Here is a 1,153,433-nt window from a genome sequence, read left to right as displayed (position 1 = left end):
TTGTAGCTTCTAGACAGTCACTGTAATTACTTGAGCCAATTAATAAATCATCAACGTACTGCAACAAAGTTATAAGACCGTTATTATTTTGGCAGTGTTCCAATTCTTTTGCCAATACGTTACCAAATAACATTGGGCTATTTTTGAATACAGTTCAACCAGTAGTCGGGATTTCCCATTCAAAAGCGAAGATGAGCTGACTCTGTTCATCCAATGGAATGCAAAGGAAAGCATCTTTTAAATCTAAAACTGTAAAATACATGTTACTTTCAGGGATGGAAGCAAGTAATGTATACGGGTTTGGCACCACAGGGTGGACATCAACTGTCCAAGTATTTATTTCCCGCAAGTCTTGCACCAATGTACATTCTTGAGAGTTAGGCTTTCTTACTGGCAAAATGAGGGTATTAAATTCCAATTGGCACTCCTGTAATAGTCCATATTCTAAAAAAGAATTAATGAGTTATTCTAATCCCTTCCGCACCTCTAGTTTGATAGGATATTGTTTCCTTCTTACCAGCTGGGCTCCATATTTCAGTTCAGTTCTGATTGGAGTAATGTTTTTTTTTGCTCGTCACGGTTTCCCTGATACCCATACCAGTGGTATTACAGCATCCAATACTTCTTCCGGAATATCTGCGTTTTCATCTTTTTCACCTTGAGTCAGCAGGCACATCAGCAGGCTTTCCAGGTGTTTTCTGGGGGAACATGTAACTGTACCAAATTTTCAGAAAAGGTTATTTGTGCATTCAACTTACATAATAAATCTCGTCCTAACAGTGGCAAGGGGCACTCAGGCATATAGAGAAATGAATGAGTTACTGTAGTGTTTCCAGTGGTACACTCCATTGGTTGTAAAAAATGATCTTTTCCCGGTGGCACCAATTACACTAGTTTTAATTTTACTTAAAGGTCCCTTGCAATCAGTAAGTACTGAGTGAGTTGCTCCACTATCTATTAAAAAATCTACTGTTTCATTCCCCAGCTTTACTGGAACCAGAGGATTGGCTGGGGAGACTTTAATAGATTCCTCCAGTCCCCTTCAGTCTAACCCTATTTCTGCCAATACCCCATTAGCTGCTTCCATTCCTTTTTTCTGTGGACAATCTTTTTTCCAGTGCCCTTCTTGTCTACAATAGGCACACTGATTTACCCCTACAGGTTTTCTCCAGTACTTCCATGACCTCCTCCTCTACCTCTAAATCCTGATAAGCAATCGATAACAACTGAGATATTGTCATGCCATCAGCACCGTCTACTTTCTGTAATTTCTTTCTAATGTCGGGTGCTGCTTGACCAATAAACGACACATTAAAAAGTTTAGAAATATTTCTGTCCTTGAGGTCCAGGTTAGTCCACTTCTGAGCTGCTTCACATAATCTTTCATAAAAGACAGATGGAGGTTCCTTATCTCCCTGTTGTATTTCATACAATTTTGCCCAATTCTGTGATTTCTGGATTCCATGCTGGATACCATACATGAATCTTTTTTTTTTTTTTTTTTTTTTTTTTTTTAACCCTCCACCAGTATTTGAATCCCACCTGGGATCCCCCCTTGGGAGATAGATATCCATGTTAGGCACTCCCCCATATTCCTGGGTTACTCCTCCTTTACATTTTCTTCAACTGTTCTCTTTTCCTCTGTACTAAACAAATATTCCAAAAGAGCTTGAATGTCACCCCAATTAGGATTATGAGTCATCATTACAGTTTTAATAGTGCTATACATCCCTTCCGGGTTGTCTCGATACGAGCCTACTGCTTGTTTCCAATTTAACAAATCCAAAGTAGTAAATGGAACATGCACATACACTGGACCTCCCTCTGGACCAACAGCTTGTCTAAGAGGGGCTTGTATGCTTGGTTTCTGACCCCTAGTCCTCCCAGCTATTGGACTACCAATTTCATCTTCATCTGAACTTTCAGTTTTGTTTTTAGGAGGTGCAACTAACAACTGAATCTCTTCATCATTTTCCTCTGTACCATTTCTCTTTGTTTTACAGCTTGTACAACAAGAATTACTATCCTTTTTCTTAATCAAATAAATGCCATTTTGATATTTAGAATCCACAAGTCCACATTTTTTTTCTAACTTCCCAATCATTTCGTAAAGCAAAGAACTAACACAGGGGTAGGAATATACAACGGTTGCCCTTAGCAGCAATAGTCTCAGTTACATTTGATTTTGCTGTAAGATTCCATCCTATGCATTTTTGTTCATGGATGTTTGTATTTCTTTTAAAAATTTGTCCCGATCAAAATACACCCTCTCCCCACTCTGAAATAGCGCATCTTATTTTCCACCATTACATGTTTGAAAATAGTTCAGTCTGGTTTTAATTCTATTAACCCCCACCCCTTAACTTTGGGTTATTTAACTACTACTTCTGGGAGAGGTAATTGCATTTTAACCTTGATCTTTGCAAATTATTTTCAATAAGCGATAAACCTGTTTCCGCCTCAACAAACCAGGATTGGGAAGAAAAGGAGGGCTTTGATCAAGGGGTTTTTCCCCACTCCTGTGCTACTGACGTATTTGATTCGTGTGGCTAGGAAGGTGAAGCTCTGTATTTAGTCAGCATCAGAATCGGGTTTAAGGGAGTGGAATAATGAGTTGAATTGCCAGTTTTAATGAATAAGGTATTTAGAGAAAAACCCTGCTGAAGGATTTCTCTTTTATGATATCAATATACACGTGAATGGGAAGACATAAAATGGGATTTGTACGTATTTGAGACACTTCTGAAAATATATGTAAATTTTATTTTTTTCCTTTTTTATTTATTTACTTTTGGGGAGGAGACTGAGGGAGCCTGTAGTGGCTCTACACAGCAATCAATAGCTTTCACCAGCTGAGGGGCTCAAATGAGATTATATGCATTGGAGGGAAGGAAAACTCCCCCACCCAAACCAAACACCAAACTGACAGCAGCCATTAACCCTTTCTGTTCCATAAAGAACAGCTATAAATTCGGACCTGAGTTTGTTTAGTGCCAATGTTGTGGTTTTGCCCCAGCTGGCAACTAAGCACCACACAGCCACTCGCTGACTCTCCCCTGGCAGGATGGGGGAGTGAATCGGAAGAGTAACAGTGACAAAACTAATGGATTGAGATAAAGACAGTTTAATAGGTAAAACAGAAGCTGTGCACACAAGCAAAGCAAGACAAGGAATTAATTCACTACTTCCTATCAGCAGGCAGGTGTTCAGCCATCTCCAGGAAAGCAGGGCTCCATCACTTGTAATGGTTACTTGGGAAGACAAATGCCATTACTCCGATCATCCCCTCCCCTTCCTTCTTCTTTCCCCAGCTTTATATGCTGAGCATGACATCATATGGTATGGAATATCCCTTTGGTCAGTTTGGGTCAGCTGTCCTGCCTGTGTCCTCTCCCAACTTCTTGTGCATCCCCAGCCTACTCTCTGGTGGAGTGGTATGAGAAGCAGAAAAGGTCTTGATTCTATTGTGGTTCAGCCCTATCCGGCAGCTGAGCACCACGTGGCTGCTCGCTCACCCTTCCCCTTGGCGGGATGGGGAGGAGAAAGGGAAGACAAAGGTAAAACTCATGGGTTGGGATAAGAACAGTTTACTGGGACAGCAAGGGAGAGGGAAATAACAACAACAGTACTTAGAATATAGAAAATGGGTGATAACACAAGGCAGTTTCCCAATGACCAACTGGAAACAGCCCACATTCAGACCTTCCTGGAGCCACGCCCCTCCCCGACTAGCCCTGTTTTATTGTGAGCATGACTTCACATGGTATGGAATACACCTTGGCCAGTTTGGGTCACCTGTCCTGGCTCCTTGTGAAAATTAACACTACCCTAGCTGAAACCAGGACATTATCCACCCCTTACTCTATACCATCTATGTCATGCCCAGATCCTACACTTCCAATTAATCACTACCACTTTCATTGTCTTTGAGATATATATGTGCATACATAGATATCATTCCCCTAGTCTATAGACCATCCCTCTAAAACATCCATTGAGTTCATTTAGTCCGTGACTTTGGGCTCCATCTCTTATAACAGTCTTTAAGGGCAGAGGAGGTGGTGTGTGCTGTTGGATTGTTGCATGCTGTATCCGAGCTCATGGCTGGTGTATCAGCATGGTTGACGCTCACAGTCTCTGAGTTGAAGATGTCAGTTTCAAGGAAGTTGCTGGGCACTGGTTGCTGAAGTCAGTTCTAGTTCCATCTTCAATGCACTTTGCTCGGTTTCATCAAAGTTCATCCTTCATTAATTTGGGTGATTCTTAATGTAATACCATTGATACAGCATATAGCCATTGTAGTAGTGATGACATAGAATGGCAGGGTTGTTTAGCAATTAACGTCATACAATTTAATTTATTGGCTGTTCTCACCCAAAATCAGATTTCCTTGAGGTACACATCGGACTTCCCCGTCCTTCTGTATCACCCACCAAGTGCACCCAGGTCCCTGAGCAAAAGCAATCCCACAGATGGGTTTGCCTTTGCCTGAATCAGGAGTAACCCAGATTGTCTTCCTCAACATATTCATCATATGTACTATGGGGACTTTATCCCCTTTTACAGTACGTGCAAGTTTTGATTGGGCAGGGCCAGCTCGATTGGTAGACTCCCTAGAGTTAACTAACCAGGTGGCCTTTGCTAAATGTCTGTCCCAGTGTTTGAGGGTCCCACCACCCATTGCTCTCAGGGTAGTCTTTAGCAGTCCATTATATCGCTCGATTTTCCCAGAGGCTGGTGCATGATAGGGGATGATACACCCACTGAATGCCATGCTCTTTGGCCCAGGTGTCTATGAGGTTGTTCCAAAAATGAGTCCAATTGTCTGGCTCAATTTTCTCTGGGGTGCCATGTCGACACAGGACTTGCTTTTCAAGACCCAGAATAGTATTCTGGGCAGTGGCATGGGGCACAGGATATGTTTCCAGTCATCTCGTATTTGTTTCCACCATTGTAAGAATGTAGCGCTTGCCTTGGTGGGTTTGTGGGAGTGTGATGTAATCAATCTGCCATGCTTCCCCATATTTATATTTCAACCATCGTCCTCCATACCACAGAGGCTTTAACCACTTGGCTTGTTTAATCTCAGCACGTTTCTCATTGATGAATGACCTGTGAGATGGTGTCCATGGTCAAGTCCACCCCTCGATCACGGGCCCATCTATATGTTGCATCTCTTCCTTGATGGCCTGAGGAGTCATGGGCCCACCAGGAGCTAGAAATAATTCACCCTTACGCTGCCAGTCCAAATCCACCTGAGCCACTTCAATCTTGGCAGCCTGATCCACCTGCTGGTTGTTCTGATGTTCCTCAGTGGCCCGACTCTTGGGTATGTGGGCATCTACATGAGGTACCTTTACAACCAGCTTCTCTAGCCGGGCAGCAATATCTTGCCACAATGGGGCAGCCCAGATGGGTTTGCCTCTGCACTGCCAGTTGCTCCGCTTCTACTGCTGTAACCACCCCCACAGGGCATTGGCCACCATCCATGAATCAGTATAGAGGTACAGCGTTGGCCACTTTTCTCTTTCAGCAATATCTAAAGCCAGCTGGATGGCTTTTACCTCTGCAAACTGGCTCGATTCACCTTCTCCTTCAGCAGCTTCTGTGACTCGTCCTGTAGGACTCCATACAGCAGCCTTCCACCTTCGATGCTTTCCCACGATACAACAGGACCCATCAGTGAACAGGGCACATTGCTTCTCATTTTCTGGTAGTTTATTATATGCTAGGGCCTCTTCAGTGCGTGTGTCACCTCCTCCTCTGGCGACATTCCAAAAACTTTGCATTCTGGCCTTCAGTCCAGAATTCCTGAGTGATTGGGGTTTCCTATTAAAGCTGGCTGTGTAATCAGTGCGATCCACTTATTCCATGTAGCATTAGTTGCACGGTGTGTAGAGGGGATCCTCTCTTTGAACATCCAGCTCAGCACCGGCAGTCGGGGTGCCAAGAGGAGCTGTGCTTCACTACCAATCACCTCTGAAGCAGCTCGAACCCCTTCATAGGCTGCCAATATCTCCTTTTCCGTTGGAGTGTAGCAGGCCTCGGATCCTCTGTATCCCCGACTCCAAAACCCCAGGGGTCGGCCTCGAGTCTCCCCTGGTGCTTTCTGCCAGAGACTCCAGGTAGGGCTGTTCTCCCCGGCTGCAGTGTACAGCACATTCTTTACATCTGGTCCTGCTCGGACTGGCCCAAGGGCCACCGCATGAACTATTTCTTGTTTAATTTGTTCAAAGGCTTGTCGTTGCTCAGGGCCCCATTTGAAATTGTTCTTCTTCTGGGTTACATGATAGAGAGGGCTTACAGTCAGACTGTAATTTGGGATATGCATTTGCCAGAAACCCACAATGCCTAAGAAAGCTTGTATTTCCTTTTTTTTTGGTTGGTGGAGCCATAGCTGTTACTTAGTTGATTACATCAATTGGTCTCTGACGGCATCCATCTTGCCATTTTATTCCTAAAAACTGAATCTCCTGTGCAGGTCCCTTGACCTTGCTTTGTTTTATGGTGAAACCAGCCTGCAGCAGGATTTGGATTATTTTCTTCCCTTTCTCAGAGACGACTTCTGCTGCTGAGTTGCCCCATACAATGATGTCCTCAATGTATTGCAGGTGCTCTGGGGCTTCATCCTTTTCCAGTGCAGTCTGGATCAGTCCATGGCAAATGGTGGGGCTGTGTTTCCACCCCTGGGGCAGTCGATTCCAGGTGTACCGGATGCCCCTCCTAGTGAAATTAAACTGTGGACTGCACTCTGCTGCCAAAGGGATCAAGAAAAATGCATTAGCGATATCAATTGTGGTGTGCCACTTGGCTGCCTTTGACTCCAGTTCATACTGAAGTTCTCAGCAAGTTTGCTGACGACACCAAGCTGTGTGGTGTGGTTGACATGCTGGAGGGAAGGGATGCCATCCAGAGGGACCTCGACAGACTGGAGAGGTGGGCCCATGCAAACTGCATGAAGTTCAACAAGGCCAAGTGCAAGGTCCTGCACGTGGGTCAGGGCAATCCCAAGCACGACTATAGGCTGGGAGAGGAATGGATTGAAAGCAGCCCTGAGGAGAAGGACTTGGGGGTATTGATTGATGAGAAGCTCAACATGAGCCGGCAGTGTGCGCTTGCAGCCCAGAAAGCCAACCATGTCCTGGGCTGCATCAAAAGAAATGTGACCAGCAGGTCGAGGGAGGTGATCCTGCCCCTCTACTCCGCTCTCGTGAGACCCCACCTGGAGTACTGTGTCCAGCTCTGGGGGCCCCAGTACAGGAGAGACATGGAGCTGTTGGAGAGAGTCCAGAGGAGGGCCATGAAGCTGATCAGAGGGCTGGAGCACCTTTCCTATGAGGACAGGCTGAGAGAGTTGGGATTGTTCAGCCTGGAGAAAAGGCGGCTCCGGGGAGATCTAATTGCAGCTTACCAGTACCTGAAGGGGGCCTACAGGAAAGATGGTGAGGGACTGTTTATCAGGGAGTGTAGTGACAGGACAAGGGGTAATGGGTTTAAGCTGAAGGAGGGTCGATTTAGATTAGATGTTAGAAAGAAATTCTTTACTGTGAGGGTGGTGAGGCACTGGAACAGGTTGCCCAGAGAGGTTGTGGAGGCCCCATCCTTGGAAATGTTTAAGGCCAGGTTGGATGCAGCTTTGGGCAACCTGGTCTAGTGGAGGGTGTCCCTGCCCACGGCAGCAGGGTTGGAACTAGATGATCTTTAAGGTACCTTCCAACCCAAACCATTCTATGATTATGATTCTATGTCCGGCATGTCAGTACTCATGGGTGGCGTGACTTCATTTAGGCCACAATAGTCTACTGTCAGCTTCCACTCTCCATTGGACTTCCGCACTGGCCATATGGGACTGTTAAAGGGTGAGTGGGTTCTGCTGATCACTCCCTGGCCTCTCCAGTTGATGAATTAGCTTGTGGATGGGAACCAGGGAGTCTCGGTTGGTGCAATATTTTCATCAGTGCACCAGTGTGGTAGGAATTGGCACCTGTTGTTCTTCAACCCTGAGCAACCCCACTACAGAAGGGTCCTCCGAGAGACCAGGCAAAGTAGAGAACTTTTCAATTTCCTCCTTCTCCAAGGCAGCTATTCCAAAAGCCCACTGGTAGCCTTTTGGATCTTTGAAATACCCTCTCCGGAGGTAGTCTATGCCCAGGATGCATGGAGCCTCCGGCCCAGTCACAATGGGGTGCTTTTCCCACTCATTCCCAGTTAGACTCACTTCAGCCTCCAACAGAGTCAACTGTTGGGATCCCCCGTCACACCAGAAATAGATATCAGTTCCACCCCTTCATAGCTGGATGGCATTAGGGTACACTGTACACCAGAGTTCATTAGGGCCTTGTGCTTCTGTAGATCTGATGTGCCAGGCCATCGGATCCACACAGTCCAATAAACCCTATTGTCCCTTTCCTCCACCTGGCTGGAGGCAGGGCCCCTCTAATCCTGCTCACCATAGTCACTACTCACCTCTTGCAAAAAGGACTTAGAAGTCCCTTCAAGAGGATTATAAATGCGATCAGGCCTTTCACTCAGTCTGGGCGGCTGCCCGCTGTAAACTGGAGCAGTATTTTTCCTCAAAGAATCCCCTTTTATGACTGTTTTGCCTTGCAGCTCACGTACTTGAGCTAAGTGGTTGAGGTATTTTTTGCATCCCTCTTCCTCATGTTCTCTCCTTGGTCACGCTGGTAAAACCACTTACTGTGCGGTAAGTTGTGCCTCCTAGGAATAGCCATAGCATTTTCCTTTCAAATATTCTATCTCTTTATCAGGGTCCTGTAGTTGTTGAACAGTGAAGTTCCAAATCGTTGGAGGTGAGAAATTCTCTAGATACCTGCTCATACTCTCCCACATGCCATGCCAGCCCTGAGTATTCAGCCTCAGGACAGATCTCTGGGTGATGTTCTTCAAACAGTTTTTGCTAATCCTAAACAGGACGTGAAACACATTCAGGAGACCTAGCAATAGGAACATGCTGGCTTGAACATCCCAAGGGTATTGAAAATTCTCCAAAGCTGCTGTAGCCAGCCAAAAGGGAAAAGGGGAGGTGAAAGAGTGGGAGAAAGTATCACCTCCTGTCTTCCCTATAGATTTGGTTTGATTATTAATAATTTCTTAGAGATGTTGTCCAAGGTACAGGCATTATAGTAATGCCACATAGAAAGACCAGCTTAACCTTATAACCATTGATGTTATCATATCAGAAGTCGATATCACACAGTACAAAATATGAATCCTGACCCGTCTCCCAGAGGTGATAAACAGCACCGCAGGGAATACATACAGCAAGTACTGGTTTAGATACCACAGCCATGTGACCAAACAGAATATCATTGTGACCAGCGACTTTCAAAATAACATTATAAATACTTATCACAATTTTGTTTTAACATGCTGTGGTCATCTCTGTTGTTATCTCAACCCTTCATGCTCCATGTTGGCCACCAAAAAGGTTGTGGTTCAGTCCCAGCCGGCAGCCGAGTACTATGCAGCCACTTGCTGACCCCTCCCCCGGTGGGATGGGGAGGAGAATTGGAAGACAAAAGTAAAACTCATGGGTTGGGATAAGGACAGTTTACTGGGACAGCAAAGGGAGAGCGAAATAACAACACTACTTAGAATATACAGAGCAAGTGATAACACAAGGCAATTTACTGACCCGATGACTGACCGGACACTCAGCCCACACTCAGACTGTCCTGGAGCTGTGCCAACCACCCCTCCCCAACTAGCCCCTTTTTATAGTGAGCATGATGTCACATGGTATTAAATACCCCCTTGGCCAGTTTGGGTCACCTGTCCTGGCTCCTTGTGAAAATTAACTCTAAACTAGCAGAAACCAGGACAGTAAGCACTGCTCAGCAATAACAAAAACTTCTCTATATTATCAACAATGTTTTCAGCACAAATCCAAAACATAGCCCCATACTAGCTACTATGAAGAAAATTAACTCTATCCCAGCCAAAACCAGCACAGGCAAAAACTGTGACGGTTCCACAGGGGAAAAAAAATAGGAGGAGAAAAAAAAAGAGCTTTGGGTAATGAATAAAGAAATAGTGCTGGTTTCAGAAGGGCGGCAGAATTAGGGGCTGAGTGAGAAGCCCTTGACGACGAGGGCTGGGGCAGTACTGGGCTGTGGCGGCCAAGTCCCGGGTGCGAATGGGACAGCGTGGGGCTCCTGTCGTGGTTTTACCCCAGCCGGCAGCTGAGCACCACGCAGCCGCTCATTCACTCCCTCCCCATCGGGATGGGGGAGAGAATTGGAAGAGTGAAAGTGAGAAAACTCATGGGTTGAGATAAAGACAGTTTAATAGGTAAAGCAAAAGCCGCGCGCACAAGCAAAGCAAAGCAAGGAATTCATTCACCACTTCCCATGGGCAGGCAGGTGTTCAGCCATCTCCAGGAAAGCAGGGCTCTGTCACGCGTAATGGTTACTTGGGAAGACAAACGCCATCGCTCCGAACGCCGCCGTCCTCCCCTCTCTCTTCCCCCAAGCTCTTTATAAACTGAGCATGACGTCATATAGTATGGAATATCCCTTTGGCTAGTTTGGGTCACCTGTCCTGTCTGTGTCTCCTCCCAACTTCTTGTCCACCCCCAGCCATCCCGCTGGCAGGGCAGTGCAAGAAGCAGAAAAGGCCTTGGCCCCGTGTAAACACTGCTCAACAATAAGTCCATAGAACAAAAACATCTCTATATTATCAATGCTGTCTCCAGCACAAATCCAGAACATATCCCCACACTAGCTACTATGAAGAAAGATCAATCCTCTCAGCTGAAACCAGGACAGGCTCCCCACACCGCACTGCTGGGGCCTGCCGCGGTGATCGTCCCAGGGCTCAGATCATGGTCAGTGAGGTCCCCATACACAGAGAGACTCTGATTCTTCAAGAGGGCGATTTTTGTCCCACTACATCGTGGTGGCCCAGCGTAGCCTCGCCACTCAGGCACACGGAAAGGCTCCTTCAGTCAGCTCCAGTTTAAAACATGTCTTGTGGTGCTTAGGGGCAGAAAGATGCTTTGCAAGAAGAGTCTGGGTTTGGGCTCCCAGAGGTTCAGATTTCCCCTTGCTGCCTTGTGGGATGCGGCGAGGACACCAGAGCTGAGCCCGTGCAATGTGCCGAGAGAGGAAAGGAGTTTCGCAGAAAGCTGAAACTGGAAACAATGCAGCGGGCAAACCAATCATGAAATCTATTAGCTGCTCCAGGGTATAGGCTTTGACTCATCTAGAGGTGTGTGATCTTTAATCTTCAAGTTTTAGCTACTGCATGTGAGGGAGAAGTGTACTATAACAGCACTAAATCTATCAAAACACAAAAAAACCTGTTAGTGGGCTTCTGTGTGCCCAGGAAACCTTTGTGACTTTAATAATACAATTTGGCTTATTAAATCGTGTTACCGCTTAAAAAAATGCTATCCTTTCCCTCCCAGAGCCTTCTTTGAGTGCACTAACTGTCACAAGACTGATTAGTAGTACCAGCCCTGCTTTAACCTGGTCAGAAATGGGCACGCTGTAATGGGGAGTACAGGCAGGTGAGCAAAATCTTTGGCAGTTGGGGGAAAATAAACCCCCGAAGATTTTGGGGGGAGGAAAATCCCCAAAAGATGTTAAGATGGCAGAGCCCGGGTCAGGCTGAGTGGCCCGGAACAGGACTGGAAAAGCCCAGTTTCTCCTCAGCCAAGTGCCGCCTGGCTTCAGCACTGGCAAACGTGCCCGAACACATTGAATGAGGAGGATCGGAGATATTTATTGCTTTAAACTTTCCCCTTTGATACCTTCCCTGTGTCGGGAAGCGTTCGAAGACAGGAAATACGGCGGTGATTTTGTCTCCAGAGTGAACAGAAATCTCTAGGTAGCGAGGGAGTTTAAGGCCCTCTTTCCAGTCCCGGCTCTGGAGGGGGTCCTGTCGGGGTGATGGGGCTCTTTCGTTCTCCCCAGCCCACGTTGGGGGGACAAACTGCTGGGAGAGGGAGGATGTGGAGCAGCAGGAAAACTCTATCCCCCACGAGTCTGTCTTGCCAGGAGTGTGCATGGGGGACAGCCCAGTCCTCTCTGCCCTGCAAACACACTCGTTCCCACAGGAAATGTGTCTCGCCAAAATAGCCTCAAGCAGCGTCCCAGCTCAGTGCTGCTACAACAATGGCCGCTTCTTGAAGTCCCAGGAAAACAGCCCAGACCCCCGGTTCTGGAGTGTGGCTTTGGAAAGAAAAAAAACCACCAAACCCAAACACCTAAATAATTAATATTATCATCATCATCAACAACAGTAACAACAGCACACGCAGCAGCTGAGGCAGGCGTGGGGGGCTGCTGCTGTCGGGGCCCGCAGTCGCTGAGGAAAGCTGCGGGGCGGGAGAGGGCTGCCTGCTCCTTGTTCACCTCGCCCCGGCCGGAGGGCACCGGGGTACCCCTGCAGGGGCGGTCTGTTCGGGGCTGCGGCGCCACGCTGCGCGGCAGAGAGCGGGCGGCTCCGCGCCGCTCCCCAGCCGGCGAGTCGGCGCTGCCGGCTCCGCGCGGGCGCCCGGCTGCGCGGGCCGCCCTCCCCGGGATCAAAGCGAGGAGCCAAAGGCGGCGGGGAGAACTACAAACCCTCTCAGTGCCAGCGGCACCAGCTGCCGTACAAACGGCTCTTCCTGGCTAAGCGAAGGCGCCTTCTCTCAGAGGCAATTAGGCAAAAAGGCTGCAGTTCCGGCTGCGGGTCCTGCACCATCTACCCCAGTGGTGGCCGATGCCTTCACCCAGAAGGAGCTGCTGAAGGGAGAGGCTGCAGTGCAGACCTCAGACTGCAGGAAGTGCCTAGACCTTTCTCCTGGGGCAGGGATAGGCAGCAGATCTGGCCTGCAAAAGGTGTGCCCAGTTGGAGGACCTCTTGCAGCAGGTGGCTGAGCTATAGGAGGTGGTGAGAAGGCTGTATGGCATCAGGGAGGCTGAAAAGGAGTTAGATAGCTGGTTCCAAGCACTGTCTGCAGTGGACCCACAGCCCACAGCAAAAAACCTCCCCCACTGGTGCACACAGAAGGGAGGGGGGCCAATAATGCAGAACAATGGAAGCTTGTGACAGAAAGGACCAGCAGGAGGAAGAGATCTCCCATGAAGCCTGAGGTGCCCTTGCAGAACCACTACACCGCTCTTCAGACTGAAGAGGAAAGACCCACCTCATCAGGAGAGATGCTGGAGCTGAGTAAGGCAGCCCAATCTGCTCCCTGTATAACAACCAGCACAACAAAGAAAAGGTGACAGGTGATAGTAGTTGGCGACTCTCTTCTGAGAGGTACAGAGGCACCCATTTGCCGAACTGAGGCACTGTCTAAAGAGGTGTTCTGCTTACCAGGGGCTTGGATCAGGGATGTCACCAAGAGACTACCAAGCCTCGTACAGTCCACTGACTATTATCTGCTGCTGTTGTTTCACGTGGGCAGCAGTGATACAGCCAGGAGCAGTCTGAGGAGTATCAAGAAGTATTACAGAGCCCTGGGAGCGGTGGTAAGGGACTCCGGAGCACAGGTAGTTTTTTCATCAATCCTCCCGGTCAAAGGGAAGGGGTTTGAAAGGACCAATTGAATCTGGCAAGTCACCAAATGGTTACAGGACTGGTGCCACAGCCAGGGGTTCGGCTACTTAGACCATGGGACTTGCTTTCAGAAACCTGGTCTACTGGGGGCTGATGGGGTCCATCTGTCAGAGAAGGGGAAGAGCGTGTTTGGTCATAGGCTTGCCACGCTGGTGAAGAGGGCTTTAAAATAAAGTTGCCAAGGGGAGGGGAGCCTCAATCTATCCCACTCCTACCAGTTTGATGCCAGTGCCAGCAATAGAAGCCCAGAGCCAGGAGAAGGATCACAGGTCAGCAGGAGAGCACCTGAAGTGCAGAACAAAGAAGCTCCAGCCAGTAAGTTAGCTTCATCAGGGGCCCAACTTAAATGCCTCTATGCAAATGCATGTAGTATGGGGAATAAACAAGAGGAGTTGGAGACGTGCACACACCTGCAGGGCTATGATCTTATTGGCATCATGGAGAGGTGGTGGAATGGCTCTTATGACTGGACTGTTGGAATGGAAGGATACAGGCTCTTTAGGAAGGACAGGCAGGGGAGGCGAGGAGGGGATGTCACCCTCTATGTCCATGACCAGCTGGAGAGCATGGAGCTCTGCCTGGGGGTGGATGAGGAGCCCATCGAGAGCCTATGGGTCAGGATTAAAGGGAGGGCAGGGGCAGGGGACATCATAGTGGGGGTCTGCTACAGGCCACCTGACCAAGGGGACCAAGCAGATGAAGCCCTCTATAGGCAGATAGGAGCAGCCTCATGCTCACAAGCCCTGGTCCTCATGGGGGACCTCAACCACCCTGATATCTGTTGGAGGGACAACACAACAGGATATAAGCAATCTAGGAGGTCCCTGGAATGTGTTGATGATAACTTCCTTCTCCAAGTGATAGAGGAGCCGACGAGGAGAGGTGCCATGCTGGACCTTGTTCTCACCAATAAGGAGGGCCTGGTAGAGGATGTGAAGCTCAAGGGCAGCCTTGGCTGCAGTGCCCATGAAATGGTGGAATTCAGGATCCTCAGGGCAGCGAGGAGGGCACACAGCAAGCTCACTACCCTGGACTTCAGGAGAGCAGATTTTGGCCTCTTGAGGGATCTGCTTGGTAGAATACCATGGGACAAAGACCTGGAAGGAAGAGGGGCCCAAGACAGCTGGCTAATATTCAAGGGTCACCTCCTCCAAGCTCAGGAGCGATGCATCCCAACAAAGAGGAAGTCAAGCAAATCCACCAAGAGGCCCCCACGGATGAACAAGGAGCTCCTGGGCAAAGTCAAACACAAAAAAAAGGAAGCCTACAGAGGGTGGAAGCAAGGGCAGGTAGCCTGGGAGGCATACAGAGAAGCTGTCTGAGCAGCCAGGGATCAGGTTAGGAAAGCTAAAGCCCTCATAGAATTAAATCTAGCCAGGGACCTCAAGGGCAACAAGAAAAGCTTCTATAGGTACATCAGTGATAAAAAGACGATGAGGGAAAATGTGGGTCCCCTCTGGAATGAAACGAGTGACCTGGTTACCCAGGATATGGAGAAGGCTGAGGTACTCAACGACTTCTTTGCCTCAGTCTTCACTGGCAAGTGCTTTAGCCACACCACCCAAATCACAGAAGGCAAAGGCAGGGACCGGTAGAATGAAGAATTGCTCACCGTAGGAGAAGATCAGGTTCGAGAATATCTAAGGAACCTGAAGGTGCACAAGTCCATGGGACCTGAGGAGATGCATCCGCAGGTCCAGAGGAGACGGCTGGATGGAGGGGCTAAGCCACTCGCCATCATATTTGAGAAGTCCTGGCAGTCTGGCGAAGTTCCCGCTGACTGGAAAAGGGGAAACATAACCCCCATTTTTAAAAGGGAAAAAAGGAAGACCCAGGGAACTACAGGCCAGTCAGTCTCACCTCTGTGCTTGGCAAGATCATGGAGCAGACCCTCCTGGAGACCATGCTCAGGCACATGGAAAATAAGGAGGTGATTGGTGACAGCCAGCACGGCTTCACTAAGGGCAAATCATGCCTGACAAAATTAGTGGCCTTCTATGATGGGGTGACAGCGTTGGTGGATAAGGGAAGGGCAACTGATGTCATCTACCTGGACTTGTGCAAGGCATTTGACACTGTCCCACACGACATCCTTGTCTCTAAACTGGAGAGACATGGATTCGATGGATGGACCACTCGGTGGATAAGTAATTGGCTGGATGGTCGCACTCAAAGAGTTGTGGTCAACGGCTCAATGTCCAAGTGGAGATCAGTGATGAGTTGCATTCCTCAGGGGTCAATATTGGGACCAGCACTGTTCAACATCTTTGTCGGCGACATGGACAGTGGGATCAAGTGCACCCTCAGCAAGGTTGCCGACGACACCAAGCTGTGTGGTGTGGTCGACACGCTGGAGGGAAGGGATGCCATCCAGAGGGACCTTGACAGGCTGGAGAGGTGGGCCCCCGTGCGAACCGCATGAAGTTCAACAAGGCCAAGTGCAAGGTCCTGCACATGGGTCGGGGCAATCCCAAGCACGACTACAGGCTGGGTGGAGAATGGATTAAGAACAGTCCTGAGCAGAAGGACTTGGGGGTGTTGGTTGATGAAAAGCTCAACATGAGCCAGCAGTGTGCGCTTGCAGCCCAGAAAGCCAACCGTGTCCTGGGCTGCATCAAAAGAGGCGTGACCAGCAGGTCGAGAGAGGTGATCCTGCCCCTCTACTTGGCTCTTGTGAGACCCCACCTGGAGTACTGCATCCAGCTCTGGGGGCCCCAGTACAGGAGAGACATGGAGCTGTTGGAGAGAGTCCAGAGGAGGGCCACGAAGCTGACCAGAGGGCTGGAGCACCTCTCCTATGAGGACAGGCTGAGAGAGTTGGGATTGTTCAGCCTGGAGAAAAGAAGGCTCTGGGGAAACATTATAGTAGCCTTCTAGTACCCAAAGGGGGCCTACAGGAAAGTTGGAGAGGGACTTTTTACAAGGGCAAGTAGTGATAGGACAAGGGGTAATGGGTTTAAGCTGAAGGAGGGTCGATTTAGATTAGATGTTAGAAAGAAATTCTTTACTGTGAGGGTGGTGAGGTACTGGAACAGGTTGCCCAGAGAGGTTGTGGAGGCCTCATCCCTGGAAGTGTTTAAGACCAGGTTGGATGGGGCTTTGGGCAACGTGGTCTAGTGGATGATGTCTCTGCCCATGGCAGGGGGGTTGGAACTAGATGATCTTTGAGGTCCCTTCCAACCCAAACCATTCTATGAGTCTATGATTTATTATTGCCACCCTCATCCCTACCCCTGCTCAGAGTGACGTCTTTAATGTCTTAGCAACTTTGAATATTGCTGTGCGGAAGGCACTGACCAGTTTTCCTTCTGAGAGGCTCTTTTTCCTCCCTCATGTCTCACTGACCTTCATAACATGATTTCAAGCGGTGGAAAAAAACCCCCAACATCATCAGCAGCAAAAGGGGCATGACATTAAATAAATGAAGAAATAAAGCAACTAGAAGAAACTAAGTTGGATGATTGGTAGTGGATTACTTGTGTTTGGATTTGCATGGCAAGGTTTTGGTAGTGGGGGGTGCTACAGGGGTGGCTTCTGTGAGAAACTTCTATAAGATTCCACTAAGTTCGACAGAGCCAATACCAGCCCACTCCAAGATGGACCTGCTGCTGCCCAAGCCCAAGCCCAAGCCCAAGCCCAAGCCCAAGCCAATCAGCGATGGTGGTAGTGCCTCTGTGATAACATATTTAAGAAGGGGGAGAAAAAAAAAAAAAAAGAGCAGTTTTTTTTGCAGCCAGAGAGGAGTGAGAAGATGTGAGAAACTCTGCAGACACCAAGGTCAGTGAAGAAGGAGAGGGAGGAGGTGCTCCAGGCGCCAGAGCAGAGATTCCCCTGCAGCCTGTGGTGAAGACCATGGTGAGGCAGGCTGTTTCCCTGCAGCCCATGGAAGATGATGGGGAACAGAGATTCCACCTGCAGCCCATGGAGGACCCCATGCCAGAGCAGGTGGAGGCACCTGAAGGAGGCTGTGGCCCTGTGGGAAGCCCAGGCTGGAGCAAGCTCCTGGCAGGACCTGTGGATCCGTGGAGAGAGGACCCCACGCCAGAGCAGGTTTGCTGACAGGACTTGTGACCCCGTGGGGGACCCACGCTGGAGCAGTCTGCTCCTGAAGGTCTGCACCCCATGGGAGAGACCCATGCTGGAGCAGTTCGTAAAGGACTGCAACTCGTGGGAAGGACTTATGTTGAAGATGTTCATGGAGGACTGTCTCTCATGAGAGGGACCCCATGCTGGAGCAGGGGAAGAATGTGAGGAGTCTTCCCCTGAGGAGGAAGGAGCAGCAGAGACAACATGTGATGAACTGACAGCAACCCCCATTCCCTGTCCCCCTGTGCTGCTTGGGGGGAATAGGTAGAGAATTTGGGAGTAAAGTTAAGCCTGGGAAGATGGGAGGGGTGGGGGGAGGTGTTTTAAGATTTGATTTTATTTCTTATTACTCAACTCTGATTTGATATGCAATAAATTAGATTTTTTTTTTCTAAGTTGAGTCTGTTTTGCCCGTGACGATAGTTGGTGAACAGTCTCTCCCTGTCCTTATCTCGACCCATGAGCCTTTTGTTATATTTTTTCTCCCCTGTCTAGTTAAGGAGGGGGAGTGATAGAGCAGCTTTGGTGGGCACCTGGCGTTCAGCCAGATTCAACCCACCGCACTTGTCTGAAGGGCGGTGATTTGCTTTAGACCTAGTATAGGATATATCATCCATGTTTGGTCATTTATATTTATTGCTTCCCAAAATAGCACAGTTAAATTGACAACTACAATCTGGAAAAAAAAAAGTATTCTATTATCAATATTTTTGTATGGATTTTAAAAAAACCCACACAGATTTATCTGCATGAAGGTTAGACAGGTTGAGTTAATTAGCTGAAGAGTATATATATGTGTAAACACAAAATGATGCCCCGTTAAATTAGCTGTTTTTGCTTAGATCTTTAAAACAAATCTTGTAAAATTAATGTCCAGAGAAGCAGTAGGGAGACCCAAGAAAGAGATTAACTCTGAACAGGGAATAGTTAGAACTTATTTACCTCAGTGTACATAAGTACTGCAAGTTTGGTGTGCTTACATGTATATCCTTGCAAATCCAGCAATGCACACAGTTTATTATACTTGTTCCGAGGAGAGATTGCCTCACTGCAACAGGAAAAAAGAAATAATAAATAAACCAGAGAAAAAACCCTTAACAACATTTGCATAATGCCAACCCTGCAAGTTTCAAAACTGGAGACACAAACTTGTTAGTGACTACATACAAAATAGGAGAATTTTGAGTCAAAGTAGTGCAATCAGTATGTTTGAGGGATGAATTAAAGACGGACCATGACCTTTTGTGCAATCATTTCTCATGCATGAAAGCAAAAAAAAAAAGGATGGTGTTATGTACTGTCCACTGTTCAGTGGTCTCTGGAACGAGGCAAATAAAAGCCATCAATAAATCATAAATCTTACATTAAGAACAAGCACACACAACATACTTCTGGCTTAGCATTTTTTCCCACTAGTGGGACATGTGCCATCCATTACTTATGAAGATGAAAGGTATATCATACAATACAGTGGTATTGGGTTATATATGTATATAGATAGAAAGAGAATAAGAGTATTAATGCAATAGATACCATCAGTACATGTGTTACACATTTGTAGTGTTCATCTTGCGTGTATAATCATTATTAATGCTACTTGTGGTTTCCTTTGTATTGCTCAGAATGCCCCAGCTCATGAAAATAAATGTATTGTGAGTAAGTGTATCCAGAGCTCGAGCTGCCTGTCATTGTTTGTTCTGTTTCTCTATAGGATATGTATTTCTTCCTGTGTGGCTATTTGCATCCACATATTGTGACTTTTCCAACTCTGTTGCACACAGCTTCTGTTTTCGTGTGTAAAGAAACATGTACAGGGTGAACTCAGCATCTGAAGACCCTGCAAGTACAGTGTATACTTTCACAGTTTCACTGCCAAATATATGTTTTGCAGATCAGGAATTTTTAGAGGGTATCAACTTCCTATCTGTATATATAATGTATCTGAACTGCAGATCAAAGGAAATTTGATGTCTTTATGATGATTTTCCATTTTGCCTGTAGATTGTCTGCTATGCACTAGTCCACTTGGTTTCATGTAAGGCTGGAAAGAAAAGAAAATCTCTTTGGAAGAAGCAGACCAGTATATGCATTCTAGCCCCAGGACCGTACTTGATGACACGTACTCTGGGTAGTGCTGTGAGTGCAGTCAGTAAAGAGGCCATGTCATTCCCAATGCTGTCAAGAGCACCAAAATGAATGGAGGGTCTTGGAAAGAGGCTAGATATCATCTGATCTGAAGACCATATGCATTTGTGCCATGTGGTAGGACAAAATGTGTGTGTGCGAGGGGTGACTACAGTAAAGAGAATGAGGGCTAGGGAGAAGATAAAAAAGGATGAACATGGCGGCGGGGGTAGGAGAAGCATAAGCAAAAATGTATGGAGGAATAAATAGAACCACAGAGGGGCAGAGGTGAGAGAATAGTTTAAGAAATTGAATGCAGTGCCATAGGTAACTGAGAAAATAAGGAAGAAGGAAAGAAACCGATGGTGAAAAGAATATAAAAGAAGGAATGAGGAATGAGGAGAGGGAAGATGGAGACAGAGCAGGAAAATAAAAAGAAGAGAGCTACAGGATATTGGAGATGGTGTGTGTGTTTGTGTTTGACACTGACGCTGTGACAAATCAGCTGCTGCCACTGATGATGATGATTTGGCACTAAACTGCAAAAGTTTTCCAGTCTCTCTCACAAAAATATTTTTCTGTTTGGGCTACAATCAGTCTTAATATATTTGACAAAACATGGGTATGTTTATGCTCATTGTAACATTGTAATTGTTAAATTATTTTCCACTCTTGGGTTTGCATAGCATTTCTTTCTCCTAAAAAAATAAAATGCTTTCTGTTTTTGTTTGCTTGTTTTGTTTTTAAGAAAGCATTGGTCTTTCAAAAGAAAGTAACTCTCCCTGCCAAACCTCTCTCCCCAAAAATCTCCCTCTCTGTAACTCCTGTAGGTCAAAGAGGACCTCTGTTCCACATATGTGCAGAAACTAGCAGGCCTATAAAAACTTGATGTGAGTCAGCACTGCTTCATAAAAGGTCAACTACAGCTGAATCAAGCTACTTTTAGAAGGCATCTACCACAGAGAAGAACTATGAGACAGACAGGAACAGTATAAAAAAGAATAGGTATTAATCAGAGGAAAAGACAGAAGGCAAAGAACAGAAAATTCTGCCAAGCCTTATTACTTTTCCACTAATATGTTCAACAATGCCCATATACCCTACACAGGCTGATTGGCTAAGGTCAGGTTGATCTTAGCTATGCAAAAGGAAGTGACTATCAACTGTAGCACATGGCAGATGGAAAATTCTTATCAGATTTTTTAAAACCTGGTCGTGGTTTAACCCAGCCCGCAGCTAAAACAACCACACAGCCTTTTTCTCACTGCCCTCCTCCCAGTGGGATGGAGATGGGGGAGAGAATTGAAAATGGAAAAAAAAGTAAAACTCATGGGTTGAGATAAAGACAGTTTAATGGGACAGAAAAGGAAGACAATAACAATAACAATAGCAATAACAACAATAGAATATACAAAACAAGTGATGAACAGCAGAATTTCTCACCACTCGAAGCTGATGCTCAGCTAGTTCCCGAGCTGCCCTGCCTCCTGGCCAACCTTCTACTTTATATACTGAACATGACATCATATGGTATGGAATATCCCTTTGGTCAGTTTGGGTCAGATGTCCTGTGTCCCCTCCCAGCTTCTTGGGTGCCTCCTGCCTTTTCGTTGGCAGGCTAATATGAGAAAATGAAGAGTCCTTGACTGCTTGGCAACAACTAAAACCATAAATGTGTTGTCAACATTATTCTCATCCTAAATCCAAAACACAGCACTATACCAGCTGCTAGGAGGAAAATTAACTATCCCTGCCGAAACCAGGGCAAACCTGAAATTATTATTTTTTTTTAATTTAGAAATTGATTTGCTCTGTGACATTAGAAGCCCTGTGTGTTGGGTTTGCATGGCAAGGTTTTGGTAGCGGGGGGGGAACTACAGAGGTGGCTTCTGTGAGAAGCTGCTAGAAGCTTCCCCTGTGTCTGATAGAGCCACTGCCAGCTGGCTCCAAGATGGACCCACCACTGGCCAAGGCCAAGCCAATCAGCGCCTCTGTGATAACATATTTAAGAAAGACAAAAACAGCTGGAGAGAGCTTTTGCAGCCGGAGAGAGGAGTGAGAAGATGTAAGAAACTCTGCAGACACCAAGGTCAGTGCAGAAGGAGGGGGAGGAGGCGCTCCAGGTGCTGGAGCAGAGATCCCCTGCAGCCCGTGGTGAAGACCATGGTGAAGCAGGCTGTCCCCCTGCAGCCCATGGAGGAAGGATGAGGGAGTGTAGAGATTCCACCTGCAGCTTGTGGAGGACCCCATGCCGGAGCAGGTGGAGGCACCTGAAGGAGGCTGTGGCCCTGTGGGAAGCCCAGGCTGGAGCAAGCTCCTGGCAGGACCTGTGGCCCCGTGGAGAGAGGAGCCCATGCCAGAGCAGGTTTGCTGGCAGGACTTGTGACCCCGTGGGGGACCCACGCTGGAGCAGTCTGCTCCTGAAGGTCTGCACCCCATGGAAGAGACCCACGCTGGAGAAGTTCGTGGAGGACTGTCTCCTGTGAGAGGGACCCCACGCTGGAGCAGGGGAATGATGAGAGGAGTCCTCCCCCTGAGGAGGAAGAAGCGGCAGAAACAACATGTGATGAACTGACTGTAACCCCCATTCCCCGTCCCTCTGTGCTGCTGGGCGGGGGGGCACGGAGGTTGAAGCCGGGAGTGAAGTTGAGCCCGGGAAGATGGGAGGGGTGGGGGGAGGTGTTTTAAGGTTTGATTTTATTTCTCATTGCTCTACTCTGTTTTACTTAGTAATAAATTAGATGAATCTCCTCTCTAAGTTCAGTCTGTTTAGTTTGTGACAATAATTAGTGAGTGATCTCTCCCTGTCCTTATCTCGACCCATAAGCTTTTCATTATACTTTTTTTTTCCCCTGTCTAATGAAGGAGGGGAGTGATAGAGCAGCTCTGGTGGGCACCTGGCCTCCAGCCAGGGTCAACCCACCGCATCCTGAGATTGGCACCACATGTTGCAATGAACCATCTTCCACCTCTGTGTGACAAGATAAGAATGTTTTTATGATGTGTGTATATTTTGCCATATTTGGATTTTCAAAGGTAATTGGAGTCAGCCTTATTTATTTCAGGCCTCTGGCCTCTTTATCTAGACTGTACTATAAATATTATTCTCTCGATACTGAAACTATTGGGTTTGACAACATTTGCTTATGTGGTGGAAAGGAAAAAAAACAGCTTTATTGCAGGATTTATGACAGGAAGTCAGAACAGATGAGCGTAATAGTCCTTCCTCTCCCTCAAATGTATGTTAGATAGTTGGCAGAGTCTCTTGGTGGAGCTTCACCAACATCGAGAGTTATAGCATCCATGACTCAAAAGTTGAGCAATTGGCTAACATCTTAAGACAAAAATAAGGTATGCCAGATGCATGAAGCACCGCTGAAAATGATTTTAGAATATACTTTGTAACAAGGGTATAATTATTTGCTTTAATGATAATTCTATGCTCATCTGTTGATTTCTCAGGGTCTCAAAGACTCAACACAGTCATTACCTTAAGGACTCAGTCCTTAATAATAGGATGGGAGTCATGGATATCTGTGCACAGGGGAATATTCAGGACTCAGTCAAAAGTTTTTAGTCAAACAACATGATGAGGCAGGCAATAATCATTATACCTATTTTACAGATACACTGAACTGTCCTTCAAGTGAAAAAGGGTGAAATTTTGCTGCTAATATTGTTAGTGGGAGGCTTCCTGTTGATTTATAATGCAATATCCTGATATATTTCTCAGCCTTAAGAATCTAAGTAACACTTCCTCTACATCTTTATGTTCTGGCAAATGTGTGTGCTACAAAGGTAGCTGTGTGTACAATATTATACTGGGGCATCAGCTTTAATACTTAAGCAGATATAAACCCAAATATTTTTGCATACATTTTCAGCTGTGATCCAACAAGATCTGCAAATCTTACAGGTGCTCCTGCTTACTAGCAAGCAGTTATAAAGTGACACCTCTCCAAATTTTGGATAGTATTTTCTTCCTTATGTGCTTTACAGGATACATGTGGCCTTTGACTCTAAGAGTATATATTATGCAAGCAGACTCCTTATGGACTTAAGAGCTCTGTTTATAAAGTGGTTAAGCATTCACCTATTTTTAAGGACTCAAGTCAGTCCACTGTCATAAATGGCCTCACACATAGGTTTAAAGGTAGGCACATAAAGTATGTGGCTTCCTGAACCTCTGTCACCTTTCATTCATTTACAATATTTCTCACATACTGTCATCATCACAAAGGACCAATTTTAGTTGTTTTGGGTGAAATCTTGCCTCTACTCATAAGAACTCTTCTGGAAGAGGAAGGAAGGACACTGGCAGAGTGGGAAAAGTGAGAGACATCCCACAGCTCTTTTGAAAAGAACTTTTCTAGTGAAAACAGATAGCACCAGTAATGTATGTGTGAGTGGGTAATATGTCCCCCAATTCCCTAGGGGATTTACTTCTGTGGCATGTGTATTCCTGTCTCCCAACTGTCCTCCAAAATGCAATTCTGGCTAGGGAGAGCAGTGTTTGGCCTTTTATTCTGAACACCCCTAGCACTGATTGATGAATAGCACTTGATTTTGAGAGGTGCTTTCCAACTTCTTCTGTTCTCCATGACAAAGTCCCTTTTGACTATCATAGAATCATAGAATATCTCAAGTCAGAAGGGACCCATAAGGATCATCAAGTCCAACTCCCTGATCCTCGCAGGACTGCCTAAAACTAAATCATATGACTAAGAGTGTTGTCCAGATGCTTCTTGAACTCTCATACACTTGGTGCTGTGACCACTTACCTGGGAGGCTTGTTCCAGTGACCCACCACCCACCCTCTCAGTGAAGAACCTTTTCCTAATGTCCAATTTGAACTTCCCCTGATGCAGCTTCATTCCATTTCCTCATGTCCTATCGCTGGTCACCAGAGAGAGGAGATCAGCACCTCCAACTCCACTGCTCCCCTTGAGGAAGTTGTAGACTGCAATGAGGTCACCCTTCATCCTTCTCCAAGCTGAACAAACCAAGTGACCTCAGTCACTCATCATAAGTCTTGCCCTTGAGGCCTTTCACCATCTTGGTCGCCCTCCTCTGGACACACTCTAATAGTTTGATGTCCTTCTTATATTGAGGCACCCAGAACTGCACACAGTACTCGAGGTGGGGCAGTACCAGTGCAGTGTAGAGCGGGACAATCACTAGCTAGCCTTGACTGGCTAGCTATGCTATGCTTGATGCACCCCAGGACATGGTTGGCCCTTTTGGCTGCCAGGGCACACTGTTGACTCCTGTTCAACTTGCCATCAACCCAAAACCCCAGATCTCTTTCCATTGGGCTGCTCTCCAGCCTCTTGTTCCCCAATTCGTATGTATAACCAGGTTAAATTTCATCCGGTATGTGATTGCCCTGCTCTCTAGTCTATCCAGATCTCTCTGTAAGACCTCTCTACCCTTGAGGGATTCCACAGCTCTTCCTAATTTAGTATCATTGGCAAACTATGTACTTTCTTACCACAATAGAAGGCCAAGAGCACCAGTTACCGTGTAATCGTATATGTACAATGATTTCATCCAGGTATAACTTCACCAATTTCCTATGAGTTTCTTGAGTGGGTACCAACCTAAAGCAAAAGCAAACTATATTGTCGTGGTTTTACCCCAGCCGGCAGCTGAGCACCACGCAGCCGCTCGTTCACTCCCCTCCATCGGGATGGGGAAGAGAATTGGAAGAGTTAAAGTGAGAAAACTCGTGGGTTGAGATAAAGACAGTTTAATAGGTAAAGCAAAAGCCGCGCGCACAAGCAAAGCAAAGCCAGGAATTCATTCACCACTTCCCATGGGCAGGCAGGTGTTCAGCCATCTCCAGGAAAGCAGGGCTCTGTCACGCGTAACGGTTACTTGGGAAGACAAACGCCATTGCTCCGAACGCCGCCGTCCCCCCCTCTCTCTTCCCCCAAGCTCTTTATAAACTGAGCATGACGTCATATAGTATGGAATATCCCTTTGGCTAGTTTGGGTCACCTGTCCTGTCTGTGTCTCCTCCCAACTTCTTGTCCACCCCCAGCCATCCCGCTGGCAGGGCAGTGCAAGAAGCAGAAAAGGCCTTGGCCCCGTGTAAACACTGCTCAACAATAGGTCCATATAACAAAAACATCTCTATATTATCAATGCTGTCTCCAGCACAAATCCAAAACATATCCCCACACTAGCTACTATGAAGAAAAATCAATCCTCTCAGCTGAAACCAGGACATTATCCACCCCTTATTCCATACTATTTACGTCATGCTCAGGTCCCACACAATTCAATACATCCTCATTAACCATCACCACCCTTCTCATCCCTTGATATAATATGCTGATATCATCCTCTTAGTCTGTGAACCATCCTTTTAAAATGTCCATAAATGTCCGCAAAATGTCCATTGGGTTCACTTGGTCCACAACCTTGGGCTCCGTCCACCATGGTGGCCACTCAGGACAGGAGAGGTGCTTGACATGTGGAGTTACTGGGCACCAAAACCAGCTCAGGTCAGGTCCACTGCTGCACTTGCGCTGCTTCCTGTAAGGTTTGTTCTCCATTGGTTCAGGTGATTTCTGCTACAGTAATTCCTGTAACATGCAACTCAAATCATGGGTTACAACAATTTAAAGGTATATTTCCATTACAATCTCCACCCCTGGTCCCTTCGAGTCAGACCATCAAGTTTACCATTGCAATGAACACCTCCCCTTGCCCCTGCTCCAGCTTGAACTTATCCTCAGACTGCAGTCCCTTAGGGGTGTACCTGCTCCAAGCAGAGCCTTATCCATAAGCCACAGTTTCTCCAGGTGTACACCTGCTGCGGCATAGACTTATCCACAGCCACAGTCACTTCGAGGTGCACCTGTTGTTCCAGCATGGCCTTCTCCATGGGCCACAATGCCTTCATAGATACACTTGCTCCAGCGTGGCCTTGCCCACAGTCACAGTCACTTCAGTCCTCTCAGAAATAAACCTGCCCTGTTGTGGGCTCGTCCATGGCCACACACTTTGAGATGTTCCAGCATGACCCCATGCACAGCCACTGATGCTTCAAGGTGTACCTGCTGTAGCATGGACTTATCCTTGCCACAGATGCTCCGAGGTGTACCTTCTCCAGCATGGACTTATCCTTGGCTCACAGTCCTTCCAGAGGTATACCTGCTGCGGCACAGATGCAACCACGGCCCCAGACACTTCGAGATATACCTGCTGCGGCACAGATGCAACCACGGCTCCAGACACTTCGAGATATACCTGCTGCGGTACAGATGCAACCACGGCCCCAGACACTTCGAGATATACCTGCTGCGGCACAGATGCAACCACGGCCCCAGACACTTCGAGGTATACCTGCTGCGGCACAGACGCAACCATGGCCCCAGACACTTCGAGATATACCTGCTGTGGTACAGATACAACCACAGCCACAGACGCTTTGGGGTGTCCTGCTCCGACGTGGAATCATCCACAGGTCACAGTCCCTTCGACTCGAGTGCACACAGGAGGTCCAGCCTGTCCAGGACAGCAGCACAAAACCAGCAGTGATGCCCTGGCCACCTGCCAGCCCAGGCGCATCGCCATTGCTGTTATCAAAATGTTCCCAGGCACAGCACAGTAAGATGATAAGCAGTACAGCAAGCAGTGAAAGCACAAAGCAGCCACTAACGAGCACTAGACTCTAACAGATAGTAAGGCAAGCAAGCCCCATGGCAATCACAGGAGCCTGCCAATTAATAGCTAAACAGCTACTACTAAATAGCTAATAACAGCTATAAATTCAATCTAGCACATTCCAATCAAATCTGTCATTATCTTGAACCCCTCGAGCCCCACGTTGGGCGCCAAAAAGGACTGTCGTGGTTTTACCCCAGCCGGCAGCTGAGCACCACGCAGCCGCTCGTTCACTCCCCCCATCAGGATGGGGAAGAGAATTGGAAGAGTAAAAGTGAGAAAACTCACGGGTTGAGATAAAGACAGTTTAATAGGTAAAGCAAAAGCTGCGCGCACAAGCAAAGCAAAGCAAGGAATTCATTCACCACTTCCCATGGGCAGGCAGGTGTTCAGCCATCTCCAGGAAAGCAGGGCTCTGTCACGCGTAACGGTTACTTGGGAAGACAAACGCCATTGCTCCGAACACCGCCGTCCCCCCTCTCTCTTCCCCCAAGCTCCTTATAAACTGAGCATGACGTCATATAGTATGGAATATCCCTTTGGCTAGTTTGGGTCACCTGTCCTGTCTGTGTCTCCTCCCAACTTCTTGTCCACCCCCAGCCATCCTGCTGGCAGGGCAGTGCAAGAAGCAGAAAAGGCCTTGGCCCCGTGTAAACACTGCTCAACAATAGGTCCATCATAGAACAAAAACATCTCTATATTATCAATGCTGTTTTCAGCACAAATCCGAAACATATCCCCACACTAGCTACCATGAAGAAAAATCAATCCTCTCAGCTGAAACCAGGACATATATGTACCTTGAAAAGTGAATCCATGAGAAAAAATTTGACAAGGACTTTCTGAAAATCACCAGCTTGAACTTTTAAAAGACTTCATGTCTTTCCTTCTTTTGGAAGAATTGCTTTGGTTTATACAGGTTGGCTGCATCTAAACTTGTTTTTCCTCTGGAATCTTCCATAAATTTAAGAGTTCAAAAAGAAACAGCCATGTACTTCAGAAGGGCTGCTCTTTGGTTTAGGGAAATAACAGAGCAATGGTTTCATGGTCTTTATCGAAAGTCAAGCAGATTTTAGACAAAGGTTCTTGCAATTTGCTTCTGTTTTATGAACACGTTTCAGCTTAATTTCCTATTATCTTTTCTTCCTGGGAGTTACTCCTATTCAGTATAGTTCAATGGAAGAAAAAAGAATGATTGAATGTACATGAACACAACTTAGATTAATGGATGGAATTATCCAGAATAGTCAAGTATGACAGTCTAGAACTGTAGAAACATGCATTTTGGGGCCTAAACATACAAATCCTTACTCAGATGATCAATGACATTGATGCCAGTCAAGCTACAGGTATATGTAGTTTTATTCACATAAATCAGGACCTCTATTATAAAAGTTTCAGTACAGAGCTTTAGTCAAAGGTCAAAGGTGGTATTTTGTTCAAGTCAATGCAATTTTCATATGAGAAAAAATCAACATGCTTAAACATTTTTTTTTCCTAATATGTACACTACAGATGAGGAAAGCTGGAAATATCTCTCTAATCTATGTCTGGTTACAGAAACAAAATTTATATGAGCTTCATAAAATTGTACCTAAGACAAATCCAATGTGTTCAAACCAATTAAAAGAAGTGCTTTTATAGAAAAGAAAATTAGCACTGGAAATTACTTATAGACAGTCAAAATACTGTTGAAAAATGAATTGTTAGGCTTAAATATATATTAAAAATGAAGCAGAATTTTATGAATCCTTTAATGTCTTCCAATTCATGTTCTGATGACACAGAAACAAGATGGAAAAGAAATGAGAAGGGAGCAAGAAATGGAAATAAACTATAGGCTCTTTTGTAGAAGGAATATCTTGTGGCTAGTTAGTGGTAGTAGAGTCAAAATAATAGAATAGCAGATTTACTTCAGTAGCAGAATCCTAAACAGCAAGTACAGTTAAGTTGCACTTTTTTTTAGATTTGTTCTGTCCTTTTAAAAAAAATTCAATCAAATATGCAATTAATCTGCCAACATCAACAAGATCTTTAGAAAACTTCCAACACAGAATGATCATGTTTTTCCATGTGAATATTTATCTTTTATGATAATCCCACTACTCCATATTATTCTTAAGAAAGTTTTTGGATTGCTAAATAAACATCTTGATGCAATTACATTCAGAAACTTATAGGGACAAAATGTGTCTCGTGCTTGTGAATAAAACACATATAATCTGTATAAATCTACCAACTCACTAATACTACCATTTCAGTATCCTCTGTGCAACCAACAATACATTATGACTTTGCAGCTAGATCCTTAACTGATTCATTTCAGGCTTTCAAAAATAAGCTTTTATTTTCTTCTCTTTTTTTCCCCTCCTAACATGTTAGTAATAGAGCTATTACATTCACAGACAAAAGGCTGTGCTGATACAACATTAAGCTTGTGAAACTAACTTAAAACCATGGCAAGCTTTTGTTGGGTATGAAATGCTGAATATCTGAGATAATATGCACTTTGCTTTGCTTATGTAATGCAGGGAATACGCAGACAAACTCTGAAGCAGAAACAGGCAAACTAATTGCTATGACTATTAATTTACTTGTTATCAATTAAATTAGTTAAGAAAAAGAGAAATATCTTCAGTTCCTGATTCCTGTCACTGAGCCATGGCAAAAAAAGTATAGGGTATTTGCCACAGAGCTGAATTTTTGGGACCTTCTTTTATAAACACTGAATACCAGGGTCAGTACTATAACTTAGCTTAAAATTACTATTGACTGATAAGTATTGATTATGTTGCAAAGGTGAACTGAACCCTGATGTAAATGTGCTGGAGGTCATTGTCCTGATGAAGTAATGCCTAAATATTGACTATAGATGACCTATAACTTATTGAAATACAGAATTTTTATATCCATTTAAAAGTAGATAAAAAAGACTTCCATAAAGCTGAGGAATTGGCAGATATTGCTGTATGCAGATGCTCATGAAGAATCTCTATTCAGTACACCCACTGAGAGTGGTTTATGACTTTGAGACCACCCTCCAGGCTCCTATATCTTGGGGTCCTAAGAGCTGATGTGAGAATGTATGGCCCTTTTTACAGGACTGTTGCATCATGTATGCTGAACTGGAGTACAGTGATGCTCTGGCCACAGAGCATCTCTTCAGCATGTCTTAGAGCCAGCTACTGAGCTGCTACTCAGTTTTCTGTGCATCTGGCTGAATAAAAAGCTTAACAGCTTCCGTGCATCACTGACATGAACAGGGCCAGAGTGGCCCTCAGGGCCTCAGTACATTCACAATGGATACAGAAAGGTACTAAGGCAATATTAGTTGTCCCTTCTTTAAAAGCTATGGTTCTGGTTGCCTTGAACATCACTAGAGATACTATTAGCATTTCAGTCCCCAATGGGAATCAAGGCATTGCATGTTTGCCACCATAAAAACATAATAATAAAAAATAAGTCCTGCCTCAAACCTTTTAGGATACTGGCAAAGGTAAGCAGGGGATACAGAAATGGCACAAAAAGTGAGTTTTTGAAGATTAAACAGCATGCATGAAAAGAACATGGAATGAAATGCAGGCTTTCTGAGTTCCATGTTATTGAATAGCTCTATTTACTGCATGGTGAATATAGATGATCATAAGTACAGTGAGGGCTAGATCCAAGAAAAGTGATGCAATTACAGCAGTGTTACATCTTGCCCTCCAAAACTCCTTGATTTTTTTGTGAGGAGAATCTGGAACCCTGGGTTACGCATCTCAGCTTGCAGGGGTGGGACAAGGTACATGATCCCAAATGCATGTCCACCATAATAATGTTTGCCTGCAGTCAGCATGCTGATCAAGGAGATGCTTAGAGCTCATGAATGGGAAGCACCTGAAAACTATTAGGTCTTCATTCCTTTCCCTGTTTATAGCTTCGACTACTTAGCCACTGCTGCAAGAAAGCATTTTAGTCTAGCTGTAATTAACAGCTGAGTGATCTCACAGATCTTTTTTGAAAAAGCAGAGCAGAGGTCCCTATTAAAAACAAACACAACAAAAAGCAAAGTAAACTACAATGTGGCAGAAAAGAGAGAAGTGCTGCTGTCAGGCACCTGTTATACAATAACCTAGAGATTATAGGGCTCAGCTCAGATGTACCTGAGAAGACTCAAGCTGATACCTTCCATGTCCCATCAGAGAGCTCCTATCACCTTGCTATTATTACCCTGGTGGGAGCAGGGAACAGGGAAAAGGATAGACATCTTCCAGCCACTCTGCTGAAGATGTACAACTGTGAAGAAGAGATGTACCAAACCAGAAAGCAAGAACAGGAAGAAACATGATTCTGAAGCTCAGTGATGGGATACTGACCTGGATGAAGAAAACCCCAGGTTGTGATCTCTATCTCAAGGCTTGTGAACACGTTTCATTCAGTGGATGTTTCATATAGTGGTTGGACAAGGAGCTAGAAACAAGGTCTTCTCTGCTCTTCCACCAGCAGATTAAAGAATTATGTTCCTCTGGTTCTCATCTTTTGGCCCAATAAATCTTAAATTCTTTTCTGATCTCTGAGGAAGCCAGTTCAAGTATCAGAAACACTACACACACATCAGCACAGCTCTGTACCCATTCAGAGTGAGCTCAGGTGACACCACATGGAGCTGGGGTGGACATACTCCAAAGCCTCATCCTCTGTGTACTTAGTTAAGTATTTTTAAGAGTGCCATATACTGACTCCCAGTGATATATCAGTAAGAACACAACAGAGAATTAAAAGAATGCTTTAAAACTGAAAGGTTTCTATTACTTGTTCACTTATTTACTATTAGATATTTCTGAGAAATAATTATTTGTCAGTGATACATAGCATTTTTCTCATTGTTTTTAAGCCAAAAAACCACAAATGCATAGTGAACAACTGACAACAAAGTACTTTGAATGTGAGTTTTGAAACAAGTATCTGTGCTATGAGTGTATGCAGATTTTTCATGAGTATCTGTTTTACATTAATGAGTACTTGGAAACTGTAGTAGGCAATGAATAGACAGAGGAGAAATCCCATGACTGCATCTCTTTCCATTCTCCACCAAGCCCTCAAATGCAGTAAAAATGATGACTGTGGATGGTGTTAGTATTACCCCACAGCTCTCCTGTGCTGATGGAGGTATTCAACTAATGGGCATTTTTATAAGAAAGATCATTATTTCCTGTCCTTATTTCTGAAGAGTGTCCTCTTCCTTCCTCCTAGTTTTTCTCTGCCATTCATACACTCCTGGTCTGCTCACCTCTTCCATCATCATGTGTGCGCTATCATTTGTCTTTTTTCCTATTCTTTTTCTCTGCCCTCTGCAATCTCTCACTGTCTCTTCAGAGCATTCCTAAATCTCATTCTGCTTTCTGTCCTTCTGGCAATGGAAGAGAGGCAGTGAATTGCCAGAAAAGAGCAGGAGAAGGACTACAGGGTAGCCACCTTTGCTCCCAGTCTGCACTTCTCTCAGAATGAAACTTTCTCCTTTACATCAGAGGTGTTGCTCAGATGCAGGCTGCTAAATGAGAGGGGACATGTTGGCCTCAACATCATTAATGGCTTCCCAGACATCTCAGTTCCATTGCAAACACCAATTAGTCTGGTGTTCTGCTCCTTGGCTCTTCTTTTTGTGTCTCTCAGTCTTCCCTTTCCCCTCACATAATGGAGGAACCGTTAGGGGTTTCAACAGCCTCATGAAGACCAGTCTTGTAACCCATGAATTTCAGGGGGAAAAAGTAACAAATTTTAATTGGACTATCAGTCTACACTGATTTGTATTGACTCACATTTTCAAGGATATCTTTGTAAAGAAAAAGGACCTCCTACTTGACATGGATGCTAAGATTAACTTTGACATTTAGAACATTTCATAACCAATCTTGGCTTTGTAGATCATCAGAGCCATCTGGGGACTGATTCTGTAACTGCTTTTATCAGCAGTTAATGGTTTCTAGGACTGAACATGTTATTAGCAGTGAATGGAAGTAGATTCACACCTAATATCAAATGCATATAAACTGAATACATCTAGCAGACCCTGTAATTTTTTTTTCTTTCTTTAGAAGGCATATGAACACTGAATTTCAGAATTACCAAAGCACAGTTGTTCCTGGATTGTAAGGTAGCAGAGATTTTCAATCATAGAATCATTAATAATAATAAATGCGTATAACAACTTTGGTTTAACATGATCCTGTCAGATCTGTTGTTATCTCAACCCTTTATGCCCCACGTTGAGCAGCAAAAAGGGCTGTCATGCTTTAGCCCCAGCCAGCAGGAGAGCACCACGCGGCCACTTGCTCACCCCTCCCCTCCTCCCCCCTCCCCAGTGGGATGACAAAGGTAAATATCGTGGGTTGGGATAAGGACAGTTTACAGGGACAGCAAAGGAAGACAAAAATAGCAACAAAAGAATATACAAAACGGGTGATACACAATGCAGTTTCTCACTCGATGACACGATGACCGTATACAACATGACTGTCTACGACCACACACTCAGACCATCCTGGAGAATGCGAGGGGCACCGAAGAAGCTGGGAGGGGACACAGCCAGGGCAGCTGACCTAAACTGACCAAAGGGATATTCCATACCATATAATATCATGTTCCGTTTATGACTGGGGCGTGGGCTGAGAGGTGTGAAAACTGGGGGCCTTGCGTGTCAGCTGGGGGTCTTGTGTGGTAGCTGGGAGCCTTGCACAGCATTGACTTTGGTGTGATGGCATTTGTCTTCCCAAGTAACTGTTATGTGTGATGGAGCCCTGTTTTCCTGGAGGTGGCTGAATACCTGCCTGCCGATGGGAAGTGGTGAATAAATTCCTTGTCTTGTTTTGCTTGCGTGTGTGGGCTGGGAGGCTGGGCAGCTAGGGGTCATGCATAGCATCAACTTCAAGTGATAAGAAATTGTGCTGTTCATCACTTGTTTTGTATATATTGTTGTTATTATTATTATTATTATTAATTTCCTTTTGTGTTTGTCCTATTAAACTGTCTTTATCTCAACCCATGAGTTCTCTCACTCTTCCAATTCTCTCCCCCAATCCCGTCGCAGGGGAGGAGTGAGAGAGTGGCTGCGTGGTGCTTAGTTGCCAGCCGGGGCTAAACCATGACAGTTGTAGATGATGCAGCAAACACAGGTGACTTGCTGACTGAGTCCTTGGAAACCTTGCATATATTTGTCTATGATAAGCCAAATCTTCATACATACTATCTAGTTATTACTATTTATTAGTAATAATTAGAATGTATTACTGATACTTTCATTAAAACCTTGTTTCTCTCCAAACCAGGACAAAGTTTCTGGAGTGAGCATGCCACACCACAACCATACATGTCGGTGAGGACATGCAATCTAGTTCTCCATGACAGACTCATTTCAAAGTACTAATGGGTGGTATTCTTAAAATAATTTTTTGTAACCCTGAACAGCACTTGAAACACATTCAGAAGACCTAGGATTAGGAACACGCTGGCTTGAACATCCCAAGGGTATTCAAAATTCTCAAAAGCTGCTGTAACCAGCCTGAAGGGAAAAGAGGAGGTGAAAGAGCAGGAAAAAGTATCCCTCCCTGCCTTCCCCATTGATTGAGTGTGATTATTAATCAGTCCTGAGAGTTGTTATCCAAGGTATGGGCAAGACAGCAATGCCACATATAGATAACAGCTTAGGCTCATAATCATTGATGTTATCATATCATGTGGTAAGTTGACCCTGGCTGGAGGCCAGGTGCCCACCAGAGCCGCTCTATCACTCCCCTTCCTTAAGTAGACTGGGGAGAAAAGGTATAACAAACCACTTGTGGGTCGAGATAAGGACAGGGAGAGATCACTCACTAATTATCGTCACAAGCAAAACAGATTGAACTTAGAGAGAAAATTCATCTAATTTATTACCAAGCAAAACGGACTAGAGCAATGAGAAATAAAATCAAATCTTAAAACACCTCCCCCCACCCCTCCCATCTTCCCAGGCTTAAATTCACTCCCGGTTTCAACCTCCTCCTCCCTCAGTGGCACAGGGGGACGGGGAATAGGGGTTGTGGTCGGTTCATCACACATTGTCTCTGCTACTCCTTCCTCCTCAGGGAGATGACTCCTCACACTCTTCCCCTGCTCCAGCATGGGGTCCCTCTCACGGGACACAGTCCTCCATGAACTTCTCCAACGTGAGTCCCTCTCACGGGCTACAGTTCTTCACGAACTGCTCCAGCGTGGTCTCTCCCATGGGGTGCAGTCCTTCAGGAACAGCCTGCTCCAGCATGAGTCCCCCACGGGTCCACAGGTCCTGCCAGGAGCTTGCTCCAGCACGGGCTTCCCATGGGCCACAGCCTCCTTCAGGTGTCTCCACCTGCTCTGGTGTGGGGTCCTCCACAGGCTACAGGTGGAATCTCTACACCCCCTCATCCTTCCTCCATGGGCTGCTGCAGGGGGACAGCCTGCTTCACCATGGTCTTCACCATGGGCTGCAGGGGGATCTCTGCTCCGGTGCCTGGAGCACCTCCTCCCCCTCCTTCTGCACTGACCTTGGTGTCTGCAGAGTTTCTCACAGCTTCTCACTTGTCTCTTTGGCTGCAAAAGCTCTCTCTAACTGTTTTTTCCCTTCTTAAATATGTTAACACAGAGGCACTGATTGGCTTGGCCTTGGCCAGCAGCGGGTCCATCTTGGAGCCGGCTAGCATTGGCTCTGTCAGACACAGGGGAAGCTTCTAGCACCTTCTCGCAGAAGCCACCCCTGTAGCCCCCCCCCCACCAAAACCTTGCCACGCAAACCCAATACATATCACAAGTCGATATCACACAGTACAACAAAATGGGAATCCTGACCCATCTCCCAGAGGTGATAAACAATGCCACAGGAAATACATACAGCAAGTAGGAGTTTACATACCACAGCCATGTGAACAAGCAAAATACCATTGTGACCAATGACCTTTTACCTAATATAATAAATGCGTATAACAACTTTGGTTTAACATGATCCTGTCAGATCTGTTGTTATCTCAGCCCTTTATGCCCCACGTTGAGCAGCAAAAAGGGCCGTCATGCTTTAGCCCCAGCCAGCAGGAGAGCACCACGCGGCCACTTGCTCACCCCTCCCCTCCTCCCCCCTCCCCAGTGGGATGACAAAGGTAAATATCGTGGGTTGGGATAAGGACAGTTTACAGGGACAGCAAAGGAAGACAAAAATAGCAACAACAGAATATACAAAACGGGTGATACACAATGCAGTTTCTCACTCGATGACACGATGACCGTATACAACATGACTGTCTACGACCACACACTCAGACCATCCTGGAGCCGGTCCGGGACCCATGCCGCCCCTCCCCGAGTAGCCCCCTTTTATGCTGAGCATGACATCATATAGTATGGAATACCTCTTTGGCTAGTTTGGGTCACCTGTCCTGGCTGTGTCTTGTCTCAGTTTCTTCTGAAAATTAAGACTATCCTAGCTGAAACCAGGACAGATAGATATTTTACTGTTCATCCCATGCCTTGCTTTCTCGGGGGATAGCAGAGCTGGGGACTGTTCCCTGATGACCTGATGCATCTGACAATAAAAAAATGTCATTTCCTGTCTTTCCCTCCCTCCCAGTGAAAGATCACTTCATTTTAAGTGATGCCTTACTATTAAAAATGCTAATTGTTACATGCTAGATTCTGTAATTAAAACAGAAAATTGAAAAATAATGTCCTGAGGGTTTTTTTAGTTGAAAAGAAATAGCTGAGAGAGCTTGAGAAGAGGCAGCAAAGGTTAGATTTGCCTTATCCAGCTGTTTAAGTGATTCTTGACGATTAGTAACTGCAGACCTCTGCCTGTTAAACTATAGTTTGAAATTTAATAGAAGAAAATCTCTATGAAGTGACCTTTCTGTTTAACTACATACATTGCATAAAGATGCAGTAAAGCTTTGTTCACTTCACATTTGTACTCTAAGTGAAACTATCTTATGTATAATAGTGACATTCAGGGCGAGTGGTGTGATTCTACCCAAGACCATTTGAGGACCTGTCGTGGTTTAGGCCCAGCCGGCAGCAAGGTACCACGCGGCCGCTCGCTCACCCCTTCCCCAGCATGATGGGGAGGAGAAGTATAACAAAAGGCTTGGGTCGAGATAAGGACAGGGAGAGATCACTCGCTAATTATCGTCACAAGCAAAACAGACTGAACTTCGAAAAGAGATTCATCTAATTTATTACTAAACAAAACAGAGTAGAGCAATGAGAAAATAACATCAAGTCTTAAAACACCTCCCCCCCACCCCTCCCATCTTCCCGGGCTCAACTTCACTCCCGGCTTCAACCTCCTCCCCGCTCAGAGGCACAGGGGGACAGGGAATGGGGGTTGCGGTCAGTGCAGCACAGGTTGTCTCTGCCGCTTCTTTGTCCTCAGGGGGAGGACTCCTCTCAACGTTCCCCTGCTCCAACATGGAGTCTCTCCCACGGGAGACAGTCCTTCACGAACTGCTCCAGCATGGGTCTCTTCTGAAGGTCTGCACCCCATGGGAGAAAACTGTTCCAGCATGGGTCCCCCACAGGGTCACAAGTCCTGCCAGCAAACCTGCTCTGGCGTGGGCTCCCCTCTCCACGGGTCTCCTGGTCTGGCCAGGGACTTGCTCCAGCCTGGGCTTCCCATGGGCCACAGCCTCCTTCAGGTGCCTCCACCTGTTCCAGCGTGGGGCCCTCCATGGGCTGCAGGTGGAATTGCTACACCCCCTCATCCTTCCTCCATGGGCTGCTGCAGGGGGACAGCCTGCTTCACCATGGTCTTCACCACGGGCTGCAGGGGATCTCTGCTCCGGTGCCTGGAGCACCTCCTCCCCCCTCCTCCTGCACTGACCTTGGCGTTACATCTTCACACTTCTCTCTCCGGCTGCAAAAACTTCCCCCAACTGTTTTTTTTTCCCTTCTTAAATATGTTATCACAGAGGCACTGATTGGCTTGGCCTTGGCCAGGGGCGGGCCCATCTTGGAGCTGGCTGGCATTGGCTCTGTCAGACACAGTGGAAGCTTCTAGAAGCTCCTCACAGGAGCCACCCCTATAGCCCCCACTCGCTACCAAAACCTTGCCACGCAAACCCAACACAGGACCCCAAAGGTATGAATGACACCTTTAACACTGTAGTCTTGTAATTTCTGAACTACTAATGAATGACTGAACCTACTTCAAAAATGCTGTTTATGTATTAGAGCACTGAGTCTGATTTCATGTGTAGCTGGCTGAAAAGTGTTTTGGCTGTGAAATCATTATGGGACTGCCCAAAAGATACTGGACTGACAGCTACTGAAATGAGCAGAAATGAAGTTCCACTTAACTATTCACCACCAAGGAGAGACTGAGAACACCTGGCTGATCAAACATAAATTAGTAATGATTTTACAAGCCAGTGTTCATTCTAGCGATTATCGACACTCCCGTTGTGCTTTCATAAAGAAAAGAAGCCATTTTAAGTAGGAAATTCATAGCCACTTGCAGTTGCATATGGTGCTGGATATGGTTCCTAGTCTGGAGGGAGAAAACAAAACATCTTGTTCTGGTATGTCCTGTTTTTGGCTGAGATGATAGAGTTAATTTTCTTTCTAGCAGCTGGTATAGTGCTGTGTTTTGGATTTAATATGAGAATAATTCTCATGGGAGAGAGAGTCTACCCAAAAGTCAAACCTGGAGAAATAGTCTAATTTCTTTGATATCCAATGATATCAGGTTGTAGTTGAATTAATTAAAAAATGAGCATTTCTACTTTGGCAAACTGAAAGGTATTCAAGAGGCTTGTTCCACCTCACATACAAATAACGTCTTTTTTAGCAGCTTTATCAAAACCACTATTTCTTTGTGGAAATTTTCCATTTTGGAGAAAATGCATTTTCCATTGAAGCAGAAACTAGAAATATGCCAGAAACTATTTTCCAACTGAAAAACAAGTATCTGCATATACATTTTCTAACTCTGTATCATATCCAATGTCCACACACAGAGGTCTTGAAATTGTTCACAAACACTATTGACCTCTGAGCCCTATATTTCTTCTGATGACATGTGTGGTCTCCCTATACAATTGGTAGGGAAAGTCAGATAGCTTTGTGAGATGATTTTGATTTTAGGTGAGTTAAATTGCTCTTGAGTTGACTATCTCTTTCCATTGTCTCCAAAGGACTTACATCCTTGTGTAAGGCATCCAAAATTAGTTGGGATAAAACCACATCGACATCCTGTTAATTTATCCCCACTTGTTTGGTTCTCTTAGAAAAAGAATAAATGCTTCCATGTCTAACCATTAGCTTCTTTTAAAGACATACAACTCATCCTGGTTCAGAGGATTCATACTGTCAGGATTCCAAAATTTCTAGTACACAAAGTTTGTGATTTCATAGCTTGCTTTCATAGTGCCAAGAATCAGAATGACCTTTACATATATTTAAATTCCCATAGATATGTTTAGACAATTTTCTAAAACCTGATTGACCAAATATTTATACAATGTGTGTCCTGGTTTCATCTGAGAGGATTGATTTTCTTCATAGTAGCTAGTGTGGGGATACGTTTTGGATTTGTGCTGGAGACAGCATTGATAATATAGAGATGTTTTTGTTCTATGATGGACCTATTGTTGAGCAGTGTTTACACGGGGCCAAGGCCTTTTCTGCTTCTTGCACTGCCCTGCCAGCGGGATGGCTGGGGGTGGACAAGAAGTTGGGAGGAGACACAGACAGGACAGGTGACCCAAACTGACCAAAGGGATATTCCATACTATATGACGTCATGCTCAGTTTATAAGGAGCTTGGGGGGCGGCGGCATTCAGAGCGATGGCGTTTGTCTTCCCGAGTAACCGTTACGCGTGACAGAGCCCTGCTTTCCTGGAGATGGCTGAACACCTGCCTGCCCATGGGAAGTGGTGAATGAATTCCTGGCTTTGCTTTGCTTGTGCGCACGGCTTTTGCTTTACCTATTAAACTGTCTTTATCTCAACCCACGGGTTTTCTCACTTTCACTCTTCCAATTCTCTCCCCCATCCCGATGGGGGGAAGTGAACGAGTGGCTGCGTGGTGCTCAGCTGCCGGCTGGGGTAAAACCACAACAATGTGACAGAGTGGCTTTTAATGATGAATACTTTCAAAGTGTCTCTGCACTTTTAAAGAGCTTTATTAAAAGTATGTCTTCATACCCATAGTTTGGGTCCTAATCATGGGGATGACCAAGCTCTATAGATGCCTGAGGCTTCCAGAACCCACAAAGTTCTGCTTCTGCACATGTCCAAATATCTGAGTTACGAAAGTGCTGAGCAGCCAAGAGAAAGAGCTAAAGTTATATTTATCTACTTGAAATCCTGAATCATTTACTGGAAATGTATTCAGAGTGCCAAATTACTGAGAGACATGAGTGTCATTTTGTGTTTTGAACGAATACACCAGATGTGTGATGTGTGCAAGCTACTGAAGTGCATGAAAGACCCTGAGAACAGCAAAGTCAGTGATGGAGAGGGAGGTGGTGCTCCAGGCACCAGAGCAGATGGTCCCATGCAGCCCATGGCCACACCACACTGGAGCAGGGGAAAAGTGTGAGGAGGAAGGAGTGGCAGAGAGGAGCTGTTATGGACTAACCGCAACCCTTATTCCCTATCCCCCTGCAGGAGTGAAGTTAAGCCTGCAAAGAGGGGTGTGGGGAAGGTGTTGTTTTAATTTTTGTCTTTGTTTCTCACCATCCAGATCTATTTTAAATGGCAATAAATAAAATTAATGTTCCCCAAGCTGAGTTTGTTTTGCCCATGACAGTAATTGGCGAGTGATCTCCCTGTCTTTATCTCAGTCCACGAGCTTTTTAATCTTATTTTCTTCCCCTCCCTGTTGAGGAGGCAGTGAGAGAGTGGCTGGGTGGGTGTTTGACCATTAGCCAAGGTTAACCCACCAAAGAGGTACAAGTGTAAACCTACTGAGGCTGATGGGGTCCTGGAACCAAATAGCACTGCTCCTGGTTGAATACAAAACTGTTATGTGGAAGGTAAACTATAGCATATTTAATTGAAGCCATTAAAATGAGTGAGTTCAGCAAAAGGTCTGAACATCATGCTTTTAGATGGAGTTGGTCAACTCAGCAAACAAATCATAGAATCATAGAATCTTTAAGGTTGGAAAAGACCTCTAAGATAAAGTCCAACCATCAACCCAACACCATCATGCCTACTAAACCATGTCCCGAAAGTGCCACGTCTACATGTTTTTTGAACACCTCCAGGGATGGTGACTCCACCACTTTCCTGGGCAGCCTGTTCCAATGCCTGACCACTCTTTTGGTGAAGAAATGTCTCCTAATATGCAATCTAAACCTCCCATGGTGCAACTTGAGGCCATTTCCTCTTGTCCTATCGCTAGTTACTTGGGAGAAGAGACCAACACTCACTTCACTACAACCTCCTTTCAGGTAGTCGTAGAGAGCAATAAGGTCTCCCCTCAGCCTCCTCTTCTCCAGACTAAACAACCCCAGTTCCCTCAGCCGCTCCTCATAAGACTTGTGCTCCAGGCCCTTGACCAGCTTTGCTGTCCTTCTCTGGACACGCTCCAGCACCTCAATGTCCTTCTTGTACTGAGGGGCCCAAAAGTGAACACAGCATTCGAGGTGCGGCCTCACCAGAGCCGAGTACGGGGGCACAATCACTTCCCTACTCCTGCTGGCCACACTATTCCTGATGCAAGCCAGTGTCGTGGTTTAGGCCCAGCCAGCAGCTGAGCGCCACGCGGCCGCTCACTCACTCCTTCCCCAGCATGATGGGGAGGAGAAGTTAACAAAAGGCTCGGGTCGAGATAAGGACAGGGAGAGCTAATTATCATCACGAGCAAAACAAACTGAACTTAGAAAAAGGGATTCATCTAATTTATTACTAAACAGAATAGAGCAATGAAAAAAAAACAAGTAACATCAAGCCTTAAAACACCTCCCCCCACCCCTCCCCGGGCTCAACTTCACTCCCGGCTTCAAACCGCCTCCCCCCTCAGCGGCGAGGGGGGGGGGGAATGGGGGGAGGGGGATGGGGGTTGCGGTCAGTGCAGCGCACATTGTTTCTGCCGCTTCGTTGTCCTCGGGGGGAGGACTCCTCTCATCGCTCCCCTGCTCCAAAATGGAGCCTCTCCCACGGGCTACAGTCCTTCCCAAACTGCTCCGGCGTGGTCTCTTCCATGGGGTGCAGACCTTTAGGAGAAAACTGTTCCAGCATGGGTCTCCCACGGGGTCACAAGTCCTGCCACCAAAACCTGCCCTGGCGTGGGCTCCCCTCTCCACGGGTCTACCGGTCCGGCCAGGGACTTGCTTCAGCCCGGGCTTCCCACAGGCCACAGCCTCCCTCGGGTACCTCCACCTGCTCCAGCGTAGGGTCCTCCATGGGCTGCAGGTGGAATCTCTACACCCCCTCATCGGTCCTCCATGGGCTGCAGGGGGACAGCCTGCCTCACCATGGTTTTCACCACGGGCTGCAGGGGGATCTCTGCTCCGGTGTCCGGAGCACCTCCTCCCCCCTCCTCCTGCACTGACCTTGATGTTACATCTCCACACTTCCCCCTCCAGATGTAAAAAGAGCTTCCCACCTTCTTAAATATGTTATCACAGAGGCGCTGATTGGCTTGGCCTTGGCCAGGGGCGGGCCCATCTTGGGGCTGCCTGGCATTGGCTCTACCAGACACTGTGGAAGCTTCTAGAAGCTCCTCACAGGAGCCACCCCTATAGCCCATGCCCCCACCCGCTACCAAAACCTTGCCACACAAACCCAACACAGCCAGGATGCTGTTGGCCGCCTTGGCCACCTGGGCACACTGATGGCTCATGTTCAGCTGGCTGTCAACCAGCACCCCCAGGTCCTTTTCCGCCAGGCAGCTTTCCAGCCACTCTTCCCCAAGCCTGTAGCATTGCATGGGGTTGTTGTGACCCAAGTGCAGGACCCGGCACTTGGCCTTGTTAAACCTCATACAGTTGGCCTTGGCCCATCAATCCAGCCTGTCCAGATCCCTCTGCAGAGCCTTTCTACCCTCGAGCAGATCAACACTCCTGCCCAATTTGGTGTCATCTGCAAACTTACTGAGGGCGCACTCAATCCCCTTGTCCAGATCATTGATAAAGATATTAAAGAAGACTGGCCCCAAGACTGAGCCCTGGGGAACACCACCTTGTGACCGGCTGCCAACTGGATTTAACTCCGTTCACCACTACTCTCTGGGCTCGGCCTTCCAGCCAGTTTTTTACCCAGTGAAGAGTGCACCCGTCTAAGCCATGAGCTGCCAGCTTCTCTAGGAGAATGCTGTGGGAGACAGTGTCAAAGGCTTTACTAAACTCCAGGTAGATAACATCCACAGCCTTTCCCTCATCCACTAGGTGAGTGACCTGGTCATAAAAGGAGAGCAGGTTGGTCAAGCAGGACCTGCCTTTCATGAACCCGTGCTGGCTGGGCCTGATCCCCTGGTTGTCCTGCACCTGCCTGGTGAGTGCACTCAAGATGATCTGCTCCATAATCTTCCCCGGTACCGAGGTCAGACTGACAGGCCTGTAGTTCCCTGGATCCTCCTTCCGGCCCTTCTTGTAGATGGGTGTCACATTGGCAATCACTTCCATTTAAGAGATTGTAGCCTTTGTTCTCATTGCCTTGTGTGGTTATTCTTCCTATTATGAATTCCACTGGATGATTTCAGAGCTCGCTTTCTGAGATTGCTTTGAAGTCCACTAACAGTATGTGAGTAGTTCAGAGCACGATTTCTCATCTAATTAGCACTGCTATCCATAAGGAGTACATTATCTCTTTTCCCACAGACTTCTAGTTTTCTTGCAGATTAGTTCATAATGTCAACTTCAATCTATAAATTCCTATATGGTTTGAGTCAACTGTACTTCAGAAACAAGTTCTGCCCCTACTGCAATTTCAACAACTCTGAGCTTGTTAGCTCTCTTGCCATTTTGTGTGATGTAGTTCTCCTCTTCTGATGTGTGGTGCAACTCCCCATTCCCCTGGTCTGTGGTACAGCTCTTCTCAAAGCGAATCCACACAGTAAGGCATTATGGCTTCAAAGTCTCTTTCCTGCTGTTCCAGAGTTTGTGATATAGGACTCCATCCCATAATCTGACTCCCCACAGGTTTTATGTTTAAATCCCTTCCTAAAGGTGCGTGTGTGTGTGTGTGTAAATTGGAGTCTGCTTCAAAGGCTTTCCTATTCTTGCCTCTCATCCATTACAATGAGCAGCTGGAGATAGGAGACCACAACCCCATCCAGGAGAACCCGGACTCTCCACTAATTCTCAAGGGGACAACAATCAGTGTATGTAACGGGGACTCCTCCACTCATATTCTGTGATGCCTCACAATCTGAAGTTGTAAGTTTTGGGGCTAAGTGCAGATCTGCACATTTAATGTTAAACTTATTGTGCCAGGTTTATTTTGTAATTCCAGAAATGCTTCTGTGCAGCCCAGGCTAGATCAGCTGTGGCACATTAGCCAGCTCTGTTCTACATGTTTCCTGGTATACTCTGTCCAGATTGATTGCCACCAACTGCATTGTCTACATTTTCAGGAGCTGGTGAACCTTAACAGCAAGTTAACAATTTCTGCACATCTGTTCTGCAACATGTGTGATTGGGCTACAATCCTGGGGACACTTCTCACTGAGGTTCTGGCCGTACCATGTTTGGCCCATCATGCTGCTCTAGTTTATCATCAGAGCTGAAGGAGATGGCAAGCTGTAGTAACTTCCACTGCTAGAGCTACTCAGTGAGACAAATTTTCTAAACAGTGATTCTTAGATTCTTGTGTGTTTGTGTGTATGCTATATAAAGTAGAAACTATCTGGAATACATGAAACTACAAATTAATTCTAAGCAGAAAAGTGTTAGTATTTATATTTGTTTCAAAAACCAGTATGGGTAACAGAGCAGATAACATGCTACTCAGTGCACAGATATTTGTCAGAGTAAACATAAATAGCATAGGTGACTCTGAATACTCCAGAAAAAATGATGATGAAATTGCAGTCCATAACTAAACAAGCATGTGGTACTATTCTGAAAAATATGTGAACAGAGGCCAAGTAGTCCAAGCCAGCAGTAACAAGAGATAATTGGAGGAGTCTGAGGCAGCAACTGGAAGTAGATGGCAATACTGCCTTATGCCTCAAAGAAGGGTTACTTCAGAAAGTAAATGTCCTGGTTTTGGCTAGGATAGAGTTAATTTTCACAAGGAGCTGGGACACGACAGAGCCAGGACAGGTGACCCAAACTAGCCAAAGGGGTATTCCATACCATATGATGTCATGTTCATCATAAAAGGAAGCTAGTCGGGGAGGGGTGGTGCAGCTCCAGGCAGCTCCCAGACGACCTGAGTGTGGGCTGAGTGTTCGGCTGGTCATCGGGTCAGTAAATTGCATTGTGTTATCACCCGTTTTGTATATTCTAAGTACTGTTGTTGTTATTTTCCTCTCCCTTTGCTGTCCCAGTAAAACTGTCCTTATCCCAACCCATGAGGTTTACCTTTGTCTTCCCATTCTCCTCCCCATCCCACCGGGGGAGGGGAGGACTGAGCGAGCAGTTGTGTGGTGCTCAGCTGCCGGCTGGGGCTAAACCATGGCAGTCCTTTTTGGTGCCCAGTGTGGGGCACAAAGGGTTGAGATAATGGCAGAGCTGACCAGAGCATGTTAAAACAAAGTTGTGATAGGTATTTATTATATAAGGTAAACAGTTGTTGGTCACAATGGTGTTTTGTTTGTTCACATGGCTGTATGTATTCCCTGTGGTGCTGTTTATCAGCTCTGGGACAGCGATGAGGATTCTCATTTTGTTGTACTGTGTGATATCGACTTATGATAGGATAACATCACTGGTCATGAGCTTAAGCTGGTATTTGTATGTGGCATTGTTGTGATGTCTGTACCTTGGACAACATCTGTGTGGTGGGTTGACCCTGGCTGGAGGCCAGGTGCCCACCAGAGCCGCTCTATCACTCCCCTCCTTCACTAGACAGGGGAGAAAAAGTATAACAAAAAGCTTGTGGGTCGAGATAAGGACAGGGAGAGATCACTCACTAATTATCGTCACGAGCAAAACAGACTGAACTTAGAGAGGAAATTCATCTAATTTATTACTAAGGAAAACGGACTAGAGCAATGAGAAATAAAATCAAATCTTAAAACACCTCCCCCCACCCCTCCCATCTTCCCGCGCTCAACTTCACTCCCGGCTTCAACCTCCGTGCCCCCCCGCCCAGCAGCACAGAGGGACGGGGAATGGGGGTTACGGTCAGTTCATCACAAGTTGTTTCTGCCGCTTCTTCATCCTCAGGGGGAGGACTCCTCTCATCGTTCCCCTGCTCCAGCGTGGGGTCCCTCTCACGGGAGACAGTCCTTCACGAACTTCTCCAGCATGGGTCTCTTCCACGGGGTGCAGACCTTCAGGAGCAGCCTGCTCCAGCGTGGGTCCCCCACAGGGGTCACAAGTCCTGCCAGCAAACCTGCTCTGGCGTGGGCTCCTCTCTTGCTCCAGCCTGGGCTTCCCACGGGGCCACAGCCTCCTTCAGGTATCTCCACCTGCTCCAGCATGGGGTCCTCCAGGGTCTGCAGGTGGAATCTCTACACCCCCTCATCCTTCCTCCATGGGCTGCTGCAGGGGGACAGCCTGCTTCACCATGGTCTTCACCACGGGCTGCAGGGGGATCTCTGCTCCGGTGCCTGGAGCACCTCCTCCCCCTCCTTCTGCACTGACCTTGGTGTCTGCAGAGTTTCTCACATCTTCTCACTTGTCCCTCTGGCTGCAAAAGCTCTCACTTGTTTTTTTTCCCTTCTTAAATATGTTATCACAGAGGCGCTGATTGGCTCGGCCTTGGCCAGTGGTGGGTCCATCTTGGAGCCAGCTGGCATTGGCTCTGTCAGACACAGGGGAAGCTTCTAGCGGCTTCTCACAGAAGCCACCCATGTAGACCCCGCCTGCTACCAAAACCTTGCCATGCAAACCCAACACAATCTGTCAGGATTGATTAATAATTGAACCCAGTCTATGGGGAAGGCAGGGGGGGACACTTTCTCCCGCTCTCTCACCTTTCCTTTTCCCTTTTGGCTGGTTACAGCAGCTTTTGAGAATTTTGAATATTCTTGGGATGTTCAAGCCAGCATGTTCCTAATCCTAGGTCTCCTGAATGTGTTTCAAGTCCTGTTCAGGGTTACAAAAAATTTTTTTAAGACTATCACCCAGACATCTTCCCCGAGGCTGAATATTCAGGGCTGGCATGGCATGTGGGAGAATATGGCCAGGTATCTAGAGACCTTCTCACCCCCAGTGGTTTGGAACTTCACTCCTGAACAACTGCAGGACCCTGATAAAGAGATAGAATATTTGAAAGGAAAATGCCCTGAGTATTCCAAAGAGGCACAACTTACCACAGTGTGCTGAGCCCTGGCTACTATCTACCAAACACTGCTCAACAGCAGGCAGCGCTCTCAGGGGGAAGAGAGGGAAATCAGAGCAACAGGCACTGTGGCTACCCCAACCCTGGCAACAGGCACTGTGGCAACTCAAACCCCCGTGACAGGGACTGTAGCTGAGACAAAAAACCAATCCATGCCGGTATCAGTCGCCCCTATACACAAGAAGAAATAAAAAAAAGAAAGAATTTTCTTAGTAAGGGATGATGCTGAACTAGGATCATCATGAGAACAGGAGGAAGGGGCAGAACCAGAGATAATCACCTGATCCCTGTCCCTGAGTGAGCTGCAAGATATGAGAAAAGATTTCAGCCACCTTCCAGGGGAGCATATTATTACCTGGCTGCTCCGATGCTGCGATAACGGGGCCAATAGCGTGGAATTAGAGGGTAGAGGAGCTAAGCAGCTGGGATCCTTGTCTAGGGAAGGGGACATTGACAAGGCAATTGGGAAAAAGACACAAGCCCTCAGCCTCTGGAGGCGACTCCTGTCAAGTGTGAGGTAAAGGTATCCCTTCACTGAAGATGTTGCATGTCGGCCAGGCAAGTGGACCACCATGGAGGCAGGTATCCCATACCTGAGGGAATTAGCTGTGTAGAAGATGGATTATTATGACCCAGATAACACGCAATTACCCACAAACCCTGATGAAGTCCAATGTACCCGATCCATGTGTCCTGGTTTCAGCTGAGAGGGTTCATTTTCTTCATAGTAGCTAGTATGGGGCTATGTTTTGGATTTGTGCTGGAAACAGCATTGATAATATAGAGATGTTTTTGTTCTATGGACCTGTTGTTGTTGAGCAGTGGTTACACAGAGCCAAGGCCTTTTCTGCTTCTCGCACCGCCTTGCCAGTGGGATGGCTGGGGGTGCACAAGGAGTTGGGAGGGGACACAGACAGGACAGGTGACCCAAACTAGCCAAAGGGGGTATTCCATACCATATGACGTCATGCTCAGCATAAAAGGGGGGCTAGCCGGGGAGGGGCAGCACCATTTCCAGGACGCATGGCTTGGGGACAGTCTGGTTTCAGGACGGGTCTGAGCATGCGGTCTAAGTTGTAAGGTCCTCGGGTGAGAAACTGCATTCTGTATCACCAGTTTTGTATACTCTGTTAAGTACTGTTTTGTTTTGTTTTGTCTTCCCCTCTCCCTTTGCTATCCCAGTAAACTGTCCTTATACCAACCCACCAGGTCTTGTCTTTTCCTTCCCATCCTCCTCCCCATCCCATTGCGGGGGGGAAGGAGGAGGGGGGGGACTGAGTGAGTGGCTGCGTGGTGCTCAGCTGCCGGCTGGGGCTAAACCACGACAGTCCTTTTTGGCGCCCAACGTGGGGCTCGAAGGGTTGAGATAACGACAGATCTGCCCCGAGTGTGTTAAAACAAAGTTGTTATAAGTATTTATTGTATTATTTTAAGCAGCCGGTGGTCACAATGGTGTTTTATTTCTTCACGTGGCTGTGGTATCTAAACCCCTACTTGCTGTATGCATTCCTTGCAATGCTGCTGTTTATCACCTCTGGGAGAGGGGTCCAGGTTCTCATGTTGCTGTACTGTGCGATATCAACTTAGGATATGATAACATCAATGGTTATGAGCTTAATTTGGTACTTGTATTGGGTTTTGCTGTCATGCCCATACCTTGGATATCTCTTTGAATCGATTAATAATCGCACTCAATCTACAGGGAAGACAGAGGGGGATACTTCCTCCTGCTCTTTCATTCCCCTTTTTCCCTATAGGCTAGTTGCAGCAGCTTTTGAAAATTTTGATTATTCTTGGGATGTTCAAGCCACTGTGTTCATATTATTATGTCTCCTGAATGTGTTTCAAGTTTTGTTCAAGGTTGCAAAAAGGTGTTTTAAGAAGACCACTCAGACACCTGCCCCGAGGCTGAATAGTCAGGGCTGGCATGGCATGTGGGAGAGTATGGGCGGGTATCTAGAGACCTTCTCACCCCCAATGTTTTGGAACTTCACCCCTGAACAACTACAGAACCCTGAGAAAGTGATAGAATATTTGAAAGGAAAATGCTGTGGTTATTCCAAGGAGGCACAACTTCCTGAACTGTGCTGGGCCCTGGCCACTATCTACCAAACACTGCTCGACAGTAGGCAGCGTCCTCAGGGGGAAGAGAGGGAAAACAGACCCACTGGCACTGTGGATACCCCTGCAACAGACACTGCAGCTACCCCAACCCCTGTGGCTACTCCAGACCCCACGCCAGGCACGGCAGCTACCCCAACCCCCACGGCTGCCCCAGCCTCTGTAACGGACACTGTGACTTCTCAAACCCCTGTGACAGGCACAGCGGCTACCCCAACCCCTGTGGCTACCCGAATCCCTGCAACAGACACTGTAGCTACTCAAACCCTTGTGACAGGGACTGAAGGTGAACCAGAAAACCAACCAGTACCAGTATCAGTCGCCCCTATACAGAAGAAGAAATACACAAAGAAATCAGTTCGCTTAGTGAAGGATGATGATGAACCAGGACCATCACAGGAGGAAGAGCCAGAACCAGAGGTAATCACTCGATCCCTGTCCCAGAGTGAGCTGCGAGATATGAGAAAAGATTTCAGCCGCCGTCCAGGTGAGCACATCATTACCTGGCTGCTCCGATGCTGGGATAATGGGGCCAGTAGCCTGGAATTAGACGGCAGGGAGGCCAAACAGTTGGGATCCCTGTCCAAGGAAGGGGGCATTGACAAGGCAATTGGGAAGAAGGCACAAGCCCTCAGCCTCTGGAGGAGACTCCTGTCAAGCGTGAAGGAAAGGTATCCCTTCAGTGAAGATGTTGCATGTCAGCCAAGCAAGTGGACCACCATGGAGCGAGGTATCCAGTACCTGAGGGAATTAGCTGTGCGGGAGTTGGTTTATTATGACCCAGACAATGCGCAGTTACCCACAGACCCTGATGAAGTCCAGTGCACACGACCCATGTGGCGGAAGTTTGTACGGAGTGCACCATCATCGTATGCCAACTCACTGGCAGTAATGGACTGGAAAACTGAAGAGGCACCCACAGTGGATGAGGTGGCTGGCCGACTCCGTCAGTGTGAAGAAAGTCTCTCTTCCTCCCTCATTTCGGCTGTGGAGAAACTGTCCCGGGATGTCTGGCAATTCAGAGAGGATATGTCTTACTCCCCACCTGTACAGACCCGTATTTCAGCTGTTAGGAGTAAGTGTTTTTCTGCTCCGGAGAGGGGATATAGACCGTACACACCACGAGGTACCCTGTGGTTTTATCTGCGTGACCACAGAGAAGACATGAGAAAATGGGATGGGAAGCCTACCTCAATGCTACAGGCACGAGTACATGAGCTGCAAAGTAAAACAGGCACAAAAGGGAATTCTTCCAGGAAAAATGCCACTCCAGTTTCCAGTGGGCAGTTCCCCAGAACGAGTGGAAGGCCTACTCATATGTATGATCCTCTTGAAGGGACTTCTAAATCCTTTTTGCAAGAAGTGAGCAGCAAATATGATGAGCAGGATTAGAGGGGCCCTGCCTCCAGCCAGGTGGAGGAAAGGGACAATAGGGTGTATTGGGCTGTGTGGATCCGATGGCCTGGCACGTCAGATCCACAAGAGTACAAGGCCCTCGTGGACACTGGTGCACAGTGTACCCTAATGCCATTGAGCCATGAAGGGGCAGAACCCATCTCTATTTCTGGTGTGACGGGGGGATCCCAACAGTTGACTCTGTTGGAGGCTGAAGTGAGTCTAACTGGGAATGAGTGGCAGAAGCACCCCATTGTGACTGGGCCGGAGGCTCCGTGCATCCTGGGCATAGACTACCTCCGGAGAGGGTATTTCAAGGACCCAAAAGGCTGTGGGTGGGCTTTTGGAATAGCTGCCTTGGAAGCGGAGGAAATTGAACCATTGTCTACTCTGCCTGGTCTCTCAGAGGACCCTTCCGTTGTGTGGTTGCTGAGGGTTGAAGAACAACGGGTGCCGATTGCTACTGCAACTGTGCACCGGCGGCAATACCGCACCAACAGAGACTCCCTGGTTCCCATCCACAAGCTGATTTGCCAGCTGGAGGGTCAGGGAGTGATCAGCAGAACTCCCTCACCCTTTAACAGTCCCATATGGCCAGTGTGGAAGTCCAATGGAGAGTGGAGGCTGACAGTAGACTATCATGGCCTGAATGAAGTCATGCTGCCAATGAGTGCTGCCGTGCCAGACATGCTGGAACTTCAATATGAACTGGAGTCAAAGGCAGCCAAGTGGTATGCCACAATTGATATCGCTAATGCATTTTTCTCGATCCCTTTGGCAGCAGAGTGCAGGCCACAGTTTGCCTTCACTTGGAGGGGGATCCGGTACACCTGGAATCGACTGCCCCAGGGGTGGAAACACAGCCCCACCATTTGCCATGGACTGATCCAGACTGCACTGGAAAAGGGTGAAGCCCCAGAGCACCTGCAATACATTGATGACATCATCGTATGGGGCAGCATGGCAGAGGAAGTTTCTGAGAAAGGGAAGAAAATAATCCAAATCCTGCTGCAGGCTGGCTTCACCATAAAACGAAGTAAGGTCAAGGGGCCTGCACAGGAGATTCAGTTTTTAGGAATAAAATGGCAAGACAAATGCAGTCAAATCCCAATGGATGTGATCAACAAAATAGCAGCCACATCTCCACCAACCAATAAAAAGGAAACGCAGGCTTTTTTAGGCATTGTGGGTTTCTGGCGAATGCATATCCCAAATTACAGTCTGACTGTAAGCCCTCTCTACCAAGTAATCCGGAAGAAGAATGATTTCAAATGGGGCCCTGAGCAACGACAAGCCTTTGAACAAATTAAAGAAGTAATAGTTCATGCGGTGGCCCTTGGGCCAGTCCGAGCAGGACCAGATGTAAAGAATGTGCTGTACACTGCAGCCGGGGAGAATGGCCCTACCTGGAGTCTCTGGCAGAAAGCACCAGGGGAGACTTGAGGTCGACCCCCTGGGGTTTTGGAGTCAGGGATACAGAGGATCTCAGGCCTGCTACACTCCAACTGAAAAGGAGATATTGGCAGCCTATGAAGGGGTTCGAGCTGCTTCAGAGGTGATTGGCACTGAAGCACAGCTCCTCCTGGCACCCCGACTGCCAGTGCTGGGCTGGATGTTCAAAGAGAGGGCTCCTTCTACACATCATGCAACCGATGCTACGTGGAATAAGTGGGTCACACTGATTACACAGCGGGCTCGTATAGGAAACCCGAGTTGCCCAGGAATCTTGAAACTGATCACGGAGTGGCCAGAAGGCAAAGATTTTGGAGTATTGCCAGAGGAGGAGGTGACACGCGCCAAAGAAGCCCCAGCATATAATAAACTACCAGAAGATGAGAAACCATATGCCCTCTTCACTGATGGGTGCTGTCGCATTGTGGGAAAGCATCGGAGGTGGAAGGCTGCTGTATGGAGTCCTACACGGCGAGTTGCAGAAGCTGCTGAAGGAGAAGATGAATTCAGTCTGTTTGCAGAGGTGAAAGCCATCCAGCTGGCTTTAGATATTGCTAAAAGAGAAAAGTGGCCAATGCTCTACCTCTATAGTGACTCATGGATCGTGGGAAATGCCCTGTGGGGGTGGTTACAGCAATGGAAGCAGAGCTACTGGCAGGGCAGAGGCAAACCCATCTGGGCTGCCCCACTGTGGCAAGATATTGCTGCAAGAGTCAGGCCACTGAGGAACATCAAAACAACCAGCAGGTGGATCAGGCTGCCAAGATTGAAGTGGCTCAGGTGGATTTGGACTGGCAGCGTAAGGGTGAATTATTTGTACCTTGATGGGCCCATGACACCTCAGGCCATCAAGGAAGAGATGCAAAATATAGATGGGCCTGTGATCGAGGGGTGGACTTGACCATGGATGCTATCTCACAGGTTATCCATGAATGTGAAACATGTGCTGCAATCAAGGAAGCCAAGCAGGTAAAGCCTCTGTGGTATGGAGGCCGATGGTTGAAATATAAATATGGGGAAGCATGGCAAATCGACTACATCACGCTCCCCCAAAGCCGCCAAGGCAAGCGTTACGTTCTTACAATGGTGGAAGCAACCACTGGGTGGCTGGAAACATATCCTGTGCCCCATGCCACTGCCTGGAACACTATCCTGGGTCTTGAAAAGCAAGTCCTGTGGCGACATGGCACCCCAGAGAGAATTGAGTCAGACAACGGGACTCATTTTCGGAACAACCTCATAGACACCTGGGCCAAAGAGCATGGCATTGAGTGGGTGTATCACATCCCCTACCATGCACCAGCCTCTGGGAAAATTGAAAGGTACAATGGACTGCTAAAGACTACCCTGAGGGCAATGGATGGTGGGACCCTCGAACACTGGGATACACATTTAGCAAAGGCTACTGACGTGGTTTAGCCCCAGCTGGTAGCTAAGTGCCATGCGCCGCTCGCTCGCTCACCCCTCCCCCAGCGGGATGTGGAGGAGAACGGAAAAACAACGGCAAAGCCTCGAGGGTTGGGATAAGGGCAGTTTACTGGGACAGTAAGGGAGAGGGAAACAATCAGCAACAGTGCTGATAACAGATATTCACAATGGGTGATAACAGAGAACGATTTACCGATCCCACCACCGACCCACGGACCGGATGCTCGACCCATCCCGGAGCCACGCCGACATGCTGAACCCGCCCCTGCCCGACTAGCCCCCTTTTATGGTGAGCATGATGTCACATGGTATGGAATAGCCCCCGGCCAGCTTGGCTCACCTGTCCTGGCTCCTTGTAAAATTAACTCTATCTTTGCCAGAACCAGGACAGCTACTTAGTTAACACTAGGGGATCTACCAGTCAAGCTGAGCCTACCCAATCAAAACTTCCACACCCTGTAGAAGGGGATAAAGTTCCCATAGTACATATGACGAATATGTTGGGGAAGACAATCTGGGTTATCCTTGCTTCAGGTAAAGGCAAACCCATCTGTTGGATTGCTTTTGCTCAAGGACCCGAATGCAAATGTTGGTCATGCAGGAGGATGGGGAAGTCTGATGTGTACCTCAAGGGGATTTGATTTTGGGTGAGAATAGCCAATAAATTAAATCGTATGATGTTAATTGCTAAATAACCCTGCCATTGCATGTCGTCATTGCTTCAATTGCTATATGCTGTATCAATGGTATTAACGTAAGAATCACCCAAATTAATGAAGGATGAACTGAGCAAAGTACCACGATGATGAAACTAGAACTAACTTCAGTAACCGCACACAGCAACTTCCTTGAAATTGACATATTCATCCCGCAGACTGCGAGCATGGAACATGCCAGATAGATAGATACACTAGCCACGAGCTCTGGATGCAGCATGCAACAATCCAACAGCACACACCATCTCTCCTGCCCTGAGGGACTGTTATGACAGATGGAGCCCAAAGTCATGGAGTAAATGAACTGAACGGACATTTTAGAGGGATGGCCCATAGACTAAGGGAATGATATCTGTGTATGTGTGTGTATATATATCTCAAAGAGGGTGGTGGTGATTAATTGGAAGTGTAGGATCTGGGCATGACGGAGATGGTATAGAAAAAGGGGTATATAATGTCCTGGTGGTCGGCTAGGCTAGAGTTATTTTTCACCAGAAGCTGGGACGGGACACAGCCAGGACAGGTGACCCAAACTAGCCAAAGGGGGTATTCCATACCATATGACATCATGTTCACCATAAAAGGGGGCTAGTTGGGGAGGGGCAGCGCAGCTCCAGGACGATCCGGCTTCAGGACGAGTCTGAGCATGCGGTCTGAGTTGTACGGTCGTTGGGTGAGAAACTGCATTGTGTATCACCAGTTTTGTATATTCTGTTATAAGTACTGTTGTTCTTTCCCTCTCCCTTTGCTGTCCGAGTAAACTGTCCTTATCCCAACCCATGAGGTTTTGCCTTTATCTTTCCATTCTCCTCCCAATCCTGCTGGGTGAGGGGTGAGCGAGTAGCCGCATGGTGCTCAGCTGCTGGCTGGGGCTGAACCACGACAGTCCCTTAATAATGTGTTGCTTAATCAATAAACACTGTGGTGTCTTAAACAGGTTATGTTCAAGCCTGTAATATAAAGAGAAAATGGGACTAGTGAAGTAAAAAGTAAGCAAGAACAAAGTAACCCAGGAAGTAATAAAGTATTAGAATTTATTAGTGTTAGTACTTCAGTTGAAGTACGAATGAGCTGAGGAACGTCGGGTCTGTGTTCAAATTTACCTCCCAATTGTTATTTAACTTGAATGTTTAACCTGATACTTTCTTTAGCCAAATGATATGAATCTAATATTTGTGTAGTACAGCTTTAGTAAGGTTCAGCCTTTTATGTAGCATCTAGAGCTCGAATCTATGTTTCTTACCTGAAGTTCTGCCATTTTCTCCTGAAATTCCTTGCTAGTTCAGTAAGTCAAGAAAGACAAGAGGAGACTAATTTTCTTATGTCAGTGGAGTTGCTGCAGCTGTAAGAATTGGAACTAGCTATAAAGTCCTAAAAAGTAAATTTTCAGTTCTTTGCTTCTAAAAAAAAAATCTATTCAGTTACTTAATTTAACAACTTGTAGCATTTTCACACTAATAATACATAGCTGAACATACCTTTTGATACTTTCAAAAATTCTTTTCACTTTGTCTTGATTGGAACTCATGGTTTTGTCTTAGATTCCTGAAGTAAAAACATCTGAGACACAAGTGGGGTTTTTTTTAGCACAGGTACAAAATTAGTTTTAAAATGTTAGATTTTACTCTCCTTTTTCCTCCCATTTGCTTTCATGGCTGCTACTCACAGATTTGCTGCATTGTCCAAGAGTGTCTCTTGTCTTATGTTTCAAGGTGGTTTATGGCTGACTATAGTCACCCATACACTATTCCCCCTCTGTGAAACTGTTTCAGATCTATTCCTGTAAATCTAATTGGGTTTAGCCTTGACTATTGCCTCTGCCTTTCTCAAAGTTTCTGGAATGCAAAATGTTCCTGCCCATTTTCTTGCATATACCAAAAAATATATTCTGCTGTCTAAATTATCCCATTGAACTCTTATGTGGATTTCAAGAGGTCCTCTCCAGAGACACTCATGCACTGATTTTTACTACCTGTAGACAACCTCTTATTTTAAGACATGCTGATGTTGCTTAATGCCACCGGAAATAAAAGGTTAAAGCCAAGGCAAATGGAGAGCAAAAGGTGATATTGCTCAGGGCATGTTACTTGCAATATATTGTTTCCTGTGGGACAGCAAAGGTTGAAGTGTGTTTTACAGTCTGCATCAAAGTTTCTGGTCATCTGTTTATCATTTTGCTGCTCTGTGCTTCCCAGTGGAGAATTATTTGCGTAAGTATTTTGCTTTATCAATTTTACTACAGCTGATGAATCTCCTGTTTCTCCCCTTCAACTTTAGAAAGGGCCAAACCACCATGTTTTCTCCTGCTTCAAAGTTGCTTCAAAACTGGCATTAACCCCTATATGCCAAACTGCTGCTTTCTCTGGATATGTGTTTTGGAGGAAGCATATCACCTGCTCAGGAAAGAGTTGTTCAGTTCCATGAGTCATGTTTGCTGTGGGAAAAGGACACCTCTAGCAGACCTGGCTCCTAATGGTCCAGATCAAGGAGGCTGTTGAAACATGCCACAGGGTCTGTGGAAATCACAGTTTGATATATAGACAGTTAATGTCTGAGCTTTGTCACCCAACATGGAGTCAGAAGGAGCCTGGGATGAGCTCCTGGATCCCACTCCACATCCGTAACTAAGTATAATGGGAATCTTTAGGGAACAGAGTCCTGATGCTGCAGGGAAGTGACTATTTTGTGATGTTTTTCTGGATTCTTCCTGTGAAATGTTACTCCTGCAGGATTTCTCTTTTGATGAAGAAATAGATCTTTGGTTTTGCTCTTGTATTTCCAGCTGGAAATTCCACAGCTTTAGTCATCGGGAAGCTCCTGAGAACAGAGTAATTTGTTTTCCAGAGGTTCTGTCATCTTATTTATCTTTTCTTTGTTTGTTTATAAAAGCAGTCCCATAAGTATGGGTCCTTTCTACTTATGAGAGTATATGGCATAATCTGACCTCATATAGTCCATTTACCTTGAACAAAGTCTCTCAAACATGGACTTCATCCAGACTGTGGAAACAAAAGGGAACCAGTGGTCTCTGTGCAATCTTTATTGCTTCTGTCTTCTGTAGAAAACACATGTGTCAGAAAGTCCTAGAGCTAGAATGATATAAGAGGGTAGTTCTGTATATACTTGCTGAATTCTTACTCTTCCACAAAAATCGGCTTATAGCTTCAGATTGGCACAGAGCATGGGGATAGATGGGCCTTTATGACAGAATGACCCTTAAAGCCATCCTTACATTTTTACCTCCACTCACAATTGTTTCTTTATTAATTTGAATTGCTTTGGAGCCCCTGAAATGACTGCTGTGCTAGATTTCACAGTATGGATGTAAGAGGGGAGTAGTTTGGTCAAGCCGAATACAAGAACTTGCTGGTCAAATTCTCAGCATGCTCTTTATTCCTGGTTGCCAGTTGTTCACTGATTTGGGTCTCCAAAGCCTGCCATCTGTTTGCAGCTTAGCCAAAATTAAGGGCTTTTTAAAATTTGTGATGCAGCCAAATTTCTAACAGAGATTGATGTTAAGCTGATTCATTAGTGCTTGACCTTGATTAGTTCTGAACTTTCTTTAGCTATTTCATTTAGCAAATTTACTTGAGATTTATGCTAGTAGAGCAAAGACTGGAATTTGCTCCCTGTGGTGATCCTGTTTACATGTGTGCATTTCTAGCTACATTGTGCCCATTACCAATAGAGCTAAGCTCTTACCAAATACTATAGAATTCCCTTTGACATCAGGCATAGTGTGAGCACTATATCTCATTACAAATAATGTGAACATGTCTGCTTGCATAGAAAATGGAATAATAGAATTATTCTGTTTCATATGCTGCATATTTAGGATCATTTCAGAACTGGTGACATTTTCGATTTAAATAAAACTTTTTTAACAATTTGTATTGTGTCTGGCTGAGATGGAGTTAATTTTCCTCATAACAGCCCTCATAGTGCTGTGCTGTGTATTGGTAGCTAGAAAGGTGTTGATAACACACTGGTGTTTTGGCTATGAACAGCATCAAGGCTGTTTCTCCATTTCTTCCCCCCTCACTAATAGGCTGGGGGTGGGCAAAATCTTGGGAGGGGACATAGCCAGGACAGCTGACCCAAACTGACCAAAGGGATATCCCATACCATATGACATCTGCTCAGCAATAAGAAACTGAGAGATAGGGGGAGGAAGTGGGGGCATTCATTATTTACAACATTTGTCTTCCAGAGCAACCGCTACACGTACTGAAGCCCTGCTTCCTGGGAAGTGGCCGGACATCGCCTGCTGATGGGAAGTAGAGAATAAATCTTTTGTTTTTTTCCTTTGTTTCCGCACATAGTCTTTTACTTTTGCTTTATTAAACTGCCTTTATCTTGACCCATGAGTTTGGGGTTTTTTTCCATCTTACTTTTCTCCCCTCCCTGTCCTGCTGAAGAGGGGAGTGATAGAGCGGCTTGGTGGACACCTGGCATCCAGCCAAGGTTAAACCACCACACAATCTTGTTCTAAAGTCAATTCCCAGAAGACTACCTGTTTCAGATGGTTGGCAAAGGGGAATGGCTTCTATAACGTCTATATCGCCACTGTGTATAATGCCAATAAGAAAGACTCGGGGACTCTGGTTCTGCAAATTATTCCATCTAATATCTTCACATACCTCCACAGAGGCTGACAGTTATGTCCCTGAGTTCAAAATCTATCCTCAAGTGGTAATGTACGCCTAAAGGATTGCAGGCTCACAGTGTTAGGCCGTTCAGTGATTTATCTGAATACCTTCATTGGATCTATCGCTCCTTTTCTGAGTGGGTAGGCACCCCTCACAAATTCCTCACATACCCAAAAGTGACATTAATCTGCACCCTTCTGAGGAGCCTGAGCTCTGTTTTTCAAGCTTTTCAGAGTATCTCAGAAACAGGTTCCTCAAAGAAAACAAGCAGTGAATCATCACTGAGAAGGAGCTGTGGTGCTTCAGTGGCTGCTTCAGGTTCCAGGAATGCACATCTTACAGCACAGATCAGGCATTATGTTTGCCCCATCCAAACCATGATACTTTCATTTAACAGCACATATTAGCATTTATGTTCAAAGTTAAAACTTATATGCCGCATTATTCAGCAACAATAATTCACAAGTTAGCATTCTAGGGCTACAGTTCTTGCCATTTAGTCCCTATGGGTACAGCAAGGAGACCATAAGTACATATAATCCTGCCAGTTTCTATGAGTAAGGCAAGGGTCAGAGTGATTACAATACTTTGAACTGCAACAGTTTGAAAGACCCTCCACTGTAACAACAGGAAAACACATTTTGCATACCTGAAAGTCAATTGAACTAGGAATACCATGTAGGGTGTTCATCTCTTCTCAAGTAAGCTGTACATGTGCTGCAAGATAGCATATATTCACTATTCCCTTTGTAATGTGAGTTAATTTCTTCCCATTCTTCCAAATGATAATGACAAAAAAAGTATTATGTCCTTTTCAGTCCTGGTTACAACATACTCATTTACAGTTAGTCTTTACAGGTATCTGCATAGTCAGTTTCACAATATGCTTCTGTTTTTTTCCCTTAAGAATAGGACTTAGAATGCCATGCTTTCAAGATGTGAAATGCCACATCATATGAAACAAAATCCATTGCCTGAAGGAATTTTGGAGTGTTATAAGATTATATTTCATTTTATAATGTCAGAGGTTCCATAGGCAAAAATTTGCCACAGTTAACAAGTATGACCTTTAAATTAGTCACATGAAATTCAAGGCATAAACTTTAATATTCACTCATGAACAGCATGTTTTTGCCTAAAAAAATCTGGTAGAAGGAATGAATCCACCAGTCCTTATTAATATCACATTGATGAGTGATACCAGAGTAGTGGTTCACATCAATAGCACTTACTTGGGTAAGTAAGAGAGCAGGATCAGGCCACATGAAAAAGATGATCCTTAAAATAGATTTCGGCTCTGTCGTGGTTTAGCCCCAGCTGGCAGCTAAGCACAACATGGCTGCTCGCCCACTCCCCCCCCCTCGGTGGGATGAGGAGGAGAATCTGAAGACAAAGGTAAAACTTGTGGGTTGGGATGAAGACAGTTTACTGAGACAGCAAAGGAAGAGGAAAATAACAACAGTACTTAGAATATACAAAACGAGTGATACACAATGCAGTTTCCCAATGATTGTAGATGACCACACACTCGCGCTGCCACTCCCCAACTAGCCCCCTTTTATGCTGAGCATGATGTCATACGGTATGGAATACCCCTTTGGCTAGTTTGGGTCACCTGTCCTGGCTGTGTCCCATCCCAGCTTCTGGTGAAAATTAACTCTATCTTAACTGAAACCAGGGTAAGCTCCTAAATCAATCACTGGACATTTCCAGCAATAAGAATGTGAATAAACCTTTGCTTTTCAGCTCAGTTCTTAAGCATATGCTTACTTTGGAAAACCTGATGTGCTGAATCATGATTAAAAGAATCTTGTTAGATTTGTTCACACATTTGTACCATATATAACTAGATGATAGTCAAAGTACTTTTTATTATTTTATTGTTTCAATTGCAGTGTAGAACTTAGAGTCCTTGTTAGCTACCTTAGATCAATGGTGTTTGAAAATGGATTTGTCAAAAAGGATAAAAATAACACATGGGAGAGAATATGCTTTGAAAGTGAATCAGCTTTGGAAGACCAAGGATCACCTCTACTGTCACCTACCCAAATATTTACAAGAATTGTGAAATATGCAGATTTGTCAAAGATACTGTTGTCCCAAAACTGAGGGTTTGTTTACCCGGTGTGCAATATGCCAATATACACACAGAGCAGAGGTATTTTATTGCGTATTTGCGCAGATATGGGTGCCTGTCCCAAGACAGCGTACCAAAACTCCAAATCAGTGGTTATTTACACATACAACATTAACATATTAATCTTTCTAATACATATGCATAGTTATTCTATTAAATGATTGGCTTAGATTTCTTTGCCTAGCATGCAAACTAGAACACGTGCTCAGTTCTCTGCCTTTATCTTTTGAATAGGTGGTATAATTGGGGTAGGTGGTCCATGGGTAGGTGGTTGCCATTTCCCTTGCTGGAATTACCTTCCCCCTAGTTTCCCGGTACTTTTGGCAAGTCCAAATGGTTCTTCAAGGCTTGTTGGTCAAGCTAACAATTTATCAGTTATGCTTCTACTTTTTGACAATCACATCTTCATTAGTACATTGTTTGGATAAACATTAACACAGGGGTAGGACTATACAATGGTCGCCCTTAGCAGCAATAGTCTTGATTACACTTGATTTTGCTGTAACAATACCTTCCACAGCTTGGACATAGAATCCAAAAGCGAGGCATGTTCACTACAAGATGTACAACCTTTTCCACTAGTGCTTCTCATCGAAAGTTAAATGTAATCTCTTACGATTCACCGGAGTTAAAATAACTGCATACCTAAGAGTTCTAGTAGTTTTAATGAATTCATTTGGCATTACCAGATATTATTTTTCATGTAATATGTTTTATAAGACTGAAAAATAAAGCTATGAAGTCAAAATAATTCAAAGTGGTGGCCTTTATTTTTCAATGTGTTAATCCCACTCTCTGAGTTCTAAAGAATATTTTAAAGTTCAATTTAATTCAACAAGAACTGGGTATATATTCCAAGTCATGCATATGATACTTCTACAGAAATTGCTGATGCCAAAATGTTGTTTATACTTTTGGTGCCTGCATTTGAAAAAGGATGCTGAAAAAAATTAATAGCAGATAGGAATTAGCCTTTGTGTGACTGGATGAGTGGAAGACTTAAAACAGTTCAGTGTCTTTATGACACCAAAAAGAAAACTGAGAATTGAGTTGCTTACAGTGCCTAAGTGCTTTCACATGGAGAAAATACAGTCATAAAATGAGACTATTAAGAGAAGAATGACAAGGTTCAGCACAAAGAACCTGAGGCCAGACAAATTTAAACAGGAAATAAGATGTTTTTAATGATGAATTGTGATCAGTTGCTTAAACTTCCATCAGATGGATGTGGTTAATTCTCAGATCTCAGGGTAATTTCAGATACATATTTAGAAGACATCTTTTGACTAAAAGCAAGTTAGTGACATTCAGTACAGTGGTAAAAAAAATTAAATTTATGGTCTAGTGATATATTTGAAGAGGGACTAGATGATGAAAGCTGGAGAGGGACTTTTACAAGGGCATGTAGTGATAGGACAAGGGTTAACGTCTTTAAGCTGAAGGGGGGTAGATTTAGATTAGATGTTAGAAAGAAATTCTTTACTGTGAGAGTGGTGAGGTACTGGAACAGGTTGCCCAGAGAGGTTGTGGAGGCCCCATCCCTGGAAGTGTTTAAAGCCCGGTTGGATGGGGCTTTGGGCAGCGTGGTCTAGTGGAGGGTGTCCCTGCCCGCAGCATGGGGGTTGGAACTAGATGATCTTTGAGGTCCCTTCCAACCCAAACCATTCTATGATTCTATGATTCTATGATTCTATGACCACATAAGTTGCTGGTCCTGAACTCTCAAACTATGCTTACATGACCAAATTTTTTTATAGAAGTAAGACTCACTGAAGATATATGCCAGCCTTAAATATTCGCTTTTTGTATATGATTCACTTTTTGGTATGCAAGATGAGCAATTTGATTTTTCTTGATATTAATATCCCCTTTGGGAGTTGGGTTAATGAAATAGTAGAATAGTTTCTACCATCTCATGAACTTCAATAGTTATATTTTTTGCTGTATAGTAACACACGCATTTTTTTTCCTCTTTAGGTAGTTTTTTCCTACAAAATAAGCTAAGGGAAATGCAGTGGTATTCCACATGACTCAAAACTAAGATTGCTTTAATACCAGATTTTTCTACACCATAAACAAAATAGTTGTCATTTAATATCTTACTGGGGATTTCATTCATATTGATGTCACCTTACATTTACATTGGTATGCATCTCAGTTACCTGAGAATTTTTCACACTCTTAAAGAACCACATTCTCAACAGTTTGCTATTTATGAAATGAGGTCTGAATCAAGATTTTACAGTTAATCCCTGAGTTTCAGTCCTTTGTTTCAGCACTTCTGTGCTAAGTGTGGAACTGGAAAGATAGACTGTAGTGCTGGTGAGAACAATATTATGACTGTGAAGGCACTGAAGAAGACAGTTGTGTGCTGTCCTCTTCGTACAGGTTCACTGGAGGGTGTGCAAACCTGGGAGGACCAATTGTGCCTAACATGAAAAATCTGTGAGTTGCTGCAATTTCCATGGGCTGCATGTTCTGATCAGAGCCTCTGCAAAGCATAGATAAAAAAATCGTACCCTATATCTATATCCTACATTTCTCAGAAATTTACTGAAACAAGGGGCTGACAGGCCCAATCCAGTACTTTCCATTATTATGCATAATACTTACTGACTTCAAACAAGCCAAGTATTTGTCTGTGTTTATTTATCAAGTGGAAAATTAGTGTACAAATGGCAACCAATGATAGATCTTTAAAGTTCCATTTGCTGGCTAATTCCACAGAACTACAGTGAGAGAACAGAAATTAAACCAACCTCTCGCTCCCTGCAGAGCCAGTCATCTCTTACGATTCTAGCACTGGACAGTTTAGCTGAAATAGTGCCATTCCCTAATTTATGTTCAGCTACCGTCTACATAGTTAAGTAATAAAAATTATAATTTTTGAGAAAAAAATATACCAGGTGAAATGCAGCTTGCAGAAGGTTGCCAGATAACAGATCAGGATAGAAACAATGGTTTCTTACTGGAAATGATCTTGAACTAAAGGTTAAGCAGAAGAATGTGTGGGAAATCTTGACAACTCTCTTTTAGTAAATAGCAATTTACAAAAAATCTTATATGTTTATTGCAGATTTCAGAGTAATAAAGAAAAATTAGTTAGTTTCTTATGATTAATCTATTCTTTAACAAAGAGGAAGAAAGTTTGTTTTTGCTAGAAGTGATTCTTTATGTCTTAGAGATCTATACAGTGACTTGTCTAGGTTCTAGTATCTAGCTATAATAAAATATCTAGCTATTACATCATTTTCCAGGTTTTTTTACATATCAGAAATTATTTAAATAGCCTGAGACACAGCTTTGTGTGACAATGGTATAATCTGAAATAGTTAGTAGAAATTAGTGAGTTGGGATGCTTAGAGGGCAGTGCTGTTAAAACCAAAACACTGACTTTACTTTCTCTCTTATTATTTAAATGTCACTATGTGCTAGCACTGTACAGCTGGAAATAGTAACTATCTTCGATTACCTCATCTTTGATGCTTGCCAAAAAGTACATGCAATAGTATGTTTAATTCATCATGTTTTGTTTGTACATTAATAAAAGGAAATCGCACCAACAGGAACTGCAAAGTACTGTACAGCAGAAGTAATGAGTAGATAGCAAAAGGTCTGGTTTGGAAGTTCAGTGTTCATTTACAAGTTATGGATCTAAAATAAAATATGGTTCAAAGAAAACTGTGGCCAAGCATTCAATATTTGCGAAATAAATTAAAAGTATAGTTCCATTTCCTTAAACTTTTATTTTAAATGAGTAATCTTTTCCTCTGGAAGTAGTGCTAAAACCTTCAGCTCGACTACCAGGTTGTTAGCTGATTCAGTGATAACCTCTGTAAGAATTTTCTGAACAAGTTCTATAAAAGAACTGGATTAAATTTGACAGGTGAAGCCAGAAGCTATCACCTAGGGATGAATTTGGTGTATTGTATTCTAAAGGCAGGTGTTCCTATTTTATTCTGCTGAAACAATGGATTTATACTTTTCTCTTTATATGAGAAAAGTATAAATAAGGTATTTTTAAAGTTCAGAAACTGAAACTCTCTGTGATTGACAGATTTGGTATCCTTTCTTTTTATTTTTGTCAAATCTCATTTGCTGTTCTCAGACTGTTGAGGTATTGGGAGACCTTTCAGTCAAATGAAAAGAAAAAAGACAACTCGGAGCAGAATTAAAAATTTTCTTGATTATTATCACACTTCAGCAGCACCCAAGCATGCGAAGGAAGTGGAGAAAGAAAAAAGAACTAGGAATAAAGTTTGGGCTTTATTTGCATCTTTGCACAGAAAGGATCTGCTTCAGCTCATTCACAACAGAAAATACAATTTTTAGTAACTCTTAAAATGAGAAAATTTAGCAGAACCCTAAAGTTACACCTGAATCCTAAGCTTATAATGAGCTCCTTTGGGAATCAGTCCTTCCACCTACTAAAATGCAGAAATTTTTCTTTCCTGTGGCTTAAAGCAGATGCCAGGTATTGTGGTGCAGTGAACCTGGGAATGCCTGCTGATACGCAGAAAGAGACACAAGGCTGTACTGCTGTGTCACAAGTGCAGGCAAAGGTTCAGGTGTGGTCTGTCACTTTGGGTTGTCTTAAATAACCTGTGTGTCTCTTCCCTCTGCAGACGTGCACAGCAAACAAAGAGCGTGGAAGGAGGCACAGCTGAGAAAGAGGACACTTCTGAAAAGACATTCTTTAGGGTTTAAGGAGGAATTTAGCTAGCTTTTCTCAGGTAGTACTCACCTCTCCTTCTTTGAGTGCTGCAATGCACTCTTTGCTGATTCTGCAAATCAAAGACAAATCCATCACAGAATTCCAAAACCCAAGTAAGTCTAGTACAGAAGTAAATTTAACAGTTCAAAATGTAGACTACATTAATCAATTGCAGATTATTCCTGTTGAATTTCAGAGAATCACAGAATCACAGAATGGTAGGAGTTGGAAGGGACCTCTGGAGATCATCTAGTCCAAGCCCCCTGCCATGGGCAGGATCACCTAGAGCAGGTTGCACAGAAACGCATCCAGGCGAGTGTTGAATATCTCCAGAGAAGGAGACTCCACAACCTCTCTGGGCAGCCTGTTCCAGTGCTCTGCCACCCTCAGAGTAAAGAAAATTTTCCTCATTTTCAGATGGAACTTCCTGTGTTCCAGCTTGTGCCCATTGCCCCTTGTCCTGTCGCTGGGCTCCATTGAGAAGAGTCTGTCCCCATCCTCTAGACATCCACCCTTTAGATATTTATAAGCGTTGATGAGATCCCCTCTCAGTCTTCTCTTCTCCAGGTTTAACAGACCCAGCTCTCCCAGCCTTTCCTCGTATGAGAGATGCTCCAGTCCCCTCATCATCTTTGTAGCCCTCCGCTGGACTCTCTCCAGTAGTTCCCTGTCTTTCTTGAACTGGGGAGCCCAGAACTGGACACAATATTCCAGATGTGGCCTCACCAGGGCAGAGTAGAGGGGGAGGATAACCTCCCTCAACCCGCTGACCACGCTTTTCTTAATGCACCCCAGGACACCATTGGCCTTCTTGGCCACAAGGGCACATTGCTGGCTCATGGTTAACTTGTTGTCCACCAGGACTCCCAGGTCCTTCTCTGCAGTGCTGCTTCCCAGCAGGTCAGCCCCTAACCTGTATTGGTGCTTGGGGTTATTCCTCCCTAGGTGCAGGACCTTACACTTGCCCTTGTTGAATTTCATTAGGTTCCTCTCCGCCCAGCTCTCTAGCCTGTCCAGGTCTCACTGAATGGCAGCACAGCCTTCTGGTGTATCAGCCACGCCTCCCAGTTTTGTATCATCCGTAGTTTATTGTGATAGGCTGTGTTGGGTTTGCGTGGCAAGGTTTTGGTAGCGGGGGGGGCTACAGGGGTGAGTTCTGTGAGAAGCTGCTAGAAGTTTCCCCTGTGTCTGATAGAGCCAATGCCAGCCGGCTCCAAGACGGACCCGCCGCTGGCCAAGGCCAAGCCAATCAGCGCCTCTGTGATGATAACATATTTAAGAAGGGAAAAAACAAGTTAGGGAGAGCTTTTGCAGCCTGAGAGACAAGTGAGAAGATGTGAGAAGCTCTGCAGACACCAAGGTCAGTGAAGAAGGAGGGGGAGGAGGTGCTCCAGGCACCGGAGCAGAGATCCCCCTGCAGCCCATGGTGAAGACCGTGGTGAAGCAGGCTGTCCCCCTGCAGCAGCCCATGGAGGAAGGATGAGGGGGTGTAGAGATTCCACCTGCAGCCTGTGGAGAATCCCATGCCGGAGCAGGTGGAGGCACCTGAAGGAGGCTGTGGCCTGTGGGAAGTCCAGGCTGGAGCAAGCTCCTGGCCGGACCTGTGGCCCCGTGGAGAGAGGAGCCCACGCCAGAGCAGGTTTGCTGACAGGACTTGTGACCCCCGCGTGGGACCCACGCTGGAACAGTCTGCTCCTGAAGGTCTGCACCCCGTGGGAGAGACCCACACTGGAGCAGTTTGTGAAGGACTGTAGCCCGTGGGAAGGACTCATGTTGGAGCGGTTCGTGGAGGACTGTCTCCCGTGAGAGGGACTCCATGCTGGAGCAGGGGAACGATGAGAGGAGTCCTCCCCCTGAGGATGAAGAAGTGGCAGAAACAACGTGCGCTGAACTGACCGTAACCCCCGTTCCCCGTCCCCCTGTGCCGCTGGGGGTGGGTGAGGAGGTTGAAGCCGGGAGTGAAGTTGAGCCCGGGAAGATGGGAGGGGTGGGGGGAGGTGTTTTAAGATTTGATTTTATTTCTCATTCCTCTACTCTGTTTTGCTTGGTAATAAATTAGATGAATTCCCTCTCTAAGTTCAGTCTGTTTTGCTCGTGACGAGAATTAGTGAGTGATCTCTCCCTGTCCTTATCTTGACCCAAGCTTTTCATTATATTTCTCCTCCCCATCCCACTGGGGGAGGGGCGAGTGAGCGGCCGCATGGTGCTTTGCTGCCGGCTGGGCCTGAACCACGACATAGGCCAAAGAATATGAAACCTCACAGTGAAGGGAAGTCAGGATTTCTTGATATTGTCCTGGTTCTGGCTAGAATAGAGTTAATTTTCACAAGGAGCCAGGACAGGCAAGCCAAGCTGACCAGGGGGCTATTCCATACCATGTGACATCATGCTCGCCATAAAAGGGGGCTAGTCGGGGAGGGGTGGGTTTGATGTGGCTCCTGGATGGTCTGAGTGTGGGCTGAGCATCCAGTCAGTGGGTTGGTTGGTTATCGGATGGGTAAATTGCTTTCTGTTATCACCCATTGTGAATATTCCATTATCAGTACTGTTGTTGATTGTTTCCCTCTCCCTTGCTGTCCCAGTAAACTGTCTTTATCCCAACCCTCAAGGCTTTGCCTTTGTTTTTCCATTCTCCTCCCCATCCCGCTGGGGGAGGGGTGAGCGAGTGGCGGTGTGGTGCTCAGCTGCCGGCTGGAGCTAAACCATGTCAATATGCAACATTTGCTGTACATTAACTGGAATTACATCATGTTAAACTGCCTTGAATCTGTTCTTTACTTTTCATCTGGTGTAAATAACATGTCATTTTATCATAGATTATTAATCCTTTTTTGAAAGTAGGTTTCCTGAGATATGATCTGAATTCATTCTAATGCAATTGCTGTGGATGCAGCATCCTGAAACAGCTGTCACACTAGTAGTCCACTCTTTTGGTGGCTACCAAGGTCAGATTATCTGTTAATCTCTTAGTCATCTCCTGTGATCACAGTGCACGTGTATCACTTAATGGGTTTAAATGCTAGTGCATGGACATTTATATCCCTTTGGCCCAGAATTCACATAACTGTACTATATAGCATTGAGATACACTTTGTACGCGAGTGTGAATTGCTCCTGAGATCTGTCTGTCAGAGAAAGTGCGTATAAGGCCATTCAATGATCATTTAACATACACGTGCACACTAGCACCTCCAAAACAGGCATCACAGGCAGGATTCTAGTCTCTCCCTATGCAACAAGAATATTAGGAACAGTAATAAGGCCCCTGGAATCTCACCACAGTGTAGAAAACCACTGTTTCTATCCCTTCCCCTCCAATATGCAAAGGTGCAACAGCCATCACTTGCACATTATATATTCATTTGCTGCTCTTGTTCTTGCTATGTTTTTCCTCCATATCACCTGTATAAAAGGAAAATCTCTCACCAAAGCAGCTGATGGCAAAAATGAAGAGCTGCACAATCCTTTTGAACCACATGGCATTTAAAGAGTTGACATGGTTACGAATGGTTATGATTGACAGAGCTTTAAACTAGACTTCAAGGGGGAGGAGGATAATATCAGGCTTGCCCGTGACAAGCTGTGGGACGACATGCCAAGGTTAGAAGGACAGAAGCTAGCAAGGGTCCTCAGCCTCTTGCTCTGAGACATGCCAGGTACACTGGAGCATACTTGAAGTCTTATGGAGATGAGCCAGGGGTTCCTGAGGTAATAGGAAGCCAACAGGAAAACACCAGGGAAATACATCAAAGGAATTAAGGTGTGTTCCTCTAAGAAGGTGACATGGCTGACAGCCCAGCTGAAGTGCCTCTACACCAATGCACACAGCATGGGCAACAAACAGGAGGAGTTGGAAGCCACTGTACTGCTAGAAGTCTACGACCTAGTTGCCATTACTGAAACTTGGTGGGACAAATCCCATGACTGGAGTGCAGCTATCGATGGCTGCAGGCTGTTCAGAAGGGACAGGTGAGGAAGGAGGGGCAGAGGGGTTGCCCTCTATGGATAGATTGTGAAGAGCTGTCTCTGAAGAATAGCCACAAGCAGGTTGAAAGCTTATGGGTAAGAATTAGAGACCAAGGCAACAAAGGGAACCTTGTAGTTGGTGTCAACTACAGGCCACCCAATCAAGGGGAGCCTATTGACACAGCCTTCTTACTCCAGCTACAGGAAGCATCGCGCTCACAGGCTCTCATCCTGCTGGGGGACTTCAATCACCCTGACATCTGCTGGAAAAGTAGCACAGCAAGCTGCAGGCAATCCAGGAGACTCCTGGAGTGCATTGAGGATAACTTCTTAAGCCAGGTAATAGACAGTCCTACCAGAGGGGATGCGATACTGGACCTGTTGGTCACCAACACAAGTGAGCTAATCGGTAACATCAAGATTGGAGGCAGCCTGGGCTGCAGTGATCATGCACTGGTGGAGTTCACAGTCCTGAGGGATATGGGACAGGTGAAGAGTAAAGTCAGGACCCTGAATTTTAGGAAAGCAAACTTCCAGCTGTTCAAGGAGTTAGTCAATATGACCCCCTGGGAAACTGCCCTCAAGGACAAGGGAGCAGAACAGAGCTGGCAGATCTTTAAGGATGCTTTCCATAGAGCTCTTGGTCCCTAGGTGTAAGAAATCAGGAAAGGAAGGCAAGAGACCAGCATGGATGAGTCAAGACTCGCTGGTCAAACTAAAGGGCAAGAAGGAAATGCACAGTGGAAGCAGGGACAGGTGTCCTGGGAAGAGTATAGGGACACTGCCCTGGTTGTGTTGGGATGGGGACAGGAAGGCCAAGGTGTGGCTGGAGCTGAACTTGAACTTGGCAAGAGATGCAAAGAATAATAAGAAGGGCTTCTATGTCAGTCAGAAAAGGAAGGTCAAACAAAGTGTACCCCCGCTGATGAACATGACTGACAAACTGGTAACAATGGACGAGGAGAAGGTTGAGGTACTCAGCAACATTTTTGCCTCAGTCTTCACTGGCAACCTCTCTTCCCACACCTCTCGAGTGGATGGACCACAAGACAGGGACCGGGGGAGCAAAGTCCTTCCCACTGTAAGAAAAGATCAGGTTCCAGACTACCTGAGGAACCTGAACATACATGTCTATGGGACCTGATGAGATGCATCCCAGAGTCCTGAAGGAATTGGCTGATGTAGTTGCCAAGCCACTCTCCATGATATTTGAAAAGTCAGGTGAAGTCCCCAGTGACTGGAAAAAGGGAAACATTGCACCCATTTTTAAAAAGGGTAGAAAGGAGGACCCTGGGAACTACCGACCTGTCAGCCTCACCTCTGTGCCTGGGAAGACCATGGAACAGATGCTCCTAGAAGCTATGCTAAGGCACATGGAGGACAGGGAGGTGATTTGAGACAGCCAGTATGGCTTCAGCAAGGGCAAGTCTTGCCTGACTAACCTAGTGGCCTTCTATGATGGAGTGACTACATCAGTGGACAAGGGAAGAGTTACAGAAGTTGTCTATCTGGACTTCTATAAGGCCTTTGACATGGTCCCCACAACATCCTTCTCTCTAAATTGGTGAGATATGGATTTGATGGATGGACTGTTTGGTGGATGAGGAATTGGTTGGATGGTCGCATCCAGAGGGTAGTGGTCAATGGCTCAATGTCTGGATGGAGATCAGTGATGAGTGGAGTCCCTCAGGGTATCAGTACAGGCTGGGGGATGAAGGGATTGAGAGTAGCCCTGAGGAGAAGGACTTGGGGGTACTGGTGGATGAAAAGCTGGACATGAGCTGGCAATGTGTGCTCACAGCTCAGAAAGTAAACCATATCCTGGGCTGCATCAAAAGAAGTGTGACCAGCAGATTGAGGGAGGTGATCCTGCCCCTCTGCTCTGGTGAGACCCCACCTGGAGTACTGCATCCAGCTCTGGGGGCCCCAGTACAGGAAAGACATGGAGCTGTTGGAGAGAGTCCAGAGGAGGGCCACAAAGATCATCAGAGGGCTGGAGCACCTCTCCTATGAAGACAGGCTGAGAGAGTTGGGATTGTTCAGCCTGGAGAAGAGAAGATTCCAGGAAAGACCTCATTGTGGCTTTTCAGTACCTAAAGGGGGCTTATAAGAAAGATGGAGACAGAGTTTTTAATAGGGCCTGTTATGATAGGACAAGGGGTAATGGTTTTAAACTAAAAGAGGGTAGATTCAGACTAGATATAAGGAAGAAATTCTTTACTGTGAGAGTGGTGAGGCGCTGGAACAGGTTGCCCAGAGAGGTTGTAGATGCCCCATCCCTGTAAACATTCAAGGTTGGGTTGGATGGGGCTCTGAGTAACCTGAACTAGTTGAAGATGTCCCTGCTCATTGCAGAGGGGGTTGGACTAGATGACCTCTAAAGGTCTCTTCCAACCTAAACTATTCTATGATTCTATTTTGTGCTATGCTTCATCAGAACTAATGAACTGCTTTGTGCTGTCCTTGGGAACCTTGGGGGTTCAGAGTGGATCAATCTGTACTTCAACCTTCTCCATCATTTCGTTCTATAGAAAATTCGAGGCTGTCTATCACAGTCCTTTCAAGTTGCACTGCAAGAAGAAATCCTTCCTACTCTTTGTACAATAATTCAGTGGATAACACATTGACTGGGGAACACCTGTGTTCATTTGCTTCCTCTGCCTCAGAAAATTCACACTTACATCTTCCATCTCGAGAAAAAAATTACCACTATAACTATAGGCTATAATGATAAAGAATAAAGGAATCCTCAGTCCCTTCTGTTGAAAATGTTCCTTTCTGCTTTTAGACAAAGAAAGAAACAAATAAATGAGCAAAAGATTGAACTGAGCTGTGAAAACAAACCTAAGTGTGAACACAATCCCACTGTAGTGGCTAAGAAAAACTTGACCTTAGCCTACACCCTAGCAGCCACTTATGTATTTTCTATCAAATAGTCATTGAATGAAATATAAAAGTTGTCCTTAGAATTGATTTTGGCTTAGTCTTTCCAAGGGGAATGTACTAACCTCTAGATTGTAGGGAAATTAAGCATCCCTTTCTAAAGCATTCTGGCTTGCTTTCAACTCTCTTATTCAGATTTTATCTCTATTACTCCTTGCTTTGTTATTTTGCCATTAATCTACAAAACTGTAATTAACACTGTAATTATGCGTCTTTTCTACTTGCATGGAAAAAAAAAAGAGAGAAGCATCAGCACTAGATGCAGAAAACTTATTGTGAGGTGACAGGACCATGCTAAACCTTTTTTTTTTGAGCAGCAGGAGGTAGCACAGGAATTGCCACTGTGCTTAGCATCATATTATTTGAATGTGTAAGCCTTCACTCTTATTCATCAATAGTAATACCATACATAACCTCCAGTAATAGTACAATGTTTGCAAGCTTAAACAAACAGATTCACACTCTCTGACCCAATTCATTGTTCCACTCACTGGTTCTCAAGCCTAAATAAACAGATTGTTATCTTGCAAGTTGATATTAATAAAGACCCTGTCCAGGCAAGGAAAGAAGTGGTCTTCCCTATGGTCACTGATGTTTGCTTATGCTGAATATTGCTGAGGGCTGGGTTCTGATTTCTATGACCATTTGTTCTTGTTCTTGTTGCTGCTGGGTTGCTCTGGCCTCAACAGATGAATCCAGCTGCTCCGAGCTCTGAACTCTCCACTGTTCTTCTGAGCCTCACAGTGTCTGGCTCTGGTCTCTGTCACCAAAAAAATCAACACATATATGTATATATACATACGTATGTACATACATATATTACAATTTATATTTCTGTATAAATATATGCTTTATTTACTTTTCCTGCTGAAACCAATAAAAAGGTGCTGCTTTTAGCAGAAAGGCCTCCTTGTTGCTCTTTTCCTGTTTTTACCCACTGCAAGATGCCATTCACCCTTCAGAATTTTTGCATTAGTGATTAGGAAGAGGCTTGCAACTGGGAAAATGGGCTATCTATATGAACATTTCACAGTTTATCCAATTTTTATGCTATAATTTTGTTTTAAGATATCTGAGTAACAAGATATGAGCATCTTATGCCCATGTCCTTATTCATTTTAAAAAGTCTATTGGATTATTGTGTTGTATTATGTTTAGATCTATCCACAGTTGTAATATTAACTTTGACAGTAATGTAATCTGAACTTTTCCATGACTAGCCTCAAAGTGTACTATCATTATAGTCTGAATGTGCTTGCATAAGCACTTCTTTTGATTAAGTGGTAGTATTATTTTTTCCTTCTTTCTTTCTAGGATGTTTGTTGTTTAGCCTCAAACTTGGATACCAGGACTCCCTCCAGGCATTCAATGAATGGGCTTTTTTATCACTTTCACATATATTTATGAATTTATGCCATTATTAGTTCAAGAATAAGAAAAAAAGCAATTAAATACTGCATTCAAGTTTGTTATCTTCCATATAATTTCTAGAACCTTCTGCTTTTAACCTAAATGGAGCTGCTTGTATATATATATCTGAAAAGAGGGATCTCTTAAAGCATGAAAATATGAAGTCATTAAAATCAAAGCTTTTTGTGGGACAGATTCGTGACATTTGTCATGACAGATTTCATAGAGAGGATGTCTCCCTAAAGTAACTTAGGGGAAAAAGACACCTCCTAAGAAACTGGGTAACTCTCCTCTGTGACTTTGAATTCAAAATGGATATTTAAACCTTGGTCTCCCACATCCGAGCACTAAGCCTGTGTCATTCTGCTGCTGCCTCTTCAGCCCTGATCTTTTCAAGTTGCTGTGGCAAGTGTATCTTATCTCCAGAGGCCCCCAGAAGTCTTTACTATCCTCTGCCTTGTGTGCTTGTTTCGGAGCTCCAGGTTCAGCAGCTTCATTGACTGCCTGAGTCATAATACAGACTAGGTCATCTATACCCAAGCTGAGTGTTTAATCATTGGACCAATGCATCACCTCTTTTAATTTTCTGGCCCTATGTCTCTGTTAAATTATTTAGAGAATCTCTGACTTTTTCTGCCACAGATGCACATAGCTAGCGATCAGAACATTTAACTATAATGAGGGAAACTCAGGTTGAAGACTTTTTGCTCGATTCAGATCTGCTCTTACTTGCTTGCTCTTGTATGTTGTGGGATAACCTCTCTCCAGTTTTGTTCACACAGATATTTCTGTCCTCCCCATCCTCAAGTCTCAAGCCTTATGTCTATATAAAAATATTACTAGTTTTAAGGAATATTTTCTGGGGTGGGAAAACAATTTTCCTCACTTCCAATCATCAACCTTTGATGAGCAGCACCTTGGCTTCCTGTTAAGAGTGCTAATTTCTTTATTTGTATTACATTTTCTGTTTTACAACATGCCTTTTTAATGGGTAAAATGGAAGAACTGCTTAGGTGATCAAGAAATATTCTTTTTCCACATAATATTGTTTGAGTTCCTATTTCATATGATGCCTAAATTATATGGGTATGATAAAAGTAATTATTTTTAAGTGTTTTAAAATCACTTTCCTTAACTGTAAGTATTTTGACATGTGGTACATCGCAAAAAATTACTATGCTAATGTTGCTATCCTAAAGAATCTAAAACTCTGGGTAAAGGTCTCAAAATCATGAAATGTTCAAAAATATTATCTTTTGGTTCCTTTTGTTTAATTTTTTTGTACTCTAAATCAGTAGAGTGCACTCAGGTTACATTTTCAAGCCTCTCTATAACCTCCCTACAAGTCTAGGAATCCATGCTTATTAAAAGAAATGAACACTGAGACTCATGTATTAATGTAAGCCCAGAAATCTGGACAGAATTCTCATTATAATTTGCAAGGCTTGTGATAAAACCATAAGATCTGCAGCTTAACCCTCTGTTACCACGGCTCAGTAAACTTCTGCTGTAAAGTAGTTCTGTAGAGGGGTTGCTGCTATTTTGTTTTGGATTATGAACTGGCATAACATTGATCTCCATTCATGGTATTTTCCACGTAATGCTCATGTGGTACTGTGGTACTCTCAGAGTGGAAGCATAGTTATTCCCTGAATATATCCACCCTAACATTACTGGAGTATATTTTTTTCATGTTTGCTTTAATTCCAGAAATACTCAAAGGCTAGACAGGTTCTCAGCACAGAGCAACAGACTAAAACTAGTTCCAAACCAGCTAAAAGTCTCATCCTGCAGTTTTTCCTTATATCCATCAACCTATCTGAAGAGCTGCCAGACTGGGCATGATCAAACATGCTGTTCTGCTGGTTTTGGCTGGGATAGAGTTCATTTTCTTCGTAGTAGCTAGTATGGGGCTATGTTTTGGATTTGTGCTGGAAACAGTGTTGATAATATAAAGATGTTTTCATTATTGTTGAGCAGTCAAGGCCTTTTCTGCTTCTTACACCACTCCACCAGTGAGTAGGCTGGAGGTGCACAAGAAGTTGGGAGGGGATACAGCCAGGACAGCTGACCCCAACTGACCAAAGAGATATTCCATACCATATAACATCACGCTCAGCATATAAAGCTGGGGGAAGAAGAAGGAAGGCGAGGGACGTTCAGAGTGATGGCGTTTCTCTTCCCAAGTAACTGTTACATATGATGGAGCCCTGCTTTCCTGGAGATGGCTGAACACCTGCCTGCCTCTAGGAAGTGGGGAATTAATTCCTTGCTTTGCTTTGCATGCGTGCACAGCTTTTGCTTTATCTATTAAACTGTTTATCTCAATGCATGAGTTTTCTCATTTTTACTCTTCCGATTCTCTCCCCTATCCTGCCGTGGGGGGAATGCGCGAGTGGCTGCGTGGTGCTTAGTTACTGGCTGGGGTTAAACCATGACAGCTGTTTATGACAAACTATGGGCCAAGTACATTTTAATGTGAGAATATGATTAAGGAAATCTTGGAATATCTACCTGTATCAGGCATATCAGTTACAGCTTCCACATGTACTCTGACCATAGACAAATCAACTGATTTTAATTGTTTTACATTATTTTGTTTTTGTAATCTACATAACATTTTTTCTCACATTTTTCACGTTTGCCATTATTTTACTTGGGATTTCCATTTTTTAGACATTTTGGTGTTTGACTATAATTTAATCAAAGCAGCAAGTTTTTACCCCAGTGATAAGGTAATATTTTAGTACAGGGTGCAGGGATGACTGTATTTTATTATTAGTCTTTAATCTGAGTGCCGCATGTTCATTTTCAGGAACAATTAGATTCAGAAATGTATATTAAGGCAGCATTAGATCTGGAAGACCACAGGAAGAAATGCAAGGGAAGGCTCCAGTTCAGATTCTGTCAATTAGCATCATTTAACTAGCTGCACTGCACTTCTTATAGACCACTTTTACACAGTAGTAGATGGTTATTCCATCATTAATGTTAACTATTTCCAAGCTCTATTTTCTTCCAAAATTCAATATTAGCATGCTGTTTTTTAAAAAAAAATCCACATCCATAGAAACAAATGTGCAGCTTTACTCAATACCAAAGACAAAGCTTTCACTGAATTCATTAAGAGCATGGCAGGGTATTTCAAGTCATCATCAGCATTTAGAAATGAGCAATATAGTCTTTATTGAAACTCAGTTTCTCTGCTGGTTGACACTTCAAAAGTGGTCTGGTTGGAAAACAAGCCCAAGTGACATTGTGGGGTTTTTTGTGGGGGGTTTTTTGTTTGTTTTGTTGGGTTTTTTTTTCCCTGATTGCACACTATCTTGAAAATGTGCCAGCTAGCTCCCTGCCAGCTTTTCCATACTGGACATATCATTCCCTCGTTCTGTCAAAATGACAAAAAATCAGTTGTGGGATTTAGGGTCTGCTAAGTAATTAACATCATCTTAGCATTAATTGTGTAGAAAATATGTTCTTAGTCTGCCTGATCTGAAAGGTCAAGCTATGCCCACATGCTGCCTGCTTCTAAGGACTCAACATTAGGAGCACTAATTTTGCCAGAAGTAATAAATCCAGCAAGAATGGTTTGAACTGCTTCTTTCTGATCCTGTATCTATCTAGCTGTCTATCTATATATCTAAAGTACCCATCACTATAATGTCATGGTACCAAACTTTGTAAATTATAGAGATACCCAATAATTTGAGTCTTCATATCTGTTATTTCAAGCTAGGTTAATTCCTCCTCCTCGAGGTTTGTTTATTTCAGAAAAATAAGATAATGTGAATAATAACTTAATAAGGAGTACAGAGTTTTACTATGTGAAAATAATTCCTTCAAACAGAATGAACTGTGATTTTGCTGTTTCATTTTTCCTATTAGCTCCTCTCAGCTGGGAAGGAATTTACAAAAAACAATCTACCCATTGATATTATTTCCTTGTAGAAGATCAACAATTACAAAAAAACATGTGTGGTGGGTTGACCCTGGCTGAGGGCCAGGTGTCCACCAGAGCTGCTCTATCACTCCCCTCTTTCATTAGACAGGGGAGAAAAGGTACAATGAAAAAAACTTACGGGTCGAGATAAGGACAGGGAGAGATCATTCTCTAATTATCATCATGAGCAAAACAGACTGAACTTAGAGAGGAAATTCATCTAATTTATTACTAAGCAAAACAGAGTAGAGGAATGAGAAATAAAACCAAATCTTAAAACACCTCCCCCCACCCCTCCCATCTTCCCAGGCTCAACTTCACTCCCGGCTTCAACCTCCACCCCGCTCAGAGGCACAGGGGGACGGGGAACGGGGGTTACGGTCAGTTCAGCGCACGTTGTTTCTGCCACTTCTTCATCCTCAGGGGGAGGACTCCTCTCATCGTTCCCCTGCTCCAGCGTGGGGTCCCTCTCATGGGAGACAGTCCTTCACGGCCTTCTCCAACGTGAGTCTCCTCCACGGGGTGCAGACCTTCAGGAGCAAACTGCTCCAGCGTGGGTCCCCCACGGGGTCACAAGTCCTGTCAGCAAACCTGCTCTGGCGTGGGGTCCTCTCTCCACGGGTCCACAGGTCCCGCCAGGAGCTTGCTCCAGCACAGGCTTCCCACGGGGCCACAGCCTCCTTCAGGTGCCTCCACCTGCTCCGGCATGGGGTCCTCCACGGGCTGCAGGTGGAATCGCTACACCCTCTCATCCTCCCTCCATGGGCTGCTGCAGGGGGACAGCCTGCTTTACCATGGTCTTCACCATGGGCTGCAGGGGGATCTCTGCTCCGGTGCCTGGAGCACCTCCTCCCCCTCCTTCTGCACTGACCTTGGTGTCTGCAGAGTTTCTTACATCTTCTCACTCCTCTCTCTGGCTGCAAAAGCGCTCTCTAACTGTTTTTTCTCTTTCTTAAATATGTTATCACAGAGGCGCTGATTGGCTTGGCCTTGGCCAGGGGCGGGTCCGTCTTGGAGCCGGCTGGCATTGGTTCTATCAGACACAGGGGAAACTTCTAGCAGCTTCTCACAGAACTCACCCCTGTAGCCCCCCTGCTACCAAAACCTTGCCACGCAAAACCAACACAACATGGCATGAAGAAAAGCAGCTCATGCCACATTTTGCAGTAGAAATGTTTCTTGAAGCAAGGGGAAATCCTGTGTGAATGATGTTTTCAAATACAACTTTCACTTTGAAAGAGTTATCTTCATGAGGGTGAAGCCAAATAAATATTTTGATCTGAGTTTGGGTTTTGGGGGATTAAATGAGATTATATATGTATTTTATTTAACAAAAAAGTATCTGATTGAACAAAGAAGATGTTGGGGGAGGCTTTCTGTGCACTGGTATCAGAAACAAAACTGATTTTTGAAAGTATAAATCTCTGCAATTTTATGCAAAATAGCTGTTCACTTCTGCTTGCTTAAAGAAAAAGTTTGCCTTAAAAAAGCAGTTATTAACTGTCTTCTAGTCACTTGGATGAGCAACACGCATCCACTTCTGATAACCTAAGACAAATCTACCCTGAAGTACTTCAGATGTGAATGTCATAGGTTCCATCCATGGGTGGATGTAGCCTTGTGCTTTTGTCCAGTTGAAACGAGTCGTAATAAATAAAGCAGGGTCACCCTGTAGGGGACACAATATTAAACATCCCAGGGTGTTTTAGAGCAATGAAAGTATACAATTACCCTCAACAGCAGTTCTACAAGCAGTGTGATTCTTATGCATTTACTGATTATCTTTATTTGTATTGTTCTTTTTTTCAGTAGCTGATATAAATTACAGACCATTATGGTCCAGCCACAAATAGTGAAATAACAATACCTTCCATGCCACAGTGCAGGCTGGCATTCATATATCTCTTTAGAGGTGTTAAGAGAAAAGATAGGGTATTGCAGCTGAGTGCACTTTATGATGGAATGCTCTAATAGAGATTTAATATATTTTTCTGCTTTCTGAAGCCAGCAGCTATAGCACTGCAAATGGCTGGCTGGCCACAGTTGTTATCTCAACAATCTAAGTAGTTATGTTTGGAGCTACAGGGTGTTGAAGACAGTAGCTCAGTCTAGACTCAATGCCTACATAATGGTAGATTGCCTTCTCCTTTCTACTTGCTGGTCAAGCCCAGTTGATGATGTTGACTTAATGAGATTCACCTGGCTCATAACCTAATAAGAGGACTGTTTACACAGAAGAACAATATTATGCTCCTTGGGGGAATTTAACTGATTGTTAGTTAGTTTTGGAGCTGTTTGTTTAACACTTTGGACTACTGTGGTACCTGTAGCAAATTGTCAGTTGATAATGGTGCCTTCAAGGGATTAATGAAATCGCTTGTATCTTTTACCTAACAAGTGAGTTATTGCCCGAGATGTGCAATCAGACATTTGTCTTGCTGTTACCATCCTTCTCTCCTTCTTCTTTCCCTGTTTGATTTATTCCCATTAGTGTGTTCAGTTTACATCCAGATTCTAACAAATCTGTCCTCGCTGAATGATGCTCAATTCCTATTGTTGCAAACAATGTATGTATGTGCACGTGCAGAATCCTTTTACAAAATTCTCCACCACGCTTTATGTTTTAGGGTTGCTAGTACATATTTCACAGTCTAAAACACCAGGTATGTTTTCCTGTTAGGCTCAAAGAAAGTGGTTATTACTCCTTTAAGGGATCCCTCCCCCTTCTCCTTTGTTTGGCAGAAGAGGCATTACCTGAACTCAAGGGGCTCATGTTAGGCTTTCTGGGAGATTTTATGTAAGTATGACTAAAATGTTTATGAACACTACTCAGGTTTGCATGGAACAAAAAAAAATCAGTTCTCTGTCTACACCATGGAGAGATCAAAGATTTTATAAAAAGCCAGACATAACGCTAATGTTTGGGTCAAAAATATTTGGAAATAAAGAAAAATAAAGTGTCACAGTTATTTTTCCCTTAAACTTAATCTCTTTGCTGGAGTGGACTGACTAGATATACATAAAACTCAGCCTACAACTGAAGTGTAGTTGAGACCATACAATAACGGGTAAAAAAATATAATTCTATCTAGCTGAAATTCTAAAATCTTAAAGCAATAGCATATAACCTGTCTCTCCACCAAAGAACCTTCAGCATATTACAAAGATAGACTTTGAACAGAGAAGCTACATGAGTAGCCTTCTGTGGTGGTTTAACCTCGGCTGGATGCCAGGTGTCCACCAAGCCGCTCTATCACTCCCCTCCTCAGCAAGGCAGGGAGGGGAGAAAATAAGATGGAAAAAACAACCCCAAACTCATGGGTCAAGATAAAGGCAGTTTAATGTAGCTAAAGCAAAAGGCCATGCGCGGAAGCAAGGCAAAAAGCAAAAGATTATTCTGCACTTCCCATCAGCAGGCGATGCCCAGCCACTTCCTGGGAAGCAGGGCTTCAATACATGTACTTGTTACTCCAGAAGACCAATGTTGTAAAAAAAGAAACAATGAATGCCCCCGCCCTGTTCCTCCCCCTATCTCTCAGTTTCTTATTGCTGAGCAGACGTCATATGGTATGGAATATCCCTCTGGTCAGTTTTGGTCAGCTGTCCTGGCTGTGTCCCCTCCCAAGATCTTGCCCACACCCAGCCTACTGCTGAGGGGGGGAAGAAATGTTGGAGAGACAGCCTTGATGTGTGCTGGCACTGCTCAGCAGCAGCGAAAACACTGGTGTGTTATCAACACCTTGCTAGCTACCACTACACAGCACAGCACTATGAGGGCTGCTGTGGGGAGAATTAACTCCATCTCACCCAGACCCAATACACCTTCAAAACATCCTTATTCTTAACAAGATGGTAGGATTCACTCTGCCTGCATGGTTCTAACAAGCCAGACTACATTTTGATAAAACTCCACTGATTTTGATGAGTTAACAGTGGAATTAATTTAACCTCAAGACTTTTTTCAGGAAAAGGTAGCATTGTTAATTATTATCATTATTTACTGTCTCTGGTTCTAACATGACTATTTTTTGATTTGCATCCTCATTGAGCTGGGCTAAAATATTCTACTTACCCTTATGACTGTATATGTTTCACCTATGTAGTGAAGGACATTCCTGATTTTTCACCATTTTGGAAAAACATTACTGTCATTTCTGTGGTTCTACTCTATCTTACTTGCATTCACTGATGATTCTAAACCAATTTTCTCCAGGGTAGTGCAGTGCAGTCTTTTCTCTCCATGCTTCCTTTCAGGAAACCACATTCAGAATTGAGATCTTTTTGGACCTGTCATACTGGGGAACTGGGATAATATTTAAGGTGGCTGTTCTGCTCGTGTGCTCAATTATGCCCTGTCCTGGGTTCAGGTAGGATAGAGTTAATTTTCACCGGAAGCTGGGATGGGACACAGCCAGGACAGGTGACCCAAACTAGCCAAAGGGGGTATTCCATATCATGTGACATCATGCTCAGCATAAAAGGGAGCTAGTTAGGGAGGGGTGGTGTGGCTCCAGGATGTGTGGCTTGGGGATGGTCTGGCTTTGGGATGGGTCTGAGCATGTGGTCTGAGTTGTATGTCCATTGGGGGAGAAACTGCATTGTGTATCACTAGTTTTGTATATTCTAAGTACTGTTGTTGTTGTTACCCTCTCCTTTTGCTGTCCCAGTAAACTGTCCTTATCCCAACCCACGAGGCTTTGCCTTTGTCTTTCCCATTCTCATCCCCATCCCCCTGGGGAAGGGGTGGGTGAGCAAGCGGTCGCATGGTGCTCAGCTGCCAGCTGGGGCTAAACCATGACATGCTCTTACATGAGTGTTCCAGAAATATGTGAGAAAAAGCAAGTTGCAGTGAACGTGCTTGGAATAGTTAGCAACTCTATCAACACACCTGAAAACTGTGGATAATAATGTGAACTGTACAAATCTGAGATCTTTCCTTAAATGTTGCCATCATGCCTTTATCTCCATGGCCTTTAATAGGGCTAAACAGGTTAGACAACAGAAGTACCCAAATTCTGTTCCATTCCTTCACTCAGTACTTGAATACTGCTCTTTAAATCCACTTCCATTGCCAGTTTTCTCTATGTAAGGTAGGGTTAAAACTTTATAATCACTCCATTTTGTCACCAACAGATCCATCTGTTCAGATAATGCTTTTCCATCCTGCTTGCTCACCACTGGGAGAAGGGGAAAAAGATAACCCTAAGGGTACTATTTATTGCTTCTCAGTCCAGAAAGAGGCAGAAGTTATGGGAATGATGCCTTGAGATCCCTTATCATGGGTTAAAACCTAGGTTTTTAAAAGGAAAAAAAAAAAAGTCTCTTTGACTTGCCAGTTGAGGATATAAATACCAAAATGTTTTTTGCTTCAGTGCTTTCAAATTCAATAATTATTCATTGGCTTGTTTTCATTCTGCACTTGGAAGGACAGGTAATCAAAGCAGAGAATACAAATTGTTTCGGTTGGCTCCTGTTCAGTTGATGATAGTATGTAGCCAGTGCCTGCCAGCAGAGGCCTGACCCAGACAATTAACCTTATATTAATGCCCCTAATGGTGAACATCTGTTGTCATATGCCTGCAGCCTGAGCTTGAAGTCAGCAATGAGATCATGCACTCCTCAAGTCATATCTGATCCTTGATCACAAGCTACTGAGTTTGAGTTGATTTTAAAATGAATAGGGAGCTGATTTTAAAATGTTTATTTGTAACCTGTTAATTCTAGGGAAGAATAAATCCCCTTGACAACAACAGTAATTGTCTCAGGAAAACCTGTGAAATCTGCTTGCCTGGTGGCAAATGATTAAACAGATAATTCTAAATAACTGCTTAGGTTATAATAGCCCCATATTTATCCTTATCTAGAACCATATTCTACTCTAAACCAAAGAGAAGGTAGGAAAATTCCTTTTCTGGCCTATTTGCTTTCTGGACTGAATCTGTTCACTGCCTCTGTATCAAGTATTGTTATTCTTCTAGGAGTAGCTGTTGAATCCAAAAGCAATTTGAAATACCAAGTGTGTGAAGTAATTTTTCTTGTACTCAGGTTGTGACATTTAAACATATGTGTGCTAAGACCAGTATTTGCTGCACCACTGCTGGTGTTAATCCTTGTTTATACTGAGAGTAAAAGATGCCTGGCAGGTGTTATATTTTTATTTCAAATCTGTTGCTTTCTTGGATTTATTTTCTGTATCCTTATCATCCTAAACAAGCTTTATTTTCTTCTCCAATAGCAACTCAGGCTTGAATATTTACAAGGACAGCTGCAGTGGAAATCTACTACAAAATACCAGCCTTTCCATAGTATTCATACATTCAAGAAGAAAGTAGCACTGAAGCAAACAGTGCATTAATAAGAAATAGAAGACAAATAGATATTTTAAAAGGTGTGAGTTGTTTCATATTCAAAACCAAAAGGGGCCTTTTGTTTTCTATTCCCAGTATCATATTTTATGCATGATGTACCTCTTTTCCTCAGTCTATATGTACACAGTAGATTATTATTTGGGCAAGATATGCCTAATGCTTACTACTTTGCCCATTATTGTAAAATCTAGAGGGAAAGAGAAGCTATTATAAATTTGGATATGTTCTTGGATAAGTACAGAGAAGTTTTATTAATGAAACCTGCTTTAAAGTTTGCTGATCAGTAGAAGTTAGTGTGACTTGCTTGGTACAGCTAAAAATTGGGCCGTACAAAAATTATTGCATGTTAGATTTTGAAAGTAATATAAAATATACCTGCTTCCATCTCCCTTCAGCTTTCAATATTCACCACCCCAAAAAAGCAAAGAGGATGTTGTATACAGTACAAATAAGAAAGCTTTACAAGTCATCCAGTAGCAAAAAAACATACGTTGCTTCAGCAGTTATCCAGTGTATATTGAAAGATTTTAAAATCCATTCTTGCAGAAAAAAATGAACAATATAAGGTTATTTTGTTCCCTAATCTAGCTAACACTTATTTCTGAGTGTAGTGTTTACCACCGTGAATAGTACTAAAGAAGCGGTAAGAATGATGTAGACAAGATTTTCAGGACTGAATCCTTATACCACTACATTTTCCCTTTGCACATGTATTGCATTTTCTGTCCATTTCTGATCCTTTGAGGTATTATGTTCTCTCAGTTCTTGTCAGCTTCTTTGGGAGAAAATGGCATTCATTACCTTGTAGTTCCCATAAAATATATTGGGATTAAAATCCTATTTCCACTAAATTCAGTGGCAACATTCCAATTTCCTGTAAGCAAGATAACATTTCTCCATTGATTAAAAAGTCTTTGCTGCAGAAATAAAGTATTTGTGGAGCTTACGCACACTGCTCCCATCATCAGCATAGTCTGGGAACATAAGAGCCTATTCTTAAAGTCCATTCTAGAATACACTCTAGAGAAGCATGAATATTTCAATACAAAACACAGAAGCTCTGAAGAAACTTTTACAGAACAAATGAACTCAGTCTTTCACTGGAGAGCAGCAGCAGAATTTGATTCCATAGACTTAATTTCTACTCTTATGAAAATATTATTTTTTAATTAAAATTCCAAACAACTAAAATTCTAACTGTAACGGTCAGATGATCTGTAGAAAAATAGAATTCTTTCTTAATATTGTCCAGAGTGTTTATCCCTGAAACACTAACAGGGACTCCTTAGTGACTTATCAAGTGGGATGGATACATTTTTATTCTTCGTACTAAAAACTCAACTCTGGTTTTAGTTTGTCAAAATGTGGTGGTAAAAGGGAACGTTTTGACCTGTCAGTTGGCTATTAGAATTGGTTTGTGTGTCTGACAGAGTTATCACAGATGGCTATACAAATGGGAGGATTACTTCACAAGGAGGAAAATACTATTAAGTTTCTCTAGGACATTTTTGTTAAGGTCTCCATGATGATGACAGAGGTGTGGTAACTAGATAGCTAGGAGAGGGAAGGGAAAAAGTATGCTTTCATATTAGGGTAAGTAAGCATAATGAAAATTAGGAAGTGAACGTGTCTGATAAGATATTGAAATGGAATACTTCTGATTTTGACAAAGCACAATAGAAGCAAGGAAGTTTCTAGTAAGATTGAAGTGACCCAGAAAATATCACAATAACTTTTGTAAACAAAATGGAACATTGTATATTGTATTTGCTTACATTGGAACAGTAATTGTATGCAATATACAATTATGGAATTAGCAAAATACTATATTTAAAAAAAAATTACATTGAAGAGCTGTTCTTAAGTTTTTCAGGAAAAAGGAAAGACCTTCCAGTTAGCTCTTGATTGTAACTAATGGTAGGGAATTATTATGCAAAAAGGGGAAAATCACATTTTTGTCTGATTCCACCCCAAAATTAACAGAGTAGTTAAGTCCCACTGGTGCTTCCATTGTAAAAATCAATTTTACAAATATTTTTGTAACTTTTCCACTTTAACTCCTGAAATGCAAAATATATTAAAAGTTTCCATAGCTGCCTTCCCTCTCAAATCATAACTTTTAAATCCATAATTATCCAGGTACATAACCTGTAGCATTATCTTAAAATCTTTTTGCTGTCAGACACCTCAGGAGACTGTCAATGAATTACAGTTAAATCCAGTTCTTCCACATAAACCTTGAGTAATTTAGATGTGTAAAGCAGTGAGACAGTTGAGTTCCACAAGGGAAAAAAATAGCAACAACACCAGGAGAGGCACAGGGCTAATGTCTCTTTTTTTCCCCCCACCATTTTCCCACTATTGACCAAGCCAGTGGGAGAAATATTTGCCCTTTCTCTGATTCACTTATGCCCTGAATCTATACAAATGTGCATCCTTCAGCTCTTTGGGGCAAGCATGGGGCCACAACATGGAGAACACTCACAGAGATGATCCCATGGTCACAATATAAAGCTTCTACAGGGTGTTAAACCCTGAGGAAGCTCTCCTACTCAAAGGTGAAATTCACCTCTGAGGTTTCAGGCTGACTTCCAGTTTATATTTTTATTTATCTCTTTTATAAAAGACATAATGCACCCTATGAAATGTGTGGTCATTCATCAGAGCAAATAAACTCTGGAATATGTCAAATTAAAGCCCAAAAGCATCACCAGAAGTACTACTGAAAATTAGCATACCAGATGCATGCTAGCCTGATGTACCAACTCAGAATGAGTATAGCACTTCATCCTTTGGACCCTTTACATAAACTATACTATGAGTGAAATGTTGTAATGTATCAATCTTTGTCTTGGCCCTCTTTTAATCCACAGACTTAAAAAATAAATGTAGGAAGACTAATGCACCATCAAACTTACAAATCTGAAATCCTAAAAAATCAAGGATTGTAAAAGCTGAAGTTTCAACAGCAGCATAAATTTGGCCACAAGAATCACGTTGGCTTTTCTATTTCTGTATGCACCTACACTGAAGAATTCTTTATTGACCTAAAAGAAAACATACATGATGTATTTAAATCTGTGCATCTGCACATGTGTAATATCACAAAGTTAGAAATGTTGTGGGAAAATTAATAGAATTTTTCTTTTTTCTTCTGTGCAATGAACTTCTGAAGCACTAATTATTATTAATTGTCAGTAATTTCATCAGTTGGTTGCCCACAGAACAGTGGACAAACCCTTGTTCCATGGAACATGCAGCAAACACAGGCCAGTATTTGTTTGTTCCATCTCTCTCTCTGATGCTCTCTCACTTATTTGCTGACATTATTTCTCACCCAAAAACACATTTGTCATGTACTTGGATTTTTTTTTTTCCTCAGCAGAAAACCAACATGTTTATGGCATATTCTAGGACAAAGTTCAGGAGAAAAAACACTGGAGTCAAAAGCTCACAAAGGAAATTTTGCTGAGTACTGTAACACTTTTACTGAATGAATATGTGACATACTGTTTTGGAGGAAGAAAATCGTAACAACTTATGTTTTCATTAAGTTGCATTAACAGAGTTTTTGCAATGGATAGTTCTCTCCTTAGTCTTGTTCCTATTAGCAGTCCTTTCTGACACTGAGGGGATATTGGGTGAAATTCTGTTTTCTTCAAAATGATCAGCACAACCACAACCAGCATCATTCATTCCAGGATTAACCCATCAGGTTTAGTGAAGGCATTTCCAAGAAACAGAACTGCCATACCTAAGTAGACTTTGCTGTAAATGCCACTCTGAATAATAGTAATCTTCATCACAACTGCAGGGAAATTTAAGTTCACAGAAGTCAGAATCAACCTTTAGCTTGTCTTTGTACATGAACAAATTCTTCTAGTAAATCAATTTGTTTCATGCAGAATAAGGACCATTATTGTCACTCCATAGACATTTTATTCTTACTCAAAATTGCCTTTGCAAGCTCTAAACAATTAGATGTTATTTTTCCTCTCTGAGCACAGAAATAACATCTAAAAAAAGTCTCAAAACCCCACATTTCACTCTGCTTTGGTAATTAGATAATTAGCAAATACAGAAAGTTAGGACAAGTTGTGGCTCACAGATAAAATAAAGAAACCAAGCTATTTAATCTAGAACATTTTAAGTTGCTAAAAGCACCTCGTGCAGGCCCATATTTAAAACATCAGAATTCAAGTGAGTCTTTCCATTGACTTCAGTAAGCTTCAGTACAAGTCCATATGGAAAATATGCCCCTCTAAATAAAACTATTCCACTTCTGTCATGACATTGTAGTAGTCACTGTACTTTTTTCAGACATTGTTTGGTAAATCTTGCTATAATATTGCTAAGTAAGTTCCCATTTTAGTCTAATATTTAGAGAATGTTCTCTTTTTCTATTTGCAATGTATCACATAAAAATATGTGTTGGTTTTGGCTGGGATAGAGTTCATTTTCTTCATAGTAGCTAATATGGGGCTATGTTTTGGATTTGTGCTGGAAACAGTGTTAATAATATAGAGATGTTTTCATTATTGTTGAGCAGTGCTTATACAGAGTCAAGGCCTTTTCTGCTTCTCACACTGCCCTGCCAGCGAGTAAGCTGGGGGTGCATAAGATGTTGGGAGGAGAAACAGCCAGGACAGCTGACCCCAACTGACCAAAGGGATATTCCCTACAATATAACATCATGCTCTGTTTATAACTGGGGGAGCTAGCTGGGAAGCGGGATCGCAGCTTGGGAACTAGCTGAGCATTGGTTTTGGGTGGTGAGAAATTGTGCTGTGCATCGCTTGTTTTGTATATTCTATTATTATTATTATTATTATTTTCTGTCCTATTAAACTGTCTTCATTTCAACCCATGAGTTTTACTTTTTTTTTTTCCAGTTCTTTTCCCCTATCCCACTGTGGGAGTGAGCAAATTGCTGTGTGGTTATTTTAGCTGTCAGCTGAATTAAACCACCACAATATATTATGCTAGGATATGGGCTTAAAGGGTCAGCAGTGTTTTAAAAACAGTTGTCACTGTTTTTTTGTTGCGCACAAAGTCATATGAAGCAAATCTTAGGATGTTTTGGACTAGAAAGGCTTTTGCAAGTTAGAATCACTTTGCAAATGAGTCCCTCCCTCCCTCCTACGATACACACACCATAACAAAAGGGATTAGCTAATAAATTTGAAGTGATTCCACTTTAAGAACATGGTTAAACTGAGGATAACCAGGAGTCAGTGTCAGAGCATGTCAACTATTGTGTTTGAAACTGGTCCTTATAAATTAATTGATCCTTGATTTCCCATCTTCTGTTATAAAATAGTACTACCTGACAGGAGGAAAAAAATCCTGTAATATAAGACCATATAAAGTCTACGATTTTTTTTGCTGTGTTCTCTTGTCTTTTTCTGGAATGATTCCACAAACACATTGAAAATGAGACTTCTTTTTTTACCCCGGTAAGTGGAAGCATGCCAGTTTCCCAGATTTGTAATTAAATGTTTACCTACAGTTGCGGGTAGATTTTTTCCAAGGAAGCTATACACCTGGACTCATGTACAAGGGGTACTATGCAATCGTGCCCAGTACCAGTATTCTTCTCTGTCTAAACAACTAAACAAGACTTACAGATGTCCTAGTTTTCAGCTGGAATAGAGTTAATTTTCACAAGAAGCAGGGAGAGGAAACAGCCAGGATACCTGACCCAAACTAGCCAAAGGGATATTCGATACCATGAGGTCACGCTCAGTTTATAAGGGGGGAGCTGGCCAGGAAGGAGGGATCACTGTTCCGGGATGGGCTGGGCATCAGGCTCTGGGAGTGAGCAAATTGCAGTGTATACCACCTGCTCTGTATATTCTGTTATAAGTATGTGTCCTGGTTCTGACGAGGATAGAGTTAATTTCACAAGGAGCCAGGACAGGTGACCCAAGCAGGCCGGGGGCTATTCCATATCATGTGATGTCATGCTCACCATAAAAGGGGGCTAGTCGGGCAGGGGAGGGGCAGCATGGTTTTGGCGCCATTCCAGGGACGGGCTGAGCGTCCAGTGGGTCGGTCGTCGGATCGGTAAATTGTTCTCTGTTATCACCCGTTGTGAATATCTGTTATCAGCACTGTTGTTGATTGTTTCCCCTCTCCCTTGCTGTCCCAGTAAACTGCCCTTATCCCAACCCTCGAGGCTTTGCCGTTGTTTCTCCGTTCTCCTCCCCATCCCGCCAGGGTAGGGGTGAGCGAGCGGCCGCGTGGTGCTCAGCTGCTGGCTGGGCCTAAACCACTTCAGTCTTCTTGGCCCCCAACGTGGGGCACGAGGGGTTGTGACAACGACGAGTCTGATCCAAGTGTGTTAAAGCAAAATTGTTAGAAGCATTTATAATGTTATTGAAACAGTTGCTGGTTATAATGATGTTCTGTTTGGTCACATGGCTCTGTTTTGTAAACCCGTGCTTACTCTATGTAATCCCTGTGGCGCTGTTTATCCCCTCTGGGAGAGGGGTTTGTGTTCTCATGTTGTTGTATTGTGTGATAATGACTTATGATAAGATATCATTGACAGTCATGAGTCTGAGCTGGTACGTGGTATGTAGCATTTCTGTCAGGCCCATACCTCAGTCAATATCTTTCAGAATTGATTAATAATTGGACCCAATCTATGGGGAAGACAGGCAGGGATACCTTCTCCCACTCTTTCACCTCCCCTTTTCCCTTTTGGTTGGTTACAACAATTTTTGAGAATTTTGAATACCCTTGGAATGTTCAGGCCAGTATATTCCTGTTGCTAGGTCTCCTGAATGTGTTTCAAGTCCTGTTCAGGGTTAGCAAAAATTTTTTCAAGAGTACCACCCAGGGATCTTCCCCAAGGCTGAATGGTCAGGGCTGGCATGGCATGTGGGAGAGTATGGGCGGGTATCTAGAGACCTTTTCACCCCCAATGGTTTGGAGCTTCACTCTCGAACAACTGCAAGACCCTGATAAAATGGTAGAATATTTGAAAGGAAAATGCTGTGGGGATTCTAAGGAGACACAACTTACTGCGCTGTGCTGGGCCCTGGCCACAATCTATCAAACACTGCTTGATAGTAGACAGCACCATCCAGAGGGAGAGAGCGGACCCACAGGCACTGCAGCTACCCAAGCCCCCGCAACAGGCACTGTAGTTGAGCCAAAAGATCAACCCACACCAGTATCAGTTGCCCCTATACACAAAAAGAAATACACAAAGAAATCGGTTCGCTTAGTGAGAGATGATGATGAACCGGGGCCATCATGAGAACAGGAAGAAGAGCCAGAACCAGAAGTGATCACTCGATCCCTGTCCCTGAGGGAGATGTGAGATATGCCGAAATATTTCAGCCGCCTTCCAGGGGAGCACATTATTACCTGGCTGCTCCGCTGCTGGGATAACGGGGCCAGTAGCCTGGAACTGGAGGACAGGGAGGCCAAGCAGCTAGGATCCTTGTCTAGGGAAGGGGGCATTGACAAGGCGATTGGGAAGAAGGCACAGACCCTCAGCCTCTGGAGGCGACTCCTGTCAAGTGTGAGGGAAAGGTATCCTTTCAGCGAAGATGTCGTATGTCGGCCAAGCAAGTGGACCACCATGGAACAAGGTATCCAATATCTGAGGGAATTAGCTGTGCGGGAGATGGTTTATTATGACCCGGACAATGCACAGTTGCCCACAGACCCCGATGAAGTCCAGTCTACCCGACCCATGTGGCGAAAATTTGTACGAAGTACACCATCATCGTACGCCAACTCACTGGCGGTAATTGACTGGAAGAGTGAAGAGGCACCCACGGTGGAGGAAGTGGCTGGCCGACTCCAGCAATATGAAGAGAGCCTTTCTTCCTCCCTCATCTCGGCTGTGGAGAAACTGTCCCAGGACGTCCGGCAACTCAAAGAGGATATATCTTACTCCCCACCTGTACAGATCTGTATTTCAGCTCTTAGGAGTAAGTGTTCTTCTGCTCCAGAGAGGGGATATAGAGCATACACACCACGAGGTATCCTGTGGTTTTTCCTGCGTGACCACGGAGAAGACATGAGGAAATGGGATGGGAAGCCCACCTCAACCCTGTGGGCATGAGGACATGAGCTTCAAGGCAAGACAGTTGTAAAAAGGGACTCTTCCAGAAAGAATGCTGCTCCAGTTTCCACCGTGCAGACCCCCAGACCAAGTGAAAGGCTAGATCGCACTTCTGATCCTCTTGAAGGGACTTCTAAGTCCTTTTTGCAAGAGGTGAGTAGCAAATATGATGAGCAGGATTAGAGGGGCCCTGCCTCCAGCCAGGTGGAGGAAAGGGACAATAGGGTGTATTGGACTGTGTGGATCCCATGGCCTGGCACATCGGACCCACAAGTGTATAAGGCCCTAGTGGACACGGGTGCACAGTGTACCCTAATGCCATCAAACTATGAAGGGGTGGAACCGATATCTATTTCTGGAGTGACAGGGGGGATCCCAACAGTTGACTCTGTTGGAGGCTGAAGTAAGTCTAACTGGGAATGAGTGGCAAAAGCACCCCATTGTGACTGGGCCGGAGGCTCTGTGCATCCTGGGCATAGACTACCTCCGGAAAGGGTATTTCAGAGACCCAAAAGGGTACCGGTGGGCTTTTGGAATAGCTGCCTTGGAAGCGGAGGAAATTGAACCATTGTCTAGTTTGCCCGGTCTCTCAGAGGACCCTTCTGTAGTAGGGTTGCTGAGGGTTGAAGAGCAACAGGTGCCGATTGCTACTACAACTGTGCACCGGCGGCAATACCGCACCAACAGAGACTCCCTGGTTCCCATCCACAAGCTAATTCGTCAACTGGAGGGTCAGGGAGTGATCAGCAGAACCCACTCACCCTTTAACAGTCCCCTATGGCCAGTGCGGAAGTCCAATGGAGAGTGGAGGCTGACGGTAGACTATTGTGGCCTGAAGAAGTCACACCGCCCATGAGTGCTGCTGTGCCAGATATGCTGGAACTTCAATATGAGCTGGAGTCAAAGGCAGTCAAATGGAATGCCACAATTGATATAGCTAATGCATTTTTCTCGATCCCTTTGGCAGCAGAGTGCAGGCCACAGTTTGCCTTCACTTGGAGGGGGATCCGGTACACCTGGAATCGACTGCCCCAGGGGTGGAAACACAGCCCCACCATTTGTCATGGACTGATCCAGACTGCACTGGAAAAGGGTGAAGCCCCAGAGCACCTGCAATACATTGATGACATCATTGTATGGGGCAACTCAGCAGCAGAGGAAGTTTCTGAGAAAGGGAAGAAAATAATCCAAATCCTGCTGCAGGCTGGCTTTGCCATACAACGAAGTAAGGTGAAGGGGCCTGCACAGGAAATCCAATTTTTAGGAATAAGGTGGCATGATGGGCGGTGTCAGATCCCAATGGATATTGTCAACAAAATAGCAGCCATGTCCCCACCAACCAACAAAAAGGAGATACAGGCCTTCTTAGGTGTTGTGGGTTTCTGGCGAATGCACATTCCGAATTACAGTCTGATAGTAAGCCCTCTCTATCAGGTGACCCGGAAGAAGAATGATTTCAAATGGGCCCTGAGCAACGACAAGCCTTTGAACAAATTAAACAAGAAATAGTTCATGCCCTAGGTCTTGGGCCAGTCCGGGCAGGACCAGATGTAAAAAATGTGCTGTACACCGCAGCTGGGGAGAACGGCCCTACCTGGAGTCTCTGGCAGAAAGCACCAGGGGAGACTCGAGGTCGACCCCTGGGGTTTTGGAGCCGGGGATACAGAGGATCTTAGGCCTGCTACACTCCAACTGAAAAGGAGATATTGGCAGCCTATGAAGGGGTTCGAGCTGCTTCAGAAGTGATTGGCACTGAAGCACAGCTCCTCCTGGCACCTCCACTGCCAGTGCTGGGGTGGATGTTCAAAGAGAGGGCTCCTTCTACACATCATGCAACCGATGCTACGTGGAGTAAGTGGGTTGCACTGATTACACAGCGGGCTTGAATCGGAAGCCCCAATCGTCCAGGAATTCTGGAAGTGATCACAGACTGGCCAGAAGGGAAAGATTTTGGAGTATCACCAGAGGAGGAGGTGACACGTGCTGAAGAAGCCCCACCGTATAATAACCTAACAGAAGATGAGAAGCAATACTCTTGGTTCACTGATGAGTCCTGTCGCATCGTGGGAAAGCATCGAAGGTGGAAGGCTGCTGTATGGAGTCCTACACGGAGAGTCACAGAAGCTGTTGAAGGAGAAGGTGAATGGAGCCAGTTTGCAGAGGTGAAAGCCATCCAGCTGGCTTTAGATATTGCTGAAAGAGAAAAGTGGCCGATGCTCTACCTCTACACTGATTGATGGATGGTGGCCAATGCCCTGTGGGGGTGGTTACAGCAGTGGAAGCGAAGCAACTGGCAGCGCAGAGGCAAACCCATCTGGGCTGCCCCATTGTGGCAAGATATTGCTGCCCGGCTAGAGAAGCTGGTTGTAAAGGTACGTCATGTAGATGCCCACGTACCCAAGAGTCGGGCCACTGAGGAACATCAGAACAACCAGCAGGTGGATCAGGCTGCCAAGATTGAAGTGGCTCAGGTGGATTTGGACTGGCAACATAAGGGTGAATTATTTATAGCTCCTGGTGGGCCCATGACACCTCAGGCCATCAAGGAAGAGATGCGACATATAGATGGGCCCGTGATCGAGGGGTGGACTTGACCATGGACACCATCTCACAGGTCATTCATCAATGTGAAACATGTGCCGCAATTAAGCAAGCCAAGCGGGTAAAGCCTCTGTGGTATGGAGGGCGATGGTCGAAATATAAATATGGGGAAGCATGGCAAATCACGCTCCCACAAACCTGCCAAGGCAAGCGTTACGTTCTTACAATGGTGGAAGCAACCACTGGATGGTTGGAAACATATCCTGTGCCCCATGCCACTGCCCGGAACACTATCCTGGGCCTTGAAAAGCAAGTCCTGTGGCGACATGGCACCCCAGAGAGAATTGAGTCAGACAACGGGACTCATTTTCGGAACAACCTCATAGACACCTGGGCCAAAGAGCATGGCATTGAGTGGGTGTATCACATCCCCTACCATGCACCAGCCTCTGGGAAAATTGAAAGGTACAATGGACTGCTAAAGACTACCCTGAGAGCAATGGGTGTTGGGACCCTCAAACACTGGGACACACATTTAGCAAAGGCCACCTGGTTAGTTAACACTAGGGGATCTGCCAATCGAGCTGGCCCTGCCCAATCAAAGCTTCCACGCCCAGTAGAAGGGGATAAAGTTCCTGTAGTGCGCATGAAAAACATGTTGGGGAAGACAGTCTGGGTTATCCCTGCTTCAGGCAAAGGCAAGCCCATCTGCGGGATTGCTTTTGCTCAGGGACCAGGGTGCACTTGGTGGGTGATGAGAAAGGATGGGGAAGTCTGATATGTACCCCCAAGGGTATTTGATTTTCAGTGAGAATACCCAATAAATTAAATTCCATGATATTAATAGCGATATACTGTATCAATGGTATGACCATAAGAATCACCCAAAACTAATGAAGGATGGACTTTGGAACTAGAATCGACTTCAACTGGTGCCCAGGAACTTCATTGAAAAATCACATCTTTGGCATCCAGACTGTGAGCATGGACCATACCAGATAACACCAGCCGTGAAAAAAACTCCGGATGCAGCATGCAACAATCCAGCAGCATGCACCATTGCTCCTGCTCTGAGAGACTGTAATGGCAGATGGAACCCAAAGCCATGGACAAAATTAACTCGATGGACACTTCAGAGCGATGGCCCATGGAGTAAGAGAATGGTGTCTGTGAAATAATCTGGGCATGACGTAGATGGTATGGAATAAGGGGTGGATAATGTCCTGGTTCTGGCAAGGATAGAGTTAATTTCACAAGGAGCCAGGACAGGTGACCCAAGCTGGCCAGGGGCTATTCCATACCATGTGACATCATGGTCACCATAAAAGGGGGCTAGTCGGGCAGGGGAGGGGCAGCGCGTTTTCGGTGTGGTTCCAGGACAGGCTGAGCGTCTGGTTGGTCGTTGGATCGGTAAATTGTTCTCTGTTATCACCCATTGTGAATATCTGTTATCAGCGCTGTTGTTGATTGTTTTCCCTCTCCCTTGGTGTCCCAGTAAACTGTCCTTATCCCAACCCTCGAGGCTTTGCCATCATTTTTTCCATTCTCCTCCCCATCCCGCCAGGGGAGGGGTGAGCGAGCGGCCGCGTGGTGCTCAGCTGCCGGCTGGGCCTAAACCACGTCAATATTTTTGTTGTTATTTTGCTCTTCCTTTGGTGTCCTAGTAAACTGTCCTTATCCCAGCCCACAAATTTTACCTTTTTCTTTCGATTCTCCTCCCCATTCCTCCAAGGTGGGGGGAGGAGTGAGTGAACGGCTGCATGGTGCTTAGCTGTTGGCTGGGGCTAAACCATGACAGTCCTTTTTGGTGCCCAACATGAGGCACAAGGGGTTGAGATAATGACAGATTTGACCAGAGTGTGTTAAAACAAAGTAGTTATAAATATTTATTATATTAGGTAAACAGTCACTGGTCTCAATGGTGTTTTGTTTGTTCACATGGTTGTGCCATTCCCTGCAGCACTGTTTATCACCTCTGGGAGAATGATCAGGATCCTCATTTTGCTGTACTGTGTAATACCAACTTATGATATGATAACAACACTGGTCATGAAGTTAAGCTTGTATTTTTATGTGGCATTGCTGTCATGTCTGTACCTCGGACGACATCTCTCAGAATTTATTAATACTGGCACCAAATCAATGGGGAAGATAGGAGGGGATACTTTCTCCCACTCTTTCACCTCCCCTTTTTCCTTCAAGCTAGTTACAACAGTGTGAATGTGAAATATGCGCTGCAATCTAGCAAGCCAAGAGGTTAAAGCCTCTCTGGTATGGAGGATGATAGCTGAAATATAAATATGGGGAGGCCTGGCAGATTGATTATGTTACTCTCCCACAAACCTTCCAAGGCAAGCACTACGTAATTACAATGGTGGAAGCAACCACCGGATGGGTGGAAACATATTCCATGCCCCATGCTACTGCCCAGAACACTATCCTGAGCCTTGAAAAGCAAGTCCTGTGGCGACATGGCACCCCAGAGAGAATTGAGTCAGACAACGGGACTCATTTCCGGAACAACCTCATAGACACCTGGGCCAAAGAGCATGGCATTGAGTGGGTGTATCACATCCCCTGCCATGCACCAGCCTCTGGGAAAATCGAAAGGTACAATGGACTGCTAAAGACTACCCTGAGAGCAAAGGGTGGTGAGACCCTCAAACATTGGGACACACATTTAGCAAAGGACATCTGGTTAGTTAACACTAGGGGATCAACCAGTTGAGCTGGCCCTGCCCAATCAAAACTTCCACGCACTGTAGAAGGGGATAAAGTCCCCATAGTACATATGATGAATATGTTGGGAAAAACAGTCTGGGTTACTCCTGATTCAGGCAAAGGTAAGCCCATCTGTGGGATTGCTTTTGCTCAGGGACCAGGGTGCACTTGGTGGGTGATGAGAAAAGATGGGGAAGTCTGGTGTGTACCCCAAGGGGATTTGATTTTGGGTGAAAATAGCCAATAAATTAAATTGTATGATATTAATTGTTGAATAACCCTGCCATTGCATGTCATCATTGCTACAATTGCTATATGCTGTTTCAGTGGTATTAACGTAAGAATCACCCAAATTAATGAAGGATGAACTTTGATGAAACTGAGCAAAGTGTAGCAATGATGGAACTAGAACTGGTTTCAGCAACCAGTGCCCAGCAGCTTCCTTGAAATCAGCGTCTTCAACCCGCAGATCGTGGGCATGAGTTGCACCAGATACACCAGCTGTGAGCTCCGAATGCAGCATGCAACAATCCAGTGCCATCTCTCCTGCCCTGAGAGACTGTTATGGGAGATGGAGCCCAAAGTCATGGACTAAATAAACTCAACTGACATTTTAGAGGGATAGCTTATAGACTAAGGGAATGATATTTGCATGTGTATATATATGTCAAAGAGAGGAAAAGTGGTGGTGATTAATTGGACAGTGTAGGATCTGGGCATGACATCGATGGTATAGAATGAGTGGATTATGTTCTGGTTTTTGTCTGGGATAGAGGTAATTTTCACAGGAAGCTAGGAGAGGACACAGCTAGGACAGGTGACCCAAACTAGCCAAAGGGATATTCGATACCATATAACATCATGCTCAGTATTAAAAGGGGGCAGCTGGCTGAGGAGGAGGGATTGCAGATCAGGGACAGGCTGGGCATCAGGATCTGGGCAGTGAGCAAATTGCATTGTGTATTACCTGCTTTGCATATTCTTTTTAAGTAACATTGTTATTACTTTCCTCTCCCTTTGCTGTCCTATTAAACTGTCCTTATCCCAACCCACACGTTTTATCTTTTTCTTCCGATTCTCCTCCCCATCCCACTGCAGGGGGAGAGATGAGCGAGTGGCCATGTGGTTCTTGGCTGCCAGCTGGGGCTAAACCACAATGACACATCCTCATGTGGCATTAGACATTCTCCAAAGAAGATGTAGTCTTGCTTGTCTTCACTACACCAGGAGCCTGACAGTAGTGGTGCATTCAGGATATGTGCCTGGGCTTTTAACAAAGATTTCCTGTGAGCTCCATACATGACCTGGGATCAGATGGGTTATACAGATAGCCAGTTATTCCTGATCAGCTTTTGGGATCTTGTGTAACCATAACCTATGGGAACTTAGTGCTCAGCTCCAAGAGAAATTTTTGTGAACTTGATTTTGTGCTTTGAAAATTCCAGCCCAACGTTTTGAAAGTAGAATATATTGTACAAAGAGACTTGTCCTAGAAACAGTGTTATAATATCTTAGTAGTAACCAAAAGCCTGTTATGAATACCTTTATTTCCTAGTATCAACTAGACAAGGGAGTATGAAATTATAACTCTATATGAAAGATATTTTGACTCTTCCCCGGATCAGGAAATAGTGCAATCCCTGCAAGAATTACTGATAAAACAGTTCTTGTGCTGGAGAGTAATACACTGAGTGAAGTACACTCATCTGGCAGCATAGTTTCATCACCTTTCTTGGTTCTTTATACCTTATCCTTTAGAGGCCGGATTTCTAACTCTTTTAAATGTCTGTCTAATTAATTCTGGGTTCATTTATCCATGACAGCTCCATATGCTCCACAATGAGAAATAAATAAATCAAATTTAAATATTTAGATTTTTGATTCTACTGTTCTTTATGAAAAAACCCCATGTAAGTCATAGAATCATAGAATCATAGAATGGTTTGGGTTGGAAGGGACCTTAAAGATCATCTAGGTCCAACCCCCCTGCCGTGGGCAGGGACACCCTCCACTAGACCACGTTGCCCAAAGCTGCATCCAACCTGGCCTTAAACACTTCCAGGGATGGGACCTCCACAACCTCTTTGGGCAACCTGTTCCAGTGCCTCACCACCCTCACAGTAAAGAATTTCTTTCTAACATCTAATCTAAATCGACCCTCCTTCAGCTTAAGCCCATTACCCCTTGTCCTGTCACTACACTCCCTCATAAACAGTCCCTCCCCATCTTGCCTGTAGGCCCCCTTCAGGTACTGGAAAGCTGCAATTATATCTCCCCAGAGCCTTCTTTTCTCCAGGCTGAACAATCCCAACTCTCTCAGCCTGTCCTCATAGGAGAGGTGCTCCAGCCCTCTGGTCAGCTTCATGGCCCTCCTCTGGACTCGCTCCAACAGCTCCATGTCTCTCTTGTACTGGGGTCTCCAGAGCTGGACACAGTACTCCAGGTGGGGTCTCACAAGAGCGGAGTAGAGGGGCAGGATCACCTCCCTCGACCTGCTGGTCATGCCTCTCTTGATGCAGCCCAGGACATGGTTGGCTTTCTGGGCTGCAAGCACACACTGCTGGCTCATGTTGAGCTTCTCATCAATCAATACCCCCAAGTCCTTCTCCTCAGGGCTGCTCTCAATCCATTCCTCGCCCAGCCTATCGCTGTGCTTGGGATTGCCCTGACCCACGTGCAGGACCTTGCACTTGGCCTTGTTGAACTTCATGCGGTTCGCACGGGCCCACCTCTCCAGCCTGTCAAGGTCCCTCTGGATGGCATCCCTTCCCTCCAGCGTGTCGACCACACCACACAGCTTGGTGTCGTCAGCAAACTTGCTGAGGGTGCACTCGATCCCACTGTCCATGTCGCCAACAAAGATGTTGAACAGTGCTGGTCCCAGTACCGACCCCTGAGGAATGCAACTCATTACTGGTCTCCACTTGGACATCGAGCCATTGCCCACAACTCTTTGAGTGTGACCATCCTGCCAATTACTTATCCACCGAGTGGTCCATCCATCGAATCCATGTCTCTCCAATTTAGACACAAAGATGTCGTGCAGAACGGTGTCAAATGCTTTGCACAAGTCCAGGTAGATGACGTCAGTTGCTCTTCCCTTATCCACCAACGCTTTAACCCCTTCATAGAATGTCACCAAATTTTTTCTGGCACGATTTGCCCTTAGTGAAGCTGTGTTGGCTGTCACCAGTCACCTCCTTATTTTCTGTGTGCCTGAGCATAGTTTCCAGGAGGATCTGCTCCATGGTCTTGCTGGGCACAGAGGTGAGACGACTTATCCCTGCCCCGGAAGAAAGGTCTAGGCACTTCCTGCAGTCTGAGGTCTGCACTGCAGCCTCTCCCTTCAGCAGCTCCCTCTGGGTGGAGGCATCAGCCACTACTGTGGTAGATGGTGCAGACCCCCCCCAGCCGGAGCTGTTGCCTTTGCTCTCAGATGAGTGCCCACCATTCTGCCTTGAGGGTCAGGTAGGATGAGTGCCCTTGACCTGTGCAGATGGTCACAGAACTGTGCCCGGTTTCTGGGTTATGCTTACTTCAGGTCTCCCACTCAGCCAGCAGAATGCCCCTCCTTCAAGAGGCATATTTTCAGTGTGGATCAGAACTATGTGTATTTGGATATTTATTTTTACAAAATCAGCTTTTGCCGAACAATAGATATAAAATTTGCTGAAAATTTACTTTTTCTTTGAATTTGGAATTGAAGAACAATAGTAATTGTGAAACATTCTGTTTTGTTACTTTAAAAATGAAAAATTAAGTTCTTTTCATTCTAGACAGCTTTTAATTTGAATTTATGCTAATTCTAGTAATTAGCTATTGAAGACAAATAAAAATGAGTGTTTGGATTGATTAGAACTAAATATTTTTCAGATACTTGGGAGATTTTGAGATCCCTATAGGCCTTGATTATTGATAGTTCTACTGTCTATAGACAATGACTAAATAACATTTCAAATTCAAACTCTGAGACAGAGAGCATAAAAAATTAACATATTTCTGCAGCATTGTTTTATAATTCCTCTTAGACTACAGCCCCCAAACCAGCTCAGTACTAGCTCCTGCTGTGTAATTGTGCTCATTCTTAGAGATTTTTCAGTGCTAGTCTTTCTAAACTGAACTGTTGTATTAAAAGATTTCAGACTAATGAGCTGACCAGCTTTAGTGATTTCTAAGCATAAAAGTTATTATGCAGGTATCCTGTTACTTACTCAGAGTAGATAGAGATTAAAACCCAGGAGAAGATTAGCATAAGAAAGAGTAGACACCTATTTACAAGCTTATGTCTTTCCTTTGATTCATCCTATCTTTCTAAATATACAAGCAGTGTAGCCAGATTCAAAGACAAGATGGATGGACAGATATCGCATATATACAGGCAATAGCCACATGATGAAGTGTGGAATCATCCCATTTATTTATATTTACCTTTGAACATTTCACCTGCCCTTTGCCTACCAATTCATCTTCCCCATGATGACTTACAAAATTCCAACTCCTTGAGACATTTCAGTTCATTCTATCCTGCCTCCTGTTCTTTATTTCCCTCCTTATTCCTCCAGAAAATGAGAGATTGCCATAGCCTGAAAAAGGAATTATTCATTAATACAGATGTGACAAAAAAAAATTCCAAAACCCCCACAAATTTGAAATTTGAATCCTGAGTATCTACCTTTCTTTACTTTGTCTTTTCAAGAATGATCAGAAGTAAAGGTGAATAAATTTACTTTAATTTATTTAGCTTTAACTATTACTATTTCTAGAGCTGGGCAATTTGACTCCCTCAGTAACCAAAGGAGAGAGAAAGAGTAACCGAGGGGAAAACTAATTTAATCTGTTTTAGACTGCTAATTTTAAACAACAAAAACCACAACAAAGAAAATCAGGAAAACAAAATGCTTGAATTCACACAGTTTGTGACTACTGTAGTTTTCCCTCTATTTTTTCTTTTGGGGCAGAATTTTCGAGAACAAGAACAAGTCATATAGTTGTCCAGTGCTACTGATACCTATCTTCTGAAGCCTGAAAGGTCATGGCTTTGGCTCTGCCTATTCTGACAGCAAGATTTGGAATATGAAGTTCATACCATCCTTTATATGTGAATGCTTTAATCTGATAATATAATCAGTTTTGTTTGTTGTAGGTAGCAAGATGCTCTAGGAGACGTTTCTTCTAACAATCCCAATCTTTTCTTCAACAATAATTGCAAAGTCTCAGCCCTGTGAGTTTCCAGGATTATTCATTGGTGGCCCCACAGCAAAAAGGGTTATGAAGACTCTAGTTCAATGGCTGTCACAGACTTTATTTCATGTATTGCATCTCAGTTACTATTTTCTCTGTTATTAGATGATACCAGCAATGAACTAATACTACCCTGAAAGGTATGTGAAGAGCTTAGCATGGAGAAGTTTTCTTGCTCTTCAGTACATCTTGGAATATTTACACTGTAATTTCTAAGAAAAAAAAAGTCAAATTACTTACAGATTTCTGATAAAGATATACCCTATAAAATTTAAAAAAAAAAAGTTTGTAGAGCACGAAAACTTACACATTTTATTCTCATCCATTAATATTTTCATACATGCTTTTGTAAGTCATGAAAGATGCATGGTTTGTTTCCAGGGAAGAATTTTGTCAGTAATATTAGTGTCTATACAACTTTCCATCTGGACACCCTTATTCTGAATATGAGTGAATATTTTTGTATTTGTTTATTTGCATTAAATAGTTTTGGAAGTGATATTGACTAAACAGAAAAAGACAAGAAGAGTCCATTCACAAAAGGACTTACACTGATAAAAATATACAGGTTTAAATTCAGAGGACCGTCAGCTCATAGCAGTTTAACTTACCTATGAAGGCACAACATGTAAGCAAGTTCCTCCTTACACATTCACTAGAAAAGCTAATTTTCTTCAATGTTCAGTATGATCTAACATTACTCCTGTTGGGTCCCACGAAAAAGCTCATGCTAATTTAGATCATAGAATCATAGAATCATAGAATATCCTGAGTTGGAAGGGACCCATAAGGATCATCGAGTCCAACTCCTGGATCCACACAGGGCCAGCCAAATCAGAGCATATGACTGAGAGCATTATCCAGATGCTTCTTGAACTCAGTCAAGCTCGGTGCTGTGACCACTTCCCTGGGGAGCCTGTTCCAGTGCCCGACCACCCTCTCAGTGAAGAACCTTTTCCTAATATCCAACCTAAACCTCCCCCGTCGCAGCTTCATTCTGTTCCCTTGGGTTCTATCACTGGCCACCAGAGGGAGGAGATCAGCGCCTGCCCCTTCACTCCCCCTCGTGAGGAAGTTGTAGGCCACGATGAGGTCTCCCCTCCTCTACGTTGATGTGTTGAGTTTGCGTGGCAAGGGTTTGGTCGCGGGGGGGGGGGCTACAGGGGTGGCTTCTGTGAGAAGCTGCTAGAAGCTTCCCCTGTGTCTGATTGATAGAGCCAATGCCAGCCGGCTCCAAGACAGACCCGCCGCTGGCCAAGGCCAAGCCAATCAGCACCTCTGTGATAACATATTTAAGAAGAAAAACAAAAACAGAGGGAGCTTTTGCAGCCAGAGAGAGGAGTGAGAAGATGTAAGAAACTCTGCAGACACCAAGGTCAGTGCAGAAGGAGGGGGAGGAGGTGCTCCAGGCACCGGAGCAGAGTTCCCCCTGCAGCCTGTGGTGAAGACCATGGTGAAGCAGGCTGTCCCCCTGCAGCAGCCCATGGAGGAAGGATGAGGGGGTGTAGAGATTCCACCTGCATCGTGTGGAGGACCCCACGCTGGAGCAGGTGGAGACACACCTGAAGGAGGCTGTGACCCTGTGGGAAGCCTGTGCTGGAGCAAGCTCCTGGCAGGACCTGTGGACCCGTGGAGAGAGTAGCCCACGCCAGAGCAGGTTTGCTGGCAGGACTTGTGACCCCTGTGGGGGACCCACGCTGGAGCAGTCTGCTCCTGAAGGTCTGCACCCCATGGGAGAGACCCATGCTGGAGCAGTTTGTGAAGGACTGCAGCCCATGGGAAGGACTCACGTTGGAGAAGGTCGTGAAGGACTCTCTCCTGTGAGAGGGACTCCATGTTGCAGCAGGGGCAGAGTGTGAGGAGTCCTCCCCCTGAGGATGAAGAAGTGGCAGAAACAACACGTGATGAACTGACCGTAACCCCCATTCCCCGTCCCCCTGTGCCGCTGAGGGGGGACGAGGTTGAAGCCGGGAGTGAAGTTAAGCCTGGGAGGATGGGAGGGGTGGGGGGAGGTGTTTTAAGAGTTGATTTTATTTCTCATTGCTCTAGTCCGTTTTGCTTGGTAATAAATTAGATGAATTCCCTCTCTAAGTTCAGTCTGTTTTGCTCGGGAGGACAATTAGTGAGTAATCTCTCCCTGTCCTTATCTCGACCCACAAGCCTTTTGTTATACTTTTTCTCCCCTGTCTGGTGAAGGAGGGGAGTGATAGAGCAGCTCTGGTGGGCACCTGGCCCCCAGCCAGGGTCAACCCACCACAGCTGAACAAACCAAGGGACTTCAGCCTCTCCTCATACGTCTTCCCCTCTAGACCCTTCACCATCTTTGTTGCCCTCCTTTGGACACTCTCCAATAGTTTTATGTCCTTTTTCTACTGTGGCGCCCAAAACTGCACGCAGTACTGCACGCAGCGTAGAGTGGGACAATCACTTCCCTAGACCGGCTAGCAATGCCGTGCTTGATGCACCCCAGGATACGGTTGGCCTTCCTGGCAGCCTGGGCACATTGTTGACTCATGTTCAACTTGCTCTCGACCAAGACCCCCAAGTCCCTTTCAGCATGGCTGGTCTCCAGCGTCTCATCGCCCAGTCTGTATGTGTAGCCAGGGTTGCCCCTTCCCAGGTGCAGAATCCGGCACTTGCCCTTGTTAAACCTCATGCGGTTGGTGATTGCCCAGTTCTCCAATCTGTCCAGATCTCTCTGCAAGGCCTCTCCACCCTCGATGGAATCAACAGCTCCTCCCAGTTTGGTGTCATCTGCAAACTTGTTCACGACACCTTCTAGTCCTACATCCAAGTCGTTTATGAAAACATTAAAGAGAACTGGCCCTAAAATGGAGCCCTGGGGAACCCCACTAGTGACTGGCCACCAGCCTGATGTAACCCTGTTTACCATAACTCTTTGGGCCAGGCCAGTTGCTCACCCATCGCACTATGTTTTTGTCAAGCTGTATGCTGGACCTGTTGTCCAGAAGGATACTGTGAGAGACAGTATCGAAAGCTTTACTGAAATCTAAAAAAATGACATCAACTGGCTTCCCTTGGTCAACTAGAGGGGTGACCTTGTCGTAAAAGGAAACTAAGTTTGTTAAACAGGCCCTTCCTCTCACGAACCCTTGTTGGCTGTGACCAATGACTGTGTTGTCCTTCAGGTGTTTTTCGATAACTCCCAGCATAATTTTCTCCATAATTTTACCAGGCACTGAAGTGAGACTGACAGGCCTGTAATTACCAGGGTCTTCTTTCTTGAAGATTGGAACAACGTTTGCCAGCTTCCAGTCAACTGGGACCTCTCCAGATTCCCAAGACCGTTGAAAAATAATTGAGAGAGGTCTCACAATGACATCAGCCAGCTCTCTGAGCACCCTGGGATGAATCCCATCTGGCCCCATGGACTTGGATGCATCCAGGTGGAGCAGCAATTCCTTCACAAGTTCGGGGTCAGCTGGGAGTTTTTCATTACCGCAGTCACGGTCCTCCAACTCGGGGCATCTGGAGTCCCAGAGCCCATCATCAGTGTTGAAGACAGAGGCGAAGAAGGCATTAAACATCTCTGCTTTGTCTATGTCCCTGTTTGTAAGGTGACCATTCTCATCGAGTAATGAGCCAATATTCTCTCTGGTCCTCCTTTTGTTATTAACGTACTTAAGAAAGCCCTTTTTATTGTCCCCCACAGTACTGGCCAGCTTCAAGTCTAACTAACTGAGCTTTGGCCGCACGAATTCTCTCCCTACAAAGGTGAGCAGCATCCCTGTAGTCCTCCCACGTTGCCTGACCCTGCTTCCAGCAGGCATACACTTTCTTTTTCCGCCTAAGCTCTAGAAGAAGATCCCTGTTCAGCCAAGCCGGCCTTCTGCCCCGCCTGCTTGACTTGCGGCATTTTGGAATCGCCTGTTCCTGAGCTCTTAGGAGGTGGCCCTTAAAAAGTGACCAGCACTGATGGACCCCGATGCCTTCAAGAGCAGTTTCCCAGGGGACCTGACTGACTAGTTCCCTGAGCAGCCTGAAGTCTGCTCTCCCCATATCCAGGGTTGAAGTTTTGGTGGCAGTTTTCCTCCTATCACCAAAGATTTTAAATTCTACCACTTCATGGTCACTATGGCCAAGATGGCCACCAATTGCCACTTCCCCCACAAGACCTTCTCTGTTCACGAGTAACAGATCTAGGAGGGCGCCTTTCCTTGTGGGCTCCTTTAATAGCTGTACCAGGAAGTTGTCATCAAGGTGTTTCAGGAAACTCCTGGACCTGCTGGTATCAGCTGTGTGGTGTTCCCAGTTGACATCTGGCAAGTTGAAGTCCCCCATAAGGACAAAGCAGATGCTAATTTTAAACAATTAAAAATGAAAAAAACCAGCAGAGTAACACAGTGTTGTTCAGATCGAAATACGAAATGAGTTAAACAGATTTGGCTGTTCTACTGAGGCCTTGAAAAATAAAAGCAACATATTAAAACTTCAGCTGAAACACTGTAGACTGTCTTCACTTCCACACAGGGCAAGGAAGAAACACTTTATATCATGTGCATGTGTTGTAATCCATATGGGCAGAACTACACTTCTGTCAGGGATGTCAAAGTATGAATTTTGCACATAGGGGAGTAGGCAAACTCTCTGAATATGTAAAGCACCATCATAGCATTCAGAGTCCCTAGGTTGGATGACTGCTACAATGTCAATGGACATGCTGCAACTGCATTTTCCTTATGGAGGTGCTTACTCCATGTCTACAAATAAATTGTGATGGTGAAAATGTCTTGATGTTCTGCTGATCACAACCAATCCACAAATGGTCTAGAGACTGATCCCAGAATCACTAGTCCTGGGAGGTGAGCAGCATGTCCCCATGCTGGGATAGTGGCTACCTTGGCCAATACATTAGGTTTGAACTAGAATCTTCAGAATTAAACAGGTTGAAGTGCCATCACTTGAATTAAATGCATTCCACCTAAACTTGAAGTAGATTTTCTTTTCTCTGTGAACTGGGAAAAGGAGACCTGTCATATGAGACCCAAAAGGTTACAGTATGAAACGACTGTCTTAACAGCAAAAGTAGCAGATATTAGTCCTAAAAAGAATATAAATTTTAAACCTAAACTAGTTTTTGATACTTTAATTAACTGTCCTGGTTTTGGCTAGGATAGAGTTAATTTTCACAAGGAGCCAGGACAGGTGAGCCAAGCTGGCTAAGGGGGTATTCCATACCATGTGACATCATGCTCACCATAAAAGGGGGCTAGTCGGGGAGGGGCAGACCCCCATGGCTCCAGGTAGGGTCAGTAAATTGCCTTGTGTTATCACCCATTGTCTTTATTCTAAGTAGTGTTGTTATTTCCCTCTCCCTTTGCTGTCCCAGTAAACTATCCTTATCCCAATCCATGAGGTTTACCTTTGTCTTCCCATTCTCCTCCCCATCCCGCTGGGGGAGGGGTGAGCAAGCATGGTGCTCAGCTGCTGGCTGGGGCTAAACCATGACAGTCAGTTTTGGTGCCCAGTGTGGGGCTCGAAGAGTTGAGATAACAACAGATCTGACAGGAGCAAGTTAAAAACAAAGTTGTGATAAGTATTTACTGTATTATTTTAAACAGCCACTGATCACAATGGTGTTTTGTTTGATCACGTGGCTGTGGTTTGTAAACCTCTACTTACTGTACGTACTCCTTGCGATGCTGTTTATCACCTCTGGGAGAGGGTCCAGATTCTCATTTTGCTGTACTGTGCGATATCAACTTAGGATATGATAACAGCAATGGTCATGAGCTTAAGTTCATATTTGTATGGGGCTTTGCTGTCATGCCCGTACCTTTGAAGACATCTCTCAGAAATGATTAATAATCCCACCCAATCTATGGGGAAGGTAAAGTTGGATACTTTCTCCCAATCTTTCACCTCCCCTTTTCCCTTTTGGTTGGTTACAGCAGCTTTTGAGAATTTTGAATACCCTTGGGATGTTCAAGCCAGCATGTTCCTATTGCTAGGTCTCCTGAATGTTTTCCAAGTCCTGTTCAGGGTTACAAACAATGGTTTTAAGAATATCACCCAGACACCTTCCCCGAGTCTGAACAGTCAGGGCTGGCATGGCATGTGGGAGAATATCGACAGGTATCTAGAGACCTTCTCACCCCCAACGGTTTGGAGTTTCACTCCCAAACAACTACAGGACCCTGATAAAGCGGTAGAATATTTGAAAGGAAAATGATGTAGCTATTCTAAGGAGGCACAACTTAGTGCAGTGTGCTCAGCCCTGGCCACTATCTACCAAACACTGCTCAATATTAGGTAGCACCATCAGGATGAAGAGAGGGAAAACGAACCGACCGGCACTGCGACTACCCCAAACCCCACAACAGGCACTGCAGCTACCTCAAGCCCCACAACAGGCACTATGGCTAATCAAACGCCTGCAACAGACACTGTGGCTACTCAAACCTCTGCAACAGGCACTGCAGGTGAACCAAAAAACCAACCCGTGCCGGTATCGGTCACCCCTATAGACAAGAAGAAATACACCAAGTAATCAGTTCACTTAGTGAGGGATTATGATGAACTGGGACCATCATGAGAACAGGAAGAAGAGCCAGAACCAGAAGTGATCACTCGATCCCTGTCCCTGAGTGAGCTGCAAGATATGCAGAAAGATTTCAGCCGCCTTCCAGGGGAGCACATCATTACCTGGCTGCTCCGCTGCTGGGATAACGGGGCCAGTAGCCTGGAATTAGAGGGTAGGGAGGCCAAGCAGCTGGGATCCCTGTCTAGGGAAGGGGGCATTGACAAGGCAGTCGGGAAAAAGACACAGGCCCTCAGCCTCTGGAGGCAACTCCTGTCAAGCGTGAGGGAAAGGTATCCCTTCAGTGAAGGTGTCGTATGTCAGCCAGGCAAGTGGACCACCATGGAACAAGGTATCCAATATCTGAGGGAATTAGCTGTGCGGGAGATGGTTTATTATGATCCGGACAACGTGCAGTTACCCACAGACCCCCAATGAAATCCAGTGTACTCGACTCATGTTGCGAAAGTTTGTATGGAGTGCACCATCATCATGCTTTAACTCACTGGCAGTAATCGACTGGAAAAGTGAAGAGGCACCCACGGTGGACAAAGTGGCTGGCCGACTCCGGCAATATGAAGAGAGCCTTTCTTCCTCCCTCATTTCGGCTGTGGAGAAACTGTCCCGGGAGGTCTGTCAACTCAAAGAGGATAGGTCCTATTACCCAAATGTACAGAACAGTATTTCAGCTATTAGCAGTAAGCGTTCCTCTGTTCAAGAGAGAGGATATAGAGGGTGCACACCATGAGGCACTGTGGTGGGTTGACCCTGGCTGGAGGCCAGGTGCCCACCAGAGCCGCTCTATCACTCCCCTCCTTCACTAGACAGGGGAGAAAAGGTATAACAAAAGGCTTGTGGGTCGAGATAAGGACAGGGAGAGATTACTCACTAATTGTCCTCCCGAGCAAAACAGACTGAACTTAGAGAGGGAATTCATCTAATTTATTACCAAGCAAAACGGACTAGAGCAATGAGAAATAAAATCAAACCTTAAAACACCTCCCCCCACCCCTCCCATCTTCCCAGGCTCAACTTCACTCCCGGCTTCAACCTCTGCCCGCCTCAGCAGCACAGGGGGATGGGGAATGGGGGTTACGGTCAGTTCATCACACGTTGTTTCTGCCACTTCTTCGTCCTCAGGGGGAGGACTCCTCTCATCGTTCCCCTGCTCCAGCATGGAGTCCTTCTCACAAGAGACAGTCCTCCACGAACTTCTCCAACGTGAGTCCTTCCCACAGGCTACAGTCCTTCATGAACTGCTCCAGCATGGGTCTCTCCCATGGGGTGCAGACCTTCAGGAGCAAACTGCTCCAGCGTGGGTCCCCCACGGGGTCACAAGTCCTGCCGGCAAACCTGCTCTGGCGTGGGCTCCTCTCTCCATGGATCCACAGGTCCGGCCAGGAGCTTGCTCCAGCACGGGCTTCCCACAGGGCCACAGCCTCCTTCAGGTGCCTCCACCTGCTCCGGCGTGGGGTCCTCCACACGATGCAGGTGGAATCTCTACACCCCCTCATCCTTCCTCCATGGGCTGCTGCAGGGGGACAGCCTGCTTCACCATGGTCTTCACCACAGGCTGCAGAGGGATCTCTGCTCCGGCACCTGGAGCACCTCCTCCCCCTCCTTCTGCAGTGACCTTGGTGTCTGCAGAGTTTCTTACATCTTCTCACTCCTCTCTCTGGCTGCAAAAGCTGCAAGTTGTTTTTGTTTTCCTTCTTAAATATGTTATCACAGAGGTGCTGATTGGCTTGGCCTTGGCTAGGGGCGGGTCCGTCTTGGAGCTGGCTGGCATTGGCTCTATCAGACACAGGGGAAGCTTCTAGCAGCTTCTCGCAGAAGCCACCCCCCCCCCCCCCCGCTACCAAAACCTTGCCACGCAAAACCAATACAGGCACTCTGCGGTTTTACATGTGTCACCATGGAGAGGACATGTGCAAGTTGGGTGGAAAGCCTACCTCAGCTCTATGGGCACGAGTACGTGAGTTGCAAGGGAAGTCACAAAAGGGGATTCTTTCAGGAAAAATGCCCCTCCGGTTTCCAGTGGGCAGTCCTCTAGACCAAGAGAAAGGCCTGATCACACTTATGATCCTCTTGAAGGGACTTCTAAGTCATTTTTTGCAGGGAGTAGGAAATACGATCACCAGGCTTAGAGGGGCCCTGCCTCCAGCCAGGTGGAGGAAAGGGACAATAGGGTGTATTGGACTGTGTGGATCCGATGGCCTGGCACGTCAGATCCACAAGAGTACAAGGCCCTAGTGGAAACCGGTGCACAGTGTACCCTAATTGCATCGAGCTATGAAGGGGCAGAACCCATCTCTATTTCCGGAGTGACAGGGGGATCCCAACAGTTGACTGTACTGGAGGCCCAAGTGAGTCTAACTGGGAATGACTGGGAAAAGCACCCCATTGTGACTGGGCCAGAGTCTCCGTGCATCCTGGGCATAGACTACCTCCGGAGAGGGTATTTCAAGGACCCAAAAGGCTGTGGGTGGGCTTTTGGTATAGCTGCCTTGGAGATGGAGGAAATTGAACCATTGTCTACTCTGCCTGCTCAGGGTCGAAGAACAAGAGGTGCCAATCGCTACCACAACAGTGCACCGGCAGCAATACTGCATCAACTGAGACTCTCTGATTCCCATCTGTCCCGTTCCACTCGGTGGGTGAGGTTAACTTTTTAATTCTCTGCATGGTAATCAGGAGTGATGACAATTATTCTAGAGGTTCAAACAAATCACAGATTTACTTAAAACTCAGCAGAACTACAAAAGATAATGACTTGGCAAAAGTTATTAACAATACTTAAAACTCAACAGAACTGCAAAAGATAACGGCTTTGCAAAATTTGTAACGATATTACCCCAATATGCCAAAAAAATGAAGTTAGAGACAAAGAGAGTGGCAGAGAGAAAGAAAGAAAGAAAGGTCTCACTGCTCCGTCCCTTCGCGGCTGACCGAGTGATGACCCCTTGCAGGCACACATGCACAGCACATGGTCTTTGTCCACATGTTTCCGGAATAGGGGGATGGGCTCCCAAGATGGTACCCTGCCTCCGCAGGTTCTGCCCTTGGTAGACACTCCCTCGTTCAAGACAGATGTTTGCGACATTCATTTGTTATCAGAGCCTTACACCACCCCGTGGCTCAAACAGACATCTTGACTTCTTCTTGGAGGTCATCTTCTAGGCTGGTGATTCTCACACAGCAAACAGAGCGGGAAAGGAGAGAAGAAAAGGAAGAGATGGCATGGGTAATCATACAGCAAACAATAGCTATGCCAATCATTAAAAATATGAAACCGACAACTAATGTTAGTCCTATTTTCATTAACCATGCCCCCCATCCCGTGAGTCCCATGGATCATAGGATGGATTGTAACCAAGAGTTTGGAGTCTCGCCATCAAACTAGTCTTTCGGTTGCATGGATTGAAAAAGTTCCACCGTCTGGTCTGTTATATCTCCTTTGTTTTTGTTCAAGCCTCCTCTACTGAGGTAGCAGCATTGTGTATGGTGATGCAGCATTCTCCGTCCGTGAGATTTAACATCCCACAAACTCCTTGTTCTTTAAGCAGTATCATATCCAGGGCTAGACGATTCTGAAGGGTCATCTTCAATACCTGTTGGATCTATAAGTTTAATTCTCCAAAGGCATACCATGTCCAGTTACTCAAAAGATGTACCTCCCAGGTAATATTTTTCTAGGACAAATTGGTGCCATTTTAAGGTTACATAAGGGGTAAAAATATTCTCAAACATTAACGCAGCTAGTTGCCCAGCAGTATAGTAGTTGGGAGTTTGGACTCCACTAATCGCCCATTCGGGGCAAGCCTTTGGATTACTTCCCGCTTCTCTACACGATCGCCGGGAAGGTACTGTAAAATTAAAAACACGGGATGGACACAAAGAAGGGATACCCAATCCACACCTCAGGCCAGCATGATATTCCAATGTTAAGTAAGAATAAAATTTTCCATTGGAGCATCCCCATGCTAACCCCAAAGGGGCTGGATATATGCTAGTTTTACAGGTATATTGATCCGTATAATTCGCAGCATATATAATAGGCTTGGTGTTTAAGGGTGACCCTTGTAGGGGATAATGAGTCAAGGGTACTCTACACCGGTTTTGTCTAATAAGATTGCGACTTCTGGGAAGAGTGAGATTACAAGCTTTGTCGCTACTTTGCCATCCCTTTGAAGGATCTCCCCAGCATGTGCACGTCTCTCAAATTAGGGTTCTGAGACTATCAATAAACCAAGTTTCGGGAGGATCTCCTGGTCCTGAATCACAAGTGAACGTTTTAGAACAATTAAAAAGGGGGCCCTCAACTTCCCTGACAGGTGGATCAAACTTAGGCTCTATAAAAACTCATCCCACTTTGGCCCCTGACCAAGCCCACATCAAATTACCTCTATCTCGAGAGGTTATATGGGTCTTATTCGGGAGTAGGATACACCATTCTAGGTCCCATTGAATGGAATAGTTTGCTTCATAGAAATCAGGTTTTGCCAATGGATGAAACGGAGGATCCCATGGGTAACGATGACAGGAGTATGTCCTGGTGTATTTGTCGAAAGTGACATTTCCAGCTGGTATGTTCCCTTTGGTGCTCGTAAATAAGGGGTTTGATCCACCTATCGGAGAAGGAATAGAGACATTAAACGGTCGTCTGGTAGCTTTACATGCCGCTGTTGAATATAACTTTGCATTTTCGGCTCGTTCTGGAGGTTTACTCCAAACGTCATATATATCAGACCTTATCATTGGCTGTAGCTGAAAATACACCCAGTTATTCTTGACGGTCCAGTTTTTCAACAGGAGTGTTGCAGAAGTGACATTAGTCATGTTAAAGATAAACGACAGATTTACAGGTGATATAAAAAACCTTAAGCCCTCTTCGGCTGATCTAGGTAACGTAAGACGCAGACCTTTATTTTGGTAACCCCACATTCTAATGAAACCTTGAACTAATTCCCAAGCCAGATTTGGGGCATTTTGGCTTGTGGTTCCTATAACAAATAGGGAAAGACAAAGAACATAGGACCAAATCCACAATTGCCGGTGTTGAGCAAAATCGACAATCATGGTTTGGTTATATATCTCTCTGTATCACACAGATTAGAAATACAAATTCCCGAGAATAGCATCAGCTTCAATTTTCTGAGGTGGAGGATGTTCCTGGCAGTTAGGCCTGTAAAAAGAACAAAGGAAAAGATCCCGATTCTTTCAAATTGGTAGTTAAAAGAATGGGACAACCATCTGGTATTAATGTTGTGTTCCTTTCCATGGGGATCAGCAGCCACCCATGACTATGTGTTCAGTGGGGTTTTAAGGATCAGAGGCACCTCCCTCACTGTTGGGAGGTCCACCAGAACAGGTTGTCCTGGATAGTGTAAGGGTTTTATGGGGTCCTTTTCCTCCCTCTTTCCAGGGAGCAAGGAGGGGAGTGTTGGACAGATACTGGTAAGTTTAGGGCATCCATTTATCCCCCACCGACCATTTACTCTGGCTATGGCATCTGGGAGTCTTGTGGATCCCCCCCAGGGTTGTGAGGCCTCAGGATATATTTTAGGAGTCCATTTGTTCTTCCTACTATCCCGTTAGCTTGGGGATAGTAGGGGGTATGGAATGTCCACTGTATTCCTTCGATTTTTGCCCACTCCTGGACCACCCGGGCAGTAAAGTGGCTGCCGTTATCTGATTGAATCGATTTAGGTTTAGGTAAAAAGCTAAACCACAACTTTAACCCTTTTACTGTATTTTCCCTGGTCAACTGTGCTACTGCTTTGGCTAGCTGGGCATATCACTTTCTAACCATTTCCCGCCATGCACCTCCCACAGGGGGTGGGGTGCCTGCCAGTACAGGCTTCAGGACCTTAAAGGGCTCCCATAGGATTATGGATTGTCGCCATATCTCCTTTTTGTTTTCTGGGATCTTTATTTGTTCTAAGGTAGCCAAGGTTTTGGGGGAATACATACTGCTCCTCCTTTCCACCATATACCTAAGAACTTCACCTCAGGGGAGGGGAGTTGTACCTTTTCTGCTGGAACCTGAAGTTCTAAACTTTCCAGGTGAGTGATTATTTTATTTTGGGTTTGTCCCACTGCAGTGGCATCGGACCCCCCCGCAATGTATCATCAGTGTATTGGTATGTTTTTAACTCCCTCCTCGGGGGTGATTTCTGATAGTGCTTGAGCCAGGGCGTGGTGCGCCAAGGCAGGCGAATGCTGATATCCTTGGGGTAAACGAGTAAAGGTATATTGTATACCTTCCCATGTAAATGCAAATCTATCTCGGTTGCCTTCCTGTAGAGGAACCATGAAAAACATGTCTTTTACATCAATGGTGGCTAAAATTTTATGGGACTGTTCCTGTATGGTGACAATCAGTTCGGCCATATTAGGCACGGCCGCTGTCAGGGGACTAGTGCCTGTGTTTAAGCGCTGATAATCGATCGTTAGCCGCCACTTCCCATTTGGTTTGGGAACTGGCCACACTGGAGAGTTATAAGGGGAATGATTTTGAACAATTACCCCCTATTCCTGCAGCTCTCTTATCACCGGAGCGATTCCCTCCCTTGCCCCCAGCGGTAACGGATAGGGTTTCACATTCATGATTTTAGACTGGGGAAGGGTAGGGGCAATCTGCAAAAGCCTTATCAGGGTTGCCGGAGACCTGAACTTCCATTCCCTCCCCGCCGAGTCTGTCCAGGACTTCCCTATCAATAAATCCAATCCCAGAATATTTGTGGGGAGCATTCCCAATACCATAGTGGTCTCGGTGGGGGTGGTGTCTCCCGGCAACCAGCACTTTACTCGGGCTGTAGGTTGGGGTTTGGAATATCTGAATACATCGGTAACCCATATCTGTTTTTTATCAGGGACAATCCCACTCCGGCCGGTGGTATCGGCATTTAAAGCCTGCAGTTTTGCCAATTCAGTAACGGTATAAGGTATCTCTTCAGTGGTAACAGCGGGTTCCGCATCCTTGCCATCATACACAACTTCAGTTTTAATAAGCGGCCGGAGCTTGGGAGTAGGGTCAGGTTCTGTCACCACCCCCAGCTCCTCCCATGGATAATGAGGGGCAACTTCCCTCGCAATGAGGTCGGCTTCTTTTGATAAGCTAGACAGTCCTGGTTCGCTCTCAAGGTCCCCAGGGAGCTGCAACTTCAGCTCTCTTTCCCTCACAAAAGCATCTCGCAGGCTACCCTTCAAGTTTTCTACAATTCTTTTCTCGTTCGCTAACGCTTTTTTGGCTAGCTGCCATTTCACCCGTTCCATTTCCAATTCCGCCTGTAGTTTTCTCACCAGCTCCTGGAGGGATTCATTTGCCTCCCGCTCAGCTTGTTTAACAATGTATTTGTCCTTCTGGTCAGCTATCAATGCAGCTCCCAAGACACCACAAACCACAGCCTTTCCCTTTCCAGGCTTAAACTTATTTTCTTTTGCCAAGTCTCTTATCTGTTCTGCTACAGTTGTCAGGGACTGCCAACATCCCTCAGCCCAGCTATGCCCTTTCGGGGTCGGGCAAGCTTTATAGCTCTTCAACAAATCCAACAGCAGGGAACAGTCAAAATCAGGCTTATCCCGGGTTGCCATGACCTACTGCCGGAGATTTCAGCTTCAACTGAATATCAGTTCTCCTTTCTTCAGCACTCTGGCTGATATCCCCTTTACGGAACCTCTTTACTGCTTCTCACAGAGAATCCTGTCCGTGATGCCAATTTAATGTCCTGTCCCACTCAGTGAGTGAGGTTAACTTTTTAATTCTCTGCGCGGTAATCAGGAGTAATGACAATTACTCTAGAGGTTCGAATGAATCACAAATTTACCTAAAACTCGGCGGAACCGTGAAAGATAACGGCTTAGCAAAACCTGTAATGATATTACCTCAATATGCCAAAAAAAGGAAGAGAGGAAAAGAGAGGAAAAGAGAAAGATATCATCACCCTTGGATCCAGTGATGTCCTCTGCTCATAGTTGTAGTCCTCAGGTGGCGGGCTGTGGAGAACAATGCTTTAGCTAATAAAGACGGCGTGGGAAATGTGCGATTTCAACCTGTGCACTAAAGCAGCAAAAAACAGTGGTTCAAAGAAAAGATATGCACAAAACAGGCCTTCCATTCTTCAGTAGCTCATAAATAACATGTAACTGGCTGAATCCAGGAGATAAGGAGCTGAGAACAGACAGCCAGGCGCCCGCCAGGTGCAAGAGAAAAACAGAATAGCAGATCTTGCGGGGAACACGAATCGGGTGATGATTGGGGAATAAAAGACCCTTCCCTTTTAACAAGAAATACTATATAATCAGGAAATTCTGTAATAAAGTTGATTCTGTACTTGCACCCTATGGAGTCCGTGCCTGTCATACACCACAAATGGCGCCCGAACAGGGACTTGAAAAATAGAAGAAGGACTTGAAAAAGAGAAGAAGGAAAAGCAGTGCGGATAATTACCGGTGGTGTACCCCTGCGTAGCTGGACGGAGGAAACTGCATTGCATCGAGCGCTCATATTCATCACCGGTCACTGGATGACACAGGTGAGCAGCTGCGGGGAAGTTTTTTAGACTGTCGTTTTTTCATTATGGGACAGTCAGCGACTCGAGAACAGAAGTTGCATACAGAGAATTTACAACGTATTTTACGAGAGCAAGGTTTTAAGGTCGCTCCACTGCATTTGGTGAGGCTGCTTGTATGGATTCGGGTTTATTGTCCGTGGTTCCCTGTTAAAGGCTCATATGATCTCACTCAATGGCAGAAGGTTGGAGAGGAGCTGCAAGCTAAGCAGCTTGTGCAGTTGGAGCTCCCCGAGGATATATTGATTACTTGGCATGTGGTTTATACTGCTCTCGGGACTCTGCTACCTGCTGAACAGGTATTGCAGAAAGTGAATGACTCCATATTACCACCCGCTGAGACAAATATGAAAAAAGGATCTCATTCGTTTGAATTAATAGATCCTGAGTTGGAGTCAGACTATGCTGAGGTGGTGACTGAACCTCCACTGTCGGAGGGCAGAGCACACCCTGGGGATCCTTTTGATCCAGGTCCCGTTGATCCCGAACGAGATCCGGATTTATATCCCCCGCTTACTCCTGTAAAAGCGATGGCTGCTTCTGCCCCCACGGCAGAAGAGATTTTGCAACAACAGAGACAAAAGACTCTCTCACGGCTATCCCTGACGCACCACCCCCCCCCCCCCACTCAGTGCACGCCCACCCCCTTCTGCGCCCCCGCCCCCCCCCCCGCCCCGAGTTACCCATTACAAGGAACTGTTCAGTCTAAAATCTCCGGTGGACTACTTGACGAGTGCCAGACAGAGGCACTAAAAAGAGGGGACATATCGCTTCTTCAAGCCATGCCTGTGTTGTATCAACCAAATAGACCCCCCGAATAATTCATTTACCATATGATGTAATAAAGGAGGTCTGCAAATCGATAAAGGAGTATGGTTTGCAGGCATCATTCACAATGAACTTGTTACAGATTATAGGAGAATCTTACGTACTGACACCCTTGGATTGGAAATCCATCCTACGTCTTGTGTTGTCTGCAGCACAGTACTCTGTGTGGTTTTCGGAATACCGTGAGCTGGTGCAAGTTCAGGTGATGGACAATTTAACGGCAGGAACTGCTATTGGTCTTGACGAATTAATGGGAGAAGGGCATTATGCTACAGGGATAGCACAGGCTGGACTATCACAGAATGTTCTTACCCAAGCCACAGGGTTAGCCTTGAGGGCACTCCGACGGGTGCCGGATTTCGGCAAGCGAGAGTCGTCCTTTGCTTCCATTCGTCAGGGTCCTCAGGAGCCGTACATACAATTTTTGGATCGTTTACAAACTGCTATACAGAGACAGATAGACTCTTCTGAAGCAGCAGAATTGTTATTGTTTCAGCTTGCTATTGAGAATGCAAACACGGACTGCAGGCGAGCCATTGATCCTATTCGTAATCATGCAAAAACTTTGAATGATCTTATTAGAGCATGCCAAAACGTGGGCTCTGAGCAACATAAGGCAGATATGCTAGCTGCTGCCTTAGCTCAACAGTTGGCAGTTGCACGAGCTGCTACTAAATGTTTCTCCTGTGGTCAGGAAGGGCATGTGAAGAAAGATTGTCCGAAAGCGAGAAGAGGAGGACGAGGACAAGGAGGGCAGGGAAGACAACTTGATCAATTATGCCCTCGTTGTCAAAAGGGATACCATTGGGGTAATCAATGTTGTTCTAAGTTTGACAAACAGGGCAATCCGCTCCCTGAGAATACCTCGGGAAACAGGAGGAGGGGCGCGAGGTCCGGTGCCCCGAGACTACACAACAGGACTCAGCCCCAGCCCCCGCTGGCACAGTCCTTGACATGGCCGGCACAAATAAGCGAGATGAACGCTGGCAACTCACTACAGTCGAGTCTCTCAGACCAGCCACAGCAGGCAGCGCGGGGTTGGACCTGGCCACCAGTCAATCCACAGTAATTCGAGATCAGTCAGTACGTCTAGTGCCTACAGGAGTGTATGGACTTTTGCCTAAGGGTTTATGTGCCTTATTGCTCGGTCGTTCCTCCACTTCCAGAACAGGTTTATTTGTTTTGCCTGGGATCATAGATTCCGATTATACTGGGGAAATAAGAATTATGGTTTGGACCCCTACGCCACCTTGTACTATACCTATTGGAGAGTGAATTGCACAATTGCTTTTGCTGCCCAACACTCAAATTCAAACTGAAAGTTCCGCCCATGTTGGCGAAAGGGGGTCCTCTGGGTTTGGTAGTTCAGATCTGCCTCGCATTTTTTGGACACAGAAGATTACCACAGGACAACCGATGTTGACTTGTAGAATAAACGGTCGGGTGTTCACTGGCTTAGTGGACACTGGAGCGGATGTTTCTATTATTCAACGATTGGACTGGCCACAGGAATGGCCATTAGTACAGGCGTTTGCTGGTGTTACTGGAATTGGAGGGACACAAATACCTTGGCAGAGTATGCATTCCTTGATTGTGGAAGGTCCTGACAACAAACAAGTGGTTTTAAAACCATATGTTTTAACTGTGCCATGTACTTTATGGGGTCGCGATCTCTTGCAACAATGGAACGTGACAATAACGACATTTTTAACACGGGCCACTGACGTTCAGCCGCGACTCAAACTGACTTGGTTAACAGATAAGCCAGTATGGGTAGATCAGTGGCCTTTGAAAGGTGAGCGGCTAGAAAGGGCTCATGAATTGGTGCAAGAGCAGCTACAATTAGGCCATATTGTTCCCTCCACGAGCCCTTGGAATACTCCTGTATTTGTTATTCCTAAAAAATCTGGCAAATGGAGATTGTTGCAGGACCTCCGAGCTATTAATGCAGTGATGGCACCTATGGGGGCCTTGCAACCAGGAACTCCTAATCCCACTATGATTCCGGACAATTGGCATTTCAAGGTTATTGACTTAAAAGATTGCTTTTTTACCATTCATTTACATCCTGAAGATTGTGTTTGTTTTGCCTTTTCGGTTCCTGTGATTAATAATGATAGACCCACGCAACGGTTTCATTGGGTGGTTTTACCGCAAGGGATGAAAAATAGCCCGACTATATGTCAAATTGTTGTTAGTGAGGCCTTGTCAAATATTCGCAAAACATATGATGCAATCATGTTATATCATTATATGGACGATATTTTGTTGGCTGTGGAAACTGAATCATCTCTTTCCCAAGTTTTCGACAGTTTAGTAGCTGAGCTTCGGCGATACGGTCTCCAAATTGTGACGGAAAAGGTACAATCACTCCCTCCATGGAGGTGTCTCGGCTGGAAACTTCTTGATTCACATGTATATCCACAGTCTATACGACTTGCTACTACAGTGAGTACCCTAAATGACTTACAGAAGTTGTTGGGGACAATTAACTGGCTTCGACCACTGTTGGGAATAACGACACATGAACTGTCGCCCTTGTTTTCATTGTTGAAGGGGAATCCTGAACTAACTTCTCCTAGACAATTGACAGAAGCAGCCCAGTCGGCGCTGCAGAGAGTGATAGATAAAATTAATTTTACGTTTGCTCATCGAATTTCTCTGCAATTGCCAGTTCGATTGTTTATCATTTATCATTCCTTTCAACCGTATGCTCTCCTAGGTCAGTGGGACGAGAAGGTGCGGAAGGAAGAGCATGCTTTACGCATTTTTGGAGTGGTTATTTTTGCCACATTCTTTTGCGAAAACGTTGACCACTGCCCTAGAAATGATTGCTAGACTTCTTTCGCAGGGTCGTTTGAAATGTCAACAATTGACAGGACAAGATCCTACCTTCCTTCATCTACCATTAACCAAAGAAGAATTTCATGTTGTATTGTGTAATAGTTTGACTTTTCAGGCTGCACTGGCTGATTATACTAATGTTGTTTTGTATTCTTTGCCACGCCATCGTTTATTAGGTTCTCTGCACTGTTTACCTCTTCAGCCATGGTCTTTGTTGAGTTCTGTTCCTCTACAAAATGCTCGTACTGTGTTTATCAATGGTTCTGGCAAAACAGGTAAGGCTGCAGTTGTATGGCATCATGCAAACTGCGAGGAGTGGGCCTCAGATGTTTCTCACTTATCTGGATCGACACAGATTGTAGAGTTAGCTGCAGCGGTCCGTGCCTTTGAGTTATTTTCTAAGAAACCTCTTAATATCATTCCAGATTCTGCATATGTTACAGGTATTGTTCAGCGCTTAGAATCCGCTTTTATATGAGAGGTAGACAACAAACAGTTGTTTGATTTATTGTTAAAGCTAGCCCAACTTTTAAAAATAAGACAGCATTCTTATTTCATTGTCCATATTTGCTCTCACACTAACTTACCAGGACCCCTTGCCGAAGGTAATACAATAGCAGGCCAATTTACAATGGCTGCAGTTTTTCCTCAACGTTTTGATCAGGCAAAATTAGCTCATGAATTTTTCCACCAAAACGCACACTCATTACAAAAGCACTTCTCTTTAACTACCGCACAAGCTCAAGATATAATTCGAGCATGCTCGGATTGTCAGCACCTGTCCCCTTTGCCAGTTTTGCCAGGGACTAATCCCAGAGGTTTAAATGCTAATGATTTGTGGCAATCAGACGTCACACATATTTCTTCTTTTGGACGCCTTAAGTATGTTCATGTTTCTGTTGACACCTTCTCTGGTTTTCTGGTAGCCACTGCCCATTCCGGAGAACGTGCCAGAGATGTCGTGAAGCATTTTTTAAGATGTTTTGCAACCATGGGGGTCCCACGGAAAGTTAAAACAGACAATGGCCCAGCTTATGTTTCTCGACGTTTTCTGTTATTCTTACAGGATTGGGGAGTTGAACATATTACTGGAATTCCACGTTCCCCTACTGGTCAAGCAATAATAGAACGTGCCCACCGTTCTTTGAAATCTATTATCGATAAACAAAAAAGGGGGAATCCAGTAGGGACAACACCACAGGAAATACTAGACAAAGCTACTTATGTTTTAAATTTTCTTAATCTATCTGGATCTAAGCAATATAGTTCCGCAGTAGATGATAGACATTTTAGAACTGAGGAATCCTCTACCGTGAAGCCTCAGGTGTTGTATAAAAATTTGGAATCTGGTCAATGGGAAGGACCAGTCCCCTTGCTTACCTGGGGACGGGGATATGCTTGTGTTTCTCTTCCCTCAGGTCCCTATTGGATCCCTGCAAGGTATGTAAAGCCAGCGCAAGTGAAAACGCATACTGAAGATGAACAGGACGATAAGAAACACAAACATGATGTTGCATCTGGGATTGATCAACCTCACAATTAAGATATGGTGGCTTATAGAATTGCAGATGTATTATAATGATAGTTTTAACACATCAGATTTATCTTTTTTGCTGGCTCATTCAAATATTTGGCAGATGGGCCTTTCCTTTTTAAGCGACAATTATGTCAAGTACTAATGATGGAGAACACAACTAAGGCTAATGTAACGCTTTTGTCTGAAGCAGAAATCATGGTCTGCACAACCCATCCTTATCTTTTGCTCTAACCTCCAATGCTACTATTCTATCATGTAATGGATCTTTTTGTATTACTCTGTCTTCACCAGACTTTAGGAGTTGTATAACTTTTAGCGATTTATAAAATAAGTCTTATCTCGACTAACATAAATAGAAGGCCTTGCGTGTCATGCCTCTTCTATGGAATGACACTCAGCATGATTGGAATTGTGAAACAACATTTAGAAGGACATTTGATTTATCTCTTTAACATAATATTCAGTCTTTACATGATCAATTGAGGGACCAAATTAAAAAATGATGGGAACTAACGAGTCAAAGTGTATTCGACACATTAAAAAATGACCTATCATGGCTAAATCCGAAAACTTGGTTTAGTGGTTTAAATCTTCGAATGTGGGTTTTTATTGGCATAGGCACTGTGTTGTTTTTCTTGTTCTTGGTGGGTTTTTTTCAGATTCTATGGTCAGCTATCTGACGAGTGCAGAAGATAGAGGCACGTGTTATGGACACACTGTTGCTCAATGGGGTTGTCATAAACAAAAAAGGGGGAGAGGTGGAGAACAACGCTTTAGCTAATAAAGACGGCGTGGGAAATGTGCGATTTCAACCTGTGCACTAAAGCAGCGAAAAACAGCGGTTCAAAGAAAAGATATGCACAAAACAGACCTTGCATTCTTCAGTAGCTCGTAAATAACATGTGACTGGCCGAATCCAGGAGATAAGGAGCTGAGAACAGACAGCCAGGCGCCCGCCAGGTGCAAGAGAAAAACAGAATAGCAGATCTTGCGGGGAACACGAATCGGGTGATGATTGGGGAATAAAAGACCCTCCCCTTTTAACAAGAAATACTATATAATCAGGAAATTCTGTAATAAAGTTGATTCTGTACTTGCACCCTATGGAGTCCGTGCCTGTCATACACCACAGCAGGCAAGTGCCAAAAACTTGTGTTTCCCCTTTTTATAACCCAATGTGCTCCCCTCATAGGTGGGGGTTTGTCACCACTGAGCAGGTGCAGTATGCATTCAGGAATGTTAAGGAATGTTCTAGAAATGAGTTGGTGGGCTGTGGGGGTCTTGGTGGTCTCTCTGCCCGCTCCCTTTGGGGCTGACAGACTGATGATCCCTTGCGGGCACGCATGCACAGCAGATGGTCTTTGTCTGCATGTTTCAAGAATAGGAGAATGGGCTCCCAAGATGGCACCCTGCCTCCTCAGGTTCTGCCCTTGGTTGACACTCCCTTGTTCAAGACGAGCATTTGTGACATTGACTTGTTATCAGGGCCTTACACCATCCATAAGCTGATTCATCAAATGGAGAGTCAGGGAGTGATCGGCAGAACCTGCTCACCCTTTAACAGTCCCATATGGCCAGTGTGGAAGTCCAACAGAGAGTGGAGGCTGACAGTAGACTATGGTGGCCTGAATGAAGTCATGCCGCCGATGAGTGCTGCTGTGCCAGACATGCTGGAACTTCAATATGAACAGTGCCCATGGGTCTGTTCTCCCTCTCTTCCCCCTGATGGCGCTGTCTACTATCAAGCAGTGTTTGGTAGATAGTAGCCAGGGGCCAGCACAGTGCAGTAAGTTGTGTCTCCTTAGAATCCCCACAGCATTTTTCTTTTAAATATTCTACCACTTTATCAGGGTCCTGTAGTTGTTCGGGAATGAAGCTCCAAACCATTGGGGGTGAGAAGGTCTCTAGATACCTGCCCATACTCTCCCACATGCCATGCCAGCCCTGACTAGTCAGACTCAGGGAAGATCTCTGGGTGGTATTCTTAAAACAATGTTTTGCAACCCTGAACAGGACTTGAAACACATTCAGGAGACCTAGCAACAGGAATATACTGGCCTGAACTTCCCAAGGGTATTCAAAATACTCAAAAATTGTTGTAACCAACCAAAAGGGAAAAGGGGAGGTGAAAGAGTAGGAGAAGGTATCCCCCCCGTCTTCCCCATAGATCGGGTGCAATTATTAATCAATTCTGAAAGATGTTGTCCAAAGTATGGGCATGACAGAAATGCTACATACAAGTACCATCTCAGACTCATGACCATCGATGATATCTTATCATAAGTCATTATCACACAATACAACAATATGAGAACAAGAACCCCTCTCCCAGAGGTGATAAACAGCACCGCAGGGATTACATAGAGTAAGCACGGGTTTACAAAACAGAGCCATGTGACCAAACAGAACATCATTATGACCAGTGACTGTTTCAATAACATTATAAATGTTTATAACAACTTTGTTTTAACACACTTGGGTCAGACTTGTTGTTATTACAACCCCTCGAGCCCCACGTTGGGCGCCAAAAAGGACTGATGTGGTTTAGCCCCAGCCGTCAGCTGAGCACCACGCGGCCGCTCTCTCACCCCTCCTCCCTGGTGGGATGGGGAGGAGAATGGGAAGGAAAATGCAAAGCCTCCTCGGCTGGGATAAGGACAGTTTACTGGGACAGCAAAGGGAGAGGGAAACAATCAACCACAGTACTGATAACAGATATTCACAATGAGTGATAACAGAAAGCAATTTACCCATCCGATGACCAACCAACCCACCGACTGGATGCTCAGCCCACACTCAGCCCATCCAGGAGCCACATCAAACCCATCCCTCCCCGACTAGCCCCCTTTTATGGTGAGCATGATGTCACATGGTATGGAATAGCCCCATGGTCAGCTTGGCTCACCTGTCCTGGCTCCTTATGAAAATTAACTCTATCTTAGCCAGAGCCAGGACAGGTGGTTACAGCAGTGGAAGCGGAGCAACTGGCAGGGCAGAGGCAAACCCATCTGGGCTGCCCCATTGTGGCAAGATATTGCTGCCCAGCTAGAGAACCTAATTGTAAAAGTAGGTTATGTAGATGCCCACGTACCCAAGAGTCGGGCCACTGAAGAACATGAAAATAAGCAGCAGGTGGATCAGGCTGCCAAGATTGAAGTGGCACAGGTGGATTGGACTGACAACATAAGGGTGAATTATTTATAGCTCACTCAGCCCATGACCCCTCAGGCCGTCAAGGAAGAGATGCAACATATAGATGGGCTCGTGATTGAGGCTAGAATTGACTATAGATGCTATTGCACAGGTTATCCATGAATGTGAAACATGCCCTGCAATCAAAAAAGCCAAGCGGTTAAAGCCTCTCTGGTATGGAGGACGATAGCTGAAATATAAATATGGGGAGGCCTGGCAGATTGATTATATCACATTTCCACAAACCTGCCAAGGCAAGCGACATGTACTTACAATGGTGGAAGGAACCACCGGATGGCTGGAAACATATCCCGGAACACTATCCTGGGCCTTGAAAAGCAAGTCCTGTGGGGACATGGCACACCAGAAAGAATCGAGTCAGACAATGGGACTCATTTCTAAAACAACCTCAGAGACACCTGTGCCAAAGACCATGGCAGTGAGTGGGTGTATCACATCCCCTACCATGCACCAGCCTTCGGGAAAATCAAACGATACAATGGACTGCTAAAGACTACCCTGAGAGCAATGGGTGGTGGGACCCCCAAATATTGGGATACACATTTAGCAAAGGCCACCTGGTTAGTTAACTCTAGGGGGTCTACCAATTGAGCTGGCCCTGCCCAATCAAAACTTCCATGTACTGTAGAAGTCCCTGTAGTGTGCATGAAGAATATGTTGGGGAAGACCGTCTGGGTTATCTCTGCTTCATGCAAAGGCGAGCCCATCTATGGGTTTTACTTTTGTCTTCCCATTCTCCTCCCCTTCTGGCCAGGGGGAGGGGTGAGCAAGTGGCTGCGTGGTGCTCAGCTGCTGACTGGGGCCAAACCACGACACATGGGTTTGTTTTTGGTTCAGCCGCAGTGCCTATCGGGGTTGGAGTGGCTGCGGTGCCTGCCACTGGGGTTTGAGTAGCCACAGTGCCTGTCATTTTGTCATCAGATCCAGAGACCTCTTCACATTGAGGGTACTGAATAGTGTTGAACAGAGCTCAATAGGCATGGGTCAGGCCTCAGCACATTGCAGTGATTTCTGTGTCTCTGGGATTGCCAGGGCGACAGCATAGTTTTTTGAAATATTCTACTAGCTTTTCAGGATGATGCACCTGTTCAGGGGTGAAGTTCTAAAACACTGGAGGTTCCCACTGCCCTAGGCATTTGCCCATGCTATCCCACACACCCTGCCACTCATAACTATCCAGCCTCAGGGCACATCTCTTGGTGATTTTTTAAAATAGTTGTTTAACCCTGAGCAAGACCTGAAATACATTCAGGAGACATAGGAATAGGAACGTGCTAGTCTGAAGATCGCAAGGATATTCAAAATTCTCAAGAGCTGCTGTAACTAGCCTGAACGAGAAAGGGAAGGTGAAGGTTTTTCCCCCTGTCTCCCCCATAGATTGGTTCTCTGTGGAAAAAAGGTAGAGATTTTGATTACTAATAATATCCCGGAGATAATGCCTGAGGTACGGAAGTGACAGCAGTGCTGAATACACAGACCAAATAATTCTCATGGCCAATAATGTTATCTTATCATAAGTGAGTAGTACACAGTGCAGCAAACGGAACATTCTCATCCAGCTCCCAGAGGTGATAAACAGCACTGTAGGGAATACATAATACAAGGACATACATGACACAACCATGCGAACAAATAATACAACATTGTGTCCAGCAAATATTAAACTAATATAATGAATGCTCACAACAAATATTTTTTAACATGCTTTGGTCAGCTCTGTTGTTATCTCAACCCTTTGTGCTCCACGCTGGACGCCAAAAGGACTGTCGTGGTTTAGCCTGGCCAGCAGCTAAAACAACCACACAGCTTTTGGCTCACTCCCCTCCCCCCATCCCAGTGGGATGAGGGAGAGAATCAAAAATGAAAAAAAAAGTAATACTTGTGAGTTGAGATGAAGACAGCTTAATAGGACAGAAAACGAAGATTAATAATAATAATAACAACAACAACAACAACAACTATACAAAACAAGTGATGAACAGCACAATTGCTCACCACCTGAAGCTGATGCTCCGCAAGATCCTGAGCTGCCCCGCCTCCTGTTTGACCCCCCAGTTATAAACAGAACATGACATCATATGGTATGGAATATCCCTTTGGTCAGTTTGGGTCAACTGTCCCAGCTGTGTCCCCTCCCATCTTCTTAAGCGCCCCTTGCCTTCTCGTTGGCAGGCTAGTATGAGAAGCTGAAGAGTCCTTGACTACTTGGCAACAACCAAAAACATCAGTGTGTTATCAACATTATTCTCATCCTAAATCCAAAGCATAGCACTATACCAGCTGATAGGAAGAAAATTAACTCTATCCCTGACGAAACCAGCACACTGCCCTATATAGGTGGCTGTCAATTAGCCCTCATCACATGTGACTGCACAGCTCAGGCTGAAGATCCCAATCTCACATACTTCTGGCTGAGCCAAAAATCACACCAGTTTCTAGCTAATGCAACCATAACAAAATGTACACTGTGAGATAAGGATCAAAAAAATATGCTTAACAGAAACCATTTTGAAAATAGTGGTGGAGGTGGCTGTGAGAACAAAAGCTGTCCAAATGAGCATTAAACAATGTCCACTGTTCCTGAAGGCGACAACCACAGGGAGAGAGGATGCACAAGTGGAGTTTCAAGAAGAAATCCGATCTGGCTAAATACCATGTGCCTGTGTAGGCTACAGAATATCTTAGGCCATATGCCAAGGATATGTAGGAGCAGAATCATCCAACAGTAAAACTGGTAGTGATGTGTGTAAATTGGAAGGGGTCTGTAATGTGCAGAAACAGACACTATAAGTTTGTCTTGCAGACTGAATTTTTCTACTATAAAATATTCTCAAGATATCAGTTAGTCAGGAGTAAGGGGAGTTGAATTTAGGCACCAACTAAAAGATGCTGATTTAGAATGGAAATTTTACATCCTACTTAAATATGTATGGGATTTATACGTTATCTATACTTTATCTGTGTAAATATATAGATAACATATATATGTATGCACATGCATATATACTTTATAAGACCATAAGTATCCTGAAAGCATTTTTACTTATGGTCTATAAGTATTGCTATCCTACAACAGGCCTGTGTTTCACCTGACTTGTAACACTGCTTAGGGAAAGAGTTTAAGACACACAGCAAGGAACCCTTCTCCTCATAGCATTCCCATCAGCGTTATTCCTACCTTTGGCATTATTGTTAAACAGGATATTACACACAATGGCATAGCTTGAACCATGTTATTTTTCAGTCTCGTACTTTTCTTCTTTCCCTATTCCTATTATGAATAATTCAAGATTGATTTTGAGCAGAGAAAATGTGGTGGTTTAACCTCAGCTGGATGCCAGGTGTCCACCAAGCCGCTCTGTCACTCCCCTCCTCAGCAAGGCAGGGAGGGGAGAAAAATAAGGGGGTGGAGATTGTATTGGGTCTGGCTGAGATGGAGTTAAGTTTCCCCATAGCAGTCCTCATAGTGCTGTGCTGTGTATTGGTAGCTAGCAAGGTGTTGATAACACACCAGTGTTTTGGCTACTACTGAGTAGTGCCGGCATACATCAAGGCTGTCTCTCCTACATTTCTACCCCCTGCTCAGCAGTAGGCTGGAGGTGGACAAGATCTTGGGAGGGGACAAAGACAGGACAGCTGACCAAAACTGACCAAAGGGATATTCCATACCATATGACATCTGCTCAGCAATAAGAAGCTCAGAGACAGGGGGAGGAACAGGGCATTTGGTTTTTTTCACAATGTTTGTCTTCCGGAGTAACCAGTATGCATACTGAAGCCCTGCTTCCCAGGAAGTGGCCAGACATCACCTGCTGATGGGAAGTGGAGAATAATCTTTTGCTTTTTACTTTGCTTCCACACACTGCCTTTTGCTTTTGCTACATTAAACTGCCTTTATCTTGACCCACAAGTCTGAGGTTGTTTTTTCCATCTTCCTTTCTCCCCTCCCTGCCTTGCTGAGGAGGAGAGTGATAGAGCGGCTCTGGTGGGCACCTGGCCTCCAGCCGAGGATAAACCACTACAGTCCTTTTTGGCGCCCAAAGTGGGGCATGAGAAAATTGAGATAAGGATAGTAATTGGAAGAGGTAACAGGCAAAACATGGACTGAAGGTAGCTAGAGAGCGAAATAATAGTGGCGAAGGGATGAGGGGCGGATTGTATGTGTAAATTGTCCATTCTTGTTTAGTATTGTGATTATGTTATTTTGATTTTGGTGTGAGGAATTCTTTTTTTTTCTTTTTTTCTTTTTTCTTTTTTCTTTTTTTTCTTTTTTTTTCTTTTTTCTTTTTTTTTCTTTTTTTTTCTTTTTTTTGTTTTTTTTTCTTTTTTTTTCTTTTTTTTTCCTATTGATGTGATTTAGTGTTTGTGAAGTTTCTGTGGTGAATGTGTATTTTAACAATAATATGTAAATATGTGATTCACAGAGGTGAGGGGTGGAATGTATTGAGTTTGTGTGGCAAGGTTTTGGTAGCAGGGGGGCTACAGGGGTGGCTTCTGCGAGAAGCTGCTAAAAGCCTCCCCTGTGTCTGACAGAGCCAATGCCAGCCAGCTCCAAGACAGACCCACTGCTGGCCAAGGCCAAGCCAATCAGCGACAGTGGTAGCACGTCTGTGATAACATATTGTCCTGGTTCTGGCAAGGATAGAGTTAATTTCACAAGGAGCCAGGACAGGTGAGCCAAGCTGGCCAGGGGCTATTCCATACCATGTGACCTCATGCTCACCATAAAAGGGGGCTAGTCGGGCAGGGGCGGGCTCGGCGTGGGACAGGCTGAGCATCAGGTCTTCGGATCAGTAAATCGTTCTAGGTATCACCTGTTGTGAATATCTGTTATCAGTACTGTTCTTGATTGTTTTCCCTCTCCCTTGTTGTCCCAGTAAACTGCCCTTATCCCAACCCTCAAGGCTTTGCTGTTTTTTTTCCGTTCGCCTCCCCATCCTGCCCGGGGAGGGGTGAGCGAGCGCGCGTGGCACTTTTAGCTGCTGGCTGGGGCTAAACCACGTCACATATTTAAGAAAGGAAAAAAAACAACATAGGGAGAGCGTTTGCAGCCAGAGAGAGGAGTGAGAAGATGTATGAAACTTTGCAGACATCAAGGTCAGTGCAGAAGGAGGGGGAGGAGGTGCTCCAGGCACCGGACAGAGATTCCCCCTGCAGCCCGTGGTGAAGACCATGGTGAAGCAGGCTGTCCCCCTGCAGCAGCCCATGGAGGAAGGATGAGGGGGTGTAGAGATTCCACCTGCAGCCCATGGAGGACCCCACACCAGAGCAGGTGGAGGCACCTGAAGGAGGTTGTGACCCTGTGGGATGCCCGCACTGGAGCAAGCTCCTGGCAGGACCTGTGGACCCATGGAGAGAGGAGCGAACACCAGAGCAGGTTTGCTGGCAGTTTGCACGGCAGTTCACTCAGGCAGGGCGTGTGTGTAGGGCCTAGTCACCCTACCTGCTCAAGAGGGCAGTCTACTGGTGGTCATCACTCTCTCATAGAAGGAGTTGAGCCATGGCACCCACCAGGCAGAAAGCCCTAAGCTCTGTGCTCGCCAGAAGGCATGTAGCAACGCAAACAGAGCTGCCACAGAAACATGCAGCCACCCAGCTCTCAGGCTGCAGGGAGTGTCTGAGCTTGGCACTGGCAGGGGAAGGCAATGGTGAGATTCGCTGCGTGAGGTGTGACCAGGTGGACGATCTGCTCAGCCTGGTGGCAGAATTATATGAAGAAGTGGAGAGGTTAAGGAGTATCAGAGAGGCTGAGAGAGAGATAGACTGGTGGAGCCAAGCTCTGCCCTCTCTGAAGCAGAAACAGGGACAACTACCAGACAAAAACCAAAGTGAAGGGGACCCTGTATCCTCCCCTTGCCAGGCAGAAGGCAGCAGCCTCAAAGAGGGGAGTGAGTGGAAACAAGTCCACGCTCGGCGTGGCAGGCAAACCTTCTCCTCCTCACCCACCTCGCCATCCCACATACCCCTGTGCAACAGGTACGAGGCTCTGGCTGTGGAAGGCCACTCAAGGGAGGATATGGATGACAGTCAAGCTACTCCAGAGGTAGCACCTAGGCCCAAAAGGCCCATGCCTCGGGTCGTGACCACCCCAACAAAGAAGAAAAGGAGAGTTATAGTCGTAGGGGACTCCCTTCTGAAGGGTACAGAGGGCCCGATATGCAGGGCAGACCCTCCTCTCAGAGAAGTCTGCTGCCTCCCTGGGGCCCGTGTTAAGGACATCACTAGGAACCTCCCCAGCCTGGTACAGCCCTCTGACTATTACCCACTGCTGCTCCTCCATGTGGGTGGGGATGAAGCAGAGACACGCACCACAAAAATGATCAAAAGGGACTTCAGGCTCTTGGGACAGTCACTGAAGGATTCGGGGGCACAGGTAATATTCTCCTCCCTCCTTCCAGTTGAGGGCAGCAATGGTGGGAGGAACAGGCGGACACAGTCCATAAATGCATGGCTCCGTGGCTGGTGTCACTGCCACAACTTTGGGTTCTTTGACAATGGAACGGCCTACATGGCACCAGGCCTGATGAACCCTGATGGGATTCATCTCTCTCAAAGGGGGAAGAGGATCTTTGCCCAGGAACTAGCGGGGCTCATCAACAGAGCTTTAAACAAGGCTCAAAGGGGGAGGGGCATAACATCAGGCTTGCCAGCGACATGTTGTGGGATGATGTGCCCAGGTTGGAGGGACTGGGTGCTGGTGCAGGCCCTCGGCCTACTGCTCAGAAACGTGCTGGACACACTACAGCAGGCTCGAAGCCTAGAGGAGACGAGCCGGGGGCTCCGGATGCAACAGGAACCAACGGGGTAACACTGGGAAGATACATCAAAAGAATCCCAGCCACCCCAGCCAATAAGTCAGCCTCCATGGGGTCACAACTGAAATGCCTCTACGTGAACGCACGGAGCATGGGGAATAGACAAGAGGAGCTGGAGACGTGTGTGCACCTGCAAGGCCATGACCTTATTGGCATTACAGAGACGTGGTGGGATAGCTCCTATGACTGGAGTGTTGGGATGGAAGGGTACAGGCTCTTTAGGAAGGACAGGCAGGGCAGATGAGGAAGGGGCATCGCCCTCTATGTCAATGACCAGCTGGAGTGCATGGAGCTCCACCTGGGGATGGATAAGGAGCCCAAGGAGAGCTTATAGGTCAGGATTAAAGGGAGGGCTGGGGCAGGGGACATCATAGCGGAGGTCTGCTACAGGCCACCTGACCAGGGGGACCGAGCAGATGAAACCCTCTATAGGCAGATAGGAGCAGCCTCACGCTCACAAGCCCTGGTCCTTATGGGGGACTTCAACCACCCCGACATCTGCTGGAGGGACAACGCAGCAGAGCGCAAGCAATGCAGGAAGTTCCTGGAATGTGTTGATGACAACTTCCTCCTCCAAGTGATAGAGGAGCCCATGAGGAGAGGTGCCATGCTGGACCTTGTTCTCACCAATAAGGAGGGCCTGGTAGAGGATGTCAAGATCAAGGGCAGCCTTGGCTGCAGTGGCCACGAAATGGTGGAGTTCAGGATCCTCAGGGCAGCGAGGAGGCGCACAGCAAGCTCACTACCCTGGACTTCAGGAGAGCAGACTTTGGCCTCTTCAGGGACCTGCTTGGTAGAATACCATGGGACAAAGCCCTGGAAGGAAGAGGGGCCCAAGACAGCTGGCTAATATTCAAGGGTCACCTCCTCCAAGCTCAGGAGAGATGCATCCCAACAAAGAGGAAGTCAAGCAAATCCACCAAGAGGCCCCCGTGGATGAACAAGGAGCTCCTGGGCAAAGTCAAACACAAAAAAAAGGAAGCCTACAGAGGGTGGAAGCAAGGGCAGGTAGCCTGGGAAGAATACAGAGAAACTGTCCGAGCAGCCAGGGATCAGGTTAGGAAAGCCAAAGCCCTGATAGAATTAAATCTGGCCAGAGATGTGAAGGACAACAAGAAAAGCTTCTATAGGTATGTTAGTGATAAAAGGAGGACGAGGGAAAATGTGGGTCCCCTCCGGAATGAAACAGGTGACCTGGTTACCCAGGATATGGAGAAGGCTGAGGTACACAACGACTTCTTTGCCTCAGTCTTCACTGGCAAATGCTTGAGCCACACTGCCCAGGTCACAGAAGGCAGGGCCTGGGAGAATGCAGAACCGCCCACTGTAGGAGAAGATCAGGTTCGAGAATATCTAAGGAACCTGAAGGTGCACAAGTCCATGGGACCTGAGGAGATGCATCCGCAGGTCTTGAGGGACCTGGCAGATGAAGTGGCCAGGCCACTCGCCATCATAATTGAGAAGTCCTGGCAGTCCGGTGAAGTTCCCACTGACTGGAAGAGGGGAAATATTACCCCAATTTTTAAGAAGGGAAAAAAGGAAGACCCAGGGAACTACAGGCCGGTCAGTCTCACCTCTGTGCCTGGCAAGATCATGAAGCAGACTCTCCTGGAGACTATGCTCAGGCACATGGAAAATAAGGAGGTGATTGGTGACAGCCAACACGGCTTCACCAAGGGCAAATCATGCCTGACAAACTTGGTGACCTTCTATGATGGGGTTACCGCATTGGTGGATAATGGAAGAGCAACTGACGTCATCTACCTGGACTTGTGCAAGGCATTTGACACAGTCCCGCATGACATCCTTGTCTCTAAATTGGAGAGACATGGATTCAATGGATGGACCACTCGGTGGATAAGTAATTGGCTGGATGGTTGCACTCAAAGAGTTGTGGTCAATGGCTCAATGTCCAAGTGGAGATCAGTGACGAGTGGCATTCCTCAGGGGTCAGTACTGGGACCGGCACTGTTTAACATCTTTGTTGGCGACATGGACAGTGGCATCGTGTGCACCCTCAGCAAGTTTGCTGACGACACCAAGCTGTGTGGTGTGGTCAACACCCTGGAGGGAAGGGATGCCATCCAGAGGGACCTGGACAGGCTGGAGAGGTGGGCCCGTGCAAATCGCATGAAGTTCAACAAGGCCAAGTGCAAGGTCCTGCACGTGGGTCAGGGCAATCCCAAGCACGACTATAGGCTGGGTGAGGAATGGATTAAAAGCAGCCCCGAGGAGAAGGACTTGGGGGTATTGATTGATGAGAAGCTCAACATGAGCCGGCAGTGTGCGCTTGCAGCCCAGAAAGCCAACCATGTCCTGGGCTGCATCAAGAGAGGCGTGACCAGCAGGTCGAGGGAGGTGATCCTGCCCCTCTACTCGGCTCTTGTGAGACCCCACCTGGAGTACTGCATCCAGCTCTGGAGACCCCAGTACAAGAGAGACATGGAGCTGTTGGAGCGAGTCCAGAGGAGGGCCACGAAGCTGATCAGAGGGCTGGAGCACCTCTCCTATGAGGACAGGCTGAGAGAGTTGGGATTGTTCAGCCTGGAGAAAAGAAGGCTCTGGGGAGATCTAATTGCGGCTTACCAGTTTCTGAAGGGGGCCTACAGGCAAGATGGTGAAGGACTGTTTATGAGGGAGTGTAGTGACAGGACAAGGGGTAATGGGTTCAAGGTGAAGGAGGGTCGATTTAGATTAGATGTTAGAAAGAAATTCTTTACTGTGAGAGTGGTGAGGCACTGGAACAGGTTGCCCAGAGAGGTTGTGGATGCCCCCTCCCTGGAAGTGTTCAAGGCCAGGTTGGATGAGGCTTTGGGCAATGTGGTCTAGTGGAGGGTGTCCCTGCCCATGGCAGGGGGGTTGGACCTAGATGATCTTTGAGGTCCCTTCAACCCAAACCATTCTATGATTCTATGATTCTATGACTAGAGGAGGAACTGCAAGCAATCTGTATGAAGCAGAGGGTAGCTCAGAGATGCCTTAATTGCCCCAGCCAAAAAGCAGTGTAAATTAACCAGGGTGACTGTCACGCTCTATGTTCCAGGACATAGGGCAGCTCTTTGAAGGCCAGCTCACTGTCTCTGTGGCACATTACTCCGAAATGCGGGCATGGTCTCATGAGGTATCTAGTAGTATTTTCTCTAATAAACTGATGAATATGCAATTAAAAGAAATGTGAGGAAACAGATCACCTTGGGTGGTTTATAGAGATGGCTGCACATCATAAGACACACTTTCAGATTCTCAGAAAAGCAAAATTAATTTGGTTCCAGGAACATTTTTTTCATCAGTTTAGAATACATGATAAAGGGGATTTTCTAATTACTTATTGGTTTTATACAAACATTCCGTGGAAATCAATATGAAACCAGAATATTGACCTGGAAAAGGGCCTGCAAGATCAGGCTCACTATTTGATATGTGGAAGCGTCTTAAAGGAAAGCTAATGAATTGCAGAATTTAAATATACCAGGAAATGTTCATTTCAGCTGCTAAACATTATGGTATTTCATCACTTTCAACATTTTAAAAGAAAACTGTGATTTCACAGAGAGCCCATAAAATTTAAGGGAAACTTTTGCTTTGAGTAATTTTTGTCAGTAACAATTCTTTTCCCCTGTGACTGGTCCTTTCAGAGTAACAGTATGTTTTGGCCTCAGTTTTGGTCTCATTTAAATTGATTCAAAGGCAAAATTACCCTATGGAGTCTGGCTTTAAACCTATGTGGGAAACAGTGGAATTTGACCCACAGATACTACTCATGGGTCAAAATTCCCCTGCTCCAGGGTGACCAGCGTGGTGCAGAAGATGGCAGGCAGAGATATCAAACCATTGCCCTTGGCAGCTTGAGCATGAGGCGACTCCTACTAGCACCAGCTGGAGTCCTGCAGCACCAATGAAGTGCCAGTAAAGACTTTGGAAAGCAGGGCAAAGCTTGGCTATTTTATTACCTTACCCGTAGTGTTCATTCTGCACTAGGCTGAGAGGGAAACAGAGGCACACAGACCATGAAGTGGCATATCAATACCATCAAATGATTCCTCTTAGCAAGGGGAACTCTGAAGGCCTCAAGGACCCACTAGAAAACTACAACAGTGGCAACAACATAAAATGAGGTGGCAGTTGCCACTACTCTTTGATAACTCTTCCCTGATTGTAACTGGGAACACTACACTTCTAGGATTTTCTCCCATCTCTTGGTGTATCCAGCTTGCTGATGACCTTTCAGAAAGCAACTGCTATAAGCAATTTATATGCAGATCTGTTAAAAAATGCAGGTAAATTTGGTCACTTTTTTCCTGTTTTTTTCAAAATTCTATTTACCACTTAGCTTGCAAAAAAGGAAAATGGTTTATATGCTTATAATCTTATTTTCCATTGTCTTTTCTCTGTCCCTATTCCAGTTCCCAGTGTGTCCCTTGTCCATAGAGTGCTCTGCTTCTCTGGTCATTCACATCTCTCCCAAAGATTTACTGCTTTAGAAGGCTCACAGACACAACCCTTACCAAGGCAATATTTATTATTATTAACTCTTTTAATATATTTCATTTTATTTTTGTAGGGGAACACCAAGCCCCAATCTAAGCATTTAATCATATATTTAATCTTAAACATGTTCTCTCTTTCCAAATTATGCATTTAGTTCTCATAATCCTAAGTCTGCAACATTTGCACAACACAAATGTTTTTTGTTGTTCTTCATTTTCTTGCCTGTCATTTAAATCTGCATACACATAGCTGTAAGCACAATTTTCCCTGATAGTAATTGAGAGGAGGTAGATTTTCTTTATCTAGGCTATCAAGCATCTGACAATTATTTCCAGTTCCCATATATAACCATAGATCTCGCTGAAGGAGAGCTACTCTCTTTTGAAAGAATTCTTCCACTAAAAGGAATACTAAGTGCTCTGTTTAAGGGAGAGTAACACAGCTGAGTTCAAATACACAAAATGCAGTACTGTGTTTGGATTCTGGTGTTGTACATTTGGTGAGATAATATTCAGGGACATTCATCACAGAGCAATCCACATCCAAACTATTAAATCTCTTCCTCTGCAGAAAAACATAGCTTAACCCTCACTGCCAGCTGGGGCTGGTGCCTGGACTATGCTACCTTCTGTTCCTCTGCGTTGTTTTGGAGAGGACTAGTTGCCAAACAAGGCCAGGGACTTCTCCAATGATTTAAGTGATCATTTTCTAGTGCTTGCAAACATTTTCTGGGACTGTTTAATTTACTAAAATAACTACAATCTTCCTCTCCTGGGTACTTCATACTGTTCTGGCAGTGTTCAAAATCCAGAAGAAAACAGACACAAAACATTTTGCTTTGCCATGTAAGTCAAGATCAAAGATTTTGCTTCAGGGTATGATGTCACTCAAAGAAGTTATGGGCTAGAAGAAAGAAAGAACGAGTAAAATTCTATTGCCCATGTTATTCATGAAGGCAAAGTCAGTCATTGCGAATGTCTTTCTTGACTTAACACCTCTGAGTATATGCAATGTTTCTTCTGCTGGATTCAATATTATATGAATAACAGCCAGCATTTCTTCAGAAACTTAGTCTAATCCCTTTAATGTCATACTGCAATAGCAATGTGAATGGTCATCTAGTTGTTTTAGAATAAATCGCATTCAGTTTGCTAAATAAATTAAATCCATATCCAGAAATTGGGAACCTTGCATGTTTCTTAAACCCTATTGCATACATGATGTGATTAGAAAAGATCAGTGTAGATTTCTCATCATCATCATCATTAGGGGTTCTTATACTCTACATTAGATTTTCACCTGAATTAATCATAGAATCACAGAATCATAGAATCATAGAATCATAGAACGGTTTGGGTTGGAAGGGACCTCAAAGATCATCTAGTTCCAACCCCCCTGCTGCGGGCAGGGACACCCTCCACTAGACCACGTTGCCCAAAGCCTCATCCAACCTGGCCTTGAACACTTCCAGGGATGGGGCCTTCACAACATCTCTGGGCAACCTGTTCCAGTACCTCACCACTCTAACAGTAAATAATTTCTTTCTAACATCTAACATTAACTACTATCCAAAGAAATCAAGCAATGAACTTGATGCTACACTGTTAAGGAAGTTTCTTCACCCTAGGCTTCCCACAGCAGAGTTTCAGGCTCTAAGTCTCATGAGATAATTTATTTGGGTGGTACAGCAGTTGTAACAGCTCGAGTTGGGTGGCCTCTGCAGAGGGACTCTGAACAAAGAAATCCCTGGGCAATTATACCCTTACAGTCTAAGTTCCCTACCTCTAAACATTTATACTGCCAAAAAGCATCTGAAAAAAACCACAATAAGCTGGAGAAATTGAGTTATTCTGACAATTCCTAAACTGACAAGTTTAGTCACTGAAAATAAAAAACAATTTTCTCCATATTAAACTGAGGAGATATCCCCCAGTCTAGAAAGAACCCAGACAAAACACTCCTGCATAGAACCATGTGGAAAAGAGCTACCAGCTGTCTCACATACCTGCCTTTTAACATGTGAAGAGAGTCATATGGGTAAAGGTCAGAATCACTCTTGATTCCCTAGGAACAGCCACCAAACGGATACCCACTTCGCACAGCCCTGGTACTATCATCAGGTTCATTCACCAGCTATAAGTTTCTTAAAAAAATACACAGAATTACTTCTAAGACAGTTGTAAAAACAAGACTCAAGTTGAACTCTCACTTCAAATATTCTGGAAAGAAAAATCCACCACATGGCTGTGCTGCAGCAAGAAGGAAATGCTGTACTCTGTACATTGAGTAACCCACTTGCTGGACTACTGGAGGAGCTCAGAAATTCTTGTCGAGGTTCAGGGTGCATTTTTCCCTCCCTATCTGAGGCCTCACCAGGTCAGGGACTTCCTCATTGATCTCCTTATGGTCATCCATAGCACCAGGAGAAGGAAGCTTGATGAGGAGATTCAGTTAATGGTGTGTGAGAGATTAAAAGTGCATTCATATAGCATGTTTTTTACCTTTCTATATTTATCCCAACCCCATCCAAATGTGTGCCTTATCATGCAATTTGGATTTTTATTTTTGATGGAAGAAATTTTCATTTCTTTGTGGGGTTGCAACAACAATAACAAATTTTCTGTGGAAAACTTTGCACTTTAAAAACCACCACTCCCTTACAAGAGAAGAAGGAAAGGATAATGGAGGAAAAGAGATTCACAGCCTCTTTTGTCTGCATATCTTTTCGACAGAGGAGAGAAAAGGTTTCTGTTGATGCCAAGAGGGGAAGACCCTTTTCTAAACTCACTTTCATTTCAGTCACTTTTGAAGGAAAGGATTCTCTTCCCAACTTCCTTTTCCTAAGTTAAGATTTTTGGAAATCCTTCCAAAATCCTTCTCAAATCTTTTAGACTAGTGGGGGAAAATGACCAGAACAACAATCCATGTCTGTAAAATGTTATCCAGAAAAATATCAAATGCAAAATATAAACCATTCACAGTTATGACAAGCTCTTTTAGCCACTCTGAATATATGAAGGCAGAAAAAGAAAGATCTTTCATGATCTCATGAAACTCATGATCATGAGTCTGATACATCAGCAACTGATACCTATTTTCCATGCAGACTGGTGAGTAACTTGGCACTACTGTCCTTTCTCTGACTTTTGCTCTGTGGAAAAAGGAGAGGGAAGATATATCAATGAATATTTATCCCAGTCAAACAAAGATGTGTTTATCTATTACTATGATGGAATCCACACACGCACCTTGAACACAGATAAGATTTTATAACTGTGATTTGACTCCATCAATGTTTGATGTAAAAGGCATTAGAAAAGGTAAAAGGTACATTTCACCATAGCACATTTTATTTTTATTGATTTCAGCTTCCAGCATAAACTACTTTAGTCTTTATAAATCAAGTTTAAAAAACAGCTTGATCTCCCTTCTGCCTGTTCCACTCTTATTGGAACTGTATTCACAGTGTGATTTCAACTTGCATTTGCAGTCTCTGTATGCAGCAAGCTTCCTCCTTTACAGCTTTTTCTGAGACAAATTATTATGCATTTGAAGCTATTTTAAATGATCATAAGGACATGCTTGGTGGCTTGTTGAAATGATGGGATTGGTACTTCCTTAAATGTTTGGTCAGATGAAATCTTGGAACAGTGACTGAAAGTAAAATAGATGATAACATGATTTTGAACTTCAGGACTGTCTCACCTAAGTAACTCAAGGTCAAAAGGCACCTTGGTTTCTCGTTTGTAGTATTCATACAGATTTACTAACTAGTACCAACATCTTGCAGGGCTGCATTTTTCAATAAAAACACGTTATTTGAAAAATTTGCAATTTACTTGTACTTTGATCATGTATTCAGGGGCTATATATGAATATAACCAAGGCCCAAATATTTTCAAGCTTACTCCTGTTGAGAAATTGCTTGCTGTACAGTTTCTTTAAAACAAATAAAGTACTTCTAAATAAAGGATAGCAATATCCAGTCCTTCATGGTTTGTAATTTTCAAACTATTAAATACATTTGCTTATTTTTCTCTCTTTACTTATCTCTCTGTTTCTTATTTGAAATATGCCTGGGCTGTCCACCTGGCCTTCTTTCAAAATTATATGCATAGCTATATCTTTGATTTTAAAATTGTAGAGGACTTCTGGTGTTGTTTTGCCACTTTTGTATTAATCAAAATACTTTTTTTTTTTTTTAAAGTGTAGCCTGTACATCTGCAGTGCAAATCTGAATGACAAAATAAAGGCAATTTTCTTCTAGTGCATGCCTTTCTCCAAAAAAAAAAAAAAAAAGAAATGCAACTCTTTACAAGATACAAGACAAATGACACAAAAGTGAATGGGCACCGATACAAACTGGATAGGCTTACAACATAATTGAATTAAGTCTTGTGTGCCACATGATCACAAAGCAAGGCCATGTCTTGAACACTCTGAATGTAGGGAGGCTGCCAGTCAATAAAAAGACCCTTTAAACTGGTTAAATACATCATGAGCATGTGCAGAACACTCCTAGCTAACAGGTGGCTGAATAAAACTCAGCTAGTGTCACACAGAGCTATAGCATTGACCTTCTTTAGGATAATTTCAGCCCTCTCTTAAAAAAAAATAATGTTACTGTATTTGGTGTAGTGGAAACAATTTAAGGATGAATAATTTCTTTTAGTCCCTTGAGGCACCGGTTGCTTGCTCCACTCTCTCTCTTTCTGTGTCTCTCAACTGAATTAACATAAAGGAAGACTGACAACAGCAAGCTGAAAAGCATAGCTGGTGGGAGGATTAAGTATATCATTGAAAGGAATTATGTTGTAAATGACTGGGAGGAGTAGGGGCTTCTGTTCCTCAGTTCCATCTGGTCTTTAAAGAATACCTTGTTGTAATTACCTCCAGATGGCTTTGTGCTACGCTGGGTCTGGACAGCCAGGTGCCACTGTATCCTGCTGGGTGTGATATTCATTGCTACATGCAGTGACAAGAATGGACTTTATTGCAACCTAATTTCTTCCAGGATACTACACAAATATGAAATGAATGTAGCTTATCAAAGAAGAGTTTAGTGTGCCAGGAGCTGAAACTGTCACACCTAAGACAAGATTGCCTTGTTATTTTACTTTTAACAATTGTCTTGAAAGGTGGAAATATCAACAATTTACAGTGTTTGTCTGTTAATAAATATATATTATATCATGTTAACTATTTTTCCAGGAGCTGAAATGATCAAATTACCCTAAGACTGGAAATGGTAGAGAAACAAAAGCCTGTTACGAAGTCAGTTTTACGACAAGATTTGCTGTAGGCTACGTTCAGGCTCAGTCCTGGAAGACTTCGGCACACAAAACTCTCCCTCCTCAGCCCCAGCCTCAGACCTGTTCTTCTGCCCCAGACACAAATTTTGCTGCTTTTCTCTTTTTATTGATATAGCTGTATTTGTATTTTATGTAGTTCCAAAACTTTCAAAATTACACCAGTCTTACATTTTCATATTTTCATTCAAAAAGTAGTTGTTGAAGCTATTCTAAAAGAATCATTACTACTATTCTGCCATTTGCTAGAAAGGAAAAAAGAAAAACTTCAGGAAAAAAATATAAACACAGGACTCAAAAACCTGACTTGCTCTGAAGCAACTAGCTGCATTTCCAAAAGCGGGAGGGAAGCCAGGGGTTCCCACTGAAGTCTGATACCGAAATCCAGAGAAAATTTTAGGACTTTTAGAAGCCATGCACATTCAGTGGAAGCAAAAGTGCTTCACCACTTTTCTCTCTCCTTTCCTTCACTCTGTACCCAGGCAAATCCCCTAAGAGTTTATTTTCCCAGAATTATATTTGGCGAGGTCAGCTGAAATCGCATGAATGGGTAGGGGGAGAAATGCCACATAGAGTATACCCGTGCCCACCTTTCCTACTCCCCTGTCCTGCCACACACTTGCCCCCATTCTGCTTAGGATCTTGGAGTTTCCTTGGAGCAGATTTTTTTTGGACATGTGCAGACAGCCTGGTGTTCGCTGCTGTCCTCTGAGCTGGCTTCTGGGAGTCACGCAGCTCTGTGGACTGGTTGCTGTGCTGGAGCAAGTGCAACTTCTCTCTTGAACACTACAATTTGTTCTGGTATTTCTAAGTTAACTATAAACTAACTAACCTGGGGATTGCTAGCAGTAGAAGCTTACAATGGGCAAGCCATCAAGTATACACACAGCTTCTCCAGCATGTTTTATACAGCTCATGCACAGTTCCCTTATTCCTCAGCTACACTGTCAGAGGCACTGCTGAACGACTGAGGTGCTGGTCCACAAACAAAAATAGCTATCCTAGCAATGCCTGGTCACCACAATCTGGAGAACAGCATGTGCTTCTTTTCTGAGGTCTGAAAGGGAAAGAAACGCTGATTTCCAGATTCTTGTAGCTCCATTTAGTCTTGATGATGCCAAGATTGTCCTTCCCTAGCCTTTGCCTACTTTCCACCATGTCGCATAGTCAAAGTGAGAGAAGATGTAACTGTGACAGCTGTTTTTCTACTGCTAGTTACAAACATGCTCAACAGATGTTAGTAACTCATAGAAAAGAAAAAGATGCTCTTTACATCTTCTAATTTACCTGTGAAAAATGTGTAAGTAGACTCACAGTTGAGTTCCCAGCTTCCTTCATTACTATCATCATGCTAGTAATGTACTTCAGAGATAATAGCCTGGTTTGCTTTTGTTGTACAGCTCTTTTATTCTGTCCTGACAATGCAAATTTTAAGACTGAGGTATTTTCTGAGAAGAGAAAGAGTCTTACCATATATAAAAATCAAACTTCTAAAAGGTAATGACATTGTGAGCTGTTTTTTTTTAATTGCCTCCAATCGAAACATATATTAAAATGTGACTAGCCCTACCTTAAATCACCAGCTATATTTTTTAACTTGGGAATTATCAGCAAATGATTATAGTCTCCCATTTTCATAATTCAGCCTTCTTTCTTTCCAAGGAACCTTCGATTTTGCTATTCACTTGTTACTCAGACTTCAAATCAGTCATATCAAAAATAGAATATCTCTGCAAGGTAAAATATTTTTTCACCCATTCTCTGTGACTTGGGCAACATAATATTATGGGATGGCTCTGATCACCTCTTATTCACCCATTCCAGGAAGTTCAAATTCATCTAATAAAGCCTCAGTGTTATCTTCCATCACCATTACAAATACTCTCAAAAGAAATATGTGTTGTCCCAGAGACTTGGCAGATAAGTGCATTAATCAATCAGATCCTTTTGTGAGAGACTGAAAGGGTTAATGTGTGTTGACGTCTCAAACATTGTGGAGGAAACAGTTACGGTCTGCATCACAACGGGAAACCCCAGGGGATGGGTTGGTTGGTGTGGAGCTGGGGGGCTGGGCGTGTGGGAGGATACGCGGCTCCGTGATCACCATATATGGCCGGAGGTCCTGCAGAGTTCATTTGAGGAAGGGGCTCATGACCACCTGAAAGACTCCTCGAGACACCCCACCCCCCCGCCAATGGCATCTACAGAGAAGACCAAGAACATTCTGGAACCAGAACCATATAAGTCGTCAAGGGGCATGACTGGCGCGAACAAGAGGTGAGGACTAGACCATAAAAGACAAACCTGAGGAGCCAGGTGCCTTTCCATTACCAGAGGATAGCTATATTCATTGTCATCGTGGGATCTGAGGGTGGTGATCAATATCTCCCTCTCCCTCTCTTTAGCAGTCCATCAATTGATTGTATCAATAGATACAATGGACTGCTAAAGACTACAATGGGTGGTGGAACCTTCAAACATTGGGCTACACATTTAGCAAAGGCCACCTGGTTAATTAACACTAGGGGATCTACCAATTGAGCTGGCCATGCGCAATCAACACTTCCACGCCCTGTAGAAGGGGATAAAGGCCCTGTAGTGCACATGAAGAATATTTTAGGGAAGACAGTCTGGGTGTCCTGGTTTCAGCTGAGAGAGAATTCATTTTCTTCACAGTAGCTAGTATAGGGCTACAATTTGGATTTGTGTTGGAAACAATGTTGATAATACAGAGATGTTTTTGTTATATAGAGGTGTGATTTTTATTGTTGAGCAGTGCTTACACAGAGTCAAGGCCTCTTCTGCTTCTCACACCGCCTTGCCAGCAGGATGGCTAGGGGTGCACAAGAAGTTGGGAGGGGACACTGACAGGACAGGTGACCCAAACTGACCAACGGGATACTCCATACCATATGATGTCATGCTCAGCTTATAAGTGGCTTGGGGAAGAGGAAGGATGGGGGGTGGTGGCGGTGGTGGCAGCATTCGGAGTGATGGTGTTTGTCTTCCCAAGTAACCGTTACGCGTGACAGAGCCCTGCTTTCCTGGAGATGGCTGAACACCTGCCTGCCCATGGGAAGTAGTGAATGAATTCCTTGTCTTGCTTTGCTTGTGCCTGCAGCTTTTGCTTTACCTATTAAACTGTCTTTATCTCAACCCATGAGTTTTCTCACTTTAACTCTTCCAATTCTCTTCCCCATCCTGATGGGGGGAGTGAACGAGCGGCTGCGTGGTGCTTAGTTGCTGGCCAGGGCTAAACCATGACAGTCCTTTTTGGTGCCCAACGTGGGGCCACGAAGGGTTCGAGATAATGACAGATTTGATTGGAATGTGCTAGATTGAATTTATAGCTGTTATTGCTGTTCAGTTATTAATTGGCAGGCTCCTGTGCTTGCCATGGGGCTTGCTTGCCTTACTGTGTATTAGTGCTCATTAGTGGCTGCTTTTTGCTTTCGCTGCTCGCTGTAGTGCTCTACTGCTTATCATCTTACTGTGCTGTGCCTGGGAACATTTTGATAACAGCAATGGCGATGCGCCTGGGCTGGCAGGTGGCCAGGTCATTGCTGCTGTTTCTGTGCCGTTGTCCTGGACAGGCTGGAACTCCTGTGTGCACTCGAGTCGAAGGGACTGTGACCTGTGGATGAGTCCACGTGGGAGCAGGACACCCCAAAGCGTCTGTGGCCATGGTTGTGTCTGTGCCGCAGCAGGTATACCTCTGGAGGGATTGTGAGCCAAGGATAAGTCCACGCTGGAGAAGGTACACCTCGAAGCATCTTTGGCAAGGAAATGTCCATGCTGCAGCAGGTACACCTTGAAGCATCAGTGGCTGTGCATGGGGTCATGCTGGAACATTTCAAAGTGTGTGGCCATGGACGAGCCCATGACAGGGCAGGTTTATTTCTGAGAGGACTGAAGCGACTGTGGCTGTGGGCAAGGCCACTCTGGAGCAAGTATATCTATGAAGGCATTGTGGCCCATGGAGAAGGCCATGCTGGAACAACAGGTGCACCTCAAAGCGACTGTGGCTGTGGATAAGTCTATGCCACAGCAGGTGTACCCCTGGAGAGACTGTGGCTCATGGATAAGGCTCCGCTTGGAGCAGGTAGACCCCTAAGGGACTGCAGTCTGTGGATAAGTCCAAGCGAGAGCAGGGGCAAGGGGAGGAGTTCATTGCAATGGTAAACTTGATGGTCTGACTCGAAGGGACCAGGGGTGGAGATTGTAATGGAAATACCTTTAAATTGTTGTAACCCATGATTTGAGTTGCATGTTACAGGAATTATTGTAGTAGAAATCACCTGAACCAATGGAGAGCAAGCCTTACAGGAGGCAGCGCAAGTGCAGCAGTGGACCTGACCTGAGCTGGTTTTGGTGCCCAGTAACTCCACATGTCAACCACCTCTCCTGTCCTGAGTGACCACCATGGTGGACGGAGCCCAAGGTTGTGGACTGAGTGAACCCAATGGACATTTTATGGACATTTATGGACATTTTGAAAGGGTGGTCCATAGACTAAGGGAATGATATCATATTATATCAAGGGATGAGAAGGGTGGTGATGGTTAATGAGGATGTGTTGAATTGTGTGGGACCTGAGCATGACGTAAATGGTATGGAATAAGGGGTGGATAATGTCCTGGTTTCAGCTGAGAGGGTTAATTTTCTTCATAGTAGCTAGTGTGGGGCTATGTTTTGCATTTGTGTTGGAAACAGCATTGATAATACAGAGATGTTTTTGTTATTGTTGATCAGTGCTTAGCGTCAAGGCCTTTTCTGCTTCTCACCCCACCCCACCAGCGGGATGGCTGGGGGTGGACAAGAAGTTGGGAGGGGACACAGCCAGGACAGCTGACCCCAACTGACCAAAGGGGTGTTCCATACCATATGACGTCATGCTCAGCTTATAAGGGGCTTGGGGAAGAGGAAGTGTGTGTGTGGGGGGGGGGCGTAGGGCAGTATTCGGAGTGATGGCACTTGTCTTCCCATGTAACTGTTACACGTGATGGAGCCCTTCTTTCCTGGAGATGGCTAAACACCTGCCTGCTGTTTGGAAGTGTAAACTGTCTTTATCTCAACCCATGAGTTTTCTCACTTTCTCTCTCCCCATCCCGCTAGGAGGGAGTGAGCGAGCGGCTGCATGGTGCTTAGTTGCTGGCTGGGGCTAAATTATGACACTGGGTTACTCCTGACTCAGGCAAAAGTAAACCTATCTGCGGGATTGCTTTTACTCAAGGACCTGGGTGCACTTGGTGGGTGATGCGGAAGGATGGGGAAGTCCAATGTGTACCTCAAGGGGATCTGATTTTGGGTGAGAATAGCCAATAAATTAAATTGTATGATGTTAATTGCTGAATAACCCTGCCATTCTATGTCATCACTACTACAATTGCTATATGCTTTATCAATGGTATTACCATAAGAATCATCCAAATTAATGAAGGATGAACTTTGATGAAACTGAACCAATTGCAGAGAGGATGGAACTAGAACTGACTTCAGCAACTGTCCTCCAGCAACTTCCTTGAAATCGACATCTTCAAGCTGCAGGCTGTGGGCATGGGCCATGCCAGATACACCAGCTGCAAGCTCCAGATGCAGCAGGCAACAGTTCAACACCACACAGAGCTCCTGCTCTGAAAGACTGTTATGACAGATGGAGCCCAAAGTCATGGACTAAATGAACTCGACAGACATTTTAGAAGGATGGCCCATAGACTAAGGGAATGATATTTGTGTGTGTATTTATAAATCTCAAAGGCAAGGAATAGTGGTGGTGATTAATTGGACATTTTAGGATCTGGGCATGACCCAGATTGTATAGAATAAGGGGTGGATAATGTCCTGGGTTTGGCTAGGATAGAGTTAATTTTCACCAGAAGCTGGGATGGGACACAGCCAGGATGGGTGACCCAAACTAGCCAAAGGGGGTATTCCATACCATATGATGTCATGCTCAGCATATAAAGGAGGCCGGCCAGGGAGGAACTGAGCAGCTCCAGGATGGCTGGGTGAGCAAATTGCATTGTGTATCATCTGCTTTATATATTCTAGGTACTGTTCTTATTTTCCACTTTCTTTGCTGTCCTAGTAAGCTGTCCTTATCCCAACCCACGAATTTTACCGTTTTCTTCTGATTGTTATCCCCATCCCACTGGGGAGGAGGCATGAGTGAGCGGCCACATGGTGCTTAGCCGCTGGCCTGGGCTAAACCATGATAATCTGTCCCATTAAAATTAGCAAAATTATATTTTATGTGTGTTTTTCAAAAGCTAAACCATATCTGAGATACTTATCAAAGTCAGTTTATTTTTGTATGAGAAAAAGATACATACATATGCCTAACATTAATGAAAATGATGTAAGTATGTCAGACATGCTTTGTAAAATTTAATTTTAATCCATGTAAACTTCTGTGCATGCATAACTTTCGATATATGAATACAAGTTAGCTACATAGAAATGAAGAAAATGTCAGTTCTGTCTTTCAGCATGAGCCATTTGGAGTTACATTATTATACTAATTGGAAAAATGAAATTCCTGGATCCTTCATTCTGACAGTAATAAGATCCAACCAACAGTAAAAATTATCTGAAGTATACATATGAAAAACATGGTCCAGTTTGGACTTAATTCTGGACCTTTGCTCTGTCAGTGATGCCAGCTACGTATTTCACGTGCCATCTGTAAAAACAGTACCTTTGAAAAGCCTCCATCAGACTGCTAATCTTTCATTATTGTTGAAAGCACTGTTTTGTCAATACCACTGAAGTGAAGCTGTGTCATATTGAACCATTTTTTAGGAAGATCTTGCATGGTGAGTTTACACAATCAGGTTTTTTTCTTTTGTGGTGTTTCATATTTGAAAAAATAAAAATTCTTCTAAGAAGTGTTATATAGGCAGCAGTGACATTTTTTGTTGAGCATTTCTCAACATTCTGGGTGTTTCAGTTAACAAGGTTATGGTCCTGGTTTACAATGTACCATGTCAGGATGCATATTCAGAGTTAGTTAGCGTGGGTTTAGTGTTGCATGTTACCTTTTACCTTGCATGGAGGTTCTGCACATATCTGAGTAGGAACTACATAAGATAATAAATTGAACAAACTTACCTTAAACAAACAAAACATTCTGTCACCCTTCTGCATTTTGGGCAAGACTGCAGTTCCTGAGACACCTATTTGTTTCAGTGCTGGATGGAGAAATTGAAGCTGCTTAGATGAAAATATATGAGCACAGACATGAAAATGCAGAAGGAAAAGTGTGGAACACCCCAAACTGTACATATACATAACTAAGGACTATGACATGATTTATCTAGTACAAGGCACATGAGAGTGCGACGGCACAAGCTTGGCTGGAAAAGAGTATCTATATATAGTCTCTGAATTCACTGGCATAGTGTGGAAGAAGCTGTATCACCTATCCCACTTTCCTGAGTTATTTGGCTTCTGATAAACCTCTTTCTCTCTATTATTTTGAAAGTTTTCGGGTAAATCAATGTATTGATTGAAATAAATTTTTGTAAAAAGGTCTGCTCTTACTTATTTCTCAGGTCAGTCAGCTTGAGGCACCGTGTAGCATTGCAGTGCAGTTTTAAAAGTGGCAGCAGAAATAGAAAAGCTCCTCTGACAAAACAGCATGACCTCAATGAGAAAAATATGACAAATTTTCAAGCTGGTGAGTTGTCCTGGTTCTGGCAAGGATAGAGTTAATTTCACAAGGAGCCAGGACAGGTGAGCCAGGCTGGCCGGGGGCTATTCCATAGCATGTGACATCATGCTCACCACAAAAGAAGGGCTAGTCAGGCAGGGGTGGGTTCGGTGTGGCTCCGGTCAGGACGGGTTGAGCGTCTGGTTGGTTGGTGGTGGGATCCGTAAATCGTTCTCTGTTATCACCCATTGTGAATATCTGTTATCAGCACTGTTGTTGATTGTTTTCCCTCTCCCTTGCTGTCCCAGTAAACTGTCCTTATCCCAACCCTCCAGGCTTTGCCATTGTTTTTTCTGTTCTCCTCCCCATCCCGCTGGGGGAGAGGTGAGCGAGCGGGGTGTGGCACTTAGCTGCCGGCTGGGGCTAAACCATGTCATGAGTCGAGTGTAAATTTTCAGTATTTGCTCAGCTGAAAGCCTTATTGTTTCATAGCTGGAATTTACAGGTAATAAAAAATGACTACATCCTAGTGTTGCAGATCTTCCATTCAAATTTCACTCAATAAGCTTTCAAATAGTCTTAAAGTCATCAGACCTCAAACCATACTCTAAAAAGCCATGAACTGTCTTCTACATATAGACATATCTTTTTAATTATTATTAATATAAATCACTTTATGGTGATTTATGGACCTTTATTAGATGGAGTCTTGCAGTGCAGCATGATCACCATGGGCAGAGTAATAGTCACAGTAGGGAACATGCAGGTGATGTAAAGCTATGCTGAGCCCTTCCTTGAAAACAGCAGGGTTCTGCATTTGCCAATGTTATGGTGCTTTAAATGAGGCAATATAGATGTGGCATAGGGATGTTCTTGCCAATTCTCTCTTTGTAGACTACTTCCAAATTAGTAATAACCAGGCCTTGACTGGGGTAGTGAATATGGGAGCTGAACTGAGACTGGGGTCTGTGGTGGTTTACCCTTGGCTGGAGGCCAGGTGCCCACCAGAGCCACTCTATCACTCCCCTCATTCACTAGACAGGGGAGAAAAAAAAGTATAACAAAAAGCTTGTGGGTCGAGATAAGGACAGGGAGAGATCACTCACTAATTATCGTCATGAGCAAAACAGACCGAACTTAGAGAGGAAATTCATCTAATTTATTACTAAGCAAAACAGAGTAGAGGAATGAGAAATAAAATAAAATCTTAAAACACCTCCCCCCACCCCTCCCATCTTCCCGGGCTCAACTTCACTCCCGGCTTCAACCTCCGCCCCCCTCAGCGGCACAGGGGGACAGGGAATGGGGGTTACGGTCAGTTCATCACATGTTGTCTCTGCCGCTTCTTCATCCTCAGGAAGAGGACTCCTCTCATCGTTCCCCTGCTCCAACATGGAGTCCCTCTCACGGGAGACAGTCCTTCACGAACTGCTCCAGCGTGGGTCTCTCCCATGGAATGCAGACCTTCAGGAGCAGACTGCTCCAGCGTGGGTCCCCCATGGGGTCACAAGTCCTGTCAGCAAACCTGCTCTGGCATGGGCTCCTCTCTCCACGGGTCCACAGGTCCTGCCAGGACCACGGGGTCACAGTCTCCTTCAGGTGCCTCCACCTGCTCCGGCGTGGGGTCCTCCATGGGCTGCAGGTGGAATCTCTACACCCCCTCATCCTTCCTCCATGGGCTGCTGCAGGGGGACAGCCTGCTTCACCATATGGTCTTCACCATGGGCTGCAGGGGGATCTCTGCTCCGGTGCCTGGAACACCTCTTCCCCCTCCTTCTGCACTGACCTTGGTGTCTGCAGAGTTTCTTACATCTTCTCACTCCTCTCTCCAACTGCAAAAGCTCTCCCAAACTGTTTTGTTTTCCTTCTTAAATATGTTATCACAGAGGCGCTGATTGGCTTGGCCTTGGCCAGCGGCAGGTCCATCTTGGAGCCGGCTGGCATTGGCTCTATCAGACACAGGGGAAGCTTCTAGCAGCTTCTCACAGAAGCCACCCCTGTAGCCCCCTTGCTACCAAAACCTTGCCATGCAAATCCAACACAGGGTCTGAGACAGAAGGTAAGGATGTGAGCTGGAGTGGGTGTTGGGATGCAAAATAGGGAATGTGCAAGGATGATCGATCAGTGAGATTCCTGGGAAAGCAGGAGGTGGCAAGTACTGGAAGTCACCTTTGACAGCCACTTATATCCAGCCTCATTTAACTGCCTCCAGCCTAGCCCTCATCAACCATTTGACTCATGGCACTGTGCGTTTAAGACACAATCTAACTCTCTCTAAATTCAGGTGAGCCTTCTGATTTCAGCAGGAAGACAAATCCCTGTAATAACATTTGGTACCATGTGTTTAAATACTGTTGCCCTCATATTCTCTTTACATTTTACTTTTCCTCTGTAATCACCTACTGTGTAACTATTTCAATGGCAAATACCTGGTGTGCAAGGACGCCTTGTACATGGACACTCAGTTCTAGAAGGGACATTTCTTTTGTGCAAATAAGCAATATAAATTATATACTGAGAAACCTACCCATAAGTCTGGTCCTGAGATTTTCATTCTGGGAATAGTCTCACCAATGCAAGATTGCCTGCGTTTGTGGTATTTTATTCTGTTTAATGTAAATAATGCAAATCAGGATAAAATAACTCGTTATTTCAAAACATTAGAATGTGTGCATTGAAATTTTGGTTCTTGCTTGGTACCTACCTCCTTTGAAGTGTTCTGAAAAAAAGGTCACTGCACTTAGAGTACTCCATAATATGTAGAAAGATTTTTGTCTTTTGCAAATGTCATTGGCACAGACTAATATAGCAAGATTACTACTTCTACAGAGCTAAAGAAAATGGGAATGGATGTGTTGGGTTTTGTTTGTTTCATTGTTTTTAAGGAATCTACAATGTACCATAAGGATCATTTGAAGTATATATCCTTTATAAAGATAAAACTGTCATATCATGCATTGGTCTGATATTATGACTAACATGGTAGAAAGACATATATTTTAGTTTATGTGTCAGCCTATTTTTGAAAATTATGTATTAAATTAACAAATCTCATTTTTCTTTTAAATATAATGTTTCCCTCCAAGCCCCCAATTCTGAAGTGATGTTTTGTAAGGGTTGTGGTTGCTGTAATGCCATCACACAGAGTGAGTGATCACTCCTGCCTCTTAATGAGTGCAAATCACAAGAGATGGATGAGAAATTCAATTCTAAACCGTAATGTTCTGGAGTAGATGATAAAAGTTTGGAAACATTCAAAGAAAATCTTCAGCGATTAAAAGAAAAATCTCATTTGTTTGCAGATATAATGAGCACCCTATTATTCTTAATATATTTTTGTAGTTAGTGGAATATTTCATAAAAAATCCTGTAATGAACAAGAATGCTCTCAATTTTCTACTTCTCTGCTATTTGCAATTAAAGTGCACAATATGCTTTTAAAGCAGTATCTTGAAAACAGAGTGCATTACAGAATCACAGAATCACAGAATGGTAGGGGTTGGAAGGGACCTCTGGAGATCATCTAGTCCAAGCCCCCTGCTAAAGTGGGTTCACCTAGAGCAGGTTGCACAGAATTGCATCCAGGTAGGTTTTGAATATCTCCAGAGAAGGAGACTCCACAACCTCTCTGTGCAGCCTGTTCCAGTGCTCTGTCACCCTCAGAGTAAAGAAGTTTTTCCTCATACTGTGATGGAACTTCCTGTGTTCCAGTTTGTGCCCTGTATATTACATACACATTGTATAGAAATCTACAACCACAGTATCCTGAAAGAAAGCACTCATAACAGTATTCCTTTTCTTTGACATCTAAACCTAACAATGATTTTTTATGAGCTAATTTATTCTTAAGTTGAAGAGGCTATAGTTTGTAAGGGCAAGATAGAAACTGGTCCTGAAATACATGAAAATATACTCATGACCAACAATAGCAATACCACTATCGTTAACAGAAAGTATTTACATGGAGATCAGTAATAATATTTTCTTCTGCATACATGGAAACCTGTATTTAAGAGAGCACTGAAATATTTGACAAAAATTAATTTCTCAGTATACCTATTTTTCTAAAGAGAAGGAAAAAGAAAACTCTCTATTAGGTAAATTTGGTAAATTATGTGATCTGTTGCTAATGGAAAATTCAATAAAGGGTCTGAATAAATTTTTGGGTGTACACAGGGCTTATCTATACCCACATGAGAATTTGCAGAATTCTGCAATTCAACATAGAAAAGTTCTATCATAGAATCATAGAATCATAGAATGGTTTGGGTTGGAAGGGACCTCAAAGATCATCTAGTTCCAACCCCCCTGCCATGGGCAGGGACACCCTCCACTAGACCACGTTGCCCAAAGCCGCATCCAACCTGGCCTTAAATACTTCCAGGGATGGGGCCTCCACAACCTCTCCGGGCAACCTGTTCCAGTGCCTCACCACTCTCACAGTAAAGAATTTCTTTCTAACATCTAATCTAAATTGACCCTCCTTCAGCTTAAACCCATTACCCCTTGTCCTGTCACTACACTCCCTCATAAACAGTCCCTCTCCATCTTTCCTGTAGGCCCCCTTCAGAAACTGGTAAGCAGCAATTGGATGTCCCCAGAGCCTTCTTTTCTGCAGGCTGAACAATCCCAACTCTCTCAGCCTGTCCTCATAGGAGAGGTGCTCCAGCCCTCTGGTCAGCTTCATGGCCCTCCTCTGGACTCACTCCAACAGCTCCATGTCTCTCCTGTTCTGGGGCTCCCAGAGCTGGACGCAGTACTCCAGGTGGGGTCTCACAAGAGCGGAGTAGAGGGGCAGGATCACCTCCCTCGACCTGCTGGTCACGCCTCTTTTGATGCAGCCCAGGACACAGTTGGCTTTCTGGGCTGCAAGCGCACACTGCTGGCTCATGTTGAGCTTCTCATCAATCAATACCCCCAAGTCCTTCTCCTCGGGGCTGCTTTCAATCCATTCCTCGCCCAGCCTATAGCTGTGCTTGGGATTGCCCTGACCCACGTGCAGGACCTTGCACTTGGCCTTGTTGAACTTCATGCGGTTTGCACGGGCCCACCTCTCAATGGATAATCAAATTATCCATTTCATCTCCCCATTGAGGAAATACTGCTCACAACCAAATTCTTCAGATTCTTTAGTCCAATCTGCATTTAGCTCTTTTTGAGTGGAATCAGTTTTTAGTCAGATCAGCATTTACCCTCGCTCACTATGTTCACCATAGATGTTCCGTGGAATCAGAAATGAACCACAGCATGTATTTCTATCACACTAAAGCAACTACATCAAAACATACCTTCTTTCCTATATCATCTCTCCACATTTTCCCTTTTGCAATCTACATTCTCATGTATGTTTAATCTAGGAGAAAAGAAGGATGGTTTAAAGAGTAATGGAATAAAAATTCTATTTTATTTCAGATTCTGATGTCTCACCGTCTACACTCTGATTAGTCCTTTAGAGCATACACACCTCAGTCTCATAAGAATGTAAAATCCAATACCTGTGGACAAATATTCAATTTAGGGCTTGCAAGGTAGAGCAGACAAGGTATGGCTAAAATTATGTAAATTAATTTTCAATAATTGATCCTCAAGTACTCCCATTGAGAAATTTGTATGGACCTATGCAAGTGCAGAGCACAGACATAAACAAGATCTTGTAAATAAATGGCAATTCAAATGAATGAAAACCATCAGGACATGTCTTCACTCAAAACCTCTTCTCATAAAATATGATTGCCACTACAGTACTCTACAATTGTGAAGATAAGAGGATATTATTCTTTGGTATTTTATTCTTCTTCCCTATTTTTTAATTTTATTTCACCTCATACTTTATCCTCCAAATGCAAAACTAATAACTTTTCAGTCACATTTTACAGTGTAACAAAATTGCAAATTAAATTGGGAAGGGATGGCAAAGCATGTTATCCATCAAATATCTCCCTAGATCTAATCAGTAAGAGGACAAGCCAGCTGAAATGTTTGTGCACATCTTTACATGATATTCTCAGTGTCAGCTGAACCAAGCAAAAGATTGTATGGAGATTCACTCCTCTGAGGTCTGCTGCAGTGTTGATTCTTTATTAGCGTACTCAGTAGCAAAAATAAATTCTGCATGATTATTCAAACATGCTCCTTAAAACACTATGAAATATCCTTTTCTTGACAATATCTTCTCAGAAAAAATTTAATGCACACTTTAGAAAATAGTCTAGTAACAATTTTGAATCAGATAATTGACTTGAGTCAAAAAAGTCATATCCCTGTTGAAGAGTAGTACAAATTATTGAAAATTTCTTATTATGCTTCTCCTTGATGTTGATTCATTTCTATCTAACAGGAAAGAAAGAAAACTGCAATCACAGCAGTGCTGCTCATGCTACTATACTTATAGATCTATCAGGTTTTCCAGCATTTACCCCCATTGTTACAGGTTTCTAAACTCAGTAGTAGTCTGGCACCCATGAGCTCAGCTGTTCTTCAATGTCTGAAGCCTAACAAGGATTATATATTTAAAACACTTTGGGCCATATTCTGTTCTTAATAATCCTGCTATAAATCTGGACTCATACCATAGTACCGGAGCACAATCTTTCCATTCCACTTTTTGACATCTTCTAGGAATAATTCTGTTCAAAAATAATGCATGAAATCCACTAATCTCCTAATACAAATTTAGTAATCTGGAGATTTCAGAGAGGAAGAAATTACAGTGCTCCTTATTATAGTAATGATTTGATTATGTTTAAACCTGATAGGGTGAATATATTGCACTTAAAAAACTTTTTGATTGTTATCATGTCTGTAAGTGCATCAGAGGAGTTTTTATAACTCTTTAAAAAAAGCTAGGCATTTTATACTGCATCATTATATAGAAGAGAACTGAGTTCTCTAGATCAGCATTTCTTTATCTGCCAGATGGTTTGTTCAAATGGCAGTGAAGAGCTAGCTCTTGTGGAGAGGGACTGATGATGTACGAAGTGGATGTAGCTTTAGCAACATATAGTGCAGTTTCAGCGGGATGGGAGGAGGTGTATTTGGTTTCATTTTTCTAATTAGGAAATAATCTTTCAAAGTCCAGAAGTCACCATTTTAGATAATGTTATTGTCCTAAGTCAGTCAGCCTAGAGAAAGTATTTTCAATATTAAGGGTGATAAATCTGAACTGACTGTTGAATCCTATATTCAGTTATTTGACATTTTTTCTGACCAGTATGAAAAGAAAAAGTAAAACCTTACATTAGTCTAGTGCTACCTTAAAAAAAGAGGATCAAGGTACACCTATTTATTTCAATGCACTTCAAATCAGGATCTAAACCTGGAGGATGACACTTTAACAGTTATTTAATTTTGTTCTCATGAAACTGATGGTAAATAACTTCTTCCTAACTATGATTTAATTGCATACAAAATTAATCTGACTAATGAAATTTTAACAGGTTCATCATTTAGCAGTTTTGAGTCCTTTGAAAGGGCAAGCAGTGGCAAAAAAAAGAATATTCTGTCATACCATATTATCAGACACCATATTTTAGGTTTTCCTATCCTGCCTCAATTAAATACTAGAAATAATGAGAGAGCAATCCTAATAACTGGTTGAGTATTTTGAGGCTTAAAAAAATGGGTTTGTGTCTTACTTTTAGATTCTTTTCTGGAAAATTATCTTGGAAACTTTCTGAGGATTACTCATGATTACAAAAAAACATAGAGGTAGGCCTGAAATAAAGAGCAGATATAAGAGTCATTAGCCTGGAAAAACGTGGGTGCACACTTCAGAAATGGCACCTCTGCTGAAAACAGTCCTACAATACATTGTTGCGCCACAAACTGAAAAAGCAACTCTCAAATAACTTCCAAGAGCTAATGCAGCCAGATGTTTCAGTCTAATTTTGTTGAATTAAGGAAAGAAAAAGCAGACATTATCACAGGCATTAAAAAAATCTATTGCCATAGAAACGAATCAGAAGTGAGATTTGAAATATCACCTATTTGCAAATTATATGTGTATTTTACAAAGCATTTAAAGCATATTAAGTGACCTATAAGGACCTATTTTTCCTTCCTTTCTTCTCAGGTGCAGCTCTGAAATTAGCACTGGAGGACTTGCTTGTTTTAAAGCAATACACATGATAACACTTCTTTCACTAATATTAATCCCATTGTGAAAAGGATTCAGTTAAGAGCAGGTTAACCACAGTTAGTGGATTAAAGTGTACAGAGAGCAGGTTAAAGTGTACTGAATCAAGTTTATTGAGAGAGACATGACAGTGCTGTGTCTTGTGGAGCACTGTGTTGTGGATGGATGTTGCTGTCTCTCTAGGTGACAGAGGAGTTGGTGACAAAATGAGGTAGTGACCCACTCAGAGATGTCTAACATATGCTGGCACAGATGCTACCAGACATGTCTCACAGGGAAGAGACAAGGAGTGATTACTGAATACTAGGGAAATTTGTACCAGAGAGAATTAAAGCTTCTTTCTTTTCTTTTCCGGTTTTGGGGGAGGGGAGGAGAAAGGAGAGGGATCATGTCATTGCCCTGCTGTAGTGAAGAACAAAAGATAAGCAGCTGAAGTTCAACTTAATGAGCTGTTCCCTCTTGATATATGTAAAGTCACATGTTTGAGCAAGAGTAAATTAATGTGGAGATCTTTCATCTCTGGAGATAAGAGTTTAAATCTAGGTCAGATCCCTATGGTAGCATTTTGAGGTGAAATATAAAAATATCCATGCTATTTTTGCTTCTAGAAGAGAATAGAATAGTTCACTGCTACAATTTACATTCTATTTTTTAAATTAGTTGATTTTAGCAGTTTTAAAATTCACATATGTATTGAGTCTGGCTGAGATGGAGTTCACTTTCCCCATAGCAGTCCTCATAGTGCTGTGCTGTGTATTGGTAGCTAGCAAGGTATTGATAACACACCAGTGTTTTGGATACTACTGATTAGTGCTGGCACAGCATCAAGGCTGTCTCTCCAACATTTCTCCTCCCCTCACCAGTAGGCTGGGGGTGGGCAAGACCTTGGGAGGGGACACAGACAGGATAGCTGACCAAAATACCATATGATGTCTGCTCAGAAATAAGAAGCTGAGAGAAGGGAGGAGGAAGTGTGTGTGTGTGTGTAGAACTCATTTTTAAAACATTTTTCTTTGGGAACAAATGCTATGCCTATTAAATCCCTGCTTCCTGAGAAGTGGCTGGACATCTGTCCTGGTTTCAGCTGAGAGGATTGATTTTCTTCATAGTAGCTAGTGTGGGGATATGTTTTGGATTTGTGCTGGAGACAGCATTGATAATTGTATTGGGCCTGGCTGAGATGGAGTTAATTCTCCCCACAGCAGCCCTCATGGTGCTGTGCTGTGTATTGGTAGCTAGCAAACTGTTGATAACACACCAGTGTTTTGGCTACTACTGAGCAGTGCCAGCACACATCAAGGCTGTCTTTCCAACATTTCTTTTTCCCCAGCAGCAGGCTGAGGGTGGGCAAGATCTTGGGAGGGGACACAGCTAGGACAGCTGACCCAAACTGACCAAAGGGATATTCCATACCATATGATGTCATGCTCAGCAGTAAGAAACTGAGAATAGGGGGAGGAACAGGGCGGGGGCATTCGTTGTTTTTTTTTACAATGTTTGTCTTGCGAAGTAAGGGGCACGTATACTGAAGCCCTACTTCCCAGGAAGTGGCCGGACATCGCCTGCTGATGGGAAGTAGAGAATAATCTTTGCTTTTTGCTTTGCTTCCACGTGCGGCTTTTTGCTTTAGCTACATTAAACTGCCTTTATCTTGACCCACGAGTTTGGGGTTGTTTTTTCCATCTTCCTTTCTCCCCTCCCTGCCTTGCTGAGGAGGCGAGTGATAGAGCAGCTCTGGTGGGCACCTGGCCCCCAGCCAGGGGCAACCCATCACAATAATATAGAGATGTTTTTGTTCTATGGACCTATTGTTGAGCAGTGTTTACACGGGGCCAAGTCCTTTTCTGCTTCTTGCACTGCCCTGCCAGCGGGATGGCTGGGGGTGCACAAGAAGTTGGGAGGAGACACAGACAGGACAGGTGACCCAAACTAGCCAAAGGGGGTATTCCATACTATATGACATCATGCTCAGTTTATAAGGAGCTTGGGGGAAGAGAGGGGAGGGGGCGGCGTTCGGAGCAATGGTGTTTGTCTTCCCAAGTAACCGTTACACGTAACAGAGCCCTGCTTTCCTGGATATGGCTGAACACCTGCCTGCCCATGGGAAGTAGTGAATGAATTCCTTGCTTTGCTTTGCTTGTGCGCGCGGCTTTTGCTTTACCTATTAAAGTGTCTTTACCTCAACCCACGAGTTTTCTCACTTTCACTCTTCCGATTCTCTCCCCCATCCCGATGGAGGGGAGTGAATGAGCGGCTGCGTGGTGCTCAGCTGCCAGCTGGGGTAAAACCACGACAACATCACCTGCTGATGGGAAGTAGAGAATAATCTTTTGGTTTTGCTTTGCTTCTGTGCTGTCGTGGTTTTAGCCCCAGCTGGCAGCTAAGCACCACACAGCTGCTCACTTACTCACCCCAGGTGGGATGGGGGAGAGAATCGGAAGAGTGAAAGTGAGAAAACTCGTGGGCTGAGATAAAAACAGTTTAATAGGATAAACAAAAAAAAGAGGAGGATAATAATAAAAATAATAATATATACAAAACAAGTGATGAACAGCACAATTTCTTACCACCCAAAATCAATGCTAAACAAGACCACCAGCTGCCGAGACTCTCAGTCCACACGTGCAAGCACAACAAGACAAAAAAATTCATTCACCACTTCCCATGGGCAGGCAGGTGTTCAGCCATCTCCAGGAAAGCAGGACTCCATCACATGTAACAGTTACTTGGGAAGACAAATGCCATCACACCCAGTGCCACAGCCCCCCACCCCCCCAGTTATAAATGGAACATGATGTCATATGGTATGGAATATTTCTTTGGTTAGTTTAGGTCAGCTGCCCTGGCTGTGTCCCCTCCCAGCTTCTTCAGTGCCCCTTCCATTCTTGTTGGCAGGGCAGTATGAGAAGCTGAAAAGTCCTTGACTGCTTGGCAGCAACTAAAAACGTCAATGTGTTATCAACATTATTCTCATCCTAAATTCAAAACACAACACTACACCAGTTGCCAGAAAGAAAATTAACTCTATCCCTGCCGAAACCAGGACAATATTCACCCCTTGTTCTATACCATCGATGTCATGTCCAGGTCTCACATTTTCCAAGACATTGCAATTAATCACCACCACTTTTCCCGTCTTTTGATATATACACACAGATATTATTCTCTTAATCAATGGACCACCACTGTGAAATGTCTGTAAAATGGTCATAAATGTCCACAAAATGTCCAGAGTTCCTTTAGTCCATGACTTTGTGCTCCATCTGTCATAACAGCCTTTCAGGGCAGGAAAGATGGTGTGTGATGGTGGATTGCTGATGGTGGTACACACTGGACTTTCACATCCTTCCGCATCACCCACCAAATGTACCCAGGTCCTTGAGGAAAAGCAATCCCATGGATGGGTTTGCCTTTGCCCGAAGCAGGAGTAAACGAAACTCCCTTCCCTAACATACTCTTCAGGCACACTACGGGGACTTTATCCCCTTCTACAGTACATGCAAGTTTTGATTGGACAGGCCCAGCTCAATTGGTAGACCCCCCCCCTAGCGTTGACTAACGAGATGTCCTTTGCTAAATGTACATCCCAATGTTTGAAGGTCGCACCACCCATTTCTCTCAGTGTAGTCTTTAACAGTACATTGTATTGTTCAATTTTCCTGGAGGATGGTTGCAGTGGGTTGACCCTGGCTGGAGGCCAGGTGCCCACCAGAGCTGCTCTATCACTCCCTCTCCTTAACTGGACAGGGGAGAAAAGGTATAACGAAAAGCTTGTGGGTTGAGATAAGGACAGGGAGAGATCACTCACTAATTATCGTCAGGAGCAAAACAGACTGAACTGAGAGAGGGAATTCATCTAATTTATTAATAAGCAAAACAGAGTAGAGGAATGAGAAATAAAATAAAATCTTAAAACACCTCCCCCCACCCCTCCCATCTTCCCGGGCTCAACTTCACTTCTGAATTCTACCTACTCCCCCCTCAGAGGCACAGGGGGATGGGGAATGGGGGTTGCAGTCAGTTGATCACATGTCATTTCTGCTGCTCCTTCCTCCTCAGAGGGAGGACTCCTCTCATCGTTCCCCTGCTCCAGCGTGGGGTCCCTCTCACGGGAGACAGTCCTTCACGAACTGCTCCAGCGTGGGTCTCTTCCATGGGGTGCAGACCTTCAGGAGCAGACTGCTCCAGCATGGGGTCCCCCACGGGGTCACAAGTCCTGCCAGCAAACCTGCCCTGGCATGGGCTCCCCTCTCCATGTGTCCACAGGTCCTGCCAGGAACCCTGCTCCAGCCTGGGCTTCCCTTGGGGCCACAGCCTCCTTCAGGTGTCTCCACCTGCTCTGGCGTGGGGTCCTCCACGGGCTGCAGGTGGAATCTCTACACCCCCTCATCCTTCCTCCATGGGATGCTGCAGGGGGACAGCCTGCCTCACCATGGTCTTCACCATGGGCTGCAGGGGGATCTCTGCTCCGGCACCTGGAGCATCTCCTCCCCCTATTTCTACACTGATCTTGATGTCTGCAAAGTTTCTCACATCTTCTCACTTCTGTCTCTGGCTGCAAAAGCTCCCTCTAAATAGTTTTTTTCTTCTTAAATATGTTATCACAGAGGCGCTGATTGGCTTGGCCTTGGCCTTGGCCAGCAGCAGGTCCATCTTGGAGCTGGCTGGCATTGGCTCTATCAGACACTGGGGAAGCTTCTAGCAGGTTCTAGCAGAAGCCACCCCTGTAGCCCCCTTGCTACCAAAACCTTGCCATGCAAACCCAATACAGTGGTGCATGATAGGGGATGTGATGCACCTAGTCAGTGCCATTCTCTTTGGCCCAGGTGTCTATGAGGTTGTTTTGGAAATGAGTCCCATTGCCTGACTCAATTCTTTCTGGGGTGCCATGTCTCCACAGGACTTGCATTTCAAGGCCCAAGATAGCATTCCGGGTGGTGGCATGGAGCACAGGAAATGTTTCCAGCCATCCAGTGATTGCTTTCACCATTGTAAGAACATAACGCTTGCCTTGGTGGGTTTGTGGGAGTGTGATGTAATCAATCTGCCAGGTCTTCCCATATATATATTTCAGTCATCATCCTCCATACCAGAGAGGTTTTAACTGCTTGGCTTGTTTAATTGCAGCACATATTTCACATTCATGGATGACCCATGTAATAGTGTCCATGGTCAAGTCCACCCCTCGATCATGAGACTATCTATATGTTGCATCTCTTCCTTGGTGGCCTGAAGTGTCATGGGCCCAGCGAGCTATAAATACTTTACCCTTATGTTGCCAGTCCAAGTACACCTGAGCCACTTCAATCTTGGCAGCCTGATCCACCTGCTGGTTGTTCTGATGTTCCTCACTGGCCTGACTCTTGGGTACGTGGGCATCTACATGACGTACCTTTACAACTAGCTTCTCTAGCCGGGCAGCAATATCTTGCCACAATGGGGCAGCCCAGATGGGTTTGCCTCTGCGTTCCCAGTTGCTCTGCTTCCATTGCTGTAACTACCCCCACAGGGCATTGGCCACCATCCATGAGCCAGTATAGAGGTAGAGCATCGGCCATTTTTCTCTTTCAGCAGTATCTAAAGCAAGCTGGATGGCTTTCACTTCTGCAAACTGGCTCGATTCACCTTTCGCAGCTTCTGCAACTCGCCGTGTAGGACTCCATACAGCAGACTTCCACCTTCGATGCTTTCCCACGAATGCGACAGGACCCATGAGTGAAGAGGGCATATGGTTTCTCATCTTCTGTTAGGTTATTATACGGTTGGGCTTCTTCAGCATGTGTCACCTGCTCCTCTGGTGATACTCGAAAATCTTTGCCTTCTGACCAGTCTGTGATCACTTCCAGAATTCCTGGACGATTGGGGTTTCCTATAATGGCCCGTTGTGTGATCAGTGCAACCCACTTACTCCATGTAGCATCAGTTGCATGGTGTGTAGAGGGGATCCTCTCTTTGAACATCCAGCCCAGCACTAGCACTCAGGGTGCCAGGAGGAGCTGTGCTTCACTACCAATCACCTCTGAAGCAGCTCGAGCTTCTTCATATGCTGCCAATATCTCCTTTTCCGTTGGAATGTGGCGGGCCTGAGATCCTCTGTATCCCCGACTCCAAAACCCCAGGGGTCGACCTCGAGTCTCCCCTGGTGCTTTCTGCCAGAGACTCCAGGTAGGGCCATTCTCCCTGGCTGTGGTGTACAGCACGTTTTTAACATCTGGTCCTGCCTGGACTATCCCAAGAGCTACTGCATGGACAATTTCCTGTTTAATTTGTTCAAAGTCTTGTCATTGCTCAGAGCTCTGTTTGAAATCGTTCTTCTTCCGGGTTACATGGTAGAGAGGGCTTACTATCAGACTGTAATTCGGAATGTGCATTCTCCAAACACCCATAACCCCTAAGAAGGCCTGTGTTTCCTTTTTGTTGGTCGGTGTAGACATAGCTGCTATTTTGTTGATCACATCCATTGGGATTTGACTGCGTTTGTCTTGCCATTTTATTCCTAAAAACTGAATCTCCTGTGCAGGTCCGTTGACCTTACTTCATTTTATGGCAAAGCCAGCTTTCAGAAGGATTTGGACTATGTTCTTCCCTTTCTCAGAAACTTCCTCTGCTGCTGAGTTGCCCCATACAATGATGTCCTCAATGTATTGCAGGTGCTCTGGGGCTTCACCCTTTTCCAGTGCAGTCTGGTTCAGTCCATGCCAAATGGTGGGGCTGTGTTTCCACCCCTGGGGCAATCGATTCCAGGTGTACTGGATGCCCCTCCAAGTGAAGGCAAACTGTGGCCTGCACTCTGCTGCCAAAGGGATCGAGAAAAATGCATTAGCGATATTAATTGTGGCATACCATTTGGCTGCCTTTGACTCCAATTCATATTGAAGTTTCAGCATGTCTGTCATAGCAGCACTGATCAGCAGTGTGGCTTCATTGAGGCAATGATAGTCAACTGTCAGTCTCCACGCTGAATCCAGGATGCGCACATGGCCTTTTGCTTTTGCTATATTAAAGTGCCTTTATCTTGACCCATGAGTTTGGGTTGGTTTTTTTATGTCTTATTTTTCTCCCCTCCTTGTCCTGCTGAAGAGGGGAGTGATAGAGTGACTTGGCGGACACCTTGCGTCCAGCCAAGGTAAACCAGCACAACGTACATGATAAATGAGTATGCTATTAGCAAATTTGTTTGTTGTACATTTGCTTTCCTCTGTTGCTCCTATAAATGAGATGCATAAAAGAAGCTCAGCATAGGTATACACAAACACAGACCACTGAAAGAACAAAGGAATAAAAGGCCAAATTTTGACTAAGTGAAATTGCCTACAGGAAGAAATGCTGATATTTCAAACAGAACCAAAATTATGTAGAAATAATTATCCTGGTTCTGGCAAGGATAGAGTTAATTTCACAAGGAGCCAGGATACCTGAGCCAAGCTGGTCAGGGGCTATTCCATACAATGTGACATCATGCTCACCATAAAAGAAGGGCTAGTCCGGCAGGGGCGGGCTCAGCATGGCTCTGGGACAGGCTGAGGGGCAGGTTGGTCCTTGGATCAGTAAATTGTTCTCTGTTATCACCCATTGTGAATATCTCTTATCAGTACTGTTGTTGATTGTTTTCCCTCTCCCTTGCTGTCCCAGTAAACTGCCCTTATCCCAACCCTCGAGGCTTTGCCGTTGTTTTTCCATTCTCTTCCCCATCCCGCCGGGGGAGGGGTGAGAGAGCGGCACGTGGCACTTAGCTGCCGGCTGGGGCTAAACCACGTCACCCAGGTGTAGCATCCTGCACTGTGTGGCTGCTCTTCTTCTGTATCTTTGCCAAAACTTTTTGATGGTGTGTCCAGTCAGCAAATAGATCCCAGGCATAAATACATTTCCAAAGCAAATTATTTCAGAACAACATTCAGACAGACTCTGGCCCTAATAGTATTTACATCCTTTCTGAAAGATTCAGAGGGAAAATAACATGATTTTTTTTTTAGGTTCTGTGCAAGATAAAGTAGATTTTAGGTAAACCTTCAGTCCCATCTATTAGTTTCTGTGAAGATTATTGTCAATTTTTAATATGCTCCTGGGGGTATTCATGACACTTCATAGAATCATAGAATCATTTAGGTTGGAAAAGACCCTTAAGATCACTGAGTTCAGATGTTACCTTAACACTACCAAGTCCACCACTAAACCATGTCCCTAAGCGCCACGTCTACACGTCTTTTAAATACCTCCAGGGATGGTGACTCAACAACTTTCCTGGGCAGCCTGTTCCAATGCTTGACAACCCTTTCAGTGAAGAAATTTTTCCTAATATCCAATCTAAACCTCCTCTGGCACAACTTATAGTTATAAAAAAAAGTTGTGCTCTAAGAAGCTGAAAAAATGAGGACTAGACTTTGTGTATCTTAGTTCAGCGGTCTGGATGGATATATCATTTTTGCATGAATAAAGCAATCAAGATTGGCTGCTTAATTATACATCAAGGTAGACAATATTTGAACAAAAGAGCTGGGGATCTGTGTGAAGACAGTGGCTAAAAATTAGAAGTACACATATTCATTTTTAAAAATGAGTCTTTCTACTTTGTTCTCCCTGGTTTTATTTATATCCTTCAGGTTTAAGAGAATTTTCTCCAGATGTAGGGAATGGAATAATGCAAGACTAATTCAGAGAGATACACTGAAGGAGGTATAAAAATGGATGTGAGAAAATATCATGCAGCTAAATCCTCCACCATACAGGTGGAGGACCTCCTGCAGCAGGTGGCTGAGTTGCAGGAGGTGGTGAGAAGGCTGAATAACATCAGGGAGGCTGAGAAGGAATTAGATAGATGGTTCCAAGTGCAGTCTGCAGTGGATCCAGAGCCCATGGCCAAACAGCCAAAAATTCCTCCACTGGCAAAAACAGAAGGGAAAGGGCCCAATAATGCAGAGGAATGGAAGCTTGTGACAGAAAGGACCAGCAAGAGGAAGAGACTTCCCCCAAAGTCTGAGGTGCCCTTGCAGAACTTTTTCACCACTTTGCAGAATGAAGAGGAAAGACTCACCTCATCAGGAGAGACTCTAGAGCTGAGTAAGGCAGCCCGATCTGCTCCCTGTATAACAACCAGCACAACAAAGAAAAGGCGACAGGTCATAGTAGTAGACGACTCTCTTCTGAGAGGTACAGAGGCACCCATTTGCTGACCTGAAGCACTCTCTAGAGAGGTGTGCTGCTTACTGGGGGCTTGGTTCAGGGACGTCACCGAGAGACTACCAAGCCTCAGTGGGCAGCAGTGATACAGCCAAGAGCAGTCTGAGGAGTATCAAGAAGGATTAGAGAGCCCTGGGAGCAGTGGTAAGGGACTCCGGAGCGCAAGTAGTTTTTTCATCAATCCTCCCAGTCAAAGGGAAGGGGTTTGAAAGGACCAATTGAATCTGGCAAGTCACCAAATGGTTACAGGACTGGTGCCACAGCCAGGGGTTCGGCTACTTAGACCATGGGACTTTGAGAAACCTGGTCTACTGGGGGCTGACGGGGTCCATCTGTCGGAGAAGGGGAAGAGCATCTTCAGTCAGAGGCTTGCCAAGCTGATCAAGATAAATAAAAACTTTTAAAATAAAGTTCCGCCCACCGTAAGAGAAGATAAGGTTTGAGACCATCTAAGGAACCTGAAGGTGCACAAGTCCATGGGACCTGATGAGATGCATCCAAGGCTCCTGAGGGAACTGACGGATGAAGTGGCCAGGCCACTCGCCATCATATTCTAGAAGTCCTGGCAGTCTGGCGAAGTTCCCGCTGACTGGAAAAGGGGGAACATAACCCCCATTTTTAAGAAGGGTAAAAAGGAAGATCCACGGAACTACAGACCGGTTAGTCTCACCTCCGTGCCTGGCAAGATCATGGAGCAGACCCTCCTGGGGACTATGCTCAGGCACATGGAAGATAAGGAGGTGATTGGTGACAGCCAACACGGCTTCACCAAGGGCAAATCATGCCTGACAAACTTGGTGGCCTTCTATGATGGGGTGACAGCCTTGGTGGATAAGGGAAGGGCAGCTGACATTGTCAACCTGGACTTGTGCAAGGCATTTGACACTGTCCCGCATGACATCCTTGTCTCTAAATTGGAGAGACATGGATTCGATGGATGGACCACTCGGTGGATAAGGAACTGGCTGGATGGTCGCACTCAAAGAGTTGTGGTCAACAGCTCAATGTCCAAGTGGAGAACAGTGACGAGTGGCATTCCTCAGGGATCGGTACTGGGACCAGCACTGTTCAACATCTTTGTCAGCAACATGGACAGTGGGATCGAGTGCACCCTCAGCAAGTTTGCTGACGACACCAAGCTGTGTGGTGTGGTCAACACCCTGGAGGGAAGGGATGCCATCCAGAGGGACCTTAACAGGCTGGAGAGGTGGGTCCCCGTGCGAACCGCATGAAGTTCAACAAGGCCAAGTGCAAGGTCCTGCACGTGGGTCGGGGCAATCCCAAGCACAGCTATAGGCTGGGCGAGGAATGGATTGAAAGCAGCCCTGAGGAGAAGGACTTGGGGGTATTGATTGATGAGAAGCTCAACATGAGCCGGCAGTGTGCGCTTGCAGCCCAGAAAGCCAACCATGTCCTGGGCTGCATCACAAGAAGTGCCACCAGCAGGTCAAGGGAGGTGATCCTGCCCCTCTACTCTGCTCTCATGAGACCCCACCTGGAGTACTGTGTCCAGCTCTGGGGGGCCCCAGTATAAGAAAGACATGGAGCTGTTGGAGCGAGTCCAGAGGAGGGCCATGAAGCTGACCAGAGGGCTGGAGCACCTCTCCTATGAGGACAGGCTGAGAGAGTTGGGATTGTTCAGCCTGGAGAAAAGAAGGGCCTGGGGAGACCTTATAGCAGCCTTCCAGTACCTAAAGGGGGCCTACAAGAAAGCTGGAGTGGTACTGTTTACAAGGTGTTCTGGTCTTGACAGGGATAGAGTTAGTTTTCTTCCTAGCAGGTGATGTAGTGCTGTGTTTTGGATTTAGGATGATAATAATTTTGATAACACACTGATGGTTTTAATTTTTGCCAAGCAGTCAAGGACTCCAGCTTCTCATACTGCCCTGCCAACGAGAAGGCAGGGGCGTCCAAGAAGCTGGGAGGGGACGCAGCCAGGACTGCTGACCCAAACTGACCAAAGGGATATTCCATACCATATGACATCATTCGCCGTATATATCTGGTGGTTGGCCAGGAGGCAGGGCAGCTCAGGAACTATCTTCGGGTGGTGAGCAATTGTGCTGTTCATCACTTGTTTTGTATATTCTTTTATCATTATCATTATTATCTTCCTTTTCTGTCCTATTAAATTGTCTTTATCTCAACCCACAAATCTTACTTTTTTCTTTTCCTTTTCGATTCTCTCCCCCATCCCACTGGGAGGGGGGGAGTGAGTGAATGTCTGTGTGGTTGTTTTAGCTGCTGGCCAGGTTAAACCATGACACAAGGGCATGTAGTGATAGGACAAGGGGTAATGGCTTTAAGCTCAAGGAGGGTAGATTTAGATTAGATATTAGGAAGAAATTCTTCACTATGAGGGTGGTGAGGCACTGGAACAGGTTGCCCAAATAAGTTGTGAATGCCCCATCCCTGGAAGTGTTCAAGGCCAGGTTGGATATGGCTTTGGGCAACCTGGTCTAGTGGAGGGTGTCCCTGCCTATAGCAGAGGAGTTGGAGCTAGATGATCTTTGAGGTCCCTTCCAACCCAAATCATTCTATGATTCTATAATAAATCAGTGCCAGAAAATGATGTCATCTAAGGAGTGAAAGCAACATAGTCAGTTACATAACAGTATGACTTTGATATAACCCTACAGGCAATTCTATACCCGCAAGCAGTCAGCACTGAACACAACCATGTTGCTGGCAGTGAATCCATACAAAGGACTAGCCACAGGACATGATGCCACTGCAGGAAGAATATATATTTCAACATTTTACATCTTGCTCTAACAGCTGCCAAGTTTGGCTGTAGCTATTGAAGAAGAAAAGAAGCAATATAAACAAGTCATAGAGATTTAAAGATCAGAAGCATCCATATAGATACATGGACACACTACCCATAGCCACTAAAGGGGCTTTTTTGGGAAATAAAAGTTGTATAAATATAAAAACAATTACAACCATGTTTGAATATCTTTAACATTGTGGAATGAAAAAAAAAATTACTATTTTTGGAAACTATCCTTGGTTAAAATCTGCAGGCTTTCACTGCAGGCTTTCACTGCTGCATGCTTAAGAATATTCAGTATCTCAAGTGATTCTGAATTAGAATAATTTCCAAAGAGCAAAATCATGTCCAAAAAATTGATGAGAAGTTTTGGACTAAAACCATTGCATTGTTGAAATCTGATCAGTTTTAATGGGCAGCAAAAGAATTAAGAGCTGTTAATTTCCATTGGGCTTCCCACTTCTTTACAGTCAGAATCTCTGACTTAGCATAACCTTCACCAATGCTGGTGGTATTCACAACTTTCCCTTTTCTTTTGTTCTTCTGCCCAGCAGTAAAATCTCCATGGCAAGGACTGCCATTTACTCCAGGCCAGATTTATCAGGGAAGCTAATGGGGTTGTCATGTCTCCTTAAATCCCCATTAACACTTCCCCCTGTGATGCATATCACATGTCACAACAAGAGTGTAACTGAGTAGGTCCACTTTCCTGCCATTGCCAGTCCACTGAGGCAAAATGCAATTTGTTTGTTTATTGGGACGAGATAGAATGAAACTTCATTTTTGCTCGAGAGTAAACATATGTCTTTTATTTTCTATTTATTTCTAAAACAAGTTATCAGGATGGGTTACCACCCTTATCCCAAGGTTGCGTTTAAAGGCACAGATGTGAAGAAAACACTCATATAGTTGTTATTCCCTTTTGGAAGAAAGGCTGTGTAGCTTCCTAGTAATACATGCTGTATTGTTTTGTGGTCTATGGCTGTAGCTCAGAAGCTGTTAGAAATGAAACTGTGAATGCTTTTGTAACTGTAGGATAGGGGCCGTGAAACAGAAATTATAGAATCAGGTTGAGATAATTAGTTTGTGACCAAGGTAATACGTAATGAAGCTAATTGACCATGGCAATGTACAATGCTGCTCTGTTCCATGTACAGTCCCTAGCAAACTGAACAATAGGCTTGGAGATATTAATCTTATGAAGTCGTTATGGACAGGTGCATCCACAGCAAGGGTACTGTGCATGCCCACAAGAAGAGGGTCACCCAGCGGACACGGGTGCGAGACCACTGACGAGCACCAGAGACCCCTGAGGACCACCGACTCAAATCACTGAGCATGCGTGACGGGGAGGAGAATATGGAAATGGATTCTGAGAAATGATTATCATAGGACTGCCTTTTCTTGAGAAAGATGATGAATATGTATGTTTTGATCCTACATAAGCTGTGTGTTGGTGATCACCTGGCATGCACGTTGGGTGGAGCTATCCCCCGTGCATCCAGCACTGCAATAAAGAATGCCTGCCTTTTAACACTACATTGGTGTTACGAGGTTTATTCCCGGATTTCGGTGACAGTTTTTGGCCACCCAGGTGGGACACTGCTTTTGAACCTCGATGGATCCGTGGGATCGCAGGACCTCCAGCCGGCACCGGGGAGTTCTCAGGGAGAACCTCCGATCCCCGGACCGAAGAGCTCTGAGCAAGACCCCTGGGAGAGGTAAAGGCATTCTTATTTGATCTGAATATTTGCATGAGTTGAAGGCCTTATTCAAGGAGCCCCGTGGCTCTCACCACCGCGACGGGACAGGCCCGCACCGGGACAGGCCCACATTGGGACAGGCCCGCACCAAGAGCACAGGAGGCCTGCTCGTAAGGCGCGGTGAAAGCTGCTCAGAGTTGGGCTAGGGAGACGTCTCAGGTAAAAGTCTCTGCTAGGCGAAAGCCTGTGGAGCAGGGCCCACCGGGGAGGGGAAGCCTCCAAGGTTGAGATTTCTGGTGGCAGGAGAAATCCCTGGGATTTCTGGTGGCAGGGGAAATCCCTGAGGGAGCTCTAACACGGGTTGGAGTCCCTCTGACTAAGTGCTTGTGATAGTGCACAATCACAACCACTAAGTCCCTGGGAGATGGGTACTTTTCCGAGTAAGAAACCAATCCCACGAAAAACACCACTGGGATGTATTTTGGAACATTGGAAAGATCTGGGAAAAATTGATCCTTTGACTCGGAAACAATTGGTTGAATACTGTAATCACTGGTGGCCACTGTATGCTTTAGAGAGTGGGGAAAAGTGGCCGGAGAATGGGACATTGCAGTATAACACAATTTTGCAGTTGATGTTATTTTGTAAAAGAGAAGGTAAATGGAATGAAATGGCATATGTGGATTTGTTTTTCACACAGCGAAATCATCCGGAATGGCAAAGGCAATGTGAATTGGTTTCATCTAGTTCTGCAGTAATGGCATTAAAGGGGCAGGAACCTGATAAAAATTTGAAAAACGGTTGCTCAGCTTGTGATATTGGTAAACGGTGTTTTAAATGTGAATTTGAAGATGATGATGTTGAATTATTAGTTGCACCTCGTAGAAGGTTAGGAAATGATCAAGGGGATCAAAATCTGGGCGCCAATAATGCTTCCGCCCCTCCTGTGGGAGGGGAGGCGGAAGGATTCATCACGGTTGCTGGGAGGACAAGGGGAAGAGGGGGAGGAGATGGATTAACTCCCCTCCAGGCCCCTCTTCGACAGGCGGTTGGCAATGAGGGTCCGGTAATGGTAAAAGTTCCCTTCTCAATATCTGATTTAAGAGCATGGAAAGAAACTGCAGGCACCTATCGGGATGATCCCGAAAGAGTTGCCAAAGTAGTGGAAACAATAATCAGAACCCAAAACCCTGATTGGGAGGATTTGCAAGTAATATTGGATACTTTGTTGGAAGACACTGAAAAGAAAATGGTATTAAATACGGCCAGAAAACAAGTAGAGGGAGCCCATGCTAATGGGATTATACAAGGGACAGTGGACCAGAATTTTCCATCCACAAACCCTGAGTGGGACCCTAATCAGCCGGGGCCCAGAGGGATGCTGACTAGATATCAGAAGTGGATTTTGTTTGGTGTTAGACGTGCAATGCCAAAAGCAATTAACTGGTCTAAACTCTATGAAGTGAGACAAGAATTAAATGAGTCCCCTTCAGCCTTTATGGAAAGACTAAAGGTGACTGCTAGAAAATACACTAACTTGGACCCAGAAAAACCAGAGGAAGCTATACAATTGGCCTCTATATTTATGGGACAATCAGCCCCAGACATCAGAAAAAAGCTTCAGAAATTGGAAGGGGCCGAGTCCAGAGACTTAGGTAAAATGCTTGAAATAGCCTGGACTGTGTATAACAACAGAGAAAAGGAAAAAGAAGTTAGACAAATGCGAAGGGATGGGAGAATTCTGGCCATTTTGACCGAGAATAATAAAGGAGGCATGGGAAGGGGACAAGGAATGAATGTTGCTGATCGGGGGCTTGGAAGGAGAAGGGTGGTCTCCAGATTGGCAGGTGATCAATGTATGATTTGTAAAGAGCGTGGGCATTGGAAAAAGGATTGCCCCGAAGCTGGGGGATTAGATCCAACGCTCCAGGCTGTTAAATTGATGACTTTGGATAATGAATCATGAAGGGGACCGGGGGAATCAACCCTAGCTGAGCCCCTGGTTACATTAAGGCTAGGGAATGAAGAAATGGAGTTTTTAGTAGATACGGGGGCTACATATTCGGTATTGAATACATGTAAAGCAAAACTCAGCCATAAATCAGCAGAGGTTGTTGGTGCGATGGGGCAGGAGGAGAACCGGCCTTTCTTGAAACCATTAAAATTTAAGCTGGGAAAACAGTGGGTAACACATCAACTTTTATACACGCCTGAATGCCCATTGCCTTTACTGGGATGAGATTTATTAAGCAAATTAGATGCACAAATAATTTTTAAAGATGGAGAAATCAGATTACTAATACCAGAATCAAAAGCCATAGAGGCGAGAGTGTTTATGTTACAGGATTCCTCCAAGGAGGAACAGATTCCAGAAGTCGTGGACAATGCAGTTACCCCTTTGGTATGGGCAAGTGAAGTTCCAGGACGATCCAAACTGGCAGAACCAGTAAAGGTGACCTTAAAACCTGGAGCCAAGCCAGTAAGACAAAAACAGTATCCTAAGTGGGAAGCCCGAAAGGGGCTAGAGGGATTAATTACAAAATTTTTAGAATATGGGCTGTTAGTAGAATGTGAATCAGAATACAATACCCCTATATTACCAGTAAGGAAATCAGGGGGCAGGGAATACCGATTGGTTCAGGACCTGAGGGCAGTAAATCAAATAGTTCAAGATATACACCCAGTAGTGGCCAATCCATACACTTTACTGACATCTTTGAAGGAGGAACATAAATGGTTTACTGTACTGGATTTAAAGGATGCCTTCTTTTGCATACCTCTGGATACAAAAAGTCAAAGCATATTTGCTTTTGAGTGGGAAAGTCCTGCCGCAGGACGAAAGACGCAACTAACATGGACTGTACTTCCGCAAGGATTTAAGAATAGCCCCAGAATATTTGGAAATCAATTGGCAAAAGAGTTAGAAATGTGGAAGAAACAGAATCAAGGAGAAGGTATACTATTACAGTATGTGGATGACATCCTGATAGCAGCAGAAAGTAAAGAAACATGTTTTAAAATGACTGTCAGTTTATTAAATTTCCTGGGCCAAGGAGGATACAGAGTTTCCAGAAACAAGGCCCAGATAGGGAAAGAAGCAGTGATTTATTTGGGATTTGAGATATCTCAAGGACAGAGACAATTGGGAAACGAAAGAAAAGAAGCCATTTGTCAGATCCCCGAACCTAACAGTCCAAAGGAACTGAGAGCCTTTCTGGGAATGATTGGGTGGTGCCAACTCTGGATTCTAAATTATGGACTGTATGTGAAACCCCTATATGAAGCCCTGAAGGAATCCAAAGACCAATACTTGGCTTGGACACCTGAATGCCACAAATCATTTAAAGAACTCAAAAAGGCATTAATGACGGCCCCTGCATTGGGTTTACCTGATCTGACTAAACCTTTTGAGCTGTTTGCGCATGAAAGGCAACATCTGGCCCTTGGAGTGCTGGCGCAACAGCTGGGATCTTGGAAGCGGCCGGTGGGGTACTTGACACCGTGAGTAAAGGATGGCCGGGATGTTTGCGTGCCGTGGCAGCAACGGTGCTGCTGATTCAGGAAGCTCGAAAATTGACTATGGGCCAAAAGATAGTGGTATATGTACCGCATATGGTAATAACTGTCTTAGAACAAAAGGGGGGTCACTGGCTGTCCCCTAGCAGAATGTTGAAATACCAGGTTGTCCTATTGGAACAAGATGATGTGGAATTAAAAACCACAGCAATTGTAAATCCGGCAATGTTCCTGTCAACAGAAAATCCTACCGAGAAATTGGAACATGGTTGCCTGCTAACCATTGAACAAGTTTGTTCCAGTAGGCCAGACCTGAAGGACGAACCTTTGAAGGATCCTGATCTGGAGCTGTTTACGGATGGAAGCAGTTTTGTGCAAGAAGGGAGGCGAATGGCTGGGTATGCTGTTGTCACCACCGACAAGATATTGGAGTCAGGGACACTACCTGCAAATACATCAGCGCAGAAAGCATAACTGGTGGCGCTAAAGCAGGCTTTACGGATGGCAGAAGGGAAAAGGGTAAATAAATGGACGGATTCCAAATATGCATTTGGTGTGATCCACGCTCATGGAGCCATCTGGAAAGAAAGAGGACTGTTATCAGCCCAAGGATCACCAATAAGGCATAAGGAGGAAGTTCTTCAACTCCTGCAAGATGTGCAAAAACCGAAGGAAGTGGCCGTAATGCATTGCAAGGCTCATCAATTTGGTCAGACGGCTGTAAATGTAGGTAATCGGTTGGCGGATAAAGCTGCAAAGGAGGCTGCAGAACAAGGTGTCCTTGCACTAGTACCAGTAAAACAGATGAAAATTCGAAATTTAAAAGCAAGATACAGTAAACTAGATGAACAGTTGGCAGAGCACTTAAAGGCATCTCAGAATATGGAAGGATGGTGGGTAACACCAGAAAATCAGGTAATAGTAACTCCACAAGTTATGTTAGAACTTGCAAAAGAAAAACATGAGCAGACACATTGGGGTGTGGATGCTATGGTTACAAGTTTGAGAACATCTGTAGTGTGCGTAGGAATGACAGGAATAATTAAATCAATCATAGCTAAGTGTCCCATTTGTCTTAAAAATAATCCTTTAAATCAGAGGAAAGCACCTTTAGGAGTAACAAAGCAGGGTAATTCCCCAGGAGATTATTGGCAAGTAGATTTCTCTGAGTTACCTAGACAAAATGGGTATAGATACTTGTTGGTATTGATTGATACGTTTTTCTGGATGGCCGGAGGCTTTTCCTTGTCACACCAACAAAGCAAGAGAAGTGGTTAAAATATTGTTAAAAGAAATAATACCAAGGTTTGGGGTACCATTAGGCATGTCCTCTGATAGAGGACCACATTTTGTAGCAGAAATATTCCAACAAGTAAGTAAAATCCTAGGGATAAATTGGGATTTACATACTCCCTGGAGACCGCAATCAAGCGGGAAAATTGAAAGAATGAACCAGACCTTGAAAAGACAAATAAGTAAAATTTGCCAAGAAGCATCTTTGAAATGGCCACAGGCCTTGCCATTAGCTCTTTTAAGAACAAGAATCCAACCAAGGTCTAAAGATGGTGTAAGCCCATATGAAATATTGTATGGCAAACCTTACCAAACTCCCCTAATCCCAGGGGATATGAGGGTAACAGGAGAACCAGATTTGAAAACGTATTTGATTTCTTTAGGAAGGACCCTCGAAGCACTCAGAAGATATATTGTGCTGACCAGGCCGCTTGCCCTGGATACGCCTGTACATCAATACCAGCCGGGTGACTTTGTGTACATAAAAACATGGAATTCTGAACCACTCCAGGAAAAGTGGAAGGGACCTTTCCAGGTACTGTTGACAACTTATACTGCAATTAACGTAGAAGGAGTGGAGCCGTGGATTCACTATACTCGAGTAAAGAAGGCACCATCGGATCAGTGGATATCCAAACAGGAGGGACCTTTGAAATTGAAACTAAGTCGCGTTCAGGGAGTTGTTTAATCAAGGGACTGTATAAGTTCTGTGGCTTTGTTGTGAATAATATTAATTGTGCTATTAATATAACAAATCTAATCAGTAATGAGAGGGTTAATTGCTCTGGGTGTTTTAGCATTTTGGATAAGAAATGGTAATTCTCAGATTTTATTACCAAAATGGGATCGGAACAGAAATATCTGGGAACTGTTAGCCAGAGAAGTAACTAACATGTCCTCCTTCTGTTTAGATGCAGGAAGTTCAGTAGGAGAAATGTATAGTTCTTGTCTAATAGGAGTCCTGACTCCTCTGGAGTTACTGAAGGATTATACTATGTTTAAAGGCTTTGATATTAGCCTGACTTACTTTCAACTATACAATATGGGAAAAACAACTAAAATTAAAGAAAAAGGGATGCTAAAAGTTAAAATACGAGGTACTCTCCCGGCCAGATATTGTGTCGCCTTTATGAACTGCACCTCAAAGTGCGAGAATTTAACACAACTCCAGCCCCCTTTAACCTGTAACAAAACCCAGAACATAAGTTATGCCTGGAGTCATACTGAATTACCTTTAGGGTGGTTTTTACTTTGTGGAAGAATTGCCTATACCTATGTACCAGCTAATGCATCAGGAAGTCCTTGTTCAATAGGTAGATTAGCTCCTTTATTACTGAACAAGGAAGATTTGGAACACAAGAATAGATCGAGAAGAAATGTTCATCAGTTGCCTGAAGACTGTGATTCTCAAGTCACCCTGTATAGTAGCAGCGAAATGGCGGCTGCTGCGGTATTGACTCCAGGAGTAGGAGTAGCCATGAATTATCGTACATTAAAAAGAATTGCTTGTGCTTTGGTAAAAGATATAAATTATACCTCACAAGCTTTAACGGCTCTGGGAACCGAGATGGTTCAAGTCAGAGAGGCTACCCTGGAAAACCAAGCTGCTATAGATTATCTATTATTGAGGCATAATCATGGGTGTGAAGAATTTAAAGGAATGTGTTGTTTTAATCTTTCGGATAATTCACTATTAATAGAAAAGAAAATTCAGCAGTTAAAAGAATTAGCTTCCTCGGTTACGGAACGAGAAGGATTGGACTTATCTTGGCTGACTTCATGGCTTCCTAATTTAAGTTGGTTGAAACAGTTATTTGTATTCGCCTTATTGTTTATAAGTATAATTATCATTACCTGTTGTCTCAGTGTATACCTTTGTGTAGAATAGGAAAATATGAATGGAAGTATTGAAAAGATGATTATTTCAAAACTTCCAAAGGGGGGAAATGTAACCGTAGGATAGGGGCCGTGAAACAGAAATTATAGAATCAGGTTGAGATAATTAGTTTGTGACCAAGGTAATACGTAATGAAGCTAATTGACCATGGCAATGTACAATGCTGCTCTGTTCCATGTACAGTCCCTAGCAAACTGAACAATAGGCTTGGAGATATTAATCTTATGAAGTCGTTATGGACAGGTGCATCCACAGCAAGGGTACTGTGCATGCCCACAAGAAGAGGGTCACCCAGCGGACACGGGTGCGAGACCACTGACGAGCACCAGAGACCCTTGAGGACCACCGACTCAAATCACTGAGCATGCGCAATGGGGAGGAGAATATGGAAATGGATTCTGAGAAATGATTATCATAGGACTGCCTTTTCTTGAGAAAGATGATGAATATGTATGTTTTGATCCTACATAAGCTGTGTGTTGGTGATCACCTGGCATGCACGTTGGGTGGAGCTATCCCCCGTGCACCCAGCGCTGCAATAAAGAATGCCTGCCTTTTAACACTACATTGGTGTTACGAGGTTTATTCCTGGATTTCGGTGACACTTTAACTAAAGGATGAGGACTAAAACCATGAATTCTCTGTTCTTTTGATGTCATCTCTGTCCAAATTAATCCAATATTTGTCTCAATGACAGCAATGAGCAGCTATGCTTTTGATGCAGAGGGATGCATAAAACTAAAGGAAAACAAGGTTTAGGAAATTATTTTAATGTTATACACTTCAAAATGTACTTAAAAAAGTGTAGGGTTTTTTTCTCCAATATTTCCCTGAAAGCCTTTTTTAAAAAATATATTTTCTGAAAACTGTATTTTTCCTTTTGCACTTAAAGGGTGAATTTATGCATTTGGTTCGATACTTTAAAGGGGTTTTTATGATTATTTGAACTGTGAAAAGGGGAAGGTAGGAATCTATGTTCATATGTCCCAGTATCTTCTAAAAATCTTATGAATTCTGTGTGTTCTGGCATATTACTTCATGAAAAGTAATTACTGACTTGCCAGATGAGTCACACTTTGACAGGTACTTTGAAAGTACATTCTCTCCAATTTGAGTAAAGCAAAGGGACAAACAATGAATAACATGGGAATTGTACAAACAGCTATAGCAATTCAGCATCACAAGTCACTTGTGAAATCTGTAATATGTGAGGGGATTAGTAAGCGAATATAGGTACAATACAGTATAAAAGGCAGGCTGAAATTTTAAAGGAGACATGCAAGGAATGTTGGTAGGTTGCTTTTTTTTTTTTCCCCCTGAAACAAGCCTTGAAGTTATTTATTTATTTATCCCTTCTGATTTTGACAACGCTGTTTTCACAATTTGATTTCTGCCTCTCTCTTATTACTCCTGAAGATATAAGGAATGTCGTCCTGGTTCTGGCAAGGATAGAGTTAATTTCACAAGGAGCCAGGACAGGTGAGCCAAGCTGGCCAGGGGGCTATTCCATGCCATGTGACATCATGCTCACCATAAAAGGGGGGCTAGTCAGTGCAGTTCCGGGACAGGCTGAGCATCTGGTCAGTCCTTGGATTGGTAAATCGTTCTCTGTTATCACCCGTTGTGAATATCTGTTATCAGCACTGTTGTTGATTGTTTTCCCTCTCCCTTGCTGTCCCAGTAAACTGCCCTTATCCCAAGCCTCGAGGCTTTGCCGTTGTTTTTTCTGTTCTCCTCCCAATCCTGCTGGGGGAGTGGTGAGCGAGCGGGGTGTGGCACTTAGCTGCCGGCTGGGGCTAAACCACGTCAGTCCTTTTTGGCGCCCAACGTGGGGCTCGAGGGGTTGTGATAACGACAAGCCTGACCCAAGTGTGTTAAGACAAAGTTGTTATAAGCATTTATAATGTTATTGAAACATTCGCTGGTCATAATGATGTTCTGTTTGGTCACATGGCTCTATTTTGTAAACCCGTGTTTACTCTATGTAATCCCTGCGGCGCTGTTTATCACCTCTGGGAGAGGGGTTCGTGTTCTCATGTTGTTGTATTGTGTGATAATGACTTATGATAAGATATCATTGACAGTCATGGGTCTGAGCTGGTATGTGTATGTAGCATTTCTGTCAGGCCCGTACCTCGGTCAATATCTTTCAGAATTGATTAATAATTGGACCCAATCTGTGGGGAAGACAGGGGGGGATACCTTCTCCCACTCTTTCACCTCCCCTTTTCCCTTTTGGTTGGTTACAACAATTTTTGAGAATTTTGAATACCCTTGGAATGTTCAGGCCAGTATATTCCTGTTGCTAGGTCTCCTGCATGCTTTCCAACTCCTGTTCAGGGTTAGCAAAAATTGTTTCAAGAGTACCACCCAGGGATCTTCCCCAAGGCTGAATGGTCAGGGCTGGCATGGCATGTGGGAGAATATGGGCGGGTATCTAGAGACCTTCTCACCTCCAATGGTTTGGAGCTTCACTCCGGAACAACTGCAAGACCCTGATAAAGTGGTAGAATATTTGAAAGAAAAATGCTGTGGGGATTCCAAGGAGACACAACTTACTGCGCTGTGCTGGGCCCTGGCCACAATCTATCAAACACTGCTTGATAGTAGACAGCATCATCCAGAGGGAGAGAGCAGACCCACAGGCACTGCAGCTGCCCAAGCCCCTGCAACAGGCACTGTAGCTGAGCCAAAAGATCAACCCATACCAGTATCAGTCGCCCCTATACACAAAAAGAAATACACAAGGAAATCGGTTCGCTTAGTGAAAGATGATGATGAACCGGGGCCATCACGAGAACAACAAGAAGAGCCAGAACCAGAAGTGATCACTCGATCCCTGTCCATGAGTGAGCTGTGAGATATGCGGACAGATTTCAGCCGCCTTCCAGGGGAGCACATTATTACCTGGCTGCTCCGCTGCTGGGATAACGGGGCCAGTAGCCTGGAACTGGAGGGCAGGGAGGCCAAGCAGCTAGGATCCTTGTCTAGGGAAGGGGGCATTGACAAGGCAATTGGGAAGAAGGCACAGGCCCTTAGCCTCTGGAGGCGACTCCTGTCAAGTGTGAGGGAAAGGTATCCCTTCAATGAAGATGTCGTATGTCGGCCAGGCAAGTGGACCACCATGGAGAGAGGTATCCAATATCTGAGGGAATTAGCTGTGTGGGAGATGGTTTATTATGATCCGGACAACGCACAGTTGCCCACAGACCCCGATGAAGTCCGATGTACCTGACCTATGTGGCGAAAATTTTTGCAAAGTGCACCATCATCATACGCCAACTCACTGGCAGTAATCGACTGGAAAAGTGAAGAGGCACCCACGGTGGACAAAGTGGCTGGCCGACTCCGGCAATATGAAGAGAGCCTTTCTTCCTCCCTTGTCTTGGCTGTGGAGAAACTGTGTGTGCATACACACCACGAGGTATCCTGTGGTTTTACCTGCGTGACCACAGAGAAGACATGAGGAAATGGGATGGGAAGCCTACCTCAACCCTGCGGGCACGAGTACGTGAGCCACAAGGCAAGACAGCTGTAAAAAGGGACTCTTCCAAAAAGAATGCTGCTCCAGTTTCCACCGGGCAGCCCCCCAGACCAAGTGAAAGGCCAGATCGCACTTCTGATCCTCTTGAAGGGACTTCTAAGTCCTTTTTGCAAGAGGTGAGTAGTGACTATGACGAGCAGGATTAGAGGGGCCCTGCCTCCAGCCAGGTGGAAGAAAGGGACAATAGGGTGTATTGGACTGTGTGGATCCGATGGCCTGGCACATCGGACCCACAAGAGTATAAGGCAGTAGTGGAGACTGGTGCACAGTGTACCCTAATGCCATCGAATTATGAAGGGGTGGAACCCATCCGTATTTCTGGTGTGACGGGGGGATCCCGACAGTTGACTCAGCTGGAGGCCCAAGTGAGTCTAACTGGGAATGAGTGGCAAAAGCACCCCATTGTGACTGGGCCGGAGGCTCCGTGCATCCTGGGCATAGACTACCTCCGGAAAGGGTATTTCAGAGACCCAAAAGGTTACAGGTGGGCTTTTGGAATAGCTGCCTTGGAAGCGGAGGAAATTGAACCATTGTCTAGTTTGCCTGGTCTCTCGGAGGACCCTTCTGTAGTAGGGTTGCTGAGGGTTGAAGAGCAACAGGTGCCGATTGCTACCACAACTGTGCACCGGCAGCAATACTGCACCAACAGAGACTCCCTGGTTCCCATCCACAAGCTAATTCGCCAACTGGAGGGTCAGGGAGTGATCAGCAGAACCCACTCACCCTTTAACAGTCCCCTATGGCCAGTGCGGAAGTCCAATGGAGAGTGGAGGCTGACGGTAGACTATCATGGCCTGAATGAAGTCACACCGCCGATGAGTGCTGCCATGCCAGACATGCTGGAACTTCAATATGAACTGGAGTCAAAGGCAGCCAAGTGGTACGCCACAATTGATATCACTAATGCATTTTTCTCGATCCCTTTGGCAGCAGAGTGCAGGCCACAGTTTGCCTTCACTTGGAGGGGTGTCCAGTACACCTGGAATCGACTGCCCCAGGGGTGGAAACACAGCCCCACCATTTGCCATGGACTGATCCAGACTGCACTGGAAAAGGGTGAAGCCCCAGAGCACCTGCAATACATTGATGACATCATTGTATGGGGCAACTCAGCAGCAGAGGAAGTTTCTGAGAAAGGGAAGAAAATAATCCAAATCCTGCTGCAGGCTGGCTTTGCCATAAAACCAAGTAAGGTGAAGGGGCCTGCGCAGGAAATCCAGTTTTTAGGAATAAGGTGGCATGATGGGCGGCATCAGATCCCAATGGATATTATCAACAAAATAGCAGCCATGTCCCCACCAACCAACAAAAAAGAGACACAGGCTTTCTTAGGTGTTGTAGGTTTCTGGCGAATGCACATTCCGAATTACAGTCTGATAGTAAGCCCTCTCTACCATGTAACCCCGAAGAAGAACGATTTTGAATGGGGCCCTGAGCAACGACAAGCTTTTGAACAAATTAAACAAGAAATAGTTCATGCCCTAGGTCTTGGGCCAGTCTGGGCAGGACCAGATGTAAAAAATGTGCTGTACACCACAGCCGGGGAGAATGGCCCTACCTGGAGTCTCTGGCAGAAAGCACCAGGGGAGACTCGAGGTCGACCCCTGGGGTTTTGGAGTCGGGGATACAGAGTATCCGAGGCCCGCTACACTCCAACTGAAAAGGAGATATGGGCAGCCTATGAAGGGGTTCGAGCTGCTTCAGAGGTGATTGGCACTGAAGCACAGCTCTTCTTGGCACCCCGACTGCCAGTGCTGGGCTAGATGTTCAAAGACAGGGCTCCTTCTACACATCATGCAACCGATGCTACATGGAGTAAGTGGGTTGCACTGATCACACAATGGGCCAGAATAGGAAATCCCAATTGTCCAGGAATCTTAGAATTTTGGAGGATCACCAGAGGAGGAGGTGACACGTGCTGAAGAAGCCCCACCGTATAATAACCTAACAGAAGATGAGAAACCATACGCACTCTTCACTGATGGGTCCTGTTGCATCGTGGGGAAGCATCGAAGGTAGAAGGCCGCTGTATGGAGTCCTACACGGTGAGTTGCAGAAGCTGCTGAAGGAGAAGGTGAATCGAGCCAGTTTGCAGAGGTGAAAGCCATCCAGCTGGCTTTAGATATTGCTGAAAGAGAAAAGTGGCCAACGCTGTACCTCTATACTGGCTCATGGATGGTGGCCAATGCCCTGTGGGGGTGGTTACAGCAGTGGAAGCGGAGCAACTGGGAATGCAGAGGCAAACCCATCTGGGCTGCCCCATTCTGGCAAGATATTGCTGCCCAGCTAGAGAAGCTGGTTGTAAAGGTACGTCATGTAGATGCCCACGTACCCAAGAGTCGGGCCACTGAGGAACATCAGAACAACCAGCAGGTGGATCAGGCTGCCAAGATTGAAGTGGCTCCGGTGGATTTGGACTGGCAGCGTAAGGGTGAATTATTTATAGCTCCTGGTGGGCCCATGACACCTCAGGCCATCAAGGAAGAGATGAGACATATAGATGGGCCCATGATCGAGGGGTGGACTTGAGCATGGAGACCATCTCACAGGTCATCCATCAATGTGAAACATGCACCGCAATCAAGCAAGCCAAGCGGGTAAAGCCTCTGTGGTATGGAGGATGATGGTCGAAATATAAATATGGGGAAGCATGGCAAATCGACTACATCACGCTCCCACAAACCCTCCAAGGCAAGCGTTATGTTCTTACAATGGTGGAAGCAACCACTGGGTGGCTGGAAACATATCCTGTGTCCCATGCCACTGCCCAGAACACTATTCTGGGTCTTGAAAAGCAAGTCCTGTGGCGACATGGCACCCCAGAGAGAAGTGAGTCAGACAATTGGACTCATTTTTGGAACAACCTCATAGACACCTGTGCCAAAGAGCATGGCATTGAGTGGGTGTATCACATCCCCTGCCATGCACCAGCCTCTGGGAAAATCGAAAGGTACAATGGACTGCTAAAAACTACCCTGAGAGCAATGGGTGGTGGGACCCTCCAACACTGGGACACACATTTAGCAAAGGCCACCTGGTTAGTTAACACTAGGGGATCTGCCAATCGAGCTGGCCCTGCCCAATCAAAACTTCCACGCCCAGTAGATAGGGATAAAGTTCCTGTAGTGCGCATGAAAAATATGTTGGGTAAAACAGTTTGGGTTATCCCTGCTTCAGGCAAAGGCAAGCCCATCTGCGGGATTGCTTTTGCTCAGGGACCAGGGTGCACTTGGTGGGTGATGAGAAAAGATGGGGAAGTCCGGTGTGTACCCCAAGGGGATTTGATTTTGGGTGAAAATAGCCCATAAATTAAATTCCATGATGTTAATAGCGATATACTGTATCAATGGTATGACCATAAGAATCACCCAAAACTAATGAAGGATGGACTTTGGAACTGAACAAAGTGCCACGATGATGGAACTAGAACTGACTTCAACTGGTGCCCAGGAACTTTATGGAAAAATCATACCTTGACGTCCAGACTGTGAGCATGGACCATACCAGATACACCGGCTGTGAAAACTCTGGATGCAGCGTGCAACAATCCAGCAGCATGCACCATTGCTCCTGCTCTGAGAGACTGTAATGGCAGATGGAACCCAAAACCATGGACTAAATGAACTCAACAGACATTTTAGAGCAATAGCCCATAGAGTAAGGCAATGAGATCTGTAAAATAATCTGGGCATGACGTAGATGGTATGGAATAAGGGGTGGATAATGTCCTGGTTCTGGCAAGGATAGAGTTAATTTCACAAGGATCCAGGACAGGTGAGCCAAGTTGGCCGGGGGCTAAGGGGGGCTAGTCAGGGGGCCGGGGGGGGGGGGGGCGGGTATGGCGCGGTTTCGGCGCGGTTCCAGGATTGGCTGAGCATCTGGTCGGTCCTTGGATCGGTAAATTGTTCTCTGTTATCTCCCATTGTGAATATCTCTTATGAGTACTGTTGTTGATTGTTTTCCCTCTCCCTTGCTGTCCCAGTAAACTGCCCTTATCCCAACCCTCGAGGCTGTGCCGTTGTTTTTTCTGTTCTCCCCATCTCGCCGGGGGAGGGGTAAGCGAGCGGCATGTGGTGCTCAGCGGCCGGCTGGGCCTAAACCATGTCAAATGTGAAGCCTGTTGCATATTTGTTTTCATTTTGTTGGAGGGAGAGGAGGATGTAGACTGGGTTTACCAGCAATTGAGAGGAAGATATTGTGAAAGAAGTGTGTTAAATGTTTAATAAAGTCATCCCTTAAAAAAATGTTTAATTTTACCAGAGAAAGGGCAGACAAAGAAGTTTGCCTGAAAACTCCTTACTGTTTTTCATTTCATCTTTGGTCTTGAAATATTCTTCCCCAGCCTTGTCCACACAAAGCTTTTTCCTTGACACTCTCCCTCAGACGTTGTCACCTCTGGCAGTTCAGTGGTGGGAGGTGGGCTGGAGACACTGGAATTGACCCCCAGCATCCTGCCGATCTGCAGCTTGGCATGGGGGCAGTACTGATCAGAGCAAATTCGGTCAGTCTGATGGTATGGTTTTCATTCAATTTATGGAGAAACATTGTTTGTTGACTCCTGACATTTCCTAGTAGAACTCAAAAGTTTCTCTAGAATGGACAAGGAGAGGTTTTCTCATTTTATTATAGGATAGAGCAATAATGTCAGAAACACAGTCTTACATGATACCAGTGTCCAAACTGTGGTCTGATACAGTTAGATAATGGCAAGGAGGCAACTGGAGCATGAACTATGAAAACACAGCCAAGAATCCTTGAGAACACTGGGAAGAAATGGCGATTTCTCATCACTGTTGCCTGCCTTTTCCTTACTCTATGTCATTCTATTTCATCCTTTCATCCTACCTAAATCTCACAGCTAGTGATAGGCAAAAGGTACTAAACATTTGCAACTCTGACCATGCATCTTCTTGCTTTCATCTGGCCATCCTGAGGTTTTCATCTGCATTCTCTAGTGAAGCAGACTGGATCCACTGTCAATTAGAAAACTGAATTCTGTCATCCTCATAGACACACATTGTGTGCCACAGTTTAGTGCTTCCTCTGTGTGGATTCATACCAGCTGAGGAACTGCTTCTAGAGATACAGCAAGACACCAGTTCTTGAGTGTTTGTTTTTTAAATATTGGATTATGTTTACATGTTCCTATTAATAGAAGCTGGCATTTAGCTGACTACACACTGTGTCAGTTGCTTGAGGTTCTTGGATGAGAATAAAATAAACATAATGATTAATTTACTAAAGCTGTAGAAAAGTCTTGCAAGAAGTGAAAGATTTAATCTGGAATTTCTTTTCTTCGTTTGCAGACAGCACGCTAAAGGTAAACTATGATGTGCTTAGGTGAGGTAGATATGAGTGCAGTATAAACATACAGATAGACAGTTGCAGTAATAGTACAGCAGATGAGGCAAACAGTAAGTGCAAATAAATAACACTAATTTGAAATATTATTTGAAGTGGAAAAGTCTAAGATCAGTTGAATTATGGGAGCAGCAGGTGGTATCTATACCATTAAACAGTGCCTAGATATATTTGTAGGCACAGAAACTCAGCACCCATGCTGGCAATGTGTTACAACAGTCCTTCCTACACTTCTAGCCTGTGGCAACAATATATCTCCCAAACAATTCCCTGACACAGAAGCAATGGCCAGATAGCTTTCCCAAAAGACAGTCTGGATGTTATGTTCCTATTCTGGTGAACAGGAAAATTGAACATTGCAGAGGCCCACTATTTCATGTCATCTGGTGTCAGTTTCAGAAAAAGGTTCTGGACATATTTAAGTTACTAGAATTGTTGTATCCTTCTTTATTCTACAGATCTAGCCATTGTATTTTATGCATTTATGAAGAATTTCAGTCATTTGTTAAAAAGGAATAGGCATTAATAAATTTGCACACACCACATAGAAAGTACTTAGCACAAACAAAAGATGTTAACACAACCTTTAAAACAATGAGATTTACTGATAAGATGTTGCCTGTTCCTACAGAGCTTGATGTTGTCTCTTTGCATTATTGCACTCTTTTTCTTCCAAAAGCTTACCAGAAAATGCAAGACTGCTGCTCCTACTGAGCCCAACCAATCTGAACTGCTGAGGAAGTGCTCTGACACCTGACTTGCCTCTCTGCATCTCAGGACAGAACTGCATGGGAGTTGCAGGGATTTTTTGCTTAGTCCTCTGGATGATAGAGTGCTTGGTCCCACCTTACAGGCAGAAAACAAGACACTGTCCTGTCTGAAGGAGAAGGCAGAGTTTGGAGAGAGAGAATTTGTCAAAGACAGAGCTAAAGGTCATTTTTTGTGGTACAAAATCATGGTTTAAAAAAAAAAAAGGGTCAAGCATGTAGGGTTCTGGGGGAGGATGAGTCCATGAGGACATGCAAGCACAGGGCAGATGTTGGGCAATGTCCTGGCAGCTATAGAGTAGTTCCAGCACATTAGCAGTGAAAGTTGACAACAGTAACATAGTGAGAAATCAAAATGGGAAAAGGAGGAATTTGGAACTGTAAATCTGGAAATCAGGATAGCACCAGTCCCCCTGAGCAGAAGGTTAAGCAGGGAGTAAAGAGAGTGGTGGTAAACAGTCCCTTATTAGCTCTGTGTAATGAAGTGTGCACTAACATGCATGACTAGGAAGAAGTGATGACATGGCAACAACTGCTCCTTTTGCCTCTCTTCCTTTCATTCTTCCAGATCCTGGCAGCTTCCAGTCCCACACCTGTCAAGCTGCAAGTCTCAGAGATGAACTGCCAATAAATCCAGTTTGCTTGGGCTGAAAAAAAACAATGCAATTGTAAAAAAATGTTTTTAAAAGTAATTAGTCATTTTTACTACCTGGGGTTTAAAATACCAGTACAGGTGTATTATTTGAGAAACATACTTGCCATGCAACATTTGGTATACCCAATTTGAGGCTTACTATATTTGTTTTGGTTGGTTGTTGTCTAATAGGGGAAAGGAAGGCACATCCAACTGTCCTGGGTTCGGCTAGGATAGAGTTAATTTTTACCAGAAGCTGGGATGGGACATAGCCAGGACAGGTGACCCAAACTAGCCAAAAGGGGTATTCCATACCATGTGACATCATGCTCAGCATAAAAGGGGGCTAGTCAGGGAGGGGCTCTAGGACATGTGGCTTGGGGACAGTCCAGTTTTGGGATGGGTCTGAGTGTGCAGTCTGAGTTGTACGGTCGTAGGGTGAGAAAATGCATTGCGTATCAGCCATTTTGTATATTCTGTTATAAGTATTATTGTTATTTTTCTCTCCCTTTGCTGTCCCAGTAAACTGTCCTTATGCCAACCCACAAGGTTTACCTTTGTCTTCCCATTCTCCTCCTCATCCTGACAGGGCGGAGGGGTGAGTGAGTGACCACGTGGTGCTCAGTTGCCAGTTGGGGCTCTAAACCATGACAGTTCTTTTTGGTGCCCAACATGGGGCACGAAGGGTTGAGATACCGATAGATCTGACCAGAGCGTGTTAAAACAAATTTGTGATAACTACTTACTGTATTATTTAAACAGTTGCTAGTCACAATGGTGTTTTGTTTGTTCACATGGCTGTGGTATGTAAACCCTTACTTGCTGCATGTATTCCTTGCAGTGCTGTTTATCATCTCTGGGAGAGGGGTCTGGATTCTCATTTTGCTATACTGTGCGATATCAACTTATAATATGACAACAGCAATGGTCATGAGCTTAAGCTGGTATTTGTCTGTGACATTGCTGTCATGTCTGTACCTGGGATGACATCTCTCAGACTTGATTAATAATCGCACTCAATCTATGGGGAAGACTCAAGGAGGGATACTTTCTCCTGCTCTTTCACCTTCCCTTTTCCATTCAGGCTGGTTACAGCAGATTTTGATAATTTTGAATACCCTTGGGATGTTCAAGCCGGCATGTTCCTATTGCTAGATCTCCTTAATGTGTTTCAAGTCCTGTTCAGGGTTACAAAAAATTGTTTTAAGAATACCACCCAGAGATTTTCCCTGAGGCTAAATAGTCCAGGCTGGCATGGCATGTGGGAGAATATGGGCGGGTATCTAGAGACCTTCTCACCTTCAACGGTTTGGAGCTTCACCCCAAAACAACTGCAGGACCCTGATGAAGTGATAGAATATTTGAAAGAAAAATGCTATGGCTATTCCAAGGAGGCACAACTTACCGGCCTGTGCTGGGTCCTGGCCACTATCTACCAAACACTGCTCGATATTAGGCAGCACCATCAGAGGGAAGAGAGAGAAAACAGAACGACAGGCACTGTGGCTACCACAACCACTGCGACAGGCACTACAGGTACCCCAACACTGGAAACAGACACAGTAGCTACTCAAAACAGACACTGTGGCTACTCAAACCTCTGCAACAGGCACTGCAGGTGAACCAAAAACCCAACCCGTACCAGTATTAGTCGCCCCTATATACAAGAAGAAATACACCAAGAAATCGGTTTGCTGAGTGAGGGGTGATGATGAACCACGACTATCATGAGAACAGGAGAAAGGGGCAGAACAAGAGGTAATCACCCGATCCCTGTCCCTGAGTGTGTTGTGAGATATGCGAAAAGATTTCAGCCGCCTTCCAGGGGAGCACATCATTACCTGGCTGCTCCAATGCTGGGATAACAGGGCCAGTAGCCTGGAATTAGAGGGCAGGGAGGCCAAACAGTTGGGATCCCTGTCCAAGGAAGGGGGCATTGACAAGGCAATTGGGAAAAAGACACAAGCCTTCAGCCTCTGGAGATGACTTCTTTCAAAGGTGAGGGAAAGGTATCCCTTCAGTGAAGATGTTGCACATCGGCCAGGCAAGTGGACCACCATGGAGAGAGGTATCCAGTACCTGAGGGAATTAGCTGTCTGGGAGATGGTTTATTATGACCTGGACAATGTGCAGTTACCCACAGATCCAGATGAAGTCTAATGCACACAACCCATATGGTGGAACTTTGTACAGAATGCACCATCATCGTATGCCAACTCACTGGCAGTAACGGACTGGAAACCTAAAGAGGCACCCACAGTGGATGAAGTGGCTGGCCGACTCTGGCAATATGAAGAAAGTCTCTCTTCCTCCCTCATTTCGGCTGTGGAGAAACTGTCCCGGGATGTCTGGCAACTCAAAGAGGATATGTCCTATTCCCCACCTGTAGACTAGTATCTCAGCTATTAGGAGTAAGCGTTCCTCTTCTCAGGAAAGAGGATACAGAGGGTACACACCACGAGGCATCCTGTGGTTTTACCTGTGTGACCACGGAGAAGACATGAGGAAATGGGATGGGAAGCCTACCTCGACCCTAGAGGCATGAGTACATGAGTTGCAAGGCAAAACAGTCACAAAAGGGGATTCTTCCAGGAGAGATGCCGCTCCAGTTTCCAGTGGGCAGTTCCCCAGAGCGAGTGGAAGGCCTACTCATATGTATGATCCTCTTGAAGGGACTTCTAAGTCCTTTTTGCAAGAAGTGAGCAGCAAATATGATGAGCAGGATTAGAGGGGCCCTGCCTCCAGCCAGGTGGAGGAAAGGGACAATAGGGTGTATTGGGCTGTGTGGATCCCATGGCCTGGCACGTCAGATCCACAAGAGTACAAGGCCCTCGTGGACACTGGTGCACAGTGTACCCTAATGCCATTGAGCCATGAAGGGGCAGAACCCATCTCTATTTCTGGAGTGACGGAGGGATCCCAACAGTTCACTCTGTTGGAGGCTGAAGTGAGTCTAACTGGGAATGAGTGGCAGAAGCACCCCATTGTGACTGGGCCAGAGGCTCCGTGCATCCTGGGCATAGACTACCTCCGGAAAAGGGTATTTCAAGGACCCAAAAGGGTATAGATGGGCTTTTGGTATAGCTGCCTTGGAAGCGGAGGAACTTGAAATGTGTCTACTTTGCCCGGTCTCTCAGAGGACCCTTCTGTTGTGGGGTTGCTCAGGGTCAAAGAACAACAGGTGCCAATCGTTACCACAACGGTGCACTGGCAGCAATATCTTACCAATCGAGACTCCCTGATTCCCATCCATAAGCTGATTCATCATCTGGAGAGTCAGGGAGTGATCAGCAGAACCCACTCACCCTTTAACAGTCTCATATGGCCAGTGCGGAAGTCCAATGGAGAGTGGAGGCTGACAGTGGACTATCGTGGCGTGAATGAAGTCACACTGCCAATGAGTGCTGCCGTGCCAGACATACTGGAACTTCAGTATGAATTGGAGTCAAAGGAAGCCAAGTGGTATGCCACTATCGATATTGTTAATGAATTTTTCCTGATACCGTTGGCAACAGAGTGCAGGCCTGTCCCATCCCACTCGGTGGGTGAGGATGAGGTTAACTTTTTAATTCCCTGCGCAGTAATGAGGAGTAATGACAATTACTCGAGAGCCTCAAACAAACCACCAATTTACTTAAAACTCAGTGGAGCTACAAAAGATAGAGCCTTGGCAAAAGTTATAACAATACTTAAAACTTAGCAGAACTATGAAAGATAATGGCTTAGCAAAACTTGTAACAATATTACCGTAATGGGCCAAAAATGAAGTTAGAGACAAAGAGAGTGACACAGAGGAAAAGAAAGAGGGAAAGAAAGAGAAGAAAAGAAAAAATATATCACCACCCTTGGATCCAGCAATCTTCTCTGCTCGTAGTGGTAGTCCTCAGGTGGCAGGCGCGTGCTGAAAACTTATGTTTCCCCTTTTTATAACCCAATGTGCCCGTCCCATAGGCAGGGGTTTGTCATCACTAAGCAGGCACAATATGTGCTCAGGAATGCTCAGGAATGTTTTAGAAATGAGTTGGTGGGTTGTGGGAGTCTTGGACGTCTCACTGTCCCCCCCCATATAGGGCTGACCGAGTGATAATCTTTCACAGGCACGCATGTACAGAAGAGAGATAGTCTTTGTCAGCATGTTTCAGGAATAGGGGAATTGGCTCACAAGATGTTATCCTGCCTCTGCAGGTTCTGTTCTAGGTCGACACTCCCTTGTCATCAGCCCATCACTACCCATGTCAAGAGGGGTGTTTGCAACATTCACTTGTTATCAGAGTCTTACAAGGCCACAGTTTGCTTTTACTTGGAAAGGCGTCCAGTACACCTGGAATTGACTGCCCCAGGGTGGAAACACAGCCCCACCATTTCCTATGGGCTGATCCAGACTGCACTGGAAAAGGGTGAAGCCCCAGAGCACCTGCAATACATTGAGGACATCATTGTATGGGGCAGCACAGCAGAAGAAGTTTTGAGAAAAGGAAGAACATAGTTCAAATCCTTCTGAAAGCTGGTTTCACCATAAATCAGTGCAAGGTCAAGGGACCTGCACAGGAAATCCAGTTGTTAGGAATATAATGGCAAGACGAGCATCATCAGATCCCAATGGATGTGATCAACAAAATAGCAGACATGTCTTCAATGACCAACAAAAAGGAAATATGAACTTTCTTAGGTGTTGTGGTTTTCTGGAGGATGCATATCCTAAATTACAGTCTGATTGTAAGCCCTCTCTATCAGGTGACCCAGAAGAAGAATGATTTCAAATGGGGCCCTGAGCAACGACAAGCTTTTGAACAAATTAAACCAGAAATTGTTCATGCAGTAACCCTTGGGATAGTCCGGGCAGGACCAGATGTTAAAAACTTGCTGTACAGCGCAGCCAGGGAGAATGGCCCTACCTGGAGTCTCTGGCAGAAAGCACCAGGGGAGACTCGAGGTCGACCCCTGGGGTTTTGGAGTCGGGGATACAGAGGATCTGAAGCCCACTACACTCCAATGGAAAAGGAGATATTGGCAGCATATGAAGAAGCTCGAGCTGCTTCAGAGGTGATTGGTAGTGAAGCACAGCTCCTCCTGGCACCCTGAGTGCTAGTGCTGGGCTGGATGTTCAAAGAGAGGATCCCCTCTACACACCATGCAACTGATGCTACATGGAGTAAGTGGGTTGCACTGATCACACAATGGGCCATTATAGGAAACCCCAATCGTCCAGGGATTCTGGAAGTGATCACAGACTGGTCAGAAGGGAAAGATTTCGGAATGTCGCCAGAGGAGGAGGTGACACATGCTGAAGAAGCCCCACCATATAATAACCTAACAGAGGATGAGAAACCATACGCCCTGTTCACTGATGGGTCCTGTCGCATTGTGGGAAAACATCGAAGGTGGAAGGCCGCTGTATGGAGTTCTACATGGCGAGTTGCAGAAGCTGCTGAAGGAGAAGGTGAATGGAGCCAGTTTGCAGAGGTGAAAGCCATCCAGCTGGCTTTAGATATTGCTGGAAGAGAGAAGTGGCCAATGCTGTACCTCTATACTGGCTCATGGATGGTGGCCAATGCCCTGTAGAAGTGTTTGCAGCAATGGAAGCAGAGCAACTGGTAGCGCAGAGGCAAACCCATCTGGGCTGCCCCATTGTGGCAAGATATTGCTGCCCAGCTAGAGAAGCTGGTTGTGAAAGTGTAGCATGTAGATGCCCATGTACCCAAGAGTCAGGCCAGTGAGGAACATCAGAACACCCAGCAGGTGGATCAGGCTGCCAAGATTGAAGTGGCTCAGGTGGATTTGGACTGGCAGCGTAAGGGTGAATTATTTCTAGCTCGGTGGGCCCATGACACCTCAGGCCATCAAGGAAGAGATGCGACATATAGATAGGCTCATGATCGAGGAGTGGACTTGACCATCTCATAGATTATCCATGAATGTGAAACAAGCGCTACAATCAAGCAAGCCAAGTGGTTAAAGTCTCTGTGGTATGGAGGACGATGGCTGAAATATAAGTATAGGGATGCCTGGCAGATTGATTACATCACACTCCCACAAACCCGCCAAGGCAAGCGTTATGTTCTTACAATGGTGGAAGCAACCACTGGGTGGCTGGAAACATATCCTGTGCCCCATGTTACCACCTAGACCACTATCCTAGGGCTTGAAAAGCAAGTGCTGTGGAGACATGGCACCCCAGAGAGAATTGAGTCAGGCAATGGGACTCATTTTTGGAACAACCTCATAGACACCTGGGCCAAAGAGCATGGCATTGAGTGGGTGTATCGCATCCCCTATCGTGCACCAGCCTCTGGGAAAATTGAAAGGTACAATGGACTGCTAAAAACTACCCTGAGAGCAATGGGTGGTGGGACCCTCAAACACTGGGATACAGATTTATCAAAGGCCACCTAGTTGGTTAACTCTAGGGGGTCTACCAATCGAGCTGGCCCTGCCCAATCAAAACTTCCACCTACTGTATAAGGGAATAAGTCCCTGTAGCGCAGATGAAGAATATGTTGGGTAAAACAGTTTGGGTTATCCCTGCTTCAGGCAAAGGCAAACCCATCTGCGGGACTGCTTTTACTCAAGGACCTGGGTGCACTTGGTGGGTGATGCGGAAGGATGGGGAAGTCCAATGTGTACCTCAAGGGGATCTGATTTTGGGTGAGAATAGCCAATAAATTAAACTGTATGATGTTAATTGCTGAATAACCCTGCCATTCTATGTCATCACTACTACAATTGCTATATGCTGTATAAATGGTATTACCATAAGAATCATCCAAATTAATGAAGGATGAACTTTGATGAAACTGAACCAATTGCAGAGAGGATGGAACTAGAACTGACTTCAGCAACTGTCCCCCAGCAACTTCCTTGAAATCAACATCTTCAAGCTGCAGGCTGTGGGCATGGGCCATGCCAGATACACCAGCTGCAAGCTCCAGATGCAGCAGGCAACAGTTCAACACCACACAGAGCTCCTGCTCTGAAAGACTGTTATGACAGATGGAGCCCAAAGTCATGGACTAAATGAACTCGACAGACATTTTAGAAGGATGGCCCATAGACTAAGGGAATGATATTTGTGTGTGTATTTATAAATCTCAAAGGCAAGGAATAGTGGTGGTGATTAATTGGACATTTTAGGATCTGGGCATGACCCAGATTGTATAGAATAAGGGGTGGATAATGTCCTGGTTTTCGGCTAGGACAGAGTTAATTTTCACCAGAAGCTGGGATGGGACACAGCCAGGACAGATGACCCGAACTAGTCCATACCATATGATGTCATACTCAGCATAAAAGGGAGGGCTGATCGGGGAGGGGCAGCGTGGCTCTAGGATACGTGATTCAGGGATTTTCCGGTTTTGGGACACGTCTGAGCGTCCTGTCTGAGTTGTACGGTCGTTGGGTGAGAAACTGCATTGTGTATCACCAGTTTTGTGTATTCTGTTATAAGTACCGTTCTTGTTATTTCCCTCTCCCTTTGCTGTCCCAGTAAACTGTCCTTATCCCAATCCACGATGTTTACCTCTGTCTTCCCATTCTCCTCCCCGTATGGCTGTGGGGGAGGGGTGAGCAAGTGGCTGAGTGGTACTCAGCTGCCGTCTGGGGCTAAACCACGACATCAACTTACATAAAAGAGGGTCCCATTGGCAAGATACATCTCTTGCTGCTCCTGATATGAAGTCATGCTGCATCTGTTAGCCTACTCTCTTTTAAAATGATTGCCATATACTGTTTTTTTTCCTAGAAGGGAGAATAGTGATATATTTCACAGAAGTGTCGTACATATTAACATTATTCTGTCTTAATGGCTTGGAGATACAATGAAAAATGTTGCTTTACAAATATGGACTTCATAAAGATCATGTGAATATGGATACTATGATAAGATAAAGAGTAGTTCTTGCTTCATGCAAATTTGTGTTATATTTATCTCAGGACAGTATGTTCTGCCTCAGTGATATATATTTCCCAATAAAATGTTCTCAGTGTGGATCAAAGTCAGTGTAAATGGTAGAAGTTCTTTTGTGGGCACTGGTTTCTGGTAGCTGAGTATGTCACCCTGTCCTGGTTCTGGCAAGGATAGAGTTAATTTCACAAGGAGCCAGGACAGGTGAGCCAAGCTGGCCGGGGGCTATTCCATACCATGTGACATCATGCTCACCATAAAAGGGGGCTAGTCGGGCAGGGGTGGGTTTGGCTGTCGGTGTGGCTCTGGGATGGGTCGAGCATCAGGTTGGTCGTTGGATCAGTAAATCGTTCTCTGTTATCACCCGTTGTGAATATCTGTTATCAGCACTGTTGTTGATTGTTTTCCCTCTCCCTTGCTGTCCCAGTAAACTGCCCTTATCCCAACCCTAGAGGCTTTGCCGTTGTTTTTCTCTTCCCCATCCCGCCGGGGGAGGGGTGAGCGAGCAGCGTGTGGTGCTCAGCTGCCAGCTGGGGCTAAACCATGTCACACCCTAAGCTTTGGGGGCTTTGGAGGAGGGGGTTGAGTCTGGTAATCTTGGGCTATATAAAACTACTAGAGGAATTGGAACACATGGTGTAATTTTGCCTCTGTTCTCAAGATGAGTTGTCTGAAGTGGCCTGAATTTCTTACACAATATACTTGTGTATATATCTCTTGTGTCTATATAATAGTTCTATTTGAGAGAACAAGGTTTATATGTTGAAAAATGCTGAAGTGTGGCAGAGGTCAAATGTACATACTGTACAGCAAATACTGGAGTAATTTGTGCACTTGCATTTTTGGAAAATGTTTCTTTGTGAGGTAAAGTGCTTTCTAAAGCTAGGAATGTCTCATTTTTTATTGACTTAAGTTTTCTTTCAGCTTGAAAAGTAAAAATTCGAAGATTAGGTTTAGAAAGTGGCTTTGAGTAGGCATTTTTTAGTGTGTTAGTATGAAAAAGAAAATATATGAGTGCTTGTTTTTCATTTAAAAGGATGGTTCATTCTTTAAGAAAAACATGAAAGCATGTAAATTACAGGAATTAGGTCTTATTATGACACAATCATTAAAATGATCATAAGGCAAACCTATAGCACCTATGTGTACATGAATATAGTTACATTTAAGTATCTATTATGAGATAAATGTAAACCTGTTACATAGATTTGGCCAACATAAAAATGATTAAACTGGTAAAGGCATAAGCCTAATTAAAATGACAGTGACTCTGAAAAAATGAGTAATTCCTGCAGAGGTAGAGAAATGCATACATAATATTGCTTAAAGATGCAAGTCAATTAAGTCTGTAGTTTCTGTTTGAATAAGTCATCATTTTGAACAGGTATAATGCCTGTGGATAAACTTTCAGATACAAATTAAGTTGCTCTTTATAGATATTTTATATATAGTACATGCTGAAAAGTATTTTTCTTTGCATAGTATTGTGTTGGGTTTGCGTGGCAAGGTTTTGGTAGCTGGGGGGCTACAGGGGTGGCTTCTGTGAGAAGCTGCTAGAAGCTTCCCCTGTGTCTGATAGAGCCAATGCCAGCCGGCTCCAAGATGGACCTGCCGCTGGCCAAGGCCAAGCCAAGCAGCGCCTCTGTGATAACATATTTAAGAAAGAGAAAAACAGTTAGAGGGAGCTTTTGCAGCCAGAGAGAGGAGTGAGAAGATGTAAGAACATCTGCAGACACCAAGGTCAGTGCAGAAGGAGGGGGAGGAGGTGCTCCAGGCGCCGGAGCAGAGGTCCCCCTGCAGCCCGTGGTGAAGACCATGGTGAGGCAGGCTGTCCCCCTGCAGCAGCCCATGGAGGAAGGATGAGGGGGTGTAGAGATTCCACCTGCAGCCCGTGGAGGACCCCACGCCGGAGCAGGTGGAGGCACCTGAAGGAGGCTGTGGCCCCGTGGGAAGCCCGTGCTGGAGCAAGCTCCTGGCGGGACCTGTGGACCCATGGAGAGAGGACCCCACGCCAGAGCAGGTTTGCTGGCAGGACTTGTGACCCCGTGGGGGACCCCACGCTGGAGCAGTTTGCTCCTGAAGGTCTGCACCCCATGGAAGAGACCCACGCTGGAGCAGTTCATGAAGGACTGTCTCCCGTGAGAGGGACCCCATGCTGGAGCAGGGGAATGATGAGAGGAGTCCTCCCCCTGAGGATGAAGAAGTGGCAGAAACAACACGTGATGAACTGACCGTAACCCCCGTCCCCCTGTGCCACTGAGGGAGGAGGAGGTTGAAACCGGGAGTGAAGTTGAGCCCGGGAAGATGGGAGGGGTGGGGGGAGGTGTTTTAAGATTTGATTTTATTTCTCATTCCTCTACTCTGTTTTGCTTAGTAATGAATTAGATGAATTCCCTCTCTAAGTTCAGTCTGTTTTGCTCCTGATGATAATTAGTGAGTGATCTCTCCCTGTCCTTCTCTCGACCCACAAGCTTTTCGTTATACCTTTTCTCCCCTGTCTGGTGAATGAGGGGAGTGATAGAGCAGCTCTGGTGGGCACCTGGCCCCTAGCCAGGGTCAACCCACCACAAGTATGATCAATATCAGCATAAATTCAGTCAAATTTCACATCATAAGCACTTAAAAATTAAGTATATATGACTACAGTTTTTTAATTGTAAAATACATTACGCTATTGCAAGATCCTTCATACCAAGAAATTACTGAGATATACATTTTTAATCCTCTAAGATTATTTTTTCATCTTTTTTAAAAGAAAGAATAATACTATTCAGATGTAACACAGCATTCATGGCCAGAACAGTCTGTTTACTCTGACATTTGAAGCATGTAGAGATTTCAGCAGTGTGAAGGACAAAAAAATGAACACAAGAAAGTCTCTACTCCTCTGATCCAACTGTATTTTAATTTTGCATTGGTATTCTTGCATTTCTGCATGTTTATATTTTTCTTCCCTTGTGCAAGGATGACTTTTCTAACATTATGTTTTTAAATCTGACAAGGTCATACAAGTTTAAAAAAAAAGAAGGGTCATCAAAAGGGGAAAAATAACAGAAGTATGGTGAAATGGCTCTCTGTTGGCCTTTGTATCGACTCAGAGTGTGTCAAAAGGGTCTTTTGTCATGCCCCTACCACAGCATACTAATTTACTAGATCAAGTCTGTCAGAATATCAACTGGAAGTAAAGAACTACAGTGGCAGCTTTTGTGCTTCATACAGCAGGGAGCCTGTGTGTGAAACAGGATTATCAGGGGGTCATGAAGAGAGTCAAGAGATGTCCATCACTTCCCCTCTAGTAATGTAATGGGATGGGTGCCTGGATGTGATTAAGATGTAGGACACAGGAGTCATAGTGGTGAACAAATCAGACACACACGTAAATCAGGTTGGCTGCTGTTAACCACATATTTTTAATGAAAAATCTAGAGACAGACCAAACAAATATCTAAACAGCTGCATTCAGATTAAATATCAAATAACCTATTCAATGCCTAGTGTGTCTGTCTGTGCCTGCATCCATGTGTGCATGTATAGAAAATGTACAACACATACAAAAAAGGGTTTAATCTTTATTAATTTACTTTTTTTAATGCAATGTTTCAAACTACAAGTGTTTCTTCTACTTTTTAGTTTTGAAAATAGTATTTCAGCATGATTACAGAAAACATCCAGAGGACGTACAAAGATAAAAATGATGATTTGTGCTATGGCTATACGTGTACACCACATGCTCATCAGTCTGCTGTGGGCTTAACCTTGACTTAGATGCCACTGTCATTCTAATATGGCATGAGCAAAAAAAATCTTTCTGGAAACTGAGGAAAAAAAAAAGAAGCATTTGTGTGACTGAACAATACGTAGCTTGATAAGTGCCTCTTTTTAAAATTGTGGCAAGGAACGTCTGCTTTCTGGAGATGCACGCTGCATCTCTGTAGTTTATGTAGCTGTGGTGGGTTGACCATGGCTGGATGCCAGGTGCCCACCAAGCCACTCTGTCACTCTTCCTCAGGAAGGCAAGGCAGGGAGAAAATAAGATGGAAAAAAACAACTCGTGGGTCAAGAGAAAGGCAGCTTAATAAAGCAAAAGTAAAAGGCTGTGCACGGAAGCAAAGGAAAACAAAAGATTTATTCTCTATTTCCCATCAGCAGGTGATGTCCAGCCACTTCCTGGGAAGTAGGGCTTCAGTACGCGTAGCGGTTGCTCTCAAAGACAAATGTTGTAATAAAAAATTCCCCCCTTTCCTCCTCCTTTCTCTTAGCTTTTATTTCTGAACAGATGTCATATGGTATGGAATATCCCTTTGGTCAGTTTGGGTCAGATGTCCTGGCTATGTCCCCTCCCAAGATCTTGCCCACCCCCAGCCTACTGGTGAGGGGGAAATTTTGGAGAGACAGCCTTGATGCTGTGTGAGCACTGCTCAGTAGCAGCCAAACTGTTGGTGTGTTATCAACACCTTTTTAGCTACCAAGACACGGCACAGTACTAGGAGGGCTGCTATGGGGAAAATTAACTCCATTTCAGTCAGACGCAATAAAATCTCAACCCCTTATTCCATACCATTTGTGTCATGCTCAGGTCCCACATAATTTAATATATACACATATATGTCTTCTAACGATCCCATTGTATTTAATTACTGAAATCCCTTCTTGCCAACACTTACAATCTAACCTACATACATAAACCATCTTTATACTCAACATACAGATTTATACCTTCTCATTACCTACTATCCCCAGTCCTTTAACAAATAGATGTTACTCTCCCGTTCCATGAGCTTCCTCTGCTCCTCCAGATGTTCATGAACCAGATATGACCTGGGCCCAATCCGTCAGGATGGGTGTTCAGGACAGGAGTAGCAGTATGTTCAGTTGTTGGGCACCAACACCAGCTTGCTTTGGGCTGTTGTTGCACTCGCATCCTTGCAAAACTTGCTCTTCGTTGGTTTGGGTCATTCCTTCTACATTACTTCCTAGAAGGTACAACTCACATTACAGGTTATTTTACCCCAAGGTTAAATCTCCTTGAGGCACACACCGGGTCTCCCCATCTTTTCGCATTACCCACCAAGTACACCCAGGTCCTTGAATGAAAACAATCCCAGGAATGGGTTTGCCTTTTCCCATGGGAGGAGCAATCCACACCGCCTTCCCCAGCCACTTCCCCATGTGCACTACAGGGACCTTGTCTCCTCCCACAGTATGTAGGGGTTTTGTTTGGGCAGGACCAGGATGGTTAGCAGATCCTCTGGTATTAATCAGCCAAGTGGCTTCTGCTAAATTTGTATCCCAGTGATTCCATGCCCCATTACCTAATGCCCTCAACATAGTCTTTAACAGTCCATTATATCTCTCGAACTTTCCAGAGGCTTGTGGGTGATAGGGAATGTGATACACCCACTCAATGCCGTGTTTCTTTGCCCAGGAGCTTATGATGTTATTTCGAAAATGAGTCCCGTTGTCTGATTCAATCCTTTCTGGGGTACCATGTCACCATAAAATTTGCCTTTCAAGGCCTAGGATGGTGTTTCGGGCAGTGGCATGGTTTACAGGAAATGTCTCTAGCCAACCAGAAGTTGCTTCCACCATGGTGAGTATGTAGCGCTTGCCTTGGCGTGTTCGTGGCAGTGGCCCAATACAGTCAATCTGCCAGGCCTCGCCGTATCGAAAACCCAGCCACCGCCCTCTATTCCAGGGAGATTTTACTCGTGTCGCTCGCTTGATTGCAGCACATATTTCACATTCGTGAGTGACTTGTGTGATGGCCTCCATGGTCAGGTCCACCCCTCGATCACGAGCCCATCTGTATGTTGCATCTCTCCCTAGATGTCCTGATGTTTCATGGGCCCTTCGAGCTACAAATAGCTCACCCTTACGCTCCCAGTCCAGGTCCACCTGAGCTACTTCAATTTTGGCAGCCTTGTCTACCTGTTCATTGTTTTGACGTTCTTCAGTGGCGCGGCTTTTGGGTATGTGAGCATCTACATGACATACCTTCACAGCCATGTTTTCTACCCGGGCAACGATGTCCTGCCACAATGCAGCAGCCCAGATGGGTTTACCCCTGCACTGCCAATTGGGCTTCTTCCACTGCTGTAGCCACCCCCATAGGGCATTTGCCACCATCCAGGAGTCAGTATAGAGATAGAGTACTGGCCACTTTTCTTGTTCAGCAATCTTTAGGGCTAGCGGAATGGCTTTCACTTCTGCGAACTGACTTGACTCACCTTCTCCTTCAGTGGCCTCAACGACTTGTCGTGTGGGACTCCATACAGCAGCTTTCCACTTCCAATGGTTTCCTACAACACGACAGGATCCATCAGTAAAACGAGCATAACGCCTTTCATCTTCTGGTAACTCATTAGATGGTGGTGCCTCTTGGGCACGAGCTACCTCCTCAGGCAGTGCTCCAAAATCTCTGCCTTCTGGCCAGTCCATAATCTCTTCCAGGATCCCTGGGTGGTTGGGTTTCCCCAGTTGAGCTCGCTGCGTGATTAGTGCTACCCACTTACTCCACGTAGCACTGGTTGCGTGATGTGTAGAGGGGATGTTTCCTTTGAACTTCCAGTGTAGCACAGGCAATCGCAGTGCCAAGAGGAGAGACGCTTCTGTACCAACAACTTCTGAAGCAGCTCGAATCCCCTCATATGCTGCTAGGATCTCTTTTTCAGTTGGGGTGTAGTGGGCTTCTGATCCTCGATACCCCCGGCTCCAAAACCCTAATGGTCGACCTCGGGTTTCTCCTGCTGTTTTCTGCCAGAGGCTCCAGGTGAGGTCATGCTCCCCAGCTGCAGTGTAGAGTACATTCTGTACAGCTGGTCCTGTCTGGACAGGCCCAAGAGCTACTGCATGAGCTATTTCCTGTTTGATATGCTCAAAGGCTTGTTGTTGCTCAAGGCCCCATTCAAAATAGTTCTTTTTCCGGGTTACTCGATAGAGAGGGCTCACAAGCTGACTATAACCTGGAATATGCATTCTCCAGAACCCCACAAGGCCCAGGAAGGCTTGTGTTGCCTTCTCGTTAGCTGGTGGAGACATAGCTGCTATCTTGTTGACCACATCCATAGGCACATGACGGCGTCCATCCTGCCATTTTATTCCCAAGGACTGGATCTCCTCTGCAGGTCCCTTGACCTTGCTTTTCGTTATGGCGAAACCAGCTTTCAGAAGAATCTGAATTACTCTTTTTCCCTTCTCGAATACTTCTTCTTCCTTGTTGCCCCACACAATGATGTCATCGATGTATTGTAGATGTTCAGGGGCACCACCCTCTTCCAGTGCAGTTTGGATTAGTCCATGACAAATAGTAGGACTATGCTTCCACCCCTGGGGCAGTCGATTCCAGGTGTATTGGACACCCCTCCAAGTGAAAGCAAACTGTGGCCTGCATTCGGCTGCCAAAGGAACTGAGAAGAATGCATTGGTGATGTCCATTGTAGCATACCACTTGGCTGCCTTCGACTCCAGTTCATATTGGAGCTCTAACATGTCTGGTACAGCATCACTCAGTGGTGGCATCACTTCATTCAGGCCATGATAGTCCACTGTTAACCTCCACCCTCCATCAGACTTTTGCACTGGCCATATGGGACTATTAAAAGGCGAGTGAGTCTTGCTGATGACTCTCTGGTTCTCTAGTTGATGAATCAGCTCATGGATGGGAGCCAGGGAGTCTCGATTTGTGCGATATTGCCACCGGTGCACTGTCCTGGTAGCAATTGGCACCTGTTGTTCTTCGACTTGCAGCAATCCCACAGCAAAGGGATCTTCCGAGAGACCAGGCAGGGTAGATAACTGTTTGATCTCCTCTGCATTCACAGTGGCTACACCAAAAGCCCATCGGTACCCCTTTGGGTCCTTGAAGTACCCTCTCCTGAGGTAACCTATTCCAAGGATATAAGGTTGTGAGAGACTGGAGTGTAAGAACATTTGTCTCAAAGATCCCCTTGCTCAAGCGGAAAACCCCTCCAGCTACTGAGTGGACGATTGCCGGGTTGTAGAGACTTTCAACCTGTGAAAAATGCCCTGCAGGGTCATGCGCCACTGAGTCAGATGACAGTTGCCTGAAGAACGGGGCTGGAACTGCAAGAAGTGTGTGCGCACGTGCAGGAATGCGGAGCCGTGTTGAACATGCTGTCGTGAAAACCGCCACTGATATAAAAGGGAATTGCCAAGATGAGGGGGTCTGTGCCTTTGCCCACCACTGCAGAATGAGATATTTGGATCCACAAGATGCTGTGGATCCGTGCCTTCGCCCACGAGATGATGTGGATCTACGCCTTCGTCCACCATCACAGAACGAGAGATTTGGATCCCCCGAGACACTGTGGATCCATGGCAGTGACTATTCCTGCGATTCTATCCCGGAGTCTTGCTTGGTCTTCTGCCTTTCTTTTCTACTCTGTCCTATTGCTCTTATCGGTTACTTTTACCTTTTTTTACTTTTTCGTAATAAAAACTGTTTCCGGTATACAGCATTTGACCTTGTTTGTGTCTTAACCTTGCTCTTGGGATCATATCGAAACCTCCCCAACATTGGATCGGGACAAAGGGGCCTCTGGGCCGGTCACAATGGGGTGCTTCTCCCACTTGTCCCCTGTTAAGCTCACCTCAGCCTCCAATATGGACAGTTCTTGGCATCCCCCTGTCACTCCAGAGATCCAGAAGGCTTCTGTGCCCCTATACCCTGATGGCATGTGGGATGCCGGACTTGTCCAGGCTTGTTGGTGCCGAATACAGGGCCATTATGAGCCAGCAGAAGGGGCCCTGGGGGAGTCTAGCTTGGGCGAGAGCAGGGATTGAGCAACTTGCTTATCTTGCACTGATAAGCACTGGACCTGAACAGGGGCAGGAGATGAGCAATTTGCTCATCTTAACAAGATGCAGCGCCTGACGGGTCTGCTCCTCAATCAACTAAGTGACGCCTGGGGTGAGGGGGAGCCTTCACAGCTTGACGTTACTTTGGTAAAACTAAACAGACCACCGCTCCTCTGTACTGAACGCCTTTGTTCTCTGCCACTTCCCCCCCCAGCCCCGATCAACTGCACAACAAGCCTTGTTAAGGGCCAATCGGCACACAATACCTGACTTAGTCCCACCTCGCCAAAAGTATAAATCTGGCATTTAGAATCCTCTTTTCTGAGGACGAGAACTCCAACTATCCGGACGGGTCGACGGGCCTGGACCTCTCTCCTCCCCAAGCAGGGACGCCTCTTTGGTAAGACTTGCGCCTCCGATTATGTCGGATGTTACCCCGGGAAAACTATCATTAACAAAAGCGCTGAACTATTAACTTGAGCTCAAAATTGTTGCAGTTAGTGCATTTATCAACGGCAATTCCGAACTTTTATATCTGTCGCCTCAATAAATTACCTATTTTTCTTTTCAACTTTGCAAAACTGTTTCAGTGAAAGTCCTTAGTAGGGCTCTGACAGGCAAACGTTGACTCTGATAAGTGGCTACACACATAACCCTTTAGACATAAACCGCTGACCAAGTCTGGGACTAAGACTGGACCTAGCCGCACCTAGGCTCCTCTCTGAGAAGGAGTTTAGAAAGCAAGGGGGTCCTTTCTGAACCTCGTGACTCAACGGGGGGGCCTCCCTCAGCCACACATCAGACTTGTACCCTTTCACGTGACATGGCACCAGTGTACACTGGTGCACCAGTGTCTACCAAAGCCTTATACTTCTGTGGGTCTGATGTGCCAGGCCTTCGAATCCACACAGTCCAGTATACCCGGTCATCCCTTTCCTCCTCCTGGCCGAAGGCAGGGACCCTCTATTCCTGTTCCTGGTCAGAGTATTCACTGTCTGACCCTCGCAGTGACAGACCAGAAGTCCCCTCACCAGGATCAAGGCAGGTGATTTTAGTTTTACATCTGGGAGATCGCTGTTTGCCTTCTCGTGTCTCTGCAGCAACTACACTGACGGCCTTCTTGGGTGACCCCTTCTTAAGAGCTGTCTTCTCAGTTCACGAACGCAGGCTTCCAACTTAAAGGTGGGTTCACTGTCCCACTTTCTCATGTCCTCCCCTTGGTCACGCAGGAAAAACCAGAGTGTACCACGTGGCATATGCCTGGGGCTCCCTTTCCTTCTGACCAGAGCAGGAGATGACTGATTTCTTTGGGTGTCCCTGAGAGGCAACATGCTGGCCTGTAGGGATGAGGAGGTACAGAGGTTTTCTGGAGCCAAGACGACACTTTCTCCACAGTTGGTGTGTCCATATCTGGGAAATACATTGCTGCCAAGCTGTTAGAATACGATGCTGGGGCACTTTGAATCAGCTTCCTCCACATGGCCCGTGTGCATAGGACATCCTCTGGATCTTTGGAGACCTCATCGTCATCTAGATCACTATAGATGACTTCCAGCACTGCTAGTTCTCTCAGGTACTGGATGCCTTCATCTGCGGTGGTCCACTTTCCTGGGGAGTTCACAAGATCTTCCTTGAATGGGTATCTTGCCCTCACACTTGAGAGCAGCTGTCTCCAGAGACTGCAAATTCATGCCTCTTTTCCAATTCCTCTCTCAATTCCTTTGTTTCTAGCAAGGGATCCCAGCTGTTGGGCTTCCCTGCCTTCCAATTGCTGACTGTTGGCCCCATTATCCCAGCATCAAAGCAGCCAGGCAGCAATCCACTCACCAGGCTGGCAGCTGTAATCTTTTCGCATATCTTGAAGTTCAGATGAGGTCAGAGACTGGGTAGTTTCTGCTTCCTGTCTGATTTCTCTCACTCCTTCCTCCCATTTCTTTTTTGAAGGTCCAGGTTCTTGATCAGACCTTTCATCCTCTTCTTCCTCTTCCCTTACTAATTGATGATATGGACCCGTTGACCTCCTTGTCCACTATTTCTTTTTTACTACTGGGGCAATCACTGTAGTTGTTGTTGTTTGAGTCCCTATCTCAACCACAGTCCTCTGAGAGTTCTGCACTGTGGCTCGATAGGCACAGGCCAGGCCCTAGTACAGTGCTAGAAGCTGTTGGTTTTCACTGGGGTAGGCAAGGCACCCTTCTATCAGGTGGCGTGTCAGTTTGCTGGGATTGCTTGCCTGTTCAGGTGTGAAGTCCCAGGCTATGGGAGGTGATAACTGGCCTAGGCACCTGCCCAAATCCTTCCACACACCCTGCCACCCAGGGACCGGCCACCTCAGGGTACATGTCAGTATCACCTCACCCAAAATTTGGACCAGGATGACACCAGATTCCACAAACCCCATAATATGCTAACAGTGTTAACTAGTACTATTAAACAGCTCACATAAGGGTGAACAAGGACCTCGGGAGCCTGCATAATAAAACCGTCCACATCAGTCCCGGGTAGGAAGAGGGAGATGTATTCCCTCATCTTCCCCACAAGATAGCTCCCCCAGCACAGCAAGGTCATCGATGCCAGGGCAAAGAACATAGCTGCTGTTTGTATTACCATGTTCCCAAGCTCAGCAAAATAAAGAGATAAGCAGTGCAGCCTACAAACTCCATGATCCGCACAGGAGCTTACCACTTAATAACTACTATAGCTATAGCATGCTTAATACAAAACTGCCATTGTCTCAAGCCCCACATTGGGTGCCAAAAAGGACTGTGGTGGGTTGACCTTAGCTGGACCTCAGGTGCCCACCACGCCCCTCTATCACTCTCCTCCTCAGCAGGACACGGGGGGAGAAAATAAGATGGAAATAAACAACTCGTGGGTCAAGAGAAAGGGAGTTTAATAAACCAAAAGCAAAAGGCCATGTGTGGAAGCAAAGGAAAACAAAAGATTTATTCTCTACTTCCCATCAAAAGACGATGTCCGGCCACTTCCCAGGAAGCAGGGCTTCAGTATGCCCAGAGAGGTTGTGGATGCCCCATCCCTGGAAGTGTTTAAGACCAGGTTGGCTGGGGCTTTGGGCAACGTGGTCTAGTGGAGAGTGTCCCTGTCCATGGCAGGGGAGTTGGAACTAGATGATCTTTGAGATCCCTTCCAACTCTAACCATTCTATGATTCTATGATATGCGTAGTGGTTACTCTGGAAGACAAATGTTGTAAAAACAAATGCCCCCCTTTCCTCCTTTCTCTTAGCTTTTGTTTCTGAGCAGACGTCATATGGTATGGAATATCCCTTTGGTCAGTTTGGGTCAGCTGTCCTGGCTATGTCCCCTCCTAAGATCTTGCCCACCCTCATCCTACTGGCAAGGGGGAAGTTTTGGAGAGACAGTCTTGATGCTGTGCCAGCACTGCTCAGTAGTAGCCAAACCACTGGTGTGTTATCAACACCTTTCTAGCTACTAATACAAAGCACAGCACTATGAGGACTGCTATGGGGAAAATTAACTCCATCTCAGCCAGACCCAATACAGTAGCTCTGTACCTGTGAGGACCTTTCCAACACACACTGACACAATTTACAATCCTTGTCATCTGTACAATCCATTTTTCCTTGGTATTGCTCCTAATCTTTAATCTTTTATTTCTGAAAACTTGGTGCTAAGTAGGAAAACAACATAAGATGCCAAAATAACAATGGCTTTTAGATACATGGCATCTAAGGGTCTGATCCAAATCCCATGGACTGGGGGAAGAGCCTGAACAGAGTTCAAGTATTTTTGCACTAGATTGCAGATTCCTTAGTCCAGCAATATTTATTTCAGTCACCCTATAAAAAGTTCAGTTGTTCTGAAATGAAAAATTCAAACTTGGAGAAGTCTAAATCTGTTTCTCATTCCCTTTCTACTATTTGTTACCAGATATGACTAAGGCAATGTCAAGAGTCAATGACAGAAACTGGTTCCATTGAGGATCCCTCTTTTTTTCCATTTTCCTTTTCATTTTCCTTTCCCTTTCCCTTTTCTTTTTTTGAGCAGCAGGGAAAGTTTACAATTGTTTACACAGAAGGTGTTGCTGTGAATGCATAGATAACATTCTGTCCATTTTGAAGTCTGTGTTGGCTTTGTGTGGCAAGGTTTTGGTAGATGGAGGGCTACAAGGGTGGCTTCTTGCTAGAAGCTGCTAGAAGCTTCCCCTATGTCTGATAGAGCCAATGCCAGCCGGCTCCAAGACAGACCCGCCACTGGCCAAGGCCAAGCCAAGCAGCGCCTCTGTGATAACATATTTAAGAAAGACAAAAACAGTTAGAGAGAGCTTTTGCAGCCGGAGAGAGGAGTGAGAAGCTGTGAGAAACTCTGCAGACACCAAGGTCAGTGCAGAAGGAGGGGGAGGAGGTGCTCCAGGCACCGGAGCAGAGGTCCCCCTGCAGCCTGTGGTGAAGACCATGGTGAGGCAGGCTGTCCCCCTGCAGCAGCCCATGGAGGGAGGATGAGGGGTTGTAGAGATTCCACCTGCATCCCGTGGAGGACCCCACGCCGGAGCAGGTGGAGGCACCTGAAGGAGGCTGTGACCCCGTGGGAAGCCCAGGCTGGAGCAAGCTCCTGGCAGGACCTGTGGATCCGTGGAGAGAGGAGCCCACGCCAGAGCAGGTTTGCTGACAGGACTTGTGACCCTGTGGGGGACCCACGCTGGAGCAGTTTGCTCCTGAAGGTCTGCACCCCATGGGAGACACCCACACTGGAGCAGTTCCTGAAGGACTGTCTCTTGTGAGAAGGACTCCATGCTGGAGCAGGGGAACGATTAAGAGGAGTCCTCCCCCTGAGGATGAAGAAGTGGCAGAAACACTGTGTGATGAACTGACTGTAACCCCCATTCCCTGCCCCCCCTGTGCCACTGGGGGTGGGGGGGCAGGTTGAAGCCGGGAGTGAAGTTGAGCCCGGGAAGATGGGAGGGGTGGGGGGAGGTGTTTTAAGATTTGATTTTATTTCTCATTCCTCTACTCTGTTTTGCTTAGTAATAAATTAGATGAATTTCCTCTCTAAGTTCAGTCTGTTTTGCTCATGACGATAATTTGAGTGATCTCTCCCTGTCCTTATCTCGACCCACAAGCTTTTTGTTATCCCTTTTCTCCCCTGTCTAGTGAATGAGGGGAGTGATAGAGCAGCTCTGGTGGGCACCTGGCCCCCAGGCAGGGTCAACCCACCACAAAGTCAAAAGCAAAGCCCTTGTTGATTGTAATGTAAATAAAGTAGCACCCTGTTTTGCATGCAAGCACTATATCTCCTCTAAAAATGAACTAATTATCTGAGTGCTGTACAACTGATATCCTATTCAGAGCCAAAGAACTTTGTTAGAGATAGTCAAAGACAGCTCTGCCTGAAATTGGATAATAAATAATGTCTCACAAATGGGTTTTGTGTGTGGTCATACCTAGAAATAATAATTTTATTTTAGTATTGCTTAATGGGGTTAAGCACTGATGATGGTCAGCTGCCAGGTAGCCACTGTGCACAGAGGAAAGGGAATTGCAGAAATCCATACCAGGTGAGCTCTTATTTGTTTTCAATGTCTTTATTCAGCACCATTGATGCTCTGCAATGTTCATTTCAATGGGAGCTCATGATAGGATGAAGTGATAGTTTATTAGAAAATAGCATCTTGTGCATATCTCAGTTGAAGTAAGTGCTGTCATATTCATCATATGTATGGAAAGGATCATGACACATCACTGACTGCCATGAATGTGTAATGTGACTGGATGCAATTGCATGCTTATTTCTTTCTGGCTCATCCAGTGAATTTTTAAATGTAACCCAAAAGTATTTGAAAAGCAAAAGAAAGATGTCTTTTCACAAAATGAGAAAGTACAGGAGACAGTAATATCCAAGAAAAAAATACTTTCTTTATGACATTAATTTAATACTTGCCATTTTGCATTACAAAATTTGTTCCCTCCATCTTTTCCCAGTCCCCCAAGACTCAGAGTCTCAACTTGCAAGTAATATAATGCCAAGTGTGAAATTTCACAATTATTTTTTGTCTTTAAGGCTCTGTCCACCCCGCCAAAGCCCTTGATTAGAGCCTATTGCTTGTCACCAAAGACAGTTGAAAAATACGCAATAGGAAACGATGCTCTGACACTAATAGTTAGGATTTTTTATTTTGTTTGCACACAATACAACAAAATGCTAGCAACAAGGAAAAAATAAAACTAAATAGAGTTCAAGGAGATGGAAAAATATGACCCATCTGCCTGATCCATGGTTATTGAAAGTGGTATGCCTTAGCATTGAACCTGAAGTGTAGCTTTCTCTCTTACCACACAGACATCACTACACATGCTCATTTAGTTCTGAGAACAAAGTAGCAAACTCCAGTTTACGTGGCTGAACTCCACAGCAAATAGTTACATTCTGGCTACTTAGAAGTCCCCAACACTTTTACATGTGTATTATATGTAACAATTTCCTTTTGCTACATAGAGCTGTATGTTGTCAGACAATTGTTTTACTCAGTTCTAGAGGTTGCTTTACTTCTGTGTGTGTTCATATATATATATACACACACACATTTTATATTTTAATGAGCACACATTTGAAGTAACCCTTATTTATCATTTACCTATTTCCCAAATGACTTAAGTTTCTGATGAGTGTCTGTTAAGTGCTTTGTTATATTTATTATATATTTTTTGGTCATTGCAGTACAAGATTCAAACTGTTTTGATGGTACCTGATAATTATTCTTGTATCATTTTCACTGTTTTGGACACCATAATTACTTTCTGCATACTGGAAAAGTAGAACACTAGATGTGTTTTGGTTTTTTGGGTTTTTTTCCCCACAATTTCTGAATGATGCATAAGGATCTGGTAAACTGATAGCAAGAAAGATAAACTGCACATTTTAGAGCAATTTCTGAAACAATACAAAGTGACTCCTGTGCCAAGGATTCCCTTCTGAGAAGGGAACAAAGAAGGACAACTTAGTCCATTAATCTGAATTGTAAAGTGTTAATAAGATGTGTAAATAGTTTTCTACTGCTGTAGCAATTTATTTGCACATTGTGTCAAGAATCTTTTATGGAAATGTGTAGTGCCCTACTCTTGAAAAGGAATAGAATAATTTTGGACAGTTTTTACTGCCTCCAGAACAGCAACAGAGAGTTGCTGAGGACAGAGAAGCATTCAGATATCATAATTAAGGGCTCTTTATGTACCATAATTTGATGTCTCAGAAGATTTTAACTTGAAATAGATCAGTACATTCTGATTTTATTGAATTTTACAACCATTGACCTGTGACAAAAAAATGGAAAAAAGGTCTTAATTTTCCTCTAGTTATGGTCAATGTTTTTTTAAGTTGACACTTAAAGTAAAGCATCTAAGTGTCTTCATTTAAGTATATTTAAGTACTGTAAGTAAAACATCTAAGTATCTAAATAAAAAGTCTGTATTTTCAGTTACCCTTAACTGTACTGGAAATTAGATTCATTTACTCCAGCTTCCAAAACACATGGGAGTGTGGCACCAAGTCACAGAGCAGAGGTCTGGTTCTGGGTTTGGCTAGAAAACATGCCTTCCAGCAGGGACCCTGGCATGGATGGCCTTAGGCAGCACCATAGCTTCTCTTCCAGATTAGTCCCAAGAACATGGTTTCAGAGAGCAGGAGATGGCCATAGTGCTGTGCTTTAAATACATATATTCACATCCTGCCTGCTTGGAAGTACAACACAGAAGCAAATTTTTGAGACTCACACTCAGAGCATTAGATCTGACTGAGCTGTGACGATTCAAAGACCAACATTTGGACCATGTAATTACCACTGCAACTTTCTATTTTATATCAGCAGACAGAAGTCTAAATGTAATAGAAGACCCTCAATTCAGAACAGGGACAGACTGGTACACTGTTAAGCAATCCATTACTGTATATGACATTATTGCTGCCAAGGTGCAAAAAGAATCAATAGAGCAAATATACTGGTAGGTGCATAATAGGTAATGCAAAATGACTGTGGTTATATAGACTAACTATTCATTACTATACTCTGCTCTAAGTATACCTTACCTTTGAAACACACATGCCCTGTTTCTTTCCTTTCCTGTTACTTCAGTGTGTGACTTGCTTCTGATAGTCTGTTAAACTGGGAGTGACATGGGAGAGAAATTACAGCTGTTCCCCCCACCCTGCACTTTTGCCTTGTGCCCTTGTCATACCATTTTCTCACTTACCTCTGGGCTCTAGGGGAAATGCTTTATGAAGTTCAGCATCATGACTCCCAGCACAATGGGTCTGAAATTACAGTCTCCTCATCAGGCTGGCCAACTTCTTGGCAAAGAGCACACTACAAGTGACACATGGGGAGACGTTGCAGGGGGATACCAGTCTCAGAGGGGGCTCTACAAGAGTGAATAAAGAGCAGTTGATTAGAAGTAGACAGAAAAGGAACTCTGTGAATGGGTCTGTATCTTAAATCCCACTTCTCTCTGGGACTTAGTCCCCCTGACTATGAGATTCAAGTAAACCTCATCTATTTCATCTCCCGGGCTCAGGACTGCTGAGAACCATCTCAAGGCTGTAGAGAGAAGTGTCTATTCCTTGTAGAGATTAGACCGTACATCTACTTTGCAAAAAAAAAGGATCAAGGTTGTCCTGGTTTCAGCTGAGAGGATTGATTTTCTTCATAGTAGCTAGTGTGGGGATAAGTTTTGGATTTGTGCTGGAGACAGCATTGATAATGTAGAGATGTTTTTGTTCTATGGACTTATTGTTGAGCAGTGTTTACACAGGGCCAAGGCCTTTTCTGCTTCTTGCACTGCCCTGCCAGCGGGATGGCTGGGGGTGCACGAGAAGTTGGGAGGAGACACAGCCAGGACAGGTGACCCAAACTGACCAAAGGGATATTCCATACTATATGATGTCATGCTCAGTTTATAAGGAGCTTGGGGGAAGAGAGAGGGGGGGTGGCGGTGTTCGGAGCGATGGCGTTTGTCTTCCCAAGTAACCGTTACGCGTGACAGAGCCCTGCTTTCCTGGAGATGGCTGAACACCTGCCTGCCCATGGGAAGTAGTGAATGAATTCCTTGCTTTGCTTTGCTTGTGCGCGCGGCTTTTGCTTTACCTATTAAACTGTCTTTATCTCAACCCACGAGTTTCTCACTTTACCTTTTCCAATTCTCTCCCCCATCCCGATGGAGGGGAGTGAACGAGCGGCTGCGTGGTGCTCAGCTGCCGGCTGGGGTAAAACCACGACAAAGGTTCATGTCACACTTTTTAAAACTTGGTGATTCTGGTTTTTAAGTAACCTACACCTCAGAAAGTCATTCTGAGCCTGAACAAATTCAAATTCACATCATGCACTTCCTGGTTTGAAGCCCTGAAGACACTGGAAGAATTAGTTAAGACTTATAAAATCATAAAATCCTTTGAAGAAGAAAAATACTCTCCAAGTGATGTGCTGAATCACTGTTGGTGACATGGAACTACCCCAAAATACCGTCTCCCTGTGACCCTTTGCAAACAGCTATCAGTAATCAAGAAGTACTCTTAGTGGCCTTCACAGATGCTGGTCCTTCAGTGATGTTGAATTCTTCCTGCATCACTGTTTCAACATTTTTTAATAACCAGCTCACTTTGCTTACCAGCATTTATATAACACCTACAAGCATACACACTTGCATACTGAATTATTTTCCATTTCTGTGTAATACACCTGCCCATCTACCCATCTGTTTATCCATCCATCCATCCATCATTCATGCTTTGATATAGATGGCATTACTCTAGTACTCAATCACTTTAAAGGCCAGTAATTTCTCCTGCCAGTATCCAGAATAGGGAAGCAGTCTTACCCACATTTTACAGTGTCACTTAAGTCACATAAGTGAATGAAGAAGCAAGCAAACTGTCTTGTCTAAAACTTAATGGAAATCTATTGTAGAAATGAGTTTTTTCCACTAATTCAATATGTCTTTTCTGAAACTGGTGATAAAACTTTTCTTAGAATTCTTTTGTGGTCCTTGTGGTCTTTTATTTCTTGTTTAAACTAAGAACCCTTCAGCCTGACCATGGCTATTGCTGTCTGATATCATGTTCACAGGCATCCTGAATCAATACATCTAAATCAGAAACTTAGAAAGAATTTCCCTGCAGGCATTTATTCCAGGACCATTCTGGTTTCTGTTTTTAAATATTCTACTGCTGGACATTTCAATTTCTGTTTCTGACTGCAAATGTCTGAATTCTTTAAACAATGTTTTTAATGAATGTCAGAGTTCATTTCAACTAGTGGCATCACCTGATGTTGACTTTTATTTTTCTGCTCTTCCTTTTAACTCTGCTTTGAAACACTCAATTAACATTGTAATCTTTTGCTCTGAGATGACTTGTGTCTTCTTGAACCATCAAAATGAATTATTCCTAAGAAAATAGTGGTTTAGGTATTTTTCTATCTGTATGATTTTTATGTCACATCTACTAGTTAATTGACACCATTTTTAAATCTATCACCTTGAGTGTCCCCTCTCCCAATATTTTCAGTAAAGCTGGAATGGCTCTACCATTACACTCTAGACATTCTGCATCTCATTGAAGCCTATAAGAGGAAAAGAGCTGTCAAATTACATTACTCCTGTATCCAAAATCTCACTTCACCTGCCTGGATGACCCTAAGAACTGCATCATAGAAGTAATCCTTGCACTTCTGGACTCCAACAACTGGGGAAGGCTTATTCACTTTCTGCTCAGGTGCAATCATTGTCATATACAATAACAACTTAGAGATGAACTACAGCAGAATGAAACAATTGCTGAGAACATCATCTGAGACCCTTCTTGTCCAGAGACTAGTATTTCTATTAAAATATTGAAAATATGAAGACAGTCTTCATTTATGGATCCAAATTTAGTCTTTACTAGACAGACAAGCTCTCATTTTCTCTTTCTCTTAGGACAATTTATCCTACACCCAAAGAAATGCCACATTCCATGGAAGGAAATAAATATGGATCCAAGCCAGAAAGAGTTGTTACTCTCCAGAAACAGATTTTCTCTATGGAAAAATATTTAGATTAAACTCCACTAAAAAGTTATGGCCTATTTCTATTATTGATTTGGTCTGAAATTTCAAATCCAATTAGTTCAGAATTTTGGCACAAGGAATTGTTAGGTAGTTATGTCTTTTGAATATGTCTTGGGAATACAACAGTTGGATTTATTAACAGCTTTATGATCACAGATAGAGAAGAGTCAGAAAAATATTTTTATTCTAACATCAGAAAATGAGAAAAGTTTCAGAATAATCTACCATTATGGGAGAAGCAAGATGCTGATATTATGTTGTCATGGTTTAGCCCTGGCTGGCAACTTAAGCACCACGCAGCCGCTTGCTCACTCCCCCTCGGCAGGTTGTGGGAGAGAATTGGAAGAGTGAAAGTGAGAGAACTCATGGGTTGAGATAAAAACATTTTAATAGGACAAACACAAAAAGGAAAATAATATTAATATTATTATTATTAATAATAATAATAGATATACAAAACAAGTGATGAACAGCACAATTTCTTATCACCCAAAGTCAATGCTACGCACAACCCCCAGCTGCCCAGCCTCCCAGTCCACGTGCAAGCAAAACAAGACAAGGAATTCATTCACCACTTCCCATCGGCAGGCAGGTATTCAGCCATCTCCAGGAAAGCAGGGCTCCATCACACGTACCAGTTACTTGGGAAGATAAATGCTATCACTCCGAAGTCAATGCTGTGCAAGACCCCCAGCTACCATGTCAGACCCCCCGCTGACACGCCTCTCAGTCCACTCCCCAGTTATAAATGGAACATGACATCATATGGTATGGAATATCCCTTTGGTCAGTTTAGGTCAGCTGCCCTGGCTGTGTCCCCTCCCAGCTTCTTGGGTGCCCCCCCACCTTCGCATCAGCAGGGCAGTATGAGAAGCTGAAAAGTCCTTGACTGCTCGGCAGCAACTAAAAACATTAGTGTGTTATCAACATTATTCTCATCCTATATCCAAAACACAGCACTACACCAGCTGTCAGAAAGAAAATTAACAATGTGCCCCTTGATAGAGGGCCTTTTAAAGACAGAAAAACTGTAGTCCAAGAAATTTGGCCATAGCTTGATATTTTAAAAAAATTATGCTTAGAACAACTTCGCACAAATATATCCTAACTAAGACCTGCTAGCACAACCTGTGGCTAGCAGTGGTATACAAGCTCATGAAACCATATGAGTTTTGCTAATAAACACAGGATCTAGTCCAGTCAAAAGTAAAATCAAAGCATTAAACATTACGAATCAAAAGAAATAAGCCTCTCTAAAATAAGAAAGAGCATGCAAATTTGCAAAAGAAAAAAAGCAAGGTTTTGAAAGAGAGTATAGAAGACTAGTAGCCCTCTGCTATAAGGAATATGATGTTTTATGTGACCTCTTCTTCCACTGAAGTATCAATAAATTGAAGGATTTACATGTTCTTATTTATTCACATGATTAAAATAAGTTAGTGATCCAATTCATCATTCTGAACATAGTATCAAAAAAAATTTAAGTTCACAATGCTTCATCATTCAAACCTAAACCACTACTGGGCTTTGCAAATTCTAGACTATGATTTTTTTAATGAGAGCACAGCACACAAACTACACACACTCATATATATCCACAGGTTTTTTGGTTTGTATTTTTTTTTCAGAAAATGGTAAAAATACATATTTTAATCCATAAAAATTCAACCATCCTCAAGTGTAAATGAACATCTGCTTTCATCTAAGAAACATTTTAAATTTCTTGACAATTACAAGAATTGTAATCCATAGATCTAACACTTTTCTTTACAGGAGAAGATTCATATCACTTTATCGATGACTTTCTGGTAGGAAACTGCAGTATGCTGTATGCAATTGTAAGTGAACACACAGCATAGTCATCTCCATAAGATCAACTACAGCATTTGACTCAGTATAAAAAATTAGCTGGAAAAGAGAATAAAAAAATGCTTCTAGAGTTTCTATTAAGTCTCTAGACAGATTATTAGCAGTATTTCCAAAAATCTCAAAGGGTAAAGGCAACTAATTTCTTTAATTTTATGGATTTTCAATTATAGAATCATAGAATCATAGAATGGTTTGGGTTGGAAGGGACCTTAAAGATCATCTAGTTCCAACCCTGCTGCCGTGGGCAGGGACACCCTCCACTAGACCACGTTGCCCAAAGCCTCATCCAACCTGGCCTTAAACACTTCCAGGGATGGGGCCTCCACAACCTCTCCGGGCAACCTGTTCCAGTACCTCACCACTCTCACAGTAAAGAATTTCTTTCTAACATCTAATCTAAGTCGACCCTCCTTCACCTTGAACCCATTACCCCTTGTCCTGTCACTACACTCCCTCATAAACAGTCCCTCACCATCTTGCCTGTAGGCCCCCTTCAGGTACTGGAAGGCCGCATTTAGGTGTCCCCAGAGCCACCTTTTCTCCAGGCTGAACAATCCCAACTCTCTCAGCCTGTCCTCATAGGAGAGGTGCTCCAGCCCTCTGGTCAGCTTCGTGGCCCTCCTCTGGACTCTCTCCAACAGCTCCATGTCTCTCCTGTACTGGGGCCCCCAGAGCTGGATGCAATACTCCAGGTGGGGTCTCACAAGAGCGGAGTAGAGGGGCAGGAACACCTCCCTCGACCTGCTGGTCACGCCTCTTTTGATGCAGCCCAGGACACGGTTGGCTTTCTGGGCTGCAAGCGCACACTGCCGGCTCATGTTGAGCTTCTCATCAATCAATACCCCCAAGTCCTTCTCCTCAGGGCTGCTGTCAATCCATTCCTCGCCCAGCCTATAGTCGTGCTTGGGATTGCCCTGACCCACGTGCAGGACCTTGCACTTGGCCTTGTTGAACTTCATGCGGTTCGCACGGGGGCCCACCTCTCCAGCCTGTCCAGGTCCCTCTGGATGGCATCCCTTCCCTCCAGGGTGTTGACCACACCACACAGCTTGGTGTCATCAGCAAACTTGCTGAGGGTGCACTCGATCCCACTGTCCATGTCGCTGACAAAGATGTTGAACAGTGCTGGTCCCAGTACTGACCCCTGAGGAACGCCACTCGTCACCGTTCTCCACTTGGACATTGAGCCATTGACCACAACTCTTTGAGTGCGACCATCCAGCCAATTCCTTATCCACCGAGTGGTCCATCCATTGAATCCATGTCTCTCCAATTTAGAGACAAGGATGTCATGTGGGACAGTGTCAAATGCCTTGCACAAGTCCAGGTAGATGATGTCAGTTGCCCTTCCCTTATCCACAGATGCTGTAACCCCATCATAGAAAGCCACCAATGCTTATTGCCCTTTTTTAATAGTGTTCTAAATCAACTTTCCCAGTTACTAGAGGGAAAATAAGATCAACTTATTATGCAACTTACAAAACCCAGGAAAATGTAAAATATTCTATCAAGCTTTTTAGTCATCCTAAAACCTGTATGTTTAAATATCTATCTATATGTTTGATTCCACTCTCACTTAGCTTATCACTTGAGTTATATTTTGTATTGTATTTTGAACTGAAACAGGCTATAAGTACTAAAAGTCAGTTACTATGTCTTAGCTGTTAGGAGATGGGGTGCGGAAACCTCGCAAACCAACTGAAGTGGATTGAGAGTGCTTATGTTAGTGTACCTTGGTCAACTGCTTTGTTAAGCACAGTACAAACTCCTAACAAAAGGAGAAGGCTTTTGCACACTGGATTTCACAACAAAGACTGTTAGCAAGTGACACAGACGAATGCATCAGAAAGACATGGGACATGGGCTTATCTTGTGAGACACTGGAAACTCCCCTCAAGCTTTTTCTGTTACAGAAATGTTACAGAATTGTTACAATTTTGTCCTGTAAAAAGATGAATTCCAAGACTTTTTTTACTGGAACATCATTCTCAGAATTAAAAATATGTCAAGTCTTGTGTCCTCCTGTCCTGCAGAATTGCTAGAAAGGAGGTCTGTGGACACACAAGTTTGGGATGCACTTAGGACAGATCCCAGAGTAAGGATGACCAGAAACTCACACTTGCACATGCAGAAAAGATTGTCTCAAATGGTGTCATATTGTGACTTTTTCCCCTGCCAGGTGTGGGCTCACCCTTCTTCAGAGACCAGGACCATGACCAAATGGTCAGCACACTCCCAGGAGCTCCCTCTGCCTCTGTCAACATGCTCACAGAGCCCTAACTCTTCTTTAATATTGCCTTCAAATTATACCTTTTCTCTGTCCTACAACATATGAGTTTAAACTGAAGTGAAAGTCTGCTCCAATGTTACAAACTAAAAATACCTTAATATTAATTCACATGCTGTGAGACAGAACCTAAACTCAGCAGCACTGAATTAAAAGAATAGCATTGCTTCATTGGCCTAAATGTTTGCTAGCCGAAGATGGATTCAAACAATAACATAATTGGTTTAATTTTTAGAAATTCCCATGAGACAAAAGCCTTAGTCATTGAGTTGCTGTGCTCCATTTCAGAAGTGTTCGGTACCTGCATTTCTCATTGAATTTAATGACAAGAGAGCTTGTTCAAATCCTACCAGTCTCTTACGTATCTTACAAATAGTGTCAGTATATAAGAATTACTGAATGCAATTAAGTTCACTTCTTTAAAACATGCAGTAAATCAGGGCAGCTATCTCCAACAGGCAAGGAAATAAAAATTCTCTGGGACGAGTATATGAAAATGTTACGTATGAAACTTGTTTATACCTGTTTAAGTGCATCTTATTATCCTTAATAGTAATTATTATCCTTGATAACTATGATTATCCTTGAGGTATATCTCTGTATGTATAAGTATATTGGCACGTGACCAAATCCAAATGAAATATGACAGTCACACAAGGTACTGAGCTGCTGTGATTCAACTGAGATAAAGATCCTTGTGAATGATGTTGGGACTTTGACATTTAAACACTTACCAAACAACTTTGGCAGTTTAGGATGCTACTTCCTCCAGCTTACTTGCCATCAGTCTCCTCCAGGAATTACTCCACATCAGAGCTGCCAAAATGGAACCTGAGCACTTAAGTGCAATGTCTACCAGTTTGGTCCTGACAGTAAAAAGAAAAGTTAAACCAGGCTTTTCACTGAAGCACCTAAGAACTGTCTACACACTCTATTTTAACTAAATAATCCCAAATTGTGGAGTAAGACATGTTAGCTGCTGGTTCCTTTTCTTATCTGTATTTTATGATAATGAATTTCATCTCACAGCTGGAATGGATAGGAAAGTACATAGAGTTAGGCAGCAGAGCTCAACTTAAAAGCTGTCTTTTAAGTCATTTGATTATATAAGACGGTGTTCTCACAGCCTGAGATAAATACAATTTTTTACCTTAACTAAAATCTAGACACATTTTTTGCAAGGTAGCAACTTAAGTTAATGATTCTGCACAAGCAGCGTGATGGATTTTCAGGGTCTGTCAGAATTCTTTCATTTTCTTCCTGCCTTCTTGGGGGTTAGCCATTATGTCATTTCAAACAATCCCCCTGATGACATAGAGAATTATTCTGGTGGGTTTTCTGTCCTCCCACTGCCATATGTTCATAACAAATTGTTTTACACAGGCAATTGCATCTTACAAAGCAAGAAAATGTAAATGTACAAGAACATTTCTAAAGAAAAAGCAGATGATGTTCTGGACTTCCTCACTCTTTCAAGCCCTAATTTTTTACTTACTACATGTGAACAAAAAAAATCATAAATTATTCTTCAAATCCCCTTTTCCATTTTGAGCATGTCATGAGAGCTTTATATTCTATCATTTATTTTTAAGATTACTTTTCTGTTAATATGTAGAATTTTTTTTCACTTCAATATACACACAGATAACTCTCACTAAGGGAAAACTGCAAATGTCAGAATGAAAGAAATGTCTCTCTCCTCATATGTTTTCTCTGACATGAAATGCAGGAAATAGAGTTGACCATTGTCCTGGTTTTGACTAGGACAGAGTTAATTTTCACCAGAAGCTGGGATGGGACACAGCTGGGACAAGTGACCCAAACTAGCCAAAGGGGTATTCCATACCATATGACAACATGCTCAGCATAAAAGAGCTACCTCGGGAGGAATGGTGGTTATGGGACTGGCTGAGTGTGGGCTGAGTGTCGAGTTGGTTGTTGGGTGAATAACTGCATTGTGTATCAGCCATTTTGTATATTCTGTTATAAATAGTGTTGTTCTTATTTCCCTCTCCCTTTGCTGTCACAGTAAAACTGTCCTTATTCAACCCACGAGGTTTACCTTTGTCTTCCCATTCTCCTCCCCATCCTGCGGTGGGGGGGGGGGGATGAGCAAGCATCCACGTAGTGCTAAGATGTCGACTGGGGCTAAAAAATGACAGTCCTTTTTGGTGCCCAGTGTGGGTCACAAAGGGTTGAGATAATGACAGATCTGACCAAAGCGTGTTAAAACCAAGTTGTGATAAGTATTTCTGTATTATTTTAAGCGGCCACTGGTCACAATGGTGTTTTGTTTGTTCACATGGCTGTGGTATGTAAACCAGTACTTGCTGTATGTATTCCTTGCGATGCTGTTTCTCACCTCTGGGAGAGGGGTCTGGATTCTCATTTTGCTGTACTGTGTGACATCAACTTATGATATGATAACATCAATGGTCATGAGCTTAAGCTAGTATTTGTATGTGACATTGCTGTCATGTCCATACCTGGGATGACATCTCTTTGAATTGATTTGTAATCACACCCAATCTATGGGGAAGACTCAAGGAGGGATACTTTCTCCTGCTCTTTCACCTCCCCTTTTCCCTTCAGGCTGGTTGCAGCAGCTTTTGAGAATTTTGAATACCCTTGGGGTGTTCAAGCCAGCATGTTCCTATTGCTATGATGTCCTGCGCAGTGTTACAAAAAATTGTTTTAAGAATACCACCCAGAGAGCTGTCCCAAGGCTGAATAGTCAGGGCTGGCATGGTATGTGAGAGAATATTGGCAGGTATCTAGAGACCTTCTCACCCCCAATAGTTTGGAACTTCACTCCCGAACAAATACAGGACCCTGATAAAGTGAAAGAATATTTGAAAGGAAAATGCTGTATCTATTCCAAGAAGACACAACTTACCGCACTGTGCTGGGCCCTGTGAGCTGTGAGATACGAGAAAAGATTTCAGCCGCCTTCCAGGGGAGCACATCATTACCTGGCTGCTCCGATGCTGGGATAACAGGGCCAGTTGCCTGGAATTAGAGAGAGGCCAAGCAGCTGGGATCCCTGTCTAGGAAAGGGGGCATTAACAAGGCAATTGGGAAGAAGGCACAAGCCCTCAGCCTCTGGAGGCGACTTCTTTGAAGCATGAGGGAAAGGTATCCCTTCAGTGAAGATGTCGTATGTTGTCCAGGCAAGTGGACGACGATGGAGGTAGGTATCCAGTACCTGAGGAAATTAGCTGTGCAGGAGATGGTTTATTATGACCCGGACAATGTGCAGTTACCCACAGACCCCGATGAAGTCCAATGTACCCGACCCATGTGGTGGAAGTTTGTATAGAGCGCACCATCATTGTACGCCAACTCGTTCTCAGTAATGGACTGGAAAGGTGAAGAGGCACCAACAGTGGATGAAGTGGCTGGCCGACTCTGGCAATATGAAGAAAGTCTCTCTTCCTCCCTCATTCGGCTGTGGAGAAACTGTCCCGGGAGGTCTGGCAATTCAGAGAGGATATGTCCTACTCCCCACCTGTATGGACTAGTATCTCAGCTATTACGAGTAAGCATTTGTACTGGGTTTGCATGGCAAGGTTTTGGTAGCAGGGGGGGCTACAGGGGTGGCTTCTGCGAGAAGCTGCTAGAAGCTTCCCCTGTGTCCAATAGAGCCAATGTCAGCTGGCTCCAATACGGACCCTCCACTGGCCAAGGCCAAGCTAATCAGTGATGGTGGTAGCACCTCTGTGATTGATAACATATTTAAGAAGGGGGGGGGGGGGGGGAAGAAAAAACAAGAGCAGCATCTGCAGCCAGAGAGAGGAGTGAGAAAATGTGAGAGAAACAACTCTGCAGGCACCAAGGTTAGTGCAGAAGGAGGGGGAGGAGGTGCTCCAGGCACCAGAGCAGAGATCCCCCTGCAGCCCATGGTGAAGACCATGGTGAGGCAGGTTGTCCCCCTGCAGCAGCCCATGGAGGAAGGATGAGGGGGTGTAGAGATTCCACCTGCATCCCATGGAGGACCCCATGCCGGAGCAGGTGGAGACACCTGAAGGAGGCTATGACCCCGTGGGAGAGACCCACACTGGAGCAGTTCGTGAAGAACTGTAGCCCATGGGAAGGACTCATGTTTCAGAAGTTCAAGGAGGACTGTCTCCCATGAAAGGGACCCCACGCTGGAGCAGGGGAAGAGTGTGAGGAGTCCTCTCCCTGAGGAGGAAGGAGTGGCAGATATAGGTGTGATGAACTGACCACAACCCACGTTCCCCATCCCCCTGTGCCACTGCAGGGGAGGAGGTAGAGAAAACTGGGAGTAAATTTAAGCCCAGGAAGAAGGGAGGGGTGGGGGGAGGTGTTTTAAGATTTGATTTTATTTCTCATTCCTCTACTCTGTTTTGCTTGGTAATAAATTAGATGAATTTCCTCTCTAAGTTCAGTCTGTTTTGCTCATGACGACAATCAGTGAGTGATCTCTCCCTGTCCTTATCTCAACCCACAAGCCTTTCATTATATTTTCTGTCCCCTGTCCATTTGAGGAGGGGGAGTGATAGAGCAGCTTTGGCAGATACCTGGCACAGCGTTCCTCTGCTCAAGAGAGAGGATATAGAGGGTATGCTCTGTGTTTTTTTCCTGTGTGACCATGGAGAGGAAATGAGGAAGTGGGATGGAAAACCTACCTCGATCCTACAGGCACAAGTATGTGAGCTGTAAGGCAAAAGAGTCACAAAAGGGGATTCTCCCAGGAAAAATGCCACTCCAGTTTCCAGCAGGCAGTTCCCCAGACCAAGTGGAAGACCTACTCATACTTATGATCCTCTTGAAGGGACCTCTAAGTCCTTTTTGCAAGAGGTGAGTAGTGACTATGATGAGCAGGATTAGAGGGGCCCTGCCTCCAGCCAGGTGGAGGAAAGGGACAACCGGGTTTATTGTACTATGTGGATCTGATGGCCTGACATTTCAAATCCACAAGAGTGTAATGCACAGCAGACACCAGCATGGGTTACTCACAAAGCCCCTGAGACGTGATGGGGAACTGGGGGTGGTTACAGCAATGGAAGCAGTTAACTGGCAGCACAGAGGCAAACCCATCTGGGCTGCCCCATTCTGGCAAGATATTGCTGTCTGACTAGAGAAACTGGTTTTAAAAGTGCGGCATGTAGATTCCCACATACCCAAGAGTCAGGCCAGTGAGGAACATCAAAACAACCAGCAGGTGGATCAGGCTGCCAAGATTGAAGTGGCTCAGGTGGATTTGGACTGGCAGTGTAAGGGTGAATTATTTCTAGCTCCTGGTGGGCCCATGACACCTCAGGCCATCAAGGAAGAGATGCGACATGTAGATGGGCCCGTGATCGAGGGGTGGACTTGACCATGGACACTACTGCACAGGTCATCCATCAATGTGAAACGTGCGCTGCAATCAAGCAAGCCAAGCGGGTAAAGCCTCTGAGGTATGGAGGCCGATGGTTGAAATATAAATATGGGGAGGCCTGGCAGATTGATTACATCACGCTCCCACAAACCCGCCAAGGCAAGCGCTATGTTCTTACAATGGTGGAAGCAACCACCAGATATCCCATGCCACCACCCAGAACACTATCCTGGGCCTTGAAAAGCAAGTACTATGGTGACATGGCACCCCAGAGAGAATTGAGTCAGACAATGGAAACAACCTTATAGACACCTGGGCCAAAGAGCATGGCATTGAGTGGGTGTATCACATCCCCTACCATGCACCAGCCTCTGGAAAGGTCGAATGATACAATGGACTGCTAAAGACTACATTGAGAGCAATGGGTGGTGGGATCTTCAAAGACTGGGATACACATTTAGCAAAGGCCACCTGGTTAATTAACACTAGTGGGTCTACCAATCGAGCTGGCCCTGCCCAATCAAATTTTTTTTTGCTTTTGCTCAAGGACCTGGGTTCACTTGGTGGGTGATGCAGAAGGATGGGGGAGTCCGATGTGTACCTCAAGGGGATCTGATTTTTGATGAGAATAGCCAATAAATTTAATTGTATGACGTTAATAGCTAAATAACCCTGCCATTGTATGTCATCACTACTGTAATTGCTATATGCTGTATCAATGGTATTACCATAAGAATCACCCAAATTAATGAAGTATGAACTTTAATGAAACTGAACCAATTGCAGAGATGATGGAACTAGAACTGACTTTTGCAACTGTCATAGAATCATAGAATCATAGAATGGTTTGGGTTGGAAGGGCCCTTAAAGATCATCTAGTTCCAACCCCCCTGCCATGGGCAGGGACACCCTCCACTAGACCACATTGCCCAAAGCCTCATCCAACCTGGTCTTAAACACTTCCAGGGATGGGGCCTCCACAACCTCTCTGGGCAACCTGTTCCAGTGCCTCACCACCCTCACAGTAAAGAATTTCTTTCTAACATCTAATCTAAATCTATCCTCTTTTAGTTTAAACCCATTACCCCTTGTCCTGTCACTACACTCCCTCATAAACAGTCCCTCACCATCTTGCCTGTAGGCCCCCTTCAGGTATTGGTAAGCCACAATTAGATCTCCCGGGAGCCTTCTTTTCTCCAGGCTGAACAATCCCAACTCTCTCAGCCACAGTTGCCTCAGCAACTTCCTTGAAATCGACATCTTCAAGCTGCAGGCTGTGGGCATGGGCCATGCCAGATACACCAGCTGCAAGCTCCAGATGCAGCATACAACAGTTCAACACCACACAGAGCTCCTGCTCTGAAAGACTGTTATGACAGATGGAGCCCAAAGTCATGGACTAAATGAACTTAACAGACATTTTAAAGGGATGGTCTATAGTCTAAGGGAATGATATCTGTGTATGTGTGTATATATATCTCAAAGATGGGGAAAGTGGTGGTGATTAATTGGAAAGTGTAGGATCTGGGCATGACATAGATGGTATAGAATAAAGGTTGGATAATGTCCTGGTTTTCGGCTAGGATAGAGTTAATTTTCACCAGAAGCTGGGACGGGACACAGCCAGGACGGGTAACCCAAACTAGCCAAAGAGGTATTCCATATCATATGATGTCATGCTCAGCATAAAAGGGGGCTAGTCAAGGAGAGGCGGTGTGGCTCCAGGACAGGCTCCATGATGGCCTGAGTGTGGGCTGAGTGTTTGGTTGGAGTGAGAGAATTGCATTGCGTATCACTCGCTTTTTATATTCTAAGTACTGTTGTTATTTTCTTCTCCCTTTGCTATCCCAGTAAACTGTTCTTATCCCAACCCACAGGTTTTACCTTTGTCATCTGATTCTCACCCCATCCCACTGGGGCAGGAGGGAGGTCGGGGGTGGGAGGGATGAGCGAACAGCCACGTGGTGCTCAGCTTCTGGCTGGGGCTAAACCACGACAACCATATTTTGCAAAGGCATGATGCTGCATACTGGGGATAGCTATTAATGTGAGACAGCTACAGTGCAAACTAAATGACTGAGACCAAGGTAAGCATAAGCATAGATGACAGAGAAATGCAAGTAGACAGTCTTTGCAACTTGCTAGTCTTGACTTTCAAGAGTTAGTTCTGTAAATACAATTAACCTAGTTTACTCTCTACATCATTGCAAAAACATGTGAAAGAGCTCCCAAGTTTCATCTAAGTGTGATGATTCACTTGGTCTCTAAACTACAGTTTCCTTCTCCACTGTCTTACTGAGTCTCTCCACAGCTCAAGCAGCATCAGTAAGGTGGAAGATAAGGAAAGATATGCCTGCTGAGCTCCACATGAACACTTCCCTGCATCCTCAGCAGGAATAAATCAGTAGAAATTACAGAATTAAAAATTGCCTTAGAATAAGCCACCAAAATTAGCCAGAATTAGCCAAATGAGCAGCATGTTCCTCATAGCTGTAGAAGAACCTTGTACACCTATGGCATCTTCTGAAGAAGAGTGTTCATCCTCCACACAAAATTTGCAAATGGTGATAAACTTCCATTCACCATAACCAGGTTTCTGCCAAGTGCTCCCCTTTCTTTCATTCCTGCCCTTAGCTCAGTGTTTTATTTAAATAGTCCATCATAGAAGTAATGTTTTTGAAAATAATGTTTACAATATTATTAGGTCATTTTTTTCCTCCATTTCAAGAGTGGATTTTTTTTTTTAAACACAGTAAATGTGTTTTCTGCCACCAGAAATCATATGAAATCTCTGGATTTCATTCTCCATTCATGGCTCTCTTCCCACTTCCCTGGATTACACCATAGTGTAACAACTGTTGTAGAAAAAAAAAAGCCTGCCCTGCTCACTTTAATTTGAGATTATTTACTCTTTTTTTTTTACTCAATCAAGATAATTTCTTTATGTGGTGCTAATGATATCTTTGGAGCTGGCTGAAACCAAATTGTATTTGATTTTGTCACTTGAATTGAAATGGCATGTCAAATAAACCAGAAATTTCATGATCTATGAAAGGCTTGACTTTTCCTCATTAAGCCAATAGAATCACAAAGTTCTTTCACAGGAACTATGCATTGGTGTGATTGTCTACATAAAGGAGTGGGGATAATGTTTGTGTTTGCGAGGTACATACTCCATCACATACTAATTTTCCAACCACAGAGGTGCCTCAGCACAGGCAGACTCAAGCTGCTCCTACAACCAAGTTGCAGCATGCGCTGTGGTCTGGCTGGTAGCCTTAGGACCTCAAGATGCAAAGTAGCATAGTCAGGAATAGAGTGATTTACACAATCCTTACAGACAGATGAGTCATAGTAGCACTTTTTCTTGTTTTGTTTTTATATATTTATATATTTATCTAGTGTTGCTCTTACACTAGGAAAAGCCATAAGATGCAAAGGTCTCATAGCACTGCTTGTTGCTTACCTACCCTAATGTTAGATATACAGCATCTCAGACTCAACAGGAACCAGCTGTTTCGGAGCATAGTAATAACTTGGCCCTCAGTAGTTCCCTGTGGAGCACTGAGCCACTGATGTACTCCCAATCGATTCCTACACAGTTACAGTTCAGTGAGCTATTTAAAGAAAAAGATGACTGTGTAAAATGAGAGGGATATTCAAAGAGAAGAACAGATTGAGAAATAAAGAACAAAAAGCAAGGCAAAACCTGAAGTAATGGAGATAGACCTGGCATAGAGAAGGTGGGGGAAAAGAGGGAAGGAAAAAAAGCAAGCAAGACACAAAACATTGTGGTGGAAATCCTCAGATAAATGACAGAGAGATTCACATCAGCAGCATTATTTGATGTTTCTAATGCTTTTCCTGTGGAAAAGCACTTAAATTATTTAGTATTAGTTTTAATTTCTCTGCCTATGCACATATGTAAAACTTAACTCATCAGGATAAACCAAGTGGTCAGGAAATCCATTGGAAGAAATATACAATAAGTTTCAGTAACTAAAATAATAGAGCTAATCTTTCCAGTGAGGACTTCTGATATTACCTTAATGACTACATTATAAATGCAATGTGTTCTACTGATTATTGAGCTTAAATATCTCAGTCAGTCAAAAGAAATGCAAAATGCAAGAGATTTTCAGATAGAATATTATTACAATCTCTCTTGATTGTTTCTATTTCAATATAACTATAACATGCAGTTAACTTCTAGTCCTTGGGCTGTTGTTAAGCATATTTCTTAAGCATGTGTTTTTAAATTATTTACAGAATCACAGAATCACAGAATGATAGGGGTTGAAAGGGACCTCTGGAGATCATCTAGTCCAACTCCCCTGCCATGGGCAGGATCACCTAGAGCAGATTGCACAGAAACGCATCCAGGCGGGTTTTGAATATCTCCAGAGAAGGAGACTCCACAACCTCTCTGGGCAGCCTGTTCCAATGCTCTGCCACCCTCAGAGTAAAGAAGTTTTTTCTCATATTCAGGTGGAACTACCTGTGTTCCAGTTTGTCCCATTGCCCCTTGTCCTGTCGCTGGGCACCATAGAGAAGAGTCTGTCCCCATCCTCTAGACATCCACCCTTTAGATATTTATAAGCATTGATGAGATCCCCTCTCAGTCTTCTCTTCTCCAGGCTAAAGAGACCCAGATGGCTCAGCCTTTCCTCATAAGAGAGATGCTCCAGTCCCCTCATCATCTTTGTAGCCCTCCGCTGGACTCTCTCCAGTAGGTCCCTGTCTTTCTTGAACTGGGGAGCCCAGAACTGGACACAATATTCCAGATGTGGCCTCACCAGGGCAGAGTAGAGGGGGAGGATAACCTCCCTCGACCCGCTGGCCACGCTCTTCTTAATGCACCCCAGGATACCACAAGGTATCTTCTTGGCCACAAGGGTACATTGCTGGCTCATGGAGAGCTTGTTGTCCACCAGGACTCCCAGGTCCTTCTCTGCAGTGCTGCTTCCCAGCAGGTCAACCCCTAACCTGTACTGGTGCTTGGGGTTGTTCTTCCCTAGGTGCAGGACCTTACACTTGCCCTTGTTGAATTTCATTTGGTTAGTCTTTGCACAATTCTCTAGTCTGTCTAGATCTCGCTGAATGGCAGCACAGCCTTCTGGTGTATCACCCACTCCTCCCAGTTTTGTATCATCAGTGAATTTGCTGAGGGTACACGCTGTCCCCTCATCCAGGTCATTGATGAATATGTTGAATAAGACTGGACCAAGCACTGACCCTTGGGGCAAACCACTAGCTACAGGCCTCCAACTAGACTCTGCACCGCTTAACACAACCCTCTGAGCTCTGCCATTCAGCCAGTTCTCAATCCACCTCCCTGTCCACTCATCTAACCCACACTTCCTAAGTTTGCTTACAAGGATGTTATGAGAGACAGTGTCAAAAGCCTTGCTGAACTCAAGGTATACAACATCCATTGCTCTCCCTTCATCCACCCAGCCAGTCATGCCATCATAGAAGGCTATCAGATGGGTCAGGCATGATTTCCCCTTGGTGAATCCATGCTGACCACCCCTGATAATCTTCTTTTCCTTCACATGCTTATTGATGACCCCCCCAGAATAAGTTGTTCCACCACCTTTCCAGGGATGGAGGTGAGGCTGACTGGCCTGTAGTTTCCCAGGTCCTCCTTCTTGCCCTTTTGAAGACTGGAGTGACATTGGCTTTCCTCCAGTCCTCAGGCACCTCTCCTGTTTTCCATGACCTTTCAAAGATGATGGAGAGTGGCTTAGCAATAACATCTGCCAGCTCCCTGCACACTCATGGGTGCATCCCATCAGGGCCCATGGATTTGTGGGTGTTAAGGTTGCCTAGATGTTCTCTAACCTGATCCTCCTCAACCTTTCACAAGACTTTCTCCCTTACCTCCAGGGTCTGGGATTCCTGAGGGCTGGCCTTAGGAGTAAAGACTGAAGCAAAAATGGCATTCAGTAACTTCGCCTTCTCTGCATCCTCTGTTACCAGGACACTCACCTCATTCAGCAGCAGGCCCACATTTTCCCTTGTTTTCCTTTTGCTGCTGATGTACTTGAAAAAAGCCCTTCTTGTCCTTGACATCCCCTGCCAGACTCAATTCCAAGGGGGCCTTAGCCTTCCTTGTTGCATCCCTACATTCTCTGACAACATTCCTACATTCCTCCCAAATAGTCACTCCCTTTTTCCACATTCTGTAAACTTCCTTCTTCCCTTTGAGTTCTTCCAGCAGCTCCTTGATCATCCATGCAGGTCTCCTGCCTCCTTTGCTTGATTTCTTACTCATAGGGATTCACTGACCTTGAGCTCGGAGGAAGTGGTGCTTGAATATTGACCAGATCTCTTGGACCTCCCCTAACTTCTAGAGCCCTAACCCATGGGATTCTCCCAAGCAGGTCTTTGAAGAGGCCAAAGTTAGCACTCCTGAAGTCCAGGGTTGTAATACTACTTATTGCCCTGCTCCTTCCACGCAGGATCCTGAACTCCACCATCTCATGGTCACTGCAGCCAAGGCTGCCCCCAACCTTCACATCCCCAACCAATCCTTCCTTGTTTGTTAGTACAAGGTCCAGCAGCACCCCTCTCCTTGTGGGCTCCTCCACCACCTGTGTCAAAAAGTTGTCATCAATGCTCTGCAGGAACCTCCTGGACTGTATGTGCCTAGCTGTGTTGCCTTTCCAGCAAATATCAGGGTGGTGGAAGTCCCCAAAAGAACCAGGGCCTGTGATTGTGAGGCTACTTCCAGCTGTCTGTAGAAGGCCTCATTGACTTCCTCTTCCTGATCAGGTGGCCTATAGTAAACACCCACAACAGTGTCACCCATATTAGCCTGCCCCTTAATTCTTACCCATAATCAAAATATACTTTTCAAACTATATATTACTAGAATTATTTCCATTCTCTTAATACCATTGCCATGGTTAATTAGAAAAGCAAATCAAGGCCAGGCTTTTTTTGTCAAAATTAAATGTCTGAAAATAAATATATGTTTTCAAAGAAAAAAATTAAATAATTTTATTTTTTCCTCATGTAAGCTGAAATATAGTTTCATTTATTAAGAATATTCATGGGATCAGCTTTCACTCTTCTTTCCCTCCCTCCTGATATTAACACAACTATTTACCTTAATTAGCTGCAGCTTTACAAATCCAAGCAGTTTAGCAACTTCTCCTAACCAAACCAGTGAACAGCCACTTTCAGAAACTACTCTTACAGTTCACAGTGAAATTCTAACTCCTCATTGCCGAAATGTAATAACACACAATATATTGTTTTTGTTGCCACAAAGAGAAAAAGCATGAAGAGCTGAAGATGGAAAGATGTGTTGGGTTTGCGTGGCAAGGTTTTGGTAGTGGGGGGGGCTACAGGGGTGGCTTCTGTGAGAAGCTGCTAGAAGCTTCCCCTGTGTCTGATAGAGCCACTGCCAGCCGGCTCCAAGACGGACCCACTGCTGGCCAAGGCCAAGCCAATCAGCGCCTCTGTGATAACATATTTAAGAAAGACAAAAACAGTTAGAGAGAGCTTTTGCAGCCGGAGAGAGGAGTGAGAAGATGTAAGAAACTCTGCAGACACCAAGGTCAGTGCAGAAGGAGGGGGAGGAGGTGCTCCAGGCACCGGAGCAGAGATCCCCCTGCAGCCTGTGGTGAAGACCATGGTGAGGCAGGCTGTCCCCCTGCAGCAGCCCATTGAGGAAGGATGAGGGGGTGTAGCGATTCCACTTGCAGCCTGTGGAGGACCCCATGCCAGAGCAGGTGGAGGCACCTGAAGGAGGCTGTGGCCCCGTGGGAAGCCCGTGCTGGAGCAAGCTCCTGGCAGGACCTGTGGACCCGTGGAGAGAGGAGCCCACGCCAGAGCAGGTTTGCTGGCAGGACTCGTGACCCTGTGGAGGACCCATGCTGGAGCAGTCTGCTCCTGAAGGTCTGCACCCCATGGAAGAGACCCATGCTGGAGCAGTTCATGAAGGACTGTAGCCTGTGGGAGAGACTCACGTTGGAGAAGGTCGTGAAGGACTGTCTCCCGTGAGATGGACTCCATGCTGGAGCAGGGGAATGATGAGAGGAGTCCTCCCCCTGAGGATGAAGGAGTGGCAGAAACAACGTGTGATGAACTGACCGTAACCCCCATTCCCTGTCCCCCTGTGCCACTGAGGGGTGGGGGGGCGGAGGTTGTAGCCAGGAGTGAAGTTAAGCCTGGGAAGATGGGAGGGGTGGGGGGAGGTGTTTTAAGATTTGATTTTATTTCTCATTCCTCTACTCTGTTTTGCTTAGTAATAAATTAGATTAATTCCCTCTCTAAGTTCAGTCTGTTTTGCTCGTGACGATAATTAGTGAGTGATCTCTCCCTGTCCTTATCTCGACCCACAAGCTTTTCGTTATACCTTTTCTCCCCTGTCTAATGAAGGAGGGGAGTGATAGAGCAGCTCTGGTGGGCACCTGGCCCCCAGCCAGGGTCAACCCACCACAAAAGAGAAAAAAAATATTGCAGAATTGCAGTTGAAACGAACATGTCGTAAATATCCATGGGTTTTTGAACTGTTTTTTAAAACGTCCAAATGGTAACCCTTGTAAGTCACAGCCTTTTCAAAATATTCAGAATCTAGTTTGAAGAGGTTCTGACAGCAGTGCTAAAGAATGGATATGAGTTCAATGCTCTTAATACTGCTGCTTATAGGAAAAAAGCATTCTCCTCCAGAAATCTGTAGTTTAATAGAAGCCATTCTATACACGCTAAAATAGAGTCAAAGTTCAATTTAAAGTGGTGTTGCACACTTTACCAAAGCTCTTTACTTCAAACTTTTTTTTCTCAGTTAGGCTTACAAATCCTGTATCTGTTGACCTTCAGAACATGGTACAAGACCATTTATTCTCTCAGCTTTTTGCTTTTGTATGTCTGAACGAGGTGAGGAAAGAGGAAGGAAAAATTGTCTGGGGAAGTCACTGGTGTTTAAGACAGACAACTTGGAAAAAAACATTCAGTTGTAAGTGCTTGAGAAAGACAGATAGGCAGAATTGAATTAGTCAAATGCTATTAGCAGACTACCAATAATGGGCTATTTTTTTTCTTATTTTTACTGGTTTATAGCAAGTACACAATAACAATATTGCCTATATTTGGAGGTGTTGGGTTTCAGCTGGGTGGGTTAATTTTCTTTATAGTAGCTAGTATGGTGCTATGTTTTGGATTTGTGCTGAAAGCAGTGTTGATAATATAGAGATGTTTTTGTTATATGGACCTATTGTTGAGTAGTGCTTACACTGGCTTTTTCTGCTTCTTGCACTGCCCTGCCAGCGGGATGGCTGGGGGTGCACAAGAAGTTGGGAGGAGACACAGACAGGACAGGTGACCCAAATTGACCAAAGGGATATTCCATACCATATGACATCATGCTCAGTTTATAAGAAGCTTGGGGGAAGAGGAAGGGGGGGCGGCAGCATTCGGAGCGATGGCGTTTGTCTTCCCAAGTAACCGTTACGCGTGACAGAGCCCTGCTTTCCTGGAGATGGCTGAACACCTGCCTGCCCATGGGAAGTGGTGAATCAATTCCTTGCTTTGCTTTGCTTGTGCGCGCGGCTTTTGCTTTACCTATTAAACTGTCTTTATCTCAACCCACGAGTTTTCTCACTTTAACTTTTCCGATTCTCTCCCCCATCCCGATGGAGGGGAGTGAACGAGTGGCTGCGTGGTGCTCAGCTGCCGGCTGGGGTAAAACCACGACAGTCCTTTTTGGCGCCCAACGTGGGGCTCAAAGGGTTCGTGATAATGACAGATTTGATTGGAATGTGCTAGATTGAATTTATAGCTGTTATTAGCTATTTAGTAGTAGCTGTTTAGCTATTAATTGGCAGGCTCCTGTGATTGCCATGGGGCTTGCTTGCCTTACTATCTGTTAGAGTCTAGTGCTCGTTAGTGGCTGCTTTGTGCTTTCGCTGCTCGCTGTAGTGCTCTACTGCTTATCATCTTACTGTGCTGTGCCTGGGAACATTTTGATAACAGCAATGGCGATGCGCCTGGCCTGGCTGATGGCCAGGTCATTGCTGCTGTTTCTGTGCCGTTGTCCTGGACAGGCTGGAACTCCTGTGTGCACTCGAGTCGAAGGGACTGTGACCTGTGGATGAGTCCACGTGGGAGCAGGACACCCCAAAGCGTCTGTGGCCATGGTTGTGTCTGTGCCGCAGCAGGTATACCTCTGGAGGGATTGTGAGCCAAGGATAAGTCCATGCTGGAGAAGGTACACCTCGAAGCATCTTTGGCAAGGAAATGTCCATGCTGCAGCAGGTACACCTTGAAGCATCAGTGGCTGTGCACGGGCTCATGCTGGAACATTTCAAAGTGTGTGGCCATGGACGAGCCCACGACAGGGCAGGTTTATTTCTGAGAGGACTGAAGTGACTGTGGCTGTGGGCAAGGCCACTCTGGAGCAAGTATATCTATGAAGGCATTGTGGCCCATGGAGAAGGCCATGCTGGAACAACAGGTGCACCTCAAAGCGACTGTGGCTGTGGATAAGTCTATGCCACAGCAGGTGTACCCCTGGAGAGACTGTGGCTCATGGATAAGGCTCCGCTTGGAGCAGGTATACCCCTAAGGGACTGCAGTCTGTGGATAAGTCCAAGCCGGAGTAGGGGCAAGGGGAGGATTCATTGCAATGGTAAACTTGATGGTCTGACTCGAAGGGACCAGGGGTGGAGATTGTAATGGAAATACCTTTAAATTGTTGTAACCCATGATTTGAGTTGCATGTTACAGGAATTACTGTAGCAGAAATCACCTGAACCAATGGAGAGCAAGCCTTACAGGAAGCAGCGCAAGTGCAGCAGTGGACCTGACCTGAGCTGGTTTTGGTGCCCAGTAACTCCACATGTCAACCACCTCTCCTGTCCTGAGTGACCACCATGGTGGATGGAGCCCAAGGTTGTGGACCAAGTGAACCCAATGGACATTTTGTGGACATTTATGGACATTTTGAAAGGGTGGTCCATAGACTAAGGGAATGATATCAGCATGTTATATTATATCAAGGGATGAGAAGGGTGGTGATGGTTAATGAGGATGTACTGGATTGTGTGGGACCTGAGCATGACGTAAATAGTATGCATTAAGGGGTGGATAATGTCCTGGTTTCAGCTGAGAGGATTGATTTTCTTCATAGTAGCTAGTGTGGGGCTATGTTTTGGATTTGTGCTGGAAGCAGTGTTGATAATACAGAGATGTTTTTGTTATATGGACCTGTTGTTGTTGAGCAGTGCTTACACAGAGCCAAGGCCTTTTCCGCTTCTCGCGCCGCCCTGCCAGCGGGATGGCTAGGGGTGCACAAGAAGTTGGGAGGGGACACAGACAGGACAGGTGACCCCAACTGACCAAAGGGATATTCCATACCATATGACATCATGCTCAGTTTATAAGGAGCTTGGGGGAAGAGGAGGGACTGGGGGGGAGGCGGCGGCATTCAGAGTGATGGCATTTGTCTTCCCAAGTAACCGTTACGCGTGACAGAGCCCTGCTTTCCTGGAGATGGCTGAACACCTGCCTGCCCATGGGAAGTGGTGAATGAATTCCTGGCTTTGCTTTGCTTGTGCACGTGGCTTTTGCTTTACCTATTAAACTGTCTTTATCTCAACCCACGAGTTTTCTCACTTTAACTTTTCCGATTCTCTCCCCCATCCCGATGGAGGGGAGTGAACGAGTGGCTGCGTGGTGCTCAGCTGCTGGCTGGGGTAAAACCACGACAGGAGGGAAGAAACAAATTTCCATTCCTGATTGCAGCTGGGATTTAAAGTCTTCAGTTTCCATAGTCAGTTTAAATTGCTGCTCATCAAGTGAAATGCTTGTAATACTTTTGGAAAAATATTAATCATTGCAAATTGATTGGCCTAATATCTTGCTAATATAGTTAGACATAGCAGCATGACTAAAGCATTCAGTATTAGTATCAGTTAGGATTTGTTTTCTTAAGTTAACTCCTCTGAAACCTCTAGACAATATTGTTTATCTAGTATGTAGAGCCTCTTCATAATCACGATCCTGAATTTTAATTATCTTTAAAATAAGAGATTAATAGCACAAAATTACTTCAAGAATACTGGAGGCATATGGCATAACATCAAGCACCAAATTTCTGATAGGCCCTTGCCTTGAACGAGACTACTGTTTGAAAGGGCCACAGACTTCTATATTGTGTTCCGTTATGTCAAATGATTTAAACATTTGCTGCTTTTATATTTGCTATGAAAATATAATTAAAAATGAAATATTGATAATTATGCTAAATATATAAAATTTTAGTATGTTCTGATGTGTTGTCAGAGAATATTCAATCTGATGCAAAGACTGAAGGAGAAATATTTTGTTGTCTTAAATTACATTAACATTTTCACTTCTTGTCATTTGACTCTGGTTGTCTCTTGAGATTCTTCCTGGAGTCTGTGACTCATGATTCAAAATAAAATCAAGCTTCCTATAGAGTACTTGTTTCAAAGACCCTGCTTCTTTGTGATACTATGGTGTTCAGAAGATAACATGAGTTGTCACACATGTTCACAGGCTTAAACTGCATTTTAAAAATATGCAGATGTATATTGCATCTACTTGGCCTTTAGGGGGGCAGTAAGAGGGTATATCAGTAGTTGAAATTTAATTGTTCCAAGGCGGCACCATCTGTTGAGAAAGCTGTGTTTCTTTCAAGCATCTAAACAATTAAGTAAGAAAAAGAGAAACAATGTTAATTAGTGGCATTGTAGTTCTTTCATTGACATCATAAATGACTCCTTTGAATGTTTTGATGTTGTTTTGACATATAAATGTTACTACACATTGACACATTTTTCTGTTTGCAGTTGCTTTGTATAGTCTTTGCGTGTCAAATCATGGTAAAAGTTTGATGTTATAAAAGCTAAAATTTTGTATCTTCTCTTGCTCCTACCTATCCATATCCATTAGGGCCTGATCCTACAGATGCTTACAAATAAGAACAATTCTGTGTTATTCTTTGGGTATGTCTCATATATGTAAATTTAAGTCATGGAACTGAAACCTGAGCTTGTATTAATGAAAAAAAAACTTCCAATTTTTGAGGCCTGGAATCTTCCAAATGCTGTAAATGAATTATGATTCATTTGTCATATAAATTAGCTTTCTAACTGAAAACATTTTTACACGAGAAATTAATTCTCTTATATATATAGTATGTAAAACCACCATATTTCTGAATTGCTGAAGAAGGCATGATAATTTGGCAAAGTCTTGGTATTCAGTTTCCTTGAAATACTAAAACTTTGGGCACAGATTTACCAGGGAGCTAACTGGACTGTAGCCCCCTTGATCATTTGTACATATTCCCACAAAACCTAATACATTCATGGCTACGCATCACCTGTTTAGAGCATTAGTCCTTGATACTTCACTATTTATGGTGGAGTGGAGTGGTATTTGTAGTACCGTGGTTTCCCAGCAGTTCCTCAGAATATCAGATTTTCAAAACAAATATCATGGAGTCATACAAACTTTTCCTGGAAAGATCCTCTGGAGATCCAACCTCCCATGTGGAGCAGGACTACCATCAATGGTAGTTCAGATTAGTCATGGTTTTCTCTAGCTGAATCTTGTAAAAACTTCCAGATAGAAACTCCACAATCTCCCTAGGTAAACTTCTTAGTGAAAAAGCCAAAGTTGCTGTTTGTTATTGCTATATGCCACTACAAGAAGGGCTTAATTCTGTCATTGGGAACCTCTTGGGTAGCAGTAAAAAGCCATTAGCTTTCCCCTCAGCCTTCGCTTCACCAGATTAAGCAAGCCCAGCTGCCTAAAACCCTGCTAGCTACACTCCTCCTAATACACTCCAGTGCGCAGTTTTTCTTATCCGTGCAATTTACAAGTGATTACAGTACAAATCCTTCTTGTTCTATTGGAGCAGCAGATAGGGTCAAAAATCAAGGTGAAATTCTATAGATAAGTAAAACCAGATATGTCGTATTTCTAGAAATAACGCTGGTTTCCTCGTTCTTACTAGAACAGTCTTATTTTGTTTCAAGAAATAGGTACTGTCCTGGTTTTGGCTAGGATAGAGTTAATTTTCACCAGAAGCTGAGACGGGACACAGCCAGGACAGGTGACCCAAACTAGCCAAAAGGGTATTCCATACCATATGACGTCATACTCAGCATAAAAGGGGGCTAGTCCGGGAGGAGTGGCGTCTCCAGGAGTGGCTGAGTGTGGGCTGGGAGACTGGTTGGTCATCGGGTGAGAAAATTGCATTGCGTATCACCCACTTTGTATATTCTTGTCGTGGTTTAGGCCCAGCCGGCAGCTGAGCACCACGCGGCCGCTCACTCACCCCTCCCCCAGTGGGATGGGGAGGAGAAGTATAACGAAAAGCTTGGGTCGAGATAAGGACAGGGAGAGATCACTCACAAATTATCATCAGGAGCAAAACAGACTGAACTTAGAGAGGGAATTCATCTAATTTATTACTAAGCAAAACAGAGTAGAGGAATGAGAAACAAAATCAAATCTTAAAACACCTCCCCCCACCCCTCCCATCTTCCCGGGCTCAACTTCACTCCCGGCTTCAACCTCCTCCCCCCTCAGCGGCACAAAGGGATGGGGAATGGGGGTTACAGTCAGTTCATCACATGTTGTTTCTGCCGCTTCTTTGTCCACAGGAGGAGGACTCCTCTCAACGTTCCCCTGCTCCAACATGGAGTCTCTCCCACGGGCTACAGTTCTTCCCGAACTGCTCCAGCGTGGTCTCTTCCATGGGGTGCAGACCTTCAGGAGCAAACTGCTCCAGCGTGGGTCCCCCATGGAGTCACAAGTCCTGCCAGCAAACCTGCTCTGGCGTGGGCTCCTCTCTCCACAGGTCCACAGGTCCAGCCAGGAACTTGCTCCAGCCTGGGCTTCCCACGGGGCCACAGCCTCCTTCAGGTGCCTCCACCTGCTCCGGCATGGGGTCCTCCACGGGCTGCAGGTGGAATCTCTACACTCCCTCATCTTTCCTCCATGGGCTGCTGCAGGGGGACAGCCTGCCTCACCATGGTCTTCACCATGGGCTGCAGGGGGATCTCTGCTCCGGCGCCTGGAGCACCTCCTCCCCCTCCTTCTGCACTGACCTTGGTGTTTCTTACATCTTCTCACTCCTCTCTCCGGCTGCAAAAGCTCTCCCAAACTGTTTTGTTTTACTTCTTAAATATGTTATCACAGAGGCTCTGCTTGGCTTGGCCTTGGCCAGCGGCGGGTCCATCTTGGAGCCGGCTGGCATTGGCTTTTATCAGACACAGGGGAAGCTTCTAGCAGCTTCTCACAGAAGCCACCCCTGTAGCCCCCCGGCTACGAAAACCTTGCCACGCAAACCCAACACAATTCTGTTATAAATACTGTTGTTGTTTCCCTCTCCCTTTGCTGTCCCAGTAAACTGTCCTTATCCCAACCCACGAGTTTTGCCTTTTTCTTCTGATTCTCCTCCCCATTCCACCGGAGAGGGAGGGGTGAGTGAGCGGCCCTGGGGTGCTTAGCTGCCAGCTAAACCACAACAGTAGCTTATAAGTATTACTTTGCATTCCTCTAAACTGAAACACCACTTGGTGCAAAAGACAGAAAACCACAAAGGATGGACCAACAGAGGTGACAAAGTAAATGTCAGCTGTCTCTTTTTACAAAGCCACTTTGTGAAATAACTTTTCATCATTATCTTAAATGACTAGATTTAATATAAACACTTTTTTCCCTATTTCAGGTATATGTGGTACATATAACAACCTATAGTTGCTTTGTGATATTATTAGTTGCTTGAGACCAAGTCTCATAATAGCTAGGAGTTGCACTGTCTAATATGCACTTATAGTCAGCGCATTTTACAAACAATAAACTACACTAAAAGGTCAAATTTGTGATCTTTTAGTAAATTTCAGTTTTGTTAGAACAATTGTATTTTTTTCTTAAAATATTCCTTCTTTCCATGGCCTAAATATAAATATATTTGCTAGAGAATGTATCTGTCTCTGTTTATTTACAGATACACACAGCTTTAGGTGTGAAATCATAAAATAACTAGATGTACTTATTGACTTATATCTTCTTCATGCAGGGACTAATCAGTCTGGCTTTTCTGAGAGATTCACAACCAGTCCTGTACTGCTTTGATTTTCACTGGTGCACAGCTACCTTTAAAAAGTGATCTTGATGCAATATGACAGGTATGAAAGCATGAAGGAAAAGTTTCCAATAGTGATTTCCTGAAAATTTAAAGCTTAAAAGAGTGAGACAGCTCTATGATTCAATACTGACAGAGGCTGAATGTTGTATCCTGTGACTGTACAGCTACATGTTGAAGTGGCTAATGACCAGTGTTGGATTGCTGGTTGAATGTTGTCCCCTGTTAATGAAATGATATACTGAAAAGAAATAAAATCACTTTGACTTAGAAAACAATAGTTATGGACATTGAAAGACGTGGTGAACCTTCCAAGTGTTTTGAACTGAAGAAAAACATCTTAGTGATCAAAAGAATGAATATGTGTCACGGGATCCCTTAAAGACTAGACTGGAGGATTGTGCACTCCAAACTCAATGAGATCATAAATATTTGAATGCTGTTATCACTCAAAGAAGAATCAGTAAAGAAATGCAGGTATTCACTCCATTCACTTGTGTATAAATTATGACTGACAATCTGCATATCTAAATGAACTATAAGGTTCAGAGTCTAAGGTTTTCACATTGTATGTATGGTTTTATGTCTAAACCTCACTTCTTTTATGTAGGTAAGTAGAGAAAAGGAGAGAAGAGTAGGGAAGCAGATGAACACTCTAAGTTTTGCATAAGCAAATGAAATGTAGTTTTCTCCTGCCATCTGTGTTTGTCTCAAGATGGTGAGTCATCTGTTTTGGGTTGTAAGTAAATAGTTCAGCACATTTTTTTATTTGTATTAAGAGTGAATTTAAGGCAACAGACTGAAAGGGTGATCTATTTCTTTGTTAGAATGATGGGTAAAAAATGACATTTCCAAAGCTCTCTGGACTGTGGATTCAGATGATGGATTTTTTTCTGTATTTAACTGTACATAATGATTTGAAAGATGATAATGACTGATAGCTGATAATGGCATCAGAAAGTGTGTTCTGGTGGTCAGAGTTACCCAGGAAATCTTTCTTGCATGAATCATGCTAACAAGGATAAACTTGAATACTTATGGCTTCCATGTTTAGTGCTGTCAGATTAAACAAACAATCCTCCAGCACCCCCCAAAACACTTTTGTCTTGTGTGTAAATGTATCACAGGTCTGGTTTTAGAGCTCTATCTTTAAAGCACTGATTTGCAGGTTTTCAAAACTTTGAAAAATTCTTCCTGATAAATGCTAAAATATGTCAAACCAAATGTTAAAAAAAATTAGCATATGCACTAAATTCTGTTTTAGACCTGTTTTGGGCAAGAATGCATCAACTATATTATCTATGTCTTTAAGTAATAAAGGATACTTTCATCCTTCTCATTGTCGCTACGTGTCATGGTTTAGCCCCAGCCAGCAGCTGAGCACCACGGGGCCGCTTGCTCACCCCTCCCCTCCCCCCCCCCCCCGGCCAAATGGAGAGGAGAATTGGAAGACAAAGGTAAAACTCGTGGGTTGGGATAAGGACAGTTTACTGGGACAGCAAAGGGAGAGGGAAATAACAACAACAGTACTATAACAGAATATACAAAACGAGTGATACACAATGCAGTTTCTCACCCGACAACCGTATAACTCGGACTGGAAGTCGGACCATCCCCAAGTTGCGCGTCCTGAAGCTGCGCCGCCTCTCCCAACTGGCCCCCTGTGGTGGGTTGACCCTGGCTGAGAGGCAGGTGCCCACCAGAGCCGCTCTATCATTCCCCCTCCTTAACTAGACAGGGGAGAAAAGGTATAACAAAAAGCTTGTGGGTCGAGATAAGGACAGGGAGAGATCACTCACTAATTATCGTCACAAGCAAAACAGACTGAACTTAGAGAGGGAAGTCATCTAATTTATTACCAAGCAAAACAGAGTGGAGTAATGAGAAATAAAATCAAATCTTAAAACACTTCCCCCCACCCCTCCCATCTTCCCGGGCTCAACTTTACTCCTGAATTCTCTACCTCCTCCTCCCTGAGCAGCACAGGGGGACAGGGAATGGGGGTTGCAGTCAGTTGATCACATGTTGTTTCTGCTGCTCCTTCCTCCTCAGGGAGAGGACTCCTCACATTCTTCCCCTGCTCCAGCGTGGGGTCCCTCTCACAGGAGACAGTCCTTCACGAACTTCTCCAACATGAGTCCTTCCCACGGGCTACAGTCTTTCACGAACTGCTCCAGCGTGGGTCTCTCCCACGGGGTGCAGACCTTCAGGAGCAAACTGCTCCAGCATGGGGTCCTCCACGGGCTGCAGGTGGAATCTCTACACCCCTTCATCTTTCCTCCATGGGCTGCTGCAGGGGGACAGCCTGCTTCACCATGGTCTTCACCATGGGCTGCAGGGGGATCTCTCCTCTGGCACCTGGAGCACCTCCTCCCCCTCCTTCTGCACTGACCTTGGTGTCTGCAGAGTTTCTTACATCTTCTCACTTCTCTCTCTGGCTACAAAAGATGCCTCTAAATTGTTTTTTTTCCCTTCTTAAAAATGTTATCACAGAGGCACTGATTGGCTCAGCCTTGGTCAGTGGCAGGTTCGTCTTGGAGCTACCTGGCATTGGCTCTATCAGACACAGAGGAAGCTTCTAGCAGCTTCTAGCAGCTTCTCACAGAAGCCACCCCTGTAGCACCCCCCGCTACCAAAACCTTGCCATGCAAACCCAATACACCCCCTTTTATGCTGAGCATGACGTCAAATGGTATGAAATACCCCCTTTGGCTAGTCTGGGTCACCTGTCCTGGCTGTGTCCCATCCCAGCTTCTGGTGAAAATTAACTCTATCCTAGCCGAACCCAGGACACTATGGTATGTTGCTTCAGGAACTGCCTCTAAAATTATGCATGTCCTGAACAGCTTCAGAAGATTCCTGATTTCTTTGAACCAACTTGAAAAAATAAGAAATCAATGTCTATTCCTTTCTCTAGCTATGAAATTTTCTCTTTTATTTCCTAATTAATAAAAAAAATTATGAAATACTAATCCATCTCTTCCATTAATTCACTTGAGAGACTAAGATTTCAGAGACAATAAAAAAACCCTAGTACCTAGGCAATTTTTTAGGGCTTACGAGTTATGATATGAAGTGAAATCAGCAAAATTCCACAAAATTTGAAATTTGGAAACATAGGCAAATAGCAATTACAATCCAAAAAGTTTTCCTAGCTCTGAGAGTAATTGATCCCCAGCTCAGTCTCAGTGGCAGTAATGCTTTAACATCAGATCCCAGAAATGCTGGATTCTTAGTATGAAGTGGACTATGAGTAACCTTGCTTGAGAACCATGCCTGAGATTTGGAAAACAATCAGTGAACCCATGATGAGGGCAGAGCATCAGTGAAACTCCTTTATTTAATTAACCATTGCACAGGGAAATTTCTGATAATCTTTACATTTATATCTTTACCATGAACAATATTCTTGGCCTCAAGCATCTAAACCTACAAAATCAAACCATAACACAGCAGTATGTTTTATGTATAACAAAGCTATTTTTGGCCAAGCATCCACTTTAAAATCTTTCTCCATTTTTTATTTTTCTCCTTCTCAATCTCTGCACAGTTACATTCAAGACAACTAATTCAATTGACATTACAGATAGAGACAAACAAAAATACTCATATTAACATTCTAGTATTTCCCCAAAATATTTCTGAGAGGATCACAATAACGTACGTCAATACATGTAGAAAATATATGATTTTGTAGGGTCCTAGAAAGGTTTTACTGGCATGAGTATGTACTGACCTACATAATTCATGAATGGTGAAGACTAGGACCGTTATATGCAGCAAAATGAATACAGCATTGAATACTACCAAACTTCATAATGTGTCTGTATCAAGTTTAGCTTTTCAGAGAATCAAATAGATTTTATTCAAAGCTTAAAAAGTACAAGGTCAACCAGATTATTAAAATGAATATACAATAAACAAATAGATTCATGCCCTGTACTGAAATTCATACAGAACTTGATTGGGTTAAGTGGTAGGTCCAGCTGTGTGAAAAATGTCAGCATTTGGCTCCTTGCCACAAGTCATTTTAGAAACATCTTTATTATTTTTCCAAAGGCTGCCAGGGTAGTTCACAACATGATCCACCAAATGATCCACCTTTTCCACTTCATGTTGTGCAGCAGATGTTGATATTTTTACAGACACTGAGTACCCTTTATTTCATAAGGATATAATTTCACAGCAATGTGGCCCTTCGTGATCTTTCCTGTTGTGCATCTATTTAGTCTAGGTAATGTCTAAAGAATAGAACTTTCTAATTAATTTCTCAGATAACAAATTGCTGTATTTTGATGGCTGCAATTGAAGAGTCTTCCTGCATTAAGATGTTAGAAACATATTAGTAAAAAGCCTAATTTGATTACTATGTTTAGAACTGGATGGTCGCACTCAAAGAGTTGTGGTCAACAGCTCAATGTCTAAGTGGAGAACAGTGACGAGTGGCACTCCTCAGGGGTTGGTACTGGGACCAGCACTGTTCAACATCTTTGTCAGAGACATGGACAGTGGGATCGAGTGCACCCTCAGCAAGTTTGCTGATGACACCAAGCTGTGTGGTGTGGTCAACACCCTGGAGGGAAGGGATGCCATCCAGAGGGACCTGGACAGGCTGGAGAGGTGGGCCCCCGTGCGAACCGCATGAAGTTCAACAAGGCCAAGTGCAAGGTCCTGCACGTGGGTCAGGGCAATCCCAAGCACGACTATAGGCTGGGCGAGGAATGGATTGACAGCAGCCCTGAGGAGAAGGACTTGGGGGTATTGATTGATGAGAAGCTCAACATGAGCCGGCAGTGTGCGCTTGCAGCCCAGAAAGCCAACCGTGTCCTGGGCTGCATCAAAAGAAGTGCCACCAGCAGGTCGAGGGAGGTGATTCTGCCCCTCTACTCCGCTCTTGTGAGACCCCACCTGGAGTACTGCATCCAGCTCTGGGGGGCCCCAGTACAGGAGAGACATTGAGCTGTTGGAGCGAGTCCAGAGGAGGGCCACGAAGCTGACCAGAGGGCTGGAGCACCTCTCCTATGAGGACAGGCTGAGAGAGTTGGGATTGTTCAGCTTGAAGAGGAGAAGGCTCCGGGGAGGCCTTCCAGTACCTGAAGGGGGCCTACAGGCAAGATGGTGAGGGACTGTTTATGAGGGAGTGTAGTGACAGGACAAGGGGTAATGGGTTCAAGGTGAAGGAGGGTCAACTTAGATTAGATGTTAGAAAGAAATTCTTTACTGTGAGAGTGGTGAGGCACTGGAACAGATTGCCCAGAGAGGTTGTGGAGGCCCCCTCCCTGGAAGTGTTTAAGGCCAGGTTGGATGAGGCTTTGGGCAATGTGGTCTAGTGGAGGGTGTCCCTGCCCACAGCATGGGGGTTGGAACTAGATGATCTTTAAGGTACCTTCCAACCCAAACCATTCTATGATTCTATGATTCTATGATTCTATGATTCTATGATTCTATGATTCTATGATTCTATGATTCTATGAACATAGTCTGGCTATATTTCTGAAGATAGTTTGGGGATCAACCATGACAATTCAGCTGTCACCCCAAAGTTTTTGTTTGCCAACAGGTATGGTCTCGGTCAGCAGCAAATAATAAACTATATTAGACTAGCCTGATTAGAGGTTTCAATCATGCATCGTTTTAATGTACAGATTATTGTAACAAGTATATATGTATAGTGACAGCCATATGCTAAACTGAAGAATGTCAAATTGACACCACAGATGGGGGGAGTTTTACACTTTGTTTAAAAAGAGAGTTGTTTACTGACTGGTTAAGTGCAATAGTGGTGGTAGGGGGAGATATCTACATAAATATGGAAAGGAAAGAACCTTTATGTTAATTAAAAGCTAATCTCCTAACAAAAGAGTGAATTTAGAGGGAGATTCAGAAAGATTGAACAGGCCTTATATCTCCTAGAAAACCTGAAAAAAATAATTTGGCTGTAAGAGCATCTTTGGCTAGGATGCTCTTATAAGACACTTTGCTAAGACAGGAGCACCATGCAAAGGTTATTGTCAGGCTTGTAAGAAAGTAAACAGCAAGTCAGCTGACTGATTGAAAAAGGGACCTTCTGATCTAAACTTTGTGTAAATTATGTACAATTTCTCTTTACCTTCACTTATGTCTTATAAAAACCCCCAACTTTGTCATTCTGAATATGACAAACGAATAGTTTTATGTGCTCAGCTTTTGTTAAGTTAACTGGAATTCAAGGTAACTGAGTAACAGTTACCAGCAAGCATTCCTTGACTTATGTGCAGCAAATTCAGGTGCTGGGACACCTGAGACACCATAAGAAGTGCCCTAGCTCCTCTGCCTATCATCCACTCAAAGAGAGTGAGTGCTTCTTTGAGGTGCATGGGCCAAGTGTAGGGAAAGTAGTACCAGAGTTAATAAACAAAAGGCAGAAATGTCTTGAAATGACTGTTGATGAAATTAAAGGCTCTCTGGCATGCAGTAAGATATTGGGGTACATGACTGAATTCCAAGAGCCACAGGAAGAACGTCATAGTAACAGTACTTGTGAAATTTTTCCACACTATTTCTAAGCAAAGCATGTTTTGTTTTACTAATAATTGGATCGAGGTTGATTTTAAAACTTCAGAAATCAATCGAGGGTTTTCCCCTGACTCTAATGCACTTAAAATCCATATCATCAAAAGTGGTAAAATGTACGCAGCAAAGCTAGAGAGATACTATCTTCACAGGCAAGACTTGAAGGAGCAAAGATGTTATTTAATCTAATGTTCTACTATTCAATGATCCATAGTTAAATTGTGTTTGATGGAAGTATACCTAGCGGAAAGTCACATCTGGATCTGAAAACATCAAAACATAGAGGTTTTGCCATGACAAGTAGTGAAGGCAATAATTTCCACTTCTAATTTGTCTAAATTAACATTCATCTACTAGGTAATCTTCAAAGTGTTCTGAGAAGATCAGCAATTCTTCATCAGCAATGTCAAAATAATCTTTAAGAAATAAGCATTTATTTTAGAAATATGGATCTTAGTTCAGAGACACATGAACAAGGTATATACTTCAGACCTCTGGAAATAGGAGTTTCCAGCTTGTAAATATACTGCACTTCTTAGCTTAAGCAAAATTACAGTTAAGTAAGTTTACGGGTGCAAATAAAATGTTCCCTATTAATAAATAAAATACCTGGCCCTGAAAGGTAAAAGGTATCTTGTATTCATTAATAAAATGTTCTATTATCAATCGGTTGCATAGAGATGATTTTTTGTAGTGATGGGGTCAGAAGATCTGACATTTCAAAGCTGATAAATCTGTGGAAGTCTTTCAAGCATTCAGATAAGGCATGTTCAGCAAGCCTTCTAACATGATCACGAGACTATTTTCTTTCTATCCCTAACTTTTTTTGTTTATTATCAGAGCAGGTGTTTTATAACAATTAGAGGTTCTGATGCAACCTTATCTCAGAGAGGTAAGCAAGTAGAGCAAGTACACTATGAATTCAATTTGATTGGTAATAAATTAAATTAATTTCCCCAAGTCAAGTCTGTTTTGCTCGTGATGGTAATTGCTGAGTGATCTCTCCCTGTCTTTATCTCAACCCACGAGCCTTTTGTTATATTTTCTCTCCCCTGTCCAGCTAAGGAGGGGGAGTGATAGAGCAGCTTGGTGGGCACCTGGCATCCAGCCAAGGTTAACCCACCACAATTGACTAATTAATTGATGATTGATTGTGCTAATTCATAGAAATCTTTTTGTTCACAGTAGACTGCACTTTCTTGCCAGGAACAGCAAAACAGAAGTCTAAAAAGAAGAAATTCAGGCAGGTACTTCATGTAGGATTCCTGGAATACCCCTGGATGTCTTTGTGGGGTTTCTTTTGGGGCAGGTGCTAGAACTGTAAAATCACCAAAACTTTCTGGCTAGAAGGGATCTTGGGAGGATGTTTAATCCCACCTCTTGCCTAAAGTGGGATCAATACTGAATTTAGACCAAGTTGTTTAGGGCTTTGTCTAATTTGATCTTGAAAACTCCAAGGATGGAGGTTCCCCAGCCACTCTGGAGATCTTGTTCCAACATGTAAAATGGCAGGGGATGAACATAATCCTCCATGGAGGGATTCCACTGGAAATACAAAATCATCCATTCGGGCATCATTTGCTGGCTCTAGAAAATCCTCCTCTCCAGGAGATTAAGACCAGTAGCTTGCACTGCTATGGTTCTCCATAACAATGATACTAAATTCTGCAGGGATGATGAGCTCCATCACTAGAAATATACTGATTTTCTCTGATAATTCTCCATCAGGACTACAGGAGAAGAGAAATATGTTTTTTTGCTTTCCATATAGGATTTTTTTTTTCCATAGAGGCAGTAGTATATGTTTGCAAGATTATAGTCACACAACCTAAATAGTTTTTCTTTCTCCCCCCAACTATATATGATCTCCAAATTTACTCAGAGTGGATCAGCTGTTCTCTGTCTGAAATATGTGTGTGTAGGATAAAAAGGTAAGAATGCCACAGACTGAGTTTGAATAGATGTTATCCTCTGTGCCTGACCATCCAGATGATATTGATGACCTGAGTTTTTATTTTGTTACAGGCAGAACACAATTCAGCTGGAGATAAAGTAAAAAATTAAGTATCTGTTTCTCCAATCCTGATTCATTACACATAACACTAAGAGCAGTTGGACTGAATAACCTAGACATCCTGATCTCCATCTATAGCCAATGGAGAGATGTGAACACCACTAAAAAATGATTCTGATTTATGTAGGCTTAAAAATGACCTTCGTAAGGCAAGGGTGATTATTGTTCAAAACTAAGGATTCCTGTTAAGTGTGATGAATGAACATTGCATTTGAATCGGTTTGTCCCTTTTGCCATCAAGTCAAAGGTTGTCTTCTATGATGCACCAGCAGTGATGTGAGCTGATAATGCATCATTATTCAGGAGAAAACTGCTTTTTGCAATGGAAGATGTAACATTTCAAGGAACTCAGCCTGTAAACTCAAGCTACAATTTCCTCAACACTATGTACTCAGACAAAAATGCAGCTGTCTGGTTTATTGGAACAAAATGTTTGACATCAGTTCAGTAAATAAACATGCCAATTTTGTTTGAGCTGATCCAAACCAAAATATTTGTTTTGATTTTGTTCATGGAGAAAATTGTCAAAACTGAGTTTAATCTGCAATAGAAATCAAACAAAAATGATCAATTTATTTAGGCACCTGGTTCAGCAAGCCTTCAGCCTGGTTCCTGGAGCACTGTTCAATTTTCAGTTCTGTTGTAATCCCTCATCATTGTTATAAATTAGACCTGAGGCTCTACCTAAAAAATCTGAGGTTGCGTACATAGAAAAACAAGACTATGCCCAGCAGCCGTATATGACTATGTGCCTGCTTCCTCCACAGTACAGCTATGTACCAGAAATAGCAACTGGCTGTAGTTATCCAGAGGAGTGTTTCCTTCAAAGACCATCCTTTCTCTGCTATAATTCTCTGCCTCCTTTACAACATAGCTTCCAACCTGCACAGCAGAATCAGGGGTTTAAAGGCAGTAGCTCTATTTCACTTAAAACCATCTTTTTTCCCCCAGAACACTGACATGTAGAATATATGTCAGAAGTCTTTTGCAATAAGCACTCAGTATATGATCATATACATTTGATACTTAAGATCATCACAGATCTCAGCATCAGAACATCACCTCCCATATCAAGACAAAAAGGCTCCTTCTTTGACATGTCATTGACAAAATAAGCATAAGCAGTGTGCATGTGTGTTTTAAAGAGCCACACATCCATTACTCTAAAAATGGAGCTAAAAATTACTAAAAATTACTCTAAAGTCCAGCTAAACAAAACATTATAGTGAGCAGCCAGTTTCCTCACTGAAAAAAGGTGAAGATATTATTAAACTGGTAAATAGAATAGAACAGAACAGTTTATTCTATTGGTGTCGTTGTTGACATTTGTTTGATATTATGGGAAATCTCAGGAACATATTTAAACAATAAGGCAGTAATTCTCAAGGAAAGAAAATCCATATATGCCCTAATATCTAGTACCTTCCCTGGCAGATAAATCAGTAAAATAAAAATTGTTTTTACACATTCCATTTTGCAGCAGTTGTGAATCTGTTCCTCTCTGAGTTTCTGTCCTTAATGACCAAAATGAAGCAAATTCATTTCTTATTCCTTTCTACAGCTAGATAAGCGTTAAGTAGTAGTCTTTATTTTTCTCATAAATATATAAATTTCTCATGTTGAAATAGGCATTTAAAAGAGGAATTAACTCTGGATTTAACTGGAATAAAAAATAAATCTCTCACACTTTGCAATAAAAAAAAGGAAAAGGAATCTTGTATTAGAAGCCTCAACCTAGTAAAATCCCTTTCTCTAACTATGATGCACTGCTGGTTTTCTGTATTTTCCCAAAAATAGAAACTTTATGTTTAATTGATTTATTTGTAATGATTCTGACTCAAGGAAGAGACCCTTTGAAGCTGATTGATTATTGCAACAAGCTTAAGATTTCATACCATAACAAACCTTTTTGTACTAATAAACAGTGGGACAATAAAGCTCTGGGGCATGGTGTTTCCCTTCACATTAAAGTGAGGATTTGCAACATAAGTATGTGAGGGACAGTTTATGTGCTCCCAAGAAGCAGACATAAGGAACTATTTCTTTTAATGGCAGATTATCCCTGTTTCTATTTCCTGGAGTGAAGACCTCGCAAATTGATGTATGTGTCCTCTGAGGTTTTCAGAGAGGCATTATGGCATTTTAAAATATTAATATGAGAATACATTTAGCAGAAAGTAGCTGGTTTGGTAGTCTCTTGTGGCTGCCATACAGGTCACCAGAGACCTCCTATCTCTCAAGGCAAATGATTTACTCTAAGTGCATCATTAAGAGATACTTTTTTGGAACTTATGATAGTGCTTTCTTACAAATTTATACCTTTTCTATAAAAAATTAAGCATTTTATGCTATTTTCTCCCTTCACTCACTGTTCCTTAAAAACCTGGTCAGTGTCACGAGCAAATTGAAAGTGCCACCCCCTGTGCTGCAGTACTGAGTCTGTGTTGAACACTGATTAGCTAGGACTGGATGTCACATCTTGTTATAACTTTACATAGCTGAAAAATTTCCTAGATTTGAAAAGAACAGAAATTATTCCTCCAATGGAAAAAGAAGAAAGAAAGAAAGAAATAAAGAAAGGACTCAAATGCAATAAATGTCTAGATGCAAGAAATTGAAAAATATTAATTAAAAGCATAGATACCACCAGATCAACCTAATAAATACACGGTAATGATTGTTTCACATTTTCTTCTGAATGACAGATGATACCAAGGGTGAGTTTATGACCTTCAGAACTTCTAGAGGAGTGTCATTGGTTCAGCTTAGTGTTATTTAAAAAGTCGAGAAAGTAGACAGATCTCATTTCTATCTGCTTAAATTGTATTGGATTTGGCACTTTCACATTCATGTACAAACACACACACACATTGTTTTTTCCCTTTTCACAAGTGGCAAAGAGACTGTCATTCTTCCCACAGATCTGTTCTTTGGACATCATGGAGATAGTTAAGGAGATGAAGTCTTCACAATGAGCTTGTTTTCTGGAGGCCAGACCGATTGCCAGCTAAAATCAGTGTTCAGCTTCACCAGTGCAGGATCATGACCCAGAAGATTAGAGGAGCTAACTTAAATACTGGTCTTTATTTTCTGTCTTGAATTATTTAAGCCTAAACAAAGTAGCACTATAATACATTAGCTGAAGTGCAGTCTTTCTATATTTATAGCACTACATTTGAAGCATACATGACAGATTTCACCTCCATTTCATTAGTCTATTTCAGTTTAGTCATGTACAGAAGGATAGAAATAGAGAGTTTATACTTGAATTTGAGCAAGAAACTGAAGCCTTGAAGTGCAGTGAACTCAGTGGTACAGCATAGCACTTGCACATACAATGCATCTCCAAGAAAACCATCAAAACATCAATTAAATAATTTTTTAAAAAATATTCAATTTCTAGCATAGTTTAAAACTGTGTTCATAATCTGGAACAGACCCTAAAATGTTAAGAGCACAGCCCCCTTAGCTTCAAATGAATCATAGAATCATAGAATCATTTAGGTTGGAAAAGACCTTTAAGATCATAGAGTCTAACCGTAAACCTAACACTGCCAAGTCCACCACTAAACCATGACCCTAAGGGCCATATCTACACATCTTTTAAATACCTCCAGGGATGGTGCCTCAACCACTTCCCTGGGCAGCCTGTTCCAATCCTTGATGATCTTTTCGGTGAAGAAATATTTCCTAATAACCAATCTGAACCTCCCCTGGTGCAACTTGAGATAGAATCATAGAATCATTTAGGTTGGAAAAGACCTTTAAGATCATCAAGTCCAACCATAAACCTATGGTTTATGTCAGCTCATGTTTTGGTCCCAGGTATTTGTGTCCTGATTTTACTGCCCATTTCTTTAAGTGCTAGTATTGTCTCCAGCATGTACAGTGCAGAGCAGCAGATGGGCTTGTGTTACAGACAGAAGACCCTGGGGTGTCTGCATGCAGGAGAAATGCATCCATGTGACTTCATAGCAAGGCATTAGATAGCTGCCACCTGCTCCTTCATGCCACCACAAGGGTTAGCAACGTTTTAAATTTCTGAGATTTTCAATTTTTTAGAAAAATTGGATGGTCTTTTTTACCTTTAGTTTTACATTATTCTGACCCTTCTAGCTTGTCAAGAAACAAAGACTTTCCATTTTCTCAGTGACAAAACATATTAAAGAAATAAAAAACACTTCAAAAAATAGAGGGGAAAAAAAGAGAAAGACAAAGAAAATAAAAGGTGGGAAAAAAAAACCCTCAAAGAAAGGCTGGAATACCGAATAATGACCAAACCCAAACTATTCATATAGTCAAATTTTTCACAAAAGTGATCAGATAAAGCAAAAATAATGAACTCTCTAAACTTACATAAAATTATTTGTCAGTTTTCTAATTTTTTAGTAATTCCATTGATACAAAAGTATTTCATATGGCTAAATAATGTTTCAGACAAGCATGTTTTACAGTGGTCTTTAGAGGAACAGTAGGAGACAGAGTATTTAATTTCTAGATTGTTTTATACTTAATTTCATTTGCCTAGACACATCTGTATTTCTGTGTTAATTCAAATGGTTGGAATAGACCAGCATGGACTGTAAGCGTAATAGAAAGTCCTGAACAATACAGACTGCCCTACCCTTTCATTTACCCTTGTTTGGTTGCTTCTCAGAAACATTTCTGAGTATAATATTATTAAATATTTCTTAATTAGCTAAGTATAATTACATTTTCTATAGCTAGAGAATCTACATCATCAAAAGTAGGCTGCTGGATACTCTTGTGATTCTTTTCTTCTAGTTTTCACGTATATATTTTTTCTCAGTTTTTTTCAATTGCGGAAAGAAATTGTGTGTTCCAAATTTGGTTAATGGCATATATATGTTTTATATTTAAGTATATAAAACCTGATAGTGGTGTTACTGAACAGCGCATCACAAAGAGGTTCCAGTAGCAAACGTTACAAATCATTTTATCTTTCTCTATTTCCTCTGTGTCAATCATGAATACAAATAACCATGTTTAATTCCACATTTAAATTGGGGAAGGAAGAGGATATCTTAAGCAGTCTCCTTAAATATGATATGGGAAAAAGTAACAGTGAGCTCCTGCAATGATAAGTGTGAGTGCTCCACTTACAGAACAGAAAAATACAGGGATCTTGTCAACTGTAGCATGTGGGACAGCAACATCAGAGTGCATCCAGCCTCTTGGTATAGTGAGGGAGTACTTGTATCTTCTCCTGCCCATAAAGTGTTTAGAGTACATATTAAGTGATATTGCAGGGTTTTTTATCAGCAATCAGTTCAAATAAGTTAAGCACTATACTTCCCTAAAAACTAATCTTAAATGCATCTTTAAATTTAACTTTAGCCAGAAGGTTGAATGCCATCTTTTAAAAAAAGTAAATACAACAAGAGCAATGAGAATTAAAGGGACTCTTAAAACTTCTTTTTGTTGTTTATTCTCCTTGTATTCTTAAATACTAGCAATAAAAGTAGCTATGTCTGAGGATAGTAGTCTTTTCTGAAGGACCATATTCAATATTCAAGAAGCAAAAGCAAACAAATAATTTTTTATTCACTTATAATGGAAACTGTGCCCATGTACATATCAAAATCATTTGGTCTTCATTAAATCCTTATCAGTGGCTATTGTTTATCAAAGGAATGGAAGTGTTCAGTATCTTCAAACATCTACTCCTTCAACATCAGTCCTATCTAGCATCTGCCCATGCAGGTCTGCTACTAGTTTAGTCCATAAATGATGGTGCTGTTGCAGGACTGGGGGCTTGTGTCATTCCTTAGGTAGAGCATCCAGCTTATTCTGGGCTTGCAGGGAACTCTGCATGTCCACCTAAGAGCTACACCTGGTCCTTAGATGAGATCAGTCAAGTCTTTATAGGCTTGGAGTTTTATGATGGAAATATTGTATGTTTGAAAAGTCATCTTTAGTTCAATCATACATTACTGGTTAGTGCTCCCTCAGTAAAAGAATAAGTGTGTAAAGCTCCAGAGCTTTTAATATTCAAGACGTCAGGGTCAGGACTGGATTAATCAACTAATTTCAGTTATCTTAAACTAATATAACCAGTATAAAACATCTGTTTATGCTCTTTGATAGTCAATGGGGAGACTCAAGCATCCAAAGGGCAATCTATCCCATGTATCTTTGACAATGATGTTATGAAAGATGAATCTCTGTCCAGGTATACTGATTTCTATGGTGAGTGTAGGAGAAATCAACTTGTAGCAACTAAATTTAGGTGGGATGAAGCTCAGCCTTGGTTATTGTAATGATGTCTTTCAACTTTAAAACTCTGCTTATGGATTTTTGCCAGTATGTTTCAGTTGCCAGTTTTACCTTCCCTAGAGAAAATCCCTACAGAATATAGGTCAAGACTCCATGATGAACTGAGATTTCCACTAACTTCAACAGAGAATAATACGACTGTACATGTTTTACTGGTATAAGAATCAACAGCTGAATTTTTTTAAACTAAGTATTTAAACTTCCTTTAAGGATACTAAATACATGGCCTATGAGACACATATGCACATATTTCCAAAGTTATCTCTGATCCTGGAAATTAATTTTTCAAGCCTTCAGTCTATCATTTCAAATGTATCAATCAAAATCTGCTCTAAATTTAGCTATGGTCAGTGCAATTGCTCTTGTTTTTCACCAAAACATGACAGAAGAATCAATTAATCTCACTGTTATATGCCTGCATATTCTCACATTGTGCAAAATAATAGAATTTCTCAGTACAGCTACTTACAGTTTGCTCTTACTTATAAGCACTTTTATCATTATATATTTAAGATTAATTTTTAATATTATGAGACTGTGAAATTTGTGATATGGGTGTACTGAATATAGGATCTGTCGCACTTATGCACTTGACATCTTTTCTGTGCAAATCATCTGAGAGGGACATAAGTATAGTTTAACAAATGTGGGGAAAAGGTCTTAGGTGAAATGAGGTTGGTGGTTGGGGCTCAGATTATAATAAGATAAATTAAGGCTACTCACTCAGCTAACATTCGGTGCAGTTGTCAGCAGTCATGGTTTTAAAAAGAAAAGAAGATCAAAGAAAAGATTTAAAGATGAATGAGCCAATAGCAGTAGACAGTGATTCTGTAGGGTCAAAGTTGAGGAGCGATGAGAAGAGTATTAAGAAATCTAGCAATTTAGAAGTGAGATATATTCTCACAGGCATTAATTACATCTACAGAAGTTATAAATTTGGATTCAAAGGGGCTACTTTTTCTGGACATTAGCAGAGAATCTGACCTGATCCTTGAAACTAACTCTGGACTTTCAAGTTTCCAATAAGTTTCCAAGTTTCCGTGGACAGCAATTATCCCATACAGTCCTGTAATCCATTCTCATGCAGATCTCCACATCACTTCAAGGAGTTACATACATGAAGGGACCATAGAACCGGGCCTTCTGCTTTCAGACAGCATATTTGATAAATTATGCTGCTGAATCCATAGTGTCAGTTCTCTACAGTGATGTTTATAGAGTAGCTGGTATAACATACATAGAGCACTGTAAATAGGTCAGATTTTATTGTTTATTTTAACAAATGGATAGGGTTGCATTAGCATTGGGGAAAATGTATAAATATGGATTTGAAAACCTGGCGTGCACAATAAAAGAGCAGCCCTTGTAACCCTTTTAGAGAAACCCAGCCATAAATAAAGTTGATCTCCATTTTTTTTCACCAAAACAATTAATATGTAATTCATCCCAAAAATATTATCATTCCTATTGTTACCAATAGCAACTGAAGTATCCTAACACTGCTAACACTATTCTGTGAATATTATATTTATTTGTATATCTGAAGAAGGGATGTAATGGTATATACTACAACATTTTATTTGTGATGGCATCTATTAGGGTAACTTTCAATAGCTCTTCATGGGCTGAGTGCTAAAGGATGCAGCTGACAAATGTTTGTATTATTATGACCATGGTGAAAAAAAAATCAATAAATGCATTTTTGGAACTAAGGAAACAGTTACATATTGTCTTAGGTCATGTCTTGTTCATTTACTTTATATCTTACTGTATGCAGAAAGCTTTGCCCAAGAATATGAATGGTATACAGCTGTATATAATTAAAGCCTTTTTTTGTAAAATAAACTTTAAGTAGGATATTAGCTGGTTGACTACAGCACATTTATATTCACAATGAACAAAACTATCCAAAAGTTTAGGAGATTCATCTATTTTTTGAATGGACACCAGACATTATCTAAGCCTTCTGCTCTGGGAATTGGGTTTGAAATCTCACAAGTTAAGCTTCTAGATATATTACCAGTACTGTCCTGCTCTAGCAGGACTGAATGCAAGTAAAAGATAGCTAACATCTCATTATACACGGTGGAAAAAGAGGAAAAAAGAGTACAGGGAACTTTTTTAAAGGCCACCCCCCAGTAACGAATAGCAAATTGTTTAGATGGGTCTCAGGTACCTGACATAAAACAGCCCAAGGGAGAACGGCAAAGCGAAGAACAGCAACCACATTTAGTAAATCTTCAGGGTCACCAACTAGCTACTACATATGGATGGCAACATGTGTTGGTTGGAAGACAAGAAGCCAGCAGAGAGATACCAAAAGATAAACATTAGATATAGATAGGGCTAAAAGCACAACTTTATAATGATTGGATGCCCTAGAAACATTTGACATAAATTGACAGATACAGAGAAACTGTCCGAGCAGCCAGGGATCAGGTTAGGAAAGCCAAAGCCCTGATAGAAATTAGTCTGGCCAGGGATGTCAAGGACAACAAGAAAAGCTTCTATAGGTATGTTAGTGACAAGAGGAGGACGAGGGAAAATGTGGGTCCCCTCTGGAATGAAGTGGGTGACCTGGTTACCCAGGATATGGAGAAGGCTGAGGTACTCAATGACTTCTTTGCCTCAGTCTTCACTGGCAAGTGCTTTAGCCACACTGCCCAGGTCGCAGAAGGCAAAGGCAGGGCCTGGGAGAATGCAGAACCGCCCACTGTAGGAGAAGATCAGGTTCGAGAATATCTAAGGAACCTGAAGGCGCACAAGTCCATGGGACCTGAGGAGATGTAACCATGGGTCTTGAGGGAACTGGCAGATGAAGTGGCCAGGCCACTCGCCATCATATTTGAGAAGTCCTGGCAGTCTGGTGAAGTTCCCGTCGACTGGAAGAGGGGAACATAACCCCCATTTTTAGGAAGGGAAAAAAGGAAGACCCAGGGAACTACAGGCCAGTCAGTCTCACCTCCGTGCCTGGCAAGATCATGGAGCAGACCCTCCTGGAGACTATGCTCAGGCACATGGAAAATAAGGAGGTGATTGGTGACAGACACTATAGCTTCACTAAGGGCAAATCATGCCTGACAAACTTGGTGACCTTCTATGATGGGGTTACCGCATCTGTGGATAAGGGAAGGGCAACTGACATCCTCTACCTGGACTTGTGCAAGGCATTTGACACTGTCCCGCATGACATCCTTGTCTCTAAATTGGAGAGACATGGATTCAATGGATGGACCACAGGGTGAATAAGGAATTGGCTGGATGGTCGCACTCAAAGAGTTGTGGTCAACAGCTCAATGTCCAAGTGGAGATCAGTGACGAGTGGCACTCCTCAGGGGTTGGTACTGGGACCGGCACTGTTCAACATCTTTGTCGGCGACATGGACAGTGGGATCGAGTGCACCCTCAGCAAGTTTGCTGACGACACCAAGCTGTGTGGTGTGGCCGAAACCCTGGAGGGAAGGGATGCCATCCAGAGGGACCTTAACAGGCTGGAGAGGTGGGCCCCCGTGCGAACCGCATGAAGTTCAACAAGGCCAAGTGCAAGGTCCTGAACACGGGTCGGCGCAATCCCAAGCACGACTATAGGCTGGGCGAGGAATGGATTGACAGCAGCCCTGAGAAGAAGGACTTGGGGGTATTGATTGATGGGAAGCTCAACATGAGCCGGCAGTGTGCGCTTGCAGCCCAGAAAGCCAACCGTGTCCTGGGCTGCATCAAAAGAGGCGTGACCAGCAGGTCGAGGGAGGTGATCCTGCCCCTCTACTCCGCTCTCATGAGACCCCACCTGGAGTACTGCATCCAGCTCTGGGGGCCCCAGTACAGGAGAGACATGGAGCTGTTGGAGCGAGTCCAGAGGAGGGCCACGAAGCTGATCAGAGGGCTGGAGCACCTCTCCTATGAGGACAGGCTGAGAGAGTTGGGATTGTTCAGCCTGGAGAAAAGGTGGCTCTGGGGACACCTAAATGCGGCCTTCCAGTACCTGAAGGGGGCCTACAGGCAAGATGGTGAGGGACTATTTATGAGGGAGTGTAGTGACAGGACAAGGGGTAATGGGTTTAAGCTGAAGGCGGGTCGATTTAGATTAGATGTTAGAAAGAAATTCTTTACTGTGAGAGTGGTGAGGCACTGGAACAGGTTGCCCAGAGAGGTTGTGGAGGCCCCCTCCCTGGAAGTGTTTAAGGCCAGGTTGGATGCAGCTTTGGGCAATGTGGTCTAGTGGAGGGTGTCCCTGCCCACGGCAGCGGGGTTGGAACTAGATGATCTTTGAGGTCCCTTCCAACCCTAACCATTCCATGATTCTATGACATTTTGGGTGCTAAAAACTTTAAAATAGTGAACTGTGATGCAAAAAGTACTACTAAAGCTTGAAAAGGAAAAGTATCTTCACTGAAAGGTTGTTTTGTTTTAACAAAAGATGTTTGGACAATAGTTCTTTAACAAAGCCTTTTTGGCTTTGTTGAACAAAGGTTTCAGTACATGAATGGATTTTATCTTACAGTTATTTTATAACTTAAGTTCAGATTCAGACCAAATAAACCAAAATTTACTTTTCAGCTATCGCGAAATATATGAGAACATTTGCTACTCAGTAAACCTCAAAACGTCAAAATGGGTATAATAGGAGGTTTTCTATCTCTGTATTCACCAAATTCTAAAAAACTGTATGCTCTGCTTTAATGGATCATAGGATCATATGCAGTTCAGCATTCTCCCAATCCCTTCCTTTGCCTTCTGTGACCCGGGCAGTGTGGCTCAAGCACTTGCCAGTGAAGACTGAGGCAAAGAAGTCATTGAGTACCTCAGCCTTCTCCATATCCTGGGTAACCAGGTCACCCCTTTCATTCCTGAGGGGACCCACATTTTCCCTCGTCCTCCTTTTATCACTAACATACCCATAGAAGCTTTTCTTGTTGTCCTTCACATCTCTGGCCAGACTAATCAGGGCTTTGGCTTTCCTAACCTGATCCCTGGCTGCTCGGACAGCTTCTCTGTACTCCTCCCAGGCTACCTGCCCTTGCTTCCACCCTCTGTAGGCTTCCTTTTTGTGTTTGACTTTGCCCAGGAGCTCCTTGTTCATCCATGGGGGCCTCTTGGTGTTTTTGCCTGACTTCCTCTTTGTTGGGATGCATCTCTCCTGAGCTTGGAGGAGGTGACCCTTGAATATTAGCCAGCTGTCTTGGGCCCCTCTTCCTTCCAGGGCTTTGTCCCAAGGTATTCTACCAAGCAGATCCCTGAAGAGGCCAAAGTCTGCTCTCCTGAAGTCCAGGGTAGTGAGCTTGCTGTGCGCCCTCCTCGCTGCCCTGAGGATCCTGAATTCCACCATTTCGTGGCCACTGCAGCCAAGGCTGCCCTTGAGCATCACATCCTCTACCAGGCCCTCCTTATTGGTGAGAACAAGGTCCAGCATGGCACCTCTCCTCGTGGGCTCCTCTATCACTTGGAGGAGGAAGTTGTCATCAACACATTCCAGGAACTTCCTGGATTGCTTGTGCTCTGCTGCATTGTCCCTCCAGCAGATGTCGGGGTGGTTGAAATCCCCCATAAGGACCAGGGCTTGTGAGCATGAGGCTGCTCCTATCTGCCTATAGAGGGCTTCATCTGCTCAGTCCCCCTGGTCAGGTGGCCTGTAGCAGACCCCCACTGTGATGTCCCCTGCCCCAGCCCTCCCTTTAATCCTGACCCATAGGCTCTCCTTGGGCTCCTCATCCATCCCCAGGTGGAGCTCCATGCAATCCAGCTGGTCACTGACATAGAGGGTGACACCCCCTCCTCATCTGCCCTGCCTGTCCTTCCTAAAGAGCCTGTACCCTTCCATCCCAACACTCCAGTCATAGGAGCTATCCCACCACGTCTCTGTAATGCCAATAAGGTCATAGCCTTGCAGGCGCACACACGTCTCCAGCTCCTCTTGTTTATTCCCCATCCTTGAAATACTTTCATATCATACACAGAAAGAGAAGGACATGTCAAAAGGAAAGATGATTTCCTTGAGAAAAGCTTTACGTTTAATAAAACAAGTACCATTTTGACATTTTTAGGGTGAGGAGATATTAGCACACTTCTATGCAAGCACATATTGAAAATCTCATGTTCTGCATAGTTGACTAAAGAAGTAGTAACAATTAAGTGTTATATGTACTATGTCTGTAATATAGATATCACATAAAAGGATGCATGTACTTTTAGAAGTAGATTCTATTTTTTATATTTTAAATCCCTGAACAGTTCCGAATTTTCACTCACTGCTTGCTTTCATAATTGAAAGGTTCCTAAAGATTTAGCTTGTGACCTTCGATCTTCCTTTTTGAAGGATTACCATCATAAATTAAGACAACATTTCCTCAATGATTTTCTTTAGCAAGAGCCTATGTGCATGTGAATTCAAGTATGTCAAAGCAGATTTCCATAGGATAAATTTCAGTTGTTTTCAGCTTCTCAGAAAAGGTTCTCATACAAACTTTGCTTTTACTAATGCATTTCACTAATGAAATCAGAAATATGGCCATAAAGATCTTTTATATGTTTCACAAAACATAAACTAGAGGATTGACTACTATTTCCTTCATCTACTGGGAATAAACAGAAAAGAGTATGGGTGAAATGACTACATACTGATTTAGAAAACAACATTAATAGCTGCATGCATAAATACACACATAAGTAGCAAAAATGTGTGTCCTGGTTCGGCTAGGATAGAGTTAATTTTCACCAGAAGCTTGGACGGGACACAGACGGCAGGACAGGTGATGCAAACTAGCCAAAGGGGTATTCCATACTATATGACATCATGCTTAGCATAAAAGGGGGCTAGTCGGGGAGGGGTAGCTCCAGGACAGCCTCTGGGACGGTCTGATTGTGCGGTCTGAGTGTATGGTCCTCGGGTGAGAAACTGTATTGTGTATCACCCATTTTGTATATTCTAAGTATCATTGTTGTTATTTCCCTCTCCCTTTGCTGTCCCAGTAAACTGTCCTTATCCCAAACCACAAGTTTTACCTTTGTCTTCCCATTCTCCTCCCCAATCTGCCGGGGGGGTGGGGGGTGGGGGGTGTGCGGGGCGGAGAGGAATGAGCGAGCGGCCATGTAGTACTTAGATGCCTGCTGGGGCTAAAAAATGACAGTCCTTTTTGGTGCCCAGTGTGGGTCGTAAAGGGTTGACATAATGACAGATCTGACCAAAGCGTGTTAAAACCAAGTTGTGATAAGTATTTGTTGTATTATTTAAACAGCCACTGGTCAAAATGGTGTTTTGTTTGTTCACATGGCTGTGGTATGTAAACCCCTACTTGCTGTATGTATTCCCTGCAGTGCTGTTTCTCACCTCTGGGAGAGGGGTCCAGATTCTCATTTTGCTGTACTGTGTTATATCAACTTATGATATGATAACATCGATGGTCATAAAGTTAAGCTGGTATTTGTATGTGACATTGCTGTCATGTCTGTACCTCAGACAACATCTCTTTGAATTGATTAATAATCACACCCAATCTATGGGGAAGACTCAAGGGGGGATACTTTCTCCTGCTCTTTCACCTCCCCTTTTCCCTTCAGGCTGGTTGCAGCAGCTTTTGAGAATTTTGAATACCCTTGGGATGTTCAAGTAGCATGTTCCTATTGCTGTGTCTCCTGAATGTATTTCAAGCTCTGTTCAGGGTTAGCAAAAATTGTTTTAAGAATACCACCAAGAGATCTGTCCTGAGGCTGAATAGTCAGGGGTGGCATGGCATGTGGGAGGATATGGGCAGGTATCTAGAGACCTTCTCACCCCCAATGGTTTGGAACTTAACTCACGAACAACTACAGCACCCTGATAAAGTGAATATTTGAAAGGAAAATGCTGTAGTTATTCCAAAGAGGCACGACTTACCAAACAGTGCTGGGCCCTGGCAACTATCTACCAAACACTGCTCGACAGTAGGGAATACCCTCAGGGGGAAGAGAGGGAAAACAGAGCGACAGACACTGTTGCTTCCCCAACCCCGGCAACAGGCACCCTGGATATTCAAACCCCAGTGACAGGCAGTGCAGCTGAACCAAAAAACCAACCTGTACCAGTATCAGTCGCCCCTATACACAAAAAGAAATACACAAAGAAATCAGTTTGCTTAGTGAGGGATGATGATGAACCGGGGCCATCACGAGAACAAGAAGAAGAGCCAGAACCAGAAGTGATCACTCGATCCCTGTCCATGAGGGAGCTGTGAGATATGCGGACAGATTTCAGCCACCTTCCAGGGGAGCACATCATTACCTGGCTGCTCTGCTGCTGGGATAATGGGGCCGGTAGCCTGGAATTGGAGGGTAGGGAGGCCAAGCAGCTAGGATCCCTGTCTAGGGAAGGGGACATTGACAAGGCAATTGGGAAGAAGGCACAGGCCCTCAGCCTCTGGAGGTGACTCCTGTCAAGCGTGAGGGAAAGGTATCCCTTCAGTGAAGGTGTCATATGTCGGCCAGGCAAGTGGTATCCAATATCTGAGGGAATTAGCCATGCGGGAGATGGTTTATTATGCCCCAGACAACGCACAGTTGCCCACAGATCCTGATGAAGTCCAATGTACCTAACCCATGTGGCGGATGTTTTTACGAGCGCACCGTCGTCGTATACCAACTCACTGGCAGTAATGGACTGGAAAAGTAGAAGAGGCACCATAGTGGATGAGGTGGCTGGCTGACTCCGGCAATATGAAGAAATTCTCTCTTCCTGCTGCGTCACAGCTGTGGAGAAACTGTCGTGGAAGGTCCAGCAACTTGAAGAGGATATGTCCTATTCCCCACCTGTACGGACTATTATCTCAGCTACTGGGAGTAAACGTTCCTCTGCTCAAGAGAGAGGATATAGAGGGTACACACCATGAGGCACTGTGTGGTTTTACCTGTGCGACCATGGAGAGGAGGTGAGAGGGAAAACCTACCTTGACCCTACAGGCACATGTATGTGAGCTGCAGGGCAAAACAATCATGAAAGAGGATTCTTCCAGAAAAATGCCACTCCGGTTTCCAGCGGGCAGTCCCCCAGACTGAGTGGAAGGTCTACTCCTACATATGATCCTCTTGAAGGGACTTCTAAGTCATTTTTGCAAGAAGTGTGTAGCAAATATCATGAGCAGGATTAGAGGGGCCCTGCCTTTAGCCAGGTGGAGGAGAGGGACAACCGGGTTTATTGGACTGTGTGGATCTGATGGCCTGGCACGTCACATCCACAAGAGTACAAGGCCCCAGTGGACACTGGCGCACAGTGTATTTGAATGCCATCCAGCCATCAAGGGGTGGAACCCATCTGTATTTCTGGTGTGTCAGTGAGATTTCAACAGCTACCTGTACTGGAGGTTGAAGTGAGTCTAACTGGGAAGGACTGGGAAAAGCTCCTCATTGTGACTGGCCCAGAGACTCCATGCATCCTTCATAGAATCATAGAATGGTTTGGGTTGGAAGGCATAGACTACCTCCAGAGAGGGTATTTCAAGGACCCAAAAGGGTACCGGTGGGCTTTTGGAATAGCTGCCTTGGAGAAAGAGGAAATTGAACCATTGTCTAGTTTGCCCAGTCACTCAGAGGACCCGTCTGTTGTGGGGTTGCCGAGGATTGAAGAACAACAGGTCCCAATCGCTACCACAATGGTGCACTGGTGGCAATATCGCACCAACAGAGACTCCCCAATTTCCATTCATATGCTGATCTGTCAACAGGAGAGTCAGGGAGTGATCAGCAGAACCTGTTCACCCTTTAACAGTCCCATATGGCCAGCGAGGAAGTCTAATGGAGAGTGGAGGCTGACGGTAGACTATCGTGGCCTGAATGAAGTCACACCACCACTGAGTGCTGCTGTGCCAGCTATGTTGGAACTTCAATATGAACTGGAGTCAAAGGCAGCCAAGTGGTATGCCACAATTGATATCACTAATGCTTTTTTCTCGATCCCTTTGGAAGCAGAGTGCAGGCCACAGTTTACCTTCACTTGGAGGGGTGTCCAGTACACCTGGAATCGACTGCCCCAAGGGTGGAAACACAGCCCCATCATTTGCCATGGACTGATCCAGGCTTCATTGGAACAAGATGAAGCTCCAGAACTCTTGCAATACATTGATGACATCATTGTAGGGGGCAACAGAGCAGCAGAGGAAGTTTCTGAGAAAGGGAAGAAAATAATCCAAATCCTGCTGAAAGCCAGTGTTCCCATAAAACAAAGTAAGGTCAAGGGACCTGCACAGGAGATCCAGTTTTTAGGAATAAGACAGCAAGATGGGCGTCATCAGATCCCAATGGATATTATCAACAAAAACCAGCTATGTCTCCACCAACCAACAAAAAGGAGACACAGGCTTTCTTAGGCATTGTGGGTTTCTGGAGGATGCATAGTCTAAATTACAGTCTCTTTGTGAGCCCTCTTTCTCACGTGATGCGGAAGAATAATGATTTCAAATGGGGCCCTGAGCAATGACAAGCCTTTGAACAAATTAAACAGTTAATTGTCCATGCAGTAGCCGTTGGGCCAGTCTGGGCAGGACCAGATGTAAAGATTGTGTTCTACATGGCAGCCAGGGAGAATGGCCCTACCTGGAGTCTCTGGCAGAAAGCACCAGGGGAGACTCAAGGCCGACCCCTGGGGTTTTGGAGTCGGGGATACAGAGGATCTGAGGCCCGCTACACTCCAACTGAAAAAGGAGATATTGGCGGCATATGAAGAAGCTCGAGCTGCTTCAGAAGTGATTGGTACTGAAGCACAGCTCCTCTTGGCACCCCGACTGTCAGTGCTGGGCTGGATGTTCAAAGAGAGGGCCCCTTCTACACACTATGCAACTGATGCTACATGGAGTAAGTGGGTTGCACTGATTACACAGCAGGCTCGAATAGGAAGCCCCAGTCGTCCAGGGATTCTGGAAGTGATCACAGACTGGCCAGAAGGGAAACATTTTGGAATGTCGCCAGAGGATCAGGTGACATGCGCTGAAGAAGCCCCACCGTATAATAAACTAACAGAAGATGAAAAGCCATATACCCTGTTGATTGATGGGTCCTGTCGCATCGTGGGAAAGCATCGAAGGTGGAAGGCTGCTGTATGGAGTCCTACATGGCGAGCTGCAGAAGCTGCTGAAGGAGAAGGTGAATCGAGCCAGTTTGCAGAGGTGAAAGCCATCCAGCTAGCTGTAGACATTGCTGAAAGAGAAAAGTGGCCGATGCTCTATTTCTATACCAAGTCCTGGATGGTGGCCAATGCCCTCTAGGGTAATTACAGCAGTGGAAGCAGAGCAACTGGGAATGCAGAGGCAAACCCATCTGGGCTGCCCCACTGTGGCAAGATATGGCTGACCAGCTAGAGAAGCTGCCTGTAAAGGTACGTCACGTAGGTGCTTACATTCCCAAGAGTCAGGCCACTGAGGAGCATCAGAACAACCAGCAGGTGAATCAGGCTGCCAAGATTGAAGTGGCTCAGATAGATCTAGACTGGCAGCATAAGGGTGAATTATTTATAGCTCCGTGGGCCCATGATACCTTATGCCATCATGGAATGGATGCAACATATAGATGGGCCCGTGATCGAGGGGTGGACTTGAGCATGAACGCCATCTCACAGGTCATCCATCAATGTGAAACATGCACTGCAGTCAAGCAAGCCAGTCGGGTAAAACCTCTCTGGTATGGAGGATGATGGCTGAAATATAAATATGGGGAGGCCTGGCAGATTGATTATATCACGCTCCCACAAACCCGCCAAGGTAAGCACTATGTACTTATAATGGTGGAAGCATTGTGTATCACCCATTTTATATATTCTAAGTACTCTTGTTATTTTCCTCTCCCTTTGCCGTCGCAGTAAACTGTCCTTCTCCTAACTCATGAGTTTTACCTTTGTCTTCCAATTCTCCTCCTCATCCCACAGGGGAGGGGAGGGTTGATTGAGCGGCCCCGTGGTGCTTAGCTGCTGGCTGGGGCTAAACCATGACAGAGTGGATGACAGAAACTGGAAGACAAGGTAATTATTGCTGCCTTAGGGAAGACTTGGATGAATACATTAATTCAGTCCTGTTGCACTCAAAGTCAACGGGAGTTTCACAATTGACTTTCAGACCGATTTCTAAATTTCCTGCAGCCAAAAAAAAAAAAAAAAAAAAATGGAAATGCGTTAATGAGACAAAAATCAATAAATTTAAAAGGTAATTCAGAAGTTTATCATAAACTATTTTAATTTCATCTGAAACTCTAATGATGTTAGTGTATACATCCAAGCAGAAAAAACATTTGCATATTTTACTGCAAGCCCTCACATTGCAAGGAGTGCAATGCAGACACCGTTCCCATATACTTTCCTGATGCTTTGCTGTACTCCACTGAAAGTATCTTAGATTGGGTTTCCTAAATCATGACTATTCCATGTAGGAGTCAGTATGCTACAAGGCCTCACTTCATATTCTAAAATATAACTTAAAATTATCATAAACTGAAAATGGACAGTATATACTTGAAAGTGTTGAGAAACAGTAGTGAAAAAGTATTACCTGAAGGGTCTTGTGGATATGTAGTGTGTTAATCATGTGATGGGAGAAGAACCTTCCCAGCTGTTCCTGTTTCACAATGTGAATATTGAATAATCTGACTCTTCTTTCTTTGGGTCATGATATTTGAATAATTAAGCAATAGGTCATTTGTGATCTATCATGTCATCAGCTAATTACTATATTTATGTTTGTCAGTAGCAAAGCCCCACTAGTATTTTAAATTCCATTCATTGTGCTTTATCTTCATGCTTACTGTTACTTTTCCTTCACATTTTTTCCCTTCATGAAAATTAACCCACAACATATCTTTCTGGAAAGAAAATAAACAGCTCCCTTCCCAGGCCTTTCACCACACTGCTACTTTCCATCATGACTTGTGATCTAACAGTAGCCTAGTAAAAAGCCAGGGCATTTGAAGTGTTGAGCTAATTTGATTAATACGTAGTTACATCCTGTTATGATGTACTTTGCCTTATGCGTTTTAAATAGAAAAAGCAGAGTGGATTACATTTGTGTTAAAAGCACAGCATACTTCATGAACAGCAATGAAAGTCGGCTGTAATAACAAGCACTGCAACCACTTTAAGCATGTAAAAGGTTATTGCTTGCAGGTTAATGATAATTGTACAAAAATACATGTTTTTATAACAGTTAGGAGGTCAGTATAAATATTAGTGAGAATCATACAGCTGCCGTGGGAAATACTTACCTGATTTAAATTCCTTTATTAAAAACAAAACAAAGAAAATATTCAAAAAGAATCCTCTAAATTAGTGGCCTTCTACTCATCCCTGCAAGTCCTCTAGGGCTTGAAGTTGCTTCTAACTCAGCTTCCATCATACTTGAAAAGAATTTAATGTGCTTTTCCCTTCTGTTAAAATGAAGAGTTAAACTTGACTTCTGTGTTGGTACTAAGTATAAGGTTTTCTATGCCTAGTAGGAAACACTATTTACACATAGAAATATTTTGGGTTGGTTTGTTCCCTTATCTTTTAAAAAAATAAAATACATTGTTTTATCATAATACTTTGAGATACCAATAATCACTGCAAAATAAGAAATATATCACCAAACTATGTTTCAAGTTCACTGTAAGCAAAAGCTGTATTCAAACTTTGTGCATCAGTATGCTTTAAATACTTGCAGTTATTGCACCTACTAAATTTGCTAACAATATAGTACAGTAAAATTGTTTCCATAGACTTGAGTAAGCACCTCATCAGAACACAGTCCTTCTATGTACTTGCACTAGAATAGATAAAAAATCATGCTATCGGTAATGACCCCAAAATCTAAATATGCATTTTAAAATTTCAGGTATTGATTATGATTTGCACAAGAACAGCACACAGATTATTTCACTTTTTACAGTTCTGCTTAAATCATAGAATCATGGAATCATGCCTTCTTTACTCGAGTATAATGAATCCACGGCTCCACTCCTTCTACCTTAACTGCGGTATAAGTTGTCAACAGTACCTGGGAGGGTCCCTTCCACTTTTCTTGGAGTGGTTCAGAACTCCATGTTCTTATATACACAAAGTCACCCGGCTGGTATGGATGTACAGGGGTATCAAGAGCAAGCGGTCTGGTCAGCACAATATATCTTCTGAGTGCTTCGAGGGTCTTTCCTAAAGAAATCAGATATGTTTTCAAATCTGTTTCCCCTGTTACCCTCATGTCCCCTGGGATTAAGGGAGTTTGGTAGGGTTTGCCATATAATATTTCATATGGACTTACACCATCTTTAGACCTTGGTTGGATTCTTATTCTTAACAGAGCTAATGGCAAAGCCTGTGGCCATTTCAAAGATGCTTCTTGGCAAATTTCAGCTATTAAAATGAAAGATGCTACTAATTGCGGAGTTACATCCTCCAAGCAAACACTGTGGCAGATGCATTTGGCAATGTTCAACCACAGGCATTGGCAATGGTCAGCCTACATCTGCCGGGAGAAGATAGTGCCGCTACAGTGGCTATGGTAGTGGGAAAGTTTCCCTTCAACCTCTTGGGACTTGACGTTCTGAAAGGGAAGACCTGGATTGATAATAAAGGGAGAGAGTGGTCATTTGGCTCCCCCACTGTAGATATTCGGCTGCTACAAGCCGTGCCGCTACTTTCCCCTTCGAAGCTTACAAATGTTAAACCTTATCCAATACCTTTGGGGGCCAGAGAGGGAGTAACACCTGTATTAGAGGACTTAAAAGGACAAGGTATCGTGATTCCCACCCACTCGGCCTATTGGGTTCTAGAATCATAGAATCATAGAATGGTTAGGGTTGGAAGGGACCTCAAAGATCATCTAGTTCCAACCCCCCTGCTGCGGGCAGGGACACCCTCCACTAGACCACGTTGCCCAAAGCTGCATCCAACCTAGTCTTAAACACTTCGAGAGATGAGGCCTCCACAACCTCTCTGGGCAACCTGTTCCAGTGCCTCACCACCCTCACAGTAAAGAATTTCTTTCTAACATCTAATCTAAATCGACCCTCCTTCAGCTTAAGCCCATTACCCCCTGTCCTGTCACTACACTCCCTCATAAACAGTCCCTCACCATCTTGCCTGTAGGCCCCCTTCAGGTACTGGTAGGCCGCAATTAGATCTCCCCGGAGCCTTCTTTTCTCCAGGCTGAACAATCCCAACTCTCTCAGCCTGTCCTCATAGGAGAGGTGCTCCAGCCCTCTGATCAGCTTCGTGGCCCTCCTCTGGACTCGCTCCAACAGCTCCATGTCTCTCCTGTACTGGGGCCCCCCAGAGCTGGATGCAGTACTCCAGGTGGGGTCTCACAAGAGCGGAGTAGAGGGGCAGGATCACCTCCCTCGACCTGCTGGTGCCACTTCCTTTGATGCAGCCCAGGACACGGTTGGCTTTCTGGGCTGCAAGCGCACACTGCCGGCTCATGTTGAGCTTCTCATCAATCAATACCCCCAAGTCCTTCTCGTCGGGGCTGCTCTCAATCCATTCCTCTTCCAGCCTGTAGCTGTGCTTGGGACTGCGCTGACCCACGTGCAGGACCTTGCACTTAGCCTTGTTGAATTTCATGCGGTTCTACTCCTGTAGTTTTAAATATGCCGAAAAAAGATATACAACCTGGAAAAGGGCTTGTTTGTAGTCAGTTTAGCTTTGAGAGAGGCTGAACGGACCATTCAGCAACAGCCAATAGTGCTTAGAGGCCCCTTTAAGGTAATCAAAAAGGTTTTAGCAGGAACTCCACCCCCTGACGGGGTGGCTCAGAGACCCTCTGTGCGGAAATGGTATGCTCAGATAGAACATTAGTGTGACATTTTTACAGTGTCTGAGGGAGCCACAAAGAGGTTAACCATCCAAGAAGAGGTGGACCCAGATAGAGAAACACCTGAACTTCCTCCTGTAATACAAGTGGCCCCTCCGTTTTCTGAGCAGTTGCAGAATGCTTGGTTTACTGATGCTTCCTCTAAGCGAGAAGGAAAAACTTGGAAATATCGAGCTGTAGCGCTCTGCATAGACGCGGATAAACAAATAATCACTGAAGGGGAAGGCAGTGCTCAAGCAGGGGAATTAGTTGCATTATGGAGTGTATTCCAACATGAAGCCCAATCTACCTCTCCTGTCTATATCTATACTGACTCCTATGCTGTATTTAAAGGCTGTACTGAATGGCTTCCATTCTGGGAACAAAACAAGTGGGAACTCAACAGGATACCTGTATGGCAGAAAGAAAAGTGGCAGGGTATCTTGATCACTGCTAGACAAGGAAAGTTTGCGGTAGCCTGGGTGGCTTCCCATCAACAGGATAATACCCCTGTTAGCCAATGGAATGGCAAAGCTGACGACTTAGCCTAATTAGCTCCCCTTCAGAACACCCAAATAGCAGAAGACTGGAAGTTATTGTTGGAATGGTTGCATGTGAAGAGGAAACATTCAGGGATCAAAGACCTCTACTGTGAGGCCCAAGCTCAAGGTTGGCCAGTTACTAGGGAGGAATGTAAGACTTGTATGTCTGCTTGCGAACAACGTCATACCTGCTTAGAAAGACACCCCCTGGAAGACGATCCCCGACGCTTGAGGGAAGGGGAAAGGGCTGTGGGAAACCTGGCAAGTAGACTACATTGGTCCTTTCTGAAAGTCGGAAGGAAAGCATTATGTGTTGGTTGGAGTAGAGGTAGTGTCAGGGTTAGTCCAAGCCGAAGCATTTGCCAGAGCTACTGGAGAAAACACGGTGAAGGCGTTGAAAGAGTGGTTTGGCACCTTCCCCAAACCACGGTCAATTCAGTCAGATAATGGTTCTCACTTTACTGCTAAAATAGTCCAGGAGCAGGCAATTCGGGAAGGAGTCTCATGGGTACATGATACTCCGTATTATCCACAGGCAAATGGAACCGTAGAAAGAACTAATGGTTTGTTGAAGTGCTTTCTTAAGCCGCATAAGCCTGGATGGGCCCAACGACTATGGGATGCAGTTACTGGTGTCAACAGTTGTTGGGGAATAAATAGATGTCCAAAAATCACAGCATTTTGTCCGAAGGCCCCAACCATTATGCCAGCCCCATGCGGCTCTGATTATCCCAAGAATCCGTCACACTTTCCGGGCCAGCCCATTTTGGTTGAACTCCCCACTGTGGGGGCCGTACCCCTGCTACTGGAAACCCCAATGAATGTTTGCCTGGAAAGCAAAAGATGCCCACGGGAAGGAACACAAGATTAACACAAGGTGGATTATTCCATCCTTCTAACCACAACTCTCTTCCAGCTCCTGGAAGGGAACCAAGTTTGTTTTATTTTCTCTTTCAGGTGAAGGTTCTGGAGCCTGTCTGAAGGAATTCATGAACGCTTGAAGTTGCTGATCACCTGTGGAGTTTTGTCAGGGATTGTTTTGTTAATCTTTATAGGATGTGTAGTGTACTATCGCAAACGGTGTTTTGGCCGGCCATTATCACCATCTTTAATATCAGGGGAAGCTTCAGTGCTCCCCCCTCCCCAAAATTGTTATGGCAAAATGAATTTGTTGCTTTAGGCCAACAAGTAGCTAATGCTTTTAATCTTACTAAGTGTTGGGTTTGTGGTGGACCATTAGGTTTAGAAAGTTGGCCATGGACTGCTATCCCCATTTCCCCAAATGGATGGTGAGCAACTGTCACCGAAACCCGGGAACAAACCTCGTAACACCAATGTAGTGTTAAAAGGCAGGCATTCTTTATTGCAGCGCTGGATGCACGGGGGATAGCTCCACCCAACGTGCATGCCAGGTGATCACCAACACACAGGTTATATAGAATCAAAATATACATATTCATCATTTTTCTCAGAAAGGGCAGTCCTATGATAATCATTTCTTGGAATCCATTTCCATATTCTCCTCCCCGTCACGCATGCTCAGTGATTTGAGTTGGTGGTCCTCAAGGGTCTCTGGTGGTCGTCAGTGGTCTCGCACCTGTGTCCGCTGGATGACCCTCTTCTTGTGGGCATGCGCAGTACCCTTGCTGTGGGTGCACCTGTCCATAACAATTTACTTCATAAGATTAATATTCCCAAACCTATTGTCCAGTTGGGTAGGGACTGTACATGGAACATAGCAGCATTGTACCTTGCCATGGTCAGTTAGCTTCATTACCTATTACCTTGGTTACAAACTAATTATCTCAACCTGATTCTATAGTTTCTGTTTCACGCCCCTATCCCACGGTTACATTTCCCCCCTTTGGAAGTTTTGAAATAATAATTTTTTTCAATACTTCCACTCATATTTTCCTATTCTAGACACATTACAGATGTTCTTAAACTTGTAACCATAGAATTTACACCCCAATGTGTCTGCTCATGTTTCTCTTTTGCAAGTTCTAACATAACTTGTGGAGTTACTAGTACCTGATTTTCTCGTGTTACCCACCATCCTTCCGTATTCTGAGATGCCTTTAAGTGCTCTGCCAACTGTTCATCTAGTTTACTGTATCTTGCTTTTAAATTTGGAATTTTCATCTGTTTTACTGGTACTAGTGCAAGGATACCTTGTTCTGCAGCCTCCTTTGCAGCTTTATCCGCCAACCGATTACCTACATTTACAGCCGTCTGACCAAATTGATGAGCCTTGCAATGCATTACGGCCACTTCCTTCGGTTTTTGCACATCTTGCAGGAGTTGAAGAACTTCCTCCTTATGCCTTATTGGTGATCCTTGGGCTGATAACAGTCCTCTTTCTTTCCAGATGGCTCCATGAGCATGGATCACACCAAATGCATATTTGGAATCTGTCCATATGTTTACCCTTTTCCCTTCTGCCATCTGTAAAGCCTGCTTTAGCGCCACCAGTTATGCTTTCTGCGCTGATGTATTTGCAGGTAGTGTCCCTGACTCCAATACCTTGTCGGTGGTGACAACCGCAACCCGGCCATTCGCCTTCCTTCTTGCACAAAACTGCTTCCATCCGTAAACAGCTCCAGATCAGGATCCTTCAAAGGTTCGTCCTTCAGGTCTGGTCTGCTGGAATAAACTTGTTCAATGGTTAGCAGGCAACCATGTTCCAATTTCTCGGTAGGATTTTCTGTTGACAGGAACATTGCCGGATTTACAATTGCTGTGGTTTTTAATTCCACATCATCTTGTTCCAATAGGACAACCTGGTATTTCAACATTCTGCTAGGGGATAGCCAGTGACCCCCCTTTTGTTCTAAGACAGTTATTACCATGTGCGGTACATATACCACTATCTTTTGGCCCATAGTCAATTTTCGAGCTTCCTGAATCAGCAGCACCGTTGCTGCCACGGCACGCAAACATCCCGGCCATCCTTTACTCACGGTGTCAAGTTGTTTGGAGAAGTACCCCACCGGTCGCTTCCAAGATCCCAGCCGTTGCGCCAGCACTCCAAGGGCCAGATGTTGCCTTTCGTGTACAAACAGCTCAAAAGGTTTGGTTAGATCAGGTAGACCCAGTGCAGGGGCCGTCATCAATGCCTTTTTGAGTTCTTTAAATGATTTGTGGCATTCAGGTGTCCAAGTCAGGTATTGGTCTTTAGATTCTTTCAGGGCTTCATATAGGGGTTTCACATACAGTCCATAATTTAGAATCCAGAGTCGGCACCATCCAATCATTCCCAAAAAGGCTCTCAGTTCCTTTGGACTGTTAGGTTCGGGAATCTGACAAATGGCTTCTTTTCTTTTGTTTCCCAATTGTCTCTGTCCTTGAGATATCTCAAATCCCAAACAAATCACCGCTTCTTTCCCTATCTGAGCCTTGTCTCTGGAGACTCTATATCCTCCCTGGCCCAGGAAATTCAATAAACTGATAGTCATTTCAAAACATGTTTCTTTGCTTTCTGCTGCTATCAGGATGTCATCCACATACTGTAATAATATACCTTCTCCTTGATTCTGTTTCTTCCACATTTCTAATTCCTTTGCCAATTGGTTTCCAAATATTGTAGGGCTATTTTTAAATCCTTGCGGAAGTACAGTCCATGTTAGTTGCGTTTTCCTTCCTGTAGTGGGACTTTCCCATTCAAAGGCAAATATGCCTTGACTTTTCGTATCCAGAGGTATGCAAAAGAAGGCATCCTTTAAATCCAGTACAGTAAACCATTTATGTTCCTCCCTCAGAGATGTCAGCAAGGTATATGGATTGGCCACTACTGGGTGTATATCTTGAACTATCTGATTTATGGCCCTTAAATCCTGAACTATTCGATATTCCCTGCCTCCTGATTTCCTTACTGGTAATATAGGGGTATTGTATTCTGATTCACATTCTACTAACAGCCCATATTCTAAAAATTTTGTGATTAATTCCTCTAGCCCCTTTCGGGCTTCCCATTTGAGAGGGTACTGTTTTTGTCTTACCGGCTTGGCTCCAGGTTTTAAGGTCACCTTTACCGGTTCTGCCAATTTGGATCGTCCCAGAACTCCACTTGCCCATACCAGGGGGGTAACTGCATTGTCCACTACTTCTGAAATCTGTTCCTCCTTGGGGGAATCCTGTAACATAAACACTCTTGCCTCTATAGCTTTTGATTCTGGTATTAGTAATCTGATTTCTCCATCTTTAAAAATAATTTGTGCCTCTAATTTGCTTAATAAATCCCGCCCCAATAAAGGCAATGGACATTCGGGCATATATAAAAATTGATGTGTTATCCACTGTTTTCCCAGCTTAAATTTTAATGGTTTCAGAAAAGGCCGGTTCTCCCTCTGCCCCGTCGCACCAACAACCTCTACTGATTTATGGCTGAGTTTTGCTTTACATGTATTCAATACCGAATATGTAGCCCCCGTATCTACTAAAAACTCCATTTCTTCATTCCCTAGCCTTAGTGTAACCAGGGGCTCAGCTAGGGTTGATTCCCCCGGTCCCCTTCATGATTCATTATCCAAAGTCATCAGTTTAACAGCCTGGAGTGTTGGATCTAGTCTCCCAGCTTTAGGGCAGTCTCTTCTCCAATGTCCACGTTCCTTGCAGATAGCACATTGGTCTCCTGCTAATCTGGAGACCACCCGTCTCCTTCCAAGCCCCCGATCAACAACGTTCATTCCTCGTCCCCTTCCCATGCCTCCTCTATTATTCTCGGTCAAAATGGCCAGAATTTTCCCATCCCTTCGCATTTGTCTAACTTCTTTTTCCTTTTCTCTGTTGTTATACACAGTCCAGGCTATTTCAAGCATTTTGCCTAAGTCCCTGGACTCAGCCCCTTCCAATTTCTGAAGCTTTTTTCTGATGTCTGGGGCTGATTGTCCCATAAATATAGAGGCCAATTGTGAAGCTTCCTCGGGTTTTTCTGGGTCCAGATTAGTATATTTTCTAGCACTCACCTTCAGTCTTTCCATAAAGGCCAAAGGGGATTCGTTTAGTTCTTGTCTTACTTCATATAATTTAGACCAATTAATTGCTTTTGGCATTGCATGTCTAACGCCAAATAAAATCCACTTCTGGTACCTAGTCAACATTCCTCTGGGCCCCGGCTGATTAGGGTCCCATTCAGGGTTTGTGGATGGAAAATTCTGGTCCACCAACCCTTGTATATTTCCGTTAGCATGGGCTCCTTCTACTTCTTTTCAGGCTGTATTTAATACCATTTTCTTTTCAGTGTCTTCTAACAAAGTATCCAATATTACTTGCAAATCCTCCCAATCGGGGTTTTGGGTTCTAATTATTGTTTCCATTACTTTGGCAACCCTTTCGGGATCATCCCGATAGGTGCCTGCAGTTTCTTTCCATGCTCTTAAATCAGTTATTGAGAAGGGGACTTCCACCATTACCGGACCCTCATTGCCAACAGCCTGTCGAAGAGGGGCTTGGAGGACAGTTAATCCGTCTCCCCCCCCTCTTCCTCTCGTTCTCCCTGCAATCGGGCTGAATCCTTCCGCCTCTTCTTCCACAGGAGGGGCGGAAGCATTATTGGCCCCCAAATTTTGATCCCCTTGATCATTTCCTAACCTTCTACGAGGCGCAACTAACAATTCAACATCATCATCTTCAAATTTACATTTAAAACACCGTTTACCACTATCACAAGATGAGCAACCTGTTTTTAAATCTTTACCAGGTTCCCCCCCCTTTAATGCCATTACCGTAGAACTAGATGAAACCAATTCACATTGCCTTTGCCATTCCGGATGGTTTTGCAGGGTGAAAAACAAATCCACATATGCCATTTCATTCCATTTACCTCTCCCAGGGGTCTTGCTCAGAGCTCTTCGGTCCGGGGATCGGAGGTTCTCCCCGAGAATTCCCCGGTGCCGGCTGGAGGTCCTGCGATCCCACGGATCCGTCGAGGTTCAAAAGCAGTGTCCCATCTGGGTCGCCAGAAACTGTCACCGAAACCCGGGAACAAACCTCGTAACACCAATGTAGTGTTAAAAGGCAGGCATTCTTTATTGCAGCGCTGGATGCACGAGGGATAGCTCCACCCAACGTGCATGCCAGGTGATCACCAACACACAGCTTATGTAGGATCAAAACATACATATTCATCATCTTTCTCAGAAAAGGCAGTCCTATGATAATCATTTCTTAGAATTCATTTCCATATTCTCCTCCCCGTCACACATGCTCAGTGATTTGAGTCGGTGGTCCTCAGGGGTCTCTGGTGGTCGTCAGTGGTCTTGCACCTGTGTCCGCTGGGTGACCCCCTTCATGCAGGCATGCGCAGTATCCTTGTTGTAGGTGCACCTGTCCATAGCAACTTACTTCATAAGATTAATATCTCCAACCCTATTGTTCAGTTTGGTAGGGACTGTACGTGGAACATAGCAGCATTGTATCTTGCCACGGTCACCTTGCCACTTGCCACGGTTAGTTAGCTTCATTACCTATTACCTTGGTTATAAACTAATTACCTCAACCTGATTCTATAGTTTCTATTTCACGGCCCCAATCCTATGGTTACACTATCTGGGGCTGGAGGGGTTTCCAGACAGGTAGTGGCAGAGGCGCTGAGCAGACCTGACCCGAAGGGAGAGAACCCGTGAACATCAGGCTGCTCTTTCCAGAGACTCCAGCCTGTCCAAGCTGCTCTGCTCCGCAGCCGCCCGGGCACAGCTCTGGCGGGATTTGAGGCTGGGCTGGGGACTACACTTGCAGGCCATGCCGAAGCGGCCGATCTCCGCACAGATGCGCTCTGCGCTCTCCAGGCGACTTCTGTAGGCTCTGAGGGATGTGTCTCACCTCACACGGACCTGGTGGGGTCCTACCTGCCCCCTCCGGCTCCCCTCCTCCCCACCTCGTCCACTCGACTTAACTGCTTGCAAAGTTTAGGTCTGGGAGGGGTGGGGGGGGTGTGTGTGTGTGAGAAGAATAAAAAAGTGACAGACTTTCAGAAGCGTTTTCAGCTGAATCTGTCCCTCCGTGCATTTCTGTTTCTTCTGACATTTTTCAAGTCAGCCCCGCCCTGAAATTTCCAGCCATTTCATTTCCAAATTGTGATTGACACGTATGTTAATGGTTTGGTTTTTTTGTGCAAAGTGGCTCTGCAAATTTCCAACACAAACACAAACACATTGTGTAGATCAGATGTTAGATATAAAAATTGTTTATTGATTGAAATAATAGAAGCATTATTTTGATTTGTCCTGACATGATGGCTGATTTATAGATTCCTATTCCCATTGATTTCTTCTTGTCCAGGCAGAGGGAAATGATCAAATTTCATGAAAATGCCCTTTTGTGCTAATTAGGAATCAGAGATGCACATTATATATTAATATTTTCTTTCTTTCTTTCTTTCTTTCTTTCTTTCTTTCTTTCTTTCTTCCTTCCTTCCTTCCTTCCTTCCTTCCTTTCTTTCTTCCTTCCTTCCTTCCTTTCTTCCTTTCTTTCTCTCTTTCTCTCTCTTTCTGATGGGATCTACCAGATTCATTCTCCGCACCATGGAGTTGGTGCATGTATCTGTATATTTTTTATCTTTGTCTTGGTTCTGGCAAGGATAGAGAACCAGGACAATCTTTTATACATCTGTTTTCATTTTGCACTTTCAATGAACTGTAGCAGACAATAGTGAAAGAAACATCTGAAAATGCAAGGAGACAGAGTTGCATATGTGTTTCATTTCTGCAGGTTTGTCACAGAAAACAACAAAAGGACAGCTGCTGGGGGGGGGATAAAACACACTTACAAAGGGGATTGTGACCTTGTAAGAGGGAAAGGCGACTACAATGAAAAAGATTGCAAAAAGTAAAGGAGAACAGTAGCAGTGACGCAGAGTGTCAGGGAAAACTGATCAAGAACAAAAATAAGAAGTTAAAAGACAGTCCAACTGGATATTTCCTAACCTTCTTTAAAAGGAGAGTTAGGGAAAAGACAACTCAGTCCAGATAAACAAACTGGGAAGACACACCTGCTGAAAATGTGTATCATCTGACCTGTCTACACAGATGTGTGTAGGTTTATCCATCTATAAATTTACATGGGGGGGATCTAGAGCATCCCAATACTCTAATTGCAATCATGTGTCAAAGAGGTAAGTCTCATAATTCTCTCTTTTCTGAACATAGAACCAAATCTCTTGAATAGCCAGCAACAGTCACATCACAGGCAGTATTAGTGTGGCTGGACTTTGTGTGTGTGTGTGTGTTTGGTTTTGTTACTTTTTTTTGGTTGTGGAGGAGACAGGGTTCAGTAGGAGACAACTAGATGGGGAGGGAGGGCAATCCCGTTGTCTGTTCACCAGAAAATCTCATTTTGCCCTGGAAAAAGCGATCAAACACAACCAGGGTCCAATCAGGAAAGTAAAAGAGATGGAGGGGAGAGAGAAAGAAGAATGAGTGCATGTGGATTTAATAGCAGTGAAAGTATTACAGGAGGATCAGATTTAGCGAGTGAGCGAAAGGGAGCTCTTGAACATCTGTCTAATGCAGCCAATAGAAGTGACATTAGTGAGATTGGAGAGAGGGAGACACTGCAGCTGATTATGGGATTACAAGAGCCTTCCCAATCCAATTAGCTGCTGCCCCTCTCCTCCACGCCCCGCTCCACGCCCCGCTCCGTACCTCCAAGGCGCGGCCAGGAGGCCCCGACCTTCTGGCGCTGTTTTCCCCCTCCCCGCAACCCCCTGGCAGCTGAGGCTCAGCCCCTCCGCAAAACGCCTCCGGAGAGGCAGAGCTCCAGTCCGATGGTGCCGATGAAGCCACTCGGGTTTAATATTCATCGATACACCACGATGAAATTCCACCCTGCTCCTGGGGAAACTATTCTCTCGCTAATTGTAATTTACAATTACACTTTACACATCATCACGTAGGAGGTTAGGAAACAAGATTTTTCCATATAATTATTCACCTCCTTAATCCTATTCCACCACATATCAACCCGCACTGCAAAGTCCTCCCCATTGTACCAGTTATTTAAACTAGTATATAAAAAAAAAAATAAAAATCAGAGTCCGCATAATTTTAGACATCACACCCACGCCTCTGAACATGGAACAAAATGCATCAATGGGTTATAACTCCTGCCGGAGGGGAAGCAGCTGACTGCCCTGCTCCAGGCAGGGCTCGTACAGCGTTGAGCTCCTCCTCGCCATCTGGATGGGCAGCTACTGGGGCCACCATGCCAGGTTGCCCTCTGGTTTTGGATCTCTTGGCAGATATTTTCCCTCCAATTTGCTTACCGGGTCGATTAATTTAAAAGTTTTCCTTGATTAATGGCAGGCAAATTATGCACACAGAAACACACATCTACGAGCTCCTTGCACCTAAGCAGATATCTCCTCCCCACACACACCATATGCCTTACAATCCTTGATTGACTGTGATCGTAGCCTTTAAAATGTGGGGAAAATGCCTGCAGTTTGTACCTTCAGGCATTAGAACATGCCTCAACCCAGCTGAAAGCAACACTGCAATTTGGGCAAAGTCAGCCACAGAGGAGCGTGGAGAGGAGCCTTCAGCTCTGCCAGGGACACTGTCAGGGGCTGCCATGGGGCTCTTGAGTACTATTAGGTTCAGCCTTGTCCCTGCCTCATCACAATCTGTTTTACCACCCAGTAGCAACTACCCGAAGCATGACTCAAAGGCTGACTAGCATTCAGCTCATGAATTACAGAAAATTGACGCTCTGCTTAAAATTCACAGCAATAAATTTGTAACGTTCACATTTTTATATGACAGTCATCGTACAGAGAGATAACGTCTAACAACTCCTGAATTTCCACCTCATAACAGTATGGGAATAAGATGGCAAAGGCCAAGAAGTCTGTCTCATTCACACACACATAGAGCACACACCACAGTATTGTGCATCAGTTTCATCACACATATGGCATACCAGTATAGAGTATTCCGTGTGTCTCTGAGAATCTACACTGATGGGTTTTCTTCATTTGTTTGGATTTTTTAATGGACATTAAAACCTTTCTTCTTAAAGTGCTAGGCAGGCTAATTTTACTAGTCATTTGTCTCTGCATATCAGGTACCAAAGTTGTTACTACATAAAAAAAAATCCCAGATTTTTAATCATAGAATCATAGAATAGTTTGGGTTGGAAGGGACCTTAAAGATCATCTAGTTCCAATTCCCCTGCCATGGGCAGGGACACCCTCCACTAGACCAGGTTGCCCAAAGCCCCATCCAACCTGGTCTTAAACACTTCCAAGGAGAGGGCATCCACAACCTCTCTGGGCAACCTGTTCCAGTGTCTCATCACCTGCACAGTGAAGATTTTTTTCCTCATACCTAATCTAAATCGACCCTCCTTCAGCTTAAGCCCATTACCCCTTGTCCTGTCACTACATTCCCTGATAAACAGTCCCTCTCCATCTTTCCTGTAGGCCCCCTTCAGGTACTGGTAAGCCACAATTAGATCTCCCCAGAGCCTTCTCTTTTCCAGGCTGAACAATCCCAACTCTCTCAGCCTGTCCTCATAGGAGAGGTGCTCCAGCCCTCTGATCAGCTTCGTGGCCCTCCTCTGGACTCTCTCCAACAGCTCCATGTCTCTCCTGTACTGGGGCCCCCAGAGCTGGATGCAGTACTCCAGGTGGGGTCTCACGAGAGCGGAGTAGAGGGGCAGGATCACCTCCCTCGACCTGCTGGTCACATTTCTTTTGAACTTCCTGGATTACTTGTGCCCTGCTGTGTTGTCCCTCCAACAGATATCAGGGTGATTGAAGTCCCCCATGAGGACCAGGGCTTGTGAACATGAGACTGCTTCTGTCTGTCTATAGAGGGCCTCATCCGCTCAGTCCTCCTGGTCGGGTGGCCTGTAGCAGACCTCCCTGTCCCTGTCCTCCCTTTAATCCTGACCCATAAGCTCTCAGTGGTCTCCTCATCCACCCCCAGGCAGAGCTCCATGCATTCCAGCTGGTCATTGACATAGAGGGCGACACCCCCTCCTCCTCTCCCCTGCCTGTCCTTCCTAAAGAGCCTGTATCCTTCCATTCCAACACTCCATCCCACCACGTCTCTGTGAAGCCAATAAGGTCATAGCCCAGCAGGCATGCACACATCTCCAACTCCTCTTGTTTATTGCCCATGCTACGTGTGCTTGCATAGAGGCATTTCAGTTGGGCTCTGGATGAGGCTGACTTATTTGCTGGGGTGGCTGGAATTCCTTTGAGGTACTTTACCAGTGTTTCCCTCTCGGTTCCTATTACCTCAGGAGTCCCTGGTACAGTCTAGTCTGCATCAGCGACTTAATCAGATGTAGTTGGGGCAAAGAGTTGAGGGTAGAATTTGGAGATATCACTGGCGAAGAAGGTATGCCAGAAAATCTGTATGAAGTCGTCTTGGTTTGTCACCCTCACTATCACCTCCAAACTTACAGCATTCAAACAAACAGGCAAGCAATCAATTTATGCAAAATCTTCCCCCAGTTCCCAAGCAACCCTTCTTTTCCACAGTCTTCAGAGGTTATTTTCAGATCAAAAGTTCATAAAATTGACCTGGGAAACTTAGAAGTCTTAGAAGAACAAATCCTATCCTACCAGCATGCCCTATGTTCCTTTTCTTCTTGAATTGCAGTTTATGGCATAGTTGTGTTTTTTCAAAGTGATATTCTCCCCTCTGAGGAAGTTCTTGAGTTATTATTTTCCTTTTAAATCTCTGATGTTCTCAGTAAAACAAATAGCTTGTTTCATTCTGGTCATTCTTTGTCCTGACACAGAGGGTCTTCTACTAGGTGGATGCCAAATGTATTCGTGGGCTGGCCAGTAGGAGACAGTGACAGTTTTGGCATCATAGTGTCTTTCTGCTATGTGCATGTGCAGTTCAAAACACCATAGAGTTCCAATACAAATTTGTGCTTCTGGGATGAAGATGATGATTAATATCTTGAAACCTATTTTCTGGATCCCCAAATTTCTTATGAAATATGTTTAAAGATTAACATGAAGTGCCCTAAATTGATTTCCTCAATTTTAAGGTTTCTTATTTTTTTATATTGGAGCTTTTAACCATAGATATCTCTGGTAACTTTTTAATGCCCATTTAATGTAACAAAATTGAAACCATATGAAAATGATGAGATTCAGTTTATAGGAATGAAAAAGTGAAAATATAAATCTCTACTATTTGATACAATCATGGATTTTACCACACAGTGAGCAGCAAGCATTTTCCTAGGAGCCAGGACAGGTGAGCCAAGCTGGCCAGGGGGCTATTCCATACCATGTGATGTCATGCTCACCATAAAAGGGGGCTAGTCGGGGAGGGGTGGGTTCAGCATGGCTCTGGGATGGGCTGAGCATTCAGTCCTCCTGGATCGGTAAATTCCTTGCTGTTATCACCCATTGTTACTATCTGTTATCAGCACTGTTGTTGATTGTTTCCCTCTCCCTTGCTGTCCCAGCAAACTGTCCTTATCCCAGCCCACAAGGCTTTGCCTTTGTTTTTCCATTCTCCTCCCCATCCCGCCAGGGGAGGGGTGAGCGAGCTGTGGCGTGGTGCTCAGTTGCTGGCTGGGGCTAAACCATGTCAGTCCTTTTTGGCGCCCAGGGCTCGAGGGGGTGTGATAACGACTTATGATAAGATATCATCAACGGTCATGAGTCTGAGCTGGTACTTGTATGTAGCATTTCTGTCATGCCTATACCTCGGTCAACCAGAACTGATTAATAACTGCACCCAATCTATGGGGAAGACAAGGGGGGATACCTTCTCCCACTCTTTCACCTCCCCTTTTCCCTTTTGGTTGGTTACAACAATTTTTGAGAATTTTGAATACCCTTGGAATGTTCAGGCCAGTATATTCCTATTGCTAGGTCTCCTGAATGTGTTTCAAGTCCTGTTCAGGGTTAGCAAAAATTGTTTCAAGGATACCACCCAGGGATCTTCCCTGAGGCTGAATAGTCAGGGCTGGCATGGCATGTGGGAGAGTATGGGCGGGTATCTAGAGACCTTCTCACCCCCAATGGTTTGGAGGTTCACTCCTGAACAATTGCAAGACCCTGATAAAGTGGTAGAATATTTGAAAGAAAAATGCTGTGGTTATTCCAAAGAGACACAACTTACTGCGCTGTGCTGGGCCCTGGCTGCTATCTACCAAACGCTGCTTGATAGTAGACAGCACCATCCAGGGGGAGAGAGAGAGAGAGCAGACCCACAGGCACTGCAGATACCCATACCCCTGCAACAGGCACTGTAGCCGAGCCAAAAGATCAACCCATACCAGTATCAGTCGCCCCTATACACAAAAAGAAATACGCAAGGAAATCGGTTCGCTTAGTGAAAGATGATGATGAGCCAGGACCATCACGAGAACAAGAAGAAGAGCCAGAACTGTTACTGCTCAAACAGCAATAAAAATTCCAAACAGAAATGCAGTTTAGAAAGCCAGCATTGGTTTATTCAGTTCTGGGGTGCATGGGGGATCTCTCCTCCTAACATGTTGTTCTCAGAAAGCTGTCTGGGACTCACCCGAGAAGAGGAATGGTCGTGCCTCCCTCCAAAAATCACTGCGGTGTGCGCACTGGGAACCTTGATGATTCCTCCACTCTGCCGAGCCTTCAGAGAGCAAGTCCCATCTGGGTCACCAAAACTGTTACAGCTCAAACGGCAATAAAAACTTTCCAAACAGAAATGCAGTTTAGAAAGCCAACATCGGTTTATTCAGCGCTGGGGTGCATGGGGGATCTTTCCTCCTAACATGCCCCCCCCCAGCCTACAAACATACACATATTTATATTCTCAAAACACACATAATTACAATTACATCACATAGTTACATAGTTACTTCATTATGATTGGTGTAAAACTTTCTTGCTTTGCTTTTAAAGCTATAGACTTAAAGAAATTCAGAGAGCATGCCCAGTGGGGGGTGGTCGTACCTTGGAGGCGGGCAGCTTTTAGAATGGGGGTGTGTTTTGGTATTATAATTAGATTATAATGAACAAAGTTCAAAGGACATGATTTTGACAGAAAATGAAATATTACTTGGCTCATGTACCAACTACACAATTTATCAGGTCCATGGTACCACCAAGCTCTCAGGTTCTCATTCTTAAAATGTTTTTATTAGTTACCTGTTAAGTTGGGGCTGTACAGGGACCATAGCAGCAAGACTGGTTACTAACAGCACAATCATTCGACCATTACCTTACTATTGCAAATAATCTCATCACCTTGTTTACAGAGACTATACACAACCTATCCCATCACCATAGTTAAAAAAAAGTTAAACACATCAGTTACAGAACCAGAAGTGATCACCCGATCCCTGCCCCTGAGTGAGCTGCAAGATATGAGAAAAGATTTCAGCCGCCTTCCAGGGGAGCACATTATTACCTGGCTGCTCTGCAGCTGGGATAATGGGGCCAGTAGCCTGGAACTGGAGGGCAGGGAGGCCAAGCAGCTAGGATCCCTGTCTAGGGAAGGGGGCATTGACAAGGCAATTGGGAAGAAGGCACAGGCCCTCAACCTCTGGAGGCAACTTCTTTCAAGTGTGAGGAAAAGGTATCCCTTCAGTGAAGATGTCGTATGTTGGCCAGGCAAGTGGACCACCATGGAACAAGGTATCCAATATCTGAGGGAATTAGCTGTGCGGGAGATGGTTTATTATGATCTGGACAACGCGCAGCTGCCCACAGACCCCGATGAAGTCCACTGTACCCGAGCCATGTGGCGAAAATTTGTACGAAGTGCACCATCATCGTACGCCAACTCACTGGCAGTAATCGACTGGAAAAGTGAAGAGGCACCCACAGTGGATGAAATGGCTGGCCGACTCTGGCAATATGAAGAGAGCCTTTATTCCTCCCTCGTCTCGGCTGTGGAGAAACTGTCCCAGGACGTCCGGCAACTCAAAGAGGATATATCTTACTCCCCACCTGCACAGACCCGCATTTCAGCTGTTAGGAGTAAGTGTTCCTCTGCTCCGGAGAGGGGATATAGACTGTACACACCACGAGGTATCCTGTGGTTTTACCTGCGCGACCACAGAGAAGACATAAGGAAATGGGATGGGAAGCCTACCTCAACCCTGCGGGCACGCGTACGTGAGCTACAAGGCAAGACAGCTGTAAAAAGGGACTCTTCCAAAAAGAATGCTGCTCCAGTTTCCACCAGGCAGCCCCCCAGACCAAGTGAAAGGCCAGATCGCACTTCTGATCCTCTTGAAGGGACTTCTAAGTCCTTTTTGCAAGAGGTGAGTAGTGACTATGACGAGCAGGATTAGAGGGGCCCTGCCTCCAGCCAGGTGGAGGAAAGGGACAATAGGGTGTATTGGACTGTGTGGATCCGATGGCCTGGCACATCAGACCCACAGGAGTACAAAGCCCTAGTGGACACTGGTGCACAGTGTACTTTAATGCCATCAAGCCATGAAGGGGTGGAACTGATATCTATTTCTGGTGTGACGGGGGGATCCCAACAGTTGACTCTGTTGGAGGCTGAAGTAAGTCTAACTGGGAATGAGTGGCAAAAGCACCCCATCGTGACTAGGCCAGAGGCTCCGTGCATCCTGGGCATAGACTACCTCCGGAGAGGGGTACCGGTGGGCTTTTGGAATAGCTGCCTTGGAAGCGGAGGAAATTGAACCATTGTCTAGTTTGCCTGGTCTCTCGGAGGACCCTTCTGTTGTAGGACTGCTGAGGGTTGAAGAGAAACAGGTGCCAATTGCTACCACAACTGTGCACCGGCGGCAATACTGCACCAACAGAGACTCCCTGGTTCCCATCCACAAGCTAATTCGTCAACTGGAGGGTCAGGGAGTGATCAGCAGAACCCACTCACCCTTTAACAGTCCCATATGGCCAGTGCGGAAGTCCAATGGAGAGTGGAGGCTGACAGTAGACTATCGTGGCCTGAAGAAGTCACACCGCCCATGAGTGCTGCCGTGCCAGATATGCTGGAACTTCAATATGAGCTGGAGTCAAAGGCAGCCAAGTGGTATGCCACAATTGATATAGCTAATGCATTTTTCTCGATCCCTTTGGCAGCAGAGTGCAGGCCACAGTTTGCCTTCACTTGGAGGGGTGTCCAGTACACCTGGAATCGACTGCCCCAGGGGTGGAAACACAGCCCCACCATTTGCCATGGACTGATCCAGAGTGCCCTGGAAAAGGGTGAAGCCCCAGAGCACCTGCAATACATTGATGACATCATTGTATGGGGCAACAGAGCAGCAGAGGAAGTTTCTGAGAAAGGGAAGAAAATAATTCAAATCCTGCTGCAGGCTGGCTTCGTCATAAAACGAAGTAAGGTGAAGGGGCCTGCGCAGGAAATCCAATTTTTAGGAATAAGGTGGCATGATGGGCGGCGTCAGATCCCAATGGATATTATCAACAAAATAGCAGCCATGTCCCCACCAACCAACAAAAAGGAAACACAGGCTTTCTTAGGTGTTGTGGGTTTCTGGCAAATGCACATTCCAGATTACAGTCTGATAGTAAGCCCTCTCTACCATGTAACCCGGAAGAAGAATGATTTCAAATGGGGCCCTGAGCAACGACAAGCCTTTGAACAAATTAAACAAGAAATAGTTCATGCCATAGCTCTTGGGCCAGTCCGGGCAGGACCAGATGTAAAAAATGTTCTGTACACTGCATCTGGGGAGGATGGCCCTACCTGGAGTCTCTGGCAGAAAGCACCAGGGGAGACTCGAGGTCGACCCCTGGGGTTTTGGAGCCGGGGATACAGAGGATCTGAGGCCCGCTACACTCCAACGGAAAAGGAGATATGGGCAGCCTACGAAGGGGTTCGAGCTGCTTCAGAGGTGATTGGTACTGAAACACAGCTCCTCCTGGCACCCCGACTGCAAGTGCTGGGCAGGATGTTCAAAAGGAGGGCCCCTTCTACACAGCATGCAACCGATGCTATGTGGAGTAAGTGGGTTGTATTGATTACACAGCGGGCTCGAATAGGAAGCCCCAATCGTCCAGGAATTCTGGAAGTGATCACAGACTGGCCAGAAGGGAAAGATTTCGGAATGTCGCCAGAGGAGGAGGTGACACGTGCTGAAGAAGCCCCACCGTATAATAAACTAACAGAGGATGAGAAGCCATACACCCTCTTCACTGATGGGTCCTGTCGCATCGTGGGAAAACATCGGAGGTGCAAGGCTGCTGTATGGAGTCCTACACAACGAGTTACAGAAGCTGCTGAAGGAGAAGGTGAATCGAGCCAGTTTGCAGAGGTGAAAGCCATCCAGCTGTCTTTAGATATTGCTGGAAGAGAAACGTGGCCAACGTTGTACCTCTGTACTGGCTCATGGATGGTGGCCAATGCCCTGTGGGGGTGGTTACAGCAGTGGAAGTGGAGCAACTGGCAGCGCAGAGGCAAACCCATCTGGGCTGCCCCATTGTGGCAAGATATTGCTGCCCGGCTAGAGAAGCTGGTTGTAAAGGTACGTCATGTAGATGCCCATGTACCCAAGAGTCAGGCCACTGAGGAACATCAGAACAACCAGCAGGTGGATCAGGCTGCCAAGATTGAAGTGGCTCAGGTGGATTTGGACTGGCAGCGTAAGGGTGAATTATTTATAGCTCCTGGTGGGCCCATGACACCTCAGGCCATCAAGGAAGAGATGAGACATATAGATGGGCCCATGATCCAGGGGTGGACTTGAGCATGAACGCCATCTCACAGGTCATCCATCAATGTGAAACATGCACCGCAATTAAGCAAGCCAAGCGGGTAAAGCCTCTGTGGTATGGAGGGCGATGGTTGAAATATAAATATGGGGAAGCATGGCAAATCGACTACATCACGCTCCCACAAACCCTCCAAGGCAAGCGTTATGTTCTTACAATGGTGGAAGCAACCACTGGGTGGCTGGAAACATATCCTGTGCCCCATTCCACTGCCTGGAACACTATTCTGGGTCTTGAAAAGCAAGTCCTGTGGCGACATGGCACCCCAGAAAGAATCGAGTCAGACAACAGGACTCATTTTTGGAACAACCTCATAGACACCTGGGCCAAAGAGCATGGCGTTGAGTGGGTGTATCTGTCGCGTGAAAGGGTATAAGTCTGATGTGTGGCTGAGGGAGGCCCCCCCGTTGAGTCACGAGGTTCAGAAAGGACCCCCTTGCTTTCTAAACTCCTTCTCAGAGAGGAGCCTAGGTGCAGCTAGGTCCAGTCTTAGTCCCAGACTTGGTCAGCGGTTTATGTCTAAAGGGTTATGTGTGTAGCCACTTATCAGAGTCAACGTTTGCCTGTCAGAGCCCCATCAAGGACTTTCACTGAAACAGTTTCGCAAAGCTGAAAATAAAAATAGGTAATTTATTGAGGCGACAGATATAAAAAGTTCGGAATTGCCACTGATAAATGCACTAACTGCAACAATTTTGAGCTCAAGTTAATAGTTCAGCGCTTTTGTTAATGATAGTTTTCCCAGGGTAACATCCGACATAATCGGAGGCGCAAGTCTTACCAAAGAGGCGTCCCAGCTTGGGGAGGAGAGAGGTCCAGGCCCGTCGACCCGTCCGGATAGTTGGAGTTCTCGTCCTCGAAAAAGAGGATTCTAAATGCCAGATTTATACTTTTGGCGAGGTGGGACTAAGTCAGGTATTGTGTGCCGATTGGCCCTTAACAAGGCTTGTTGTGCAGTTGATCGGGGCTGGGGGGAGGAAGTGGCGGAGAACAAAGGCGTTCAGTACAGAGGAGCAGTGGTCTGTTTAGTTTTACCAAAGTAACATCAAGCTGTGAAGGCTCCCCCTCACCCCAGGCATCTCTTAGTTGATTGAGGAGTAGACCTGTCAGGCACTGCATCTGTTAAGATGAACAAATTGCTCATCTCCTGCCCCTGTTCAGTTCCAGTGCTTATCAGTGCAAGATAAGCAAGTTGCTCAGTCCCCAAGCTGGACTCCCCCAGGGCCCCTTCTGCTGGGTCATAATGGCCCTGTATTCGGCACCAACAAGCCTGGACAAGTCCGGCATCCCACAGTATCACATCCCCTACCATGCACTAGCCTCTGGGAAAGTTGAAAGGTACAATGGACTGCTAAAAACTACCCTGAGAGCAATGGGTGGTGGGACCCTCAAACACTGGGATACGCATTTAGCAAAGGCCACCTGGTTAGTTAACACTAGGGGATCTGCCAATCGAGCTGGCCCTGCCCAATCAAAATTCCCACGCCCAGTAGAAGGGGATAAAGTTCCTGTAGTGCACATGAAAAATATGTTGGGTAAAACAGTTTGGGTTATCCCTGCTTCAGGCAAAGGCAAGCCCATCTGCGGGATTGCTTTTGCTCAGGGACCAGGGTGCACTTGGTGGGTGATGAGAAAAGATGGGGAAGTCCGGTGTGTACCCCAAGGGGATTTGGTTTTGAGTGAGAATAGCCCATAAATTAAATTGTGTGATGTTAATAGCAATATACTGTATCAATGGTATGACCATAAGAATCACCCCAAACTAATGAAGGATGGACTTTGAAACTGAACAAAGTGCCACGATGATGGAACTAGAACTGACTTCAACTGGTGCCCAGAAACTTTATTGAAAAATCACATCTTTGGCATCCAGACTGTGAGCATGGACCATGCCAGATACACCAGCTGTGAAAACTCCGGATGCAGCGTGTGACAATCCAGCAGCACGCACCATCTCTCCTGCTCTGAGAGACTGTAATGACAGATGGAACCCAAAGCCATGGACTAAATGAACTCAATGGACATTTGAGAGGGATGGCCCATAGAGTAAGGGAATGAGATCTGTGAAATAATCTGGGCATGACATAGATGGCATAGAATATGGGGTGGATAATGTCCTTGTAACCGCGGTATAGGGACCGTGAAACAGAAACTATAGAATCAGGTTGAGATAATTAGTTTGTAACCAAGGTAATAGGTAATGAAGCTAACTGACCATGGCAAGGTACAATGCGGCTATGTTCCATGTACAGTCCCTACCAAACTGAACAATAGGCTTGGAGATATTAATCTTATGAAGTCGTTATGGACAGGTGCATCCACAGCAAGGATACTGCGCATGCCCACAAGAAGAGGGTCATCCAGCGGACACGGGTGCGAGACCACTGACGACCACCAGAGACCCTTGAGGACCACCGACTCAAATCACTGAGCATGCGTGACGGGGAGGAGAATATGGAAATGGATTCCAAGAAATGATTATCATAGGACTGCCTTTTCTGAGAAAAATGATGAATATGTATGTTTTGATCCTACATAAGCTGTGTGTTGGTGATCACCTGGCATGCACGTTGGGTGGAGCTATCCCCCATGCATCCAGCGCTGCAATAAAGAATGCCCGCCTTTTAACACTACATTGGTGTTACGAGGTTTATTCCCGGATTTCGGTGACATCCTGGTTCTGGCAAGGATAGAGTTAATTTCACAAGGAGCCAGGACAGGTGAGCCAAGCTGGCCAAGGGGCTATTCCATACCATGTGACATCATGCTCACCATAAAAGGGGGCTAGTCGGGGAGGGGTAGGTTTGGCATGGCTCCGGGATGGTCTGAGTGTCCAGTCGGTGGGATTGGTAAATTGCTTTCTGTTATCACCCATTGTGAATATCTGTTATCAGTACTGTTGTTGATTGTTTCCCTCTCCCTTGCTGTCCCAGTAAACTGTCATTATCCCAACCCACCAGGCTTTGCCTTTGTTTTTCCATTCTCCTCCGCATCCTGCCGGTGGCGGGGTGAGCCAGTGGCCACGTGGTGCTCAGCTGCCAGCTGGGGCTAAACCACGTCAAGGTCAAACCCTGTTGAGCTAGACACTATTGAAACCTGGAACCAGAAAGCTGGTCCCTGCTTAGTGTTTCTTTTTTAAGTAGGAAACCCTGCCTTCTATTTCAGTTTGTTTGATTGTGACTCTCGTGCTGGGAGCACCATTGCACCTGAGCTTTAAATGTATCTGAGTTAGCTAAAACATGGATTAGATAACACTTCTGAGGCGATGCTGAGAAAAAAATAGAGAAATGTGAGAGAATAGAAAGAGAGAGAAAAAGAGAAAAAAGATGGGTATGATGAAAAGCACTGATCAGAAAGAAGGCAGGGGATCTTGACATAACATATTTTTATTTTACCAAGCAATATTTTCCAGTAGTTCTTTGGAAAATGTCATTCTTTGTCCCACCATTTCCTCTTGTCCCTTAAATCTTTATGGATTCCCCAGGCTGCCTTGCCCAACTACTTCGGTTTTCTGGGAGCGATCATTGTTTGGATATATTTTTTTTATTACATGCAGGAGAATGTATCCTCATTCACTAAAATGACAAATAAATAAAAGAGTGAGAAGCTTGCTTTGCCATGCAATTGAACTCTTAATTTTGGAACGTAATTCTGGAAATAGATCTGGTTTTGTGTGTGCTGGTCTATATGCTCTTTTTATTTCACCATGTGACTAAATGAGGAAAGGATGACTACAGATGTTACCGGAAAGCAGCAAAATAATTCACTGTCTAAGACTGATTTTGAAGTTTTAGAAATCAGGCATTCTTTATTGCAGCACTGGGTGCACGGGGGATAACTCCACCTAATGTGCACACCCAAAAGACAAAACTAGCAAGTATTTATACTATGTTAATATACATATTCATTATATTTCCGAGTAATGCTTATCACATTAATGGATTTTCCGGGAACTCATTAGCATATGTTGATATCCTTTGTGCATGTTTGTTGGCACCTCCGGGGGTCTTCAGATCAAGGCTCACACTCAGTCCTGGTATCACGTATACCTTATCCCTCAAGGCTGGTTTTGTGATCACCTTGTAACTTTCTTATCTTTGCACATCTGTCCTTCCAAGGCCGAGCTGTTTAAAATGAGATTGTTCCAGAGCTTCTTATCTTACAACTAATTATTTTCTAAGTTACAATGGTTTCCCTTTTGTTTGGTTACATCTATTGAACAATGGCTCTAATTGCTTGAATTGATCTTATCATTTCAATATTCACAGGTATCACAGATGTGACATCATACTTATTAGTAGGACACAACCATTCATTTGGAACAGCATGAGTTGTGCAAAAAGGAAGGATCTGTTTGTAAATAAACTGTGTTTTAGGTATTCCTCAGTTTTAGCAGCAGAATGAGGTGCACTCGAGTGAGATCATCACGGTGTGTGTATGGGGGTGTGGTGTGTGTGTCCCGACACTCATTGGCAAACAGAAACCAAGTCTCCATTGTCGCAGCACTGCAGATAAATAACTACTTGGCTACCCATTGCAGAAAATCATGTCCTACACTTGTCGTTGATTTTTAGCCCTATAAATTTCAACCCACACAATTGAAGGGAATTCTCTGTTTCTAACAAAAGCCCAAGCATTTGGCAAAACAGTGTCCCTTTTGATCAGGTATATTTTTAATCTTGCTACATTTTTGTTCTCTGAAATTGTTCTTTGTTCAGCACTAGTGCTATTATTTGACTGTAGAAATGGCAGGGCTTTCTTTGTTATTTCCCATGAATGTTTTTATTCTGAGTACTTGTGTTTCAGATGTATTCAGGGGTTGACTTTGCCTTTTGTGCTTTCAAAATTCAGGACATTAGCATTCAGCTTTGGGTGCAATTTATGCTGTTACCAAAGATCTTTGGACAAATGTGGAATGTAAAAACCCAGCTTAATACTAATGACATTTCTGGACCAAATTCAACTGTGACATAAATGGCAGCACAAGTTACATGCAGGATATATGTTGATCAGAGGCAGAGTGATGAAACATACATGATTACAACAGGGTAACTTGTATGAGACTGGCTTTCAGTGCATAAAATGAGGGTAACTCGAGCTGGTGGAATGATTGTGCATATATGGTGTGTAAGTGTGTGTGTATCAGGGAAAGCAAAGCTTTATCCCACACTGGCAGTATAAACAAGCCTTAATCTGAATGTGTTTGTATTTCATTCCCAGTGACATAAAAGAGTCTTAGGGCCAATCTGCACTACACAAGGGAGTCAGGTGCAGAGATCTCTGCTGCCGCTGAGCCAGAGAGCTCAAAAAGCAAGGCAGCCCCACTGAGGGATGGCACTGCACTGGGGAAGCCATTAGCTCCAGCACCTCCAGGGCTTGGCTGCCTATTAGAGCTACCACAGGCTGCAGGGGGAAGCTCCAGTGCCACCCACACACCAGTCCTTCCATCACCCGCTTGCAGTCATCTCCTCTTCCTTTTGCCATCATTGCTCCACTATTTCAACCACTTGACTGGTTTCTTTCTTCTAATTTCAAGCTCTAATTACAGTCTTCTAATGCTTATTTCCTATTTTCTCTTCCTGGATTGTTGTAATCCTCCTAATCCATCAATGCTCCAAGCCTGACCTGGCTGTCTACCCCAGCTGCCCGATGTGTCCAGGGTTTCCCCATTCTGTGCAGTCCTGGTGGGGAGCACGCACAAGGCAGTACCCATTTGGTGGCTGACCTGTGACTTACATGGCAGAAGCAGGATGTATGTGTTCTGGACATGTTATATGTTGTCTGCTGATATAGAACCTCAGGATCATCTGAGACAATTAAATACATATTTATTTAATTAAAAACAACCCCTCCATTCACTGTCGAGCTTTTGTATTGCTGCCCTGCCAGTGGTTAAGACAGCCACCATGTGAGTCTTTGAACTGTGGGAAAACCACAGAAGAGGTTAAGACCAACAAATGTGTTAAATCTCCTTCTTTCAGGTGAAACGAAAGGCACAATTAAATGTCTAGTTGTGAAATAGCTGGAAACAATAGAAGCTACAGTTGGAGGCATATAGACCTGAGCAAAATACTGTGCAATGAAGACTGAGTGAGGCTGTAACGGGATGTGAATTGAAGCTACTGCTGCTGTAAAAAGTTCCCACCCCTCCATTCTTCCAGCCTCTTATTCCCACCTTTGCATCTCTGCTCTCTGCCGTGCTGGCATACATGTTTGCACAACAACACCGGCAACTGGAACAGGGAATAACCTGGCTAAAAATAACCCAGTATCACCCCAAAACCAATTGCACACAGCTAACAAGCTTCCCTGTCACTAGTCTAAAATCCAGGGGAATAAGTAGTTGTTTGACATGCTGTGTGCAGGAGGGAAAACAAGGAGAGAGGAATATGACTCTGAGTAGAAACAAGAGATCGAGGACTGACTAAGAAAACATAAAGTTGGGGAAATTAAACAACTTTATACTTCTAAGATGCGTGAGGCAGTGACAATTCACACTCGTGCATGAACATGGCTGCAGCAATGAAATGTCTATTTTGTAGGATACCTTTCTTCAACAGCCAGAAACTATTCTGTAAGAACTTGATATTGTCTAACTACTCATGTCCTAATAGTCAGGCTAGGCTTCGTGTTTTTAGAGCCCACAATCTGATATGTGTATTCCCACAGAGGGTCTCCTTAAAGCTAGTATCAGAGTAGAGACCTTTATATGACCCCTATGATATTTGCCTTTATATGACTTGAGAAGTGATCCGAGCCCCAGTTTCTGTATAAATTTAAATAATATCAATTTCTTAATGTTAATAAATAAAAAATTACTGAAAAGTAAATATGCATGCTTCAACAAACATCAGGCAATAAAATCCTAGTATGCCTTACAGATCTTGGGATGAGATAAACTGGGTGTTATGAAATGATCATGAGAGTGATGCTGTTTTCTAAGGAACTATAGTCTAATTATTGAATGGCATGATCATATGACTATTCTTATCTTTTTATCATATCCTACTGTGGGTTATTTTCCATGAGCTTTCTGGAAGACATTTTCCCCTTAATAAAATAAATTCATATTCATTTACCATAATGAAATTCAAAGTAACTTTCAGTTTAGGGTTTTAGCTTCTGATAACAATTTCTTATGTGAAGCAGATGCTATTTTAAGTCTCTCTCTCTTGCTCAAGGAAGAGTGTAATGGGCTTTGGTTGGCTATCTATAGCAACCCTAGAATGTTTGACTTTTTTATTTTAGCACACTGCAATGAAAATATTTAATTAATTTATAATATTTAGAATGTTAGTACCAAAGTCCATTTCATAAAATAAATTGTATGTGTTATTTACAGGGAGGACATTTAAGGATTTCAATAATTCTTAAAAATATTTACTTTTTTTCTTCTGACATTTTGTTTTGCACTGTGTTTTATAGGTCTTCGTTTCTATTTGATGTAGTTTTTGAACTTCGGATTTATGGCTCAACACCTCAGAACAAATTTTGTAAATATTCTGTGGGGACTCGATCCTGAAACATAAACACTTCTTCCTATTGAGACGCTGAGGAAAACCAGACCCCCTCATTTATTAAGTGAAATCCAGAAGGCTAAGGAAATTTTTATCTTCTTTTTCAGGAATATCTTCTTTAGTAAGAAAAATGAAATGTCATCATACTAGGGTAAATCATAATAAATGTTATGTCTTGGCTGACACTGAAAAATAAATCAAAGTTAGTTGTGAGAATTATCGGTGACTTTTTTTTCCACAGAGATTTGGACCAGCTTTATAAATTAAACAGTACATCATGACAGCTTAGGGATGGTAAGTAAACCATTCAGTAGATAATCTCCATAGTAACAAAATAAGTTTAACTATCTCAAACCAAAATAGTACATCTGGACTTGACTGTGTCATATGGCAGTAGGGAACATTTTATTGTTGTCAAAAGTCACAGCACACAAGAAAACTGTACAGTTTAATCCTTGTTAGCAGAAATTGGTGAAGTGCAAGCAATGCATTCGGGAAGATTCTGATCATATAAATCCTTACATATTTGCTCGACTTCATGCTGTGTAAGGGTCCTGTTGTGATCCATCTGCTGTTTGCAACTTCAGAAAAAAACAGCCTTTTTCCTTAATGACCATAGAGTCATCCTGAAAATTCTTGCTCATGTGGGCAGTCCTAAGTCATGACAACAGAATTCATTTGAGTAATAGCTGAGGCACTGGGTTCCTAATTAGAAGTATTTAGTTTTAATTGCACTAAAATTAAAAGTTGAAGACCTTCTTTACAAGAGAAATGCAAAGATGGAATAATTTGTGTGGGTGCTGTAACTCAGAGATAAAGAGCAAACTGCTGAAGACAATGCAAAATTTTATTCAGTAAGGACAAGACTGTGTGTGACACTCCATATCTCTGCCTGAGAAGAAAAGAGAGCAAGGGTGCCACTTTGCATCTTATTCAAGCTGCATAAACTCTAGGCAAGCCTTGCTAAACTGAGTGTGTAGCTGACAGTAAGAGGTATCCACGGGGTGGTTGGCAGGAGCTGCATGGGGTCCAGCTGCTCCCTTACCGCAAAATTCACTTTTGGCTTCACTACATTTTGTTAATAACGAAAGGAGGACCAGAGAGAATATTGGCTCATTACTCGATGAGAATGGTCACCTTACAAACAGGGACATAGATAAAGCAGAGACGTTAAATGCCTTCTTCACCTCTGTCTTCAACACTGATGATGGGCTCTGGGACTCCAGATGCCCCGAGTTGGAGGACCGTGACTGCGGTAATGAAAAACTCCCAGCTGACCCCGAAATTGTGCGGGACTTGCTGCTCCACCTGGATGCATCCAAGTCCATGGGGCCAGATGGGATTCATCCCAGGGTGCTCAGAGAGCTGGCTGATGTCATTGCGAGACCTCTCTCAATTATTTTTCAACGGTCTTGGGAATCTGGAGAGGTCCCAGTTGACTGGAAGCTGGCAAACGTTGTTCCAATCTTCAAGAAGGGCAAGAAAGAAGACCCTGGTAGTTACAGGCCTGTCAGTCTCACTTCAGTGCCTGGTAAAATTATGGAGAAAATTATGCTGGGAGTTATCGAAAAACACCTGAAGGACAACGCAGTCATTGGTCACAGCCAACAAGGGTTCGTGAGAGGAAGGGCCTGTTTAACAAATTTAGTTTCCTTTTACGACAAGGTCACCCCTCTAGTTGACCAAGGGAAGCCAGTTGATGTCATTTTTTTAGATTTCAGTAAAGCTTTCGATACTGTCTCTCACAGTGTCCTTCTGGACAACATGTCCAGCATACAGCTTGACAAAAACATAGTGCGATGGGTGAGCAACTGGCTGACGGGTGGGGCCCAAAGAGTTATGGTAAACAGGGTTACATCAGGCTGGTAGCCAGTCACTAGTGGGGTTCCCCAGGGCTCCATTTTAGGGCCAGTTCTCTTTAATGTTTTCATAAATGACTTGGATGTAGGACTAGAAGGTGTCGTGAACAAGTTTGCAGATGACACCAAACTGGGAGGAGCTGTTGATTCCGTCGAGGGTGGAGAGGCCTTGCAGAGAGATCTGGACAGATTGGAGAACTGGGCAATCACCAACCGCATGAGGTTTAACAAGGGCAAGTGCCGGATTCTGCACCTGGGAAGGGGCAACCCTGGCTACACATACAGACTGGGCGATGAGACGCTGGAGACCAGCCATGCTGAAAGGGACTTGGGGGTCTTGGTCGAGAGCAAGTTGAACATGAGTCAACAGTGTGCCCAGGCTGCCAGGAAGGCCAACCGTATCCTGGGGTGCATCAAGCACGGCATTGCTAGCCGGTCTAGGGAAGTGATTGTCCCACTCTACACTGTACTGGTGCGGCCTCACCTCGAGTACTGCGTGCAGTTTTGGGCGCCACAGTACAAAAAGGACATAAAACTATTGGAGAGTGTCCAAAGGAGGGCAACAAAGATGGTGAAGGGTCTAGAGGGGAAGACGTATGAGGAGAGGCTGAAGTCCCTTGGTTTGTTCAGCCTAGAGAAGAGGAGACTGAGGGGAGACCTCATCGCGGCCTACAACTTCCTCATGAGGGGGAGCGAAGGGGCAGGCGCTGATCTCCTCCCTCTGGTGGCCAGTGATAGAACCCAAGGGAATGGAATGAAGCTGCGACGGGGGAGGTTTAGGTTGGATATCAGGAAAAGGTTCTTCACTGAGAGGGTGGTCGGGCACTGGAACAGGCTCCCCAGGGAAGTGGTCACAGTACCAAGCTTGACTGAGTTCAAGAAGTGTCTGGATAATGCTCTCAGTTATATGCTCTGATTCAGCTGGTCCTGTGTGGATCCAGGAGTTGGACTCGATGATCCTTATGGGTCCCTTCCAACTCAGGATATTCTATGATTCTATGATTCTATGATTCTACATGGTGTTAATTTGCCCCTGTTTAAGGCAGCAAATACTCAGGGAAGGAAACAGATATAATCTTCCTTCTGTATTTATGGTGAACTTGCCGTTCCAGCCAGATCATTTGCATAGAGGGATGTAGCAATTTGTAGGTATGGGCTATGGCACAAATTGTGTTTCTGAGATGATAAAATGTTTTAGAGTTTGTGCTTCCTGAGGCTATTGCTAGACTGGGGCATTTACGTACCTCCTTTTGCTCAGAGCTGAATTCAAAGGAACATTCTGGGGCTTCAGAGCTGCAAAATCCTCCATCACTAGCCAGCTCTCCAGGACTGTGCGAGAGCTCTACATTCAGTCTAGATCTCCTGAAGGCAGTCAGCTCTGCATGCTTTCAGCTCTTCCTCATCCTTACCTAAAAAAAAAAGCTAAAGCTCTAAGACCCAGGGGGTAGCTCAGTCTCCTTGATCAATTCAATCCTTTTTATCTATCAGAAAATGCCAGGACAGGTAAAAAGGGCCAATATGGGTTCCAGTACTGGGACTAGAGAGATCCCTAGATTTATGTCAATAATAGTTATGGACAGCAAAGATCACACAGCCTCACTCATTTCTAGAACCATCTCCTTCCTCATGGGGCTATAACATGGTCTATGTTTCTGTCTTTCTGCATTACTCCCTTCTTCTTTAGCTCAACCATTTCCCTTTTAGCCCCAAAACAGGTCCTTGGACATACCCAGCACCACAAAGTTCTGTGGACTGGAGATGCTCCTGTGTGAATGGGTGCTTTTTCCCCTCACATGCTTGTAGAAGAGGGAGTCTGCCCATAGCAAAGCCTCCTTGTGCAAAAATCTTTAACCATGATTTAGACCTCTCTAAAGAAGAGTTCTAGTATAAAGGAAGGATCTTGCCTGTTTCCCTTGAACGCTCCAAAAATATTCCCTAATCCTGACCTAAAAGGATGGCTGCAGTTGCAAGCCAGGATTTGCAAAGTCTTGGGACAACAATGTATGTGATAACAAATGATTTGACATAAATCCTTCCAAGACAAAAAAAGCATGCAAAGTAGAGACAGGTTTATAAAGCTGGGTGATGAAGGAAGGTCAGTACCTCTAATCTAAATGCAATAATTCTTGCGTTACATCACAAGAAGCCTCCTAAGCAACCTTTCCACAACTCACTGAAAACATACACTTCACGGTCTTCCCTTTCATGCTTTCTTTGTTAAATAATTTAGTGGGGATATTTTGGATGAGATTCCAATTGGCATACATTTATCTTTTAACACAAATGGTTCCCTCATCTCCTCCCCCTCCCTTCAACTATGTGAGCATGCCGGGCATTGTGTGTGGTTGGAGTGGAGGGCATTCAGATAATTACTTTTCATGATTACATTGCACAACAACATCCTTTACAATTTAAGGTTGCCATTGCTTTGGCAGCTCTAAGATCCCAACTCAGACTTTAATAATGTGTTGCTAAAAAAGAAGGTTAAATGTTATTTATATATTACATTTCTGGATGGGGTAAATTTCACTTGCACCTGCCAGTGGGTTACTGATAAATATACACTGGCAGAAGTTCAACAGCAGTAGGCCAATGAGTTAGATAAATACCACATGATACCATAAGCATTGAAGGTTAGTGTTTTCCCAGCTCTCACACTCAGGTAGACATAAACTCTTTTCTTAAAACAGATTAAAAATAAATACATCCTCTTTGCAAGGTAAAAAAAAAAAAGAAGCATATTCAAAACACAAAATACATTTCTCTTAAAGTCTATCACAATCATCTGCTAGGTTTCCTGCCTCTTGGATATTAATTATGATTTACTCGAGATTTGTGGTCAATTTTTAAGTATAAAAGCATCTCCCATGACTGGTTGCCAATTCTGAAGTCTAAAGGTCTTGCTTTATATTGCTGTAGTAGAATAGAAAATGTAACGAAAATTTGACCTTCAACTTTAATCCTATAAACAGAGAATTTGCTTACTTTACTTTTGAAACAGATGTGATTCATGACAGTAGCCCATAAATAACATGTCAAACTGTTAGACTGATCAATGAAAATAAGTTATTGAAAAATAATGTGATTGTAAGGGGTCTATGTAAAATAGCTTAGTGTTAATTTAAAATGAGGAGGGCTTTCAGATTGGGGTAAATAATTTTTTTAATGAGGATAGTTACTAGATATTAAATGCAGAAAACATTAAAAATATTTGGCCTACACTAGCTATTATTCTTCAGGAAAAATGAGCATTATGCCTCCAAGAGGAAGAATTGGGCTCCACTAAGATCAAAACTGCAAATGGCAGGTTACCTAATCTGCCTGTTGCTTATCACTGTGCGTGAAACAAAAAAATAGGGTGAACTCTTGTCGACATGGGAACCCACAGGAATTGTTCAGTCACTGAAAATGTGCATTATAGACCTCAAAGCTGCAAGCAGAATTTCTGGGATGTGAACTGGATGAACTAAGTCTCCACTTTTTCATTGCGGATACTAACTCTGAAGTTTGACAACAGCAATTTAAATAGGAAGCTGCTGTTTCATGGCTCATGTTTTCAACAGGAATATCCAGATAATGGAGCATTTCACAAAAGCCTATCAGGTGTCTTCTTGGCTCCAAAAAGTCTGATTTTAAAATTCTTCAATGTAGTAGCACAACACTTATTCAAAGAATATGCCTCACACTGAAAAAAAAAATAATACATGGGGATATTGAACTGACCTGAATATCAAAATATATAATCTAAATTTGATGCACATGCATTATTGCAATTTTATTATCCAGTTAACCAAAAAGCTATTTTACTGAACTGGATCCTGAAACTGATTTTAGCCTGCTATATCAAATTCAGACCTTGCCCAGCACTTAAATCTACCAGCTGGAGACTTTGCACTCTTCATGTCAGTAATAGTGGAGATATTTCTCATATCTAAAAAATTACACCAGTTATTTTGATGCCAAAATATGAATAATATTTTTACTCTACTTTATTCAAAAGTTATTCTTTGTACATGATGGAGTCTTTCAATATAAATAATTGTGGTGGGTTGACCCTGGCTGGAGGCCAGGTGCCGACCAAAGTCGCTCTATCACTCCCCCTCCTCAGCTGGATAGTGTCACCGAAATCCGGGAATAAACCTCATAACACCAATGTAGTGTTAAAAGGCAGGCATTCTTTATTGCAGCGCTGGATGCATGGGGGATAGCTCCACCCAACGTGCATGCCAGGTGATCACCAACACACAGGTTATGTAGGATCAAAACATACATATTCATCATCTTTCTCAGAAAAGGCAGTCCTATGATAATCATTTCTTAGGATCCATTTCCATATTCTCCTCCCCGTCACGCATGCTCAGTGATTTGAGTCGGTGGTCCTCAAGGGTCTCTGGTGGTCGTCAGTGGTCTTGCACCCGTGTCCGCTGGATGACCCCCTTCATGCAGGTATGCGCAATATCCTTGTTGTAGGTGCAGCTGTCCATAGCAACTTACTTCATAAGATTAATATCTCCAAGCCTATTGTTCAGTTTGGTAGGGACTGTACATGGAACATAGCCGCATTGTACCTTGTCATGGTCAGTTAGCTTCATTACCTGTTACCTTGGTTACAAACTAATTATCTCAACCTGATTCTATAGTTTCTGTTTCACGGCCCCTATCCTATGGTTACAACAGGGGAGAGAAAATATAACAAAAGGCTCTTGGGTTGAGATAAGTACAGGGAGAGATCATTCACCAATTACCTTCACGGGCAACACAGACTCAACTTAGAGAAAAATTCATCTAATTTATTGCTAAGCAAAACAGAGTAGAGGAATGAGAAATAAAAGTAAATCTTAAAACACCTCCCCCCACCCCTCCCATCTTCCCGGGCTCAACTTTACTTCCAAATTCTCTATCTATTCCCCCCACCAGAAGCACAGGGGGACGGGGAGTGGGGGTTGCGGTCAGCTCATAACACGTCTCTGTTGCTCCTTCCTCCTCAGGGGGAGGACTCCTCACATTCTTCCCCTGCTCCAGCGTGGGGTCCCTCTCATGGGAGACAGTCCTTCACGACCTCCAACGTGAGTCTGTCCCACGGGCTACAGTCCTTCACAAACTGCTCCAGCGTGGGTCTCTCCCATGGGGTGCAGACCTTCAGGAGCAGACCGCTCCAGCATGGGGTCCCCCACGGGGGTCACAAGTCCTACCAGCAAACCTGCTCTGGCATGGGCTCCTCTCTCCACGGGTCCACAGGTCCTGCCAGGAGCCTGCTCCAGCGCGGGCTTCCCACAGGCCACAGCCTCCTTCAGGTGCCTCCACCTGCTCTGGCATGGGGTCCTCCACGGGCTGCAGGGGAATCTCTGCTCCGGCGCCTGGAGCACCTCCTCCCCCTCCTTCTGCACTGACCTTGGTGTCTGCAGAGTTTCTTACATCTTCTCACTCCTCTCTCTGGCTGCAAAAGCTGCTGCTTCTTCCCCCCCGCTTCTTAAATATGTTATCCCAGAGGCACTACCACTGTCGCTGATTGGCTTGGCCTTGGCCAGCGGCAGATCCGTCTTGGAACCAGCTGGCATTGGCTCTATCAGACAAAGGAGAAGCTTCTAGCAGCTTCTCGCAGAAGCCACCCCTGTAGCCACCCCCCCCCAAACCTTGCCATGCAAACCCAAAACAATAATTAACATATGAATAGACTGTATTGGTGTTCAATGAGACTGGAAGGCAATGGAATAATACCTGATGACAGCTATGTACGTTACTTTTTTTCATTTCATTGGTGCCATAAAATAATTAAAATTAAATTCTTTACCTCATACATAAAACATTCTGCTGAGATTATGTTGTAAATTATGTAGAGAAAGAATATAATATAAACAATGAGGGTTATGAGAATAGTTTTCTGACAGAGCAGCTCTTTAGTATTTTTTGCACATATATGGATTTGTATTTTCATTTGTTGATATAAATGGAACATAGTTGGAGTCAAAAGCATTCTGGATTTGTATCATGGTAGATGGAACTCTCTCCTGGCCTTTCCCTTTGTCATTTGTAGTTTATTTATTTACAGAAACCTGGTGGAAGAAAATGAAGAAATGTCAGGAATCCCATGCAGACTCTACGAATCTCTGCCAATAACAAGCAACCCCAAGAACTAACCCACTGAAAGCCTCTTCCCCCAGTGAAACACCACCTTCCTCGTCTTTTGCAGTGCTTTGCTCCACATGTAGCCTCTGCCTAACTCGGTGCCATGGCCATGGCTCCATCAGTGCGATGAGCTTGGGCCCCAGCACTGGCAGGGGTGAATGGACTCCCAATGAGCACAGGATGCTGCTTTTGGAGACATTCCTTCTCATAGCAATAGCAAAGCCAAGAGGACACCTCTGTTTGTAGTAGTCATTTGCAACACTACTAGAGTGCAGAAGAACAGTAACTAAGGTCCAAGTGTGCAGGACTCTGAAGAGAAAAATCTGTCTGAAGTGTCTCGTAGCTCAAGCAGAAAACAAAAGATGGCACAAGGACATGGATGGGGCAAAGCAGAGGAACAGAGGGAGAATTAGGGGATGGAGCCTCACACCTCTTTAATCGAGGCACCTACCTTTCCATCCAAGCTAGCCTGTCTGCCCTCCCTCTGGAGATGGAGAGTCTGCTTTAGAGGTGCGTCCCATCCGATGTGAAGAGGGAGGATGCCATGGCCCTGTGCTGTGCACCCCCCCAGGCAGTAGCCTCGCAGCCAGGGCAGTCCTGCAGAACGGGAGCTTGATTTCCATCATGCCCTATGGAGGCATTATAGCAAAAGGCCTTTTTAAGAAGAGATTTGAGGAATGATAATGTAACTATTTCTGGACTGTTTATGTAAACCTCCCTGTAAATCTGCGAGACAGGAAGAGACAAAGCACAAAGCTATCTGCTTGATGATTTAACAAATGGCATTGCCATTCTCAGCTGCCTGTGATCAACACTTCTAGCTCTTATATATTGGCTGTAAAATGAATTTACTACTGCAGTCAGCATTTACAGACATGCTTCGATATATTGTAATTGAAAGAACCTTTTAAAGAATGATTTCCATAGACAATAAAGCTTGCTTTCTATTTCTTTTTTTTATGGAATATTATTTTAGATAACTGAATGTTAAAAATCATTTGTATATTCACAAAACTCCACTTAAGGTAAGGGAGGTTAAAACTGAAATTGCTCATTCTGGGAATGGAGAAGAGACTCATCCCTTAAAATGTTTTAATTTCCCTAAGAAACCAACCTTTTGTTTTGTTTTGTTTTTTTTAAATAATACTGAGCACTAAACAACTTGTTGTTGTTGTTGTCATTACTATTCTTAATTTATTAAAAGAAACCTCTGTTTTAAGACAGAATGGCAATATCATGTCATTACTGCTTTCTCTTGCATCTCTCTCTTCTCACCCAAACATGTTATGGATCAGAAAACTTTTTTGTCATTTATACTGATAATATAACTAATTCACCCATGCATGCTGTACTGGTCTCATTACACATGCCAGTTTATCTCACACATTGCTCAACATGTTGTGGAAAAAAGAGCCTGAAATATCAGAAAGAAAAATTGAAGAGCATATGACTGTGACTGAGCCAAGAGAAGTGGTGCTGAGGTTTACAGATGTAGTTAATACTACTGTGAGCAGTGCTATTGCTGGCAATACTATCAGTTTAAAAAAAAAAAGTCACTGAGTTCCTTGTGTAGGGTTGAGCAACTCACTAAAAATAAATCATCTGCTCCTTTCTACTGCCATGAAATAGAGGAGAAATATAAACGTTGTAGTTAACAGCAAGGCTGACCTTAGAGATTCTGTTGTCCTGGAACTGACAAGATTATAGGGAAAGGAAAGTTTATAGCAGAGATTTTAGAAACAAATACTTTAAGATTTCACTCCACATTAGAAAAAAAAAAAACCACAGAAAAACATTCTTTGTCCTTTGGGACATCTTTCACTACTCTCATATCTTTTCCCATCAAGATTCATCTTTTATAAAATCTCATGCTATGTTTGTACTGCACTGTTGCCAGCTCTCGCTATTTTACCACAAAACTTGGAATAACTGATACTGGAGTAAGGTTGATACCAGAAGATCTCATTTTTCACAAAGCAGCAGCAAAAAATAGGTGCCCAGCCCATGGGTCAGTAGGCAGGATCACTAATCATGCTGGCACCAAAAGACAAATAAAGTAATTAATTATTGTTTTTAAAATCTAATGCTTATTCATCATCTTTGTGATATTATTCATGCACATTGTGAATAGGAGATAGAAAAGTACAAAGCAGACATCTTTTCTCTTTAATCAAAAAGACAACACATAAAAACCAGGCACAATACTTTAAAGGGGGTGCTAGTAAAACTTGATGTATTTCTACTCAAAAAGTACATTTCTACCATCTTTGAATGTACCATCCAGCTATGAGATTCCACAGTTGGCTATTTTGAATTGTATTGAACAGTTTCTATATATTTAAATTCTTGCTTTTAGAAATGAATTAATGAAATTAATGGGTCTTGAGGGAACTGGTGGATGAAGTGGCCAGGCCACTCGCCATCATATTTGAGAAGTCCTGGCAGTCTGGCGAAGTTCCCATCGACTGGAAGAGGGGAACATAACCCCCATTTTTAAGAAGGGAAAAAAGGAAGATGCAGGGAACTACAGGCCGGTCAGTCTCACCTCCGTGCCTGGCAAGATCATGGAGCAGATCCTCCTGGAAACTATGCTCAGGCACGTGGAAAACAAGGAGGTGATTGGTGACAGCCAACACGGCTTCACTAGGGGCAAATCATGCCTGACAAACTTGGTGGTCTTCTATGATGGGGTTACAGCATCTGTGGACAAGGGAAGGGCAACTGATGTCATCTACCTGGACTTGTGCAAGGCATTTGACACTGTCCCGCATGACATCCTTGTCTCTAAATTGGAGAGACATGGATTCAATGGATGGACCACTCGGTGGATAAGGAATTGGCTGGACGGTCACATTCAAAGAGTTGTGGTCAACGGCTCCATGTCCAAGTGGAGAACGGTGATGAGTGGCGTTCCTCAGGGGTTGGTACTGGGACCGACACTAACGTCTTTGTCAGCGACATGGACAGCGGGATTGAGTGCACCCTCAGCAAGGACAGGCTGAGAGAGTTGGGATTGTTCAGCCTGGAGAAAAGGCAGCTCCAGGGAGATCTAATTGCGGCTTAGCAGTACCTGAAGGGGGCCTACAGGAAAGATGGAGAGGGACTGTTTATCAGGGAGTGTAGTGACAGGACAAGGGGTAATGGGTTCAAGCTGAAGGAGGGTCGATTTAGATTACATATTAGAAAGAAATTGTTTACTGTGAGGATGGTGAGGTACTGGAACAGGTTGCCCAGAGAGGTTGTGGATGCCCCCTCCCTGGAAGTGTTTAAGGCCAGGTTGGATGAGGCTTTGGGCAATGTGGTCTAGTGGAGGGTGTCCCTGCCCGCAGCAGGGGGATTGGAACTAGATGATCTTTGAGGTCCCTTCCAACCCTAACCATTCTATGATTCTATGATTCATTCTATGATTGTATGAAATTATTTGCATGTTGAATTAAAACTAAATTTATTTGGAAATTCACAACTGTATTTGGTCTGGCTGAGATGGAGTTAATTTTCCCCGTAGCAGCCCTCATAGTGCTGTGCTGTCTATTGGTATCTAGCAAGGTGCTGATATCACAGCAGTGTTTTGGCTATTACTGAGCAGTGCTGGCACAGCATCAAGGCTGTCTCTCCAACATTTCTCTGCACCTCAGCAGTAGGCTGGGGGTGGGCAAGATCTTGGGAGGGGACACAGCCAGGACAGCTGACCCAAACTGAGCAAAGGGACATTCCATACCGTATGTCCTCTGCTCAGCAATAAGAAGCTGAGAGATAGGAGGAGGAACTGGGGGCATTCATGGGGTTTTTTTACATTTGTCTTCCAGAGTAACCAGTATGCATACTGAAGCCCTGCTTCCCGGGAAGTGGCTGGATGATGAAGCCTGCTGATGGGAAGTAGAGAATAATCTTTTGCTTTTGCATTGTTTCCACATGCAGTCTTTTGCTTTTGCTGTATTAAACTGCCTTTATCTTGACCCACGAGTTTGGGGTTGGTTTTTTTCCATCTTATTTTTCTCCCTTCCCTGTTCTGCTGAGGAGAGGAGTGATAGAGCAGCTTGGTGGGCACCTGGCATCCAGCCAAGGTCAAACCACAACAACCAAATTGGCATTCAGCAGGTGTCTCTAACCTATATTAGCATGCCTGCAAAAGGAAAATATCTATTTTCTTGATACAGCTGAGTCAGGAGTGTACATAACATACCCTGTAAGTTTTAAGAAATTTTGAGAACTACAGCATGAAAGGAGCTCATAACACATTCATACTCAACAGTGGAAGCAAGATCAAACACTCCATGGAATTTAAAAATACATGATATTCCTCTTAAAATTCTTCAATCTGCATCTAGATTTTTGTCATGTTTCAAGCCTTCACTAATGTTACTGTTTTCTGGAAAGTCCAGATTCTTTTAGATGAAGTGGCAGAACTGACCTTCAATAATTTGTTTGTTGGGAAATAATTTGAAAGTATATGAGAGATAATAAATAAAACTGAAATTTCTTTCCCCTTTTCAGCTTTGCTGTGATATATTTTTGGAAAAGATTTACATTCATGACTAAGGATAGTGTCATCAATAATTTACCCTTCAGCAAAACGCATTATGTTATAAAATTAATCACACATCAGATCAGACTATTTTAATTTTAAGACTGAATCATAAAAAAACCCTTTTTAATGAAAGAGATAAAATATTCAGCCATGAGAAGTGCCTTTGCATTTACCCTTAAAGAATTAAGTTATTTCAACAAGCCAATATGAAGCTAAAATACTAAAGTAACTTTTAATATGTTGGAAAATGTGTTAAATTTTATTCCTCTGGTTTCTTCTAATCAAAGGTATAGAGATCAATAAGTTTTGGGGGCTGTATCTCAGAATTTTCATGTATTTAAGATTGACATAATGATATACTTTCTCTGACTCTGAAACTCTCTTGACAGATGAAAAAAGTAATTGTAATTAAAATAACCAAAATATTTGAAATGGAAAGAATGACATAATTTAACAATTAACAGGAAGTCATCCACATTTTCCATTAGTTTGTAGAGAAGTGCTATCTCCTAAAGTCAACATTATAATTTACAAATGATTATATATAGTTAAGAATAAAATTTTTTAATTGCACTATACATTTAACATTTACAAATTTTTTTAATGAAGTAGAAATGGATTACCGCCCTTTTGGCTCTGTAGTAACAAAAGACTTTAATCAATACTTTTATATTTCTATGGTTTAAAGTATCAGTGTCCTGGTTAGGACAGAGTTAATTTTCGCAAGGAGCCAGGACAGGTGAGCCAAGCTGGCCAAGGGGCTATTCCATACCATGTGACATCATGCTCACCATAAAAGGGGGCTAGTTGGGGAGGGGTGGGTTTGGCATGGCTCCGGGATGGTCTGAGTGTCCAGTCGGTGGGATTGGTAAATTGCTTTCTGTTATCACCCATTGTGAATATCTGTTATCAGTACTGTTGTTGATTGTTTCCCTCTCCCTTGCCGTCCCAGTAACCTGTCCTTATCCCAACCCACGAGGCTTTGCCTTTGTTTTTCCATTCTCCTCCCCATCCCGCCAGGGGTGAGGTGAGCCAGTGGCCACGTGGTGCTCAGTTGCCGGCTGGGCCTAAACCACGTCAGTCCTTTTTGGTGCCCAGTGTGGGGCACAGAGGGTTGTGATAACAAGTCTGACCCAAGTGTGTTAAAACAAAGTTGTTATAAGCATATATAATGTTATTGAAACAGTCACTGGTCACAATGATGTTCTGTTTGGTCACATTGTAACCGTGGGACAGTGGCTGTGAGACAGAAACTATAGAATGATTAGTTTGGAATAATTAGTTTGTAACCAAGGTAACAGGTAATGAAGCTAACTGACCATGGCAAGGTAAAATGCTGCTATGTTCCATGTACAGTCCCTACCAAACTGAACAATAGGTTTGGAGATATTAATCTTATGAAGTAAGTTGCTATGGACAGGTGCACCTACAACAAGGATACTGCGCACGCCTGCATGAAGGGGGTCATCCAGCGGACACGGGTGCGAGACCACTGACGACCACCAGAGACCCCTGAGGACCACCGACTCAAATCACTGAGCATGCGTGACGGGGAGGAGAATATGGAAATGGATTCCAAGAAATGATTATCATAGGACTGCCTTTTCTGAGAAAGATGATGAATATGTATGTTTTGATCCTATATAACCTGTGTGTTGGTGATCACCTGGCATGCACGTTGGGTGGAGCTATCCCTCGTGCATCCAGCGCTGCAATAAAGAATGCCCGCCTTTTAACACTACATTGGTGTTACGAGGTTTATTCCCGGGTTTCGGTGACAGTTTTTGGCGACCCAGATGGGACCCTGCTTTTGAACCTCGAGGGATCCGTGGGATTGCAGGACCTCCAGACAGCACCGGGGAATTCTCAGGGAGAACCTCCAATCCCTGGACCGAAGAGCTCTGAGCAAGACCCCTGGGAGAGCTAAAGGCATTCTTATTTGATCTGGATATTTGCTCTTACCACCATGGCGGGACAGGCCCGCACCAAAAGCATGAGTTAGGGTACCCCTGGGAAGCTGTGGGTTAGAGTCCCACTGAAGCTGTGGTTTGGAGTCCCACTGGAGCCTGCTCATAAGGCAAGGTGAAAGCTGCGCAGAGTTGGGCTAGGGAGACGTCTCAGGTAAAAGTCTCTGCTAGGCGAAAGCCTGTGGAGCAGGGCCCACCAGGGAGGGGAAGCCTCCAAGGTTGGGATTTCTGGTGGCAGGAGAAATCCCTGGGATTTCTGGTGGCAGGGGAAATCCCTGAGGGAGCTCTAACACGGGTTGGGATCCCTCTGACTAAGTGCTTGTGATGATAGTGCACAATCACAACCACTGAGTCCCTGGGAGATGGGTACTTTTCTGAGTAAGAAACCAATCCCACGAAAAACACCACTGGGATGTATTTTGGAACATTGGAAAGATCTGGGAAAAATTGATCCTTTGACTCGGAAACAATTGGTTGAATATTGTAATCACTGGTGGCCACTGTATACTTGAGAGAGTGGGGAAAAGTGGCCGGAAAATGGGACATTGCAGTATAACACAGTTTTGCAGTTGATGCTATTTTGTAAGAGGGAAGGTAAATGGAATGAAATGGCCTATGTAGATTTGTTTTTCACACAGCGAAATCATCCGGAATGGCAAAGGCAATGTGAATTGGTTTCATCTAGTTCTGCAGTAATGGCATTAAAGGGGCAGGAATCTGATAAAAATTTGAAAGAAGGTTGCTCAGCTTGTGATATTGGTAAACAGTGTTTTAAATGTGAATTTGAAGATGATGATGTTGAATTATTGGTTGCACCTCGCAGAAGGCTAGGAAATGATCAAGGGGATCAAAATCTGGAGGCTAACAATGCTTCCGCCCCTCCTGTGGAAGGGGAGGCGGAAGGATTCAGCCTGATTGCTGGGAGGACAAGGGGAAGAGGGGGAGGAGATGGATTAACTCCCCTCCAGGCCCCTCTTCGACAGGCGGTTGGCAATGAGGGTCCGGTAATGGTAAAAGTTCCCTTCTCAATAACTGATTTAAGAGCATGGAAAGAAACTGCAGGCACATATCGGGATGATCTTGAAAGAGTTGCCAAAGTAGTTGAAACAATAATCAGAACCCAGAACCCTGATTGGGAGGATTTGCAAGTAATATTGGATACTTTGTTGAAAGACACTGAAAAGAAAATGGTATTGAATATGGCCAGAAAACAAGTAGAGGGAGCCCATGCTAATGGGATTATACAAGGGACAGTGGACCAGAATTTTCCATCCACAAATCCCGAGTGGGACCCTAATCAACCGGGGCCCAGAGGGATGCTGACTAGATATCTGTGGTGGGTTGACCCTGGCTGAGGGCCAGGTGCCCACCAGAGCCGCTCTATCACTCCCCTCATTCACTAGACAGGGGAGAAAAGGTACAATGAAAAAAAACTTACGGGTCGAGATAAGGACAGGGAGAGATCATTCTCTAATTATCATCACGAGCAAAACAGACCGAACTTAGAGAGGGAATTCATCTTATTTATTACTAAGCAAAACAGAGTAGAGGAATGAGAAATAAAACCAAATCTTAAAAACACCTCCCCCCACCCCTCCCATCTTCCCGGGCTCAACTTCACTCCCGGCTTCAACCTCCGCCCCCCTCAGAGGCACAGGGGGACGGGGAGTGGGGGTTACAGTCAGTTCCTCACGCGGTGTTTCTGCCGCTTCTTCATCCTCAGGGGGAGGACTCATCGTTCCCCTGCTCCAGCGTGGGGTCCCTCTCACGGGAGACAGTCCTTCACGACCTTCTCCAACGTGAGTCTCCTCCACGGGGTGCAGACCTTCAGGAGCAAACTGCTCCAGCGTGGGGTCCCCCACGGGGTCACAAGTCCTGTCAGCAAACCTGCTCTGGCATGGGCTCCTCTCTCCACAGATCCACAGGTCCTGCCAGGAGCTTGCTCCAGCCTGTGCTTCCCACGGGGTCACAGCCTCCTTCAGGTGTCTCCACCTGCTCCGGCATGGGGTCCTCCACGGGATGCAGGTGGAATCTCTACACCCCCTCATCCTCCCTCCATAGGCTGCAGGGGGACATCCTGCTTCACCATGGTCTTCACCACGGGCTGCAGGGGAATCTTGCTCCGGCGCCTGGAGCACCTCCTCCCCCTCCTTCTTCACTGACCTTGGTGTCTGCAGATGTTCTTACATCTTCTCACTCCTCTCTCTGGCTGCAAAAGCGCTCTCTAACTGTTTTTTTCCTTCTTAAATATGTTATCACAGAGGCGCTGATTGGCTTGGCCTTGGCCAGCGGCGGGTCCGTCTTGGAGCCGGCTGGCATTGGCTCTGTCAGACACAGGGGAAGCTTCTAACAGCTTCTCACAGAAGCCACCCCGTAGCCCCCCCGCTACCAAAACCTTGCCACGCAAAACCAGCACAATATCAGAAGTGGATTTTGTTTGGTGTTAGACATGCAATGACAAAAGCAATTAACTGGTCTAAACTCTATGAAGTGAGACAAGAATTAAATGAGTCCCCTTCAGCCTTTATGGAAAGACTAAAGGTGACTGCTATAAAATACACTAATTTGGACCCAGAAAAACCGGAGGAAGCTATACAATTGGCCTCTATATTTATGGGACAATCGGCCCCAGACATCAGGAAAAAGCTCCAGAAACTGGAAGGGGCAGAGTCCAGGGACTTAGGCAAAATGCTTGAAATAGCCTGGACTGTGTATAACAACAGAGAAAAGGAAAAAGAATTCAGACAAATGTGAAGGGATGGGAGAATTCTGGCCATTTTGACCGAGAATAATAAGGGAGGCATGGGAAGGGGACGAGGGTTGAATATTGGCGATCGGGGATTTGGAAAGAGAAGGGTGGTCTCCAGGTTGGCGGAAGATCAATGTGCCGTTTGCAAGGAACGTGGGCATTGGAGAAAAGACTGCCCTAAAGCTGGAGGATTAGATCCAACACTCCAGGCTGTTAAACTGATGACTTTGGATAATGAATCATGAAGGGGACCGGGGGAATCAACCCTAGCTGAGCCCCTGGTTATATTAAGGCTAGGGAATGAAGAAATGGAGTTTTCAGTAGATACGGGGGCTACATATTCGGTATTGAATACATGTAAAGCAAAACTCAGCCATAAATCAGCAGAGGTTGTTGGTGCGACTAGGCGAAAAAAGAACTGGCCTTTCTTGAAACCATTAAAATTTAAGCTGGGAAAACAGTGGGTAACTCACCAGTTTTTGTACATGCTTGAATGTCCATTGCCTTTATTGGGATGAGATTTATTAAGCAAATTAGATGCACAAATAATTTTTAAAGATGGAGAAATCAGATTACTAATACCAGAATCAAAAGCCATAGAGGCGAGAGTGTTTATGTTACAGGATTCCTCCAAGGAGGAACAGATTCCAGAAGTGGTGGACAATGCAGTTACCCCTTTGGTATGGACAAGTGAAGTTCCAGGACGATCCAAACTGGCAGAACCAGTAAAGGTGATTTTAAAACCTGGAGCCAAGCTGGTAAAACAAAAACAGTATCCTGTTAAGTGGGGGGCTCGAAAGGGATTAGAGGAATTAATCACAAAATTTTTAGAATATGGGCTGTTAGTAGAATGTGCATCAGAATACAATACCCCTATATTACCAGTAAGGAAATCAGGAGGCAAGGAATACCGATTAGTTCAGGACCTGAGGGCCATGAATCAGATAGTTCAAGATATACACCCAGTAGTGGCCAATCCATACACTTTACTGACATCTTTGAAGGAGGAACATAAATGGTTTACTGTACTGGATTTAAAGGATGCCTTCTTTTGCATACCTCTGGATACAGAAAGCCAAAGCATATTTGCTTTTGAGTGGGAAAGTCCTGCCGCAGGACGAAAGACGCAGCTAACGTGGACTGTACTTCCGCAAGGATTTAAAAATAGCCCCAGAATATTTGGAAATCAATTGGCAAAAGAGTTAGAAATGTGGAAGAAACAGAATCAAGGAGAAGGTATATTATTACAGTATGTGGATGACATCCTGATAGCAGGAGAAAGCAAAGAAACATGTTTTGAAATGACTATCAGTTTATTGAATTTCCTGGGCCAAGGAAGATACAGAGTTTCCAGAAACAAGGCCCAGATAGGGAAAGAAGCAGTGATTTATTTGGGATTTGAGATATCTCAAGGACAGAGACAATTGGGAAACGAAAGAAAAGAAGCCATTTGTCAGATCCCTGAACCTAACAGTCCAAAGGAACTGAGAGCCTTTTTGGGAATGATTGGATGGTGCCGACTCTGGATTCTAAATTATGGACTGTATGTGAAACCCCTATATGAAGCCCTGAAAGAATCTAAAGACCAATACCTGACTTGGACACCTGAATGCCACAAATCATTTAAAGAACTCAAAAAGGCATTGATGACGGCCCCTGCACTGGGTCTACCTGATCTAACCAAACCTTTTGAGCTGTTTGTACACGAAAGGCAACATCTGGCCCTTGGAGTGCTGGCGCAACGGCTGGGATCTTGGAAGCGACCGGTGGGGTACTTCTCCAAACAACTTGACACCGTGAGTAAAGGATGGCCGGGATGTTTGCGTGCCGTGGCAGCAACGGTGCTGCTGATTCAGGAAGCTCGAAAATTGACTATGGGCCAAAAGATAGTGGTATATGTACCGCACATGGTAATAACTGTCTTAGAACAAAAGGGGGGTCACTGGCTATCCCCTAGCAGAATGTTGAAATACCAGGTTGTCCTATTGGAACAAGATGATGTGGAATTAAAAACCACAGCAATTGTAAATCCGGCAATGTTCCTGTCAACAGAAAATCCTACCGAGAAATTGGAACATGGTTGCCTGCTAACCATTGAACAAGTTTATTCCAGCAGACCAGATCTGAAGGACGAACCTTTGAAGGATCCTGATCTGGAGCTGTTTACGGATGGAAGCAGTTTTGTGCAAGAAGGAAGGCGAATGGCCGGGTTGCGGTTGTCACCACCGACAAGGTATTGGAGTCAGGGACACTACCTGCAAATACATCAGGGCAGAAAGCATAACTGGTGGCGCTAAAGCAGGCTTTACAGATGGCAGAAGGGAAAAGGGTAAACATATGGACAGATTCCAAATATGCATTTGGTGTGATCCATGCTCATGGAGCCATCTGGAAAGAAAGAGGACTGTTATCAGCCCAAGGATCACCAATAAGGCATAAGGAGGAAGTTCTTCAACTCCTGCAAGATGTGCAGAAACTGAAGGAAGTGGCCGTAATGCATTGCAAGGCTCATCAATTTGGTCAGACGGCTGTAAATGTAGGTAATCGGTTGGCGGATAAAGCTGCAAAGGAGGCTGCAGAACAAGGTGTCCTTGCACTAGTACCAGTAAAACAGATGAAAATTCCAAATTTAAAAGCAAGATACAGTAAACTAGATGAACAGTTGGCAGAGCACTTAAAGGCATCTCAGAATACGGAAGGATGGTGGGTAACACGAGAAAATCAGGTACTAGTAACTCCACAAGTTATGTTAGAACTTGCAAAAGAGAAACATGAGCAGACACATTGGGGTGTAAATTCTATGGTTACAAGTTTAAGAACATCTGTAATGTGTCTAGAATAGGAAAATATGAGTGGAAGTATTGAAAAAAATTATTATTTCAAAACTTCCAAAGGGGGGAAATGTAACCGTGGGATAGGGGCGTGAAACAGAAACTATAGAATCAGGTTGAGATAATTAGTTTGTAACCAAGGTAATAGGTAATGAAGCTAACTGACCATGGCAAGGTACAATGCTGCTATGTTCCATGTACAGTCCCTACCCAACTGGACAATAGGTTTGGGAATATTAATCTTATGAAGTAAATTGTTATGGACAGGTGCACCCACAGCAAGGGTACTGCGCATGCCCACAAGAAGAGGGTCATCCAGCGGACACAGGTGCGAGACCACTGACGACCACCAGAGACCCTTGAGGACCACCAACTCAAATCACTGAGCATGCGTGACGGGGAGGAGAATATGGAAATGGATTCCAAGAAATGATTATCATAGGACTGCCCTTTCTGAGAAAAATGATGAATATGTATATTTTGATTCTATATAACCTGTGTGTTGGTGATCACCTGGCATGCACGTTGGGTGGAGCTATCCCCCGTGCATCCAGCGCTGCAATAAAGAATGCCCGCCTTTTAACACTACATTGGTGTTACGAGGTTTGTTCCCGGGTTTCGGTGACAGTTGCTCACCAGCCATTTGGGGAAATGGGGATAGCAGTCCATGGCCAACTTTCTAAACCTAATGGTCCACCACAAACCCAACACTTAGTAAGATTAAAAGCATTAGCTACTTGTTGGCCTAAAGCAACAAATTCATTTTGCCATAACAATTTTGGGGAGGGGGGAGCACTGAAGCTTCCCCTGATATTAAAGATGGTGATAATGGCCGGCCAAAACACCGTTTGCGATAGTACACTACACATCCTATAAAGATTAACAAAACAATCCCTGACAAAACTCCACAGGTGATCAGCAACTTCAAGCGTTCATGAATTCCTTCAGACAGGCTCCAGAACCTTCACCTGAAAGAGAAAATAAAACAAACTTGGTTCCCTTCCAGGAGCTGGAAGAGAGTTGTGGTTAGAAGGATGGAATAATCCACCTTGTGTTAATCTTGTGTTCCTTCCCGTGGGCATCTTTTGCTTTCCAGGCAAACATTCATTGGGGTTTCCAGTAGCAGGGGTACGGCCCCCACAGTGGGGAGTTCAACCAAAATGGGCTGGCCCGGAAAGTGTGACGGATTCTTGGGATAATCAGAGCCGCATGGGGCTGGCATAATGGTTGGGGCCTTCGGACAAAATGCTGTGATTTTTGGACATCCATTTATTCCCCAACAACTGTTGACACCAGTAACTGCATCCCATAGTCGTTGGGCCCATCCAGGCTTATGCGGCTTAAGAAAGCACTTCAACAAACCATTAGTTCTTTCTACGGTTCCATTTGCCTGTGGATAATACGGAGTATCATGTACCCATGAGACTCCTTCCCGAATTGCCTGCTCCTGGACTATTTTAGCAGTAAAGTGAGAACCATTATCTGACTGAATTGACCGTGGTTTGGGGAAGGTGCCAAACCACTCTTTCAACGCCTTCACCGTGTTTTCTCCAGTAGCTCTGGCAAATGCTTCGGCTTGGACTAACCCTGACACTACCTCTACTCCAACCAACACATAATGCTTTCCTTCCGACTTTCAGAAAGGACCAATGTAGTCTACTTGCCAGGTTTCCCACAGCCCTTTCCCCTTCCCTCAAGCGTCGGGGATCGTCTTCCAGGGGGTGTCTTTCTAAGCAGGTATGACGTTGTTCGCAAGCAGACATACAAGTCTTACATTCCTCCCTAGTAACTGGCCAACCTTGAGCTTGGGCCTCACAGTAGAGGTCTTTGATCCCTGAATGTTTCCTCTTCACATGCAACCATTCCAACAATAACTTCCAGTCTTCTGCTATTTGGGTGTTCTGAAGGGGAGCTAATTAGGCTAAGTCGTCAGCTTTGCCATTCCATTGGCTAACAGGGGTATTATCCTGTTGATGGGAAGCCACCCAGGCTACCGCAAACTTTCCTTGTCTAGCAGTGATCAAGATACCCTGCCACTTTTCTTTCTGCCATACAGGTATCCTGTTGAGTTCCCACTTGTTTTGTTCCCAGAATGGAAGCCATTCAGTACAGCCTTTAAATACAGCATAGGAGTCAGTATAGATATAGACAGGAGAGGTAGATTGGGCTTCATGTTGGAATACACTCCATAATGCAACTAATTCCCCTGCTTGAGCACTGCCTTCCCCTTCAGTGATTATTTGTTTATCCGCGTCTATGCAGAGCGCTACAGCTCGATATTTCCAAGTTTTTCCTTCTCGCTTAGAGGAAGCATCAGTAAACCAAGCATTCTGCAACTGCTCAGAAAACGGAGGGGCCACTTGTATTACAGGAGGAAGTTCAGGTGTTTCTCTATCTGGGTCCACCTCTTCTTGGATGGTTAACCTCTTTGTGGCTCCCTCAGACACTGTAAAAATGTCACACTAATGTTCTATCTGAGCATACCATTTCCGCACAGAGGGTCTCTGAGCCACCCCGTCAGGGGGTGGAGTTCCTGCTAAAACCTTTTTGATTACCTTAAAGGGGCCTCTAAGCACTATTGGCTGTTGCTGAATGGTCCGTTCAGCCTCTCTCAAAGCTAAACTGACTACAAACAAGCCCTTTTCCAGGTTGTATATCTTTTTTCGGCATATTTAAAACTACAGGAGTAGAACCGCATGAAATTCAACAAGGCCAAGTGCAAGGTCCTGCACGTGGGTCAGCGCAGTCCCAAGCACAGCTACAGGCTGGAAGAGGAATGGATTGAGAGCAGCCCCGACGAGAAGGACTTGGGGGTATTGATTGATGAGAAGCTCAACATGAGCCGGCAGTGTGCGCTTGCAGCCCAGAAAGCCAACCGTGTCCTGGGCTGCATCAAAGGAAGTGGCACCAGCAGGTCGAGGGAGGTGATCCTGCCCCTCTACTCCGCTCTTGTGAGACCCCACCTGGAGTACTGCATCCAGCTCTGGGGGGCCCCAGTACAGGAGAGACATGGAGCTGTTGGAGCGAGTCCAGAGGAGGGCCACGAAGCTGATCAGAGGGCTGGAGCACCTCTCCTATGAGGACAGGCTGAGAGAGTTGGGATTGTTCAGCCTGGAGAAAAGAAGGCTCCGGGGAGATCTAATTGTGGCCTTCCAGTACCTGAAGGGGGCCTACAGGCAAGATGGTGAGGGACTGTTTATGAGGGAGTGTAGTGACAGGACAAGGGGTAATGGGCTTAAGCTGAAGGCGGGTCGATTTAGATTAGATGTTAGAAAGAAATTCTTTACTGTGAGGGTGGTGAGGCACTGGAACAGGTTGCCCAGAGAGGTTGTGGAGGCCTCATCTCTCGAAGTGTTTAAGACTAGGTTGGATGCAGCTTTGGGCAATGTGGTCTAGTGGAGGGTGTCCCTGCCCGCAGCAGGGGGGTTGGAACTAGATGATCTTTGAGGTCCCTTCCAACCCTAACCATTCTATGATTCTATGATTCTAGAACCCAATAGGCCGAGTGGGTGGGAATCACGATACCTTGTCCTTTTAAGTCCTCTAATACAGGTGTTACTCCCTCTCTGGCCCCCAAAGGTATTGGATAAGGTTTAACATTTGTAAGCTTCGAAGGGGAAAGTAGCGGCACGGCTTGTAGCAGCCGAATATCTACAGTGGGGGAGCCAAATGACCACTCTCTCCCTTTATTATCAATCCAGGTCTTCCCTTTCAGAACGTCAAGTCCCAAGAGGTTGAAGGGAAACTTTCCCACTACCATAGCCACTGTAGCGGCACTATCTTCTCCCGGCAGATGTAGGCTGACCATTGCCAATGCCTGTGGTTGAACATTGCCAAATGCATCTGCCACAGTGTTTGCTTGGAGGATGTAACTCCGCAATTAGTAGCATCTTTCATTTTAATAGCTGAAATTTGCCAAGAAGCATCTTTGAAATGGCCACAGGCTTTGCCATTAGCTCTGTTAAGAATAAGAATCCAACCAAGGTCTAAAGATGGTGTAAGTCCATATGAAATATTATATGGCAAACCCTACCAAACTCCCTTAATCCCAGGGGACATGAGGGTAACAGGGGAAACAGATTTGAAAACATATCTGATTTCTTTAGGAAAGACCCTCGAAGCACTCAGAAGATATATTGTGCTGACCAGACCGCTTGCTCTTGATACCCCTGTACATCCATACCAGCCGGGTGACTTTGTGTATATAAGAACATGGAGTTCTGAACCACTCCAAGAAAAGTGGAAGGGACCCTCTCAGGTACTGTTGACAACTTATACCACAGTTAAGGTAGAAGGAGTGGAGCCGTGGATTCATTATACTCGAGTAAAGAAGGCACCGTCAGAGCAGTGGACATCTACGCAAGAGGAACCTTTGAAACTCAGACTGTGTAGAAAATTTGACAGGGAACTGGAAAGCTAAAAGAACTGGTTCTCAAAAACGGAAAATTTATAAAGGGTTTGCATGTTATGTGTTGAATTATGAATATTATGAATTGTTTGATTAGGCTGATAACACTTTTTTGTATTTTATCACTAATCTGTAGCCAAAGAAATATAGAATGGCCATGGTCCCAAGCTATTATGGGACCATACCCCAAAGACCGTTCCCCAAATTTAGCCACTGTGGTAATGCATGAATCTGAAGTTTACCACCCACCTGAGTGGGAATGGGACAGAAAGGACTGGGTCCGTGTCTTGACAGGAACAATTGGAGAAAAAATCCAAGTAGGATGCAGAAAGATGGAAGGATCTCTTCATGAGAAAGCTTCTTCAATTACCATCACCGGAAATCTATTAGACCCTAGTTCTAATCTTACAATGAGACTCTGTCCCACCACAGAATGGAAATGTAACAAACAAGATTCTCTCATTAAGTGTTGCCGCCAGCAGAATGTCGGTAATTACTCCTTAGACCCTAGTACCAATAATGTTGAAATCACCAAACTCTGTATTAAGGAACAAGGAGATTGTTGGCACAATTTTACTTTGACTAAGCCAGTTTATGTGGTGTGCAATTGGCGACCTAATCCATTGACAGGAGGATTATTAGGCCTTACATTTAAATTCAAGATAAATGTTGTAACTAAACCCCCAGTGATGCTTGTTGCAGTAGTCACGCACGCTGGCACAGATACCCTTTTTACGTTAACTAGTAAAAGTGAAGTCACCCCCTCTTTTATGGTACCACAAGGGAATGACATCACAATAAGATGCAGATTAATCACTGAATCTCGCATTGAACCTATAAACACTTATGAAAATGGACCACATGGCCCTATTTTGTGTAAAGATCAAAATTTAGACTGTTGGTTAAATTTGACTGCCGTACAATACTCCCGTAAAGTAATATGTGGTAAAAATAACACCAAATACTGGGGAGAACTCAAAATAGACGTTATAATACCTACTACCCAATCAATTGTTGCGCTTAACCCGAAAATCTTTGAAATTGGACCATATGTGATCAGAAATACAGGCTTGCAACAAATGTTGTTTAACCCGGCATGGTCTCTCAAACAAGTTGAATTGTCAATGCAAAACAATGTTTCAGATATTCAACCAGCTTATTCACCTTTCTTAAAAATCTCATATGAGGGGTGGACAACCTGGCTACAAAAACGAACTCTTACTATGAAAAGAACACGGAGAGACTTGACCGGTGTTTTGGGAACAGGATTGGGAGTTTTAAATAGCATTGATTCAGAAGTAATAATGAACAAATTGGCTGCCTCAATTAGTGATTTGGCTAGAATACAACAACCTTTACGATCTTCTTTATTGGCTTTAGGAACTAACCAGTGGCTGTTGTCAAATATATTACCCACATGGGAAAGAATAAATGTAAGGGACCACGAGTTAATTACGGACGCACTTGGGGTGATCCAAAATAACCTCTCCTTGGCTCTCAGTTGTATCCAGGCTCAATTATGGATGCAGTCGGTAGCTGCCTCAATTATAAGAGAAGGCGAAGAAGGCACTCTCCCTACTGAAATTAGGAAAATAATTTGGGACAGTGCTACTGATTTTGAGAAAGAACTCCAGTCCTGGTGGAGCCTGGTAAACTTTACTTATGATCCCGTTACAAACACAGCTACAACTTTTGTGCTCACTATATCTAATGCTACTAAATACTCAATTTATCCCATTATTGCATTAGGGATAAACCACAACGGAACTATACTCTATCCTTCCGAGCATAGAGTATGGGCCCGAAGGATGAATGAAAAATGGCAAACTGTTAATCTGGAATCTTGCATCGTGCGGGAACAACAAGGATTTGTCTGTGAAGGTAATGCAATTGAGGCACAAGATATTTGTCTGGATACTGAACAAAATATTTGCCATTTTGAGGTTCATCCTAACGAAAACCCTGAAACCATACTTATATATATTGGCAAGGGCTGTGTATGCTTGAGAACTGTTTGTGATTTTTTATATGTAGATGAGGTAGTGGTAGAGATTAAAAATCATTCAAATTTTTGTGTTTGTAATTTTACTAAGATTGATGGATGTGACTTTTCTTATTCGACCTCGGTCACATCGCACCAACTTTTGCAGTCTAATTACATGTTGATTCATGAATTATTACCTATCCCCATTGGAATGAATCTCACTTTAGTAAAACAGTTATTACGACGCAAGGATTTGATTGAAATTCTGGAAAAAACTAAGGAAAACGGACAGAAAACCCTAATAACTGTTCATCACAATGTGAAAGAAATACATCGAGTTTTTGAAAGAGTGCAGAGAGATGCAGAACTTAAATGGTGGGACACACTTTTCGGATGGTCGCCTACTGCTACAGGCATCCTAAACGAGTTGTGTCACCCCATCATGATTCTCTTAATATTGGTTTTGATCAGTATGACCTTGTCAGTAATATTGTATGTCATAACTTGGAAAATGATGAATTGGTTAACATATCTGAAAAAACAAATTACTCGTGAAACTTCTCTCACTCATATGATCATCCAAGCTGTTGCAAAACAGCAAAATAGACAAACAATCCCAGAGTTTCCTCCAACACATAGAAAATAATTAGTATAGTGGAAGTATTGAAAAAAATTATTATTTCAAAACTTCCAAAGGGGGGAAATGTAACCATAGGATTGGGGCCGTGAAATAGAAACTATAGAATCAGGTTGAGGTAATTAGTTTATAACCAAGGTAATAGGTAATGAAGCTAACTAACCGTGGCAAGTGGCAAGGTGACCGTGGCAAGATACAATGCTGCTATGTTCCATGTACAGTCCCTACCAAACTGAACAATAGGTTTGGAGATATTAATCTTATGAAGTAAGTTGCTATGGACAGGTGCACCTACAACAAGGATACTGCACATGCCTGCATGAAGGGGGTCATCCAGCGGACACGGGTGCAAGACCACTGACGACCACCAGAGACCCCTGAGGACCACCGACTCAAATCACTGAGCATGCGTGACGGGGCGGAGAATATGGAAATGAATTCTAAGAAATGATTATCATAGGACTGCCTTTTCTGAGAAAGATGATGAATATGTATATTTTGATTCTATATAACCTGTATGTTGGTGATCACCTGGCATGCACGTTGGGTGGAGCTATCCCTCGTGCATCCAGCGCTGCAATAAAGAATGCCTGCCTTTTAACACTACATTGGTGTTACGAGGTTTGTTCCCGGATTTCGGTGACAATAGGGATGGGGAAGGTGCCAGATGGATTTCCCCTACATCTTGCTGTACAGTGCTTCACCTTGCTTGTTTGCAAATTCACCAAATAATTCATGCCAAACAACCATTTAGACAATATTTTCTTTATTTCTTTGAAACCCTATGGTACATCTGCATCTGCCTAATATAAATGAATAATCCTTGATATCATTCCTAAACCATTTTTTACAGTTGAATTGGAAAGGGGGGTGGAGGTGGAATTAATCATCTATAAAAATGGAAACCCCCAAACAGCCACGGATTCTGCGTATTTATTGCTTCAAATTAAACAAATGTCCCCCCACCCAACCCCCTCCCTCGTGATTGGAATTAGGACAAACGGGAATTTCTCAGAACCAAAATTCCATGCAAAAGTATTTGGGGTTTAGAGCCTAGATTAATTTTTTCAAGGGCTACATCAGTCATAACTCATATGTCTCAATCCATCCTTCATTAGACAAGAAGAGGAGGAAGAAGAAAAGCAAGGAGATTTTAGTCCTTGCTGAGGGAGGCCAGTCCCATGCTGCCCTGGATAACCCTGCAGTATTTCACTTCCCTCCCATGCCCGGTCCCTCCTGTTTTTTTCCCTGTCGCCACATTACAGCGGGCACAAGAAAAACATCTGTAATTCATTGTTTGTGAGGGAGCGAGGGACAGAGGAGAGGAAGAGCAAGTAGCAACTGAAAAGGCTGCAGATTTTTTTTTTTTCCCCAGGAATGATAAACAGGGTGGGGAGGCTGTTTAGTTTGTAATATATATCCCCCAAGGTTTCTGCTTTTTCTTTCTTTCTTTTTTTTTTTTCTTTCTTTCCGCTAAGTGCTAATATTTTTTGACGATAATGATGATTTTTGTGGGCCTCTGGTAAGGCACCTTGGGAACAAAGAACATTTGCACCTCTTCTCTTGGACAATCAGCGCCTGTTCACACCAGGCACCTTTGCTCTTTCCCTCTCCCAGTGCCTCTCAATTTTTTTTGTTGTTTTTGTTGCTGCTGCTGTTGTTGTTTGTTTTTAATTTAAATTTCCTAATAGAATTGTTTCTTTCCCTCCCTGCTATTTTCAGTAATGTTTTATTTCCCGCCTCCCTCCCATTTCCAGATCAAACGAAAGCTTCCCTATTATCCTGGGGTGGTGGTAGATTAAGTTATTATTAGAAAGCCAGATTCCCATAGTCAAAAAGGGAGAGAAAGGGAAAAATTTCAGGATTTAACAGAGCCAGGACTCTTCCACAAAATGTTGACGAAGGCCGCAGACACTCGTGGGCAGCCCAGGACGGCGCCGGGAGGGGCATGGCACGAGGTTGCGCGCCCCGCAGGCGGCCGTGGATCCGGGGGGCCCTGCCACCCCCCAGCCTTTCTTCACCCCCAACCCGGTGCCCGGGTCGGCGAACGCCGCTGTGCCAGCCTGTGGGTGCGAGCAGGGGCAGAGGCAAGCACGTTGCGGAGCCCCCAGCGGGCACGTGTGGATTGCACACCAGCACGCATGGAGCCGTGGGCTTCCTCCTCTGCACCCATTCCCACTGCCCGTGCATTTTAGCAGCACACATTTAGTTCCTTTCTTTAACACAGCAACAAAGGGGAAGAGAGAAGATTCCCAGTAGATGCTTACTTTTTTTAACTCGGAGATGATGTGAGTACATTTTCGGCCAAAAAAATACCAGTGATAATTAATGGATTATTGATATTATTAATAATTATTATTATTACTACTACAAAACCCCTGGGGCTGTGCTGTCTGGTCCCTAGCCAAGACCTAAACGTTTCTTTCCATTTCATAATTTCAAACTGACTTACGTGCTGGATCATCAGTTTTTCCCTTTGTCTGCTCCAGTTGTAAATAATGGCTTTGAGATTAGCTAATTACGGCGCATTAATCACTGATAGAAAGGAAACAAATCAAAGCCGGATTCAAATATTCAAACTCACTGGTAGAGACATGCATAGCAACTCTATCCGCAGCAGAGAGGTGCTGTTTAAGTTACTGAAGCTACAGAGTAAACTACATCCATGTCACTTAAAAAAAATTAAGATTTTGTTTATACATACCAGTTGTGCCATTAAGTGGAGGTTTGGGAGAATTTTTTCAGTCTAGTTTTCTAAAAAAAAGAGTTCCTATAGTAGTGCAGTCTGAAGCCAGCAACGTTGAAATGTGGCATTAACAAATTTCTCGTAATAAAATCAGAATATAGCAGAGACAAACAGAAAGATGTAAAAGAGAGATATGCAGATAAAAATATTGTCAAAAAGACCCATTATATTATTTTTCCTGTGATTAGATTACACAGAAGTCTGTATAACATCATTCATATTGCACGCTGGGGTTTTTTTTCAGCATTTCACTAGCTCTCACATCCTTCCTGCTGTCCTCCCTACAGCACAGTGCGTTTTGTAGTCATGTCCTCTCAGTATTTTGAAGCATTTATCTTCAGGGTGGGGGGTAGCTAAGTATATGCCAGAAAGCAACAAGCCAGCTTCTAGGGGAAGAAATCATGTAGGTCTTAAAAAAAAGACTGCAGACGAAAACTCAGAGCCCCAGTGTGGAGACCTACAAATCCCCCACAGACACACACGGACACACATTCTCTCTAACCCTAAAAAGCGCTCCTCCATCTGGAAGGAGACAGCGCCCACCCCCGCACGGGTGCTTCCCAGCCCACAGCCAGCCTTGCCCTCCATCCCCCGCTCCCTCGCCTTGCCTCACCCCGCCCGGAGACCGTACCTTCGCCAGGCTCCGCAGACGCTGCCCGCGGCAGCCGGGCTCTCCGACCTACACAACTAACCAAAAAGTGGAGCTGAGAAGCCTCCACAGCCCGGTTGCTACCGCTAGCACCCTCCGCGCTGTCCTTAGCCGGGCATCGCTGCCAAGTGCAGGTGGCCAAGGCTCTGAATACCAAACCCGCCTAATGACATCACCTCTCCCGTTCCTTTTAGTCAAGAACCTTATAATTAATTTTAAGTTACTCCGCGCACCGTATCATTAAAAACAGGCTGAGAAACAGCGTCAGACCCCAGGAGCGGGGGGATGGGAAAGGAGAGGGCAATTTGCATAAAGCTTTATCTTTAGTGCCGGTTGAGCTGGCACGGATTAGAACGCTAATTGAACCAGATTAATGCGCAGATTGGTCTCCACCGCGCTCCTGCGCCTGGTTTAAACCAGGAGCTACTCTCGCCCCACATCTGCGAGTTGGCAGTCCCCCGCCGCTGGGCCCCCCGGGATCAGACACTGCCGCGACGGCCGCACTGCCTTTGCGGAGGGAGCGCTCTGCCCCAACCCGCCCCCGCTGTCGGTGCGGAGCAGCGGCCTCTCCTCCCACTGCGCGGGCGGCGGTGCAGCAGCGCGGCCGCGCGGCCAAGCGGGTAGAGCTGTCACGCAGCCTCCTGCGGTGTCGTGCCGCCACCTGGCGGTGTCGCGCCGTCCGCCTCACCCCCGCGCGCCCTCCGCCTACCCCACACCGTGTCCGGGGGGTGGGGGGGCAGGAGAAGCGCTGTCGCCTCTCCTCAGCCCAGGCCTCGCTCGGCACCAGCTCATTCCGCAGGTGCTGTTCCTCCATGCAAGCGTCCGCGGCAGCCAGGGGATCTTTGGTACAGCAATCCCAAACTGATTTTCCAACTCCCAGGCTACGGGTGCCATCTGGCGGCCGCGGCTGGAAATGGGCCCCGACGTCAACGGTTGTCCTGGTTCTGGCTAGGATAGAGTTAATTTTCACAAGGAGGCAGGACAGGTGAGCCGAGCTGGCTGGGGGTATTCCATGCCATGTGATGTCATGCTCATCATAAAAGGGGGCTAGTCGGGGAGGGGCGGCTCAGCGTGCGGCTACTGGACAGTTGGATGTCAGGTCGGTAAATTGCTTTGTGTTATCAACCGCTGTGTATATTCTAAGTACTGTTGTTGTCATTTCCCTCTTTGCTGTCCGAGTAAACTGTCCTTATCCCAATCCAGGAGGTTTACGTTTGTCTTCCCATTCTCCTCCCCATCCCGCCAGGGGAGGGGTGAGCAAGCGGCCATGTGGTATTGCCCATACCTTGGACAACATCTCTCAGAATTGTTTAATAATCACACCTAATCTATGGGGAAGACAGAGGGGGATACGTTCTCCCACTCTTTCACCTCCCCTTTTCCCTTTTGGCTGGTTACAACAGCTTTTGAGAATTTTGAGTATCCTTGGGATGTTCAAGCCAGCATATTCCTATTGCTAGGTCTCCTGAATGTGTTGCAAGTCCTATTCAGAGTTAAAAAAATTATTTTAAGAATATCACCCAGACATCTTCCCCGAGGGTGAATAGTCAGGGCTGCATGGCATGTGGGAGAGTATAGGCAGGCATCTAGAGACCTTCTCACCCCCAATGGTTTGGAGCTTCACTCCCGAACAACTACAGGACTCTGATCGAATAACTGAAAGGAAAATGCCGTGGCAATTCCAAGGAGACACAACTTACTGCACTGTGCTGGGCCCTGGCCACAATCTACCAAACACTGCTTGACAGAAGGCAGCACCATCAGGGGGAAGAGAGGGAAAACAGACGACAGGCACAGCAGCAATCCAATCCCCCGCAACAGGTACTGCAGCTACCCCAACTGCCATAACAGGCACTGTGGCTATTCAAACCCTGGTGACAGGCACTGTAGCTGAGCCAAAAGACCAACCTGTACCGGTATCAGTCATCCCTATATACAAGAAGAAATACACCAAGAAATCAGTTAGCTTAGTAAGGGATGATGATGAAGCCGGACTATCACAAGAACAGGAAGACGAGGTAGAACCAGAGGTAATTACGCGATCCCTGACCCTGTCCCGAGAAGATCCAGCAACTTGAGAATATGTCCTATTTCCCACCTGTACGGACCATTATCTCAGCTACTAGGAGTAAGCGTTCCTCTGCTCCAGAGGATATAGAGGGTAGACACCACGAGGGATCCTGTGGTTTTACCTGCATGACCACAAAGAGAACATGAGGAAGTGGGATGGAAAACCTACCTTGACTCTACAGGCACAAGTCCGTGAGCTGCAAGGCAAAACAGTCACAAAAGGGGATTCTCCCAGGAAAAAAACTGCTCCAGATGCCAGCAGGCAGCCCTCTAGATTGAGTGAAGGCCAACTCCTACTTATGATCCTCTTGAAGGGACCTCTAAGTCATTTTTGCAAGTGAGTAGTGAATACGATGAGCAGGATTAGAGGGGCCCTGCCTCCAGCCAGGTGGAGGAAAGGGACAGCTGGGTTTATTAGACTGTGTGGATCCGATGGCCTGGCACATTGGACCCGCAGGAGTGTAAGGCTAGAGCACAGTGTACACTAACGCCATCCAGCTATGAAGAGGCGGAACCCATCTCTATTTCTGGAGTGACAGGGGGATCCCAACAGTTGTGGGTTTCTGGCGAATGCATATTCCGAATTACAGTCTGATTGTAAGCCCTCTCTGTCATGTAACCCGGAAGAAGAATGATTTCAAATGGGGCCCTGAGCAACGACAAGCCTTTGAACAAATTAAACAAGAAATAGTTCATGCCGTAGCTCTTGGGCCAGTCCGGGCAGGACCGGATGTAAAAAATGTGCTGTACACTGCAGCCGGGGAGATGGCCCTACCTGGAGTCTCTGGCAGAAAGCACCAGGGGAGAGTCGAGGTCGACCCCTGGGGTTTTGGAGTCGGGGATACAGAGGATCCGAGGCCCGCTACACTCCAACGGAAAAGGAGATATTGGCAGCCTATGAAGGGATTCGAGCTGCTTCAGAAGTGATTGGCACTGAAGCACAGCTCCTCCTGGCACCCTGACTGCCAGCGCTGGGCTGGATGTTCAAAGGGAGGGCCCATTCTACACATCATGCAACTGATGCTACATGGAGTAAGTGGGTTGCACTGATTACACAGTGGGCTCAAATAAGAAACCCCGACCATCCAGGAATTCTGGAAGTGATCATGGACTGGCCAGAAGGCAAATATTTTGGAAAGTCACCAGAGGAGGAGGTGACACGTGCTGAAGAAGCCCCACCATATAATAAACTAACAGAGGATGAGAAGCCATATGCCCTCTTCACTGATGGGTGCTGTCGCATCGTGGGAAAGCATCGAAGGTGGAAGGCTGCTGTATGGAGTCCTACATGACGAGTTGTAGAAGCTGCTGAAGGAGAAGGTGAATCAAGCCAGTTTGCAGAGGTGAAAGCCATCCAGCTGGCTTTAGATATTGCTGAAAGAGAAAAGTGGCCAATGCTGTACCTCTACGCTGGCTCATGGATGGTGGCCAATGCCCTGTGGGGGTGGTTACAGCAATGGAAGCACAGCAACTGGCAGCGCAGAGGCAAACCCATCTGGGCTGCCCCATTGTGGCAAGATATTGCTGCCCGGCTAGAGAAGCTGGTTGTAAAGGTACGTCATGTAGATGCCCACATACCCAAGAGTCAGGCCACTGAGGAACATCAAAACAACAATCAGGTGAATCACGCTGCTAAGATTGCTAAGGTGGCTCAGGTGGATTTGGATTAGCAACATAAGGGTGAATTAGGTTAGGAAAGCTAAAGCCCTGATAGAATTAAATCTCGCCAGGGATGTTAAAGAAAACAAGAAAAGTTTCTATAGGTACGTCAGTGTGTTGGGTTTGCGTGGCAAGGTTTTGGTAGCGGGGGGGCTACGGGGGTGGCTTCTGTGAGAAGCTGCTAGAAGCTTCCCCTGTGTCTGATAGAGCCAATGCCAGCCGGCTCCAAGACAGACCCGTCCCTGGCCAAGGCCAAGCCAATCAGCGCCTCTGTGATAACATATTTAAGAAAGAGAAAAACAGTTAGAGAGAGCTTTTGCAACCAGAGAGAGGAGTGAGAAGATGTAAGAAACTCTGCAGACACCCAGGTCAGTGCAGAAGGAGGGGGAGGAGGTGCTCCAGGCACCGGAGCAGAGATCCCCCTGCAGCCCATGGTTTAGACCATGGTGAAGACCATGGTGAAGCAGGCTGTCCCCCTGCAGCAGCCCATGGAGGAAGGATGAGGGGGTGTAGAGATTCCACCTGCAGCCTGTGGAAGACCCCATGCCGGAGCAGGTGGAGACACCTGAAGGAGGCTGTGGCCCATGGGAAGCCTGTGCTGGAGCAAGCTCCTGGCAGGACCTGTGGACCCATGGAGAGAGGAGCCCATGCCAGAGCAGGTTTGCTGACAGGACTTGTGACCCTGTGGGGGACCCTACGCTGGAGCAGTCTGCTCCTGAAGGTCTGCACCCCATGGGAGAGACCCATGCTGGAGCAGTTCATGAAAGACTGTAGCCCGTGGGAGAGACTCACGTTGGAGAAGGTCGTGAAGGACTGTCTCCCGTGAGAGGGACTCCATGCTGGAGCAGGGGAATGATGAGAGGAGTCCTCCCCCTGAGGAGGAAGAAGCGGCAGAAACAATGTGTGATGAACTGACCGTAGCCACAATTCCCTGTCCCCCTGTGCCGCTGAGGGGGGCGGAGGTTGTAGCCAGGAGTGAAGTTGAGCCTGGGAAGATGGGAGGGGTGGGGGGAGGTGTCTTAAGATTTGATTTTATTTCTCATTCCTCTACTCCATTTTCCTTAGTAATAAATTAGATGAATTCCCTCTCTAAGTTCGGTTTGTTTTGCTCGTGATGATAATTAGAGAATGATCTCTCCCTGTCCTTATCTCGACCCATAAGCTTTTTTTTTGTTGTACTTTTTCTCCCCTGTCTAATGAAGGAGGGGAGTGATAGAGTGGCTCTGGTGGGCACCTGGTCCTCAGCCAGGGTCAACCCACCACAGTCAGCAATAAAAGGAAGACTAGGGAAAATATGGGTCCCCTATGGAATGAAACACGCAACCTGGTTAGCGGGGATATAGAGAAGGCTGAGGTACTCAATGGCTTCTTTGCCTCAGTCTTCACTGGCAAGTGCTTGAGCCACACTGCCCAGGTCACAGAAGGCAAAGGCAGGGACTGAGACAATGAAGAACCGCCCACTGTAGGAGAAGATCAGGTCTGAGGTCATCTAAGGAACGTGAAGATGCACAAGTCCATGGGACCTGATGAGATGCCTCCGCGGGTCTTGAGGGAACTGGCGGATGAAGTGGCCAGGCCACTCGCCATCATATTTGAGAAGTCCTGGCAGTCTGGCGAAGTTCCCGCTGACTGGAAGAAGGGGAACATACCCTTCATTTTTAAGAAGGGTAAAAAGGAAGACCCAGAGAGCTACAGGCTGGTCAGTCTCACCTCTGTGCCCTGCAAGGTCATGGAGCAGATCTTCTTGGAAACTATGCTCAGGCACATGGAAAATAAGGAGGTGATTGGTGACAGCCAACATGGCTTCACTAAGGGCAAATCATGCCTGACAAATTTGGTGGCCTTCTATGATGGGGTGACAGTGTTGGTGGATAAGAGGGACAGACACCATATACCTGGACTTGTGCAAAGCATTTGACACTGTCTTGCATGACATCCTTGAGTCTACATTTGAGAGACATGGATTTGATGGATGGGCAGACCACTTGGTGGATAAGGAATTGGCTGTATGGTCGCACTCAAAGAGTTGTGGTCAACGGCTCAATGTCCAAGTGGAGAACAGTGACGAGTGGCGTTCCTCAGGGGTTGGTACTGGGACCGGCACTGTTTAACATCTTTGGCGACATGGACAGCGGGATCGAGTGCACCCTCAGCAAGGTTGCTGACGACCCCAAGCTGTGTGGTGTGGTTGACACGCTGGAGGGAAGGGATGCCATCCAGAGGGACCTTGACAGGCTGGAGAGGTGGGCCCGTGTGAACCGCATGAAGTTCAACAAGGCCAAGTGCAAGGTCCTGCACGTGGGTCAGGGCAATCCCAAGCACGACTATAGGCTGGGCGAGGAATGGATTGAGAGCAGCCCTGAGGAGAAGGACTTGGGGGTGTTGATTGATGAGAAGCTCAACATGAGCCAGCAGTGTGCGCTTGCAGCCCAGAAAGCCAACTGTGTCCTGGGCTGCATCAAGAGAGGCGTGACCAGCAGGTCGAGGGAGGTGATCCTGCCCCTCTACTCCGCTCTTGTGAGACCCCACCTGGAGTACTGTGTCCAGCTCTGGGGGGCCCCAGTACAGGAGAGACATGGAGCTGTTGGAGCGAGTCCAGAGGAGGGCCACAAAGCTGACCAGAGGGCTGGAGCACCTCTCCTATGAGGACAGGCTGAGAGAGTTGGGATTCTTCAGCCTGGAGAAAAGAAGGCTCTGGGGAGATCTAATTGTGGCTTACCAGTACCTGAAGGGGGCCTACAGGCAAGATGGTGAGGGACTGTTTATGAGGGAGTGTAGTGACAGGACAAGGGGTAATGGGTTTAAGCTGAAGGAGGGTTGATTTAGATTAGATGTTAGAAAGAAATTCTTTACTGTGAGAGTGGTGAGGCACTGGAACAGGTTGCCCAGAGAGGTTGTGGAGGCCCCATCCCTGGAAGTGTTTAAGGCCAGGTTGGATGCGGCTTTGGGCAATGTGGTCTAGTGGAGGGTGTCCCTGCCCGCAGCAGGGGGGTTGGAACTAGATGATCTTTAAGGTCCCTTCCAATCCAAACCATTCTATGATTATATGATTCTATGAATTATGTATAGCTTGATGGGCCCATGAAACCTCAGGCCACCAAGGAAGACATGTAACATATAGATGGGCTTGTGTTCGAGGGGTGGACTTGAGCATGGATGCCATGTCATAGGTTATCCATGAATGTGAAACATACACTGCAATCAAGCAAGTCAAGCAGCCAAAGCTTCTCTGGTATGGAGGACGATGGCTGAAATATAAATATGAGGAGGCCTGGCAGATTGATTACATCACACTCCCACAAACCTGCCAAGGCAAGTGCTGTGTACTTACAATGGTGGAAGCAACCACAGGATGGCTGGAAACATATCCCATGCCCCATGTCACCACCTGGAATACTATCCTGGGTCTTGAAAAGCAAGTCCTGTGGTAACATGGCACCCCAGAAAAAATTGAGTCAGACAATGGCACTCATTTTTGAAACAACCTCACAGACACCTGAACCAAAGAGCATGGCATTGAGTGGGTGTATCACATCCCCTGTCATGCATCAGCCTCTGGGAAAATTGAACAATACTATGGACTGCTAAGGACTACATTGAGAGCAATGGGTGGTGGGACATTCACAGACTGGTATACGCATTTAGCAAAGGCCACCTGCTTAGTTAACACTAAAGGGTCTAAAAATTGAGCTGCCCCCCCCCCCTTCAAAACTTCCAGCTGCTGTAGAAGGGCATAAAGTCCCTGTAGTGCACATGAAGAATATGTTGGGGAAGACAGTCTGGGTTATCCCTGCTTCAGGCAAAGGCAAACCCATCTGTGGGATTGCTTTTACTCAAGGTCCTGGGTGCACTTAGTGGGTAATGCAAAAGGATGGGGAAGTCTGATGTGTACCTCAAGGGGATTTGATTTTGGGTGAGAATAGCCAATAAATTAAATTGTATGATGGTAATTGCTAAATAACCCTGCCATTGTATGTCATCATTGCTACAATTGCTATATGCTGTATAAATGGTATTACCATAAGAATCACCCAAATTAATGAAGGATGAACTTTGATGAAACTGAGAAAAGTGTCACGATGATGGAACTAGAACTGACTTCAGCAACTGTCCCCCTGCAACTTCCTTGAAATCACAAGGAGCCAGGACAGGTGAGCCAAACTGGCCAAGGGGCTATTCCATATCATGTGATGTCATGCTCACCATAAAAGGGGGCTAGTTGGGGAGAGGTGTGGCTCTGGGACGGTCTGAGTGTGGGCTAAGGGTCTGGTTGGTCGTCAGGTCGGTAAATTGCCTTGTGTTATCACCCGTTGTGTATATTCTGTTATATATCCTGTTGTTGTTATTTCCCTCTCCCTTTGCTGTCCCAGTAAAGTGTCCTTATCCCAACCCACAAGGTTGGCCTTTGTTTTCCCATTCTCCTCCCCATCCTGCTGTGGGAGGGGTGAGCAATCGGCCACGTGGTGCTCAGCTGCCGGCTGGGGCTAAACCACAACGGTGTAAGGGAGAGCGTGGTGTAAGCATCACCTTGTGCGCACCCAGTGCGCAGGTGGGCGACAGAGTGCTTCCACCATCACCCCCAGTGTGACACTAAACTAGGGGCATGATTTTACCAGGCTGTTGTACAATTCATGAAGTCCACCTGGCTTTCAGAGATGGACCTTTTAGACTGCCTTAAGCAGTAGTATGAGTAAAAGATTCGTGAAAGAGTGGAACTGAGCACCCAGGTTAATACATCCATGTTGCTTTCTGCCTCAGGTAGTATAGTGTATGCTATTTTCTTCTGCCTACTTTTTGGTGACCAGATTTGCCACATCATGCCTACCACTAAGTGGTGCCTTGATCCAAGACTGCATTTTTCCCTTCACAATAGTGTGGGAGCATACAGCATCTCATCATGAAGTACAGCTGTGATGAGAGTCAGGGATGGGGAGAGGGACCAGGGCAGGGAAAGCAGCACTCTTGCTTCCTCAGCACCCCATATAGTTCTCTCTTGCAGAATCTGATGTATGACACTTGCAGGATAAGAGGACTATAAAGGCCTGAATTTTCAGTAGAATAGTCCTTCCTTAAGAAATTCTCCTTAAGTGTGCTGAATGAGTTGAGATGATCTTCATTGTTGCTAATATCTAGAATGAACAAAATACTATTTTACTTTTAAATTAATGAGGTTCTTCATACCTTCAGTATTTGGATTAGTCTGAGAATAGTTAATTTTGCTTTTTATCTCTCTCCCTGAGCTGGCTGTCTTGGTAGAGCCAATTGTAGACTGGCAGGACAGGGATCTAGCTGTGTATAAACTCATCTCACTCTGTGCTGCCAAAGGAGTGCCAGAATAGGATGCTGCAACAATTAACAATCCAGCATCTGAACGTAAGCTTATTTTACCAGCCATTTAAGCTAATAAGGAAGCAATGGTAATTTCTAGCAGGGGCTGAGGTGAGTAACTGGTTAATCACTGCAGTTAAACCAGGGCTCACTGTCATGGGTGAAGGTGTTTTGACACGGTTATGATTTAGTCAATTCAAAATTTATTAATAGAATGAGTTAAATCAAAGGTTGAATTTTAGCAGCACTCAATGATTGACTAATTTAAAGATTTACAAATAATTCAGTAAAATATGATCAAAACAGCGACTTAATTACAGATTCAAAGATGACAAGATTCACACTAGCTTACTATAAGGCATCTTAAATCAAAGTGTATAGGTACATAATATATATACACAAAACATGCAGGTACACACAGACAGACAGAAATATTTGGGCCCAGTGATATATGACACCTACACTCATGGAGGCAACTGTGTATATTTAAACAAACAGATAGGTAGAGAGGTGGATGAAGGAAGCTAGCTTATAGTTCAAATTTCCCTCTTTGAGTTTAGAGTGAATGCTCACAATGCATCGACATTCCTCAACGGGCAATGTTCGAGACTCAAGGAGGCTGACTTCCTGGCCTTCCATCGGCAGACGATCCTTGAGGAATTTGTACCTGAGAGGCGTCCCAACTCAGGGGAGATGCTGGTCACAGCCTGCTGCTGTCTGGGAGAGCTCAAAGGGTCTCACTTAGAATCACTGTTTATAGGATCTGAGATAATTGACTTTTGTCAGGTACTTTTCCACTTCAGCCCAGCTTTAATGGCGAAATATTCTGGTACTTTCCAACAGTTGTGCAGAGTCAGAACTTTTCTGGCATCACCCCCTTTGGGCCATGACCCAGGTACAGGTGTACCAGGCTGTCAGGAGGTGATTGATTGCCATTATTGTTCCCAAACAATAGGGGAAGCAAGAGTGTCACGACTCAGGTATAGATGTACCAGGCTGTTACCATTCCCAAGTGAGGCAAGAACCAGGCATGTCAAGGAGATGCCTTAATGTTCTGGTCTGCTGCCTAAGCATGTGGCCTAGGAAAGGGGAGAGAAATTGCACCAAGTACCGAGCAGCTCAAGGGGAAGGGGGGGTTTGTACCACCACACTCACCTGTCAGAAACGTTACTGAGCAGCTGAGCAGATCCTGATTGCAACCAGATCTCAGTGGGTCCCAGAACACAACAGGTTTTCTAAGTCCACTTGCAGCACAAGTTAATGATAATTTTGCTTAATTATTAGTTTGGTATAGTTAGTTATCACTAGCTTGGCATAATCAGTTATAATTAGCCATACTTCTGCTTCCATTACTGTGCAAGCAAATGGTACAGTATGCACTTCAAATTACTCATTAGGCACAAATCCCATTACAAGTATCCAGTGGACTTTAAGTTTAGCCAGTTTCTTCCTCTTCTAGCTGCACATATTTGTGTCCTTTCATTAACTCTTTCCTAAAATCTTAAGAGTTGGATTCATACGTAAGTAGGGATAGAGCATGCTCAGAATTTTTACATATATTTCCAGATACTATTAGAAATCCACAGGTCACAAGCACTTGTGGATCAAATATTCTCACATTAAAGTACTTCAAAATTCATGGCTGATTTGTGTGTAAACTGCACACAGAGCCATACTGCCTGTCAATATGTTATCAAGCTGAGCGCAAATGACATTCTGTGCTTTGAAGACTGATATCTCTTGTACCTCTTCTGTTACATCCTCCATCATCCCATTTAAATTAAGAATTTTACTGACCCTTAGGAACTCCACAACAGATTATTTCCCCAGGCAAGACAAGGGATCCCAGCTGACCAAACAATGAGGTGAATGGTTTCTTCATTATTATTGTAGAAGTCTAAAGAATCTTGAGTGTGTTCCTTGATTCTTAGAATGTATCACTGCAGGAATCGCTCCTAATCACATTTAACTAAGAGTCATTTATTAGAGTCATCAAGGACTAGTGACTTGAAAATCTATGGCAATTGCCCCGGCTTAGGATATGGCCATACCAACTAGAAACATCTGTAACAAAATAAATTAGCTACAGAAATTTCACTTCTTGTTTTCCAGCAATCAAATAAAATAGCAAAGAGATACTTTTTTTTTTCCCCCTGCCATCACTACTTCTCTGTTTCCTTTTATTAATGCCACTGGAAATAAAATTAAATTACGAAACTAGTCGTACGATAATTTCATCACCTGCTTAGGAGAAAGACTATATATGCCTATACACACATAGAATGCATGCACATATAATATTTATATATAAAAATTCTTTTTCTTGCCATGATGAAGGACCTTCTCCACTAGTCCAGTTGACTGGAAGCTGGCAAACGTTATTCCAATCTTCAAGAAGGGCAAGAAAGAAGACCCTGGTAGTTACAGGCCTGTCAGTCTCACTTCAGTGCCTGGTAAAATTATGGAGAAAATTATGCTGGGAGTTATCGAAAAACACCTGAAGGACAACACAGTCATTGGTCACAGCCAACAAGGGTTCGTGAGAGGAAGGGCCTGTTTAACAAACTTAGTTTCCTTTTACGACAAGGTCACCCCTCTAGTTGACCAAGGGAAGCCAGTTGATGTCATTCTTTTAGATTTCAGTAAAGCTTTCGATACTGTCTCTCACAGTGTCCTTCTGGACAACATGTCCAGCATACAGCTTAACAAAAACATAGTGCGATGGGTAAGCAACTGGCTGACGGGTGGGGCCCAAAGAGTTATGGTAAACAGGGTTACATCAGGCTGGTAGCCAGTCACTAGTGGGGTTCCCCAGGGCTCCATTTTAGGGCCAGTTCTCTTTAATGTTTTCATAAATGACTTGGATGTAGGACTAGAAGGTGTCGTGAACAAGTTTGCGGATGACACCAAACTGGGAGGAGCTGTTGATTCCGTCGAGGGTGGAGAGGCCTTGCAGAGAGATCTGGACAGATTGGAGAACTGGGCAATCACCAACCGCATGAGGTTTAACAAGGGCAAGTGCCGGATTCTGCACCTGGGAAGGGGCAACCCTGGCTACACATACAGACTGGGCGATGAGACGCTGGAGACCAGCCATGCTGAAAGGGACTTGGGGGTCTTGGTCGAGAGCAAGTTGAACATGAGTCAACAGTGTGCCCAGGCTGCCAGGAAGGCCAACTGTATCCTGGGGTGCATCAAGCACGGCATTGCTAGCCGGTCTAGGGAAGTGATTGTCCCACTCTGCACTGGTGCGGCCTCACCTCGAGTACTGCGTGCAGTTTTGGGCGCCACAGTACAAAAAGGACATAAAACTATTGGAGAGTGTCCAGAGGAGGGCAACAAAGATGGTGAAGGGTCTAGAGGGGAAGATGTATGAGGAGAGGCTGAAGTCCCTTGGTTTGTTCAGCCTAGAGAAGAGGAGACTGAGGGGAGACCTCATCGCGGCCTACAACTTCCTCATGAGGGGGAGCGAAGGGGCAGGCGCTGATCTCCTCCCTCTGGTGACCAGTGATAGAACCCGAGGGAACGGAATGAAGCTGCGATGGGGGAGGTTTAGGTTGGATATCAGGAAAAGGTTCTTCACTGAGAGGGTGGTCGGGCACTGGAACAGGCTCCCCAGGGAAGTGGTCACAGTACCAAGCTTGACTGAGTTCAAGAAGTGTCTGGATAATGCTCTCAGTTATATGCTCTGATTCAGCTGGTCCTGTGTGGAGCCAGGAGTTGGACTCGATGATCCTTATGGGTCCCTTCCAACTCAGGACATTCTATGATTCTATGATTCTAGTCTTATGTGCAACTGTATAAAAGCTATATAGTGTATTGTAATCCATTTAGGCTATAGGTAAGACATTTATTACAGGTGAGCAGATTATTAACTGTTAGCAACGATAATAGATACATGAGTAATATATCAACAGTAAAGTCTTACTACCACATATATCACAATTACAACCACTTTCTCCCATGCTTTATGTCATATACCTTTGTTATCTTAATTAATTCACAAATTAAATATTAATAAGAATCTCTCAAAAGTATCTCTCAAATGTATGCTGACATATCATTAATAAACTGTTGTGGTTTAGCCCTGGCCAGCAGCTAAGCACCACACAGCCGCTCGCTCACCCCCCCCATCAGGATGGGGGAGAGAATCAGAAGAGTAAAAGTGAGAAAACTCATGGGTTGAGATAAAGACAGTTTAATAGGTAAAGGAAAAAGCCACACGCGCAAGCAAAGCAAGACAAGGAATTTATTCACCACATCCCATGGGCAGGCAGGTGTTCAGCCATCTCCAGGAAAGCAGGGCTCTGTCACGCGTAACGGTTACTTGGGAAGACAAATGTCATCACTCCAAACACTGCTACCCCCTCCCTTCCCCATCCTTCCTCTTCCCCCAGCCCCTTATAAGCTGAGCATGATGTCATATGGTATGGAATATCCCTTTGGTCAGTTGGGGTCACCTGTCCTGTCTGTGTCTCCTCCCAACTTCTTGTCCACCCCCAGCCATCCCGCTGGCAGGGCAGTGCAAGAAGCAGAAAAGGCCTTGGCCCTGTGTAAACACTGCTCAACAATAGGTCCATAGAACAAAAACATCTCTATATTATCAATGCTGTCTCCAGCACAAATCCAAAACATAGCCCCATACTAGCTACTGTGAAGAAAATTAACTCTATCTCAGCTGAAACCAGGACATAAATGTCTGTCTGTGCTTTTTGTATCTGTTGCAATCTGAAATACCAGACACATTCAATAGCTGGTGGGCTGGTATTATTTATATGACTACACCAGAAATTAATTTGGCCCACATGCCTGCTTAATTCAACAAGTCCAAGCTGAGGCCTCACATGCTCTCTTTACACTTTGATTGCCCCATATCACTGATATGTCCACTCTGCAACATGTGCCTTTCAGCCACTAATTTTTATCGAGATGTATGAAAGATCTACTCAAGGTGTTTGCCTGTATTAGAGGACTTAAAAGGACAAAGTATCATGAATCTGACCTACTCGGCCTATTGGGTTCTAGAATCATAGAATCATTGCCCAAAGCTGCATCCAACCTAGTCTTAAACACTTCCAGGGATGGGGCCTCCACAACCTCTCTGGGCAACCCGTTCCAGTGCCTCACCACTCTCACAGTAAAGAATTTCTTTCTAACATCTAATCTAAATCGACCCTCCTTCACCTTGAACCCATTACCCCTTGTCCTGTCACTACACTCCCTGATAAACAGTCCCTCACCATCTTGCCTGTAGGCCCCCTTCAGAAACTGGTAAGCCACAATTAGATCTCCCCCGAGCCTTCTTTTCTCCAGGCTGAACAATCCCAACTCTCTCAGCCTGTCCTCATAGGAGAGGTGCTCCAGCCCTCTGGTCAGCTTTGTGGCCCTCCTCTGGCCTTGCTCCAACAGCTCCATGTCTCTCCTGTACTGGGGCCCCCAGAGCTGGATGCAATACTCCAGGTGGGGTCTCACAAGAGCCGAGTAGAGGGGCAGGATCACCTCCCTCGACCTGCTGGTCACGCCTCTCTTGATGCAGCCCAGGACACGGTTGGCTTTCTGGGCTGCAAGTACACACCGCCGGCTCATGTTGAGCTTCTCATCAATCAATACCCCCTAGTCCTTCTCCTCAGGGCTGCTCTCAATCCATTCCTCGCCCAGCCTATAGTCGTGCTTGGGATTGCCCCAACCCACGTGCAGGACCTTGCACTTGGCCTTGTTGAACTTCATGCAGTTTGCACGGGCCCACCTCTCCAGCCTGTCCAGGTCCCTCTGGATGGCATCCCTTCCCTCCAGCGTGTCGACCACACCACACAGCTTGGTGTCGTCGGCAAACTTGCTGAGGGTGCACTCGATCCCACTGTCCATGTCTCTGACAAAGACGTTAAACAGTGTTGGTCCCAGTACCGACCCCTGAGGAATGCCACTCGTCACTGTTCTCCACTTAGACATCGAGCCGTTGACCACAACTCTTTGAGTGCGACCATCCAGCCAATTCCTTATCCACCGAGTGGTCCATCCATCTAATCCATGTCTCTCCAATTTAGAGACAAGGATGTCATGCGGGACAGTGTCAAATGCCTTGCACAAGTCCAGGTAGATGACATCAGTTGCCCTTCCCTTATCCACCGACGCTGTCACCCCATCATAGAAGGCCACCAAGTTTGTCAGGCATGATTTGCCCTTAGTGAAGCTATGGTGTCTGTCACCAATCACCTCCTTATCTTCCATGTGCCTGAGCATAGTCCCCAGGAGGGTCTGCTCCATGATCTTGCCAGGCACGGAGGTGAGACTGACCGGCCTGTAGTTCCCTGGGTCTTCCTTTTTTCCCTTTTTAAAAATGGGGGTTATGTTCCCCCTCTTCCAGTCAGCGGGAACTTCACCAGACTGCCAGGACTTCTCAAATATGATGGCGAGTGGCCTGGCCACTTCATCCGCCAGTTCCCTCAAGACCTGCAGATGCATCTCATCAGGTCCCATGGACTTGTGCGCCTTCAGGTTCCTTAGATATTCTCAGATCTGATCTTCTCCTACAGTGGGCGGTTCTACATTCTCCCAGTCCCTGCCTTCTGTGACCTGGGCAGTGTGGCTAAAGCATTTCCCAGTGAAGACTGAGGCAAAGAAGTCGCTGAGTACCTCAGCCTTCTCCATATCCTGGGTAACCAGGTCTCCCATTTCATTCCAGAGGGGACCCACATTTTCCCTCATCCTCCTCTTGTCACTGACATACCTATAGAAGCTTTTCTTGTTGTCCTTGACATCCCTGGCCAGACTAATTTCTATCAGGGCTTTGGCTTTCCTAACCTGCTCTCTGGCTGATAATAGGGTTCCCTGTCATTTGGCTTTTGCTCAGGAAGAGTATTCCTACAGACACAGTGATTACATAAGAAAAACACTACTTTTAGCTTCCTTATGGAATTTAAGCCTAAACAAAATCAATACATTGTCCAAAGAAGAAGGAAATTAGGGGAAAGGTAATTCCAACAGGGGGAAATCATGACCACCGACCCATGGACCACCCACCCTAATTACACCACCAACTCAAAAGAATGAACTTTTAGGCATGCACACTAATTTACATAGGAGGTGAAGGTTTATAAACCAATCATATAATGATAAATAATACATATGTAGTAGAAAGATGAATATGTTAATGTTATATTTATAAATAACCACTGATTTGGAGCTTTGGTGTGCTGTCTTGGGACAAACACCCATATCTGTGCAAATATGCAATAAAATACCTCTGCTCTGTGTGTATATTGGCATATTGCACACCAGGTATACAAACTCCCAGATTTGGGACAACAGTTTTTAGCGACCTAGATGGGACTGCGCTGACAGCCTTGCCTGGATCGTCTTGCCATAGCCGGCTGGGAGAAGCGGACCAACTGGACTCCAGCGCGCATCGACCTGTTGATCGGGGACTCCATTGGTTCCTCTCCTGCAGTCGGGGGGTAAGTGACACAATGGTGCAACACTATCGGAAAAAGAGGTATTTTCTAATAGATAAAGTAAGGGAAAAGGGAAATGTCTCTTGGGGAAGTAGCACACATCTGGGGACATTTTGTCCCATCTGAGCTCATAACTATACTGTTTCTACACACTGGTTTTAACAGTGGGAGACGTCCCTCATTCTGTTCTGAATTTGTGTACACCCTGGTTTTAATGGTGGGAGATGTCCCTCATTCTGTTCTAATGTGGGAGGCATCCCTCGTTCTGTTCTGAATCTGTGAACTGTGTAAGAAATGTCAGGTTATTCTTTACCAATATAGGCAATTCTACTTCTCAGGAGACTCCCCTTTGTTCTCTCTTAGGATGCATCCTGAAAAATTGGAATAAGTTTGGAGGGGATCCCACGACAAAAGATAAATTAAAATGATATTGTAATCAATGGCGGCCACAGTATAAATTAGATGATGGTGAAAAATGGCCTAAAAATGGATCTGTTCAGTATATGAAATACCTTTGTTCTTTGCTCTATGAAATGACTGGGAAGTTAGAAAAAATTGTGGACTTGTGGATTCTAAATCTCTTTTGGAATATTTGTTTAGTACAGAGGAAAAGAGAACAGTTGAAGAAAAGGTAACAAAGGAGTAACCCAGGAATATGGGGGAGTGCCTAATGTGGATACCTATCTCCCAAGGGGGGATCCCAGGTGGGATTCAAATACTGGTGGAGGGTTACAAAAAAAAATAAGAGAGTACCAAAAATTTATCCTGTATGGTATCCAACGTGGAATCCAGAAACCACAGAATTGTGCAAAATTGTATGAAATACAACAGGGAGATAAGGAACCTCCATCTGTCTTTTATGAAAGATTATGTGAAGTGTCTCAGAAGTGGACTAACCTAGACCTCGAGGACGGAAATATTTCTAAACTTTTTAATGTGTTGTTTATTGGTCAAGCAGCACCCGACATTAGAAAGAAATTACAGAAAGTAGACGGTGCTGATGGCATGACAATATCTCAGTTGTTATCGATTGCTTATTGAGATTTAGAGGTAGAGGAGGAGGTCGTGGAAATATCGGAGAAAGCCATTGTGATATTCCTGTAGGAGTAAATCAGTGTGCCTATTGTAGACAAGAAGGGCACTGGAAAAAGATTGTCCACAGAAAAAAGGAACGGAAGCAGCTAATGGGGTATTGGCAGAAATAGGGTTAGACTGAAGGGGACTGGAGGAATCTATTAAAGTCTACCCAGCCGATCCTCTGGTTCCAGTAAAGCTGGGGAATGAGTCAGTAGATTTTTTAATAGATAGTGGAGCAACTTAGTACTTGACAGTTACACATTCCCCCAGAAAACGCCTGGAAAGCACAGATGTGCCTGCTGACTCAAGGTGAAAAAGATGAAAATGCAGACATTTCGGAAGAAGTATTGGATGCTGCAATACCACTGGTATGAGCATCAGGGAAACCGTGATGAGCAAAAAAAAATGTTACTCCAGTCGGAATTGAACTGAAATCTGGAGCCCAGCCAGTAAGAAGGAAACAATGCCCTGTCAAATTAGAGGCATGGAAGGGATTAGAACCACTACGGGAGTGCCAATCGGAATTTAATACCCTCATTTTGTCAGTAAGAAAGCCTAATTCTCAAGAATATAGATTGGTACAAGACTTGCGGGAAATAAATACTTGGACAGTCAATGTCCACCCTGTGGTGCCAAACCCATATACATTACTTGTTTCCATCCCTGAAAGTAACATGTATTTTACAGTTTTAGATTTAAAAGATGCTTTCCTTTGCATTCCATTGGATGAACAGTCAGCTCATCTTTGCTTTTGAATGGGAAATCCCAACTACTGGTTGGACTGTATTCAGAAATAGCCTGACATTATTTGGTAATGTATTGGCAAAAGAATTGGAACACTGGCAAAATAATAATGGGCTTATAGCTTTGTTGCAGTACGTTGATGATTTATTAATTGTCTCAAGTAGTTACAGTGAATGTCTAGAAGCTACAATTAGTTTCGTACCCCATGCTGTGATCTCTCTCCTAGAAAACAAGGGACACCATTGGCCTAGTAGATTGGCCAAGTACCAGGCTGTGTTGCTGGAACAGGATGATATTACCCTTTCAATATGTACCACATTGAATCCTGCAACTCTGCTGTTGACATCAGAACAAAGTGAATTACATGATTGCTTGACAACAATTGAGCAAGTTTATTCCAGCCGACCGGATTTACAAGACACTCCTCTTGCTGATTTTGATCTGGAATTATATACAGATGGAAGTAGTTTCATGTCCGGAGGAAGACGATGTGCTGGATACGCAGTCATGACCAGAGACCATATTCTGGAAGCTGAACCTTTATTTTATAATACTTCAGCCCAAAAAGCGGAGTTGATTGCTCTAACTAGAGCTTTAGAAATAAGTACTGGAAAAAGAGCTAATATTTACACAGACTCAAAATATGCATCTGGGGTTGCACATGCTCATGGAGCAATTTGGAAAGAAAGAGGACTTTTGAATTCACAAAGAACCCCTGTTAAATATGGAGCTGAGATTATGAAGTTACTACAAGCTGTATTACAGTCAAAGAAGGTTGCAATAATTCATTGTCAGGCACAACAAAAAGGGAATAAATCGGAGAGCTGATACAGCTGCAAAGGAAGCAGCCCTGAAAAGACTGGATCCAAAAAGGAAGATCAATTAGCTGAACAATTAGATTGTACCAAAATTGAACAAGGATGGTGGGTGACACCTTTAAAGCAACTCCTAATTCCTGAAAGAACAATGAAATATGTGTTAAAGAAATTACACGAAGAAACACATATGGGCTCTGACACATTAGTCCTGGCTGCTCTGTGTGTAAAAAAAAAAAAAAAAAAAAAAAAGTTATAGGGCCAGAAATGCAAAGTATTGCTGCTAATAATCCAAAGGTGGAGAAGAAAACAATAGGGGGAAATGTAAAATGAGGAAGAATGCCCAGGGAATTCTGGCAAATATATTATTCAGAGTTACCTAGATGTAACCTGTTTGTTAATTTTAATAGATACCTTTTCTGGTTGGCCTGAAGCTTTCCCCTGTTGTACCAATAAGGCAAGAGAAGTAATTAAGGTAATGTTAAAAGAAATAATTCCTAGATTTGGTGTCCCAGAAGGAATATCTTCTGACAATGGACCTCACTTCATAGCAGAAGTGGTGCAAGGAATATCAAAAATTTTGAAAATAAAATGGGATCTCCATGTTCCATGGAGACCTCAATCTAGTGGGAAAGTAGAAAGAATGAATCAGATCAAATGCACCTTAAAGGACAGGAAATTATTAAAGAATGGTTAATTTCTCTTTCGCAGATTTTATCTTCTTTACATAGGTATTTAAATCAGAGAGCACCATTGCCATTGGACACCCCTGTTCATCCCTTTCAGCTGGAAGACCTTGTTTATATTTGGACTTGGAAGGAAAGAGTCTAATTACCAGACAAATGCCTCAATCTTATGTATTAGTTGTGCAAAATGGAAGTGAGACTTGTCGAAAATTAGGATTTCGATAAGTCTCAAAGGGGGGAAATTGTTACAGCAAAATCAAATGTAACCAAGACTATTGCTGCTAAGGGCAACCATTGTGTATTCCTACCCCTGTGTTAGTTAATGTATATCTAAACAATGTACTAATGAAGACGTGATTGTCAAGAAGTAGAAGCATAACTGATAAATTGTTAGTTTGACCAACAAGCCTTGAAGAATCATTGAGGATTGCCAAAGAAGGAGGAAATTAGGGGAAAGGTAATTCCAACAGGGGGAAATCATGACCACCGACCCATGGACCACCCACCCTAATTACACCACCAACGCAAAAGAATGAACTTTTAGGCATGCGCACTAATTTACATAGGAAGTGAAGGTTTATAAACCAATCATATAATGATAAATAATACATATGTAGTAGAAAGATGAATATGTTAATGTTGTATGTATAAATAACCACTGATTTGGAGCTTTGGTGTGCTGTCTTGGGACAAACACCCATATCTGTGCAAATATGCAATAAAATACCTCTGCTCTGTGTGTATATTGGCATATTGCACACCCGGTAAACAAACTCCTAGTTTGGGGACAACAATATGAACCAATAACAAAATAAAACCCAACACATCAAAAGTTTACAATCTTCTAGAAAAGTCTAAATATTCCTGCTCTGTTGTGTGCCCAGTGACATACTTCTCAACCATCAGGACAAATGCAACACAGGTAGAACAAAATGAGAAAAAACACTGGAAAGTTTAACATTTTGTAGACAGTCTAGATGTTTGCACACAAAAGAGAATCATTAATGCACCTCTAAAATTACATATAACTTAAACACCAAATAGCCACAAATAAATGCGATGAAGAATACTGCTGTATAAAAACAGTAGCTGTGCAAAGAAGGTATCCCATGGTACCTGCACAGATGGTAGCTAATTTTCAGACAGTTTTAACACTGAAGACCTGTGAGCTAAGGCTTTCTCCTGGGCATATGTGAGCAAGAGCTTGTGAAACCCAAGCGAAAATTCAGCGAAGCTCCCACAATGTGTAATAAACTATTGCTAAGTATGATGCTGTATTCAGTAGACTTAAATGTGGGATAATAAAGCATGCCTGTTAAAATTGTTTAGTACAGAATGGTCGTGGTGTAAAAAAACTCAACGACCTCTCAGTTTCTCCTTAGTAGCTATGCCAACTAGCGCAAAATGTTGTATATGCAAACAATCATTTTCATGGAAGCAGGGAAAATAGCCATTCCTTAGGGTCAAGCCACTAAAGATGTATTACAACATAGATGAGTATTAAACCATTGAAGATAACTAAAAGAGCTGGAATATGGTGCATCTGAGTGTAAAACTTTCCAGTAAGCTTTGTACAGTGCCACTTCAAGTCAGTCTATATAGGAAATAAAAAAGCACCAAAGCAAGAAGACAGTGCTCTGAAACAGTGGTCTCAAAACTTTTTTGAGCACCTCCCCCAATATATCTGTACTTATTTATTTATGTTATGTACATGTACTACTAAAGCTCATATATTCCAGATAAGAGCTTTTTATGAACACAAACAAAAGATTGTTGCTAAAATTTAACCACAGGATTAAACCAAGTGTAGCTGTGAATGGTAGGCAGCTGGTCAGGGTGTTTGGAAGTAGCGTACCCTGGTGTGGGATGCCGGACTTGTCCGGGCTTGGTGCCGAATACAGGGTCAATATGATTCAGTAGAAAGTAGCCGGGGTGTGTGTGTGTGGGGGGGGGAGTGGGGTGTCCGACTTGAGCGAGAGCGTGGATTGAGCAACTTGCTTATCTTTTACTGTTAACACTGGACCTGAACAAAGGCAAGGGATGAGCAACTTGCTCATCTTAACAGATGTGGTGCCTGATGATCTACTACTCAATCAACTGAGTGACACCTGGGGTGAGGGGGAGGCTTCACAGGCCGACATTACTTCGGTAAAGCTAAAGAGACCCCCTCACCTCTGTACTGAATGCCTTTGTTCTCCGTTACTCCCCCCTTGATCAACAGTGCAACAAGCCTTGTTAAGGGCCAACCTGCACGCAATACCTGACTTAGTCCCACCTCGCCAAAAGTATAAATCTGGCATTCAGAATCCTCTTTTTTGAGGACGAGAACTCCAACTATTAACTTGAGCTCAAAATTGTTGCAGTTAGTGCATTTATCAATGGCAATTCCAAACTTTTTATATCTGTCACCTCAATAAATTACCTATCTTTTTCAGCTTTGCGAAACTGTTTCAGTGAAAGTCCTTAGTGGGGCTCTGACAGGCAAACGTTGACTCTGATAAGTGGCTACACACATAACCCTTTAGACATAAACCGCTGACCAAGTCTGGGACTAAGACTGGACCTAGCCGCACCTAGGCTCCTCTCTGAGAAGGAGTTTAGAAAGCAAGGGGGTCCTTTCTGAACCTCGTGACTCAACGGGAGGGCCTCCCTCAGCCACACATCAGACTCGTACCCTTTTATGTGACACCTGGACAGCCTCCAGAGTATATGGAAGAACAGAGCTCCCCATCATTATTTCTACCATTAATAGAAATATAAACAGTTATAGTGCATGCTTTCTGCTTTTCTAGAAATACACATTCTGTTAGCTAACTTGGTCTCCCTTGCACCTTGAGACTTGATATAGATAGCATCAACATTATCTTCTCCATACAAACAGCTACCTTTGAAATGTAATCAAATTCTAGTTATCCTGCTTTAAGAATTTGTCTCACTGCTGAGAATGCTAAGGACATCTTCTTTAATGACAACTATGTTTCTTTTGTCCCTTTTGAAGTACAAAAGTGATGTTCTGAGAAACTGCAGAATGAATAATGTGTGGGTTAACGTTTTAGCTTGTGACCATTCCAGAGTTGAGTGCTGAAGCTTTTGAGTTAGACATAAACCACCCCTGACATCAGCATTTCACATTGATCCCTTTGGCATGTGTGAGGATCATTACAAGGCACCTAGTGTTCCTGGGTTTGGCATGAGACCAAGGCTGACAGACTTTGGGGCATGCAAAGAAACAGTGAGAATTAGCCTCCTAAATCTGAGGATCAGGATCACTTTCCTTTGTGGATCCAATTCTGTATGACTTTCCCAAGGTTACAAAGGAGGCAGGTGAGGAAACAAGGAACTGAGCCCTGGCAGCACAGCCCTGGTTGGCTGAGAGGTGAGTGCAGAAACAAGCAGCCTGCAGGGATCATGGGGAGATATTTAAACTGGTGTCTCTACTGAAGGTGGAGTACATGAGGAAGTGGATGTGAGTCACTAACAGGCAGGAGCAGTGCCAGTGTTTGGCTGGAAGCTGAACTGTGTTTCTCTTTCCCTTGCTGCTTGGCTCCAGTCTGGAAGTCCCCATCCTGTATATCCAATCTCTGGTTGCTCTATCCCATCCCTCCACCTCTGATCCACTCACCCTCCTCGTTTGGGCACTGGGACCAGATGAAATTCCTTTTCCTGCCTGCCCTTGAGCAGAATCTTAATTCTGAGTGATGTGCAACCTGCCTGCATGTAGACTTGGCAGACCTGATCCAGCTGGTGGATACCTGTCCCAATTTCTGCTCCATCTTTTTGTGAAAAGAAAAAAATAAGGACAATGACACTAATAGAATAGCACTTATATTAGTCTAAAATCCTAGAGTTTGCTAAAGAGTATCATCCTCAGAATGGTTTGTAAACACTAGACTATCATTAATAGAAATCACCAACTCACCTATAACAAACATTTGTCAGAATAAAACATCTATAGAAAAGTTATTCTCTGTTAAAAGCTGCAGGATTTTTCATGAGGAACTAACACTTTATATGTTTCTCATAAAAACTCTGGCATCTCCCACCTTTTTGGCAGTAGTTTATCTCTTTCATAATATTCTGGTGTGCAACAGATAATAAAAGAGATGGCTGAATTTCAGACAGATGATTATGCAACACCAGTGGGCAATCAGAAATAAGACATTTACCTGTCAAACAGTTGATCAAATTTGTCATGCTCTATTGAGATTTTAATAATTGTGAAGAGGCAAAAAAGTGATTTGTGTAGAGTGTCCTGGGTTCAGCTAGGATAGAGTTAATTTTCACCAGAAGCTGGGATGGGACACAGCCAGGACAGGTGACCCAAACTAGCCAAAGGGGGTATTCCATACCATGTGACATCATGCTCAGCATAAAAGGGGGGCTAGTTGGGGAAAGGTGGTGCAGATCCAGGACATGTGGCTCAGGACAATTCGGCTTCCAGATGGGTCTGAGCATGCAGTCCGAGTTGTACGGTAGTTTGGTAGGAAACTGCAATGTGTATCACCAGTTTTGTGTATTCTGTTATAAGTACTGTTGTTGTTTCCCTCTCCCTTTGCTGTCCCAGTAAACTGTCCTTATCTCACCCCACAAGGTTTTGCCTTTGTCTTCCCATTCTCCTCCCCATCCCACCGGGTGAGGGGGGGTGTGAGCGAGCGGCCACTTAGTGCTCAGCTGCCAGCTGGGGCTAAACCACAACAGTCCTTTTTGGCGCCCAACGTGGGGCACAAAGGATTGAGATAACGACAGATTTGACCCGAGTGTGTTGAAACAAAGTTAAGTATTTATTGCATTATTTTAAGCAGCCGCTGGTCACAATGGTGTTTTGTTTGGTCACGTGGCTGTGGTATCTAAACCCTTACTTGCTGTATGTACTTGTGATGCTCTTTATCCTCTCTGGGAGAGGGGCATGGATTCTCATTTTGCTGTACTGTGTGATATCAACTTATGTTGTATGATAACATCAATGGTCATGAGCTTAAGTTGGTATTTGTATGGGGCTTTGCTGTCATGCCCGTACCTTGAATGACATCTTTTTGAATTGATTAATAATTGCACCCAATCTATGGAAAGACTCAGGGGGGGATACTTTCTCCCACTCTTTCACCTCCCCTTTTCTGTTCAGGCTAGTTACAGTAGCTTTTGAGAATTTCGAGTACCCTTGGGATGTTCAAGCCATCATGTTCATATTATTATGTCTCCCGAATGTATTTCAAATCTTGTTCAGGGTTACAAAACAGTGTTTTAAGAATATCACCCAGAGATCTTCCCCGAGGCTGAATAGTCAGGGCTGGCATGGCATGTGGGAGAGTATGGGCAGGTATCTAGAGAACTTCTCACCTTCAATGTTTTGGAATTTCACCCCCGAACAACTACAGGACCCTGATGAAGTGATAGAATATTTGAAAGGAAAATGCTGTGGTTATTCCAAGGAGGCACAACTTCCTGAACTGTGCTGGGCCCTGGCCACTATCTACCAAACACTGCTCGACAGTAGGCAGTGCCATCAGGGGGAAGAGAGGGAGAACAGACCCACAGGCACGACAGGCACTGTGGCCACTCAAACCCCGGCAACAGACACTGTGGCTACTCAAACTCCTGTGACAGGCACTGAAGGTGAACCAAAAAAACAACCCGTACTGGTATCAGTTGCCCCTATATGCAAGAGGAAATACACCAAGAAATCAGTTCGCTTAGTGAAGGATGATGATGAACTGGGAGCATCACAAGAACAGGAAGAAGAGCCAGAACCAGAAGTGATCACCCAATCCTTGTCCCTGAGTGAGCTGCAAGATATGCGGAAAGATTTCAGCCGCCTTCCAGGGGAGCACATCATTACCTGGCTGCTCCGCTGCTGGGATAACGGGGCCAGTAGCCTGGAACTGGAGGACAGGGAGGCCAAGCAGCTGGGATCCCTGTCTAGGGAAGGGGGCATTGACAAGGCAATTGGGAAGAAGGCACAGGCCCTCAGCCTCTGGAGGCGACTCCTGTCAAGTGTGAAGGAAAGATACCCCTTCAGTGAAGATGCTGCATGTCGGCCAGGCAAGTGGACCACCATGGAGAGAGGTATTCAATATCTGAGGGAATTAGCTGTGCGGGAAATGGTTTATTATGACCCGGACAACGCGCAGTTACCCACAGACCCTGATGAAGTCCAGTGCACGTGACCCATGTGGCGGAAGTTTGTATGGAGTGCACCATCATCATATGCGAACTCACTGACAGCAATTGACTGGAAAAGCGAAGAGGCGCCAACAGTGGATGAAGTGGCTGGCCGATTCTGGCAATATGAAGAGAGCCTTTCTTCCTCCCTCGTCTCGGCTGTGGAGAAACTGTCCCGGGAGTTCCAGCAATTCAGAGAGGATAAGTCTTACTCCCCACCTGTACGGACCAGTATCTCGGCTATTCGAAGCAAGTGTTCCTCTTCTCAGGAGAGAGGATACAGAGGGTATACAACACGAGGCACCCTGTGCTTTTTTCTGCATGACCACAGAGAGGACATGAGGACGTGGGATGGAAAGCCTACCTCGATCTTACAGGCAAGAGGACACGAGTCGCAAAGCAAAACAGTCACAAAAGGGGATTCTTCCAGAAAAAAACGCTGCTCCTATTTCCGGCGAGCAGTCTCTCAGACCGAGTGGAATGCCTACTCGTATGTATGATCTTGAAGGGACTTCTAAGTCCTTTTTGCAAGAAGTGAGTAGTGACTATGACGAACAGGATTAGAGGGGCCCTGCCTCCAGCCAGGTGGAGGAAAGGGACAACCGGGTGTATTGGACTGTGTGGATCCGATGGCCTGGCACATCGGACCCACAGGAGTACAAGGCCCTAGTGGACACTAGTGCACAGTGTACCCTAATGCCATCAAACTATGAAGGGGCAGAACACATCTCTATTTCTGGTGTGACAGGGGGATCCCAACAGTTGACTCTGCTGGAGGCTGAAGTGAGTCTAACTGGGAATGAGTGGGAAAAGCACCCCATTGTGACTGGCCCAGAGACTCCATGCATCCTGGGCATAGGCTACCTCAGGAGAGGGTATTTCAAGGACCCAAAAGGGTACAGATGGGATTTTGGTATAGCTGCCTTGGAGACAGGGGAAATCGAACGATTGTCTAGTCTGCCTGGTCTCTCAGAGGACCCTTCTGTTGTGGGGTTGCTCAAGGTCGAAGAACAACAGGTGCCAATCGCTACCACAACTGTGCACTGGAGGCAATACCGCACCACCTCAGATGCCCTGATTCCCATTCATAAGCTAATTCATCAACTGGAGAGTCAAGGAGTGATCTGCAGAACCCCCTCACCCTTTAACAGTCCCATATGGCCAGTGCGGAAGTCCAATGGAGAGTGGAGGCTGACAGTAGGCTATCGTGGCCTGAATGAAGTCACGCTGCCCATGAGTGCTGCCATGACAGATATGCTGGAACTTCAATATGAACTGGAGTCAAAGGCAGCCAAGTGGTATGCCACAATTGATATAGCTAATGCATTTTTCTCGATCCCTTTGGCAGCAGAGTGCAGGCCACAGTTTGCCTTCACTTGGAGGGGCGTCCAGTACACCTGGAATCGACTGCCCCAGGGGTGGAAACACAGCCCCACCATTTGCCATGGACTGATCCAGACTGCACTGGAAAAGGGTGAAGCCCCAGAGCACCTGCAATACATTGATGACATCATTGTCTGGGGCAACTCAGCAGCAGAGGAAGTTTCTGAGAAAGGGAAGAACATAGCCCAAATCCTTCTGAAAGCTGGCTTCACCATAAAACGAAGTAAGTTCAAGGGACCTGCACAGGAGACCCAGTTTTTAGGAATAAAATGGCAAGACAGGCATCGTCAGAGCCAATGGATGTAATCAAAAAAACAGCAGCTACGTCTCCACCAACCAACAAAAAGGAGACACAGGCTTTCTTAGGTGTTGTGGGTTTCTGGAGAATGCATATTCCGAATTACTGTCTCATTGTAAGCCCTCTCTACCACATAACCTGGAAAAAGAACGATTTTGAATGGGGCCCTGAGCAACGACAAGCTTTCAAACAAATTAAACAAGAAATAGTTCATGCCGTAGCTCTTGGGCCAGTCCAGGCAGGACCAGATGTAAAAAATGTGTTGTACACTGCAGCCGGGGAGAATGGCCCTACCTGGAGTCTCTGGCAGAAAGCACCAGGGGAGACTCGAGGTCGACCCCCTGGGGTTTTGGAGCCGGGGATACAGAGGATCCGAGGCCCGCTACACTCCAACGGAAAAGGAGATATTGGCAGCCTATGAAGGGATTCGAGCTGCTTCAGAGGTGATTGGCACTGAAGCACAGCTCCTCCTGGCACCCCGACTGCCAGTGCTGGGCTGGATGTTCAAAGGGAGGGCCCTCTCCACACATCATGCAACTGATGCTGCGTGGAGTGAGTTGCACTGATCACACAGCGGGCTCAAATAAGAAACCCCAGTCGTCCAGGAATTCTGGAAGTGATCACAGACTGGCCAGAAGGGAAAGATTTCAGAATGTCGCCAGAGGAGGAGGAGGTGACATGCGCTGAAGAAGCCCTACTATATAATAAAGTGCCAGAAAATAAGAAGCCATACGCCCTGTTCATGGATGGGTCCTGTTGCATTGTGGCAAAGCATCGAAGGTGGAAGGCCGCTATATGGAGTCCTACACGACGAGTTGCAGAAGCTGCTGAAGGAGAAGGTGAATCGTGCCAGTTTGCAGAGGTGAAAGCCATCCAGCTGGCTTTAAATATTGCTGAAAGAGAAAAGTGGCCAATGCTGTACCTCTATACTGATTCATGGATGGTGGCCAATGCCCTGTGGGGGTGGTTACAGCAGTGGAAGCGGAGCAACTGGCAGCACAGAGGAAAACCCATCTGGGCTGCCCCACTGTGGCAAGATATTGCTGCTCGGCTAGAGAAGCTGGTTGTAAAGGTACGTCATGTAGATGCCCACGTACCCAAGAGTCGGGCCACTGAGGAACATCAGAACAACCAGCAGGTGGATCAGGCTGCTAAGATTGAAGTGGCACAGGTGGATTTGGACTGGCAGCGTAAGGGTGAATTATTTCTAGCTCCTGGTGGGCCCATGACACCTCAGGTCATCAAGGAAGAGATGTGACATATAGATGGGCCCGTGATCGAGGGGTGGACTTGACCATGGATGCTATCTCACAGGTTATCCATGAATATGAAACATGCCCTGCAATCAAGCAAGAAAAGAGGGTAAAGCCTCTTTGGTATATAGGACGATGGTTGAAATATGAATATGAATATGGGGAAGCATTGTAGATTGATTACATCACACTCCCACAAACCCACCAAGGCAAGTGGTGGAAGCAACCACTGGATGGTTGGAAACATATCCTGTGCCCCATGGCACGGCCCAGAATGCTATCCTGGGCCTTGAAAAGCAAGTCCTGTGGCAACATGGCACCCCAGAAAGAATTGAGTCAGAAAACGGGACTCATTTTCAGAACAACCTCATAGACATCTGGGCCAAAGAGCATGACATTGAGTGGGTGTATCACATCCCCTACCATGCACCAGCCTCTGGGAAAATCGAATGATACGATGAACTGGTAAAGACTACCCTGAGAGCAATGGGTGGTGGGACCCTCAGACATTGGGATACACATTTAGCAAAGGCCACCTGGTTAGTTAACTCTAGGGGGTCTACCAATTGAGCTGGCCCTGCCCATTCAAAACTTCCACGCCCAGTAGAAGGGGATAAAGTCCCCATAATATGTATGAAGAATATGTTGGGGAAGACAGTCTGGGTTACTCCTGCTTCAGACAAAAGCAAATCCATCCGTGGGATTGCTTTTGCTCAGGGACCAGGGTGCACTTGGTTGGAGATGCAGAAGGATGGGGAAGTCTGATGTGTACCTCAAGGGTATCTGATTTTAGGAGAAAATAGCCAATAAGTTAAATTGTCTGTTGTTAATTGCTAAAAAAACCAGTCATTGTACGTTATCATTGCCACAATTACTATATGCTGTATCAACGGTATTACAGTAAGAATCACCCAAATTAATGAAGGATGAATGCCGTGATGATGGAACTAGAATGGGCCTTAGCAATCGGCACCCACTGACTTCCTTGAAAAATCAACATATTCAACCTGCAGACCACAAGCATGGACCACGCCAGATACATAGCTGTGAGTTCCAGATGCAGCATGCAACAATCCAACAGCACGTCATCACTCCTGCCCTGTGTGGGATGCCGGACTTGTCCAGGCTTGTTGGTGCCGAATACAGGGCCGTTATGAGCCAGCAGAAGGGGCCCTGGGGGAGTCCAGCTTGGGCGAGAGCAGGGATTGAGCAACTTGCTTATCTTGCACTGATAAGCACTGGACCTGAACAGGGGCAGGAGATGAGCAATTTGTTCATCTTAACAAGATGCAGCGCCTGACGGGTCTGCTCCTTAATCAACTAAGTGATGCCTGGGGTGAGGGGGAGCCTTCACAGCTTGACGTTACTTTGGTAAAACTAAACAGACCACCGCTCCTCTGTACTGAATGCCTTTGTTCTCTGCCACTTCCCCCCCCAGCCCCGATCAACTGCACAACAAGCCTTGTTAAGGGCCAATCAGCACACAATACCTGACTTAGTCCCACCTCGCCAAAAGTATAAATCTGGCATTTAGAATCCTCTTTTTCTGAGGACGAGAACTCCAACTATCCGGACGGGTCGACGGGCCTGGACCTCTCTCCTCCCCAAGCAGGGACGCCTCTTTGGTAAGACTTGCGCCTCCGATTATGTCGGATGTTACCCTGGGAAAACTATCATTAACAAAAGTGCTGAACTATTAACTTGAGCTCAAAATTGTTGCAGTAAGTGCATTTATCAATGGCAATTCCGAACTTTTATATCTGTCGCTCCAATAAATTACCTATTTTTCTTTTCAACTTTGCAAAACTGTTTCAGTGAAAGTCCTTAGTGGGGCTCTGACAGGCAAACGTTGACTCTGATAAGTGGCTACACACATAACCCTTTAGACATAAACCGCTGACCAAGTCTGGGACTAAGACTGGACCTAGCCGCACCTAGGCTCCTCTCTGAGAAGGAGTTTAGAAAGCAAGGGGGTCCTTTCTGAACCTCGTGACTCAAGGGGAGGGCCTCCCTCAGCCACACATCAGACTTGTACCCTTTCACGTGACAGTAAAATTGGCGTCACGGACAGGATTGCCATGGATAAACTGCTGCAAAAATATAAGTGTGCACCATCCCAAGCGGGAATAGAATGGGCCCAAAAATTTTGGAAAGATGAGGACAAAGTGATAGAGAGGATAGAACAGTGTAGAAGTGAGCAAAAGATTAAAAAAGGTAAAGGCAAAGGAATTGTTTGTGCAGTGTTGGGGGCTTGTTTATCCTGTGCACAAAGGGAAATTAAAGAGTCCCCTCCTCCCGAACGAATTGCAGATGTAGAATATGCCTCTCTGAAATCAGAAAATGAAGTATTGAAAACTTCATTAACCTTTGAAAAGGAAAAAGGTGAGAAATTGGTAACACGAGTAGATGTCCTCGTGTTTGAAAACCAAAGCTTAAAAACAGAAAATAGGGAACTTAAAATGCTATTAGCCTCAGCGGAAAGGCGAGAAAAACAACTGCAGGAAAAGTTAAATCTTTTACTGAATCAAATGCCATCCTCGGTCTCGGCTAAACAGATCCGCAAATTCATACACTGTGCAGATCCCGAGACATGGGATGGAGACATCTGGTATGATAACGATAATGATGAACCGGTGGAAGATTTTGATCTTACCCCAGAACCTGTGCCTATACGACCACTGATTAAAACTGAAACTACAAATGAGGGGGATGATGATGTTCGTACTACTGTATGCATCATTCCCTGGTCTCCTGCTGAATTAGCAAAGTTGCAGGAAAAGTATTCCAGGAACCCGGAGGAGTCTGAGACGGAATACGTGTGGCGAGTCTCCCTTACGGGGGGGGACCAAATTTTACTAAGCGAGGAAGAAGCAGGAGGCTATTGGGGCCCTGGAGTGTTTTTAACCACTACACCAGGCAATCATAATTATTCATTAACGACACGGGCTGCCTATTGGGCTGGCGGCATAGACCCGCAAGAAAGAGGAGATCCCCTTGTTATCAAAACATCAGGATTCTCTGACTTGGCTGTGTCCGTACAAAAGGCAGCCTGCATACAAGCAATGTATGAGAGGGATGTGTTAAGGAAATCCCCAATGCTAGCCCCTATTGACCCAGCAAGGTTAACTCCCCTTATCCGTGGCCTCCCAGACAGCCCAAAGACATATGTAGCTAATGTCCAGGATAGGATCAGAGCCACCGGGAAGGCTAATGCTGTACCTTACCGTGCACCCCGAGTTGGGAGACACAATTACAGGGATCAGTCAATTCCCACCTGGAGCGAGTTTGTACAAGAGATAGTGAATTATGGGCGCCGCATGGGTTGGATTGGACCGACCACTGGGAAACCGCCAGAACCACCCCCTCGACGAGTTCGTCAGGTCCACACCACTAAGCCTAAATCAGAGTTCAAACTAAAGTTTGATAAGGAACGTAATGATCTGTGGCGCAGAGCCTTGGCGATGGGAGTGCCACGACGGTTACTATATGGCACATCCACTGCTGATCTCCGAGCTCTGGTACAATCCTAAGCCAAAGAATTGATTCAGTGGGGGGAAGTCAGACGGCTGGAAATAAATCAATTCCTGTTAGATCCTTGCCCTCAGCCCCACAGCAGGAGCTGATTGATTTAGTAGATAAACAAAAAACTTGCATCCCCGGGGAGGACAGTGAGCCACCCTGCCCGGCAAGTGCTAACTATACAATGGCTCTTTGATAAACATCACAAACCTGTCATTGCTATTCCAGTAGGACCAAGGAGAATTTTTACATATTTCCTCATTGATACGGGTGCTCAAATGTCAGTAATCACCAAGGAGACCGCGGAATGCCTAAATGTGAAACCCGGTCGCTGTAAGGTAAAATTTACAGGGATTGATGGAATCGTAAAGGAATGCCCCACAGCAAAAATCACCTTGTGGCTCCCAGGCGAGAGCAAATTGACCCGCACTGAAGTACTGGTCGGTGCTGCAAACACCAACATATTGGGATTTGATGTGTTGTATGGCAGAGTGTGGAAACTCCCTGATGGGTCAGTCTGGAGTTTCGCCGGACGAGGTGATGGAGAAATAGCATGGCTTGAAGAGGATGAAACTAAAGCTATAAACTTATTAGAGATGTCTATACCTCTACCCCCATCAAGAATTACTAATGTAAAGCAGTACCCCCTGCCAGCAGCCGCACATTCGGGCATTGACGGGGTGGTAACAGATTTAGAAAAAAGAGGTATTATCACTCGCACACACTCCCCCTATAATTCTCCCGTCTGGCCAGTAAAAAAGCCAAATGGGCAGTGGCGTCTTACAATTGATTATAGGCGATTGAATGCCAATACTGCACCTTTAACAGCAGCCGTACCAAACATTGCAGAATTAGTAACCCAAATTCAGGGAGCATCGCACCCATGGATGGCCACTTTAGATGTCAAAGATATGTTCTTTATGATCCCACTCCAGGAACACGATAAAGCCCAATTCGCTTTTACCTGGAAAGGGGTACAGTACACCTTTAATAGGCTGCCTCAGGGATATAAACACTCCCCCACCATTGCTCACAATGCTTTGGCGAAGGTTTTATCAGAAATTCCCAGCCCACAGGGTATCATGATATATCAATATATTGATGACATACTGATAGGAGGAGAAAACTCAGAGGAAGTCGGGCATACCATGGAAGGTATACAAGAAAAATTGATAACTTTGGGACTAGACATTCCCCCATCCAAGTGTCAGGGACCTGCCCAGGAGGTTAAGTTCCTGGGAGTTTGGTGGATTAAAGGAGCCGCCTCTATTCCCCCTGACACCCTGGAAAAAATAGAGCATGGGCAGAATCCATCTAGCATAAAGGAGTTACAGCAAGTTCTGGGAACCTTAGGCTATTGGCGCAAACATATCCCTGGTTTTTCTATTATCGCCCGTCCCTTATACAATCTGCTCAGGAAAGGTAAATCATGGGAATGGACTAAACAGCACGAGATTGCATTAGAATTGTTAATAAGAGAACTGCGGCTATTTCAACAGCTAGGCCCCTTACACCCGACTGACCCTATCCATGTAGAGTGGGGATTCAGTGAACATGGTTCCCATTGTAACCTATGGCAAAAGGGACCAGAAGGGCCAGAGAGACCGCTAGAGTTTAGCTCCCATTCTTTCAATGACACCGAAATGAGATATTCAGACCTTGAAAAAGGCTTGCTATCCTTAGTGCGAGCAGTGAAAAAAGTGGAACAGATAAGAAAAGGACAGAGTGTGATCATTCGGGGACCTTTCCGTCTCCTAGATATAGTTCGGAAGGGTACGGCACCACCTGCAGGCATTGCCCAGAAGCCTACAGTCCGTAAATGGTACGCCTACCTGGAAAGTATCAATGACATCATGCCTATTACGGAAGGCAGCATTAAAGTATCTAAATTGCAGAAAGATATAGACAGCACATTGTTATTCCAAACTCCACCAGGTAAACCATCTCCAATGCAGGAGGCACCTCCTCTGAAGGAAGGCAGTGACCTTAAAGGGGTATGGTTCACTGATGCATCATCTTACAGGCAAAACAATGAGTGGAATTATAAGGCCGTGGCACTGGAAGTGGCCACGGGGGAAAAGTTAAGCGAAACAGGTAAAGGAAGTGCACAAGTAGGGGAGCTTAGGGCAGTCCTACTAGCCGCCCGACATGGTGCCAGCCATATCTATACCGACTCATGTGCTGTTTTTAAAGGAGCCACAGAGTGGGTAGGCCACTGGGCAGTCAATGACTGGCAGGTAAATAGAGTCCCAGTCTGGCAAACTGACAGCTGGAAACAATTGCTAGAAATAGGAGAACAAAGGCTGCTGCATATCGGATGGGTGAAAGGACATGATCGATCAGCTTCTATCGCTACCCAGTTCAATCAACAAGTTGATAGCCTCACACAACTACAGAAAATTGATGTCGTGAGTAATGAGCATGAATGGGAACGCTTGCTTGAATGGTTGCACATAAAACGAGGCCACACTGGGCGAGCCGATTTGTATCGAGAAGGTATAGCCCGAGGATGGCCCATATCAGTAAAGCTGTGTGAGCAAGTAGTAACTGCCTGTTCACAATGTTGCCTGCGACTTAACAAAGATCATCCAAGTAAAGCACCTCCCCTGCATATCCGGGACAAGAAAACACTGTGGCACACCTGGCAGATCGACTACATTGGCCCACTACGACCCTCAGGGGGTAAAAAATACATACTGGTGGGAGTGGAAGTCATTTCAGGAGTTACCATGGCTACAGCTGTCACAGCTGCCACTGGTGAAAACACAGTCCATAGTCTGAAGGAATGGTTTAGTACACTTGCCCTTCCTGAAGAGATTCAAAGTGATAATGGGTCACATTTTTCAGCTACAGTTAGTACAAGACTGGGCAAAGGAAGAAGGCATCCAGTGGGTATTCCATACTCCTTACTACCCCCAAGCCAATGGTATTGTGGAGCGAACAAATGGCTTGGTCAAGCGATTTGCTAAAACTCATGAATTTGGATGGCATCTACGACTGTCCAGTGCCATCTATCAATTAAACAATAGATGGAGCAGAGACGGTTGCCCAAAGATGAAAGCTTTTTGTGCTTCTGCCACAACTTTAGTGCCAAAGGCAGATGTAAAACCTGGGGAATACCCTACAGGCTTTTATGCAGGCCAGCCTGTGCTGGTTAAAATGCCTCACATTGGGCCAGTGGCAATGGTACTAACAACTCCAAAGAATCTTTATGCTTGGGAAGCAAAAGACAGTTCTGGAAAACTCCATCGAATCAGCACTAGGTGGATAGTACCCACCTTCTAACCTAATATCTGCCGGTCAAATCAAGACCGAGCACTTCTTTTGTGTTCACAGGTACTCCGAATGACAGGAAGTTGCACCTGGGATCATGGACTCCCCTACACCAATCTAGAGTGCCCCCAAGGGCTACTGATTTTTATTTACTGTGTATTTCTATTTCTAATTCTCATACTTATCTGGAAACCAAAGTTTTAATATGGCCATGGTTAACAAAACTGTGATATTGTTTGGGGCCATAGTTGAAATAATTTGTGTGTTTAGTAAAATGTTGGTTTGGAATATATTCCAGGCTTAACTGTGTTTATCATTACTGCTGTTCTGTTTGTACTATTTACTGTTAAGTGGCAACCAAAGTTTTGATTATGAGCCTATTATGTATAAGTAGTTTTAGGATAAGTTTAATATATATGTACGTGTTAGGTATAGTAATTGTGTGTGTGATCCATAGACACTATGATCGAAGAAGTAAAAGAACCTTAGAAATGCTACAGAACAACACTGCTTTTAAGCTAATGCAAGGATTTTTTAGGATGATGGAGTGGACTCAGGGTACTACTTGCTTAATGATGCCAACAACCCCTGCAGAGGGACTCCCTTTTATGGTGATTCCTCTTGACCTAAGTGGAGCACTGTCTGATCTGTGGAAAAGAAATGACCCTCTCAATATTGGCCACAGAATCCTTGGATAAACCCGCGCAGAGCAGCTGATAATAACAATGTACCTGCAAATATCAGTCGCACTGAGGTACCTTGGCTTAATCAGCCTCCTCGGCCGTTCTGGGGTTTGCCTATTACATTCCAATATAATGTCCCAGTAGAAGCTGAATGGTGTATTGAGTTTCCCTCTAAGTATGGATCTGACTGTGGCCCACAATCTGATAATTTATCTTGCATATGGACCACCACTGACCACAAAAAACATTTTAAACAATGGGTGAGGAGACCCCAATATACCCCGCCATTGGGACCAGACAGGTTATGGAATTGTACCAACAAAATAAATTGCTCCAATATTGATGATTATCTATGGGTATGGTTTGCCTCAGACCTCTATCACACCTTAAGAAGTATATGTCTGTGCCATAATTATAGTGCTCCAATCCCTGGGCCAGCACCAGACTGTAAAAAGGAGGTGACTCCTGGAAACATCACTGTCTGGTCAGTGTACAATTCTGGTAAATGTAGAATCCCTATGAGACATTATAGGAATGGACACTCCATGCATAGCATAGTAGAAAACAGTACATGTACTACTCTAATGTTACCTGCACCACCTGATACCATATGGGTATGTTCTGATGGACTGATATCGGATTACATTCAACCCTATTGGGATGGGTTGGAATGCACTTTAGGACTTCCAAGTTTATATGTCCTACAATAGCTTTTAATCACACGCAATCATTGACGAAAGTAAGAGGGTACAGAACAAAGAGAAACGTATTACCCCCCACATCATGGCCAAGTAATTATACACCGGGAATGAGGATAAATTTAGCCATGAAAGCATTCTGGGGTCACTGGACAGTAATAGTTAACAATCGACTTTATATAGAAAATCTAACGTGGCAAGTAGAGACTCTTGCTAATTGGACACGAACTGCCATCGAGGCTAGCAACACCCAGCTACAAGCAACCTCACAGATGACCTTACAAAATCGATTGGCCTTGGATATACTACTACTGAAGGAGAACGGCGTTTGTGGGTGGCTAAATAACACCTATCCTGATGAAACTTCTTGTGTGTCAATCCCAAATGTGTCTGTTACCTTGCACGAAGCGATGGATGAGATGAGAAAAATTGCAGACCAGACCCGCGAACTCCATGAGAAAATGAAACCAGGAGACTGGCAGTGGACTGGGTGGATTTCAAAAGTTTTCAGTTGGTTTGGATTAAAAATGAGTGGATGGATTCAGAATCTAATCCAGTATGCATTAATGTTTATCATAATGATTGTTATTGTTGGAATTGGATTGTCATGTGTGAAAACTATGATAACTAGAGCTGTAACTGCACAAGTCAGGATGCTTCAAGTCTGTGATACTGAATATGTCCCTTTAATACCATCCCCTATTGAAAATTATGAGAATGAAAACACGGGAGAGAGAGATGGATCCCTCAACCTGCCTAAATCCAAATTATATGATGTTCCTCTTAGCAAGTTGTGATTAAAGTCACGGGGTGGATAATGTGGGATGCCGGACTTGTCCAGGCTTGTTGGTGCCGAATACAGGGCCGTTATGACCCAGCAGAAGGGGCCCTGGGGGAGTCCAGCTTGGGCGAGAGCAGGGATTGAGCAACTTGCTTATCTTGCGCTGATAAGCACTGGACCTGGACAGGGGCAGGAGATGAGCAATTTGTTCATCTTAACAAGATGCAGCGCCTGACGGGTCTGCTCCTTAATCAACTAAGTGACGCCTGGGGTGAGGGGGAGCCTTCACAGCTTGACGTTACTTTGGTAAAACTAAACAGACCACCGCTCCTCTGTACTGAACGCCTTTGTTCTCCGCCACTTCCCCCCCCAGCCCCGATCAACTGCACAACAAGCCTTGTTAAGGGCCAATCAGCACACAATACCTGACTTAGTCCCACCTCGCCAAAAGTATAAATCTGGCATTTAGAATCCTCTTTTTCTGAGGACGAGAACTCCAACTATCCGGACGGGTCGACGGGCCTGGACCTCTCTCCTCCCCAAGCAGGGACGCCTCTTTGGTAAGACTTGCGCCTCCGATTATGTCTGATGTTACCCCGGGAAAACTATCATTAACAAAAGTGCTGAACTATTAACTTGAGCTCAAAATTGTTGCAGTTAGTGCATTTATCAACGGCAATTCTGAACTTTTATATCTGTCGCTCCAATAAATTACCTATTTTTCTTTTCAACTTTGCAAAACTGTTTCAGTGAAAGTCCTTAGTGGGGCTCTGACAGGCAAACGTTGACTCTGATAAGTGGCTACACACATAACCCTTTAGACATAAAGGGTTGACCAAGTCTGGGACTAAGACTGGACCTAGCCGCACCTAGGCTCCTCTCTGAGAAGGAGTTTAGAAAGCAAGGGGGTCCTTTCTGAACCTCGTGACTCAACGGGAGGGCCTCCCTCAGCCACATATCAGACTTGTACCCTTTCACGCGACACCCTGAGAAACTGTTATGACAGATGGAGCCCAAAGTGACAGACTAAATGAACTCAGTGGACACCATAGAAGGATAGCCTATAGATTAAGGGAATGATATCTCTGTGTGTGTGTATATATATATATCAAACACAGGGAAAATATTGGTGATTAATTGGGAAGTGTAGGATCTGGGCATGACGTAGATGGTATGGAATAAGGGGTGATAATGTCCTGGCTTTGGCTAGGATAGAGTTAATTTTCACCAGCAGCTGGGATGGAACACAGCCGGGACAGGTGACCCAAACTAGCCAAAGGGGGTATTCCATACCTTGTGACATCATGCTCAGTAAAAAAGGGGGGCGAGTTGGGGAGGGGGCATGCGGGAAAGTCTGGCTTTGGGACTGATTTGAATTGTAGGTAGTTTGGTGAGAAACTGCATTGTGTATCACCAGTTTTGTGTATTCTGTTAAGTACTGTTCTTGTTATTTCCTTCTCCCTTTGCTGTCCCAGTAAACTGTCCTTATCCCAACCCACGAGATTTTGCCTTTGTCTTCCCATTCTCCTCCCCATCCCACCGGGTGAGGACCTTCCCCCAATACATTGCAAAGAACTCAGAACACTTCAGCTAATTACTTTTTTTTTTAATGAGAGAACAAGGTATATATCTCAAAATAAGATTCTTATCCAAATTTGAAACATGATAAAGCTCAGTCAGGAAGTTTGGCTCTAGGTTTTGGGTCATCCCATTACAGGAGTAAGAAGCTCACTGTAACATTTAAGATTCAGATCATTTTAACGTTTACTAACATGGAAAGATGCTTTGATTTGGGGTTTTGCCTGCAAAGCAGGCTGACTTTACTTTTCTCATGGTTTTATAAGTGCATTTTCTTCCAAAAGTAGTTTGAACTTTGTGCTGGTTTTGGCTGGGATAGAGTTAATTTTCTTCATAGTAGCTTGTATGGGGCTATGTTTTGGATTTGTACTGAAAACAGCACTGATAACATAGAGATGTTTTTGTTACATAGACCTGTTGTTGCTGAGCAGTGCTTACAGAGTCAAGGTCTTTTCTGCTTCTCACACTGCCCTGCCAGCAGGATGGCTGGGGGTGCACAAGAAGTTGGGAGGGGACACAGCCAGGACAGCTGACCAAAACTGACCAAAGGGATATTTCATACCATATGATGTCATGCTCACCTTATAAGGAGCTTGGGGGAAGAGGAAGGGGGGGGTGGTGTTTACAATAGACTTTTGCAGCAGCATGCCAACTTGATTCATATCATAGTTTACGTTTGATTTTACTCTAACACCATAAGTTTTGTCACTTTCACTCTTCTGATTCTCTACCCCATCCCACCTTGAGGGGAGCGAGGGAGCAGATGTGCGGTGCTTTAGTTGCTAGCCAGGGTTAAACCACAACAAACTCAAAGCTCTGTTTGAGGAAAAGAACCTTGCTCCTGCAAGATTTCAAAGAGAAAGAAGAAATGGAGTATCTCTCTACTCTAGGAGGGTTAGATGGAAAGGGTTGGTAAAATTTCACATACATTTGGACAAGCACATGCACTTTGTGATGCTTATCTGAAATACCATTGTCCCAAAACAGGGTTCTTTATCCAGTGTGAAAAGAGTCGATAACACACAGAGTCAAGATACTTGTTTATTTCAAGTCTGTGCAGAGACAGGTGCTAGGTGGTCACTCCACAAAGCTAGCACACCTTAGTTATCACACAGTAAGCATTTATACATTTCAAGCAACTGTTATCAGCACTTTTCATAGAATGATAGAATGGTTTGGGTTGGAAGGGACCTTAAAGGTTATCTAGGTCCAACCCCCCTACTGCGGGCAGGGACACCCTCCACTAGACCACATTGCCCAAAGCCTCATCCAACCTGGCCTTAAACACTTCCAGGGAGGGGGCCTCCACAACCTCTCCGGGCAACCTGTTCCAGTGCCTCACCACCCTCACAGTAAAGAATTTCTTTCTAACATCTAATCTAAATCAACCCTCCTTCAGCTTAAGCCCATTACCCCTTGTCCTGTCACTACACTCCCTCATAAACAGTCCCTCACCATCTTGCCTATAGGCCCCCTTCAGAAACTGGTAAGCCACAATTAGATCTCCCCAGAGCCTTCTTTTCTCCAGGCTGAACAATCCCAACTCTCTCAGCCTGTCCTCATAGGAGAGGTGCTCCAGCCCTCTGATCAGCTTTGTGGCCCTCCTCTGGACTCTCTCCAACAGCTCCATGTCTCTCCTGTACTGGGGCCCCCAGAGCTGGACGCAGTACTCCAGGTGGGGTCTCACAAGAGCCAAGTAGAGGGGCAGGATCACCTCCCTCGACCTGCTGGTCACGCCTCTCTTGATGCAGCCCAGGACACGGTTGGCTTTCTGGGCTGCAAGGGCACACTGCTGGCTCATGCTGAACTTTTCATCAATCAATACCCCCAAGTCCTTCTCCTCAGGGCTGCTCTCAATCCATTCCTCGCCCAGCCTATAGTCGTGCTTGGGATTGCCCTGACCCACATGCAGGACCTTGCACTTGGCCTTGTTGAACTTCATGCGGTTCGCACGGGCCCACCTCTCCAGCCTGTTAAGGTCCCTCTGGATGGCATCCCTTCCCTCCAGGGTGTCGACCACACCACACAGCTTGGGGTCGTCAGCAACCTTGCTGAGGGTGCACTCGATCCCGCTGTCCATGTCGCCAACAAAGATGTTAAACAGTGCCGGTCCCAGTACCAACCCCTGAGGAACGCCACTCGTCACTGTTCTCCACTTGGACATTGAGCCATTGACCACAACTCTTTGAGTGCGACCATACAGCCAATTCCTTATCCACCAAGTGGTCTGCCCATCCATCAAATCCATGTCTCTCCAATTTAGAGACAAGGATGTCATGCAAGACAGTGTCAAATGCTTTGCACAAGTCCAGGTATATGGTGTCTGTCCCTCTTATCCACCAACACTGTCACCCCATCATAGAAGGCCACCAAATTTGTCAGGCATGATTTGCCCTTAGTGAAGCCATGTTGGCTGTCACCAATCACCTCCTTGTTTTCCATGTGCCTGAGCATAGTTTCCAAGAAGATCTGCTCCATGACCTTGCAGGGCACAGAGGTGAGACTGACCAGCCTGTAGCTCTCTGGGTCTTCCTTTTTACCCTTCTTAAAAATGAAGGGTATGTTCCCCTTCTTCCAGTCAGCGGGAACTTCGCCAGACTGCCAGGACTTCTCAAATATGATGGCGAGTGGCCTGGCCACTTCATCCGCCAGTTCCCTCAAGACCCGCGGAGGCATCTCATCAGGTCCCATGGACTTGTGCATCTTCACGTTCCTTAGATGACCTCAGACCTGATCTTCTCCTACAGTGGGTGGTTCTTCATTGTCTCAGTCCCTGCCTTTGCCTTCTGTGACCTGGGCAGTGTGGCTCAAGCACTTGCCAGTGAAGACTGAGGCAAAGAAGCCATTGAGTACCTCAGCCTTCTCTATATCCCCGCTAACCAGGTTGCGTGTTTCATTCCGGAGGGAACCCATACTTTCCCTCATCCTCCTTTTATTACTGACATACTTATAGAAACTGAGGATCATTTGCAGGATCCCTGAGGATCTTGAGCTCTGCCTTTTCGTGGTCACTGCAGCCAAGGCTGCCCTTGATCTTCACATTCCCCACCAGCCCCTCCTTGTTGCTGAGAGCAAGGTCCAGTATGGTAGGTCTCCTCCTTGGCTCCTCTATCACTTGGAGAAGGAAGTTATCACCAACACATTCCAGGAACTTCCTGGATTGCTTGTGCCCTGCTGTGTTGTCCCTCCAACAGATATCAGGGTGATTCAACTCCCCCATGAGGACCAGGGCTTGTGAACATGAGACTGCTCCTATCTGCCTACAGAGGGCCTCATCCACTCGGTCTTCCTGGTTGGGTGGCCTGTAGCAGACCCCCACTATGATGTCCCCTGCTCTCCCTTTATCCTGACCCATAAGCTCTCGGTGGGGTCCTCATCCACCCCCAGGCAGAGCTCCATGCACTCCAGCTGGTCATTGACATAGAGGGCAACACCCTCTCCTTGTTTCCACTGCCTGTCCTTCCTAAAGAGCCTGTATCCTTCCATCCCAACACTCCAGTCATTGGAGCCATCCCACCACATCTATGTAATGCCAATAAGGTCATAGCCTTGCAGGCATGCACACGTCTCCATTTCCTCTTGTTTATTCCCCATGCTCCGTGTGCTTGCATAGAGGCATTTCATTTGTGCCCCTGATGAGGTTGACTTATTGGCTGGGGTGGCTGGAATTCCTTTGAGGTACTTCACCCATCTTTCCCTGTTGGTTACCATTGCGTCTGGAGCCCCTGGCTTGTCTCCTCTAGGCTTCGAGCATGCTGCAGTGTGTCCAGCACGTCTCTGAGCAACTGGCTGAGGGCCCTCACCAGCACCCTGTCCCTCCAACCTGGGCACGTCATTCCAGAACTTGTTGCAGGCAAGCCTGATGTTATTCTCCCTCTTCAAGCCTAGTTTAAAGCTCTGTTGATGAGCCCCGCTAGTTCCTGGGCAAAGACCCTTTTTCCCCTTTGAGAGAGATGAATTCCAGAGTTCATCAAGCCTGGTGTTGCGTAGGCCATCCCATTGTCAAAGAACCCAAAGTTGTGGCAGTGACACCAGCCACAGAGCCATGCGTTTATGGACTGTGTCCGCCTGTTCCTCCCAGCATTGCTGCCCTGAACTGGAAGGAGGGAGGAGAATAGTACCTGTGCTCCAGATCCCTTCAGTGAGTGCCCCAAGACCCTGAAGTCCCTTTTGATTGCTTTTGCATTACATATCTCAGCTTCGTCCCCACCCACATGGAGGAGCAGTAGTGGGTAGTAGTCAGAGGACCGTACCAGGCTAAGGTGTTTCCTTGTAATGTCCTTAACACGGGCCCCCGGGAGGCAGCAGACTTCTCAGAGAGGAGGGTCTGCCCTGCACATCAGGGCCTCTGTACCCCTCAGAAGGGAGTCCCCTATAACTATAACCCACCTTTTTTTCTTTGTTGGGGTGGTCACAATACATGGTGCAGGCCTTTCTGGTGCAGCTCAACTATCATCCATATCCTCCTTTGATTGGCCTTCCACAGCTAGAGCCTCATAAATGTTGTACAGGGGCACTTGGGAAGGTGAGGTGGGCAAGGAGGAGAAGGTTTGCCTGCCACACCAAGCATGAACCTGCCTCCATCCACTTCTCTCTTTGAGACTACTGCCTTCTACCTGGCAAGGGGAGGATACAGGGCCCCTTCACCTTGGTTTTTGTCTATTAGTTGTCCCTATTTCTGTCTCAGGGAGGGCAGAGCTTGGCTCCACCAGTCTATCTCTCTTTCAGCCTCTCTGATGCTCCTTAATCTTTCCACTTCTTCGCATAATTCTGCCACCAGGCTGAGCAGATCATCTACCCGGTCACACCTCACACAGCCAATCTCACTACCGCCATCCACTACCAGTGATAGGCTCTAACACTCCCTGTAGCCTGAGAGCTTAGTGGCTGCATGTTTTTGTGGCAGCTCTGTCTGGGCTGCCACATTCCTTCTGGCAAGCACAGAGGTTAGAGCTTTCTGCCAGATGGGTGCCAGTGCCATGGCTAAACTCCCTTCAAGGACCCCCAATAGACTCACCTCTTGAGCTGGTAGGGTGACTAGGCCCTCCCTGCGCACAAACTGCCACACCACAGCCCATCCCACCTGACACACCATGCTTTGTTTGCATACTCCGGGTCATTAGTGTTCTCTAGGCTGCTTTTTATAGGCGTGGGGGGGTGGGCGCCGTTGCTCTGGCAACGCCCAGGTCTCGTCAGCGGTTCCCGCGAGAGAGGTTCTCGGTCTATTCCGCTCCCCTGGCGTTTCCCTGCCTCTAGAAAGTCAGGAAAACCGCCTGACTGCCTAAATCTGCCGCTCCGCTCCGTGGCAGGGCGGCAACGGAGTAGCTCCCTTCAGCAACTGACTTTTGCATCTACTTTTGCAATTATGCTTGGTTACCCTTGTTTTTATTTGTCCTTGCTATGTCCTGTCTCTGCTTAAAGCTACAGCATCCTATCCTTTTACTAACCATGCTCAGTGAAGGATGGGTTTAGGTGAATAGGGGGATTTTTCTACTCTAGAGGTGTGGTTTTACTACGCTAATTAGGATAGTTCATTCACAGTTCAGATAGTCTTTGACTTTATCAGTAGTAGAATTCCTCTTGTGCTTATCTTAGTATTTCTTTTCTTTTGCTAATGGTATTGTCACCGAAACCCGGGAATAAACCTCGTAACCCCAATGTAGTGTTAAAAGGCAGGCATTCTTTATTGCTGCGCTGGATGCACGGGGGATAGCTCCACCCAACGTGCATGCCAGGTGATCACCAACACACAGGTTATATAGAATCAAAATATACATATTCATCATTTTTCTGAGAAAAGGCAGTCCTATGATAATCATTTCTTAGAATTCATTTCCATATTCTCCTCCCCATCACGCATGCTCAGTGATTTGAGTCGGTGGTCCTCAGGGGTCTCTGGTGGTCGTCAGTGGTCTCGCACCCGTGTCCACTGGGTGACCCCCTTCATGCAGGCATGCGCAGTATCCTTGTTGTAGGTGCACCTGTCCATAACGACTTCATAAGATTAATATCTCCAAACCTATTGTTCAGTTTGGTAGGGACTGTGCATGGAACATAGCAGCATTGTACCTTGCCATGGTCAGTTAGCTTCATTACCTATTACCTTGGTTACAAACTAATTATCTCAACCTGATTCTATAGTTTCTGTTTCATGGCCCCTATCCCACGGTTACATTTCCCCCCTTTGGAAGTTTTGAAATAATCACTTTTCAATACTTCCATTTAGGCAATTAATATTTTCTTCTATATTTGCTTTAAAATCATATGTTTAACACAACCAATTGTAATACAAAAGATCACTAACATAATCACAATTATAATAAGACTTTGCAAAAGGCTTGCCAACCATCCAGTTAAAGAAAATCCCAATCCGTGTAGAATCTTGTTTAACCATGAATTTTCTAATCCAATTCGTAATTCTCTACTGTTTTGTGCCACTCATTTTATTCTGGCCAATTGTTGGTTAAGATCTTCCGTCACATTCGGTACATGCACACAACATGTATCATTAGTGAGTCCTAGATATCCACATACTCCATGTTCTTTGAGTAATAAAAGATCCAGAGCCAATCTGTTCTGTAATGCCATTTTGCTAGTGGCTTGTAATTGGGTATTTAACTCAGCTAAGCCTGTTTGTGTGGCATTTGCTAATATTTCTACTTGTATCGAGAGATTATGCAAGATCAATTTGTTTTGCAATGCTGATATTCCAGGTAAAAAAATAGACTCCAATACCCACCCAACTTTAGTCCCGGTACTAGGGGATTGCCAAGAATCATCCTCTCTTTTCACTCGAGTCCACCATGAAGGTCGTAATGGTGACTTCCTCCAAAGGGGACATAGTGTTAACAGTCCCAAAGTCCACTGTTTATTTTGATTCCTTATCGGCATGTGAGTATTCCATTTTCCGTCGCTGCTTACCCACACTGTCAGCCCCAAACTCTCTATTTGCCCCCTAACACAATCTATTCCAGGCCACGTCTTCCTATCATCCTTCAAGTGGGACCAGGTGTCATTTAAATCATTACTATAATTTCTGCATGCACATCCCCACCTTAAAGCTTTAGCAATTGGGTAAAGTCGTTGGATCTCAGCATCGGTTGTTTCACAGTTATAGACCTTCGGACAATTCCACTTTGAGTGAATATCCTGTTCTCTTTGTCCCATTTGCTCAATATTGCCATAAATTGTCCTCACTCGAGGAGGATCCTTTAGAGATCCAGGCATTCCAGTAAAATCTATACACCATTCTATCTTTTGGATATGATCCCAGGTTCCTCTTTGGGGCTGCTTCCATGTTTTCATGATTTGGCATCCCCAAGGTATATTGGTACAGGCATCTCCAGATGGTCGATAGAGTATTTCCTTTGCCCATGGGGTTGCAGGTTTAGTAATGTTACATTTAGAAATTGTTTCCTTATTTCTTTCAAAATTCAGAGTATAATTTCCTTCTGACCCCACCCAGGGCAATTTGTTAACTTTTCCTTTCCACATATTTTTCCATGCTGCAGTCAGATTCATGGTTAATATTCCCCAAGGAATTGGGTCCCTAGCAGGTCTTGGGATTGGCAGGCAAGCTATTACAGATGTTAAATTCTGCACTTTTGCAAACCCTTGAATTAGTTGCAAAATCAAATTGTCCTCTAGTGCCATTCCCACTGAAAAGAAAACACTCACTAACAGTGTTATTCTCATCTTCTAATAATTGACGTCCTATCCTACTGTTTCCAAAAGTATTGTTTCAGGCTCACGATTTCTCTGAAGAGAGGAAGGAAAAAAAGGAAAAAAATGATCGACAACATATTACAAAAATTATCACAATTCCTCCTGAAAGGATACCCAACAGAAACCCCAAAAGTATCAGTTTAGCACAGTTATTCTCCCAAGTACACTGCATTAAATTTTTCTGCGAAGTCTAAGTTTTAAAAGTCCCTCTTGCGTGGATGTCCACTGATCCGATGGTGCCTTCTTCACCTGGGTGTAGTGAATCCACGGCTCCACTCCTTCTACGTTAATTGCAGTATAAGTTGTCAACAGTACCTGGAAAGGTCCCTTCCACTTTTCCTGGAGTGGTTCAGAACTCCATGTTCTTATATATACAAAGTCACCTGGCTGGTATTGATGTACAGGTGTATCCAGGGCAAGCAACCTGGTCAGTACAATGTATCTTCTGAGTGCTTCGAGGGTCCTTCCTAAAGAAATCAAATACGTTCTCAAATCTGTTTCTCCTGTTACCCTCATATCCCCTGGGATTAGGGGAGTTTGGTAAGGTTTGCCATACAATATTTCATATGGACTTACACCACCTTTAGACCTTAGTTGGATTCTTGTTCTTAAGAGAGCTAATGGTAAGGCCTGTGGCCATTTCAAAGATGCTTCTTGGCAAATTTTACTTATTTGTCTTTTCAAGGTCTGGTTCATCCTTTCAATTTTCCTGCTTGATTGCGGTCTCCAGAGAGTATGCAAATCCCAATTTATCCCTAGGATTTTACTTACTTGTTGGACTATTTCTGCTACAAAATGTGGTCCTCTATCAGAGGACATGCCTAATGGTACCCCAAACCTTGGTATTATCTCTTTTAACAATATTTTAACCACTTCTCTTGCTTTGTTGGTGTCACAAGGAAAAGCTTCTGGCCATCCAGAAAACGTATCAATCAATACCAACAAGTATCTATACCCATTTTGTCTAGGTAACTCAGAGAAATCGACTTGCCAATAATCTCCTGGGGAATTACCCTGCTTTGTTACTCCTAAAGGTGCTTTCCTCTGGTTTAAAGGATTATTTTTAAGACAAATGGGACACTTAGCTATGATTGATTTAATTATTCCTGTCATTCCTACACGCACTACAGATGTTCTCAAACTTGTAACCATAGCATCCACACCCCAATGTGTCTGCTCATGTGTTTCCTTTGCAAGTTCTAACATAACTTGTGGAGTTACTATTACCTGATTTTCTGGTGTTACCCACCATCCTTCTATATTCTGAGATGCCTTTAAGTGCTCTGCCAACTGTTCATCTAGTTTACTGTATCTTGCTTTTAAATTTGGAATTTTCATCTGTTTTACTGGTACTAATGCAAGGACACCTTGTTCTGCAGCCTCCTTTGCAGTTTTATCCGCCAACCGATTACCTACATTTACAGCTGTCTGACCAAATTGATGAGCCTTGCAATGCATTACGGCCACTTCCTTCGGTTTTTGCACATCTTGTAGGAGTTGAAGAACTTCCTCCTTATGCCTTATCGGTGATCCTTGGGCTGATAACAGTCCTCTTTCTTTCCAGATGGCTCCATGAGCATGGATCACACCAAATGCATATTTGGAATCTGTCCATATGTTTACCCTTTTCCCTTCTGCCATCCGTAAAGCCTGCTTTAGCGCCACCAATTCTGCTTTCTGCGCTGATGTATTTGCAGGTAGCGTCCCTGACTCCAATACCTTGGTGGTGGTAACAACAGCATACCCAGCCATTCGCCTCCCTTCTTGCACAAAACTGCTTCCATCCGTAAACAGTTCCAGATCAGGATCCTTCAAAGGTTCGTCCTTCAGGTCCGGTCTGCTGGAATAAACTTGTTCAATGGTTAGCAGACAATCATGTTCCAATTTCTCAGTAGGATTTTCTGTTGACAGGAACATTGCCGGATTTACAATTGCTGTGGTTTTTAATTCCACATCATCTTGTTCCAATAGGACAAGCTGATATTTCAACATTCTGCTAGGGGATAGCCAGTGACCCCCCTTTTGTTCTAAGACAGTTATTACCATGTGTGGTACATATACCACTATCTTTTGGCCCATAGTCAATTTTCGAGCTTCCTGAATCAGCAGCACCGTTGCTGCCATGGCACGCAAACAACCCGGCCATCCTTTACTCACAGTGTCAAGTTGTTTGGAGAAGTACCCCACCGGCCGCTTCCAGGATCCCAGCCATTGCGCCAGCACTCCAAGCGCCAGATGTTGCCTTTCGTGCACAAACAGCTCAAAAGGTCTGGTTAGATCAGGTAAACCCAATGCAGGGGCCATCATTAATGCTTTTCTGAGTTCTTTAAATGATTTGTGGCATTCAGGTGTCCAAGTCAAGTATTGGTGTGGTGGGTTGACCCTGGCTGAGGACCAGGTGCCCACCAGAGCCGCTCTGTCACTCCCCTCCTTCATTAGACAGGGGAGAAAAAGTACAACGAAAAGCTTGTGGGTCGAGATAAGGACAGGGAGAGATCATTCACTAATTATCGTCACCAGCAAAACAGACCGAACTTAGAAAGGGAATTCATCTAATTTATTACTAAGCAAAACAGAGTAGAGGAATGAGAAATAAAACCAAATCTTAAAACACCTCCCCCCACCCCTCCCATCTTCCCGGGCTCAACTTCACTCCTGGCTTCAACCTCTGCCCCCCTCAGCAGCACAGGGGGATGTGGAATGGGGGTTACGGTCAGTTCATCACACGTTGTTTCTGCTGCTTCTTCATCCTCAGGGGGAGGACTCCTCTCATCGTTCCCCTGCTCCAGCGTGGGGTCCCTCTCACGGGAGACAGTCCTTCACGACCTTCTCCAACGTGAGTCTCTCCCACGGGCTACAGTCCTTCATGAACTGCTCCAGCATGGGTCTCTCCCATGGGGTGCAGACCTTCAGGAGCAAACTGCTCCAGCGTGAGTCCCCCACGAGGTCACAAGTCCTGCCAGCAAACCTGCTCTGGTGTGGGCTCCTCTCTCCATGGGTCCACAGGTCCTGCCAGGAGCTTGCTCCAGCGTGGGCTTCCCACGGGGTCACAGCCTCCTTCAGGTGCCTCCACCTGCTCCGGCATGGGGTCCTCCACAGGCTGCAGGTGGAATCTCTACACCCCCTCATCCTTCCTCCATGGGCTGCTGCAGGGGGACAGCCTGCCTCACCATGGTCTTCACCACGGGCTGCAGGGGAATCTCTGCTCCGGCGCCTGGAGCACCTCCTCCCCCTCTTTCTGCACTGACCTTGGTGTCTGCAGAGTTTCTTACATCTTCTCACTCCTCTCTCTGGCTGCAAAAGCGCTCTCTAACTGTTTTTCTCTTTTAAATATGTTATCACAGAGGCGCTGATTGGCTTGGCCTTGGCTAGGGGCGGGTCCGTCTTGGAGCTGGCTGGCATTGGCTCTATCAGACACAGGGGAAGCTTCTAGCAGCTTCTAGCAGAAGCCACCCCTGTAGCCCCCCAGCTACCAAAACCTTGCCACGCAAACCCAACACAATTGGTCTTTGGATTCCTTCAGGGCTTCATATAGGGGTTTCACATACAATCCATAATTTAGAATCCAGAGTCGACACCACCCAGTCATTCCCAGAAAGGCTCTCAGTTCCTTTGGGCTGTTAGGTTCAGGGATCTGACAAATGGCTTCTTTTCTTTTGTTTCCCAATTGTCTCTGTCCTTGAGATATCTCAAATCCCAAATAAATCACTGCTTCTTTCCCTATCTGGGCCTTGTTTCTGGAAACTCTGTATCTTCCTTGGCCCAGGAAATTCAATAAACTGATGGTCATTTCAAAACATGTTTCTTTGCTTTCTGCTGCTATCAGGATGTCATCCACATACTGTAATAGTATACCTTCTCCTTGATTCTGTTTCTTCCACATTTCTAACTCTTTTGCCAATTGATTTCCAAATAGTGTGGGGCTATTTTTAAATCCTTGCGGAAGTACAGTCCACGTTAGTTGCGTCTTTCGTCCTGTAGCAGGACTTTCCCACTCAAAAGCAAATATGCTTTGGCTTTTTGTATCCAGAGGTATGCAAAAGAAGGCATCTTTTAAATCCAGTACAGTAAACCATTTATGTTCCTCCTTCAAAGATGTCAGTAAAGTGTATGGATTGGCCACTACTGGGTGTATATCTTGAACTATTTGATTTACTGCCCTCAGGTCCTGAACCAATCGGTATTCCCTGCCCCCTGATTTCCTTACTGGTAATATAGGGGTATTATATTCTGATTCACATTCTACTAACAGCCCATATTCTAAAAATTTTGTAATTAATCCCTCTAATCCCTTCTGAGCCTCCCACTTAATAGGATACTGTTTTTGTCTTACTGGCTTGGCTCCAGGTTTTAAGGTCACCTTTACCGGTTCTGCCAGTTTGGATCATCCTGGAACTTCACTTGCCCATACGAAAGGGGTTACTGCATTGTCCACCACTTCTGGAATCTGTTCCTCCTTGGAGGAATCCTGTAACATAAACACTCTCGCCTCTATGGCTTTTGATTCTGGTATTAGTAATCTGATTTCTCCATCTTTAAAAATTATTTGTGCATCTAATTTGCTTAATAAATCTCATCCCAGTAAAGGCAATGGACATTCAGGCGTGTATAAAAATTGATGTTACCCACTGTTTTCCCAGCTTAATTTTTAATGGTTTCAGGAAAGGCCGGTTCTCCTTCTGCCCCATCGCACCAACAACCTCTGCTGATTTATGGCTGAGTTTTGCTTTACATGTATTCAATACCGAATATGTAGCCCCCGTATCTACTAAAAACTCCATTTCTTCATTCCCTAGCCTTAATGTAACCAGGGGCTCAGCTAGGGTTGATTCCCCCGGTCCCCTTCATGATTCATTATCCAAAGTCATCAGTTTAACAGCCTGGAGTGTTGGATCTAATCCTCCAGCTTCGGGGCAATCCTTTTTCCAATGCCCATGCTCTTTACAAACCATACATTGATCTCCTGCCAATCTGGAGACCACCCGTCTCCTTCCAAGCCCTCGATCAGCATCATTCAACCCTCGTCCCCTTCCCATGCCTCCTTTATTATTCTCGGTCAAAATGGCCAGAATTTTCCCATCCCTTCGCATTTGTCTAACTTCTTTTTCCTTTTCTCTGTTGTTATACACAGTCCAGGCTATTTCAAGCATCTTACCTAAGTCTCTGGACTCTGCCCCTTCCAGTTTCTGGAGCTTTTTCCTGATGTCTGGGGCCGATTGTCCCATAAATATAGAGGCCAATTGTATAGCTTCCTCCGGTTTTTCTGGGTCCAAATTAGTGTATTTTCTAGCACTCACCTTTAGTCTTTCCATAAAGGCTGAAGGGGACTCATTTAATTCTTGTCTCACTTCATAGAGTTTAGACCAGTTAATTGCTTTTGGCATTGCATGTCTAACACCAAACAAAATCCACTTCTGATATCTAGTCAACATCCCCCTGGGTCCCGGTTGATTAGGGTCCCACTCGGGATTTGTGGATGGAAAATTCTGGTCCACTGTCCCTTGTATAATCCCATTAGCATGGGCTCCTTTTACTTGTTTTCTGGCCATATTTAATACCATTTTCTTTTCAGTGTCTTCCAGCAAAGTATCCAATATTACTTGCAAATCCTCCCAATTGGGGTTTTGGGTTCTGATTATTGTTTCCACTACTTTGGCAACCCTTTCGGGATCATCCCGATAGGTGCCTGCAGTTTCTTTCCATGCTCTTAAATCAGTTATTGAGAAGGGAACTTTTACCATTACCGGACCCTCATTGCCAACCGCCTGTCGAAGAGGGGCCTGGAGGGGAGTTAATCCATCTCCTCCCCCTCTTCCCCTTGTCCTCCCAGCAACCGGGCTGAATCCTTCTGCCTCCCCTTCCACAGGAGGGGCGGAAGCATTGTTAGCCTCCAGATTTTGATCCCCTTGATCATTTCCTAGCCTTCTACGAGGTGCAACCAATAATTCAACATCATCATCTTCAAATTCACATTTAAAACACTGTTTACCAATATCACAAGCTGAGCAACCTTCTTTCAAATTTTTATCAGATTCCTGCCCCTTTAATGCCATTACTGCAGAACTAGATGAAACCAATTCACATTGCCTTTGCCATTCCGGATGATTTCACAGTGTGAAAAACAAATCCACATATGCCATTTCATTCCATTTACCTTCCCTCTTACAAAATAGCATCAACTGCAAAATTGTGTTATACTGCAATGTCCCATTTTCCGGCCACTTTTCCCCACTCTCTAAAATATACAGTGGCCACCAGTGATTACAATATTCAACCAATTGTTTCCGAGTCAAAGGATCAATTTTTCCCAGATCTTTCTAATGTTCCAAAATACATCCCAGTGGTGTTTTTCGTGGGATTGGTTTCTTACTCGGAAAAGTACCCATCTCCCAGGGACTTGGTGGTTGTGATTGTGCACTATCACAAGCACTTAGTCAGAGGGACCCCAACCCGTGTTAGAGCTCCCTCAGGGATTTCCCCTGCCACTGGAAATCCCAGGGATTTCTCCTGCCACCAGAAATCCCAACCTTGGAGGCTTCCCCTCCCCTGTGGGCCCTGCTCCACAGGCTTTCACCTAGCAGAGACTTTTACCTGAGACGTCTCCCTAGCCCAACTCTGAGCAGCTTTCACCGCGCCTTACGAGCAGGCCTCCCGTGCTCTTGGTGTGGGCCTGTCCCAGTGTGGGCCTGTCCCGGTGTGGGCCTGTCCCAGTGCGGGCCTGTCCTGTCGTGGTGGTGAGAGCCACGGGGCTCCTTGAATAAGGCCTTCAACTCATGCAAATATTCAGATCAAATAAGAATGCCTTTACCTCTCCCAGGGGTCTTGCTCAGAGCTCTTCGGTCCGGGGATCGGAGGTTCTCCCCGAGAATTCCCCGGTGCCATCTGGAGGTCCTGCGATCCCACGGATCCGTCGAGGTTCAAAAGCAGTGTCCCATCTGGGTCGCCAAAAACTGTCACCGAAATCCGGGAATAAACCTCATAACACCAATGTAGTGTTAAAAGGCAGGCATTCTTTATTGCAGGGCTGGATGCACGTTGGGTTTCGGTGACAGCATCATCTTGTTTCTTTTCTCAGAGATGGCCTCCTTGACTATTTACAGAGGCTAAGTAGCATCCTTTGTTTTATTTCTCGTATCTCTCCAACAATACTGTTCCAAACTTTTGGAAAGATGCCTGGTACTTATCAACATCTATGAAATACTATTCCCTATGGTGTGTGAATCTAATTAAAATATTGCACAAAATTCAATGGTATCATGACACAGTTAGATTTTTTTGTAAGAATTGGAAAAAAATCCTCACACCCTAATATTGCTCTAAAGCAAAGTCTTCCTGTTTAACTCTCTTTCCTGTTGTCAGTTACTTTCTGAGAATTACTCTTTGAAAGTCAATCTGAAGCTGCTCAAAATCTGAGTACTTGGCATGGTCACCTTATTTAGACTTTCCCTGTGTGAGAGCTGTGAATGATGTTATAGTCAATCTGCTCCATCAAACCAAGCATTTCTCAAACATCTGGAATCCTTTAATTTCTTCTTGCCCAATTTAACAGCCTTCTGCAGGGCAGCTTTCTAAAGGCCATTAAAACCAGCAGTATCTCCTAACCTCCTGGCAAGAGTAATTTCCACAAATGGGACAGGTATCTGCATTCAGAACCTACCTGCTTTAGGAGATGTTGGTTACATCCACCGTGTCCAAAATTTTCCACAGCTAACAAGTTTTTATTATCTGCTAAGGAGTGGTGTTGACAGCACTTTCTTGTGATGTCACTAGAAAAGCAGTAGGAATTATTTAAAAGCCAGGAGCTTTGTGTTATATTGTTTAAGGTACTTGATTAGCTAGGTACTGTATTCTCCTCACATTTGTCTACAAGAAAAGATGCATTTATGGGAGGTTTTCCACATCTCTCTTCATTCAAGTGAAGAGGTCACATTTTATTTGCTGCTAAATAAAATAATTACCTTGCAGACTATTATACCTAAGTGTGTATGCTTGAATGGTACTTCACAGGAAGCAAGTCAAGTGCAGAGCTATAATTTGTTTCTTCTTGAAAGCTTCTTAATGTCAAGGAAAAGTGTTTCAAATAATTATATTTCTGCTTGAGGAAGAAATAAAATATGATAGCTGTCCTCATCCTGCAAATATTCCTGTGTTTAAATTTCAACACAAGGACTTCCACTACCATTTGTAACCAAATGATTATGATGGGATTTCACATCTGTCTAAGTGTGCTAGTGTTTACAAAACCCAGGTATTAGTACTGAAGATTGTTGAACCCCCTTGTGCCTAGGTGCCTGGAGCTAGGGGAGACAGGTAGGAAGAGGCACACTGTGGGTCTGTGCCCAAAAGAGGCACCACAATTCTAAGCCTAAAGGGAGCTCAGTCCAAAAGCAGTGTTGTGTGTCATAGTCAGAGGAAACCGGATGTTCATCCAGGATTTCTGGGCACATTGCAGAGGTGCTGCTAATGCTCTGGGGTTGTAGAAACCTAAAAATGTTGTAGTGCCCTCAATGACATTTAAAAGCAAGGAAGAGATAAAGAGTATAACAACTTTAGCTTGATGTTGTTCTCCAATGGCACAAACTTTCCTGGTGTTCTCTGCAAGCCATGACAGCTGTGTTGCTTCCCAGGATGCCAAGGAGCTGTAACAGAGGATGCAGCATGATGCTGCTCTGTGTTGCTGATTTATATTCTAGAATGAAATATTTTAATTAAAGTACTATGGAATGAAAATATGATCATTTTCAGTAGACAATGGAGTAATTGTACATTAGAGGAGGAAAATGAACTGTGATTGGGGTAGCAGTTTAGTACTGCAGGAAGATTGCAGTAATCCTAATGAGGTGCTAAAAAGTCAAATTAAAGCAGTCCCAGTCAGATAGATGATTTAAAAACTCAGTTGGTTTAGGGCTTTCATGTAAAATGTATCATCAACCTCATTCTTATCTACAGCACTTTATTATTGTCAACCACTGTCTTGACCAAATCAGCACAAAGATAAGGGGAAGTTGAAGATAATTAGGCATGTAGTATTTAAAAAAATATTTTAAATCTTATTTAAGCCCTGGTCAAGTATAGACTCTGTTTTACTGTATTAGTTCTGAAAGTAACATGAAAAATTTAAATAAACTCTGAAAGGCCTTGCTATTTCATAAACAAAATATGTATACACAGGATATCTTCCAGCATAGCTGCCAAACTCACAGAAAAATATTATACTAAATATTTACCAAAATAAATCCACTTGTACATCAAAATAAATTTGCCTGGCATAATATCTAGGGCATTCATACAGAGCTCTGGCTTTGTCCTGGTTTTGGCTAGGATAGAGTTAATTTTCACAAGGAGCCAGGACAGGTGAGCCAAGCTGGCCAGAGGCTATTCCATACCATGTGATGTCATGCTCACCATAAAAGGGGGCTAGTCAGGGAGGGACAGCTGGGTGTGGGCTCTGGGACCATCTGAGTGTGGGCTGAGTGTGTTGGTAAATTGCCTTGTGTTATCACCCGTTGTGTATATTCTGAGTACTATTGTTGTTATTTTTCTCTCCCTTTGCTGTCCCAGTAAACTGTCCTTATCCCAACCCACAGGGTTTGCCTTTGTCTTCCCATTCTCCTCCTCATCCCACTGGGCGAGGAGGAGTGAGTGAGCAGCCGCGTGGTGCTCAGCTGCTGGCTGGGGCTGAACCATGTCAGCCTTAAATGCATTAAGGCATCCTATTTTTCAGCATTTAGCTCCAGTCCATATATTGTTTCTTTCTTTGTATCTGAAGTGTTACCTTGTGGTTTATTTTAAAAAAGGTTTTCTCATGCAATAATATTCCTAGCTCCACTCTGATCACTGAATTCACATTAGACTCATGAAGTAGCAAAGCACATAGGTATATGTTTAACTTTACCTATGCAAATAGATTCATTGGGGTCCTGTGTGGTTAGAGCTGGACACAGTCAGGAGTGTTCTACAGGATTTTTCTGAACCTCTGCTATTTCTGGCTGAGAAGGTGTAGGAAGATCAAGAGAATAGGGAGGTTGATGGTGTAGGACTCATAAAAGGGAGTTTCAAGGAAGGGGCTTGTCATGGTTTAACCCCAGCCAGTAACTAAGCACCATGCAGCTGCTCACTCACCCCTCCCACCCGCAAAGGGGATGGGGAGAAGAATGGGAAAAAAAACCTCATGGGTTGAGATAAAGACAGTTTAATAGGATAACAAAGGAAGAGAATAATAATAATTGTAATAATAATAATAAAACAAACGATGCACAAATACAATTGCTCACCACATGCAGAAGGAAAAAACACACCAACTCGATGCCCAGTCTGTTTCTGAGCAGCGATTCTGCCCCCCCAGCTAGCTTCCCCAGTTATCTACGGAGCATGATATTATATGGTAGGGAATATCACTTTGGCCAGTCTGGGTCAGCTGTCCTGGCTATGATTTCCCAGCTTCTTGTGCACCTGGCAGAGCATGAGAAGATGAAAAGTCCTTGACTTCGTGTAGACATTAAAACTACCTAGCAACAACTAAAAACATCAATGTGTTATTAATATTATTCTCATCCTAAATCCAAAACACAGCACTATACCAACTACTAGAAAGAAAAAATTAACTCTGTCTCAGCTGAAACCAAGATATTATCCACCACTTATTCCATACCATCTACACCATGCCCAGGTCCTATACTTCCCAATACATCCCAATTAAACACCATCACTTTTCCTGTCTTTTCATATGTACACACAGATATCATTCCCTTAGTCTATGGGCCATCCCTCTAAAATGTCCATTAAGTTTATTTAGTCCACGACCTTTGGGATCCATCTGTCATAACAGTCTTTCAGGGCAGGGGAGATGGTGTGTGATGTTGGATTGTTGCACGCTGCATCTGGAACTCGTAGCTGATCCATCTGGCGCACTCCATGCTCATGGTCTGTGGGTTGAAGATGTCAATCTTCAGGAAGTTGCTGGGCGCTCGTTGCTGAAGCCAGTTTTGGTTTCATCACCTCTGCACCTTGTTTGGTTTCATCAAAGTTCATTTTTCATTAGTCTGGGTGATTCTTACTGTAATACTGTTGTTATGGCATATAGCAATCATAGTAGTGATGACATGCAATATTATGTAGCAATTAACATCATACAATTTAAATCATTGACTGTTCTCACCCAAAATCAAATCACCTTCAGGTACACATTGGACTTCCCCATACTTCCCCATTAGCCATCAAGTGCACTCAGGTCCTTGAACGAAAGCAATCCCATAGATGAGTTTGCCTTTGCCCCAGGCAGGAGACAAGACTGTATTCCCTAACATATTCTTTATGTGCACTACGGGAACTTTATCACCTTCTACAGTATGTGGAAGTTATAATTGGGCAGTGCCAGCTCTATTGGTAGATCCCATAGTGTTGACTAACCAGGTGACCAGGTGGCCTTTGCTAAATGTGTATCTGTGCTGGTTTTGGCTGGGATAGAGTTAATTTTCTTCATAGTAGCTAGTATGAGGCTATGTTTTGGATTTATGCTGAAAACAGTGTTGATAATACAGGGTTGTTTTTGTTATTGCTGAGCACTGCTTACACAGTCAAGGCCTTTTCTGCTTCTCACACTGCCCCGCCAAGCAAGTAGGCTGGGGGTGCACAAGAACTTGGGAGAGGACGCAGCTGGGACAGGTGACCCCAACTAACCAAAGGGATATTCCATACCATATGACATCACACTCAACATATAAGGAGCTGGGGGAAGAGGAAAAAGGGGGGGAGGGTGTGAACATTCGGAGTGATGGTGTTTGTCTTTCCAAGTAACTGTTACACATGATGGAGCCCTGCTTTTTGGTCAGTCTGACATGGCTAAACACCTGCCTGCCAATGGGAAGAAGTGAATGCATTCCTTGTTTTGCTTTGGTTGCACATGCGACTTTTGCTTTACTTATTAAACTATCTTTTTCTGAATGCATGAGTTTTCTCACTTTCACTCTCCTGATTCTCTCCCCAATCCTGCCTTTGGGGGGGAGTGAGTAAGTGGCTGCATGGTGCTTAGTAGCTGCCGGCTGGGGCAAAACCAAAACAGTATCCCAACGCTTGAAGGTCCCACCACCCATTGCTCTCAGAGTAGTCTTTAAGAGTCCATTGCATTATTCGATTTTCCCGGAGGCTGGTGTGTGGTTGGGGATGTGATACACCCACTCAATGCCATGGTCTTTGGCCCAGGTGTCTATGAGGTTGTTCCGAAAATGAGTCCATTGTCTGACTCAATTCTTTCTGGGGTGCCATGTCGCCACAGGACTTGCTTTTCAAGACCCAGGATAGCGTTCTGTGAATATGACACAGAATATGTTTCCAGCCATCCGGTGGCTGATTCCACCATTGTAAGCACATGGTGCTTGCCTTGGTGGGTTTGTGGGAGTGTGATGTAGTCAATCTGCCGTGCTTCCCCATATTTATATTTCAGCCATCCTCCTCCATACCAGAGAGACTTTAACCACTTGGCTTGTTTAATCGCAGCACATGTTTCACATTCATGGATAACCTGTGAGATGGCATCCATGGTCAAGTCCACCCCTCGATCACGAGCCCATCTATATGTTGCATCCCTTCCTTGATGACCTGAGGTGTCATGGGCCCACAATGAGCTTGTCCTGGTTTCAGCTGAGAGGGTTAATTTTCTTCATAGTAGCTAGTGTGGGGATATGTTTTGGATTTGTGCTGGAAGCAGTGTTGATTATATAGAGATGTTTTTGTTACATGGACCTGTTGTTGTTGAGCAGTGCGTACACAGAGTCAAAGCCTTTTCTGCTTCTCACACTGCCCTGCCAGCGGGATGGCTGGGGGTGTACAAGAAGTTGGGAGGAGACACACACAGGACAGGTGACCCCAACTGACCAAAGGGATATTCCATACCATATGACGTCATGCTCAGTTTATAAGGAGCTTGGGGGAAGAGGAGGGACTGGGGGGGCAGGGGCGTGGCAGCATTCGGAGTGATGGCATTTGTCTTCCCACGTAACCGTTACATGTGACGGAGCCCTGCTTTCCTGGAGATAGCTGAACACCTGCCTGCCCATGGGAAGTGGTGAATGAATTCCTGGCTTTGCTTTGCTTGTGCACGCGGCTTTTGCTTTACCTATTAAACTATCTTTATCTCAACCCACAAGTTTTCTCACTTTCACTCTTCTGATTCTCTCCCCCATCCCTCCATGGGAGCAGTGAGCGAGCGGCTGCATGGTGCTCAGCTGCCAGCTGGGGTAAAACCACAACAGAGATATAAATAATTCACCTTTATGTTGCCAGTCCAAATCCACCTGAGCCACTTCAATCTTGGCAGCTCGATCTATCTGCTGCTTATTCTGATGTTCCTCAGTGGCCCGACTCTTGGGTACGTGGGCATCTACATGAGGTACTTTTACAATTAGGTTCTCTAGTCAGGCAGCCATATCTTGCCACAATAGGGCATCCCATATGGGTTTACCTCTGCGCTGCCAGTTGCTCTGCTTCCACTGCTGTAACTATCCCCACAGGACATTTGCCACTATCCATGAGCCAGTACAGAGATAGAACACCAGCCACTTTTCTCTTTCAGCAATGTCTAAAGCTAGCTGGATGGCTTTCACCTCTGCAAACTGTCTCGATTCACCTTCTCCTTCAGCAGCTTCTGCAACTCGCCGTGTAGGACTCCATACAGCAACCTTCCACCTCTGATGTTTTCCCACAATGTGACAGGACCCATCAGTGAACAGGGCGTATGGCTTCTCATTTTCTGGTTGTTTATTATACGGTGGGGCCTCTTCAGTGCACATCACCTGGATGTATCTGTGGAGAGAGTTAATGACCTTGCCCAAAGATATTAAATAATCACTCAAAATTTGTTCTCCTTTCAGGTGCATCTGACTATCTTTTCCTGTCAAATTTGCAACATAAGGCTTTCTATATAATATTTCAAATGGACTAATTTTCTTTTTTGTTCCAGGAGTTATTCTAATTCTAAGTAGTACAGTGGTAAAAGTTCGGTCCATTTCATCTGTGTTTCCTGACATAATTTCCTAATTTGCTGTTTGATTGTTTGATTCATTCTCTCTACCTTTCCACTAGACTGTGGTCTCCATGGGATATGCAAATCCCATTTAATTTGCAAAAATTTAGAAACTTCCTGAATGATGTCTGCTATAAAATGGAGTCCTGTCTTTGATGAGAATCCTTTGGGGACTCCAAATCTAGGTATTATTTCTTTTAGAAGCACTTTTACTACTTCCCTGGTTTTGTTGGTGTGACACAGGAAAGCTTCTGGACAGCCTGAAAAGATATCAAAAACTACTAATAAATATTTATATCCCTTGCCTTTTGGTAAGTTTGAAAAATCAATCCGCCAGTGATTCCCAGGCATAGAGCCTCTTTTTGCCTCTCATGGTAAGGGATTTTTCTAAACTTTAGAATTATTTCTCAAACAAATCTCACATCCTTGTGTGATACCTTTGGCAATCTTTAACATATTAATGCCTATTGCATATGTTCTCACCATTTCTACTAAGGCTTCAGCTCCCACATGAGTAGTACCATGAGTTCATTTCATGAGTTCCCTCATTATTTGGGGGGTAACTATACACTGTCCACCTGGAGTTTTCCACCATCGTCAGGGATCTTTATGCACTTTAGAAACTCAGCCAGTTTATCTTCCTTTCCTGTATATTCAGGGATGTTAATGTTAAAAGTTCTTTCAGGGACTAAGGCTGCTATGTTTGTGTATAGAGCAACTTTTTTCGCAGTCTCATCGGCCTTTCGATTTCCTTTGATTATATCAGTCTGTCCAGCTTGGTGTGCTCTGCAATGCATTACTGCCACTTCCCACAGTCTGTTGACTGCTTCAGGCAATCTCAAAATTTCCTTGTTGTATTTTATAGGATTTCCTTGTTGTCATGGTTTAGCCCCAGCTGGCAGCTGAGCACCAAGTGGCTGTTCACTCACCTCCCCCTCCCTCAGTGGGATGGGGAGGAGAATGGGAAAGACAAAGGCAAAACCTCATGGGTTGGGATAAGGACAGTTTACTGGGACAGCAAAGGGAGAAGGAAATAACAACAGCACTTAACAGAATATACACAACAATATATACAATACAATATATATAATATATATAATACAATAATCCACTCCTGTCCTGGTTTCAGCTGAGAGGGTTAATTTTCTTCATAGTAGCTAGTATGGGGCTATGTTTTGGATTTGTGCTGGAAGCAGTGTTGATAATACAGAAATGTTTTTGCTATGTAGACATGTTGTTGAGCAGTGCTTACACAGAGTCAAGGCCTTTTCTGCTTCTCACACTGCCCTGCCAGCAGGATGGCTGGGGGTGTACAAGAAGTTGGGAGGAGACACACACAGGACAGGTGACCCCAACTGACCAAAGGGATATTCCATACTATATGACGACATGCTCAGTTTATAAGGAGCTTGGGGGAAAGAGGGGGGGAGGCGGCGGCATTCAGAGTGATGGCGTTTGTCTTCTGTCTGGGTTTCAGCTGAGAGGATTGATTTTTCTTCATAGTAGCTAGTGTGGGGATATGTTTTGGATTTGTGCTGGAGACAGCATTGATAATATAGAGATGTTTTTGTTCTATGGACTTATTGTTGAGCAGTGCTTACACGGGGCCAAGGCCTTTTCTGCTTCTTGCACTGCCCTGCCAGCGGGATGGCTGGGGGTGGACAAGAAGTTGGGAGGAGACACACACAGGACAGGTGACCCAAACTGACCAAAGGGATATTCCATACCATATGACATCATGCTCAGTTTATAAGGAGCTTGGGGGAAAGAGGGGAGAGGGCGACGGCGTTCGGAGCGATGGCGTTTGTCTTCCCAAGTAACCGTTACATGTGACGGAGCCCTGCTTTCCTGGAGATAGCTGAACACCTGCCTGCCCAGGGGAAGTGGTGAATGAATTCCTTGTTTTGCTTTGCTTGTGCGCATGGCTTTTGCTTCACCTATTAAACTGTCTTTGTCTCAACCCACGAGTTTTCTCACTTTTACTCTTCCAATTCTCTCCCCCGTCCTGATGAGGGGGAGTGAGTGAGCGGCTGCATGGTGCTCAGCTGCCAGCTGGGGTAAAACCACGACAACTCCTTATTCTATACCATCTATGTCATGCCCAGATCCTACACTTCCCAATTAATCACCACCATTTTCCCTGTGTTTGAGATATATATATGTATATACACATGGATATCATTCCCTTAATCTATAGGCCATCCCTCTATGGTGTCCATTGAGTTCATTTAGTCTGTCACTTTGGGCTCCATCTGTCATAACAGTCTCTCAGGGCAGGAGTGATGATGCGTGCTGTTGGATTATTGCATGCTGCATCCGGGACTCACGGCTGGTGTATCTGGCGTGGTTCATGCTCACGGTCTGCAGGTTGAATATGTTGATTTCAAGGAAGTTGCTGGGTGCTGGTTGCTAAGGCCCATTCTAGTTCCATCATCACGGCATTCATCCTTCATTAATTTGGGTGATTCTTACTGTAATACTGTTGATATAGCATATAGTAATTGTGGCAATTAACATCATACAATTTAATTTATTGGCTATTCTCACCCAAAATCAAATCCCCTTGAGGTACACATCGGACTTCCCCATCCTTTCTCATAACCCACCAAGTGCACCCAGGTCCTTGAGCAAAAGCAATCCCACGGATGGATTTGCTTTTGTCTGAAGCAGGAGTAACCCAGACTGTCTTCCCCAACATATTCTTCATACATATTATGGGGACTTTATCCTCTTCTACAGTGCGTGGAAGTTTTGATTGTGCGGGGCCAGCTCAATTGGTAGACCCCCTAGAGTTAACTAACCAGGTGGCCTTTGCTAAATGTGTATCCCAATGTCTGAGGGTCCCACCACCCATTGCTCTCAGGGTAGTCTTTAGCAGTTCATCGTATCATTCGATTTTCCCAGGGTCTGGTGCGTGATAGGGGATGTGATACACCCACTCAATGCCATGCTCTTTGGCCCAGGTGTCTATGAGGTTGTTTTGGAAATGAGTCCCGTTGTCTGACTCAATTCTCTCTCTGGGGTGCCATGTTGCCACAGGACTTGCTTTTCAAGGCCCAGAATAGCGTTCCGGGCAGTGGCATGGGGCACAGGATATGTTTCCAGCCACCCAGTGGTTGCTTCCACCGTTGTAAGAATGTAGCGGTTGCCTTGGTGGGTTTGTGGGAGCGTGATGTAGTCGATTTGCCAGGCCTCCTCATATTTATATTTGAGCCATTGTCCTCCATACCGCAGAGGTTTTACCCGCTTGGCTTGCTTGATTGCAGCGCACGTTTCGCATTCATGGATAACCTGTGCAATAGTGTCCATGCTCAAGTCCACCCCTCGATCACAGGCCCATCTATATGTTGCATCTCTTCCTTGATAGCGTGAGGTGTCATGAGTCCACCATGAGGTATAAATAATTCACCTTTATGTTGCCAGTCCAAATCCACCTGTGCCACTTCAATCTTAGCAGCCTGATCCACCTGCTGGGTGTTCTGATGTTCCTCAGTGGCCCCGACTCTTGGGTACGTGGGCATCTACATGACATACTTTAACAACCAGCTTCTCCACCCAGTCAGCCATATCTCGCCACAATGGGGCAGCCCAGATGGGTTTGCCTCTGCACTGCCAGTTGCTCTGCTTCCATTGCTGTAACCATCCCCACAGGGCATTTGCCACCATCCACAAGTCAGTACAGAGATAAAGCATCGGCCACTTTTCCCTTTCAGCAATATCTAAAGCCAGCTGGATGGCTTTCACCTCTGCAAACTGGCTCGATTCACCTTCTCCTTCAGCTGCTTCTGTGACTCGCTGTGTAGGACTCCATACAGCAGCCTTCCACCTCCGATGCTTTCCTACGATGTGACAGGACCCATCAGTGAACAGGGCGTATGGCTTCTTATTTTCTGGCACTTTATTATATAGTGGGGCTTCTTCAGCGCATGTCACCTCCTCCTCGTCTGGCGATATTCCAAAATCTTTCCCTTCTGGCCAGTCTGTGATTACTTTCAGAATTCCTGGGCATTTGGGGTTTCCTATTTGAGCCCGCTGTGTGATTAGTACAACCCACTTACTCCATGTTGCATCAGTGACCTGGTTGGACTGACATGGTTTAGCCCCAGCCGGCAGCTGAGCACCATGCAGCCGATCGCTCACCCCTCTCCTGGCGGGATGGGGAGAAGCATGGGACACACAAAGGCAAAACCTTGTGGGTTGGTGTTGTCCCAAAAGTGGGATCCTTTACCCGGTGTGCAGTACACCAATATACACACAGAGCAGAGGTATTTTATTTATTTCATGTTTGCACAAAGATGGGTGCTAGGTGGTAATTCCACAAAGCTAGCACACTACACACAGAATCTGCCACATATTTATCTTGTTACAGGGTTAGAAAAACCCGCCTAAATTTACGCTAATTGGTTATTAATTACCGCATCATCTACTATTGGTCAAGCATCTTTAAATTAGCATGCATGCTCCCTGAGGGTGTGAGGGGGTGTAATCTGCATAGTCCTTTAATTGGGTGGGTGGTCACGAACGCCCCCAGCTACCTTTCCCATCCCCTAGTTACTGCCGATTCTTGTTGACTTCAGGCCTCTCTGGCAATTGCCCAGCTCTCAGCGCCTTCTGGGGTAGGATGTTTCCTTTTTATCAGTTTTTCAGCTCTCCTTCAAGGATACTCTTTAGCAAAGCATGCTTTTTATCAGTCTTTCAGCTCTTCTTCAAAGATATAGTCGTCAGCAAAGCAAGTAGTGCATTTAACCCTCAATTAAACAGTGTCTAAGCACTAACCCAAACACATTTCTGTCCCTGTAAAGTGGAAAATTCTACTTTATAGATATCATACTGGTAAACCATCCAGACATACTGCTTGGCAAAGGGGGGCCTGAATTACAGGATGTTGTTGCGCCTGAGTTCTTCCTGCTTTTGGGCTAAAAGCTTCACTACCTCTTTCACTGCCTCCCTCTCCATTATTAACACTGTCTTTATCTGGAGCTACTAACATCTGAATATCTTCCTCCTCCTCTTCCAACTTCAGGCACCTTTTTCCAATACTGTAAGCAGAACAACACCTCGGTACTTTTTTCAGATCTTTCATCATCATCATTACGTTTGAATCAGAAACTAGCAAATTACATTTTTTTCGTGTTTCATGATCATTTCTCAATGAGAAAAATCCACATATGGTACTTGATTTCATTTATCCAACCTTCTACAAAATAACATCAATTGCAAAATTGTATTATAATTCAAGGATCCTTTTTCAGGCCATTTTTCCTCATCATCCAATTTATACTTTGGCCACCATTGAGTACAATATTCTGTCAGTTTTCTTTTTATTGGAGGATCCCCTCCAAACTTGCTCCAGTGTTTTAGAATACAACCTAGTGGGGAACAAGGAGTTATTACTGACTGCCGGGCGCCCATATTTTTTCCCAAGAAGAACATTCTAAACCAAGATTTCATATACTCCAGTCATCACTGTCAAGCATATATGAATATTCCCCTTAAGCATGCATATAATAACCCATCAAGCAATATCTCTTACAGCAAGTGCTGCACCATTGTATCGCTTACCCACTCCGGCTGGGGAGAATACTCGCGGAGTCCCCGATCAAAGGGTTGATGTGTGCTGGAGTCCAGAGAGCAGCATCTCCCCACCGGTAGCTGGCAAGTCAATCCAGGCAAGGTGTTATGGTGGTCCCGTCATGACAGTCCCATCTGGGTCGCCAGAAACTGTTGTTCGAAAAGCAGATTCGTTAACCAATGTGCAATAAGCCAATTCTCACACATGCAGGAGAGATATTGCTTTTTATTCAGGCCTGGGTGCTCGGTGGATTTCCACAAATCAAGCACACCCAATGCCGGTTTCTTCGTTATATTTATACACAAATTTTACAAGGTAGTACACTCCCAGTTACAATTATTGGTTTAGATTTCTTCATCAAGTATGCAAACTAGAACACATGCTCAGTTCTTTTCTCTGCCTTTATCTTTTGAGTAGGTGGTATAACTGGGGTAGGTGGTCCATGGGTCGGTGGTTGCAATTCCCCTTGCCGGAATTAACTTTCCCCTAGTTTCCCTGGTGCTTTTGGCAAGTCCAAATAGTTCTTCAAGGCTTGCTGGTCAAACTAGCAATTTAACAGTTATGCTTCTACTTGACAATCACGTCTTAATTAGTACATTGCTTAGATATACATTAACTAATAAGGGGGTAGGACTACACAATGGTTACCTTAGCAGCAGTAGTCTTGGTTATATTTGATTTTGCTGTAACAATTTGATCCAGGACTGTTTGTCTGCCTGTCTATACGTATGATTTGATTTAACCCTCGTCTGTGTGTGCAACTGTGCTGTAAGTTTTGGGTGATCCTTGCCATTTTAGAATCGTTACCTAAGTCACTATTTCAATTGTAGCAAATTCCATTGAATCATTCTATTAAATTGGCTGATGATTAAGTGCTGTCAATAATTATACAACCTAATATTGTGATCTATCTCAAAATATTAATAAATCCTAAATTGCTGCTAAACCAAAGCCCTGTAAAAAAATCTCATTTTGTGACAGACCTCAAGTCTCCCCTGGTGTTTTCTGCCAGAGACTCGATCAGACTCCATCAGACTTTTGCACTGGCCATATGGGACTCTTAAAAGGTGAGCGGGTTCTGTAGATCACTCCCTGGCTCTCCAGTTGATGAATCAGCTTATGGATGGGAAGCAGGAAGTTCTGGTTGGTGCGATACTGGCGCCGGTGCACCATTGTGGTAGCAATTGGCACCTGTTGTTCTTCAACCTTGAGCAACCCCAGAACAGAGGAGTCCTCCGAGAGACCAGGCAGACTAGACAACGGTTCAATTTCCCCCGTCTCCAAGGCAGCTATACCAAAATCCTATTGATACCCTTTTTGGTCCTTGAAATACCCTCTCCGGAGGTAGTCTATGCCCAGGATGCATGGAGCCTCTGGATCAGTCACAATGGGGTGCTTTTCCCACTCATTCCCACTTAGACTCACTTAAGCCTCCAGTAGAGTCAACTGCTGGGATCCCCCTGTCACTCCAGAAATAGAGATGGGTTTCGTCTCTTCGTGGCTTGATGACGTTATGGTACACTGTGCACTGGAGTCTACTAGAGCTTGTACTCTTGTGGATCTGATGTGCCAGGCCATTGGATCCACACAGTCCAATAAACCCAGCTGTCCCTGTCCTCCATCTGGCTGGAGGCAGGGCCCCTCTAATCCTGCTCATCATATTCGTTACTCACTTCTTGCAAAAATGACTTAGAGGTCCCTTCAAGAGGATTATATGTACGAGTAGGCATTCCACTCAGTCTGAGAGACTGCTCGCTGGAAACAGGAGCGACATTTGTCCTAGGAGAATCCCCTTTTGTGACTGTTTTGCTTTGCAACTCATGTACTCGTGCCTGTAGGGTCGAGGTAGGCTTTCCATCCCACTTCCTCATGTCCTCCCTGTGGTCACGCAGGAAAAACCACAGGTGCCTCATGGTGTGTACCCTCTATATCCTCTCTCTTGAGCAGAGGAACGCTTAGTCCTAATAGCTCAGATACTAGTCCGTACAGGTGGGGAATAGGACATATTCTCCTCAAGTTGCTGGAGCTTCTGGGGACAGTTTCTCCACAGTCGAGACGAGGGAGGAAGAGAGACTCTCTTCATATTGCCAGAGTCGGCCAGCCACTTCATCCACTGTGGGTGCCTCTTCATTCTTCCAGTCGATTACTGCCAGTGAGTTGGCATACATCGATGGTGCGCTCTGTACAAGCTTCCATCACGTGGGTCATGTGCACTGGACTTCATCAGGATCTGTGGGTAACTGCACGTTGCCCAGGTCATAATAAACCATCTCCCGCACAGCTAATTCCCTCAGATATTGAATACCTCTCTCCATGGTGGTCCACTTGCCTGGCCGACATGCAGCATCTTCACTGAAAGGATACCTTTCCCTCACACTTGACAGGAGTCGCCTCCAGAGGCTGAGGGCCTGTGCCTTCTTCCCAATTGCCTTGTCAATGCCCCCTTCCCTAGACAAGGATCCCAGCTGCTTGGCCTCCCTGCCCTCTAATTCCAGGCTACTGGCCTCGTTATCCCAGCAGCGGAGCAGCCAGGTAATAATGTGCTCCCCTGGAAGGCAGCTGAAATCTTTCTGCATATCTTGCAGCTCACTCAGGGACAGGGATCTGGTGATCACTTCTGGTTCTGGCTCTTCTTCCTGTTCTCATGATGGCCCTGGTTCATCATCATCCCTCACTAAGCAAACTGATTTCTTGGTGTATTTCCTCTCATGTATAGGGGCAACTGATACTGGTATGGGTTGGTTTTTTGGCTCAGCTGCAGCACCTGTCACAGGGGCTGGGCTGGCTGCAGTGCCTGTCGTGCCTGTGGGTCTGTTCTCCCTCTCTTCCCCCGATGGCACTGCCTACTGTCGAGCAGTGTTTGGTAGATAGTTGCCAGGGCCCAGCACAGTTCAGGAAGTTGTGTCTCCTTAGAATCCCCACAGCATTTTCCTTTCAAATATTCTACCATTTTATGAGGGTCTTGCAGTTGTTCAGGAGTGAAGCTCCAAACCATTGGGGGTGAAAAGGTCTCTAGATACCTACCCATACTCTCCCACATGCCATGCCAGCCCTGACTATTCAGCCTTGGGGAAGATCCCTGGGTGGTACTCTTGAAAAAATTTTTGCTAACCCTGAACAGGACTTGGAAAACATTCAGGAGACCTAGCAATAGGAATATACTGGCCTGAACATTCCAAGGGTATTCAAAATTCTCAAAAATTGTTGTAACCAACCAAAAGGGAAAAGGGGAGGTGAAAGAGTGGGAGAAGGTATCCCCCCGTCTTCCCATAGATTGGGTGCAATTATTAATCAATTCTGAAAGATATTGACAGAGGTACGGGAATGATAGAAATGCCACAAAGAAATACTAGCTTAGGCTCATGACTGTCGATGTTATCGTAAGTCAATATCACACAGTACATCAAAGTGAGAATTTGGACCCCTCTCCCAGAGAGGATAAAGAGCATCACAAGAAGCACATACAGCAAGTAAGGGTTTAGATACCACAGCCACGTGACCAAATAAAACACCATTGTGACCAGCGGCTGCTTAAAATAATATAATAAATACTTATAACAACTTTGTTTCAACACACTCGGCTCAAATCTGTCTTTATCTCAACCCTTTGTGCCCCATGTTGGGCGCCAAAAAGGACTGTCGTGGTTTAGCCCCAGCTGGCAGCTGAGCACTACACAGACGCTTGCTCACCCCTCCTCCCCCCCCAGGATGGGGAGGAGAATGGGAAGACAAAGGCAAAACCTCATGGATTGGGATAAGGACAGTTTACTGGGACAGCAAAGGGAGAGGGAAATAACAACAACAGTACTTATAACAGAATACACAAAACTGGTGATACACATTGCAGTTTCTCACCCAATGACCATACAACTCAGACCGCATGCTCAGACCCATCCCGAAGCTGGACCACCCCCGAGCCATGTGTCCTGGATCCACACCACCTTTCCCCAACTAGCCCCCCTTTTATGCTGAGCATGATATCACATGGTATGGAATACCCCCTTTGGCTAGTTTGGGTCACCTGTCCTGGCTGTGTCCCATCCCAGCTTCTGGTGAAAATTAACCCTTTCCTAGCCTAACCCAGGACATCATCCTAAATCCAAAACACAGCACTATACCAGCTACTAGAAAGAAACTTAACTCTGTCTCAGTTGAAACGAGGACAGGGCTTTGTTGCATTATATTAATGACTTTGCAAATAGAAAGTGAGATGAAAGGTGTGTTCTACTAATTCACTGTATTTGGAAGAAAATTAAAATCAAGGCTTGAGTCTGCACATTTTCCACACACTCTTTCTGTATAGTGCATCCCCTGCAAAGATTATTTTTTAATTAAAAAGATGTGCCAGTGAACTATTGATATATTGTGAAGCTAAATAAAATCATAACTATAATATGTAGACCAATCAAGTGAGAAAGTGCCTGAAGATTTGGTGTTATTTCTCATTGCTCTACTCTGTTTTGCTTGGTAATAAATTAGATGAATTTTTCTGTGGAGAACAACGCTTTAGTGAATAAAGACGGCGTGGGAAATGTGCGATTTCCACCTGTGCGCTAAAGCAGCAAAAAACAGCGGTTCAAAGAAAAGATATGCACAAAACAGACCTTGCATTCTTCAGTAGCTCGTAAATAACATGTGACTGGCCGAATCCAGGAGATAAGGAGCTGAGAACAGACAGCCAGGCACCCGCCAGGTGCAAGAGAAAAACAGAATAGCAAATCTTGCGGGGAACACGAATCGGGTGATGATTGGGGAATAAAAGAGCCTCCCCTTTTAACAAGAAATACTATATAATCAGGAAATTCTGTAATAAAGTTGATTCTGTACTTGCACCCTATGGAGTCCGCGCCTATCATACACCACAAATGGCACCTGAATCGGGTCTTGAAAAATAGAAGAAGGACTTGGAAAAGAGAAGAAGGAAAAACAGTGCCGATAATTACCGGTGGTGTACCCCTGCGTAGCTGGACGGAGGAAACTGCATTGCATCGAGCGCTCATATTCATCACCGGTCGCTGGATGAAACAGGTGAGCAGCCGCGGGGAAGGTTTTTAGATTGTCTTTTTTTTCTCTTCATTATGGGACAGTCAGCGACTCGAGAACAGAAGTTGCATACAGAGAATTTACAACGTATTTTACGAGAGCAAGGTTTTAAGGTCGCTCCACTGCATTTGGTGAGGTTGCTTGTATGGATTCGGGACTATTGTCCGTGGTTCCCTGTTAAAGGCTCATATGATCTCACTCAATGGCAGAAGGTTGGAGAGGAGCTGCAAGCTAAGCAGCTTTTGCAGTTGGAGCTCCCCGAGGATATATTGATTACTTGGTGTGTGGTTTATACTGCTCTCAGGACTCCTCTGCTACATGCTGAACAGGTATTGCAGAAAGTGAATAACTCCGTATTACCACCCGCTGAGACAAATGTGAAAAAAGAATCTCGTTCGTTTGAATTAATAGATCCTGAGTTGGAGTCAGACTATGCTGAGGTGGTGACTGAACCTCCGCTGTTGGAGGGCAGAGCAGACCCTGGGGATCCTTTTGATCCAGGTCCTGTTGATCCCGAACGAGAGCCGGATTTATATCCCCCGCTTACTCCTGTAAAAGAAATGGCTGCTTCTGCCCCCACGGCAGAAGAGATTTTGCAACAACAGAGACAAAAGACTCTCTCAGGGCTATCCCTGATACACCCCCACTCCCCTCAGCGCACGCCCACCCCCTTCTGCGCCCCCGCCCCCCCCCCCCCGCCCCGAGTTACCCATTACAAGGAATTGTTCAGTCTAAAATCTTGGGTGGACTACTTGACGAGTGCCGGACAGAGGCACTAAAAAGAGGGGACATATCGCTTCTTCAAGCCATGCCTGTGTTGTATCAACCGAATAGATCCCCCAAATATGTTCATTTACCATATGATGTAATAAAGGAGGTCTGCAAATCGATAAAGGAGTATGGCTTGCAGGCATCATTCACAATGAACTTGTTACAGGTTATAGGAGAATCTTACGTACTGACACCCTTGGATTGGAAATCCATCCTACGTCTTGTGTTGTCTGCAGCACAGTACTCTGTGTGGTTTTCGGAATACCGTGAGCTGGTGCAAGTTCAGGTGATGAACAATCTAACGGCAGGAACTGCTATTAGTCTCGACGAATTAATGGGAGAAGGGCATTATGCTACAGGGATAGCACAGGCTGGACTATCACAGAATGTTCTTACCCAAGCCACAGGGTTAGCCTTGAGGGCACTCCGACGGGTGCCGGATTTCGGCAAGCGAGAGTCGTCCTTTGCTTCCATTCATCAGGGTCCTCAGGAGCCGTACATACAATTTTTGGATCGTTTACAAACTGCTATACAGAGACAGATAGACTCTTCTGAAGCAGCAGAATTGTTATTGTTTCAGCTTGCTATTGAGAATGCAAACACAGACTGCAGGCGAGCCATTGATCCTATTCGTAATCATGCAAAAACTTTGAATGATCTTATTAGAGCATGCCAAAACGTGGGCTCTGAGCAACATAAGGCAGATATACTAGCTGCTGCCTTAGCTCAACAGTTGGCAGTTGCACGAGCTGCTACTAAATGTTTCTCCTGTGGTCAGGAAGGGCATGTGAAGAAAGATTGTCCGAAAGCGAGAAGAGGAGGACGAGGACAAGGAGGGCAGGGAAGACAACTTGCTCGATTATGCCCTCGTTGTCAAAAGGGATACCATTGGGGTAATCAATGTTGTTCTAAGTTTGACAAACAGGGCAATCCGCTCCCTGAGAATACCTTGGGAAACGGGAGGAGGGGCGCGAGGTCCGGTGCCCCGAGACTACACAACAGGACCCAGCCCCAGCCCCTGCCAGCACAGTCCTTGACATGGCTGGCACAAATAAGCGAGATGAACGCTGGCAACTCACTACAGTCGAGTCTCTCAGACCAGCCACAGCAGGCAGCGCCAGGTTGGACCTGGCCACCAGTCAATCCACAGTAATTCAAGATCAGTCAGTACATCTAGTGCCTACAGGAGTGTATGGACCTTTGCCTAAGGGTTTATGTGCCTTATTGCTCAGTCGTTCCTCCACTTCCAGAACAGGTTTATTTGTTTTGCCTGGGATCATAGATTCCGATTATACTGGGGAAATAAGAATTATGGTTTGGACCCCTATGCCACCTTGTACTATACCTATTGGAGAGCGAATTGCACAATTGCTTTTGCTGCCCAACACTCAAATTCAAACTGAAAGTTCCGCCCATGTTGGCGAAAGGGGGTCCTCTGGGTTTGGTAGTACAGGTCTGCCTCGCATTTTTTGGACACAGAAGATTACCACAGGACAACCGATGTTGACTTGTAGAATAAACGGTCGGGTGTTCACTGGCTTAGTGGACACCGGAGCGGATGTTTCTATTATTCAACGATTGGACTGGCCACAGGAATGGCCATTAGTACAGGCGTTTGCTGGTGTTACTGGAATTGGAGGGACACAGATACCTTGGCAGAGTATGCATTCCTTGATTGTGGAAGGTCCTGACAACAAACAAGTGGTTTTAAAACCATATGTTTTAACTGTGCCATGTACTTTATGGGGTCGCGATCTCTTACAACAATGGAATGTGACAATAACGACATTTTTAACACGGGCCACTGACGTTCAGCCGCGACTCAAACTGACTTGGTTAACAGATAAGCCAGTATGGGTAGATCAGTGGCCTTTGAAAGGTGAGCGGCTAGAAAGGGCTCATGAATTGGTGCAAGAGCAGCTACAATTAGGCCATATTGTTCCCTCCACGAGCCCTTGGAATACTCCTGTATTTGTTATTCCTAAAAAATCTGGCAAATGGAGATTGTTGCAGGACCTCCGAGCTATTAATGCAGTGATGGCACCTATGGGGGCCTTGCAACCAGGAACTCCTAATCCCACTATGATTCCGGACAATTGGCATTTCAAGGTTATTGACTTAAAAGATTGCTTTTTTACCATTCATTTACATCCTGAAGATTGTGTTTGTTTTGCCTTTTCGGTTCCTGTGATTAATAATGATAGACCCACGCAACGGTTTCATTGGGTGGTTTTACCGCAAGGGATGAAAAATAGCCCGACTATATGTCAAATTGTTGTTAGTGAGGCCTTGTCAAATATTCGCAAAACATATGATGCAATCATGTTATATCATTATATGGACGATATTTTGTTGGCTGTGGAAACTGAATCATCTCTTTCCCAAGTTTTCGACAGTTTAGTAGCTGAGCTTCGGCGATACGGTCTCCAAATTGCGACGGAAAAGGTACAATCACTCCCTCCATGGAGGTATCTCGGCTGGAAACTTCTTGATTCACATGTATATCCGCAGTCTATACGACTTGCTACTACAGTGAGTACCCTAAATGACTTACAGAAGTTGTTGGGGACAATTAACTGGCTTCGACCACTGTTGGGAATAACGACACATGAACTGTCGCCCTTGTTTTCATTGTTGAAGGGGAATCCTGAACTAACTTCTCCTAGACAATTGACAGAAGCAGCCCAGTCGGCGCTGCAGAGAGTGATAGATAAAATTAATTTTACGTTTGCTCATCGAATTTCTCTGCAATTGCCAGTTTGATTGTTTATCATTTATCATTCCTTTCAACCGTATGCTCTCCTAGGTCAGTGGGACGAGAAAGTGCGGAAGGAAGAGCATGCTTTACGCATTTTTGGAGTGGTTATTTTTGCCACATTCTTTTGCGAAAACATTGACCACTGCCCTAGAAATGATTGCTAGACTTCTTTCGCAGGGTCGTTTGAAATGTCAACAATTGACAGGACAAGATCCTACCTTCCTTCATCTACCATTAACCAAAGAAGAATTTCATGTTGTATTGTGTAATAGTTTGACTTTTCAGGCTGCACTGGCTGATTATACTAATGTTGTTTTGTATTCTTTGCCACGCCATCGTTTATTAGGTTCTCTGCACTGTTTACCTCTTCAACCACGGTCTTTGTTGAGTTCTGTTCCTCTACAAAATGCTCGTACTGTGTTTATCAATGGTTCTGGCAAAACAGGTAAGGCTGCAGTTGTATGGTGTCACGCAAAGTGCGAGGAGTGGGCCTCAGATGTTTCTCACTTATCTGGATCGACACAGATTGTAGAGTTAGCTGCAGCGGTCCGTGCCTTTGGGTTATTTTCTAAGAAACCTCTTAATATCATTCCAGATTCTGCATATGTTACAGGTATTGTTCAGCACTTAGAATCCGCTTTTATACGAGAGGTAGACAACAAACAGTTGTTTGATTTATTGTTAAAGCTAGCCCAACTTTTAAAAATAAGACAGCATTCCTATTTCATTGTCCATATTCGCTCTCACACTAACTTACCAGGACCCCTTGCCGAAGGTAATACAATAGCAGGCCAATTTACAATGGCTGCAGTTTTTCCTCAACGTTTTGATCAGGCAAAATTAGCTCATGAATTTTTCCACCAAAACGCACACTCATTACAAAAGCACTTCTCTTTAACTACTGCACAAGCTCAAGATATAATTCGAGCATGCTCGGATTGTCAGCGTCTGTCCCCTTTGCCAGTTTTGCCAGGGACTAATCCCAGAGGTTTAAACGCTAATGATTTGTGGCAATCAGACGTCACACATATTTCTTCTTTTGGACGCCTTAAGTACGTTCATGTTTCTGTTGACACCTTCTCTGGTTTTCTGGTAGCCACTGCCCATTCCAGAGAACGTGCCAGAGATGTCGTGAAGCATTTTTTAAGATGTTTTGCAACCATGGGGGTCCTACGGAAAGTGAAAACAGACAATGGTCCAGCTTATGTTTCTCGATGTTTTCTGTTATTCTTACAGGATTGGGGAGTTGAACATATTACTGGAATTCCACGTTCCCCTACTGGTCAAGCAATAATAGAACGTGCCCACCGTTCTTTGAAATCTATTATTGATAAACAAAAAAGGGGGAATCCAGTAGGGACAACACCACAGGAAATATTAGACAAAGCTACTTATGTTTTAAATTTTCTTAATCTATCTGGATCTAAGCAATATAGTTCCGCAGTAGATAGACATTTTAGAACTGCGGAATCCTCTACCGTGAAGCCTCAGGTGTTGTATAAAAATTTGGAATCTGGTCAATGGGAAGGACCGGTCCCCTTGCTTACCTGGGGACGAGGATATGCTTGTGTTTCTCTTCCCTCAGGTCCCTATTGGATCCCTGCAAGGTATGTAAAGCCAGCACAAATGAAAACACATACTGAAGATGAACAGGACGATAAGAAACACAAACATGATGTTGCATCTGAGATTGATCAACCTCAAAATTAAGATATGGTGGCTTATAGAATTGCAGACGTATTATAATGATAGTTTTAACACATCAGATTGACGTGGTTTAGCCCCAGCCGGTAGCTAAGTGCCACGCGCCGCTCGCTCACTCCTCCCCCGGCGGGATGTGGAGGAGAACGGAAAAACAACGGCAAAGCCTGGAGGGTTGGGATAAGGGCAGTTTACTGGGACAGCAAGGGAGAGGGAAAACAATCAACAACAGTGCTGATAACAGATAGTAACAACGGGTGATAACAGAGAACGATTTACCGATCCGACGACCGACCGACCGGACGCTGGACCCGTCCCAGAGCCACGCGGACACGCCGAATCGCCCCTGCCCGACTAGCCCCCTTTTATGGTGAGCATGATGTCACATGGTATGGAATAGCCCCCGGCCAGCTTGGCTCACCTGTCCTGGCTCCTTGTGAAATTAACTCTATCCTTGCTAGAACCAGGACACAGATTTATCTTTTTTCCTGGCTCATTCAAATATTTGGCAGATGGGTCTTTCCTTTTTTAAGGGACAATTATATCAAGTACTAATGATGGAGAACGCAACTAAGGCTACTGTAACGCTTTTGTCTGAAGCAGAAATCTGCACAACCTATCCTTATCTTTTGCTCTAACCTCCAATGCTACTATTCTATCATGTAATGGATCTTTTTGTATTACCCTGTCTTCACCAGACTTTAGGAGCTGTATAACTTTTAGCGATTTATAAAATAGTGAAACAACATTTAGAAGGACATCTGATTTATCTCTTCAACATAATATTCAGTCTTTACATGATCAATTGAGGGACCAAATTAAAAAATTACAGGAACTAATGAGTCAAAGTGTATTCGACACATTAAAAAATGGCCTATCATGGCTAAATCCAAAAACTTGGTTTAGTGGTTTAAATCTTCGAATGTGGGGTTTTATTGGCATAGGCACTGTGTTGTTTTTCTTGTTCTTGGTGTTTTTTTTACAGATTCTATGGTCGGCTATCTGACGAGTGCAGAAGATAGAGACACATGTTATGGACACACAGTTGCTCAACGAGGTTGTCATAAACAAAAAAGGGGGAGATGTGGAGAACAACGCTTTAGCGAATAAAGACGGCGTGGGAAATGTGCGATTTCCACCTGTGCGCTAAAGCAGCGAAAAACAGCAGTTCAAAGAAAAGATATGCACAAAACAGACCTTGCATTCTTCAGTAGCTCGTAAATAACATGTGACTGGCCGAATCCAGGAGATAAGGAGCTGAGAACAGACAGCCAGGCGCCTGCCAGGTGCAAGAGAAAAACAGAATAGCAAATCTTGCGGCAAACATGAATCGGGTGATGATTGGGGAATAAAAGAGCCTCCCCTTTTAACAAGAAATACTATATAATCAGAAAATTCTGTAATAAAGTTGATTCTGTACTTGCACCCTATGGAGTCCGTGCCTATCATACACCACATTTTTCCTCTAAGTTGAGTCTGTTTTGCTCGTGATGATAATTAGTGAGTCCCTGTCCTTATCTCGACCCACAAGCTTTTTATTATACCTTTTCTCCCTTGTCTAGTTAAGGAGGGGGAGTGATATAGCAGCTCTGGTGGGCACCTGGCCTCCAGCCAGGGTGAACCCACCACACCAAGCAAAACAGAGTAGAGCAATGAGAAATAAAACCAAATCTTAAAACACTTCCCCCCACCCCTCCCTTCTTCCCGGGCTCAACTTCACTCCCAAATTCTCTACCTCCTCCACCCCAGCAGCACAGGGGGATGGGGAACGGGGGTTACAGTCAGTTCATCACACGTCGTCTCTGCCACTCCTTCCTCCTCAGGGGGAGGACTTCTCACACTCTTCCCCTGCTCCAGCATGGGGTCCCTCTCACGGGAGACAGTCCTTCACGAACTGCTCCAGCGTGAGTCCTTCCCATGGGCGACAGTTCTTCACGAACTGCTCCAGCGTGGGTCCCCCACAGGGTCACAAGTCCTGCCAGCAAACCTGCTCTGGCATGGGCTCCTCTGTCCATGGGTCCACAGGTCCTGCCGGGAGCTTGCTCCAGCGTGGGCTTCCCACAGGGTCACAGCCTCCTTCGGGTGTCTCCACCTGCTCCAGTGTTGGGTCCTCCACAGGCTGCAGGGGAATCTCTGCTCTGGCGCCTGGAGCACCTCCTTTCCCTCCTTCTTCACTGACCTTGGTGTCTGCAAAGTTGTTTCTCACATCTCAGTCCTCTCTCTGGCTGCAAAAGGTGGCACCCCTTCCCTCCCCCTTCTTAAATATATTATCACAGAGGTGCTACCACCATCACTGATTGCCTTGGTCTTGGCCAGAGGCAGGTCCATCTTGGAGCCAGCTGGCATTGGCTCTATTGGACCTAGGAGAAGATTCTAGCAACTTCTCGCAGAAGCCACCCCTGTAGCCCCCCCCCGCTACCAACACCTTGCCATGCAAACCCAAAACACATCGAATCATAGAATGGTTTGGGTTGGAAGGGACCTTAAATAAGATGGAAGTGAAGCTGCCTGAACCCAACTGGAGGTTTTGAAAATGATGCTAATTCTCTGCCACATCTTCAGTAGAAAGATACTCAAATGTTTTTAAAAATTTAGGGCAGTGTCCAGCTCAGTTCCAAAAATAAACTGTAAGATAAAATCTGCAAAATCAAAGGCAGAGTTTAGTAAGCATTTAGACAGACAGAGGTAAATGTTGGGTTCAAGAGAGCTAAATCAGACTTGAATCCTAGCTCCTTTTGAAGCCTTTAAATTGTTTTAAATTTTGTGATGAAGATGCCTAGATACAGTTGAAAACTTTACCTTCTTGATTTTCTAGCTGGGCATTCAACTCCCACCTGGAATTCAGTTGGATTCCCACCTGGAAACAGATCTTAATCAGGGAAAAAGAAATAGGCACCTCCAGAGGCTGACTTTTCTCCTTATATGTACATTGCTTAGGATGTCACATAACAAACCTTATAGATGTCTTTTCAAAAGACATATTATTTGGATGAAATCTACAGGTAACTTCATCCCATTACCAATGGTTACAGCTGCTAAAAAATTGAGTGCGATTTTGCATACTGTTCATCTACTAGAGGCAAAATCATTTTGATCTTTCTCTGCCAGAATCATGAGTTGTCTTTTAGCAGATCTACTTCCCTCTCTCAGTATCTCAAACACTGCATAGAATGGGAAATAAGTGCTGTTCAGACTACTACAACCCAACATGATTTTTTTTTCCCCTGGAAGGATTACTTGTCCAATTACTACTTTCAAACATGTTGCAGCTGATGTTATGGGACCACTTGGAGTAAGCAATTATATATTACAAAAGCCTTTAGAAATCAGTGCAGATTTCAAAATGTAACCATACAGGAAATGGTGGTGAGCACATCTAGAGAAAGAAAAGGGATCAGGCTTTAAAGGCTATTGCAAAAGTACCTAGTTTTGTTCCTAGCAGAATTTACAAAAGCAGCTTTATCTCACTGCAATGCTCCTAACTCATTTAGGCAATTCTGTAAATATCACTAGATCTCTCTCTGCATTACACCTGCACAAATTTGGTCCAACACCAGTGACTCTGAAAGGAAGTTTTTAAAAAAGTTCTCGCCATTTATTTTTGATGCTCTCACAAATAGATCAGGTACAGGACAGGAAGTGGAATACAAAACAAAATGTGAGTGGCTGAGAGGAGGTAACAGAGACTAATATCCCAAGACACTCTGCTCAGAGACATTTGTCTTTTAACATGTGTTGAAATAACCCAGAGTGAAAAAGCAGCTGTAAACTCAAAGTTCTTTTTTTTTTTTCCAGAAAAACAAAATATCTATAAAAGAAACAAAGGTAGTAGAAAAGGAAATGTATTCTGTGCAGGCTGGAAAACTGCCTACAAACTGAATGCAACAGAAACTAGAATTATGATCCTCTTCAGGGTTTGGGGGTGGTATTACATTATATCAACTTACACTCCTGTTTGGGGCAGAAAATGTGAAGAAAATGTGACTTCTTGGGGCATGAAAAGAACGGATGTGAACTATTTTATGAAGACGGTGGTATAGCTGATCTTCTGATGACCTGACTAGTGTAGGGAAGGAAAATAAACACTTTGAGTGCGATATCCATCAGGTACTAATTACAAGAGGCACAAGTTTACATTATGTAAGTACTGGCTATACAAGAGGAAGTAACAGAGCTATCACAGTGTTTGAATGTCCTTGTCCCAAAGCTTTGAGCTGCATTGTAGTCAGAGGTAGTCTAACCCTGAGCATGGTGCTCAGGTACTCCGTGGAGCTTGCTGTGCAGGTGACAGGAAGGCACCCTTTTGATTTATAAGCTAAGCTGAAAAACAAGAAGTCTAAGAAATGGCCTCTTACTGTATTTGCAGGGCTTCCATTAAGATGTCCGACTGCTTCTTAGCATATATTTTCAAGATAAATTTTTGTCACCTCTTTTTTCCTCTATCTGCATAATGAGAAAAGGTGTTTTGCAATGACTTCTAAGTAATGTGATATACTGCCACTAAAACCTCACAAAAAAAATAATTGCTAGGCACCTAAGCTAGCTCCCAGGGTGGCAGGGACTATCCACTATGCATGGCAGAGCCTGCCATTTTGACTTTTTCTGAGAAAATGCTTAGTTTCAGTCATTATCAGAAAGAAAGGGGGGAGGGAGAAGACCACAACTTTGTTGCTTTTTCTGTTTCTTTCCCCTATTTCTCTTTAAATTCAATATCTCAAATATTTAGGCACAATGTGATTAATTAGAACTGAAGATCTTACTGTCATTTTGAAGATTATTTAAGTACATGATTTAGTGAAGGGCATTGTTTTCTGTGATGTGCCAGAAAGGTCTGTTCTGCATGACACTGGCTGGTACCTTTTCTTCATCAGGGGTAGGTGGTAGATAGAGCTCTGGCCCAAATGCCCATGCTCCAATAGAGATCCCTAAAGTTCCCTTGCTGCTCGGTCCAGAGGCAGGAGAACACATTGGAGTTTTTGTTAAACTACATAATTATGTTGTTTAATTGCATGGTGCCAGCATCCAGGAATCTCAATCACAAATCAAACATCATTGCATCAGACATTCAGATGCTCAGAATCAAGAGCTTACCACCTCACTCTCCTTCTGCACCTCTTCTTCCAGCCTACTGCTGCCTCCACCTTTACCTTAACAATCACATATGTCGCCTGGATGCACTAGCTTTCTGTGAAACAGCATGTAGTACTCTATGTCAGAGTAAATTTCATTGCTCAGTGCCTCAGTTTCCCTTTCTCTAAAATGAAAGGCAACAATAATACTTCCATTAGAAGTATTGTAAGTAAATCTTAATGCAGTCAACACATTCATAGCTGTGAGCTGGCTAATGATGATGAAGATGTAAAAGAAATATCTGTTAATGACTAAGACCTTACAATCAAAGCATTGCCACTGTATTGGTTTTGTGTCGCAAGGTTTTGGTAGCGGGGGGGGGGTGCTACAGAGGTGGCTTCTGTGAGAAGCTGCTAGAAGCTTCTCCTGTGTCTGCTAGAGTCAATGCCAGCTGGCTCCAAGACAGACCTGCCACTGGCCAAGGCCAAGCCGATCAGCAATGGTGGTAGCACCTCTGTGATGACATATTTAAGAAGGCGGGGGGGAAACACCAAGAGCAATTGCAGCCAGAGAAAGGAGTGAGAAGATGTGAGAGAAACAACTATGTAGACACTGAGGTCAGTGAAGAAGGAGGGGGAGGAGAGGTGCTCCAGGCACCAGAGCAGAGATTCCCCTGCAGCCTGTGGAGAAGACCATGGTGAGGCAGGCAGTCCCCCCTGCAGCCCATGGAGGATGATGGTGGAGCAGATATCCACCTGCAGCCTGTGGAGGACTCCATATCAGAGCAGGTGGATGCCCAAAGGAGGCTATGACCCTGTGGGAAGCCTGCGCTGGAGCAGGCTCCTGGCAGGACCTGTGGACCCGTGGGGGACCCATGCTGGAGCAGTCCATTCCTGAAGGACTGCACCCCATGGAAGAAACCCACGCTGGAGCAGTTTGTGAAGAACTGCAGACCGTGACTGATCTCCCTGTCCTTATGTTGACCCATGAGCCTTTTGTCATATTTTCTCTCTCCTGTCTAACTGAGGAGGGGGAGTGATAGAGTGCCTTTGGTGGGCACTTGGCATCCAGATAGGGTCAAACCACCACAGCCACAATGAAAACATCCTAGAGGGCAGCAAGCATTTCTAATTAAGAAAGAGACAGATAGGATATGTTGGGGATTTTTTCGCACCTATTTATACAGTTACCACAGTCACTGTGTTTGGGAATAATATATTAATTGTATTGCCTCCAAGCCATCCAGAGCACCTGGCTAAATCAGTGTCCTCAGCGTTGTGGTTTAACCCGGCAGGCAGCTAAAACAACCAGAGAGCCGTTCGCTCACTCGTCCCTCCCAGTGGGATGGGGGAGAGAACTGAAAATGGAAAAATAAAAAAAACCCCACCTTGTAGATTGACACAAAGACAATTTAATAGGACAAAACAAAAAAAAAAGGAAGACAATAATAATAACAACACTACCACCACCATGAAACAAGTGATGGAACAGCACAATTTCTCACCACCCAAAGTCGATGGTCCACAAGATCCCGAGCTGACCCACTGCCTGGCCCACCCCCCAGTTATATACAGAACATGACGTCGTATGGTACAGAATATCCCTTTGGTCAATTTGGGTCAGCTGCCCTGGTTGTGCCCCCTCCCAGTTTCTTGGGTGCTCCCCGCCTTCTCGTTGGCAGGACAGTATAAGAAGCTGAAAAGTCCTTGACTGCTTGGCAACAACTAAAAATATCAGCGTGTTATCAACATTGTTCTCATCCTAAATCCAAAACACAGCACTATACCAGCTGCTAGGAAGAAAATTAATTCTATTCCTGCCAAAACCAGGACATTATCCACCCCTTATTCGATACCATCTATGCCATGTTGAGGTCAATGTACCACCACTGTGAAATGTTCATAAATGTCCACAAAATGTCCACTGAGTTCCTTTAGTCCATGACTTGGGGTCCATCTGTCATAACAGTCTTTCAGGGCAGGGGAGATGGTGTGTGATGTTGGATTGTTGCATGCTGCATCGGGAATTCATAGCTGATCCATCTGGCGCACTCCATGCTCACAATCTGCAGGTTGAAGATGTCAATCTCGAAGAAGCTGCTGAGCACTCATTGCTGAAGCCAGTTCTGGTTTCATCACCTCTGTACGTTGTTCAGTTTCATTAAAGTTCGTTCTTCATTAAACTGGATAATTCTTACTGTAATACTATTATTATGGCATATATAGCAATCATAACATTCACATGCATTATCATATAGCAATTAATATCATATAGCAATTAATATCATATAATTAAAATCATTGGCTATTCTCACCCAAAATCAAATCCCCTTGAGGTACACACTGGACTGTCCCATCCTTCTGCATCAACCACCAAGTGCACCCTGGTCCCTGAGCAAAAGCAATCCCACACATGGGTTTCCCTTTGCCTGAAGCAGGAGCAATCCAGACTGTCTTCCCTAGCATATTTTTGATGAGCACTATGGGGACATTAACTCCTTCCACAGTACATAAAAGGTTTGACTGGGCAGGGCCAGCTCAATTGGTAGACCTGCTAGTGTTAAATAACCTGGTGGCCTTTGCTAAATGTGTATCCCAATGTACGAAGGTCCCACCACTCATTGCCCTCAGGGTAGTCTTTAGCAGTCCATTGTTTCGTTCAACTTTCCCAGAGGCTGGTGCACGACAGGGGATGTGTCAATCTGCCAGGCCTCCCCATATTTATATTTCAGCCATCGTCCTCCATACCACAGAGGCTTTAACCACTTTGCTTGTTTAATCGCAGCACATATTTCACATTCATGGATAACCTGTGAGATAGCATCCATAGTTAAATCCACCCCTCAGTCATGAGCCTATCTATATGCTGCATCTCTTCCTTGATGACCTGAGGTGTCATGGGCCCACCGAGCTATAAATATTTTACCCTTACGCTGCCAGTCCAAATCTACCTGAGCCACTTCAATCTTGGCAGCCTGATCCACTTGTTGGTTGTTCTGATGTTCCTCAGTGGTCCGAATCTTCGATATGTGGGCATGTACATAACGTACTTTTAGAATTAGGTTCTTTAGATGGGCAGCAATATCTTGCCATAATTCGGCAGCCCAGATGGGTTTACCTCTGCGCTGCCAGTTGCTCTGCTTCCACTGCTGTAACCACCCCCACAGGGCATTGGCCACCATCCATGAGCCAGTATAGAGGTACAGCATCGGACACTTTTCTCTTTCAGCAATATCTAAAGCCAGCTGGATGGCTTTCACCTCTGCAAACTGTCTCGATTCACCTTCTCCTTCAGCAGCTTCTGCAGCTCGTCATGTAGGACTCCATACAGCAGCTTTCCACCTCCAATGCTTTCCCACAATGCGACAGGACCCATCAGTGAACAGGGCATATGGCTTCTCATCTTCTGGTAGTTTATTATACGGTGGGGCTTCTTCAGCACGTGTCACCTCCTCCTCTGGCGACATTCCGAAATCTTTCCCTTCTGGCCAGTCTGTGATCACTTCCAGAATTCCTGGGCAACTGGGGTTTCCTATTCTAGCCCGTTGTGTGATCAGTGCAACCCACTTACTCCACGTAGCATCGGTTGCATGGTGTGCAGAGGGGGCCCTCCCTTTGAACATCCAGCCCAGCACTGGCAGTCGGGGTGCCAGGAGGAGCTGTGTTTCGGTACCAATCATTTCTGAAGCAGCTCGAGCTTCTTCATAGGCTGCCAATATCTCTTTTTCAGTTGGAGTGTAGCGGGCCTCGGATCCTCTGTATCCCCGACTCCAAAACCCCAGGGGTCGACCTCGAGTCTCCCCTGGTGCTTTCTGCCAGAGACTCCAGGTAGGGCCATTCTCCCCGGCTGCGGTATACAGCACATTTTTCACATCTGGTCCTGCCTGGACTATCCCAAGGGCCACCGCATGAACTATTTCTTGTTTAATTTGTTCAAAGGTTTGTTGTTACTCAGGGCCCCATTCGAAATCCTTTTTTTTCCAGGTCACTTCAGAAAGAGGACTTACAATGAGACTGTAATTTGGGATATGCATCCTCCAGAAACCCAGAACACCTAAGACAGCCTGTGTTTCCTTTTTGTTAGTTGATGGAGACATGGCTGCTATTTTGTTGATCACATCCATTGAGATATGACAGCATCCATCTTGCCTTCTTATTCCTAAAAACTGGATCTCCTCTACAGGTCATCATGGAATCATAGAACGATAGAATGCTTTGGGTGGGAAGGGACTTGAAAGATCATCTAGTTCCAACCCCCCTGCCATGGGCAGGGACACCCTCCACTAGACCACGTTGCCCAAAGCCTCATCCAACCTGGTCTTGAATACTTCCAGGGATGGGTCATTCACAACCTCTCTGGGCAACCTGTTCCAGTGCCTCACCACCCTCACAGTAAAGAATTTTTTCCTTATATCAGATCTAAATCTACCTTCTTTTAGTTTAAAACCATTATCCCTTGTCCTATCACTACTTGTCCTTGTAAACAGTCCCTCTCCATCTTGCCTGTAGGCCCCCTTCAGGTACTGGAAGGCCACAATTAAGTCTCCCCTGAGCCTTCTTTTCTCCAGGCTGAACAACCCCAACTCTCTCAGCCTGTCCTCATAGGAGAGGTGCTCCAGTCCTCTGGTCAGCTTCGTGGCCCTCCTCTGGACTCGCTCCAACAGCTCAATGTCTTTCGTATGTTGGGGATCCCAGAGCTGGATGCAATACTCCAGGTGGGGTCTCACAAGAGTGGAGTAGAGGGGCAGGATCACCTCCCTCGACCTGCTGGTGCCACTTCTTTTGATGCAGCCCAGGACACGGTTGGCTTTCTGGGCTGCAAGCGCACACTGCCGGCTCATGTTGAGCTTCTCATCAATCAACACCCCCAAGTCCTTCTCCTCAGGACTGCTTTCAATCCATTCCTCGCCCAGCCTATAGCTGTGCTTGGGATTGTGCCGACCCACGTGCAGGACCTTGCACTTGGCCTTGTTGAACTTCATGCGGTTCACACGGGCCCACCTCTCCAGCCTGTCCAGGTCCCTCTGGATGGCATCCCTTCCCTCCAGCGTGTCGACCACACCACACAGCTTGGTGTCGTCGGCAAACTTGCTGAGGGTGCACTCGATCCCACTGGCCATGTCATCGACAAAGATGTTGAACAGTGCTGGTCCCAGTACCGACCCCTGAGGAACACCACTCGTCACCGTTCTCCACTTGGACATTGAGCCGTTGATCACAACTCTTTGAGTGCGACCATCCAGCCAATTCCTTATCCACCGAGTGGTCCATCCATCGAATCCATGTCTTTCCGATTTACACACAAAGGTGTCATGTGGGACAGTGTCAAATGCTTTGCACAAGTCCAGGGAGATGACGTCAGTTGCCCTTCCCTTGTCCACCAACACTGTCACCCCATCATAGAAGGCCACCAAGTTTGTCAGGCATGATTTGCCCCTAGTGAAGCCGTGCTGGCTGTCACCAATCACCTCCTTGTTTTCCATGTGCCTGAGCATAGTCTCCAGGAGGGTCTGCTCCATAATCTTGCCAGGCACGGAGGTGAGACTGACTGGCCTGTAGTTCCCTGCATCTTCCTTTTTTCCCTTCTTAAAAATGGGGGTTATGTTCCCCCTCTTCCAGTCGATGGGAACTTCACCAGACTGCCAGGACTTCTCAAATATGATGGTGACTGGCTTGGCCACTTCATCCACCAGTTCCCTCAGGACCCGTGGATGCATCTCATCAGGTCCCATGGACTTGTGCACCTTCAGGTTCCTTAGATATTCTTGAACCTCATCTTCTCCTACGGTGGGCGGTTCTTCATTCTCCCAGAACCTGCCTTTGCCTTCTGCGACTTGGGTGGTGTGGCTAGAGAACTTGCTGGTGAAGACTGAGGCAAAGAAGTCGTTGAGTACCTCAGCCTTCTCCATATCCTGGTAATTAGGTCTCTTGTTTCATTCTGGAGGGGGGCCCACATTTTCCCTAGTCTTCCTTTTATCACTGACATACCTATTGAAGCTTTTCCTGTTGCCCTTGATGTCCCTGGCCAGATTTAATTCTGTCAGGGCTTTAGCTTTCCTAACTGCTCGAACAATTTCTCTGTATTCCTCCCAGGCTACCTGCCCTTGCTTCCACCCTCTGTAGGCTTCCTTTTTGTGTTTGACTTTGCCCAGGAGCATCCTTGTTCATCCATGCAGGCCTCCTAGCATTTTTCCCTGACTTTTTCTTTGTTGGGATGCATTTCTCCTGAGCTTGGAGGAGGTGAGCCTTGAATATTAGCCAGCTGTCTTGGGCCCCTCTTCCTTCCAGGGCTTTGTCCCATGGTATTCTACCAAGCAGATCCCTGAAGAGGCCAAAGTCTGCTCTCCTGAAGTCCAGGGTAGTGAGCTTGCTGTGCACCCTCCTCACTGCCCTGAGGATCCTGAATTCCACCATTTCATGGTCACTGCAGCCAAGGCTGCCCTTGATCTTCACATTCCCAACCAGCCCCTCCTTATTGGTGAGAATAAGGTCCAGCACATCACCTCTCCTCGTCGGCTCCTCTATCACTTGGAGAAGGAAGTTATCATCGACACATTCCAGGAACTTCCTGGATTGCTTACGCTCTGCTGTGTTGTCCCTCCAGCAGATGTCGGGGTGGTTGAGGTCCCCCATAAGGACCAGGGCTTGTGAGCATGAGGCTGCTCCTATCTGCCTATAGAGGGCCTCATCCACTCGGTCTTCCTGGTTGGGTGGCCTGTAGCAGACCCCCACTATGATGTCCCCTGCCCCAGCCCTCCCTTTAATCCTGACCCATAGGCTCTCCTTGGGCTCCTCATCCATCCCCAGGTGGAGTTCCATGCACTCCAGCTGGTCATTGACATGGAGAGCCACTCCCCCTCCTCATCTGCCCTGCCTGTCCTTCCTAAAGAGCCTGTACCCTTCCATCCCACCACTCCAGTCATAGGAGCTATCCCACCACATCTCTGTAATGCCAATAAGATCATAGTCCTGTAAGTGCGCACACGTCTCCAACTCCTCTTGTTTAATCCCCATACTACATGCATTTGCATAGAGGCATTTAAGTTGGGCCCCCAATGAAGCTGACTTACTGGCTGGAGTGACTGGAATTCCTTTGAGGTACTTTACCAGTGCTTCCCTGTTGGTTCCTATTACCTCAGGAGCCCCTGGCTCATCTCTGTTAGACTTCAAGTGTGCTGCAACGAATACAGCTCGTCTCCGAGCAACAGACTGACAGCCCTCGCTGGCATCCTGTTCCTCTGACCTTGGTCTGTCATCCCACAGCTTCTCGTAGGCAAGCCCCTCCCCCTTCAAGCCTAGTTTAAAGCTCTGTCAATGAGCCCCTGTGTTGGTTTTGCGTGGCAAGGTTTTGGTAGCGGGGGGGCTACAGGGGTGGCTTCTGTGAGAAGCTGCTAGAAGCTTCCCCTGTGTCTGATAGAGCCAATGCCAGCCAACTCCAAGACGGACCCGCCACTGGCCAAGGCCAAGCCAATCAGTGCCTCTGTGATAACATGTTTAAGAAGGGAAAAAAACAGTTAGAGGGAGCTTTTGCAACCAGAGAGAGGAGTGAGAAGATGTAAGAAACTCTGCAGACACCAAGGTCAGTGCAGAAGGAGGGGGAGGAGGTGCTCCAGGCACCGGAGCAGAGATTCCCCTGCAGCCCATGGAGAAGACCATGGTGAAGCAGGCTGTCCCCCTGCAGCAGCCCATGGAGGAAGGATGAGGGGGTGTAGAGATTCCACCTGCAGCCCCTGGAGGACCCCACGTCGGAGCAGGTGGAGGCCCCTGAAGGAGGCTGTGGCCTGTGGGAAGCCCAGGCTGGAGCAAGCTCCTGGCAGGACCCGTGGAGAGAGGAGCCCACGCCAGAGCAGGTTTGCTGGCAGGACTTGTGACCCCGTGGGGGACCCACGCTGGAGCAGTCTGCTCCTGAAGGTCTGCACCCCGCGGAGGAGACTCACGTTGGAGAAGGCCGTGAAGGACTGTCTCCCGTGAGAGGGACCCCACGCTGGAGCGGGGGAACAATGAGTCCTCCCCCTGAGGATGAAGAAGCGGCAGAAACACCGTGTGATGAACTGACCGTAACCCCCACTCCCCGTCCCCCTGTGCCGCTGAGGGGGGCGGAGGTTGAAGCTGGGAGTGAAGTTGAGCCCGGGAAGATGGGAGGGGTGGGGGGAGGTGTTTTTAAGATTTGGTTTTATTTCTCATTCCTCTACTCTGTTTTGCTTAGTAATAAATAAGATGAATTCCCTCTCTAAGTTCGGTCTGTTTTGCTCGTGATGATAATTAGAGAATGATCTCTCCCTGTCCTTATCTCGACCCATAAGTTTTCTTTCATTGTACCTTTTCTCCCCTGTCTAATGAAAGAGGGGAGTGATAGAACGGCTCTGGTGGGCACCTGGCCCTCAGCCAGGGTCAACCCACGACAGCCCCTCAAGCTCTTGGGAAAGACCCTTTTTCCCCTTTAAGAGAGGTGAATTCCATCAGAGTTCATCAAGCCTGGTGCTGTGTAGGCCATCCCGTTGTCGAAAAATCCAAAACTGTGGTGGTGACACCAGCCACAGAGCCATGTATTAGTAGACTGGGTCTGTCTGTTCCTCCCAGTGTCACTGTCCGCAACTGGAAGGTCCTTTGACCATACTTTGTTTTATGGGCAAACCAGCTTTCAGAAGGATTTGGATTATTTTCTTTCCTTTCTCAAAAAAATCTGCTGCTGTGTTTCCCCATACAATGATGTCATCAATGTATTGCAGGTGCTCTGGAGCTTCACCCTGTTCCAGTGCAGTCTGGATCAGTCCATGGCAAATGGTGGGGCTGCGTTTCCACCCCTGGGGCAGTCGATTCCAGGTATACTGGACGCCCCTCCAAGTGAAAGCAAACTGTGGTCTGCACTCTGTCACCAAAGGGATCGAGAAAAACACATTTGCGATATCAATTGTGGCATACCACTTGGCTGCCTTTGGCTTCAGTTCATATGGAAGATCCAGCACATCCGGCACGGCAGCACTCATGGGCAGCATGACTTCATTCAGGCCACGATAGTCAGTCTCCACCCTCCATCAGACTTTTGCACTGGCCATATGGGACTGTTAAAGGGTGAGGGGGTGCTAATCACTCCCTGACTCTCCAGTTGATGAATCAGCTTGTGGATGGGAATCAGGGAGTCTCAGTTGGTGTGATATTGCTGCTGGTGCACCATTATGGTAGTGATTCGTACCTGCTCCTCTTCAACCTTCAGCAACCCTACAACAGAAGGGTCCTCTGAGAGACCAGGCAGACTAGACAACCGTTCAATTTCCTCCGCTTCCAAGGCAGCTATGCCAAAAGCCCATCTATACCCTTTTCAGTCCTTGAAATACCCTTTCCGGAGGTAGTCTATGCCCAGGATGCACGGAGCCTCCGGCCCAGTCACAATGGGGTGCTTTTGCCACTCATTCCCAGTTAGACTCACTTCAGCCTCCAACAGAGTCAACTGTTGGGATCCCCCTGTCACTCCGGAAATAGAGATGGGTTCCGCCCCTTCATGGCTCGATGGCATTAAAGTACACTGTGCACCAGTGTCCGCTAGGGCTTTGTACTCCTGTGGGTCCAATGTGCCAGGCCATCGGATCCACACAGTCCAATACACCCTATTGTCCCTTTCCTCCACCTGGCTGGAGGCAGGGCCCCTCTAATCCTGCTCATCATATTTGCTACTCACTTCCTGCAAAAAGGACTTAGAAATCCCTTCAAGAGGATCATAAGTACAATCAAGTGTTCCACCCGGTCTAGGGAACTGCCCACTGGAAACTGGAGCAGCATTTTTTTCTGGAAGAATCCCCTTTTGTGACTGTTTTGCTTTTGCCTTGCAGCTCACATACTTGTGCCTGTAGGGACAAGGTAGGTTTTCCATCCCATTTCCTCATGTCTTCTCCATGGTCATGAAGGTAAAACCACAGGATACCTCGTGGTGTATACCCTCTATATCCTCTCTCTTGAGAAGAAGAATGCTTACTCCTAATAGCTGAGATACTGGTCTGTACAGGTGGGGAATAGGACATATCCTCTCTGAATTGCTGGACCTCCTGGGACAGTTTCTCCACAGCCAAGATAAGGGAGGAAGAGATATTTGCTTTGTATTGCCAGAATCAGCCAGCCATTTTATCTACCGTTGGCCCCTCTTTGTCTTCCCAGTCCATCACTGCTTATGAGTTGGCATATGATGATGGTGCGCTCCGTACAAAGTTCCACCACATGGGTCGTGTGCACTGGACTTCATCAGGATCTGTGGGTAACTGCACATTGTCCAGGTCATAATAAACCATCTCCCGCACAGCTAATTCCCTCAGATATTGAATACCTCTCTCCATGGTGGTCCACTTGCCTGGCTGACATACATCATCTTCACTGAAGGGATACCTTTCCCTCACCCTTGAAAGAAGTCGCCTCCAGAGGCTGAGGGCCTGTGCCTTCTTCCCAATTGCCTTGTCAATGCCCCTTTCCCTAGACAGGGATCCCAGCTGCTTGGCTTCCTTACCCTCTAATTCCAGGCTACTGGCCCCATTATCCCAGCATCAGATCAGTCAGGTAATGATTTGCTCACCTGGCTGATGACTGCAATGCTTTTGCATATCTTGCAGCTCACTCAGGGACAGGGATCAGGTAATTACCTCTGGTTCTGCCTCTTCCTCCTTTTCTCTTGATGACCCAGGCTCATCATCATACTTTACTAAGCTAACTGATTTTTTTGTGTATTTCTTCTTGTTTATAGGTGCAACTGATACCGGCATGGTTTCATCTTTTGGTTCAACCGCAGTGCCTGTCATTTTGTCATCAAATCCAGACACCTTGTCTTCCCATTTAAGGTACTGAATAGTGTTCAACAGAGCTTTGTAGGCATGGGCCAGGCCCCAGCACATTGCAGTGATTTGTGTCTCTCTGGAATTGCCAGGGTGACAGCATACTTTTTCCAAATGTTCTACTAGCTTTTCAGGTTTCTGCATTTGTTCAGGGGTGAATTTCCAAAACACTGGGGATGCCCACTGCTCTAGGCATTTGCCCATGCTACCCCATGCCCCCTGTCACTCATAACTATCCAGTCTCAGGGCAGATCTCTGGGTGATATTTTTAAAGAGAGTAGGGAGAGTGTTGGAAGGGACCCATAAGGATCATGCTATGCTACTCTCCATCATCTTTGAAAGGTCATGGAGAACAGGAGAGGTGCCTGAGGACTGGAGGAAAGCCAATGTCACTTCGGTCTTCAAAAAGGGCAAGAAGGAGGACCCAGGAAACCAGCAGGCTAGTCAGCCTCACCTCCATCCCTGGAAAGGTGATGGAACAGCTCATTCTGGGGGTCATCTCTAAGCATATGAAGAAGAAGGTTATCAGAAGTGGTCAACATGGATTCACTAAGGGGAAATCATGCCTGACCTATCTGATAGCCTTCTATGATGGCATGACTGAGTGGATGAAGAGAGAGCAGTGGATGTTGTCTACCTTGACTTCAGCAAGGCTTTTGACACCATCACCCATAACATCCTCATAGGCAAGCTTAGCAAGTGTGGGGACAGTGAGGTGGATTGAGAACCTGATGAATGGCAGAGCTCAAAGGGTTGTGATAAGCAGCACAGAGTCTAGTTGGAGGCCTGTGGATAGTGGTGGTGTGCCCCAGGGGTCAGTACCAGGTCCAGTCTTATTCAACATATTCATCAATGACCTGGACAAAGGGATAGAGTGTACCCTCAGCAAGTTTGCTGATGATACAAAACTGGGAGGAATGGCTGATACACCAGAAGGCTGTGCTGCCATTCAGCGAGACGTGGACAGGCTAGAGAGCTGGGTGGAGAGGAACCTAATGAAATTCAACAAGGGCAAGTGTGGGGTCCTGCACCTAGGGAAGAACAACCCCAAGCACCAGTACAGGTTATGGGATTAACCTGTTGGGAAGCAGCACTGCGGAGAAGGACCTGGGAGTCCTGGTGGACAGGAAGCTCTCCATGAGCCAGCAATGTGCCCTTGTGGCCAAGAAAGCCAATGGTATCCTGGGGTGCATTAAGAAGTGTGGCCAGCAGGTCGAGGGAGGTTATCCCCCCCCTCTAGTCTGCCCTAGTGAGGCCACATCTGGAATATTGTGTCCAGTTCTGGGCACCCCAGTACAAGAAAGACAGGGAACTACTGGAAAGAGTCCAGTGGAGGGCTATGAGGATGATTAGGGGACTGGAACATCTCTCTTAGGAGGAAAGGCTGAGAGAGCTGGGTCTGTTTAACCTGGAGAAGAGAAGACTCGAGAGGGGATCTTATCAATGCTTATAAATATCTAAAGGGTGGATGTCAAGAGAATGAGGCCAGACTCTTTTCAATCATGCCCAGTGACAGGACAAGGGGCAATGGGCACAAACTGGAACACAGGAAGTTCCATCTGAACATGAGAAAAAAAACCTTCTTCACTTGAGGGTGACCGAGCACTGGAACAGGCTGCCCAGAGAGTTTGTGGAGTCTCCTTCTCTGGAGATATTCAAAACCTGCCTGGATGCGATTCTGTGCAGCCTGCTCTAGGTGATCCTGCTTTAGCAGGGGTTTTGAACTAGATGATCTCCAGAGGTCCCTTCCAATCCCTACCATTCTGTGATTCTGTGATTCTGTGATCGAGTTCAACTCCCTGCTCCTTGCAGGACTACCTAAAATTAAACCATGTGACTAAGAGCATAGTTCAGACCATCCTTGCACTCTGACAGATGTGGTGCTGTGACCACTTCCCTGGGGAGCCTGTTCCAGTGACCGACCATCTTCTCGAGTGAAGAACCTTTTCCTAATGTCCAATCTGAACTTCCCCTGACACAGCTTCATACCATTTCCACATGTCCTATCACTGGTCATCATGGATTTATCTTTCACAGACTAACTTCGCTTGCTCCTGGACATTTCTACTGACAACTGATATCAGCTGGGCCTCTCAGGCCTAAATCCCCAGCAAGGAGCTGAAGGAACATGTCCTCAGCATTGTGCTTGAACCTGCTTTCCTTGGAGACCGTTTTGCACTGTTGGTATTATTGAGGAAGAGCTCACTACTCTCTGCCTGCACAAACAATGACAAAACCCAGAAAATACTTGCTTTCACTGTGCTAGTTACTTTTACAAGCTAAAGAAGGCTTTGGGTGCTGAAAAATATGCATTCTCTGTGCTTTCAGTTCTTTTTTGTGTATATTACATGTATGGTTGTATGTCTGTGTCCTCATCTTCATTCAGAGTTGTGTGTTGGTGTAGCATGGTTTTGAATGAGTTATGAGTTGAGAACCGCTGCCCTGCAGCATGTGAAGGGTAATGGAAAAGGTTTTCTTGGAACAGAGGGAAGACCCCAGATCCCACCTCCTGGTTTTCAGCACCAGATAAATCACTACCATCAGTTCCTGCATCCTTGACACAGGGCTGCATCGTGTTCAGAAAGATGTTTCTACTGTTGTGCAATTTGGTATACTACTTGTATAGAACTTGTTTAGCATAACTTGCTGTCATGGTTTAGCCCCAGCCGGCAGCTGAGCACCACACAGCCGCTTGCTCACTCCCCCCTCCCCCTTCCCCCCTCTCTCCCCCCCATCCCCAGTGGGATGGGGAGGAGAATGGGAAGGAAAAGGCAAGACCTGGTGGGTTGGTATAAGGACAGTTTACTGGGATAGCAAAGGGAGAGGGGAAAAGGAAAAAAACAAAACAGAACAGTACTTAACAATACACAAAACTGGTGATACACAATGCAGTTTCTCACCCACCGTACAACTTAGACCGCACGCTCAGACCCATCCTGAAACTGGACCACCCCCAATCTGCACGTCCTGAAGCTATGTTGCCCCTCCCCAGCTAGCCCCCCTTTTATACTGAGCATGATGTCACATGGTATGGAATACCCCCTCTGGCTAGTTTGGGTCACCTGTCCTGTCTGTCTCCCCTCCCAACTCCTTGTGCATTCCCAGCCATCCCGCTGGCAGGGCAGTGTGAGAAGCAAAGGCCTTGACTCTGTGTACGCGCTGCTCAACAACAACAGGTCCATATAACAAAAACATCTCTGTATTATCAACACTGCTTCCAGCACAAATCCAAAACATAGCCCCATACTAGCTACTATGAAGAAAATTAACCCTCTCAGCTGAAACCAGGACCAGATGAATACCATTAACAGATGAATTTGATGAAGCCTTAGTCTTAGCAAGCTGTGAACTTTCACCTACTTATGTTGAACTTTTACCTAGTTAAGTAAAAGAAGGCCTCAGAGCTGGTTCAAGCTGGAAGATAAGGAAGCTACAATTGTCAGCAGAAGCTGCAACCGTAGAGATAAGAAAAAAAAAACCAGCCTGCCTAGAGACAATGAAAAGACCCAAGGAAGACCAGGAAGACCTCAGACCCTAATATTACTATTGGTCCGAACTGTTGCGTGAGCGGTGGGGACCTTAGATTGTAAGGGTATAATTGCCCAGGGATTTCTTTGTTCAGGGTCCCTCTTTGGAGGCCCCCAGCTCGAGCTGTAGTGCTGTTAAAAAAAAGTACTTTTATAGACTAATATATCTTTCAGCTTATCGATTCAGCAGAAACCTAGAGTCGAACCCTGTTATGGTATCTGTCATGCGTAATTTCCATAATACTACCCTTTTACAGGCACAGCTTCTTAGTGATATTCCCCCCTATGTATGACACTGTATGCATGGCTGTAGGAAAACACTGAGTTTTTGAGGCTGATCTCTTTTAGGACTGCCATATGCACATGCAGAAGGCAGTCTCTGACTTGAGTTTGGTATGTGCAGCATGTATTTCAGGGGACTATGGAGGAAATGGTATAGTGCATTCATCTTACACAGCATTGATGAGAATCCAAATCTGATTATGCTGAGGTCAGCAGAGAGTTTGACACAAAGCGTTTGAAAGCTCAGGCTGTTATACTTTTGTTACTGCAACACTAGTGTTAGATTTCAAAAGTATCACATATTACTGTGCTATGTCCAGCAGGGAGTTTACACATTCTGCTTTTCTATCAGCTTACATCTTTTACACAGGAGAAGGTGAATAATTTGAACAAAAGATGTGTGATTAGTGACTTCTCTGGTAACAGCAAACTCAGCTGGTAGAAAGGCTAACTTTTCTGATGCTGGGCCTGTGCCCCAGTGGCATGGCCACTTTGCATGTGAAACTCATATGAGTTTAAGCAAGAAGAGCCAGAGGCAATGCTGTTTAGGGTGAAAACAAGGAAAGGTGAGGAGATGGGCTTTCAACCCACAGAGATTGCCCAGGAAAGGTAATATGGACATAGCAAGATGATCTTTCCTGGTAGGTGCTCTCCATGATGGGGTATATTTCCAAGACAGCATTGAAAAAATTACTTTTATCCAAATGTTTAAAATGTGAGCACAGAACTGTTTTCTTGAGCAAGAATGCATGCTTTGCCCTAAGAGACTCTTTGGAGCTGCTGGAGATGAATTAAAAAATAGTTCAGCTTTAACCTCCAGGAGGCAAGGGCAAAAACAGTGGGACAAATAAGAGAAGGTGAAAAACCTTGTGGATCAGATGTGACTGAAGATAGCCCTCAGTTCAGAGGGAATCTGCAGCAATGGCCAAATTTCCAGGCACTCTCTCTGGTGCACCCTGCAGGAAGCAAACTCTGCCCACCACAAAAACAGCTTGGAAAAGCAGTTCTTGCAGAGGCTTTCTCATAATAGCAGTCTGGTCCAGTATGGTCACTGTAGGAACGATCCTATAAGTAAAATTGCTTCCTCAGTTAAGTAGCCCTTAGGTGGTTGGCCCAACATCCTGACCTGAAGAAATCAAATCAAAAGATTTGATACAGATATGAGCTCAAAACAGCAGAAAAAGGAAAGAATAAAATTCACTTACTGCTGAAAGGGCTCAGTGAAACAAAAAAAAACACTTCCAATATCCCTCTTCAAAATATCTAACTACTATAGCATGACTTTCATCAAGTGATCACATTATGTTGATTAATCACTGCAGAAAATGAGTACCTCAATTCAGGTTTTATGCAGACCAGCAAGAGGGTACAAGGAAGTCTGTGTTGCATATTGCTACTATACCTTTCAAGTTTTTATGGCCCTCAAGAGAAATAAGGCATTCATAATGTGGGGAAAAATAAAAATCATAGAGAACACTATAAATCTAAAGGACTAAGTTGTGGAAATCACATCTTTAAACTGACCACAGCTGTGATTAACTGGCAATGGCTTTTACAGTTAGAAAAGGTTTTTTGTTATAGTTATTTGCCCAGAGAAAGTTTCTAGTGGAAAAAATAAAAAAAGAAAAAAAAAAGGAGCAAGTACAAGTATTTAATCAAATCCTTGTTTTGGGGCTGGTAGGATGGAATATGCTAAACCACAAGCCTTCACCTCAAGGAGCTTGGTTTTGAATCTGTTCTGATCATACAGACTTAACTTTCCAATAGACATTGGCTCACATTTTTTTTATAAAACCATCCACATGATTCAGTAGTCTCTGTTCAGCAGAGCACTGGAATAAATCATCATTTATGACTGAGCTCTACTCGATCAGCCATCTTTGCAAGTTTAGACAGTCTCTGCATATATAAATGAGTGGTCCCCACTTTCCTGTATTCAAACACCAACTTGCCAATTAAAAAGGATATATGCATGTGTATGTATGTATAGTTAAAGAAAACAAAGGCAATTATCATTGATATTGAAGTCTTTATAGAGGCCTGAATCACAATTGACTTAAATGTTGTGGAATCACTTGTACTTACCTACTCAGGATGCAGGAATAATACCGAAATCAAAAAAATTGCATCCTTCATCCATTTTGCAACTGCTTTCCCCACAGGAGACTGTACAAAGTGAAAAGCAAGCACAGCAGTGCCTTAGAAATGTAATCTTCCACCAAGGAATAGCTTTACAACTACAGAGCAGGCAAAGATCTAGGTTTAGACAAACAAGCCTGAGTTTGACCAGGATGGCCATGCCTATACAAACAAATTGAACAGGCTTGAGAACATTGCTTGGCATGGAATGCGACTGTATGGCTCATAAAACTGCTAGAGCGATCCCTTGCACAATTTTATCCTACATAAACTCCCACACAATTTCCAGGCACAGTTCAGAAGTCAGCATGGACCATGAACCACATCTTTACTATAGCTTTGTTTCTTTCTTTGCATTCATGCCTTCATGCCATTACCCCTTGTCCTATCACTACACTCCCTTGTAAAAAGTCCCTCTCCAGCTTTCATGTAGGCCCCCTTCAGGTACTGGAAGGCTGCAATTAGGTCTTCCCGGAGCTTTCTCTTCTCCAGGCTGAACGATCCCAACTCTCTCAGCCTGTCCTCATAGGAGAGGTGCTCGAGCCCTCTGATCAGCTTCATGGCCCTCCTCTGGACCTGCTCCAAGAGCTCAATGTCCTTCTGTACTGGGTTTCTGAGGCAAGGTTTTGGTAGCGGGGGGATACAGGGGTGGCTTCTGTGAGAAGCTACTAGAAGCTTCCCCTGTGTCTGATAGAGCCAATGCCAATCGGAACCAAGATGGACCGGCCCCTGGCCAAGGCCGAGCCAATCAGTGATGGTGGTAGCGCCTCTGTGATAATATATTTAAGAATGAAAAAAACAACCTAGGAAGAGCTTTTGCAGTCAGAGAGAGAAGTGAGAACATGTGAGAAACCAGTACCTGAGAGAACTAGCAGTGCTGGAAGTCATTTATAGTGATCTAGATGATGATGAGGTCTCCAAAGATCCAGAGGATGTCCTGTGCACACGGGCCATGTGGAGGAAGGTGATTCAAAGTCCCCCAGCATCATATTCTAACAGCTTGGCAGCAATGTATTTCCCAGATATGGACACACCAACTGTGGAGAAGGTGTCGTCTTGGCTTCAGAACTTTGAAGAAAACCTCTGTACCGCCTCCTCCCTACGGGCCAGCACGTTAGCTGTCAGGGGCACCCCAAGAAATCAGTCATCTCCTGCTCCGGTCAGAGGGAAAGGGAGCCCCAGGTGCATGCCGCGTGGTGCACTCTGGTTCCTCCTGCATGACCAAGGGGAGGACATGAGGAAGTGGGACGGTGAACCCACCTTTAAGTTGGAAGCCCATGTATGTGAACTAAGAGGGAAGACAGCTGTTAAGAAGGGGACACCCAAGAAGGCCGTCAGCATAGTTGCTGCAGAGACACAAGGCAGCAATCAGCGATCTCCCAGGCATAGAACTGAAATCACCTCCCTTGATCCTGGTGAGGGGACTTCTGGTCTGTCACTGCGAGGGTCAGGCAGTGAATACTCTGACCAGGAACAGGAATAGAGGGTCCCTGCCTTCGGCCAGGAGGAGAAAAGGGATGACCGGGTATACTGGACTGTGTGGATTCAATGGCCTGGCACATCAGACCCACAGAAGTATAAGGCTTTGGTAGACACTGGTGCACAGTGTACACTGGTGCCATCAGGGTATAGGGGCACAGAACCCATCTGGATCTCTGGAGTGACAGGGGGATGCCAACAATTGTCTGTATTGGAGGCTGAGGTGAGCTTAACAGGGGACAAGTGGGAGAAGCACCCCATTGTGACCGGCCCAGAGGCCCCTTGTATCCTTGGCATAGATTACCTCAGGAGAGGGTACTTCAAGGACCCAAAGGGGTACCGATGGGCTTTTGGTGTAGCCACTGTGAACACAGAGAAGATCAAACAGTTATCTACCCTGTCTGGTCTCTCAGAAGATCCCTTTGTTGTGGGATTGCTGCAAGTCGAAGAACAACAGGTGCCAATTGCTACCAGGACAGTGCACCGGCAGCAATATCGCACAAATCGAGACTCCCTGGCTCCCATCCATGAGCTGATTCATCAACTAGAGACCCAGGGAGTCATCAGCAAGACTCACTCGCCTTTTAATAGTCCCATATGGCCAGTGCAAAAGTCTGATGGAGGGTGGAGGTTAACAGTACAGTGGACTATCATGGCCTGAACGAAGTGACGCCACCACTGAGTGCTGCTGTACCAGACATGATAGACCTCCAATATGAACTGGAGTCAAAAGCAGCCAAGTGGTATGCTACAATGGACATCGCCAATGCATTCTTCTCAATTCCTTTGGCAGCCGAATGCAGGCCACAGTTTGCTTTCACTTGGAGAGGTGTCCAGTACACCTGCAATCGACTGCCCCTGGGGTGGAAGCATAGTCCTACTATTTGTCATGGACTAATCCAAACTGCACTGGAAGAGGGTGGTGCCCCTGAACATCTACAATACATCGATGACATCATTGTGTGGGGCAACAAGGAAGAAGAAGTGTTTGAGAAGGGAAAAAGAGTAATTCAGATTCTTCTGAAAGCTGGTTTTGCCATAAAGAAAAGCAAGGTCAAGGGACCTGCACAGGAGATCCAGTCCTTGGGAATAAAACGACAGGATGGACGCCGTCATGTGCCTATGGATGTGGTCAACAAGATAGCAACTATGTCTCCACCAGCTAACGAGAAGGCAACACAAGCCTTCCTGGGCCTTGTGGGGTTCTGGAGAATGCATATTCCAGGTTATAGTCAGCTTGTGAGCCCTCTCTATCGAGTAACCCGGAAAAAGAACGATTTTGAATGGGGCCTTGAGCAACAACAAGCCTTTGAGCATATCAAACAGGAAATAGCTCATGCAGTAGCTCTTGGACCTGTCCAGACAGGACCAGCTGTACAGAATGTACTCTACACTGCAGCTGGGGAGCATGGCCTCACCTGGAGCCTCTGGCAGAAAACAGCAGGAGAAACCCGAGGTCGACCATTAGGGTTTTGGAGCCGGGGGTATCGAGGATCAGAAGCCCACTACACCCCAACTGAAAAAGAGATCCTAGCAGCATATGAAGGGATTCGAGCTGCTTCAGAAGTTGTTGGTACAGAAGCATCTCTCCTCTTGGCACCGCGATTGCCCGTGCTACACTGGATGTTCAAAGGAAACATCCCCTCTACACATCATGCAACTAGCACTACATGGAGTAAGTGGGTAGCACTAATCACGCAGCGAGCTCAACTGGGGAAACCCAACCACCCAGGAATCCTGGAAGAGATTATGGACTGGCCAGAAGGCAGAGATCTGAGGAGGTAGCTCGTGCCCAAGAGGCACCACCATCTAATGAGTTACCAGAAGATGAAAGGCGTTATGCTCTGTTTACTGATGGATCCTGTCATGTTGTAGGAAACCATCGGAAGTGGAAAGCTGCTGTATGGAGTCCCACACGACAAGTCGTTGAGGCCACTGAAGGAGAAGGTGAGTCAAGTCAGTTTGCAGAAGTGAAAGCCATTCAGCTAGCCCTAAAATTGCTGAACGAGAAAAGTGGCCAGTACTCTATCTCTATACTGACTCCTGGATGGTGGCAAATGCCCTATGGGGGTGGCTACAGCAGTGGAAGAAGACCAATTGGCAGTGCAGGGGTAAACCCATCTGGGCTGCTGCATTGTGGCAGGACATCGCTGCCCGGGTAGAAAACATGGCTGTGAAGGTACGTCATGTAGATGCTCACATACCCAAAAGCCGTGCCACTGAAGAACATCAAAACAATGAACAGGTAGACAAGGCTGCCAAAATTGAAGTAGCTCAGGTGGACCTGGACTGGGAGCGTAAGGGTGAGCTATTTGTAGCTCGAAGGGCCCATGAAACATCAGGACATCTAGGGAGAGATGCAACATACAGATGGGCTTGTGATCGAGGGGTGGACCTGACCATGGAGGCCATCACACAAGTCACTCATGAATGTGAAATATGTGCTGCAATCAAGCGAGCGACACGAGTAAAATCTCCCTGGAATAGAGGGCGGTGGCTGGGTTTTCGATATGGCGAGGCCTGGCAGATTGACTCTATTGGGCTACTGCCACGAACACGCCAAGGCAAGCGCTACATACTCATCATGGTGGAAGCAACTACTGGTTGGCTAGAAACATACCCTGTAAACCATGCCACTGCCTGAAACACCATCCTAGGCCTTGAAAGGCAAATTTTATGGCGACATGGTACCCCAGAAAGGATTGAATCAGACAACGGGACTCATTTTCGAAATAACGTCATAAGCTCCTGGGCAAAGAAACACGGCATTGAGTGGGTGTATCACATCCCCTATCACCCACAAGCCTCTGGAAAGATCGAGAGATATAATGGACTGTTAAAGACTATGTTGAGGGCATTAGGTAATGGGGCATGGAAGCAGTGGGATACAAATTTAGCAGAAGCCACTTGGCTGATTAATACCAGAGGATCTGCTAACCATCCTGGTCCTGCCCAAACAAAACCCCTACATACTGTGGGAGGAGACAAGGTCCCTGTAGTGCACATGGGGAAGTGGCTGGGGAAGGCGGTGTGGATTGCTCCTCCCATGGGAGGAATCCATTCCTGGGATTGTTTTTGTTCAAGGACCTAGAGGTACTTGGTGGGTAATGCGGAAGGATGGAGAGACCTGGTGTGTGCCTCAGAGAGATTTAACCTTGGGGTAAAATAATCTGTGAGTTGTACGTTCCAGGAAGTAATGTAGAAGGAATGACCCAAACCAACAAAGAGCAAGTTTCGCAAGGAGCCAGACGAATGCAACAACAGCCCAAAGCAAGCCGGTGTTGGTGCCCAACAACTGAACATACTGCTACTCCTGTCCTGAACATCTATCCTGACGGATTGGGCCCAAGGCATAGCCTGTTCTTATGAACATCTGGAGGAGCAGAGGAAGCTCATGGAACGGGAGAGTAACATCTATCTGTTAAAGGACTGGAGATAGTAGTTAATAAGAAGTAAACACAATGAAACGGTTATAATATATATATATGTATTAAAGTGTGTGGAGCGTGAGCATGACAAATGGTACGGAATAAGGGGTGGAGATTGTATTGGGTCTGGCTGAGATGGAGTTAATTCTCCCCACAGCAGCCCTCATGGTGCTGTGCTGTGTATTGGTAGCTAGCAAACTGTTGATAACACACCAGTGTTTTGGCTACTACTGAGCAGTGCCAGCACACCTCAAGGCTGTCTCTCCAACATTTCTTCCCTCCCCTCAGCAGCAGGCTGGGGGTGGGCAAGATCTTGGGAGGGGACACAGCTAGGACAGCTGACCCCAACTGACCAAAGGGATATTCCATACCATATGATGTCTGCTCAGCAATAAGAAACTGAGAATAGGGGGAGGAACAGGGTGGGGGCATTCGGTTTTTTTTACAACGTTTGTCTTCCGGAGTAAGGAGTACGCGTATTGAAGCCCTGCTTCCTGGGAAGTGGACGGACATCGCCTGCTGATGGGAAGTGGAGAATAATCTTTTGTTTTTTGCTTTGCTTCCGTGCGCGGCTGTGTTGGTTTTGTGTGGCAAGGTTTTGGTAGCGGGGGGGCTACAGGGGTGGCTTCTGTGAGAAGCTGCTAGAAGCTTCCCCTGTGTCTGACAGAGCCAATGCCAGCCGGCTCCAAGACGGACCCGCCGCTGGCCAAGGCCAAGCCAATCAGCGCCTCTGTGATAACATATTTAAGAAAGAGAAAAACAGTTAGAGAGCGCTTTTTGCAGCCAGAGAGAGGAGTGAGAAGATGTAAGAACATCTGCAGACACCAAGGTCAGTGAAGAAGGAGGGGGAGGAGGTGCTCCAGGCACCGGAGCAAAATTCCCCTGCAGCCCGTGGTGAAGACCATGGTGAAGCAGGCTGTCCCCCTGCAGCCCATGGAGGGAGGATGAGGGGGTGTAGCGATTCCACCTGGAGCCCGTGGAGGACCCCACGCTGGAGCAGGTGGAGACACCTGAAGGAGGCTGTGGCCCCGTGGGAAGCCCGCGCTGGAGCAAGCTCCTGGCAGGACCTGTGGATCCGTGGAGAGAGGAGCCCACGCCAGAGCAGGTTTGCTGACAGGACTTGTGACCCCGTGGGGGACCCACGCTGGAGCAGTTTGCTCCTGAAGGTCTGCACCCCGTGGAGGAGACTCACGTTGGAGAAGGCCGTGAAGGACTGTCTCCCGTGAGAGGGACCCCACGCTGGAGCGGGGGAACAATGAGTCCTCCCCCTGAGGATGAAGAAGCGGCAGAAACACCGCGTGAGGAACTGACCGTAACCCCCACTCCCCGTCCCCCTGTGCCGCTGGGAGGGGCGGAGGTTGAAGCCGGGAGTGAAGTTGGGCCCGGGAAGATGGGAGGGGTGGGGGGAGGTGTTTTTAAGATTTGGTTTTATTTCTCATTCCTCTACTCTGTTTTGCTTAGTAATAAATAAGATGAATTCCCTCTCTAAGTTCGGTCTGTTTTGCTCATGATGATAATTAGAGAATGATCTCTCCCTGTCCTTATCTCGATCCGTAAGTTTTCTTTCATTGTACCTTTTCTCCCCTGTCTAATAATGAAAAAGGGGAGTGATAGAGCGGCTCTGGTGGGCACCTGGCCCCCAGCCAGGGTCAACCCACCACAGTCTTTTTTGGCGCCCAACGTGGGGCACGACAACGGCAGTTTAGTATTAAGAGTGCTACAGCTATAGTAGTTATTAAGTTGCAAGCTCCTGTGCAGGTCACGGGGTTTGTTAGCTGTGCTGCTTATCTCTATTTTGCTAAACTTAGGAACATGCTGATACAAACAATGGCTGCTCTGTGCTTTGGCCTAATGTTCATGATCTTAGTGTGCTGGGGTAGCTATTTCGTGGGGAGGATGAAGGAACTTGGGAGCATGCTAGTACAAACAATGGTTACGTGCATGGCCCTGGCATCAATGTTATTGCTGTGCTGGGGGAGCTATCTTGTGGAGATGATGGGGGAATACATCTCTCTCTCTCTACCTGCTTTTGACGTGGATGGTTTCATTATGCAGGCTCCTAAGGTCCTTGTTCACCCTTATGTAAGCTCATTAATATTACTAATTCATACTGCTGGCATATTACGGGTGTTGTGGAGTTTGGTTTTGTCCTGGTTTAAGGGGAGACAACTTTTAAGTGAGGCAATACTGAAACGTGCCCTGAGGCAGCCAGTCCCCAGGTGGCAGGGTGTGTGGAAGGATTTGGGCAGGTTCCTAGGGCGATTATCACCTCCTATAGCCTGGGACTTCACACCTGAACAGGCAAGCAATCCCAGCAAACTGACACGCCACCTGATAGAAGGGTGTCTTGCCTACCCCAATGAAAACCAACAGCTTCTAGCACTGTACTGGGGCCTGGCCTGGGCCTATGGAGCCACAGTGCAGAACTCTCAGAGGACTGTGGTTGAGGAAGGCACCCAAACTGCAGCTGAGGACACCGTGGCTGAGATAGGGACACAAACAGTAACAGCTACAGTAATTGCCCCAGTAGTAAAAAAGAAACAGTGGACCAGGAGGTCAACAGGTCCCTATCATCGATTAGTAAGGGAAGAGGAAGAAGAGGAGGAGAGGTTTGAGCAGGAAGCTGGTCCTTCAGCAAAGAAGTGGGAGGAAGGAGTGAGAGAAATAAGACAAGAAGCAGAAACTACCCGGTCTCTGACCTCATCCGAACTTCGAGATATGCGGAAAGATTACAGCCGCCAGCCTGGTGAGCGGATTGCTGCCTGGCTGCTTCGATGCTGGGATAATGGGGCTGACAGTCAGCAATTGGAAGGCAGGGAAGCCCAACAGCTGGGATCCCTTGCTAGAAACCGAGGAATTGAGAGGGGAATTGGAAAAGAGACAGCAATTTGCAGTCTCTGGAGACGGCTGCTTTCAAGTGTGAGGACAAGATATCCATTCAAGGAAGATCTTGTTAACTCCCCAGGAAAGTGGACCACCGCAGATGAAGGCATCCAGTACCTGAGAGAACTAGCGGTGTTGGAAGTCATCTATAGTGATCTAGATGATGAGGAGGTCTCCAAAGATCCAGAGGATGTCCTGTGCACACGGGCCATGTGGAGGAAGGTGATTCAAAGTGCCCCAGCATCGTATTCTAACAGCTTGGCAGCAATGTATTTCCCAGATATGGACACACCAACTGTGGAGAAGGTGTCTGCTTGGCTTCAGAACTTTGAAGAAAACCTCTGTACCACCTCCTCCTCCCTACGGGCCAGTACGTCGGCTGTCAGAGGTACCCCAAGAAATCAGTCATCTCCTGCTCCGGTCAGAGGGAAAGGGAGCCCCAGGCATATGCCACGTGGTACACTCTGGTTTTTCCTGCGTGACCAAGGGGAGGACATGAGGAAGTGGGACGGTGAACCCACCTTTAAGTTGGAAGCCCATGTATGTGAACTAAGAGGGAAGACAGCTGTTAAGAAGGGGACACCCAAGAAGGCCATCAGTGTAGTTGCTACAGAGACACGAGAAGGCAAACAGCGATCTCCCAGATGTAAAACTAAAATCACCTCCCTTGATCCTGGTGAGGGGACATCTGGTCTGTCACCGCGAGGGTCAGACAGTGAATACTCTGACCAGGAACAGGAATAGAGGGTCCCTGCCTTCGGCCAGGAGGAGGAAAGGGATGACCGGGTATACTGGACTGTGTGGATTCAATGGCCTGGCACATCAGACCCACAGAAGTATAAGGCTTTGGTAGACACTGGTGCACAGTGTACACTGATACCATCAGGGTATAGGGGCACAGAACCCATCCGGATCTCTGGAGTGACAGGGGGATGCCAAGAACTGTCCGTATTGGAGGCTGAGGTGAGCTTAACAGGGGACAAGTGGGAGAAGCACCCCATTGTGACTGGCCCGGAGGCCCCTTGTATCCTTGGCATAGATTACCTCAGGAGAGGGTACTTCAAGGAACATAAGGGGTACCGATGGGCTTTCGGTGTAGCCACTGTGAACACAGAGAAGATCAAACAGTTATCTACCCTGTCTGGTCTCTCAGAAGATCCCTTTGTTGTGGGATTGCTGCAAGTTGAAGAACAACAGGTGCCAATTGCTACCAGGACAGTGCACCGGCGGCAATATCGCACAAATCGAGACTCCCTGGCTCCCATCCATGAGCTGATTCATCAACTAGAGACCCAGGGAGTCATCAGCAAGACTCATTCACCTTTTAATAGTCCCATATGGCCAGTGCAAAAGTCTGATGGAGGGTGGAGGTTAACGGTGGACTATCGTGGGCTAAATGAAGTGACACCACCACTGAGTGCTGCTGTACCAGACATGTTAGAGCTCCAATATGAACTGGAGTCAAAAGCAGCCAAGTGGTATGCTACAATTGACATCGCTAATGCATTCTTTTCAATTCCTTTGGCAGCCGAATGCAGGCCACAGTTTGCTTTCACTTGGAGGGGTGTCCAATACACCTGGAATCGACTGCCCCAGGGGTGGAAGCATAGTCCTACTATTTGTCATGGACTAATCCAAACTGCACTGGAAGAGGGTGGTGCCCCTGAACATCTACAATACATCGATGACATCATTGTGTGGGGCAATAAGGCAGAAGAAGTATTCGAGAAGGGAAAAAGAGTAATTCAGATTCTTCTGAAAGCTGGTTTCGCCTTAAAGAAAAGCAAGGTCAAGGGACCTGCACAGGAGATCCAGTTTTTGGGAATAAAATGGCAGGATGGACGTCGTCATGTGCCTATGGATGTGGTTAACAAGATAGCAGCTATGTCTCCACCAGCTAACAAGAAGGAGACACAAGCCTTCCTGGGCCTTGTAGGGTTCTGGAGAATGCATATTCCAGGTTATAGTCAGCTTGTGAGCCCTCTCTATCGAGTAACCCGGAAAAAGAACGATTTTGAATGGGGCCTTGAGCAACAACAAGCCTTTGAGCATATCAAACAGGAAATAGCTTTTGTGGTAGCTCTTGGGCCTGTCCGGACAGGACCAGCTGTACAAAATGTACTCTACACTGCAGCTGGGGAGCATGGCCTCACCTGGAGCCTCTGGCAGAAAACAGCAGCAGAAACCCGAGGTCAACCATTAGGGTTTTGGAGCCGGGGGTATCGAGGATCAGAAGCCCACTACATCCCAACTGAAAAAGAGATCCTAGCAGCATATGAAGGGATTCGAGCTGCTTCAGAAGTTGTTGGTACAAAAACATCTGTCTTCTTGGCACCTCAATTGCCCATGCTACACTGGATGTTCAAAGGAAACATTCCCTCTACACACCATGCAACCAGCGCTACATGGAGTAAGTGGGTAGCACTAATCACGCAGCGAGCTCGACTGGGGAAACCCAACCACCCAGGAATCCTGGAAGAGATCATCGACTGGCCAGAAGGTAGGGATTTTGGAGCACTGCCTGAGGAGGTAGCTCGTGCCCAAGAGGCACCACCATCTAATGAGTTACCAGAAGATGAAAGGCGTTATGCTCTGTTTACTGATGGATCCTGTCGTGTTGTAGGAAATCATCGGAAGTGGAAAGCTGCTGTATGGAGTCCCACATGACAAGTCGTTGAGGCCACTGAAGGAGAAGGTGAGTCAAGTCAGTTCGCAGAAGTGAAAGCCATTCAGCTAGCCCTAAAGATTGCTGAACGAGAAAAGTGGCCAGTACTCTATCTCTATACTGACTCCTGGATGGTGGCAAATGCCCTATGGGGGTGGCTACAGCAGTGGAAGAAGACCAATTGGCAGTGCAGGGGTAAACCCATCTGGGCTGCTGCATTGTGGCAGGACATCGCTGCCCGGGTAGAAAACATGGCTGTGAAGGTACGTCATGTAGATGCTCACATACCCAAAAGCCGTGCCACTGAAGAACATCAAAACAATGAACAGGTAGACAAGGCTGCCAAAATTGAAGTAGCTCAGGTGGACCTGGACTGGGAGCGTAAGGGTGAGCTATTTGTAGCTCGAAGGGCCCATGAAACATCAGGACATCTAGGGAGAGATGCAACATACAGATGGGCTTGTGATCGAGGGGTGGACCTGACCATGGAGGCCATCACACAAGTCACTCATGAATGTGAAATATGTGCTGCAATCAAGCGAGCGACACGAGTAAAATCTCCCTGGAATAGAGGGCGGTGGCTGGGTTTTCGATATGGCGAGGCCTGGCAGATTGACTCTATTGGGCTACTGCCACGAACACGCCAAGGCAAGCGCTACATACTCATCATGGTGGAAGCAACTACTGGTTGGCTAGAAACATACCCTGTAAACCATGCCACTGCCTGAAACACCATCCTAGGCCTTGAAAGGCAAATTTTATGGCGACATGGTACCCCAGAAAGGATTGAATCAGACAACGGGACTCATTTTCGAAATAACGTCATAAGCTCCTGGGCAAAGAAACACGGCATTGAGTGGGTGTATCACATCCCCTATCACCCACAAGCCTCTGGAAAGATCGAGAGATATAATGGACTGTTAAAGACTATGTTGAGGGCATTAGGTAATGGGGCATGGAAGCAGTGGGATACAAATTTAGCAGAAGCCACTTGGCTGATTAATACCAGAGGATCTGCTAACCATCCTGGTCCTGCCCAAACAAAACCCCTACATACTGTGGGAGGAGACAAGGTCCCTGTAGTGCACATGGGGAAGTGGCTGGGGAAGGCGGTGTGGATTGCTCCTCCCATGGGAGGAATCCATTCCTGGGATTGTTTTTGTTCAAGGACCTAGAGGTACTTGGTGGGTAATGCGGAAGGATGGAGAGACCTGGTGTGTGCCTCAGAGAGATTTAACCTTGGGGTAAAATAATCTGTGAGTTGTACGTTCCAGGAAGTAATGTAGAAGGAATGACCCAAACCAACAAAGAGCAAGTTTCGCAAGGAGCCAGACGAATGCAACAACAGCCCAAAGCAAGCCGGTGTTGGTGCCCAACAACTGAACATACTGCTACTCCTGTCCTGAACATCTATCCTGACGGATTGGGCCCAAGGCATAGCCTGTTCTTATGAACATCTGGAGGAGCAGAGGAAGCTCATGGAACGGGAGAGTAACATCTATCTGTTAAAGGACTGGAGATAGTAGTTAATAAGAAGTAAACACAATGAAACGGTTATAATATATATATATGTATTAAAGTGTGTGGAGCGTGAGCATGACAAATGGTACGGAATAAGGGGTGGAGATTGTATTGGGTCTGGCTGAGATGGAGTTAATTCTCCCCACAGCAGCCCTCATGGTGCTGTGCTGTGTATTGGTAGCTAGCAAACTGTTGATAACACACCAGTGTTTTGGCTACTACTGAGCAGTGCCAGCACACCTCAAGGCTGTCTCTCCAACATTTCTTCCCTCCCCTCAGCAGCAGGCTGGGGGTGGGCAAGATCTTGGGAGGGGACACAGCTAGGACAGCTGACCCCAACTGACCAAAGGGATATTCCATACCATATGATGTCTGCTCAGCAATAAGAAACTGAGAATAGGGGGAGGAACAGGGTGGGGGCATTCGGTTTTTTTACAACGTTTGTCTTCCGGAGTAAGGAGTACGCGTATTGAAGCCCTGCTTCCTGGGAAGTGGACGGACATCGCCTGCTGATGGGAAGTGGAGAATAATCTTTTGTTTTTTGCTTTGCTTCCGTGCGCGGCTGTGTTGGTTTTGTGTGGCAAGGTTTTGGTAGCGGGGGGGCTACAGGGGTGGCTTCTGTGAGAAGCTGCTAGAAGCTTCCCCTGTGTCTGACAGAGCCAATGCCAGCCGGCTCCAAGACGGACCCGCCGCTGGCCAAGGCCAAGCCAATCAGCGCCTCTGTGATAACATATTTAAGAAAGAGAAAAACAGTTAGAGAGCGCTTTTTGCAGCCAGAGAGAGGAGTGAGAAGATGTAAGAACATCTGCAGACACCAAGGTCAGTGAAGAAGGAGGGGGAGGAGGTGCTCCAGGCACCGGAGCAAAATTCCCCTGCAGCCCGTGGTGAAGACCATGGTGAAGCAGGCTGTCCCCCTGCAGCCCATGGAGGGAGGATGAGGGGGTGTAGCGATTCCACCTGGAGCCCGTGGAGGACCCCACGCTGGAGCAGGTGGAGACACCTGAAGGAGGCTGTGGCCCCGTGGGAAGCCCGCGCTGGAGCAAGCTCCTGGCAGGACCTGTGGATCCGTGGAGAGAGGAGCCCACGCCAGAGCAGGTTTGCTGACAGGACTTGTGACCCCGTGGGGGACCCACGCTGGAGCAGTTTGCTCCTGAAGGTCTGCACCCCGTGGAGGAGACTCACGTTGGAGAAGGCCGTGAAGGACTGTCTCCCGTGAGAGGGACCCCACGCTGGAGCGGGGGAACAATGAGTCCTCCCCCTGAGGATGAAGAAGCGGCAGAAACACCGCGTGAGGAACTGACCGTAACCCCCACTCCCCGTCCCCCTGTGCCGCTGGGAGGGGCGGAGGTTGAAGCCGGGAGTGAAGTTGGGCCCGGGAAGATGGGAGGGGTGGGGGGAGGTGTTTTTAAGATTTGGTTTTATTTCTCATTCCTCTACTCTGTTTTGCTTAGTAATAAATAAGATGAATTCCCTCTCTAAGTTCGGTCTGTTTTGCTCATGATGATAATTAGAGAATGATCTCTCCCTGTCCTTATCTCGATCCGTAAGTTTTCTTTCATTGTACCTTTTCTCCCCTGTCTAATAATGAAAAAGGGGAGTGATAGAGCGGCTCTGGTGGGCACCTGGCCCCCAGCCAGGGTCAACCCACCACAGTCTTTTTTGGCGCCCAACGTGGGGCACGACAACGGCAGTTTAGTATTAAGAGTGCTACAGCTATAGTAGTTATTAAGTTGCAAGCTCCTGTGCAGGTCACGGGGTTTGTTAGCTGTGCTGCTTATCTCTATTTTGCTAAACTTAGGAACATGCTGATACAAACAATGGCTGCTCTGTGCTTTGGCCTAATGTTCATGATCTTAGTGTGCTGGGGTAGCTATTTCGTGGGGAGGATGAAGGAACTTGGGAGCATGCTAGTACAAACAATGGTTACGTGCATGGCCCTGGCATCAATGTTATTGCTGTGCTGGGGGAGCTATCTTGTGGAGATGATGGGGGAATACATCTCTCTCTCTCTACCTGCTTTTGACGTGGATGGTTTCATTATGCAGGCTCCTAAGGTCCTTGTTCACCCTTATGTAAGCTCATTAATATTACTAATTCATACTGCTGGCATATTACGGGTGTTGTGGAGTTTGGTTTTGTCCTGGTTTAAGGGGAGACAACTTTTAAGTGAGGCAATACTGAAACGTGCCCTGAGGCAGCCAGTCCCCAGGTGGCAGGGTGTGTGGAAGGATTTGGGCAGGTTCCTAGGGCGATTATCACCTCCTATAGCCTGGGACTTCACACCTGAACAGGCAAGCAATCCCAGCAAACTGACACGCCACCTGATAGAAGGGTGTCTTGCCTACCCCAATGAAAACCAACAGCTTCTAGCACTGTACTGGGGCCTGGCCTGGGCCTATGGAGCCACAGTGCAGAACTCTCAGAGGACTGTGGTTGAGGAAGGCACCCAAACTGCAGCTGAGGACACCGTGGCTGAGATAGGGACACAAACAGTAACAGCTACAGTAATTGCCCCAGTAGTAAAAAAGAAACAGTGGACCAGGAGGTCAACAGGTCCCTATCATCGATTAGTAAGGGAAGAGGAAGAAGAGGAGGAGAGGTTTGAGCAGGAAGCTGGTCCTTCAGCAAAGAAGTGGGAGGAAGGAGTGAGAGAAATAAGACAAGAAGCAGAAACTACCCGGTCTCTGACCTCATCCGAACTTCGAGATATGCGGAAAGATTACAGCCGCCAGCCTGGTGAGCGGATTGCTGCCTGGCTGCTTCGATGCTGGGATAATGGGGCTGACAGTCAGCAATTGGAAGGCAGGGAAGCCCAACAGCTGGGATCCCTTGCTAGAAACCGAGGAATTGAGAGGGGAATTGGAAAAGAGACAGCAATTTGCAGTCTCTGGAGACGGCTGCTTTCAAGTGTGAGGACAAGATATCCATTCAAGGAAGATCTTGTTAACTCCCCAGGAAAGTGGACCACCGCAGATGAAGGCATCCAGTACCTGAGAGAACTAGCGGTGTTGGAAGTCATCTATAGTGATCTAGATGATGAGGAGGTCTCCAAAGATCCAGAGGATGTCCTGTGCACACGGGCCATGTGGAGGAAGGTGATTCAAAGTGCCCCAGCATCGTATTCTAACAGCTTGGCAGCAATGTATTTCCCAGATATGGACACACCAACTGTGGAGAAGGTGTCTGCTTGGCTTCAGAACTTTGAAGAAAACCTCTGTACCACCTCCTCCTCCCTACGGGCCAGTACGTCGGCTGTCAGAGGTACCCCAAGAAATCAGTCATCTCCTGCTCCGGTCAGAGGGAAAGGGAGCCCCAGGCATATGCCACGTGGTACACTCTGGTTTTTCCTGCGTGACCAAGGGGAGGACATGAGGAAGTGGGACGGTGAACCCACCTTTAAGTTGGAAGCCCATGTATGTGAACTAAGAGGGAAGACAGCTGTTAAGAAGGGGACACCCAAGAAGGCCATCAGTGTAGTTGCTACAGAGACACGAGAAGGCAAACAGCGATCTCCCAGATGTAAAACTAAAATCACCTCCCTTGATCCTGGTGAGGGGACATCTGGTCTGTCACCGCGAGGGTCAGACAGTGAATACTCTGACCAGGAACAGGAATAGAGGGTCCCTGCCTTCGGCCAGGAGGAGGAAAGGGATGACCGGGTATACTGGACTGTGTGGATTCAATGGCCTGGCACATCAGACCCACAGAAGTATAAGGCTTTGGTAGACACTGGTGCACAGTGTACACTGATACCATCAGGGTATAGGGGCACAGAACCCATCCGGATCTCTGGAGTGACAGGGGGATGCCAAGAACTGTCCGTATTGGAGGCTGAGGTGAGCTTAACAGGGGACAAGTGGGAGAAGCACCCCATTGTGACTGGCCCGGAGGCCCCTTGTATCCTTGGCATAGATTACCTCAGGAGAGGGTACTTCAAGGAACATAAGGGGTACCGATGGGCTTTCGGTGTAGCCACTGTGAACACAGAGAAGATCAAACAGTTATCTACCCTGTCTGGTCTCTCAGAAGATCCCTTTGTTGTGGGATTGCTGCAAGTTGAAGAACAACAGGTGCCAATTGCTACCAGGACAGTGCACCGGCGGCAATATCGCACAAATCGAGACTCCCTGGCTCCCATCCATGAGCTGATTCATCAACTAGAGACCCAGGGAGTCATCAGCAAGACTCATTCACCTTTTAATAGTCCCATATGGCCAGTGCAAAAGTCTGATGGAGGGTGGAGGTTAACGGTGGACTATCGTGGGCTAAATGAAGTGACACCACCACTGAGTGCTGCTGTACCAGACATGTTAGAGCTCCAATATGAACTGGAGTCAAAAGCAGCCAAGTGGTATGCTACAATTGACATCGCTAATGCATTCTTTTCAATTCCTTTGGCAGCCGAATGCAGGCCACAGTTTGCTTTCACTTGGAGGGGTGTCCAATACACCTGGAATCGACTGCCCCAGGGGTGGAAGCATAGTCCTACTATTTGTCATGGACTAATCCAAACTGCACTGGAAGAGGGTGGTGCCCCTGAACATCTACAATACATCGATGACATCATTGTGTGGGGCAATAAGGCAGAAGAAGTATTCGAGAAGGGAAAAAGAGTAATTCAGATTCTTCTGAAAGCTGGTTTCGCCTTAAGGAAAAGCAAGGTCAAGGGACCTGCACAGGAGATCCAGTTTTTGGGAATAAAATGGCAGGATGGACGTCGTCATGTGCCTATGGATGTGGTTAACAAGATAGCAGCTATGTCTCCACCAGCTAACAAGAAGGAGACACAAGCCTTCCTGGGCCTTGTAGGGTTCTGGAGAATGCATATTCCAGGTTATAGTCAGCTTGTGAGCCCTCTCTATCGAGTAACCCGGAAAAAGAACGATTTTGAATGGGGCCTTGAGCAACAACAAGCCTTTGAGCATATCAAACAGGAAATAGCTTTTGTGGTAGCTCTTGGGCCTGTCCGGACAGGACCAGCTGTACAAAATGTACTCTACACTGCAGCTGGGGAGCATGGCCTCACCTGGAGCCTCTGGCAGAAAACAGCAGCAGAAACCCGAGGTCAACCATTAGGGTTTTGGAGCCGGGGGTATCGAGGATCAGAAGCCCACTACATCCCAACTGAAAAAGAGATCCTAGCAGCATATGAAGGGATTCGAGCTGCTTCAGAAGTTGTTGGTACAAAAACATCTGTCTTCTTGGCACCTCAATTGCCCATGCTACACTGGATGTTCAAAGGAAACATTCCCTCTACACACCATGCAACCAGCGCTACATGGAGTAAGTGGGTAGCACTAATCACGCAGCGAGCTCGACTGGGGAAACCCAACCACCCAGGAATCCTGGAAGAGATCATCGACTGGCCAGAAGGTAGGGATTTTGGAGCACTGCCTGAGGAGGTAGCTCGTGCCCAAGAGGCACCACCATCTAATGAGTTACCAGAAGATGAAAGGCGTTATGCTCTGTTTACTGATGGATCCTGTCGTGTTGTAGGAAATCATCGGAAGTGGAAAGCTGCTGTATGGAGTCCCACATGACAAGTCGTTGAGGCCACTGAAGGAGAAGGTGAGTCAAGTCAGTTCGCAGAAGTGAAAGCCATTCAGCTAGCCCTAAAGATTGCTGAACGAGAAAAGTGGCCAGTACTCTACCTCTATACTGACTCCTGGATGGTGGCAAATGCCCTATGGGGGTGGCTACAGCAGTGGAAGAAGACCAATTGGCAGCGCAGGGGTAAACCCATCTGGGCTGCTGCATTGTGGCAGGACATCGCTGCCCGGGTAGAAAACATGGCTGTGAAGGTACGTCATGTGGATGCTCACATACCCAAAAGCCGTGCCACTGAAGAACATCAAAACAATGAACAGGTAGACAAGGCTGCCAAAATTGAAGTAGCTCAAGTGGACCTGGACTGGGAGCGTAAGGGTGAGCTATTTGTAGCTCGAAGGGCCCATGAAACATCAGGACATCTAGGGAGAGATGCAACATACAGGTGGGCTTGTGATCGAGGGGTGGACCTGACCATGGAGGCCATCACACAAGTTACTCATGAATGTGAAATATGTGCTGCAATCAAGCGAGCGACACGAGTAAAATCTCCCTGGAATAGAGGGCGGTGGCTGGGTTTTCGATATGGCGAGGCCTGGCAGATTGACTATATTGGGCCACTGCCACGAACACGCCAAGGCAAGCGCTACATACTCACCATGGTGGAAGCAACTACTGGCTGGCTAGAGACGTTTCCTGTAAACCATGCCACTGCCCGAAACACCATCCTAGGCCTTGAAAGGCAAATTTTATGGCGACATGGTACCCCAGAAAGGATTGAATCAGACAACGGGACTCATTTTCGAAATAACGTCATAAGCTCTTGGGCAAAGAAACACGGCATTGAGTGGGTGTATCACATCCCCTATCACCCACAAGCCTCTGGAAAGATCGAGAGATATAATGGACTGTTAAAGACTATGTTGAGGGCATTAGGTAATGGGGCATGGAAGCAGTGGGATACAAATTTAGCAGAAGCCACTTGGCTGATTAATACCAGAGGATCTGCTAACCGTCCTGGTCCTGCCCAAACAAAACCCCTGCATACTGTGGGAGGAGACAAGGTCCCTGTAGTGCACATGGGGAAGTGGCTGGGGAAGGCGGTGTGGATTGCTCCTCCCATGGGAAAAGGCAAACCCATTCCTGGGATTGTCTTTGCTCAAGGACCTGGGTGTACTTGGTGGGTAATGCGAAAAGATGGGGAGACCCGGTGTGTGCCTCAAGGAGATTTAACCTTGGGGTAAAATAATCTGTAATGTGAGTTGTACCTTCTAGGAAGTAATGTAGAAGGAACGACCCAAACCAATGAAGAGCAAGTTTCGCAAGAAGCCAGATGAATGCAACAACAGCCCAAAGCAAGCCGGTGTTGGTGCCCAACAACTGAACCTGAACACCCATCCTGACAGATTGGGCCCAAGTCATAGCCGGTTCATGAACATCTGGAGGAGCAGAGGAAGCTCATGGAATGGGATAATAACATCTATCTGTTAAAGGACTGGAAATAGTAGTTAATAAGAAGTAAATACAATGAAACGGTTGTAAAATATATATATATATGTATTAAAGTGTGTGGAGCGTAAGCATGACACAAATGGTATGGAATAAGGGGTGGAGACTGTATTGGGTCTGGCTGAGATGGAGTTAATTCTCCCCACAGCAGCCCTCATAGTGCTGTGCTGTGTATTGGTAGCTAGCAAACTGTTGATAACACACCAGTGTTTTGGCTACTACTGAGCAGTGCCAGCACACATCAAGGCTTTCCAACATTTCTTTTTCCCCAGCAGCAGGCTGGGGGTGGGCAAGATCTTGGGAGGGGACACAGCTAGGACAGCTGACCCAAACTGACCAAAGGGATATTCCATACCATATGATGCTCAGCAGTAAGAAACTGAGACCAGGGGGAGGAACAGGGCGGGGGCATTCGTTGTTTTTTTTTTTTTTTACAATGTTTGTCTTCCGGGGTAAGGGACACACTTACTGAAGCCCTACTTCCCAGGAAGTGGCCGGACATCGCCTGCTGATGGGAAGTAGAGAATAATCTTTGCTTTTTGCTTTGCTTCCGCGCGCGGCTTTTTGCTTTAGCTACATTAAACTGCCTTTATCTCGACCCACAAGTTTGGGATTGTTTTTTTTCTCCATCTTCCTTTCTCCCCTCCCTGCCTTGCTGAGGAGGCGAGTGATAGAGCGGCTCTGGTGGGCACCTGGCCCCCAGCCAGGGTCAACCCACCACAGCGGCCTTTTGCTTTAGCTACATTAAACTGCCTTTATCTTGACCCACGAGTTTGGGGTTGTTTTTCCATCTTCCTTTCTCCCCTCCCTGCCTTACTGAAGAGGGGAGTGATAGAGCAGCTTGGTGGACACCTGGTGTCCGGCTGAGGTTAAACCACCACAAAAGCTGTTTGTGAAAAGCCTACATCTTTACTGTTATAAAGTTATAAAGTTTGTTCTGTCACCAATATTTGTGCATGATAACAGAGGAAGGGAAATGCAAGGGCTTTACAGATAATACAGGGCCTTTGCTCAGATGAGCCTGGCTTATATTTTTCATCCCCTAGAATCCACGTGAATGTAAGTATTTGGAAGAATTTGGCAATATGCAACTTCTACCCTTGGATAAAACCACTGGGGAAAAATCCCTCAAAGAAAATCTCCTCCTTGGGATTTTTCATTCCATTTCTTGGTGATAAAGTCTTTGCTTCAGTTTTGAAGTTTGCTATAGAAGGGCTATTTATTTTTGAGTAACAGACCCCCAAAGAACCTCCCTCTTTCCCTTCACCTTTTAAAAGTGATGAGAAATAATACTTTGTTAAAGGAACGATCTGAAGAGTCATGTTCACCTGCAGATAATATAACACCTTAGAAGTTTCCCATTAATATTTTGGCTAAAGAAAAAAAGTGACTGAGTTACTGTGTAGCAAGTGAATTTTAGTTTAATTCCATTGCTGTTTGTGTGTAACACTGGGTTTGTGTCCTTGCACTTACTCCTGCACCATAACACCTCCCCAGGTGGACCAGCTGCCCCAAGCATGGTGCTGCGCATGTGCTGTGCTCTCCCCATGCTGCAGCTTTGTTCTCTCAGTCCCTTTTCCTGCCATGCACCGGGTGGGACCTGAAGTGAGCACCTTACAACAGCAAGGCCTCCCCGTATACCTCAGAGCCCTACTTTCCTCCACGCTGTCCCTTCCTTCTGCTCATCCATTTAAATCAATCCTTGGAGCAGTCTTAAAAATTGGCAGAGATGTATTTTCCCTCCTCTTTCCAGTGGCTGTACTTACGATGGCACCATGCATGGCCAGTGTCATGACACCACTGTGCAAACCAAGGCTGACTCGCTGCCATAGCTACATTCCAGGTTTCTTCCTTCAAGGTGCTCACTTGTGACCCTGCTGCAGCTTGAGGGGACAGGGAAGATGACTGCTTACTTGGCTTCTCCAGTTTACTCATGGTCATCTTTCTTTTCTCTTAGTTTTTTGAGGAGGCATCCCAAAATGGTGGACTATCAGCCCAGCAAGTTAATGTAGGATATCTTTGCAGACTTGATTCCTAGTTTCTTTCTGTTCTGCAAAACATAGTGATTCAGACACATATGGCAGGACAAATTATGGAGAGATGGTCATTCCAGGGTTTCAGCTCCACTTCTAAATTATGCTAGTTTTGTGCAGTTACACAACCTAAGACAGTCCTTATGTAGACAGATAAATTTCAGGAATTCTCTTTGTTTCAAGAAGTTAACCTGTGTCCCAACACAAAAGATAACAATTAGAGTAGTGGTACTCAAGTTAGGGGTCCACCAAATGGGGATGAAAGTCAACACAAATTCAATAGCAAAATGGGGATTTACAAACAGGATTGGATTTACAAGTCTGGATGTGAATCCAGAAAAACTGAGATCCCCAGCAAATAAGTCTGGAATGCTAAAATACATCTCCAAGTATGTGCTCCTAGGCCCAATAACACTATTTTACTTGCAGGGCACTTCAATTACAGCAAGGAATAAGGGAGTGCAGAAAGAAGGAATCACCCATTACTGCATATCTAATGCAGTTGTGTTTAAAAGAAACGGACACTGGCCTGTGCTCTGTTATGCTGTTATTTGGCTCTTCAGTATCTTTATTATGAAAATAACATAATAGAGGATTCCATCTATTTTTGCTTTCTGAGGTGGCCTGTAATAATTGCACAGATGTGTAAGTTGAACTGCTCTCCATATTTAAGGGTGTGATTTATGCCTTGGAGACTGGTGTTGCCAGCATGCTCACTTGGAAAAAACAGTTGTTAGCTTAAAGGACAGAAAGATTTGATTTGATTTTTGTTCCCTTAGGAATAAATTAATAAAAATATTTCACCAAGAGAAAAATCAGTAAAATTTTGCATGTGTTTGTATTTTCTGATGTACGAACAATCAACTCAGTCATGTAAAAGCCCTAATTCAGCAGGTACTTTTAAATATGTGGCTAAATTTAACCACAAAGCAGTCTCACTGAAGTTAAGATGAAAACATTAAAGAACTTTGTTGATCTAAAGAAACTGTAAAACTTAGTACATAAAAAAAAAATTTGTAAAAATGAAGTTAACAGCTTCAGGATTTCCACGTGTTTGCTAGGCTCGTATAATTAAAAAATGCAACTGAGCTACTTAATGGATAAGACAGTGTTTCCAGAGAAGATAAAGAAAACTAAACATACATCATCAGAGTTATTACTTTTTGTTTTGTTTCACTCATTAAATCAAAAATGTATTGTCATTTTAACCTTTGACTCTAAATCCTAGCTGCATCTGTGTAAAATAATCAAAGATAGCTGCAGGTAACCAATCTCTTTAATTTGACATGTTCCAGACAACCTTTTATTGTGTTTAAATATGGAATATTTTACTTATTGCAAAGTATCCTGCATAATACTGGTGTTCCACTATAAAATCTTCTCACTTATAATTAAGTCATTCTAAATTTTAAAATACCAGTATGCAGTATGAAAACCTCCAATTGAAGTTTAATATAAAAATATCAGCACAAAAATCCTTTTAAAAGTCTGTTTATTGTGAGCAACCCAAATGCCTGTTTAATTATTATTAGTTGTAGCATATTAATAGACTTTGCACCCCTACAGTTGCTAATTCATACCATCTCAGGTATTTTGATGAGATAAGAAATACTAAGTAAGAAAACAGTAGGTATTCAAAGGGTTAATTTGCTTAGAATAATAATAATAAATTATTTTTTTGCATCTTCTTCAGTTCAAAATCCAGCTTTGAGACCGAGGAAGGCTTCCAAATTACATCAATTAAATAAGAGTGGTCCTTTTAACCAGTAGCAGTTTGATTGCCAATGACTCGAAGAATCTCTTTATGAATGCTTGGTTCCTGTGTATTTATACTTGTATCACCCACTTGACCATCTTCATAACTAAAAAAAGAGTACAGAAAATAAAATCAAATTAGTGTTTTATTAATCTACCTAAAAACATCCAAAACTCTATTTCATTCAATAATTGAAAGTGTTTATTACATATGTTAACATGTTTCCTATTAAAATGCTCTGCTGCGCTTCACTGTTATATACAGATCATAAGCTCTATAGAGAGTGAAGGGTGGTAGGGCTGCTATTGTCATCAAAACCCTGAGGTTGAATAACCCACTAGGACCCAAAGGGGACTTCTGCCAGCACCTGGCCTACCAAGGCACGTTAGCAGCTTCCCTCTTGCTGGAGGTATAAAGGAAAGGGCTGTTTCTGCAGCTGCTTCCAGACTGCCCTACACAAGGCTGGTGCCATAGCATGCACAATGTACCGCAATGCCTGTGATACCCAAACTCCTGTCACAAGTGGGCCTCCACTTAGTGGTGACACCACAACAACCTCCAGGGTTTTTCTCCTTCTGAGAACTTGCCTGCATTAAGGATTTGCATGGATAAAGCAATCCTGATCACTGAAACCCTCAGTGCTGGTCAATCTGAAGCCAGCGTGCTCCTCCACTGGTCTGCATGACTCTCTTTGCAGGGCTGAAATCTATGCCGATATATAATTACAAGTCATAGGTGAGAGGGGAAATGCTCACATCATAGACAGGAAGCCTTTAATGAATTCCTCAGCTTTAAAACATACACCCAAATAGAAGAGATATTTTACGATACATGGATAGACTTACTGTAACATGAGATAATGCTATAGAGTGGGAAAAATCAGTAACTTTCCATTCATTTATTCTATAACTAAACATCTACTAAACCCTTGTTACTAACTTATACATACATGCTTTTAAACTAAAAGAGGGTAGATTTAGATTAGATATAAGGAAAAAATTCTTTACTGTGAGGGTGGTGAGACACTGGAACAGGTTGCCTAGAGAGAAGTTGTGGATGACCCCTCCCTGGAAGTGTTCAAGGCCAGGTTGGATGAGGCTTTGGGCAACCTGGTCTAGTGGAGGATGTCCCTGCTCATGGCAGGGGGGTTGGAAGTAAATGATCTTTAAGGTCCCTTCCACCTCAAACCATTCTATGATTCTATGATTTCATAACAAAATTAAGTACAGAGATAAATAACAAATGAAGTGATACTTTAAAGAATTAGGAAGAAACATCTTTTATCTACTTCACTTAAAACTGTTGGAGGGAACATGGGAAAAAATGCCTAGAATGGACAGATGTTGAATGTTAAAAGAAGCTTTATACTCACACAAAGAAAAATCTTGTACACACGTGATCTGTATTGGGAACTACCCATACCTCTCCATGTTTATGCAGATCGGATGAAGTTATCACTATCAGGGAAAGAATACATTTCATAGTGATGAAAACATGCCTGGAAAATATTGCTTTAAAAGATTTGCTTTTTTAAACACTTTAAATAGCATTCTGGGAATGTGTAGTTTTACAGTGCATGTCTGTGGCATGGCATAGACTCCGAGTTGGCTGCTAGTACAAACAGGGAGATGAACTTGATTCTTGTTTCCAAATATATTTTCCAGAAAATGCAGATGTGTGAGAGCCAGTTCTTAATTGGAATGAAAAATGAAAAAGTATATTTAGTAAAAACTGATTTTAAATGGCTACAGGGCTGCAAAGGAGCATCTGAGTCATCTAATCTGCCTTTGGAACAGAGATATTCGTGTTTGATGATGTCTGAGCCAAAAATAAGATGTGAAAGATAAAGCCTGAAACTGAGATACCACAAATTTGGGATTTGCAATACTACCAAATATTTTTTAAAAAATAGCATAGGAGTTATGACTCAAGGGGATCACAGAGCTTGCCAAAAGTTGCTCAACATTTAGAAAACAGCAATGTATTTGATGCTAAGTTATTTACCAGCAGAATTAGGACAACACAGGAAAGAAACATTATTGCTAGGTAGAATCTTTACTATCAATCTGTATTTGAAAAGATTTCTTTAAATGCATTTAAACACTACCATGAATAAATGCATATTAAATTTTTATACCATTTCTTCCATGAATTGTAATTTTTAACAAACATTTTTCTCATGTAATTAATTTTATTTAAAGTCTATATTAACCATCTCCCCTAAACACTTCTTTTCACAGAAAAATAAAGTGAATATGAATGATGTAAAATATATTTTACCAAATATTTAAAATTCACCCTTATAAGATCCATGATCCATTAATAAATGTGAGGGAAGAATTACATAGATGAAAAAGTCATTGGGAAAGATGTAATTTATATTTAGAAACTTCAGGCATTAAAGTCCAAGTAAATTCTAGTAAACCCTAGGTTCATTTGATATCTTCTTCTGAAAGTTTTAGAACTAAACTTATGTATTTTTCTGTCCAGATCAAGTTGCATTTTCATGTTGACTGAAATAATATCTTTTCCACTGTCTGTCTGAATTTTTACTTTTAAAAATAAACAAATGTTCAAAATGGAGGGCAAACTGAGTTTAATATAATTTCTTTTTGTTTGGCTAATGAGACTAATTACCAATTACTGGTACAATTCTTATTCAAATTTCACAATTCATTGTTCTCAAATCCTGCTGAGATTTTATTAGTTATTAAATGAATAGTCAAGTCTTTCAAGAATGACTGTACTCATATGCACTGGATTTTAACTTCACAAAATTTCTGCAGCCATCAGAGAGAACAGACTGGTTACCAGATGAACAGTATATTTGCCTGAGAAGTGAAAAATTATTTGGAAATTCAATAGGAAAGCTGTTTTTTCTGACTTGTAGGTGTTTAATGCATTTGTCAAGAGCTTGCAAGAAGTCACTGTTTCAAATAAAGACCATGACTTGGGTTATATTGATGGCTTAGGAACATGGTCACATTTGAAAGACAGACCAGATGATCAGTCGCTATGTGCATATGATTATTTCATGAAAATTCAGCATGTGTTACAGGTTTTGTTTGAAAAGGGAAACATTCTGAACTGAAATATAAAGGTCAGCTATTAAGCAAGTACTCATACGCCCACCAGTAGTCTCTTACCTAAAAACAACCAATACTGGAACTAAAGGTCTCACTGATTTGCATCCAGTAACACTGTGTCTATGACTAAAACAGTTTTTCAAGGGCTTTCATCTTACCTTCACATAAGGCTATGCATTTCAAGTTACGGCTTTGCAAAAATTGTGACTGTTGTCCTTTCTTCTGTGATTGCGACGTAAAAACATGAGAAAACTTAATTAGTGCAGTAAGACAAACTGAGTGAAAAAGTGACAAAGGAGAGGGCTGCTATTTTTGGTGGTTTATTAATGAATAAAGATAGAAGCAGTCTTTCTAAAACATTTCTATTGTATTTCTAAATGTAATAAAATTTCTAAAAACATTTATATTTTTTTTTTATTATTGTAGGATGGATTTGAACTCCTTTATCCAGAAAGAAAATTTCCTAATTATTACAGAATGAATAATGTTATTAGAAATATCAGAGTGTTACTGACAAACAAATTGATAGCAGAAAAAAATAATTACAAGGTGAATTTGATCATCGATTCTTCAGCCACTACCCTGATAATTTACTGGCCTTCTCATTTCTGAAGGCTTCTGCTGTTACATACCAATCTCTCTCCAAAGTCAGATTATCCTGTAGTTTTTATGTGTTAACTATAGAGACAGATGTAAGTTTTCTTTCTCAAAATTTAGCCCTACACATAAATGCTATGAGTTTGCTTTAGATAAAGCAGAATTCTAATGGTTTAATATGTAAAAACTATGAAAAAGAAAAAACAACTCACTATCAATGAAATGCTACTGATTTTTCAGCAATGACCGCTCTCAGTTCCTTTTGCATTGTTCTTCTGCAAGTCTAGAGCTCAGAAAGCAAGGGCTTGCTAAGGGTCATAATGCAATCTGTATTTCATTTTCTTTCTCTTCCCAAATACTACTACCCAGAAAAGAAGAGCACAGGGACCTGCAGTATACTCTGTAAATTGTTACTAAAAGCAGCTGGGCTGTATTTGATGGTTGCAGTCTCTGAAGTTGTTGATTTCATTCAATAAAATAAAACTGTTAGCTTTCACAAAGGGAATATTGCCTCCTTTTCAGCTATCAAGTTCCCTAACATAAAACTGTAAATCTTCCAGAGATGGTTGATGTACTGTACCTGTGATGTATTACTGCCCTTACTGCCTGAAACTGGTTCATCTTTAGCTGACACCTTCTGCTGCTTCTTGTTCATCCCTAAGAATATTAAAATCATGTAAGATACTCTGGCATATAAATATTTTCATAAGCAAAGTTAAGTATGGAGAATGAAACAGGTAGCACAGTGGGAATCAGTCCTTTGCATGGCAGTCAAAAAGCTAGTTAACTTTGTCATAGAATATTTCAATTTAATCCTGCAAATTACCAACACATCTGCATGTGTTGCAAAGATTTTAGGAAAGTCAAATTAGCATTAAGCAGGTTCAAAAGCACATAAACATGAGCTTAAATGCCACTGAATTTAGCTCAGGAATGCTCTTAGGTGGTTGCTTAATAGAGTTGCATGTCAGCATGTCTTCAGTTTAACTGACCCTATTTAGGTTGAAGTAACAGTCTGATTTACAGTGGGTGGGGCAGTAAAATCATGAGAGAAAGAACTTTAGATATTAATCTTTAACACTTTATTTAGACTTATTAAAAGTCTAAATATTTTTTAGGAGTAGTTTATTTAAGGGCAGTTTTTAAGTCTACCTTGGTTTAATTTATCTACAGGTAATTAAATTATTTATCATCTACCTTTGATCCAATTTCCATCTCAGAAATCTAAACACCTACATTTGTGCCTTACATCTCTCTCATATTCCTCATGTTGGTTTATATAAAATTCCTGTATCGTATGCTACTACAGGCTTCCTTGCTTTTCCAGTATCCCATATTTCTTAGTAGGTTGCAAACTGTCCTGGTTTTGGCTAGGATAGAGTTAATTTTCACAAGGAGCTGGGACTAGACACAGCCAGTATAGGTGACCCAAACTAGCCAAAGGGGTATTCCATACCATATGATGTCATGCTCAGCATAAAAGGGAGCGTGGCTCGGGGAGGGGTGGCTCCCAGATAGTCTGAGTGCCTGGCTGATTGTTGGGTGAGAAATTGCATTGTGCAATCATTCACTTTGTATATTCTAAGTACTGTTGTTGTTATTTCCTTCTCCCTTTGCTGTCCCAGTAAACTATCCTTATCCCACCCCAAGAGTTTTACCTTTGTCTTCCTATTCTCCTCCCCATCCCACTGGGGGGAGGGTGGGGGTAAGTGAGAGAGAGAGAGCTCGAGCAAGCAGCCGCGTGGTGCTTAGCTGTCAGCTGGGGCTAAACCACAACACAAACACAGACTGAATTATGGAGAAGTTTAAGTCTTTGAAGTAACAGGGAGTGTAGGACTCCTCCATGGTTTTTATTGGCATCAAGTATTATATACCTCATGGGAATATAGGCCTCCTTTCTGGAGGAGACTGGATGGAAGGGACCAAAAAAGAGATGAGAAAAAACACATCGAAGCTGACAAAGCAATGTTGTCCAAAAAGAAGGGCATTTTGTTAGATAATGATACTGCAACCTGCACTTTTAGTGAGTCCTAAAGACCTCTCATACTTGTGTAATCTCTGGAAAACTAAAAGTGTATTCAATAAATACTAGTAAAAAATGATGAGCTCTTAAAATGAATCATGACATTACCTAAAAATACTGAAAATCAGAAAGCATAATTAAAACTCTCAATTAAATTTATCTATGTGCACACAAACACACATTCAACTATACCAACACTTTCATATGTGAGGAAATGAAGAGACATGCATATGGTGGATATGGAATTGGCTGGATGGTCACACTTAAAGAGTTGCAGTCAATGGCTCGACGTCTGGGTGGAGACCAGTGAGGAGTGGTGTCCCTCAGGGGTCTGTATTGGGACCAGTATTATTTAATATCTTTGTGGGGGATGTGGACAGTCAGATTGAGTGCACCCTCAGAAAGTTTGCAGATGACACCAAGCTGAGTGGTGTGGTTGATGCTCTAGAGGGAAGGGATGCCATCCAGAGGGACCTTGACAGGCTAGAGAGATGGGCCCGTGCAAACCTCATGAAGTTCAACAAGGCCAAGTGCAAGGTCCTGGACATGGGTCGGGGTGATCCCAAACATGGATATAGGCTGGGCGATGAGTGGATTGAGAGCAGCCCTGAGGAGAAGGACTTAAGGGTATTAGTGGATGAAAAACTGAATATGAGCTGGCAATGCATGCTCGTGGCCCAGAAAGCCAATTGCATCCTGGGCTGCATCAAAAGAAGTGGCACCAGCAGGTCGAGGGAGGTGATTCTGCCCCTCTACTCCGCTCTTGTGAGACCCCATCTGGAGTACTGCATCCAGCTCTGGAGGCCTGTGTTGGGTTTGCATGGCAAGGTTTTGGTAGCAGGGGGGCTACAAGGGTGGCTTCTGTGAGAAGCTGCTAGAAGCTTCCCCTGTGTCTGATTGATAGAGCCAATGCCAGCCCACTCCAAGACAGACCCGCCGCTGGCCAAGGCCAAGCCAATCAGCGCCTCTGTGATAACATATTTAAGAAAGAGAAAAACAGTTAGAGGGAGCTTTTGCAGCCGGAGAGAGGAGGGAGAAGATGTAAGAAACTCTGCAGACACCCAGGTCAATGCAGAAGGAGGGGGAGGAGGTGCTCCAGGCACCGGAGCAAAGATCCCCCTGCAGCCCATAGTGAAGACCATGGTGAAGCAGGCTGTCCCCCTGCAGCAGCCCATGGAGGAAGGATGAGGGGGTGTAGAGATTCCACCTGCAGCCCGTGGAGGACCCCACGCCGGAGCAGGTGGAGGCACCTGAAGGAGGCTGTGACCCTGTGGGAAGCCCGCGCTGGAGCAAGCTCCTGGCAGGACCTGTGGACCCATGGAGAGAGGAGCCCACGCCAGAGCAGGTTTGCTGACAGGACTTGTGACCCCGTGGGGGACCCACGCTGGAGCAGTCTGCTCCTGAAGGTCTGCACCCCATGGAAGAGACCCACGCTGGAGCAGTTCATGAAGGACTGTAGCCCGTGGGAGAGACTCACGTTGGGGAAGGTCGTGAAGGACTGTCTCCCGTGAGAGGGACTCCATGCTGGAGCAGGGGAATGATGAGAGGAGTCCTCCCCCTGAGGAGGAAGAAGCGGCAGAAACAATGTGTGATGAACTGACCGTAACCCCCATTCCCCGTCCCCCTGTGCCGCTGAGGGGGGCGGAGGTTGAAGCCGGGAGTGAAGTTGAGCCCGGGAAGATGGGAGGGGTGGGGGGAGGTGTTTTAAGATTTGGTTTTATTTCTCATTGTCATTAATTTGACATGTTCCAGACAACCTTTTATTGTGTTTAAATATGGAATATTTTACTTATTGCAAAGTATCCTGCATAATACTGGTGTTCCACTATAAAATCTTCTCACTTATAATTAAGTCATTCTAAATTTTAAAATACCAGTATGCAGTATGAAAACCTCCAATTGAAGTTTAATATAAAAATATCAGCACAAAAATCCTTTTAAAAGTCTGTTTATTGTGAGCAACCCAAATGCCTGTTTAATTATTATTAGTTGTAGCATATTAATAGACTTTGCACCCCTACAGTTGCTAATTCATACCATCTCAGGTATTTTGATGAGATAAGAAATACTAAGTAAGAAAACAGTAGGTATTCAAAGGGTTAATTTGCTTAGAATAATAATAATAAATTATTTTTTTGCATCTTCTTCAGTTCAAAATCCAGCTTTGAGACCGAGGAAGGCTTCCAAATTACATCAATTAAATAAGAGTGGTCCTTTTAACCAGTAGCAGTTTGATTGCCAATGACTCGAAGAATCTCTTTATGAATGCTTGGTTCCTGTGTATTTATACTTGTATCACCCACTTGACCATCTTCATAACTAAAAAAAGAGTACAGAAAATAAAATCAAATTAGTGTTTTATTAATCTACCTAAAAACATCCAAAACTCTATTTCATTCAATAATTGAAAGTGTTTATTACATATGTTAACATGTTTCCTATTAAAATGCTCTGCTGCGCTTCACTGTTATATACAGATCATAAGCTCTATAGAGAGTGAAGGGTGGTAGGGCTGCTATTGTCATCAAAACCCTGAGGTTGAATAACCCACTAGGACCCAAAGGGGACTTCTGCCAGCACCTGGCCTACCAAGGCACGTTAGCAGCTTCCCTCTTGCTGGAGGTATAAAGGAAAGGGCTGTTTCTGCAGCTGCTTCCAGACTGCCCTACACAAGGCTGGTGCCATAGCATGCACAATGTACCGCAATGCCTGTGATACCCAAACTCCTGTCACAAGTGGGCCTCCACTTAGTGGTGACACCACAACAACCTCCAGGGTTTTTCTCCTTCTGAGAACTTGCCTGCATTAAGGATTTGCATGGATAAAGCAATCCTGATCACTGAAACCCTCAGTGCTGGTCAATCTGAAGCCAGCGTGCTCCTCCACTGGTCTGCATGACTCTCTTTGCAGGGCTGAAATCTATGCCGATATATAATTACAAGTCATAGGTGAGAGGGGAAATGCTCACATCATAGACAGGAAGCCTTTAATGAATTCCTCAGCTTTAAAACATACACCCAAATAGAAGAGATATTTTACGATACATGGATAGACTTACTGTAACATGAGATAATGCTATAGAGTGGGAAAAATCAGTAACTTTCCATTCATTTATTCTATAACTAAACATCTACTAAACCCTTGTTACTAACTTATACATACATGCTTTTAAACTAAAAGAGGGTAGATTTAGATTAGATATAAGGAAAAAATTCTTTACTGTGAGGGTGGTGAGACACTGGAACAGGTTGCCTAGAGAGAAGTTGTGGATGACCCCTCCCTGGAAGTGTTCAAGGCCAGGTTGGATGAGGCTTTGGGCAACCTGGTCTAGTGGAGGATGTCCCTGCTCATGGCAGGGGGGTTGGAAGTAAATGATCTTTAAGGTCCCTTCCACCTCAAACCATTCTATGATTCTATGATTTCATAACAAAATTAAGTACAGAGATAAATAACAAATGAAGTGATACTTTAAAGAATTAGGAAGAAACATCTTTTATCTACTTCACTTAAAACTGTTGGAGGGAACATGGGAAAAAATGCCTAGAATGGACAGATGTTGAATGTTAAAAGAAGCTTTATACTCACACAAAGAAAAATCTTGTACACACGTGATCTGTATTGGGAACTACCCATACCTCTCCATGTTTATGCAGATCGGATGAAGTTATCACTATCAGGGAAAGAATACATTTCATAGTGATGAAAACATGCCTGGAAAATATTGCTTTAAAAGATTTGCTTTTTTAAACACTTTAAATAGCATTCTGGGAATGTGTAGTTTTACAGTGCATGTCTGTGGCATGGCATAGACTCCGAGTTGGCTGCTAGTACAAACAGGGAGATGAACTTGATTCTTGTTTCCAAATATATTTTCCAGAAAATGCAGATGTGTGAGAGCCAGTTCTTAATTGGAATGAAAAATGAAAAAGTATATTTAGTAAAAACTGATTTTAAATGGCTACAGGGCTGCAAAGGAGCATCTGAGTCATCTAATCTGCCTTTGGAACAGAGATATTCGTGTTTGATGATGTCTGAGCCAAAAATAAGATGTGAAAGATAAAGCCTGAAACTGAGATACCACAAATTTGGGATTTGCAATACTACCAAATATTTTTTAAAAAATAGCATAGGAGTTATGACTCAAGGGGATCACAGAGCTTGCCAAAAGTTGCTCAACATTTAGAAAACAGCAATGTATTTGATGCTAAGTTATTTACCAGCAGAATTAGGACAACACAGGAAAGAAACATTATTGCTAGGTAGAATCTTTACTATCAATCTGTATTTGAAAAGATTTCTTTAAATGCATTTAAACACTACCATGAATAAATGCATATTAAATTTTTATACCATTTCTTCCATGAATTGTAATTTTTAACAAACATTTTTCTCATGTAATTAATTTTATTTAAAGTCTATATTAACCATCTCCCCTAAACACTTCTTTTCACAGAAAAATAAAGTGAATATGAATGATGTAAAATATATTTTACCAAATATTTAAAATTCACCCTTATAAGATCCATGATCCATTAATAAATGTGAGGGAAGAATTACATAGATGAAAAAGTCATTGGGAAAGATGTAATTTATATTTAGAAACTTCAGGCATTAAAGTCCAAGTAAATTCTAGTAAACCCTAGGTTCATTTGATATCTTCTTCTGAAAGTTTTAGAACTAAACTTATGTATTTTTCTGTCCAGATCAAGTTGCATTTTCATGTTGACTGAAATAATATCTTTTCCACTGTCTGTCTGAATTTTTACTTTTAAAAATAAACAAATGTTCAAAATGGAGGGCAAACTGAGTTTAATATAATTTCTTTTTGTTTGGCTAATGAGACTAATTACCAATTACTGGTACAATTCTTATTCAAATTTCACAATTCATTGTTCTCAAATCCTGCTGAGATTTTATTAGTTATTAAATGAATAGTCAAGTCTTTCAAGAATGACTGTACTCATATGCACTGGATTTTAACTTCACAAAATTTCTGCAGCCATCAGAGAGAACAGACTGGTTACCAGATGAACAGTATATTTGCCTGAGAAGTGAAAAATTATTTGGAAATTCAATAGGAAAGCTGTTTTTTCTGACTTGTAGGTGTTTAATGCATTTGTCAAGAGCTTGCAAGAAGTCACTGTTTCAAATAAAGACCATGACTTGGGTTATATTGATGGCTTAGGAACATGGTCACATTTGAAAGACAGACCAGATGATCAGTCGCTATGTGCATATGATTATTTCATGAAAATTCAGCATGTGTTACAGGTTTTGTTTGAAAAGGGAAACATTCTGAACTGAAATATAAAGGTCAGCTATTAAGCAAGTACTCATACGCCCACCAGTAGTCTCTTACCTAAAAACAACCAATACTGGAACTAAAGGTCTCACTGATTTGCATCCAGTAACACTGTGTCTATGACTAAAACAGTTTTTCAAGGGCTTTCATCTTACCTTCACATAAGGCTATGCATTTCAAGTTACGGCTTTGCAAAAATTGTGACTGTTGTCCTTTCTTCTGTGATTGCGACGTAAAAACATGAGAAAACTTAATTAGTGCAGTAAGACAAACTGAGTGAAAAAGTGACAAAGGAGAGGGCTGCTATTTTTGGTGGTTTATTAATGAATAAAGATAGAAGCAGTCTTTCTAAAACATTTCTATTGTATTTCTAAATGTAATAAAATTTCTAAAAACATTTATATTTTTTTTTTATTATTGTAGGATGGATTTGAACTCCTTTATCCAGAAAGAAAATTTCCTAATTATTACAGAATGAATAATGTTATTAGAAATATCAGAGTGTTACTGACAAACAAATTGATAGCAGAAAAAAATAATTACAAGGTGAATTTGATCATCGATTCTTCAGCCACTACCCTGATAATTTACTGGCCTTCTCATTTCTGAAGGCTTCTGCTGTTACATACCAATCTCTCTCCAAAGTCAGATTATCCTGTAGTTTTTATGAGTTAACTATAGAGACAGATGTAAGTTTTCTTTCTCAAAATTTAGCCCTACACATAAATGCTATGAGTTTGCTTTAGATAAAGCAGAATTCTAATGGTTTAATATGTAAAAACTATGAAAAAGAAAAAACAACTCACTATCAATGAAATGCTACTGATTTTTCAGCAATGACCGCTCTCAGTTCCTTTTGCATTGTTCTTCTGCAAGTCTAGAGCTCAGAAAGCAAGGGCTTGCTAAGGGTCATAATGCAATCTGTATTTCATTTTCTTTCTCTTCCCAAATACTACTACCCAGAAAAGAAGAGCACAGGGACCTGCAGTATACTCTGTAAATTGTTACTAAAAGCAGCTGGGCTGTATTTGATGGTTGCAGTCTCTGAAGTTGTTGATTTCATTCAATAAAATAAAACTGTTAGCTTTCACAAAGGGAATATTGCCTCCTTTTCAGCTATCAAGTTCCCTAACATAAAACTGTAAATCTTCCAGAGATGGTTGATGTACTGTACCTGTGATGTATTACTGCCCTTACTGCCTGAAACTGGTTCATCTTTAGCTGACACCTTCTGCTGCTTCTTGTTCATCCCTAAGAATATTAAAATCATGTAAGATACTCTGGCATATAAATATTTTCATAAGCAAAGTTAAGTATGGAGAATGAAACAGGTAGCACAGTGGGAATCAGTCCTTTGCATGGCAGTCAAAAAGCTAGTTAACTTTGTCATAGAATATTTCAATTTAATCCTGCAAATTACCAACACATCTGCATGTGTTGCAAAGATTTTAGGAAAGTCAAATTAGCATTAAGCAGGTTCAAAAGCACATAAACATGAGCTTAAATGCCACTGAATTTAGCTCAGGAATGCTCTTAGGTGGTTGCTTAATAGAGTTGCATGTCAGCATGTCTTCAGTTTAACTGACCCTATTTAGGTTGAAGTAACAGTCTGATTTACAGTGGGTGGGGCAGTAAAATCATGAGAGAAAGAACTTTAGATATTAATCTTTAACACTTTATTTAGACTTATTAAAAGTCTAAATATTTTTTAGGAGTAGTTTATTTAAGGGCAGTTTTTAAGTCTACCTTGGTTTAATTTATCTACAGGTAATTAAATTATTTATCATCTACCTTTGATCCAATTTCCATCTCAGAAATCTAAACACCTACATTTGTGCCTTACATCTCTCTCATATTCCTCATGTTGGTTTATATAAAATTCCTGTATCGTATGCTACTACAGGCTTCCTTGCTTTTCCAGTATCCCATATTTCTTAGTAGGTTGCAAACTGTCCTGGTTTTGGCTAGGATAGAGTTAATTTTCACAAGGAGCTGGGACTAGACACAGCCAGTATAGGTGACCCAAACTAGCCAAAGGGGTATTCCATACCATATGATGTCATGCTCAGCATAAAAGGGAGCGTGGCTCGGGGAGGGGTGGCTCCCAGATAGTCTGAGTGCCTGGCTGATTGTTGGGTGAGAAATTGCATTGTGCAATCATTCACTTTGTATATTCTAAGTACTGTTGTTGTTATTTCCTTCTCCCTTTGCTGTCCCAGTAAACTATCCTTATCCCACCCCAAGAGTTTTACCTTTGTCTTCCTATTCTCCTCCCCATCCCACTGGGGGGAGGGTGGGGGTAAGTGAGAGAGAGAGAGCTCGAGCAAGCAGCCGCGTGGTGCTTAGCTGTCAGCTGGGGCTAAACCACAACACAAACACAGACTGAATTATGGAGAAGTTTAAGTCTTTGAAGTAACAGGGAGTGTAGGACTCCTCCATGGTTTTTATTGGCATCAAGTATTATATACCTCATGGGAATATAGGCCTCCTTTCTGGAGGAGACTGGATGGAAGGGACCAAAAAAGAGATGAGAAAAAACACATCGAAGCTGACAAAGCAATGTTGTCCAAAAAGAAGGGCATTTTGTTAGATAATGATACTGCAACCTGCACTTTTAGTGAGTCCTAAAGACCTCTCATACTTGTGTAATCTCTGGAAAACTAAAAGTGTATTCAATAAATACTAGTAAAAAATGATGAGCTCTTAAAATGAATCATGACATTACCTAAAAATACTGAAAATCAGAAAGCATAATTAAAACTCTCAATTAAATTTATCTATGTGCACACAAACACACATTCAACTATACCAACACTTTCATATGTGAGGAAATGAAGAGACATGCATATGGTGGATATGGAATTGGCTGGATGGTCACACTTAAAGAGTTGCAGTCAATGGCTCGACGTCTGGGTGGAGACCAGTGAGGAGTGGTGTCCCTCAGGGGTCTGTATTGGGACCAGTATTATTTAATATCTTTGTGGGGGATGTGGACAGTCAGATTGAGTGCACCCTCAGAAAGTTTGCAGATGACACCAAGCTGAGTGGTGTGGTTGATGCTCTAGAGGGAAGGGATGCCATCCAGAGGGACCTTGACAGGCTAGAGAGATGGGCCCGTGCAAACCTCATGAAGTTCAACAAGGCCAAGTGCAAGGTCCTGGACATGGGTCGGGGTGATCCCAAACATGGATATAGGCTGGGCGATGAGTGGATTGAGAGCAGCCCTGAGGAGAAGGACTTAAGGGTATTAGTGGATGAAAAACTGAATATGAGCTGGCAATGCATGCTCGTGGCCCAGAAAGCCAATTGCATCCTGGGCTGCATCAAAAGAAGTGGCACCAGCAGGTCGAGGGAGGTGATTCTGCCCCTCTACTCCGCTCTTGTGAGACCCCATCTGGAGTACTGCATCCAGCTCTGGAGGCCTGTGTTGGGTTTGCATGGCAAGGTTTTGGTAGCAGGGGGGCTACAAGGGTGGCTTCTGTGAGAAGCTGCTAGAAGCTTCCCCTGTGTCTGATTGATAGAGCCAATGCCAGCCCACTCCAAGACAGACCCGCCGCTGGCCAAGGCCAAGCCAATCAGCGCCTCTGTGATAACATATTTAAGAAAGAGAAAAACAGTTAGAGGGAGCTTTTGCAGCCGGAGAGAGGAGGGAGAAGATGTAAGAAACTCTGCAGACACCCAGGTCAATGCAGAAGGAGGGGGAGGAGGTGCTCCAGGCACCGGAGCAAAGATCCCCCTGCAGCCCATGGTGAAGACCATGGTGAAGCAGGCTGTCCCCCTGCAGCAGCCCATGGAGGAAGGATGAGGGGGTGTAGAGATTCCACCTGCAGCCCGTGGAGGACCCCACGCCGGAGCAGGTGGAGGCACCTGAAGGAGGCTGTGACCCTGTGGGAAGCCCGCGCTGGAGCAAGCTCCTGGCAGGACCTGTGGACCCATGGAGAGAGGAGCCCACGCCAGAGCAGGTTTGCTGACAGGACTTGTGACCCCGTGGGGGACCCACGCTGGAGCAGTCTGCTCCTGAAGGTCTGCACCCCATGGAAGAGACCCACGCTGGAGCAGTTCATGAAGGACTGTAGCCCGTGGGAGAGACTCACGTTGGGGAAGGTCGTGAAGGACTGTCTCCCGTGAGAGGGACTCCATGCTGGAGCAGGGGAATGATGAGAGGAGTCCTCCCCCTGAGGAGGAAGAAGCGGCAGAAACAATGTGTGATGAACTGACCGTAACCCCCATTCCCCGTCCCCCTGTGCCGCTGAGGGGGGCGGAGGTTGAAGCCGGGAGTGAAGTTGAGCCCGGGAAGATGGGAGGGGTGGGGGGAGGTGTTTTAAGATTTGGTTTTATTTCTCATTCCTCTACTCTGTTTTGCTTAGTAATAAATTAGATGAATTCCCTCTCTACGTTCAGTCTGTTTTGCTTGTGACAATAATTAGTGAATGATCTCTCCCTGTCCTTATCTCGACCCACAAGCTTTTCGTTGTACTTTTTCTCCCCTGTCTAGAGAAGGAGGGGAGTGATGGAGCGGCTCTGGTGGGCACCTGGCCGCCAGCCAGGGTCAACCCACCACAAGGCCCCAACATAAGAAGGACATGGAGCTGTTGGAGTGAGTCCAGAGGAGGGCCACGAAGCTGATCAGAGGGCTGGAGCACCTCTCCTATGAGGACAGGCTGAGAGAGTTGGGATTGTTCAGCCTAGAGAAGAGAAAGCTCCGGGGAGACTTAATTGCAGCCTTCCAGTACCTAAAGGGGGCCTACAAGAAAGATGGTGAGGGACTGTTTATCAGGGAGTGTAGTGATAGGACAAGGGGCAATGGGTTCAAGCTGAAGGAGGGTCAATTTAGATTAGATGTTAGAAAGAAATTTTTTATTGTGCAGGTGGTGAGGCACTTGGAACAGGTTGCCCAGAGAGAAGTTGTGGAGGCCCCATCCCTGGAAGTGTTCAAGGCCAGGCTGGATGGGGCTTTGGGCAATATAATCTAGTGGATGATGTCCCTGCCCACGGCAGTGGGGTTAGAACTAGATGATCTTTGCGGTCCCTTCCACCTCAAACCATTCTTTGATTCTATGAAATGGTAAATACAACATAACTAAAGGAAAAAGTCACTGTAATTTAAAATCTCTATGAAAGTTTCTTAATATACACATTGGTGTATCGTGTTTCTATTGTGCTTCCATTTAGGATTTTATTCTTACATGGAAAACTCTGCATCACTCACTTTTGAATTTATTAGTGGGACAAATTATGTTCCCTCCCCTTCTCATGCTAAAATAAACACACTGTTCTGTACTTTTTATGTAACCCTGACATGGTGATACTTGAGATTATTCTTAAACATACACAGTTGAACATGTCTATTGATGAATATTTATGTTGTCATGTCAGATCCTAAAAACCCATGAATCCATAGATAATGTTAGATGGACTTAGGCAGATACTGACAAAAAAATCACAAAGTTGGATTTCCACTGCATAATCAAGACCTGCTCCATTACACACAGCATCCAGTATTAGCTAGTATTTACTTCAAGAACAGTGTCAAGATACTCAGTACCTTGGAAAACGAGGACAGGTATTTAATAAGGGAACTTAGATTTTCTCTTTTTAAAATAAATTAAATCTTGGCCTACAAAGATAAAAAAATTTACTACAGTTGTTGTAAACAGAAGCTGGTAAGAAAAGCAGTAGACTAAGATACCTCCCTATATTTCTCCAACTTTAGAGTGATTTATAAATATCACCTGAGTAACCAAATGATATGCTTGACAATGGACTAAGGTAGATTCCACTTCCAAACATTGCACCATGGAGCTGAAAAAGAGCAGAGTGAACGTTTAACATTAATTTGGCTATCTGGACAAAATAATAATGATAGGCCCAGGTCCTAATGTAGATAAGCATCTACCCCACTGCACTAATTTATTGTCTGGTAATAAATGGTGTTCAAAGAAGTCTCTAAAAAAAATCATGCTGTGAATATACAACTAAGATACTGTATATTCTGGAAACCATGTCCAAATGCCCAAAGATAATTTTACATCAGATTTATATATAAAATTGCATTTTCTGGTTTTAAATCTAACATTACCACAGAGGATGCCTACAGGAGAGTGCTTCTGTAGATGGCCAAATACACCTTAGCCTTAACAAGGCTGAGCAAGCTCAGCATATGTCTCACATCAAAACCTTGTCAGGAATCACAGCCTAAGCCAGCCTTTGTGAATCATCATCAGCAACAGCTGCTTTTTTTTTCTTTAAGGTAAGAAATGAAGATATGGTGTAACACTGCTCATATGCTATAGAAAAATTCAGTCACTAGTTCAGCCTGAGTGCTGGAGGAATGGGTTCAATCAAGCTTTTGCCTGAGCCAATTCAGACATGCATAACCCATCACTGCAGGACTGTGCTTTAGCCACAAAGCTACCAGCTGTCTGAAAAGAAGAGAGGAAAAGGAAGACTCTTCTTCACCAATGTCACTGCTCCATGTCATGGAGCTTGGGCTAAGCAACAAAACTGAGCACTTTTTATTAGCGCTGTGGTCATTTTCTTGTCTGGAAAGGAGGAAGTATGGGTTTTGCTTCTCCTCTAGGGACTGACTGCTTTACGTGGAAAAGTCTTTAAAGAAAACAAAGTAGTTGTTGGAGCACAAATGAGAACCCAGAGTATCTTCTACCCATGTAGATATTATGACCACTGGGCTTCAGAGTCATGCTCACCCTTATTTCTTTCCTCTGACCCAATGACATTTACATCATCTATGCAATGTGCCAGAGCTCCCATAGGAATGTGCAATCATGCTCTCACTCCTCCAGATCCTACAATGTTGTATAGGATCCTTGGTGAGTAGATATTTTTTCCTGACTGGTTGGTACTGGGGTAAGCAGAATGAACTGGGCTCAGGATATGCCCTAGTTGTGTGAGAGATTTAAAAATGATGACTTGTATAAAATAGGGCTTTACTGCTTCCTCTTCTTCCTAGTATCTCAACCCTGAACAAAAAAATAAGCACAAACAAAGGGTTTTACTTTGGTGAATTTTAGTGTGCGAATCCTGCTTTCTTGGGAAAGTATCTTACAAAGATGCTAATAAAAACACCCAAACCACTAAGAGGAATAGCAGAGATTTCCATTCCCTTTTTTCAGTGTTTCTTGTTCCCTGATCCTTAGTCAGCACCCCAAGATCCTCCTCCAAGGTATCATAGACTCAGCTCTGGGGAAAGAGCTGTCAAAACCCTTATGCTAAAATACTCAGAATTACAGCTCCCCAGTCCATCTGATACTGCCTACTTTGCTCTGCAATAGTGGTCTCCTGATGATTGAGTCTGAGAAACCAAACTGAAGTTTGCAATAGCTCCCTCCTGGCCAGTACACTCTAATTCCCTTCCCAAGGAAACCAGAGGAGAAGAGAAGATGCTGTAAACCCAACTTCTGTAAATCTAGTATGCTCTTGGATCCTATAACATAGACATAGTTTATGTAGTTCTAAATTTTAATCCCCGAGTCTGCTTTTAAGCAGTACCAAGTTAAGCCTCCTGGAGGTGCTGCTGTGCAACATAAAATTGAAACACTGATTCCACCGATGTGATTTTTTAGCCATTTTAGCAGACACATTTTTTCATTTTAATTGCTTCAGAAAAATACCTTTTCCAGGAAACATGAGGATATTTGAATCACCCCTTTTTGCCACCTATATGAATACCAGAACCACATCCCTTGAAAACTCGCCTAAGCTTAATATATAATCAAACGTGCACAGGTTAGCTAAAGTCTATTTAGTCTACTATTTACCTGCAGCCTTGTATTGGAGGCAACAACTAAGCCATTCCTCAGGATGGAATGCCAATTTTCAATGTGTGAACCACTGAAACAATGAAAGAGAATGCATTAAAGTCCACAGTGTAAAATGCAAAATGAAATCAGTAATCCTTTAAAACAATAAATTCCCATCTGTAAACCTCAAATGGTAAGAACAAAAAAATAGCATGGCATTTTGGTAATCTTTGATTAATATGAATATATGTACTCACTGAAATGCAAAGGTACTTCCGTAGAGATTTTTAGCAGCTCGGAAATTGGATTCTTTGGCTGGTGGACTGCTGAGAAGTAGGAACTGGTGGGGAGTGTGCATAAACTTCAGTTGCTGTAAAATATAACAGTGTACAAGTGAAAAGAAGTTGATTAACACAAAAGCATTGTATTTTCATAATCTTAGTTCTTAGGATACCATGCTGTTTCACACAATATGTGACTGCATCTAAATAACTACACAAACTAAGATGAAATTGGTCTCATTACTATAGTTTTTACCTGAAATCAAACAGTAAAAGTGTCCTTCAGTTTATGAAACATGTGGAAGTTTCTGAATCATATTTCAGCCTAATATGGCTCTGGTAAAGTAATTATATTGAACAATTTCATCATGGTATTCTGATCAGAGCTGGCTTTGAATTAAGGTTCAGATTTGAAAGGCTGCAGATTACTACCCCCTTGATCAGAGGCACACATACTCAGAAATTAATCTCAGCATCATCCCTCTAAAATTCTAGAGCTATATTCTTTTTACAGTGTATACATATGTGGATCTCCTGGTATATCATGTTTGTGTGCTCTGCTTTTTGTACAATTCTGTATCTAACATTCTATATGGTAACAAAACAAATAGTGATGTTGTTCTCACCCAATCTCAGATGACTACAAGGTAGACACTTGCATTTGAGCCTCTCACCTCAAATAGGTTTTTTCTCAGCATTATTCCTTTCACCTATTTTAGATATTCACATGATTCTATGAGTCATGAGCTGAAACTGCCTATTTCTCTACCCTGTCTATTAACGGAGCCCATGTGATTAATTTGAATGTAGACACCTACATTTGGACAGGAGACTCCCACCTAAAATGCTAATACGAGCCATGAGAAATGAGAAAATAATAAAGAACCCACAGACACTTACCCTATTCACCGGTAGCTTCACAATATGTGATCTATTACTAGAAATAACCCTAAAATGAGAAACAGTTAGATGTATTAGACATGATAACCACACAGAACTTTTCTTCTTAAGCATGTATTATGAATGGCCACCACAAAGCACCCAGCTGCAGGCCTTTGAACCTCTCAGATGGAAGTAGACCAAATCTTGACTAGAAAATCAGATCTGAGGCTATACAAATAAGCTGGAGTCTTTCCAGTGTTTTCAGAGGGCTCAGATGAGATCCAGAAACAGTCCAAAACTAAATGCAGTTGCAAATGTCAACTCTGATGTTAATTCTTAGAGTGAGTTTATACCAAATTAAACTGGCAAAGTGATTATTCATTCAACTTGGTACTTTAATAATTATCATCTCATGTGAGTCAATTTTATACCACTGTAGAAGAGGATGTGCAAGTGGGTCTTGTTTATCCATCTGCTTCTTTATTTCCAAGTAAGGTGCCTAGAAAAGAGTAATTACATTATTTCTAGTTGAAATCATAAGGTTAAATTTTATATGTTACATTAATTTCATCTATTAAAACAAATACATGAAACTCATTACTTGGCTTAAATCACAGTTTTACTGACATTTAGCATTGTACAGTTATAAATGTGTTTTGACAGCAACAAGAATTAATATAGCAATTACTTTCCCTGGAGTAAAATAATAAGCATATAATTAGCATCAAAATGAGTATATTATAGCAAACATTGGTGATCTCAGGGAGAACAGCAGAAGACATCTATTTCTGTTTGGCTCTTGGAATAAGAAATTGGACTGGAACTTCACAAAATTAAGTCTCTCAAAATGCCCCAAGATAATCCACTCCAATTTGTTAACTGTTTTATGGTATAAACTGGTAAAGTAATTTGAAAACCTTTCTTGATTTGTCACAGTGCAAAACATCCCTTTAAAACTCTTCAGTCCAAGAATTATTTTAACATTAAAAAAAAGCAAAATGGTGGTTATTTTTTTAAAAAATACATTATATTAGGTAACAGAAATATCTGATTTTTTAAATTTTTACAATATGTTACATTAAGTAACAAAAATATCTGAATTTTAATTTTCAATGTATTTTAGTGCTCTCTATACACCTCATTCTTCATTCCAGAATCCCAAAGTACTTTATGAATACATATAGAATAAGATTTATAAACTCTTGTGAGGTTACATTTATATAACAGATGGAAAAGCAAGGTACATGGGAGAGATTTCAATAATCACTTATAATCAATTGGGCTGTTTGGGAAAGGAAGTGTAACAATAAACATAAGTACAGCTATCAGATTCAACCCCATTGTGAATATTGAGAAATTGTATGGTAGTAATCCCAACAGACCCAACCTTCCAAGTCCCCAACCATACTTAGCTGATCAAGTGTTTTGTTATAATAGAAATAAAGCTATCATTCAGAACAGTCACAAAATCAATTTCTTTTGCTTTGGAAATAAAAGACCCAGTTTGATATTTCCAGAAATACAGCAGTTGGTGATCATCTTGTTACAATGTCCCGTTTTGATGTTATTATCTCTTATTTAAACTTCAAAAGATCTGAGTTCTACTTCATCACTTTTATTTGACCGCCATTATGGATACTCTAGGTTTGTTATTTTTAACACACATTTTAATATTATTACAGCTCTATAGGAAAGAGATGATACTATTGACTTCCCCACTCATCATAGGCAAGCAATAAAAACATCTTCCTAGTTCTAGAAATGGTGATTAAGTTATGTAAAGATTTTTAAACTCACCTGCATCATCTCTCTAATAGAAGTGATGCTATCCAATGCTTTCATGACTCGGTCATAATTCTTCTTCTGATGTAGCATAAAATAAGCAAATAAATTAAAAGAATATTGGTCTTTGGCTCTACAAAAACCTGAATTCTTTGAGTGTGTATAAAACCAAAGTTAGGACGAATGTTCAGCAAACCAATCCTTTCAAACATTTCTAACCAATAGCTTCCTTCCACCTTACACATAGACTCTCTCATTCATAGTCTAGGAAAATTCCCTGAAAAAAATATTATCATGATGATTTTTCTTTGAATTTCACTGGCATCCCCAATGCACAAAAATGTGACTCACTTAAAAAATTAGGTTACTTTTTAAAAAAATATTTGTAATTAAACACAGGCTCTGCTAGTTATTTGGACAATATGCTATTAAGTTAAATAATGCAGTGAACAAATAGATTTTAAATAAAATGCTAAATAAGAAGATGTGTTTACTTTGCTAACAGCTCTATAAAACTTCAGAGGTCCTTCAGTTGTCCCTCTGCCTCACCCTGACCCTTGTCTATCTTCTTACTGGGAACCGCTACCAGAAGGCTCTACCTTTTCTGAGCGGATGAGCTTAACGGTCCATGCTTCACCAGCTCCACATGCCATGTTGCCTTCAGGAGCCTCATTGTTCCCCATCTTTGGGACTTGCCAACTTCTGGCCATGGGCTTTCACCTTGCCCATGCTGGCAAGAAGCTGGGAGGAGGTGGTGTGGGCCCTGCCAGCCCAGGGGCTCTTTCCACTCCTCTTCTGGTGTGACCCCTTTTCATATTCCCTCATCTGCTTCAAGCCCCCACCTTGCCTAGCCACCAGACTAGCTGTCTCTTCATCAGCCCCTTTCCAAGCACTTTCCAGCAAGTCTTCCTTCCCGCACGCTACAGAACACACTCACTCCTTCCTCTGAGAAAGACCACTGCTAACTGGCCTTTGTTCAGAAAAAGTGAAATGCGTCACAATGCAGGATATCCAAAGTTCTCATTTATGCCCTTGAGGATGGCTCAAGTAAGCTGTAATAGTTCACAGCTTCCCTAGGGCTTCCCTGAGAGGCAGCATTTGCAGCCTGAGGAGCAAGTAGTGCAAACACAATTCTTCAAAATTTGATGCTTGTACAAAACTCAACTGTTATGTCCAATATTTGATAAAATTAAGTTTAAGGACATAATTGTTTGCAAAAAGAAAATGAGATGACAGCAATAACCGCTTTAAGAATAAAAAGATGGACTGGAAATCCCCCAGTCTACATGGTCTACACCTCCCAAAGGCCATCTTTCTCTTTGTGTCCAATGTGTACACTGAGAGAAAGACACTAAGACTATAAAATTTTGCACCTAGAATTTGTACCCTAAAAGAAGTTTTTGGCTTCAACATAACTTTGAATGAAACTTACAGTTTATTCACAAATACCTTGTCAGAGACAATTAAAAAAACCTGCAAAGTTCTGAAAATATTCACATGTTTGTACTATATTCTGGAGCTGTATCTCTTACAGTAAAGGAGACTTCTCCAGAAGACGACTTTGATTTGAAATCTAACGCATGACTGAAATCAAACTATGACATAATGAAAGATAACTACTTACCCTGGGGTTAAAGGCCAGCATCTGAGGATCATTAGGATCAACTACAGAAGGATATGGCTCAAAAATAACAACTTTCCTAGGTGACTCTAACGCAGACCGACACATCGATACTAACAGATCAACCACCTAGGGATAAAGAAAAAATATTTATTTAATATATGTACTTTCATATTGTATGATCCAATCTGCTTTTTTTACACATTACAGTAACACCATATTTCATTGTTATCTATGTTACCCAAACCATGTTATCCACAGGACATAGTTTAGGACTGAAATTTTTCCATTGACCTCAACAGACTTTGAGTCCAGCCCTGGTACATTATTCCAGGTGCATAATTAGGACCAGTATCTGGTCCTAAATGTATTATTACGTCAAATACATTGCTTGCAGTCCTGCTTTCTCTTGTGTACATGTGCTAATTCCTGGATGAAATTAATTCTCTAGGGAAATGAAGTTGTGCTGGATCTGTGGATCTTTGTGCAGTAGATGCCAGTGAAAAATGTTGCTCAAGAAAGAGGAAGGGATTGTGAATCCCTACCCCTGCCCACTGTTCTCCTGAAGACTGTAATCATGGAAACACTAGCAAACATTGCTTCTGCTAAAGCGAGAACAGTGCAGTGATTTAACAGTCATTTGCACGGCTCACACTGGGAGATTCTCTTCCTTCTTTCCTGTTGTACAAAATTATGACATGGCTTTGAATATCTATGATTTCCAAGATTTCACCATCAGATCGTGCATGTAATGTGTACACAGGCATGTATTCACATATGTGCACATAGGCACATATACAACTTAGCAACAGATTTCTGTATAATTGTTTCAAAATTTGTAACTCAGAGGTTAAAAGTAGACTACAGCAATCACAAAACAGAGAGAATGCAACTTTCTGGCAACTATGAAACCTAAATCCAGCTCATAATGAAATCCAAAGTTGGTACATAAACACGTAGCTGCATATTAGCTCATTTCCCCCCAGTTTCTCTGTGCCTTCTGAAAACACTCCTGTGTGAAAACAGACTTTTCCATGAAAGAAAGGAAAAGCTGAGATGAGACATACTTAGTAGCCATCTCTGGTTCCTCCCGCAGTTCCACATGGATCAGATCTCATCTCACAGCTCAAGCTGTTCTAGAAGTTATTATATATCTGCCATTGTATCTGATCATTTGGAGTAAAAAAAAATGATGGTCCTTTAGAGAAGCAGAATGAAAATAAGAATCATGATGAAAGGGAAAAGGAACTGTGCTGCAGTGAGTCATATTGTTGCCATTCTCCTCCTCTGCTCCTTTAGCATGAATGGACAATTTTCTCCATCAGTTTAAAAATATTCTGTTAGCTCCAGTTACTAAATATCTCACATATATTGAACAATGAAGTTATTTAAATAATGATTCCTTCCTCCATGGTGCTCTGATTTCTTTCCAGTTTATAATACCTACAAGTGTGATGAATGTTTCAAAATAGGGCATCCGCATTGGCATTTGCAAAAGAGACCAGGAGTCTGCATACACAGCTGGGTCAGGCAACTGTGTAAATGTATTACCATGAAATTGAGCCTGAGTTCATACACCCTGCTTCTCAGAAGCACTTCTTAGGCTCCAGTTGCAAAACACTACTAGGGAAGAGTTGTTTGAATCCCCAAACCTCTTAATACAGGGACCCAAAGTTGTCTTGCTTTATGATTTCCATGATGGGACTTTGTTGTAAAATCAGCACAGTTCTTAGAACACCATCCCAAATCCCTCCTTTAAAACAACTGTTGACTCCTATATTGTTTTACCATGATACCAGCATATTGTTCTGACATGGGGGAAAACATGCATAGATTAGGCTTAATTAAACCTCTGATTTCCCCTGAGGTCATTGTTTTGAGCTGATGGAATGCAGAGCAACTTAAACTGGGAGGTAAGTCTAATACAAACATTATAATACAAACTTGCATATGCATTCCTTGGTAATAGGAAGTGCTGTGGATCTAGTAAATGTCCTTATAGCTTTGCCTGAACTTCTCCTTAACAGTAGGTACTGAAGTACATAAGTTAGGACTGAAATATTTTCGAGGAAGACAAGATGACACTTGCTGATGACAATTCTCTTTTACAACATCGGTCTCTCAGACAGTGCTTTTCTCTCCCCAGACTCTCTACAGAGAGCCTGAACTATCAACAAATCAGACATTTAATTTTCAGGCATTTTGACTACATGACTAAAATAAGGCAAGGTGAGTTCAGGCTTGAAACTTTTAGAAAGTACAATCTCTTATTATTAAGAAGGAGCCATCAGAATATTAGGAGTGACAAAGTAGGGGTGTATACCTTAGAAAACTAGCTGAAAGCACAGCAGAAAGAACAGGATGTGATTTCTAATAATGGGAACCTATATTTAGGCTCTTTCACTACACAAAATGATTTGGAGGAAGATTCATCTGAGAAATGTAGAGATTCACAATGCAAACACCTACCTCTTACTAGTCAGCCTAGGCTCTCATTATAATCGATGGAGAAAATAACCACTGTGCTAATAGTCTATGCTGTGATTCACACCATCCTAAACTAATGTCAAAAATAGCTCAAATGAATCAAATCCTAAAAGTGTTAAATTCTTTCTGCAAACAGGAACGGGAGCTCAACCAGATGTAGTGAGCTGGGTACAATGCTATCACTAGAGTCAGACTTAGCAAAATTTATTCATCTAGGTCCAATGGGACAATCGACAAAACCTCTTATTTAACTCTTTTAAGTACCATTAAGGTTGTAATCACTTCAGTACTCTTCATCAAAGCTCTGTAGATGTAGAGGTACTTTAGAGATCTAGAGCAAGCTCCACATATGCCTACAACAGTGATACCTACATAAAACACAGAGTGAGTGCTAATCAGGGCCTCCTCTCCTGTCGGTTGTATTTAAAAAGAGAAGTGGGAGCTACTTGTTTGTACCTAAATACCATGTAAGTGCCTACATTCAAAAAATAAAACTCTAGCTCCACAGAAACACATAGCTGAGGTCTTCAGAGGACTTCAGGCTGGGGAAGAGATGGGGCTTCATCAGCATACCTCTCTACATTTCTTACAAGCTTGCACAGGTATCCCAATGTTTGACATGCTATATGTTGCAAATATAGCCATCTAACTGTCTTCAGACATCAGATGAGGTGATGTTCAGATCCCACAGTTATATACTCAAGTGAAGAAGCTGGTGTACACTGCTGCAAGTTTCTTCCTTTGAGGATATGCCCATAGGTGGTATTCAGGCACTTTTAGCCGAATAGTTTATTTCCAGTGGCTAGACTCACTAGTACTAGTTAAAGTTAACTGAACTGAACATTTGCTCTTCCAAAAAACACGTTGCTTACTATGTAAGTGCACAGTGAGTGACACATGTTTAGGAAATCAGAGAGGAATGCACTTTTCCATAAGATGTGTAAACTGTTAACTTCAGATCTTAAAAAGATCTTAAAGAAAAGAACTTTTACTTTTTAATTTACTGAAGTCCTGTAACTATTGTAATCTAAGGTTAAATGGTGATTTGGAAACATAGTTTAAAATACTTTGTTTTAAGGCACATCATACAAAATTATGAAAGAAAACAATGATATGGTTATAACTATATTAATAACTGAACTTAGAGTCAGGAAGCAAGCTTACATTAAATTCCTGATCCTTGAGAAAAGAGAAAAAAACCCTATGTAGCAACATCAGTAAGGACTTTCCCACTGTTATTATATGATCAAAACAACAGATGCTCAGTGGATAGCTGGATCCCAACACCATGAACAGGAAGTAGCTTATTAATTGCATGAGAGTAGTAATGGCTCATTAGGTGAAAATAAATGGGAATTATCTCCAAATGACAATGGCTGCCTTTATTAACAACCCAGGTGACCTAATTGAATACAACAGAACAAGAAAATAGGGTTACTCTAATTACATGGAAGCACGTCATTAGTACTGTTTGAAAATGCCATGCATAAAACAGTGTATTTACAGCTATAGGAGTGGACAAATAAATACTACTTACCAAAGAGTACTCATATGGGGAATACAAGTCAAAATAAATACTAGAAGAGATTGAGAAGACTGAGTATACTATAGAAAATCAGACATGTAATAAGCATTAGATAATTCTACCTGAGGCCCAGTTGCAATTTCATCAGCAGCTTCGTTCATCACTCCTAATGTTTGGAAAGCAAATACACAGAGCTCCCGTTCACAAACAGTGGGCTACACAGAGAAAGTAAGTTAATTATATTTTTGTTCTAGTTTTGGGTTGTTGGTTTTATCATACAATATCTACAACAAAAACCAAACACATTTAATGTTAATTTTTTTCTTCAGATATTAACTGCTACATTAATCTCAAATTATGAATACATGCCAATTATTGAGGAAGATACATTAGAGAAACATTTTAATAATCTGAAGAATAAGTGTTAAGAACTCTAAAACTCATAAGTATTCACAGAAACTAAAGTTAAAAGAAATTCAAAGAGATTACAAAATCAAAATTACAGTCATAGTACCCAAATGTCTTTAACACTGTCTATGGGAATTGTACATAAGAGGTTAAAAACACCGGTGTCCGCTTATCTCTTATACAAACATTGTGGATGAAGATTTGCAAGGCTGGTATGAGAAGCAGCCAAAGTAGAGAGTCTTACAGCAGCAAGACAGCCCTGTTTTGGCTAGAGAATGTGGAATAAACAGATAGACAGTTTCTATACAGAATCTTGAAGGCCACGGAGCCCCGAGTGAGCCCTTCTGCTTCATTATCTGCGAAATGAATATTAAAGCTGACACCCCTAAATATGATAATGAGCTAAAAGGAGTACATGCTGAACATAAATGACTGTAGTACTCGACTCTCCACCCAAATCATGTTAAACATCACCCCAGGGAGGGGACAGCTAAGACTGGGGTATACAGGACATTGAGGAAGTTACTCCTGTGGGGGGAGAGAAGAAATTGAAGACCTCAAAGAAGCAGTCAATGGGCTGTGCTCCTTCTCCTCCACCCAAGACAGGCACACCTTCTTGGTAAGCACTGCAATTTCAGCTTTTCAGTGAGAATACCCGGGATAGTATTTTGCTAGCATTATAATTATAATCATAGTCATATATTAGCACTACTGCAGTAAGTGCATTTATCAACAGCAATTCTGAACTCTTTATATCTGTCACTTTAATAAACTTTCTATCTGTTTCAACTTTGCGAAACCGTCTCAGTGAAAGTCCTTTGGGGGCTCTGACAGGCAAAGGTTGACTCTGATAAGTGGCTACACACATAAGCATAGAATCATAGAATCATAGAATCATAGAATCATAGAATGGTTTGGATTGGAAGGGACCTCAAAGATCATCTAGGTCCAACACCCCTGCCATGAGCAGGGACACCCTCCACTAGACCACGTTGCCCAAAGCCTCATCCAACCTGGTCTTAAACACTTCCAGGGATGGGGCATCCACAACCTCTCTGGGCAACCTGTTCCAGTGCCTCACCACCCTCACAGTGAAGAATTTCTTTCTAACATCTAATCTAAATCGACCCTCCTTCAGCTTAAACCCATTACCCCTTGTCCTGTCACTACACTCCCTCATAAACAGTCCCTCACCATCTTGCCTGTAGGCCCCCTTCAGGTACTGGAAGGCTGCAATTACATCTCCCCGGAGCCGCCTTTTCTCCAGGCTGAACAATCCCAACTCTCTCAGCCTGTCCTCATAGGAGAGGTGCTCCAGCCCTCCAATCAGCTTTGTGGCCCTCCTCTGGACAGCTCCATGTCTCTCCTGTACTGGGGCCCCCAGAGCTGGATGCAGTACTCCAGGTGGGATCTCACGAGAGTGGAGAAAAGGGGGAGAATCACCTCCCTCGACCTGCTGGTCACGTAATCCTTTAGACATAAACCTGCATTTATGAAGAGGGTGTCCCCCCAAGTCTGGGACTAAGACTGGACCTGGCCACACCTAGGCTACTCTCTGAGAAGGAGTTTAGAAAGCAAGGGGGTCCTTTCTGAACCTCGTGACTCAACGGGAGGACTTCCCTCAGCCATACATCAGACTCATACCCTTTACGTGACACTGTCCTATCAGACTCTGAAAACTTCCTACATAATTAAAATGAATGGAGAACAAATCCAGAAACGAACGGGGGCACACCCTCTTCATAAATGCAGGTTTATTCGTCACATATTGTTGACCCACACTGCCCAGGTCACAGAAGGCAGGGACTGGGAGAATGCAGAACCGCCCACTGTAGGAGAAGATCAGGTTCGAGAATATCTAAGGAACCTGAAGGTGCACAAGTCCATGGGACCTGATGAGATGCATCCATGGGGCCTGAGGGAACTGGCAGATGAAGTGGCCAGGCCACTCGCCATCATATTTGAGAAGTCCTGGCAGTCTGGCGAAGTTCCCATCGACTGGAAGAGGGGGAACATAACCCCCATTTTTAAAAAGGGAAAAAAGGAAGACCCAGGGAACTACAGGCCAGTCAGTCTCACCTCCGTGCCTGGCAAGATCATGGAGCAGACCCTCCTGGAGACTATGCTCAGACACATGGAAAACAAGGAGGTGATTGGTGACAGCCAACATGGCTTCACTAAGGGCAAATCATGCCTGACAAATTTGGTGGCCTTCTATGATGGGGTGACAGCGTCAGTGGATAAGGGAAGGGCAACTGACGTCATCTTCCTGGACTTGTGCAAGGCATTTGACACTGTCCCGCACGACATCCTTGTCTCTCAACTGGAGAGACATGGATTCGATGGATGGACCACTCGGTGGATAAGGAATTGGCTGGATGGTCGCACTCAAAGAGTTGTGGTCAACGGCTCAATGTCCAAGTGGAGAACGGTGACGAGTGGCGTTCCTCAGGGGTCGGTACTGGGACCGGCACTGTTCAACATCTTTGTCGGCGACATGGACAGAGGGATCGAGTGCACCCTCAGCAAGTTTGCTGACGACACCAAGCTGTGTGGTATGGTTGACATGCTGGAGGGAAGGGATGCCATCCAGAGGGACCTTGACAGGCTGGAGAGGTGGGCCCGTGCAAACCGCATGAAGTTCAACAAGGCCAAGTGCAAGGTCCTGCACGTGGGTCGGGGCAATCCCAAGCACGACTATAGGCTGGGCGAGGAATGGATTGAAAGCAGCCCTGAGGAGAAGGACTTGGGGGTATTGATTGATGAGAAGCTCAACATGAGCCGGCAGTGTGCGCTTGCAGCCCAGAAAGCCAACTGTGTCCTGGGCTGCATCAAAAGAAGTGCCACCAGCAGGTCGAGTTAGGTGATCCTGCCCCTCTACTCGGCTCTTGTGAGACCCCACCTGGAGTACTGCATCCAGCTCTGGAGGCCCCAGTACAGGAGAGACATGGAGCTGTTGGAGAGAGTCCAGAGGAGGGCCACAAAGCTGATTGGAGGCCTGGAGCACCTCTCCTATGAGGACAGGCTGAGAGAGTTGGGATTGTTCAGCCTGGAGAAAAGGCGGCTCTGGGGAGATGTAACTGTGGCTTACCAGTACCTGAAGGGGGCCTACAGGCAAGATGGTGAGGGACCATTTATGAGGGAGTGTAGTGACAGGACAAGGGGTAATGGGTTTAAGCTGAAGGAGGGTCGATTTAGATTAGATGTTAGAAAGAAATTCTTTACTGTGAGGATGGTGAGGTACTGGAACAGGTTGCCCAGAGAGGTTGTGGAGGCCCCATCCCTGGAAGTGTTTAAGGCCAGGTTGGATGAGGCTTTGGGCAATGGGGTCTAGTGGAGGGTGTCCCTGCTCATGGCAGGGAGGTTGGACCTAGATGATCTTTAAGTTCCCTTCCAACCCAAACCATTCTATCATTCTATGATTCTATGATTCTGCTGTTGAGAACACACATAAAAATATGATCCAGAAGACAAATTTCTTGAAGAAGCTACCTTATATTTAATTTTTGACTAATTGTATTAGGTTTGCATGGCAAGGTTTTGGTAGCGAGGGGGCTACAGGGGTGGCTTATGTAAGAAGATGACAGAAGCTTTCCTCATGTCCAATAGAGTCAGTGCCAGCCGGCTCCAAGGCTGACCCACCACTGGCCAAAGCTGAGCCAGTCAGCAACGGTGGTAGCGCCTCTGTGATAATATATTTAAGAAGGGGAAAAAAACTGCGCAACATCAGCCGGAAGACAGGAATGAGAATATGTGAGAGAAACAACTTTGCAGACACCAAGGTCAGTGAAGAAGGAGGAGGAGTAGGTACTCCAGGCACCAGAGCAGATTCCCCTGCAGCCCTTGGAGAAGGCCATCATGAACCAGGTTGTCCCCCTGCAGCCCATGGAGGTTAATGGTAAAGCAGATATCCAACCTGCAGGCCGTGGAGAACCCCATGCTAGAGCAGGTGGATGCGCCTGAAGGAGGCTGTGACCCCGTGGGAAGCTCGTGCTGGAGCAGGCTCCTGGCAGGAGCTGTGGACCTGTGGAGAGAGGAGCCCATGCCAGAGCAGGTTCGCTGGCAGGACTAGTGACCCTGTTGGGGACTCACACTGGAGCAGTCTGTTCCTGAAGGACTGTGCCCTGTGGAAAGGACACATGCTGGAGCAATTCATGAAGAACTGTAGCCTGTGGCGAGGACTCATGCTGGAGAAATTTGCGGAGGACTGTCTCCTGTGGGTGGGACTCCACATAGGAGTAGGGGAAGAGGAAGGAGCAGCAGACAAAATGTGTGATGAACTGACCGCAACCCCCATTCCCCATCCCCCTGTGCAGCTTGGGGGGAGGAGATAGAGAGGCTGGGAGTGAAGTTGATCCTGGGAAGAAGGGAGGCGTGTGGGGGGGGAAGGTTTAGTTTTATTTTCTCATTATCCTTCTCTGATTTGATTGGTAATAAATTAAATTAATTTCCCCAAGTCAAGTCTGTTTTGCCCATGATGGTAATTGGTGAATGATCTCTCCGTATCTTTATCTCCACCCATGAACCTTTCGTTGTATTTTCTCTCCCTTGTCCATCTGAGGAGGGGGGGTGATAGAGCAGCTTGATGCGCACCTGGTATTCATCCAAGGGCAATCCACCACACTAATTTAACAATTTATTTGTAAACTTTAAGGAAATGCATTATATTTTTATAGAATAAACACTATATTTGGGAAGACCACATGTTATTTTATAAATAAAGGTGCTTGCACCCTTTTTTCAGATATCAAAAAAACCCAAACTTGCTGTTAAACCATTTTTTTGCCTATCTTTTTGAAAAATTTTATTCCCAATTGCCATCACAATGATCAAATAAAATCACGTATTTAAACTTCTATATATTGAGGAGAACTGAGTGTTCTGCCTTCATAAAGCAAAGAAAGCGGAAACAAAAAAGAACACAGCTTTAAGTACAGAGAATGGGCATGTCTTCATAAGCTTCCTAATTGGTTACATCCATTACAGCAACTCCAGGCTTATTTACTGAAAGATCATTAGCAGGTCAACTTTTTAAAAGCTCAAGTAATGAATCACATGAATTGTTATAAGCATTCAAAATTACCCCAATAAACATAACTTTTTATTACAATACTGAAAACAATCACAAATATTTTTTGGATAATATTTGTTTCAATCCATATTATTAAATCCTAGCTCACTGAAACTTAAAACAATCTTTGGCAGGCACTTTTAGAACTTTGGCAGGAACTTTTAGAACTAAAAATTCTCAGTCTAGCTACCACAATAATCACTAAAGCATTCATAGTGTTATACGTTGAAGTTCAAGCCAATGTCTCTAGGAAGCAATTGCAGAAATGAAAAAAAATTATCAAGCACACAAAGAAAACATGAAATTTAGATTAATTTCATTTCAGGCAACAGCTTTGTCAGTAATAAGCATACTGTATTTGTAGTCACTTGTTTCATATGCATTTGTTGGGTTTCAAATATTATAGATGTCAATAAACATCTGAAATTTACTACGTTGACATATTCTCACATCAGTTGCTTTACAAGAGCTATCATCTTTCCAGTCTAATACAGTAATTTGATTTATTTTATCTGCTATGTTGCATTGCAAGGGGTTGCTCTGGAATAGCAGAGCAATCTAAGTTTAGCCATGCTTGCCATGAAGAAAAGCATTAAGAAAATACTTATTGTTGTCATTTTGTTTATAACCTCAACAAAGTAAGTTACCCTGAGACTTAAAGATGGCAAATGGAACAAAGGATTTGTCATGTTTGCTCTTTTTTTTTTTTTCCCTTCCTGTGTTATGATCCCAGAAATGTCTGAGTATCTAGAAGAGGGAAGTTAGGAAAATGGTCAATGTACTTATGTTTGACATTTGAAAGACCTTTTTTCTCTCAGGTGGACACTGGGGCTAAGATCTTAATGCTGGAGATTTGTAGGTGTGAGGAGAAGCAAGACAGAAAAATTTGAGCTCTGAAAAGGAACAGACATTACTGTTAGGGTCTATAAAATTCTTTTGATTTTATGCATTTGATGAACTTTTATGCCCACTAAATATTTTTTAGAATAAAGCCTTCACAAGGCAATGCTGATAAAATAACATTTTAAGTAATGGAAAGAGTGACGGATCACTACATTTCCAAGTTACTCACAACCTAGTATCTATTTCAGTATTCAGACAATACATGTACAGAAAATACCTTGAAATTGAACACAAAATAATTCAAGATCTCCCAAAACATTCACTAGAACCTCATATTCTAGTAAACATGATATAATATACAATAAATTATGTGATAATAAAACCAGAGGAACTGCTTTGCTATCTTTGTCTACCTCCTTCACAACACGAGAAAAAAAAACTTTTCCCCGTAATGGGAATGGGTTTCACCTAACCCATTTCTATTTGAGAAACAACATATACTTCAGGAAGCTACATAGTTCTGCTACACAAAATTCTAGTAAATAATAAACAACATTTCCAGATAATTTTCTCCAATTTTTAAACTTGCTATTAAAAAATTTAAGATATCTCTAGTCTGAATTTGTCTCCCCTGACTCACTACATCTTTAAAGCATTTCTATGGTAGATTCTGTCTAATTTCAGAAATCATTAAATCCCTGTTTGAAGTGGCATTGGTTAAAGAAAAAACAGAAAAAGAACTACACAAAAAAATAAACTCTCTACAATGTCTAAATTCTACATACTCTCTTCAACTAAAAGCTGGAGAAAATACATACTTTTGCATCAGATGAAAACATCTGGGCTCTGCCAGTCTAATGGGGAAAATAATCCAAATCCGGACACTTAAATAGCCTTCATATATCCACCCTGAATGTCTTCTTCCTCGAACTCCAGCCATTTTAAGAGCACTTTTGGACCTTGTTTCTGAATTTTGTCCCAATTTAACCAAATCAGAAGCTTTAACTTAAATTTCCCACAAATGTTAGAGTGTTCCAAAACATGTTGGTATAGCCATTTCACTGTCCTCTACTCCAGTCATTAGTTAGGTTCAAGCATTTAAACTCATCTCTTTCCCTCCAAAATGAAAAGATTGGCTTAAAATTGAGAAGCAAACATTTGGAGGGCTTCTACCTCAAGAGGGCAGCTGTAACTCCCCTTCAACAACAGCAGCCAGTGGTCTCACATATACTTTATTTTTAACTTGAAAGGAGAAAATTAATGTAAGGCCATTGGCTTCCACAAAACTATTAACTAAGTGAAGATCATTGATGCTGAAAGACTATTTAAAAGGATAAATATTCCAGTGGGGAAAAGCCAGAAGAAAATAAGAGCTGGACAGTTAACCTAAGACTGCAAGTGCTTGGAAGCAGAAGGCACTGACAGAAGCAGAAAGCAGTTTTTGAGCAGAGTAAGCTTTTTTTTCCTTTATCCTCCCCCCGCGCCCCCGCCCCCCCCCCCCCCCCCCCCCCCCTTCTTTGCATGCTCAGTAGCACCCACCCAACTGCTGCTGTGACAAAAAAGTGCTCAATCATAGAATGATAGAATGGTTTGGGTTGGAAGGGACCTCAAAGATCATCTAGTTCCAACCTCCCTGCCATGGGCAGGGACACCCTCCACTAGACCACATTGCCCAAAGCCTCATCCAACCTGGCCTTAAACACTTCCAGGGATGGGGCCTCCACAACCTCTCTGGGCAACCTGTTCCAGTACCTCACCATCCTCACAGTAAAGAATTTCTTTCTAACATCTAATCTAAATCGACCCTCCTTCAGCTTGAACCCATTACCCCTTGTCCTGTCACTACACTCCCTCATAAACGGTCCCTCACCATCTTGCCTGTGGGCTCCCTTCAGGTACTGGTAAGCCACAATTACATCTCCCCGGAGCCGCCTTTTCTCCAGGCTGAACAATCACAACTCTCTCAGCCTGTCCTCATAGGAGAGGTGCTCCAGCCCTCTGATCAGCTTTGTGGCCCTCCTCTGGACTCTCTCCAACAGCTCCATGTCTCTCCTGTACTGGGGCCCCCAGAGCTGGACGCAGTACTCCAGGTGGTGTCTCACAAGAGCGGAGTAGAGGGGCAGGATCACCTCCCTTGACCTGCTGGTGGCACTTCTTTTGATGCAGCCCAGGACACGGTTGGCTTTCTGGGCTGCAAGCGCACACTGCCGGCTCATGTTGAGCTTCTCATCAATCAATACCCCCAAGTCCTTCTCCTCAGGGCTGCTCTCAATCCATTCCTCGCCCAGCCTACAGCTGTGCTTGGGATTGCACCGACCCACATGCAGGACATTGCACTTGGCCTTGTTGAACTTCATGCGGTTTGCATGGGCCCACCTCTCCAGCCTGTCAAGGTCCCTCTGGATGGCATCCCTTCCCTCCAGCGTGTCAACCACACCACACAGCTTGGTGTCGTCAGCAAACTTGCTGAGGGTGCACTCGATCCCTCTGTCCATGTCGCCGACAAAGATGTTGAACAGTGCCGGTCCCAGTACCGACCCCTGAGGAACGCCACTCGTCACCGTTCTCCACTTGGACATTGAGCCGTTGACCACAACTCTTTGAGTGCGACCATCCAGCCAATTCCTTATCCACCGAGTGGTCCATCCATCGAATCCATGTCTCTCCAGTTTAGAGACAAGGATGTCGTGCGGGACAGTGTCAAATGCCTTGCACAAGTCCAGGTAGATGACGTCAGTTGCCCTTCCCTTATCCACTGACGCTGTCACCCCATCATAGAAGGTCACCAAGTTTGTCAGGCATGATTTGCCCTTAGTGAAGCCGTGTTGGCTGTCACCAATCACCTCCTTGTTTTCCATGTGCCTGAACATAGTCTCCAGGAGGGTCTGCTCCATGATCTTGCCAGGCACGGAGGTGAGACTGACCCGCTTGTAGTTCCCTGGGTCTTCCTTTTTTCCCTCCTTAAAAATGGGGGTTATGTTCATCCTCTTTCAGTCGACGGGAACTTCTCAAATATGATGGTGAGTGGCCTGGCCACTTCATCCGCCAGTTCCCTCAGGACTCGTGGATGCATCTCATCAGGTCCCATGGACTTGTGCACCTTCAGGTTCCTTAGATATTCTCGAACCTGATCTTCTCCTACAGTGGGCGGTTCTGCATTCTCCCAGTCCCTGCCTTCTGTGCCCTGGGCAGTGTGGCTAAAGCACTTGCCAGTGAAGACTGAGGCAAAGAAGTTGTTAAGTACCTCAGCCTTCTCCATATCCTGTGTAACCAGGTCACCCGTTTCATTCCAGAGGGGACCCACATTTTCCCTCGTCCTCCTTTCATCACTAACATACCTATAGAAGCTTTTCTTGTTGTCCTTGACATCCCTGGCCAGACTGATTTCTATCAGGGCTTTGGCTTTCCTAACCTGCTCCCTGGCTGCTCGGACAGTTTCTCTGTGTTTCTCCCAGGCTACCTGCCCTTGCTTCCACCCTCTGTAGGCTTCCTTTTTTTTGTGTTTGACTTTGCCCAGGAGCTCCTTGTTCATCCACGGGGGCCTCTTGGTGGATTTGCCTGACTTCCTCTTTGTTGGGATGCATCTCTCCTGAGCTTGGAGGAGGTGACCCTTGAATATTAGCCAGCTGTCTTGGGCCCCTCTTCCTTCCAGGGCTTTGTCCCATGGTATTCTACCAAGCAGATCCCTGAAGAGGCCAAAGTCTGCTCTCCTGAAGTCCAGGGCAGTGAGCTTGCTGTGCACCCTCCTCGCTGCCCTGAGGATCCTGAATTCCACCATTTCGTGGTCACTGCAGCCAAGGCTGCCCTTGATCTTGACATCCCCTACCAGGCCCTCCTGATTGGTGAGAATAAGGTCCAGCATGGCACCTCTCCTCGTGGGCTCCTCTATCACTTGGAGGAGGAAGTTGTCATCAACACATTCCAGGAACTTCCTGCATTGCTTGCGCTCAGCTGCGTTGTCCCTCCAACAGATGTCAGGGCGGTTGAAGTCCCCCATAAGGACCAGGGCTTGTGAGCATGAGGCTGCTCCTATCTGCCTATAGAGGGCTTCATCTGCTCGGTCTCCCTGGTCAGGTGGCCTGTAGCAGACCCCCACTATGATGTCCCCTGCCCCAGCCCTCCCTTTAATCCTGACCCATAGGCTCTTGGTGGGCTCCTCATCCATCCCCAGGTGGAGCTCCATGCACTCCAGCTGGTCATTGACATAGAGGGCAACACCCCCTCCTCATCTGCCCTGCCTGTCCTTCCTAAAGAGCCTGTACCCTTCCATCCCAACACTCCAGTCATAGCAGCTATGAATCAGAATTCATAGAAATCAGAATTCATAGCATTCAGTTCAATCAGAATTTCTGCATGCGACAATGCAAGTGTCACTTCTTACAGCAGTGACTGTGAATGGCAGACAGGCAAACCACCTAGCTACTATGACATATTGTGGTTCCTGGAGTTATGCATTACTTAAAATATTTTCCAGGTGGTCTTTCAATTAAAAAAAAATTTAAACTTTCATAGCCGATATTGATCTATCTTACTACTTTCTAATGTGTGCTGCAGCTGTGCTCAGAAGAGCAATGTGACACCCTCTCCCGTATCCTGAGGGATGTCACACAGACACTAATGAGGCTGCAACACAACTGACAGACCTAAAAACTCTTAATCTAAAAGGAGAAGCTCAGGGAAGACTCATAGCCTGACTTAGAGCAAATGTAACAAATGGTAAAGGTGAAACCATTAGCAACCATCTCACTTCTAATGAAAGCAACAGGCAGTGGAGATTAAATGTATCTTCAAATCCCTGATCTGTTTCCTACTTTCAACCATGGTAATTGTCAGTTTTTCCATGGGAGAAACTTCTCTCTTTCCCTTCATTACACTCACCAGAAGGATGAGGATATAAGACAGCAGCAATAATATTAAAGATAGGGATAGATGGATACAAAAAGAGAGAGAGAGAGAGAGAGAAAGAAAGAAAGAAAGAGAGAGGAAAGGAGTCTGGTAGGTAAAGGTTTCTTTTGCAAGGGAGCTTTCAAGTTTTTGAGGTTTATTTCACAGTTTCACATTTTCTGTCAGTTATGGATTTTTTTAGATAAATGTCTGTCTTTTAGCTATATTTTTAAGAAAAGGCAAAATAAGATTGGTTGTCAATTCTATACCACTGGAGTCTGTATTACCTAAAGGATCAATTGTATTTAGACCAATAAGGATAACATTACCACATCTGAAACAGAATCCAGAACTGTAGGAAAGGCTCTCTTCTGGCTGTCTCATAGCTTATATCTGTTAGTCATGCTTTTAGATGAATTAACAAATGCTACAGAAACCTCAGCTGTATCTACAGATCTGACATACAAGGTCAAAATGGTACCTGGAAGGCAGGCACTAATGAGGCACTTGTATACTTTCTACCAGTGCTACTTAAATGCCATATGTAAAATTCTCATTCTCTGTAAAAGGACTAGAGCAAAGCACTTTTATGAGTTTAAGATTTTTGCATTTCCTATAGCATAACACAAGGGTCAATTCAATTCAAAATTGATAAAATAAAAAGTTTTAGGTAATGTATATCTTAGAACACACTCCTACAGAATTACAACATAAATATTTAAGAGTCAAAAGTGTATGATTAGTGTACTTAAATCACTAGTGAAACTATCCAGAATGACCATTTACTGTAGCATAAGGTTCATCAAGCTTCAGAGTTTAAGCAATTTTTAATTATTAATGATCAAGATTATTTTGAAAGGCAAGTTAAATGCACATTTGCCTACTCTGCCATGGTTTATACTTCCAAGTGAAGCATCTGGCACCAGCTCATAGTGGATTTAAAAACCTCTGATTTATTAAATTAAAATCCAGCTTTGTATTTTAATAACTTTTATTGACAAGTTTTTGCTTTATAATAGAATACATATATTAAAATAAGCTTATTAAAAATAAATATTTTATGATAGCATTGTATACTATGGCCAAAACTTACATGGATTTAGGAATTGCTTTAAAACTAGATAATTACCAAGAAGTACATCTATGTCCTACATTTTCAAATGAAGTCAAACTACTGACTCAAGTTCTATATGGGTATACACACTGTCAGAGAGCAGGAATAATTTATTTAATAACCTGTCTCACTATAAATCTGTAAGGTAAGCTCTCTGAACAATCTCACAATATTCATATGATACATGGAACACATTGCTGAAAGACGTGGGAGATACAGTGGTAAAACATGGGAGATAGATACCATTTGTTTTGGTTTTGGTTTTATTTTGTCTGATCCAGATTTTATTTTCTGCCTTTCATTTTTTCTGCATTCTTGGACAGCTTAGACTTTTTTTTAAATTATTTTTCCTTTCAGATAAAGAAATATATGCCAAATAAGCATTATGGAGTGTTAGCTGGGCAAGGCAATCTTTGGTAAGTTCTTGGCAACAGGACAAGCTATATTGCAGCCATTTTACTCTCTCAGTAAACAATAAAGTGATTGAAGTCCATTCTACTAAAGTACTGATTGTAACTGGAGAGGCTTTTTTTCATAAAAAGAGATAAAACCAGGTTATATTGTGGACTCAGGGTAAAAAGGATCATGGCGTTATTCCACAAGAATCTTGGAATTCCACAAGCATCTTGGCTAAACTCCAGTCTGGCTAAATATATTTGTACACCTACACTTTTATCTATAGTTCAATGATGCTTATTCTACTCCAAAATCCTCCCACCCCTAAGTGGTGTACTGTTTCTGGAACATCATTGCTACTGTGTTTCAGTGGTGGCTAAGAAACTTATATTCAAAGGACAGAGAAATCCAAGACCTATTCAAGTCAACAGGAACTCACTGAGGCCAAGATTTCACTCATAATGAATAAATCATAACTGAGCACTTTGGGATGAAAAACATTCTAAAAATGTGAGGTTATTAATGTAAGTACACATCTACCAGAATTACCAGATTGTTGTCCTGGTTTTAGCTGGGATAGAGTTAATTTTCTTCATAGTAGCTATTATGGAGCTATGTTTTTGATTTGTGTTGAAAACAGTGTTGATAATATAGAGATGTTTTTGTTACTGTTGAGCAGTGCTTACACAGAGTCAAGGCCTTTTCTGCTTCTCACACCACCCCACCAGTGAGTAGACTGGGGATGCACAAGAAGTTGGGAGGGGACATAGCTGGAACAGCTGACCCCAACTGACCAAAGGGTTATTCCATATCATATGACATCATGCTCAGCATATAAGGGGCTGGGGGAAGAGGAAGGAAGGGGAGGGACGTTCGGAGTGATGGTGTTTGTCTTCTCAAGTAACTGTTACACGTGACGGAGCCCTGCTTTCTTGGAGATGGCTGAACACCTGCCTGCCGATGGGAAGCAGTGAATGAATTCCTTGTTTTGCTTTGCTTGCGTGCGTGGCTTTTGCTTTACCTATTAAAGTGTCTTTATCTCACCCCCATGAGTTTTCTCACTTTCACTCTTCCAATTCTCTCTCCCATCCTGCTGGGGGGGAGCGAGCGAGCAGCTGTGTAGTCCTTAGTTGCCGGCCGAGGTTAAAGCACGACAACTATGCATTCACCAATAGCATGAGAGAGTGCTACGTTCAGCATGCAAAATTCCCAGTTCCCAGTTATACAGGAATGAAAGGAAGGAAGAGCTGTGTAACTGGCCAGTCCTTGGGCATACTGAACCACAACAGTGCCCCTGGACTAGGTCACTGCTAGATCAGACACTTCACAGAGCATCTCTTTCTACTGCCTTTCTTATCACATTATGGAGGATGGTTCATTTCAGTGGCCCATGAGCAAAAGAGTGTCAGAAGAGCTTTATGACCTTGTAGCATTAACATACATGTATCTGAGTATCATGGCTTGATAGGAACTAAAGGACTGAGGTGACCCTAAGCTTTAGAAGAGTGCCAGAGGCCTGGGAAAGCACTCTAATATACTTCCTCTAGCTTATCTGGTTATGCCTACTCTAGCACAATAGCGTTCAGTGAAATACAACCCTCCTTTATGTTTCTATGATTATTATACAAACCTGCTTTCCATCTCCCTGGCTTGCAATAATTTTTTTTCAAATTTACAGTAAAATTTAGTTAATAGGCATTACATTTTTTGCATCTTAAAAGGATATCAAGATGAAACACATCTGAAATAACTCACAGAATCACAGAATCACAGAATGGTAGGGGTTGGAAGGGACCTCTGGAGATCATCTAGTCCAAACCCCCTGCTAAAGCAGGATCACCTAGAGCAGGTTGCACAGGATCACGTCCAGATGGGTTTTGAATATCTCCAGAGAAGGAGAGCAGCAGAGCTGCTTCCCAGCTGGTCAACCCCTAATCTGTACTGGTGCCTGGGGTTGTTCCTCCCTAGGTGCAGGACCCTACACTTGCCCTTGTTGAATTTCATTAGGTTCCTCTCCACCCAACTCTCTAGCCTGTAATTCAATAGTTTTATAACAGGTTTGTACCGTCCATTGCTATTTAAGGCATTTGAAAATGCATTGTTTATCCCAGCAAGCACACCACTTACTTACCCTCAGCATAGGGCCATTCTGGAACACGTGGGGTTCGTCACAAACTACACAGTATTCATTCAGTACTGGTATCCGCTGCTCAGCAAATTCAATAGTCTGAGAACAATGAAAATGAGAAAAACAACATCTGCTTAAAAATAATTAACAGTCAGTACATGCTCCACAGTGTTTCATAAATGGGTAAGATATGACATCCTACCTGCACAAGAAAGCCACGGTCTCGTACCAGAATGCATTTTGCACCACAATTTTGCTGCAAGGAAAAAGTTCAGGCAACTTCAGTGTTGGTAGACTAATTATAAGGAAATGGTAAAACATTTGTGTTTTGTGCGTGCAAATATGTTAAACAATATTTGCATCTAAAAAGATCTCTCGTTTGCATAAGCCAACCATTACAAATAATCAATCCTTTTACTGTTTGCTGAGTGTGGGATAGATTTTTAGCATTTCTTTTTAGTTCTTAAAACTGGTGAGGTTTTGTGTCAGCATCCCAAAACCTTTAATCTCAAATGGAAACACCAGTGCCATCCCTCCATTCTAATAAACTGTCATTTGGTAACTTCCTTTAAATTTTAACTGCATATTGTCTGTCCAAATATGGGCTATATGCTTAGGCTTGAATGACTAACGTAAATCTCAGAACAGCTGAAAATCTTTTTCTTTTATATATTTGCTAAGATCTCACTTCTGTGAGCACGATGCTGACAGATCTCTATGCTCAGATCCCACTCAGATTCTTTCCGCCTTTTTATTTCAATGTACAACAAATAGAAGAAACTTTTGTTATAGGTGTCAGTGAGGTACAAAATTCCCTCTGGGCTGATATCTATATCTCAATCAACCCTTATTTTGAATAAGAGTCAGATCAGCTCCATTTAAAGCTTTTGGGGGTTTTGTTTATAGTCTTATTTCTTTTCATTTCTCTAACTGCTTATTTGGGAAACTTTTCTCCCTTTTCTCCTGGGAAATAATTCTCCTAATTATATTCATATATGAGATTCAAATATTTAAGCTGAGAACTGAAGAGAAGTTAGGGTCCTGATTCATTGCTTCCACATTCCACTGACTTCAAATTGCAGTTAGGCACCCAGGTTACCCACATATCTGGTGCCTTCATGTAAAATGTGAAATAGACTCTTGATGCCCTTCTGCTAACATCATTCAAACTGCACCTGACCATGTATGTGATGATTTTCTCTCAAAATAAATACATTATAACAATAAATTACTGGCAGTTTTTATAGACTGTCAAGCAGGACTTGCATTTTTTCCATATCAGATGAAAACATCAGTAATGAAATCACTTAGCCAACTCTTCATTATCTTATCAAAACCAATGAGACTTTTATATTAACTTCAGGTCTGCTAAGTTAAAACATCCTTTGCTAATTCAGAAAAAAAGTCTATTGGCTCACTTTAAAGCATTTTTGCTGTACACATTACAGGAACCAACCACACAGCATGTATATAAGTGATTTTATGATAGTATATCACTGCTTTTAGATTTGATGAGTATAGCTCACAGCTTATGAAACTAATTTACTATGAGACATAACACAATGTAACTTCATTGACCTGGTTTCAGCTGAGATAGAGTTAATTCTCTTTCTAGTAGCTGGTATAGTGCTGTGTTTTGGATTTAGTATGAGAATAATATTGATAACACAGTGATGTTTTTAGTTGTTGCTAGGTAGTTGTTGTGTCTACACTAAGTCAAGGACTTTTCATCTTCTCATGCCCTGCCAGGTGCACAAGAAGCTGGAAGAGCATAGCCAGGACAGCTGACCCAGACTGGCCAAAGGGATATTCCATACCATATAATGTCATGCTCCATACATAATGGGTGAGGCTAGCCAGGAGGCAAATTCATTGCTCAGAAACAGACTAGGTGTCGGATTGTTTTATTTTCTTTTTCCATGTGGTGAGCAATAGCATTTGTGCATCACTTGTATTACTATTATTGTTGCCGTTGTTGTTATTCTCTTCCTTTGTTATCCTATTAAACTGTCTTTATCTCAACCCACGAGTTTCTTTTTCCATTCTACTCCCCATCCCCTTGAGGGGGAGGGGTGAGCGAGTGGCCCCATGGTGCTTAGCTGCTGGCTGGGGCAAAACCATGACAGTCCTTTTTGGCACTCAGCGTGGAGCACGAAGGGTTGAGATAACGACAGATCTGACCAGAGCCTGTTAAAACAATTTTTTTATAAGCATTCATTATATTAGTTTAATTGTCACTGGTCCACTGGTCACAATGTTGTTTTATTTGTTCTCAGAGTTGTTCTCAGAGTTGTGTCATGTGACACCTTATTTGCCGTATATACCAGTTATCAGCACTTATGTGTGGTTTGTCACCTCTGGGTGTTGGATTAAGGTTATCGCTCTGCTGTTTGGTGTACTATTGGCTTATGGTATGATAAAATCATTGATAGTCAGACCAGTTTTGTATTTGTACTCGGTGGCTGAATCTGTCTTCAGTGGCAGTGGAGCGACAGTGACGGCTTCATCTCTGTACTTCATGAGCCATCTGTCAGAAGCTATTCATAATTATACTTTTTACTTTCTCTCCTCAAAGAGCCAGTCTGTGGGGGAGACACCTTCCTTCACCTGCCCCTTCTTATCCAAGCTAATTACAATAGCTCTTGAGAATGTTGAATATCCTTGGGATGTTCAGACCAGCATGTTTCTATTGCTAGATCTCCTGAATGTGGTTCAGGTCTTGTTTAGGGTTAAACAACTATTTAAGAATACCACCTGGAGATCAAACCCTGTGACAGGCACCATGGCTACTCCAGCCCCTGCAACAGGAACTGTGGCTACTCCAAGCCCCGCAACGGGCACTGCAGCTACTCAAACCCCTGTGACAGGCATTGTGGCCACTCAAACTCCAGCAACAGGCACTGCAGTTACTCCAACCCCCATGGCAAGCACCGTGGCTATTCAAACTCTGGCAACATGCACTGTGGCTACTCAAAGCCTGGCAATAAGCACTGCAGCTAAACCAGAGAACCAATCCATATCGGTATCAATTGCCCCTATACATAAGAAGAAATGGACATGAAAGTCAACTCATTTAGTAAAGGATGAGGAAACAGGGCCATCATAAGAACAGGAGGAAGAGACAGAACCAGAGATAACCACCCGATCCCTGCCCCTGAGTGAGCTGGGACATATGCGAAAAGATTTCAGTCATCGATTAGGCAAGCAACTTGTCACCTGGCTGCTCCAATGCTGGGATAGTGGAGACAGTAGTCTGGAATTAGAGGGTAGGGAAGCCAAGCAGCTGGGATCCCTGTCCAGGGAAGGGGGCATTGATAAGGTGATTGGGAAGAAGACACAAGCCCTCAGCCTCTGGGACCGACTCTTGTCAGGCATGAGGGAAAGGTATGCCTTCAAAGAAGATGTTATATGTCACCCAGGCAAGTGGACCAACATGGAAAGAGGTATCCAGTACCTGAGGGAATTAGCCACGCAGGCTAAGATGGTTTATTATGACCCGGACAATGTACAGTTACCCAATGATCCGGATGAAGTCCAATGTAGCCGACCCACGTGGTGGGGGTTTGTAAGAGTGCACCACCAGAGTATGCCAAATCATTGGCAGTAATGGACTGGAAAGACGAAGAGGCACCAACAGTGAATGAAGTGGGGAGAATGGCCCTACCTGGAGTTTCTGGCAGAAAGCACCAGGGGAGACTCAAGGTCGACCCCTGGGGTTTTGGAAATGGGGATACAGAGAATCCAAGGCCTGCTACACTCCAACTGAAAAAGAGATATTGGCAGCATATGAAGGAACTCGAGCTGCTTCAGGTGATTGGTACTGAAGCACAGCTCCTCCTGGCACCCCCACTGCCAGCCCTGGATGGGATGTTCAAAGAGAGGGGCCCCTTCTACACATCATGCAACTGATGCTACGTGGAGTAAGTGGGTTGCACTGATTACACAGCGGGCTTGAATAGGAAACCCCAATCGTCCAGGAATTCTGGAAGTGATCACAGACTGGCCAGAAGGGAAACATTTTGGAATGTCACCAGAGGAGGAGGTCACACGTGCTGAAGAAGCCCCACCGTATAATAAACTAACAGAAGATGAGAAACCATATGCCCTCTTCACTGATGGGTCCTGTCGCATCGTGGGAAAGCATCGAAGGTGGAAGTCTGCTGTATGGAGTCCTACATGGCGAGATGCAGAAGCTGCTGAAGGAGAAGGTGGATCGAGCCAGTTTGCAGAGGTGAAAGCCATCCAGCTGGCTCTAGACATTGCTGAAAGAGAAAAGTGGCCGATGCTCTACCTCTATACTGGCTCATGGATGGTGGCCAATGCCCTGTGGGGGTGGTTACAGCAATGGAAGCAGAGCAACTGGGAACGCAGAGGCAAACCCATCTGGGCTGCCCCACTGTGGCAAGATATTGCTGCCCGGCTAGAGAAGCTAGTTGTAAAGGTACGTCATGTAGATGCCCACGTACCCGAGAGTCGGGCCACTGAGGAACATCAGAACAACCAGCAGGTGGATCAGGCTGCCAAGATTGAAGTGGCTCAGGTGGATTTGGACTGGCAACATAAGGGTGATTTATAGCTTGGTGGGCCAATGACACCCCCAGCCATTGCACAGGTCATCCATCAATGTGAAACATGCGCCGCAATCAAGCAAGCCAAGCGGGTAAAGCCTGTCTGGTATGGAGGATGATGGCTGAAATATAAATATGGAGAAGCATGGCAGATGATTGACTACATCACGCTCCCACAAAGCCGCCAAGGCAAGCGTTATGTTCTTACAATGGTGGAAGCAACCACGGGATGGTTGGAAACATATCCTGTGCCCCATGCCAATGCCTGGAATGCTATTCTGGGTCTTGAAAAGCAAGTCCTGTGGGGACATGGCACCCCAGAGAGAATTGAGTCAGACAGTGGGACTCATTTTCGGAACAACCTCATAGACACCTGGGCCAAAGAGCATGGCATTGAGTGGGTGTATCACATCCCCTACCATGCACCAGCCTCTGGGAAAATTGAACGATACAATGGACTGCTGAAGACTACCCTGAGAGCAATGGGTGGTGGGACCTTCAAACATTGGGATACACATTTGGCAAAGGCCAGATGGTTAGTCAACACTAGGGGATCTACCAATCTAGCTGGCCCTGCCCGATCAAACCTTTTACGTACTGTAGAAGGAGATAAAGTTCCCATAGTGCACAAGAAGAATATGTTGGGAAGACAGTCTGAGTTACTCCTGCTTCAGGCAAAGGAAAAACCCGTCTGTGGGACTGCTTTTGCTCAAGGACCTGGATGCACTTGGTTGGTGATGTAGAAAGATGGGACAGTCCAATGTGTACCTCAAGGGGATTTCATTTTGGGTGAGAACAGTCAATGATTTAAATTGTATGATGTTAATTGCTATATGATAATGCATGTCAATGTTATTATGATGGCTATATGTCATAGTAATAGTATTACAGTAAGAATCACCCAGACTAATGAAAAATGAACTTTGATGAAACCAAACAAGGTGCAGAGGTGATGAAACCAAAACTGGCTTCAGCAACGAGCGCCCAGCAACTTCCTCGAGATTAACATATTCAACCCACAGACCGTGAGCATGGAGTGCACCAGATGGATCAGCTACGAGTTCCAGATGCAGCATGCAGCAATCCAACATCACACACCATCTCCCCTGCCCTGAAAGACTGTTATGACAGATGGAGCCCAAAGGTCGTGGACTAAATGAACTCAATGGACATTTTAGAGGGATGGCCCATAGACTAAGGGAATGATATTTGTGTGTACATATCAAAAGACAGGAAAAGTGATGGTGTTTAATTGGGATGTATTGGGAAGTATAGGACCTGGGCATGGTGTAGATGGTATGGAATAAGGGGTGGATACTGTCCTGGTTTCAGCTGAGACAGAGTTAATTTTTTCTTTCTAGTAGCAGGTATAGTGCTGTGGTTTGGATTTAGCATAATATCATGCTCCGTATATAATGGGGGAGGCTAGCCAGGAGGCAGATTCACTGCTGAGAAATAGACTGGGTGTTGGATTGTTTATTTCCCTTTCTTATGTGGTGAGCGATTGCATTTGTGCATCACTTGTATTATTGTTTTTGCTGTTATCATCATTATTATTATTATTATTCTCTTCCTTTGTTATCCTATTAAACTGTCTTTATCTTAATTCACAAGTTCGTTTTTCCATTCTACTCCCCTTCCCCTTGAGGGGGAAGGGGTGAGTGAGGGGCTGCATGGTGCTTAGTTACCAGCTGGAGCAAAACCACGACACTTCTTATTCAGAATACACTATTTTGACTGTATGTATGGTATTTCAAGCAAGATTCAGCTTTTGCATGCTGAGAACATCAAGGTACCGCCAGGCTAAGGGAGTGGAGAGGACTGTGTCCTAAGTGTTTCTCCCCAGGTCTAATACAGAAAACAGACCAGTGCCTTGAAAGAGCACAGACCCACTCTGTCCTCTAAAGTATAAAAGCCATCTTTTAACAGGCAGAGGCAGAGTAATTAATTTTGAGAGCTCTTTCTTAAATTTAAGAATATATACTACCCTTTGTTTTCCCAATTGATCATGTCTCTGGGAAAAGAAAGGGGGCTAGTGTGGGCCTAATTCCTTCCCTGACCTTCAGCTGCCACCATCGCATTTGAAGGTTAAACCTTTCACAAAGCACAAATGTGCAAGAGGTGAGCTCAGTCATGACTGCATTTCTTCCAGTATGATGATGATCACAGCTGAAAACACTAGAAGGAGAGGTGGCTCGGCACCCAAATGAGCCAATGGACAGTTGCTTCCCCCACGAAGCAAACAGGGAAATGAGAAAAGACCTGTGTGACCAAGCCAATTTTGCAGAACAGAAGCTCACACTCTCCCTTCTTCCTGTAGCAAGAAAGGAGACAGGGAAGGAAGTGGATGATTGAACTTTTCCCATGGCCAGCAGCTATACATTGAGCTGTATTCAATGTGAGATGTAAAATCTCTATCTTGACCCAAGCAAATTCTGGTTTTATAACTTAAATATATGTGCATGCACAGTTGTTTAAATCCTCTTTAAAAAGCTGACTCCATTGATCTTCTTTTCCAATATATTCAATATATCCAATATATTAACTGACATATGTCCTAAGTATTAATGCCTTTGCATAATAAGCATAACAGTACATTTGGAAAATAATAGAGGAGGAAAATGAGCAGAATTAAAAAAATTATTACACACAGCAGCTTCTGAAGGTGATGATGAAGATGGTGTTAAGATACCAATAAGCCCTGAGGTAAGAGAGAGACTCCTGCACTCTGCTATGGTGGATGCCTTGAAAGGCTCCATTTTGGATGATTTAGGGGCATTGGAGTAAGTCTTGCTGAGTAACTTGTGATTCTTCAATCCGTCCAATTCTTCCATTCTAAGATTACTGGAGTAGGACCTGCTTAACAGTTTGTGGGACTTCAAGGTGATGTTGTGCTCACATTGAGGGTCCCCAGAACACGACCTACTTAGTAGCTTATGGGGCTTTAAAGTGATGCACTCCTCCTGCTTGACAGCTGCAGAGCAAGAACGGTTCAACAGTTTGTGCGATTTAATAGCTATTGTCTGTTCAGCCCTAGGGTCACTTGATAACAAGTGGCCAAAGGTTCTGTGAGATTTTGTGGCACACGCATCCTCTGCCTTAACTGTGCTAGAGTAAGTCCTTCTCAGTAGCTTGTGAGTTTTGGAGATCCCATCCTGTTCTGACTTCAGTTTTGATTTTTTACCACAGCCAGGTGGAGGATAACTTGGCGACCTTAAAAATAAAGAAGGAGAAGACGTAGTTGGAGAATAATCAGTCTTGTGCAAATCAAACAAGTTCAGACATATATACAAATTTTTAAGTGCCACCTGTCTTTATGTATTTGACTAGTGATAAACACAGCCCAACATTAAAAAAAATGAGCAATTGTATGTAGGACTAATTTCCCCATACCAAATAGACATCTTACTCCTATTTATACACAAACTCATCCATTGAAAAGATGACTAACTACTTAAGACAAGTTAGAGCTATATCCTTACAGCTCTTTGTAAAGGTCCCTATGTCTCTAAACAACCCATTTATTCAGGGGATTAATCTTTGAAATGAAAACCACATATTTCACACAAGATTATATCACATTTTTCTTATCAAAATCTATCTTTCCTATGTAATCATCATGGCATGATCCCATTAAAGTTATTGTCTTCTGGACATGGCATAACAAATTCTATTTCCAGATCCAATGGAAGATATAATGAGCAGTGAAACTTGCAGGCAGTAAATCAAATTTAATTCAGCTGAAATGAACATTTTTTAAAAAAACATCACAATAATCTAGGTGCTTTGTGGAAGACAATTTGATGCCCTTCTCTCCTGTTTTAGACAAATTCTAGCTCTGTAACACTAGAAATGAGAATGTGAGGGACCTAAATTATGAATGCAGAAAGTAAAGAACAAAAGATTTTTCTGAAGCAAAATTCACATGAACTGTCACATTTCTATAAGGTTCATGTTCACTTGTCCTTGCAAAGCAAGAACCAGTATCAGGTATGCTGAATCATTTTTCTACACTTTACAAGCAACCCTAATCTTTGGAGTATTTTTTGGGCTTCAATCAAATAGAAAAGAAGTGAAACCCCAAGGGGAGAGGCTGACAGGTTTCACCACCCTGTTAGTGAGTGGTGACAGTTGAAAATGCACGCAGAGGTTGCTGACTTACTGTTGCATTTGGCTCATTACCACCCTTGGGCAGATAGGAGGTAGTAATGGTGCTCTAGGGAGAGAGAGAAGGTCCCTGTGTTTGGGCTGAGCAGTCTTTGGACAGGCACTGTAGCAGCAGTGAAATCAAGAGGAGAAAGATCAGGTTGGCTTTTGTATGCCCTTTCTGAATAAAACCAAACTCCAAGTTACAGCCTGAACTAAGCAACGGTGCATGGCATGGTAGGGAATGGGTAAGCTTTCTACTTAAAACACCATCTTCCTCTTCTACCTTTCAAAAGACAAATAATCTTTTGTTATCTTTGACATTCCTACTTTCTTCAATGTGAGTGATCACTGTACTCCCTCTCTTTTTTATACATAGAATTTAGAATGGCAAAATTCATCAAAAAGAAGGAATGTCCAAATGTATAGAAGGGTGATCTGTCAACCCTTCATAAGCAGGGAAACACTCTAGAGTAGTCACATTCTTGAAAGAGGTAAAATCAGAACCTGATTTTACAGATACTTTTTAAAGAGTATGAGTAACTAGCAGAAGTTTTAATGAATTCAAATGAACTATTCACAAACTACTTTTTATATTTTTAATGTCTTTGTTCTTTGAAATTCTATGCCTGCATTTCAGAAGTGGTCATGTACTCAAACAGTGGAGAGGGGTGGGTGCTCAGCAGCTCTAAAGATCAGTCTTTCATTAATGACCATTCTAGTTTTAAAAAAATAAAAATATACACAGCTGTGGAATGAACAGCTAGACAAACACAAAATTATATATATAATATATAATATATAATATATAATATATAATATATAATATATAATATATAATATATAATATATAATATATAATATAAATTCTTGCTATTCAAGTAACAGTCAAATGCTACCAAGCTAGTAAAGATTCAAATACAACCAAGTTAAGTAATATAAAATGAATTATTTCCAATTCTATATGAATCATGGCTGTTTCAGAGAGCAGGGCTCTGCATTCAAATAGTCTTAGAAGTTGCAATAGTACCTAGTTCGCTTTTGATGTCATGCAAGGCAAGGACTGGAAACCCATGAGGTAAAATATAAATAGAGCACTTCTCTGTGGAGAAAAGTCAACATTTCACCTTGTGAAGTCTGCTGTGGATTTTTAACAGGATATGGTGGTAACAGCTCATTTTCCTTGCTATTACCTGCGCAATGTAGAAAAGATGTGCAGAGGGGATTTCACCTTTTTGTCAGACACCTTCTTATTGTGTGTACAATTAGATTTCTCTTTGCTGTTCTTCCACTGTTGTGTAACAAATGTCTGCATGATTCTGCAAATTAAGAAAGAAAAAAGTTTTTCTTATACTAGCCAAGACATACTTTAACACTAGGGTCTCTCAGTTCAACACATAGGTGACATGATGCAATGTCCTCAGAGTTTCTCTGTCGCATATGTGGACTGATGATTGGGTGCTTCAGCTCCTCAGAAATGCTTTTTTTCCCCCACATAAAACTAATTAACATGGAACTCTTATTGAGAATACAGTCTGTGTAAATAACCACGGCAAGACATATAATTATGCCTCTCATGGAAATCTAGAAACAAACTGATTCAAAGGCATTCTATCCAGTTATAGGCATCTTTCTCTCCAGTGACTACAGAGGTAGGCTACAACATCCACACTGCTCAAGCAGGAGCATATTCTCCTAAAGCACAAACATGAAGGTAGGGATGTCAAATGTTACAGTACCCAAAGGGATTTACAGAGAAGACAGAGCCAGACACTTCCCAGAGATGCACAGCAAAATGAAGTGGTTGCAAGCTGTAGCAAGTGAAGCTATAAAACATAAAGGCTATAAAGACAAGACATCCACAGAAGAGTGGTTAAGTACAACAGGTTGCCCACAAAGACTGGAGATTTTCACTGCTCAGATGCCTGAGGCCCTGAAGTGAACTAATCTAACTTTGAAGTCAGTGTTACTTGGAGCAGGAGGTTGCACTAGGTGACTTCCAGCAGTCCCTTCTAAGCCAAATTACTCTGTGACTCTAATCTAGCAGTGGGGGTCTATGAGTGATAAAGTCAAAGTGGAAGTTGGTATGGACTATATAAAAATTTTACTGACTCTTCAAAGATGAATATCCTGTTGCTCACAGCCATGAGGGGTCACAGAGTTCATAGGTATTCTGACTTCTGCTCAACTATGAATTATGCATACATGTACCTGAAAGTGTCTTATGGGAACCTTTGGTAATTACCCCATGCACACATCAGAGATAGTGTAAATACTGAAATGTTTTAAGAGACTTTTCATGCCTGGGGAGCTTTTTATTTGTTTTCTTCAAAGTCATATACCATAGAGATTTTAATAATGTTGCTTCATTTGTATGATTACAAAAACGCTGCACTGAATTTCTTTAAACACCAAACAGTAAAAGATTTTTTTTCTTAAGGGATTCTTACTGTTGTAAGGGTCAGATATTAAATCCTATATTCCTGTCACTTTATTCCACATACACAAGCATATGTGAAAAGATGACTCAACAAAATGTTATTCAATTGAATTAATTGAATTGTACCATGAACACATGAAACTGCTAATTTTTTCAACTATTCTTCCCTCTTGTCCTCAAAACATGGATGGCCTAATTACTGTGCTACATCCTAGAGTTCACCATGAAAGCATAGCCCCCTTAGGGTATGCATGATGTTAAAAAAGATTCCTGCTCCAGAGGCTTCACAATCTAAGCAAAAACATGGAATTGAACACTCCTAGCTACAGTCTTTTTGAACTTTTGTAGCTTACTTACTAAATGGCAGTAAAGTGACAGAAAATTATGGCAGGCAGAACAAATCAAGGTCTCTCCAACAACTGTCTTAACTGAACTTAAAAAGGCAAAACCTGTTCAAAACACTTTGATCCAACTAATCTGACAACCTGTGATTTTTATCCTACTTGACATGGTCTGGGAACTAAAAGAGTATAATATTTACTTAAAAACAGGGGTTTATTACTTTTCCAGACTTACTTTTTCAGCTGATGTCCCAGTCCAAACCTTTCCTTAGTAGAGGTCTGAAATACATCCACAGTTGGCACTATGGAAAAAAGAGATATTGTTGATATATGAACTTAAAGCAATAATCAAGAACTCATGACCATACAAGTCATATTTAAGGACCCTGTTCTATCTGGACCTTTATTATAGGCAATGCCATTGAAGCAGTGGTGAAAGCAGACATGTCATCTAAGTCTATGAAGAAATGAATGGTCCTTTTTGGAATATTAGCCAATATAATTTGTAATTTTACAAATGAGTATTTTAGAAATTGAATTCCCCAAAATGTATCTCTTCTCACTAACTTTAATTACATAAATGTATCTTTTTTATATATATTACAGAAATAATAGAGAACAGCATCAGATTAAATGTATCTGGACTGGTAATTCATCTCATCTAATCTCTTAAACTTTCTTCCAAGTAAGTAGTCTTCACATACTACAGTTCCTGTGACTATGAAGAAAACCCAGTTAATTGAATTAACTAATATCAGGGTTTTCTTTCTGAGGGCGTTTTAATACAAGATTCATAATCACCATCTAAGTGCCTGATGTATGAATTCCAGTGGCCAAGGATTACACTGAATTTTCCTCAAGATCTGTCCTAACGTTAGTATATCCATATTCATCTGTCAGAAAATTGAAAGTGTAAGGGGTTAAGATCTGCATATTTTCAAAAAAAATTGAAGCAATAAAATACTGAAAAAAAGACCAAAGTCAAGCAAAAAAAACCCCAAAAAACCCTGATGTAATGTAATGCTTATTTGAATGAGCAGAATATAGCTTATAGTTAGAATTGGCAGACAACGTATCCTATAAAAATTATAAAAATAGCTCATTGGGACAGATTTTGCTAAACATATTATGACTGGAAATATCTATTCATTTTCCAGAGGCAGAATTCTCCCAGATACAAGCCTGAACTGACAGCTTGCACTGGAAACCTCCAAAGCCAGGCAAGTTATGATCCAAATTGCACACTTAGTTCTGACTTCCCAATGTAAAAATATATCTGAAGTTGACTCTTGCATATTAATGTTTCCAAATCTTCAATCTCTGTTGATTTTTCATGAGTTTGACCATTATTACTCTCATGAGGAAGCTTTACTCACATAAAAACCAAAGAGTAGGATGTCAACATAACATTTAAAATTCTCATTCAAATTTAAAGATCCCCAGAGTTCACACAGTCATACAGAAATCAGAAGCTGGCAGGATAATTATCATGGCCTGATTCTTTGAAGGTGCATGAAAAAGGGCATATTAATGTGCTGCACAGATCTATGTATGTATACCTATACCTTATCAGTGATATCTGCATCTTTGAAGATGATCCCTGATTTCCAAAATCAGGAAATCGCATATTAGAAACTGTCAATCTTTATTCCTTAACCCCTGGTTCCTTGGGGAAGCAGCTGCATTTCAAAGGATATGAAGAAAACAAGTTCCAAAACTCAACACATGAAAGTTTAAACTAGATGCCCACGTCATTATTGAGGGCCAAGGCATGCAAATATATGTAAGCATAATTTCAAATCAGTAGGACTGCTCTCAGCAGTAGATTTAAGCACATACAGGGTTAAAGATTTGGCAGTGAATGAGTATCTATCACCTAGTACATGGCTCAGACTGAGACCCATACAAGGCACATGAAGAATACACAGGTGACTAACCTGGACCATTTAAGTACTGTGTAAGTGAACAGTGCAATCGCACTATTATAGGCTCTGTGCGAATTACGTCCCAAGCCACAGCAATCTCTTCCTAGTTCAAGATAAAAAGAAAACAACAGACACCATTAGCCGTCATGAGGAACTGTTGCGTTTTGTCAGTCTACCTTAGGGTTGTTATAAACACTATCCATCCATTTACCCAGTTGAGGAATATCTACTCCAACTTTAAACTTGAGACTTAGGACAAACTATTGCCTTGTTGATGCCCCTAAGAGCAGTGTTAGACTGCTTCCAGTTCTTGAGTATGTTCATTTAAACAGCACAGATTTCTACACAACACTACATCTGCAGTGCAGGCAGACATGTTCCCATCTATCAAGAGATACTGCTTCAAAGCTGAGAAGCAAAGGAGCAAATAAAGATGGAAAGGAAACTCATCCCATAACATAGGGCAAAGAAAATGTTTGCTCCTTCTCAAGACTGATTAAAATAATTCAAGGTATGATCAGATTTTCTTAAATTTTAGAAGAGCCTGAGAACTTATGTGCTGTGCTGACCTGAGAATATGACATATCTGTGCAAAATCTAATGATGTCCCTAAAAACACTTAATTTTCATTCTGCATCTAGAGGACAGGAAGTTACTGCACAGATGAGGTGAAGAAGTGTGGAGTTAATGACAGCATAACTGTTACAGAAGCCATGCTGCCAGTTGACAGCACCACTGTCCTGTCTCCTATGCCACTCAAGCCTCTCCCTAATCAGCTGCAGATGTTGAGAAGCACACAGGAAAGCTCCAGCCAAGGTCATCTTCCCTCCAGGACTCTATGAAGTGCTTTCACCTAACTAATGTCTAGGATAGCAAAAATAAAAAAGTATTTAATTTATATCAGTTAAAACATTTACCATTCACAAAGCATGTTTGAAAGGAAATACATATGCAGTAAATAAAAGCCTACAAAACATTTTAACAATATGTGATCATAAAAGGAAAAGGAAACCTCGCCACTGAGTAGCAATGAATGTGACAGCCACTTGTGAAGATCAAGCCTCTGAAAAAGGAACGTCTCAGTGGTTGTCTAGAGAGTCTGATGTGTAGCAGAATTAAATGGGTATTAATGTTCATTATGTAATCCTGTGATTAGATTACTTACATCAAGAAAGCTAACATCAATATGCAGATCAATATCTACATCATCAATGGCTCCATATTCCCTGAAAGGAAAGAATTACATTACATCAGAGCTCTTTAAGATACTCCTCAGCCCAGAAATACAGAGAAGATTTTATAAAGGATAATCTTGTCTGTAAAATCAGAATGGTGATAAAATACACATCTACATAGATTGAATCAATATTCCCAGTGGGTGACTGTCTGCTGCACTGAAATCTTTCAGTAGATCTTGCTTGAATAGGCTAAATCTTTTTTCTACTAATTCCCCCAAATTCTCTCTCCATTGCTGCTATGTATTTTTGTCTCATGTATTGCACAAATAAATCAAGAAAACAATAATGGTCACATGCTGCTCCTATTTATGACAAAAGAAAGCCCTAGTTAATTTTCAAAAGTATTTTAAGTTAACAGCCAGCAATGAAAGGAGAGGCTTGAGATAAATCATTGAAGACAAATACAACATAGCCTAGAGGGTGGCATATGGTATTGCTTCATACGTTCAAGCATTTGTTTGTCAAAACATAAAGATTGCCCTGTAATGTGCTCAAGGCAATAGTTACCTTATTTTATCTGTTACACATAGTATTGCTGGAATCCCCAAGGTGCAGATTTAACTTATGCTCATAGGTGTTCCATTGCTGTCTGAAATCTTACATTTAATGCGTGACTTTTCTGCCTCATTTTCTGACTCATTCTGATTGCCCTCCCCCAACGTACTTGAAGACTTCTGAAAAATTGGGATAGAAAATACTCATTCATATACCTAAATAAAAATTACTTTCCTTTTCATTTAAATTACTTAAGTGGACAATTCTGTAAAAGTGCAATCCCTCTCAGTTTTTCACAAATTAGCTTCTAGTCACTAGGTTTTTGCTTTACACTGCATTTATATGCTTGTTCTCACAACGACTTCCATGTTTTTCTATTAAACTAGACTAAGACAGTTCACAGTAGCAGTTGTGCATAAATAAGTTGATAAGATAATTTTGAAATACAAAAATATTTTTGTGAATATAACTATCTCTTAACAAAGTGGCCTCTCAGTCCATGGTAGAACCTAGCTCACAGTGGAAATGTCTTGACCTCTTGTGAAATTTTGTGGAGGGAACCCCTTCCACCAAACCTTGGCATCTCATTGGTTCTCTCTGGTAAGGTCAAACCCAAAGTCTCTCTCTAGATCAGACGCATCCACAAATGGCACACACGGGACAGGTGAACGACTGACCAGGGCTGCATTACCTGGAGGCTTCCCAGCCACCCTTATGGCTGCTCCAGAGTCTGCTCACCCAGAGCCATACAGCTGTTCGCTGACCTCCTACAGCTCACTGAAGACCTGACTTTGAAACAGTGAAATTATCCACCTACTGAATGGCTTAACCACTATGCTACACAACAGTAGCCTCGGATTTTTTTGTAAATTTTCCAGAAGATCCAAAGAGCAGATTGCTATGAACTCCTAAGTAATATTTATGAACACAGGCTGGTGGAGAAGGACTTGGGGGTACTGGTGGATGAAAAGCTGGACATGAGCCGGCAATGTGCACTTGCAGCCCAGAAAGCCAACCATATCCTGGGCTGCATCAAAAGAAGCGAGGCCAGCAGGTCAAGGGAAGTGATTCTACTCTGCTCTGGTGAGACCCCACCTGGAGTACTGCATCCAGCTCTGGAGTCCTCAGTACAGGAAAGACATGGACCTGTTGGAGCGGGTCCAGAGATGGCCACAAAAATGATCAGAGGGCTGGAACACCTCTCTTATAAGGAAAGGCTGAGAGAGTTAGGGTTGTTCAGCATGGAGAAAAGAAGGCTCCGGGGAGACTTTATTGTGACCTTTCAATACTTAAAGGGGGCTTATAAGAAAGATGGGGACAAACTTTTTAGTAGGGCCTGTTGCGATTGGACAAGGGGTAATGGTTTTGAACTAAAAGAGGGTAGATTCAGACTAGATATAAGGAAAAAATTTTTTTACAATGAAGGTGGTAAAACACTGGAACAGGTTGCCCAGAGAGGTTGTAGATGACCCATCCCTGGAAATATTCAAGGTCAGGTTGGACAGGGCTCTGAGCAACCTGATCTAGTTGAAGACGTCCCTGCTCATTTCAGGGGAGTTGGACTAGATGACCTCTAAAGGTCCCTTCCAACCTAAACTATTCTATGATTCTATGATTTCCTAAATCCATATATAACTATTTGTGTTTTAATTCCTCAGGTCCTCGAAATGTAATTAATTTCCACTTAATTTGAAAATGTACACCATAGTTGCAGATGTGCTCTCTTTTCTTATACTGAAATAACAGAGCTTATTGCTTAGAGGTTAATGGGAATTGTTACTTGTAATATATGTATGCCTAAGGTTATTATCTTCTCTGTCTTTTATTACTTGGTTTGTATGACAACTTTGATATTTTATTTGTAATACATGACAGGTGTGTTCCATCTTGCCTACCTGTTATTTTTATGAAATTATTAAGATTACATAGATGGAAAATGAAGTTATAAAAGACCTGAAGCATATTAAAAATATCATACAGCTATGCCCTATGGCAGAATCATGCACACTCATATATGCCCAACAGAATTTTTGTGTAATTACTCTTTGCAATCCACTCCTGACTGAGGTTCCACCACTTCTCTTTGTAGGATGCTTTAGTTTCCCACAATTAGAAAGCTTTCCTAAAATCTAATCAAATTGTTTGTTGCTAACAAAGCTAGTTTCTTATTGTCCCTCTCATGATGACAAAAGAGAACATTTTATCACTCCTCCCATCTACAAACAGCTTTATTTTTTGAAGAACTGTTATTATGTCCTCTCCTTCTGTCTTTTTTCCAGACTAGACAAATCCAATTCCTTCAATCTTTCCTTAGGGAAAACATTTACTAAATCTCTTATCATTCCTCTTGTTCACTTCCAGGGTAAAAGACAGGATATGACAGAAAAGAAGTTTAACAAGAGTTTAGAGTAATGCTGAATAGTAATTTTCAACAAAATATAACGGTCTGATCAAATACAGACTGAACTACAAAAGACAGTGATGTTTTAGAACAGGCTTCCAGAGCTTGTTCTCAGCATAGCCAGTTGTATCAGTACTCAACCATAAAAAGAAAAAACAAAACCAGAATTATTGCTAGCCAGCAGTGCTCCTTCCTTTTGCCACAATATACAGAAATCATCAGAAGAGACTTGTGTTTTGGCAGTGAGGGAAGGTTCACATGGAAGTCAATCTCCAAAATGTTAAAGGTTTCACAATACAGAAGGGTCAATGACATACCTGAGAGATACTGCATTAGGCCCATAGATCTCTCTCACTGCTGTCAAATCAGCTTCCAGCTGCGGGTGCTTGTGAAGTTCTCCATCATAGCTAACCTACCAGAAAAAAAAATATTCTAGGAGTTCTTATTTATTTCATTACTGGCACCTAATCTAGGCTCCCCCTGCAAAATATGTTGCACAAAGATTCCTTAATGCCATGCTTAGAAAGGACACTGTGTTGATAAGATGAAGCAATGAGGTGGTCTAGCTCTCCTAAGCAACGTGATTTGCAAAGCAGGCATTTCTGCACTGAAATTCCAGAAGGTCCCACGCCTGTTTGTGGGAAGAGAAGCTGCAAAGGACTCATCCCTCTGTCCTGTCTTGTCCTGGGGTCTGTTCTGGGCCACTTGTCCATTTTAAAACTGGTAAGTAGGAGAACCAGATCTCCTCAGTCATAGTGTCCCATTCCAACCACTACAGGACAAAGGTTTGCTCCCTCTTGCTTGTTGTTACACTCTCATGTATTTTAGACACAGAATGGCTTGAGCTCAACAAGAGAAGCATGAGACTATACTATATATCAAGTGTCTCAGCATCTAAGTTACATTTTCAATCTACTCATTAGCTGGTTTTGACTATGCTATCTACCAATGCAATTATATCAGGTCAAAAAGAAAAATAATTAAAGAAAACTTTCCCATTTTAAGTATTTTATCAGAGAAGGTGTAAAGAAACGTGTTTAGACATAATCCCCATTTCTTAAAATTCTGCATGGAGAGCGTAAAGTTATGTTACTGCATAAAGAAAAATTGTGAGCTGGTGTCCTGGTTTTGGCTAGGATAGAGTTAATTCTCACAAGAAGTTGGGACTAGACACAGCCAGGATAGGTGATCCAAACTAGCCAAAGGGGTATTCCTAACCATACGACATCATGCTCAGCATAAAAGGAGGCTAGTCTGGGAGAGATGGCATGGCTCCAGGGCAGTCTGAGTGTCCAGTCCGGTCGTCGGTCAGTAAATTGCATTGTGTATCACCCATTTTCTATATTCTAAGTACTGCTGTTGTTATTTTCCTCTTCCTTTGCTGTCCCAATAAACTGTCCTTATCACAACCCACGAGTTTTACCTTTCTCTTCCGATTCTCCTCCCCATTCCACGGGGGGGGGGGGGGGGGGAGGAGGAGGAGGAGTGAGCAATCAGCCATGTAAACAACACACAACAGCTGGTTTGATTGGGCTGTATGGAGTAAAAATAATTAATATCCTCCTATCTTCTACAAGGACAAAAATACCTTTTTAGGCTTGTAACAATTATTAAAAGTCTATTACTGCTTTCTCTTTAAGCAATATGCTCTTGATTGTGTGAGCCTAATTCTACTTCTTTACACCAATTAGAATGACAATAATTCCACAAAAGTCAATGAACTCCCTCGATTTGGACAGATTCAGAAATGAGAGTAGGATTTGGCTTGTACCTTTGACAAATTCAGAGAGCAAAGCACAAGAGTGCAATTTATCCCTTTAGACATATATATATCCTTATACAGGAATTCCTGCTGAGAATTCTTGCTATTGCAGAATCATATCTAACTGCAGTACTGTTTCTTCCATTTGTGCATCCAAATCTGTAGATCAGTGCTGTGACACTTTCAGCTCTGATACCTAGAGATGTACTTTTCAATCTAATTAAATAAATTTCAATAGAATTAAAATAATAATCAGTTGATCACTTTTTACATGTGAAAATTAGCAAAGAATAATTTGATTAGACTTAGAATTCTTCAAATATAAGGCACAGAATTCATCAGCATAGCACGGGCATGTATTTATCAGAGATATCAACAATATTCATGACCAGAAGTGTATAAGCCAAGTAGCCCTGCCTTGTTTGGGCAGGCATATCAGAATAATTTCCCAAGTAGAAGAGCACAGGAAGGAAACTTTCATTATATTTTTTTTTCCACTTTAGGAGCAAACCAATCCTTTTTACATGCTCATTACTCAAAGATGAATTCTTTAAAGATGCATCAATAATTGCTGTCCTGCTTCCAAAGAGAGCACAGCAATCATTTCACAAATCGTAGCTGTGGCTCACTCGTCACCTTTGTTGGTCCTAAACCACATTTTTAAAGCACTCTTCTGTATCAATAACAGTAAAATCCAAAAGGAACACTATGCAGAAGATGGAAATGCTCAGCATAATGCTTTCTCCAATGTATTTTCTAATGGTAAGAGGTTATGAACTCAAAAAGGAAACAAAGCAGCATTCTGGCAAATTGTAAGATCACAGCATGGTATTTTCCATCCCTGAATTAGTGCCATAGACACGCTGATGTACGCAGAGGAGACTGACAGAGATTTGTATATCTGTATTTGCAAGTATGTCCTGTAACTGAAGCACAAGAGAGAGGGAGAGAGTGCTAAAGGCAGTAGTATTACTGTTTCAATCTCCTGTTCTCTTTTGCAAATTGTGTTGGGTTTGTGTGGCAAGGTTTTGGTAGCGGGTGGGGGCATGGGCTATAGGGGTGGCGCCTGTGAGGAGCTTCTAGAAGCTTCCACAGTGTCTGATAGAGCCAATGCCAGCCAGCTCCAAGATGGGCCCACCCCTGGCCAAGGCCAAACCAATCAGCGCCTCTGTGATAACATATTTAAGAAGGGGGGAAGCTCTTTTTACATCCGGAGGGGGAAGTGTGGAGATGTAACATCAAGGTCGGTGCAGGAGGAGGGGGGAGGAGGTGTTCCAGACACCGGAGCAGAGATCCCCTGCAGCCCGTGGTGAAAACCATGGGGAAGCAGGCTGTCCCCCTGCAGCAGCCCATGGAGGAAGGATGAGGGGGTGTAGAGATTCCACCTGCAGCCCGTGGAGGACCCCACGCTGGAGCAGGTGAAGGCACCCGAGGGAGGCTGTGGCCCGTGGGAAGCCCGGGCTGAAGCAAGTCCCTGGCTAGACCGGTAGACCCGTGGAGAGGGGAGCCCACGCCAGGGCAGGTTTTGGTGGCAGGACTTGTGACCCCGTGGGAGACCCATGCTGCAACAGTTTTCTCCTAAAGGTCTGCACCCCATGGAAGAGACCACGCCGGAGCAGTTCGGGAAGAACTGTAGCCCGTGGGAGAGACTCCATTTTGGAGCAGGGGAGCGATGAGAGGAGTCCTCCCCCCGAGGACAACGAAGCGGCAGAAACAACGTGCGCTGCACTGACCGCAACCCCCATCCCCCCCCGCCACTGAGGGGGGGAGGAGGTTTGAAGCAGGGAGTGAAGTTGAGCCCGGGAAGGGGGGAGGGGTGGGGGGAGGTGTTTTAAGGCTTGATGTTATTTTTTTTTCATTGCTCTATTCTGTTTAGTAATAAATTAGATGAATCCCTTTTTCTAAGTTCAGTTTGTTTTGCTCGTGATGATAATTAGTGAGCTCTCCCTGTCCTTATCTCGACCCGAGCCTTTTGTTAACTTCTCCCCATCATGCTGGGGAAGGAGTGAGTGAGCGGCCGCGTGGCGCTCAGCTGCTGGCTGGGCCTAAACCACGTCACAAGTGTAGAGATAGAGATTCAAAGTAAGAATTAACAAAGAGACTCAGAGAAAGTGAATATAAAAGCTAAAGAATCTGATAACTTTGCTGTGTCTGATGGGTCTGTGTTTAGAAAGTCTCAGTTTTTAACCTGAGACTTGATTCAGATTATTTTGTCCAATATAATGACCCATTGAAAATCAATAGGACTTAGGCTATTGAATCACTTAGCTACTTTAAAGTATTTATCCATTAAATCCTTAGGGAGGATTACAAGCAGGTGCCTAGGAAGTGGATACAAACATTTAATTTATGACTAAAAGGTGGTATCTTGTTTTCACTGCCTATCAAATGCCATTTTCCATGGCCCTTGTTTCATCATCAGTTGTTCTCTTGTCTTTCCAGCTGTAACCACTTAGAAATGTTAGAATTATCCCTGACCTCCACCTTTTCCAAGTGTATTGCACACAATTGCACTAGCATCTATTCCCTCTAGTTGCCAAAGTCAACATTTTTGTCCCCTTTCTCTGTGGGCACAGCACACACTTCTCAAATGAAGCAGCTTACCTTACTGGTTCCCCACATATACAGTCAACTGCTTTGTTTTTCCAATACACCTAGTGCTCACTTAACTCTTACAATTAATTTCTTTGAAAAAGGACTGTTCTTTTTATCTCTTGAGGGACTTGGCTCATTATCTGATTTCCTATTTATTTCCTAAGTTGTCAATCTATTTTTAAATTCTTCTTTAGAATTTTGTCTTTTTGACCATGAAATTTTAAATTAAAATTTTCCTTTTTTCCTCTCTTGTTAAATATACTTTCTGTGATGCATTTGGGTTTTTTGTTTGTTTGTTCTCCTTATTTTGCTTTTTGAGCATTCTATACTCAAGATGTTCAGTCATCTGATATTTTTATTGCTGATTTAATTTTAATTTTACTGCTTTTTTTTGGCTAGTTATCATTCCTTCAATTAAATGTACTACATTAAATAAATGACAATGCAATATAATGTAGTTTCCACTTCAAATATAAGGCAACTAAATTCTAATCAGTATTTCCTGTTACATAGCTCTTTTACACCTTGCTGAATAGGGGAATCTAATTAGCGTATAACAATTTAAAAAAAAATATAACTTGGCAATACTTGAGTCAGGCCCCACAAACTCAGGCTTCGCCTGTCTCATGCTCCAGTACAAAAGAAAACAATTAATAAAATAGTTGGAATGCAGAAGCAGGATAAGAGAAGCCGTAAATTAGGGAATAGTCCTTGGGTATGAACTAGAAAAAGACACAAAGTTTGAGGCAACCTGATAAAGGGAGGCCCAACATGCCAACAAGCCTGGGACCATCTGGGCAGGATGGATAACAAGGTTGCTGAGCTTGCAAAACGGAGATAATGAAGAAGAGGTCACCCAACTCTGTACACTGAAGAAGAGGAGAAAGAGGAAGATTTGAGGAGGACGACCCCTGACGACCACCTGAGAAAGAAACTGCGCAGGTGTATCAGGACATTAGCATATATTCAGGTGTTCCTGGAATAATAATGAATATGTATTAAATGTATCAGAAACCTAATGAATATGTAAACTCTTTTGTAATATAAATCACGAACAATTTGTTTCTCGTCGAGACGCACGTTCGTGGAAATATCCTGGTGCGACTCCCAGCGCTGCAATAAAGGATACCTGCTTCATAGTCACATTGGCTATTGAGTGAATTTCTTTGATTCAGATTGGCACCCCAGATGGGACCCTCTCTGCCTGGCTGCAGGACCCATTGAGATTGGGACTCTCTTGGGTACCCCCGGGGATTTCTCCGGAGAGACTCCTCTCCTCAGTTGGATCACTGCGGGGGCAGACAAGGACCATCTATTGAAAGGTATTCTTTAAAATATTTTGCTTTTATTTTTATTTGTTTAAGTAACTGTCTGGAGGTATTGGTTGTTTAGGAGTTTAACAGTTACTACTCTGTTTTTGGAACCGGTTGTTTGGTGGCTCCCCGTAGGTCGTTACGTTATAACGCAGGGTTGAGCGTATGCGGGACTGCTAGCGTCTTATTCACATACATTGGGACAGTAACTGACTGGAGGTATTGGTTGTCTAGGAGTTTAACAGTTACTGTTACACACACACATGCACTTGTAACTGTCTGGAGGTATTGGTTGTTTAGGAGTTTAACAGTTACTGTTACACACACACACGCACTTGAAAAGTAACTGTCTGGAGGTATTGGTTGTTTAGGAGCTTAACAGTTACAGTTTCAAGAATTTTCTTTTTTTTCTTTCTCAAGTATAACTTGAGGTGTTTGAATTTGTGTGAGTGTGTGAGACGTACAATCGCGTACGAAGCGAGTGTGGAGTCCGGATCCGCGGTTCTGTTATCCCGCGAGGGAAACAGCCGGAGAAGGACGAAGCGAATGATTAATGATACCCTTGTGGGTAATTATTTAGATTAATAGTAGCATTGACATGTAAGTTTGGATGTCCTTTATTGCTGTGTTAAAAGACTAACTAAAAATCTGAATGATGCAGCCCCTGAAGTAGAATTGTTGATAAATGTGGGAATCAGAATATTGCTTTTGACACCCCAAAAATATTGTGAATCAATAATCATTTTTGAATGTTTATGGTATAAACAGAAATTGTGAATTCAATCTGGGACAGACATAGAGTGTGCTAAGTGTAAAGTGTGAACCCCTTGAGAAAAAGGAGTGTGCTACCGAAATAGTAAAGATTGTTTGTGGTTGGCGAGATAGTAAAATGGGAAGTAATCAGAGCGGAGAAGTTTTAAAAAACAGCCCAAGAATAAGAATTTGGAATATAATACAATGTTACAATTGATGTTGTTTTGTAGAAGGAAGTTGGAAAAGAACAACAAGAAAATGAAAGAGCGGAGACAGGGAAAGAGAGGGTAACCTGAGAGCTGCACTGCAGGAAGCGTCAGCAAACTAACTTCAGGGGAGGACGGCAATACCAAGGGGGAGAGGCGAGGCCCCTCCAGCACAAAATACCAGTAATACCTTAGGAGATCATCAGTGTGCGTATTGTAAAGAACTGGGACATTGAAAATGGGATTATCAGAAATTTAAGGACCGTTTTAGGGGTCCTGTTCCTATCAGTCCAGAGGTTCTGGAGGAGGCACGATAAGCAGCTCCCTTTCAACCTCAGTTCCCCTGAACTAGGTCCTGAAGGGGACCGGGGGAAACCTCCCCAGCAGAACCCCTGGCTACAGTAGAGCTGGGAAAAAGGAAAATAGATTTTCTTGCAAATATCGGGGCAACTTATTCTGTTAAATACTTATCAAAGAAAATTGAGCGATGATACAGTAGACATTGTGAGTGCCACAGGGAAAGCGGAACAGCGTGCCTTTTCCATCCTTTAAATTTTAAGCTCGGAAAACAATGGATAACTCACCAATTTTTATATATGCCTGAATGTCCTATACCACTCTTGGGACGGCACCTATTGAGTAAATTGGAAATGCATATCACCTTTAAAGACGGAAAAGTTCAATTATTAATCCCTGAATCTAAAGCCGTTGAGGCAAGAGTTTTTATGTTGCAGGAGCAACCTAAGACTAACAAAGGAATTCCCGAGGAGGTGAAGAATACAGTGACATTTTTGACACGGGCTAATGAGGTCCCGGGTAGATCCAGAAGAGCGAAACCCATAAGAATTATCCTTAAACCTGGAACAAATCTGGTAAGACAAAATACCCCCCATTAAAAATAGAGGCCAAAACTTTATAGAATACAGGTTGCTCATATAATGTGAATCAGAGTATAATACCCCAATTTTACCGGTGAAGAAACCGGATGGGAAGAATTATTGGCTAGTACAGGACTAAATTTGGTTTACCGTACTGGACCTGAAGGATGCATTTTTCTGTCTGCCCTTGGCAGCAGAGAGTCAGAAGCTGTCAGAAAATCCTGAAACAGGCAGAAAAACACAATTAACTTGGACGGTGTTACCTCTAGGACTTAAGAATAGCCCTACTATCTTTGGGAACCAGTTGGCCCGAGAACTTGAAACATGGACTCCTCCATCTCAGACAGGGACTTTATTACAATATGTGGATGATTTACTAGTGGCTACAACTACTAAGGAGGACTGTGTCCAATGGACAGTGAGCTTGTTAAATTTTCTGGGATTGAGTGGATACAAAGTTTCCCAGCAAAAGGCCCAAGTGATTCAGCAACAAGTCACTTACCTCGGATTTGAGATCTCGGGAGGACAAAGAGAACTCGGTAAAGGTCGAAAAGAAGCTATTTGCCGCACACCATTGCCGGGAACAGCGAAAGAACTTAGGACCTTTTTAGGTATGACAGGATGGTGCAGATTATGGATATATAATTATGGACTCTTAGTAAAACCGTTGTATCAATTACTAAAAGATAATCAGTTAAAGTTGACCTGGACAGGAGAAGCAAAAAGAGCCTTTGAACAACTGAAAACAGAACTGATGAGAGCACCGGCTTTAGGTCTTCCTGACGTGTGTAAACCCTTCTGGCTATTTTCTCATGAGAGGCAAGGAATAGCCTTAGGGGTGCTGGCTCAGCAACTAGGCCCTTATAAAAGAGCAGTAGCTTACCTTTCTAAGCAATTGGATGAAGTAAGCAAAGGGTGGCCTGGATGTCTACGAGCAGTAGCTGCAGTTATCCTGAATGTACAGGAAGCACGCAAATTTACAATGGGCCAGAAAATTACAGTAATGGTGTCTCATACAGTTTCAGCCGTGTTAGAACAAAAAGGAGGACACTGGCTTTCCCCCTCTAGATTTCTGAAATACCAAGCAATACTAGTGGAACAAGATGATATAACTATAGTCATCACTAACATTGTGAACCCAGCTTCTTTTCTTAGTGGGGAAATCTCGGAGCCGGTGGTCCATGACTGTTTAAAAACGATAGAAGCGGTATATTCCAGCCGTCCCGATCTAAAAGAGGAGCCGCTCCACGATGCCGAGGACTCCTGGTATACAGACGGAAGCAGCTTTGTGAAACACGGAGAATGCCAAGCGGGATATGCTGTGACCACTACCCAAAAGGTAATAGAAGCAAAATCATTACCTCCAGGGACATCAGCACAAAAGGCTGAAATCATTGCCCTAACCCGAGCGTTAGAGCTGGCAAGAGGGAAGAAGATTAATATCTGAACAGACTCAAAGTATGCCTTTGGAGTTGTACATGCCCATGGTGCTATCTGGAAGGGGACTTCTCACTGCTCAAGGAAAATATATTAAACATGCAAAAGAAATTCTAAAGTTATTAGAAGCCGTAAATCTTCCAGAAAAAGTAGCTATTATGCATTCTAAAGGGCACCAAAAAGGTAACACCGACCAAGAGATTGGCAATAAATTGGCAGACTCAGAGGCTAGAAAGGCAGCAGAAAAAGGTAAAATGATGGCAGCCTTAATTCCAGACAGTAAACTTCAAATTCCAAATTCTGATTTAGAGCCAGATAAGTATTCCAAAGAAGATAAAAAAATTAATCAATGATTTAGAAGGTAACAAAGGAAAAGATGGATGGTTTTATGTTCCAGATGGACGAATAATAGTACCCTCTAATTTGTTATGGAAATTAGTTTTAGATGAACATAAGAAAACACATTGGGGTACAGATGCTTTATATAAACAATTAAACCAGAAGCTAGTAAGTTGAAATTTGTACACTAGTGTGAAACAAGTAACCCAAAGGTGCGAAATTTGTTTAAAGAATAACCCGAATACCTCAAACAAGATTCAGATGGGTGTAATAGGAAAAGGTAATAGTCACAGACAGTTAAATATAATCGAACAAACTGTTCTAGCAACACGAGTTAGAGGATTAGATCAACCCATACATGCTTTTAAACCCGGAGACTGGGTTTATGTTAAGAATTTCACAGGTAAACCATTGGAAGAGAAGTGGAATGGACCATTTCAAGTGCTGTTAACAACCCTCACTGCAATCAAGATCAAAGAGCAGCCCGCGTGGATTCATTATTCAAGGATCAAGAAGGTCCCTGCATCATGGACTATGGAACCACAATCACCCCTTAAGATAAAAATAAAAAGGACATTATGATCAATTGGACACTACTCATGACAATAATAGTCCTGAGCCATGTCAGTCAGGTAGAAGGATGGAATCAAAATCTACACTTCTCTCTAGTCCAAAACATCACTCAGATGCCTAAATATTCCAGCCATGGAATATCCTTAATAGGAGTTCCGCTTCCATCTAATGTCTCCCGGACAAATCCGGTTTATTGGGCAAACACCACCCTTAGAAAAGATTCCCAGTCCAAATGGAACCAGGAATGGAAGGTAGACGTGATGATAGCGAATTATACCTCAAGTAATAGTTGTTTAGTAAGTTCAGGAAAGGGCACCTTTGTAGGAGAATATTCAAAATGTAACAAGTCCATTTCTTTAAATATGACATTGATTGATCCTGTTTTTCAAAGGTTGAACTATACTGGACTCCCGGTCCCATTAGGAACGGGATGGTATTGGCTATGTGGTACATTGGCTATGAAGATATTGCCCCTAGGATGGAAAGGAGCTTGTACTCTTGGAGCTTTAGTTCCTAACATTACTATCGTTGACAAACTATACCCACAGGATGAAAGAATAACAACTTCCCTCAAAAGGATAAAGAAAACTCATAACGCTATAGCAGATAGGTTTACTAAGTTCCATAGTTTTGTAAGGTGGTTTCTCCCATGGCTAGGGGTAAGTGAACTAGAAAAAACTATAGTGAACATTTCAGCAGTAATAGAAAACATTGAGAACAAAACCATTGATGCAATACAGGCCTTGCAAATTGAAATAACTAGTCTGTCAAAAGAAGTGATTCAAAACCGAATGGCCCTTGATTTATTATTAGCTTCACAAGGTGGTGTTTGTGCAACCATAAATATAAGCTGTTGTATGTACATAGACCAAAGCGGTAGAATCTCCACAGATTTAGACGAAATCCGTAGACAAAGCGAAATATTGCATAGAATAACTAAAGAAGATACCTCATGGGGTTTTGAAGAAATTTGGCACAAGTTAACTTCCTGGCTACCTAATTCGACCTGGCTCCGGCAGCTATTTGGTTTTGTCCTGCTTATAGGACTGATGATAATCCTGACTTGTATATTAATACAATGTGCATTTTGGTGTAGTAGGCGAACTTCAGGAGAATATGAGAACTGGAAACAAAATAAGATAAGACACGCAGTAGAGTCAGGGAAATACTTTAAGAGAACATCGCAAAAAGAGAATGTATTGTAGGCCTTCTTGCGAAAGAATTCGCAACTTTAATGAAAAGGGGGGAATGAATAGGGGAATCTAATTAGCGTATAACAATTTAAAAAAAAAAAAAAATATAACTTGGCAATACTTGAGTCAGGCCCCACAAACTCAGGCTTCGCCTGTCTCATGCTCCAGTACAAAAGAAAACAATTAATAAAATAGTTGGAATGCAGAAGCAGGATAAGAGAAGCCGTAAATTAGGGAATAGTCCTTGGGTATGAACTAGAAAAGACACAAAGTTTGAGGCATCCTGATAAAGGGAGGCCCAACATGCCAACAAGCCTGGGACCATCTGGGCAGGATGGATAACAAGGTTGCTGAGCTTGCAAAACGGAGATAATGAAGAAGAGGAGAAAGAGGAAGATTTGAGGAGGACGACCCCTGACGACCACCTGAGAAAGAAACTGCGCAGGTGTATCAGGACATTAGCATATATTCAGGTGTTCCTGGAATAATAATGAATATGTATTAAATGTATCAGAAACCTAATGAATATGTAAACTCTTTTGTAATATAAATCACGAACAATTTGTTTCTCGTCGAGACGCACGTTCGTGGAAATATCCCGGTGCGACTCCCAGCGCTGCAATAAAGGATACCTGCTTAATAGTCACATTGGCTATTGAGTGAATTTTCTTTGATTCATTGCAAAAAGATTTAATGCTCTCTGTGGTCATATCACATAGGCAGCATTAATACTTATTCATTTGGGCACTGGCAGTCATCCTTTACTAAATGTATTTGCGCTGGTTCAAGAAGTAAGCACTCCCAGCTGTTTACTGCCTTTTCCTTCACCTTAAGGTTACTGCCCTTTCTGCAGAGTTGAAAATTGAAGCTAATACACAGAACTCATCACTGCAGGGCAAAATCAGAAGATTAATCTGCCTGAAAGGAAAAAAAAAAAAAAAAAAGACACCAGTCTTTGCACTGAAGTATGTGTACATGGTCCTTCCCAGCTCTCCGTGGGGCCGTAGGAGTTGGAAGCTGAAGGGAGGCATTTTCCTGCAGTCATTTCTAAAGTGAACATGAGTCAGTACCCCATGTCAGTTATTTTCTGACACTGAAAATACATTCTTTCAGTTCCAGTTTCTTTCAATACCACTGTTAATAGCTTTTTAGGGGCATGCTTTTTTTTTTTTTTTTTTTTTTTAAAATAAAGCACTTCAATGTGTATTTTGTGTTCAAACCACACCACACTGTTGACTCTGCAAAAGAGGCTCGGCGATGTCCTGTTCATTAGCATCCCACGCTCTCTGCACTGACCCAACCAGCTGGTACACTCCTGCAGCCTCGGCTCTGCACACCCAGGGCACGGATGGCTTCAGCCTCAAGGCTGAGGCAGTGACAACTTTCATAAACAGCAACTGTAATTCATTAAAATGTTAATCGAAATAAACAGTTCTAATAACATAAATGAGGAATGATTCCTTTGGGGCAATAGACTAAAAAGATAAGAAAAAAATCTGAATAAAGAGACTAGCAGCGTGAAGCGCTCTACTGACATTGCAAAAGGAAAAGATATGAAGAGTTTTTATTTCCCAATATGTAAGAGAATGTAACAATAACTAATTCTGCTGAGGGAACAAGAAGTAAAGACGCAGAGCAGTACATTCATCTAAAAATATGCAGCATTTTTCAAGGTGAATTTAACTGTAGAGCTCAGAAAAAGAATGCACTACTGCCTAGATCAAAATTATTTTGTAATGAATTTTTACCATTAAATTCCAGTGCTCTTGACTTTACAAAATGACAATCCTCCAGAAGGAAACAGATTTGGATCCAGCCTGACTTCCCATTTGTATCAATAATGGGATATGCTTTAAAGAGTGAATATCTGTTTTCTGGAAGTAAGCAACTGGCTTCTATTTTCAAATGTCCTGAAGAGCACTTGGGTTTTCTATTCTTACAGCTTTACAAATGTAAACAAACTCATACAGTATAACATATTCAATACTTCTACTATAAAATACTACATATATATGCACATAGCATTCTATTCTATGTTGAATAAACATACAAAATTAATTACTATCATAAATTTATAATAGAATGAACCACAGAAGCTTTCAAACATTAATTTCCTGAAACTTGTGCAAAAATATCCTCCATTACCTGTCCTCCATAATAAAATTCCTCAGAATCATTATCTTCTTCAGAGTCGTCTTCAACTGTGCTGTTGTGCTGTGACTCCTTAATGGAAAAGGAAATTTAACAATGATACAATCGATATGTTTATCTTGCATTTGTAGTTCTAATTATAACTACAGTAATTATGTTTTTACAAATAAGCTCTAGGCACCCTTTATTAAGAGAGCTCAGGCAAAACAAGCACCCACTAACAAGGTACATAAAACCACCCTGAATATATGTTGGAGAAATAATACTTTGTCTGGGTACAGACACAGTGTGGTATTTTATGGAACTGGAGAATTCAGTAGACTATGCAGGGATACTTCACACTGCGCTTCTGCTAAACAAAGCATAATTTATCCACCAAGAGAGGTTCTGGCCTTAATTCATTTGGTGTTTCAGTGATCTAAGAAAAATTTACTTTACTTTATTCTGGTAAATCAATTCTAATAGTTTAAGGAAATAATTCAAGCCTGAGCATGGGATCTCTTAAGTTCCTTTCTGTGAAAAACTCTCTGACACACTACTGCTTAACTATTATTTTTAACAGAAGTACCAACCTGTTGCCAGAAAAGTTCAAACTTAATTTTCTGACGCTCTGTTCTAAGACTTCGAAAATTAAGAATTAGAAAGTAATATGCTTACTCAAGTAAAACCTACTCTAAATAGGCTGCTCTGTGAATAATTGCACTCAAGTAAATAGAACTGATCATGGTACAGACTGCAACTCAGCATCAGCTGAACTGTATTATTCTGCTTCCTACCAATGGAACCTGTGCTTATAATTATGTAATTGCTTGAAGATATTAATTCTTGTTTCCCATGATCCATTTATTATTTCTAGGCCCTATGTTGACAAGGATACAGAATCACAGAACCATAGGAGTTGGAAGGGACCTCTAGAGATCATCTAGTCCAACTCCCCTGCTAGAGCAGGATCACCTAGAACAGGTTGCACAGGATTGCGTCCAGGCAGGTTTTGAATATCTCCAGAGAAGGACACTCCACAACCTCTCTGGGCAGCCTGTTCCAATGCTCTGCCACCCTCAGAGTAAAGAAGGGGTTGTTTTTTTTCATGTTCAGATGGAACTTCCTGTGTTCCAGTTTGTCCCATTGCCCCTTGTCCTGTCGCTGGGCACCATTGAGAAGAGTCTGTCCCCATCCTCTAGACATCCACCCTTTAGATATTTATAAGCATTGATGAGATCCCCTCTCAGTCTTCTCCAGACTAAACAGACCCAGATCTCTCAGCCTTTCCTCATACAAGAGATGTTCAAGTCCCCTAATCATCCTCATAGCCCTCCACTGGACTCTCTCCAGTAGTTCCCTGTCTTTCTTGTACTGGGGTGCCCAGAACTGGACACAATATTCCAGATGTGGCCTCACCAGGGCAGAGTAGAGGGGGAGGATAACCTCCTTCGACCCACTAGCCATGCTCTTCTTAATGCACCCCAGGATACCACAGTGTATCTTCTTGGCCACAAGGGCACATTGCTGGCTCATGGAGAGCTTGTTGTCCACCAGGACTCCCAGGTCCTTCTCTGCAGCGCTGCTTCCCAGCAGGTCAGCCCCTAACCTGTACTGGTGCTTGGGGTTGTTCTTCCCTAGGTGGAGGACCCTACACTTGCCCTTACTGAATATCATATGGTTCGTCTTTGCCCAATTCTCTAGTCTGTCTAGATCTCGCTGAATGGCAGCACAGCCTCCTAGTGTATCAGCCACTCCTCCCAGTTTTGTATCATCAGCAAATTTGCTGAGGGTACACTCTGTCCCCTCGTCCAGGTCATTGATGAATATGTTGAATAAGACTGGACCAAGCACTGACCCTTGGGGCACACCACTAGATATAGGCCTCCAACTAGACCCTGCACCACTTATCACAACCCTCTGGGCCCTGTCACTCAGCCAGTTCTCAACTCACTGTCAAGGTATACAACATCCACTGCTCTCCCTTCATCCACCCAGCCAGTCATGCCATCATAGAAGGCTATCAGATAGGTCAGGCATGATTTCCCCTTGGTGAATCCATGCTGACCACTCCCAATAACCACCTTCTCCTCCACGTGCTTATTGATAACCTCCAGAATAAGCTGTTCCATCACCTTTCCAGGGATGGAAGTGAGGCTGACTGGCCTGTAGTTTCCTGGGTCCTCCTTCTTGCCCTTTTTGAAGACTGGAGTGACACTGCCTTTCCTCCAGTCCTCAGGCACCTCTCCTGTTTTCCATGGCCTTTCAAAGATGATTGAGAGCAGCCTAGCAATAACATCTGCCAGCTCCCTGAGCACTCGTGGGTGAATCCCATCAGGGCCCATGGATTTGTGGATGTCGAGTTTGCCTAGATGTTCTCTAACCCAATCCTCCTCAACCAAGGGAAGGTCTTCCTTTTACAAGACTTTCTCTCCTACCTCCAGGGCCTGGGATTCCTGAGGGCCGGCCTTAGGAGTAAAAACTGAAGCAAAGAAGGCATTCAGGAACTCTGCCTTCTCTGTATCCTCCGTCACCAAGGCACCCACCTCATTTAGCAGTGGGCCCACATTTTCCCTAGTCTTCCTTTTGCTGCTCATGTACTTGAAAAAGCCCTTCTTGTTGTCCTTGACATCCCTTGCCAGATTTAATTCCAAGGGGGCCTTAGCCTTCCTCGTTGCATTCCTACATTCTCTGACCACATTTCTATATTCCTCCCAAATAGTCACTCCCTTTTTCCACATTCTGTAAACTTCCTTCTTCCCTTTGAGTTTTTCCAGGAGCTCCTTGCTCATCCATGCAGATCATATCATAAAGAATAACTGATAAAATCATAATTCTTCACTTCAACCTGAACATGATGTATTTATTGCATATTTTTATTTATGGCCTGCACAGAACTGACATAATGGAATAGAAATCAGATGTATGAATCAAAGATTAGAAGTTACCCCTAAATCCCATATATTAATAAATGTCAAATATACTCTTATCACCAGTTTCAATGGTCATACATTCCAATCCCAATTCCTTACCTTTTTCTCTAAATTCCTGTTCTATTCACTGTATGTATACATAGAACAAAAATTGTATATTTCAGCCAATTTTACGGCAATTTTCTACAACAAGGCATAAAAATAATTTCTGCTTCTACTTTACTGAAAAGAAACAAAGTGACTTCAGTCTTCTTTGTTTTATAATAACCTTAGCTCAAGGGGAAGTCTGTGTTAAAAGAGATCTCAACTGAACAAAAATTCAATGTAAACCAAAGAGAAATGAAGCTCTCACACTACAATAGTGAAAAACCCATCCTATCCTAAGCAAACCCTCTAACTGTCTAGACAACAGAAATGGTCAGTCTTTTAAAGGCTTTTTTCAGTACTTTCATACTTAAGAAGTACTTCATTCAACTGGAAAAATAAATAAATAAAAGCTCAAACTCTGTCCCATAGAAGCTAACTAACTCAGGCTTTTAATCAAAAGGGTAAATTCTTACTGCGCTTGAATTTTTAATGTTTACAGAGCACTGAATACAATTATGAGGCAGCAGAAGCAAAACAATTCCAGTGCAGCTTTTTATATGAAATCAGGTTTCATCTACAGAAAAACCCATTATTGTATCTGAACATGCTTATCTGCCTTTTCCAGGATCAAATACAGATTGGTGCCTAAAAAGCAGTAGTCAAGAAACAAGTATTCCAAACAAAGCAACCACCCTTACCAAAGGAAGTCTTTAAGTTAAGAACTTGAATTCTTGATCCAGTGCTCAATTACTTGCTTGGGTTGGGAGCCTATGTGGTACTTTCTTTGAGCCCATAATACTGTCAACCCCTGTATACCTTTATGTTAGTGCCACTTCTTTCTTTCTCAGTGAGACTGGTCAGGGACCCATGCTAGAGGTACAGCACAAATACAGCCGTGATTGGAACGCCTTAATACTCCAGGTGCTACTTATGGTGAATAGTGTCATGCAGAGGTCCAGAGACTCCAGCGGGACTGCTGTAGTCCACATGAAGAAGCAATGAGCTAATAAATGGGATGTGGTCCTATGTGCAAGACTAGGTTAAAAGGTAATGGCATAATGATCTACTCCAGGAAAGCTGTATTTTTGGGGCAGAAAGGGTCTATGCCACTGCTGAACAAAAAATAAAATAAATGTCAAAACCATATCTCCTAGGATGGGAACATCCCTATCCCAACTGATTCACTTGTTAATCCATGTATGAAACCCAGAGAACTACGCTCACCTTATAAAATGTTATATTACCTACAGTTTGGGTAAGCATAGATTTGACAGGAAATCTATGGTAAATATTAATATTTTATTATTTTCTGTTCTTTCTTAAAATAACTTGTTAAAATATATATACAAGAAATACATACCTCTCCATTTTCCCTCTGTAATTTTGATTTTATGGATAAGCAATAGTTGACATCACTGGTTTTTCTTAATTCTTAAAAGAAATGGGAAAATAAGGAACATATGTGAAAAATGTGAAATAATTTTGCATATGCAGACTTGAAATACTTAGAGTAGTAGAGCAAATAAGAAACAAAAAGTTACAGATATGAAAAGCACCAGAGTTTACAATACAACAGTCTAAAATTAAGAAGCCCAAACATCTCAGAAGACTCATATTTTTAACTGTGAAATGAAACTCATCTGGTCCATCTAGGAGATTTGTTTTTCTCTGTAATTTACACTTCAGTGTCATTCATTAATTTTGTATACTTTATAAAAGAACAAAAAATCATATAGGGTTTTAATCTATTTTAAATGACAGGCTTTATTTCTTTTTAAGTTACAGAAATATTTGCAAGTAAAATTTATCTTAAACTTCTGACTATAATGGCCAGTTTTTGTTTGGGTGCCACTCCACTGACTTAATTTATTTTTTTTAATTTATTTACATCAGTATAGATGAGATCAGAGACTGAAAATCATATTGGTTTCCCAGTGGAATTCAAAGTAATTCTGTGTTATGCAAAAAAAAAAACCCTAAAGTATTGTTATAATAGTAAAAAGTCTTCAAAGTCAAGTGTTCCTATCTGAAGAATTGCCAGAATTAAGACTGCTCTATGCAGTTTATCTTGCAGCCTGAAATCATCAGGGAATTTGGCTGCTAAAATCTAAAAAATCTCTGTGGAGTATGCACAAATCTTGATTATATATTGTATAAATATGCCTAGATGTCTGAAAAGCATGCCCTTTCATGTATCAAATACTTTTTGAAAGTATGGAAATAATTTCAAATGAAGAGGTTCCCAAAAATCACTGGGAAAAAAAATATTTTTTTCTATTGTCCCATTTAGTGAAACAGCTGAACCATTTTGTTTGAAATTTCCTGAAATTTCCAGAGGCAATGGTAGTTCTAGAATGTTTCATCCCCAATGGTGAATATTTAGTGAAGTTTTAAGCAAGTGAGCATGAAAACTTATAATTGGGAAGTATTAAGCACCTCTAACTGTATTCAAGGAGAATTGCTTTAACACAGACTGTAAGACATTAAAAGAATAAAATACATTCTGCGTACACAATCGTGTTGATCCCCAAAAGAAATATTTTCATTTCTTCTATTCTGAAATGTATGACAATTTACTACAGCAAGACTGTAAGAAAATAGCAAACTGTACACACCTTAACATCTCCTTTTAAGTACAGGAAACGTCTTGTCTTTCCTCACAAAATATGAACTTGATAAAACACTCAGGACATAAGATTACCTGTAGCAATTTGGTGGAAAATTACTGGAATTGGCTCTGTTGTAACTAACACATCTTCATCATTATCAGAACTGGAAACATAAGTGTTATCTACAAAAGAAAAACACCTTGCATGGTGAAGTCCAATTGTGCTCTGCCAGGCCCTTCCAACATTGCCCATCCCACCATGTACCATAAGGAATCACTTCCCATGTGGTGAGGGAAGCCCAGCACTATCATCTTCCCAGTGTGTTTTTTTCTGCTGAGATTGCTAATGAAAAGAAAAATACCAAAAGGATGGAAGATTTGGACCCAAATTTTATAAAAGCAAACCCCTGGAGTCCAATGTCATGGCTTTCAAGAATCATACCAAGCACTGCTCTGAACTGTCCCACAAGGCTTATGGGGGTTTGAGCCAACCTTTTCCAAAATGAAGACTCGTTCTATGCTTTTTTGTCATGCCTGACACTAAAACTCAAGCTAGGTCTGATGTGCAGAGTGAAGGCTGCATTCAGAGCTAGGTGTTAACAGCCCATTATGCAAAATACCTGTGCCTCATTTTGCCTAGTCACGTAAAGGATGTTTGAAGTATCTTCTAACCAGTAGATAACCTTTCTTGTACCTAATTCAGGAAAAAAAAATAAATCTTTCCTCCCACTTAACAAAAATGTTAGGTATGAATATGGAAAGTGTATTCCAAACTTTCTTACAAAATGTGGAAATTAGTCTGTCATTTGTTTGTTTTTCTTTCCAGCCAAATGTTTAGTAACAACAAACAAGGAGCAACAATTTTTTCTGTAGTATCTGCAGAAGCTTCTTTTGCATTAATTGCTGAACTGCCTATGAAAGTAATAAGATTTTGTTTTCTACTGATCTGGGCTGAATTGAAACATATGCTCTAGAGCAGAAAAGGCTGACAATTAAGATAATCGCAGATAAAGAGACAAATAAGAGAACTGAAACAAGGACTTGATCTATTGTAATTTCGAACACTCCAGTCCCACATCAGCAAAGTGCGTGAACTCACACATAATTTTAAGCATACTGCTGCAATCTCAAAGCCTTTGACCACAGTGCTTCCAGTGAAATGTTAAAAATGTTAACATTAATTGATCAGTAAATTCAGCAATATTATTACTTGTATTACAGTGGTTCTTAGAAGCCTGTATCAAGACAAAGCCCTGGTGCTGCTGCTCCTTTCTCACACAGGTGTGCCACGCTGCCTTTGCAGACTAACAGCTGCACTACCACACACAGACAGGCATGTTGGGCTTTCCCAGCCCACTGCCTGTAAAACAGCCTTTCTGCTACATTCACACAGATTTACCGAGTCTGACACTATCCCACACCTTCGCCTATTTCCACTCCTGTGCCATCCCATGAGGTAATCTGAGTAATCTGCACTCAGCTCAACAAACATATATTGCGAGCAGGCAATTGCTGCAGGAGGCTGACACCACTTTTCCCTGAGCACTGCACTCCAGTGGGCGCAGCAACCTGCTCCATCTGCTCAGTTTGTGTCTGCTCGGCAACACACTTGGCACAGGGATGTGTTTTAGAGCCACAGCATTGTGCGAATAAAATGTGGTCCCTCCAGCCATCTGCCAGCATTCACTCCTCCCACTTTTGTCTGTTGGCAGGACAGGCTGTTAACTATGCCTCTAGGACAGCTGCATCTCACCCTCTCCACGAACCCCTGCCTCTATTTGCATGCTCCACCTTGCTGCCATCATTTCAGTGTCAGCCTCACCATACTGGATGGCTCTGGGTATACAACACATGGTTTGGGAGTGTACCTGGTATAGAGTCTAATGAGCTGGAATAACCAAGGTTAGCATTTCACTCTAAGTATACCATATATATGGATGGGACAAAGGAAATCCATGCGCTAGAACTTATTGCTGTATGAAATAGTAGGAAAAAACAACAATATGCGCTGTACAGAATATACAGTTATCAAGATATACATATATTAATTTAATTATATTTTTATTTCCATTGTTTGTCATTCTTTCTTGGCAGCTGGATAATATACTTTTCACTGCCAAGTTTTTGTTTTCCTTTTCTATTTGGCAACCATTGGGTTGTTTTTTTTTTTTTCTTTCCTTCCATCAGTCTAATGAAACTTGAAATTAAGATACTGGGTTTGGTTTGCTTTCTTCAACATCCAGTTTCTAACACACTACACCCAGGAACACCTCTCTTAAGCGGAGTCTGCCTGGACCTAGTGGAGGGATGCAACAAACCACTTGATGTCAAACTGGTTCTCTCTGTCTCTAACGAGGTCTAAGAAAAGGATGTTTCTGTTAACATGTGTGTAACCCACAAATCACTGGGCTAAAAGATTACAGCAGTTCTATGAGTTTATGGCAGCCAACATGTATCACTCAGAACATATATTCATTAGCAAAATGCTTGCTGCTGTAATGGTTCGCACAGGAGACATGATCCACTCATATTAATGGAACTTTAGTCTATTCACTGATGTTAGATTCTATAACTGCTCCTTAGGAGCATTATTTTCCCCTGGTTGTGTCAATGTTATGAGAAAATGGTTACAAAGATATTTTGCTGGAACTGATATTACCTGCCTCTAAAATTTTAAGTGATATTTTCACAATTTCAGCAATGTATATATAACTTTGAGACATTACTGTCTCAACACTATTCCTATTAAGTTCTTCAGTGTGCCTTTGTGAGCTTCATCACAAAGCAAACATACATACTGCAAAAGCTTGAGATATGAATGAAATCAGCTCTTCGAAATGATTGAAGTGTAAAATGTTGAAATTTTCTAGCTGGGGTGATGGCAGAGAATATTCATTAGGTTTTAGAGCCACCAAAGTCACTCAGGCTTGTAGGCCATCAGGGCATGCTACAAACAGCATCCATAAGGGAAGTTTGAGGTCTGTCAGAGAGAAGAGTTTGCCAGGAGATGAGATCTTATGTGCTGTGGGAGTAACTGCTGGTTCAATGCTCCAGCTTGCCATCTAGTTTAGGGGTTCATAGAGATCAAATTCAGTGCCTTCATAATAGCTTAATCCCTGAAATGAATAAATCCATTACTGATGTTTAATAAAACAAACCATTAATAAAATATGATGCAGATTTTTTTCAACTATTTGTCCCTCCTTTCATTGTTAAGTCAATGGAGTAATCAGTGAATCAATTTATCACTGATATAACTGTGTATTTTATGAATCTCAGTTTCTCTGCTTACTACATGTTGAATAGATTATTATTAGTAGCAGTTTTTCCTCCAGTTTTTACTGGTGAAAGAAAATATCTCTCACGAAGGTTGTGAGCATTCTTTCACATAATCCATTGTATTTAGCATCACTGTTGATGCTGATTTCTCTCTGCATCTGCTTCAAACACTCTGGTGTTTTGAACATAGTCTACTCCTACTTATCAGTGAAGAAGATTAAAGTCTCGCTTCTTTAGAGATTCTAAAAGAAACATTTATTTTAGAAATATTACAGAGATGTTATGGATAATGATCAAAAAAGGCCAGAGGGTTTCATATAATTCACGGTACTTACACTATTAAATACTCCCAGGTGCAAAATACACAATGTGGTGCAATCCAACAGTAGTACCATGTACCTTTACTTGCCCAGTGCCTGTCTGCCCTCACCCTCACTTCCCTCCCCTGCTTCTGCTAACCTCTGTGCCACCTGAAGTGTCTGTGTAGTCTCTTTATGAAGGAAATCGGGGGAACGAGCTAGCTGAAAACTAGCTTTTGCTCTTTCCTGGTTGTCTTTCATATGGATAATTCCCCTTGCCTGGGTTGGCCACGTGGTAGCACAAATGCTTTTGCCAACCCAGCTCAGGGTATGACAGGGAGGCAGGACTGAGCAGCTGGGAACAACTTTGCAAGCTTATGTTACCAAAGACATACCCATACATAAACCCTTGGCTGCAACAGACCCTGAGAAGTATCAACGCACAGTCCACAGGCTTAACTTTAAGAATGTGAGTAGTCTCATTAAGGTCTAACACAGAAGTGCTTTGCTGGCCCCGTGCCAGACTGTGCAGCCTCTTGAAAGATCAAACTTTATCTACCATGCCAAAGAGGAGTTGGGTGCTTTCTCGCTCCTATCACTGTTGGCTCCAGATACGGAAAGCATCACAACCTCTTGTCTCTGTAAACTTGTGAACCAGGTTTTCTCACCCTGACCCAGTTGATAAATAATGTCTGAAAAGGAGAAATGACTGTGAAAATAATCTAACTAATGGAAAATGATTAGCACAAGGATGTACCTGGAAGACATTAACACCCTTTCAAATAATCTCATCTGAATATTGCAAATTGCAGTAACATGCATACAAGTGTCACTGACAAGAACGTTGCACTGTACCTGGGTAATCCTCAGAGACATGCACTGAATAGGATACACTGCAAAAAGAAAAAAAAAAAAAAGAAACAACAGAATTAATAACAACAACTGCTGTCATAAGATTCTTTTCTTGATCCTGTATTATTTTATGTTTATTTATAGGTTCCTGACAGTTTCCAGGACAGAAGGTAACAGCTATTTTGATGGCTTTTGAAGTGTGCAGCTAAAAAAAAAAAGTCATGCCCATTTTGAAAGCTTACTTTGCTAAATTGGCACATCCCTATTTCAAGCTTTGTAAAAAGAATATTATATTCACTTTAGAGTAATATTTCACAATGTCTGTACTTATGCTTTAAAAAAAAAAAAAAAAGGTTCTCTTTGAACACCAGAACTAGAAAAGCCCAGTTTTCTCTGCATCTGTTTCTGGGGTTTACTCAAGGCTCAGTAGTACTTCCATATGTTCCTGCTAGTCTCAGCAAAGGGTCTGTATGGTTTGGACTCCTTCCTCTCATCAAACCCCCATATTTATAACAGTTGTGGCAATCTTATTTGACACCTCTACCTCTCTGTCAAGCTGAGTTCAAATTAATTTTGAAAGAGCCACAGTCACACTAAAGAGTAGCTTCACTACATGGACTACCTGAATCTGTTTCACCAGAAAATGGACATAAAAGCATGCTGTCCCGTTCCTCCAGCTCAGCCCACATGTGCTTTCCCTACCACCCAGTGAGATGTTCACTAAACTCACTGCCAGAAGCCGGACAAATGGGCATGATGGTCTGCTCAGTTATTTAAGTACCCACTAAGTCCCTTTGATTTTTTTTAAGGTTAATGTGCATTTTCATTTTGCATTAAAAACATTCAACTCTGCAGCATGTTGAAAGCTTTCTGTTGTATAATTCATGATCTTTCCACTTCTAAATCCTATAAATTGTATGTGTCAACCTACATATTTTAATAATACATGATGTGTGTTCATGTCTGTAGTGAGTTAAGCAGACAGACAAAGGCAGGATGACACAGTCCTCAATAAATTTTGGTATGTATTGTACATTGCTGAAAACTGATTCAGTGGATCTTTCTAAATTACATGAATACAGCTTCCACGTAGATTATAAAATAAAACCATGGATGATTTTTTTTTCTTTTTGTTTCTCAAGGACATCTGTTAAATGAGGTCTAGTTTCACTATCCAATAACTGGAAGAGGCAATCAATAAAAAAAAGTAGGTCTCACACTTTCTTCCATAAGTCAATCTATTACCACACAGCTCTGTCATCTGTTTTTGCACATAATCTATTCTAGCGTAATTCATTTTATGTATTGTTTGACTAAGAAGCAAAGATGCCTGTTTCTTCAACAGGTGCAAATGTTCACATAAATTGAAGTAGAAAGAGTGTTTATTACAGCTGACAACAGATTTAGCCACACAGCTCTTGATAGCCTCAGTCAAGCCAGAATTAAATCCCATCACTGTGGGAATTCAACATTTTGTGATTTTTCTCTTTAAGTTATTTTTCAGACATTTGGAATAGGCAGCATCTGTATCCCCTCATCTTGGAGTATTTTCCCTAAAGACTGGGATATTTAAATCTAATAAATCTGTAATGAATTAAATATCACTATTTTAAATAGGGAAATGTTCCAAAATACGGAAATGTTATATCTCAGTGCAGTCTCGTGTGGAAAATTTTGTCCTGTGGTGCAAAAAAACCCCACCAAAAAAGCCCCGAAGAAGTTAACTAAAGGCCTGTTCTTACCAAAAATTATCTTCTAGACGTTGTGCTTGTAACCATGACTTCTTCCTTCTACTACCAAAAGAAATACTTCAGTCTTATTCTTTTAGACTGACTGCTTGTCACACCTCTTTGCTGTCTCCAGAACTGCTGTGTATAGGTTTGTTTGACTACTGTTATATAGGATTATCTTCAAATGTGGACTTTTATTCTAAGAAAAGAAAAATCTTTCTAGAACTCAGACATTACTTCATGTTCAAATTTAAAAACTATCTCACTCCAATTTAAAAGCTGCAACAAAGCAGGGAAATTCCACATACATATTAAAAAAAAAGTTCTTCATATTGAGGGCAGGAACAGGGGCTAGAGAAGTTACAGAATTTCTATCAGTGAAGATATTCAAAACTCAACTGGATAAGGCAACATAATCTAGCTTTGAAGCTGGACATAACTTCGAAGTTCGTTCTGCTTTGAGTGGGGGGCAGACCAGGTACTCTGCACAGGTCATCCCCCCACATAATTACTCTATGCTCCTATGTGCAGAAACCCTATGAAAGTGTATTTCTCTTCCTTCATCATCATCTGTGACAGCAGCATCTGTGGCAACATTAAATGCAAATTAACAAGAAAAAAATATACTGTAGGTCTTGTGAGATGGAACTAAAATGAAAAGATTCGTGAAAATGCAGGTTAGAAATAGTTTCAAACCAGACCCTGGAAACATAGAATCATAGAATCATAGAATGCTTAGGGTTGGAAGGGACCTCAAAGATCATCTAGGTCCAACCCCCCTGCCATGGGCAGGGACACCCTCCACTAGACCACATTGCCCAAAGCCTCATCCAACCTGGTCTCAAACACTTCCAGGGAGGGGGCCTCCACAACCTCTCTGGGCAATCTGTTCCAGTACCTCACCACCCTCACAGTAAAGAATTTCTTTCTAACATCTAATCTAAATCAACCCTCCTTCAGCTTAAGCCCATTACCCCTTGTCCTGTCACTACACTCCCTGATAAACAGTCCCTCTCCATCTCTCCTGTAGGCCCCCTTCAGGTACTGGTAAGCCACAATTAGATCTCCCCAGAGCCTTCTTTTCTCCAGGCTGAACAATCCCAACTCTCTCAGCCTGTCCTCATAGGAGAGGTGCTCCAGCCCTCTGGTCAGCTTCGAGACCTCCTCTGGACTCACTTCAACAGCTCCATGTCTCTCCTGTACTGGGGGCCCCAGAGCTGGACGCAGTACTCCAGGTGGGGTCTCACAAGAGCCAAGTAGAGGGGCAGGATCACCTCCCTCGACCTGCTGGTCACACCTCTTTTGATGCAGCCCAGGACACAGTTGGCTTTCTGGGCTGCAAGCGCACACTGCCGGCTCATGTTGAGCTTCTCATCAATCAATACCCCCAAGTCCTTCTCCTCAGGGCTGCTCTCAATCCATTCCTCGCCCAGCCTACAGCTGTGCTTGGGATTGCGTCAACCCACATGCAGGACCTTGCACTTGGCCTTGTTGAACTTCATGCAGTTCACACGGGCCCACCTCTCCAGCCTTTCCAGGTCCCTCTGGATGGCATCCCTTCCCTCCAGGGTGCTGACCACACCACACAGCTTGGTGTCGTCAGCAAACTTGCTGAGGGTGCACTCGATCCCTCTGTCCATGTCGCCGACAAAGATGTTGAACGGTGCCGGTCCCAATACCGACCCCTGAGGAACGCCACTCGTCACCGTTCTCCACTTGGACATTGAGCTGTTGACCACAACTCTTTGAGTGCAACCATCCAGCCAATTCCTTATCCACCGAGTGGTCCATCCATCGAATCCATGTCTCTCCAGTTTAGAGACAAGGATGTTGTGCAGGACAGTGTCAAATGCCTTGCACAAGTCCAGGAAGATGACGTCAGTTGCCCTTCCCTTGTCCACCAACGCTGTCACCCCACCATAGAAGGCCACCAAGTTTGTCAGGCACGATTTGCCCTTAATGAAGCCATGGTGTCTGTCACCAATCACCTCCTTATCTTCCATGTGCCTGAGCATAGTCTCCAGGAGGGTCTGCTCCATGATCTTGCCAGGCACGGAGGTGAGACTGACCGGCCTGTAGTTCCCTGGGTCTTCCTTTTTACTCTTCCTAAAAATGGGTGATATGTTCCCCCTCTTCCAGTCAGCGGGAACTTCGCCAGACTGCCAGGACTTCTCAGATATGATGGAAGCAATTTAAGGTTGTGATCCAGAGCTCACTGAATCCAGTAGTGGGCTCACTACTAAGATGAATATTATCAGAGAGGGGAAAGGAAATATAAACATCATATAAATTAAAATTATTCTGTGATCCCAGTAATAAAGTCGCCTTACAGAAAATAAATTACCACCAAAATCTGATGCCACCTCCATCTGAAAAGCATTAATATAAATTCTATCTGCCAAACCAAAATCAAATGGTAATACATTGGAAATAATAACGGAATCTGATAATGCCGTGCTGCCACTTCAGAAGAAAGCATTTAAAGGAGATGTGAAACAAAGATTAAAAAACAAAGTGCCTGAAAATGGCATATTTACTTCCAATTAAAATGAATCAGTAGCTTTTATTAGAAGCACTACTGACTCAGTTTAGGAACTGAACAAACTTATTTTAGTCCTCGACTCAGCAGAACTATTTGTGTATTATGCTGGATATGTTGAACCCTTTTGCACTAATAGCCCCCCCCAAGGTAATGTCTAATTGTCTTCTTTCTATCTAAATTCACATCTTCGGCACATGTTGGGATCTCTGTGCTGCCCTCTCTTCAGTGTCCCCAAATCAGTGTACTCTGAGAAGTATTAGTGAAGTATTATGCCTGAGAAAGCTCTCGTGGGAACAGCCTTTTAGATAGGCCATTCCTCTCACACATATTTAAACTTGTATTTGGGGAGAATAAATGGATTGTTTGAGCCCCCAGAGAGAGGTGGTGGTGCTTTGCTTGGGCTTGTAATCATATGTTAGTTATGTGCAGGCTATGGAAGCAAAACACCGAAATAAAACTACTGAACAGAACAAAATTCAGTTTTGTGTCCCAGCTCGCCACTGTGATTGTCACATATAATCACACTTTGGCACATTTTTCTGCACTCAGGATAAACTGTTTCCTAACGACTGTGTACCTGATTTGTCAAAAACAAGATATACCAGGCTAACAAAGGTTTCCTAAGAGGTTCCAGTCCTGCAGCCACCCAAGCATTTTCCTGCTGACTTCAATGAGATTTAGAGCCAAGACAGAAACACAGGACTGTGATGGCTTACAGCACCTTCAAAAAGCACAGGCTTCAGTGAAGATGCAGATGTTCAACATCTCTTGGTGTTAAAACCTCTCAGAGCCAAAGCAAGCCTTTACTGAAGCAGCTTTCTCGTTTAAGTACTCAGAAATGCAACTGGAATTAATTTAGGCCTGGCCTCCACATAGAAATACAATGTGATTATTCCAGTGAGGGATGTGATTTTTCCTTCTGGCAATGCAGTACCTCTGTACAACCCTATTGCAATTACATTGCTATAAATACAGCTTGTAGCACTATAATTTTATAATTCCCATAAATACATTCTAACCAGCCAACCATCATCCTTGTTCATTCAGTTATATTGCTTTCGCTACATGGACATACTTAAACTTTTGTGTTTAAACAAAGCCTCAATGATCATGTTATTTGTTTTATTAGGCTTAGACCCTCTCTAGAAGACATCCTACAGTACATATATTTCTCAACCCTTAAGCTCAGAACAAGCTTCATACTAGAAATGGCCTTGTAAATTTTTTGTTATTTAACAAACATGAGAAACTAGTGAGAGTTGTCATGTTTCACTGCTTATGAGTTTTTAATGTAAATTTTGTATTGCTTAAAATAATATTAATGTGTAGAGCCCAAGTCTTAGCTTAGTGTGGTGGTTTGACCTTAGCTGGACACCAGGTGCCCACCAAGCCACTCTATCACTCCCCCAAGCCGCTCTATCACTCCCCCTCCTCAGCTGGACAGGGGAGAGAAAATATGATGAAAGGCTCATGGGTCGAGATAAGGACAGGGAGACATCACTCACCAATTACCATCACAGGCAAAACAGACTTGGGGAAATTAATTTAATTTATTACCAATCAAGTCAGAGTAGGATAATGAGAAATAAAAAGAAATCTTAAAACACCTTCCCCCCACCTCTCCCTTCTTCCTGGGCTTAACTTTACTCCCAATTTTCTCTACCTCCTCCCGCCAAGCAGCACAGAGGGACAGGGAATGGGGGTTGCTGTCAGTTCATCACACATCTCTGCCTCTCCTTCCTCCTCACACTCTTCCCCTGCTCTAGCATTGGGTCCCTCCCATGGGAGACAGTCCTTCATGAACTTCTCCAATGTGAGTCCTTCCCATGGGCTACAGTTCTTCACGAACTGCTCCAGCATGGGTCCTTTCCATGGGGTGCAGACCTTCAGGAGCAGACTGCTCCAGCGTGGGTCCCCCACGGGGTCACAAGTCCTGCCAGCAAACCTGCTCTGGTGTGGGCTCCTCTCTCCACGGGTCCACAGGTCCTGCCAGGAGCCTGCTCCAGCACGAGCTCTCCACAGGGTCACAGCCTCCTTCAGGTGCCTCCACCTGCTCTGGTGTGGGGTCCTCCACAGGCTGCAGGTTGATATCTGCTCCACCATGGATCTCCATGGGCTGCAGAGGGACAACCTGCTTCACCATGGTCTTCACCACAGGCTGCGGGGGAATCTCTGCTCTGGTGCTTGGAGCACCTCTCCTCCCCCTCCTTCTTCACTGACCTTGGTGTCTGCAGAGTTGTTCCTCTCACATATTCTCACTCCTCTCTTCCAGCTGCTGTTGGCCAGCAGTTTTTTTTCCCCTTCTTAAATATGTTATCCCAGAGGTGCTACCACTGTCACTGATTGGCTTAGCCTTGGCCAGCGGCAGGTCCATCTCGGAGCTGGCTGGCACTGGCTCTATTGGACATGGGGGAATCTTCTGGCATCTTCTCACAAAAGCTGCCCCTGTAGCCTCCCTTCTACCAAAACCTTGCCACGCAAACCCAATAAACATAGTAACAATTCTATTAACAGGGTATTTCTTGCAAACTTTTTCTAATGTGTTTTAACTATATTTGTTCCTTCTTCAGAGAGATTATCCTGTAAAGGTCTATCTGCATTTGAGAACAAATTCATAAACTAGATGAGGATCCACAACATAATTGCTGTTTTTCAGATGAATCTGTCCCATTTTGATACAGAACAAGCAGATTCACCTGCATTTAACATTGCTATAATTTCTCAAAGCTATTTAAAAATAAGTCCAGAGTCCAAACTGATTATATTACTAGGCAAAATAATCCCCCAAAATGTAAACTCTTGGGAAGCATCTGGCGCAAGTCTAAGATTTATGCCTATGGAATGGTTATGACAATTCAACCAGCTCTCTCCCATGACAACAGTTGACTTACTGCCTTATTAAATGCGGAAATCGTGATCTAGTTTATATTCCAGTTTTAGCTGTCTCTAGTAGTCAGAGTGTAAAAAATATAGAAGCTTAGCTATAAGAAAACTTATATTAACTAGAAAGCTGCTTAAGGCCTAGAACTGTTTTAAAGACTATAATCGTGGGAAAGGGGTTTCTAATCAAGGTAATAGGTAATGAAGCTAACTGACCATGGCAATGTACAATGCTGCTACGTTCCTTGTACAGTCCCTACCCAACCGGACAATAGGCCCGGGAATATTAATCTTATGAAGTAAGTTGTAATGGACAAGTGTATCCACAGCAAGGATACTGCGCATGCCTGCAAGAAGAGGGTCATCCAGCGAACATGGGTGCAAGACCACTGACGACCACCAGAGACCCCTGAGGACCACCAACTCAAATCACTGAGCATGCGTGATGGGGAGGAGAATGTGGAAATGGATTCCAAGAAATTATTATCATAGGACTGACTTTTCTCAGAAAAATAATGAATATGTATATTTTGATTCTATATAACCTGTATGTTGGTGATCACCTGGCATGCATGTTTGGTGGAGCTGTTTTCCCCCGTGCATCCAGCGCTGCAATAAAGCAAACCTAGGGCAACTCACGTCTGGTAGATTTTCTTTAACACAGAGCTCCGTGTGCTAATGTTGTAGCTCACAAACTTGCTGAAGAACGGAAACAAGATTTTTGATCATGTGGAATCTTATGACAGTCTAATGTCAATCTATAACAAGACATAAGAAGAAAGTAAATAAGACAATGCATCTGGAGCTACAGAATTCAGAAGAGATTATTTTTTGTTTACAATATCCACAGTCCTAGATCTAGTTCATCAATGAAGTAATGCAAGAAATTAATAGGATGCACAAAGCTCTATACCTGAAGAAAAATACTAAGACTCAGCAAAGTAAGCTATGGACAAATATGTAAGATTAAATGCTACTGTGGTATTGATCATATGGCAGGATGAACTTCTGAACAAGTTGGTGAACTAAAGAAAAGATCAGTGAGACCTTGATAAGAAAAATAAAGTTATACTGGTTGACGTAGTTTAGCCCCAGCCGGCAGCTAAGTGCCACGCGGCTGCTCGCTCACCCCTCCCCCGGCGGGATGGGGAGGAGAATGGAAAAACAACGGCAAAGCCTCGAGGGTTGGGATAAGGGCAGTTTACTGGGACAGCAAGGGAGAGGGAAACAATCAGCAACAGTGCTGATAACAGATAGTAACAATGGGTGATAACAGAGAACGATTTACCGATCCAAGGACCGACCTACTGAGCGACCCTTCCCAGAGCCACGCCGACATGCCGAACTGCCCCTGCCCGACTAGCCCCCTTTTATGGTGAGCATGATGTCACATGGTATGGAATAGCCCCCGGCCAGCTTGGCTCACCTGTCCTGGCTCCTTGTGAAAATTAACTCTATCCTTGCCAGAACCAGGACATTATCCACCCCTTATTCCATACCATCTACGTAATGCCCAAATTGTTTTACAGAACTCATTGCCTTACTCTATGGGCTATCGCTCTAAAATGTCTGTCGAGTTCATTTAGTCCAGGGTTTTGGGTTCCATCTGCCATTACAGTCTCTCAGAGCAGGAGAGATGGTGCGTGCTGCTGGATGGTTGCACGCTGCATCCAGAGTCTCCACAGCCGGTGTATCTGGTATGGTCCGGTCCATGCTCACAGTCTGGATGCCAAAGATGTGATTTTCGATAAAGTTTCTGGGCACCAGTTGCTGAAGTCAGTTCTAGTTCCATCATCGTGGCACTTTGTTCAGTTCCAAAGTCCATCCTTCATTAGTTTTGGGTGATTCTTATGGTCACACCATTGATACAGTATATCGCTATTAACATCATGCAATTTAATTTATGGGCTATTTTCACCCAAAATCAAATCCCCTTGGGGTACACACCGGACTTCCCCATCTTTTCTCATCACCCACCAAGTGCAACCTGGTCCCTGAGCAAAAGCAAACCCGCAGATGGGCTTGCCTTTGCCTGAAGCAGGGATAACCCAAACTGTTTTACCCAACATATTTTCAATGCGCACTACAGGAACTTTATCCCCTTCTACTGGGCGTGGGAATTTTGACTGGGCAGGGCCAGCTCGATTGGCAGATCCCCTACTGTTAACTAACCAGGTGGCCTTTGCTAAATGTGTGTCCCAGTGTTTGAGGGTCCCACCACCCATTGCTCTCAGGGTAGTCTTTAGCAGTCCATTGTAACTTTCAATTTTCCTGGAGGTTGGTGCATGGTAGGGGATGTGATACACCCACTCAATGCCATGGTCTTTGGCCCAGGTGTCTATGAGGTTGTTCCAAAAATGAGTCCCGTTGTCTGACTCAATTCTCTCTCTGGGGTGCCATGTCGCCACAGGACTTGCTTTTCAAGACCCAGAATAGTGTTCCGGGCAGTAGCATGGGGCACAGGATATGTTTCCAGCCACCCAGTGGTTGCTTCCACCATTGTAAGAACATAACGCTTGCCTTGGCGGGTTTGTGGGAGTGTGATGTAGTCGATTTGCCATGCTTCCCCATATTTATATTTCAACCATCGGCCTCCATACCACAGAGGCTTTACCCGCTTGGCTTGCTTGATTGTGGCGCACGTTTCACATTGATGGATGACCTGTGAGATGGCGTCCATGCTCAAGTCCACCCCTTGATCACGGGGCCATCTATATGTTGCATCTCTTCCTTGATGACCTGAGGTGCCATGGGCCCACCATGAGCTAGAAATAATTCACCCTTACGCTGCCAGTCCAAATCCACCTGAGCCACTTCAATCTTGGCAGCCTGATCCACCTGCTGCTTGTTCTGATGTTCCTCGGTGGCCTGACTCTTGGGTACGTGGGCATCTACATGAGGTACCTTTACAACTAGCTTCTCTAGCCGGGCAGCAATATCTTGCCACAGTGGGGCAGCCCAGATGGGTTTGCCTCTGTGTTGCCAGTTGCTCCGCTTCCACTGCTGTAACCACCCCCACAGAGCATTGGCCACCATCCATGAGCCAGCGTAGAGGTACAGCATTGGCCACTTTTCTCTTCCAGCAATATCTAAAGCCAGCTGGATGGCTTTCACCTCTGCAAACTGGCTCGATTCACCTTCTCCTTCAGCAGCTTCTGCAACTCGCCGTGTAGGACTCCATACAGCGGCCTTCCACCTCCGATGTTTTCCCACAATGTGACAGGACCCATCAGTGAAGAGGGCATATGGCTTCTCATCCTCTGTTAGTTTATTATACGGTGGGGCTTCTTCAGCACGTGTGACCTCCTCCTCTGGCGACATTCCGAAATCTTTGCCTTCTGGCCAGTCTGTGATCACTTCCAGAATTCCTGGGCGATTGGGGCTTCCTATTCGAGTCCGTTGTGTGATCAGTGCAACCCACTTACTCCACGTAGCATCGGTTGCATGGTGTGTAGAAGGAGCCCTCTCTTTGAACATCCAGCCCAGCACTGGGAGTCGGGGTGCTAAGAGGAGCTGTGCTTCAGTGCCAATCACCTCTGAAGCAGCTCGAACCCCTTCATAGGCTGCCCATATCTCCTTTTCCGTTGGAGTGTAGCGGGCCTCGGATCCTCTGTATCCCCGACTCCAAAACCCCAGGGGTCGACCTCGAGTCTCCCCTGGTGCTTTCTGCCAGAGACTCCAGGTAGGGCCATTCTCCCCGGCTGCGGTGTACAGCACATTTTTTACATCTGGTCCTGCCCGGACTGGCCCAAGAGCTACGGCATGAACTATTTCTTGTTTAATTTGTTCAAAAGCTTGTCGTTGCTCAGGGCCCATTTGAAATCATCCTTCTTCCGGGTTACATGGTAGAGAGGGCTTACTATCAGACTGTAATTCAGAATGTGCATTCTCCAGAAACCCACAACACCTAAGAAGGCCTGTGTCTCCTTTTTGTTGGTTGGTGGGGACATGGCTGCTATTTTGTTGATAATATCCATTGGGATCTGACGCCACCTTATTCCTAAAAATTGGATTTCCTGCGCAGGCCCCTTGACCTTACTTCGTTTCACGGCAAAGCCAGCCTGCAGCAGGATTTGAATTATTTTCTTCCCTTTCTCAGAAACTTCCTCTGCTGCTCTGTTGCCCCAGACAATGATGTCATCAATGTATTGCAGGTGTTCTGGGGCTTCACCCTGTTCCAGTGCAGTCTGGATCAGTCCATGGCAAATGGTGGGACTGTGTTTCCACCCCTGGGGCAGTCGATTCCAGGTGTACTGGACGCCCCTCCAAGTGAAGGCAAACTGTGGCCTGCACTCTGCTGCCAAAGGGATCGAGAACAATGCATTAGCTATATCAATTGTGGCATACCATTTGGCTGCCTTTGACTCCAGTTCATATTGAAGTTCCAGCATGTCTGGCACGGCAGCACTCATCGGCGGTGTGACTTCCTTCAGGCCATGATAGTCTACTGTCAGCCTCCACTCTCCATTGGACTTCCGCACTGGCCATAGGGGACTGTTAAAGGGTGAGGGGGTTCTGCTGATCACTCCCTGACCCTCCAGTTGACGAATTAGCTTGTGGATGGGAACCAGGGAGTCTCGGTTGGTGCGGTATTGCCGCCGGTGCACAGTTGTAGTAGCAATCGGCACCTGTTGCTCTTCAACCCTCAGCAACCCTACTACAGAAGGGTCCTCTGAGAGAGCAGGCAAACTAGACAACGGTTCAATTTCCTCCATCTCCAAGGCAGCTATTCCAAAAGCCCACCTGTAACCTTTTGGACCTTTGAAATACCCTTTCCAGAGGTAGTCTATGCCCAGGATGCACGGAGCCTCTGGCCCAGTCACAATGGGGTACTTTTGCCACTCATTCCCAGTTAGACTTGCTTCAGCCTCCAACAGAGTCAACTGTTGGGATCCCCCCGTCACACCAGAAATAGATATCGGTTCCACCCCTTCATAGTTCGATGGCATTAGGGTACACTGTGCACCCGTGTCCACTAGGGCCTTGTACTCCTGTGGGTCCGATGTGCCAGGCCATCGGATCCACACAGTCCAATACACCCTATTTGCCCTTTCCTCCACCTGGCTGGAGGCAGGGCCCCTCTAATCCTGCTCATCATAGTCACTACTCACCTCTTGCAAAAAGGACTTAGAAGTCCCTTCAAGAGGATCAGAAGTGCGATCTGGCCTTTCACTTGGTCTGGGGGGCTGCCCGGTGGAAACTGGAGCAGCATTCTTCTTGCAAGAGTCCCTTTTTACAGCTGTCTTGCCTTGTAGCTCATGTACGCGTGCCTGCAGTGTTGAGGTGGGCTTCCCATCCCATTTCCTCATGTCTTCTCCATGGTCACGCAGGAAAAACCACAGGATACCTCGTGGTGTGTATGCTCTATATCCCCTCTCCGGAGCAGAAAAATGCTTACTCCTAACAGCTGAAATGCGGGTCTGTGCAGGTGGGGAGTAAGATATATCCTCTTTGAGTTGCCGGATGTCCTGAGACAGTTTCTCCACAGCCGAGACTAGGGAGGAAGAAAGGCTCTCTTCATACTGCCGGAGTCGGCCAGCCACTTCGTCCACCGTGGGTGCCTCTTCACTCTTCCAGTCGTATGCCAACTCACTGGCGGTAATTGACGATGGTGCACTTTGCACAAATTTTCGCCACATGGGTCGGGTACACTGGACTTCATTGGGGTCTGTGGGCAACTGTGCATTGTCCGGATCATAATAAACCATCTCCCACACAGCTAATTCCCTCAGATATTGAATACCTCTCTCCATAGTGGTCCACTTGCCTGGCCGACATACGACATCTTCATTGAAGGGATACCTTTCCCTCACACTTGACAGGAGTCGCCTCCAGAGGCTGAGGGCCTGTGCCTTCTTCCCAATTGCTTTGTCAATGCCCCCTTCCCTAGACAAGGATCCTAGCTGCTTGGCCTCCCTGCCCTCCAGTTCCAGGCTACTGGCCCTGTTATCCCAGCAGCGGAGCAGCCAGGTAATAATATGCTCCCCTGGAAGGCGGCTGAAATCTTTCGGCATATCTCGCAGCTCACTCAGGGACAGGGATCGAGTAATCACTTCTGGTTCTGGCTCTTCTTCTTGTTCTCGTGATGGTCCCGGTTCATCATCATCTTTCACTAAGCAAGTGAACCGATTTCCTTGTGTATTTCTGTTTGTGTATAGGGGCAACTGATACTGGTATGGGTTGATCTTTTGGCTCAACTACAGTGTCTGTTGCAGGGGCTTGGGCAGCTGCAGTGCCTGTGGGTCCCCTCTCTCCCTCTGGATGGTGCTGTCTACTGTCAAGCAGTGTTTGATAGATTGTGGCCAGGGCCCAGCACAGCGCAGTAAGTTGTGTCTCCTTGGAATCCCCACAGCATTTTCCTTTCAAATATTCTACCATTTTATCAGGGTCTTGCAATCGTTCAGGAGTGAAGCTCCAAACCATTGGGGGTGAAAAGGTCTCTAGATACCCGCCCATACTCTCCCACATGCCATGCCAGCCCTGACCACTCAGCCTTGGGGAAGATCCCTGGGTGGTACTCTTGAAAAGATTTTTTGCTAACCCTGAACAGGAGTGGGAAAGCATTCAGGAGACCTAGCAATAGGAATATACTGGCCTGAACATTCCGAGTGTATTCAAAATACTCAAAAATTGTTGTAACCAACCAAAAGGGAAAAGAGGAGGTGAAAGAGTGGGAGAAGGTATCCCCGCCTGTCTTCCCCATAGATTGGGTCCAATTATTAATCAATTCTGAAAGATATTGACTGAGGTACAGGCCTGACCGAAATACTACATACACATACCAGCTCAGACCCATGACTGTCAATGATATCTTATCATAAGTCATTATCACACAATACAACAACATGAGAACACGAACCCCTCTCCCAGAGGTGATAAACAGCACCGCAGGGATTACATAGAATAAACACGGGTTTACAAAACAGAGCCATGTGACCAAACAGAACATCATTATGACCAGCGACTGTTTCAATAACATTAGAAATGCTTATAACAACTTTGTTTTAACACACTTGGGTCAGACTTGTCATTATCACAACCCCTCGAGCCCCATGTTGGGCGCCAAAAAGGACTGACATGGTTTAGCCCCAGCCCGTAGCTAAGTGCCACACGCCGCTCGCTCACCCCTCCCCCGGCGGGATGGGGAGGAGAACGGAAAAACAAGGGCAAAGCCTCGAGGCTTGGGATAAGGGCAGTTTACTGGGACAGCAAGGGAGAGGGAAACAATCAGCAACAGTGCTGATAACAGATAGTAACAATGGGTGATAACAGAGAACGATTTACAGATCTGATGACTACCGCTCAACATGTCCCAGAGCCATGCCCACATGCCCAACCGCCCCTGCCCGACTAGCCCCCTTTTATGGTGAGCATGATGTCACATGGTATGGAATAGCCCCCAGCCAGCTTGGCTCACCTGTCCTGGCTCCTTGTGAAATTAACTCTATCCTTGCCAGAACCAGGACACTGGTGAAAACTTTGGGCTGAAGGGCCTTTTTAATGACCTGTATAATATTTCTGAAAGCACAGCATGATATAGATCTGGTGTTTTTACTCTCTTCTAGATAAGGCAATAGAAGGAATAAGAACAAGGTCCAATTGAACAGATGCAACTGAAATTGTATTCTTTTACCAATTTCTAGCTCTAAATTCTCAAAATTACTACTCATCTTTAGTATCTACATGTAACATGCAACAGAACAACATTTCATAAATGTCCACTAATTATCCAGCAAATATTTACCCTTCCATCTTCACTCCTTTGTTTCCTTATCTCTGAAAAGGCTTCCAAATCTTTCAATGGATTCCTATTACTTTCACATCCTTTAGCCTCCTCTTCTACTTCAACACGGCCACAATTTGATCCTGAAGCTAGACCCTTCCTACTATTTTACTTCTGATCATCCTTTTTCCTCAAATGAAAGAAAATTGGTTCCAAAAGGATTCCACCATGAACACAGCCACTCTCTTTTCTATTAACTGGTCTGAGATCCAGTTTGAAACTTAATAGCTCAAATTATGGCCTCAAGTTGTGCCAGGGGAGGTTTAGATTGGATATTAGGAAAAATTTCTTCACCAAAAGGGTTATCAAGCACTGGAACAGGCTGCCCAGGGAAGTGGTTGAGTCACCATCCCTGGAGGTATTTAAAGGATGCATAGATGTGGCCCTTAGGGACAGGATTTAGTGGCAGACTTGGCAATGCTAGGTTAACAGTTGGACTTGATGATCTTAAAGGTCTTCTCTAACCTAAGCGAGTCTATGATTCTATGAGAAGCTTGGCAATAAATCATATCACAAATACAGGGTGGAAATTGTGATTTTCAGAAGCTGTACTGTGAGATCCTATCCAAACAAAATTTAACAAAACTTTCAAATTGCATTCCTGAAATGTCTGACTTTTGAACAAGTGCCTTGAGAATTGGTAGGAGATGAAGGCATTTAGGTATTGGCCTATTGAAAAACTAGGTAGGCTATTTACACAAAAAATTTGGAATACTTAACAAGAAACAAAAATTCATTAATTTTTTAGTTGATCTTATTTGAATTAGGAAATTCTCTGAAGAGAATTACAGTTCAAAACTAATAGTTAAACAACTGCAAAAGGCTTCAAAATCAAGTATTTCTTCCAATTTGTATGCATGCAAATAACAGCAGAAGAGACCCAGCAGCCATAAGCAGCAGTTTTCTATGGCAAAAAGATCTCTTCTGCTTAATGGACACTGCCAAAAGACAAACCTTCCAAAATCACATTCTGGAGACAACCATTTTGTTCTATGTTGAAAACAGGACAAAAAAAATCCGCCACACTATAAAAGCAATTGAAAAATAAGCAAAAATGACTACTGTATTACTTACAGAAACTTAATGCAAACTCTCCTTTTGGTGCTTAATTGTCACGACCAGGAATGAAAGAAATGCGAGGATTTTTGACAATTTATGAACAAGTGAATTAGCAAAATCACTTCATCACTTGGTACGTACAACTACTGTGCTGTTACACACTTCATTACCTTTCTATGGAGCTCTTAAAAAGAATGCAGTCATGCTACAGGAAAAACAATCTTGCTCTTCCACTCTGGAGCTTTTGAAAAAATCCATCACACTCAGTACACATCAGTGGAAGAAGCACTCCATTGAAGCCCATTTTCAGAAATATACATAAAACTATGGCAGCATTCTGAATTTTCTTATTAGGTAAATTATTTAATCAACTATTGCTACTTTTCACTTCATAATGTCTTTAGTAAAAATATGGAAGACTTTTAAAATGTATTTATAAATGTACATTTATAATAATATAACGTACATTTTAAATGTATTGCGAATCACATTCATGAGTGAAGTAAATACTATTACCAAATATAGGTGTGAAGATCAGCAAGTACTGCATTCCATTCATTCATGATACCTTTACAATACAGTCCCAATAATGTGACAAAAATATAAATGGAACTGAATAAAGTTCCAGTTTCATAAAACACTAACCCCAAAATGATGTGCATCTCCAAACAGATAGACAGACGAACAGTACTTAGAATCACGCAAGTTAGAAATACAGAAGAGCACATTACATGACATGGTTCTGAAAATAAGTTTGCATAAGGCTTTTTAAAATACAAATAAATATACAGACTTTTTGCTCTTTTACACAGTGAAATAACTACTGAAGCAGAGGACTTGTGCTTTTTTTTAAAAGAGTGAAATAAAAACTGATGTAATTAAATAAAATAACAATTACTGAAAACCAACCTTCTTATCTTCTGGAAATGAGTATTAGAAGTCTCCACAAATAAGACAAAAGTATGTGCATGACCTAAGTTGTCATGCACATATTAGCACAGCTATGAAAAAAGTGACTGTTAATCAAGGGCAGCAAGAATATTCTCACTGTATTAAAATTTATTTTCTTTTCTGTAACAGTATTTAGAACTTGAATTAAATCCCAACAAAGTTCAAGGGAGTCTAGTACTTGACAAAGAAGATTACAGACAAGTTGCACAGAAAATACAAGACTTCTGGCCTCTGCCACACTCCTGGTATTTCTAAAAACAAGTACTTAATCACTTTGCTAAAAGTTTCAAGATATATTCCAAAAGGTGCAAATTTTGGTCAGCACTTTTTTTTTTTTTAATAATTGCAGCTTGCTATACAATTGGCCTGTGAACCTTTTCACATCCATGCTATTTTCTGAATTCCTAATTAAAACAAAATTCATGGATTTCTAAACAGCTTTTAAGTACCCTTTAAAATGTTTTGAATGTGTATGTCTGCATCTCAGCAATGTTTTCAGATATATAGGCCACCTTAAATCTCTTTCTGAAACACATTAGTTCAACGAGTTTCCATATCCCATGTGATCCAGTAACTGATGACCCAGCATCAGTCACAGCTATTTTTTGCTTCTAGATAGAGCCAGGTGCTTGCAAAGAACTGAAATTTGTCCACACACTCTTTCTTCCTTTCACTATACATCAAAACTCTCCATGGTGCACCTTCAATTATACAGAAAATAAGTGACTGAGTAATATTTTCCTCTGGATAGTGGAGAATGTGTGTGTGTGATGACATATGAAAAATCCCAGGCAAATCTATTGATGACAAATGAGAACTATTCCAAAGAGAGATGAGCAGTGTCAATACATCAAAAATGGCACTGCTTTTATTTCTTGACATAACCTGGAGGAACAGAGGTGCTGAGTCAAAGTTATTATATGTTTGCATTTGTCACTAAGAATAATTGTGCTACTGGTCTTTTCACACAAACAAAGTGCATCTGAATCTAACAGTGAACATTATTCATAAAGCCCCATTTGATTTAGCGTGTTATTCAAATAAAGGGGATACAGAAGACTGCAACTCAACCATTTCCTTTTTGCAAAGCTTCCAATGAAAAAAGCATGACAACTTCTAGTAAATGCACAGAAGTCAACAGGATTAATCATCACTCCAACAAACACGAGGGCACTCCTAAAAATAAAAAAAGCATTTATGAAATAAGCAAATCAAAGACAGTTGGGGGGGAAAAAGTGTGTGCTGTGTGTCACTCATTTTATACATAGAGTTACACTAAAATATGGCTATGTGTGCAAAGCCAGGTTGTCCACAATCAGACTATACCAGAATCAGACCATTTCATCCAGAAGTACAAAAGTAGCCTCTTCTTGCAGTCACCCTATCTGACCAGGTCCAGCTCTCTCCTGTTGACAGATTGTCTTTAAATTCCTCTTCTGTGTTCTTCCTTCTCTCCACTGATCCCACTGGTTTGAATTCTTCCTCCATCATCCTCATTAACTCTTTGTTCAATTTCAGTCTTTCCAGGATACAGATCACAAAACAAACTCGGGACAGTAACCTCTTAACCCAGCTCAGCTGCAGCCAGAGCATCATATATGATCACAGACTTTAGGAACCTTATTTCCAGGGTTGAGCCCATCTTCTTCTGCTATGTGTTTTCTACAGTTTCAGGAATTTTTTTTTGTTTTGGCTTGCTTTTGGTTTGGTTTGTGGTTTTGTTTAGTTTTTAGGAAAAAAGTTGTTTTTCCTCTCTTTGGTTTCTTTCTTTTCCTTTTGGAGCACTGCTGTCAGAAGCAACTATGATATGCTCTTTTTCATAGAATCTTAAGGTTGGAAAAGACCTCTAAGATCATCAAGTCCAACCATCGACCCAACACCACCGTGTCTACTGAACCATGTCCCGAAGTGCCACGTCTACGTGTTTTTTGAACACCTCCAGGGATGGTGACTCCACCACCTCTCTGGGCAGCCTGTTCCAATGCCTGACCACTCTTTCAGTGAAGAAATTTTTCCTAATATCCAATCTAAATCTGCCCTGGCACAACCTAAGGCCATTTCCTCTGGTCTTACCGCTTGTTACTTGGGAGAAGAGACCAACACCCACCTCACTACAGCCTCCTTTCAGGTAGCTGTAGAGAGCAATAAGGTCTCCCCTCAGCCTCCTCTTCTCCAGGCTAAACAACCCCAGTTCCCTCAGCCTCTCCTCATAAGACTTGTGCTCCAGTCCCTTGACCAGCTTCATTGCCCTTCTCTGGACATGCTCCAGCAGCTCAATGTCCTTGTACTGAGGGACCCAAAACGGAACACAATATTCAAGGTGTGGCCTCACCAGAGCCGAGTAAAGGGGCACAATCACTTCCCTAACTTTTGGAGCCAGTTAGGAGTTATCTTAAAGCCATGAAGTTTTGGTCCACATTGTTCCTATTGGAAGGCTGTTCTGAGGCTCTTGTAATTCTAGTAACTCAGTTTTCAATTCAGATTAATTGAATAGAAACTCCTTGTCCAACCCCTGTACAAAGCCTCTGTGTTGAGATCTTTCAAAATAAAAAGAACACAAAAAGAAACAACCATGATCCTAAGGCAGAGACAGAAAGCAAATTGCAAATTGAACAGTTATATTTTAACAATAATCCAAGCAACAGAAGAGAGTGTCGTCACAGGAATTTTTACCCAATCATTTTAGGAGGTAATTCCAGCATCTTACCAATCATTAAAAACATAAATAAAGCTCATATAAATCCCTGGAGACATTCGCTGTTTAACTTCATTGTGTCCCTATGTTGTGGTCAGAACCTCTGCTCCTATCTAGCCCTTGAAGGAATAAGGTTCTGAGTCCAAGGTACATTATTAAGTGGATAACAATTACACCCCCCTGTGAGTGGCAACTATTCTGCTTCTATTCCAAATTCCTTATAATCTACCTAATAGATATCACTTGGTTGCCAGGAATGTATCCTTGCTTGGCATCCTAAGTAAGGGGAGATCACCAAGGTGCAGGCCAGCCGTTCCTCAGGAGTGCTCGAATCGGGCTCTCAGGGAGCAGTTTATATACCTTTCCTCGATGGTTGCTGTGGTCACTGACTAGCAGTATCATTTCGCTGTTGCCAGGCAAACTCAGGGCTTGCGGTGGCCAGGAAACTCAGGCCCAGCACGAAGAAAGGTCAGACCCCTGACCAAAGCACTGCCACTTGGTCTGGATTGTCTCCCCACACCCTAGCAAGTGGAATGGTTCCTTTCCTTTACATGCAGTGTTTGGCAAAGGAGAAAAGTGCTAGGCATCCTTCTTAGACCACTCAACATATTCATTAATTAATTGGCATTTTGCTTGTTTATCTAATGAGATGTGCAATAGCCATTGCTATGGAAAAAGTGCAGGGAAAAAGTAACAAATTGAAATATTCTTACTCTTCAGTTCTTCAAGATATCTGACAGAATTCAAATTTTTCCTTTTTTTATAAATAAAGTTCCCAATACTTCTTAGTATAGCTGAAATATTGTATTTACAGACTAAAACTATTTTTTTCTGTAAGTTTCATACATACAGCTTCTATTAACATCAATACAAACTGAATTATATAACTTCCAAATATAGAATTTGGATGTCTAACTATAGTTTTTTTGAATATTCTAAACTAAAAAGTGCATATTCTAGCACACATTCAACATAAGAAAATCACATCGGACAAGATTTTCAATAAATGTTACATATGAAATTGTCCAACCCAGTTTATTCATGCCAGTATAATGCATTCACATAATTCAGGACCACTGGCATACCTACAGCCAGCTATTTATGTGTTGCTTACAGGTACACACAGTCTCCTGGTCAAGTCAATAAGGTGGCACCCAGCACCTCTGAAAACTGCTAGATTATAATACACCATGGACCTATATCCTGCACACATTTTAATCCAAGGCAACAATCGCTGTTCCCAACTACTATGCTACACAGCTGTAAGGACTACTTGCAAAACTGAGGGGTTGGCTCATCCTGCTGTCCCATTACACTAACATGGTCAAACCAACACCATTTTCTGTTGTTAGAGATACAAAAGGAGGCACTTACGGCTATCTGCAATTCCAGCAGGCTTTGCTTCCTCAGCCCAATAGACCCAAGAACTGCAGTGGTACAAGGGACAATGTGAAGCACGGTAGTGGGTCAAACTCTCACCCCTGGAGTCACGCTGGGATACCTGTAACATCTCTGCCACTATACCACAGTCATGAACAGCATGGACTCATGAACAGCAAATAAAATGTAAAATTCAGTATGAGATGACAAAAAGAAAAGACAATCTTTTTTTCTTTTTCTTTTCAGCTTTGACACTTTCAGTTTGAGGGTACAGGTGAAGTAATACTTCAAATACAACATTCAGTCCTGGGTGTCCTTAGCATTAGAAAGATGTCAGTAAATTGAAGGGAGTTCAGGAATCATCAAGAAACAATTGCCAATCTGGCAGAACAGGCTGGCGAGGAAAATATTTAAATGAGTTCAGACAGCTAGGTATACAGAATGTGGCAAATCAATGAGCAAGTGTGGTGCAAATGTGATGACTTCTGAGACATGTTTTCTAGAGTGCAAACATGAAGATGGATATCATATTTACCCAATGGCCCAAGGGAAAATGGCAAACCATATTCAGGTGAAATTAGAGGAAAAAGTATAACTTGGCTGAAAATCAGAAATGGAGAACCCCATTAAACAGTGAATTAGTCTCCCAGGGAAGGGGTAGCAGGCTAATCACATAGTCATTTAAAGTTAGGTTGGAAAAGGAGCTTAAGTAAAATCTATGGAAAAATTTTGCATAGGCAAGGTTACTAATATGTTTCCCATTGCTAGTTTCAATGAGTTATGAATGAGTAAAATGTTACTTGCCTTTCTCACTAGTAACTCAGAGAACAAAGTTGTAGGTTGAATATGACATTGATGACTCTCAATGTTACTCATGGAAAAATATTCAAAGCATACCCCTGTACTATATTTCAATAGTGTGCAAAATAATAGCAGCAGAGAATTTCAGTTCAAGAGCTTTTTATGCATTTGAAGTGACAGCATTGGCTAAGATCTGAAATAGTTCTTCCACTAACTTCACATGAATTTTAGCTGTTCTTGAATATCACACTCTCTGATTTCTTCTTCGTGTCAGAATGCAACAGGAAGTATACTGCACTAATTATTTTGCATTTAGACATATTTAGTAACAGCACATTTAATAAGGAACAATTCTTAAATATATGGGCTGCTCTTGGGCCAAAGAATGCTTCTAGATGCATCACTGCTCACAGAATATTAATTTCATACTATACTCAGACAACCATAACTGAATATAGTCTGGCAGACATTTCTACAAAAAATGCTAAGCAAACTATAGAACAAATAAGAAAACATAATTTTAGTACCCTACCTCAACATGTAGTTAGATTTTAAATACCATTTTAATTTGTAAAGATAGAATTAAAAAATCCCTCCACTAGTTTTAATGAGACCCCTGTCTTCCCATAAAACTAATTACATATCAGATGAAACACTGGCTTAGGAAGGCCCTGTATTCTTGCAAAGATAGAGGTAATTATATTCCCAGCTCTGTTACAGTGACATGCTATATGCCTCCCAGCAAGAAAAAAATGCACACATTTTCAAAAGGCAATCAATAACTACAAAGTGTTCTAGACACTGATTTACCTTTCATGTGTGCTGAACCTCTACATCTCCAACAAAAATCAGCGGGAACCATCAGCAGTTTTGAAAAATAAGGCTTTATAGTCCAGATTTAAAACATAATTAGGCAACAAAATTTGTGCAGAAATGGCATGGACACTTAAACTGTTTATATTCCCTTGTGTGGTGGGTTGACCCTGGCTGGAGGCCAGGTGCCCACCAGAGCCACTCTATCACTCCCCTCGTTCACTAGACAGAGGAGAAAAGGTATAATGAAATGGTTGAGATAAGGGTTGAGATAAGGGTTGAGATCACTCACTAATTATTAGTAGGGAGAGATCACTCGCTAATTATCGTCATGAGCAAAACAGACTGAACTTAGAGAGGAAATTCATCTAATTTATTACTAAGCAAAACAGAGTAGAGGAATGAGAAATAAAAGCAAATCTCACGGGAGACAGTCCTCCATGAACTTATCCAATGTGAGTCCTTCCCACAGGCTGCAGTTCTTCACAAACTGCTCCAGCGTGGGTCCCCCACGGGGTCACAAGTCCTGCCAGCAAACCTGCTCTGGTGTGGGTCCACAGGTCCTGCCAGAGCCTGCTCCAGCATGGGTTTCCCAGGGGGTCACAGCCTCTTTCGGGTGCCTCCACCTGCTCCAGCGTGGTGTCCTCCATGGGATGCAGGTGGATACCTGCTCCATCATACTTCTTCCATGGGCTGCAGAGGGAATCCCTGCTTCACCATGGTCTTCACCACCGGCTGCAGGGGGATCTCTGCTCTGGTGCCTGGAGCACCTCCTCCCCCTCCTTCTGCATTGACCTGGGTGTCTGCAAAGTTGTTTCTCTCATATCTTCTCACTCCTCTCTCTGGCTGCAAATACTGCTTCTGTTTTTTTTCTTCCTCCTTAAATATGTTATCACAGAGGCGCTACCACCATTGCTGATTGGCTCAGCCTTGGCCAGTGTCAAGTCCATCTTGGAGCTGGCTGGCATTGGCTCTATCAAACACAGGGGAAGCTTCTAGCAGCTTCTCACAGAAGCCACCCCTGTAGCCCTCCTGCTACCAAAACCTTGCCATGTAAACCTAATACAATGGAAAATGACCTCTAAGTGATAAGTTTTGTAATCAAACATTCTATTATGAAGTATTTCCGGTAAATCTAGAGAATGAGAGTAAACATGAACAGAAAACTTCAGTCTCCTAATGTGAGATTAAAACCAGTAAGTCTTTCACTAATACAGAGCTCTTAATCTGAAGATCTCCTCAGAGCCTTTAATAGAGACAGAGATACGAAGACAAATGTAAAAAAATGAGATAGTATAAAGAGAAGAAAAACAATTAACCTATAGAATGAAATAAAAAAGGATCAAACACCAAGGAATACCTCCTCCTTTCTTGATACTTCACTGACACCACATGACTTGCAAGAACTGTTCAGCCAGCCATGCCCCAGATAGCAGAGAAAGCATCAATGGAAGCAGTAATGCAGCTGCAAGCGCTTGTCACTCTGTTTAGTGAGGACATTGTACTGAGAAACCTAAATATAGAGATTCAAAAATCTGATTCAGACATCTACATCTTAAAATCTGGGCCAGTCTTACCAAGATCCAAAATGTCTTCTCAGGCATGTCAAGATACATAAAACATACACAGCACAGTAAGTGAACTGCAAATAGTTCAAAGTAGGCAGAGTTAAAATAATACAAACATGAACACTTGGGAAGATTTTCTTTTTTTTTTTTAGTTTGAGGGTTGGGCTCCTGGGTTTTCCTTGAGGAAGGAGAGTTCACAAAGAAAAAAAATCAGGGAATATTGCCCCAAGTGGGTGGATATGTTGCATTTTAATGTCCTCAAAAATTCCCCTGAAAAACTTACCAGCAGACATGAGTCGAACTGCTCACATGCTCACACAATTGTTTATCATCAGATGCATCAGTGATATGAGTCACACAAGCACCTAGATCAAGAAACATCTATCAGGTTTGCGTGGCAAGGTTTTGGTAGCGGCGGGGGCTACAGGGGTGGCTTCTGTGAGAAGCTGCTAGAAGCTTCCCCTATGTGCAACAGAGCCAATGCCAGCCAGCTCTAAGATGGACCCACTGCTGGCCAAGGCCAAGCCAATCAGCGACAGTGCTAGCGCCTTTGTGATAACATATTTAAGAAGGAAAATAAAAACTAGGAGCAGTTTTTGCAGCCAGAGGAGTGAGAAGATGTGAGAAACAACTTTGCAGACACTGAGGTCAGTGCAGAAGGAGGGGGAGGAGGTGCTCCAGTCGCCGGAGTAGAGATTCCCCTGCAGCCCATGGTGAAGACCATGGTGAGGCAGGGATTCCCCCTGCAGCCCATGGAGGATGTTAGTGGAGCAAATATCCAGCTGAAGCCCGTGGAAGACTCCATGACGGAGCAGGTGTTTGCACCCGAAGGAGGCTATGAACCTGTGGGAAGCTCACGTTGGAGCAAGCTCCTGGCAGGACCTGTGGACCCATGGACAGAGGAGCCCATGCCAGTGCAGGTTTGCTGGCAGGACTTGTGACCCTGTGGGGGACCCACGCTGGAGCAGCTCGTGAAGAACTGTAGCCCGTGGGAAGGATTCACGTTGGAGAAGTTCATGGAGGACTGTCTCCCATGAGAGGGACCCCACAATGGAGCAAGGGAAGAGAGTGAGGAGTCCTCCCCCTGAGGAGGAAGGAGCGGCAGAGACAACGTGCGATGAACTGACCACAGTCCCCTATCCCCATCCTCCTGTGCTGCTCGGGGGGAGGAAGTAGAGAAAACCAGGAATAAAGTTAAGTCCAGGAAGAAGGGAGGGGTGGGGGGAAGATGTTTTAAGATTTTATTTTATTTCTCATTTCTCTACTCTCTTTTGCTTGGTAATAAATTAGATTAATTTTTTCTAAGTTGAGTCTGTTTTGCCTGTGATGGTAATTGGTGAGTGATCTCTCCCTGTCCTTATCTTGACCCATGAGCCTTTCATTATATTTTCTCTCCCCTGTCCAGTTGAGGAGGGGAGTGATAGAGTGACTTTGGTGGGCACCTGGCCTTCAGCCAGGTTCAACCCACCACACTTTCACAGCCCTGTCAGGTATTAGCGGGCTACTGCAGAGACTGCTCCTCCAGAACATGAAATCAGGCGCCTGGTGGCAAAGTGATTATAGTTGACTCCATTTTGAAAGGTCACTCAGTTTTCATCATCTCATAGCGTCATTAAGCCCAAGAGAAGTGAGATAACTGTTCAAAATTACTGCCTGGGGTGAAATGGAACAGTAAAGCCGTATCACTTATTTGCACCAGAGAAATTAAAAGGAAAAAGAGCAGTCTCTTTTCACACCAGGATACGTATAGCAGAGGGCCTGAAAAATATAGCAAGATTTTACTGCTTAACGAAAAACTTACAGTGATATATTAAGGCACAGAAATTATTACTGTGGGAGAGTTCATGATGTATTAATCAAAACACATTTGAAAAGCTTCATTGTATTTTTAAATTATGCTAGACTCTGTGATCCAGCCTCATGAGGACCCACAGCCACCTCCTGGGATGTGCTGTGTTCTAAGTTCCTACTGAGAAGTCTGTGGGAGCAGAGGATGCTTAGCACTTTGCAGGATAGGACCCTCAATACTCAAAGAAAAATCTAACCTAAACATAATCTAAATGACAATCAGATCAAGCAACATTAATTAACAACATCTAACAAGAACATGGTTAGTAACTTAAGCAAACAAATTTCAAGCATTTTTTTTAAAAAACCCTAAACTTAGCACTGATTAATTCCCCTCCCATATTACTCAGCAGCAAAACTCTGAGTCGAAGGAGACAGAAGTAAGCCTCTCTTCTCTGCCCCCCCTGCAATTTCTCCAGTTGCTTGACCACCAGAAGACATACCTATTGCTCTCTTTCTCAACTGCATTCTCTCTGGGCCTAGCATTTGTGGAAACACCATCAAAAGTGCTGGGAGAATGCTTTGGTGAGAAAGCCATTCATATCCCTCCTGTTTTATAGGTGGGAAACAAATACCCAGTAATGACACTGAACTGTTTCAGCTCACACAGATAGTGGTAGATAACAAGAGATCACAAGCACCAGCTGGAAGACCATCCTTTCTCATATAAAGGTCTTCAATGCTGGCAAAACTCTTGTTATCCACAGGATATGAGTCTCTCACATTGATTGACTCCTGCCAAATACAGGTATTTTCTATCTCAGTAGAAGGTTTAGACTTGATTTTTTGCTACGTTTTTTAAGTCATCAGCAATATAATCAAAATGTTACATCTACTATCTGCCTAATTTAGCTAGGTATATCCAACTGTGAATATGTTGTGCAATGAAATTCCAATCCAGACAACACTGCTTTGTTCCACTGCAAAGCCCTGCCACTTCCCTTTTTGAAATAATAAAGTAGAAAGGCTTACATGATGGCAACTTGTGGTGGGTTGACCCTGGCTGAGGGCCAGGTGCCCACCAGAGCCGCTCTATCACTCCCCTCTTTCATTAGACAGGGGAGAAAAGGTACAATGAAAAAAAAACATACGGGTCGAGATAAGGACAGGGAGAGATCATTCTCTAATTATCATCACGAGCAAAACAGACCGAACTTAGAGAGGGAATTCATCTTATTTATTACTAAGCAAAACAGAGTAGAGGAATGAGAAATAAAACCAAATCTTAAAAACACCTCCCCCCACCCCTCCCATCTTCCCGGGCTCAACTTCACTCCCGGCTTCAACCTCCGCCCCCCCCAGCGGCACAGGGGGACGGGGAGTGGGGGTTACGGTCAGTTCATCACGCGGTGTTTCTGCCGCTTCTTCATCCTCAGGGGGAGGACTCCTCTCATCATTCCCCTGCTCCAGCATGGAGTCCCTCTCACGGGAGACAGTCCTTCACGGCCTTCTCCAACGTGAGTCTCCTCCACGGGGTGCAGACCTTCAGGAGCAAACTGCTCCAGCGTGGGTCCCCCACGGGGTCACAAGTCCTGTCAGCAAACCTGCTCTGGCGTGGGCTCCTCTCTCCACGGGTCCACAGGTCCTGCCAGGAGCTTGCTCCAGCGCGGGCTTCCCACGGGGTCACAGCCTCCTTCAGGTGCCTCCACCTGCTCCGGCGTGGGGTCCTCCACGGGCTGCAGGTGGAATCTCTACACCCCCTCATCCTCCCTCCATGGGCTGCAGGGGAACAGCCTGCTTCACCATGGTCTTCACCACGGGCTGCAGGGGGATCTTGCTCCGGCGCCTGGAGCACCTCCTCCCCCTCCTTCTTCACTGACCTTGGTGTCTGCAGATGTTCTTACATCTTCTCCCTCCTCTCTCTGGCTGCAAAAAGCTCTCTAACTGTTTTTTTTTTTTCTCTTTCTTAAATATGTTATCACAGAGGCGCTGATTGGCTTGGCCTTGGCCAGCGGCGGGTCCGTCTTGGAGCCGGCTGGCACTGGCTCTATCAGACACAGGGGAAGCTTCTAGCAGCTTCTCACAGAAGCCACCCCTGTAGCCCCCCCGCTACCAAAACCTTGCCACGCAAAACCAACACACAACTGCTATGCATTTTCAATAAAATAACGATTTTGAGTTTTACTTTTGGAACACCCACTATACATTTTTTACCAAACTTCCAACAAACATAGTCATAGCAGTTGACCATTCAATTGCCACTGCTTCCCAGAGCAAGGGGATTTTACTGAAAGCACATTTGCTAAACTGTCTACAAATAGATGAGTGGTAATCAGTTTCATTTTTAAAAAGCTTTAAAATTTTACAAACATTATGTGCTGTAAATTGCATAAGAGGCAATAGGAACAAGAGGTCCTTCCACTGGGAATAAGAGGTATAACTATACCTCTTATAATTAGGATAATGCATTTATACAAGAGTTTACTGAGGTTGAGCACTCCTGCACAGTCCTACCTAAGCTTTACAGCAGTGGATGGCTTTCACCTCTGCAAACTGGCTCGATTCACCTTCTCCTTCTGCAGCTTCCGCAACTCGCCGTGTAGGACTCCATACAGCGGCCTTCCACCTTCGATGCTTTCCCACGATGCGACAGGACCCATCAGTGAACAGGGCATACTGCTTCTCATTTTTGGTAGTTTATTATACAGTGGGGCTTCCTCAGTGGGCGCCACCTCCTCCTCTGGTGACATTCCAAAATCTTTGCCTTCTGGCCAGTCTGTGATCACTTCCAGAATTCCTGGACGATTGGGGTTTCCTATTCGAGCCTGTTGTGTGATCAGTGCAACCCACTTACTCCACGTAGCATCGGTTGCATGATGTGTAGAAGGAGCCCTCTCTTTGAACACCCAGCACCGGCAGTCGGGGTGCCAGGAGGAGCTGTGCTTCAGTGCCAATCACCTCTGAAGCAGCTCGAACCCCTTCATAGGCTGCCCATATCTCCTTTTCCGTTGGAGTGTAGCGGGCCTCGGATCCTCTGTATCCCCGACTCCAAAACCCCAGGGGTCGACCTCGAGTCTCCCCTGGTGCTTTCTGCCAGAGACTCCAGGTAGGGCCATTCTCCCCGGCTGCGGTGTACAGCACATTTTTTACATCTGGTCCTGCCCGGACTGGCCCAAGAGCTACGGCATGAACTATTTCTTGTTTAATTTGTTCAAAAGCTTGTCGTTGCTCAGGGCCCCATTTGAAATCATTCTTCTTCTGGGTTACATGGTAGAGAGGGCTTACTATCAGACTGTAATTCAGAATGTGCATTCTCCAGAAACCCACAACACCTAAGAAGGCCTGTGTCTCCTTTTTGTTGGTTGGTGGGGACATGGCTGCTATTTTGTTGATAATATCCATTGGGATCTGATGCCGCCCATCATGCCACCTTATTCCTAAAAGCTGGATGTCCTGTGCAGGCCCCTTGACCTTACTTCATTTTATGGTGAAGCCAGCCTACAGCAGGATTTGGATTATTTTCTTCCCTTTCTCAGAAACTTCCTCTGCTGCTCTGTTGCCCCAGACAATGATGTCATCAATGTATTGCAGGTGCTCTGGGGCTTCACCCTTTTCCAGTGCAGTCTGGATCAGTCCATGGCAGATGGTGGGGCTGTGTTTCCACCCCTGGGGCAGTCGATTCCAGGTGTACTGGATGCCCCTCCTAGTGAAGGCAAACTGGAGCCTGCACTCTGCTGCCAAAGGGATTGAGAAAAATGCATTAGCTATATCAATTGTGGCATACCATTTGGCTGCCTTTGACTCCAGTTCATATTGAAGTTCCAGCATGTCTGGCACAGCAGCACTCATCGGCGGTGTGACTTCCTTCAGGCCACGATAGTCTACCGTCAGCCTCCACTCTCCATTGGACTTCCACACTGGCCATAGGGGACTGTTAAAGGGTGAGGGGGTTCTGCTGATCACTCCCTGACCCTGCAGTTGACGAATCAGCTTGTGGATGGGAACCAGGGAGTCTCTGTTGGTGCGGTATTGCCGCTGGTGCACAGCTGTAGTAGCAATCGGCACCTGTTGCTCTTCAACCCTCAGCAACCCTACAACAGAAGGGTCCTCTGAAAGACTAGGAAAACTAGACAATGGTTCAATTTCCTCCATCTCCAAGGCAGCTATTCCAAAAGCCCACCGGTAGCCTTTTGGGTCTTTGAAATACCCTCTCCGGAGGTAGTCTATGCCCAGGATGCACGGAGCCTCTGGCCCAGTCACAATGGGGTGCTTTTGCCACTCATTCCCAGTTAGACTTGCTTCAGCCTCCAACAGAGTCAACTGTTGCGATTCCCCTGTCACACCAGAAATAGATATTGGTTCCACCCCTTCATAGTTTGATGGCATTAGGGTACACTGTGCACTAGTGTCCACTAGGGCCTTGTACTCCTGTGGGTCCGATGTGCCAGGCCATCGGATCCACAAAGTCCAATAAAGCCGGTTGTCCCTTTCCTCCACCTGGCTGGAGGCAGGGCCCCTCTAATCCTGCTCATCATAGTCACTACTCACCTCTTGCAAAAAGGACTTAGAAGTCCCTTCAAGAGGATCAGAAGTGCGATCTGGCCTTTCACTTGGTCTGGGGAGCTGCCCGGTGGAAAGTGGAGCAGCATTCTTCCTGCAAGAGTCCCTTTTTACGACTGGCTTGCCTTGAAGCTCATGTACTCGTGCTCGCAGGGTTGAGGTAGGCTTCCCATCCCATTTCCTCATGTCTTCTCCGTGGTCATGCAGATAAAACCACAGGATACCTCGTGGTGTGTATGCTCTATATCCCCTCTCCGGAGCAGAAAAACGCTTACTCCTAACAGCTGAAATGCGGGTCTGTGCAGGTGGGGAGTAAGATATATCCTCTTTGAGTTGCTGGACGTCCTGGGACAGTTTCTCCACAGCCGAGACGAGGGAGGAATAAAGGCTCTCTTCATATTGCTGGAGTCAGCCAGCCACTTTGTCCACCGTGGGTGCCTCTTCACTCTTCCAGTCGATTACTGCCAGTGAGTTGGCGTACAATGATGGTGCACTTTGCACAAATTTTCACCACATGGGTCGGGTACACTGGACTTCATCGGGGTCTGTGGGCAACTGTGTGTTCTCTGGATCATAATACACCATCTCCCGCACAGCTAATTCCCTCAGATATTGGATACCTCTCTCCATGGTGGTCCACTTGCCTGGCCGACATATGACATCTTCATTGAAGGGATACCTTTCCCTCACACTTGACAGGAGTCGCCTCCAGAGGCTAAGGGCCTGTGCCTTCTTCCCAATTGCCTTGTCAATGCCCCCTTCCCTAGACAAGGATCCTAGCTGCTTGGCCTCCCTGCCCTCCAGTTCCAGGCTACTGGCCCTGTTATCCCAGCAGCAGAGCAGCCAGGTAATAATGTGCTCCGCTGGAAGGCGGCTGAAATCTTTCCGCATATCTCGCAGCTCCCTCATGGACAGGGATCGAGTGATCACTTCTGGTTCTGGGTCTTCTCCTTGTTCTCGTGATGGCCCCCGTTCATCATCATCTTTCACTAAGCGAACCGATTTCCTCGTATATTTCTTTTTGTGTATAGGGGCAACTGATACTGGTATGGGTTGATCTTTTGGCTCGACTACAGTGCCTGTTGCGGGGGTTTGAGTAGCTGCATTGCCTGTTGCAGGGGCCTGGGCAGCTGCAGTGCCTGTGGGTCCCCTCTCTCCCTCTGGATGGTGCTGTCTACTGTCAAGCAGTGTTTGATAGATTGTGGCCAGGGCCCAGCACAGCACAGTAAGTTGTGTCTCCTTAGAATCCCCACAGCATTTTCCTTTCAAATATTCTACCATTTTATGAGGGTCTTGCAGTTGTTCAGGAGTGAAGCTCCAAACCATTGGGGGTGAAAAGGTCTCTAGATACCCACCCATACTCTCCCACATGCCATGCCAGCCCTGACTATTCAGCCTTGGGGAAGATCCCTGGGTGGTACTCTTGAAAAAATTTTTTGCTAACCCTGAACAGGACTTGGAAAACATTCAGGAGACCTAGCAATAGGAATATACTGGCCTGAACATTCCAAGGGTATTCAAAATTCTCAAAAATTGTTGTAACCAACCAAAAGGGAAAAGGGGAGGTGAAAGAGTGGGAGAAGGTATCCCCCCCTGTCTTCCCCACAGATTGGGTGCAATTATTAATCAATTCTGAAAGATATTGACTGAGGTACAGGCATGACAGAAATGCTACATACAATTACCAGCTCAGACTCATGACCATCGATGATATCATAAGTCATTATCGCACAATACAACAACATGAGAACAGGAACCCCTCTCCCAGAGGTGATAAACAGCACTGCAGGGATTGCATAGAGTAAACACGGCTTTACAAACCAGAGCCATGTGACCAAACAGAACATCATTATGACCAGCGACTGTTTCAATAACATTAGAAATGCTTATAACAACTTTGTTTTAACACACTTGGGTCAGACTTGTTGTTATCACAACCCCTTGAGCCCCACGTTGGGCGCCAAAAAGGACAGACAAGGTTTAGCCCCAGCCGCCGCTCCCTCACCCCTCCCCTGGCAGGATGTGGAGGAGAATGGGAAGACAAAGGCAAAGCCTCGAGGGTTGGGATAAGGGCAGTTTACTGGGACACCAAAGGGAGAGGGAAACAATCAGCAACAGTACTGATAACGGATATTCACAATGGGTGATAACAGAAAACAATTTACCCACCAACCTGATGCTCAGCCTGTCCCAGAGCCCGACTAGCCCCCTTTTATGGTGAGCATGACGTCACATGGTATGGAATAGCCCCCCGGCCATCTTGGCTCACCTGTCCTGGCTCCTTGTGAAATTAACTCTATCCTAGCCAGAACCAGGACAAGCAGTCAAATTATTAGATGGTAAACAGCAGCCTCCCCCCAATCCCAACTGATAATTTTCTTAAACCAAGAGGCCAGCTCACAAATCAGTTCTTACTTTACTTTTCACCTGTGACATAAGACTTCTCAAAAACTGCTTGCAAAGCTTTGATATGTGAAACACTCTACCTGCAAAAGACACCAACGTCCCAGGACAGAGCCAAGGCGGAGCCAAAGAGCAAGCCCTGTCCTGGCAGCCCCACCATGCTGCTGCAGGGTGGGCTGGGGCAGCGCTTGCAAAAGGGCCTGGGACAATCAATCTCTGCAAAGATTCTGTCCCAGTTTCTTCCAAACACAGAGACTCAGACAGACCATCAGCTTGGCACAGCCCTCACGTCAGCCATGTCATACAACTGCCAAAGTGGGAGCCATGTTGTCACTGAAATTTGGGAATGAAAGAAAACTCCTTAACAGCAATTTAGCATTAAGAAGCAGGCATTTCCTTTTATTGCAGCGCTGGGTGTCAGGAGGATAGTCCCTCTAATCAGGCACCCCTAACGCTGGTTCTCTTGTCATATTTTTACACGAATATTACAAAGATTACAAAGTGGTATGCTCCCTGTTACAATAATTGGTTCATATTTCTTCGCCTAGTATGCAAACTAGAATGCATGCTCAGTTCCTTTCTTCGCCTCTATCTTTTGAGTAGGTGGTATCATTTGGGTAGGGGGCTTATGAGTTGGTGGTCGAGGGGACCCTGGCCCAAGTTACCTTGCCCCTAGTTTCTCAGTACTTTGGTTGGTCCCGGTAATTGTTCGCTATATGCCTCAGGAAGATAAGGATGCTGCTGGAGGCAATTAGTGTCCTCCCTTTCTGAAAAGTACGTACATAAGGACCTTGAAGTGTCTTGTAGCTCCTCCTTTTTATCATGATGTGTAGCAGGTGCTCATTCTAAGAATCGTTATCCTTCTACCTAAAGTAACAATGAATACTTTCTTATCACATATAAGTAGGCCTTCATTACAGGCCTATCTTTTTGGCTACAATGTCTGAGCTGTTTGTGAATTCTGGGCAGCTCACATTTGTCACTTATTACTGTGACTTCCCAGTGGTTTCAAAGAAAAGATTTGTGTAAGGGGATACAAGTGTAGCCAAAAAGACAAAGTATTGAGAAACTAGGGGAAAGTTAACTTGGGGAGGAGAATGGGAAGACAAAGGCAATAGCCTGGTGGCTTGGGATAAGGACAGTTTACTGGGACAGCAAAGGGAGAGGGAAATAACAACAACAGTACTTAGAATACACAAAACTGGTGATACACAATGCAGTTTCTCACCCAACAACCATACAACTCAGACCCATCCCAAAGCCGGACCATCCCGAAGCCACACATCCTGGAGCCACGCCGCCCCTCCCCAACTAGCTCCCCTTTTATAATGAGCATGATGTCACATGGTATGGGATATTCCCTTTGGCTAGTTTGGGTCACCTGTCCTGGCTGTGTCCCATCCCAGCTTCTGCTGAAAATTAACTCTATCCTAGCCGAACCCAGGACATGAATAATCTCACAGTTAAATAAATATGAGATCCCTGAGAGAACAGCTTCATATTGTGGTTAATTCAACTTAAACAGCTGGTTGCCATCAAAAAGACATCCATTTCTCTCCCCTCCTCTCACAGTTTTCACTGCTCTCAAGACCCAGCAACCCATTACATCTCTCCCTTGTGCTGCCTTGACGTGTTTTAGGCCCAGCCAGCAGCTGAGCGCCATGCAGCTATTCGCTCACCTCTCCCCCAGCGGGATGGAGAGGAGAACCGGAAAAACAACGGCAAAGCCGCGAGGGTTGGGAAAAGGGCAGTTTACTGTGACAGCAAGGCAGAGGGAAACAATCAACAACAGTACTGATAACAGATAGTAACAATGGGTGATAACAGAGAACAATTTACCGACCCAACAACCGACCAACGACCTACCAACCAACCAACCAACCAGACACTCAGCCAGTCTTGGAACCCCGCCACCCCCCCACTTCCCGACTAGCCCCCTTTTATGGTGAGCATGACATCACATGGTATGGAATAGCCCCTGGCCAGCTTGGCTCACCTGTCCTGGCTCCTTGTGAAATTAACTCTATCCTTGCCAGAACCAGGACATTATTCACCCCTTATTCCATATCATCTACGTCATGCCCAGATTATTTCACAGACACCATTCTCTTCCTCCATGAGCCATCGCTCTAAAGTGTCCATTGAGTTCATTTAGTCCATGGTTTTGGGTTCCATCTGCCATTACAGTCTCTCAGAGCAGGAGCAATGGTGCGTGCTGCTGGATGGTTGCACGCTGCATCCGGAGGTTTTTTTTTTCCACGGCTGGTGTTATCTGGTATGGTCCATGCTCACAGTCTGGACGCCAAAGAAGTGATTGTTTGATTAAGTTCCTGGGCACCAGTTGAAGTCAGTTCTAGTTCCAAAGTCCATCCTTCATTAGTTTTGGGTGATTCTTATGGTCATACCATTGATACAGTATATCGCTATTAACATCATGCAATTTAATTTATGGGCTATTTTCACCCAAAATCAAATCCCCTTGGGGTACACACCGGACTTCCCCATCTTTTCTCATCACCCACCAAGTGCACCCTGGTCCCTGAGCAAAAGCAATCCCGCAGATGGGCTTGCCTTTGCCTGAAGCAGGGATAACCCAAACTGTTTTACCCAACATATTTTTCATGCGCACTACAGGAACTTTATCCCCTTCTACTGGGCGTGGGAATTTTGATTGGGCAGGGCCAGCTCGACTGGCAGATCCCCTAGTGTTAACTAACCAGGTGGCCTTAGCTAAATGTGTGTCCCAGTGTTGGAGGGTCCCACCACCCATTGCTCTCAGGGTAGTTTTAGTAGCCCATTGCACCTTTCAACTTTCCCACAGGCTGGTGCATGGTAGGGGATGTGATACACCCACTCAATGCCATGCTCTTTGGCCCAGGTGTCTATGAGGTTGTTCCAAAAATGAGTCCCGTTGTCTGACTCAATTCTCTCTCTGGGGTGCCATGTCGCCACAGGACTTGCTTTTCAAGACCCAGAATAGTGTTCCGGGCAGTGGCATGGGGCACAGGATATGTTTCCAGCCACCCAGTGGTTGCTTCCACCATTGTAAGAACATAACGCTTGCCTTGGTGGGTTTGTGGGAGCGTGATGTAGTCGATTTGCCATGCTTCCCCATATTTATATTTCAACCATCGCCCTCCATACCACAGAGGCTTTACCCGCTTGGCTTGCTTGATTGCGGCGCACGTTTCACATTGATGGATGACCTGTGAGATGGCATCCATGCTCAAGTTCACGCCTTGATCACGGGCCCATCTATATGTCGCATCTCTTCCTTGATGACCTGAGGTGTTATGGGCCCACTATGAGCTAGAAATAATTCACCCTTACGCTGCCAGTCCAAATCCACCTGAGCCACTTCAATCTTGGCAGCCTGATCCACCTGCTGGTTGTTCTGATGTTCCTCAGTGGCCTGACTCTTGGGTACGTGGGCATCTACATGACGTACCTTTACAACCAGCTTCTCTAGCCGGGCAGCAATATCTTGCCACAGTGGGGCAGCCCAGATGGGTTTGCCTCTGCGCTGCCAGTTGCTCCGCTTCCACTGCTGTAACCACCCTCACAGAGCATTGGCCACCATCCATGAGCCAGTGTAGAGGTACAGCGTTGGCCACTTTTCTCTTTCAGCAATATCTAAAGCCAGCTGGACGGCTTTTACCTCTGCAAACTGGCTCGATTCACCTTCTCCTTCAGCAGCTTCTGCAACTCGCCGTGTAGGACTCCATATAGCAGCCTTCCACCTTCGATGCTTTCCCATGATGTGACAGGACCCATCAGTGGACAGGGCATATGGTTTCTCATCTTCTGTTAGTTTATTATATGGTGGGGCCTCTTCAGCACGTGTCACCTCCTCCTCTGGCGACATTCCGAAATCTTTCCCTTCTGGCCAGTCTGTGATCACTTCCAGAATTCCTGGACGATTGGGGCTTCCTATTCTAGCCCGTTGTGTGATCAGTGCAACCCACTTACTCCACGTAGCATCAGTTGCATGGTGTGTAGAAGGAGCCCTCTCTTTGAACATCCCGCCCAGCACTGGCATTCAGGGTGCCAGGAGGAGCTGTGCTTCAGTGCCAATCACCTCTGAAGCAGCTCGAACCCCTTCATAGGCTGCCCATATCTCCTTTTCCGTTGGAGTGTAGCGGGCCTCGGATCCTCTGTATCCCCGACTCCAAAACCCCAGGGGTCGACCTCGAGTCTCCCCTGGTGCTTTCTGCCAGAGACTCCAGGTAGGGCCATTCTCCCCGGCTGCGGTGTACAGCACATTTTTTACATCTGGTCCTGCCCGGACTGGCCCAAGACCTACTGCATGAACTATTTCTTGTTTAATTTGTTCAAAAGCTTGTCGTTGCTCAGGGCCCCATTTGAAATCATTCTTCTTCTGGGTTACATGGTAGAGAGGGCTTACTATCAGACTGTAATTCGGAATGTGCATTCTCCAGAAACCCACAACACCTAAGAAGGCCTGTGTCTCCTTTTTGTTGGTTGGTGGGGACATGGCTGCTATTTTGTTGATAATATCCATTGGGATCTGATGCCGCCCATCATGCCACCTTATTCCTAAAAGCTGGATGTCCTGCGCAGGCCCCTTGACCTTACTTCGTTGTATGGCAAAGCCAGCCTGCAGCAGGATTTGGATTATTTTCTTCCCTTTCTCAGAAACTTCCTCTGCTGCTGTGTTGCCCCATACAATGATGTCATCAATGTATTGCAGGTGCTCTGGGGCTTCACCCTTTTCCAGTGCAGTCTGGATCAGTCCATGGCAAATGGTGGGACTGTGTTTCCACCCCTGGGGCAGTCGATTCCAGGTGTACTGGACGCCCCTCCAAGTGAAGGCAAACTGTGGCCTGCACTCTGCTGCCAAAGGGATCGAGAACAATGCATTAGCTATATCAATTGTGGCAAACCACTTGGCTGCCTTTGACTCCAGTTCATATTGAAGTTCCAGCATGTCTGGCACGGCAGCACTCACAGGCCACGATAGTCTACCGTCAGCCTCCACTCTCCATTGGACTTCCACACTGGCCATAGGGGACTGTTAAAGGGTGAGGGGGTTCTGCTGATCACTCCCTGACCCTCCAGTTGACGAATTAGCTTGTGGATGGGAACCAGGGAGTCTCGGTTGGTGTGGTATTGCCGCCGGTGCACAGTTGTAGTAGCAATCGGCACCTGTTGTTCTTTGACCCTCAGCAACCCTACAACAGAAGGGTCCTCCGAGAGACCAGGCAAACTAGACAATGGTTCAATTTCCTCCATTTCCAAGGCAGCTATTCCAAAAGCCCACCGGTAGCCTTTTGGATCTTTGAAATACCCTCTCCGGAGGTAGTCTATGCCCAGGATGCACGGAGCCTCTGGCCCAGTCACAATGGGGTGCTTTTGCCACTCATTCCCAGTTAGACTTACTTCAGCCTCCAACAGAGTGAACTGTTAGGATCCCCCCGTCACACCAGAAATAGATATCGGTTCCACCCCTTCATAGTTCGATGGCATTAAAGTACACTGTGCACCAGTGTCCACTAGGGCCTTGTACTCTTGTGGGTCCGATGTGCCAGGCCATTGGATCCACACAGTCCAATACACTCTATTGTCCCTTTCCTCCACCTGGCTGGAGGCAGGGCCCCTCTAATCCTGCTCATCATAGTCACTACTCACCTCTTGCAAAAAGGACTTAGAAGTCCCTTCAAGCGGATCAGAAGTGCAATCTGGCCTTTCACTTGGTCTGGGGGGCTGCCCGGTGGAAACTGGAGCAGCATTCTTTCTGGAAGAGTCCCTTTGTACAGCTGTCTTGCCTTGAAGCTCACGTACTCATGCCTGTAGGGTTGAGGTAGGCTTCCCATCCCATTTCCTCATGTCTTCTCCGTGGTCACGCAGATAAAACCACAGGATACCTCGTGGTGTGTATGCTCCATATCCCCTCTCCGGAGCAGAGGAACACTTACTCCTAACAGCTGAAATACGGGTCTGTACAGGTGGGGAGTAAGATGCATCCTCTTTGAGTTGCTGGACGTCCTGGGACAGTTTCTCCACAGCCGAGACGAGGGAGGAAGAAAGGCTCTCTTCATATTGCCGGAGTCGGCCAGCCACTTTGTCCACCGTGGGTGCCTCTTCACTCTTCCAGTCGATTACTGCCAGTGAGTTGGCATACGATGATGGTGCACTTTGCACAAATTTTCGCCACATGGGTCAGGTACATCGGACTTCATCGGGGTCTGTGGGCAACTGTGCATTGTCCGGATCATAATGAACCATCTCCCGCACAGCTAATTCCCTCAGATATTGAATACCTCTCTCCATAGTGGTCCACTTGCCTGGCCGACATACGACATCTTCGCTGAAGGGATACCTTTCCCTCACACTTGACAGGAGTCGCCTCCAGAGGCTGAGGGCTTGTGCCTTCTTCCCAATTGCCTTGTCAATGCCCCCTTCCCTAGACAAGGATCCTAGCTGCTTGGCCTCCCTGCCCTCCAGTTCCAGGCTACTGGTCCGTTATCCCAGCAGCGGAGCAGCCAGGTAAGGATGTGCTCCCCTGGAAGGCGGCTGAAATCTTTCCGCATATCTCGCAGCTCCCTCAGGGACAGGGATCGAGTGATCACTTCTGGTTGTGGCTCTTCTTCTTGTTCTCGTGATGGTCCTGGCTCATCATCATCTTTCACTAAGCGAACCGATTTCCTCGTGTATTTCTTTTTGTGTATAGGGGCAACTGATACTGGTGTGGGTTGATCTTTTGGCTCGACTACAGTGCCTGTTGCGGGGGTTTGAGTAGCTGCATTGCCTGTTGCAGGGGCCTGGGCAGCTGCAGTGCCTGTGGGTCCGTTCTTTCTCTCTCTGGATGGTGCTGTCTACTGTCAAGCAGTGTTTGATAGATTGTGGCCAGGGCCCAGCACAGCACAGTAATTTGTGTCTCCTTAGAATCCCCACAGCATTTTCCTTTCAAATATTCTACCATTTTATGAGGGTCTTGCAGTTGTTCAGGAGTGAAGCTCCAAACCATTGGGAGTGAAAAGGTCTCTAGATACCCACCCATACTCTCCCACATGCCATGCCACCCCTGACTATTCAGCCTTGGGGAAGATCCCTGGGTGGTATTCTTGAAACAATTTTTGCTAACCCTGAACAGGACTTCAAAACAGGTATTCAAAATTCTCAAAAATTGGTGTAACCAACCAAAAGGGAAAAGAGGAGGTGAAAGAGTGGGAGAAGGTATCCATCCCCCCCGTCTTCCCCATAGATTGGGTCCAATTATTAATCAATTCTGAAAGATGTTGACCGGTACATGTACCGGTACATGTAGCATGACCGAAATGCTACATACACATACCAGCTCAGACTCATGACTGTCAATGATATCTTATCATAAGTCATTATCACACAATACAACAACATGAGAACAGGAACCCCTCTCCCAGAGGTGATAAACAGCACCGCAGGGATTACATAGAGTAAGCACGGGTTTACAAAACAGAGCCATGTGACCAAACAGAACATCATTATGACCAGTGACTGTTTCAATAACATTATAAATGCTTATAACAACTTTGTTTTAACACACTTGGGTCAGACTTGTCGTTATCACAACCCCTTGTGCCCCACGGTGGGCGCCAAAAAGGACTGACGAGTGCCACGGGAACGGAAAAACAATGGCAAAGCCTCGAGGGTTGGGATAAGGGCAGTTTACTGGGACAGCAAGGGAGAGGGAAACAATCAACAACAGTACCGATAACGGATATTCACAATGGTTGATAACAGAGAACAATTTATCGATCCAACGACGGACTGGACACTCAGGCCGTCCTGGAACCGTGCTGAAAACCATGCCGCTCCTCCCCTGCCCGACTAGCCCCCTTTTATGGTGAGCATGACGTCACATGGTATGGAATAGCCCCCCGGCCAGCTTGGCTCACCTGTCCTGGCTCCTTGTGAAATTAACTCTGTCCTTGCCAGAACCAGGACATGGCTCTAATGATTGTGCAGCCATAATCATCAGCTTCCAACAAATCAACTCACTGATGGAAGGGAGGGGATATTAATATAGCCCCATATCCCTCTTTACCAGGGGACAATGAAAAAGCTGCCTTTGGGCAGCAGTCTGCAGCTAGGTTGGATTACATACAACAAGGAACTGAACTCTGGAACTGCACAGCCTCTGCACCTGCACTTTCACAAATGTTTCACCCATTTCCACCTTGAATTTGCATCTTCTGACTTAAATTTTCATATCTGGATATCTGTACACATGAAAGACCATCTTGCTTATGAAGACATTTTCCCCATTTAGTCCCAAAACTATAACAAAAACTTTTCAGATATATCAAGGGATGTCAAAGCCCTTGAGGAAATAACTTGCGCAGCCACAAGCATGAACTGTGAAATTCTCTTCTTGCAAATCATGGAAAAGATAAGCACTGAAATGTCAAGTCCTAAGGTATATATCCACAAAGACTTTAAGTACAGCATTGTGTTGGTTTTGCATGGCAAGGTTTTGGTAGCGGGGGGGGCTACAGGGGTGGCTTCTGTGAGAAGCTGCTAGAAGCTTCCCCTATGTGCAACAGAGCCAATGCCAGCCAGCTCTAAGATGGACCCACTGCTGGCCAAGGCCAAGCCAATCAGCGACAGTGCTAGCGCCTTTGTGATAACATATTTAAGAAGGAAAATAAAAACTAGGAGCAGTTTTTGCAGCCAGAGAGAGGAGTGAGAAGATGTAAGAACATCTGCAGACACTGAGGTCAGTGCAGAAGGAGGGGGAGGAGGTGCTCCAGGCGCCGGAGCAAGATTCCCCTGCAGCCCGTGGTGAAGACCATGGTGAAGCAGGCTGTCCCCCTGCAGCCCACGGAGGACCCCATGCCAGAGCAGGTGGAGACACCTGAAGGAGGCTGTGACCCTGTGGGAAGCCCGCGCTGGAGCAAGCTCCTGGCAGGACCTGTGGACCCGTGGAGAGAGGAGCCCACGCCAGAGCAGGTTTGCTGACAGGACTTGGGACCCCGTGGGGGACCCACGCTGGAGCAGTTTGCTCCTGAAGGTCTGCACCCCGTGGAGGAGACTCACGTTGGAGAAGGTCGTGAAGGACTGTCTCCCGTGAGAGGGACCCCACGCTGGAGCGGGGGAACAATGAGTCCTCCCGCTGAGGATGAAGAAGCGGCAGAAACACCGCGTGATGAACTGACCGTAACCCCCACTCCCCGTCCCCCTGTGCCTCTGAGGGGGGAGGAGGTTGAAACCAGGAGTGAAGTTGAGCCTGGGAAGATGGGAGGGGTGGGGGGAGGTGTTTTAAGATTTGCTTTTATTTCTCATTCCTCTACTCTGTTTTGCTTAGTAATAAATAAGATGAATTCCCTCTCTAAGTTTGGTCTGTTTTGCTCGTGATGATAATTAGAGAATGACCTCTCCCTGTCCTTATCTTGACCCATAAGTTTTTTTTTAGTTATACCTTTTCTCCCCTGTCTAGAGAAGGAGGGGAGTGATAGAGCGGCTCTGGTGGGCACCTGGCCCCCAGCCAGGGTCGACCCACTACAAGCATATGTAGTTCAAAGAAAAAAGAAATGTAAATGTTGAACAAATAAAGGCAAAAAAAAAAAAAAAAGAAAAAAGAAAACACGATGAACTTTGCTAGGCAGGTAAATGGACTACCTTATAATTTTCACACTGGTCACGGCAGGCAAATATACAGAGTTCAGTTGTGGGAGCAGAGATCATCCAGTGCTGAAACTGCAATTACGCTTGCTGCCTGAACTTCAGATATCACAATGATGGCAAGCTTTGGCAGTTCTTATTTAATGTTGATAAACCACCATGAACTAATTAATCTCAGAATACTACTATGAAGTAAAGTAACATTATTCCCATGCAATCCTGGTGAAATTGAGGTACTAAAAGAGTTGATAGTTAAAACACTGCTTTCTGGCTTTCAGGCATGTACTATAGACTTGCTTTCATAGGCACAAAATAATACTTTCTGTAACAAACTGAACTCACCATATTGATCATTTGTTCTGTGACCATACAAAGATTAAGGATGTGACAGCTGAGAGGCACAACAAATGAAAAACAACAGTTTCAATTTTTGCCAACACAATTGAATACTATATACTACAAAACAGGAACTCTTTGGTGCTTAAAACATACTAACCTTTCTGCCAAATCTCTATTGTAAAGTCACTGTGGAAACAGCTACGCATACAGAAAAAGTAGCCTTTCAAAAAATCTTCTATGCTTATCAGATTAATTTCGGCAACATACTATGAGGTCCTACCCATACAGTAATCCCTCTGAAACCGATAATTTCCTTCTCCAAAACTATGTTCAGCACATAGAGGTAGCATCTTCCCTGACAAGTATGTCAGCCTTTCTTTCTGACCTCACACGCATAAGACCTGTGTGATTCTGTGCAGGGTTTGCTCTGCAGGATGGCAGCAACTGCAGCTAGAGGAGAGGAATGTTGCATAACGCTAGGTGCATTTGTCCCCCCTCAAGTTTCAAGTCTCCACTGAGGCACAAAAAACCCAAAGCAAGCCAAGACAGCAGAAAGCAACGCGCAATAAAGAAGGACTTAGAACAAAAGAGTATCTGCATCGGGCATCCGAAACCTGTATTTTTGCATGTACAACTGAAAGCATGACAAAAATTTTACAGCAGTGTTCAAACGTCTTAGTTAAAAATGATCAATAATACAGAGAAAAGGAGATAGCACAAGCAAACCTTGAAAATGCTGTCTGTAGTGCTGTGGGTGAATCTGTACATATAAAACACATTAATTCTGTTTTGCCTTTATGAACTGCCTCTATTTTTATGTGTAACAGCTGCTTTTCACTCTCACAGCATATTGAATTGTGTTCCTTCCGCTAAAAAAAAAGAGCAATAACAGCTACCAATTTGTCAGGAAAAAAACCCCACCACAGTAATTAAGAGCTAGTAAGTAATGAGTAAGGTTACTTCAACACAAAATGGCTTTTCTGTTTTCTCTGAAAAAGGTGTTGGGTTCCACAACAACAAAAAAAAGAGTCCAGGCTCTTTTTCGATTTCCAAGGCACTGAGGGGAAGGACATACAGACAGAAGTGCCAAGCTGAACACAGGCTGAGAGGTAGGGCTTTCCCAGCAGGCAGGTAAGCCTCAAATATGGGGGTCAGCCTGGGCTCTGGGAAGGTGGTTTACACAGACAAGAGCCAGCACAGAAGACCCCGGCCCAGGGCCACAGGATTTTTCATAGCAGCAAAGAAATAAGCCAGTCAACCTCTATTTATAATACAGGCTAAATTAAGCAAAACTGAGACAAGAAACCTATATTGAACCTATCCTTCTACTTGTTTCCTTTACCTCTCACTTGACAGCTACTTGTTAAAGTGTAAATCCACCCTGAAGGTGAAGCTCTGGATACAAATGTTAATAAGCAGTGCAGAGCCTGAGGCATCAGAAGCAGCATTGAGACCTGTAGGCTACACAGTCCCAAGCCTGGAAGGGTAACAGAGTGCTCATGCTCAGGGAACATGTGGAGAGGAAAAAAAAAAAAAAAAAAAAAAAAAAGAGTATTAGCCTCTACAAAACCCAAAGAAATGTGGAAGTTGTAATTTACACGACCCAAACTCCATCTCCCACTGACCATACAGGAGGAGGCTGTGGTAACAGCAGCCCTGCAGCTTTGCTTGTTGTGTCCTTGCACCCCACTCCCTGTCCTGGTTTACCCTTTTCTCACTCCCACCACTTCACTTTTGGAGGAGGACCCACACTAGTGAAGAGATGAAGCTATTAAGTCTGACCTGTTTCTAAAAAGCCTCTACTGATATAAAGTGTGTCACCCAAAAAACTGCTTTGGTTCTCTGAAAGATTGGGATCTAGCTAGGGAGACCTATTAGATGCTGCTCAGACAATGGTGCTTTTTCAAAAACACAGTGGATGACCAGGTAGACCTGTATATGACAGCCAAGGACAATACACTCATCTGGGAAAATCTGATTTCCCTAGGGGAAGTCAGCTGAATTCACACTCTGAGCATCTTTAGGATGTGATAACCCTTTCCTGTCAGACAAAGCATTTCTAACACACCTAAACCAACATTCACAGTCCAAAATGCTTTCTATGCAGAAGGCACAGCAGTAGAAAAATTTCTCACAAAGGGCAGACTATTCAATAACAAGAGCTACTTTATACAGAAGAACCTCAGGTTCCTTAGAAAAAGAAGCCAAATATTTACAGATATTATGTATGTACAGCTACTGTAATATATATATCTACAGAGAGACAGAGGCCACTTTCACAGCAGAATCAGAGCACTTATGCTTAAATGGGAGCAAGGTTAGGAGAGTCTAAGCTTTGGTACAGAGAATATTTAGTTATACGTATGGGCTTCCTATGCAAGACAGCAAAGAGTAGACTAAGAGCGTGACCAATACATTCCACTATTCAGATACAGCAGTTCTGCATGGCAGAAACACAGAGCTACTGCTCTGCCTGCAAATGTGACTACCTACAGACCTCAGTGGTCATGCAGTTTCAGCAGCAGATCTTAATGAAATCCCTTTGGAAGGGAGGTTGTTAAGAAACAACATTGGCAGCATCCATTTACATAAATCTTATTCCTCTTTCAGAAAAGAGGAAACTCTTCAAAGAATGGGATCCAGGGGGCTGACGTTCCCACCACTGCCTCCAGAGAGTACACAGATGACTGGATCTGACCCACAGCCCTGCACTGCTCTAAGGGTACACATCAGACACTCTTCTTTAAGTAAGAAACAGTTAATGGGACCATATATTTTAATTTTAAAGTGTCTCAGAACTGATGGATTAAATACATGACAGCATAAAAATGTCATTCATCTTTCTTTCAGGTCTACTGAATATCTCTGAGTTCCCATTGCTACCAGAAGTCTTAAATTAAAAAGGAAGATCTGAATTAAATCAGATTCTCCCTCAGACATACTTTTTTCCATGTCTGTTGAACAGAAGTGCTCAAAGGTTTATTTTAAAGTGAATCAGTGGAGGCAAAATAGCTTTTGGTCAGGTAAATAAATCCTCTGAAGAATAAAATGCAGAATGCTATCCTGACCTGACTTAATTTCTCTGAATCCAGAAAAGTGCCCTGGTGTCTCACTTTACCAAAGAAGACTTGTTTTATGCAGATTTAGTGGCTATACTTATAAGAAACACAAGATATATAAATTAAAGCAATCTTAGGAACATATACAAATATTTGTTTAACATACTTCAATTACACTTTAAAACATTATTATGGATTTTATGCAAATCCATGTAGGTAGGAAATGTTACATTTAGGATCAAAATTATCTACAGTCTCAGATGTGGGAACGGAAGCATACAAAAAGATTAAAAGAGAATGAGTTTCTTTTTTTGCTTGGTTATACTTCCATCAAACTTTATTAATTTCAAAGGAAATTGTTTGCAATTTAAATGTCATTAGTAAGGGGAGAAAGGGACTTGCTGAGCTGCAAAATACTTAGCAACTTATTTCCTTCTTCCTGTAGGAGGAAAAAGTCCCATAAATGCCAGTGTCAGTGCATCTTCTTAGTTTATGTGTTAGATATTTCTTGAATTATCAATATGAAAGTAGAGTACTGTACTGATTTTGGCTGGGATAGAGTTAATTTTCTTCATAGTAGCTTGTATGATGCTGTGTTTTGGATTTGTGACAAGAACAGTGTTGATAACACAGGGATATTTTAGTTATTGCTGAACAATGCTTACACGACATCAAGGCCTTTTCTGCTTCTCACACTACCCTGACAGCAAGTAGACTGGGGGTGCACAAGAAGTTGGCAGGGGACACAGCTGGGACAGCTGGACTCCTACTGGGCGGGAGTGAGTGAGCGGCTGTGTGGGGCTAAGCTGCCCACCCGGGTTAACCCACAACAGGTACAATGGTAGGAGACAGGTCATAACACTATATGCTGTGAACTGATTTCTTGTAGCAATATGAATGTCTCTAAATTCAAGCATTTTTGTAAATCTTCAAATCCATCCAGATCCACTTTTCTTATCTCTTCTCCATTTTAACTCATGTAGAGCCCAGCAAAACTGTACATCTCCACTTTAAAACGAACTTTGAAAAGCATCAAGGATATTACCTTTTAAATGATGCCCAGTATTGTCTCAGGTTTTTACTTTTGGAATACCATGAGCTGCTTTTAAAATATGCATAACAGTACCAGCAAAAGACCCATACCTCACTGCAGTTCCTGTCAGTAACTCTACCTACCACAGGCCACGAAGTTCATCAGAGGGCTGGAGCACCTCTCCTATGAGGACAGGCTGAGAGAGTTGGGATTGTTCAGCCTGGAGAAAAGAAGGCTCTGGGGAGATCTAATTGCAGCCTTCCACTACCTGAAGGGGGCCTACAGGAAAGATGGAGAGGGACTGTTTATGAGGGAGTGTAGTGATAGGACAAGGGGTAATGGGCTTAAGCTGAAGGAGGGTCAATTTAGATTAGATGTTAGAAAGAAATTCTTTACTGTGAGAGTGGTGAGGCACTGGAACAGGTTGCCCAGAGAGGTTGTGGAGGCCCCCTCCCTGGAAGTGTTTAAGGCCAGGTTGGATGAGGCTTTGGGCAACCTGATGTAGTGGAGGCTGTCCCTGCCCATGGCAGGGGGGTTGCACCTAGATGATCTTTAAGGTCCCTTCCAACCTAAACCATTCTATGATTCTATGAATCCTGATGGAAATCTCAGATAAAGTAAAATCCCTCACAAGTTTAATTAATGGATAGTCTCCTGATCATTTATTCTTCTCTCAAAATGCTACTGACTGTATTGGGTTTGTGTGGCAAGGTTTTGGTAGCAGGGGGGCTACAAGGGTGGCTTCTGCGGAAAGCTGCTGGAAGCTTCCCCTGTGTCTGACAGAGCCAATGCCAGCTGGCTCCAAGATGGACCCGCCACTGGCCAAGGCTGAGCCAATCAGTGACAGTGGTAGTACCTCTGTGATTGCATATTTAAGAAGGGGAAAAAAAACAATCTAGAGGGAGCTTTTGCAGCCAGGGAGAGGAGTGAGAAGATGTAAGAAACTCTGCAGACACCAAGGTCAGTGCAGAAGGAGGGGGAGGAGGTGCTCCAGGCGCCAGAGCAGAGATTCCCTTGCAGCCCGTGGTGAAGACCATGGTGAAGCAGGGATTCCCCCTGCAGCCCACGAAGGAAAGATGGGGGGGTGTAGAGATTCCACCTGCAGCCCGTGGAGGACCCCACGCTGGAGCAGGTGGAGACACCTGAAGGAGGCTGTGGCCCCGTGGGAAGCCCGCGCTGGAGCAAGCTCCTGGCAGGACCTGTGGACCCATGGAGAGAGGAGCCCACGCCAGAGCAGGTTTGCTGGCAGGACTTGTGACCCCTGTGGGGGACCCACGCTGGAGCAGTCTGTTCCTGAAGGTCTGCGCCCTGTGGGAGAGACTCACGCTGGAGCAGTTTGTGAAGAACTGTAGCCCATGGGAGAGACTCACGCTGGAGCAGTTCATGAAGAACTGTAGCCTGTGGGAAGGACTCATGTTGGAGAAGTTCGTGGAGGACTGTCTCCTGTGAGAGGGACCCCATGCTGGATCTGGGGAAGAGTGTGAGGAGTCCTCCCCCTGAGGAGGAAGGAGCGGCAGAGACAACGTGTGATCAACTGACCGTAACCCCCATTCCCCATCCCCCTGTGCCGCTGAGGGGGAAGTAGGTAGAAACTGGGAGTGAAGTTGAGCCTGGGAAGATGGGACGGGTGGGGGGAGGTGTTTTAAGATTTGGTTTTATTTTTCATTGCTCTACTCTGTTTTGCTTAGTAATAAATTAGATTAATTTCTTTCTAAGTTTTGTCTGGTTTGCCCGTGACGGTAATTCATGAGTGATCTCTCCCTGGCTTTATCTCGACCCACGAGCCTTTCGCTATACTTTTTCTCCCCTGTCTAGTTCAGGAGGGGGAGTGGCCTCCAGCCAGGGTCAACCCACCACAGTCCTTTTTGGCGCCCAACGTGGGGCTGGAGGAATTCGAGATAAGGATAGTAATTGGAAGAGGTAACGGGAAAAACATGGATTGAGCATAGCTAGAGAGCGAAATAATTGTGGTGAAGGGATGAGGGGTGGATTGTGTGTGTAAATTGTCCAATTTTGTTTGGTGTTGTGATGATTTTTTGATTTTGGTGTGAGGAATTCTTTTTTTTTTCTTTTTTCCTGTTGATGTGATTTGGTCTTTGTGAAGTTTGTGTGGTGAATGTGTATTTTAATGATAATTCTTAAATATGTGATTCACAGAGGCGAGGGGTGGAAAATCACTAACCATGTGAAAATAATACTAACAAAGACAAAGGAATTACTGAGTATCTGAAGCCTCTGTAAATAAATATATATTACATATATAGCTAGATGGCCAGGCAGATACATAGTGTTAAGTTCTTCAAGTGTAAATAAAATCAGTATCATTGCTTCAGCTTTATGCAGATGACTGCAGCTACAGGTATTAAGACAACAAAATACATCAAAGCAATTCAAACTATAAATAGAATTGTTTCAAAATGGAATTTGGCCAAACATTAAATGTTTGCCTCAGTTACTCCAGTAATGTCTAACTGAAATCAGTGGAATATAAAGGCAAAATATGACCATATAAATTATACTGCATTTTCTCTTTAGTTAGGCTTATGTCATCTCATCAATTTACATAGTCTTTGAGGTGGAGAGGAATAGACTAAATGCAGAAACCTTTTATGTATTTAATTTCAATCAAAATACCAATCAGCAGCAAAATGAAAATCTTTATGCAATAATCTCCTGAAATTTATCAAGTGCAACAATAAAAAACTCAGCAGTTCTGACCGATTGACTTCAAAATAGAAATAATCTATGCAGGAAAGTCCCAACATCACCCCAGCCCAATCAGCCTTCACCTCATAATTCAAGAATTTTTCACTAGAGTATATTATCTAGTTAATCACGAGCATATTGAATTCATTAGACATTTAAATCACTGAAGTTTGAGAGGTGTAAAGGATTCTCACTCAGTAGCAGCTAATATCCAAATCAATGTACTGTTCCAACAAGGAACGTCAAAATACTAGGGGCAGAACAGTTCGACTGTTTTACCTACCTGAGCCTTGAATGCATGTCAGTCAGATGCATAATTTTTTTTAAATTTTATTTAGAAATATTAGAATAAGATGGGTTATGGGTCATCCTCAGCCCTTCAAAATAAAATGAAACAAAACCTGGCAATGTATCTCTGAAGGAAATAACACTACCATAACATGTAACATACCCAACTTCAATGTCCTGCCAGAATTATTCTTTATCATTAAAAATAAATGATAAACAACTCTTAGAGAAAATACAGAGGTAAACAGATAATTAGAAAACAGATATTTACATTGTGGTTATTGTCTTTTAAAATATTTTAATTGTAGATGAAAGTAGATGGCAACAGATAACATCTTATCCTGTCTTCAGTGTTTAACACTGAATCTCTTTCATAAAGATGCCATTCCACACACAGCCAGACTGAAGTGAATGCCATTATTTCCACTTTGCAGTGATGTAACTCAGAGCTGAATGCCAACCCATGCTTTTTCTTTTCACCACTCCCTCCAGATTTCTCTTCTATAGTCCTTCATGCAAGAGCAGAAACAACAAAAAGGAAACAGCGAACCTCTTCCTGTGACAAGGCTCTGCCACGTTCGGTCACACACTAGCACTCCCCCGAGCAATGGTGCAGAACCTCTGCCACCCTCCTGGCCATTGTGGCAACTTACCAGGAGCAAAACTCATTTGCATGCAGATTTAAAAAAACGCACACAGATTTGAATTAGAGAAAAAAAAAAAAGAAAAAAGAGAGAGTTCTTATTATGGAGCACTACAGATGTATTCAGAGCTATAAAACCTCTGAGAAAGAAGAAAGGACAGAATGCTAAAAAGAAAGCTGACACCACTTGTCTAAAATCAATGTGCATGCATGCACTGGATATGGTCTGAAGTGGCTGTATATGCTGGAAGTTTGTGCACACTAGATTACTATACAACATTAGCAATGGAAAAGAAATACTCTCTGCTTATCTCCTCTCCATGAGAAAATATTTTATGCTCAATCTGAAGGACTCAGGGCCTCTGGGAAGCAGAGGCAATGAGAAAGGTCTGTGATCCATCTTCAACTCTTTTTTCCAAATTTCACAGATACTGAACTCATAGAATTCCTTTCATTTGCCTGATCTTTTTGCTGGCAACAAAAGGTTTCCTCCCCATATTATTTAATTAAAGTAGTTAATTATTTATTTTACCTGACCAACTCCCACCAAACAGTCCTGTGGAGCTATGCTATCTTTCAGCCTGCCACGAGTCACACTTTTCCTGACATGGGAGGAGAGCAGTCATTCAGACGCACATGCTCCGACAGCAGGCTGCCAGCCTCTACCCTGCAGTTGCGGTGGACAGCCAGCGGAGCGCACCAAGGCACCATGTCGCTCCACCTGGAGCAGCTTTCTGTCCTGCTCTGAAACCTCTCTGATCAAAGATGCTCACTTCAGGTAGATCCCACATGTGCACATAGGTCTGCTAAAGGCAAGAGAGCTTGCATCTTTGGTAGGCTGATTATTGTGACTCTATACTTCGTACTCCAGAGACCAATAGCCTTGTTCTATAGGATGGTTAAAAGTCTTTATAGCAAAATAATTCTCTAACAATACGCCTTCTTAAAAGATTTAATAAGATCAGTTTTCAGCTATAACTCCATTAGAGCTACAACCATGTACGAAAGATTTCACATAATATTCATAGAACCATATTAAGCCAGTAGACAACCTTAATTTATATAATTCCCTATCTATAAGGGAAGGCTGTTGATAGTGTCTATAACTGCTGTATTAAGGCATTAACCAAATATATGTTTTCCAGAAGCTTTTAATACTTGAAGGTTATATTTTTTGGTCTGAAGTACTGTAAAACTCTCTTGGTTTTTTTTATATTCCCACTGTTTTGTACAAATATATATTGAAATGACCAGATTTCACACAGCTTTAATCTGGACAAAGTTAATTTAATCTTTTTAGATGTTGAATAAGGGAAACTAATTAGCATAGAACAATTTTAAAACAGAATATATAACTTGACAACACTTGAGTCAGGCCCCACAAACTCAGGCTTCGCCTGTCTCATGCTCCAGTACAAAAGAAAACAATTAGTAAAATAGTTGGAATGTAGAAACAGGATAAGAGAAGCCGTAAATTAGGGAATAGTCCTTGGGTATGAACTAGAAAAAGACACAAAGTTTGAGGCATCCTGATAAAGGGGGCCCAATATGCCAACAAGCCTGGGACCATCTGGGCAGGATGGATAACAAGGTTGCTGAGCTTGCAAAACGGAGATAATGAAGAAGAGGTCACCCAACTCTGTACACTGAAGAAGAGGAGAAAGAGGAAGATTTGAGGAGGACGACCCCTGACGACCACCTGAGAAAGAAACTGCGCAGGTGTATCAGGACATTAGCATATATTCATGAGTTCCTGGAGTAATAATGAATATGTATTAAATTTATCGGAAACCTAATGAATATGTAACTCTTTTGTAATATAAATCACGTACAATTTCTTTCTCATCGAGACGCACGTTCGTGGAAATATCCTGGTGCGACTCCCAGCACTGCAATAAAGGATACCTGCTTAATAGTCACATTTGCTATTGAGTGAATTTTTTTGATTCAATGTTTTCACAGAATAGTCATTTTGAAGAAATCACCATTTCTGTTTCAACTAATGGTTATATCTACAAAAAGTTCTGAAACCATTTTGGGACTCAGCTTAATACTGATTCCAAGTGAGTGATGGGTAAAGAGGTTTTCATGTGGCCTTGCAAATTACGTTCTTAGAAGAGGACTCTGTGACAACCAGGTTTTCAGATGCTAAGGCTAAAAAGACAGGAAGAAAAGCATGGTTTTGACAACTGGCCTTCTATCTGTGCTCTCTGCAACACCAGCGACTTGGTAAGAATGCATGAAAGCAAGCTTTTTTCCTTGGATAAATTGCAGCTCTCCCTCCATCCAGGAAAGTACTCAAAATGAGAATACATCTGCAAAGATGGCAGAAAACAGAACTCTGGTCTTCGTAACTCCCCTCAAGTGAAAAAAATCACCTGGATTGCCATTCATTAGGAGTAGTCAGGGCCAAATCAAAAATTCATCAGTATCACTGAGGTCTCAAGTGAGTTCCATCACATCAGTGGAATTACTCTGGATTTATACAGCTGTAGTTGAGATCAAAGTAGTAGTTGACTATCAGCAAGTACTTTTATGACAATTAAGTGCTTCCTGGTTTTGACACCTTTATCAACCTCAGGTCCTAATCTGACAGAAGAACATCCTAATTATTTTCATATCTTGCTGTATGTATGATCATTATGGGGTGAGAACTCCCCATCAAAGATCTATTTTTCAACATTAAGGGAAAAGAATGAGAAAACCCACAAAAAAACCCTAAAATTAAATATTCTATTATTTGCAGAATAGCTAATGACCTGGAATACCATCTCTAATCTGTAGGCTATTTTTTCTACTTGAAAGCAAATGCTGTCTCTCACAAATACCTTATTGGGTAGAAACAAGACAGTTGAACGGTGCAAAGCTAACTTGCCTTCTAGCTTTGCTCTTAAAATACGAAAAAATCTTATCTATAACCATAAAATGGAACATTAACTTAAAGCAACAAGATTTCAAGATGGCAACCTGTAATATATGAGATAAAATGCAGAATGCTACAGTTTGAAAGGAACTTATTCTTTAATTATATACCCCACCAGAGCCGCTCTATCACTCCCCTCATTCACTAGACAAGGGAGAAAAATTAAAATGAAAAGCTTATGGGTTGAGATCAGGACAGGGAGAGATCACTCACTAATTATCGTCATGAGCAAAACAGACTGAGCTTAGAGAGGAAATTCATCTAATTTATTACTAAGCAAAACAGAGTAGAGGAATGAGAAATAAAACCAAATCTTAAAACACCTCCTCCCACCCCTCCCATCTTCCCGGGCTCAACTTCACTCCCGGCTTCGACCTCCACCCCCCTCAGCGGCACAGGGGGATGGGGAATGGGGGTTATAGTCAGTTCATCACACGGTGTTTTTGCCGCTTCTTCATCCTCAGCGGGAGGACTCCTCTCATCGTTCCCCTGCTCCAGCGTGGGGTCCCTCTCACGGGAGACAGTCCTCCACGAACTGCTCCGACGTCAGTCTCTTCCATGGGGTGCAGACCTTCAGGAGCAGACTGCTCCAGCGTGAGTCCCCCACGGGGTCACAAGTCCTGCCAGCAAACCTGCTCCAGAATGGGCTCCTCTCTCCACGGATCCACAGGTCCTGCCAGGAGCTTGCTCCAGTGCAGGCTTCCCACAGGGTCACAGCCTCCTTCAGGTGCCTCCACCTGCTCCGGCGTGGGGTCCTCCAGGGGCTGCAGGTGGAATCTCTACACCCCCTCATCCTCCCTCCATGGGCTGCTGCAGGGGGACAGCCTGCCTCACCATGGTCTTCACCACGGGCTGCAGGGGGATCTCTGCTCCGGTGCCTGGAGCACCTCCTCCCCCTCCTTCTGCACTGACCTTGGTGTCTGCAGAGTTTCTTACATCTTCTCACTCCTCTCTCCAGCTGCAAAAGCTCTCTCTAGCTGTTTTTCTCTTTTAAATATGTTATCACAGAGGCACTGATTGGCTTGGCCTTGGCCAGGGGCGGGTCCGTCTTGGAGCCGGCTGTCATTGGTTCTATCAGACACAGGGGAAGCTTCTAGCAGCTTCTCACAGAGGCCACCCCTGTAGACACCCCCCCCCCAGCTACCAAAACCTTGCCACGCAAAACCAACACAAAATGGTATATCACCATTTTTTGCACTCTCTTTTGGCAAGCAGTACATTTCATTACAGAGGAGACATGCTGTTGGTCCTTATATTTCTGATCAATGCCTTGAAGCTGGAAGGAGACGTCCAGAGGGCTTGTTAGTTTCTTTGAGCTTTCTCTTTGCCCTCAGTTCTTTGCTCCAGATGTAACCGTAGGATAGGGGCCGTGAAACAGAAACTGTAGAATCAGTTTGAGATAATTAGTTTGTAACCAAGGTAATAGGTAATGAAACTAACTGACCATGGCAAGGTACAGTGCTGCTATGTTCCATGTACAGTCCCTATCCAACTGGACAATAGGTTCAGGAATATTAATCTTATGAAGTAAGTTGCTAGGGACAGGTGCACCTACAACAAGGATACTGCACACGCCTGCATGAAGGGGGTCATCCAGCGAACACGGGTGCAAGACCACTGACGACCACCAGAGACCCCTGAGGACCACCGACTCAAATCACTGAGCATGCATGATGGGGAGGAGAATATGGAAATGAATTCTAAGAAATGATTATCATAGGACTGCCTTTTCTTGGAAAAATAATGAAAATGTATATATTGATTCTATATAACCTGTGTGTTGGTAATCACCTGGCATGCACGTTGGGTGGAGTTATCCCCCGTGCATCCAGCGCTGCAATAAAGAATGCCTGCCTTTTAACAGTACATTGGTGTTATGAGGTTTATTCCCACGTTTTGGTGACAGTTTTTGGCGACCCAGATGGGACTCTGCTTCTGAACCTCGACGGATCCGTGGGATCGCAGGACCTCCAGCCAGCACCGGGGAATTCTCGGGGAGAACCTCTGATCTCCGGACCGAAGAGCTCTGAGCAAGACCCCTGGGAGAGGTAAAGGCATTCTTATTTGATCTGGATATTTGCTCTTACCACCATGGCAGGACAGGCCCGCACCAAGAGCACAAGTTGAAGGCCTTATTCAAGGAGCCCCGTGGCTCTCACCACCGTGGCGGGACAGGCCTGCACCAGGAGCACGGGAGGCCTGCTCGTAAGGCGCGGTGAAAGCTGCTCAGAGTTGGGCTAGGGAGACGTCTCAGGTAAAAGTCTCTGCTAGGCGAAAGCCTGTGGAGCAGGGCCCACAGGGGAGGGGAAGCCTCCAAGGTTGGGATTTCTGGTGGCAGGAGAAATCCCTGGGATTTCCAGTGACAGGGGAAATCCCTGAGGGAGCTCTAACACGGGTTGGGGTCCCTCTGACTAAGTGCTTGTGATGATAGTGCACAATCACAACCACTGAGTCCCTGGGAGATGGGTACTTTTCCGAGTAAGAAACCAATCCCACGAAAAACACCACTGGGATGTATTTTGGAACATTGGAAAGATCTGGGAAAAATTGATCCTTTGACTCGGAAACAATTGGTTGAATATTGTAATCACTGGTGGCCACTGTATACTTGAGAGAGTGGGGAAAAGTGGCCGGAGAATGGGACATTGCAGTATAACACAATTTTGCAGTTGATGCTATTTTGTAAAAGGGAAGGTAAATGGAATGAAATGGCCTATGTGAATTTGTTTTTCACACTGTGAAATCATCCGGAATGGCAAAGGCAATGTGAATTGGTTTCATCTAGTTCTGCAGTAATGGCATTAAAGGGGCAGGAATCTGATAAAAATTTGAAAGAAGGTTGCTCAGCTTGTGATATTGGTAAACGGTGTTTTAAATGTGAATTTAAAGAAGATGATGTTGAATTATTGGTTGCACCTCGTAGAAGGCTAGGAAATGATCAAGGGGATCAAAATCTGGAGGCTAACAATGCTTCCGCCCCTCCTGTGGAAGGGGAGGCAGAAGGATTCAGCCCGGTTGCTGGGAGGACAAGGGGAAGAGGGGGAGGAGATGGATTAACTCCCCTCCAGGCCTCTCTTCGACAGGCGGTTGGCAATGAGGGTCCGGTAATGGTAAAAGTTCCCTTCTCAATAACTGATTTAAGAGCATGGAAAGAAACTGCAGGCACTTATCGAGATGATCTTGAAAGAGTTGCCAAAGTAGTTGAAACAATAATCAGAACCCAAAACCCCGATTGGGAGGATTTGCAAGTAATATTGGATGCTTTGTAGGAAGATACTGAAAAGAAAATGGTATTAAATACGGCCAGAAAACAAGTGGAAGGAGCTCATGCTAATGGGATTATACAGGGGACAGTGGACTGGAATTTTCCATCCACAAATCCTGAGTGGGACCCTAATCAACTGGGACCCAAAGGGATGTTGACTAGATATCAGAAGTGGATTTTGTTTGGTGTTAGACATGCAATGCCAAAAGCAATTAATTGGTCTAAACTCTATGAAGTGAGACAAGAATTAAATGAGTCCCCTTCAGCCTTTATGGAAAGACTAAAGGTGACTGCTAGAAAATACACTAATCTGGACCCAGAAAAAACAGAGGAAGCTATACAATTGGCCTCTATATTTATGGGACAATCAGCCCCAGACATCAGGAAAAAGCTCCAGAAACTGGAAGGGGCCGAGTCCAGAGACTTAGGTAAGATGCTTGAAATAGCCTGGACTGTGTATAACAACAGAGAAAAGGAAAAAGAAGTCAGACAAATGCGAAAGGATGGGAGAATTCTGGCCATTTTGACCGAGAATAATAAGGGAGGCATGGGAAGGGGACGAGGGTTGAATATTGGCGATCGGGGATTTGGAAAGAGAAGGGTGGTCTCCAGGTTGGCGGAAGATCAATGTGCCGTTTGCAAGGAACGTGGGCATTGGAGAAAAGACTGCCCTAAAGCTGGAGGATTAGATCCAACACTCCAGGCTGTTAAAATGATGACTCTGGATAATGAATCATGACGGGGACCGGGGGAATCAACCCTAGCTGAGCCCCTGGTTATATTAAGGCTAGGGAATGAAGAAATGGAGTTTTTAGTAGATACGGGGGCTACTTATTCGGTATTGAATACATGTAAAGCAAAACTCAGCTATACATCAGCAGAGGTTGTTGGTGCGACGGGGCAGGAGGAGAACTGGCCTTTCTTGAAACCATTAAAATTTAAGCTGGGAAAACAGTGGGTAACATCAATTTTTATACACGCCTGAATGTCCATTGCCTTTACTGGGACGAGATTTATTAAGCAAATTAGATGCACAAATAATTTTTAAAGATGGAGAAATCAGATTACTAATACCAGAATCAAAAGCCATAGAGGCGAGAGTGTTTATGTTACAGGATTCCTCCAAGGAGGAACAGATTCCAGAAGTGGTGGACAATGCAGTAACCCCTTTGGTATGGACAAGTGAAGTTCCAGGACGATCCAAACTGGCAGAACCAGTAAAGGTGACCTTAAAACCTGGGGCCAAGCTGTTAAGACAAAAACAGTATCCTATCAAGTGGGAGGCTCAAAAGGGATTAGAGGGATTAATCACAAAATTTTTAGAATATGGGCTGTTAGTAGAATGTGAATCAGAATATAATACCCCTATATTACCAGTAAGGAAATCAGGGAGCAGGGAATACCGATTGGTTCAGGACCTGAGGGCCGTAAATCAAATAATTCAAGATATACACCCAGTAGTGGCCAATCCATACACTTTACTGACATCTTTGAAGGAGGAACATAAATGGTTTACTGTACTGGATTTAAAGGATGCCTTCTTTTGCATACCTCTGGATACAAAAAGCCAAAGCATATTTGCTTTTGAGTGGGAAAGTCCTGCCGCAGGACGAAAGACGCAACTAACATGGACTGTACTTCCGCAAGGATTTAAAAATAGCCCCACACTATTTGGAAACCAATTGGCAAAAGAGTTAGAAATGTGGAAGAAACAGAATCAAGGAGAAGGTATACTATTACAGTATGTGGATGACATCCTGATAGCAGCAGAAAGTAAAGAAACATGTTTTGAAATGACCATCAGTTTATTGAATTTCCTGGGCCAAGGAAGATACAGAGTTTCCAGAAACAAGGCCCAGATAGGGAAAGAAGCAGTGATTTATTTGGGATTTGAGATATCTCAAGGACAGAGACAATTGGGAAACAAAAGAAAAGAAGCCATTTGTCAGATCCCCGAACCTAACAGTCCAAAGGAACTGAGAGCCTTTCTGGGAATGACTGGGTGGTGTCGACTCTGGATTCTAAATTATGGACTGTATGTGAAACCCCTATATGAAGCCCTGAAGGAATCTAAAGACCAATTGTGTTGGGTTTGCGTGGCAAGGTTTTGGTAGCTGGGGGGCTACAGGGGTGGCTTCTGCTAGAAGCTGCTAGAAGCTTCCCCTGTGTCTGACAGAGCCAATGCCAGCCGGCTCCAAGACGGACCCGACACTGGCCAAGGCCAAGCCAATCAGCGCCTCTGTGATAACATATTTAAAAGAGAAAAACAGTTAGAGAGCGCTTTTGCAGCCAGAGAGAGGAGGGAGAAGATGTAAGAAACTCTGCAGACACCAAGGTCAGTGCAGAAGGAGGGGGAGGAGGTGCTCCAGGTGCTGGAGCAGAGATCCCTCTGCAGCCCATGGTGAAGACCATGGTGAGGCAGGCTGTCCCCCTGCAGCAGCCCATGGAGGAAGGATGAGGGGGTGTAGAGATTCCACCTGCAGCCCCTGGAGGACCCCACGCCGGAGCAGGTGGAGGCACCTGAAGGAGGCTGTGGCCCTGTGGGAAGCCCACGCTGGAGCAAGCTCCTGGCAGGACCTGTGGACCCGTGGAGAGAGGAGCCCACACCAGAGCAGGTTTGCTGGCAGGACTTGTGACCCCGTGGGGGACTCACGCTGGAGCAGTTTGCTCCTGAAGGTCTGCACCCCATGGGAGAGACCCACGCTGGAGCAGTTCATGAAGGACTGTAGCCCGTGGGAAGAGACTCACGTTGGGGAAGTTCGTGAAGGACTGCCTCCCGTGAGAGGGACCCCACGCTGGAGCAGGGGAACGATGAGAGGAGTCCTCCCCCTGAGGATGAAGAAGCAGCAGAAACAACGTGTGATGAACTGACCATAACCCCCATTCCCCATCCCCCTGTGCTGCTGAGGGGAGCAGAGGTTGAAGCCGGGAGTGAAGAGCCCGGGAAGATGGGAGGGGTGGGGGGAGGTGTTTTAAGATTTGATTTTATTTCTCATTCCTCTACTCTGTTTTGCTTAGTAATAAATTAGATGAATTCCCTTTCTAAGTTCGGTCTGTTTTGCTGGTGACGATAATTAGTGAATGATCTCTCCCTGTCCTTATCTCGACCCACAAGCTTTTCGTTGTACTTTTTCTCCCCTGTCTAATGAAGGAGGGGAATGACAGAGCGGCTCTGGTGGGCACCTGGTCCTCAGCCAGGGTCAACCCACCACACCAATACTTGACTTGGACACCTTGTCCTGGTTTCAGCTGAGAGGATTGATTTTTCTTCATAGTAGCTAGTGTGGGGATACGTTTTGGATTTGTGCTGGAGACAGCATTGATAATATAGAGATGTTTTTGTTCTATGGACTTATTGTTGAGCAGTGTTTACACGGGGCCAAGGCCTTTTCTGCTTCTTGCACTGCCCTGCCAGCGGGATGGCTGGGGGTGGACAAGAAGTTGGGAGGAGACACAGACAGGACAGGTGACCCAAACTGACCAAAGGGATATTCCATACTATATGACGTCATGCTCAGTTTATAAGGAGCTTGGGGGAAGAGAGGGGGGGGCGGCGGTGTTCAGAGCAATGGCGTTTGTCTTCCCAAGTAACCATTACGTGTGATGGAGCCCTGCTTTCCTGGGGATGGCTGAACACCTGCCTGCCCATGGGCAGTGGTGAATGAGTTCCTTGCTTTGCTTTTCTTGTGCGCGCGGCTTTTGCTTTACCTATTAAACTGTTTTTATCTCAACCCACGAGTTTTCTCACTTTAACTCTTCCAATTCTCTCCCCCATCCTGATGAGGGGGGAGTGAACGAGCGGCTGCGTGGTACTCAGCTGCCGGCTGGGGTAAAACCATGACACACCTGAATGCCACAAATCATTTAAAGAACTCAAAAAGGCATTAATGATGGCCCCTGCATTGGGTTTACCTGATCTAACCAGACCTTTTGAGCTGTTTGTGCATGAAAGGCAACATCTGGCCCTTGGAGTGCTGGTGCAATGGCTGGGATCCTGGAAGCGACCGGTGGGGTACTTCTCCAAACAACTTGACACTGTGAGTAAAGGATGGCCGGGATGTTTGCGTGCCGTGGCAGCAATGGTGCTGCTGATTCAGGAAGCTCGAAAATTGACTATGGGCCAAAAGATAGTGGTATATGTACCACATATGGTAATAACTGTCTTAGAACAAAAGGGGGGTCACTGGCTATCCCCTAGCAGAATGTTGAAATACCAGGTTGTCCTATTGGAACAAGATGATGTGGAATTAAAAAAACACAGCAATTGTAAATCCAGCAATGTTCCTGTCAACAGAAAATCCTACCGAGAAAATGGAACATGATTGCCTGCTAACCATTGAACAAGTTTATTCCAGCAGACCGGTCCTGAAGGACGAACCTTTGAAGGATCCTGATCTGGAACTGTTTACGGATGGAAGCAGTTTTGTGCAAGAAGGGAGGCGAATGGCTGGGTATGCTGTTGTTACCACCACCAAGATATTGGAGTCAGGGACGCTACCTGCAAATACATCAGCGCAGAAAGCAGAATTGGTGGCGCTAAAGCAGGCTTTACGGATGGCAGAAGGGAAAAGGGTAAACATATGGACTGATTCCAAATATGCATTTGGTGTGATCCATGCTCATGGAGCCATCTGGAAAGAAAGAGGACTGTTATCAGCCCAAGGATCACCGATAAGGCATAAGGAGGAAGTTCTTCAACTCCTGCAAGATGTGCAAAAACCGAAGGAAGTGGCCGTAATGCATTGCAAGGCTCATCAATTTGGTCAGACGGCTGTAAATGTAGGTAATCGGTTGGCGGATAAAACTGCAAAGGAGGCTGCAGAACAAGGTATCCTTGCACTAGTACCAGTAAAACAGATGAAAATTCGAAATTTAAAAGCAAGATACAGTAAACTAGATGAACAATTGGCAGAGCACTTAAAGGCATCTCAGAATATGGAAGGATGGTGGGTAACACCAGAAAATCAGGTAATAGTAACTCCACAAGTTATGTTAGAACTTGCAAAAGAAAAACATGAGCAGACACATTGGGGTGTGGATGCTATGGTTACAAGTTTGAGAACATCTGTAGTGCGTGTAGGAATGACAGGAATAATTAAATCAATCATAGCTAAGTGTCCCATTTGTCTTAAAAATAATCCTTTAAACCAGAGGAAAGCACCTTTAGGAGTAACAAAGCAGGGTAATTCCCCAGGAGATTATTGGCAAGTCGATTTCTCTGAGTTACCTAGACAAAATGGGTATAGATACTTGTTGGTATTGATTGATACGTTTTCTGGATGGCCAGAAGCTTTTCCTTGTGACACCAACAAAGCAAGAGAAGTGGTTAAAATATTGTTAAAAGAAATAATACCAAGGTTTGGGGTACCATTAGGCATGTCCTCTGATAGAGGACCACATTTTGTAGCAGAAATATTCCAACAAGTAAGTAAAATCCTAGGGATAAATTGGGATTTGCATACTCTCTGGAGACCGCAATCAAGCAGGAAAATTGAAAGGATGAACCAGACCTTGAAAAGACAAATAAGTAAAATTTGCCAAGAAGTATCTTTGAAATGGCCACAGGCCTTACCATTAGCTCTTTTAAGAACAAGAATCCAACCAAGGTCTAAAGGTGGTGTAAGTCCATATGAAATATTGTATGGCAAACCTTACCAAACTCCCCTAATCCCAGGGGATATGAGGGTAACAGGAGAAACAGATTTGAGAACGTATTTGATTTCTTTAGGAAGGACCCTCGAAGCACTCAGAAGATACATTGTACTGACCAGGTTGCTTGCCCTGGATACACCTGTACATCAATACCAGCCAGGTGACTTTGTATATATAAGAACATGGAGTTCTGAACCACTCCAGGAAAAGTGGAAGGGACCTTTCCAGGTACTGTTGACAACTTATACTGCAATTAACGTAGAAGGAGTGGAGCCGTGGATTCACTACACCCAGGTGAAGAAGGCACCATCGGATCAGTGGACATCCACGCAAGAGGGACTTTTAAAACTTAGACTTCGCAGAAAAATTTAATGCAGTGTACTTGGGAGAATAACTGTGCTAAACTGATACTTTTGGGGTTTCTGTTGGGTATCCTTTCAGGAGGAATTGTGATAATTTTTGTAATATGTTGTCGATCATTTTTTTCCTTTTTTTCCTTCCTCTCTTCAGAGAAATCGTGAGCCTGAAACAATACTTTTGGAAACAGTAGGATAGGACGTCAATTATTAGAAGATGAGAATAACACTGTTAGTGAGTGTTTTCTTTTCAGTGGGAATGGCACTAGAGGACAATTTGATTTTGCAACTAATTCAAGGGTTTGCAAAAGTGCAGAATTTAACATCTGTAATAGCTTGCCTGCCAATCCCAAGACCTGCTAGGGACCCAATTCCTTGGGGAATATTAACCATGAATCTGACTGCAGCATGGAAAAATATGTGGAAAGGAAAAGTTAACAAATTGCCCTGGGTGGGGTCAGAAGGAAATTATACTCTGAATTTTGAAAGAAATAAGGAAACAATTTCTAAATGTAACATTACTAAACCTGCAACCCCATAGGCAAAGGAAATACTCTATCGACCATCTGGAGATGCCTGTACCAATATACCTTGGGGATGCCAAATCATGAAAACATGGAAGCAGCCCCAAAGAGGAACCTGGGATCATATCCAAAAGATAGAATGGTGTATAGATTTTACTGGAATGCCTGGATCTCTAAAGGATCCTCCTCGAGTGAGGACAATTTATGGCAATATTGAGCAAATGAGACAAAGAGAACAGGATATTCACTCAAAGTGGAATTGTCCGAAGGTCTATAACTGTGAAACAACCGATGCTGAGATCCAACGACTTTACCCAATTGCTAAAGCTTTAAGGTGGGGATGTGCATGCAGAAATTATAGTAATGATTTAAATGACACCTGGTCCCACTTGAAGGATGATAGGAAGACGTGGCCTGGAATAGATTGTGTTAGGGGGCAAATAGAGAGTTTGGGGCTGACAGTGTGGGTAAGCAGCGACGGAAAATGGAATACTCACATGCCGATATGGAATCAAAATAAACAGTGGACTTTGGGACTGTTAACACTATGTCCCCTTTGGAGGAAGTCACCATTACGACCCTCATGGTGGACTCGAGTGAAAAGAGAGGATGATTCTTGGCAATCCCCTAGTACCGGGACTAAAGTTGGGTGAGTATTGGAGTCTATTTTTTTACCTGGAATATCAGCATTGCAAAACAAATTGATCTTGCATAATCTCTCGATACAAGTAGAAATATTAGCAAATGCCACACAAACAGGCTTAGCTGAGTTAAATACCCAATTACAAGCCACTAGCAAAATGGCATTACAGAACAGATTGGCTCTGGATCTTTTATTACTCAAAGAACATGGAGTATGTGGATATCTAGGACTCACTAATGATACATGTTGTGTGCATGTACCGAATGTGACGGAAGATCTTAACCAACAATTGGCCAGAATAAAATGAGTGGCACAAAACAGTAGAGAATTACGAATTGGATTAGAAAATTCATGGTTAAACAAGATTCTACACGGATTGGGATTTTCTTTAACTGGATGGTTGGCAAGCCTTTTGCAAAATCTTATTATAATTGTGATTATGTTAGTGATCTTTTGTATTACAATTGGTTGTGTTAAACATATGATTTTAAAGCAAATATAGAAGAAAATATTAATTGCCTAAATGGAAGTATTGAAAAGTGATTATTTCAAAACTTCCAAAGGGGGGAAATGTAACCGTGGGATAGGGGCCATGAAACAGAAACTATAGAATCAGGTTGAGATAATTAGTTTGTAACCAAGGTAATAGGTAATGAAACTAACTGACCATGGCAAGGTACAATGCTGCTATGTTCTATGTATAGTCCCTACCCAACTGGACAATAGGTTCAGGAATATTAATCTTATGAAGTAAGTTGCTAGGGACAGGTGCACCTACAACAAGGATACTGCACATGCCTGCATGAAGGGGGTCACCCAGCGGACACGGGTGCAAGACCACTGACGACCACCAGAGACCCCTGAGGACCACCGACTCAAATCACTGAGCATGCATGATGGGGAGGAGAATATGGAAATGGATTCTAAGAAATGATTATCATAGGACTGCCTTTTCTGAGAAAGATGATGAATATGTATGTTTTGATTCTATATAACCTGTGTGTTGGTAATCACCTGTATGCATGTTGGGTGGAGTTATCCCCCGTGCATCCAGCGCAGCAATAAAGAATGCCTGCCTTTTAACACTACATTGGTGTTACAAGGTTTATTCCTGGATTTCGGTGACACAGACAGGCTCCCACTGAGCACCACAGAAGTCTCCCTCAGAAGAATTTCATCGAAGGGCTTCAGCTCAGTTCTAATTGCCAGGACATGCCACAGTCTTCTACAACAGCCAGGAGAAGCCAAAGCCTTCTACAGGGCTCACACAGATATTCTGCCTTGAAGTAAGCTACAGAAATATGCTCGCTCTCCAGCCTTTACACAAGACTCTTTTCTCCCTATTACCTTATGTGAACACGTGCAAGACCATGACTTACTCCCATGGGATTACATAATGCCAAAAGCACCTATGATGATGTTTAGCCCTTGCAGTAGGGGAACACAATGTCTGACATAAAGCACCCTGGAGATAATGGGTCCTCCCTGGACAACTCTGACCCAATTCTTCCCAGTCCTTTAGGCAAGACTCTTGCTTGCTCTTCCTTCCATAGACTGGATGCAATCTTGTGTGAGCATGCGGAAGGCTGTCAGGGGAAGGAGATGTATTTCTGTACCTTGTTTAGTCCCTCATCTTTCAGTGAGATTTTCTAGCTACTGCTGCACAGGATAGTAGGCTTATCTTAATGAGTCAATTTTACCATGTTAAAAGGAGCTACTTTTCCTCAGATGAGGCCAGTTCAATGAAACATCTGTAAAAATCTTCACCCTTCTGCAGCAAGGAGGACATTAATTCTTAAGAGCTGTCCTCTTAAGTGTGATTTATTTAATGCCAAGGCAGTGGGATTCAGTGCACCCTCAGCAAGTTTGCCAATAACACCAAGCTGTGTGGTGTGGTCAACACGCTGTAGTGAAGGGATGCCGTCCTGAGGGACCTTGACAGGCTGGAGAGGTGGGCCCGTGCGAACCGCATGAAGTTCAACAAGGCCAAGTGCAAGGTCCTGCACATGGGTCGGGGCCATCCCAAGCACAACTACAGGCTGGGTGGAGAATGGATTGAGAGCAGCCCTGAGAAGGACTTGGAGGTGTTGGTGAACGAGAAGGTCAAAATGAGCCGGCAGTGTGCGCTTGCAGCCCAGAAAGCCAACCGTGTCCTGGGCTGCATCAAAAGAAGCATGACTAGCAGGTCGGAGGAAATCTGCAGCTGAGTGCACAGGGGGTTTTACCTGACTTTCCAGAGGCAGGGAAATGCCAAGGAGACGGAGAAGACCCGCCACGAGCCGGCTGCTCTTGCGGGAACCGCTGACGAGACCTGGGCGTTGCCAAAGCAACGGCGGGAGATTTAAACGAGCTGTAATCAGACCCCAGCAGTCAGTCGCCGAAGAGTGCAGCTCCGGTGCTGGCCTGACCCGCAGCGGAGCGGCAGATCTAGGCGCACAGGGGGTCTTTCCTGACTTTGCAGAGACAGGGAAACGCCAGGGACGCAGAAGAGACCCGCCACGAGCCGGCTGTTCTCGCGGGAACCACTGACGAGACCTGGGCGTTGCCAAAGCGACGGTGCCCACCCCCCCGACGCCTATAAGAAGCAGCCTAGGGAACGTTAGCGACCCGGAGTGTGGTGCGTCTGTTCGAGCGGGCAGGGTATAATCACCGTACCTGCTCAAGAGAGGAGTCCACTGGTGGTCATCACTCTCTCATAGAAGGAGCTCAGCCATGGCACCCACTAGGCAGAAAGCCCTAAGCTCTGTGCTCACCAGGAAGCATGTGGCAATGCAAACACAGCTGCTACAGAAGCATGCAGCCGCCCAGCTCTCATGCTGCAGGGAGTGCCTGAGCTTGGCACTGGCAAGGGAAGGCAGTAGTGAGATTGGCTGCCTGAGGTGTGACCAGGTGCATGACCTGCTCAGCCTGGTGGCAGAACTCCGTGAGGAAGTGGAGAGGTTAAGGAGCATAAGAGAGGCTGAGAGAAAGATAGACTGGTGGAGCCAAGCTCTGCCCTCCCTGAGACAGAAACAGGGACAGCTAATAGACCAAAGCCAAAGTGAAGGGGACCCTGTATCCTCCCCTTGCCAGGCAGAAGGCAGCAGCCTCAAAGAGGGGAGTGAGTGGAAACAAGTCCACGCTTGGCACAGCAGGCGAACCTTCTCCTCCTCACCCACCTCGCCTTCCCATGTACCCCTGTGCAACAGGTATGAGGCTCTGGCTGTGGAAGGCCACTCGAGTAAGGATACGGATGACAGTCAGGCTACTCCAGAGGTAGCACCTAGGCCCAAAAGGCCCATGCCTCGGGTCGTGACCACCCCAACAAAGAAGAAAAGGAGAGTTATAGTCGTAGGGGACTCCCTTCTGAAGGGTACAGAGGGCCCGATATGCAGGGCAGACGCTCCTCTCGGAGAAGTCTGCTGCCTCCCTGGGGCCCGTGTTAAGGACATCACTAGGAAACTCCCCAGCCTGGTACAGCCCTCTGACTATTACCCACTGCTGCTCCTCCATGTGGGTGGGGATGAAGCAGAGACATGCACCACGAAAGCAATCAAAAGGGACTTCAGGCTCTTGGGACAGTCACTGAAGGATTTGGGAGCACAGGTAATATCCTCCTCCCTCCTTCCAGTTGAGGGCAGCAATGTTGGGAGGAACAGGCGGACGCAGTCTATAAATGCATGGCTCCGTGGCTGGTGTCAACGCCACAACTTTGGGTTCTTTGACAATGGGGTGGCCTACACGTCACCGGGCTTGATGAACCCTGATGGGATTCATCTCTCTCAAAGGGGGAAGAGGATCTTTGCCCAGGAGCTAGCGGGGCTCATCAACAGAGCTTCAACTAGTCTCAAAGGGGGAGGGGGATAACATCAGGCTTGCCAGTGACATGTTGTGGGATGATGTGCCCAGGTTGGAGGGATGGGGCGCTGGCAAGGGCCCTCGGCCTACTACTCAGAGACGTGCTGGACACACTGCAGCACACTTGAAGCCTAGAGGAGACGAGCCAGGGGCTCCGGATGCAACAGGAACCAACAGGGAAACACTGGGAAGATACATCAAAAGAATCCCAGCCACCCCAGCCAATAAGTCAGCCTCCATGGGGTCACAACTGAAATGCCTCTATGCGAACACACGTAGCATGGGGAATAGACAAGAGGAGCTGGAAGCGTGTGTGCGCCTGCAAGACTATGACCTTATTGGCATTACAGAGACGTGGTGGGATAGCTCCTATGACTGGAGTGTTGGGATGGAAGGGTACAGGCTCTTTAGGAAGGACAGGCAGGGCAGATGAGGAAGGGGTGTCGCCCTCTATGTCAATGACCAGCTGGAGTGCATGGAACTCCACCTGGGGATGGATGAGGAGCCCACCAAGAGCCTATGGGTCAGGATTAAAGGGAGGGCTGGGGCAGGGGACATCATAGTGGGGGTCTGCTACAGGCCACCTGACCAGGGGGACCGAAGCCCTCTATAGGCAGATAGGAGCAGCCTCATGCTCACAAGCCCTGGTCCTTATGGGGGACTTCAACCACTCTGACATCTGCTGGAGGGACAATGCAGCAGAGCACAAGCAATCCAGGAAGTTCCTGGAACATGTCGATGACAACTTCCTCCTCCAAGTGATAGAGGAGCCCATGAGGAGAGGTGCCATGCTGGACCTTGTTCTCACCAACAAGGAGGGCCTGGTAGGGGATGTCAAGATCAAGGGCAGCCTTGGCTGCAGTGACCACGAAATGGTGGAATTCAGGATCCTCAGGGCAGCAAGGAGGGTGCACAGCAAGCTCACTACCCTGGACTTCAGGAGAGCAGACTTTGGCCTCTTCAGGGATCTGCTTGGTAGAATACCATGGGACAAAGCCCTGGAAGGAAGAGGGGCCCAAGACAGCTGGCTAATATTCAAGGGTCACCTCCTCCAAGCTCAGGAGAGATGCATCCCAACAAAGAGGAAGTCAAGCAAAAACACCAAGAGACCCCTGAGGATGAACAAGGAGCTCCTGGGCAAAGTCAAACACAAAAAAAAGGAAGCCTACAGAGGGTGGAAGCAAGGGCAGGTAGCCTGGGAGGAATACAGAGAAACTGTCTGAGCAGCCAGGGAGCAGGTTAGGAAAGCTGAAGCCCTGATAGAAATTAGTCTGGCCAGGGATGTCAAGGGCAACAGGAAAAGCTTCTATAGGTATGTTAGTGATGAAAGGAGGACGAGGGAAAATGTGGGTCCCCTCTGGAATGAAACGGGTGACCTGGTTACCCAGGATATGGAGAAAGCTGAGGTACTCAACGACTTCTTTGCCTCAGTCTTCACTGGCAAATGCTTGAGCCACACTGCCCAGGTCACAGAAGGCAGGGCCTGGGAGAATGCAGAACCGCCCACTGTAGGAGAAGATCAGGTTCGAGAATATCTAAGGAACCTGAAGGTGCACAAGTCCATGGGACCTGATGAGATGCATCTGCGGGTCTTGAGGGAACTGGCAGATGAAGTGGCCAGGCCACTCGCCATCATATTTGAGAAGTCCTGGCAGTCTGGTGAAGTTCCCGCTGACTGGAAGAGGGGGAACATAACCCCCATTTTTAAGAAGGGTAAAAAGGAAGACCCAGGGAACTACAAGCGGGTCAGTCTCACCTCCGTGCCTGGCAAGATCATGGAGCAGACCCTCCTGGAGACTATGCTCAGGCACATGGAAAACAAGGAGGTGATTGGTGACAGCCAACACGGCTTCACTAAGGGAAATCATGCCTGACAAATTTGGTGGCCTTCTATGATGGGGTGACAGCCTTGGTGGATAAGGGAAGGGCAACTGACGTCATCTTCCTGGACTTGTGCAAGGCATTTGACACTGTCCCGCACGACATCCTTGTCTCTAAACTGGAGAGACATGGATTCGATGGATGGACCACTCGGTGGATAAGGAATTGGCTGGATGGTCGCACTCAGAGAGTTGTGGTCAACAGCTCAATGTCCAAGTGGAGAACGGTGACGAGTGGCGTTCCTCAGGGGTCGGTACTGGGACCGGCACTGTTCAACATCTTTGTTGGCGACATGGACAGAGGGATCGAGTGCACCCTCAGCAAGTTTGCTGACGACACCAAGCTGTGTGGTGTGGTCGACACGCTGGAGGGAAGGGATGCCATCCAGAGGGACCTTGACAGGCTGGAGAGGTGGGCCCATGCGATTCACATGAAGTTCAACAAGGCCAAGTGCAAGGTCCTGCATGTGGGTCAGGGCAATCCCAAGCACAGCTATAGGCTGGGCGAGGAATGGATTGAGAGCAGCCCTGAGGAGAAGGACTTGGGGGTATTGATTGATGAGAAGCTCAACATGAGCCGGCAGTGTGCCCTTGCAGCCCAGAAAGCCAACCGTGTCCTGGGCTGCATCAAAAGAGGCGTGACCAGCAGGTCGAGGGAGGTGATCCTGCCCCTCTACTCCGCTCTCGTGAGACCCCACCTGGAGTACTGCGTCCAGCTCTGGGGGGCCCCAGTACAGGAGAGACATGGAGCTGTTGGAGCGAGTCCAGAGGAGGGCCACGAAGCTGACCAGAGGGCTGGAGCACCTCTCCTATGAGGACAGGCTGAGAGAGTTGGGATTGTTCAGCCTGGAGAAGAGAAGACTCTGGGGAGACCTTCTAGCAGCCTTCCAGTACCTAAAGGGGGCCTAGAGAGGGACTGTTTACAAGGGCATGTAGTGATAGGACAAGGGGTAATGGCCTTAATCTGAAGGAGGGTAGATTTAGATATTAGGAAGAAATTCTTTACTGTGAGGGTGGTGAAGCACTGAACAGGTTGCCCAGAGAAGTTGCCCAGTGAGAAAAACACTAAAAAAAGGAAAGATCTTTTTTTCAGGACAACCAAGCAGTGCTTTTAATTAAACAATGTCAAAGGACATATAAAGTGAAAACAGCTTCAGGGCATCACACATATCTATTTGAAAGATGACACATCAGCAGTTCTGTTTAGTCTACAGGATTTCTGGAGGAGCAATGTTTCATACAGGTACAGATAACAGGAAAAAAGAAATGAGATTCTTCTAAAAAAAAAGTTGACATGTTCACACTGTAATATCCTTTTTAGATCCTGCACTAAAAAGTGTAAAGAATCCAGACATATCTGATATTCTGCCAGATGTAGTTAAAGAAGATTAAATCTTGCACAGTCACAGGTTTTTTTTCCGTTCTTCTCCCCATCCCCTTTGGGGAGGGAGCAGTGAGCGAGTGGCTGCGTGGTACATAGTTACCGGCTGGGATTATATCATGACAGTCCTTTTTAGCACCCAACATGGGGAACGAAAGGTTGAGATAACGACAGATCTGACCAGAGCCTGTTAAAACAAATTTGTTATAAGCGTTCATTATATTAGTTTAATTGTCACTGGTCCACTGGTCACAGTGTTGTTTTAGTTGTTCTCAGAGTTGTTCTCAGAGTTGTGTCATGTACCACCTTACTTGCCCTATATACCAGTTATCAGCGTTTATGTGTGGTTTGTGTCCTGGTTCTGGCTAGGATAGAGTTAATTTTCACAAGGAGCCAGGACAGGTGAGCCCAGCTGGCCAGGGGGCTATTCCATACCATGTGACGTCATGCTCACCATAAAAGGGGGCTAGTCGGGCAGGGGCGGGCTCGGGTGTCTCCGGGATGGGCTGAACATCTGGTGGGTCGGTCATCGGATCTATAAATTGCTTTCTGTTATCACCCATTGTTAATATCTGTTATCAGTACTGCAGTTGATTGTTTCCCTCTCCCTTGTCCAGTAAACTGCCCTTATCCCAACCCACGAGGCTTTGCCTTTGTTTTTCCGTTCTCCTCCCCATCCCACCAGGGGAGGGGTGAGCCAGTGGCCACGTGGTGCTCAGCTGCCAGCTGGGGCTAAACTTGTCACCTCTGGGCATTGGATTAAGGTTATCGTTCTGCTGTTCGGTGTACTATTGGCTTATGGTATGATAAAATCATTGATACTCAGACCAGCTTTGTATTTGTATTCAATGTCAGCAGAGTGACAGTGATGGTTTCATCTGCATACTTCTGGAGCCATCTGTTGGAAGCTATTAATAATTGCACTTTTTACTTTTTCTCCTTGGAGAGCTAATCTGTGTGGAAGACACCTTCCTTCACCTTTCCCTTCTTCTCCAGGCTAATTACAATAGCTCTTGAGAATGTTGAATATCCTTGGGATGTTCAGACGAGCATGTTTCTATTGCTAGATCTCCTGAATGTGGTTCAGGTCTTGTTTAAGGTTAAACAACTATTTAAGAATACAACTTAGAGATCAACACATGCGAAAAGCTCTGTGGCTACTCCAACCCCAGTGACAGTCACTGTGGCTACTCGAACCCTGGCGATAAGCATTGCAGCTGAACCAGAGAACCAATCCATACCGGTATCAATTGCCCCTATACATAAGAAGAAATGGACATGAAAGTCAACTCATTTAGTAAAGGATGAGGAAACAGGGCCATCATAAGAACAGGAGGAAGAGACAGAACCAGAGATAACCACCTGATCCCTATCCCCGAGTGAGCTGAAGATATGTGAAAAGTTTTCGGTCATCGATTAGAATCATAGAATCTTTAAGATTGGAAAAGGCCTCTAAGATCATCAAGTCCTACCGTCAACCCAACACCACCATGTCTACTAAACCATGTCCTGAAGTGCCATGTCACCTGGCTGCTCCAATGCTGGGAGAGCGGGGCCAGTTCACTGGAATTAGAGGATAGGGAGGTCAAGCAGCTGGGATCCCTGTTCAGGGAAGGGGTCATTGACAATGCAATTGGAAAAGGGACACAAGCCCTCAGCCTCTGGAGGCAACTCTTGTCACGCATGAGGGAAAGGTATCCTTTCAAACAAGATGTTTTATGTCACCCAGGTAAGGGGACCACCATGGAAAGAGGTATCCAGTACCTGAGGGAATTAGCCATGCAGGCTAAGATGGTTTATTGTGACCTGGACAACATAAAGTTACCCACAGATCCAGATGAAGTCCAGTCTACCTGACTCGTGTGGCAGAGGTTTGTACACAGCGCATCACCAGTGTATGCCAAATCACTGGTAGTAATAGCTTGGTGTCATGGTTTGGCCCCAGCCAGCAGCTGAACACCACGCAGCCGCTTGCTCACCCCTCCCCCATGGCCAGATGGGGAGGATAATGGGAAGACAAAGGTAAACCTCGTGGGTTGGGATAAGGACAGTTTACTGGGACAGCAAAGGGAGAGGGAAATATCAACAACTTATAACACAATATACAGAACGGATGATACACAGTGCAGTTTCTCACCTGACGACTGTATAACTCAGACCACACACTCAGACCTGTCCCGAAAGCAGACTGTCCCTGAGCTGCGTGTTCCTGACTAGCCCCCTTTTATGCTGAGCATAACGTCATATGGCTTGGAATACCCCCTTTGGCTAGTTTGGGTCACCTGTCCTGGCTGTGTCCCATCCCAGCTTCTGGTAAAAATTAACTCTATCCTAGCTGAACCCAGGACACCTGGAAAGATGAAGAGACACCAACGGTGAATGCAGTGGCTGGCCAACACTGGTAATATGAAGAAAATTTCTCTTCTTCCCTATGGGCCTCTGTCTTGGCCATGGAAAGATTGTGCAAAAAATCCGAAAACCTGTTTGAGAAACTGTCCCAGGAGGTCTGGCAACTCAAAGAGGATATGTCCAATTCCTCACTTGTACGGACCAGTATCTCAGCTGTTAGGAGTAAATGTTCCTCTGCTCAAGAGAGAGGATATAGAGAGTACACACCATGAGGCACTCCGTGGTTTTACCTGTGTGACCACGGAGAGGACATGAGGAAGTGGGATGGAAAACCTACCTCAACTCTAGAGGCACGGGTACATGAGTTGCAAGGAAAAACAATCTCAAATGGCTATTCTTTCAGTAAAATTGCTGCTCGAGTCTCCAGTGGGCAGTTCCCCAGATGGAGTAGGAGGACAGATCTTATTTCTGATCTTATGGAAAGAGCTTCTGATTTGTCTTTACAAGAAGTAACAAGGATGAGATTTGAACCCATGCATGCCACACAAATCCATTTGTTGGTAACATGAGTAACAAGGTTAAGATTCAAACCCACGTGCACAACATGAACCCATTTGTAGGTAACGAATGCTATGAACAGGATTATAGGGTCCCTGCCTCGAGCCAGGTGGAGGAAAGGGAGAACCAGGTTTATTGGACTGTGTGGATCCAATGGCCTGGCACATCAGACCCATGAGAGTACAAGGCTCTAGTGGACACCGGTGCACAGTGTACTTTAATGCCATAAAGCCATGAAGGGGCAGAACACATCTCTATTTCTGGTGTGACGGGGGATCCCAACAGTTAGTCAACAAGTGGGTCTAACTGGGAATGACTGAGAAAAGCACCCCATTGTGACTAACCCAGACACTCTGTGTATTCTTGGCATAGACTACCTCCGGACCCAAAAGGTTTCTGGTGGGCTTTTGGAATAGCTGCCTTGGAAGCGGAGGAAATTAAACACCTGTCTACCTTGTCCAGTCTCTCAGAGGACCCCTCTATTGTGGGGTTGCTCAGGGTCAAAGAACAACAAGTGCCAGCTGCTACCACAACAGGTCACTGGCGGCCATATCGCACCAACCAGAACTCCCTGCTTCCCATCCATAAGCTGATTCGTCAACAGGAGAGTCAGGGAGTGATCAGCAGAACTCGCTCACCCTTTAACAGTCCTATATGGCCAGTGCAGAAGTCCAATGGAGAGTGGAGGCTGACAGTAGACTATCACGGCCTCAATGAAGTCATGCTGCCACTGAGCACTGCCGTGCCAGACATGCTGGAACTTCAATATGAACTGGAGTCAAAGGCAGCCAAATGGTATGCCATCATTGATATTGCTAATGCGTTTTTGTCAATCCCTTTGGCAGCAGAGTGCAGGCCACAGTTTGCCTTCACTTGGAGGGGCATCCAGTACACCTGGAATCGACTGCCCCAAGGGTGGAAACACAGCCCCACCACCATTTGCCATGGTCTGATCCAGGCTCCACTGGAACAGGGTGAAGCTCCAGAACACCTGCAATACATTGATGACATCATTGTATGGGGCAACACAGCAGAAGTCTCTGAGAAAGGGAAGAACATAGTCCAAATCATTCTGAAAGCCGATTTATACCCTGTTCACTGATGGGTCCTGTCACACTGTGGGAAAATATCAAAGGTAGAAGACTGCTGTATGGAGTCCTACAAAACAAGTTGCATAAGCTGCTGAAGGAGAAGGTGAATCGAGCCAGTTTGCAGAGGTGAAAGCCATGCAACTAGCTTTAGACATTGCTGAATGAGAAAAGTGGCTGGTGCTCTACATTTGTACTGACTCATGGATAGTGGCAAATTCCCATTCCATTCACTGCAAACGGCAGCGTAGAGGCAAACCCATCTGGGCTGCCTCATTGTGGCAAGATATTGCTGCCCAGCTAGAGAAGCAGGTTGTAAAAGTACATCACGTAGATGCCCATGTACCCAAGAGTCGGGCCGCTGAGGAACATTAAAGCAACCAGCAGGTGGATCAGGCTGCTAAGATTGGTAAGGTGGCTCGGGTGGATTTGGAATGGCAGCATAAGGGTGAATTATTTGTAGCTTGGTGGGCCTGTGACATCTCAGGCCAAAAGGAAGGGATGCAACGTATAGATGGGCTCGTGATCCAGGGGTCGACTTAACCAGGTTATCCACGAATGTGAAACGTGTGCTGCAATTAAACAAGCCAAGCGGTAAAGCCTCTCTGGTTTGGCTGAAATGAGGTAAAGCCTCTCTGGTTTGGCTGAAATGAGGCCTGGCAGATTGATTACATCACACTCCCACATATCTGTCAAGGCAAGCGCTATGTACTTACAGTGGTGGAAGCAACCACTACTGGATGGCTGGAAACATATCCTGTGCTCCATGCCACCGCCCGGAACACTATCCTTGGCCTTGAAAAGCAAGTCCTGTGGCCAGGCTGGATGAGGCTTTGGGCAACCTGATCTAGTGGAGAGTGTCCCTGCCCATGGCAGGGGGGTTGGAACCAGATGATCTTTGAGGTCCCTTCCAACTCAAACCATTCTATGATTCTATGATTCTATGATAACATGACACCTCAGGAAGAAATGAGTAAGACAAGGAGACTCATATCCAAAACAACCTCATAAACACCTGGGCCAAAGAGTATGGCATTGAGTGGTTGTATCACATGCCCTATCATGCACCAGCCTCCGGGAAAATTGTATGAAACAATTGACTGTTAAAGAGTACACTGAGAGTAATGTGTGGTGGGACCTTTAAACATTGGTATATACTTTTAGCAAAGGGCACCTGGTTAGTCAACACTAGGGGATCTGGCAATCAAGCTGGCCCTGCCTAATCAAACCTTTTACATACTGTAGAAGGAGATAAAGTTGCTGTAGTGCACATATAAAGAATATGTTAGGGAAGACAGTCTGGGTTACTCCTGCCTTGGGCAAAGGCAAATCCATCCATGGGATTGCTTTTGCTCAAGGACCTTGGTGCACTTGGTGTGTGTCCTGGTTGTCGGCTAGGATAGAGTTAATTTTTACAAGAAGCTAGGAAGGGACACAGCCAGGACAGGTGACCCAAACTAGCCAAAGGGGTATTCCATACGATACGATGTCATGCTCAGCATATAAAGGGGGCCAGTCTGGGAGGAGTAGCGGCTCCCGGAGGGCTGGGTGTATCCCGTCATTGGGTGAGCAAATTTCTTTGTGTATCACCCATTTTGTATATTCTATTATAAGTACTGTTGTTATTTTCCTCTTCCTTTGTTGTCCTAGTAAACTGTCCTTATTCTAACCCACAGGTTTTACCTTTTTCTTCCGATTCTCCTCCCCATCCCACTGGTGGAGGAGTGAGTGAGTGAGCGGTTGAGTTGTGCTTAGCTGCCAGCTGGGGCTAAACCATGACAGTGGGTAATGCAGAAGGATGGGACAGTCCAATGTGTACCTCAAGGGGATTTCATTTTTGTTGAGAATAGCCAATGATTCAAATTGTACGATGTTAATTGCTACATAATATTGCATGTCATCACTATTATGATTGCTATATGCCATAACAATGTTATTACAGTAATAATCACCCAGACTAATGAAGAATGAACTTTGATGAAACCAAACAAGGTGCAGAGGTGATGAAACCAAAACTGGCTTCAGCAACAAGCGCCCAGCAACTTCCTGAAGATTGACATCTTCAACCTGTAGACCATGAGCATGGACCACGCCAGATACATCAGCTATGAGCTCTGGATGCAGCATGTAACAATCCAACATCACACACCATCTCCCCTGCCCTGAAAGACTATTATGACAGATGGAGCCCAAAGGTCGTGGACTAAATGAACTCAATGGACATTTTAGAGGGATGGCCCATAGACTAAGGGAATGATATTTGTGTGTACATATGAAAAGGCAGGAAAAGTGATGGTGATTATTTGGAATGTATTGGGAAGTATAGGACCTGAGCATGATGTAGATGGTATGGAATAAGGGGTGAATACTGTCCTGATTTTGGCTGAGATAGAGTTATGTTTTTCTTTCTAGTAGTTGGTATAGTGCTGTTTTTTGGATTTGGAATGAGAATATTGTTGATAACACACTGATATTTTTAGTTGTTGCTAGGTAGTTGTTGTGTGTACACTAAGTCAAGGACTTCTCAACTTCTCATGCCCTGCCAGGTGTACAAGAAGCTGGGAGAGCATAGCCAGGACAACTAACCCAGACTAGCCAAAGGGATATTCCCTACCATATAATATCATGCTCTGTATATAACTGGGGAAGCTAGCTAGGGGGCAGAATTGCTGCTCGGAAACAGACTGGGCATCGTGGTGTTTGTTTTTTTTTTCCTTCTGCATGTGGTGAGTAATTGCATTTGTGCATCACTTTTATTATTATTATTATTAATTATTTTCCTTTGTTATCCTATTAAATTTTCTTTATCTCAACACATGATTTTTTTTTTCCCCAGCAAGCGGCTGCGTGGTGCTTAGTTACCAGCTGGGGTTAAACCAGGACAAGTCCAAAAGGATTAACTGAACTACATAGATAAAGGATTATTTATGATAATTCACACAATGCAAATATGTTTGTACTTAAAGAGATTATTCCCTTCTAACATTTCAAGAAAAATCCTGCAAATGCAGAATCTCCTTGAAGCATATTTATGTCCATTCACTTATCATTTACACATGTATTATTTACACAATATAATAGCTTAATACCACCTAAAGGTCAAATGTTGGAACAGGTCTATATAATGAATAAAAAATTAATAGTTCTTGGTTGGTTTCACTGGAACCTCTGTACTTGAACAAAAGCTAAGTCATGCCCTCAGGGTTTAGTTCAGGACTTTACTGTGGGAAAACAAGTTAACTCCAGTGAAGCTATGATAAATGTGCTCCGGATCAGGCCTATCTATTTGGATTGATCTGCAGCGTGGTTATGTACCACCTAAATATTTGAATAGTACTAACATAAGGAGGGGCTGTGCAATCAATCCAAGCAACAGGGAAAAATCAGATAGAGAATCTGGTCCCAAGAAGAAAAATCTCACACAGATAAACTTAGTTTAAAGAGCAAATACAAATCTTAGGTCCTCATCATAAGTGAAATATTACTGGTACACTGACTTCCATGGACTTACACTGATTTGCTAAGAATCTGGCTCTGAGTTTATAAATTAAGACCACTGATAAATGGATTTAATGAGCACTAGGGGCAACTACAATATGCAGAGAAAAACCTCCAGTGATGTTTAACTTGCCAGTATTGTAACCTGCCTTTATACGAGGATAAGACAAAGAATCCTTCTTCTCAAAGAGAAAACATATTGCCTTCTTTCAAGGGTGTCTGCTATTGTATCTAATCACTATGGCTAAAACAAATCCATGCTACACATTGACCAAAAGGAGCATCTAAAGGAAATAAAGCATGAAAAAGATTTAGTTCCAAGCATGGCTAGTGACTGTTAAAGTACTGTAATCTTCCTTACACGCCATTTCAACTCTTACTCATTTAAATCTGTTTCTTGGTTTGAACATCCATGCAGTGAAAATCCACCCCTTTGCCCATTACTCGAAAGCCTGTGTTGCTGTTGGTTCGAAAACCAAAGTAATCAGACTAAATATCTGAAGTAAAAGAACAACACCTGTCAGCTGATACTCAAGTCTGTGGTCTTGGGAGGGGACATAGCCAGGACAGCTGACCAAAATTGATCAAAGGGATATTCCATACCATATGATGACTGCTCAGCGATAAAAGCTGAGAGAAAGGGGGGGGAGGGGCATTCGTTATTATAACATTTTTCTTTCGGAGCAACTGTTGCGCGTACTGAAGCCCTACTTCCTGGGAAGTGGCTGGATATCACCTGCTGATGGGAAGTAGAGAATAAATCCTTTGTTTTCCTTTGCTTCCAAGCCCGACCTTTGCTTTTCCTTTATTGAACTGCCTTTATCTTGATACACAAGGTTTTTTCCATCTTATTTTCCTCTCCCTGTCCTGCTGAGACAGGGAATGATAGAGTGGCTTGGTGAATACTTGGCATCCAGACAAGGTCAACCCAACACAGTCCTTTTTGGCACCCAATGTGGGGCTCAAAACAATGGCAGTTTTGTATTAAGCATGCTATTGCTACAGTAGTTAATGAGTGGCAAGCCCCTGTGCCAGTCATGGAGTTTGTTGACTGCACTGCCAACACTATTTTACTGAGATTGGGAACATGTTAATACAGAAAATGGCTATGTGCTTTGTCCTAGCATTGATGGCCTTGCTGCTGGGGGAGCTATCTTGTGGGGAGGATGAGGGAATACATCTCACTCTTCCTACTTGGGACTGATGTGGATGGTTATATCATTCAGGCTCCCGAGGTCCTTGGTCACCATTATGTGAGCTGTTTAATACTACTAGTTAACACTGCTGGCATATGATGGGGTTTGTGGAATCTGGTCGAATTAGTCTTCTGGTGAAGACAAATTTTGGGTGAGGCAATACTGAAATGTGCCCTGAGGTGGTCGGTCCCTGGGTGGCAGGGTGTGTGGAAGGATTTGGGCAGGTTCCTAGGATGGTTATCACCTCCCATAACCTGGCACTTTACACCTGAAATGGCAAGCAATCCTGGCAAACTGACACGCCACCTGATAGAAGGAGAGTAGCAAGACGGCCCTGTTTTAGCTAGAGAGTGCGGAATAAACAGATAGACTGTTTCTACAAAGAATCTTGAAGGCCACGGAGCCCCAAGTGAGACCTTTTGCTTCATTATCTGTGAAATGAATATTAAAGTTGACACCCCTAAATATGATAATGAGCTAAAAGGAGTACATTCTAAATATTATACGACTATAGTACTTGAGTCTCCACCCAAATCATGTTAAACGTCACCCCAGGGAGGGGACGGCTGAGGCTGGGGTATAAAGGATATTGAGGAAGTTACCCCCAGGGGGGAGAGAAGAAATCAAAGACCCTGAAGAGGCAGTTGACGGGCTGTGCTCCTTCTCCTCCACCCAAGATAGGGACGCCTTCTTGGTAAGCACTGCGATTTCAGCTTTTCAGTGAGAATACCCGGGATAGCATTTTGCTAGCATTATAATTATAATCATATATTCACAATATTGCAGTAAGTGCATTTATCAGTGGCAGTTCTGAACTCTTTATATCTGTCGCTTTAATAAACTTTCTATCTGTTTCAACTTTGCGAAACCATCTCAGTGAAAGTCCTTTGGGGGCTCTGACAGGCAAACGTTGACTCTGATATGTGACTATATATAATCCTTTAGACATAAACCGTTGACCAAGTCTGGGACTAAGACTGGACCTAGCCGCACCTAGGCTCCTCTCTGAGAAGGAGTTTAGAAAGCAAGGGGGTCCTTTCTGAACCTCGTGACTCAACGGTAGGGTGTCCCCCAGCCACAGATCAGACTCACACCCTTTATGCGACAACAGGTCCCTTGACCTTACTTTGTTTTATGGCAAAACCAGCTTTCAGAAGGATTTGGACTATTTTGGACTGTTTTCTTCCCTTTCTCAAAAACAACTTCTGCTGAGTTGCCCCATACGGTGATGTCATCAATGTATTGCAGGTGCTCTGGGGCTTCACCCTGTTCCAGTGGAGCCTGGATCAGTCCATGGCAAATGGTAGGGCTGTGTTTCCACCCTTGGGGCAGTCGATTCCAGGTGTATTGGATGCCCCTCCAAGTGAAAGCAAACTGTGGCCTGCACTCTGCTGCCAAAGGGATCGAGAAAAATGCATTAGCTATATCAATTGTGGCGTACCACTTGGCTGCCTTTGACTCCAGTTCATATTGAAGTTCCAGCATGTCTGGCACGGCAGCACTCATGGGCGGTGTGACTTCCTTCAGGCCACGATAGTCTACCGTCAGCCTCCACTCTCCATTGGACTTCTGCACTGGCCATATGGGACTGTTAAAGGGTGAGCGAGCTCTGCTGATCACTCCCTGACTCTCCAGTCGACAAATCAGCTTTTGGATGGGAAGCAGGGAGTTCTGGTTGGTGCGATACTGCTGCCGGTGCACCGTTGTGGTAGCAATTGGCACCTGTTGTTCTTTGACCCTGAGCAACCCCACAACAGAAGGGTCCTCTGAGTGCCCGGGCAAGGTAGACACCTGTTTAATTTCCTCCAAGGCAGCTATTCCAAAAGCCCATTGGTATCCTTTTGGGTCCTTGAAATTCCCTCTCCAGAGGTAGTCTGTGCCAAGGATGCACGGAGCCTCTGGACCAGTGACAATGGGGTGGTTTTGCCACTCATTCCCAGTTAGGCTTACTTCAGCTTCCCATACAGTTTACTACTGGGATTCCCCTGTCACTCCAGAAATACAGATGGGTTCTTCGCCTTCATGGCTTGATGACATTAAAGTACACTGTGCACTGGTGTCCACTAGAGCCTTATACTCTTCTAGATCTGACATGCCAGGCCATCAAATCCACACAGTCCAATAAACCTGGTTTCCCTTTCCTCCACCTGGCTGGAGGAAAGGCCCCTCTAATCCTGCTCATCGTGTTCATTACTCACTTCTTGCAAAAATGACTTAGAAGTCCCTTCAAGAGGATCATAATTAGGATCAGGCCTTCCACCCGGTCTAGGGAACTGCCTGCTGGAAACTGGAGTGGCATTTTTCCTGTAAGAATCCCCTTTTGTGACTATTTTTCCTTGCAACTCATGTACACATGCCTGTAGGATTCAGGCAGGCTTTCCATCCTACTTCCTCATGTCCTCTCCATGGTCATGAAGGTAAAACCACAGGGTGCCTCATGATGTGTACTCTCTATATCCTCTCTCTTGAGCAGAGGAACGCTTCCGCCTAATAGCTGAGATACTGGTCTGTACAGGTGGGGAATAGGACATATCCTCTCTGAGTTGCTGGACCAGTTTCTCCACAGCCGAGACGAGGGAGGAAGAGAGACTTTCTTCACATTGCCGGAGTCATCCAGCCACTTCATCCACTGTCGGTCCCTCTTTGTCTTCCCAGTCCATCACTGCTAATGAGTTGGCATATGATGATAGTGCACTCTGTACAAGCTTCCGCCACATGGGTCGTGTGCACTGGACTTCATCAGGATCTGCGGGTAACTGCGTGTTGTCTAGGTCATAATAAACCATCTCCTGCAGAGCTAATTCCCTCATGTACTGGATACCTCCCTCCATGGTGGTCCACTTGCCTGGATGACATAAAATATGTTCCTTGAAGGGATACTTTTCCCTCACGCCTGAAAGAAGTCGCCTCCAGAGGCTGAGGGCCTGTGGTTTTTTTTCCAATTGCCTTGTCAACGCCCCCTTCCCTAGACAGGGATTCCAGCTGCTTGGCTTCCCTACCCTCTAATTCCAGGCTACTGGCCCCATTATCCCAGCATCGGAGCAGCCAGGTGATAATGTTCTTGCCTGGACAATGGCTGAAATCTTTTCTCATATCTCTCAGTTCGCTCAGGGATAGGGATCTGGTGATGACCTCTGGTTCTGCCTCTTCCTCCTGTTCTCGTGATGACCCTAAGCGAACTGATTTTTTTTGTGTGTATTTCTTCTTCTGTATAAGGGCGACTGATAATGGCGGGGGTTTGTTTTTTGATTCAGCCACAGTGCTTGTTGCCAGGGTTGGAGTAGCCACAGTGCCTGTTGAGGGGGTTGGAGTGGCTGCAGTGCCTGTCGCCGTGGATGAAGTGGCTGTGGTGTTTTTTGCAGTGGTTGGAATAGCCACAGTGCCTTTCAGATGAACAGACCTCCTCTTCCCTTTGAGGATACTGAATAGTGTTGAGCAGAGCTCGGTAGGCATGGGCCAGACCCCAGCACATTGCAGTGATTTGTGTTTTTCTGGAATTGCCAAGGTGACAGCATACTTTTTCCAAATATTCTACTAGTTTTTCAGGATTCTACACTTGTTCAGGGATGAAGTTCCAAAACACTGGAGGTGCCCACTGTCCTAGACACGTGCCCATGCTACCCCGCACACCCTGCCACTCATAACTATCCAGCCTCGGGGCAGATCTCTGGGCGATATTTTTAAATAGTTGTTTAACCCGAAAGAAGACCTGAAACACATTCAGGAGACCTAACAATAGAAGCATGCTGGTCTGAACATGCCAAGGATATTCAAAATTCTTAAGAGCTGTTTTAACTAGTCTGAAGGAGAAAGGGAAGGTGAAGGTGAAAGTATTCCCCTCTGTCTCCAGAGAAGGGTTGAACTGACTCATCCCCCTCAAATCTGGGGAACTATCAAGAACATGATTAAATCAGTTTTGACAAATACATCATGGTCAGTTGAGGATAGATTTCTCCACTATCAAAGGTGAAATAAACTTTGTTGTGGCAAAAATTTAAATGTCTTTTTAGATCAAAGGGTAATTTGAGTGGTTTTTCTAATGATCTCAAGCAGTAGTTTCAAGATTGTTCTATTTCAGCAGAGAAAGCTGCTTACAGTTCACTTTGGAGAAGTAATAAAGTGTGTGCTACTGTGACAGAGTAAATAACATTGGTAAACTAATTAATTATCATAACCAATTGTATTTTTAGGGATGAACAAAATGATATTAGATCTGAGATTCCAATTTCTGGAATAGGTATCAGAGAATATTAATATAACTACAGAGGCAAAATTAGTGTCTTCAGTGTAAAACAATAAAGAGGCAAGCTGTCTCTTGCTTGCTTATTATTTTTTATGCTCTTACTAGTCTCTGAACTGGCTTATCCCTTGCATTCTTTCCTCTCCCATTGTTTCTGTCAATGCATCTTTGGCTTATAACTCTTTCCCATGATATATATTTAAAACCTATTAATTGGCCAGGGAGGAGAGACCGCTGCTTGGGGATGTGCTGGGCATCCGATCAGGTGAGCAAATTGCATTGCGTATCACTCGCTTTGTATATTCTAAGTACTGTTGTTGTTATTTTCCTCTTCCTTTGCTGTCCCAGTAAAATGTCCTTATCCCAACCCACGAGGTTTGCCTTTTTTCTTCCGATTCTCCCCCCCATCCCACCGCGGGGGGGGGGGGGGGGAGAGGTGAGTGAGCAGCCACATGGTGCTTAGCTGCCAGCTGGGGCTAAACCAGGATAAGTGTTTACATCTAATTTTAGGCTGCTCTACAGCATTATTAAGCGGAACAGTTATTACAACCCAGTACAGCACACACAGTGTATATGGATTGCTGTTTATTAACCACAAGATGATAGTTTAACACAAACCCCTCCTGTTTGGTTTTGCTTAAACTACAAGTGGTCATGTTTCTTCAGATACCCAAGAGTCATTTTTCTCTTCCTCAAAACAGAAAATAAAACCATTTAGTAATGATCTAATTCAGAAAGAGGAAATCTCTCATCAGCATGAGAACATAAACTAGTATTGCCTTAGAATGAAAGATATGTACAACATATATTTAAATTTATATTGGAGGGGGGGAAGTTATTGCAGGTGTTTACTTGCATTGAGATATTTAACCATATTATTTTTGAAAGATAATATACAAGTACTTTACCAATGAAACACAAGTTATAAGGTTAAACTATAACATCAAGGTTAAACTATGACACCAACAAAAGACAGTCAGAATCCGTCTGGTCCTCCATCCTATACAGTGTCTATAGAAGACTTTGCTTCCTTAACCTCAAAGCACTGACTTTGTAGCCAAAAAGGGTATGTATTGGGTCTGGCTGAGATGGAGTTAATTCTCCCCACAGCAGCCCTCATGGTGCTGTACTGTGTATTGGTAGCTAGCAAACTGTTGATGACACACCAGTGTTTTGGCTACTACTGAGCAGTGCCAGCACACATCAAGGCTGTCTTTCCAATGTCTCTTTTCCCCCCTCAGCAACGGGCTGAAGGTGGGCAAGATCTTGGGAGGGGACACAGCCAGGACAGCTGACCCCAACTGACCAGAGGGATATTCCATACCATATGACGTCTGCTCAGCAATAAGAAACTGAGAGATAGGGGGAGGAACAGGGCGGGGGCATTCGTTGTTGGGGTTTTTTTAACAATGTTTGTCTTCCGGAGTAAGGGGTACGCATACTGAAGCCCTACTTCCCAGGAAGTGGCCGGACATCGCCTGCTGGTGGGAAGTAGAGAGTAATCTTTTGCTTTGCTTCCGCGTGCGGCTTTTTGCTTTAGCTACATTAAACTGCCTTTATCTTGACCCACGAGTTTGGGGTTGTTTTTCCATCTTCCTTTCTCCCCTCCCTGCCTTACTGAAGAGGGGAGTGATAGAGCGGCTCTGGTGGGCACCTGGCCCCCAGCCAGGGTCAACCCACCACATATAGCAATTACTAACCAATGAGCATAAATTTAGGCAGGTTTTTCTAATCCTGTAACAAGATAAATATGTTGTAGTTTCTTTGAGTAGTGTGCTAGTTTTGTGGAATTGTCACCTAGTACCCATCTTTGTGAAAACATGAAATAAATATATATCTCAGCTCTGTGTGTAAGAGTGGCTCATTGCACACTGGGTACTGGACCCTGTTTGTGGGATAACAAAAGTACATTGAGCAAGGGCCTGGAATCCTCCTGAGTGACTATTCAAACAACGGAGCTGAAGGTTCATCGCTTCTCCCTTCACGTGCAGCTAAAATAAAAGCTCTTTTCCACTCAAGGCAGGAACAAAACCAAACCTGGCTTCTACCAAGTATTCCAGCTAGAAGCTGGGGGAATTTTCTGGAGCAGGGTGCTCTTGTTGGAGCTGTTTCACCTTCTATAAAATACTTCAATAAATGTGGAAAGGCCAAGATGCAAGACAAACAACATGAGGTCTCCTCAGGCCTTGTAAGCTATAGAATAAAAGGATATTTATTCATAGTGCAGTTTTATGACTTCTTGTTTTTCCTAAAATGAGTGTCCCAAAATGAAATTTTTTGTTTCAGGATGAAGAGAAGAATTTTGTGTTAAATGGACTAGAACGTCTCTATCTCCTGTTTCAATGACAAAAAAGAGATGACAAAAATAAGTTTAGTTTGATACAAACCAAATATTATTTTCTTTTTTCTTTGATTCAACAGCAGAAGTCCCAGTTGAAAGGAACTCAGAATGCTGAAGACCTTTGCCCTGTCATTTTTATGAATGTATTTATCACTTCTTCATTATTTAAACCTCTTTATGTGAACAGCTATCGAGTACTGTATTGCTTAAAAAACTGTTCACTCTAATCATATCTTTAATCAATTATAACACTTTATCTATGATATGTGTTGGAATTATGTTACATAATATTGTGTCTTGATCATGTAAACAGAAGAAAATAATTTTCTGGCTGAAATGTAAATACTAATATTGGTACAAGAATTATCATGGCTGAATATTGACACATTCCAACAAAACATTCCTGCTGAATATTTTTTAAAACAAGCAAGTATAAGGGATGGGACAATAGCCAAATGGTAAGGGATTTGTAAATGTCTCCATGAATAATTTTTTCCTATTATTTACTTTGCTCTGCTCTTGTGATTGAGTTTACCAAAATGCATAAATCAGTGCTGAGTATTTTAGGAGTTTATCCAGCTACATTTCTCTTTCAACATTCTCTTGTCAGTATGAAATATCACCCACAAGCCTCTGGAAAGATCGAGAGATATAATGGACTGTTAAAGACTATGTTGAGAGTGTTGAGCAGTGGGGCATGGAAGCAGTGGGATACAAATTTAGCAGAAGCCACTTGGCTGATTAACACCAGAGGATCTGCTAACCATCCTGGTCCTGCCCAAACAAAACTCCTACATACTGTGGGAGGAGATAAAGTCCCTGTAGTGCACATGGGGAAGTGGCTGGGGAAGGCGATGTGGATTGCTCCTCCCATGGGAAAAGGCAAACCCAGTCGTGGGATTGTCATTGCTGAAGGGCCTGGGTGTACTTGGTGGGTAATGCAGAAGCATGGGGAGACCCAGTGTGTGCCTCAAGGAGATTTATCCTTGGGGGGGGGAAATAATCTGCAGGTGCAGGAGTAGGTCGTCCCATATGCCCAAAGAAAAGTCGATGTGGAAGAAGACCAGCCTGACTGAAGACAGAGCTTTGGCTGGAACTGAGGAAAAAAAAAGAGAGTTTATAATCTTTGGAAGCAGGGGCAGACGTCTCAGGCGGACTACAAAGATGTCGTTAGGCTATGCAGGGAGAAAATTAGAACGGCCAAAGCCCAACTAGAACTTATTCTGGCTACTGCCATAAAAGATAATAAAAAATGTTTCTATAAATATATTAACAACAAAAGGAGGGCTAAGGAGAATCTCCATCCTTTATTGGATGCAAGGGGAAACACAGTGACAAAGGATGAGGAAAAGGCTGAGGTAATTAATGCCTTCTTTTTAAAAGATTTGTTAGCCTCATGGTTTTCACCATTTTGAAAGAAAAAAAGGAAAGCATCAAATGTAAAATGCTATATAAAAATATATAATAACTAAACATTGCATCTATAACCAGTAATAATGACCTAGTTTTATTTGTAGCTGTTTTTCTATACAAAGTCTTCCCAAAGACTGAGTTAGTCTGTTTACATAAGTATACATTTTATGTTGTGAATGTTAAAAGAAATTGGTCTCATACTACACAAGTTTTAGTATAAACACACTGTAAGCCTTGTAAAACAACCTTATCAGTCACAAGACAGCTCACCTACATTTTATAATATATTGAATTAGTGTTTATGGGAGTTAGATGGGACAAAACAAATACAAAGTTCAACCAAAACAGATGAGGCTCCAACAGGATTTGTAAAATGCTGCTGGCAACCTGGATCTAATTTCAGAGAAAAATAAAATCAGAATTGAGGAAGAAGAGGAAAGAAAAAAAGATCACACAGAAGATCTGAAAAACACACTTCATCCAGAAACTTTTTTTGCATTTTTTCCTCATTAATTTTGTGGTTTTAAAGTAATATACCACCCCTCTGGGCTAAGGTAGAGGAATTGCCTTCAAGAGGGTATCTTTACTTTACTTTTAGGATATGATCTTGGTTTTATTGTGTGTTTTGTATATCGGAGAAGGAACTGAGAAGGTAGATATCATTGTGAATGCTCAAACCCTTACACCATATAGGCATTGCTTTATTAATGAGCATAGCCCAACCTCCTTCCTCACAAAGGCATTTATGAGTCTTTTCAACAGTGATAGTGAATTATTTTATATCCTTTTCAAGAATATATTGTATTTAAGGAGACTTGCTTTTAGCATTTATTTAAATAATATTAGAAATATATAGAAATAATATTATCGGAATAGGCAGAGCTTCACTAAGCTTACAGAAAATGCCACTTTTTTATATGTTGCACACAAATATATGGGATTTAAAAATCAGAGTAAGTATGGATGTGGCACAACTAAGACCTGTGTTTAAAAACTAATTAATTGTTTCATTTTAATTCACAACTTGTCTTGTTCACATCAATGAGACTACTCATGCTGAAAGCTTCGATGTGATTTGCAAAAGCAAGGTCTAACTGAATCCACAATTTCCGCAACGAAGGCTTGGTCTTCAATATTAATTTTTAATACCCATGGACCTTATTTTTTTAATAAGAAGCATGAATACTGACATGATCTCCTTTTAAAAAATCAAGTGAAGTACTTAAATATTTCTTCTCTTCCAAGTAAAAGCAATCTTACTCCTTTTCTCCCAGTTATTTCTGGATTTTTTTTTATTAACTTCCTTACCTTTTTTCTCCCCTTCCTCCCTTGCTTTCCCCCTGCCAAACTGTAGATTTAACTCTGATGGCTCTTTTCTTGTAAACATTGCACACTTTCTTTTGCATTTGATATATATGTCTTTGAGGGATGTCAGGTTTTCTTTCATTGCCACTTCTGTTTCACCCATTTCCTATCTTGTAGACAGCCAGCAATCTCATCACTGGACATCTTAGGCTGGTCATCTGAAAAACCTTCTGAAGTTAGCACATGGTTTTAAAAGGAAAGACATCTACTTTATATGTGGTAAGCATGATTTTGTACTTAAACTGTACAAAGTGCCTCAAATACATAAAAGGGAGTGGATTTGTTTCTCCAAATACTTTGGTGGTTTTGACTTACAAACTCCACAGCCTTTTTGCCTAAGAATTTTCTAATTGTTCCAGTCTTTTTGGGTATAGCAAAGACTGCAGATTTTTACTAGCTTAGGTTATGGTGTTGTTTAGTTTTTGATAGTGACTTCTGCATTCTGGATACTGTTGGCTCACACTGTACCTCAGGGTTAAGATAACAGGGAACAGATTGACTTGTAGTAATCATGAACGTGGCTTGCAAACAAATTATCTGGATAACTACTAAAAGATCTGGTCAATGGGATGAATACTGTACACTGTACACATTTGGCTGGGTTTCCTAGTAGCTAAAGAAATAAGCAAAAACTCACACAATGTACTCCCTTGTATGAGTTTAATGTTAAATACAATGCCTGAGCTATTATTCATAAAGACGAAAAACCTCCTCTGGCTCCTGTCAGTTTGCACAACTGTTTTACCAGACGAGAAACAGCCATAAAAGATGGCTTAGAAACAGCTGAAAAGCCAAAATCCTTTTCTTAGCCATAGAGGCACTGGAGAGGAAACTGTGGGAAAGTGACTAAAGACGACATCCGTATGGAGTCTGAAAGTTAGGCTGTTGTATGCAAGCTTGGGATGCTTTTGGTAAGAGTTGCATATGCTCATTAATTATTGTAAATGTCACTTGCTTTTATGTTTAGTTCCTTAAGATTAAAGAGTGGTTTGGTTTAAGAAGACTGACTGCACGTTGCATTAACCCCTGATCCCAGTCTTCTGAAGGGAACGAATGCAGGCACCCAAATCTAATTACATCTGTGGGGTTAAACACAGTTGTGCAGCAATAGCTGAGCAAATGCTAAATGAGTTTGCTTGGGTACAGGAAACAGTGTAGTTTTGTCACCGAAATTCGGGAATGAAAGAAAACTCCTTAACACCAATTTAGCATTAAGAAGCAGGCATTTCCTTTTATTGCAGCGCTTGGGGCCATTTTAATGTTGTTTCCTGACAGATTTTACTTATTTGTCTCTCCAGAGTTTGATTCATTCTTTCAACTTTCCCACTAGATATCGGTCTCCATGGAGTATGTAAATCCCATGTAGTATTCAAGGTCTGACTTAGTTGTTGCAAAACCTCAGCCACAAAATGTGGTCCTCTATCTGAGGACATCCCAATTAGTACACCAAACTTAGGTATTACTTCCTTTAATAAGCATTTAACAGCCTCCCGTGCTTTGTTGGTGCGACAGGGAAAAGCTTCAGGCCATCCTGAAAAGGTATCCACCAAAACCAAAAGATATCAATAGCCATTTTGTCTGGGTAACTCAGAAAAATCAATTTTGCCAGTAATCTCTGGGGGAGTTCCCTCGCCTAGTAACCCCTGGGGGTGGCCTCCTTTGGTTAAGAGGGTTGTTTTTCAAACAGACTGGGCACTTCTCTGTAACTGATTTTATAATCTTAGTCATTCGAACACTAAGTACTTGTGATTGGAGGCTGTTAATCAAAGACTCCACTCCCCAATGCGTTTGTTTATGTCTGGCCTCAGCTATTTGTGTCATTAATTGAGGGGGCACAATAACTTGCTCATTGAGGGTTATCAGCCATCCTTCTGAATTTTCTGTTGCTTTTAAATGCAATGCCAATTTACGGTCTACTTCACTGTAAAAAGGCTTAGTCCCTGGTAGCTGTATCCTTCTATCTGGGATTAGTGCTAGAATACCTTGTTGTGCAACCTCCTTGGCAGTGCAATCTGCCAAACGATTTCCTATATTAACATTGGATTGCCCAAACTGGTGTGCCCGACAGTGCATTATAGCAATCTCTTCTGGTTCCTGGACAGCTTGGAGAAGTTGTAAAATTTCTTCTTTGTGTCTAATAGAAGATCCTTGTGCTGACAGCAATCCTTTTTCTTTCCAAATGGCTCTGTGAGCGTGCACGACACCAAAGGCATATTTGGAGTCTGTCCATATATTTTACCTGTTTACCTTTAGCTATTCTCAAGGCCTGACGTAGTGCAATCAGTTCTGTTTTTTGCGCTGACGTGTCGATGGGTAGCGTCTCGGCCTCCACAACTTCTGTAGTTGTAACAACAGCATACCCGGCCCTTCGTTTCCCCTCCTGTACAAAACTGCTACCGTCTGTAAATAGCTCCAAATCAGGGTTAGTCAAAAGTTCATCATGCAGATCTGAGCGACTGGAATAGACTTGTTTAATTGTTTGCAGACAGTCGTGGCTCAAAGGCTCCTCAGAGGTGACTTTGAGCTCTACATCATCTTGTTTTAATAGCATCACTTGATATTTAAGCATTCTGCTGGGGGATAACCAATGTCCCCCCTTTTGTTCTAGAACTGTGGTAACAATATGGGGTGCATATACAATCATGTTTTGCCCCATGGTTAATTTCCTGGCTTACGGTGGCTGCTACGGCTCGCAAACATCCCGGCCATCCCTTACTTACGGGGTCCAGTTGCTTAGAGAAGTACCCGACTGGTCTTTTCCAGTCCCCGATCTTCTGGGCCAATACTCCCAAAGCGAGATGTTGCCTTTCATATACAAATAGTTCGAAGGGCTTAGATAAGTCCGGCAGCCCTAGGGCAGGTGCCGTCATCAAAGCTTTTTTTTCAGACTCTGAAAGGCCTGCCTGCATTCAGGGTTCCAAGGCAGGTATTCTCCCTGTGCCTCCTTCAAGATGTCGTAAAGAGGTCTTACCAGCAGTCCATAGTTGGATATCCACAGACGACACCATCCGGCCGTTCCCAGGAAAGCCCTCAGATCTCTTGCTGTCTTCAGTTCTGGGATCTGACAAATGGCCTCTTTACGATCTGTTCCCAATCTCTGCTGGCCCTGTAAAATCTCAAATCCCAGGTAAGTGACCATTGGTTTTGCAATCTGTGCTGCCTCCTGGGACACTGTATCCTTCTTGTCCTAAGAAGTTTAACAGGCTTATAGTCATTTGTATAGACTCCTCCCAGGTTTCTGCTGCTAATAGGATATCATCCACATATTGCAGCATAACTCCTCCAGGATGGTCTCTTCTCCACATTTCTAATTCCTTAGTTAACTGCTTTCCAAAGATTGTTGGACTATTTTGAATCCTTGAGGCAACATGGTCCAGGTTAGTTGAGTTTTTCATCCAGTGGTCGGGCTCTCCCATTCAAAGGCAAAAATAGCCTGACTCTGTTTTTCGAGAGGTATGCAAAAGAAGGCATCCTTTTAATCTAGGACTGTGAACCATTCATGTTTATCTTTGATAAGTAAGTAACGTATAGGGGTTTGCCACCACCGGGTGAATGTCCTGCACTATTTGGTTCACATCTCGTAAATCTTGCACTAACCTGTATTCCTCACCCCCTGGCTTTTTAACGAGTAAGATTGGGGTGTTAAATTCTGATTCGCATTATACGAGCAACTCATATTCTATAAAGTTGAGTATTAACTTTTCTAATCCCTTTTTGGCCTCTATCTTCAATGGGTATTATTTTTGTCTTACCGGATTTGTTCCAGGTTTAAGGATAATTCTTACTGTTTCTGCTCTTCTGGATCTACCTGGAACCTCACTAGCCCGTACCAAAGGTGTCACTGCATTCTCCACCTCCTCGGGAATTCCTTCGTTAGTCTTAGGTTGTTCCTGGAACATAAAAACTCTTGCCTCGATGGCTTTAGATTCAGGGATTAATAATTGAACTTCCCCATCTTTAAAGGTGATCTGTGCTTCCAATTTACTCAATAGATGCCATCCCAAGAGTGGTATAGGACATTCAGGCATATATAAAAATTGGTGAGCTACCCATTGTTTTCCGAGCTTAAAATTTAAAGGATGGAAAAAGGCACGCTGTTCCGCTTTCCCTGTGGCACTCACAATGTTTACTGTATCATCGCTTAATCTTCTTTGACAAGTATTTAACACAGAATAAGTCGCCCCAGTATCTACAAGAAAATCTATTTTCCTTTTCCCCAGCTCTACTGTAGCCAGGGGTTCCGCTGGGGAGGTTTCCTCTGGTCCCCTTCAGGACTTAGTTAAGGGGAACTGACATGGAAAGGGAGCTGCTTCTTGATTGTATCGTGCCTCCTCCAGAACCTCTGGACTGATAGGCATAGGACCCCTAAAATGGTCCTTAAATTTCTGACAATCCCATTTCCAATGTCCCAATTCTTTACAATATGCACACTGATCATCTCCTAAGGTATTCCTGGTATTTTGTGCTGGAGGGGCCTTGCCTCTCCCCCCATAGTATTGCCGTCCTCCCCTGAAGTTACTGTTTGCTGACGCTCCCTGCAGTGCAGCTCTCAGGTTACGTTCTCCCTGTCTGTCTCTTTCCCTGTCTCTCCGTGCCCGTCTCCGCTCTCTTTCGTTTTCTCGTTGCTCTTCTCTAATTTTCTTCTCTTTCTCCCTGTTATCAAAAAACATCCATGCAACCTCCAACATCTTTCATTAATTCCAAATCATCCTCCTCATCACGCTTGCACTTCAAACACCGTTGCCCCGTACTATAAGCAGAGCAACACCTTCACAGCCTCCCGCTGCCTTTTCCTGCTTGTCTAATGCTGATGCCAATGGCAGGGGGTCTTGCAGGGTAAACCCACAGTCCTTCAGCCACTCAGGATGATTTCGCAAGGTGAAAAAAACAAATCAACATAAGGTACCTCATCCCATTTCTTCTCCCTTCTACAAAACAACATCAATTGTAACATTGTATTATATTACAAATTCTTATTCTTGGGCCGTTTTTTCCTGATCATCCTATTTATATATCAGCCATGCTAAGAGTTACAATAAAATGTGGTGTCATTTGGGGCTATGCATTACTTACTGAACATTGCTGAGGGCATTTATCATGCCAGCAGCCGTAGGCTTAGCTATTGTGGGCTTCAGTGACATCTGGAAGGATGAGTACTTGGTCTTTGATAGAAAGTTAGAGGTCACTGTCATAGCGATCCACACATCTGTGTGTAGCACCTGTACATCCTTTTGCTTTGTTTGAGGTGACTACTACTGCTGTTTAATATGAGATTTTAAAAGAAAAAAAATACAGTCACTTTGGAAATTTCAACACTGAATTGAAAAAAAAAAAGCCTTTGTCCTCTGGTACATCACTTCAATGCTTTTATTTTATTTTCCTCCACTGCTATTCAAAAAAAAAGCAAATAAAGTATGCAATATTAAAATATGTTAGCTGAAGGCTCCCCCCCTCGGCTAGATGAAAAGGCTTAAAATAATTTTAAAACCTTATGGTGGATTGGACAGATGATAGTTTAAGCTATTATTTCATATTGTAATCAAAGTCATTACTTCAGTTTTTATCATGCAAAAATATTTAAATCTTTTATTAACTATTAAGCAGTATTTTAAGTCATGTTATTATTTCCATTTTAACTGTGTGGTGGTTTGACCCTGCCTGGGGGCCAGGTGCCCACCAGAGCCGCTCTATCACTCCCCTCCTTCATTAGACAGGGGAGAAAAAAGTACAACGAAAAGCTTGTGGGTCGAGATAAGGACAGGGAGAGATCACTCACTAATTATCGTCATGAGCAAAACAGACTGAGCTTAGAGAGGAAATTCATCTAATTTATTACTAAGCAAAACAGAGTAGAGGAATGAGAAATAAAATCAAATCTTAAAACACCTCCTCCCACCCCTCCCATCTTCCCGGGCTCAACTTCACTCCCAGCTTCGACCTCCGCCCCCCTCAGCGGCACAGGGGGGACAGGGAGTGGGGGTTACGGTCAGTTCATCACACGGTGTTTCTGCCGCTTCTTCATCCTCAGGGGGAGGACTCCTCTCATCGTTCCCCTGCTCCAGCGTGGGGTCCCTCTCACGGGAGACAGTCCTCCACGAACTGCTCCAGCGTGGGTCTCTCCCATGGGGTGCAGACCTTCAGGAGCAGACTGCTCCAGCGTGAGTCCCCCACGGGGTCACAAGTCCTGCCAGCAAACCTGCTCTGGCGTGGGCTCCTCTCTCCACGGATCCACAGGTCCTGCCAGGAGCTTACTCCAGCGTGGGCTTCCCACAGGGCCACAGCCTCCTTCAGGTGTCTCCACCTGCTCCAGCGTGGGGTCCTCCACAGGCTGCAGGTGCAATCTCTACACCCCCTCATCCTTCCTCCATGGGCTGCTGCAGGGGGACAGCCTGCCTCACCATGGTCTTCACCACGGGCTGCAGGGGGATCTCTGCTCCGGTGCCTGGAGCACCTCCTCCCCCTCCTTCTGCACTGACCTTGGTGTCTGCAGAGTTTCTTACATCTTCTCACTCCTCTCTCCAGCTGCAAAAGCTCTCTCTAGCTGTCTTTCTCCTTCTTAAATATGTTATCACAGAGGTGCTGATTGGCTTGGCCTTGGCCAGTGGTGGGTCCGTCTTGGAGCTGGCTGACATTGGCTCTATCAATCAGACACAGGGGAAGCTTCTAGCAGCTTCTCACAGAAGCCACCCCTGTAGACCCCCCTTGCTACCAAAACCTTGCCATGCAAACCCAACACAAACTGGCATGCTTTTTTAAAAAGCTATGGCTTTTATGGACTGCTTTGGCTAAGGATTGTGGCTAGATAGAGTGGATTCCAAGAGTTCCACTACTTGGAAGGACAACTAAAAGCAATGGTGTAGAAGACAGCTGCCTTGAAATCTGTCTAAAACCGGAACAGGCTTAAAGAAAATTAACTATAAACTCAGAACATTTACTTTAATATTATCTTACATCGGAATATTAGATTGTAGCTGCTAATAATAGAGTTCTGGTGAAAATTATACTAAAGTTTAAAGCCAAACATTTTTTTATGCTTTGTGTCACTTCTCTGTTGGTGGGAACAACTAAGTGTTGCTCCTACATCTCTCACAACTTAGTGTTTATGTAACCGTAGGACAGGGGCCATGAAACAGAAACTATAGAATCAGGTTGAGATAATTAGTTTGTAACCAAGGTAATAGGTAATGAAGCTAACTGACCATGGCAAGGTACAATGCTGCTATGTTCCATGTACAGTCTCTACCAAACTGAACAATAGGCTTGGAGATATTAATCTTATGAAGTCGTTATGGACAGGTGCATCCACAGCAAGGGTACTGCGCATGCCCACAAGAAGAGGGTCACCCAGCGGACACGGGTGCAAGACCACTGACGACCACCAGAGACCCCTGAGGACCACCGACTCAAATCACTGAGCATGCGTGACGGGGAGGAGAATATGGAAATGGATTCCAAGAAATGATTATCATAGGACTGCCTTTTCTGAGAAAGATGATGAATATGTATGTTTTTATCCTACATAAGCTGTGTGTTGGTGATCACCTGGCATGCACGTTGGGTGGAGCTATCCCCCGTGCATCCAGCGCAGCAATAAAGAATGCCTGCCTTTTAACACTTGTGTTGGTTTTGCGTGGCAAGGTTTTGGTAGCGGGGGGGCTACGGGGTGGCTTCTGCTAGAAGCTGCTAGAAGCTTCCCCTGTGTCTGATAGAGCCAATGCCAGCCGGCTCCAAGACAGACCCGCCCCTGGCCAAGGCCAAGCCAATCAGCGCCTCTGTGATAACATATTTAAGAAAGAGAAAAACAGTTAGAGAGCTTTTGCAGCCAGAGAGAGGAGTGAGAAGATGTAAGAACATCTGCAGACACCAAGGTCAGTGCAGAAGGAGAGGGAGGAGGTGCTCCAGGCGCCGGAGCAAGATTCCCCTGCAGCCCGTGGTGAAGACCATGGTGAAGCAGGCTGTCCCCCTGCAGCAGCCCATGGAGGGAGGATGAGGGGGTGTAGAGATTCCACCTGCAGCCTGTGGAGGACCCCACGCCGGAGCAGGTGGAGACACCTGAAGGAGGCTGTGACCCCGTGGGAAGCCCGCGCTGGAGCAAGCTCCTGGCAGGACCTGTGGATCCGTGGAGAGAGGAGCCCACGCCAGAGCAGGTTTGCTGACAGGACTTGTGACCCCGTGGGGGAACCACGCTGGAGCAGTTTGCTCCTGAAGGTCTGCACCCCGTGGAGGAGACTCACGTTGGAGAAGGTCGTGAAGGACTGTCTCCCGTGAGAGGGACCCCACGCTGGAGCGGGGGAACGATGAGTCCTCCCCCTGAGGATGAAGAAGCGGCAGAAACACCGTGTGATGAACTGACCGTAACCCCCACTCCCCATCCCCCTGTGCCGCTGGGGGGGGCGGAGGTTGAAGCCGGGAGTGAAGTTGAGCCCGGGAAGATGGGAGGGGTGGGGGGAGGTGTTTTTAAGATTTGATTTTATTTCTCATTCCTCTACTCTGTTTTGCTTAGTAATAAATAAGATGAATTCCCTCTCTAAGTTCCGTCTGTTTTGCTCGTGATGATAATTAGAGAATGATCTCTCCCTGTCCTTATCTCGACCCGTAAGTTTTCTTTCATTGTACCTTTTCTCCCCTGTCTAATGAAAGAGGGGAGTGATAGAGCGGCTCTGGTGGGCACCTGGCCCTCAGCCAGGGTCAACCCACCACACACTACATTGGTGTTATGAGGTTTATTCCCGGGTTTCGGTGACAGTTTTTGGCGACCCAGATGGGACTCTGCTTTTGAACCTCGACGGATCCGTGGGATCGCAGGACCTCCAGCCGGCACCGGGGAGTTCTCGGGGAGAACCTCCGATCCCCGGACCGAAGAGCTCTGAGCAAGACCCCTGGGAGATGTAAAGGCATTCTTATTTGATCTGAATATTTGCACGAGTTGAAGGCCTTATTCAAGGAGCCCCGTGGCTCTCACCACCGCGACGGGACAGGCCCGCACTGGGACAGGCCCGCACCGGGACAGGCCCACATTGGGACAGGCCCACACCAAGAGCACGGGAGGCCTGCTCGTAAGGCGCGATGAAAGCTGCTCAGAGTTGGGCTAGGGAGACGTCTCAGGTAAAAGTCTCTGCTAGGCGAAAGCCTGTGGAGCAGGGCCCACAGGGGAGGGGAAGCCTCCAAGGTTGGGATTTCTGGTGGCAGGAGAAATCCCTGGGATTTCCAGTGACAGGGGAAATCCCTGAGGGAGCTCTAACACGGGTTGGGGTCCCTCTGACTAAGTGCTTGTGATGATAGTGCACAATCACAACCACTGAGTCCCTGGGAGATGGGTACTTTTCCGAGTAAGAAACCAATCCCACGAAAAACACCACTGGGATGTATTTTGGAACATTGGAAAGATCTGGGAAAAATTGATCCTTTGACTCGGAAACAATTGGTTGAATATTGTAATCACTGGTGGCCACTGTATACTTGAGAGAGTGGGGAAAAGTGGCCGGAAAATGGGACATTGCAGTATAACACAATTTTGCAGTTGATGCTATTTTGTAAGAGGGAAGGTAAATGGAATGAAATGGCCTATGTGAATTTGTTTTTCACACTGTGAAATCATCCGGAATGGCAAAGGCAATGTGAATTGGTTTCATCTAGTTCTGCAGTAATGGCATTAAAGGGGCAGGAACCTGATAAAAATTTGAAAAAAGGTTGGTCAGCTTGTGATATCGGTAAACGGTGTTTTAAATGTGAATTTGAAGAAGATGATGTTGAATTATTGGTTGCACCTCGTAGAAGGCTAGGAAATGATCAAGGGGATCAAAATCTGGAGGCTAACAATGCTTCCACCCCTCCTGTGGAAGGGGAGGCAGAAGGATTCAGCCCGGTTGCTGGGAGGACAAGGGGAAGAGGGGGAGGAGATGGATTAACTCCCCTCCAGGCCCCTCTTCGACAGGCGGTTGGCAATGAGGGTCCGGTAATGGTAAAAGTTCCCTTCTCAATAACTGATTTAAGAGCATGGAAAGAAACTGCAGGCACTTATCGGGATGATCCCGAAAGGGTTGCCAAAGTAGTTGAAACAATAATCAGAACCCAAAACCCCGATTGGGAGGATTTGCAAGTAATATTGGATGCTTTGTAGGAAGATACTGAAAAGAAAATGGTATTAAATACGGCCAGAAAACAAGTGGAAGGAGCTCATGCTAATGGGATTATAGAGGGGACAGTGGACTGGAATTTTCCATCCACAAATCCTGAGTGGGACCCTAATCAACTGGGACCCAGGGGGATGTTGACTAGATATCAGAAGTGGATTTTGTTTGGTGTTAGACATGCAATGCCAAAAGCAATTAACTGGTCTAAACTTTATGAAGTGAGACAAGAATTAAATGAGTCCCCTTCAGCCTTTATGGAAAGACTGAAGGTGACTGCTAGAAAATATACTAATTTGGACCCAGAGAAAAAAAAACCCACACAAAAAAAACCACAAGCAAACAAACAAAAACCACCACAGAAGAAGCTATACAATTGGCCTCTGTATTTATGGGACAATCAGCCCTAGAAAAAACTCCAGAAACTGGAAGGGGCCGAGTCCAGAGACTTAGGTAAAATGCTTGAAGTAGCCTGGACTGTGTATAACAACAGAGAAAAAGAAAAAGAAGTCAGACAAATGCAAAGGGATGGGAAAATTCTGGCAATCTTGCTGAGAATAATAAACATGTAAAGCAAAACTCAGCTATACATCAGCAGACGTTGTTGGTGTGACAGGGCAAAAAGAGAACTGGCCTTTCTTGAAACCGTTAAAATTTAAGCTGGGAAAACAGTGGGTAACACATCAATTTTTGTACATGCCCGAATGTCCATTGCCTTTATTGGGATGAGATTTATTAAGCAAATTAGATGCACAAATAACTTTTAAAGATGGAGAAATCAGATTACTAATACCAGAATCAAAAGCCATAGAGGCGAGAGTGTTTATGTTACAGGATTCCTCCAAGGAGGAACAGATTTCAGAGGTGGTGGACAATGCAGTAACCCCTTTGGTATGGACAAGTGAAGTTCCAGGACGATCCAAACTGGCAGAACCGGTAAAGGTGACCTTAAAACCTGGGGGGCCAAGCCAGTAAGACAAAAACAGTATCCTATCAAGTGGGAGGCTCAAAAGGGATTAGAGGGATTAATCACAAAATTTTTAGAATATGGGCTGTTAGTAGAATGTGAATCAGAATATAATACCCCTATATTACCGGTAAGGAAATCAGGAGGCAAGGAATATCGATTAGTTAGGATCTGAGGGCCGTAAATCAAATAGTTCAAGATATACACCCAGTAGTGGCCAATCCATACACTTTACTGACATCTTTGAAAGAGGAACATAAATGGTTTACTGTACCGGATTTAAAGGATGCCTTCTTTTGCATATCTCTGGATAAAAAAAGCCAAAGCATATTTGCTTTTGAATGGGAAAGTCCTGCTACAGGACGAAAAATGCAACTAAAGTGGACTGTACTTCCGCAAGGATTTAAAAATAGCCCCACACTATTTGGAAATCAATTGGCAAAAGAGTTAGAAATGTGGAAGAAACAGAATCAAGGAGAAGGTATACTATTACAGTATGTGGATGACATCCTGATAGCAGGAGAAAGCAAAGAAACATGTTTTGAAATGACTATCAGTTTATTGAATTTCCTGGGCCAAGGAGGATACAGAGTTTCCAGAAACAGGGCCCAGATAGGGAAAGAAGCAGTGATTTATTTGGGATTTGAGATATCTCAAGGACAGAGACAATTGGGAAACAAAAGAAAAGAAGCCATTTGTCAGATCCCCGAACCTAACAGCCCAAAGGAACTGAGAGCCTTTCTGGGAATAATTGGGTGGTGTCGACTCTGGATTCTAAATTATGGACTGTATGTGAAACCCCTATGTGAAGCCCTGAAGGAATCCAAAGACCAATACTTGGCTTGGACACCTGAATGCCACAAATCATTTAAAGAACTCAAAAAGGCATTAATGATGGCCCCTGCATTGGGTTTACCTGATCTAACCAAACCTTTTGAGCTGTTTGTGCATGAAAGGCAACATCTGGCCCTTGGAGTGCTGGTGCAATGGCTGGGATCCTGGAAGCGACCGGTGGGGTACTTCTCCAAACAACTTGACACTGTGAGTAAAGGATGGCCGGGATGTTTGCGTGCCGTGGCAGCAACGGTGCTGCTGATTCAGGAAGCTCGAAAATTGACTATGGGCCAAAAGATAGTGGTATATGTACCACATATGGTAATAACTGTCTTAGAACAAAAGGGGGGTCACTGGCTATCCCCTAGCAGAATGTTGAAATACCAGCTTGTCCTATTGGAACAAGATGATGTGGAATTAAAAAAACACAGCAATTGTAAATCCAGCAATGTTCCTGTCAACAGAAAATCCTACTGAGAAATTGGAACATGATTGCCTGCTAACCATTGAACAAGTTTATTCCAGCAGACCGGACCTGAAGGACAAACCTTTGAAGGATCCTGATCTGGAACTGTTTACGGATGGAAGCAGTTTTGTGCAAGAAGGAAGGCGAATGGCTGGGTATGCTGTTGTTACCACCGACAAGATATTGGAGTCAGGGACGCTACCTGCAAATACATCAGCGCAGAAAGCAGAATTGGTGGCGCTAAAGCAGGCTTTACGGATGGCAGAAGGGAAAAGGGTAAACATATGGACTGATTCCAAATATGCATTTGGTGTGATCCATGCTCATGGAGCCATCTGGAAAGAAAGAGGACTGTTATCAGCCCAAGGATCACCGATAAGGCATAAGGAGGAAGTTCTTCAACTCCTGCAAGATGTGCAAAAACCAAAGGAAGTGGCCGTAATGCATTGCAAGGCTCATCAATTTGGTCAGACGGCTGTAAATGTAGGTAATCGGTTGGCGGATAAAACTGCAAAGGAGGCTGCAGAACAAGGTATCCTTGCACTAGTACCAGTAAAACAGATGAAAATTCCAAATTTAAAAGCAAGATGCAGCAAACTAGATGAACAGTTGGCAGAGCACTTAAAGGCATCTCAGAATATGGAAGGATGGTGGGTAACACGAGAAAACCAGGTAATAGTAACTCCACAAGTTATGTTAGAACTTGCAAAAGAGAAACATGAGCAGACACATTGGGGTGTAGATGCTATGGTTACAAGTTTAAGAACATCTGTAATGTGTCTAGGATAGGAGAATATGGGTGGAAGTATTGAAAAGTTATTATTTCAAAACTTCCAAAGGGGGGAAATGTAACCGTGGGATAGGGGCCGTGAAACAGAAACTATAGAATCAGGTTGAGATAATTAGTTTGTAACCAAGGTAATAGGTAATGAAGCTAACTGACCATGGCAAGGTACAATGCTGCTATGTTCCATGCACAGTCCCTACCAAACTGAACAATAGGTTTGGAGATATTAATCTTATGAAGTCGTTATGGACAGGTGCATGCACAGCAAGGGTACTGCACATGCCTGCATGAAGAGGGTCACCCAGCGGACACGGGTGCAAGACCACTGACGACCACCAGAGACCACTGAGGACCACCGACTCAAATCACTGAGCATGCGTGACGGGGAGGAGAATATGGAAATGGATTCCAAGAAATGATTATCATAGGACTGCCTTTTCTGAGAAAGATGATGAATATGTATGTTTTTATCCTACATAAGCTGTGTGTTGGTGATCACCTGGCATGCACGTTGGGTGGAGCTATCCCCCGTGCATCCAGCGCTGCAATAAAGAATGCCTGCCTTTTAACACTACATTGGTGTTATGAGGTTTATTCCCGGGTTTCGGTGACATTTATGTTTTCAGACTTTAATGCCACAGTGTCATTTAGAAATGACTGTGTCATTTTGAGGAAGCTTACTAGAAGGGTAGCATTGTGCTTTATGCTGTAAGAGTGGAATAGTATTGATTAAAAATCACGGTGGTTAGAGTGGGATTATAAACATATTAATTCTCTTTTTATTGTTTCAGTGAGCACCCCTCCCCATCGATAGGATGGACGCGGAGGCAGGCAGGGATGATGGCAGTCTGGTAAGGGGGCTGCCCGGTTTTCCTACCCGGGGAAGGGCCAGGCAGAGGAGCTCTGCCCGCGGTGGAGCCGGCGTGGCTTGCCGAGGGCACGGACGCAGGCGGAAGGGGAGCTGCGGTGGGGAGAGCCGCAGGGGGCCGCCCGCAGCGTCTGCCCCGCTGGGAGCCAGACGGTGTCCCCCCCGGGACAAAGGGCGAGCGGCCCCGCTGCTGGGCCCCGCGGGGCCCTGCCCGTCCGGGAAGTGCCCCCCTCCCCCGTGCCCCGCCGCCGCCGGCCTTGCGCAGCACGGCGCTGCCCGCTTCCTCCCGGTGCCGGCCTAGGAGCTGCCCTGCCGCCTAAATCACTTGCCATTTGCATTTCTTCGCTTCTCGGGAGGAGGAAAAAGCCTATGTCTGTGATGTGCGGAAAATCAGACTCCACAACTGGGAAAGTTGTAAAGTAGGTATGTTTATTCAGCGCTGGGCAGCACGGGGGGTCATCCCACCAAAATCGTGCGCACCTTGCAGCAATTCCCTTTGAATTTTATACAACAAAATGTTACATATTCAAAAAGCGCCTATACATATTCATGATCTGTCCGTGGAAAGGCGGTCTTATTACAATGAGTTCATTTCCATTGTCTCCGCCTTTAACTCCTCTCAGCTGCGCACGCGCAGTGCCTCTTGGTGGTCGTGGGCCGGGGTCTTGGGGATGAAGGCCGTATGTCTTCCTCACTGTGCACTTTTCACCTTCACCATAAAACTTACTCAGACCGGTTCCTAATTAGCAGAGAATCCTCCGTGTTCATTCCATTCTGATTTACTACCTCCTTATCTTGTGATTGGTTGCAAAAATGCAAGCAGAATGAAGGGTCATCTTGACCCTTCCTTACGCTAGTTCTTGTTAAAACATCTTACGTAAGGGTTAAGATTACTAGATATGTGGCTTAAGCTAGTTAATGGTCCTGCTATTTCCCTTAAGTGTTAGTTCCCTCTATCAATCCCCCCTTTTCAAAAAGGTTAGTAAATTCGTTTACTATAGCTAATACAATGACTCTTTATCTAATATTTTCTCAAAATACTTATTTGATTCTAACCTTTGCCTTAGCTGATATTTCTTCCATTCGCTGTAAGAATTCCCCGTGTTTTGACAACACCCTAAAGCACATCGAACTACTACACACAGAGCTATAAACAGGATTATAACCATAATTGTCATAACAAACAATTGTTTCAACCATGTCAAATTCGGTAACCAGGATGTTAATCTTTCCACTAAGTCACTAAACCCCCAAGATGTGTTATCTTGGGCCACTTCATGCAAGATTTTGGTTTTTTCCCAAATTTGAGATAAATCCTTTTCAATCCTTTTGTCTTGGTTGACATAGGTACAGCAATGTTCACCAATAACCGTACATAAACCTCCTTCTTTAGCAAAAAGCAAATCCAGCCCCAGCCTGTTTTGGAGTGTCACCTGTTCTAGAGAAGAGATTTCTTTTTGTAGAGCTGTGAGCGCATCAGCTGTAGCATTATTAATAATTTCCATTGTAGCCGGAATGTTGACTAAGGCCTTTTCTAATTCACTAACCCCCAACCATGGGATAAACCACCTCGCAAAGCTATGAAAGCTGGTTGGTCTTTCTACTAAAGGGTTCCGTTTTCCCCGGGTTTGATGGGCCACGGGTTTCATATAAGTTCGTAATAAACCGAGCGTGCCTGAACTAGTTAAGTTTTGTACAATAGTAATGTTAGGAACTATAGTCCCTATAGCGCATTGACCTTTCCACCCTAAGGGCAATACTTTGTACCCCCACTTCCCACAGATCCAGTACCATCCCTGACCCACAGGGGTGGGCCAGCCTTTGGGGGTACTGCTGACGTGTCTTCGAGTCTGGTTGCTATTCCACATATTTGCACCTCCATACTTGATATAACTTGTGCAATTAGGGTAAGCCCCAACAAAACTTGTACTTCCACATTTTTTATCTGTGCTATTCCCTCCCGTACTCTTTGTGGTGTTTTCCAGGTAGCACCTCTGGACACAAGGTACTTCCGTGGTCTCGTTCCAGAGTGTGCTTAAATCTATCTGCCACTCGAGATTCCTTTTTGGTATCTCCATGTATTCTGTGAGGGATATATTACTAAAGGCCTTGGCTATCTCCGAAGAGTTGGGAAAACTGGTGGCGACCACCGGGTGGCCCTGTCCTACGTTTGTGGGCAATCGTGAGCAAATCCAGCAATCAGACCAGTTCATGGCATTAGCAATTTTGTCATGTAGCTGCAAAAAGGCATTATTCTCCCATGCCTCAAGTCCCCCTATTAGGCTTACAGTCAGTGTCGTGACAAGGTAAGCTTTCCTTGCTGTACTTGCGTGACTCTCCATGGAGATTTAGGTGCCTTCTTCACACGGGAGTGGTGAATCCAGGCATTCTGTTCCTTAATCTTTATTGCTGTGAAGGATGTGAGGAGTACCTGGAACGGTCCTTCCCATTGTGGTTCCAGGGTCTTTTCTGTAAGAGACTTCACATATACATAATCTCCAGGTTTTATGTTATGTACAGGTCCATCCAAACCCCTGCTTCGAGTCCCAACCACATGTTTTTCAATTCTGCTGAGTTGTTTGCCTAATGCCACCATGTATGAAGACATAATTTCCTCCCCTGCTTGTGCGGACATCCCTTTCTGTATTCCATAGGGTCGTCCATACAAAATTTCAAAAGGGCTCAGCCCCTCCTTTGCTCTTGGCCTGGTTCGTATGCGCAAAAGAGCCAAAGGAAGAGACTGAGGCCAGGCCAAGTTAGTTTCCTGTCCCAATTTCACAATCTGCTGTTTAATTAAGTGGTTCATTTTTTCTACTTGGCCACTCGACTGAGGGCGATATGGGGTATGAAGCTGCCAATCTATACCCAAATGGCAGCTAATTTGTTGTACTACTTTTGAGATGAAATGTGGTCCTCTGTCAGAAGATATGGTTGCCGGAACCCCAAAGCGTGGTATTATTTCTTGTATTAATGTTCTGGTTACCTCCCGAGCCTTGGCTGTCCTGGTAGGAAATGCCTCTGGCCAACCTGAAAAGGTATCAGTTAATACCAATAAATATCGATACCCCCCTTTTCTTGGGAGTTCTGAGAAATCAATCTGCCATTGTTGTCCAGGCCCGTTGCCTTTCCCAATTTGGCCCATTTCTGGTTTGGGGGTATTCTTAGGATTAGTCTGGAGGCAAATATCGCACTGTTGAGTTACTTGCCTCACGGTGGTGTATAGATTCCTAGCTACAATCTCTCTAATCAGGTGTTTATATAGAGCTTCTGCCCCCCAATGCCTCTTCCTGTGTTCTTCCCTTATCAGAGACCATGTTAGATAAGAGGGAATGATTAGTTTCCCTTGTGGGGTGAGAGCCCACCCCTCGTTATTATACGACCCTTCTAGGTCGATGATAAGCTTCTGATCTTCCTTAGTATATTTTGGCTTACCTTCTAGGGAGATTCGCCCGTCAGGGACCAAAGCCCCTTCTGTTTTTACCTTTGTTTTGGCTACCTGTTTTGCCTCTCTGTCCGCCAGCTCATTTCCTCTTTCCAACTCCGAGTTCACTTTCTGGTGCGCCTTAATGTGCATGATTGCCACTTTCTCAGGGAGTTGGACTGCCTCCAACAGCTTCAGGATCTCCTCCGCATGCTTGATGTTTTTGCCTTGTGAGTTCAATAATCCTCTCTCCTTCCAGATTGCTCCATGCGCATGCACAACTCCAAAGGCATATTTTGAGTCTGTATAGATATTTACAGCTTTGCCTCGGGCCAATTCCAAGGCGCGGGTCAGAGCAATTATTTCTGCCTTCTGCGCAGAGGTATTCATGGGCAAGGGCCCTGACTCTATTACTTCCTGGCTGGTGGTAATGGCATATCCAGCATGTCTTTTACCGCTTAGGACATAGCTGCTTCCATCCGTGAACCAGTTTTCCGTGTTTTCCATAGGACTGTCTCTCAGGTCCGAGCGGCTCGAATATGTTGCCTCGATGGTCTCCAGACAGTCATGATGCACTGGTTCTCCTGTGTTTCCACTGAGGAAAGAGGCTGGATTGACAATGTTAGTGACTACAATCTCCACATCATCTTGTTCTACCATTATAGCCTGATATTTCAAGAATCTTTGTGGGGAAAGCCAGTGTCCACCTTTCGCTTCCAGTACTGCAGATACTGTATGGGACACTAACACAGTCATTTTCTGGCCCAGGGTGAATTTTCGGGCTTCCTGGATGTTTAGTACTACAGCCGCGACCGCTCGCAAGCATCCAGGCCAGCCCTTTGCAGTTGCATCCAATTGTTTGGAAAAGTAGGCAACTGCTCGTCGGTACGGGCCCAAATCTTGTGCTAATATTCCTAGGGCAATCCCCTGCTTCTCATGGGAAAAAAGGAAAAATGGTTTACTCACATCTGGGAGTCCTAAGGCTGGGGCCGACATCAGGGCCTTCTTTAGCAGCTCAAAGGCCTGTATGGTCTCTTTGCTCCATTTAAGGGGTTTCTGCTCAGTGGTTGTTAGTGCATACAAGGGTTTAACAAGCAGTCCGTAATTATAGATCCATAGTCGGCACCACCCAGTCATCCCCAGGAAAGTTCGTAACTCTTTCACTGTTTGTGGTCTCGGGGTTTGACATATTGTCTCTTTTCGGGCCTGTCCCAAAGTCCTTTGTCCAGCACTAATTTCATAGCCCAGATAAATCACTTTGCGCTGCATTACTTGGGCCTTTTTCTTGGATACCCGGTATCCCTGGAGCCCCAAAAAATTTAGCAGACTCACCGTCCAGGCCATACAAGTGTCCTTTGTCTTGGTGGCAATCAGGATGTCATCCACATATTGCAACAGTTTCCCTTCCTCAGGCGGGGCTTCCCAAGACTCAAGATCTTTTGCAAGTTGATTACCAAATATAGTAGGGCTATTTTTGAACCCTTGTGGTAACACCGTCCAAGTAAGCTGAGTTTTACGACCGCTTTTAGGATTTTCCCATTCGAATGCAAATATTTTCTGGCTGGCTTTATGGAGAGGGAGGCAAAAGAAGGCATCCTTCAGGTCTAAAACGGTAAACCAGGTTAGCTCAGGGGTCAGCACAGTTAACAAGGTGTATGGATTCGCCACTACCGGGTAGAGGTCTTCAGTTATCTTATTTACAGCCCGTAAGTCCTGGACTACCCGGTATGATCCGTCGGGCTTACGGACAGGTAATATGGGAGTGTTAAAGTCGGACTCACATTCCTTTAGTAATCCTAGTTGTAGAAAATTTTCTATCACTGGCCGGATTCCTTCCTTGTCCTCCTTCCTCAGGGGATATTGTTTAATTCTTACCGGCTGCCTTCCTTCTTTGAGCCTGACCTCAACAGGTGGGGCATTCTTTGCTCTTCCGGGTACATCAGTGGCCCATACCCCAGGGTATACCTGGTTCGTGATCTCCTCCCGGATTTTTCCTTCTGTGGGAACACTAGCTAGTGATAAACTCATTATTTGGATATACTGTTGATCATTTACCTCCAGAGTAATCTCTCCCTTTTCAAATTTAATTATTGCACCCAATTGTTCCAATAAATCTCTTCCCAAAAGTGCCTTCGGGGATTTGGGCATATACAGAAATCTGTGAATGCCCCATTGTTTTCCCAGTTTATATCTCAGAGGCTCACAAAAATATGCCTTTTCACTTTGGCCAGTTGCCCCTTTTACCATGATATAGTCATTTCCCAGGGGCATCAAAGCTTGGTTTAAAACCGAATACGTTGCCCCTGTGTCGATCAGAAATTCTATCTTCTTTTGTTCTTTCCCTAGCTTCATTATAACCAGTGGATCCGCTAGGGTAGATTCCCCAGGTCCCCGTCAGTCCTCCTTCACATGGGCCACTATCCCTCTTTTCTGATTGCTTCGTCCCTTCCCCTTATTCCCTTGCCTTTCTGGACACTCATTCTTCCAGTGACCAAATCTTTTGCATAACGCACATTGATCCCTGTCTAATCGAGGCGGTCCTCGTCTGGGTTTTCTCTCTTCTTCCCTGATGACCGCTACTACCCTTCTCTGTCCCCGTTTGTAATCTTCCTCTCTATTGCTGAACACTCTCCATGCCTCATCCAACAATACTTCCAGGTTCCTGCCCTCTGTGGGACGCAGCTTTTGAAGCTTTCGCCTAATATCCCCTGTAGACTGGCCCAAAAATAAAGAAACTAGTTGTTGTATTCCTACCTCTGACCCAGGGTCCAGCGGTGTATTACGGCGCATTACGTCCCTCAGTCGATCCAGGAATTCGGATGGTGACTCGGAAGGCCCTTGTTTAATTGCATATAGTGCTGACCAATTTATGGTCTGGGGAATGGCTCTTTCCATTCCTTTTGAAATCCATCCCTGATACGCCCGCAATTTCTCCATATGGGTGGACCTATTCGCATCCCACTTTGGGTCCTGAAGGGGGAGGTATTCTTTAACGTCTCCTCCCGAGACTTTATAATGGTCCTCAGCCAGATCCCCTGCAGTTTTTAAAATCAATTGTTTTTCCGTCTCGGTCATACATTCTAACAATAATTGTATGTCATCTCCAATCGGGGTTGTGTTGCTTTACGATAAACTGAAAATGTTTGGTCACACTCACCGGATCGTTCCTGTAATCCTTAGCAACCCTTTTCCATGCCTCTAAATCAATTGTGGAAAAAGGTACCTTGATCAGCATTGTCCCACCATCAGGTCCTACTGCTTCCCGGAGAGGTGCCTGCAGGACCGTCAGGCCGGGCTTCCGCCTAGTACGGGAGGATACAGGGCTAGTCGGGGGAGTGGAGGTTCCGTCCGAGTCCACATCCTGCTCCTGCGATCGAGGGGGAGGCTTAAACAAATCAGTTAGATCTTGTTCTAGTGCCTGGCGGTTTTTGTTTGCGTTTGTACATCTTTGTCCAATACTACATGCCGAGCAGCACCGCTTCAGCTTGCCTTTAAGTTCCTTGTTACTCTCTCTTTCAAGGGCAAGTACCATAGGGTCCTGTGGTGGCACCATCCCACAGTCCCCTTTGCCACTCCGGATGATTTCGGAGGGTGAAAAACATATCTGCATATGATACTTCATCCCATTTCCTTCCCTTCTTAAAAACAGCACTTAATTGCAAGATAGTGTTATAATCAATTGACCCATTCAATGGCCATTTGGCTCCATCTTCTAGTTTGTACAGCGGCCACCACTGATTACAGTACTTAATAAGGGTCTTCCTGCTCTCTGTGCCTCCAGTCCCAGCAATTTCCTTCCAGTGAGCAAGTACACAGCCTAGGGGACTCTTTTTAGAATGCCTCCCTGGGTATTGCCCATCCTAATAATTTCTTTTTCCTTTTTCACAAACTCTTTCCTGCTACCTTCTCTATCCCGTTTTAATTTCCACGCAAACCTCCTCTTACAAATCCCCACAGTTCTCTTCAATCCTTTTTCCCAAACGTCCCCCAAATTTCTGGGATTAGGTCTTTTGGGTTTTTGGGTGAGTTTGTTTTTGTTTTTGTTTTTTTTTACACGCAAACTTTCCTATTTTGGATTCTTGGTAAGTCCTTTCCCAATCACAAAGCTGGGGATTTTGGGAAAGCACTTAGGACATTCAGCTTTCTGCCTTCCAGATAAACAATACCACCTTTCCTTGCAAAATGAACACTCTAACAAGACCCAGGCCGAATGCCAATTTTCGCATAATTTGTTAGTAATCCCACACACAAAACAAGGAATCACCCTCCATCAATATGAGGGTTTAAAAAGGTATCTGGGACAGGTTGTTCCCAATTTAGGGCTACTATCTGTCCAATTGGTGTTAAATACGCTCTTCTTAATAAAATCCGCTCCGCTCCCCTCCTTATCCAGTTCCCTCCTTCATTTAAATACTCCCAAGGTTCGAGCCCAAACCACTGAAGGAGTGACTCTCTCCATCCTGCCACTTTGATGATCAGCCAGGCCTCCGATACTTAGGAGATTGACTAAACACCGCAGCAGCCCAACTTACATATATCAAAAACATTTACAGATCTTACAAACGTTTCAGACACTTTGTCCGTCTCTGGCCATGTTCCTCGCGGAATCACGGAACCGCAAATCAGGACTCCCACTCGCTTCACAGCGGCGCTGTCTCTCAAACACACACACACAGACACTCGTGCTTTTAACATAAAATACCCGGGCGTTTCATAGATAAATCATACAGTTCACGCTCTAGTTGTTATCCCTTCAGCAGCTGCACACTTTGAGGCTCGCTTACCCTTCTCCTGCTTCTTATACAGTCATTAGCAGGTCCGTCCTGGCTCCCGATGCCGGGATGCAGCAATAACCTCGGATTCACTCGATCTACTCCCAAGATCGCTAGCGGCCGCTCTATCGGTCAGCGAATCCCCCCTTTCCTTAGGGTACCCTCCTCCCATACGGGGACTATGCTGTACGCCAGACGTCTCTGCGCGATTTACCAGCGGCCCCGGCCAAGCGTGGGCGTCCCCTACGACTTACTGGCCCCCTTGTTAAACATACCGTTTATCCGCAGCTTCAGGAGGTTGTTGTCTACTCCTGCCGTGAGCGGCTGGAAGTGGAGGCTCCTCCGAGAGAAGTGCTCGGGGCGCGCCTAGGAGCGTCCGCTCCGCAGTCGATCCCGCAGCCGAGCAGAGTGTCTCCTGCCTGGCTCGCCAAAATGATGTGCGGAAAATCAGACTCCACAACTGGGAAAGTTGTAAAGTAGGTATGTTTATTCAGCGCTGGGCAGCACGGGGGGTCATCCCACCAAAATCGTGCGCACCTTGCGGCAATTCCTTTGAATTTTATACAACAAATGTTACATATTCAAAAAGCGCCTATACATATTCATGATCTGTCCGTGGAAAGGCGGTCTTATTACAATGAGTTCATTTCCATTGTCTCCGCCTTTAACTCCTCTCAGCTGCGCACGCGCAGTGCCTCTTGGTGGTCGTGGGCCGGGGTCTTGGGGATGAAGGCCGTATGTCTTCCTCACTGTGCACTTTTCACCTTCACCATAAAACTTACTCAGACCGGTTCCTAATTAGCAGAGAATCCTCCGTGTTCATTCCATTCTGATTTACTACCTCCTTATCTTGTGATTGGTTGCAAAAATGCAAGCAGAATGAAGGGTCATCTGACCCTTCCTTACGCTAGTTCTTGTTAAAACATCTTACGTAAGGGTTAAGATTACTAGATATGTGGCTTAAGCTAGTTAATGGTCCTGCTATTTCCCTTAAGTGTTAGTTCCCTCTATCATCTGGGGCTGGGGAAGGAGGCGAGGGCCGGCAGCGGGGCCAGGGCCATCGAGCTTCCGCCTCACAGGCTGCCCGCACGGTCTGTGCATCCGCCTCTTCCCCCGCGCTGCCTCCGCTCGGGAAGCCGGCGCGGGCCGTACGTGCCGGGCCAGGAGCGAGGGGAGGGTCTGCGGCTCGACGTCGCTGCAGCAGCGCCGTCCTCGCCGCGCTGCCAGGGACCGGGTGCGGCCGCCGCCGGCGGCTCTCCGCGCTGCTGCTGCGCGGCGATCGCCGCTGCTGGCGGGAGGGGCAGGGATGTGAGCGGTCGGGTCGGCTTGCCCTCCCTCTTACTTTTTTTTTTTCCTTCCAAAAAAAAAGACCAAATCAGCCAACCAACCCCCAAAAACCTAGAGACCTGGGGCGGGGGGGGGGGGGGGGGGATATCCCGTGTCGCCGACGCCACCCTCCGCTGGATCTATTGTGAGGAAATTGCCATTCGCCTGCAGCGGTGGTACATCTGGGCGGGCACATCTGGGCATGCAACATCGGCTCCCGCCGCCTTCGTCCTCTGTCCTCCAGCCGGCCGAGCGGATCCCTTCGGGGTGCAGGGAGACTCCTGCTCGCCAACCCTAGGGTCCGTCTTTCGGACTGAAACTGGCAGCGCAGGGTGGTGGGGTGGAAATAAAGGTTGCCTTTTTTTTCTACTGGGATTTATTTCATGGGGATGTGTTCAAGACAAGAGAGGATTCAGAAGGATATTGACGTTGTGATCCAAAAGTGCAAGGCGGAGAAGGACTGCTTATTTGCAGGTGAGTTTCTCTCCTGGGCGCCAGGTCGGCGGCGCGGAGACTGCTGCCGCCGCCCGCCCGTCGCAGACCCCGCTCACGCCGCGGCGCGGCGGCTCGGTCTGTGCCCTTCGTCGCCGTTCCCGGGAGCGGGGGCCGCCGCCGAGCCGGCTTGTGCCTGCCCTCAATCCCCTTCCTCTTCCTCCTCTCCTTCCGAGGGCATTTGAGGACAGATGAGACCAGGCGCCGGCTGGGAAAGCGGAGGGGCATCCCGAGTCAGGGAGTGTGGCAGTGGCCACACGCAAAACCGGGCGGGTGTGTGCGAGTGTGCGTGCCCCCCCGCTGCCTGGCGCAGCCCGCAGCTGCTGGGGCGAGTGCCCAGCCTAGTGCAGCCCTGGTGCTTTTTACTCCGGCGAGCGCTACACGGCTGTTTTCCGGGCGGCCGTGCTCCTGCCACCCTCGGTGCATGCCTTTATCCCCGCACGCCCGCCTGGCGTCAGGGACGTCCCCCCTTCCGTGCAAAAAAACCCCGGGGTTTCGCCGCTTCCTTGGCGGGGACGGTGAGGTGCCGGCAGTGATTTGTCGTCGCAGCAGCCCGGCTTGTGTCTGCCTGTTGCCGTTTCTGACAATGGAAATCCCTGCCGTTGCCATAGCACCGGGAACTTGTTGCGAGGGGCTGGGGGGGGAGTTGCTGCATTTCCTCTGATTCATGCCGACCCTCCCCCCCCCCCAGCCCCCATGTCGGTAGCAGAATGTTGGTCTGGAAAACCTCGGCTATTTCAGCCAAAATAAAGACAAGTTGTAATAACGCAGCTCTTTGTATTTCAGATTTCAGGTACTCAGACTCCACCTTTACCTTCACCTATGTTGGAGGCTCCAAAAGGTACTTTTTTTTACAGTAATGACTCCATTTCCTGCTGGCAGTGAGGTGCAGTGGTTCAATACTGTGGCAGACTGTTTCCTTTCCTTTTGCAAGGAGGATCAATAAATCATCTGCCTTTGCGCAAACATAAACTGAGAAGGAAGTGTCGAGGGAGGTGATAAGAAAGGTGATCCTAGTTGTTGGAGGCTTGTTCCTCTGAGTGCTGCCCTGTGGTGCTTCACAATTTCTCTTTTTTTGATTTATGTGTATATGTAGAATTTCTGCCATATTTAAACTTAACAGAAACACAGCAAAGGCATCAACATATGAAATATAATGTTAATTCATCTTAAAAAACTGGAAAAAATATGTTTTTAATAACAAATAGGCCAAATTTCACATCAGCACCTTATTCTCTTGCATGAGAGCCATATTTAGTCCCATGACAGATGTGAGACTGCCTGCAACTGACCAAATTAAACTACTGAGACATTAACTGAAATGTCAACATAGCTTCTGAGGGAAAAAAATGTTTTATTGAAGGGTAGTTTAAATATTATTTTGAGGTGGTTATGAGCTTTTGGTTATAAACTGGATTGTGCATGTACATATTTTTTATTATATTTCACCATTTGTTGTGTTTTTCTGTTTTCAAAAGGAAATACAGGTAAAAGCTTGAACACATGTCCTTTTTGTTTCCCTGACTCTTAGTTACCTTTTACTTAATATGGTATTTACAGTATATGCTAGGTGATCCTATTATCTTTTAGCTGAATTTTATTAGACTTGGCAAGATGTCTTGGTTTTATATTTTTGTTTTAATTTATTTTCCTCAGTTCTTCTGATATCTTTGGTGATTGTTTTTCTTTACCGGGTTACATCAGGTTAAAGCGTTGTATTCTTTGCAAGTGAACCTTTCAGTGCAGGCAATGCTCCTACAGCCATCTGTGCATGCTTCGGGGCCTGGCTGCAGGACCAGGCTCCCAGATGGTCCCCAGGCTGCAAGACTGCTCAGAAAAATGCTTTCCCACCTCACTACCTTGCCTCTTCCTACTAAAGGAAAAGACAACTTCTATCATTTTCAGTGGAGTAGAATAGTTCAGTTCATCCAGTAGCAGAGGATCAGATGTATTTTCAGGTTACTTGTAGTATACTCTTTAATTTAGGGTTTTAGTATATGTTTTGTTTTGGTCGTCTTTTAAAAGACAATTTTAAAAGGCTTGATATAGTAAAAATTATCTAACACAAATATTATTTATCAGGTAATTAAAACAATTGAATTTGAAAGTTACTTTGCACTGTTTTCTAAACAAAATATTGCAGCAAGAAACCAGGAAGTGAAACCTATCTATTGTTTCCATTTTCCAAGATGAATAAAATAAAAAGCCTAAGGGCATAACTGATGTAACACAAACTGGTTTATAAATGTTGAAACAAAACATTGTCACTTCTACAACCAGAGATGGAAAATGGCCTTACATCCCATAGCCTTGAATTTTTACTGGGGTCAGCATTTGCTTAAGGAAACTGTTGACTGGAAACTAGTCTCAGGATCTTGAAAATTCAAACTGACCTGAGAAATAAAAGTTATGCTGAGAGAAAGTGGTGAAAGTGGGTTGTTACTTAGAGCATACTCAAATTTCACTTTCCTTTTGACGTTTTAAGGACATTTAAAAGGCATCCTTTGAGAGAAGGGTTTCATGTTCTCTGCTTGTATGTATTTTGATTTAGAAAGATGTTTTATAATATTCTTAGTATACAGTGGTGTACTGAGTGGCAAGTTTATGATAGTAAGGTGTCGTGGTTCAGCCCCAGCCAGCAGCTGAGCACCACGTGGCCGCTTGCTCACCCCTCCCCCGGCGGGATGGGGAGGAGAATCAGAAGACAAAGGCAATAGCCTCATGGGTTGGGATAAGGACAGTTTACTGGGACAGCAAAGGGAGAGGGAAACAACAACAACAGTACTTATAACAGAATATACACAACGGGTGATAACACAAGGCAATTTACCGACACAACAACTGCCCAGACACTCAGCCCACACTCAGACTGTCCAGGAGCCACGCTGAACCCGCCCCTCCCTGACTAGCCCCCTTTTATGGAGAGCATGACATCACATGCTATGGAATAGCCCCTTGGCCAGCTTGGCTCACCTGTCCTGGCTCCTTGTGAAAATTAACTCTATCCTAGCCAAAACCAGGACATAAGCTCTCTTGTGAAGTACATAAAATGAAAACCTTAAGCCTTAACCATTAAGGGCCAAACTTTTCTTTCTCACATTGAAGAAGAGTTAGTGGTTTCTTCTTAGAGAGGGTGCTTGCTGAGCAACGGCTATGCTGTACCATGTGAAACATTCAGGTGGGTCTCCAGCTGTGGTGGGTTGACCTTGGCTGGATGCCAGGTGCCCATCAAGCTGCTTTATCACCCCTTCCTCAGCAGGACAGGGAGGGGAGAAAATAAGATGGAAAACAACTTGTGGATCAAGATAAAGGCAGTTTAATGTAGCAAAAGCAAAAGGCCGCGCATGGAAGCAAAGCAAAAAGCAAAATATTATTCTCTACTTCCCACCAGCAGGCAATGTCCGGCCACTTCCTGGGAAGTAGGGCTTCAGTACGTGTAGTGGTTACTCCGGAAGACAAACATTGTAAAAAAAAACAACAAATGCCCCCGCCCTGTTCCTCCCCCTATCTCTCAGCTTCTTATTGCTGAGCAGATGTCATATGGTATGGAATATCCCTTTGGTCAGTTGGGGTCAGCTGTCCTGGCTGTGTCCCCTCCCAAGATCTTGCCCGCCCCCAGCCTACTGCTGAGGGGGGTGGAAATGTTGGGGAGACAGCCCTGATGCTGTGCCAGCACTGCTCAGCAGTAGTCAAAACACTGGTGTGTTATTAACGCAGCTACCAATACACAGCACAGCACTATGAGGGCTGCTATGGGGAAAATTAACTCCATCTCAGCCAGACCCAATAAAATCTCCACCCCTTATTTCATACCATTTGTGTCATGCTCGGGTCCTACATAATTTAATCCTACATAATTTAATATATATATATCTTCTAACCATCTGTCCAGGTTTCACCTGAGATAGAGTTAATTTTCTTTCTAGCAGCTCGTATAGTACTGTGTTTTGGATTTAGTATGAGAATAATGTTGATAACACACTGATTTTTTTTAGTTGTTGCTAGGTAATTGTAGAGTCTACAATAAGTCAAGGACATTTCAGGTTCTCACACCCTGCCAGGTGTACAAGCAGCTGGGAAAGCATAACCAGGACAACTGACCCAGACTGGCCAAAGGGATATTCCCTACCATATAACATCATGCTCCCTATATAACTGGGAAAGCTAGCTGGGAGGCAGAATCACTGCTCGGAAACAGACTGGACATCGGAGTTTTTTTTCCTTCTGCGTGTGGTGAGCAATTGCATTTGTGCATCATTTATTTTATATTATTATTGTTGTTGTTGTTGTCATTATTATTTATTTATTTATTTTCCTTTGTTATCCTATTAAACTGTCTTTACCTCAACCCACGAGGTTTTTTTTCCATTTTCCTCCCCATCCCCTTGGGGGGGAAGGGGTGAGCGAGGGGCTGCTTAGTTACCGGCTGGGATTAAACCACGACACCATGTCATTGTATTTAATTCTCATTACTGAAATCCCTTTTTACCAACACTTACAATTTATGCTACGTAATTAAACTATCTTTATACCCAACATACAGATTTATACATTCGCATTAACTACAAGCCCCTGTCCTTTAACAGATAGATATTACTCTCCCATTTCATGGGCTTCTTCCACTCCTCAAGCTGTTCATAAGTATAGGCTATGACTTGGGTCTCATCTGTCAAGATGGGTGCTCAGGACAGGAGCAGCAGTATGTTCAATTGTTGGGCTCCAACACTGGCTTGATTTGGATCATGGTTGCACTCACCCGGTTCCTTGCAAAATTTACTCTTCGTCAGTTCAGGTCATTCCTGCTACGTCATAGAATCATATAATCCTTTTGGTTGGATCATCAAATCCAACCATTAACCTAGCACTACCAAGTCCACCACTAAACCATGTGCCTAAGCACCACATCTAAATGTCTTCTAAATACCTCCAGGGATGGTGACTCAACCACTTCCCTGGGCAGCCTGTTCCAGTGCTTAACAACCCTTTTGATGAAGAAATTTTTCCTAATATCCAATCTAAATCTGCCCTGGCACAACCTAAGGCCATTTCCTCTGGTCTTACTGCTTGTTACTTGGGAGAAGAGACCAACACCCACCTTGCTACAACCTCCTTTCAGGTAGTTGTAGAGAGCGATAAGGTCTCCCCTCAGCCTCCTCTTCTCCAGGCTAAACAACCCCAGTTCCCTCAGCTGCTCCTCATAAGACATTTTCTAGACCCTTCACCAGCTTCATTGCCCTTCTTTGGACATTCTCAAGCACCTCAATGTCTTTCTTGTAGTGAGGAACCCAAAAGTGAACACAGTATTCAAGGTGCGGCCTCACCAGAGCCGAGTACAGGGGGACCATCACTTCCCTAGTCCTGCTGGCCACACTATTCCTGATGCAAGCCAGAATACTGTTGGTCTTCTTGGCCACCTGGGCACACTGCTGGCTCATATTCAGCTGGCTATCGACCAAGACCCTCAGGTCCTTTTCTACCAGGCAGCTTTCCAGTCACTCTTACCTAAACCTGTAGTGTTGCATGGGGTTGTTGTGACCCAAGTGCAGGACCCGACACTTAGCCTTGTTGCACCTTATACAACTGACCTCTGGCCATCGATCCAGCCTGTCCAGATCCCTCTGTAGAGCCTTCCTACCCTCAAGGAGATCAACAATCCTGCACAACTTGGTGTTGTGTACTAACTTACTGAGGGTGCACTTGATCCCCTCGTCCAGATCATTGATAAAGATATTAAAGACAACTGGCCCCAATACTGAGCCCTGGGGAACACTACTTGTGACCAGCCACCAAGTGGGTCACCTTGTCATAGGAGATCAGGTTAGTCAAGCAGGACCTGCCTTTCATGAACCCATGCTGACTGGGCCTGATCACCTGGTTGTCCTGTACATGCCACGTGATGGCACTCAGGATGATCTGCTCCATAACCTTCCCTGGCACCAAGGTCAGACTGACAGGCCTGTAGTTCCCCAGAACTTCCTTCCAGCCCTTCTTGTAGATGGATGTCACATTGGCTAACCTCTAGTCAACTGGGACCTCCCTGGTTAGCCAGGACTGCTGATAAATGATGACAAGTGGCTTGGTGAGCACTTCCACCAGCTCCCACTGACCCATAAGCCCCCTACCCAAACGATACCACCTACTCAAAAGATAGAGGCGGAGAAAGGAACTGAGCATGCGTTCTAGTTTGCATACTAGGCGAAGAAATATGAACCAATTATTGTAACAGGGAGCATACCACTTTGTAATCTTTGTAACATTTGTGTATAAATATGACAAGAGAACCAGCGTTAGGGGTGCCTGATTAGAGGGACTATCCTCCTGACACCCAGCGCTGCAATAAAAGGAAATGCCTGCTTCTTAATGCTAAATTGGTGTTAAGGAGTTTTCTTTCATTCCCGAATTTCGGTGACAAAACTACACTGTTTCCTGTACCCAAGCAAACTCATTTAGCATTTGCTCAGCTATTGCTGCACAACTGTGTTTAACCCCACAGATGTAATTAGATTTGGGTGCCTGCATTCGTTCCCTTCAGAAGACTGGGATCAGGGGTTAATGCAACGTGCAGTCAGTCTTCTTAAACCAAACCACTCTTTAATCTTAAGGAACTAAACATAAAAGCAAGTGACATTTACAATAATTAATGAGCATATGCAACTCTTACCAAAAGCATCCCAAGCTTGCATACAACAGCCTAACTTTCAGACTCCATACGGATGTCGTCTTTAGTCACTTTCCCACAGTTTCCTCTCCAGTGCCTCTATGGCTAAGAAAAGGATTTTGGCTTTTCAGCTGTTTCTAAGCCATCTTTTATGGCTGTTTCTCGTCTGGTAAAACAGTTGTGCAAACTGACAGGAGCCAGAGGAGGTTTTTCGTCTTTATGAATAATAGCTCAGGCATTGTATTTAACATTAAACTCATACAAGGGAGTACATTGTGTGAGTTTTTGCTTATTTCTTTAGCTACTAGGAAACCCAGCCAAATGTGTACAGTGTACAGTATTCATCCCATTGACCAGATCTTTTAGTAGTTATCCAGATAATTTGTTTGCAAGCCACGTTCATGATTACTACAAGTCAATCTGTTCCCTGTTATCTTAACCCTGAGGTACAGTGTGAGCCAACAGTATCCAGAATGCAGAAGTCACTATCAAAAACTAAACAACACCATAACCTAAGCTAGTAAAAATCTGCAGTCTTTGCTATACCCCAAAAAGACTGGAACAATTAGAAAATTCTTAGGCAAAAAGGCTGTGGAGTTGTAAGTCAAAACCACCAAAGTATTTGGAGAAACAAATCCACTCCCTTTTATGTATTTGAGGCACTTTGTACAGTTTAAGTACAAAATCATGCTTACCACATATAAAGTAGATGTCTTTCCTTTTAAAACCATGTGCTAACTTCAGAAGGTTTTTCAGATGACCAGCCTAAGATGTCCAGTGATGAGATTGCTGGCTGTCTACAAGATAGGAAATGGGTGAAACAGAAGTGGCAATGAAAGAAAACCTGACATCCCTCAAAGACATATATATCAAATGCAAAAGAAAGTGTGCAATGTTTACAAGAAAAAGAGCCATCAGAGTTAAATCTACAGTTTGGCAGGGGGAAAGCAAGGGAGGAAGGGGAGAAAAAAGGTAAGGAAGTTAATAAAAAAAAATCCAGAAATAACTGGGAGAAAAGGAGTAAGATTGCTTTTACTTGGAAGAGAAGAAATATTTAAGTACTTCACTTGATTTTTTTAAAAGGAGATCATGTCAGTATTCATGCTTCTTATTAAAAAAATAAGGTCCATGGGTATTAAAAATTAATATTGAAGACCAAGCCTTCGTTGCGGAAATTGTGGATTCAGTTAGACCTTGCTTTTGCAAATCACATCGAAGCTTTCAGCATGAGTAGTCTCATTGATGTGAACAAGACAAGTTGTGAATTAAAATGAAACAATTAATTAGTTTTTAAACACAGGTCTTAGTTGTGCCACATCCATACTTACTCTGATTTTTAAATCCCATATATTTGTGTGCAACATATAAAAAAGTGGCATTTTCTGTAAGCTTAGTGAAGCTCTGCCTATTCCGATAATATTATTTCTATATATTTCTAATATTATTTAAATAAATGCTAAAAGCAAGTCTCCTTAAATACAATATATTCTTGAAAAGGATATAAAAATAATTCACTATCACTGTTGAAAAGACTCATAAATGCCTTTGTGAGGAAGGAGGTTGGGCTATGCCCATTAATAAAGCAATGCCTATATGGTGTAAGGGTTTGAGCATTCACAATGATATCTACCTTCTCAGTTCCTTCTCCGATATACAAAACACACAATAAAACCAAGATCATATCCTAAAAGTAAAGTAAAGATACCCTCTTGAAGGCAATTCCTCTACCTTAGCCCAGAGGGGTGGTATATTACTTTAAAACCACAAAATTAATGAGGAAAAAATGCAAAAAAAGTTTCTGGATGAAGTGTGTTTTTCAGATCTTCTGTGTGATCTTTTTTTCTTTCCTCTTCTTCCTCAATTCTGATTTTATTTTTCTCTGAAATTAGATCCAGGTTGCCAGCAGCATTTTACAAATCCTGTTGGAGCCTCATCTGTTTTGGTTGAACTTTGTATTTGTTTTGTCCCATCTAACACCCATAAACACTAATTCAATATATTATAAAATGTAGGTGAGCTGTCTTGTGACTGATAAGGTTGTTTTACAAGGCTTACAGTGTGTTTATACTAAAACTTGTGTAGTATGAGACCAATTTCTTTTAACATTCACAACATAAAATGTATACTTATGTAAACAGACTAACTCAGTCTTTGGGAAGACTTTGTATAGAAAAACAGCTACAAATAAAACTAGGTCATTATTACTGGTTATAGATGCAATGTTTAGTTATTATATATTTTTATATAGCATTTTACATTTGATGCTTTCCTTTTTTTCTTTCAAAATGGTGAAAACCATGAGGCTAACAAATCTTTTAAAAAGAAGGCATTAATTACCTCAGCCTTTTCCTCATCCTTTGTCACTGTGTTTCCCCTTGCATCCAATAAAGGATGGAGATTCTCCTTAGCCCTCCTTTTGTTGTTAATATATTTATAGAAACATTTTTTATTATCTTTTATGGCAGTAGCCAGAATAAGTTCTAGTTGGGCTTTGGCCGTTCTAATTTTCTCCCTGCATAGCCTAACGACATCTTTGTAGTCCGCCTGAGACGTCTGCCCCTGCTTCCAAAGATTATAAACTCTCTTTTTTTTTCCTCAGTTCCAGCCAAAGCTCTGTCTTCAGTCAGGCTGGTCTTCTTCCACATCGACTTTTCTTTGGGCATATGGGACGACCTACTCCTGCACCTGCAGATTATTTCCCCCCCCCAAGGATAAATCTCCTTGAGGCACACACTGGGTCTCCCCATGCTTCTGCATTACCCACCAAGTACACCCAGGCCCTTCAGCAATGACAATCCCACGACTGGGTTTGCCTTTTCCCATGGGAGGAGCAATCCACATCGCCTTCCCCAGCCACTTCCCCATGTGCACTACAGGGACTTTATCTCCTCCCACAGTATGTAGGAGTTTTGTTTGGGCAGGACCAGGATGGTTAGCAGATCCTCTGGTGTTAATCAGCCAAGTGGCTTCTGCTAAATTTGTATCCCACTGCTTCCATGCCCCACTGCTCAACACTCTCAACATAGTCTTTAACAGTCCATTATATCTCTCGATCTTTCCAGAGGCTTGTGGGTGATATTTCATACTGACAAGAGAATGTTGAAAGAGAAATGTAGCTGGATAAACTCCTAAAATACTCAGCACTGATTTATGCATTTTGGTAAACTCAATCACAAGAGCAGAGCAAAGTAAATAATAGGAAAAAATTATTCATGGAGACATTTACAAATCCCTTACCATTTGGCTATTGTCCCATCCCTTATACTTGCTTGTTTTAAAAAATATTCAGCAGGAATGTTTTGTTGGAATGTGTCAATATTCAGCCATGATAATTCTTGTACCAATATTAGTATTTACATTTCAGCCAGAAAATTATTTTCTTCTGTTTACATGATCAAGACACAATATTATGTAACATAATTCCAACACATATCATAGATAAAGTGTTATAATTGATTAAAGATATGATTAGAGTGAACAGTTTTTAAGCAATACAGTACTCGATAGCTGTTCACATAAAGAGGTTTAAATAATGAAGAAGTGATAAATACATTCATAAAAATGACAGGGCAAAGGTCTTCAGCATTCTGAGTTCCTTTCAACTGGGACTTCTGCTGTTGAATCAAAGAAAAAAGAAAATAATATTTGGTTTGTATCAAACTAAACTTATTTTTGTCATCTCTTTTTTGTCATTGAAACAGGAGATAGAGACGTTCTAGTCCATTTAACACAAAATTCTTCTCTTCATCCTGAAACAAAAAATTTCATTTTGGGACACTCATTTTAGGAAAAACAAGAAGTCATAAAACTGCACTATGAATAAATATCCTTTTATTCTATAGCTTACAAGGCCTGAGGAGACCTCATGTTGTTTGTCTTGCATCTTGGCCTTTCCACATTTATTGAAGTATTTTATAGAAGGTGAAACAGCTCCAACAAGAGCACCCTGCTCCAGAAAATTCCCCCAGCTTCTAGCTGGAATACTTGGTAGAAGCCAGGTTTGGTTTTGTTCCTGCCTTGAGTGGAAAAGAGCTTTTATTTTAGCTGCACGTGAAGGGAGAAGCGATGAACCTTCAGCTCCGTTGTTTGAATAGTCACTCAGGAGGATTCCAGGCCCTTGCTCAATGTACTTTTGTTATCCCACAAACAGGGTCCAGTACCCAGTGTGCAATGAGCCACTCTTACACACAGAGCTGAGATATATATTTATTTCATGTTTTCACAAAGATGGGTACTAGGTGACAATTCCACAAAACTAGCACACTACTCAAAGAAACTACAACATATTTATCTTGTTACAGGATTAGAAAAACCTGCCTAAATTTATGCTCATTGGTTAGTAATTGCTATATGTGGTGGGTTGACCCTGGCTGGGGGCCAGGTGCCCACCAGAGCCGCTCTATCACTCCCCTCTTCAGTAAGGCAGGGAGGGGAGAAAGGAAGATGGAAAAACAACCCCAAACTCGTGGGTCAAGATAAAGGCAGTTTAATGTAGCTAAAGCAAAAAGCCGCACGCGGAAGCAAAGCAAAAGATTACTCTCTACTTCCCACCAGCAGGCGATGTCCGGCCACTTCCTGGGAAGTAGGGCTTCAGTATGCGTACCCCTTACTCCGGAAGACAAACATTGTTAAAAAAACCCCAACAACGAATGCCCCCGCCCTGTTCCTCCCCCTATCTCTCAGTTTCTTATTGCTGAGCAGACGTCATATGGTATGGAATATCCCTCTGGTCAGTTGGGGTCAGCTGTCCTGGCTGTGTCCCCTCCCAAGATCTTGCCCACCTTCAGCCCGTTGCTGAGGGGGGAAAAGAGACATTGGAAAGACAGCCTTGATGTGTGCTGGCACTGCTCAGTAGTAGCCAAAACACTGGTGTGTCATCAACAGTTTGCTAGCTACCAATACACAGTACAGCACCATGAGGGCTGCTGTGGGGAGAATTAACTCCATCTCAGCCAGACCCAATACATACCCTTTTTGGCTACAAAGTCAGTGCTTTGAGGTTAAGGAAGCAAAGTCTTCTATAGACACTGTATAGGATGGAGGACCAGACGGATTCTGACTGTCTTTTGTTGGTGTCATAGTTTAACCTTGATGTTATAGTTTAACCTTATAACTTGTGTTTCATTGGTAAAGTACTTGTATATTATCTTTCAAAAAATAATATGGTTAAATATCTCAATGCAAGTAAACACCTGCAATAACTTCCCCCCCTCCAATATAAATTTAAATATATGTTGTACATATCTTTCATTCTAAGGCAATACTAGTTTATGTTCTCATGCTGATGAGAGATTTCCTCTTTCTGAATTAGATCATTACTAAATGGTTTTATTTTCTGTTTTGAGGAAGAGAAAAATGACTCTTGGGTATCTGAAGAAACATGACCACTTGTAGTTTAAGCAAAACCAAACAGGAGGGGTTTGTGTTAAACTATCATCTTGTGGTTAATAAACAGCAATCCATATACACTGTGTGTGCTGTACTGGGTTGTAATAACTGTTCCGCTTAATAATGCTGTAGAGCAGCCTAAAATTAGATGTAAACACTTATCCTGGTTTAGCCCCAGCTGGCAGCTAAGCACCATGTGGCTGCTCACTCACCTCTCCCCCCCCCCCCCCCCGCGGTGGGATGGGGAGGAGAATCGGAAGAAAAAAGGCAAACCTCGTGGGTTGGGATAAGGACATTTTACTGGGACAGCAAAGGAAGAGGAAAATAACAACAACAGTACTTAGAATATACAAAGCGAGTGATACGCAATGCAATTTGCTCACCTGATCGGATGCCCAGCACATCCCCAAGCAGCGGTCTCTCCTCCCTGGCCAATTAATAGGTTTTAAATATATATCATGGGAAAGAGTTATAAGCCAAAGATGCATTGACAGAAACAATGGGAGAGGAAAGAATGCAAGGGATAAGCCAGTTCAGAGACTAGTAAGAGCATAAAAAATAATAAGCAAGCAAGAGACAGCTTGCCTCTTTATTGTTTTACACTGAAGACACTAATTTTGCCTCTGTAGTTATATTAATATTCTCTGATACCTATTCCAGAAATTGGAATCTCAGATCTAATATCATTTTGTTCATCCCTAAAAATACAATTGGTTATGATAATTAATTAGTTTACCAATGTTATTTACTCTGTCACAGTAGCACACACTTTATTACTTCTCCAAAGTGAACTGTAAGCAGCTTTCTCTGCTGAAATAGAACAATCTTGAAACTACTGCTTGAGATCATTAGAAAAACCACTCAAATTACCCTTTGATCTAAAAAGACATTTAAATTTTTGCCACAACAAAGTTTATTTCACCTTTGATAGTGGAGAAATCTATCCTCAACTGACCATGATGTATTTGTCAAAACTGATTTAATCATGTTCTTGATAGTTCCCCAGATTTGAGGGGGATGAGTCAGTTCAACCCTTCTCTGGAGACAGAGGGGAATACTTTCACCTTCACCTTCCCTTTCTCCTTCAGACTAGTTAAAACAGCTCTTAAGAATTTTGAATATCCTTGGCATGTTCAGACCAGCATGCTTCTATTGCTAGGTCTCCTGAATGTGTTTCAGGTCTTCTTTCGGGTTAAACAACTATTTAAAAATATCGCCCAGAGATCTGCCCCGAGGCTGGATAGTTATGAGTGGCAGGGTGTGCGGGGTAGCATGGGCACGTGTCTAGGACAGTGGGCACCTCCAGTGTTTTGGAACTTCATCCCTGAACAAGTGTAGAATCCTGAAAAACTAGTAGAATATTTGGAAAAAGTATGCTGTCACCTTGGCAATTCCAGAAAAACACAAATCACTGCAATGTGCTGGGGTCTGGCCCATGCCTACCGAGCTCTGCTCAACACTATTCAGTATCCTCAAAGGGAAGAGGAGGTCTGTTCATCTGAAAGGCACTGTGGCTATTCCAACCACTGCAAAAAACACCACAGCCACTTCATCCACGGCGACAGGCACTGCAGCCACTCCAACCCCCTCAACAGGCACTGCGGCTACTCCAACCCTGGCAACAAGCACTGTGGCTGAATCAAAAAACAAACCCCCGCCATTATCAGTCGCCCTTATACAGAAGAAGAAATACACACAAAAAAAATCAGTTCGCTTAGGGTCATCACGAGAACAGGAGGAAGAGGCAGAACCAGAGGTCATCACCAGATCCCTATCCCTGAGCGAACTGAGAGATATGAGAAAAGATTTCAGCCATTGTCCAGGCAAGAACATTATCACCTGGCTGCTCCGATGCTGGGATAATGGGGCCAGTAGCCTGGAATTAGAGGGTAGGGAAGCCAAGCAGCTGGAATCCCTGTCTAGGGAAGGGGGCGTTGACAAGGCAATTGGAAAAAAACCACAGGCCCTCAGCCTCTGGAGGCGACTTCTTTCAGGCGTGAGGGAAAAGTATCCCTTCAAGGAACATATTTTATGTCATCCAGGCAAGTGGACCACCATGGAGGGAGGTATCCAGTACATGAGGGAATTAGCTCTGCAGGAGATGGTTTATTATGACCTAGACAACACGCAGTTACCCGCAGATCCTGATGAAGTCCAGTGCACACGACCCATGTGGCGGAAGCTTGTACAGAGTGCACCATCATCATATGCCAACTCATTAGCAGTGATGGACTGGGAAGACAAAGAGGGACCGACAGTGGATGAAGTGGCTGGATGACTCCGGCAATGTGAAGAAAGTCTCTCTTCCTCCCTCGTCTCGGCTGTGGAGAAACTGGTCCAGCAACTCAGAGAGGATATGTCCTATTCCCCACCTGTACAGACCAGTATCTCAGCTATTAGGCGGAAGCGTTCCTCTGCTCAAGAGAGAGGATATAGAGAGTACACATCATGAGGCACCCTGTGGTTTTACCTTCATGACCATGGAGAGGACATGAGGAAGTAGGATGGAAAGCCTGCCTGAATCCTACAGGCATGTGTACATGAGTTGCAAGGAAAAATAGTCACAAAAGGGGATTCTTACAGGAAAAATGCCACTCCAGTTTCCAGCAGGCAGTTCCCTAGACCGGGTGGAAGGCCTGATCCTAATTATGATCCTCTTGAAGGGACTTCTAAGTCATTTTTGCAAGAAGTGAGTAATGAACACGATGAGCAGGATTAGAGGGGCCTTTCCTCCAGCCAGGTGGAGGAAAGGGAAACCAGGTTTATTGGACTGTGTGGATTTGATGGCCTGGCATGTCAGATCTAGAAGAGTATAAGGCTCTAGTGGACACCAGTGCACAGTGTACTTTAATGTCATCAAGCCATGAAGGCGAAGAACCCATCTGTATTTCTGGAGTGACAGGGGAATCCCAGTAGTAAACTGTATGGGAAGCTGAAGTAAGCCTAACTGGGAATGAGTGGCAAAACCACCCCATTGTCACTGGTCCAGAGGCTCCGTGCATCCTTGGCACAGACTACCTCTGGAGAGGGAATTTCAAGGACCCAAAAGGATACCAATGGGCTTTTGGAATAGCTGCCTTGGAGGAAATTAAACAGGTGTCTACCTTGCCCGGGCACTCAGAGGACCCTTCTGTTGTGGGGTTGCTCAGGGTCAAAGAACAACAGGTGCCAATTGCTACCACAACGGTGCACCGGCAGCAGTATCGCAAGTATTTAGGGGTGTCAACTTTAATATTCATTTCACAGATAATGAAGCAAAAGGTCTCACTTGGGGCTCTGTGGCCTTCAAGATTCTTTGTAGAAACAGTCTATCTGTTTATTCCGCACTCTCTAGCTAAAACAGGGCCGTCTTGCTACTCTCCTTCTATCAGGTGGCATGTCAGTTTGCCAGGATTGCTTGCCATTTCAGGTGTAAAGTGCCAGGTTATGGGAGGTGATAACCATCCTAGGAACCTGCCCAAATCCTTCCACACACCCTGCCACCCAGGGACCGACCACCTCAGGGCACATTTCAGTATTGCCTCACCCAAAATTTGTCTTCACCAGAAGACTAATTCGACCAGATTCCACAAACCCCATCATATGCCAGCAGTGCATATGATACATATGATACTAGTAGTATTAAACAGCTCACATAATGGTGACCAAGGACCTCGGGAGCCTGAATGATATAACCATCCACATCAGTCCCAAGTAGGAAGAGTGAGATGTATTCCCTCATCCTCCCCACAAGATAGCTCCCCCAGCAGCAAGGCCATCAATGCTAGGACAAAGCACATAGCCATTTTCTGTATTAACATGTTCCCAATCTCAGTAAAATAGTGTTGGCAGTGCAGTCAACAAACTCCATGACTGGCACAGGGGCTTGCCACTCATTAACTACTGTAGCAATAGCATGCTTAATACAAAACTGCCATTGTTTTGAGCCCCACATTGGGTGCCAAAAAGGACTGTGTTGGGTTGACCTTGTCTGGATGCCAAGTATTCACCAAGCCACTTTATCATTCCCTGTCTCAGCAGGACAGGGAGAGGAAAATAAGATGGAAAAAAACCTTGTGTATCAAGATAAAGGCAGTTCAATAAAGGAAAAGCAAAGGTCGGGCTTGGAAGCAAAGGAAAACAAAGGATTTATTCTCTACTTCCCATCAGCAGGTGATATCCAGCCACTTCCCAGGAAGTAGGGCTTCAGTACGCGCAACAGTTGCTCCGAAAGAAAAATGTTATAATAACGAATGCCCCTCCCCCCCCTTTCTCTCAGCTTTTATCGCTGAGCAGTCATCATATGGTATGGAATATCCCTTTGATCAATTTTGGTCAGCTGTCCTGGCTATGTCCCCTCCCAAGACCACAGACTTGAGTATCAGCTGACAGGTGTTGTTCTTTTACTTCAGATATTTAGTCTGATTACTTTGGTTTTCGAACCAACAGCAACACAGGCTTTCGAGTAATGGGCAAAGGGGTGGATTTTCACTGCATGGATGTTCAAACCAAGAAACAGATTTAAATGAGTAAGAGTTGAAATGGCGTGTAAGGAAGATTACAGTACTTTAACAGTCACTAGCCATGCTTGGAACTAAATCTTTTTCATGCTTTATTTCCTTTAGATGCTCCTTTTGGTCAATGTGTAGCATGGATTTGTTTTAGCCATAGTGATTAGATACAATAGCAGACACCCTTGAAAGAAGGCAATATGTTTTCTCTTTGAGAAGAAGGATTCTTTGTCTTATCCTCGTATAAAGGCAGGTTACAATACTGGCAAGTTAAACATCACTGGAGGTTTTCTCTGCATATTGTAGTTGCCCCTAGTGCTCATTAAATCCATTTATCAGTGGTCTTAATTTATAAACTCAGAGCCAGATTCTTAGCAAATCAGTGTAAGTCCATGGAAGTCAGTGTACCAGTAATATTTCACTTATGATGAGGACCTAAGATTTGTATTTGCTCTTTAAACTAAGTTTATCTGTGTGAGATTTTTCTTCTTGGGACCAGATTCTCTATCTGATTTTTCCCTGTTGCTTGGATTGATTGCACAGCCCCTCCTTATGTTAGTACTATTCAAATATTTAGGTGGTACATAACCACGCTGCAGATCAATCCAAATAGATAGGCCTGATCCGGAGCACATTTATCATAGCTTCACTGGAGTTAACTTGTTTTCCCACAGTAAAGTCCTGAACTAAACCCTGAGGGCATGACTTAGCTTTTGTTCAAGTACAGAGGTTCCAGTGAAACCAACCAAGAACTATTAATTTTTTATTCATTATATAGACCTGTTCCAACATTTGACCTTTAGGTGGTATTAAGCTATTATATTGTGTAAATAATACATGTGTAAATGATAAGTGAATGGACATAAATATGCTTCAAGGAGATTCTGCATTTGCAGGATTTTTCTTGAAATGTTAGAAGGGAATAATCTCTTTAAGTACAAACATATTTGCATTGTGTGAATTATCATAAATAATCCTTTATCTATGTAGTTCAGTTAATCCTTTTGGACTTGTCCTGGTTTAACCCCAGCTGGTAACTAAGCACCACGCAGCCGCTTGCTGGGGAAAAAAAAAATCATGTGTTGAGATAAAGAAAATTTAATAGGATAACAAAGGAAAATAATTAATAATAATAATAATAAAAGTGATGCACAAATGCAATTACTCACCACATGCAGAAGGAAAAAAAAAACAAACACCACGATGCCCAGTCTGTTTCCGAGCAGCAATTCTGCCCCCTAGCTAGCTTCCCCAGTTATATACAGAGCATGATATTATATGGTAGGGAATATCCCTTTGGCTAGTCTGGGTTAGTTGTCCTGGCTATGCTCTCCCAGCTTCTTGTACACCTGGCAGGGCATGAGAAGTTGAGAAGTCCTTGACTTAGTGTACACACAACAACTACCTAGCAACAACTAAAAATATCAGTGTGTTATCAACAATATTCTCATTCCAAATCCAAAAAACAGCACTATACCAACTACTAGAAAGAAAAACATAACTCTATCTCAGCCAAAATCAGGACAGTATTCACCCCTTATTCCATACCATCTACATCATGCTCAGGTCCTATACTTCCCAATACATTCCAAATAATCACCATCACTTTTCCTGCCTTTTCATATGTACACACAAATATCATTCCCTTAGTCTATGGGCCATCCCTCTAAAATGTCCATTGAGTTCATTTAGTCCACGACCTTTGGGCTCCATCTGTCATAATAGTCTTTCAGGGCAGGGGAGATGGTGTGTGATGTTGGATTGTTACATGCTGCATCCAGAGCTCATAGCTGATGTATCTGGCGTGGTCCATGCTCATGGTCTACAGGTTGAAGATGTCAATCTTCAGGAAGTTGCTGGGCGCTTGTTGCTGAAGCCAGTTTTGGTTTCATCACCTCTGCACCTTGTTTGGTTTCATCAAAGTTCATTCTTCATTAGTCTGGGTGATTATTACTGTAATAACATTGTTATGGCATATAGCAATCATAATAGTGATGACATGCAATATTATGTAGCAATTAACATCGTACAATTTGAATCATTGGCTATTCTCAACAAAAATGAAATCCCCTTGAGGTACACATTGGACTGTCCCATCCTTCTGCATTACCCACTGTCATGGTTTAGCCCCAGCTGGCAGCTAAGCACAACTCAACCGCTCACTCACTCACTCCTCCACCAGTGGGATGGGGAGGAGAATCGGAAGAAAAAGGTAAAACCTGTGGGTTAGAATAAGGACAGTTTACTAGGACAACAAAGGAAGAGGAAAATAACAACAGTACTTATAATAGAATATACAAAATGGGTGATACACAAAGAAATTTGCTCACCCAATGACGGGATACACCCAGCCCTCCGGGAGCCGCTACTCCTCCCAGACTGGCCCCCTTTATATGCTGAGCATGACATCGTATCGTATGGAATACCCCTTTGGCTAGTTTGGGTCACCTGTCCTGGCTGTGTCCCTTCCTAGCTTCTTGTAAAAATTAACTCTATCCTAGCCGACAACCAGGACACACACCAAGTGCACCAAGGTCCTTGAGCAAAAGCAATCCCATGGATGGATTTGCCTTTGCCCAAGGCAGGAGTAACCCAGACTGTCTTCCCTAACATATTCTTTATATGTGCACTACAGCAACTTTATCTCCTTCTACAGTATGTAAAAGGTTTGATTAGGCAGGGCCAGCTTGATTGCCAGATCCCCTAGTGTTGACTAACCAGGTGCCCTTTGCTAAAAGTATATACCAATGTTTAAAGGTCCCACCACACATTACTCTCAGTGTACTCTTTAACAGTCAATTGTTTCATACAATTTTCCCGGAGGCTGGTGCATGATAGGGCATGTGATACAACCACTCAATGCCATACTCTTTGGCCCAGGTGTTTATGAGGTTGTTTTGGATATGAGTCTCCTTGTCTTACTCATTTCTTCCTGAGGTGTCATGTTATCATAGAATCATAGAATCATAGAATGGTTTGAGTTGGAAGGGACCTCAAAGATCATCTGGTTCCAACCCCCCTGCCATGGGCAGGGACACTCTCCACTAGATCAGGTTGCCCAAAGCCTCATCCAGCCTGGCCACAGGACTTGCTTTTCAAGGCCAAGGATAGTGTTCCGGGCGGTGGCATGGAGCACAGGATATGTTTCCAGCCATCCAGTAGTGGTTGCTTCCACCACTGTAAGTACATAGCGCTTGCCTTGACAGATATGTGGGAGTGTGATGTAATCAATCTGCCAGGCCTCATTTCAGCCAAACCAGAGAGGCTTTACCTCATTTCAGCCAAACCAGAGAGGCTTTACCGCTTGGCTTGTTTAATTGCAGCACACGTTTCACATTCGTGGATAACCTGGTTAAGTCGACCCCTGGATCACGAGCCCATCTATACGTTGCATCCCTTCCTTTTGGCCTGAGATGTCACAGGCCCACCAAGCTACAAATAATTCACCCTTATGCTGCCATTCCAAATCCACCCGAGCCACCTTACCAATCTTAGCAGCCTGATCCACCTGCTGGTTGCTTTAATGTTCCTCAGCGGCCCGACTCTTGGGTACATGGGCATCTACGTGATGTACTTTTACAACCTGCTTCTCTAGCTGGGCAGCAATATCTTGCCACAATGAGATGGGTTTGCCTCTGCACTGCCAGTTGCTCTGTTTCCATTGCTGTAACCACCCTGCTTCCACTGCTGTAACCACCCCCACAGGGCATTGGCCACCGTCCATGAGCCAGTACAGAGGTACAGCGTTGGCCACTTTTCCCTTTCAGCAATATCTAAAGCCAGCTGGATGGCTTTCACCTCTGCAAACTGGCTCGATTCACCTTCTCCTTCAGCAGCTTCTGCAGCTCGTCATGTAGGACTCCATACAGCGGCCTTGCACCTCCGATGTTTTCCCACGATGCGACAGGACCCATCAGTGAAGAGGGTGTATGGCTTCTCATCCTCTGTTAGTTTATTATACGGTGGGGCTTCTTCAGCACGTGTCACCTCCTCCTCTGGCGACATTCCGAAATCTTTCCCTTCTGGCCAGTCTGTGATCACTTCCAGAATTCCTGGACGATTGGGGCTTCCTATTACAAGCCTGCTGTGCAATCAATACAACCCACTTACTCCATGTAGCATCGGTTGCATGGTGTGTAGAAGGGGCCCTCTCTTTGAACATCCAGCCCAGCACTGGCATTCGGGGTGCCAGGAGGAGCTGTGCTTCAGTAACAATCACTTCCAAAGCAGCTCGAATCCCTTCATAGGCTGCCAATATCTCTTTTTCAGTTGGAGTGTAGCGGGCCTCGGATCCTCTGTATCCCCGGCTGCAAAACCCCCGGAGTCAGCCTCGAGTCTCCCCTGGTGCTTTCTGCCAGAGACTCCAGGTAGGGCCATTCTCCCCGGCTGCGGTGTACAGCACCTTTTTTACATCTGGTCCTGCCCGGACTGGCCCAAGAGCTACGGCATGAACTATTTCTTGTTTAATTTGTTCGAAAGCTTGTCGTTGCTCAGGGCCCCATTTGAAATAATTCTTCTTCTGGGTCACCTGATAGAGAGGGCTTACAATTACACTGTAATTTGGGATATGCATTCTTCAGAAACTTAAAATGCCTAAGAAAGCTTGTGTTTCCTTTTTGTTGGTCGGTGGAGACATAGTTGCTATTTTGTTGATAACATCAGTTGGAATCTGACGACACCCATCTTGCCATTTTATTCCTATAAACTGGATCTCCTGGGCAGGTGTGACAATTGCACATAAGAGGTTAAAAACACCCGTGTCCGCTTATCTCTTATACAAACATTATGGATGGAGATCCGCAAGGTTGGTGTGAGAAGCAGCTGAAGGAGGGAGTCTTACAGTAGCAAGACGGCCCTGTTTTAGCTAGAGAGTGCGGAATAAACAGATAGACTGTTTCTACAAAGAATCTTGAAGGTCACGGAGCCCCAAGTGAGACCTTTTGCTTCATTATCTGTGAAATGAATATTAAAGTTGACACCCCTAAATATGATAATGAGCTAAAAGGAGTACATTCTAAATATTATACGACTATAGTACTTGAGTCTCCACCCAAATCATGTTAAACGTCACCCCAGGGAGGGGACGGCTGAGGCTGGGGTATAAAGGATATTGAGGAAGTTACCCCCAGGGGGGAGAGAAGAAATCAAAGACCCTGAAGAGGCAGTTGACGGGCTGTGCTCCTTCTCCTCCACCCAAGATAGGGACGCCTTCTTGGTAAGCACTGCGATTTCAGCTTTTCAGTGAGAATACCCGGGATAGCATTTTGCTAGCATTATAATTATAATCATATATTCACAATATTGCAGTAAGTGCATTTATCAGTGGCAGTTCTGAACTCTTTATATCTGTCGCTTTAATAAACTTTCTATCTGTTTCAACTTTGCGAAACCATCTCAGTGAAAGTCCTTTGGGGGCTCTGACAGGCAAACGTTGACTCTGATATGTGACTATATATAATCCTTTAGACATAAACCGTTGACCAAGTCTGGGACTAAGACTGGACCTAGCCGCACCTAGGCTCCTCTCTGAGAAGGAGTTTAGAAAGCAAGGGGGTCCTTTCTGAACCTCGTGACTCAACGGTAGGGTGTCCCCCAGCCACAGATCAGACTCACACCCTTTATGCGACAACAGGTCCCTTGACCTTACTTTGTTTTATGGCAAAACCAGCTTTCAGAAGGATTTGGACTATTTTGGACTGTTTTCTTCCCTTTCTCAAAAACAACTTCTGCTGAGTTGCCCCATACGGTGATGTCATCAATGTATTGCAGGTGCTCTGGGGCTTCACCCTGTTCCAGTGGAGCCTGGATCAGTCCATGGCAAATGGTAGGGCTGTGTTTCCACCCTTGGGGCAGTCGATTCCAGGTGTATTGGATGCCCCTCCAAGTGAAAGCAAACTGTGGCCTGCACTCTGCTGCCAAAGGGATCGAGAAAAATGCATTAGCTATATCAATTGTGGCGTACCACTTGGCTGCCTTTGACTCCAGTTCATATTGAAGTTCCAGCATGTCTGGCACGGCAGCACTCATGGGCGGTGTGACTTCCTTCAGGCCACGATAGTCTACTGTCAGCCTCCACTCTCCATTGGACTTCTGCACTGGCCATATGGGACTGTTAAAGGGTGAGCGAGCTCTGCTGATCACTCCCTGACTCTCCAGTCGACAAATCAGCTTTTGGATGGGAAGCAGGGAGTTCTGGTTGGTGCGATACTGCTGCCGGTGCACCGTTGTGGTAGCAATTGGCGCCCTTACATTCTAGAGCCCTAACCCATGGGATTCTCCCAAGCAGGTCTTTAAAAAGGCCGAAGTTCCCTCTCCTGAAGTCCAGGGTTGTAATCCTACTTATTGCCCTGCTCCTTCCATGCAGGATCCTGAACTCCACCATTAAGCAGAGTCTCAGGCATCGGATTTTATGAAATAATTAATTGAATTGAAAGGTGCAGCAGCAAGAACAGCCCAGGCTGGGTGCCTCCAAAGAGAGGGACCCAGAACAAAGAAATCCTTGTGCAATTATACCTTTGGGACCCATACACCTGCCCCTCACGTGCCCTTCACACGCTGTCCACACGCCCTTTAGTCCAATGGTGATTTTTGGTCTGGGGTCTTCTAACATCTAATTGGATTCTTCTTCTGTGTCCAGGCAGGCTCTTATCTTGTTGACTTACAGTTTCCACAGGTTTCCCCAAAGTTTGGAGCCTCCTTATCTTCTGGTTTACACTCCTTGTACACCTGCCCTTGCTGACAGAACATGGAGAACTGAAGAGTCCCAGTCTTGGGAAAAACACTACCAAGACTCTAGTGTGATATCAAAATACTTTCCCATACTAAAAGACTAAACACAGCACTGTACTAAGCTGTTAGGAAAACTACTAGGAAAATTACTGAGAAAAACACCTTTATCGCGGCCTAAAAGCTTCAGCAAATCTAGCCACTCATGCTAAGTAAAGCTGAGCAGACAGCAGAAATCACACTCTATTATAATCCTAACTAATTTATTCTAATTAAAACTTACTTATTAATGCTAAACAACTAATATCCCTCAACACTGGAGCAGGTGCATGCACCCAAAGGAGGCTGTGACCACATGGAAAGCCCACACTGGAGCAGATTTTCTGGCAGGACTTGTGACCCTGTGGGGGATGCATACTGGAGCAATCTGTTCCTGAAGGACTGCATCCCATGGAAAGGGCTCACACTGGAGCAGTTTGTGAAGAACTGCAGCCCACAGGAAGGACCCTGCAGTGGTTTAACCCATCTGGCAGCTAAAACAGTCACACAGCCGTTCGCTCACCTACCCTTTCCAGTGGGACTGTTGTCCCAAAAGTGGGATCATTTACCCAGTGTGCAGTACACCAATATACACACAGAGCAGAGATATTTTATTTATTTCATGTTTGCACAAAGATGGGTGCTAGGTGGTAATTCCGCAAAACTAGCACACTACTCAAAGAAACTACAACTTATTTATCTTGTTGCAGGATTAGAAAAAACTGCCTAAATTTACACTAATTGGTTAGTAATTACTGCATCATCTACTATTGGTCAAGCATCTTTAAATTAGCACGCATGCCCCTTGAGGGTGTGTGTGGGGGTGTAATTTGCATAGTCCTTTAACTGGATAGGTGGTTATGAACTCCCACAGCCACCTTTCCCTTCCCCTAGTTACTGCCGAGTTTTGTTGACTTCAGGCCTTTCTGGCAATCACCCAGCTCTCAGCGCCTTCTTGGACAGGATGTTTGCTCTTTATCAGTTTTTCAGCACTTCTTCAAAGATACTCTTTAGCAAAGCATGCTTTTTATCAGTCTTTCAGCTCTTCTTCAAAGGTATAGTTGTAAAGCAAAGCAAGGTAGTGTATTTAACCCTAAACTAAACAGTGTCTAAGCACTAACCCAAACACATTTCTGTCCCTGTAAAGTGGAAAATTCTACTTTATAGATATCAAGATGGGGAAAAGAAGAAAAAGAAAAAAGGTAACATTCATGGGTTGAGATAAAGACAGTTTATGTAAATAATAAAATAAAAATAAATAATATATAAATATATATAATAAAGAATATATAAATATATTATTAATAATAATAGTAATAGAATATACAAAAAAAGTGATGCACAGCACAGTTGCTCACCACCCAGAACCAATGCTCAGCTAGCTCCTGAGCCGTGCCACCTCCTGACCAACTCCCCCAGTTATATACTGAGCATGAAGTCATACGGTATGGAATATCCCTTTTGGCAGTTTGGGTTAGCTGTCTTGGCTGTGTCCCCTCCCAGCTTCTTGGGTGTCCCTTGCCTTCTTGTTGGCAGACCAGCATCAGAAGCTGAAAAGTCCTTGACTGCTTGACAACAACTGAAAACATTAGTGTGTTGTCAACCTTATTCTCATCCTAAATCCAAAACACAGCATTATACCAGCTGCTAGGAAGAAAATTAACTCTAGCCCTGCCGAAACCAGGACAGTATCCACCCCTTATTCTATACCATCTACATCATGCCCAGGTCCCACATTTTCCAAGACATTGCAATTAATCACCACGACTTTTCCTGTCTTTTGATAGTATATACAAAGAGATATAATTCCCTTAGTCAATGAACCATCTCTATGAAATGTCTGTAAAATGTTCATAAATGTCCACAAAATGTCCATTGAGTTCATTTATTCCATGACTGCAGGCTCCATCTTTCCTAGTAGTCCTTCAGGGCAAGAAAGATTTTTGCATGCTGAAGTCACTTCTGGTTCCATTACCACTGCACTTATCCAGTTCTATCATCGCTGCACTTTTCTCAGTTTCATCAAAATTCATTCTCCATTAATCTGTGTGATTTTTTTACTGTAATACTGTTGATATGGCATATAGCAATCATAGTAGTGATAACATAAAATATTATATAGCAATTAACATCATACAATTAAAATCATTGGCTACACTCACCCAAAATCAAATCCCCTTGAGGTACACATCGGACTTCTCCATCGTCCCACATTATACACCAAGTGCACTCAGGTCCTTGAGCAAAAGCAGTCCCACACATGGGTTTGCCTTTGGTCGAGGCAGGAATAATTCAGACTGTCTTCCCTAGTGTCCTGGTTTTCAGCTGGGATAGAGTTAATTTTCAGAAGAAGCTGGGAGGGAAGCTCAGTATATAATCTATTAATTACATACTTGTCTGCAAGCAAGGAGTCATTAGTGCCAATCTGAAAAATATCAAAAAACACATTATAGTCTTATTAATGCAATGAGAAAGTGTTTAATCAAATTATTTTTATTATCAACAGTTATGACTCTATCTAGAGATAAATGTAAAATGAGTTAAGAACAAATGACATTGGTGAAGCACATTTAGTTCACCTCCAAGGGTAGGATTTATCTTAACTGGCCACCCTGGGTTCCCTTTACATTCAATGGAGGAAAATATGCACTTTTAGGGAGAAAGTGTTTGACATGTTTTAGTCAATTTAAGACCAGATGAAAGGCACCCTTGAATCTATTGACTCTCAACTGACAAAGGCATCCTTAGGTGTCAAGATCTGATGTCCAGGTTTTACCACAGCACAAAGCATAGACTTTCAAGGAAGTTGAATTGGGAATGCTGCTTCACCAGGAAATAAGTTGATAATCTCATGAGTGTTCTCATTTTGGCAAGGATAGAGATAATTTTCTTCCTAGCAGCTGGTATAGTCCAGTGTTTTGGATTTAGGATGAGAATAATGTTGATAACACACTGATGCTTTTAGTTGTTGCCAAACAGTCAAGGACTTTTCAGCTTCTCATACTGCCCTGCTAACACGAAGGCAAGGTGCACCCAAGAAGCTGGGAGGGGACACAGCCAGTACTGCTGATCCAAACTGACCAAAGAGATATTCCATACCATACAATGTCATGTTCTGTTTGCAGCTGGGGGCCTGGCGTGGCAGCTGGGGGCCTTGTGTGGCAGCTGGGGGCCTGGCGCAGCATCTGGGGGACTTGTGCAGCATCTCCTTTGGCGTGATGATGCTTGTCTTCCCAAGTAACCATTAAGTGTGATGGAGCCCTGTTTTCCTGGAGATGGCTGAATACCTGCCCGCTGGTGGGAAGTGGTGAATGAATTCCTTGTCTTGTTTCACTTGCACGTGTGGGCTGGGTTGCTTGGGGTCTTGCATGGCAGCTCGGGGTCTTGCATAGCATCAACTTTGGGTGGTAAGAAATTGTTCACTTGTTTTGCATATTATTATTATTATTATCCTTTTTGTGTTAGTCCTATTAAACTGTTTTTATCTCAACCCATGAGTTTTCTCACTTGCACTCTTCCAATTTTCTCCCCCATCCTTCTGGGGAGGGAGTGAGCGAGCGGCTGCGTGGTGCTTCGCTGCCGGCTGGGATAAACCATGACAGTCCTTTCTGGCACCCAGTGTGGGGATCAAAGGATTGAGATAATGTCAGATCTGACCAGAGCATGTTAAATTAGTTGCATACATTATATTACTTTAATAGTTGCTGGACACAATGTTGTATTATTTGCTCACATGGTTGTGTCATGTAAGTCCTTACTGGTATGTATTTCCTACAGTGCTGTTTATCTTTTCTTGGAGCTGAATGAGGATGTTCCTTTTGCTGCAGGGTCTTCTGCTCGCTTATGATAAGATAACATTATTGGCCGTGAGAATATTTTGGTTTGTGTATTCAGCATTGCTGTCTCTTCCATACCTCATGTGCTATCTGCTGCAGAATCCTGAAAAGCTAGTAGAATATGTGGAAAAAATATGTTGTCACCCTGGCAATTCCAGAGAGACACAAATCACTGCAATGTGCTGGGGCCTGGCCCATGCCTACCGAGCTCTGTTCAACGCTATTCAATACCCTCAAAGGGAAGAAAAGGTCTCTGGATCTAATGACAAAATGACAGGCACTGCAGCTATTCCAACCCCTGCAACAAGCACTGTGACCACTCCAACCCTGGGGGCAGGCATGGCAGCCACTCCAACCCCAGTCACAGGCACTGCAGCTGAACCAAAAGACCAACCTCCACCAGTATCAGTCACCCCTATACACAAGAAGAAATACACAAAGAAATCAGTTCGCTTAGTAAGGGACGATGATGAACCTGGGTCAGCACGAGAACAGGAGGAAGAGCCAGAATCAGACGTAATCACCCAATCCTTGTCCCTGAGTGAGATGCGAGATATGAGAAAGGTTTTCAGCCATCATCCAGGTAAGCACACTATCACCTGGCTGCTCTGATGTTGGGATAATAGGGCCAGTAGCCTGGAGTTAAAGGGTAGAGGACCCAAGCAGCTGGGATCCCTGTTTAGGGAAGGGGGCATTGACAAGGCAATTGGAAAGAAGACAGAAGCCCTCAGCCTCTGGAGGCAACTTCTTTGAAGTGTGAGGGAAAGATATCCCTTCAGTGAAGATGCTGCATGTCGGCCAGGCAAGTGGACCACCATGGAGAGAGGTATCCAATATCTGAGGGAATTAGCTGTGCGGGAGATGGTTTATTATGACCCAGATAATGCGCAGTTTCCCACAGATCCTGATGAAGTCCAGTGCACACAACCCATGTGGCGGAAGCTTGTACAGAGTGCACCATCATCATATGCCAACTCATAAGCAGTGATGGACTGGGAAGACAAAGAGGGACCGACAGTGGATGAAGTGGCTGGATGACTCTGGCAATATGAAGAAAGTCTCTCTTCCTCCCTCATCTTGGCTGTGGAGACACTGTCCTGGGATTTCCAGCAATTCAGAGAGGATATGTCCTATTCCCCACCTGTACGGACCAGTATTTCAGCTGTTAGGAGGAAGCGTTCCTCTGCTCAAGAGAGAAGATATAGAGGGAACACACCACAAGGCACCCTGTGGTTTTACCTCCGTGACCATGGAGAGGACATGAGGAGGTGGGATGGAAAACCTACACTGGATCAGGGGAGTCCTCCCCCTGAGGATGAAGAAGCTGCAGAAAACGTGTGATCAACTGACTGTAACCCCCATTCCCCGTACCCCTGTGCCGCTGAGGGGGGAGGAGGTTGAATCTGGGAGTGAAGTTGAGCCTGGGAAGAAGGGAGGGGTGGGGGGAGGTGTTTTAAGATTTTATTTTATTTCTCATTGCTCTACTGTGTTTTGCTTAGTAATAAATTAGATGAATTTTCTCTCTAAGTTGAGTCTATTTTGCTTGTGATGATAATTAGTGAGTGATCTCTCCCTGTCCTTATCTCGACCCACAAGCTTTTTGTTATACCTTTTCTCCCCTGTCTAGTTAAGGAGGGGGAGTGATAGAGTGGCTCTGGTGGGCACCTGGCCTCCAGCCAGGGTCAGCCCACCACATCCCTACAGGCACGAGGACGTGAGTTGCAGCTCAGGCAAAAGCAAAACAGTGACAAAAGGGGATTCTTCTAGGAAAAATGCCGCTCCAGTTTCCAGCAGGCAGTTCCCTAGACCGGGTGGAAGGCCTAAACGTACTTATGATCCTCCTAAAGGGAGTTCAAAGTCGTCTTTACAAAAAGTGAGTAATGAATACGATGAGCAGGATTAGAGGGGCCCTGCCTCCAGGCAGGTGTTGGAAAGGGACAACCGGGTTTAGTGGACTGTGTGGATCCGATGGCCTGGCATGTCAGACCCACAAGAGTATAAGGCTCTAGTGGACATTGGTGCTGGGCTGGATGTTCAAAGGGAGGGTCCCCTCTACGCACCATGCAGCTGATGCTACGTGGAGTAAGTGGGTCGCACTGATCACACAGCGGGCTCAAATAGGAAACCCCAATCGCCCAGGAATCTTAGAAGTGATCACAGACTGGCCAGAAGGCAAAGATTTTGGAGTATCACCAGAGGAGGTTGTGACGTGTGCTGAATAGGCCCCACTGTATAATAAACTATCAGAAAATGAGAAGCAATATGCCCTGTTCACTGATGGGTCCTGTCACATTGTGGGAAAGCATTGGAGGTGAAAGGCTGCTGTATGGAGTCCTAGATGATGAGTCGCAGAAGCTGCTGAAGGAGAAGGTGAATCAAGTCAGTTTGCAGAAGTGAAAGCCATCCAGCTGGCTCTAGACATTGCTGAATGAGAAAAGTGGCTGATGCTCTACCTCTACACTGACTGATGGATGGTGGCAAATGGCCTGTGGGGGTGCAGCAATTGCTAGCGCAGAGTCAAACCCATCTGGGCTGCCCCATTGTGGCAAGATGTTGCTGCTCGGCTAGAGAAGCTGGTTGTAAAAGTACATCACAGTTGCCCACGTACCCAAGAGTCAGGCCACTGAAGAACATCAGAACAACCAGCAGGTGTTTCAGACTGCTAAGACTGAAGTGGCTCAGTGTTGTGGTTTAGCCCCAGCCGGCAGCTGAGCACCACACAGCTGCTCGATCACTCCCCCCTCCCCCTCCCTCCTCCCCAGGCGGGATGGGGAGGAGAATGGGAAGGAAAAGGCAAAATCTCGTGGGTTGGGATAAGCACAGTTTACTGGGACAGCAAAGGGAGCAGGAAAAACAACAACAGTACTTAGAATATACAAAACCAGTGATACACAACGCAGTTTCTCACCCAACAACCATACAACTTAGACCGCACGCTCAGACCCATCCTGAAGCCCGACCGTCCCTGAGCCACGCATCCTGGAGCTGCACTACCCCTCCCCGACTAGCCCCCCCTTTTATGCTGAGCATGATGTCACATGGTATGGAATACTCCCTTTGGCTAGTTTGAGTCACCTGTCCTGGCTGTGTCCCCTCCCAACTTCTTGTGCACCCCCAGCCATCCCGCTGGCAGGGCAGTGCGAGAAGCAGAAAAGGCCTTGACTCTGTGTAAGCACTGCTTAACAACAACAGGTCTGTGTAACAAAAACATCTCTATATTATCAACACTATTTCCAGCACAAATCCAAAACATAGCCCCAAACTAGCTACTATGAAGATAATGAACCCTCTCAGATGAAACCTGTACACTCAGGTAGATCTGGACTGGCAACAAAAGGGTGAATTATTTATAGCTCGATGGGCCCACGACACCTCAGGCCATGAAGGAAGAGATGCAACATATAGATGGGCTCGTGATCGAGGAGTGGACTTGACCATGGATGCTATCTCACAGGTTATCCATGAATGGTGGAAGCAACCACTGGATGGCTGGAAACCACAATGGTGGAAGCAACCACCGGATGGCGGGAAACATACCCTGTGTCCCATGCCACCACTGACGTGGTTTAGCCCCAGCCAGTAGCTAAGTGCCATGCGCCGCTCGCTCACCCCTCCCCCAGCGGGATGGGGAGGAGAACGGAAAAACAATGGCAAAGCCTCGAGGGTTGGGATAAGGGCAGTTTACTGGGACAGCAAGGGAGAGGGAAACAATCAGCAACAGTGCTGATAACAGATAGTAACAATGGGTGATAACAGAGAATGATTTTACCAATCCCACGACCGAGCGACCGGACGCTCAACCCGTCCCGGAGCCACGCCGACACGCCGAACCGCCCCTGCCCGACTAGCCCCCTTTTATGGTGAGCATGATGTCACATGGTATGGAATAGCGCCCTGCCAGCTTGGCTCACCTGTCCTGGCTCCTTGGGAAATTAACTCTATCCTTGCCAGAACCAGGACATTATCCACCCCTTATTCCATACCATCTACGTCATGCCCAGATTATTTTACAGAACTCATTGCCTTACTCTATGGGCTATTGCTCTAAAATGTCTTTTGAGTTCATTTAGTCCATGGTTTTGGGTTCCATCTGCCATTACAGTCTCTCAGAGCAGGAGCAATGGTGTGTGCTGCTGGATGGTTGCACGCTGCATCCGGAGTCTCCACAGCCGGTGTATCTGGTATGGTCCATGCTCACAGTCTGGATGTCGAAGATGTGATTTTTCGATGAAGTTTCTGGGCACCAGTTGAAGTCAGTTCTAGTTCCATCATCGTGGCACTTTGTTCAGTTTCAAAGTCCATCCTTCATTAGTTTTGGGTGATTCTTATGGTCATACCATTGATACAGTATATCGCTATTAACATCAAGCAATTTAATTTATTGGCTATTTTCACCCAAAATCAAATCCCCTTGGGGTACACACCGGACTTCCCCATCTTTTCTCATCACCCACCAAGTGCACCCTGGTCCCTGAGCAAAAGCAATCCCGCAGATGGGCTTGCCTTTGCCTGAAGCAGGGATAACCCAGACTGTTTTACCCAACATATTTTTCATGCGCACTACAGGAACTTTATCCCCTTCTACTGGGTGTGGGAATTTTGATTGGGCAGGGCCAGCTCGATTGGCAGATCCTCTAGTGTTAACTAACCAGGTGGCCTTTGCTAAATGTGTGTCCCAGTGTTTGAAAGTCCCACCACCCATTGCTCTCAGGGTAGTCTTTAGGAGTTCATTGCACCTTTCAATTTTCCTGGAGGTTGGTGCATGATAGGGGATGTGATACACCCACTCAATGCCATGCTCTTTGGCCCAGGTGTCTATGAGGTTGTTCCAAAAATGAGTCCAATTGTCTGACTCAATTCTCTCTGGGGTGCCATTTCTCCACAGGACTTGCTTTTCAAGGCCCAGGATAGTGTTCCGGGCAGTGGCATGGGGCACAGGATATGTTTCCAGCCACCCAGTGGTTGCTTCCACCATTGTAAGAACATAACGCTTGCCTTGGCGGGTTTGTGGGAGCGTGATGTCGTCGATTTGCCATGCTTCCCCATATTTATATTTCAACCATCGGCCTTCATACCACAGAGGCTTTACCCGCTTGGCTTGCTTGATTGCGGCGCACGTTTCACATTGATGGATGACCTGTGAGATGGCGTCCATGCTCAAGTCCACCCCTCGATCACGGGGCCATCTATATGTCGCATCTCTTCCTTGATGACCTGAGGTGTCATGGGCCCACCAGGAGCTAGAAATAATTCACCCTTACGCTGCCAGTCCAAATCCACCTGAGCCACTTCAATCTTGGCAGCCTGATCCACCTGCTGGTTGTTCTGATGTTCCTCAGTGGCCCGACTCTTGGGTATGTGGGCATCTACATGACGTACCTTTACAACCAGCTTCTCTAGCCGGGCAGCAATATCTTGCCACAATGGGGCAGCCCGGATGGGTTTGCCTCTGCGCTGCCAGTTGCTCTGCTTCCACTGCTGTAACCACCCCCACAGGGCATTGGCCATCATCCATGAGCCAGTGTAGAGGTACAGCGTTGGCCACTTTTCTCTTTCAGCAATATCTAGAGCCAGCTGGATGGCTTTCACCTCTGCAAACTGGCTCGATTCACCTTCTCCTTCAGCAGCTTCTGCAGCTCGTCATGTAGGACTCCATACAGCGGCCTTCCACCTTCGATGCTTTCCCACGATGCGACAGGACCCATCAGTGAAGAGGGCATATGGTTTCTCATCTTCTGGCAGTTTATTAGTTTATTATACAGTGGGGCTTCCTCAGCACGTGTCACCTCCTCCTCTCGCGACATTCCGAAATCTTTCCCTTCTGGCCAGTCTGTGATCACTTCCAGAATTCCTGGGCGATTGGGGCTTCCTATTACAAGCCTGCTGTGCAATCAATACAACCCACTTACTCCATGTAGCATCGGTTGCATGGTGTGTAGAAGGGGCCCTCTCTTTGAACATCCAGCCCAGCACTGGCAGTCGGGGTGCCAGGAGGAGCTGTGCTTCAGTAACAATCACCTCTGAAGCAGCTCGAACCCCTTCATAGGCTGCCCATATCTCCTTTTCCATTGGAGTGTAGCGGGCCTCGGATCCTCTGTATCCCCGACTCCAAAACCCCAGGGGTCGACCTCGAGTCTCCCCTGGTGCTTTCTGCCAGAGACTCCAGGTAGGGCCATTCTCCCCGGCTGCGGTGTACAGCACATTTTTTACATCTGGTCCTGCCCGGACTGGCCCAAGAGCTACAGCATGAACTATTTCTTGTTTAATTTGTTCGAAAGCTTGTCGTTGCTCAGGGCCCATTTGAAATCATTCTTCTTCCGGGTTACATGGTAGAGAGGGCTTACTATCAGACTGTAATTCAGAATGTGCATTCGCCAGAAACCCACAACACCTAAGAAGGCCTGTGTCTCCTTTTTGTTGGTTGGTGGGGACATGGCTGCTATTTTGTTGATAATATCCATAGGGATCTGATGCTGCCCATCATGCCACCTTATTCCTAAAAGCTGGATTTCCTGTGCAGGCCCCTTGACCTTACTTCATTTTATGGCAAAGCCAGCCTGCAGCAGGATTATTTTCTTCCCTTTCTCAGAAACCTCCTCTGCTGCTCTGTTGCCCTGTTGCCCCATACAATGATGTCATCAATGTATTGCAGGTGCTCTGGGGCTTCACCCTTTTCCAGTGCAGTCTGGATCAGTCCATGGCAAATGGTGGGGCTGTGTTTTCACCCCTGGGGCAGTCGATTCCAGGTGTACTGGACATCCCTCCAAGTGAAGGCAAACTGTGGCCTGCACTCTGCTGCCAAAGGGATCGAGAACAATGCATTAGCTATATCAATTGTGGCATACCACTTGGCTGCCTTTGACTCCAGTTCATATTGAAGTTCCAGCATGTCTGGCACGGCAGCACTCATGGGCGGTGTGACTTCATTCAGGCCACGATAGTCTACCATCAGCCTCCACTCTCCATTGGACTTCCGCACTGGCCATAGGGGACTGTTAAAGGGTGAGTGGGTTCTGCTGATCACTCCCTGACCCTCCAGTTGATGAATTAGCTTGTGGATGGGAACCAGGGAGTCTCTGTTGGTGCGGTATTGCTGCCTGTGCCCTGTTGTGGTAGTGATTGCCACCTGTTGTTCTTCATCCCTCAGCAACCCTACAACGGAAGGGTCCTCCGAGAGACCAGGCAAACTAGACAATGGTTCAATTTCCTCCGCTTCTAAGGCAGCTATTCCAAAAGCCCACCTGTAACCTTTTGGATTTTTGAAATACCCTCTCCAGAGGTAGTCTATGCCCAGTATGCACGGAGCCTCTGGCCCAGTCACAATGGGGTACTTTTGCCACTCATTCCCAGTTAGACTTGCTTCAGCCTCCAACAGAGTCAACTGTTGGGATCCCCCCGTCACACCAGAAATAGATATCGGTTCCACCCCTTCATAGTTCGATGGCATTAGGGTACACTGTGCACCCGTGTCCACTAGGGCCTTGTACTCTTGTGGGTCCGATGTGCCAGGCCATTGGATCCACACAGACCAATACACCCTATTGTCCCTTTCCTCCACCTGGCTGGAGGCAGGGCCCCTCTAATCCTGCTCGTCATAGTCACTACTCACCTCTTGCAAAAAGGACTTAGAAGTCCCTTCAAGAGGATCAGAAGTGCGATCTGGCCTTTCACTTGGTCTGGGGGGCTGCCCGGTGGAAACTGGAGCAGCATTCTTTCTGGAAGAGTCCCTTTTTACGACTGGCTTGCCTTGTAGCTCATGTACGCGTGCCCGCAGGGTTGAGGTAGGCTTCCCATCCCATTTCCTCATGTCTTCTCCGTGGTCACGCAGGAAAAACCACAGGATACCTCGTGGTGTGTATGCTCTATATCCCCTCTCTGGAGCAGAAAAACGCTTACTCCTAACAGCTGAAATGCGGGTCTGTACAGGTGGGGAGTAAGATATATCCTCTTTGAGTTGCCGGACGTCCTGGGACAGTTTCTCCACAGCCGAGACTAGGGAGGAAGAAAGGCTCTCTTCATATTGCCGGAGTCGGCCAGCCACTTCATCCACCGTGGGTTCCTCTTCACTCTTCCAGTAAATTACTGCCAGTGAGTTGGCGTACGATGATGGTGCACTTCGCACAAATTTTCACCACATGGGTCGGGTACAGTGGACTTCATCAGGATCTGTGGGCAACTGTGCATTGTCCAGATCATAATAAACCATCTCCCGCACAGCTAATTCCCTCAGATATTGCATACCTCTCTCCATAGTGGTCCACTTGCCTGGCCGACATACGACATCTTCGCTGAAAGGATACCTTTCCCTCACACTTGACAGGAGTCGCCTCCAGAGGCTGAGGGCCTGTGCCTTCTTCCCAATTGCCTTGTCAATGCCCCCTTCCCTAGACAAGGATCCTAGCTGCTTGGCCTCCCTGCCCTCTAACTCCAGGCTACTGGCCCCGTTATCCCAGCAGCGGAGCAGCCAGGTAATGATGTGCTCCCCTGGAAGGCGGCTGAAATCTTTCTGCATATCTCGCAGCTCCCTCAGGGACAGGGATCGAGTGATCACTTCTGGTTCTGGCTCTTCTTCTTGTTCTCGTGATGGCCCCGGTTCATCATCATCTTTCACTAAGCGAACCGATTTCCTTGTGTATTTCTTTTTGTGTATAGGGGCGACTGATACTGGTATGGGTTGATCTTTTGGCTCGGCTACAGTGCCTGTTGCGGGGGTTTGGGTAGCTGCAGTGCCTGTTGCGGGGGCCTGGGCAGCTGCAGTGCCTGTGGGTCCGCTCTCTCCCTCTGGATGGTGCTGTCTACTGTCAAGCAGTGTTTGATAGACTGTGGCCAGGGCCCAGCACAGCGCAGTAAGTTGTGTCTCCTCTAGAATCCCCACAGCATTTTCCTTTCAAATATTCTACCATTTTATCAGGGTCTTGCAGTTGTTCGGGAGTGAAGCTCCAAACCACTGGGGGTGAAAAGGTCTCTAGATACCTGCCCATACTCTCCCACATGCCATGGCAGCCCTGACCATTCAGCCTTGGGGAAGATCCCTGGGTGGTACTCTTGAAAAGATTTTTTGCTAACCCTGAACAGGAGTGGGAAAGCATTCAGGAGACCTAGCAATAGGAATATACTGGCCTGAACATTCCAAGGGTACTCAAAATTCTCAAAAATTGGTGTAACCAACCAAAAGGGAAAAGGGGACGTGAAAGAATGGGAGAAGGTATCCCCCCCGTCTTCCCAATAGATTGGGTGCAATTATTAATCAATTCTGAAAGATATTGACTGAGGTACAGGCCTGACCGAAATGCTACATACACATACCAGCTCAAACTCATGACTGTCAATGATATCTTATCATAAGTCATTATCACACAATACAACGAGATGAGAACACGAACCCCTCTCCCAGAGGGGATAAACAGCACCACAGGGATTACATAGAGTAAACACGGGTTTACAAACCAGAGCCATGTGACCAAACAGAACATCATTATAACCAGCGACTGTTTCAATAACATTATAAATGCTTATAACAACTTTGTTTTAACACACTTGGGTCAGACTTGTCGTTATCACAACCCCTCGAGCCCCACGTTGGGCGCCAAAAAGGACTGACGTGGTTTAGCCCCAGCCGGTAGCTAAGTGCCACGCACAGCTCGCTCACCCTTCCCCTGGTGGGATGTGGAGGAGAACGGAAAAATAATGGCAAAGTCTGGAGAGTTGGGATAAGGACAGTTTACTGGGACAGCAAGGGAGAGGGAAAATAATCAACAACAGTGCTGATAACAGATATTCACAATGGGTGATAACAGAGAACGATCGGAAGACCAACCTACGGACCAGAGCCCGCCCCTGCCCGACTAGCCCCTTTTTATGGTGAGCATGATGTCACATGGTATGGAATAGCCCCCTGGCCAGCTTGGCTCACCTGTCCTGGCTCTTTGTGAAATTAACTCTATCCTTGCCTGAACCAGGACACTAGGGCGATTATCACCTCCTATAGTCTGGGACTTTAAACCTGAACAGGCAAGCAACCGTGGCAAACTGATGTGCCACCTGATAGAAGGGTGCCTTGCCTACCCCAATGAAAACCAGCAGCTTCTAGCACTGTACTGCATCTTGGCATGTGACTACTGAGCTATCAGAGGATTGTGGTTAAGGCAGGGACACGAACCATCTCTGAGAAAGCCTTGACTGAGACAGGGGTGTAAACTACATCTAAGAACACGATAATTGTGATAGGGACCCAAACTGCATCTGAGGACACCATGGATGAGATAGGGACACAAACAACAACAACTACACTAATTGCCCCAGTAATGAAAAACAAACAGTGGACAAGAAGAACAGTGGGTCCATATCATCGATTTGTAAGGGAGAAGGAAGAAGATGAAAGGTTTGACCAAGAAGCCGGTCCTTCAGTAAACAAATTGGAGGAAGGAGTGAGAAAATTCAGACAGGAAGCAGAAACTACCCGGTCTCTGACCTCATCAGAACTTCAAGATATGTGGAAAGATTACAGCCGCCAGCCTGGTGAGCGGATTGCTGCTCTGATGCTGGGATGATGGGGCTGACAGTCAGCAATTGGAAGGTAGGGAAGCCCAACAGCTGGGATCCCTAGCTAGAAACCAGGGAATTGAGAGAGGAATTGGAGAAGAGACAGCAATTTGCAGTCTCTGGAGACACTTCCTCTCAAGTGTGAGGGCACGATATCCATTCAAGGAAGATCTTGTGAACTCCCCAGGATAGTGGACCACTGCAGATGAAGGCATCCAGTACCTGAGGGAACTAGCAGTGCTGGAAGTCATTTATAGTGATCTAGATGATGATGAGGTCTCCAAAGATCCAAAGGATATCCTGTGTATATGGGCCATATGGAGGAAGGTGATTCAAAGTGCCCCACCGTCATATTCTAACATTGCTTGGTAGCGATGTATTGCCCGGATATGGATACACCAACTGTGGAGAAAGTGTTTTCTTGGCTCCAAAACTTTGAAGAAAATCTCTGTCCCTCCTCATTCCTATGGGCCAGCACGTTGCCTGTCAGGGGCACCCCAAGAAATCAGTCATCTCCTGCTCTGGTCAGAGGGAAAGGGAGCCCCAGGCACATGCCACATGTTACACTCTGGTTCTTCCTGCATGACCAGGGAGAAGACATGAGAAAGTGGGACGGTGAACCCACCTTTAAGTTGGAAGCCCATGTATGTGAACTAAGAGGGAAGACAGCTCTTAAGAAGGGGACACCTAAAAGAAGGCTGTCAGCATAGTTGCTGCAGAGACACAAGAAGGTATTCAGCGATCTCCCAGACATTGAACTGAAATCACCTTCCTTGATCCTGGTGAGGGGACTTCTGGTCTGGCACTGCAATGGTCAAACAGTGACTACTCTGACCAGGAACAGGAATAGAGGGTCCCTGCCCCTCTAGGAAAGGGAGGAAAGGGATGACCGGGTATACTGGACCACAGAAGTATAAGGATTTGGTAGACACTGGTGCACAGTGTACACTGGTGCCATCAGGGTATAGGGGCACAGAACCCATCTGGATCTCTGGAGTGACAGGTGGATGCCAAGAATTGTCCATATTGGAGGCTGAGGTGAGCTTAACAGGGGACAAGTGGGAAAAGCACCCCATTGTGACTGGCCCAGAGGCCCCTTGTATCCTTGGCATAGATTACCTCAGGAGAGGGTACTTCAAGGACTCAAAGGCTTTTCATAGAATCATAGAACGGTTTGAGTTGGAAGGGACCTCAAAGATCATCTAGTTCCAACTCCCCTGCCATGGGCAGGGACACCCTCCACTAGACCACGTTTCCCAAAGCCTCATCCATCCTGGCCTTAAACACTTCCAGGGATGGAGCCTCCACAACCTCTCTGGGCAAAGCCCAGCCTGGGTGTAGCCACTGTAAACACAGAGAAAATTAAGCAGTTATCTATCCTGTCTGGCCTCTTGGAATATCCCTTCATTGTGGGATTGCTGTGAGTTGAAGAACAGCAGGTGCCAATTGCTACCAATATGGTGCACTGGCAACAATATCGTACAAACTGAGACTTGCTGATTCATCAATTGGAGAGCCAAGGAGTGGTCATCAAGACTCACTCACCTTTTAATAGTTCCATATGGCCAGTGCAAAAGTCTGACAGAGGGTGGACTTTAACAGTAGACTTTCGTGGCATCGTGGTTTAACCCTAGCCAGTAACCGAGCACCACACAGCCACTTGCTCATCCCTCCTCCCGCAGGGGGATGGGGAAGAGAATGGGAAAAAAACCCTTGAGGTTGAGAAAAACACAGTTTCATAGGATAACAAAGGAAGAGAATAACAATAATAATAACGGTAATAACAACAAAACCAACAACAACAATAAATATATAAAACAAGCAATGCACAAATGCAATTGCTCACACAATGCAAAAGGGGAATGCCTTAACAATGTCACATCACCACTGAATGCTGCCATATCTGACATGTTAGAGCTCCAATATGAACTGGAGTCAAAGGCAGCCAAGCTGTATGCTACAATTGACATTGCCAATGTGTTTTTTTCAATTCCTTTGGCAGTAGAATGCAGGCCACAATTTGCTTTCACGTGGAGGGGTGTCCAATACACCTGGAATTGACTGCCTCAGAGGTGGAAGCACAGTCCTACCATTTGTCAGGGACTAATCCAGACTGCACCTCCAGCCTACTCGCTGGTGGGGTGGTATGAGGAGCAGAAAAGGCCTTGATTTTGTGTAAGCACTGCTCAGCAATAACAAAAACATCTCTATATTATCAACACTGTTTCCAGCACAAATCCAAAACATAGCCCCATACTAACTACTATGAAGAAAATTAACTCTACCCCAGCCAAAACCAGCATATTCTGAAAGCTGGTTTCACCATGAAAGGTCAAGGGACCTGCACAGGAGATCCAGTTCTTGGGAATAAAATGACAGGATGGTTTTTGTCACGTCCCTATGGATGTGATCAACAAGATAGCAACTATGTCTCCATCAGGTAACAAGACGGAAGCACAAGCTTTCCTAGGCCTTGTGGGGTTCTGGAGAATGCATATTCCAAGTTAGAGTCAGCTTGCGAGCCCTCTCTATGGAGTGACCTGAAAGAAGAACTGTTTTGAGTGAGGCCTTGAGCAACAACAAGCCTTTGAGCATATCAAACAGGAGAGCCCTTGGGCTCATTCGTACAGGACCAGTTGTGTAAAATGTACTCTGCACTGCAGCCAGGGAGCATGATCTCTTCTGGAGCCTCAGGCAGAGAACAGCAGGAGAAACCTGAGGTTGACCTCTAGGGTTTTGGAGCCGGGGGTATCGAGGATCAGAAGCCCACTACACCCCAACTGAAAAAGAGATCCTAGCAGCATATGAGGGGATTTGAGCTGCTTCAGAAGTTGTTGGTACAGAAGCATCTCTCCTCTTGGCACCGCGATTGCCCGTGCTACACTGGATGTTCAAAGGAAACATACCCTCTACACATCATGCAACCAGCACTAGATGGAGTAAGTGGGTAGCACTAATCACGCAGCGAGCTCAACTGGGGAAACCCAACCACCCAGGGATCCTGGAAGAGATTATGGACTGGCCAGAAGGCAGAGATTTTGGAGCACTGCCTGAGGAGGTAGCTCGTGCCCAAGAGGCACCACCATATAATGAGTTACCAGAAGATGAAAGGCGTTATGCTCTGTTTACTGATGGATCCTGTCGTGTTGTAGGAAACCATCGGAAGTGGAAAGCTGCTGTATGGAGTCCCACACGACAAGTCGTTGAGGCCACTGAAGGAGAAGGTGAGTCAAGTCAGTTCGCAGAAGTGAAAGCCATTCAGCTAGCCCTAAAGATTGCTGAACGAGAAAAGTGGCCAGTACTCTATCTCTATACTGACTCCTGGATGGTGGCAAATGCCCTATGGGGGTGGCTACAGCAGTGGAAGAAGCCCAATTGGCAGTGCAGGGGCAAACCCATCTGGGCTGCTGCATTGTGGCAGGACATCGCTGCCCAGGTAGAAAACATGGCTCTAAAGGTACATCACGTAGATGCTCACATACCCAAAAGCCGTGCCACTGAAGAACATGAAAAACAATGAACAGGTAGACAAGGCTGCCAAAACTGAAGTAGCTCAAGTGGACCTGGACTGGGAGCGTAAGGGTGAGGTATTTGTAGCTCGATGGGCCTGGCAAATTGACTATACTGGACCACTGCCACAAGCATGCCAAGGGAAGTGCTAAATACCATGGTGGAAGCAACTACTGGTTGGCTAGAGACATACCCTGTAAACCATGCCACTGCCCAAAACACCATCCTAGGCCTTGAAAGGCAAATTTTATGGCGACATGGTACCCCAGAAAGGATTGAGTCAGACAATGGGACTCATTTCAGAAATAACGTCATAAGCTCTTGGGCAAAGAAACACGGCATTGAGTGGGTGTATCACATTCCCTATCACCCACAAGCCTCTGGAAAGATCGAGAGATATAATGGACTGTTAAAGACTATGTTGAGGGCATTAGGTAATGGGGCATGGAAGCACTGGGATACAAATTTAGCAGAAGCCACTTGGCTGGTTCACACCAGAGGATCTGCTAACCGTCCTGGTCCTGCCCAAACAAAACCCCTACATACTGTGGGAGGAGATAAGGTCCCTGTAGTGCACATGGCGAAGTGGCTGGGGAAGGCGGTGTGGATTGCTCCTCCCATGAGAAAAGGCAAACCCATTCCTGGGATTGTTTTCGTTCAAGGACCTGGGTGTACTTGGTGGGTAATGCAGAAAGATGGAGAGACCTGGTGTGTGCCTCAAGGAGATTGAGCCTTGGGGGAAAAATAATGTGTGATGTGAGTTGTAAGTTGTAGGAAGTAATGTAGCAGGAATGACTTGAATGGACAAAGAGTGAGTTTTGCAAGGAACTGCTCGAGTGCAAAGGTCACCCAAACCGAGCTGATGGTGCCCAGAACTGAACATGATGCTTCTCTTGTCCTGAGCATCCATCTTCACAGATGGGGCCCAAGTCATAGCCTGTTCTTATGAACATCTAGAGGAGTGGAGGAAGCCCATGGAATGGGAGAATAAAGTTACCCTGTGTCTGTAGAGTAGTCTGAGCTAAGTTCAGCATCACAGTATGATGGTGGAAGTTAGCACCAAGATGAATCTGGACAATCTTTTGGCCCTTTTAAAAGCATGGAAGGACAAGGATGCAAGGCTTGAAACATCAACTTATATCAGTCATAATGAGTGTAGATTTCTTTTTCCCTGGCAAGGAACATGGTACTCAGCAGAAAGCTGTGAGTACTAGATCTGTGTGCACTCCCTTGCAAATGTTCTGGGGAGTAGCAGTTTTTAGATAATCACCTTCTGCACAGCCTTCAAACACTCTCCCTGTCAGATCCGACTAGAATCAATGCCAGTAGTGTTATTCCAACATTATAACCCACAGTTGCTAACCATGCTAGTTCATGATGTGCTATGCTAATATAAAAGACTTTACCTTCCCGTTGTCAAATAGGATATCATAATTGCTCTATAAAAGCAGAAATATGTAGCATGTATGCAGAAAAACTGCTACTTGGCATGCTTTCACTCTTTATGATAAATAACAACAAAATAGCTCCCTATATTTCAATTTAGAAAAAACAACAAATCACATTTTCTAATGTGATAAAGTAGCAAATTATTTCTCTCATACTTATATTAAAAGAATATCAGAAAGCTCTTATAATTCACTGTTAATCTTGAATAATGTGTTATGGAATTGTTAAAAGATGTGAAAAGATAGAAGAAAAGCATTGCCCTTACCATGCAGTATATTAAATATCAGATTCTCACAACTTTTCCAGAGAGAACCATGTAATACCTTAAGCTTAGTTTAGGATATCTATTTCTTAAGGTACAATAGAACAAATCTGAACAATATTAGCATGATCAAAATTGATTTTGACCCAACAGCATTCCACAGGGCAGACTGTAAAATGAGAAAGCCACACAATTCTGAGGAACTTTCAGCAACTTCTTCCTTTCTGAGAAAGACAGCAGTTCCAAGGGGCTGCCAAAACGTGGCTACTTCATTGCTGTCTGTAAGATCACTGGAAAATAGCCTGTATTACTGCATTGTCATGGTTTAGGCCCAGCCGGCAGCAGGGTACCACGCGGCCGTTCGCTCACTCCTCCCCCAGCATGATGGGGAGGAGAAGTATAACAAAAGGCTTGGGTCGAGATAAGGACAGGGAGAGCTCACTCACTAATTATCGTCACAAGCAAAGCAGACTGAACTTAGAAAAGAGATTAATCTAATTTATTACTAAACAAAACAGAGTAGAGCAATGAGAAAATAACATCAACTCTTAAAACACCTCTCCCCACCCCTCCCATCTTCCCGGGCTCAACTTCACTCCTGGCTTCAACCTCCGCCTCCCCCTCAGCGGCACAGGGGTACGGGGAATGGGAGTTGCGGTCAGTTCAGTGCACGTTGTTTCTGCCGCTTCTTTATCCTCAGGGGGAAGACTCCTCTCAACGTTCCCCTGCTCCAACATGGAGTCTCTCCCACGGGCTACAGGCTTTCACGAACTGCTCCAGCGTGGTCTCTTCCATGGGGTGCAGACCTTCAGGAGAAAAACTGTTCCAGCGTGGGTCCCCCACAGGGTCACAAGTCCTGCCAGCAAACTTCTCCAGCATGGGCTCCCCTCTCCACGGGTCTACTGGTCCGGCCAGGGACTTGCTCCAGCCTGGGCTTCCCACGGGCCACAGCCTCCTTCAGGTGCCTCCACCTGCTCCAGCGTGGGGTCCTCCAGGGGCTGCATGTGGAATCTCTACACCCCCTCATCCTTCCTCCACAGACTGCAGGGGAACAGCCTGCTTCACCATGGTCTTCACCACAGGCTGCAGGGGGATCTCTGCTCTGGTGCCTGGAGCACCTCCTCCCCCTCCTTCTGCAATGACCTTGGTGTCTGGAAAGTTTCTTACATCTTTGCACTCCTCTCTCCGGCTGCAAAATCTTCCCCCACCTGTTTTTTTTTTTTTCCCCCCTTCTTAAATATGTTATCACAGCGGTGCTGATTGGCTTGGCCTTGGCCAGGGGCAGGCCCATCTTGGAGCTGGCTGGCATTGGCTCTGTCAGACACAGTGGAAGCTTCTAGAAGCTCCTTACAGCCACCCCTATAGCCCCCACCCGCTACCAAAACCTTGCCACGCAAACCCAACACATATATGTACAGTGCATGGCATAATGGCATAATTTGCTAACAAGGAGTGTAGCATCATTATACCAATGTATATCACATTAATTATAATGCCAATCTATATCATGTGAACAATATACATTTTCTAATATATTGGCCAATCATGTGTTATTATTTGAAATAAAATCTTGATTATTTTAGCTTTATTCAAGCTTTATTTTGGTCTGCCATATATTTAGTTCTAAAATGCACTGTGGGATTTTTTAAAGTTCATTTTATGTTTTTTCTTCTCAGTCCCTTGAGAGAAACACAATTCCTTTCCTATGTATAGTGGTGTGGTAGGTTGACCCTGGCTGGAGGCCAGGTGCCCACCACAGCCACTCTATCACTCCTCTCCTTCACTAGACAGGGGAGAAAAAGTATAACGAAAGGCTTGTGGGTCGAGATAAGGACAGGGAGAGATCACTCACCAATTATCGTCATGAGCTAAACAGACTGAACTGAGAGAGAGACAAAATTCATCTAATTTATTACCAAGCAAAACAGAGTAGAGGAATGAGAAATAAAATCAAATCTTAAAAACACCTCCTCCCACCCCTCCCATCTTCCTAGGCTCAACTTCACTCCCGGCTTCAACCTCCGCCCCCCTCAGCAGCACAGGGGGACGGGGAGTAGGGGGTACGGTCAGTTGATCACACGTTGTTTCTACCACTCCTTCCTCCTCAGGGGGAGGACTCCTCACACTCTTCCCCTGCTCCAGTGTTGGGTCCCTCTCATGGCAGACAGTCCTTCATGAACTTCTCCAACGTGAGTCTCTCCCACGGGCTACAGTCCTTCACGAACTGCTCCAGTGTGGGTCTCTTCTACAGGGTGCAGACCTTCAGGAGCAGACTGCTCCAGCATGGGTCCCCCACGGGGTCGCAAGTCCTGCCAGCAAACCTGCTCTGGTGTGGGCTCCTCTCTCTCCATGAGATCACAGATCCTGCCAGGAGCTTGCTCCAGTGCAGGCTTCCCACGGGGCCACAGCCTCCTTCAGGTGCCTCCACCTGCTCTGGCATGGGGTCCTCCACAGGCTGCAGGTGGAATCTCTACACCCCCTCATCCTTCCTCCATGGGCTGCTGCAGAGGGACAGCCTGCTTCACCATGGTCTTCACCACGGGCTACAGGGGAATCTCTGCTCTGGCACCTCCTCCCCCTCCTTCTGCACTGACCTTGGTGTCTGCAGAGTTTCTTACATCTTCTCCCTCCTCTCTCCGGCTGCAAAAGCTCCCTTTAACTTGTTGGGTTTTTTTTCCTTCTTAAATATGTTATCACAGAGGCGCTGATTGGTCAGCCTTGGCCAGTGTCGGGTCCGTCTTGGAGCCAGCTGGCATTGGCTCTATCAGACACAGGGGAAGCTTCTAGCAGCTTCTCGCAGAAGCCACCCCTGTAGCCACCCCCCCCCGCTGCTACCTAAACCTTGCCTCGCAAACCCAATACACGTGGGATTTTTTTTTCACTGATGATTAGGCCAGGTGGAGGTTAAAGAAGAACATGGTGCGCACAGAATGTGACCTTGTTGTCCTGGTTTCATCTGGAATACAGTTAATTTTCTTACTAGCAGCTGGAATAATGTTGTTTTGGATTTTTTTTTTCGATTGTTGTCCACCAGGACTCCCAGGTCCTTTTTTGCAGAGCTGCTTTCCAGCAGGTCAACCCTGTCCTGGTTTCAGCAGGGATAGAGTTAATTTTTTTCCTAGCAGCTGGTATAGTCCAGTGTTTTGGATTTAGGATGAGAATAATGTTGATAACACACTGATGTTTTTAGTTATTGCCAGTCAAGGACTTTTCAGCTTCTCATATTGGCCTGCCAATGAGAAGGCAGGGGGCACCGAAGAAGCTGAGAAGGGACACAGCCAGGACAGCTGACCCAAAGTGACCAAAGGGATATTCCATACCATATGTCATCATTCTCAGCATATAACTAGGGTAGTTGGCTGAGAGGCGACGTGGCTCATTGACATGGTTTAAGCTCAGTCAGTAACTGAGCACCACAAAGCCACTCACTCACTCCTCCCCCCCAGAAGAGGATGAGGAGGAGAATGGAAAAAAACCCTTGTGGGTTGAGATTAAGACTGTTTAATAGGATAACAAAGGAATAGAATAATAGTAATAACAACAACAACAATAGTTATAACAATAATAAAAATAGTCATAACAATAATACTACTACAAGTGATGCATCTATTTTCTTCCCTTTCTCAAAAATTTCTGCTGCTGTGTTACCCCAAATGATGATGTCATCAATGTACTGTAGGTGTTCTGGAGCTTCACCCTGTTCCAGTGCAGTCTGGATCAGTCCATGGCAAATGGTGGGGCTGTGTTTACAACCCTGGGGCAGTCAGTTCCAGGTGTATTGGATGCCCCTCCAAGTGAAGGCAAACTGTGGCCTGCACTCTGCTGCCAAAGGGATCGAGAAAAATGCATTAGCGATATCAATTGTGGCATACCATTTGGCTGCCTTTGACTCCAGTTCATATTGCAGTTCCAGCATGTTGGGCACAGCAGCACTCAGTGGCAGCATGACTTCATTCAGGCCATGATAGTCTACTGTCAGTCTCTACTCTCCATAAGGAGTGCTTATCACTCCTTGGCTCTCCAGTCAACGAATCAGCTTAGGAATGGGAATCAGGGAGTCTTGATTTGTACGATATTGCTGCCAGTGCACCATTGTGGTAGCAATTGGCACCTGTTGTTCTTTGACCCTGAGCAACCCCACAACAGAAGGGTCCTCTGAGAGACCGGGCAGACTAGACAATGGTTCAATTTCCTCCATCTCCAAGGCAGCTATACCAAAAGCCCCCTGGAACCCTTTTGTGTCCTTGAAATACCCTTTCCGGAGGTAGTCTATGCCAAGGATGCACGGAGCCTCTGGACCAGTGACAATGGGGTGGTTTTGCCACTCATTCCCAGTTAGGCTTACTTCAGCTTCCCATACAGTTTACTATTGGGATCCCCCTGTCACTCCAGAAATACAGATGGGTTCTGCCCCTTTATAGTTTGATGGCATTAGGGTACGCTGTGCACCAGTGTCTACTAGAGCATTATACTCCCTTGAGTCTGATGTGCCAGGCCATCGGATCGACACAGTCCAATAAACCCTATTGTCCCTCTCCTCCACGTGGCTAGAGGCAGGGCCCCTTTAGTCCTGGTCATAGGATTCATTACTGACAAATGGGTTCATGTGATGCAAGTGGGTTCGAATCTCATCCTTGTTACTCACTTCTTGTAAATATGAATCAGAAGCTCCTTCCATAAAATCAGATTAGTTATTTTGCTCTGTCTGGGGAACTTCCTACTGGAGACTCGAGCAGCAATTTTCCTGGAAGAACCCCCATTTGAAATTGGGTTTTTTTGCAATTCATGTACTCATGCTTCTAGGGTTGAGGTAGGTTTTCCATCCTGTCGTGGTTTTACCCCAGCTGGCAGCTGAGCACCACGCAGCCACTCGTTCACTCCCCCCTCATCAGGATGGGGGAGAGAATTGGAAAAGGTAAAGTGAGAAAACTCGTGGGTTGAGATAAAGACAGTTTAATAGGTAAAGCAAAAGCCGCGCGCACAAGCAAAGCAAAGCCAGGAATTCATTCACCACTTCCCATGGGCAGGCAGGTGTTCAGCCATCTCCAGGAAAGCAGGGCTCTGTCACGCATAATAGTTACTTGGGAAGACAAATGCCATCGCTCTGAATGCCGTCGCCCCCCCTCTCTCTTCCCCCAAGCTCCTTATAAACTGAGCATGATGTCATATAGTATGGAATATCCCTTTGGTCAGTTTGGGTCACCTGTCCTGGCTGTGTCTCCTCCCAACTTCTTGTGCACCCCCAGCCATCCCGCTGGCAGGGCAGTGCAAGAAGCAGAAAAGGCCTTGGCCCCGTGTAAACACTGCTCAACAATAGGTCCATAGAACAAAAACATCTCTATATTATCAATGCTGTCTCCAGCACAAATCCAAAACATATCCCCACACTAGCTACTATGAAGAAAATCAATCCTCTCAGCTGAAACCAGGACGTTATCCACCCCTTATTCCATACTATTTACATCATGCTCAGGTCCCACACAATTCAATACATCCTCATTAAGCACCACCACCCTTCTCATCCCTTGATATAATATGCTGATATCATTCCCTTAGTCTGTGGACCACCCTTTTAAAATGTCCATAAATGTCCACAAAATGTCCATTGGGTTCACTTGGTCCACAACCTTGGGCTCCATCCATCATGGTGGTCACTCAGGACAGGAGAGGTGGTGTGATGTGTGGATGTGTTTGGACCTGGGCACCAAAACCAGCTCAGGTCAGGTCCACTGCTGCACTTGCGCTGCCTCCTGTAAGGCTTGTTCTCCATTGGTTCCGGTGATTTCTGCTACAGTAATTCCTGTAACATGCAACTCAAATCATGGGTTACAACAATTTAAAGGTATTTCCATTACAATCTCCACCCCTGGTCCCTTCGAGTCAGACCATCAAGTTTAGAATTGCAATGAACACCTCCCCTTGCCCCTGCTCCGGCTTGGACTTATCCACAGACTGCAGTCCCTTAGGGGTATACCTGCTCCAAGCGGAGCCTTATCCGTGAGCCACAGTCTCTCCAGGGGTACACCTGCTGTGGCATAGACTTATCCACAGCCACAGTCACTTCAAGGTGCACCTGTTGTTCCAGCATGGCCTTCTCCATGGGCCACAATGCCTTCATAGATGTGCTTGCTCCAGCATGGCCTTGCCCACAGTCACAGTCCCTTCAGTCCTCTCAGAAATAAACCTGCCCTGTCATGGGCTCGTCCATGGCCACACACTTTGAAATGTTCCAGCATGACCCCATGCACAGCCACTGATGCTTCAAGGTGTACCTGCTGCAGCATGGACTTATCCTTGCCACAGATGCTCCAGGGTGTACCTTCTCCAGCATGGACTCATCCTTGGCTCACAATCCTTCCAGAGGTATACCTGCTGTGGCACAGACGCAACCACGGCCCCAGACACTTCGAGATATACCTGCTGCGGCACAGACGCAACCACAGCCGCAGACGCTTTGGGGTGTCCTGCTCCGATGTGGACTCATCCACAGGTCACAGTCCCTTTGACTTGAGTGCACACAGGAGTTCCAGCCTGTCCAGGACAGCAGCACAAAAACAGCAGCGATGACCTGGCCATCAGCCAGGCCAGGCGCATCGCCATTGCTGTTATCAAAATGTTCCCAGGCACAGCACAGTAAGATGATAACCAGTACAGCACTACAGCGAGCAGTAAAAGCAGAAAGCAGCCACTAACGAGCACTAGACTCTAATAGACAGTAAGGCAAGCAAGCCCCATGGCAAGCAGAGGAGCCTGCCAATTAATAGCTAAACAGCTAATACTAAATAGCTAATAGCAGCTATAAATGCAATCTAGCACATTCCAATCAAATCTGTCATTATCTCGAACCCTTCGAGCCCTACGTTGGGCGCCAAAAAGGACTGTCATGGTTTTACCCCAGCTGGAAGCTGAGCACCACGCAGCCGCTTGTTCACTCCACCCCATTGGGATGGGGGAGAGAATTGGAAAAGTTAAAGTGAGAAACTCATGGGTTAAGATAAAGATAGTTTAATAGGTAAAGCAAAAGCCGCCATCGCTCCACACCATGGAAAAGACATGAGGATGTGTCCTGGTTTCAGCTGAGAGGATTGATTTTCTTCATAGTAGCTAGTGTGGGGATATGTTTTGGATCTGTGCTGGAGACAACATTGATAATATAGAGATGTTTTTGTTCTATGGACCTATTGTTGAGCAGTGTTTACGCAGGGCCAAGGCCTTTTCTGCTTCTTGCACTGCCCTGCCAGTGGGATGGCTGGGGGTGCACAAGAAGTTGGGAGGAGACACAGACAGGACAGGTGACCCAAACTGACCAAAGGGATATTCCATACCATATGACATCATGCTCAGTTTATAAGGAGCTTGGGGGAAAAGAGAGGGGGGGTGGCAGCGTTCAGAGTGATGGCATTTGTCTTCCCAAGTAACCGTTACGTGTGACGGAGCCCTGCTTTCCTGGAGATGGCTGAACACCTGCCTGCCCATGGGAAGTGGTGAATGAATTCCTGGCTTTGCTTTGCTTGTGCGCGCGGCTTTTGCTTTACCTATTAAACTGTCTTTATCTCAACCCACGAGTTTTCTTGCTTTACCTTTTCCAATTCTCTCCCCCATCCTGATGAGGGGGGAGTGAACAAGCGGCTCCGTGGTGCTCAGCTGCTGGCTGGGGTAAAACCATGACACATGGTCATGTAGGTAGAACCACAGGGTGCTTCTTGGTGTGTACCCTCTATATCCTCTCTCTTGAGCAGAGGAACCATCATTCCTAATAGCTGAGATATTGGTCTGTACAAGGTGGGAAATTGGACATATCCTCTTGAGTTGCTGGACCTCCCAGGACAGTTTCTGAAACAAGTTTTCAGATTTTTTGGACAGTCTTTCCACAGCTGAGACACAGACCCATAGGGAGGAAGAGCGATTTTCTTCATATTGCCAGAGTTGGCCAACTACTTCATTCGTTGTTGATGTCTCTCTGTCTTTCCAGGCCCGTACTGCCAATGATTTGGCATATGCTGGTTGTGCACTCTGTAGAAACCTCCACCATATGGGTTGGGTACGTTGGGTACTTTGGACTTCATGTGGATCTGTGGGTAACTGCATGCTCTCTGGGCCATAATAAACCATCTTAGCCCACACGGATAATTCCCTCAGGTACCTCTTTCCGTGGTGGTCCACTTGCCTGGATGACATACAACATCTTCTTTGAAGGGATACCTTTCTCTCACGCTTGAAAGAAGTTGCCTCCAGAGGCTGAGGGCTTGTGTCTTCTTCCCAATGACCTTATCAATGCCCCCTTCCCTGGACAGGGATCCCAGCTGCTTGGCTTCCCTACCCTCTAATTCTAGGCTACTGGCCTGCTATCCCAGCATTGGAGCAGCCAGGTGACAAGTTGCTCACCTAATTGACGACTGAAATCTTTTTGCATATCTCGCAGCTCACTCAGGGACAGGGATCGAGTGGTTATCTCTGGTTCTGTCTCCTGTTCTTGTGATGACCTTGTTTCATCATCCTTTGCTAAAGGAGTTGACTTTCATGTTCATTTCTTCTTATGTATAGGGGAATCGATACTGGTATGGATTGGTTCTCTGGTTTAGCTGCAGTGCTTATTGCCAGGCTTTGAGTAGCCACAGTGCATGTCGCTGGGGTTTGAGTAGCCACAGTACTTGTCATGGGGGTTGAAGTAACTGCAGTGCCTGTTGCTGGAGTTTGAATGGACACAATGCCTGTCGCAGGGGGTTGAGTAGCTGCATTGCCTGTTGTGGGGGTTGGAGTAGCCACAGTGCCTGTCGTGGGGGTTGATCTCCGGGTAGTATTCTTAAATAGTTGTTTAACCCTAAACAAGACCTGAACCACATTCAGGAGACCTAGCAATAGAAACATGCTGGTCTGAACATCCCAAGGATATTCAACATTCTCAAGAGCTATTGTAATTAGCTTGGAGAAGAAGGGGCAGGTGAAGGAAGGTGTCTCCCCCACAGACTGGCTCTTTGAGGAGAGAAAGTAAAAAGTATAATTATGAATAGCTTCTGACAGATGGCTCATGAAGTACAGAGATGAAGCCGTCACTGTCGCTCCACTGCCACTGAAGACAGATTCAGCCACCGAGTACAAATACAAAACTGGTCTGACTATCAAGGATTTTATCATACCATAAGCAAGTAGTATGCTGAAGAGCAGAGCGATAACCTTAATCCAACACCCAGAGGTGACAAACCACACATAAACACTGTTAACCAGTATATATGGCAAGTAAGGTGTCACATGACACAACTCTGAAAACAACTCTGTGAATATATAAAACAACATTGTGACCAGTGATGATTAATCTAATATAATGAATGCTTATAACAAATTTGTTTTAACACACTCTGGTCAGATCTGTTATCTCAACCCTTCATGCCCCGCACTGGGTGTCAAAAGGGACTGTCATGATTTAACCCTAGCCAGTAACTAAGCACCACACAGCCGCTTGCTCACTCTTCATGGGTTGAGATAAAGACAGTTTAATAGGATAACAAAGGAAAATAACAATAACAGCAATAACAATAACACAAGTGATGCACAAATGCAATTGCTCACTGCATGCAAAAGGAAAATAAAACAATTTGATGCCCAGCCTGTTTCAGAGCAGCGAACCTGCCTCCCAGCTGGCTTCCCCAGTTATATACAGAGCATGATGTCATATGGTAGGGACTATCCCTTTGACCAGTCTGGGTCAGCTGTCCTGCCTATGCTCTCCCAACTCCTTGTGCACCTGGCAGAGTGTGAGAAGCCGAGAAGTCCTTGACTTAGTGTAGACACTACAACTACCTAGCAACAACTAAAAAAATCAGTGTATTCTCAATATTATTCTCATACTAAATCCAAAACACAGCAGTATACTGGCTACTAGAAAGAAAAATTAACTCTATCTCAGCTGCAACCAGGACACTCAGGAACTAGCTTCGCATTGTTTCCGGGTGGTGAGCAATTGTGCTGTGCATCACTTGTTTTATATATTCTTTTATCATTATTATTGTTCTCTTCCTTTTCTGTCCTATTAAACTGTATTTATCTTAACCCATGGGTTTTACCTTTTTCTTTTTGATTCTCTCCCCCATCCCACTGGGGATCACTTCTTAGTCCTGATACGTTCTCTTCCTCAGTGTCCCACCAAGTATCACATTTGTTCAAAAGCTTTAAAAAACTTACAACATTAATATGCATGAGTGTATTGGGTCTGACTGAGATGGAGTTAATTTTCCCCATAGCAGCCCTCATAGGGCTGTGCTGTGTATTGGTAGCTAGGAAAGTGTTGATAACACACCAATGTTTTGGCTATTACTGAGCAGTGCTGGCACCCATCAAGGGTGTCTCTCCAACATTTCTCCCCACCTCAGCAGTAGGCTGGGCAAGATCTTGGGAGGGGACAAAGACAGGACAGCTGACCCAAACTGACCAGAGGGATATTCCATACCATATGTCCTCTGCTCAGCAATAAGAAGCTGAGAGATAGGGAGAAGTGGGGGGTATTCGTTTTTACAATGTTTGTCTTGTGGAGCAACCGCTACGTGTACTGAAGCCCTGCTTCCCGGGAAGTGGCCAGACATTGCCTGCTGATGGGAAGTAGAGAATAATCTTTTGCTTTACTTCCATGCATGGCCTTTTGCTTGCTGTATTAAACTGCCTTTATCTTGACCCATGAGTTTGGGGTTGGTTTTTTCCATCTAATTTTTCTCCCCTCCCTGTCCTGCTGAGGAGGAGAGTGACAGAGTGACTCGGTGAGCACCTGGCATCCAACCAAGGTTAAACCATTGTTGTCCAAAAAGCAGATTCGTTGCCCAGTGTGCAATAAGTCAATTCTAACACATACAGGAGAGATATTGCTTTTTATTCAGGCCTGGGTGCTCAATGGATTTCCACAAATCAAGCACACCTAACACTGGTTCTCTTGTCATATTTATACACAAATGTTACAAATTAGTACACTCCCAGTTACAATGATTGGTTCATATTTCTTTGCCTAGTATGCAAACTAGAACACATGCTCAGTTCCTTTCTCCGCCTCTATCTTTTGAGTAGGTGGTATAATTTGGGTAGGGGGCTCATGGGTCGATGGTCACGGAGACCCTGGCCCAAGTTACCTTTCCCCTAGTTTCTCAATACTTCTGGCACTCCCAAATGGTTCTTCAGGGTCTTTTGATCAGACTAACGATTTATCAGTTATGCTTCTACCTGTTGACAATCGCATCTTAATTGATACATTGTTTGGGTAAATATTAGCTAGCATAATGGTAGAACTGTACAATAGCCATACTTAGCAGTGCCTAGCAACTATTTACAAAACTATCTGTGACATTCTTAACTATGGAACTATGAAAAACTATCTGTAACTTCTTAGCTACAGAATCATGATTAACTCTTAACTTCGATGCCGGATATCACCATCACAATGAGAATCACTTTGGATAGCAATGACACCTTGACATGGTTTAGCTGCAGCCGGCAGCTGAGCACCATGCCGCCACTTGCTCACCCCTCCCCCGGTGGGATGGGGAGGAGAACGGAAAAACAAAGGCAAAGTCTTTTTGACTTTGAGTGTTGGGATAAGGAACACTCACTGAAAGAGGCAAGGGAGAGGGAAACAATCAACAACAGTACTGATAACAGATAGTAACAATGGATGATAACAGAAAGCAATTTACCAATCCAACAACCTCAGCCCATCCCAGAGCCATGCAAAACACGCCCCTCCACGACTAACCCCTTTTATGGTGAGCATAATGTCACATGGTATGGAATAGCCCCCGGCCAGCTTGGCTCACCTGTCCTGGCTCCTTGTGAAATTAACTCTATCCTAGCCAGAACCAGGACATTAGCCACCCCTTATTCTATACCATCTATGTCATGCCCAGAATATTTCACAGATATCATTCCCTTACTCTATGGGCCATCCCTCTAAAATGTCTGTCGAGTTCATTTAGTCCATGGCTTTGGGTTTCATCTGTCATAACAGTCTCTCAGAGCAGGAGAGATGGTGTGGGCTGATGGATGGTTGCATGCTGCATCCGGAGCTTGGTGTATCTGGTATGGTCCATGCTCACAGTCTGGATGCCAAAGATGTGATTTTTCGATGAAGTTTCTGGGCACCAGTTGAAGTCAGTTCTAGTTCCATCATCGTGGCACTTTGTTCAGTTTCAAAGTCCATCCTTCATTAGTTTGGGGTGATTCTTATGGTCATACCATTGATACAGTATATCGCTATTAACATCATGCAATTTAATTTATGGGCTATTTTCACCCAAAATCAAATCCCCTTGGGGTACACACCGGACTTCCCCATCTTTTCTCATCACCCACCAAGTGCACCCTGGTCCCTGAGCAAAAGCAATCCCGCAGATGGGCTTGCCTTTGCCTGAAGCAGGGATAACCCAGACTGTTTTACCCAACATATTTTTCATGCGCACTACAGGAACTTTATCCCCTTCTACTGGGCGTGGGAATTTTGATTGGGCAGGGCCAGCTCGATTGGCAGATCCCCTAGTGTTAACTAACCAGGTGGCCTTTGCTAAATGTGCATCCCAGTGTTTGAGGGTCCCACCACCCATTGCTCTCAGGGTAGTTTTAGCAGTCCATTGTACCTTTCAACTTTCCCAGAGGCTAGTGCATGGTAGGGGATGTGATAAACCCACTCAATGCCATGCTCTTTGGCCCAGGTGTCTATGAGGTTGTTCCAAAAATGTCCACCCCTCGATCACGGGCCCATCTATACGTCTCATCTCTTCCTTGATGGCCTGAGGTGTTATGGGCCCACTATGAGCTAGAAATAATTCACCCTTACGCTGCCAGTCCAAATCCACCTGAGCCACTTCAATCTTGGCAGCCTGACCACCTGCTGGTTGTTCTGATGTTCCTCAGTGGCCCGACTCTTGGGTATGTGGGCATCTACATGACGTACCTTTACAACCAGCTTCTCTAGCCGGGCAGCAATATCTTGCCACAGTGGGGCAGCCCGGATGGGTTTGCCTCTGCACTGCCAGTTGCTCCGCTTCCACTGCTGTAACCACCCCCACAGGGCATTGGCCACCATCCATGAATCAGTGTAGAGGTAGAGCGTTGGCCACTTTTCTCTTTCAGCAATATCTAAAGCCAGCTGGATGGCTTTCACCTCTGCAAACTGGCTCGATTCACCTTGTCCTTCAGCAGCTTCTGTGACTCACCATGTAGGACTCCATACAGCGTCCTTCCACCTTTGATACTTTGCCACGATGCGACAGGACCCATCAGTGAAGAGGGCATATGGTTTCTCATCTTCTGTTAGTTTATTATACGGTGGGGCTGTGTTTCCACCCCCGGGGCAGTTGATTCCAGGTGTACTGGACATCCCTCCAAGTGAAGGCAAACTGTGGCCTGCACTCTGCTGCCAAAGGGATCGAGAAAAATGCATTAGCTATATCAATTGTGGCATACCATTTGGCTGCCTTTGACTCCAGTTCATATTGAAGTTCCAGCATGTCTGGCACGGCAGCACTCATGGGCGGTGTGACTTCATTCAGGCCACGATAGTCTACCATCAGCCTCCACTCTCCATTGGACTTCCGCACTGGCCATAGGGGACTGTTAAAGGGTGAGGGGGTTCTGCTGATCACTCCTTGACTCTCCAGTTGATGAATCAGCTTATGAATGGGAACCAGGGAGTCTCTGTTGGTGCGGTATTGCCGCCGGTGCACCGTTGTGGTAGTGATTGGCACCTGTTGTTCTTCGTCCCTCAGCAACCCTACAATGGAAGGGTCCTCCGAGAGACCAGGCAAACTAGACAATGGTTCAATTTCCTCCGCTTCCAAGGCAGCTATTCCAAAAGCCCACCGGTAGCCTTTTGGATCTTTGAAATACCCTCTCCAGGAGGTAGTCTATGCCCAGGATGCACAGAGCCTGTGGGCCAGTCACAATGGGGGGCTTTTGCCACTCATTCCCAGTTAGACTTGCTTCAGCCTCCAACAGAGTCAACTGTTGGGATCCCCCCGTCACACCAGAAATAGATATTGGTTCCACCCCTTCATAGTTCGATGGCATTAGGGTACACTGTGCACCCGTGTCCACTAGGGCCTTGTACTCTTGTGGGTCCGATGTGCCAGGCCATCGGATCCACACAGTCCAATACACCCTATTGTCCCTTTCCTCCACCTGGCTGGAGGCAGGGCCCCTCTAATCCTGCTCGTCATAGTCACTACTCACCTCTTGCAAAAAGGACTTAGAAGTCCCTTCAAGAGGATCAGAAGTGCGATCTGGCCTTTCACTTGGTCTGGGGAGCTGCCCGGTGGAAACTGGAGCAGCATTCTTTCTGGAAGAGTCCCTTTGTACAGCTGTCTTGCCTTGCAGCTCATGTACGCGTGCCCGCAGGGTTGAGGTAGGCTTCCCATCCCATTTCCTCATGTCTTCTCCGTGGTCACACAGATAAAACCACAGGATACCTCGTGGTGTGTATGCTCTATATCCCCTCTCCAGAGCAGAAGAACACCTACTCCGAACAGCTGAAATGCGGGTCTGTACAGGTGGGGAGTAAGATATATCCTCTTTGAGTTGCCAGATGTCCCGGGACAGTTTCTCCACAGCCGAGACAAGGGAGGAAGAAAGGCTTTCTTCATATTGCCACTTCGTCCACCGTGGGTGCCTCTTCACTCTTCCAGTCAATTACTGCCAGTGAGTTGGTATATGATGATGGTGCACTCCGTATAAATTTTTGCCACATGGGTCGGGTACAGTGGACTTCATCGGGATCTGTGGGCAACTGGCATTGTCCGGATCATAATAAACCATCTCCCGCACAGCTAATTCCCTCAGATATTGCATACCTCTCTCCATGGTTGTCCACTTGCCTGGCCGACATATGACATCTTCATTGAAGGGATACCTTTCCCTCGCACTTGACAGGAGTCGCCTCCAGAGGCTGAGGGCCTGTGCCTTCTTCCCAATTGCCTTGTCAGTGCCCCCTTCCCTGTTCTCGTGATGATCCCGGTTCATCATCATCTTTCACTAAGCGAACCGATTTCCTTGCGTATTTCTTTTTGTGTATAGGGGCAACTGATACTGGTATGGGTTGATCTTTTGGCTCAGCTGCAGTGCCTGTTGCGGGGGTTTGGGTATCCGCAGTGCCTGTGGGTGTGCTCTCTCTCTCTCCTCCCAGATGGTGCTGTCTACTATCAAGCAGTGTTTGATAGATTGCGGCCAGGGCCCAGCACAGTGCAGGAAGTTGTATCTCCTTAGAATCCCCACAGCATTTTCCTTTCAAATATTCTACCATTTTATCAGGGTCTTGCAGTTGTTCGGGAGTGAAGCTCCAAACCATTGGGGGTGAAAAGGTCTCTAGATACCTGCCCATACTCTCCCACATGCCATGCCAGCCCTGACCATTCAGCCTTGGGGAAGATCCCTGGGTGGTACTCTTGAAAAGATTTTTGCTAACCCTGAACAGGACTTGGAAAACATTCAGGAGACCTAGCAATAGGAATATACTGGCCTGAACATTCCAAGGGTATTCAAAATTCTCAAAAATTGGTGTAACCAACCAAAAGGGAAAAGGGGAGGTGAAGGAGTGGGAGAAGGTATCCCCCCCCCGTCTTCCCCATAGATTGGGTGGAATTATTAATCAATTCTGAAAGATGTTGACCGAGGTACGGGCCTGACCGAAATGCTACATACACGTACCAGCTCAGACTCATGACCGTTGATGATATCTTATCATAAGTTGTTAGCACACAGTACAAATGTATGAGAACAGGAACCCCTCTCCCAGAGGTGATAAACAGTGCTGCAGGGATTACATAGAGTAAACACGGGTTTACAAACCAGAGCCATGTGACCAAACAGAACGTCATTATGACCAGCGACTGTTTAAATAACTGCTTATAACAACTTTGTTTTAACACACTTGGGTCAGACTTGTCGTTATCACAGCCCCCTCATAGGTGCCCCATGTTGGGCACCAAAAGGACTGAAATGGTGTCGTGTGAAAGGGTACAAGTCTGATGTGTGGCTGAGGGAGGCCCTCCCATTGAGTCACGAGGTTCAGAAAGGACCCCCTTGCTTTCTAAACTCCTTCTCAGAGAGGAGCCTATGTGCAGTCTTAGTCCCAGACTTGGTCAGCAGTTTATGTCTAAAGGATTATATATAGTCACATATCAGAGTCAACGTTTGCCTGTCAGAGCCCCGCTAAGGACTTTCACTGAAACAGTTTTGCAAAGTTGAAAAGAAAAATAGGTAATTTATTGAGGCAACAGATATAAAAAGTTCGGAATTGATCGGGGCTGGGGGGGGAAGTGGCAGAGAACAAAGGCGTTCAGTACAGAGGAGCGGTGGTCTGTTTAGTTTTACCAAAGTAACGTCAAGCTGTGAAGGCTCCCCCTCACCCCAGGCGTCACTTAGTTGATTGAGGAGCAGACCCGTCAGGCGCTGCATCTTGTTAAGATGAACAAATTGCTCATCTCCTGCCCCTGTCCAGGTCCGGTGCTTATCAGTGCAGGATAAGCAAGTTGCTCAATCCCTGCTCTCGCCCAAGCTGGACTCCCCCAGGGCCCCTTCTGCTGGGTCATAACGGCCCTGTATTCGGCACCAACAAGCCTGGACAAGTCCGGCATCCCACACATGGTTTAGCCGCAGCCGACAGCTGAGCACCATGCCGCCGCTTGCTTACCCCTCCCCCAGTGGGATGGGGAGGAGAATGGAAAAACAAAGGCAAAGCCTCGTGGGTTGGGATAAGGACAGTTTACTGGGACAACAAGGGAGAGGGAAACAATCAGCAATATTGACAAAAGATATTCACAATGGGTGATAACAGATATTCTCCGGAGCCCCACAGAACCCGACCCTCCCCGACTTGTCCCCTTTTATGATGAGCATGACGTCACATGGTATGGAATAGCCCCCGGCCAGCCTGGCTCACCTGTCCTGGCTCCTTGTGAAAATTAACTCTAGCCTAGCCAGAACCAGGACAGTCACCATCTTCGGAGGTTGAATATGCAGATGTGGAGTTTAGGGACATGGTTTAGTGGTTGGACTTGTCAGTGTTAGGTTAACAGTTTAACTCAATTATCTTAAGCGTCTTTTCCAACCTAAACTATTCTATGATTCTATATTTTCTTGTGGGATATTGCTGTCTTGGGCAAATTAAAGAGGAATGATCCTCTTAATCAAATGAGTCCTTATACAGATACCTGGGGGCAGTAAGTCTTCAATATTGTGTTGGTTTTGCGTGGCAAGGTTTTGGTAGCGGGGGGGGCTACAGGGGTGGCTTCTGTGTGAAGCTGCTAGAAGCTTCCCCTGTGTCTGACAGAGCCAATGCCAGCCGGCTCCAAGACGGACCCGCCGCTGGCCAAGGCCAAGCCAATCAGCGCCTCTGTGATAACATATTTAAGAAAAAGAAAAACAGTTAGAGAGCGCTTTTGCAGCCAGAGAGAGGAGTGAGAAGATGTAAGAACATCTGCAGACACCAAGGTCAGTGAAGAAGGAGGGGGAGGAGGTGCTCCAGGCGCCGGAGCAAGATTCCCCTGCAGCCCGTGGTGAAGACCATGGTGAAGCAGGCTGTCCCCCTGCAGCCCATGGAGGGAGGATGAGGGGGTGTAGCGATTCCACCTGCAGCCCGTGGAGGACCCCACGCCGGAGCAGGTGGAGGCACCTGAAGGAGGCTGTGACCCCGTGGGAAGCCCGCGCTGGAGCAAGCTCCTGGCAGGACCTGTGGATCCGTGGAGAGAGGAGCCCACGCCAGAGCAGGTTTGCTGACAGGACTTGTGACCCCGTGGGGGACCCACACTGGAGCAGTTTGCTCCTGAAGGTCTGCACCCCGTGGAGGAGACTCACGTTGGAGAAGGCCGTGAAGGACTGTCTCCCGTGAGAGGGACCCCACGCTGGAGCGGGGGAACAATGAGTCCTCCCCCTGAGGATGAAGAAGCGGCAAAAACACCGTGTGAGGAACTGACCGTAACCCCCACTCCCTGTCCCCCTGTGCCGCTGAGGGGGGCGGAGGTTGAAGCCGGGAGTGAAGTTGAGCCTGGGAAGATGGGAGGGGTGGGGGGAGGTGTTTTTAAGATTTGGTTTTATTTCTCATTCCTCTACTCTGTTTTGCTTAGTAATAAATAAGATGAATTCCCCTCTCTAAGTTCGGTCTGTTTTGCTCGTGATGATAATTAGAGAATGATCTCTCCCTGTCCTTATCTCGACCCATAAGTTTTTTTTCATTGTACCTTTTCTCCCCTGTCTAATGAAAGAGGGGAGTGATAGAGCGGCTCTGGTGGGCATCTGGCCCTCAGCTAGGGTCAACCCACCACAAATATCTTTCTTTCTAATTTATGCTTCTCATTCTCTCAAAGCAAGAAAAATAAAAAGACTCAAAAATTAACTATTACATTAGCTGTATCCATTTTACATACAGGTTATACAGTGCTGCAGGCTTTATATTATTGCAAAATCATGCACAGTGATCTCATTAATTGTAATAACTCTGCTGAATGTAGACATAAAATGTTTAAACAGTCTTTTTTTGCCATTGAAATGGTTTCACATGGTTCAAATGTATTAGGGCCTATCATAAGATTCACAAGAAATTACTTTATGTTTCTTTAAATATTGCACGACCTATTTTTAATTTTAATCTTCCTCACAGATACTTATGCTCCACTGTGCTTTCTTCCACGTAAAAGTGAGGTGACATCATGTCATGGTTTAACCCCAGCCGACAATTAAGCACCACACACTGCTCACTCACTCTCCCCCAGCAGGATGGAGGGAAGAGAATTGGAAGGGTACAAGTAAGAAACTTGTGGGTTGAGATAAGAACAGTTTAATATTGAAAATAAAAACAACAATAATAATCATATTGTAATGAAAAATAAAATTACAAAGACAGAGAAATAAAAGCCAAGAAAGACAAGTGATTTAAAAGAAAATTGCTCACCAACAACTGACCGATGCCCAGCCAATCCCTGAGCAGCGCCCCCCCCCCCCAGACAACCTTCTCCTTAGTTTATTGCTGAGCATGATGTCTGTCCTGGTTTCAGCTGAGATAGAGTTAATTCTCTTTCTAGTACCTGGTATTGTTCTGTACTTTGAATTTAGTATGAGAATAGTATTGATAACACACTGATGTTTTTAGCTGTTGCTAGGTCGTTCTTGTATCTACCCTAAGTCAAGGACTTTTCAGCTTCTCATGCCACAAAAAGCTGGGAGAGCATAGCCAGGACAGCTGACCCAGACTAGAAAAAGGGATATTCCCTACCATATAACGTCACGCTATCCTGGCTGCATCCCCTCCCAACTTCTTGTGCACCCCAGCCTACTCGCTGGTTGGGTGGGGTGAGAAGCAGAAAAGGCCTTGACTCTGTGCAAGCACTGCTCAACAATAAGTCCATAGAACAAAAACATCTCTATATTATCAATGCTGTCTCCAGCACAAATCCAAAACATAGAATCACAGAATCATAGAATGGTTTGGGTTGGAAGGGACCTCAAAGATCATCTAGCTCCAACCCCCCTGCCATGGGCAGGGACACCCTCCACTAGACCAGGTTGCCCAAAGCCTCATCCAACCTGGCCTTAAACACTTCCAGGGATGGGGCCTCCACAACCTCTCTGGGCAACCTGTTCCAGTACCTCACCACTCTCACAGTAAACAATTTCTTTCTAACATCTAATCCAAATCAATCGACCCTCCTTCATCTTAAACCCATTACCCCTTGTCCTGTCACTACACTCCCTCATAAACAGTCCCTCACCATCTTGCCTGTAGGCCCCCTTCAGGTAGTGGAAGGCCGCAATTAGATCTCCCCAGAGCCTTCTTTTCTCCAGGCTGAACAACCCCAACTCTCTCAGCCTGTCCTCATAGGAGAGGTGCTCCAGCCCTCTCATCAGCTTCGTGGCCCTCCTCTGGACTCTCTCCAACAGCTCCATGTCTCTCCTGTACTGGTGCCCCCAGAGCTGGACGCAGTACTCCAGGTGGGGTCTCACAAGAGCGGAGTAGAGGGGCAGGATCACCTCCCTTGACCTGCTGGTCACACCTCTTTTGATGCAGCCCAGGACACGGTTGGCTTTCTGGGCTGCAAGCGCACACTGCTGGCTCATGTTGAGCTTCTCATCAATCAATACCCCCAAGTCCTTCTCCTCGGGGCTGCTCTCAATCCATTCCTCGCCCAGCCTATAGTCGTGCTTGGGATTGCGCCGACCCACGTGCAGGACCTTGCACTTGGCCTTGTTGAACTTCATGTGGTTTGCACGGGCCCACCTCTCCAGCCTGTCAAGGTCCCTCTGGATGGCATCCCTTCCCTCCAGCGTGTCGACCCCACCACACAGCTTGGTGTCGTCGGCAAACTTGCTGAGGGTGCACTCGATCCCGCTGTCCATGTCGCTGACAAAGATGTTGAACAGTGCCGGTCCCAGTACTGACCCCTGAGGAACGCCACTCGTCACTGATCTCCACTTGGACATTGAGCCATTGACCACAACTCTTTGAGTGCGACCATCCAGCCAATTCCTTATCCACCGAGTGGTCCATCCATCGAATCCATGTCTCTCCAGTTTAGAGACAAGGATGTCGTGCGGGACAGTGTCAAATGCCTTGCACAAGTCCAGGAAGATGACGTCAGTTGCCCTTCCCTTATCCACCAACGCTGTCACCCCATCATAGAAGGTCACCAAGTTTGTCAGGCACGATTTGCCCTTAGTGAAGCCGTGTTGGCTGTCACCAATCACTTCCTTGTTTTCCATGTGCCTGAGCATAGTCTCCAGGAGGGTCTGCTCCATGATCTTGCCAGGCACGGAGGTGAGACTGACTGGCCTGTAGTTCCCTGGGTCTTCCTTTTTTCCCTTCTTAAAAATTGGGGTAATATTTCCCCTCTTCCAGTCAGTGGGAACTTCACCAGACTGCCAGGACTTCTCAAATATGATGGCGAGTGGCCTGGCCACTTCATCCACCAGTTCCGTCAAGACCCATGGATGCATCTCATCAGGTCCCATGGACTTGTGCACCTTCAGGTTCCTTAGATATTCTCGAACCTGATCTTCTCCTACAGTGGGGCAGTTCTGCATTCTCCCAGGCCCTGCCTTCTGTGACCCGGGCAGTGTGGCTCAAGGATTTGCCAGTGAAGACTGAGGCAAAGAAGTCGTTGAGTACCTCAGCCTTCTCCATATCCTGGGTAACCAGGTCACCCGTTTCATTCCAGAGGGGACCCACATTTTCCCTCCTCCTCCTTTCATCACTAACATACCTATAGAAGCTTTCTTGTTGTCCTTGACATCCCTGGCCAGATTTAATTCTATCAGGGCTTTGGCTTTCCTAACCTGCTCCCTGGCTGCTCGGACAGTTTCTCTGTATTCTTCCCAGGCTACCTGCCCTTGCTTCCACCCTCTGTAGGCTTCCTTTTTGTGTTTGACTTTGCCCAGGAGCTCCTTGTTCATCCTCAGGGGTCTCTTGGTGGATTTGCTTGACTTCCTCTTTGTTGGGATGCATCTCTCCTGAGCTTGGAGGAGGTGACCCTTGAATATTAGCCAGCTGTCTTGGGCCCCTCTTCCTTCCAGGGCTTTGTCCCATGGTATTCTACCAAGCAGATCCCTGAAGAGGCCAAAGTCTGCTCTCCTGAAGTCCAGGGTAGTGAGCTTGCTGAGTGCTCTCCTTGCTGCCCTGAGGATCCTGAATTCCACCATTTCGTGGGCACTGCAGCCAAGGCTGCCCTTGAGCTTCACATCCCCTACCAGGCCCTCCTTATTGGTGAGAATAAGGTCCAGCATGGCACCTCTCCTCGTGGGCTCCTCTATCACTTGGAGGAGAAAGTTGTCATCGACACATTCCAGGAACTTCCTGGATTGCTTGTGCTCAGCTGCGTTGTCCCTCCAGCAGATGTCAGGGTGGTTGAAGTCCCCCACAAGGACCAGGGCTTGTGAGCATGAGGCTGCTCCTATCTGCCTATAGAGGGCCTCATCTGCTCGGTCTCCCTGGTCAGGTGGCCTGTAGCAGACCCCTGCTGTGATGTCCCCTGCCCCAGCCCTCCCTTTAATCCTGACCCATAGGCTCTTGGTGGGCTCCTCCTCCATCCCCAGGTGGAGCTCCATGCACTCCAGCTGGTCATTGACATAGAGGGTGACACCCCCTCCTCATCTGCCCTGCCTGTCCTTCCTAAAGAGCCTGTACCCTTCCATCCCAACACTCCAGTCATAGGAGCTATCCCACCACGTCTCTGTAATGCCAATAAGGTCATAGTCTTGCAGGCGCGCACACGTCTCCAGCTCCTCTTGTTTGTTCCCCATGCTCCATGCGTTCGCATAGAGGCATTTCAGTTGTGACCCCATGGAGGCTGACTTATTGGCTGGGGTGGCTGGGATTCTTTTGATATATCTTCCCAGTGTTACCCTGTTGGTTCCTGTTGCATCTGGAGCCCCCGGCTCGTCTCCTCTAGGCTTTGAGCGTGCTGTAGTGCATCCAGCAAGTCTTTGAGCAGCAGGCTGAGGGCCCTCGCCAGCACCCAGTCCCTCCAACCTGGGCACGTCGTCCCACAACATGTCGCTGGCAAGCCTGATGTTATCCCCCTCCCCCTTCGAGCCTAGTTTAAAGCTCTGTTGATGAGCCCCGCTAGTTCCTGGGCAAAGATCCTCTTCCCCCTTTGAGAGAGATGAATCCCATCAGGGTTCATCAAGCCCGGTGACGTGTAGGCCACCCCATTGTCAAAGAACCCAAAGTTGTGGCGTTGACACCAGCCACAGAGCCATGCATTTATAGACTGCGTCCGCCTGTTCCTCCCAACATTGCTGCCCTCAACTGGAAGGAGGGAGGAGGATATTACCTGTGCTCCCAAATCCTTCAGTGACTGTCCCAAGAGCCTGAAGTCCCTTTTGATTGCTTTCGTGGTGCGTGTGTCTGCTTCATCCCCACCCACATGGAGGAGCAGCAGTGGGTAATAGTCAGAGGGCTGTACCAGGCTGGGGAGTTTCCTAGTGATGTCCTTAACACGGGCCCCAGGGAGGCAGCAGACTTCTCCGAGAGGAGCGTCTGCCCTGCATATCGGGCCCTCTGTACCCTTCAGAAGGGAGTCCCCTACGACTATAACTCTCCTTTTCTTCTTTGTTGGGGTGGTCACGACCCGAGGCATGGGCCTTTTGGGCCTAGGTGCTACCTCTGGAGTAGCCTGACTGTCATCCGTATCCTTGCTCGAGTGGCCTTCCACAGCCAGAGCCTCATACCTGTTGCACAGGGGTACATGGGAAGGCGAGGTGGGTGAGGAGGAGAAGGTTCGCCTGCTGTGCCAAGCGTGGACTTGTTTCCACTCGCTCCCCTCTTTGAGGCTGCTGCCTTCTGCCTGGCAAGGGGAGGATACAGGGTCCCCTTCACTTTGGCTTTGGTCTATTAGCTGTCCCTGTTTCTGTCTCAGGGAGGACAGAGCTTGGCTCCACCAGTCATAGCCCCGTATTAGCTACTACAGAGAAAATTAACTCTACCTCAGCCAAAACCAGCACACATAAGTGTACCCCATGCACTGATATTGAAGACACCATTGCTAGAGGATTGCCTCCTTTGAAAGATTTTGTAGTTCTTTTTATTACAAGGTTTCAACCTCCTTAAAAACCAAGCTGCCTTGTACCACTATTCAAGACATATAATAAATAATAGGAAACATTTATTTACTTTATTAACTTTAATATTTTTGAGGTGCCTTTAGAAATTACCATTAACAGTTTTTCTATAAATATCTTCTTTGAGATCCGTTACTTTCAGAACGCAGTATGGATCTTAAATATGTTACTGTATTTACGCAGTATGGATCTTAAATATGTTACTGTATTTAATCCCAGTAACCATATAGTATGATTTATAAATGAAGGAAATCCCTATAGCATAGGCACTTAGGTACAGGCAAAAGAAGCTTAACGTTTTCTTAAGTAATGGAAAAGGCAAAGCAAAAATAAGTTTTGGGAGTTTATATTAGTTACTATTGCATTAGACTTATTATGAGTTAGTTGTACTGTGATCAGTTCCACCACCTTCCGAGTCCATATACAAAAAGCAACAATGACAGACAAGTTTGTGGAAAATGTGTGCTATAAACAGAAAATGTCCCATTTGACTATGATCTAATATTAAAGAATTACTCATTCATCAGGACAGATTCTCATTGACTTTCTAGGCATTGATATGTTTTGGGGGGTTGGTTGTTTTTTTCTTTTTCTTTTTCTGTTTCTTTTTCTTTTGTTTCTGTTTTAGATAACCAGGCTCGGACAATTTAAAAAATTTGACAAAATTACCAAGTTCTGTAACAACATATCTGCTTTTTCAGTCTGCACTTTACATTCTTTCCAAATATTATATACCTTTGATTCTCATGCTTCTGATATTTTGATCAAGTTTGTACAGTCTCTGATTAAAATATTCTTAGCCTTGAGATAATGCAATGAATAACCTGAGAAAATACAACAATTTCAAACCCTTGCAATTATTTAAGAGATAATCACATACAAATAATTAGATAATTAACATCACTCACCAGTATGGATTTATAGCCATTCTGAACTGAGATTGAGCAGATCTAGAATTGTCTACTGATTTTCAGAGCCATTCTGTAACATGATCATGGGCAATTCACTTTAACCTTTGATTGTCCATCTATAAATGGAAATAATGATACTTCTCAATCATTACAGTAGATTAGGAGGAAAAATCCATTAGTGCTTGTAAGGTAATCAGATAATACTCAAAGAACGCCTTAGAAAGCACTCAAAGAAAACCAGTTGTTACTATGATGCAATTTGGAAGGTGCAAAGTAATTAAGACCTGGCACTACATATCAATGATGCATTATAGACCAGTTCCCTCATTCAGTGAGTACGACTATTCTTTGTAGTACCATGACATAGGGTTGCTTCATGAAAAACACCTGCCAGAAATGTAAAAAAAAAATATTTCACAATACATACACCATATAAACACAATGAAGAGTTATAAATAAAAATGTTCAGATGACAATGAAAAAAAATCCTTTATATATTCAGAGTAAGTCTGTGAGTACTGCCATGTGATAGGAGAGATGCCATCAAATATCTGACTCACTTCAACCAGAATCCCACACTGGATTCCTCCAACACACAAACACCAGCTTCATGGATAAATGCTAACAGAAGTTCACAGACTGAAGGTAGTAAGTAAGGTTTTGAACTCACAGGCTAAGTGTGTATCTCAAACCACAAGGAGAAAGCAAGACCAACTTTTTCAGGTAGCATATAGAATCATAGAATCATTTTGGTTGGAAAAGACCTTTAAGATCATCAAGTCCAACTGTTAACCTAGCACTGCCAAGTCCAACCACTAAACCATGTCCCTAAGCGCCATGTCTACACATTTTGTAAATACCTCCAGGGATGGTGATTCCACCACTTCCCTGGGCAGCCTCTTCCAATGCTTGACAACCCTTTTGGTGAAGAAATTTTTCCTAATATCCAATCTAAACCTCCCCTGGCACAACCTGAGGCCATTTCCTCTTGTCCTATCACTTGTTACTTGGGAGAAGAGACTGACACTCACCTCATAACAACCTCCTTTCAGGTAGTTGTAGAGAGTGATAAGGTCTCCCCTCAGCTTCCTTTCCTCCAGACTAAACAACCCCAGTTCCCTCAGCCTCTCCTCATAAGACTTGTTATCTAGACCCTTCACCAGCTTCGTTGCCCTTCTTTGGACACGCTCCAGCACCTCAGTGTCTGTCTTGTAGTGAGGGGCCCAAAACTGAACACAGTACTTGAAGTGCAGCCTCACCAGAGCCGAGTACAAAGGGACAATCACTTCCCTAGTCCTGCTGGCCACACTGTTTCTGATACATACCGTGTGATGGCACTCAAGATGATCTGCTCCATAACCTTCCCCAGACTGACAGGCCTGTAGTTCCCCAGATCCTCCTTCTAGCCCTTCTTGTAGATGGGCATCACATTTGCTAACCTCCAGTCAGCTGAGCCCTCCCTGGTTAGCCAGAACTGCTGATAAATGATGACAAGTGGCTTGGTGAGCCCTTCCACCAGCTCCCTCAGTACCCTTGGGTGAATCCCATCTGGGCCCATAGACTTGTGTGTGTGTATAAGTGGTGTAGCAGGTGGCTAACCATTTCCCCTTGGATTATGAGGGATTCATTCTGCTCTCCATCCCTGTCTTCCAGGCCAGGGAGCTGAGTACTCAGAGAACGATTGCTCTTACTGCTAAAGACTGAGGCAAAGCAGGCATAATTACCTCAGCCTTTTCCTCATCCTTTGTAACTGTGTTTCCCCGTGCATCCAATAAAGGACGGAGATTCTCCTTAGCCCTCCTTTTATTGTTAATGTATTTATAGAAACATTTTTATTGTTTTTAAACGTCAATAGCCAGGTTAAGTTCTAGTTGGGCTTTGACCCTTCCAATTTTCTCCCTGTGTAGCCTAACGAAATCTTTGTAGTCCTCCTAATTTACCTGCCTTTTCTTCCAAAAGCCATAAAGTCTCCTTTTTTTCCTGAATTCCATCCAAAGCTCTCTGTTCAGCCAGGCAAGTCTTCTTCCCTGCTGGCCCGTTTTTCAGCACATGGGGACAGCCTGCTCCTTTGCCTTTAGCTTTCCTTCTTGAAGAATGTCCAGCCTTGCTGGACTCCTTTGCCCCTCAGGACTGCCTCCAAACAGACTCTGTCAACCAGTCTCCTAAACAGGCCAGAGCCACCCCTATAGCCCTGTACCGAAATCTTGTGTATTGGATTTGCATGGTATGGTTTTGGTAGCGGGGAAGGGTACAGGGGTGGCTTCTGTGAGAAGTTGCTAGAAGCTTCCCCCATATCTGATAGAGCCAATGACAGCTCGCTGCAAGATGGACTTACCTCTGTCCAAGGCCAAGCCAATCAGTGACGGTGGTAGTGCCTCTGTGATAACATATTTAAGAAGGGGGAAAAATCCCAAACAACCACAAAGAGCAATTGCAGCCAGAGAGGGGAGTGAGATGATGTGAGAGAAACAACTCTGCAGACACCAAGGTCAGTGCAGAAGGAGGGGGAGGAGGTGCTCCAGGCGCCAGAGCAGAGATTCCCCTGCAGCCCATGGTGAAGACCATGGTGAAGCAGGCTGTCCCCCTGCAGCAGCCCATGGAGGAAGGATGAGGGGGTGTAGAGATTCCACCTGCAGCCCATGGAGAACCCCATGCCAGAGCAGGTGGAGGCATGTGACCCTGTGGGAAGCCCACACTGGAGCAAGCTCCTGGCAGGACCTGTGGCCCTATGGAGAGAGAGGAGCCCACGCCAGAGCAGGTTTGCTGACAGGACTTGTGACCCTGTGGGGGACCCACTCTGGAGCAGTTTGCTCCTGAAGGTCTGCACCCCATGGAGAAGACTCACGTTGGAGAAAGTCGTGAAGGACTGTCTCCCGTGAGAGGGACCCCACGCTGGAGCAGGGGAAGAGTGTGAGGAGTCCTCCCCCTGAGGAGGAAGGAGCGGCAGAGACAGAGTGTGATGAACTGACCACAACCCCATACCCAGTCCCCCTGTGCTCCTCGGGGGGGAGGAGGGAGAGAATTCGGGAGTAAGTTGAGCCTGGGAAGATGGGAGGGGTGGGGGGAGGTGTTTTAAGATTTGGTTTTATTTCTCATTCCTCTACTCTGTTTTGCTTTGTAATAAATTAGATGAATTTCCTCTCTAAGTTCAGTCTGTTTTGCTCGTGATGGTAATTGGTGAGTGATCTCTCCCTGTCCTTTTGTCAACCCATAAGCCTTTTGTTACATTTTTCTCCCCTGTCCACCTGAGGAAAGGGAGTGACAGAACAGCTTTGGCGGGCACCTGGCATCCAGCCAAGGTCAAACCCACCACAACTTGTCATGAAAATCCAATACAATTAAATCATTTTGGGGAAATTGTTATGGTTGTCCTTTTATGATGCATGATGATAATCTTCATAATCATGATACTAAAGCTTTTCATGCATCAGCTCTATAAACAGCAAGTAATTAATGCTCACTATTTGCATATTCTATAGAATATATTTTCCTGATTATATACATACCATGATAGAAATACTGAGAAGAAAATATTATTTGTTTTCCTGGTTCTATCAATTCTGTATTACATTTAATATTTCACAGCTTTTTAATGGTTACATGTAAAAAATTCACAGTGAACATATATGCTGTTGCAAATAAACATATCAAAATTATAGAAAAATGTAATTATATACATATCCATATAAATAGGCTGTTTATTAAGTCTGACATCTGTGATGCTTGACACTTACAAGAAAAACATTTCTAAGTTTCCACAGCAAGTATAATAACTATCATAATTAATGCTTAAAATGTAGTGTTTATTATTCATTTATTATATGTTTGCTCAGAATAGCTTTCAGAAATGTTTTCTTGATTTTGTCATTTGCCAGAAATTGTCTTTCAGGATTAGCAATACATTAGGTATTTTTTTTGTTTTAGGAAAAAAATTAATTTAAGAAACAGTGAGAGTTGGTGAGAGAATAGGTAAGTGTATACCACACCTACATACATTCTATAGCAAATGGTCCACACTGACCAAGGTTACTCAAGTTTACTGCTGTTGAAGACTAGTGTGGTGGGTTGACTCTGACTAGAGACCAGGTGCCCACCAGAGCCGCTCTATCACTCCCCTTGTTCACTAGACAGGGGAGAAAAGGTATAATGAAAAGCTTGTGGGTTGAGATAAGGACAGGGAGAGATCACTCACTGTCCTGGTTTCAGCTGAGAGGATTGATTTTCTTCATAGTAGCTAGTGTGGGGATATGTTTTGGATTTGTGCTGGAGACAGCATTGATAATATAGAGATGTTTTTGTTCTATGGACCTATTGTTGAGCAGTGTTTACGCAGGGCCAAGGCCTTTTCTGCTTCTTGCACTGCCCTGCCAGTGGGATGGCTGGGGGTGGACAAGAAGTTGGGAGGGGACAGACAGGACAGGTGACCCCAACTGACCAAGGGATATTCCATACTATATGACGTCATGCTCAGTTTATAAGGGGCTTGGGGAAGAGAGAGGGGGGGGCGGTGGCATTCAGAGTGATGGTGTTTGTCTTCCCAAGTAACCGTTACACGTGACAGAGCCCTGCTTTCCTGGAGATGGCTGAACACCTGCCTGCCCATGGGAAGTGGTGAATGAATTCCTTGCTTTGTTTTGCTTGTGCGCGCGGCTTTTGCTTTACCTATTAAACTGTCTTTATCTCAATCCATGAGTTTTCTCACTTTAACTTTTCCAATTCTCTCCCTCATCCCGATGAGGGGGGAGTGAACAAGCGGCTGCGTGGTACTCAGCTGCCAGCTGGGGTAAAACCACGACACTCACTAATTATCATCACGGGCAAAACAGACTGAACTTAGAGGAAAATTCATCTAATTTATTCCCAAGCAAAACAGAGTAGAGGAATGAGAAATAAAACCAAATCTTAAAACACCTCCCCCCACCCCTCCCATCTTCCCAGGCTCAACTTCACTCCCGGCTTCAACCTCCTCTCCCCCAGAGGCACAGGGGGACGGGGAATGGGGGTTGCAGTCAGTTCATCACGCGGTGTTTCTGCCGCTTCTTCATCCTCAGAGGGAGGACTCCTCACACTCTTCCCCTGCTCCAGCGTGGGGTCCGTCTCACGAGAGACAGTCCTCCACGAACTTCTCCAACGTGAGTCTCTCCCACAGGCTACAGTCCTTCACGAACTGCTCCAGCGTGGGTCCCTTCCACAGGGTGCAGTCCTTCAGGAGCAGACTGCTCCCGTGTGCGTCCCCCACAGGGTCACAAGTCCTGCCAGCAAACATGCTCTGGCATGGGCTCCTCTCTCCACGGATCCACAGGTCCTGCCAGGAGCTTGCTCCAGCATGGGCTTCCCACAGGGTCACAGCCTCCTTCAGGTGTCTCCACCTGCTCTGGTGTGGGGGTCCTCCACGGGCTGCAGGTGGAATCTCTACACCTCCTCATCCTTCCTCCATGGGCTGCTGCAGGGGGACAGCCTGCTTCACCATGGTCTTCACCACAGGCTACAGGGGAATCTCTGCAGTGCCTGGAGCACCTCCTCCCCCTCCTTCTGCACTGACCTTGTGTCTGCAGAGTTTCTTACATCTTCTCACTCCTCTCTTCTGGCTGCAAAAGCGCTCTCTAACTGTTTTTCTCTTTCTAAATATGTTATCACAGAGGCGCTGATTGGCTCAGCATTGGCCAGGGACGGTCCGTCTTGGAGCTGGCTGGCATTGGCTCTATCAATCAGACACAGGGAAGCTTCTAGCAGCTTCTCACAGAAGCCACCCCTGTAGACCCCCACTACCAAAACCTTGCTACGCAAACCCAGTACAACTAGGCTTAGATCCCAAGTTTAATAGCTACAGACAGCATATGTTTAATTGCAACATTAACAGAAACTAAACCCCAGCTTATTTTCTATTCCCATAAGCTCAACTTTTCTAGAATTTTTATAAGGATTTCTGTATCCTATACCCATGTCCTTTTAGACAAAGAACTGGGTTTTTTTATCTTTCTTATGGTCAACTGGGACAGGCAAATCAAATCAGGCAAGAAAACCATTCAGTCAACTTCACTCTGCTGCCTTTTGACACATACCAATAGACTAGATCAGTGAGAAGAAAGCTAGCATTGATCTATTCATGCCCAACAGCTCTTTAAAATTTGAGATTTTATAAAAATATGCACAACAACTACAGGCCACAAGCCTCATTTCTGCTGACCTTTTCCCACAGAACACACCATCACTCTCACATGACCCTCTTCTGCCCTCCCTGACCACTTCTGCAGAGCTTCTGTTCTTAATAAGCCTGTGGTAAATGTATACCATGAGGACCACCTATGAATGCCACTGTCAGTTTAGCCCCATCTGGCAGCAAAGTACCACGTGGCTTCTCGCTCACTCCTCCCCTCTCAGTGGGATGGGGAGGAGAATGGGGAAGACAAAGGTAAACCTTGTGGGTTGGGATAAGGACAGTTTACTAGGACAGCAAAGGGAGAGGAAAATAGCAACAACAGTACTTAGAATATACAAAATGGATGATACACAATGCAATTTCCCCACACAACGACCAACACTCAGCCTGTCCCAGAACCTCTGCTCCTCCCTGGCCAGCCCCCTATATATGCTGAGAATGACGTCATATGGTATGGAATGCCCCTTTGACTAGTTTGGATCACCTGTCCTGGCTGTGTCCCCTCTCAGCTTCTTGTGAAAATTAACTCTATCCTAGCCAAAAACCAGGACAGCCACTAAAAGGCAATGTACTGGCAAAACATAATATTCAGCCCATGCATTTGACTCATCAACATCCCATCTATATTACAAGCTCAGAACATGTATTTCGCAAAAGTCATTGCCTCTCCCTTTTGATACTACTTTGAAATTGATTGGGGAAAACCTCCACATCTTATTTTCAAAGTCTACAGTGTAGCATAAGAAGTTTTTACCCTCCCTTTTCTTTTTTTTTAAAGATAATCCACAATTTAGAAAATCTTGTTTATTTCAACTCTGTGTTTTTGTAATAAGATAGGCTTGAGTAAGTGATTGCAATTACACTGTGAATTACAATTACACTGTGTGAATATACACAGTTTTGCAATCAAATCCTTCGAGTATTTCTACACACATGAAATATACATTCATACATGTTTTTGCACTAACTATAAGTTCTTCATATCTGGTTATGCCACACAAACTTAATTTTTCATATAAAGCAGAAAGATAGCTAGAACAGTTGGTTAACCTTAAGAGGTCCATGTCTGTGAGACAACAGTTTTATTCAGACTCAGTATCCTTGATGGTATTTTTTTCTTGAATTCAATAAAAGGATCAGTATTGCTTCTTAATGTTTTCGACTCAAAGTATGAACTTCAGAACAGCTTTCCTCTTCCGCTCCCCAGTTCTCAGTAAAGAACAGTCTTGTATTTCCACTGCTTCCAATGATGAGTAGAAACAGCTTTTATTTTGATCTATTTCTTTTAGATTGTTACTTTTTTTATAAACTGTCCTGGATTCAGCTGGGGTAGTTATTTTTTCTTCCTAGCAGCTGGTTAGTGCTATGTTTCGGATTTAGGATGAGAAGAATATTAATAACACATTGATGCTTTTAGTTGTTGCCAAGCAGTCAAGACTTTTCAGCTTCTCATACTGACCTGCCAATGAGAAGGCGGGGAGCACCCAAGAAGCTGGAGGGGACACAGCTAGGATTGCTGACGCAGACTGGCCAAAGGGATATTCCATAGCATATGACATGATGCTTCAAATATATAAGGGGGTTGGCCAGCAGGCAGGGCAGCTCAGGAACTAGCTGAGCATTGACTTCGGGTGGTGAGAAATTGTGCTGTGCATCACTTGTTTTTTATATTATTTTATCATCATCATCATCATCTTCCTTTTCTGTCCTATTAAAACTGTCTTTATCTCAACCCATGAGTTTTACCTTTTTTCTATTTCAATTTTCCCCTCCATCCCACTGGGAGAGGGGAGTGAGCAAATGGCAGTATCATTTTAGTGTCCGGCCGGGTTAAACCATTGACGTGGTTTAGCCCCAGCCGGCAGCTGAGCGCCACATGGCCGCCCACTCACTCCTCCCCTGGCTGGACATGGAGGAGAACAGAAAAACAACGGCAAAGCCTGGAGGGTTGGGATAAGGGCAGTTTACTGGGACAGTAAGGGAGAGGGAAACAATCAACAACAGTGCTGATAACAGATAGTAACAATGGGTGATAACAGAGAACGATTTACCTATCCCAGGACCGATCAACCCGGACGATCAACCCATCCCGGAGCCACACCAACGAAGAACCCGCCCCTGCCCCACTAGCCCCCTTTTATGGTGAGCATGATGTCACATGGTATGGAATAGCCCCCTGGCCAGCTTGGCTTACCTGTCCTGGCTCCTTGTGAAATTAACCCTATCCTTGCCAGAACCAGGACATTATCCACCCCTTATTCCATACCATCTACGTCATGCCCAGATTATTTTACAGAACTCATTGCCTTACTCTATGGGCTATCGCTCTAAAATGTCTGTTGAGTTCATTTAGTCCATGGTTTTGGGTTCCATCTGCCATTACAGTCTCTCAGAGCAGGGGAGATGGTGCGTGCTGCTGGATGGTTGCACGCTGCATCCGGAGTCTTCACAGCTGGTGTATCTGGTATGGTCCATGCTCACAGTCTGGATGCCAAAGATGTGATTTTTCAATAAAGTTTCTGGGCACCAGTTGAAGTCAGTTCTAGTTCCATCATCGTGGCACTTTGTTCAGTTCCAAAGTCCATCCTTCATTAGTTTGGGGTGATTCTTATGGTCATACCATTGATACAGTATATCGCTATTAACATCATGCAATTTAATTTATGGGCTATTTTCACCCAAAATCAAATCCCCTTGGGTACACACCGGACTTCCCCATCTTTTCTCATCACCCACCAAGTGCACCCTGGTCCCTGAGCAAAAGCAATCCGCAGATGGGCTTGCCTTTGCCTGAAGCAGGGGATAACCCAGACTGTTTTACCCAACATATTTTTCATGCGCACTACAGGAACTTTATCCCCTTCTACTGGGCGTGGGAATTTTGATTGGGCAGGGCCAGCTCGATTGGCAGATCCCCTACTTTTAACTAACCATGTGGCCTTTGCTAAATGCGTGTCCAGTGTTTGAGGCTCCCAACACCCATTGCTCTCAGGGTAGTTTTTAGCAGTCCATTGTACCTTTCAAATTTTCCCAGAGGCTAGTGCATGGTAGGGGATGTGATACACCCACTCAATGCCATGCTCTTTGGCCCAGGTGTCTATGAGGTTGTTCCGAAATGAGTCCCGTTGTCTGACTCAATTCTCTCTGGGGTGCCATGTCGCCACAGGACTTGCTATTCAAGGCCCAGATATTGTTCCGGGCAGTGGCATGGGGCACAGGATATGTTTTCCAGCCACCCAGTGGTTACTTCCACATTGTAAGAACATAACACTTGCCTTGGAGGGTTTGTGGAGCGTGATGTAGTCGATTTGCCATGCTTCCCCATATCACGGGCCCATCTATATGTCGCATCTCTTCCTTGATGGCCTGAGGTGTCATGGGCCCACCAGGAGCTAGAAATAATTCACCCTTACACTGCCAGTCCAAATCCACCTGAGCCACTTCAATCTTGGCAGCCTGATCCACCTGCTGGTTGTTCTGATGTTCCTCAGTGGCCTGACTCTTGGGTACGTGGGCATCTACATGACGTACCTTTACAACCAGCTTCTCTAGCCGGGCAGCAATATCTTGCCACAGTGGGGCAGCCCAGATGGGTTTGCCTCTGCGCTGCCAGTTGCTCCGCTTCCACTGCTGTAACCACCCCCACAGGGCATTGGCCACCATCCATGAAGTCAGTACAGAGGTACAGCGTTGGCCACTTTTCTCTTCAGCAATATCTAAAGCCAGCTGGATGGCTTTCACCTCTGCAAACTGGCTCGATTCACCTTCTCCTTCAGCAGCTTCCGCAACTCGCCGTGTAGGACTCCATACAGCAGCCTTCCACCTTTGATGCTTTCCACGATGCGACAGGACCATCAGTGAAGAGGGCATATGGTTTTTCATCTTCTGTTAGTTTATTATACGGTGGGGCTTCTTCAGCACGTGTCACCTCCTCCTCTGGCGACATTCCGAAATCTTTCCCTTCTGGCCAGTCTGTGATCACTTCCAGAATCCCTGGACGATTGGGGCTTCCTATTCTAGCCTGTTGTGTGATCAGTGCAACCCACTTACTCCACGTAGCATCAGTTGCATGGTGTGTAGAAGGAGCCCTCTCTTTGAACATCCCGCCAGCACTGGCAGTCGGGGTGCCAGGAGGAGCTGTGCTTCAGTGCCAATCACCTCTGAAGCAGCTCGAACCCCTTCATAGGCTGCCCATATCTCCTTTTCCGTTGGAGTGTAGCGGGCCTGAGATCCTCTATATCCCTGACTCCAAAACCCCAGGGGTCGACCTCGAGTCTCCCCTGGTGCTTTCTGCCAGAGACTCCAGGTAGGGCCATTCTCCCCGGCTGCGGTGTACAGCACATTTTTTACATCTGGTCCTGCCCGGACTGGCCCAAGAGCTACGGCATGAAACTATTTCTTGTTTAATTTGTTCGAAAGCTTGTCGTTGCTCAGGCCCCATTTGAAATCATTCTTCTTCCGGGTTACATGGTAGAGAGGGCTTACTATCAAACTGTGATTCGGAATGTGCATTCGCCAGAAACCCCATGATGCCTAAGAAGGCCTGTGTCTCCTTTTTGTTGGTTGGTGGGGACATGGCTGCTATTTTGTTGATAATATCCATTGGGATCTGACGCCACCCATCGTGCTACCTTATTCCTGAAAATTGATTTCCTGCGCAGGCCCCTTCACCTTACTTCACTTTATGGCAAAGCCAGCCTGCAGCAGGATTTGGGTATTTTCTTCCCTTTCTCAGAAACTTCCTCTGCTGCTTGTGTTGCCCCATACAATGATGTCCTCTACGTACTGCAGGTGCTCCGGGCTTCACCCTTTTCCAGTGCAGTCTGGATCAGTCCATGGCAGATGGTGGGGCTGTGTTTCCACCCCTGGGGCAGTCGATTCCAGGTGTACTGGACGCCCCTCCAAGTGAAGGCAAACTGCGGCCTGCACTCTGCTGCCAAAGGGATCGAGAAAATGCATTAGCTATATCAATTGTGGCATACCATTTGGCTGCCTTTGACTCCAGTTCATATTGAAGTTCCAGCATGTCTGGCACGGCAGCACTCATGGGCGGAGTGACTTCATTCAGGCCACGATAGCCTACTGTCAGCCTCCACTCGCCATTGGACTTCCGCACTGGCCATAGGGGACTGTTAAAGGGTGAGGGGGTTCTGCTGATCACTCCCTGGCCTCTCCAGTTGACAAATCAGCTTCTGGATGGGAACCAGGGAGTCTCGGTTGGTGCGGTATTGCCGCTGGTGCACAGTTGTAGTAGCAATCGGCACCTGTTGCTCTTCACCTTCAGCAACCCTACAACAGAAGGTTCCTCCGAGAGACCAGGCAAACCAGACAATGGTTCAATTTCCTCCACTTCCAAGGCAGCTATTCCAAAAGCCCACCTGTAACCTTTTGGATCTTTGAAAATACCCTTTCCAGAGGTAGTCTATGCCCAGGATGCATGGAGCCTCTGGCCCAGTCACAATGGGGGGCTTTTGCCACTCATTCCCAGTTAGACTTGCTTCAGCCTCCAACAGAGTCAACTGTTGGGATCCCCCCGTCACACCAGAAATAGATATTGGTTCCACCCCTTCATAGTGGCATTAGGGTACACTGTGCCACCGTGTCCACTAGGGCCTTGTACTCTTGTGGGTCTGATGTGCCAGGCCATCGGATCCACACAGTCCAATACACCCTATTGTCCCTTTCCTCCACCTGGCTGGAGGCAGGGCCCCCTCTAATCCTGCTCGTCATAGTCACTACTCACCTCTTGCAAAAAAGGACTTAGAAGTCCCTTCAAGAGGATCAGAAGTGCAATCTGGCCTTTCACTTGGTCTGGGGGGCTGCCCGGTGGAAACTGGAGCAGCATTCTTTCTGGAAGAGTCCCTTTGTACAGCTGTCTTGCCTTGTAGCTCATGTACGCGTGCCCGCAGGGTTGAGGAGGGCTTCCCATCCCATTTCCTCAAGTCTTCTCCGTGGTCACGCAGGAAAAACCACAGGATACCTCGTGGTGTGTATGCTCTATATCCCCTCTCCGAGCAGAAAAAACGCTTACTCCTAACAGCTGAAATACGGGTCTGTACAGGTGGGGAGTAAGATATATCCTCTTTGAGTTGCCGGACGTCCTGAGACAGTTTCTCCACAGCCGAGACTAGGGAGGAAGAAAGGCTCTCTTCATATTGCCGGAGTCGGCCAGCCACTTTGTCCACCGTGGGTGCCTCTTCACTCTTCCAGTCAATTACCGCCAAGTGAGTTTGGCGAACAATGATGGTGTGCTTCGCACAAATTTTCTCCACATGGGTCGGGTACAGTGGACTTCATCGGGTCTGTGGGCAACTGTGCATTGTCCGGATCATAATACACCATCTCCCGCACAGCTATATTCCCTCAGATATTGAATACCTCTCTCCATAGTGGTCCACTTGCCTGGCCGACATACGACATCTTCGCTGAAAGGATACCTTTCCCTCACACTTGACAGGAGTCGCCTCCTGAGGCTAAGGGCCCGTGCCTTCTTCCCAATTGCTTTGTCAATGCCCCCTTCCCTAGACAAGGATCCTAGCTGCTTGGCCTCCCTGCCCTCCAGTTCCAGGCTACTGGCCCCGTTATCCCCAGCAGCGGAGCAGCCAGTAATGATGTGCTCCCCTGGAAGGCGGCTGAAATCTTTCCGCATATCTCGCGGCTCCCTCAGGGACAGGGAACGAGTGATCACTTCTGGTTCTGGCTCTTCTTGTTCTCGTGATGGCCCCGGTTCATCATCATCTTTCACTAAGCGAACCGATTTCCTTGTGTATTTCTTTTTGTGTATAGGGGCAACTGATACTGGTATGGGTTGATCTTTTAGCTCGGCTACAGTGCCTGTTGCAGGGGTTTGGGTAGCTGCAGTGCCTGTTGCGGGGGCCTGGGCAGCTGCAGTGCCTGTGGGTCCGCTCTCTCCCTCTGGATGGTGCTGTCTACTGTCAAGCAGTGTTTGATAGATTGTGGCCAGGGCCCAGCACAGCGCAGTAAGTTGTGTCTCCTTGGAATCCCCACAGCATTTTCCTTTCAAATATTCTACCATTTTATCAGGGTCTTGCAGTTGTTCGGGAGTGAAGCTCCAAACCATTGGGGGTGAAAAGGTCTCTAGATACCCGCCCATACTCTCCCACATGCCATGCCAGCCCTGACCATTCAGCCTTGGGGAAGATCCCTGGGTGGTACTCTTGAAAAGATTTTTGCTAACCTGAACAGGAGTGGGAAAGCATTCAGGAGACCTAGCAATAGGAATATTCTGGCATGAACATTCGAAGGGTACTCAAAATTCTCAAAAATTGGTGTAACCAACCAAAAGGGAAAAGAGGAGGTGAAAGAGTGGGAGAAGGTATCCCTGCCTGTCTTCCCAATAGATTGGGTCCAATTATTAATCAATTCTGAAAGATATTGACTGAGGTACAGGCCTGACCGAAATGCTACATACACGTACCAGCTCAGACCCATGACTGTCAATGATATCTTATCATAAGTCATTATCACACAATACAACGAGATGAGAACACGAACCCCTCTCCCAGAGGTGATAAACAGCGCCGCAGGGATTACATAGAGTAAACACGGGTTTACAAAACAGAGCCATGTGACCAAACAGAACATCATTATGACCAGCGACTGTTTCAATAACATTATAAATGCTTATAACAACTTTGTTTTAACACACTTGGGTCAGACTTGTCGTTATCACAACGCCTCGAGCCCCACGTTGGTCGCCAAAAAGGACTGACGTGGTTTAGCCCCAGCCGGTAGCTAAGTGCCAGGTGCTGCTTGCTCACCCCTCCCCCGGCGGGATGTGGAGGAGAATGGAAAAACAAGGGCAAAGCCTCGAGGGTTGGGATAAGGGCACTTTACTGGGACAGCAAGGGAGAGGGAAAACAATCAACAACAGTGCTGATAACAGATAGTAACAATGGGTGATAACAGAGAACGATTTACCAATCCCAGGACCAAGGCACTGGATGCTTGACCCATCTGGGAGCCAAGCTGACATGCTGAACCCGCCCCTGCCCCACTAGCCCCCTTTTATGGTGAGCATGATGTCACATGGTATGGAATAGCCCCCGGCCAGCTTGCTCACCTGTCCTGGATCCTTGTGAAATTAACCCTATCCTTGCCAGAACCAGGACAACCATGACATAAACTAATAACCCCAAGAGGATCTGAGAGAAAACATCTAAAAATCTTCCAATTTGATACATAGCAACAGCATATACATCTATTCCATAGGTTCCTCATATTCCCAGGAAATCGGAATTCCTTCCTCAGTGCCCTCCTGGGTCATTTTCCTTTGCAACCCAAAGATTTCAAACTGATCTCATCAGCACCTTCCCACAGAAGCCATTTTCCTTTCTGCGGACCCGATCCTGGATTTCTTAGCATTATCCTCCTATTGTTGTCTAAGAACAGTGCAATTTCTGAAGCTTTTATCTATTGCTTCTCTATCTGATAGCTGATTTATATTATTGCCTTTACAAGCTGATGTCGTGGTTTAACCCCAGCCGGCAGCTAAACACCATGCAGTCGCTCACTCACTCCCCCCATGGAGGGATGGGGGAAAGAGTCAGAAGAGTAAAAGTGAGAAAAACTTGTGGGTTGAGATAAAGACAGTTCAATAAGTAGAGCAAAAGCCGTGCATGCAAGCAAAGCAAGACAAGGAGTTCATTCACTTCTTCCCATCAGCAGGCAGGTGTTCAGCCATCTCCAGGAAAGTAGGGCTCCATCACGTGTAACGGTTACTTGGGAAGACAAATGAAATCACTCAGAACGTCCCTTCCTTCCTTTCTCTTCCCCCAGCCCGTTTATATGCTGAGCATGATGTCATATGGTCTGGAATATCCCTTTGGTCAGTTGGGTCAGCTGTCCCAGCTGTGTCCCCTCCCAGAGAAGATAAACAGCACTGTAGGGAATATGTAATACAAGTAAGGACTTACATGACACAACTATGCGAACAAATAATACAACATTGTGTCCAGCAACTATCGAACTAATATAATGAATGCTTACAACTAATTTGTTTTAAAACACTCTGGTCAGATCTGTCATTATCTCAACCCTTCGTGCCCCATGTTGGGCATCAAAAGGACTGTCATGGTTTAACCTGGCCAGTAGCTAAAACAACCACACAGCCGTTCACTCACTCCCCCCACCTCCCAGTGGGATCATACAATCATAAAATAGAATCATTAAGGTTGGAAAAGACCTCTAGGATCATCAAGTTCAACCATCAACCCAACATTACCATGTCTACTAAACCATGTCCCGAAAGTGCCACGTTTACTCGTTTTTTAGAACACCTCCAGGGATGGTGATTCCACCACCTCTCTGGGAAGCCTGTTACAATGCCTGACCACTCTTTCGGTGAAGAAATTTCTCCTAATATCTAATCTAAACCTCCCCTGACGCAACTTGAGGCCGTTTCCTCTTGTCCTTTCACTTGTTACTTGGGAGAAGAGAACAACACCCACCTCACTACAGCCTCCTTTCAGGTAGTTGTAGAGAGCAATAAGGTCTCCCCTCAGCCTCTTCTTCTCCAGGCTAAACAACCCCAGTTCCCTCAGCCACTCCTCATAAGACTTGTCCTCCAGACCCTTCACCAGCTTCATTGCCCTTCTCTGGACATGGTCCAGCACCTCAATGTCCTTCTTGTAGTGAGGGGCCCAAAAGTGAACACAGTATTCGAGGTGCGGCCTCACCAGAGCTGAGTACAGGGGCACGATCACTTCCCTACTCCTGCTGCCACACTATTTCTGATACAACCAGGATGCTGTTGGCCACCTGGGCACACTGCTGGCTCATGTTCAGCTGGCTGTCAACCAGCACCCCAGGTCCTTTTCTGCTGGGCAGCTTTCCAGCCACTCTTCCCCAAGCCTGTAGCATTGCATGGGGTTGTTGTGACCCAAGTGCAGGAACCGACACCTGGCCTTGTTGAACCTCATACAGTTGACCTCAGCCCATCAATCCAGCCTGTCCAGATCTCTCTGCAGAGCCTTCCTACCCTCAAGAAGATTGACACTCCTGCTCAATTTGGTTTCATCTGCAAACTTACTCAATCCCTCGTCCAGATCATTGGTAAAGATATTAAACAAGACTGGCCCCAAGACTGAGCCCTGGGGAACACCACCTAGTGACCGGCCGCCAACTGGATTTAACTCCATTCACCACTACTCTCTGGGCTCGTCCTTCCAGCCAGTTTTTTACCCAGCGAAGAGCTGCACCCGTCCAAGCCATGAGCTGCCAGCTTCTCTAGGAGAATGCTGTGGGAGACAGTGTCAAAGGCTTTACTAAAGTCCAGGTAGACAACATCCACAGCCTTTCCCTCATCCACTAGGTGAGTGACCTGGTCATAAAAGGAGATCAGGTTGGTCAAGCAGGACCTGCCTTTCATGAACCCATGCTGGCTGGGCCTGATCCCTAGTTGTCCTGCACCTGCCTGGTGAGCACACTCAAGATGAGCTGCTCCATAATCTTCCCCAGTACTGAGGTCACGCTGACAGGCCTGTAGTTCCCTGGATCCTCCTTCTGGCCCTTCTTGTAGATGGGCGTCACATTGGCAAGCCTCCACTTGTCTGGGACCTCCCCTGTTAACCAGGACTGTTGATAAATGATGGGGAGTGGCTTGGCAAGCTCCTCTGCCAGCTCCCTCAGCACTGTCAGGTGGGTCCATCCTGCCCCATAGACTTGTGAGTGTCCAGGTGGCATAGTAGCAGGTCGTTAACTGCTTCCTCCTGGATTATGGGGGGTTTATTCTGCTCCCTGTCCCTGTCTTCCAGCTCAGGGGGCTGAATGCCCTGGGGACAACTGGTCTGACTATTAAAGACTGAGGCAAAGAAGGCATTAAGTACCTGAGCCTTTTCCCCATCCTTGGTGGCAATGTTCCCCCCCCAGCATCCAATAAAGGATGGAGATCCTCCTTAGCCCTCTTTTTGTTGCTAATGTATTTGTAAAAACATTTCTTGTTATCCCTTACAACAGTGGCCAGACTGAGTTCTAGCTGGGCTTTTGCCTTTCTAATTTACCCTCTGCATGAACTAACGAGATCCCTGTATTCTTTTTGAGTTACCTGCCCCTTCTTCCAAAAGTGGTAAACTCTCCTTTTTTTCCTGAGTCCTAGCAAAAGCTCCCTGTTCAGCCAGGCCAGTCATCTTCCCCGCTGGTTTGTCTTATGGCACTGTCCTGGTTCTGGCAAGGATAGAGTTAATTTCACAAGGAGCCAGGACAGGTGAGCCAAGCTGGCCGGGGGCTATTCCATACCATGTGACATCATGCTCACCATAAAAGGGGGCTAGTTGGGCAGGGGCAGGCTCGGTGTGGCTCCAGGACAGGTTGAGTGTCAGGTCCTTAGACTGGTAAATCGTTCTCTGTTATCACCAATTGTGAATATCTGTTATCAGCACTGTTGTTGATTGTTTCACTCTCCCTTGCTGTCCCAGTAAACTGCCCTTATCCCAACCCTTGAGGCTTTGCCATTGTTTTTCTGTTCTCCTCCACATCCCGCCGGGGGAGGGGTGAGTGGGCAGCCGCGTAGCGCTCAGCTGCCCGCTGGGGCCTAACCACGTCAGTCCCTTTTTGGCGCCCACCGCGGGGCTCGAGGGGTTGTGATAACGACAAGTCTGACCCAAGTGTGTTAAAACAAAGTTGTTATAAGCATTTATAATGTTATTGAAACAGTTGCTGGTCATAATGATGTTCTGTTTGGTCACATGGCTCTGTTTTGTAAACCCGTGTTTATTCTATGTAATCCCTGCAGTGCTGTTTATCACCTCTGGGAGAGGGGTTCGTGTTCTCATGTTGTTGTATTGTGTGATAATGACTTATGATAAGATATCGTTGACAGTCATGGGTCTGAGCTGGTATGTGTATGTAGCATTTCGGTGAGGCCCGTACCTCGGTCAATAACTTCAGAATTGATTAATAATTGGACCCAATCTATGGGGAAGACAGGGGGGGATACCTTCTCCCACTCTTTCACCTCCCTTTTCCCTTTTGGTTGGTTACACCAATTTTTGAGAATTTTGAGTACCCTTCGAATGTTCATGCCAGAATATTCCTATTGCTAGGTCTCCTGAATGCTTTCCCACTCCTGTTCAGGGTTAGCAAAAAAATCTTTTCAAGAGTACCACCCAGGGATCTTCCCCAAGGCTGAATGGTCAGGGCTGGCATGGCATGTGGGAGAGTATGGCGGGTATCTAGAGATCTTTTCACCCCCAATGGTTTGGAGCTTCACTCCCGAACAATTGCAAGACCCTGATAAAATGGTAGAATATTTGAAAGGAAAATGCTGTGGGGATTCTAAGGAGACACAACTTACTGCGCTGTGCTGGGCCCTGGCCACAGTCTATCAAACACTGCTTGACAGTAGACAGCACCATCCAGAGGGAGAAAGCAGACCCACAGGCACTGCAGATGCCCAAGCCCCTGCAACAGGCACTGTAGTTGAGCCAAAAGATCAACCCATACCAGTATCAGTTGCCCCTATACACAAAAAGAAATACACGAGGAAATCGGTTCGCTTAGTGAAAGATGATGATGAACCAGGACCATCACGAGAACAAGAAGAAGAGCCAGAACCAGAAGTGATCACTCGATCCCTGTCCATGAGTGAGCTGTGAGATATGCGGAAAGATTTCAGCCGCCTTCCAGGGGAGCACATCATTACCTGGCTGCTCCGCTGCTGGGATAACGGGGCCAGTAGCCTGGAACTGGAGGGCAGGGAGGCCAAGCAGCTAGGATCCTTGTCTAGGGAAGGGGGCATTGACAAGGCAATTAGGAAGAAGGCACAGGCCCTCAGCCTCTGGAGGCGACTCCTGTCAAGTGTGAGGGAAAGGTATCCTTTCAGCGAAGATGTCGTATGTCGGCCAGGCAAGTGGACCACTATGGAGAGAGGTATGCAATATCTGAGGGAATTAGCTGTGGCGGGAGATGGTTTATTATGATCCGGACAACGCACAGTTGCCCACAGACCCCGATGAAGTCCACTGTACCCGATCCATGTGGTGAAAATTTGTGCGAAGCACACCATCATTGTTCGCCAACTCACTGGCGGTAATTGACTGGAAGAGTGAAGAGGCACCCACGGTGGACAAAGTGGCTGGCCGACTCCGGCAATATGAAGAGAGCCTTTCTTCCTCCTTGTCTCGGCTGTGGAGAAACTGTCCCAGGATGTCCAGCAACTCAAAGAGGATTATCTTACTCCCCACCTGTACAGACCCGTATTTCAGCTGTTAGGAGTAAGCGTTTTTCTGCTCCGGAGAGGGGATATAGAGCCATACACACCACGAGGTATCCTGTGGTTTTTCCTGCGTGACCACGGAGAAGACATGAGGAAATGGGATGGGAAGCCATCCTCAACCCTGCGGGCACGCGTACATGAGCTACAAGGCAAGCCAGTTGTAAAAAGGGACTCTTCCAGAAAGAATGCTGCTCCAGTTTCCACCGGGCAGCCCCCAGACCAAGTGAAAGGCCAGATCGCACTTCTGATCCTCTTGAAGGGACTTCTAAGTCCTTTTTGCAAGAGGTGAGTAGTAACTATGACGAGCAGGATTAAAGGGGCCCTGCCTCCAGCCAGGTGGAGGAAAGGGACAATAGGGTGTATTGGACTGTGTGGATCCGATGGCCTGGCACATCGGACCCACAGGAGTACAAGGCCCTAGTGGACACGGGTGCACAGTGTACCCTAATGCCATCGAACTATGAAGGGGTGGAACCGATATCTATTTCTGGTGTGACGGGGGGATCCCAACAGTTGACTCTGTTGGAGGCTGAAGCAAGTCTAACTGGGAATGAGTGGCAAAAGCCCCCCATTGTGACTGGGCCGGAGGCTCTGTGCATCCTGGGCATAGACTACCTCCGGAAAGGGTATTTCAAAGACCCAAAAGGCTACTGGTGGCTTTTGGAATAGCTGCCTTGGAAGCGGAGGAAATAATTGAACCATTGTCTGGTTTGCCTGGTCTCTCGGAGGACCCTTCTGTTGTAGGGTTGCTGAGGCTTGAAGAGCAACAGGTGCTGATTGCTACTACAACTGTGCACCGGCGGCAATACCGCACCAACAGAGACTCTCTGGTTCCCATCCAGAAGCTGATTTGTCAACTGGAGAGGCCAGGGAGTGATCAGCAGAACCCGCTCACCCTTTAACAGTCCCCTATGGCCAGTGCGGAAGTCCAATGGCGAGTGGAGGCTGACAGTAGGCTATCGTGGCCTCAATGAAGTCACTCCGCCCATGAGTGCTGCCGTGCCAGACATGCTGGAACTTCAATATGAACTGGAGTCAAAGGCAGCCAAATGGTATGCCACAATTGATATAGCTAATGCATTTTTCTCGATCTCTTTGGCAGCAGAGTGCAGGCCACAGTTTGCCTTCACTTGGAGGGGCAGTCCAGTACACCTGGAATCGACTGCCCCAGGGGTGGAAACACAGCCCCACCATCTGCCATGGGACTGATCCAGACTGCACTGGAAAAGGGTGAAGCCCCAGAGCACCTGCAATACATTGATGACATCATTGTATGGGGCAACACAGCAGCAGAGGAAGTTTCTGAGAAAGGGAAGAAAATAACCCAAATCCTGCTGCAGGCTGGCTTTGCCATAAAGTGAAGTAAGGTGAAGGGGCCTGCGCAGGAAATCCAATTTTCAGGAATAAGGTGGCATGATGGGTGGCGTCAGATCCCAATGGATATTATCAACAAAATAGCAGCCATGTCCCCACCAACCAACAAAAAGGAGACACAGGCCTTCTTAGGTGTTGTGGGTTTCTGGCGAATGCACATTCCGAATTACGGTTTGATAGTAAGCCCTCTCTACCACATAACCGGGAAGAAGAATGATTTCAAATGGGGCCCTGAGCAATGATAAGCTTTTGAACAAATTAAACAAGAAACAGTCATGCCGTAGCTCTTGGGCCAGTCCGGGCAGGACCAGATGTAAAAAATGTGCTGTACACCGCAGCCGGGGAGAATGGCCCTACCTGGAGTCTCTGGCAGAAAGCACCAGGGGAGACTCGAGGTCGACCCCTGGGGTTTTGGAGCCGGGGATATAGAGGATCCGAGGCCCGCTACACTCCAACGGAAAAGGAGATAGTGGCAGCCTATGAAGGGGTTCGAGCTGCTTCAGAGGTGATTGGCACTGAAGCACAGCTCCTCCTGGCACCCCAAATGCCAGTGCTGGGCGGGATGTTCAAAGAGAGGGTTCCTTCTACACACCATGCAACCGATGCTACGTGGAGTAAGTGGGTTGCACTGATTACACAACGGGCTAGAAGAGGAAGTCCCAATCGTCCAGGGATTCTGGAAGTGATCACAGACTGGCCAGAAGGGAAGGTTTCGGAATGTCGCCAGAGGAGGAGGTGACATGTGTTGAAGAAGCCCCACCGTATAATAAACTAACAGAAGATGAGAAACCATATGCCCTCTTCACTGGTAGGTCCTGTCGCATCGTGGGAAAGCATCAAAGGTGGAAGGCCGCTGTATGGAGTCCTACACAGTGAGTTGCGGAAGCTGCTGAAGGAGAAGGTGAATCGAGCCAGTTTGCAGAAATGAAAGCCATCCAGCTGGCTTTAGATATTGCTGAAAGAGAAAAGTGGCCGATGCTCTACCTCTACACTGATTGATGCATGGTGGCCAATGCCCTGTGGGGGTGGTTACAGCAGTGGAAGCAGAGCAACTGGCAGCGCAGAGGGCAAACCCATCTGGGCTGCCCCACTGTGGCAAGATATTGCTGCCCGGCTAGAGAAGCTAGTTGTAAAGGTACATCATGTAGATGCCCACGTACCCAAGAGTCGGGCCACTGAGGAACCTTAGAACAACCAGCAGGTAGATCAGGCTGCCAAGATTGAAGTGGCTCAGGTGGATTTGGACTGGCAGCGTAAGGGTGAATTATTTCTAGCTCCTGGTGGGCCCATGACACCTCAGGCCATCAAGGAAGAGATGCGACATATAGATGGGCCCATGATCGAGGGGTGGACTTGAGCACGGATACCATCTCACAGGTCATCCATCAATGTGAAACGTGCGCCGCAATCAAGCAAGCCAAGCGGGTAAAGCCTCTGTGATATGGAGGCCGATGGTTGAAATATAAACATGGGGAAGCATGGCAAATCGACTACATCACACTCCCACAAACCCGCCAAGGCAAGCATTATGTTCTTACAATGGTGGAAGCAACCACTGGGTGGCTGGAAACATATCCTGTGCCCCATGCCACTGCCTGGAACACTATCCTGGGTCTTGAAAAACAAGTCCTGTGGCGACATGGCACCCCAGAGAGAAGTGAGTCAGACAATGGGACTCATTTTTGGAACAACCTCATAGACACCTGGGCCAAAGAGCATGGCATTGAGTGGGTGTATCACATCCCCTACCATGCACTAGCCTCTGGGAAAGTTGAAAGGTACAATGGACTGCTAAAACTACCCTGAGAGCAATGGGTGGTGGGACCCTCAAACGTTGGGATACACATTTAGCAAAGGCCACCTGGTTAGTTAAAAGTAGGGGATCTGCCAATCAAGCTGGCCCTGCCCAATCAAAATTCCCACACCCAGTAGAAGGGGATAAAGTTCCTGTAGTGCGCATGAAAAATATGTTGGGTAAAACAGTTTGGGTTATCCCTGCTTCAGGCAAAGGCAAGCCCATCTGCGGGATTGCTTTTGCTCAGGGACCAGGGTGCACTTGGTGGGTGATGAGAAAAGATGGGGAAGTCCGGTGTGTACCCCAAGGGGATTTGATTTTGGGTGAAAATAGCCAATAAATTAAATTGCATGATATTAATAGCGATATACTGTATCAATGGTATGACCATAAGAATCACCCCAAACTAATGAAGGATGGACTTTGAAACTGAACAAAGTGCCACGATGATGGAACTAGAACTGACTTCAACTGGTGCCCAGAAACTTTATTGAAAAATCACATCTTTGGCATCCAGACTGTGAGCATGGACCATACCAGATACACCGGCTGTGAAGACTCCGGATGCAGCGTGCAACAATCCAGCAGCACGCACCTTTGCTCCTGCCCTGAGAGACTGTAATGGCAGATGGAACCCAAAACCATGGACTAAATGAACTCAAAAGACATTTTAGAGCGATAGCCCATAGAGTAAGGCAATGAGATCTGTAAAATAATCTGGGCATGACGTAGATGGTATGGAATAAGGGGTGGCTAATGTCCTGGTTCTGGCAAGGATAGGGTTAATTTCACAAGGATCCAGGACAGGTGAGCCAAGCTGGCCGGGCGCTATTCCATACCATGTGACATCATGCTCACCATAAAAGGGGGCTAGTCGGGCAGGGGCGGGCTCGACATGGCTCCAGGACAGGTTGAGTGTCAGGTCGTCCGATAGTCAGGTCTTCGGATTGGTAAATTGTTCTCTGTTATCACCCATTGTTTATATCTGTTGTTGATTGTTTCCCTCTCCCTTGCTGTCCCAGTAAACTGCCCTTATCCCAACCCTCCAGACTTTGCCATTGTTTTTCCGTTCCACTCCCCATCCCGCCGGGGGAGGGGTGAGCGAGCGGCACATGGCACTTAGCTGCTGGCTGGGGCTAAACCATGTCAGGCACATAGGGATAGCCTGCTCCTGTGCCTTTAAGACTTCCTTCTTGAAGAATGCCCAGCCTTCCTGGACCCCTTTGCCCTTCAGGACTGTCTCCCAAGGGACTCTCTCAACCAGTGTCATGAGCAGGCCAAGTTTTGCCCTCTGGAAGTCTTTGGTAGTGGTTTTGCTGACCCCCTTCCTTACTTCTCCAAGAATCGAAAAGTCTATCATTTCATGGTCGCTAAGTCGAAGACGACCTCCGACCACCATATCTCCTACCAGTCCTTCTCTGTTTGTAAACAGCAGGTCAAATGAGGCACCTCCCCTGGTAGGCTCACTTACCAGCTGTGTCAGGAAGTTATCTTCCACACACTCCAGGAACCTCCTGGACTGTTTCCTCTCTGCTGTGTTGGATTTCCAGCAGACGTCTGGTAAGTTGATGTCCCCCACAAGAACAAGGGCTAGCGATTGTGAGACTTCTGCCAGCCGCTTGTAGAATGCTTCATCTACCTCTTCATCCTGGTTGGATGGTCCTGTAACAGACACCCAGCAGGATATATCTGCCTTGTTGGCCTTCCCCTCATCCTTACCCATAAGCACTCGACCTTATCATCACAATCGTTGAGCTCTATACAATCGAAACACTCCCTAACATACAGAACCACCCCACTGCCCCTCCTTCCTTGCCTATCCCTTCTGAAGTGCTTATAGCATCCATTGCAGCACTCCAGTCATGAGAGTCATCCCACCATGTTTCTGTGATGGCGACTAAATCATAGATATCCTGCCGCACAATGGCTTCCAGCTCCTTCTGTTTGTTGCCCATGCTATGTGCATTGGTGTAGATTCACTTGAGCTGGGCTTTCAATTTCACCCCCAACACTGGCATGCCATCTCTAGGCTCCTCTCTAGTGAGCCTGGTTGTATCCCCTCCCCCCTTCGATCCTAGTTTAAAGCCCTCCCAAAGAGCCCTGCCAACTCATGAGCAAGATCCTTTTCCCCCTTTGAGATAGCTGGACTCCATCTGTCACCAGCAGGCCTGGTGCCATGTAAACCTCCTAATGATCAAAAAACCCAAAATTCCACCAATGGCACCAGCCTCTGAGCCACATGTTTATCAGGTGAGCTTTCCTCTTCCTTTCAGTATTCTTCCCTGCCACTGACAGGATTGAGGAAAACACTACCTGTGCTCCTGATCCTTCGACCAATTGCCCCAGTGCCCTGAAGTCCCTTTTGATCGCTTTTGGACTTCTCTCTGCAACTTCATCACTGCCAACCTGCATAACCAATAGCGGGTAATAATCAGAGGGCTGGACCAGGGAGTTTCCTGGTAACGTCTCTAACCCAGGCCCCAGGGAGGCAGCAGACTTCCCTGTGGGTATGGGTCTGGTTGGCATATTGGGCCCTCTGTTCCCCTCAGAAGGGAATCGCCTATGACGATTACCCTCCTTTTTTCTTAACAGAGGCAGTCGTAATGTGTGGGGCTGACTGACTCACCCTAGGCATCCCCCTAGATGGACCTTCACCTACATTCTTATTTGCCTGGCCCTCCAGTTCCAGAGCCCCATATCTGTTGTGTAAGGGCAACTGGGGAGGGTGAGGGAGGCCGGGAGGGGAGTCACCTGCTGCCTCGAGCAGGGACCTGTTTCATTCCCCCCCATCTCTAATGTCTCTTCCTCCTGCTTGGTGGCAAGAGGGTAGGGGATCCTCTGCTTCTTGTGGAGCCTCCATCGGCTGCCTTGGCCTCAGGAATGGCAGGGTGTGGCTCCACCAATCTAGCTCCCTCTCACACTCCCTGATACTCCTTAATCTTTCCACTTCCTCTTTCAGCTCTGCTACCAGCTGAGCAAATCATCCACCCGGTCGCACCGAAACAGCTGTTGTCTCTGCTGCCATCCCAGTCCGAGTGACAGGCTCAAGCAATCCCTGAGAACTGAAAATGGAAAAGAAAAAAAAACCCAAAACTTGTGGGTTTGAGATAAAGACAGTTTAATAGGACAAAAAAGGAAGGATGATGATAATAATAATAGAAATATACAAATGTGATGAACAGCACAATTTCTCACACCTGAAGTCAGTGCTCCACAAGACCCTGAACTGACCCGCCTCCTGGCCCACACCCCAGTTATATACAGAACATGATGTCATATGGTATGGAATATCCCTTTGGTCAGTTGGGTCAGTAGTCCTGGCTGTGTCCTCTCCCAGCTTCTGGGCACCCCCTGCGTTCCTTGTTGGCAGGCCAGTACAGGAAGCTGAAAAGTCCTTGACTGCTTTGGCAACAACTAAAAACATCAGCGTGTTATCAACATTATTCCTCATCCTAAATCCAAAACTCAGCACTACACAGTTGCCAGAAGAAAATTAACTCTATCCCTGTCAAAACCAGGACAGCTGAACACAAGAATCATCTCTGTCAGGGACAGCTGTATGCTTTCCTTTTTGCTCTGTACTTGCACAGGTTTGTCTACTGCTATAGCTTATGTAACCGTCAATTCAGTTATATCTGTATTTTTTAAAAGTACTGTTTAATTAATGCTTATTATTCAACAAGCACTATTTCTAATCTTGATAACACCACAGTCTGGAATCAGTCTATTTCACTTCTCTAAGTGATCACCTTAGGAGCAATTGCATATTTTCACAAAATTGACATGAACCTCAGTCCATCACGTGTTATTCTCTGCCAGCTATAAAGCAAGCTTCAAATGTATGCAAGTCATCACACATACTGAAGATTATATTTTTTTTGGCAGGGGGAAAGAGAGCTTCATGCTCCAATCTGTGTTCTGTGCAGTTATTGGAATTTTATATTTTTGTTTTTAGGAGGACTCCACTTGCTCCTCTATTGGCACCATAACTGTAGAAGCAGAGGTTAATCAATCTTCTCAAATAAGGTCGTGTACAGGACCGTATTCTCAGTGCCTGTACTGTTGTCCTGAAATCTTACCAAGTTCATAGAGAAAAAGACATCTTGTACAAATTCAAGGCCACATCTCAGAACAGAAGTAGTTTTTTATGAAACAGACAATATACTGTCTCAAGAAGTTGGATTAGAAAGTCTTGAGGTGGTTGTTGTACTGTTTCTCATAGTGGCAGAAAAGGTTCAGAGATATCAGGAAAGCAAGAATAGAATATTTTCTCCCCTCCTCTTGTCTTTGAGGGTCATTTATTGATTTTCAATAACTTTCCTTGGCATAACAGAAGTGAAAAGAAGTACAGGCTGGAGCTTTGAGGTAGATCAGCCTGCATCTTTTTTTTAAAGTATACCAAGATTACCAAAGACTGCTAAAATTTAAATTGGCTCTTGGTTGAAGATGGATGTATGGATATTCTAGGCCTTTCCCAAATAATGTGAGCAGCTCAAAAGGAGGGGAAAAAAAGCTATTACAATCAAAAGGCAGATTTTATCTGAGCAGATGTTACAAACAGAAGATCCCAAGTGAAGTAAAAAAGACCAAAGAATTTTCTCTCTTCTACCTATTGTGGACTTATAGGGTGGGTTGTTTCCTTCAGGCTTTTTCTCACATAAATTATCTTTTCTCTTTTTGGCTTCCTGAGCCACAGACAACTCTACATTGTTCCAGAACTGGAGGTCTGTGCCTGCTTCTGGTGCTCCTTAGCAGTCTTCCACTCTTTGCTATACTACAATCTTCCTTCTTCCTACATTTTTATTTTCCCCTTCTTATGTCTGTCTTATACTGTCTTCTGCAATGTTTCCAGATTGGGCATCTGTGGTGGGTTGACCCTGGCTGGAGGCCAGGTGCCCACCAGAGCCGCTCTATAACTCCCCCTCCTTAACTAGACAGGGGAGAAAAGGTATAACATGGGTTTAGATAAGCACAGGAAGAGATCACTCATCAATTACCATATTTAGGAACATACTGGCAGAGGCATTTGGCAAAACCACACGAGCATCCTGAAGTGCAATACTTGGAATATGAAGAATAAAAATTTGTTACACTTAATTACAATGCTTGGTTGCTGTATTTTTTTCTCTCTGCCTAACAATACACTACTAGGAAGAGACTTCATCTTGAGAGAAGTTAGGGAACAAAATGCAAAGGCAATCATGTGTCTAATTTGTTCATATAATTGTTGCAATTATACATTCAGATTGGACAGTTGTACATGAAATAACTGTGATCAGCTGCTTGTGCATCCATAAGCAGCTAGCCCCTATCCTCATGCAATCATAGTAAATCCACATGCAAATTAAATTCACAGTTACAATCTGTTACTCCAGCATGTGTGATGTGTTGGTCTCACAGGTCTTCCTGAAAGCTGGTCTGGTCTGTGAATGATGTCAAATAACTCTGTCCAATCAATGGAATCATACCAGCCATGACCACTTCAGTTCAAATATTTGTTAGGATGTGTTCATACTAATGAGTATAACATCAATATTGTTACACTCATTAATAGCTTTATTTATTGACTATTTACATTTGCATGAAGAATCATACTATATTCTTTGGTAGCTTCTGGATGGATGGAACCTTTCAAGTTCTAAGTTTAAAATAAATCCATCATGAATTCACATTCTTAAAATCAAGAGGGAGCTGTTGGAGCTGAGCTGATTTCCCTACTACACAAATACACTGAGTTCTGAACAAAATGAGCTTGTAGGATCCTATGGAGCTTGTAGGATCAAGCTGCATGTACATAACTTTCTTCAGGCAGGCTTGGACTGGACTACTAAGTCTCAGATCACAAAATGCCATTGCTTTCTATTACAAAATTAATATAGATGAACTTGCAATTTTCTGTTGCAATTCCTTCAAGGCTACACAAATTCTGCCTGTGTTAAAGCAGTTGACAAAACTGTCTGCACTCTGAAGACTCTAAATATTCCCCAAGCATCTTACATGTACTGGGACAAAAAACTGCCTCTAGGTCCCTGAAGCATTTAACTATGTGATGTGGATTTTGCCCTTCATCTAAAGAAATACGTGGCCCAAACAACAGGTACTATTCCTCTTTCGGGGAGGAAGGACTAATGCTGATGGAGAAATAAGTTCTACTTTGCTCAGTCTAATAATGGTCTTCGGTCTTTGACTAAATAAATCTTATCCTATTTTTAGCAATAAAAAGCTATCAATGGTATTTCTGTGTATGCTAAGAGACATTTTTATCCTAAAAGGTCCTCATTCTCAGTGCTGTGCAAGGTGCAAAATGTATGAAAGAAAATCTTATTTCCAAGCTTTTACAGCTATAAGGCTAGATAGAAAAGGGAAAAATAAAAAAGGCTGGTGATCTTTGTGAGGAGGTAGTAAGTCCAAGGAAGATCACTTGATCTGAATTATGTTAACTGGAAGTATCGATGGAAAAGGAGTTTGAAACTTTAAACTGCCCTGCCTCTGAGTAGTCCCTTTGTCTGAAAGTACTGGAAACTTTCCGAATTAGATTAAACTCTCTTCTAAAAGTTTATTATTTAATGGGTATTCTTAAAATTAAGAAGTTTGGTTTTTAAACACTGAATAGTTGTATGTGAGCAAATATATTTATTTGCAATGATGCTATAGGATCACAGAATAGCTGAGTTTGGAAGGGACCTCTGGAGGTTAGCAAGTCCAACTCCCCTGCTCAAAGCAGGGTCAACTAGGGGAGGTGTGCTGGTTTGGTTGGGATAGAGTTAATTTTCTTCATAGTACCTAGTATGGGGCTATGTTTTGGATTTGTGCTGAAAACAGGGTTGATATAACATAGAGATGTTTTTGTTATTGCTGAGCAGTGCTTGCACAGAGTCAAGGCCTTTTCTGCTTCTCACCCACTCCACCAGCAAGTAGGCTGGGGGTGCACAAGAAGTTGGGAGGGACACAGCCGGGACAACTGACCTGAACTGACCAAATGGATATCCCATACCATATGACATCGTGCTCAGCATTAAGGGGCTAGGGGAAGAGGAAGGAGTGGGAGGACATTCGGAAGTGATGGCATTTGTCTTCCCAAGTAACTGTTATGCATGATGGAGCCCTGCTTTCCTGGAGATGGCTGAACACCTGCTTGCCCATGGGAAAGTGGTGAATGAAATTCCTTGCTTTGCTTTGCTTGCGTGCACGGCTTTTGCTTTACTTATTGAACTGTCTTTATCTCAACCCATGAGTTTTCTCACTTTACTTTTCCAATTCTCTCCCCCATCCTGCCTTGGGGAGAATGAGCGAGCGGCTACGTGGTGCTAAGTTGCTGGCTGGAGTTAACCACAGAAATCCTTTCTGGCGCCCAGCGTGGGACACAAAGGCTTTGAGAAAATGACAGATTTGATTGGAATGTGCTAGATCGAATTTATAGTTGTTATTAGCTATTAGCTATTAATTAGCAGGTTCCTGTGCTTGCCATGGGGCTTGCTTGCCTTACTAATAGGGTCTAGTGCTTGTTAGTGGCTACTTTTAGCTTTGCTTGCTGTACTGCTGAACTGCTAATCACCTTACTTTGCTGTGCCTGGGAACATTTTGATAACAGCAATGGCAATGCGCCCAGGCTGGAAGATGGCCAGGGCATTGCTGCTGTTTCTGTGCTGCTATCCTGGACAGGCTGGAACTCCAGTGTGAACTCGAGTCAAAGGGACTGTGACCTGTGGATGAGTCCATGTGGGAGCAGGACATCCTGAAGCATCTGTGGTCATGAATAAGTCCACACCAGGCAGGTATATCTCGAAGTGTCTGTGGCCATGGTTATGTCTGTGCCGTAGCAGGTATACCTCTGGAGGGATTATGGCCCAAGGATAAGTCCATGCTGGAGAAGATAAACCTTGAAGCATCAGTGGCTGTGCATGAGGTCATGCTGGAGCACCTCAAAGTGTGTGGCCATGGAGGAGCACATGATGGAGCAGGTTTATTTCTGAGGGACTGGTGGCTGTGGGTAAGGCCACACTGGAGCAGGTATATCTCTGAAGGCATTGTGGCCCATGGAGAAGGCCATGCTGGAACAACAGGTGCACCTCGAAGTGACTGTGGCTGTGGATAGTCTATGCACAGCAGGTGTACCCCTGGAGAGACTGTGGCTCATAGATAAGGCTCCACTTGGAGCAGGTACAACCCCTAAGTGGACTGCAGTCTGTGGATAAGTCCAAGCCAGAGCAGGGGCAAGGGGAGGTGTTCATTGCAATGTTAAATCTGATGGTCTAACTCAAAGAGACCAGGACTGGAGACTGTAATGGAAATACCTTTAAATTGTTGTAACCCATGATTTTGAGTGCATGTTACAGGAATTACTATAGTAGGAAAAACCTGAACCAATGGAGGACAAGCCTTACAGGAGGCAGCGCAAGTGCAGCAGTGACCCAACCTGAGCTTGGTTTTGGTGCCAGTACTCCATGCAACACACCACCTCTCCATGTCCTGAGTGACCACCATAACAGATGGAGCCGAAGTCATGGGCTAAATGAACTCAATAGACATTTTGTGGAGAGTTGTGGACATTTTATGGACATTTGTGGACTTTTTACAAGGGTGATCCATAGACTAGGGAATGATATCAGCATATTATATCCAAGGATGAGAAGGGTGGTGGTGCTTAATGAGGATGTATTGGATTGTGTGGGGCCTGAGCATGACGTAAATAGTATGGAATAAGGGGTGGATAATGTCCTGGTTTCAGCTGAGAGGGTTAATTTTCTTCATAGTAGCTAGCATGGGGGCTATGTTTTTGGATTTGTGCTGGAAGCAGTGTGATAATATAGAGATGTTTTTGTTATTGTTGAGCAGTGCTTACACAGAGTCAGGCCTTTTCTGCTTCTATCACTGCACCGGGAGTGGGATGGCTGGGGGTGCACAAGAAGTTGGGAGGGGACACAGCTTGGACAGCTGACCCAAATTGACCAAAGGGATATTCCATACCATATGACGTCATGCTCAGTTTATAAGGAGCTTGGGGAAGAGGAGGGACTAGGAGGGGCATCAGTGTTCGGAGTGATGGCGTTTGTCCTCCCAAGTAACCGTTACACACGACAGAGCCCTGCTTTCCCTGAGATGGCTGAACATCTGCCTGCCAATGGGAAGTAGTGAATGAATTCCTTGTTTTGTTTTGCTTGCACGTCTGGGTTTTGCTTTACCTATTAAACTGTCTTTATCTCAACCCATGAGTTTTCTCACTTTTACTCTTCTGATTCTCTCCCTCATCCTGCCGGGGGGGAGTGAGCGAGCGGCTGTGTGGTGCTCAGCTGCTGGCTGGGGTAAAACCACGGCACTAACTTATATTTAGAATTTCCCTCTTCGAGTTTAGAGTAAATACTCACAATGAATCGGCATTCCTCAACAGGCAATGTTTGAGACTCAAGGAGGCTGACTTCACCCTGGCCTTCTGTCAGCCTTGTTGGCAGACGATCCTTGACGAGTTTGGTACCTGAGAGGCGTCCCCAGCTCAGGGGAGATGCTGGTCACAGCCCGCTGCTATCCAGGAGAGCTCAAAGGGTCTTGCTTAGAATTGCTATTTATAGGATCTGAGATAATCGAGTTTTGTCAGGTACTTTTTCCACTTTGCCCAGCTTGGATGGCAAAATATTCTGGTACTTTCCGCCAGTTGGGCAGACTCAGAACTTTTTTGGCATCACCTCCTTTTGGGCCATGACCCAGGTGCAGGTGTACCAGGAGGTGATTGATTGTCATTATTGTTCCCAAACAATAGAGGCATCAAGAGTGTCACGACTCAGGTACAGATGTACCAAGCTGGTTACCGTTCCCAAGTGAAGAGCTTAGGCATGTCAAGAGAGTGCCTTAATGCTCTGGTCTGCTGCCTAGGCTTGTGGCCCAGGAAAGGGGGGGGGGAAATTGCACCAAGTACCGAGCAGCTCAAGAGGGGGGTTTGCACCACCACAGCATCAGACAAAATAAATATCGATCTGGATAATCCCACTGGTTGCCACCTGTACACATCCCAAAGATCCCCATGGAACCACAGACACTGTGGTTAGCTGTGTCACTGTGTTTGTTTTGTGTACTTGGCTCTGGTGTACCAACATAAACTACAAAACATGGGTAATGCATATTCTCATCTTTCATGACCACACTACAGTGACTAACAAACACCCTGTTTTCCTCATATGATGTGATATGATGTTCCTTAGAAATCCCCTTCCAAATTGTCAAGGTTCCTCATGGAAGGTCCACATAAGCAAAGCAAACCAATTGCCACAATGATGACATCCATTAGCAGCATGATTTCCTTCAGAAATTTCTCGGCCTAAAGAACTGTTTGTGAGAGCATGTGGTGGGTTTGACCCTGGCTGGATGCCATGTGCCCACCAAGCTACACCATCACTCCCCCTCCTCAACTGGACAGGGGAGAAAAAATATAACGAAAGGCCTGTGGGTTGAGATAAGGACAGGAAGATATCATTCACCAATTACCATCATGAGCAAAACAGACTCAACTCGGGAAAATTAATTTATTACCAATCAAATCAGAGTAGAATAATGAGAAATAAACCCAAAACTTAAAAACACCTTCCCCCCACCCCTCACTTCTTCCTGAGCATAACTTCATTCCTGATTTTCTCCACCTCCTCCTCCTGAGTGGTACGGGGGACAGGGAATGGGGGTTACGGTCAGTTCATCATATGCTGTCTCTGCTGCTCCTTCCTCCTCAGGAGGAGGACTCCTCACACTCTTCCCCTGCTCCAGCATGGGGTCCCTCTCATGGGAGACATTCCTCCATGAACTTCTCCAACGTGAGTTCTTCCCATGAGCTACAGTTGTCTGCAAAGTTGTTTCTCTCACATATTCTCACTCTTCTCTCTGGCTGCAATTGCTCCTGGTGGTTTCCCCACACACACACTTCTTAAATACGTTATCACAGACGTGCTACCACCATCTCTGATTGGCCAGCAGCCAATATTATTGTTTGGTAATAAATTAAATTAATTTTTCCAAGTTGAGTCTGTTTTGCCCATGATGGTAATTGATGAATGATCTCTCCCTGTCCTTATCTCAACCCATGAGCCTTTCATTATATTTTCTCTCCCCTGTCCAGTTCAGGAGGGGAGTGATAGAGCAGCTTTGGTGGGCACCTGGCCTCCAGCCAGGGTCAACCCACTATACCATCTAAAAATGCCTGTCACATGAGCTTGAATGTAGTTGTGTTTTCATTTGGATTTTATCTTGTTTTTAACAGGGACCCAGGAGAATTTAGTGAAAAATATGGAAATTAAAATCGAGATTCACAAGTGATATGCTCAAATAGAACATAATTCTATCTATCCAAATTGTAACTAATGAACAAATGATTCAGTGAAATACATTCCATATTTCCATTCACTGCCATCTGTTATTGGCAATATACTTTGTTCCCAGTTACAAAGCTCAAGCAAGTGCATAACCACCATATTAAGGGAGAAAAGTGAATGCTGAAAGGAAGAAGCATGGCTGTATTTCAGAGAAACATGTATTTGCACTTCAATGGTTACCAGAATTTAACATTTACCAGAAAAGGGGGAATGAATGAGGCATTGGTAACTAGAAAAAATTAAAAATCTGAGACAAGCAAAGTTGGGTTTTTTTGTCATTAAATTCCTTTTCATTGCAGGAAGCAGCACTCTGGGCTACGGAAGCTACTAAGTCATTTCAAACTTCTTGTCCTAGACCCTCTATACCTTTTCATTGGGACCCTATTTAATTTCATGCAGTAAAAAAATCAAACAGGAGCAATACTCAGCTACAACAGATAGTGCTGCTGGTTCAATATATAGCATCCTTCCCTTAAATGGATTCTCAACATGTTAAAATGAGACTATATTCTGACATTGCAACAGACACCAAAGCAGTGCAAGGAGCACCAACAGCAAGTGGTAGAGAGGGATACATAAGGACAAGGAAAGAAAACAGCTGAACAAGGGACATTCCCCAAGTGACTGAGCCCAGACCCGCTGATTGGACAAGCCAGCAAGGACTCCAGAGGTCCCTTCCAACCCCTACCAATCCGTGAACTGTGAGATGGTTTTGTATTTAGGTTTCTATTAAACTGGTGTCCTGGTTCTGGCAAGGATAGGGTTAATTTCACAAGGAGCCAGGACAGGTGAGCCAAGCTGGCCAGGGGGCTATTCCATACCATGTGACGACATGCTCACCATAAAAGGGGGCTAGTCGGGCAGGGGCGGGTTCGGCGTGTTGGTGTGGCTCCCGGACCGGTTCAGCATCCAGTCAGTAGGTCCTGGGATCGGTAAATCGTTCTCTGTTATCACCCATTGTTACTATCTGTTATCAGTAACTGTTGTTGATTGTTTTCCCTCTCCCTTACTGTCCAGTAAACTGCCCTTATCACAACCCCTCGAGGCTTTGCCCTTGTTTTTTCTGTTCTCCTCCCATCCCGCCGGGGGAGGGGTGAGCAAGCAGCATGTGGCACTTAGCTGCCGGCTGAGGCTAAACCACGTCAGTCCTTTTTGGCGCCCAACGTGGGGCTCGAGGGGTTGTGATAACGACAAGTCTGACCTAAGTGTGTTAAAACAAAGTTGTTATAAGCATTTATAATGTTATTGAAACAGTCGCTGGTCATAATGATGTTCTGTTTGGTCACATGGCTCTGTTTTGTAGAGGGGTTCCTGTTCTCATGTTGTTGTATTGTGTGATAATGACTTATGATAAGATATCATTGACAGTCATGAGTTTGAGCTGGTATGTGTATGTAGCATTTCGGTCAGGCCCCTACCTCAGTCAATATCTTTCAGAATTGATTGATAATTGCACCCAATCTATGGGGAAGATGGGGGGGGGGATACCTTCTCCCACTCCTTCACCTCCCCTTTTCCCTTTTGGTTGGTTACAACAATTTTTGAGAATTTTGAATACCCTTGGAGTGTTCAGGCCAGTATATTCCTATTGCTAGGTCTCCTGAATGTTTTCCCACTCCTGTTCAGGGTTAGCAAAAAATTGTTTCAAGAGTACCACCCAGGGATCTTCCCCAAGGCTGAATGGTCAGGGCTGGCATGGCATGTGGGAGAGTATGGGTGGGTATCTAGAGACCTTTTCACCCCCAATGGTTTGGAGCTTCACTCCCGAACAACTGCAAGACCCTGATAAAATGGTAGAATATTTGAAAGGAAAATGCTGTGGGGATTCTGAGACACAGCTTCCTGCGCTGTGCTGGGCCCTGGCCACAATCTATCAAACACTGCTGGATAGTAGACAGCACCATCCAGAGGGAGAAAGCGGACCCACAGGCACTGCAGCTGCCCAGGCCCCCGCAACAGGCACTGTAGTTGAGCCAAAAGATCAACCCACACCAGTATCAGTTGCCCCTATACACAAAAAGAAATACACGAGGAAATCGGTTCGCTTAGTGAAAGATGATGATGAACCGGGGCCATCACGAGAACAAGAAGAAGACCCAGAACCAGAAGTGATCACTCGATCCCTGTCCCTGAGTGAGCTGCGAGATACGCGGAAAGATTTCAGCTGCCTTCCAGGGGAGCACATTATTACCTGGCTGCTCTGCTGCTGGGATAACGGGGCCAGTAGCCTGGAACTGGAGGGCAGGGAGGCCAGGCAGCTAGGATCCTTGTCTAGGGAAGGGGGCATTGACAAGGCAATTGGGAAGAAGGCACAGGCCCTCAGCCTCTGGAGGCGACTCCTGTCAAGTGTGAGGGAAAGGTATCCTTTCAGCGAAGATGTCGTATGTCGGCCAGGCAAGTGGACCACTATGGAGAGAGGTATCCAATATCTGAGGGAATTAGCTGTGCGGGAGATGGTTTATTATGATCCAGACAATGCACAGTTGCCCACAGACCCCGATGAAGTCCAGTGTACCCGACCCATGTGGTGAAAATTTGTGCGAAGTGCACCATCATTGTTCGCCAACTCACTGGCGGTAATTGACTGGAAGAGTGAAGAGGCACCCACGGTGGACAAAGTGGCTGGCCGACTCCGGCAGTATGAAGAGAGCCTTTCCTCCTCCCTTGTCTCGGCTGTGGAGAAACTGTCCCAGGATGTCCAGCAACTCAAAGAGGATGTATCTTACTCCCCACCTGTACAGACCCGCATTTCAGCTGTTAGGAGTAAGCGTTTTTCTGCTCCGGAGAGGGGATATAGAGCATACACACCACGAGGTATCCTGTGGTTTTTCCTGCGTGACCACGGAGAAGACATGAGGAAATGGGATGGGAAGCCCACCTCAACCCTGCAGGCACGCGTACGTGAGCTACAAGGCAAGCCAGTTGTAAAAAGGGACTCTTCCAGAAAGAATGCTGCTCCAGTTTCCACCGGGCAGCCCCCCAGACCAAGTGAAAGGCCAGATCGCACTTCCTGATCCTCTTGAAGGGACTTCTAAGTCCCTTTTTGCAAGAGGTGAGTAGTGACTATGATGAGCAGGATTAGAGGGGCCCTGCCTCCAGCCAGGTGGAGGAAAGGGACAATAGGGTGTATTGGACTGTGTGGATCCGATGGCCTGGCACATCGGACCCACAGGAGTACAAGGCCCTAGTGGACACGGGTGCACAGTGTACCCTAATGCCATCGAACTATGAAGGGGTGGAACCGATATCTATTTCTGGTGTGACGGGGGGATCCCAACAGTTGACTCTGTTGGAGGCTGAAGCAAGTCTAACTGGGAATGAGTGGCAAAAGCACCCCATTGTGACTGGGCCGGAGGCTCTGTGCATCCTGGGCATAGACTACCTCCGGAAAGGGTATTTCAAAGATCCAAAAGGCTACTGGTGGGCTTTTGGAATAGCTGCCTTGGAAGCGGAGGAAATTGAACCATTGTCTAGTTTGCCTGGTCTCTCGGAGGACCCTTCCGTTGTAGGGTTGCTGAGGGACGAAGAACAACAGGTGGCAATCACTACCACAACAGGGCACAGGCAGCAATACCGCACCAACAGAGACTCCCTGGTTCCCATCCACAAGCTGATTCGTCAACTGGAGGGTCAGGGAGTGATCAGCAGAACCCCCTCACCCTTTAACAGTCCCCTATGGCCAGTGCGGAAGTCCAATGGAGAGTGGAGGCTGACAGTAGACTATCGTGGCCTGAAGGAAGTCACACCGCCCATGAGTGCTGCCATGCCAGACATGCTGGAACTTCAATATGAACTGGAGTCAAAGGCAGCCAAATGGTATGCCACAATTGATATAGCTAATGCATTTTTCTCGATCCCTTTGGCAGCAGAGTGCAGGCCGCAGTTTGCCTTCACTTGGAGGGGCGTCCAGTACACCTGGAATCAACTGCCCCAGGGGTGGAAACACAGCCCCACCATATAATAAACTATCAGAAGATGAGAAAACATATGCCCTGTTCACTGATAGGTCCTGTCGCATCGTGGGAAAGCATCGAAGGTGGAAGGCCGCTGTATGGAGTCCTACACGGCGAGTTGCAGAAGCTGCTGAAGGAGAAGGTGAATCGAGCCAGTTTGCAGAGGTAAAAGCCATCCAGCTGGCTTTAGATATTGCTGAAAGAGAAAAGTGGCCAATGCTGTACCTCTACACTGATTCATGGATGGTGGCCAATGCCCTGTGGGGGTGGTTACAGCAGTGGAAGCGGAGCAACTGGCAGCACAGAGGCAAACCCATCTGGGCTGCCCCACTGTGGCAAGATATTGCTGCCCAGCTAGAGAAGCTAGTTGTAAAGGTACGTCATGTAGATGCCCACATACCCAAGAGTCGGGCCACTGAGGAACCTTAGAACAACCAGCAGGTAGATCAGGGTGCCAAGATTGAAGTGGCTCAGGTGGATTTGGACTGGCAGCGTAAGGGTGAATTATTTCTAGCTCCTGGTGGGCCCATGACACCTCAGGCCATCAAGGAAGAGATGAGACGTATAGATGGGCCCGTGATCGAGGGGTGGACTTGAGCATGGACGCCATCTCACAGGTCATCCATCAATGTGAAACGTGCGCCGCAATCAAGCAAGCCAAGCGGGTAAAGCCTCTGTGGTATGGAGGCCGATGGTTGAAATATAAATATGGGGAAGCATGGTAAATCAACTACATCACGCTCCCACAAAGCCGCCAAGGCAAGCATTACGTTCTTACAATGGTGGAAGCAACCACTGGGTGGCTGGAAACATATCCTGTGCCCCATGCCACTGCCTGGAACACTATCCTGGGTCTTGAAAAACAAGTCCTGTGGCGACATGGCACCCCAGAGAGAACTGAGTCAGACAATGGGACTCATTTTTGGAACAACCTCATAGACACCTGGGCCAAAGACCATGGCATTGAGTGGGTGTATCACATCCCCTACCATGCACCAGCCTGTGGGAAAGTTGAAAGGTACAATGGACTGCTAAAAAGTACCCTGAGAGCAATGGGTGGTGGGACCCTCAAACACTGGGACACACATTTAGCAAAGGCCACCTGGTTAGTTAACACTAGGGGATCTGCCAATCGAGCTGGCCCTGCCCAGTCAAAATTCCCACGCCCAGTAGAAGGGGATAAAGTTCCTGTAGTGCGCATGAAAAATATGTTGGGTAAAACAGTTTGGGTTATCCCTGCTTCAGGCAAAGGCAAGCCCATCTGTGGGATTGCTTTTGCTCAGGGACCAGGGTGCACTTGGTGGGTGATGAGAAAAGATGGGGAAGTCCGGTGTGTACCCCAAGGGGATTTGATTTTGGGTGAAAATAGCCAATAAATTAAATTGCATGATGTTAATAGCGATATACTGTATCAATGGTACGACCATAAAGAATCACCCCAAACTAATGAAGGATGGACTTTGGAACTGAACAAAGTGCCACGATGATGGAACTAGAACTGACTTCAACTGGTGCCCAGAAACTTCATCGAAAAATCACATCTTTGACATCCAGACTGTGAGCATGGACCATACCAGATACACCAGCTGTGAAGACTCCGGATGCAGCGTGCAACCATCCAGCAGCACGCACCATTGCTCCTGCTCTGAGAGACTGTAATGGCAGATGGAACCCAAAACCATGGACTAAATGAACTTGACAGACATTTTAGAGCAATAGCCCATAGAGTAAGGCAATGAGATCTGTAAAATAATCTGGGCATGACATAGATGGTATGGAATAAGGGGTGGATAATGTCCTGGTTCTGGCAAGGATAGGGTTAATTTCACAAGGATCCAGGACAGGTGAGCCAAGCTGGCCAGGGGGCTATTCCATACCATGTGACATCATGCTCACCATAAAAGGGGGCTAGTCGGGCAGGGGCGGGTTCGGCGTGTCAGTGTGGCTCCGGGACGGGTTGAGCGTCTGGTGGGTCGGTCCGGGGATCGGTAAAATCGTTCTCTGTTATCACCCATTGTTACTATCTGTTATCAGCACTGTTGCTGATTGTTTTCCCTCTCCCTTACTGTCCCAGTAAACTGCCCTTATCCCCACCCTCGAGGCTTTGCCGTTATTTTTCCGTTCTCTTCCCCATCCCTCCAGGGGAGGGGTGAGCGAGCAGTGCGTGGCACTTAGGTACCGGCTGGGGCTAAACCACGTCAACTGGAAAGTGAATATAATATTTTAAAAGGGAGATAACCAGCAGAAAAAGCACCAGAAATGATACCAAATAATCCTTCAATATTCATTTAATTAAATAAATCTTTATTAAAATAGGTAAATAAATTTACGCAAATCTATTTTAACAGTGTTTCTGTTGAAATGCTTTACAAAATAATTCTCATTACACTTGCTGCAAGAAAGGTTTCGAAAACAGCTGTTATTTTTCCTATGTTTTTAGCACTTCCTTTTAAAACATATTATGATATTTAGAACTACAGAAATAGAGACAGGCAAGAAATGAAGTAACTGAATCATGGTGCTATGTGCCAAAGCATTAAATGCTTCCTAGCCCCGAGTATGCCAAATTAGGGAATGCAATAGTTTCCTGGAAACATCACCATGCCAAGTTGGCAGGCAGCATAAGGTCACGTCTGGAAATAGTGGCATTGACAGTTTAGAATGAAATTACTTATAGATTTGAACTACTCTTTTTATGAAGAAGGTCAGTATTTGATATATTCAGCCTACATACAGCCTTCAAACAATGAGCTTTCTAGGAAATCTACTCAATTATAAATAGATTGAATTTCTCCTGAAATAGAAAAATGTGAACATGTATTTTCAGTTCTCTGTGATTACAAGAGTATTAACTTCATAAGTCTAAGTGCTAGTCAAACTCAAATGCAAGTTTAGGCAGTTGCTAAAATTTCTAATATTCTCAAAATGAGTCCATCCATGCTCATTATGCTGACAGTCCCCAACATATTTTTGGTCTCTGTGGTTAGCAGACAGAAGATGGTTACTCCATTGTGCTTTTTTCCAACAAGGCTTTTCTACTAGCACCTGTATGTAATTACACTAACTGGGGAATAAAAACTCTTTTTCATTTCAGTTTCTGTGTAGCTCTTCAGAGAGGCCTGAATAGTTTTTTGTAGGAATAAAATCTCAGCAAATGATGTTATAACCATATGTATCTTACCTCTTCCCACTGGTGTATGTATCTAATCAGTCTTGAGAGGCGTAATAAACGTAACAGGCTGAGGATTTTTGTAAATCTCACAATACGAAGTGCTCGTGCTGTCTTGTAAACCTCTGAATCCATTCCTTTTTCTACAATGAGAAAGATATAATCCACTGGTATTGATGAGATAAAGTCAACCACAAACCAGCTTTTTAAGTAATTCATCTTAATAATTTTAGGGTCCAGTATTATTTCAGAGCTGTCTTCATTTACAGTCCCAGTTCTAAAATTCATGATCAAGTCCAATAGAAAAACAGTGTCTGATGCAACATTGAAAATAATCCATGGTGGTGGTGTTTGTTCTGTGAAGAATGTGATTCCAACTGGTATAATGACAAGGTTTCCAACCATCATTATGAGCATGATTAAGTCCCAGTAAAACCTAAAAAAAAAGGAACAAACAGAACAGTTGATGTAATGTGGTGTCATGATTTAGCCCCAGCTGGCAGCTGAGCACCACACACCCACTCACTCACCCCTCCCCCTCCAGCAGGATGGGGAGGAGAATAGGAAGACAAAGACAAACCCCATGGGCTGGGATAAGGACAGTTAACTACAACAACAAACAGCTACACCAACCAACGCTCTTATAAGAGAATATACAAGACAGGTGACAACACAAGGTAACTGACCAACCAAACACTCAACCCAAAACCACACCAACCCACCCCTCACTCAACTAGCCCCCTTTTATAGTGAGCATGACATCACATGGTATGGAATAGCCCCTTGGCCAGCTTGGCTCACCTATCCTGGCTCCTTGTGAAAATTAACTCTATCCTAGCCAGAACCAGGACATGCGGTCTCTATCACGCTGCTTCTTCACCTCAATTACATTTTTGGTTCTATACAAATTAATTACAGTACTGCAACTTGGTGTCAGTTTTGCCCAAATGAGGTTAGTAATTATAATATGCTTTCGTATAGAGATAAAGCATACCTGAGGATGCTTAAACACTTTGTTAATGCTAAGAAAACTCTCACAGTTTTGACTCAATATATTAACCATCACTAGAGAAGACAAAGTACTTAATACATTTCATTATGTGCTTTCCTTTTCCAGAGTATGCATCTAGGATAAAGACAGTACCATGGTTTATCACTCCATGGTATATCTGAAAGGCGTTGTGTTGGTTTTGCGTGGCAAGGTTTTGGTAGCGGGGGGGCTACAGGGGTGGCTTCTGTGAGAAGCTGCTAGAAGCTTCCCCTGTGTCTGACAGAGCCAATGCCAGCCGGCTCCAAGACGGACCCGCCGCTGGCCAAGGCCAAGCCAATCAGCACCTCTGTGATAACATATTTAAGAAAGACAAAAACAGTTAGAGAGCGCTTTTGCAGCCAGAGAGAGGAGTGAGAAGATGTAAGAACATCTGCAGACACCAAGGTCAGTGAAGAAGGAGGGGGAGGAGGTGCTCCAGGCGCCGGAGCAAGATCCCCCTGCAGCCCGTGGTGAAGACCATGGTGAAGCAGGCTGTTCCCCTGCAGCCCATGGAGGGAGGATGAGGGGGTGTAGAGATTCCACCTGCAGCCTGTGGAGGACCCCACGCCGGAGCAGGTGGAGACACCTGAAGGAGGCTGTGACCCCGTGGGAAGCCCATGCTGGAGCAAGCTCCTGGCAGGACCTGTGGAGCCGTGGAGAGAGGAGCCCACGCCAGAGCAGGTTTGCTGACAGGACTTGTGACCCCGTGGGGGACCCACGCTGGAGCAGTTTGCTCCTGAAGGTCTGCACCCCGTGGAGGAGACTCACGTTGGAGAAGGCCGTGAAGGACTGTCTCCCGTGAGAGGGACTCCATGCTGGAGCAGGGGAATGATGAGAGGAGTCCTCCCCCTGAGGATGACGAAGCGGCAGAAACACCGCATGATGAACTGACCGTAACCCCCACTCCCCGTCCCCCTGTGCCGCTGGGGGGGGCGGAGGTTGAAGCCGGGAGTGAAGTTGAGCCCGGGAAGATGGGAGGGGTGGGGGGAGGTGTTTTTAAGATTTGGTTTTATTTCTCATTCCTCTACTCTGTTTTGCTTAGTAATAAATAAGATGAATTCCCTCTCTAAGTTCGGTCTGTTTTGCTCATGATGATAATTAGAGAATGATCTCCCCCTGTCCTTATCTCGACCCGTAAGTTTTTTTTTTCATCGTACCTTTTCTCCCCTGTCTAATGAAAGAGGGGAGTGATAGAGTGGCTCTGGTGGGCACCTGGCCCTCAGCCAGGGTCAACCCACCACAGGCGTGCATGTGTGGCACTCAATAGACTTCTCCAGATTCCTATCAAAACCTGTTAGTGTGTTTATATAACTAAAACTATGTCTCATGCCAATCACAAGTGCTTTAGCGATGCAAAATTTTTTTAAGGCTTCTATCAAAATGGAAACTCAAATATCTAACAGATAACATATTAAATGTTAAAGTACCTCTTTGCAAATGTACTCATACTGTTACAGTGCTGGAATAAAATTATAGCAAGAGAAAAAAAGCACTGAAGCAAAAAATAGAAAAAAATTAGATAAATGTTGTGGTTTAACCTATCCGACAGCTAAAACAACCACACAGCTGTTTGCTCACTCCTCTCCCTCCGAGGGGAATGGGGGAGAGAATCGAAAAGGGAGGAAAAAAAAAAGTAAAACTCATGGGTTGAGATAAAGACAGTTTAATAGGACAGAAAAGGAAGATGAAGATGACGATGATGACAATAAAAGAATATACAAAACAAGTGATGCGCAGCACAATTTCTCACCACCCAAAATTTATGCTCAGCTAGTTCCCGAGCTGCGATCCCGCCTCCCAGCTAGCTTCCCCAATTATAAATGGAGCATGACGTTATCTCTATATTATCAACACTGCTTTCAGCAAATCCAAAACATAGCCCTGTACTAGCTACTACAAAGAAAATGAACTCTATCCCAGCCATAACCAGCACAACAAGATCAAAACCTTCATCCACTTTTACAATCTGAATTGAACTTTCATGCATTTTTACAACCTGATAGCCTATCTTCTTTCAGAGGTAGCTAAGAAATCTGGACAACAATAGTTGCAACTTCCACAGTATAAAACAGATACTGCATTTCACTATTTTGTTCCAGAGGCATCTAAAGGCTCCCCTCTGCTGCTAATAGTGCTTGGTACAGATGGTATAGAGCCAGACTCATAACTTTAGTATAGAAATGGTGCATAAACCCACCTATTACATAGAACATAGATCCATCCTGATGGAAGATTTCCAGGTGATGGTAATATATACCTAACAGTTTTTAAGAAAATTATGAAAGCTCCTAAACGTTAAATTGTCAAAGAAAGTTATTCTTGTTCAATAAAAGAACTGAAACTGAATCTGAGAAAGCCAGAACCCAAAGCATAACCTCTTGAGAACTGACCTAACTCAGTAGTCCAACATTGTGCATGTGATTGGAGTAGATGACTTCCCACAGGTTCCTCCTGACCTAAATTACTATGTAATTCTATGACTTGAATACACTTCTATGCAAGCTATCAGTATTCTTGTTTTTCCAGAACAACCACATAAAAAACATCAATACCTTCCTTACTAATAGAGACATTGCAAGAACTACATAGTCACCAAAGCAGTGCAAGGAGCACCAACAGCAGGTGGTAGAGAGGGATACATAAGGACAAGGAAAGACAACAGCTGAACAAGGGGCATTCCCCAAGTGACTGAGCCCAGACCCGCTGATTGGACAAGCCAGCAAGGGGCAGAGCCTGCACCCAGCAGCACAGGTGATTTAAACAGGCTAAAACAATCAGCCCAGCTAATTGCAACTGATGAGCATATATATTTCCCATCAGGGGAGCATATAGCAAAAGCTGGTGTTTTCTGTGTCTTCTGAGCCTCTGGTATCCAGTTGAACCAATGCAGCTGTGCAAATGGAGGTCTTGTTAAAGCATGTGACCACCCAGGGTTTCTGGCTGTGGGATGTATGCAGGGATATTTCTGGAGATGGAGGGTGACAGCAAGCAAGCAAGCTTGTGGGTGGTGACCAGGTGGATGAACTGCTTTGCCTGGTAGCTGAGCTGCAGGAGCAGGTGGACAGACTGAGGAGTGTCTGAGGAGGAGATTTGACCAATGGAGCTGTGCTGTGCTATCTCTGTTGCATGCAAGCCAATTCAGCATGGCTGCTACTGAGGTAGGTCTAGGATTTGTCCTGTGCCAGGAGGAAAGTAGCATTACAAGGGCTAGGGAGGGGTTGAAACAAGTTACTGTATGGAGCTGTGTGGTGGGTTGACCCTGGCTGAGGGCCAGGTGCCCACCAGAGCCACTCTATCACTCCCCTCTTTCATTAGACAGGGGAGAAAAGGTACAATGAAAAAAAAAAAAAACTTACAGGTCAAGATAAGGACAGGGAGAGATCATTCTCTAATTATCATCATGAGCAAAACAGACTGAACTTAGAGAGGGAATTCATCTTATTTATTACTAAGCAAAACAGAGTAGAGGAATGAGAAATAAAACCAAATCTTAAAAACACCTCCCCCCACCCCTCCCATCTTCCCAGGCTCAACTTCACTCCCGGCTTCAACCTCTGCCCCCCTCAGAGGCACAGGGGGATGGGGAGTGGGGGTTATGGTCAGTTCCTCACGCGGTGTTTCTGCCGCTTCTTCATCCTCAGGGGGAGGACTCCTCTCATTGTTCCCCCGCTCCAGCGTGGGGTCCCTCTCATGGGAGACAGTCCTTCACGACCTTCTCCAATGTGAGTCTCCTCCATGGGGTGCAGACCTTCAGGAGCAAACTGCTCCAGCATGGGTCCCCCACGGGGTCACAAGTCCTGTCAGCAAACCTGCTCTGGCGTGGGCTCCTCTCTCCATGGATCCACAGGTCCTGCCAGGAGCTTTCTCCAGCATGGGCTTCCCACAGGGTCACAGCCTCCTTCAGGTGCCTCCACGTGCTCCGACGTGGGGTCCTCCAGGGGCTGCAGGTGGAATCTCTACACCCCCTCATCCTCCCTCCATGGGCTGCAGGGGGACAGCCTGCTTCACCATGGTCTTCACCACGGGCTGCAGGGGAATCTTGTTCCGGTGCCTGGAGCACCTCCTCCCCCTCCTTCTTCACTGACCTTGGTGTCTGCAGATGTTCTTACATCTTCTCACTCCTCTCTCTGGTTGCAAAAGCTCTCTCTAACTGTTTTTTTCTCTTTCTTAAATATGTTATCACAGAGGCGCTGACTGGCTTGGCCTTGGCCAGTGGCGGGTCTGTCTTGGAGCCGGCTGGCATTGGCTCTATCAGACACAGGGGAAGCTTCTAGCAGCTTCTCACAGAAGCCACCCCTGTAGCCCCCCCGCTACCAAAACCTTGCCACGCAAAACCAACACAAGCTGTAAGAGAAACCCCTCCTTACCCTCTCTAATACCTTTATGGAATAGGTATGAGGCTCTGGGTATAGTAGACGAAGGACATGATGAGATAGAAGAGGAGGAACCTATGCAAGTACTCTCACCAAGGTCAGATCAACCAACACCTTGCAAGAAGACCTGTATTAAGACCAGTGCTGAGAAGAAACAGTAGTGAGTTATGGTCATAGGTGACTCCCTCCTTAGCAGAAGAGAGGCACCCATTTGCAGACTGGGCCCTCTTTTCAGGAAAGTTTTTCTGCCTCCCTGGGGTCCAAATCAGGGATGTGACCAGATGACTGACAAGCTTAGTACAGCCTTTGGACTATTATCCACTCCTGCTCTTTCATGTGGGCACTAATGATGTCACAACAAGAAGTCCAAGGTTGATCAAAAGATATTTTGGGGCCCTGGGAAGGATGCTAAAAGATTCAGGAGCACAGGTAGTGTTTTCCTGAATCCTCCTGGAAATGGGGAGAGACTTTGGAAGAAACAGACAAGCCCAAGATGTCAATACCTACTTCCAGGACTGGTGCCTCTGCCAGAACTTTGTTTTTTATAACCATGGAAGAGTCTTTGAAACACAAGGTATACTAGGGCCTGACGGCATCCACCTGTCCTGATGGGGGAAATGTGTCTTTGCTCATAAGCTGGCAGGACTGATTGAGAGGGTTTTAAACTAGAATTGGTGGGGGAAGGGGATACCATCAGGAGAGCTGAAGGTAAACCAAAGGTTGGCATGGCATCCCCTGAGGGTGGCAATGCTAATGGCAGCATTTGCACTGCTCCAGGGAGCACCGAGGGCTTAGGGGCACATCTGAAAGGCTTGTACACCAACTCACGCAGTATGAGAAAGAAACAGGGTGAGCTAGAAGCCTTGGTCTGTTCCCAGAGCTATGATGCCATTGGTATTAGTGAGAGTTGGTGGAAGGAGTCCAAGGGTTGGAGTGTTGGGATGGAGGGGCTATAGGCAGGGCAGGTGAGGTGGAGGAGTTTGACTAGATGTAAGGGAGAGGTTTGACTGCACAGCTCTTCCAGGACTCTGGGTTTGTCTAGTTTGGAGAAAAGGAGGCCAAGGGGCGACCTCATTGCTCTCTACAGCTTCCTGAGGAGAGGGAGGTGCTGATCTCTTCTCCCTAGTATCCAGTGACAGGACGCGTGGGAGTGGTTCAAAGCGGTGCCGGATACCATTGGCCTTCTTGGCCACTGTGGTTGCTTGACCCTGGCTGGGGGCCAGGTGCCCACCAGAGCTGCTCTCACTCCCCTCGTTCACTAGACAGGGGAGAAAAGTTATAATGAAACACTTGTGGGTCGAGGTAAGGGCAGGGAGAGATCGCTCACTTATTATCATCACGAGCAAAACAGACTCAACTTAGAGAGAAAATTCGTCTAATTTATTACCAAGCAACAAAGAATAGAGCAATGAGAAATAAAACCAAATCTTAAAACACCTCCCCCCACCCCTCCCATCTTCCCGGGCTCAACTTCACTACCGGCTTCAACCTCCTCCTCCCTCAGCGGCACAGGGGGACGGGGAACGGGTGTTATGGTCAGTTCATCACACGTTGTTTTCTGCTGCTTCTTCATCCTCAGGGGGAGGACTCCTCTCATTGTTCCCCTGCTCCAACATGGAGTCCCTCTCATGGGAGACAATCCTTCATGAACTTCTCAAAGGTGAGTCTCTCCCACGAGGTAGGGACTGTACATGGAACATAGCAGCATTTTACCTTGCCATGGTCAGTTAGCTTCATTACCTGTTACCTTGGTTACAAACCAATTATTCCAAACTAGTCATTCTATAGTTTCTGTCTCACGGCCCCTATCCCACGGTTACACCTTTACCAGATAAACGTGCCTAGTTGTTGATTGTACTCATTGTTTTTTGTGGCAAGTGTTTTACCCATTATCTGCGCAGTTGCCAGTTGTTGATGCCTAGCCTGTAGATTGTTAATAAAACTCTGTTACATTGTTCCTCTGAGTCATTACTGTGACTCATTCAATTTGCGGCTCTGCTGAGTGGGACTTGCACCTTTGGGGATACAAAGATTAACCTCCCTCGCAACCCAATAAGTAGGACGAGACACATGCCCGTACCTTGGACAACATCTCTTGGAATTCATTAATAATTGCACCCAATTGATGGGGAAGGCGGGGGGGATACTTTCTCCTGCTCTTTCACCTCCCCTTTTTCCTTCAAGCTGGTTACAGCAGCTTTTGAGAATTTTGAATATCCTTGGAATGTTCAAGCAAGCATGCTCTTCTTGTCTCCACCAACTAGGAAAAAGGAAACACAGGCTTTCTTAAGCATTGTGGGGGTGGTTACAGCAATGGAAGCAGAGCAACTGGAAGGAAAGAGGCAAACCCATCTGGGCTGCCCCATTGTGGCAAGATACGGCTGACTGGGTGGAGAAGCTGGTTGTAAAAATACATCATGTAGATGCCCATGTGTGCAAGAGTTTAGGTCACAGAGGAATATCAAAACAACCAGCAGGTGGATCAGGCTGCTAAGATTGAAGTGGCTCAGGTGGATTTGGACTGGCAACATAAGGGTGAATTATTTATAGCTCCGCAGACCCATGACACCTCAGGCCGTCAAGGAAGAGATGCAACATATAGATGGGCCCATGATCGAGGGGTGGACTTGAGCATGGACACTACTGTACAGGTTATCCGTGAATGTGAAACGTGCTGCAATCAAGCAAGTCAAGCGGGTAAAGCTTCTGTGGTATGGAGGACAATGGCATAAATATAAATATGGGGAAGCATGGCAAATCGACGACATCTCGCTCCCCCAAACCCGCCAAGGCAAATGCTATGTACTTACAATGGTGGAAGCAACCACCGGATGGCTGGAAACATACCCTGTGCCCCATGCCACCACCCGGAACACTATCCTGGGCCTTGAAAAGCAAGTCCTGTGGCGACGTGGCACCCCAGAGAGAATTGAGTCAGACAGTGGGACTCATTTTCGGAACAGCCTCATAGACACCTGGGCCAAAGACCATGGCATTGAGTGGGTGTATCACATCCCCTATCATGCACCAGCCTCTGGGAAAAATTGAGCGATACAATGAACTGCTAAAGACTACCCTGAGAGCAATGGGTGGTGGGACCTTCAAACACTGGGACACACATTTAGCAAAGGCCACCTGGTTAGTTAACAGTAGGGGATCTACCAATCCAGCTGGCCCTGTCCAATCAAAACTTCCATGTACTGTAGAAGGGGATAAAGTTCCTGTAGTGCGCATGAAGAATATGTTGGGGAAGACAGTCTGGGTTATCCCTGCTTCAGGCAAAGGCAAGCCCATCTGCGGGATTGGTGGGTTTTGCTGGGTGCACTTGGTGGGTGATGCAGAAAGATGAGACAATCCAATGTGTACCTGAAAGGGATTTGATTTTGGGTGAGAATAGGCACTAAATTAATTTGTATGGTGTTAATTGCTAAATAACCCTGCCATTGTGTTTTATCACTACTACAATTGCTATATGCTGTAGCATTAGTATTACAGTAGGAATCACCCAAATTAATGAAGGATCAACTTTGATGAAACTGAGCAACTTGCAGCAATGATGGAAGTAGAACTGACTATTAGCAACCAGGGCCCAGCAACTTCCTTGAAACTGACATCTTCAATCTGTAAAACATGGGAATGGACCATGCCAGATACACCATCCATGAGATCCAGATGCACCATATAACAATCAGCACATGCTGTCTCTCCTGCTCTGAAAGACTGTTATGAGAGATGGAGCCCAAAAGTCATGGATTAAATGAACTTAATGGATGTTTTAGAGGGATGGCCCATAGACTAAGGGAATGATATCTGCATGTGTGTGTATATATACACACACACACACATCTCAAAGACAGGAAATGTGGATGTGATTGACAAGTGTAGGATCTGGGCATGATGTAGATGGTATAGAATAAGGGATGGATTAATGTCCTGGATTTCTGCTGGGGTAGAGTTAATTTTCTCAAGAATCTGGGAAGGGACACAGCCAGGATATCTGACCCAAACTAGTCAAAGGGATATTTGATAACATAATGCCATGCTCTGGATATAAGGGGGGAGCTGACCTGGGAGGAGGGGTTGCTGCTCAGTGGGAACAGGCTGGGCATCAAGTTGGCAGTGAGCAAATTGTATCACCTGCTTTGTATATTCCTTTATATGTATTGTTGTTGTTGCTTTCCTCTTCCTTTGCTGTCCTAGTAAACTGTGCTTATCCCAACCCACAAGTTCTATCTTTTTCTTCTGATTCTCTTCCCCCATCCCATCGGGGAGGGGTTTGTGTGTGGAGGAGGGGTGAGGGAGTAGCCACGTGGTGCTTAGCTGCCAGCTGGGGCTAAATCACAACATAAGGGCATAACAGGTAGAAAGCTGACTTGGCATTCTGCAAATCATGGATTTTAGTCCTTTGCAGCTAGGGTACTTTCTGTAAGCCAAGCCTCTGGTCCTCCCAGGAGACTGACCGTGGTTATCTTCTATGTGGTGACAACCACTTTCCCCAGCATGCTGTTTCATCATCCTGGTTGCTGGAGTCTGTTCTCCCTCTTTCCAGCTCCCAGGGCCATGTGACATTTTTTTGAGCTCAGCAAACGTAACTGGAACAGACTGCTGTTTCCTGTAAAAAGGCTTTTTGGTCATCCTTGAAAAGCCATCTGGCTTCCTGAGCACTAGGTGTTTATGCAACCTCTTTGAAATTTTCTTGCTCTTTTTGATAGAGCCATTTCCTCCAGCAGTTCATTAACTTCATCAGTAAGTACCTCATACCATAAACAGCATCACGTACTTCACTAGCAAGGAGCTTATGTAGACACTTCTAGAATAGGTATCTCGAAGATTTTGATCGGTACAAGCAAAACTACTGACAGCAGTGTTGCTGATGTAGCCATCTGTCATTTTCTCTCAGGGCCTGTGCATCACAAAACCAGCCTGTTATTCTCTAGGTAAATTCTGATCACATCTCTTGAACTCCCAGCTGCTTTGGTCTAGCCTGGCATGAGCATCTTCTTATTAAAGCAATATGTATGCACAGCCTTAAGCTGATCAGGTATCACACTCTGTCTTGACTAATTTTTATCAGTGGTCTACTAGCCTTTTGATAGCTCTGTAAGTTCATAGTGAGTAGTAGGCTGAGATTCCAGGCTGAAAAAAACAGATTACTTACAAGTCTGAGAAATTCTACCAGTTTTCTAATACTGAACCAGACTATTGTATCCCTTAAACCATTTAGTAGTAATTGGATTGGCCTGCATCTGAATTCAATCTATGAAAGATTCCTCTGGCTTACCAGATGTCATAGATATTTTTTTTTTCAACCATGTGCAATAGTGATCACCAAATGAATATCCATCAAAAACATTAGTATAAAACCAAGATGATTCTGTTGATTTCAGAATGCTAAGTGAGGCCAAATTTTGAAGAAGAAAAAAATTGTCTCGTCTTTGGGAACATGCTGTATTTTTAAATTAAAAACTTTAATGTTTTATTAAATATTAGGAACAAGCTTACCATTGAAATGAAACATTCTAATCAAATCCAAAGTATGATGTATTTTCTTCATTGACTTTTCACTATGTAGGTGTTTTGGCATGTCTCACTTTGCACTGAAGCCTTTTATTCTGGAATAAATATGATGTATTCTATATATACATTTCTAAATTTATATTATATCTATATATTAAATAATGCATTTTAGCTATAAATATAGATCTAGATATTTAAATATCCATTATATAGATAAATGTATAGATATATCTATTAAAATATATTTATACTTAGATATATCTAGATATGCCTATATAAATAAATATATGGATAGCTATATACAAAAATAGTTATCTAATATATCCATATGTATATGTATCTAATGCATATCAAATTATATTTTATATAGATATCTTTATATATATGTATGTATTTTCTGTTTATATTATCTATATAAAAATATTGATAGATAGATCTTTCTTTATAAATACATATATTTTTCTTCCATAAAATTGATCTTGCAGTTAGCAATGCTTTATATACTCTTATTTTCAGTCAACACAGAAGCGTATGCCATAAAAAGAGACTGTGTAATAGGTCATCAGTTTTTTATTGTTCTGAGGTGTCTAGGCCAGCTGTAGATTTTGATTATTCACTGGAGAAGAAGATTTATTAAAATTGAGATTAATTTGCTCATTAGCATTAAACTCTTTCATTACAGTTCAGGCACTGTTAGTCAGGTAAAGACTCTGGTGTCTTTTTTGACTTGAGAGCTGATGTCTAGTAGGCTGATTACAGAGCACAGGCCAGATGTGCTGAGAAAGGGTCGTTATTCAGACCACACCTGAAGCCACAGCTATGATGGCAGTGTAACTGAGAAGCAGTTGTATCTTGTATATCACAGCCATGGAGTTGGCCTCAGACCAGTATGCTGCAATGCAGCAGTTAAGGTAGAGGGCATGATACTTAGAGTTGGCATGTTCCTCACCCTAACTGCAGCAAAGGGGCTGAACGTCCTTGTAGGGCCTGAGAAGACTTTTGTCACTGTAACTAAGGATAGTTCACCTCCCCCATCCAAGCATGTAGAGTCCAAAGTACATCTTATCTTGATGGAGCTGCACATACCCTTGCACAGGCACCAACGTGGCAGCCAGCTGTGGATCTTGGCACCTGGACAACAGGATCTGCACTACATCAGGAAGTTTGTTAATGAACAAAACAAGACATTGCATATGTATGATATGTTGTTCACCTCAAGTTTTATTATCTACCCCTGGGGTGCTTTTCTTTGAGCCTCGTCCTGAGTGGAGTTCCACTGTGTATGGTTTTTCCCCTTTTTCTACTAGCATTGGTGCCTGGGGCTCCCACCGCAGAAATGCTACGCTTTCAATAAAGCCAAAAATTTTCACTCACTGAGTGTTGTGCCTAGTCCCTGAGGGATCCTCATCTGTTTTTTGCTCGCTACACCCCTCCACTTTCAAGGGAGAAAAACACTTTCTACCATATGAGTTACACTTATCACCAGAAGGCAGGCAGGCAGCAATGGGAAAAGTCACTGCCTAAGCCTGTGTTAGCTCTAATCTGAGCTTTCTGTGATGGATCCAGTTTCTACATGTTGTTAGTGCTACAAACTAACATGGGGCTGGTGGGACACTAGTTAGTACTGGCATGAGTTGTGCTTTTCAAAGGAAAGAGTAATGTTGAAGGATATATACTTTAAAAAAAAAAAAAAAAACAGGCCAGGAATTTACAAAGGGTTAAAAATGGAGAACTGTGGCTAGGAAAAGCTTATTTTATTCATATAAAACTCTGCTTCTTCCTTTAAAGAAATTATTGATTTAGCTTGGTTTTGTTCTAATGATTAAAGCAGTGAAGACCAATCACGAAACATATAGCTTCAGATGCTGTGCTGCCATAAATAAGATTGTTCTGCCACCTACTGAACAAGGCTGCGTTCAGATTTTTTCAGCACATAGCTCCCCCAAGTTGTAACATACTGAAGATGCAAGAAAATATTTACTACTATCTTTCCTTGGTTAGGGTAATCTACTACTCATTCTTGGCCCTTCTGATGGGTTGGAGGGCTGACAGAGCAGGTACTTGTCTCTTAGATTCTTATAGAAGAATGCTGGAAGGATAAAACGATGTGAAAATCAATGAGTCACAATCTATGATTTAAACATAATTCACCATGACTCATTAATGAAATGCTTTTGCAGAGATTTATGAGACAAAACAATAACCATAAGCATAATCATCAAAGTGTAAAAATTCAATAATACAATAAAAATCAGATTAAGAGGATAAATTCTGACAACTTGATTTTATGTAGTGGTGTAAAATTGTTTTAGGGCCATAAACCCCCGACAACTCAACAAAGGAGAACAATTTAAGGGGATGATGCCATAAAGCAGCAATTCCACTGACTTCTGATGAAGTCAATATAATGTAGAATCCTAGAGTGGAAAAAGAAAATTCAGGAATTATCTGTAGAATCTATAGCTAAGTCTCTTTTTAATTAAAAAAAAAACCCAACTCATTATACTCTTCATTATTATGTATTTGTTGCTATTTATGACAAAGTAGTACTCTGCAGTCTTATTGTATAATCAGTCATTAACAGGGGACAAATGTGTTAAATTATTGACATGCCTTTGCTTAATATTTAGTCCTTAAAATTTAAAGCCTTTAAACATAATCTGCAATAATGAAAATAAGCCCAACTGATATTGAGTCATTGACTGAAAGGGACCCTAAGAAATTGTCTAATGCTTCCAATACTCCAAACCAGCACTAATTTATAATTCTCTTTCCTGATGTCTGTGAAGTCTTTCGAGGTATTTAAGAAATTATGGATATTCCACAGCCTCTTCAGGCAGTCTGTTCCACTGGTCCTGTATTGACAGGAAACATTTCTAATATCTAATCTGAATATTTTTAACTACTAAGTCCAATATTACTTTTTGTGTTACAGTGACCATGAACTGATTACTTCCTTTCTTCAGATACATAAAAACATGCTTATCATCTAAGTTTTGAATAGCCTGGGATATTTCATCTAAAGAAGAAACTAGTCTTTGATACAGGATCTGCATGGATCCTGATCACTCTTCCTACTTTTCTCCTGTTTTCTAAAGTTGGCCTATATTTTTGAAAATTGCAACTGAGGTCTTACTGTTGCTGACTAGATCACAGAGATCAACTTGTGTGTATTTTGGATAGTGACTTTGATTACAGTCTTTTCTCTTTGGCAAATTTATTTTTATTTTGATAAAGATGGCAAAAGTGAAAATTCAAACTTCTTGTGTAATAGACTTATTCAAATACATTTCTCCAGCTAAAAAGAATAACATACATGTATCGGTATACCCTGTGCATTTAAATCATGTGTAAAATAATCATGTGCAAATTTCTCATTTCAAAAGACAGATATGCAAAAAATACTTGGTATTTTTCTTAAGAAAATAGCATTGATGATAAAGTCCCAATTATGCTATCTTTATTAATTTTTTCAGTACTATAGGTAGGAAAGTGTTCTGGTTTAACCCGGCAGGCAGCTAAAACAACCACAGAGCCGTTTGCTCACACCCCCCCTCAGTGGGATAGGGGAGAATGGAAAATGGAAAAGGAAAAAAAACCTCATGGGTTGAGATAAAGACAATTTAATAGGACAAAAAAAAAAAAAAAAGGAAGATAACAACAACAATAACAATAATAATATATGCAAAACAAGTGAGGAACAGCACAATTTCTCAACACCCAAAGTCAATGCTCTGCAAGACCCCGAGCTGACAAGCCTCCTGGTTATATACGGAACATGACATCTTGTGGTATTGAATATCCCTTTGGTCAATTTGGGTCAGCTGTCCTGGCTGTGTCCCCTCCCAGCTTCTTGGGGGCCCCCTGCCTTTGCGTTAGCAGGGCAGTATGAGAAGCTGAATAGTCCTTGAATGTTTGGCAACAACTAAAAATATCAGCGTGTTATCAACATTATTCTCATCCTAAATCCAAAACACAGCACTATACCAGCTGCTAGGAAGAAAATTAACTATTCCTACCGAAACCAGGGCAGTATCCAGCCCTTATTCTATACCATCTACGTCATGTCCATGTCCCACATTTTCCAATACATTGCAATTAATCACCACCATTTTTCCTGTCTTTTGATATATACATGCAGATATCGTTCTCTTAGTCAATGGACCACCACTGTGAAATGTCTGTAAAATGTCCACAAAATGTCCATTGAGTTCCTTTAGTCCATGACTTCGGGCTCCATCTGTCATAACAGTCTTTCAGGGCAGGAAAGATGGTGTGCGATGGTGGATTACTGCATGCTGCATTGGGAACTTGTAGCTGATGCATCTGACGCAGTCAATGCTTATGCTCTGTCAGTTGAAGATGTCAATCTTGAGGAAGTTGCTGGGCCGTCATTGCTGAAGCTAGTTCTGGTTTCATCACCTCTGCACCATTTTTGGTTTAATCAAAGTTCATTCTTCATTAAAATGGATAATTCTTACTGTAATACTATTGCTATGGCATATAGCAATCATAACAACATTGACATGCATTATCATATAGCAATTAACATCATACAATTAAAATCATTGGCTATTCTCACCCAAAATCAAATCCCCTTGAGGTACACATTGGACTGTCCCATCCTTCCACATTACTCACCAAGTGCACTGTGACTCATCATGTAGGACTCCACACAAAAATCTTTGCCTTCTGGCCAGTCTGTGAGCACTTCCAGAATTCCTGGGCGATTGGGGTTTCCTATTCCATCCTGCTGTGTGATCAGTGTGACCCACTTAATCCATGTAGCATCGGTTGCATGATGTGTAGAGAGGATCCTCCCTTTGAACATCCAGCCCAGCACTGGGTTATGTGGTAGAGAGGGCTTACAATCAGACTGTAATTTGGAATGTGCATTCACTAGAAACCCACAACACCTAAGAAAGCTTGTGTTTCCTTTTTGGTTGGTCTGTGGAGGCATAGCTGCTATTTTGTTTATCATCTCATCCATTGGGATCTGACAGTGTCCATCTTTCCATTTTATTCCCAAAAACTGGATCTCCTGTGCAGGTCCCTTGCCTTACTTCATTTTATAGCCAAATTGGCTTTCAGAAGGATTTGGACTATGTTCTTCCCTTTCTCAGAGACTTCTGTTGAATTGCCCCAAATGACGATGTCATCAATGTATTGCAGGTGCTCTGGGGCTTCACCCTTTTCCAGTGCAGTCTGGATCAGTCCATGGCAGATGGTGGAGCTGTGTTTCCACCCTTGGGGCAGTCGGTTCCAGGTGTACCGGACGCCCCTCCAAGTGAAGGCAAACTGTGGCCTGCACTCTGCTGCCAAAGGGATCGAGAACAATGCATTAGCGATATCAATTGTGGCATACCATTTGGCTGTCTTTGACTCCAGTTCATATTGAAGTTCCAGCATGTTTGGCACAGCAGCACTCAGCAGCAGCATGACTTCATTCAGGCCATGATAGTCTACTGTCAGCCTCCACTCTCCATTGGACTTTCGCACTGGCCATATGGGACTGTTAAAGGGTGAGGGGGTTCTGCTGATCACTCCCTGACCCTCCAGTTGATGAATTAGCTTGTGGATTGGAACCAGGGAGTCTCTGTTGGTGCGGTATTGCCGCCGGTGCACAGTTGTAGTGATCAGAACCTGCTGTTCTTTGACCCTGAGCAACCCCACAACAGAACGTTCCTCCAGGAGACCGAGCAAGGTAGATAGCTGTTCAATTTCCTCCATCTCCAAGGCAGATATACCAAAAGCCCATCGGTACCTTTTTGGATCTTTGAAATATGCTCTCTGGAGATAGTCTATGCCAAGAATACACAGAGCCTCTGTGCCAGTCACAATGGAGTGCTTTTGCCACTTATCCCCAGTTAGGTTCACTTCGGCCTCCGGTACAGTTAGCTGTTGGGATCCCCCTGTCACTCCAGAAATAGAGATGGGTTCCACCCCTTCATAGTTCGATGGCATTAAAGTACACTGTGCACCAGTGTCCACTAGGGCCTTGTACTCCTGTGGGTCTGACGTGCCAGGCCATCGGATCCACACAGTCCAATACACCCTATTGTCCCTTTCCTCCACCTGGCTGGAGGCAGGGCCCCTCTAGTCCTGCTCATCATATTTGCTACTCACTTCTTGCAAAAAGGACTTAGAGGTCCTTTCAAGAGGATCATAATTAGGATCAGGCCTTCCACTCAGTCTGGGGGGCTGCCCGCTGGAAACAGGAGTGGCATTTTTCCTGTAAGAATCCCCTTTTGTGACTGTTTTGCCTTGCAACTTGTGTACTCGTGCCTATAGGGTTGAGGTAGGCTTTCCATCCCACTTCCTCATATCCTCTGTGGTCACGCAGATAAAATGACAGGGTGCCTCATGGTGTGTACCCTCTATATCTCCTCCCCGGAGCAGAGGAACGCTTACTCCTAATAGCTGAGACACTGGTCCGTACAGGTGGGGAATAGGACATATCCTCTCTGAATTGCTGGAAATCCCAGGACAGTGTCTCCACAACTGAGATGAAGGAGGAAGAGAGACTGTCTTCACATTGCCGGAATCATCCAGCCACTTCATCCACTGTCAGTCCCTCTTTGTCTTCCCAGTCCATCACTGCTAATGAGTTGGCATATGATGATGGTGCACTCTGTACAAGCTTCCGCCACATGGGTCGTGTGCACTGGACTTCATCAGGATCTGCGGGTAACTGCGTGTTGTCTAGGTCATAATAAACCATCTCCTGCAGAGCTAATTCCCTCATGTACTGGATACCTCCCTCCATGGTGGTCCACTTGTCTGTACGACATACAACATCTCCTTTGAAGGGGTACCTTTCGCTTGAAAGTAGTCTCCTCCAGAGGCTGAGGGATTGTGTCTTTTTCCCAATCACCTTGTCATTGCCCCCTTCCCTAGACAGGGATCCCAGCTGCTTGGCCTCCCTACCCTCTAATTCCAGGCTACTGGCCCCATTATCCCAGCATCAGAGCAGCCAGGTAATGATGTGCTTGCCTGGACAATGGCTGAAATAGTTTCTCATATCTTGCAGCTCACTCAGGGACAGGGATCATGTGATTACTTCTGGTTCTGCCTCTTCTTCCTGTTGTTGTGATGACCCAGCTTCATCATCATCCTTTACTAAGGATTTTACTTACATCCTTTACTTACACTAAGATGTGTGTTGTCAATTCACTCTTCAGAGGAAAAACAACGCTTTTTCCTGGAAAAGACAACAATCGTGAAGGAAACAGAAAAGAGCATAAGTTTTTGTTGGTTTTGGTTTTTGTTTTTTCTGAGGTGGGGTAGGTTAATTGGTGTCTCTGGAAATAAGGCCATAAGTAGACATTGTTTCAGTTAGAAAATAGATTGGTTTTATAAGACATTCCATTTATACAGTTGAATTAACTCTAAGCTTCTTTATGAGCTATTTATATTGATGTACTAATCTACTAGCAAAAAAGAAAACACTTTCTGAGGATGTAATTAATTTGTCTTGATCTATTCTGTATTTTAAATTGAAACAGAGCATATGCATCACACGAGGAGCTTGCTAAGACATCAGCTGAATTGATTAATAGTCTTCTGGATCAAATGTCAGCTTTCTTTCTAAATAAAATAAATTCAAATGAACATCTTTCTTAATATAGAAATACAAAATATAAGCAATATGTGCTTCAATATGATCCTTTAGGTGCAGCCCACAGTACCAAGAACTGAAAGAGCTGTACTGTCCCAACTGCTTTAAGTTCAACCATAAGGCAGGGTTAAGGTTAGGGTTAAGGTTAGAGTTAGGGTTAGCTCGTATGATTAGATGACATGGAATCACTTGTGACTATTGGAGAAGAGAAGGCTATGAAGAACTCAAGGAGCATAACAAAGTTAGGTGTCTGGGAGGCAGAATGACAGATGACACTGATTATTAGCAGTGCAAGCTAATGCACAATAAAAGGAATAATTTTAATTGCAAACATACCTTGGGGGTTCTAAATTAACCATACCTTTAAGAGAAAAGGATCTATGTATAAGTCCATGAAATTATTTGACTGAAACATAGTTGTGCACTAGGAAAGCAAATCAGAAAATAAGACTGTAAGAAGGAAAGATAAGGATTCCTGTAATCATATTAACCCTTATATAATGAAGATTAGCTATAATCCTTTTCTATGTCTGATCCTGGTTATCCTATTTAGAAAGAGAAAAAATGTGTATATATATATAGCATAGAAACATGGCTAAAATTTAGGCTTAAATGTATATATATTAATGTATATGAAATAAGCTGGACTTTCTGTAGCTAAACAATCATAATTTTTAAAATAGATGTTTTGTCCTGATGAAACAGTACCTGTTTATTTGCAGAGAGAAATGTGGTTCCTGGGGAAATGTAGTGAGTTGAGGTGAGGGCAAAAAGACAGGGAAGCTGCAGGGGAGAAAATTGTTTCAGTGTTATGCCATTTCTGTAGAGCTGTAGGAGAATTTCCTGGATGATTTGAAGGAACTTTCTGCAACTTCTTGGCTTTTGACTGGATGATGGAATCAACGTTATTAGACTATAAAATAATAACTACTAGTACAGAACTATCTGCATCTGCTCTGTATAGTCTCCTGCAAAGCATTTAATATTATAAATTAATTTTTCAGACTTTGTAGCCACATGCCTTCATGTGTTAGTTTGCTCTCTAGAATCTGAACTACTTTACAATGTTCAGTTGACAATGAATGCTAGGTTTGATATACTACCATGAAAAGAATTTGTGACTGCTTTATATTTTTGATATTTTACTTTGCTCAAAACGAGTCTCAAAACAATTAGAAAAATCTTTAAGATAATGGTTGAATTTGAATGAGGATTTGTAGTTGTTTAACCCCAACTGGCAACTAAGCATTACACAGCTCCTCACTCACTCCCCTCACAGTGGGATGGCGGAGAGAATCGGAAGAGTAAAAGTGAGAAAGCTCATGGGATCAGCTGTCCCGGCTGTGTCCCCTCCCAGCTTCTTGTGCACCCCCAGCCTACACGCTGGTGGGATGTTATGAGAAGCAGAAAAGGCCTTGACTCTGTGCAAGCACTGCTCAGCAATAACTAAAACATCCCTGAATTATCAGTACTGTTTTCAGCACAAATCCAAAACATAGCCCCATACCAGCACAGGATTCTTGGAGCCACAACTGTCAATCAAATCCAGCATTTTAATGTCAATTTCATTTTGATCAAACATTACATTCTAAGACTGTAATTTATTCAGTAACTCTAAAGCAATTATTTCAGCATGATCATCATCTGATCTTGGCACAATTTCAAATCAATGCTATTATTTTAATTTATTTTTTCTTGAAAGGGAGAGGCCTTTGTTAATCTTATATCACATTGAAAATAACGAAATCTCCCTATGGAACTCGATCATAAAAGCAAAACAAAGTATGAACCTCTTACAATATGGCCTTAATTTGTCTGTTGGTGCATTCATGAAGTGAATTGTTACAATACTGGAGACAAAAATGCTTAGATTCTGTTCATACACTCTGCAAGTACCTAGGTAACTTATGAAAATACATAATTTCAATTCAGCCTAAAGAGCTCTTCTTGAGAGAGAGTTCAATATGGTCGGTGAAGTGTCACAGATACAGCAAAGTATCACTCCAGATGGGGAAGGTTTATGTATGTTATATATGTCAGCCCTCAACCAATCACGCTGCAAGCATATTCCTTCCTATGCTGGTCACTGCCCAGCCTCCAGCAAGCCATCCTGGTGCATCTACACTTGCCAACCTTTTCCACACTAGCATCATGTTAATGTTAATCTTCCACACTTAATAACACATTAACATCATCTGAAACTTGCATGTTTGAGTACACTAGGTATAAACATTGTTAGAGCTGTAATTACTGAGAAAAGCACTCAGATCCAGTGTTGAAACACAGCTCCCCAACACACCTGATTTGCACTGTGCAAATTGTGGTGTGCAGATTTGCACATCTCTTTCTCTATCAAGTTTGTTTTAAACATCTGTTTTGTAAAGGAGTAACAATGAAGTGACAAATACCATTGAAAATACCTTTATTGTGTCTGGCTGAGATGGAGTTAATTTTCCCTATAGCAGCCCTCATCATGCTGTGCTGTGTATGTAGGTAGCAAGGTGTGGTAACATGCCAGTGTTTTAGCTACTACTGAGCAGTGCTTGCACAGCATCAAGGCTGTCTCTCCAACATTTCCACCCCCCTCAGCAGCAGGCTGGAGATGGGCAAAATCTTGGGAGGAGACATAGCCAGGACAGCTGATCCAAACTGACCAAAGGAATATTCCATACCATGTGACATCTGCTCAGCAATAAAAAGCTGAGAGAAAGGAGGACAAAGTGGAGGCATTCATTATTTACAAAGTTTGTCTTCCAGAGCAATCACGACACGTACTAAAGCCTTGCTTCACAGGAAATGGCCAGACATCACCTGCTGATGGGAAGTAGAGAATAAATCTTTTGTTTTTTTCCTTTGCTTCTGCACATGGCTTTTTGCTATGGCTTTATTTTCACGGAACCACAAAAACTAGGCCAGTCCAGTTAACGATCGATCAAAGATATTTATTTTACAAGATGGAAGGGGAAAAACTAAGTTTTGTTCTAACTGAAACCACTCTGGCTCCAACAGACATTAACAATCCACAGGTTCAGGATGTCGGTCGGGGTATTAGTACTACACCACTGACTTAAGAGCTCCTAAGGTTTATGGTTGATGACACAAAATGCGCAAAATCACTCACCCGTGTAAGGTAAGGTCTCTCGATCTGTACAGAAGATGAACTGTAGGTGGCGTCCCAACCCACGGGGAGAGCCTCCGACTGCTGACCCGCTGCTCTGAGGGAGACCGACTCAAAATGGCGCTCTCGCGGGACTCCCAATTTGAATCTGACCTATGGTCATAAATGGTCACGTAGGTCTCCGATTGGCCGAAGACCTCAGCTTTGTCTCCCGTCAACTGAAACGGCCACTGCCCTGTGGGCATAATTCAAACTGCGGTGGGAAGATTTTCCCGTGGGCTTTATCAGGGCGGGTGCATCTGCCACACAATCCACCCCGTGATCAGAGTCATGATTCGATTGGTTTCCTTGGAGTGGTGGTACAGTCACCTCTTGCCTCCAAAGTTAAAAGGGAGCGCAGTCTTGGTGAGTCTTAATGCTCATTGTGGATCATCATTTCTCAATTGTTCTATGGTTATAATGGAATATCATTTACATGAACAGGTTGTAAAGGAGTATATTTTACAACTGCACAGATCTTACTATTGTGCACTTAATGCAACTTATTATAATACAGATTGCAACGATTATAACTACAATCATTATCAAAGACTGAAGGAGACTGGTTAGCCATCCAGCAAGAAAAAATCCAAACATGTCAAAAACTTTCCCCAACCAGTTCGTTCCTAGTCCAGCAACAATCGCTTCTGAATCCTTGGCTACTGTCTTCATCTTGTTGATTTGGTCTTGAAGCAGTATTGATACATTTGGGATGTGGATGCAACAGTCATCCATTGACAGGTTTAGAACTCCACATATGCCTTTCTCCTTTAACAGCATCAGGTCTAAAACAGCTCAGTTTTGAATGGTCATTTTACTGGTATGTTGTAATTGATCATTTAAAAGCTTCAGACTGTCAGATGTGGCATTGGCTAAAGCTGATAGTTGCAGGCCTGGATCCAAAATGGCTTGTCGGTTCCGTACTGGGGCAATTCCTACTCCAAATAATGATTCCATCCACCACCCAATTCATGTTGGGGCTTCTTGCCATCTTTTCCGTAAATCCCTTGGTCTACGGTCCCACCACTGGTGTGGGATTGGCCCTTCCCGATAAATGGGACAGAGGGAGAGCACAGACAGTGTACAGGCTAGCCCAGGAATAGTTGAATGTAGTCGGGAGTATAGGGGACCATCAGAGCATGCCCATACTAAGTTAGGGGGTGCAAGAACAGTGGATGTTTGGCATGAACCTGGTATGGTAGTAATAGGGGGACAATAGTCTTTCTTACTACAATCTAAGACAGAGGGTCGTGAGTAACTGGTATTACTGCACAAGCAGCTCTGTGTTATAGCTCTCTCAATGGGAGGGTATAGCCGTAGTAATGGCATCTTGTCGATGTCTTTGCATCCAATTTCTACTTGGCAGTTCCAGAGAGGAGATTTCCTCTCTGGGGGTATCTTATCCTTGTCCCCATCCCAACTGGGCATATAGGTATATCTAGCCCATGTGCAGTTGAGAGGACAGTCAAATGAGTTTCGATTACATGTGCTGGGACACTCATTACTATCCCTCTCAGGGTGTTTAATACACCATGAGGCATTTAACGGTTTTGTATATTGTAGAGACTGATCGTCAGCACTCCATTGAGTATTATATTCAGTAGCTCCCCATGAAATATAGGGACATGGTACAGTGCCATTCACACTCCACCCCATGGCGTCAATAGGGGGTTGGAGAATATAATTGCATCTTGCATCCCATACTGAGCTCGCATTTAACGCACCCGGTGACCAACTATAGACAACATAAGTGTAACCTTTGCTTTCAGGCCTTTTGAAATACCAGCTATAATTGTTATATTGCTTCCATGTGAGCTCAAGAGCAAGTGATATGTTAATGTCTTGCACAAAAATTGGTAAGGGGTCTTCTGCTGACGTGGGAGTAGGTAGACAAACCGTCACTGAGGTTAGATTCATCATTCGGGCAAACCCTGTCATCATTTTCGCTACCATGTTGTCATCCAAGTCTTCATTGTCCGCATCAGCCAGTATTACTATTGCTAGTAGGAGCAGCAGCAGGACAGCACTCTTCTTCATTGTCCTGTAAGAAAGCAGAAAAAATCGAGCCTCGGTCCTTTGAACTGGGTTTCAGGGTTAAAAATCAGGGATTATCCACCGAGTACTAATACGGTGGGTCTTTCTGCTCCCGTCTAGGGCTTCCCAGGCATATAAGCCTCTTGGTTTTGCCAAGGTCATGAGTACAATGCCAATAGAAGGTAGTTTCACTACGACAGGTTGGCCTACGCATGTCCTCAGTGGGAAATGGTCCTTTTGATCATCAGGTATGGGGGCGTTGTTAAAGAAAAATTCTACCAGACGTGAGTTACCCTAGGTTTGCTTTATTGCAGCGCTGGATGCACGGGGGAAATAGCTCCACCCAACGTGCATGCCAGGTGATCACCAACATACAGGTTATATAGAATCAAAATATACATATTCATTATTTTTCTGAGAAAAGTCAGTCCTATGATAATCATTTCTTGGAATCCATTTCCATATTCTCCTCCCCATCACGCATGCTCAGTGATTTGAGTTGGTGGTCCTCAGGGGTCTCTGGTGGTCGTCAGTGGTCTCGCACCCGTGTTCGCTGGATGACCCTCTTCTTGCAGGCATGCGCAGTATCCTTGCTGTGGATACACTTGTCCATAACAACTTACTTCATAAGATTAATATTCCCGGGCCTATTGTCCGGTTGGGTAGGGACTGTACAAGGAATGTAGCAGCATTGTACATTGCCATGGTCAGTTAGCTTCATTACCTATTACTTTGATTAGAAACCCCTTTCCCACGATTATAGTCTTTAAAACAGTTCTAGGCCTTAAGCAGCTTTCTAGTTAATATAAGTTTTCTTATAGCTAAGCTTCTATATTTTTACAATTCCCTCCTTTTGTTTTCATTGCATCCCTGCAATTATTTATATCTCCAAGCTCCTTGTAATTTTGCTACTATACTAGAAAAACAGGTTATGCAACATTGAAAAATCACTATTATACATACAATCCCTATGATCACTAAGGCTGCTACAGCAAGCGCCTTTTTGAGCCACACAGATAAATCAGGAGCCCAGGAAGTCAACCACGACACAGTATCAGTAAAACCCCAAGATGTATCGTCTTTTTGTACTTGTCGCATTTGAGAACTAATCTCCCAGATTTTATGTACGTCAGTCAATAATTCCCCTGAATGATCTACATACATGCAACAACTCACATTTAGCATTGTACAAACTCCGCCTTGTGATGCTAACATCATATCTAAGGCCATACGATTTTGTAGGGTAATTTTTGAGAGTTCTGCAATTTCAATTTGCAAGGTTGTTAACCCATGAGCGGTATAATTTGCCAATTTTTCAATTTCCCCCGATATGTTTAAAATCGCTTTTTCCAGTTCACTCACCCCTAAAGATGGTATGAACCATCGGAGAAAAGAGTGAAATCCTGAGGGTTTTTCTATTAGTGGGTTATTGGTCCTTTTAACACGAGTTTAAAAGGTGCGATGCCAGATTGGAACATTTATAGTTTTAGGGAGAATTTGTAAATCCACAGTTACCAATCCTAGAGTGCAAATTCCTCCCCAGTGTGGTGGGAGTACTTTATAAGCTTTGTCACCACATAACCAGAATAGTCCTAGTGCCTTTGGTCCCCTCCAAGCCCAGCTCAAGCGAGATTTAATATGATTAGTTGTGTTGCATTTAGTCCAATTTCCCACAAAAGTGTGATTAAGACAAAACTGCCAAGTCCAGTTCTCTGGGGGGGGTAACATCTCTCTACACAGAGGATGTTATGATATTCGTCTAAAGGAGGAATTCTGATGGTTAATATTTGCTCCTCATATTTAGTCGTTATAGAGGTATTTCTCCAAAACTTTTCCCAAACTGAATCCTTCGGCATTGGAATACCAATTAAATCAAACCCTCGACCTACAGATTTTGGTAAAGATGCACAAAGCCAACATTCAGTATAATTCAAATTCTTCGCAAAGGACTTCATTAAGGAAACGTGAGTGTTATTTAACCAAAAAGTTTCCTCTTCATTTCCAACTAAACTTCGTTTACTTAATCTAGATTTGGTCATTATTTTGTCAGTATTAGAAATGCCAGTTTGAAAACCCCAGGGAAATTCATAATCATGTGCTACTGGAAAATTCTTAAACCCATCTTTGATAATGTAATACATTACAAAAAAGGATGGACTCGTCAGATTCAAATTGATACAACACCAATCATTGTGTTTACCCTCTGTCATTACCCATAAGTGATGGTTGACACACCAGGTTCCTGTTTGCGGCTCATATATATATGTGTGATATGGATACATTTTCCATGTATAACTTCTTGATGATTCCGTTCCATTCTCAGGATCTCCCATCACAAATCCAACACAAAATTCTAGAAAAACATTAGGATTAAAAAAAAGGATTCCATACAATCTCAGTATTTCTACCCGCTACAATATTTTCCCCTTTTGCATTCTTAGTTCCCCAAACTTTACAAAAGGTTTGCTCCCAGAGACTAGTATTACTATATTGTATTATGGTTCCTTTTGTAATTGCATCTCGGTATCGCAGGATGAACTTTGTCCACAAGGTATCAGTCTTACTCAAGAGAAAACAAATCAGCAAATACAGCAGTGCGTTGATTTTCATTCTGTCGCGGAATCTTTAAGCACATGTGAGTGATGGATCCACGTCTCTTTTCCTTGTACCTTTACAGCATAAAAGGAGGTTAATAACACCATGTAAGGTCCTTCCCATTTGGGCTCAAATCTATTTTTCCGTTTAAAACTCTTTATATACACCTTATCCCCTGGTTGAATATTATGTACCTGAATTTCAGGTGTTATCCCTTGATACCAATAAGCATGATTTCGTAATTGCATAAAAGAATTTTGCAAATACAATAAATATTGAGTTACCTGTTCATCTCCATCCAAAAGGCTTGGTTTTGCTGGAATATAAGTTCCAGGTACTGCTAAAATTCTCCCAAATAAAACTTCTGCTGGAGATACACCTACTGGTTGCCTTGGTGTATTTCTAATGTCCCAAAGTACTAAATTTAATGCTTCTGGACACTTCAAGCCAGTTTGTTTACAGGTCTTAACTAATTTGTCTTTGATCGTCCTATTCATCCTTTCTACTTGTCCTGATGATTGTGGGTGATAAGGTGTGTGCAATTGCATCTTGATATTTAATGAATGATAAATTTGCACTAAAATTGCGGCAGAGAAATGTGCTCCCCTGTCCGAGTCAATTATTTCAGGAACTCCATATCTAGGTATTATCTCTTTTAACAGAGCTTTAACCACTGCTTTTGAGTCATTCTTTCGAGTAGGGAAAGCCTCCACCCAGCCCGAAAGCTGATCAATAATCACAAGTAAATAAGCATATCCCATAGCCCTAGGCATCTCCGCGTAGTCAATTTGTAGTTTTTGAAAAGGATATGTTGCTGGAGGTCGCTTTCCTGCTGGTGCCTTGATTTTCAGAGAGGCATACTGTTTGCACAGTCAACACCCTTCACAAACTCTCTTAATAGCAGCATAAATCCCTGGTGCTGCCCACAGTCTCTGTACTCTCAAAGCTATATTCTCAGGTCCACCATGGGTTTTCTCATGGTGCCATCGCGCGATCAGTATTAAATACCTTTTTGGGAGTAATGGTTTCCCCCCTAGAGTCCATTGTCCATTCTGCTGTTCAGCTCCCAGCTTCTCCCAGAGCTGTCTTTCTTCCTCGGGAAGTTCCTCATACAGTTTCTGCATGTCTGGCAATTCCCGGTCGAGCTCTCCTTGATGGTTCAGTGTCTTTGCAAAGATGACTTGTCGGGCTGCCGCTTTTGCAGCCTGGTCCGTGAGCTCGTTCCCTTTTGCCAATTGATTCTCTTGGTTGGTGTGTGCTTTAATATATATTACTGCTAGTTCAGATAGTAATTGGATCGCCTCCAAAAGTTCTTTAATCTGTTGTCCATGGGTGATCGTTTTACCTGCTGATGTGAGAAATCCCCTTTCTTTCCACAGCATACCTGTAGCATGACAAACTCCAAACGCATACTTAGAGTCAGTATACAAATTAACCCGTATGCTGATCGCATATTGTGCAGCTTTCGTGAGGGCGACGATCTCTGTGCCTTGAGCACCTAGAGTGGGAGGCAAAGGTCCTGCTAACAATACCTTAGTTTCCGTGGTAACAGCAAACCCAGTACATTCCCATCCTTCTTCATAATAGGAGGAGCCGTCGGTAAACAAGTTCATATCTGGGTTATCCAAAGGCTGATCTCGTAGGTCATCTCGTGGTTTGCTCGTCATTTTGATCACCTGTTCACAATCATGTTCATCCTTTTCTCCATCCGTGGGCAGTGGCATTAAGGTGGCAGGATTCAAAGTGTTACATCTTTCCAATCTTAAATTGTCAGCAAGCAGAAGTATTAGTTCATATTTATGTGCTCTTTGTGGAGAAAGTGCTTTCTCGGCATATTGTTTCAATAATATTTCAACTTCATGTGGCACACAGACTACTAGGGGATGTCCCAAGACTATTTTCCGGCTTTTTTCCACTAACTCAGCAGCAGTAGCCACAGCTCTTATGCAAAACGGAGTTCCTCTTGCTACTGAATCTAATGTGCAAGAATAATAGGCTATAGGTCTTTCATGTGGCCCTAAAGTTTGAACTAAAACTCCATTTGCTGTTCCTTTGTTTTCTGTGCAATAAAGTTTAAAGGGTTTAGAATAGTCTGGAAGCCCCAAAGCTGGAGCTTGCATTAATGCTTCCTTTAATGCACGAAAGGCTTTTTCTCGTTCAGGACCCCAAGCTATTGGTTCCACTTCCTCATTTTTCGTTGCCTCATTAAGAGGTTTCGCTATTTCACTGAATCCAGGAATCCATGGCCTACAATATCTTACTTGTCCTAAAAATCCCCTTAATTGTTTCTTTGTTACTGGTCTGGGAATTTCTTGTATAGCTCTTACCCATTCTGGATCTACTTCTCTCCTCCCTGGTTTAAGAATAAACCCCAGATACTTTACCTGTTGTTGACAGAGTTGCAGTTTGGATAGAGATGCACGGTGACCCTTTTTTGCAAGTTGGATGCACAGATATTCAGTATCCCACATACAATCTTCAGCCGTATGGCTTGCTAGTAACAAATCATCAACATATTGAATCAAAACAGAACCCCCAGGAAATTTTAAGTCTCTTAGATCGTTTCTGAGAATTTGAGAAAAGATGGTTGGTGAACTAGTAAACCCTTGTGGCAAGCGTGTCCAAGTCAACTGTTTTCCTTGCCAAGTGAAGGCAAAGATCAATTGACTTTCTTCAGCAATAGGTATACTGAAAAATGCTCCTGTTAAATCCAAAACAGTAAAATATTGTGCCCATACAGGTATTTGGGTAAGAATTAAATTTGGGTCAGGGACAACAGGGTGTGGGGAAATTACATGCTCATTTACTGCACGGAGCTCTTGAACAAATCTATATTCTGGATCCCCATCTTTATCTAATCGATGTTTACTTACTGGCAAGATTGGAGTATTATATGGACTTTGACATTCCTTGAGTATTCCTTTTTCTAAGAAAACTGCAATCTGTTTTTGTATACTTGGGATAGCCTCATCTGCAATCGGGTACTGTTTAATTGATGGAGGTGACCCTCCTTTTGTTTTAATTATTACCGGTTCTGCAGATAACAATAATCCTATATCATCACCAGAGCTGCTCCATAGTTCCCGGGGAACTGCTTCAAGTCCTTTTGGAATTTTAAAAGCTGATTCTTCTTCTTGTGGAATTTGCACAATTTCTGCTCCCATGATTATTAACTTGATTCCAGCTGGAGCAAGGAGTATTTGAGTACCAAATTCCTGAAAAAGATCACATCCTAGCAAAGACACAGGTGAATTTGGAGATATCACAAATCTTCCCCATACCATTTTCTCTGCAATGATAATTGGAAGTGGGGTTGAAATAGATTTTATTTCTTGTCCAACAACCCCTCTTATAAGTACCTTCTCTTTAGAAATCAATGTTTGTGGGAGTGCATAATTCAAAAGGGACAAAGTTGCTCCTGTGTCTACTAAAAATTCAACAAAAAGTCCGTTTACCTTTGCAGTAATTTGTCCATACTCATTTACCTTCACTCCTTCATTCGACATTTTCACAGTCCTTCGGCAAGCATGGAATTCAGCTCATTAATTTTCTATTGTGAGTGAGGGCGCGGTGGATACGGTGGATTTGATCCTCGTCCAGCACTTACTGGGCAGAGTGGGCACTCTCGCTGGATATGTCCTATATTCCCACAATAAAAACACTCTAAAGTATTAGGATTAGATTGGTTAAGAGAAGAAAGAAAGGGAGCCCTTCCCCCACGTCCCCTTCCTCTTGGAGTTCCCCTTGAAATTCCCCTGCCCCTTCCTCTTGATTGATAATTCTGTGTGATTGCTGCAGCCAACAAACTAATTTCTCTTTTTCCTGTCGCTCTCGTTTTCTTTCCTGTTTATTTCTCTCGTTCTCTCTCTTTTGTTTTTCTTCATCTCTACCATCAAAAACAAATGCAGCAATACTCAGTATTTTAGTCAGGGTTTCCCCTTGCCACCCAGGCATGTGCTTTTTAAAATACTTATTTATATCAGGAGAAGACTGCTCCACAAATACACTAATAGCCAATGGTTCTTGAAAATTTTCTCTAGTCATTCCCCCGTATTTCAACAAGGTAACTTTCAATCTTATCCAATAATCGCTGGGGTGTTCATCAGGTTTTTGTCTGCATTCAAGGACCTTTGTCCAATTTGTAACTCTTTCGCCACATTGCTGTATGGCCTCCAATAATTGTCCGATGGCTGCCCGATAAGCTTGCATTCCATCGGTTGTGGCTAAATTCCAATTGGGGTCCTCAGTGGGCCAGGGATTTAATCCTTGACCCCTCTGAGCAATTTCTCGGGCCTTTTGAAAAATTTTATCTCGCTCATCCATCTGGAATAGTTCTCTCAACAAAGTCTTCATGTCACTCCAATTAGGTGTATAATCAGTGACTATTCCAGATAGCATTTGCGCACATTTTTCTGCATCATCTCTTAATCTTGGCATTTTGCTTTGCCACATAATCAAATCACCTTGTTTCCAAGGTTCGTGGCGCATCACAGCAGTCACTGCAGGAACTTCAGGAGGAGCTCCTGGTCCTGCTCTGGGATTTGGGATGTAATCCAATTTCATGGGAAACATCCCTGCTTGGGGAAGGTCAGTTTCCTCGGCCTCGGGGGCAGAGGGAAGTGGGCTTACCCGTGGTTTAGATGGCTTACGTCTTTGACAAGACCAATCATACCAAATATACCAATAATCAATATTTTGACTTGCAGTATCTTCTAAAATAGTCCTTAAAAACTTTAACTTATGGGGCTTAAAAGTTCCTTTGGGAGGCCAAATATCCATAGGTCCTCCCCCTCGAGTTCGAGTTAGGAGTGGCCATTCCTCCTGACACAACACAATCAGTCTTTTCTTTTGCAAAGTCTGTGCCCCATAAACCTTATTCCAATTTTCCAAAACCTCAGCAAGGGGCATCCCCCTTTCAACGCTGGGTGTATTTCCCATTTCTTACTTCTTTTCCTCTTACCAAATCTTTTAGCAAGTTTAAACACAAGAGTACTCCCAGTATTGTCTGGAAACACCCGTGTCCAAGTCCCTTAGGTGAACTCACCTATTTTGCTGGCAACGAGCGTTGGTCACGGGTTTGTCCAGAGAATTAACTGGTGCTTCTTCCTCTTGCGTCCTAGGGTCCCATCTGGGGTGCCATCTGTTAAAGAAAAAATCTACCAGACGTGAGTTACCCTAGGTTTGCTTTATTGCAGCGCTGGATGCACAGGGGAAATAGCTCCACCAAACGTGCATGCCAGGTGATCACCAACATACAGGTTATATAGAATCAAAATATACATATTCATTATTTTTCCGAGAAAAGGCAGTCCTATGATAATCATTTCTTGGAATCCATTTCCATATTCTCCTCCCCATCACGCATGCTCAGTGATTTGAGTTGGTGGTCCTCAAGGGTCTCTGGTGGTCGTCAGTGGTCTCGCACCCGTGTTCGCTGGATGACCCTCTTCTTGCAGGCATGCGCAGTATCCTTGCTGTGGATACACTTGTCCATTACAACTTACTTCATAAGATTAATATTCCTGGGCCTATTGTCCGGTTGGGTAGGGACTGTACAAGGAATGTAGCAGCATTGTACATTGCCATGGTCAGTTAGCTTCATTACCTATTACCTTGATTAGAAACCCCTTTCCCACGATTATAGTCTTTAAAACAGTTCTAGGCCTTAAGCAGCTTTCTAGTTAATATAAGTTTTCTTATAGCTAAGCTTCTATATTTTTACAGGCGTCACCCATCAATGGTCCCGTGGGAGAAAATGCTCATATCTTCGGGCTTCCATAATTTCCCCATCAGTTATTAACAGTGAAGACTGCTTGTGGCAATTGTATGTCCCAGTTATGGCGCGAGACATCAGCATGTCTTTTAACCAAACCATTGCTTCACTCAGCTATCCCATTGGCCTGAGGATAATATGGTGTGTGAAACACCCATTTGATACCTTCTCTCCGCACCCAGTCTTGTACCATTGTGGCTGTGAAATGTGACCCATTGTCGCTCTGAATACATTCAGGAATGGGCAAAATACCAAACCATTCTTGCAGCACTTGAACTGTCTGATCTCCCGTGTCTGTGCCAACAGCTGTGGCCAGGGTTAATCCTGATACCACCTCTACTCCTATCAAAATATATCTTTTTCCATGTGAAGGTCTCAAGGGCCTGACATAATCAATTTGCCAGGTGCTCCAAAGAGCTTTGCCTCATTTGATATGCTGGGCAGGGGCTTGATTTGGGTGGCTGACCTTGAGCCTTATTCGGCATTGTGGGCAGGCCGTAAGAATTGCTTCACATATTTTCATAGACAGTGGCCATCCCTGAGACCGACATTCGTAATAGAGGTCTGTCTTTCCTGAATGGCCTCGCTTAATGTGCAGCCATTCAGCTAACCGTTTCCAATCCTCCTTTTTGTTATCAATTACTCTGATTTGGGCTAGATGATCTACCCGTTGGTTCCATTTTGCACCAGGGGTTCCATTCTTTGCATGGCCTTTCACCCATCCCACCTTTAGGGGTCGCGATCTACCTATTTCTAACAATCTTTGCCTGTCTCTAGTTCTCCAGACCTTTGTACGGCCCACTTCCCACCTAATGGATTCCCATTGGCATATCCACTCTGTGGCACCCTTATAGGTTGCATAAGAATCAGTATAAATGGTGGTGGCACCATTCTCTGCTGCCAGCAGGAGAGCATGCAATTCTCCCACCTGTGTGCTACCTTCTCCCTCCTCTGTAACCATTTTCCCGGTACCAATTTCCAATGCTGCTGCTTTATATTGCCACTTTGATCCTGTTTGGCAGGCAGATGCATCAGTGAACCACATTCCCTGTGTATCCGAGTTTGCAGATAGTTCAGGTGCCTCTTTGATTGGGGAAGGTTTATAAGGTTGGCCTAAGAAAGCTGGATCTGGATTAACAGGTTGTTGGAACTTGGGCCCTCTCTCAATTGCAGTAACTGACTAACTCCTTCTAGGTAGGCATACCACTTCCGTACTGTGGCCTTTTGGGCTACACCCTCAGGAGGAGGTGTTCCCTTAAGAAGGGGGAAAGGGCCTTGCACCATGATATCTTGTGAAGTACGCAATTTCTCCACTTCCTTGGCTGCCCTAGTAAGTGAAAGGAGTCCCTTCTCCCACTCAGAATACCGTTGTTCAGTTTCTTTGAACAAGGTGGAGGAGAATAATAAAGGTCTAGCTGGCCCTTGCGGTCCCTTTTGAAACACGCCGCAATGGGAAGCATGTTCTGCAAATCCCCACTCCACCCTTAGCAGATCTTGTGGGTGCAATGGACCTAGTCTCTGATAGACTTTTAGTTCATCCTTCAACACATTAAGGGCTTCTGTATGCTGTGAAGTCCAATCTCATTCCCTATTTTTCCAGAGCAGGTCATACAGAGGGCAGGCAATCACTGAGAACCGAGGTATATGCTTCCTCCAATAGCCCAATGTACCTAGTAGTTGCTGTAATTCTGTCTTATTGCCCAGAGTTTGTCTCTTCTCAATAGCTGACGGTGTATCATCAGGTACTGCAACTGCACCAGCTATCCACCAAGCTCCTAGGAATTTAATCTCCTGCCCAGGACCTTGGCATTTGGAAGGCAAGATGTCTAGCCTGTTCTTAGTTAGCAAATCCCAGATGACCTTAGCCACTTGCCCTACTTGTTCTTTGTTATCTCCTCCAACTAGAATATCATCTATATATTGATATATGCGGATATCTGATGGCACTTCTACGGTGTCAAGAAGTTTAGCTAGGGCATTGTGGGCAATGGTAGGAGAGTGTTTATATCCTTGAGGCAGTCGGTTAAAGGTGTACTTCACTCCTTCCCAAGTGAAAGCAAATTGGGGTTTACCCTCTTCTCTCAGGGGTGTCATAAAGAACATGTCTTTAACATCTAAAGTGGCCATCCATGCGTGAGCGGCTGCCTGGATTGCCGTCACCACTGATGTTATGCTCGGGACAGCAGCAGTTAAGGGTGGAGTATTACTATTCAATTTTCTATAATCAATCGTTAGACACCACCATCCGTCAGGCTTACAGACTGGCCAAACTGGAGAATTGTATGGTGAGTGGGTGCGACTTATGATTTGCCTTTTTCAAGATCATTAATTACATCTGTAATGCCCTGTTTTGCTCCAGTTGGCAAAGGGTATTGAGAAACACAGGTTACTTTAGATTGTGGTAGTGCAGGTGCAAGCTGCAGGGTTCTAACATGGGCAGCTTTTGCCCATCGACTTCCAAAACTCCATATCTTGCCATTAGGTAAGCACCACCGCTTGCCCGCTAGTACATCAAATCCCAATATATTTTCCTTATGAGGGCTTAGGGCCACTTCCACAGCTGTCATTCTTTTCTCCCCAGGTAGCCAAAGTTGAATCCGAGCTAAAGGACATTTTTCTGCTGTACCCGTTACACCTATTTTATTTATAGCTTTTCTTGAGGGTTTAATTCCCAATTTCTCAGCCTGTTGCTTATTCAAAATGCTAATTTGGGCTCCTGTATCAATTAAAAATTCTAAACTTAGCCATCTTGGATCCACAGGAATATGGATGCAAGGTTCCCTGTCAGCGGACCATTGGCAGGAATTCACCATGCGGAGTGGGTGGCCCGATCCCCAAACTGCGGCTTCTAGTTTTTTAACTCTTGCAACTCCTCTCACAGAGGCGCGAAAGGGTTAAGGTTCCTTTCCCAGGCTGGCAGGGTTGCAGGCACCTCCTGTTGTTCCTTAATCTTCCCCTCTAGCAATTGCACCAGTTTCCGGATCTGAGCCATGGATTGCCCATGCAGCATTGTTCTAGGTACTCCTAGTGCTAATGCCTTTCATCAAAGGCTATTTATTTCTGACTCGACCTGCCTGGGAAAGGCTCTGGTTCCCAGGGCAGAGGCCGGTCAGGGTGGGGTTTACGTCTGACCCTCCTGTTCCCATTGGCGCCACCCCCGGGATCAGTCCATCCCATCTCGCACCCATAAATCACTATGTTGTGTTCTGAGGGTATTGCCGATTTTGCTCAATGGCTCTCTGAATCCTTTCTCTCAGGGACTGAACATGTATTTTCAAAGTGTCCGGCAATCCCCTAGTAAGAGGTCTAAGGTGGCTAGGGTCTGCTGGTGCAGCCATCGGTATCCCTTGCTGCCCTCTTTCATACATTGCCTGAATACAAGTGGCTTTTTGCACTCCTTCGGCTAGCTCCGACAATCCCTTTATTTTAATGGTAATAGGTTCCCCCCGCTCTTTGGGGTCCACACCCCCAGCCCAATAAGCCATTCGGGATGTTAATGGCTGGTTGCCCTGCGGTCCGTCACTCAGAAACACTCCTGGACCCCAAAACACTCTTGCTTCGTCATCGCTCAACAGTATCTGATCACCCGCCATTAGAGAGACTCTCCACAAATACTCCATTTCATTCTCCAGGTTTTTGCGAGAACTTTGCTTGCAATTTGCTGAGCTCGGGTCCTGACCAGGGAATCATGTGGACTGTGGCTCGGGGGTTCCCGCCTTGTGGACCTGTGTGCCTCTCTGGTCCCTTTCTTCCAATTCCTCCATTTCCTCGGAGCTATTTTCATCAGAGTCTCCCCAGATATCCCCATCCCAATCCTCAGGGTCTGCACCCGCAATTAATTTTCAGATTTGGAAAATACTAGGAGTTTTTTTCGCTTGCGCTATCATTAGTTTAATTTTTCATTGCAACAGATGTGTCTGCTCTCTTTCTCTTTGCAATTCTCCTTTCAAACAATCTATTTCTAGCTGTTTCTTCAGATTGTCCGTGGCTAATCTTTCGCAATCATTATTTTGTTTCTGTGCTTGAATCAAGCAGGTGCCTAGGATGGCACACATAGTTCCTTTCCTTTTGCCATTTCAACTATTTCCGTGGCATTGTTCTATCCTCTCCATGACCGCTACTGGGTCGGACCACTTCTCCTTTGCCCAATCTAAATCTGGGGGAGAAGGACTACAGCTGTGCTTCCGTAATAATTCCTCTATAGACATCATGCCAACTACGCCAATTTAAAATGTCACGGAACCACAAAAACTAGGCCAGTCCAGTTAACGATCAATCAAAGATATTTATTTTACAAGATGGAAGGGGAAAAACTAAGTTTTGTTCTAACTGAAACCACTCTGGCTCCAACAGACATTAACAATCCACAGGTTCAGGATGTCGGTCGGGGTATTAGTACTACACCACTGACTTAAGAGCTCCTAAGGTTTATGGTTGATGACACAAAATGCGCAAAATCACTCACCCGTGTAAGGTAAGGTCTCTCGATCTGTACAGAAGATGAACTGTAGGTGGCGTCCCAACCCACGGGGAGAGCCTCCGACTGCTGACCCGCTGCTCTGAGGGAGACCGACTCAAAATGGCGCTCTCGCGGGACTCCCAATTTGAATCTGACCTATGGTCATAAATGGTCACGTAGGTCTCCGATTGGCCGAAGACCTCAGCTTTGTCTCCCGTCAACTGAAACGGCCACTGCCCTGTGGGCATAATTCAAACTGCGGTGGGAAGATTTTCCCGTGGGCTTTGTCAGGGCGGGTGCATCTGCCAAATTTCTTAAACTGCCTTTATCTTGACCCACGAGGATTTTTTCCATCTTATTTTTCTCCCCTCCCTGTCCTGCTGAGGAGAGGAGTGATAGAGCGGCTTGGTGGACACCTGGTGTCCAGCCAAGGTCAACCCGCCACAATACCAGAGCCAAGCTTGGGAGACTTTACTAATTCTTTCTTAACATTTTTTTTCAATGTGCAAAATGAAAAGTCTATCTGGAATGTGTGAAAAACAAACCTATGTCAAACCAAATGGAGTCCCAGGACCTATGCATATCTGCTGTAATACTCTTTATGCTTTTGCAGGTATGCATGATGCTATAGCTCCTGTGATATCATCTGTGGATATTGATTCCCTATCATTCTGTAACCCAAATAAACTCACACCCTTTAGGGGTAAATATCGACATCTTTCAGTTTTCAGAGGAGAGACCAAGGCCCTCCTCCTCGCTCATGGCTTGTGAAAAGCTGCTTACCATTGGGAGAATTGCAAGTATTCAATGCTGTCTCGGATCCTACCTCACTCCACAGCTCCCCTGAGATTTTGGGTGTCTTTCCACCCCTCTTCCAAATGTCCCCAGGATAATGTGTGTAGAGATACCTAGGGGAATACATATTCTATTGCCTTTGAGTTTGTTACCCAAAAAGTAAAACTGAAACTTATTCCAGTTTAGAGAGGAGATATTGTTTTATTCGGCGCTGGGTGCTAGGTGGTATCCACAAATCTAGCACACCTAACGCTGGTTCTCTTGTCATATTTATACACGAATGTTACAAAGATTACAAAGTGGTACACTCCCCATTACAATAATTGGTTCATATTTCTTCGCCTAGTATGCAAACTAGAACACATGCTCAGTTCCTTTCTCCGCCTCTATCTTTTGAGTAGGGGGTATAATTTGGGTAGGGGGCTTATGGGTCAGTGGTCGAGGGGACCCTGGCCCAAGTTACCTTTCCCCTAGTTTCTCAATACTTCGGTGTTGGTAATTGTTTGCTATATGCCTCAGGAAGATAAGGATGCTGCTGGAGGCAATTAGTGTCCTCCCTTTCTGAAAAGTACGTACATAAGGACCTTGAAGTGTCTTGTAGCTCCTCCTTTTTATCATGATGTGTAGCAGGTGCTCATTCTAAGAATCGTTAGCCTTCTACCTAAAGTAATAATGAATAGTTTATCACATATAATACAAGTAGGCCTTCATTACAGGCCTATCTTTTTGGCTACAAGTTCACTTACAGTATCTGGGAGCTAGAAATATTTCCTGCTTCCTTCCACTCCAACAGCCTTTTCTCTGTCTCCTGGAGGCTTCTTAACTATAACTGACATACTTCAATGGAAGGTGGAGTGAGCTGAACATGAACTCCAGATCCCTGTTTACACACAAACAAAACCAAAATCACTGCTTGGCATATGTGAAAAGCTTGTATCTGCACTTGGGTACACCTGCCATTTTATGCTTTACAGTAAGACAGGCAGGTGCCCGTGGTGGCACAGCCCTCCTGCACACTGTCATGCCTTTCCATCAGGAATTGCAGCCCTGCGCACTCCAGCTGCAAATGCAGCAGCCCATGCATCACGCACCTGTGTGCTCGCATGCTCAGCCATGTTTTCAGTCAGCGTAATGTTCAGGAACACGGAAACAGCCACTCGGAGGTAGTGAAATGTCATCTAACTGGAGTCAACTGTTTTTTGTGTGAAAGCAAATGTCACTCAAAACCTGGCCTTCCCTCCTCACACCCCCTCCTCCTCCCTCACTATTACGCACACACTGCACCAGCAAAGGTTCTGATTTAATTTTCAGCAGTGTGAAGCCAAAATGCCTGTGCTACCTCCAGTGCTGTTGCTCGGCTCCATTACCAGGCAGATGTCTGCCTCTTGCTCTCTTTCAGTCAATCTACTCCATGAGAAGCATGAGACAGGCTTCACAAGAGAAAGGCTTTGCAAGAGACAGGCTGCATGTAAAGGGCGAGCCTGTGAGTCCTCTACACAGTTTCATTTCCAGCCACCATTTCCTGCTCTCAGTGTGGAGGCACACTACCACCCAGCACTTCGCTGCTCGGTTCACACAAGGTGAAATAGAAAGCCACCCGTTTTATTGTATTTATATTGGAAGAACAGACGGGGTCGCCAGCCGCGGCACTCGGAGCAGCCCCGCACTCTGCCTGGTAGCCCCTCTCCTCCCCACGTCTCCCCTCCGCTCGGCGACCGTCGCCTCAGGCCACACCAAGCGCCACGCCGGCGGGCGGCACCTCCTGCCACCGCCATGTGGAGGGAGGGAGGCCAGGCCCCCCTCCCCGCGGGCCACCGCACTTGCGCCCATATGTCGAGCTGCCGCTAGGCCCACGCGCGCCGCGGCCCCGGGGGCAGAGCCCGCCCCCCCTCTGGCTCCTCCCCCTCCTCTCGGCCCGGGCGCCTCAGCCCCTCAAGGACTCCGGGGCGCTCAATGTCAGGCGGGCGGTGTGGCGCGGTCGCTGGCAGGGGGCGGGCAAGGAGAAGCGGTGCTAGCCCTGCGCGGGAGAGCGGCTCAGAGTCGGTGGTGCTGGCCATGCCGGGCGGCGCGGCGGCGCGGAGCTGAGCCCAGCCCAGCCGCGCCGCTGAAGGGCACCGGCGGCGGCGAGGCTTCCCCGCGCTCTCCCGCGACTGGGGCGCGCCCGCCCCGCAGCATGGAGACTGGGAAGCGCAGCTCCTGTCCCGGCAGCCGGGACGATAGCAGCGCTAACACCTTCCCAGCCAAGCCAGCGGCCCCGGCTGAGAAATCCCAGAGCAGCCCCGGCGGTGTGAAGGAGCATGGCAACTCGGTGTGCTTCAAAGTGGACAGCGGCGGGGGCGAGGAGCCCGTGGTGGGCTTCGAGGATGCCGAGGGGCCCCGGCGGCAGTACGGCTTCATGCAGCGACAGTTCACCTCCATGCTGCAGCCGGGGGTCAACAAATTCTCCCTCCGTATGTTCGGCAGCCAGAAGGCAGTGGAGAAGGAACAGGAAAGGGTTAAAACTGCGGGGTTCTGGATCATCCACCCCTACAGCGACTTCAGGTGAGCGCGGGGCTCCCGCGACCGCACGGGGGGTGACCCCGCCACGGGAGGCAGGGCGGAGCGCCGCTTCGCACCTCACCCTGCAGAAACTTCGGCGGGCTCCGGCCTGGGGGGTGCGGCGAGCACCGGCGCTCGCTCGGCGGCCGGCCGCACCCCGCGGAAGTGAGGGGCTTCGTCCCCTCGCCGCCCCCGCGGGTGGGCCTCGCCTCGCCCCTTCCCTCCCTCACTCCCCGCGGCGCTTCGCTGCCCCACTTGGCGACTAAAAACTTTGCCTCCCCCGTCCCCCGCCCGTGCGCGGTCCGTGCACCGCCGGTGGGGCGGCAGCGGGGCTTGGTCCGGCGCGGCGCTCTCCAGCGTACTGCACCCAGGCCACGCCAGCCGCCCTCGCGGAGCTGCGGGCACCGCCGGCCGGCGCAGTGCGGCGGGGAGGCCGCGCGGGCAGCGGGGCCGTCCCGAGTTGGTCGCATCGCGGTGGCCGCTGAATTCGCTGCGTCCGTCGGGCGGAGAGCGGGCGGGGCGCCGGAGCGGGGCACGGCCCTGCCCAAGGGTGGGAGGGCTCGCTGGGGTGCACGCAGCGACAGTAACGTAATAATTTATTTAAAATCCTGGGGGCCGCGTTGGGCGCATGCCGGCTCCTTCCTGGGCGCCCGGCGTAAACACTTGTTCATGGTGTCGCGTGAAGGAAGTACGTTTTTGTCAAAGTTGCAGCAAAATAACTTTATCTAAGCTAACGCTGTGTGGGAAACTATGTTTTCAGAGACAGAGCGGTAAATGTGATGGTAAATTAGAATGTTGCTGTATGCAAAATTGGAATAGTTGCATGAAAAGCAGTGCAAATAAATTCCGGTGAAGAGATATTACCCTTTGAAATTACATTTTAAATGAAGGATTATTTAATTTTGCTGTATATGCCAGCTGGCTATATGCCTTTGTAAATTTTACACTCTACAATATTTGTTGAAGAACTATCAGTGGTGTTAAGCATATTTGATCAACAGCTTGAATTGAACAGCCTGCATGTATACAATAAGTGAATCACATTGGAAACAATTTTTAAAAAAGGAAAATCCAGAATGTTCAATAGTTACATGGATCTTCTAAGAAAAAGTAGCTTAAATAAAACATGCTTCAAGAGGGAATGAGAGGAAATACTTCCAAAGTCCGAGTTTCTGTGGGACTATTCAGAGTGAGGTGTTACGCAGTGAGCTGTGCTAGCACCTTGCAGTCAAGCCCGAGATCAGTACAGCTACAAGAGCAGAGGAGCAGGGCAGTATTCAGTTATGACTCGAAATCATGCTTCAAATCCCTGCTTTTTCCTGGGTCCCTGGAGGCAATAAGCTGCACTTGTTCTTTTCCTGGAGTACCTTTTCCCTCTCGCATGCCAGCTCAGCTGCACTAGCAGGTGCATTAAAGGGGGAAAGAGCCAAGAGTCCACCCACTCCCTTTCTGCCAGCCAGAGAGGGACGTAGCAGGTCACATCTGGTACTGTGGTAGCATGTGTAGGGAATTAGGGGGATGTCTGATAGCCTCTTACCTGTGTGTGTGCATGAGTAACTTTATTCACATGAGAATTCCATTAAAATGAATGAGATTATTCTTGTGAGTAAATTCCCTCATTTTGTTGTAAGCTTGGATTCTGAGGGAGGTACACAACCGAATGATGTTTTGGGCAATAGGTTATGCATCATATTCTGCACTATGTTACTTTTTAAGCTGATATGTGAAATAGGTGATAGGTATGTTGATTCTGTTTCATTACACAAATATGTTCTAATTCTGTCTTAATTTTTCCGTGGGAAGGTTTAGAGATCATAGCATATGTTTACTTATTTTTTTTCAGTAGGACTAAACAACACTGCATCCTTTTCAGGACCATTATCTGCATATTCTTATATTAACTGTATTTTCTGGGGTTTTTATTATGTTTTTATTTTATTAGAATGGAGATGTTTGATTTTTAAATAAAGTTCATAGTCTTTTATTAGTCTTGGAATGATGTGGCCTGATCTGGCCCAAATTTTTTAGCCAGTAGGACTGTTTCAGTGAGAAATGTGAAATGTTTGTGTTGTTTCTCCTGAAATAATTGCAACTGTATAATGGTAATACTCTTTTTGGGTGGCAGTGTTTATAGAAATGTGTGAAGAAGTTGCACTATATATTATATTCATCTTCCTATATGGGAATAAGGACAATGTTAGTAAGTGCCTCCCGACAAGTGTCTCTGTACCAGAAAAAATGCATATATAAGGGTGGAGTTTCAATTTATTTTTGCATATGATTTAGTAACAGTGTAATGTTTGTATATAGACAAGCCTTAAAGCTTCTAAAGAGGCAGAGGTATTCTAATTTTACTGTGTTAATCTTGATACCACCAAGGGAAAGAACTAAATTTTCTATCAAAATAACAAGAAAAAGGTAAAGAGCTGAATATTTAATGATATCCAAATGGGAAGATTTAGGGTAAGTCTGTAAATTTAGCTTATATTAGTGTGTTTGTAGCACATAGGAAAATGAACATCACAGTAAATTTTAAATATAGGCACATGTAGGAGAATATTGGGTTAACCATGTAGGACATGGGAAAATTCTGGTACAGGCTCCTGTGGATTCTCTTTTTTTTTGTTTTGTTTCTTTTTTTTTTCTTTTCTAGTTCTTAATGCTTGTATGCATTTGCTGGGATACTTTGATGCATTTGGTTACATTTATTGACCTCATTCTCATGATTTTGATAAAAATTAGCATGTTTATCTACATGCCGGGCAATATTTTGCTGTGTTGTTTGGGGGGGGCAGGCAGAGTCCCTGCACCCTCCCACCCCCCTTTTTTGGTATGAACAGTGTGGAAGCTGTGTCTGTAAACTCAGTGCTCTGTGAATTGGGTACTCGCATCCTTGTGGGGCTTGGTCTCTAGTTTTATGGCTCTTCGTCCTGCCTATGTTTCAGGGAAGAATTTGCTCTTCATCAGATACACCCTTGGAGAATTAAATTCAATAAGTATTACATAATTTTTCCACAAGGGGACCATTTTGTTCCTGGTTATCTCTTCCCAGTCTTCTGAGGTTAATGTCTAGTTTGGAAACTGTTATGTAAACCAAGCACCTAATGCACATCAAACCCAGCAAGAGACCTATGTTTCTCTCTTCGCAGTTGTGATTATTGCGTTTCTAAACTTGGACAACAATTCTGTGTAATTGCATGACTCACAAAAGTGAACTTATTGTCGGTGTTTTGATTAGAGTTTATTGAAGTCCTGCATGCTTTCTGTGAGATACCAAGTGCCTCTGGTCTTCCCTGCCAGCCCTGTGGCCTTGCAGCCACCAGATGAGAGCAGCATGAAGCCAACAGGAGATGCAAGTAATTGCACATGGTTCTGCTGCTGCCATATGTGTTTCACTCATTTCATAGCAGAGTTGCAGTGGACTTGGGCTTCAGGTGACTTTTATATGTTATGGCCTTCTGGTATTAGTGGAAATGTAGGTGGCTGATTTTTAAAAGACAATTAATTACTCAGTGTCCTTAGGCACATCAGGAGTTTCATTAACGCTCGAAGGGCTTGCTTGCTTGCTTGCCTTGTACACAAACTCGTGCTGTCATGGAAATCTTGCTTTTATTACCACATCAACTAGGGCATCTGTAGTAAGCATTCTAAAAAGACATCAGTTACTACCTCCAGAGTCACAAGGGAGAGGCATCTTTTGACAAGACAGAGCAATGTATGAGAAAGACTGAGTGGGAATAATATGTGTGTGAGTAAATGTAGCCTTCACACTCTGATGGTTCCAGTTCTTAATTTGACATTTGAGAACAGCCTTTGACTGAAAATGGGGACAGAAATTTTAATTGGCTTCAAGATGAAGTGAAGTAAGAATGTGATGTGGAGCTATCTGGCAGAGTAGTGGATAAGGAGGTGCAATGTGGGCAATGCTGAAGGTCTTTTTCCTACATAGATTAATATAAAGTATGAACTGATTTGCAACAATTGCAACAAACTATTACCATCTTATATTGGGAGAATCTCTGGGTAACTTTCATCTATTCAAGGAGCACAAAGCCTTATTTTAATGATATCAGAAAAGTAAAAGCAGAGTTAATTCTAAAACTTGAACAGAAAATTTCAGAGGATAGTGAATAGTAAAGGTATGCCAGATTTTTTTAATGCGTGGCATTCCAGTTTCAAAACCTTTTTGTATATGCATTTGAGGGTTATCATGTAAAGCTATGAAGATTATTATATAAACCTTTATAAATCATATAAAGGTCTACTGATGCTACCTTGTAAATAAATTTAATGTCAGGTTTTAATGAGTTTTAATCAGGGTGAAAGACACAATAATATTTGTATATGTGCATCTAGGTACTTATGGAAGAATATTTTTATGTCTGTTGCTATTTAAAATATTATCTTATTTTGTGCAGTTTTATGCAACCCATCAATGTGTTCATGCACATGTGCAGCTTAATTTTTCAGTTCAGTATGTGCCAAAATATATCATAATTGCAACATATTAGTGTGCCTCATGTTTTTTATTATACTTCTCTCAATTTTGAACTTATATTTGCCTTATGCATCAACTTTCTTTTTATTTTGTACCTACCTTTTGGACCTGCCTTTGACTACCAGCAGTCACCCTAATGTGGTAGACTATGTATGTTATATGTGCAGTTCACATACATATTTCTAAAATTTGTGCATGTATTGATTTAAAATCTGTTCTTCCTTGAGACCAGTCTTCATTCTACATGTTATACCTATCATTTATATTTTAAGAAGCTTAGGGTAAGCACTTTGTCCCTCTCTTTTGTCACATGTCTGTAATGTCTCAGTTGAAGCTAATAAGATTTATCTTTTTGTGAGCTGTTACATACTTAGTTTTATACAGAGCAGTAGAGTTTGAAAGTAATGTTATATGTGATGAAGACAAAATGTGTTGTATCATACTTAAGTGTAATTGATATATATATAAAATTAAGTATATAAATCATGTTGGTTTATATTAAATAGATCAGTTACAAATTAGTGTGGGTTTTAATGGATACATTATGTCACTGGTAGTGTAGGAGTATGAAATATCTGTAGTTTTGGATTCTAAAGGTAGTCATCTCAGTCTTGTTGCTCAGGATTTGTCATGAGGTTCTCTTACAGTATTGAGACTTTTGAATTTTCAAATACTATTGTGGTGATTATAATTTTTATTTCTATTAAAGAAAAACTTCATACAGTTAAACTATTTCTATTAATTACATGAACATTCACTCTTTGTACGTGACTAAACATAGAGTACCATTTAGTATTAAAAAGATTATTAGTAGTGCTTGGCTTTTTATTTGCTACATTCCAACAGTTTTTTGCACTTTACTTCCATAAGTGCCCCAAAGGATAAAATGACAAAATTGTAGCATTAATCTAAACAATGTATTTATAATGTGCAAAAATTCTTTCTGACAGTACATTATATATTAAGCTTTATAATAGTTCCCCAGGTAAAATGCAACTTCCATAAAGGTAGGCTGAAGAGAAATATGATAATGGTTCTCAAATGCATAAATGGATGTTACAAAGAGGAAAGAAATTACATAGAAGTAATGGGGTGAAATTGCCACAAGAAACATTGAAATTAGATGTTTAGGAAGCAGGACCTAAAGTAAGCAATGAAATATTCTATTGGAAATGCTTTGATGTGGAATATGGGCCAGAAATGCATTAGGTTCTTTATAATCTTCAGTTCCTATTATTTTTAATATTGAATAATGTCTCATCATTGGCTATCACCAATTCATTTGTTATGAAAACTAGTTGACTAAAGCTAGCTACTGGCGTTTCTTTTTGTAGCAGCTATAAGCACATATTAGTGAATATGGATATGTAGAAGTGTATGTTATGCTTTTGGGCTCATGAGGGTCATGTGTTCTTGTCCTCTTTGAAATTTTCTTCAAGAACCACAAAAGAAAGCCAACCAAGTCCACCTGAGGTTGGTGCAGCAGCTACTCACCTTCCAGTTCTCTAGGGGATGTGGGAAGGTTTATGACTATTTGTGCAAGGAAAGTAATTAATTTTTTTGATAAGGCATCCTTCTGTCTCTAGATAATGCAGAATACTAATGTATAGTTTGAGCTCACATATATGTTGAACATTCCCCAAGTTTTATGATGTCCATTGTAGTCCTGGAATAACAGTCCATTCACTGCATTTTCTTTCAAACTTTGGATATGTTATATACTTGAACATAGAGTAATGTTTACAGCAGAGAAAGAGCTCAGTAAGTGTAACTAACTCAATTCCTCAGTTCTTTGAGGTACTTTTAATTTAACTTGGGATGTTTTGAAGATCACCTGCAGCACCTATGAAGAAGTACACAAGTACATTTTTTTCTGCAGGATGCTTAATTTTGGAATATTCAGCTTCCTCACAATCTAAATAAAAGCAAATGTATTCACCATGATTTTGAGATATGTTTAAAAAAACCCAAAAAAACAAACCAAACAAAAACATTACAGAATTCCTATGGGTAATCTAAAAGATGATGTATTGGGGTGTTATATGCGAGTCTTTAAACTTTGACCCAAGATGCTCAATATCATGAGACTTCCTCTTCAGTTTTCTGATTTTTTGTTTTGACTCTAGTAAGAAAAAAGTGCTTGATTAATATTCTCGCTCGCTCTCTCTCTGTACACATATCAAAATTTAGATTTCATAAGATTAACATCATGCTTGGGCTCACGGGGGGGAAAGTACTGATTCTGTTATTCCCATTGGTTATTTTAGCAAGACTACAAATTTCTGAATGTGTACTGGCACGTTATTTGTTAGAATCATAGAATGGTTTGGGTTGGAGGGGACCTTCTGATCCAGAAGCTCTTGGTGGGCTCCTTGTCCATCCCCAGGTAGAGCTCCATGCACTCCAGCTGGTCATTGACATAGAGGGTGACACCCCCTCCTTGTCTCCCCTGACTGTCCTTCCCAAAGAGCCTGTATCCTTCCATCCCACCACTCCAATCATAGGAGCCATCCCACCACCTCTCCATGATGCCAATGAGATCATAGCCCTGCAGACGTGCACATGTCTCCAACTCCTCTTGTTTATTCCCCATGCTATGTGCATTTGCATAGTGGCATTTCAGTTGGGCCCCCCAATGAAGCTGACTTACTGGCTGGAGTGCCTGGAATTCCTTTGAGGTACTTTTTACCAGTGTTTCTCTGTTGGTTCCTATTACCTCAGTGTAGCCAAAAAGATAGGCCTGTAACGAAGGCCTGCTTATATTATACATAATAAGAAAATGTAGCCAAGAAGAAAGGCCTGTAATGAAGGCCTACTTGTATTATATGTGATAAGAAACTATTCATTATTACTTTAGGTAGAAGGCTAACAATTCTTAGAATGAGCACCTGCTACACATCATGATAAAAAGGAGGAGCTACAAGACACTTCAAGGTCCTTATGTACATACTTTGCAGAAAGGGAGGACATTAATTGCCTCCAGCAACATCCTTATCTTTCTGAGGCGTATAGCAAACAATTACCAACACTGAAATACTGAGAAACTAGGGGAAAGGTAATTTGGGCCAGGGTCCCCACGACCACCGACCCATAAGCCCCCTACCCAAATTATACCACCTACTCAAAAGATAGAGGCGGAGAACAGAACTGAGCATGCATTCTAGTTTGCATACTAAGTGAAGAAATATGAACCAATTATTGAAACGGGGAGTGTACCACTTTGTAATCTTTGTAACATTTGTGTATAAATATGACAAGAGAACCAGCATTAGGGGTGCCTGATTTGAGGAACTATCCTCCTGACACCCAGTGCTGCAATAAAGGAAATGCCTGCTTCTTAATGCTAAATTAGTGTTAAGGAGTTTTCTTTCATTCACGAATTTCGGTGACAGTTTTGGCAACCCAGATGGGACAAGGCTTTTGAATCTCGACAGATCCGTGGGATCATAGGACCTCCAGCTGGCACCGAGGGATTCTCGGGGAGACCCTTCGATCCCCCGGACCGAAGAGTTCTGAGCACGTTCCCTGGGACAGGTAAAAGGCATTTCTCTTACTTTTTAAATGAGATTTAAGATTTTTGGGTTAGAGGCCCCCTTAGCCTTCAAGTAAGCCGTGGCGTGAGCTACGCGAGGGGCTATTGTACTGTGATTTAAGATTTTGGGTTAGAGGCCCCCTTAGCCTTCAAGTAAGCCGTGGCGTGAGCTATGCAAGGGGCTATTGTACTGTGATTTAAGATTTTGGGTTAGAGGCCCCCTTAGCCTTCAAGTAAGCCGTGGCGTGAGCTACGCGAGGGGCTATTGTACTGTAACTTAAGAATTTTGAAAAGAACTTTTGAGAGGTATTGATCAATCAAGAATTTGTGTTTTAATTGTTTTGTGTTGCTTTTGTCACCTTTGTCATTTGTCAATTTTTGTTTTGTGGTTTTTTTTGTGGTATTGTTTTGTGTTACTTTTGTTATTTGTCAATTTTTGTTCTGTGGATTTTGTGGTATTTGCGTTACAATGGGTAACAAACCTTCGGTGGATGGGGGAATATTAAAGAAATCTCCCCTAGGGTGTATTTTAAAACGTTGGAAACAAATAGGAGGGGACCCTCTTATAAAAAGACAACTAATTGAGTATTATAATCACTGGTGGTCAATATATAAATTGGATGATCAGGAAAAATGGCCCAAGAATAAGAATTTGTAATATAATACAATATTACAATTGATGTTGTTTTGTAGAAGGGAGAAGAAATGGGATGAGGTACCTTATGTTGATTTGGTTGGGTTTTTTTTCACCTTGCGAAATCATCCTGAGTGGCTGAAGGACTGTGGGTTTACCCTGCAAGACCCCCTGGCATCAGCATTAGAAAAGCAGAAAAAGGTAGCAGGAGGCTGTGAAGGTGTTGCTCTGCGTGTAGTACGGGGCAACAGTGTTTGAAGTGCGAGCGTGATGAGGAGGATGATTTGGAATTAATGAAAGATGTTGGAGGTTGCATGGATGGTTTTTGATAACAGGGAGAAAGAGAAGGAAGTTAGAGAAGAGCAACGAGAAAACGAAAGAGAGCGGAGACAGGCACGGAGAGACAGGGAAAGAGACAGTAACCTGAGAGCTGCACTGCAGGGAGCGTCAGCAAAGAGTAACTTCAGGGGAGGACGGCAATACTATGGGGGAGAGGCGGGGCCCCTCCAGCACAAAATACCAGGAATACCTTAGGAGATCATCAGTGTGTCTATTGTAAAGAATTGGGACATTGGAAATGGGATTGTCAGAAATTTAAGGACCGTTTTAGGGGTCCTATGCCTATCAGTCCAGAGATTCTGGAGGAGGCACGATACAATCAAGAAGCAGCTCCCTTTCCATGTCAGTTCCCCTTAACTAAGTCCTGAAGGGGACCAGGGGAAACCTCCCCAGCAGAACCCCTGGTTATAGTAGAGCTGGGAAAACAGAAAATAGATTTCCTTGTAGATACTGGGGCAACTTATTCTGTATTAAACACTTGTCAAGGAAAATTGAGCAATGATGCAGTAAATATTGTGAGTGCCACAGGGAAAGCGGAACAGCGTGTCTTTTTCCATCCTTTAAATTTTAAGCTTGGAAAACAATGGGTAACTCACCAATTTTTATATATGCCTGAATGTCCTATACCACTCTTGGGATGGCATCTATTGAGTAAATTGGAAGCACAGATCACCTTTAAAGATGGAGAAGTTCAACTGTTAATCCCTGAATCTAAAGCCATTGAGGCAAGAGTTTTTATGTTGCAGGAACAACCTAAGACTAACAAAGGAATTCCCGAGGAGGCGGAGAATACAGTAACACCCTTGGTATGGGCTAATGGGGTCCCGGGTAGATGCAGAAGAGCGGAAACAGTAAGAATTATTCTTAAACCTGGAACAAATCCGGTAAGACAAAAACAATACCCATTGAGGATAGAGGCCAAAAAGGGATTGGAAAAGATAATACTCAACTTTATAGAATATGGGCTGCTCATAGAATGTGAATCAGAGTTTAACACTCCAATCTTACCCATTAAGAAACCAGGGGGTGAGGAATATAGGTTAGTACAAGATTTACGAGCTGTGAACCAAATTGCGCAGGACATTCACCCGGTGGTGGCAAACCCCTATACATTACTTACAGCCCTCAAAGATAAACATGAGTGGTTCACAGTCCTAGATTTAAAGGATGCCTTCTTTTGTATACCTCTCGAGAAACAGAGTCAGGCTATTTTTTGCCTTTGAATGGGAAAGCCCGACCACTGGACGAAAAACTCAACTAACCTGGACTGTGTTGCCTCAAGGATTCAAAGATAGTCCAACAATCTTTGGAAACCAGTTAGCTAAAGAATTAGAAATATGGAGAAGAGACCATCCTGGAGGAGTTATGCTGCAATATGTGGATGATATCCTATCTTATTAGCAGCAGAAACCTGGGAGGAGTGTATACAAATGACTGTTGAACTTCTTAGGACAAGAAGGATGTAAAGTGTCCAAGAAGGCGGCACAGATTGCAAAACCAATGGTCACTTACCTGGGATTTGAGATTTTACAGGGCCAGCAGAGATTGGGAACAGATCGGAAAGAGGCTATTTGTCAGATCCCAGAACCGAAAACAGCAAGAGATCTGAGGGCCTTCCTGGGAATGGCTGGATGGTGTCATCTGTGGATATCCAACTATGGACTGCTGGTAAGACCTCTTTACGACGTCTTGAAGGAGGCACAGAGAGAATATCTGCCTTGGAACCCTGAATGCGGGCAGTCCTTTCAGAGCCTAAAAAAGGCTTTGATGATGGCGCCTGCCCTAGGGCTGCCGGACTTATCTAAGCCCTTCGAACTATTTGTATATGAAAGGCAACATCTCGCTTTGGGAGTATTGGCCCAGAAGATTGGGGACTGGAAGAGACCAGTCGGGTACTTCTCTAAGCAACTGGACCCTGTAAGTAAGGGATGTCCGGGATGTTTGCGAGCTGTAGCGGCCACCGTCCTATTAATACAGGAAGCCAGGAAATTAACCATGGGGCAAAAGATAATTGTATATGCACCCCATATGGTTACCACAGTTCTAGAACAAAAGGGGGGACATTGGTTATCCCCCAGCAGAATGCTTAAATATCAGGTGATGCTATTAGAACAAGATGATGTAGAGCTCAAAGTCACCTCTGCTGTCAATCCCGCTATGTTTTTAACCATGAATGAGGAAAGTGAGGAATCTTTGAGCCACGACTGTCTGCAAACAATTGAACAAGTCTATTCCAGTCGCTCAGATCTGCATGATGAACCTTTGACTAACCCTGATCTGGAGCTATTTACAGACGGTAGCAGTTTTGTACAGGATGGGAAACGAAGGGCTGGATATGCTGTTGTTACAACTACAGAAGTTGTGGAGGCCAAGGCGTTACCCATCGACACATCGGCACAGAAAGCGGAACTGATTGCACTATGTCAGGCCTTGAGAATAGCTAAAGGTAAACAGGTAAAAGATATGGACAGACTCCAAATATGCCTTTGGTGTTGTACACGCTCACAGAGCCATTTGGAAAGAAAGAGGATTGCTGTCAGCACAAGGATCTTCTATTAGACACAAAGAAGAAATTTTACAACTTCTCCAAGCTGTCCAGGAACCAGAAGAGATTGCTATAATGCACTGTCGGGCACACCAGTTTGGGCAATCCAATGTTAATATAGGAAATCGTTTGGCAGATTGCACTGCCAAGGAAGTTGCACAACAAGGTATTCTAGCACTAATCCCAGCTAGAAGGATACAGCTACCAGGGACTAAGCCTTTTTACAGTGAAGTAGACCGTAAATTGGCATTGCATTTAAAAGCAACAGAAAATTCAGAAAGATGGCTGATAACCCTCAATGAGCAAGTTATTGTGCCCCCTCAATTAATGACACAAATAGCTGAGGCCAGACATAAACAAACGCATTGGGGAGTGGAGTCTTTGATTAACAGCCTCCAATCACAAGTACTTAGTGTTCGAATGACTAAGATTATAAAATCAGTTACACAGAAGTGTCCAGTCTGTTTAAAAAAAAAAAACAACCCTCTTAACCAAAGGAGGCCACCCCCAGGGGTTACTAGGTGAGGGAACTCCCCCGGAGATTACTGGCAAATTGATTTTTCTGAGTTACCCAGGCAAAATGGCTATTGATATCTTTTGGTTTTGGTGGATACCTTTTCAGGATGGCCTGAGGCTTTTCCCTGTCGCACCAACAAAGCACGGGAGGTTGTTAAATGCTTATTAAAGGAAATAATACCTAAGTTTGGTGTACCAATTGGAATGTCCTCAGATAGAGGACCGCATTTTGTGGCTGAGGTTTTGCAACAATTAAGTCAAACCTTGAATATTACATGGGATTTACATACTCCATGGAGACCGCAATCTAGTGGAAAAGTTGAAAGAATGAATCAAACTCTGGAGAGACAAATAAGTAAAATCTGTCAGGAAACAACATTAAAATGGCCCCAAGCCCTTTCTTTAGCACTTCTCCACATTAGGGTACAACCTCGGACTAATAAAAAGGAAAAATGCTTGCAGGTCTAAAGAGATACGTCACCTTATCTGAACCTCTGACCCTTGATACCCCCATGCATCCATACCAGCCTGGCAACCACGTCTACATAAAGACTTGGAACTCTGAACCGCTAAAGGAAAAGTGGAAAGGCCCCTTCCAGATTCTTTTGACAACCTACACAGCAATCAAGGTTGAAGGAATTGAACCATGGATCCACTATACCTGAGTTAAGAAAGCCCCCCTGGATCAGTGGCAAGTAACTACGGAAGGACCTCTAAAAATCAAATTGGATCAGGTTTGAAAAAGTATGTCAAATATGTAAGATGTCTTGCTCTGTTAGGACAGGTATGGTCCTGTTCTGGGTATTACTGGCAGTTTCTTTGCTCTCCAGTCAAGGGAACCAACAGGAGCTATGGTCTCAAGCCCATAAACAACATACTGGTATAATGGGGAATGTAGGCAAAGCTACCTTACTGACAGTGGTAATACATGGAACTGAGGTGTTTTTAGAAAATGAATGGGGCTTGGAGGATGGCCATTGTGGGAAAATTCCCATAATTAAGGGGAAGGTAGGGAAAGAAATGAAAATAGGATGCAGAATGATAAATGGATCTACACATCAGAGGGCAAATAAGGCCACATCTTGTATAGGAGAAGGTCAAATTACGACCCAATGTATTTCTAGTACCTTAGATTGTTGGCACAATTTTACTTTGGTACAATCTGTGCACGTAATCTGTTTAGGCATCCTTGATCAATTGTTGGCATTAACATTAAATTTAAGATAAACGTTATCGAACCTAGCATGACACGATCCCCTAGTCTAAGCCTGGGCCTGTGCCAACTGGACCCTCTGGACTGACTCCACTTACTTTTAGCATTGGTCCGTATGTCATTAAAAATGTGGGACAACAACAAATCTTATTAAATCCATTTTATTCCCTTAAAAGGGTAGAGTTGTCCATACAAATCAATATTGCCGAACTAAAACCCTCATGTTCCCCATTCTTGAACACAGCCCATACGGGATGGCTGGCCTGGTTACATGGGCGGACTCCCACCTCTCGTAGAACACAAAGAGATCTAACTGGCACTTTGGGAACAGGAATGGGAATATTGAACAGTATAGATGCTGAAATCCTCGCCAATAAGTTAGCTGCTGCCACTAAGGACGTGCAAGGATTACAACATCCTCTTCGATCCTCTCTTTCAGCTTTAGGGGCAAATCAGTGGCTGTTATCAGATATATTGCCTCAATGGAAACAAATTAATGAGAATGACCATGAGATAATCCTGGAGGCCCTCGGCACTGCCCAAGGCAATATCTCGTTAGCTCTTAGCTGTATTCAAGCCCAACTATGGGTCCAGTCGGTGGCCTCGGCAATCATTAGAGAAGGGGAAGAAGGGGTCTTACCTAGTGAAGTCCGTAAGGTCATTTGGGATAACGCAAATGAATTTGAAAAAGAATTCCAGTCTTGGTGGCAGTTAGTGAATTTCACCTACAATCCCACCAACCATAGTGCCACAGCATTTGTACTGACTATACGAAATGCCTCAGTACATACTATATACCCAGTAATTGCACTTGGACTAAACAAGAATGGAACTATACTTTATCCTATTGAACATAAAGTGTGGGCCCAGAAAAAAGGGGATACTTGGCAAACAGTTGATGTGGATGCTTGCATAGTGCATGAACAGCAAGGGTTCATTTGTGAGAGTAACATAGTTCAAGCCCAAGATATTTGTCTGGACACAGAACAAAATATTTGTCATTTTGAAATACGTCCAAATGAAACCCTGCAAACTCTGGTTGTATATATAGGGACGGGGTGTGTGTGTATAAGGACTATGTGTGACGTGATTTTTGCTGATAACATGACTATAGAAGTCAGTAATCAATCTAATATTTGTGTTTGTAATTTTACTAATATTCAGGGATGTGATTTTAACTATTCAGCTCCTGTTACAACACATCAAGTACTGCAGTCTCACTATACCCTCTTTCAAGAAATAACACATACCCCTATAGGAATGAATTTAACACTTGTGAGAGAACTTTTACATCATCAAGACCTACAGGAAATTTTGCAGAAAGCTCGTGAAAACGGACAGAAAACATTGATAACCATCCACCACGATATTGAGAAAATCCATCAGGTGTTGGAAAGAGTGAAGGAAGATGGGGAGCATAAGTGGTGGGACACTCTGTTTGGATGGTCACCTAACGCTACTGGACTATTGAACAAAATGTTGCATCCGGTTATTGTATTGCTTTTGCTTGTCTTATTAGGCTTTGTTTTAACTACAGCTTTGTATATTAAACTTTGGATAATGATGAAGCACATGATACAGCTCACAACATTTGCTAGAAGTACTGCTAATATATCTACTGATTTATATATGGCTTTGATAGAAAAGGGTGAAGGTGAAACTTATAAGAATCTGAAAGGATCTGAAAAGTTTCAAAAGGGGGGAATTGTAGCCAAAAAGATAGGCCTGTAACGAAGGCCTGCTTATATTATACATAATAAGAAAATGTAGCCAAGAAGAAAGGCCTGTAATGAAGGCCTACTTGTATTATATGTGATAAGAAACTATTCATTATTACTTTAGGTAGAAGGCTAACGATTCTTAGAATGAGCACCTGCTACACATCATGATAAAAAGGAGGAGCTACAAGACACTTCAAGGTCCTTATGTACATACTTTGCAGAAAGGGAGGACATTAATTGCCTCCAGCAACATCCTTATCTTTCTGAGGCGTATAGCAAACAATTACCAACACTGAAATACTGAGAAACTAGGGGAAAGGTAATTTGGGCCAGGGTCCCCACGACCACCGACCCATAAGCCCCCTACCCAAATTATACCACCTACTCAAAAGATAGAGGCGGAGAACAGAACTGAGCATGCATTCTAGTTTGCATACTAAGTGAAGAAATATGAACCAATTATTGAAACGGGGAGTGTACCACTTTGTAATCTTTGTAACATTTGTGTATAAATATGACAAGAGAACCAGCATTAGGTGTGCCTGATTAGAGGAACTATCCTCCTGACACCCAGCGCTGCAATAAAAGGAAATGCCTGCTTCTTAATGCTAAATTAGTGTTAAGGAGTTTTCTTTCATTCCCGAATTTCGGTGACATCAGGAGCCCCTGGCTCATCTCTGTAAGACTTCAAGTGTGCTGCAGTGTATCCAGCACGTCTCGGAGCAACAGGCTGAGGGCTCTCACTAGCACCCCATCCCTCTAACCTTGGCATGTCATCTCACAGTTTGTTTCAGGCAAGCCTGATATTATCCCCTTATGCTTATAATCATGTTAGTAAAAGTTTTTTCATTATATTAGGCTTCTTGGACTTGAGTGTATGGAGAGAACTATGAATTGGAATACAATGTAAAAGCATGGAATAGTAAATAAAGGTCTGGGTTTAGGATTTGGTTTGAGGGTTTTGGTGACTACAAAGCTGAATAAAAAATGCATAATGTTTGATAAGTTGCTTAGGCTTTTTTATGATTATATAATCAAGTTAAAATTTGAGTGGCAGTTTCTGATTGTTCAGTCTGGGGTAGGTTTTTCAGAGTACTCAGTAATAGAGACTTATGAAATCAGAGGTCAATTAAAAAGTATGAATATTTATGTCTGCATTTCTGTCTACCTAAGATCGGTGACACTGTAATATTTAAGTAAACTTTGTCAGCTTTTTTGAGAGGCTCAGTTATTCAGTATTATGAAAATTTGTAGAGAAACTTACTTCATTTGGTTATAAATAAGCAGTATCCATTCTCATCTCTACTTTCACTCAACAGTATGCCTGAGAGCTGTTTTCTATGTCAACATACAATTTTTGAGAGAAAAAACTCTTAACCTACTTTACAATGTTCAATTTTTAACCTGATAGTACAGTTCTCATTAACTGCTTGAAAGTCCTTTAGCTGTCTATTCCCTGATTCTTTCCCAGAGGCATGATTTAATTTTAAAAGCTATAGTGTATTCAGCTCTAATTATTGGAAGGCTTGTTCTAGACACATAGTAAGGTATGTTAATGACTAAAAAAGTGTATCAGCTGGAGTCAATGCCAGTACTACCTCAAGGACACTGTCATTTAGCTTCCATAAAATCTCTGGTAATATCTTTTAATCTGAAAATAAACCCCCCAATAAACCCAAACCCATTCTTATTTATGTCAGTGAAATTCCCACAATTGGAGTTGCAGCATGTAGCTAAGAGTAGAATTTTGTTCTTATTTTATTAACTTCTGTGCTGTTTGTGTGGATGTCTTATCTAATGAAGCATGTTATTTAACAAATAATTTGATACACTATTGGAATTTAGCGTGCTGCTGACAATACATTTTCTATCATCTCTAAAAATGTCATTTATTAAAAAATTCTTATTAAGATATTTTGCTTTCAGGTGAAAAAACACAGATTGCTTTATGCTCACAGTCAAAGCTGGTTTAATATGGAAAATGATAGTCAAGTCTGTTACTGTCAGGAATAAGTCTTTTTTTTTTTTTAAAATGATGGAATTTAAAATAGCCAATATACAAAAAAATTGCTTTGACAGCATGGATTTTTTTTTAAGTATTACTGTTCTTTTTTATCCAGTACTTAGTCTACAATCTACTGAAGCTTATGCTTGTGCTGAACTTTCAGCATGTGAAGAACCCCACAGAAATAAAATGTGCCCTCACAATATCAAATCTTCCAATTCTATACGTAGCATATTCTGGTTGCCTCCAGATTTTTCTCTCCTGTCAGCAGAGTAAAGTATGGAAGTATTGATGTTTCCTTGGCTGGTTGTTATGGTTTAACCTGGCCTGTAGCTAAAACAACCACACAGCTGTTTGCTCACTCTCCCCCCCACAGTGGAATGGGGGAGAGAATCAAAAAGGGGAAAAAAAAAAAAGTAAAACTGGTGGGTTGAGATAAAGACAGTTTAATAGGACAGAAAAGGAAGATAACAATAATAACAACAATAACGATAACAATGATGATGATGATGATGATAAAAGAATATACCAAACAAGTGATGCACAGTACAATTTCTCACCACCCGAAACCAGTGCTCAGCTAGTTCCTGAGCTGTTCTGCCTCCTGACCAACCCCCTAGTTATATACAGAGCATGATGTCATATGGTATGGAATATCCCTTTGGTCAGTTTGGGTCAGCTGTCCTGGCTGTGTCCCCTCCCAGCTTCTTGGGTGCCCCCCGCCTTCTCGTTGGCAGGCCAGTATGAGAAGCTGAAAAGTCCCCGACTGCTTGGCAAGAACTAAAACCATCAGTGTGTTACAACATTATTCTCATCCTAAATCCAAAACATAGCACTATATCAGCTGCTAGGAAGAAAATTAACTCTATCCCTGCCGAAACCAGGACACTGGTTCTGTTGTATCTTACAATAACTTACCAGATCCTCAAAGCACCACCTCTCTTTGGCATGACTGCAGCAATATGCAGTGTTGTTCTGATATGATCTGAACTTTAAGGAAATCTGTAGATTGCAGTAAATTTAGGGTAATATATCATAGGATCCTAATGAAAATGATTATTCTAACTTGCTCTAGGTCAAAGCTATGGACAATATACAGAACCTTTATAAGATATACAGTAAGATCTATCCAACTCTACCCAGGAGATGGAATAAGAGTATGGGTGGAAAACCATGGGGATGCAATGAAGCTTTCACATGACTACTGAGAGGTTCATTCCAGGAGGACTTATGATTTCTGTCTGGTAGAGAAATTACTATGAAACCAGTAGTAGGCAATACTACACCCTAAAACATCCTATTACTGCCTGACAGTACATACTTGAAAACTTCTGGGTTCCCCAAACACATCCTGACTTACAGGTTCCTTGGGATGGCTGCATATGTGCTTGTTTGCACTTGATTTCTCAGGGAAGATAACACAGCCAAGCTTGTCTGTCACTGTGGTTCACCTTGTCTTCACTGCCAGACAAGCTCAGTAGTAAAGCAGATTTCCTTGCTCCAACTAGGGATTAGTCTGTCAGACAAAATCTTGGAAACAAAACATAAGTATTAAAATAAATAAAGCATATACCTCAAGCTTCAGTTAATAATTGGGTACCTTTCTTGTTACCCACCTTACCAAGTATACTGCAGAGATTTCCTGTTTTTCAGAGCTGTGTCCCCATTGTTTATGGAAACTGTTATCTAGGTGAATCCCTAAATACTGAATCCTGCTTTTGATGTCTTTTATTTATAGCATTTCTTATGGTCTAATCTTCAGATAGTGAAATCCTGCTATAGACAACTTGCAATTCTCATTTGAAAGTTAGCAAGAGCATGGTGATGTAGTCTCTGACAGATCAGTTGTGTAGTTGGTTTTGGTTTGTTTTTTTTTTTTGAAAACAACTTCTCTTTTCCCTCATTCTGTTTTTCCTTCCCTCTCCTACATCCCTTCCTGAAGATACAATGAATTCCTTTATATAAATGGAAATGATGCATTGATTTCTTTTTAAAATTTGTTAGCTCTGCTATGCAGTTTTTCATTCTTACTGAGTCTGTTTGTTAGCTAGGAAAAACTGAGCTGTTAGTTCAAACTAGCAGGGAGAAGTTAGACTAGGTATTCTTCATAGTGTCTTGGAGTTTGTAAATAAATACCTTGTAATAATTAAAAAAAAAGTAATTGTATGCACATTTTCTATTTCTCATGACTTAGGCAGGTTGGCAGCATTCTGTTGAGAATGCACCTGATGCAATTGAACATGCTGTCACTATAGACCTAGTAACAAGACACTTTGCCCAAATTGTCCCCTTAGCCAATTTATTGCCAGCTTGGGAATTCTAGTGTTGCATACATCCAAGATATAAGAAACACACTTCTATAATGCAAAGGGAGTGTGGTATCAAGAGTACGTGTTGCCAGATGGTAGGCAATCTAACAGAGCATTTAAAAAAGGTCAAAATCAAAAATGTCTTAAATCCGATGGCTTATTAAGCAATACACGTTGCATCTATGGGATAAGTGAGAGAGAAGTAACCTAATTAAGGTGCTCACATGACCAAACCTGACTTTTAATTGCACAGAGTGTGCAAATCTATAGGATGTTAGAAGAAGATCTGAGATGGAAGTCAGGAGCTTACCTATCTTTGGATTTCAGAACGAGTTAGGGACCTAGATACTTGTAAGCATCTGGACTTTGTGGATGAACATCTTTCAGAATTCTAGCCATAAGGAGCCGTAAATGGTAAAATTTATTTTTAAAATATGTCACCCATGGGTGCTGTGCATTTTCTGAATTAGTATATCAAAATAATTTGAATATGCTTCATGTTCCATTTCTGTCATATATTTCAATTGTGCAGTTTACAGATCAATATCTTTTCTAAAATTATGATGAGAAGTTCTATTAATCATTTTTCACCCTCAATTTCCTGCTGTTCCCCACCAATTAATTATTAACACCTATTTGGCTGTTCTAATTATTACACATCTTTAGCTTAAAGATGTTCGAATAGTTCATAACTCACTGCCCTCCAAAAATTATACATAAATATTTGGCTAAATTAAATTTTGTCTTTCTGACAACTTTTCATTTGCTGAAAGACAGAAACCTATTTATTATATTTAGACAACTTTATTTTCAGTAAATATGGATGGAAGATAAAGATGGACATCTGGTGTTTTATTCACCATGGTAAAGGGAAACTCTCTTTGTTTTGCTGTATCAAAGCAACAATCATCTGTCTGTATGGGAGTAAATAGCTTCCTTGGTACTTTGCTGTTGTTTATGGTTCAGATCATGGGTCCCTGACCAAAGTTTCTTTGAGTGCTTATTTCAGAGTCACTTATCATTGGCTATGATTACAGGCAACTTTGCTCGCAGGCAAACACTTTCCCTTGTCACCCTTAACCTGTACTGTGTGGCTGATCTCAAGAGCCTACATGGGGGCTGTGCCATTGTTAAGGAATATCGACTACTTTGAATCCTCAAAGACTAGAGGAAGAGAATTTTTGTGCCAAGAGACTTCAAAGAAGTCAATTACGAAAAACAAACACTCTATCAAAATATAAAGTAGAGAAGTAGATTATTAAATAATTCCCTTTTATATTTTTTCTGATAAATATTTATAGGTGAAGCATATAACAAAGCCTGTAGTTAAGTTTGAATAATTTTTCAGATCTTAATATCTTTATCAATCTTATTTTTCAGGTTGAAAACTGACATGTTTTTCTGCAGCTTATAAGTGACTTTTTTAATTAAAAAAATAAAGGCAACTGTGGAGGAAAAATCCTTTAATATATATATTTGGTATAACAACTTTACTTTAGATGGTTCTGTCTCAATGAAGATAGAATAGAAACTTAAATTTTAAATTAATTTATATATTGGTGTCATGGTTTTACCCCAGCTGACAGCTGAACACCACGCAGCCACTCACTCACTCCCCCCCTATCGGGATGGGGGAGAGAATCAGAAGAGTAAAAGTGAGAAAACTCGTGGGTTGAGATAAAGACAGTTTAATAGGTAAAGCAAAAGCCACATGCACAAGCAAAGCAAGGAATTCATTCACCACTTCCCATGGGCAGGCAGGTGTTCAGCCATCTCCAGGAAAGCAGGGCTCCATCATGTGTAACGGTTACTTGGGAAGACAAATGTCATCACTCCGAACACTGCCTCCACCCCCCCCCCTTCACCCAAGCCCCTTATAAACTGAGCATGATGTCATATGGTATGGAATATCCCTTTGGTCAGTTGGGGTCACCTGTCCTGTCTACGTCTTCTCCCAACTTCTTGTGCACCCCCAGCCATCCCGCTGGCAGGGCGGTGCGAGAAGCAGAAAAGGCTTTGACTCTGTGTAAGCACTGCTCAACAACAACAGGTCCATAGAACAAAAACATCTCTATATTATCAATGCTGTCTCCAGCACAAATCCAAAACATATCCCCACACTAGCTACTATGAAGAAAATTAACCCTCTCAGCTGAAACTAGGACAATTGGTAACAAATATCTTCCAGTGGCTCAAGAACCATTTCATATGGCTAAGGTAAAACAAAATAGTTTACAAATATATTTCAAGCCTATAATCTGCCATAATTCCATAAATACTTTCAACACATAGGTTTGTAAATTTAATACATACTGTTTTTAGAAATGGATCTTGACCATTTATTTCAGTGTTGCATATACCTGTGACAAACTGTAATGGAACCAGATTTTTTTAATTGCAACCAGCAGTTCTGCTGCTGGCAAAGGTGTACTTGAAAGAGAAAAGGGCTCATTGCATGTAAAGGTAATCTCTCTGGACTGCTTGATATTGCAGGTTATCTCCTAATTTGCAGATCAAAAACCATCTAATAAGTAAGTATATATAGGTTGTTTTGTTGTTGGTTTGTGGTGGGTTGACCTTGGCTGGATGCCAGATGCCCACCAAAGCCTCTCTATCACTCCCCCACCTTAACTAGACAGGGGAGAAAAAAATATAACAAAAGACTCGTGGGTCTAGATAAGGACAGGGAGAGATCACTCACCAATTACTGTCACAGGCAAAACAGACTCGACTTGAGGAAGTTATTTTGATTTATTACCAATCAAATCAAAGTAATGAGAAATAAAACCAAATATTAAAACACCTCCCCCCACCCCTTCCTTCTTCCTGGGCTTAACTTTACTCCCAGTTTTGTTTACCTCCTCCCCCCCAGTGGCACAGGAGGATGGGGGTTGCAGCCAGTTCATCACACGTTGTCTCTGCTGCCCCTTCTTCCTCAGGGGGAGGACTCCTCACACTCTGCCCCTGCTCCAGCGTGGGGTCCCTCTCACGGGAGACAGTCCTCCACGAACTTCTCCAACGTGAGTCCTTCCCATGGGCTACAGTCCTTCACAAACTGCTCCAGCGTGGGTCTCTTCCACAAGGTGCAGGCCTTCAGGAATAGACTGCTCCAGCATGGGTCCCCTACGGGGTCACAAGTCCTGCCAGCAAACCTGCTCTGGTGTGGGCTCCTCTCTCCATGAGATCACAGATCCTGCCAGGAGCTTGCTCCAGCATGGGCTTCCCACGGGGTCACAGCCTCCTTCAGGTGTCTCCACCTGCTCCGACATGGGGTCCTCCAGGGGCTGCAGAGCGGATATCTGCTCCACCATGGACCTCCAGGGGCTGCTGCAGGGGGACAGCCTGCTTCACCATTGTCTTTGCCACAGGCTGCAGGGGAATCTCTGCTCCAGTGCCTGGAGCACCTCCTCCCCCTCTTTCTGCACTGACCTTGGTGTCTGCAGAGTTGTTCCTCTCACATCTTCTCACTCCCCTCTCTAGCTGCAAAATGCTGCTTATTTTTTTGGTTTTTTTTTTTAATTCCTCCTTAAATATGTTATCACAGAGGTGCTACCACTGTCGCTGATTGGCTCAGCCTTGGCCAGAGGCGGGTCCGTCTTGGAGCCGGCTGGCATTGGCTCTCTGGGACACAGGGGAAGCTTCTAGCAGCTTCTCACAGAAGCCATCCCTGTAGCCCCTCCACTACCAAAACCTTACCGCGCAAACCCAATACATGGGGTTTTTTTGGAAGGCATTTGATTGTTTGCTTTTTTAAAGAATAAATAAAGCCATTTCATTGAAAAAAACTTCTTTGTTTCCTTATATTGAATTAAATTGCAGAAGGGCCATTCAGCAATTGCATTCCATTACACTGACCAATGTTCATAAATTTCAGAGACAGATTTTACATCCCCAGAAACTCGGTTTGTATTCCAAACCTCTACCCTTCACTGAACTGCTTGCAACGGCAGTATGTGAGGTTTTGCTCTGGCCTGCTGTCACAGAGTTTGCTGATGTGTTAGAGGGTAACTAGCATGAAAAGATGATGAGGAGCAGAGGTAAAAACTAACAAGATCATGGTTACATAGGCAAATAACTAGAACATCTTTGAACATCATGTATTCTCTTTCTTGTTTGTGAATAGGGGAATCTAATTAGCGTATAACAATTTAAAAAAAAAAAAACAAAAGAGAATATAACTTGGCAATACTTGAGTCAGGCCCCACAAACTCAGGCTTCGCCTGTCTCATGCTCCAGTACAAAAGAAAACAATTAATAAAATAGTTGGAATGCAGAAGCAGGATAAGAGAAGCCGTAAATTAGGGAATAGTCCTTGGGTATGAACTAGAAAAAGACACAAAGTTTGAGGCATCCTGATAAAGGGAGGCCCAACATGCCAACAAGCCTGGGACCATCTGGGCAGGATGGATAACAAGGTTGCTGAGCTTGCAAAACGGAGATAATGAAGAAGAGGTCACCCAACTCTGTACACTGAAGAAGAGGAGAAAGAGGAAGATTTGAGGAGGACGACCCCTGACGACCACCTGAGAAAGAAACTGCGCGGGCGTATCAGGACATTAGCATATATTCATGAGTTCCCGGAATAATAATGAATATGTATTAAATGTATCAGAAACCTAATGAATATGTAAACTCTTTTGTAATATAAATCACGAACAATTTGTTTCTCGTGGAGACGCACGTTCGTGGAAATATCCCGGTGCGACTCCCAGCGCTGCAATAAAGGATACCTGCTTCATAGTCACATTGGCTATTGAGTGAATTTCTTTGATTCAGATTGGCGACCCAGATGGGACCCTCTCTGCCCGGCTGCAGGACCCATTGAGATTGGGACTCTCTTGGGTACCCCCGGGGATTTCTCCGGAGAGACTCCTCTCCTCAATCGGATCACTGCGGGGACAGACAAGGACCATCTATTGAAAGGTATTCTTTAAAATATTTTGCTTTTATTTTTATTTGTTTAAGTAACTGTCTGGAGGTATTGGTTGTTTAGGAGCTTAACAGTTACAGTTTCAAGAATTTTCTTTTTTTTCTTTCTCAAGTATAACTTGAGGTGTTTGAATTTGTGTGAGTGTGTGAGACGTACAATCACGTACGAAGCGAGTGTGGAGTCCGGATCCGCGGTTCTGTTATCCCGCGAGGGAAACAGCCGGAGAAGGACGAAGCGAATGATTAATGATACCCTTGTGGGTAATTATTTAGATTAATAGTAGCATTGACATGTAAGTTTGGATGTCCTTTATTGCTGTGTTAAAAGACTAACTAAAAATCTGAATGATGCAGCCCCTGAAGTAGAATTGTTGATAAATGTGGGAATCAGAATATTGCTTTTGACACCCCAAAAATATTGTGAATCAATAATCATTTTTGAATGTTTATGGTATAAACAGAAATTGTGAATTCAATCTGGGACAGACATAGAGTGTGCTAAGTGTAAAGTGTGAACCCCTTGAGAAAAAGGAGTGTGCTACCGAAATAGTAAAGATTGTTTGTGGTTGGCGAGATAGTAAAATGGGAAGTAATCAGAGCGGAGAAGTTTTAAAAAACAGCCCAAGAATAAGAATTTGGAATATAATACAATGTTACAATTGATGTTGTTTTGTAGAAGGAAGTTAGAAAAGAACAACAAGAAAATGAAAGAGCGGAGACAGGCAGGGAGAGACAGGGAAAGAGAGGGTAACCTGAGAGCTGCACTGCAGGGAGCGTCAGCAAACTAACTTCAGGGGAGGACGGCAATACTATGGGGGAAGAGGTGGGGCCCCTCCAGCACAAAATACCAGTAATACCTTAGGAGATCATCAGTGTGCATATTGTAAAGAACTGGGACATTGAAAATGGGATTATCAGAAATTTAAGGACCGTTTTAGGGGTCCTGTTCCTATCAGTCCAGAGGTTCTGGAGGAGGCACGATAAGCAGCTCCCTTTCAACCTCAGTTCCCCTGAACTAGGTCCTGAAGGGGACCGGGGGAAACCTCCCCAGCAGAACCCCTGGCTACAGTAGAGCTGGGAAAAAGGAAAATAGATTTTCTTGCAAATACCGGGGCAACTTATTCTGTTAAATACTTCTCAAAGAAAATTGAGCGATGATACAGTAAACATTGTGAGTGCCACAGGGAAAGCGGAACAGCGTGCCTTTTCCATCCTTTAAATTTTAAGCTCGGAAAACAATGGATAACTCACCAATTTTTATATATGCCTGAATGTCCTATACCACTCTTGGGACGGCACCTATTGAGTAAATTGGAAATGCAGATCACCTTTAAAGATGGGAAAGTTCAATTATTAATCCCTGAATCTAAAGCCATTGAGGCAAGAGTTTTTATGTTGCAGGAGCAACCTAAGACTAACAAAGGAATTCCCGAGGAGGTGAAGAATACAGTGACATTTTTGACACGGGCTAATGAGGTCCCGGGTAGATCCAGAAGAGCGAAACCCATAAGAATTATCCTTAAACCTGGAACAAATCCGGTAAGACAAAATAATACCCATTAAAAATAGAGGCCAAAAAGGAATTTAAAAGGTTAATATTCAACTTTATAGAATACGGGTTGCTCATATAATGTGAATCAGAGTATAATACCCCAATTTTACCGGTGAAGAAACCGGATGGGAAGAATTATCGGCTAGTACAGGACCAAATTTGGTTTACCGTACTGGACCTGAAGGATGCATTTTTCTGTCTGCCCTTGGCAGCAGAGAGTCAGAAGCTGTCAGAAAATCCTGAAACAGGCAGGAAAACACAATTAACTTGGACGGTGTTACCTCTAGGACTTAAGAATAGCCCTACTATCTTTGGGAACCAGTTGGTCCGAGAACTCGAAACATGGACTCCTCCATCTCAGACAGGGACTTTATTATAATATGTGGATGATTTACTAGTGGCTACAACTACTAAGGAGGACTGCGCCCAATGGACAGTGAGCTTGTTAAATTTTCGAGGATTGAGTGGATACAAAGTTTCCCAGCAAAAGGCCCAAGTGATTCAGCAACAAGTCACTTACCTCAGATTTGAGATCTCAGGAGGACAAAGAGAAGGTCGAAAAGAAGCTATTTGCCGCACGCCATTGCCGGGAACAGCAAAAGAATTTAGGACCTTTTTAGGTATGACAGGATGGTGCAAATTATGGATATATATAATTATGGACTCTTAATAAAACCATTGTATCAATTACTAAAAGATAATCAGTTAAAGTTGACCTGGATGGGAGAAGCAAAAAGAGCCTTTGAACAACTGAAAACAGAACTGATGAGAGCACCGGCTTTAGGTCTTCCTGTGGTGTCTAAACCCTTCTGGCTATTTTCTCATGAGAGGCAAGGAATAGCCTTAGGGGTGCTAGCTCAGCAACTAGGCCCTTATAAAAGAGCAGTAGCTTACTTTTCTAAGCAATTGGATGAAATAAGCAAAGGGTGGCCTGGATGTCTACGAGCAGTAGCTGCAGTTATCCTGAATGTACAGGAAGCACGCAAATTTACAATGGGCCAGAAAATTACAGTAATGGTGTCTCATACGGTTTCAGCCGTGTTAGAACAAAAAGGAGGACACTGGCTTTCCCCCTCTAGATTTCTGAAATACCAAGCGATACTAGTGGAACAAGATGATATAACTATAGTCACCACTAACACTGTGAACCCAGCTTCTTTTCTTAGTGGGGAAATCTCGGAGCCGGTGGTCCATGACTGTTTAAAAACGATAGAAGCGGTATATTCCAGCCGTCCCGATCTAAAAGAGGAGCCGCTCCACGATGCCGAGGACTCCTGGTATACAGACGGAAGCAGCTTTGTGAAACACAGAGAATGCCAAGCGGGATATGCTGTGACCACTACCCAAAAGGTAATAGAAGCAAAATCATTACCTCCAGGGACATCAGCACAAAAGGCTGAAATCATTGCCCTAACCCGAGCGTTAGAGCTGGCAAGAGGGAAGAAGATTAATATCTGAACAGACTCAAAGTATGCCTTTGGAGTTGTACATGCCCATGGTGCTATCTGGAAGGGGACTTCTCACTGCTCAAGGAAAATATATTAAACATGCAAAAGAAATTCTAAAGTTATTAGAAGCCGTAAATCTTCCAGAAAAAGTAGCTATTATGCATTCTAAAGGGCACCAAAAAGGTAACACCGACCAAGAGATTGGCAATAATTTGGCAGACTCAGAGGCTAGAAAGGCAGCAGAAAAAGGTAAAATGATGGCAGCCTTAATTCCAGACAGTAAACTTCAAATTCCAAATTCTGATTTAGAGCCAGATAAGTATTCCAAAGAAGATAAAAAAATTAATCAATGATTTAGAAGGTAACAAAGGAAAAGATGGATGGTTTTATGTTCCAGATGGACGAATAATAGTACCCTCTAATTTGTTATGGAAATTAGTTTTAGATGAACATAAGAAAACACATTGGGGTACAGATGCTTTATATAAACAATTAAACCAGAAGCTAGTAAGTTGAAATTTGTACACTAGTGTGAAACAAGTAACCCAAAGGTGCGAAATTTGTTTAAAGAATAACCCGAATACCTCAAACAAGATTCAGATGGGTGTAATAGGAAAAGGTAATAGTCACAGACAGTTAAATATAATCGAACAAACTGTTCTAGCAACACAAGTTAGAGGATTAGATCAACCCATACATGCTTTTAAACCCGGAGACTGGGTTTATGTTAAGAATTTCACAGGTAAACCATTGGAAGAGAAGTGGAATGGACCATTTCAAGTGCTGTTAACAACCCTCACTGCAATCAAGATCAAAGAGCAGCCCGCGTGGATTCATTATTCAAGGATCAAGAAGGTCCCTGCATCATGGACTGTGGAACCACAATCACCCCTTAAGATAAAAATAAAAAGGACATTATGATCAATTGGACACTACTCATGACAATAATAGTCCTGAGCCATGTCAGTCAGGTAGAAGGATGGAATCAAAATCTACACTTCTCTCTAGTCCAAAACATCACTCAGATGCCTAAATATTCCGGTCATGGAATATCCTTAATAGGAGTTCCGCTTCCATCTAATGTCTCCCGGACAAATCCGGTTTATTGGGCAAACACCACCCTTAGAAAAGATTCCCAGTCCAAATGGAACAAGGAATGGAAGGTAGACGTGATGATAGCGAATTATACCTTGAGTAATAGTTGTTTAGTAAGTTCAGGAAAGGGCACCTTTGTAGGAGAATATTCAAAATATAACAAGTCCATTTTTTTAAATATGACATTGATTGATCCTGTTTTTCAAAGGTTGAACTATACTGGACTCCCGGTCCCATTAGGAACGGGATGGTATTGGCTATGTGGTACATTGGCTATGAAGATATTGCCCCTAGGATGGAAAGGAGCTTGTACTCTTGGAGCTTTAGTTCCTAACATTACTATCGTTGACAAACTATACCCACAGGATGAAAGAATAACAACTTCCCTCAAAAGGATAAAGAAAACTCATAACGCTATAGCAGATAGGTTTACTAAGTTCCATAGTTTTGTAAGGTGGTTTCTCCCATGGCTAGGGGTAAGTGAACTAGAAAAAAACTATAGTGAACATTTCAGCAGTAATAGAAAACATTGAGAACAAAACCATTGATGCAATACAGGCCTTGCAAATTGAAATAACTAGTCTGTCAAAAGAAGTGATTCAAAACCGAATGGCCCTTGATTTATTATTAGCTTCACAAGGTGGTGTTTGTGCAACCATAAATATAAGCTGTTGTATGTACATAGACCAAAGCGATAGAATCTCCACAGATTTAGACGAAATCCGTAGACAAAGCGAAATATTGCATAAAATAACTAAAGACCATACCTCATGGGGTTTTGAAGAAATTTGGCACAAGTTAACTTCCTGGCTACCTAATTCGACCTGGCTCCGGCAGCTGTTTGGTTTTGTCCTGCTTATAGGACTGATGATAATTCTGACTTGTATATTAATACAATGTGCATTTTGGTGTAGTAGGCGAACTTCAGGAGAATATGAGAACTGGAAACAAAATAAGATAAGACACGCAGTAGAGTCAGGGAAATACTTTAAGAGAACATCGCAAAAGAGAATGTATTGTAGGCCTTCTTGCGAAAGAATTCGCAACTTTAATGAAAAGGGGGGAATGAATAGGGGAATCTAATTAGCGTATAACAATTTAAAAAAAAAAAAAAAAAGAGAATATAACTTGGCAATACTTGAGTCAGGCCCCACAAACTCAGGCTTCGCCTGTCTCATGCTCCAGTACAAAAGAAAACAATTAATAAAATAGTTGGAATGCAGAAGCAGGATAAGAGAAGCCATAAATTAGGGAATAGTCCTTGGGTATGAACTAGAAAAAGACACAAAGTTTGAGGCAACCTGATAAAGGGAGGCCCAACATGCCAACAAGCCTGGGACCATCTGGGCAGGATGGATAACAAGGTTGCTGAGCTTGCAAAACGGAGATAATGAAGAAGAGGTCACCCAACTCTGTACACTGAAGAAGAGGAGAAAGAGGAAGATTTGAGGAGGACGACCCCTGACGACCACCTGAGAAAGAAACTGCGCAGGCGTATCAGGACATTAGCATATATTCAGGAGTTCCCGGAATAATAATGAATATGTATTAAATGTATCAGAAACCTAATGAATATGTAAACTCTTTTGTAATATAAATCACGAACAATTTGTTTCTCGTCGAGACGCACGTTCGTGGAAATATCCCGGTGCGACTCCCAGCGCTGCAATAAAGGATACCTGCTTAATAGTCACATTGGCTATTGAGTGAATTTCTTTGATTCATTTGCTTTGTTTGTTTTTCTGGTTTTTCCTTTTCATTTTAAACAAGTGAATATCAGGTCTATCTGATCACTGCTCTAGCTACATAATTGTAGTTTTGGCAATGCAGGCAGAGCTCTATGCTGTCAAAAGGATGGTAAGACTGGAGCATGCAGTGTGTTGACGTGCGGAAAGCAGACTCCACAACTTGTAAAGTTGTAAAGTAGGTATGTTTATTCAGCGCTGGGCAGCACATAGTCATCCCACCATAACCGTGAGCGCCGGGTGTGGTAGCTCGCCCTGAATTTATGTCATTGTAATTACATATTCATGAGGTTTCACAATACGCCTATACATATGCATGACCTATCCCCACTTAACTCCTCCTTCCGGCACTTGCGCAGTACTTCTTGGTGGTCATGGGCTGGGGTCTCGAGGATGAAGTAAGACGTCTTCCTCTTCGTGAACTTCTGACCCTCTGGGGTCTCGAGGACGAAGTCTTTGCGAACTTCTGACCCTGCGGGTCTTGAGGATGAAGTGAACTTCTGACCCTACCTTCTGCGCAGGCTCAGTTATCTCTTGGCTCAGGTCCAAACTGCAGAGTTGGTTTCAGCCAGTTTCCTAAGGATGTCTCCTTTGTCTATCAAGGACTATCCTTAACAAGCAATCTACCTTTGTTTACTTGCTCCCTTTTGCAAGCTAGCCAGTAGAAACGAAATTCACAGTTCCCAGTTCCCTGTCTCAGTGTAAATTGGGAAATTTTAAAGAAATTTTAAAATTATATTGTATTTGTTGAAATACCGTCGAAGGCAAATGGCTAGCAGAGAGATCTGGATACAAATTGAATAATGAAAAAAATTGAGATTTCTGAATATGGTTGGTTTTAAGGAGGAAAAACCTGTAAGAGCTGCATTTTATTTCTGGTAGGGATAGGTGTTTTAATGTATGAAGTATGAAATTTTGTTTTGAAAGAGAAGGTAGAACTGAATATTGAACTTCCTAGCTGAGCAGTCTCCTTCATACACGCTCATTAGTACAGAACTCCCAAGGAACGTCACTGTAAAAAGGAGATCATAATAAATACACGTGGGGAAAGGCGTAAGCAGGCTTGTGGAAGATTACTTCTGTCATTTTGTAAAATATTTTGTGTTGTACACATATTTTCAGTTAATTGATGTTTTAGCTAAATTGATACAATGAATTCAGTCAATAAAATATCAATACAATAATAATACTAATATAATTTTTAGCATGTATATTTGAGCATGTACATGAATGTTTCCTGTCACCGATCAGCTCAGGAATCGAAACCATTCAGCTGAGATTTGAAAGTGAAGACTAATTTCTATCCTCTGCTGAAGAGAATTTGAACCTATACACTTTGCATAGCACTTCTGGCATGGATACCTTCAATATCAATATCACCTCTCAGTTGTTCAGCTTTGACAGAGCAAACAAGTAAGAACTCCTCTCCAGTCTAATGGTCGCCTTCCCTGGGCAAAAGGTTTTGGATTGAATAGGGGAATCTAATTAGCGTAGAACAATTTAAAAAAAAAAAACAAAAAAACAAACCAGAATATAACTTGGCAATACTTGAGTCAGGCCCCACAAACTCAGGCTTCGACTGTCTCATGCTCCAGTACAAAAGAAAACAATTAGTAAAATAGTTGGAATGCAGAAACAGGATAAGAGAAGCCATAAATTAGGGAATAGTCCTTGGGTATGAACTAGAAAAAGACACAAAGTTTGAGGCAACCTGATAAAGGGAGGCCCAATATGCCAACAAGCCTGGGACCATCTGGGCAGGATGGATAACAAGGTTGCTGAGCTTGCAAAACGGGGATAATGAAGAAGAGGTCACCCAACTCTGTACACTGAAGAAGAGGAGAAAGAGGAAGATTTGAGGAGGACGACCCCTGACGACCACCTGAGAAAGAAACTGCGCAGGCGTATCAGGACATTAGCATATATTCAGGAGTTCCCGGAATAATAATGAATATGTATTAAATTTATTGGAAACCTAATGAATATGTAAACTCTTTTGTAATATAAATCACGTACAATTTCTTTCTCATCGAGACGCACATTCGTGGAAATATCCCGGTGCGACTCCTAGCGCTGCAATAAAGGATACCTGCTTAATAGTCGCATTGGCTATTGAGTGAATTTTCTTTGATTCAGGATCCTGCTCGAATTTATATTTGTTTAGGGAAAAGAGAACATGTCAGCAGTGTACCTCGCTTCAGGAGATACAGTATGTCTTGGGGGTTATGAATTTTCCTGAGAGACAGGAGATTCTGGGCTCAGCTGCCCACAGATAGATGAGGAAAGTCATATGGATTTTCTTAGGCATTGCTGAGACCTCTAGGTATTGAGCTGTTTTGCAAAAGGAGCGCATGATGTGACTCCTAATGACTTCTCATGTTGCCCTGTTGTGAATTTGAACTTTTCCTTTGAAAACTGAATTTTTCCTTTGCTTTTCTAAAAAGTGTCTGAAATATATTTTAATCCTTTTTCATCAAAGTATAAGTAAAAATGAAGAAAATTATCATTCTGATTTGATCTGAACACCAATTCCTCAGTTTAGACTATAATAGTTCAGTTGGAAGGGACCTACAATGATCAACTAGTCCAACTGCCTGACCACTTCAGGGCTGACCAAAAGTTAAAGCATATTATTAAGGGCATTGTCCAAATGCCTCTTAAACACTGACAGGCATGGGGCATCAACCACCTCTCTAGGAAGCCTGATCCAGCGTTTGACCACCCTCTTGGTAAAGAAGTGTTTCCTAATATCAAGTTTGAACCTCCTCTGACACAGCTTTGATGCAGTTTCTCAAGTTATTTTCACAACAAACATGAGCTATTAATATATTACTAAAATGCATAAATATTTTAATTAGATTTAATTACCTTTTGAAGCAAATTATTTAATGCAGCATGTGATATTCATGGATTACAATAAAACAACCTACTGAGTCTTAAAACAGTACTTCCACTTATTTTAAGGGAAGGGATGAAATATTGTTACATTCTCAGCACTTATTTTTATTTTTGAAGAAATATAGGCTTTGGAGCCAAAGATCAGCCATAAATAGCTGTAAAAGGGAATAATAATTTAACTTCATATATTTATGCTATCTTGATTACTTGTTCTTGCATTAGAATCTTGTACATTTTTGTAGATACATGAGGTGTATAAATACTCAGTCATGTATCTTTGTTTTCACTCATGATGTAGGAGTACAAAGTCTGCATATATAATCCATCAACTTGTTTCATACCTATCTGTAGTTCTTTTATACTTTTTCAGATCTCTCTTTTTTCCCTTCACGAATTTGAATACTACCTCTTTTTTTTTAGTTTAAACATAGTGCCCAGTCTTGCCTGCAATGAACTTTTTCAAGAAATGATATACCATATTCTGGTAAATGAAAATTCGTGTTTGAAGTTGGTTGTCCAATCCTACTGTATCTTTGTACAGTTATACACACAAAGCCAGTTTTTACCTCTGATTATCAGAATGAAACTGCTAGTAGAAGTATATATGTCAAATACCAGAAATCCTGGTGTCTTATGTGAACTAAGTTGATGGTTCACATAAGAAATCTCTTAGTCATACATGACTAAGTTTTTATTGTCAGAGGTATTAATCTCAAAAAACTAATTGTCACAACTCATTTGGTGGGCACAGGTCAGTCTCCTCACTAAACCCCATGACTGAGATGTATCAATAGCTACTGAGCAAAGTCTTCCCCATAATCTCTTCTCCTGCTCCTTCTCTGAAGTAGAGAAAATGGACTTTTCCCCATCAGCAGAAACTTTAAAGATTACACTGATAATTGGGAGATTGAATTGGTTAAAAAAAATCTATTAAAGAAGAATATTAGGTGATGTTGTCTGGCTTTCTTGGTTTTTCGAGGGGGCATGGGTTAAATCAAACAATGCTTTGTTGAGAAGAATTACAGAAGGCTTCTCCTAATTTAGCCTCTCAATTTTTACTTAGTACAGAGGCATCCTAAATGTCACGTTTCTAAATGGCACTCTTAAAATTACTGTCACTATAAAATTCTTAATGTAAGTGTTCCAACGTGAGATATGAGATTATTTTGCAGCTGAAATATTTTTAGATCTCTTTCAAACTTTTTCTCATGCCTGTAAAGTGGTCATTTCAAATTTGAGAATGGAATGTTTATTTTACAGTGATCTACTACAGAAATTTGCTGACACTTAAAGAGTGGCAATTTGCAGTTGGTTTAAGGGTTGGTAGTACGAAATTGAAAAAATCATTTGAAGTACCTACACAAAATGTTGTCTGATACCGAGAGACTATGGTCTAACGGTTTGAACAGAGGGGGTAAATTCAAGGAAGATACATTACTTGTGCTGTGAGGCACGTGTATTGGGTCTGGCTGAGATGGAGTTAATTCTCCCCACAGCAGCCCTCATGGTGCTGTGCTGTGTATTGGTAGCTAGCAAGGTGTTGATGACACACCAGTGTTTTGGCTACTACTGAGCAGTGCCAGCACACCTCAAGGCTGTCTTTCCAACATTTCTTTTTCCCCAGCAGTAGGCTGGGGGTGGGCAAGATCTTGGGAGGGGACACAGCTAGGACAGCTGACCCCAACTGACTAAAGGGATATTCCATACCATATGACGTCTGCTCAGCAATAAGGAACTGAGGAATAGGGGGAGGAACAGGGCGGGGGCATTTGTTGCTTTTTTTTTTACAATGTTTGTCTTCTGGAGTAAGGGGTACGCATACTGAAGCCCTACTTCCCAGGAAGTGGCCGGACATCGCCTGCTGATGGGAAGTAGAGAATAATCTTTGCTTTTTGCTTTGCTTCCACGTGCGGCTTTTTGCTTTAGCTACATTAAACTGCCTTTATCTCGACCCACGAGTTTGGGGTTGTTTTTCCATCTTCCTTTCTCCCCTCCCTGCCTTACTGAAGAGGGGAGTGATAGAGCGGCTCTGGTGGGCACCTGGCCCCCAGCCAGGGTCAACCCACCACAGGCACGTTGATGCAGAAGCAATCTTGATGATCTGAATACAGGTCAGCATAGACAGGTTCAACCTTTTCCAGCAGAAAACTCATTTGTATGTCCTGACTCTTCATCAGCACTTTTTCCTAGCTGGTAGCTATCTGGATGGGAGCACTAGCTGTTTGGGTTTTTTGCTGAGGAATGGGGCTGAGGAAAGGAGGAACTGTGTAAAGGTGGAGGAATGCAAGAGCAATATCAGAGCTCTGCTGACAGTGGTGCACTGTTCTTGCCCAAGGGTAAGTGGAAGTCAGGCTTTAATTCTTTCTACTGTAGTTTAATTAGTTTCTCTGCAGGAAAGGCAACTGCAAACATCAGGTGTATTCAAGCAATTGTGCCAGGGGATTATTGGCTAAAACCAGACTCATTATTATATAATATTGCCATGTTACATACATTTCTCTTTGGCTTCTCCATCTTCCCCTGCTGTATGCAATGAGGGCAATATTACTCCTTTACCTTTATTTTTCCATCTCACAAATTTGACAATTTGTTAATGCCTGTAAAATACTATAAAAACTTTGGACAGAAACTATTGCATGTGTACTAATAATTAAAAATCTTTTGATGAAATGTCTACTGCTTAAATATTAGTTGAATTTACTGAAAAAAAGTATACACATATATATGTGTATGTGTAATGTTAATTAGTTAATTTTATAGTCATTTTCTGTGGAAAGTACCTGTATTGGGTTTGCGTGGCAAGGTTTTGGTAGCAGGGGGACTATGGGGTGGCTTCTGTGAGAAGTTGATAGAAGCTTCCCCTATGTCTGAGAGAGCCAATGCCAGCAAGCTCCAAGTCAGATCCACCGCTGGCCAAGGCCAAGCCAATCAGCGATGGTGGTAGTGCCTCTGGGATAACGTATTTAAGAAGGAAGAAAAAAAACAACAAAAAATGAGCAGCATTTTGCAGCCAGAGAGGGGAGTGAGATGATGTGAGAGAAACAACTCTGCAGACACCAAGGTCAGTGCAGAAGGAGGGGGAGGAGGTGCTCCTGGCACCAGAGCAGAGATCCCCCTGCAGCCCATGGTGAAGACCATGGTGTCGCAGGCTGTCCCCCTGCAGCAGCCCATGGAGGAAGGATGAGGGGGTGTAGAGATTCCACCTGCAGCCCGTGGAGGACCCCACGCTGGAGCAGGTGGAGGCACCTGAAGGAGGCTGTGGCAGTGTGGGAAGCCTGTGCTGGAGCAAGCTCCTGGCAGGACCTGTGGACCCGTGGAGAGAGGAGCCCACGCCAGAGCAGGTTTTCTGGCAGGACTTGTGACCCCATGGGGGACCCACACTGGAGCAGTTCATGAACTGCAGCAGTTCATGAACTGCAGCCAGTGGGAAGGACTCATGTTGGAGAAGTTCATGGAGGACTGTCTCCCGTGAGAGGGACCCCACGCTGGAGCAGGGGAAGAGTGTGAGGAGTCCTCCCCCTGAGGAGGAAGGGGCAGCAGAGACAACGTGTGATGAACTGACTGCAACCCCCATTCCCTGTGCCACTCGGGGGGGGGGAGGAGGCAGTGAAAATCAGGAGTAAAGTTAAGCCCAGGAAGAAGGGAGGGGTGGGGGAAGGGTGTTTTTAAATATGGTTTTATTTCTCATTATCCTACTCTGATTTGATTGGTAATAAATTAAAATAATTTCCTCAAGTCTGTTTTGCCCATGACAGTAATTGGTGAGTGATCGCTCACAGTCCTTATCTTGACTCACGAGCTTTTTGTTATATATTCTCTCCTCTGTCCATCTGAGGAGGGGGAGTGATAGAGTGGCTTTGGTGGGCACCTGGCATCCAGCCAGCATCAGCCCACCACAGTACCGTGATTTTCTTTTCTAGTAATCAAGCCTGTAAAGCACTCAAGCTTTAAACCTAACCAAACGCCATAAGCAAAGCCCTTTGAAAGTAGTAAATTGCCATTCATTAGATTCACTGGGCTCTGATCAGGTCCCCCAAGAGCTGCATTCATCTAATCATCTGCCTTACATATAAAATCACAACTGAGCAAGAAATTGCAAATCTTAACTGCTAACAAAACACACTTATCAGATAAAACTCATGAAATTTGTCTGAAATTGTGCAAGTTTGTAATTTTTAGATACATTCTATGGCAATATAAAACAGTCATTATTGCTGAATTTTATTAATCTCTCTTTGAATTCCTTTTCTGCTACCAAGTAGGAAGTTTCATCAATATTAAAAAAAAAAAGAAAAAAAGAAAAAAGCAAGGCACATAAATTGGATCTCTAAGCATATATGGCTAACCTTGAAGTGAATGACTTCAGTATTGGTCTGAAATCAAATGAAGATTTCTGGTGGTCTGAAAACTTCATTTTAATTTTTTTTTTATTTAATTGCTTTTAGTCTGAATCAGAATTAAACCATTAAGCTGGAAGATTCCTAGGTCCAGCACTGCTTATAATTCGAGCAGGGAAACAGTTTTCAGAACTTCAGCCTCTGCCTCATCCCAGACTGAGCAGTCTCAGGGCAGGTCAAGAAAGTCTTTCTACTGCTTCAGCAGGTTACCTAGCTAAGTTAGTGAAAGTTCATTAAGCTTGATATTTTTAAAATGAAAAAAAGAATAGCAAATTTTGTTGAAATTTTCACCTGAGAAAGTGTCACAGTGTCACTTGTAATATTTCTGCCCTTCAACCTCAGCACTTGAAGTATAGTAGATGCTGTTAGTACTCTAGTGTGTGCTTTACAATCAAAAGTTGAGAGCCACAAAAGGGATTGTTTCAGCCTTGCAAGATTCCTGTTTGTGTTTACTTAACAGAAGCTAAAAGCTGTGAGAGCGGAAATAGAGGGGAATAAAGAATATAAATCAACAATATTTCAGGAGAATAGTTTTTCTTTTAAAAACAAAACCCAAACCCAACCTTTTGCCTTCCTAAAGCTTTGCAAACTGAAGTACATTTAGATGAGGAAAATGTTTTATCCATAGAGAAGGACAACACAACTGCACAAGTAACCTGTTTGCTAGTGTAAAACTGGCCAATGTGAAGAAGTGGCACTTCACTAGTCATTTTAATGCATTTGTATTAATATGATCGCAGAGGTAGGTTATGGTAAATTCTAAGTTTGGAAATTTTAAAATAAAAAAAGATTGCTGCATTTTATATTGTCTTTCACATTATACATCCAGAGGCCAGAACTCATAAATCATATACAGAGGTATATGTGAGCCAAAATCATGGAAGCACTCCACAATAGATTTGTAACATTTAAACAGAATTTGTTCCATGGAAGATGTTGAATGCAATATTTCTTGTTAAAATATAAGCAATTTCATATTTAATTTGCATGCCTTTTTCCCAGAAGCAGCATGTTTTCCTCTAGGAAAGGAGTGTGTGTATGTTTGAGAGACAGACAGATGGGCAGAATGAAAATGGATAGCTGGGCAGAAGGAGATATCCTCACTTTCAGGTTGTGGAAAAAAAAAAAGTGATGATTTTTCCAAAAGTTTTAAAGACACCTGTGCAATCATGAAAAGAATGTGGGTCCCATGAAGAAAACCTTCCTTTCTTCCTCCTGTCCTTTCCAACATATTCCAGCAATTATATGCAAGTTGCAGATGTTTTCAGGCACATCTAGCTTTGCTCTCTCTTACTAAAAGAATAATATAGTTGCACAGCAAGAAAAAGATGGCATGTCCTACGAGAATCAAATTTTGACATGGATAATACCAAGTTTAGTGCTTGTTACAGCATGTTGTAATAAAGTTTTAAATTACTGTTATTTCTACTAAGATTGTTTTGTTCGATATAGGACATTGATTTCTCTGTTAGGTGAATTGATGATCCATGAAGCAAAAGAAATAAAGCTGTGTTTGAAGGTGAGAGGAAAAAAATGTCAGAGTATTCATTTCACTGAGCATCTGCTAATCAGTCAAAATATTTAACTAGAGAGAAGACAAGTTTTCCATGGAAAGCTTGTGAAAATTTTCTGCAGTTGTTGAATCTGAATCAAAAAAATTTACTCAATAGCCAATGTGACTATTAAGCAGGTATCCTTTATTGCATGGATTACTATGGAACTTAGTAAGCCTATCCGCTATAGCATTATGAGTTTTCTTTATCCTTTTGAGGGAAGTTGTTATTCTTTCATCCTGTGGGTATAGTTTGTCAACGATAGTAATGTTAGGAACTAAAGCTCCAAGAGTACAAGCTCCTTTCCATCCTAGGGGCAATATCTTCATAGCCAATGTACCACATAGCCAATACCATCCCATTCCTAATGGGACCGGGAGTCCAGTATAGTTCAATCTTTGAAAAACAGGATCAATCAATGTCATATTTAAGGAAATGGACTTGTTACATTTTAAATGTTCTCCTACAAAGGTGCCCTTTCCTGAACTTATCAAACAACTATTACTTGAGGTACTTGCTATCACATTTACCTTCCATTCCTTGTTCCATTTGGATTGGGAATCTTTTCTAAGGGTGGTGTTGGCCTAATAAACCAGATTTGTCCGGGAGACATTAGATGGAAGCGGAACTCCTATTAAGGATATTCCGTGGCTGGAATATTTAGGCATCTGGGTGCGGATCCAACAATCATTCTTAATATTTATCAGGCTCTTAATCAGAATTTGGAATTTGAAGTTTACCATCCGGAATTAAGGCTGCCATCACTTTACCTTTTTCTGCTGCCTTTCTAGCTTCTGAGTCTGCCAATTTATTGCCAATCTCTTGGTCAGTGTTACCTTTTTGGTGCCCTTTACAATGCATAATAGCTACTTTTTCTGGAAGATTTACAGCTTCTAGTAACTTTAGAATTTCTTTTGCATGTTTAATATATTTTCCTTGAGCAGTGAGAAGTCCTCTTTCCTTCCAGATAGCACCATGGGCATGTACAACCCCAAAGGCATACTTTGAATCTGTCCAGATATTAATCTTCTTCCCTTTTGCCAGCTCTAACGCTCGGGTTAGGGCAATGATTTCAGCCTTTTGTGCTGATGTCCCTGGAGGTAATGATTTTGCTTCGATTACCTTTTGGGTAGTGGTCACAGCATACCCCACTTGGCGTTCTCCTTGTTTCACAAAGCTGCTTCCGTCTGTATACCAGGAGTCCTCGGCATCGTGGAGCAGCTCCTCTTTTAGATCGAGGCAGCTGGAATATACTGCTTCCATCGTTTTTAAACAGTTGTGGACCACCAGCTCCAAGATTTCCCCGCTGAGGAAAGAAGCTGGGTTCACAGTGTTAGTGGTGACTATAGTTATATCATCTTGTTCCACTAGTATCGCTTGGTATTTCAGAAATCTAGAGGGGGAAAGCCAATGTCCTTCTTTTTGTTCTAACACGGCTGAAATCGTATGAGACACCATTACTGTCATTTTCTGGCCCATTGTAAATTTGCGTGCTTCCTGTACATTCAGGATAACTGCAGCTACTGCCTGTAGACATCCAGGCCATTCTTTGCTTACTTCATCCAATTGCTTGGAAAAGTAAGCTACTGCTCTTTTATAAGGGCCTAGTTGTTGGGCCAGCACCCCTAAGGCTATTCCTTGCCTCTCATGAGAAAATAGCCAGAAGGGTTTAGACACCACAGAAAGACCTAAAGCCGGTGCTCTCATCAGTTCTGTTTTCAGTTGTTCAAAGGCTCTTTTTGCTTCTCCTGTCCAGGTCAACTTTAACTGATTATCTTTTAGTAATTGATACAACGGTTTTACTAAGAGTCCATAATTATATATCCATAATCTGCACCATCCTGTCATACCTAAAAAGGTCCTAAGTTCTTTTGCAGTTCCCGACAATGGTGTGCGGCAAATAGCTTCTTTTCGACCTTTATCGAGTTCTCTTTGTCCTCCAGAGATCTCAAATCCGAGGTAAGTGACCTGTTGCTGAATCACTTGGGCCTTTTGCTGGGAAACTTTGTACCCACTCAATCCTAGAAAATTTAACAAGCTCACTGTCCATTGGGCACAGTCCTCCTTAGTAGTTGTAGCTCCTAGTAAATCATCCACATATTGTAATAAAGTCCCCATCTGAGATGGAGGAGTCCATGTTTCGAGTTTTCGGGCCAACTGGTTCCCAAAGATAGTGGGGCTATTCTTAAATTCTTGAGGTAACACCGTCCAAGTTAATTGTGTTTTTCTGCCTGTTTCAGGATTTTTCCATTCAAAAGCAAACAGCTTCTGACTTTCTGCTGCCAAGGGCAGACAGAAAAAAGCATCCTTTAGGTCCAGTACGGTAAACCAAATTTGATCATTTTTCAGTTGAGTTAATAATGTATAGGGATTTGCCACCACCGGGTGAATGTCCTGCACTATTTGGTTCACATCTCGTAAATCTTGCACTAACCTGTATGCCTCACCCCCTGGCTTTTTAACGAGTAAGATTGGGGTGTTAAATTCTGATTCGCATTATACGAGCAACTCATATTCTATAAAGTTGAGTATTAACTTTTCTAATCCCTTTTTGGCCTCTATCTTCAATGGGTATTATTTTTGTCTTACCGGATTTGTTCCAGGTTTAAGGATAATTCTTACTGTTTCCGCTCTTCTGGATCTACCTGGAACCTCACTAGCCCGTACCAAAGGTGTCACTGCATTCTCCACCTCCTCGGGAATTCCTTTGTTAGTCTTAGGTTGTTCCTGGAACATAAAAACTCTTGCCTCGATGGCTTTAGATTCAGGGATTAATAATTGAACTTCCCCATCTTTAAAGGTGATCTGCATTTCCAATTTACTCAATAGATGCCATCCCAAGAGTGGTATAGGACATTCAGGCATATATAAAAATTGGTGAGCTACCCATTGTTTTCCGAGCTTAAAATTTAAAGGATGGAAAAAGGCACGCTGTTCCGCTTTCCCTGTGGCACTCACAATGTTTACTGTATCATCGCTTAATCTTCTTTGACAAGTATTTAACACAGAATAAGTCACCCCAGTATCTACAAGAAAATCTATTTTCCTTTTCCCCAGCTCTACTGTAGCCAGGGGTTCCGCTGGGGAGGTTTCCTCTGGTCCCCTTCAGGACTTAGTTAAGGGGAACTGACATGGAAAGGGAGCTGCTTCTTGATTGTATCGTGCCTCCTCCAGAACCTCTGGACTGATAGGCATAGGACCCCTAAAATGGTCCTTAAATTTCTGACAATCCCATTTCCAATGTCCCAATTCTTTACAATATGCACACTGATCATCTCCTAAGGTATTCCTGGTATTTTGTGCTGAAGGGGCCTTGCCTCTCCCCCCATAGTATTGCTGTCCTCCCCTGAAGTTACTGTTTGCTGACGCTCCCTGCAGTGCAGCTCTCAGGTTACCGTCTCTTTCCCTATCTCTCCGTGCCTGTCTCCGCTCTCTTTCGTTTTCTCGTTGCTCTTCTCTAATTTCCTTCTCTTTCTCCCTGTTATCAAAAAACATCCATGCAACCTCCAACATCTTTCATTAATTCCAAATCATCCTCCTCATCACGCTTGCACTTCAAACACCGTTGCCCCGTACTATAAGCAGAGCAACACCTTCACAGCCTCCCGCTGCCTTTTCCTGCTTGTCTAATGCTGATGCCAATGGCAGGGGGTCTTGCAGGGTAAACCCACAGTCCTTCAGCCACTCAGGATGATTTCACAAGGTGAAAAACAAATCAACATAAGGTACCTCATCCCATTTCTTCTCCCTTCGACAAAACAACATCAACTGTAACATTGTTCCAAATTCCCATTCTTGGGCCATTTTTCCTGATCATCCAATTTATACATTGGTCACCAGTGATTATAATATTTTATCAGAGTTCTCTTATCTGTTACACCTCCCAGTGAACCTTCTATTTCTTTCCAATGTCTCAGTATGCATCCTAATGGACTCTTTCAAGATTCCTCCACTCTGACTACTTCCTATTTTACTCGTTTAAATTTGTATCTCGCCAACCACGAACAATCTTTACTATTTCGGTAGCACGCTCCTTCTTTTCCCAAGGGGTCCACAGTTTACACTTAGCACACTCTATGTCTGTCCCAGATTGAATTCACAATCTCTGTTTATACCATAAACATTCAAAAATAATTATTGATTCACAATATTTTTCAGGTTGTAAAAGGCAATATTCTGGTTCCCACATTTACCAACAATTCTACTTCAAGGGCTGCATCATTCAGATTTTTAGTTAGTCTTTTAACACGGCAATAAAGGACATCCAAACTTATGTAATTGTACGTCTCACACACACAAATTCAAACACATCAAGTTATATTTGAGATGACAAATTTAAAAAAAAAAAACTTCTTGAAACAGTAACTGTTAAACTCCTAGACAACCAGTACCTCCAGACAGTTACTTTTCAAATGTATGCGAATAAGACGCTAGCAGTTCCGCATACGCTCACCCTGCGTTATAACGTAACGACCTACGTGGAGCTAACAGATGAACCGGTTCCAGAAAAAGACTAGTAACTATTAAACTCCTAAACAACCAGTACCTCCAAACAGTTACTTTTTTAAAAAACAAAACAAAACAAAAACAAAAAGCAAAATATTTTAAAGAATACCTTTCAATAGATGGTCCTTGTCTGTCCCCGCAGTGATCCGATTGAGGAGTCTCTCCGGAGAAATCCCCGGAGGTACCCAAGAGAGTCCCAGTCTCAATGGGTCCTGCAGCTGGGCAGAGAGGGTCCCATCTGGGTCGCCAATCTGAATCAAGAAAATTCACTCAATAGCCAATGTGACTATTAAGCAGGTATCCTTTATTGCAGCGCTAGGAGTCGCACCAGGATATTTCCATGAACGTGCGTCTCGATGAGAAACAAATTGTTCGTGATTTATATTACAAAAGAGTTTACATATTCATTAAGTTTCTGATAAATTTAATACATATTCATTATTATTCCGGGAACTCCTGAATATATGCTAATATCCTGATACACCTGCGCAGTTTCTTTCTCAGGTGGTCGTCAGGGGTCGTCCTCCTCAAATCTTCCTCTTTCTCCTCTTCTTCAGTGTACAGAGTTGGGTGACCTCTTCTTCATTATCTCCGTTTTGCAAGCTCAGCAACCTTGTTATCCATCCTGCCCAGATGGTCCCAGGCTTGTTGGCATATTGGGCCCCCTTTATCAGGATGCCTCAAACTTTGTGTCTTTTTTCTAGTTCATACCCAAGGACTGTTCCCTAATTTATGGCTTCTCTTATCCTGTTTCTACATTCCAACTATTATACTAATTGTTTTCTTTTGTACTAGAGCATGAGACAGGCAAAGCCTGAGTTTGTGGGGCCTGACTCAAGTGTTGTCAAGTTATATATTCTGTTTTAAAATTGTTCTACGCTAATTAGTTTCCCTTATTCAATTCTCTGAATGTGTAGAGTGAAATCATGTCTCAGATGCATCAAGTTTGATTTGAAAAATATTTTACAAGCAATTTGAATATCTTTTTCAAAGGCCTTCCACTTTATAATGTGGCTGATAAGTATTTGTGACTGAATGTCATGAAGTTTTACTAATTCTTTCTGGAAACTCAGAAAAATGTGATCTTAAGCAAAGCCCTGACTGCTCTGTATCCTCAAGACACACCCAGTGCCTCTGAGATGCTATTCACTCTGCTGTGTGGTTTGTGAGACCACTGAAAACTTCTGCTGGCAAATCTGAATGACTTTTTACATTGTTGTATATACAGAATATTATGCAGCAAATTAACTTAGATCTGAAATTTCCTTCTTTAAGACCCAGTTTTCTCTGGGTTGTATATATAAAGTGGAAAATAAAATGCCTGTTAGAATTCGTAGTGTCTTACATTATTAAGCTTGGTACAAACATTGATTAATTAATACTAAGTAGTTCTTTATCGCTTCTTGGGTAGGCACTCATTTTTAACAGACCATTCATCCTATTCAGGAGAGCCTGTAGCAATAAACAAACCACTAAAGCTTCAGCATCATGTTTGTGAGCTGTAAAAAGCACCGTTATTACCATAAGTTTTGAAAGTATAGTAGATAATTTATGAGTGAAAAAATCACCAAGAGGGCTATGAATTCAACTAGTTTTATTTGAAAATACAAAAGTAATAATTAGTGTGATTTTTTAAATTATTATTTCTGTATAAAATGATTCTTTAAAATGTAGAAAAAATATATCTTAAAATTGTCTTTTTATACTTTTTCATACTTGAAGACTTTTTTCACCTGTAGATATTAAACCTCTGAGTTGTTTAGAAACATTGAAAAAGTTTCAGGAATAATTTAGTGCAGATTACTGTGCTGACCTCTATCTTCAGTTAATGACAACTAGTAGTAACTGTACTGAGTGAGCTTCAGAGGAACAGTAAGCTCTGTAGCTGTTTGCTATGGGGAGAAAAGTGTGAAGGTCAGTTCTTGCTTCTCGTTATGAGCTCTGAAAGATGTTGTTACCCCCAGGCTCTTATTTTTTTGCCTCATTCTTGAAAATTTTGTGTCATAGGCTGTCATGGTTTAACCCCAGCTGGCAGCTAAGCACCATGCAGCCACTCACCCCCCTCCTGGTGGGATGGGGGAGAGAATCAGAAGAGTGAAAGTGAGAAAACTTGTGGGTTGAGATAAAGATAGTTTAATAGGTAAAGCAAAAGCCGCACGTGCAAACAAAGCAAGGAATTCATTCACTATTTCCCATTGGCAGGCAGGTGTTCAGCCATCTCCAGGAAAGCAGGGCTCCATCACACATAATGGTTACTTGGGAAGACAAACACCATCACTCTGAACACGTGTCATGTCCCCCTCCCAGCCCCTTATATGCTGAGCATGACATCATATGGTATGGAATATCCCTTTGGTCAGTTGGGGTCAGCTGTTCAAGCTGTGTCCCCTCCCAACTTCTTGTGCACCCCCTAGCCTACTCACTGGTGGGGCAGTGTGAGAAGTAAAAAAAGGCTCGACTCTGCTCAACAATAACAAAAACATCTCTATATTATCAACACTGTTTTCAGCACAAATCCAAAACATAGCCCCATACTAGCTACTATGAAAAAAAAAAATAATTAACTCCATCTCAGCTGAAACCAGGACATAAGCCTAGCTCTTTCTTGCTTTTTGTCAACATTTTATAATACCTTATATAAATCTGGAACTCTGAGATTATAAGTTTTAAATTTATAACTATCCTCATTGGGGGTGGGTGGGGGGGAGAAGTAGCAAAAATAAATAGATAACGCTAAAAATCATTTGAAACAAAGGGCTACCTCTGTGTCTCAATAGCAGGTCCTTGCACCGTCTCGTGAAGCTTTTCAGCTTGCTCTTGGAATAGTAGGATGTTCTGAACCAGTAGGCAAGGAACACGTTGTATTACTTTCTCTGCATGGGTTACAGAAGGGCAATACAGGGAGTCACATCTAGTTTTTTTTCTCACCTGAAAGAAAAATATCATGTAACACGGTCAACAGAATAGCATTTGGAAACATTTTCCTAAAAGAAAATGTCCAATTCATTTCTAAATGAAAAATGAATCATAATATGATTTTTTCCTAACCAATCAAATTATACTATATTGTGGGCTAAAATCAAAATACAAAACTGATACAATCTCGTAGTCCTTAGCATTCAATCTTATTTTATTATTGAAGCCCTAAGTTTACCACAACTTTTGCTGACATTCAACATCAGGAACTCCAGTGTGTTTTGCATAATCACAGTGCATAACAATCTAAACTGTGGATTACCATAGGATAAAATCAGCTGGTTCAGTATTTTATGTTGGTTGAATGGCTGTTTTTTGTGTGGCTTTGCTTAGCCTTCGTTACATAACTACTCACTGTGCTGGTTAAACGTAAAGGTCAATCTGAAATCAGACAATGCTTTGTTTAGGAGTGAGCTTCAGATACACATATATCTCCTGTGATTATTTCCTAGGTTTTTTTCCCCCAAGACATTTTTAGGATTCCTTGGAGAAGCCTATTCTCCCAGAAGAGCTTTGTGAAATTTTTTGGTCAACAGCATTATGAAAGTGTTGTGATAATTTGACGTGGTTTAGCCCCAGCCGCTCGCTCACCCCTCCCCCGGCGGGATGGGGAGGAGAACGGAAAAACAACGGCAAAGCCTCGAGGGTTGGGATAAGGGCAGTTTACTGGGACAGCAAGGGAGAGGGAGAACAATCAACAACAGCGCTGATAACAGATAGTAACAATGGTGATAACAGAGAACGATTTTACCGATCCCACGACCGACCGGACGCTCGACCCGTCCCGGAGCCACGCCGACACGCCGAACCCGCCCCTGCCCGACTGGCCCCCTTTTATGGTGAGCATGATGTCACATGGTATGGAATAGCCCCCGGCCAGCTTGGCTCACCTGTCCTGGCTCCTTGGGAAATTAACTCTATCCTTGCCAGAACCAGGACATTAGCCACCCCTTATTCCATACCATCTACGTCATGCCCAGATTATTTTACAGAACTCATTGCCTTACTCTATGGGCTATTGCTCTAAAATGTCTGTCGAGTTCATTTAGTCCAGGGTTTTGGGTTCCATCTGCCATTACAGTCTCTCAGAGCAGGAGCAATGGTGCGTGCTGCTGGATTGTTACACGCTGCATCCGGAGTCTTCACAGCCGGTGTATCTGGTATGGTCCATGCTCACAGTCTGGATGCCAAAGATGTGATTTTTTGATAAAGTTTCTGGGCACCAGTTGAAGTCAGTTCTAGTTCCATCATCGTGGCACTTTGCTCAGTTTCAAAGCCCATCCTTCATTAGTTTTGGGTGATTCTTATGGTCATACCATTGATACAGTATATCGCTATTAATATCATGCAATTTAATTTATTGGCTATTTTCACCCAAAATCAAATCCCCTTGGGGTACACACCGGACTTCCCCATCTTTTCTCATCACCCACCAAGTGCACCCTGGTCCCTGAGCAAAAGCAATCCCGCAGATGGGCTTGCCTTTGCCTGAAGCAGGGATAACCCAAACTGTTTTACCCAACATATTTTTCATGTGCACTACAGGAACTTTATCCCCTTCTACTGGGCGTGGGAATTTTGACTGGGCAGGGCCAGCTCGATTGGCAGATCCCCTAGTGTTAACTAACCAGGTGGCCTTTGCTAAATGCGTATCCCAGTGTTGGAGGGTCCCACCACCCATTGCCCTCAGGGTGGTTTTTAGCAGCCCATTACACCTTTCAACTTTCCCAGAGGCTGGTGCATGGTAGGGGATGTGATACACCCACTCAATGCCATGCTCTTTGGCCCAGGTGTCCATGAGGTTGTTCCGAAAATGAGTCCCATTGTCTGACTCAATTCTCTCTGGGGTGCCATGTCGCCACAGGACTTGCTTTTCAAGACCCAGAATAGTGTTCCGGGCAGTGGCATGGGGCACAGGATATGTTTCCAGCCACCCAGTGGTTGCTTCCACCATTGTGAGGACATAACGCTTGCCTTGGCGGGTTTGTGGGAGCGTGATGTAGTCGATTTGCCATGCTTCCCCATATTTATATTTCAGCCATCGGCCTCCATACCACAGAGGCTTTACCCGCTTGGCTTGCTTGATTGCAGCGCATGTTTCACATTGATGGATGACCTGTGAGATGGCGTCCATGCTCAAGTCCACCCCTCGATCACGGGCCCATCTATATGTCGCATCTCTTCCTTGATGACCTGAAGTGTCATGGGCCCACCAGGAGCTATAAATAATTCACCCTTACGCTGCCAGTCCAAATCCACCTGAGCCACTTCAATCTTGGCAGCCTGATCTACCTGCTGGTTGTTCTGATGTTCCTCAGTGGCCCGACTCTTGGGTACGTGGGCATCTACATGACGTACCTTTACAACCAGCTTCTCTAGCCGGGCAGCAATATCTTGCCACAGTGGGGCAGCCCAGATGGGTTTGCCTCTGCACTGCCAGTTGCTCCGCTTCCACTGCTGTAACCACCCCCACAGGGCATTGGCCACCATCCATGAGTCAGTATAGAGGTACAGCGCTGGCCACTTTTCTCTTCCAGCAATATCTAAAGCCAGCTGGATGGCTTTCACCTCTGCAAACTGGCTCGATTCACCTTCTCCTTCAGCAGCTTCTGCAACTCGCCGTGTAGGACTCCATACAGCAGCCTTCCACCTTCGATGCTTTCCCACAATGCGACAGGACCCATCAGTGAAGAGGGCATATGGTTTCTCATCTTCTGTTAGTTTATTATACGGTGGGGCTTCTTCAGCTCGTGTCACCTCCTCCTCTGGCGACATTCCGAAATCTTTCCCTTCTGGCCACTCTGTGATCACTTCCAGAATCCCTGGACGACTGGGGCTTCCTATTCTAGCCCGTTGTGTGATCAGTGCAACCCACTTACTCCACGTAGCATCGGTTGCATGATGTGTAGAAGGAGCCCTCTCTTTGAACATCCCGCCCAGCACTGGCAGTCGGGGTGCCAGGAGGAGCTGTGCTTCAGTGCCAATCACCTCTGAAGCAGCTCGAACCCCTTCATAGGCTGCCCATATCTCCTTTTCCGTTGGAGTGTAGCGGGCCTCGGATCCTCTATATCCCCGGCTCCAAAACCCCAGGGGTCGACCTCGAGTCTCCCCTGGTGCTTTCTGCCAGAGACTCCAGGTAGGGCCATTCTCCCCGGCTGCGGTGTACAGCACATTTTTTACATCTGGTCCTGCCCGGACTGGCCCAAGAGCTACAGCATGAACTATTTCTTGTTTAATCTGTTTGAAAGCTTGTTGTTGCTCAGGGCCCCATTTGAAATCATTCTTCTTCCGGGTTACATGGTAGAGAGGGCTTACTATCAAACTGTGATTCGGAATGTGCATTCTCCAGAAACCCACAACACCTAAGAAGGCCTGTGTCTCCTTTTTGTTGGTTGGTGGGGACATGGCTGCTATTTTGTTGATAATATCCATAGGGATTTGACGCCGCCCATCATGCCACCTTATGCCTAAAAATTGGATTTCCTGCGCAGGCCCCTTCACCTTACTTCACTTTATGGCAAAGCCAGCCTGCAGCAGGATTTGGATTATTTTCTTCCCTTTCTCAGAAACTTCCTCTGCTGCTCTGTTGCCCCATACAATGATGTCATCAATGTATTGCAGGTGCTCTGGGGCTTCACCCTTTTCCAGTGCAGTCTGGATCAGTCCATGGCAAATTGTGGGGCTGTGTTTCCACCCCTGGGGCAGTCGATTCCAGGTGTACTGGACGCCCCTCCAAGTGAAGGCAAACTGCGGCCTGCACTCTGCTGCCAAAGGGATCGAGAAAAATGCATTAGCTATATCAATTGTGGCATACCATTTGGCTGCCTTTGACTCCAGTTCATATTGAAGTTCCAGCATATCCGGCACGGCAGCGCTCATGGGCGGTGTGACTTCATTCAGGCCACGATAGTCTACCGTCAGCCTCCACTCGCCATTGGACTTCCGCACTGGCCATATGGGACTGTTAAAGGGTGAGGGGGTTCTGCTGATCACTCCCTGACCCTCCAGTTGACGAATTAGCTTGTGGATGGGAACCAGGGAGTCTCTATTGGTGCGGTATTGCCGCCGGTGCACAGTTGTAGTAGCAGTCAGCACCTGTTGCTCTTCAACCTTCAGCAACCCTACAACAGAAGGGTCCTCCGAGAGACCAGGCAAACTAGACAATGGTTCAATTTCCTCCGCTTCTAAGGCAGCTATTCCAAAAGCCCACCTGTAACCTTTTGGGTCTTTGAAATACCCTCTCCGGAGGTAGTCTGTGCCCAGGATGCATGGAGCCTCTGGCCCAGTCACAATGGGGTGCTTTTGCCACTCATTCCCAGTTAGACTTACTTCAGCCTCCAACAGAGTCAACTGTTGGGATCCCCCCGTCACACCAGAAATAGAGATCGCTTCCACCCCTTCATAGTTCGATGGCATTAGGGTACACTGTGCACCCGTGTCCACTAGGGCCTTGTACTCCTGCGGGTCCGATGTGCCAGGCCATCGGATCCACACAGTCCAATAAACCCTATTGTCCCTTTCCTCCACCTGGCTGGAGGCAGGGCCCCTCTAGTCCTGCTCATCATAGTCACTACTCACCTCTTGCAAAAAGGACTTAGAAGTCCCTTCAAGAGGATCAGAAGTGCAATCTGGCCTTTCACTTGGTCTGGGGGGCTGCCCGGTGGAAACTGGAGCAGCATTCTTTCTGGAAGAGTCCCTTTTTACAGCTGTCTTGCCTTGTAGCTCATGTACGCGTGCCCGCAGGGTTGAGGTGGGCTTCCCATCCCATTTCCTCATGTCTTCTCCGTGGTCACGCAGGAAAAACCACAGGATACCTCGTGGTGTGTATGCTCTATATCCCCTCTCCGGAGCAGAAAAACGCTTACTCCTAACAGCTGAAATGCGGGTCTGTGCAGGTGGGGAGTAAGATATATCCTCTTTGAGTTGCCGGACATCCTGAGACAGTTTCTCCACAGCCGAGACTAGGGAGGAGGAAAGGCTCTCTTCATACTGCCGGAGCCGGCCAGCCACTTCGTCCACCGTGGTTGCCTCTTCACTTTTCCAGTCGATTACTGCCAGTGAGTTGGCGTACGATGATGGTGCACTTCATACAAATTTTCGCCACATGGGTCGGGTACAGTGGACTTCATCGGGGTCTGTGGGCAACTGTGCATTGTCCGGATCATAATACACCATCTCCCGCACAGCTATATTCCCTCAGATATTGAATACCTCTCTCCATAGTGGTCCACTTGCCTGGCCGACATACGACATCTTCACTGAAAGGATACCTTTCCCTCACACTTGACAGGAGGCGCCTCCAGAGGCTAAGGGCCTGTGCCTTCTTCCCAATTGCTTTGTCAATGCCCCCTTCCCTAGACAAGGATCCTAGCTGCTTGGCCTCCCTGCCCTCCAGTTCCAGGCTACTGGCCCCATTATCCCAGCAGCAGAGCAGCCAGGTAATAATATGCTCCCCTGGAAGGCGGCTGAAATCTACCCGCATATCTCGCAGCTCACTCAGGGACAGGGATCGAGTAATCACTTCTGGTTCTGGCTCTTCTTGTTGTTCTCGTGATGGCCCCGGTTCATCATCATCTTTCACTAAGCGAACCGATTTCCTTGTGTATTTCTTTTTGTGTATAGGGGCAACTGATACTGGTGTGGGTTGATCTTTTGGCTCGACTACAGTGCCTGTCGCAGGGGTTTGGGCAGCTGCAGCGCCTGTCGCAGGGGCCTGGGCAGCTGCAGCGCCTGTCGCAGGGGCCTGGGCAGCTGCAGCGCCTGTCGCAGGGGCCTGGGCAGCTGCAGCGCCTGTGGGTCCGCTCTCTCCCTCTGGATGGTGCTGTCTACTATCCAGCAGTGTTTGATAGATTGTGGCCAGGGCCCAGCACAGCGCAGTAAGTTGTGTCTCCTTAGAATCCCCACAGCATTTTCCTTTCAAATATTCTACCATTTTGTCAGGGTCTTGCAGTTGTTCAGGAGTGAAGCTCCAAACCATTGGGGGTGAAAAGGTCTCTAGATACCTGCCCATACTCTCCCACATGCCATGCCAGCCCTGACCATTCAGCCTTGGGGAAGATCCCTGGGTGGTACTCTTGAAAAGATTTTTGCTAACCCTGAACAGGAGTGGGAAAACATTCAGGAGACCTAGCAATTGGAATATAATGGCCTGAACATTCCAAGGGTATTCAAAATACTCAAAAATTGTTGTAACCAACCAAAAGGGAAAAGAGGAGGTGAAAGAGAGGGAGAAGGTATCCCCCCCTGTCTTCCCAATAGATTGGGTCCAATTATTAATCAATTCTGAAAGATATTGACCGAGGTACGGGCCTGACCTAAATGCTACATACACGTACCAGCTCAGACCCATGACTGTCAATGATATCTTATCATAAGTCATTATTACGCAATATAACAACATGAGAACACGAACCCCTCTCCCAGAGGTGATAAACAGCACCGCAGGGATTGCATAGAGTAAACATGGGTTTACAAAACAGAGCCATGTGAGCAAACAGAACATCATTATAACCAGCAACTGTTTCAATAACATCATAAATGCTTTTAACAACTTTGTTTTAACACACTTGGGTCAGACTTGTCGTTATCACAACCCCTCGAGCCCCACGTTGGGCGCCAAAAAGGACCGACGTGGTTTAGCCCCAGCCGCTCGCTCACCCCTCCCCCGGCGGGATGGGGAGGAGAACGGAAAAACAACGGCAAAGCCTCGAGGGTTGGGATAAGGGCAGTTTACTGGGACAGCAAGGGAGAGGGAGAACAATCAACAACAGCGCTGATAACAGATAGTAACAATGGTGATAACAGAGAACGATTTTACCGATCCCACGACCGACCGACCGACCGGACGCTCGACCCGTCCCGGAGCCACGCCGACACGCCGAACCCGCCCCTGCCCGACTGGCCCCCTTTTATGGTGAGCATGATGTCACATGGTATGGAATAGCCCCCGGCCAGCTTGGCTCACCTGTCCTGGCTCCTTGGGAAATTAACTCTATCCTTGCCAGAACCAGGACATAATTGTACCTACAGATCATAGTAGCAGTGATATATTAATTTAGTGGTTCCTTCTGTATGGTAATTCTAGATTATTGAAAAGGAATCTAGCACAGCAATAAGCCTATTATATGAATTTAAAAAAATAGAAGTTTGGAAGTTTGTGCAAGTGTACAGATATGGTGAATACCATCACATGCTAAGCAAAAATACATAGAGTATAGGTAAAACTGAATATTTATAGCAATTAGTATTCACATTACTTGTAAGATTAAAAATGTGCAAGACAAATCACATTGTGGTACACGGGGAATTACTTGAAAAGTCTATTTTATGCAATTTCTGAGTACCAGTTAAGCGTACCTTGCTATCTAGTCTCTCAAATGATAGTCAAGCCTAATAACTGTAGATTTACTTTGGAATAAAGAATTTTAAAACTAGAAATTCTCATGCCACTCTCCCTTTAGTATGCTTTACAGTTATTTATTTATATTTCCAGATCAGCAATTTGTAAACTGGGAAATATTTCCAGGGATAAATTTGAAACAAAGGGAATTTATGAACATGGATCATTTGGAGAATACAGTAAGCAACCTCTAAAATATAATGTAATCCATATGCTCTGTGAAAGTCTAGCAAAAACTAAACTTGTGGTTCTGAAATGTTTTGTGGCCAGTTAAACTATTATTGTTATTGATTACCACGAACCTTTACCAAGATGAGGGTGTTTGTCTCGTGCCAGGGGTCTTGTACTACTGTGATGCAAGTGGCCTGGAAGTCAGTGCTGGTGGCACGTCCACTGCTTAGGGCCCCACTGCAACAAGGCTGGAGCAGGCAGACAGTTGTGGAGCCATTGCCACCTCTGGTCTTCTAGAAAGTCTAGTGAGTCCACAGGGAACAGTTGTTGACTGGTTTCCATGCCTCTACAGATCAAGTTTAGCTGAACAGATCATGCTGCCTTGCTTACCTTGAATGTTAAAATAGGATATTTTTAGTTGGAAGGGACCTACAATGATCATCTAGTCCAACTGCCTGACCACTTCAGGGCTGACAAAAAGTTAAAGCATATTAAGGGTGTTGTCCAAATGCCTCTTAAACACTGACAGGCTTGGGGCATCAACCACCTCTCTAGGAAGCCTGATCCAGCGTTTGACCACCCTCTTAGTAAAAAAGTGTTTCCTAATATCAAGTCTGAACCTCCTCCAGCACCGCTTTGAACCACTCCCACGCGTCCTGTCACTGGATACTAGGGAGAAGAGATCAGCACCTCCCTCTCCTCAGGAAGCTGTAGAGAGCAATGAGGTCGCCCCTTGGCCTCCTTTTCTCCAAACTAGACAAACCCAGAGTCCTGGAAGAGCTGTGCAGTCAAACCTCTCCCTTACATCTAGTCAAACTCCTCCACCTCACCTGCCCTGCCTATAGCCCCTCCATCCCAACACTCCAACCCTTGGACTCCTTCCACCAACTCTCACTAATACCAATGGCATCATAGCTCTGGGAACAGACCAAGGCTTCTAGCTCACCCTGTTTCTTTCTCATACTGCGTGAGTTGGTGTACAAGCCTTTCAGATGTGCCCCTAAGCCCTCGGTGCTCCCTGGAGCAGTGCAAATGCTGCCATTAGCATTGCCACCCTCAGGGGATGCCATGCCAACCTTTGGTTTACCTTCAGCTCTCCTGATGGTATCCCCTTCCCCCACCAATTCTAGTTTAAAACCCTCTCAATCAGTCCTGCCAGCTTATGAGCAAAGACACATTTCCCCCATCAGGACAGGTGGATGCCGTCAGGCCCTAGTATACCTTGTGTTTCAAAGACTCTTCCATGGTTATAAAAAACAAAGTTCTGGCAGAGGCACCAGTCCTGGAAGTAGGTATTGACATCTTGGGCTTGTCTGTTTCTTCCAAAGTCTCTCCCCATTTCCAGGAGGATTCAGGAAAACACTACCTGTGCTCCTGAATCTTTTAGCATCCTTCCCAGGGCCCCAAAATATCTTTTGATCAACCTTGGACTTCTTGTTGTGACATCATTAGTGCCCACATGAAAGAGCAGGAGTGGATAATAGTCCAAAGGCTGTACTAAGCTTGTCAGTCATCTGGTCACATCCCTGATTTGGACCCCAGGGAGGCAGAAAAACTTTCCTGAAAAGAGGGCCCAGTCTGCAAATGGGTGCCTCTCTTCTGCTAAGGAGGGAGTCACCTATGACCATAACTCACTACTGTTTCTTCTCAGCACTGGTCTTAATACAGGTCTTCTTGCAAGGTGTTGGTTGATCTGACCTTGGTGAGAGTACTTGCATAGGTTCCTCCTCTTCTATCTCATCATGTCCTTCGTCTACTATACCCAGAGCCTCATACCTATTCCATAAAGGTATTAGAGAGGGTAAGGAGGGGTTTCTCTTACAGCTTGTGTTGGTTTTGCGTGGCAAGGTTTTGGTAGCGGGGGGGCTACAGGGGTGGCTTCTGTGAGAAGCTGCTAGAAGCTTCCCCTGTGTCTGATAGAGCCAATGCCAGCCGGCTCCAAGACAGACCCGCCACTGGCCAAGGCCAAGCCAGTCAGCGCCTCTGTGATAACATATTTAAGAAAGAGAAAAAAACAGTTAGAGAGAGCTTTTGCAACCAGAGAGAGGAGTGAGAAGATGTAAGAACATCTGCAGACACCAAGGTCAGTGAAGAAGGAGGGGGAGGAGGTGCTCCAGGCACCGGAACAAGATTCCCCTGCAGCCCGTGGTGAAGACCATGGTGAAGCAGGCTGTCCCCCTGCAGCCCATGGAGGGAGGATGAGGGGGTGTAGAGATTCCACCTGCAGCCCCTGGAGGACCCCACGTCGGAGCACGTGGAGGCACCTGAAGGAGGCTGTGACCCTGTGGGAAGCCCATGCTGGAGAAAGCTCCTGGCAGGACCTGTGGATCCATGGAGAGAGGAGCCCACGCCAGAGCAGGTTTGCTGACAGGACTTGTGACCCCGTGGGGGACCCATGCTGGAGCAGTTTGCTCCTGAAGGTCTGCACCCCATGGAGGAGACTCACATTGGAGAAGGTCGTGAAGGACTGTCTCCCATGAGAGGGACCCCACGCTGGAGCAGGGGAACGATGAGAGGAGTCCTCCCCCTGAGGATGAAGAAGCAGCAGAAACACCGCGTGAGGAACTGACCATAACCCCCATTCCCCATCCCCCTGTGCCTCTGAGGGGGGCAGAGGTTGAAGCCGGGAGTGAAGTTGAGCCTGGGAAGATGGGAGGGGTGGGGGGAGGTGTTTTTAAGATTTGGTTTTATTTCTCATTCCTCTACTCTGTTTTGCTTAGTAATAAATAAGATGAATTCCCTCTCTAAGTTCAGTCTGTTTTGCTCATGATGATAATTAGAGAATGATCTCTCCCTGTCCTTATCTTGACCTGTAAGTTTTTTTTTTTTTCATTGTACCTTTTCTCCCCTGTCTAATGAAAGAGGGGAGTGATAGAGTGGCTCTGGTGGGCACCTGGCCCTCAGCCAGGGTCAACCCACCACACAGCTCCATACAGTAACTTGCTTCAACCCCTCCCTAGCCCTTGTAATGCTACTTTCCTCCTGGCACAGGACAAATCCTAGACCTACCTCAGTAGCAGCCATGCTGAATTGGCTTGCATGCAACAGAGATAGCACAGCACAGCTCCATTGGTCAAATCTCCTCCTCAGACACTCCTCAGTCTGTCCACCTGCTCCTGCAGCTCAGCTACCAGGCAAAGCAGTTCATCCACCTGGTCACCACCCACAAGCTAGCTTGCTTGCTTGCTTGCTTGCTTGCTGTCACCCTCCATCTCCAGAAATATCCCTGCATACATCCCACAGCCAGAAACCCTGGGTGGTCACATGCTTTAACAAGACCTCCATTTGCACAGCTGCATTGGTTCAACTGGATACCAGAGGCTCAGAAGACACAGAAAACACCAGCTTTTGCTATATGCTCCCCTGATGGGAAATATATATGCTCATCAGTTGCAATTAGCTGGGCTGATTGTTTTAGCCTGTTTAAATCACCTGTGCTGCTGGGTGCAGGCTCTGCCCCTTGCTGGCTTGTCCAATCAGCGGGTCTGGGCTCAGTCACTTGGGGAATGCCCCTTGTTCAGCTGTTGTCTTTCCTTGTCCTTATGTATCCCTCTCTACCACCTGCTGTTGGTGCTCCTTGCACTGCTTTGGTGACTATGTAGTTCTTGCAATGTCTCTATTAGTAAGGAAGGTATTGATGTTTTTTATGTGGTTGTTCTGGAAAAACAAGAATACTGATAGCTTGCATAGAAGTGTATTCAAGTCATAGAATTACATAGTAATTTAGGTCAGGAGGAACCTGTGGGAAGTCATCTACTCCAATCACATGCACAATGTTGGACTACTGAGTTAGGTCAGTTCTCAAGAGGTTATGCTTTGGGTTCTGGCTTTCTCAGATTCAGTTTCAGTTCTTTTATTGAACAAGAATAACTTTCTTTGACAATTTAACGTTTAGGAGCTTTCATAATTTTCTTAAAAACTGTTAGGTATATATTACCATCACCTGGAAATCTTCCATCAGGATGGATCTATGTTCTATGTAATAGGTGGGTTTATGCACCATTTCTATACTAAAGTTATGAGTCTGGCTCTATACCATCTGTACCAAGCACTATTAGCAGCAGAGGGGAGCCTTTAGATGCCTCTGGAACAAAATAGTGAAATGCAGTATCTGTTTTATACTGTGGAAGTTGCAACTATTGTTGTCCAGATTTCTTAGCTACCTCTGAAAGAAGATAGGCTATCAGGTTGTAAAAATGCATGAAAGTTCAATTCAGATTGTAAAAGTGGATGAAGGTTTTGATCTTGTTGTGCTGGTTATGGCTGGGATAGAGTTCATTTTCTTTGTAGTAGCTAGTACAGGGCTATGTTTTGGATTTGCTGAAAGCAGTGTTGATAATATAGAGATAACGTCATGCTCCATTTATAATTGGGGAAGCTAGCTGGGAGGCGGGATCGCAGCTCGGGAACTAGCTGAGCATAAATTTTGGGTGGTGAGAAATTGTGCTGCGCATCACTTGTTTTGTATATTCTTTTATTGTCATCATCGTCATCTTCATCTTCCTTTTCTGTCCTATTAAACTGTCTTTATCTCAACCCATGAGTTTTACTTTTTTTTTTCCTCCCTTTTCGATTCTCTCCCCCATTCCCCTCGGAGGGAGAGGAGTGAGCAAACAGCTGTGTGGTTGTTTTAGCTGTCGGATAGGTTAAACCACAACATTTATCTAATTTTTTTCTATTTTTTGCTTCAGTGCTTTTTTTCTCTTGCTATAATTTTATTCCAGCACTGTAACAGTATGAGTACATTTGCAAAGAGGTACTTTAACATTTAATATGTTATCTGTTAGATATTTGAGTTTCCATTTTGATAGAAGCCTTAAAAAAATTTTGCATCGCTAAAGCACTTGTGATTGGCACGAGACATAGTTTTAGTTATATAAACACACTAACAGGTTTTGATAGGAATCTGGAGAAGTCTATTGAGTGCCACACATGCACGCCTTTCAGATATACCATGGAGTGATAAACCATGGTACTGTCTTTATCCTAGATGCATACTCTGGAAAAGGAAAGCACATAATGAAATGTATTAAGTACTTTGTCTTCTCTAGTGATGGTTAATATATTGAGTCAAAACTGTGAGAGTTTTCTTAGCATTAACAAAGTGTTTAAGCATCCTCAGGTATGCTTTATCTCTATACGAAAGCATATTATAATTACTAACCTCATTTGGGCAAAACTGACACCAAGTTGCAGTACTGTAATTAATTTGTATAGAACCAAAAATGTAATTGAGGTGAAGAAGCAGCGTGATAGAGACCGCATGTCCTGGTTCTGGCTAGGATAGAGTTAATTTTCACAAGGAGCCAGGATAGGTGAGCCAAGCTGGCCAAGGGGCTATTCCATACCATGTGATGTCATGCTCACTATAAAAGGGGGCTAGTTGAGTGAGGGGTGGGTTGGTGTGGTTTTGGGTTGAGTGTTTGGTTGGTCAGTTACCTTGTGTTGTCACCTGTCTTGTATATTCTCTTATAAGAGCGTTGGTTGGTGTAGCTGTTTGTTGTTGTAGTTAACTGTCCTTATCCCAGCCCATGGGGTTTGTCTTTGTCTTCCTATTCTCCTCCCCATCCTGCTGGAGGGGGAGGGGTGAGTGAGTGGGTGTGTGGTGCTCAGCTGCCAGCTGGGGCTAAATCATGACACCACATTACATCAACTGTTCTGTTTGTTCCTTTTTTTTTAGGTTTTACTGGGACTTAATCATGCTCATAATGATGGTTGGAAACCTTGTCATTATACCAGTTGGAATCACATTCTTCACAGAACAAACAACACCACCATGGATTATTTTCAATGTTGCATCAGACACTGTTTTTCTATTGGACTTGATCATGAATTTTAGAACTGGGACTGTAAATGAAGACAGCTCTGAAATAATACTGGACCCTAAAATTATTAAGATGAATTACTTAAAAAGCTGGTTTGTGGTTGACTTTATCTCATCAATACCAGTGGATTATATCTTTCTCATTGTAGAAAAAGGAATGGATTCAGAGGTTTACAAGACAGCACGAGCACTTCGTATTGTGAGATTTACAAAAATCCTCAGCCTGTTACGTTTATTACGCCTCTCAAGACTGATTAGATACATACACCAGTGGGAAGAGGTAAGATACATATGGTTATAACATCATTTGCTGAGATTTTATTCCTACAAAAAACTATTCAGGCCTCTCTGAAGAGCTACACAGAAACTGAAATGAAAAAGAGTTTTTATTCCCCAGTTAGTGTAATTACATACAGGTGCTAGTAGAAAAGCCTTGTTGGAAAAAAGCACAATGGAGTAACCATCTTCTGTCTGCTAACCACAGAGACCAAAAATATGTTGGGGACTGTCAGCATAATGAGCATGGATGGACTCATTTTGAGAATATTAGAAATTTTAGCAACTGCCTAAACTTGCATTTGAGTTTGACTAGCACTTAGACTTATGAAGTTAATACTCTTGTAATCACAGAGAACTGAAAATACATGTTCACATTTTTCTATTTCAGGAGAAATTCAATCTATTTATAATTGAGTAGATTTCCTAGAAAGCTCATTGTTTGAAGGCTGTATGTAGGCTGAATATATCAAATACTGACCTTCTTCATAAAAAGAGTAGTTCAAATCTATAAGTAATTTCATTCTAAACTGTCAATGCCACTATTTCCAGACGTGACCTTATGCTGCCTGCCAACTTGGCATGGTGATGTTTCCAGGAAACTATTGCATTCCCTAATTTGGCATACTCGGGGCTAGGAAGCATTTAATGCTTTGGCACATAGCACCATGATTCAGTTACTTCATTTCTTGCCTGTCTCTATTTCTGTAGTTCTAAATATCATAATATGTTTTAAAAGGAAGTGCTAAAAACATAGGAAAAATAACAGCTGTTTTCGAAACCTTTCTTGCAGCAAGTGTAATGAGAATTATTTTGTAAAGCATTTCAACAGAAACACTGTTAAAATAGATTTGCGTAAATTTATTTACCTATTTTAATAAAGATTTATTTAATTAAATGAATATTGAAGGATTATTTGGTATCATTTCTGGTGCTTTTTCTGCTGGTTATCTCCCTTTTAAAATATTATATTCACTTTCCAGTTTAATAGAAACTTAAATACAAAACTATCTCACAATTCACGGATTGGTAGGGGTTGGAAGGGACGTCTGGAGATCATCTAGTCCAACTCCCCTGCTAGAGCAGGATCACTTAGAGCAGGTTGCACAGGATGGCATCCAGGTAGGTTTTGAATATCTCCAGAGAAGGAGACTCTACAACCTCTCTGGGCAACCTGTTTCAGTGCTCTGTCACTCTCAGAGTAAAGAAGTTTTTCCTCATATTCAGGTGGAACTACCTGTGTTCCAGTTTGTGCCCATTGCCCCTTGTCCTGTTGCTGGGCACCACTGAGAAAAGTCTGGCCCCATCTTCTTGACATCCACTCCTTAGATGTTTATAAGCATTGATAAGATCCCCTCTCAGTCTTCTCCAGGCTAAATAGACCCAGCTCTCTCAGCCTTTCCTCATGAGAGAGATGCTCCAGTCCCCTAATCATCTTTGTAGCCCTCCACTGGACTCTCTCCAGTAGTTCCCTGTCTTTCTTGAACTGGGGAGCCCAGAACTGGACACAGTACTCCAGATGTGGCCTCACCAGGGCAGAGTAGAGGGGGAGGATAACCTCCCTTGACCTGCTGGCCATGCTCTTCTTAATGCACCCCAGGATACCACAAGGTATCTTCTTAGCCATGAGGGCACATTGCTGGCTCATGGAGAGCTTGTTGTCCACCAGGACTCCCAGGTCCTTCTCTGCAGCACTGCTTCCCAGCAGGTCAACCCCTAACCTGTACTGGTGCATGGGTGTAGTGGGTTGACCCTGGCTGGGGGCCAGGTGCCCACCAGAGCTGCTCTATCACTCCCCTCCTTCTCTAGACAGGGGAGAAAAGGTATAACTAAAAAAAAAAAACTTATGGGTCAAGATAAGGACAGGGAGAGATCATTCTCTAATTATCATCACGAGCAAAACAGACCAAACTTAGAGAGGGAATTCATCTTATTTATTACTAAGCAAAACAGAGTAGAGGAATGAGAAATAAAACCAAATCTTAAAACACCTCCCCCCACCCCTCCCATCTTCCCAGGCTCAACTTCACTCCCAGCTTCGACCTCCGCCCCCCTCAGAGGCACAGGGGGACGGGGAGTGGGGGTTATGGTCAGTTCCTCACGCGGTGTTTCTGCTGCTTCCTCATCCTCAAGGGGAGGACTCCTCTCATCGTTCCCCTGCTCCAGCGTGGGGTCCCTCTCACGGGAGACAGTCCTTCACGAACTGCTCCAACGTGAGTCTCCTCCACGGGGTGCAGACCTTCAGGAGCAAACTGCTCCAGCGTGGGTCCCCCATGGGGTCACAAGTCCTGTCAGGAAACCTGCTCTGGCATGGGCTCCTCTCTCCATGGATCCACAGGTCCTGCCAGGAGCTTGCTCCAGCATGGGCTTCCCACAGGGCCACAGCCTCCTTCAGGTGTCTCCACCTGCTCCGACGTGGGGTCCTCCAGGGGCTGCAGGTGGAATCTCTACACCCCCTCATCCTTCCTCCATGGGCTGCTGCAGGGGGACAGCCTGCTTCACCATGGTCTTCACCATGGTCTTCACCACGGGCTGCAGGGGAATCTTGTTCCGGTGCCTGGAGCACCTCCTCCCCCTCCTTCTGCACTGACCTTGGTGTCTGCAGATGTTCTTACATCTTCTCACTCCTCTCTCTGGCTGCAAAAGCTCTCTCTAACTGTTTTTTTTTCTCTTTCTTAAATATGTTATCACAGAGGCGCTGATTGGCTTGGCCTTGGCCAGGGGCGGGTCCGTCTTGGAGCCGGCTGGCATTGGCTCTAACAGACACAGGGGAAGCTTCTAGCAGCTTCTCACAGAAGCCACCCCTGTAGCCCCCCCTGCTACCAAAACCTTGCCATGCAAAACCAACACAATGGGGTTGTTCTTCCCTAGTTGCAGGACCCTACACTTGCCTTTGTTGAATTTCATTAGGTTCCTGTCTGCCCAGCTCTCTAGCCTGTTCAGGTCTCGCTGAATGGCAGCACAGGCTTCTGGTGTATCAGCCATTCCTCCCAGTTTAGTATCATCAGTGAATTTGCTTTCAGATTATATTTAAAAATGCCATAATGCTGGATGATACTAAGTATCAAAGTCTAATAAATTTACAGTTGTTTCTCAAAACCCTCCTGAAATAGGTAATGACTTTTTTATTACTGTATTTTGTAAATTCTATTTCTTTTTGCCTCCCTGTAATGCAGTGTAACTATATTTTTGACACAGAAATAGATCACTGTAGTTTTGTACTGAATTTAACTAAGGCAAATGATTAAACATATCTTGCAGTTTTACCATAAAGCTGTTCTTTTGTCTCTGTTTTACAGAGAGAACTTTCTGAAATGCGTTCAATGACATTATTTTCTGGCAGCTTGAGTTAACAGCTTGCCACTATAAAGCCCTACTAAGCAGAGAAATTAATACACCCCCCCCATCTGTTGTCAAAAACAAATCAAGTATTCTAAATCAAAAGTAGTTGAACTGAGCACTAAGTGGGACTAGAAGTGACCAGATGTGGTCCAAACCAGCAACAGCTGGTGTTTGGCTGGTGTAATCTATAGCTAATGGCTGCTGATGTCTCGAGGCTGCTTGACTGCAACTTTACATTTGATTCCACTGGTAAAACTTGCAAAATATTTATTGTTTGATACTTTAGTTGGCAAGTATTGAAAAATAAGTAGAGTCCATCTTTTTGTGTTTGATAACACATTATAGAGCTCCCTGGATGTTCTCGGGAAGGTGAAAGAGGATCTGAAATATTTTTTTGTTTTTGACCCTGCAATAAAGCAGCAAGAAACTTCTTGGCTGCTTTAAAGTTCTGATGACTGAGAACATGTGCTGAATATGTAAACTGAATGAAGTTTTGATAAATCCCAAAATGAAATATGTGCAAGAAAAAATTAATCTTTTCTTTAGCATCTCATAGAGATCAGAAATGAAGGTGGTCATGGATTTTCATATTTGGTTTTTTTATCACAATAGTTGATTATTATTTTGAATGTAGGGTGTGAAACTGTTCTACGTGGTGATTCATTACCACTTTGGAGAAATTGTATGTTATAGCATTGTAATGTTTTAAAACAACAAAACTGGCTAGGGATGAACTTTGCTTAATTAGGAAACAATAGTTGGATGATCCCATAGGGGTAGTCAGTGAGACCTTTGCTGCTGATATTAATCTTTTCTGTATTGTGTGTGTTTGCACAGGCACAACAGGGAGTAACTGTTAACTAATTTTTATGACACAGAATTGCACCTGTTTCTGTGTGGTTTAAAGAATTTAATAATTTTTGCATATGGGCTGACATATTGGTTTTAAATGTAGTGCAGATAAATATGAAATACTATGTATTTGGATCCAGAATAATGAGCGTTATGTCACAAATATTGAGAGGACAGTCAGCAAACTCATTCTTTGTACACTGCCAATAGGATACTTCCTGGAAAACTGATTAATGAACAAACCAGGATGCATAATAAGGCTTTTATCCCACTGAGGTATTTATACATCCTCAAACAGAAAACATGTTGAAATTGTTTCAGCTTTTCCTTTTTTAGTATCATATACCTGGACTTCAGTTGGTTAGTATCCTGAACTTTGAGTAGGCAGAAGTTTAAAAGATTTTTATATGATACTAGTGAAACATGGTTCCTTTTTCTTATTTATTTTCATATCATTTAAATCAACTAAATCAGGATCAAGCTGCTAACAGCCACATAGAGTAATATCGAGGTAAATAATGTATGCATTGTAGAAGCTTTCTCCTTAACTGTTATGAGGGAACAGAGCTATAGCCTGTGGTGTGATATATATGAAATCTGACTTATATATTAATATAAGTCTGATATTAATAGTTTACCAAAATGAATGACTCGGTGGAAATAAGAAGAAACACTTAAGGGGACAGAAGATATGTTAGCAGGAATTCATTTACTGAATTTGCAAATTCACATTGTCCTAAAACTGGTTTTAGTTGCAATATCTAATATGCCAGTCTTTTAAAACCCAGATGTTGGCAAATAGATCATATACGTATTTAAACAAAATTATATAATATAACATGCAAGGAAAAATTTGTTAAGTTACTGATTGCAGAAATTATACTTTTGCAATAATTTCTTACAGTGGGTTTGTTTTGGATTTATTTTTTTTTTTTAGCATAAGTTCCTAAAAATATGAAACAGGAAGTACTGGACCTAATTCTTATTTACTTCATTAAATTCAGAGAATACAGTATGAGAGAACTAATAATATATTCCTGACATGATCAGGAAGTGAATATGCAGAGAACTAGATAGTAGTTAATTTCAAATCAAAGCCAAAGAAAAAACTGTTTGCTTCAGATAAAATAATTATAGAATGTTGAATGATCAAATTCATAATACTTTTTTTACAAAAAAAACCTCTAAAAGAGCTTGAGATTGCTTAAGTTGCTGACCCTTGAACATTTTACATAGGTTTGTATGCAACTAGTAAGTTATTCTTAGTTGCCAAAGCTCATAGATAACTGAACAATTAAAAATAAAAGATATGAACAATTAGGAATAAATACATTGTTACAATCAACTAATTTATATTCTTAGATATGATTTTTTTTGTTTCAGTTAAGAGATGTCAAATGATATGCCACTTTGCTTGACATTTGCATATGATATACATTTACTGATTTTTTTCAAATAACAGTATTTTCCAACAGCTGCTTAAAAAACAGACTTTAATAGCTTTGCTTAAAGCTATTCTAATCACAGAACAAGATATAGTAGATGTATGAATAAGTGGTACTTCTAAAACTATACGCTAAGTCTTTCTCATTCTGAGATGCCTGATTATTTAGAATTAGAACAAATTTTTAAGTGACTGCTTATCGCAAGATGTGCAAAAAAGATTGTTTTGCAAAAAATTATCTAACAAAATATGTAATAATTATAAATTGCAGCCATGTCTTATTTTGGTTTGACTTGTACTGAAATCTGGTTTTCAATTTGCCAAACACTTTAAAGACTCATGAACCTACAGAAGCATTGATATCCAGCCTAGCTATTGCTAAAGCTCAAGCCTTTAATGAAACATATTCCCAGAACTTGATGAAACGAAGCTGAGTGCTGCAGTTGACACACCTGAGGGATGGGATGGCATCCAGAGGGACCTGGACAAGCCCGAGAAGTGGGCCCATGTGAACCTCATGAGGTTCAACAAGGCCAATTGCAAGGTCCTGCACCTGGATCAGGGCAAACCCCAGTATCAGTATAGGCTGGGTAATGAGTGGATTGAGAGCAGCCCTGAGGAGAAGGACTTGGGGTTACTGGTGGATGAAAAGCTGGACGTGAGTTGGCAATGTGCGCTTGCAGCCCAGAAAGCCAACCATGTCCTGGGCCATATCAAAAGAGGCATGGCCAGCAGGTTGAGGGAGGTGATCCTCCCCCTCTACTCTGCTCTGGTGAGATCCTACCTGGAGTCCTGCATCCAACTCTGGAGTCCTCAGTACAGGAAAGACGTGGACCTGTTGGAGCGAGTCCAGAGGAGGGCCACAAAAATGATCAGAGGGCTGGAGCACCTCTCCTATGAGGACAGGCTGAGAGAGTTGGGATTGTTCAGCCTGGAGAAGAGAAGGCTCTAGGGAGACCTTATTGCAGCCTTTCAATACTTAAAGGGGGCTTATAAGAAAGATGGAGACAAAGTATTTAATAGGGCCTGTAGCAATAGGACAAGGGGTAATGGTTTTAAACTATTCCTCTCATCACCAGATCTGTGCTCCCTGTTATGAGTCTAAGCAGTACCACCTGAAGTGTCCATCTCTTTCCAAAAATTGGACAGGGAGCCCAGATATCCATTAAGCACTGGAGAGCAAACACTTTAAAATATGCTACCTAGGGGCCTTAGACTTGGCTATTAGATCTACTCTCAAGCTCCTAACCAGTGATAGCATTGAGAATTTACTTGCATGCAGAAGAAATAAGGTGTATGACATGGAGAGAATGAAAAGATGATGCTCATTTAACTTTGCCTTATAATATTTTGAATTCAGTGATTCAGTCTGTTCATCTCAACAGAATTCAGTGGGGCTGCACTAGTGAAAATTAGAGGAGTTTTCCATGTTACAGAAGGAAACTCTGGAGTCTCCTCAAGATTTACCTTGCTGAGCCATTTCATTCATTTGCAAGAGGAAAAACAGATATGTCTGCAGAAAAGTGCTTTTAAATGTGGAACAGAAAAACAAATCTAACCTTATTGAACAAGTTGCTCTTCTGTTTAAATGTAAAGCAGGTAACTGGCATAGTTTGTTCAAGTTCTGAGACTGGGCCAGAGCTTTGCAGTGATACTGCTAGCATTCAGTTACCTTAGATGATAGAATCATACAATCACTTAGTTTGGAAAAGACCTTTAAGATCATCATGTCCAACACTTAACCTAGCACTGCCAACTCCACCACTAAACTGTGTCCCTAAGCACCACATCTACATGTCTTGTAAATACCTTCAGGGATGGTGACTCAACTACTTCCCTGGGCAGCCTGTTCCAGTGCTTGACAAACCTTTCCGTGAAGAAATTTTTCCCAATATCCAATCTCAACCTCCCCTGGCACAACCTGAGGCTGTTTCTTCTCATCCTATGACTTGTTACTTGGGAGAAGAGACTGACATCCACCTTGCCACAACCTCCTTTGAGGTGATTGTAGAGAGCAATAAGGTCTCCCCTCAGCCTCCTCTTCTCCAGACTAAACAACCCCTGTTGTCTCAGCTGCTCCTCATAAGACCTGTTCTCTAGACCCTTCACCAGCTTTGTTGCCCTTCTTTGGACACGCTTTAGCACCTCAATGTCCTTGTAGTGAGGGGCCCAAGCCTGCGTTTGTTGTGACCCAAGTGCAGGACCTGGCACTTAGCCTTATTCAATCTCATACAATTGGTCTTGGCCCATCGATCCAGCCTGTCCAGATCCCTCTGAAGAACTTTTCTACCCTCAAGCAGATCAACACTCATGCACAACTTGGTTTCATCTTATTGTCTTTTACGGCAGTAGCCAGAAAGTTCTACCTGGGCTTTGGCCCTTCTAATTTTCTCCCTGCGTAGCCTAATGACATCTTTGTAGTCCTCCTGAGCTGCCTGTTCCTTCTTCCAAAATTTATAAACTCTTCTTTTCTTCCTGAGTTCCAGACAAAGCTCTCTGTTCAGCCAGGCCGGTTGTCTTCTCTGCCGGCTCGTCTTTTAGCACATGGGGATGGCCTGCTCCTGCGCCTTTAGGGTTTCTTTCTTGAAGAATGTCCAGCTTTCCTGGACTCCTTTGCCCTTCAGGACTGCCTCCCAAGGGACTCTGTCGACCAGGCCCCTACATAGGCCATAGTCTGCCTTCCAGAAGTCCAAGGTGGCAGTTCTGCTGCCCCTCCTCCTTACTTCTCCGAGAATCAAAAACTGTATCATTTCACGATCACTATGCCCAAGATGGCCTCCAAACATCACATCACCCACAAGTCCTTCTCTGTTCGCAAGTAACAGGTCCAGCAGGGTGCCTTCCCTTGTTGGCTCCCTCAGCAGCTGTGTCAGGAAGTTATCTTCCACACACTCCAGGAACCTCCTGGACTGTTTCCTCTCTGCTGTGCTGTATTTCCAGCAGACATCTAGTAAGTTGAAATCCCCCATGAGAACAAGGGCTAGTGACTGTGAGATGTTTCCCAGCTGCTTATAGAATATTTAATCTGTCTCTTCATCCTGGCTGGGTGGCTTATAACAGACTCCCACCATGATATCTGCCTTGTTGGCCTTGTCCCTGATTCTTACCCAGAAAAACTCAATCCTTTCATCATCATCGTCAAGCTCTAGACAGTCAATATACTCCTTAACATAGAGGGCTACCCCACCGCCTCTCCTTCCTTGCCTGTCCCTTCTGAAGAGTTTGTAGCCATCCATTGCAGCACTCCAGTTGTGTGAGTCATCCCACCGTGTTTCCGTGACTGCAACTATATCATAGTTTTCCAGCTGCACAATGGCTTCTAGCTCCTCCTGTTTGTTGCCCATGCTGCGTGTGTTGGTGTAGCTGTGCTTCAGGTGGGCTATTGATTCTGCCACCTTTTTTGGGGGAGAAGCCCTAATTCCAATGTGTCCTGGTTTTGGCTAGGATAGAGTTAATTTTCACAAGGAGCCAGGACAGGTGAGCCAAGCTGGCCAGGGGGCTATTCCATACCATGTGATGCCATGCTCACCATAAAAGGGGGCTAGTCGGGAGGGACGGCTTGGTGCGGCTCCAGGATGATCACTGTGGGCTGAGTGTGCAGTCAGTCATCGGGTCAGTAAATTGCCTTGTGTTATCACCCATTCTGTTGTTGTTATTTCCCTCTCCCTTTGCTGTCCCAGTAAACTGTCCTTATCCCAATCCAGGAGGTTTGCCTTTGTCTTCCCATTCTCCTCCCCATCCGGCCGGGGGAGGGGTGAGGGAGCGGCTTCATGGTGCTCAGCTGCCAGCTGGGGCTAAACCACATCAGTCCTTTTTGGCACCCAATGTGGGGCAAGAAGTGTTGTGATAACGACAGATCTGACAGGAGCACATTAAAAACAAAGTTGTGATAAGTATTTATAATGTTATTTAAACAGTCGCTAGTTACAATGATGTTTTGTTTGGTCTCATAGCTGTGGTATGTAAACCTGTACTTAATCTATGTAATCCCTTGCCATGTTGTTTATGAGTTCTGGGAGAGGGTTTCGGATTCTCATTTTGCTGTACTGTATGATATCGACATGATATGATAACATAACTGATCGTGAGCCTAAGCTGGTATTTGTATGTGGCATTGCTGTCATGCCTGTACCTTGGACATCATCTCTCAGAATTTATTATTAATTGCCCCCAATCTATGGGGAAAAAGGGGAGGAGGATACTTTCTCCCACTCTTTCAGCTCCCCTTTTCCCTTTTGGCTGGTTACAACAGCTTCTGAGAATCTTGAATATCTTTTGGATGTTCAAACCAGCATCTTCCTATTGCTAGGTCTCCTGAATGTGTTTCAAGTCCTGTTCAGGGTTAGCAAAAAATTGTTTCAAGAATACCACCCAGGGATCTTCCCCGAGGCTGAATAGTCAGGACTGGCATGGCATGTGGGAGAATATGGGTGGGTATCTAGAGACCTTCTCACCCCCAATGGTTTGGAGCTTCACTCCCGAACAGCTATAGGACCCTGATAAAGTGATAGAATATTTGAAAGGAAAATGCTGTGGGTATTCCAAGGAGGCACAACTTCCTGCACTGTGCTAGGCCCTGGCCATGATCAACCAAACACTGCTCGATAGTAGGCAGCACCATCAGGGGGAAGAGAGGGAGAACAGACCGACTCCGGCAATATGATGAGAATCTCTCTTCCTCCCTTGTCTCGGCTGTGGAGAAAATGTCCTGGGAGGTCCGCCAACTCAAAGAGGTTATGTCCTACTCCCCAACTATACAGACCCATATTTCAGGAAATGAGGAAATGGGATAGGAAACCTACCTCAACTCTACGGGCACGAGTACGTGAGCTGCAAGGCAAAACAGTCACAAAAGGGGATTCTTCCAGGAAAAATGCCCCTCCAGTTTCCAATAGGCAGCCCCCCTGACTGAGTGAAAGGCTCCATCGCACTTATGATCCTCTTGAAGGGACTTCTAAGTCCTTTTTGCAAGAAGTGACTAGCAAATATGATGAGCAGGATTAGAGAGGCCCTGCGTCCAGCCAGGTGGAGGAAAGGGACAACAGGGTTTATTGGACTGTGTGGATCCGATGACCTGGCACGTCAGACCCACAGGAGTACAAGGCCCTAGTGGACACGGGTGCACAGTGTACCCTAATGCCATCGAACTATGAAGGGGTGGAACCATCTCTATTTCCGGAGTGACAGGGGGATCCCAACAGTTGACTGTACTGGAGGCTGAAGCAAGTCTAACTGGGAATGACTGGGAAAAGCACCCCATTGTGACTGGCCCAGAGGCTCCGTGCATCCTGGGCACAGACTACCTCCGGAGAGGGTATTTCAAAGACCCAAAAGGCTACCAGTGGGCTTTTGGAATAGCTGCCTTGGAAGTGGAGGAAATTGAACCATTGTCTGGTTTGCCTGGTCTCTCGGAGGACCCTTCCGTTGTAGGGTTGCTGGGGGACGAAGAACAACAGGTGCCAAATGTCAGGGATGATTTGCCCATGGTGAAGCCATGTTGGCTGTCACCAATCACCTCCTTGTTTTCCTTGTGCCTGAGCATAGTCTCCAGGAGGGTCTACTCCATGACCTTGCCAGGCACAGAGGTGAGACTGACCGGCCTGTAGTTCCCTGGGTCTTCCTTTTTTCCCTTTTTAAAAATGCGGATTATGTTTCCCCTTTTCCAGTCAGTGGGAACTTCACTGCACTGCCTTGACTTCCCAAATATGATGGAGAATGGCTTAGCCACTTCATCTGCCAGTTCCCTCAGGACCCGTGGATGCATCTCATCAGGTCCTGTGGACTTGTGTACCTTCAGGTTCCTTAGATATTCTCGAACCTGATCTTCAACAGTGGGCAGTTCTTCATTCTGTTCCCTGCCTTTGAATTCTGTGCTTGGGCAGTGTGGCTAGAGCCCTTGCTGGTGAAGACTGAGGCCAAGAAGTCGTTGAGTAGCTCAGCCTTCTCCATACCCTGGGTAACCAGGTCTCCCATATCATTCAGGAGGGGGCGTACATTTTCCCTAGTGTTCCTTTTATTGCTGATGTACCTATGGAAACTTTTCTTGTTGTCCTTAACATCCCTGGCCAGATTTAATTCTGTATCAGGGCTTTGGCTTTCCTAACCTGGTCCCTGGCTGCTCAGACAGTTTCTCTGTATTCCTCCCAGGCTACCTGCCCTTGCTTCCACCCTCTGTAGGCTTCCTTTTTGTGTTTGACTTTGCCCAGGATCTCCTTCTTCATCCATGCAGGCCTCTTGGTGGATTTGCTTGACTTCCTCTTTGTTGGGATGCATTGCTCCTGAGCTTGGAGGAGGTGATCCTTGAATACTGTATTGGGTTTGTGTGGCAAGGTTTTGGTAGTGGGGGGTGGGGTCTACAGGGGTGGCCTTTGTGAGAAGCTGCTAGAAGCTTCCCCTGTGTCTGATAGAGCCAATGCCAGCTGGCTCCAAGATGGACCCGCCACTGGCCAAGGCTGACCAATCAGGGACGGTGGTAGCGCCTCTGTGAAAATATATCTAAGAAGGAAAAAACCCAACCTAGGGGGAGCTTTTTGCAGCCAGAGAGAGGAGTGAGAAGATGTGAGAATCTTTGCAGACACCAAGGTCAGTGCAGAAGGAAGGGGAGGAGGTGCTCCAGGCACCGGAGCAGAGATTCCCGAGATTCCCCTGCAGCAGCCCGTGGTGAAGACCATGGTGTCGCAGGTTGTCCCCCCTGCAGCAGCCCATGGAGGAAGGATGAGAGGGTGCAGAGATTCCACCTGCATTCCATGGAGGACCCCATGCCAGAGCAGGTGGAGGCACCTGAAGGAGGCTGTGACCCCGTGGGAAGCCTGTGCTGGAGCAAGCTCCTGGCAGGACCTGTGGATCTGTGGAGAGAGGAGCCCACACCAGAGCAGGTTTGCTGACAGGACTTGTGACCCCGTGGGGGACCCAACACTGGAGCAGGCTGCTCCTGAAGGTCTGCACCCCATGGGAGAGACCCATGCTGGAGCAGTTCATGAAGGACTGTAGCCTGTGGGAAGGACTCACATTGGAGAAGGTTGTGAAGGACTGTCTCCCGTGAGAGGGACCCCACGCTGGAGCAGGGGAAGCGTGTGAGGAGTCCTTCCTCTGAGGATGAAGGAGCAACAGAGATAACGTGTGATGAACTGACAACAACCCCCATTCCCCATCCCCCTATGCTGCTGAGGGGGGAGTAGGTAGAAACCAGGAGTGAAGTTGAGCCCAGGAAGAAGGGAGGGGTGGGAGGAGGTGTTTTAAGATTTGGTTTTATTTCTCATTCCTCTACTCTGTTTTGCTTAGTAATAAATTAGATTAATTCCCTCTCTAAGTTCAGTCTGGTTTGCTCGTGATGATAATTGGTGAGTGATCTCTCCCTGTCCTTATCTGGACCCACAAGCCTTTCGTTATACCTTTTCTCCCCTGTCTAGTTAAGGAGGGGGAGTGATAGAGTGGCTCTGGTGGGCACCTGGCCTCCAGCCAGGGTCAACCCACCACAAATACTAACCAGCTATCTAGGGCCACTCTTCCCTCCTGGGCTTTGTCCTATGGTACTCTACAAAGCAGGTCCCTGAAGTGGCCAAATTCTGCTCTCCTCATGTCCAACGTAGTGAGCTTGTTGTACACCCTTCTTGCTGCCCTGAGGATCTTGAACTCCATCATTTCATGGTCACATATGATTTTTGGCTTATAACTGATGAGTTAGTGAGAGAGGGTAAGCCTATTTGACTGTGTCTGTAAAGAGGCTTTGTAAAATGGACTAGTTACTAGTTATAATATTTTTTTTTTTTTTTAGTAGTTCAGTATTCATTTAACATTGACTTTCATTCACTTCCCTATTAAGCTGCTAAACTAATCCTGAAACACAGTAACTAAAGATTGATATTTTCCAATTAATAAAATGGAAGCTGTTCATGAAGATAGCAACATGAAGGCTGTGGGGAAAATACGTTGTTGTGATTTCTCCACAGTAAGCAATTTGGTATCGTTAGGCATTTAATATATAAGGCCAAATTTGTTCACATCCATTACTTGAGTCATCAACTTCATCATTCATCAGTTTTCCAGTAAATGGAATAAAATCTATCTGTTTTGATCTTGTGGAGGAGAAAGTGAAATTGCTATGAATAAACTGAACACGCATTGATATTTTCATAGAAGTAGCTGAAAATGTTACATTAGCTCATTAAGAGACATTGGAGAGAATCATATTATCTAGTTTTAGTATTGCCTGATTCACATGGTTAAAAAATTCTAACCCCTCAAATGATGATATTCTAGTCTAATAATGGATTTAAATACAGTATCACAAGACCGCAAGAGGGAAAAAGCTAATACTGTACAAGCAGTACAGTTAAATTGCAAGAGCAGGCAACAAAAACTTCAATTTATATATTATAATGGATAATGCAATTTATGCCCTTCTCTCAGCTAAGTAGGACAAAGACATTTACATCTTATACAATCCATTGACAAGTTCTTAAGAAATCTTACATCAAATGGAGTTCTATATTTGTTCATTAATTGTACTATAGTGCTACCTGAAATACTTTATTTGATGTTGGAAGTCACATTGTTTCAGATGCAGCAGGAGTCTGCTCAAGGTTGTTAGCTGCTAGAGAGGCAAACGGAGGGCAAACTATTGGCCTATTTAGTTCACCGTAAAGGACTCTTTCAGTACATCCAAACTTTCCCCTAATATATTTATATTTCTACTTATATATAGTATTACAAGCTGGACTGAATGTATCATGTCTATTAAAAATTACTGATTACAGGCAAAACTAAATAAACCAAGCATAATTATAAAGCAGTACAGAACAATTAATAGAAAACATATCCCAGTGTACCAGCAGCTGAAATACGTGCTTCCTGATAATTTTACTTGTAGTCAATGGAGTGGCACAGATAAGGCTTACCACCTCTCAGTGGAAACAGAGAAATTATATATTAATTGTATGCATAGTTTTAATAAGGAATAAGAAACAGAAGGTCAGGTTCTGGCAACAACTTTGAAGAAGCAGTGCCAGTAATTTACTCTGTGCGAGAGTTATTTTTTCCACCAATGTTATATTTAGTGCTCCACTAGTGTGTCAGAAAAATGTTGACTTATGTTTTTCTAGCCTAACAACAAAAGAAACGTAAGGAATATGACTGACTGTTCACTTATTTTCAAGCCAAGAACTACTGTGGTTTTCTGAGGAGAGAAAGGAAAAGGGAAAAGTAGGTATCATTCTGTAGGCAAAATAGTTTTGTTAGATTAGTCTGTCTAACGCATATCTAATCTATGACACATTAAAATTTACCAAATTAAGCTGCTGTTATTTTTTGTAACTATTCAAATAGTATATGCTCCATTTAGAATACATAAATACATAAATGTTATCTCAGAAGTTGCTGAATGTTCTCACTTTTTTGCAGTGTATGCACTGAGTTTGCTTTTGTTAATTAATATTTCAAGTCACATGTGAACTTGCACTATTGGAGTTTATTTTGAATTTACTACTTGCAAAGTGTTTGAACAACAAATATATGACTCTAAAATGTACACTATTCTATTCTGAGAAATGTTTTTATGATTTTGAAAGTAGCCATAGGTAATTTTCTAAATAATGCTGGGCTTATTAATAAAGACAAGGAATATGCTTATATGTATCATGGGAAAAAGCTATGCAAGATTTAGAGAGAGCCTAGTGGTGTGGCTATCTGCTTTTCTCTGCCTGAGTCAAGCCAAAGCTCCTCTTCTTCATTAATACTTACTGCATTCACAGTGCCTTAGTAGCAGTAGCATAGATTTCCAAGTTACAGAAATATAAATTACTTTTCACCCCTGCTGTTGTGTTGTTATATTGTAGTTTGTTATTACCTTGGATACATTTTATTATAAACTCTCTCTTTACAAGGAATAATTCATGGGTTCTTTATCGCTTCCTCAAGTAAATGTAACTGATTCTAGAAATGTTAATTTCCTCATTTATAAATGATTCCAGAAATGCTATTTTCCTTATTTAACGCCTTAGTTACACTAGAGTGCAAATTTGGAGTTACCAAGATATACAACTAATAGATGAGATGAGAACTGCTGCTATTTGAAGAACAATCTTATTAGTGTAAGCATTCCTGCTTGTTTAATGATTCTGACACAGAGATTAGTCAATTTTTCCTCTAGAATAATATTAAGCAGTCAAAACTAATTTTCCCTGTTCGCTACTTACATGTCATTTTTCCAAATTTATTGCGTAGAAGCTGTTAGCTGTTTTATTTCTGAAAGCAATTATTTATCTGCTAGAACAGAAAGTGAAGCTGGTCTTCAAATTTCAGCTGATTTTGACTGAACAAACAGGTCACATGTTTTGTGTTCCCTGGCCAGAAAAAAATCAGTCATACTTCTGGTACAAGTATTCCCAGCTATAAATAACAATTCTGTTTTCTAATGTTCTCTAGTATGAATTTAAAATGCCTTGCTTTGGCAAATTATTCCTGCAATGCAAAAAGATGGCTGTGAATAGAAGTGAAATGGATTTGACAGAAATGTTAATATTCCCTGAAATTATTTGTCAGTATTCACCTGCTTATAGACATAATGTTCTTCCTGCAGCCATTCATTTGTACTTGTCTTTTTAATCCCTGTGACACCACATTAATGTAGTCACATCACTAACCTTTTCAGAACCACTTCAGTTTTTGAGATCCTGAATAAAAAATAAAACCTGTTTCCAATATCCCTATGCTGACATCTCCTCATCACTAAGTAAGGATACTTAGAGGGATGATATCATAATCCGTGCTTCTTGCTGCAGCATCATATCCTGAAATCATGCAGGCAGTGGTGTGCAGGCAAGAATGTCATGAGACAGTTGAGGGAAAACAAAGGCAATCTGCGCATCAAAGACTACCGGCACTACCTGAGGACACCCAGGTTTTCAGGAACAGGATAATTCCCATCTTTTTTTCTGTTTTGACACCATTTCCCTGACAGTTTTACTTTTCTTTCTAATTTCTTTATGCAAGTAGAAACCTGACTCTCCACCTACTCTGCTAAACTTCATGTTTTATTGCTGACTCATCATTCTGGCTCACCTTCGATCCAGCAGTCTATTTTGGCCACTTATTCTGCCTTATCTAAATTTTGGATCTGAAATTCTCTGGAGCAGGGACTGCTTTCCTTTGTTGTCTGTAAAATACCAGCACAGTTGTGTATTGGTGTTCAACTGGGGTTTGCAGGGACTACTATAATATAATTAATAACTGTTATTAATAACTTGATCTGCATTCCAATAGCTCGCTCACTGAGATACCACTGTAACCTTCAAGGTTAACAGTTGTTACTATTTATTTTCTATTCCTCTTAGTGCCTAGAGACTCAAGCCAAGATCAAAGTTGTATGGACACATAGGATAAAATTAATCTGATTAAATGTAGATGTCTACTTCTGGGAAACCTTCAGCCTTCTACATAATAAATTTATCATAGCAAAAAAGTTGAGATTTTTCTGTTTGTCCCTTGTAAAAGTCTGTACTGTTCATCTACTGGTTTTGGTTTGGTTTTTTTTAAGCATAACTTCTATCTGCTTTTCATAAGAACATTTGCTTTATTTTAGTTATTTCTGAAAGAAAACTAATGAAGTTGCTATTTGTAATGGAAAATGTGAGAAGTGTAATCATTAAGGTTTTAAGGTAAAGATACTCTGTTTCAAAGCAATTTTTCATTGAGTCTCAGTTAATTTTTTCCTGTGTTGTTAATAGCAATCCAGTATTTTGTTTAGTAAGTCTGACTCTTCTTATTATGAATAATAGCGGACAACAGATGTTAGAAAGCAACTCTTGCTGACTGCTGAGTACTCTGTCTTCAATTTAGGCAAAAAGATGTAATTAAGATGCAAGAAAGCCACAGGTTATACCACAGCACAGTATCTCTATTTCTTTCTCAATAATTTCCAGCATACAATTTGTTTTTTTCAACCAGAGCTGAGCCTTAAGCTGTTCTTTTCATGGGACTATCATCACCCAAGATCTTGCTCCTGATATAATAGTTAGCTCGGTGCTCATCATCTTGGATATGAAGTTAAGGTTGTGGGGTTTTTTTTTAACCTTGTGTTTCATTTTACACTTAAATAGATATTCTTCTGTCATTTTATTGCTCCTTTTTATAATGTCTTTCTGCAGTTGTTCTCAATCGGTCCTTGCCCTTATTACACTAACTAATTATTATCAGCAAACATTGTTACCCCCTTTCCAGGCTGTTCATGAGTATGGGGACCAACACAGTCCCAGCAGAGGCAGTGGCCCCTCTCCATTGTGAGAACTGAGAATTTATCACAAGAAGGGGCTGGTGTGGTGGGCAGCCCCCTCCCAACCCAGGGCCTGTGCTTAAAGTTAAGCACATGAATTAGTCAAAGCACTGAAGCAAAAGCTAGGCATGACTGTTAAGCATTGGGTTATTTAGATGTTAAGTTTGGGCTTGATCCTGCAAAAACTTATGTTTTGTTAAGATAAGACTGTATAGCACTTTGCAGAACAGAGATAAATGTTAAAAGCATGGTGTAAACTGCCTTCTTGTTTTTCAAACCATTATGCTTTTTTCCTGTTTAAAGATGTTAAGCATGAAAACTGCAGAAATAAGATGCAGTAGAATTTAGCAAGTACATATTGCTTTGCATAAGCAGATCTTCAGTGTTGCTTAATTTTGATCTTATCTGTTTAGTGCACATTTAGATTTAGCTAATGGCAGTTAGAATTAAGTTGTTTATCTTTCAACATTGCCTCAGGGTTTATGAAGAAGATAATACTGTAGCTACACGTGCCTTAATGTCTTAGAAGACAAGCCATTAATGGCATACTTATGAAAGTGCATTTTAAACCACAGCAAATATTTTTACAGGACAAATAAAGAGATTTGTTTAATCTGTCCTATTTTTAAAGTGATATTGCCATGTGACATAGGGTATTACTGTTAGAAAACTAGATAAACACAGTAATTAACCTTCCTGGAAAGAGGGAACTTTTGAAACTTAAGCATGCTGTTCTAAAAAATATTCACTGATGAATTATCAACATCTGTTGGATAAAGACTAATGATCTCATCATTTCTTTTAAGAATATTCGACTGATTTCATTTGGAGGCAAGTGAATTGAACTCAAATGAAATCAAGTGAGCTGAGTCAGTCTTTTTACACCAGGACTGAATTTAGAACATTTTTTTCCCTCCTATACTTTTTATTAGCTCCATTACAAAACAATAAACTGCAAACAAGTGAGTATCAGAATTCAGTTTCAGACCTCTTAGCAAAAGGAGAACGTTGTGTGATTGTTTAACATGTGGTTTCAAGTATGACATTTCTGCTTTTTGATTTAATATAATAATATACCTGTTTACAACTTTTCTGAGTCAAGAGTAGCTTGGAATGAAGTGATTGATATTTTCAAATTACTTCCTGGTCAAAATTCTTATGACATCATACTGAGGAACTAGCTGAAGTCTTACCATGTTTTACTATTTTGACATATGATTGCAAAGTATTTAAAATCACTTGCTTTTGTCTGCCCTTTAACTCTATTGCTTCATTCATTTCCCCTTTTTCTAAGACTGAAAATACTTAAAACCCTCTTGCTGCCTTTATAATTGTTCCAGTGTCACCTTTCCTCAAACCGATTGATTTGAAGCAGTGTTTTTCTTGATGGCCATCAAAAGAATAAATATTGTTCTGCATATGAGTGTATTTTATTTGGAATGTGACACAGTAACAATTTCAATTAGACTGAAGCATAATCTCTCAGTGATTCCTGCTTTTTCTTCTGATTTTTTAAGTACGCTATATTTTACTGGAGAGGTATCAGTCAAACAGAATTTAAAGTATTCTTTCAGCATACTCTCCAGTTCCTTAGAAAGTTGCTCAGCAGCTGCAGAAATTTTCCAATTTTAGTGTCTCATTAATATAGATCTCCATCACAGCTAAATGAACGTCTGATGAAAACTGAACTTGAAACTTGCTAATGTGACCACACTGCTGCTTCTCTGGGCGTGAGTGCCACTCTTCTGTTAAAACTGTGCCTGTAAAAACTAGCTGAGTGGGAACAAACCCTCCAGTGAAAAAAGAGCTCAATATGAGATTGCATATGATGGACTGATATGATTTAAAAAAAATAAATTACATTCATGTTTGTTAATTCACTTTTGGAGGGCTGTTTGGTATTTAAGATGAAGAATAATACCATGACATTTTTTTAAGCTTGAGAAGCTGCTCTAGATTTTATAGAGATGAAATATACCTTTGTGGACTATTGATAAGCCAGAATGACCTTTTTTAAGCTGTCAGCACAGAAAAACAGCTAAGTACTTTTTGAAATGTATGAATATTAATTGCTAAAATTGCTAATAATTAATGGAGATATCCTGTGTTTTTTAGTCTTGGAAACACCTGATAAAATGTGGCCTCATAAACCTGAAAGTTACCCAGCATATATGCAAACACTCTTTCCTTACCCTTCATTTAAGTGGAAAATAAAGACTCAAAAGGAGTCGATAAATAAAAAAGTGGCAAGTCTTCCTTTCCAAATCATACGGCTAGAGACTTTGTTCATATTTTATTTTGCATATGCAAATATATTGAAATAGAAAATGAACATTTTAATCATCCTTGCTCTGAATCTGTCAAATGAATGACACCTTCAAATGCAAAATGTATTCAAGAATTTAACTGAAATTATTTCAGTTTTGGCTACATGACTTACAAATGCAGTAATTATAAGCATGAGGAAGATCCTAAGTATGAGCTCATATGTTTCTCAGTAGTGTGTTAAAGATGTCACAGTTAGACTTAAATCACTTTCCAGATGGTGATTACAGCTGATTCTTTTTGGCAATGAATTATATATTAGAATGAATATAATATTAGACTCAGGCTTGACAGGAAAATATTTAAGGCTTTTGACATAACATGTAGTAAACTGTTCTGTCTCTGTTACCATGGAGAAAATAAATGCAAAAAGTAAACATCACTTCAGGCATACTTTGAAGTAATTTTGCCATCCTTTGCTCAAAAAATATTTCCAGAACTTTTGATCTGAGTAAAGGGAGGATGTGGTTGGAGTTTTTCTTGAATATGAGCAAGAACAATGCTTTTCTACTTCCAGTTCAAAGTTAGAATTAAGACAAATTTTGTACTCAGTCCAATTCAAGGCATCACTGTAAACATAAGGCAAACTATTCCTCTCTGGCTGTCTAGCAGTTTGCCTCTGAACATGATCTTGGAGATACACAGCAAGCTCTAGAGTGTCATTTGCCTGCTGGGTCTCATAACAGCTGGTACATTCTGAATGCAAGTGTTTTACTAATGTAAAAGGAAAGGATGCCAGGAATAAAGGAGGTTCTCCCTAGATGTGTTCATTGCAGTAAACAAACCTGAAAATAATAAACCCTCAGCCATTCTGCTGAGTTTCTTGCTGGTCAGGTTCTTCTCCCAACTCACTGCTGAGGACCCCAGCTGGCACTCATAGCTTCAAGAAGAGTGTTCTCTGTAAAAGGGGTTAATTGAGCACAAATGTTTACCCTGTTTTGGCACTTGCTTCATCAGCTCATAGGAGTAAATACTTGCTCTCTCCATTTATTGATCTTTGCTTCTCTCAAAAAAAAAAAAAAAATCTTCCTTTTCAGTTGAGTCTGTCCATAAGCTATGGTTTCACCTCTAATATTTTTAGTTGCCAATGTTGATACAGTTCTGATCTTTTAACTGCTGAATTTGTTAATTTTGAAATGTGGTGCTCCTCTCTTGACAGAGTCATTATGCATTGCAGGATGTACTTAAACTTCTTCCTCAGCTGTTTAATCTTGCTATTTAAAAGATATAGGTTAGTGCAATGATATCTGTTCTTTCCCTGGTACTGTTAGGAACGGTCTAGGCTGGGCACTGCCTTCCTGGGCAGCAGCTCTGCAGAAATGGCCCTGGGGGACAATGAGGTGTACAGGAGTCACCCTGGGGCTGGCAGCAGTATCTGGTGCTGTAGGAGCAGGGGCACAACCAGGAGGTAGAGGGAAGTAATCCTTCTCCTCTATTCAGCACCTTTGAGAGTATGTCCAGAGTACTGTGTCCAGTTTTGGGCTCTCCAGTACCAGAAAGACATTGTTGTATTGGAGCAAGTCCAGAAGGTGGCTGTCAAGATGCTTGAGGGGCTAGAGCATGAGATGTACAAGAAGCAGCTGAGGGACCAGGGCTTATTTAAGGCTTTGGGGGTCCTTATTGCTGCCTATAACCACCTAACTTCAGGTGGTCTTCAGGAAGATGGAGCTAGACCTTACTCAGAGGCACACAAGGATAAAAGGAAGGTTAGTAGACACAAATTGTGATAACAAATTTGGATTATGTATTAAGATATATCTGTGGTTTGGGTTTTTTTTTTTTAAGATGAGACTGGTGAGATACTGGAACAGGGTCTCAGGGTACTTGTGATGTCTCCATCCCTGGAGATATTTAGAACTTGACTAGATGTGGACCTGAGCAACTTGATGGAAGGTGGCCTTTCTTTGAGCAAGGAGTTGGACCGGATGACCTCTAGAGGTACCTTCCAACTGATGTGATTTCATGAAATCTATTTTTTTACTTTGTTTTTTATTTATATGCTGTTAGTACGTTCCCAGAGTTTCACCTATTTACTGTCTTAGTATCCAGTTAAATTTGTCCTGGCAAAATACTTGCTTATACATCTTTATCCAATTTAAAATTAAAAAAACATTTTGTGTTGTCTGTTGCATTAGTGAAGATAAATTGCTATCAACTTGACAGCATTATGGCACATGATGTAATTGGGATTTCTGGTCCCTGCTTGCAAATTCACAAAGCAACGTTATTCCCTTTCTTGCATCTTTTCATGTAGGATAAGTGTAACCTCTTATACTGCATTGGCTGCCACAGCTGTGTATGCAGTTGTGTGGTTTTGGGTAGATTTCAATTTTGGACTCCAGAGGCCTTTCTCTCTTATAACTTTGGATTATTTAAAGTGTCTGTTTATGTCAGAACACTGCCTGCACATCACAAGCCTCCTCTACTTCAAAAATATGCTGGACTTATTCTTCAGCTCTTAACCAATCATAAACTCCTATGTTTCTACTCTTTTTGTATTCTCTTTTAAAAAGTGTATAGATCATATTTAATTTTTATGCTGAGTGCAGTGTATCTAAACTGTCTCTTTTACAGTTTTATATTGGCCTCTCTTTCCCAATTTAACTGACAAATATTTTTCTATGCATCTTACCTTCTGCTGGTATCTATTGTAGTTGTACTTTTAAAATAAATTGTTTAGATAATTTTCTGAAGTCTGTTGAAGATCAATACAGCTTGAAATGGCTAACTTGCCTGGTATTAATCACAGTCTCTATTTGCATGTAGGTCTTGAGCTGCATGGGCTAAGTTGTTTCTTTCTCATCACACAAGAGATATGAGAAGAATAACGTTAGGATAACTAAACATTTCCTCAATATGCAGAACAGCATATTAAAACAAAGTATATTTAAATAGAACTGTAAAGGAAAGATGATAACAGTTATTTTGGTTTGCAAGCTTCAGCTCAAAACCAGTCTTTCATATACCAATTGAGTAACCTGATATGGAGCTGTTAATATTCTAGCCTCACCTACTCTATGTGGTTGTATTTTCTTTTCTGTGTGTTTTTTTTGGGGGGGTTGTTTTTTGGTATTTTTTAAAATTATTATTTACATAAGGTATATTTTTTCTTTCAATGTAAAATGAACTTTTTTCTTAAATCTCAACTTTTTCATTAAATGTTATATTCTTGGTCATGTTTTCTAGCCAAAACAGATCTTTACTATTCCATATTATACCTTCTATTCAAGAATTAATCACTTGAATACAGTGTTTAATAAGTTTTCTTGAGGCTTCCTATTCTTGAGAGGATTGTACCAGATGTGAGTTCATGTCAGTGAATTATAAATTTTTTTGCATGCTCTTCCTATCTCTTTTCTGTAGAAAGGCTGGGCTTAGTAGGATGAAATAGCTTATAAAGTTAAGTTCTGTTACATTATAGTGTCCCTTGAAAGAAACAGTTGTGGCATTTTGACAGGCTACAGAAAAACCCCTCAAAATGCATCAAGTAAATAAATGTTGATGAGCAAAGAAAAGGTCTTTACTAACTGAGTGCATCTTCTTTCTCCAGATTTCAGGCTTCTAATTGAAGATGTTAATGTCATATGACAGAAAGCAAGCTCAAAACCTGGATGACGGTTATTAATAAGCAGTTGTGTGCATTAAAGAAAAGATTATCTTTTTTGTTTTGACTATGATAAAAAAAATCCATATGCATCAGATTCAAGTTGCAATAAAGGATATACAATTATGTTTTATTTTTAAGTAGTGGCAAAAGATAATCATTGCGAAGTGATATCTGTAAGATATTTCCACAACAGAAATCAAGCATTGGTATGCTGAACAGTCAGTACTCCTCTGAACTCAGCTTTTTATACAAGTAGGATTTTGTTACTGTGGTAATGCCACAGCATTGCTTTTGACTAAAACCAGAACCAATTAGACTGCATTATATTACCCATTCATATTTTACTACACTTGAACAATATATCTCTTGAATTTCAGCTGCCACAAATCTTGATATTTAATGGGACAAGTTCTTTATAAAGTTTGGCTGCAGAAAAAGAGAAACCAATCTATTTGTATCTTTTTTTGCTCTTTAATTTGTGCTCATTCAATATATTGAACTCATGCTTTCCTAAAATAACTTAATATTGCATCTCTGTTGTTCATTTTTGCTGTTCAAATAGATTATGCAATTGTCACCTCTTTGGCAGTTTGTCTGTCCTCTCTTTCTTTTTCCTTGTCCTGTATTTCTCCACCTTACACAAGTCATAGCAATTATGAATTAACTTGTATTCACTGAGTGCATTTAAGTATCCAACCACTCCATGTTCTTTCTATAGCAAGATATTGTATATTGGAGAAAGGTACCCTTATTCCATCAATGCCTCATTAGATCAGCCTGTTGTTCAGCACTTCTTAACTATGGTGACATGGGGTTTTAGGGAAGTAAAGATCCTCTGAATTTGGGTTTTCTACAGCAAAATACAGATCTGCTAAAGCTAAATTCTGCTAAATTCTATACAGGGTTCATTCTTTAAGACAATTTTCAATCACTTTAACTCAATGCTAAACAAGGTAGAATTTAAGCTTAATTATGATAGCAACTATGAGGTACTGGTCCAGATATAGGAAAAATGGAGAATATGAAAATGATTTGTGAACAAGAGAATAGGATTTTTAAAATTGATATAAAAAATACATTTTTGGAAACTATTTCAAGTGTCATTCTTCACCAAATAATATTGTGGGGTGTGTGGTGTTAGCTGCTTTAGAGACATCATTTCTACTGCTTTCTCTGTTAATTTTCAGCTTTATTCTTTCATGGTTCTTATTGCACTTCAGCATTTCAGAGTTTTAGCTTATACATTGTATGCTTTTCTACAATGAATTCTGGGGTCTTTTTCGGTAATAGTATAAAAAGATCTTGAAGCCTTCTGACACTACTTTGACTATTATAAAGGGAATATATTTACTATACTAACACTTCAATTTGACAGTTGAAGGAAATATCTAAATATCAAAGCACTGCAGTTTTGAGATGGGACTGCAATTGGAGAATCAACTTTTCATACCTGTAATAGATGCATACATATACTATAATCACTAAAATCAGTTCAGTATCTTCTTCCCTAATATAAAGCTTTCCCTGTGTCTGAAAAGCTCTGTTTAGCTCATAAAAACACATAAATCCATAGAACTCTGCTGAGAAATTGAGAATGATGATGGTATCAGTGCTCATGAAGTAAAAGATTAATTACTGAACAGCTACTCTTCCAGTTTTGATGCTACAGGAAAAGAAAATGTGTTAGCTTGCCTAAGCTAAGCTTGGAGAAGGATTTTTACGGCTTATCTCTGATTTCTTGATGTTGCTGCAAGTCACTGAATAAAAAAAAAAAAAAAGTTAGCAGAATTTTGTATTTGCTCCTGGGAAGAACAACACCTGTGTCAACCTATGAGCTTCACCTTTTGAGTATCAGGATAAATTAGCGCATCTCCTAAAATCTATGCCTTTAACATGGGTGCCCAGCCTCGCTTAGGTACAGCAACTGTATGTTTACTTGGGGACTAGCACCAAACAAAATATCTGCCCTTAGCAGGATTTTTCAGAACTATGAAATTGCTCTTCCCTAACCTGCTGTTCTAGGAAAGAAATAGCAGAGGAAGGGGCAAGGCCCATGAGTAGTTGTTTTAGAGGATCTGTGCCCAGGAAAGAGCAGAGCTTTAAACTAGGCTCAAAGGGGGAGGGGGATAACATCAGGCTTGCCAGCAACATGTTGTGGGATGATGTGCCCAGGTTGGAGGGACTGGGTGCTGGTGAGGGCCCTCAGCCTACTGCTCAGAGATGTGCTGGACACACTACAGCACGCTCAAAGCCTAGAGGAGACAAGCCGGGGGCTCCAGATGCAATGGGAACCAACAGGGTAACACTGGGAAGATAGATACATCAAAAGAATCCCAGCCAATAAGTCAGCCTCATCAGGGGCACAACTGAAATGCCTCTATGCAAATGCATGGAGCATGAGGAATAAACAAGAGGAGCTGGAGACATGTGCATGCCTGCCAGGCTATGACCTTATTGACATTAGAGAAACGTAGTGGGATAGCTCCTATGACTGGAGTGTTGGGATGGAAGGGTACAGGCTCTTTAGGAAGGACAGGCAGGGCAGATGAGGAGGGGGTATCACCCTCTATGTCAGTGACCAGCTGGAGTGCATGGAGCTCCACCTGGGGATGGATGAGGGGCCCACCAAGAGCCTATGGCTCAGGATTAAAGGGAGGGCTGGGGCAGGGGACATCATAGTGGGGGTCTGCTACAGGCCACCTGACCAGGGGGACCGAGCAGGTGAAGCCCTCTATAGGCAGATAGGAGCAGCCTCACGCTCACAAGCCCTGGTCCTTGTGGGGGACTTCAACCACCCTGACATCTGCTGGAGGGACAACGCAGCTGAGTGCAAGCAATCCAGGAAGTTCCTGGAATGTGTCGATGACAACTTCCTCCTCCAAGTGATAGAGGAGTCCATGAGGAGAGGTGCCATGGTGGACCTTGTTCTCACCAACAAGGAGGGCCTGGTAGGGGACGTCAAGCTCAAGGGCAGCCATGGCTGCAGTGACCATGAATCACTGGACTGATGGAGTTCAAGATCCTCAGGGCAAAAAGGAGACCACTCAGCAAGCTCACTGCCCTGGACTTCAGGAGAGCAGACTTTGGCCTCTTCAGGGATCTGCTTGGTAGAATACCATGGGACAAAGCCCTGGAAGGAAGAGGGGCCCAAGACAGCTGGCTAATATTCAAGGGTCACCTCCTCCAAGCTCAGGAGCGATGCATCCCAACAAAGAGGAAGTCAAGCAAATCCACCAAGAGGCCCCCGTGGATGAACAAGGATGCTGCTGGGCAAAGTCAAAGAAAAAATATGAAAGCAGAAGCTGGAAGCAAGGGCAGGTAGCCTGGCAGGAATACAGAGAAACTGAGCAGCCAGGGAGCAGGTTAGGAAAGTCAAAGCCCTGATAGAAATTAGTCTGGCCAGGAATGTTAAGGACAACAAGAAAAGCTTCTATAGGTATGTTAGTGATGAAAGGAGGACGAGGGAAAATGTGGGTCCCCTCTGGAATGAAACGGGTGACCTGGTTACCCAGGCTATGGAGAAGGCTGAGGTACTCAACGACTTCTTTGCCTCAGTCTTCACTGGCAAATGCTTGAGCCACACTGCCCAGGTCACAGAAGGCAGGGACTGGGAGAATGCAGAACCGCCCACTGTAGGAGAAGACCAGGTTCGAGAATATCTAAGGAACCTGAAGGTGCACAAGTCCATGGGACCTGATGAGATGCATCCACGAGTCCTGAGGGAACTGGCAGATGAAGTGGCCAAGCCATTCTCCATCATATTTGGGAAGTCAAGGCAGTGCAGTGAAGCTCCCACTGACTGGAAAAAGGGAAACATAACCCCCATTTTTAAGAAGGGAAAAAAGGAAGACCCAGGGAACTACAGGCCGGTCAGTCTCACCTCTGTGCCTGGCAAGATCATGGAGCAGACCCTCCTGGAGACTATGCTCAGGCACATGGAAAACAAGGAAGTGATTGGTGACAGCCAACACGGCTTCACTAGGGGCAAGTTGTGCCTGACAAATTTGGTGGTGGCCTTCTGTATTGGGATTGCATGGCAAGGTTTTGGTAGCTGGTGGGGGGGGGTCTACAGGGGTGGCTTCTATGAGAAGCTGTTAGAAGCTTCCCCTGTGTCTGATAGAACCAATGCCAGCCGGCTCCAAGACGGACCCGCCGCTGGCCAAGGCCAAGCCAATCAGTGCCACTGTGATAACTTATTTAAGAAGGAAAAAGAACAACCAAGTTAGGGAGCTTTTGCAGCCAGAGAGAGGAGGGAGAAGATGTAAGAAACTGCAGACACCAAGGTCAGTGCAGAAGGAGGGGGAGGAGGTGCTCCAGGCACCGGAGCAAGATTCCCCTGCAGCCCGTGGTGAAGACCATGGTGAGGCAGGCTGTCCCCCTGCAGCAGCCCATGGAGGAAGGATGAGGGGGTGTAGAGATTCCACCTGCAGCCCGTGGAGGACCCCACGCCGGAGCAGGTGGAGGCACCTGAAGGAGGCTGTGACCCCGTGGGAAGCACAGGCTGGAGCAAGCTCCTGGCAGGACCTGTGGACCCGTGGAGAGAGGAGCCCATGCCAGAGCAGGTTTGCTGACAGGACTTGTGACCCTGTGGGGGACCCACACTGGAGCAGTTCGTGAAGGACTGTAGCCCGTGGGAAGGACTCACATTGGAGAAGGTTGTGAAGGACTGTCTCCCGTGAGATGGACTCCATGTTGGAGCAGGGGAACAATGAGAAGAGTCCTTCCCCTGAGGATGAAGGAGTGGCAGAAACCAACATGTGATGAACTGACCATAACCCCCATTCCCCATCCCCCTCTGCTGCTGAGGGGGGGCGGAGGTTGAAGCCGGGAGTGAAGTTGAGCCCGGGAAGATGGGAGGGGTGGGAGGGGGTGTTTTAAGATTTGATTTTATTTCTCATTCCTCTACTCTGTTTTGCTTAGTAATAAATTAGATGAATTTTCCCCTGTCTAGTTAAGGAGGGGGAGTGATAGAGCGGCTCTGGTGGGCACCTGGCCTCCAGACAGGGTCAACCCACCACACCTTCTATGATGGGGTTACAGCGTTGGCGGACAGGGGAAGAGACATGGATTCAATGGATGGACCACTCGGTGGATAAGGAATTGGCTGGATGGTCGCACTCAATGAGTTGTGGTCAACGGCTCGATGTCCAAGTGGAGATCAGTGACGAGTGACGTTCCTCAGGGGTCGATACTGGGACTGGCACTAACATCTTTGTCGGCGACATGGACAGCGTGATTGAGTGCACCTTCAGCAAGTTTGCCGATGACACCAAGCTGAGTGGCGTGGTCGACACGCTGGAGGGAAGGGATGCCATCCAGAGGGACCTGGACAGGCTGGAGTGGTAGGCCTGTGCGAACTGCATGAAGTTCAACAAGGCCAAGTGCGAGGTCCTGCATGTGGGTCAGTGCAATCCCCAGCACAACTACAGGCTGGGTGGGGAATGGATTTATCAGAGAGTGTAGTTATAGGACAAGGGGTAATGGGTTTAAACTAAAAGAGGGTAGATTTAGATTAGATATAAAGAAGAAATTCTGTATTGTGAGGGTGGTGAGGCACTGGAACTGGTTGCCCAGAGAGGTTGTGGAGGCCCCCTCCCTGGAAATGTTTAAGGCCAGGTTGGACAGGGCTTTGGGCAACATGGTCTAGTGGAGGGTGTCCCTACCCATGGCAGGGGGTTTGAACTAGATGATCTTTGAGGTCCCTTCCAACCCAAACCATTCTATGATTCCATGATACTGTGTCCTGCCTAGGACAGGAAAGGATGGGAAGACTCCTTGAGCTACTCTGAAGTCTTTGGTTATTAGTCTATTTTGTCATTGTGTATTTTTTTTCCTCTGATTTTTACTTAAAATCATTATGGTGTTGGGTAAAATAGAATCATAGAAACCTTTAGGTTTGAAAGGAGCCTTAAGATCTTTGAGTCTAAGTGTTAACAGAATACTCCGAAGTCCACCACTAAACCACCCTAAGCGCCAGGTCTACACATCTTGTAAATACTTCCAGGGATGGTGACTCAACCACTTCCCTGGGCAGCCTCTTCCAATGCTTGACAACCCTTTCCATGAAGAAATTTTTCCTCATATCCAATCTAAACCTCCCCTGACACAACTTGAAGCCATTTCCTCTTGTCCTTTCACTAGTTACTTTGGAGAAGAGACCAACACTCACTTCACTACAACCTCCTTTCAGGTAGTTTTAGAGGGCAATAAGGTGTCCCCTCAGACTCCTTTTCTCCAGACTAAACAACCCCTGTTGTCTCAGCTGCTCCTCATAGGACTTGTGCTTTAAGACCCTTCACCAGCTTTGCTGTCCTTCTCTGGACATGCTCCAGCACCTCAATGTCTTTATTGTAGTGAGGGGCCCAAAAGTGAACACAGTACTTGAGGTGCAGCCTCACCAGAGCTGAGTACAGGGGGACCATCACTTCCCTGGTCCTGCTGGCCACACTGTTTCTGATACAAACCAGGATGCTGTTGCCCTTTTTGGCCACCTGGGCACACTGCTGGCTCATGTTCAGCTGGCTTTTGACCAATACCCCCAGGTCCTTTTCCACAGAGCAGCTTTCCAGCCACTCTTCCCTAAACTTGTAGCATTGCATGGGGTTGATGTGAACCAAGTGCAGGACTCAATACTTAGCCTTGTTGTTTCTCAAAGAAGTGGCCTCGGCCCATCAATCCAGCCTGCCCAGATCCCTCTGTAGAGCCTTCCTACTCTCAAGTAGCTCAATGCTCTCGTCCAACTTGGTGTTGTCTGCAAACTTACTGAGGGTGTACTTGATCCCCTCGTCCAGATCATTGATTAAGATATTAAAGAGAACTAGCCCCAATATTGAACCCTGGGGAACAGAACTTGTCATCAGCCATGAACTGGATTTAACTCTATTTACCACAACTCTTTGAGCCTTGCCATCCAGGCAGATTTTTTTACCCAGCAAGGCGTACACCCATCTAGGACATGAGCAGCCGGTTTCTCTGGGTACCCAGAGAACAACTGGTCTTACTGCTGAAGACTGAGGCAAAGAAGGCATTAATTACCTCAGCCTTTTCCTCATCCTTTGTCACTATGTTTCTGCTCACATCCAATAAAGAATGGAGATTCTCCTTAGCCCTCCTTTTCTTGTTTAGGTATATTTAGAAACATTTTTTATTGTCTTGAACTTTGTCTGGCTACTGCAGTTTTAGTTGGGCTTTGGCCCTTCTTATTTTCTCCTTGCATAACCTCGCAACATGTTTGTAGTCCTCCTGAGTTGCTTGCCCCTTCTTCCAAAGGTCATAATCATAGAATGGTGTCCTGGGTTCAGCTAGGATAGAGTTAATCTTCACTAGAAGCTGGGATGGGACACAGCCAGAACAGGTGACCCAAACTAGCCAAAGGGTGTATTCCCTACCATGTGACGTCATGCTCAGCATAAAACTCAGGGAGGGGTGGTGTGGCTCCAGGATGTGTGACTTGGGGGGGTTGGGTGTGAGCATGTGAACATTGGGTGAGAAACGGCACTGTGTATTACTCCTGTATATTCTGTTAAGTACTGTTGTTATTTCCCTCTCCCTTTGCTGTCCCAGTAAACTGTTGTTAACCCACCAGGTTTTGCCTTTGTCTTACCATTCTCCTCCCCATCCCACCAGGGGAGGGCTGGGGGGGGAGAGTGAGCGAGCAGCTGCGTGGTGCTGAGTTGCTGGCTGGGGCTAAACCACAACAGTCCTTTTTGGCGCCCAACGTGGGGCTCGAAGGGTTGAGATAACGACAGATTTGACCTGAGTGTGTTAAAACAAAGTTGTGATAAGTATTTATTATTTTAAGCAGCCGCTGGTCACAATGGTGTTTTATTTGGTCACGTGGCTGTGGTATCTAAACCCTTACTTGCTGTATGTACTCCTTGCGATGCTGTTTATCATCTCTGGGAGAGGGGCCCGGATTCTCATTTTGCTGTACTGTGTGATAATAGCTTATGATATGATAACATCAATGGTCATGAGCTTAAGTTGGTATTTGTATGGGGCTTTGCTGTCATGCCCGTACCTCGGACGACATAGAATCATCATAGAATCATAGAATGGTTTGGGTTGGAAGGGACCTCAAAGATCATCTAGTTCAAACCCCCCTGCTGCGGGCAGGGACACCCTCCACTAGACCACATTGCCCAAAGCCTCATCCAACCTGGCCTTAAACGCTTCCAGGGATGGGGCCTCCACAACCTCTCTGGGCAACCTGTTCCAGTGCCTCACCACCCTCACAGTAAAGAATTTCTTTCTAACATCTAATCTAAATTGACCATCCTTCAGCTTAAGCCCATTACCCCTTGTCCTGTCACTACATGCCCTCATAAACAGTCCCTCTCCATCTTGCCTGTAGGCCCCCTTCAGGTACTGGAAGGCTGCAATTAGATCTCCCCGGAGCCTTCTTTTCTCCAGGCTGAACAATCCCAACTCTCTCAGCCTGTCCTCATAGGAGAGGTGCTCCAGCCCTCTGATCAGCTTCGTGGCCCTCCTCTGGACTCTCTCCAACAGCTCCATGTCTCTCCTGTACTGGGGCCCCCAGAGCTGGATGAAGTACTCCAGGTGGGGTTTCACAAGAGTGGAGTAGAGGGGCAGGATCACCTCCCTCAACCTGCTGGTGGCACTTCTTTTGATGCAGCCCAGGACACGGTTGGCTTTCTGGGCTGCAAGCGCACACTGCCGGCTCATGTTGAGCTTCTCATCAGTCAATACCCCCTAGTCCTTCTCCTCAGGGCTGCTCTCAATCCATGCCTCGCCCAGCCTATAGTCGTGCTTGGGATTGCGCCAACCCACGTGCAGGACCTTGCACTTGGCCTTGTTGAACTTCATGCGGTTTGCACGGGCCCACCTCTCCAGCCTGTCCAGGTCCCTCTGGATGGCATCCCTTCCCTCCAGCGTGTCGACCACACACACAGCTTGGTGTCGTCGGCAAACTTGCTGAGGGTGCACTCGATCCCGCTGTCCATGTCACCGACAAAGATGTTGAACAGTGCCGGTCCCAGTACCGACCCCTGAGGAACACCGCTCGTCACCACATCTTTTTGAATTGATTAATAATCGCACCCAATCTATGGGAAAAACTCAGGGGGGATACTTTCTCCCACTCTTTCACCTCCTCTTTTCCCTTCAGGCTAGTCACAGCAGCTTTTGAGAATTTTGAATACCCTTGGGATGTTCAAGCCAGCATGTTCCTATTATTATGTCTTTTGAATGTGTTTCAAATCTTGTTCAGGGTTACAAAAACGTGTTTTAAGAATATCACCCAGAGATCTTCCCCAAGGGTTAGGGTCAGGGCTTCACCAATTTAGGGCTTCCCCAAGTCAGGGCTGGCATGGCGTGTGGGAGAATATGGACAGGTATCTACAGAACTTCTCACCCCCAATGTCTTGGAATTTCATCCCCGAACAACTACAGGACCCTGATAAATTGATAGAATATTTGAAAGGAAAATGCTGTAGTTATTCCAAGGAGGCACAACTGACTGCAGTATGATGGGCCCTGGCCACTATCTACCAAACACTGCTTGACAGTAGGCAACACCATTGGGGGGGGAGAGAGGGAGAACAGACCCACTGGTACAGCAGCTACTCTAACCCCCCACGACAGGCACAGCGGATAGCCCAACCCCTGTAACAGGCACTGACACTACTCAAACCCTTGTGACAGGGACTGCAGGTGAACCAAAAAAACCCAACCTGTACTGATATCAGTTGCCCCTATGCACAAGAAGAAATACACAAAGAAATCAGTTCGCTTAGTGAAGGATGATGATGAACTGGGAGCATCACAAGAACAAGAAGAAGAGCCAGAACCAGAAGTGATTACTCGATCCCTGTCCCTGAGGGAGCTGCGAGATATGCAGAAAGATTTCAGCCGCCTTCCGGGGAGCACATTATTACCTGGCTGCTCCGCTGCTGGGATAATGGGGCCAGTAGCCTGGAATTAGAGGGTAGGGAGGCCAAGCAGCTAGGATCCTTGTCTAGGGAAGGGGGCATTGACAAGGCAATTGGGAAGAAGGCACAGGCCCTCAGCCTCTGGAGGCGACTCCTGTCAAGTGTGAGGGAAAGGTATCCTTTCAGTGAAGATGTCGTATGTCGGCCAGGCAAGTGGAACACCATGGAGAGAGGTATCCAATATCTGAGGGAATTAGCTGTGCGGGAAATGGTTTATTATGACCCAGACAATGTGCAGTTACCCACAGATCCAGATGAAGTCCAGTGCGCACAACCCATGTGGTGGAAGTTTGTACAGAGCATACCATCATCGTACGCCAACTCACTGGCAGTAATAGACTGGAAAAGTGAAGAGGCACCCACGGTGGACGAAGTGGCTGGCCGACTCCAGCAATATGAAGAGAGCCTTTCTTCCTCCCTTGTCTCGGCTGTGGAGAAACTGTCCCGGGAGGTCCGGCAATTCCGAGAGCATATGTCCTACTCCCTACCTGTATGGAACAGTATCTCAGATATTCGGAGTAGGCATTCCTCTGCTCAAGAGAGAGGATACAGAGGGTACACACCCCAAGGCACTCTGTCGTTTTACCTGCGTGACCACGGAGAGGACAGGAGGAAGGCTCTGCAGAGGAATTTGGACAGGCTGGATCCATGGGCTGAGGCCAACTGTATGAGATTGTCGTGGTTTAACAAGGTCAAGTGCCAGGTCCTGCACTTTGGTCACAACAACCCCAGGCAATGCTACAGGCTTGGGGAAGAGTGACTGGAAAGCTGCCTGGCACAAAAAGGACCGTTTGACAGTCGGCTGAACATGAGCCAGCATTGTGCCCAGATGGCCAAGAAGGCCAACAGCATCCTGGCTTGTATCAGGAATAGTGTGGCCAGCAGGAGTAGGGATGTGATGGTCCCCCTGTACTCAGCTCTGGTGTGGCCACACCTTGAATACTGTGTTCACTTTTGGGCCCCTCACTACAAGAAGGACATTGAGGTGCTGGAGCATGTCCAAGAAGGGCAAAGAAGCTGGTGAAGGGACTGGAGCACAAGTCTTATGAGGAGAAGCTGAGGGTTATGTAGCCTGGAGAAAAGGAGGCTGAGGGGAGACCTTATTGCTCTCTACAACTACGTGAAAGGAGGTTGTAGTGAGGTGGGTGTTGGTCTCTTCTCCCAAGTAACTAGCAAAAGGAGAAGAGGAAATGGTCTCAAGTTGCTTCAGGGGAGGTCCTGTTTCCAGCAGGCAGTCCCCCCAGGCAGAGTGGAAGGCCTACTCGTACATATGATTCTCTTGAAGGGATTTCTAAGTCCTTTTTGCAAGAAGTTAGTAGCAAATATCATGAGCAGGATTAGAGGGGCCCTGCCTCCAGCCAGGTTTAGTGGACTATGTGGATCTGATGGCCTGGCACGTCAGACCCACAAGAGTACAAGGCCCTAGTGGACACTGGTGCACAGTGTACCCTAATGCCATCGAACTATGAAGGGGTGGAACCAATATCTATTTCTGGAGTGACAGGGGGATCCCAACAGTTGACTCTGCTGGAGGCCCAAATGAGTCTAACTGGGAATGAGTGGCAAAAGCACCTCACTGTGAGTGGCCCAGAGGCTTTGTGCATCCTTGGCATAGACTACCTCCGGAAAGGGTATTTCAAGGACACAAAAGGCTACCGGTGGGCTTTTGGAATAGCTACCTTGGATATGGAGGAAATTGAACCATTGTCTGGTTTGCCTGGTCTCTCGGAGGACCCTTCTGTTGTGGGGTTGCTGAAGGTTAAAGAGCAACAGGTGCCAAATGTTACCACAACCATGTACCGGCGGCAATACCGCACCAACAGAGACTCCCTGGTTCCCATCCATAACCTGATATGTCAACTGGAAAGTCAGGGAGTGATCAGCAGAACCCCCTCACCCTTTAACAGTCCCATATGGCCAGTGTGGAAGTCCAATGGAGAGTGGAGGCTGACGGTAGACTATCGTGGCCTGAATGAAGTCACATGGCTGATGAGTGCTGCCATGACAGATATGCTGGAACTTCAATATGAACTGGAGTCAAAGGCAGCCAAATGGTATGCCACAATTGATATCGCTAATGCATTTTTCTCGATCCCTTTGGCAGCAGAGTGCAGGCCACAGTTTGCTTTCTCTTGGAGGGGCATCCAGTACACCTGGAATCGACTGCCCCAGGGGTGGAAACACAGCCCCACCATTTGCCATGGACTGATCCAGACTGCACTGGAAAAGGGTGAAGCCCCAGAGCACCTGCAATACATTGATGACATCATTGTATGGGGCAACAGAGCAGCAGAGGAAGTTTCTGAGAAAGGGAAGAAAATAATCCAAATCCTGCTGCAGGCTGGCTTTGCCATAAAACGAAGTAAGGTGAAGGGGCCTGCGCAGGAAATCCAATTTTTAGGAATAAGGTGGCATGATGGGTGGCGTCAGATCCCAATGGATATTATCAACAAAATAGCAGCCATGTCCCCACCAACCAACAAAAAGGAGACACAGGCCTTCTTAGGTGTTGTGGGTTTCTGGCGAATGCACATTCCAAATTACAGTCTGATAGTAAGCCCTCTCTATCAGGTGACCCGGAAGAAGAATGATTTCAAATGGGGCCCTGAGCAACAATAATCTTTTGAACAAATTAAACAGGAAATATAGTCCTTGGGCCACTCCAGGCAGGACCAGATCTCAAGAATGTGCTGTACACTGCAGCCGGGGAGAATGGCCCTACCTGGAGTCTCTGGCAGAAAGCACCAGGGGACACTCATGGTTGACCCTTGGGGTTTTGGAGCCGGGGATACAGAGGATCCGAGGCCCGCTACACTCCAACGGAAAAGGAGATATGGGCAGCCTATGAAGGGGTTCGAGCTGCTTCAGAGGTGACTGGCACTGAAGCACAGCTCCTCCTGGCACCCCGAATGCCAGTGCTGGGCTGGATGTTCAAAGAGAGGGCTCCTTCTACACACCATGCAACCGATGCTACATGGAGTAAGTGGGTCGCACTGATCACACAACGGGCTCGAATAGGAAGCCCCAGTCATCCAGGGATTCTGGAAGTGATCACAGAGTGGCCAGAAGGGAAAGATTTCAGAATGTCGCCAGAGGAGGAGGTGACACGTGCTGAAGAAGCCCCACCGTATAATAAACTAACAGAAGATGAGAAGCCATATGCCCTGTTCACTGATGGGTCCTGTCCCATCATGGGAAAGCATCGGAGGTGGAAGTCTGCTGTATGGAGTCCTACATGGTGAGTCACAGAAGCTGCTGAAGGACAAGGTGAATCGAGCCAGTTTGCAGAGGTGAAAGCCATCCAGCTGGCTTTAGATATTGCTGAAAGAGAAAAATGGCCAACGCTGTACCTCTATACTGGCTCATGGATGGTGGCCAATGCCCTGTGGGGGTGGTTACAGCAGTGGAAGTGGCAGCGCAGAGGCAAACCCATCTGGGCTGCCCCATTGTGGCAAGATATTGCTGCCCAGCTAGAGAAGCTGGTTGTAAAGGTACATCATGTAGATGCCCACATACCCAAGAGTCGGGCCACTGAGGAACATCAGAACAACCAGCAGGTGGATCAGGCTGCCAAGATTGAAGTGGCTCAGGTGGATTTGGACTGGCAGCGTAAGGGTGAATTATTTATAGCTCATGGTGGGCCCATGACACCTCAGGCCATCAAGGAAGAGATGCAACATATAGATGGGCCCGTGATCGAGGGGTGGACTTGAGCATGGACGCCATCTCACAGATCATCCAGCAATGTGAAATGTGCGCCGCAATCAAGCAAGCCAAGCGGGTAAAGCCTGTCTGATATGGAGGACGATGCCTGAAATATAACTATGAGGAGGCCTGGCAAATCGACTACATCACACTCCCACAAACCCGCCAAGGCAAGCGTTATGTTCTTACAATGGTGGAAGGAACCACTGGGTGGCTGGAAACATATCCTGTGCCCCATGCCACTGCCTGGAATACTATCCTGCGCCTTGAAAAGCAAGTCCTGTGGCAACATGGCACCCCAGAGAGAATTGAGTCAGACAACGGGACTCATTTTCAGAACAACCTCATAGACACCTGGGCCAAAGAGCATGGCATTGAGTGGGTGTATCGCATCCCGTCATGCACCAGCCTCTGGGAAAAATCAAGCGATGCAATGGACTGCTAAAGACTACCCTGAGAGCAATGGGTGGTGGGACCCTCAAACACCGGGATACACATTTAGCAAAGGCCACCTGGTTAGTTAACTCTAGGGAGTCTACCAATCGAGCTGGCCCTGCCCAATCAAAACTTCCACGCCCTGTAGAAGGGGATAAAGTCCCCATAGTATGTATGAAGAATATGTTGGGGAAGACAGTCTGGGTTATCCCTGCTTCAGACAAAAGCAAACCCATCCGTGGGATTGCTTTTGTGCAAGGACCTGGGCGCATTTTGTGGGTGATGCAGAAGGATGGGGAAATCCGATGTGTGGCTCAATGGGATTTGATTTTAGGTGAGAATAGCCAATAAATTAAATTGTATGATGTTAATTGCTATAACTGCTATATGGTGTATCAGCGGTATTACAGTAAGAATCACCCAAATTAATGAAGGATGAATGCTGTGATGATGGAACTAGAATGGGCCTTAGCAACCGGCACCCAGCAACTTCCTTTAAAAGCAACATCTTCAGTGTGCAGACTGGGAGAATGGACCACACCAGATACACCAGCCGCAAGCTGCGGATGCAGCATTCAACACTCCAGCAGCACACATCATCACTCCTGCCCTGAGAGACTGTTATGACAGATGGAGCCCAAAGTCACAGACTAAATGAACTCAATGGACACCATAGAGTGATGGCCCATAGACTAAGGGAATAATATCTCTCTGTGTGTGTGTGTGTGTATATATATCTCTCAAACACAGGGAAAATGGTTGTGATTAAATGGGAAGTGTAGGATCTGGGCATGACATAGATGGTATGGAATAAGGGGTGGATAATGTCCTGATTTCGGCTAGGATAGAGTTAATTTTCACCAGAAGCTGGGATGGGACACAGCCAGGACAGGTGACCCAAACTAGCCAAAGGGGGTATTCCATACCTGTGACGTCATGGTTAGCATAAAAGGGGGGCTAGTTGGGGAGGGGCAGCATGGCTCCAGGACATGTGGCTCAGGGATGGTTTGGCTTCAGGATGGGTCCGAGCGTGCGGTCTGAGTTGTACGGCCGTTGGGTGAGAAACTGCACTGTGTGTCTCCAGTTTTGTATATTCTGTAGGAAGTACCATTGTTATTTCTTCTCCCTTTGCTGTCCCAGTAAACTGTCCTTATCCCAACCCATGAGGTTTTCCCTTTGTCTTCCCATTCTCCTTCCCATCCCACCAGGGCAGGGGGCTGAACAAGCGACTGCATTGTGTTCAGCTGCCGGCTGGGGCTAAACCATGACAAGTGGTTTCGGTTGGAAGGGGCCTTAAAGATCATCTCGTTCCAACCCCTCTGCCATGGGCAGGGACACCCTGCATTAGACCAGATGTTGCTCAAAACCCCGTCTAACCTGGCCTTGAACAATTCCAGGGAGGGAGCAGCCACAGCTTCCCTGGGCAACCTGTTGCAGTGTCTCACCACCCTCACAGTGAAGACTTTTTTTTCCCTATATCCAATCTAAATCTACCCTCTATTAGTTTAAAGCCATTACCACTTATCCTGTCACTACTTGTCACTCTCTTTTTTACTCTGAGTTCCAGCCAAAGCTTTCTGTTCAGCCAGGCCAATCTTCTTCCCCACCAGCTCATCTTCATCATCTGACCCTGGTCAGAAAACATGGCGATCAAAAGGAGATATTAAATCAGTGATACATGTATAATAACTATAAGTATGTAAATGAAAGGGAAAAAAAATGGAGACATTGAATAAAAATGTCAAGTCACATAGCTTTGAACTGATAAGGTCTAAAGAAACCAGATTTGACATGGTAGATGGGTATTTTCCTCATCAGTCTCATTTGTAGATAGTTGCATCATCTCTAATTTCTGTCTTATTATTTATGAACCACATTTTTTGTCAGGACTCCAGGATTAGTCTCTCATTTAATTATTTGGCCTCCTTAGACTTGGGAGTTTAGAATAATGTGATCATGAATTTCTTTGTGTATATATACAATAACACAGAAATTATAAGTAGAACAATCACAAAGGCAGCAATTTGTGTGAGTGGACAGTGCAAGGGAGCCTCAGAATAGAAACATGACACTACAGCCCTTTTCTAGGAGTATGCGGAAATGCTGTCAATTAGTTCTAACGAGGGAATATTTGTAAATAACTGTAGGGAAAAATGATGAACAGAATTTACACAAGCTATACATTTTGCACAAAAAGGAAAAAAACCCCATAACTCCTCTCCTTCCCCAACAACTGTTAATCTATCTGAATTAATTCACTGTTTTGTCCAGAGCTACTGAGATGCACTTTTCCAGGCACAATGCAGGTATATATAATATTTTGTACTCTTCTAGAAAAATTTCTGTATGTTCATGGACACTTAGTTCTGCTTTGGTGCAAGTCAGCAAGCTGTCTCAGCAGTTTGTATTTCAGTCTAGCCTCAGAATGGATCCAGGCTACAGCTTCTCCACCACTTTTGCCATTTAAATTTTTTACACTTTAGGTTTTTGTGCTTATGTACAGCATGTTCTGTGTCTCAGTGAAACTTCTTTCCCTATAAGAGAGAGGAAGAATCCCTGGCACACTTTAACTTACAGTAAGAAATTACAGTGTTATAAGGAGCAGTAGGGTCTAAGGCTGCAGAAGCTCCTTTGCCCCTTTTGGAACTGCCTATTACAGCATGAATTCAGTGAACAGGAACAGATTGATTTGCCATCGCAGATGCCTGGTTTTCTCCCCCATTCATTCACAGTGCAGTTGCATCCAGCTTTTAATCACTCCTTTAATGTGTCTTTGAGGTATAATACTTTTCGGAGTTCTTAATGTAAACCTCCAAATCAGAGTTACAGGGTCACAAGGCAACTTTCATCCCAAAACACCTCTATAAAAGAGCAGCAGTGTCCATGCTAGCTGCCAACTTGAAACAAAACAGCCTCACTCCTGAATCCTGTCCTTTTTCTCTTTTTACAAGGCTTGTTTATTGCAAAGGTATTAAGATTCAGTGAGCTTGTGATAAGGAAAACAAATGTTACAAAAAATTTACTTCAACATATATATATATATATATTAAAAATTGTCAAAAAGAGAAGGCACCATAATAGTCATGTCTTATGGTCTGGGAGAAAGAAAGAATATTGGTACAAGCATCTCCCTGAAGTGAGGAGGAGAGGAGTGATGAAGGATACCCATCAAAGTCCCTGAAGACCAAAGGCATATGCAGAGTGCTGCGGTGCCCCTGTTGCTGTGGTTTAGGAGCAATCCTTAATGAACTAAAAGGAGTGGTTGGTAATTTCTGTGCTGAGAGAGTTTGTATTTATAAACTTATGTGTGAAAGTTCTTGCTGTGAGCTCATCGCTAGCATCTATTTTCGTACCCATCTCACCTATCCTGATTGAAAGGCCATCAAAGTGAACAGTCATGTTGGAATTAGATTTGCTGAGGACAGTGATACAGAGGTGTCTGAGTTGGGTTTTCCCCTGCATTCCATCATGTGTCCCATACCCCCTAGGCAGTCACTCCCTCAGTCCAAAAGATGTGATAATGTTGACTAAGCTTGATGGACTTTACACCTGGACATGGGGACTGAGGCTCTTTTGGGGCAGTCCTGGGAGCAGCCTGGCAAGGTATTATTTGGACTATTTAAAGAAAATCTGACATTTTCTGTGAAAAGATAAGGTTGCTCTTATTGCTTCTCTGTCTCTGAAATGGCACATAAAATTGTGTGTGGTCTCTAATTTCCCACAATTACAGTGTTTAAAATTTCATGCCTCTTGTTCATGCAATTTATGTAATTTTTTTTTCCTTGAACTTCTCTAGTTCTGTTGAAAAAAAGGAGCAAATTCCTTCCAACTCAGCAAAGTGCATTTGCAACTTGCTGTTATTAAACAGCTAAAGCTGAAACATCATGGGGACTTTGCTGTCCCAGTCCCTGTCACTGTTCTCTTATTCTGCAGCTACAAAGAACATGTTATGTAACTAACAATTTTTAGTGTCACAGCAGGCAGCTAGCAAAATGGAAACTGAAAACTGGGGGGGTTTAGTTAGGAAAGAAAACAAATATATGAGATTATTCAGATCCACTTTATTTACAAATATAAAAGTTCTGTATTTTGAAGAGCTCTGAAGAGAAGTTGTTCTCAGCAGCAAAATTCTCACCAACTCCAGTTGGGCAATAGAAAGTGTCACAGCTCAGGTGTCTCTATTTCACCTCTTGTGTTTCTGTGAGTTCATTTACAGATTACAATCTTTATCTAAAAACTCTGTGGCAGAAATTTTGGCTATCATTTTTAAACACAGATGCTTAAAGTGGTTCTGGTATATTCACATGCAGACACCTAAATAGAAATGATCTGATTTGCAGAGATGTGATCAGTTCTAGGTCCTATTGAAATCAATTGGAACTGATGAGTGCTCAGTTCTTTTGAAAACCAGGCCATTCATATATAGGTGCCTAAATATGACACCAAATTTTGAAAATCCTGGCTTTAAGATCATATATCATCTTCCTCCTTTTGATATCTGGGTCCCTGCTACAAGAAAGGCTAAGAAGGGTAATGAAGAAACAATTGTAATTGTAACAAAAAAACCCTGATGTCAGAACAATCCCGCTGTACAGATTTATTTTTTACTTCTCATTTCCAACAGAAAAATAATAATGGAGATGCATTTGTGTACAAACATTCATTCACTGACTCTCCTACTTTCCACAATATCATAAAAGCATCTTTCCTTAAAAAATAGTTCAATTTTCCACCAATTTTACAGAAAGTATAGTGGGTTTACATTTTTCACTCAATATGCTGCAAAACAGAAAAGAATTATGATCTGTTATCATAATAAAAGCTCTGCCAGATAATATGATTAGACGTTTTTGTAAAGCTCACAGCATCCAGCATCCAGCTCTGGGGGCCCCAGTACAGGAGAGACATGGAGCTGTTGGAGAGAGTCCAGAGGAGGGCCACGAAGCTGACCGGAGGGCTGGAGCACCTCTCCTATGAGGACCGGCTGAGAGAGTTGGGATTGTTCAGCCTGGAGAAGAGAAGGCTCCGGGGAGATCTAATTGCAGCCTTCCAGTACCTGAAGGGGGCCTACAGGCAAGATGGTGAGGGACTGTTTATCAGGGATTGTAGTGACAGCACAAGGGGTAATGGGTTCAAGCTGAAGGAGGGTCGATTTAGATTAGATGTTAGGAAGAAATTCTTTACTGTGAGGGTGGTGAGGCACTGGAACAGGTTGCCCAGAGAGGTTGTGGAGGCCCCATCCCTGGAAGCGTTTATGTCCAGGTTGGATGAGGCTTTGGGCAATGTGGTCTAGTGGAGGGTGTCCCTGCCCGCAGCAGGGGGTTTGGAACTAGATGATCTTTGAGGTCCTTTCCAACCCAAACCATTCTATGATTCTGAGGAACTCATTTCAGCCCTGCCATTAGTGTCCTCCGGAGTAAAGCATTCATAGCCTTCATGCCAGATTTTACTCGCAGTTACACATCTTTGTGAAACTACATATAACTGATTCAAGACACTGAATACAGGCTGAAGCATTAGAAACAACTATTTTTCATGTCATGATCATAAGATTCTGAAAAGAATCCATTTGGGATTTATGTCACGTTTATGAGCCCCCAGGGTTTGCATTTCTAAGCTTGTCAGGGCAATCATGAGAGAGTGAGTTGCATTTTTCAGGTTGTAGTTTGGGAAAAAGTGGTATTTATTAACCTGTTTTCCTATATCTTTTTTCTATGTATGTGTATATTTTCCTACATTTAATAAGGTGTGATCTCTGAAGCTTATTTCGGGTGAGGACTTCTCCTTTATGGATTTGCTAGTATCTAATAATGTTTGAGGTGACTTTGTGGCATTCCTCTTGGATAAGAAAGAGATGGGAGAGAAAAGGTGAACTCTCATCTCTTTCCAGCTAGCTATTTTCCTGAAAGTTGTAGGAAATGGATATACTAAAACCTGCCCTTTTGTTTCCTTCTGTTGGATTTCATTGAAAAGTTGTATTGGGTCTGGCTGGGATGGCGTTATTTTTCCTCATAGCTGCCCTCATAGTGCTGTGCTTTGTATTTGTAGCTAGAAAGGTGTTGATAACACACCAGTGTTTTGGCTACCACTGAGCAGCACAGCATCAAGGCATAGCCAGGACAGCTGACCCAAACTGAACAAAGAGATATTATATCATATGACCTCATGCTCAGCAATAAAAGCTAAGAGAGAGGAGGGGAGGGGAGCATGCTATAGATTCTATAATCTTCCACAGATATCTCTTAGGTATTTGGAACGTCAGAGTCTTCAGAGCTGTTGATGTCTTTGAATACAATCCAGGTAGGTTATGTGAAATTTATTACCTAATTGTTTCATTATTCATAATGTACATTAATTATCCCTCTTGGCTTTACTTTCTCCAGAAAGTGTTCCATATTTGTGTTGGTTTTGCGTGGCAAGGTTTTGGTAGTGGGGCGGGATACAGGGGTGGCTTCTGTGAGAAGCTGCTAGAAGCTTCCCCTGTGTCTGATAGAGCCAATGCCAGCCGGCTCCAAGACGGACCCGCTGCTGGCCAAGGCCAAGCCAATCAGCGCCTCTGTGATAACATATTTAAGAAAGAGAAAAAAACAGTTAGAGAGCGCTTTTGCAGCCAGAGAGAGGAGTGAGAAGATGTAAGAAACTCTGCAGACACCGAGGTCAGTGCAGAAGGAGGGGGAGGAGGTGCTCCAGGCACCAGAGCAAGATTCCCCTGCAGCCCGTGGTGAAGACCATGGTGAAGCAGGCTGTCCCCCTGCAGCAGCCCATGGAGGGAGGATGAGGGGGTGTACCGATTCCACCTGCAGCCCGTGGAGGACCCCATGCCAGAGCAGGTGGAGGCACCTGAAGGAGGCTGTGATCCCGTGGGAAGCCCATACTGGAGCAAGCTCCTGGCAGGACCTGTGGACCCGTGGAGAGGGGAGCCCACGCCAGAGCAGGTTTGCTGACAGGACTTGTGACCCCGTGGGGGACCCACGCTGGAGCAGTCTGCTCCTGAAGGTCTGCACCCCGTGGAGGAGACTCACGTTGGAGAAGGTCGTGAAGGACTGTCTCCCGTGGGAAGGACTCACGTTGGAGAAGGTTGTGAAGGACTGTCTCCTGTGAGAGGGACTCCATGCTGGAGCAGGGGAATGATGAGAGGAGTCCTCCCCCTGAGGAGGAAGAAGCGGCAGAAACACCGCGTGATGAACTGACCGTAACCCCCATTCCCCGTCCCCCTGTGCCGCTGAGGGGGGAGGAGGTTGAAGCCGGGAGTGAAGTTGAGCCCGGGAAGATGGGAGGGGTGGGGGGAGGTGTTTTAAGATTTGATTTTATTTCTCATTCCTCTACTCTGTTTTGCTTGGTAATAAATAAGATGAATTCCCTCTCTAAGTTCAGTCCATTTTGCTCGTGACGATAATTAGTGAGTGATCTCTCCCTGTCCTTATCTCGACCCATAAGTTTTTTGTTGTACTTTTTCCCCCCTGTCTAGTGAACGAGGGGAGTGATAGAGCGGCTCTGGTGGGCACCTGGCCCCCAGCCAGGGTCAACCCACCACAGCCCCCTTCAGGTACTGCAAGGCTGCTTTCATGTCTCCCCAGAGGCTTCTTTTCTCCAGGCTGAATAACCCCTATCTCAGCCTGTCTTCATAGGAGAGGTGCTCTAGCCCTCTGATCACCTGGATGGCCCTCCTCTGGACTCTCTCCAACAGCTCCATGTCCTTCTTACGTTGGGGGCTCCAGAGCTGGACATGGTACTCCAGGTAGAGTCTCATAAGAGTGGAGTAGAGGGGCAGGATCACCTCCCTCAACCTGCTGGTTGCGCTGGTTTTGATGCAGCCCAGGACACGGTTGGCTTTCTGGGCTGCAAGCATACATTGCTGGTTTATGTTGAGCTTTTCATCAACCAACACCCCCAAGTCCTTCTCCTCGGGGCTGCTCTCAATCCATGCCTCACCCAGCCTATAGTCGTGCTTGAGATTGCGCTGACCCACATGCAGGACCTTGCACTTGGCCTTGTTGAACTTCATGCGGTTCGCACGGGCCCACCTCTCAGACCTGTCCAGGTCCCTCTGGATGGCATCCCTTCCCTCCAGCGTGTCGACCACACCACACAGCTTGGTGTCGTCAGCAAACTTGCTGAGGGTGCACTCGATCCCTCTGTCCATGTCACCGAGAAAGATGTTGAACAGTGCCGGTCCCAGTACTGACCCCTGAGGGACACCACTCGTCACTGTTCTCCACTTGGACATTGAGCCATTGACCACAACTCTTTGAGTGTGACCATCCAGCCAATTCCTTATCCACCAAGTGGTCCATCTGTTAAATTCATGTCTCTTTAATTTAGAGACAAGGATGTCATGCGGGACAGTGTCAAATGCCTTGCACAAGCCCAGGTAGATAGCATCTGTCACTCTTCCCTTATCCACGGACGCTGTAACCCCGTCATAGAAGGCCACCAAATTTGTCAGGCACGATTTGCCCTTAGTGAAGCCATGTTGGCTGTCACCAATCACCTCCTTATTTTCCATGTTCCGTGAGCATAGTTTCCAGGAGGATCTGCTCCATGTGTATGCCTGCTGGAAGCAGGGTCAGGCAACGAGGGAGGACTACAGGGATGCTTCTTGCCTTTGTAGGGAGAGAATTCGTGCGGCCAAAGCTCAGTTAGAGTTGAAGCTGGCCAGTACTGTGGGGGACAATAAAAAGTGCTCTTTTAAGTACGTTAATAACAAAAGGAGGACCAAAGAGAATATTGGCTCGTTACTCAACAAGAATGGTCACCTTACAAACAGGGACATAGCCAAAGCAGAGACATTTAATGCCTTCTTCGCCTCTGTCTTCAACACTGATGATGGGCTCTGGGACCCCAGATGCCCTGAGTTGGAGGACCATGACTGCGGTAATGAAAAGCTCCCAGCTGACCCCGAACTTGTGCGGGACTTGCTGCTCCACCTGGATGCATCCAAGTCCGTGGGGCCAGATGGGATTCATCCCAGGGTGCTCAGAGAGCTGGCTGATGTCATTGTGAGACCTCTCTCAATTATTTTTCAACGGTCTTGGGAATCTGGAGAGGTCCCAGTTGACTGGAAGCTGGCAAACGTTGTTCCAATCTTCAAGAAGGGCAAGAAAGAAGACCCTGGTAGTTACAGGCCTGTCAGTCTCACTTCAGTGCCTGGTAAAATTATGGAGAAAATTATGCTGGGAGTTATCGAAAAACACCTGAAGGACAACGCAGTCATTGGTCACAGCCAACAAGGGTTCGTGAGAGGAAGGGCCTGTTTAACAAACTTAGTTTCCTTTTACGACAAGGTCACCCCTCTAGTTGACCAAGGGAAGCCAGTTGATGTCATTTTTTTAGATTTCAGTAAAGCTTTCGATACTGTCTCTCACAGTGTCCTTCTGGACAACAGGTCCAGCATACAGCTTGACAAAAACATAGTGCGATGGGTGAGCAACTGGCTGACGGGTGGGGCCCAAAGAGTTATGGTAAATGGGGTTACATCAGGCTGGTGGCCAGTCACTAGTGGGGTTCCCCAGGGCTCCATTTTAGGGCCAGTTCTCTCTAATGTTTTCATAAATGACTTGGATGTAGGACTAGAAGGTGTCATGAACAAGTTTGCGGATGACACCAAACTGGGAGGAGCTGTTGATTCTGTCGAGGGTGGAGAGGCCTTGCAGAGAGATCTGGACAGATTGGAGAACTGGGCAATCACCAACCGCATGAGGTTTAACAAGGGCAAGTGCCGGATTCTGCACCTGGGAAGGGGCAACCCTGGCTACACATACAGACTGGGCGATGAGACGCTGGAGACCAGCCATGCTGAAAGGGACTTGGGGGTCTTGGTCGAGAGCAAGTTGAACATGAGTCAACAATGTGCCCAGGCTGCCAGGAAGGCCAACCGTATCCTGGGGTGCATCAAGCACGGCATTGCTAGCCGGTCTAGGGAAGTGATTGTCCCACTCTACACTGCGCTGGTGCGGCCTCACCTCGAGTACTGCATGCGGTTTTGGGCGCCACAGTGCAAAAAGGACATAAAACTATTGGAGAGTGTCCAAAGGAGGGCAACAAAGATGGTGAAGGGTCTAGAGGGGAAGATGTATGAGGAGAGGCTGAAGTCCCTTGGTTTGTTCAGCCTAGAGAAGAGGAGACTGAGGGGAGACCTCAATGCGGCCTACAGCTTCCTCACGAGGGGGAGCGAAGGGGCAGGCGCTGATCTCCTCCCTCTGGTGGCCAGTGATAGAACCCGAGGGAACGGAATGAAGCTGCAATGGGGGAGGTTTAGGTTGGATATCAGGAAAAGGTTCTTCACTGAGAGGGTGGTCGGGCACTGGAACAGGCTCCCCAGGGAAGTGGTCACAGCACCGAGCTTGACTGAGTTCAAGAAGCATCTGGATAATGCTCTCAGTCATATGCTCTGATTCAGCTGGCCCTGTGTGGAGCCAGGAGTTGGACTCGATGATCCTTATGGGTCCCTTCCAACTCAGGACATTATATGATTCTATAATTCTATGATTCTATGATTCTATGATTCTATGATCATGCCAGGCACAGAGGTGAGTCTTGGCTGGCCTGTAGTTCCCTGAGTCTTCCTTTTTTCCCTTCTTAAATATGGGGGTTATGTTCCCCCTCTTCCAGTCAGTGGGAACTTCACTGCACTGACTTGACTTCCCAAATATGATGGAGAATGGCTTAGCAACTTCATCCGCCAGTTCCCTCAGGACCCGTGGATGCATCTCATCAGGTCCCATGGACTTGTGCACCTTCAGGTTCCTTAGATATTCTCGAACCTGGTCTTCTCCTACAGTGGGCGGTTCTGCATTCTCCCAGTCCCTGCCTTCTGTGACCTGGGCAGTGTGGCTCAAGCATTTCCCAGTGAAGACTGAGGCAAAGAAGTCATTGAGTACCTCAGCCTTCTCCATACCCCAGGTAACCAGATCTCCCGTATCATTCTAGAGGGGGACCACAGTTTCCCTCGTCCTCCTTTCATCAATAACATACCTATAGAAACTTTTCGTGTTGTCCTTAACATCCCTGGCCAGATTTAATTCTGTATCAGGGCTTTGGCTTTCCTAACCTGATCCCTGGCTGCTCAGACAGTTTCTCTGTATTCTTCCCAGGCTACCTGCCCTTGCTTCCACCCTCTGTAGGCTTCCTTTTTGTGTTTGACTTTGCCCAGGAGCTCCTTGTTCATCCACGGGGGCCTCTTGGTGGATTTGCCTGACTTCCTCTTTATTGGGATGCATCTCTCCTGAGCTTGGAGGAGGTGACCCTTGAATATTAGCCAGCTGTCTTGGGCCCCTCTTCCTTCCAGGGCTTTGTCCCATGGTATTCTACCAAGCAGATCCCTGAAGAGGCCAAAGTCTGCTCTCCTGAAGTCCAGGGCAGTGAGCTTGCTGTGTGCCCTCCTCGCTGCCCATGTATTCCCAGTAGGTTACACATGCACACAATACTTAAACATATACAGCCAGCCACACAGGTCAACCCATGCAGAAAATACAGTACTCACACAAGGACGAACAGCCTGTTCCCATCTCTTAGAAAATATATATGTGTATAAATATAACATATACAGTGTTGATCCCTCCAGGAGCTGGGCTCAGACACTCATTATGTCTAGTAGCTCCCCCTGAGTCCTCGGTCTCCCCAGTTGCTAGCACTTGGACATGCAAACCCTGGGGCCCACAGAGTTACGCATGCACAATGGTTCCTCTCCCACTTACCTTGCTTACTGACACACAGATACATTGAGACATGTTTGCACAGTAGCTGGTCCTTAACACTAGCCAAAATCCGGACCCCATGATCTCTCTAGTAGCTGGGTTGGACCCCTGGAACCTCAAGGAGCCAACGCACAGACCCTCCAGTCTCTCCTGTATCCAGCCCAGACTTATGGGCCCATTGATACTTGGCTCCCCAGCCTCTTATCCTGCTCACCAGCTAGCCCAGCTTGGTGTTTCTTAGCAATTACACACTGACATATTGTGGGAAAATAACGAAAGATTGCGAGGAGAATTGTAAACGTGCTCAAGTGACTTGCAGCTGGGGTGTAGAAAAACACATATATCATACTAATTGTAGTTTGGTCTAGTGTGCTTGACCAGTAGAACATCTGTGTTTAGATAATGTAGGCCTGTGATAGACTCAGAGGCATCCTATCGAACATGCTTGAGATTCCTGGCCTTGCTGCGGGAAAGATCAAAACACAATGGTAAACTGTGCCTGCTTGAATCCCCGCTATAGAGGCAAAAGCAGCAGGTTCGATAACTCTCTCTAGCAAGGACTGAGCATCGTGGTGCCTGCATTCCTGCTTGTGTGCCTCTGGGTTGCTGCTTCAGAGATTCTGCCTGGGTTGCTGCTTCAGAGATCCACTGGTTCGCGAGGTAACAAAAATAAATTTTGTATTTCATCCATGATTTTGTGGTTTTTTTCCTGTGTCCTGCCTGTGTCAGCTCCCACACATAAACACCCATGTGTTATGCACATGGGCTGGCTCTCCAGTTGCTGGCACCATGGAAACACCTGTGCTCCCACTCCAGTTGCTAGCACTTATACCTCCATGCACACACATGCACACATGCCTCTGAAACCACATACAAAAATTAGACATGTAGTTTAAAGAAATGGGTAGCTGGTTAGCAGTGGTGAAAGATTTAATCTTTCATAAAACTGCCACTGTTTTCCAAAAAATAATTTAGAAGTCCCAATAGTAGTGGGAGAATCTTTACCTGCTTTCTCTGTTGGCCTCTTGGGAAGAGAGGACACTGTGAAATTGCAGGTGAAATGGATTTCTCTACCCGCTTCACCTACCCTGATGGTCACTAAACTGAGGATGCTGCTTCCTTTCTCTTGCTTTACCCTCACAGTTAAGTTTTCCACAAATACACAAATCCAAATGAAATAATGCCTGCATGTGTCCTCATTGTCATGTTGCCCTCTGCAACTTTCCCAAAGGGTGTCAATAGGAATCTTCTTATCCTCTGCTCGGATGACTGAAAAGAGGAAGCAGGAGGTTGTGGAACTGAACTGAAAAATGTCAAATAGTCACAGAAAAAAAAAACAACCCTTAGAAGAATAAATTAATAATAATAATGTAAATATATTCAAAACTGGATTTTAGTAAATAATATTTAAAATGAATTATTGCAACATTATTCATATGGTTGTTTCTGAGAAATTGGACTCCATTAGTTAATACCTTAACGTCAAGCATGAATAAATTACAGTCAAATTTTAGTGTAAAATTATCTCTCATGCACAGAGAGATGACTGCAGTCATCAGTGGCATGAAATTTAACAAGAACAAATGCCAGATTCTGCACCTGGGACAGAGTAACACTGGACACAAATATAGATTGGGAGAGTGTCTCATAAAGGGTGAGAGTCTGATGTGTGGCTGAAGGAGGCCCTCCCATTGAGTCACGAGGTTCAAAAAAGACCTCCTTGCTTTCTAAACTCCTTCTCAGAGAGGAGCCTAGGTGCGACTAGGTCCAGTCTTAGTCCCAGACTTGGTCAACAGTTTATGTCTAAAGGATTATATATAGTCACATATCAGAGTCAACGTTTGCCTGTCAGAGCCCCCTAAAGGACTTTCACTGAGACAGTTTTGCAAAGTTGAAACAGATAGAAAGTTTATTAAAGCAACAGATATAGAGAGTTCAGAATTGTCATTGATAAATGCACTTACTGCAATAGCTCTAATATATGACTATGATTATAATGCTAGCAAAATACTGTCCTGGGTATTCTTCACCAAAAAGGTGAAGGCACAGTGCTTACCAAGAAGGCATCCCTATCTTGGATGGAGGAGAAGGAGCACAGCCTGTCAACTGCCTCTTCAGGGTCTTCAATTTCTTCTCTCCCCCCACAGGAGTAACTTCCTCAATATCCTTTATACCCTAACCTTAGCTGTTCCCTCCCTGGGATGACATTTAACATGATTTGGGTGGAGAGTCGAATATTATAGTCATATATGTTTAGCATGTACTCCTTTTAGCTCATTATCATATTTAGGGGTGTCAACTTTAATATTCATTTCACGGATAATGAAGCAAAAGGTCTCACTCTGGGCACCGTGGCATTCAAAATTCTGTGTAGAAACTGTCTATCTGTTTATTCTGCATTCTCTAGCCAAAACAGGGCCATCTTGCTGCTATAAGGCTCCCTCCTTCAGCTGCTTGTCATACCAACCTTGCGGATCTCCATCCACAATGTTTGTATAAGAGATAAGCAGACACTGGTGTTTTTAACCTCTTATGTGCAATTGTCACAGAGAGGAGTGGCTGGAGACCAGCCCTGCAGAAAGGGATCTGAGAGTGCTGGTTGACAGCAGGCTCAATATGAGTCAGCAGTATGCCCTGGCAGCCAAGAGGGCAAACAGCATCCTGGCAGGCATGCATTAAACACAGTATAACCGGTTGGTCAAAGGAGGTGATTATCCTGCTGTATTTAGCATTGGTGTGACCTCACTTGGAGAACTGTGTGCACTTCTGGGCCCCACAATTTAAGAAGGATGTTAAGGTCCTTGAATGCATCCAAGGGAGGGCAACAGAGCTAGTGAAAGGGCTGGAAGGCATGTCTTATGAGAAGCAGCTAAGGACTCTGCGTTTGTCTAGTTTGGAGAAAAGGAGGCTGAGGTGTGACCTCATTGGTCTCTATGGCTTCCTGAGGAGGGGAAGTGGAGAGGGAGGTGCTGATCTCTTCTCCCTGGTATCCAGTGAATGCGTGGGAATGGTTCAAAGCTGTGCCGGAGGTTTAGACTTGATATTAGGAAACACTTCTTTACTGAGAGGGTGGTCAAACACTGGAACATGCTTCCTAGAGAGGTGGTCGATGCCCCATGCCTGTCAGTGTTTAAGAGGCATTTGGACAATGCCCTTAATAATATGCTTTAACTTTTTGTCAGCCCTGAAGTGGTCAGGCAGTTGGACCAGATGATCATTGTGGGTCCCTTCCAACTGAACTATTCTATTCTATTCTGTTCGGTTTTATTCTATATGAGAGCAATATAACCATTTTGGTACCTTAACATGAGCTCACTGTTAGTTCAGAATAATTGAGACATCATTAAAAGTGTCATTTTCAAGTTTTGGAGGGGATTTAAAGCAGGACAGAACATAAAATAGTAGGTGGTGATTGTTTAAGTGAGAGTAATGGTATATGTGATCTTGAATGCCATATAAGCATTAGCAAAATTTAGTATATTTTACTATTTTAAAAAAATCTAAATTCAATTTTCCTGACAGTCTTAATTTCTGTAGATTGGAATGCATATTCTCCTATCCTAGAAATGAACTTTACCCTGTAACTACAACTTCTGATGTAGAAAATTAATGAGAGTTCTAAAAAGTGCAAGCATATGTATGAAAATATCTATAGAATCCCATCTCAAATCAGTTTGCTCTGCTGTGTCAGATGAATTTGCTTAAAAGCCATCAGCCATTAGGCTATTTTATAGAATCATAGTTATGAGAGATAAGAAATAGATCCAAAGGTCATTTTGTGCATATCCCTGCCTGCAAAGCATTTTCTAGTGTCTTGCAGTCATAGTACATCATTTGGGAAGACACAGGCATGCACACGTCCTGTGTTTTAAGCTTTTCTGTGTTTTAGGGCATGTGTTGGTATAGCTGCACCCTATAGCTGGAGCATACATTGTGAGCACAAGTTGCCTAACATTTTATGTAGGTGTGTCTGCTTGCTCTCCAAATTTGCTCTTCTTCTCTCCTTTTGGTGCGTTTGCTCGCAGCAGAACAGTAAACAGCACTGCTGCCTGCATGACTTGGCTGGGGATAGATTTGAGGGATTCTCTTGCTGTCACCTATTTCCTTGCACAATAAGAAAATTCCTATATTTATCTCTATTCTCCACTCTAAAGATATTATTCGTCCTGTCAAAGGGTAAACCTTCTGGATCAGGAGTTTATTCTGATTAATATCTTGCAGTGGGCTTCTGTGATAATACAGATTATAATAGCATCCTATTTCAATGAAACAGACTGGTGATGTCTTGTTTTCCGTATTACCAAAGGGATAGTGAGGAGTGAATGAAGTATGTGATGAGCAACTTAGTAGGGTAATTTAGAATCTTACTGTGTTCTGTGCAAAATATATATTTCCAAGTACAAACTAAAAGTCTGTTTGAAAGATTTATGCTGGGGTTACAGTTGAGAAATATCCTTTTATTTTTAGCTATGTGTCTTGCAGCTGGATTTTGAATTACTTGGAGTCTACTAATCAGCTTTACTAATAGACCTGCTGAGAAAGCATTGCAGTCGTCCAGGCGAAGCACAAGAAAGAAGTGTATGGATTAGATTTTTGAATAATTTTCAGACACAGGCAGTATGAATCTGTGAGGAACGTTTTATAAGCATTGACAAGCCAATTTAACTATAGCAGTAATGAGCTAAGAAGTAAAAGAAACCAATGATTTTTCTTTTCCCATTTATTCTAAAATTTTTACTTTTAATTTGTTAATTTTCTCAGACCTTGATAGGAGGAGCATTCAGTACCATCTTCCACCATCTGTTATCAGAGATCAATGTGTGAATTTAGCTGGTTTGTATCACTGAGTAGGTTCAGCTCTGAGTGTTCATGTAAGTGTGTATGAGACCATTCCATTAAAACCCTCAGATGACCTACAAGTCCAAATTCAAGTGTCAAAGCTGCAATACTTTATTCAAAATATAATTGATGCCAAAGCATTTGCCCTGGTTTTGAAAATGAAACTGAGAATTGTAGTTCACCATGTATTTCAGATGTGCCAGGGGCTTCTGCATAGGAGCGTGGAGGTGAAGTGCTGGTGTGCATTCCTGTTTCTTCTCTGGGGCTGGGTGAACTGGTGGTGGGAAGAGGGGAGATGACTTCTGGTGCCTGAGACTGTGCGAAAGGTGGGGACTCCTTATAGCTTGCCAAGAGTCTACGAAGTCCTTATTCTGCTTTGTGGCTGGCCAGGGACCGCCTGGATCTCTAAATGAGAGAAAAGCAATATTTGGCTGAAACTTGGTGCTAAAGCTGTTATTTCAGACAGATAATCCTGAAATTGTTACAGCTGATTCTACAAAATAGCATAATAGGCCTTTAGCCACATATCAAACATCAAGTATCTTTGTGTGCTCTGTAGATTACTAGGTATCTCCAGAGCAGTGAATCTAGATCTAGGATGTTGGCTGGTACTCAGGTGGGACAGCTTGCTCACTAACTCTTTGTGTGCTCTGCAGGAAGAATTAAGAAAACCTGTGTTTATTTCTATCCTCTGATATTCCCTTTCCCAATCAGAAAGTGTATTGATATTGCTAAATGCCCCTGCCTACTACCACAAATCCTTGAAAATCTTATTCAGAGGGACCTAGCTTGACTCCTCACATATTTTACCCCATCCTGTCTTAGTGTACTGATGTTTTTACTAGGCTCTCCATGGTTGCTGTTTATAGGCATTCGTTGTTTAGTCCATGCTGATTTGCAAGATTCACGTGCTAACTGTTGCATTGCCTTCTGTTGGTTCTCAGTTTGGTCTGAGTGTGGATCCCCTCAAGAGTGATAAGGAAGAGTTTATATATAAGAAAGCCCACAAAGCTTATAACATTTTTTTTCTGTTTTTATGCAGAAGGAGAAATTCCATTTTGAATTTCTGGTGTGATCAGTGTCATGGGATCTCAGAACTAAACAAGCAAACAAACACATAAAATGTTTCAAATAGTCAAAAGGGAAGGGGAGATGGCTAAGAGCACTGCTTCAGAAGCCATTACTCAGTGTGATTACTGTGCTACGTAGCCTTTACAGAGCAGAAGAAGGGACAAACAGCATACTAAGCAGATCTACCACAGAACATGGGATTTAACTGGGACCACTGTATAACTTTCTGGGCAGACTGAAAAATATAGCAGGTTGGAAATGTGGTGGAGATAGGCTGTCCTAGATTGTCCCTGACTCAAAAATTTCACTTTGTGTAAATGAAGGCAGTAATTCATAAGGGAAAAAACAAACAACCTCTAAACAGTTTTTTTTGTAAGAAAGAGAAAGTTAATAAGCAATGTATCAAGGAGAGGTACTCATTTGTTTTGTATTTTTAGGTCTTTCTGTAACTCAATGAGGTCAGCTCAACAAACTCTTTGTTATTGAACATAATTTCAAATGTAAATTACACTATCAGAGTAATTTTAATTTTCCTTAACTGTCCTCTTTCCATGCAGGGGAAAAGTAACCTAAGAGAATAGAGCAGAGAGAAGGGTTATTTCCAAATAGATTAAACCATTCCACTAGAAAATCAAATTAGATTGGAATGAAATACAGCTATGGAAATGCTATTACTTTGGTGAATTGTATGTGGGGACCCTCATACAAGGGTGTAATAGGATTTACAGGATCTAGGTGCAGAAGTACTAACTAACTTCAGAGAAGAGAAATAATGTAATTGAGGAGGCTCTCTGGACTGGTAGACTGGAATGTAACAGAGTGAGCTAAAACCAGGATGGATCTACGTTTTGACAGTGACAAGATAACTTTCCAGTGATGCCAACCTAACTATATAAAGTTGAAATGATGGACAGACCTCTCTTTGGTTGGTTATGGTTTTTCCCACTGAGTCAAGACAACTGCTAATATGCTTAAAATAAGGTACTTGCTGGTACTTGCGAAGTGCTTTCCTGAATAAGGACCAAGGAACCCACCCAGCATTTTGCAGGACTGATCTCCCATATAGTCTGTGAAAAATCCAATATTTCCAGGGACTATCAGTTTACTAGTGGGGTTTTTTTTTTCTCTTTTTTTTCTAACAGTATCATGATTAATAGAATTTTATTGCATTAATGTTGTTGTATCATCTAAATGCTTAATAATATAATGTGAAGATTCCACAGTCCACATTTGCACTGACATTAGTACTTTAAAGTAAGACTTAAATCCTCTCTCTCATGGTTATGTTTCTAGTTCCTACGGAATAACTTCTTTGGAAAAATCCAATACACTGTTTCTGAATAGTGCTTTCTAAATAATCCATACAATTTCGCAGAGTCTTCAAACCTCACAGACGTTCTGGTAACATCTTTGAATTACTTGAGCGTGGAAATGAGTGAGAACATGTTAAATGACTTGTCTGTTTTTCTTGTAGTTTCACTGAATAGACTGACACTTCTGCACTTAAATGGGTGGGGTTTTTTTAAGGTTATATCCAGTAGAACTGAATGATTGCTATGACACTATGATCCAATATGACTGAAATATCAGGTAGACTGAAAGTCTATGATAAAATCACTCAGAATCTTAAAAACAGCCTTTCTTGCTCCTGTGGTATTTGTGAAAGTGTTATCAGGGTATTTCATAGCAGCAGCGGCAGGTTGGACTGAGAGTGGCACTGCCCTGGTGGTGTCTGACAAAGGAGGCAGAGTTTAGAGAGAGACCAATAACTGCACATTTCCCAGTGATGTCAAACTAACTATACAAAGTTAAAATGATGGACAGGCCCTTGTTTGGTTGGGCTTTTTTCCACTGAGTCAAAACAACTGCTCATGTGCTTAAAAATAACGTACTTGCTGAGTGCTTTCCTGGATTAGGCAGAAAAACCTCATGCTACATAACCTGCAAACGCATTTTTTTTATTGAACAAGTTAATGTATAAAGTTTGGGCTTGGTGAGGTGCCGGGGTACTGTTGTGGGGTGGGTCCATACTATGTTCACAGAATCATGTTCATGTTGCTAAGGCAGCCTGATCAAAATGTTTTCATGAGTGTGGTCAGTTTGGTCATTCTGAGTTTGCAGTGAAAAACAATAGCAAGGATTGTTCTTGTGCATATATCATATTTGCTGTAGAATTTTCTATACAAAATCTGCCTGAAAAATGAAGCAATCCTTATCTGTAATCAGTGATGTATGGTACATTCAAGGCTTCTTTTGGTAGCAGTGAACTTTTAATCAATTAACTGTGTCTGAAAGTAGCCTTAAATAGATTAATCCACTTTTCTATCCACAGTCTTTCCAGAATAAGACCAATATATCCCTCATTGACAAAAACTAACAAGTAAGGGGGAAAACAAACCAAAAGAAAACAAAGCAATCCAAGAATTAAAAACTGAAGTAAGTAAATGCTGTGATTGACTTCCCCTTCAGCTTCACGCTACTGCTGAGGAATCCTCCCACCTGGCCCATCTTTTGTTGGACTAGAGGAAATGAAATGCAAACTCAAGCATGTGAAATGGAGTTTGACACATCCAATACAGGCAATTAACGTGATTCTTAGTTTTGCACTGTTTTGGTAAGGTGGGAGTTTTGAGGCAGGAGGGGAAGGGTGATTTTTTTCCCCCAATTATTTATGTCATTCTAATATACATATTACTTATTGTGTAATTATCTGGGAGAACCAGTTGCTTCAGAGTTACTGGCTGAAATAAAGAATTTAATTTCATTGTGTTTCTGGAATTAGCATATGCCCTACTGTCAGGCTGGCAAAACTGAATTGCATTAACCTTCTTTAATACCTATTTTTATTCCTAGTAATGCAGTTGGAAAAATAAACCTAATTCAGAATATTTGAGCTTTCAAAAATTCAACTTTATAAGCTTATGAATACCACTAGGTGGCACTAAATGCTTTTTTGTTCAAAAGTAAATCAAATACTTTATATGTAAATAAAAGCAAAATCTTAACAGCTTAATGCGCATGATGATCTCTAAAATGTCATTTGTATATCTTGTGGTTTAACCCCAGCCAGTAATTAAGCATCACGCAGCTGCTTGCTCACTCCTCCCCCCCATCCCCACAGTGGGATGTGGAGGAGAATGGAGAAAAAACTCATGGGCTGAGATAAAGGCAGTTTAATAGGATAACAAAGGAAGAGAATAACAATATTAATAATAGCAACAACAACAATAATACAAGTGATGCACAAATGCAATTGCTCACCACATGCAAAAGGAAAAAATCCAATGCCCAGTCTGTTTCCAAGCAGCAAATCTGCCTCCTGGCTAGCTTCCCCAGTTATATATGGAGCATGACATTATATAGTAGGGAATATCCCTTTGGTCAGTCTGGGTCAACTCTCCTGGCTGTGCTCTCCCAGCTTCTTGTGCACCTGGCAGGGTGTGAGAAGCTGAAGTGTTGTTGACTTAGTGTAGACACAACAACTACCTAGCAACAACTAAAACCATCAGTGTGTTATCAATATTATTCTCATCCTAAATCCAAAACACAGCACTATACCAGCTACTAGAAAGAGAATTAACTCTATCTCAGCCGAAACCAGGACAGTATGATAGATTCCATATTTTCTCTAATAAAGGTGGCTAACAAGTTTTTTTATAACTCATGGAATAAAACTATTCTTTTTTGAGGATTGCCTGATATTATACTAGAGTTTATTTAGAATTTTGTTGTGAAAAATATGTACAAAGATTTGAGTACAGATTTTTCTTTAAAAAAGTATTAACATTTCACTAAAATATGTTTGTATTTTTTAATTTAGATTTTAACATGTTTTAAAACTTTCCTGGTAAAGCCATGCCACCAGTGAGAGAAGAGACAAACAGGAGTGGACTGGGTGTGAATGGTTGACCTGTTTGATAAGAATATAGGTTCTTACAATAAAATTCAGATATAATGAATTGAAAACATTATAAAGAAATGGTGTTTTTTTTCTACATCAGGTGACAGCCATGTGTCTCAAGATACTAATGAGTTAACACTTTTAGCAGGATTTTAAGAAATGTAGACTTTTTAAAGGTAGATAACAGGAGTTATGTAAGACAAGGTTAATCATAATTAAAATCAACAGGAAATAAGCAAACCGTTAAACTGTTAATCTAGAATAAATTATCCCAATTTTATTTTTGTTTATTTATGTATTTATTTACATCCATATTTAGGCTTTTTTAGCATATTGTGAGCAGATTAATCCTTTCTGTCACTGTTGGTGGCCAGCCAGGGTTGCAGTTTGTCAATTACTATGTTCTTTTTCATCTGTTCACAGATTCACAGAATGGTAAGGGTTGGAAGGGACCTCTGGAGATCATCTAGTCCAAATCCCCTGCTAGAGCAGGATCACCTAGAGCAGATTGCACAGGATTGTGTCCAGGCAGGTTTTGTATACCTCCAGAGAAGGAGAATCCACAACCTCTCTGGGAAACCTGTTCCAGTGCTCTGTCACTTTCAAAGTGAAGATGTTTTTCCTCATATTGAGATGGAACTTCCTGTGTTCCAGTTTGTGCCCATTGCCCCTTGTCCTGTCGCTGGGCACCACTGAAAAGAATCTAGCCCCATCCTCTAGACATCCACCCTTTAGATATTTATAAGCATTGATGAGATCCCCTCTCAGTCTTCTCTTCTCCAGGCTAAACAGACCCAGCTCTCTCAGCCTTTCCTCATATGAGAGATGCTCCAGTCCCCTAATCATGCTCATAGACCTCAGCTGGACTCTCTCCAGTAGTTCCGTGTCTTTCTTGTACTGGGGAGCCCAGAACTGGACACAATATTCCAGATGTGGCCTCACCAGGGCAGAGTAGAGGGGGAGAAGATAACCTCCCTCGACCTGCTGGCCACGCTCTTCTTAATGCACCCCAGGATACCACAAGGTATCTTCTTGGCCACAAGGGCACATTGTTGGCTCATGGAGAGCTTGTTGTCCACCAGGACTCCCAGGTCCTTCTCTGCAGCACTGCTTCCCAGCAGGTCAGCCCCTAACCTGTACTGGTGCTTGGGGTTGTTCTTCCCTAGGTGCAGGACCCTACACTTGCCCTTACTGAATATCATATGGTTCCTCCTTGCCCAATGCTCTAGTCTGTCCAGGTCTCGCTGAATGGCAGCTCAGCCTTCTGGTGTGTCGGCCACTCGTTCCAGTTTAGTATCGTCAGCAAACTTACTGAGGAATGCTCTGTCCCCTCATCCAGGTCGTTGATGAATATCAACGTGTGCCTTGGGGCACACCACTAGCTACAGGCCTCCAACTAGCCTCTGCACTGCTTATCACAACCCTCTGGGCTCAGCCATTCAGCCAGTTCTCAACCCACCTCACTGTCCACTCATCCAACCCACACTTCCTAAGCTTGCTTATGAGATTGTTATAAGAGACAGTGTCAAAAGCCTTGCTGAAGTCAAGGTAGACAACATCTACTGCTCTCCGTTTATCCACCCAGCTGGTCATACCATCATAGAAGGCTATCAAATTGGTCAGGCATGATTTCCTGTTGACTAGTTTTAATGAGGAACTATCCTAAAATATAAAATCTGATCCAGACTACCCCATGGGTTTGTGTGTAGATGACACTGTGAGCCTGTGTCAGCTTTGCACGCAGTGCAAACAGAGAGCAATGCAACACCAGGGCATCACTTCATGAGTATCCAGACTGGCTCATTACTCACATCTTTGTGGCATAGGATCTAGGTGTCAAAAGAATCTGTCAAGGGAGCAGAGGAGCTACATCTGTTATTTCCTATCCTTTCCATCCCCTGCAACCAAGGAGAAATCCCCTTGCAGGTTGGTGCATCCCGAGTGGCACTCCTTTGGGTCTCTTACTATGAGGAACAAAGATCCTGCTGGCGCTTGGAGAGTGGAGAGCAACAAACCCAACTACTGCAGTAAAATAACCTATAAAAATTTCTGTAAGGGTATTTAGGTGCTGAGACTGGTGAGTCTTCCCAGGTGTCTTTTAAATTCAGCAGAACAGAGAGACTCTTCCAGAGGGCAGTTTCCATCATGCATGTTTCCTGCTCTAGCAACACGAGAGGATTTTTCTGTTGTGAGTGCCCAGCTGGCTCATTTAATGAGAAAGGCAAGAGACACAGTGTTGGCCTGCATTTGCGATACAACAGGAGATACAGATGAGAGAAGTCTTCTCTGGTTCTTTCTCTTGGCTTTTTGTACAGAAGTGTCCTCCATATGAATAGTCATTATCACTACACTCTAACTGGTAAATGATATATACAGCTATAGGTCTCTATATATTTACATGTAGGATTTACAGTGTGATCACAAATATTAACTATATTAATAAACTTCAAAAGGTAAAGCATGACAGCTGAGCTGCTAGTGAAAGCAAAGAGGAATCTCTGTGGTAGCATTTCTTAGCACTCATTAGTGGTGACACTTGGGCCATTGCTGAAGTAGAACTGGAGAAGGTGGCTTCAGTCCTGTTGGCTTGGGGATAATTGTTTCTGTGACATCTGATGTAGAAGAAATGAAGAAACCAAAACTGAAAACCACAAAAACCCTTTAGCTGTGTCCTAATATGGTTAATATTAGTCACAAGGCACTTTTACAACTAATGGAGTGTTTAAAAATAGTGTATGTGGGACCTTTGTCACGCAAATGCAGTAATGCAAAAATAAGTCTGAAAGCTGAAGCGATTGGGGGGAAAAAAACCTCAAACCACCCCAAAGCCTACTGGATTAAAATGAAATAGGCTATGTGTTGGAGGAGAACAAAATGTTCAGACATCCTGAGTGTTCATTTTGTGCATTAAGCTGCATGGTATTTTTCCTGAATCCTTAATTAGCCAGGTCTAGGTGATGTTGCAAGTTGCTTAGCAGGGCAATTTTTGTACCTTTTTCAAAGTTGGTGTAAAATAAGTAATAATAATAATACAAGGAAAATTTGTAATGGAGTTGTGCATGTTCTCTGTGCTGGTTTTCAGTACTTGATGTTTTAGGCTGTAATATAACTCTAGATTTCTGTATACAAATTTAACCGACAGTAATGTCCATTTCCTCTCACATTTTCCTGCTAAATAGTGTTTAAGTTCACAGCACATATAAAACAGTATTGGTGTATTTTCTCTTAGGTCATCAGGTAAAGAAAGATACAAGTGTAGTAAATACCCACATGACAGTAGTCTTCAATTGGTTAGATAAGATCAAGTCTCCACATTAATCCTATGTAAACTGCAAAAGATGCAAAATCTAATAATTTGTCCCTAGTTTGCTTTTCAGACAAGAAAATGTTCAGCTGTTCAGCAGCATGGCCAATTTTACTGCTACAGATAAAATAAAGAAGAACATGTAATACAGACTGGTATACTGTTGCTATTTGGTGATAAGAGAGATGTACGTGTTCTCAGTGCCAGGAGTAGAGACACTCAAATAAAACTTGAACTTACATTTATTTTGATGTAGAAGATATATGAGGAAATGTTGATGGATCCTTTTGCTATTTCAGGCATAAAACCAAAATGTGGAAAATTTGATAAAACGGGGAATAATACTTGAAATGAACTAAAATTCATATGAACCACACCTCTTATGTTTCTGCTATATTTACCGCACAGTTGTCTCTCCCTCTTGTCTGTCTGTTGGATTCATCCCTCCCAAATCCTTTCTTCTCTAACAGTTGGGACATACAAACTGCCATTTAATTTAATTCAGCTACAAGAGGACAGGGAAAATTAAGTGAAATCCTGGATCCACTGAAGGCAAGACAAAACTCCTACTGACTTCTGGGAGACAAGGATTTCCCTAGGATATCTGAAGATATATACATCCTCTGAAGGAACTCTACATTCTTAAGTAAAGTGCTTTTTGAAAGTGAAGAAAACCAAGTCGTGGGGAAAGAATTATGTGTTGGGCGTGGAATCGGTTGGTGCTGCGTTTCTACACAGCATTTGGTGGTGAAACTGTGGAAGAGAGTGTGGCTAAGGTAGAAGATGGGGTTTTGATGGCTTAAGAGCTTAAGGCATGCATCAAAAGCCCAATGTTACTTCTAGTAGGTCTGCACACATCACTGTCATATGTCATCTGTATATATTTATGTATGCATATATATACACACACACACAGATGATATCACATTCATGTTAGTACATTATATCCAGCATCAGAAAACAAATTGTACACCATTTTCCCATTTTAACAGTTGTACTTGAATGAAAAGATCTAACAGTACACTAATGGAATAACATTCTGCTTGTAGCTGACAGGGAAATACTGAGAGAACAGATAATTGTTTTATAATTGTGCTTCTTCAGAAGGGAAGAATCAATAATCAATGAAATGTAAAGGGAAGACAAATCAATTGAGAGGAAAACTAAAAAGTTTGAAAGGAAGATGTTGGAGAGACTTGATTGTGATTTTTGAAAATAATGATGCACTTAGATGCTTAGTTATTTTGGTTTTGCTTTCAGAGCTAATGTTCACTTTACTGTTACCCTGATGCAATGAACTCCTTGGTTCTTGAGAAAAAAAAAAAGCATAATTAATTTTTATGTTCTTTTATATAAATAGTATTTATCACTGTTTCTTAAGGCCTCTTTCAGTTCTCCGCATGATAACTGTAATGACACCAAATGCTCACACTCCATAATCTCAGGGGAGTAAAGGGGATGAGCATTAAATGCAGGAAATATACCACCTCCTTGTGCTAGGTGCACAGGAAAGGGTGTAGCAACCCCCAGAGGGATCCTCTGCTGTACAGACACTCTTTGTCCTGACAGACGGTAGGGAGCCAGGGATGAGCTGTGGTGTCTGTGTCTCCTGCTTCTCAACAATAAGCAGTTCTGCAATTAGTATTGTAAAGATACGCGAGTGAGCAGAATAAGTGGAGGTCTTGTGCAGAGCGCAGTCTGAAAATTTAACGAGGCACATTAAAAAAAGACAAACTCTTTATTTTTAATGTGTTTATTTCCGAAATAGTCTTTCAGAAAACTCCCTGCAGCCTGTTTTTCATTGCTCATGGCCTGTCTCTGCAGGGCATGGACTGGGTAGGCAAATAGTTTTCACAGCTCTGTAAAACCATGGCTTCTCCTTCCTTCTCTCCTGCCCTTTTCCCTTCCTTGAGTGATGCCACACATGTGCACACCCCATAGGCACACAACAGTTACGTATCTGGAAAAGTATTTGGAGATAAACCTGATCATGGCACATGGGGAAACCTAGTCAGCTGGAAAAAAATGGCAAATAACAAATGTCCTGTCGTTATTACCATATTAGATGACGTCAGAAGAGGTGGATTGGGAACGGGCAGCCTGCAGCCCCAATGGTGGTGGGTCGGTGCTCCTCCCAGCACTCACCGCCTTCTTGCTTGGGAACATGCTTCAGCACAGGTACTAGTTAAAAAAAAAAATTACTAAATGTAAACTCTTCTTGGAGAGTGTGGTGGGTTGACCCTGGCTGAGGGCCAGGTGCCCACCAGAGCCGCTCTATCACTCCCCTCCTTCTCTAGACAGGGGAGAAAAGGTACAATGAAAGAAAACTTATGGGTCAAGATAAGGACAGGGAGGGGTCATTCTCTAATTATCATCACGAGCAAAACAGACCGAACTTAGAGAGGGAATTCATCTTATTTATTACTAAGCAAAACAGAGTAGAGGAATGAGAAATAAAACCAAATCTTAAAAACACCTCCCCCCACCCCTCCCATCTTCCCGGGCTCAACTTCACTCCCGGCTTCAACCTCCGCCCCCCCCAGCGGCACAGGGGGACGGGGAGTGGGGGTTACGGTCAGTTCATCACGCGGTGTTTCTGCCGCTTCTTCATCCTCAGGGGGAGGACTCATCGTTCCCCCGCTCCAGCGTGGGGTCCCTCTCACGGGAGACAGTCCTTCACGACCTTCTCCAACGTGAGTCTCCTCCACGGGGTGCAGACCTTCAGGAGCAAACTGCTCCAGCGTGGGTCCCCCACGGGGTCACAAGTCCTGTCAGCAAACCTGCTCTGGCGTGGGCTCCTCTCTCCACGGATCCACAGGTCCTGCCAGGAGCTTGCTCCAGCGCGGGCTTCCCACGGGGTCACAGCCTCCTTCAGGTGCCTCCACCTGCTCCGACGTGGGGTCCTCCACGGGCTGCAGGTGGAATCGCTACACCCCCTCATCCTCCCTCCATGGGCTGCTGCAGGGGGACAGCCTGCTTCACCATGGTCTTCACCACGGGCTGCAGGGGAATCTTGCTCTGGCGCCTGGAGCACCTCCTCCCCCTCCTTCTGCACTGACCTCGGTGTCTGCAGAGTTTCTTACATCTTCTCACTCCTCTCTCTGGCTGCAAAAGCTCTCCCTAACTGTTTTTCTCTTTCTTAAATATGTTATCACAGAGGCGCTGATTGGCTTGGCCTTGGCCAGCGGCGGGTCCATCTTGGAGCCGGCTGGCATTGGCTCTGTCAGACACAGGGGAAGCTTCTAGCAGCTTTTCACAGAAGCCACCCCTGTAGCCCCCCCCGCTACCAAAACCTTGCCACGCAAAACCAACACAGAGAGACTATATAATAGTAAGTACTGTGAGAGATACCATGGCTTTACACATTAGGCTTCCTGTGCACTAACAATTTTCTTTTTCAAAATACCTTACCATAGTAAAATAACCATGTTAAAATATAACTAATTAATTCATATTAATTTATTTTTTCAAAAAATAATGTGAAAAACTCAGTCCAGGCACAATGTCCCCTCATCAGCTCTTCATTGTTATGACTGATAGCATTAAAACACAAAGTCCAAAACAATTATGTATTGAATTCTGAAAAATTTTACCTATAAGAAGCAAGCATTATTTTAAATTATATTTTGGAAATAGGCAAAAAAAAGAAGCCAAATAGGAGCATAGAAGAATGATTCTTTCTTCTTACTGTGGTTCCTCTTTTCTGATTACTTGTATGCCTTTTTTGTCTTTTTTTTTTCCAATCTCTCACTTTTTCATAGACTATCCATAGAGATCTATAGAAACTTATGAGTATTCAGAACTGTGTGCAAATTATGTTTGAGGATATGCAAGCATACACTCACTTTTCATAATAACGATAGTCATGTATTTACCAAATGTTGAACACATTTACAAAACCAGAATAATTTAGCATCTGAAATTTCTGGTCAAGGTAGTTGTATGTACTAAACCAAGTAAACATAATATTTTATAAGAGAGGGTATTGTACACAAATCTCCAAAGTCATTTCTTTGAACTGGTAAGATTTTTCTGACTACATGAAGTTTTTAGCAGGCAACTGAATTCTTAATTACTGCTGGCAAACTTTAAGGTGATTATTAAGACTATTATTCTGGCATGTTCTTTCTACCTGCTCAGGCATCAGTTCTTTTTTGTATTTAACTTTTAAAACCCCAAAAGACATCCTTTATGTGATTTTGAGTGATAGTAAGATTTTAACTGTAGACTTCATTTGCACTTCCGGAAAAAAGTTTTTTATAATGCAATTCATTTAGCCATATAATTTTAAAATCCTTTTTCAATATTCTAAAATCTTGACTTAGACCTCAAATCATTTATATGAAATTAGCATAATAAATTATTCATACTCTCCTGGTTTTATCTGAGATAGAGTTAATTATCTTTCTAGTAGCTGGTATAGTTTTGGATTTATTATGAGAATAATGTTGATAACACACTGATGGTTTTAGTTGTTGCTAGGTAGTTGTAGTGTCTACACTAAGTCAAGGACTTCTCAGCTGCTCATGCCCTGCCAGGTGCACAAGAAGCTGGAAGAGTATAGCCAGGACAGCTGACTCAGATTGGCCAAAGGGAAATTCCCTGCCATATAATTTCATGTTTTATATATAACTGGGGAAGCTAGCCGGGAGGCAGATTTGCTGCTCGGAAACAGACTGGGTGTTGGTTTTGGGGTTTTTTTCCTTCCACATGTGGAATTGCATTTGTGCATCACTTGTTTTATATATGTTGTTGTTGTTGTTGTTCTTATTATTATCATCATCATCATCTTCCTTTGTTATCCTATTAAATTGTCTTTATCTCAACTCACGAGTTTGGGGTTTTTTCATTCTCGTCCCCATCCCTTTGGGGAGGAGGGGTGAGCAAGCAGCTGTGTGGTGCTTAGTTACTAGCTGGGGTTAAACCATGACACATATATATACTGTTAGATGTTATTCCTTTGATTTTTTTAAGTGTGCGTGTGATTATGTTATTTTATCATGGGTTTTTTTACCAAGATTACCAAGATTTTTATAGGAATAAATTAATTTTCTGTGTTTTGGGCTTTAAGCATCCAACTGATGAAGAGTTCTGACTTTCACACAGTGTTGTGCACTAATCTTCTGCCTTGACTTTTGTCACGAAGTCAGGCTGTTAGTATTGCATGTTTGTGTCTTTTTGACACCTATGAACTGGTTTGGGGTTTTTTTGGTGTTTGCTTTTACTTTGCTTCAATTAATGAAAGGCTTAGTCTAATAAGGTACATTCTGTCATCAAAATAAATAATGAATGAGATCTCCACCTCTGTAAAAACACAGTGAAAATTAGCACTGCATTTTTTATTTCAGGATCCTGAGGTTTGTCAGTCTTGGCTTGTTTTCTTCACTGTAGAACTAAAGTGACTGCTCCTCTCTATTTTGATGTCAAGACAGGTCACATGCATTAATCACAACAGGATAATAAAAACACATTTTGGCAGTGAAGTCATGCCCTCTGTGTGAGAGGTAATATATTAGTATGGCATTGGTAAATTTACAGTAGAAAATATATATTGCAGAATTTATATATAGTAAATAAATTTTACTTCCTGGTTATATGTGACCTTTCCAAGGCTTGCCTAGTTCTTCCTTCAGCAAAGTAGTTTTATTAATGCTTTCAGGTTTAACCTGGACATAGCGCACTGTCACATTTATGTTGTGTTGCTGTTCTTTTTGCTCCACAGAAGCTACCTTCCATTTGTACATGCCTTGAAGAGGAATAAATGGGACTTCTATTATAAAACCTAATGTCAGATTGAGTCCATCTAGAAAATAACAATTTTTAAAAGTGACATAAAATAGGGCCATTCTCCACTCTTTTTTCCAGATATGTTTGATTAAAAATAGTTTTCTCTGTTTATTAAATCACTGGTATCTTACCTTCAGGGGCAACTAAAGCAGAAGCAGATCTTTGCGTTTGTCATCAGCTTAAGGTCACAAATACAACTAGATTAAATAGTGCTATATACCTTTCCCCACTACTGAATTATCAATGATGAATTATTTATCATAAAATTAAGCACACACATCAGGAGTCAGTTGAGTGTAAAATGTTACCCTGAGGGCATAGCCAAGCATTTCAATCAATGGGTGTTTACATTTACTTGTGCAGATGTATTTTCAGTGTAGAGTGTAGTAACCTGCAACTCCCAAAGAAATTGGCTTTGGTAGGAGTTGGATCAGACCCATAGTGTCCCAAGTGATATTTACAAAAAGAGACTTTGTGCTCTCCCCTGCTTTTATATTATTTTATTTCCTGGGGAGCTTTTTTACAACCGCTATCTTAAAAAGTGAACATTTAGCTCAGGTAGGAAAATTTGGATCCTACAGTTTATAATCTCTTTCTAGTTGGTGCTCTGAGGGATAAACCTAATAACTCTGGATTCATCCAGAGATTGAACAAAAAAAATCCTTGTCATTTTTATAACTGTTATTTTGCCCTGCAGTCTAGCCTGAAGTTCCCAGTGTTGCCCTTGATACTGCTTTCAGCATGCTTTCCAGAGCTGCCATGCATGAGCTACTCTTTCTGTCTCCCCACTGTGGCTATTTAATATTCCAGACTCCACATCGCTCACTTAGTATGAGTGTCATTTCATATTGCCCAAGACATGATGCAAATCCTAATTTAAAGATTAAATCCCAGCTAGCTTTGTCATACTGAACACCTTTAGTACTAAAGTGTGGAAGAGGTGTTCGGATGAACTCGGTGATGTGAGATTTGAACACATATTCCAGGAAATCGTAAAACTTTTTTTTCTTTTCTTTTTTTTCTCCTCCTGGAGGAATTAAATTCTGATAATTTATATAAATCAAATTTTATGTAAATTGAACTAAAAATCAAAACTGAATAAATATTACATGCCAATTATCAGAAGGCAGAAGAGGAAACCTATGCATTTCATGAGAGCAGTTCAACAGATTTTGTATTTGTTTAGTTAAACTATACATTCACTATTAACTTAATATGACAGCCCTCAAATACTATTAAGCAAGTGGGTTGGTAAGACTGGAACAGTTTTTCTGTCTCAGGCTCAGAAATCAGAGCTATCAAGACCAATTTAAAGTATACGCTCCATTATAAATGTGAGGAAGGAATAGTCTGCTTCCTGCTTCACATATGGGAATAAAAAGAATCATTAATAAAGTGTGAGTAAAAACTGAGATAAAACATGTGAACTCTGACTTCTTCAGCAATTTCTTATTCTCTGTGAGCAATATTTTGCCAAAATATTAAAAACTGTTAATCTGTGGTTACATTTCAGCCATTGTCAAAAGACATTGTCAAAAAGGCATTGTCAGCTCTTTAGGCAAAAATTTAAGGTTTTTATATAAAAATAATATAGGAAGAAATAATGAGTTTTCAGAAGTGAATTCATGAACTAAATTTATTTTTAAGCATGATTTTGAAGTTTATGGAAGCTATGAAAAATAACAGTATTATAGCAACCCCCCCAAAAAAACCATGATAATAATAATAATTAAAAATATCATCCATAATTGAAATGAAACTGAGTAGTAAGCAAAAAGGAGAGATATCTATTAAATCTTTCCTATTATGTGAAATGAAAATGTGGAAAGAGTTAGTTCTCAAGGGATTTTTTTTTTCTTAGTTGCAGTAATCTCATGTCATTTTAGTAACTTTTTTAAATGTGTTGTCCAAAATTTGCACCTCTTGGTAGTTAAGCTGAATATTTAGATATGGAATTAGGAGTCTAAATAAAGTGGCCAGATTTTCAAATGTGTTTTATAGCTGCAATTTCTGCTCATTTGCATGGGATTCGTGGATGGTAAGCATTTAATGATAGCCAGCCTATTTATATTTAACTACCTGAGTAATGGGTTTAAGAGTCTAACTTTAGTTGTGTGCAAGTGTTTGAATAATTTTTGTTATGAATATTATCTTGAAAAGACAACCATTCAGAGACATTTGACTTAAATGTACAACATACCTTTATTACAAAATCAAGGTGAATCGATTTTTGGTCTTCCCATATTTCTTCCTGTCCTACTGGAGGACCAGCCGATGGGCAAGCCACTATCTGGTGAAATGAGTGGCATATTAGCTTTCTGCGCTCCAGTTCCTCTCTTAACAAACTATGCTTCATACATAGTAGTTTTAATAAGGTTTAATTTGTTAATACAAGCACTGTACTTTGTGATTACAAAAAGAAAATGCCATAAAAATATGACTTATTTTACTGCTCGTTTCCATGTTTCACAATCATATCCTGAATGCAAGAATATAAAATATTAAACATGCAATATATGACTTCAGTCCACAGGGTAGTTTGCCTATTAGTTTTAAAAAACACACCCCCTTACAAACATAAAGATGTCAATACAGTACCATGAACAAATATTATTGTTCACTTACAGTGTATCAGTGTATGCTTTGAGTATTTAAATGTTTTTTCCAACCAAACACACATTTCCATGATAAGTTCCTTTTAGGAAAAAAAAAAAAAAAGCTTTTATTTACTGGAGAGAGAATATGCAGAGCTGTTGAAAATATTTTTTCAACATTTGCCTAAGATTTTTCTTATTAAGTTATTTTCTTTAATACAAAGTTATCACAGTTATTAGAATAGGCTACACAGACTATATAAGCAAAAGATGAGCGATAAAACACTACAATTAATTGGTGGTATGGTTGAAATGCTGATACAATGTTAAGCAGTCCAGATAATATACAGAATATGTTCATGCATTTTTAATAATACTGATCCTGAATGCTAAGCTGTATAGGAGCTATTTCTGGAGCAAAAGGTTTCAGAAATGATGGAAGTGTTGTATACTGGCTGTTGCAGTTATTTCCTTTGCTGGATTTGATTTCACATAAAATTTTCAACATGTTATTGTTCATGCAGTATGTGACCATTACTGCAGAGGCAGACAACTAACAAAGAGGCATTGAAGAAAAACAATAGTTACTCAGTCATACTACTGTAACACGATAGAGCACAAACCCAAAGACAGACCTCTTTGGTTCAGCAAGACCCTTTAGTTGGAACACAGTGCTCCAGCTGTTTGGTTTGAATTTTAGTCTCCCTTTGTACTGGTTCTACTGGCTTGCTTGGGAAGCCTTACTGAGCCATTGCGCAATCTCATGGTGTAGGCAGGAACTGATACATCTGTAAGAGCTAGGCAAGATCTCAGAAATGCTTAAATGAATACATTCGCAAATCCATGCACCTGCTTTTTTTTGTTTGTTTTTCAGTTCACGTTACCCAACTGAATAATGTGGAATTTTTTAAATTTGAAATGAAAATGTACCAGCACAAAATGATCTAAAATCTTGGAAATTCTATATCAAGATATGAATTTTGCAATTCAGAGAATCTCTGTAATCTGAATTGATGCAAAAAATGGGCTCCATCCAAGTGAGAGAGCCACAGAATGATCATTTTTATGCAGCTCTGATCACAGGATACATGCCCAATCTGTTGTGGTTCCTAGGCCCATAGTTACAGAGGTAGGATAAAGATTCAGGAGCCCTGGGTCTATGCAAGTGCTGTTTTGTGGACTCTGGATAGTTTGGGAGAACCAGATATTCCCCTGCTTATCACATAGACCTAGGTGCATGTTTTCAGAAAAGTTGTCTTTCTAAGTTAATACAGAAATTAAGATGTTTGTGCTCAGTTTGGCTCTGATTCTCATATCTGTGACCCATTTTTTAAAAAACATTCAGTATACAATACAGTGAATTATTCTGAAAATCTGGTCTCTTACAGTAAAGCCTAATGGGAAGCTTGAGGCAGAATGACAACAGTATGGGTGGGAACTTTGATTTTTGTCCAGCCCTAGTGTAGAGATGTGATAACTTGCTTTTCTGGAGCAATAGAAAATTCCTGGGGAAACTGTGATCTCTGTGTAAAATATGTATTGTTTGTATCTGATTGTCATGGTTTTACTCCAGCCGGCAGCTGAGCACTACGCAGCCGCTCACTCACTCCCCACAATTGGGATGGGGGAGAGAATCAAAAGAGTAAAAGTGAGAAAACTCGTGGATTGAGATAAAGACAGTTTAATAGGTAAAGCAAAAGCCGCATGCACAAGCAAAGCAAAAGCAAGGAATTCATTCACCGCTTCCCATGGGCAGGCAGGTGTTCAGCCATCTCCAGGAAAGCAGGGCTCTGTCACGCATAACAGTTACTTGGGAAGACAAACGCCATCACTCCGAACGCTGCCGCCACGCCCCCTCTCTTTTCCCCCAAGCCCCTTATAAACTGAGCATGATGTTATATGGTATGGAATATCCCTTTGGTCAGTTGGGGTCAGCTATCCTGTCTGTGTCCCCTCCCAACTTCTTGTGCACCCCCAGCCATCCCGCTGGCAGGGCGGTGCGAGAAGCAGAAAAGGCCTTGGCTCTGTGTAAGCACTGCTCAACAACAACAGGTCCATAGAACAAAAACATCTCTATATTATCAACACTGCTTCCAGCGCAAATCCAAAACATATCCCCACACTAGCTACTATAAAGAATATTAACCCTCTCAGCTGAAACCAAGACACTGATCTTCTGCACTTTTTCACACAAATGTTCTAGAGGAAATCCTGCTTTCTCTGAAAAAAACTTCTGCAACTTTTCATGTGATGAGGAATTCATCTGTACTTTGCGGGTGTAATAAAATAACCATGTGGATAATGTGTAACCTGAATGAGTGCTAGTGTTCCAAAACATTAGTAATCCTTGCTATTTTTTTCAGTGCTTTTAAAGAAAATTATTTCACTTTCACATATCTACTCTCTCGATTCATATCATGCTACTGAAACCGTAGCTATTGAAATAGCTATAATGTAAACACATTTCTAAACAACACAAATGAATAATGGTGACACTTTTCTGTTTATTCCCATTTATAGTATCTCCTAAATATGAGTGTTATCTCCTCAATTTTGACAGAAGCTAGATGGTATTTGGATAAGACATGACATTTTGAATAATGTTACAAGCATCTGTTTCCAATGTTTATCAAACTGGGATTTGGAATATATTCTCTTAAAATGCCCTAGCATGAAAAAAAGTTTTGCACATAAAGTTAATGTCTAAGGTATGTTTCTACTATGTAGGTTTTGCATTTTGGTACTCAAAACATACACCATTATTTTAAAACAAGGACAAACTTCCACTAACAGAAAACGATGTTGAAAGGATCCTTTAACGCGCTCTCCATATTTGCACTTGCACTCATTTACAGTCTGGGTACTTAATCTCCATGTTCAGTTTAGATATGTCTATTGGATTTGCATGGCAAGGTTTTGGTAGCGGGGGGGGCTACAGGGGTGGCTTCTGTGAGGAGCTGCTAGAAGCTTCCCCTGTGTCTGATAGAGCCAATGCCAGTTAGCTCCAAGACAGGCTTGCCACTGGCCAAGGCCAAGCCAATCAGGGACAGTGGTAGCGCCTCTGTGATAACATATTTAAGAAGGGGGGAAAAAAAACCCTAAGCAACACACCAAGAGCAATTGCAGCCAGAGAGAGGAGTGAGATGTGAGAAACAACTTTGCAGACACCAAGGTCAATGAAGAAGAAGGAAGAGGAGGTACTCCAGGCACCAGAGCAGAGATTCCCCTGCAGCCTGTGGAGAAGACCATGGTGAGGCAGGCTGTCCCCCTGCAGCAGCCCATGGAGGGAGGATGAGGGGGTGTAGAGATTCCACCTGCAGCCCGTGGAGGACCCCACGCTGGAGCAGGTGGGAACACCTGACGGAGGCTGTGACCCCATGGGAAGTCTGTGCTGGAGCAAGCTTCTGGCAGGACCTGTGGCCCCATGGAGAGAGGAGCCCATGCCAGAGCAGGTTTGCTGGCAGGACTTGCGACCCTGTGGGGGACCCACACTGGAGCAGTCTGTCCCTGAAGGACTGCACCCCATGGAAGGGACCCATGCTGGAGCAGTTTGTGAAGAACTGTAGCCCGTGGGAGGGATTCATGTTGGAGAAGTTCATGGAGGACTGTCTCCCATGGGAGGGACCCCACGCTGGAGCAGAGGAAGAGTGTGAGGAGTCCTCCCCCTGAGGAGAAAGGAGCGGCAGATATAGGTGTGATGAACTGACCACAACCCCCATTCCCCATCCCCCTGCACTGCTCAGGGGGAGGAGGTAGAGAAAATTGGGAGCAAAGTTAAGCCTGGGAAGAAGGGAGGGGTGGAGGGAAGGTGTTTTTAAGATTTGGTTTTATTTCTCATTATCCTACATCCTGCAAAATGGCATGTGCCAATATGGCTGTATACCTCTGGCAATCTGATTTTTTCAGCACTAAAGCCTGTGATTTCTATGTCTATCTGTGCAATTAAATAATTTTTTTTACTTAAAATTCCATGAAATATCAACTGGACATTATTCATTTTCTAAACTGAACTCCTGGAGAGTGAAAATTATGTGTATTAAAATGCGACCTATTTACCCTGAGTTGACTGAACTGTGTAACAAATAAAGAATATGACTGTATTTGTAACTTGGAAGTGCTTTAAAAACAATATAGAAGAAAAGTGCTAAATATAATGTTCTTCTACATACTATTTGGCAACTGACTACTGCTGTTCATGCTAATTCTGTCCAACGATCTTGCCCATGACAAACTCAAAAATCTGTATGTTGTTTTTAAGAGTATATATATGTGTTGCTGTAAGACTTTTCAAATGCAAGCATTTTTTTGTCTAAGTATGGAACAATATATTGAAATCCAAATGATTATATTAGTTTGACATAAACTTAACTACTACAGGTATTTCAGGATTCTCAGTATTTTAGGAAAACTGCCAGTGATTAAAAGCAATGAAATACTTCAGTGGTGTTTTTCTTGGTGGTCTGGTGTGTGCAAATTGGATTAATAAATACACAGTGGAGAAACAGAAGTCCAAAAATATGTAAAATTTTTTATATTGTTTCTTCACTCAGATTTTGGTGCTTTTAAAAAGGTAAGAAATGTGAAAGTGAATCTTTTCAGAATGAGTCATTGAATTGGTATTTCCAACAACTTTGTATTTAGACACCAAGTTCACAGACTGGTCTCACTACCTTTACCAAGCTTCTCAACTTTTTTTTTTTATTTATTTGAGAGACTTGCTTCAATTGAAAGAAGTTGTAGGCTTTAAGAAAATACTTCAATTGATGACTTCAGATCCAAAATAAACCCTTTTCAGCAGCTTATATAACACTGGGGTGCAGCCAAGAGTCAGGTGTGTTAGCACAGAATCACAGAATCACAGAATGGTAGGGGTTGGAAGGGACCTCTGGAGATCATCTAGTTCAAACCCCCTGCTAGAGCAGGATCACCTAGAGCAGGTTGCACAGGATTGTGTCCAGGCAGGTTTTGTATATCTCCAGAGAAGGAGACTCCACAACCTTTCTGGGCAACCTGTTCCAGTGCTCTGTCACCCTCAAAGTTTTTCCTTATGTTCAGATGGAACTTCCTGTGTTCCAGTTTGTGTCCATTGCCCCTTGTCCTGTCACTAGGCACCACTGAAAAGAGTCTAGCCCCATCCTCTAGACATCCACCCTTTAGATATTTATAAGCGTTGATGAGATCCCCTCCTAAGTCTTCCCTTCTCCAGACTAAACAGACCCAGCGCTCTCAGCCTTTCCTCATAAGAAAGATGCTCCAGTACTGTGATCATCTTCGTAACAACTGTCTGCCCAAATTAATGGGCCTTGCTGAGAACTCTCAGCTTTCTTAGAAGTTCGGGATGATACTTCTTTGTCTTTAACCTGCCTGATGAGAATTAAATGATTTGCATCATATACATCATGTGTAATTTTTACCTACAGATTTTCCACATGACGTATGATCTGGCCAGTGCTGTGGTGAGAATCTTTAATCTGATTGGAATGATGCTGCTGCTGTGCCACTGGGATGGTTGTCTGCAGTTTTTAGTACCATTACTCCAGGATTTCCCACCAGATTGCTGGGTGTCCCTAAATGGTATGGTTGTAAGTATTGTTCATTTTTCATTGTGCTTTCTAAACGTTTTTTTTCTAAACAGTTAGCTTCAGACCTAAGGGTAAAAATACACGCCTAGTAATACACTGTTTTGTAGCCTTCATCACTGATAACATTATATTGACTCATTGTCAGTAAATGAGCCAGAAAATATTTTCAGTTTTAAGGTAATTTTAATTTATTAATCCTCATTCCCTCAAAAAAGCCACCAAAAGAAATTTGGAAATACTCATTTCAGCAGTGCTTTCAATGTAGACTCTAGTTTCAGAATGCTCCTAAAGGTATATTATTTGTGTTGGTTTCACCTAATGTTGTCCTCAGTTTGTTTTGTAAATAACTTCTGGATCATCTCATGAAGCCCTTCACCAAGTTGTTCCCAACTTAACTCTCAACGTGAGTTTTTTCTAAGTAAAATATGGGAACTACAGATTTACTTCTGTGATACTTTTCTCTGTGTGAATGGACAGTTCAATGGCGGAATTTGGCTCTGCTTTATTTAAAAGGAAGGGTAATGATGTTCTGCTTGCTTTACATGTGCCTTAAAATCAATGGCTGTGAAGAATGAAATAGTTTTTATGAAGTCAGATAATGAGGTAATACATAGAATATTTTCATAGAAAATACACTGAAAAAGTTATTGAAATGTGCCTATACCAAAAAGAAAAAGCCCCAAGCAACTGACTCATTGGCCATCTGAAAACGTGTGTGTCTCCAGTTTTTACAGTTTTAGAATCCATGAAATTACACCTTTACTGTAGATGGGCAACTTGCTCAGTCCCATGTATTTCTATTGTAGAAACATAACGGTATTTGTTCCTTTAGGAATGTGATACTGCACATTACTGTAGGAGCTCATTGACTAAGATTGTCAGGCATACAGACAAGTATCTGCAGTCATCAAGCAACATCTTTAATGATAAGCAGCATGTTTGCTGACACCTCATTGTGCAGCTTTCCTAAAAAAAAAAATAAAAATAGTGACATATCTTCAAAAATGGGATTGCTACAATAAAAGTAGGTCACCAGGCTGCTTGACTGGCATGTCTTTGCATTCTGCTGCATTCTGGGTTCTGCTTTGTAACATCTTTCATTCACATTTAGAAAGGGTACATTTTCTACCAGCTTGTTAAAGATCTGGATGAAAACAATGCTAGAGAGTGAAAGGAAGCCTTGGATTACACTTTTAGTATAAAAGTATTTAGCTTTTAAAGAACACTGAACTATTAAATTATTTCTCTTCCATAAGAGCTACATTTAATCTAAAAAGGCTGTGCACACTGTGCACATGCTCAGGGACACCCTTCTTTCTGCCTGTCCAGACTCAGTGTTTTTATGGAAACAATGTCCTTATAGGCCACATACTCTTGGAAAGATTCTTTTTGAAAGTTGCACTTTTTTTTTCCCCCCCTCTGGCAACTGAATCTGTTGCTATTAATGAACACTGTGGGGAAATTTGAAAATTGAGTGAGATTACGTTCACAGCATAGGCAGTCTTTTAGTCCTACGGCAAGAGAAAGAGTTGTGGACTGACAACCCAGAATCAGGAGCATATCTAAGGCCACTGTTGTGGGAAACAACTAGACCTTTCTTCTCATCCCGTCATGATGTTATGAGACATTTCTTGATTGCTTTCCAGGTTCTGGAAGTGAATTCTTTTGCACTGTATACAGATAGAGAATGGAATATCAGTCCTCTGAAATGATAGAGGGAATAGGAGGAGGATAATGATGATGGTTATATGCTTTGCTGGTGGATTCAGAGTCTAATCAACTGCTAACTTTGGGATTTGGAAAGACATCAGGTTCCTGATACTACAAGAGTTTTGGGAAGAGGGGTACCTTACTCCCCCTAGTATACTGTAGCATATAACAATTTAATCTGCTCTGAATTTAAACACTTTTGTTACTGAAATGACTGTACTTAATACTGGTGTTTAGACTCAAATGCTGTTGAGATAGAAAGTTAGATAAGAATCTTATTATTTCTTCTGCCCTTAAGTTCCTTATCTGTGAACTGGTAGCGATGGCCACAACAAAAGGCATATATTGTCAGAAAGAGGAGGTCTCCCTAGCCCCAGCTAATGCACCTTTCTATCAAAGTATTCCCTTCTACTCAGATTTAGTCAGAGATTTTAGTAGATAAAGATAACTCTTTGCACTTGCATACAACTGGAGGTTTGTTCAAATTTCAGAGTCAAAGAATTCTGAAATACAACTGCTCGAAGAAAGGCAAAATTGCCCCTTGTGGTGGGTTGACCTTGGCTGGACACCAGGTGTCCACCAAGCTGCTCTGTCACTCCCGTCCTCAGCAGGACAGGGAGGGGAGAAAAATAAGATGGAAAAAAACTCGTGGGTCAAGACAAAGGCAGTTTAATAAAGCAAAAGCAAAAGCAAAAGGACGTGAGTGGAAGCAAAGGAAAAAAACCAAAAGATTTATTCTCTACTTCCCATCAGCAAGCCATGTCCGGCTACTTCCTGGGAAGCTTTGTATTGCTGAGCAGACATCATATGGTATGGAACATTCTTTTGGTCAGTTTGGGACAGCTATCCTGCCTTCGTCCCCTCCCAAGATCTTGCCCACCCCCAGCTGACTGGTGAGAGGGGGAGAAATGTTGGAGAGACAGCCTTGATGCTGTGCCAGCACTGCTCACTAATAGACAAAAAAACTGGTGTGTTATTGTGTTGGTTTTGCATGGCAAGGTTTTGGTAGTGGGGGGGCTACAGGGGTGGCTTCTGGGAGAAGCTGCTAGAAGCTTCCCCTGTGTCTGACAGAGCCAATGCCAGCCGGCTCCAAGACGGACCCACCACTGGCCAAGGCCAAGCCAGTCAGCGCCTCTGTGATAACATATTTAAGAAAGAGAAAAACAGTTAGAGAGCGCTTTTGCAGCCAGAGAGAGGAGTGAGAAGATGTAAGAACATCTGCAGACACCAAGGTCAGTGAAGAAGGAGGGGGAGGAGGTGCTCCAGGCGCCGGAGCAAGATTCCCCTGCAGCCCGTGGTGAAGACCTTGGTGAAGCAGGCTGTCCCCCTGCAGCAGCCCATGGAGGGAGGATGAGGGGGTGTAGCGATTCCACCTGCAGCCCGTGGAGGACCCCACGCCGGAGCAGCTGGAGACACCTGAAGGAGGCTGTGGCCCCAAGGGAAGCCCGCGCTGGAGCAAGCTCCTGGCAGGACCTGTGGACCCATGGAGAGAGGAGCCCACGCCAGAGCAGGTTTGCTGACAGGACTTGTGACCCCGTGGGGGACCCACGCTGGAGCAGTTTGCTCCTGAAGGTCTGCACCCCATGGAGGAGACTCACGTTGGAGAAGGTCGTGAAGGACTGTCTCCCGTGAGAGGGACCCCACGCTGGAGCAGGGGAACGATGAGAGGAGTCCTCCCCCTGAGGATGAAGAAGCGGCAGAAACACCGCGTGATGAACTGACTGTAACCCCCATTCCCCGTCCCCCTGTGCCTCTGAGGGGGGCGGAGGTTGAAGCCAGGAGTGAAGTTGAGCCCGGGAAGATGGGAGGGGTGGGGGGAGGTGTTTTTAAGATTTGGTTTTATTTCTCATTCCTCTACTCTGTTTTGCTTAGTAATAAATAAGATGAATTCCCTCTCTAAGTTTGGTCTGTTTTGCTCGTGATGATAATTAGAGAATGATCTCTCCCTGTCCTTATCTTGACCCATAAGTTTTTTTTTTTTAGTTATACCTTTTCTCCCCTGTCTAGAGAAGGAGGGGAGTGACAGAGCGGCTCTGGTGGGCACCTGGCCCTCAGCCAGGGTCAACCCACCACAGTCTTTTTTGGCGCCCAACGTGGGGCACGAGAAAATCGAGATAAGGATAGTAATTGGAAGAGGTAACGGGCAAAACATTGACTGAACGTAACTTGAGAGTGATATAGTGGTGAAGGGACTAGAGGTAGATTTTGTGTGTAGATTGTCCACTCTTGTTTGGTGTTGTGATAGTGTTGTTTTGATTTTGGTGTGGGGAATTCTTTTTTCTTTTTCTTTGTTGATGTGATTAGTGTTTGTGAAGTTTTGTGTTGAATGTATTTTTTAATGATAATTCTTAAATATGTGATTCACAGAGGCGAGGGGTGGAAGCCTCCTCAGCAAGGCAGGGAGGGGAGAAAGGAAGATGGAGAAAAATAACCCCAAACTCGTGGGTCGAGATAAAGGCAGTTTAATGTAGCTAAAGCAAAAAGCCGTGCGCGGAAGCAAAGCAAAAAGCAAAGGTTATTCTCTACTTCCCATCAGCAGGCGATGTCCGGCCACTTCCTGCGTACCCCTTACTCCGGAAGACAAACATTGTAAAAAAAAACAACGAATGCCCCCGCCCTGTTCCTCCCCCTATTCTCAGTTCCTTACTGCTGAGCATGATGTCATATGGTATGGAATATCCCTTTGGTCAGTTGGGGTCAGCTGTCCTAGCTGTGTCCCCTCCCAAGACCTTGCCCACCCCCAGCCTGCTGCTGGGGAAAAAGAAATGTTGGAAAGACAGCCTTGAGGTGTGCTGGCACTGCTCAGTAGTAGCCAAAACACTGGTGTGTCATCAACAGTTTGCTAGCTACCAATACACAGCACAGCACCATGAGGGCTGCTGTGGGGAGAATTAACTCCATCTCAGCCAGACCCAATATAATCTCCACCCCTTATTCCATACCATTTGTGTCGTGCTCACGCTCCACACACTTTAATACATATATATATATTTTATAACCGTTTCATTGTATTTACTTCTTATTAACTGCTATTTCCAGTCCTTTAACAGACAGATGTTACTCTCCCGTTCCATGAGCTTCCTCTGCTCCTCCAGATGTTCATGAACCGGCTATGACTTGGGCCCAATCTGTCAGGATGGGTGTTCAGGTTCAGTTGTTGGGCACCAACACTGGCTTGCTTTGGGCTGTTGTTGCATTCATCTGGCTCCTTGCGAAACTTGCTCTTCGTTGGTTTGGGTCATTCCTTCTACATTACTTCCTAGAAGTTACAACTCACATTACAGATTATTTTACCCCAAGGTTAAATCTCCTTGAGGCACACACTGGGTGTCCACATCCTTCTGCATTACCCACCAAGTACACCCAGGTCCTTGAGCGAAGACAATCCCAGGAATGGGTTTGCCTTTTCCCATGGGAGGAGCAATCCACACCGCCTTCCCCAGCCACTTCCCCATGTGCACTACAGGGACCTTGTCTCCTCCCACAGTATGTAGGGGTTTTGTTTGGGCAGGACCAGGATGGTTAGCAGGTCCTCTGGTGTGAACCAGCCAAGTGGCTTCTGCTAAATTTGTATCCCACTGCTTCCATGCCCCATTACCTAATGCCCTCAACATAGTCTTTAACAGTCCATTATATCTCTCGATCTTTCCAGAGGCTTGTGGGTGATAGGGGATGCGATGCACCCACTCAATGCCGTGTTTCTTTGCCCAGCAGTTTATGAGACTATTACAGAAATGAGTCCCGTTGTCTGATTCAATCCTTTCTGGGGTACCATATTGCCACAAAATTTGCCTCTCAAGGCCTAGGATGGTGTTTCGGGCAGTGGCATGGTTTACAGGAAATGTTTCTAGCCAGCCAGTAGTTGCTTCCACCATGGTGAGTACGTAGCGCTTGCCTTGGCGTGTTCGTGGCAGTAGCCCAATACAGTCAATCTGCCAGGCCTCCCCATATTGAAAACCCAGCCACCGCCCTCTATTCCAGGGAGATTTTACTCGTGTCGCTCGCTTGATTGCAGCACATATTTCACATTCATGAGTGACTTGTGTGATGGCCTCCATGGTCAGGTCCACCCCTCGATCACGAGCCCATCTGTATGTTGCATCTCTCCCTAGATGTCCTGATGTTTCATGGGCCCATCGAACTACAGATAGCTCACCCTTACGCTCCCAGTCCAGGCCCACCTGAGCTACTTCAATTTTGGCAGCCTTGTCTACCTGTTCATTGTTTCGATGTTCTTCCACTGAACGGCTTTTGGGTATGTGAGCATCTACATGATGTACCTTTAGAGCCATGTTTTCTACCCGGGCAGCGATGTCCTGCCACAATGCAGCAGCCCAGATGGGTTTACCCCTGCGCTGCCAATTGGTCTTCTTCCACTGCTGTAGCCACCCCCACAGGGCATTTGCCACCATCCAGGAGTCAGTATAGAGGTAGAGTACTGGCCACTTTTCTCGTTCAGCAATCTTTAGGGCTAGCTGAATGGCTTTCACTTCTGCGAACTGACTTGACTCACCTTCTCCTTCAGTGGCCTCAACGACTTGTTGTGTGGGACTCCATACAGCAGCTTTCCACTTCCGATGGTTTCCTACAACACGACAGGATCCATCAGTAAACAGAGCATAACGCCTTTCATCTTCTGGTAACTCATTAGATGGTGGTGCCTCTTGGGCACGAGCTACCTCCTCAGGCAGTGCTCCAAAATCTCTGCCTTCTGGCCAGTCCATAATCTCTTCCAGGATCCCTGGGTGGTTGGGTTTCCCCAGTTGAGCTCGCTGCGTGATTAGTGCTACCCACTTACTCCATGTAGCGCTGGTTGCGTGATACATCTGATAATGTATCTAATATCATCTGTAAATAATTCCAGTCAGGATCAGGACCCTCCCCCAGCCTCTGTGGAGGAGCAACTATCAGTTCCAAATCCTCTTCCTCCTCTCATCCGCATTTTAAACACCTCTTCCCAATACTACAAGCAGAGCAGCACCGTTTCAAATTCCTTCCCCTCCCCTCCTTTTCCAAAGTCAGGACCATAGGGTCCTGCGGAATTATTCCACCATTCCTTTGCCATTCTGTACGGTTTCTCAGGGTAAAGAATAAATCCACATATGGTATTTCATCCTATTTACCCTCCCGTCTACAAAATAACATCAATTGCAATATAGTATCTCTTATCTGGTGGTCTTATCTGGCATCTGTTGTTGGGTCGTTTGTAAGTAATCCCCCAGGATGCACGTTCTCGCAACACTCTTAGAGATGTTTTGCCCACTTCTCCAAAGCTCTCTGTATTTCTCCTTCATGTCATGGAAGAAGGAAAAAAAGAAAATAAAGGTATTATTTGACAGAAGTTCCATTATTTCTCTTTAGCAGTTACGTCTTTGTGACTTTACCTTTGGATGAACCCAGCTATACTGAATAAAATGCTTTCCCTGAGTGTTTCTGCTAAAATGATTAGCACAGAAACATAGTGTCATCATTTGTTTGAGAGTTAAATCTCCATAGAGATGTGGGAATGACGTGGTTTAGGCCCAGCCGGCAGCTGAGCACCACGAGGCTGCTCCCTCACCCCTCCCCGAGTGGGATGGGGAGGAGAATGGAAAAACAAAGGCAAAGCCTCGAGGGTTGGAATAAGGGCAGTTTACTGGGACAACAAGGGAGAGGGAAAACAATCAACAACCAACAACAGTACTGATAACAGATATTCACAGTGGGTGATAACAGAGAACAATTTATCGATCCAATGACCGACCAGATGCTCAGCCTCTCCCAGAACCGTGCTGAAACTGCGCCACCCCCTCCCCTGCCCGACTAGCCCCCCTTTTATGGTGAGCATGACATCACATGGTATGGAATAGCCCCTCTGCCAGCTTGGCTCACCTGTCCTGGCTCCTTGTGAAATTAACTCTATCCTTGCCAGAACCAGGACAGGGAAGTAATCCACTATTACTAAGAACTTTTCTCTGTCTTTTTGGAGACTTTAAAGTAAGATTTACTCTGGTTGATGCATTGAACTATTTCTTCACAACCAGAAATAAAACAAGGATTGTTAGTTTATTTGTCTGAAGAAAGCTATACATTGTCTTAAAATATGTTCTTTTCAGAATGCATCCCACTGGCTTTTCTATCTCTGACAGGCTCTCTAGCTCTCCTATTTCTCATTTTTATTCTAAAAAACAAACAAACAAACAAAAAAAACTTAGTACGGCAGCTGTCTGACACTGACTCAGGTGTCCATGCACAAGTCCATGTACAAGTCCATGGGGCCAGATGGGATTCATCCCAGGGTGCTCAGAGAGCTGGCTGATGTCATTGTGAGACCTCTCTCAATTATTTTTCAATGGTCTTGGGAATCTGGAGAGGTCCCAGTTGACTGGAAGCTGGCAAACGTTGTTCCAATCTTCAAGAAGGGCAAGAAAGAAGACCCTGGTAATTACAGGCCTGTCAGTCTCACTTCAGTGCCTGGTAAAATTATGGAGAAAATTATGCTGGGAGTTATCGAAAAACACCTGAAGGACAACGCAGTCATTGGTCACAGCCAACAAGGGTTCGTGAGAGGAAGGGCCTGTTTAACAAACTTAGTTTCCTTTTACGACAAGGTCACCCCTCTAGTTGACCAAGGGAAGCCAGTTGATGTCATTTTTTTAGATTTCAGTAAAGCTTTCAATACTGTCTCTCACAGTGTCCTTCTGGACAACATGTCCAGCATACAGCTTGACAAAAACATAGTGCGATGGGTGAGCAACTGGCTGACGGGTGGGGCCCAAAGAGTTATGGTAAATGGGGTTACATCAGGCTGGTGGCCAGTCACTAGTGGGGTTCCCCAGGGCTCCATTTTAGGGCCAGTTCTCTTTAATGTTTTCATAAATGACTTGGATGTAGGACTAGAAGGTGTCATGAACAAGTTTGCGGATGACACCAAACTGGGAGGAGCTGTTGATTCCGTCGAGGGTGGAGAGGCCTTGCAGAGAGATCTGGACAGATTGGAGAACTGGGCAATCACCAACCGCATGAGGTTTAACAAGGGCAAGTGCCGGATTCTGCACCTGGGAAGGGGCAACCCTGGCTACACATACAGACTGGGCGATGAGACGCTGGAGACCAGCCATGCTGAAAGGGACTTGGGGGTCTTGGTCGAGAGCAAGTTGAACATGAGTCAACAATGTGCCCAGGCTGCCAGGAAGGCCAACCGTATCCTGGGGTGCATCAAGCACGGCATTGCTAGCCGGTCTAGGGAAGTGATTGTCCCACTCTGCACTGCGCTGGTGCGGCCTCACCTCGAGTACTGCATGCAGTTTTGGGCGCCACAGTGCAAAAAGGACATAAAACTATTGGAGAGTGTCCAAAGGAGGGCAACAAAGATGGTGAAGGGTCTAGAGGGGAAGATGTATGAGGAGAGGCTGAAGTCCCTTGGTTTGTTCAGCCTAGAGAAGAGGAGACTGAGGGGAGACCTCAATGCGGCCTACAGCTTCCTCACGATGGGGAGCGAAGGGGCAGGCGCTGATCTCCTCCCTCTGGTGGCCAGTGATAGAACCCGAGGGAACGGAATGAAGCTGCGACGGGGGAGGTTTAGGTTGGATATTAGGAAAAGGTTCTTCACTGAGAGGGTGGTCGGGCACTGGAACAGGCTCCCCAGGGAAGTGGTCACAGCACCGAGCTTGACTGAGTTCAAGAAGCATCTGGATAATGCTCTCAGTCATATGCTCTGATTCGGCTGGCCCTGTGTGGAGCCAGGAGTTGGACTCGATGATCCTTATGGGTCCCTTCCAACTCAGGATATCCTATGATCCTATGATCCTAGGTGTTTACATGTTAAATGCCTGTGATGAGGTTGATTAATTGCAGCCAATGGCCCTGTGTAGATCCTTCTTTCCCATGAGTAGCATCTGCATGGGATGAGTCTTTGTCAGTGTTTCCCACCACCTCAAGTCTGTGTAAGTGATTACACTTTATTGGAAAAGCAAGGTGAAAGGTCATCATCTGCATTTCTATTTCTATCCCTATGAAAAACAAGAGAACTTTTTTTCTCTCTCTAGCTTGATACATGCTTATGCAAAGCAGAAAACACACTGAGAGATGTCCAGCCTAGAACAGCCATTTCCTCATCATTAGGACACTGCTGTGAAATGAGAGAAGGCTAGTTTCAGGTCTCTGATCAGAAGCCAAGAAAAGCAATATATCCAATAACTGAGCAACTAGACAATATTTGTTTACTGAAGAATCTTTTTCTTTCCCTTTGGCTTTGGACAGACCTTTCCGTGCACGATAAACTTTTATTGCCATGCAAGTTTCTTTGAAATGGATCAATTTAAAAAGCAAGTTCTTTTTGGTGAATTGGCATTTTCCACTAAGTAATAAAATAAAAAAAAAAGAAAAAAGAGGCAAGCCATAATTAGGTCTTATCAGAATTTCCAGGATCAGCAGCTATATTGTGCCACTGTTTATTACTCATGCTGGTGCTGCCAGTAGCATAGGTGTTGGCACAACACCAAGCAGATGTAACAATTATGGTATTAATAAAACATTTTTTTTCATTACAACTATTAAGCAATAAAGTTACATAATTTCATCCTAATTAATCCTTTTCCTATATTCCTTTTCTAAATTACTACTTCAAATTACTTCTTGAAATCACTGGATTTCCTGTGGGCGAGTTGCTAGCAATTAAGCATGCTCATTTAGCTATAGGCATTGTAACACGTGCTGAATTTAGCAGTATGCAGTGTTTCTGTATTGCAGGATCAATGGGGTGAGGTGAAGCCAATACCACAGGAAACCACTGCTCCTGATAGGCAGACCCAACATGCATTTCTAAAAAAAAACATTCATTCAAATGAAAATAGGCGATTGACGCTTGTCACCCTGTGTTCAGTCAGCGTCAAAGGTAGCTGCAGCATGCATTCAGTGCCTAGAGACAGATGTCTCCATCACAGGTCCTTCCGCCGGCACAAACTGCTGCTCGTGCCCAGAACTGAACTGAAGGAGTGACTGAGCAGAGATGAGCTCCCTCACCCCCGCACTTCTCCCAGAGTGCGCGTGGGGGAAGAACTCCTTCTGCCTCCTCTCCCTTCACTCCGGGCACTTTTTTTAATGTATATTCTTTTTAACTGCACAGGCAAATTGAAAAGATAAAAAAATCCAAAACATTCAAAAGATACAAAAAATTGTACAAGATGACTGGATAGGTATTAAATTTCACTTTGAAACTGGCAACTTTAAGGAGACCATTACAGCATATCTGATATTTTTAAATAAGCTGTCATCTGTACAGTATTTTTCTCATTAAAAAAGAAAATCATCCTGCTTTAGACTTGATACAGTTTTACCTATGGTAGCATGGAAAAGAGATGCTTTTCATTCCTCAAGGCTTTGATAGTTGTTTCATTAAATCAGAGTTCTGTCATTGTTTCTGTGAAGAGAGGAACTGAGCTTGCTTTTCATGCTCCTTCCCTCCCCTCCCTTTTTTAAAACAGTAAAAAGCAAATTTGTGCAATATGAAGAACAGATAAGAAAACAAATCCTATTCAGAAAATTCGATATAACTTAATTTCTCAGTTACACTAATTGAAAAGAACAATAATAAGAGATTGTGTATTTTGTGGCAATTGAAAGGAAATGTTTAATTACTGTATGTAAGTAAAATGACAGCTTAAAGCATTCTTGCAAGCAACAGTGCTATTTGGGGGGGTAATTAGTAAAAAAAAGATAGTAAACAAATGATAGCTTTTAGGCTAAACAAATCAGGCTAAATTTTATCACTGATAAAGAACTATAAAAGTGAACCTATCACACCATTCAGCAGGAAACTTACATTTTATTTTGATCTGTGGTTGATTATAAACTGTTGGGTTGGTTTTTTTTTGTGAAAATATCTGTAAGCTAAGCAGAGTAACAGTGAAGAAAGCAGATTGTAGAAATATCTCTGGATTCTTAGTGAATTCAGCCATTCGGTGACTGTGGGATGGACAGGTGAGCTTATTACTTTGCTAATACCAAAATAAGATCACAAAATGGATGATTAACAGGTTCACTGTCTGTTACCTTTTCTGAACACAACCAGATCTCTGGTCATTTGATAACCATTTGTGCTTACTCATTTTTTGGTATGTACAGTTATTATCACAGGTAATCATCCTATGAGTAAATGTTAAGGTTAGTGCTAACTTCAAGTTTGACCAAGTATTTGGTTAGAGACTGTCCTTCAGTGCCTTGACAGCCAGATCTAAACTTCAACTAGCTTATGAAATAACCTGCTATTGTAGTCCAGATGACTATGCATAAATGAGAGGTGTTCGTAAAATGGAAGTTGTTCCTTTTTCAAATGCGGTTGGGGGAAGTCATACAAGAGAGGGACAGGGATTTGAGTCTTGTCCCCATTTGAAACATGGAGGTATTTCAACATTCAAAACCTTTCTTTCTTTTCCTAATAATCCCAGTCAAGGCTAGGATGAAAAAGATTTTAAAAGGATGAACTGTACAAATACCAGACGTACAGTAACCCTTGCAAGGGGCACAGCAATGTTTCTTGATTCCTGGTTGAATTTCCAGTGGAGGACGAGAGTCCCCTTTGGCTAAGTGCATGGAAACTGGCTGCAGCCCTCTAGTGAATATGAAGCAGGAGCCTAAAGAGATTATTTTTAACATTAGGACAGAATCAATGAGTCTACTCCTATACAGATGAAAAAACTGTCATATGGAAGAGGATGAGTATTGCAAATAGCAAATATGTAGTAGCAGATACTGAACATAATGCTTTTAAATGTTGGGTGAGACTGAATAGAAGTTGAACTTAAATACTTTAGGATTTTTATCCAAAATTCTTTATAGCTTGGGAAGATGTTTTTTACCTTTCTGTCCTCCGGTAATCTAAAAACCATTCAGGTCCTCAACCAAGGGCAGTAGGTAAATGCTTACACCTATGTTGTGTTTGCATAACATGAGGGCCTTGCAGTAACAAGGAATACTCGTTAGTGATGTAGGATTCCCTTATTGTAGAAGAGAGCTGATTGGTGATCATATTCTCCACTTTATTCTAGCTGCCAGTAGCTGAAGCTCCAGGCTAGAGGCATCAGCACAGCTAATACAGTGCAGCACATCCAGTCAAGTAAGCCTACGCCCTGCATCAAATCTTCTCCCATAAAGAAAAAAGGACAGGTCATTGTCATAGAAGACTCCCTTCTGAAGGGAACAGAGGGCCCAATATGCAGACCGGACCCACTTCTTAGGGAAGTCTGCTGTCTCCCTGGGGCTCGAGTTAAAGACGTGAGGAGAAAGCTTCCAACCTTGGTACAGCCCTCAGATTATTATCCATTGCTGATTTTTCAGGTAGGCAGCAATTAAGTTGCAACAAGAAGTCTGAGGGCAATCAAGAGAGACTTTAGGGCATTGGGACAACTGGCTAAGGAATCAGGGGCACAAGTAGTGCTCTCCTCTACTCCTCCAGTTGCAGGGAATTATGAGGGGAGAAACAGGAAGAGATCAAAAACTGGCTCCAAGCCTGGTGTCACTGGTAGGATTTTGGGTTTTTTGATCATGAGTCAGACTACATGACACTAGGCCTGCTGGCGACAGATGGGGTACACCTGTCTCAAAGGGGGAAAAGGATCTTTGCACAGGAGTTAGCAGGGCTCATTGAAAGAGGTTTAAACTAGATTTGAAGGCAGAAAGGGATAAAAGCAGGCTTGCTAGAGATAAGCCTGGGGGTGTGACGTGGTTTAGCCCCAGCCGGTAGCTAAGTGCCACGCGCCGCTCGCTCACTCCTCCCCCGGCAGGATGTGGTGGAGAACGGAAAAAACAACGGCAAAGCCTCAAGGGTTGGGATAAGGGCAGTTTACTGGGATAGCAAGGGAGAGGGAAACAATCAACAACAGTGCTGATAACAGATAGTAACAATGGGTGATAACAGAGAACGATTTACCGATCCGATGACCGACCTACCAGACGCTCGACCCGTCCCGGAGCCACGCCAACACGCCGAACCCGCCCCTGCCCCACTAGCCCCCTTTTATGGTGAGCATGATGTCACATGGTATGGAATAGCCCCTGGCCAGCTTGGCTCACCTGTCCTGGATCCTTGTGAAATTAACTCTATCCTTGCCAGAACCAGGACATTATCCACCCCTTATTCCATACCATCTACGTCATGCCCAAATTGTTTTACAGAACTCATTGCCTTACTCTATGGGCTATTGCTCTAAAATGTCTTTTGAGTTCATTTAGTCCATGGTTTTGGGTTCCATCTGCCATTACAGTCTCTCAGAGCAGGAGCAATGGTGCGTGCTGCTGGATTGTTACACGCTGCATGCGGAGTTTTCACGCCTGGTGTATCTGGTATGGTCCATGCTCACAGTCTGGATGTCAAAGATGTGATTTTTCGATGAAGTTTCTGGGCACCAGTTGAAGTCAGTTCTAGTTCCATCATCGTGGCACTTTGTTCAGTTTCAAAGTCCATCCTTCATTAGTTTTGGGTGATTCTTATGGTCATACCATTGATACAGTATATCGCTATTAACATCAAGCAATTTAATTTATTGGCTATTCTCACCCAAAATCAAATCCCCTTGGGGTACACACCGGACTTCCCCATCCTTTCTCATCACCCACCAAGTGCACCCTGGTCCCTGAGCAAAAGCAATCCCGCAGATGGGCTTGCCTTTGCCTGAAGCAGGGATAACCCAAACTGTTTTACCCAACATATTTTTCATGTGCACTACAGGAACTTTATCCCCTTCTACTGGGCGTGGGAATTTTGATTGGGCAGGGCCAGCTCGATTGGCAGATCCCCTAGTGTTAACTAACCAGGTGGCCTTTGCTAAATGTGTGTCCCAGTGTTTGAGGGTCCCACCACCCATTGCCCTCAGGGTAGTCTTTAGCAGCCCATTGCACCTTTCAATTTTCCCAGAGGCTGGTGCATGGTAGGGGATGTGATACACCCACTCAATGCCATGCTCTTTGGCCCAGGTGTCTATGAGGTTGTTCCGAAAATGAGTCCTGTTGTCTGACTCAATTCTCTCTGGGGTGCCATGTCCCCACAGGACTTGCTTTTCAAGACCCAGGATAGTGTTCCGGGCAGTGGCATGGGGCACAGGATATGTTTCCAGCCATCCCGTGGTTGCTTCCACCATTGTAAGAACATAACGCTTGCCTTGGCGGGTTTGTGGGAGCGTGATGTAGTCGATTTGCCATGCTTCCCCATATTTATATTTCAGCCATCGGCCTCCATACCACAGAGGCTTTACCCGCTTGGCTTGCTTGATTGCAGCGCATGTTTCACATTGATGGATGACCTGTGAGATGGCGTCCATGCTCAAGTCCACCCCTCGATCACGGGCCCCATACATAGGACTCCATACAGCGGCCTTCCACCTTCGATGCTTTCCCACAATGCGACAGGACCCATCAGTGAACAGGGCATATGGCTTCTCATCTTCTGTTAGTTTATTATACGGTGGGGCTTCTTCAGCACGTGTCACCTCCTCCTCTGGCGACATTCCGAAATCTTTCCCTTCTGGCCAGTCTGTGATCACTTCCAGAATTCCTGGACGATTGGGGCTTCCTATTCTAGCCCGTTGTGTGATCAGTGCAACCCACTTACTCCACGTAGCATCGGTTGCATGATGTGTAGAAGGAGCCCTCTCTTTGAACATTCAGCCCAGCACTGGCAGTCGGGGTGCCAGGAGGAGCTGTGCTTCGGTGCCAATCACCTCTGAAGCAGCTCGAACCCCTTCGTAGGCTGCCCATATCTCCTTTTCCGTTGGAGTGTAGCGGGCCTTGGATCCTCTGTATCCCCGGCTCCAAAACCCCAGGGGTCGACCTCGAGTCTCCCCTGGTGCTTTCTGCCAGAGACTCCAGGTAGGGCCATACTCCCCAGCTGCGGTGTACAGTACATTTTTTACATCTGGTCCTGCCCGGACTGGCCCAAGAACTACGGCATGAACTATTTCTTGTTTAATTTGTTCGAAAGCTTGTCCTTGCTCAGGGCCCCATTTGAAATCATTCTTCTTCCGGGTTACATGGTAGAGAGGGCTTACTATCAAACTGTGATTCGGAATGTGCATTCTCCAGAAACCCACAACACCTAAGAAGGCCTGTGTCTCCTTTTTGTTGGTTGGTGGGGACATGGCTGCTATTTTGCTGATAATATCCATTGGGATCTGATACCGCCCATCATGCCACCTTATGCCTAAAAATTGGATTTCCTGCGCAGGCCCCTTCACCTTACTTCGTTTTATGGCAAAGCCAGCCTGCAGCAGGATTTGGATTATTTTCTTCCCTTTCTCAGAAACTTCCTCTGCTGCTGAGTTGCCCCATACAATGATGTCATCAATGTATTGCAGGTGCTCTGGGGCTTCACCCTTTTCCAGTGCAGTCTGGATCAGTTCATGGCAGATGGTGGGGCTGTGTTTCCACCCCTGGGGCAGTCGGTTCCAGGTGTATTGGACGCCCCTCCAAGTGAAGGCAAACTGTGGCCTGCACTCTGCTGCCAAAGGGATCGAGAAAAATGCATTAGCTATATCAATTGTGGCATACCATTTGGCTGCCTTTGACTCCAGTTCATATTGAAGTTCCAGCATATCCGGCACGGCAGCACTCATGGGCGGTGTGACTTCATTGAGGCCACGATAGTCTACCATCAGCCTCCACTCGCCATTGGACTTCTGCACTGGCCACATGGGACTGTTGAAGGGTGAGGGGGTTCTGCTGATCACTCCCTGACCCTCCAGTTGATGAATCAGCTTGTGGATGGGAACCAGGGAGTCTCTGTTGGTGCGGTATTGCCGCCGGTGCACAGTTGTAGTAGCAGTCGGCACCTGTTGCTCTTCAACCTTCAGCAACCCTACAACAGAAGGGTCCTCCGAGAGACCAGGCAAACTAGACAATGGTTCAATTTCCTCCGCTTCTAAGGCAGCTATTCCAAAAGCCCACCGGTAGTCTTTTGGGTCTTTGAAATACCCTTTCCGGAGGTAGTCTATGCCCAGGATGCATGGAGCCTCCGGCCCAGTCACAATGGGGTGCTTTTGCCACTCATTCCCAGTTAGACTTGCTTCAGCCTCCAACAGAGTCAACTCTTGGGATCCCCCCGTCACACCAGAAATAGAGATCACTTCCACCCCTTCATAGTTCGATGGCATTAGGTTACACTGTGCACCCGTGTCCACTAGGGCCTTGTACTCTTGTGGGTCCGATGTGCCAGGCCATCGGATCCACACAGTCCAATAAACCCTGTTGTCCCTTTCCTCCACCTGGCTGGAGGCAGGGCCCCTCTAATCCTGCTCGTCATAGTCACTACTCACCTCTTGCAGAAAGGACTTAGACGTCCCTTCAGGAGGATCAGAAGTGCGATCTCGCCTTTCACTTGGTCTGGGGGGCTGCCTGGTGGATACCGGAGCAGCATTCTTTCCCTTTTTACAGCTGTCTTGCCTTGCAGCTCATGTACGCGTGCCCGCAGGGTTGAGGTGGGCTTCCCATCCCATTTCCTCATGTCTTCTCCGTGGTCATGCAGATAAAACCACAGGATACCTCGTGGTGTGTATGCTCTATATCCCCTCTCTGGAGCCGAAAAACGCTTACTCCTAACAGCTGAAATACGGGTCTGTACAGGTGGGGAGTAAGATATATCGTCTTTGAGTTGCCGGACATCCTGAGACAGTTTCTCCACAGCCGTGACGAGGGAGGAAGAGAGACTCTCTTCATATTGCTGGAGTCAGCCAGCCACTTCGTCCACCGTGGGTGCCTCTTCACTTTTCCAGTCGATTACTGCCAGTGAGTTGGCGTACAATGATGGTGCACTCCTTACAAACTTCCACTACAGCTAATTCCCTCAGGTACTGGATACCTCTCTCCATGGTGGTCCGCTTGCCTAGCCGACACACGACATCTTCGCTGAAAGGATACCTTTCCCTCACACTTGACAGGAGTCGCCTCCAGAGGCTAAGGGCCTGTGCCTTCTTCCCAATTGCCTTGTCAATGCCCCCTTCCCTAGACAAGGATCCCAGCTGCTTGGCCTCCCTGCCCTCCAGTTCCAGGCTACTGGCCCCGTTATCCCAGCAGCGGAGCAGCCAGGTAATAATATGCTCCCCTGGAAGGCGGCTGAAATCTTTTCTCATATCTCGCAGCTCACTCAGGGACAGGGATCGAGTGATCACTTCTGGTTCTGGCTCTTCTTCTTGTTCTCGTGATGGCCCCGGTTCTTCATCATCTTTCACTAAGTGAACCAATTTCCTTGTGTATTTCTTTTTGTGTATAGGGGCAACTGATACTGTTGTGGGTTGATCTTTTGGCTCGACTACAGTGCCTGTTGCGGGGGCCTGGGCAGCTGCAGTGCCTGTGGGTCCGTTCTTTCTCTCTCTGGATGGTGCTGTCTACTATCAAGCAGTGTTTGATAGACTGTGGCCAGGGCCCAGCACAGCGCAGTAAGTTGTGTCTCCTTAGAATCCCCACAGCATTTTCCTTTCAAATATTCTACCATTTTATCAGGGTCTTGCAATCGTTCGGGAGTGAAGCTCCAAACCATTGGGGGTGAAAAGGTCTCTAGATACCCGCCCATATTGTCCCACATGCCATGCCAGCCCTGACCATTCAGCCTTGGGGAAGATCCCTGGGTGGTACTCTTGAAAAAATTTTTGCTAACCCTGAACAGGAGTGGGAAAGCATTCAGGAGACCTAGCAATAGGAATATACTGGCCTGAACATTCCGAGTGTATTCAAAATACTCAAAAATTGTTGTAACCAACCAAAAGGGAAAAGAGGAGGTGAAAGAGTGGGAGAAGGTATCCCCCCCTGTCTTCCCAATAGATTGGGTGCAATTATTAATCAATTCTGAAAAATATTGACCGAGGTACGGGCATGACCGAAATACTACATACACATACCAGCTCAGACCCATGACTGTCAATGACATCTTATCATAAGTCATTATCACACAATACAACAACATGAGAACACGAACCCCTCTCCCAGAGGTGATAAACAGCACCCCAGGGATTACATAGAGTAAACATGGGTTTACAAACCAGAGCCATGTGACCAAACAGAACATCATTATGACCAGCGACTGTTTCAGTAACATCATAAATGCTTTTAACAACTTTGTTTTAACACACTTGGGTCAGACTTGTCGTTATCACAACCCCTCGAGCCCCACGTTGGGCGCCAAAAAGGACCGACGTGGTTTAGCCCCAGCCGGCATCTAAGTGCCACGCGCCGCTCGCTCACTCCTCCCCCGGCGGGATGAGGAGGAGAACGGAAAAACAAGGGCAAAGCCTCGAGGCTTGGGATAAGGGCAGTTTACTGGGACAGCAAGGGAGAGGGAAACAATCAACAACAGTGCTGATAACAGATAGTAACAATAGGTGATAACAGAGAACGATTTACCGATCCGACCACCGACCGACCTACCGGACGCTCGACCCGTCCCGGAGCCACGGGGACACACCGAACCCGCCCCTGCCCACCTAGCCCCCTTTTATGGTGAGCATGATGTCACATGGTATGCAATAGCCCCCGGCCAGCTTGGCTCACCTCTCCTGGATCCTTGTGAAATTAACTCTATCCTTGCCAGAACCAGGACATGGTGGCATCCCAATGTTTGTGGGATTGTGTGCTAGTGAGGTCCTTTGGTCTGTCATCTCAGTGAAGGTAGGAGATGGAGAGCCATGTGACAGCAAAGACACAAGGGTTACTTATGGCTTAGGAACCACAGAAAGTCAGGTAGGAATTAGGGCTTCTCCCCTCAAAAAGGTGATGGAATCTGTAGTCCAACTGAAGTGCATCTACACCAATGCACGCAGCATGGGCAACAAACAGGAGGAGTTGGAAGCCATTGTGCAGCTGGAAAACTATGATATAGTTGCCATCACAGAAACATGGGATGACTCACAAAACTGGGCTGCTAAAATGGATGGCTACAAACTCTTCAGAAGAGATAGGCAAGGAAGGAGAGGTGGTGGGGTGGCCCTGTATGTTAAGGAGTGTTTTGATTGTTTAGAGCTTAATGATGGTGATGATAAGGTTGAGTGTCTATGGGTAACAATCAGGGGGAAGGCCGAAAAGGCAGATATGGTGGGAGTCTGTTATAGACCACTCAACCAGGATGAAGAGGCAGACATTCTATAAGCAGCTGGGAGAATTCTCACAATTGCTAGCCCTTGTTCTTGTGGGGGATTTCAACTTACCAGACATCTGCCGGAAATACAATACAGCAGAGAGGAAACAGTCCAGGAGGTTCCTGGAGTGTGTGGAAGATAACTTCCTGACACAGCTGCTGAGGGAGCCAACAAGGGAAGGCGCCCCACTGCACCTGTTGCTTATGAACAGAGAAGGACTTGTGGGTGATGTGACAGATGGAGGCTGTCTTGGGCATAGCGGTCATGAAATGATAGAGTTTTTGATTCTCAGAGAAGTAAGGAGGAGGGGCAGCAGAACTGCCACCTTGGACTTCTGGAAGGCAGACTATGGCCTGTGTAGGGGCCTGGTCGACAGAGTCCCTTGGGAGGCAGTCCTGAAGGGCAAAGGAGTCCAGGAAAGCTGGACATTCTTCAAGAAGGAAATCTTAAAGGTGCAGGAGCAGGCCGTCCCCATGTGCTGAAAGACAGGCCGGTGGGGAAGAAGACCGGCCTGGCTGAACAGGGAGCTTTGTCTGGAACTCAGGAGAAAAAGGAGAGTTTATGGCCTTTGGAAGAAGGGGCAGACAAGTCAGGAGAACTAAAAAAATGTTGTTAGGCTATGCAGGTGTGGCGGTTTAAACTTGGCTGGAGGCCGGGTGTCCACCAAGCCACTCTATCAATCCCCTTCTCAGCAGGACAGGGAGGGGAGAAAAATAAGATGGAAAAAAACCCTCAAACTCGTGGGTCATGATAAAGGCTGTTTAATACAGCAAAAGCAAAAAAAGTATGTAGCACTTGCCTTGGCGTGTTTGTGGCAGTGGCCCAATAGAGTCAATCTGCCAGGCCTCGCCATATCGAAAACCCAGCCACCACCCTCTATTCCAGGGAGATTTTACTCGTGTCGCTTGCTTGATTGCAGCACATATTTCACATTCATGAGTGACTTGTGTGATGGCCTCCATGGTCAGGTCCACACCTTGATCACAAGCCCATCTGTATGTTACATCTCTCCCTAGATGTCCTGATGTTTTGTGGGCCCATTGAGCTACAATTCCAGGTCCACCTGAGCTACACAAATTTTGGCAGCCTTGTCTACTTGTTCATTGTTTCGATGTTCTTCAGTGGCACGGCTTTTGGGTATGTGAGCATCTACATGACGTACCTTCACAGCCATGTTTTCTACCCAGGCAGCGATGTCCTGCCACAATGCAGCCGCCCAGATGGGTTTACCCCTGCGCTGCCAATTGGTCTTCTTCCACTGCTGTAGCCACCCCCATAGGGCATTTGTCACCTCAGGCAGTGCTCCAAAATCTCTACCTTCTGGCCAGTCAATGATCTCTTCCAGGATTCCTGGGTGGTTGGGTTTCCCCAGTTGAGCTTGTTGCATGATCAACACTACCCACTTACTCCATGCGTGATTAATGCTACCCACTTACTCCATCTAGTGCTGGTTGCATGATGTGTAGAGGGGATGTTTCCTTTGAACATCCAGCGTAGCACGGGCAATCGTGGTGCCAAGAGGAGAGATGCTTCTGTACCAACAACTTCTGAAGCAGCTCGAATCCCTTCATATGCTGCTAGGATCTCTTTTTCAGTTGGGGTGTAGTGGGCTTCTGATCCTCGATACCCCCAGCTCCAAAACCCTAATGGTCGACCTCGGGTTTCTCCTGCTGTTTTCTGCCAGAGGCTCCAGGTGAGACCATGCTCCCCAGCTGCAGTGTAGAGTACATTGTGTACAGCTGGTCCTGTCCGGACAGGCCCAAGAGCTACTGCACGAGCTATGTCCTGTTTGATATGCTCAAAGGCTTGTTGTTGCTCAAGGCCCCATTCAAAATAGTTCTTCTTTTGGGTTACTCGATAGAGAGGGCTCACAAGCTGACTCTAACCTGGAATATGCATTCTCCAGAACCTCATAAGGCCTAGGAAAGCCTGTTTTGCCTTCTCATTAGCTGGTGGAGACATAGTTTTACTGTAGATATTCAGGGGCATCACCCTTTTCCAGTGCAGTTTGGATTAGTCCATGACAAATAGTAGGACTATGCTTCTACCCCTGGGGCAGTCGATTCCAGGTGTATTACCTCTCCAAGTGAAAGCAAACTGTGGCCTGCATTCGGCTGCCAAAGGAATTGAGAAGAACGCATTGGCGATGTCCATTGTAGCATACCACTTGGCTGCTTTTGACTCCAGTTCATATTGGAGCTCTAACATGTCTGGTACAGCGGAACTCAGTGGTGGCGTCACTTCGTTCAGGCCACGATAGTCCACTGTTAACCTCCACCCTCCATCAGACTTTTGCACTGGCCATATGGGACTATTAAAAGGCGAGTGAGTCTTGCTGATGACTCCCTGGGTCTCTAGTTGATGAATCAGCTCATGGATGGGAGCCAGGGAGTCTCGGTTTGTGCGATATTGCCACTGGTGTACCATCCTGGTAGCAATTGGCACCTGTTGTTCTTCAACTTGCAGCAATCCCACAACAAAGGGATCTTCCGAGAGACCAGGCAGGGTAGATGATAACTGTTTGATCTTCTCTGTGTTCACAGTGGCTACACCAAAAGCCCATCAGTACCCCTTTGGGTCCTTGAAGTACCCTCTCCTGAGGTAATCTATGCCAACGATACAAGGGGCCTCTGGGTCGGTCACAATGGGGTGCTTCTCCCACTTGTCCCCTGTTAAGCTCACCTCAGCCTCCAATACAGACAATTGTTGGCATCCCCCTGTCACTCCAGAGATCCAGATGGGTTCTGTGCCCCTATACCCTGATGGCACCAGTGTACACTGTGCACCAGTGTCTACCAAAGCCTTATACTTCTGTGGGTCTGATGTGCCAGGCCATTGAATCCACACAGTCCAGTATACCCGGTCATCCCTTTCCTCCTCCTGGCCGAAGGCAGGGACCCTCTATTCCTGTTCCTGGTCAGAGTATTCACTGTCTGACCTTCAGAGTGCCAGACCAGAAGTCCCCTCACCAGGATCAAGGGGGGGTGATTTTAGTTCTTCTATGCCTGGGAGATCGCTGATTGCCGCCTTGTGTCTCTGCAGCAACTATGCTGACAGCCTTCTTGGGTGACCCCTTCTTAAGAGCTGTCTTCCCTCTTAGTTCACATACATGGGCTTCCAACTTAAAGGTGGGTTCACCGTCCCACTTCCTCATGTCCTCCCCTTGGTCGTGCAGGAACAATCAGAGAACACCACATGGCATATGCCTGGGGCTCCCTTTCCCTCTGACCGGAGCAGGAAAGGACTGATTTCTTTGGGTGCTACTGACAGCCAATATGCTGGCCTGTAGGGATAAGGAGGTACAGAGGTTTTCTTCAAAGTTTTTCCATTTCCCCCCCCAACAATCAACTGAACTCATAAATTTTTATACTGCAGTATATTGTGATTTCTAGTAAACTGTAAATTACAAAATATTTTACATAAGCCTTAAACTTGAAAGTATACGAGTAACTGCATGTAATATGATCAAAAGTCTAATGTTAAATTTGAGAAACATTCTAGGGAAAAATAATAAGCATCATAATGCATTCCTTAAGCCATTTCTTTAATAAACGAGTGAACAAAAGCAGAAACATAAGTTGGACTTGTCATATTTTAGAACCTTGTATCCCCCATTTGCCTTAGAAAGAATTTTCAGAGGGGAGAGTTCTATGCACCCCATGGACAAATGCAGCTTCTCTGTTGTTAAAGAGAGCATTCCCTTTGTTTTGTGGGAGGTGAATCAGGCTACTTTGCTGTCTCTATAAATTTAACACTAAGTGTTTATCTGCATGTTGTGGTATTCCAGGTTGAACTGGGATATTGGTGCAGAACAATTATTCTGAAGTAGCTTTCCATGGGTGGCCTTTTCTCCTGTGATTGGAATATCCAAACACTGAACCCTTGGAACATTTATGCCAGAGTAGGTTTCCCAGAATAAATCCAGGTGTAGATAAATCCAGATGAATACCATTCATATACAGATGCTCTTCAGCAAATCTTTCTCATTTTCATTGCAAACCGATATTAATATGCACAGTATAACTTGATCTGTATGCTTTAAGACTGTATAAAGATAATTGGCTTTGCATAAGCTGTGTATTATTTCCAAAGGGTCATTATCAGCCATCTCACAATCAGGTTTTCTTAAGAGCACTGATTTTACTGCTTTTAACTGAGGGTTTTTGCCATATCAAATTTGAACTTACTATACATAGCTATTCAGCACCTGATTCATTCTAATATCTAAAGTACATATAGAGAGAAGTCTCTATTGAGATGCAATTGGCCACCTGAAATTGTGGCATTTAGAATGCTTACATTTCACATTAGAAAAAAATCAAAGCAAGATACTTTTTTCTGAGTCATGTTATTCTGAACCGAGGTACTTTCATACATCAGACACTTGAGATATTTTTGTTTCCATTGACCTGTGTCCACCAGACCTACACCGGTAGTCTATAGAGTCTGTAATCTGGATTCCCAAAATCCCAGAGGAAGGCAAGAGGGTATAATACCAATGGTTTTTAATCTGTTATTTCTGAACTTCTCCTTCTATGGAAATTTTAATATTTTATATTTTCATAGAATAGAATCATAGAATCATTTAGGCTGGAAAAGACCCTTTAGATCAAGTTCAATTGTTAACCTAACAGTACCAAGTTCACCCTAAGTGGCATGTCTACACGTCTTTTAAATACCTCCAGGGATGGTGACTCAACCACTTCCCTGGGCAGCCTGTTACAATGACTGACAACCCTTTCCGTGAAGAAATTTTTCCTAATATCCACTCTAAACCTCCCCTGGCACAACTTGAGGCTGTTTCTTCTCGTCCTATGACTTGTTACTTGGGAGAAGAGACAAACACCCACCTAGCCACAACCTCATTTCAGGTAGTTGTAGAGAGCAATAAGGTCTCCCCTCAGCCTCCTCTTCTCCAGGCTAAGCAACCCCAGTTCCCTCAGCTACTCCTTGTTCTCTAGACCCTTCACCAGCTTCGTTGCCCTTCTTTGGACACGCTCCAGCACCTCAATGTCCTTCTGGTAGTGAGGGGCCCAAAACCGAACACAGTACTTGAGGTGCAGCCTCACCAGAGCCAAGTACAAAGGGAAGATCGCTTCCCTAGTCCTGCTGGCCACACTATTTCTGATACAAGCCAGGATGCTGTTGCCCTTTTTGGCCACCTGGGCACACTGCTGGCTCATATTCAGCCATCTGTTGACCAACACCCTTTATGCACATACACTCATTTGGGCAGACTCAGCCTTAAGTAATTCGACTAGAGGTATAAATCTTTCAGAAAACAATGTAATTTCATAGAAATGATGGAAAGGATTTTCTATTGGAGAAATCAAGTAATATTCCACAAATTTAACAACATTATCTGAAATGTGCAGCATCTTATTTAACATTATTATTCATGAGTAAATTTTGAAGAATATCTTCTAGAAAGTCTGTGTACAGATATCTACTGTATGTATGTCTTGCTCTGTATGAGCAAGCAGTGAGCACTTTCTTGTATCAATTTCTTGCAAACTTTAAACATTAAATGCCTCTTAAATATATTTTGCTTTCATTCTGGATTTTTATGTCTGTTCCATTTACTGCTTAGCCAATACTTTTGATAATATAAGGAAAAGAACAAAGCCCAGTGGTGTGGCCTTCTCTGGTCCATATACCTCTTGTAATAATTTGCAGTGGTTTTTTTCTCATTTGGGAGGAACAGCAATCAGCATTAAAAAATTGTTGAGCATCTATTTTAAAAAACTGTTTATAAAACAGTTACATATTAATTAATCTAGCTGTTCAAAAAAACAAAATTTTCTCTAAATTTCCAAAAAGTATTATTGAAATTACCTTAATATTTTTTCTTTTTGTTTTGAATGGCTGGGATTTATTACAAAAAGTTCATGACAGTCTCATGTGAATAGGATTGGAGGAGAGAAAGATGTACACTATTAGGTCTAGTGCAATAACACAATTTTACCTAGGTTTTGTACTACTGCTGATACAGTGAGAGAGATGCTTTGAAGCAATTTCTTTGAAAATCACCAAGCTTTAAATATTCTTTGATATTTGAATGAGACAAGAAAATAATCCCCATATTCTTCACAGATGACTCATGTACATTTTCCAGTCCATCTCATGTATCATTTTAGTCAGTCCAAGATGCCTTAATCTGTAATAAAATAAAAGAATGCAATTTCTCTTGGATTTCCATAAAATATTTTTGTCCTTTTTCAGTATTTTTTAGACAAAAATACATTAGAGTGTTGTCACTGTATTTGATCTTTTGTATTTAGAAGGGGATGAAGTTAGCTTGCATTTGAGGGTAGCCTAGCACTTTGACAACTGTACATATAATCAAAAAAGGATTATCTAGATTGATATAGATAGGGAGGGATTTACATGACTTTTAATATCTTTCTACTTAGAAGTGGTATTTTCAAGCAGTCTACTCAGACTGCTAGTTCAGTTTTACAAAGAGTAATTGAGTACTGGTCAGGAATAAAGACATAGAACCAATCATTTGTCACTTTTTGCAATAATACCTAATATTGCTATGTTTATTCTTAATAAATAAATTAAATTGATAAAAATATTGAACAGAACTGGCCCTAGAATTGAGCCCTGAGGAACACTACTGGTGACCCCTAATCTTCACCCAGAGACTCTCAACTACATCATTGCTAACTATAAGGGCTGTGCAGTCAAACCTCTCCCTTACATACAGTGAAACTGCTCCACCTCACCTGTCCTGCCTATCCCTCCTGAACAGCCTGTAGCCCTCCATCCCAGAAATCCAGTTTTAATAGAAATATAACATCTGAAGTGGAAGTTTAAAAAAAAAAAGTTTTAAAAAACTATGAGCCAGTGCACTCATCCATCTCAACATGATTTGAAGAAACATAAATTTGGCTTATGTACAAATAAATAAAAGCTGAAGGATTTCTAGGGTTTAACAAAGCTTGTTGGTTTTACTCCTTTGTTTCCAAAATCCTTCAGACTTCAAGACAGAAAAAATACTATTTAAATAGTTACAGTGGTAACACTGAATGCATTATTGAATCATAGAATCATAGAATGGTTTGGGTTGGAAGGGACCTTAAAGATCATCTAGTTCCAAACCCCCTCCTGTGGGCAGGGACACCCTCCACTAGACCACATTGCCCAAAGTCTCATCCAACCTGGTCTTAAACGCTTCCAGGGAGGGGGCCTCCACAACCTCTCTGGGCAACCTGTTCCACTGCCTCACCACCCTCACAGTAAAGAATTTCTTTCTAACATCTAATCTAAATCGACCCTCCTTCAGCTTGAACCCATTACCCCTTGTCCTGTCACTACACTCCCTGATAAACAGTCCCTCTCCATCTTGCCTGTAGGCCCCCTTCAGGTACTGGAAGGCTGCAATTAGATCTCCCCGGAGCCTTCTCTTCTCCAGGCTGAACAATCCCAACTCTCTCAGCCGGTCCTCATAGGAGAGGTGCTCCAGCCCTCCGGTCAGCTTCGTGGCCCTCCTCTGGACTCTCTCCAACAGCTCCATGTCTCTCCTGTACTGGGGTCTCCAGAGCTGGATGCAGTACTCCAGGTGGGGTCTCACAAGAGCAGAGTAGAGGGGCAGGATCACCTCCCTCAACCTGCTGGTGGCACTTCTTTTGATGCAGCCCAGGACACGGTTGGCTTTCTGGGCTGCAAGCGCACACTGCCGGCTCATGTTGAGCTTCTCATCAATCAATACCCCCTAGTCCTTCTCCTTGGGGCTGCTTTCAATCCATTCCTCGCCCAGCCTACAGCTGTGCTTGAGATTGCACCGACCCACATGCAGGACCTTGCACTTGGCCTTGTTGAACTTCATGCGGTTCGCATGGGCCCACCTCTCCAGCCTGTCAAGGTCCCTCTGGATGGCATCCCTTCCCTCCAGCGTGTCAACCACACCACACAGCTTGGTGTCGTCAGCAAACTTGCTGAGGGTGCACTCGATCCCTCTGTCCATGTCGCCGACAAAGATGTTGAACAGTGCTGGTCCCAGTACTGACCCCTGAGGAACGCCACTCGTCACTGATCTCCACTTGGACATTGAGCCATTGACCACAACTCTTTGAGTGCGACCATCCAGCCAATTCCTTATCCACCGAGTGGTCCATCCATCGAATCCATGTCTCTCCAGTTTAGAGACAAGGATGTCATGCGGGACAGTGTCAAATGCCTTGCACAAGTCCAGGTAGAGGATGTCAGTTGCCCTTCCCTTATCCACCAATGCTGTAACCCCATCATAGAAGGCCACCAAGTTTGTCAGGCACGATTTGCCCTTAGTGAAGCCGTGTTGGCTGTCACCAATCACTTCCTTGTTTTCCATGTGCCTGAGCATAGTCTCCAGGAGGGTCTGCTCCATGATCTTGCCAGGCACGGAGGTGAGACTGACCGGCCTGCCATTCCCTGGGTCTTCCTTTTTTCCCTTCTTAAAAATGGGGGTTATGTTCCCCCTCTTCCAGTCGATGGGAACTTCGCCAGACTGCCAGGACTTCTAGAATATGATGGCGAGTGGCCTGGCCACTTCATCCGCCAGTTCCCTCAGGACCCATGGATGCATCTCATCAGGTCCCATGGACTTGTGCACCTTCAGGTTCCTTAGATATTCTCGAACCTGATCTTCTCCTACAGTGGGCGGTTCTGCATTCTCCCAGTCCCTGCCTTCTGTGACCTGGGCAGTGTGGCTCAAGCACTTCCCAGTGAAGACTGAGGCAAAGATGTCATTGAGTACCTCAGCCTTCTCCATATCCTGGGTGACCAGGTCACCCGCTTCATTCCAGAGGGGACCCACATTTTCCCTCGTCCTCCTTTCATCAATAACATACCTATAGAAGCTTTTCTTGTTGTCCTTGACATCCCTGGCCAGATTTAATTCTATCAGGGCTTTGGCTTTCCTAACCTGCTCCCTGGCTGCTCGGACAGTTTCTCTGTATTCTTCCCAGGCTACCTGCCCTTGCTTCCACCCTCTGTAGGATTCCTTTTTGTGTTTGACTTTGCCCAGGAGCTCCTTGTTCATCCATGGGGGCCTCTTGGTGTTTTTGCTTGACTTCCTCTTTGTTGGGATGCATTGCTCCTGAGCTTGGAGGAGTTGACCCTTGAATATTAGCCAGCTGTCTTGGGCCCCTCTTCCTTCCAGGGCTTTGTCCCATGGTATTCTACCAAGCAGATCCCTGAAGAGGCCAAAGTCTGCTCTCCTGAAGTCCGGGGTAGTGAGCTTATCTGATTGAACAACTAAATATGTATGGTATCAATGAAAAACTCATCCAAATTAAATAAAACCTGTGTTTCTATTCAATAATGACTCTCAATTTTATTTTAAAAAATAATGGAAAAACATGACTGTGGTGGGTTGACCCTGGCTGAGGGCCAGGTGCCCACCAGAGCCGCTCTATCACTCCCCTCCTTCTCTAGACAGGGGAGAAAAGGTATAACTAAAAAAAAAAAAAACTTACGGGTCGAGATAAGGACAGGGAGAGATCATTCTCTAATTATCATCACGAGCAAAACAGACCGAACTTAGAGAGGGAATTCATCTTATTTATTACTAAGCAAAACAGAGTAGAGGAATGAGAAATAAAACCAAATCTTAAAAACACCTCCCCCCACCCCTCCCATCTTCCCGGGCTCAACTTCACTCCCGGCTTCAACCTCCGCCCCCCCCAGCGGCACAGGGGGACGGGGAGTGGGGGTTACGGTCAGTTCATCATGCGGTGTTTCTGCCGCTTCTTTGTCCTCAGGGGGAGGACTCCTCTCATCGTTCCCCTGCTCCAGCGTGGGGTCCCTCTCACGGGAGACAGTCCTTCACGACCTTCTCCAACGTGAGTCTCCTCCATGGGGTGCAGACCTTCAGGAGCAAACTGCTCCAGCGTGGGTCCCCCACGGGGTCACAAGTCCTGCCAGCAAACCTGCTCTGGCGTGGGCTCCTCTCTCCACGGATCCACAGGTCCTGCCAGGAGCTTGCTCCAGCGCGGGCTTCCCACGGGATGACAGCCTCCTTCAGGTGCCTCCACCTGCTCCGACGTGGGGTCCTCCAGGGGCTGCAGGTGGAATCGCTACACCCCCTCATCCTCCCTCCATGGGCTGCAGGGGGACATCCTGCTTCACCAAGGTCTTCACCACGGGCTGCAGGGGAATCTTGCTCCGGCGCCTGGAGCACCTCCTCCCCCTCCTTCTGCACTGACCTTGGTGTCTGCAGAGTTTCTTACATCTTCTCACTCCTCTCTCTGGCTGCAAAAGCGCTCTCTAACTGTTTTTTTCTCTTTCTTAAATATGTTATCACAGAGGCGCTGATTGGCTTGGCCTTGGCCAGCGGCGGGTCCGTCTTGGAGCCGGCTGGCATTGGCTCTATCAGACACAGGGGAAGCTTCTAGCAGCTTCTCCCAGAAGCCACCCCTGTAGCCCCCCCCACTACCAAAACCTTGCCACGCAAAACCAACACAATGGCATTTTGCTGTTTTGAAGAATGAACACTCCTTTGATATACTTCCTGTGATGAACTTACTTGTATGGAGTGATTTTGTTTCTTTTTGCAAGCTTGATTCTAAAGGTTGGATTTGAAAAATACGTTAATTTTTTTTTTTAAATCAAAATTGTGTTCTTTACATTTGGGTGGTCCCAGGTGGTGTTTGTGTTGCTAAGGAAGACCTCGTGTTAGCTTCAGTAATTTCACATAAAGGCTGTGTTGAATCTCAGTAGTTGCGTTTTTTTTTCCAACACTGCAATCACTAATGCACCTATTCCTACCTTTAATTATAAAGAACCAAAATAAAACCTATCCTCTTAAAAATAAATAGAAAGAGATTTTTAATGTAAACTTCAGAAGGAGGAAATAGCCATGTGATATGAAATTAGATTCAATTCACGATCATTTTAAACCTAATTTCAGTGAAATGAGAACTTCAGTCTTTGTAACTTTTTGTTGGGAATTACAAAACTGTTTCTGTTTGAAAGTCAGCTAAAAATTGTCTGTACCTATGTGCTTGGAGGATGCAAACCATGATTGCACTAAAAATAAATTATTAATAAACATCTTGGGTTTTTTGATAATGCAATGGTCTACATGGTGCCAGGCCTGCAGGTGGATGTTATAGTTGCTCTGTAGGATAGTTTTGTGTATCTTACTCTAATCCAAGTGTCCAGTTTAATTCTCAAGTGCAGATAGAGGTTTTCTTACTTTTTATGTTATAGCTACAAAGGTATCCCATATGCTTTCCAAGCATTTCTGTACAGTTAAATGGCATTACCATTGTTACATGAATAGAACAGCAGTCTCATGAATACTTACTATAAAGTTGTGAGAGGGCGAGATGGCTAAAGAAAAGTTAGACCCATGAAAAGTTGGTAAATTATAATTTAGTCATTTTCTGTATTCTCTGATCTGTGGAAACAAAGTATAGAACAATGAAGCCTGTTTATGATTTGGCCATAGCTCTTTTCAAATTTGACTTATTCAAAGCACATTTTTCCCTCTTTGGAGTATAAAAATCTTAGTGGAGTTAGATAATTTAGAAGAAGGAATTAATGTTTTTGAACTGTTGTTTCTCTGATCAGCAACAAAGAATCTGTTTGAAAACTACATGTAAAGGAAGTTATAACCCACATGTTCACTAAACAGGTAAAAATAATGCAATGAAACAGGCTATACAAAAGACTGAACATGAAATTAGAATTATGCATCAATAATTTTAGTGCACCTCACTTTCAGGTGAAGAGTACAAGAGGTTTTGTGGAAGAAGTAGGAAAGTGGGCAGAGAAAATAGAAGAATAAGCAGAAGACAAAATAAATCCCCTTTTTCCTTTGCATCCCAGGACTAAGGAAGTGTACTCAAACTTGAGATGAATTTGTCTCTCTCTCAAGAGATACCAAAATCCTGGTGGAAATTTATGGCATGTTTGCTGTAGAGTTCATACAGCACAGCACTTTGCAAATATGCTAAATTGAGCCCTGAATGCAATGTAGATATACCTGTGTGGTTGCATTCAAGTTAATGATTCAGCCGTTGAGAGTTCATTCACATGGGAATGCATGACCATCAAGTATCCATGTGAAGTCATTTTGATTCAGAGAGAATGGTGATAGCACTCAGAAAGCTAAATGTCCACTGCCAAAAAGATTTCATTTTCATTTGTCATTTATTTGGGATCAGATGCTTCACATAATTTGCTGTCTAGTCTGAGTTGTTCACAGAATAGAGAAAGAGCAGCCTTTTCTGCTTCTCGCACCGCCTTGCCAGTGGGACGGCTGGGGGTGCACAAGGAGTTGGGAGGGGACATAGACAGTACAGGTGGCCCAAACTAGCCAAAGGGGGTATTCCATACCATGGGACATCATGCTCAGCATAAAAGGGGGGCTAGCCGGGGAGGGGCGGTAGCAGCTCCAGGACGCGTGGCTCGGGGACATTCCGGTTTCGGGACAGGTCTGAGCATGCGGTCTGAGTTGTACGGTCCTCGGGTGAGAAATTGCATTCTGTATCACCAGTTTCGTATACTCTGTTAAGTACTGTTTTGTTTTATTTTGTCTTCCCCTCTCCCTTTGCTATCCTAGTAAACTGTCCTTATACCAACCCACCAGGTCTTGTCTTTTCCTTCCCATTCTCCTCCCCATCCCACTGGGGGGAGGGAGTGAACGAGCGGCTGCGTGGTGCTCAGCTGCCGGATGGGGTAAAACCACGACAGTCCTTTTTGCTGCCCAACGTGGGGCCACGAAGGGTTCGAGATAATGACAGATTTGATTGGAATGTGCTAGATTGCATTTATAGCTGCTATTAGCTATTTAGTATTAGCTGTTTAGCTATTAATTGGCAGGCTCCTCTGCTTGCCATGGGTCTTGCTTGCCTTACTATCTATTATAGTCTAGTGCTCGTTAGTGGCTGCTTTGTGCTTTTGCTGCTCGCTGTACTGCTGTACTGGTTATCATCTTACTGTGCTGTGCCTGGGAACATTTTGATAACAGCAATGGCGATGAGCCTGGCCTGGCAGATGGCCAGGGCATCGCTGCTGTTTCTGTGCTGCTGTCCTGGACAGGCTGGAACTCCTGTGTGCACTCGAGTCGAAGGGACTGTGACCTGTGGATGAGTCCACATCGGAGCAGGACACCCCAAAGCGTCTGTGGCTGTGGTTGCATCTGTACCACAGCAGGTATATCTCGAAGTGTCTGGGGCCATGGTTGCATCTGTACCGCAGCAGGTATATCTCGAAGTGTCTGGGGCCGTGGTTGCGTCTGTGCCGCAGCAGGTATACCTCTGGAAGGATTGTGAGCCAAGGATAAGTCCATGCTGGAGAAGGTACACCTCGGAGCATCTGTGGCAAGGATAAGTCCATGCTACAGCAGGTACACCTTGAAGCATCAGTGGCTGTGCATGGGGTCATGCTGGAACATTTCAAAGTGTGTGGTCATGGACGAGCCCATGATAGGGCAGGTTTATTTCTGAGAGGACTGAAGCGACTGTGACTGTGGGCAAGGCCACGCTGGAGCAAGTGATAGAATATTTGAAGGGAAAATGCTGTGGCTATTCCAAGGAGGCACAACTTCCTGCACTGTGTTGGGCCCTGGCCTCGATCTACCAAACACTGCTCGATAGTAGGCAGCGTCCTCAGGGGGAAGAGAGGGAAAACAGACCCACTGACACTGCAGCTACCCCAGCCCCCACAACAGGCATGGCAGCTACCTCAACCCCCACGGCTACTCCAGACCCCTCAATAGGCACCGCAGCGACCCCAAAACCCACGGCTACTCCAGACCCCTCAATAGGCACCGCAGCGACCCCAACACCCGCGGCTACTCCAGACCTCACACCAGGCACAACAGCTACCCCAACCCCCACGACAGCCATTCACAATGAGGTGCTTTTCCCAGTCATTCCCAGTTAGACTCACTTCAGCCTCCAACAGAGTCAACTGTTGGGATCCCCCCATCACACCAGAAATAGAGATCACTTCCACCCCTTCATAGTTCGATGGCATTAGGGTACACTGTGCACCCGTGTCCACTAGGGCTTTGTACTCCTGTGGGTCCGAGGTGCCAGGCCATCGGATCCACACAGTCCAATACACCCTATTGTCCCTTTCCTCCACCTGGCTGGAGGCAGGGCCCCTCTAATCCTGCTCATCATAGTCACTACTCACTTTTTGCAAAAAGGACTTAGAAGTCCCTTCAAGAGGATCAGAAGTGCGATCAGGCCCTTCACTCGATCTGGGGGGCTGGAAACCGGAGCAGCATTTTTCCTGGAAGAATTCCCTTTTATGACTGTCTTGTCTTGTAGCTCATGTACGCGTGCCCGCAGGGTTGAGGCGGGCTTCCCATCCCATTTCCTCATGTCTTCTCTGTGGTCATGCAGGAAAAACCACAGGGTACCTTGTGGTGTGTATCCTCCATATCCCCTCTCTGGAGCCGAAAAACGCTTACTCCTAACAGCTGAAATACTGGTCTGTACAAGTGGGGAGTAGGATATATCGTCTTTGAGTTGCCGGACATCCTGGGACAATTTCTCCACAACTGAGACGAGGGAGGCAGAGAGACTCTCTTCATATTGCTGGAGTCGGCCAGGCACTTTGTGTGGTGCCTCTTCACTTTTCCAGTCGATTACTGCCAGTGAGTTGGCGTACAATGATGGTGCACTCCTTACAAACTTCCACTACAGCTAATTCCCTCAGGTACTGGATACCTCTCTCCATGGTGGTCCACTTGCCTAGCCGACATACGACATCTTCGCTGAAAGGATACCTTTCCCTCACACTTGACAGGAGTCACCTCCAGAGGCTGAGGGCCTGTGCCTTCTTCCCAATTGCCTTGTCAATGCCCCCTTCCCTAGACAAGGATCCCAGCTGCTTGGCCTCCCTGCCCTCCAGTTCCAGGCTACTGGCCCCATTATCCCAGCAGTGGAGCAGCCAGGTAATAATATGCTCCCCTGGAAGGCGGCTGAAATCTTTCCGCATATCTCGCAGCTCACTCTGGGACAGGGATCGAGTAATCACTTCTGGTTCTGGCTCTTCTTGTTGTTCTCGTGATGGTCCCGGTTCATCGTCATCCTTCACTAAGTGAAACGATTTCCTTGTGTATTTCTTCTTGTGTATAGGATTGACTGATACTGGTACAGGTTGGTCTTTTGGCTCGGCTACAGTGCCTGTCACAGGGGTTTGAGTAGCTGCAGTGCCTGTTGCAGGTGCTTGGGGTATCCACAGTGCCAGTCGGTCTGTTCTCCCTCTCTTCCCCCTGATAGTGCTGCCTACTATCGAGCAGTGTTTGGTAGACTGTGGCCAGGGCCCAGCACAGGGCAGGAAGTTATGTCTCCTTGGAATACCCACAGCATTTTCCTTTCAAATATTCTACCATTTTTTCAGGGTTCTGTAGTTGTTCGGGAGTGAAGCTCCAAACCATTGGGGGTGAGAAGGTCTTTAGATACCCACCCATATTCTCCCACATGCCATGCCACCCCTGACTATTCAGCCTCGGGGAAGATGCCTGGGTGGTATTCTTGAAACAATTTTTTGCTAACCCTGAACAGGACTTGGAAAACATTCAGGAGACCTAGCAATAGGAACATGCTGGTTTGAACATCCAAAAGATATTCAAGATTCTCAGAAGCTGTTGTAACCAGCCAAAAGGGAAAAGGGGAGCTGAAATTGTGGGAGAAAGTATCTCCCCACTTGTTTTCCCCATAGATTGGCTGCAGTTGTTATACAATTCTGAGAGATGTTGTCAAGTTATGGACATGACAGAAATGCCACATACAAATACCAGCTTAGCCTCATGATCATTGATGTTATCTTAAGTCGATATCACACAGTATATCAAAATGAGAATCCGGACTCCTCTCCCAGAGGTGATTAATAACACAGCAGGGATTACACAGAGGAAGTATGGGTTTACATACCACAGCCACGTGACCAAACAAAACATCAACATGCTTCTATACCAATGCACGCAGCATGAGGAACAAGCAAGAAGAGCTAGAAGCCTTGGCTCAGTCCCAGTGCTATGACATCATTGGCATAAGTGAAACCTGGTGGGAAGAGTCCTGTGACTGGTGTGCTGTGATGGATGGTTACAGGCTCTTCAGAAGAGACAGGCAGGGCAGGAGAGGTGGGGGGGGTGGCGCTCTATGTAACAGAGGGGCTGGACTGTATGGAGCTGTCGGTCGGCGATGACGCGGTTGAGAGCCTCTGGGTAAGGATTAAGGGACAAGCAAATAAGGGGGATGTCGTTGTGGGAGTCTACTATAGACCACCCAGCCAGGACGACGCCACCAATGAATTATTCTTTAAGGAACTAAGAGAGGCCTCTAGATCAACTGCCCTTGTCCTTATGGGGGACTTCAACTTGCCAGACGTCAACTGGGAACACCACACAGCTGATACCAGCAGGTCCAGGAGTTTCCTGAAACACCTCGATGACAACTTCCTGGTACAGCTATTAAAGGAGCCGACAAGGAAAGGTGCCCTCCTAGATCTGTTACTCGTGAAGAGAGAAGGTCTTGTGGGGGAAGTGGCAATTGGTGGCCATCTTGGCCATAGTGACCATGAAGTGGTAGAATTTAAAATCTTTGGTGATAGGAGGAAAACTGTCACCAAAACTTCATCCCTGGATATGGGAAGAGCAGACTTCAGGCTGCTCAGGGAACTAGACAGTCAGGTCCCCTGGGAAACTGCTCTTGAAGGCATCGGGGTCCATCAGTGCTGGTCACTTTTTAAGGGCCACCTCCTAAGAGCTCAGGAACAGGCGATCCCAAAATGCCGCAAGTCAAGCAGGCGGGGCAGAAGGCCGGCTTGGCTGAACGACACTGCCCAGGTCGCAGAAGGCAGGGACTGGGAGAATGCAGAACCGCCCACTGTAGGAGACGATGAGGTTTGAGAATATCTAAGGAACCTGAAGGTGCACAAGACTATGGGACAGGATGAGTTGCATCCGCAGGTCTTGAGGGAACTGGCGGATGAAGTGGCCAGGCCACTCTCCATCATATTTGAGAAGTCCTGGCAGTCTGGCAAAGTTCCCATCGACTGGAAGAGGGGGAACATAACCCCCATTTTTAAGAAGGGAAAAAAGGAAGACCCAGGGAATGGCAGGCCGGTCAGTCTCACCTCCGTACCTGGCAAGATCATGGAGCAGACCCTCCTGGAGACTATGCTCAGGCACATGGAAAATAAGGAGGTGATTGGTGACAGCCAATACGGCTTCACTAAGGGCAAATCATAGAATCATAGAATGGTTTGGGTTGGAAGGGACCTCAAAGATCATCTAGTTCCAACCCCCCTGCTGCGGGCAGGGACACCTTCCACTAGACCACATTGCCCAAAGCCTCATCCAACCTGGCCTTAAACACTTCCAAGGAGGGTGCCTCCACAACCTCTCTGGGCAACCTGTTCCAGTGCCTCACCACCCTCACAGTAAAGAATTTCTTTCTAACATCTAATCTAAATTGACCCTCCTTCAGCTTAAACCCATTACCCCTTGTCCTGTCACTACACTCCCTCATAAACAGTCCCTCACCATCTTGCCTGTAGGCCCCCTTCAGGTACTGGAAGGCTGCAATTAGATCTCCCCGGAGCCTTCTTTTCTCCAGGCTGAACAATCCCAACTCTCTCAGCCTGTCCTCATAGGAGAGGTGCTCCAGCCCTCTGATCAGCTTCGTGGCCCTCCTCTGGACTCGCTCACCCTTCCCCCGGCAGGATGAGGAGGAGAATGGGAACACAAAGGGTCTCGAGGGTTGGGATAAGGACAGTTTACTGGGACAGCAAGGGACAGGGAAACAATCATCAACAATACTGATAACAGATATTCACAATGAGTGATAATAGAAAGCAATTTACTGATCTCAGGACTGACCAAATGCTCACCCCACACTCAGACTGTCCTGGAGCCATGCTGAACCGGTCCCTCCTCACCCTTTTATGCTGAGCATGACATCACATAGTATGGAATAGCCCCCTGGTCAGCTTGGCTTACCTGTCCTGGCTCCTTGTGAAAGTTAACTCTATCCTAGCCAGAACCAGGACACCTTTCTGTGATTTATTTCTTATGAACTGAAAAGTTAATATTATAAAAAGGTATTTGTAGCAGTTTTGTGTGAAATTATGAGACAAAGGATAGCATAAATCTCATTTCATTTAAAACATTTTAAATCGATTACTGCTTGTCTGGAACCAGTCATGAACCCATTGTCAACTAAGAAAATAAGTGCCCTTTTTTACTGATTAGTGGGAGATTTTTTCAGCTCATAGAGGTTTGGATTTTTTTAAAAATCTATACAGTAAAACCAGAATATGACCATTTAGGGAAACATTTAACATGTATTTATAGAAATATTAATATTTAACAATTATAGTAACACAGGACTATTTCATAGGATGGGCTTTTATTAACTCAGGAATATTATCTGTGAATGTGTTATGTAAAAATTGCTTTATGATGGAAGTGCAAAGTCGATTCTTATAAAAAAAATCTCTGTAGTCTAGTAACAGAGGAATGGTCACTCCTCACTTTTGTACAGGAAAGAGCAGCACATCAGAATCGGGTTGTGGAAAATTCCAACCTCTCCTGTTGAGGTAAGGGTTGCTCCTGCCAAACCCTTAGGTTATACAAGATAAGTAGAAAAATAAATAGTAATAATAATTATTATTTCATTGAGTAACATTGGTAGTAGCATACATGATTTACAGAATTTGACATTAGAACCAATGTTCTTTTTAAGTGATTTCTATATTTGAGATAAATCAGTGACCACCACAAGTAACTGTACTGAAATTTGTACCCTCCACAAAGGTATTTGTTCAGCATCATCTTAAAAAAAAATCCCCATATAAACTAACAAGACCAATATTTGCAACTGATTCTACAAGAACTGATTAATTATTAAGAAAAAAAAAAGCATTGGCAAGTATTTTCAGTAACAAAATCCTCAGATAAATTGAACTTGAATTTAAATGTTTTGTTAGGCCTTTTTACCAGGTCTTTTTCTCCATCTGCTAAACCCTTTCTATCCATCTGAGGACCCGCTTCTCAGGACCATTCATTCACAAATGTCTGAGATGTGCCTAGCCTATAACAAGGTCTATGACAAGCTAAATAATAGTAATATCTAATGCCGCTTATATAACAAAATGGCCATTTGAGATGGTGTCATGGTTTTACCCCAGCCGGCAGCTGAGTACCACGCAGCCGCTCGTTCACTGCCCCCCATCGGGATGGGGAAGAGAATTGGAAGAGTTAAAGTGAGAAAACTCGTGGGTTGAGATAAAGACAGTTTAATAGGTAAAGCAAAAGCTGCGCGCACAAGCAAAGCAAAGCAAGGAATTCATTCACCACTTCCCATGGGCAGGCAGGTGTTCAGCCATCTCCAGGAAAGCAGGGCTCTGTCACACGTAACGGTTACTTGGGAAGACAAACGCCATCGCTCCGAACGCCGTCACCCCCCCTCTCTCTTCCCCCAAGCTCCTTATAAACTGAGCATGACGTCATATAGTATGGAATATCCCTTTGGTCAGTTTGGGTCACCTGTCCTGTGTGTGTCTCCTCCCAACTTCTTGTGCACCCCCAGCCATCCCGCTGGCAGGGCAGTGCAAGAAGCAGAAAAGGCCTTGGCCCCGTGTAAACACTGCTCAACAATAGGTCCATAGAACAAAAACATCTCTATATTATCAATGCTGTCTCCAGCACAAATCTGAAACATATCCCCACACTAGCTACTATGAAGAAAAATCAATCCCCTCAGCTGAAACCAGGACATTATCCACCCCTTATTCCATACTATTTACGTCATGCTCAGGTCCCACACAATTCAATACATCCTCATTAAGCACCACAACCCTTCTCATCCCTTGATATAATATGCTGTTATCATTCCCTTAGTCTGTGAACCATCCTTTTAAAATGTCCATAAATGTCCACAAAATGTCCATTTGGGTTCACTTGGTCCACAACCTTGGGCTCCATCCACCATGGTGGTCACTCAGGACAGGAGAGGTGGTTGACATGTGGAGTTACTGGGCACCAAAACCAGCTCAGGTCAGGTCCACTGCTGCACCTGCGCTGCCTCCTGTAAGGCTTGTTCTCCATTGGTTCCGGTGATTTCTGCTACAGTAATTCCTGTAACGTGCAACTCAAATCATGGGTTACAACAATTTAAAGGTATTTCCATTACAATCTCCACCCCTGGTCCCTTCGAGTCAGACCATCAAGTTTAGAATTGCAATGAACACCTCCCCTTGCCCCTGCTCCAGCTTGAACTTATCCTCAGACTGCAGTCCCTTAGGGGTGTACCTGCTCCAAGTGGAGCCTTATCCATGAGCCACAGTTTCTCCAGGGGTACACCTGCTGTGGCATAGACTTATCCACAGCCACAGTCACTTCAAGGTGCACCTGTTCCAGCATGGCCTTCTCCATGGGCCACAATGCCTTCATAGATACACTTGCTCCAGCGTGGCCTTGCCCACAGTCACAGTCGCTTCAGTCCTCTCAGAAATAAACCTGCCCTATCATGGGCTCGTCCATGGCCACACACTTTGAAATGTTCCAGCATGACCCATGCACAGCCACTGATGCTTCAAGGTGTACCTGCTGTAGCATGGACTTATCCTTGCCACAGATGCTCCGAGGTGTACCTTCTCCAGCATGGACTTATCCTTGGCTCACAGTCCTTCCAGAGGTATACCTGCTGCAGCACAGACACAACCACGGCCCCAGACACTTCGAGATATACCTGCTGCGGTACAGATGCAACCACGGCCCCAGACACTTCGAGATATACCTGCTGCGGCACAGATGCAACCACGGCCCCAGACACTTCGAGATATACCTGCTGCGGCACAGACGCAACCACGGCCCCAGACACTTCGAGATATACCTGCTGCGGTACAGATGCAACCACAGCCACAGACGCTTTGGGGTGTCCTGCTCCCACGTGGACTCATCCACAGGTCACAGTCCCTTCGACTCGAGTGCACACAGGAGTTCCAGCCTGTCCAGGACAGCAGCACAAAAACAGCAGCAATGCCCTGGCCATCTGCCAGGCCAGGCTCATCGCCATTGCTGTTATCAAAATGTTCCCAGGCACAGCACAGTAAGATGATAAGAAGTACAGCAGTACAGCGAGCAGCGAAAGCAGAAAACAGCCACTAATGAGCACTAGACTCTAATAGATAGTAAGGCAAGCAAGCCCCATGGCAAGCAGAGGAGCCTGCCAATTAATAGCTAAACAGCTAATACTAAATAGCTAATAGCAGCTATAAATGCAATCTAGCACATTCCAATCAAATCTGTCATTATCTCAAACCCTTCGAGCCCCACGTTGGGCGCCAAAAAGGACTGTCATGGTTTTACCCCAGCCGGCAGCTGAGTACCACGCAGCTGCTCGTTCACTCCCCCCTCATCAGGATGGGGGAGAGAATTGGAAGAGTTAAAGTGAGAAAACTCGTGGGTTGAGACAAAGACAGTTTAATAGGTAAAGCAAAAGCTGCGCGCACAAGCAAAGCAAAGCAAGGAATTCATTCACCACTTCCCATGGGCAGGCAGGTGTTCAGCCATCTCCAGGAAAGCAGGGCTCTGTCACACGTAACGGTTACTTGGGAAGACAAACGCCATTGCTCCGAACGCCGTCGCCCCCCCTCTCTCTTCCCCCAAGCTCCTTATAAACTGAGCATGACGTCATATAGTATGGAATATCCCTTTGGTCAATTTGGGTCACCTGTCCTGTCTGTGTCTCCTCCCAACTTCTTGTGCACCCCCAGCCATCCCGCTGGCAGGGCAGTGCAAGAAGCAGAAAAGGCCTTGGCCCCGTGTAAACACTGCTCAACAATAGGTCCATAGAACAAAAACATCTCTATATTATCAATGCTGTCTCCAGCACAAATCCAAAACGTATCCTCACACTAGCTACTATGAAGAAAAATCAATCCTCTCAGCTGAAACCAGGACAGATGGCCTTGACCTCCAGTCTGGATTCAGATGTAATCATGACTGTTTGAAGTGTTGGCTCCTACTTTGGGATATATATAGGTAGATATATGGTTAAATATATATTTGTTTATTTTATACATTTTCAGTTGTTTCTCTTCTGTCATTACAGCTCACTTATTCCCTCAAGGTACTACTTCTCAAGTAGTATTTAATTTAGTTTTCACTCACCCTGTTACATATTTAGTAGAAAGCTCTCCTTGTATTTTGTTTCTTCTTGCTTCTTCTCAATTCTGTTTTCTTATTCTTTCTTAAAAACAATGGTATTTTACTTAAAATTGTAATTCACAGACTTGGAAATGATCTCAGTCGAGAAATAAAATCAACCAGTTTTTGGATTAACTCAAAGACTTTGATGTAAAAATATAATTTTATTTAAAGTATTTTAATTGAGATTTATCACACTGAGGATATGATAGAAAAGGTTCATAGACAAGATCAAGATGAGCTTTTATTTAATATTTATAAGAGTTATGCTAAAAAGTACAGTTTAGGAGTGAGATCCACTGTAGGGGATCCAGCAGGACCTGAGGTTTTGATCTTACAACCTCTTGAATACTGTGACTTTAGTAATGCTACTTATAGCCTTAAAGTTCAGATATTTTTTTTTCCAGCAAGTAGTTTATTGTTTTCCCCAATGTAGTCTCTATAAAGTTGCAACTGCCAAAGAATTTGGTATGGTTCTCTAACAATTCCCTTATTAATTATTTCCACCTGTGTTGGTTTTGCATGGCAAAATTTGGTAGCGGGGGGGCTACAGGGGTGGCTTCTGTGAGAAGCTGCTAGAAGCTTCCCCTGTGTCTGATAGAGCCAATGCCAGCCGGCTCCAAGACGGACCCACCACTGGCCAAGGCCAAGCCAGTCAGCGCCTCTGTGATAACATATTTAAGAAAGAGAAAAACAGTTAGAGAGCGCTTTTGCAGCCAGAGAGAGGAGTGAGAAGATGTAAGAACATCTGCAGACACCAAGGTCAGTGCAGAAGGAGGGGGAGGAGGTGCTCCAGGCGCCGGAGCAAGATTCCCCTGCAGCCCGTGGTGAAGACCATGGTGAGGCAGGCTGTCCCCCTGCAGCAGCCCATGGAGGAAGGATGAGGGGGTGTAGAGATTCCACCTACAGCCCGTGGAGGACCCCATGCCAGAGCAGGTGGAGACACCTGAAGGAGGCTGTGATCCCGTGGGAAGCCCGCGCTGGAGCAAGCTCCTGGCAGGACCTGTGGATCCGTGGAGAGAGGAGCCCACGCCAGAGCAGGTTTGCTGACAGGACTTGTGACCCCGTGGGGGACCCACGCTGGAGCAGTTTGCTCCTGAAGGTCTGCACCCCGTGGAGGAGACTCACGTTGGAGAAGGTCGTGAAGGACTGTCTCCCGTGAGAGGGACCCCACGCTGGAGCAGGGGAACGATGAGTCCTCCCCCTGAGGATGAAGAAGCGGCAGAAACACCGCGTGAGGAACTGACCGTAACCCCCACTCCCCGTCCCCCTGTGCCGCTGGGGGGGGGCGGAGGTTGAAGCCGGGAGTGAAGTTGAGCCTGGGAAGATGGGAGGGGTGGGGGGAGGTGTTTTTAAGATTAGGTTTTATTTCTCATTCCTCTACTCTGTTTTGCTTAGTAATAAATAAGATGAATTCCCTCTCTAAGTTTGGTCTGTTTTGCTCGTGATGATAATTAGAGAATGACCTCTCCCTGTCCTTATCTTAACCCATAAGTTTTTTTTTTTAGTTATACCTTTTCTCCCCTGTCTAGAGAAGGAGGGGAGTGATAGAGCAGCTCTAGTGGGCACCTAGCCCTCAGCCAGGGTCGACCCACCACACCACCCAAAGAGATTGATACCAGCTGGAAGGAAAGTCCTTCAAAATATATCGAACCTTGACTGATATAAATTGCTTTCCTGAGAGACAGGGAACTTGGATTAAAATACCTTCACTGACCCAGATGGCAAGGAGTTTCTGTGTTCCAGCTGGGTATTTGAATCCTGAACTAGAGATTTTTGAGGGAAGCTTCTTCATTTCTTTCATTTTCTGATTTTTTTTTTATAGCCCCAAAACAAAAGGAAGCTTATTTCCTTGTTACTCAGTGAAACCCACGTGATTACCAGCAGTGTAAGTTTAATCTAACTTTTTTTTTTTAGTACAGACATTGAAAACCTATTCCTTAACAGTATCTACAACACAAAAGTTTCATTTGTAAAGACAGAAACAGCTCACAAGTCTGAAAAGCTTTAACTTAGAAAGTGAAACAAGTGTAAATACAGAGGAATCATTGTAAATTATGATATTGTTAAGAATATATTAATATTGTAAATAAATTATATTAATATTGTACATTATTATAGTAACCATCTGTAAATTATTATATTAGTGAATAAATATTAACTTTGTCAACTGCAATCCAAGAACTGTTAGCTTCTTTTCTGTTACCAGTGTGTTGGGTTTGCGTGGCAAGGTTTTGGTAGCAGGGGGGCTACAGGGGTGGCTTCTGTGAGAAGCTGCTAGAAGCTTCCCCTGTGTCTGATAGAGCCAATTCCAGCCGGCTCCAAGACAGACCTGACGCTGGCCAAGGCCAAGCCAATCAGCGCCTCTGTGATAACATATTTAAGAAGGAAAAAAAACAGTTAGAGAGCACTTTTGCAGCCAGAGAGAGCAGTGAGAAGATGTAAGAATCTTTGCAGACACCAAGGTCAGTGCAGAAGGAGGGGGAGGAGGTGCTCCAGGTGCCGGAGCAAGATTCCCCTGCAGCCCATGGTGAAGACCATAGTGTTGCAGGCTGTCCCCCTGCAGCCCATGGAGGGAGGATGAGGGGGTGTAGAGATTCCACCTGCAGCCCATGGAGGACCCCACACCAGAGCAGGTGGAGGCACCTGAAGGAGGCTGTGACCCTGTGGGAAGCCTGCACTGGAGCAAGCTCCTGGCAGGACCTGTGGACCCATGGAGAGAGGAGCCCATGCCAGAGCAGGTTTGCTGACAGGACTTGTGACCCCGTGGGGGACCCACGCTGGAGCAGTTTGCTCCTGAAGGTCTGCACCCCATGGGAGAGACCCACGCTGGAGTAGTTCATGAAGGATTGTCTCCCATGAGAGGGACTCCATGTTGGAGCAGGGGAACGATGAGAGGAGTCCTCCCCCTGAGGATGAAGAAGCGGCAGAAACACCGCGTGATGAACTGACCGTAACCCCCATTCCCTGTCCCCCTGTGCCTCTGAGGGGGGCGGAGGTTGAAGCCGGGAGTGAAGTTGAGCCTGGGAAGATGGGAGGGGTGGGGGGAGGTGTTTTAAGATTTGATTTTATTTCTCATTCCTCTACTCTGTTTTGCTTAGTAATAAATTAGATGAATTCCCTCTTGTCGTGGTTTTACCCCAGCCGGCAGCTGAGCACCACGCAGCCGCTCGTTCACTCCCTCCCCCCAGTGGGATGGGGAGGAGAATGGGAAGGAAAAGACAAGACCTGGTGGGTTGGTATAAGGACAGTTTACTAGGATAGCAAAGGGAGAGGGGAAGACAAAATAAAACAAAACAGTACTTAACAGAGTATACGAAACTGGTGATACAGAATGCAATTTCTCACCCGAGGACCATACAACTCAGACCGCACGCTCAGACCTGTCCCGAAACCGGACTGTCCCCGAGCCATGCGTCCTGGAGCTGCTACCGCCCCTCCCCAGCTAGCCCCCCTTTTATGCTGAGCATGATGTCCCATGGTATGGAATACCCCCTTTGGCTAGTTTGGGCCACCTGTACTGTCTATGTCCCCTCCCAACTCCTTGTGCACCCCCAGCCATCCCACTGGCAAGGCGGTGCGAGAAGCAGAAAAGGCCTTGGCTCTGTGTAAGCACTGCTCAACAACAGGTCCACCTAACAAAAACATCTCTATATTATCAGTGTTATTTCCAGCACAAATCCAAAACATAGCCCCATACTAGCTACTGTGAAAAAGAAAAAAAAAAAAATAAAAATGAACCCTCTCAGCTGAAACCAGGACATTATCCACCCCTTATTCCATACTATTTACATCATGCTTAGGTCCCACACAATTCAATACATCCTCATTAACCACTACCACCTTTCTCATCCCTTAATAGTATACTGATATCATTCCCTTAGTCTGTGGACTGCCCTCTTAAAATGTCAATAAATGTCCACAAAATGTCCGTTGAGTTTACTCAGCCCATATCCTTGGGCTTCATTTATCATACCAATCTCTCAGGGCAGGAGTAATGATGTGTACTGTTGGACTCCTACATGCTGCATTCCGGAACTTGCGACTGGTGTTTGGTGTGGTCCATGCTTAAAGTCCATGGGTTGAAGGTGTTGTGTTTGTTGGTTGTTTTTTTTTTTTTTCCAAAGAAGTTGCTGAGCACCAGTTGCTAAGGCCAGTTCTAATTCCATCATCGCAGTATTCATCCTTCATTAATTTAGGTGATTCTCACTGTAATACAGCATATAACAATTGTAGCAATGATAAGATACAATGACAGGGTTATTTTAGCAGTTAACAGCATACATTTTAATTTATTGGCTATTCTCACCTAGAATCAGATCCCCTTGAGGTACACATCAGACTTCCCCATTGTCCTGGTTCTGGCAAGGATAGAGTTAATTTCACAAGGAGCCAGGACAGGTGAGCCAAGCTGGCCGGGGGCTATTGCATACCATGTGACATCATGCTCACCATAAAAGGGGGCTAGGTGGGCAGGGGCGGGGTTCGGTGTGTCCCCGTGGCTCCGAGACGGGTCGAGCGTCCGGTCAGTCGGTCATCGGATCGGTAAATCGTTCTCTGTTATCACCCATTGTGAATATCTGTTATCAGCACTGTTGTTGATTGTTTCCCTCTCCCTTGCTGTCCCAGTAAACTGCCCTTATCCCAACCCTTGAGGCTTTGCCCTTGTTTTTCCGTTCTCCTCCCCATCCCGCCGGGGGAGGGGTGAGCGAGCGGCGCGTGGCACTTAGCTACCGGCTGGGGCTAAACCACGTTAGTCCTTTTTTGGTGCCCAACGTGGGGCTCGAGGGGTTGTGATAACGGCAAGTCTGACCCAAGTGTGTTAAAACAAAGTTGTTATAAGCATTTATAATGTTATTGAAACATTCGCTGGTCATAATGATGTTCTGTTTGGTCACATGGCTCTGGTTTGTAAACCCGTGTTTACTCTATGCAATCCCTGTGGTGCTGTTTATCACCTCTGGGAGAGGGGTTCCTGTTCTCATGTTGTTGTATTGTGTGATAATGACTTATGATAAGATATCATTGACAGTCATGGGTCTGAGCTGGTATGTGTATGTAGCATTTCGGTCAGGCCCCTACCTCAGTCAATATCTTTCAGAATTGATTAATAATTGGACCCAATCTATTGGGAAGACAGGCAGGGATACCTTCTCCCACTCTTTCACCTCCTCTTTTCCCTTTTGGTTGGTTACAACAATTTTTGAGTATTTTGAATACCCTTGGAATGTTCAGGCCAGTATATTCCTATTGCTAGGTCTCCTGAATGTTTTCCCACTCCTGTTCAGGGTTAGCAAAAAATTGTTTCAAGAGTACCACCCAGGGATCTTCCCCAAGGCTGAATAGTCAGGGCTGGCATGGCATGTGGGAGAGTATGGGTGGGTATCTAGAGACCTTTTCACCCCCAGTGGTTTGGAGCTTCACTCCCGAACAATTGCAAGACCCTGATAAAATGGTAGAATATTTGAAAGGAAAATGCTGTGGGGATTCTAAGGAGACACAACTTACTGCGCTGTGCTGGGCCCTGGCCACAATCTATCAAACACTGCTTGATAGTAGACAGCACCATCCAGAGGGAGAGAGCGGACCCACAGGCACTGCAGCTGCCCAAACCCCAGCAACAGGCACTGTAGCCGAGCTAAAAGATCAACCCATACCAGTATCAGTCGCCCCTATACACAAAAAGAAATACACAAGGAAATCAGTTTGCTTAGTGAGAGATGATGATGAACCGGGACCATCACGAGAACAACAAGAAGAGGAGCCAGAACCAGAAGTGATTACTCGATCCCTGTCCCTGAGGGAGCTGCGAGATATGCGGAAAGATTTCAGCCGCTTTCCAGGGGAGCATATTATTACCTGGCTGCTCCGCTGCTGGGATAACGGGGCCAGTAGCCTGGAACTGGAGGGCAGGGAGGCCAAGCAGCTGGGATCCTTGTCTAGGGAAGGGGGCATTGACAAGGCAATTGGGAAGAAGGCACAGGCCCTTAGCCTCTGGAGGCGACTCCTGTCAAGTGTGAGGGAAAGGTATCCTTTCAGCGAAGATGTCGTATGTCGGCCAGGCAAGTGGACCACTATGGAGAGAGGTATTCAATATCTGAGGGAATTAGCTGTGCGGGAGATGGTTTATTATGATCCGGACAATGCACAGTTGCCCACAGACCCCGATGAAGTCCACTGTACCCGAGCCATGTGGCGAAAATTTGTGCGAAGTGGCACCATCATCGTACGCCAACTCACTGGCAGTAATCGACTGGAAAAGTGAAGAGGCACCCACGGTGGACGAAGTGGCTGGCCGACTCCGGCAGTATGAAGAGAGCCTTTCCTCCTCCCTAGTCTCGGCTGTGGAGAAACTGTCTCAGGATGTCCGGCAACTCAAAGAGGATATATCTTACTCCCCACCTGTACAGACCCGCATTTCAGCTGTTAGGAGTAAGCGTTTTTCTGCTCCAGAGAGGGGATATAGAGCATACACACCACGAGGTATCCTGTGGTTTTTCCTGCGTGACCACGGAGAAGACATGAGGAAATGGGATGGGAAGCCCACCTCAACCCTGCGGGCACGCGTACATGAGCTGCAAGGCAAGACAGCTGTACAAAGGGACTCTTCCAGAAAGAATGCTGCTCCAGTTTCCACCGGGCAGCCCCCCAGACCAAGTGAAAGGCCAGATCGCACTTCTGATCCTCTTGAAGGGACTTCTAAGTCCTTTCTGCAAGAGGTGAGTAGTGACTATGATGAGCAGGATTAGAGGGGCCCTGCCTCCAGCCAGGTGGAGGAAAGGGCAAATAGGGTTTATTGGACTGTGTGGATCCGATGGCCTGGCACATCGGACCCGCAGGAGTACAAGGCCCTAGTGGACACGGGTGCACAGTGTACCCTAATGCCATCAAACTATGAAGGGGTGGAACCCATCTCTATTTCTGGTGTGATGGGGGGATCCCAACAGTTGACTCTGTTGGAGGCTGAAGCAAGTCTAACTGGGAATGAGTGGCAAAAGCCCCCCATTGTGACTGGGCCGGAGGCTCCATGCATCCTGGGCATAGACTACCTCCGGAAAGGGTATTTCAAAGACCCAAAAGACTACCGGTGGGCTTTTGGAATAGCTGCCTTAGAAGCGGAGGAAATTGAACCATTGTCTAGTTTGCCTGGTCTCTCGGAGGACCCTTCTGTTGTGGGGTTGCTGAAGGTTGAAGAGCAACAGGTGCCGATTGCTACTACAACTGTGCACCGGCGGCAATACCGCACCAACAGAGACTCCCTGGTTCCCATCCACAAGCTGATTCATCAACTGGAGGGTCAGGGAGTGATCAGCAGAACCCCCTCACCCTTTAACAGTCCCCTATGGCCAGTGCGGAAGTCCAATGGAGAGTGGAGGCTGATGGTAGACTATCATGGCCTGAATGAAGTCACACCGCCCATGAGTGCTGCCGTGCCAGACATGCTGGAACTTCAATATGAACTGGAGTCAAAGGCAGCCAAATGGTATGCCACAATTGATATAGCTAATGCATTTTTCTCGATCCCTTTGGCAGCAGAGTGCAGTCCACAGTTTGCCTTCACTTGGAGAAGCATCCAGTACACCTGGAACCGACTGCCCCAGGGGTGGAAACACAGCCCCACCATCTGCCATGAACTGATCCAGACTGCACTGGAAAAGGGTGAAGCCCCAGAGCACTTGCAATACATTGATGACATCATTGTATGGGGCAACAGAGCAGCAGAGGAAGTTTCTGAGAAAGGGAAGAAAATAATCCAAATCCTGCTGCAGGCTGGCTTTGCCATAAAACGAAGTAAGGTCAAGGGGCCTGCGCAGGAAATCCAATTTTTAGGAATAAGGTGGCATGATGGTTGGCGTCAAATCCCTATAGATATTATCAACAAAATAGCAGCCATGTCCCCACCAACCAGCAAAAAGGAGACACAGGCCTTCTTAGGCGTTGTGGGTTTCTGGCGAATGCACATTCCGAATCACAGTTTGATAGTAAGCCCTCTCTACCATGTAACCCGGAAGAAGAATGATTTCAAATGGGGCCCTGAGCAAGGACAAGCTTTTGAACAAATTAAACAAGAAATAGTTCATGCCGTAGCTCTTGGGCCAGTCCGGGCAGGACCAGATGTAAAAAATGTACTGTACACCGCAGCCGGGGAGAATGGCCCTACCTGGAGTCTCTGGCAGAAAGCACCAGGGGAGACTCGAGGTCGACCCCTGGGGTTTTGGAGCCGGGGATACAGGGGATCCGAGGCCCGCCACATTCCAACGGAAAAGGAGATATGGGCAGCCTATGAAGGGGTTCGAGCTGCTTCAGAGGTGATTGGCACCGAAGCACAGCTCCTCCTGGCACCCCGATTGCCAGTGCTGGGCTGAATGTTCAAAGAGAGGGCTCATTCTACACATCATGCAACTGATGCTACGTGGAGTAAGTGGGTTGCACTGATCACACAACGGGCTAGAATGGGAAACCCCAATCATCCAGGAATTCTGGAAGTGATCACAGACTGGCCAGAAGGGAAAGATTTTGGAATATGGCCAGAGGAGGAGGTGACATGTGCTGAGGAAGTCCCACGGTATAATAAACTGCCAGAAGATGAGAAGCCATATGCCCTGTTCACTGATGGGTCCTTTTGCATCGTGGGAAAGCATCGAAGGTGGAAGGCCGCTGTATGGAGTCCTACACGGCGAGTTGCAGAAGCTGCTGAAGGAGAAGGTGAATCGAGCCAGTTTGCAGAGGTGAAAGCCATCCAGCTGGCTTTAGATATTGCTGGAAGAGAAACGTGGCCAATGCTGTACCTCTATACTGGCTCATGGATGGTGGCCAATGCCCTGTGGGGGTGGTTACAGCAGTGGAAGCGGAGCAACTGGCAGCGCAGAGGCAAATCCATCTGGGCTGCCCCACTGTGGCAAGATATTGCTGCCCGGCTAGAGAAGCTGGTTGTAAAGGTACGTCATGTAGATGCCCACGTACCCAAGAGTCGGGCCACCGAGGAACATCAGAACAACCAGCAGGTAGATCAGGCTGCCAAGACTGAAGTGGCTCAGGTGGATTTGGACTGGCAGCGTAAGGGTGAATTATTTCTAGCTCATGGTGGGCCCATGACACCTCAGGTCATCAAGGAAGAGATGCGACATATAGATGGGCCCGTGATCGAGGGGTGGACTTGAGCATGGACACCATCTCACAGATCATCCAGCAATGTGAAACGTGCGCCGCAATCAAGCAAGAAAAGAGGGTAAAGCCTCTGTGGTATGGAGGCCGATGGCTGAAATATAAATATGAGGAAGTATGCCAAATCGACTACATCACACTCCCACAAAGCCGCCAAGGCAAGTGTTATGTTCTTACAATGGTGGAAGCAACCACTGGGTGGCTGGAAACATATCCTGTGCCCCATGCCACTGCCCGGAACACTATTCTGGGTCTTGAAAAGCAAGTCCTGTGGTGACATGGCACCCCAGAGAGAATTGAGTCAGACAACGGGACTCATTTTCGGAACAACCTCATAGACACCTGGGCCAAAGAGCATGGCATTGAGTGGGTGTATCACATCCCCTACCATGCACCAGCCTCTGGGAAAGTTGAAAGGTGCAATGGACTGCTAAAAACCACCCTGAGGGCAATGGGTGGTGGGACCCTCAAACACTGGGACACACATTTAGCAAAGGCCACCTGGTTAGTTAACACTAGGGGATCTGCCAATCGAGCTGGCCCTGCCCAATCAAAATTCCCACGCCCAGTAGAAGGGGATAAAGTTCCTGTAATGCGCATGAAAAATATGTTGGGTAAAACAGTTTGGGTTATCCCTGCTTCAGGCAAAGGCAAGCCCATCTGCGGGACTGCTTTTGCTCAGGGACCAGGGTGCACTTGGTGGGTGATGAGAAAAGATGGGGAAGTCTGGTGTGTACCCCAAGGGGATTTGGTTTTGGGTGAAAATAGCCAATAAATTAAATTGCATGATGTTAATAGCGATATACTGTATCAATGGTATGACCATAAGAATCACCCAAAACTAATGAAGGATGGACTTTGAAACTGAACAAAGTGCCACGATGATGGAACTAGAACTGACTTCAAGTGATGCCCAGAAACTTCATCGAAAAATCACATCTTTGGCATCCAGACTGTGAGCACGGACCATACCAGATACATCGGCTGTGAAGACTCCGGATGCAGCGTGCAACCATCCAGCAGCACGCACCTTTGCTCCTGCTCTGAGAGACTGTAATGGCAGATGGAACCCAAAACCATGGACTAAATGAACTCGACAGACATTTTAGAGCAATAGCCCATAGAGTAAGGCAATGAGTTCTGTAAAATAATCTGGGCATGTCGTAGATGGTATGGAATAAGGGGTGGATAATGTCCTGGTTCTGGCAAGGATAGGGTTAATTTCCCAAGGATCCAGGACAGGTGAGCCAAGCTGGCCGGGCGCTATTCCATACCATGTGACATCATGCTCACCATAAAAGGGGGCTAGTCGGGCAGGGGCGGGTTCGGCGTGTCGGCGTGGCTCCAGGAGGGGTCGAGCGTCTGGTCGGTCGGTCCTCAGATCGGTAAATCGTTCTCTGTTATCACCCATTGTGAATATCTGTTATCAGCACTGTTGCTGATTGTTTCCCTCTCCCTTGCTGTCCCAGTAAACTGCCCTTATCCCAACCCTCCAGGCTTTGCCATTGTTTTTTCCGTTCTCCTCCACATCCTGCCAGGGGAGGAGTGAGCGAGTGGCGCGTGGCACTTAGCTGCCGGCTGGGGCTAAACCACGTCACCCATCCTTCCGCATCACCCACCAGGTGCACCCAGGTCCTTGAGCAAAAGCAATCCCACAGATGGGTTTGCCTTTGCCTGAAGCAGGGCTAACCCAGACTGTCTTCCCTAACATATTCTTCATGCGCACTACAGGAACTTTATCTCCTTCTACAGGCTGTGGAAGTTTTGATTGTGCAGGGCCAGCTTGACTGGTAGACCCCCTAGTATTAACTAACCAGGGGGCCTTTGCTAAATGTGTGTCCCAATGTTTGAAAGTCCCACTACCCATTGCTCTCAGGGTAGTCTTTAGCAGTCCATTGTACCTTTCAACTTTCCCAGAGGCTGGTGCATGGTAGGGGATGTGATACACCCACTCAATGCCATGCTCTTTGGCCCAGGTGTCTATGAGGTTGTTCCGAAAATGAGTCCCACTGTCTGATTCTATTCTTTCTGGGGTGCCATGTCGCCACAGGACTTGCTTTTCAAGGCCAAGGATAGTGTTCCGGGTAGTGGTGTGAGGTACGGAAGATGTTTCCAGCCATCCGGTGGTTGCTTCCACCATTGTAAGAACATAGCGCTTGCCTTGGCGGCTTTGTGGGAGTGTGATGTAATCAATCTGCCATGCCTCCCCGTATTTATATTTCAGGCATCGTCCTCCATACCAGACAGGCTTTACCAGCTTGGCCTGCTTAATGGCAGTGCATGTTTCACATTCATGGATAACCTGTGAGATAGCATCCATGGTCAAGTCCACCCCTCAGTCACGAGCCCATCTATATGTCGCGTCTCTTCCTTGATGGCCTGAAGTGTCATGGGCCCAGCGAGCCAGTCCAAATCCACCTGAGCCACCTCAATCTGAGCAGCCTGATCCACCTGCTGGTTGTTTTGATGTTCCTCAGTAGCCCGACTCTTGGGTACGTGGGCATCCACATGACGCACTTTCACAACAAGCTTCTCTAGCCAAGCAGCAATATCTTGCAAAAATTCGGCAGCCCAGATGGGTTTGCCTCTGCGCTGCCAGTTGCTCCGCTTCCACTGCTGTAACCACCCCCACAAGGCATTGGCCACCATCCATGAGCCAGTATAGAGGTAAAGCATCGGCCACTTTTCTCTTTCAGCAATATCTAAAGCCAGCTGGATGGCTTTCACCTCTGCAAACTGGCTCAATTCACCTTCTCCTTCAGCAGCTTCTGCAACTCGCCGTGTAGGACTCCATACAGCGGCCTTCCACCTTCGATGCTTTCCCACGATGCGACAGGACTCATCAGTGAACAGGGCATATGGCTTCTCATCTTCTGGTAGTTTATTATACGGTGGGGCTTCTTCAGCACGTGTCACCTCCTCCTCTGGCGACATTCCAAAGTCTTTCCCTTCTGGCCAGTCTGTGATCACTTCCAGAATCCCTGGACGATTGGGGCTTCCTATTCGAGCCCGTTGTGTGATCAGTGCAACCCACTTACTCCATGTAGCATTGGTTGCATGGTGTGCAGAGGGGGCCCTCTTTTTGAACATCCAGTCCAGCACTGGCAGTCGAGGTGCCAGGAGGAGCTGTGCTTCAGTGCCAATCACTTCTGAAGCAGCTCGAACCCCTTCGTAGGCTGCCAATATCTCCTTTTCCGTTGGAGTGTAGCGGGCCTCGGATCCCCTGTATCCCCGGCTCCAAAACCCCAGGGGTCGACCTCAAGTCTCCCCTGGTGTTTTCTGCCAGAGACTCCAGGTAGGGCCATTCTCCCCGGCTGCAGTGTACAGCACATTCTTTACATCTGGTCCTGCCTGGACTGGCCCAAGGGCCACCGCATGAACTATTTCTTGTTTAATTTGTTCAAAGGCTTGTTGTTTCTCAGGGCCCCATTCAAAATCGTTCTTCCGGGTTACATGGTAGAGAGGGCTTACTATCAGACTGTAATTCGGAATGTGCATCCGCCAGAAACCCACAACGCCTAGAAAAGCTTGTGTCTCCTTTTTATTGGTTGGTGGAGACATGGCTGCTATTTTGTTAATCCCATCCATTGGGATCTGATGTCGCCCATCTTGCCATTTTATTCCTAAAAACTGAATCTCCTGTGCAGGTCCCTTGACCTTACTTCGCTTTATGGCAAAACCAGCTTTCAGAAGGATTTGGATTTTCTTCCCTTTCTCAACAACTTCTTCTGCCGTGCTGCCCCATACGATGATGTCATCAATGTATTGCAAATGTTCTGGAGCTTCACCCCATTCCAATGCACTCTGGATCAGTCCATGGCAAATGGTGGGGCTGTGTTTCCACCCCTGGGGCAGTCGATTCCAGGTGTACTGGATGCCCCTCCAAGTGAAGGCAAACTGCGGCCTGCACTCTGCTGCCAAAGGGATCGAGAAAAATGCATTAGCTATATCAATTGTGGCATACTGTCACTGAAATCCGGGAATAAACCTCGTAACACCAATGTAGTGTTAAAAGGCGGGCATTCTTTATTGCAGCGCTGGATGCACGGGGGATAGCTCCACCCAACGTGCATGCCAGGTGATCACCAACACACAGGTTATGTAGGATCAAAACATACATATTCATCATCTTTCTCAGAAAAGGCAGTCCTATGATAATCATTTCTTGGAATCCATTTCCATATTCTCCTCCCCGTCACGCATGCTCAGTGATTTGAGTCGGTGGTCCTCAAGGGTCTCTGGTGGTCATCAGTGGTCTTGCACCCGTGTCCACTGGGTGACCCTCTTGTTGTGGGCATGCGCAGTACCCTTGCTGTGGATGCACCTCTTGACATGTAGGCCTTCCACTCGCTCTGGGGAACTGCCCACTGGAAACTGGAGCGGCATTTTTCCTGGAAGAATTCCCTTTTGTGCCTGTTTTACTTTGCAGCTCATGTACTCGTGCCTGTAGCATTGAGGTAGGCTTTCCATCCCATTTCCTCATGTCCTCTCCATGGTCACACAGGTAAAACCACAGGGTGCCTCGTGGTGTGTACCCTCTATATCCTCTCTCTTGAACAGAGAAATGCTTGCTCTGGATAGCCGAAACACTGGTCCATACAGGTGGGGAAAAAGACATATCCTCTCTAAGTTGCTGGAACTCCCGGGACAGTTTCTCCACAGCCGAAATGAGGGAGGAAGAGAGACTTTCTTCATACTGACGGAGTCGGCCAGCCACTTCATCCACTGTGGGTGCCTCTTCAGGTTTCCAGTCCATTACTGCTAGGGAGTTGGCGTACGATGATGGTGCACTTCGCACAAACTTCCGCCACATGGGTCATGTGCACTGGACTTCATCTGGGTCTGTGGGTAACTGCACATTGTCTGGGTCATAATAAACCAACTCCCGCACGGCTAATTCCCTCAGGTACTGGATACCTCGCTCCATGGTGGTCCACTTGCTTGGCCAACATACAACACCTTCACTGAAAGGATACCTTTCCTTCACACTTGACAGGAGTCGCCTCCAGAGGCTGAGGGCTTGTGTCTTTTTCCCAATTGCCTTGTCAATGCCCCCTTCCTTGGACAGGGATCCCAACTGTTTGGCCTCCCTGCTGTCTAATTCCAGGCTACTGGCCCCATTATCCCAGCATCGGAGCAGCCAGGTAATGATGTGCTCACCTGGACGGCGGCTGAAATCTTTTCTCATATCTCGCAGCTCACTCTGGGACAGGGATCGAGTGATTACCTCTGGTTCTGGCTCTTCCTCCTGTGATGGTCCTGGTTCATCATCATCCTTCACTAAGCGAACTGATTTCTTTGTGTATTTCTTCTTCTGTATAGGGGCGACTGATACTGGTACTGGTTGGTTTTCTGGTTCACCTTCAGTCCCTGTCACAAGGGTTTGAGTAGCTACAGTGTCTGTTGCAGGGATTCGGGTAGCCACAGGGGTTGGGGTAGCCGCTGTGCCTGTCACGGGGGTTTGAGTAGCCACAGTGTCTGTTACGGAGGCTGGGGCAGCCGTGGGGGTTGGGGTAGCTGTCATGCCTGGTGTGGGGTCTGGAGTAGCCACGGGGGTTGGGGTTGCTGCGGTGCCTATCGTGGAGTCTGGAGTAGCCGTGGGGGTTGAGGTAGCTGCCATGCCTGTTGTGGGGGCTGGGGTAGCTGCAGTGTCAGTGGGTCTGTTTTCCCTCTCTTCCCCCTGAGGACGCTGCCTACTATCGAGCAGTGTTTGGTAGACTGTGGCCAGGGCCCAACACAGTGCAGGAAGTTGTGCCTCCTTGGAATAGCCACAGCATTTTCCCTTCAAATATTCTATCACTTTCTCAGGGTTCTGTAGTTGTTCGGGGGTGAAGTTCCAAAACATTGGGGGTGAGAAGTTCTCTAGATACCTGCCCACACACTCCCACATGCCATGCCAGCCCTGACTATTCAGCCTCGGGGCAGGTGTCTGAGTGGTATTCTTAAAACATCTTTTTGCAACCTTGAACAAAACTTGAAACACATTCAGGAGACATAATAATATGAACACAATGGTTTGAACATCCCAAGAATAATCAAAATTTTCAAAAGCTGCTGCAACTAGCCTATAGGGAAAAAGGGGAATGAAAGAGCAGGAGTAAGCATCCCCCTCTGTCTTCCCTGTAGATTGAGTGCGATTATTAATCGATTCAAAGAGATATCCAAGGTATGGGCATGACAGCAAAACCCAATACAAGTACCAAATTAAACTCATAATCATTGATGTTATCATATCATAAGTTGATATCACACAGTACAGCAACATGAGAACCTGGACCCCTCTCCCAGAGGTGATAAACAGCAGCATTGCAAGGAATGCATACAGCAAGTAGGGGTTTAGATACCACAGCCACGTGAAGAAATAAAACACCATTGTGACCACCGGCTGCTTAAAATAATACAATAAATACTTATAACAACTTTGTTTTAACACACTCGGGGCAGATCTGTCGTTATCTCAACCCTTCGAGCCCCACGTTGGGCGCCAAAAAGGACTGTCGTGGTTTTACCCCAGCCGGCAGCTGAGCACCACGCAGCTGCTCGTTCACTCCCTCCCCCCAGTGGGATGGGGAGGAGAATGGGAAGGAAAAGACAAGACCTGGTGGGTTGGTATAAGGACAGTTTACTAGGATAGCAAAGGGAGAGGGGAAGACAAAATAAAACAAAACAGTACTTAACAGTGTATACAAAACTGGTGATACAGAATGCAATTTCTCACCTGAGGACCGTACAACTCAGACCGCATGCTCAGACCTGTCCCGAAACCGGACTGTCCCCGAGCCATGCGTCCTGGAGCTGCTACCGCCCCTCCCCAGCTAGCCCCCCTTTTATGCTGAGCATGATGTCCCATGGTATGGAATACCCCCTTTGGCTAGTTTGGGCCACCTGTACTGTCTATGTCCCCTCCCAACTCCTTGTGCACCCCCAGCCGTCCCACTGGCAAGGCGGTGCGAGAAGCAGAAAAGGCCTTGGCTCTGTGTAAGCACTGCTCAACAACAGGTCCACCTAACAAAAACATCTCTATATTATCAGTGTTATTTCCAGCACAAATCCAAAACATAGCCCCATACTAGCTACTGTGAAAAAGAAAAAAAAAAAAATAAAAATGAACCCTCTCAGCTGAAACCAGGACATTATCCACCCCTTATTCCATACTATTTACATCATGCTTAGGTCCCACACAATTCAATACATCCTCATTAACCACTACCACCTTTCTCATCCCTTAATAGTATACTGATATCATTCCCTTAGTCTGTGGACTGCCCTCTTAAAATGTCAATAAATGTCCACAAAATGTCCGTTGAGTTTACTCAGCCCATATCCTTGGGCTTCATTTATCATACCAATCTCTCAGGGCAGGAGTAATGATGTGTACTGTTGGACTCCTACATGCTGCATTCCGGAACTTGCGACTGGTGTTTGGTGTGGTCCATGCTTAAAGTCCATGGGTTGAAGGTGTTGTGTTTGTTGGTTGTTTTTTTTTTTTTCCAAAGAAGTTGCTGAGCACCAGTTGCTAAGGCCAGTTCTAATTCCATCATCGCAGTATTCATCCTTCATTAATTTAGGTGATTCTCACTGTAATACAGCATATAACAATTGTAGCAATGATAAGATACAATGACAGGGTTATTTTAGCAGTTAACAGCATACATTTTAATTTATTGGCTATTCTCACCTAGAATCAGATCCCCTTGAGGTACACATCAGACTTCCCCATTGTCCTGGTTCTGGCAAGGATAGAGTTAATTTCACAAGGAGCCAGGACAGGTGAGCCAAGCTGGCCGGGGGCTATTGCATACCATGTGACATCATGCTCACCATAAAAGGGGGCTAGGTGGGCAGGGGCGGGGTTCGGTGTGTCCCCGTGGCTCCGAGACGGGTCGAGCGTCCGGTCAGTCGGTCATCGGATCGGTAAATCGTTCTCTGTTATCACCCATTGTGAATATCTGTTATCAGCACTGTTGTTGATTGTTTCCCTCTCCCTTGCTGTCCCAGTAAACTGCCCTTATCCCAACCCTTGAGGCTTTGCCCTTGTTTTTCCGTTCTCCTCCCCATCCCGCCGGGGGAGGGGTGAGCGAGCGGCGCGTGGCACTTAGCTACCGGCTGGGGCTAAACCACGTTAGTCCTTTTTTGGTGCCCAACGTGGGGCTCGAGGGGTTGTGATAACGGCAAGTCTGACCCAAGTGTGTTAAAACAAAGTTGTTATAAGCATTTATAATGTTATTGAAACATTCGCTGGTCATAATGATGTTCTGTTTGGTCACATGGCTCTGGTTTGTAAACCCGTGTTTACTCTATGCAATCCCTGTGGTGCTGTTTATCACCTCTGGGAGAGGGGTTCCTGTTCTCATGTTGTTGTATTGTGTGATAATGACTTATGATAAGATATCATTGACAGTCATGGGTCTGAGCTGGTATGTGTATGTAGCATTTCGGTCAGGCCCCTACCTCAGTCAATATCTTTCAGAATTGATTAATAATTGGACCCAATCTATTGGGAAGACAGGCAGGGATACCTTCTCCCACTCTTTCACCTCCTCTTTTCCCTTTTGGTTGGTTACAACAATTTTTGAGTATTTTGAATACCCTTGGAATGTTCAGGCCAGTATATTCCTATTGCTAGGTCTCCTGAATGTTTTCCCACTCCTGTTCAGGGTTAGCAAAAAATTGTTTCAAGAGTACCACCCAGGGATCTTCCCCAAGGCTGAATAGTCAGGGCTGGCATGGCATGTGGGAGAGTATGGGTGGGTATCTAGAGACCTTTTCACCCCCAGTGGTTTGGAGCTTCACTCCCGAACAATTGCAAGACCCTGATAAAATGGTAGAATATTTGAAAGGAAAATGCTGTGGGGATTCTAAGGAGACACAACTTACTGCGCTGTGCTGGGCCCTGGCCACAATCTATCAAACACTGCTTGATAGTAGACAGCACCATCCAGAGGGAGAGAGCGGACCCACAGGCACTGCAGCTGCCCAAACCCCAGCAACAGGCACTGTAGCCGAGCTAAAAGATCAACCCATACCAGTATCAGTCGCCCCTATACACAAAAAGAAATACACAAGGAAATCAGTTTGCTTAGTGAGAGATGATGATGAACCGGGACCATCACGAGAACAACAAGAAGAGGAGCCAGAACCAGAAGTGATTACTCGATCCCTGTCCCTGAGGGAGCTGCGAGATATGCGGAAAGATTTCAGCCGCTTTCCAGGGGAGCATATTATTACCTGGCTGCTCCGCTGCTGGGATAACGGGGCCAGTAGCCTGGAACTGGAGGGCAGGGAGGCCAAGCAGCTAGGATCCTTGTCTAGGGAAGGGGGCATAGACAAAGCAATTGGGAAGAAGGCACAGGCCCTCAGCCTCTGGAGGCGACTCCTGTCAAGTGTGAGGGAAAGGTATCCTTTCAGCGAAGATGTCGTATGTCGGCCAGGCAAGTGGACCACTATGGAGAGAGGTATTCAATATCTGAGGGAATTAGCTGTGCGGGAGATGGTTTATTATGATCCGGACAATGCACAGTTGCCCACAGACCCCAATGAAGTCCACTGTACCCGAGCCATGTGGCGAAAATTTGTGCGAAGTGGCACCATCATCGTACGCCAACTCACTGGCAGTAATCGACTGGAAAAGTGAAGAGGCACCCACGGTGGACGAAGTGGCTGGCCGACTCCGGCAATATGAAGAGAGCCTTTCCTCCTCCCTAGTCTCGGCTGTGGAGAAACTGTCTCAGGATGTCCGGCAACTCAAAGAGGATATATCTTACTCCCCACCTGTACAGACCCGCATTTCAGCTGTTAGGAGTAAGCGTTTTTCTGCTCCAGAGAGGGGATATAGAGCATACACACCACGAGGTATCCTGTGGTTTTTCCTGCGTGACCACGGAGAAGACATGAGGAAATGGGATGGGAAGCCCACCTCAACCCTGCGGGCACGCGTACATGAGCTGCAAGGCAAGACAGCTGTACAAAGGGACTCTTCCAGAAAGAATGCTGCTCCAGTTTCCACCGGGCAGCCCCCCAGACCAAGTGAAAGGCCAGATCGCACTTCTGATCCTCTTGAAGGGACTTCTAAGTCCTTTCTGCAAGAGGTGAGTAGTGACTATGATGAGCAGGATTAGAGGGGCCCTGCCTCCAGCCAGGTGGAGGAAAGGGCAAATAGGGTTTATTGGACTGTGTGGATCCGATGGCCTGGCACATCGGACCCGCAGGAGTACAAGGCCCTAGTGGACACGGGTGCACAGTGTACCCTAATGCCATCAAACTATGAAGGGGTGGAACCCATCTCTATTTCTGGTGTGATGGGGGGATCCCAACAGTTGACTCTGTTGGAGGCTGAAGCAAGTCTAACTGGGAATGAGTGGCAAAAGCCCCCCATTGTGACTGGGCCGGAGGCTCCATGCATCCTGGGCATAGACTACCTCCGGAAAGGGTATTTCAAAGACCCAAAAGACTACCGGTGGGCTTTTGGAATAGCTGCCTTAGAAGCGGAGGAAATTGAACCATTGTCTAGTTTGCCTGGTCTCTCGGAGGACCCTTCTGTTGTGGGGTTGCTGAAGGTTGAAGAGCAACAGGTGCCGATTGCTACTACAACTGTGCACCGGCGGCAATACCGCACCAACAGAGACTCCCTGGTTCCCATCCACAAGCTGATTCATCAACTGGAGGGTCAGGGAGTGATCAGCAGAACCCCCTCACCCTTTAACAGTCCCCTATGGCCAGTGCGGAAGTCCAATGGAGAGTGGAGGCTGATGGTAGACTATCATGGCCTGAATGAAGTCACACCGCCCATGAGTGCTGCCGTGCCAGACATGCTGGAACTTCAATATGAACTGGAGTCAAAGGCAGCCAAATGGTATGCCACAATTGATATAGCTAATGCATTTTTCTCGATCCCTTTGGCAGCAGAGTGCAGTCCACAGTTTGCCTTCACTTGGAGAAGCATCCAGTACACCTGGAACCGACTGCCCCAGGGGTGGAAACACAGCCCCACCATCTGCCATGAACTGATCCAGACTGCACTGGAAAAGGGTGAAGCCCCAGAGCACTTGCAATACATTGATGACATCATTGTATGGGGCAACAGAGCAGCAGAGGAAGTTTCTGAGAAAGGGAAGAAAATAATCCAAATCCTGCTGCAGGCTGGCTTTGCCATAAAACGAAGTAAGGTCAAGGGGCCTGCGCAGGAAATCCAATTTTTAGGAATAAGGTGGCATGATGGTTGGCGTCAAATCCCTATAGATATTATCAACAAAATAGCAGCCATGTCCCCACCAACCAGCAAAAAGGAGACACAGGCCTTCTTAGGTGTTGTGGGTTTCTGGCGAATGCACATTCCGAATCACAGTTTGATAGTAAGCCCTCTCTACCATGTAACCCGGAAGAAGAATGATTTCAAATGGGGCCCTGAGCAAGGACAAGCTTTTGAACAAATTAAACAAGAAATAGTTCATGCCGTAGCTCTTGGGCCAGTCCGGGCAGGACCAGATGTAAAAAATGTACTGTACACCGCAGCCGGGGAGAATGGCCCTACCTGGAGTCTCTGGCAGAAAGCACCAGGGGAGACTCGAGGTCGACCCCTGGGGTTTTGGAGCCGGGGATACAGGGGATCCGAGGCCCGCCACATTCCAACGGAAAAGGAGATATGGGCAGCCTATGAAGGGGTTCGAGCTGCTTCAGAGGTGATTGGCACTGAAGCACAGTTCCTCCTGGCACCCCGACTGCCAGTGCTGGGCTGGATGTTCAAAGAGAGGGCTCATTCTACACATCATGCAACTGATGCTACGTGGAGTAAGTGGGTTGCACTGATCACACAACGGGCTAGAATGGGAAACCCCAATCATCCAGGAATTCTGGAAGTGATCACAGACTGGCCAGAAGGGAAAGATTTTGGAATATGGCCAGAGGAGGAGGTGACATGCGCTGAGGAAGTCCCACGGTATAATAAACTGCCAGAAGATGAGAAGCCATATGCCCTGTTCACTGATAGGTCCTGTCGCATCGTGGGAAAGCATCGAAGGTGGAAGGCCGCTGTATGGAGTCCTACACGGCGAGTTGCAGAAGCTGCTGAAGGAGAAGGTGAATCGAGCCAGTTTGCAGAGGTGAAAGCCATCCAGCTGGCTTTAGATATTGCTGGAAGAGAAACGTGGCCAATGCTGTACCTCTATACTGGCTCATGGATGGTGGCCAATGCCCTGTGGGGGTGGTTACAGCAGTGGAAGCGGAGCAACTGGCAGCGCAGAGGCAAATCCATCTGGGCTGCCCCACTGTGGCAAGATATTGCTGCCCGGCTAGAGAAGCTGGTTGTAAAGGTACGTCATGTAGATGCCCACGTACCCAAGAGTCGGGCCACCGAGGAACATCAGAACAAGCAGCAGGTAGATCAGGCTGCCAAGATTGAAGTGGCTCAGGTGGATTTGGACTGGCAGCGTAAGGGTGAATTATTTCTAGCTCATGGTGGGCCCATGACACCTCAGGTCATCAAGGAAGAGATGCGACATATAGATGGGCCCGTGATCGAGGGGTGGACTTGAGCATGGACGCCATCTCACAGGTCATCCATCAATGTGAAACGTGCGCCGCAATCAAGGAAGCCAAGCGGGTAAAGCCTCTGTGGTATGGAGGCCGATGGCTGAAATATAAATATGAGGAAGTATGCCAAATCGACTACATCACACTCCCACAAAGCCGCCAAGGCAAGTGTTATGTTCTTACAATGGTGGAAGCAACCACTGGGTGGCTGGAAACATATCCTGTGCCCCATGCCACTGCCCGGAACACTATTCTGGGTCTTGAAAAGCAAGTCCTGTGGCGACATGGCACCCCAGAGAGAATTGAGTCAGACAACGGGACTCATTTTCGGAACAACCTCATAGACACCTGGGCCAAAGAGCATGGCATTGAGTGGGTGTATCACATCCCCTACCATGCGCCAGCCTCTGGGAAAGTTGAAAGGTGCAATGGACTGCTAAAAACCACCCTGAGGGCAATGGGTGGTGGGACCCTCAAACACTGGGACACACATTTAGCAAAGGCCACCTGGTTAGTTAACACTAGGGGATCTGCCAATCGAGCTGGCCCTGCCCAATCAAAATTCCCACGCCCAGTAGAAGGGGATAAAGTTCCTGTAATGCGCATGAAAAATATGTTGGGTAAAACAGTCTGGGTTATCCCTGCTTCAGGCAAAGGCAAGCCCATCTGCGGGATTGCTTTTGCTCAGGGACCAGGGTGCACTTGGTGGGTGATGAGAAAAGATGGGGAAGTCTGGTGTGTACCCCAAGGGGATTTGGTTTTGGGTGAAAATAGCCCATAAATTAAATTGCATGATGTTAATAGCGATATACTGTATCAATGGTATGACCATAAGAATCACCCAAAACTAATGAAGGATGGACTTTGAAACTGAACAAAGTGCCACGATGATGGAACTAGAACTGACTTCAAGTGATGCCCAGAAACTTCATCGAAAAATCACATCTTTGGCATCCAGACTGTGAGCACGGACCATACCAGATACATCGGCTGTGAAGACTCCGGATGCAGCGTGCAACCATCCAGCAGCACGCACCTTTGCTCCTGCTCTGAGAGACTGTAATGGCAGATGGAACCCAAAACCATGGACTAAATGAACTCGACAGACATTTTAGAGCAATAGCCCATAGAGTAAGGCAATGAGTTCTGTAAAATAATCTGGGCATGACGTAGATGGTATGGAATAAGGGGTGGATAATGTCCTGGTTCTGGCAAGGATAGGGTTAATTTCCCAAGGATCCAGGACAGGTGAGCCAAGCTGGCCGGGCGCTATTCCATACCATGTGACATCATGCTCACCATAAAAGGGGGCTAGTCGGGCAGGGGCGGGTTCGGCGTGTCGGCGTGGCTCCAGGAGGGGTCGAGCGTCTGGTCGGTCGGTCCTCAGATCGGTAAATCGTTCTCTGTTATCACCCATTGTGAATATCTGTTATCAGCACTGTTGCTGATTGTTTCCCTCTCCCTTGCTGTCCCAGTAAACTGCCCTTATCCCAACCCTCCAGGCTTTGCCATTGTTTTTTCCGTTCTCCTCCACATCCTGCCAGGGGAGGAGTGAGCGAGTGGCGCGTGGCACTTAGCTGCCGGCTGGGGCTAAACCACGTCACCCATCCTTCCGCATCACCCACCAGGTGCACCCAGGTCCTTGAGCAAAAGCAATCCCACAGATGGGTTTGCCTTTGCCTGAAGCAGGGCTAACCCAGACTGTCTTCCCTAACATATTCTTCATGCGCACTACAGGAACTTTATCTCCTTCTGCAGGCTGTGGAAGTTTTGATTGTGCAGGGCCAGCTTGACTGGTAGACCCCCTAGTATTAACTAACCAGGGGGCCTTTGCTAAATGTGTGTCCCAATGTTTGAAAGTCCCACTACCCATTGCTCTCAGGGTAGTCTTTAGCAGTCCATTGTACCTTTCAACTTTCCCAGAGGCTGGTGCATGGTAGGGGATGTGATACACCCACTCAATGCCATGCTCTTTGGCCCAGGTGTCTATGAGGTTGTTCCGAAAATGAGTCCCATTGTCTGATTCTATTCTTTCTGGGGTGCCATGTCGCCACAGGACTTGCTTTTCAAGGCCAAGGATAGTGTTCCGGGTAGTGGTGTGAGGTACGGAAGATGTTTCCAGCCATCCGGTGGTTGCTTCCACCATTGTAAGAACATAGCGCTTGCCTTGGCGGCTTTGTGGGAGTGTGATGTAATCAATCTGCCATGCCTCCCCGTATTTATATTTCAGGCATCGTCCTCCATACCAGACAGGCTTTACCAGCTTGGCCTGCTTAATGGCAGTGCATGTTTCACATTCATGGATAACCTGTGAGATAGCATCCATGGTCAAGTCCACCCCTCAGTCACGAGCCCATCTATATGTCGCGTCTCTTCCTTGATGGCCTGAAGTGTCATGGGCCCAGCGAGCCAGTCCAAATCCACCTGAGCCACCTCAATCTGAGCAGCCTGATCCACCTGCTGGTTGTTTTGATGTTCCTCAGTAGCCCGACTCTTGGGTACGTGGGCATCCACATGACGCACTTTCACAACAAGCTTCTCTAGCCAAGCAGCAATATCTTGCAAAAATTCGGCAGCCCAGATGGGTTTGCCTCTGCGCTGCCAGTTGCTCCGCTTCCACTGCTGTAACCACCCCCACAAGGCATTGGCCACCATCCATGAGCCAGTATAGAGGTAAAGCATCGGCCACTTTTCTCTTTCAGCAATATCTAAAGCCAGCTGGATGGCTTTCACCTCTGCAAACTGGCTCGATTCACCTTCTCCTTCAGCAGCTTCTGCAACTCGCCGTGTAGGACTCCATACAGCGGCCTTCCACCTTCGATGCTTTCCCACGATGCGACAGGACTCATCAGTGAACAGGGCATATGGCTTCTCATCTTCTGGTAGTTTATTATACGGTGGGGCTTCTTCAGCACGTGTCACCTCCTCCTCTGGTGACATTCCAAAGTCTTTCCCTTCTGGCCAGTCTGTGATCACTTCCAGAATCCCTGGACGATTGGGGCTTCCTATTCGAGCCCGTTGTGTGATCAGTGCAACCCACTTACTCCATGTAGCATTGGTTGCATGGTGTGCAGAGGGGGCCCTCTTTTTGAACATCCAGTCCAGCACTGGCAGTCGAGGTGCCAGGAGGAGCTGTGCTTCAGTGCCAATCACTTCTGAAGCAGCTCGAACCCCTTCGTAGGCTGCCAATATCTCCTTTTCCGTTGGAGTGTAGCGGGCCTCGGATCCCCTGTATCCCCGGCTCCAAAACCCCAGGGGTCGACCTCAAGTCTCCCCTGGTGTTTTCTGCCAGAGACTCCAGGTAGGGCCATTCTCCCCGGCTGCAGTGTACAGCACATTCTTTACATCTGGTCCTGCCTGGACTGGCCCAAGGGCCACCGCATGAACTATTTCTTGTTTAATTTGTTCAAAGGCTTGTTGTTTCTCAGGGCCCCATTCAAAATCGTTCTTCCGGGTTACATGGTAGAGAGGGCTTACTATCAGACTGTAATTCGGAATGTGCATCCGCCAGAAACCCACAACGCCTAGAAAAGCTTGTGTCTCCTTTTTATTGGTTGGTGGAGACATGGCTGCTATTTTGTTAATCCCATCCATTGGGATCTGATGTCGCCCATCTTGCCATTTTATTCCTAAAAACTGAATCTCCTGTGCAGGTCCCTTGACCTTACTTCGCTTTATGGCAAAACCAGCTTTCAGAAGGATTTGGATTTTCTTCCCTTTCTCAACAACTTCTTCTGCCGTGCTGCCCCATACGATGATGTCATCAATGTATTGCAAATGTTCTGGAGCTTCACCCCATTCCAATGCACTCTGGATCAGTCCATGGCAAATGGTGGGGCTGTGTTTCCACCCCTGGGGCAGTCGATTCCAGGTGTACTGGATGCCCCTCCAAGTGAAGGCAAACTGCGGCCTGCACTCTGCTGCCAAAGGGATCGAGAAAAATGCATTAGCTATATCAATTGTGGCATACTGTCACTGAAATCCGGGAATAAACCTCGTAACACCAATGTAGTGTTAAAAGGCGGGCATTCTTTATTGCAGCGCTGGATGCACGGGGGATAGCTCCACCCAACGTGCATGCCAGGTGATCACCAACACACAGGTTATGTAGGATCAAAACATACATATTCATCATCTTTCTCAGAAAAGGCAGTCCTATGATAATCATTTCTTGGAATCCATTTCCATATTCTCCTCCCCGTCACGCATGCTCAGTGATTTGAGTCGGTGGTCCTCAAGGGTCTCTGGTGGTCATCAGTGGTCTTGCACCCGTGTCCACTGGGTGACCCTCTTGTTGTGGGCATGCGCAGTACCCTTGCTGTGGATGCACCTCTTGACATGTAGGCCTTCCACTCGCTCTGGGGAACTGCCCACTGGAAACTGGAGCGGCATTTTTCCTGGAAGAATTCCCTTTTGTGCCTGTTTTACTTTGCAGCTCATGTACTCGTGCCTGTAGCATTGAGGTAGGCTTTCCATCCCATTTCCTCATGTCCTCTCCATGGTCACACAGGTAAAACCACAGGGTGCCTCGTGGTGTGTACCCTCTATATCCTCTCTCTTGAACAGAGAAATGCTTGCTCTGGATAGCCGAAACACTGGTCCATACAGGTGGGGAAAAAGACATATCCTCTCTAAGTTGCTGGAACTCCCGGGACAGTTTCTCCACAGCCGAAATGAGGGAGGAAGAGAGACTTTCTTCATACTGACAGAGTCGGCCAGCCACTTCATCCACTGTGGGTGCCTCTTCAGGTTTCCAGTCCATTACTGCTAGGGAGTTGGCGTACGATGATGGTGCACTTCGCACAAACTTCCGCCACATGGGTCATGTGCACTGGACTTCATCTGGGTCTGTGGGTAACTGCACATTGTCTGGGTCATAATAAACCAACTCCCGCACGGCTAATTCCCTCAGGTACTGGATACCTCGCTCCATGGTGGTCCACTTGCTTGGCCAACATACAACACCTTCACTGAAAGGATACCTTTCCTTCACACTTGACAGGAGTCGCCTCCAGAGGCTGAGGGCTTGTGTCTTTTTCCCAATTGCCTTGTCAATGCCCCCTTCCTTGGACAGGGATCCCAACTGTTTGGCCTCCCTGCTGTCTAATTCCAGGCTACTGGCCCCATTATCCCAGCATCGGAGCAGCCAGGTAATGATGTGCTCACCTGGACGGCGGCTGAAATCTTTTCTCATATCTCGCAGCTCACTCTGGGACAGGGATCGAGTGATTACCTCTGGTTCTGGCTCTTCCTCCTGTGATGGTCCTGGTTCATCATCATCCTTCACTAAGCGAACTGATTTCTTTGTGTATTTCTTCTTCTGTATAGGGGCGACTGATACTGGTACTGGTTGGTTTTCTGGTTCACCTTCAGTCCCTGTCACAAGGGTTTGAGTAGCTACAGTGTCTGTTGCAGGGATTCGGGTAGCCACAGGGGTTGGGGTAGCCGCTGTGCCTGTCACGGGGGTTTGAGTAGCCACAGTGTCTGTTACGGAGGCTGGGGCAGCCGTGGGGGTTGGGGTAGCTGTCATGCCTGGTGTGGGGTCTGGAGTAGCCACGGGGGTTGGGGTTGCTGCGGTGCCTATCGTGGAGTCTGGAGTAGCCGTGGGGGTTGAGGTAGCTGCCATGCCTGTTGTGGGGGCTGGGGTAGCTGCAGTGTCAGTGGGTCTGTTTTCCCTCTCTTCCCCCTGAGGACGCTGCCTACTATCGAGCAGTGTTTGGTAGACTGTGGCCAGGGCCCAACACAGTGCAGGAAGTTGTGCCTCCTTGGAATAGCCACAGCATTTTCCCTTCAAATATTCTATCACTTTCTCAGGGTTCTGTAGTTGTTCGGGGGTGAAGTTCCAAAACATTGGGGGTGAGAAGTTCTCTAGATACCTGCCCACACACTCCCACATGCCATGCCAGCCCTGACTATTCAGCCTCGGGGCAGGTGTCTGAGTGGTATTCTTAAAACATCTTTTTGCAACCTTGAACAAAACTTGAAACACATTCAGGAGACATAATAATATGAACACAATGGTTTGAACATCCCAAGAATAATCAAAATTTTCAAAAGCTGCTGCAACTAGCCTATAGGGAAAAAGGGGAATGAAAGAGCAGGAGTAAGCATCCCCCTCTGTCTTCCCTGTAGATTGAGTGCGATTATTAATCGATTCAAAGAGATATCCAAGGTATGGGCATGACAGCAAAACCCAATACAAGTACCAAATTAAACTCATAATCATTGATGTTATCATATCATAAGTTGATATCACACAGTACAGCAACATGAGAACCTGGACCCCTCTCCCAGAGGTGATAAACAGCAGCATTGCAAGGAATGCATACAGCAAGTAGGGGTTTAGATACCACAGCCACGTGAAGAAATAAAACACCATTGTGACCACCGGCTGCTTAAAATAATACAATAAATACTTATAACAACTTTGTTTTAACACACTCGGGGCAGATCTGTCGTTATCTCAACCCTTCGAGCCCCACGTTGGGCGCCAAAAAGGACTGTCGTGGTTTTACCCCAGCCGGCAGCTGAGCACCACGCAGCTGCTCGTTCACTCCCTCCCCCCAGTGGGATGGGGAGGAGAATGGGAAGGAAAAGACAAGACCTGGTGGGTTGGTATAAGGACAGTTTACTAGGATAGCAAAGGGAGAGGGGAAGACAAAATAAAACAAAACAGTACTTAACAGTGTATACAAAACTGGTGATACAGAATGCAATTTCTCACCTGAGGACCGTACAACTCAGACCGCATGCTCAGACCTGTCCCGAAACCGGAATGTCCCCGAGCCACGCGTCCTGGAGCTGCTACCGCCCCTCCCCAGCTAGCCCCCCTTTTATGCTGAGCATGATGTCCCATGGTATGGAATACCCCCTTTGGCTAGTTTGGGCCACCTGTACTGTCTATGTCCCCTCCCAACTCCTTGTGCACCCCCAGCCGTCCCACTGGCAAGGCGGTGCGAGAAGCAGAAAAGGCCTTGGCTCTGTGTAAGCACTGCTCAACAACAGGTCCACCTAACAAAAACATCTCTATATTATCAGTGTTATTTCCAGCACAAATCCAAAACATAGCCCCATACTAGCTACTGTGAAAAAGAAAAAAAAAAAATAAAAATGAACCCTCTCAGCTGAAACCAGGACACCTCTCTAAGTTTGGTCTGTTTTGCTCGTGACGATAATTAGAGAGTGATCTCTCCCTGTCCTTATCTCGACCCACAAGCTTTTTGTTATACCTTTTCTCCCCTGTCTGGTGAATGAGGGGAGTGATAGAGTGGCTCTGGTGGGCACCTGGTCCCCAGCCAGGGTCGACCCACCACAGCCATTTATTCTGATAGGGTCTAGAAAAAGCATTTGAATGCATGAAAAGTGCAAGAGTAATTTGTAACCTTGGTATTTAAATGGCAAGAGAGCAAGCCTGAAGTTCTTTGAGAAAAAAGAGCATTTGAGCAAAGCTTGTATGAGTGGAAGAGACACACAAATATTGATATTTCATATGTAAATTTTATATATAAATGCTACTGCTGATTTGGAGATTTGTTTATGTTAACAGGATTATTATTTTTGGTCCTGTATATTTGACACTATACTGGATAACTGCTTAATCTTACTAATGTCATCCCAGTTCTTCCTTCTTCATTTCTGAAATTCTCTGTTCCTTGTGGTAAATACTGTGTTTTCTCATGTATGCTGTGTGTCTCCAAGCACCATTTGTTTTCCTGGGCACTGGATGATCAACAGCTATAAAACTGTTCTTATTTCATTCCTTTAACAAGGAAAATAGAGAAATCTGACAAGGACTCCTAGGGCTTTTTGGAATGTGTTAAAGTGTCTGCTTTTCTCTGGGAACCACCCCTTTGACTGTCTCTATGTAAAGCTAAAGGGAGGATGCTGACACCACCTTTGCAATTTTAAAAGCTCATGAGTGAGCTGTCTGGTCCTTCTAATCTCCCAGAGAGAATGGGAAGGGGTAGCTACATATCAGAAATGCAGGACCCAGGTATTCACCTTTTACTTTGAGCTGTGTTTCACAGATCGTGGCTATGAACATGGGTTTGCTACAATTGCAGAGTAAACAAACTTCTTTTGAATTGAGATGCTTCTAGTATAAACAATATTACAAGAAAAACACGATAAGCATACATTACAACAAATAATGCTTTTTCTCTCCTTGGGAAGTGAAACAGCTGATAAGATGAAATGTGGTTGTGTGTTAAAACGGACAACTCTGAAAAGAAAGAAATGGGGCCCTAGGAGTATGTTCATGCATATTAAAACAAAATACTACCTTCTTGCACTTGATAAATCTGCATGCTCATCTCTTTAATCTGTCTGCCATGGACTGTAAAATAAAATAGACTTTTAGTCTCCTTGTAATTAGGTTAACATCCACATTTAAGAATACAATCATATATTAAAAATAGTAAATTTTATTTCATCTCACTGTGCTAAGTACTACCTGGCAAAATCTCTGGCGCTTTATCTAACAATTAATTTATAAGGAATATGTCTTCTCATGCACAGTTGATAAATTACTGGACTGCTCTTTCAGAGCCAGTAATCTATGATCCCACTATACAGGTACAAATGTATTTTTCCCTTCAGCTGCTTGCTGGCTCAGTCACTTGTTTCTTTTCTTGCAGAACGATTCCTGGGGAAAGCAGTACTCATACGCACTCTTCAAAGCCATGAGCCATATGCTCTGCATTGGTTATGGAGCCCGTGCCCCCGTCAGCATGTCCGACCTCTGGATAACCATGTTGAGTATGATCGTGGGGGCTACTTGTTATGCCATGTTTGTTGGTCATGCCACTGCCCTCATTCAGTCTCTGGATTCCTCACGGCGACAATATCAAGAAAAGGTAACTCATTTTAATATAACTTCTTAAATTTTGAACTAGATGAGATGTTTTAAATGTGGAAAAGGCCTTACAAATTTACATGAAATAATCTAGTAGCATCTGAATCCTGCAACAAATTTCATTGAATTCAGAACACGCCATGGGCTAAATATCCTTAGGGTGCACATGGTTCTGTGTGTCACATGCATTGAATGAAATCTTGGATGTGAAACTTGCTTTAAACTCTGTGAAAACTCCATGCCCTGGTTCAGACTGTGCTTTATACCCCTGTGCTATACTCTGTAGGTACTTGATCTAGGTAGCTTGAATGAGGGCCTTGAGCTTAGTACCTTGGGTATGTCTATACGATTTCCTGTTATTCCTTTGGATTGCAATTTAGGGAAAAACTTGAACATGTCAAAAGAATGGCCTTTAAATGAGGACCAGACCGAATCAATTAGTTTTGTTTGGAACTACCTCAGAGAAGTGCTCAGAAGAGGTCTTTGCTTTATAATGGTATTGTTTACACTATCCTCCATGACCTGTTAGGTCCTCTCCAAGAACAAAAGGAACGGTGGCCAAAGGATAGAAATGTAGAGAGAATTTAGTGAAAGAAAGGTTTCTTTATGAAACAGGAAGAAAAAGCTTGTTTGATTCCATATTAGATTCTTTCTAGATATGGTTGGAATTAAAATGGCATAAATAGGTACAGGGTGGGAACTTTCTGAAATGAGCACAAAGATGCACTAACACTGTCAGTTGTGTAATAAAAGGCAGAGGCAAGTATGGGTGAAGCTATGAAACCAGGTGATGAGGCAAGGAATGGTGATGTAAGGAAGAAAGGATCAGAATGAACCTCAGCAAGGGACAATAAGAATATGCGGAGTTACTGAGATGCTTAAAAGAAGCCAAAATTGGTTATTATAGTAAATGGGGAACCGGAGAGGCCATGCCAGGAGAGAGGTCAGCTGAGCAAGGTAGTGAAATCAGAGAGTTCAAATCAGCAAATAAAAATCATGGCCTGAGCAATAGTATTTGGCATACATCCATAAGAAAGTCCAGAAAGGCAAATTGGGCAGAAATCCCAGTGTGATGGAACACAAGCCTGGGGGACAAACCTAGCAGAGAGTAAGTAGAGGAGAGGGTGACCCTGGCATGTGCTGAAGATGAAAAGGAATGGCCTGAATTTGCTGGGCAAGAAAAAGGGAAAAGTAAAAAAGAGATCTGAGTAGGATGGATTGGAGCATTTTCTTTGCAGGCAGGCAAGGAGAGAGGAAGACAAGAGTGTGTGGGAGAAAAAGAGTTTACATTCAGTTTCGTTAAGCTCAAGTTGCAACAAGACCATGGAGTCAATATATAAGAGACAGGGAGAGGTAAGGGATGAGCTATAAGTTCAGTAACAGAAAAATTAGCCAGCAGCTGTTTAAAACAGAAATTTGCAAGCAAGAAAGTCCACACAATGTTATCTTAACACATAAGTGAGGATGAGAGGTTTAGAAGGAGAGGATGAGTGAGCATTAAAACCTCTGAAAATTTGAGTTCTGTCAGTGACCGTGTAAAACCACCTAATCCATCTCAGTATAAAGTCACGGGGCTAATCCTGGTAGGTGATTTAACCCAAACTAACTGGCTTGCTGGATCTGTTCTGCCAGCTGAAAGGGAAGTAATTTTATCAAAATGGGACACTTGTAGGGAGCTGTGGGGCAGAAACATCTTAACCGTAGATATAAAGCAAGGCATAGAGAAGGAAACCCTAAATCTAGTATAACTGCAGTTTCATTAGAGGTTAGAGTCAACATATATACACACACATATAGAGATGTATGAAATTAGCAGAAATGTCACCATCCACCTGAAAACTCATCTTAATCATTATCCTCAGACCTTCCTGGATGCAGCATGATATCACAGTGTTTTGAGCATCAGAAATATCGTGCATGTGTAAAAAATATTCACATATTTTAAACTGCGTTAAGTAAAGCCAGATTCATTTGCATTTTTGGTGTAAATTAAAACCTGGCAGCAGTCAAGTGGTATTGCATTACTCATGTTTTCACATAACAGCAAATGAAGCTTTTCTTGTTTTTTCCCCTGTTTTTTATGCACACACTTTATTAAACATATAGAAATGTCTGGAATTTTTTACTTCCTGCAGTTCTGAACATTTTCATTCTTCTTTTTGTTTTTACTTCTTATTTGCTTCCTGACATCAGAGGCAAAAGCATAACATGGCATTGACAATCAGGAATGAAAGAAATGAGCCAGAAATGGCATGTTTCTCTGTCTTTCTGGCAGCCATTTGTATGCCAGTTATTATGGGCTAGAGCTACTAGATTTCTGAGACCCTGAAATCATATGTATCAGCTATAACAACTATACTGACACATTTCTATATTCTTGCCCATTGCTTTAGCATAGTTTAATCATATATTTTGAAATAAATCTTTGATTATAGCCTAAGAATTATAAACCATTACTATATACTGCTAATGAAAAATCGTATATTTTTCTTTACTCTGCAAACTAGATAAATGGGTATTTCAAAGACCAGTTTGTGCTATCCATTTTCTCTGCATATTTTCTAAATTATTGACAGATAAAAATAGCTTATATTTCACTTAACTGAGACTTGAGAAAAAAGTAAATCAAATCTTCAGCCACAGGTTTCAGAGTTTTTATATATATATATTGCAATATCTATTTTTGCCTAGTGTTAGTTTGGTTTTTTTTCTCCTGGAATTCAAAAATTGGAAAAATCAGGAGACTGTGACTTGTTTAGATATTTTTGGGCTTAAATGTTAGGATCAACTTCTTTTTTTTTTTTTTTTTTAGTTTTACATATATAGGATTGTGTAGTTCTTGGCTCTATTGTTTTCTTTTTAAGAGGTACTGAAAATAATGGGATTAACATGAATTGCTAGGCAACCTAGAATGATACTGAAGAAAGATGTTTGTCCTGGTTTCAGCAGGGATAGAGTTAATTTTCTTCCTAGCAGCTGGTACAGTGTTGTGTTTTGGATTTAGGATGAGAATAATGTTGATAACACACTGATGTTTTTAGTTAATGCCAAGCAGTCAAGGACTTTTCAGCTTTTCATACTGGCCTGCCAACGAGATGAGAAGGTACACAGCCAGGACAGCTGACCCAAACTAACCAAAGGGATATTCCATACCATATGACATCATGTTCTGTATATAAATGGGGAGTGGGCCAGGAGGCAGGTCAGTTCAGGGTCTTGCAGAGCATCAACTTCGAGTGGTGAGAAATTGTGCTGTTCATCACTTGTTTTGTATATTCTTTTATTATTGTTGTTATTATTTTCTGTCCTATTAAACTCTTTATCTCAACCCATGACTTTTACTTTTTTTTCCCATTTTTTATTCTCCCCCATCCCACTGGGAGGGGGTGTGTGAGTGAATGGCTGTGTGGTTGTTTTAGCTGCCTGCCGGGTTAGACCATGACAATGTTGTTGTTAGGTTCTTCTCTGAGTAATATCATGCCAAAATCTTATCCTCCTTGTTTTCTGACTGTTTTTTCTGCTGCACCTAAAATGATATTTCATAAATGTATCTGTGGAATGCAACTAATGGAAGGAGAGTTCTAGTCTTTCTCACACTGAAAGAAGCCTGAAGTGACATATTTGCTAAAATCACCATATCTTCCTCATTCAGATCCTTCCAAAGCTCAGGGTATGCAAAATTAGAACAGGCATAATTCAAGATGGAAGAAATAAGCACAGGAAGACAAGAGAGAGTTTTTATTAAGCCAAATATGTCAAACAACATCTAAGAACTTGACCTGTGCCAAGCATTGCATGCTGAGAGAAATCAAAGTATGGTAAGACAGAAAATATTGTTCCACGAGTTTACTGTTATGGGTCAAAGACATAATTTTATCAGAGGAAATTAACAGTGATTATTAGCTGACAAATGCAGAAGGTGGACAATAAAATCACATACCAAGAATTGCTACAAAAAAGGATGCATTGGTACGTTCTGGTCACTTTGAGGAACACTTCAGAGATTTTTCCGCTGAAGTGAATGGAACTGTTCTCAGAGAAAAAATACCTCTCAGAATGAATACATACATCAGAAATTGGTTTCAATGAGTGAAGTACCAATGCCTGACAGAGGAGAAAGATGTGTCCAAGCCAAGTATACTCAATCCATATCCCCTTTTCAATAAGGAAGTCACACAGACCATTCTACCTTATAAAAGAACAGAAATCAATGAATCAATGGCATCTTAGCGCTCTCCCTCCCCAGTCTTTGGTATAAGTCCAATGCATCAGTAAATAGAAGTCACGTTTTAAGTGATAACTCCTTTGAAATTTTCTAAAATCTAGGAAGTCACCATATCTCAAAGACATTTGCCTTTGCTAAGGCAACATTTATTTGAAACAACCAGAAATGCATATGCAGAATTTGTTAACAAATTAGTGTGAAACAAAGCAGCCAAATGAACAGTCACTTGACAAGGAGCTAAAGATCATTAGTAAAATACTTCCTCCTTTAGATGTTGACAGTTTTTAATAGGAAGATGTTCACCTAATGCTCTGGATATCATAGAATAATCTTGACTGAAGACTGGTTAATATTTCCTCTGTTCCAGTCTGTTGTGGGCATAAAATATCCAGGAACAAAGTCACAACAACCTAATAGAGGCAAGATTTGTGATAGCATACTGACGTGGTTTAGCCGCAACCAGCAGATGAGCACCACGTACCGCTTGCTCACCACTTCCCTGGTGGGATCGGGAGGAGAACGGAAAAACAAAGGCAAAGCCTCGTGGGTTGGGAAAAGGGCAGTTTACTGGGAAGGCAAGGGAGAGGGAAACGGCAAGGGAAAGGGAAACAATCAACAACAGTACTGATAACAGATATTCACAACGGGTGATAACAGAGAACAATTTACCGACCAGACGCTCAGCCTGTCCTGGAACTGCAACGAAACCGCGCCGCCCCTTCCCCTGCCCGACTACCCACTTTTATGGTGAGCATGATGTCACATGGTATGAAATAGCCCCCTGGCCAGCTTGGCTCACCTGTCCTGGCTCCTTGTGAAATTAACTCTATCCTCGCCAGAACCAGGACATTATCCACCCCTTATTCCATACCATCTACGTCATGCCCAGATTATTTCACAGATATCATTCCCTTACTCTATGGGCCATGGCTCTCAAATGTCTGTTGAGTTCATTTAGTCCATGGCTTTGGGTTCCATCTGCCATTACAGTCTCTCAGAGCAGGAGCAATGGTGTGTGCTGCTGGATTGTTGCACGCTGCATCCGGAGTTTTCACGGCCGGTGTATCTGGTATGGTCCATGCTCACAGTCTGGATGTCAAAGATGTGATTTTCGATAGAGTTCCTGGGCACCAGTTGCTGAAGTCAGTTCTAGTTCCATCATCGTGGCACTTTGTTCAGTTTCAAAGTCCATCCTTCATTAGTTTTGGGTGATTCTTATGGTCACACCATTGATACAGTATATCGCTATTAACATCAAGCAATTTAATTTATTGGCTATTCTCACCCAAAATCAAATCCCCTTGAGGTACACACCGGACTTCCCCATCCTTTCTCATCACCCACCAAGTGCACCCTGGTCCCTGAGCAAAAGCAATCCCGCAGATGGGCTTGCCTTTGCCTGAAGCAGGGATAACCCAAACTGTTTTACCCAACATATTTTTCATGCGCACTACAGGAACTTTATCCCCTTCTACTGGGCGTGGGAATTTTGACTGGGAAGGGCCAGCTCGATTGGCAGATCCCCTAGTGTTAACTAACCAGGTGGCCTTTGCTAAATGTGTGTCCCAGTGTTTGAGGGTCCCACCACCCATTGCCCTCAGGGTAGTCTTTAGCAGCCCATTGCACCTTTCAACTTTCCCAGAGGCTGGTGCATGGTAGGGGATGTGATACACCCACTCAATGCCATGCTCTTTGGCCCAGGTGTCTATGAGGTTGTTCCGAAAATGAGTCCCGTTGTCTGACTCAATTCTCTCTGGGGTGCCATGTTGCCACAGGACTTGCTTTTCAAGACCCAGGATAGTGTTCCAGGCAGTGGCATGGGGCACAGGATATGTTTCCAGCCACCCAGTGGTTGCTTCCACCATTGTAAGAACATAACGCTTGCCTTGGCGGGTTTGTGGGAGTGTGATGTAGTCGATTTGGCATACTTCCTCATATTTATATTTCAACCATTGTCCTCCATACCACAGAGGCTTTACCCTTTTGGCTTGCTTGATTGCGGCGCACGTTTCACATTGCTGGATGACCTGTGAGATGGCATCCATGCTCAAGTCCACCCCTCGATCACGGGCCCATCTATATGTCGCGTCTCTTCCTTGATGACCTGAGGTGTCATGGGCCCACCATGAGCTAGAAATAATTCACCCTTACGCAGCCAGTCCAAATCCACCTGAGGCACTTCAATCTTGGCAGCCTGATCTACCTGCTGCTTGTTCTGATGTTCCTCGGTGGCCCGACTCTTGGGTACGTGGGCATCTACATGACGTACCTTTACAATCAGCTTCTCTAGCCAGGCAGCAATATCTTGCCACAATGGGGCAGCCCAGATGGGTTTGCCTCTGCGTTGCCAGTTGCTCTGCTTCCACTGCTGTAACCACCCCCACAGGGCATTGGCCACCATGCATCAATGAGTACAGAGGTACAGCATTGGCCACTTTTCTCTTTCAGCAATATCTAAAGCCAGCTGGATGGCTTTCACCTCTGCAAACTGGCTCGATTCACCTTCTCCTTCAGCAGCTTCTGCAACTCGCCGTGTAGGACTCCATACAGCGGCCTTCCACCTTCGATGCTTTCCCACGATGCGAAAGGACCCATCAGTGAACAGGGCATATGGCTTCTCATCTTCTGGCAGTTTATTATACCGTGGGACTTCCTCAGCGCATGTCACCTCCTCCTCTGGCCATATTCCAAAATCTTTCCCTTCTGGCCAGTCTGTGATCACTTCCAGATTTCCTGGATGATTGGGGTTTCCCATTCTAGCCCGTTGTGTGGTCAGTGCAACCCACTTACTCCACGTAGCATCAGTTGCATGGTGTGTAGAAGGAACCTTCTCTTTGAACATTCAGCCCAGCACTGGCAGTCGGGGTGCCAGGAGGAGCTGTGCTTCAGTGCCAATCACCTCTGAAGCAGCTCGAACCCCTTCATAGGCTGCCAGTATCTCCTTTTCAGTTGGAGTGATAGCGGGCCTCGGATCCTCTGTTTCCCCAAGTCCAAAACCCCAGGGGTCGACCTCGAGTCTCCCCTGGTGCTTTCTGCCAGAGACTCCAGGTAGGGCCATTCTCCCCTGCTGTGGTGTACAAAAACAAAAGCAAAGCCAGCCTGCAGCAGGATTTGGATTATTTTCTTCCCTTTCTCAGAAACTTCCTCTGCTGCTGTGTTGCCCCATACAATGATGTCATCAATGTATTGCAGGTGCTCTGGGACTTCACCCTTTTCCAGTGCAGTCTGGATCAGTCCATGGCAGATGGTGGGGCTGTGTTTCCACCCCTGGGGCAGTCGATTCCAGGTGAACTGGACACCCCTCCAAGTGAAGGCAAACTGTGGCCTGCACTCTGCTGCCAAAGGATCGAGAAAAATGCATTAGCTATATCAATTGTGGCATACCATTTGGCTGCCTTTGACTCCAGTTCATATTGAAGTTCCAGCATATCCGGCACGGCAGCACTCATCAGCCATGTGACTTCATTCAGGCCACGATAGTCTACCATCAGCCTCCACTCTCCATTGGACTTCTGCATTGGCCATATGGGACTGTTAAAGGGTGAGGGGGTTCTGCTGATCACTCCCTGACCCTCCAGTTGATGAATCAGCTTGTGGATGGGAAACAGGGAGTCTCTGTTGGTGCGGTATTGCCGCCGGTGCACAGTTGTAGTAGCAATCGGCACCTGTTGTTCTTTGACCTTCAGCAACCCTAGAACAGAAGGGTCCTTTGAGAGTCCAGGCAAAGTAGATAATGGTTCAATTTCCTCCGCTTCTAAGGCAGCTATTCCAAAAGCCCACCGGTACCCTTTTGGATCTTTGAAATACCCTTTCCGGAGGTAGTCTATGCCCAGGATGCATGGAGCCTCCGGCCCAGTCACAATGGGGTGCTTTTGCCACTCATTCCCAGTTAGACTTGCTTCAGCCTCCAACAGAGTCAACTGTTGGGATCCCCCTTGTCACTCCAGAAATAGATATCGCTTCCACCCCTTCATAGTTCGATGGCATTAGGGTACACTGTGCACCCGTGTCCACTAGGTCCTTGTACTCCTGTGGGTCTGATGTGCCAGGCCATTGGATCCACACAGTCCAATACACCCTATTTGCCCTTTCCTCCACCTGGCTGGAGGCAGGGCCCCTCTAATCCTGCTCATCATAGTCACTACTCACCTCTTGCAAAAAGGACTTAGAAGTCCCTTCAAGAGGATCAGAAGTGCGATCGGGCCTTTCACTTGGTCTGGGGGGCTGCCCAGTGGAAACTGGAGCAGCATTCTTTCTGGAAGAGTCCCTTTTTACAAGTGTCTTGCCTTGCAGCTCACGTACTCGTGCCCGCAGGGTTGAGGTGGGCTTCCCATCCCATTTCCTCATGTCTTCCCCATGGTCGCGCAGAATAAAACACAGGATACCTCGTGGTGTGTATGCTCCATATCCCCTCTCCGGAGCAGAAAAACGCTTACTCCTAACAGCTGAAATGCGGGTCTGTACAGGTGGGGAGTAAGATATATCCTCTTTGAGTTGCTGGACGTCCTGGGACAGTTTCTCCACAGCCGAGACGAGGGAGGAAGAAAGGCTCTCTTCATATTGCCGGAGTCAGCCAGCCACTTCGTCCACCGTGGGTGCCTCTTCACTCTTCCAGTCAATTACCGCCAGTGAGTTGGCATACGATGATTGTGCACTTCACACAAATTTTCGCCACATGTGTCGGGTACAGTGGACTTCATCGGGGTCTGTGGGCAACTGTGCATTGTCCGGATCATAATAAACCATTTCCCGCAAGCTAATTCTCTCAGATATTGGATACCTCTCTCCATGGTGGTGCACTTGCCTGGCCGACTTGACAGGAGTCGCCTCCAGAGGCTGAGGGCCTGTGCCTTCTTCCCAATTGCCTTGTCAATGCCCCCTTCCGTAGACAAGGATCCCAGCTGCTTGGCCTCCCTGCCCTCCAGTTCCAGGCTACTGGCCCCATTATCCCAGCATTGGAGCAACCAGGTAATAATGTGCTCCCCTGGAAGGCGGCTGAAATCTTTCCGCATATCTCGCAGCTCCCTCAGGGACAGGGATCGAGTGATCACTTCTGGTTCTGGCTCCTCTTCTTGTTCTTGTGATGGCCCCGGTTCATCATCATCTTTCACTAAGCGAACCAATTTCCTTGTGTATTTCTTTTTGTGTATAGGGGCGACTGATACTGGTATGGGTTGATCTTTTAGCTCGGCTACAGTGCCTGTTGCTGGGGTTTGGGCAGCTGCAGTGCCTGTTGCGGGGGCCTGGGCAGCTGCAGTGCCTGTGGGTCCGCTCTCTCCCTCTGGATGGTGCTGTCTACTATCAAGCAGTGTTTGATAGATTGTGGCCAGGGCCCAGCACAGGGCAGGAAGTTGTGTCTTCTTAGAATCCCCACAGCATTTTCCTTTCAAATATTCTACCATTTTATCAGGGTATTGCAATCGTTCAGGAGTGAAGCTCCAAACCACTGGGGGTGAAAAGGTCTCTAGATACCCGCCCATATTCTCCCACATGCCATGCCAGCCCTGACTATTCAGCCTTGGGGAAGATCCCTGGGTGGTATTCTTGAAACAATTTTTTGCTAACCCTGAACAGGAGTGGGAAAGCATGCAGGAGACCTAGCAATAGGAATATACTGGCCTGAACATTCCAAGGGTATTCAAAATTCTCAAAAATTGTTGTAACCAACAAAAAGGGAAAAGAGGAGGTGAAAGAGTGGGAGAAGGTATCCCCTCATGTCTTCCCAATAGATTGCATCCAATTATTAATCAATTCTGAAAGGTATTGACTGAGGTACGGGCCTGACCGAAATGCTACATACACGTACCAGCTCAGACTCATGACTGTCAATGATATCTTATCATAAGTCACTGTCACACAATACAACAACATGAGAACACAAACCCCTCTCCCAGAGGTGATAAACAGCACCACAGGGATTGCATAGAGTAAACATGGGTTTACAAACCAGAGCCATGTGACCAAACAGAACATCATTGTGACCAGTGACTGTTTCAATAACATTATAAATGCTTATAACAACTTTGTTTTAACACACTTGGGTCAGACTTGTCATTATCACAACCCCTCGAGCCCCATGTTGGGTGCCAAAAAGGACCGACGTGGTTTAGCCCCAACCGGCATCTGAGCACCATGCGGCCGCTCGCTCACTCCTCCCCCGGCGGGATGGGGAGGAGAACGGAAAAACAATGGCAAAGCCTCGAGGGTTGGGATAAGGGCAGTTTACTGGGACAACAAGGGAGAGGGAAAACAATCAACAACAGTACTGATAACAGATATTCACAATGGGTGATAACAGAAAGCAATTTACCTGTCCCAAGACCTACTAGACGCTCAGCCTGACTAGCCCCCTTTTATGGTGAGCATGACGTCGCATGGTATGGAATAGCCCCCGGCCAGCTTGGCTCACCTGTCCTGGCTCCTTGTGAAATTAACTCTATCCTCGTCAGAACCAGGACACATACAGATTGTCTCATGTTCATAAAGATTTTAAAATTGGTTTGATAAAATGACAGCTATTAGATCCATTTTCATTATGCTATCATTTTGTATATTTTGATTTTTCTTTGTTCGTAAGCAACTCCACCAACCATGCAAGTTTTCAAAAACAGAAAAAAAACAAAGCAATTTTAGCAGTTGCAAGTATTAGAGAGGCATAAAATATATTTAATTCAACCATATGCATATCATAGGAAATGGAAAAAATTACAACTATCTCCATATAGTGGATGTTGTCCTAGTCTTGGGAAGATATGTTAAATCATGAATGAAGATATGAAAGAATTCTGGGTTTGATATTGACTTCACATGTTCCAAAGGACATCTGCTAGCCCTATACTCTGCTTTTATCACTTCATTTATGGTCTTTTAGCACATTTGCAGTTAAATAAGTCTAGTTCAAAGGGAGAAAAGGATCTAAAAGTACTTTTCTACAGATAAAAAACAATAATTGCATATAAAGATTATTTTAAAGATACTAATTGGTGTTGAGTATTTTTACATACACAGCATTGAGATTTGAAGCACAGATAGCTCATTTTTCATTCTTTTTAAGCATCCAAAGAAATGTTTACAAATGAATAACGGGGTTAGGGCAGGAAGATGGCTTTAGATTTTGCAGTACGAGGCCTTGCACTTGCTTTTCAAGTCTGCCTCTCACAACTCCAGTTTGGATATCTAAATTGTCTGTATAGTGCATGGGGAGACACTCAACACGCGCTTGTAAGAGGTAGCAATCTCTCAGGGTGCTTTGGGGCAGCAGTGGCTGAAGTGTGTTTCCGTTTCCCTTCTCCCCCATGAAGGCGTGGCACATACTCAGGCACCTTGTGCAGTGAGATATCTGAGCTCCTTCCTTTGAAAACAGGGAAGAAGGACTACCTTTCTCTTTGGAGGTGGCCAGAAGAGCAGGTGGCAATGCCTCCCCTGCCTAAGATGCACCTGGAGCAGAGGACAGTCCTGGAAACAGCAGAGGTAGGTTTAGAGCCAACCTGCACCGGAAACAGGAGTATGTCCCTGCCGCTCACTCTGGGCTCCTTGTGCTAGTGCGAGATGAAGCAGATGGAAAGGAAAGTGGAAAGGAGACTCCCAACTTAACAGCTCAAACCACATTACTGAGAGGAATGGAAAATGTGCTGTGCCGGAGAGTGTTAAGGCAAATGACCGTGACTCCCCGGGAGACAACACACTCTGCTCCCCCCACCTTTCCCCAGGGGCATTTATAACTGGTTCCCAGAAAACTCACAAGAGGTGCTGGCAGCAGGTACGAAACCTTTTGTCAGACAAGCATCTTAAATGCTGGGGTGGAAAGTTGTACTTCTTTCTGTGAGTGGTTATTTTAGGGTGCAGTGAGAGGCTCTGCCATAGGGTAAATCAAGACTTGGTAGCCACTCATTCAGCCAGCGATGTCTGCATTTTTTAATGAGCAATAGAAGGCAGCTCTTCCATGTTTTCCTAAGTTTTAAGCACTTTGTGGTTAAACTCAAGGTGGAGCAAGGCAAATACCCAGTTCTCAATATGCTCATTAATAGAGCTTTGGTGCCTAGCAGACTTTTCTAGAAAATCATAGACATCTGTAAGTATCTCATTTGTAAGTATCACAGATTTGCAGATTTCTGCAGGAGTCTAGGAAATGGCAATTCTGATCATGATGCAAATGCATAGAAAAGGAAGAGCTACAGAAAACTCAGGATCACACCACTGTTTAACTAGGCTTGTACCAGCTTTTGGTATATTTTTAATTAAATTAAATGTAAAGATATGTATATATGTGTGGTGGGTTGACCCTGGCTGAGGGCCAGGTGCCCACCAGAGCCGCTCTATCACTCCCCTCTTTCATTAGACAGGGGAGAAAAGGTACAATGGAAAAAAAACCTTACGGGTCGAGATAAGGACAGGGAGAGATCATTCTCTAATTATCATCACGAGCAAAACAGACCGAACTTAGAGAGGGAATTCATCTTATTTATTACTAAGCAAAACAGAGTAGAGGAATGAGAAATAAAACCAAATCTTAAAAACACCTCCCCCCACCCCTCCCATCTTCCCGGGCTCAACTTCACTCCCGGCTTCAACCTCCGCCCCCCTCAGAGGCACAGGGGGACGGGGAGTGGGGGTTACGGTCAGTTCCTCACGCGGTGTTTCTGCCGCTTCTTCATCCTCAGGGGGAGGACTCATTGTTCCCCTGCTCCAGAGTGGGGTCCCTCTCACGGGAGACAGTCCTTCACGGCCTTCTCCAACGTGAGTCTCCTCCACGGGGTGCAGACCTTCAGGAGCAAACTGCTCCAGCGTGGGTCCCCCACGGGGTCACAAGTCCTGTCAGCAAACCTGCTCTGGTGTGGGCTCCTCTCTCCACGGATCCACAGGTCCTGCCAGGAGCTTGCTCCAGCGCGGGCTTCCCACGGGGTCACAGCCTCCTTCAGGTGTCTCCACCTGCTCCGGCGTGGGGTCCTCCACGGGCTGCAGGTGGAATCGCTACACCCCCTCATCCTCCCTCCATGGGCTGCAGGGGGACAGCCTGCTTCACCATGGTCTTCACCACGGGCTGCAGGGGAATCTTGCTCCGGCGCCTGGAGCACCTCCTCCCCCTCCTTCTTCACTGACCTTGGTGTCTGCAGATGTTCTTACATCTTCTCACTCCTCTCTCTGGCTGCAAAAGCGCTCTCTAACTGTTTTTCTTTTTCTTAAATATGTTATCACAGAGGCGCTGATTGGCTTGGCCTTGGCCAGCGGCGGGTCCGTCTTGGAGCCGGCTGGCATTGGCTCTATCAGACACAGGGGAAGCTTCTAGCAACTTCTCACAGAAGCCACCCCTGTAGCCCCCCCGCTACCAAAACCTTGCCACGCAAAACCAACACAATATGTAAATATATTTTTTTGGTCAGCTTGCCCTTGCTGGAGACGAGTCATATGAGATAGAGTGAAACAGATAAAGCAGAGTTTCTGATGCCTACATATTATACATCATTCATAAAAATCTTTGCATTTCTAGTTGTTCTGGCTTTTTTTTTTTTTCTTAAACTGGACAGATGTATAGAATACAAAGAGCAGAACTTGAATTTTACACACCCAGTTTTAGCATGTAATTCCTGGATCTGATCAGCAAAGTTTCTCATGAAATACTATGAAAATCTACCGAACTTGCAAATCAGTGTTCACTTTTTTTTTTTTAAATGGAGCTCCTGCTTTTCTGATGCTGCTAGTGGTTTTTAGAAAGCCTGAGAATAGAGTAACACAAAAATGTTCTGTGATGTGATTGGTCTCAACTCCTCTTTACTTAACAATAGCCTGGTTTTACTTATACAGCATAATTTTAACAATAGGTCATGTCATGTTCAGATTGCTGGAGCAGGTGAGCCATTTTGCAGATAAATCTTATATTTTCTGTGCAGTTGTGCTACAGTATACATGCATATTAATGTATATATGCACATATATACACATATTTGCATATACATACACACATATTTTGATGCATAAAGACCATCGTGAACTCAACCCTCTGACATATAACTGAATATGTAAATACAGTCACTAGAGCCAGTGTGGACTACACATTCATTGATTCTGGGGCTAAACCACAACAAATGTGAAAACAAAAATCCTTTAGAACACATTTTTCTAAACACTAAATATATACTAACAGCATAATGAAAGCAGATCTTTTCATAAAAATGCATAATGCTATGAGTTAGCATTGTACAGTTTGGGGCTAGGAAAATGGCATTTTGTCATGGTTTTACATAAGTATCTATACAATTGCCTTCTAGAAAAAATATTTGTTCATCAGCTGCTTTTTATTATGAGCAGCGCAGGATGCCTATATATATATTCAGGCAGAGCTGGCTGAACATATTTCTTTACTGCAGAATTTGATGTAAATGTAAAAATAATTTTATAAGGTTTTGAAGAAAATGTTGAGCAATTCTTAAATGAAAAGTGAAGGCAAGCCTTTGGGGGTTTCTTATTATAAATTTGATAGGAGCTGGTAACCTGAGTTTAGACACCTCCCTATCCTTTTTCCTTTTTCAACATTATTTTTTCTGGCACAGGTCTGTGTTTTCTCCTGACTTTGTAGAGAATTTAAGCAAGTAAGAGGAGAGGGCAATCACCTGGCAGAAGAGTCTAGCTCTCTTTGTCACTGCTTCAACTCCTACACAGCATCAGGAGTTTTTCAGCCCTCATTTGGGCAGTGTCAGGGCAACATCAGAAGATGGACATGGGCCTCACCTCAGCCAGGAGTACCACTGACACCAGAGGCAACCCAAAAAGCTAACACAAAGGAAAATTGAGGCAGAGAGCCCAAAGGGATGATTGATCAATGTAACAGAGGAAGGCACCTGTGACTTTTTCCTATGGTACAGCTGCAAGGAAAAAAGCAGCTGGAAGTTGCAGGAGCCAAAGGATATGTGAAATGGGAGGTAGGGAAGGGATGAAGAGGGGAAAGAACTAGGACTGCAGTGGGAGGAGAGGCTGTCGACTTCTTTTAAATAGAACAACTCTGATAGACATAGAAGCTTACAATGGAGGATTTGTTGATGGTCCTTGAATTCATCTGCTTAGAAGAGCCTCTGATTGGGCAGTACATGACCTCATCTGGAGATATTCTCTTGAAGACTGAAAAAATGGCCTGGTGATCTATTATTTATCTATTTGTGGTGGGTTGACCCTGGCTGAGGGCCAGGTGCCCACCAGAGCCGCTCTATCACTCCCCTCTTTCATTAGACAGGGGAGAAAAAAGTACAACGAAAAAAAACCTTATGGGTCGAGATAAGGACAGGGAGAGATCATTCTCTAATTATCATCACGAGCAAAACAGACCAAACTTAGAGAGGGAATTAATCTTATTTATTACTAAGCAAAACAGAGTAGAGGAATGAGAAATAAAACCAAATCTTAAAAACACCTCCCCCCACCCCTCCCATCTTCCTGGGCTCAACTTCACTCCCGGCTTCAACCTCCTCCCCCCTCAGAGGCACAGGGGGACGGGGAGTGGGGGTTATGGTCAGTTCATCATGCGGTGTTTCTGCCGCTTCTTCATCCTCAGGGGGAGGACTACTCTCATCGTTCCCCTGCTCCAGCATGGGGTCCCTCTCACGGGAGACAGTCCTTCACGACCTTCTCCAACGTGAGTCTCCTCCATGGGGTGCAGACCTTCAGGAGCAAACTGCTCCAGCGTGGGTCCCCCACGGGGTCACAAGTCCTGTCAGCAAACCTGCTCTGGCGTGGGCTCCTCTCTCCATGGATCCACAGGTCCTGCCAGGAGCTTGCTCCAGCGCGGGCTTCCCACGGGATGACAGCCTCCTTCAGGTGCCTCCACCTGCTCTGGTGTGGGGTCCTCCACGGGCTGCAGGTGGAATCTCTACACCCCCTCATCCTTCCTCCATGGGCTGCTGCAGGGGGACAGCCTGCCTCACCATGGTCTTCACCACGGGCTGCAGGGGAATCTTGCTCTGGCGCCAGGAGCACCTCCTCCCCCTCCTTCTGCACTGACCTTGGTGTCTGCAGATGTTCTTACATCTTCTCCCTCCTCTCTCTGGCTGCAAAAGCGCTCTCTAACTGTTTTTTTCTCTTTCTTAAATATGTTATCACAGAGGCGCTGATTGGCTTGGCCTTGGCCAGCGGCGGGTCCGTCTTGGAGCTGGCTGGCATTGGCTCTATCAGACACAGGGGTAGCTTCTAGCAGCTTCTCACAGAAGCCACCCCTGTAGCCCCCCCCCGCTACCAAAACCTTGCAACACACTATTGCATCCTTAAAATCAAGCCCCCTTCAAAACAACAGTAAAAAAAGTGCTTTTAAACAAAAACAACCACTTTTCCCACTTGGAAGGACTCTCCTCAGCAGGGCTGTGTGGATGCCAGGTTGACTTCACCAGGGTTCCCACGCTGGAGCCTTTCAATAGGACGCCATTGTCATTGCTGGTAATGGTGTTTAGAGTACTAGTTAAAAATAAAAGTGGACTTAGATTATCAATTGCACATGTGAAACAATAGCCAGTGGAGGCTATCATACTTACAGCCAGTGGTACTATAGTGCAAATTGCTTCTTTTGCCATGGAAACAAAGGCTCCTTTATTTTTCTCTAAAACTAAGGTAAATTTTGCTAAAATTTCAGATGCTGAACAGAGTTATCCTAAAAATACATAAGTTAGGAAGAAAGAGATATGTATTTTATAAATCTGATTTCTGTAAAGTCAAAGCAAATGTAAATAATACTTAGGTCTTTTTAATTTAGAATTGCTTATAGATTTTGTTTAAGAACCCTTTGCTAGCCTTTCACTACATTCACATTTTTTCATAGCCTCTTGTCACCAACATTGGGAATAAAACTCCTTAACACCAATGTAGTGTTAAAGAGCAGGCATTCTTCCTTGTATTTAATAGGTGATCCTTGAGCTGACAAGTCTCTTTCCTTCGATAGCCCCATGTGCATGGACTATTCTGAATGCATATTTTGAATCAGTCCATATATTTACCTTTTTCCCTTTAGCTATCTTTAGGGCTTGCTTCAGTGCCACCAATTCCACCTTCTGGGCTGACGTGTTAGTGGATAGGGTCCCAGCCTCTATTACTTCTGTGGTTGTAAGCACTGCATATCCGGCCATCCGTTTTCCATCTCAGACAAAGCTGCTACCATATTGTGCAATTGTTTGGAGAAATATCCCACAGCTCTTCTCCATGTTCCCAGTCTCTGATTCAGCCCGCCCAGGGCAAGATGTTGTCGTTCATGTACAAATAGCTCAAAAGGTTTAGACAAATCCGGCAATCCCAATGCAGGTGCTGACATCAAAGCCTTTTTCAAGTCCTTAAAAGCTACTTGGCATTCAGGGGTCCATAGTAGGTGGTTCTCTTTTGACCCCTTCAAAGTTTCATAAAGGGGTTTTACCAACAGTGCATAACTGAGGATCCACAGTCTGCACCATCTGACCATACCCAGAAACGCCCTCAGCTCTCGTACAGTTCTTGGTTCTGGAGTTTGGCAGATCGGCTCTTTTCTGTGGGCTCCCAGTCTCCTTTGTCCTTGTGAAATCTCAAAACCAGCCCATAACAAGGGTGTTACTGCATCCTCTACTTCTGCAGGAATTTCTTCCTCTGGTCTTTGTGCATTCTGTAACATAGAAATTCTCGCTTCCACAGCTTTCGATTCAGGTATTAGCAGTTGCACTTCTCCATTCTTAAAAGTTATCTGCGTGTCTAATTTGCTCAATAAGTCTCTTCCCATCAAGGGCATTGGGCATTCAGGCACATATAAAAATTGGTGAGTTACCCATTGTTTTCCTAATTTAAATTTTAGGGGCTGTAAAAAAAGGGCTGGTTTTCTCGTTTCCCTGTAGCACCAACGATGTTCACAGTTTCATGGCTGAAATTCCCCTTACACATGTTAAGTACAGATTAAGTTGCGTGTTTCTTTTCCTTCTCCCTATTATTAAAAACCATCCATGCTACCTCTAACATCTTTCCCAAATCTCTTGAATCTGCCCCCTCCAGTTTTTGGAGTTTCTTTCTTATATCTGGGGCCAATTGTCCCATAAAGATAGAAGCCAATTGGACAGCCTCTTCTGGTTTCTCAGGGTCCAGATTAGTATATTTCCTGGTAGTGACTTTTAACCGTTCCATGAAGGTGGACGGGGATTCATTTGGTTCCTGCTTACCTTCATGTAATTTAGGCCAATTGATCGCTTTTGGCATGGCATACCTTATGCCAAATAGTATCCATCTTTGGTATCTTGTTAAAAGCCCCCGGGGGTCCCGGTCGCTTGGGATCCCACCCTGGATCTGTGGCAGGAAAATTCTGATCTATTGTCCCCTGCAAATCCCCATTAGCATGTGCCCCTTCTGCCTGTTTTTGGGCAGTGTTTAATACCATTCTTTTCTCAGTATCATCTGATAATGTATCTAATATCATCTGTAAATAATTCCAGTCAGGATCAGGACCCTCCCCCAGCCTCTGTGGAGGAGCAACTATCAGTTCCAAATCCTCTTCCTCCTCTCATCCGCATTTTAAACACCTCTTCCCAATACTACAAGCAGAGCAGCACCGTTTCAAATTCCTTCCCCTCCCCTCCTTTTCCAAAGTCAGGACCATAGGGTCCTGCGGAATTATTCCACCATTCCTTTGCCATTCTGTATGGTTTCTCAGGGTAAAGAATAAATCCACATATGGTATTTCATCCTATTTACCCTCCCGTCTACAAAATAACATCAATTGCAATATAGTATCTCTTATCTGGTGGTCTTATCTGGCATCTGTTGTTGGGTCGTTTGTAAGTAATCCCCCAGGATGCACGTTCTCGCAACACTCTTAGAGATGTTTTGCCCACTTCTCCAAAGCTCTCTGTATTTCTCCTTCATGTCATGGAAGAAGGAAAAAAAGAAAATAAAGGTATTATTTGACAGAAGTTCCATTATTTCTCTTTAGCAGTTACGTCTTTGTGACTTTACCTTTGGATGAACCCAGCTATACTGAATAAAATGCTTTCCCTGAGTGTTTCTGCTAAAATGATTAGCACAGAAACATAGTGTCATCATTTGTTTGAGAGTTAAATCTCCATAGAGATGTGGGAATGACGTGGTTTAGGCCCAGCCGGCAGCTGAGCACCACGAGGCTGCTCCCTCACCCCTCCCCGAGTGGGATGGGGAGGAGAATGGAAAAACAAAGGCAAAGCCTCGAGGGTTGGAATAAGGGCAGTTTACTGGGACAACAAGGGAGAGGGAAAACAATCAACAACCAACAACAGTACTGATAACAGATATTCACAGTGGGTGATAACAGAGAACAATTTATCGATCCAATGACCGACCAGATGCTCAGCCTCTCCCAGAACCGTGCTGAAACTGCGCCACCCCCTCCCCTGCCCGACTAGCCCCCCTTTTATGGTGAGCATGACATCACATGGTATGGAATAGCCCCTCTTCCAGCTTGGCTCACCTGTCCTGGCTCCTTGTGAAATTAACTCTATCCTTGCCAGAACCAGGACAGGGAAGTAATCCACTATTACTAAGAACTTTTCTCTGTCTTTTTGGAGACTTTAAAGTAAGATTTACTCTGGTTGATGCATTGAACTATTTCTTCACAACCAGAAATAAAACAAGGATTGTTAGTTTATTTGTCTGAAGAAAGCTATACATTGTCTTAAAATATGTTCTTTTCAGAATGCATCCCACTGGCTTTTCTATCTCTGACAGGCTCTCTAGCTCTCCTATTTCTCATTTTTATTCTAAAAAACAAACAAACAAACAAAAAAAACTTAGTACGGCAGCTGTCTGACACTGACTCAGGTGTCCATGCACAAGTCCATGTACAAGTCCATGGGGCCAGATGGGATTCATCCCAGGGTGCTCAGAGAGCTGGCTGATGTCATTGTGAGACCTCTCTCAATTATTTTTCAATGGTCTTGGGAATCTGGAGAGGTCCCAGTTGACTGGAAGCTGGCAAACGTTGTTCCAATCTTCAAGAAGGGCAAGAAAGAAGACCCTGGTAATTACAGGCCTGTCAGTCTCACTTCAGTGCCTGGTAAAATTATGGAGAAAATTATGCTGGGAGTTATCGAAAAACACCTGAAGGACAACGCAGTCATTGGTCACAGCCAACAAGGGTTCGTGAGAGGAAGGGCCTGTTTAACAAACTTAGTTTCCTTTTACGACAAGGTCACCCCTCTAGTTGACCAAGGGAAGCCAGTTGATGTCATTTTTTTAGATTTCAGTAAAGCTTTCAATACTGTCTCTCACAGTGTCCTTCTGGACAACATGTCCAGCATACAGCTTGACAAAAACATAGTGCGATGGGTGAGCAACTGGCTGACGGGTGGGGCCCAAAGAGTTATGGTAAATGGGGTTACATCAGGCTGGTGGCCAGTCACTAGTGGGGTTCCCCAGGGCTCCATTTTAGGGCCAGTTCTCTTTAATGTTTTCATAAATGACTTGGATGTAGGACTAGAAGGTGTCATGAACAAGTTTGCGGATGACACCAAACTGGGAGGAGCTGTTGATTCCGTCGAGGGTGGAGAGGCCTTGCAGAGAGATCTGGACAGATTGGAGAACTGGGCAATCACCAACCGCATGAGGTTTAACAAGGGCAAGTGCCGGATTCTGCACCTGGGAAGGGGCAACCCTGGCTACACATACAGACTGGGCGATGAGACGCTGGAGACCAGCCATGCTGAAAGGGACTTGGGGGTCTTGGTCGAGAGCAAGTTGAACATGAGTCAACAGTGTGCCCAGGCTGCCAGGAAGGCCAACCGTATCCTGGGGTGCATCAAGCACGGCATTGCTAGCCGGTCTAGGGAAGTGATTGTCCCACTCTACACTGCGCTGGTGCGGCCTCACCTCGAGTACTGCATGCAGTTTTGGGCGCCACAGTGCAAAAAGGACATAAAACTATTGGAGAGTGTCCAAAGGAGGGCAACAAAGATGGTGAAGGGTCTAGAGGGGAAGATGTATGAGGAGAGGCTGAAGTCCCTTGGTTTGTTCAGCCTAGAGAAGAGGAGACTGAGGGGAGACCTCAATGCGGCCTACAGCTTCCTCACGATGGGGAGCGAAGGGGCAGGCGCTGATCTCCTCCCTCTGGTGGCCAGTGATAGAACCCGAGGGAACGGAATGAAGCTGCGACGGGGGAGGTTTAGGTTGGATATTAGGAAAAGGTTCTTCACTGAGAGGGTGGTCGGGCACTGGAACAGGCTCCCCAGGGAAGTGGTCACAGCACCGAGCTTGACTGAGTTCAAGAAGCATCTGGATAATGCTCTCAGTCATATGCTCTGATTCGGCTGGCCCTGTGTGGAGCCAGGAGTTGGACTCGATGATCCTTATGGGTCCCTTCCAACTCAGGATATCCTATGATCCTATGATCCTAGGTGTTTACATGTTAAATGCCTGTGATGAGGTTGATTAATTGCAGCCAATGGCCCTGTGTAGATCCTTCTTTCCCATGAGTAGCATCTGCATGGGATGAGTCTTTGTCAGTGTTTCCCACCACCTCAAGTCTGTGTAAGTGATTACACTTTATTGGAAAAGCAAGGTGAAAGGTCATCATCTGCATTTCTATTTCTATCCCTATGAAAAACAAGAGAACTTTTTTTCTCTCTCTAGCTTGATACATGCTTATGCAAAGCAGAAAACACACTGAGAGATGTCCAGCCTAGAACAGCCATTTCCTCATCATTAGGACACTGCTGTGAAATGAGAGAAGGCTAGTTTCAGGTCTCTGATCAGAAGCCAAGAAAAGCAATATATCCAATAACTGAGCAACTAGACAATATTTGTTTACTGAAGAATCTTTTTCTTTCCCTTTGGCTTTGGACAGACCTTTCCGTGCACGATAAACTTTTATTGCCATGCAAGTTTCTTTGAAATGGATCAATTTAAAAAGCAAGTTCTTTTTGGTGAATTGGCATTTTCCACTAAGTAATAAAATAAAAAAAAAGAAAAAAGAGGCAAGCCATAATTAGGTCTTATCAGAATTTCCAGGATCAGCAGCTATATTGTGCCACTGTTTATTACTCATGCTGGTGCTGCCAGTAGCATAGGTGTTGGCACAACACCAAGCAGATGTAACAATTATGGTATTAATAAAACATTTTTTTTCATTACAACTATTAAGCAATAAAGTTACATAATTTCATCCTAATTAATCCTTTTCCTATATTCCTTTTCTAAATTACTACTTCAAATTACTTCTTGAAATCACTGGATTTCCTGTGGGCGAGTTGCTAGCAATTAAGCATGCTCATTTAGCTATAGGCATTGTAACACGTGCTGAATTTAGCAGTATGCAGTGTTTCTGTATTGCAGGATCAATGGGGTGAGGTGAAGCCAATACCACAGGAAACCACTGCTCCTGATAGGCAGACCCAACATGCATTTCTAAAAAAAAACATTCATTCAAATGAAAATAGGCGATTGACGCTTGTCACCCTGTGTTCAGTCAGCGTCAAAGGTAGCTGCAGCATGCATTCAGTGCCTAGAGACAGATGTCTCCATCACAGGTCCTTCCGCCGGCACAAACTGCTGCTCGTGCCCAGAACTGAACTGAAGGAGTGACTGAGCAGAGATGAGCTCCCTCACCCCCGCACTTCTCCCAGAGTGCGCGTGGGGGAAGAACTCCTTCTGCCTCCTCTCCCTTCACTCCGGGCACTTTTTTTAATGTATATTCTTTTTAACTGCACAGGCAAATTGAAAAGATAAAAAAATCCAAAACATTCAAAAGATACAAAAAATTGTACAAGATGACTGGATAGGTATTAAATTTCACTTTGAAACTGGCAACTTTAAGGAGACCATTACAGCATATCTGATATTTTTAAATAAGCTGTCATCTGTACAGTATTTTTCTCATTAAAAAAGAAAATCATCCTGCTTTAGACTTGATACAGTTTTACCTATGGTAGCATGGAAAAGAGATGCTTTTCATTCCTCAAGGCTTTGATAGTTGTTTCATTAAATCAGAGTTCTGTCATTGTTTCTGTGAAGAGAGGAACTGAGCTTGCTTTTCATGCTCCTTCCCTCCCCTCCCTTTTTTAAAACAGTAAAAAGCAAATTTGTGCAATATGAAGAACAGATAAGAAAACAAATCCTATTCAGAAAATTCGATATAACTTAATTTCTCAGTTACACTAATTGAAAAGAACAATAATAAGAGATTGTGTATTTTGTGGCAATTGAAAGGAAATGTTTAATTACTGTATGTAAGTAAAATGACAGCTTAAAGCATTCTTGCAAGCAACAGTGCTATTTGGGGGGGTAATTAGTAAAAAAAAGATAGTAAACAAATGATAGCTTTTAGGCTAAACAAATCAGGCTAAATTTTATCACTGATAAAGAACTATAAAAGTGAACCTATCACACCATTCAGCAGGAAACTTACATTTTATTTTGATCTGTGGTTGATTATAAACTGTTGGGTTGGTTTTTTTTGTGAAAATATCTGTAAGCTAAGCAGAGTAACAGTGAAGAAAGCAGATTGTAGAAATATCTCTGGATTCTTAGTGAATTCAGCCATTCGGTGACTGTGGGATGGACAGGTGAGCTTATTACTTTGCTAATACCAAAATAAGATCACAAAATGGATGATTAACAGGTTCACTGTCTGTTACCTTTTCTGAACACAACCAGATCTCTGGTCATTTGATAACCATTTGTGCTTACTCATTTTTTGGTATGTACAGTTATTATCACAGGTAATCATCCTATGAGTAAATGTTAAGGTTAGTGCTAACTTCAAGTTTGACCAAGTATTTGGTTAGAGACTGTCCTTCAGTGCCTTGACAGCCAGATCTAAACTTCAACTAGCTTATGAAATAACCTGCTATTGTAGTCCAGATGACTATGCATAAATGAGAGGTGTTCGTAAAATGGAAGTTGTTCCTTTTTCAAATGCGGTTGGGGGAAGTCATACAAGAGAGGGACAGGGATTTGAGTCTTGTCCCCATTTGAAACATGGAGGTATTTCAACATTCAAAACCTTTCTTTCTTTTCCTAATAATCCCAGTCAAGGCTAGGATGAAAAAGATTTTAAAAGGATGAACTGTACAAATACCAGACGTACAGTAACCCTTGCAAGGGGCACAGCAATGTTTCTTGATTCCTGGTTGAATTTCCAGTGGAGGACGAGAGTCCCCTTTGGCTAAGTGCATGGAAACTGGCTGCAGCCCTCTAGTGAATATGAAGCAGGAGCCTAAAGAGATTATTTTTAACATTAGGACAGAATCAATGAGTCTACTCCTATACAGATGAAAAAACTGTCATATGGAAGAGGATGAGTATTGCAAATAGCAAATATGTAGTAGCAGATACTGAACATAATGCTTTTAAATGTTGGGTGAGACTGAATAGAAGTTGAACTTAAATACTTTAGGATTTTTATCCAAAATTCTTTATAGCTTGGGAAGATGTTTTTTACCTTTCTGTCCTCCGGTAATCTAAAAACCATTCAGGTCCTCAACCAAGGGCAGTAGGTAAATGCTTACACCTATGTTGTGTTTGCATAACATGAGGGCCTTGCAGTAACAAGGAATACTCGTTAGTGATGTAGGATTCCCTTATTGTAGAAGAGAGCTGATTGGTGATCATATTCTCCACTTTATTCTAGCTGCCAGTAGCTGAAGCTCCAGGCTAGAGGCATCAGCACAGCTAATACAGTGCAGCACACCCAGTCAAGTAAGCCTACGCCCTGCATCAAATCTTCTCCCATAAAGAAAAAAGGACAGGTCATTGTCATAGAAGACTCCCTTCTGAAGGGAACAGAGGGCCCAATATGCAGACCGGACCCACTTCTTAGGGAAGTCTGCTGTCTCCCTGGGGCTCGAGTTAAAGACGTGAGGAGAAAGCTTCCAACCTTGGTACAGCCCTCAGATTATTATCCATTGCTGATTTTTCAGGTAGGCAGCAATTAAGTTGCAACAAGAAGTCTGAGGGCAATCAAGAGAGACTTTAGGGCATTGGGACAACTGGCTAAGGAATCAGGGGCACAAGTAGTGCTCTCCTCTACTCCTCCAGTTGCAGGGAATTATGAGGGGAGAAACAGGAAGAGATCAAAAACTGGCTCCAAGCCTGGTGTCACTGGTAGGATTTTGGGTTTTTTGATCATGAGTCAGACTACATGACACTAGGCCTGCTGGCGACAGATGGGGTACACCTGTCTCAAAGGGGGAAAAGGATCTTTGCACAGGAGTTAGCAGGGCTCATTGAAAGAGATTTAAACTAGATTTGAAGGCAGAAAGGGATAAAAGCAGGCTTGCTAGAGATAAGCCTGGGGGTGTGACGTGGTTTAGCCCCAGCCGGTAGCTAAAAGTGCCACGCGCCGCTCGCTCACTCCTCCCCCGGCAGGATGTGGTGGAGAACGGAAAAAACAACGGCAAAGCCTCAAGGGTTGGGATAAGGGCAGTTTACTGGGATAGCAAGGGAGAGGGAAACAATCAACAACAGTGCTGATAACAGATAGTAACAATGGGTGATAACAGAGAACGATTTACCGATCCAATGACCGACCGACCAGACGCTCGACCCGTCCCGGAGCCACGCCAACACGCCGAACCCGCCCCTGCCCGACTAGCCCCCTTTTATGGTGAGCATGATGTCACATGGTATGGAATAGCCCCTGGCCAGCTTGGCTCACCTGTCCTGGATCCTTGGGAAATTAACTCTATCCTTGCCAGAACCAGGACATTATCCACCCCTTATTCCATACCATCTACGTCATGCCCAAATTGTTTTACAGAACTCATTGCCTTACTCTATGGGCTATTGCTCTAAAATGTCTTTTGAGTTCATTTAGTCCATGGTTTTGGGTTCCATCTGCCATTACAGTCTCTCAGAGCAGGAGCAATGGTGTGTGCTGCTGGATTGTTGCACGCTGCATCCGGAGTTTTCACGGCCGGTGTATCTGGTATGGTCCATGCTCACAGTCTGGATGTCAAAGATGTGATTTTCGATAGAGTTCCTGGGCACCAGTTGCTGAAGTCAGTTCTAGTTCCATCATCGTGGCACTTTGTTCAGTTTCAAAGTCCATCCTTCATTAGTTTTGGGTGATTCTTATGGTCACACCATTGATACAGTATATCGCTATTAACATCAAGCAATTTAATTTATTGGCTATTCTCACCCAAAATCAAATCCCCTTGAGGTACACACCGGACTTCCCCATCCTTTCTCATCACCCACCAAGTGCACCCTGGTCCCTGAGCAAAAGCAATCCCGCAGATGGGCTTGCCTTTGCCTGAAGCAGGGATAACCCAAACTGTTTTACCCAACATATTTTTCATGCGCACTACAGGAACTTTATCCCCTTCTACTGGGCGTGGGAATTTTGACTGGGCAGGGCCAGCTCGATTGGCAGATCCCCTAGTGTTAACTAACCAGGTGGCCTTTGCTAAATGTGTGTCCCAGTGTTGGAGGGTCCCACCACCCATTGCCCTCAGGGTAGTCTTTAGCAGCCCATTGCACCTTTCAATTTTCCTGGAGGTTGGTGCATGGTAGGGGATGTGATACACCCACTCAATGCCATGCTCTTTGGCCCAGGTGTCTATGAGGTTGTTCCGAAAATGAGTCCCGTTGTCTGACTCAATTCTCTCTGGGGTGCCATGTCGCCACAGGACTTGCTTTTCAAGACCCAGAATAGTGTTCCGGGCAGTGGCATGGGGCACAGGATATGTTTCCAGCCACCCAGTGGTTGCTTCCACCATTGTAAGAACATAACACTTGCCTTGGCGGGTTTGTGGGAGTGTGATGTAGTCGATTTGGCATACTTCCTCATATTTATATTTCAGCCATCGGCCTCCATACCACAGAGGCTTTACCCGCCTGGCTTGCTTGATTGCAGTGCATGTTTCACATTGATGGATGACCTGTGAGATGGCGTCCATGCTCAAGTCCACCCCTCGATCACGGGCCCATCTATATGTCGCGTCTCTTCCTTGATGACCTGAGGTGTCATGGGCCCACCGAGCTAGAAATAATTCACCCTTACGCTGCCAGTCCAAATCCACCTGAGCCACTTCAATCTTGGCAGCCTGATCCACCTGCTGCTTGTTCTGATGTTCCTCAGTGGCCCGACTCTTGGGTACGTGGGCATCTACATGACGTACCTTTACAACCAGCTTCTCTAGCCGGGCAGCAATATCTTGCCACAATGGGGCAGCCCAGATGGGTTTGCCTCTGCGCTGCCAGTTGCTCCGCTTCCACTGCTGTAACCACCCCCACAGGGCATTGGCCACCATCCATGAGCCAGTACAGAGGTACAGCATTGGCCACGTTTCTCTTCCAGCAATATCTAAAGCCAGCTGGATGGCTTTCACCTCTGCAAACTGGCTCGATTCACCTTCTCCTTCAGCAGCTTCTGCAACTCGCCGTGTAGGACTCCATACAGCGGCCTTCCACCTTCGATGCTTTCCCACAATGCGACAGGACCCATCAGTGAACAGGGCATATGGCTTCTCATCTTCTGGCAGTTTATTATACGGTGGGGCTTCTTCAGCACGTGTCACCTCCTCCTCTGGCGACATTCCGAAATCTTTCCCTTCTGGCCAGTCTGTGATCACTTCCAGAATTCCTGGACGATTGGGGCTTCCTATTCTAGCCCGTTGTGTGATCAGTGCAACCCACTTACTCCACGTAGCATCGGTTGCATGATGTGTAGAAGGAGCCCTCTCTTTGAACATTCAGCCCAGCACTGGCAGTCGGGGTGCCAGGAGGAGCTGTGCTTCGGTGCCAATCACCTCTGAAGCAGCTCGAACCCCTTCGTAGGCTGCCCATATCTCCTTTTCCGTTGGAGTGTAGCGGGCCTTGGATCCTCTGTATCCCTGACTCCAAAACCCCAGGGGTCGACCTCGAGTCTCCCCTGGTGCTTTCTGCCAGAGACTCCAGGTAGGGCCATTCTCCCCGGCTGTGGTGTACAGCACATTTTTTACATCTGGTCCTGCCCAGACTGGCCCAAGAGCTACGGCATGAACTATTTCTTGTTTAATTTGTTCGAAAGCTTGTCCTTGCTCAGGGCCCCATTTGAAATCATTCTTCTTCCGGGTTACATGGTAGAGAGGGCTTACTATCAAACTGTGATTCGGAATGTGCATTCTCCAGAAACCCACAACACCTAAGAAGGCCTGTGTCTCCTTTTTGCTGGTTGGTGGGGACATGGCTGCTATTTTGCTGATAATATCCATTGGGATCTGATACCGCCCATCATGCCACCTTATGCCTAAAAATTGGATTTCCTGCGCAGGCCCCTTGACCTTACTTTGTTTTATGGCAAAGCCAGCCTGCAGCAGGATTTGGATTATTTTCTTCCCTTTCTCAGAAACTTCCTCTGCTGCTCTGTTGCCCCATACAATGATGTCATCAATGTATTGCAGGTGCTCTGGGGCTTCACCCTTTTCCAGTGCAGTCTGGATCAGTTCATGGCAGATGGTGGGGCTGTGTTTCCACCCCTGGGGCAGTCGGTTCCAGGTGTATTGGACGCCCCTCCAAGTGAAGGCAAACTGTGGCCTGCACTCTGCTGCCAAAGGGATCGAGAAAAATGCATTAGCTATATCAATTGTGGCATACCATTTGGCTGCCTTTGACTCCAGCTCATATTGAAGTTCCAGCATATCTGGCACGGCAGCACTCATGGGCGGTGTGTCTTCATTGAGGCCACGATAGTCTACCGTCAGCCTCCACTCTCCATTGGACTTCCGCACTGGCCACATGGGACTGTTGAAGGGTGAGGGGGTTCTGCTGATCACTCCCTGACCCTCCAGTTGATGAATTAGCTTCTGGATGGGAACCAGGGAGTCTCTGTTGGTGCAGTATTGCCGCCGGTGCACAGTTGTAGTAGCAGTCGGCACCTGTTGCTCTTCAACCTTCAGCAACCCCACAACAGAAGGGTCCTCCGAGAGACCAGGCAAACTAGACAATGGTTCAATTTCCTCCGCTTCTAAGGCAGCTATTCCAAAAGCCCACCGGTAGTCTTTTGGGTCTTTGAAATACCCTTTCCGGAGGTAGTCTATGCCCAGGATGCATGGAGCCTCCGGCCCAGTCACAATGGGGGGCTTTTGCCACTCATTCCCAGTTAGACTTGCTTCAGCCTCCAACAGAGTCAACTGTTGGGATCCCCCCGTCACACCAGAAATAGAGATCACTTCCACCCCTTCATAGTTCGATGGCATTAGGGTACACTGTGCACCCGTGTCCACTAGGGCCTTGTACTCTTGTGGGTCCGATGTGCCAGGCCATCGGATCCACACAGTCCAATAAACCCTATTTGCCCTTTCCTCCACCTGGCTGGAGGCAGGGCCCCTCTAATCCTGCTCGTCATAGTCACTACTCACCTCTTGCAGAAAGGACTTAGACGTCCCTTCAGGAGGATCAGAAGTGCGATCTGGCCTTTCACTTGGTCTGGGGGGCTGCCTGGTGGATACCGGAGCAGCATTCTTTCCCTTTTTACAGCTGTCTTGCCTTGCAGCTCATGTACGCGTGCCCGCAAGGTTGAGGTGGGCTTCCCATCCCATTTCCTCATGTCTTCTCCGTGGTCATGCAGATAAAACCACAGGATACCTCGTGGTGTGTATGCTCTATATCCCCTCTCTGGAGCCGAAAAACGCTTACTCCTAACAGCTGAAATACGGGTCTGTACAGGTGGGGAGTAAGATATATCGTCTTTGAGTTGCCGGACATCCTGAGACAGTTTCTCCACAGCCGTGACGAGGGAGGAAGAGAGACTCTCTTCATATTGCTGGAGTCAGCCAGCCACTTCGTCCACCGTGGGTGCCTCTTCACTTTTCCAGTCGATTACTGCCAGTGAGTTGGCGTACAATGATGGTGCACTCCTTACAAACTTCCACTACAGCTAATTCCCTCAGGTACTGGATACCTCTCTCCATGGTGGTCCGCTTGCCTAGCCGACATACGACATCTTCGCTGAAAGGATACCTTTCCCTCACACTTGACAGGAGTCGCCTCCAGAGGCTAAGGGCCTGTGCCTTCTTCCCAATTGCCTTGTCAATGCCCCCTTCCCTAGACAAGGATCCCAGCTGCTTGGCCTCCCTGCCCTCCAGTTCCAGGCTACTGGCCCCGTTATCCCAGCATTGGAGCAGCCAGGTAATAATATGCTCCCCGGAAGGCGGCTGAAATCTTTCCGCATATCTCGCAGCTCACTCTGGGACAGGGATCGAGTGATCACTTCTGGTTCTGGCTCCTCTTCTTGTTGTTCTCGTGATGGCCCCGGTTCATCGTCATCTTTCACTAAGCGAACCGATTTCCTTGTGTATTTCTTTTTGTGTATAGGGGCAACTGATACTGTTGTGGGTTGATCTTTTGGCTCGACTACAGTGCCTGTTGCGGGGGCCTGGGCAGCTGCAGTGCCTGTGGGTCCGTTCTTTCTCTCTCTGGATGGTGCTGTCTACTATCAAGCAGTGTTTGATAGACTGTGGCCAGGGCCCAGCACAGCGCAGTAAGTTGTGTCTCCTTAGAATCCCCACAGCATTTTCCTTTCAAATATTCTACCATTTTATCAGGGTATTGCAATTGTTCAGGAGTGAAGCTCCAAACCATTGGGGGTGAAAAGGTCTCTAGATACCCGCCCATATTGTCCCACATGCCATGCCAGCCCAGACCATTCAGCCTTGGGGAAGATCCCTGGGTGGTACTCTTGAAACAATTTTTGCTAACCCTGAACAGGAGTGGGAAAGCATTCAGGAGACCTAGCAATAGGAATATACTGGCCTGAACATTCCGAGTGTATTCAAAATACTCAAAAATTGTTGTAACCAACGAAAAGGGAAAAGAGGAGGTGAAAGAGTGGGAGAAGGTATCCCCCCCTGTCTTCCCAATAGATTGGGTCCAATTATTAATCAATTCTGAAAGATATTGACTGAGGTAGGGGCATGACCGAAATACTACATACACATACCAGCTCAGACTCATGACTGTCAATGACATCTTATCATAAGTCATTATCACACAATACAACAACATGAGAACACGAACCCCTCTCCCAGAGGTGATAAACAGCACTGCAGGGATTGCATAGAGTAAACACGGCTTTACAAAACAGAGCCATGTGACCAAACAGAACATCATTATGACCAGCGACTGTTTCAGTAACATTATAAATGCTTATAACAACTTTGTTTTAACACACTTGGGTCAGACTTGTCGTTATCACAACCCCTCGAGCCCCACGTTGGGTGCCAAAAAGGACCGACGTGGTTTAGCCCCAGCCGGCATCTAAGTGCCACGCGCCGCTCGCTCACTCCTCCCCCGGCGGGATGAGGAGGAGAACGGAAAAACAAGGGCAAAGCCTCGAGGCTTGGGATAAGGGCAGTTTACTGGGACAGCAAGGGAGAGGGAAACAATCAACAACAGTGCTGATAACAGATAGTAACAATAGGTGATAACAGAGAACGATTTACCGATCCGACCACCGACCGACCTACCGGACGCTCGACCCGTCCCGGAGCCACGGGGACACACCGAACCCGCCCCTGCCCACCTAGCCCCCTTTTATGGTGAGCATGATGTCACATGGTATGCAATAGCCCCCGGCCAGCTTGGCTCACCTCTCCTGGATCCTTGTGAAATTAACTCTATCCTTGCCAGAACCAGGACATGGTGGCATCCCAATGTTTGTGGGATTGTGTGCTAGTGAGGTCCTTTGGTCTGTCATCTCAGTGAAGGTAGGAGATGGAGAGCCATGTGACAGCAAAGACACAAGGGTTACTTATGGCTTAGGAACCACAGAAAGTCAGGTAGGAATTAGGGCTTCTCCCCTCAAAAAGGTGATGGAATCTGTAGTCCAACTGAAGTGCATCTACACCAATGCACGCAGCATGGGCAACAAACAGGAGGAGTTGGAAGCCATTGTGCAGCTGGAAAACTATGATATAGTTGCCATCACAGAAACATGGGATGACTCACAAAACTGGGCTGCTAAAATGGATGGCTACAAACTCTTCAGAAGAGATAGGCAAGGAAGGAGAGGTGGTGGGGTGGCCCTGTATGTTAAGGAGTGTTTTGATTGTTTAGAGCTTAATGATGGTGATGATAAGGTTGAGTGTCTATGGGTAACAATCAGGGGGAAGGCCGAAAAGGCAGATATGGTGGGAGTCTGTTATAGACCACTCAACCAGGATGAAGAGGCAGACATTCTATAAGCAGCTGGGAGAATTCTCACAATTGCTAGCCCTTGTTCTTGTGGGGGATTTCAACTTACCAGACATCTGCCGGAAATACAATACAGCAGAGAGGAAACAGTCCAGGAGGTTCCTGGAGTGTGTGGAAGATAACTTCCTGACACAGCTGCTGAGGGAGCCAACAAGGGAAGGCGCCCCACTGCACCTGTTGCTTATGAACAGAGAAGGACTTGTGGGTGATGTGACAGATGGAGGCTGTCTTGGGCATAGCGGTCATGAAATGATAGAGTTTTTGATTCTCAGAGAAGTAAGGAGGAGGGGCAGCAGAACTGCCACCTTGGACTTCTGGAAGGCAGACTATGGCCTGTGTAGGGGCCTGGTCGACAGAGTCCCTTGGGAGGCAGTCCTGAAGGGCAAAGGAGTCCAGGAAAGCTGGACATTCTTCAAGAAGGAAATCTTAAAGGTGCAGGAGCAGGCCGTCCCCATGTGCTGAAAGACAGGCCGGTGGGGAAGAAGACCGGCCTGGCCGAACAGGGAGCTTTGTCTGGAACTCAGGTGAAAAAGGAGAGTTTATGGCCTTTGGAAGAAGGGGCAGACAAGTCAGGAGGACTAAAAAAATGTTGTTAGGCTATGCAGGTGTGGCGGTTTAAACTTGGCTGGAGGCCGGGTGTCCACCAAGCCACTCTATCAAACCCCTTCTCAGCAGGACAGGGAGGGGAGAAAAATAAGATGGAAAAAAACCCTCAAACTCGTGGGTCATGATAAAGGCTGTTTAATACAGCAAAAGCAAAAAAAGTATGTAGCACTTGCCTTGGCGTGTTTGTGGCAGTGGCCCAATAGAGTCAATCTGCCAGGCCTCGCCATATCGAAAACCCAGCCACCACCCTCTATTCCAGGGAGATTTTACTCGTGTCGCTTGCTTGATTGCAGCACATATTTCACATTCATGAGTGACTTGTGTGATGGCCTCCATGGTCAGGTCCACACCTTGATCACAAGCCCATCTGTATGTTACATCTCTCCCTAGATGTCCTGATGTTTTGTGGGCCCATTGAGCTACAATTCCAGGTCCACCTGAGCTACACAAATTTTGGCAGCCTTGTCTACTTGTTCATTGTTTCGATGTTCTTCAGTGGCACGGCTTTTGGGTATGTGAGCATCTACATGACGTACCTTCACAGCCATGTTTTCTACCCAGGCAGCGATGTCCTGCCACAATGCAGCCGCCCAGATGGGTTTACCCCTGCGCTGCCAATTGGTCTTCTTCCACTGCTGTAGCCACCCCCATAGGGCATTTGTCACCTCAGGCAGTGCTCCAAAATCTCTACCTTCTGGCCAGTCAATGATCTCTTCCAGGATTCCTGGGTGGTTGGGTTTCCCCAGTTGAGCTTGTTGCATGATCAACACTACCCACTTACTCCATGCGTGATTAATGCTACCCACTTACTCCATCTAGTGCTGGTTGCATGATGTGTAGAGGGGATGTTTCCTTTGAACATCCAGCGTAGCACGGGCAATCGTGGTGCCAAGAGGAGAGATGCTTCTGTACCAACAACTTCTGAAGCAGCTCGAATCCCTTCATATGCTGCTAGGATCTCTTTTTCAGTTGGGGTGTAGTGGGCTTCTGATCCTCGATACCCCCAGCTCCAAAACCCTAATGGTCGACCTCGGGTTTCTCCTGCTGTTTTCTGCCAGAGGCTCCAGGTGAGACCATGCTCCCCAGCTGCAGTGTAGAGTATATTTTGTACAGCTGGTCCTGTCCGGACAGGCCCAAGAGCTACTGCACGAGCTATGTCCTGTTTGATATGCTCAAAGGCTTGTTGTTGCTCAAGGCCCCATTCAAAATAGTTCTTCTTTTGGGTTACTCGATAGAGAGGGCTCACAAGCTGACTCTAACCTGGAATATGCATTCTCCAGAACCTCATAAGGCCTAGGAAAGCCTGTTTTGCCTTCTCATTAGCTGGTGGAGACATAGTTTTACTGTAGATATTCAGGGGCATCACCCTTTTCCAGTGCAGTTTGGATTAGTCCATGACAAATAGTAGGACTATGCTTCTACCCCTGGGGCAGTCGATTCCAGGTGTATTACCTCTCCAAGTGAAAGCAAACTGTGGCCTGCATTCGGCTGCCAAAGGAATTGAGAAGAACGCATTGGCGATGTCCATTGTAGCATACCACTTGGCTGCTTTTGACTCCAGTTCATATTGGAGCTCTAACATGTCTGGTACAGCAGCACTCAGTGGTGGCGTCACTTCGTTCAGGCCACGATAGTCCACTGTTAACCTCCACCCTCCATCAGACTTTTGCACTGGCCATATGGGACTATTAAAAGGCGAGTGAGTCTTGCTGATGACTCCCTGGGTCTCTAGTTGATGAATCAGCTCATGGATGGGAGCCAGGGAGTCTCGGTTTGTGCGATATTGCCACTGGTGTACCATCCTGGTAGCAATTGGTACCTGTTGTTCTTCAACTTGCAGCAATCCCACAACAAAGGGATCTTCCGAGAGACCAGGCAGGGTAGATGATAACTGTTTGATCTTCTCTGTGTTCACAGTGGCTACACCAAAAGCCCATCAGTACCCCTTTGGGTCCTTGAAGTACCCTCTCCTGAGGTAATCTATGCCAACGATACAAGGGGCCTCTGGGTCGGTCACAATGGGGTGCTTCTCCCACTTGTCCCCTGTTAAGCTCACCTCAGCCTCCAATACAGACAATTGTTGGCATCCCCCTGTCACTCCAGAGATCCAGATGGGTTCTGTGCCCCTATACCCTGATGGCACCAGTGTACACTGTGCACCAGTGTCTACCAAAGCCTTATACTTCTGTGGGTCTGATGTGCCAGGCCATTGAATCCACACAGTCCAGTATACCCGGTCATCCCTTTCCTCCTCCTGGCCGAAGGCAGGGACCCTCTATTCCTGTTCCTGGTCAGAGTATTCACTGCCTGACCTTCAGAGTGCCAGACCAGAAGTCCCCTCACCAGGATCAAGGGGGGGTGATTTTAGTTCTTCTATGCCTGGGAGATCGCTGATTGCCGCCTTGTGTCTCTGCAGCAACTATGCTGACAGCCTTCTTGGGTGACCCCTTCTTAAGAGCTGTCTTCCCTCTTAGTTCACATACATGGGCTTCCAACTTAAAGGTGGGTTCACCGTCCCACTTCCTCATGTTCTCCCCTTGGTCGTGCAGGAACAATCAGAGAACACCACATGGCATATGCCTGGGGCTCCCTTTCCCTCTGACCGGAGCAGGAGATGACTGATTTCTTGGGGTACCTCTGACAGCCGACGTACTGGCCCGTAGGGAGGAGGAGGTACAGAGGTTTTCTTCAAAGTTCTGAAGCCAAGACGACACCTTCTCTGCAGTTGGTGTGTCCATATCTGGGAAATACATTGCTGCCCAGCTGTTAGAATATGATGCTGGGGCACTTTGAATCACCTTCCTCCACATGGCCCGTGTGCACAGGACATCCTCTGGATCTTTGGAGACCTCCTCATCATCTAGATCACTGTACATGACTTCCAGCACTGCTAGTTCTCTCAGGTACTGGATGCCTTCATCTGTGGTAGTCCACTTTCCTGGGGAGTTCACAAGATCTTCCTTGAACGGGTATCTTGCCCTCACACTTGAGAGGAACCGTGTCCAGAGACTGCCAATTGCTGCCTCTTTTCCAATTCCTCTCTCAGTTCCCTGGTTTCTAGCAAGGGATCCCAGCTGTTGGGCTTCCCTACCTTCCAATTGCTGACTGTCAGCCCCTTTATCCCAGCATCAGAGCAGCCAAGCAGCAATCCGCTCACCCGGCTGGTGGCTGTAATCTTTCCGCATATCTCGAAGTTCGGATGAGGTCAGAGACCGGGTAGTTTCTGCTTCTTGTCTTATTTCTCTCACTCCTTCCTCCCACTTCTTTGCTGAAGGACCAGCTTCCTGATCACACCTTTCCTCCTCTTCTTCCTCCTCCCTTACTAATCGATGATATGGACCTGTTGACCTCCTGGTCCACTGTTTCTTTTTTACTACTGGGGCAATTACTGTAGTTGTTATTGTTTGGGTCCCTATCTCAGCCACGGTGTCCTCAGATGCAGTTTGGGTGCCTTCCTCAACCACAGTCCTCTGAGAGTACTGCACTGTGGCTCGATAGGCCCAGGCCAGGCCCCAGTACAGTGCTAGAAGCTGTTGGTTTTCACTGGGGTAGGCAAGGCACCCTTCTGTCAAGTGGCGTGTCAGTTTGCCGGGGTTGCTTGCCTGTTCAGGTGTAAAGTCCTAGGCTATGGGAGGTGATAACCGCCTTAGGAACCTGCCCAAATCCTTCCACACACCCTGCAACCCGGGGACCGGCCGCCTCAGGGCACGTTTCAGTATAGCATGACCCAAAAGTTGTCTTCTCTTAAACCAGGATGAGACCAGATTCCACAAAACCTGTAATATGCCAGCAGTATTAATTAGTACTATTAAACAGCTCACATATAAGGGTGAACAAGGACCTTAGGAGTCTGCATAATAAAACCATCCACATCAATCCCTGGTGGGGAGAGTGAGATGTATTCCCCCATCATCTCCACAAGATAGCTCCCCCAGCACAGTGATAACATCGATGCCAGGGCCATGCACATAACCATTGTTTGTACTAGCATACTCCCAAGTTCCTTCATCCTCCCCACAAAATAGCTCCCACAGCGCAGTAAGATCATCAACACCAAGGCAAAGAACAGAGCAGCCATTGTTTGTATTAATTAGCATGTTCCTAAGCTTAGTAAAGTAGAAATAAGCAGTGCAGCTAACAAACTCTGTGACCCGCAGAGGAGCTTGCAACTTAATAACTACTCTAGCTGTAGCATGCCGTTGTCGAGCCCCACGTTGGGTGCCAAAAAGGACTGTGATGGTTTAACCTTGGCTGGAGGCCAGGTGCCCACCAGAGCTGCTCTATCACTCCCCTCTTCAGCAGGACAGAGAGGGGAGAAAAATAAGATGGAAAAAAACCAACCCCAAACTCATGGGTCAAGATAAAGGCAGTTTAATGCAGCAAAAGCAAAAGGCCACGTGCAGACACAAAGCAAAAGCAAAAGATTATTCTCTATTTTCCATCAGCAGGCAATGTCCGGCCACTTCCCGGGAAGCAGGGCTTCAGTATGCATAGCAGTTACTCCAGAAGACAAACGCTGTAAAAAAAAAAAGAATGCCCCCAGTTCCATCCCCTATCTCTCAGCTTCTTATTGCTGAGCAGACATCATATGGTATGGAATATCCCTTTGGTCAGTTTGGGTCAGCTGTCCTGTCTTTGTCCCCTCTCAAGATTTTTCCTGTCCCCAGCCTACTGGTGAGAGGGGGAGAAATGTTGGAGAGACAGCCTTGATGTGTGCTGGCACTGCTCAGTAGCAGCCAAAACACTGATGTGTTATCATCAACACCTTTCTAGCTACCAATACACAGCACAGCACCGTGAGGGCTGCTGTGGGGAAAATTAACTCCATCTCAGTCAAACCCAATACAGCAGGGAGAAAATTAGAAGGGCCGAAGTCCAGCTAGAACATAACCTGGCTACTGCAGTTATAACCAATAAAATATGTTTTTATAAACACATTAACAGCAAAAGGAGGGCTAAGGAGAATCTCCATCCTTTGCTGGATGTGGGGGGAAACATAGTGACAAAGGATGAGGAAAAGGCTGAGGTAATTAATGCCTTCTTTGCCTCAGTCTTTAGCAGTAAGACCACTTGTTCTCTGGGTACCCAGCCCCCTGAGCTGGAAGGCAGGGATGGGGAGCAGAATGAAGCCCTCATAATCCAAGGGGAAATGATTAGCGACCTGCTACACCACTTACACACACGCACGCACACACACATCTATGGGGCCAGATGGGCTCCATCCAAGGGTACTGAGGCAGCTGATGGAAGTGCTCACCAAGCCACTTTCAGGCTTTATTTATCATCATTTATCAGGAGTCCTGGCTAACCAGGGAGGTCCCAGTTGACTGGAGGTTAGCCAATGTGATGCCCATCCACAAGAAGGGCCAGATGGAGGATCTGGGGACCTACAGGCCTGTCAGTCTGACCTTGGTGCTGGGGAAGGTTATGGAGCAGATCATCTTGAGTGCCATCATATGGCATGTACAGGATAACCAGATGATCAGGCCCAGTCAGCATGGGTTCGTGAAAGGCAGGTCCTACCTGACCAACCTGATCTCCTTCTATGACAAGGTGACCCGCTTAGTGGATGAGGGAAATGCTGTGGATGTTGTCTACCTGGACTTTAGTAGAGCCTTTGACAGCGTTTCCCACAGCATTGTCCTGGAGAAACTGGCTGCTCATGGCTTGGATGGGCATATGCGTCACTGGGTAAAAAAACTGGCTGGATGGCTAGGCTCTGAGAGTTGTGGTGAATGGAGTTAAATCCAGTTGGCAGGCAGTCACAAGTAGTGTTCCCCAGGGCTCAGTATTAGGGCCAGTCTTGTTTAATATCTTTATCAATGATCTGGATGAGGGGATTGAGTGCACCCTCAGTAAGTTTGCAGACAGCACCAAGTTGGGCAGGAGTGTTGATCTGCTTGAGGGTAGGAAGGCTCTACAGAGGGATCTGGGCAGGCTGGATCGATGGGCCAAGGCCAACTATATGAGGTTCCACAAGGCTAAGTGCCGGGTCCTGCACTTGGGTCACAACAATCCCATGCAATGCTACAGGCTTGGGGATGAGTGGCTGGAAAGCAGCCTGGTAGAAAAGGACTGGGGGGTATTGGTCAATAGTCGGCTGAATATGAGCCAGCAGTGTGCCCAGGTGGCCAAGAAGGGCAACAGCATCCTGGTTTGTATCAGGAATAGTGTGGCCAACAGGACTAGGGAAGTGATCTTCCCTTTGTACTCGGCTCTGGTGAGGCTGCACCTCAAGTACTGTGTTCACTTTTGGGCCCCTCACTACCAGAAGGATATTGAGTTGCTGGAGCGTGTCCAAAGAAGGGCAACGAAGCTGGTGAAGGGTCTAGAGAACAGGTCTTATGACGAGAAGCTGAGACAACAGGGGTTGTTTAGTCTGGAGAAAAGGAGGCTGAGAGGAGACCTTATTGCTCTCTACAGCTACCTGAAAGGAGGTTGTGGCGAGGTGGATGTCAGTCTCTTCTCCCAAGTAACAAGTGATAGGACAAGAGGAAATGGCCTCAAGTTGTGCCGGGGAGGTTTAGATTGGATATTAGGAAAAATTTCTTCACGGAAAGGGTTGTCAGTCATTGTAACAGGCTGCCCAGAGAGGTGGTTAAAGTCACCATCCCTGGAGGTATTTAAAAGACGTGTAGACGTGGTGCTTAGGGACATGGTTTAGTGGTTGGACTTGGCAGTGCTAGTTTAACAGTTGGACTTTATGATCTTAAAGGTCTTTTCCAACCAAAACAATTCTATGATTCTATATTATTGTTTGATTCTGTAACGGTGAATCGAGGCATATAAACAGTTTATGAGTGGATTGCATGACTGACAATGATTGCAGAGAGGAGATAATAACTTTGGAGGTGTTATATCACCCAGCTGACAGGTTCATTAAATATCACGGTTTGCAATCTGAGATGAAAGATGCACGTAACAGTGTTATGCAGTATCTACATGCCCTGATCAGAGTCCCACAGTCAGAAACAGAGGTTCCCCATCTTTTGTGAGCAGGAATACTGTTTTATAATGTTTTATGTTTTTTTACTTTTTTAATACTCATTTATACCACTTTTTGTCAGGAGTAGTGCTTGCAGTTAGTGACACGTTAAGGAGTTAAAAGGAGAGAATACCAGGTTCTTGGAATAAATGTGATGAGAAAATTGAATCAGAAATCTGTTAAATAGCCATTAATAAATATAAGCTATACAATTCTTCCCATTCCTTTCACATTAATCTATAACTTAATTTCTTTTATTATTATTTTAATGTAGAACCCACTTATCAAGTTAGACTGGAAGTTTTTGCAAAAGGAAAAAAAGTGTAGCCTGCCATCTATGATTATCTCATGTTATTCAAATTTTTCCTAGGAGAATGAAGCCTCAGGGTTTTTTCCAGACGTTATTTTTATTTATACAGATTAGATTATTCATTCAGCAAACAGAAGCAATATCATTTGATATTTAGACACACAACCATGCAGCTCAGCTAGTGAGCTGGAACTATTGAATACTATGTTGAGATATCATTTTAATAGCTTGTAAACATTTTATTATTTAATTTTGCAAATGATTGAGTGAAAAAAGCAAATTAATTTATTATTTCCTATGATAGGGAGATAGCTATCATACAAAGAGGAAAATGTGCCATATGAAATTACATATTGGGGGAAATGTAGTTTCTACATACCTTCTTAATAACAATGCATAATAGAACATATAGAATTTAACTGAAACAGCTTATGAAATGTTTTAACAAAGTGGGTGCTTTAAAATATACAACTTTTCCATTCAAAATAGTGTCTTTAAGTGGAAGTAATGCATTTTCATAATCCGGTCTTTACGCAGAATTTTGCTCTCTGCTGAAGAGCCTGGATGCCTCTTCTTTCTGTCCTCAGTACCCTGGAATCAGAGATAGTTTGCTGCTGCCTTTTGAGACCTCTGACATCCTTTTAGACATGCACATGCAGAGTCCCTTACTAAATAGTCCTCCCTGGAAAATCTAGTGCTCCTTGGTGTCTGGTAGGAGCAAGGATGGAAAGGCAATTTGAGATTAAAAAAGAGAGTTTTAACACAAAAATTTATATTTTAAATGTAGTCTGGTGTTTCTCATGTGACATACGAAAAGCCAAAGGAAAAATAAATAAATAAATAAAGTCAGTTTTGAGGGAACTTGCGGTGGCTTGGAAATGTATTATTTCACACAGATGTAATAAAAGCACCTGAAGTGCTTTTGCGAATGTGGAATTAAGACATCTCTTTTCTGAATAAACCAAAACAAACAAGCAAAAAACCCCTGACCAAGTAAACCAAAATTTTAGATCTAGAAGGAAAAAGATACAGTGTAATGAGAAGAGTCATTAGAGACAAATTATTTTGCTCGCATATGAAGATGCAGGTTCAAGTGTCAAGTCTGATGGATGACTCGGAATCAGTTACGACTCTTCTAAATACATTTCAAATACAAAGTTTTGACAAAACTTAACTTCACTGACATTTTTATCAACTTCAGATGTAAAATCACTGTCATGGTTTAACCCCAGCCAGTAACTACACCACGCAGCTGCTCGCTCACCTCTAACCCCACAAAGGGATGGGGAGGAGAATGGAAAAAAAACTCATGGGTTGAGATAAAGACAGTTTAATAGGATAACAAAGGAAGAGAATAATAATAGTAATAATAAAGTTAATAACAATAATACAAGTGATACACAAATGCAATTGCTCACCACATGCAAAAGGAAAAAAAAACCAATCTGACACCCAGTCTGTTTCAGAGCAGTGATTCTGCCTCCCAGACATCTTCCCCAGTTATATATGGAGCATGACGTTATATAGTAGGGAATATCCCTTTGGCCAGTCTGGGTCAGCTGTCCTGGCTGTGCTCTCCCAGCTTCTTGTGCACCTGGCAGGGTGTGAGAAGCTGAAAAGTCCTTGACTTAGTGTAGACACAACAACTCCCTAGCAACAACTAAAAACATCAATGTGTTATCAATATTATTCTCATACTAAATCCAAAACACAGCACTATACCAGCTACTAGAAAGAGAATTAACTCTATCTCAGCCAAAACCAGGACAATCACACTTATAAAAAACAGGGGAACCTATAGAATTTTCATATTTATTCAAGGGATTCAGAGAATTTTTAAACTTGACATGTAATTTTTTCCCAGAAAGTAATTCAGTTCTCTTTAAGTGATTTGTTTTCACAAGGAAAAAAATTCAACAACAAAACCCAGTATAGTATTTAAGAGTAAAAAAATGCCACCATTTCTAACCATTATTGATAAATGTGGTACCCAAATGTCCTGGTTCTGGCAAGGATAGAGTTAATTTCACAAGGAGCCAGGACAGGTGAGCCAAGCTAGCCGGGGGCTATTCCATACCATGTGACATCATGCTCACCATAAAAGGGGGCTAGTCGGGCAGGGGTGGGCTTGGCATGGCTCAGGGATGGGCTGAGCATCCCGTTGGTCGTGGTAAATCGTTCTCTGTTATCACCCATTGTTACTATCTGTTATCAGCACTGTTGTTGATTGTTTTCCCTCTCCCTTGTTGTCCCAGTAAACTGCCCTTATCCCAACCCTCCAGGCTTTGCCCTGGTTTTTCTGTTCTCCTCCCCATCCCACCGGGGGAGGGGTGAGTGAGCGGCGGGTGGCACTTAGCTGCCGGCTGGGGCTAAACCACGTCACCAAAGAGAAGCTTTTCTTCAAAATTAACTTGAACAAATTAGTGTTTTGTTACACAAAATTAACAAGACCATAGTAATTTTTCTCTCTGTTTGTATCTTCATTTTAGCACACTTTTTTGCAACTGGCATGTGACACACCACAGTGACAACTAATCTGACAAACCCTCAATATTGCCAGTAACATAGCAGGCTGAAAAAAACAAACATGCTTTTCTGAGCTGGAACAATATTATAGAAATAAAAAAGCAATCATGACTTGGACTGAGTTAGTGAAATATATCAGTTGTTGAAGAAAATAAGTTAAAGGTTTTGAGGGAACACCTCACATGAATGTTATGACAATGTGAAGAAGGGAGTAGTAGAATCATGAATGACATGGAATATAAGTCAAAATCACACTGAGAAAGATTAGGAAAAGATTTATTACAGAGTGATAGTGATAGTATACTGTACACTCACAGGTCAGATATTTTGATGTGAAAAGAAACCTTGATAGTATTTCAGATGGTAAAATATTTCTGGGAATTGTGGGAAACTTTAGCTTCCTAGTTGTTGATTTTAAAAAAATGTTGCTAATATGCAGCTGTCCCTATTATTCTATGCATCATTAATTTGGAAACATTTTGAGATGCACCAGTGATAAGCACTAGCTTCCTAGTAGTTTTATTTTTCCGTTTCTCTAAAATTCTAATGTGTAAGCATAATCCCTGGTAGAGAAAAGAACTAGCTTGTGTGGGAGAGAGCATATATTCCAAGAGCAGCATTAATGAAAGGGAACAGTGTAAATTACTGGCAAAACAAATTGCTTTTAGCCTAAATGTTCTCTTCTTCAAGGTTATTCTGGTATAAAAGTCCTTTGCAACTCTCTTGCATTATACCCTACATATCTCAAATGAATATATATTTTTGGTTAGCAAGGATTATTCTTTATTAGTGTTGCTCAAGCACATTTGTATGCAAATAAGATTGGGTAGAGGGGAGCATAGTGAAGTCCTTTCCCTGTCCATGTGTGCTACGATACATGACACGTTACATGTCCTTCTTACATGAGACCACAGCAATGGAGGGCTGGACACAAACACAAAGGGGACATTGCATAGTGCAGCATCTTTTCTTTGGCTTTGCTGCAGAAAAGCTGGAGCACTGCACAGCAGCTGGGACTGTGTGACCACCTTGGTGAGATATATATAGAGCACTGGGTGATCTCATATCCTTTCCCTCCAAATAAATTCATGCCTAGATTAGCTGCAACTGATTAGTAGAGTAATTTTTGAAGCAATACTTCATTTATGCTAGAGCATGTCTGTCTTCTAGTGACCTAGAACTCTGATTCATACCCAGAATATATGGATAAATTTCTTCCTATCCAAGCAGAAACCAATGATGAGCATGCAAATTTAAATCTCACTTCTAAAGGAGGGGGTGAAGAATTCTTGCTTCAGAGGTGCAAAATAGCTGTACAGAGCTTAAATCAAACTTACATATTCATCACACATTGTTAAATAATAGTCCCATGCAAAATTACTTTCTTATTTAGGGAATGCATGTTGTACATGTGGCCTCACCTAATCTCTTGCCACTTTGCAAAGCAAAAACTAATTTCAGTTCCAGAAGATGGAGCAGCCTTCAATTATACAAGTTAAAGGATATGTGCTGCATTTCATAAGGAGCGCATGCACATTATAAATTCATTTAATTGCTCTACAGAAATGCTGATCCTAATTAAGACTTCATTGGCTTTTTTCATTGAAAACAGTTAAAATTGCCTAATTCAGCATGAAAAAAAAAAGAAGAAAAAATTAAATGAAGACTCTTTACATAAGGAAACCAAGTTTCTGCCAAGTTTTAACTCACTTATAAGCCTGGGAGGGGTTTTCTCCTTTGTCTCAATGCCTTATCCTCTTCAACTGAGATACAGATGGAGGTTCGGAGAGGCAAAAGTCTTGGTCAAGTGGTACTTGTCCATTTGTGGTTTAGGCAACTTCATTTTGTGGGCCTCAAATGTATCATAGTTTAGTACAATACAACTCTGAGTATGTTAGCTCAAGATGTTCTTTTCTGAAAATTATGCTATCCAAAGTGGCTTCTGAAGAAGAGAAGCAAACAAAGCAGAATATGGGGCAGAGGACTAGTAGAAACAAGGAAACCAAATGCACAAGGTAAATTGAGTGAGGTCCTCTAAGTCTCCTGGGTCCTGACATCTATCTGTTTCCTGATGCCATGCCTATTTTTCCAGTTCATTTCTCTCTTCTGTCTGCTTTCTACTTCATTATCTCCACAGATTTAAACTTTGTTCTTCAGTCACCTTATAAGCATACACAACATTAATATGTTGTGTATTAATACAGCATATCCAGTTTCTGAAATTTCACACCTTAAACTCTCTCCAAATGCAGCACTAGAGAAGTAGATACACACTGTGTACAGTTTCCCTGTCTGCTGCATGGAATGAGCTAAAAATGGTGTTGGTGTAGTTTTACAACTTCAATATAGCTGGGAATTTAGGGAACACATAACAAATGTGAGGATTTGGCTTCTAAATTAATGTGGATATTAGCATCACCACTAAAGGCAGTTTCCATAATTTTCAGTTGTTGTGCTGTCACATTGTCACCGAAATCTGGGAATAAACCTCGTAACACCAATGTAGTGTTAAAAGGCAGGCATTCTTTATTGCAGCGCTGGATGCATGGGGGATAGCTCCACCCAACGTGCATGCCAGGTGATCACCAACACACAGGTTATGTAGGATCAAAACATACATATTCATCATCTTTCTCAGAAAAGGCAGTCCTATGATAATCATTTCTTGGAATCCATTTCCATATTCTCCTCCCCATCACGCATGCTCAGTGATTTGAGTTGGTGGTCCTCAAGGGTCTCTGGTGGTTGTCAGTGGTCTCGCACCCGTGTCCGCTGGATGACCCCCTTCATGCAGGCATGCGCAGTATCCTTGTTGTAGGTGCACCTGTCCATAGCAACTTACTTCATAAGATTAATATCTCCAAACCTATTGTTCAGTTTGGTAGGGACTGTACATGGAACATAGCAGCATTGTACCTTGCCACGGTCAGTTAGCTTCATTACCTATTACCTTGGTTACAAACTAATTATCTCAACCTGATTCTAGAGTTTCTGTTTCACGGCCCCTATCCTACGGTTACAACATGAGCAACAGTAACACTAAATTAACTAATATTTATGTGAGAGTCCTCTGACATATGTATAAAATGTTATCTTTATAAAATATATAAAGCTTAAGTGGATACATGAATGAATTTTCATTTTGTAGGTGCCTTTAGATAGGAAAAAAGTGGGTGTGTTTTTTCTGATTCTTCCTTTTATTCTCCTGACAGTACAAACAAGTGGAACAGTACATGTCATTCCACAAGTTACCTGCTGAAATGCGCCAGAAGATCCATGATTACTATGAGCACCGCTACCAAGGCAAGATCTTTGATGAAGAAAACATTCTCAATGAGCTCAATGATCCCCTTAGGGAGGTAAGTGTTCAAGTGTTTCTTCATGGTATGGAAAACTTTAATGTCTTTGCTCTTTCTGTGTTGAAATGCTCTTTCTGATTCGATTCTATTCTGTAACATTTAAATTCATTTGACCATCTATCTAGTTGAGGAATGACCAGGAGAATTAATTTTGTATTAGATCAATACAAAGAAATAAGCAAGTTTACACTATTCTGAACCAGTCTGTCAGAGTCACTGCCACACAAGGATGTCAAAGAGTAAAATCCTGTCATTAAGTGTCGAGAGAAACTCATGGTCTTCTGCTGTTCTTTAAAATAAAGTGGCTAGACTAGAATGGTCCTGGGTGAAAGTTTTTTTCTGCTCTCCCTACTTGCTAACGAGATATCTGTGCAGATGAAACCACTGAAAGCCACCAGTGAAGGGAGAGCTTCTCTATTTCATTCTGTGAAGTAGCATCCATGGTTAAGATGGTCTTTACATGAGGTGAGGAAGCTGGAATGTGACATACAAACCATTAAAAAATCTCTTTTATTAAAATTCTAGTTAGTATTCCATTTTTTTTTTCTTTTTAAATGTTATGTTATGATTTGTGTGGAAGCAGTTGGAATTTTCTTTGGCAAGGTGCTTGTGTGGGAGGAAGGCAGCATTTATCTTGCTGTAACAGAGGTAGTTGCTTAATCAGAATATAAACCTGACTATCTTCTGTTGGGTGATCCTCATGCTTGATCTACTCAAGGATGTTTTTGTTATCAGTTGGCTGGTATCTTCTACAGAAATTAGGAGAAAAAAAACAGAGGAGAAGAAGGAATTTGAAAAATTCAGAGAGAAGAAAGCATAAACAAGGAAAAGATAAAAGAAACAATGAAGGAGGAGAATAAAGGAGGAGTGATCTGATGTGTGAGAAACCTGTGTAATTTTCAGTGATACCCAGTAATGCCTTTTAGTGTCCTCTGCTATGGGAGGAGTGGTGTTGAATACATGTATATATAACTCCCAATAGAGCACAGGATGACAACTGTACTTTTGGAAAGATATGTGAGGGTTTATTTTTTTTTAACAAGTTTTGTGGCATAAGAGGAACATAGATCTGTGATGGATTGTCTGCATCATTGAATCCAGCTCTTTATTGTGAAGGGAAAACATGTCATACATACCCTGTGGCTCCCTTTGGTATCTTTTGAAATGTCAAGAGGAGAATGCATTATAAAAATATATCATATAGGACAGGAAAAGTGTGGAAATTATCCCTAGAGTACAGTGACAGTCAAAACATGAATATTGGCTAGTATGGAGCTTTTGTTTTGTTAAAAAAACCAGATGCATGTAGAGACTCATCAGTCACAGACGTCAGAAACAGTTTCATCTATTTCTGCTTTTAAGGAAAGCATTTCTCCATAAATGAAGCCTAATACCTTTCCACTGAAAAAAAAAAAAAATCTGTCTTTCTTTACCTCCCTCCTCCCTCCTTATTTCCTTCCTCCCTTCCCTCCCCTCCCCTTCCTTTTTTCTCATTGCTTAAGAGCAGCAAGGCAAATTTAGTCAAGCATAAAAACCAAAAAGCACTTCTGGGGAGAGATCAAGCATGGAAAATTAAAATAATTAATGAGCTACTAAAAACATGGAGTAAGAATAGAATTTCACTGAAGGAGTGGCTTCTGGTTTTGCTATGATCATGCTGTACTTAGCATGTTTTCTTTGTTCTCTGTATTATATTAAAAAATATTATTTACTCTGTAGAGTGCATTCTTCAGGAGCTACAATCAATCAGCTTGCATGCTGCCCTGATGACAACATAGTAGTTGTTCCAGAAAAAGATTTTTTTAAAAAGAAAAGTAAGAACTGGACAGTGGAAATGCCAAAACAGTTTTCCCAATGAATCTGTCCAAATTCAGGCTGCAGCTCATGCACTGTGCCCTGAAAACATGACTTGGATGTTTGCTTAGTGTAGCAGTTTCAAATTCTATTTTAGCTACTGCTTCAATATGTGCAGTTTGGTAGTGCAGGTAATGGCTGTTTGGTGTTACTAATGGATAGTAAATTAGTCTGTTTTAAAGGCAGAACACAATTGTTCTTATATTGGATGGGATATACCATTTTACATGCCAATAACTGTACAAGGCTATAACGTCCAGGTGATAGAACAGATTTCCTTGCTGCATCATTCAAGAATAAATATTTACTGCATTTCTTTTTAATGAATCCTGCATTTTATTATACCCTGAGTTTAGCGTAGGGTAAGAATTAAACATTCAGAGTCTCCACAGGGCATACTTAGTTTGATGAAAGTAGCTTCTGATGAAGACATTAAACTGAAACCATTATTTCCTCACTTACGGTAAGTAGAACAAAAGAAACCACACAAACTACTGCATAATTATAGCATGAATATCATCAAATGCTATAAAAAAAAGTTGCAGTGTTTTCACTTCTCCTTGTTTTCAGCCTTTCAAGTTTACTGTATGGGCTGAAATTTTCCACAGCTAGGCTGTCTTTAGGAGCGATGACCTTTCTTGGTCCATGTTTTAAAAATTTGGTTCACACTTTTTTTAGCAGAAAAGTAATTATGCATGATAAATATGACCATTCAACCATTAAAAAAAGCTAAAGGGCATAGTATTAGGAGTTGAAATCTGGTGTAAAATTGATTCTTACATGATAAATACTAATAAAGCTGTATATGCTTATAGTAGAGGTAAGACATTTTTGGTAAAAGAGGATGGATGTTCATTTATCTTAGCTTCTGAAAATTTTATATGGAATATTCATAGTAGAATGGATGAGGAAAATAATGAAAAGCTAAGAAAAGGTTTGATGTATATGTGTGAGTGGCTAATTTTTTTTGGGTAACAGAAAATAGTCATGTTTATTGTGGGGAATTAACTGGGGCTTCATACTAAAAAGGAAAAAAGGATGCTGAATAGTTCTAAATTTTACAAGGCTCTCTAGGTGCTTCATAGCTGAGTAAAGCAACTGTAAACTTGGTAAACCGAGTGGTAGCTGACCTGTATCATTTAAGGATAAGCTTGTATTAATAAAGAGATTCCCTTCAATGACTGGGAACTAAGGTAGACACTTATTAGAAAATGGGACTTAAAAAACCTCATCTTCTCCATGGTTAAGTTAGTTGCACAATTTGGGTATATTAGTCCCATGATAATGTAGTTAATTGGGTATCCTCAGCTCTACACACTCAAAATGAATTAACCATGCATTACCATATGTAGTGTGCTACTACCTGCTCTTAAGGAAATGTCCTCTCTGATGAAAGTTAGGAATTAAATGTTTCTTTTAATTAAATTTCTTTTAATTTGTTTTAATTAAATTCAGAAATTTCACTCTTACTGAAAAACATATACCCTTTTTCACAGGTAGACTTATCTGATAATTGTCTGGCCTTCTTGAGAATCAGATAGTCAGGAGACTCCTGGCAGTTACATTTTCTGTAGAGATGGAAGATTTTAAATTGCATCTGGCAGGCCATGCAGGATTGTATTCATTTAACCTATCTGTAGCTCTATACAAGTTCTGCATCAAATCTGAGCTAATCATCAGGCTCCCTCTGCACACACCCCTGAGTAAACATGCAGGTGTTTATGAGGTTGTTTCAGAAATGAGTCTCATTGTCTGACTCAATTCTTTCAGGGGTGCTATGTCACCATAAAACTTTCTTTTCAAGGTCCAAGATAGTGTTCCAGGTGGTGGCATGGGTCACATGGTTTCCATGTTTCCAACCATTCAGTAGTCACTTCCACCATTGTAAGCACATGGTGCTTGCCTTGGCAAGTTCATGGTAGTGTGATATACTCAATTTGCCAGGCTTCCCCATATTGATATTTCAACCATCATCCTCTATACCAAAAAGGCTTGCTTGATTATGGCACATGTTTTAGATTCATGGATAACCTATGCAATGGCATCAATAGTCAAGTCCACCCCTTGATCACAAGCCCATTTTTACGTTGCATCCCTTCCTAGATGTCCTGATATGTCATGGCCCATTGAGCTATAAATAGCTCACCCTTATGTTTCCAGTCCAGATCCACCTGAGGCACAATTCTAGCAGCTTGGTTCACCTGTTCATATTATCAGTACTGTTTCCAGCACAAATCCAAAAACATACCCCATACTAGCTACTGTGACGAAAATTAACTCTATCCCAGCAAAAAACCAGCACAACCCCTCCACACATACACTCTCACTGTAAGGAAAACCTAGCTGACTAGCTTAGAAAAAAGGCTACATCCTCAAACAGCAGCTGACATGTGAGTTAAATTCTACCTTTAATAAAATTTGCAATTAACTATCTCCCTCATTTCTTGAGGTAGTAATTAGCAATTGGTAGCAATTAGCGTGTTTCCCTTAATTAAATATTGTCTCGGGTTCTTCAGCAGACAGAGATTCTTGTGAAATTTTCTAGAGTTTACATTTTTTAATTCAAAGTTCTTACCACCTACATGCTTGAACATCATCTGGCATCAGAAGGCCCTAGTTCCAAAAGTGATCTTTATAACTGTCATGACACAAAAAGGAGATGGTACAAACAAGAAAAAAAAAACAACAAAACAACATACCCCTGTGGTGGGTCGACCCTGGCTGGGGACCAGGTGCCCACCAGAGCCGCTCTATCACTCCCCTCCTTCTCTAGACAGGGGAGAAAAGGTATAACTAAAAAAAAAAACTTATGGGTCAAGATAAGGACAGGGAGAGGTCATTCTCTAATTATCATCACGAGCAAAACAGACTGAACTTAGAGAGGGAATTCATCTTAGTTATTACTAAGCAAAACAGAGTAGAGGAATGAGAAATAAAATCAAATCTTAAAACACCTCCCCCCACCCCTCCCATCTTCCCGGGCTCAACTTCACTCCCGGCTTCAACCTCCGCCCCCCTCAGAGGCACAGGGGGATGGGGAGTGGGGGTTACAGTCAGTTCATCACGCGGTGTTTCTGCCGCTTCTTCATCCTCAGGGGAAGGACTACTCTCATCGTTGCCCTGCTCCAGCGTGGGATCCCTCTCACGGGAGACAGTCCTTCACGGCCTTCTCCAACGTGAGTCTCCTCCATGGGGTGCAGACCTTCAGGAGCAAACTGCTCCAGCGTGGGTCCCCCATGGGGTCACAAGTCCTGTCAGCAAACCTGCTCTGGCGTGGGCTCCTCTCTCCACGGATCCACAGGTCCTGCCAGGAGCTTGCTCCAGCGCGGGCTTCCCACGGGGTCACAGCCTCCTTCAGGTGTCTCCACCTGCTCTGGTGTGGGGTCCTCCTGCAGGTAGAATCTCTACACCCCCTCATCCTCCCTCCATGGGCTGCTGCAGGGGGACAGCCTGCTTCACCATGGTCTTCACCATGGGCTGCAGGGGAATCTTGCTCTGGCGCCAGGAGCACCTCCTCCCCCTCCTTCTGCACTGACCTTGGTGTCTGCAGAGTTTCTTACATCTTCTCACTCCTCTCTCTGGCTGCAAAAGCGCTCTCTAACTTTTTTTTCTCTTTCTTAAATATGTTATCACAGAGGCGCTGATTGGCTTGGCCTTGGCCAGCGGCGGGTCCGTCTTGGAGCGGGCTGGCATTGGCTCTATCAGACACAGGGGAAGCTTCTAGCAGCTTCTCACAGAAGCCACCCCTGTAGCCCCCCCTGTAGCCCCCCCCGCTGCCAAAACCTTGCCACGCAAAACCAACACATTCCACCCCTCGCCTCTGTGAATCACATATTTAAGAATTATCATTAAAATATACATTCAACACAAAACTTCAGGAATACTAATCACATCAACAAGGAAAAAGAAAAAAGAATTCCCCACACCAACATCAAAACACTATCACAACACCAAACAAGAGTGGACAATCTACACACAAAATCGACCTCTAGTCCCTTCACCACTATATCACTCTCAAGTTACGTTCAGTCAATGTTTTGCCCGTTACCTCTTCCAATTACCATCCTTATCTCGATTTTCTCGTGCCCCACGGTGGGCGCCAAAAAGGACTGTGGTGGGTTGACCCTGGCTGGGGGCCAGGTGCCCACCAGAGCCGCTCTATCACTCGCCTCCTCAGCAAGGCAGGGAGGGGAGAAAGGAAGATGGAGAAAAACAACCCCAAACTCGTGGGTCGAGATAAAGGCAGTTTAATGTAGCTAAAGCAAAAAGCCGTGCGCGGAAGCAAAGCAAAAAGCAAAGATTATTCTCTACTTCCCATCAGCAGGCGATGTCCGGCCACTTCCTGGGAAGTAGGGCTTCAGTATGCGTGCCCCTTCCTCCGGAAGACAAACACTGTAAAAAAAAAAAAAACAACGAATGCCCCCGCCCTGTTCCTCCCCCTATTCTCAGTTTCTTACTGCTGAGCATGATGTCATATGGTATGGAATATCCCTTTGGTCACTTTGGGTCAGCTGTCCTAGCTGTGTCCCCTCCCAAGATCTTGCCCACCCCCAGCCTACTGCTGGGGAAAAAGAAATGTTGGAAAGACAGCCTTGAGGTGTGCTGGCACTGCTCAGTAGTAGCCAAAACACTGATGTGTTATCAACACCTTTCTAGCTACCAATACACAGCACAGCACCATGAGGGCTGCTGTGGGGAGAATTAACTCCATCTCAGCCAGACCCAATACAACCCCCTTTGGCTAGTTTGGGTCACCTGTCCTGGCTGTGTCCCATCCCAGCTTCTGGTGAAAATTAACTCTATCCTAGCCAAAGCCAGGACATTATCCCCCCCTTATTCCATACCATCTATGTCATGCCCAGATCCTACACTTCCCAATTAATCACTACCATTTTCACTGTGTTTGAGAGATATATATACACACACATAGAGATATCATTCCCTTAGTCTAGAAGCCATCACTCTATGATCTCCATTGAGTTCATTTAGTCTGTGACTTTGGGCTCCATCTGTCATAACAGTCTCTCAGGGCAGGAGTGATGATGTGTGCTGTTGGATTGTTGCATGCTGCATCTGGAGCTTGCGGCTGGTGTATCTGGTGTGGTCCATGCTCGCAGCCTCCGGGTTGAAGTTGTTGATTTCAAGGAAGTTGCTGGGCGCTGGTTGCTAAGGCTAGTTCTAGTTCCATCATTGCAGTATTAATCCTTTGTTAATTTAGGTGATTCTTACTGTAATTCTGTTGATACAGTATATAGCAATTGTAGCAGCGATGACATACAAAGACAGGTTGATTTAGCAAATAACAGCAGACAATTTAATTTGTTGGCTATTCTCACCCAAAATCAAATCCCCTTGGGGTACACATCAGACTTGCCCATCCTTCTGAATCACCCACCAAGTGCACCCTGGTCCCTGAGCAAAAGCAATCCCACGGATGGGTTTACCTTTGCCTGAAGCAGGGATAACCCAAACTGTTTTACCCAACTTATTTTTCATGCGCACTACAGGAACTATATCCCCTTCTGCTGGGCGTGGAAATTTTGACTGGGCAGGGCCAGCTCGATTGGTAGACCCCCCTAGAGTTAACTAACCAGGTGGCCTTTGCTAAATGCGTGTCCCAGTGTTTGAGGGTCCCAACACCCATTGCTCTCAGGGTGGTTTTTAGCAGTCCATTGAACCTTTCAATTTTCCCAGAGGCTGGTGCATGGTAGGGGATGTGATACACCCACTCAATGCCATGCTCTTTGGCCCAGGTGTCTATGAGGTTGTTCCGAAAATGAGTCCCGTTGTCTGACTCAATTCTCTCTGGGGTGCCATGTCACCACAGGACTTGCTTTTCAAGACCCAGAATAGTGTTCCGGGCAGTGGCATGGGGCACAGGATATGTTTCCAGCCACCCAGTGGTTGCTTCCACCATTGTAAGAACATAACGCTTGCCTTGGCAGGTTTGTGGGAGTGTGATGTAATCAATCTACCATGCCTCCCCATATTTATATTTCAGGCATCGTCCTCCATACCAGACAGGCTTTACCCGCTTGGCTTGCTTGATTGCGGCACATGTTTCACATTGATGGATGACCTGTGAGATGGTCTCCATGCTCAAGTCCACCCCTCGGTCATGAGACTATCTATATGTTGCATCTCTTCCTTGATAGGCTGAGGTGTCATGGGCCCACCGAGCTATAAACAATTCATCTTTATGCTGCCAGTCCAGATCTATCTACCTGAGCCACTTCTATCTTGGCAGCCTGATCTACCTGCTGGTTGTTCTGATGTTCCTCAGTGGCCCGACTCCTGAGTATGTGGGCATCTACATGACGTACTTTCACAAGCAGCTTCTCTAGCCGGGCAGCAATATCTTGCCACAGTGGGGCAGCCCAGATGGGTTTGCCTCTGCGCTGCCAGTCGTTCTGTTTCCATTGCTGTAACCACCCCCACAGGGCATTGGCCACCATCCATGAGCCAGCATAGAGGTACAGCGTTGGCGATTTTTCTCTTTCAGCAATATCTAAAGCCAGCTGGATGGCTTTCACCTCTGCAAACTGGCTCGATTCACCTTCTCCTTCAGCAGCTTCTGCAACTCGCCGTGTAGGACTCCATACAGAAGCCTTCCACCTCCGATGTTTTCCCACAATGTGACAGGACCCATTAGTGAACAGGGCGTATGGTTTCTCATCCTCTGTTAGTTTATTATACGGTGGGGCTTCTTCAGCACGTCACCTCCTCCTCTGGCGACATTCCGCAATCTTTCCCTTCTGGCTAGTCTGTCATCACTTCCAGAATTCCTGGACGATTGGGGCTTCCTATTCTAGCCCATTGTGTGATCAGTGCAACCCACTTACTCCACGTAGCATCGGTTGCATGATGTGTAGAAGGAGCCCTCTCTTTGAACATCCAACCCAGCACTGGCATTCGGGGTGCCAGGAGGAGCTGTGCTTCAGTGCCAATCACTTCTGAAGCCGCTCGAACCCATTCGTAGGCTGCCCATATCTCCTTTTCCGTTGGAGTGTAGCGGGCCTCGGACCCTCTGTATCCCCGGCTCCAAAACCCCAGGGGTCGACCTCGAGTCTCCCCTGGTGCTTTCTGCCAGAGACTCCAGGTAGGGCCATTCTCCCCGGCTGCAGTGTACAGCACATTTTTTACATCTGGTCCTGCTCGGACTGGCCCAAGGGCCACCGCATGAACTGTTTCCTATGTAACTTGTTCAAAGGTTTGTCCTTGCTCAGGGCCCCATTTGAAATCATTCTTCTTCCGGGTTACATGGTAGAGAGGGCTTACAATGGGACTGTAATTTGGAACGTGCATTCACCAGAAACCCACGACGCCGAAGAAAGCCTGTGTTTCCTTTTTGTTGGTTGGTGGAGACATGGCTGCTATTTTGCTGATAATATCCATTGGTATCTGATGACGTCCGTCTTGCCATCTTATTCCTAAAAATTGGATCTCCTGTGCAGGCCCATTGACCTTACTTCGTGGAGGCTTCCACTCTCCATTGAACTTCCACGCTGGCCATATGGGACTGTTAAAGGGTGAGGGGGTTCTGCTGATCACTCCTTGGCTCTTCAGTTGATGAATTAGTTTGTGGATGGGAACCAGGGAGTCTCTGTTGGTGCAGTATTGCTGCTGGTGCACCGTTGTGGTAGCTGTTGGCACCTGTTGTTCTTTGACCCTGAGCAACCCCACAACAGAAGGGTCCTCCAAGAAACCGGGCAAACTAGAAAATGGTTCAATTTCCTCCGTCTGCAAGGCAGCTATTCCGAAAGCCCACCAGTAGCCTTTTGGGTCTTTGAAATATCCTCTCCTGAGGTAGTCTATGCCCAGGATGCACGGAGCCTCTGGGCCAGTCACAATGGGGTGCTTTTCCCACTCATTCCCAGTTAGACTTGCTTCAGCCTCCAACAGAGTCAACTGTTGGGATCCCCCTTGTCACACCAGAAATAGAGATGGGTTCTTCCCCTTCATGGCTGATGGCATTATACTGTGCACTGGTGTCCATGAGAGCCTTGTACTCTTGTGGATCTGACGTGCCAGGCCATCAGATCCACACAGTTCGCTAAATCCTATTGTCCCTTTCCTCCACCTGGCTGGAGGCAGGGCCCCTCTAATCCTGCTCATCATATTTGCTACTCACTTCTTGGAAAAAGGACTTAGAAGTCCCTTCAGGAGGATCATATGTATGAGTAGGCCTTTCACTTGATCTGGGGGACTGCTTGGTGGAAATTGGAGCGGCATTTTTCCTGGGAGAATCCCCTTTTGTGACTGTTTTGCCTTGCAACTCATGTACACATGCCTGTAGGATCAAGGTAGGTTTTCCATCCTGCTTCCTCATGTGCTCTCCGTGGACACGGTTGTAAAACCACAGGGTACCTCGTGGTGTGTATGCTCCATATCCCCTCTCCGGAGCAGAAGAACACTTACTCCTAACAGCTGAAATACGAGTCTGTGCAGGTGGGGAGTATGATATATCCTCTTTGAGTTGCTGGACGTCCTGGGACAGTTTCTCCACAGCTGAGATGAGGGAGGAAGAAAGGCTCTCTTCATATTACTGGAGTCGGCCAGCCATTTTATCCACCGTTGGCCCCTCTTTGTCTTCCCAGTCCATCACTGCTTATGAGTTGGCATATGATGATGGTGCGCTCTGTACAAAGTTCCACCACATGGGTCATGTGCACTGGACTTCATCCGGATCTGTGGGTAACTGCACATTGTCTGGGTCATTATAAACCATCTCCCGCACGGCTAATTCCCTCAGGTACTGGATTCCTCATTCCATGGTGGTCCACTTGCCTGGCTGACATTATAACACCTTCACTGAAGGGATACCTTTCCTTCACGCTTGACAGGAGTCACCTCCAGAGGCTGAGGGCTTGTGCCTTCTTCCCAATTGCCTTTTCAATGCCCCCTTCCCTAGACAGGGATCCCAGCTGCTTGGCCTCCCTGCCCTCCAGTTCCAGGCTACTGGCCCCATTATCCCAGCATCAGAGCTGCTGGTGAACACTCAGAGAAGAATGAGAACAGGGCAAGTATGATCTTTCTGTTGATGACTCTTCTAGACTCCAAATACTTTCAGTTCAAGGGATTCTCTGAGACTGAAGTGGTTTGTCTATTGAGCAATCCTTAATACATATCTCTTCCAATTATTTACTTACACTTCTCTTGAATCCACGTAATCTCTCTGCAGCCACAGCATCCTTTGACAGGGAGCACAGACCTGTACCCTGCTGCATGAGAAACCACCTCCTTGTCTTGGACCTGAACCTGGCTCCCACTGTTTTTTTGATTTGATATCCATTAATTCTTGTAGCGAAAGTGATAGTGCAGTCAATTCCTACCCACCTTTTGCATGCTGGTTATGATTTTATAGAGTTATATGATAACATTCTTAAATTGTATGTTTTTAGGGTAAAAAAAGACCTATTCTACTTAATTCTTTCTTGCATGGAAGCTAGCTTACCCCTATGATCAGTTTTCTTGCCATTCTCAAAATTTTTTTCTGACTCTACTATAGCCTTTTAGAGATGAGAGCAACAGATCTGCACCCAGCATACTGATGTTATAATATGAATAATTTCTTTCCTAATAATTCCTTACATTATTTTGCTTTTTTAATCACTACCAACCACTGAGCTTACCTTTTTTTTATTATTATAACTGTAAGAGCCAACTCCTAAGAGGTAATGGATACATTACTTTATTTGTATTTTCCTATGTGTATCACTTAACATTGCTCTCCATCAGTAATTTCCAACCAGCCCATAAGTCCCTTTTAGTTTCTTTTTAACAAGCTGCTTCATCTTTACACATTGCCATTTCTGAAACTGAGAAGAAATGTGTGAAGTTCTTGGCCTTTGTTGTTCCCATACCTATTAGAACCTAATGAGTCAGGTGTAAGATTCTGAAAAAGATCATGCACAGTGCTTAGTGTTCCATCAAGAGCTGCATTTTGTGACGGTTCTTGTAAGGGAGATACTCTCAAACAAAATAATGGAAAGCTTCTGTTACTGGATTTATAATTTATTAACAGTAATTGTATCTAAGTGAAAACAGGACTAAAACCAGATCAGTTTGGTACATGTAGACAAATTGAGTATATTTTTAGAGAAAGTATTTGATCCTTTCCAAATCAGTTTTAAAAATTATCAATTTGGTAACTTCACTATTCTTCCCAGTTGTTAACTTTCTCCTTTTCCTCATTAAAACTTACTTCCTTTTGTAATATCTTTCCTTCTATTTGATATTTATCTTTAGAAATCACAAAACATTAGATTGTCATTTAGACTATGCTATAATCCTATGAGCAAAGGATGAAACATCTCCAGAGTTAACAGTATGAGGCCAAAATGTGGTGTGATTAGAGCATAGTAAGCTTCAATCCTTTTTAATCGTGTAATCATTATGATTTTTGGATACAGACCATAAAACATTAAAATTATAGTAGAAAATAAAATGAGTTTTTTAAAAAACAATAAAATATCAGAGTCAATATTAAATTATTGGAGATTCCAAATATTTTGCTTCCATAACAATTTATGTCCATAAATTTACGGTACTAAAAGACTGAGAGGTAATTGTTTAATTATAATCCACTATGCATTTTTATATGCACTGAACCTTGATATGAAGCTTAAAGAGCAGAACTAGGGGAAAATGCATCAGAATTATAGGTGTAGTCATACAGGAACTGATTTAAGTATCAATTTATATAGCTATATGGACAGAGTGAATATCTATATCTAGTGCATTAAAGGTTTTTTTCACACAGACAAAGATAAAATATAACCTTAGTTCATACTCTGGAGTACTGAAGTTGTGAATGAATTATGCAGCACATCATTCTTGCAGAATAAATGCTGATATACCACAGCATTATTTACTTGACAAATGCTAAAAAAAATAGTATTGCTATTTTTCATCTGTGTAAGGTATGTCCAAATAATAGTCTCAAGTATACAATCCTAAGCAAAGCTCTGAAAACGGTTACTTGGTGTCCTGGTTTCAGCTGAGAAGGTTAATTTTCTTCATAGTAGCTAGTATGGGGCTATGTTTTGGATTTGTGCTGGAAGCAGTGTTGATAATATAGAGATGTTTTTGTTAGGTGGACCTGTTGTTGAGCAGTGCTTACACAGAGCCAAGGCCTTTTCTGCTTCTCGCACCGCCTTGCCAGTGGGATGGCTGGGGGTGCACAAGGAGTTGGGAGGAGACACAAACAGGACAGGTGACCCAAAATAGCCAAAGGGTGTATTCCATACCATGTGACATCATGCTCAGTATAAAAGGGGCAGCAGCAGCTCCAGGATGCGTGGCTCAGGGACAGTCCGGTTTTGGGACGGGTCTGAGTGTGCGGTCTGAGTTGTATAGTCCTGGGGTGAGAAACTGCATTGTGTATCACCAGTTTTGTATATTCTGTTAAGTACTGTTTTGGTTTTGTTTTGTTTTGTTTTTTCCTTTTCCCCTCTCCCTTTGCTATCCTAGTAAACTGTCCTTATACCAATCCAGGAGGTCTTGCCTTTTCCTTCCCATTCTCCTCCCCATCCCATTGGGGTGGGGAGGAGAGGGGAGAAAGGGAAGGGGGGAGTGAGCGAGCGGCTGCGTGTTCCTCAGCTGCCGGCTGGGGCTAAACCATGACACTTGGGAAGACAAATGCCATCACTCCAAATGTCCCTCCTTTCCTTCTTATATGCTGAGTAAGACATCATATGGTATGGAATATCCCTTTGTTCAATTGGGGTCAGCTGTCGCAACTGTATCCCCTCCCAACTTCTTGTGCACCTCCAGCCTACTTGGTGGTGGAGTGGTGTGAGAAGCAGAAAAGGCCTTGACTCTGTGTAAGTACTGCTCGACAATAACTAAAACATCCCTGTATTATCAACACTGTTTCCAGCACAAATCTAAAACATAGCCCCATAGTAGCTACTATGAAGAAAATTAACTCTATCCCAGCCAAAACCAGCACAAAATGTAAACACATTCATTTAACACTGTGCTTCCTTTGGTTTGGCTACTGTTCTCTCTAGTAGGATTTGGAAAGTTCTGGTTTACTCAGCTAAACCAAAATGATCTTTTGCCCTTATCCCTGAATTATGAGTCCTTTACATTAAACCAGCAAAAGCTAACACATGTTCCTCTGAACCCATTAGAGAATAATTGAAGAGAAATGAAAAATAAATAAATGAAAATTATTGATGCAGGGTTGAAAACTACATGCTCTGTTTTAATTCAAGATTAGGAGATGCAGGATCTGGCTACAGGAAAGTACTCTGGTACCCGTCAGGGTCCTCCATTTTCCACTCGTGGGCTTCTGCAGTAAAAAGTCATGGCACTTGCATAAGGGGAGCGTGGGAAGGGGAAGACAGGAAGCAGAGGGCAGGATGCAATCCTGATCCCAGTAGAAACACTGGTGCAGACAAAACAGGGATGCATGGTATGGATGTGCCCACATCCCTTTCCTGTAAATCTCATCCTTGGAGGTGGTGAGAAGGAACTTCTTTTCCTTCAGTTTTCACTGTGGAATTTAAATTCTCGATCCGGAAGCAGGATAAAGTCTTTTGAAGCATATTTGTCTGGAATTGGTAAAAGCGCTTTGAGGGTCATGTAATACAAAAGATTGTGTGTTGAGTGGGCACCCTTTCAACGTGTCAGTGTCCATGAAAGTCACCACAAATAAAGATTAGTGTTGTGATTCACCACCAGCAAGAGGAGATAAACACATGTACCTATTTTTATGCACTCAGTTGCACACTAGGAATAGTATTAACAGCATACAGAAGGGTACACGGTATTTCCCATGTATAAATTTGGAGTTGCCTTTTAAAAACATGTGATCCTAAAGGCAAGACAGGGAGAACAAAAAATCCCCAAAGCATAAAATGTGTTCTGAATGCACAGTTATGGACTTAATTTCCATTTGGTACACTGGTTATTCAAGAAGGTAAATCTTGTTAAAGCTGTGGGACATACCCAAGTTAATTTCTGCACATCATGACAATGCTAGATCATTGTTTTGCCTATATCCTAGTGCCACTTGAACAAAAAAAAATTGTACCTTTTTCTGAAAGCAGCACAAAAATCTATCTAAACTAGCTTTGGACTGTTGCTCTGTCCTGGTTCTGGCAAGGATAGAGTTAATTTCACAAGGAGCCAGGACAGGTTCCCATGTCTGTGTGGCTCCGGGATGGGCTGAGCGTCTGGTCGGTCATCCGATCCGGTAAAATCGTTCTCTGTTATCACCCATTGTTACTATCTGTTATCAGGACTGTTGCTGATTGTTTCCCTCTCATTTGCTGTCCCACTAAACCGCCCTTATCCCAAGCCTCGAGGCTTTGCCCTTGTTTTTCCGTTCTCCTCCCCATCCCTCCGGGGGAGGAGTGAGCGAGCGGCGCGTGGCACTTAGATGCCGTCTGGGGCTAAACCACGTCGGTCCTTTTTGGCGCCCAACGTGGGGCTCGAGGGGTTGTGATAACGACAAGTCTGACCCAAGTGTGTTAAAACAAAGTTGTTATAAGCATTTATAATGTTACTGAAACAGTCGCTGGTCATAATGATGTTCTGTTTGGTCACATGGCTCTGGTTTGTAAAGCCGTGTTTACTCTATGCAATCCCTGCGGTGCTGTTTATCACCTCTGGGAGAGGGGTTTGTGTTCTCATGTTGTTGTATTGTGTGATAATGACTTATGATAAGATGTCATTGACAGTCATGGGTCTGAGCTGGTATGTGTATGTAGTATTTCGGTCATGCCCCTACCTCAGTCAATATCTTTCAGAACTGATTAATAATTGGACCCAATCTATGGGGAAGACAGGGGGGGATACCTTCTCCCACTCTTTCACCTCCTCTTTTCCCTTTTCGTTGGTTACAACAATTTTTGAGTATTTTGAATACACTCGGAATGTTCAGGCCAGTATATTCCTATTGCTAGGTCTCCTGAATGCTTTCCCACTCCTGTTCAGGGTTAGCAAAAATCTTTTCAAGAGTACCACCCAGGGATCTTCCCCAATGGTCAGGGCTGGCATGGCATGTGGGAGAGTATGGGTGGGTATCTAGAGACCTTTTCACCCCCAATGGTTTGGAGCTTCACTCCTGAACAATTGCAAGACCCTGATAAAATGGTAGAATATTTGAAAGGAAAATGCTGTGGGGATTCTAAGGAGACACAACTTACTGCGCTGTGCTGGGCCCTGGCCACAGTCTATCAAACACTGCTTGATAGTAGACAGCACCATCCAGAGAGAGAAAGAACGGACCCACAGGCACTGCAGCTGCCCAGGCCCCCGCAACAGGCACTGTAGTCGAGCCAAAAGATCAACCCACAACAGTATCAGTTGCCCCTATACACAAAAAGAAATACACAAGGAAATCGGTTCGCTTAGTGAGGGATGGTGATGAACCAGGACCATCACGAGAACAACAAGAAGAGCCAGAACCAGAAGTGATTACTCGATCCCTGTCCCTGAGGGAGCTGCGAGATATGCAGAAAGATTTCAGCCGCCTTCCGGGGAGCACATTATTACCTGGCTGCTCCACTGCTGGGATAATGGGGCCAGTAGCCTGGAGTTAGAGGGCAGGGAGGCCAAGCAGCTAGGATCCTTGTCTAGGGAAGGGGGCATTGACAAGGCAATTGGGAAGAAGGCACAGGCCCTCAGCCTCTGGAGGCGACTCCTGTCAAGTGTGAGGGAAAGGTATCCTTTCAGAGAAGATGTCGTATGTCGGCCAAGCAAGTGGACCACCATGGAGAGAGGTATTCAATATCTGAGGGAATTAGCTGTGCGGGAGATGGTTTATTATGATCCAGAGAACGCACAGTTGCCCACAGACCCCAATGAAGTCCAGTGTACCCGAGCCATGTGGCGAAAATTTGTGTGAAGTGCACCATCATCGTACGCCAACTCACTGGCAGTAATCGACTGGAAGAGTGAAGAGGCACCCACGGTGGACGAAGTGGCTGGCTGACTCCGGCAATATGAAGAGAGCCTTTCTTCCTCCCTCGTCTCGGCTGTGGAGAAACTGTCCCAGGATGTCCGGCAACTCAAAGAGGATATATCTTACTCCCCACCTGTACAGACCCGCATTTCAGCTGTTAGGAGTAAGTGTTCCTCTGCTCCGGAGAGGGGATATAGAGCATACACACCACGAGGTATCCTGTGGTTTTTCCTGCGTGACCACAGAGAAGACATGAGGAAATTTGATGGGAAGCCCACCTCAACCCTGCGGGCACGCGTACATGAGCTACAAGGCAAGACAGCTGTACAAAGGGACTCTTCCAGAAAGAATGCTGCTCCAGTTTCCACCGGGCAGCCCCCCAGACCAAGTGAAAGGCCAGATCGCACTTCTGATCCTCTTGAAGGGACTTCTAAGTCCTTTCTGCAAGAGGTGAGTAGTGACTATGATGAGCAGGATTAGAGGGGCCCTGCCTCCAGCCAGGTGCAGGAAAGGGCAAATAGGGTTTATTGGATGGTGTGGATCTGATGGCCTGGCACATCGGACCCACAAGAGTACAAGGCCCTAGTGGACACGGGTGCACAGTGTACCCTAATGCCATCAAACTATGAAGGGGTGGAACCAATATCTATTTCTGGTGTGACGGGGGGATCCCAACAGTTGACTCTGTTGGAGGCTGAAGCAAGTCTAACTGGGAATGAGTGGCAAAAGCCCCCCATTGTGACTGGGCTGGAGGCTCCATGCATCCTGGGCATAGACTACCTCCGGAAAGGGTATTTCAAAGACCCAAAAGACTACCGGTGGGCTTTTGGAATAGCTGCCTTGGAAATGGAGGAAATTGAACCATTGTCTAGTTTGCCTGGTCTCTCGGAGGACCCTTCTGTTGTGGGGTTGCTGAGGATTGAAGAGCAACAGGTGCCGATTGCTACTACAACTGTGCACCGGCGGCAATACTGCACCAACAGAGACTCCCTGGTTCCCATCCACAAACTAATTCATCAACTGGAGGGTCAGGGAGTGATCAGCAGAACCCCCTCACCCTTTAACAGTCCCATATGGCCAGTGCGGAAGTCCAATGGAGAGTGGAGGCTGACGGTAGACTATCGTGGCCTGAATGAAGTCACACCGCCGATGAGTGCTGCCGTGCCAGACATGCTGGAACTTCAATATGAACTGGAGTCAAAGGCAGCCAAATGGTATGCCACAATTGATATAGCTAATGCATTTTTCTCGATCCCTTTGGCAGCAGAGTGCAGGCCACACTTTGCCTTCACTTGGAGAAGCATCCAGTACACCTGGAACCGACTGCCCCAGGGGTGGAAACACAGCCCCACCATCTGCCATGAACTGATCCAGACTGCACTGGAACAGGGTGAAGCCCCAGAGCACTTGCAATACATTGATGACATCATTGTATGGGGCAACAGAGCAGCAGAGGAAGTTTCTGAGAAAGGGAAGAAAATAATCCAAATCCTGCTGCAGGCTGGCTGTAAGGGTAAGGTGAAGGGGCCTGCGCAGGAAATCCAATTTTTAGGCATAAGGTGGCATGATGGGCGGTATCAGATCCCAATGGATATTATCAACAAAATAGCAGCCATGTCCCCACCAACCAACAAAAAGGAGACACAGACCTTCTTAGGCATCATGGGTTTCTGGCGAATGCACATTCCGAAATACAGTCCCATTGTAAGCCCTCTCTACCATGTAACCCGGAAGAAGAATGATTTCAAATGGGGCCCTGAGCAAGGACAAGCTTTTCAACAAATTAAACAAGAAATAGTTCATGCAGTAGGTCTTGGGCCAGTCCGGACAGGACCAGATTTAAAAAATGTGCTGTACACCACAGCCAGGGAGAATGGCCCTACCTGGAGTCTCTGGCAGAAAGCACCAGGGGAGACTCGAGGTCGACCCCTGGGGTTTTGGAGCCGGGGATACAGAGGATCCGAGGCCCGCTACACTCCAACGGAAAAGGAGATATGGGCAGCCTACGAAGGGGTTCGAGCTGCTTCAGAGGTGATTGGCACTGAAGCACAGCTCCTCCTGGCACCCCGAATGCCAGTGCTGGGCTGGATGTTCAAAGAGAGGGCTCCTTCTACACACCATGCAACTGATGCTACGTGGAGTAAGTGTGTTGCACTGATCACACAACGGGATAGAATAGGAAGCCCCAATCGTCCAGGAATTCTGGAAGTGATCACAGACTGGCCAGAAGGGAAAGATTTCGGAATGTCGCCAGAGGAGAAGATGACACGTGCTGAAGAAGCCCCACCGTATAATAAACTAACAGAAGATGAGAAGCCATATGCCCTCTTCACTGATGGGTCCTGTCGCATCGTGGGAAAGCATCGAAGGTGGAAGGCTTCTGTATGGAGTCCTACACGGCGAGTTGCAGAAGCTGCTGAAGGAGAAGGTGAATCGAGCCAGTTTGCAGAGGTGAAAGCCATCCAGCTGGCTTTAGATATTGCTGAAAGAGAAAAGTGGCCAACGCTGTACCTCTATACTGGCTCATAGATGGTGGCCAATGCCCTGTGGGGGTGGTTACAGCAGTGGAAACAGAGCAACTGGCAGTGCAGAGGCAAACCCATCTGGGCTGCCCCATTCTGGCAAGATATTGCTGCCCGGCTAGAGAAGCTGGTTGTAAAGGTATGTCATGTAGATGCCCACGTACCCAAGAGTCGGGCCACTGAGGAACATCAGAACAACCAGCAGGTGGATCAGGCTGCCAAGATTGAAGTGGCTCAGGTGGATTTGGACTGGCAGCGTAAGGGTGAATTATTTATAGCTCATGGTGGGCCCATGACACCTCAGGTCATCAAGGAAGAGATGCGACATATAGATGGGCCCGTGATCGAGGGGTGGACTTGAGCATGGACGCCATCTCACATGTCATCCAGCAATGTGAAACGTGCTCTGCAATCAAGCAAGCCAAGCGGGTAAAGCCTGTCTGGTATGGAGGACCATGGCTGAAATATAAATATGGGGAAGCATGGCAAATCGACTACATCACGCTCCCACAAACCCGCCAAGGCAAGCATTATGTTCTTACAATGGTGGAAGCAACCACTGGGTGGCTGGAAACATATCCTGTGCCCCATGCCACTGCCCGGAACACTATTCTGGGTCTTGAAAAGCAAGTCCTGTGGCGACATGGCACCCCAGAGAGAAGTGAGTCAGACAACGGGACTCATTTTTGGAACAACCTCATAGACACCTGGGCCAAAGAGCATGGCATTGAGTGGGTGTATCACATCCCCTACCATGCGCCAGCCTCTGGGAAAGCTGAAAGGTACAATGGACTGCTAAAAACTACCCTGAGGGCAATGGGTGGTGGGACCCTCAAACACTGGGACACACATTTAGCAAAGGCCACCTGGTTAGTTAACACTAGGGGATCTGCCAATCGAGCTGGCCCTTCCCAGCCAAAATTCCCACGCCCAGTAGAAGGGGATAAAGTTCCTGTAGTGCACATGAAAAATATGTTGGGTAAAACAGTTTGGGTTATCCCTGCTTCAGGCAAAGGCAAGCCCATCTGCGGGATTGCTTTTGCTCAGGGACCAGGTTGCACTTGGTGGGTGATGAGAAAAGATGGGGAAGTCCAGTGTGTACCCCAAGGGGATTTGATTTTGGGTGAAAATAGGCAATAAATTAAATTGCATGATGTTAATAGCGATATACTGTATCAATGGTATGACCATAAGAATCACCCAAAACTAATGAAGGATGGACTTTGAAACTGAACAAAGTGCCACGATGATGGAACTAGAACTGACTTCAGCTACTGGTGCCCAGAAACTTCATCGAAAAATCACATCTTTGACATCCAGACTGTGAGCATGGACCATACCAGATACATCGGCTGTGAAGACTCCGGATGCAGCGTGCAACAATCCAGCAGCACACACCTTTGCTCCTGCTCTGAGAGACTGTAATGGCAGATGGAACCCAAAGACATGGACTAAATGAACTCGATGGACATTTCAGAGCGATAGCCCATAGAGTAAGGCAATGAGATCCGTAAAACAATCTGGGCATGACGTAGATGGTATGTAATAAGGGGTGGCTAATGTCCTGGTTCTGGCAAGGATAGAGTTAATTTCACAAGGAGCCAGGACAGGTGAGCCAAGCTGGCCAGGGGCTATTCCATACCATGTGACATCATGCTCACCATAAAAGGGGGCTAGTCGGGCAGGGACGGGTGGAGTGGCTCCCGGACGGGCTGAGCGTCTGGTTGGTCGGTCATCGGATCGGTAAAATCGTTCTCTGTTATCACCCATTGTGAATATCTGTTATCAGCACTGTTGTTGATTGTTTCCCTCTCCCTTGCTGTCCCAGTAAACTGCCCTTATCCCAACCCTCGAGGCTTTGCCCTTGTTTTTCCTTTCTCCTCCCCATCCCGCCGTGGGAGGGTTGAGCGAGCGGCGCGTGGCACTTAGCTACCGGCTGGGGCTAAACCACGTCATGCTCTTATCTAGCAAATGCAGTAAGCAAATACTTATAATGTTTTCTCCAAAAACTGTCTTGCAGGCAAGCCAGAGGTGGAATACTGATTTTTTTTCTGATGTCTTACTACCTGAAAAATTGGGGATCTCCTCAGTTGCAAAATAATCTTTTGTAAATGTAATGTCCATATAAAGCTCTCTTTTGATGAAAAGTCTTTATGTAAGAGATTAAGTGGAAATGGGAGTTGCAAAAAAAAAATTTTGTTTATTCATAAACTGTTCTTCTAATATTGCATCTTTGCTTTTCAGTGGTCTTGTCTGTGTTCTATATTAGTGCTTGAAATTACTTATAAATGGAGAGATAATGAAATATAGCGTAGATATGGATGTGCAAGATGTTGAATTACACTTGTTTAAATATAAGTATCTAACACTGAAGGAACTTAGTGTTTGATATTTTTGGTGATTAACAAGAGTCTTCCTCACCTTGGGACTAAACTACTGTGATACAAGATTGCTAGAGATGAGTGGAGTTAAAAGCTAGTGCAAATTGTGGAGTATGACACTGAGTACAGGTACAGACTTTCCGGTAGCTCCTGAGCTGAGTTCAAGGTAATGGTTTTTATCTGTTGTCTCTGTCTCTTTTGTGATACCGTCACAGTCCTGCTCAGTGATAGCACTGGATCCTCAGCCAGCCTCGGTAGGAGTAGAGCACTGACTGGTGAGGAGTTTCCCTAAGAGGATTTTCATCTCCCAGCTTGTTCTGCGGAGTCTATGTTTGTTAATTTTCTTGTAAATAAATCCATTTTTCTTTTCCCTCCTTTGTGAAAAGCGAAAACTCTGTGATTGTTAGAGAGGATACTAATAAGGTGCCTAGAGCACATTGTATTTGATTTGTGTGGCAAGGTTTTGGTAGCAGGGGGGCTACAGGGGTGGCTTCTGTGAGAAGCTGCTAGAAGCTTCCCCTATGTCCGAGAGAGCCAATGCCAGCCTGCTCCAAGATGGACCTGCCGCTGGCCAAGGCCAAGCCAATCAACGACGATGGTAGCACCTCTGTGATAACATATTTAAGAAGGAGGAAAACACCAAGAATTGCAGCCAGAGGGAGGAGTGAGAATATATGAGAGAAAAAATTCTGCAGACACCAAGGTCAGTGAAGAAGGAGAGGGAGGAGGTGCTCCAGGCACCAAAGCAGAGGTTCCCCTGCAGCCCGTGGAGAAGGCCATGGTGAGGCAGGCTGTCCCCCTGCAGCAGCCCATGGAGGTTGATGGTGGAACAGATACCCACCCATGGAAGACCCCATGCCAGAGCAGGTGGAGTCACCCGAAGGACCCTGTGACCTCGTGGGAAGCTTGCACTGGAGCAGGCTCCTGGCAGGACCTGTGGACCCGTGGAGAGAGGAGCCCATGCTGGAGCAGGTTTGCTGGCAGGACTTGTGACCCCGTGGGGGACCCCACGATGGAGCAGTTTGCTCCTGAAGGTCTGCACCCCATGGAAGAGACCCACGCTGGAGCAGTTTGTGAAGGACTGTAGCCCGTGGGAAGGACTCACATTGGAGAAGTTCATGAAAGACTGTCTCCCGTGAGAGGGACCCCACGTTGGAGCAGGGGAGGAGTGTGAGGAGTCCTCCCCCTGAGGAGAAAGGAGCGTCAGAGACAACGTGTGATGAACTGACCACAACCCCCATTCCCCATCCCCCTGTCAACCCCCATTCCCTGTCCCCCTGTGTTGCTTGTGGGGAGGAGGTAGAGAAATCGGGAGTGAAGTCAAGTCCAGGAAGAAGGGAGAGGTAGGGGAAAGGTGGTTTTAAGATTTCGTTTTATTTCTCATTACTCAACTCTGATTTGATTGGTAATAAATTAAATTAATTTTCCTGAGTTGAGTCTGTATTGCCCATGATGGTAATTGGTGAATGATGTCTCCCTGTACTTATCTTGACCCACGAGCCTTTTGTTATATTTTCTCTCCACTGTCCAGCTGAGGAGGGGAGTGATAGAGTGGCTTTGGTGGGCACCTGGCATCCAGACAGGATCAACCCACCACACATATACATTTGCAAGTTTTATGAGCTGATCATTGCATGTTTGTGCGCTCTGATCACTGTAGTACATTTTAAGCAATGGTTGGTGCCTTGCTAGAAGGCTAAACTATTTTGTAGATAAATACTTGTATGATTATATATATTGTAAAGAGAAGCCACATTCTTTGTAATTAGTAGTTTTCAGTTTAGCCTGGATTGTTTCAGCCAGTTTTTAGCTAACTGTGCAGCTGAAAACTATTTAATATTTATTTCTGTGATCTTGTGAATGTCACTTAGATGTAGTAAAAATAAGTTTATTTCATAGTGAGGAATTTTTTCTTGTACTGAATTGAAAATCAGGAAGCAAAGATGAGTCTGTGTGTATTAAAAACATAAGAAAAGAGTAGAACTACTTAGAATCATTTGAAAAAATATACCTGAATTGAGCTTTATGCTATGGGAGTGGGATAACAGATTATTTGGGAAATATAGTGTCTAATACAGGCATCCACAGTCCTTGAAACAAAAATCTAGTGACTCGTATCAGTCATTGCTAGATATTGTATTAACACTTGGGTATTCAACTCTTCTTCAAAGGTATAGTTGTTAGCAAAGCAAGGTAGTGCATTTAACCCTAAATTAAACAGTGTCTAAGCACTAACCCAAACAAATTTCTGTCCCTGTAAAGTGGAAAATTCTACTTTACAGATATCACTTGGAGCAGAATCTTCTTTCCTCTCACCTTTTTGCTTGTAGATTATAACTTCAGTTATACAAGCACACACTTTTACATGTGTTATATTAACCTCTAAATATTTAACTGAAATTAATTTGAAATATAGTTATAATGGGGCACACTAATCAGTTAAACTTTTTTTTTACATTAAATGTACAAATATGTACATTTCTACCTGTATATGTATGTCTCTGTACACATATAAATATATGTGTAGAACTGCATATATATACACACATAAACAGACTTTCAGGCACATACATGCAAACACATGTGTCCAAGATGTGTGTGTGAGAAAAATGCTATATAGTACTCTGTCAATACCTTTGCATAGTACTGTGTAAGTACATACATTGCATTATGTACTCCAATATGGTCTTTATGTTTCCCACTGTTACAGTATATCTCAACACATATTTCCTATGCCACCAGTCTATGCTTATAATATAAATGAAATGTAATGACGAGGGTTTTAAGGACTCTCCTATGATATAAAATCAATATAGATAAATTTATTCATAAAGGTAGAGATTAATATAGTCTTAAGATCATTTGAAAATCTTTCTGAATAAATTATAAGATTTCTTATGGAAATAATCATAGAATCATAGATCCATAGAATGGTTTTGGTTGGAAGGGACCTTTAAAGGTCATTGTGGTGGGTTGACCCTGGCTGAGGGCCAGGTGCCCACCAGAGCCCCTCTATCACTCCCCTCCTTCTCTAGACAGGGGAGAAAAGGTATAACTAAAAAAAAAACCAAACTTACGGGTCGAGATAAGGACAGGGAGAGGTCATTCTCTAATTATCATCACGAGCAAAACAGACCAAACTTAGAGAGGGAATTCATCTTATTTATTACTAAGCAAAACAGAGTAGAGGAATGAGAAATAAAACCAAATCTTAAAACACCTCCCCCCACCCCTCCCATCTTCCCAGGCTCAACTTCACTCCCGGCTTCAACCTCCGCCCCCCTCAGTGGCACAGGGGGACGGGGAGTGGGGGTTACGGTCAGTTCCTCACGCGGTGTTTCTGCCGCTTCTTCATCCTCAGGGGGAGGACTCCGTTCCCCTGCTCCAGCGTGGGGTCCCTCTTACGGGAGACAGTCCTTCACAACCTTCTCCAACGTGAGTCTCCTCCATGGGGTGCAGACCTTCAGGAGCAAACTGCTCCAGCGTGGGTCCCCCACGGGGTCACAAGTCCTGCCAGCAAACCTGCTCTGGCGTGGGCTCCTTTCTCCATGGATCCACAGGTCCTGCCAGGAGCTTGCTCCAGCGCGGGCTTCCCACGGGGCCACAGCCTCCTTCAGGTGCCTCCACCTGCTCCGGCGTGGGGTCCTCCACGGGCTGCAGGTAGAATCTCTACACCCCCTCATCCTTCCTCCATGGGCTGCTGCAGGGGGACAGCCTGCCTCACCATGGTCTTCACCATGGGCTGCAGGGGGATCTTGCTCCGGTGCCTGGAGCACCTCCTCCCCCTCCTTCTGCACTGACCTTGGTGTCTGCAGAGTTTCTTACATCTTCTCATTCCTCTGTCCGGCTGCAAAAGCGCTCCTTAACTGTTTTTTCTCTTTCTTAAATATGTTATCACAGAGGCGCTGATTGGCTTGGCCTTGGCCAGCAGTGGGTCCGTCTTGGAGCCGGCTGGCATTGGCTCTAACAGACACAGGGGTAGCTTCTAGCAGCTTCTCACAGAAGCCACCCCTGTAGCCCCCCCGCTACCAAAACCTTGCCACGCAAAACCAACACAGTCATCTAGTCCAACCCCCCCCGCAATGAGTAGGGACATCTTCAACTAGATCAGGTTGCTCAAAGGAGGGGGAGGAGGTGCTCCAGGCGCCAGGGCAGAGATCCCCCTGCAGCCCGTGGTGAAGACCATGGTGAAGCAGGCTGTCCCCCTGCAGCAGCCCATGGAGGAAGGATGAGGGGGTGTAGAGATTCCACCTGCAGCCCCTGGAGGACCCCATGCCGGAGCAGGTGGAGGCACCTGAAGGAGGCTGTGGCCCCGTGGGAAGCCCAGGCTGGAGCAAGCTCCTGGCAGGACCTGTGGATCCGTGGAGAGAGGAGCCCACGCCAGAGCAGGTTTGCTGGCAGGACTTGTGACCCCGTGGGGGATCCACGTTGGAGCAGTCTGCTCCTGAAGGTCTGCACCCCATGGGAGAGATTCATGTTGGAGCAGTTCATGAAGGACTGTAGCCCGTGGGAGAGACTCACTAGACAAAGTTTTGAAATTATTAGCAAAATCAACTTTCTCTTGCTCCTTATCACCGTTTTAGAAAAACATGAGTTGTGCTTCATTCATTTGTACAACAAACATGATGACTAATTCACGTCACTCTTCCATGTACTAATACAAGTTTCTGATATAGATACCAATAGCATTTTGTAAACTTAACATCTCAGGATTTACCTTTCTGCCACAATTTAACAATATATGTGTTTAAATCTGTAGTCTCATTGGCATAATGGGACAACTTCAATATTTAAAATGCCTAAACCAAGACTTCGGTCTTAAGTGCCACCTGCCCAAGATAGTATTTAGTAAATAGAATCATAGGATCATAGAATGGTTTGGGTTGGAAGGGACCTTAAAGATCATCTAGTTCAAACCCCTCTGCCATGGGCAGGGACACCTTCCATTAGATCAGGTTGCTCAAAGCCCCATCCGACCTGGCCTTAAACACTTCCAGGGATGGGGTATCCACAACTTCTCTGGGCAACCTGTTCCAATGCCTCACCACCCTCATAGTAAAGAATTTCTTCCTAATATCTAATCTAAATCTACCCTCTATAACACACTAGTATTAGTGAGTATAACACACACACACAAATGGGAATAAAGATATTTGGTTACTCAGGAACAGAAAACTGAAATAGTGATTGCTAAATACATTTGCAAATTGCATTTATTTATTCAATTAATAAAAGGGAACAGTCTCTATAGCAACTGCTGTATTGTACAGCACTAATTCCATATTACCTTCTGTAATAAACTGTGAGTGTGTTTTTTCTAAGAGCATTCAGGAAATTTCTTCAGCAGTGCAGTTCAGAAGGGAAAACCTACAAGAAATAGAGGTTGGTCAATTGGCCCAAACTTTAAGTACTTATCTAAGTTATCAGGACTTCTCAGGCTTTTGAAATTAGACTTGCTATCTCACAATTACAGACTGCCTTAAAATATTGCCTGTATCTCTGTTCTAATTTTGATGCTTCTATAGGCATAGAACATTTCCGAACATTAAAGAAGATTAAAGCTAAATTCCCTTAAAAAAATATAGCCCAGTTTAGGCATGGATGGACAGTTGGGTGAATGAAAGGGTGAATAGGTAGTGTCTATTTTCTTTCTTTTCTTCTTTCTTTTGCTCTTGTTTAATCTTCTAACTATAGTGGAATATTCAGAGAAAAGAAGTATGAAAGACACAGAACTGCTCTCCCTTAAGATCAATTAAATCAATTAACAAGCTGGGAAAAGATGGATATCCTTCATCAGACTGACTTTACTGGAGGTTTGGTTGAACTATATATTCTTAAAAGGATTATCCTGTCTGCATTTAATGCAATAATAATTCTGAAGTCTAAAAAATACATGAGTTGAATAGAAAGCTCTAACCAACTAGGGAATAATAGAAAAGTATGCAGAAGGTCAACATTTAATGAACGAAGCCAAGAAAACATAATTGGTCAAATCTATATCCCTTCTACTTGCAAATGCATAAAAAAGATTGCTTTCACTTAGGAGGCAGCAATACTAGCTAGCATATGCACTCTTTAAGACTGACTTGTCTTAAAATGAGGTGAACAGAGCAAGATTAAAAAATAATAAAAAAAAAGAACCTGCTTCCACTCAGTCCTGGCAGAATCCGAGCAGGGGATTTCATTCAACATTTGACTGGAAAGTATATTTATTCCTCCCTTCCTTTTGTCTACCTCCTTTTGCCTGTCTCATCTCACAGCTGGCTGGAAAATTTTCTTCATCTGGACAACCTCTATACAGGCACGCTGGAGGTCCTGAGGACCTGAAGGCTTTGAAAGTGTAAATACACAGGCTGTCTATTGGTTTTCAAGGCAACTAAGATCATGTGGACTGTCTTTGCCCTAGAGATAAGAGTTTTTTCAGGATTTGTGCTTTGTCTGTAAGTCAAACACATAGGTTACCTCAGCATTCTTGGGCTTTATAATATATAGCCACAGGGGCTAGAGAGCAAGGTTTTCTAAAGCCCACACACCCACAATATCCAGCTATGTTAACAGAATGGCAAAATGTCAAAGTTCTGATGAAAAGAGAACTGTGTTTCCCAATGTAGCTCCAGACATAAATGATGGTATCCAAGAGTTACCCTATTTGTAAGTAAAAATTAAGCAGGATCTCTGTGTTAAAAGTGAACAATGTAATTGAAAAATGGAAAAATCATGGAAATCCCATTCAAAGAGAAAAATGTACATAGTCATTATTGCTTATATGAAAGCCTTTGAGCAAAATTTATTAAGTGATACACTCTGTATAGATGATTAAACACAATGTGTCAAAGCAATTTGAACAATTTCAGGTGCACCAGAAATAAAGAATTTTGCATCCCATTGCCACATATAGATTTTCTGGCATTAAACAAGTTGTGAGCTAATGATGTAGTCATTCCCTCAGTACTCCTAGTCCTCCAGATTGCCTGCTGTCATAAAAACTCTGAGAACTTAATATCTGTGAGATGCCTCCTTTCTGTAAAAGTTGGCTATAATTGACCAATGGATTAAAAAATAACAGGATATCATGAATACATACAGAATATGACTCCTTAAAACCCAGCTTAAATATATTTAACATGCTCAAATGACCTCAAATCCCTAAATATCATGCTTTTTTCCTGTAGTTCTCTCTTAATCACCTGGTCAGTAATTTTCCTTTTGTGAGTTATTTCTAAGAAAAAAAAAAATAGCTTTCTTAATAAGATGATTTCTTCCTTTCAATGGCCAGGAAATTAAGACAGATTTCATTTCTCATCCTTTGAAAGCAGAGTGTAAAGGAGGGACACTCAGAAAAAAAAATTGCATTGTTAAAGTTATGCACTAGATTTTAACAGTAGTATGTAGAAGTGACCTAATGAAACTAAGCAATTCTTCGATGTAGCCATAAACAGACTTTGGTGGCCTACACATAAGGACACAATTTGTAGATGGAAGTAGTACCTTTTATTAGCTCAATTAGATTAATGGGAAAAAGCAAACAGATCTTTCAAGAACTTTGCTTTTTTACTAACAGCAGCTTTTTCCAGTCAGTCTAACTAAAAGCACCACCTTTATCTAAAAATCTTCTCCTGGGGAAAAGGTCCTAAAAACTCTATAAGAGTGTCATGGTTTTACCCCAGCTGGCAGCTGAGCACCACGCAGCCGCTCGTTCACTGCCCCCATGGAGGGATGAGGGAGAGAATTGGAAAAGTTAAAGTGAGAAAACTCGTGGGTTGAGATAAAGACAGTTTAATAGGTAAAGCAAAAGCCATGCGCACAAGCAAAACAAAAGCAAGGAATTCATTCACCACTTCCCATGGGCAGGCAGGTGTTCAGCCATCTCCAGGAAAGCAGGGCTCTGTCACGCATAACGGTTACTTGGGAAGACAAACGCCATCGCTCCGAACGCCGCCCCCCCCCTCTCTTCCCCCAAGCTCCTTATAAACTGAGCATGATGTCATATGGTATGGAATATCCCATTGGTCAGCTGAGGTCAGCTGCCTTGGCTGTGTCCCCTCCCAAATTCTTGTGCACCCCCAGCCACCTCGCTGGCAGGGCAGTGCGAGAAGCAGAAAAGGCCTTGGCTCTGTGTAAGCACTGTTCAACAATAGGTCCATAGAACAAAAACATCTCTATATTATCAACACTGTTTCCAGCACAAATCTAAAACATATTCCCACACTAGCTACTATGAAGAAAATCAATCCTCTCAGCTGAAACCAGGACATAGAGTCATGCCCCAGTCGCAGCTAGGACAGCCTTGCAGCTGCCTCTGTAAATGTGACATCTTGAGATGCATCACAGCAGTCATCCAGAAATACCGAACCCATGCAAAATCATAATACCTGATGATTTAATATCAGTTTGAAAAAATAGCTAGGAAGGCAAAGATGAGTGATAAAACTGGTACAATATAAAGGAGCAGGAGCCAGTGTAATTACCTAACCAATCTCTTATATAAAGCAGACCATTGTACCTCTGACTTAGTTCTTGTGTAACAGAGATCAACACTTGAACTAGATCAACATTTGTTCTGTGTAGGTCTGAATCACTGATGCCCTTTAACCACTTTAGCTATATAATACACACCTAATCCTTTCCTAAAGCTTCACTTGGTATTTTCTTGGTGTAGAGGTGACACAAAATCATTATTATTTCTTCTAATTAAGATATCGTATTAGGCAGCATAATCTGGTTCCAGTCTGGCTCCAAAGAAATAACTCAAAGAAAATATGAATGAAAGATTTTTCTTTGCATGAAATGTCAATTTTTAATTTGTCAGTTTGTTCTTTTGTTACCTTTATTTTAAAATACTGAAATATTTCTTCTAGCACTTTCTGAGTTACATAAAACAACAGGAAACATATTCATAATCTTTACTGTTTCTTTCTCCCCAAGATGATATTTAAAGTAATACACAAGAATCTGAAATTGCAGCACTGCCTGTGATTAAGACTCAGGGAAATGTATTTTATTGCTCTGAATGATCTCATATTTAAATAAAAGAACACTTTAAAGAAAAACAAAGCACATTTCTTTCTCTCACTAATTTTCCACCTTCTAACGTCTTAAATAAGGAAAGTTTGTACTTCAGCATAAACTTTCACAGCAAACTAGTCAACAAAATGAATGCATTACTAGGATATAACGTTTGAAATTGCCACATATTTGGTTTACATGGCAAGGTTTTGGTAGCGGGGGGGGGCTACAGGAGTGGCTTCTGTGAGAAGACACCAGAAGCTTCCCCCATGTCCAACAGAGCCAGTGCCAGCCAGCTCCAAGACAGACCCGTCGCTGGCCAAAGCTGAGCCAATCAGTGACAGTATTAGCACCTCTGTGATAACATATTTAAGAAGGGGAAAAAATTTCTGCGGAACAGCACCGGAAGAGAGGAATGAGAATATGTGAGAGAAATAACTCTACAGGCACCAAGGTCAGTGAAGAAGGAGGGATATGAGGTGCTCCAGGTGCCAGAGCAGAGATTCCCCTACAGCCCATAGAGAAGACCATAGTGAAGCAAGCTGTTGCCCTGCAGCCCATGGAGGTCCATGGTGGAGCAGATATCCACCCTGCAGCCCATGGAGGACCCCACCATGGAGCAGGTGGATGTGCCTGAAGGAGGCTGTGACCTCATGGAGAGCCCATGCTGGAGCAATCTGTTTCTGAAGGACTGCATCCCGTGGGAAGGACCCATGCTGGAGAAGTTCGTAGAGGACTGTCTCCCATGAGTGGGACCCCACACTGGAGCAGGGGAAGAGTGTGAGGGGGAAGAAGTGGCAGAGACAATGTGTGATGAACTGACCGCAACCCCCATTCCCCATCCCCATGCGCCACTGGGGGAAGTAGAGAAATAGGGAGTGAAGTTGAGCCTGGGAAGAAGGCGGGGCAGGGAGGAGGAAAATGTTCTTATTTCTCATTACTCTACTCTGTTTTGATTGGTAATAAATTAAATTAATTTCCCCAAGTTGATTCTGTTTTGCCCCTGACGGTAATTGGTGAATGATCTCTCCCTGTCCTTATCTCAACACACAAGCCTTTCGTTATATTTTCTCTCCCCTGTCCAGTTGAGGAGAGGGAGTGATAGAGTGACTTTGGTGGGCACCTGGCCTCCAGCCAGGGTCCACCCACCACAGATATTTATAGCTTTTTGCTACTAATACTTTCATGTAGATGTGCTCATAGTTGGCTCTGTAAATATAAATATTCTTGGTGGGAGACATCCGTAAGGCCTGTAGCAGTCTTAGGAAAATAGTAATGCTTTCTGCATATAAGGGTCTACTGGATATGCATTTCTTTGAAGGGCAGGAATGTATACCTCAATGTCTAGAAGATGAATTAAATTCTGGGAAGGAAATTTTCCTATTGATTTCAGCTAGCTCTGCAGCTAACTATAATGTGCATTTATATTACCACTGCAGCTGTTCCAATCAGAAAGATATTACTGGTGCAATATTTGGAAACACAGGGCTAAACTTTCTGCTTGCATAACTTTTATCACTTAATACAGTTATTTCAGCAGCTAATCTTGCTGTCATCCAGTGTAATTCCTATTTAATTTTTATCTTTCTGTCATCTTTTTTCCCTTAAAAGCAAAGGGAAATAAATAATATGAAAATCACCTGAAAAAGACAATCTTTGACCTCAGTAATTCAAATCAGTATTGCACTCTTGTTTCAATCTCTTCAGTAGAAACAGATGAAAATGTAATAAGATTAAAAGAATAGGCACAGAAAAAAACATAGAAAAGTCCAATAAGATCATAAAGAGCTTATTTGTGAAAAAAGCAGAAAGTCTTTTCTCAATGTCCATCATAATGTATATATTTGCTGATCATTATTATCGTTATGTTTCCTTCCCATTTAGGAGATTGTCAACTTCAATTGTCGGAAGCTGGTTGCTACAATGCCTCTTTTTGCTAATGCAGACCCAAATTTTGTGACTGCCATGCTAAGCAAACTGCGATTTGAGGTGTTCCAACCTGGTGATTATATTATCCGAGAAGGGGCTGTGGGTAAAAAGATGTATTTCATTCAGCATGGTGTTGCTGGTGTCATCACCAAATCCAACAAGGAGCTGAAGCTGACAGATGGCTCTTACTTTGGGGGTGAGTAGGAAAAAAATAATTATAACATTGGAGTGAACGAATTAGAATAAAACATGTTCAGATATCAGACATATAGAGACATCACAATAAGTCTACTGAATGTCTTTTGCCTAGACAATTCCAACTGCAGTGAAGACTGCACAAAATGTTTCTGAATAAGACATTCAGATTCTGCTTACTATTGCAAGGATAGCTACCGAAGATACAGAATGACCCTCCTTAATTTACAAGTTATTTTGAATTGAGCACTGTTATTTAACAGACAGTATTTCAATAAAAATATAATAATTTGCATAGTAATTTTATAGCTATTTAAAGGTAAAATAAGCAGGATTCATCTTCTTTAAAAAGGGATACAAATTTTGAGTCATAAATGTAAAGTACTTCTAAAAGGTAAAAATCACTGTAAGATTTACAAAATTAGACAGTGGATAAAAGATGATTGTTTATATGGGATATTTTGGTATTCTTCATGAATATTTCAGGCTGTTATTAGTGTTTTTTTACTGAATTTTAGCACACAGCAATGTTTATTCTTCCAGTATATACTATGAGAAACTGGACTCCCTATTTGACTAGATAGCTCTCTAACAGATGTCTATTAATAAAAAATAGATATGAATTTTAATCCAAATTAAATTCATCTGGTAATCCTAGTGAAAAATAGGTTTTTATTTTGATGAAGACATCTGAATTTTTATATTTGTATTAAAACAATCTTCTTTTTTAATAATTGACCAGTATGAAAATGTTGTTCCTTGTGACTGTAAATTGTCTGTGTGCAATAGAATAAGTGTCTGCTTCTGTGAGTAGTAGCAAGGCTGGTTTCCAGAAGCTGATTGAACATTTGCATGTACTACTACTGCCCATGATGGTTACAGTTAGTTGGTTATTGTATTAATTTTCTGTTGAATCCCATTATTCCAGAACTGAGTCAAAAGCCTTTCAGAAAATGTTCAATTGAAAGCCTAATCAGTGACATTTAGCTGGTATACAGAAGTGGGAAGCTTAGAAAACTGAATTTGGCTCAGTATTTGAACTTGACTATAGAGTTACTTAACTAATCCCATTTTGGAATAATACGCTAAAGCAACTCCTACTGATCTGGCCAGCAGACCAGTAGCCTCTGCAAGGTGATTTATACCCGTATTTGCAGAAGCACTTCAGTAAAGAAGTCTTGTGCTTATCCCATGGACTTAAACTGTAGATGCTGAAGACAGGAGATTAAGGAGAAAGAAAAGGTAAATGCTGAGGATGAAGAAACAGAGCAACCTTGGTCCTGGTCTTCTCTATGTTTAGCAGTGCCCTAGTTTATGAAAATGAGTTTGCAAGAGCCTGTGTGCTGAATTTGGCCATAATATTCCTCTGAACCAGCAGAGGATCAGAGGAGATGATTGCATGTGAAAGTATTTTACATAACTGTCAACCTGTTGTTGCAGTACAAAACTACCTAGCTCATCTTGTTCATCTGCTACCCTTCTTAGCAGGAATGCAGAAAAAAAAAAAAAAAGCTATTTGCAATATCCAGACATCACAAGAACTTATTACACTGCATACCAAGGCAATTTTGTTCATCCAAACTGCAGCTGAGATGAGACAAGGGGTACAAAAATGGGGGCAAATGCATCCAAACCCTAACAGCTGCTGGGGCAAATGGGAGATAATAGCTGCTACTTGATGTAATGAGGAGAGGAGAGGAGAGGAGAGGAGAGGAGAGGAGAGGAGAGGAGAGGAGAGGAGAGGAGAGGACACAGGGAGAAAGAACCTGAGAAAGGAAGTGCCCTGAGATCCAAAGTGTTGTGATTCAGATCTGTTTTAACAGAATACCATATAGCATTGTGAATTCCCAGAACCGGGTTTCAGACCCTGGAGAAGAAATACCTATTAGACTGCAGCTGAAAAGAGAGAAAACAAGCTGCACATCAGATAATAGCGAATTGAAAAGGTTTGGATTGTCAAAGCAGAAAAAAAATAATTTTAATATTATCTTCTCTCTGGAGAAGATGTTCTTTCCCTGAAATGTATATCAGAATCTGAGTAAAGCTTCCTGACCAAAGCAGACACAAGAAATGCTGCACAGTGGAATAATAACAAGCTGGAAGAATAAGCCTGTGTTCAAATCCTAAGACAAATAACCCCTTTTTTTTGCCTAATGGAGACATGCAAAATCTGAGGCTGAGATACTATTTAAGATGCTTCGGCTTATAACTTCAACTTCAACTGTATAGTTCCCAGTTGTGACGCAATAAATCAATATCAACACTTGTGCTCTCACAAGCAAAGGAAGGACACATAGGTGGGAGGGGTGTGCCATACCTAAACTGATCTTTTTTCAATTTTTAAATGTCTTATGAATTGGAAGTTCACAGTCCCAGCTCAGAGATACTAACTGTTGGATGTCAGGTATGTCCCAGAGTTTGGGTTTCCCAGGGGACCTGGCCCTGGGGAGATTCAGGAGTCGTCCCTGGAGATGTAGGCTTGTCTTGAGAACTCATGGAGGGTTTCACTGACATCCCAACTTGGATTGGGAAAAAGTTTATCAAACGTACAATATTTAAAATGTTTGTGTATTGACAACATTGTATTAATAGAAAACTTCTGACACTCTGGAGTTGTTGGAGAACTGGAGGCTAGTGCGAAAGCCATGATTTAACAAAAGCCAAATCAGTGTCACCAGTATTTGGGAGAGGCTTGAATGGAAACTGTTGAGAGAGTGAGAGCCTGGAAAACCAAAAGTTGCAGTAATAAAGAGAGGAAATAGCTTGAGGTTTGAAGACCGAGATGCTGCTGAACGTTTAAATTGTCTTGCCTGATCTTTGTTTTTAATTAAAAATCAGACTTCCCTATGGATCTGGGTGTTATAAGTTGCACATAAAACTAGATAAACCTTACAATTGCTTAGAAATTCTCAAAAAAAAATGTACCTGGATAACCATCAATGGAATTGATTAATCAGGCTACATTTCACCTCTGCTTTACATTGATTTTTGAGGGAGGTGCAGAATGGTGACTCTAGAAAGGCCTCCATAGATCTGGGCTTGATTACTGTCTGCCTCTTTCCTCATCTGTGCTCACTGGTTTCTCCTTTCTGGAGGGAAGGAGTAAGTACAAGACAGTAACCACAGAGATACTGTGGTTTGTTCATTGGTATTCCTCTGGGAAGAGCATCCTATCCCTTAACCTTCATGTGTGTTCATAAATCTAATTTTCTTGAGCTTTGCGTGCAGGAGCATTACTTAGCCAGCAGCATGTAGGATGCTAATTATGATCCCAACAAGTTTTTTTGTCCTTCAATATCCTAATTGAAGGATATTATCATCCTACATATCTAATCCAAGTACTAGTATGAATCTGAAAGTATATATCACAGTAGATAATATTTTAGAGGCTCTACCAAGTTGTTTTAATGAATTTCACATGAAAATAATGAGACCTGTTCTGAGGAAGTCTCAAAATATCCAAATTAGTAGCATGTTATCACACTACTTTTCTCAGTGCTGCTATCAAGTAGTGTATTATGCCTTATTCAAGGAAATGGAATGATAAGAACACAAGTTGTTTCAAGAAATGGGCTTCTTACAGGTAGGTGGCATAAAAGACAAATTTACGTAAAAGAAAGGTACATACTTTTAGGCTTCTTGACAAACCCTAAATAAATATGAAAAGTTGCTCACTCGTTAGCAGACTTTGCTTTTAAAACATAAGTATTCATAGAATCATAGAATGGTTTGGGTTGGAAGGGACCTTAAAGATCATCTAGTTCCAACCCCCCTGCTGCGAGCAGGGACACTCTCCACTAGACCATGTTGCCCAAAGCCTCATTCAACCTGGCCTTAAACACTTCCAGGGATGGGGCCTCCGCAACCTCTCTGGGCAACCTGTTCCAGTACCTCACCACCCTCACAGTAAAGAATTTCTTTCTAACATCTAATCTAAATCGACCCTCCTTCAGCTTGAACCCATTACCCCTTGTCCTGTCACTACACTCCCTGATAAACAGTCCCTCACCATCTTGCCTGTAGGCCCCCTTCAGGTACTGGAAGGCTGCAATTAGATCTCCCCTGAGCCGCCTTTTCTCCAGGCTGAACAATCCCAACTCTTTCAGCCTGTCCTCATAGGAGAGGTGCTCCAGCCCTCTGATCAGCTTTGTGGCCCTCCTCTGGACTTGCTCCAACAGCTCCATGTCTCTCTTTTACTGGGCGCCCCAAGAGCTGGATGCAGTACTCCAGGTGGGGTCTCACAAGAGCAGAGTAGAGGGGCAGGATCACCTCCCTCGACCTGCTGGTCACACCTCTTTTGATGCAGCCCAGGACACAGTTGGCTTTCTGGGCTGTAAGCGTGCATTGCCAGCTCATGTTGAGCTTCTCATCAATCAATATCCCCAAGTCCTTCTCCTCGGGGCTGCTTTCAATCCATTCCTCGCCCAGCCTCTAGTTGTGCTTGGGATTGCGCTGACCCACGTGCAGGACCTTGCACTTGGCCTTGTTTTTCCTCTATAAATGCTATCAAAGTTTGAGTCAATGAAAGTTAGGCAATTCTTTTCAGAAGCATAATTTTTTTCCCCCCAGCAAATTTGTGCTATCTCTAATGAAATAAATGTACCTCTCTGTCAATTAGAAATGCTATTAAAAAAAAATAAGAATATGACATCTCTAATTAGACCACTTTTACTCTACCAAACATTTGACATTTATACACAAAGGTTAAGCAAATGAGGGCTTTGGAGGGAGACCTTTAGGCTAAAAGAGCAATGGAAAGAAATATAGCAAAAGACCTAATCAGCTTTCACCTGTATTTTAGATCAGAAAAATGGTTATGAAATGCCCATCATGGATACCTGTCTCCAGCTGCTCCCAACTCATCTGTTTTGAAAGTTCCTTCTTGTTTCAGAGAGGCTTTGGAGATAAAACCTCTTTTTTCCAAATGTGGTGATTGTGTCCAAAGGATAACATTCTGTTTGTGGGGGGTGCTGATATCTCTTATCATCTACTACTTTGTCCTACTGACCATTTCCTAACTCAAGAAGACTAAAACCCCTATTATTACTTATTGGCTATTACACTGTATCATTATGTTATCCTCAAACATAGAAGCAAATGTTCTCTTCAGTCCCCGTTTCATTCTCTTCCTGTCTTCAGATATATGACATATCTTCATGATGGAGAAATCTCAGCCAGTAAAGGTGCTGGCAAGGAGGGACAGGTTTTTGCAAACAAGAATCGTGTTCCTAACTTGCAATGACACAAGTCAGTAAGCATGAGTCTCTAGCTTACTGAATGACATAAACATTTGCATTTTTAATTGCTATATTAATAGGGATGTAATTCACCTTTTTCTAATATTTTTCTGTTTAAAAAGTTGATAATTTCAACTTTGCTGGTTAGGGCATTTTTTCTATTTATTTGCCCTGTGAAATGAAATATTTTTTTTTAAAAACAAACAATGAATATGCTCATGTGTTGATGAGCCCAGATATCTGAAAGCAACTTTACAGACAATTGTTGTTGGCAGGTTTTAAATGAAGAGCTCATGCAGGCACTGTCTGCTATTGCTCACTCTGACAAACTCAAACTGTCTTGTCTGCAATTCTATATTTAGTGTAAATAAGGTGGGAAAAGATGTAGATTTTGCATACCTTTCTTTTGGACAGTCCAGATTACAAACCTGGCTGTAAAAGGCAATAGTTGTCTCCATTTTCTTCCTACTTAAATTCATTCCTTTGCTGCAATAATGTTCTTGTTGAGCAGTGACTATATTTTAAAGTTTTGTAAATATAGGACTGAATTCAGAGCTCAGTGTTACCTGAGCCTTTTCATTTCCATCCACTCCATAGATATGGATTTGCTTTTTTTTCCCTCCACAATCTTGACTATTGTGAATGTAAATACTGGTTTGCCAAACAAAATCCACATAGCTATCTGGCATAGCATTTAATTATTATTGTGGAGAAAATAAATTACTGAAACCCATTTAGTTTGTGCAAGTTACATTCTTACTAATCATAAGATTTGGTTTTAGTCATTTTAGTGTCTATAACAAAAAGCAGCATATCCCTGGGTTTTCCATTTTGTGCACTAATGATAATATATTGAAAGATAAAAAGAATACGTTAAAAAGTTAGAAAAAAATAGATGGATGTATTTGATGATTTCCAGAGTTTAATAAAGAAAAAAGTCAGACATACACATTTTTATCATATGAAACAGCCTCTCTCTGTTTTCTGTATTAGAGATGGTTAAGTCAACATAGAACTGGAAAATCACTCAGTTTCTGAAGGATTCTTCATTTCTTAAGAAGCTTATTGAATTTTTTTATTTGCTTGAAGGTTTTATAGTTCTTTGCTAAAGAAAAATTATTACTCACATTACCTGTTGTAAAGTTGGGAGCAGAGTGCCCCAGGTTGAAGGTTACTGTCCCTTCCTGTGACTGGCACACCAAGAAGGTGCCTGTTAGCTAGTTTCTGGTCAGTGGACAACTTCAGTAGCAAGTTAGCTGCTGAGGAACTAAAGCGTCAGCTATCCTCAGCTGGAATTTTGAATCTGACAAATGATAGGAAACCTGTTATAGCTTTGGAAGGGGACAGAGCACTTAAACTGCTGTAGTTCACAAATGCATAGAAATTGCTAGTTATTTTTACTTGATTTTAATATGGAGAGCACTACATGGCTAAAATACTAGTTAACTAACTTATTACTACAAAAAATTAATTCCTGCACCTAGTAAAGTGAACTTTTGCTTTCATTCCAGTCTTTGTGTTCTTGCAAAACAAAGCTGTGCATACAATGATAATTAATTGTATTAATTTTCTACATATTTCTATATAACATCCTGAACTAAGAAATATATTCCATGGAGACAGGACCAGTTTGATATCTTTTAATAAACCAGCTAACTATTTGACTCATAACTACTTCCTTTATCAGCACAGTTTATCTGTTTGTGGACACATTTTGTCATCAAGGCAACTTTATATTTTTATTTTGATTTTTGAAGTTTCTCAATCTCTAGCCAAATGTTAATGTGACATAGAAAGTTGAGTAATTACATCTGGAGTATAATTTATATGGAAAATGAACTGACAGTTAATGGATAGGTGCCACACTGTCAGCTAAGCTGTACTGCTTCCCAGAGGAAAAAAAGGTTTTTCATAGATCTACATAAATTTGAAACAGGAAATCCTTGCTAGGGTAGCCAGTCAGTGTACCAATCCAGCAAAGACTAAGAAAGCAATGCATCACAAATGGTGCTAGAGGTGAACTGCTCCCACATCCACAGTTATTTTCTTGAAGAAAAAAAATATTTAGGAATCACATAGCAACAGGATACATAGTACCTACAGTGGCATATTGATATAGTCCAGTGATCTCGGTACCAAAACTGTGGCCCTTAGAAAAGGCCTACTAATCCTAATTCTTTAAGTGTCATCCTATGGGTTGTGTCATTCACCTTCACTCATTCAGGTTTTCCTGAAATCAATCTTCCTTAGTGCTGTCTTTCAGGTATGTAGGATTTCCTATCCAGAGTGTTTTGTCACATTAATGCAATAATAAAATAATAAAATATGTCCTCTGTTTTACAAGATACAGATATGGGCAAACTTCTTTAGAAACTCATGGTGTTCCAAAAACTGAATCTGATGTTCCTACTGAAATACTGCCATGTATGTGTGCAACTGTTATATTGTTGATTGGTTTTGATTATTATAATGATAACCTTCAGAACAGGCTTAGCTTCAAACTTCTATTACTGTGAGGTTTAGTTCAATGTCTTGACAGCAAAAAGTACATAGTATTTGAGCCCTTTTCAATGTTCTTTTGAGAGCTGCATTGTTCTGTGGGAAAGATCTTATGCTAGCAGAACACAAATGATTTTCACAGATAAATTAATTGCATTTGTACTAAATATGGACTATAAGAACAAATTAATATTTTTAGCATTGTTTAGTGCTTTCAAATAGTCATTTCTCATTAGTGCAGTGATTGACATTTCTTTTCAGAATGTTCTAGGGAACAGTTGTCCAAAGGGATTAAATAATTAAAGTAAAACTCGCATTAAGAGTTGAATTATAGGTTCACTGTAGCCTAATACATAATTATTAATTGGAACTGAAGACATTCTTACATTTGGAAAGGAAAGATAAAGCATTTGACACTTTGAAAGTGTCGGCATGAAGGCAGTGCACCATGCCAAACACAGATGGGAATATTAGTGAGTAATACGCTGCCACCGCAGCACCGTGTACCTGATGCCACTAAGACTCATTTTAAATATATCATGGATATTTTCATTACTTTGTTCTCTTCATTAAATCATTAATTTTTTTTTTTGTTAATAATTACTTTGATTTATTTAAAAGTACACGAGTGTTTGATGGGAACTCATTTTGGCATTCTCTGTTCTTGCTCTTCGGTCCAAGTAAATGCGATTTCATATATTATGTCTTATTATGCTTGAGAGTTTGTTCCAAACAAATAGGTAACAGATGAAATGATCCTAAATGCAGAACACATACAATTAATGAGCACATTAATCTTGTGGCCAGAGTACAAATGATACTATTGATATGTATAACAAAGCAATATAGATGATGTATCAGTAACTATAATACAACTCTATTCAGTCAAAAAACATTGCTGGAAATGCATTTTATGGGTGTTCATCATGTGGTACTTTTCCTGTCAGAAGGATGTAGTTCATCTTTTGAATGAGACCATTCAACTGGTGCTGAGAACATGCAGCTTTCCCTGCTTCCTGAGCAGTCAGGCTTCACGATGGCACTCCCTGATCAGTTTCTAGGCTCTGGGACAATTCTCATATCTTTTCTGACCCATCCTTTATTGTCATATCTAACTAGAAGACTATTATGGTTATTAAGAGCCTTCCAAAAAGATGCTCTACAGTCATAAGCTGTGGGCTGACAGGGTTTGCAGAATATGATGTATAGTTTACACAGTGATTCTTTCCATTCTCCTTACTTGACAAGAATAATGGAAGAGGAAAGAAGGGGGAAAAGTAATGATATTTATTGCAGTAACATCCATGAATTCCATGGTCCCATTGTCCTGCAATGAAATCTAGCATTATTTCTTATGGTTTCTTCCTATCCTTCTTATTGAAGTAATCTAAAATACAATGTTCTAGATTAATAATGATGAAAACAGTACTTTCTCCATTATTTTATACACTCTTCAGAATCCTTAGGATCCAGAGTCAACATTTGTTTTGGGCATGTGATGTTTATAGACTCAAATATATTCGAGTACAGCAGAAGACACCTCCTTATGTCTTTAGTATTGTTTACATCAATTTTAAATGAAGAAAATTGAAAATCGAGAGGTGATCATTAGTCACAGAGATTTTCCAGCTAGTTATCTATAAATTCAGCCATGTATTGTAAAACTTAGGAAATGGAGTAGTCATTTGTTCATTTAACTGCTCCCTTTGGGCAAAATGTCCTTCTCATTCTTGTAAACAAAATGTAGTGGGTTCAATCAAAGGAGGAGGGGTCAGGCTGAGCTAGGGGATGGAAGAGGAAAGGACTGATTTCTGTTTGACCTGGTTGGCTCTTTACAGTTTAGATTTCTTTGCCTATCATGCAAACTAGAATGCATGCTCAGTTCTTTTCTCCGCCTTTATCTTTTGAGTAGGTGGTACAATTAGGGTAGGTGATCCATGGGTCGGAGGTCGCAATTCCCCTTGTCGGAATTACCTTCCCCCTAGTTTTCCGGTACTTTTGGCAAATCCAAATGGTTCTTCAAGGCTTGTTGGTCAAACTAACAATTTATCAGTTATGCTTCTACTTCTTAACAATCATATCTTCATTAGTACATTGTTTGGATATACATTAACTAACACAGGGGTAGGACTATACAATGGCTGTCCTTTGCAGCAATAGTCTTGGTTACATTTGATTTTGCTGTAACAATCCCCCAGTACTTTGATTTATCCACTATTATTTAAGCATCTTAGCCTCTAAGCCTTCAGGGTTAGGTGACATGGGGAAAATCTTCAACAAGAAGTATGAGACTGAAAACCATTTTCCTGGTTTCGTCTGAGAGTTAATTTTCTTTCTAGTAGCTAGTATAGTGCTGTGTTTTGGATTTAGTATGAGAATAATGTTGATAACACACTGATGGTTTTAGTTGTTGCTAGGTAGTTGTAGTGTCTACACTAAGTCAAGGTCTTTTCAGCTTCTCACACCCTGCCAGGTGCACAAGAAGCTGGGAGAGCACAGCCAGGACATTTGACCCAGACTGGCCAAAGGGATATTCCCTACCATATAACGTCATGCTCCATATATAACTGGGGAAGCTAGCCGGGAGGCAAATTCACTGCTCAGAAACAGAATGGGCATTGGATTGGGTTTTTTTCCTTCTGCGTGTGGTGAGCAATTGCATTTGTGTATCACTTGTTTTTATAGATATATGTGTATACAAACATATATAATTATTAATAATTATATAATTATTATTCTCATCTTTTGTTATCCTATTAAATTGTCTTTATCTCAATCCATGAGGGTTTTTTCCATTCTCCTCCCCATCCCCTTGCAGGGAGGAGGGGGGTAGCGAGGGGCTATGTGCTGCTTAGTTACTGGCTGGGGTTAAACCATGACAACCATCAAGGTTCTTTACATTCGACATTAATAAAAAATGTACTGTTAAAGATATAAAAAAACTCAAGAAAAATCTATGCTAGCACATTATACATCTGAAGTAAAGCCTGCAGAATTCTTTATTATTTTTGTTAATGAAGAATATTTGTATTTCCACACTTCATGGAGAATGATAGTTTGTGATAAGCATACAAGCAGGGAAGGAGACAATTTCCTAGCTCACTGCTACTATTTAAATATGAACAAATATTTGTTCATATTATTGAAGGTTGTGGGCAGCCGTGGCTGCAGTGACCATGAGATGGTGGAGTTCAGGATCCTGCATGGAAGGAGCAGGGCAATAAGTAGGATTACAGCCCTGGACTTCAGGAGAGCTAACTTTGGCCTCTTCAAAGACCTGCTTGGGAGAATCTCATGGGTTAGGGGTCTAGAAGGTTGGGGGGGTCCAAGACAGCTGGTCAATATTCCTCCAGGCTGAAGCTCGGTGCGTCCCGAAGAGTAGGAAATGAAGCAAAGGAGGCAGGAGACCTGCGTGGATGATCAAGGAGCTGCTGGAGAAACTCAAACGGAAGAAGGAAGTTTACCGAATGTGGAAAAAGGGACTGGCCACTTGGGAGGAATGTAGGAATGTTGTCAGAGTATGCAGGGATGCAACGAGGAAGGCTAAGGCCCCCTTGGAATTAAATCTGGCAAGGGATGTCAAGGACAACAAGAAGGGCTTTTTCAAGTACATCAGCAGCAAAAGGAAGACTAGGGAAAATGTGGGCCCGTTGCTGAATGAGGTGAGTGTCCTGGTAACAGAGGATGCAGAGAAGGCAGAGTTAATGAATGCCGCCTTAGCTTCAGTTTTACTGCTAAGGCCGGCCCTCAGGAATCCCAGACCCTGGAGGAGAGAAAGTCTGGAGAAAGGAAGACTTTCCCTTGGTTGAAGAAGATCGGGTTAGAGATCATTTAGGCAATCTCAACATCCACAAATCCATGGGCCCTGATGGGATTCACCCACAAGTGCTCAGGGAGCTGGCAGATGTTATTGCTAGGCTGCTCTCCATCATCTTTGAAAGGTCATGGAGAACAGGAGAGGTGCCTGAGGACTGGAGGAAAGCCAATGTCACTCCAGTCTTCAAAAAGGACAAGAAGGAGGACCTGGGAAACTACAGGCCAGTCAGTCTCACCTCCATCCCTGGAAAGATGATGGAACAGCTCATTCTGGGGATCATCAATAAGCATGTGGAGGAAAAGAAGGTTATCAGGAGTGAATCAACATGGATTCATGTGGTGGGTTGACCCTGCCTGGAGGCCAGGTGCCCACCAGAGCTGCTCTATCACTCCCCCTCCTTAACTAGACAGGGGAGAAAAGGTATAAAGAAAGGCTTGTGGGTCGAGATAAGGACGGGGAGAGATCACTCACCAATTATCGTCACGGACTGAACTTAGAGAGAAAATTCATCTAATTTATTATCAAGCAAAACAGAGTAGAGGAATGAGAAATAAAATCGAATCTTAAAACACCTCCCCCCACCCCTCCCATCTTCCCGGGCTCAACTTCACTCCTGGTTTCTACCTACTCCCCCCTCAGCAGCACAGGGGGATGGGGAATGGGGGTTATGTTCAGTTGATCACACGTTGTTTCTGCCACTCCTTCATCCTCAGGGTGAGGACTCCTCTCATCATTCCCCTGCTCCAGCATGGAATCGCTCTCACGGGAGACAGTCTTTCATGAACTTCTCCAACGTGAGTCTCTCCCACGGGCTACAGTCCTTCACAAACTGCTCCAGCGTGGGTCTCTCCCACGGGGTGCAGACCTTCAGGAGCAGACTGCTCCAGCATGGGTCCCCCACGGGGTCACAAGTCCTGCCAGCAAACCTGCTCTGGCATGGGCTCCTCTCTCCACGGGTCCTGCCAGGAGCTTGCTCCAGCCTGGGCTTCCCACAGGCCACAGCCTCCTTCAGGTGTCTCCACCTGCTCCGGCGTGGGATCCTCCACGGGCTGCAGGTGGAATCTCTACACCCCCTCATCCTTCCTCCATGGGCTGCTGCAGGGGGACAGCCTGCCTCACCATGGTCTTCACCATGGGCTGCAGGGGAATCTCTGCTCCGGTGCCTGGAGCACCTCCTCCCCCTCCTTCTGCACTGACCTTGGTGTCTGCAGATGTTCTTACATCTTCTCACTCCTCTCTCTGGCTGCAAAAGCTCCCTCTAACTGTTTTTTTCCCTTCTTAAACATGTTATCACAGAGGCACTGATTGTCTTGGCCTTGGCCAGCGGTGGGTCCATCTTGGAGCCGGCTGGCATTGGCTCTATCAGACACAGGGGAAGCTTCTAGCAGCTTATCGCAGAAGCCATCCCTGTAGCCCCCCCCCCCGCCCCCCCCCCCCGCTACCAAAACCTTGCCACACTAACCCAATACAATTCACCAAGGGGAAATCATGCCTGACCAATCTGATAGCCTTCTATGATGGCATGACTGGCTGGGTGGATGAGGGGAGAGCAGTGGATGTTGACTACCTTGACTTCAGCAAGGCTTTTGACATTGTCTCCCATAACATCCTCATAGGCAAGCTTAGGAAGTGTGGGTTGGATGAGTGGACAGTGAGGTGGATTGAACAGTGGCTGAATGGCAGAGCTCAGAGGGTTGTGATAAGTGACGTGGAGTCTAGTTGGAGGCCTGTAGCTAGTGGTTTGCCCCAGGGGTCAGTACTGGGTCCAGTCTTATTCAACATATTCATCAATGACCTGGATGAAGGGACAGAGTGTACCCTCGGCAAGTTTGCTGATGATACAAAACTGGGAGGAGTGGCCGACACACCAGAAGGCTGCGCTGCCATTCAGCGAGACCTGGACAGGCTAGAGAGTTGAGCGGAGAGGAACCTAATGAAATTCAACAAGGGCAAGTGTAAGGTCCTGCACCTAGGGAGGAATAACCCCAAGCACCAGTACAGGTTAGGGGTTGACTTGCTGGGAACCAGTGCTGCAGAGAGACCTGGTGGACAAAAAGCTCTCCATGAGCCAGCAATGTGCCCTTGTGGCCAAGAAGATACATTGTGGTATCCTGGGGTGCATTAAGAAGAGCGTGGCCAGCAGGTCGAGGGAGGTTATCCTCCCCCTCTACTCTGCCCTGGTGAGGCCACATCTGGAATATTGTGTCCAGTTCTGGGTTCCCCAGTTCAAGAAAGACAGGGAACTACTGGAGAGAGTCCAGCGGAGGGCTACAAAGATGATTAAGGGACTGGAGCATCTCTCCTATGAGGAAAGGCTGAGAGAGCTGGGTCTGTTTAGCCTGGAGAAGAGAAGACTGAGAGGAGATCCTATTAATGCTTATAAATATCCAAAGGGTGGGTGTCCAGAGGATGGGGCCAGACTCTTCTCTATGGTGCCCAGCAACAGGACAAGGGGCAATGGGACAAACTGGAACACAGGAAGTTCCATCTGAATATGAGGAAAAAACTTCTCTACTTTGAGGGTAAGAGGCTGCCCGGAGAGGTTATGGAGTCTCCTTCTCTGGAGATATACAAAACCCACCTGGACGTGATCCTGTGCAACCTGCTCTAGGTGAACCTGCTTTAGCAGGGGGTTGGACTAGATGATTGTGGCAGATGCATCTGCCTCGACAAAGCCTGTGGGAAAACCTTCCCACCACAGTTTGAATTATGCCTGCAGGGCAGTGGCCGTTTCAGTTGACGGGAGACAAAGTTGAGGTCTTTGACCAATAGGAGGCCTATGTGACCATATATGACCACAAGTCAGATTCGAATTGGGTATAAATGGAATCCTGCAAGAGAGCCATTTTGAGTCAGTCTCCCTCAGAGCAGCTGGTCTGTGGTCGGAGGCTCTCCCTGTTGGATGGGACGCCATCTGCAGTTCATCTTTTGTACAGATTGAGAGATCTTACCTTACATGGATGAATGATTTTGCGCCTGAGCCCAAGAATTCTTTCTATTTCTAATTGTGTTCTTATTTTGAAACTTGTAAATGTGATCAACTCAAACACTTCTTTTTGTAACTGGCTTATTAATTTTTTTGTATTTTAATATATATTAACTTGAATGTTTTAATAAAACACTAGTTGTGATCTAAAAGAAAACATATTTTATTTTTACCTTTTAGGGAATATGGTTAGATAGGGAAGAATGGATAGATAATCTGAAAGAAGTTTCCAAATTATTTATAATTTTGATGTGTCCTGCAAGGAGCTTCACTTTTAGCTAACTGGAATATATAATGAAAAATAATTCTAACTGACTGTACTTCATGCAATACTGTGTTAAATATTCTTTTATTTTAAGTAATACTAATCCTCACTTAAACTTTTCTAATGTAATCTTCATTGAAAAGAGAGGTGAAGATGTGGAAAAGAATTATCATATAAACAGTTTAAAAGTGGCATATCACCACTATTTTAGTTTGACAACTTTACAAACATATGAGGACTTATATAACATGTCTGAATATTGAAGAATTCTATTGGGAAACTTCCCTAAGATGGATTTATGCATCTCTCTTATTCTACCCCATATGTTTTGGTGTTATAAACCTCGGGCATTGACTTTGACCTTTATCCAGTAACCTATTCCTGCGGGTTCAGGAAACAGCAGTTGCAATATTAGGGCTATTTCTTGGGACTCTGTGTATGGCTTTGGTCTCCTCTGTTCCAGAATGATGAATTCCTGTTGGAAGCACTTGCAGAGAAAGTCTACTAGACTAATCAAATGGAGTAAGCAGATGTTAAAAGGGTTCTGTCATTTAGCCCAATGAGGAAATAAAGTCTAAAATCATAAGATTATTCTCCCCAAATACCTAGGACATAAAACCCAAGGAAACAGAAGGCATTTTCATGCTTGAAGCTTTTTCTCTTGGAGCAGTTCTTGTATTCAAATATCATTATATTATGCATTAAATTAGTTTAGTAAATCTGGTGAATGATTATGTCAGCTGAATATTTAAAAAAAATCAATAGAATCACTTGGGTTGAGTCAGCAAGTGGTGTTTGACAGCGGATGGATCATTTCTTACAACTTAAAGATTTTTTTTTTAAAAGGCCTGATAAAATCAGTCTTGACTGAGAAAACCTATAAGCAGGGTTCTTAAAGGAGATTAGTTATTTTTTCAGAGTAGCAAAAATAAAATCAAACACCTTCAGAATTGCCCCTGCAACATTGCATAAACAGCAATAGAAAAATTGCTGCTGACTACTGTTAGCACTAAGTCACTTCTTAGCTTTTACGTTTCACATGGTTCACTAACTTCTTTGTTTTCTGTGTGTTGAATTTTTCTCTCCCCAGAGATTTGCCTTTTGACCAAGGGCCGTCGAACTGCCAGTGTACGAGCAGACACGTACTGTCGCCTGTATTCCCTCTCAGTGGACAACTTCAACGAGGTTCTGGAAGAGTACCCCATGATGAGAAGGGCCTTTGAAACAGTGGCAATTGATAGACTTGACAGGATAGGTATTATTTTTTTTTCCATATTTGGAATTCTTAAAACCTTTCTACCTTTTCTTTTCCTTGAGTTGAAGGATAAAATGCCCAGATTAAATCCTTCTTAAAAGTTTCATTGCTGTTATGGTCCAATAAATGTTCTGTTGATCTATGAATAAGATGTGTCCAGACAAGAAATTCTGCAAGCTTACTTTTAAATAATAAAAACCTTTGTATTTTAGAAAGCTCTCATAATCCTCTGAGGATTATTTTGTAAACTTTAATTATCATTAGTATTATTTATTAATCCCGTATATTTCTTTTGTTGCCCTCAGTGCTCATAGGTTTTTTTGCAGTTTCATGAGCAGTGGATGACATTTTCCTACATAAATAGTTTACAGATGACATCTATAATGCTGGGAAGAGCTGAAGTCTCTCAACACCCACAAACCCCATGTTTGTTGAAGTAAATCAGTCCTTTGCAGCAGGGCTCTCATTTTCCTCACAACATGGGCACTGCTAGCATTGATGGCTGCACGCTGGTATTACTCAGATCTGCTTGCAATTAGAAAAGCAGGCCAACAATATCCAAGTGAAAGACAGAATGATATGGCAGATTATCAAAACAGGGTGTGTGAAGTCTGCTGTTGTGCATCCAGACATTCTGGACCTCTCTAATAGGACATACTAGATAAAATATATGACTCTGATCATTATTATTGACACTGGTTTTAAAATGCAGCTATGCATAAAAAATTATTTATCCTGATTTGGAAGAAAACGTGTTTTCTTTAATATAGCAAGAGTAAAGAAATTAAATACATGTATACAGGTTTCAAATATTTAATAGACTTTAGTATTTTGCAGATTGTGAACACTCAGTGCATTAATTTATGTTTTCAAGACTTTTTGAACTCTTATAATTTGTCTCTCAAGACTCTCTGGAAATGTAGTCCAACTCAAAGTAATATGTGCTTAAATAATATTGGTAGTAAAGTCCAGTCTGCTCTTGGAGTAGTAAACCTGTCTGAAGTGCTATGTTTACAATATGAAATCTACACAAGACAAAAGATAAAATATGAATTGTTTTATTGAAAAAAAGAAACAATTGAGTGCAATTATGTTCCTGTGCATCTGGTGACACAGAATAGTGTCTACATCTTGCAGACACTGACAGCCATCAAGCAAACATCAGAGCACAGTGTACAGCAGTCTTTAATGTGTAAGCAGGTGTCACATTAGCCATGAGTTCATATTAATTCACAAATATCTAAAAATATTGTTTTTTGCAAACTAGTGGTCACTGGTTACTAATGTCTAATAATTAGTTCCAGGGAATGTGCTAAATGGCAGATATATTTATAATTTATGTAACAGTTTAGTGGAAATTAGAACCATTTTGCAATGAGAGAGAAAGACATACACGCAGGGCCTGGTGGCTTTTTCCATCCTGTTTTTCAGTAAATTACCATGGTTACATATTCAGAGTAATTGTAGTAATAGCAATGCACTACAAGTGAGGAGGCACAGAAAGTTCAGGTGGCTTTGAGCACAATGGTGTTATGAAAACCTGCTGTTCTGGTGCAGAGGGGGAACTGGGTGTGCGTGGAGGCCAGCTGTCAGGAGCTGTGTGCCAGTGTGAGTTGCTGCAGCAGTGTCTGGAGAGGCTCAGCACCACTCCACCGCAAGGGACAAGCTCTTCCGTCCCTGGCTTCTGGGGAGATTGGTGGGGCGCAGCCTATCACAGTGGGATCACTGCCGAGCTGTGGCCTGTGCTCAGCCTGGTGTTTGCTCAGGCTTTTACAATGCCAATGTAGCATTCAGTGATGGGGGCTGAAATGCAAAATCAGAGTGGGGATCTGCCTCTGTGTGTCAGGCTTGCTAACTTTTCTGCCTCTCTGTAAAGGGAAGAAGAACTCGATCCTCCTGCAGAAGTTCCAGAAGGACCTCAATGCCGGAGTTTTCAACAACCAGGAGAACGAGATATTGAAGGAGATCGTGAAGCACGACAGAGAGATGGTACAGACCATCGCCCCAGTGAGCTTGCAGCAGATGCCTGCGCTGAACTCCAGTACCTCCACCATGACCTCATCATCGCGCATCAGAAAGCAGTCCTCTCCCATTTACACTGCGAGCAGTCTTTCTCACGGAAACCTGCACTCCACCTTGCCCAGTATGCAGACACCCCAGCAAGCCACCATCCTCTCGCCCTGCTCCTACACCACTGCCATCTGCAGCCCACCTGTACAGAGCCCTCTGGCTGGCCGAACTTTCCAGTACGTCTCACCAACTGCCTCGCAGCTCTCCCTCATGCAGCAGCAGACGGAGGTGCCCCAGCAGCCACTTGGTGCCACGCAGAAGAATGAGGTCCACAAGAGTACCCAGGCCCTCCACAACACCAACCTGACCCGGGAGGTGCGGCCCCTCTCCGCCTCTCAGCCTTCCCTGCCCCATGAGATCTCCACCCTGATCACCAGGCCTCACCCCACAGTTGGGGAGTCCCTTGCCTCCCTCCCGCAGCCCACTCCTGGCCCCAGCATGCCCCCGGCCAGCCGGGCCACTGTCCCTCAGTGTGTCTCAGTCTTCCGACAGATGTCCTTGGGAGCCATCCCCCTGAATCGGGGAGCCACACTGCCCTCAGCCCCTCTGCAAAGGGATTCTTCCACAGCCTTAAGCACAGAGCCCAAGGGAGACAAACCGTGGTTCACATCAAACTTATGATCCCTGGTAACTGTGAGCAACAGACTTGTAACAAACTGAGAACCATCCCCGGAACTGTTTTAGCCTATTTCCTAATGTACCCCAGCAGTCTACTATGAGAAAAATACTTTAGACAGCTTTGCCCTACATAATGAATGTAAAAAATTATATATATATATATGAAAAAAATATATATCCAAAAAAAAAGGAATTAAAAAAAACTTGTTTGAATTCATGTCTTCGTTTCTCGCAACCATTAAAGAAGTCTAAATTCTGCTGTAATATTATTTATTTTTAACCTGTCAACTTTAAAATCGGTCTGACAGATTTCTCTGTTTATGAGGTTTCCTATTTTCATGGGAAAATTGTCAACACAATAACAAACTTCAAACAAGTATATTAAAAAAAATAAACATCAATATAACTGAAACATAGCATTGACAGTGATACTCTGAAACCTTCATTATTTCATTTTTTACATACACGTTAATTTCACGTGAAGAATTCAGTTGTTATTTCCCATCGCATTTCATATTTTAGCACTTTCCATTCAGAATTAGATTGGAAAACAAATAAATTGCAAACACCTGCAGTAAAAAGGCTGGCACTAGCACTCTGGATAGATTGTAACCTCACGACATGTCAACCATTCTGTTGTTTCAGAAAACTGAGGGGACTTCAATCTTCATGTTGCTAAATAATTTTACAAGGACTATAAATATTGCCATTGTAAATAACTTTTTAGACTCAAAAATAGCTGCTGTGTGGTATACCATTGCAAGGTCTTTGTTTAGGAATTTAGGTTCAGCTCTTGACTTCAAAATTTACAGTTTTAAAATTTGTTAAAGCTAAGTGCAACACAACTGTTAAATTGTAATGCAATGGCTTAAAACCTACAATGTTACATTTACACGCAATGTTTTATGCAAAATTGTACGCTTGATCCTGCAAACTGCTTGTACTTCACCAATACCATCACTTTTCTTCTCCTTGCCCTCAATAGCATCTGAAAATATTCCATGCATGCTTTGGAAAAAAAAAGATGATAAAAATAGATTGTCAGCCATTTTAGGAAAAGGCTTTATGGTATCTTAGAAAATAATAACTATTCATTAATTGTGTCTACCTTAAAATTCCTATAATGCTGACTTTGAATCTCTGGTTTAAGTCTAGAAGTGAGGTTTTTCATTTAAAGGATTATTTGTAAACCACAGCTTGATTTAGGCTTTCAGGTGCTTTCTGTGTCTTCACTGTAGTTTTGTAGTTGACTGTGGTGTTAATTTTTTTAAAAATAAACATAATATAGCATCAAGTCTGTCTGAAAATGCACGATTTGCTCTGTGTATATTGCAATTAAATGGCTAGTATATCCTAAGGCATGTAGTGCCAATCATAGCCCATAGGTACAGGGTTTATTATTTTTTATGTCTTCAAAGCAGAAAAGAAATGGTGACAGAAAGCAGGGTTAAAGCATACTGTTTTGTGAACATTTTGTTTTGTTTGCTCAAACCTTCATGTTATGTTATCCACAAAAAAAGTTCTTTCATAATCATTTGTGCCTGATTTGTCACATTAAATAGAGATTGAAACTAAATGTGTCATAATTTAACTCATTGAAAAATCATCATTATGGATATGATACAAGCATATATTCTGTTCCTTAAACCCAACTGACTCGTGAAAGAAGTGAATGCAAAGGAGTTCTTCTTTTCCCATTAATGCTGAGCTTAACAATGCATGAAAAAATTAAATAACATCACAAACTACATAATGCAGTGAATCAACATGTACTTGAGAGCCAAGTAAATATTCTAAAGCTAACAGAGCTTGAACCCATGCTGCCTATTAAGCCTTTTACTGAACTGGTACATCAAATAAAAATTTAAAAAAACCTTCCAGTTTTTGTTGACTCCCACTCACCAGGAAAAATCAATATGTAATTAATCCATTAACATGCTGCTGCCATTAATCTAAGTGGCCCAGAGTAGTATATGAAGAAGCGATTGTTTAAAAGTGTTTGGAACATTATGGATATGCTGCAAGACCATTTATTTATCAGTACAATACCCTTTATATTATTTTAATACTCACAAATTCTGTAAGTTAATTAAGATCATATACTGATCTTTCAAACTGTTTAAGGTTTACATTTGCTAGGAGAAACAGGGTTAGTAGCAAAATATTTGTACATATATTTTTATTTTATTTTAAGCACTATGAAGAAATATTAATTCACATGGTCTTTCAGTGAAACCATAAATAATTTTTAATGACTTTGTAATAGCGTGGACAATATCTAGGATTTGTATGTTAATTCAAAAAAATGATACAGGGTGTAAAATTATATATGCATATATATATGTATGTATGAATGTATACATACTTAGATTAAGAAACAAATTACTTACATTCCTGTAATATAAAGGTCCATTGCTAGTTTCAGAAGTGACCTATTTTCCCTATACATAACTAAGCCCATAAGTATGAAATCTCACATCTGCACAGGATGAAATATATTAATGAAAAAGGTTGGATCTTAGTGATGCTGGGAAGACTATAGATCTTATTCTTACAATGAATGTATGACCAGGGATGAGTTAGATTTTTTCTTTTGTCTTTGCTCAAAGCCATAAATAAATATATATAAAATATTATTAATAAATTGAAGAAAATACATAAAAAATAAAACCATGAATATTTTTTTATTCCAATATCTTTATAAGTGAGCAAGTTTTGCTTTACCATGAAAGAAATGTTTGCTTTTCTCTTTTATTTGTTCTGAGCCCCAGAAATGACATGCACTAAGTATGGGGAGGTGGGGGAAAAAATGCCTGAGTAATTATGTGAACAGTAGGAAAAAGAGGGCTTAGAAATTCGAGGATACTACCTGATTTACTCAAGCAATTCCTAAGCAATATTTCCTCTGTAGATTAAAGGAATTCATTGTGCTAAAAAGCATTTTCCCCACAAAACTTTCATTTAAGCCATTACCACTAACCTGTAATATTTCTTGAGTACAAATATTTCAAACTGAAGTTTACTTATATATAAAATTTTAAATAACCTGAGGGAGTTAGTTGTAACATAAGAAAAGTTAGTGTAACATAAGAGAGTTAGTTAGTGTAACATAAGAAAACTGTATTCTATCATATGTTTACTTTATCTTACTATGCGTGTCAATCCCAGATGATGTACCTCTGAACTTGTGTATAATAATTGAGATTTCAAGGGAATGTTGGTGTTGAAGTAGTGTTCATTAATTACATTTTAGGTCACTGTAAATGAAAAAGCATAGTCCATTCAAACCAATAGCAGATTTTTTTGCATTAACTAACTTCAGTAGGATATATAATCCACGATTGATAAACTGTGATTTTAAGCAAGCATGAGTAGTTGGGATTTCAAATTGCATTGTAAAGTGCATTGTGATTTCTTTTAAGTGGCATTTAATTAATGTTTTATTTTGTATTACTAAGACATAACTCCAGTCCAATTGTAGTCAATGAAATTATTTACAAAAGGACCAGCATTGTACTAGAAAATTCTTGTCTAGCAGCAAAATTCCATCCTCCTGTCTACATTTGACCATTGCACAGGGTATATTTTGCTGTTTTAGTCCAGTCTTATTATTTCATACATATTTGTGTACAGAACCAAAAGAAAAGGCTGTTTTTAAGTGATATTTCATATCACTATATCTATCTATATGTACCTACACACCAATGTATATATATGTTTGTTCATTTCTAATATCGATTTCTACCTCAGTTTAATATCTATCTTACCTTAATTTTAATTTAAAAAGCAGCAGAAGAACTGGAAACAAAGTAAATTTTATTTTAAACAGCAAACTTGCATGTCTTGATGCATGTCATTAATATTTAAGCTTAATATTTCCATTTAAAAAATTTACTCATGTAAGTACTCACACTGACTTTAGTATGTATATCCATGTGAGTTCTTTTCTACTTTATAGGTGACATTGTCCAGTGAAGAAAAATGTTTTGTTTTAAAAATAAGATGTTGGATTTTTTAAACAAAGCTGCAATTCAACTGCTCTGGGAATACACAGTGACATTAGTAGTTTCTGCTGTTCCAAAGTCCTCTGTTCACACAAAAAAAAGTTACAAGATAGGAACAGAAAGTGTTTGTTTAGAAATCATGGGTCTGAGCTACAAGCATTATCTGGTACTTTCTAGGACACATTATAAGAATTGGGTGTGCACAATTTATTTGTTTGGCCTTTCCCCTCCTAACTTTTTTCTGAGAAGGGAAGAGTAAAAGCCTTATCCTAGACCATGTCCTCTGAGAAATACATATTGTGAATCTTGAATCTATAAATTTGTGGTGGGTTGACCTTGGCTGGATGCCAGGTGTCCACCAAGCCGCTCTATCACTCGCCTCTTCAGCAGGACAGGAAGGAGAGGAAAATAAGATGGAAAAAAAACAACCCCAACCTCGTGGGTCAAGATAAAGGCAGTTTAATGTAGCAAAATCAAAAGGCTGCACGCAGAAGCAAAGCAAAAAAAAAAGATGCAAAAAAACCTTGTGGGTGAACATAAAGGCAGTTTAATAAAGCAAAAGGCCACACACGGAAGCAAAGGAAAAAACCAAAAGATTTATTCTCTACTTCCCATCAGTAGGCTATGTCCCGCCACTTCCCGGGAAGCAGGGCTTCAGTATGTGTAGTGGTTGCTCTGGAAGAGAAACATTGTAAATAATGAATGCCCCCCACTTCTTCCTCCTTTCTCCCAGCTTCTTGTTGCTGAGCAGATGTCATATGGTATGGAATATCCCTTTGGTCAGTTGGGGTCAGCTGTCCTGGCTATGTCCCCTCCCAAGATCTTGCCCACCTCCAGTCTACTGGTGAGGGGGAGAGAAATGTTGGAGAGACAGTCTTGATGTTGTGTCAGCACTGCTCAGTAATAGCTAAAACACTGGTGTGTTATCAACACCTTTCTAGCTACCAATACAAAGCATAGCACTATGAGGGCTGCTATGGGGAAAATTGACTCCATCTCAGCCAGATCCAATACAAAATTTTATCAACAATCAGTACCCAGTGCTCCTTTGCATACTTAGCAATTTGAATCATAGAATCATAGAATGGTTTGGGTTGGAAGGGACCATAAATATCATCTAGTTCCAACCCCCCTGCTGCGGGCAGGGTCACCCTCCACTAGACCACGTTGCCCAAAGCCTCATCCAACCTGGCCTTAAACACTTCCAGGGATGGGGCATCCACAACCTCTTTGGGCAATCACCTACTTCATTGATGTGATGGGTCATACAGCCAGATGGCATAATTTCTGGTCCATGATTACATTTCCCTCACCTCAGTGAATACATGCAATATCTTAACATGCAATATCTTAAGAACTTATGATAGCACCAAATTTTTCAGGTCAAGATATGGCAACATTTAGAAAAAGGAACACAGTGATAGTAGACAAGCAGATTATCCAGCTAAATTAATTGATTTTAAATCTCCCTGTGTACCTTCCATATATATTTTAAAATACTGCTACATGTATGTGCACCTAGTTTAAAGAGATACATGTTGTAAGAATGAAAACCACATTACCAACTACATTAGATGGTTTAAGATTTGCACCACGGATAAAGTGATCCTTGGCCTATGAATTGAAAGACTCGAGCACACATTTGAACTGAAACTAAATTTTGCCCCATCCTTTAAACTGTTCCAGATATGTGATGTTATTTCACCTGCTTGCAGAAGATGCCATATTTCTTACTATTCTCCAGTTTTACATGTCAGATTTGTAGTATGGTTCCCCCTACATTCTGCTTTGAAGACAATCTACAGTGCTGAGTTAGTTCTTGCTGAAAGGTCAGTGGCAAATTTGTATCGAGTAGAACAACAGACCAAAAGAGAAGGGAAAATGTCAAATGCCAAGTCTACAACTGTCGTGGTTTTACCCCCAAGCTCCTTATAAGCTGAGAATGACGTCATATGGTATGGAATATCCCTTTGGTCAGTTTGGGTCACCTGTCTTGTCTGTGTCCCCTCCCAACTTCTTGTGCACCCCCAGCCATCCCACTGGCAGGGCAGTGCGAGAAGCAGAAAAGGCCTTGACTCTGTGTAAGCACTGCTCAACAACAACAGGTCTGTGTAACAAAAACATCTCTATATTATCAACACTGTTTCCAGCACAAATCCAAAACATAGCCCCACACTAGCTACTATGAAGAAAATTAACTCTCTCTCAGCTGAAACCAGGACATTATCCACCTCTTATTCCATACTATTTACGTCATGCTCAGGCCCCACACAATTCAATACATCCTCATTAAGCACCACCACCCTTCTCATCCCTTGATATAATATAATATGCTGATATCATTCCCTTAGTCTATGGACCACCCTTTTAAAATGTCCATAAATGTCCATAAAATGTCCATTGGGTTCACTCAATCCATAACCTTGGGCTCCATCCAACATGGTGGTCACTCAGGACAGGAGAGGTGGTTGACACGTAGAGTTACTGGGCACCAAAACCAGCTCAGGTCAGATCCACTGCTGCACTTGCACTGCTTCTTGTAAGGCTTGGTTCAGGTGATTTCTGCTACAGTAATTCCTGTAACATGCAACTCAAATCATGGGTTACAACAATTTAAAGGTATTTCCATTACAATCTCCACCCCTGGTCCCTTCGAGTCAGACCATCAAGTTTACCATTGCAATGAACACCTCCCCTTGCCCCTGCTCTGGCTTGGACTTATCCACACCTGCTGTGGCATAGACTTATCCACAGTTGCTTCGAAGTGCACCTGTTGTTCCAGCATGGCCTTCTCCATGGGCCACAATGCCTTCATAGATATACCTGCTCCAGAGTGGTCTTGCCCACAGCCACAGTCACTTCAGTCCTCTCAGAAATAAACCTGCCCTGTCATGGGCTCATCCATGGCCACACACTTTGAAATGTTCCAGCATGACCCCATGCACAGCCACTGATGCTTCAAGGTGTACCTGCTGCAGCATGGACTTTTCCTTGCCACAGATGCTTCGAGGTGTACCTTCTCCAGCATGGACTTATCCTTGACTCACAATCCTTCCAGAGGTATACCTGCTGCGGCACAGACATAACCATGGCCACAGATGCTTTGGGGTGTCCCGCTCCCACATGGACTCATCCACAGTTTACCGTCCCTTCAACTTGAGTGCACACAGGAGTTCCAGCCTGTCCAGTACAGCAGCACAGAAACAGCAGCAATGCCCTGGCCATCTGCCAGCCCAGGTGCATCGCCATTGCTGTTATCAAAATGTTCCCAGGCACAGCACAGTAAGATGATAAGCAGTACAGCAGTACAGCAAGCAGCGAAAGCACAAAGCAGCCACTAATGAGCACTAGACTCTAATAGATAGTAAGGCAAGCAAGCCCCATGGCAAGCACAGGAGCCTGCCAATTTGTGGTGGGTTGACCCTGGCTGGAGGCCAGGTGCCCACCAGAGCCCCTCTATAACTCCCCCTCCTTAACTAGACAGGGGAGAAAAGGTATAACGAAAGGCCTATGGGGTGAGACAAGGACAGGGAGAGATCACTCACTAATTATCATCACGAGCAAAACAGACTGAACTTAGAGAGGGAATTCATCTAATTTATTACCAAGCAAAACAGAGTAGAGCAATGAGAAATAAAATAAAATCTTAAAACACAGCCCCCCACCCCTCCCATCTTCCCAGGCTCAACTTCACTCCTGGTTTCTACCTCCTCCCCGCTCAGCAGCACAGGGGGATGGGGAATGGGGGTTACGGTCAGTTCATCACACGTTGTCTCTGCTGCTCCTCCCTCCTCAGGAGGAGGACTCCTCACACTCTTCCACTGCTCCAATGTGGGTTCCCTCTCATGGCAGACAGTTCTTCACAAACTGCTCCAATGTGAGTCTCTTCCGTGGGGTGCAGACCTTCAGGAGCAAACTGCTCCAGCGTGAGTCCCCCACAGAGTCACAAGTCCTGCCAGCAAACCTGCTCTGGCGTGGGCTCCTCTCTCCACGGGTCCACAGGTCCTGCCAGGAGCTTGCTCCAGCATGGGCTTCCCACGGGCCACAGCCTCCTTCAGGTGTCTCCACCTGCTCCAGCGTGGGGTCCTCCAGGGGCTGCAGGTGGAATCTCTACACCCCCTCATCCTTCCTCCATGGGCTGCTGCAGGGGGACAGCCTGCCTCACCATGGTCTTCACCATGGGCTGCAGGGGGATCTCTGCTCCGGTGCCTGGAGCACCTCCTCCCCCTCCTTCTGCACTGACCTTGGTGTCTGCAGAGTTTCTTACATCTTCTCACTCCTCTCTCCGGCTGCAAAAGCTCCTTCTAACTGTTTTTTTCCCTTCTTAAATATGTTATTACAGAGGCGCTGATTGGCTTGGCCTTGGCCAGTGGCGGGTCCGTCTTGGAGCCGGCTGGCATTGGCTCTATCAGACACAGGGGAAGCTTCTAGCAGCTTCTCACAGAAGCCACCCCTGTAGCTCCCCCTGCTACTGAAACCTTGCCACGCAAACCCAATACAAGGTTCCATATTGCACTTCACAAAATCTGAGATGTTCTCTGGGTGGTACACTGATTGTGACCATTGCTCATGGATTTACTTTCACTTTTTTTTTAGGGAGCAAAATGTTTACAGTCTGTGTCCTTTTTTGTTGCTGCAGTGTAAGGGTTTTAAACAGAGACCTGCTTTTAAAGTAAGAAAAGCTCCTTTGTATCAGAGGGCAATAACTACAGATTTTAGTTTGTTGTCGACAGTTTGGGAATTTTGGGGTTCTGGACCAGGATCTATTTGAACTGGATTTTTTATTTCTCTGCAAAGTCAACATAAACAATGGGTTTTCTGTGCTTGTTACATCACAGATATAGTCTGCATTGTTGAGGAGATGCCTGCAGAGTTTTGTATTAATTAGCTTTTTCTATGTGCTGGAGGATTTACATCTAATTATATCGGTTCCTCTAGTCCAGTCAAGAGGTGATGTGAGCGATAACTGATGCCAGGTCATCATCCACTGCAACAGGCAATCTTCCAGGTAAGGAGAGAAGATGGACAACAATATTAGAGGTGGTCTTACAAAGAACTTTAAGTATTTCTAAATATGACCTGGACTGATCAATTCACATCTGAATCCTTTATGGAAGTAGATTATATTGTAATTGCAAATTTTGCTTTTTTTTAATCAGCCAGTTGATACCCTTTCTGCCTATGATTTGTCTTCATCCTGTGCTAAGTCATCTTGGCAACAGAAATGTGTACTGATATTTGGAGGCAGTGCTGTATCTCAACTGTATTTCAGTTTAGCTGATACCTGCATGTTGATATTCAAAAAAGATTAAGAAATATTTTTTTAAACCCTATAAAGGAAGTTTATTGTGCACATTTTACCAACTGGTATAATGCTAATGCCTTCCTCCAGGAAGGGCTTAAGTAATTTTAATGATTCACTTCGACCTTTGGTATTACCTAACAGATAATGGTGCCCTGGGCAGAAATGGTGAATGCTGTGGAACAATCCAAGAGAATGGATTGGACATCTTTCTTTTCTCCAGTAGCAAGAAGTTGTTCATCATATCCATAAGACAAATCAGATTCTAGATGGGACAGCTCAAGGCTTTTGCTTTTGTTCGTGTCTCTTCTGCAAGACAAAAAGATGTGGACACAGTTCAGAACTCTTAGTCAAACATCTGTCACATAACATCAGAAAACAAGCTTTTAGACAGTGGAAAAAAATTCATTTGTCACCACTGTATACATGAATGAAGATGGTATGTGCCTCTAAATCTCCTGTTTTATTTGTGTACATTTAAATATCCCAAAATAACAAATCCAAATTTACCAAAAAAAGGGATCTGTGACTTTATGAATCCCTTAGGTTTTGATCCTCTATAAGTAAGCATTACAGTTGTGTTTCTGGTTTCTATGAGAGCTGAATTAGTCTGAATGAAAATGTCTCACATAAGACATCTCTCAGATTTGGCATTTGAGAAGATAAATACTTTATAACCTTTATTTTCTTGCTCGGGTCTATGATGGTCAAGTGTTCTGTGAAAGAGGAGATATGTTTCTAATTTGTCTTTTGACATTTTTTGGACAGCTTACTAAGAGAAGGAGAGTTGACATTGTTAATAGCTGGCAAAACCTGACGTATCTGGGCTGAACTTCTATACTGTAGGCAGTGTTATTACAGAAGATAGCACTGAGGACAGAGCACCATATGTCATGGTCCCAGTTATGCTGGCTATTTCAGGTCCATGGTTGTCAATGAGGTCACGTATTGTTTTTGCTGCACTCTTCTGGCTCACTTCTTACTCTCTTATCCTGTCCCTAACAGTCCTGTGTGTACAGAGATACTGGTTATCTGGAACATACAAAAATTCTTCTTTCTTCTAGAACAGCTTTCTCATAATTTCAGCTGTGATAGGTGATAAAATACATTGTTCTATGTGGAATGATTGTTCTCTGGTGGGGTTTTTTTTTGATTGTTTTTGTTTTTTCTCAGATGTTTTGGGGAGACTTTTCAATAGAAATGGGACACACTGATGTCATTTGGAAAGACCAGTGAAAAAAGCAAAAGTGACAATAACAATGAGTAGAAGAATGGCAGAGAGAAGTTCCAGATGCAGAAAAAAATTATTTCCTTGAAATAAGGCAGTTGCATTGAGATTCCCTGAAGGACATGAAAGAGACAGAAGAGGAAAGATGACAACATGTCATGTCCTATTTAAGGCTGCCAAGCAGCTTTGTCATGAGGGTAGCAATAAAGCAGGAGAAGCAGGAGAAAACAGCCTCTCTTGTATTTCCATCACAAATACATGACTTCTTTCAGGTATTTTATTTCATTTCTTTTGAGAACTGAAAGCAGTTAGATCCACTTTGCTGGTTGCTTTTCTTGATATCAGAGGTGGACCTGCTAGAAGGGTGTAAGAGAGAACATCTGGAAAATCACAAAACAGGTGGGTATTCTGGGCACTTTTTGTCCCTGATCCCATGCACCCTTTTAGCACTTGTATATTGAAAAATGCTGTAGTAAATTTTTTGTCATGTTATAATAGCATTGCACTCATTTACTTTTATGAACTTGGAAAATATGTACAAACTTTGTCAACAGAGTTAATTAAACTTCATGGTAGGCTGAAGTGAGCTTACTGTGAGTGGGTCCAAATACCTTAGATGGAAAACACAAAAAATACTGCTGATCAGGACTTGGTGGAGGCTGTGACTCAGCATAACCAGCATGTAATATTTCCAAACATGTTTCTTCCAAAGATTTGTTCTAACTTAGACCAAATCTTACCCTCCCACACATTCCCTATCTTTCTTATTTGCTGTGGCCAGCTTATCTCCCATTTCTTTTTTTTGCTTCTGGGAGTGAAGCCAGAACATCATTGTACTGGTGGTGAAAGGCAACAAATCATGACTGTACCCCACAAAACTATGATAAACCTGTCTTTGACAGTTAGAGACTATAATCAGAAAAGATTACTTGTTTGCTTCATAGTATGTCCTGCAAGCATTAGGGATAAACAGAGGCATATATTATTTTGAAATCCATCTAGAAGAAAATATCCAGAATATGATTGAATTCTATCTATTTGTACATTGTTTTGTTTTAACACTACAGTTGGGGGAAGAGGAATTAATTATAGATAGTAACAGCAAGTCTAGGATAAACAAATATAATATCTAGTGACTATGCTTACCACTCTAGAACAAATGAGTATTGGGAGGAAAAGAGGTGTAACTCATTTAACCGTTAATATCTAAGAATACGCATAGAAATTACATTTTGTGATGGAACATCTTATCCCAATAAACATCATGTAAATTTGTTAAAAGTTTATTGGCACTAGCACTTTGAAGCTATGCCCATACAGCAAAATGATGGAAAGCTATTCAGCAATGTATAAAGAAAATAAACTAAAAGATAATGAATATAACAAAACTGAAACATATTCAGTCTGATGTCAGCTGGGTACAACATGTGCCCTGTATTTTATGGAGTAATGCTAAGTGGAAGGAATAACTTTCAATGTTTCTCCTAAAATACATGTACCTATTTGAAACAGTAAAACAAACTCCTCCGGCCTAGGTGCCCCTTTGGTATCTAACCAGACTCCAGTCAAAATCAGCTCAAGAGGCAAAATGTGAAGAAGAAAAGAGAACTAGGAGATAGTGTTTTATTTTCTATGACATTAACTTGGGTGCTTGAAAACCAAGATTCTTTTACAGGTATTCCTTGTTAACCAGCAAATATATCAACCATGTTTGAGATCTAGCAACATGAAAGGAAAGCACACAAGCAAAGCATAGGGAAACTATCTCCTTGCTCAGCTGCTTGTGTCACTTCACACCAGTGCTCTGCTGTGTCAGTTGTCAGTTCTGTGCCTCTGCTGTGGTGTTAGGCTACCTACCAAGAGTGTGCAGACAAAAGAATCACTCGTAGGCTTAAACCGATATGTCAAAACTTTCAGCAGAATCCAGACATATTTTGCTTCCCTTCTGCATCTTGATTTTGCAGTTCCTGTTTTGGCAAAGAGGAAGGTGAAAAGCAGTATTTCAACAAGAGATTAAGTAGCTGTTCAGAAAGATTTTAAATAATGATTTTAAAAAATAAAACACATTTTTTATGCTTAGTCCAAATCTTTTTCTATCTTGAATCTTCCTAGAGAATTAGTGCCAACCGAATATGCTTTCTTTTTATACCTGAATGGATTCCTTTTTAATTCAACCAATCTAAAAGGATACGAAGCACATAATTAATGGAAGTTCTTATAAAACTTTTATACAAACATTGCTCAGTGGTGCTTGTTATAGTCATCTTATTATGATACAATGTTACCAGTACTCACTAGTATTCTGATATTTCATACTTTTTTAACAGCCCCAAAACTAGACTGATGAACATACTGATATGTCAGCTTCACTGAAAGAAAAAAAAACAACCCCTCTTATTACTCTAGAGCCAAGCTGAAAATATGCACAGGATCTGAGGTAAACAAACAAAAAAAAGAGCCCGGAATGTGTTACAGGCAGTATCTCACTATTATTTAGTTTCTCATGCATGATTTTTAAAAGCATAAGTTTGGTACTGTTGTTGTTCTTTGAATGCAACAAAGGTAAAGCCTAATAGAGACCCCAGTGCCCAGCTGTTCTCTGGCTGCACTGCGACCTGCGCAATCATGGGTGGAGAGTCAAAAGCCATTTTGGCTTTCACATTGCAACCCGATTGCTTCATTTCAGGCAGCAGCCTGTCCTCAACGTGGTGCATCCTGAAATTTATTCTCAGTGGGCTACTTTGGAGTATTCAAGAGTGCTAGTACTATCTGATTCATTATACACTGGATATGGTCAGATAAAAGGTAGGTTATATTTTTATATTATGTTGGGCTCAGTACTCAACCAGTTGCTACTTTTGCACTAATTTGATTAAATGTGCATTGCTGCAGTGAGAGAAAATTCAGCATTATTGATGGATGACACAGAAACTTCTTAATTGCTTACTGTAGCAAATCTGCAGCTGATAAGGATGTAAATATCTATCATATTTTAAATTCAAGTTATTTTAATAGTCTAAAGAAGCAAGATTTGTGAAATGTAAAAATGACTTTTAATTATATTCAATGCATTAATTTGATCTGTATTTACTTTTCAATGAGGTAAATGGGATGTTTATTACCACTGAATAAATAATAGGAGATTTTAATAGAAACCTAGTTTACAGACTTTTTATATACATGTTGTACACATTACCAAACAATGAAAGTTTGTAAACCATGACTTATTTTGACATTATTTCCTTGATTCTTTTTTCAAGAAAAAAACCAATAACTTACAAGGCAGTATTGAATATTTATTTATAGCTGTGTTCTGTCTGGTTATTCATGCAAGGGAGCCCAGGCCTCCAAAAACCGTACTCTATTCTAATATATGGGTCTCATAAGGTGTTGAGTAAACTGATGAAGCTAACTCTCAATTAATTCACTGAATGCTGAACCGAGTGTACAAAAAGGGAGATGTGTTTCTTTACAGTATGGAAGCAAAAAGGACTTACATGACCTGCATTTTATGAGCTTTCAGAAAAGACTAAAATTATGCATTTGCACATATACTTCTCATAGAATCATAGAATGGTTTGGGATGGAAGGGACCTCAAAGATCATCTAGGTCCAATCCCCCTGCTGCAGGCAGGGACACCGTCCACTAGACCACGTTGCCCAAAGCCTCATCCAACCTGGCCTTAAACACTTCCAGGGAGGGGGCATCCACAACCTCTCTGGGCAACCTGTTCCAGTGCCTCACCACCCTCACAGTAAAGAATTTCTTTCTAACATCTAATCTAAATCGACCCTCCTTCAGCTTAAACCCATTACCCCTTGTCCTATCACTACATGCCCTTGTAAAAATTCCCTCTCCAGATTTGTTCCAGGCCCCCTTCAAGTATTGGAAGGATGATTTAATGTCTCCCTGGAGCCTTCTCTTCTCCAACAATCCCAACTCTCTCAGCCTGTCCTCATAGGAGAGGTGCTCCAGCCCTCTGATCAGCTTCGTGGCCCTCCTCTGGACTCGCTCCAACAGCTCCATGTCTCTCCTGTACTGGGGCCCCCAGAGCTGGACGCAGTACTCCAGGTGGGGTCTCACGAGAGCGGAGTAGAGGGGCAGGATCACCTCCCTCGACCTGCTGGTCACGCCTCTTTTGATGCAGCCCAGGACACGGTTGGCTTTCTGGGCTGCAAGCGCACACTGCCCGCTCATGTTGAGCTTCTCATCAATCAATACCCCCAAGTCCTCCTCAGGGCTGCTCTCAATCCATTCTCCACCCAGCCTGTAGTTGTGCTGGGGATTGCCACAACGTATGTGCAGGACCTTGAATTTGGCCTTGTTGAACTTCATGCGGTTTGCACGGGCCCACCTCTCCAGCCTGTCAAGGTCCCTCTGGATGGCATCCCTTCCCTCCAGCGTGTCGACCACACCACACAGCTTGGTGTCATTGGCAAACTTGCTGAGGGTGCACTCGATCCCACTGCCCATGTCGCTGACAAAGATGTTGAACAGTGCCAGTCCCAGTACCAACCCCTGAGGAACACCACTCGTCACTGATCTCCACTTGGACATTGAGCCATTGACCACAACTCTTTGAGTGCGACCATCCAGCCAATTCCTTATCCACCGAGTGGTCCATCCATCGAATCCATGTCTCTCCAATTTAGAGACAAGGATGTCGTGCGGGACAGTGTCAAATGCCTTGCACAAATCCAGGGAGATGACATCAGTTGCCCTTCCCTTATCCACCAATGCTGTAACCTCATCATAGAAGGTCACCAAATTTGTCAGGCACGATTTGCACTTAGTGAAGCCATGTTGGCTGTCACCAATCACCTCCTTATTTTCCATGTGCCTGAGCATAGTTTCCAGGAGGATCTGCTCCATGACCTTGCTGGGCACGGAGGTGAGACTGACTGGCCTTCAGGTGCTCTCCTGCTGACCTGTGATCCTTCTCCAGGCTCTGGACATCTATTGCTGGCACTGGCATCAAACTGGTAGGAGTGGGATGGATTGAGGTATCCCGTCCCCTGGCAACTTATACACACATATATGTATACATATATATACATGTAGCCACTCCTCACCTATTTCTCTAGACCGTTATTCCTTTAGTCCCCCTCAAAAATTACTTTTTTATTCCTAGAGATAAATGAGGTAAAGATTTTAAGGACAGATTTGTTCCTTCAGAGGTTTCAGACTATTTTTTTTACTGCATCTTCTGGAAGTGTATAATCATTTCTGTCTTTGCTGTCTGTGTTTTGGTCTGTGACTATGTTAGTTTTTTGGTTCAGAGCAGTTATGGTTTTCAGGCAAATTCCCTGATCATCCCCTGTGTTGGTTCTGATTGCAGAAGGGTTTAGTTGCCTTTGCAAACTGAGTTCTCGGTCTCAGCACCAGCTGTTTCAATCTATTGATTTGCTCCTATCATAGCAAATTACTTGTTGGTGTAGATACAGCCTTTGGGGTGAAAAAGGGTTAGATGGCCTTTTTTGCCTCTTCAGTCTTTTATCCTTGAATGTATTATATTTGGTCATACTGGGATGAATACCCCTGTTCTTTGGTCTTGGAAGCTAAATAGTTCAAGATTGTCTAATATATGTTTAGGATTCTACTTAAGAGTATGAAGACTTGTAGGAGTAAGTCAAAGTCACAGAACACCAGACCACAGAAATCGAAACTTGTGTTGAAAGACTCCGTTTGCCCCCACCAATCAGATGTATTGATGGATGTGTATAAAGAAGATTTATATTGTAGAGGACTTGATCAAAGCCTAGATTTTTACCACTTTGCTTTATTCATTTAATACTTTGCCCTTTCTTGAACATGAGATACAGCCTCACTACAAGACTGGAACCAATACTGTTTAACATCTTCATTAATGATGTGGATGATGAGGCAGAGTGCACCCCCAGCAAGTTCACAGATGATACAAAATTGGGAGAAGTGGGTGATACACCAGTTGGTTGTGCCACTATTCAAAGGGATCTTAACAGGCTGAAGATAGGAGCCAACAGGAAATTCATGGAGCTCAACAAGAGGAAATGCAAAATCCTGCACCTGGGGAGGAATAACCTCAGACACCAGTAAATGCTGGGGGCCAACTGGCTAGAAAGTAGCTTTGAAGAGAAGAATCCTAGGGGTCCTGGTAGACAACAAGGTGACTATGAGCCAGCAATAGGCCCTTGTGGCAAAGAATGCCAATAACATCCTGGGCTGCATTAGGAGGAGTGTTGCCACTAGGTTGAGTGAGGAGATCCTTCCTCTCTACTCAGCACTAGAGAGAGACATCTGGAGTGCTGGGCCCAGTGCTGGGTTCCCCAGTACAAGACATGGACATACTCAGATAGAGTCCAGCAAAGAGTCACTAAGATGACTGAGGGCTTGAAGCATCAGAGGTACCAGGAGAGACTGAGAGAGCTGACATTGTTTATCCTGGAGAAGAGAAAGCTCAGGGGAAATCTTATCAATGTGTAAATGCCTGATGATGAGAGGGAATAAAGATGGTGAAGCCACACCCTTCTCAGTGGTGCCCAGTAGCAGGACAAGAAGCAATGAGCACAAATTGAAATTCCACTTCAACATAGGAAGGATTTTTTTTTTTGCTGTGATGGTGATCAAACATTGGATCAGGTTGCCCAGAGAGGGGTGTGGTCTTTCCATCCTTGGGGATATTCAAAACCTGACTCAACACAGCTCTGAGCAACCTGCTGTAGGTGACCTTGTTCTGAGCAGGGGAGTTGGACTAGGTGATCTCCAGAGGTGCTGTTCAACTTCAGCTATTCTGTGAGTCTGCAATCTTGGTGTGGAAAAGGTACTTCAGACTTCGTCTTCTGGTTCTGGAGTGGAGATGCCATCTTCTTATGCTCAAGGGTGCTGATACTTTAATGATTATTTCATCATGAGCAGACGTATCAAATCTATCTTGACTTTCAGGTGCTGTTCTAGTATTGCAGCCATGGGAAAAAAGATATCTCTGCTCATACCTCACGATAAATTGAAATTGTTCATGAACTTTTAATTCCAAAATTGGCCCTGGTAACAGCCATTTTCTTGCTCAGAGCATCGCTTTTTGGTTACAAGCTGTGGAACCTCTTTTGCTCTGGGTTACATCTCTGTATATTTACATTCTCCCTGTGATCTGTCGAAACTCTCAAATTTGCAGTGTCAGCAGCTCTGTGCTAACTTAATCTCATCCTTTGGTGAAGTCAAAGGAATTCCCTCCTCCATGAAAAATGGGAGACTATCTCTCACCATAGGGTAGGAGCGTACCCAATGACATCACTGATACAGTGTCAGTTCACATCTGGTGCCCACTCGTGACAACATGTTTGCATGCTTGTTTCCCACATTTCTGCTTGTACCGCAGAGGCACACATCCCAGAGTGTCCTGCTTGTTTCCCTCATCTGATCCATTTGTGTGTGTGCATGTGAGCATGCTGTACCAGTTTAACCAAAGAAGCACTTTCTAATATTTTAGTTAGACACAGCTTCACATGAAAATACTCTGTGCTAGCTTAAACCAGGTCTTTGCCACTAGCATGCCTCAGTAACATATGGAGTCCCATAAAAGTGTATAAAAAGGAATTGGGGGGAGGCATATCAGTGTCTCTGCTTCTGTAATTAATATCTAAATGCATATATGGTGTTTCTATAAAATAATTAATATCGAGGCAAATTTGAATGTTGTTACAGATTGTCATATTAATGAGTAGTTATGGAACCTGTTGTACACATCACCATTTTCTAAAAAGCTCAGCATGCTGAGCTCTGAATTACTGAAAAAAAATGTACATCAAAACCAGAGGTGGCTGCTTAAAAAATAAAAATAAAAAAATAATTAAAAAAGGTCTTTCTTGGGTATTGCAGTGAATTTCTTTGAAAATATAGCCAGGAACACTCTGAAAATCTGACTCAGTATAAAGAGGGCTGCATGATCTTATTCTAGTATGGTGAATTTATGTATTTAAGGTAGAACAATAAAGGATGTATGTCTACACTAGGATCCTAAGTGAGACTCTAGTGACTGATATTAGTTTATATATTACTCAGGTCTACATTTTTTTACAATACAGGTTCATTTTTCAGTGTAGTAACAATGGCTAAACACAATACAGGGCAACTCCTGAGTGCATCGGTACAGGAGGGATTTTACTTGGAGGCATGACAGATGTATGCACACAAATCTTGCTCACTAGTTAAATCAATATAGGGCAGTCTAATAGGATCGTGAGTTTTTCCCTGTTTGTCTACTGTGTTTACTAGACTTGTTTGTGTTTCTTGCTATTTGCTCTATTAGTCTGCTTGTTACTGTGAAGCTAATCTTTACTTACAGGCATGTCATGGGGAGAGGTGAGCAGCCTGATGAACCCCTCCTCAGGAACATGTTCACAACTTTTCAGCAGCCATGGAAGTCAGTTGGTGACACTGTTATTCTAAGTCCTAATGATCTCCTCTTCCTTCTGCTGCTTTTATTACATCTCTTCCTTCCAGTGGCTTCAAGGAGCTTTAGGAATTGAGCATATAAGAGAATTAGGACGAACCCAAGCCAAGCATGTGTGTGTGGGAGAGGAGAGGCAGGGAATGGAAAGTTACTCCAAGGGCTGCAATAACCAGTAGATTCCTTCAATTTGTTCTCATTTTTACAAAGAAAAGATTTTTTAATGACCAAGGAGTTTGTAGGAGAATGATGCCTAAAAGGCTACATAAAAAAATCTGTTCTTTGTCTTTTTAGTTCAGTGTTGATAAATACATTTAAAATAAACGCATTTTAAATAGACAGACTTAAAAACTGTCGTTTGCTGATGACACCAAGCTGTGTGGTGTGGTCGACACGCTGGAGGGAAGGGATGCCATCCAGAGGGACCTTGACAGGCTGGAGAGGTGGGCCCGTGCGAACCGCATGAAGTTCAACAAGGCCAAGGGCAAGGTCCTGCATGTGGGTTGCCGCAATCCCAAGCACGACTATAGGCTGGGCGAGGAATGGATTGAGAGCAGCCCCAAGGTGAAGGACTTGGGGATATTGATTGATGAGAAGCTCAACATGAGCCGGCAGTGTGCGCTTGCAGCCCAGAAAGCCAACCGTGTCCTGGGCTGCATCAAAAGAGGCGTGACCAGCAGGTCGAGGGAGGTGATCCTGCCCCTCTACTCCGCTCTCGTGAGACCCCACCTGGAGTACTGCGTCCAGCTCTGGGGGCCCCAGTACAGGAGAGACATCAAGCTGTTGGAGCGAGTCCAGAGGAGGGCCACAAAGCTGATCAGAGGGCTGGAGCACCTCTCCTATGAGGACAGGCTGAGAGAGTTGGGACTGTTCAGCCTGGAGAAGAGAAGGCTCCGGGGAGATCTAATTGCAGCTTACCAGTACCTGAAGGGGGCCTACAGGCAAGATGGTGAGGGACTGTTTATCAGGGAGTGTAGTGACAGGACAAGGGGTAATGGGTTCAAGGTGAAGGAGGGTCAATTTAGATTAGATGTTAGAAAGAAATTCTTTACTGTGAGGGTGGTGAGGCAGTGGAACAGGTTGCCCAGAGAGGTTGTGGAGGCCCCCTCCCTGGAAGTGTTTATGTCCAGGTTGGATGAGGCTTTGGGCAACGTGGTCTATTGGAGGGTGTCCCTGCCCGCAGCAGGGGGGTTGGAACTAGATGATCTTTGAGGTCCCTTCCAACCCAAACCATTCTATGATTCTATCATTCTATGTATCCTCCCCCATCTCCTATAGTGATGGACATTAATAAAAAAGCTCCAGAGAGCATGTGGCAGCTTTCACAATACAATCCAACCCTCAAATCAGCCACCCAAATAGTCTTTTTCTGAGCATGTGGTTCATCCATAAGATATTAGCAAAATAGTTAAATTTGTTTGAACAGATGACTCCATGGAATTTTATTAAAACAACTCCAATTACATATACCTTGAAATTTTGAGCCTTTGCATTTTTCAGCCCTGCAGCCTGGGAAGTACTGAAAATGTTTGCATACTTACAAAAATAATTATTTATGAAAAAAAAAAGTTATAGGGCAGTTATATTTTTGTCCAATTTTTACATGCACGTGCCTTTGATATTGCACTAAGAATCATCAGGAAAAAAAAATGCAACGCTGCAAATATATTTTAGCATAGAATGACACATCTGGGACAGCGCACACCAGTGTAAAGTATCAAATGCTATGAGACTCCCAAACAGCAGTACTTGCAAAACAAGTAATAGATGTAGGCTAAGATCATCAAACAGAAAAATTCTCGTAAAATAGTTACACAGGTAGGAAAACATTTTTTTGGCTCACTGGGCACTTATTCATGAGTTTATTATGCTTTTTAAAGGACATTCATTAACCTTTCACTAGCATTTCTGGGAATGAGTTGTGGGGTTTGTCTCTAAACTGAAGATTGTACTAATTAGGAAAAAAATTAATCAAAATATGAGGGTTTTTTTTTTTTTCCAATTTGTAAGTCTAAATCATTCCTCTTAAATCTTACTGAATGCTTTGGCCTTGTATGTAAGACCCTGTGCTAGTCACACATACATCCTAGAGGGAATACTCAGTTATTAGGTGGTGCAACATGGCATTGAAAAACATCAAGCATTCTTACTAGAGGTTGTAATACATATTTAATCCATGCATAATCCAGCTAGCATTAGCACTATTTCTAATGAATTGAAATTAAATGCACAGAAGTAAGAAAAGATTTGTGATGCATAAACACATGGTAACACAATGTGGTGGGTTGACCCTGGCTGAGGGCCAGGTGCCCACCAGAGCCACTCTATCACTCCCCTCATTCACTAGAGAGGGGAGAAAAAGTACAACGAAAAAGCTTATGGGTCGAGATAAGGACAGGGAGAGATCATTCACTAATTATCATCAAGGGGAAAAAAGACTCAACTTAGACAGAAAATTCATCTAATTTATTACTAAGAAAAACAGAGTAGAGGAATGAGAAATAAAACCAAATCTTAAAACACCTCCCCCCACCCCTCCCATCTTCCCGGGCTCAACTTCACTCCCAGCATCAACCTCCGCCCCCCTCAGTGGCACAGGGGGACGGGGAATGGGGGCTACGGTCAGTTTATCACACGGTGTTTCTGCCGCTTCTTCCTCCTCAAGGGGAGGACTCCTCTCATTGTTCCCCTGCGCCAACATGGAGTCCCTCTCACGGGAGACAGTCCTTCACAAACTTCTCCAGCGTGGGTCTCTCCCACGGGGTGCAGACCTTCAGGAGCAGACTGCTCCAGCGTGGGTCCCCCACGGGGTCACAAGTCCTGTCAGCAAACCTGCTCTGGCGTGGGCTCCTCTCTCCACGGGTCCACAGGTCCTGCCAGGAGCTTGCTCCAGTGCGGGCTTCCCACGGGGCCACAGCCTCCTTCAGGTGCCTCCACCTACTCTGGCATGGGGTCCTCCATGGGCTGCAGGTGGAATCTCTACACCCCCTCATCCTTCCTCCATGGGCTGTTGCAGGGGGACAGCCTGCAACACTATGGTCTTCACCATGGGCTGCAGGGGGATCTTGCTCCGGCGCCTGGAGCACCTCCTCCCCCTCCTTCTGCACTGACCTTGGTGTCTGCAGAGTTTCTTACATCTTCTCACTCCTCTCTCCGGCTGCAAAATCTCTCTCTCATTTTTTGGTCTGCTGAGGACATTGAATTACAAAAGCACTGACTGCAGTGACATTGTCTGCTTCTGAAGAGATCTGCTCATACTTCCATGCTAGTGCCTTGTATAGATTTGTAAAAACTTTCAGTAGGATAATATGTCTTTGATTTTGCTTCTGGAGAGAATAGCACAAAGTCTTTTTTGAGCAATTGTACTGAAATTTGTAATGCCATGGATTCAAGATCTGTGTTAAATTTTGCCTTTGTCATTTTAATGATTTAAATTTTTTTATTTATTTGGAGATATTTAGCCAAAATTGATCTTTGAGTTAAATTGAGCTTCAGATGCAGCTTATTTCACCATGTCTTAATAATTTATTTAATTTACCACTTCCTTCTCCCTTTTGCTAACATCTCTAAAATATGCCTGAGCAAAGGTGGCATCTGTTTTCTACTGAGTGCTCATTCTTTCCAGGGGAACTAGAGATAAAAAATACACGAGAGAAATGTTTTAATTTGGTTTATATAAAGAAAAAAATCACTCCTGTTTAGTTTCTAGCATTTTCTCCAGTTTCTTAGTGCACAGTAGTAGTCAGAAAGGTGTGTGCAAAATGCTGCGATCATGTGGCTTTGTATTTATGGTCTCATCATTTTTCATTTGTCTCAGTAATTTTCATGCATCTTTTCTCTCCCTCTCTCTCGTGTCTCCAACTCATTTTTCCGAGCAGTAGCTCCAATGTGAGTGAGTGTTGTTATGAGTTAGGTCAGCAATCTCATCACCTTCTTGAAAGATGTGACAGTCATTGCACACTAAATAAGGAAATAAATTGCCCTATATCTAGCCACCAAAGAAACTGTGAACATGCAGACTTCAAAAACTAGACTATGCAAATACGGGCAGTGCCCAAGCATTCCTTCTAAGCTCAAGAGCTCTGATTAAAAAATAAATAAAATTAATGCAAAGAGTAAGGGATTGATTTGCTCACAGCTCTATGTCTGGTTGCCCAGAGGGAAAAGTAGCAAATCATCACAGAAAAAGTATTACAAAAAAGCACCCAAGAAAATGCAAAGCAAAGGATTAGAAACATGGCTCTGAAAGAAAGCATAGAGGTAGAGCTTTTGTCTGAGTGACAGCTGGAAGGCCTTTTGGATCATTTATCAAAGCAGTGGCTTCCCACTGCATAATCCCTGCCATTTTCTAAGATCCATAGGGTTGGGAAAACAGCACAGGACAGAGCTACAGGTGTCTTGGTCTGGTCCACTACTCCAAGAGAAGATCAGCCATTCCTAAAGCAATCCTCGCAGAGGTTTATTTTAACTGGGCTTTAAAAAACATCCAGAGAGAGCATTTCCCCAGCCTCTCCGCCAAACAGTTGGTTTCCAGCGCTACAGTAACTAACTCTCTTTGCTCTTTTGCAATTTCCAACCTAAACTTCTGTCCTGGTTTCGGCTAGGATGGAGTTAATTTTTACAAGAAGCTGGGACAGGACACAGCCAGGAAAGGTGACCCAAACTCGCCAAAGGGGTATTCCATACCATATGACAGTATAAAAGGGAGCAGGTCAGGGAGGGGTGGCGTTGCTCCAGGATGGTCTGAGTGTGCGGTCATTGGGTAGTTGGGTCGTGGGGTGAGCAAATTGCATTGTGTATCACCCACTTTGTATATTCTAAGTACTGTTGTTGTTATTTTTCTCTCCCTTTGCTGTCCTAGTAAACTGTCCTTATCCCAACCCACAAGTTTTACCTTTGTCTTCTGATTCTCCTCCCCATCCCACGCGGGGGGGGGAGGTGAGCAAGCAGCCGTGTGGCGTGTGGTTCTTAGCTGCTGGCTAGGGCTAAACTGCGACAACTTTCCTTGGTGTAATTTAAAAATATTGCCTCTTGTCCTGTTCTCAAGGGATGTAGAATATTTATTCCCTTAGTTTCATTCTCACCTTTGATCATTTCTTCTCTTCCAAAACAGCTCCAGCATCTTTAGTCTTTTCTTGTGCGTCATGTTGTTTAAACTCTTTTACTCTCCTTTTGCAAAATGTCCTGGTTCTGGCTAGGATAGAGTTAATTTTCAGAAGGAGCCAGGACAGGTGAGCCAGGCTGGCCAGGGGGCTATTCCATACCATGTGACATCATGCTCACCATAAAAGGGGGCTAGTCGGGGAGGGAGGGGTGGGTTTGGCATGGCTTCTGGATGGGCTGAGCATCTGGTCAGTCATGGGATCAGTAAATTGCTTTCTGTTATTACCCATTGTGAATATCTGTTATCAGTACTGTTGTTGATTGTTTCCCTCTCCCTTGCTGTCCCAGTAAACTGTCCTTATCCCAACCCATGAGGTTTTGCCTTTGTTTTTCCCATTCTCCTCCCCATCCCACTGGGGGAGGGGTGAGCAAGCAGCGGCGTGGTGCTCAGCTGCCGGCTGGAGCCAAACCACATCAGTCCTTTTTGGCGCCCAACATGGGGCACCTATGAGGGGTTGTGATAACGACAAGTCTGACCCAAGTGTGTTAAAACAAAGTTGTTCTAACCATTTATAATGTTATTGAAACAGTCACTGGTCATAATGATGTTCTGTTTGGTCACATGGCTCTGTTTTGTAAAGCCATGTTTAATCTATGCAATCCCTGCAGTGCTGTTTATCACCTCTGGGAGAGGGGTTCCTGTTCTCATGTTGTTGTATTGTGTGATAACGACTTATGATATCATTGGTGGTCATGAGTCTAAGCTGGTACTTGTACGTAGTATTTCTGTCATGCCCATACCTCAGTCAACATCTTTCAGAACTGATTAATAATTGCACCCAATCTATGGGGAAGACAGGGGGGATACCTTCTCCCACTCTTTCACCTCCTCTTTTCCCTTTTGGTTGGTTACAACAATTTTTGAGAATTTTGAATACCCTTGGAATCTTCAGGCCAGTATATTCCTATTGCTAGGTCTCCTGAATGTTTTCCCACTCCTGTTCAGGGTTAGCAAAAATTTTTTTAAGAACACCACCCAGGGATCTTCCCTGAGGCTGAATAATCAGGGGTGGCATGGCATGTGGGAGAATATGGGCGGGTATCTAGAGACCTTCTCACCCCCAATGGTTTGGAGCTTCACTCCTGAACAACTGCAAGACCCTGATAAAATGGTAGAATATTTGAAAGGAAAATGCTGTGGGGATTCTAAGGAGACACAACTTAACGCACTATGCTGGGCCCTGGCCACAATCTATCAAACACTGCTTGATAGTAGACAGCACCATCTGGGGGGAGAGAGAGAGAACAGACCCACAGGCACTACGGATACCCGAGCCCCCACAACAGGCACTGCAGCTACCCAAGCCCCTGCAACAGGCACTGCAGCTACCCAAGCCCCCACAACAGGCACTGTAGCCAAGCCAAAAGACCAACCTGTACCGGTATCAGTCGATCCTATACACAAGAAGAAATACACAAGGAAATCGGTTTGCTTAGTGAAAGATGATGATGAACCAGGACCATCACAAGAACAACAAGAAGAGCCAGAACCAGAAGTGATCACCCGATCCCTGTCCCTGAGTGAGCTGCGAGATATGCGGAAAAATTTCAGCCGCCTTCCAGGGGAGCACATCATTACCTGGCTGCTCCAATGCTGGGATAATGGGGCTGATGTGCGGAAAGCAGACTCCACAACTGAGAAGGTTGTAAAGTAGGTATGTTTATTCAGCGCTGGGCAGCACGGGGGGTCACCCCATCACAATCGTGCGTGCCTTACAGCAGCTTTTAGCTTCCTTATATGCTACAGAGTACTACATATTCATAATAGTTTCGCAAGATGCCTATACATATTCATAACCTTTCCCGTCTTGTATTGAAATTAGCTCTTTCCCCGACTCCTCCTCCTGGCGCATGCATAGTGTCGTCTAGTCAGGGGGGGCAGGCGTCTCTGATGATGAAGTAAATATCATCCCCTTCATAATCTTTCGACCTTCTTCCCTTACGCAGGCGCAGTACTCTCCCTGATCCTTTCCCAGACCGCAAGGTTAGTTTGTCTTGTAAGATGTTTCCTACTGCGTCAGGGATTCTGTCCTTGGTTCTTCCTCTCATCATTGTGATATGTGTAAACTATTCTTAATCACCCTGTTTATTTTAAGTTTACTTGTGTGGGAACAAAGTTCATGCCTCCCTTATCTCAGGGCCAGTAGCGTGGAATTAGAGGGCAGGGAGGCCAAGCGGCTGGGATCCCTGTCTAGGGAAGGGGGCATTGACAAGGCAATTGGGAAGAAGTCACAGGCCCTCAGCCTCTGGAGGCGACTCCTGTCAAGTGTGAGGGAAAGGTATCCCTTCAGCGAAGATGTCATATGTCGGCCAAGCAAGTGGACCACCATGGACAGAGGTATCCAATATCTGAGGGAATTAGCTGTATGGGAAATGGTTTATTATGATCCGGACAATGCGCAGTTGCCCACAGACCCCGATGAAATCCGATGTATCTGACCCATGTGATGAAAATTTGTGCGAAGTGCACCATCATCGTACGCCAACTCACTGGCAGTAATCGACTGGAAAAGTGAAGAGGCACCCACGGTGGATGAGGTGGCTGGCTGACTCCAGCAATATGAAGAGAGCCTTTCTTCCTCCCTCGTCTCGGCTGTGGAGAAACTGTCCCAGGATGTCCGGCAACTCAAAGAGGATATATCTTACTCCCCACCTGCACAGACCCGTATTTCAGCTGTTAGGAGTAAGCGTTTTTCTGCTCCAGAGAGGGGATATAGAGCGTACACACCACGAGGTATCCTGTGGTTTTTCCTGCGTGACCACGGAGAAGACATGAAGAAATGGGATGGGAAGCCCACCTCAACCCTGCGGGCACGCGTACGTGAGCTGCAAGGCAAGACAGCTGTAAAAAGGGACTCTTCCAGAAAGAATGCTGCTCTAGTTTCCACCGGGCAGCCCCCCAGACCAAGTGAAAGGCCAGATCGCACTTCTGATCCTCTTGAAGGGACTTCTAAGTCCTTTTTGCAAGAGGTGAGTAGTGACTATGATGAGCAGGATTAGAGGGGCCCTGCCTCCAGCCAGGTGGAGGAAAGGGACAATAGGGTGTATTGGTCTGTGTGGATCCGATGGCCTGGCACATCAGATCCACAGGAGTACAAGGCCCTAGTGGACACTGATGCACAGTGTACCCTAATGCCATCGAGCCATGAAGGGGTGGAACCCATCTGTATTTCTGGTGTGACGGGGGGATCCCAACGGTTGACTCTGTTGGACGTTGAAGTGAGTCTAACTGGGAATGAGTGGCAAAAGCACCCCATTGTGACTGGGCCAGAGGCTCTGTGCATCCTGGGCATAGACTACCTCCTGGAGAGGGTATTTCAAAGACCCAAAAGGCTACCGGTGGGCTTTTGGAATAGCTACCTTGGAAATGGAGGAAATTGAACCATTGTCTAGTTTGCCTGGTCTCTCGGAGGACCCTTCTGTTGTGGGGTTGCTGAAGGTCAAAGAGCAACAGGTGCCAATCGCTGCCGCAGCCACACACCAGTGGCAATACTGCACCAGCAGAGACTCCCTGGTTCCCATCCACAAGCTGATTCATCAACTGGAGTGTCAGGGAGTGATCAGCAGAACCTGCTCACCCTTAAACAGTCCCCTATGGCCAGTGCGGAATTCCAATGGAGAGTGGAGGCTGATGGTAGACTATCGTGGCCTGAATGAAGTCACGCCACCCGTGAGTGCTGCTGTGCCAGACATGCTGGAACTTCAATATGAACTGGAGTCAAAGGCAGCCAAGTGGTATGCCACAATTGATATAGCTAATGCATTTTTCTCGATCCCTTTGGCAGCAGAGTGCAGGCCACAGTTTGCCTTCACTTGGAGGGGTGTCCAGTACACCTGGAATCGACTGCCCCAGGGGTGGAAACACAGCCCCACCATTTGCCATGGTCTGATCCAGACTGCACTGGAAAAGGGTGAAGCCCCAGAGCACCTGCAATACATTGATGACATCATTGTATGGGGCAACAGAGCAGCAGAGGAAGTTTCTGAGAAAGGGAAGAAAATAATCCAAATCCTGCTGCAGGCTGGCTTCGCCATAAAACCAAGTAAGGTGAAGGGGCCTGCGTAGGAGATTCAGTTTTCAGGAATAAGGTGGCATGATGGGCAGCGTCAGATCCCAATGGATATTATCAACAAAATAGCAGCCATGTCTCCACCAACCAGCAAAAAGGAAACACAGGATTTCTTAGGCATTGTGGGTTTCTGGAGAATGTACTTTCGAAATTACAGTCTGATAGTAAGCCCTCTCTACCACGTAATCTGGAAGAAGAATGATTTCAAATGGGGCCCTGAGCAAGGACAAGCCTTTGAACAAATTAAACAAGAAATAGTTCATGCCGTAGCTCTTGGGCCAGTCCGGGCAGGACCAGACGTGAAAAATGTGCTGTACACCGCAGCCAGGGAGAATGGCCCTACCTGGAGTCTCTGGCAGAAAGCACCAGGGGAGACTCGAGGTCGACCCCTGGGGTTTTGGAGTCGGGGATACAGAGGATCCGAGGCCCACTACACTCCAATGGAAAAGGAGATATGGGCAGCCTACGAAGGGGTTCGAGCTGCTTCAGAGGTGATTGGCACTGAAGCACAGCTCCTCCTGGCACCCCGAATGCCAGTGCTGGGCTGGATGTTCAAAGAGAGGGCTCCTTCTACACACCATGCAACCGATGCTACGTGGAGTAAGTGGGTCGCACTGATCACACAACGGGCTAGAATAGGAAGCCCCAATCGTCCAGGAATTCTGGAAGTGATCACAGACTGGCCAGAAGGGAAAGATTTCGGAATGTCGCCAGAGGAGGAGGTGACACGCGCTGAAGAGGCCCCACCGTATAATAAACTGCCAGAAGATGAGAAGCCATATGCCCTGTTCACTGATGGGTCCTGTCGCATTGTGGGAAAGCATCAAAGGTAGAAGGCCGCTGTATGGAGTCCTACACAGCGAGTTGCAGAAGCTGCTGAAGGAGAAGGTGAATCGAGCCAGTTTGCAGAGGTGAAAGCCATCCAGCTGGCTTTAGATATTGCTGAAAGAGAAAAGTGGCCAGCGCTGTACCTCTATACTGACTCATGGATGGTGGCCAATGCCCTGTGGGGGTGGTTACAGCAGTGGAAGCAGACCAACTGACAGCACAGAGGCAAACCCATCTGGGCTGCCCCATTGTGGCAAGATATTGCTGCCCGGCTAGAGAAGCTGCTTGTGAAAGTACGTCATGTAGATGCTCACGTACCCAAGAGTCAGGGCACTGATGAACAGCGTACAACAATCCAGCAGCACGCACCATTGCTCTTGCCCTGATAGACTGTAATGATAGATGGAACCCAAAGCCATGGACTTAATGAACTCGATGGACATTTTAGAGCGATGGCCCATAGACTAAGGGAATGATATCTGTGAATAATCTGGGCATCACATAGATGGTATAGAATAATGGGTGGATGATGTCCTGGTTCTCGCTAGGATAGAGTTAATTTTCACAAGGAGCCAGGACAGGTGAGCCAGGCTGGCCAGGGGGTTATTTCATACCATGTGATGTGATGCTCAACATGAAAGGAGGCTAGTCGGGGAGGGGTGGGTTCTGAGTGGCTCTGGGAGGGGCTGAGTGTCAGTGGGATCAGTAAATTGCTTTCTGTTATCACCCATTGTGAATATCTGTTATCAGTACTGTTGTTGATTGTTTCCCTCTCCCTTGCTTTCGCAGTAAACTGTCCTTATCCCAACCCTCGAGGCTTTGCCTTTGTTTTTCCATTCTCCTCCCCATCCCACTGGGGGAGGGGTGAGCGAGTGGCAGTGTGGTGCTCAGCTGCCGGCTGGGGCTAAACCACATCACAGAGTTATGGTCCCTTTGCATGCAGTGGGTATAGTCAGTGTGAATAGACAGTTTTGTTTTACTATCTGATGTCCACATCGATATTTACTCCTAACATACTTGCAAGAGCAAATATTGCTACTCTGTTTTCCCTTAGTCAACTTTTTCTAGAGGGTGTGGTTTGTGGTGAATTTAGTGCATTTACAACATTGCAGAAATGTATGATACAAATGACTGAGTACACATTCATGGCTCGAAGGACCTTCTAATCTCCACTGAAAGTCAATGTGTAGATCAGATCGTTTTTCACTCATACGGGGAGAGCTGGAGGAACTGAAAAATAGCAATAATGTATTGAATTTCCAGTCCAGTTATAGAATAGACAACCTATTATCTAGTTCAGAGAAAATTTTATATCACTTAAACCTTTAGTTTTTTTTTTTAACTTTTATAAAAGTTCAGCCTTTGTTTTTTTCATCTGACTCTCAGCATAAGACTCCCCTGTGATTGTCAATGGGTTGATACTGGGGAATCCTTGATTAGAAAAAGAAAGAAAAAAAAAATAAGGTCCTCTTCTGTATTTTTCTCAAAATCTTAAGTGTAATCAAGAATATGATGTGTTGCTTTATCTTATCCATTTCATAGGTATACATGCATGAAAATATTACTGCAAATAAGCTGTGATGTGAGTTTTTAGTCAGCTATTCCACATTACTGGGCTACATCCAGCCTCTTCCCTCTGTCAAATGTAAGATCTCCTCCTACTCGATAGATGAGAACTAGGGTACTTAGTGAAGCTGTGTATGCACGTATGCTTACCAGGTACTTAACAGATTTAATGCTGTACCTTTGCCAGTAATTTATAATTCTGTATTGAATTTACATTCAGCACTTGATTCATCATCATTTCGAGTAAATGGATGTACCCCATTGGGTATTGGCCTTGACCTTGAGTGCACTGCAGTTATACATCTTTCTTCTTGTGACACTCTCAAATCAGCCTGGATGATAGCCAGACAGTTTTAAAACCATATACATGTTTTCCTTTAGAGCCTTACATGTAATCTCTGATTAAACTTTTCAGTTTTCTATTTAGATTCTATCATAATAAATTGATATGTATGAGACTGCGATGGGAGGCTGTAGAATTTCCATCACTGGAGGATTTTAAGGACAAGTTAGAGAAACATCTGTCAGGACTGGTTAGGTATAGTTGATGTAACCTGGAGGTAAAATAGGTGACCTTCTTAGTCCATTTTTCCTCTTTTTTATTTGATTTTACATTTGGCCACTAAGAATATGTTTAGAAAGACAATGACTTTATTTTTCAATATGAACTCTTCTTCCTAAAGTAAACTAAAATGCCATTCTTCATTTGTTTGTTTTTTCCATATGGGTAATTCAGAGTGTCAGGATATTCTGTTCCAGCAGTTTTCAACTAAAAACTTAATCTGGGATTTTTTTTTTGCACAGACAACCTTTTCCAAGGTGATTTCCAGCCCTCATGTAATATGGGCAGACCCAGTTTCCACATATTATTCCTTTGCAAACACTGCAAAAAAGGTCATCTCCTTTGTTTCTACATTACCCTGCTGGATGTCTTCTACATTACGGAAGTGGAAATAAAATTAGAAGAAAAAAGCAATTAAAGCAAACTGAACTCCACCTAAGCCAAGGCTTAATACCAAAGCAGAAAGTACATGCAAATAACCTAAAGTAAAAATTACTGCTGCCTTCAATGGACTCAAAGAGGGGAGTGAATGGAAACAAGTACACGTGCGGCGCAGCAGGTGAACCTTCTCCTCCTCACTCACCTCGCCTTCCCATGTACCCCTGTGCAACAGGTACGAGGCTCTGGCTGTGGAAGGCCACTCGAGCGAGGATATGGATGACAGTCAAGCTACTCCAGAGGTAGCACCTAGGCCCAAAAGGCCCATGCCTCGGGTCGTGACCACCCCAACAAAGAAGAAAAGCAGAGTGTGGTGGGTTGACCATGGCTGGGGGCCAGGTGCCCACCAGAGCCGCTCTATCACTCCCCTCATTCACTAGACAGGGAAGAAAAAGTATAACGAAAAGCTTATGGGTCGAGATAAGGACAGGGAGAGATCACTCACTAATTATCATCACGAGCAAAACAGACTGAACTTAGAGAGGAAAGTAATCTAATTTATTACTAGGCAAAACAGAGTAGAGGAATGAGAAATAAAATCAAATCTTAAAACACCTCCCCCCACCCCTCCCATCTTCCCGGGCTCAACTTCACTCCCGGCTTCGACCTCCACCCCCCTCAGAGGCACAGGCGGACGGGGAGTGGGGGTTATGGTCAGTTCATCACACGTTGTTTCTGCCGCTTCTTCATCCTCAGGGGGAGGACTCCTCTTAATCGTTCCCCTGCTCCAGCATGGAGTCCCTCTCACGGGAGACGGTCCTTCACGGCCTTCTCCAACGTGAGTCTCCTCCATGGGGTGCAGACCTTCAGGAGCAAACTGCTCCAGCGTGGGTCCCCCACAGAGTCACAAGTCCTGCCAGCAAACCTGCTCTGGCGTGGGCTCCTCTCTCCACGGGTCCACAGGTCCTGCCAGGAGCTTGCTCCAGCCTGGGCTTCCCACGGGGCCACAGCCTCCTTCAGGTGTCTCCACCTGCTCTGGCATGGGGTCCTCCACGGGCTGCAGGTGGAATCTCTACACCCCCTCATCCTTCCTCCATGGGCTGCTGCAGGGGGACAGCCTGCTTCACCATGGTCTTCACCATGGGCTGCAGGGGGATCTCTGCTCTGGTGCCTGGAGCACCTCCTCCCCCTCCTTCTGCACTGACCTTGGTGTCTGCAGAGTTTCTTACATCTTCTCACTCCTCTCTCCGGCTGCAAAATCTCTCTCTAACTGGTTTTTTCCCTTCTTAAATATGTCATCACAGAGGCGCTGATTGGCTTGGCCTTGGCCAGTGGCGGGTCCATCTTGGAGCCGGCTGGCATTGGCTCTATCAGACACAGGGGAAGCTTCTAGCAGCTTCTCACAGAAGCCACCCCTGTAGCTCCCCCCGCTACCAAAACCTTGCCTTGCCACGCAAACCCAACACAGAGAGTTATAGTCATAGGGGACTCCCTTCTGAAGGGTACAGAGGGCCCGATATGCAGGGCAGACCCTCCTCTCAGAGAAGTCTGCTACCTCCCCGGGGCCCGTGTTAAGGACATTGCTAGGAAACTCCCCAGCCTGGTGCAGCCCTCTGACTATTACCCACTGCTGCTCCTCCATGTGGGTGGGGATGAAGCAGAGACACATACCACGAAAGCGATCAAAAGGGACTTCAGGCTCTTAGGACAGTCACTGAAGGATTCGGGAGTGCAGATAATATTCTCCTCCCTCCTTCTAGTTGAGGGCAGCAATGTTGGGAGGAACAGGTGGACGCAGTCCATAAACACATGGCTCCGTGGCTGGTGTCAACGCCACAACTTTGGGTTCTTTGACAATGGGGTGGCCTACATGGCACCGGGCTTGATGAACCCTGATGGGATTCATCTCTCTCAAAGGGGGAAGAGGATCTTTGCCCAGGAACTAGCGGGGCTCATCGACAGAGCTTTAAACTGGGCTCAAAGGGGGAGGGGGATAACATCAGGCTTGCCAGCGACATGTTGTGGGATGATGTGCCCAGGTTGGAGGGATGGGGAGCTGGCGAGGGCCCTCAGCCTACTGCTCAGAGACGTGCTGGACACACTACAGCACGCTCGAAGCCTAGAGGAGACGAACCGGGGGCTCCGGATGCAACAGGAACCAACGGGGTAACACTGGGAAGTTGCATCAAAAGAATCCCAGCCACCCCAGCCAATAAGTCTGCCTCATCGGGGGCACAACTGAAATGCCTCTACATGAATGCACGGAGCATGGGGAATAAACAAGAGGAGCTGGAGACGTGTGTGTGCCTGCAAGGCCATGACCTTATTGGCATTACAGAGACGTGGTGGGATAGCTCCTATGACTGGAGTGTTGGGATGGAAGGGTACAGCCTCTTTAGGAAGGACAGGCAGGGCAGACGAGGAGGGGGCATCGCCCTTGTGAGGCTCTGATAACAAGTGAATGTCCCAAACACCCGTCTTGACATGGACAGGGATGGGCTGATGATGACCAGGGAGTGCTGAACAAGGACGGAGCCTGCGGAGGCAGGATAACGTCTTGTGAGACCACTCCTCTATTCCTGAAACACGTAAACAATGACCATCTGTGCTCTCTGCACCATGTGCCTGTGACAGATCACCACTCGCTTGGTCAGCCCTGAAGGGGGGGGGGCAGTGAGTCCCCAGGACCCCCACAACCCACCGACTCATTTCTAGAACATTTCTGAACATTCCTGAGCACATACTGTGCCTGCTCAGTGATGACAGACCCCCGCCTATGGGGCGGGCACATCGGGTTATAAAAAGTGGAAACATAAGTTTTTGGCGCACACCCACCACCTGAAGACTACAACTACGAGCAGAGAACATCGCTGGATCAAAGGGTGGTGATATCTTTTCTCTCTCTCTCTCTCTCTTTTCTTTCTCTCTTTCTTTTCCTCTCTATTACTCTCTTTGTCTCTAACTTAATTTTCGGCACATTAGGGTAATATTGTCACACGTTTTGCTAAACGCTTACCTTTCATAGTTCTGCTAAATTTTGAGCATTGTTATGACCTTTGCCAAGCCTCTATCTTTTGTAGTTCCACTGAATTTTAAGTAAATTTGTAGTTGGTTTGAACCTCTGAAGTAATTGTCATTACTTCTCATTACTGTGCAGAGAATTAAAAAGTTAACCTCACCCCCTGAGTGGGACGGGACAGCCCTCTATGTCAATGACCAGCTGGAGTGCATGGAGCTCCACCTGGGGATGGATGAGGAGCCCACCAAGAGCCTATGGGTCAGGATTAAAGGGAGGACTGGGGCAGGGGACATCACAGTGGGGGTCTGCTACAGGCCACCTGACCAGGGGGACCGAGCAGATGAAGCCCTCTATAGGGAGATAGGAGCAGCCTCATGCTCACAAGCCCTGGTCCTTATGGGGGACTTCAACCACCCTGACATCTGCTGGAGGGACAATGCAGCTGAGTGCAAGCAATGCAGGAAGTTCCTGGAATGTGTGGATGACAACTTTCTCCTCCAAGTGATAGAGGACCCCACGAGGAGAGGTGCCATGGTGGACCTTATTCTCACCAACAAGGAGAGGCTGGTGGGGGATGTGAAGCTCAAGGGCAGCCTTGGCTGCAGTGACCACAAAATGGTGGAATTCAGGATCCTCAGGGCAGCGAGGAGGGCACACAGCAAGCTCACTACCCTGGACTTCAGCAGAGCAGACTTTGGCCTCTTGAGGGATCTGCTTGGTAGAATACCATGGGACAAAGCCCTGGAAGGAAGAGGGGCCCAAGACAGCTGGCTAATATTCAAGGGTCACCTCCTCCAAGCTCAGGAGAGATGCATCCCAACAAAGAGGAAGTCAGGCAAAACCACCAAGAGACCCCCATGGATGAACAAGGAGCTCCTGGGCAAAGTCAAACACAAAAAGGAAGCCTACAGAGGGTGGAAGCAAGGGCAGGTAGCCTGGGAAGAATACAGAGAAACTGTCCGAGCAGCCAGGGAGCAGGTTAGGAAAGCCAAAGCCCTGATAGAAATTAGTCTGGCCAGGGATGTCAAGGACAACAAGAAAAGCTTCTATAGGTATGTTAGGGATAAAAGGAGGACGAGGGAAAATGTGGGTCCCCTCTGGAATGAAACAGGTGACCTGGTTACCCAGGGTATGGAGAAGGCTGAGGTACTCAATGACTTCTTTGCCTCAGTCTTCACTGGCAAGTGCTTGAGCCACACTGCCCAGGTCACAGAAGGCAGGGACTGGGAGAATGCAGAACCGCCCACTGTAGGAGAAGATCAGGTTCGAGAATATCTAAGGAACCTGAAGGTGCACAAGTCCATGGGACCTGATGAGATGCATCCGTGTGTCCTGAGGGAACTGGCAGATGAAGTGGCCAGGCCACTCGCCATCATATTTGAGAAGTCCTAGCAGTGCAGTGAAGTTCCCACTGACTGGAAGAGGGGGAACATAACCCCCATATTTAAGAAGGGAAAAAAGAAAGACCCAGGGAACTACAGGCCGGTCAGTCTCACCTCCGTGCCTGGCAAGATTATGGAGCAGACCCTCCTGGAGACTATGCTCAGGCACATGGAAAATAAGGAGGTGATTGGTGACAGCCAACACGGCTTCACTAGGGGCAAATCGTGCCTGACAAATTTGATTTCCTTCGATGATGGGGTTATAGTGTGGGTGGACAAGGGAAGGGCAACTGACGTCATCTCCCTGGATTTGTGCAAGGCATTTGACACTGTCCCGCACGACATCCTTGTCTCTAAATTGGAGAGACATGGATTCGATGGATGGACCACTCGGTGGATAAGGAATTGGCTGGATGGTCGCACTCAAAGAGTTGTGGTCAACGGCTCAATGTCCAAGTGGAGAACAGTGACGAGTGGCATTCCTCAGGAGTCGGTACTGGGACCGGCACCATTCAACATCTTTGTCAGCGACATGGGCAGTGGGATCGAGTGCACCCTCAGCAAGTTTGCCAATGACACCAAGCTGTGTGGTGTGGTCGACACGCTGGAGGGAAGGGATGCCATCCAGAGGGACCTTGACAGGCTGGAGAGGTGGGCCCGTGCAAACCGCATGAAGTTCAACAAGGCCAAATTCAAGGTCCTGCACATACGTTGTGGCAATCCCCAGCACAACTACAGGCTGGGTGGAGAATGGATTGAGAGCAGCCCTGAGGAGGACTTGGGGGTATTGATTGATGAGAAGCTCAACATGAGCGGGCAGTGTGCGCTTGCAGCCCAGAAAGCCAACCGTGTCCTGGGCTGCACCAAAAGAGGCGTGACCAGCAGGTCGAGGGAGGTGATCCTGCCCCTCTACTCTGCTCTTGTGAGACCCCACCTGGAGTACTGCGTCCAGCTCTGGGGGCCCCAGTACAAGAGAGACATGGAGCTGTTGGAGCGAGTCCAGAGGAGGGCCACGAAGCTGATCAGAGGGCTGGAGCACCTCTCCCATGAGGACAGGCTGAGAGAGTTGGGGTTGTTCAGCCTGGAGAAGAGAAGGCTCCAGGGAGATCTAATTGCAGCCTTCCAGTACCTGAAGGGGGCCTACAGGCAAGATGGTGAGGGACTGTTTATCAGGGAGTGTAGTGACAGGACAAGGGGTAATGGGTTCAAGCTGAAGGAGGGTCGATTTAGATTAGATGTTAGGAAGAAATTCTTTACTGTTAGAGTGGTGAGGCACTGGAACAGGTTGCCCAGAGAGGTTGTGGAGGCCCCATCCCTGGAAGTGAGGGACCAGGTTGGATGGGGCTTTGGGCAACATGGTCTAGTGGAGGGTGTCCCTGCCCACAGGAGGGGGTTTGGAACTAGATGATCTTTGAGGTCCCTTCCAACCCAAACCGTTCTATGATTCTATGATTCTATTAACAAAGAAGGTTTTTTTATGCATGCAAACTTGAGTTGCTGTGTGCACACCAGCTTTAGGGTTATGTGAGATCGAAGTAGCACGTAATTTAAGGACTCTTCACTGTCTTTCCCTCAAACCTAGATTTTCATAAAATAATACATAGAACAAGGAAGACTACCCCTTGGTAAGGATTTCAGGACTAGAAAATGTGCATTAAGTGTTTGCCTGGGTTATTATGAAGGACCTTTTAAATTAAGAACAGGCTATTGCTTTTTTTGTTCATACAATGACAATATTCAGGAAGATTCAGTGGGTTTCTTCCCAGATAACACACAAATGCTCTGATCAGTCCAACTGATATCTTAAAAATATTTTGAGCAACCATTTATAAAATGGTTCTTATATAAGGACCAAGCACCTTTCTACATCTTTTTTTGCATCTTGTCACTACAAAGAAGTTAATTTCACTATAACTGATGATGTTAGGAAAAGTTTTGCTCTTTGTGATGAGTCCCTAATTTAGACAGAGTGCTGAAGTAGAGTTGCCTACAATTTTACCTTTAACTGAACACATTGAAACCACCAATTGCTTTCAGTCTCTTGAAGTCAGACTTTCCTAGAAAAAAGGTCACTTCATAAAATGGAGAAAGCTGAGTCTTCCTGGTGAAAAGCTTTATATCAAAAGTTTCAAAACAAATCTCCTCTGCCTGCTGTCTGTTCTTTTTCCCTTGATCTCACCCCAGTACCTTTCCCTGGTTTCCTTGATTGCCTGAAACTCTTCACAGTTCCCTTTAGATCACTAAGGAAAGGTGTTTTTTGGGGTGGTTTTGTGCTTTGGTTTGGTTTTTTTCTTCCCCTCCTCTCCTGAGCTTGTGGGCATATCTGTTTCTGCAGCTCAGGTGGGCTCAGCCCTTCCCAAACTCCTTCCCACTGACTCCTGTGGTCCTGCCCAGCATGCAGCCCTTGGGAGCAGCCAAATAGGCAGCCTTGTGACCCCCTAATAACTAATAAAACAGATGTGATACATTATGTTGTTTTTATTTTATTTTATTTCCAGACAGTTTCACTTCTATTCCCGTTTATGTGGCTTCTTATATTACAGAACAGAAGGTGAGAAAGATGCTTCTCCTTAAAGGAGAATCAATAAGTATTTGTAGTGTCCGCTTTGCGATTCAACATCCTTCTAGTTTAAAGAGAAACATAAATTCAAATCAGAAAAGTCTTTTTAAAGTGTCATTTGCTTGTCAAAGGAAATGATAAAGTGTAGGAAATGTTTCAGGTTTCGTATAAAAGAGCACATCAAGTATCAAGTATGGAATTAGAAATCAGAAGAGAATCTCAACAATGGAAGTTTTTGTGTCCTATTCTTACCAGATCAAGTAACCACTCATTCCGGTGTAATTCAAAGAAATATATTTAATAATCTGCCAGAACTTCATACCAGTTTATCTTACTTTACGTAGTTTACTTCATACCAATTAAAAATGTAACTCCTGATGAATTTGATAATCTTTAATTTAACAGAACTAAGAAATCTCTCTTAACGAAGAAAAATAAGCATCTCCAGAGACTCACTAAAATAAATGCCTAAAATAGATAGGATGAATCACTGCTTGGATGTGACTTTTTCTCTGTTGATGAGGGAGGGAACTTAAACCAATTGCATAGGTTTAGGCATTTTTAGACATTTCACGTTAGTTGAGATGAATCCTATCCTAGATGTTCCCATTAAACAAAGATACACTTTCAGGTTTGATTTTTCTGGATGGAATGTTAATGTCCTTCTTAAAATAAGGATGTCTGAGGTGGAAGGCTGAAAGTCCACACCAGAGGTGACATTAATACAGTGTAAACACAAAGAAAATTTATTTTTTGTTTGCAGAACCATGTTTTTCCAATCAAAACAGAGTGTGAAAGTGTGAAACAAATCAGAGAAAGCACAAGCAGACATACTAAATTAATGCATTTCCTCTCCAGCTTGCCATGATTCATTTTATGTATGAGTCTTCTGTGAGTTGAAGGAGACATCAGAAAAAAACAGACAAACAAATAAACCCACCTTTGAACAAAATACGAGAGAATCCCAGAGACAACAATATGGTGCCACAGGACACAGTACAAGAGACTTGAGGTTTGTGGCTTCAAGTTTTGAGCAGGAAAATTTAGCAATTTCTAAAAGTATTCTGGGATTTTGGGATCAAATCTTAATAACTTATCCTGCCTGTTTTGGTTGCTGGGATTTTTTTTATCATTCATAGGTCAAGTACTCAAGAGTTCAGCCCAGTGTGCTTGCTATTGATCTTTGAAAAATCTGGCCAATTAGACTGAATCTTTTTGGAAGCATATTTTAATACATTTAAAACATTAGCATCCATGCCCCTGGGCAGGAAGGCAGATATAAGAACCACCAGAGGCAAGGGTATATCAAGGTCAGCATTTATAATTTCTGTAATGAATTCTGGACCTTGTACCCAGAAATCTTTAACCAAGGGGCAATCATAAATTAAGGAAGTTAAAACTTGAACATAACTTATGTCCAACAGAAAAGCTCTTTATAACTTGATTCATCTTTAGGGAACACAGCAACTGTTACATAACAGCAGACTAAGATGTTAAAAGAAAGTTTTCTCAAACCAATTTTTCTATAGTCCAGCAATCTGATATCTGTGATTCCAATCATCAGTCTAACGCTCCACTCATAAACTGGTATAATTTATAGGCCTTTGAGGAGTTATGTGAATACAGAACTTGGACAAAATTATATGAATCAAGTGTTGCATTTCTTTTTTACTTTGGGCAAAAAACCCCAAACAAACATTTTAGATATATGTTTATTGAGAGAGTAGAAGAAGAATGTAAAAATTGAAGAGAGTTTCTGACCAAGGGAACACATTATTCCAACATTTGAGGCAGAACATTCAGAAAGGTCCAGAATTTGCCTTTGACAAAGTAATTAAATTTGGCAAGCAAGGGAATTTGCTTCATTCAATCTGATGTTTATAGAGACAGATAGTGTTTTTGCAGTTTGGACATGAGAGAGAATATAAAATGAGAAAGAGACAAGACCTGGGGGAGAAAGTTGTATACTGGTCAAACTCAGAGTTGACAAAACCAGTACAAGGAGTTGTTCATGCTGTAGCATAAAATGCAAGATAAAATGATGCCGAGAAGCACTACTGTATGATGGTTTATCTACCATAGTACTTGCTAAAACAGTCACAATATATTCAAATGGAGAACTAGGCTTTGGTCCTCGGGCACTGGCATAAATAATTTTCATATCTTTGCATATAGGAGGTCAATATTAGCTAAATAAGAAACATTTATCCCTGTAGCTAAGAGAGGCTTAACCAAGAAAGAAAGCTCTCCAAGGAATTTAATGCTTGTTTGTTTTCAGATGCAATTATATGATTTGCAGATTGGGTACAATCCTGGGAAAGAATTGTTTGATCCTGATGCACTTTCTGGAGCAGCTGATAAAGAGAGACAAAGCCAATAGTTTGCATGTGTGGTGGGGAAGTGATCACGTTTGTTCTCATTTTTTTCTCTGTCACCATGTGTGCTGTTTGGGTGACATGGCTGAGCAGCAAGGAAGAGAGCTATCTGCTTGCTGTGCCCAGGCTGCTGCACATGGTGTCAGACTGGCCCCTCTGGGGTGGTGGGGCTTGTGGACTGCTGGGTGGGGCAGACAGAGAGTGAGAGGCCCTGTGAGCCACAGCTCAGCCATTCAGTCAAAGGCTTGGAGGGTTCCCAGCAAGACACAGAGCAGTTGCATAGCCAAAGTGTCAGACAGGCCCATAGGGGACTGTACAGATTTTTCTGAACTACCAGTTGCTCTGAAGGAAGGGAGTAATAAATCCTTTAATTTTCATCTATTTAACCCTGATCTTTTCTGTTTAAGAAGTTAGTTATTCTGGAGTGAGATCTGAAAAATCTCTAGATTTATTGATTCAAAAGTCTTGGGAGGTTTTAGGTGTATTCCCTTCGGGAAAATGATGCAGGCAGTTCTACTTCACAGCTCTGCACAACTCAGAGTCCCATCACAGCATGCCAATCAGTTTAAAAAAGAAAAAAAAAAAACAAAACCTGCCTTTCCAATACTGAAGGGAAAGCAGATTGTGATTGCCCAAACTGCTGTTGAGAATAAGTCACAGAAAAAAAAATTAAGAGTATTTGGATAGTGTAATCATAGCCTTTACTGTCTCTCTGAGAGACAGCTGCCAGGTCTAGCTGGGATTTTTCTTAAACACATCTGCATGGTGCTTTCTGAAGTGTAACAAAGAGATGTTTAATGAACTCACACAGAGATTATTTGGGAACAGAAAAATATGAAAGATGGTGAAGATGGTTTATGCAGGTTGGGCTATTGAGGAATCCTCACAAAACCTAACTCTACTAATAAATCAGTGATGAGTTCATGCATGAGACTGATTTATATAATTTCCCTGATTTATATTGATTAGGTAGTACTCAATAGCTTACTGTGGCTATTATACCTAGTTTCATAAGGTAAGCCTTTCATTTTGATGTTTGACAACAAACTACATGACTTTAAGCTGCTCATAGTAAGACTGGACATAAATATATATTGCAAGTCCCAGCTATCCCAAGTGATCCAAGAACCTGGTGGAAAACAATAATGCACAATAACCACTGAGTTACACTGTGCATGGACAGACCAAGAAGGAGTGAATGCAGAATAGTTCTCCCAACTTTCTCTTCTGTTGAAAATTGATAATAAGACTTGCTAGCACCACTGCTACCTAATAGGAGCTCCACTGAGGTCTTGCAGATATAAAAGAAAACTGAAAAAATCTTCTAATTTATTGCCTGGAGCTGACACAGCTTCGTAAAAAAAGACACTGTACATCTTTCTGTGATGGAAAAGAATGGCACAGACCCCTGTGATAAAAAAAGCAAAAGAGACAAATGGAAAAAAGGGCAACATCTTCTCTCAATGCAATAATAGCAGAAGAACAGAGAGAGGTCTGAGCTGTCTCTTTTGTCGGTGAAGGTTGAAGCCAGAAGCAGCTCCAGCAGCTTGAAATAGCTGAGCCTCAGGGAATGCCATCACCAGAATTGGTGGCCTGACTGCTCCCGGGCAACTGATGTGCTGACCACCACGGAAAGCATCGCTGCACCACGGGACAGCACAAGCAGCATGGTATTTAATAAGTATTCCCAGTTATTGTACTCGAGAAGTTAGCAATAGGTACCAATTTTAAATTCTATACTTTGCTAGTTGTGTTTTTGTTCTGCTAAACTGGGAAAACCAGATAAAGGAAATGCCATCTTTGAAAAGTTCTGGTATGAGCTATTTGGCACTGAGATCATTAACAGCACAGAATACAAGTCCTCAGTTTTTTAAGAATATCTTGAAGATATTTTTATATCTTTATGTCAGATATATCTTATATTTTTTATATAACTTTTTTAAGTAACACTGTGGAAATGTAGACTCCATCCAGAGCTGATGATGTAAATTCCTGATGAGTAGACTGAAACCCAACTTGTGCCAGCACAGCTACACTTGTGAGATAATTTGGCAGGATGTGGTAGGCTGCAAACTGAACAGAGCCAGGGCAAGGGTTCCAGCTCTGGCCTCCAGTTATCCATTTTGCTTAATAGTTATGGTGAGATGAACAGTTCAGAAACTGTTCTCATTAGTCAGTACGGACAAGGCTGCTCTGTACAGAGATACACAAGGTGTGCCAGGACACTCACCCTTAGACTGGCCACCTTCCCTGGTGAGATTATCTACCTTGTGTCTATGTCCTGGTTTCAGCTGAAAGGATTGATTTTTCTTCATAGTAGCTAGTGTGGGGATATGTTTCGGATTTGTGCTGGAGACAGCATTGATAATATAGAGATGTTTTTGTTCTATGGACCTATTGTTGAGCAGTGTTTACATGGGGCCAAGGCCTTTTCTGCTTCTTGCACTGCCCTGCCAGCGGGATGGCTGGGGGTGCACAAGAAGTTGGGAGGAGACACAGACAGGACAGGTGACCCAAACTGACCAAAGGGATATTCCATACCATATGACATCATGCTCAGTTTATAAGGAGCTTGGAGGAAGAGAGGGGAGGGGGCGGCGGCGGTGTTCGGAGCGATGGCGTTTGTCTTCCCAAGTAACCGTTATGCGTGACAGAGCCCTGCTTTCCTGGAGATGGCTGAACACCTGCCTGCCCATGGGAAGTGGTGAATGAATTCCTTGCTTTGCTTTGCTTGTGCGCGCAGCTTTTGCTTTACCTATTAAACTGTCTTTATCTCAACCCACGAGTTTTCTCACTTTAACTCTTCCAATTCTCTCCCCCATCCCGATGGGGAGGAGTGAGTGAGCGGCTGCGTGGTGCTCAGCTGCCAGCTGGGGTAAAACCACGACAGTCCTTTTTGGCGCCCAACGTGGGGCTCGAAGGGTTCGAGATAATGACAGATTTGATTGGAATGTGCTGGATTGAATGTATAGCTGTTATTAGCTATTTAGTATTAGCTGTTTAGCTATTAATTGGCAGGCTCCTGTGCTTGCCATGGGGCTTGCTTGCCTTACTATCTATTAGAGTCTAGTGCTCATTATTGGCTGCTTTGTGCTTTCGCTGCTCGCTGTACTGCTGTACTTCTTATCATTTTACTGTGCTGTGCCTGGGAACATTTTGATAACAGCAATGGCGATGAGCCTGGCCTGGCAGATGGCCAGGGCATCGCTGCTGTTTCTGTGCTGCCGTCCTGGAAAGGCTGGAACTCCTGTGTGCACTCAAGTCAAAGGGACTGTGACCTGTGGATGAGTCCACGTGGGAGCAGGACACCCCAAAGCATCTGTGGCTGTGGTTGCGTCTGTGCCGCAGCAGGTATATCTCGAAGTATCTGGGGCCGTGGTTGCGTCTGTGCCGCAGCAGGTATATCTCGAAGTGTCTGGGGCCGTGGTTGCATCTGTGCCGCAGCAGGTATACCTCTGGAAGGACTGTGAGCCAAGGATAAGTCCATGCTGGAGAAGGTACACCTTGAAGCATCAGTGGCTGTGCATGGTTCATGCTGGAACATTTCAAAGTGTGTGGCCATGGACGAGCCCATGATAGGGCAGGTTTATTTCTGAGAGGACTGAAGCGACTGTGACTGTGGGCAAGGCCACGCTGGAGCAAGTGTATCTATGAAGGCATTGTGGCCCATGGAGAAGGCCATGCTGGAACAACAGGTGCACCTCGAAGTGACTGTGGCTGTGGATAAGTCTATGCCACAGCAGGTGTACCCCTGGAGAAACTGTGGCTCATGGATAAGGCTCCGCTTGGAGCAGGTACACCCTTAAAGGACTGCAGTCTGAGGATAAGTTCAAGCTGGAGCAGGGGCAAGGGGAGGTGTTCATTGCAATGGTAAACTTGATGGTCTGACTTGAAGGGACCAGGGGTGGAGATTGTAATGGAAATACCTTTAAATTGTTGTAACCCATGATTTGAGTTGCACGTTACAGGAATTACTGTAGCAGAAATCACCTGAACCAATGGAGAACAAGCCTTACAGGAAGCAGCGCAAGTGCAGCAGTGGACCTGACCTGAGCTGGTTTTGGTGCCCAGTAACTCCACATGTCAACCACCCCTCCTGTCCTGAGTGACCACCATGGTGGATGGAGCCCAAGGTTATGGATTGAGTGAACCCAATGGACATTTTATGGACGTTTATTGACATTTTAAGAGGGTAGTCCACAGACTAAGAGAATGATATCAGCATATTATATCAAGGGATGAGAAGGGTGGTGGTGCTTAATGAGGATGTATTGAATTGTGTGGGACCTGAGCATGACGTAAATAGTATGGAATAAGGGGTGGATAATGTCCTGGTTTCAGCTGAGAGGATTGATTTTTCTTCATAGTAGCTAGTGTGGGGATATGTTTCAGATTTGTGCTGGAGACAGCATTGATAATATAGAGATGTTTTTGTTCTATGGACCTATTGTTGAGCAGTGTTTACACGGGGCCAAGGCCTTTTCTGCTTCTTGCACTGCCCTGCCAGCGGGATGGCTGGGGGTGGACAAGAAGTTGGGAGGAGACACACACAGGACAGGTGACCCCAACTGACCAAAGGGATATTCCATACTATATGACATCATGCTCAGTTTATAAGGAGCTTGGGGGAAGAGAGAGGGGGGGCGGCGGCGTTCGGAGCAATGGCATTTGTCTTCCCAAGTAACCGTTATGCGTGACAGAGCCCTGCTTTCCTGGAGATGGCTGAACACCTGCCTGCCCATGGGAAGTGGTGAATGAATTCCTTGCTTTGCTTTGCTTGTGCGCGCAGCTTTTGCTTTACCTATTAAACTGTCTTTATCTCAACCCACGGGTTTTCTCACTTTAACTCTTCCAATTCTCTCCCCCATCCCGATGGGGAGGAGTGAACGAGCGGCTGCGTGGTGCTCAGCTGCCAGCTGGGGTAAAACCACGACAGTCTACTATCCCCATGGGTGCTGCGTGTCTATGCAAGGCTGCACATCCATGAGATCACTGCTAAAAAGCTGATATACCATTCCAAAAAGGTCTGTAGCTCTCCAAAATGATGTTGGTACTGTCTGCTGCCTGGTTCTAACATCTCCCACCCAGGATCTTCTTTCTTCCCACAGATCCCCAGCACCTAATGAATTTAGACTCATTCTGCTCTCTTTTATCCACATGTATTGACCCCATAAATCTCACTGTCTTGCCAGATTTATGCTATCATATTTGTTACTGTAATGAGTCAATGATGACCACTCTTAGATCGCATATATTAACTGCCAGATAAAACATTTAAGGAATTTTCTTAATGAGACTCTTGCTTTGAGGCCAGGGTAACAATGGATCAGAAGTGCAAGCTTTGCCAAAACACACTGTAAAGCTACATTATTACACAATGGTGATAAAGCATTTATGGAATGATTTTAAATTATGATGATGATCATCTCCTTTGTTCAACACATTTATTAGAATTACTATTCCACCATTAACTACCTAGGTCTCTTGGACATAAAGATAAAGATTCATTTAAATATTAAAATGTTGGAATGAGGCCATAATGACTGAGGAGGAAGCAAAATCCTATACCTGCTCAAACCATGGTGATGAGAAATATCTGAACCCATAGGGTTATTAAGACATAGGTGACTGGGTTTCAGCTGTGCTTTCATTTTACATATCAATGAGGATGCTTAATATTTATCTTTATTCATGAAATTCAGGGGCAATTATCTGGAAATAGCAATTTTTTCCTTGGATTGTTTACCAATTTTTAAGTAATTAGAAGCTAATGCAGGGTTATCTCTTTCCTTCAATTTCCTGCTGTTCAGTACCATCTACTAGGTAATAATTATTGCTAGAAAGTACTTGAATGACTTCTGGTAATTGGAATTTCAGTAAACCTTGACAGGTCATCTAGCAATATTAAGGAGACATCTGAGTCATCGGTCTCTTGACAATCAACTGACTTTTTTCAGATGGCGAAGTCACTACATGAGTTTACATGTTTTTTCATGTAGTGATAAGGATATTTTATCTGAAATGCTTGAGGTGCCCCCTTCTGGGGACCATGGGTACATATTCCTATGCTCAGTCTGGGTTTAGAACCATGCTGCAAGTTTCTTGTACTGGGATTATTATCTCATCTACCAAGATTAAAATTAGCACTGTTATTTTAACCCAGTTTAAATGCCATAGTCTCACCTTCATTTTGTGGCCTACAAAAGGGGAAAGAAAAAAAATCTTTGTGCAGTTCATTCAAGTAACTATTTCCAGTAATTTTGATTCCCTTTTAGCTTTATCAAAAGTGTAATAGCAATTAAAAAAGAAAATATATTTGAAAAAGAAAATCTTTCAACACTTATCTTAATCTCCACATTGTGCTGCTATGGTCTGAGAGTGCATTTCTATACTTTTCGTTCCCAATCACTTAGGCCAAATTCTTGTGGATGGGAGCTAAGAAAATCCACGCTGGTAAGTGTTTCATCAATACTGGAGCCACATGAATCTTAAAGAAACCTCAAGTTTAATGTATTACCCATTTTCTGATCATCTTATTTGTATGCTGTGTTCTTGCATGTATCCTATATATGAAGTATGTATGTCAAAATATATCAATGAAAATAATTAACAAGTGTTGACACAAATATATAACACTTTACTATACCATAGAAACATGGTGTGTATATATAGGATATTTGTAACAAACACAGTAAGGATGGATAATTTAATTTTTAACGTTTCCTGTCAATGTGCTAAACTTCCTATGATCTAAGAATGACTACAGATGGGGTAGCTGTTTATTTCTTCAATTAAGCCAATTATGTTTAAAGGTAATTGACTACTTGCATCTAAATTCTATTTTAATGTTATTTCATGGCTTATTTCAGCTGTTTAGGATAATGAGAGTATCTTGGTCAGCATAATATGTAGGTCTATTACAGCTTACGAACAAAATCAGTTCTCCTTTGGAATCCTGCTTTTCTTATTTGTGTTGCATACATGCTGAGTGGTCACTTAGAACTTAGTATTTGGCATCATCAGGGAGAAGAAGATCTTAGGATCTGATCCCTGTCTTCTAATAGATTTGCTTTCTTCTTCTTCTCTGGTCGGTAGTTTGCTCTCCTAGGACAGCTGGAACAATGAGCATGGAAAGTATGGCATTGATAGTAGAGACCAAACTATAATAAATAGAATTTAGAGTGAAGTGATTTTTGCTTAGAAAAATTACGTTGTGTATTTCACCACTTGCCTGAAGTGTCTGGCCTGTACTGGGTGCAGCTAAGTGACAATAAGGCAGCTCCCAGGTCCCTGATCCGAAATCTCTACATTTGCCTCGGTGGAAAGTACAGCAACCTAGAACTGCTCTGAATTAATGATTAACTTGGCTCTGGTCCCATAGAAGCCATCTGGGTAGACCTAAAGCATAATGGCTCCTGGCTGGCAGGAGCCTGTGAGGGAAAAGACATGGGAGTTGTGTATGTGCACAGTGACCTTCTGGGATTTGGGGGATTCCCTAACAGGGCATTTCTGGTTGACCAGTGCTACACAGAGACTATGGTGGTATGTAAGGAACATTAATGTTAGGTTACTTGCTTGATTTAAAAATTTGACTAGTCCCTGTTGTGATCTTCCTAAGTGATGTAGTCATGTAATTTCTTTTGGTTGTAGCAGGTGAGCTATGTCCCAACATTATTTGGCTTTTTCTTTGTGGGGAAGATGGGCAAAGGGATTTTTTATTCTTATGGTTTTAATAATTTGTTTTCACTCTGTTGGTAATGTCTACTTTTCTAATTCCCCTGGATAACACTTAAAGCACTTCAGGAAGCTGAATGGTAATCTCAGTATTTAAGTTTGTTATTAATTGTGTGTGGCAATGTTTGAAGCTTTCATGACATTGATGTCAGAAAAATTACAATAATGCTAAACTTTTCTAATAAGAAATCGGTGATGGTTTATGTGGCTAGAAGCAGCTGTCCCCTGCCCGCCTGCCCAACTTCCAACCAACATGAGCTTGCTGAGAGAACAGTATCTTTCCCAGGGTATCTTCACTAGCTCTTCCCTCTGCTACAGTTTTACTCCAAATAATCATGTGAGACAAGTTCAGGGCCCCTTATTTAAAGAGGCACTTTCCATCCTCCAGAAACCTCGCTTTGGGAGGGGTACTGGCAGAACCTTCCCAGATGTTATATTTAGATATAGGAGACATGCTGTGAGAAGGGAACTGTTCCTGCTGCAGTGGGAATATGATTGACTGATGGTCTGAAGATGCCCCAAAGGCTTGTAGGGTGGTTGAGGACATCCACCTTCAATGTTGTGCTCTTTGTGAACCAACTAACAAAGCAGCACAAGAGTAATCTCACAGGGTGACTTACTTGGAAAATAGAAACTGTCTGCTTAGGTCCACCAACTCGCCCATCATGAAAGGCAGATTGTGCTCTTATTCACCACAAGCATTTAAGTCTTTATGTCCCTGGAACAACAGGTCCTTATGTCCTTGGATCAAGTCTTCAACCAGCTGATTAAAGCCAGATGCTGCAAATGCATGAAAATTTACATTTTTGTTGGGTGCCAGTAAATATGGTGAGATATTCTCAGAAGGAAAAATACTGCTTATTGTTTCTTGAACTATTTTTTCAAGCCACATCCTTTCATTAAGATACTGAAATCCAAACCATTAATACTGAGCTGTTATCAAGGCTCAGCCCTTAAATTTCCTACCCTATGTAATATGCTCAACTGGAAATGAACCAGGACC

General features: G+C 44.5%; 4 protein-coding genes and 2 long non-coding RNA genes across 8 annotated transcripts; 4 read left to right on the top strand and 2 right to left on the bottom strand.

Annotated features, from left to right (window-relative positions):
* The first annotated feature begins 236,895 nt into the window (after positions 1–236,895).
* On the top strand, positions 236,896–1,148,207 carry LOC142599235 (uncharacterized). Its single transcript, XR_012832858.1, has 3 exons — positions 236,896–237,312; positions 745,823–745,909; positions 1,147,693–1,148,207. It is a non-coding gene; the product is annotated as an uncharacterized LOC142599235 (long non-coding RNA).
* On the top strand, positions 324,158–327,258 carry LOC142599157 (uncharacterized). Its single transcript, XM_075738899.1, has one exon. It carries the CDS (start codon positions 324,700–324,702, stop codon positions 327,256–327,258), a length of 2,559 nt encoding a protein of 852 aa, XP_075595014.1. The 5' UTR covers positions 324,158–324,699.
* Positions 452,000–458,159, bottom strand: LOC142599237 (uncharacterized). Its single transcript, XR_012832863.1, has 4 exons — positions 456,605–458,159; positions 455,586–455,649; positions 453,714–453,798; positions 452,000–452,447 (listed from the first exon to the last, which is right to left on the bottom strand). It is a non-coding gene; the product is annotated as an uncharacterized LOC142599237 (long non-coding RNA).
* LOC104643041 (protein mono-ADP-ribosyltransferase PARP8-like) lies at positions 459,983–537,493 on the bottom strand. Of its 3 annotated transcripts, XM_075738945.1 has the most exons (24): positions 537,065–537,493; positions 535,326–535,363; positions 530,986–531,075; positions 529,645–529,715; positions 525,280–525,357; positions 509,117–509,177; positions 507,964–508,054; positions 506,262–506,328; positions 504,439–504,564; positions 501,751–502,312; positions 494,734–494,787; positions 494,535–494,630; positions 479,810–479,902; positions 475,679–475,804; positions 474,070–474,135; positions 472,704–472,771; positions 472,291–472,339; positions 471,367–471,479; positions 471,128–471,200; positions 469,082–469,151; positions 464,524–464,600; positions 463,505–463,568; positions 461,633–461,717; positions 459,983–460,366 (listed from the first exon to the last, which is right to left on the bottom strand). In XM_075738945.1, exons 4-24 carry the CDS (start codon positions 529,650–529,652, stop codon positions 460,264–460,266), a joined length of 2,130 nt encoding a protein of 709 aa, XP_075595060.1. In that variant the 5' UTR covers positions 529,653–529,715; positions 530,986–531,075; positions 535,326–535,363; positions 537,065–537,493; the 3' UTR covers positions 459,983–460,263. The 3 variants fall into 3 exon arrangements, with proteins under 3 accessions (XP_075595060.1, XP_075595058.1, XP_075595059.1); XM_075738943.1 differs by lacking the exons at positions 535,326–535,363; positions 537,065–537,493 and adding an exon at positions 512,403–512,492 and having other exon boundaries at positions 530,986–531,007; XM_075738944.1 differs by lacking the exons at positions 494,734–494,787; positions 535,326–535,363; positions 537,065–537,493 and adding an exon at positions 512,403–512,492 and having other exon boundaries at positions 530,986–531,007.
* On the top strand, positions 796,307–1,104,720 carry LOC142599159 (potassium/sodium hyperpolarization-activated cyclic nucleotide-gated channel 1-like). The gene is made up of 8 exons (XM_075738902.1): positions 796,307–796,852; positions 856,511–856,934; positions 933,471–933,632; positions 1,005,929–1,006,147; positions 1,052,136–1,052,282; positions 1,084,847–1,085,087; positions 1,100,981–1,101,145; positions 1,103,022–1,104,720. Exons 1-8 carry the CDS (start codon positions 796,485–796,487, stop codon positions 1,103,834–1,103,836), a joined length of 2,541 nt encoding a protein of 846 aa, XP_075595017.1. The 5' UTR covers positions 796,307–796,484; the 3' UTR covers positions 1,103,837–1,104,720.
* Positions 808,010–812,007, top strand: LOC142599313 (uncharacterized). The gene is made up of 2 exons (XM_075739184.1): positions 808,010–808,306; positions 810,175–812,007. Exons 1-2 carry the CDS (start codon positions 808,010–808,012, stop codon positions 811,855–811,857), a joined length of 1,980 nt encoding a protein of 659 aa, XP_075595299.1. The 3' UTR covers positions 811,858–812,007.
* Positions 1,148,208–1,153,433: the final 5,226 nt, after the last annotated feature.

Source organism: Balearica regulorum, chromosome W (assembly GCF_011004875.1).
Source record: "Balearica regulorum gibbericeps isolate bBalReg1 chromosome W, bBalReg1.pri, whole genome shotgun sequence".
Lineage (NCBI taxonomy): Eukaryota > Metazoa > Chordata > Aves > Gruiformes > Gruidae > Balearica > Balearica regulorum.
Note: the sequence above shows the minus strand (reverse complement) of the source record. Positions and strands in the feature narration are given on the sequence as shown.

What these genes read in the sequence shown, in the direction of transcription:
- LOC142599157 (XM_075738899.1), top strand. Translation starts at nt 324,700, where the DNA reads ATGAATATTATGAATTGTTTGATTAGGCTGATAACACTTTTTTGTATT.
- LOC142599159 (XM_075738902.1), top strand. Translation starts at nt 796,485, where the DNA reads ATGGAGACTGGGAAGCGCAGCTCCTGTCCCGGCAGCCGGGACGATAGC. An exon ending in TCAATGATCCCCTTAGGGAG is followed by an intron (nt 1,052,283 to 1,084,846) that starts GTAAGTGTTCAA and finishes CTTCCCATTTAG; the next exon opens with GAGATTGTCAACTTCAATTG. An exon ending in AGATGGCTCTTACTTTGGGG is followed by an intron (nt 1,085,088 to 1,100,980) that starts GTGAGTAGGAAA and finishes TTCTCTCCCCAG; the next exon opens with AGATTTGCCTTTTGACCAAG.
- LOC142599313 (XM_075739184.1), top strand. Translation starts at nt 808,010, where the DNA reads ATGTTTTTAACCATGAATGAGGAAAGTGAGGAATCTTTGAGCCACGAC. An exon ending in GAATAGCTAAAGGTAAACAG is followed by an intron (nt 808,307 to 810,174) that starts GTAAAAGATATG and finishes ACGATCCCCTAG; the next exon opens with TCTAAGCCTGGGCCTGTGCC.
- LOC104643041 (XM_075738943.1), bottom strand. An exon ending in AATTTTATTATGGAGGACAG is followed by an intron (nt 512,493 to 525,279) that starts GTAATGGAGGAT and finishes CTGGTAGGTTAG; the next exon opens with CTATGATGGAGAACTTCACA. An exon ending in CTGGGACATCAGCTGAAAAA is followed by an intron (nt 504,565 to 506,261) that starts GTAAGTCTGGAA and finishes CTTAATTTGCAG; the next exon opens with AATCATGCAGACATTTGTTA.